At 37.0% G+C, this 1,062,112-nt stretch overlaps 16 protein-coding genes and 2 long non-coding RNA genes across 37 annotated transcripts; 6 read left to right on the top strand and 12 right to left on the bottom strand.

Moving 5' to 3' along the window:
* Positions 1–17,476: 17,476 nt before the first annotated feature.
* Positions 17,477–30,443, bottom strand: LOC126765771 (uncharacterized). Its single transcript, XM_050483517.1, has 2 exons — positions 30,279–30,443; positions 17,477–18,205 (listed from the first exon to the last, which is right to left on the bottom strand). The coding sequence occupies exons 1-2, from the start codon at positions 30,441–30,443 to the stop codon at positions 17,477–17,479; spliced, it is 894 nt and encodes a 297-aa protein (XP_050339474.1).
* Positions 30,444–43,186: 12,743 nt separating this feature from the next.
* LOC126751709 (neuroendocrine convertase 2) lies at positions 43,187–108,560 on the bottom strand. Its single transcript, XM_050462182.1, has 12 exons — positions 107,641–108,560; positions 55,369–55,476; positions 52,379–52,646; positions 52,276–52,313; positions 49,750–49,826; positions 49,347–49,435; positions 46,562–46,737; positions 45,884–46,197; positions 44,366–44,599; positions 44,117–44,281; positions 43,900–44,017; positions 43,187–43,837 (listed from the first exon to the last, which is right to left on the bottom strand). The coding sequence occupies exons 1-12, from the start codon at positions 107,881–107,883 to the stop codon at positions 43,676–43,678; spliced, it is 1,992 nt and encodes a 663-aa protein (XP_050318139.1). The 5' UTR covers positions 107,884–108,560; the 3' UTR covers positions 43,187–43,675.
* Positions 108,561–117,271: 8,711 nt separating this feature from the next.
* LOC126751716 (uncharacterized) lies at positions 117,272–119,530 on the bottom strand. The gene is made up of 3 exons (XM_050462202.1): positions 119,350–119,530; positions 117,994–119,259; positions 117,272–117,795 (listed from the first exon to the last, which is right to left on the bottom strand). Exons 1-3 carry the CDS (start codon positions 119,420–119,422, stop codon positions 117,764–117,766), a joined length of 1,371 nt encoding a protein of 456 aa, XP_050318159.1. The 5' UTR covers positions 119,423–119,530; the 3' UTR covers positions 117,272–117,763.
* Positions 119,531–119,872: 342 nt separating this feature from the next.
* On the top strand, positions 119,873–121,094 carry LOC126751721 (MICOS complex subunit MIC25). The gene is made up of 3 exons (XM_050462207.1): positions 119,873–119,954; positions 120,031–120,182; positions 120,379–121,094. Exons 2-3 carry the CDS (start codon positions 120,065–120,067, stop codon positions 120,894–120,896), a joined length of 636 nt encoding a protein of 211 aa, XP_050318164.1. The 5' UTR covers positions 119,873–119,954; positions 120,031–120,064; the 3' UTR covers positions 120,897–121,094.
* A 394-nt stretch (positions 121,095–121,488) lies between these two features.
* On the bottom strand, positions 121,489–134,595 carry LOC126751713 (alkaline phosphatase 4). Its single transcript, XM_050462196.1, has 4 exons — positions 133,971–134,595; positions 123,154–123,389; positions 122,417–123,097; positions 121,489–122,356 (listed from the first exon to the last, which is right to left on the bottom strand). Exons 1-4 carry the CDS (start codon positions 134,167–134,169, stop codon positions 121,697–121,699), a joined length of 1,776 nt encoding a protein of 591 aa, XP_050318153.1. The 5' UTR covers positions 134,170–134,595; the 3' UTR covers positions 121,489–121,696.
* Positions 134,596–138,218: 3,623 nt separating this feature from the next.
* On the top strand, positions 138,219–181,788 carry LOC126751723 (uncharacterized). The gene is made up of 3 exons (XR_007665916.1): positions 138,219–138,365; positions 171,681–171,763; positions 181,757–181,788. It is a non-coding gene; the product is annotated as an uncharacterized LOC126751723 (long non-coding RNA).
* On the bottom strand, positions 143,554–164,020 carry LOC126751714 (serine/threonine-protein phosphatase 2B catalytic subunit 1). Of its 3 annotated transcripts, none has more exons than XM_050462198.1 (14): positions 163,855–164,020; positions 161,956–162,255; positions 154,894–155,222; positions 154,450–154,561; positions 154,235–154,380; positions 151,660–151,799; positions 151,015–151,092; positions 150,783–150,876; positions 150,479–150,604; positions 150,293–150,374; positions 147,493–147,570; positions 144,539–144,626; positions 144,336–144,433; positions 143,554–144,257 (listed from the first exon to the last, which is right to left on the bottom strand). In XM_050462198.1, exons 2-14 carry the CDS (start codon positions 162,092–162,094, stop codon positions 143,992–143,994), a joined length of 1,776 nt encoding a protein of 591 aa, XP_050318155.1. In that variant the 5' UTR covers positions 162,095–162,255; positions 163,855–164,020; the 3' UTR covers positions 143,554–143,991. The 3 variants fall into 3 exon arrangements, with proteins under 3 accessions (XP_050318155.1, XP_050318156.1, XP_050318157.1); XM_050462199.1 differs by lacking the exon at positions 163,855–164,020 and adding an exon at positions 163,561–163,640; XM_050462200.1 differs by lacking the exon at positions 147,493–147,570.
* Positions 173,833–182,854, bottom strand: LOC126751712 (solute carrier family 23 member 2). Its single transcript, XM_050462195.1, has 8 exons — positions 182,655–182,854; positions 175,489–176,108; positions 175,305–175,425; positions 174,981–175,236; positions 174,774–174,913; positions 174,338–174,707; positions 174,141–174,261; positions 173,833–174,071 (listed from the first exon to the last, which is right to left on the bottom strand). The coding sequence occupies exons 1-8, from the start codon at positions 182,688–182,690 to the stop codon at positions 173,954–173,956; spliced, it is 1,782 nt and encodes a 593-aa protein (XP_050318152.1). The 5' UTR covers positions 182,691–182,854; the 3' UTR covers positions 173,833–173,953.
* Positions 182,855–190,496: 7,642 nt separating this feature from the next.
* LOC126751703 (baculoviral IAP repeat-containing protein 6) lies at positions 190,497–211,466 on the bottom strand. 4 transcript variants are annotated; one of them, XM_050462172.1, is made up of 42 exons: positions 211,126–211,466; positions 210,267–210,580; positions 209,141–210,197; positions 208,304–209,086; positions 207,242–208,244; positions 206,952–207,184; positions 206,657–206,878; positions 206,201–206,374; positions 205,644–206,058; positions 205,316–205,576; positions 205,083–205,249; positions 204,780–205,012; positions 204,611–204,716; positions 203,824–203,946; positions 202,865–203,763; positions 202,427–202,660; positions 202,146–202,357; positions 201,804–202,087; positions 201,561–201,739; positions 201,265–201,498; positions 201,041–201,190; positions 200,868–200,982; positions 200,740–200,808; positions 200,247–200,677; positions 199,820–200,179; positions 199,480–199,747; positions 199,184–199,404; positions 198,842–198,959; positions 198,568–198,780; positions 198,311–198,492; positions 197,732–198,246; positions 197,215–197,663; positions 195,663–197,141; positions 194,464–194,766; positions 194,227–194,405; positions 193,733–194,165; positions 193,451–193,665; positions 193,185–193,379; positions 192,763–193,127; positions 192,199–192,685; positions 191,644–192,072; positions 190,497–191,577 (listed from the first exon to the last, which is right to left on the bottom strand). In XM_050462172.1, exons 1-42 carry the CDS (start codon positions 211,310–211,312, stop codon positions 190,699–190,701), a joined length of 15,375 nt encoding a protein of 5,124 aa, XP_050318129.1. In that variant the 5' UTR covers positions 211,313–211,466; the 3' UTR covers positions 190,497–190,698. The 4 variants fall into 4 exon arrangements, with proteins under 4 accessions (XP_050318129.1, XP_050318127.1, XP_050318128.1 ...); XM_050462170.1 differs by having other exon boundaries at positions 202,865–203,946; XM_050462171.1 differs by having other exon boundaries at positions 194,464–194,733; positions 202,865–203,946; positions 211,126–211,465.
* A 560-nt stretch (positions 211,467–212,026) lies between these two features.
* Positions 212,027–213,164, top strand: LOC126751718 (leukocyte receptor cluster member 1 homolog). The gene is made up of 3 exons (XM_050462204.1): positions 212,027–212,134; positions 212,189–212,288; positions 212,346–213,164. Exons 1-3 carry the CDS (start codon positions 212,112–212,114, stop codon positions 213,159–213,161), a joined length of 939 nt encoding a protein of 312 aa, XP_050318161.1. The 5' UTR covers positions 212,027–212,111; the 3' UTR covers positions 213,162–213,164.
* Positions 213,157–214,530, bottom strand: LOC126751717 (formylglycine-generating enzyme). The gene is made up of 3 exons (XM_050462203.1): positions 213,908–214,530; positions 213,666–213,837; positions 213,157–213,594 (listed from the first exon to the last, which is right to left on the bottom strand). The coding sequence occupies exons 1-3, from the start codon at positions 214,437–214,439 to the stop codon at positions 213,285–213,287; spliced, it is 1,014 nt and encodes a 337-aa protein (XP_050318160.1). The 5' UTR covers positions 214,440–214,530; the 3' UTR covers positions 213,157–213,284.
* Positions 214,531–215,103: 573 nt separating this feature from the next.
* LOC126751705 (protein slender lobes) lies at positions 215,104–220,962 on the top strand. Its single transcript, XM_050462177.1, has 7 exons — positions 215,104–215,280; positions 215,426–215,527; positions 215,585–219,717; positions 219,780–219,891; positions 219,948–220,045; positions 220,112–220,202; positions 220,276–220,962. The coding sequence occupies exons 1-7, from the start codon at positions 215,244–215,246 to the stop codon at positions 220,833–220,835; spliced, it is 5,133 nt and encodes a 1,710-aa protein (XP_050318134.1). The 5' UTR covers positions 215,104–215,243; the 3' UTR covers positions 220,836–220,962.
* A 560-nt stretch (positions 220,963–221,522) lies between these two features.
* LOC126751706 (serine-rich adhesin for platelets) lies at positions 221,523–243,297 on the top strand. Of its 2 annotated transcripts, none has more exons than XM_050462178.1 (3): positions 221,523–222,342; positions 236,738–238,813; positions 239,534–243,297. In XM_050462178.1, the coding sequence occupies exons 1-3, from the start codon at positions 222,148–222,150 to the stop codon at positions 240,011–240,013; spliced, it is 2,751 nt and encodes a 916-aa protein (XP_050318135.1). In that variant the 5' UTR covers positions 221,523–222,147; the 3' UTR covers positions 240,014–243,297. The 2 variants fall into 2 exon arrangements, with proteins under 2 accessions (XP_050318135.1, XP_050318136.1); XM_050462179.1 differs by having other exon boundaries at positions 236,738–238,741.
* On the bottom strand, positions 227,216–227,796 carry LOC126751724 (uncharacterized). Its single transcript, XR_007665917.1, has 2 exons — positions 227,567–227,796; positions 227,216–227,407 (listed from the first exon to the last, which is right to left on the bottom strand). It is a non-coding gene; the product is annotated as an uncharacterized LOC126751724 (long non-coding RNA).
* Positions 243,298–248,941: 5,644 nt separating the features above from the next.
* On the bottom strand, positions 248,942–287,138 carry LOC126751708 (DNA-binding protein RFX2). 2 transcript variants are annotated; one of them, XM_050462180.1, is made up of 12 exons: positions 286,952–287,138; positions 286,664–286,870; positions 272,678–273,254; positions 272,326–272,560; positions 253,535–253,619; positions 253,255–253,465; positions 253,005–253,169; positions 252,283–252,723; positions 251,891–252,193; positions 251,504–251,818; positions 249,773–250,141; positions 248,942–249,688 (listed from the first exon to the last, which is right to left on the bottom strand). In XM_050462180.1, the coding sequence occupies exons 3-12, from the start codon at positions 272,963–272,965 to the stop codon at positions 249,527–249,529; spliced, it is 2,574 nt and encodes an 857-aa protein (XP_050318137.1). In that variant the 5' UTR covers positions 272,966–273,254; positions 286,664–286,870; positions 286,952–287,138; the 3' UTR covers positions 248,942–249,526. The 2 variants fall into 2 exon arrangements, with proteins under 2 accessions (XP_050318137.1, XP_050318138.1); XM_050462181.1 differs by lacking the exons at positions 272,326–272,560; positions 272,678–273,254; positions 286,664–286,870; positions 286,952–287,138 and adding an exon at positions 260,928–261,703.
* A 1,299-nt stretch (positions 287,139–288,437) lies between these two features.
* LOC126751704 (rho GTPase-activating protein 100F) lies at positions 288,438–386,732 on the top strand. Of its 3 annotated transcripts, XM_050462174.1 has the most exons (13): positions 288,438–290,935; positions 308,535–309,021; positions 371,243–371,533; positions 371,596–371,718; positions 371,780–371,917; positions 371,975–372,248; positions 372,314–373,356; positions 373,427–374,552; positions 374,613–374,692; positions 374,756–375,086; positions 375,704–375,954; positions 384,371–384,494; positions 384,566–386,732. In XM_050462174.1, the coding sequence occupies exons 2-13, from the start codon at positions 308,935–308,937 to the stop codon at positions 386,236–386,238; spliced, it is 5,541 nt and encodes a 1,846-aa protein (XP_050318131.1). In that variant the 5' UTR covers positions 288,438–290,935; positions 308,535–308,934; the 3' UTR covers positions 386,239–386,732. The 3 variants fall into 3 exon arrangements, with proteins under 3 accessions (XP_050318131.1, XP_050318132.1, XP_050318133.1); XM_050462175.1 differs by lacking the exons at positions 288,438–290,935; positions 308,535–309,021 and adding an exon at positions 347,345–347,482; XM_050462176.1 differs by lacking the exons at positions 288,438–290,935; positions 308,535–309,021 and adding an exon at positions 347,345–347,482 and having other exon boundaries at positions 371,975–372,242.
* Positions 386,733–417,421: 30,689 nt separating this feature from the next.
* On the bottom strand, positions 417,422–940,684 carry LOC126751710 (polypyrimidine tract-binding protein 1). Of its 11 annotated transcripts, XM_050462189.1 has the most exons (16): positions 940,296–940,684; positions 938,545–939,206; positions 901,631–901,697; positions 874,621–874,645; positions 824,736–825,488; positions 740,980–741,075; positions 516,760–516,880; positions 491,534–491,802; positions 468,765–469,052; positions 468,021–468,294; positions 466,281–466,534; positions 464,883–464,916; positions 443,534–443,626; positions 424,956–425,172; positions 421,415–421,492; positions 417,422–420,471 (listed from the first exon to the last, which is right to left on the bottom strand). In XM_050462189.1, exons 6-16 carry the CDS (start codon positions 741,064–741,066, stop codon positions 420,339–420,341), a joined length of 1,848 nt encoding a protein of 615 aa, XP_050318146.1. In that variant the 5' UTR covers positions 741,067–741,075; positions 824,736–825,488; positions 874,621–874,645; positions 901,631–901,697; positions 938,545–939,206; positions 940,296–940,684; the 3' UTR covers positions 417,422–420,338. The 11 variants fall into 11 exon arrangements, with proteins under 11 accessions (XP_050318146.1, XP_050318141.1, XP_050318142.1 ...); XM_050462184.1 differs by lacking the exons at positions 824,736–825,488; positions 874,621–874,645; positions 901,631–901,697; positions 938,545–939,206; positions 940,296–940,684 and adding exons at positions 788,710–788,739; positions 801,481–801,508; positions 841,665–842,050; positions 842,879–843,165; XM_050462185.1 differs by lacking the exons at positions 824,736–825,488; positions 874,621–874,645; positions 901,631–901,697; positions 938,545–939,206; positions 940,296–940,684 and adding exons at positions 788,710–788,739; positions 801,481–801,508; positions 841,665–842,050; positions 842,879–843,165 and having other exon boundaries at positions 466,281–466,501; positions 468,009–468,294.
* Positions 940,685–1,043,934: 103,250 nt separating this feature from the next.
* On the bottom strand, positions 1,043,935–1,044,459 carry LOC126765880 (uncharacterized). The gene is made up of 3 exons (XM_050483580.1): positions 1,044,322–1,044,459; positions 1,044,176–1,044,264; positions 1,043,935–1,044,114 (listed from the first exon to the last, which is right to left on the bottom strand). The coding sequence occupies exons 1-3, from the start codon at positions 1,044,446–1,044,448 to the stop codon at positions 1,043,935–1,043,937; spliced, it is 396 nt and encodes a 131-aa protein (XP_050339537.1). The 5' UTR covers positions 1,044,449–1,044,459.
* Positions 1,044,460–1,062,112: the final 17,653 nt, after the last annotated feature.

Consider the following 1,062,112-nt stretch of genomic DNA (forward strand, 5'->3'; position numbering starts at 1 on the left):
TGAATTTCATCACAATCGGCTTTTATATATGAGTTGTAAACATAATTCAACTATAGCGCGCCACCTAGTGGTTTTTTGACAAGGCTAGAAATGCAAGAAATAACCAACAAATTGTGAAATTATAGTTTGTAAATTTATGATATAGTATATTTAGATAGACAAATAAATACAGAGTAATACAGAGGTTCATATGTGTCTGCAAAGTAGACTCTAAATAACCTAATAAAATACTCGCCACCACGCCTTACAAAATAAGGAAGCAAAAAACCTGTAGCTTCCGGTCAACGATTGTGTCCTCTTACTTTTTATTGCTCCATCAATTAATTTCTTTTGTTTTACTTTGAAACGTAAGTACACAGCACACATACGAGTAGCATACTGTGTACACAGACGCGTCGATGTCCCTGTCTGGCGATTGCTTCTTGTCATATGCGTAAATAAATGGAAACGTGACTCTTATCAGCATTCTCTGCTATTATTTTCTGAAACTGTTGTGCATTTATTCTGTCAATAAACACTTTTTCTACCAACATATTTGTGTGTATTGTTGTAAGAGTATTTGTGTACATGTCTGTCAATTATACAGCGAGATCTCGTGATATCGAACTTTTTAAGTATAACTGAGAAAGTTTGCTCAAACGGAAAGTTTAACCAATAAGTTCTGATAATCACTTAATTACAGAAAATGTATGTCCTTCTGTTTCATTTACTGTCAAACTGGTTATATGTATTTATACGTTGCTTTTGTTGAAACTACAATGACCAACCAGGAAACACGAAGAGCGTTATTAAGTTCGAAAAGGAGTAAGCGACTGACGACTTGAGAAATATGTATACTCATAACAGATATATCAGATATTCTGATTGGCACTAATAGATCAAATGTTCCTAAATTCAAACTTATAATATTAAAAATATAAGTTAATAGAAAAATTTGATCTTTAGGCAAACCTACAAGAACTTCTGACAATCTCGGGACAGAGGCCTACATAGAACGTAACCTTAATAGGTGTTCTAAAGTTAATTTAACTCGCCAATTTCTCCTCCACTCTTCGATTGTAATCCTTTACTCAATTAATTCGAAAATTATAAATCAAATAATACCAAGAAAAAGTACTTTCAATGTGAAAATCTGAAAAGCCTTGTCGTTAGAGGAGCCTATAGCTGAGGAATTTTAGTTAAATAAAGTTAGAAATTGGTGAAGCGACTTCAGTTTGAAAGGGCTTTATATTTATTCGGTCATGGATCTATCGTAACTGTAATATTTAGCTGTGAGCTTTTCAAATCAAACTTCTGAGACAATACTTTCTAGTAAGATTCATTTCGAATGTGGCTGGAAAAGAATCTTTCTGTACTCGCTGCCATAAATCATTAGGTCGGAAAGAGAAGTCGCAAAATTCACAGTTAGTTCAGATCTTCTTCTTCTTCTTAATTGGCGTAGACACCGCTTACGCGATTATAGCCGGGTTAACAACAGCAGTTCAGATCATTCTTTTATAATTAGCGTGCGGATTTTCAGAATTTTACTTTTCAAACGGAAACACAATACGCTTGTTTAACTAAAAGTCATAAGTCAAGAGTATAAAAGTGTGAATTTGTTATTTTAATTTGCTTAAATTCATTCAGAATAGAAGGCAAATACGTTTTTCGGGCAATAAGAAATTAAAAATTGCCATTTTGCTATTTCAATAACAGACAAGCTAGACAAAATGCATTACTTTCATGAGATTAACTAATTTTTATAGCTTTTCGAGTTAAGATATTCTTCAAATACGAAAGAGAAATAAATTATTTGATTTCAGACCGATCTTTTTCTCTTTTCATCAATAATATACTCGAATTATTAGCTATATACAGCAAGCAAAGATTTCCATCGGCCTTGTGAACTTTTAAATGGATTTGCGGTCATAACCTGATTTGTAGGCGCTGCAATATACCTAGGGCCAACACCTTCGGAAAATATTAAACAAACTTAATATTCGTAATTTGATAGCCTCGAAGTAGATCAAATTTAACGAAGATGGATGCATATATTTACATACATACATGCATACATTGGAGCGCTGAGCAAGAGAGCTTGCCACATTTCGAATGTGGGCGGTTTTGAAAAATCGAATTTACCCCATTAAGGCGGCCAGTTGATGGTAAATTTAATTATTGCAAAGAAGCTAAACCAACAAAATCGAATCACACCCAAAAGTACACTTCCACCATACAACATACGAGTAGCAATTGCGCTCAACGACGCGCTGAAGGAAATTTAATTCTTTCTTCAGCCAAATCGTGCACAGTGGGCCCATCGCATAAACACTGAATGCCTCCCCGGCCACATGTTATGCGCGTTCGCGCACACAAAAACACGACGTGCGAGTGTATACGTGCACATATTAGTATGTGCGAGTATGTACATATGTATAAGGACATGCGTTTGACCTTTGCGATATCGATTAGATTCAAATCTTTTAATAAGTTTTATTTCCGTTACGGCGCTGCCGGCCAATCGAACCAGTCAAGCGGAGTATGAATAAACCCATACACATATTTATATGCATGTACATATGTACAAGGTGGTTCGTGAGTGCGTTGCGTGGCTGTTTGACCACGCCACAGGTCTTGCCACTCCCAAAAGCCTTATGTGCTTAGCTGCCGCGTGCAACACGGCGCCAACGTGGCCGGCGGTGGACGCTGAACAAACCTTGAGTTGGCTTAAGTTGGCTACGTCCACAAAAAATGGACATTTTCGTTTTGGTTGAAGGCATAGCTGGGTGTACATAAGCCAATGCATACATATATATGTTTGGAGCTGGTTATATGTTAGGCCCAAATAAGAATTACATGTGTAGGAACACATGTTTGCGGTAATAATGCAATTTTTATGGCATGAAACCTTCGATTTCGTTCTCAAAAATGTCCGTTATTTGTTCACCTGTTCATGTGTGCGAGTACAAGAGGTAAAATTTAAGGAATTACATGGTGATTAGAGTTAAACGTGGGTTCAAATTTTACGTGAGTTCTTAAAACAGTTTTTTAATAGGTTCTTCAAGTTCAGATATCTATGTTATATACAAGTATACCACATATATGTACATATGTTAGTTATAGCGATATAATAACGGACTGACCATAAATATTAGACCTAGCAGTAGATAGTGATAACGATCTTCATTTAAAAATAAAATATAAAATAAGTACTTCAACTACCACCTCATCGGATCCGATCCTATTCCCCAATATACCCCAAATATTCGTTCTAGAATGTATGTAAAGGATGATCCATTTCGAGATTCCCTACTTTCTAAAAGAAAAAACTCAAGAGCTTAAATTTAATGAGGAATCTTTATTATCATTCAAAAGCACATTATTTGGCATTTATTTTTTGAGGATTATCTCTTTCAAATGTCGATCTTGGCTACATCTCAGATGGTCAATCCGTTCAGTCCAATTTTCGTTGATTCGTTCGAGCCTTTCTATTGGTAACTGGCGAAAGGCACTTGTGATGTTTTGTTTTAAACATTGAATCGAAGCCGGATTGTCCACATAGACTCTTTCCCCAAAAAAAAAGTCTAACGTGATATCACACGATCTTGGTGGCTACAAAACGTAAAATTGTCTGCGCACCGAAATGTTCTCTCAATAAATCCATTGACTGATGAGAAATGTGGGAAGTGACACCGTCTTGTTGAAACTTAATGTCGCCAAGCTCATGAGTTTCAATTTCAGGCATCAAATAATCGGTTATCATGACGCGATGACGGTCGACATTGACGGTTACATTCTCAACGGCATCATGTTAGAAGTAATATGGACCGATGATTTCAAATGCTCTTAAATCTCTTCAGGTTTTCTTTGTCCCAAATGCGTGTTTTTACCTACCAATTGAGCCAGAAGCCAAGCCTCATCGCTAAACAAAATTTGACTTGGAAATGTTGGTTTTTCTAGGAATAGAGCGAAGCGGCTTCTATTTTTGCTAAAACTGTATTCCGTACGCTTTCAATTTAAGATTTCGACGTAAAATGCTCCAAGTAGCTCCATACGTCAGCCTGAGTTACTGCGAACGGCACCGAATAGACTCTCCACGGTCTTCGTGTACAACATCAGCTACGGCTGCTATATTTTCTGCACTGCTGGGCTGAACGTGGTATATTCGGTTGAATATTATGCAATAATGAATCCTTAGAGTTAATATGGGTGATGGTGCTGCGAATAGTACGCACAGGAGTCCGGTTATGTTGACCATAAGTTGAAAGAAGCGCGCAGAAAACCCACTTAGCAGAACGTGAGTTTTCGTAATAAAATTGAACGATTTGTAAACGTTGTTCAGACGTAAGTCTGATGCAAAACAATACTGAACAAAAAGGACATGGCAGCTTGACACGACTCACGCGTGATCTGTTAAAAAGAGCTTATTGAAAAAATTATCTCTACTTGGATCACACATTGTACAAAGAAAATCGGAAACCTTCACTCCAGCGTTATCAGCGTGACTAGTCAATTTATCCATGTCCAACTATTCGTCTGCTTGACTGTTTATGTGTATGAAAACTTGTGCAGTTTTTTGAGACATCGATCTGAGGTTTTGTCAATATCAATCCACTATAGGATAAAGCTACCATACAAACTGACTAAGAACTACCCTTTTGGGGAAATTTTTTATATTTTAGAAGATATCTTCACGAAATATAGCATATTGCTTTCATACAAACTGAGCGTCCATCAACGAGATAGAGATTTTTTATACTCTAAAAATGGATCTGTGAAGTGATTATAGCTGCAGTGCAGCCGAAGTTAAGCTCATTTCTTGTTTTGCTATATATTTGGACTTTTTTTTGAGTGGAATTAGGTAATAGAATTCTAAAAGTTTCAAAACTGTTATAATATTGTCAGAAAATATAAATTTTAAAACATGCCAACTGGTGAGTAATGACAGTCTTTGCACACCAAATTTCAACAAATCGATAAAAAAAAATGCAAAATTTCATTAAAAACACATTTACACTGCCTTTTCATTTACTTCTTGATATATTTCTTTTTTTTTTTTTGAAAATAATAAATTAATATAAAAGGCTACTAAATTAATGTGATCTCGAATGTGGTGAAACACATTACACCCAGTCACACACATCAACAAAAAGCCCAGCTATATATAACGACAGATAAGGCTGTGTCCCTGCTTATATGCCCACAAACACATGCACAAAACGAATGCGCTTAGATATCCAGCAAATAGTGCACTTCTTCCACTAATAAATCACATTCGAAGACAGAGGGATGCTAATGAAAAATGACAGCCTTGAGCCGTAAAACAAATACCTCGACGTACTGCAAATACGGGAATCTGCATCTACGACACACATGTAAGAGTATGTGTGCAATCGAATGTAGCACTATAGATCTGTGTATTTAGGTGTGTTTGTGTACATAGCTAAGCACGTAATAGACCCAACTATGTGAGCAGCGCACACTATTTGCAGTGACGACCAACAACAACATGCGCCTCACCAGCACTGCTTCCAAGCTCAATTCGCTCAAAAAACAATCAGAAGCCGAGCAAATGAAATGTAAGGAATGCCAACACCGGAATCCACGCACACTCTGCAACATTACCAGGATCGAGAGAATAAAACACACATATATATATATATATATATATGTATATATGCAGAGAAGTCACCGAGGCGACAGGTAATGGCAGCTGCCGAGCATATATAGCATAGCCAGTAAGACCAGCAACATGTTATTGCAGACCATTGAGATTAGAGGCCAACGCCAGAGGCCCTCGTGCACAGTCACACGCACACACACACGCACACATAGAGTCGCAACCAGTACGTGTTAGATACGAATGAGGAGCCATAAGAAAATCAAGTGATTTAGCTGAAATCACCTTTCCGAATCAATTGCTACAGACATCAGCATACAAATCGACAACAATGAAATTCCTCGCTGCACACAGCACTACGGACGCCCAGTCGGTGAAGAAAACGAACAAAAAACGGTCATAACTAAACTTAACCAGTGCAATAAACAATGGCAACATGTAATGTGTTAAAGTAAACAAAGGATAGAAAATGAAGATGGAATAAATAATCACGAGCTGGAGCGAAAATCACTCAGCAATGGTCAAGCGGAAATTCCTTGGAGATGCGAGTACCAAATTAGAACATTCGCAACTACTATTATTTGTTTGTTATATCTCGCAACAATGTTGCTAACGAGAGTATTATAGTTTTGTTCACATAACGGTTGTTTGTAAGTCCTAAAACTAAAAGAGTCAGATATAGGGTTATATATACCAAAGTGATCAGGGCGACGAGTAGAGTAAAAATCCGGATGTCTGTCTGTCCGTCCGTCTGTCCGTCCGTCCGTCCGTGCAAGCTGTAACCTGAGTAAAAATTGAGATATCATGATGAAACTTGGTGCACGTAGTCCTTGGCTCCATAAGAAGGTTAAGTTCGAAGATGGGCAAAATCGGCCAACTGCCACGCCCACAAAATGGCGGAAACCGAAAACCTATAAAGTGTCATAACTAAGCCATAAATAAAGATATTAAAGTGAAATTTGGCACAAAGGATCGCATTAGGGAGGGGCATATTTGGACGCAATTGTTTTGGAAAAGTGGGCGTGGCCCCGCCCCCTACTAAGTTTTTTGTACATATCTCGGAAACTACTATAGCTATGTCAACCAAAGTCTACAGAGTCGTTTTCTTCAGGCATTTCCATATACAGTTCAAAAATGGAAGAAATCGGATAATAACCACGCCCACCTCCCATACAAAAGTTATGTTGAAAATCACTAAAAGTGCGTTAACGGACTAACAAAAAACGTCAGAAACACAAAATTTTACGGAAGAAATGGCAGAAGGAAGCTGCACCCAGGCTTTTTTTTAAAATTGAAAATGGGCGTGGCGCCGCCCACTTATGGACCAAAACCCATATCTCGGGAACTACTACACCGATTTCAATGAAATTCGGTATATAATATTTTCTTAACACCCTGATGATATGTACAAAATATGGGTGAAATCGGTTCACAACCACGCCTTCTTCCAATATAAAGCTATTTTGAATTCCATCTGATGCCTTCTCTGTATAATACGAGTATAAACATTAGGAACCAATGATGATAGCGGAATAAAACTTTACAAAAATACGGTTTTTGAAAAATATGTAAATGACGTATTATGAAATCTCGATTATCACTTTACCATGCGAGAGTATAAAATGTTCGGTGACACCCGAACTTAGCCCTTCCTTACTTGTTTTTTTACTGTGGTTGATTGGATTTATTAAAAGAAATCGTAAAGATGAGTTGTATGACTGAGAGAACCAATACAATTTCCCAAGCTCTACCTGTTAAAATACATTGGGGTACTTGTCGTATTAAGCAAAGAAAGACCACAAGATTTGCTTTTAACTATTAATGAGTTGTCACAGGGTTACCTTATCGCCTGTGGGAGACTTTCAGTATACAATAAGTTTTATATAATATGTATGTGAGGACGTTGGTAAAAGATATTCCAAAGGTTTTAAACGAAATATGTTAGTAAAGAGGAGCTAAATCGGACAGTAGACCGAACCAATGCAATTTAGAGGCAAAATATAGCAATCAACATCTTGAGATCCAGCATTCAGTAGTAGATAACATTCGAGCGTGGTCTATTCGTGGTCCAACACGCAGTGAAGAAAAATAAGCAGACTTAGCTGAGAGAGTACACGAAGAAAGTCTATTTGGCGCAGTTGGCAGTAACTCGGACTGACGTGTAGAACGAGGCATTTTACGTCGAGATATTAAATTGAAAGCGTGCAAAATACAGATTGTGCAAGAACTGAAGCCGCTCGACTTTCCTAAGCGACATCGTCTCGCTCTTTGGACTCTTAAAAAGTTCCAAGAAGATCCGATGATCCCCAATTCTAGCTCAACCAAAATTGCCTCATTTGGGACGAAGCGCAAACTGAAGAGATTCAAGAGCTGCAATTTCATCCAGAAAAACCCCCGGCTTGGTACAGTTTGTGGCCGGTGGAATCATTGCTTCATATAACTTCTAACACGATGCCGGTGGGAACGTAACCATCAATGCCGACCGTCATCTCGCCATGATAACCGACTATTTAATGGCTGGAATTGAAGCCCATGATCTCGAAGATGGTACAACTTATCACACATCGCATCAATCAATAGATTTATTGAGAGAACATTTCGATGAGCAGGTAATTTCTCGTTTTGGCTTGTCGATTGGCCACCAAGATCGTCCGATATTATATCATTAGACTTTTTAGTGGGGACATGTGAAGTCTAAGCGGACAATCCCGCTTCGATTGAGTCCTTGGAGAGAAACATCACACATGTCATTCGCCTGTTACCAGTTAACGAGTTATCGAAAATTGGACTCAAAACCGTCTGAGTCCAACCAAAACCATATTTGGTTGAAATTGATAGGGTGGGTCTCGAGATATGGGATTTCACCTAAAATCGTCCAATTTTGACACCGGCTCCTATAAAGCCCTATCATATCATCTCACCCGGATTTCAAGTCGTCTCGTCATCCTGATCATTTATATAGTTATATTTAACTCTAAATATATCTCGATTAGTTTTAGACGATAAGTACAATCGTTAGGTGAACAAAATTCTGTAGCAACAAGTTGCAAAAGTAAACAATGGAATCCCTAAAGATGTTCCTAGAGATGATTATATAAAAAATGTAGAGACTTTTGCGAAAAATAAACTTTGAAGGCTTGACCTATCAAAGACCAATAAGGCTTATACAAATCCGACTTTTTTCTCATTATGAGCTGAAAACTTCGCAGAATCGAATTAAGGTTCAAACTTGCATGAATTTATCGGTTTTTAGTCATAACTACACTTTAGCCTTAGAACATATTTGTAGATAAAACCTCATCAAACCAACGACTAAAGTAGGAAAAGAAGTTTCAAAACTGTGTTTGAATATCCAATCGCAGTTCAATAGGTTATAACAGTCAAACAAAACTCTAACTCAGCCACAACCAGATCTCGACGTGGCTCAAAAGCGATTAGACAAACGTGTTTGGCATGTCCAGATATAAACGAATAAAATCATATTACCTCTGCGCTTGTGTGTTTGAGGTTATGGCAATGTGCAAATCGAAAATCGAACATTAATACCCTATGCATCGATTCATGGCACAAACGAATGGCAGAAATACAAACACAGTCCACATTTTTACGAGTCCTTCGACTACAATTCTCATGTGATTAGCGCCAACCATACAGAGACTCTTTCCTTACGCCGCTCCACCTCAAATGTCCTCACTATGAGCAAAGGTAGTTTTGACTTCGTTTATAATAAAAGCTGACATTGAGCAGAAATGACAAAAGCATGGCTCTGCTTACGGAATCTATTGTTTTTGGCAAATCACATTACGGTATGCGAACATATCGTACATATTTACACGCTCGTAGTGGCTCAAAGCTCTTTTTATTAGGTTTTAGCAGTTCAGCTCGCAGCTGGAACGCTTTCCTACAGCCTACACGCCTCTTGTGTTAATATGTATGTGTGTATGTATGTTTGCATGTCAATTGAATAAGAAATATTTTATTTGTGGGCAAACAGTAATCAATATCAGTGTTGCCAGATGTTAATTTGGATAAGTAAATATAAAGAGATTTTAATCACCAAAAAAATAAAATAAATTTTTAAGGTTGATTGATTGCTGTAGTCGTCTTATCTTTTTGTCCTTACTCCGCTCAAAATTAGAAACAATTTTAGTAAATTTAATATTTTTAGTTAAAACTGTAACCTTGAAATATTGCTGATGGTTCTTTCATTTTTCCCTTGAGTAAAATTTCGTACATAAATAAATATTTATTTCTTTTGGAAAAAGTGCGCCTTCACTCGATTTCTTCTCATTCTTTTGCCAGCAACTTTCACTGTTCATACATGGCAATCCTGTACTCCGTTTCTTTGTGGGGTAAGCAGATTACGTAAGGATTTGTGGTTATAACTTGTTAGGTGGGCATGTAGATGCCGTTGTACTCATTGGCTATTGGCAAAAGAAAATACTCTTTATCAAGTCAATTCCGCTCATTGTAGGCGGAAATGTGGGCAAACAAAATTACTTGTTGAATTCGCTGTTTATTCTTTAATATAACGATTGTTGATGAGAATTTGTGCAATGAACTTTGATGTTTGGTTTGTCTAAGGCGCTTTTTTTGGTTTTGTTAGGTGGCCTTTATTTCTTTGCTCCCGAAAGTATAGTATATATATTTTTGGAAGTTAATAATTAAGTTTTCGTATTTATTTTTGAAATATATTTACATGTTTTCAACGAAAACGTCATCGAAAATTGCTTTATTGTTTTCAAAATATTCTCCATTAAAGTCTATACACTATTGCATGCGTTTGAACCATTTTCCGAAGCACTTTTGCCATTCTATCGAGGTTTGTCCAAAACATGAGTTCTAACCACATCAACTGGCTCTTTCGCGCGAATATACAACTTATCAGTGACAGCAACGGTAGCAAACTTCATACAAAAGACGGTGGACCTACAGACTGATTCCGGACATACGTAGATAGACCTGCATTTCCACCTGACCCAAATACTCAGTGGCCATGGATGCTTCAGAAACTATCAATACAAATACGTTTATAGAAGACTCGGCACACGTACTGTATCATTACCCTCGAATTTCAAGTATAAGAGAAAAGCTGAAAACCACTCTAGCACTAGCAAAGTTATGGTGAAGAGTGATCGGTCTTCGGTGGTTACTTTATGTATCAATCAGTATTTATTGTTCCGCGTTGTTAAGGTGGTGAATATATGCTGGTTTCATTAATGTCTATAGTTGTCCCAATCTCACGATTGGCCACATAATTTTATTGAAATAACAGTTTGCGCACAGCGTCAATAGTTTGCGGAACATCAACTGATTTTGGACGACCTTCCCGAAATTTTTCTTGTAGTAATCTACAACCCCGCTTGTATTCACTATACTATCGAATAACAACGGTTCATCCATGCACTGTTGCCGAGTTAACTCACGTAGAAAGTTGCAAAAAATAATGGATTATTCATTATTTAATTCAATTTTTTTGGCCGCAATGAATACTTTAGGTCACTGTAAACAACACAAATAACAATCTTATGTCAAAATACTCTGAGAACATCAAAAATCTCAAACTTAAGGGTGAAGTTGTGAATTGCCAGATTGAAATAGCAGGGTTGCCAAATCCCGATATATAAAACGCAACCACGTACTTACTTTATAATTAAAAGGCAATTCTTACAATCCAATGCAAAATTAATTTTTATTTCACAGGACTTATACCAGTGTAGTATTGTATAGCATAGTATAGTATAGTATAGTAGTATATAGGAATCGCTATTTAATCGACGCTGCCTTACTTGGAGCAAAAACAAAAAAAAAAAACTTCGTAAAGTATCAATCGAGGAATCCGAAACTTCTGTTTCGTATTTCAACACGAAGCGAACTGTGACTGTCGACAATATTATTAACAATAAAAATAACTATACTGAATTTCTACTTCACTACGGAATACATACACCAGTTCCTCAATGTTTTTTAAATGCCGTTTTGAATGACATTTCGAGGAGCTCAATACCGTCATCATGAGAGAGAAAACAAATGCATGGCTTTTGATGTCCAAATCCATATTAAGAATACTTATTAATTCATTTGACTTCTTCTACTATATTTTATTTCTACTATACATTTTGACAAAAGAGTACCCAGAAATTGTTAATAAAACAAAAAAAAATATAATTATTCATCAATATTTATTTGGTCGCCTTCAAAGTAATGCCTACGAGATGATTTTTCAGTCCTAGAAACACTTTTCATAAGAACTTTTTGAGATGGCCTTCTCTTCGAACGACTGAAAACGGGCTCCACGGAGCGGCAATTTCCGTTTGTGGAACCAGAAAAAATCACAAGGAGCCAAATCTGGTGCATACGGTAGTTGATCGAAGGTATTCATTAGGTTTTTGGCTTTACATTCGGTCAGAATTGTCGCTAGATGTGATGCAGCATTATCATCGTGTAAAATCTATAAATTGTTTTTACACAATTCCGGCCGTTTTCGATGGATGCTCTCATGTAAACGCCTCAATACGACCAAAAAGAACTCCTTATTGATGTTTGTCCTTCCGGAATAAATTCATAATGCACCAAACCACCAATATCGAAAAGAACAATGAGCATAACCTTTCATTTTTCCCTCCATTTCGATGACATTCGACTTGTTTGCATGTCAAATTCAGAGTATTATTAAAATATTTCGAATTTTATATGGCATTACCCGAAAAGACCTGCGTGAGAGCGATACTACAAGTGCATTGCCGAATATTACTTATACGCCAAGGGGGTCACACGTGGCGTTAAAGTCGACTTTGCTATAAAATTGCGCCGGAGTTTATAAAAATTTCAGCAGCACAGCGAAAAAACTTACAACAAATATCGAATTTGTGTATTTATATGTGTGTTTGTATGTAAGTAAGCTATAATTTATATTTGCTTGCTACACGTAATTGGCTTATTGTCGCTCTTCCTTTTGTTGTACGCGTTATTGGCTGTTATGTGATTACTGCTTGCTTATACTTAATCTTTCATAAACCGTTTACCGCAACCATTTTTCATTTCTGTGCGGTTTTGGTTTTTGATGTACACTTCCTTTAATTTTAATTTTATCTTTATTTTTAAAAATCTCTTTAATTCTTTAAGAATTCCGTCGAACTTTCTCTATTATTGTTAAATTAAGTTATTGCAAAATAAATTTACTACTTTCTCTTGCCATTTTTTATAAAAATATATTCCGGCTTGAATAATTTTGAAAGGCCACGGGAAGAAAGCATATCAATCAGCGATAGCTAGCCTCAATGTTTTAATAATAAGTATTTGCCAATTAAACTTCTATTAGCAATTTAGCTGAATTATTCTAAATTCCCTAATTTTTTCTAAAAAAGAATATTTCTGAAATAACACATTCGTCCTTGACAACGGCCTCCACCGAAAGGATGGTAGTCGCGTGCACACCTACTCGTACGTATCACATGACCGCAAGCGTAAGTCATTAAACATACATATGAGCTTATCAACACATCCGTACAAACCAAAATCTCATTACTCGCGGCTAAAATTAGCAACCTAAATTTCTGTGATTTTCTTCGAATGATAATGACATGATATTTGATTAGCCTCAACACCATACTGCTTTCCACGCGCCTCACGTGCTATTATGTGGAAGTGACAATCAACAAAGTACAAATACAGCTATAATCGCCCACACAAACACCAGTAAACAATATTCCCTGCGCCTTAGCACCTCAAAGCTGGCAGGTGAAAGAGTGTGAACGCATAAAACCGTTGCCGTTCTAGATTTAATTTCCGCTTTCTCTTTGATATTAATACTCGCTGCTGTCGTCCTAACCGGCCTTCGCTACCTTGAATTGGCATTAAGTTGACGCGTGGGAGCGTAGAACTCATATAAAACTATTTTACAGCTCTGCGGTCGGCGCGGACATAGTGGGTTATTTCGCTTATGTCTGGTGAAAAAATATCAATGAAGCGAATTGCACCAAAGATATTCCGGATTGAGGTATCTCCGAATAGTGCGTTTGGAACGCATCAACCACCTCTTCAGGTGTTGAAAAACATTGAATAATAGGAATAAAAAGATGTTATGCGGTGCCAAGGCAGGACAACTTTTGTTTCGGCACATCTGGGAAAACCAATACATGTCATAGACGTATTTCGAGAAACCACAATTGTATTTTTGCAACATTTCTCTATTCAATATAAGCCTTTTTAAGCGAACGACAAATAGTGTGGACTCCTACCTGAACAGTCAAATAATCATGCATTATTGATTGTAGTAATCTCAAGCTCAGATATCGAGACGATCTTGCTAAATCATCTTAGAAGACTCTGCGCCCTCGATTGAATTCACTGTACCATCGATAAACACTGATTCTTGGCTGAAATTGAATTTAGTCCATTCCATTCCATTCCATTAAATTTTTTGACCGAGATGAGTACTTTAAGTTACTGTAAACAACGTTCTGAGTATATCTAACATCAAAAGTGTCAAACTTTGCGATAAAGTAATGAGTTGCCAGAATAAAACACTAGGGTTGCCAAATACCGTAATATAAAAGGCTGCATATGTACAATAGTATCTGATTACTATTGTCATCCGATTTAAAATATGGTCTAGACGCATGAATTTTAGGCATTTTTTAAACTAAGATAAAAAAAATGAAAAACATTACTATCCGATTTGTATATGTTTTTTATTGACATTTTAATAAAATAAAAAAAGAATTGCAAGAAAAAAAACCAAAATTCGTCGAGATACGGGCCGGTGGAGTGGGGACTTCAAAAAAACGGTGCGTCCTGGTTGATGTGATTTCAACCCTTGTAGAGATCTAAAGCAGAAAAAACAAGAAGATTCTTCATTAGTAAGGATGTCGTTATCGTGTTGACCATTTTTAAAATAAACAAGTAAGGAAGGGCTAAGTGCGGGTGTCACCGAACATTTTATACTCTCGCATGGTAAAGTGATAATCGAGATTTCATAATACGTCATTTACATATTTTTCAAATACCGTATTTTTGTAAAGTTTTATTCCGCTATCATCATTGGTTCCTAATGTTTATACTCGTATTATACAGAGAAGGCATCAGATGGAATTCAAAATAGCTTTTTATTGGAAGAAGGCGTGGTTGCGAACCGTACATGTCATCAGGGTGTTAAGAAAATATTATAAACCGAATTTCATTGAAATCGGTAGAGTAGTTCCTGAGATATGGTTTTTGGTCCATAAGTGGGCGACGCCACGCCCATTTTCAATTTAAAAAAAAAGCCTGGGTGCAGCTTCCTTCTGCCACTTCTTCCGTAAAATTTAGTGTTTCTGACGTTTTTTGTTAGTCGGTTAACGCACTTTTAGTGATTTTAAACATAACCTTTGTATGGGAGGTGGGCGTGGTTATTATCCGATTTCTTCCATTTTTAAACTGTACATGGAAATGCCTGAAGAAAACGACTGTGTAGAGTTTGGTTGACATAGCTATAGTAGTTTCCGAGATATGTACAAACAACTTAGTAGGGGGCGGGGCCACACCCACTTTTCCAAAAAAACTACTTCCAAATATGCCCCTCCCTAATGCGATCCTTTGTACCAAAGTTCACTTTAATATCTTTATTTATGGCTTAGTTATGACACTTTATTTTTCGGTTTCCGCCATTTTGTGGGCGTGGCAGTGGGCCGATTTTGCCCATCTTCGAACTTAACCTTCTTATGGAGCCAAGGAATACGTGTACCAAGTTTCATCATGATATCTCAATTTTTACTCAAGTTACAGCTTGCACGGACGGACAGACGGACGGACGGACAGACAGACATCCGGATTTCGAAAAAACGTCGCCCTGATCACTTTGGTATATATAACCCTATATCTGACTCTTTTAGTTTTAGGACTTACAAACAACCGTTATGTGAACAAAACTTAATACTCTCGTTAGCAACATTGTTGCGAGAGTATAAAAGAACAAAATGGCATCGACTTGGAAAAAAAGTTTTTTTTTGAACCGGTTTTTTCGACCTTTTCGAATTTTGTAAAAATATTTGAAATCAAAATTTTTAAAGATCCAAGGCAGACACGATAGAGCATTGTATAAAGAAGATATATAGTATACCAAATTTCAAAAGTCTAAACTTTCGAAATATGCAAAAAAAAATTGATTTTTTCAAAATACTAGACCAAATACTCCCTCAAAGTGTTAAGAGCCGAAGCTGACTGACTCTATCGTCCTACATTGGCTTATCTTCTAAAATATAATATATTTTGTAGAAAAACTATTTTTTTCTCACCAATTCACTAGTTCATCACACTTCCACTTCCTTCCTTACACTGTCATAAATGGATGTATAAATACCATGTTTGATATACTATATGGTATAGTGCACCCATACCTAAACACATTTATTGGCACGCTTATAAATATAATCGCCGACATTTATGTTCATGACTCATTGAGTCGCCAGCACAGAGGTAAGTGTACTGCTGAGAAATATAGCTCCATTTTACCCATTTTTATTCCCCACTCGCTTTGCTTGTTAATGTACTCGCATTGCACTAACATTCAATTGCCTTAACATATTCGAGATGCTGCTCGCTGCGTTCCCCACGAAAGGATATACGAATGCCCGTACATATTTTTGCCGCAGCGTAACCAATAAGCACTGCTCGGCGAATGCGGCGCACTGTCAAGTATTTATTGGATTAAAATGTATTCTCATTCAATTAATACAAGTGAGCGGTTCTGATACGCCAAGCCGCAGACGCAGCTGAAACGCCGCGAAGGGGCACACGAAGCGAAGTGTTCGCGTAGATTAAACGCCAGCAAAAGTGTTGATGACTGCTTACTGTTGCTTTGGCTTGTGCCTTCATTCGTTTATCACAAGGCACTACGAGGCCTTTAATGATGTAATGAGTGGAACACATTAAGGGGGCACCCGTGCTGTTTTCCGGTTGATAGCTGGTCGTTGGGAGAAGTGCCTTCTGACTGATTAAGTGATTTTGTGAACACTAAACAAGCTTTTAGGGTGAATTTAATTAGGAAGCCACTTTGAAAATGAAAATTACCTAATTTATGTTTCGTCCTCTGAATCTGAACTGGTAATTGTTCTACTTAATTATTGCGGCACTTCGGACTCTTTACTTTTACGCTTTGAGAAAATATGAATATTCAATATTAGAAGTAATAATAATAATCAAGTTGAGTTGTCAAATATTTTCCTGGTTTGGTAAAACTATTTTCTCTTTCATATTTTCCGTTGAACAAGATTTCGAACCAGTATGCATAGAAAATACCACCTGAAATATTGACCTTCGGTACCACACCTATTCTCTAATAGAGTGCAGTTACAGTTTTTGTCTAATTATTGACCTCCACGGGAAAAGAACTGACAAAGTCTATGCAAGCCAAGGGTAACAACTGTTTAATAATTTTCCATTCCAGAGACAACTTTAGAATTTGATTGCTCTTCCTTTGCGACTCAGAATCGGACCGAGTGTGGATGAATACCAATATTGCCTTAAAAAAATTGTGGTTTCTTTTGTCGATATCATAGGCCTACGAAGTTATAAAAAGTTGTAATACAAGTTGTCCAGTAAAAACAACTGGCTTCCATATTTTTGGTACAAAATTTACGAGGTCCGAAATGAGTACTTCTTCTGTTTTATAAGTAAAGTTTGGAGCTTAACTTTCAAATTTAAGAGTTAGAATAATTTTAATAAAATATATACAAAATATATATACTATATAGTATATATCAATTTATTTAATATTAGTTAACTAGGATGTGAGGAATTCTCAAAATATGAAGTGTGACATAAATGCTAGAACAGTGAGTTCCAATGCAATGAAATTTTCTAAACTCAATTAAATTATATTATATGATAACTCGAGAGCTAATTCGGTGGCAGATATCCTACGCCAGTCCCAGCATCGCCTTGACTCTGCGCTAAAGGCACTGCCGCAGGCGAAGCGAAGTCCAAAACCGGTGCCACACTTTCATTTGAGTGTTGCGATTGACCGCCCAGGGACTCGTATTGCGATTGAATGGCGTGCTGTGCATGCGCCGCATCTTCGGGCGTACGATACTTAACGAAATGCACTTCTGGTGCATTCGTGCTGCCACCCTTTAGCGCCTGCAACTTTTTGGCCAATTCAGAGACATCGGGCTGTTTGCTAAGCACATAAATGGCAGTTCGCTGCTCGGCAGCCTGTTGAGCTAACTGCAGTACGGCATTGCTGAGACCTTGATTTTCTGGCGCCTTAATGAAGACCACACGCAATTGCTTCTTTAGCGATCCACTGAATTGTTCAGCGCCGACATTATCGTCGAACTCGTGCTGGGGCGCAGCGTAAGTATAGAATTCTTTGTTGTATTCGATGTGTCCAGATTGTGGACCTAATCCTGTTCCACTACCGCTGTGAGCGAAGTTTCCGGCATCATTAACGCCAGTGAATCCGCTAAATCCACCGTCAGTTGTAGTGGCAACTCCACCGGAGTAGCTGTTGGCTCCGTTTGGGATAGCATCGCCGAGAAGGATTCCTCCAGTCGGAGCATCGTGTCCAAGTGGTTGGTAATTGTATCCCAAATTATCCGCCGCTGCGGCAGCAACGAGGCAAAGAAGCTGGAATTATACGCAAGATATTGAAATATCGCATAATATTTAACAGTTTTTCGTAAATAATAATGTTTAAAATTAAGAACTAACTACACCATAAAAAAATAAATATTGGATGATTGTGATTTATAGATATTAAATCAATCGTTTCAATTTGCTACTGACTCAATGTTAATCACTTAATCCTTCTTCCATTTTTTTCTGTACGAAGCTACAATCATATTTTCGAGCGACTTTCCTCCTATTTTTCTGACTGCCTGAGTCTAATTTCAAAGTTTACATATATCAGGTTTCGCTCGTAGATCACATTCGCATTCACTATTCTCTCACTTGAATCTCGACCTCATTCTCTTTTGATGAAAAATTTGTAAATGATTTGATCTCAGGATAATAGTTGTGTTGAATTTAATTTGAAGAGCAATTCGCTTTCGGACTTTTTTTTATAAAATTAAGTTCTATAATCTTTAACTATCTATTTTTAGTACTCTGTATGATAAAAATAAACGTCTTTCAGACAGAAGAGAAGTCATTTAGTTTCCATTTATTTTATTTTGCATAACCACCACTTAAGCCTTTCCGTTCTATAAACTTTTCAGCGACCTTTTTCACACCTTATGTTTTCCACACTTCCACTTCTAACCTCACTTTCTCACTTCGTATATTTTGTAAAAGTTTCCTCAAATCAAACTACCCGTATCACATAACTTTGACACTTGCACACTTACGAGAAATCCGTACATCTTTCGTTCGCAATATTGATGGATGATCTCGACCGAGTTGGGCTCCGGTCTGACGTTAATGAGAGCTAAAACGTGTTTATGGCTTGCGATATTGACGCGCGTGTTTTATAGATGAAATGCAGCGAAATTGCTTTAATTTGAAAAGGGTCAATAAAAACCCGATGAGCGTGGTGTAAGCAAAATCAATGGCAAGCCAAATGAAAGACAAAAGAAACGCAAAAATTACACACCAATCATTGTAAATATTGCAAACCAAACATAAAAGAGTCCGAAGCTCTTCGCAATTGATTTGGCAATTTGGCAACCAGCAGCGAAGTTGTAAGTTGAGCTGTTAAGCTGAAATTGATATTGATTGTATTATAATTAATGATAAATGCTGCAAAATGTCAGTCGCATGTAAATGATTTTTATGCTAAATATTTTCGCTTGAAAAGGGGAGTGTTACAAGATTTAAAATTATCACATTACTCTTTCCCAAGTCAAGTGCCAATTAGTTAGTTAGTTTTTAATAACACAAAACCGCCAATTTTTGCACACTCTTGAGATCATTCGTAATTGTTCGAAATTTCGTGTAAACCACATTAGCACAAACAATCAACCCTGTGAAATTATCAAAACAACTGCTTTAGACGATAATATCAAAAAATATAATACAATTTGGTAAAAGGTTGAAAAGTGAATTGACTGTAACACCTCACACTCTTGAGATATCAATGGAGTGTACTCGTATTGAGCATCACTTTCGTAAATAAATGAGAACTCTGTGCGAAGTTCAGGCCGCCTTCAGTTGGTGCGTTCCGGCTAAATAAACTGTAGACTTCACGGCCTTACCCACTCCTGAACTGCACTTTAGCCATGACCTGAATTTTTGATTAGGAATTAGCGGTTTGGATTTCGGTTGAGGTCTAGGCCGATGGTTGGGATATTCTGACACCTGAGTATGCTGGTAGGACACTCAGCAAAAATTACGGAAGTGCTAATGTCGCAACTGCCTACGTCCCATTGAATTCAGGGCAGACCTCAGAGTACGGAAAGCAGATTCTGGCTGATATCGGTCTACATGCTACACGAAGATAAGGTGGAACCAACTCCCATACAGGTAAGAAAGGCCTTGGAGGAAGCGCGGCAAAGAAATGCCAGCTTTATCATTGATTCCGACGGAACCTCGCGGCCTCGCGGCAAAGTTATAGTTGAAAATCTGTATGTATGCATCAAGTGAAGCTCACCCACTTTTATAACGACAATCAAGAAGGACGTCCTCGACCTCATCTCAACCTCAAAGGCGATGGGACCACTGATTTTAGATTGGAGGGTTCTAAAACACAATCCAATGTCTGAACAGATACAACGCGTTTAGTTTAAGTCTAAGAAAACCCATAAGGAATACATAAAAACGTACTAGGACCTATACTCTGCAGGAAGCTCCGACAAGCCATTCCAGGCGAGCCGGGAGAGAAATCGCTGGGGATAAGTGCTTAGAAGCTCAGCACGGCTTTTAAAGCTTCTCTAGTGCGTGACTGTCCAATTAAATTACCAAGCTGCAGAGGGAATAGCTTCTGATGAACATTGGAACTCTCGGAAATCAGGGCTTCTTTTAGAAGGTTATTCCATAAGACCGATAGGAGCAGGGCAACTAACGACTGGTTATTGTACAAGGTCGGAATCGCAATCTCCAAGTCCGAAATAAGGATGACCAAAAGATCTTCGTGGAAAGCCTTTTGGAAAAAAATGGAAAGTTGACATCAATATTGCAAAAAAATTATGAAGTTCTCAGCTCGAATCCAAATTTTGATCGAAAGTGATTTTTTTTTTAAATACCAACTTAAAAGTTTTAATGATTTCTTTTGCTATAGAGATTAGGGTCTCGAATATCATATCTTAAGTAACTGTTAGCTCACACCCTATGTGCTCCTTAGCATATGTGGTAAGTAGAGAACACGTGCTAAACTTCCTCTCAAAGAGAAGTGGAAGTAAAAAGGTTTCTTGGCGTAGGAAATCACGCAAAAAATATATATAGGCCTCAGTGTTTAAAGATAAAAGATGATTCACGCATGCCATTATTAGATTTTGCTGATTTGAAAAAAGTTAAAAATCTTCGGTCTTATTTTCTTGCCTATAGATTTGGGAGCCAATAACTCTAACTTCTAACCTTCATAAGGTAAGGTCAAATTATCAAGTATTATTGGCAATATGTATTTATGAAAAAAAATCGATTTTTTGTAATTCACAAACAGATATTACCCTTTTAAACCACTAAAGCTTGTGCCAACCCTAGCAAATACGCCCTACGATTGGCTCATTATGTAAGAAAGCGAAATGAATCGGTGCATATTTCATAACAAAAGTCGCTCAAACCGCCGTCAAACAAAGGTAGGGAAATCAATAGGAGAAGCATAAACGAAAACATCAAACAATTAACCGCACCGCAAAGCCATAAAACGGGTTTGCTTACAAAGACACAAAGAGCAGAAGAGATAAACTAATAACAGCTGCCCGCGCAACATTAGTAAGCATTTAAATGGACACTTTGTAAATCTCGCAAGCCAAGCATCGATCGCATTCAGCGCGCTGGAAGGTAATTAATTAAAAAATACTAATTTGCATTTGTTGGAGCGCCACGCGCTTTAGTCACCGATTTCGCATTTCAATGTCACATTTCGCTTTTAAGCGCCTCTTTTTACAGCTACGAAGCGAAAGAAAAGCAATTAGGGTTTTAGTGCCCAACACAAGGCGAAAGAAAGAAATCGAAACAAAGAAAAAACACTGACTCACATATAAACATACAAACACCCACACGTATGTGGGCAATGAAACTGTAAAGTATTTAAATTTTAAATTAACGGTAATCCGTGTAATGAGCGATAATTTCTATGGCATTCAGCTTAAATGAAGCGTATCTCGGCTCAATTGAGGCACTTTGTATTGGCTTAATTAAATAAACTGCTCATTTTGCAGACATTCGGACTGCTGTCAGCAGCAAATATTGTCTGGGCTCACACAATGGCTGTCTATTTCGTGCGAATCGCCCGTTTGTGGTTGTGGAAAATAGCCGAGAACCACTTACTTCCATAAATCTGACTTCAGAATCATATACACAGACACACAAGCACTTCACAATCAGTAGCCACATCAGCTTGTCCATCCATTGTTTATACACAGACGCACACACATACACATACATATTTCCGTTAAACCACAAACATTACTTAAATCTTGTGCTTCAGATCCGAAGTGTTTGGCTTTAAATTTCAACAATTACTTGAAGACATTTCGAGTGTGTAAGCCACTAAAATTTAGACACAGAAATAGATTTATGTACATATGTAACTATATGACGAACATGCTGCATGATAGTGCTTGTAGGCACTCAAATATATACATATATGTGTGTGGTGTGCGTGTGTTGTTGTCAAAGAAAATGTTTTCGGTGAAAAGACAATTTCGACAATGCCGTGAAGTGTGTCTCATCCAACCGTAGTGCCATTTATCTATTTATTTTAACTAAAGTGAGTGTACCATAAACACAAGGGTATGATATTACGCACTGCTCTTTTTGGGTTTTTGAGCAAATACGAGTATGCCGCAGCTTACGAGCTAATAAATTGTAGCCAACACCTACGAGCGCGTGTAGCTTAGCGCTTCCAAACAATGCACGCCTACATAGTTAGCTGCGAGCGTATTTACAGTTTATAGCGAAAAACAATTTTGCTTTTGAATCGCTCTGACAAGAAAAATAAATGCAAAAGTGAACTAAGATCCATACTTGGCATTGCCAAAACAGAAGAGTTGGCGGGAGGCGCCCAAACCTTAACGGCTGCAGTCCTGCAGCCTACTATCGAAGTTTAGCACAGAACCCTACATTTTAATTCTCTGAGAGTCGTCCGACAGCGTTCACATGACAGTACAGTATTTATGTACTGTACATGCCTGCTCATATTGTTAGTAGCTGTCTTCGGTTGAACAAGCGTCGAGGAGTAGTTAAACAACAACAAACAACAAACTAAACGAGATGTTCAAACAAAACGGCAGCATTTGCTGGACAATCCTGCGTTAGCATGTCTTCTGACATGTATAAAATTGTTTTGCGATTATTTCTTGGAAAATAAATTCATTTTTCGCGTTTTAAAATGTTTAAGTAACCCTTTAGTTTTATCCTCTAAAGGTTCCCCAATTTCTTAAAGAAAAAACGCAGAAACTTAAAATTTAATGGGGAATGTTTATTATCTTTCGAAAGAACATTATTTGGCATTTATGTTTTAAAGATTATCTCTTTCAAATTGTGGCCGCGGTTACGTCTCAGATGCTTCTTCCGATAATTTTAATTTTCGATGACTCGTTCGAGCATTTCGACTGGTAACTGGCGAATGACACGCTTGATGTTTTGTTCTAAGGGCTGAATCGAAGCTGAATTGTCCGCATAAACTTTAGACTTTACATATCCCCACAGGCCAATCGACCGGACCGAAACGTGGAAATATCTGCACACCGAAGTGTTCTCCCAATAAATCCATTGATTGATACGACATGTAGGAAGTGGCGCCGTCCTGCTGAAACCAAGCGTTGCCCAGATCACAAGCTTCAATTTTAGGCATCAAATAGTCGGCTATCAAGGCGCGTTAACGGTCGCCACTGACGGTTTCGTTCTCACCGGTATTATTTTTGAAGAACTATGGACCCCACGGCTTATAAATAACACCAAATCCTTGTTTTTTCTCGATGAAATGGCAGCTCTAAAATCTGTTTAGTTTACTATTCGTCCCAAATGCGGCAATTTCGCCTGATTACATACCCATTAAGCCAGAAATTGGTGCTCAGCAGGCCGATTATGCTGACCATAAGTTGATCGCATCGTGCGAAAGCGAATTTAAACGATTTATAAATGTCGTTCAAGCGTAAGTATTTTCCTGCTTAAATGTCAAACCATACCGATCTAAAATAACATGACAGCTTGACACGACTCACGTGTGATCTGTCAAAAAAAGGCTATTGAAAAAAGTACCTCTACTTGGATAAACCGTAATTTAAACTTAACTTATCTAAAGAATGTTTTGAGGCTACAAGAACAATGCTTAAAATTTTTACACGAGTAATTTTAGAAAAGACTTACTATACTTTACTAAATGGTATTTAATTTAAACAAGTTCTGGATTCCCTTCAACGCGTATCCGATCTCCAAGAGGACCAGCTAAAAAAGATACCTGGCGATGAGGAAGAATAATTAGATTTAAAAATATCAAATAAAAAAATCAAATAATAAATGAAAGAATATATATTTTTTCTCAATATATATAATAAAAAAAAATATAAACCTTCATCATTATATAATATAGCTAAGAAAGTCGGGTATAGTACTTCGGAAAAATTTTCCTTACCAACAAACACTGAAAACAATGTTTGGAGGACAAATTTTTTCAAGTTTTGCGAGCCTATTAGTTAAAAAATTAAACCTTTTTCGCAATAATTCGCTTGTTGCGTGTGCTGTTTGATACGTAGTCCCATCTTGTTGGAACCAAACGTTTTTAAGCTCAACTTCTTCCAATTGCGGCTATAAAAAGTTGGTTATCATCGATCTATACTGCTCTGCATTGACAGTAACGGTGTCACCACCTTCATTTCGAAAGAAGTACGGACCGATGATTCCACCAGATTAAAAATCACACCAAACTGTCAATTTCGGTGAATATGATGGTTGTTCATGAATACTTTGTGGGTTTTCTTTGCACCAAAATCGTTAATTTTGTTTATTTACCGCACCATTCGGTTGACAGTGAGTCTCATCGGTGAAGATGATTTTCTTAAAAAACTTGTTATCATTTTCAAGTTGTTCCAAAGCAAAATCAACAGATTCGCGACGTTTACGGTAGTTCAGTGGCCTCAGTTCTTGAGTGAGATCAATTTCATACGGATGCAAGCCAAAATCCAAGGTTGTGGTTTGAGACAGTCCCAATTCTTGGGAATGTCTTGAAATCGACGAATTTCGGTCTTCAGCAGCACTTCCCTGAACGGCAGCAATATTTTCATTATTTGTAGCTGGTCTTTGTCTTATTGGCACTGGAATATTAGAAAGAAAATGTGCGCTAGAAATGTTCAACAATATGACGAATAGCAAGCACAGGTGGACGAATATTACGACCACAAAATGGTAAAAGAAAGATTTTTTTGATAATGAAATTGAGTAATTTATAAACGTTGTTCTTGCGTATATCTTTCCATGATGAAATTGTAAACATTACTGAATACAATAAAGGAAAATACAATTCATGACATATTAAAAATGGCTGAAATGATACTTAGAAATAATAGCATCCAATTCGGAAAACCCGGTCCAAACCAATATACTTGATGTTTTTAAATTTCACTCTAATAAAAAGACTCAATTATATTAAAACTAAAAACTCGATTTCAAAGCAAGAACTCTTGTACCATAAGGGTACAGAATAACACCAAACAATTGAAAGGATGACACAAAACCATACTCAAACTTTAAAATCTGTGTAACAGTAGCAAAGCATTTGCTTCTAAATGAAATACAAATGTATTAAACAATAATTGTAGACTAAAAGGGGTCCGAAACGTCCAATTAAACTGCATCAGCAGCTATCCAACCACGATTGCCTATTACCCCAGACTAAGTGACCCAAATTCTTAATAAGGCTAAAGTTTCGGAATACCTACATATATGTAAAGAATAACATAGCAGTTGAAATTGTTGGTGGAATACTCTCAATTGGTAATTATAATTTATTACTGTTATAAAACAACAATTCGTTGTAAAACTTTGTCATTCTTGTTCTACCTGTAACAGTTGAGGCTTACAAACACACCACATACATACATATTTGGTAGACATACAAGGACATGAGTAATCGTATGAGTATCTATTCGCAACAACAACTTTGTATGTATGGCTATGTGTGATGTGTGTGATTACGGCGTGTATGGGCCACTGTTGTTCATATTTGCTGGCATTCATACTCGTGTCGTGTTTTGTTTGTCATTCATCAAGTTAAAAGCTGAATGTCCTTTTGTCTCAAAACATTGTCAGTCGCTTGTCTCGACACCATCAGTGCGTTCAGCAACAGTCCGTTGGTTAGTTGGTTTGGGCAGAGCCTTGCACAATCATAATTTTATCGCATTCACCGTTTATCTTTTCGTTTGCCTTTTTGCTATATGCGATTTCAGTTATGCCCACCCACGTGGCCTTCAGTGCTGGCCCCACTTATGTGCACATGTATGTAGTTGTGTAAGTCTAGTCTCGACGTTCTGAAGTGTTGCTTTGTTGCTGCTGGGCTCCGCTCAGCGGGGTACGGTGCAACGCCGCAAAACAAATAATGCTCGTGTGCTCGTATTATTTAATTTCACTTGTACTGAATGTGTTATGGCATAATAAAATGTGTCATGAGGACTTGTGAACAGTCGTCAAAAACACGAAAGCACCCGCATGCTCGTGCGCATGTAAGTATGAATGAGCTGGCAGTCTTGAACTAAATAAATTGAGACTTCAATTGAGACGGAAAGCAGGAATGTAGTCTGGCCGAACTTGTAGTTAATTTGTTTGAGGGAGAAGGTTTACCAGTAGAGTGGAAACGTATTATGGCCGTCATCGATTCACCATTCCTCTGCTCGCTGTATTTGTCGAAGTATTATATGTGAAAACAACAAAAAAATTAGTGAATTGATGAATGTGATACGAGAGAGTATGCGATTACCTAACTAAAGAGATATCAGCTCTCAAGCAGATCAATTCGAAAAAAGTTCACGGAGTTGGTACTCCGTTCATCCATTCGGACTACATAACTTAGGCAGCGTAGCCACTATCTCTTAATTCGCTGAACCATGTCAATGTCAAACTGACAAGTTAGTCGAAATTATCTACGACTGATGTGGGAGCCAAGTCGCGAGTGCTACGACTGTGTGTTTGAAGACAGGAGATATTTCGTTTTGCCTTCGTTCACTACCAGGCCCATTTGCTTAACTTCTTTGTCCAACCTGTAGAAAGCAGAACTAACGGCGCGGGAGTTGAGGCCGATGATATCAATATCATCGGCATACGCCAGCAGCTGTACACTCTTAAAGAAGATGGTACCTTCTCTCTTCAGATCTGCAGCTCGAATGATTTTTTCCAATAGTAGATTGGCCTTGTCTGAAACCTTGTATCTAGGCCTCGGAGAGGTCTTTCCCGATCCTGACAATGATTTGGTTTGGCTCAACGTCAGTTTACCCAACCGAATTCAAACACAGCGACAAAAGGCAGCTCCTTTTCGTACTGAAAAAAGCAGCTTGGTAATCAACAAACAGTTGGTGTGTCTCGATCTTCTTTTCACGGATCTTTTCCAAGGTTGAGCGCATGGTTAATATCTGGTCAGTTGTTTATTTTGCAGGCCTAAACCCACACTGATAAGGTCCTAATTTGAATCTTTCAGACAGTCCGCTCAATAGAAACTTATATGCGATGTTGAGGAGGTTTATTCCACGGTAGTTGAATTGTGGGGTCTCCCGTTTTGTGGATTGGATAGAGCAAACTTAAGCAATCGTCGGGCATGCTTTCATTCGACCATATTATACAAAGAAGCTGATGCCTACTCCTTAAAAATTCCGTATTTGAATACCAAAAACTCTCTGCTTCTACAAATTTATTGATAAGAGTTTTTCAAAGAACTTTAAGTATATAAGTTTTTTAAATTTTATAAATTTTATTATCTTTATTTTCAGAACTCTTCCAGTAGCACCCAATTTTCAACACTACGACCGGTCTGTGCATATTTGGCTGTATTAAACCAATTCTGGAGTAAACTAGTAATATCAGCGACCACTTTGCATTTCCCCACTTGGATAACACTTATCTAAACACTTATTTCTTCCGAAGAATATAGCAACATAAGTTTGTTAAAGATTGCTTTCTCTCATTACTTGCGATTATTAAATTGCTACTAACACACGCTCAGTTGGAGCTTCCTTTACTCCCCACTGTGGTGTGGAGAGCATATGAATCTAGTTAAAGCATATAATAAAACTATTTGTGTATGATTGTATGTGTGTATGTGTATATGAATGCAATTATGTTGTCAACAGCTTATTTAATGTATTTATGTTAAATATTCGTTGTTCTATTTCTTGTGTGTGCGTATTTCAGGCATATCAACAGGTAAACAATGCCAATTGTTATGTTCATTCACTCTGTGAGTGTATGTGTGTGTGTTCAAATTTAATGCCAGCATATAATTTATGGTTGAAATGTTTTAACTGTATAAAAGCGATTTGAATTAGTCATGTGCTAAGTGATTAGTAATTGAATGTAGGCGTTAAAGTGATTTGCAAATCAATTCATGAGACTATTTCACCGCATATTATACAAAATTATATGTTATATGACTCTCACAAATCATCTCATAAATGTTTTGATAGCGCATTTTATGTGTCAAAATCGCAAACATTAAAATTGTGGACATTTTTGATGCCAACGAACGCAGTCGAAATGACTTGTTGCAAATTTGAATTTTATGAACTGAGTGCGTGAGAAGAAAATACACATCAACTCAATTTATGTTGATAGTAAGGAGGATACAAGGTGCGTTTCAAAGTAAACAGGACTTTAAAAAAAAACACAACAAATAGTTTTTTGGCAAAATCAATTTATTTTATTGAAAATAGTCTCCTTCTGCTTCAATACAGCTTTTTGCACGGTCCAAAAGCATGTCGAACGAGTGTTTTAGCTGCCGCCAGTATGCCAGTGCAAGCCTTTTGAATGGCCTCTACGTCTGCATAATGCTTTCCTTTCATGGGCAAATGCATTTTTCAGAAAAGGAAGAAGTCGCACGGTGCCATATCAGGTGAATACGGGGAGTGGTTAATGGTTAAAATGTGATTTTTGGTCAAATAATCGTCCTTCTAATGTTGGATTCTGAACAATTTTTGGTCGTCAGTCAATTTGTGCGGAACAAACCGTGCACACACCTTTCGTAAGCCCAAATGTTTGGTCAAAATGCGATAAAACGATATGTTTTGGAGATATTCAATTCCATTTCCATGAATATCAATGATGTTTTCGGCTGATTTTTGATTAATTCACGCACCGTTTCGATGGAATTTCCGGTGATCACGGATTTTGATTGGACCACATGTTGTTCGTCATTTATGTCCTCACGACCACTTTGAAAACGTTGAAACCACTCTTGCACTCTTCTACGGGATAGGCACTCATCGCCATAAACTTGTTTCATCAATTAAAACGTTTCCGTAAAAGTTTTACCAATTTTAAAACAAAATTTAATGTTGGCTCTTTGTTCAAAGCTCATTTTCGCACCGATAATACAAACATACTGACACTTAAAACGCAATAACTTCACTTCCAATCAATGCAATGTCATGAATTTCTCACTAGACAATCGATAAAGATAGCAGATTCTAACGCACCAGTCGACATATAGATGGCGCCACCAAGGGCCGCTTCCTGTTTACTTTGGAACACACCTTGTACATAGTTACATACACATATACTTGTATAGCTCATGGACGTGTAGAAGAGCACCAGCCAAACCTTGCTATTAAGCAAGTTATTACAAATGCGTCAGACGCCAAACTACAATCACTAAACGGAGAGTTAACTGAATTATACTATACAAGTATATACTGTCATTTTCGTAATGACGTTACCTACTCGTGGAGCACCAAATTCTCTAATATTTCCGAGTTCCAAAAATATCCAGAGCCACTTGCATTTATTTACCCTCAGGACATGACATTTCACATAAGCAAATCAACAACTCTGCAGGAGTTACCCTCGTTGAATAACTTAAAATGGCCTGTCTGCATATTTCATAAGCACACCACAGAGTGGATAACATGCAATTACCCCCATAAAAGAATACATAATGCCGCCGACAATTGTGTACAAAAAGCATGTATGTCGCCACACAAGAAGTGGAAAGGGTGTTAAAACAAATACAGACTAACAAAATTATTGATATCAGCTGGTAGATGGGCTACAAGCGTGGAAAATGGTCACCGGAATATAAAAGAACCCTCTTTAATAACCACTAGCTAACCACTTTTTATTTTGCTCGCTACTTTAAGACATTTTTTACTTCATCACCTTTCAACGTGTTTGAGCAACATTTGATTTCACCTAGTTACCGTTAACAAAAACTTTTTAATTGAAACGAAATGAAACAAAAAGTAAAAGAAACAACATTAAAGATAATAAATATTCATGAGCGGAGGGCAAAGTTGCTCATACGCTACCGCCAACGCAGGGCATTTCGTCAAATCGGCTGCCAGCGTCACCGGCGTGGCGGCGCAGCGACGTAGCGACCATCAGCCCGCGGCCGGTTGCTGGTTACATGAAAACCTGTTGCCGCCACCTGCGATACACGCAGCTGCACTTTGTTGCTGTTGGCGTGTTGTGATTTCGATGAGACAAGCTCGCCGCGCCCCTCTCCCGCCCCTTTCATAACAACGACATATTTTCGCTCGTCAATGGCGGCGATATTTGCGCTTGGAGGCATTTAAACCGCAGCGGTGTCAACGGCGTTGCCAGCAAGCGTGCAAACGCCAACTAGATAACGCTTTGTGATAGCTCGACATGGCACATAAATCAAAAACTTTGCATTTTGCTCTTTCATTTGCTGTTTTAAATTAAGTTCGCGCAACACTGAAACTTTGCATAATCGAAAAGTGAGCAGAAATGTATTGAGGGTTGTAAGAAATGAATTATACGAGTAAACGAACACACCCAGTTACATAACGAAGGCGTTCGCTAAATTACTGCAATTTTAATTAAAATAAGACAAGAAAGCTAAGGACTTTATCAGTGCATATTAATTACATGCCTGCGGACAGAAAGAGCTATAAAGCAAAGTTTCGCTTATCACACTTTATTTCATTTAAATATTTATTATTTTAAGCGGAACCAATAATTGTATGAAATGCGTACTAAGATACAGATTAAGGAGGGCTTTGCTATAGCAAAAGCGAACCAAGTTTGATTAAGAAAGAATTTTGAACCGAATGCTTAAAAAATAATATGAATATATGATCATTCAGAACATAAACGCTTCGTCTTAACCATCGAGCGGTGATTGTCGTTATAAGCGAACTCGGAAGGAATACGAGTACTCGATGACACAAAAAATGCGGAAAAAATAATATCACAGACTCGTTCATTCACTGCGAGGTCCGTAATGTGTATTAAAAAACAAAAGACATAAAATATTCATAAAAATGTTTAAATAATTAATACAATTTTTTTTAATTCACAAAAATCGTTATTTTCAGGCTGTCACACTAGTTGTACCGCTTAAGGGGCTATACCAGTGTGTCACTTTCAAAAAAAAAAAAAAAAACAAGAAAAAACGTTAACTTCGACTGCACCGAAGCTAATATACCCATCACAGGTGAATTTCTTTTAGTAACTTTGTGTTCAGTTTGTATGGAAGCTATATGCTATAGTAATCCGATCTGAACAATTTTTTCGGAGATCATATCATTACCTTCAGCAGTAATCCATGTCAAATTTCGTGAATATACATTGTCAAATGTGAAAGTTTTCGATACAAGAACTTGATTCCGATTGTTCAGTTTGTATGGCAGCTATATGTTATAGTCGTCCGTTAACGGCAGTTCCGACAAATGAGCAGCTCCTTAAAGAGAAAATGACGTTTACAAAATTTCAAAACGATAATTTAAAAACTGAGGGACTAGTTCGTATATATACAGACAGACGGACGGACAGACAGACAGACGGACATGGCTAAATCGGCTCAGCTCAACATACTGATCATTTATATATATACTTTATAGGGTCTCCCGCTTCCTTCTGGGTGTTACAAACTTCGTGGCAAACTTAATTTGCCCTGTTCATGGTAAAAAAATGAAATCAGCAAGGTCGTATCTTGAATAACTTTTGGATGGCAGCGTTCTAAAGAGCGACCGCTCGCAGGTACAAACATATATAAGTGAAACTTCTAACGGGGTTTTCTCGAAACGACATATTTCACAATTGCTGACATCATAACTTAACGTGAAATCAACCGATCGACATCAAATTGTATTGGTATTGTTAAAACATTTACTATACAATGACCTACGATCTTTTTGATTGGGTAAAAATTGTCAATTTGACATTAAAAACGACCATTTTTTACCTAAAAAGAATTTTTTTTTCAAAATTACGCCATTTTTGTTAACCTTTGATATTTTTCAAAAATTTTAGGTTATTGTATAGGAAATATAATAAACTTTATGATTTTTTTTGTTTCAGCTACTCATTCGGCCGGAATCATGTAAGCAATTGGGGGTATTTTTTTTTTGCACCTTCAGCAAATAACTCTGTTATTTTTGAAAATTTTTGTAAAAAAAAATTTTTAAATAAATAAATAAATATTAAAAAAAAAATTATTAGGTCTACAACTTTGCTTCCGTTTTCCAGTAGATGTCTCTAGGGTCAAGCACTGATCGATTAAATCGTTTTATATCGATCTTAGACATTTGTGTCAACACTAACCCATCAAAATATTTGTAGAGATCTGTTTGCATCCCGAACTTATTGTCAACTGAAAATGTCAATTTTTGAGCCGAGTTCTCGACATTCGCGTGAAATTTTGCTTTTTCTTTTTTTCTTTTTTCTTTTTTAATTCCAAGAAAAGTGCGGCTGAGGCTTATCGAATGCTTTCGGATACGCACGGTGAGGCTGTTCTATGTGAAAGAACATGTCGCGAATGGTTTCAACGTTTTAAGAATGGTAATTATGAAGTCGAAGACCGGCATGGGGGTGGAAGGTAGAAGATTTTCGAAGATGCTGAATTGGAAGCATTACTCGACCAAGATACGTTTCAAACCTAAGAAGAATTGGCCGAATCGTTGCAAGTGACACAGCAAGCCATATCTCAAGCCATTCAGAAACAAGGAAACTGGGTTCCTTACGACTTGAAACCAAGAGATGTCGAACGGCGCTTCTTTGTATGTGAACAGCTGCTTCAAAGGCACAGCCGAAAGAGATTTTTACATCGCATTGTAACTGGCGATGAAAAATGGGTCCACTACGATAATCTTAAGCGAAGAAAGTAACGGGGAAAGCCTGGACATGCCTCCACGTCGACGAAAAAACTGAACATTCACGTCGTCATGGTCATGCTCTGCATTTGGTGTGACCAGCTGGGGGTGATATATTATGAGCTGCTAAAGCCAAGTGAATCCATCACAGGAGATCGATACCGAACGCATTTGATGCGTTTGAGCCGAGCACTAAAAAAAAACGGCCATAGTACGAGGAAAGACACGATAAAATCATTCTCCAGCATGACAATGCTCGGCCTCACGTCGCAAAGGTGGTAAAAACTATTAGGAGATGCTGAAATGGGAGATCTTATCCCACCCGCCGTATTCTCCAGACGTTGCTCCATCTGACTACCACTTATTCCGATCGATGGCACACGGTCTAGCTAACGAGCACCTCAGTTCTTATGAAGATGTCAAAAATTGGATTGATACTTGGATCGACTCGAAAGATGAGGAGTGCACTTTTGTAGAGTGAACAATTCTGAGAAATATGCGTCTAAAGTCAAAGCGATGCCATAAAATACCTCTGATCTGTAGAAATTTAAAGATAAAAATCACGATTGTAGTGTATTTTCTATGGAAAATTTTTACAGGCCTTGGTCCAGTTCTTAATGTTAATATTAAGGGCTAAAATTTTCATGGAATTTTTTTTAGGGTATTTCCAAGGAAATCTCGTGACGGGACTGAAAAAAATTAATTGTTCAAATAAAAAAACACCCCAATGTACATATGTTAGCATAGCACGGAATAAAAATTTTAGTTTTTACGAAATTTCAAAACTAGATTTGCCACTTTAATTAAGCAATGACTGTGCACTTTTTAGTCAAAAATGTGCTGAGAAACCACTTTCCTATTAACCGATGAATGTAGATCAGACATTTCAATTTCTTAAAAGTATCGATATTAAACATCTCCGCGTTCCACGACCATCTCATGAATCAAGAATTCTTATTTAAAATTGAAATATTTCTGTTAAAAAAGCTAACGGTGATTTAGTTTTATTAAAAAAAAAAGCCCACGAGTGGTACAAAGCCTTCAAATATGGGCGACAGATCGTTGAAGACATGCCTCATTCTGGACGACCTTCGACCTCTTCAACTGATGAAAATAATAAAAAGTGGATGGTGCTCGAAAATCTGCAAGCTGGTGTTAGAGAGATTGCAAGAGAGCTCGACATTCATTTAGAAGTATTGAAACGTTTGCGTCAAACAACCGGAATTGTGAAAGAACAATCGCATCTAGCCATGATTGTGACCGAATTTAAAGCCAAACCCGCAATGAATACCATCAATCAACCACCGTACTTATTACTATACTTTTTATACTGTAATTTCCTAAAATAACTGAAAATTTCTCTAGTTACTTTTTAAGTCTGAAAGTTTGTCAGCATATTTTTCACAATTTCTTCATAATTTGGTACATTATGAATCGCAAGCAAACTTTCAACTACCGACACAAAACCAGAAAGGTTTTAAACTTGATATAATCTGCATTTTTTTATTACGTCTACCTGTTCCAGCCGCCTATTCCCTTCCACTGTCCGAAGGCACCATCTTCTGTGAATTTGGGATATTATTTTTCTCAGCGCATGCTTATTATTATTATTGAAGCAAAGAGAGATTTTCATTGAGTAAAGCAGCTTGTTGAGTCGTAACCCGATATATATGTAAGCTTGATTTTTAATCAAACCGTCCGCATAATTTTTCGCTTATTTTCATTAAAGAGCGAAAGATTGGGAATCATGTGCTATTTATATGCGCGAAAAAATTGTGTAGACAAATTTTGTCATTAACAAACTAATAATTTATCAAAATATAAAATATTCATAAAAAGAAAGCACATTCAATACCTCCATGAATATAACAGTAATTTGGACACTTGAAAACATCAAAATTTATTATTATGTCCAGGACAAGAGACATTTTTTTGTAGAGCTGTGATATTTTTTGCCAATATTTATGTAGGCTAGATGACTTCTGCCAAATACCAATCTATTTATGGTTCTATTCATATTGATTAAAAGTTTCATCATCAAATATTAATTTATTGTTATAGCAATTAATCAAAGCGTTAATTTAATCGCTTACAAACCTGTTAGAAAAAAAAATTCCTAGAAAATGTTCTCATATCTACTTCTTAAGAAGTTTTTACATTCACTTAAAGTACATACATATATAAAACAAGTACGAGTATTTGTTGCTTTTGTGTTCTCGGTTAAGGTTACATATGTAAAGAGGCAGCGCCTACAAGCAATCTTAAAGAAAAGAAAAACCCCAGCGAAAGCAAAAACTTGCACACGACCAACAGATGCCACAAAAAAACTGCGTGCTGTTCAAAGGAAGAAGCTCGCTTGCTGCTCCTAGAATTACACGAATTTCTCGCAAACTCTGAACCGAAAAACAATTAGCATGAAAATTTATCATCCATGTGGGCAAAATGATTTATGAGAGTAGGTAAGCAGCGGCCAAAGCGCGTCCACCCCGTACCACGTGGCGCCCGCCAGCCCGACGAACGCATCGGATGCCGCGACAACGCCCCGAACGCAACTAAGCTATTTCTTCCGTTTCACGCAATTCTCTCGCGCTTCCGCCCGCACTCGCTTATGGCCATTATCGAGCCAGTAGCTGCGTTTAATATTTCCGTTGTCGCTTGTTGCTTCATTCATTTGGTGGCTGTTGCTGTTACTATTTATGTTGTTGTTGTTGTTGGTCGGTCAGTGGTGCGCTTGACCTGCATTCCAAATGCTTAAATGTTTGGTTTGTATTATTGTTTTGTTGTTGTTGTTAGCCTAGGCATGCTGAAAGTATTCCAACCGACGGCGAGTAATACAATTGAAGGTGTTTGCTCTCAACAACCACAGGCTCCTGCACACACATAGCTACAGATATGCTCTGTCAACGCCCTGCTAGAAGACATACGAACAGAAGAAGCTTGCGTTGTTGGTTCGGTCAATTTTTCGAAAATTAATTGCTGCACTAATTGTTTTCCAATAATCGGTTCTTTTGGCTCATCATTACTAAATTCATTTGTGAAATATGGTTTTTGCAAATAGTCTTCAAAATTAATTTTACTTAAAAAACATTGTTGGTTTTCGAAAGCGTTGCAGAAATGTTGAAAAATCTTTAACTCATAATGGTCGGAGGTCAGCTGCATAAGCATTTTTTAGGAAAATGTAGGATGGGAAATAACTAACTCCAAATTTGTGAAACAACAACAGCCTGTATTGTGCAACTTTCTCTTGTTCCACTCGCTACTCTGTTGTTTCATTCCATAATATACACGCATCGTGTTTTAGCTAGGCATACACCCATTGAACCATAAAAAGCTTCGGAAAAAGCTTTAAGCTTCATTATAGCGAGCAGTCAACTGCCATAGAGAATGTAGATTCATAACGGAGAATGCATATCAAAGATGGTTTCAACGGTGATAATGATTTTGATGTGAGAAATGAAGAACGCGGAAGACCACCAAAGATGTTTGAAGACGCTGAACTGCGAGAAATATTGGATTAAGATGACATTTTGAGTTAAAAGTAAATTGCAGCCATGTTAAGTGTTCCACAGCAAACAATTTCAGACCATACGAAGCTCGGGGAAGGGATCCAAAATTGCAAAAAATGGCTGTCATATGAATTGAATGAAAGACAAATGGAAACCCGAAAAAATACTTGTGAAATTTTGCTTCAAAGACACAAAAGAAAATCAGTTTTGCAACGAATTTTCACTGGCGATGAAAAATGAATTTATTTTAAGAATCCTAAACGGAGAAAATCACGGGTTAATCCGAACAAACATCGACTGCAAAAACAGATCGATGAGGTAAGAAGGCAATGCTCTGTGTTTGGTGGAATCAGATATATGAGATATATCATGAGCTTTTAAAACCTGTTGAAACTGTTAATACTAATCGCTATAGATAACAAATGATCAATTTAAACCATGCATTGATCGAAAAACGACCAGAATGAGTCAGAAGACACAGCAAAGTAATTTTGTTACACTACAATGCACCTGCACGAAGCAAAATCGGTTCAGGATATAATCAAAGTACTTGGCTGAGAGCTGCTACTCCACCCGTCGTATTCACCGGTTACCATTTGTTTTCATCGATTGGACACGCATTGGCTGAGCAGCACTTCAATCCTCATAGACGAACATTTCTATTGGCATGGTATCCACAAATTGCAATAAAAGTGGTCAAAATTTGTAAAAGCGATGGTCAAAACTTTGAATAATTTTTTTTTTACTTAACCTTTCAAAATTAGTATCTCATTTTCACAAAAAATGTTTGTCTTTACTATTCTTACCTTATCTTGGATGAATATTTATACCCTGAAGCGGTTATGCTACCAAGTTGTATTAGTAAGTTGGATCATTCATCAGAACCGTCGATATTGGACCACTTTAGCATAAAAAAATAAAAAATTATATGAAAACCATGCTTTGTTATGAAAAAATTTTTTTCAAGCTTGACGAATTTTGACATACATAGATTACATTTGAGTTGGCAACGCTCACATCTACGAACATATTATTTAAATTGAAACACTATATCGTATAGCTGCCTGAGTCATCAAAATAAGGTAAAAGATCTTCATAAAATATATTTTTTCTTTACTAAGTAACCATAGTTCGTGTTGACATCAAAAAGCGTGCTTAAAAGAACTTTGTTAGTTCTCCGTTCGATGCTAACCGTTGGCCGTTAACTACGGTATCAGATTTAGTTCCTATAAGAAATGCATCTGTGTGTTATAAAGGTCCGCCCTCATAAAACATTCAAACTTTTAAATAGCAATATTTGACACTTCTGAGACCTCTTTTTATATCTATTTTAATATATCAAAAATGTATTGAATTTTTAAATTGTTAAGTATCCTTTTATGGCATCTATTAGTTGTAAGTACTCTTCATTTAAGCTCGCGAGTGCCTAAAGGAGCTTAGAAAAAGTTTCTCATACCTGAAAATTGGAATGTGTTTCACTATGTATTGCATTGACCTTAGAATGATGTTGGATTAGAGATTGCCACTGTTTCGACTGCTTACTTGATTGGAACGGATTGAACCGAAAACATTTCAAGGCATAATACTTTCATTTATGGAAACTAAGGTCTGAAGTTTCACTCAAAACACCAGCTGGTCCCGGAAAGAATTTGGAATTATGAGCAAATAATAGTAAGACTTTGTTCATAATTTATTCTTCAAAATCTATGTCACCCTTGGTCCCAATACACTTGTGCAAACGTTTCTACCAATTCTGGAAACATTTGTTAAAGCCAATTTCGGAAATATGCTTTTTCCTTTAATTCAGTTTTTATGTCTTCAATTGACTCAAAACGATTTCCTCGGGACGGTCGTTTGAGTTTGCTTAACAGCCAGAAGTCACACGGAGCTAAACCAGCTGTATATGGTGGTTGCGGCACGATATTGGTGGAAAATTGGGCGAAAAGCTCATTAAGAATCAATGTAGTATGCGATGGTGCATTATCGCAGTGCAAAAACCAAGAGTTGTCTGCCCATTATTCCGGCCTCTTGTTCCGAATAATTTCACGCAAACGTAGTGTAACCTCAAATAGTATTCCTTGTTGACAGTTGGCCTGTCGGAAGGAATTCGGAGTGCACCACACCTCGATAATCGAAGAAAACTCTCAACATGTCTTTGATTATTGACCTGCTTTGACGTGGTTTTACGGCTTCGGTTCACCTCTGCTACGATATTCGGCCGATTGATCATCTGTTTCCGGGTCGTAAGCATAGATCCAAGACTCATCGCCAGTAATAATACGTTTCATGACATCCTGGTAGTCAGAAAGCATTGTGTCAAGGACGTTAACGCGACACTGTTTTTTTTTAATTTAGTGATTTTGGAATCAATCGTGTTTTCACTTTTCTAAGGACCAAATGATCTTTCAAAATGGTTTTCACTGATCCTTTCGACTTCAAGAAGACAGGCGTCTACTAAACGCTAGTGATTATTTTCATTGTTTATCAACCTAGAAAACAAAATATTTCGACGAATGTGTTTTCGCCCGAAATTTAAATTTAAAAGTCTAACTATTTTTTGCCCACAGTTTGTATAAAAGAGCTGCGGTAAACAGCAGATATTCTAAAGTAGTGGAAACCATTTGCAATGAGTATACCATAATTAATAGAACTTTTTATTTATTTACAAAACCTAGTAAATATGTATTTAGAATTCGAAAAAAAACAACTAAACATACTAAACTACGAGTACGCTTGCTACATATTATGTATAGGTGTGCATATGTATGTGTGTGTGTGTGTGGATGTTTGTGGCTCGGTGAAATCAATTGAAATAAATATTACGTATGTATTGGTATGCTTGCAAATAAATATATGTTTGTATTTTTTTTAACTAAAATAGTATCTACAACATCAAAGGTTATATTGATTATTATTATTGTTATTATATTATATTATATTTAGGTATGTGTTTGTATATTAATATATATATATGTATGTATGTATGTACTTATGCTGTAAATATTATTTTATGCCTGTTTTATCTTATTTAATTCTATACAATTAATTCTTGCACATTTCATCTCATATACATACAAGTAATACACCATTCTCTATTTATATATGTATATATATAAATTATATATATATGATACTTTCTTTATTTTTATTTTATTTCTTTTTTTTATTTACTTTTATAAACATTTATCTTCATTTTATATAGTTTGCATATACATTTGTTGCTATTTTTCTTGCTTTTAATATTATTTCTCAGTTTGCATATGTGTGTGCATGTGCAATTGGTTTATTGTTTGTATGTATGTATGTATGTATATGCTTCCGTCCACAAACTTTAACAATTAACATCGACTGCTATTCACCACACATTGCATAACATTTGACATACAGAATCTCAATGAGTGTGTTCACCTGCGACACACCTACAAGAATACGTTGCTTATTGTTTTTGTTTTTTGTTTTGTTTTTTATTTAGAACTGCATAAACGCGAAGAAATACGAATTTCTAAAAAAAAATTGTTTTTGGCCCCCGAAAGAAATCAAATGTTGCTGGAAAATATTCTAACGGAAAATCTAGCCCTGGCAGTTTCAGCAAAAAATAATCTAAACAAATATGCAAACGCCTAGGCAAACATTATTTATAAATTTTATTTAGCTTTTTCTAATATTTTTTTAAGTTTTTTGTTGTTGTTGGTTTTTTTGCACTTTGTACCGTGAGCATCACATTTTGCCTCACTGTGCTGAAGACATTCATTACACTTTGCATGTTGCAACAAGCTAAGAGCTAAACTCTACATAAAATTCAACTAAATATACATACGCTCCTCCACTCGTTTCACATTTTACATGTACATGTACATATGTATGTATATGTAGATTATATAATTTTTAAATACAGTGCTTGGTCACTAAATGAGTGTTTTCTCTTCTATACGCATTATTTATAGTTTTTTATACATATATGTATGTACGTATATTATATATATAAGTATATGTATAGATATAGAATGTTCATATGTTTACAGTTGGAGTTCATATACATATATATATAAATATAAAGAAACAGTTGGAAAAGAAGTTTCAGCCATAAAATTAAAACTTAATTTGTATATATGTAAATATGTATGTATATAGTTACAGCTAAGAGATCCTAAATGGCCTCAAGTTAAAGTATTAAAGTTTAATTAATTTGTTAATACAGTTGTATATATTTAGGCGTTTAGATAGTTGCGTTTATATGTATGTATAGTTATATTACATTTGTTTGTTTATTTATATTTTTTGTTATTAGAAATTTGTTTTTAAAAATATGTTTTAGGCATTTTATTAAAAATCAAATTTTTCGGAGTGGTTCTTAGTATACATACAAGTACATATATGTGTTGGTGAGTGAATTTTGTTTACACTTTTTATTTATATTTAAGTAACAATATAATTAGTTAACTTTCATGTATATGTATATATACTCTGCGTGGAAGAACACATATACATATATGCAGTTATGTGTATTATGTTTGCTGAATATACTGTTAGTAAGGTTAAGATGAAGAAGTGTGCTAAAACGACATTTACTGCGCTTTTTTGGTCATTTTTAAAAAGTTAAAAAATATTAAAAAGGGTGCCATTTTATAGACACCAGGGTCTATATGTGTAAGCAAGTGAAATGAGTTTCATTATGTTAAAAAAATAATAAGAAAAATAAATAAAAACCAATAATAAAAGGAACAAAAAGAAAATTTACAAAAATTAATATTTTAAAAATCAATTTTATTTTTTTTATTCATTTTAAATTAAATTTTAAAGTATTTTTTTAAATAAATATTACAGCATTTTTTTCAAAAACAAAAATCATATATTTTTATTTTTTTCATTTCAATTTCAAAGATTTCTTTTTAATGAAATTAAAAAAAAATAAATTTGAAGTAAACAAATTAAAAAATATGTTTACCATTTAAGTTATACATTATTTAAAAAACATATATTTTTAATTAATAAAAAAATTGTTTGTTAATTAAATTAAGAAACGATCAAATTTTTTTAATATAGTTAACAAATAATTTTTAAATTAACTAAAAATTTTTTTATCTTTTATTGAAATGGCAAAACATGTATTTTTAATTTTATTAGATTTTCAGTAACCCGCGTATTATATTATATTGTATGTGTCTTAAAAAATATATATGTATGTTTTATTCCTTTAGATTTTAACATTTATATTTTTTAATTAATCGGAAAACAGAAGAAATGAAAATTTTAATTATACAAAAAACAAAAACTATTATTTTTTATATTATATTTTATATTTTAAAGTTTTTTTTTATTTTTTTGCCATTTAATTACAAAAAAATATTATTAAAATTTAACAAAAATTAAAAATATCGATATTTTTATTATTATAAATATGAATATAATAGAAAAATAAAACCGTTGTAATTATTAAAAAAAAATTAATTTTTATTATTATAATTTTTATTTTTTTTTTTTAATAATTAAAATTTTTAATAATTATAATAATTATTTTTTATAATGAAATTTTTTTTATCTCCTTTTATTAGCATATATGTATATACATATGTATATGTATATACCATATAATAACCAAGAATATAGATATTTTTAATTTCTTTTAAATTTTAACAATACTGTTTTCGTAGTTAATTGATAAAAAAAAACAAAAATAAAAGCTGTAAAATATAAAATTTAATGTAAATAAAATTAAAATATAAAATGTAATAACTTTTTTTGTATTTAATTTTTTTTGTCATATTGTTTATTATATAAATCTTAAAAAATATATACATATATTTTTATTTCATACACTTTTTAATAATTAATTTTTTATTAAATGAAGCGACAAACAGTAAAAAAAAGTTTCATAATACAGAATGAATATATTTAATTCAAAAATTTTTTTATAAACGATTTTAGTTTTCTGTTTTCATAATTACAACTTTTTAATGCGGGTTATACATATATGAATATTAAAAAAATATGTATATTTCAATTTCATATATGTATCTTTTATTTATTTTTTTATTAAATTAAACCACAAAGAGAAAAACTAAATATTTCAAAGTAGAAAATAAAAAAAAATATTTTTTATAATTCAAATTTTTTTTTGTTATAATTGTCATATATGTATGTATATTAAAAAATTATGTATTATATACATATGTACATTTATATTTGTATGTATGCATATATTTTTCGAATTCTTTTTAAATTACGTTTTTATGTAAAATAAACGCCCAAAAATAAAGAAAAATGCTTAAAACAAGAAAAAATAAAAATAATTTTAAAAAATTAAAAATTATGAATATTGATATAATAAATATATAAATTTAATTATTTATTAATACTCATTAATAATCAATAATTATAAAATAAAATATATTTTTTTTAATATTTTTCTATAAAAATAAATATAAAAAATAATATAATAATTAAATAAATAAATGTTTTTTATAATTACAATAAATTTGTATGTATGTATTTTTCATTTAAATATAATGTCTCTAAGCTTCATGTGCGTTGTAAGTGTAAGACAATTATTCACAGAAGTCTTTTGCAATTGTAGACAAATTTATTTTATTGAAAGAAAATTTTAAACATATTATGTTAGCGCTAAAAGTATGTATGTAAGTATGTAGGTATGTATTTACAATCACATTTTCGAAGATAAAACAGCTTAGGCATTTACTATGAAACGGAGAAATTGTCTATATATATTTATACATTTTTTTTTAATTTAGCAAGAAATAAAAAATGGTTTGAACTTTTTAGTACAAATTTAAAAAAATACCGAAAATGTAAAAAAAAAATTTGAAGTGAGAAATTTCCCAAACAGATTGCTCGCGCTCAGTTTTCCTGCAGCATGTTGCATACTCGAATTCTTCACGCCAGTTGTTGTTGCTCAGATTTGTTGTTTGCAATGCTTTGTTAAAGCATTGTATGTTGTTTTTGTTTCTTTAAGTGTTTGACAACTGAAAAATTGTATTTGCTTTTCTATTGAAACTCTGGTTTGCGGCCTTGCCACCTGCATTAACTTTGGGTTCTTCTTGTAACCACACATTTCTCATTTTGTTTATTCTGCTGTATTTCGGCCCTGATCCTCCTCCTCTCGCATATGGAATTTTGCTTTAGTAAATTCTGGTGAATTTTTCGCTTTTCGGTGGTTGATCTGTCTACTTCATCTTGCGGTCCTCGTGCGCTTTTTTCACGATGGCCAGCTTGGAGTGCGGCGAAGCGGGTGAGAGTGTGCGATAGGGCGCCTCCTTGGTGCCGTGCAGCACAAGCGACCATTCGATGAGCCAGCCGGAGCGTGGTTGCGGTGAATTGAAACGTGCCTACACATACAAATGTTTAAATAAATTTAAAAAGAAAATGAATATAGAACGTCGTTGCGTACCTCCAATTTCCACGTGCCGTGTGGGTACTCGCCCCATGAATGTGTGGTCATGAACGGCCATTTTGTGAAGCCATCACGATGATCATCGTCATTGGCGCGACGCGACAATATCATTGATCTACAATGAAAGTATATAAATAATAAAATATTTAGCAATGAAAACTTGGTAAATATCGTATTCTTTAGACGAAGTCAGTCGCTAGTTTTAAACGCTCACCTAGTACCCATCGGCGAAGTAAGGAATAGCTCCAAGTCTCCTCGTCTCGTGGCATTGGCGGAGATAACCGCCTGCACATGCTCCAGATAATTCACTTCGGTGTCAGTGCCTTTGCAAGAATCCGTTTTTATTTCCAGAAACATTGAGCGTCCGGTATAAATTGGACTAAAATATAAATATATATTGAATAAAAGTATATATATAATATACATAGGTATTTCATCCCACTTTTACACCGTTTCTACTCACTTTGGTTCCACAATTTCCCCAGCTTCACAGTGATACCGCGCCGGCACTGACCGCCATTGCTTGGACAAGGTCACCATAGCGCCAGCGTCCAAAACTCCAAAGCCGAAAAGGTGATTGAACTCCAGACCCACTCCATTCATTGTCCAGTGGAAGCGATTCTTAGCGTCGAATAGTGAATTACGCTTGGAAGTCAGCACAGTCAAATGCTGTATGTCGCGCCATGTGAGCGATGGACTGCAAATAAAAATGAATTGCGGAGTATTAGTGATTAAATCTTTTCGATTAAATTTGGGATCTGCAATGGATTCTTTAAATAGGGGATCAGCTGTGGTTTTTTAACCGAACTAATCCGTCAGGACCGAGAAGGACGTCTCCGAACCGTTCGATAACAAACGACACTGTTGACAGATATAACTTCGAAGTCGTAGATAATTTCGTCTATCTTGGAACCAGCATTAACAGCAACAACAATGTCAGTCTCGAAATCTACCGCAGGATAATTTTTGCCAACAGGTGCTACTCCGAACTGAGTTGGCAATCGGGAAGTAAAGTTCTCTCTCGACGAACAAAGACCAAACTCTCTAAGTCACTCATTATTCCCGTCCTTCTATATGGCGCAAAGGCATGGACGATGACAACATCTGATGAGTCGAAGTTACAAGTTTTCGAGAAAAACATTCTGCGGAGAATTTATGGTCCTTTGCGCGTTGACCACGGCGAATATTGCATTCGATGGAACGATAACTGTACAACATATAACACGAGATTGACATAATTCAGCGAGTTAAGACACATCGGTTACACCGGATAAGGCATGTCGTCCGAACAGATGAAAACACTCCAGCTCTGACAATATACGGCGCAGTACCCACCCGGGGAAGCAGAGGAAGAGGAAGACCTTAACCCCCTTGGAAAGACCAGGTGGAGAAAGACGATATACGCTGTTGTGAACTCGGCTATATCCGCGTAAGCGGTATCTATGCAAATAAAGAAGAATCCGTCAAAAATAGCAGGTGGAAGTTAATGATTGTATATTCTTTCGATTCTCATCCTAATTTGGCATAAAAACAAGCTAAAATTCTGAGCGATATTAAAAGAATTGTATGATACCAACGTCTGGAGATTTGATTCTTTAACGGACTGAAAAAGAATTTTGAACAAGCATTTGCCGCGTTTTGTACCCTCAGGTCAAGAACAGAACTTAGCCGCAAAAGAAACGATTGACAAATTGAACATGAATAGATTCAAACAAGAGAAGAAGATACATTTCCCTCTAAGACAGTCGTATGAGCCGCTAAATCATCTACAACTTAACTCACTGCTTTAATGAAAGTCATAGGTACCCACTGGCGGAGTGTCGCCAAACATTATGCCTTAATATACTATTCCACTAATTCGATGCGAACGTCGGTTCGAGAGACGTTTTCCGAATTTAAAGTAATATTTACAGCAATTTAGCAGAGCTCTTTACTAAATGCATACTTAGTAAAATTACCACTTGATTCAGCCTCTACTTACTTTGCCTCGAGTGCCAGCGCAAACACGCCGGCTGCCTCCGGTGCCGCCGCACTCGTGCCGGAATGTGTGGTTGTGCATTTGCCGTACAAATCCGTGGTGGCCACGCCAGTGTTGGGATCCTTGGCACCGTTACTAAATGTGCTGGCCAACGTTGAACTACAACTCTCATCGTAATGTGCATTCTGTCCATCGTTAATGGCGCTGTTAATGGAAATTGTCCACATAGACGCCGCATAGCCATCGCAATTGCAGTCGTCCTCCTCGCCGCCGTCGCCCGATGCCCACACGTAAATGTTGCCCAAACCATTGCGACCCTGCGGGAGAACAACGAATATTACATGTTAACGAAGTTAGGCGGATGCCATATGCTCACAGCACAAGCCCATGTACTCACATACGAACATACAAACATATATGCGACGTTAAAAGCCACTTGTATAAACATAACAACACATATGTACATACATAAGCACTTACACCATCATATGTATGTGTGCATATATATGGCGAGTAATATTCGGGATGTTGGTGATTGTAACAAGTTTCACTTAATTCCCCGTATGTTTGTATGTATGTATGGGCATGTGCCAGTGCAGAAATTGATTTAGCGCGCTTGAGTATGGACATACATACATAGGTATGCCTTTATAGCCCGCCTCCACTCATTAATTCACTTACCTCGTTCACGCCTTGTACTATAGCACGCATGGTGGCGTTGCGCGGTCCGTCCACGGTTTTGCCATCGTCGGTGGGTCCCCAGGATGCGCTGTAAATATGTATTTTATGCGGTTCATGACCCATCGAATTGGCCTCGATTAAGTCGGTCATGTACGGCTGATCCAGCATGCGTATGCCTACGGAATGTAAAAGTGAAATTGAGTCAAGGATATGCGTGGCAACAGTGGCAACATATGGTTAACGGTTGCCAAAACCGCATACGCAAATGTTATGTACATATATAAGTATATATCTAGATATGTAAATCAATTAGTGCTTTTAGGAAGCTAAAAGCTGTGACAATATTTGCGCTGGATTTTACATTTTAGTTGCCGAACATTTTGCCATAATCAGATTTAAACTAAAATGCTTTCAGAATGAAAATAAGCTTCAAACCCCCTTGTGGTCGTCAAACCGCAACATTTCTACATTGCCAGGGAATGTTTTTCAAATCCAAAGTAATTAGATGTTTCTACTTTCCTCCCAAAAATTTTACTAATGGCAATAGTAAACGTTTTATTTTGAAATACCGAACTGAAACCCTTTTTCTTCCCAAGAAGCTGCTCATTCGTCAGAACCGCCGATATAGGACCAAAAGAGCTGCCATACAAACTGAACAATCGGAATAATTCTTTGTTTTCACCTTTTGGAGAGTCCTTGCAGACATTTTCAAGATCTTTTTTTCACTTTAAAAGACTTTTGGAGCGGTGTAATTATTGTTCCCAAAAGCATCTCTTTAATTTGGGAAATATAGCGCATTATCGACTTTAATCAAGCTAAATGCACCCACTTAGAAATTGGTGGGATACCGAAATATTCATTGATATTGACACACAAAAATAGAAAATATGGTTATTAACCATTTCCCGACATCAGTTAACCAGCATGAACGATTTGAAGCCGAGATGAAGGAGCAGATCCACAGCACCCCCAGAGGCTGTTGACAGACTTATGAGTCACAGCAGGCGACATCAGCTGCCCCTGATTCTGGGATGTAATGCGAACGCCGATCACACGGAATTGAGCAGTACGGACTGCAATACAACACGAGTTGAGTTCTTTTTGGAGTATATACATACATATATAGCAGTAGCTTAGCTATGGAAAATGTAGGTTGTGAACCCACTTTTGTCACCATAAGTAGGAGGGAGATGCTCGACATCACTTTGGGTAACGACCCTATGAATGGAATGATGTCACAAAGGAGAGTGTCAGCAGAGCCCTCCTTGTCAGATCATAGCATCTTAAAGTTCGCGCTAGAAATAGAAGTTTAGCAACTCCCTTCCAAACATAATCCCCGGAACTCAAACTGGAATACCTTCTGGGATACGCTAAGTATGAATGTGAGCGGAGAGGGGCAAATAGGCAGAATTGTTACGGGTCCAGGACTGGAACGCCGACTGTCTGCGCTAAACCAGTTCATCAAAGACGCTTAGCATTGCAGATGCCCCTAAAGGCGATCACCAACAGGCGCAACTGTAAAACGAACTCTCAAAACTTAGGAAAAAGATACGGAGGTGCTTCAATAAGGTGAAACATACTTGGATGTGGGAGGAATATAAATAAAGTCTAACGTCATATAACAAGGAGATTAGCTCTGCAAAACAGGCAAACTTTAGGAGATTCTGTTAAATAGCCACCTCTACACCAGAAGCGGCTATGATGCACAAGTCTCTGACCAGAGGCAAGTCTGACGCAGTATTAGCGATTCAAAGATGCGACGGGACGTGTACGACCAATGCGAGAGAAAGAGCGACGCCACTTCTACGGGCGCACTTTCCGGAATCAATTCATGAAGACCAGTATCTAGGCGAACACAAGCCATCTCGCTTAGATTTGGTAGTCGCAAGGCAATTGTTTACTGCGCACTCAATCAAGTGAGCTATGGCTTCATTCAAGAAAGTCTCCGCGGGTGGCTTTCGTGAACGACCTACTAGTTTTTCTAGTTCGAGGACACTCTCTGCAACTTAATACAAAGAGGTTTAAGCCTGGAAAAAGGATGGTGCAGTGAACACCAACCACTCTAAGACGACCATTGTCCCATTCACGTGACGTAGGTCAGGAACCTTACATTTAAAAGCAGAAAGGTAGATTTGACCAACAACGTCACAACAGCAGCATGCTGACCTGACCTTGGTTCAGGCGACTAAAGCCCTAATGGTGTGCTATTTATTTTCACATATTTTCTTTATGATTAATTAATATACAGAATACCTCAATTTATTTCAATTCCACACATTTTGATCGGATTGAAATTCAGAACAATTTTGTTACTTCGATTTTGAAAACACAAAATGTTAGTATACCCACACATGCATGCCTACTATGGCATACATATATTATGGTGGATCAAAAAAAACCAACATTTTTTCGCTTGGTACATTGAGAGACATGTTCTCTCAACTCTAAGAAAATTTGCCTTAAAATAGACAAACTTCAACCGATATTGTAATAGACCTTTTTTGAAGAGCATTCAATTTCTACAAAATCTATGAAGTTCAAGCTCACACTTGAAGAGATTTTCTCAAAGGTGCCTAGAAATTATCTTTCAGAGTATCAAGCAAAAAAAAAAATGTTTCTTTTACCTACCCTAATACATACATAATAAAATCCATGTAATAATCTTTATGACATACAATCTACGAAGGGAATAAGCGATTTCGCAACACATTACCCATTTTCCTTAAGGCTAAAACACACACACACAAGTACTTATATGTAAGCGTGACCCAAAGATGAAACTTACCTGCAATTTTACTGTCATAAGCCACGCCAACGCCGCATATACCGTTATCTCTGGCAGCAGCCACTTCGCCAGCGCAACGAGTGCCATGACTACAAGCGAAAAGGGGAGAAGACGAAATTAAACGAATGTGTTAATACCCGAATAGTGGTTGACGAAGGGGGAGGAAATAAACGCCAAGGGCGCATCTTAAAAGTATGAATATTTTACAGGTGGACACTCATTGGAGTGTCATAATAGTGAAATAAAATGTGTGTCAGCAGTATTTATGTCTGTTGAACGTCATTGCGCACTCTTTCATATTACAATATGCCATAGTAATAATATGTGTATATATGTACATGTTTATTTGTGTTTATTTGTGTACATAAAAGCTCGTAGAAGGCTTACGAAGAGATTAGCTCACCTATTGAACCAGTCATCGGTGTAACGCGGATAAGGGAAGGGATCATTGCTGCTGAAGTCGTAGCTAGCCTCGGCATTCTGAAAGGCAATAGCATAAAAAATGTTTGAAATAAAGCTTTAAATATTTTTATGCTTATAAATACAATGTAATTTTTAAACCAAAAATAATGTAACACAACAGAAGAATAGAAAGCCTTTTCTGATTATACTTTTATTATCGGTTCTCTTTTTTCGGCCTGAAAAAATTATAGGGAAGCCGAATTTAAATTCTAATTAAAAAAGTTTAAAGCTTATAAGATTCCCATTAATTGGAAAAAGCTCCCTTCTTCTTTGTAAACACGTAAACTGTAGGACTTCTATTTACGCGAAGGTACTCAAAAATGTATGTGCTTGACTGAATTTGCATTTTCCAAGCAACCTTTTTGTGGCTAAACCGCTTTAAATACCGCTAATTTGCTGATTATTTTAATCTCACAAAATGCTTAAGCTGATAGGCTACTGAAACTAAAGGGTTGACTTTCTCACTTTGCCAACTGTTAGAATATTTTAAAAAGTTACGAATACAATGGTTAAAATTTGAAGTACAATACAGATGTGTGTGTGTGCTCAAAAATACAATGAAATAATATTATAACCAGTTACGAAATTTCGTTTTTAAAAAGCTTATTATAATGGTATAATGTTTTGCAGTGAACTTTCTTAAGACTGGGTAATAGTGGCGATCGCGGAACAAACAAAATTCAATAGGATAACAAAGTATACATATATATTGTATAACGGGATGATCCAAGTAGAGGTACTTTTTTGAATAACCTTTTCTCGACAGATCACGCCTGAGTCCATGTTTTGTAATTTTTACTCAGTATTGTTTGGCATTTCATCATGGAAAGACTGATGTCTTAACAACGTTTACAAATCGTTCAATTTCATTACGAAAATTCACGTTCTGTAAATAATATGTTTCACGCGCTTCGCTACACTTATGGTCAACATAATCGACCTACTAAACGTATTATTCGCAACACCGTCACCAATCTTGAGACCTAGCATTCCTTATGGGACAATGTTCGACCGAATAGACCACGTCTAGCACGCTGTGAAGAAAATATAGCAACCGAAGCTGAGAATGTACACGAAGACCATGGAGAGTCGATTCGGCGCCGTTCGCAGCAACTCGAACCGAAGTATGGAGCGTACAAAATACAGCTTGTGCAAGAAATGAAGTCGGTCGACCTTTCCAAGCGACATCTCTTCAATCTTTGGGCTTTTGAAAAGTTTCAAGAAATATTGCTCTACGATAACCGACTATTTTATGTCTGAAATTGAAGCTCGTGACCTCGTTAACTTTTTTGAGAGAACACTTGGGTGAGCAAATAATTTCACATTTAGGGCCGGTCGATTGGCCACCAAGATCATGTGATTTCACACTGTCAGACTTTTTCCTGTAAGAAAATGAAAGTCTAAAGTCTATGCGGACAATTCCGCTTCGATACAGGTCTTGGAAAGTCGAATTGCTCTAACGAGTCAACAAAAATTGGACGTACCCGCGGACATTATTTGAAAAACATAATCTTTAAAAAATAAATGTCAAAGAATGTTCATTCGATGATAATAAAAATTCCCCTCTAAATTTGAAGTTTCTGTGTTTTTTTTTAAGTAGGGAGTGGAAGATCCAAATGGATCACCTTTTAGTTGTGCATTACTTCATTTTTCGACTCGCAGCACTTGCTCAAGCATCTGGTATCACATACATGCTTACTATAGACGACGCAGACTTGTTCTATGACCATAACCGAACCTCTCGCAATTGCGCTAGTGCGAATATTTCGCGAATAGTTGCGTGCAAATAATTAATGTGAAAAATGAACCATAAACATGAAGAAATGTGCACTTTGCCTCCGCAACACTTACGAAATGGCCTCACGTGTCACATAGCAGTAGACTGCCATTTGCCCGCATTTTAATGCCGACAACAACAAACACTATAAAGAGGCAGTCGTGAAGGTTGCCCTAAAAGGCGAAAGGTTAAACATTCAAAACTGTAACGAGCTCTTAAGTAAACACAGTCAAAAGTGCATTGTCACAACAATTATAAAGGCAGCTACTTGATGTGCGTGACTCGTATAAATTCGTACCCTGACAAGTATAGAGAGTAGGTAGGTATATAATATTTTTAGGTATGTAAAGTGGGTACGTGTGAGTGACTTTGAGCATGAAATGTGCAAAAAGAACCGAAATAAAAGTTAAAAATAATGAATGGCAAAGGGGTTCCGTCGGTCCAGCGAGCTAATGGCCGGCTTTTCGTTAAAAATAAACATTTCGCATAATATTGAGGGTTCGCTGTGTCTAAACAGGACAATGAACAAACTTTGTTTACGCTCTAAAAATGACGAATAGTGCTATTATGTAGGTATTGCTAAGTTTTCATGATTTATCTCCACTCTAGCTCACCAATTTAGTACAGCATAACTTTACAAAAACAAATCATTTATAACCTAGAAATAGTATATAGTACTATTATACTTACATAGTTGAACTTCAAGTCAGGATGCATGTAGTCCACACCTACAAGAAAACAAATAAACAAGAAGTTAAAGGACCGTTTAGTTCGTTTCGTTCTTTACACTCACCGTCGTCCATTATTGCGGTCGTAACATTTTTGCCAGTTATACCTTGATCCCAAGCGGCCTGCACATTGAGATCCAAACGCATTTTGCCACCATTTTGACCCGTGTTCTTCAGATACCATTGTAAGGGGAAATACGGATCACTTGGTTCAAGTCCAATCGGTTTTGCGCCAAAAGTGGACTCAAATGGGAGACCATGAATAGCGGGAATCGCCGGCCGCAGACCACGTTTGACGCGCTTGAATCCCGGCTGTTGAACTGCCGTGTGAACCTGTAAGTAAATTCGTATATTAGTATAGTATTCTAGAAGAAAAAGTCGAAACCATATATGCTGACTTTTAAGCTTACTGTTGATTAATACATATATACCATTTCTTTAATATTAGATTGAGAGACTCAGCAGAGGTAGGCAAGCTCTATAGGGTCGAAGCCGTCTACTGTCAATGGGATTTGATATAACGAGTTTTACAATAGGGACGCTATAAAAGTAGACAGATAGGGACAACAAACGACGCCATAGTTTTTCCTGCTCTTTTGGCATTTCTCTTCAGAAAAGTTTGCCATTTTGTCATGGAAAGATATACGATCCAACAACGAGTCGAAATTATTAAAATTCACTACCGAAATTCGTAGTCAAAGGCCTCAACTTTAAGAGCGCTGCGTTCAACTTAAGGCCGTCATAATCGTCCTGTTAGATCAACAATTGAGCGTCTGTTGGAAAAATTTAAATCCACAGGCACAGTACAAAATGTTCCCGTGCCAGTAAGACAAAGAAGTGCCCGTAGTGTCTAGAATGTTGCTGCCGCTAGCGCACCAATTGAGGAAGACCCAAATCAGTCTCTCACACGTCGTTCTCAAGCGTTGGGCATCTCTGTGACGTCATATTTGCGAAAAGATCTTCGCCTACATTTTTACAAGATCAAATTGACGCAAAAACTGAAGCCGCTGAACCACCAGAATCATCGTATGTTCGTGAATTTGGCTGAGCAAGAACTTGAAAATGATCCAGACTTTCATCGAAAATTCAAACTCGCTGAATGGCTTCGTCAATAAGCAAAATATGCGACATTGGTCAGGCAACAACCCACACGTACTCCATGAGTCATCATTGTATCCCGATTATGATTTACGGTTTGGTGCGGTTTATGGCCCAGTCAATTGGCCGCCTCGATCATGCGATTTGACGCCGTTAGACTATCTTCTATGGGACTACGTCAAGCCTATGATCTATGCCAGCGCCGATTGATGAACTTCGTACGAATATCTTGCCGGTGGTGGCCATTGCAAACGAAATCGAGTTCTAACTATACATAATGTCATCGAATGTACTTTCACAGGAATAAAGAATTTCATTGATATCCAAAGGCATTCTTATTGAAAAACCAGTTACTTTGTTCGAGGTACTATATGGAATCTAGCAACTTTGTTAGTACATCACATCATTTTTCTCTTTCTTCAATCTTCAACTTCTCTGAGCATCTCAATGTCCATATCAAATTTGTAGATAGTGCTCTATCTACCATTCCTAATGCCTTCCACATCCTTAGAATAAAATATTTTAAATTACATTAACTTCCAATAGCGTTTTCAAACACTCCCCCCATTCAAAAATCTCAATCTTTTTGTTGTCTACTTCTCCTATCTTTCATGTTTCTCCATGTTCAATAAGACTTTCTGTTTACAGAAATACTTCGTGTAGACACTGACTGAACACTTAGAGCTTTGTATGCTTGTTGTTTGTACTTGTACAATGTAAACAAGTACACAAACCAGCTAAGAATTCCCTCAAGACATTTAATCACACATATTTACATATGTAACAGCACTGATTTTAACGCATATCATATTCTATCACATGTCAAGGCTGTTCAATAAAAGTTTTACGTATTTAACGGACGTATTGTAGATGTACGAGCATGCAAATGTGGGTTTAAGCTTTGGAGTCTTATCTATGACATCTGCACTTATGTAACAGACACGTAATCATTAAACCAGCATTAATTAAGTACTGTTACATACGCACAGAAGTCACCAATATCGTCTTTAACTATATAAGCGTCTATATGTGAGTGAGAAACTAAACTGCTGACTTTACTTCTCTCCGTGACCACGAATCCAAAACCAAACATAACCAAAATACAAAACCTCAAGTTGTCTCTCGTTAAAATAGAAATAATAAGCCCGCTGTAAGCCTTTCGAGCATATCTACACCCACACGCCGAGCATGCCGGAAGCAAATGCAAATCCTACTCCTCCGATGATTCACCGATTGATGCGTGATTGCTGGTTGTGTTGGCGTATAACTACCGCAGAGTTAATCGACTGGCAATCTGGTATTTACATTTGTATTTGCGTTGCATTACTCGTCATGCGCCTGGCTATGTACATATATACATACGTCTGGCTGTCGCTACGTGTGGGTAAACCTTTACTTCAAAGGACTGCTACTGAATGCAATTTCCTAGCATTCGAATCGTATTATACAATTCAACAGTCATTTCATTGCCTGTGGTTCAATGAAATTTGATTAATATGCAGGTAGATTGAAATGAACTGAAATATGCAAATATGCCCACATTCAGAGTTTCTGGATTTCGCCCTAAGTGTAAAGTACACCTGAGGATCTTCTACACACGTTAACAAATAGAAACGATCAACAATGCCGACTAAATGAACGTTTTTGAACCGAAACGTGATGAAAAAATGTCTCAGATGATTTCTCATTAAGTTTTATGGTATACAAGAAGAGAACATTCAAGCCGGACCCGACAACGGCGTCATATCTAGCCACGAACTAACAACTCGAGAGACAAATTTTTTGTGGAACTTCACTTCAGAAACAACTATATTTCGAACCTAAAACTTTTGGTATAAACTTTATACGAATATACCTAACACCCTCCTGCTATTTATGAAGTTTATGTTGTCATATATCAAAAATTGTCATACAAATTTCAATTCAAATTTCAAATTGTGCTAAAACTTCTACTCACCAATGGATGGCTTTTCAAGAGTCGCGTGTGTGTGATGCTTCGCCTTGTGCGAGCGTGTGGCAATGTCCTGTGCTTGAAGTGGTACTCGTTTCCGTTTCCTCCAACTAACTGCAATTAACAATAGAAAAGAAGCAATCAATATTAAATTAATACAAATATATTTATATACAAATATTATCCTGACAATGGAGAGAATGAAGTAGTAGACCTCATTCCCACAAAATCTGCATATTCCCGCCAAGGCGACATGAAATCACTACTACAATATTCTCTAGTCAACTAATGTTATTTTGTGTTTATAGAAGAAGACTAATTGGACAGTAGACCAGTGCAAAAGCGGTTGGACAGATTCGGATTGAGACGATTCGGAGCAACTCGGACTGACTTAGCGCATTTAACGTCGAGATCTTAAATTGAAAGCGTATAAAATACAGTTTGTGCAAGAACTGAAACCTTCTCAAGCGACATCGCTTCGCTCTATGGGCTCTTGCCAAATTTTGTTCTGCGATGAAGCCCATTTCTGGCACAATCGGTATGTAAACAAGCAAAATTGCCACAGTTAGGGCGAAGAGCAATCTGAAAAGATTCAAAAGCCGCCTTTTCATCTAGAAAAAACAACAGATTAGTGTGGTTTGTGGGTCGGAGGAATCATCGGTCCATATTTCTTCAAAAATGATGCCGGTGGAGAACGTAACAGCCAATGGTGACCGTTATCGCAGCATGATAACCGACTATTTGATTCCTAAATTGAAGCTCGTGATCTCGGCGACATTTGGTTTCAACAAGACGGTGCCACTTCTCGAACGAGTCATCGAAAATTGGACTCAACAGACATTTGAAAGAGATAAATAAATACGCAAGATGTTCTTTCTAATGATAATAAACATTCCCTATTAAATTCTCCGTTTCTTTCCTCGAAATGGACCTCCCTTTGAAACCAATATATACGAAAACATTTCTCATCTGAATTAAACTTGCATTGGTCTGTCATTTCAAAGCTTCACCGAAGAATATATTATTTATGTAAATACTAGAAACTGAGCTCTCATGTTTAAGAAGGGTAAAAATGGGTATTTTAGATTTCGAAGCTCAATATTAAAAAGGTAGTAAGAAAGTTCTTTTATTTTTTCCATAGTGACATAAATAATTATTGAGGACATTTTTCCCGAGTTGACTTGCAACTGGTTTCCTCAACGCCTATCCATCTTATTACAGTGGAAAATTCTCCGTTTTCCGAGCACATGAAATAAATAAAACTCGATGCGGAGTTTCAGACAGAATTTCATAACGTTGAAAACATAAATATAAGCAAGTACGAACAAAACGAATTTCACGCTCCACAGCCCTGAATAAGTTCATGTGTATGAATGTGGATGTTGAATATGCGAACATGTCCTGAGAAGAGAAGTGTGCGCGTTGCTCGACGCTGGCCGGTAATATAATGTAATAAGACTTATTATGATTGTGTTCGCGTCAAGTGAGCAAAGAAAACGCAGAAACAAATAACGAACTTAACAAGTTGTACTCTTAATTTAATTGAGTAGCCAAGAAAATATTATTGCTCGCAGTGGCAACTATGACAATGTCAACGGCGACGACATCGATTACAGCAATAATGTGGTGTTGTGCATTTTGGAATTACACACGTGTGCGCCTTAATGCTGAGCAGCTACAGAGAGATGTGGGACTTAAATGTTTAATGCGCGAGATTATTATTACATTCACATATGCATAAAGGTGATCCTTAAATGTGAGAATAATGCTTATATATATGATGTTCCAAAGTTGTTACTAAAATGATTTAATTTATTTTAAGGAACACGCTAGTACACCTACATAGTTATTTATTTTGATTACTTGATGAGGCAGACTTTGATAGCCATGCTTTATCTCTTGAATCTCTTATCATTTATTACGACTTGACAATGAAGATGTTGTCAGAGGGCAACAATGTAGCATTCGGGCCACTCTACGCCATGTCTTCTGCAGCAAATTCAATTTCGAAGCAAGTTTAGTGATCCATTTCGTGGTTCAATTCTTTAGAAAAAAAAAACACAGAAATTTCAAACTCAATGGGGAACGTTTCTTTTCATTCGAAAGAACATTATTTCGTATTTAGTTTTTGAATATTATCTCTTTTCAATGTAGGATGATGGTTCATCACTTGAGTCCAACTTTCGATGACTGGTTCGCGCATTTCGACTGATTACTGGCGAATGACACGCGTGATGTTTTGCCAAGACCAGAATCGAAGCGGGATTGTTCGCATAGACTTTAGACTTTATATATCTCCACAGGAAAAAGTCTAACGGTGTGACATCACACGATCTTAGTGGCTATTTAACGACCAACATATATAATGTCATAAAAATGCTATGTACCAAATATCAGTGCTGTAGGCCCAAAACATGAAATTATCTTTGATTTTTTCATTTTTTCTTGATTGGAATCAACGAAGTCATTCTCTCAATAAATCCACTGATTGTTGCGTTGTGTGAGAAGTGGCGCCGTCTTGTTGAAACCAAATGTCGCCAAGATCATGAGTTCCAACTTCAGGCATCAAATAATCGATTATCAGGGCGTGATAACTGTCGCCATTGACGGTTTTGTTTTCACCGGCATCATTTTTAAAGAAATATGGATCTATGATTCCACCGCCCCACAAACCATACCAAACCGTTGTTTGTTCTAAATGAAATGGCAAGTCTTGAATCTCTTCTGGTTGCTCTTCGTCCCAAATACGACAATTTTGCTTGTCTGCATACCCATCGAGCCAAAAATGGGCCTCATCGCTGAACAAATTTGACTCGAAAACTTCGGATCTTCTTGGAACTTTTCAAGAGACTATAGAGCGAAACGATGTCTCTTGGGAAGGTCGAGCGGTTTCTGTTCTTGCACAAGCTTTCAATTTAAGATCTCGTCGTAAAATGCGCCATGTCGTTTCATATCCAATTCTAATCCAAATCCTAAATGTTACTTTGAAAATAAATAAATAAATCAGCAAATTTGTCTTTAAATGAATGCTGAGATATTGAATATGACAATCAAATAAAGAAATTATTTAAAGGTCGTGGGAAACGATCTGATTCGAAGGAAAACATTAGTATTTGCATTTTGTGACCGAATAGTACCAAGCACCTTTTTACATCCTTCGAGTCTCAAAATTTATCAAAGTGACTGAAATCTGAATTTTTTTTTTTTTTGCAGGGGAAGTAAGCCGAACTGAATTATATTCGAACTGAAAAGCAACATAATTTATATTTTCTAAATCATAACCTCACAATTTTATGCATTATTGTAGAGAAAACCGTGAGCTCCTATTTCATAAATTCGTTTGATCCATATGTCAGGCGTAGAATTACCATATAAAAGTTAATAAAGTCATTGAATATAAATATGTTCGACTGTTATCAAATTACTTAGCACACACATAACATAACCTAGCAGCTAAGATAACTGCCCATGCGAGCGTGCATATATAATTAATAACGCAATTTAACTACAATACGAAATAAATTGGCAAGAAATATCTATCACTTATATACCAAGACGCAGAGCTACATAAGTAATACATAAACTTACTTTGCCCAAAAACGAAAATTGTATGCTTCATATCCAAATCGCCAAACAACACAAGGGAGCGATGGTAATTCAACACCCCACACAAGCGATAGAAAGTTGGAAAACTGCAATTCAATAATCTAGCCATCTCGTGGGAAACACTATATCGCCGCATAACGGATAATTAACCATCACGAGCATGACGCAAACTTAAGGCCAGCGATTTAGCAGCATACATACACATAATTATATATATTATATACTATATGTATATTCATAAACAAAACTTTGTAAAATCATGGGGGTGCTTAAGTCCAGGAGTAAATAACAACAATGTTGATCTTAAGAATTTAGCTAAACAAAAACTTTGTTTTCTACTTATGTATATATATACTCGCATTGGTTCAATGACGGAAAGATATAAAAATATATATATATTTATATATATGTATATATAGTAGGGTGGGTAAGAAAATCAAATTTTTTCGCATGATACTCTGAACGAATATACATATATACTAGGGCGGGTAAAAAATAAAAAAAATCTAATAATATTTTTTTCGCTTGGTTGATAGACACCTCTAAGATATGCTTTTCAAGTAAGAGTCGTGACGGGAAGGTTCTTTGCTTAACGGTTTTACATTTTTTTACTTATTGTCAGATAGAAAATTTTTATCTTGCTTCCAACTACTTCAATAAATATTTCATTTCATAGATTTTGTAGAACCCTTTCTTAGAGGACTATATCAATCAATTCTTCAGAAGACGAAGCGAAAAAAAAATTTTTTTTTTTGACCACCCTAATATACATATATATATACTGATGGTCGCATATACATATACATATATATTTAGTATATACAAAACAATATACTAAGTTGAATACAATTCCATGAAGACAAATGCGCAAACATTCGACAAGCATGCCTGACCTCTGCGAATGCCTCATCTATTATCCCACCAATTGCGCTCTTTAATGAAAATCCCAAAAAATAAATTACAATTATTTAAATTTACGGATTATTTGCATTATTTATTCAACAAAAACTTGAAGCTGACGCTCTTCAACTTTTCACACAATGCTTCTGATGCTTCGTCATGAACGCGGACAGCAGCTGACGGACATCATGACGGAAGAGCACAATTGACATTTTATTGACTCCCTCCCTGAGTGCCGTCATCCAACGAGATGCGAGTTGGAAAATTCTTTTGACAAGTCATAAGAGCGTATTAGCGATGACAAATGACAGCAGTTACAGCCGAAACTTCCATAATCACGAGTCGGTCAGACGTGCAACGGCAAGAAATGGAAATTAATTATGCCAAGTGTGTGCAATGTGTCGCATTTGTGGGTTATTCGGGACCACAGGCGTTCGGCCGGGCGCATGAGAATTTCAGCAACGCAACCAAACTTAATTAAAACGAATGTGTGCGTTGCGTAAATGTTGGCTTTGTAGTGTCAGTCAATTGTGAAAGTTTCCGACGTAGCTGCAAAATGAGCTGACACACTCTAAGTAGTTGTTTAAAAAGCCAATTAAATTTGAAATTGTTTGTACACAAAAGATTTTCGCTTCAAATTTAGTTGCCACATTCACTATCGCAGATTATGAAGTGTGCAATTATGAGAACTTAGTTTTGAAGAGTCCATTAGACACGAGCAGTCCAGTTTTATTTTATTACTGATGTTTTGCTTAAGTTTGTAACGGCGTTATGTATTCAATATTGGTTCTAAATAATGTAGATCAATATTTTATCAAAGGACTAAGAAGATGCACAAAAACCTCTGGAACGTGAGACTTCTAAGACAGGAAACTCTGCACTAATATATTTTGAGCGTCGGCTTGTAAAATTTTGATACAATTTAATAAATTTAATATACTACAGATTAGTTTTTAGTACCTAATCTGTTGAATTCTCTGACAAGCTACTCCATTATACTCAAATATGGCTGAAATAGATTTCTTTTCAGAAAGCTAAGTTGAATTAATTACTGAATCGATGACTCAGGCCAATATAGATAAAGTCCTTCACACAGTGTGCCCACAAAAGCGACAATCATTCTAGTCAGTAAGATGTGTTTTGCAAAAAACATAATGAAAAGAATTATTCATTGAACATACTACAATGAATACTAACACTATACTGCTGCGGGCAAAAAATAGTACATCTTTATACCCTGAACAGGATATATTAAGTTTGCCACGATGTTTGTAACGATATCGATATCGGACCACTATAATAAGTTCGTTCATATAGAATACAAAATGCAATTGTCCTGAATGTGGAGTTACTAAAGAAACCCTGTACAGAGGTAGCAAACCGAACGATCGGAATCAAATGGATCTATGTGCTTGTATGGAAAACTTTCACATTTGGCAATGTATCTTCACAAAAGTTGGCACAGGCTATTTTGTAAGATAATAATGTAATATGCGAAGAAATTGTTCAGATCGGCCTTAGCATATACTTAGCTGCCATACAAACTGAACGATCGGAATTTTTCCTCACGAAATTTTGGTATGAGTTATTGTTCATAGAAATAAAGTGTTTCTTTTTAATTCTAACTCGTTTTAAAGGTGGAGCAGTTACAAGAAGGATCTGTTCGGAGCGCTGAGTGTGAACTAGATATTTTAAATGCGTTTTTCTCAAAACTGTGCCCGGAATGACTACTATCAATAAAAAAATTGCAAAATTTTAATTTTTTTAAAGCAAACAACAAAAAGCGCAAAATTTGAAACTTTCTTTTTTCAAATATCTACCAAACATCCAATTTTAGGTATATTCATTTGTCAATAGTCCATTCCGCGCAGTTAGGCTTGCAGATTTAAACACAGCTAATTTTTTTGTTTCAAATAAAAATATCTTAAAATTTATGTTTACACTGTCTAAATATAGTAAATGCTAATAAATATAAAGCTCTAACTGTTTACCTGAGGTAGAAAAAAGATCCTAAAATGTCTCTAAATAAACAGACCTTCACATAGGATGACCTTTCAGGGCGAGCATAAAAACTAGTATAAAAAGCTTTAAAATTTGTGAAATTTGTGCGCACACAAAGGTAAATAGTACGGCGTGCGAACTAAATTGCATTAATTTGTGTTCAAATAGGTAAACGAAGCCAAAAAATAATTAACCTTGCATACACACTACTCGTATATGAATAAATAATGAAAGCAATATGCTTTGCTCACGTTTATGTTTAACTTAGGCACAATGTAATATTTACAAATAATTTTTTCACAAAATAATATTTGCAAATAGATTTTTTCGTTTAATAACTACAATTATTTGTTGTTTCAGCGAGTTATACTCTGAAATACGACTTTTGTATTAGCAACAATGTGCTCATTAATGATTTACACGCTCACAATTTCGCTAATTTCCGCAGAACTCCAGCCTTATTTTGTCACATTAATAATATGCCTAATGCATTACGCGTCCATTTATTAGTGGCAAGTGCTCTTTTTGTACCCTTGTAGAAAAAAACAAACAATCTTTCACGCGTATCTTTAATTATGTTATAATTAATTGGGAGATAAAGTGCTCAACACGAAATCACAATTAACCGTTGATACCTTCTGTGTGCGATTGATCGATGTACGAAGCCTTAAGGGTGAGTACATACGAGTGTTTTTTAAGTGTAATCACGTGTAACCATGCAACTGAGAACACAAGCATGCCTCTCTACCCAACTTACCCAACTACTCAATTCAATCTTTTGCCTGCCGAAGTGAGTAATTTTGGACCCACGCAACATGTTACACAAGAGTAAAATAGTTTTATTTTTGCTTGAAAGCCGAACAAAGAATGCGGTTATATCAGACAAGCGACAGCTTACATAAATAGCCATTTTAAATTTCATCAGATCGTTTCACCGTATAATAAATAAATCTGGCATCAGTTAAGATATCAGAATAAAACTAAACGCAAATTGCGCTTCTCTTTTTCATCTTCTTTATTGACGTAGACACCGCTTACGCGGTTATAGCCGAGATTACAACAGTGTGCCAGTCGTTCTTCCTTTTCGCTGTTTGGCGCCAATTGGAGATTCCAAGTGTAGCCTGGTTCTTCTTCAACTGGTCTTTCCAACGGAGTGGAGGTCTTCCTCTTCCTGTGTTTCCCCCGGTGGGTACTGCTTCGAATACTCTCGGAGCTAGAGTGTTTTCATCCATTCGAGCGACATGACCAAGCCAGCGTAGCCGCTGTCTCTTAATTCGCTGAACTATGTCAATGCCGTCGTAAATCTCGTACAGCTCATCGTTCCGTCGACTGTGGTATTCGCCGTTACCAATGCGCAGAGGATCATTCTCTCGAAAACTCGTAACGCCAACTCATCAAATGTTGTCATCGTCCATGCTTCCACACCATATAGCAGGACGGGGATGATGAATGACTTGTGGAGTTTATTCTTTTTTCCTCGAGAGAGGACTTTACTTCTGAATTTTCTACTCAGTCCAAACTTGCACCTATTGGCAAGCGTTATACTGCGTTGAATTTCGAAGATGATTTTCGTGCTATGGTGAATATCTGGTCAGTTTTCGATTTTCCAGGCTTAAAGCCACACGGATAAGGGCCAACTAGCTTGTTGAGAGATTTAATATTTTATACACTAAACTCGATAGAACCTTATATGCAATGTTGAGGAGGCTTATCCCACTGTAGTCGGCGCAGATTATGGTTCACCCTTTTTTGTGGATTGGGCAGAGCACACTTACATTCCTATCGTCAGGCATGATTTCATCCGACCATATTCAACAAAGAAGCTGATCCATGCTTCATATCAGTTCTTCGCCGCCGTAATTGAATAGATAGGCCGTTTGTTGTTCTTCAGGAGGATAATTGCTATTCTGCTCTATCATCATCGATTGGGGAATCAGATTCGCCTTCTCCTACGTTATGTTTCCACTGCCATTCAGGCTGGAGAAGTGTTCCCTCTATAATTTCAGTATGCTCTGGGCATCAGTCACTAGATCACCTCTGCAGGTTCTACAAGAATATGCTCCGGTTTTGAAACCTTCTGTTAGTCACGCATCTTTTCGTAGAATTTTCGAGCTTTAACCCTATCGGCCAGCTTGTCAAGCTCTTCATACTCAAGCATTTCGGTCTCTCTTCCCTCTTCCCTCTTCGGCTCGCGGTATTTGTCACTTCCCACACGTGTTGTGGTCGATTGTAACGTTGCGAGCTGTTCTTTTACAAAAAATTCTTGAGCTTGAAATACCGTCGCACAGTTCCCTTATACCGAGTTGTTGATGAGTGCTCTCAGAGAGCAGGAGTGCAAGTCGAGTACCAAACTACGCCTTTAATTCTCACAAATTGCTTAAAGTTTCTAATGTTCGCTGCACTCGAGCACAGCTTTTCCTAGCTTGTTTACGATAAAGTTTTACGGCAGCAACGAGCAATTTCCCACGCTTTTAACTTTTCAGAAATCCAAATTTAGTCACATGTGCCAATATTTTGTTTTTCTGTTTCTATTAAAAATTCATTACCACACGTGCCACAGACGCAGCTGCCACCGCACCTGTTTACATTTTGTGCTTTGCCTTATAAATAACTTAGGGATTTGCTATTATAAACAATAAATAGCAATGTTTATAAATACTACTGGTATATGTACATATGTATAGATATGAATATGTGTACAGCTATGAATATGTATATACTTGTATATGTACATATACTAAAGCTTCTCACTCTAATTTGTCATCGTTAATTAGTATGGTACTACCAATATTGCAGTGGGACTTACTAGTTTTTACTTCAGCATTATGCTCGATTTGCTTTCGGTTCTAGGAACTTATACCCACAGCTTTAAAAAATACATCTTTCGCTGCAAAATTTACATAATTTATGGATAAAATTAGCAAACGATCGAAAGTGTTGAAGCAACGCCTACAAGCTGTCCAAACGAATTTTCCTTGGAATGATGCCGCCAGCACGCAAATGGCCTTCGTGTGGTGCGCTTTAATCAGCTTGACGATTACTTGACGCCTCGGGGTCCAACAGGTTGACGGTGACTCGTTCATGCAGCAGTAATGTGCCACAAACTCACACACAAACACACTGTTTTTACCTCTAAATATATACATAGCAACAAAGTGTTGAGCATATGTGTGTGCTTAACAATATTTGCACAGGTACAAGGTGGCGCCAACACAAATTTAATTTCACTTTCAATAACACACACACAAAATATGAGTAGTAGTAGTAGAATATTTCTTATCATTTTCAGTTTATGCCTGAAAACATACTCACTTAAGTATCACTCTTATGGAAAAAGTTTGCTTTGCTCGTGGGTGTTCTTCGTCTTGTACAAACTTCATTTTTATAATCATGAGCGAGCGAGCGTGTGTGTTCAAGTGTAATTTAAATCCATTCTCCTCGACTGAGCGTACAAAACTGAAGGCGAACGTTTTGCAATGCAAATTTCACTTTATTTCTATTTTATTTCTGTGTACAAGTATATACTGAAAGCGATTTAAAATACGCTCTGAAGATGGAGGAGTTGGAGAGGAAAATAAGGCAAAGAGTGAGTGGTTTGCCTACATACTGTACATTTGTATGTTTCATAATCATGTAAAGGCACCATTATGAGCATACAAATACGTTGTTACGTTATGGAGGGGCAACTTGATGCCACCATCGTCATCATTTTGTCATAGCGCTGAGCAGCAATTTGCAGATTACTTGGAATACCGTAAGAATAATTGACTCAGATAATTCAACATTTATCATACGAGCTTTAAACTAATACAAATGATTACTTAAAAGTACAAATTGTTATTAAGGAAACAAAAAATTCTTGGCACATAAAGTTACCAACAGTTTGAGTAAAACATTAAAGGATGTGACAGCTTCTATGTTGCCTTAAGGTTGTGAGAAAGCTGCAAGATCTATATTTAAATTAGATAATAGCCTTTTTTTAAATGGCAGGAACGCAAATCGCTTAGAACCAAATTGTAATTCGTTTAGCAAAGATTGGTAAGTTATTTCTTACACTGACCTTTTCGTCAAATTATGGTTATTCAATAGGTAAGGGGTTTTTCAATAAGAGCGTGACAAAAGGTTTGAGATATCAATAAAATTATTTATTCCTGTGAAAGTACATTCGATGGCATTGTGTATGGAACCCGATTTCTTTTACATGGCCACCACGAGCACGCTTGCAGAAGCCCAGACGCTGAACCCAATTTTCGACGTTTTTCAATCATAAATCGGCTAATAGTTTTGCAATTTCAGGTTCATTATCCATACGAAGTTCATCAATCGTCGCTGGCTTGTTCACTTGAACCATGGACTTGACTTAGTCCCACAGGAAATAGTCAAGCGGCGTCAAATCCCACGACCGAAGCTGCCTGACCAATAACGCATACTTTGCTTATTGACGAAGCCATTCAACCAGAAATGATTTGAACATACGACGATTCTGGTGGTCAAGCGGCTTCAGTTCAGGCTTCAGGCTTTGTTCTTGTAAGGATGTAGGTCAGGATCTTTTCACAAAGCCCGCCACAACGACGTCACAGAGATGGCCAACGCTTGAGAACGACGTGTGAGAGACTGATTTGGGCCTTCTTCAATTGATGCACTAGCGGCAGCAATATTATCGACACTACGGGCACTTCTTTGTCTCACTGGCACGGGAACATTTTGTACTGTGCCTGTGGATTCAAATTTTTCCCCCAGACGCTCATTTGATGATCCGACAGGATTTCAAAATCCAAATAGATTATGGCCATTGACTTTCGGTAGTTAATTTTAATAATTTCGACTCCCTATCGATTTACTTTTGTATCGTTTCTATTGGAAAACCCGTTACGAAATATCTTTTATGAAGATCTTGTTTTTAATCGATCATTTTGAATGTCAGCTATATGCCACATATATAGTGCTCCCATCTAAATAATTTGTTCGAAGATTATGGTGTTACCTTGAACAATACTATATGCCAAATATCGTCAAGATATCTGGTCAAATATAGACCAAATACTTAATTTCGATCCTTCAATATGCAAGGCAGCTATATACAAAAGTGAAAGGGAGCGAAACACGCAAGCTTTACCTACACTCAATATCTCTTTCCCTCCCCCACTCCCCCGCTCTCTCACTCTCTCTTCACAACAATTCCACTAATATTTCCTAATTATGCACTTTAGCAAAATTTAACAAACTTTTCAACGTTAAGCTGAAAGTAGAAGAAGATTATGCGACTTTTCTTGGGAGATTATTCCAATTACACAGAAGAGGTGTCTACTCTCAAAGGAAAAAAACTTTGTTTAGCTTCAAATATCATAAGACTTGGATTTTTTAGCGTTTGTGAACATTTTTATTTAAATATTTAAGTAATGTGATTGTTAATGTGGTGGAAATTGAAATGATGTTATTATATACATATACATATTTTCCAAGTTATTTTTCTTTGTAGCCTTCTGGATTTTCATTTTTTGCTTCAAAAAAATTATCCAAAGTTAAAAAGCTCTTGCAGCAGTTATAAACTGTTAAAGTCATAAGTACATCAAATATACTGAGCACTCGTACAATTCTCTTATAAATGCTCTATTACTCATACGCAATGGGGAACCGTATGACTTCAGTACTTCATGCATAACTTTAACTGCGCATCACTTTTAAAGGCATGTTTGTTTGTAAAACGCAAAATTTTTTAGTAGCAAATTCATTTTTCAAAATTGTAGGTTTATTTGCTTAACGACAAAGAGCAAAAACATTTAATTTTATGTGTGTACATGGGCAAAGTAACATGATTGAAGCAATGCAAATAAAGAATTTGTTTGCATTTGATCATTTTATCTAGAGCAAAAACTGGAATTTCAGGGGGTGTCAGCATAAAAAACATCAAGTTGGGAAATAATGGATACCTCAATACGCACATGTGGGCATATTGTAATAATAAAGTATGTATATAGTATAAAGTAATAAATCTTAAACAGAATTCCAATCATTAGTAAGACAACTAATGTATCGGCATACACATATATATAACTATATATAAAAGCAAATGGCACATATGTATCTCTCTCTCAGAGACGGTACCAAGTACCTTGGAGTAGTCGTAGACAACAAACTGCTGTAAGAGCACAACGTGGAAGAAAGAGTGAGGAAGGCTAGCAATGCTTTATATGCGTTCAGACAGATTATCGACATAACCTGGAAGCTCTCTCCCACTCTCATGCACTGGTGCGACACATCTATTGTTAAACCAATTGTGTTCTACGGTGCAGTAGTATGGTGGACAGGCGTACGGAAATCCACCTACCGGAAGCCAATGGAAAGGGTTTCAGAGGCTCGCTGCGCTATCCATAACGGGAGCTTTAAGGACAACTCCAACGGCGACTCTTGAACTCGTACTAAACCTGCCACATATAACCTCTTCGTTGAAAACTCCGCAGCAAAATCGGCGGGACGACTACTGGTTGCAGGAGAATTTACATATAGAACCTTCGGGCATAGCTCAATGGTTATTGGCGGTTGGGAAAACACCGACTACGTGACCCCACTTTTCATCTGGGAAAGAAATTTGAGTTAAACATAGATGGCTGGTATAAAGGTATGTTAGCTACGCGCAACACTCTAAACATCTATAACCAAGGCTCGAAAATGGACGATCGAGTTGGTGCGGGAACATACTGTCCAGAGTTAGGCATAATGCAACCTTTTAAGTTGCCGGACCACTGCAATATATTTATACTGAGGTCTTTGGCATTGCGAAAGATGCGGACCTGGTCTCGAATGCACCTGCAGGCAATTCCGAAGTCAACATCTACATACATAGACAGCCAAACAGCAATTAAGACAGTAACCACGTAGCGCATATCGGCCATAAATGTCTTTGGTATCAAGGCAGCAGTGGAAAATGTTGCCAGAAATAAGCAACTTCCATTCTACTGTGTGCCAGGTCACAAAGGCATCGAGGGCAACGAAATAGTGGACGATATTGCCAAGAATGGTGTACGACTAACATCCGAAAACGTGATAAACATTAGTAAGCCCTTGCATTGTCTATATGACGATCTCGAGGAACGAGCTACCTGAGTGAAAGACTGCGAAAGTCATGTGCAAAATTCCTTTTGGCACTCCATAGAAGCGACTGTAGGAACATGATCACTGTCTGGCGGCGACACACGCCCGAGATGACTACAGGAAATGTTTAGACCAGGCTACCAAGGAAACAATGGAGCATCTTTTGTGCCTTCTTCTCTTGGACCTAGGAACTGAACTCCTTTTGGTATCGCAAAGAACCAAAACTGGTCTATGCGTGGCTTATTAGCCAACCAGTTAAACCTAACCTCACCTTACATATGTGTGTATGTATATTATATCGTTAAAGTTATTTAAACTTTATTGCCTAAGAGAAAGCAATTTAAATAAATCGAAAATAATTTATACTCTAGGGTTTTGCGTACGACCTGTATATGTATATTCCTGTATATTCTGTCATTTGTAGTCGTAGCCATTGGTATATAAATATATATTTATACACTACACTTTGGCATAAAATTTAGCTTGAATCACTTCATTGCTCAAATTCCCATAATGCGCTTAAAAGGTTATATAAATTCACTTTATAGCGACGATTTCGATGTAATGTACAATAACGAATATGAAGAAAGATCAAATAAAAAATAAACAAATAAATTGCTTGATGTCTTAAAATTTGTAAAAATTATTTTCTTCCATCCAAAATCAGTTTTTTTAGAAATTATTTACATAATGAGTATACTGCGCATTCTTTGTGATTTTGAAAAAGTTAAGCTTTTGTGATTCAACACTAATATTATTCGTCGCAGTAATCCTTCGTCCTCGCCTTAATCTGCTTACATTCAAATTTAGAAAAGTTTTATCTTATTTGATATATACAGCTTTTGTTATACTATATAAAAATACGTGGAAGTCTGTATACACGTTTACATAATCGTACAAAACCATGTATGGTATATACTTTCAAGAAATAATGCCCACCATTAGCTCACACAATTGCATATGAGAATTTCCATTAAAAATACGACTTCAATAAACATACAAAAGTACACAGAAATACTCGCACACACACACACACACAAATGAACGAGTGAAAGTCAACAGCTGTTGTCGAATCAAGTGACAAAGCATTAAAAGATACCAAAAATCACATCTGCATTACTGCGTCAAGCTATAATTTGAGACGAACTCGTAACCTCTTGACATTTGGCTTGTGCATATTGCTTTCGTAAATTGCTCGTAAATATATATGTATGAATATACATACAACATGAAGTCGCTTTTGCAATAATATGGATATACAAAATATACTGGTTCGTCCTGAAATGTATTTATTTGAAAATATATCGTTCACATTTATGTGGAATTTGATGTCCGCTGGCAATCTCAGCAATAAATGCAGTTATGTGCAAACCAAATGCGAGTGCTTTGTTGTGTTACGCAATCAATTTTATGCATATCGGAAATTTCGTAGCTGCACTCTTTCAGATTTACTCGCATTTTAATCAGAAACTGTTTTTCAGCGTTTTAGGTGTGTGTATTTGCTTAATAATAGTGAAGTTCTGCACCAAGTGTAAGATTTGAACCAAACCGATCTTGCATGGTACGTTATTCGTTTTGGAGAACATTTATAAAATCTATAAAATTTTATACAATCTATGGAATGGAGTTCTGAACTTCATTACTTATGCTTTTTGTTGTTTTACAAAGCAAGGTTATATAACTTATATACAACACTGAGTTAACGCTTTGAAACTTTGGACAAGTGCTTTTCTCACCAGGAAACCGTTCCTTTATCGAAATTTACACGAAATTTAGCATTTTGGTGCAATATCCGAAGAAATTGTTTAGATCAAGTCACTATGACATATAGTTTTCGTAGAAACTGACCTCTCAGAACCAAGTTTTTTTCAAAAATTAATTTAAGCGCTACTAATATGTCTTGACTTGCTCAGAAAATATGTTGAGAATCCATGCTTTCTTTCTACTGCTATGTCGGCAATATTTCATCACAAGATCTTTTACTTTTTAACCTATACAAATGAATGTGTCATCAGGCAAGTTCACATCCTTCTTTAAATATATATTTAGATCTATACGTCCTATTTGTTTTTGGACATTTCCAAACCGATATAAAACTTTTGGGTATAAGAGTAAAGCAGTAAACCAATTTTGGTTAAAATATGATATTTATATTAAATAAGCCTCACAAATTTTGTGGACTTCCTCCAAATCGTTTTAACTTACATAAAAACGAATAATTTTGAAAATGTTTGTATAAATGAATGGAAATTTTTGTTCAATCAATTTTATGTTTTCATAAGCGTTAAAATGTTTTCAATCAGGAAAAAGGTCACAAAGCGATTCGGAAACCCAAAATGTGAATGGGCGGCTTACGGATTTTTTAATTAACGGACAAAAGGAAGCACTTTGGGTGGAACGAAAACAGACCAAAAGGTCACAAAGTTGGACAATAAGAAGGAAGTGACTAAAAACATATAGAAAAAATGTTTACTTACACATATTATTCGTGCATGTATGTATATAAATATAAATATTCATATGCGATTGATATAAAAACGAATAAAGAAAAGTAAACACAGCTTAATACAAAAAAACCGTAAAGAAATATTGAAATTTTAAAAGCTTTTAAATTATATACAAATATTTTCTGCTTTTCTGCAAAGATAATTTGGATTTCTATACACCGTTACCTTACAGGCGAAAAAGCATTGCGAAGGGGCGCTTTTAAATAACAAGAAAGTCAAAATAAACTTTTCCAGACTAATTAATCAAATTTACAGAGACCACAATTTCATTAAGATATTTTTAGAAAGGAATTAATTAAATTGCACTTAACGCTATTATTCATCATCTTTTGTGCAATCTCAACAAATAACCACTTTCACTCTCATTAAAAGTAGAAAGCGCAAATCCAATGCATCATAAAGTAAACCAGAAGATAGCGCACTGGCGGCTGAGAACCATTAGCAGTTGACAGTGAAGTCGGTTGAGGGAATAGACTGAATGACTGAATAACAACATTAGAGTTGACAGCTGATAAGCAGCTGCGGCTATTTTTGGTGAGACAGCAACAACACAACCACAACAACGCAGCAAGTAAGCAAGATTTTAAGCAGCCAAACACCTAAGCTTGACACAAATGGAAAGAGCAACGACTAAGCCGCACGATGAAATTATCGTAAGTGACTAAATGAATGACGGTATACTATAGATCTATTATATGCAATGTGACTAAGCGCAAAACCACATACTTTTGAGCCTGGCGGTGCCAACATTTATTTAAAATTTTTTCACAGTTCTCTAAAGAAGTGGAGTAGCTGATTTAAAGTGCACTGCTGCACTAACTGAAAGAGAGCAAAAAAGAGCATTTCTACGCTTTTTGCGACATACAGCGAGAGGGAAAAGTCTTTGAAGCTCTCATACAAATGAATAAATATTTGAGCTCCCAGCTCCTCCTCCTAATGGCAGTTTTTGGTATAAGAGACAAGAAGTTTAGCTAAAAATGTGGCTGGTTATTCAGCAATGACAGAATGATGAATGGTAATTGCCGTGGCAATACACCGCCTTCTGTCTGCTTTTAGTACGTTGACCATTAGTGTGCGTCAAAACAAGAATACCAACGAAAGGAAGAGAATTTTTAATGTCATAAATTATTTATTGAAATGTTCATTTCAAAGAGCAACAGGTGGCTTTCGTGCGCAGGCATGTCATCAAAAAGTAAGAGTTCATTATTTAATGTTTCCACGCTTCATGAATACGTTCAACTAATGGTTGTTGCCGACTTCGTAAAACTTCTTACTTTTTGATTATTTCAAGGATGAGACTAGTACACGTAAATATAAAAGCAAGTCAATAAGATGTAGACAATTTGAAAGAACCAACAAGGAGGATGGAGTCATATGTAGAAAATTAAGCAAGTGAGGAGAGTTCTATGATTGTCATTCAATTGGAAGTGGCCAGAAACGTTTCTTTTACATACAACTAAAGCAACTCACGACATCGTCGTACAGGAGGAAACATCCCAAGATGGGTAGAGGCTGATCGATTTTGCCGGGGCCCGAAATATGGTTATCTGTAGTACAAGATTCCAGCAAAAGAAAATGGCTGTCTCCAGATCGAAAAACTACCAACCAGATAGATTATGTTTTTATGGGCGGAAAACACGTCTCCAGTGTTTTAGAGGTGCGTACGCTCCGAGGTCCTAACATAGACACGCACCAGTATCTTGTTTTAGCGGCGCTGCGCACCCGCCTCTGCAGCAAAAAGCGGACGTCAACAAACACAAGAAAAGTTCGACGTCGAGAAGCTGCAATCACAACAGACAGCCGAACGATTTTCTACTCGACTTGCACTCCTGCTCTCTGAGAGCGCTCATCAGCAACTTAGTATATTATTAGGAATAGAAAATAGGATTAGGACGGATTTGAATATCCTTACGTACAGCTGCAACCGAAACTATTGGTTTTCGGAAAATGCAAAAGAACAGCTGGTACGATGAGGAGTGCCATGTCGCAGTGGAATGGAAGCAGACCTCGCAAGTTACAATTGCCCACAACACGTGCGGTTGGGATAGATACCGAAAGTTGAAAAGTGAAGCGAGACGCATTTGACGACAAAAAGAGAGAGGCTGAAATGCCTGAGTATAAAGAGCTTGACAAGCCTACATAGTATATACCATATATAAACGAACTAGTCCATCAATTTTTCAGATATCGATCTGAAATTTTGCAAACGTCCGTTTCTCCCCACAAAGCTGCTCATCTTAGCCGCCGATATCCGGCCACTATGACATACAGCTACCATACAAACTGAACGATCGGCCCAGATTACTCTTTTATGCGTGTTTTTTTAGCTTCGATGCACCTTAAGTTAATTTTAGCCTTTTTTCGGTACAACCTTATTTATATTCATTTAAAGTTTGATTTCCATATGTTGGTTAGTGTGTGTTTGGCAGCTATTTGCTTACGACGCCAAGGGTTTGTCTAGCAATTTTTACTCTAGAATAAAATTAAACAACGAGTTGGCTTGAAATTTTGAGTTTCCCATGGCACTGCGTAGCAGAAGTGTTTTGAGGTGTCTACTTTGTCGTAATACAAATATTTTTGGGACACGAGGTATTCAGTGATTATTGCTTGATGTGAGTTCTCTTAATGACGAAATAGTTAAAGAAACAGTAGATAGTAGAGGATATCAACATTTCTGAAGGATCAACCCAGCACATTTTGGTTATAATTTTGGTTAAAATTTTGGTTGTTACTAACCAAAATAATATTTTCGGTAAGAAATGTGTCAATGTTGAATATTGAGATTGAACCATTTGCAAGTAGAGAGCGCAACGTAGCTGAAGATACTGCATTCAATCATTACAGTAAAATTATTGGAAGTATGTTTTGAAAACAGAATTCGGAGCATTCTTCGGCAAGCCCAAAAATTAAATCTGGAGTCTCTAAAGATATGACAACAAGTGGAAGTACATGAAGTACCCTAACAACAACTCCAATTTAAACAATAATTGCAAGTTTGCATTCGGATATACAGTACGTAAAGGTGATAAACTTATCTCGTAGGAGTCACATTGCTGTTCGAATATTGCATGCTTTTGTAGGTTAGTTTCAAGTGACATATAAAAAAATGTCGAAATATGGTCCAAAAAACTTATAAAAATATTTTTTTTTTGTTTAATTTAACTTCTCCGCAACCGGCGGCTAATGACTGCGATCAACGTACGCACCTACAAAGCATACAACATTTACCATAATTGTTTTTTATTTGATATGCTGGTCAACAAAGGCAGTTCGAGCGCCCTGAGGAGATAATTAGTGGCCACTTTCACAGCGTGTCGCGCAAAACAACATTATTATTTTTAATAAACGTGCACTCAGACAACAGCATGTGTATTGTTGTTGTAGAGTAAATATTTTCACCACAAAACTAAAATATAAATTTGTTGAGATTTTTATTTTGCTAATGTAGATAACGTGTGCGCATTCCCTTGGCATACAGAATAAGCGTTCACCGATTGCGTATGTATACATATACAATATATATACATATGTGTGTGTGATTGCCGACAAGTTTCAGCACCTAAAAGCGTCAGTAGAACACAATGAAACAATATGTTTCATTAAAAGCGACATAAACTATGCACAGATATTTTTGTTCTTATATACTAGGGTGGGTCGAAAAAATACGATTTTTCTTTTCTCTTGATACTCTGAAAAATAGGTTCTTAGACACTTCTAAAAGTGAATATTCAAATATGAGCTCTAAATTGTATCTTAATATCATATAAAATAATTAAATTTTCCCTTCCAACTACTTGGAAAAATATCACGTTTCATAGTTTTCTCCCGTTAAAATTAAGAACTTATGCTTGCAGAGACTTTTTTGAGCTATCTAAGAAACAGTTTTCAGTGAACCAAGCGAAAAACAAATAAAAAAAAACAATATACAAACGTTTTTATTTCGACTCACCCTAATATATACATACTTATAAGCATATATGTATGTAATCGCTCCCACATGCGTGCATATGTGGCAATCTTTGTGGCCGCCAACCATCCGAAGCGTGGGCAAATTCAACCAACTTGCGTCGGTCCAAATGTTTGCGACACTTTGTGTGTACAAATGTGTGCGTTGGCTTTATTTTGTACTAAATGTCCTCCCGCATTCACTAACACACACACACATGCGTAAACGCATATTCATTTATGCCCGCATTTTCGCATTTTCATTCACTCCGTTGCACCTACCGACCGCCATTCAGACGAGCGCGCTGGTGCCTGCTGTACTGGTGCCGCTATGTGTGCTTTCACGCACGCACACGCTTTCACGCTTTGACGCTTTCGTCATATCATTCCATATGCTGCGTTTATAAAGAGTAATGTTAGAATTATTACAAGCGAAACCAAGCTGTGATGGAAAGTAATAACAATAGCAAAAGTCCGCACAAAGTTTTATCTCATTGCGTAAACAAATACACGCACATACACATACACAGTGGTATTTAAGTACTATGTGTACTCAAATAATACGTGTTGAAGTCGCTGTTGTTGCTAATAAAGTCCTTGCCATTAATATTTCGGTACCCAAAGGATAAACTAATGTTTTTATTAGTTCGTATACAGTTCATTTCGATGCGATAAAGTGGCTTTAAGGGTATCAGATAGCTTTTCTATTTACCCCACCGTGGGCGACTGCAAGTTTGCGACCCAAGTCAATGTTAAAGCTCAAACTTGCGTATGTGTGTGTATGTGTAGTAAGCATATCCTTGAATGTCTTAGGCTTAAAAGGGTACTGGAGTCCAGAAATTAGAAAAAAAATTAAAAATTTTTGTCATATGTCGGTGGTTTAGATATTCAAATATTCTTCCTTAAAAGGATTTCAAGAAATTTATTATTTTTTTTTAATTATAGTAATTTTTTAGTGTCATGACAACTCTGGCGATTTACCGGGTCCCACTTGAAATGGGTTGACCCAACTTCCATAAGAGCTTTAAACGAGTTTTTCTCGAAACTACATTTTTGATGCTGTTGTAATCAATAGATTATCTCAAAATTGGCATGAATATTGAAAATGTTTAATTTAGTTACTCATACGCACTGGTGATCGTTTTTATTTCTTCTAAATGTATTATTTCCGATGCAAGCGAGTTATAATATTTATATATCCTGCTAAATTAAAAAAAATATATATTAATTATTTGTTTATCTCAAAATTGGCATGAATATTGAAAAATAGTAATTACTGCCATTTGGTTACTCATACGCACTCGTGGTCCTTATTATTTTCGTTGCTAAATTTGTTATTTCTGACTGTATATTGCTCTTTCAAGAGTTAGGATATTAATATATTCTGCTAAAATAAAAAAAAATATTATTAATTATTTTTTCATGAATAAAAAATCATAAAAAAATGTTGGTAAAAAATTTTAGTAAACATTTTTTGTAAAAATATCTTTTTATTCTTCTCCTATCAATAACTAAAAACGCTCCAAATTCCCTCTGGGATATTTTAGAATATCCACTCAAAGCGTTTAGCTCTCTCTAAAGCTGTGAGTTATTAAAATTTAGCCTGTGTTAGCTAGCTTGGTAAGCATTTGCACAAAAGTATGCCTGCGAATTATTGAATATAAAGCTTTGAATTACTTCTATGATAAGGCAACAGAACCAATTTGGTTGACTCACCCGACATTTCCATGTCTTTAAGACGACCACTTAAACCACCCACTGTCCACACAAACACTTAACATTTTTCCTGTCACTTTCTTTGCTTTCAATTCACTTTTTCTATAGCGTATATAATCATCTCTTTAGATAAATGACAAAATTATGTGATAAGCAAAATAGCTAATCGAATGCCGCTAACCACGCACTATAGACTCGACAATGATTTGTAAAAAAGCGTCACGCGCCAAAGTCATTCCGTGGGCAGGCAGAAAAAGTAAAAGCAATCGCACATAGCACAACAGCGAATTGTTAAACCTTTATAAACGCGTATTTACGCCGTTCGTATCCCCCCCGTCATTAGCGAAGACGTCAACATAAACTCAAGCGTCGATTTTAGTGAACAGCCATAGCACTTAGGAGGCATTCGTCAACGTTCAGGTAATCACTCATTCATCATTACACCTTCGCACTGTCTCCTTGTCTTGCTTTCTCTTCATCCCTCCTGTTTCAGTGCAAGAGTGTACTGTGTAAATGGCAATTCTGCCAGAAAGCCAGCGCAATAAATCAGTTGTATCAGGCTGCCACTTTACACTTTATTATTGAATGAAAAAATTGCGTATACCTTCTCAGCGCTACAGGTAGACGTACTAAGAAATAGTTTGTATATATTTTTAAGAAAAACCTTGCTCAAACAAGTAAGGAAGGGCTAAGTTCGGGTGTCACCGAACATTTTATACTCTCGCATGATAAAGTGATAATCGAGATATCATTTTTTTTTTTTGTGTAAAGTTTTATTCCGCTATCATCATTGGTTCCTAATGTATACGTATATTATACAGAGAAGGCATCAGATGGAATTCAAAATAGCGTTATATTGGAAGAAGGCGTGGTTGTGAACCGATTTCACCCATATTTTGTACATATCATCAGGGTGTTAAGAAAAATATTATATACCGAATTTCATTGAAATCGGTAGAGTAGTTCCCGAGATATGGGTTTTGGTCCATAAGTGGGCGACGCCACGCCCATTTTCAATTTAAAAAAAAGTCTGGGTGCAGCTTCCTTCTGCCATTTCTTCCGTAAAATTTAGTGTTTCTGATGTTTTTTGTTAGTCGGTTAACGCACTTTTAGTGATTTTTAACATAACCTTTGTATGGGAGGTGGGCGTGGTGATTATCCGATTTCTTCCATTTTTGAACTGTATATGGAAATGCCTGAAAGAAACGACTCTATAGAGTTTGGTTGACATAGCTATAGTAGTTTCTGAGATATGTACAAAAAACTTAGTGGGGGCGGGGCCACGCCCACTTTTCCAAAAAATTACGTCCAAATATGCCAATCCCTAATGCGATCCTTTGTGCCAAATTTCACATTAATATCTTTATTTATGGCTTAGTTATGACACTTTATAGGTTTTCGGTTTCCGCCATTTTGTGGGCGTGGCAGTAGGCCGATTTTGCCCATCTTCGAACTTAACCTTCTTATGGAGCCAAGAAATACGTGTACCAAGTTTCATCGTGATATCTCAATTTTTACTCAAGTTACAGCTTGCACGAACGGACGGACGGACGGACAGACAGACATCCGGATTTCAACTCTACTCGTCACCCTGATCACTTTGGTATATATAACCCTATATCTGACTCTTTTAGTTTTAGGACTTACAAACAACCGTTATGTGAACAAAACTATAATACTCTCCTTAGCAACTTTGTTGCGAGAGTATAAAAACGGTTGGTCAACAAGTGTTTCTCGGAAACAAAATAAATCACAGTGTGCTAACAATAATGCATTATAATGTTTTAAAAATGGTTTTTGAAAACCGGCTTACATTTATGTATTTAAAATACCTCAAAATCGGTTAGTATTTTACATTATACAACATATATACGAGGGTAGGTTATTGAAAGCGAGATATTTTTTCAAGTAGTTGGAAGCGAGATTTTAATTTTTCTGTCTGATAATAAGAAAAGAAGTTAAGAGATGTCTAAAAATCTATTTTTATATAGAGGAGCAAGCGCAAAAATATATTCGTTTTTTTATCCCCGCTACTATATTCTAAAATTTCAAATTGAACATTTTCAGTTTGGTTACTCATACGCACCGATGGTCCTTATTATCTCTTTGGAAAATTTGTTTTTTCTAACTAGATATTTTTCATTTATGAGACAAAAATGTATATAAAAAAAGCATTGAGATACTACGGTCTTTTGTAAACAAAATAATAATAAAGAAAAATTGGTTTTTGTTACGAAGAGGTGGATATTTTAGTTTTAGCATAAGAACTATACCATTGCATGTACTCGTAGAAGATGAAAGAAGAAAAAGATTAAAAATACATTAATTTTACAATAACGGCGCTAACTTCTAATTTCCTAAATAAATAATGGTATTTCAATTACATACTATTAAATTTTGTTACTCATACGCACTGGTGGTTCTTATTAACTTCTGGCTAAATTAGTTTTTTCTAACTGTATATTTTTCGTTTATGAGACTAAAATATTGCACAAAAGTAAGCACTAAATTAATACAATATAATAATAAATAAATGTTTGATTTTATATAGAAAATGAGCAGATTTTGTTTTTCGTGCAAAAATAACTACATTGAGTGTAGGAGATTACAGAATTAATAGAGTTAAAATATATTAATTTTACAATAACTATGCTAGTTTTAATTTACTAAGTAAATAATGGTATTTCAATTAAATTCAATGGAAACAAACACTTTTGTTACTCATACGCACTGGTGGTCCTTCTTATACTAGTATATAACAATGTTTTATATGACAAAATATGCTTCGTTTTTGACGAGTTATGATGTTAAAACATTTTATAAAGTTAATCATAGGCATACAAGTGGTCTCCATGCAAAATATTAATTAAAGACAAATTCGATTTTACATTGAAATTTAGGAAATTTGAGTCAACAATTTTTACACTGACTTTAAAAGGTTTTAAATGAATTTAAGTATAGTGTAAATATATGCATATCTAAGTTTTTATATAAACTTTGTGGTATTTTGTATTTAAATAGAATTTTCTGCTTAGTGAAATAACTAACAATATTGTTACTCATAGGCATTGGTGGCCCTTGTTGTACTGATATAAAAGGTGTTTTCTTGACAAAATCTACTTCGCTCATGAGCGAGTTATGATATTTAACATTTTATAAAGTTAGGCAATAGACTACTAGCGGCCACCATGCATAATATTAAATAAAGAGAAATTATTTTATAGAAAAATTCTTAAAATTTTCGTCAAAAATTTTTGCACTGACTTTAAAAGGTTTTAAATGAAATGAAACAAAAATTTTTGACGCAAATTTTAAGAATTTTTCTATAAAATAATTTGTAGTGTAATATACAGGTAATATACGTATTGAAATTGAATTTCTTGGGTAGTGGAAAAACTTACAATTTTGTTACGCATGCGCACTTGCGGTCTTTATTATGAAGTACATAAGTCATTATCTTATAGGTATCTAAATACTATAAACTCATACGAGAGTTATGAAAATAAAAACTGTAAAATTTATATAATGGGTTGTCAAAAAAGTCTTGCGGTATTTTTATTGAATTTTATTTTTTTTTTATTGAAATTGAAATGAATTTTTGATGACTCATGCCCAGCCCTTGACCGATGCTACGGCTGCTACTATGCCGGTCTCTTTCGACCAATTAAGCGATTTTATCGCAATTTTTGACGACAGGCCTTCCGGAGCGTGGCGCATCTGCGACCACCTCTACACCAGAACGAAAACGTTGAAACCATCGTTGTGCGGTGGAAATGGAAACTGTATCGGGTCAATAAACTGCACAAATTTTATTGGCGGCTTGAGATGCATTTTTGCCTTTATCGTAAGTACTGTAAAATATGCCGTATTTTCTCTTTATTTTGCTCCATGTTTGCGACGCTATAACTCACGAACTTAACTTAAAAGAAACGACAATCAATCAAACACGTGTTAGCGCGTGAAATGAGCTTTCCAAAAAGGTATAGCATGACCCGATGCGACGAATAAAACTAGAACTACGCGCTTTCAGCGCCAACTAGCGAAAATACCGCAAGACTTTTTTGACAACCTATATATTTTCCTTAGTGGAGTCATCTGTAATTTGTACTGGTTACCGTGATTTTATTTCTTTCTTCTCGAAAATCGCTCTTTTTATGCTGCCACACTAAGTTTAATTGCTTAAATCAAATTCGATCACCTAATCTTCATTCTAACAGGCGGCAGTCATCAATATAAGCACGCCACTTTAATGACTTCTGCTGGCTACCAATTACAGCTGACAACACTTGTTGATATGGCAACACACTGAGTTCTTTGCTTGATTATTTAATTTGTGAGTTGCGCATATATAACTTGCGATAACTACAGGTAAATAGCAGATTAGCAATAATAACAGTTATTGCATTGATTAAGAGTTAGGTAATTTAGTAGCAAATTATGGCAGCAATTTTATTGTGCATCATACACACACACACCTACATATTCACCACATTTATTATGAAATAATTAACTAATAATTTGCTGACTGAACGCAGCTAGCAAATAAAACAATTAAATAATTATTACATATGATTTAGAGGGTAGCTTTAGGGAATCTTATTCTTTAAACCAGGAAGCAAAAGTCGATTTGAACTTTAGTAAACGGATTTATAAAACTTACTGAGGTATCAGATACACACTATGAGCTGAAATGGAGTTTCATTGTGCCACAAAATATTCGATGAAAATTTTCTGCGTTTTCGAAAACATTGTTCTAAATTCATAAAAGTTTTCATGCAATTACTAACTCTTTGAATAACACTCATCTAAAAATAGAAATTTTGAAGCGTCCACCTCCAACATTTTTCCTCTACACACTTTTGCCATTTTAATAAGTACGTTCAGGGCGAGTGTGTAAGTAATCTCTATGAAAAAATAGTGCACTCGTGCATATTTTCAAGAACTGTGCCAATTTGAAGTTTGGAATGCCAGCAAAATAAGCTAATTTATCTGCGCGTTTTCAAATGTTTACAGTCATAAAAAATAGACACACACTCACATTTAAGTGCATTGAAATGTATTTATAAAACGCCCATATGTTAGCAATGGTAAATTCGCTTTCAGCTTGTGCACCACGCGGCTTCATTGGTGTCAGTGGGCACACACATCACTTTCAGTTGAGTTCGCGCTCAAATGAGAGCGTGTCAATGCCACTTTGCACATTATACACCTACATTCAAACATACATATATATGTATATGTGTTCACATTGTATTCACCGTTAGTAATTATTCGGTATTGGTGAGAGGCGTTAAGCGTGAAGGCGCCAAACTGACACAAAATTTGTTTGTTCTAAATAACAAAGGATTGTAAAACACGAATGTCACTATTTAACAGTTATTTTTTGAGATTTTTCTTTTATTTTTTATTCAATTTTTTTATTTGTCGAATGTGTTCGTGAAGGTGTATTGGATGGTACTTGGCTTGCGTTGACCTAAAAACAATATTGAATATATGTAGTTATGTCGATTTGCATGTTTATGGAAAACTATGTGTTGATACAACAACGGCGACTTATACTAACGGAAAAGTGTGAAAAATAAATAAAAAATAAATGGAAAAATTAACAGAAAATATAAAGTTGCAATGATGGCTTGAAAATTTATGTTTGTATTTGGGTAAGAACCTGTCGGAAAAAAAGGATTTGCAATTTTCTACTGATTTGTTTGAAACCTTGGAAAATAATGGTTTTTTATTCATTACTTTTACCATAATCCTAAATGTGAGCAATTTTCATAGTGGCGAACATGACGATATGCTGAAAATAAGTGTTGTGTTTCTTTTTTCAAGAATTCATATCTTCCAAACTTTTTGATCAATTTTATAAATTTTTAACAAACTAAACAAATCTAGATAGATATAGGGTTATACATATGTATATAGATGATCAGGGTGACGAGATGAGTTGAATTCCGTATAACTATCTATTTCTCCGTCCATCCGTCTGTCTATCGGTACGTCCAACTGTCCGTCTGTTAGTCTATGCAAGCGATAACTTCAATAAAAATTGAGATAACCGGATGAAACATGTATACTATTGGCATTTTTATTGGTATTGAAATGTGAATTTTGTCCATTTCATCTCCAACAAAGTAGTCTCCTCCCGCTGCAAAACACTTATGCCAACGCATTTCCCAGTCATCATAACACTTGGAAAAATCCTCCGTCGCGATGGCCATCAGAGCCTTCTTCGATTCAGCTTTTATATCTTCAATTGAGTCTAAACAGTGTCCTTGGAGTGGTCATGTGAATTTGCTGAATAGCCAGAGGTTACACGAAGGTAAATCAGGCGAATGCGGTGGTTGTGGCACGTTGATCATGAATAACAAATGCAGTATGAGATAATGCATTATCGCACTTGTTTGTTCAATAAATTCAGACATAGTATTAAAAATCGAAGAATTCACTTTTAGAGCCTGACAAAACGACGCGTATATCAAATACGAATGAATAATTTGACGTGTAACTTAGCATAGATGTCAATAAGAGTACTACCAACTTACAGAAATAAAAATTTACCGATTCGAAAAAACACGCGAAGTAAAAATTCACTCTTCAATTTGATCACAGGGTTGATATTGGAGCGAAATCTGACCATTGTCCGACTCCCACAACGCGCCAAGAATCGAAAACAAACATTTTTCCACTACTAAGCTTCACAACACAAGACTGTTATTTAGTACAACGAGTCGCATTAGCGCGGCCATATGTATATGTTTCTGTAAAAGCTGGGAGTAGCTCCGCACTCTAATTAGTTTAATGTACATATCTCTTGACAAATAATGGGCAAATACTTTCCCATCGCTACCTACCTATTGAAAATGGGCGAATTCGGCGTATAACCCCACTACTCCCAAATTAACGGTTTTATTAAAAACTACTTAAAATGCGACAAACCTACAACTAAATGCGCCAGAGGCACAAAATTGTAAATCTGAGATAGTACGAAAGGACTTTATATATTATAAGCCGGAGTCAATTTTGGATGATAGGTGTGGCACCGCCCACATTTAGGTAAGGACCCATCGTTCCCACGACAGTCGGGTCTACGTTACCGGAACGAACCCGGATTTTTTATCCGAGACCCATATCTCGGGGCTTACTTTACCAATATCAATCATATTTGGTAGGTAATATTATGCTGACATTAAAATGCGGAAATAGACGAAATCAGTCCATGTCCAAGATACCGAATATGTGGAACCGAGTTCCAATTACGAACTTTTTACCTAAACTATCAATCAATCTATCAGATATATTTTTGAAAAAAATGAAAATGTAAAATAATTTTAACCCGAACATAAATTTTTGGCTACACCCGAACTTAATCATTCATTACTTGCTTTATATAAAGATAAAATTCTAAATTTTTGCATAAACCGTAAAAATTTTTTGTTAATTTTTAGACATTCGAAATAAGTTTTGAATATTCTAACAAGCAAATATAGATTCCCTATAATTTCAGCTGACATAAAAAAATTATGGACACTATTAGTTCTCTCGTTCTTTCAGTGGTAACGAGTGCCGCGTGACCCGCGTAGTATAATCAGAATGCTCTCTTCGCACTAAGAGACAATAGAAGGGCAAGCAGATATCCATATTATTATAGAATTTATAAAAAGTATGCTTACAGATTCACACGATTAAGTTTTTTCTTAAAAGATAATAATTTTGAGCACACTCTAACCTTTTGTATCCCTAATAATTGAGTATTTTTGTTATTTTTCTAACAAAGATGCAAAAAATTACAGCAAAAGTGCATTAAAAAATATTCCACATAATCTTCCACTACGCTATAGAGCAGACCAATGAATGCAACAAAGCTTGAACTCAACATGCAGTGATGCAGTTTTAGTTTCCTTGAGCTTTGTTACTCTACTCTCTCAGAATCTGTGGAAAAACCTTGTTATTTTTATTATTTGATCACTTGTACCTCTTTACTTTACATATGTATATTAAAAATTCAAATCATAAATAAGTAATACATATTTAAAAAAACTCTTATTTGAAAATGTTTAACTTTACTTACAACTAAAACAGACATTATTTAATACAGTATACAGTATTCTCAGCAACTTATTTTTATTCAGTTGACAGAACGACTACATACATACAAATGTATTTACATACATACATTTTTACTTATATATTCGACATTATATATGTATACTTTATACTAACATAGCAACCAGGGTTAAAAGGCAAATAACGGGATATGCAAATTGGCAGCCTTCGCCAGCATACTCATGTTGTGAATAATTTAACAGCTCAGGCTGTCAACACATCAAATCCGCACCGCACCAGCAGTTCGATGTAATTGCACCTCAAAGACGAGCATTCACACCAAACATATTGAAGATAATTTATTTATTTTTAACTTTATAAGCAGACGCATGTTTAAGTGTGTTCTAGAATTGACAGATTTTTTCTTGAACACACACATACATACTCAAACAGATATTTGTGGGATTAAGCGAACATCGGTAACATATTGAGTGGTAAATTTATTCAAATCTAAACAAAGACATACTTTTGCAAATTAGTTGCGCTTTTCATTTATCACTTTAGTCCGAGCGGCCTATTTGCTGTGTATAAATAAATATAAAATATTTGATGCGAATTATAAAAAATATAGGAAACGTTCTCTACAAACAAATCGTTCCAGGAACTATTCGATTTCGATCTCAGCATGAGCTCAATTATGAGCTGCATTTCCTACTACGAAACAATTTTTAGAATTGTCAGATAGATTACGGACTATAGTCTTACTTCTAACGGCTTAATATTTACATAGGAACAGAAAGTTTAAGCGGAAACAAAAACAACATTATTTTTCAAAAGTCTTCAAAATTTTAATTTTTTTTTTTTTTTATTTTTTTAGAATTACTTTTCAATTAGGTTCCATTGACTATAATGATCTCAAGTCATTATAAATCTCAGCGTAATTGCTACTCCCTAATCAATTAATCATAAATTTAGGTTTTACAATTTTCATACTAATTTACTCAATACACCATGCTCCTAACTTCAGGCATATTTATGGTTAATAAAGTTTCGACAAGCCTTCGCTGTGCACTCGTCAACGTCTTACAATACTTTAATCCTACTTTACCTGTGTACAAATAAATCAAAAAATGTAGCGTTATGATCGAAATTCTAACAAAAACAGCAACTAATATTGTCATTAAATATTAATTTTTCGACACGTGTCGACACCAATCAAAAGCTGACAGGTGAAAATATACACAACTGTCAATTAAATACAATACATTTACCTCTTCGAATATTGAACTGTTCAAATATACTTATAAACATACAAACACACATATATATACACATTCATTTATACATACATATATATACAATCATTTACTAAGCTAAACAAGGCATCGTTATTAACTCTGTTTCGGTTCAAAGCCCGTACAACTAAGTTACTCGTTTATCCGAAATATGTGGGAGTAAGAGTTACCATTAAATTGTTTACATGAATATTTCGCTAATGAATTGTAAACTTTGTGTGTACATAACGGTGTATTTTGAGGACATATTAAGCCGAAAAATTTATCATAAAAAATGAATTTTTAATTTTTTACTAATAATTTCGATTGTTTTTGTTTTGTTGAATAAATTTAGATAATTAATTTTATAAATAAATTAAAATGATTTAAATCCAAATGAGTTTGCTTTGTTATTAACCAATACTAGCGCATTAATAAAACGTGCCTTGCTAGGATTGCCATAATTAACCTTGTTATTGCAGTTAGCGATAAATGTTGACAGGCATTAATAAAGCAATAATTACTTTAAGGAACTTTTTTCATACTTGTGGCAAAATAATGTTTGATTTTTTATTGATTTTATGTTGATAGAAATCACTTATTATACGAAAATGAGCGTGCTTCGAAGACTTGTAGCTATTGTGACACTTCAGCAAGAGTATGGGACAAAATCTAAAGAACTGGTTATCAATTAATCGCGGATAATATTCTTTTAATTAAGTTATGGTTTCATTAGACATACAAAAATATCGAGGGCTTTAATATAAACTGATTTTTGGAGAAGTTTTAAAGATGAAAAGGAATTTCTCAAACGGATATTCTTTAGTAACAACTATACTTCTTGGTTTTACGAAAATGTCAGAAAGAGTACAATATTTTTTCCATAAATCACACACCATAATTTTTCCGAAAAGTTCAATTAATTTTTTTCCATAAATTTTTAGATTTCAGATTACTTTCGAAAATTTCTTAATGTGATGAAGACGAATACTTATCCAAAAACTCAAACGAGACTAACATTAATTACAAGTAACCACAAAATAACCGAAAATGGCGAAGAGTATAGTCAAAATATTGCCGACGGCTGTCAGCACCAGCTGCCTGCACGCACTGGCCGCTCGTTTACACAACTTAATAGCGTTGTTATTATTTACTTTCCTCAAAACTCTTTAATATGCGTGTGAATGGCCAGAAAGTAAGTGGCAAACAAGTGTATAAAGGATTCAGTCGGTGAAAGAAAGAAAAAGTGCGTTGAGTGATATTTAGATTAAAAGTATACGCTTCTAAGCAAAATGGCCAGCCACAGTCACGCATAACGGCAAGTGTCAAAATCAAGGTGTCAATTTATGTGATTTGGGACCTTTTAGAGCGCTTGCCATTTTAATAAATTATTCAATATTGATCTAAAGCTTGAAAGTTAAAAACAATTCTCTTACTACAAATGAACAGTAGAGAGTTAGGTCCTTAAAAACTTAAAAACTTTTGGAAAGTATAGTTTCTGTTTAGTATAGCTTTTAGATAGTTTTTTTTTTGTTTGGTCTGTGAGCGCACTCATGTGTCAAATTGCTAAAATAAAGATATCACCAACTAATTTTGGTATGAAAGAAATATTCCTCATTGAATTTATTGGTGAAAGGTAAATTGAATAAAAGTCAACGCTTAACGCCACTCAAATCCAATTAAAAAATTTTAAAACTCTATTGAAGAAGAAATATGAGGCTTGATATTGTTACTAACATTTTGATAATCTAGAGTTCTCTAGAGACTGAAAAAATACATATAGACGGCTGTTGCAACGGAAAACGGTAGTTATTATACCTAGAAATATTTATAGCTGCAGTGTTTGTGTTTTCAAGAAAGAAAATCATGAATATCTTTCCGTCTTCTGCATATAAACAAAAGGAGAGCGTAAATTCCCAGGAAGAATAGATGATTGGAAGTTTTAAACTGGCCAATCTAAAAAAGGCCAACAGTTGAAAATATTTTTGAGTAGGCTTTTTGACAGACCACGCGTCAATACTGCCAATCCGTCAAGTTATTTTTGTTCACTATTTTTTGGCATTTCATTATGACAAGACTGTATTTCGCGCACATTGCTCAACTTATGGTCAACATAAGCGGTCTACTGAGCGTAACATTCGCAACACCATCACCCATCTTGAGACCCAGCATTCATTATTGGATAATATTCAACCAAGTAGACCACGTCCAGCACGTGAGAAAATATAACATCCGTAGCTGAGAGTATACACGAAGACCGTGGAGACTGACGTATTAAACGAATTGGCACATTTTACGTCGAGATCTTCAATGAAAGCGTTCAAAATACAGCTTTTGCAAGAATCCCATCTACCTTCCCAATCAACATCGTTTCGCTCTATGGGCTTTTGAAATGTACCAAGAAGATCCGACGTTTTCGAGCCAAATTTTGTTCAGCGATGGGACCTATTACTGGTAATTATCGTGTAATATCGCACCGTTAGACTTTTTTCCTGTAGAGATATGTAAAGTCTAAAGATTATGCGGACATTCCCACTCCGATTCAGATCTTGGAGCAAAAACTTCTCAATATAAGAATATTGAATTCAATATTCAAGACTTAACGAGCGAAAGTGAATTTATTATGCTTTTATATGAGCACAACTTCTCCTTTATAGCTAATAACAAATGTTATTGCCTCTATTTTTTATTAGCACTTTTTTATGGCGCTTATTTTCTACACTTTAATTAATTTCTTTATTTTCTGCCGCAGCCTATGGTGAAAAATATTAATTGAATGCTGTTGTTGCATAATAAGCATACACAACCGCTTCTATTCTAATCTGTGAGATTGCTATTACATGAACGCAAATCGATTTTCGCCGCAAAATGTGCTTACATACACATATACATATGCGCATAGCAGCCACATAAACACAGCCTGCACAGGCTGCACTGCATTATTGGCAAAGGAGTCTTATTACAACTGCGCACATTAAATTCTCATAAGATTTTATTGTTCTGTTAGGTAAACAACTTTCTTAGAATATTAAATTGTAAATATTGTGTGTTGTTGCTGTTGCTTTCAGTGCATTGTAAGTGTTCAATTAAATGTGATTTTTTACTGCACAAGAGAGCTACAATCACACTTGCCTAATTTCACTTTCATATGGAAAACTGTAGACTTAAATTAATATGTTTTAGAAATATTTGAAAATTATTCTTCACATTCTCACACTCATGCTTTCTCAATAAACAAATGTATATACATATGTATGTGTTTGTCTATGTACATACCATATATACGCAAACAATCGTACAATCACAAAAGCCCAATGGCCGAGCATTAAAAGCAACTAATATTACAAATGTCATTTTAGTCACGTTTTACTCGGCAAACAATGGCCTAAAACCATGCTCCTTTTCCAATTAGATTTACATTCACATAACGCTCTGCAAATACGCACTGGAGCCATGTTACACTGGAATTGTGTAAACAAAACGCAAAATGAATTTAAAATGAACACACATGTACATATCGCACACTAACTCAATATTACTAACTGCAAAAGAGTGACAACTCAAAAATTTTTAAAATCATTTTTTTTATTTACCGGCAATTAATTTTTACGAAAACTGTTTTTTACTCATCTTGTTCTAACTATTGACATAATAGCTTTGTTCCTTAATGCTTAAAGGCAGGTGACAGTTTAGGTTAGAATGCTCATGCGGGGATCACAATTAATCTTTGTGAAGCTTAAAAAATGTACCTGTACTTGGACAACAGCAATCGACAAAGCGCCTTGAACCCGTTACAAATCTGCTCAGTTGCTTTCTTTCTATTTCCGCTCCTTGAACTGGATGCCTGCTGGTATGAGATCCGAAGATTTGTAGCATTGGCCACTCCTAAAGTAAGAGTAAGTTCAACTTCTTTTAAGCGGATTATGCAACTGACATCCGGTAAAACTATCAAACTTACCACATGAATCCCAATTGGAATATACAACTAACTAACTGGTGCAACTATTGAAAAGTGAATTTTGATGACACCTCTTACGATTCACCCTGAGCCAGAAAGGCCTTGCGACTGCACAATTGTTAGTAGCTGTAACAATTCTCAGCTTTTTGAGCTAACCTGAGAACCAGCCATCTACTAGTGAACCAAGAAGCCAACGGAGCTCCTATCAGTTGCCATTCCCAGCAAGCTCATCAACCTAACACTTTCCTGCAGTATTGCTGACATATCAGTCTAATCATGTAGTAACTCGGAGCCGGAGATAAGAAGTCCAATCAACTCTACACTAGTCTTGGCCATATAGTCAGTGAGCTTGCATCGACGTTATACTTTGGGGTGAATTGTCACCATTCTGAAAGAGCACTTCGGAAAAATAGATCCAGCACCAACTTTTTTAACAACAACACTAACGTAGTCAGGAAGTTTCAAAGTGAAGTTGATTCTGGTTGCAACTCTAAACAAAATATTTTTGAAAGACCTCTGCTTTTAACCTGTTCAGTCTTATATTTCATTTATTATAATAACGGGTGATCCAAGTAGATTAATATTTTTCCATAGGTTTTTTTTTATACTCTCGCAACAATGTTGCTAACGAGAGTATTATAGTTTTGTTCACATAACGGTTGTTTGTAAGTCCTAAAACTAAAAGAGTCAGATATAGGGTTATACATACCAAAGTGATCAGGGTGACGAGTAGAGTCGAAATCCGGATGTCTGTCTGTCCGTCTGTCCGTCCGTCCGTCCGTGCAAGCTGTAACTTGAGTAAAAATTGAGATATCATGATGAAACTTGGTACACGTATTCCTTGGCTCCATAAAAAGGTTAAGTTCGAAGATGGGCAAAATCGGCCCACTGCCACGCCCACAAAATGGCGGAAACCGAAAACCTATAAAGTGTCATTACTAAGCCATAAATAAAGATATTAAAGTGAAATTTGGCACAAAGGATCGCATTAGGGAGGGACATATTTGGACGAAATTGTCTTGGAAAAGTTGGCCCCGCCCCCTACTAAGTTTTTTGTACATATCTCGGAAACTACTATAGCTATGTCAACCAAAGTCTACAAAGTCGTTTTCTTCAGGCATTTCCATATACAGTTCAAAAATGGAAGAAATCGGATAATAACCACGCCCACCTCCCATACAAAGGTTATGTTCAAAATCACTAAAAGTGCGTTAACCGACTAACAAAAAACGTCAGAAACACTAAATTTTACGGAATAAGTGGCAGAAGGAAGCTGCACCCAGGCTTTTTTTAAAAATTGAAAATGGGCGTGGCGCCGCCCACTTATGGACCAAGAACCATATCTCAGGAGCTACTAGACCGATTTCAATGAAATTCGGTATATAATGTTTTCTTGACACCCTGATGACATGTACGAAATATGGCTGAAATCGGTTCACAACCACGCCTTCTTCCAATATAAAGCTATTTTGAATTCCATCTGATGCCTTCTCTGTATAATACGAGTATAAACATTAGGAACCAATGATGATAGCGGAATAAAACTTTACAAAAATACGGTATTTGAAAAATATGTAAATGACGTATTATGAAATCGCGATTATCACTTTACCATACGAGAGTATAAAATGTTCGGTGACACCCGAACTTAGCCCTTCCTTACTTGTTTTATGTTATTTTGGTTCAATATTGTTTGGTTTTTCATCGCGCAAAAAGTTATGCCAATTCGGCGTCGTTCAAGATCTTAAATTGAAATACAGCTTGTGCAAGAACTGAAGCCTCTCGATCATCCCAAGCGATATCGCTTCGCTCTATGGGCTCTTGAAAATTTCCAAGAAGATTCGACGTTTTCGACCCAAATTTTCTTTAGCGATAATGCTCATTTCGGGCTCAATGGGTAGGTAAACAAGCAAAATTGCCGCGTTTGGAACGAAGAGCAACCTGAAGAGATTCAATAGCTGTCATTTCATCCAGAAAAAACACGGTTTGGTGTGGATTGTGGACCCATATAATCATCGGTCCATATTTCTTCAAAAATGTTGCCGGTGAGAACGTAATTGTCAATGGCGACCATTACCGTGCCTCAATAACTTGAAATCGAAGCTCGTGATCTCGGCGAGATTTGGTTTCAACAAGACTTCGTCATTTCCCACTCATTGCACCAATCAATAGCTTTATTGATTGGCCACCAAGATCGTGTGATATCACATCGTTAGACTTTTTCACGTGGGCATGTGTAAAGTCTAAAGTCTATGCGGACAATCCCGTTTCGATTCAGGCCTTGGAGCAAAACATCACGAGTGTTATTCGCCAGTTACCAGACGAAGCTCGAACGAGTCATCTAAAATTGGACCCAACGATTGGACTATATCAGTTGTAGCCGAGGCCAATATTTGAGAGAGATATTCTTCAAAAAATAAATGCCAAAGAATGTTCTTTCGAATGATAATAAACATTCCCCACTAAATTTGAAATTTCTGTGGATCACCTTTGTTAGTAATGAAAAGTTTTTATTGGGAAAAAAAGTCATTACAAATGTATCCTAATTATAATGTTGAAGACGACTTTAAAAATTTTAAGATTTCTCTTAGACATCATTTTAATATAGATTTTATATATATATATATATACATATAATAATATATTCCACTACTTTAAATCTGTTAGATGTATTGAAATTAAATGAGGAGTCTTAAGACTACTGTAATAACAGAAACTTGCGCAACCAAAACTGATTGCAAACAAGAGCAACAGAAATATAAATATCTAGTTGTGCACGTAAATGTACGTAATAGTATTACCGTGTTATCGCAACAACCGCCAGCAGGTGCTTACAACAACTGCAACAAATCCAACAGGTAGGATTGTTTACATGAGTAACTTTCAGCGCTGCTCAAAGGATTTCCAGCATCGCATCCACATTGTGTCACAGAAGTATTTATAACAATGCTTAAGCAAGCAGCACAAACTCATAAGCACATCCACACACACACACACACACTTACACTCGAACACATAGACAATGGCGGTACAGTGCTAAGTTTCACACAAGCCGATTGAAACAATCTAAGCGCCTGCCGTTAAACAAGCGACGTCTGTGCAAAATATGCGACAAAGTGACTGCAGCGACTGCGAAAGTTGGACGTGGAGCGATGGCGCTGGAGCGAACTGCACGCAAATGCGCTTAGCGAGATTAGAAAGCATTCGGAGTATACAAGCTGATTTATAGAATATAATAAAAAGGAGTTTGCCTGACGCTTAAGTACTTACGGCATTATGCACGTAGCGAACGCAAACAAATACACAACTACATACATACATTCACGGAGCGGGTTGGAACCAGTTATCGCGCACGCACTTATAGTGATAAGGAAATCAATGTCGTGTACACGTCAGCGTGGGCTGACATTGATTGTAAATATTGCATATCTTCAACACTTATTTTGGTATGAAAAATTTGATTTACATAACTCTATGAGTGCGCACACACACCTACACGAATATCTGTAAACACACATACATATAAGCAAAGGTGCAGGTTTAATCAGCAATGCATTAGGCAAAATGGCAGCACTTAAGTACAAATTTATTATCTTTCATAAAATATCTACGAATCTGCATGTTTAGGTGTTATGTCTATGTAAAAACAATGATTCATTTAGGGTTATTTTGTGTCGATTCATCAAGCCGTCAATATGCTCGCTTAATATTTCTAGTCATGCTGCTATAAAAAATATATATACCGGTTGATATATATATGTATAAGGCTCTAATGACAGCAAAATATTGCTAAAAATCGGAGAAAAGGAAAACAAATTAACTTCGGTGGCACCAAAGTTATATTATAATACCGTTCCAGGTGCATCCCTTATAACAACTGTACCAGATGTACCGGTATGAAGGGGTTACATGGGTTTACGGGTTTCAAAGAATCTGTTTTTTTAGGCTTATTAAATTCCACAACACCTCTCGAATATTGTCCTAAGTTTTCAAGTTGATCCGAGTAATAGTTTTAGAGATACAGCCTTGAGAACTTGAAATTTTATACATACTACTGTGCCATATTCTTCCAAATCAATTTCATCACCTTCAAAGTAATCCCCTCCCGATGCAATGCACTTATGCCAACGGATTTTCCAATCTTCGAAACACTGGTTGTAGTCACTTTCCGGGATGGCCTTCAGTTCCGTCTTCGCTGCGGCTCGAATCTCTTCTATCGTATAAAAACGGTGTCCCCGGAGCGGTCTTTTGAGCTTGGTGAACAGCCGGAAGTCGCACGGCGCCAGATCAGATGAATACGGTGGTTGCGGAACGATATGGGTTGAGTTTTTGGCGAAATGTTCACGAATTACGAGGACAGTATGGGATGGTGCATTATCGTGGTGTAAAAACCAAGAATTGTCTTTCCACAATTCCGGCCTTTTTAGGCGGATAGCGTTACGCAAACGACGCATAACGTTCAAATAATATTCCTTGTTGACTGTTTGACCGGTTGGAAGGAATTCATAATGCACAACACCACGATAAAACAGAAAACAGTCAACATGACCTTGATTTTTGAGCGACTTTGTCGCGATTTTTTTGGTCTCGGCTCTCTTTTGGCACGATATTCGCTCGATTGATCGGTTGTTTCGGGGTCGTAAGCATAGATCCAACTCTCATCCCCAGTTATAATGCGTTTCATAACACCCTGGCAGTCGGAAAGCATAGTTCCAGACACTTTAACGCGACGCCTTTTTTCCAAAAAATTCAATGTTTTCGGTACCAGTCGAGATTTGCCGCGCTTGAGGCCCAAAACATCCTTCAAAATAGTATTGGCTGAGCCTTTCGATATGCCAATTTCATCAGCAAGGTCTCTAATTGTTAATCGATGGTTTTTCAACACCAAATCTTTGATTTGATGAACGTGAGCTTCATCGGTTGAGGTTGATGGTCGCCCTGGACGCTCTTCGTCTTCGACACGTTCACGGCCGGCTTGAAACTCACTATACCACTTGTAAACATTTTTTTAGACATCACCAAAGGCCCCTTCGATTCTTACGAAGAAGTCGAAAAATGCGGTATCCCATCCAAAATTAGTATTTCATTTTCACAAAAAAACGCTAATCTCTTACCGGTACACCGTGTATAGCTAAAACTGAAAACGAGACCGACTAACGGTTTATATCCAACGGGAAAGTTTTGCTAGATGTCCCTACCAATGATAATTGATATAAACGTTCTTTTGGTACTTTTGTATGGCAGCTATATGCTATAGTGGTCAGATATCAGCGATTTGCCACAAATGTGTAATAGTAGAGTCTTGGGGAGAAAAGGGAGTTAGCACAATTTCCAATCGATATCTCAAAAAGTCAGTATATAAGTGTAAGCGGATGAATGCGAAAAGACTGCATGGATCATATCTTGTGCCCTCGTCCCGCATTGGCAAGACTACGCTGTAAGCATCTGGGGATCCCACGGTTTGATACACTGGAGTAGGTATCAATAGTGAGGTCGCAGAGCGTAGACGTCATAACGGATCACTACTCCTCTAGCAACTAAACTCCATCTGATATCGCAAAGGACCAAACCTGATCTATGCATGGCTTATCGGCCTACCGATGAACCTAATCTAGCCTATAGTTTCTCTAAAGTTGGATAGAGATTAATATGTTTCCAAATAAACAAATATCTTAAAGTGTGTTAAATAAGATATTACTTAGAAGAGTTAGAAAGAGAAGAGTCAAGAAGAGTCGTAGAGGCAATCAAAATTATCTTACCAAATATAATATAATGTTCCATAACCCCTTTCGAACATGCCTTATAAATTAGTTCGAAATAAGTTCACAAAAAAGATCTTGTCATCGGACGAACACTAAATAAAATTCGAATGTATTAGGAAAAGGTTCAAATATGATTTTACAGAGTATATGTCAGCTTATAGTTCTTCATTGAAAAATTTTGAGGCGAATCGAAACCATGACACCCAAAAATAAAGGTATTACCTACAAAAGAGTCTGTCTCATAAAACACTCTTCTGAAAATCTACTCGATACATGGGTTGGCATTGTTTTTAAATATTTAAGAAGCTGTATGACTCGATAATCGTAAAAATCGCATATGAAGTACGTATACGTTCTTGCCAAAATTTCATCAGATCAAGTGGCCTGGAATTTCAACTTCAAGAATACAAAGTCAGAAATAAAAATTGCTGCAAATTTCCGACTTGTTGGAAACTTAAACAGGTTTCAGTTCATAAAAGCCCACACTACCGATGGGAATACACCTTTTATATGTAGATTCTCTAGCTCTACGAAGGTACACTAATAATATTTATTACTTCTTATTTGCATTTAGCCCTCATGTCTATGGAAATTACAACACGTTGCGATAAAATCTTCGATTTTATTGGTATTTCCCAAATGATGCCATCAAATTGCCAATAATTTTTTCACACAAACAAATAAAAGCAACAACAACAACAATAATAACGCAAAACCCATAACTCATAAACACATTTGCTAGGTAGACAAATGTTATTATAGACGATGATTGCTTTTAACGAGTACCGTTGATGATGGAGATTCTTAAATTAGTCTACATAAATACACCAACTACAGCACTAGCATGCCACGCCGCACTCTGATGAAAAATCAGGAATAATCATGTTGAGACTCTACGCTCCACTTGGGACTCTATACTAAATGTACATACGTAGATTCGATTTCTTAAACATAACGGTTTTTTCAATGGTTACGATTAATTTTGTTATTACTCATTCCTAGAAATATGTCGCTTTCGATTTAAGCACCATTTTTATTGACTGGTTGTCTAGCTGTAGAACCAAATGATTGTTCTCATCGTTTCAGCGCCCAAATTTTATGCGACTATATTTATGTACTTCCGCTGATCGTTTTCAAAAGCATTTATGGCCTCGATTTATTTACGCCCCATGCCAAAGTGAACACTTAATGACGTTACCAATCAGTCAATTTTGTGGCAGTGGGCTGATATATTCGATAATATTTGATGCTATCAACTTAACTCTCAGCTAATCAAGTAGATATGTATGTATATTTTTAGATTTCTATACGTTTATACCATACATACATATATTGGTATTCAGATAAGGATGCGAATATAAAAATCATCGAAATGTTTCTCTTGATTTTATTACTTATTGTAGATAGACACATATGTATATATGTATGTTTATATGTATATTTATTCATATATTTTAGTTTCATCAGTTTTTGTGCTCTTGAAATATTAATAAAATAAGTACATTGGCATAGGAATAAAGGACTAAGACAAATTTTCATTAAAACTTGGTATGACTATGGCTATTTTGCATGTTAAAAGCGCTAGCAAATTGTAAGTTAACTAGATAAAAGTTACTATAATCGGAGTTAGGTAGACTATAAATAAACTCGACGCAGATCGAGCAGGCATTATTAGTACTAATTTAATAACATCATCGTTCATGCCTCTGCACCGTATAGCAGGACGGGGATAATAAGTGAATTGTAAAATTTGGTTTTTGATCGTCGAGAGGGGACTTTACCCCTCAACTGCCTACTAAGTCCCAAGTAGCACCTGTTGGCAAAAGTTACTGATTCCAAGACAGCCGAAATGATCTACGACTTCAAAGTTATGACTGTCAACAGTGGCTTGGGAGCCAAGTCGCGAGTGCGAACACTGTTTGTTTGATGAAAGAAAATATTTCGTCTCGTTCACTACCATACCCATTTGCTTCGCTTCCTTCCCAGTCTAAATAAAGCAGAATTAACGACGATAATCAATATCATCTGCGTACGCCAGCGGCTGTACAATCTTATAGAAGATTTTACCTTCTCTATTGAGCTCTGCAGCTCCAGGAGTCGCACGATACGCCGCACGATACACCACTAAGAAGTTCAACAGAATGATTAGGGATAGTACAATTAAGTGGTACCTGGAAGGTTCGAAAACGTCAAAGGGAATTGGTTGGGAGTCGCAGAACCACGCACTAAACTCTCCATACTTATGGGAAGTTTTCCGAGCATATTTCAAACAGACGCCTTTACCATAAGTCGAACTGTAAAGATAAACCTTCAACGCAACTATCGCAACGAACGTATAGCTTATCGACAGTCAAGCGGCACTTAAATTAATCTCAGCCTACGAGCAAATCACTACTGATGGAGGAGTGTAAAGGACGGCTGAATATTCTAGTGGAATGTAACCAAATGCACCTTATCTGAATGTCCGGTCACAAAAGCATTCATTCACTCATCCCACAAAGGAGCTGCTCCGAAAGGAGGAAGGAGTAGGCAGAGAGGGTATTAGCAACAACTCCAAGGCGTGTCCCATGCCATGTTGCTAATGGAGGGTTACAACCTCAGAAGGTTTAAATATGTAATCAACCTTCCTAAGGACAAACTCAGGCTACTTGTCGCATTCTACACTGGCATAACATGGGCCTAACTTCTTGTGCCGGTTCTGCGACAGGGAGCCTGAAACTCCAGAACACCTGCTAATTGACTGCATAAAAGTCTGCAGACGCAGGATAAAGGCCTTTGAATCCATGTTTCTAAATAGGGATTTCATCTCCTCATTAGCTCCAAACAGTATATTGGAATTTATCAATATGCTGGGACTAAGTGGATCGTTGTAAGTGCAATCCTCATCTATTTATCTTATCTATCGTGTACCCAATATGGGGATCTTCGTAATAACTACCATCTGTAAACAAGTTCTTCTTTTGCATATCGTCTTTCTAAGAAAAAGAGTTCCAGCGGGCGACCAGCCTAAATCAAGGTTAGATTTTAAACTGGCACTGTTTTCAGTGTTGACGCTGGTTCCAAGGTTGAGCTCAAGTAAACAGTTACATAGACAAATTAAGAGGCTAGCTCTTTCTCTCGCGAAATGAATAAAAGCATCCGTTACACTTGCTAAGGAAGCAACACTAACAGAAGGCCTATACAACACGTGCCTCGAGCATAAAAATGAACTAAATGAGGTTAATAAAAAGGTTTAAAATATTATGGACAATATATGTATAGTACTTGTAGACATACTTGTAGATAAACAAATGTAGCACAATGAAATTTAATCAGTTGAAAGGACGACGAGAAAGCAAGTAAGTCTTTACAGCGAATAGGTGAAAGGAAATTCAGGACACTTTGCAAAAACAAAAAAAAAAGACACGCAACTTATTGTTAATATCACAGTTAATCACAGAAGCGACCACACAAATACTTTTATTGTTATTGCAAAGACTGGTTCCTTAGAGCTCACGTTCCTTTGCGAGGCTTGCCTTTGTTGGCGCTGCCATTCGCAGAACCCGCGTAGAACTCCTCGAGAGCTGACAGCACAACGCAAAGAAAGCAGAGACGGGCTCATGCTGTTCTGTGGGATGCGGATGATGCGGCTGCCAGCTCTTGCCGAGCGACGTCGACGCTGCGGTGCTGCTCATATTCCCATTGCCATTACTGACTTGACTTTTGTGGATGCTTTTTTATTTAAAACTATATAGTATAAATACATATAAATACGTGTGTGTATGTGAGCTGATATATTTTCTTCATGCATTCAATGGCGGACGAAGATTTTCACATTTAATTAAAAGTAAAACTGAAAAAAGCTCAAAGAAATGTCGCAGAGAAAGGAAACTGAACGCAAACAAACACGAACTCTTATATACACATGCATATATATGTGTGTGTGTGTTTTTTGTGCGAAAGCAGAAGAAGCAAATTAAACTTTGGTTGGTGGATGCCGACGCAGCGCAGCGCAGTTATAAAGCGACAGCGGGGATTATGGCAAAGGCTGGCCAGTACTTACGCGCATATTGCACTACCGCAGTGTTGTTATTGTACTTGCTGAAACAAAAACATTGCAATAAAGTTCTGTTAAAAGACAAATGTTGACACAAATGTTGCTTAACGCCAGCAAGGGGCGGCACGAGCAAGAGGTTAGTGATCAACACGAATGCACCATGAAAGCACTGCGGGGACTTCGCTGGGCCACAGAGCCAAGGTTGACCTATTTGTGTCATTGCTTCTGCTGCGTAGTTACCGAGCTGATTAGGGCGCAAATATGTTTGTTTGTATGTAGGTGCGAATGCGTCAAGTTCTGCATTGATGACGATAACTGACGAAGGGGCGACGTCAAAACCAACACACGCTGCACATACATGTTTTTACCTGAAATGTATGCATCTGTTGAACCTCCATCGATTGGCAGTGCAGTGCACCACACCGGCGTTGAAGGAACACGGTCGCTGACGGCACAAAAAACTGCAACGGAAACCAACGTCCGGCGATCCGGTCTTACAAGAGCAGCAACGAATCTAATTAACGGTAAATGTAATGCAAAAAACAACAAACAGCTCTGTCAGCTGAGTGAAATGTTGTGCCAGCTACGTTTTCCATTACAGAAAACACCGTTAAAAAGGCAAAACGTTACCTGGTTTGGTAAGCGGGGCGGGCGGTGTAAACTTTGAAGAGATATCGATGCAAAATAGGTAGGAAAAGTGTATGAAAATCGGTCAACCCACAGGAAATGCATAGTTCAAAGTTGAAAAAAATCTTATTGGCCTATTTACGAGTATAAACAAGAATTTTATGGCGCAGCACACGTTTCGCATGTATTAAAACTAACATGGCACTGCACATAAAGCAGAGCAATTTCAGCATCGTAAATATTCACAATCGGATGCTCAAATACTATGATTGTATTGATATTGACATTCCGCACACTCGCGTATAATTTACTTTTTATACTCAGCGCAGGATGTAACAAGCTTACTATGAAGTTTGTAACACCCAGAAGAAAACGTGGTAACCTATAAAAATATATATGTATACATACAACTGTGTTCGAAATAATAGCAGTGGCATAACCAAGAAGTCAAATGAAGCAAAGTTCCTCCATCACGAACTAGTGTTTATAGATGGTATGGTGAGTTCAATCGAGAACGTAGAACACTACAAGACAAATTTCGTGAAAGTCGTCCGAAATCAGTTGTTAGATAGATAGTTAATAATGAGGTATTGCATTGAGACCTAGGCTCTTTTGTGCCTTCAGTTGTTGTTCCGGAAACTATTGATGCTGTGCGCAAACTGATATTGCAAGAACGTCATGTGACTACACGATAGGTCACTTAAAACAACTATGGACATTATTGGGACTTGCATACAGCCACCCTGCATTTCAGTGTAAAAAAAAATTGTTCAAGTTGGATGACACAAAATTTGTCAATCGCTAAAAAAAAGAGCTCTTGTAGATTGGTCGAGAGAAGTGTTAATAAAATACGATAGCGATGCTTCGAAACACGTCTACGACATCGTGAAGGATGATGAATCGTGGATTTACGCGTATAAGTCCGAAAGTAAACAGCAATGAGTTGTATTAGTGATACAAGATAAGTCGAATCCAACAAAGTTGTTCGCGCACGAGCACTTCCAAGCTAATGGTTGCCTATTTTTTTTGGAAAAACTGGACATGTCGCAGCCATATCATTGGAGCAAACCAGCACAGTAAATTCTGAGTGGTATAGAACCGATTGTTTGCCAGTTGTCTTTCAAGAAATCAAGAAAACCAACCGCAGAAGACGGGTGAGTCGATCCACAACAGTGCTAGTTCTCATACATCGGCTGAAAAAACTCCATTTTTGAGCACTCAAAATGTTGATTTGAAGAGTAATTCTCCATATATGTAATTTACACTTGACACCGGATGACTTTTTTTTATTTCCGTCAAAAATAAACTAAGAGCTCATCACACCTGAAGAGGTGCTTGTTGCGTTCAAATGGCGTGTTTTGGAGATAACTCAATCGCAATGGTAAAAGTAATTCGACAATTGGTTCAAGTATGGATCTAAAATCTGACAAACGTCCTTTTGTGTTCAAGAAGTTATTCATTTGTTGGAACTGTTAACAGACAAGTATAGCAGATAGCTGCAATACAAGCTGAACGATCCGAATAAAATCCTTGTACAAGAAAAGTTTTTATTTTATAAGCAAGAAAAATTGCCGCATTTGGGACGAAGAGCAACCCGAAGATATTCAGAGCTGCCCTTTTTTCCAGAAAAAACAACAGTTTGGTATGGTTTGTGGCCGGTGGAATCATCGCTCCCTATTTCTTCAAAAATTATGCCAGTGAGAACGTAACCGTCAATGGCGACCGTTATCGCATCATGATAACGAACTATTTGATGCCTGAAATTGAAGCTCATGATCTCGACGACATTTGGTTTCAACAAGAAGGCGCTATTTCCCACACATCGCATCAATCAATGTATTTATTGAGATAACACTTCGGTAAACAGATAATTTCATGTTTTGGGCCACACCTTTAAACTTTTGCCTGTGGTGATATATAAAGTCTTAAGTCTATGCGGACAGTTACCAGTCGAAATGGATGAAAGAGATAATCTTCAAAAAATAAATGCCAAAGAATGTTCTTTCGAACGATAATAAACATTCGACATTAAATGCTGACGTTTCTGGGTTTCTGGATAATTTTTATAAGGAAAAAAAGCAAATTAAGACTCGCAATTGATTGAAGTCTCTAAACCTTAATTACGTCGCATCTTTATGCTTGACAATACAGTGTAAAACTGCATACTATAGTAGAATCATTTCACTGAAGATTTCACAAATCTCCCCAAAAATGTTCTAATCATTATATCTCAGCGAGGGTAAAATGGAACTATGTTTTTTGAACGAGGAGAAGCAGGAGTAGACAGCGTTTTCTTTCACAAAGGCTACATTTTTATATAGAGTTCCTTCGGTATAATTAGATCAAAAGCATAGGAAAGACTACTGAGTATGTGGTAGACTACATTTGATACGATTTTTAGAGTATTTCCAGAGAACAATAACAAAAATTTGTTGTTTGGTATACCCAAAAATCAACAACAGCGGCAGGAATTCTCGAAACCGCCGCCATATGTTGAAACTACATGTATATGTTTTGTTAAGGCGTATAACTACTATAACAACCACTTTATTATTTATATGAATATTACCTACATATACGCAAATAAATATTTCATTGTGTTCAAAGCAGCAAAATCGATGTCAATGAACGAAAAACACTCGCATAAACGAGTACATGAATACTATGAATATGTAGATATGTATCCATGTACATAGTGTAAACAAATGTCAATCTGGCATTGTCAAAGTTGTGATGGATAAGTTTCCACTTTGTCAGAAACATGCAAAAGCAATCATAACCATTTCATTGTGTCGTAATCCTGCTCAGCTTAGGATAACTCGATATCGATAATAATCGTCAAACATTCGGTAAGCGAAATTCACAGAAACGCAGAAAAAAGTGAGGTTAGAGCATTATGTGGGTATTTATATATGTGAATAGGTATGATATCCTTTCAACACCAACGCATAACGGCACCCACGGTTGATTATGGCCGTTTTACTACGTCGTAATAGGCTCCTGTTGTCAGTTAATTGGCATGCGCTCGTAATTTCTTTAGAGGTTACAGTTTTTAAGCGCCATTTACATAAAGCAAACATTCTAAAATCGTTAACGCATTTTCACATAGTGAAGCACAAGTCTAGAGAAGTCAAATTTTATATAAAACAAGTCATACAACTTTTGTTGCACATTACCATTGTAGTTTATTTTACAATCAATACCGTCGGCACCTACAAATGAACAGCTTCCTTGATGAGAAATGGAAAATTTCAGAGCATTATCCCAAAAACTGAAGGGACAATTCGCGTTTATACCGACGGACATGGCTAAATCAACAAAGGTCTTCACATTGATCATTTATACGGTCTCCGAGGTTTCCTTCTGACTGTTACAAAATTCGTGGCAAACTTAATCTACCCTTTTCAGGGAATAAAAGTTATATTTTAATATTAAAATTTCCGTGTTTCATTGAGCTCATTCTCTTAACTAATATCATATTTTATTAGATATTTCTTCATCGATTATTAAAGAACGTGTTGTCTGTGAACCAGTTATTTTTTTAAAGTCGAATTATTTAGTAACTATTAACATTTGTTTGTAAGCAATTGCGCTACTTTAAATTCTTTATAAAAATTAACATAATTTCGAATTGCCAGATCAAAATAATAATAAAAGGATACCAGTAATGATCTGTTACTATTAGGAGGTCTCCCTATGGAAATTTTAACAAAAACTATTAATAAAGTTTACAGCTTTGAAAAGGACTAAAAAAAAAGAAGAATAACATAAATGTTTTCTAAAATTCAAAAACTTATTCAATTACGAAATTTGGTTAAAAGTCGGTTTCTGGCAAGATTTAACTGAAAATATTTCCAGATTTGTGATATGCCAGGTTAAGTTAGGTTAATCTGGTAGGCCAATGAGCCACGTATAGGCTACTTTTGGTCCTTTGCGATACCAAATAGAGTTCAGTTACTATGTCCATGAGGAGTATTCTTTACATTCTTTTTTACAGTGTAGTCTTGTCAATGCGGGTCAAGTTAACAAGAGACGTTGCATTGCTTCCCTGGTGCCTTGCTTTAGACAGTTCCAACAGTCTTCTCGATCTGTCAGCTCCGGGACAGTGACCAGTTAGTATACCGAACATGTTCCTACAGTCTCTTCTATCGAATGCCAATAGACATTTTGGGTACCTACGATCTACCATTTTGCATAGATTTGTGATATAAAATTAAATGCAATATTTTTGACCAATCAATGAGAATGAATGGAAATTTTTGCCGTGCCTCACATAACATAACAGTAAAGATGACCCAGTCACAAATTCTAAAAATAAAGAGAACCTTAAAGATAGATGAATATCGCTGAAAGAACTAAAGGCATTCCCAAAAATCGAGTTGAGAAGAGTTTCGACGATTAGAAGAAAAACGGGTATAGGTGTATAATAACGAAAGGGGACTATGTTGAAGACGACAATATTAATGTAGACGAAGCAATAATTATTATTTTCAAAACAAGAAAATTTCTCTTATATATTGAACACTTGTCGTACATATATTACTTTGCACTTCTTAAGCAAGAAAACTACCAATCAGTTCAGCCTTTGTATGTAAATATCGGCTTATGTACATGGGAAACCCTGGCATATTTTATATGAAAAATAAATTATACGGTTCGAATCTCAGTTGTGGCAAAATCTAATAAAACCGAAAAAGTTTTGTCTAAAAGCGTTTGACCGTCGGCGACAGAAATTTGCATTTTTGCCGTGTCTCTTATGAGTTTTTATAGGAAATATTGGGAAGTCGAAAAAGTCTTTTCGTATTTTATAGTCCAGTCATTTAAGCTTAAATTAGGTAAGAATCTCGGAATTCGATATACGAAATGGGTATATCGAATTCCGAGGTGAACTTACTATAATGACTGGAATATTTAATAATAGATGTCGTTGCAGTCGTATATCTCCAGTGTTACCAATCACATTGTGTCATACCATACATACAGTGTTGGAAAGGTGAGATTTTAAGCTTCATTTAACAAAAAAAAATTAAATTCGGGGAAGTTGAAAAAAGTTACAGCTGTTCAAAAATGAGTGAAAATAATGAAGAAATTCGCTATATTTTGAAATTTTTGTATAAAAAGGGAAGAATGCCACGCAAGCCACAAATGAAATTTGTGAAGTTTACGGAGACGATGCTGTATCAGTTCGTGTAGCACAACAATGGTTTGCTCGCTTTCGTTCTGGAAATTTCGATATTTCGATTTATACTGATGAAAGTTTTACACTGTTGGAATAATGTCTCTAGCGAAAAAATGGCAAAAAGTGGTCGAGCAAATTGGTACATTTTTGTTTATTTATTTGTTAGTATAAATATAAAACAAAATACTTGGAGTTTGATTAGAAATACGAAAGGACTTTTTCGACTACCATATTTATGAAATGTATTTTTACAAAACATCTATTTATAAGAAACCTAGGGCAAAAAATAACCGTTGTTACGTGCTGTTTTCGAATGTTCCCCATTTCAGCAATTAGGATTTTAAAGCAAGTTCTCACTAATAGCACCTTCAACAAGCTTTTCGCAAAACAAACTGTTGCAACAAAATCTGAGTAGGCGTTTAGACCACTACGTACACTATGAACCATACGTTACTAACACAAACATATAACAAACATAAATACAAATTTCTAACTCACCCTCAATTCTGTTGAAAAAAAAAAAATTAAAATTCTTTGCACAAACATACAGATTTGCGTGGGGTTTTGATATTTTCAAATAATTCCATTTATATTCATAATATTCGAGAAATTCGCTTTTCATCTTGACTTCAATGAAACTGCATAAAAATTACGAATGTTTTAGCAATGTGGCTAGAGAGCTGACTTTGTGGCTTATTAAAAAGAATTTGGCTTATGCACAAAAACACAAACAACACACAAATACGGGGCTCGTACGTTGGAGGCTAAAAGTTTGCAAACATTTTTCTTTCAGCGCTGCGCTTGCTTTTGTTGTTGTATTATTAAAAGAATAACTGCCGAAAAGTGTGCTCCGCAATTCATTGCACACGCACAAGGCAATTTAAATGCAAAACCAATTCAGCAACGCTGTGAAAGCGATGAAAATCACAAAAATACGCCAGCCAACACCACACACGTGCCCCACCCCCGCCCCACCGAGCTGTGTGTGTAGACACATACACATACATATGAAGGCAAAGTGCAAAGTTTCGAGTAGACATATATGGAAGTACATATATATTTATACGTAGCGGTATACATCTACCGCAATGTTGTTCTGCACGTACACACAGACACAATACATCTATATATATACATAATTATATGTAGGTGTGTGTAAGTATGGTTTCATTTAGTCTCCGCTTCAAAGGCACTGAGGGGGAAGTGAAGTGCTTGACGCTTTTGAACTTTATTCATTTTTTTCTACGCTTTTCGTTGCTTATTTGTTTTCTGCTTGTTGTTTTCTTTAATTTGCTTTTTTGGCTTCCATTCGCTTGTGTCGTCGTTGTGTTGTCCGGCATTTCAAGGGTTAAATGTGACGTTGTCATGTTGCAAGTGTGTGGAACCGAATTGATTTTTCCCACAGGCAAGGGACAAGGCAAGTATACCAAACACAAACATAACACACACATATGAGACGAGTGATTTGAACGCATGAATGCACATTTTATCTTTAGAAGTTGCAACACAAAATCTTTGCACAGCAGAAAGTTCCTTCGCACTTGCGTTTCCTAATCGATTTGCCAAGCAAAACTGCTCATATGAAAATAATGCATTTGCTTTACTGCTTACTGCGCTCTATTGGGTACTTACTGGTCCAATGTTATCGAATCCGTAACGCGCTGCCACTTCGCCTGCTAGGTCATTGTCGACGCTGCGCCTAAAGCGCACCAGAAACGAGCTGGTGAATACGTCATTCCTGCCGTTGAGCGCGGCCGGAGCAGCGTTTCCGCCTTTGGCCACAGCGCTGGGCACATTAGTGACGAAGATCACGACCAGCGCGCATACCAGGAACATGAGCAGGCCCGAAGGATTGCCCCATGCAGCAAAGACCATTGCACACTTATCGAAACCGCGATTTATACGCTTGCGGCGCTTGTCACCGCTGCTGCTGCTGCTGCTGGGTGCGTAGAAAAACTCACTATTTCACTTATTATTGCCCAGTTTCCCTTGCTCTTTACCCGTTTTACCGTTATCGTCTGTGGTGACGTCGTTATAATCACTGAATTTAATTACTATTTTGTTTTTATTAACTTTCTTGCTGAATGCCTTGCGTCCGCTGCTCGTAAATTGTGCGCTCAGACTGATTTTTTTTCACCACGGGCAAATTCACACTTCACACTCGCGAGTAGGCAACACTGCGCCCGAATTTACGCCAAACGTTATTTTGACACTTGCCAAATTTAGCTGTGGCCCATATGTACACTGCGGCCAAACTCTTTCAACCACTCTGCGCAAACACAGCTGATGTTCGCTAATGCACAATATGCTTCCACGCCAAAAAGTATGCTACAAATGTTTGCTATTCTCCTCAATCACTTTTCGTGTTTAAGTTTACACCGAATTATTGTTACACGGCTGGTAATTCACTACAATTTGCACAATATTTTGGCAGTTAATTTGTGCTCACACTGTGTTCTACTCAATTCACAAGACGGTAAAGTGTGTAGTGCCGTTTTTAGCCGCTTATACGAACTTAACTGCTACACTAACCGAACGAAACTGTTCAGCATTTGCTGAAGCGACGCCATAATGAATACCAAACAGTCGGAGCAGCAGCTGTAAAGCAGACGAAGCTTCAGGTCTGCAAATGCAGCAGCGAAAGCTTACGAAAGCTCGCGTTACAACAGTGCGCCTGCTGCGTCCGCCCATCAAACCGGCTGGCCGTGCTGCTCGACATGCACACATACAAGCATGGAATTTTTTGTGTTTGTGTGTGTGTGTGTTGAATGCTCATTCAACCCCACTTGTTGTGCCGTGCAGCTTCGTGTTGTTTGGTTGGTGGACTTCATTCACAGCATTGACGGGCAATCATCTGCTCAGCAGCTTAACGCCCGCTGCCGCCCCACGCACCGCGCGCCACAGTCACATTGCTTTGTGGATGACTTCAGTGCGTGTTGTGTTGTTTGAATGGCGCGCGCGGTGCAGACGCGGCCACGCAATTTCCTCTTGCGGTAGGTGGTGCGCCTAAATGTATGCTTGACTGTGGCAGAACGCGCCAAAGCAGCTGAAAAGCAGCAAAGCAGCTATGATGTGTATACTAAATATAAACAGTCGCCTAAATAAGTGTGTATGTATGTCTGTAAATGAATAATATATGCATGCGCATGTATGTGTAGTTATGCAGCAGTTTTGCGTGCAAGCACACATATGTACATATATTAATGTATATAAACATGTACATGTTCGTATGTATGTCTTGCTTGACTGGCGTCGTTTTCATTATCAGCACGCTTGTGTGGCTGCCTTTTTTGTGGTGTACGCTTTTGGCACCGTCGCGAGAGTTTGCTGACGAAGACGTCACCAATTTTTGCGCACACACCCCTACAACCCGCCCCCCAAGCGCTTAGAGTATTTTGCTGCTGTTCCCCTTCGTGCTCTTGTCGCTGCGTGCAGTTATTTGGCAAAAAAGCGCTTTTCCACACACCAACACTCACACGCACAAACACATACACACACATAGACACATACGAAATTCACTCCAAGCAAAGGTTGCCGGTTAAAACTCGCCACTCTTGTTGCTTTGATGTACTTAGAAACCCCTCCGGCTAATTTATAACAATAAGTCAAAGCAATACTCTCAGCTTTATACAATGTTTTAGTAACTAACTTCCGGTTAATTAAAAGCGGATGATACAAAGAATTAAGTTTCCTGATTATTTACAGTTTTTAAACGATAGGGCGGTATGGAAGTTGAGGGTGCTTGAGCACTCACTTTAATTTAGATTTTAATTTACAAACTTTTCACAAATATTTGTTATTGTTAAGGAATTATACTCACTTGCAAATCAGAAAACCGTTTTTCTGGAAGTTTTAAAAGACATTTAATTTAAAAATAAAGATCAATTATGTACATTTACAGAATTCAATGTACTTTAATAATCAGTTGGGCCCCATTGATCCCATAGCCGATGCTCAGGAGGAGCTCCGACAACAAGTCTGTCGGTTAGGAATTTATTTCTACTTAAAAATATCTCAAATCCAAAAACCATGTTCCTCACCGACGCGTTTAAGGTTTTAAGCCCATTACAATAAATTTTCGAGCGACCCCCCTAGAGGTATCTTTTTCCATAGCCTTTTTTTGACGGATCACGCGTGAGTCGTGTCAAGCTGGCATGTTATTTTTGTTCACTATTGTTTGGCATTTCATCATGGAAAGACTTATGCGCGAAAAACGTTCACAAATCGTTCAATTTTATTACGAAAATTCACGTTCTGTGAAGCCGCGCTTCGCTCAACTTAGAGTCAACAGAATCGGCCTACTGAGCCTGCTATTCGCAACACCATCACTCATCTTGAGACCCAGCATTCATTATTGGATAATAATCGATCGAATAGGCCGGGACCAGCACGCAGTGAAGAAAATGTAGCAGCCATAGCTAAGAGTGTACACGAAGACCACGGAGAGTCGATTCAGCAGCGTTCGCAGCAACTCGGACTGACGTATGGAACGACTTGGCGCATTTTACGTCGAGATCTTAAATAGAAAGCATACAAAATACTGATTGTACAATAATTGAAGCCGCTCGATCTTCCCAAACGACATCGCTTCGCTTTATGGGCTTTTGAAAAGTTCCAAGAAGATCCGACACTTTCGAGCCAAATTTTGCTAGGCGATGAGGCCCATTTCTGGCTCAGTGGGTATGTAAACAAGCAAAATTGGCGCATTCGGGACGAAGAGCAACCTGAAGAGCTTCAAGAGCTGCCATTTTATCCAGAAAAAAGAATGGTTTGGTGTGATTTGTGGGCCGGTGGAATCATCACTCACTATAACTTCTAATATGATGCCGGTGGAAACGCAACCATCAACGCCGACCGTAATCGCGTCATGATAACCGACTATTTGTTGCCTGAAATTGAAGCTCGTGATCTTGGCGACGTTTAGTTTAAACAAGACGGCGCCACTTTCCACACAGCTCATCAATCAATGGATTTGTTGAGAGAATACTTCGGTGAGAGTTTTGATCCGGTCTATTGGCCACCAAGATCCTGTGATATCATCGTTTTGCTCAAACGAGTCATCGAAAATTGGACTAAACGGTTGGAACATCTGAGACGTAGCCGCGGCCACAATTTGAAAGAGATAATCTTCAAAAAATAAATGCCAAAGAATGTTCTTTCAAATGATAATAAACATTCTCCATTAAGTTTGAAGTTTCGGCGTTTTTTTCTTTAAAAAGTGGGGAGCCTCGAAATGAATCTAAACTAAATCGAAACTATTTGCCGAAAAATCGATTTTTTGATATTCAAACTCAAATTATTATTTATTTGGTTGGTTGGTATAGTGGTCTGTAAAATATTTGTATGTATTTATAATATATGTATGTAAACATTTCAATCCAATACTTTGCTCAGTTTTGTTGTGTTGTTTATAAAGTATTGTCCATTACTAACAACATCTTTAGCCTATCCTTCTGGCAAAGGCTAAAGGTGTTGTTAGTAAAGGACAATATTTTTTCAACAAAATGTTGTTGTAGATGTTGTAAGGGTTATTCAAATTCAAAAAGATTAGTTGTAGACAGTTACCACAGAGCCTTACCAGAATAAATGTGTTCTTCGATGACTGGGTTTATGCGTGCATTCAAATGTGTAATTAGATTCGATTAGTACAATGAGGTCAAGTCTGGTCTTTCCGAGGCATTCCGCCTACATTAGGTGGTAGTTTGACTCCCAAAACATCATTCATACAAAGTAAATTTAAAAAATCCGTTTTTCGAAATAATTATCGAAGCACACTGCGCTGTAGTGCTTAACTCAGTCTATACAGATCCAAGCGCGTGTCACTAATTTAATATATCTCCCTCTCTCTTTTTTTCTTTCTCGGGGCCATTGAAAGCTAGATTTAATGAATTTACGCATTTAACTTGATAATTTGAAGAATTAATAGTCAGAACGAGTTAACCTGACAAGCCTCAAAATTGCCTCATTTCCACACCAGATAATCGAACTTCACTTAAGATGACCTAAAACTACCTCAGAAATGTCTTGTACTGTTCAACGAAGGTTCTCGCACAAAGTTCTTCATCAAATTGAAATATTTTATACAGTATATAATATAAATTTTTGCTCCCAGAGCTTGTGGTGAGCCATTTCGGTGTTTGTGTCCTGAAACAGAATTTCTCTTCTTTTGACCAAAGCTGGCCGCTTCTACTTCCTTTAGATTGTTCAATTGATGACAGTACAGACCCGAATTAAGAATTTGATTGATTGGAAATGATTTTCTACCTATCTCACCAAACACATAGCACAGCCTTCTTAGCCATTTGCGCCTGCTCACCGCGCACTCAACTATTTCCATTATTTAATCGACAATTAGATCACCAAAGCGTGGAACATCTATGACATGAAAATTACTGGAACGAAATCGACGAAACCAGAGGTACGCATGATTAGCTCTTAACGGACTATAAACGCTATTTAAGTATATTTTCAGTCGTCTGAGTTGCTTTTTCGCCATTTTTGAAGAAAAACTGTAAAATATGGCGAATTTTTTTTGCTGTTATTCATCTTTGACGCGTGCTCTAACAGTACTCAGTCAAATAACTGTCTGAGAATTTTTTCTTAATAAGAAATCTTATCTTTCAAACGCCCTATACATACATACTTATGTAGCTCAGCCTGATCGGAGTTATACAACGCGAGATATACATAGATTAGTAAAAGCATCTACTAGAAAAATAATGGATTTATTTTTATTAAAATAAATTTTAGGGCGCAGCTTTAGCCCTTTTATCCTATTTTTTATAATTAGATATAACGGCGTCTAACAATGGACATTGTCGCGTCAAAGGTAACTTTTGTTCTCAAACGGTTAGAAAATGGTTATCATTGATTGTTGATTTTACTACTATTTTTAATAGTAATTTATTGAGTTTGCGAACAAAAGGGTCAAATGAAAGTATGTTCGATTTTTTTTTATCTCGGCTCATTCATTTTTATTGTGTATACTTCATTGAATGGATTATAGAATCCATTCAACAGCTTCTTTGACAATCAAATTGAAACATATGCTGGCATTCTTCTATCTAGAGCAAAGCGAGCAAAAGCAAACCCCCAACAAGCACACACACACAGCGCAGCTTTATGTGTACACAGTTAAATGGGGATACAATACACATACATACATACATACTACTCGCTGTGGAGCAGAGTGACGTCAAATGGACAGCAGACGAAAAAAGAACACGAAGCATCCACTTACCGACGACCGACAACCGCCACGCAACGCTCCAACTCAGCAGGTTAAGAGCATGCCAAATAACACACACACACACACATAGACGGACAAACAAATTAAATGACAAATGCGGGAAAGTAGCGGCACATGGAGTGAACTATCAACGCAGCGGGTTGTGCGAGTATAAATATTACTTTACACATACACACACACTAAATTGCATTTGTAAATGTGTACATATGTATGTACAGTAGCAAATGACTTTATGGCCGGATTTTCCCATAATTTGCGCAATCACAATTAAAATAAATGATTTGCAATAAAAGGAGGACCAACTTTATTGGCGGCGCTGATTTGTGCTTATCAGTGAAATAATGCCAAAGCGAACGTGTGTGTGCGTGTGTGGACTTTGATATCAACGTGTGCAGGAAGAAAATGCGAACATATGGCAGTGGCGAGCGACTTCAATGCATGGCCAATGATGGAGTGCACAACAACAAATAATAATAAAAACAAGAATGGGGCATGCGCAGTGCGCACCGTTATTCAGCGACAGTTACAAATAAACTTCAACGAAACAAACCAATTTATGCATAATTAACAGTTTATTTTAACGGTGATTAGAAAGCAACAACAATAAAAGCATTAACATAATGATGGAACAAGATGAATATGACGTGCTGTAAAAAAACAACAACAACAACAAAACAAAAGATGAATATGACATACTGTAAAAACAAAAACAACAAGGCGAATGTAAGCTAAAACTAGGAAAACCTGGAATAAAAGCAAGTAACAACATTAACAATAACAGGAAAAACAACAATAACAAGAGCAAAGTTAAAGCCATTGGTAAATTTATAGAGGATAAGGATTAGACATGTGAGTTGTAGCTTCCATACAATGGAACAATTATTGTAAAATCATCAACGAAAATATTGCACTCAACGAAAGCCAACCGACTTGCATCGACACGATCGTAGCTTGAGCTCTTGATTTCTTAGAATTCTACGCAAAAGTCTTTTGCAGTGGCCCAAATGGTATTCATATAGTTGCTGCACTGGAAAAGAAACAGTTATTTTATATTTATGCAATAATTTATATTCAATTGAGATTTTATATACTATAGGTTGTCAAAAAAGTCTTGCGGTATTTTCGCTAGTTGGCGCTGAAAGCGCGTAGTTCTAGTTTTATTCGTCGCATCGGGTCATGCTATACCTTTTTGGAAAGCTCATTTCACGCGCTAACACGTGTTTGATTGATTGTCGTTTCTTTTAAGTCGTTCGTGAGTTATAGCGTCGCAAACATGGAGCAAAATAAAGAGAAAATACGGCATATTTTACAGTACTACTACGATAAAGGCAAAAATGCATCTCAAGCCGTCAATAAAATTTGTGCAGTTTATTGACCCGATACAGTTTCCATTTCAACCGCACAACGATGCTTTCAACGTTTTCGTTCTGGTGTAGAGGTGGTCGAAGATGCGCCACGCTCCGGAAGGCCTGTCGTCGAAAATTGCGATAAAATCGCTGAATTGGTCGAAAGAGACCGGCATAGTAGCAGCCGTAGCATCGGTCAAGAGCTGGGCATGAGTCATCAAAAATTCATTTCAATTTCAATAAAAAAAAATTCAAAAAAAAAAAATCAATAAAAAACAATTCAATAAAAATACCGCAAGACTTTTTTGACAAACCATTATATTATTAAGGGCATATAGTACATACATATGTACATATGTACGTATAGACTTGCAATTAGAAAAAATATTTTTTTTTGTTTTTTTTTTTTTTGTTTTTTTGAAGAGCATTTTTATAATTATTATTATAATAACGGTTTTTTTTCAATAAGAGCGCTACAATTTTTTTTTTTAAATAAGACAAAAACGGTTTGCGATATTAATGAAATTTTTTATTCCTGTGAAATTACATTTGATGTCATTATGTATTGAACTCGACTTCTTTTGCATGGCCACCACGGGCACGCTTGCAGAAGTCCAGACGCTGAACCCAATTTTCGACGGTTCAAGCATAAATCGGCCGATACTGCTGCAATTTCACGTTCGATATTCATACGAAGTTCATCAATCGTCGCTGGCTTGTTGACTTAAACCATAGCCTTGACGTAGCCCCACAGAAAATAGTCTCACGGCGTGAAATCGCACGACCGAGACGCCCATTTTGTGAGATAACACGTTCACCAATTGTGACAATCGTTGTGTGGCTTGTGGAGCCGTCCTGTTGGAATTGTCCAAGTCCAAGTCAACCAATTCGGGCCAAAAATATTCGGTTATCATTGAACGGTAGCGATTTCCATCCATAGTAACGTGCGGGTCTTGATCATCACGGAAGAAGCACGGCCCAATGACCATTTTCAAGTTGTTGTTCAGCCCAATTCACGAACATAGGACGATTCTGGTGGTCAAGCGACTTCAGTTCTTGTATCAATTTGATCGTGTAAGGATTTAGGCCAAGATCTCTTCGCAAAAATCGTAACAACGACGTCACAGAGATGCCCAACGCTTGAGACCGACGTGTGAGAGACCGATTTGGGTCTTCCTCAATTGATGCGCTAGCGGCAGCAATATTCTCGACACTAGTGGCACTTCTTTGTCTCACTGACACGGGCACATTTTGTACTGTGCCTGTGGATTCACTTATAGGCCATTCCTTTTGAACAATTTAGGATTCCCGATTTAAAACGAAACCCTTCTTCAATCTACTTAAAGAAGTTTTAGCAGTCAACATTAAAAGTCGAAATCAAGGTTCAAAATTTCTTTGTAAAATTCATATATTTGGCCTTTATAAACGGAAATCTTTAATTTGTTCGAATAATGAAAAGTTTGGAATACATAGCACACAAATGAGTCTCTTCCATATGTTAGTATCGAAAATCTATCTATTAAGCTAACCAATTAGCAAACAATAGAGAAATTTTTGTTGTTGTAGCCTAACATAAATTTCTGCTGGGATCCCAGCAATCACCTGCTTGTAGCGGAATCGCCTCCCAGAAGCATCAAGAGGTCCTTCCTTAACTATGCCGACAACAACAGCAGTTAAGAAAAACAAGCTATATCCGTTCCCAAGGCGGTCGAGTCTACATAACCGGAACGGACCCGGACTGTAAACTCGGAAGAATTCTGCTGCTACAACTACAACAGACTATATCGAGAACACAGTGAAACACTAAAATTACCAAAAAAAAAAGTTAGAGAAATACAGACATACATACATATGTATATGCAATGGATGCATCTCCACCTATAAAAGGAACTTAATATGGCAAAAAAAAGGAAGACTCCTAGCTGTTGAAAACACCATGAGGAGAAGGATTGGAATTACTTGCTGCTTCGAAAGTGAAGAAACTACTAACCGTTATTGAAGACTAGTAGTCCCACGACACTCGGGTCTACGTAACCAGAACGGAGCCGGATTTTTTACTCGGTCAACGACGGTCAACCCGGCAGAATTCGCCGCCACAACAACAACAACACTGGTAGAAAATCTTGTATATTTGTACGTATATGGATCATTTATATTTACATATTTTCATAAAAACAAAAAATATTTTAATTATTTTAAGAAATAAAAAATAGTGATTTAAAGCCTGAAACTTCGCTTTCTTTAATTGGTATTTTGTTAGATAGTTTTATAATTACTTATAAAAAATATAAATTTTAATAAAAAAAATTGTTTGTTCACATGCTTAAATACAACTAGTTTTTAAAAATAAATTATTTTAACCATAAATGAAATATCAGCGATGAATGTATTTATTGTTATGAGGAAGCTCTTAAATATAAGGAAGATTATGAGGAACAAACCGAATATATATATGTAAGTTCTGTAGGTAACTTTATGCGTGCATGCGTATGACTTAACTCGACAATCAGTTCGGAAGTCGGCATTATCAAGGATTTCTAACATATTAACTAGAAACTAAACAACTAAATTTTTGCATGTGAGCAACGGATTTCAGTTGAAAACTCTAATTAATAGAGTAGATGTTATTATTATACATAAAACAAGACAAAATAAAATACTATAATACTTAGTTGATTATTACTATGGCTTAACAGATAGTTTATTTTTCTCACAAACTCTTTCAATTAATTAACACTATCAGAAAAATTTTCAACAGAACACCACTATCACTATCACGTTCAAACAGAACATAACTTTCATCTAGATGTTTATCATAACTTAATTATTTGCTTATGCAATCATGAATTATATTTATTCCGTATACATACTGATGAACCAATAAGCATCATTGTTTTGTATCACATTTACACAAAATCACCAAGGCATGTGTACATACGCTTGTGTTATATAATACTAGCGCTAGATGATATTGAAAGTGAAATGAAGGCATTGTAAATGAATGCTAAATAATTTGATTTCGGATTTTTCATAAACATTACGTACATATGTATATCCATATTTCAAAAATATATATATATTTCCTTCATTAATTGCTAGATTGTTATTTTTTACTCGATACATAAAAATCGACGGCGCTCCGGTTATATTTGTGGCCAATTTACTTCTTGTTATAGGGCTGGTGACCACGATCTATGATGAAAAAAAAATATAACAAAAAAAAATATAATTTACTGTGTTCACTATTGAAAGCATCAAGAAAGAGGGAGTTCCTAAAATAGCTCGCACTTCATTTAATGCAAATTGAGCCTTAAAGGATGTAATGCAAGACGACTATGTTTAATCTGAATACACAAATACAAGTGTTTTGAGAAAATATAATTTACTTACAACCGGAGGCAGCACTTGTAGAGGGCCGGAGGGCTGTTGAACTCGAATGACGTTTGATTTTTGGCGAAGAAACTGCTTTACAACTTGCCGTACTCGAAGAAGTTTGTAATGCAGACGAGGTAATAGTTGAGATTCTTTTAGATGCTCCGGCACCGCCAGTAGCTGAAGTCATCGAAGGATTAGTAGTATTAGTAGGCATAGAATTGTGTCTTTGGAGCGAATTACGTGGCTTTGGTTGCTGTGTGGCTTGTAAAATTTCATCATCGAGTGAAAAGAGCCAATCATCTGGGGTGTCATCCTCCAAAAACTTCATATAAAGAGACGAACGCTTTTCTTCACGATTTGGAGTTGTTGACGTATTCTCTTGATTTAGTGCCTTATTATGTGTTTGTACTGAATTATTTGCAACTAATGTTGTTGTTTGGGAAGTTACTGTTGTTTTAATTTCTGGCTTCTGTGTTTGCTCTATTATTTTTGATTCTACCTGTTGCGTGGCTTCAAGTAGCAAATCATCAGAATCTGAATCATTGAAGAAGTCATCTAAAGTATCGTTCGCATTTGCGAAAATATCATTTATTTCAGCTAATTCTGCTATGGTTTCCGATTCTGCGGTTGCTTCCAAAAATTTCTTGTTTTCTTCTTCTCTTTGAAGTTGCTCTTGTATTTCTAACTTTTTTTTCATTTCCTGCTTACGTCGTTTCTCTGCTTCTCTTAGTTGCTCCTGTAGCTTAGCACAACGCTGTTTTAATAATTCATCTGCTCGTAGCTTTTCGGCTCGTCGCATTTGTATTTCCAGTTTTCGGCGCTGTTCCTCCTTTCGCATTTCATAAGCAAGCCGTTGAGCATTGGAATCGCTACGAAATCGTCCTAATCTGCTAATTACATCTTTGCTACTAGACCCAGCTGAAGTAAAACTGCTATCTGCTGCATAAGCCGAATCTGGAGTGGCAGTTTCTGCTGGGTCATCGGTGGAACGACGGCCCCATTTCCAACCGACTTCAGGACTATTTGAAGAAAGTGTCTGTGATAGCAAACCGCCGGGCGAAAAACTATTATCGAAGCATTTGGGGGAATATTCCACACTGTCATCTAAATTGAATTTTTTGTGTGGCGGTGTACATTCGATGCCTCTATCAGAACTTAATGAAGTAATTGAAGGCGTTTTAGGTGTTCTTAAAAGTTGATATTCGTCGTTGTCATCATTGTTATTATCGATGCTATTAATTGAGGATGAACGCATTTTTCCTTGTAAAATAATTGGAGACGCTGGAAAAAAAAAAATAAAAATACGTATACGTGGTTTCAGATTCTTTTTTTTTTTTTTTGTAACCATTGTTCTATTTAATATCAACATACCATCTCTTTTGTAATGTCGTCCCAAAGTAAGCGACCCTCTCTTTTTCAATCTAGGAGTTCCTTCCATTTTCATTTAATTTTGCGCGAAATTCAATTGTATAAAGATCATAATACATATATTGGAAGATGAATTATTGGAGAAATTCGATTTAAAAAACAAATTGAACATAAATACGCGGTAACTACAAGACAATTAGTGCCATAAAAAAGAAGAATAGGGTGGAATGGAACAGAGCAGAGCGTGTAAGCATGCCAAATAATTTAGAACCAGTTGTTCCCTAGAGTTGCCGTAGTTCTCAGCCAGTTTGTTTTGAAATCCCGCATTCTTGTTGAACCAATCTACGCCGACCGAAACTCCAAGTGATTAAAATAATTTAATAAGCCAATGCATACTCTCTGTATTTCAAACAAATTTTTATTTTCAATTATAAAAAATTATATTTTTGAAAATGATAGAACAAATAATTTGATTGATGCAATTGAAAAAATATAGTAACATTATCTTAATATGGCATGGACAGTAAGCACAGCTGATTATGACGTTCCGCCGTGCGTGTGTTCGTTGAGGTTTTTTTTTTTTTTTTGTGGTAGCGAATTTTGGAACTGTATGTTGAAGTCATATATACTTATAGATATCCTACAGCAATAGAAGTAACTAATCTGTACAATATATTATTATAGAACTCTTTGTGTCACTGTCGAAGAAATTACTGAAATGGGAGCGGCACATTCAACTGAACCACGCTCTGTGTCGATGGACAACCCGAACCCTGGAGTTATCGACATATCCGACGAGGTTGTGCAACGTTTAAAGAAAGGCATAAACAAACAAGGTATATACGATACAAATTGATTTCCTAACGAAAAGTATGCAGGTTGGCCCTAAAAGCAGCAATAATTATTCATTAGTTATCTGCTCAAATCTTATTGGCATTTGTTATGCAACAGCGACAATGTCCATTCGATTTTTGTTGCTATATTTTGAAAATTAACACTGGAATTATTTTATAATATTAATTTTATTTTTAGCGAAAGAAAGTGCTGCGGCAGAAGCGGCACCAGCCCCTCCAGTCAAAGATGTTCGCCCAATTCCCGTTAAGCCGGCAACACCACCAGCTGTAGCACCACCAACCGTTGTTTACCAAGCACCTGCAACTCAGACAGTTTACGTTGCTCCAAGCGGCACAACGATCACAGCAGCTGATATGGTCCGTCAAAAAGAGGCCGAACTTACGCAAAATGATGCGATGTGGCGTCAGCGTTTGGTTGCGCTTGAAGAGACACTCAAGAAAACAAATACAATCATGGAAAAAGAATACTCCTCAGCACTTGAGGATGTTCGTCAGCGCTTTGCTACAGCTTCGCCTGTACACCAATTACCACCGTGTCAGGACCTCAAGGCACAAGTCATTGCTTGTTATCGCGCAAATCCTGGTCAAACCTTGAAGTGTTCCGAAGAAGTTGCAGCTTTCAGAGAATGCATTAACTTAAACCGTATCAAGAAACTTGATGCTGAGGATGCAAAACCAATAGCCAAAGCAGCTTAAATGTGCGCCGCCTTATACTTGATTTAGTGGTTAATCGAAAAATGTGCTGTAACGAAATCACTGTGCTAGCCGGTTTTTTGAAATTTAATTTTCAGTGAAATAAGTTTAAAGGTATAAAGTAAATGAGAGTTTAACTTCTGCTGAACATAATGTATCGCTTATGAAGTCCGAAAGTAAATTATAATTTGAAGACATAAACCGCTTTTGTAAATGTGTTAACTAATTATACCCTCAGCGGTGTATATTGAGGTTGCGACGAAATTTTAACAACCAGAGGAAAATATAAATGATCAGCATGACATCTGTGTCGATTTAGTAGAGCGAGTTGATTTACAGGGAGTTCAAAAAACTAAAAAATCGCGTATGCGGGAAATGTTCTACAGATCATTCAGAACAACTTCGAGTAAGAAAATAAGGGGTCTAAAACCAGTTTTGAGCTAGCTTTTTTGAAAATGAAGTGGTTTAGGGTTATAAAAATTCTTTCGTCCGTTTTTCAGATATCCGAACGAAATCAAGTTCTTATAAGGAATATTTTGTAATTGTGAAGGGTATCTTGTTTTTATTAGGAATCCAAAAGTAAAACAACACTTGGTACACTCTCATATGATCAACTTTTATTTATGTTTTTACATCTTAATACAATTGCCTTAGATTACACTTATGACTTCTAGAAAAAAATATAACAAGGTTAGTCCAATTTGTCGATGGGGTTAGGAGAAAGTGATATACACATCCGCATGTATATTTCATAATAACAGTAAATCATTAATAACATAACAACTTTATTTATTTAATTTGCTTTAGGAATAGAATGCCCTCAACAAAAATAATGTAATCAAAAAGAGAAAACTATTTTGGGCTACTTGACTCGAGCCACTTGTGCTATGTTTCAGTGCCGTCCTACAACTATCGTCCGCATCTTTAGCAGGGCCCATACAACCGGCATAGCTCATGACGTAAGCTAGATAATTCTGCTCGAAAACGCCACGAACCATATTCGCTCCCGGTCCATTTGCAAACACTATAACATCCTCACCACCATGGGTCTCGTCTTCCAACGGCAAAGTGGCACGGTGTCGATATGTGGGCGACATGCGTTGCAGAGCTGTGAATTTCTCAAGTGGCAGCCAAACTTCAGCGCCTACTGCACCCACGCTATCGTTCGCCAAATGATCATAATAGCCAGGACCATTGGCATAAGATATTGTCTCGTACACTACACGTTCGGTGGTCTTGTTGGCAAAACCAAGAATGTCGGCTCCACGCTTTGGGTAGCCATTCAGTGTGACCGAGTGTGAATGGTCAGCAGTTACTAGAATTAAAGTTTCCTCATCATCTGTGAGATCCAACGCTGCTTGCACCGCCATGTCGAACTCTAGCACTTCACGCATAGCTGCGCGTGCGTAATTCTGATGATGTGCTTGATCGATTCGCCCACCTTCCACCATCAGCATAAAGCCCTACCATAAGATTAACAATAAAATAGAAAATTTCTACTAAATGAAGATTATTTTCCATACCTTCGTATTATCTGGTCGCTGTAGCACGCGTATGGCCGCCTCTGTCATTTCCTTTAGCGAGGGTTCACCTTCTTGTCGTGCAATGGAGTAAGTGATGTGATTGTTCCGGAAGAGACCCAACAAATGATCCGTTTTCTCAAAGTTTACCTTACTTAATTCCGCTTGTGACTGCACAAATACGCGGGATTCATTTTTGCCAAGTTTCAGCCATTCCTGAACAAGGTTGCGACCATCACCTCGTGCACACACTTCTTCGGTGTCGCCTTGGAAGCGCACAGTGTTCGGCTCATTTGCGCGCAAGGCACCCATTGGCGAAAGACCACCACCCATTATCACATTAAACTTATTACCTGGCGCATTTTCTACCAATTGCCGCGCAATATCGACATGCTTTCCAATGGATTCGGCGGGCACCTTAGTGTCGCACTCCCAGTCACGATGGTAAATGCGTGCATACGTGGATGCCGGTGTGGCGTGTGTTATGCGTGTTGTGGTAACGATGCCAGTACGTTTGCCCTCCATTTGCGCCCAGTCCATTATGGACTTCAATCGACCCTGGTTGGCATCCACCTTAGAACGTCGCGTATCCATACCAATGGCGCCATAGTCAGTTTTGATACCACAAAACATCGCTGTTGCAGTGCCGGCCGAATCCGGTACTTGTTTGTCCACATTGTAGGTCTGAAAAGCATTATATTTGCAAACATTGAGGTTATGATTTATTCGGTTCAACTGACCTTGGCCAAACCGGTGTAAGGAAACTCATCGAACGCCAACATTTCCTCTTCACCAAAGCCGTGCTTCAAATATTGCCCTTTGAAAATGCGTCCAGCAGTTATGGTTGTCAGCCCCATGCCATCACCAACGAACACGATTATATTTTTGGCTTTCCGCGCCGGTTCACCGGATTTTTTGGCTATCTTCATCGCTTTTCGAAGTTGCTTCATGCCGATTTCATGCCAAAAAGCGGCATCTAAATTAGTTGAAGAAATGAAATTATAAACGGTAAATATTTTTTAATTGAAAACATTAGAATAAATGGATTAATATATAAATAAAGTCAATCTTAGCATCCCCAAATATTTAAATGTGATGTTACACGGACTTGAATTGTTCCGTAAAAGATTTAAAGCTTGATCTTATTCTTTCCAGAATACATACATACATATGTATATCACCTCTTGCTACTTCTAAAATTATCTAACTAATAGTCCCGACAGGGTGTTCCCCTTATTGTTCAATGTTAGTCAGAATTAGATCGAAATCACTCATTATTATTGAATTAATAAGCATACTAAATTGAAATCAGTTTGATATATATTTCTATGTATGTATGTATGTATGTATGTAATACCAAATAATTGCGCCAAATTGGTACCCTGAATTAATTTAAAACTTGCTAATACTTTAATTTACGTATAATTTTTACGAGGGTTAACCACTATGCATTTCAACTATCAATACACTATTCGTACTTGACAACCCTCCAAAAATATTTACAGCGTGTTTTATAAAAGCACATAAGTCAAAACTGCACATCTTTGAAATGCTGGAAGAGACTTTTGCAACGTACATCTAGTGTGACCGCCTGAAAAAATGTTATCTTTGGGATTTTTTAAAGAAAATGATTGCATAGGATTCTTTAAGATTTTGAGTATGTATTTCGAAATACCACAGCACAACAAATCTGAAGGAAAAATTGGCGACTGATGTGCTAAGAGGTCTGAAGTGTATTTGGAGTGTTCGGATTACGAATTTGAGTACTTCCTGAGCTGGAGCGTTTTCATCCAATCGAACGACATGACCTCGCTAGCGTAGTCGCTGTCTCTTAATTCGCTGAACTATGTCAATGTCGTCGTATAACTCATATAGCTCATCGTTCCAAAGAATGTGATATTCGCCGTGACCAATGCGCAAAGGACCATAAATCTTCCGACCTTTCTCTCCGAACCTTTCTCTCGAAAACTCGTAACGCCGACTCGTCAGATGTTATCATCTTCCATGCCTCTGCACCATATAGCAGGACGAGTTTGGTCTATGCTCTTCGAGAGAGGACTTTACTTCTCAATTGCCTACTCAGTCTGAACTAGCACCTGTTTGCAAGAGTTATTCTGTATTGGATTTCGTGGCTGACATTGTTGTTGGCGTTAATACTAGTTCCAAGACTCTCCTTCATTACCAGACCCATTTGCTTCGCTTCCTTATCCAGTCTGGAGAAAGCAAAACTAACGGCGCGGGTGTTGAGGCCAATGATATCAATATCATCGGCGTACGCCTGTAGCTATACACTCTTATAGAAGATTGCGTGCTGAATTAAGCTCTGCAGCTCGAATAATTTTCTCCAGCAGTAGATTGAAGAAGTCGCACGAATGGTAGTCGCCTTGTCTGAAATCTCATTGGATATCGAACGGCTCGAAGAGGTTCTTCCCGACCCTGACTGAGGTTTTGGTATTGCTCAACATCAGTTTACACAGCCATATTATTTTTGCGGGAATACCAAATACAGACATAGCGGCATAAAGACAGCTCCTTTTCATGCTGTCAAAAGCAGCTTTAAAATCTACGAAGAGGTGGTGTGTGTCGATCCTTTTCACGGGTCTTTCCCAAAACTTGGAGCATGGTGAATATCTGGTCGGTTGTTGACTTTCCAGGCCTAAAGTCACACTGATAAGCTCCAATCAGTTTGTTGACAGTGGGCTTTAATCTTTCACACAATACTCTTGATAGAACCTTATATGCGATGCTGAGGAGGTTTATTCACGGTAGTTGGTGCAGATTGTCTCCCTTTTTGTGGATTGGGCAGAGCACACTTAAATTCCAATCGTCCGGCATGCTTTCGTCCGTCCATATTCCACAAAAAAGCTGATGCATGCTCTTTCTTAGTACTTCGCCGCCGTATTTGAATAGCCCGGCCGGCAATCCATCGGCATCCGCCGCTTTTATGTTCTTTGGCGGCGTAATTGCTATTCGAACTTCTTCATGGTCAGGCAATTGAACGTCCGCTCCATCATCAGCGATTGGGGAATCGGGTTCGCCTTCTCCTGGCGTTATACTTTCACTGCCATTCAGCAGGCTGGAAAAGTGTTCGCTCCATAATTTTAGTATGCTCTGAGTATCAATCCCGTATGCTCCGGTCTTAAAACCTTCTGTTAGTCGCCGCATCTTTTCGTAGAATTTTCGAGCATTACAACTGTCAGCCAGCTTGTCCAGCTCTTCAACTCAAAATTAACAAGAAACAGTCTCTGATCTCATAGTCGCAAAATGACTGTAAACTAAAAAAAACATTAAGAGCTATTCTCAAATTCCCAGCTTATTAAAAAAAAGTTCTCCACTGTTGCAGTCATTAAGTCATTGCTGACAAAAATGTATTCCATGTTTGGAAAAAACGGAACATTTTGCTGAAAATAATATAATTATTGAAAAGCCAAAATTACTCTGTTTATTCGAACGAAAAATCGGAAGGCCATTGTACAGAGAAACATGAATAGTGTCATAACTCAAAAAAGTCGAAAATGATTACCAAAAATAATGGTGAATGGCTTGTGGTCTATAATATGAAACTAATGTATCAGTTTTATAAAAATATTTAATAATTTTTTCTAAAACAAAGTAATACGTCAATCCATTGCGCTCACTCTTGTGTTGGGCACGTTGCTGCTTTGAATTGAGTTATGTGGTTTAAAGAAATGATTGGTAATATGTTCGCACATTTACAGTTAAGTCGTTTCATTTTAGCGTTTCCGTAGCGGCACGTGAGCAGACGGCTAAATGTTGCCGGCAAAATGTAATGTATGTGTGTATGCGTGTTTAACCGTCAACACATAGCGCTACCATATTAAAATTTTTTGTCAATGGCACCTTCATTCAAGGTCAACTCATACTCATATCTGGCTTTTAAAAATAGCGCAGTTATGCATATTCAATATGAGTGGAAATCATTACGAGCGTATTTATTTACTTTTTAATTATCTTTGAATAAAATTAATATTTCATAGAAAGTAAATTTGTTTATGCAAAAAGGGAAAATTTGTAATGCAATTGCGTAAATAGAAAGATAAAGAAAGATAGAAAGATAAAGAGCTTGTAACTTGATACTGACAAGTACGTAAATTCAATATATTTAATAAACAATTTTGTTTTCAATTGTGTGCAAATTTCATTAGAAAGCACTCAGTGGAAATATGCCGATGAGATGTCGATCTGAAATTTGGCACACGCTCTTCTCTAACCAAAAAGTTGCTCAATTCCGATATCGGACTACTATAAAAAATTGCTGTCATACAAACTGAACGATCAAAATCAAGTTCTATGCACATTTTTTTATTTTTAAATCTTCACAAAATTTGATATGAATTATTGTCTAAAGAAACGCTACAATATCCGAGCAAAATATTCAGATCGGATCAGTATAGATTATAGCTGTCATGCAAACTGAACTTCACAAAAGATATTTTTCCCTTAAGTAAGGAGTTACACGGGTTTACGGACTTAAAAAAAAATTGTTTTTTATGAACTTATTGAATTCTACAACATGTCTAAAATATTGAACTAAATTTTCTAGTTGATCCGAGTATTAGTTTCGGAGATACAGCCTTGAGAACTTGTGCGCTCGAGGCTAGCTGGACTAAATGCGCCGTCTTTAAACGCGTTTTTCTCGAAACTGTCTTTTTGAAGTCGGTTGGCAAGATTTCATGAGAACTACTCAACCGATCTTCGTAAAATTTTACACAGATTTTTGAGATATAATTCTTGAAGATTTGGAAGAAGGATTTTTTTCGACTTGTTTCCACGAATTGTTCCAAGAATTGTAGTTTTTTTTTTTTTTTGAAAGCAATTTCATGGCTAATGATACACTCGTGCAAAAATTATCCGTTGTTACGTTCCTACCGCAGCATTCTGTTAAAGGATCCATTAGCTTTAGGACAACGAACTCCCCAAGGGGCATTGAACAATCTCTCCTTTCATCCTTCCCTTTGCAATAGGGAAACCCATTTATCATGTACTTACTATTGACGTCACACGCCAAACAGAACAAGGTTTATAACAGTTTTTTGAATTTTCAATAAATCGATGTCATATTTTGGATATCATGTCAAATTTATTGATTTGTAAACACTGAGCCCTGACAAATCCCTAAAAACAGTATACGCTGATAACCTGCCAGAGTTGGCACTTCTATTTATTTCTTCCCAGACTGTTCCATCAGCTGCTGTTTCGAAGTGTTGATCCTCTAAATCTGTCTCACTTTCGGTTGTCAAGAAAACTCTCTTTCTTTCCTGTCTTCTAATATTCTCTTCTTCACTATCGCTAACTGAATCCAATTCATTTGTTTCAAATAGCTCTGTTTCCATGTTTTTATTCAGTGTTTGATTGATACTTTCCCTTATCTTCAACAAATAAACACGTGTAAAAAATACTAGATCTAAAATTTTGTTTAACTTCAAAGTGCTTGAAAGTTTCAACATTTTTCAGATTTTAATCTGCACCAACCCCTCTACCGCTGTATACGTTCTGCATCTACATAAGTCTATGAGTAAGTCAAGAACGTGGTTTTGGTTTAATTGCGGACTGAATACGCGCCATAAAACTTAAAAAAGTCGGCCTGCATTGCTGAAATATGTTAAATATTCAACGGGAATCACACGAACAATGTCAGAAGGAATGCAACTGCGCAAATAATTGCAGATACCTGTTTAAGTGTAAAGTTAATTATTTTAGAACAGGCTGAACCCAATTTTTTTTTTTATAAAATAAACTGGCTCCGCGTGATCTTGTTGTGCGTTTAATTTCTTAATTACGAATCGAAGTATACAGAATAATCAAATAAAATACTAAACAAATTTGAACGAAAAATTTGCGACTGACGTGCTAAGCGGTCTGTGGGGTATTTGAGCTAATAACGAATTTGCGCTAAAATATTTCCCATCACGTACTGCTATTTTTGCCATTTTAGTGAATGTTGTTGGTCTGCAGATTTGCATCCCTTGACTACAACACAGAAATTCCGACGTGTTCGGAAGTAAAGATTTCCTATTTCAAATTTCGGTAATAGCATTCCAAAATTAGCAAGAAACGGCCTCTGACACCACAGTCGCAAAATGACTGTTAACTAGTGTTATCGATTGGATTAATGGGTCACGACTTACTTAAAAAAGTACTCATTTATTTAAATTGCTACCTTATATACATATGTATATATATTAATATATACTTGTCCTAAACGTATTTCGACTGTTGACCTCATTTTAATTTTCGATTTTTTTTTTTTTATTTAATTGTTTTTATCTCTGAAATCTTCGCGTTTATCTGAGCAACGAATAAATTAACGCCACCGTATACGATTCTTATCACTCTACAATTATTTCGGTGCCTAATTGTACAGATCTCAAAAATATCTACTCTTATGGAAAAATAACTATTGTCGAATATGAAAGTTTTGAGACATATACAAGTACATATACATAGCTAATTTGGTTTTTTTTTAAATTTAAATTAAAATTAAAGTTAAATTATTCGATCTCTTCGATTTTTCTGCTTGTTTTGTATATGTTTCACTGTCAATGACCTTCAAGTTTTTCGATTGTAAGAAAAGTGTACTTTTGGCATGCCAAAAATCATCTCATTTTTGAGAAAAGTTCGACATTTGTTGAATTTCGATTTTTTTTTTACAACCTTAGGTTATTGGCTATACCTTGCTGAGTTCAATATTTTTTGTTCTCAACCACGCTGAAGACTGCAACAAATAGTTTTCCCTAAGAAAACTGTAAAAAGTTTCCAGTTTTAAGGCGTTCATACTACTTAAGTCTATTTGATCTATGTAAAATTTAAAATCGAAGGTAAACTCTTAAGATACCCACTGATTGGGAGAAATCTTTTTCATTTTTAATTACGTTTCAGATGACGACTTCCAAGAATATTTCTCTATAAATGTTCGATCCCTATGACAGTAGCCGCCATTTATTAGCATATTATATATTATATATAACGGGTGATCCAAGTTGAGATACTTTTTTCAATAGCCTGTTTTTGACAGATCACGCGTGAGTCGTGTCAAGTTGTTATGTTTTTTTAGTTCAGTATTGTTTGGCATTTCATGATGGAAAGACTTAAGCCTGAACAGAATTTACAAATCGTTCAACGTTATTACGAAACCGTAAATGGCGACCGTTATCGCGCAAGATAAGCGACTATTTGATGTCTAAATTTAAAGCTCGTTATTTCGGCAACATTTGGTTTCAACAAGATGGCACCATTTTCCAAACAACTCATCAACCAATGGATTTATTGAGAGAACACTTCGGTGAGCAGATAATTTCACGTTTAGGGCCGGTCGATTGGTCACCAAGATTGTGTAATATCACACCGTTAGACTTTTTCCTGTGGGCCAATATAAAGTTTTAAGTCTGTGCCAACAAACCCGCTTCGATTCGGGCCTTTTAGCAAAACATCACGGATGCTTTCGCCAGTTTCCAGACGAAGCTCGAACGAGTCATCAAAAATTGGACCCAACGGTTGGACCATCTGTTTTTTTAGGTAAATACATTCATTTTAATATAGATTTTCTTCAGATCTTTCATCGAACTAACTATTACCGTAACAACTTTTCCAAAAAATGTCAAATGCCCATACTTTACTTATTAGTCGTATATCAAGCGAGAATCATGAGTTTTGACGGGAATGATTGCTTTGATCGATTTTATGAGCATGCATTTGATCTGAGCTTGTTTAGGCGGTTGTAACCATATGTGACTTTCAATAAATCTGTTTGCCTTTACATATGTACATGCGGCAAAGGGTTTCGGCCCAGTTTGTCTGGACCTAGACTGGCATAACCACTTAATATAATATGAAATATAATATTATAAGGATCAACTAGAAAAGTAGTAGTTGCTTGCTCTGGATTTTAAAGTACAGACTCTAAGCTTGTCATTTATCCGACTTGATTAAGCATGTTTACATACAACAAGCTGGGCATCGCTTGAACAGATCATCGTGTTATTTAGTAACTAATCAGCTCATTAGTTAGACTCATTACATGTTAAGAAGATCTTATAACACACTTAGTATGTACGTAGTACATAAGCTTTCATTTCAATTATGCATATCGTAAGTCATATATCACTTAATTGCGTATTTATGTGTGTGTGTACATATGTATGTATAAAAGTAAGAGTGTATTTTGATCGCTTTAAATATCTCTGCTTAGTTAAGCGGCGCGAATGCCTACTATTTCTATAAAATCCTGTGATAACTGCTTTGAGTGAGTTGTCTGTGGTATTCGCTTTCAATTTGTTCGATTGAGTGCGTAAATCGTTCGACCTAACGGCTCAACTACGCGGAAGGCTAAAAGCTAATTATACGAATTTTAATTAGTTACTAACTTTTTAAAATAGGGAAATATGCATTTGATCTTTTGCGGTAGGAAAACTCATAAAAACTGGATGAAACCAAATCAAATAGAAGACAGTTTGTACTTTGAATTTTCTACAATAAGAAATTGTATGCAATGTAGTGAGATATTGGGGAAAAAATTGTTTTAAAGAATTTTTAAAGTTGAAATGCTTAAGTAAAAATTTAAGAGGTTTTTAAAAATTATGTCATGCGAGAAAAATTTAAAGTGACGTAACAAAAATCGCTGGAATTTCAAAAAAGTTATGAATTCTAGAGAGACTGAAAAAATATTGACCAATAAAAGATACATATGTACTATATGTATGTAAAAGCTGAAAAAGTATTGAACATTTCTAAGATTAGAATTTAAATCTTACATCTGTAGTCAGCCTGTATGTTCTTTGAGAAGCTCTTAACAACTGTCAAAAGACAAATAACAATATTTTCAAAAAACCGATCTTCTTGTATAACTATTTGTATATCTTTTTACGTATTTGAAACGTTTTCGTTCTATAATACTTACAGTTAGCTTTTTGAGTAGGGGAATTTATAATCTAAAACCAAAGTTTGTGTTGTCAAAATTTCATTTAGCTACTTGTATAATCGATGTTTCTCTCCTAGTAAGTTCTTTTGGGAACATATTTTCGAACAAAAATGATTTCGGGCATGACTGAGGTTGCCAAACAGCCCAGAAAGTGTTCTTCACTAAAATTTCCACAAAAACCAAGCTCAAAGATACTTTCAGTCTATCGGATATTTGAGATGTAATCAATCTTTTATGTATAACGAATGCCTCTTGAAAATTATTAAATCAGCAGTATTAAGTGAGAAGACCTCAAGAAAAAAAGTTGGCTGCATATTGCATTGAAATTTTGTGGTTGACTGTCGTTTTCTCTTAAATACTATGTTATGCCAAAATCCACCAACAATCTAAATCCTTCCAGTGTTTTTATTGCCCTTACGGAATCGTGAAAGCTAATTTGAAGACAAAAAAAAATATAATATTATCCGAAAGGCGTTTCCCTTGAAATATGATGCCAAAGTTCGGACTTCAAAACTTTTACCTGACATAAGAAGACCCGACTTGCATTTTCGAAAAATATAAGTTTTGAGAAAATGGGTTTAAAAAAGTGATCTTCAGTGATGAGAAAAAGTTTAATTTGGATGGCCCAAATGGAAATCAGAAATATTGGCGTGATCCAAGACATACCCGGCAGACTTACTATAAGCGTAACCATGGTGGTGACACTCTCATGGTATGGACAGCTTTTAGCTCACTGGGAAAGTCTTTGATGTGCTTTGTAGCCGGCTGGATTGATTCACAAATATATACGAGTCTCCTTGAAAGCGAACTTATGCCATTTGCGGAAATGTTTCGTGGCGAAGACTGAATATTTCAATAAGATATGTTTCAAGGTATACGAAGTAATTTCTCGTGTCGAAAAGTATCCTGCTATTGGATTGGCCAGCTGCAAGTCCGGACCGGAATCTAATTGAGGAACTTTGGGGCATTCTCTCCTCAAAAGTTTACGAATGTGAACGACAATTTGATAACTTAAAAGACTTAAAAGAGACCGTTGTTGAGAAATGGGCAGCTATCGGCATAAGTTTTAAATTTTGGTAAATTCGATGCCATGACGATTAAAATTGGTTACAGAACGAAAGGGAGACTCAATATGTTACTAATCTAATCAACAACTTAAACGTTGTATGTAAATATTAATTAATTTCGTTCCTATTTTCTACCAATCCTTCTTTTGCACAAATATCAACTTTCGTTGAAGAAAATTTTCAAATTAATTTTTATTAATAAAATAATTCAAATTGATGTAAATATTTTTGTTATTAAATATCATTGTTAATTACCTGTTCAAAATAAATTATAAAAAAAATTGATGAAGTTAAAGTTCGCAAAAAAAAAAACAAACAAAGTTTGATGCTCAAATATCAATTTTATTGAGGTAGTTGTCAATATATACTAGAAGGTTCCACTGTATATAGATCTAATCGCCATATTATAGAGCAAGTATACAAATATTGAAAAAAACGTTGATCTCATTGCTTGCTCTGACCAACTGACCTAACTTATAACCTTTTACTTAATAACTTTTAATGGCGGACTAAGCTTACTTAAACCCAGCATGCTGCCAAAAACATTATGTTAGTAGTAGATTACAAAATATATTAAGGCATTTATAGTGCAAAAATTAAGAACTATTCAGAGATAGTGTTCTGGTAGTACTAAGTTAGTGTATACAGCTGTAAAAACTCTCGTTGTTTAATTACTAAAGTTCGTGACGGCACAAAAGACGTTGCTATCGCGCTATATTCTATTTGAACTAATACTATTTGAACATTTAAACTTCGAGAACTCAAAATACAAATATGAAAAAGATACTATAAAAGTTTCCAGAGCAAGTCGAATAAAGCAGAAAATACATAACGTCACTTAAAATGTAAAATAACGTAACATCAAAAAAACCGAAAATCGCTGTTAGATAAAATAACCAATATATAAACAATTTTTTGTTTCAATATGAGTGTATGTTAACCAATATATAACCATTTTATAACCAATATATAACCACTTTTTAACCCATATATATCACCAATATGTAACCATTTTTTAACCAATATATAACCATTTTATAACCAAAAGTCAAATTTTATTTCAATATGACTGGTTGCTATTATATCGTTTTACCTTCGCCTGTAAACTTATGTAAAGTGGTGTTACGTTATTTTACATTTTTGTTGACGATATATTAATTTTTATCTACGAAAAATTCCTCAAATTAATTTCACTTGAAGACCTACAACTATGAATTGCTATATTAATTTAGGAAAATAATTTTAATTAAAATTTTTATTTATTATCTAAAATATTTTCATATTTTTTTACACAAGTATCAATAACAATTTTTTTATAATTTTGAATTGTACTTCAATAACTTATGTAAGCAACAAAAAAAACTCAAAGGTCAACCCAAACAACGCGCATTTTTCATATAAACAATGCTTCAAAATAACAATGAATTTATAAATAAACAAAAGCAAGCAATTTTCACAACTAGTTAACTTGAAAATGGAACACGTTTCTCAATCCCGCATACTTTAAGTAGCCTACGCATTAATATTTCTTGCCTCCCAGAGATCAACTCACCTTCAATTCGCTTTTCAGGTTGTTGTGCGTCGCCGGCGCCTTTGTGCTCCTTCTCGGTGGTGGATGCCTCCAGTGGCACAAATTCCACGCCGAGATCCGTGGCGTTAGTTGTCTGCAACGGCGAGTGTGGCACCACCGAGGCCGCCATGACGTATTGACACAGTAAGGCACACGCGCATACTAATTTTAGACTATACATTTTCGTTTAAGGAACTCAATTGTATGCTCGTAATAGTAGTTTAATTGACTATCTTCTATTCTTGTTGTAAGAAGAAGGTACTGAAAAATATCACAGCCTCGTTTGTGAGCGAAAACGTATGCGTTAACGAGCGCGCAAACCGTTGCACAGGTGCAATTTCAAAAACAAAAACTGAATTGAAATCAAGCGCAAGAATATTTATTGAATTCCGGAGCGTCGACACGCGGAAAGCCTCTAACTAAGCGTTAACTGAAGCAAATCGAAACAAATGCCGTTCACCGTTATAACGTGTGTTATTTATATATGTATGTATGTATATATTTTTCAAAACCCAAGCTGCACACTACAGTGCCTTACTGACGGAGGCCTTTAGCCGCGTATGAGCGTAATATATTCGCTGGAGTCACAGCGACTACTGCGATCTGTTCGAAGCACCGGCGCCGTTATATCATTATGATTCCAAAACGTCGACTTGCGATGAACCGTAACCACACACACGCGTACACACAGTCAACAATCTACATACGCAAACGCTAGAGTGCTTCAACAACAATGACAATAACAACAAAGGCAGTAAGTTTAGCAAAATTCTGCTGCACTGCGCAAAGTTAACGCCCCACAGGCATTCGCCAAGCTTTGCGCCCAAACCCCCGCCGAGCGTGGCGCACATTTCGTAATATTGCTACCTTAAATAACAAAAAGCACAACAACAGCAAGAACACTCTATCAACGTTTACGACAATAAACGAGCGCAAGAACGCTGCAGCGACAGCGTGAAAGTGTCGCGACACGAACAGTTGAATATGCTCGTGCAAAGACGCATTCCCGCCGTCTTGGCGGAGCGCGGTTTGAGCGTTAGAACGTTAGAGCAATGGATTAACTGTGTTCTAATCAGCTTTCCTACAGTGGAGCGAATAGATCGGTGAAATTTAAAATTGTATTTTATTGTCGTGTTTACTTAGAAATTGACGTTTATAATCCTATGTTTGTACATTTAGGTATATTATTACTCTCCTTGAAAATGCAAATGGAAATTTTAAAACATAACGGAATATTTTCAAGGCCAAAGAGTTCGTCTCTAGAAAAGCAGCGAAGTGTAATGAAAGCATCATAGTTTCTTCCAAACAAATTTTTATAATGGTACTAAAAAGTACTCATTGTGGGCCAATAAAATATATACACTACCAAATAAAATTAAATTGAAATCTTCTTATTGTTTTTTAATTTCAATATGTGCTATAACCTCACATTTTGACCTATATATGCGATATAAAACGTGAAAGTGCGATGAAGAGTTAGGAAACTATAGAGCGAAACTCAACTTGCTTACTGGGAAAGACTTTCGGAGCCCAAAACATATTTCGACTAATTGAAGGGGTTATATCCTCTAATGGCTAATGTACATAGAACTTTTGCTTCGCTTTGCATCAGAGCTTTGCTCTGAAAATTCACTTTGAAAAACTATTCAATTCCCACGATCCTATAACCAAACTCCAGAAAGAAGTTGTCGTACAGTAAGAAAGATTTTTCTGCTCGAAATTTTCTCAGAATCAGATTCTCAGAACGAGAAGACTGCAGGAAAAGTCTAGAACAAGGCTTCTTCTTCTACTTCTTTACTAGCGTAGACACCGCATACGCGATTATAGCCGAGTTTACAACTCTTCCTTTCCGCAACGTGGCGCCATTTGGGAATTCCAAGGTCTTTCCAACGGAGTAGAGGTCTTCTCCTTCCTCTGCTTCCTCCGGCGGGTATTGCGTCAACTGCTTTCAGAGCTGGAATGTTTTCACCCATTCAGACAACATGACCTAGCCAGCGTAGCCGCTGTCTTTTAATTCGCTGAACTATGTCAATGTTGTCAAAGAAGATTTATGGTCCTCTTCGCGTTGACCACGGCGAATATAGCATAGGAACGATGAGCTGTATAACTCGTACAAAGTGGTGAATCAACTCTTTGAGAAGCGCCCTAAGAATTTTAGCATTGGTCAGAATGTGCAGCCTCTCGTTTCGTTAAATGGCCTGTATAACTCGTACAGCTCATCGTTCCATCGAATGCTATTTTCGCCGTGGCCAACGCGCAAAGGATCATAAGTCTTCTTCTAAAGCAAAGCACTAGGGAAGGAATTCAGCATCTCTTGTGCACTTGTCCCACATTGGCAAAATTACGCTGCAAGCATCAGGGGACCCCACGGTATGATACACTAGAAGAAGCATCTATAGTGAGGCCGCACTTTTTGTTAAAAGTCGCGTCAAGCGCGAGCGTTCTAAAGGATGACCACTACTTATGGACCTAAGAACTGAACTCCATCTGGTAGGGCAAAGAACCAAAACTGGTATATGCGTGGCTCATAAGCCTACTACCATAACTTAACCTATCTTATCTGAGATTCAAAAACCAAAGAAATTTATTATTACTCTAGATGAAATGATGGGGGAACAAGTCAAACTTTTAATGTTTTTTGAAAAAAAAGCGGTTTTCATAAAAAAGTAATTTTTCTGAAAAAAGTTTACTCTTCAAAGTGACCTAAATCGAAATTATTATCAAAAAATCGATTTCCTTCGAGCATTACCTTCCAAATATATCTGAGAGTCGGAGAAATCATCGTCATCACCTTTTCGAGAAAAACACATATAAAGTCTTGGGATTACACTAAATTAAAAAACTCTTTCAAATACGCTCATATCCGGATAAATTAATTGACGGAACAACTTGAAAATTTCGGTGAATATTTTCTAATACTTGAATATGTATATTGGATTTTTTGAAATTCACAAGTAGATATAATCCCTTCAGAAGTTTGAAAACCCTTAGGTTAACAAATCTATTGTTTTTTGTGTGAATATCGTACAAGGTGCGTTCCAAAGTAAAGAGGACTTAAAAAAACAGGGTTTTTTCGGCAAAATCAATTTATTTTATTCAAAATAGTCTCCTTTTGCTTCAATACAGCTTTCTGCACGGTCCAAAAGCATGTCGAACGAGTGTTTTAGCTCGTTGGCCGGTATGGCTGCCAGTATGCCGGTGCAAGACTTTTGAATGGCCTCTACGTCTGCATAACGCTTTCCTTTCATTGGCAAATGCATTTTTCCGAAAAGGAGGAAGTCGCACGGTGTCATATCCGGTGAATACGGGTGTTTAATGGTTAAAATGTGATTTCTGGTCAAATAAACCTCTTTGATAATGTCCTTCGAATGTTGGATTCTGAGAAATTTTTGGTCGTCAGTCAATTTGTGCGGAAATGTTCGGTCAAAATGCGATAAATCGATGTTTTGGAGATGTTTAATTTCATTTTCATGAATTTCAATGATGATTTCAGCTGATGAATTCACGCACAGTTTCGATGGACTTTCTGGTGATCACGGATTTTGATTGTCCCACATGTTGATCGCCATTTATGTCCTCACGACCACTTTGAAAACGTTAAAACCACTCGTGCGCTCTGCTACGGGATAGGCAATCATCGCCATAAATTTGTTTCATCAATTGAAACGTTTCGGTAAAAGTTTTACCAATTTTAAAACAAAATTTAATGTTGACTCTTTGTTCGAAGCTCATTTTCGCACCGATAACACAAATATACTGACACTTAAAACGCAATAACTTCACTTCCAATCTATGAAATGTCATGAAATTCTCACTGGACAATCGATAAAGATAGCAGATTCTAACGCACCAGTCGACATATAAATGACGCCACCATGGGGCACTAAATTCAAAAAGTCCTGTTTACTTTGGAACGCTCCTTGTGTATCTTACTACGTCAAAATGAACAAAATGTAAATATTAGTATGTATGTTGATATGCCTACACAGCCAAAAAGAGAATGAACAAATGAAAATAAGAGCATCGCCAATGCATTGTAACAACTTATTGTTGTTATATTTATTCAAGTTGACTTCTTTAATTTTTATATATTCTAATAAAAGATTAGAAATTGCACTCAATAGAAATTTACTACCACCCAACGACTGGAGGAAAATGGAAATCTACGTAAAACGTAAAGTTTACAGAAATACTTTTTTAGTATTTATCTGTGCGATTACAATAGTGGGACCGCGGCATTTATCACGGCGTGACGCGCACGTGAGTTCATTTATATCATGTCGTTGAAATAATTACAAAAGCTTTTTGAGTGTAACGATAGAGTATTTAATATCTGCATACATACAAACAAACGTTAATGTTTATAGTCACTGATGGGTAAGCGGAAGGTTACACAGAAACTAGTCTCGTGAATTAGACGGTACGGTGTCAAACGATAAGATTTGTGCAAAATCTGAAAAACAAAAACAAAACTGAAATGCGCAGAGCAACTAAATATCATATTTAAATGTTTACATAAATTTATAAACACAAAAAATTCCAGTGAATGAATAATCAACACTGTCTTCACTAAATCTTTATATAAATTCTTCTGATAACCAGAGTTAATTAAGAAGTAAATGAGGATGTACCACAGAAGAAGGAGTGTTAGAGGACTGAATTATTACAATATGAAATATTTCTAAAATAAGTTTTTTTGGATACCAAGATTATAATAATATCCAAACTGTATTTTTTCTTTAGCCTCTTCAATTCGATATTGAATTGTTTTCTTAGGAAGCTCATTTTTAAGTATAGAAAAAAAACTTTAAATCAAGCGTTGCCATTTTTACAATGGCTAAATATATAGAACAAAGTATTTGTCTCAAATATTTTGTATTTCTAAGCTAATTTCGTGTACGGAATCGTTTCGAATGTTGGAAACGGTGATCCAGTTTAATCAAAAACGTAAGTGTACGAGTGGTACAAAGCCTTCAAAGACGGTCGAGAGGTCGTTGAAGACAAGCCGCATTCTGGACGATCTTCGACCCCTTCAACTGATGAAAATATTAAAAATAGTGTAAGATATGGTACTTAAGAATTCCTTACAATGATTTTGCTGGATATTTGTGGTATGAAACCCGTTTTTGCTCGACTCGTCCCGAAAAAGCGAATTTGTGATCGTGCGAATTCCGAGCTATTTTCAGAAAGAGTATCGTAAACGGGTCACTTGCGAATTCCGATCCCACATGATGATATGGGTTTATGAGTCTGAAATGCAAACAAGTCTACAATCATCGGAATAGAGAGAAAAAACAACCCGAAACAAAAACAAAATACGAAAAAACCGCTCAAAATCAAGGTGATGCTCGATTTGGCCGTATTGAGGCATTTCCGTGAGAACATCCGTCGAAAACGGCCGGAATTGTGGAAGATCAATTCATGCATTTTACACGATGATAATGCACCATCACATCAAGCCACGATTGTGACCGAATTTAAAGCAAAAAACGCAATGAATACCATCGGTCAACCACCGTATTCACCAGATTTTTGCCCGGTATGATTTTTTCTTGTTCCCCAAACTGAAATTGGCGCTCCGTGGAACCCGTTTTCAGTCGATCGAAGAGAAAAAACAAAATTCGCTGAAGAAACTGAAGGCCAATCCCAAAAATTGCTTATACAAAGTGTTTCGAGGACTGGAAAAATCGTTGGCAAAAGCGTATTACATCTGATGGGGAATATTTTGAAGACGACAAAATAAATAGTGATGAATAATTAAATATTTTGCGTTTTATTTAAAATTTCCGGGTACTTTTTGTCACATTGTATATACATATATCACATTTAGTATACTAAGAAGGTTGTCAGCTACACATAAACTCCCATTTTTCTGATATCAAAAAACGTATTTGATCTTTATGATCCTCCCTTCTACCAAACACAGTAGTAGATAATGTAATAATACGCCAAAGCGGTGCTGTAAGAGTCTTACAGTAAGACATATGGAATTAGTATTATTACTACAAAGTGGGTATTGTTTAAAGATAATAAAACATATTATATGTATGTATATATGTTATTATATATATGTATACATATTAGTAACTCTTCTTCAAAAACAAGTTGTTTGAATACATGTTTGTAATGAGGACAAAATGAGCATTTTGTTGTAAGAACAAGTTCTATAAAAGTGCAATTATGCATTACTTGTTATGAAGGCTATTATCACAGGCCTCATGGATGATCGCCTCACGTACTTATCTATGTGATTATTTCTTTGACGTACATATGTATACATTTGCAATGCCATATCGACAGTTTTAGGTTGTCAAATGCGTCAAAACATTTCATTTATGTTTACTTAATGCTAAGAACGAGTAGATTTGCAATTAAAAGTTTCAATAATAAACCGTTTAATAGCTAAAGAGTTATAGTATTATACTATATATTAAGATATTCTAAAAGTTCTATGAGACTATACCATTTGCTGTCCAATCTCGAAACGTTTGGCCAGTTACACAGTAAGCCAAATATACTTAATACTATCTTCATAATATATCCATATCCAAAGTATGAACAAAGTGACTAAAACTGATTGCTGAAAACTTTAAATTGGATGTTATTGATTTTCTATGAAAAAATTATTTATAGAAGAACTCTGCTTCGGAAATCGCCGAGATTAGGAAATTAAGAACTTCCCTACTTTTTTAAAGAAAAAACACAGAAACTTCAAATTTAATGGGGAACATTCGTTGGCATTTATTTTTTGAAAGATTATCTCTTTCAAATGTTGGCTGCGGCTACGTCTCAGATGATCCATCCGTTGAGTCCAATTTTCGACTGGTAACTACCGAACGACCCGATTTTCTTCACTGCGTGCTGGACGTGGTCTATTAGGTCGAATATTATCCAGTAATGAATGCGGGGTCTCAAGATGGATGGTGTGACGAATAGTAGGCTCAACACATTCTTTACAGTAGGTGAATTTTCGTAATAAAGTTGAACGATTTGTAAACGTTGTTCAGGTGTAAGTCTGACCTTGATGAATTGACAAACAATTCTGAAAAATCCAACATGACTAACATGAAAAAAGACTATGTATTGAAAAAAGGTTGTAGTTCTTAAATATTTCATTTTCGTTGGAGTCCGGTTAGAAGAACCGTAGTTTAAATTACGTTTAAAACTGGAAATTAATCCATGTATATTTGTGGTTCTCAGGAAGCGTCATTTTTACTATATACATATCTAATTCAATGTCCCGTTCTTATTCAGAAATAGTTATCTTGCTGGAGTTATGAAGAAAATAGCTAAACATTACGCTAAATTTAATGGCTGTTGTAGTTACATAAAAGGTACAATGATTATTAAATTAACAGCCTATACAAATTGGGATAAAATTATACCACAACTGAAAAAATATTTAAATATTTGAATATTTTTTGTTGGTGTAGTGGAGGAAGGAATCAGCAAGCGAAGAAAATTCTCTGTTGACGAAACATCCCTCCCCAAGGTTGTGCGCTGGGTTTGAGACCAGCCAAAAAAAAACACCCTCCAATGAAAAGAAGAAAACAGCCTCGAATGAGAAATATCCGCAAAACTAATATGGTTGTGTAAACTGACGTTGAAAAATACCAAAAGCTTCGTCAGGATCGAGAAAAACCTCTCCAAACGAGGTTTCAGACAAGGTGACAACCTATCGTGCGACTTCTTCAATATACTCCAGGAAAAATTATTCGAGCTGCAGAGCTGAATAGAGAAGGTGCAATCTTTTACAAGAGTGTACAGCTGCTGACGTATGCCGATGATATCGACAACCGAAGCAAATGGGTCTGGTAGTGAGCGAGGGCAAGAGGAAATATCTCCTGTCATCAAATGAACAGTCGTCGCACTTGCGAGTTGACTCCCACGTCACTGTTGACAGTCATAGCTTTGAAGTCGTAGATAATTTCGTCTATCTTGGAACCAGCATTAACACCAATAACAATGTCAGCCTCGAGATCCAACGCAGAATAGCTCTTGCCAACAGGTGCTACTTCGGACTGAGTAGGCAATTGAGAAGTAAAGTCCTCTCTCGGCGAACAAAGACCAAACTCTACATCCTGTCATATGGTACAGAGGCATGGACGATGAAAAAATCTGATGAGTCGGCGTTACGAGTTTTCGAGAGAAGGAGTTTTGCGGAAGTTTTATGGTAATTTGTGCCTTAGCAGCAGCGAATATCACAGTCGATGGAACGATAAGTTATGTGAGATATATGACAACATTGACATAATTCAGCGAATTATGAGACAGCTTCTACGCTGGCTAGTTCATGTCGCCCGCATGGAGGGAAACACTCCAGCTCTGAAAGTATTTGACGTAGTACCCGCCGTTAGAAGTAGAGGAAGACCTCCACTCCGTTGGAAAGTCCAGGTGGTGAAGGACCTGGCTACACTTGGAATTTCTAATTGGCTCTAACCGTGTAAGCGGTGTCTACGCCAATAAAGATGAAGAAGTGAAAGTAGGTTTACATTGAGATTATTTAAAATTCAGTTTAGAAATAGTATTAAAAAGATCTATATCATGATTTTGATCGGTTAGTTTGTATGGCAAGGAGTACAGAAATTCAGACTGATATCTAAAAAATGTTATTATGTACATATATTAACGGACAGACTAGCGCGGCTAAATCGTCTCCGCTCGTAATAACTGCTAGCAACGATATTTTAATGTCGCTAACAGCCTGCGACCACACACGATTTTTGCACGTGAGAGATATATGTGCATATATCGTCTACTTATTATCATACATAAGGCGCATGTTACTGTTAACTGTACTGTACATTTTAATCTAAGGCAATATACGGTTAAAAACACCGCCTATAAAAGAATTAAGCAAGTTTGCCAACATTTATGCTATTTACATATGTTTTCGGGACTTAAGAGTAATTAAACCTTTAAGTATTATTTGCGCTTTTTAGGACTCTATTCATTTGATGTTGTAGTTCAAATTAAGCAATCCAATCCATTTTATTTGAGATTTTCAAATTAATTTTTATTGCTAACTGCAGACATGACAAATATTTAAACTTGTTTAATGTGCCTTTTATCTGGAAGACGAGTGAATTACGCACGCGGGAAATCTTGTATATCAACTCCTGAGTGGTTGTTGTTGCTTTCTTAGTTATGGTTAATGCTAGTTATGTTGTTGCTGTTAAAAGTTAAAAAATAAAGAATTATGCCAGACTTAAATATTGACGAACCTGGTTGAAGATAAACAAAAAACATTACGGCAAAAAATTCAGAGAATTCCAAAAAAAGAAAATATCCGCAAAAATTGAAAGCGTTGAGCGCACAACTAATACTTGTTGAATAGTTAGTTCGCTTCCCAAATGCATATACTGTTCACAACGCACGACAAATATCACAGTACAACAGCTAATCTGGGGGTGAGAAATTCCAAGTCAGGGTGGTGGTTCTAGGTCAGTATAGTAAAACTTCAAAGGGTTTTAAAGGTCATAAAACAAAACTGACACATACGAACGCCAAACCCTTTGAGGGTTTTACTATACTGACCTAGTACCATTACCCTGACTTGGAATTTATCACCCCCCAGACAATAATCCCAAAAATGTTCCACAGTGTGTTAAACTCTCAAGTGTGTTTTGGATTAATCCGTAACACTTTGTTTGTTGTTCTAAAAAAAAAACAGAAAATCTTTGATTTTTATTTTCTAAGTATATTTTAACCTCAAAATCAATAAGAATTATTTCTTTATAACAAATGAGTGTAACAACTAACAAAGTATACTCTGTCAAGCATCTCATGCAGCATAAATTATTTTAGCGCTAACTGTAAAAGATTTCTTATTTTAGCAAAATAACAAAAGTGTAAATTTTTTCTAAGCAAAATTAACTAAAATTGATGTTATTCAAATATTTTATGTAAAAGTCGAATGCAGAAATAAATAAGAATGAGCATTTAATATTTAAGGCGTATAGAAAACTAAATGATAGTTAGAAAACCTATAAACTACAGTCTATTAAAATTTGCTAGCCGTTGAGCTGGTGGAGCGCACCGTCGCCGGTTTCACAACCTTCTTGCCGAGGTTAATGTCGGCACTTTTATTGCTCGTGCCATTATTATTACTACTATTGTGAATAGTTGTATCGCTGTTGTTGTTGTTAGTATTGTTGCCACCGCCCACCATTAATGGACGCCGGGGAGGCATACGCTCATTAACCGCATCCAGTCCCTTGGCCTCGGCAAACGAAGTGATTTGCTGTGTGGCACCCAAGGTTTGTATCGCTGAAATTTAAAACAAAAACAAAAAAAAACATTAGTTAGTCTTAATACACCGACAAATATTACAAGTTAAACGCTCACCGTTACGCAGTGAATCCTTGCCGCCAGAAAGCGCACCCACCGGCAAAGCGCCAGTCGGCGTAAGACCCTTCAGCGCCAGTACCGACTCCGATTCCTCTCTATTTCAGTGAGATAAAGTAAAAACAAATATTAATTAGCGTGTAAATGTGAATGCATGTTTTCAATTGCTGTTCTTTGATAAACACTGCACGCAAGTCACTCACCTCAACACCGAGAAGACACGAGACATTTTGCCAATAGCTCTGATCTTGTTTCGTATGATCTCTTTGCGCAGCGCCGACACGCCAGAAACTGTGAAAGAACAAAGAAACAGTCGAAATAATCATTATTTAGCGTTAATTGATTGAATTTCAATTTAAGCCAAGCACTTTGAAAGAGATAACGTAGCTTTGCAAATATTTCGGAATGTTGGCGAATTTGTACAAGCAGACATGTGTAAAGACAGGTGCATATAAATAAATGTATGTATATTGTATGTATGTATATTCAGAGAGTATAAGCCAAGTTTGAAATGCTTTTTGTGTCTTGCTATTTGCACACGTGTGCTGAAACCAGCTGTACAAGCCCTATTTACTGGAATTGTTGAACTTTACTAACATTTTCCGGCGTCAATTAAATAAATGTATACTCGTATATACTAATTAAGCGAAATTTGAGAAAAAGTGTATTCTTGGTAAGCAATATTTTTTTAGAAAGAAGTATAGTTCTTGGAAACTTTTCATAATGATAATTACTATCAGCAAAATTTTTATCAATTTGTTGGAAATTATTTTAATAATAGTTAGTAATTCTCCGAAGAGGAAATAAAAATTGTGTTAACTGATCTATGCCAAATGTCACATCAAAATGATCATTCGTGTTTAGTATACGTCTGTCTTTCTGAAGCACATAAAAGGCATTCGGCGATTTTTACGATGAGTGAAATTATTCAACAAAGAAGTTCCTTTAAATTTTGTGTGCGGAATCAAATTTCTGGTGCTGACACGTTCAGAATGGAAAAGATCTTCAGTGATCATTGTTTGTCGCGAGCAAGTGTTTCTGATTGGTACAAATTATTCAAAGAGGGTCGAGAACGCGTTGGTGACGAACCACGACTAGAACGGCCAACAACATCAACTGATGATCAACACGTCAATAAAATAAAGGAATTGTTACTTGAGAATCGACGATTAACACACAAAGATCTTACTGGCATTGTTAAAATATCAAAAGGATCAGTAAAAACCATTTTAAAAGATCATTTGGGCCTGAGAAAAGTGAAAGCGACTGAAAGATTGGTTCAAAATTCACAAATTTTTTTCGAAAAACAGCGTCGCATTAACGTCTGTGAAACAATACTTTCCGATTATCAGGTTGTCATGAAATGTATTATTACTGACGATGAGTCTTGGATCAGACGATCAATCGGCCGAATATCGTTTCATAGATGAGTCGAAGCCGAAAAAACCACATCAACGTAGGTCAATGACCGGCCAATCTGTCAACAAGGAATACTATTTCAGTCTTATGCGGCATTTGGGCGAAGCTATTCGTAAATATAGCTTTGTTGATACATATACATATATTAAAACTAAAGAGCATATTTAAATTATGGCACGAGAATCGACGAATCGAAAATGTTTAGAAAAACTATTAGATTGAGCGACAACGTTTTGATATTTCTTTTAAATAAATTTCAAAATCGAGATTCGAGAGAATTCCAGAAGAAGATTTCAAAAAATTCCAACCTCATAAAGCATGAAAAAAGGTTTATTACTTTGTTTGAACAAAGCTTTAATACTATTCATAAATACAAATGATTACATGAAAGGACTTGATTCAGACTTAAATTTGCGAAGGAGCATATGAGTTAGACCGATTACTGATACGATGTGACTTTTTCTGATACAATTTTAGACGGACCTGATGGGTTCAGTTATTACTGGCATAATCTGCACGAAAATAATCCCCCTAGAATGAGCCATAATTTCGCGGGTGGATCTGTGATGGTATGGCATGGGTTTTCCTACCATGGAAAGCTCAAACTATGTTTTATTACGACGAAAATGGATTCGGAAAATATATTGAGAGGTTGGTTGTTGTACTCAATGAGTATTTGAAGGATAACGTCGAAATTACGTTTACCTTTCAGCAGGACAAATCCAGCATCCACGTTTTCAAGAAGGCAAAAGAATTGTTTGCTTCGCGCTCTATACCGTGGCTAGGATGGCCAGCTAGAAGTCCGGATTTAAGCCCCATTGAAAATGTTTTTGGCATAATTGCAAGTGCTGTAATGCAAATAGGCGGCAGCTCTAAGCCGCGCAGGAGCTAAAAACAGCAAATTTGCAGGTGTGGCTAGATCTGAGCAGAGGTATACAGCAAAAATTAATTGACTCGTTCCCAGCCTGAGTTTTCCAAGTAATTAATAAGAAGGGAGGTGCAACTTCATATTAAGAGAGTAAAATTTGCTAAACTTTTGTGGAAACCTCTTAATTATATAATTTTTTGTAATGCGGCTAAGTAAAGTTCGCGCATAGTAAGTTATATTTGCAACTTTTTAACTATTTTGTTTCTGTAATACATTTGAAATGTAAAAATATTTTCTATTTTTTCTTTGCCCAATAAATATGTATGTAAGTATTGGAAATATTCTAAATTCAGTTTATTTTGACAATAACTCTTATGTTAAACCACCAAAAAGCATGTGCGGCTAACCAAAATTCACGCACTATATATACATACATATATAGCTTAGTACATTATATATAAATGGGTCCAATTAAAAAAAGTTTACCGGGTTATGAGTATATACTCATTTGAGGCCATCTTGAGTATTGTTGCTGTTCTGTGATTATGTATGCAAATAATTTAAGGCAGAGCAATGTCCTATATATTGAATCCGTAACTAATAAAAAGCTCAGTTTGATGCTAACTAAAATAGCACTACGCACTAGACAAGATTAGCGAAACTACTTCTTACATTCATACATCTACGACACTAAAAACATATAACAGATATTTAAAGCAGCAACAATTTTGTATTTCTACAGCCCAAGCGCACTATAAACTACTTGAGGCATTTTTTCAAGCAATAAACTAGACAAATATCTACATTTTAGACGCTACGAGGCATATTTATTGCTTTTGCGAACAGAAAAGCGCGATTCGGGGGGCTTACCTGGTTTCGCCGCCGCTGGTGGCGTTGCATTGTTCGTGTTCGTGTTCATTGGTAAAAGAACGATTTTCTTGCGCAGCTCTTTGATTTCATAGATTTTTTTGTATATGTATATGTAGAAAAAACAAAATAGATACGCATGCACACCACAAATATACAAGTATATAGTATAATTATAAGATAATGAGAAATCATTAAAAATAAAGAGATTCATATTAGAAAATTAGCGTGTTTCGTTTTTTAACTTTTATTCTGACAGTACATTGTTGTTGTACAATTTGTAAATAAATGCATAATTTCTACAAAGTTTTACTTAGTTAGCTACAACTACAAATGCATTGTTTGCCCACAACATAGATTTCTACGCGCAGAGATATTCAACTCACTATATCTTGGATAGAACAAACTTGAGTTGCCAGAGGGTTTGCGTTTGATTTATCACCGTGGAAGTATGCGATTGTGTGTATAGGCACATAACATATTAAAATAAATAAATATTATAAAGTTATTACGAAGATTATTTAATATATACTGCTATAAGGCACTCGCATGAAGTGGGGATTTTAAGCACGCTTTTATATTTTATGGCATGTCAACCATTCTTCGCAACAGATCACATTGTCACATTAGGTTTAAAGTAATTTTATGAAGATATATTGTATTGTGTCTATGACTACCATATACAAGGTGCGTTCTAAAGTAAACAGTACTTTAAAATAAAAAAATAGAACAAATGGTTTTTCGGCAAAATCAATTTATTTTATTCAAAAGAGCCTCCTTCTGCTCCAATACAGCTTTTTACACGGTCCAAAAGCATGTCGAACGAGTGTTTTAGCTCGTTGGCCGCCAGTATGCCGGTACAAGCCTTTTGAATGGCCTCTACGTCTGCATTGGTAAATGCTTTTTTCCGAAAAGGAGGAAGTCGCACGGTGCCATATCAGGTGAATACGGGGAGTGGTTAATGGTTAAAATGTGATTTTTGGTCAAATAATCGTCCTTAGGTGTTGGATTCTGAGCAATTTTGGTCGTCAGTCAATTTGTGCGGCACAAACCGTGCACACACCTTTCGTAAGCCCAAATGTTCGGCCAAAATGCGATAAATCGATGTTTTCGAGATGTTCAGTTTCATTTCCATGAATTTCAATGATGATTTCCGGTAATCACGGATATTGATTGGCCCACAAGTTGATCGTCATTTATGTCCTCATGACCACTTTGAAAACGTTGAAACTACTCGTGCGCTCTGCTACGGGATAGGCAATCAAAATTTAATGTTGACTCTTTGTTCGAAGTTCATTTTCGCACCGATAACACAATCATGCTGACACTTAAAACGCAATAACTTTCCAATCAATGAAATGTCATGAAGTCCTCACTGGACAATCGTTAAAAATAGCAGATTCTAACGTACTAATCGACATATAGATGGCGCCACCAGGGGGCGCTAGATTCAAAAAGTCCTGTTTACTTTGGAACGCACCTTGTATTAGAGCGGTTCTTTTATTTCAAAATTAGAACGCTTATTTAAGAAAACCATGCACAATTGCATCATTGAAAGTATTGCCTCAAATGGAACTTTATTTCTCGAGGATGACCGGGATCTCTTGGAGAATGAAGCCATGTGTAGAAATTCAGTCAAGTGAGGAATATTCTCTGTGCCCCATTCACTTGGAAGTGGTCAAAAACGATACTTTTACGTATGGATCAAGCAGCTCACGACTTCTGATTGAGGCGAGCTAAAGAAAGAAGGCTAAACATCCCTCACTAGGGTTGTGCGCTGAGCTTGAGATCCGCCACGTAAAAACATCTCCTATGTAGAAACAGCTTCTGACGAGAGACCTCCTCTTCGGGGGTTTCGGAATATTGGAAAAATGAAATAATAATCGCACAACCAGACCCAATATAGAGTTATAGACCCAATAAAAATAGAAGTTATATAAGATTATCAATGCCCAATTTATAACGCATGAGATCATTATCTGAACATGAGAAATATCCTTACATCAGCAAAGTATATGAAAACTAAGAGATATTCCCGAAATCGAAATGTGTAGGTCTTTCTGGGAAAAAGTTGTCAAATATCGGACATTTAAATATGTTCAATATTTTAATTTTTATCCATTACAAACTCAAAAAGTTGAAAAACACTTCTAGTTTTAATATATCATATATTAATACTACATTGTATAAAAAGTCGGAATTGGGCCATTTTTATTTTTACTTCGAAAATGTAATGAGAATCTTTGGTTTCATAATTAAAAGTGGTCGACATCAAGCAATTGGCCAGCTAGTTAAATGGCGTGTTTGTAGGACTTGATGAATGAGTAGGAATGACCTAGATGTAAGTATGACTATACTCTGAAACTAGAAAAGAGTTTGAAGCTTTTAAGTAAGTTCGTCCTGGTCAGGAATGTTGGTCCTAATTCTAGCAATGAACTCATTTAGTAATCACCAAACACAGAATCGACATCTATGGAACCCTTTATACCTAAGTATTAACATATAATTCAAAAAGTTCAGGAATAGCTTTCTAAATGTGCCAGGAAATAAATCATAATTACATAATACTAATGTATAGCAAGCGTGCTTAAAATACCCATTCAATAATTACTTGTTAAACACTATACGAAGTTATATTTACCACAATATCTACGAAGTATTCATTACAACAAAGGAAAACATTTTCAAGAATTTCAAAACACTCATTTTCTATCCACCCTTTTCAATGGTTTCAACTTTTGTGTTCGGCCTCTCAAGTTTCTCAATCGATTTAAAAAATCTATGATTTTTAATGTTTTTTTACCTTCTTCCAATGCATCGTCCGGGCCGGACACCAGTTCATCATCCGAACAAATATTGAGAATATTCATCAGCATCTCGGTGACCTACGAAAAAACATATTTTTCTAAAATTGCCTCAAATGCTAGAATTGAATGCAATTTTCGCTCGCAAATGCATTAAATATTTCTAATTACGGGCACTTAATTACCTTCTCACCCACAAACGGCAATGACCACGTGAATACATCCATGAAATTTGGCAGCCAATATGGATGTGGCGAACAATTAAACTGTCGGATATTCATAACGTTGTTCTCATACTTGAGTACAGCTGCCTTTTGTCAAGTGACATTTATGTTTTGCGGTGGTTGAAGCAGCGCCAAAATAAACCAAGAGCATAACAAAATATTAAATGCAATAAATGCCATCAAATCGGGTAATGAGCACAGAGAGCACACAAATTTATGATCACAAAAATGGCATCAAAATGTGAGCATAATGTGAGGCAAATACCTTGTTGTTGTAGACGTCCAAATAATTGGGCGCTGAGAAGATGGTGATCAGCGAAGGAAACCCGGTCGCCTGATTTTTGCGGTACATGCGGTAGCTGGTGTGAGCAAAAGGGTGTAAAATTGAAAAATAAAAAAAACATATTACCAGTTTATTAATATTCATTTTAAATCTGCAGTTTTAATTTGATTTTTGATTTCATAAACATTTCAAAATTGTTTGTAAACTCACTCACCCTGCATCTTGCGCCTCATGGGCACGTACTATTGATAGCAAATTATTTTTTTGCAGAAATTCACAGCAAGCACCATAACTAAAAATATAATGAAAATGTAAAAAAAAAAATCAAAATCAAATTCAAATCCGTGTAGTATATCAAAATCTTTATATATCGGCTACATATTGTGTGATCTTCTCCATATATGTACCTTCATTGTCAGTATTGATGTTTTCGTACAAGTTTTGTTCCGACTCCGAAACTCTAAGGGGTTTTATTAGGAACTTTTTCTTGACAGAAATATTTTTCCATGTTTACGATTTCCTTGAGCAGCGAAAAATGTTGGAAATCACTTTTATGAATTGAGCTCCGATCCTACGTACTTCTAACCATTATTCTGTATGAGTACTAACATCGATAATATTTACTCTTTACATAGTCTTATCGCAAAAAAATTAGCAAGATAATTGCATTCACCCGACATTTTATTTATAAAATCTTGTCTTCCTAACGGCAATTATTATCACAATGCATCTGGGAGTAGTTTTGTCAAAATTATGAAAGTAAAGTGTAAGCTCCTTTATCAACCTTACTAACTGACTTTCTTCCGTTACTAAGAACGGTATCACATATATTTATTGTGTGTTATGTATTTAAACTCACCTGAAAAAGTAGGAACATCCTCGCACTGAATTATGAGAAAAGAAGTCACTGTTTTTTTCATTGCCAAAATCTTCCAGTGGATCAGACCAAAGCAGATCACACATTGGTCCAAAAGCAGGTGGTTCCCTAAATCTGTTCAACTGAAGAAAATATATGTATTAACCTTGATATTGATACGAATGTTTAATTATTAATATGAAGTAGTCTAATAAACATTTAAAAGATCGTATTACTTAGTTTCACGAAGACAGTTTTTCTTCATTACGTGCTAAAAATGAGTTTTTTAGGACAAAATATGGCAAAATATGGTTATTTCATATGACCTTTATTATCCGACATAATCTAAGTCAAATATGGTATTCAAGCCTAAGTAAGACCTTGCAAAGTTTTTATACAGTCCTTCATTTTCGTTTCTTTTCTGCTTGCAAATTATTCATTTTGCAACGAAAAGTCAAACCCAGTACATAAATAAGTATAGTGAAACCTCTATATTATTTTTGATACGATGACGATATTTTTGGAGAACAGCCTCATTTCCTCATTTACACGGGTGGCTCTGAAGAGACTAATTTCTTGGATTTCGTAACACTCGCTGAATACTTAATGTCGATTTATATGGTTGGTAATGAATACTCCTCAAAGCTATAACTCCATTGCATACAAGTGAACAAAAATCTGTCACATACATACTTACTGATCCGCCTCAGAAATTTAATGAGGTGACTTCTATATTTTTGGAGGAAAAATATTAGATTGCTTTAAATGCAATCACTTTACTTAAGAACTTGGAAGTTACTGTGGATCTCTTAATGCTGTTCTGCTCATCCAAACTGATTTTTTTGTGAAATGAACACGAGTGTGTCTTAGCAACCTATATGAGGATTTTTATACTCTTGCAACACGTTGCTAGAGAGTATAATAGTTTTGTTCATCTAACGGTTGTACGTATCACCTAAAACTAATCGAGATAGATACAGGTTTATCTACATATATATAAATGATCAGAATGATAAGAATTGTTGAAATTCGGGGACTGTCTGTCTGTCCGTGCAAGCTGTAACATGAGTAAAAATTTATATATCTTGATGAAACTAGGTATGAGCGTTCCTTGACAAAAAGTACGAGTTCGTAGATGAGCGTAATCGGATCACTGCCACGCCTGCAAAATGCCATTAACCAAAACCTGTAAAGTGCCATAACTAAAATAAATTAACCATACCACGTTAAATCAATAACTAAATACGACAGAGAGAGATTTACCTTCGAGATGGTATGAAAAGGCTTTTCGAGAGCCGAGGAAAAAATTGAACGAGCCGAGAAAAAATTGATTGAACGCCCATTTTGGGAGAAAAGACCCGCCCTACCGATTTCAACCGAGTTGGATATGTGACATTTTATTGACATTTCTATGTAACAGTGTGAATATCAGTGAAATCGGAGCGCAACCACGCTTACTTCCGATATAGAGCAATTTTAGGTTCCATCTAATTCTTTCACTTTCCTGTGTACAAATCAAGAAGCAATTAATATAATAATAATATAAGTAATGCCTTTGTAGTATATATTTTATAAAAGGAATAAAACCTGTTCAATCCCTTAGATACCGAATATGTAGACCCCTGAGCCTTTAGTTGCCTTTTTACCTAAAAACTCGGTCAATGTGTGAGATATATAAATGAAATTCTGAGAAAATCCTTTCCTTATAGTAGTATGTCTGTGAGCTTCAAATGGGTAGAATCGGATTAATACTTCCCTTATACCCATATACCTAATATAAAGATTTTCGAACTTCCAGGTAACGTTATACCACATTTATCGACCAATATACGATTTAACTCAATAAAATAGAGAGTGTGTTTTTCTTATAACGGCTTTGTGCAGAATGAATAAAATCGGGTGAAAACTCGCCATAGACCCCATATAATTAACACGGTATGTACCTGAAATTATACCCTCTTTGCAAGTTGCAAGAGTATAAAATGTTTGGTTATACTCGAACTTAGCCCTTCCTTACTATATTATCAACAATTGCCTTTAAATCAAAAATACGTTTTTAAGATTCTATAAAAGTTAAGTTTGTTCGAATTATTTATAAAAGTCGTGACGCTACCGAATGCCGGTAATTAAGTTTGATATAAAAGCAATAACTGGGTACTAAAAACAAATTTACATGTAAACATCACTATGTACATATATGTATGTAGTAGATATATTAAGTCAAATATTGTGAATTTACGAAGTAAATTATTGCTCGACGCGTGGTGCGATTTTATTGTTATTATAAACATTCATAAAACTACTTAAAATTTTCGTAATTAAAAAGACAGCTTATTTATTATATGAATATGCATATAATATGCATAACCGCAACATACATATGTATATACAAATGGTCTTAAGTTTTGTGGAGAAGGCAGATGATTTTTCATGACTGCTTGCCAAACAAATAAATATTAAAACGAATTATCTTGTATTTGCTTATTAAAAAAATACACATACTTCCACATGCACATACAGACAAACATATGGCAACATAATAAAATGAAATAGTGCAAAATTCTTTTAGGCGACATACCTTTTTTATATCATCTAGAGTGAAAATTTCTGGCGATAGTCCACCATGAATGCAAAGGAACTGTTGATTTAGCAGCGCCGCCAATGGCAGACAGTCGAACGCGTCCATGCAGGCCTCATAAACATCTTCCGAATATTTAATTTTGCCTTTAATATATAACAGCAGAGATTAGTAAATAACAACAAATTATATTGTGACATAAATATTGTCCGTACATTCTTGCTTAAATGTGAAATATTCTGTAAGGTGACGGCACTCATGATTGCCGCGCAGCAAAAACAGTGTCGTCGGATAGCATATCTTCAAGGCCCATAAGTAAAGCACACACTGTAGAGATAGATGGTGGGAAGAGTTTATAGAGGACATATGCGAAAACTCGTTAAAATTAGTTGCGAAAACAAACATTTTCGAACATAAAATGTATTTAATTGAATAATTAATTGAAGATGCATATAACAATGTTCAAGGTTTATTCAAATTATGACGTTTTTTATTAAAAAAAAAACATTTTTGGAATATATCTCGAAAATCAGAGCAGAGGTATCAGCTGAGAAGTCAGCTTTTTATGGTTCTCCTTTATTGAAAGTACAAAATAAATTTCTTTATTTCAAATAAACCTTGTGAGCACATACCATTATTCAGCGTACTATTGTACCAACCTCAATGCTGAAATAACCCCGATCGACATAATCGCCGAGAAAGAGATACCTCGTCGAAGCTGGTGGACCGCCGACTTCGAATAATTTGACGAGATCAAAGAACTGACCGTGTATGTCTCCGCACACCGTTACCGGCGCTTCTACATCAATCATATTTTTCTCAGCCCGCAATAGGGCCGCGCCCTCATTGATAATGCGCAGCGCAGGAGCCTCCTCCATACGTCCTTCTTGCAAGAAATACGCACGCATAGCATCGAAATTCGGCTTCCCCGTTTTGGCATCGTACACCTCGTCCATGGTGAGTTTGTGGGCGGGCGGAAGAGGCACATCTGGAAGGTAATCAAATAAACGAATAAAATGATGCGATTTTTTATATAAATCATTATGTAATATATAAGTATGTTTGATTATATACAAAAAAGTACAAACATATAAAATAATAAAAATTTAAATAAAAGTTATTAAATGAAGAAATTATAGATCTGTATGTACTAGGAAATTTTCCAAACATCTCAGTAATCGCATAAATACATACATACTTCAATTCTTACTGAGAAACAGAAATCCATGTAAACAATTTCATTTAATTACTACTAATAGTAACTATGCCTTAATGACATGATTAGATGCTTTAACAACGCTTTTTACAATGCTTTAATAGCAAGCACGTGCTTAAAGCTATCAATGCGATTATATCTCATATAGTTCGTAGACGCTACAAATAGTAATAGTATAGTAGTGAGAATTTCAAGTTTAATGAAACACTTATAATTTGCATAATAAATAATATTAATGGTAAAGGGAACAGTTTCACACGAAGCAATTTGTATCTCGGTAGAAGCTAAACACGATGAATGTGTTAAAAAGCAGTCGATGGTTCGTCTGATTGCAATTAATCATAGTAAAGAACTTTTAGAGAACAAACTTCGGCTACAAAAGTATCAACCGATATACCTACAGTGCCAACTGATTGAACACATGGATGATATGACGACTTTCTCAAACGAGATAATAGCATTTCATCAAGTTTAAAAAAATCAAGGCTTTTAATACAAATCGTTATTATTACCATAGCCTCCTGAGCCAATACCAACATGCCGATGTTTAAACAAATTTCCACACACTTATTGAAGCCTGGTCTGAAATGGCCTTTCGTTCTTTCAGCTCATTTTTGTAGCGCCATTCACATTAATGAAGCTTTTGATGAATGTAGAGTCCTTAGTGACGTTGCCTGGCATTCCTTTGTGGCCTCTAATCGTCAGGTCTTTTCATACGTCTCTAACATTAAGACGTTTTATACCCAAAACACTTATAAAAACATTTTGAGTCGATCCATAAAAGATGTTGAAAGATAGCTTTCACTACCTTCACTGAATTCTTCGTGTAACTCAAATACTTCTGTTTGTGTTAAAAGTAGACTAACCAAAACATGATTCCGTAGACATGATTCCGTTGGCAACGTAAAATTTCAAACAAACTCCTTGTTCAATTCCATAGTAAAACTCGCCTGATAAACTTTTAGTATCGTAAATAAACGCCTGCCAAACACATACGAATTGGCATATGGAAATAAAAAAATTAACACTATAGGCATTTTTTGAACGAGATGTACGAGTTTAAAAAAAAAATGTAACACTATAGGAGCTGCTCGAATCCAATTTGTACTATTGAAATCTCAGCTTATAATTAGTTTGTAGTCTAATACTTTTGAATACGCTTTTATTTATCATCAACTTTGAGTAAATCCTAATTTTATTTCGAAAGATTTATTTTGCATAAATTTGATTCAATTTAATATCTGTTTGGAAGTTACGTATACCACACGTATTACCTTATTGCGAAGCATTGAATTTACCATTCCTTGCAAAAGGTATATGTACTTGTATGTCAATAAATGAAAATGTGTTGTGAGGATATTCCAACAACGCAAGCCAGATATAAGAAAAATTTATTCAATATACATTGTGACAAAAAAGCACCCGAAAGATGTAATAAAAATCACCGGGTAAATGATATTTAAAAAAAATGTACTTTGCTAAGTGGGTAGGACTGTCCTTGATTCTATGCCAAATATGAGCGCGGTCTGTCAACCAGTTTGTTTACAGCAGCTGCTTAGTACACCTCAGTAGTACGCTGTGATTTTTACAATGGATAAAAATATCGAACAAAGAATTTATCTTAAATTTTGTGTTTTTAACCGAATTGCGAATGTTGGAAACGACTTCTTCTTCTATTTCACTGACGTAGAAACCGCCTACGCTTACATTATAGCCGAATTAACAACAGCGCGCCAGTCGTTTATTTTCTTAGCAATTTAGCGCTGATTCGAGATACTAAGTGCAGCCAGGTCCTTCTCCACTTGATCTCTCCAACGGAGTGGGGGTATTTCACTTCCTCTGCGTTGAATACTCTCAGATCTGGAATGTTTTCATCCTTACGGACAACATGACCAAATTAGCGTATCAACTGTCTTTTAATTCGCTGAACTATGTCAATGTCGTCGTATATCTCGTACAGCTCATCGTTCCAGCGAATGCGATATTCACCGTCGCCAATGACGATAAAAAAAAAATCGAGACGAGATAAACAAAAATCGCTGAAAGAGCTAAGGACTATCCCTAAAAGTGCTCTTCAAAACTGTTTCGAGAACTGGAAACATCGTTGACATCAGTGTATTAAATCTAGTAAAGATTATTTTGAAGGCAACAAAATAAATATTGATGAATAAAAAAATATCTTTCGTTTTATTTACAATTTCACAATGTAGGCTTTCAAAGTACTGCGAGTGTTTTTCCCGCGGAACTATTTATATTATTATTATTTATTTATTGACAAATTTAAGTATACAACAGTGAGGTCGACAAATGATTGGTTAATTTTCTTATCTGCTATTTATATTAAATAAATTTGAAAGTATAGAATTTTCTTGAGTAGTGTTTAATGTAATTTGCTTAATGAGCGGAATTAAGTTTAAAAGACTTTGCTACGTAAATGATTCACGGCACTTAAGTTTCCTACATAAATATCGCTGGTAATCTCTAAATTTGTTCCTGCGTAAAAAGATAAGTCAATATCATTAACTGTTTGTACGATGTTATGTTCGAATGACATAGTTCGAATAAAATTTTTTGAAAAAGTGCAATATTGTAGAATTTTTGCGTAATCAAAAAAATTTTAAATATAATAAATCTATACTTGATATTGACGCATAAGAATTAGTTAGTAGCCGACCTATTTCACAGGGGTTTCTTTCTTTCTATATGACTATATGTGACCTGGTCTACGGAAAGGGGGCTTATGTGTCAAAAAATCAATTTTCACTTTTTAGTTGATTCGGATTCGGTTTATTTTTAACAGCTGTTTCCCAGAAAGCAAGTTTTCGCACGTTAGCTCCCTTTTCGTAGAACAGGTCACATATACTGATATCCACCGATATGTATTAAGGCCTATATGTTCTTACAAGTGAGCAAAGACATTCCCAGCATATCAAGAATACGAGACATAATTTGCTTAAAAATCATCAACCACTTGTCATTCCGACGTGACAGTTTTGTCATTTCAAGAAAAATGGTGTGCATCCGGCTAACACTTTCTAGATACCCATCATACTAATGAACTGTCATATAAGAAACGCCAAATGCTCCCCCTGTGTTTGGGGGAAAAATAAACAAATTTGCAAATATCTAAGTGTACAGATGTGTGTAAGCTAATTCAAAGCGATGTTATTAGTTAGTTACATGCGGAAAATCATGTAAAAATTCGCATTCATTTGACCGTCAAGTATGTGTGCACACGTTCTGTGCGCCAAAAATATTTAATGCCTCCTTGCAAACGATTTAATTGCCAGAATTGATGCTAAATACCAAGAGTGAGAATGTTAAAAGTCGACAAAGCGGAAAACTATAGCTTGTACAACACGCTCGCATACGAAAATATTTTTCGCCTTTAATTTTTAATTTTTACAAACATATTGCGTTGAATATTTTTCTTTTTTTGCATTTTTTTGCATTTTTGCTTTTGTTTTTTAATTTAGCCGGCGGCATTAGCATTAATATTAACCGTAAACAATGAAATTGTGCCAAACAAAAGTTCAAATACAATACTTAATAATAGCAAAACAAGTAAACCAGCAGAATATGTTACACCTTTGTTGTTATTTTCATTCTGCTATTTTTGCACAATGGTTACTCGCATGAGCACACGCGTACATTCACACAAATATACGAATACGTACATATATATGTACCAGTATATTGACTATTTGGATATGCTGCTGTTATTGTTATTGTCTGCTGTCACTGATTGTTTGCAATTTGTTTTTGTTGTCTACTGGTACTCGTGTGCAAGTGCCAAGATTCATTCAAGAAAACGCCGGAGCTTATAGCCCCCCGCGATCTCATGTGGTGCGTTTACGTCGGCGACCTACCCCTGTGCATCCCTGCTCCCATTAATAATAAGTTTTGTGTACATACAAACTTGCACATATGTACATATACACAATGGAAACATAGATATTAATCAATCACAGCGGTTCGTTAATTTTATGTGTTTAATACTCAGTTCCATTGCACTTGCTTCATAGATACTAAACATAGCAAACACACACACACATATGTTAACAGCGTGGAATTCCATTTTTTAATACTTTATTCAATTTGATGTGAGATTACGCTTAATTTTATCCCCAGCTACAATCCTTGAATAGAATATCTGAACATATAATATTTTTGAAGCAAAAAATAGCAATAATGAAATTTATTGATAATCGACAAGAAATTGATTTCTAACATCTACGGCAATGAATATTTAATAGCACTTACATATGTAAAACAAATGATCAAACTTGACCCGCGCAAGCCGAATCGATAAAAATCTTGTCCTTTTTGATGAAATGTGATCTCCATTTTTCAATTAGTGTATCAGAACGCGAAAAGTTGGCATCAAAGAGATATGTAGAAAAGGATCTCAACATATCTTATGGATAGACTACACACATTTTGGTAAATTTTTTGGGTATAAAATCTTGTAATGTCAGACTCGTACCAAAAAACCTGAATATTGGCAAAAACGACGTTAAGTAGAGATCGCAAAAGAGATGCTTGACAAAGTACCTGTGAACCGTACATTCATCAAACGCATAATTTCTTCTGAACAGCCGTGGGTTTATGAACATGGTGTTTGAAACTGTTCAAGAATCTAATGAATGGAGGTCCAAAAATGAGCCGAAACCGAAAAAAAAAATTCGTTAAGGGCATCGAAGCTCATCCCAGCCGAGACTTATAACAAGTGTGTGGCACATTGTATTAATTATTGACATACTCTATGAGCTAATAATTCTTTCCTCGTTGCGTATACGCAGCGTCTTCTTTTCAAATATTTTTGTTTGCAGTGCACATTTTTACCAGTTTTGCGAACAAAAAATATTTGAATATAATCAAGAGAGATGCTTTAAGTTAGTCTTGAAAATTGTATGGGAATTAATTCACATTTTTCCGGCTCTTGTGAGGTCATGTTGGGTGTACGAAACTCTGGAGTATCGCTCCTAAATAGAATTGTTCAGGACGAATGTAACAGAAATAAACCATTTGTAGTTTTTTCTCGTATTTTTATGTACGTATTTTCATGTTGGTCAGGTAAAGAATTTTAGTTTCACAACTTTGAGCGTGCGATACAAAATTAATCTAACAAACATGTGTCAGTGTGTATTTCGTAGTGAGTTCAGATATAGAGGGGGCGAAAGCCTAAGCCCATACCCTTCGACCAAAAAAAATTATCGCGATACCTCACACACACTGCACATAGAATGTTTTGAAATGCAATGTTACGTATACGCAACGGCGGAAGAAACTGAGTTAATCAGTACTCAGAAACGAAGAAGAAAAACGAAATCAGAACAATGAAGCAGATTACTTAAAAAATTATAAAATAACAAAGAAAAGAGCTAGCTTAAACTGGGATGTCAAGCGTAAAAAAATTCTCAAATGTCGCCATGTCCATACAATTTATAAAGCGTAACTTCAAACTAGCTGAAGATAGAAATGAGTATAACAAGGCTTAAAGGCTGAGAAAATTGAAATAGTCTCATGTTTGTCGAAATATTTAATTCACTAAACCGATTAAAATAAAGAAAATCATGCAAATTAGTAAAAATTAAAACTGGGCTACTTCGAATGCTTGTCTTACTAGTACAAAAACTGCAAATAATAAAAAGTAACGATATTAATTACACTGGCCTACACTCATTTTGGTGCCTAAGATTTTATACCTGATTTTGGATGTATTTTGTGAGTTGATACGAGAAAACAAGTCACATTTTCCATATCAGCTCTTGTTCATAAGAAAGAAGAAAAAAACCATCTAGTAGCGGGAATGTGGTTCATCCTACCTACTATACCGACTACTGATGCGCACAGAGCTGCATCAAACCAAAAAATTTTTTTGTAGGCCAGTGTTATATATGTACAGGTGATTTTAACACTGTCACAAAAATGTTTACTTCTAAAAATATGATTGAAAGTGTTTGCATTCAATTTCCGATAAAAAAAGGAATAAAGTGATCCAAAACACCCATAATTTTTAGAACTAATAAATGTTTCAAGAAGGCCCTTTTCCATTCGATGCATTCCAACGACTGTCGATATCTGAAACAGACCCTAGTTTTTATCCAGCCAAAAGCTATCAACACGACAGCAGTATCTAAAAGTACATTACGGCAATAACCGAAGAAATAGGACCAGAAGTAGGGAAAATTGTGTTAATAGATGCTTGCATTGTCATTAAGAAAGTCGCTGAGGACATAAGCATCACTATTGTTCAAAATTTTTGCTCATTTTGAAACATAAAAGTCATAAATTTTAACAAAAACAAAATTTAAACAAACACACTGTGTCGTTTTCCTGTCGCTGAATACTGAAGAGTAGTTCTGCTTCGGAACAAACTTTGTATAACGTCGGTGCATATATTACTAAAAGTTCTAAGCTATACTTTTAACTTTTTTTATAACAATAGTAACAAAAAATAAAGAAATTTGCAATTTTTGCAAAAAAAATATTCTACACCCACCGTCAACGATGCGTTCCCTTGTCTTTGTGTATTTGCTTTCTGGAGCAGGTGGCTGTTGCTTTTGTTGTGATTTTTCTGTTGCCGCCTTAGTCGCTGTGACCGCGCTCTTTTTCTTTATAGAATTTCTTGGCGATGACATATTTTTATTTTCAAATTTTGTTTTTGTATACTATGCTCCACGACGGAGATTTATTTACTTTTTTGTGTTTTTTTTTTCTTTTTGGCAATTAAATTTTGTTAAATTTTTTTCGCTTGGTATTTTTCTTAAAATTTTCGATTCAGTTTTTGTGTTGGCGTTTTCTAAAATATGAATGTGATATTTTTTTTGTTATTATTATTGTTTTCAATATTTTTATTCATATGTTTTTTTGTATTATTTTTTTAATATTTTTTTAGCATTTACTTTTTAGTATTTTTTTGCATATTTTATTGATTTATTTAACACTTTTGACATAAGAACAGTAGCACATACAAATGCACAGTTATTTATTTATTTATTTCATATTTCTTAAATATTAGTGATTTTTTATTTTTTTCTTTTATTTTTTTAATCTTCTTTCTAATTTTTATTTCTCTTTCTTATTTTTAGTTTTTTATTCTTATTTTATTTATTTAGTTTTTTTTAGTTTTTGTTTTTCAAAATAAAATCTTTGCTTGTGTTAAATTTAGCATTTGCACACCGTATTTATAAAATTAGACATGGTATATATATATATTTGTACATATATATATACATATGTATGGTATGTATGTACAAGAGAAGGAATATGCGACACGTCCGAGTAAAAGGAGGACACCGTTAACGCAACACGCTAATTCTGTGTCCCATCATGTGCAACCTTTGTGTGGCACATACACCATACACTTCTCTATACTACATACATTCGTATGTATATATGTATAATATACATATGTATGTGAGTATGTATGCGAGTGCTTAAGCTAATTAATTCACTAACGACTTTAGCGCGCATATATTTCAGTTTAATTGAAATTTTTCAACACCACCAACACAAAGGACGCTACGCACACCGACGCATACCTACACACAAAGTATTATCACATCTAACGGTAATAAATGCAATTTAGTATGGCCTTAACCGAATTGCAATTGACGAATTTCAAATCACTTGTGTAAAATAAACGAAGAGATTTTGGCAAGTGCAAGTCGTATAAACACCCCTACCCTTATATATACATACAGACACTCGTAAATATATATTTTCATAGGCTTTCTTGCGCATAATTTAATTTATGCCCATACAAATGTAAGTGTATTGTAAATAAACGAGAAAAAAATGTCGACACATGCATACATTTGGACATAAATTCACTGCACAGTGTTGTTGTATTCTTGCTTTTTGATTTGAACTTGAACTGCTCGCCTTCAAAATTTACAACGCGTTGCCAAGTTTTCACTCACATTAAAAAAATAAGCAATTTTATAAATAACTGAGCAAATTTTCTGCTTGGAGTAAAATTAAACGGTGTTGATGTTGTTGTTATTTAACTGTGATTTTTTGGAAAATCGTTTGTCCACTAGTTATTTACATTCATTATTATTTTCTTCTTCAAACTTGATTTACCAGCACTTTATGCGCTTACCTTTTTTATAGATTTTTAGCAACTTTCAATAATATATTTTTTGAAATATGTTTTTCAATATTTTTGATTTTTTTTTTATTATTTTTTAAATTTTGATTTTTTAATATTTTTGATTAATTTTTTGAAATTTATTTTTTTTTATAAATTTTTGAAATATATTATTATTAATTTTTTTTTAATTTTTTTATTAATTTTTTAAATACTTTTTTTTAATAATTTTTTGAAGAATTTTTTTTAGTATTTTTTAGTATGAAAACTTGAGTTTTTCTACAAGAACTGAATTTATTAATTAACACAAAAGTAAACCGTTAGCAGACATCACTTTTTCACTTTTTGCTCAAAACTCTTCAATACGTTTTAGCGCGCCCGCCACTCGATCTCAGTGTTTAGTGGCTGCCTGTTTCGAAATACGAATTTACGAAATTTTATGCGTATTCCACTTTTCGCGATCGAGCATCGCACATCGACAGATGCTCGGATTTTCATGAAAGCAAAACGCTGAGCATCTAATATCGCCCTTGACTATGTGAAATAATGATTTTTGTAAATAAAATACATTGAAACATTCGATTTTTCTCACCATACAAAATCGCATATATAGCTCTCGCTGTGTTCGCTCTCACGCTCGTTCGGTTAGACCGAAATCTGTACGTCTACGTGGGTAGAAATGTTTGCATAAATAGTATACCTTGGGTGGGTGTGATCGTTTGTTTGATGAAATTCGTTTTAATTTAATGACGTCGCATAGTGGTCCAGTCTCCAGGTTAAATAAACATTTTACCATGTCTGCAATTGCTTTGGTTGATTAATGGACAGCGTATGTACTCACATCGTTTATTTTACTATTATGATTCATTGTAACAAAAAAAAGTGCAGTCAGCCTTAAAATCGATGTGATTTTCCAGTGAAGTCCAGTGAATACTGTGCCACAAGACTTCTTAAAAATATATTTAAAATACCCACGTTCATCTGCCTTTACGAATGTGTAAGTTGACAAAGGTCAAGACAACAGCTGGACACCGCTAGATTGACCGACCACACACATTTTTCTCCCATAACAGTAACCACTTCTATTGAAAGCTACAAAGGTAGGAATAAATTTTATATGCCGAACATGCAAACCTGCGAACATCTCCCTACATTTTTCCAGTAAAAACACCTACGAACGTACGGAATTTTAAGAAAGACATTTTTCAGCTCCAGCAAGATTTTTAAAGCAGGAATTGTCAAATATTACATCGAAAAGAGTGAATGCCCGAATCTTCAAATGATCACTCAGAGTCTACTTCTTCCATAATTTCAGATTTTGTGGTATCTGTAATCACGTCCATGAGCATTATATATCCAAGATATATAAAAACAGAAACGATCTTGGACTAAAACTTGCCCGGACTTGAAACGAAAGCGCCCACACCTAAGCCACATACTGATTGTGCTCCAAGAAAAAAAATAAAAAAGTACTAAGAAAAATTTAGCATATAAACATATAGGTATATATGTATATAATGTAGTCTGACATCCGATGGCTGTGGGTGATCGCATTGACGGCCAGAAGTTGGTTGGACGCTAAATTATTTTTTATTAGCCTCCTATATAATATCATGGACATTCCCAAAGTAAAATAAATAAAAATACAAACAAGACAAAAAAAAACCTAAAAAACTATAATTTTTCTTCCATATGTATTTATGTATACATATGTATATAGTATGTATCTTAGTATTTGTTATTAATGAAATTTAAAACATTAAAAGGAAATTTCATGGCTTTCAAAATATACAAGCTTTAATATAGACCATGGTATATAATTTTTGAAAACAAAAAAAATCATATTAGGAAGAAACCCATCGGAAACGAAAGATAAAATAACAAACATTTGAGGAAAACCATTTTACGAGCAAGCTGAGGTCGGGAAAAGGAAGGAGAGGGGCTATAGCCGAGTTAAGAACAGCGCGCCAGTCGTTTCTTCTTTTCGCAATGTGACGCCAATTGGAGATTCCAAGCGAAGCCAGGTCCTTCTCTACCTGTTCTTTCCAACGGAGTGGAGGTCTTCCTCTTCCTCTGCTTTCCTCGGCGGGTACGGCGACTTATGGAGTTTGGCTTTTGTTCGTCGCAAAAAATTGCTCTCTCAATTGTCTACTCAGATCGAAGTAGCACCTTTTGGCAAGAGTTATTCTGCGTTGGATTCGAGGCTGACGTTGTTGTTGATGTTAATGCTTGTTCCAAGATAACCGAAATTATCTACGACTTCGCAGTTATGACAGTCAACAGTGATTACGATTATGGGTTAGAATAGTTTATCTCGATGTTCGGCGAATCTACCAGTCCTATCGAAAAAATTAGATGGTAATATTGTAACAACAATTTTTATATACAGACTTTTTCACATTGCCTTAAAATCTATGGGAAAATTTAAAGAAACAAGTTTTTTGTTTTTAATTTTTTTTTCTTTCCATCTTACCAATGGGTTTTATTCAACCATAAATTTCTTTTCTTCTTATTATTTTCAAAGATTTCTGCACTAATCTTAATAAGTAATATGTATGCTAAACTAGAGAGGGTTCATTTACAGGGAGCAAAAAAAAAAAACGGAAAAATCGCGTATGCGGAAAATGTTCTATGGATCATTCTTTGCGATTTTTAAGGCGAAGTTTTTTAGTGATTCTAAATTTTTTCGTCAGTTTTTGAGCTATCTGAATGAAACTTAATACGTAAGTGCATTTTGACATTCTATTGATCATTTGTCGGAATTGGTCAGAGAGGGCAACTATAACACATATCTCCCATATAATAGATTTTTCAAATTTTTGAAACTTCGCCTTAACAATCACTTGCTCGAAACCGGTTTCAGACCCGTAGTTCCTTCGGCTTCTTCAGAATGTTTCGTAGAATATTTCCCGCAGATAGGATTTTATAGAAAAAAATCGACCCGCTCTAATGTATAAATTTAAACATATGTGTCTGTATGTAGATATTTGTAAACAAGACCATGGATCTACATAGTCTCATGCCAAAATTCAACATTGATTTGATATCAAAATCACACAAAATCGACACTCATTCACCTATTTTTTAGTCAAATCAATTATAATCGTTTTTTTATGGGTGAGTTAGGAAAGAAAGCTGAACTAAATTAAAATCACTAAAACTCTTACTTGTTTCTTACAGAATCGTTATTATTAAACAGAACACGGCGTGCTGCTACGTTCAGTTCATTTTCCACCACATTATTGCTATAATCTGCAATTTAGAACAGGTGCTGAATCATATCCGAATAAACACGAACAGAAAAGCAAAAGTCCCATGCTCCGGAGTAGTGGAAGTGCCCACAGCACAGTGAAATACACTATCCTACCACAAAAATTGTCTGCTGCAGCTCTGTCTAAAATTTAGACGCCTTCGTATATTATATGTAATATATACTCATATTCATAACTCAAAATATATGCGAAATGTGTGCGAGTACAGCTATATGTACATATGTGGCATATTCATGTATCGGACATTTGTGTTGAAAGGTGAAATGTTTTGTCTTTGACGATAAAATAATAATATGTGACAATGTCACTGCCTCGACTTATTTTTAATAACAACAAATAAATATACAAAAAAAATATATTTTTTCGAGTAGGTGAAATTGTCAGAAATACACTTTGGCAGCCAATAAGCCATAATAAACAATATTGAAGTTGATAGTTGAGCGATTTACTTCGCTTAGATCGTTTATCTTCATTTTATTATTATCTGTATTAAACTAGAAATCTTAAACCAAGCGAAACCGGCTGCAAAAATAAATTATTTTCAATATTGAAAGCTGCTCGTCATTAAACCGCGTTTTACTTCTAAGGTAACTAAAATTTTGAGATTATTCTGAATAAAAAAGCAGTTTTCCCATCAGCACTTTCAAAAAAAGAAAAAGCGTTAACTTCGGCTGCACCGAAGCTAATATACCCTTCACAGGTGCATTTCTTTTAGTAACTATGTGTTCAGTTTATATGAAAGCTATATGCTATAGTAATCCGATGTGAACAATTTTTTCGGAGATTACGTTATTATCTTAAGCAGTAATCCATGTCAAATTTCGTGAAGATACCACGTCAAATGCGTAAGTTTTCCATACAAGCCCTTGATTCCAATCGTTCGGTTTGTATGGCAGCTGTATGCTATGGTAAGCCGATCTGAACAATTTCTTCGGAGATTACATTGTTGCTTTAGAAAATAATTTATACCAAATTTCGTGAATATATCTTGTCAAATGCAAAAGTTTTCCATACAAGAACTTTTTTCCGAACGTTCAGTTTGTATGGCAGCTATAAGATATAGTAATCCGATCTGAACAATTTCTTCGGAGATTACATTGTTGCCCTAAAAAATAACCTGTGCCAACTTTTATGAAGATACATTGTCAAATGTGAAAGCTTTCCATACAAGAACTTGATTCCGATCGTTCAGTTTGTATGGCAGCTATATGTTATAGTGGTCCGATATCGGCAGTTCCGACAAATGAGCAGCTTCCTGAAGAGAAAAAGACATTTGCAAAATTTCAAAACGATATCTTAAAAACTGAGAGACTAGTTCGTATATATACAGACAGACAGACGGACATGGCTAAATCGACTCAGCTCAACATACTCATCAATTATATGTATATATACATACTTTATAGGGTCTCCGGCGCTTCCTTCTGGGTGTTACAAACTTCGTGACAAACTTAATATACCCTGTTCAGGGTATAAAAATAGTTTGCTCGAATAGTATGGAGAAATACATTAATAGATCCGAAGTGGAGAAGATCTGTGTTGCAATTTAATATTACTATAGCGGTACTACGTTACTGGCTTATAAAAAAGACTGTCATTTCAATTGGATTGTATTTTAAATAAGGACCAGTTAGTTCACTTAATGGACTAGTTCAGTGCAGACAGTTTAATGTTTACATACACCGGCACATATATTCGCAAAATCTAACGTCATATATAATATACATATGTATATATGTATATATTAATATATGTATGTGGCTCCTAAATAAAATGTGTTAAAAAAGTCCAAGAAGCGCACAAAAAATTTCATAGCAATCTGTTCAGCTTTCGCGTACCGCCAAAATCACAGTGGGACGTCGGCAAAAGAGAGGAAGTCACACGACCCATTGCTCACAAAGTGGGCGGCGCAGTGGTGCCAGTGACACTCGTTATACGGCAACGATGTGTTGAAGGAAGGCAACCGAATTTTAATGTCTGTGACTGTTTATATACATATGTATGTTTGTGAAGACGTAGTGATTTTGGCACTCTTGATTATAAAAGTCAAGACGACAATTTAAAAATCAGTCGCGAAAATGTTTAAATTAATAGATGAAGGATGTTTGAAATGTAATTTTATATTTTATATTAAAAAGGTGTTGTTTCTTGGTCGGATTTCTCCTTCCAATTAGGGGTGTCTGTTGTGAAGTTAATCGTGAAGCTGACTACAAAATTTTCTTCAGCTAAAATAAATTAGCACCTCCACCTAATATATCATGGTAATATGGACCTCAAAACATTGGAAAACATCAATTTTTTTACATTTTTGAAATGAATTGTAATGCTTTACGTATATGTGACAGAATCTGAAATTATATATTTTTTATAAGGTTAGCACCTTACCAAGAGTTGCAATACTGTTTATAAATATCAAAACTACTACCAAAATTTTCTAAATTTTTAATCAATCAATAGAACTGTGAATTAAGTGAGAAGCCTACTTAGATTGCATTTGACCTTGGCCACCCTGTATTATTGCGACTAATATACATTCTTGTAGACATGTACATATGTATATAAGTTGTGTTATTTTTGGTTCTGCCTTAGTGTTTCTGAATGATTATTTTCAAAAGAGTATTTTAATAGGAAAGAATTGCAGATTTAAGTTAAGATAGATATATTTATTGGCCTACTATTTAAACACTTTTATCTTTGTATTTATTTTATAGCGTAAAACCATAGACAACATATTTCTATATTTTATGTAAACGGGTGATTCTAGTAGAGGTATTTTGTTTAATAGCCATTTTTGACAGATCACGCGTGAGTCGTGTCAAGCTGTCATGGTATTTTTCTTCGGTTATGTTTGGCATTTCATCATGGAAAGAATGTGTTTCGCGTGCTTCGCTCAACTTATGGTCAATATTATCGCCTTACTGAGCGTATTATTCGCAACACTATCACTCATCTTGAGACCCAGCATTCATTATTGGATAATATTCGACCTAATAGACCACGTCCAGCAGCCGTTGAGAACGTACACGAAGACCATGTAGAGTCCGTTCGGTGCCATTCGCAGCAACTCGGACTGACGTATGGAAGGACTTGGCGTATTTTACGTCGAGATCTTAAATTGAAAGCATTCAAAATACAGCTTTGAATGAACTGAAGCCGCTCGACCTTCCCAAGCGACATCGCTTCGCTTCAAATTGTGTTCAGCGATGTTGCCCATTTCTAGCGCAATGTCAAGTGAAATTGACGCATTTGGGACGAAGAACAATCTAAAGAGATTCAAGAGCTGAAATTTCATACAAAGATCAATAGTTTGGTGTCGTTTGTGGGCCGGTGGAATCATCGGTTGAATTTGAAGCTCGTAATCGTGGCGACATTTGGTTTCAAAAAGACGGCGCCACTTCTCACATCAATGGATTATTCAATGGATTATTGAGAGAATACTTCAGTGAGCAATATTATTGTTCTTTCGAATGGTAACAAACGTTCCCCATTAAATTTGGAGCTTCTGTATTTTTTCTTTAAAAAAGTAGGGAACCTCGAAATGCATCAATTTATATATATTGTTCTATTACCACTTTATTATATACATATATAAATGAAATCAAACATTTCGAATATTTCCAATCCAAGAGGCTAGAGTCGTATTATCTGTCAAATTATATTTATCATATGATTTTAATAGATTTAGAGGAATAATCTGTTGCATTCTTCCCGTAAAATTTAATGACTTTAAATGTATTAAATTTTAAGAGATATAGCTTCCTTTACCTCGTGAAAAATAATTGAAATTTGTTGCCAACTGTCAATTTATATTGAGTATTATGCCCAAAATGTATTTTCATAAATCACTCTAGAAATCAAATGGCAGCCATTATCATTGGTCCGACCGCAATTGTCATTGATTTGACATAGTGAGAATCTTTATTAATGTTTCTTCCAGATTGACACACATACATACATATATAATTTAGAGATCTATACTCGCTAATGAACTGTAATCTCTAGTTTATTAACGGTAGGTTGTAAACTATAAAAATAAATAGCCAACCCAACGTGAAAACACTTAAAATGCGCCCATGTTTAATATTAATATCAACATTTCGTTTAAGCAGTACACATCTGCGTCGCTTGCCAGAAAAAAGTTGGAATCACCATAAGATAAACAGATATAGCCCATGTATATTAGATGGTTCCTTAGTATTTATAGAATATTTATTACATAGGTATTCCTCAACAGCCAAATGAGAACAATCACATTAGCAGCATTTCAATAAGATTAACTTGAGCAAATCGCCACTGACAGCCTGACAAAGTATATATCAGCGATGATGGCAGGTTTTTGTCTCGCTTAAATTTGTTATTCTAGCAGATAATTGCAGAATGCGAACAAAATACCGCAATAAGGCGGGTCGGAATTTATCTCTGTTTACACATTTATGCTCATGACTAGTGATTTGTATCTACTTTTTCGTGGGAAAGAATAATAATATTTTGTTATAAATATATTGCAAGAGGTTTAATATCAATGTAGACTACTAACTGCTCAGCATCGTAAAACCTCTTACTTTATATCCTCTAGTCGTATTTGTATGTAAGAAAATTTGCGCATATCTCACTTGTACTCATTGTAAATATAATATATGTTTGTGTCAAAACAAAGCGATCCAACCTAACTAGGAGATTTATTTCAAGTACTCACACACAATTGCACAAACAATATATTTATTTTTGAAAAATACATGAACAGTATGTACTTAAGTGAAGACAATTAGAAACACTTTGTGTTTATTTTCTTAAAATTTAAAATTTTACTAAATGTTCGTACATACATACATAAATACTCGTATTTATTTTCATCTGCAGGTGTCACATTGGCAGCGAGTATATTTGGGAACCACCATCCAAGAGTGACTCATCCCATGAGTAATGAGAACAAAAAAAAATAGGTAAACAAATATATTGGGACTTTAGCATTTCATGTAACTTTACAGCTAGCGGTTAGAATAGTGTTGAATGGTATAAAATGAAAGAATCGTCAAATTCTTAACTCAACCCACGGGGAATATAATATTTGGTATCAAGTTTTTTTATGTATATTTTGACTTTATATTACTCTATGCTCCAGAAACATAAAGTTGCGAAAGTTGCTATCAGGCTCAAGGAATCTGGGTTCCTAAAAGAACAGAGTGTCTGAACACTCGAAGATCCTCACTCACTTTGACTTCATACCGTATCCAAGTCATGACCATGGAGTCGCCAAACCGAACTCTGGCGGCTCCTTCTCTGCCCATATACTAGCGAAGGACTTGTGGGTGGGAAGAAGCCGGCGGCGATACTAACCTTGAACTTATTAACAGTGTATGTGAGAGAGAGTGTTAAGGAGAGCTTAACTTCACTATCAATAGCATCGATGCCTTTGTGATAAGACTAGTATGGGTGCCAGACCATAGCGAAATCGCAGGAAGTTGTAAAGCTAATAGCTAGTAAGAAAAGGCACCCTAGAACTGTCGGAATCTTGGCCAGCGTTGGGTACCTGCGCTATCACAAAAGCCTTCCGCTTAAGATCGATTGCAAGAGATCTAGTGATCTCATTACCCTTAGTAAGACTAGTCTCTCCCTAGTTGTGGCGCTTTTAACAGACTATTGTCCTATTGGCGTTCACACAGTTAGGTTGGGTATCCTACCAGATGACATTTGCAGAAGCTATATAGAAGAAGACGAGGAACACTTTCTTCTTGACTGTTCCGCTTTTGGGAGATCAATACTTAAACTCTTGGAGCGCATACCTTCAGACATCCCACCGAACTAGCGGAAAATTAAACGCCTGTGCAAATTTGTAATGGCTACTAAGCGTTATACTAATTTATAAGTACGAACACATGGGTTCTTCTTTTAAGGACTAAATGTATCAGTCTATCTGTGATCTTTGATCAGCCATCTAATCTAACCTAACCGAATCTATACTCCGGAAGCAATATAGTCTTGAGATTCATTCAAAATAAAATATATAATAATCCAACATTAAATATATTATTTTATAACAAGTAAGCAATAAGTTATCATAAAAAGGGTGCGTACTATTTAGTTACAATTACAACAATTTGTATAAAAATGAAATTTTTAATAAAGCATATAAAGCTCTACCTATTGCTTACAGTTATTAATGACATTCAGAAAGCTTAATTAGAAACTTTTACAATTTGAAAATGTTGAAGCTTCGTAAAAAAGCTTTTCAAAAGCTTATCTTTTATAGCAAGTATATCATAAAAGCACCATGCAATTAAAAATAACAGACAAAAGTGGTTGGTTTTTAATATTTAAATATTTTGCTATAAATTATCGTTTGTTTTCGCATATTTTACACAACTTAATTAAAAAAATATGAATTGTGATTACTTTAAATTTAAAAACATCACCTTTACATACACACACACAGTTAATTTAAGTAATCTTACGTGCCTTTGGGTATATGTACATATGTGCACATGGTAAACAGATGACGTATATTTTGTTCCCTTATTCGCAAGGTGGGCATTGAAAAATAGGCGTGGCCCCGCCCTCTAAAAAGTTTAATGTACATATCTCCTAAACCAGTTAAGCTACAAGAACCAAATTTTCTGAGTACAAATCTTCTACCGACAGTGTGAAAATGGATGAAATTGGAGGATAACCCCGCTCACTCCCCAAATAACGGTATTGTTAATAACAACTTAAAGCGCAATAAGTCAATAACTAAATACGCCAGATACATTAAATTTTGCCACCGGGATAGTATGAAAGAGCTTTATGTGAGCTGGTGTAAACATTTTACGATAGGCGTGGCACCGCCCTCTTTTTGGTGAAATCCCATATCTCGGGCGGATCCACGACAGCAATCGTAGACCTAAAGGAGATACGCGAGTAATTTCTTTAAAATCAATATTCATCGCAAACCACACGTTTTATAAAAGACGACCAATGACTTAACAGAGAAGCTTACCAAATATCAATCGCAAAATAATGGTACAAACGACTGTTATATGACTAATTTCGAAAGTAAAAGTAGATTTTATTGCAACTACTGGTATTCGGATACATTTCTAAAGGATTTTTCTACTTACGTAATAATTTAAAATACATATAGAACATCTCAAGTATTAAGTACATAATTTTAATACACTTACAATACAATTATAAACATAAAAACGTAAATTTAGCTTGTTTTCTTGTAGTTTGTATGTTGGCAAGAACGGCACGTAATAAGTCCACTTCCACCTAAAAAAGTAAAAATATAGCGTAATTGTTAAATGATTATACTCGCATGACATATACGACAGTACGTACTTTCTCAAAGTCTCCATGCCCCATGGGAAGTCATAATCCGTAGCGGTACCATCATTGATATTCGCATCGCCTAGTGGCATTTCATTGGCCCATTCAATGAGACCGCGCTCCTCAGCAGTACCTGCAAATTAATTGAAATAAGATATATGAGTGTTTTTGTATAGAAATGTACATCTGTAAGTCATTGGGAATATTACCAGGAATAACATTATCCAAGAAACAGCCCAGTAAGCCACCCACAAGAATGGTGGTACCCAACAGTACCGATAGGGTCGAGTCTACCGTTTCATTTCCAGTATTAATGGCGCCCGGATGTTCCTGCATCCACTTACATAAGACCATGGGGAAGAAAATGGATAAGCCAATAATATAGAGGTTGCGCGCCGAACGTAGGTCTACATATTGCAATGTGGAAAGTCCAAAAGCTATAATCATGCCAAACATGACACAAAATATACCGCCAACCACCGAATCCGGTATCATTATGAATACAGCGCCAAATTTGCCAATTACACCTTGCACGATCATTATCAAAGAGGCCCACTGTATGACACGACGGGAACCAACCTGCAATATGCGATATATACATAAGGATTAGTATTTAGTAAACATTCGATATAGTTTCAAACACACCTTTGTGACTCCAATAGCACCCACATTTTCGCCGAAAGTGTTTGTGCCATTTCCAGCACCCCAAATACCGGCTAGCACCGTACCCAGACCCTCAGTGCCAATACCACGATTGATGGCATGCAAAGGCGGAGAGTGTGCACCTACAAAGATAAAATTCAAAAGCAATATTGAGGAGTTATTTAATTGTAACAAAAAATTCTTACAAACCTGACATTTGAGAAACCGTTGGATAGTAACTAAGCGACTCTACGGTACACGCTAAAACGCCCGCCAACATACCCAATACGCCAGACAATGTGACCGACGGCAGTCCAAACTGAAATGGATATGGCACGTAGAACCATTTGGCATTGGTCAAAACCTTTAAACGCACATCTGTGCGTGAGGGGTGTCCCTCCTCAAAAACATTGGTTACGGTTAGAATTCCGCAGAGACCCCACATTATAGCAATAGTCATGAGCACCTAAAATTGTTATAATTTAATGGAAAACTGAAGAATAAACTGTTAATGCTCCTCGAAAACTCACTCACCGGAAACATACGGAAAAGTTGGAAGTTGCGCATTTCAATGCCATGACCTTTGCGGTAAGCTGGAAACGGTACGGATACATTCGCCATTATCTGTGAGAACAACGTTAGCATGGCTGTGGTGCTGCAGAAAACAATAAAAATCTATAAATATTAATGGAGTTCGAAAAACATCTACATTTCTTACCCAACAGCAATACCCCAATGCTTAGACGCAGTTTCGGCAGCGTGTTCGAACAGTGTTAGGCCGACCAACGAGACAGTCGGAACTATAGTGAGTGGCGTTACGAAGCGTAAAATTTTCCCCACAAGACCCGTATAACCCAACACAACCTGCACTAAAGCCGATACAGCGATCGCACCCGATAACTCACGCATACGTATCTGCCACAATTCCACACGATCCTCCTCATCTAAGGCGTCAATATCTTCGACCGATGGGCATTTCCATTGTGGCAATGCGAGAATCGCTAAGGTGGGTACCAAAAATGATATTGTACCGCCTTGTACGATTGGTAAACGAACACCCCAGGTGGCCTGTAGTAGAGTGACGATGCCTGTTACGAATATCATTGTTGATATTATAACACCACGGTCGGGATCCTCATCCGACATACACAGAGCGGGTGTCAAAATGAATGGAATGGACACGATAGCGCCAATCATGGTCAGATAATGCTGCAACGCCAAGAATATGCTCAAATACCATGGCGGATTTTCGTTAATCGCATATAAGAGTTTGGGCTGTGTTTTTTCATTATCAGCTGGGTTATTTGCTGAAGAACCATTGCTGATTGGGGGTTGTGGCTAAGGGTTTAAAAATAAGTAGATTTAATTAACAGCGGCTAAAAACAGAGTTATGCAAAAAATGTTTATAAGTTATTACTTTCGAAGTGTATACTTTAAATTTCAAGAATTCAGAAATGGCTAAATTGCTCTGATTCGAACTTATCATTAGCGCAGTAAAGAGTGCGACCGATTTATTTAATCTTTAATCAAAAGTCTATAATCTTCCAGCACAAATTCGTTCACGTGTTTAAACTGTTGCAATGGTTACGCCTTTTAAGTCCCTCCTCTTTCCAAGAATAATATTTATAAGATACAATGTAAAAAATTATAAATTCAGCGAGACATACGAAATTATTGCTTATTTGCCTTGTATTGTAATTTCCTATTTACTCAAATAATTGTGTTAAAAAATTATGGATAAATTCAATTGGCACGTAATTTATGTCCCGGGAATGAATACCATTTTAATATTATAATTGTGGGTATTGCATATTACTTACATTTAATTAAAATTGCTAATCATTTGTCGACAGATATTATTATTAGTCTGACTTAAATAATAAAATGCTAATTTATGCATTAAAATACAGGGTGGTTACATTATACGCGTACACGTGTTTTGAGTATTTGTTGGATGTATGCCAATTTTATTCGTAAAAAAAACTGAATTTGTAGTCCCCACATTATTTAAAAGATAAGGTTTAAATGAGAATTTAAGGGTTACATGGGCTTACGGGTTTAAAAAAATCGACTTTCACTTATTATCTTATTAAATTCTACAATCTCTAGAATATTATCCTAAATCTTCAAGTTGATCCGAGCAATAGTTTCATATATACAGCCTTGAAAACTTGTGCGCTCGAGGCTAACTAGGCTAAGTGCGCCGTCTTTAAGCGCATTTTTCTCGAAACTGTGTTTTTGAAGTCGGTTGAAAAGAGTTCTCGAGAAGCTCTCAACCGATCTTCATGAAATTTTACACAGGTCTTTGAGATACAATTCTTAAAGACTTGGCCAAAAGATTTTTTTTCGATTACAACTATTTGAAAAAAATTTTCATTTTTTTGTAAAAAAAATGTCTGTCGCAAATTACCGGAAATGGTGTCGCCGAGTTTAAAATATTTTTTTTTTTTAAATTTCAGAATTTCTTTTGCTAATGGTGTATGTTTGTAACAATAAAAAATTCGAAAAAAATATTCCTGTTTTTATATGAGAAAAAATTGTTGAAAAAAAAAAATTTTTTCGCAAGGAAATCAATTCAACCTCTTAACTAAAGAGAGAGTGGTGTGCTCTTCAGGCCTCTTACGATTCACCCAGCCCCTACGACTGCCAATACCTCCGCCAAGTCGAATAACAACGATAATAGAGTATATTTTGCAAGCGAAACAGAGCTGAATTTAAACTTGGTCTCATAGATTAACATCTTCTTGAACGAGAACTTCGGATTTGCTTTCTAAACCCAAACTACATAAATGTTAACAACCCTATCTATATTGAACCCTTGTGTGTGTATAAGTGCTCGTGCAAGCTCGTGTCTAACACTTACTAATTTATCAAATCAGTGAAAAATTGTCTGCATAAATTAGTACCCTTGTTGAATCCGACTTATTTAACGGAACATAACTACATAGATATTGTGGTTGTTTCTCTCAAGCTCAAGCTACTACTGTCAGTGCTTTAACACCACCCCGTGCTATTTCTGATTAATGGACTCACAACTCATTGACTTTAATTGGTGACTGAATGTCGCTTGCGGCACTCATGAATCAATGTGCATGTAGGTGTGTGTATGTTTGTGAAGTGCACGAGCTGCACATTGTGGACACTCGTATTTGGCCGTGTGTCACAACTCTAGAAGCGCCAACACATTCTTTACTGCATCACTGCAATCAGAAATCGATAAATTGGCAATTCATTGAGAACTTGTGAAAGTAAACCGATTTAGATTTAATTATACTAATTAATTTATTTATATTCGCAGATAATATAAATATTCTGTGAATTTACGTTTACTAGCATTACGAATGTTACATCATTTAGAGTAATTGCAGCTTATATTGAATTTCGTTGAAATGGCATTCAACTCAATTTGATAATATTTATTTAATAATAATATTTTCCCGTAGTAATTTGTTCGTAATATTCTAGTTCCACTATTGCGTTACTATAGTTGCAGCGTCATACAGTGTAACCGTTACAACTTGTTGATGTTATTCAGAAACCATTGGCGTAGAACTGAGTCATTAAAAAAGTTTTATCTCCAAAGAAAAGACAGAACCTTTCCTAAGAAATTATTTTTTTTGTGAATGAATGGACAATTTTACATTGATTACCGATGAAGAAGTCAAATTAAGAAGGATGTGTATATAAAAGAGATTCGTATGCGGGAAATGTACCACGAACCCTTATTCCCATTTTGAACAACTTTGCCTAATAGACTATAGGTTCAAAGCCGGATTCGAGCCATCGAATTTTAAAGCAAAGTTTAAAAATCAGAGTAACCGATTGTATGAGAGATATACGATATAGTGGTCCGATGACTCCGACAAATAATCAATGGAATATAAGAATTCATATACGTTTTGAATTTCATTCGGATATCACGAAAAAATTTTTATAATCCTTATCCCTGATCACTGATTTTATGATCCCTAAAAAGCTTCGTATTAAAGCTCGGTCTTAGATCCATACTCTTTTAGGCAAAGGTATTCAGAATCATCCATAGAACATTCCTCGTATAACTTTTTTTTCCGTTTGTTTTGGCTCCCTGTACATCGCCCCGCTCTAATGTATAATATTATATGCCGCAGATCGATGACAATGTTTCGGTTCAAACCTATGTCAGGAAAAGCAAAAAAAAACGAGAACTCCCACCACAATCGGAGAATCTACACCTACTAGAAATAAAAAAAAATGAACCGCCAAGATTTCAGACCAAATTCTAATCGAGTTGATGAAAAAAATAGAAAACTTTGTCAACACGATAATTCATGCCAGACCTACAAATTTTTATAAGAAATGTTATGTATTTTAGGGTACAATATTAAAAGGAACTGTTTCACGAGCTTTCACTGGGTGATACATATCAAGCCACTGATATGGCTATGGCTTTAGGGCTTACCACGCAGTAGAGGGTTAAATCATATGTACTTAAATATAGAAAAGTAATATTCAAACAGTAAAAGTACTTTTTTTGACTATTACATATCATCATGCATACGTTAAGAGTATTAAATTTACTCGGGGGTTTTCTGCTGTTCAAAAGATTTATTACCAAGTAATTCGCCTTAAAAAAGTAAACCACTTTTGAAGTGCTAGCTGATGCGTTTATATAATTAACATAATGTTTATAAATGATAAAATTGTGTAATTTCTTCAAAGAAAAACCAATAGACAACGAACTCAGCTTTGGAATTCGTGACACAATTAACACAGGTGAATAGGTTAGAGATGTAAATTAAATTGTGTTGTGGGATACACTGAATTATGGCTGATGCCGTAGACGTAGCACAAAGTACTTATGTTCAAGTAGCAAATCGAACAGGCAACTGTCTAAAACAAGAATTATATACCACCTTAATGAGGTATCATCAATATTTTGTGACAGTTTCTCGACAAACGACTTTTCACAGCCTCCCTAGCTGGGTGAGCGCACTGCACAGGGCGTCTCAATCGCGCCCTTTGTAGTAAGCACTGGTTATTTAAGGTTGAACAGAATTATTGTAGTGGGGATATTGTTACAATTTTACTGGAAGAATCAATTAATCAATTCACTCAATTGTCAATTGTACACATTTATTAAAATCAAGATAAATACAGACGTACTAAATACATATAAATATACGTATTTACATAGAGGTTGGGTTTCAAAGAATACATTAAAAATTAATTGAATTGACATTTGAATTAATGTTTTTTTTTATTTTGTTATCTGAAACACTGGTAAAAAAATAAAAAAAATTAATCCCACATAACGGATTGAAAAATAAAAAAATTTATACTATATAACGGATGAAAAAAAATGTAGTCCCAACTACTGAATTAAATAAAAAAAAATAAAAACTTTATTTCCAAGCTTACAATTGGGAACTTAAAAAGAAAGTGTTTTAAAATTACATTTTTTTGGGTTTGCGTGCATCATTCAATTATATTCGTTTAAATTACAGACTCAACATCAAATCAAATATCAAAATTAAATTTTAATATCTAGTTGAAAAATTTTTTAAAAAAATTGCAACCTATATAACAGATGTAAAAATTCAGTTAATAGTGTATTGAATTCAAAAAAAATAAAAACTTTATTTCCAAGTCTTGTTTTATAATTGGGACTAAAATAAATGATCAAGAGCTGTTATTTTCACTTGTGAATTTAAAATTAAATACAACAATATTTTTTACATATCGTCATCTAAAATGCAAAATAGCGTATGATAAAAAAATTCGAAATTCAGTGTTTCATAGTGAATTACGATTCACTACTTCAAATTACATACATATAAGTACATATGTATGTTTTTAAATTAAAATAACCCAGTTTTAACAATATTTAAGTTTTATTTCAAATTCCATTTTATAACGTATTTTTCCTCCATTAATTGCATATTAAGGGTTACTGGGTTTAGAAAAAATCGATTTTTTTTTTATTGTCTTACTAACATCTACAACGATATTCGTAAATTTTCAAGTTAATCCGAGTAATAGATTCGGAGATACAGCCTTAAGAATTGTGCGCTGGAGGCTAGCTAGGCTAAGTGCGCCGTCTTTAAACGCTTTTTTCTGTATATTTGAAGTCGATTAGCAAGATTTCTCAAGAGCTATTCAACCGATCTTCATGAAATTTTATACAGGTCTTTGAGTTACAATTCTTCAAGACTTGCACAAAGGATTTTTTTCGATTACAACTATTAAAAAAATAATACTAATTTTCACTGAAAATTTAATATTTTTTTTTTGTGAAAATGTAAAAACCCATTTTTCAATTTTTTTCCTTCGTCCAAGTTCTAAGTTAAGGTTTCAAGTGAAACACGTTTTTTCACATTGGATGATCCTGTGAAGAGCTAACCTGCCAACGCGGCCGTATTTTTTTTCCGAGCGGTCACCGGATATGGCGTCGCAATGGCCGAGTGTAAAATATTTTTTTCCAAAAGTTTCAAATTTCTTTGTTAAGGGGGTATTCTCATGTAATCACTTCAAAAAATCGATTTTTTTTTATATTTTGGCAGTAAAACCTATTGAAAACATGCTGTGAAAAATTCAGACCGAAATTCATAGTATTTGATAAGTTACAGCTCATAGTCGCCGACGTGTCGTAAGCGACTGTCTACCAGGCGCCATGACAAGTCTACGGCTGCTACGTTTCTATTGTCGATTTCTCGAATCATCATTTTCTGAAACTCTATTGGTCCTAAACAAAAAAGTATGCAACCGATTGCTTTAAAATTTACATATGTATGTTCTTCTACTCATTTATAGTTATCGTCCCTACCAGAATTTTTTATTTTCGAAAATATTTTCATATTTTTTAAACGATTTTTAACGAAAAAAAAACAAGATTTTCGTGACTTTTTTTTGAAGTTCAACATTTTTTTTTAATGAAATTGATTATATTCGGTAAGAACGATAGCCGCAGAACTACTGAATAATAATCCATTCGATTTTTTTTATTTCAGACAACATGAACAGCCGCTATCACCATGACCAGTGAACTACTTTTTTTTGTTGACTACTTTGATTTAAAAAAAAATATATTAAAAATGTGAAAAACGAAAAAAAAAATTGTTTGTACATTTCAAAATACAAATAAAAATATATTACAAAATTAAAAATATTGAATTTTGTTGTCGCATAAAAAAAAATTTCCTAAAAAGTGGTAAAATGTGTGCGTTCACATGAGAGTATATTTGTAACAATAAAAAATTTTAATAAAATATTTCATGCAAATTTTTTAAATTTATTTATTAAAAATTTTTTCTTAAAAAAAATCACAAAAAGAGCGTTTTTCTGAAGTGCAAAAGGTTACACATACAAATGTAAGTCATTAAGACGATATTATTTGTTAAAAACAAAATAAAATAATTTAATAAGAAAAAATCAATATTAAAAGGATTCATTTAGCATAGATCGAACTTCCAAACGGTAAACACAAATATAACCAATTTTAATTTTTTTGTTTATTTATGCCTTAACTTCAGACTGAAAATACGTATAACAATCGAAATCAAAAGTCTGTCATCCAAACAACAAAGCACATGGGGTAAATGCTAAATATCAACACGTTTTTGGGCAAAATAAAAGCGGAATTAAAGAAACACGGCAAAAAGATTTGAAACGTTTATCAGCAATTATGATTTATATCTTTATTACATTCTTAGGCACTAAACTGTTTCTCTTTTTTTGTTCGATAAGCACATATTCATTTAATCTTATATACATATACACATACATATACATATGTATGTATTTTTAAGGGCGACCACAAGTCACAGTGCAATCCTTCAACTTTCAGTCCACCTACGTACTCGTGTATGTATGTAAGTATATTTAAGTGAAAAAAATATTTTTTCTTACAAGATCACCATCCACTTTCACATTTGTCAACTCCATTTCGTGACTTTTGTTGGATTATTACGGCTGCGCGGTATTTTATTATTCAAGGATCACGCTCAAAAATAACGGATTTTACAATTACAACTTGAGCTGTTACGAAGCGCCACTCACAACCCAAACGAACCGCCAGCGTCTGCGTTACTTTGCAGAATGAGAATCGGGAGCGATCGAAAGGTTTTCATCTCCCCAATAGCAGCACGGCGCGAATTTATCGCGATTTGTTGCTGTGGGTACTGCGTTACGGGCGTATAAAAACCCGAAAACAATGTACATAGGTATATATGTATAAGGTATAGTAATAACAACAACTCCATTGCCTTAACAGCGAAGAAGCAGGGATTCCTATATACACCGATATTCTGAGAGTGTTTTCTTTTAAATAAAAAATTCAACTAAATAATAGATGCTATATAAAAATATATGCTATACTTGTACATATGTATTTATTTATATTTATTGTGAGATTTTCTATTTCTCTCGTGCTTAGCATATATTTATTGGTAAAGAGTATAGAGTGCTCTGAATATTTCCTAATTAATTTAATCGAAACTTTGATATTTTCTTACACACAAATGTAAATGTTACGAGTATTAGCTGGCGCACACACAGATGTACATACATATGTACATGTGCATTGGATATGCTGCTAGCAGACTTCGAACGTCTAGTAAGATTTAAAATTTATGTTACTAATTCACATTGTTTGTCAGGAAAAGAAAAGCGTTAAACTATAATACCCTTCACAGGTGCATTTGTATAACATAGAAAGATATTGAACGATCTTTTTATTGATTTTGACAAATCAGTTTGAATGGCTGTTATATGCTACAGTGGTCTGACCGGAACAATTTGTTCGAAAATTACAGCGCCGTCCAGGACAATAATCTCAGCTATAATCTTCAGAAGTTCGATTTGTAGAATTTGTTCGCTCACGAAATGTGGTTAGAGAGTTGCAATTTTTGCAGTGGATAAACGTTGATTTAAGTTTTGTATTTCTAACCACGTTTCGTGAGCGGAATCGTTGTGAATGTTGAAAAAGGCTAACGGTAATTCAAAAACACAAGCCTACGAATGGTACAAAGCCTTCAAAGACGGTTGAGAGATCGTTCAGGACATGCCTAGTACTGGACGACCTTCGATCTATTCAACTGATGAGAATATTATAAAAGTGAAGGATATTTTGCCTGAAAATCGTTAAGCAAGCACTATAGAGATGGCAAGAGAGCTCGACATCTCTCACGAGTCCGTTGGAATGAATTTGATGGATATTTTCGGTATGAAACGCGTTTTTTTCTAGATTCGTCCCGATAAATCTGAATTTTTATCAAAAAGAGTACGAATTTAAACCCTAAAACGCTATGAATACAATCATTCAACCACCATATTCACCAGATTTGGCTCCGTGTGATTTTTTCTAGTTCCCCATACTAAAATTGCTGCTCCGTGGAACCCGTTTTTAGTCGATCGAAGGGATAAAACAAAATTCGGTGAAGAAGTTGAAGGCCATCCCAAAAAATGCTTATGAAAAGGGTTTCGAGGACAGGAAAATCCATTGGCATAAGTGTATTACATCTGGTGGTGATTACTTTGAAGGCGAAAAAAATAAATATTGATGAATAATTAAATAGTTTGCTTTTAATATGCCCTTAGTCTCAATGTGTATAAATTTTACAGCTTCTCCCCTTTACTTCTAGCGCGTCTCTGTAACAATTTAATAAAGTTTGTTATAAAAATTCCACCCTGTCCGCCTTTGGAAAAATCTTCTGTAGCCGATAGCGCGTAATCTGTAAACAATTATAAAAAACTTGATTTAGTTATCGGATGAAGATTTCGGAAAATTTGTATCAAACATTTTTTTTATAAAAACGTCACTAGGCAAATAATCATACTTCATATGTTACGAATATATGTATGTCAAAAAACTTGATTTAGTTGGTAGCTGACAATAGAGAGATAAGGTGGGTGGAAGCAATATTTTATTACTTTATCATACATTTTTTTATAAAAACGTTGGCTACTTCAGTTGTCAATAAAAAAAAAACTGACGACTAAAATAATTCCAACCCAGATAAGTGTCATAACGATCTTAAGGGGTCAGTAGTAGTCAGTATAGTAGTAGTATCATTTTCTGTTTTCTTGTACCCTTAGAATTAATATATTCCTACTTTACCATTGGAAGGTTTTCGTACAAGGACTTAATAATACCGACGTTCGGAGCGCTTGTTATAATGGTCCGATATCGCGTTTTTCTCAAAACACACTTTTTTAAAATGGCGAACATGATTCCGGTGGAACTACTTAACCGATTATTTTATTGTTTTTTTTTTAATTATCACAAAACGCCTGGCTATCGTTCCTATATTTTTTATAATTTATGGACAATGTTATGACAAAATTTATGTAAAACAACATGGTGAAAAATTAAAAAAAAAAAAAACGTTAATTACTTTTTTATTTATCAACATTTTTTCATGATTCTGGTAGGGACGATAACCATTCACGTACTTTTTAAGAATAATTGGGTTTTGTGTTTCAGATGATCCAAACATGAGAAATCGTGTCCGCCAGTGAAAAAACGCATCTCATTCACCCAGCCATTTCTCCGACAGATGTCACGCAAAAAATCCGAAAAAAATTGTTTATACACTCCACGATAAACCTCATGATATGTGAAAAAAGTTCTATTGTAGAATAAAAATTTCTACGTATGAAAAAAAAATGTCAAAAAAACAGGACAGATTACCCTAATGACTCCTTAAAGATAACGTCTTACCCTGATAAATAGGTGAGTCCGCACGAAACGAAAACTCACGCATGTTATTATTTGAATAAACTCTAACATCTCTCAGAGATAGGTGGTTATTTACTAGCTTTCATTCTCATTTGTTTAAAAAAAATGTTTCTCTCGAACAAAGCACAACTCCTCTCTCTCCTCTCTAGTGTATTTGGATTAATTGTTACAATTAACAACTTATAGTAACATCTCATCAAATTTGACTCAGACTGTGAAAAAAATTTCCAATTTCACATATTTGTACAAGTATACAAATCTTTATTATCACCATGAAATAGGCTACTGAGCTAATACAAGCAAGAAAATTTTCCATAGACTTGTTATAAGACTCGGCTGCGCTGACCCAGTGCCTTCTGAATTTTGGTTTTTTCGGTTTCGGATCATTTTTGGAGCACCATTCCAGCTATTGTTGGACAATTTTGACGTAATCTTCATATATCAACGTCTCATCGCCAGCTATTATGCGTTTGATAAATGTAGGGCCATCAGCTTTTAGTTATAGTCAAGCGTTGACACGTCAAAAACATTAACCAACATGTGTTGAGTCGATTTATTGGAGATGTTGGGATCTGCCTGCTATCTTTCTGATGCCAACACGACGATTTTCAATCACTATTTCTTTAACTTTTTCGATGTTATCGTCATCAACGGAGGTGGATGGACGACTCACATGGCGCAAGTTATCAATGACTTCACGACTATCACGTTTGCCTTGTGATATTCAAATACTTGTAATCGTGACTCGCGTTTATGTAAAAACACATTAATTGACTTAGGAAGATCAAATTTCTCATATAATGATTATATCAGAAACTCATTTAACAAATAAAAAAATTTCAATATACCTGGACTTAAACTCTATGTCACAAATCAACCAGATGGAAAAGCGCATGGTGGCACGGCAGTATTGATTAGAAATCGTTTAAACCACTATGCTCTAGAATCTCATGCTACTCCACAGTTACAAGCTACAACAATATTACTAAAAATCGGGGTTGTGACTTAAACCTTACGGCTATATACTGTCCACCTCGTTTTAAAATTATAGAAAGCGAAAGACTTTTTCGGAACACTAGGTCAAAGATTTCTAGCAGGTGGAGATTACAACGCAAAACACACGTACTGGGGCTCTGAAAGGACGACAGCTGTACTAGACTAATATGAATAAGCATAATAAGCTGGATATAATATCTCCTGGTAAGCCGACATACTGGCTCAGTGATAGAAAAAAAATACCAGACTTAATAGATTTTGCTGTAGTCAAAAATATAGATAGATCGCTTATGACAGTCGATACATGTACAGACTTATCATCTGATCATTCTCCTGTACTAATAAAGTTATACGAACAGCCCATGATATTTGAGCCAAAAGTTCCTCTAACATCACATAAAACTAACTGGTTGAAGTATAGAAAGTATTTATATCAGCAGCCACATCAATATTGATTGCAAAATAAATACAGGAAGAGACATTGATGAAAATATAAGAGAATTTAATGACGTAATAACTAATGCAGCTGTATTGGCAACACCAAATAGAAACAATAAACCAGTTGGATTTAGAAAGGTCACCAATAATGAAATAGAGAAACTTGTAAATGAGAAAAGGCGAGCTAGGCGTAAATGGCAGTTAAATCGCACCCCTTCAACTCTGCTTCAACTGAAATCTGATGGACGAAAGTTAAAAAAGCGCTTAAACGTAAGGAAGAACGCAACACTGAAAATTATATAAAGAAACTGTGTCCAAATTCTAGCAAGCAAAATTCCCTTTGGAAAGCCCAAAAGTCTTTCAAGCCACCAGTAGATTCCAACATGCCTCTAAGACAGATGAATGGTAATTGGGCACGTAGTGATGAGGATAAGGCAAATTGCATTGCAAATCACCTAGAAACGGTATTTCAACCCAATTTCCCAAAGAAAAACTTTAAGTTGCCAACCTTGCCCAATACCGCAAACGAGTCGCTTGTGTCTATTAGGACTTCTACATCTGAAGTACTAGAATAATAAAAGAACTTAACCCAACAAAGTCACCAGGACATGATAATATTACCCCGAAAATGCTAATTGAATTACCAAATATTGCCGTAAAGTGCTCTCTTTGCTCTTCAATCTTGGATACTATCCTAATTCATGGAAAAAGTCGCAGGTTAACTTTGATAGATAAACCTGGGAAAGACTTAACACAGCCGTCTTCATACAGACCAATCAGCCTTCTACCCTATCTTTCTAAAATATTTGAAAAAGTGTTACTATTAAAGATGTCTCCTTTCCTCCACGAAAATAATATAATACCAACGCACCAATTCGGGTTTCGTGAAAAACATAGCACGATAGAGCAAGTAAATAGAATTACTAACGAAATAAGAAAAGGCTCAGGCGTTTGATAAGGTGTGGAATGAGGGCCTTTTATATAAGATTAAAAATATTCTACCTTTAGAATTGTATAAAACATTGGAGTCTTATTTAAGAAATAGAAAATTTATGGTAAAAGTAAGGGATTTCATATATGAACGACAGATAAGGGCTGGTGTACCCCAGGGCAGTGTTTTAGGCTTATCATATATATACAGCAGATCTTCCAACAGCTAACAATGTATTAACTTCAACTTTTGCGGACGACACAGCTATAGTGAGCCGTAACAAATGCCACATAATAGCATCAAGAATATTAGCCGAGCACTTAAGGGTGGTCGAAGTATGGCTAGCCAACTGACGTATAAATGTGAATGAACAAAAGTGTAAGCATGTTACGTTTTCGTTAAGACCAAAAATGTGTCCGGCAGTAAAAATAAACAATATTTTAGTACCCCAAGCGATTGAAGTAACTTATCTTGGTATTCACCTAGATAGAAGACTTACTTACGTAGAGAAAACATATCTCTAGTAAAATAACTTGCATGAAGATAAGAGCTGCAAATTTAAATTGGCTATTAAATAAAAACTCCAAACTTAGCCTAGACAACAAAGTGCTTTTATATAATGCGGTCATAAAGCCGATTTGGATGTATGGCATTCAACTGTGGGGTACGACCTGTGCAACTAACATTGATATAATACAAAGGTTCCAAGCAAAAATGCTTAGATCAATCACGTGTTCACCATGGTACATGCGTAATGAAAATATCCATAAAGACCTTGGTATTTCTATCATAAAGAAGGAAGTAGAAGACAGCATAATTAAATATATATCTAAACACCGAGATCACCCAAACCCTTTGGCTAATGCTTTGGTACATTCCAGCGATCAAACACGCCTTAAAAGAAAAGATAAGCCCGCGTACTAAGGAGCAATGAATCACCAAAACAGCACATCACTTGCTTGAGCGTGTCTAGTTTTTAAATAGATTTAAGATTTTATAACTTATTGTTAGGCTTTTAAAACAAAAAGCAGATTCAATAAATAAAAGGATATTGAAACAAAAAAAAAAATTCTCACAAACATAAAAAAGTTTGCACCAATCTATGAAAAAATTTGTAATCGAATTGGTTTATAATGACCGGTCCGGGTCATTTTGGATCAAAAGACACACTTTATCTCAACAAAAATATATTTTCATGGTTATTCAAACTACTTATAGTTTTACAAAACATATCTCAGACACTAAATAACATAATATATGTTAATTTCATTGTCAGCTATTTCAACGAAACCCAGTCTACCTGGTCAAATAGACGGCTCTGAAGAACTTTACAAAAAAAATCGCGGATAATAAGCCAGATGACTCAAAAAATAAACCTAATACGGTATTCCGCACAAATTCACAAAAATTATATATTTTGCACAGCAAATTAGGCGTGACTTTTGTAGAAAAGAATTGCTCTCTGCATTTCAACTATGGATAATTTTTGAGTGCTCTGTTAAAAATAAATTATATTTTCCAGTTAAATCAATAATTAACGTCAATCAGCATAGGCTTGTCTCTGGTCGCTCCACTGTGTCAAATTTAGCGGTTTTTAGCGATAATTGCATGTCTGCCTTCTCCGCTAGATATCAAGTAAATTATGTTTACACAGATTTCTCTACAGCATTTGATAAAGTTTCACACTCACTTTCATTCCTATTAAAAATTCACACAATATTCTCTTTAGGTTTTCACTCTCTCTTCTTGCAGTCGATTTGCACAATAGACAATTGTGTTCTTATTGTCGATTGGGTGTCATCCGATTCTTTCGGGAGTGCCACAAGGAAGCGTCTTATTTCATTTCCTGTTGTTTCTCTTTTGCTACATACATACATATATGCATATAATATTGATGGTATGTGAGGGGATCTAGCATCATATCCTCTAGTTACAATATTTGAAATTGCGTGATAAAATGTTTAACTGAAATGAAAGATTTTGGGCTAACAATTTAACAAAAGAGTTTCTTTCAATAACCACATCAATTATATCGCTTCCAAATCATTCTCTGTGCTTGGCTTTGCCTGTCGAAATGCTTCTAATTGTGATTGTACACATCTTTTGTTCGTTCTATCTTGGAGTATGCTCTGGAGACCATATTGACTATCGTCAATTAATAGGATTGATCTCGTTTGTTGCTATTACATCTTAAGTCACTTGAAAATCGACAGTCCGTTCTCTGCCTCTCATTTGTTTTTAATGTAATTAAGGGAGGTATTGGCTGTCCGTCCCTATTTGTTAGGAAAAATTAATTTCAATATTCCTCAGCGTTGTCCCAGATTTGTTTCCTCATTTTATTGTTAAAAGAAGAAAACTAAATTTGCGGATTATGCTCCTCTCAAGCGTGCTATGCGTGATTTTAACTCGATTATCTGTTTCCGTCAATTGCGAATGATTTTATTGATGTAAACTTCGCTTCAATGTCCAAATTTTGGACCGTGAAAACTTGGAAAGGAGAGCGAGTCGAAAAGTCAGTGATTTGTGCCTTTGACAATAAAATATATTTAAGCATTGGGTGGTTGCGTTTCAATAAGATTTGAATACAGTTTATTTAAAGTAAAAGACACAATTCATTTGTTTGCAACAAATTGATAAAATCGTACAATTGTATATAAACAAAAGATTTCTGTTTTATTTGATTTTATAAAAATGATTTAATAAAATTAATAAGAGTAGAATTAATTGGATAACACACACACATACTTAAAATTGATTTGAAATAAAGCACATACAAGAGGCGTCGCTGCCACAACTACAAGTACGAACCATCCATTAACTGACTACCGTCATATATATATTTATCAAGTCTATTCCATGAAATCACCCAGATTGGAATTCTCAAATTGTGAGTCGTCAGCGTAAAAAAGCGATTGCACCAGATCAGCATTGTAGTTGTACTCGCTGGCATCGATCTGAATGTCCTCATCAGTATCTTCAACAGCAATTGGTGCTGTTGCCGCCTCAACGGTGCTCACCTTGGCGGTTACAGGAGCTGGAACTGGCGGTTGTGGTGGCATCACCATAGTCGCATCGTTCATACTATCGAAATCATTGCTAACCTCAACCGGCATACTCTGACGCAAAAGCGTTGTCAGTCCCAGGGTTGTAGCCGATGCAGATGGCGATATGCCCTCCGCGGTTTGGCTTGGAATACTCTGCCATTCGGCGTTGACCAGTGAAGTGTTTGTTGGTGCCGGGATTTGTATAGCAACTGTATTGCTACTATTGCTACCACTACTGCTAGCCGGAGTCGGTGTGGTGGGGCTATCACTGCTACTATTCGCATTTACGTTCTTGTCTTCACTCTCTTGACGGCTGTTATCGGCCTTGCCGTTCCCACCTGATTTAATACCGATCGCAGGGGCAACTGTCGTGGACGCGGTTGTCGACGCTGTTGTGGTCGTTGCCTTGGTGTTGGTGACATTTGCAGCGCTGGTGGTTTCAGTCATTGCCGGCAGATTGACATTCGGATTGAACGGTGTGTCGAGATCTTCCAAGCCCTCTGGCACTTTAAGCTTGGCGAGCTCTTCGCGCAAATGACGATACTGGCGACGCAGGACCATCGAATTAAATGATATGGTGCGACTGTTGCGTTCACTGTATTGCGGTTTGCTTAGCTCCTCAATCCAATTCTCAATTTGCGCGCAGATCTCATTGCGTTTGAGCCAAAAGTGCGTATGGATCACCTGTAACAAGTCGAATATATTAAAACCAAGTAAAAAAAAAAAGAAATAAAAATAATTTGTAGTTACATCTTTGAAGCAAGGACTGGGATTACGTATTTGTTCCAGCATCGCCCATCGAACGCACGCTTGGTATATGTTGCTGTTGTATTCGCGTGAAGAATGTGTGCCACTGGGCGTACCGCGGCTACGCTCAAAGCCAGGCTCATTGAAATACGGCTCCGGGACTAAAATTAACGACTGAATGGATACCAGTACTTGCAGGAAACTAGACGTTTGCGCATTCCATTTCTCTTCAGGTCGGCCGTGCCAGGTGTTGAGTACGGATAAGCAAACCTTGCCGTCATTATATAAATTGGGATTGAAACGTACGGAATGACGGCCCGTTGTTTCCAAATTTATCATCATCGGGAGGTTGGGATAATCGGGCGGGAAGAAGACGTCAAATTCAAAGCAACCATTCGCATATGGCGTGTCTGCTGGCCCAGTAATCAATACCTGTGGCAAAATGGAAATTCAATATAATATATTTGCTATATTTGGAAATTTCGAAAATGGTTGTGACTCTACTCAAAAAAGTACATTTTGGCATTGAAGCACACTTATCTTCATTTTCGTACTCACTTTCATAATATCCAGTCTATCGGTATCACAGCGTACAAAGACGGAGCTACTGTAAGACAACGGTAAGCTGGTCGATAGCGTCACCGCCTCTTGCGCCAGACGCTTCACACGCGACGGGTGATAACGATCACCCGCCATGCGCACCATCTTCTCAAAATGATGCGAAATAACGAAACGAAAGCCGTTATTCTCCGCCTCCACAATCATCTCCGCAGTGTCGAATTGCAGCTTCTTCATCACCTCCAAATAGCGCTGCTCGATTGACTTACTCTGCGGTACGCGCTCAATGCTACCACAACCACTTCCGCCGGCCTCCCGATCCAGGCGCTGCTGATTGGCGAGCGCATCTGCATTGGTTGTCTTTTGCACCAAAACGGTCGTCTCTTGGATATCGGGTATAAGTAAAGCAAGCCCCTCGTCGTCACCATCATCAATGTTGACGGTCACCTGTTGCGTCTGGCCCTTTATGTTGGACTTCTTATTAACCCTACAAACAAACAAGTAAACATGTTAAAAATTAACAGTTTGCTGAGTGTTAGTGTTAAAATATAACGGAATATTTACTTTAAACGTTTTGCGTATGTGTCGACACAGGTCTTCATATTTAAGAGCAGCTCAACAATCGCAGGCGAGCTTTCGCTTTTATTCGGCGACGGCTGCAGCAGTGAAACTAATTCTGGCGAGAGCGACAGTGCTCTCAGCAATTGTAAGATGGCGCGATATAGAGGAATGTGTCTGGTTATATCCAGTACGGAATCATTACGCAAGTAGGAACTTAATGCCGGAATGAGACACGACTGTTGAAGTAACACCAAAAATAAGGATGGCAATTCACCGGTTACTTCAGTAATTTCATGATACGACATGATTTCGTCCGACTGTAAAGCAGCTGGGATTTTGTCGCCGGGATTTATATAACTCGAGAGTACCTGGGAAGATCAGATATGTCAGCAATATTCCTAAGATTGTTCAACATTAATACGTACTTGCAATAAAACTGTTACATGCTCCTCTTCGCTCTTCTGCCGCAACAACGCCTGTTCCACATTCCACGACTGCGTCGTTGAGCCCGTACCAAATCCAGTGCCCTTTGCCCAGTACATATGCCCCTTATCATCGGATGTGCCCAAAGAGTCGTCAACATTATTACTTGACGACGTGCGAATGCCGCTGGTAGAAGACTGTTTTTGGATGAGAGGCAATAATTTCAGAAACAACAAATACTTAACAGCACTCAGCATATTTTATTTACCTCATTTTGTGGGCTGACGATTTGATAATTCTGCGATTGGTGAGTGAATACACCCAGACAATTCAAAACTAAATGCATTGCACCCACCTCGATGACCATACGTCGTAGTAGCATGCCATCATCGGTAGTCAGAGGTGAGTTGTCCAGCAGTTGACGGAATACCTCAAACGGTAACGTTGGAAGCGAGGGTGCAACGGACAAGCTATAAATGTCATCTGAAACGAAAAAGTTAAAAACATAATTTTTTTACTTCCTTTACGACATACGACTAGTTTTACTTACTTCCTTCGCCGTCGCCAGTAACTCCGAGCACCAACCGCAACAGACATTGTGCACGCACCTTATCGCGCAGCAGCACATCTGAGTAAGGTGGCAAGCGCAGAAATAGACCAAAAGCTGCAAGGGAATGTTGCGGCACCGATGTGATTGTGGCATGTTTGGATGTAGGTTCGGTGATTGGATCCTCCAGATCTTCGTATATTTCATCATTTGGCTCGAGTTTGACCCAGTCAGTCATGGGTGGGCTCTTCTCCTTCTCCGGCAATGTGGTAGGCGTTTTGCGGCCGGCACTGTCCGGATATACTGTGGGCAAATACTGAGCGAGCAGCGACAAACCGCCGCGACTGGAGAAACGTTGCAATGGCGATGGCAGCGGCTCAATGTCAGAAGCCATAAGCACAGAGTCCTCTTTCGTTTCGACTGGCTTGGAAGGTATCTAAAATGATGGAAATGTGTAATAACTTTAAAAATAAAAATTTCGTCACAAAAGCGCTTACCAGATTCAGTGTGATGCAAGGGGTTGATAACGAATGGCCCTTGCTATGTAAGGCGGCAAGTATTTGCGATATAGTGGTATCACTGGTAATCACAATTTCCGGACAATCTGGATGCACGAGTTGCGAGCAATTCGCAATAATGGAGCCAGGCGTCAAAAAGTCTTCAATACTGAAGAATTCTGCAAATTTTTAAAGTGTTAAACTTTTTGGTAAAACAATTAAATTTTTTTTAATTACTTGGAAAATTGGGAAACAAGTCTTTGTTTTCTTTGCTTGCCGCCACCTGATTTTTCACATCCTTAATGCGTTTGTCCTTCGCTGTGACCCCAGCTGCCACGCTCAAGAACTCCATGCCATTCTCCAAACCATTGAATTTGAACGGAATGCTATCATACACATCGTTTTTGGACTTCTCATTGTCGTGCTTAGCTCCAAGCTCGCCACTGTTGGTTGTTGCCAAGTTTATGGTGCCACTCATTGGGGCATTGTTCTCCCCTGGACGCGTTTCTGCTTGCATTGAGGAAAATAGAATACTGTAGACTACAACACGCAAACATGTGAATGGTGCGAAGTGTGGGTAACAAAAAATGCAACAAATAAAAGCGAAACACGAAAACAAAAAAATGAAAAATAAATGTATGAGTGACAGCTACAATGAGAAATCAACAAAATGAGTCAACTAACTAAGGTTTTATTTTAATTGATATAGTTTGAAAAAAAAAAACAACAACTACCGCTTGTAAAGTTAGTCACTGAATACCAAAATTCCCAGAATTTTGTTCTGGCATGTACTTTTCGAGTTATTGTTGTTGTTGTAATGGATACCTAATCCAAGTTAGGATGGTGAGGATTAGCTAAGCCGGTGTTGACGTCATCCAACGGAAGGTTGAAGAAACATACTATGTCGACGGGGTCGGACTAAAGGGTGTCAGATGAGGGGGGTTGATGGGGCATGCAAAGAGGTGGCCAGTGTCATGCGGCGACTCATTGCACGCGGGACATACATTGAATATGTCGGGATCTATCTAGAATCACTCTCGTTTCTCGCGGCAGCTCGAGCTCTTCGTATGCAATGGAAAGGGAGTCGGTGAAGGTGTTGATGGCTCCACTCTGAATGACGGTCTACTTCGTTCTGCCGTTCCCAGGACAGTCGGGTCTACGTAACCGGAACGGACCTGGATTTCTTTTATCCGGTCAAGGACTGTCAACTCGGCAGAATTCTATTGCTAAAACAACAACAACATATTTCGGACACACAATGACGGAAGAAACAAAGTGCGGATGTTTTGGACTCAGCGGCCAAACTTACAAGGAAGTTCAATAGTATAATTAAAAACTAGCGTGTAATAGCTTATCTAAAGGGTTATGCAAATAAAAGCTTGTGAGTATGATATTAATGGAATTCGAGGAAGATTGAATTGAAGAGTCCGACTTACCAGAAACACAATTTTGTAGTATCTCCTGGCATTTTGTGTTCGCACTGACACCAAAGAGCAGATGGTGTGCATTAACACGCTTAGATGGATGATGATTAACCAAGGACATTGATACGCTGCTACTGGCAGCACTGTTCGCTGTCGCCGCCACAGACAAAGTCGAGGAATCACGCTTCTGTAACGGCTGTTTGCTGCGAACCGACACCAGAATGCGTTCATTCTCCAACAGCAACTGGAGCACGATTTGTCGCGTGAAACCGGAGATGGTGGTTTTGCCACCCAGCGAACCCTGCATCGGCCGACGAATTACAGCGATCAGCAAAGTGGTTAGCGTATCTTGATTTTTCGGATGGCAAGCACTAACACGCGAGAAGAAGTTGATGGTGGCACGTTCCATGCGTATAAATGCCTGTTGCATCGGTTCCTCACCGGCATATTCCATGGGACGATAATTACATAGCAGCTCTAGCAACGGTTTCCAAAAGATGGCACCTTGCTGCGTGCCAAGCCAATCACGCATATGACCCTCGGCACAGCATTCAGAGAAGAAGTCTAACACCTTCGGTACGTGTGCACAATTAAGTAACGGCACGACAACCTCATTCATGGCTGTATTGCTATCATCTACGCATTCTGCTTTATCAGCATCTGTTAGGCAGGCGCTTGAAGTGCTCGATAATTGTGCAGTCGCCGACGAACTTGATGTTGAAGCGCTATTATTTGTGGCGGCTGTCGCTGAGGTGCTCGCCGCCGATTGCGGCACGGACCGTTTCACCTCCGGCAACAAAGCGCTGCAATATTCATACAAGGCGTAGGCCAATAACTTCGGCAGACCCGAGTCCACCAACTGATAAACGGCAGATGGCGATTGACAGGCCATTGCTAATGTGCCCAAGTAGGCCGGCCGTTGTAATAATGTTGTTAAATTGGCTGCAGCAACGCTGGCGAACCATGCACTACCGCTTTGACCTTTGTTATCGTCGGTCAAACCGCCTCTTATGCCACTATCGCGCGCGTTTGCTTGTGCGCCCACCGTCGCCACACTTGTACTTGAACCGCTGCTGGTATCCATTTCATTCGTTTGCTGCACCTTCACATTCAGTTTGGTGATCAGTTGGTTGAACAGTTCCGGCTTTATACAACACAGCGAGCATAGCAAGGAGTCAAAGGCCACTTTTAGCGGTTCCTCATTCTCCAATGTGTCTATCCAGTGCATACAGGCGTCAAAGAGATCGGTGGTGATTAGTTCTTGTAAATTCGGCACATGGTTTTCCGCATGCACTGACCACAGTATCGAAGCCACGCACTTAACAAAGCCGCTTTGTGGATTATTACAACGCAATGTGCGATTGCTGAAGTTTTGGCGCAACTTTACGATCCACTCGAGGAGCACGTGTATCTTGTCCACCATGTAATCATCTCTGGTAGTGGCCAGCTCATAAAGTAGATTGCAGATGCTCTCATTTGAAAGCTTGTATGCTGAAAAGAAAAAAATTAGAGTGAAAAAGAAGTACAAGTATGAAAAGCGAAAATATATGTATGGGCAACTTACTTTGTGGCGCTGTGCCCCAGAGCAATATGCGTATTATGGATAGGCACAAGTTGCGATTGTAGGCACCCAGTTTCAATAAGACAGTGTGCAGATTTTCTAATGCGGCGTTTGGTATCATTGGCATAATGTTCATTAGTGAGCAGCAGGCCTCCAGAAAGCCTGGGAAGGCGGCCGAAGCGCCAATCACATCGGCAGCCAACTTTTCATCGTAAATAATTGCGGGCGCTTTAAAACAGCGCGCCAGTATGCGCATCCAGCCGACGCTCGTCTTAGCGAATGTGTCCTCATCGTTGTTTTGGTCGAAATTGAAGACACCACTACCGGCGACGCCGACACCAACACCGTTACTGCCACTAGCACCGCTGCCCAACGAGTTGGAATTGAATGCAAATATCGTATTGCCCAAAATGGCAATTTGTGAGAGACCGATGTTGGAGCTATCTTTCGGTCTGCAGCAGAGAAGAGAAAATTTGTATTAGAATTGGAAAAATTGTTACAAATAAACGCGCTGACACACCTATACAAGCGTAGTACGACACTGGTGGCGATTTCCGGCTTAGCCAACTTCAGACGTATGCAAGTCATACCGGTGGTAGTGAGCGGTGGGCCCACTGGAATCGGGCCCAAACCGTAATCACGTGATATCTCCAAAGCAACCGCAAACGGGCACGATGCCAATGTGGGGGCGTGTGGCTGCAGTTGTACCTCCTTCAACAGTATAGCTGTTGGCAGTGTAATGGTCAAATCGACGTGCGATTCGTTTGGATAAAACATATAGCTCCAAGCAGGTGTGCGTGGACGCCTGTGCGATGCCACCGGATTCATTATTAAGATGTCGGCTGAATGTGCGGTGTCATGCTCGGCGGATATGGTACAAAACGGCGCGAAATTTATAAGACCGTCCTGGAAATGGCGCTGACTCTGTGCAGCACTGGAGGATGAAGACGTCTTCTTTCCGTTGCCATTCACGCAAGCATGGGAATGCAGTTTGAGTTTAGTGTTTTTAGTCATATGTTGCATGATCAGCGAAATCTGAAAAAAGTTTAATTTATTAAAAATTGATAGTACAATGTAGTAGTAGTTGAGGCGCGCATACCAATCCCGGCTGCATGTTTATTAGAATCTTATTCAGTCGCACCAAATTTTGACAAATGATTTTGATGCCACCCAGCTGCGTGAATATTTGCACAGCCACAGATACCTCCAGCACTTTCGATATATACCACAAAAATGGCTCTGACAACTGCAAACGAGGCAAAGCGTTGCGCTGTATTGTACCTGTAAATGAAGAGCGCGGAAAACATTTAAAGATTTTACATTTGTAAACATTGTCACAAAGAGATAACTACTTACTGGTTTCTAAGTATTGGCAAATCGATGCCACAATGAGACGTGGATTCGATGCTTTGTCATACAGTGTAATGAGCAGATTGAAAACGGCATCGGCGGTGCTTTGTGGCTCGTCTAGTAAAAAGTTAGAGGACGAAGCCACTATGGTGAACGATGAGCTGGAGCAATGTGAGAGTGAACCCAACAAACGTTTCATTGTGGGGAAGTGGCGCAGTACTGTTGGGAATAGAGACAATATAAGCTACGAAATTATATGCTTTTACATATTGATTCGCACCAGTATCGGCTATACAAGGTGTCTTCGGTCGGTGGCCTTCTATATTCAACTGCTCCGCCTTGGTTTCGTCAGTTTGGCTTTCATTTGATAATTCTTCCTCTTCTGGTATAGGCACCTCCTAAATATAATACAAAAATTTGAAAAAGTACTTTTCGAAAAATTACATTTTGATCAAATATGACTCGGTCTGGTCCATTTAAACGACGCGCGAAAAAAGAATTAAGACAACCGTCAATAAGGAATACTACTTCGTGTTTTAAATCGCAGCAATTGTGAAAATGGTGTTTTTTTTTTGTCAGTCATGGTCAAATTTGATCAGTTGGTATATTGATTTTGACTTACACTAGGCTGTCTAGGCAGTTCGGTCTCCGCCAGCGACGACGACAATTTCAATAAACTAATTATGAGCGAGTTATCAGAGAGCGTGGTATTCTGCTTGGTGCTCTCTGAGCCCAATACATTCGCAAAGAGATTGCTAAAAGTACTCGTGGCATTATTGCAATCAGTTGAGCGTTGACATTGTAACTTATCGCCATTAGATATATTGTTAAACACCAAGAACGCTGTAGAATAAATATAGAAAAAAATAGTAAAATATCATACGTCTTCAAGCGACTTCTAGGGCCAAATAAACTTACAAACACTTTCGATAATGTTTAGCGCCACATTCAAGTCGGGTTTGTCAGTTGGTATTAAGAGTAAGTCCCGCACCAACTGGCTTTGAGCATCAATTGGGCCCTGCTGATTGGCGATGGCGCCACCTGGCTGCACCAACTGCAAAATGACATGCAATAGAGTGTCCTTCAGCTTGCGACGGTTCGAAACAACTGTCAGAGCACTGCTTTCGCTCTTCTTGTGCAGCCACATCAACAGCTCATGCAAGTTCTTGCAAATTGTTGGACCGGCCTATAAAACGTGACAACAAAACAACAAATTATTTAAAACACACACATTCAAGGCTGCAAAATATAGACTTACACAACGGTTTGTAATGATCGAAGAACTCATGCCATAACCGGAGAAGAAACGTAGAAGCATCTTCTCGAAATTCTCATCGTTAACGATCACTTCATTGATGCGTGTCGAATCGGTGTCGTCATCGCCCAGCGCCTGTGAATTACACGCCAAAAACAAGCACTGGAAACCGAGACACCAAGTGCGCAGTTTAATGTCGTTATGCCACGCCAACGCGAGCAGCAGCCCTTGCACGGCATGCGCACCGAACGGTATCTTTGGTATGTCGCTCTGTGTGATGCCGGAATTGTAGGGTTTGTCAGACAATTCACCATTCAAAGTCAGCCACATTTGTAACACTTGCTCCAGGTGTACCCATGTATCCTGCGCAAAACAAAAACAATGTTCGTTTAAACAAAACTTTAAAGCATATAATAACAGAGCTACTCACTTGCAAATGTAGGTGGGCAAAAATGCAATCAAACACATTTTTAAACATCTTATAAGTGTTTTCACCGCAACTGTACTCCGGACTAGACCAGATGTCCGTAATATACTCCGGCCAAACGGTCGCCTCCGGCGGAGTCGTAATGAACTCATTGGCCAATATTTGCGGCAAGGACGAATACATATCCAAAGAGGAGACCATTGTTAGGCGGCGCAGCTGAATTTCCACATTAATGTCGAGACCAACGTCCAGGCGTGCGTCCATGGCACTGGATATTGATTTGCAGAAATAGTTGAATGTGTTCTTATTGATGGCATTGCTGTCCTTCTTGGTCACCGTTTTCGAACGTTCGATAATATCAATGTCGTTCAATATGTCATCCAATTCGGTGTCTTCGCATTCGATTAACGAAGGCAAGTAGGAATATTTGACGCCTAAACGGAAACAATATCATGAAATATTATTTGAAAAGATGTTTCAAATGACAGCTACGTACCATCAGAATACTGTATATCATTGCCAACGGATTGTAGTTGCGAGTTTACAGCCTGTGACAAGTAATTTGCTGAAAAAAAACGCAATATGTATTTGTAAATCTCATATAATCTTAGTTGTGTTCCTTACAATAGTCAGAGAACAGATCTTTTGTTTCCTGAACACCCTCCATCGGTCGCACACCTTCCGTATTGGCGCACACATTGTCATTATCTTTGAATTGCTTATCAGCATCGAGTAGATCCTGCAACCAAACGTGAGAGTGTGTAAATAAATGACAAGCTCAAATTGTACTTTCTTACCTGTAGCAAACAGGTGATCGCATGCACAGCCCAGGGCTGTTGCTGATCATTCCACACCGCTTGCCGAATGAGTTGCTCCAATTGCGTGGTTGTAATTATTTTTGACAACTGCACTGCGGGACGGCATGCAGACACTAAGCGCGCAATGACCTGCAGACATAAAAGCACATAACAGTAATTAATGGTAGACGCATACACAATCAAATATCGCAGAGTCTACATACCTTGCATGTTAGGAGAAATTGATCCATATTGCAGGTAAAATCCATTTCCAGCAATAATGCGATCAAACCACGAATCACGATCAATATGTTATTCAAACGTATGGTCTTTAGTCCCTTGTCGAAGTTGTTTTCAGGTTCCTGGTTGGTTTCCTTGGTGGTCTTTGGCGTTATATTTGTCTTGTTGGTTTTGCTCGGTTTCGGTTTGCCTGTCATTTCCATGAAAATGCCTGGATGCTGCGAATAAATGCGGAAGCATGTTATATGTGCTTGCCCAACATAGACAAAATTTAGATTACCTCATTCTGAATCATGAAAATCTTTTTGCCCCAGTCCGTATAAGGCTGCACGCTGTATTTGTTTTGTTGCACAATGCGTTTCTTGAAGCAACGCAACTGTTTGCCAGACGTATTTGTGGTTTGTGAGCGAGTTTTGGTGAAATCGGTTTCACAGCTCATGAAGTCCCATCGACTCGAAGCTAATTGGCATACAGCGTAGCATATTATAGAGTTAAACGAATTTATAAAATTATTAATACATACATTTATCTTTGCGTTCATTACTGTCATCCAAGCACACCGATAAAAATAGCAATAGCCACGTGATCAGCTGCAGATCCGATTTCGACCACAGGCCACCAGAGCTAGCACCGCCGCTGTCATCTGTGTCATCAATACGCGTGGCCGTCGCTTGGCTCTCTTGATATCTGGGCGAAATCGGTGCCAAAAGCTTGGCCAATGTCTTCAATACTGCGTCGATGACTATCGAACGGCAAGTGCCCATTGCGATGCTACGTCTTCCCAAGTAGGTCAGCAAGAAGAAAATGCTGCAACAAAAAATCATTGTACAGCACTAATACACTATCTAACGCTAATATTGTTTACCGGTCTTGTGGAAAGATTTTACTGTTCTGCGAAGAAAACAAATTGCAGAAGATGTCCGCCAAGAAATCGCCCCACCAACTCTGGAAGCAGCACATGCGCACCAGCAGCGAACATGTGGCCAGCTGGATGTGTGCATCGCCATATACCACCAACGAATTGAACAGCATATTGGCCACATCCATTGTGAACAGCTGGTGGACTGGCAAAATATTCTGTGGGTAAAAAATATATGATTAGCAAAATTTCATACTATTTTGAAATCGAAAAACAATAAACTGTACCTTTATACCATATTCAATGGAAAAATGCAGCAAAATCTCCACTAGACTTTGGCCCAGAACACGAAGTTTGTCACGTGATGCCAACTGCAAGACATTTCGTAAATTCGCATTTTCCAACGAGCCGGCGGCAGCTTGAGCCGCAACAGCACCGAAGGGCACTGGGTGTAGCGAGTTCTCCAAACGTCCAATGACATTGCGTATAATATTGATTTGATGTTGCAATAGAATGCATTCCTAAAAAGTGCAACGAAAATTAATGTAACAGCGAAATAGAAGAAAATCATATAAAACCATGCATTGCATGAGTCAGGTCTTAGTAACCGGAACGGACCCAGATTACGTTAACTCGGCACTATTCCTCAAAATTACTTGTGGAATGTTTTCTGCCGCTACAACAACAACAACATGCATTGCATGATTAAAATGTTTGAGACTCACCTCATATATGGTGACTACTTTACTGTTGTCCACGGTGTTAGCGTCCTCTTCGCGTTGCTTGTGGATGAATGCTTGCATATGAGCCACATTTGACATCTCGCAGTTGAGAATGGGTGTCAGCAACTCGATTAACTTACAACTAGCCAAACTATAACGGCAATGCACATCCTCGTACAGCGACGTCAGCGCCTTTATCTGTGCTTGTATATTTTGTGCGGGTTGCTTCATGAAACGCAGCAGCGAATCGCCGTAGCCGTCGTGTTCCAAAACAACGGCGTGTCCATAAAACGAACCAATTGGAATTTTGCATTTCGTAGCCGACATACCGATGCGTCCAATTATGGTGATTTTCATGTAGCGACAAATCGGTGGTGGTTGCAGATCGCTGAGGACCAAGGTTTTCGTGCTGATGTCAGAGGCGACCACTAAGCGCACGCTGTCGGCTTCCTCATCAAAGCACCAAATGTCTATGTGCAGTGATGCCAGCTCGTCGCATGCGGGTATAACCAAATCGGTGAGTAAAATGGGTGAGCCGAAGTCCAAGACCACAAAACGACGTGCGCCGGAATGCATACGATCAATAACGACCATTTGTTTTGGCGGTGGCGCCAGCAGCTTATGCCAAGCAAAGACATTTGTTGCATTGGCATTCGAGTTATCATTGCCAATGGCCGGCGCTTCGGCATTAGCTGTTAAAGTTTTGTCTTTGTGCTGCGTTTGCTTTTTCGGCTGTTGCTGTTCGGCTACAGATGGCGTTTGCGGCGACGAATATTCTGTGTTGTTAAGATGCTGTAGCTGTTGTTGTAATTGTTCTTCTTGTTGCGTAGCTTCGTAGATGATTTGTGTAGCCATTGTTATAGCCTTAGCGCTGGCTTCGTTAATTTTCGGATCGGAATTGGCTAGAAGACTTGGATTTGAGAGCATTGTATCGTTATTGGCATAGTTGCTGTTGTTATTACCAGCTGAAGTGGCTTGCAAGTTCTCATCGCAATACTCAATGTACTTGCAAATGGCTTTGAATTTTGGCAAAAGCGGCATACACTTTTTGATTTTGTCATCGATGATGCTGGCTGGATTGAAATCTACGAAGGAGGAAAGAAATAAAATTAAAATTGTAGTCGCTTGATGCTTTAGACAGTAGCTCAAGGTACGTAAACAAAGACTTTTTCTTTATAATTGAAGGTGAGAAGTATAAATTCGATTTATGTAATTTTGTAAGGAAACTACGAAAATTACAAATTCGTAATACAAATATGTACTTTAAATCTTGGCTTATATCTGTTTCTTTTGATACTGCAGTACTTTTATACTGAACAGGGTATACAATGTTTGCAACAAAGTCCTCATATGATGAGCGTGACGAGCTGAGTCATGATTTAGCTATGGTAGGTCGCTCAATTTTTAAGATATAGATCTTAAATTTTGTGTATGTCCGTTTCTCCTTAAAAAAAATTTCATTTGTACTAAAAATCCGACTCATTTGTCGGAACCACCACTATATAGGGTGGTTCTTATATTGGAAATTTTTTATTGGAGAACAAATCTTCACAAAATTTGTTAAAGATTTTTGCTCAAGACAAGGCTATAAACCCCGAACATATTGTTCAGATCCGAGTAATTATAGCATATAGGTGCTATAAAAACGATCGACCAAAATTAAGTTCTTGTACGAAAAATACTTTTACATATAAAGCGCTTTATAGCTTCGGCGCAAACGTTTGTTCTCGTTTTCTTTAATGAACTTACTACATATTCCGTTTGGCTTCAGCACTTCTGCGACTACATCATTTTCGGATTTCTTAGCGTTGACTATCTTCATATGTTTATCCACATTATATACCAAATCATTGACCTAAAAAATACCAAACAAACATTAGCTTTACATTCCATATGTTATCAAGCGCATTTTGCCTACATTGTAGCTTTCTTGTTCTTTGGGCATGTCTACCATCGGTGCGACAATCAATTCCTCCATATTGATATTGGATGCGCTGCTTGCAGACACCGTGTCCATATTATCGATACGCGTTGCCTCCGACGTCGATGCACATGTGTAGTGTAATTGCTCAACCTCCAATAAGCCGCGCAGCTGATTACTAACACTCTTGCATTTGATCAAATGCGGAAACGTACGAAAATCCACACCATCTACGTATATACATTAAACACAATTTAAGGCACAAATTCAATATATACATATATCTTCCGACGCACTTACCAATAGAGCAAAGCTTTTTAATATCTAAACCGGCGGCTTGCATTAGACCTGCATTCGAACGAATCATATTCATTAGCGACGAGGGCAGTACAACGTTACTTTTATTTACATTTGGCAAGTCGTAATCGAATATTTCAGGCTCGAAGGGAAAGCCGTAGAGACCAAATCTGTTTTAAGAAAAATCAAAAAAAAAAATTAAAAAACGGCATAGCAGTTTTTAAGCATTTCTATACCTTGTACTGAGCAAAGAGCAGTAGGGATCCCAACGCACATCGATTTCCTTTGCAATTTCAGTCAGTAATTTAACACACAACTCCGATATACCGTTGTGTGATTCTAGTGTCGAAGTGGCACAAGCGAGCATGGCATACCAACGCACAACGCTCGCGAACTTGGCGCGCGGCAACTCGTTGAATGTATTCGCTACGGCGTCCTTTATGGCAACGTCGAGGGTGGAATGTGACTGCACCTCAACAGGCAGACTGCATATGCCGCTGAAAGGTACAAACGTTCATTACATAACTTTTTTGTTCAACTGAATTTGTGCGTCGGCTAACTTACTCGGTTAATATTAGTATCAATTTGACGCATTTGTGTGCCATTGTGCGATTGCTGTGTATGATGCAGTTGCGCAGCATATTTTCCAGATACTTTTCCGACAGGCAGATACATTCGAATTGTTGAGCCATTAAGTCTGTGTTTGTAGAAGCTGTATTTTTATTAATTTGCCCCTTGATCCGTTCGGATTTTGGTGAGCGGAAACGGTTTAAGCGTATAAAGCATATCCATGTAAGGATATCCAAAGCTAGATTCTTCTCCAGCGTTGCTGAATTGGAATTGCTCACAATTTTGAACAGATTCTCAAGCAGAATATTACTCTCGAGCATTGCTATTCTCTGCAAACGCTCATTGGGAATGCGATTTTGACTTTTCACACCGCGAACATTGATGGAAATCTCATGCAACCAATCACAACCTGCAAAAAATTTGAGACTTAAGTTAAATAATTTTTATATATACTTTATGCTAGTATTACAATAGAAGAGTTAGCATACTAATAGTTAGAAATAAAGCTTTGCATATCCCATTCTATCTATACAGAACTAATAATTGCATACCAATGTAAAAATCAAAACGTGACTTTGATGAGCTTGACGGAAACGAACTGGTATTGGTGTTGGTGGCGGATGCATTTGAGCTTGCGGTATTATTTGTCATAAAGTTATGTGCTGTGCTTCCGGCAAATGATGATGATAACGGTAAACGCATTATTGCACCTTTACGTACAGGCACTGTATTCGTTTCAACGAATTTGCAAGCGTGTATTACAGCGATGGGCGTGATGCAGGAAGATGGACAAGTGAAGCAATGTGCGATGACATCGGATGATAGTGAGAGCATGTCACGTTATTGATTTAATGAGAGTTAATGATATGATGGAGGCATGAATTAGTAAAGAAATATGAAAAAAAAAATAAAAATCGAAATTGTTAGACAGCAATTCTACAGGATACAACTGATTTATCTATAAAAAAAAAAATTTAAAAAAACTTTACATGTAGCTATCTACTTGCCTCGCGTCTTGCTTTGGCCTTCCTTTGCTGGATCTGACATGGTTTTAATGTGTAACAGAAAGTTGCGCGTGCGCGTCTTAAACAGTTTCGGTGATGTCAGTGTAACTGTGCCGCCTTGGTCGCATAGATCAATGCACGAGGACAACTCAATTGGGCCCGCAAGTATTTCAGCATTATGTGTTTGTAGATATTCTTCACTCAGAACAGGATTCTCATTGTTGCCTAATAATAAATTGGGCACAAATAAGTTGTCAGTGATAAAATATATTAAATGCTGGTATTTAATGCCGCTTACCATCATAACTGTTAAAAGTCAAATCTATGTTGTCATCCATAGCGGATTGCTTATAATTGAGGTGCGGACCTTTCATGCGATAGCCGAATCCGCTGGTATTCTGTTTTAGTAATGTGACTTGAATTGCGGCCGGATTATGGCACTGCTGATATAGTGAGAACTTCAAATCAATATGTCCTAAGTTAACCGGTTGCACGAGGTTAAGTTCAATAATGTGCTCATCCCAAGTGGTGCTGAAGGAGAAAAAAATTAAAATATTTACAATTTCTAAAATTTTGAGCTCAACTCACGCATCGTTATGTAAGCGCCACGTTTTCGTGAATTGCGTGTCGTCACCATGGCGCAAATGTTGTGGCTGCTTTCGCTGTTTCTGCGCCTGCACTAGATCATTCCAGCAACTCGGCACTTCGGCAGTATATAAGGCCAACACATCGTCGAACTGTGTGAGTTCGTAGAGAGTTCGTAAATCATCAAGCGAAAGTTCGCTAGTTTTGTATGCCAGCAAATTGGAAGAGGACGCCGCATTAATAGAAGACGTTGAGGGTGATGGCGACGATTGTGACAAACTATTATTATTTAGTCCACCATTTAAGCCAGAACTACTGCTCGAACCTTGGCCGCTGCAATCTATTTTAATATTACTGGCAGTCAATAACGATTCAATGCCAAAATATTGGCTGTCTTCTGTTAAGTGCTCAATTCCGGTTGATACTGAACTCGTTGATGTGTATACAGTTGGCGCCACGTTTCTGCTTAAGCCATCTGGAACAGTCACGGATGCTTTGGACAATGCAATATTGCTATTTCCCGCGTCAGTATTAGGGAAATCATTTTCGCTTTGTCTTTGGGGGTACGTTGATGCCAATGTTGCTTTGCAGTCGTCTTCCATTTCGAGCATTTCGTCACCAGACTCATTCTCTGCGTCATTTAAGGAGTAAAATATTAGCGACCCACTACGTGTGCAGCCACATAGACGATCCAGGCTACGACAATATGCAACCGAAACGAAATGTTCGCCTTCCTCCTCAACAACTGTTATAGGTTGAAAGTCCGTTAGGGAGTAAATTTCCATGCTACCGTCAGCACATACGACACAAAGCGCACCCGAATCTGTGTTGAAGCTATTTTGATCATCATCTGAAGATTGAAAACTTGGCAAAATACACAATTGTTGAGGACACTTTGTTCGACTGAAAGTGACGGCCAAAGTATATTCATTTGAAATGGTCGAATCTGCATAGTCGAAAAGTAGAAGTTGAGCAGCTACCGCTTCCGAATTGAAATCCGCATGATCTGAAAAAATTACATATAAAAACAACAAATCAATTTACTTCAATATAATTCCAGCAAACCTTCCATTCGTTCATCGTCTAAATCCATGTCCACTGTTGCCATAATTATCTTACTTGACGTTTCGTTAGGCGCTTTTGTTTTTACTAATTTCACCAGCAGCTGATTGCATTTGCCATTTACCGGCAAAATCTCACCGATTTCGATGATTTCGCGACGGCCATTAGTGGCGCCTCCTCCAGCACCACTGCACGCTTCGCCGTCCGACACCAGCGCATTCATTCTTCGCACACTTGTACAACTTTCAACTACACAATCAATATCTTCGCTCACAGTTAGCTTTTGAACAATTGTACTACCATTGCTATTATTGTTGTTACTACTTTTGTGTCCATTGTTATTATTGGTATTATTTTGCTGTGCTGCTAGTGTAGCAGCCAATAACTTCTCTTTGAAATAGCTTGGATCCATTTCAATTTCATTGGCATTCAAAGATACATCACTGCCGACTCCTACTCCGACACTGATTTCATTACCGCTTCCCGCATCATGACTTTTTTCCAAAAATTGTGAAATTATATAGCTTTGTGATAAGTCCATTTTCATAAGTTCATCCTCCAATAAATCGTTAAAATCTGCTTTGAGACTCTCAACCTTATCGCCAACAACACAATCACCTTTCTTCAAAGCAATTAACTCCGATACAAATCCGTTGCTGTCGAAGCCATCTGCATATTTTTCGAAATCCGAAGAAAGCGATTTGTTATCATCGTCTCGCTGATCGTATTTGTCACTCAGCTTCTCGCTGTTGGTGCCATCGCCACCACCTCCACCATTATCAGCGACTAGTGAAAGTAATTTTTGATTATTTTAGTAAATTTATACAATTTTTTTCTTACCTCCAATCAATTGCGACTTCTGGTTTGTGCCAGCATTGCCGTTGCTATTAATGCTAGTCTTACCGCTTCCAGATCCAGTACCAGTGTTACTATTTCCAGTATTTTCTTGAACACGATCACTCTCAACAATATTTAGCACCACCATGCGAAGTAAATATTCGCCGGTGTTTTGTCGGATGCTCATACCCAATACGATTTTGGAGCCAACCACACCTGCGCGTAGAGTAGACGTGGAGGAACATTGTACTATGCCACTGGCGGTCACATTACCACCTGCAACCCCACCGCAACCTGCACTCCCCCCTCCGCCTGTTTGATTTGCAGTCATTGCATTAATTTTGCACTGCGCACGGGCATTTGGCAGAACACATATTGCGGTCACACGTGCCCACTTATACCCTTCATCACAGATATCCTTCATTAAACTAGCAATATTGAAGGAATGCATCTTCTTCAGATGTCGCTCGATACTCCAAATAGTAATTTCCCCAGTCTGCGTGCAACTTGTGCATAATACGTTGGCATAATCGCTGTTTGAGATGACATCGAAACCAAGTCCCGGTGCAGACACAGCAGGATTGGTTGCGTATGTCACAGATAATGGAACATTTTGTGTGTACTCGCCCTTGACGAACGGACACATCGGAGAATGGCGTTCATGTTCACTCCACGGTTCGTCGGTTTTCTCCCAACAAACTAAGCAAACGCTGCAGGTGAAGCACATGGCACGATCCTCGCCAGATGATGATGGCTGGTGATAAAAGCCGGCTTGTGCCATTTGATCGGGTAAAGCCCACTTGTAGTCCATATGTGGCCATTTTTCAAATGTTTGTCTGCGTACAGCTTCAGAATGCATTAGCACACGCTGAAAGTTACTTCCATGCCAACTTAAATCCGGTATTCGAGATCCGGAAAGTAGATCAGTTAGTCGTTCATTTATAGCCGAAGCTATTGCCAAGGCGGGAATGTGACGCTCTAATCGCTTCAACATAATAACTACATTATTTGCAACCAATTTTAAGCTTGAATACGATACTTCCAAACAAATTGTGTTCCACTGAAAAAATATTTCAATCAGTTTATTTAAACTAAAATTAATCAAAACTATCTATGTTTCTCGCCTTACCCTCTGAGCTTTGATACCCTTCTTAGCATTTGCTTGTGCATTTTTTATCTTTTCCAATAGTTCATTACTGACGTCACTAGGGCATTCCAAGCCTTCTTGTTCGAGATCTTTGAGACACGTCTGAAAAATTATCGCTTCTGATAGAAGCAATTCTAATTTGATAAGATCATCATTTTGCAAAATAGGTGGTTGAAGAATTGTATCCAATAGCAAAACACCATTGTAGTCACCGCGAAAACCTAAATTCTGTCCGTCCCAAAGGAGTATCTTCTCCTGTAGGGGAAGGTATTTTCCTCGTACGTTTCCATCGATGGCTGCAAAAGATAAATGCAGTTACTTGTAAAATTACAATCAAAAATTTATTATAATAAATAAATAAATACAATCAAAAATTATAAAAAAAAACTTTAAAAATATCAAATAATGATGAACGATATACATATACTTATGTATATATATGTATTTATAAAAGAATTAATTATATTTCTATGTTTTTTTATTAATTTCTAAAGTGTGTTCAATATTTATAGGAACGTACATTCCGTTAATAGTAATCATAAACAATCATTTTATTGAACTTCTAACGGATAACGGATAATCAGAAACAAAACCTTAATTTGAGTCGTTATTGCAGCAGCTGTCGAAATGACTTCAAAACGGAAAAGTCCCTCCCCATTCTAACTGCGCACTAACACTGCGGCATGTTTTTATTCGTATGCAATATTTAGCCCCTGCCCTTCTCTACTTTTATTTTACTTCTATTCAGGTAACAACAGCACCTTCAGACATCTCCAGACACAAATTCAATATCACTTTCCTGCGCTACTAAGTGAACAAATTTACCCATTGTTATGCTTACCATTTCCGCCTAAATTATAAGTCTGTAAAATAACTCCTGAATGTACATCGAGAATTTTCACTTGATTACTGGAGTCGAAGACGAGAATTACATTCAAGTGTGGATGGTAGGCGATATTACGCGATTCCTCGACATTACCCACGTCCAAATAACCATCCTGTTTTAATACACGTTGCTCCGCGGCCATAATTTCATCGAATATATATTCCCGATTGCGGATACTCTCGATTTTGACAACAATTTCACAAGTTTTAGAAACTTTTCCTGTTGAAAATTACTTTTTTACAATATTTTCTCGTTTTCTGCACTTCGTCGTCTTTTCTCATTAATTTCCGCCATCGAGTGAAAAACGAGAACGAGGAACTGTCATCGTGTGAAAAATAAATTAATTCAAAGTTGCCAAGTTTATTTACTTTTCATAAGCACACAAATCATTTATAAAAAAGTAAATATTCCATCCAATTTTCTGATTACTCATTTCATATATGTAGTTCTGATTATTCCATTAATAATATAGCTAATAAGTGTGCTGTTTTTTTTTTCAATTGTTATTTAAGATATGGATTTCCAATAATTCGAAACTTTGTTCTATACACAAACAGATCAAGTCATGCCGGCAACTAGAAGTGCATCTGCCCTTGATAAAACAGTAAAAACAGCTGTTTTCGTTCTACGAACGAATATATTGCTGAGAATAATATTAAGTGGAGCAAATTATTATCTTTTAAACCAAAATTAAATACTACGTTGCCAACATTAAATCTGCTTTGGTTACGTTTTAGCTAAGTTTATTGAAAAACTCCTAGAAATAAGTTGTAAGCTGTGGTATTGTTGTAAGAAACGGGCTCTGTGATGGGATCAGCTGATGTTTAGTTATTGTGAACAGTTGATTATAAAGAAGAATTATTGTAAACAAATTATTTTGAAACGCATATTTATCACAGAAGAAAAATTTAGTAATTAAGTTTAAAAGAACCTAAAGAACAATGAATATCCTTCCCAAGAAAAGGTGAGTATTTTATTTAAATTTTATTTTTCAATATAACACATCGTTATCATTAAGATGGCACGTTCGAACAAAGGACAACATTGCCCGAGTGAGGCGTGATGAAGCTGCAGCAAAAGAAGAGGAACAGAAACGGCAAGAAAAATTAATATTAGCGGTACATAATTTCTTTTTAAGTTCTTTTGATGTGTGTAAAAATTATGTGTAATTTCAGGAAAGTGAAGCAAGAATAAACTTTTTGAGAAAAAAATCTGGTTCAACTACCACTGAAGGATTTACAACAGAGAATAAACCTTCCACACCTAGTGGAAGTAATATTGTTAATCAACATGTTGATTTATTTTCGGATTATAAATCTCACATTAAAAAGACAAACAAGGCATTAGAAGATGAAAAGAAGCAAGAACAAGAGAAATATGAAAAGCAAATAGGGTACTTGACATACTTGGGCCAGGATACTAATGAAGCCTTGAAATTACGAAGCTGGTATGAAATAGCACCAAAACGAACAGAGGTCGGTGATAGTGACATAATTGAAAAAGATGTGAAAAATAAACAGTCACAGGATCCTCTGACGCTGATTAATGCTTTACTCCCTAAAGTTGAGCAAAAGAAAGTAGTTACAGACTTCAAACAACGTTCTCGTGAAGATACTTCTCCTCCATCAAAGAATATAAAAAAGCTTGAAAGCATAACTGAGAAATATACATATACAAAGCACAAGAAGTCCAAGAAACACAAAAAACATAAACATAAGAAAGAAAAGCTTAAGGATAGAAAACGTTCTAAATATGAAGACAACGAAGGTGACATGGAAGAAATACAACGTATAAAACGTGAAAAATTGGAAAAAATGCGAAAGGAACGGCTAATACGAGAGGCTAATGAAAGAGCACGACAAGAGGCATTATTAGCACCGATAAAACCGGTACAGGAATTTGATAATACTAATAGTATGCCTCATCAACGAATAGTGCAAAAGTATAACAGCCAGTTCAACCCAGAAATAGCAAAACAAAATATGATTTAAAGATCTTGTTTTTTGCTTTTTATAAATGCATGTATGTTAATTTTCCGTAAATATACATAGTAATACTCCCACCACTTAAAAAAAAGTTATTTTAGCAGCTCTTCTTAATTGCCACATCTATACTTATCCATCTTTTGCACAACGGAAGCCCAAATTTCCAGATGAGCTATCTGCTGTATTTTGCGAACGGGCAGCACATCGATAACGATAGCAATAAGATTTGTGACATAAATAAGAGCCTCCTTTCTTTACATATTGTGGATTGGAACTGACTTCGTCTTTTTGCCAACGATCTTGAGTCCATTCCCACACATTTCCGACCATATTATACAGGTCGTAAACATTTTGTTGAAATGTATTTACAGGAGCGGTTATTTCATAACCATCTTCAGATGTATTTCCGTCTGGAAAATCGCCTTGCCAAATATTTACCCTAAAAATAGGCCAATATTATCTTAACAAGTTAATGATGTATTCTTCTCTATCATTTGTTGTTGGATTTACCAGTGCTTCCCATGAGGCGTTAATTTGTTTCCCCAAGGGAAAAGTTTGCGTTTCTTTCCACCGCGACATGCTACTTCCCATTCTGCTTCAGTTGGCAATCTTTTTCCGGCCCACTTGCAGTAGGCCACAGCGTCATTCCAAGAAACATGGACTACTGGATGTTCCCACAAATCTTTTGGTAACAAGAAAAAAAAGGAATTGTGCTAATAAATTGCATGGATATATATAAACAAAACACTAACCATTTATGTTATTTTTCAGTCCGTGGGGATTTCGCCACGAAATTCCCTTAACTTTAAACCACCAAGGAGCACTAACAACACGATAGTCAACGTATTTTTCCTGCATTTCTGGTGTCAAAAGGGTTTTAAACAGAAAGCTATCTCCAAATATCTCTGCTTCTGTAGTATAATTCGTTGCTTTAACAAAATTATTAAAATCTGCATTGGACACCTCGAATTTATCTATATAAAATTCGGATATTTTAACAAGCCGTTCTGGACCCTCGCCATCACTTTCAAAGTGAGGCTCATCAGTTCCTATTAAATAGTTTCCTGCTGGTATAAGAGACATTGATGGATCCTCTGGATAGTAATCTCTGTAGTGTGAACCATCCTTTTTATTTTGCTTGCAAACCGGAATTTCATTTTTATTTTCGGTTGGCGGCTTTAATTCACTCGATTGTCTATCCAAACCTTTGCTGCAACCACAGTCGGATAATACCCAAATTAAAAAACAGTGAAAACAAAGAAAAGCAAGAAGTCTTCGAAACATTTTGTTCACCACTTGAATATGTTAATGAAATGACCCTTAGTAAACAAAATACAAGCCCTTTATATAGAGTATCAGTATTACTCATCAATATTATTGACGTATGATCTGTAAAGGCCCATCCACATACAACTTTCTTTTGTTTGTGTGACAATTCACTTAACCAACGAAGCGAAGAAAACATAGGGTATGCGTAACGTTTGGATAATGAAAACAGTTACTGTATATTCTATAATCCAGTGAATTCGCAAAAGTGGGAGATAATACGAAATAGGTCATCTCCCATCATTAGCTGTTGCTTCGTTTGATACAACTTGTAAGAAATTAAATTATAGAAGAGTAAATTTTATTTTTCTGTCAAATTGATATTTTGGAAAAAATGTTTTAAACATATTCAAAAAAGAAATTTTATCTATTCGTTCTCGATAGTTTTGTTAATGCTGTGCAAATTGAGAATTTTTTTATATTTTCTGCACATCAGTTCAGATAATTTTTATACCTAAATTATATGAGATAAAAAAGCTCGCATAAAATATTTTCATAAATATCGGCCATAGGCAATTCATTAGAATACTATCTGGCAATAATAATTATCACTTTAATACTATTTTTGCAACTATGTACAGCGTAAAAACCGTTTAAAAGTCAAATTTCGGATAAGAAGAAGCACATAATTCATACGAAATACATCGCGAGTGATTCCGATAGTTGCACATGTAAACTAGATTTTCAGTTGATTTAAGAAAATTTGTTTTCTCCCAAGCTCACACATATTACACGTTTTGTAAGAAAAAGTTAGAAATCGTTATGGAGAATTTAGAGGACACTTCCACTGGTGGACGTGGTAAGTTGAAATTGGTGTTAAATATTGCATTGAATGCACTTAATTGCATACCGTTCTAAGGTAACGGGACAAATGCGATATCCCACATATTGTATGTATAAAAAATGTCTAAATTGAAGTTTGTTTTTCACATTTAATTACATAGTGACAAGATCTTTAAGAAAGCGTTTAACATCTGTGGACAGCGATGCAAGCAGTAGGCCGTCTACACCACAACTAACTAAGCTTACTTCCATACCGGAGACAAGTATGTACACATATTAAAGCACAACTGCAACATGAATATTAAGCAATAATATTTTAGATTCTCCTTCTCGTGCTTTACGTGGACGACGCAACTCCACTACTTTAACTGCTACGCCCTCAAAAACGCCAGCAAAGTCTAAAACTACGACAATCAATGAGTCGAATGAAGCTGAGTATGTTCCGGCTAAACGAACTACGCGCAAAAGCAGCGTTTCTGCAGCAGATTTACATACGCCAACCTTGGATAAACTTTCACCAAAAGAAAATGAAACAAATGAAATAAATACCAGAGGGACGCCTGCAAGACGTACAAGACGATTGACATCACAAATAGAAGTAGAGAAAACTCCACGCTCAGGAGCTGCAAGGAAAAAGCCAGGACCGAAATCACGACGCTCCAAGCAAGATAGTGATAGTGATTCTGATATTGAAGTGATTAATCTGGAAGATGAACCAACTGATAGCAAGGAAAAGGTTAATAGTAACACTCCAATAGTAAAGGATCAATCAACGAAAACTCCAGTAAGAATGTCCCCAAGATTAAAGGCAAAGAGTATTTCTCCAAAAGAAAACACAGATATTGAAACAATTGATTTATCAGAAGTCATAACGACCTCTAATGATACTGAGGAGTGTGATAGCAATTCAACTGTTACCAAGCGAAAAGAAACGAATGAGAATTTGGAAAACCCAGACACAAAAATGGAATCATTTGGCACAAATGAAGAGAAACAAGTAGAGCTGGAAAGTTTGGAGTCATCCTTAACTGAACATGCGCTTGTAAAAGAAACTGTCCCTGAAGATTTGTCTAATAAGTCGGATAGCTTTGATCATAATGATGCAAAAGTTGATGACACTGCCAAAAGTCCTCACGAAACTTTAGCTTCGCTAAATTCATCGGAAGCCTTCGTTGAAAGTGTTCATAACGACGTAAAAGTTAATACCACTGCCAAAAGTCCTCACACGTCTTTATCACCTTTAAATTCTTCAAATCCCGTTGTAGAAAGTGTTGTTATGTTGCAGAAGCTTTCGCCCAAAGTGATCGACAAAATTTGTAGTAAAACGTCTGCCATTAGTTCACCGCCAAATTCGAAATCTGTAACATTCACCGATATGGAAGTTGACGATGAGGTGAAGAGTTCTTACCCTAAAACTCCAGCTTCGATTAAACGTAAAAGCTATATAGACATGGATTCCACAAACGATCAGTCAAAAGATCAGTCTTTCCAAAGTGATAAAGAGTCTAATGGTAGTTTTAAAGATGCAAGCGCCAAAATGGAAACATCAAAAGATCACAGCGCAAATGCTTCAAAAGATTCTGTTGAGTTTCATGATGCCGCCAATGACGTTGAAGAAATAAATAATAGTAAACAGGCAAACGAAATAGTAAGGGAGTATACTCCTCAAAAAAGGAAGCTTTCTACAAAACTGCAAAGTTCCACTCCAATGTTAGATTCGGTATCAAATTCAAAAACTGATACTGAAAATTTAGTAACTAATTCACCAATAATAACAAATACTTCAGAAGAAAAAGACACCAATGCAGAAAAGGTTTCACCTGTAAAACAAGATGAAACCACTAAATCACAACATGACCAGAAAGATTTAACAACGAACGATAAAAATGTGTCGTTAACGGTAGAACCCGCAAACTTAAGTAATGGCAGTGAAAAGAAGGACGATTTGTTTTCAAAATCATGGACACATAATGTAAGTGGTTGCGCAACATCGGATGGGAAAATTGACACCCTTGTTGTAACTGCGAATGATAAAGAGACAATGCCTCAACTTTTAAAAGTTGAAGATGAGCCCAATACATCACCAAATGTTGATACCAGAAAGGAAATACCCAACGAAAATGATGAACAGAAAGAGGAGGAGGAGGAAGAAGATGCAGAAAGTTTTCAAAAATTGGAATTTGTTGATGATGAGGCAATGGAGGTAGACGACGATTACCAAAGTGGAGATTCAATGGATGAAGAAGAACGAAAAGAAATGTTGGAAAACGAGATTGTAGATGAAGGCGAGTCGATTGGCAGTGAAGACACCGATGAAAGTAATGAGGAAGATGATGAAGATAATGCTTCATTTATAACATCTGATTCAGAAGAATCCCTACTTGAATATTCAGATATTGATGAGGGTAATGATGAGCATTTAGAAGATAACGCCAAAAACTCTAATAAAAAGAAATCATGTAATCGTATTTTGATAACCAGTGAGAGCGAAGATGATAGCAATCCAAACATTTCAAGGACTAATTCTGAGAAGAGCAAGAAAATTAATAGATCAAACCAAAGAAATCGAATTTTATCCTCCAGTGAAAGTGAAACCGAGCAACAGGTAAAAATACAAACGGAACAGATGAATGGCAAGCGTAAAAGTTCCGACAATTCAGAAAAGCCACTAACTTTCGAAGTTAGCAGAATGATTGATGATACAACGGATGATGATGATGATTCTAAGGATGCTTCTAAACCACAACATGCAATGGAAGCAACCGTTAATACTGAATCAAAAGTTTCTAACGACCAAGAATCGAAACCCCAAAGGGAAGAAAATACTCAGGAAAATGAAAGCAATAATATTGTTAATGATTGTAATAATAAGGAAAGTAGCCCACTTGAACAGGAAACCAGGAATCCCAACAGCGAAACCCCAAATGCTAATGGTATTTCCGAAACGGTTGAGAGTACAATTTCCTCACCACCAAAACAATTGCTGACAAATGGTCAAAAAAGACGACGTAGTAAAAGTTTGTCAAAATCGATATGTGAAAAAATGTCAGATGACAACAATGATTATGAAGAGTCCCACAAAGAATCAACTCAATGTGACAAAGAGGATAATAATAAATCCATAGAATGCTCGATTCGAAAATCTATCAATTCCGGTCATGAATCTAATAAAATAACCGAAACAATGGAAGATGCTGCCATAATTAGCACCGAGATTAAAAATGTTTCAAGTAACGATTCTGATTCAAGTGAGAACAAAAATGAGCGATTGATAGTAGATGAAGGCAACAAATCAGATGATCTTGATGATCTGCAATCGCAAAATGAATCAAACAATAATGAGGATATTGATGGTGAAGATATTGAAATACCTGAGACGCAAGAGGTTGGTCAGGCTTTAGAAGAGGAATCTACAGATGAATCGCTCGCTGAAGAAACCGTTGAAGAGCTGACCATTGGAAAATCTGGAACAAAGTTAAAAAATTCAGGTCTAAGCTTATCTTTTTGCCAAGCAAAACAAAAGCGTATAACGGTCAAAGATCGTATACGCCATAGCTCCTTCTCAATTGGTGTTTGTGTTACAAAAACGGAAGATATTAATCAAATGGAGGAATCCGATTCTTCCGAGGCAGAGGAAAAAGAAAAAAGTCTTAATAGTGATGGTAGTGGTCAAAGTCGCATTGATAAACAAGATGAGGAGGAACTTGAAAAGTTGGCACATTCCTGTGTACAATTTCCCACTCAGCACGGAAAACGAAAATCAATGTTGTCGACTTTTGCACACGATAATCAAGAGTTCAAAAAGAAATCAAAACGTAACAGTTTACAATCAATATCGAATGAAGATTTTAATCCATCTAAATCTTTACTTGAAAATTTCGAAGAGCAAAAGCGTGAATTAGAGAGTCAAAAATGCGCCAAGAAATCACGCTTATCTAAATCTTTTTGCGATCCTATTCAGGATGAAATGGACACGCTTGCTGATAGTGGTGTTTCAGACGATGCCAGTAATAAGAGCGAAACATGCAACCGGAAAAGTACTGAGCTGGGAGCGCACTCAACTAAATCAAAATCACGCTTATCTAAATCTTTTTGTGATCATATTCAGGACGAAATGGATACGCTGGCTGACACTGGCGATTCAGACGTTGCAAATAATACACATAGTGAGAAAAGCAATCGTAAATGTTCACAGAACACATCAAAAACCCGATTATCTAAATCTTTTTGCGGACCCATTCAAGAACAGGCTAAAACCATAGTGGATAGCAGCTGCTCAGAAGATTCTTCTGATGAAATGACAAATAAGGAGGATAATAATGGGTCTACGCCACGAGAAGTTATAACAACCAAGAATAAAAAGAAAGATTTTAGACGTATTTTGGACCGATGTGATGAAATATTAGATGCCGCAAATCGTGCTAAGTTGGAAACCAAGCAAAACTATAAAAAGGTATTATTATCCAGCAAGTATATTTTCAATTAAATATTTCTTATTCATTAATTTCACTTCAGAGTCGACTAATAATTCCAAAATCTAAAAAAGAGTCAAAACATTCAGTGCGCTCGGATGAAGAATCAGCAAACGATGCACTCGTGCTTAAAAAAGATATGAAGCCGTCCAAAGGTTTGTACATCATCACAAATGTTAAATATTTAATAACGTTTAATAAACTATCACAGAAAAAACAGCTTTGGCATTGGAACAAGCTTTCAAGGCTTCGGCAAAAATTTTATTAAAAGAAGCCAGCAAGGCTAAGAAGGAGAAACTGTCATTACCGGTATAGTATTCATTTTACTTGATTGTTAAAGCTAAAGGTATTTAATTTGAAAATTTTGTATTTTAGATAAATGAAGAGAAGTATGACGATAAACGTCTTCCAATGCAAATATTGGAATCGATTTCGGATTCGCAGTCACACACTGAAACGAAAAAAAGTAAGTAAAAGTTAAATGAAGCATTTTTTGCGTTTAAATATTCATGTACCATTTTTTTTTTTATTAAATAAAGGTAAGAGAGAACGTGCACGTGAACCTCTTGTTCAACGCTTAAATTGTATAACAGGTGAAATCGTAGAGGAAGTGCTTAGTCCTCCGAAAAAGAAGAGGGCCATACTAAACAGAATTGAACTACCTACTGGCACAGTATTGGAAGAACCGGTCACACCGAAGAAAAAAATAAATAACAGCGGTTTCCGCGAAAGCCCCATTACTCCGCGCACACTTGGTTTTAAAGTGCGTCATATCCTAACTGCTGGTCAGGACAAAGTGCCGCAATTGCCAACCTCTCACAGTATCGGACGTAAACGTAAACAAAAAATTGTTGATCCCAAACTCGTATTGCCTAAACCACAGTGGTCGCAGTCGGGTGTATTTTTGGAAGAAGTTTTGCCCACCCCCAAAATACAGAGTATGGATACTATGCAAACCTGTGGACCAGGTGTCAATGCATCAACTTTAAATGCCCTAAATTTTAAAACTTCAACCCTGTTTCGAAATAATGTACCGAGAGAGGCCTCACATGAATTGCTTAAACGTAAAGAACGTCAGTATGTTCGTAGTCGTTTTTAATTTGCAAGCGATATTCAGACATTCATATATTTTCATTCGTTTCTTGTTGAATTTATACCTTATTCATAATTATTTTTATTGTCTTATGTCTCTTTTGCAATAAATATTGCTTCATATTAATAACAAAGTGTTTTTGTGGTTTTTAGCCATTTTAAGTTTGAAATCCCCAGGTTCAAATACGATCATTGATGAGATTTTAAAATATGTACATACATAAATGAATATAGTAGGCCATAGCAGTTAAATAATAGTTACGTAATAGTCAACATTAATTGGTATAGTATGAAGATTTGGTTTTGTTTAAGATACTGGCCTACAGATTTAAGATTTAGAAAGTAAATAAAAATTCAGTTTTCGTAAAATACGAGTAGAGTGTAAATTGAACCCCGATTCTCTATTTGTTCCTATCAGAAAATCTAATCAATTTTATTTACTTATTCGGAAAGTATTGAAAAGAAAAAAGAAATAAATATGGCAACCCGTAGAATATATGCACAAAGCGAATGAAGACCGCCGGCGAACGTTAATTTTTAAAAAGTATTCATTCGGTTGAATTTCGTGCTCTCTCCGTTCTCTTTCGAAGTTGTGTTGCGTTGTGCTGCGCGCAGAGCTGCTATCGACGCTACCTGCTCCGCGCGCAGCGCTGTCGGTTAATACGAAAGTTCTTCTCAGCGATACTCTCAGTTGATTTTGTGTGCTCAGTGAGGAAGTGCGCGCTTTTCTACAAGTTGTTCGTTACGTTTGGATATTTTCAGTGTGATTGGATTTTGTGCCCAACAACTGCTTGACCGGCCGGCTGCGAATTTGGAACGAAAAACAGTGAGACGAATGTGCGTGGAGAAGCATGAAAAGAAACGGAAGAAATACGAAGAGCCCGCTTAATTTTTGAAAAACACAAGAAACGGTTTAGGGCTTACCAAAAGCCCATGTGAAAAATGTTATTGTGTATATATTTTTCACTAATATCGCAAGGCGATGTAAGAACTGCTCATAACCGAATTGGCAATTAAGACACACATAAAATCATTTTGCTCTTTTAATCAAATAATATTCACATATCAACACAAAGGAAAATGTTAAATAATGGCAAGCTGTGATTAAGAACGACTTTGAGCGCAGTAAAGAAAATCAAATTGGACAAATATATGTGAAGGCAATGTACGAATGTGGCGAAAAAGACAATGCAAATAAGCTTAAGAAGTAAAACAATTGTACATGCCAATACGTTTTTGTGAGTGTGAAGTTGCGATTGTGTTCTTTTGTTTAGCACCAGCTCCACCGGGCCCCCTCGTCATGTAAACGGTTCCGTTAAATGTACATACGTTCTTACGGAACGTCACATATTTGTTCAGAACAACTAAATAGTGGAGTTGTTGATTTAAGTAAATTGCAACATAAAGCAAAGTACAAAAAAGCGGCAAATCGGTGTTTGATAGAAACTTTAAAAATGTTCGAGCTGGAGGATTATTCAAGTGGCTACCACGATGCAATTCTTAATAAGTACGCTGTAAGTATTAACTCAATTGGTTTCAACACATCCATATTTCTTTAATTTTTTAAGTGGTATTGCCGAAATAGCTTATTTTTTCTCAATGAAAAATTTTGCAATATTTCAGAGTTTCTTTTGTTTTTGTTTTTCCTCCAAATTGCTTGTGTCAAGTTTACTTTGTTAAATATTTAATTATTCAACATTTCTTCTCCCCTTTGCTCATTATTTGCGTTCGTCGCTCCGTTATTTTGTTCTGTTTATTTGGCTTTTACTATTGCTGCCGACTTTTTGTTTCTATTATTTACCATTCACATTTGTTCGCAATGGTTTACGTTCGGCGCTCATTTTTTTGCTGCAAAAGCCAGCAGCGACTGCCCGTATACAATTATCGATTGTTTACCATACTCTTTCTGCCGCCCCTGTCTTTTCGGGAGTAAACAAGCTGTTAGCAAGCATCAGCACATGTGGGGTCTCTGCCACACTAAAGTTATCGCCGTCGGCGCTGAATCGCTGCTTCAATGCATTTTCGTCAAGTTTATTTTGTTTTTGTTTAATTTTCGTGTTTTTTGTGTGCTTTTGCATTGCTGCCGGCCGGTTTTTTGTGTTAATGTCATTTGTGTTCTCTCTCTACTGAGAGAGAGAATCGCGAATTTTCTTCACGAGCAGATAAATGTAAATTTTGAGAGAAGTTTGAATTTTCTCACCATAATGAAAGTAAAATTAAGTTACTCTGTGTCTACAAATGAGTAAGTTTTGTACATGTTCTTATGTAGATTAAAATAAATTAATTTAAGCATATGAAAACCTTTTGATTTCATTAGTTATCGTTGCGAAACAAACATAACACTAAATTGAATGCATTTATTATGTAGAATGTATGCAACTTAGTGTGCGCAATCACGATGTTAACTAACATAACGATATTTTTACATGTATGCAAATAACATTTCTTGCGAAGCGTTTGGCACTAAAGATCTTTCGCAATTTTGTGAATGAGTTCTGTATTTAATTGTTAATTTTGCAACAACTTTATACATATATTCTTAGCCGTCTTCTCAATGTCTGCTTAGCATCAATTTATCAGTTAAGTTCCTGTTTAAAGAAAATATTCTTTACTGAAAGGAGTCTTTGTTAAGTTAAGCAGAACTTAACTGACTGTTGGCTGCTAACCAGACTTTTAACTGCAATGGATGGACTGGTAATTCATTTTCACGTACAATTCGCGATTAATGGTAAAATACTTGTTAATGTGCTGGTTTTTTCTGCGGTATATGCATGTATTAATGTAAACACCAAATAAGAAAATATGTCTGCGGATATCGCGCCAAATATTGACTTGTGATATGTTGGCACTTCATTAAAATAGGTAATATACATATGTATGTACATATGTATGTATGCCGAGCATATGGAATGGAACGGATCCTCTGTCAGATGGTTCTTTTTGTATGCATTACCACTCACCGTTGCTCCTCAATAAATTTCCCTATTTTGCTCATTTGGTTGCTGAATGGCGACGTTTTGCATGTGTAGCGGCTCAAACTCATTTGCGCATTTTATCCAACAATATTTTATAACAAATACAGTATGTGTGTGTTTGTTGTGATCGTACGAATCCCCCTCTTTAACTGTTGACTGAGTGCATTTGTAGGATCCACTCTCCCCTTTTTGAGCTTAAAAAGTGCTGAATTATCTGTGTCTCATTTATGAACTAACTCACACATGGAATAATCATGGCAGAGAGGGATCTGCCATACAAAGCGCTCAACGGAAACTTTTGTGAGTGCCAACAATAGCATACCTTTTGCCAACACGTAAAAGCAACTCGGTTTTATTGCATTGTGGGAATTATATACTGTTAGCTCATATCTGGGTATTGCTTTCTGTTTTATTTTTGCGGCGTTTCGGGTTCACACCGTTTCGCAATGTTTGGTTCTTTTTCGCTTAATTCTACTTTATTTCTTAAGTGAGTTGAGTGTCACTGTATGTACTGAAGTATATAATATGGTTTATACCTGGCAATATTCCCCGCTGTAATTAAAATTTTGGAGCTTCACTACAATGAAAAGTTTATTGCACTTACATATACATATGTATGTATAAGGAATTAAGCATTGCAATATCTTCGTATAATACATGATATAACATATGCATGCAAATAAATTATGTAATAGCTATTTAAATAATTATGAAAAAAGATTGTAAATTGATCGTTGTATGTACATACATATGTACATACAATATACACATGTGAGTAAATTTGTTATCGCTTCGATTTCCTGCGCATTACGACTGATACATATGTATGTACATATGTACGTAGTCTGACTATTTAGAAACTCATTTATGTATGTAGATATCTACATATGTTTGTATGTTTACGCGCTTGTGTATATGCACTGCACGTATGTATGTATGTATATAAGTTATTGTCGGTATTCTTACAGGGGTAATATAAGTATGTAAGTACGTATACTTTTAAAATAAACTTTTATTTGTTGTTTTATTTTTTTGCAATTTCTTAGTACATTTATTTATTTTATATTTTTAACATTATAATGAAAAGAAAAAACGTAGTCGAAACCAAAATTTTTGGCGTTTTGTAAATTGTGGACAATGCAAAATCGATGGCGTGGGAGCGCATGAAAATCGAAAAGTTTTGGGCTAAATAAAGAAGTTAAAAATAAAAGAAAATGAAGATAAGAGCCGGCAAGAACAGATTATAAATTATCTTTGATTGCCTTCAGAGCTGTTAAAAGTTACCGTTTTTATTACTTTAACATAGTATATAAAGTTTGTCACGAAGTTTGGAACAACCAGAAGGAAACATCGGATACCCTATAAAATAGAAATTTGTATACGCGAACTAAACGAAACGAAACTAAACCTTCAGTTTCTGAAATATCAATCTAAAAATTTTAAACACGTTCTTTTCTCTCCAAGAACCTGCTCATTTGGCGGAACCGATATCAGGAACACTCTAGCATGTAGTTTTGTCATATAAACTTAATGATCAAAACCTTGTATGGAAAACTTTTTGTCATTTGACAAGATATCTTTAAGAAATTCAGTAAAATTTCCCAAAAAAAAAAGTTCAGATCGGAGCACTATAACATGAAACTATCAAACAAACTAATAGATAAATATCCAGAACTTGTATGGGATCTTTTGTATTTGTGAAGGTATTTACTAGAGCTTTTATGCAAATTTAGTTAATGTTCTTTCTTATTTTCAAAACAATTTTTTTCATTCGGAAGTATTTTACTACGCACACAATTGTATATTTTAAATCAAAAACTAGTAGTTCTGCGGTAGAAATCCGAGCATTGAAAGAATTTCCCTCCAAAATTGCCACATCTACTATACATAGGTGTGACAATAGAAATACATCTGTACAAATATACATAAGTACATAATTCAAAATGGAATCGATTACTTCAAGTATTCCGGAAATAACATTTTTTCGCCCATTAAGAAAAGAAATTATTACCCAATGTGGGATATGCATAATAAGAGCAAGCATTAACCATTATGTTCTCTGCATATTTTATTGCTTGTGTCACAATTACGGATTTCAATTTTAATGTGGGCCACATTCTTTAAGATCCTGTGTTTGCCAAGTCATGTATCTTGGGGTTGTTTTACAGAATTGTGTAAAATTGCATTTTGCTTTCTTTTTGCTGTACGCATTCGGTAAATTGTAGTTTTTTTTTTTGCTTTTGCGACAGCTGAAAGGATGGTATAGGTTAGTAATCCCATATAGCTATGCGTATACATACATACATATAGATATGTTTGTCTATTCACAGATGCCAACAATTATGCCCATAACTACTGTGTTTTAAGGTCCTTATATGAGGTGATTGTTTCCTTAAAATTTTCTACCTGGGGAAGAAAGTCTACAGGGTCATGCTTACGAGTTGTTGGAAAATTTGCAGCGTGTGAAAGATTTCAACAAAGGTTTGGAAAATTGCTACTCATAAATCAAATCACAAATACTCAATTGATTTAGACTGCCTAGAACCCATGTGCTTGACCTTGTGTTTATTAGAACCTTATACAATTATAAAGATTTTGGAGAAAGTTTCCAAACAAAGTAAATAATTAAGTGCATAAGCAAAACTTAATTTCGCAATGTACAAAATATAAAATTATATAGAAATAAATAGGTACTTGAAACATTTTGAGTTTGCTTTGTGTTATAAAATGAACTGACCTTGAGGTAAAAGTGAAATTAAATTTCAACAAGGATAGTGTGAACATTCATAAAAATCGTTCTCCATTAACAACAAAATACTTTTGTTAATAAAAACGATATTTTAGTGTAATTATTTTCACCATATGAAATTTGAAAAATAAATATTTTTACAAATAATTTAATTTGTACTTTGAGTAAATTTTTATTAAATTCTGTAAATATATCCTACACACATGCATAAATACTTTTGTAAGTGTATCCTGAAAATTTCAAATGCACGCTCCTTCTGGCACTTATGGTATCCTGTTGAAATATGAAACTTATCATTTCTGTATCTCTTTCAAAATGAATGTTATCGATTTTTTTACATGCAAATATGCATATACTTACATACACATAAAGTTATGTGTATTCGAACTCTTTATATGCCTCCTCGTCCAACGACCCTGAAAGAAGTGGGAGTAATCGAGTTAACATTCAGACAAAGCATTTTGTGTGGCATTCTGGAAGGTCACAGTGTTATTTTTAGTTAACATGCGTACGACTATGTGCTTGTGCATACATACATACATATGTTCGTATGTATTTCGCTCTGTATTCATACTACTTGTTGGCATATGGCATTGATAAGAGACTGTAATTTTACTCCCATTTTAATTGTCCTGCGCGCCAAAAAAATTCACATTAGGGCGGTTGGTTGTACATACCACACAAATCCATGTCGATACGTATATAAGTACATACATATGTATGTATGTGTATGTGCATGTAACTCATAACTAAATGTACATATTTATAAGTGAGTTTAAAAGAGCAGCTGCAACACAGGAAACAGGCTACACATTTTCGATTAAAATCCAAAAAGGATTCCAAAGAGACCGACAACTGGATAGGGGAGAGAACGAAAATTGTGTGTATTTATTAATTATATGTATGTAAGCTTGTAAACTTATTTGGGTTGCAGTAACAGGCGCATCAAACGTTTTGTCTTATGTGTGTGTGTAAGTATGTCCATAAAACATTTATACGTACATACATACATACCTCTCGAACAAGTAACAAACACGGCGATTTGGCTAGACATTTTCATAACACGAACAAGGTAGCTGCTAATCGTTCAAAGGCAGCTGGAAGAGCAACGAACACGGCCGGCAAATGGTAGCATAAACCATGACAGTTGTTCTTTGGCTGGGGTTGAGAATTGTGCCTGTTGTGTATGTGACCGTAGTTGCCATTTAGATAGAAATTGCGCAAATATGATTGATTTATAAGGGAAGAGTAAAGTATGTGACTTAAGGACAAAATTACTAATATGTACATATATACCAAATAAGGAGTAGCGGAATACAATTCTCGAAAATTTTTTTTGGCAAAATTATTATTTTTTATTCAACATAGTTCCCTTCAAGGGTGATGCACTGATTATAGCGACCCTCCAACTTCTCTGTACCATTTCTTCGACGAAAATTGCTTCAATAGTCGTTGGAGGCCTGATCTGGAAAATATGGTGGATGCGACACCAATTTATAGATTTTTGTCATAGTTTTCACTGACTTGGAACTGGAACGCGGTGCATTGTTTTGCTGAAACAGCACTTTCTTTCTTCTTCCAGCGACCATTTCTCGGCGATTTCGTTCTTCAAACGGCCCAATAACGCTGATAATAGTCGGTGTTGATAGTGCTTCCTTTTTTAAAGTAGTGGATAAAAACTCCGATGACTGTCGATTCAACAATTTAGGAGTGAAATGATGGATTCATGTTTCATCCATTATCACATATCGACCTATGTAAATATTCGGTTAATTGCGCTTTAATTAATATGTGTCAGGCCGTGGACTTCACCTCTTTGAGTTTTTTTAAAATAATTCTACATTTAAAGCAAATAATAATTCTGTTTGAAGAGTGGTGATATGCATTCGGACTACAAATAATTGTAATGATTTTTGTCGAAGCATGCACGATGTCCCAAAAACAGACATGAAGAGAAAAGTCGGCAACATAAACGAAGCACAATTAATGATTTAATCGAAATATGTATGTAATATTAAAGCTGCAAGGTCATACAAAATTGGCTTCCGTTTACAAGCTTGCTGTCATTTCTTTTTGATACAGAATAATTCAAATCGGAACAATATTGAAAAGTTTTAATTTTTTCAATGTTTGTTGTTTTTTTTAAGTTTTTCTGCAATGTAAAATAATTTTTTTTTAAGAAATAGCTAACGATATATGTATGTACATATGTATATATTGTCCATATATTGATCCTATCAATTTTTCATAAATTAAAATAGTCAATTTCTATACATTTGTTGTAGAAAAAACACTAATATTCAAAATGTAAAAAGAAATTTTGCGAAATCCTACCAATAAACGACAACATAGGGGGTAGTGAATACTATTCTCCGATGGCAACACTCTATTTGAGCGAAACTCCATTTGTATTCGCTACGCTCTGCAGGCTCAGAATTAAAAGTTGACGACCGACCGGTCTGGAAAAATAGTAGTGGTTGAGTCTGCTGTGTGAATGTGTTTTGTCGGCAACTGTACCCAGTTTCATTGTGCTAACACACAGTCGCACATGCAAACTAACATAGACGGTTGCCGGTAGATGTGTACATGCGCTCTCGAACATATCAATGCGCCATGTGTACCTACGAAGCGTTGGAAATGACGACTCGGTAAACATTCTCATCCGCTGTTGTTGCAACATACATTGTTGTGTTCGGCCGGTCTTCTGTCCATTGCCGGCTTAGCCATTCTCTTCGCACTGTTATTCCATCTGTTATTGAAAAATACATATGCATGTGTATATAAAATGAGAGAGCATTTTGTGGATATAATATGTGAGTGAGATGTAGCAAATAAAGAAGAGCGTTGTGTTTGAATATTCGAACATCGAAATATTGCCAAGTAATGTTGCTGAAACATTTTATATATCGGGTGATTTTTTTGAGGTTAGGATTTTCATGCATTAGTATTTGACAGATCACGTGGGATTTCAGACATGGTGTCAAAGAGAAAGATGCTCAGTATGCTTTGACATTTCATCATGAATAGACTTACTAACGAGCAACGCTTGCAAATCATTGAATTTTATTACCAAAATCAGTGTTCGGTTCGAAATGTGTTTCGCGCTTTACGTCCGATTTATGGTCTACATAATCGACCAAGTGAGCAAACAATTAATGCGATTGTGACCAAGTTTCGCACTCAGTTTACTTTATTGGACATTAAACCAACCACACGAATGCGTACAGTGCGTACAGAAGATCTTGGTGTAAAACCGTATAAAATACAGCTCGTGCAAGAACTGAAGCCGAACGATCTGCCACAACGTCGAATTTTCAGTGAATGGGCCCTAGAAAAGTTGGCAGAAAATCCGCTTTTTTATCGACAAATTTTGTTCAGCGATGAGGCTCATTTCTGGTTGAATGGCTACGTAAAGAAGCAAAATTGCCGCATTTGGGGTGAAGAGCAACCAGAAGCCGTTCAAGAACTGCCCATGCATCCCGAAAAATGCACTGTTTGGTGTGGTTTGTACGCTGGTGGAATCATTGGACCGTATTTTTCAAAGATGCTGTTGGACGCAACGTTACGGTGAATGGCGATCGCTATCGTTCGATGCTAACAAACTTTTTGTTGCCAAAAATGGAAGAACTGAACTTGGTTGACATGTGGTTTCAACAAGATGGCGCTACATGCCACACAGCTCGCGATTCTATGGCCATTTTGAGGGAAAACTTCGGAGAACAATTCATCTCAAGAAATGGACCCGTAAGTTGGCCACCAAGATCATGCGATTTAACGCCTTTAGACTATTTTTTGTGGGGCTACGTCAAGTCTAAAGTCTACAGAAATAAGCCAGCAACTATTCCAGCTTTGGAAGACAACATTTCCGAAGAAATTCGGGCTATTCCGGCCGAAATGCTCGAAAAAGTTGCCCAAAATTGGACTTTCCGAATGGACCACCTAAGACGCAGCCGCGGTCAACATTTAAATGAAATTATCTTCAAAAAGTAAATGTCATGAACCAACGTTTCAAATAAAGAACCGATGAGATTTTGCAAATTTTATGCGTTTTTTTTTAAAAAAAAGTTATCAAGCTCTTAAAAAATCACCCGATAGGTTATCTCAAGATGGTGGGTTTGAATATTGACATAATTTGAGAAAATATTTAAAATTCTTTATAAAAAATAAGTAAGTTTTCCTTAATAAGGTTTGGGAGGATACATTGCATTTTTTTAGTTTTCGATTTCAAGATCACCAAAAAATCACGGATTATTGTCATAATTGTATTTTTAATCTCTGTAAAAATATAATGTTAACTTTATCTGCTTATTTGAACATTAAATTATGACAGCTACAAATTATACATACATACATAAGTATGTACATATATGCGCATACTATGTACATACATATATTCTTATGTATGCATGAATTTGCTATTATTTACTAATGCATTCACCCATGGCATGCACCATCGAAAGAATATAAGACATGTCTGAAAAAATTCTAGCAAAGTTGGTCATGTGCAAAAATTCACATAAACAATTAAGTTCGTTCACAAATGCATCCAACTTAAATCGAAAAAAATTAAATAAAAAGATGCGCGGGAAAAAGTATCAGCCTTATCGACAGGCGATATGTTACTTGTCAGCATACATATGTATGTATGTATGTACACACACAAATACTTATTCCTAAACAAGCAGCAATTGAAAAAATCGTTTAGTCTAACATTTTTAAGCAGAGTGTGGAGATAAGAGATGCTTTAATGCACCAATGTATGCATGTATGTACATACATATGTTTATGAATTTGTGCCATACTTCACTATGGAATGCTTTGATCAACCTTTTGCTTCTATTGCTTGACAAGAAAGGGTAAAAAGTCTTGAGAAGAAAATGCATGGGTAACGTTAAATTGCGACAGCGACTTTGCTGCTGACACGGCGAAAATGTACATACATATGTATGTTCAATCTTGTGTATCTTTAGCATAGTGGCCGTGCATTGTACTCTTTGGAGAGCAGTTGTTTGTTTTGGTGGGCGCCCATCTGTGGTACAAAGTCGACATGCAAAAGAACAGTGCTGTCATTATTCCTCTCACCCCCGTTCTCAAATAGTATTTTGTTGTTTTTCTTTTATTCTGCTCTTGCTGCTTACACTTGTATTTCTTATTTTGCTTTTTTTATTTTTTCAGCGTCATACTTTGAAGTCATTTTCATAATATTCACGTTTTTGTTTTTATCATGTTTTTGGAGACATATCTGCATACATATGCACATACATATGTAGATGTATGTATGTACATGTGTATATAGTTAGAGCCTTATCACACGAAGCAACTTTTGTTGCGGCAACTCTTGGTTTATAGGCGAGGGGGCGACGATCATATATTTTAGAATATAATAATTTTTATAATAATATAAATATTTTAGAAAATGGAGTTTTTAATTAAAGATATTTTTAATGTATGGAGGAAGCCATACTTATTGATTCAGACGATAGTAAAAAGGGTGATATATCTTTGTTTTAATAAATAAAATGTATTTCTTAATTGACATAGCTGATTAATATATGTGTAGATGGCCCAAATACCTATAAGGAAAAAGAAGAGACAATGGGTTAAAGTAAAGTGAAAGAGAATGAGAAAAAAACTCGAGCAGAGTTGCGCAACACAAGTTGCTCGTGTGAAGGTAATGGGCGACAGCAAAAGAGAATCGCCCGAGAATCAGCAACTAAAGTTGCCTCATGTAATCGCAAACTTACATAAGTATGTAGCTGCAACTGCGCTTTTTTAAGCAGTGTTTTTCTACATAGCCCATGTTCATGCTTATTTCGATGAGTACATGATAGCAAAGCAGACTAAACGACAAGTTAACCAATTAGAAACATACAAATGTTGATGTCAAATTTAATGTTTTAAGTTTTGTTCAAAAAATCTTGAAATGTAGACATTTGATCAAATAATTAGTAATGCATTTAAAGCAAATAAAGCATTTTAAAGATTTTGCGTTTATTTGTTTGGGATTATCTATTAAAAGCGATAATTTGGTCTTTTCACAAGATCAGTTAATACTTCTTATAAGAAAGCATCAATGAAAAACAGCTTTGGAAAACTCCAAACTGTCGGTGGTGTACTATATAATTATTCTGAAAATGTTTCCTAATATTTGCCAATAATTTCATTGATATGAACTACAAATGCGGTCATAAGCAAAAGGGACCATACTGACCTATCTATATATGTACTTATGTACATACATTTATAGCAAGCAATTTTGTGGTCGTGCAATTTTTATCTGTACCCATAGAATATCGGAGTGGCCATACATACATACATATAATCGTTGACACTGTAATAAGTTCAGAAGGGCCTCTTACGAACGAAGCGTCATCATAAAACCCCATAATTAATTTCACACTTGTCGATCTGTTGATAAGAATCTCAAATGAATGAGCAAAGATACCGAATTCTGAATGATGAATATAATAGATACATACATACATACATACATACATACACACCTGCTCAAAATAATAGTTACACTATAAAACTTAGTACTTTCAATAGTTTAAAAATAATTTTTTTGGGCTTTTTGATCACATATTCTATATTAAGTTTAATTAATGATAATATTTTTTGCCCTTTTGTGTAAAAGAAATTATAACGGAAGGTGAAAAAAGTAAAATAATTCGTATTTCATTTTCGTGAATACTCAGAAAAAAAACTTGCTCAATATAATAGTTACACATACTTAAGGGAACTTAGCTTTTTGTGAAAACAAAGTTAATTTTATCTAGGTTTTCAAGTTTTTTTTTATCTGGATTGGTAAGTTTTCTTTTATTAAAGCTCAAAATGCTGAAGATAAATTAAATTATTTTTTAATCAAATGGACAAAACACATTGCACTGTTGAAAAGCCCGGTTGGTTTCAAACCTCAGAAAGCAAGGAAAATCGCTTCGGGAAATTAATGGAAAGGTCTCTTAATTTTGTTAAAAATGCTTTTTGCGATTTGTTGAAGAGACTGAAGGAAGTTAAAAAAAACGAGTACAGTTCTTGATCGCCACATTGTAACTATTTGTAAAAAGGACCCATTCAAGTCGTCGAAGGTGATGGCAGCAGAAATTAGAAATGTAGTAAGTGCTCAAACAGTTCGCAGACGTTTGCAAAAGACAAAGCTACCAGGACAATTAGCCAGGAATGTTCCATTAATGCGATCAAAAAATTTAGATATGGGGTTAAACTTTGCAAGAAATCATTCAGAAATTGGTCTGAAGAGCAATGAGAGAGCAAAAATTGTTTTCAGATGAGAAACATCTTATGGAACGATGGAAAATGACAGGTTTATGGAAACGACTGTTAGAGAATTGTGCGTTTCAAAAGGAAAGGAGTTTCATTCGATTCATAAAAAAACTGTAAAGCACGGAGGTGGAAATGTCATGGTGTGGGGATGTTTTTCTTGGTATGGAGTGTAGGTCTTATATACCCGACAACTAACAAAATGACAGGGGAACGTTGGGTTCAATATATAAATACTTGAAAATGTCATGATACCCTATACTGAAGAAAACTCACCATTACGTTGGGTATATCAGCAAGATAATGGCCCAAAACATACCTCCAAACTGGTTAAAAAATATTTTGAGGACAATAAGTTTATGTTATAAGATGGTCCGACCAATTTCCCCGACTTAAATCGAATAAAAACTTATGGGGAGAACTAAAAAAATTAAAGAGTCAATCTTTCTAACAAAGACCAATTATGGAAGTGCATACAAAAAACTTGGTATGAGATACCTAAAGAAACCTGTCAGGCTTTAATCGGTAGTATGCCCAAACGAATAAATAAAGTAATCCAAAATAATGGTGGATACACTGGCTATTAACTAACTAATGTTAAATATACAAAGAAACTGTTTTATCATAATTCGTTTTTCCAAAATAATTGTCTTATTAAAAGTGTACCTTTTTATTTGAGCAAGTTTATTTTAGCTATGAAATGTTTTTGGATCTACATTTCTTTGTTTTGCTATTTTTTTAAATAAAGTTTATTTAATTTAGCTTGTAAATATTTGAAAAATATTAATACGTTTTCGTATTTCTTAAAAATTTAAATAAAACTTATTACTGATGAGCTTTACTTGAAAAAGTATTGTGTAACTATTATTTTGAGCAGGTGTGTACATATGTATGTTTGTTTGTACTTATATATGCAGAAATATATAATTTGTAGTGTAGGTATTGCACATTTTCTGCTGGTACGATAACAGACTATAAGAAACCAGTTCGGTGACACATGTTTACTGATTCTATAAATATTTATAACTGCTACAATCATTAAGGCCAATGAGAAAAATATGAATGAAATGTGGGTTAACATTTTAACAGTAAGTTTGTAAATAAGGTAAAAAGAAACGAAGGAAGAAGGGCATTTATATAAAATTATATAATTTTCTTTTGAACTTTTCTGCAAAGGAAAGTAGCCATATACATATATGTACCTATGAGCTAGAAGAATCCTCGCACCACGCATGCAACTGTTGTCCTCATGATCTAACTTATCCATTTGTATAGTTGTATCATCCTCAGACCCACACAACTATCTAATCCCATATATTTTGTCAAATTTATATTTTCAACGCAGTTATACACAATGCTAACACTTTCCACCTGGGTTCCTTAACATTGCGATAATTCTTTTTCTTTTAATTTTCGTTGCGCTTGTTTATTTTTCTTTTTATCAACTTTTTAACGTTGTGTGCTAAAATTGGAGTTTCCTTGCGTCTATTTGTATTCGTAAAACTGTTGTTTACTTATTACTTCTATCAATGCTTGTGTTAATGATTTCTCGTTGCGCGGGAAAAAATCCTACAATTGTGCACATGTGTGTCACGAATGGTAAGCCAATGGTTGTATGTAATTTTGTAATTTCGTGCCCAAGTGTGTGTTTATGTTTGATTATGCATGTATTGTTGGTTGGCAAGATATTATTTTAACTTCAGTTTCTGCTTAGGTACCTTGTTTTTTATACTACAAGTTCAAGCGGTGTTGTCTTTTTTTCGACATACATTCATACATGTAGACGTATCTTCTTGCTTGCTTTGTGCTCGTATGTCTTCCCAGGCGATAACTTTGAGTAAAAAACATACATACATACAACTTGGTAAATTCACAACGGCTCAGAGGCACCCTTGTAACCGCCTGGCAAAGCAGGCACAAAAAACGTGAACAAACTTCTGCGAAATTTTATACTTCTAGATACATACAAGCGGTTGCTTGCACATTGTGTGTGTATCTACTGGTAACTATGTATGCGAGTGTGTATTTGTGCAGGTAAGTATAAAAATGAAAAGTATTTAGAATTGTTAGAATGTTGATGTCTTTTTGTGTGATTTGCTCATTATCTGGGCAAGGCGCTGGTTGGAAGTTTTTCCGTATTGGCATAGGTTCATAGGTTTGGTGTTGTTGGTATTGTTTATCAGCTCAGAACACGGCATTTTATTTTATAAAGGTGTGAGTGTCAGAAATGGAAAATGCGCCTAGTAAATTTCTTCGTGTTTTACGGTTTCCTCTTTACTTCGTTGCGTTTTCTGATTGCCTGGTTTCCATGTAAATTTGTTGAAACATGTTTCCATGTGATTTCTTTTATTCATACCAAATGTGTATATAGTACATGCATACATACATATATAGATATATTTTACATTATAACTTCAAAAGTATGGATAAATATTTGTTTATGAAAGGTAGGGAGAAATTAGAAGCCCGGGTATGGTTGTAGTGAAATGTTGAAGAAAAAAATTTGCAAAAAATTGGATTATGACATTTATTTTATCGCACTCTAAATTATTAACACTATATTCATACATACATATGTATATGTACGGACGCTCTATTAAGGGGACATCTCCCTTAACCGTACACAATGGCCGGCCCCAGCATTTTTGAGCGGTTATTAAGCAGATAACTCTGTTAACCCGTTCCCACGACAGGGTCTACGTAACCGCAATGGCCCATTACTTTTTAACCGGCCAAGTATTCTTAACTCGACAGAGCAACAGCAACAACAAAAACATTAACCAGTCAAAAAGGCTGGTGGTCCTGTCAGTGTCCGCTTATGGGAGATTGTACTGTATTACTTTTACTACTTTAACATTTTTATTTCCAACTCTAACTTAGTCTAATTTATTTTCTCTTTTTTTAAAGGAAACATCGCGACCGACATTGGATCTATATATCTCAGACTCGTTGCAGGACATGCTGGATGTCGACATTCGCAGCGAGATTTCGAGTGTAGTGGGGGGAAGCAATGAACTCGCTTCCCTGGTCAACGATCTGCCGTCCTCTTTTGATCACGCTATCGACGCAATTTCTTCCATACACAACAGTAGTGGTAGTAATTTAAACGCTGCTGCGTTATCTTCCTCTACAAATAGCTTTTCCTCTTGGTTGGGAAACATCTCAGGGCCGTCATGGTCATCATCGAACGATTACTATGTCGATTTGGGTGCTTGTGTGGATCCGGTGTCCGTAATGCCATATGTATCCTCATCATTGCTACATAAATCGCCGAAAGTAAATTTAAACGCGAATAGTTTACAGAATTCCGTATGTTCTCCACCACCCGCGTCACCGAACGTAAACGAAACCAAATCACATTTAACATTTTCACCTGCCCAATTAAAAGTTAGCGCCGGTGCGATGCGCAACGAGCAGCTTTATTCACACATACCAAAGCAGATAGTGGCGATTTCATCAACAGTGACAGCCGCCACTACAGCGCCGGCCACACTGGCGACGAATTCAGCGCTCCAGCGCAAGAATTCAAGTGCGGTGGATACGATCAAAAAGGATTTAGGCGTCGAATTGCGCAAGCTGACCACCACAACGACTGATGAGAACAGAATGAGTGCCACAAGTAACAGTAGTGGAGGAAACGTGAACACTAAGCAGACTGCTAATGGCACCACAAAAAGCACTAGTAGTGGAAGCAGTAACATTAGTAGTAGTTTGCTAAACTCAAATGGCATGCTGAATAGCACGACGACGAATACCATTAAGCTGGCACCCGGTATTGGTGGTCTAACTTTTGCCAATAGCATCGCTTACAATAAATTGAAGCAGCAATCTAGTGCGAAAACTATGCAAAATGGACAATCGGGCGCAGCGAACAACACGATTATGCTCAAGCGAGAACGTGACTCCAGTCCGTTGCAAAATATAAGTGTTGTGAATGTCAACGGTAGCATTGGCGGTGGCCAACAACATGTCACAAAGTTGGTGGGCCGAAATGTACAAAACTCTAGTTTTACACCAAAAAGCATTGCATCTGTACACTCGCCGCTCATGCAGAATACGAGCAATTCGATCGGTTCACCGTCGTCGTCTTCATCCTCATCGCACTCGTCACCGTCGACTGGTTCCAGTGGTGGCAGTTTTACCGCAGGTCTCATACCAATCACAGCCAACAGTAGTTCAGCCAATACGTCATCATCCTCTGCCAGCACTACAACTATAACAACAATATCCGTAAAGCCGCTACAACAGCGCATTAAGGTGGCGCCAGTAGAGTCTGAGTTTCCCAAGCCTGCATATTCATACTCTTGTCTCATAGCCATGGCGTTAAAAAATTCTCGTAGTGGTTCCTTGCCCGTATCAGAGATATATAGCTTTATGTGTGAGCATTTTCCATATTTCCGCACAGCGCCGAGCGGCTGGAAGAATAGTGTGCGTCATAACCTCTCATTGAATAAATGCTTCGAGAAGATTGAAAAACCCGCGACAAATGGCAATCAACGCAAAGGCTGCCTATGGGCAATGAATCCGGATCGCATTGTGAAGATGGACGAAGAAGTGCAAAAATGGTCGCGTAAGGATCCCATGGGCATACGTAACGCAATGGTGCATCCGGATCATCTAGATGCATTAGAGAGGGGTGAAATGAAACATGGCAGCTCAGGTGATTCAGATATCGAATTAGATAGTCAATCGGAAATTGAGGAGACTTCCGATTTGGAAGAGCAAGAACTCGACGACACCATTGTGGATAACATGTTTGTCGAGGAGGACATTGAGGAGGACGAAATGATGAGTAGCGGTATAGTGATAAATAACTCGGATGAACTCAGTGAGCCGGGTGATGTGAGCATCTGTGGTGCTGGCGATGATGTCGTCGTTGGCATGCAACAAAATCGAGATTTTGATATAGAGGTGAGTTTGGAGACACACAAAATAAAAAGAGTGGAGAAGATGGTGCAAAGAGTGCTTGAGCGTGAGCAGAAGGTACATTTGCCATTTTTTATACATTTTTTTTGATATTTCTCGCTTGTTTCTTATTTCGGCTTTACTGTACAGTAGTAAGTTTTGCTTTTTCGGTAACCTTTTAAAGAAATCTCTCCCCTTTTGGGTGCTGTATGTTCTATGCAAATGAAATGCTTGTTTATGTTTGCTCTAACCTATTTTATTTTTCTTGTTTTGAGAGTTTAAGCCCATAACTTTCCGTTTTCTGTTGCCTACAAATTTTCTCACCGAACACACTCATCTACATATGTATGTACGTATGTCCATATTTACATAACATAATACTACTAACAGCTTATTTTCCTACCATTTCAACCTGTCAACAGACTTTTTTTTAACGAAAAGAAGTTAAAACAGTAATAGTTGTCTTTCAAAAAGGTTGGATATGTCAAAAGTACTCGCATTATCTAATTAAAATAGAATATAACAGTTTATACCACTTTATACCAAAATAATAGAGCTCAAATATAGTGAGGATATGCGAGGGAAATTAAATCGGCTAGCATCTAGTCTTGGATGTTCTTTATTGGCGTAGACACCGCTTAAGCGGTTATAGCCAATCTTGGATGGTCGTTCAAATTATTGTTTAGCTTCTAGCCGACTTGTACTTGTGTTGTATTGTTTTTGTATTCTATGTTTTCGCTTTTCGGAACAACCTTTTGTTTACATAATAACAACTTTATTTTCTATATATTTTTTCAGGTCGAAGATATTTACGATGCAATTGATATTGAAGACGATAAAGAAACGATGCATCGGCACTTAACCGTGAATACTTCCGACATAATTGAACTGAGTCCTGCCGATTTGAACGCTGCTGCGCAATCGCCGAAGCGTGCCCGCCTCAATATAAACTACTCCATCGGCCCAGCCGGTGAGCTGGAGAAACAAATTCAACAACACAAACTGCAGCAACAGCAACAACTGGTACTGCAAAAACAGCAGCAAAAACCAAATCAGATACAACAACAACACAGTATCAAACAGTATAAAGTGCAGCCACAGCATATTGTTGTGCAAACGATAAGGAATGGTAGCAAAACAACATCCATACAGGCGATCAATACAGCGACAGGCACCACAATTGGCAGCGTCAGTGGCGCACTCTCCACCCTGTCACAGATCAATGGCGCCATATCAAACAATCGTCGCAAAATACAATTAGTCAACCGAATTGTTTAGAAAACATGAATTTAAACAAATGACTCGACACAAAGAGCCACTCAGGCATTTGTTCCTAAAGAACAGGTCTCTGGATACTGAGAACCAAGAAATATTCATCTTAAATAATATAATATGAATATATTTAGTATAACAATATGTAACACAATGTATACGCCGATGAACGTAAGCGCTTAGTACTTGTGATGTTTCGAACAAAAATGAACAAATTATAATATCTCCCGGAAAGAACTTGGAAAGCCGTTAGGTTTTGGTTCAACATTAGTTCAATTCGTTTTTAAAGCGAATTTGTTATATTTCAAATATGTTATCGCACGAGCGGCGATGAAAGTAATTTCCTTCAACTAAGTTTTTAAAATCGTATGTGTCAAACACAGTTTTTATTTTGATTAACTACATTTCTTGCTTTGGAAACGAATTCACTAATAATATTAACAATACGAAAATTTGCTTGCAAATACGCTTAAAATTTACGTTGTGTTGACTCCGCATTGTGTTTATGTGTTCATAATGAATTAAAGGTTAAGTTGAAAACGCATGGTATCGAACATATTGCTCTAACGGCATTTATTGAAAGTTATTTTAGCAGTGAAATAATTGCATTTTCAAGGCTATGCATGCTCGCTTTACAGCTCACGCTCGGTGAATATTAAAAATACAAAATATTCATTAAATTCGCGTGAGCTTGAAATCGATATATGTGACCTGGTCTACGAAAAGGGAGCTAACGTGCTAAAACTAGTTTTCTGGGAAACAGCTGTTAAAAATAAACAACTCGTTTCGTCAGTTTCTCGTTAATCAAAAGTGAAAATTGATTTTTTGACACCTAAGCCCCCTTTCCGTAGACCAGGTCACATATGTAATTTTAAGTACGATTTAAATATTTCAATATTCATATTGCAATATGACTTTTGTTTAAGGAGTGTCCAATTTTTTATAACTACTATAATAATTTAAACTTAACAGAAATTTTCTTTTCTTTTATGTATTTTTTTGTTCGCTTTATATAAATTTATATAATTTCTGACAACGAAATTTAATTTAGATTTCAGTTCAAACACACATTAGTTTTATAACACAGTTTTTGGGCACATATCAAATTTTATGAACTTGACAACCTAATATGCTCCATTTTGTAGATTTTCATTTAATTTTCCCAACTTGATCTCTTTGTTAAGTAAGCTTTGTTTTTTTTTTTTAAACGATTTTCGACAATTTTCGAAAGACGAACGATTTCTAATTTTGAAATTTTAATGGTAGGAACACAATCAAAGCAAACGCCGCCAAGCTCTGGCAGTAAGGACTTAAAATGTTCATTTGCTTAAAGTGGAATTCTCATATGAAATGCGAAGAAACCACTTTTGGAAATGAGTATTTTAATTTATTTGAGACTTTATCTTTAAATAATAAACATAAGGTTTGTTTCTGAAGTGCTAATAGCTCCTTAGCTGCCAGCCAACAGAATAATGCAAAGTTGTTCTCATAAAGAGCGAAACAGCGAAAAAGAAAAGAAGTGGAAAACCAGCAGAAAAAAGCAAGGAAACATTTGAATTTATTTTTAATGATCACAACATACCAACACTTGAGAATTTTTAATAGATTTTTTCTTTCACAATACAAAACTATTAAAATAAACAAAAGCAAAAGCGTTAAATTTCGCTTGTTTGTTTACAGGTCCGTTTCTTCATATGGGACAAGTTATTGTTTGCTGCCAAAAGTTTAACTAGCAGCATTATCAGCTTCTTACGTCCTCACCTTGTGCACACTTCTGCTATTTTTTCGGGTTGAGTAACGTTTTTCCAACAAATTTGGCTAGCTAGTGCGTGACACTTAGCCATTCAGAAACAAACATGTAAATATTTGAAGTAAATCGTTATTGAAAAAAATCTTTGGTGGAAAGGTGACGGTTTGGAGGTTGGAATGAATTCGGGCGTTTGTTTTGATTGTAATACAACATAAATGTAAATAAGTTTTGACTGAGCGGAAAGTCTCTATAATAATGAAAATAATATTATTTTTGTACCTGCTGCACTTGTACATACATACATTTTAAAGAAGGGTTAGAAACAAATGTTTCGAGTTTGTGGGACTTTCGTATACTTAATGGACGATTAATATAATATAATTTAGTTGTTAAGCGGCTCAAGAGCCCAATTTTTGACCAAACAAAAACAATGTGAAATTGTGAAATGCAATTACCATAAGTTTTTTGGGCGTATGCACTTTTGGACAATAGAGATATGTTTTATTTCATTGGAGATAACTTATTGATCGGCTCTGGTATATAGTCTGTGTACAGTTGCATTTCAAGTCATTCCTCACATCATTACCTTTTATAGATTCTAAATAAAATGTAGCTTATTAAGTCATAAATACATACATATGTAAAGCCAATCTTGCCAGGTCAGTATTTAAGTACATATATTCAACTGAAAATATAAAAAAAACAAATCTGCAAACATTTTTTTAATGTGCGGAACTACGTTCATACAATAGTATATACATATATCCATAAACATATAATTAATAGTAATGTAGATATGACGCGGTGGGTGTTTTACTTACCTCATTCAAACAGTCAATTGAACAAAAAATTCATTAGAATATATACAAAAATAAATAGTAACATAACCTCAACTTACTAAAATATTTTGTAAATATTAGCGTTAAGGTTACAACTAAAGTAAATACATACTGTAACTGTATAACTTTATTTTTAGATATATCAACGACAACTACACCAAAACTCGATAATTCGAATTCGTTTACCCTTTGCATTTTTAATCGCATTTAATGAAAAACGTTTTTTTTCTCGAAGCAGTGATTCGGTTTGCCGAATGCCCAAAATGGCAAAAGTACAAGAACAAGAAGTTTATTATTATATATTTTTTTAAATTAAATTGCCGTCGTCAAACTTAAATGAAATAGTACAAATTTAATTTACATATATTAAAAATGGGAGCAAAAGAAACCTAACATTCAGTGACGGAATACGTAGTTCTGGTTAAATCTTTATTATAATTTTTTACGTTTCCACACGTAATCACATTTAAAGTCATTTACTATAGCACACATGTATATATATCTACATCAACATGTATGTATGTATGTAATGAAATCGGAGTATTTGGATATGTTCAGACTATTGTATGCAAATGCATTTTTAAGCGTGTGTTGAAAAATATTTATGCACATAGACATATATCTATATGGTATATGTACATATATACCATATATGTATGATATGAAATGTCATGAGTGATGTTGAAAGTCAGCGTGCGTTTAACTATAGACCGTAATATTAGTTCGTAAGTTTGTAATAGCATTCTTATTTTTATATCACACTTAGGTAAGTAGAGTGTAGTAAGGCAAATGCGAATTTGTATGTGCAAACGCAATTCGTTGTGGTTTGAATATGGGCGCGAATGTTTCCTTTTTTGTAAATGAATGAATTTTTTATATCTCAAATACACAACAAAAATAATAGATTAGAAAGGAAGCTAATTTTTATAAAATTGTTAAAACTTATTATTTAAAGTATATACAATGAAAACAAAAACAAAAAAAAAAGAAATTTAAAAATTATATAAAACAAATAAAAAAATATGAAAAGCCATTCATTGTTTTATTTATGATTGAATTTGCCGTTGTCTTTTATTATTAACTGTTTGCTTAACTCTTAAACCATTAACACCCTTATTCTAACGGTTACCTAATCCCCGTTAGGAAGGTAAGGATTAGATAAGTTGTCATCCAACGGCACCCAATTCCCACAACAGCCGGTTCTACGCACCGGAATTGACCCGGATTTTATCCGGTCAAGGGCTGTTATACATATTGGTGATCTAACCGCTTTTAGATCGGTAAGTTAACGTTAACCATTAACACTGCCTATCGGTGTGCAAAAAGGATTAAGGTTTCTAAAATTTATTGTTAATGCTAAAGCGGTGCAAAAATTATTTATTCAAAGCGAGTAAAAGTTGGAATAGCTGAAAAATTGAGGCTCCTTGCTAAGAGCGATTCTGAAATTGGAGCGTTGCTGAACCCAGTAGATGTTAATATTGGATTCGAGAAAACGCCCTAAATTGTCTATAAGCAAGCAAAATCGAACACAACAAATGTTTAGAATGGAAATAGTAGCAAGAGAAGAAGTTTGAGGACCACAAGTATTACCAAATGGTGGGATTTACTGGAGGTAGTAGGTACTTCAAAAATTATAATTGCAAAAAGGACAAAGAAAATATTCAACTGTCGTGAAGCGAGCTATCCTGAACTTTTTCCTGCGCCTACAGACTGCTGTGCAGTCATTTAGCAGGTGTTCTGGTGTTTCAGGTTCCATGCCGTAGAACCGACAATTCGATGTTAAATAAGTGCTTCTTTAGCTTACAATGAGCCTGTGTAGAAGGCGACAAGTTGCCTGAGTTTTCCCTTGGGAGATTGATTACATATGTATTTAAACCTCTTAAGATTGTAACCACCCATTAGCAACTTGCAATGGCGCATGTCTAGGAGTTGTTGCCAATGCTTTTCCCTACCCACTGCTTCATCATTGCGGAGGTGAGAGGACCAACCATCCAAATAAGGTGCACTTGATTACGATACGATATTCAGTCTACCATGCATTCCTGCACCAATAGTGATTTGATCTCGTACGCGGAAATCGCTTTGAGTGCCACTTGACTATCGCTGAGTATAGCTATACGTTCATTGCGATAGTTGCGTTGAAGGTTTAACTCTACACACCGAATTATGGCAAAGACATCTGCTTGGAATATGCTAGGAAAACTATCCATAAGTATGGAGAGTTTTGTGCGTGGTCCTGCGACCCCCGCGCCAATTCGCTTCCACGATTTCGAGCCGTTGGTGTACCACGTTGGACTAACTGCTGAGGGTAACTTTAAACATCTTAGGGAAGTTAACCTTTTTGGTAACGCTATCCCTAGGGAGAAGTGGTATTTCGCCACTTACTACTGTGATCAAATTGAAAGGTGAATTTTGTCCATTTCATCTCCTTCAAAGTAATCCCGCTGCAATGCACTTATGCTAACGAATTTTTCAGTCATCACTGCCAATCCTCAATTGAGTCAAACCGGTGGACTCGGAGTGGTCATGTGAATTTGCTAAATCAAGCGAATGCGGTGGTTGCGGCACGATATTAGTTGAAAATGTAGCGAAATGATCACGAATAACCAATGCAGTGTGAGATGGTGCATTATCGCACTTCTTTGTTCAATAAATTCAGACATATTAAAAATCGAAGAATTCACTTTTACAGTCTCACAAAACGTCGCGTATCTCAAATACTAATGAATATTTTGAAGTGAAATTTAACATCGATGTCACTTACAGTACTACCAACTTACAGAAAAAAAGTATCGTTTTGAAAAACACGTGGGTAGTAAGACCTTCTTGCATTGGGAAGCGACTACCTACAAAACCTTTCTACTGCGCGAGTCGTTTCAGCTTCGATAGTTGAAGTCCTACCGAAGTCTGCCATGCTTTTGGAGTCCAAGCCACCGGTGGGTGTTATTACTGTTGTTGGTAGCAGTGACCCTCATTGAATGCCCTAAAATATTTTCGTTCAACATCGTAAACCTTTATAATTTCTGGAACGTCTAACGAAATAGTACTCAAATAGTTAACCATAGTTGCAATGAGCCAGTCCGGCACAGGGTTGTTCAGTTCACTAATATTTGTATACAAATTGACTAATTCGATAACTGTTTCCTTGCGTATCGTATAATAGAAAATGAATGCTAAAAATATATTTGATAGTTCTTTATTTGCATTACATAAATTTAGAGTCATAGTAAATAATTTGATTTCCAAAATTGTTATTTTTTTAACAGTTTTATAGTTAGTATATTTTCACATTGCTTAAAAATATAGTTTGTAGCATATTTGCTTAATTTTACAACCAATTCTGAATTTTTTTTCGCTGTAGTCAAAACGAATTGCGCCACATTTTGTACCGATATTTATATGTATATGATATAGGTCAATATGTATGTTTATAAGTACACACACATATATATATTTAATACATTGAAGGTTTGAGCATTGGAATGTTTATTGCGTTTACTATAAAATATACATATAACAATTACATTCATAGAGTTCTTTGAGCAATTACGAACTTATTGACTATGCAGAACAATATAGTTTTATATTCCTTTGTGCTGTTTGGTATTAATCGTCTTATAAAAATACTTGATTCATATTTGTACATGAAACATTGTATGCGTTGTAAAGAAATTTTATTATTAAATATGTTACTGTTATAATATATATGTATGTATGTATATATTTTTATTTTTATAAAAACTTCTATTTTACATTTATTTAAATAACCCACAATAAGTGCTGCAGTCGAAAGTAATTTTATTTATAAACTACGCAATAATTAATTAGTATGTAAAGCGTTTTAATGCTAGGTGATGCTTTTGAAAATTTTGAAAAAAAAAAATTCTTAAAATAAAAGCAGTTAATTAAAACGATTATGACTAGCAAACTGGTAAATAAACAGCTAAAATAAATACTAATGAATTTTGAATTCGTGTTCAATATTATCTAATTTTAATATAGTTCTTCTGTACTGTTATGGCTTGTTATGGGGTTAGACCAATTTAGAGCCTTGGAAATGGTTAATTTTTGTCATTTATTATTTTTGGAGTAAAGAAAAAGGATTTAAATTTCTGAAAGGCTTTATGTGTTGTATTGACGGTGTACAAAATGGCGCCTGCGTTTCAAATTCTAGTTGCTGAAGCTGACCTAACCAAACACCTCGACACTACAGCGCGTGTTGTAACACAACAACTGTATGTATGTCCTGCATGCAACGAGTCTCCGCATGACACTGACCACCTCTTTGCCCTACCAACCCCACTCATCTAACACGTTTCCTGGGCCTCCCGTTAGATGACGTCGATGACAACACAGATAACCCTTACCATCCTAACGGTGACTGATAACCGTTAAAACAACAACAACACTACAGCGCGTTGGACACAACTTTTCTAATCATTTATTAATATTTTTAGAAATCTAAATTATTTTTTTTTAAATATGTATATTTGGAATTTTTCTGTAATTCCTAAACTGGTCTATCCTCTTAAGCAAATAGGCATCATATTATCAAAGGTTTTTGAATTTTTAAGTAAAAACCCTTTTTATGTTGGAATGGCGTTAGGAATTTCAAACGAAGAAAAAACTTTCGGTTGCACCGAAGCTAGAATATTCTTCACAAATAAAATAATTATGGTTGGTTTGTTTGTATAACAGCTATATGCTATAGTGTTCTGATCTAAAAAAATTATTTGGACATTGCAGCGTTGCCTTCTAATAGCAAAGTTTTTTATGTAAGATTTTGATCCGGAATTTCGTTTGCAGCTATATGCTCCAGTGGTGCGATATCGGCGTTACAGCTGAGCAACTTTTTGAAGAGAAAAGGACGTGTTTTTCAGTTCGAGAGACTAAATCGCGTATATGCAGGCAACATACAGACCGACATGACAAAATGGACGTAGCTCGTCACGCTGAATTTTTATATATATAGTACATATATGTATATATTTTATAAGCAAACTTATTATACCCAGAACAAAATGTATATTTTACAATGTTATGTCAGAGCAGGTTTTGAAGCTTGAGCTTCGAATAGACGGTCAATTGTTTGGATATACATTTTTATACCCACATCTACTATATATATATTTTTTAAATTTGGTTAGAAAATAAGAAAGATGTAGGTAAGTTGATTTAATAACATAACCTTAAAATTAAAAATTTCGTCTGATTTTTCTATAACTCCTACAATTTGCTAATTAACTAAATTTCATGGCTGTCTGAATCTTTTTAAAAATTTTAAGTTTTCTAAAATTTATTTTTGTAGAAAAAAATAGTCTCGCATGATCTTGGTGGCCAACTTACGGGTCCATTTCTTGATTTTCCCTCAAAATGGCCATAGAATCGCAAGCTGTGTGGCATATATAGTTCTTCCATTTTTGGCAACAAAAGTAAAACGATATATTCACCGTAACGTTGCGTCCAACAGCATCTTTGAAAAAATACGGTCCAATGATACTGGGATACACAAATATGCGATTTAACGCCTTTAGACTATTTTTTGTGGGGCTACGTCAATAAAAAAAAAAAAATACTCTAGCAACAAATAAAAAATAAAATTTAAATGCTAAAATATATAACATATAAATATATGTATACAAAATAACAAAAAATCACCCGATATACTGGGATACACAAATATGAATAAATGCCAAATAAAAAATAAAATTTAAATGCTAAAATATATAATATATAAATATATACAAAATAACAAGGTCATACTAATTTAAATTTTTTTACGCTATTTGAGCAAAAATCTTCGCAAGTGGCAGCGAAGTTGAAGATATTCCTTCTTATGGCGATTTTAGAATATATTTTCTATTACTTAGCTATCACTTCAAATTTTTTAAGTGCGGAATTGACTGAGGGAAAAGTTGGAAGAAGTTAAAAAACTAATAAGAAAGTGTTTCCAATTTTTGAAAACTTAGAGTTTTGTACAAAAACAAAAAATATGTTAGTTATCTCATTTCATTCGTTCCACGTTGTGTCCCTTATTCTACAACGTAAAAAGTGCTTACAAGCCAAAGCGTGTAGTTAATTTAAGATGCCGGTTCGCTTCTTCATTCTAGGAATATTATTTTTGCAGCGGAAGAGGTTCCAAGTAGTGGAATTTTCATTTTCCCCCGGGAAACATTGGCGTTCATACTTCGTGAAACCTTACAAAACTGACACTAGATGATATTTTATACATATACAAACATATATATATATATATTTATATATATGCAAAGGCATAAAAAGCAACAACTATACATACAAGCATACATACGTATATAATATGTATATGACACCTAAACATGATAATTATTTTCATAGTATATTTTTACGTATTGTATTGTACCAATTCTTCGAAAAACAACTTTACAATCAATAAACACCCACAAGCACATACGCTAGAGACGCACAATTGGGGTGTCGGCATTTTCTTTATGTATGGACGGCTTAACACTATTTGGTGGCAATTACAAATTACTTGCCTTCTATTCAAATAAACATGCGTAAAAAAAAACTTAAAAATTAAATCTTTATAATATTAGTTACTTAATTTGTATGTCTGTATTATTTAAATGCTTAAATGCTTGGAAATGTATTCCTTTGCTAAAACATATAATGCAAGTTCTCGCGCACGCGCCTGCATATATAATATTATTTATATTTTTGCATTCTTACATATATGTATGTATGTATATATTTGGTGCTTCAATGGCGTTTCTTGCAGCTATGGCTATGGCTATCTTTTATGGACTACAACTAGTACTACTACCACTATAAGGATGCCAACAAGCAAAGATACTCGGCAAACTTTGCCTGCAGCACGCCAACATCATTACATTGAATACTGCTGGGTGTCGTTCGGTGTACGCTCTGCAGTTCTATCGCGGCACTTACTCATTCGTGCTTTAGACGCTTTGCAGGATTGCCGACAGAGGAAGTAGTGTTGATGTTCACTGAGTTATGTTGTTGTTGTTGTTGTTGCTGCTGCTGCTGCTGTTCATGGGTCTCGCTGATAAACTCCAACTGGTAGTCAAACTCGAAGTCAATATCCTTGTGCTGCAATGCGGTGGGGAGATCGAAACGATTTTGTAAGTCAACCTAAATGGTAAGATGAGGTTATGCTAATTTTTTAAGACTTACCATGCGATCGCAGATAACCGCTATGGCGGTCTTCTGCTGTGCCTCAGCTATTTTGTGCTCGACCAGGTAAAACATGTACTCATCATAGAGTAAACGTATCAAATGAAAACTGCCGAAACTGGAAGCGGATCGTAATGTCAGGTCACGTATAACCATGGAGCTGTAAAAGCTCCACTTGAGTAGAAATTGACGCGCTGCCTTGGCGTAGCTGGGCTTGCCACGATACTCCTGTAAGGCAGAATCAACGACCAATTGCAGCCAAGACGCCCATTGTTCCAAGGAGCTTTGTTGTTGTAGTGCCGACTTGAAATCATTTTCCAAACGTTGCACTACCGCCGGCTCACATTGACATACCCAAGCTGCTTGTTCCTGCGAAAATATGTATTAAATATGTTTATTAACATCCATAAGCCAAAGCATGTACGGTGTTCATATGGATATTAGGGGTGTCGAAAGCATTTTATCAAATAAAGATCGTAACAAGAAAAAGCGTTAGCTTCGCATGTACCGAAGCTATATACCCCTCACAGGTGCATTTAACTATATTCAAAAACCTAACCTATCTTATTGTGGTCCTGGAGGATGGAGTCATATGTAGAAATTCACGCAAGTGAGGAAAGTTCGCCAACCAATTGGGAGTGGCCAGAAAAGATTCTTTTACATATGGCTCAAGCAACTCACGACTTTTTTTTTCCTAGACTATGTATCCTCTGGGTAGCCAAAGAACATCTGTTTGAAGGCGAGCTAAAGTGAGAAGGCGAACGATCTCTCCCTAGAGGTGTGCGCTGTGTTTCAGACCCACCACGTAAAAACGCCCCCAATGAGAATGAAACAACAGCCTCAGAAGAGACCCGCCGGGGGAAGTGTAGAAAGAGGAAGAGATCCACTTCTTTGGAAAAACCAGGTGAATACGGACCTGGCTTCGCTTGGAGGCTTCAATTGGCGCCCCTTTGCAAAAAGAAGAAACAACTGGCTCGCTATTGTTAACTTGGTTGGTCAGCAGCTTCTCAGGGAAATTTTAGTTTTAAATTGAGGTATTTGCGCATATACTCGTACATAAAGACATTTGTACATACCAACTGATCAAATTTGACTCGGACTAGTTCATTTAAACTGCGCGCGCAAATCGAGTCGATTAAGATTTTTTTCAACGATCAGTACAACCTATTTCTACCTACGTGTTAAATATGAGCGACATATGAAAATTAGTTACTGCTTGTTTACGACACGAAAAGTTGGTTTGGCGATGACGGCATTGTTCCGTTGAAAGTCCTTCGCTGAAGGCTGGAAAATTGAACGAAACGTTGTCAATCCTAAATTGACTGAAAAGAGCCTATTTGGAGGCGATTATAAAGATTAAAATGCGTGAAAATGTTTTTATTTTTCAATCCGGGTCAAATCTGACCAGACAAGCTGTTCAGGGCATAAATAAATGTTTTATTCACTATTGAGATTGATATGATTGGTTTCTGACAATTAACTTGCAGTGACTGAACTGCGCAACCAAATTTTAATATTATATTTTAAACAGACGGCAACCTTTCCTAAATATAAGCCCTTTCATACAACTATATTTTGATACCAATATTGCATTGCTCGATTTACCAATGATATGCCAATTTAACTTTACAGCGAGCAAAAAACTCAATCGACGTATTCATTTTTCAAACACCATGCGCTCATGTTCGTTCAATTTCGAAATAAATCGAAAAAATTTAAAAAACTACTAACTTGAACATTATGGAAGTCCACACGATTTAAGTCGTTCAGCATTTGTGTTATTTGCGAACTATTCTGAAGTACGGCACGCGCTGCTTGCGCCAAATGATTGAGCGAAGTGTAGCGTCGGAGAGTTTGGCAAAATGCCGACACCGCGGCCGATTTGATTTGTACCAAGCGATCAGGCACGCCGACCATGGATTCGCACAACCAAAGTTCCAGGTTTTTGGCGAAATTGCGAATGGCCTGTGTGAGAGCATTCGGTATGGAGCGTAGAACATCGGGAATGATTACATCGACCATGTTTTGGTAGAATTGATAGTCAACCTAACGAAGAAAAATATTAAGTATTAGTATTGCCACTTCCGCCGTGCAATCGAAACAAAAACACCACCTCACCTCTTTGATAAACTTTTGTACTTCTGCGCAATGGCATAGCAGATATAGTTTCGTCTTGCTCAGATACTTCTCCTCTTCACATTCCTCTAAATTGTTGTTGTCGTTGGCACGCCAAAAGTCACGCCACAAATATTCAATGGTGCTGAACTCGAGATTCAGCACAGCATCCAAAAAGGATTCGCAATGCTCGCGGTACATGGCGCGAAATGTCTCCACATCCTCATGCGAGAGCTCACTACTGTAGGTGTGATTCAAATCGATGGCGGGAAACGAGGGAATTGCGCCAGCGCCATCGCCCAAATACTGTCAGCAGAAAAATCAATGTTAGGAATCAGTATTCATAATTAAATCGATGATTTTCAGCGCATTTTTATTATTGCATAACAATTTACCTGTGCACAAGTTTCGTAGGATTCTGGCTTGAAGCTCAACTTCTTCAAACTGCGATTGCCATTGTTCTGCATATTGCTACTACCGCTGCCGCCGCCTCCACTGGTCGACACTACACCGCCGTTGGCCGTAGAATGACCGATGCCGGTCGATACACTATTCCCGGAATGTGTTGAATACGTCGGCTTTTCGTCCATCATGTGATTCAGTATCGAGTCCGGTTTGATGCGTATGCCATAGTAGTGATATTTCGAGTTGCCGCGTGTGCCCAAACGACGTGTACGCAAGCCAGAGAACACCGAACGAATTAGTTTGCCGAAACTGGCGGCATTCACCGGCTCCAATTTGTTCTCGTTGCAGTGCTGTATGTAGTGGTTGTACAGCGTGGAACGGGGTAGACTGACGCCATCGGCCGTCTCGTAGTTGCGTGACAACCACTTGATCTGCAGCAGCAGCCACCACCGAGCGCAGCATGCAAGATAACAATGTGGGCAAGAAAGAGAAGGAATATACATGTGAGCAATTGGAATTTATGCGCTGCTACAAGGAAACAAATTGCAAGTGTGTGTGTGAGGTGCACGGGTGTGGGCGTGCACACTGAGTGCAATGCGTGAAAAGTTGTTTTATTAATGAAAAATTCCGCACACAATTTGCGCAAATATTTTACAACTCAAATCAATTTGTGCCCAAAACCTTTGAGGCGGCATAATAGTACTGCACTTACCGTGGCTGAGGCTACTTTGTTGGAGGTGCCGAGTCCATTTTGTTCGCTGTCTGGCGATGCGCCCCCGCCGCCAGTGCCGATGCTACCGCCACTCACCGAATTCGTAGTTGTTGTAGATGTGGGCGTTTGCGGTGTACTCTGCGCCTCCTGAATGTAAGCCACTTCCTAAAAACAATAGCCATTATTACAGTTATAATGGGTACGCACTCCATGCGTGGTTTTGTGCCTATTATTAGGCTAAAACATTTACCGTTAAGCTCTGCGGCGAGTCGCGACTATGCGATTGCGACGAAGTGTTCAGCAGTAATCCCTCTTCCACGGGTACTAGGTACGGCAGGGACGAAGCGTGTGTGGTCGGTCCGTTTGCAACCGAAGCGGTTGCGTAATTGCTGCCTGCCGCCGTGGAGTAATAAGTTTGACCATTCGTTTGATAGTCGCCAACTGGGCAAAAGGGATACGTCCTGTGTAATGGAAGTACAAATTATCTCGTTAATTATTAGCACAATTTCATTGATATGCACTCTGCTTACATTTGGGTTTGGCTGGAATTGCCGTGATACAACTCTGTATCTACATATTGCACTTGATAGTTCTGGCCAGCATCCTGCGCAGAAACTGCGGAAGTAATACAAACAAATAACAGATGATTAATTTTAAAACGAAAAGGAAGAACAAATATTTACACTTTTAATTGCCTTAATATTGCCCTAAATCTAAACGTAAAACTAATAAATTACAATATATACTATATACATATATATCGGGGTTTCCAATAGGGATGGTATGATTTCCAAGCACCGTTTCGGTCATTTTAATATGTCTTGATCTGTGATTTTTTTAATTTATTCAGCAAAGTCTAAAATTTCATGGAAAGATATACGCAAGAACAACGTTTACAAAATGTTCAATTTTGTGATCGAAATAATCGTCCACCTATAACCGACCACGTCGAATTGGTTAAAATTTCGAGCGTACATTTTCTTTACATAATGTTCAAGTGTCAATAATGCAAAGAACCGTTCAAAGCAATGAAAATATTGCCTCCGCTCAAGCAAGTGTTGCTGAAGACCGCAATTTGCCGATTCCAAGACGTTCTCAAGAATTGGGACTGTTTTAAACAACATTCTGGCGGATTTTGGTTTTCATCCGTATAAAATTGTTTTCACTCAAGAACTGAAGCCATTGGACCACCGTAAACGTTTTGAATTTGCTGATTGTTTTGGAACAACTTAAAAACGATAACGATTTTCTTTAGAAAATCGTCTTCTCATGATGCTCACTTTCATCAGAGTGGTGTGGTAAATAAACAAAACAGTTGATTCTGATGCAAAGAAAATTCAAAAGTTAATTATGAACAACCATTACTTCACCTAAATTGACAGTTTGGTGTGGTTTTTGGTCTGGTGGAATCAGCGCTACTACTTCGGACTGAGTAGGCAATTGAGAAGTAAAGCCCTCTCTCGATTAACAAAAACCAAACTCCATAAGTCACTCATAATTCCCGTCCTGCTATATGGTGCAGAGGCTTGGACGGTGACAACAACTGATGAGTTAACGTTGCGAGTTTTCGAGAAAAAAGTTCTGCGAAAGATTTACAGTCCTTTGCGCGTTGGCAACGGCGAATATCGCATTCGATGGAACGATGGGCTGTATGAGATATATGACGACATTGACATAGTTCAGCGATTTGAAAGAGAGCGGCTACGCTGGTTAGGTCATGTTGTCCGAATGGGCGAAAACAAGCGGTGTCTACGCCAATTAAGAAGAAGAAGAAGTACTTTTTTCGAAATGTAGCGGCTACTCAATGTCAATGAAGAGCGGTATAGATCAATGATAACCGACTTTTTATGGGCACAATTGAAAAAAGTTGATCTTTACAACAACTGGTTCCAACAAGACGGGGCTACGTGGCACTCAGCACGTGTAAAAACGATTTATTGCGAGATTGGAGTTTGGAGATTAGATTATTTCAAGAAATTGTGACATTGAATGGCCCCCAAGAATTTGTGATTTAACACTATTAAACTACTTCTTGGCGGGTTATTTGAAGTCATTAGTCTTTACAAATAAGCTCGAGACTCTCCATCTTTAGAAGTCAATATTGAAATTAGGTTTATTCAATCTGTTCCTTCAAAAGAAGTCGTGGAAGCTATTTGAATGATGTTATATTCAGAACGCAATTGCATCGCTTGTACTTAACATTCCCTGAATTAGGGTGTGTGGTTTCTTAAAAAGAATTCATATTACTCTTATTGGCAATCCCTATATACATATGTATGTACAAGGTTCCAAAGTAAACAGGACTTAAAAAAACAGAACAAATGGTTTTTTGGCCAAAATCAATTTATTTTATTCAAAATAGCCTCCTTTTGCTTCAATACAGCTTTTTGCACGGTCCAAAAGCATGTCGAAGGAGTGTTTTATGCCGGTGCAAGCCTTTTAATGGCCTCTACGTCTGCATAACGCTTTCCTTTCTTGGGCAAATGCATTTTTCCGAAAAGGAACAAGTCGCAAGGTGCCATATTAGGTGAACACGGCGAGTGGTTAATGGTTAAAATGTGATTTTTGGCCAAATAATCGTCCTTAGAGAGTTGGATTCTGAGCAATGGTCGTCAGTCAATTTGTGCAGAGCAAACCGTGCACACATCTTTCGTAAGCCCAAATATTCGGTCAAAATGCGATAAAACGATGTTTTGGAGATGTTCAAACCCATTTCCATGAATTTCAAACGCACATTTTCGATGGAATTTCCGGTGATCACGGATTTTGATTGGCCCACATTTTGATCGTCATTTATGTCCTCACGACCACTTTGAAAAGTGGCCTCTGCAACGGGATAAGCAATCATCGCCATAAACTTGTTTCACCAATTGAAACGTTTCGGTAAAAATTTTACAATTTTAAAACAATATTTTATGTTGGATCTTTGTTCCGATATATTTACTTTGGAAATCAGCTTGTAGTTCAATATAGAGAGATTTTCGATTCGTTTTTCGTTACTCCAAGAATAAAATGTCAAAGTTAGGCATTTTTAAGGGCTTTAGACTGGTCTAACCGCATTTATGTGCGGTTTTGAATGAATAAAATATATGAACAATTTGTTTCGGAGATTGTAGCGTTGCATTTAATAATAACACTAATCAACAAATTTGAAGAAAATTTTTGCAACTGATGTGCTAAGCGGTATGTAAGGTATTTGTGGCGTCCTGATACGAATTTGAGTTCAAAAATTTTCCACCACGTATACATATTTATGTCATTTTAGAAAAAAATCTATGTGTTAGGATTTTTTTTTTATAATTTTCGGTTTTAGCAACCCAAAATTTGATATAAACAGCCTCTAAGATCATAGTTGAAAGATTGTAAACTAGTGTAATCTATGCTCGATTCCACAAAGATAGCATGTCTAATCAAAAAATTAGCTACACAAGGACTTTAGTTCTATATGCTATAGTGGTCTGCCGTCAGCGGTTTTGACAAATGAGAAGTTTTTTGGAGAGAAAGGGGCTAAACGGTAAAATTTCAGATCCGAGTCTCTAAATCTGAAGGATTAGTTCAAACTGGTTGGGGCGGAACTGAAACTTTAAACACGTTTTCTTAAAACTGTTTTTTGCAAAACGATATTCACAATTTGTCATGTTCTACCTCGACTTTTTATAAGAAAAAAGCCATATAAATATGACTGGTATTAGCCATATTTCCAAATTTTAATTTTTACTATTTTTAAAGAATTCGAAACAGTCAAAAAGTCGCAAAAAAATGTTTTTTTTACAAACTTTCCCGTAGTTCCAGAAATTGCTACATTATTTGAGATTAATATTATTTGTTTTTTGGTTTCAAATTGCTAGGAGATAGGTATGGTCACGTGACAATTTTTTGATACCCTAATTACCGATAATTTTTGAAATTAGAATTTTTTTCTATTTTTGTATTTTATTTAACGTCTAGACTAAATTACCTTAAGTGAATAGTTAGGTATATGCGAAAGATAATAATATAATTACTATTATTATGAGAAAACATTGATGTTGATCGAATTTTCGAGGTTCTATACACTTTTCTATCACTCAATTATTAGGTCTACAAATTTGCTTCCCCCGTTTTCCAATAGATGTCTCTAGGGTCAAGCACTGGTCGATTAAATCGTTTTATATCGATCTTGGACATTTGTGTCAACATTAACCCAACAAAATATTTGTAGAGATCTGTTTGCATCCCAAACTTATTGTCAACTGAAAATGTCACTTTTTGAGCCGAATTCTCGACATTTGCGGGAAATTTTGCTTTTCTTTTTTAATTCCAAGAAAAGTGCGGCTGAGGCTCATCGAATGCTTTCAGATACGTACGGTGAGGCTGTCCTAAGTGAAAGAACATGTCGCGAATGGTTTCAACGTTTTAAGAATGGTGATTATGAAGTTGAAGACCGGCATGGTGGTGGAAGGGAGAAGATTTTCGAAGATGCTGAATTGGAAGCATTACTCGACCAAGATACGTTTCAAACCCAAGAGGAATCGGCCGAATCGTTGCAAATGACCCAGCAAGCCGTATCAAAACGCCTCAAAACCATGGGGATGATTCAGAAACAAGGAAACTGGGTTCCTTACGACTTGAAACCAAGAGATGTCGAACGGCGCTTCTTTGCATGTCAACAGCTGCTTCAAAGCACAACCGAACGGGATTTTTACATCGCATTGTAACTGGCGGCGAAAAAAGGGTCCACTAAGATAATCCTAAGCGAAGCGAAGACAGTTATGGGTAAAGCCTGGACATGCCTCCACGTCGACGGCAAAACCGAACGTTCACGGCTCCAAGGTCATGCTCTGCATTTGGTGGGACTAGCTGGGGGTGATATATTATAAGCTGCTAAAGCCAAGTGAAACCATCACAGGAGATCGATACCGAACCCAATTGATGCGTTTGAGCCGAACACGAAAAGAAAAACGGCCACAGTACGAGGAAAGACACGATAAAGTTATTCACCAGCATGACAATGCTCGACCTCACGTCGCAAAGGTTGTCAAAAAATATTTGGAGACGCTGAAATGGGAGATCTTACCCCACCCGCCGTATTCTCCAGACGTTGCGCCATCTGACTACTACTTGTTCCGATCGATGGCACACGGTCTAGCTAACGAGCACTTCAGTTCTTATGAAGAAGTCAAAAATTGGATTGATACTTGGATCGACTCGAAAGATGAGGAGTTCTTTCGTCACGGAATACGCATGCTGTCAGAAAGATGGTCAAAAGTAGTAGCTAACGACGGCCAATATTTTGAATAACATTTTTATACAATAAAGCCTTAACAAAAAAAACGGCGGAAGCAAAGTTGTAGACCAATATTTCTTGATCAAAATCATTTGACATCGTGAAAATGACATGACATAGAAATAAGTAATGAGCGGAAACTCGGAAACAGTGGATAATTTGATGTGGGTGATTCTGTGCTGTTAAGTTTATTTTTTCATTGAAACTAGCCTTATTTAGGTAAACCGATCTGAGCGATATGGTTTGCAGGATATACCTCTTGTGCAATGGTTTGGTGATGTTTTGACTTAAAACGACTATATCGATCCATCGACAGCCGGGCTTACATGAAAAAAATATATGAAAATTTACAAAATAAAAAATGGTGTAGCGCTTTCCAGGCTCATTAAAATGTAAAGAGTTTCTTCTGGCGAAAATTTTTCTCTGCGCAATTCCTCCTCGATATAAAGAATCCGTATTCTAAGTATATATGCTGTGTCAGAAGAACGTGTGTATTTCGTTTCTATTTTTAATTTGGTTCACTTTTAATATCTCGTTATAGCATTCTGACAATAAAATATCGCAAACGGGCCAAAATAAAAAGTTTACGTTGCCTTTAAACTCAAACTTGCTAAGTTGAATACGTACAAGTAAATACATTAGGTGCGGAACTAAATTCTCGCTGTTTTTTTTAATAAAAATGCATTTTTATTGTAATGTAATTTCTGGCAAAGCTCGAATATTATAACGGTAAAACTGTTAATCTTGTGATGCTATCCAAGAATCAAGCCATTTTCCGATGACGTCTTGTGAGTGGACCCGCTTCTGAGCCAGACCATGAGTTATCGAATGGAACAAATAATAATTGAAAAATGCAATATCTGGGAAATATAGCGGGTGGGGTAGGACTTCCCATTTTAGCGTTTCCAGGTAGGGTTTAACGAGTTTGGCAACATGAGGCGGTCATTAGGAACCCAAGTTCCTTGTTTCTGAATAATTCGCAGTGCATATAGTCGATTTTAAAAAGCTTTGCGGATGACGCCTTTGCCTGAAGCTAGCCTTCTTGTGTTTGACTTGGGTCTTCCGTAAACTTTTTGGAGTTCTCGTCGTGCTTTAGTCGCCAATTTCTTCGACTGAAAGAAGAAAATCAACACTTCACGCAAACGACGATTATTTGGCGAAAAAAAACCGCACAACCAAAAGTATATGACATACACGCGCAAATATTATAAGAACTCTACCGATAGTGTCAGTGACAACACCACTCACTCGCCATATAACGGTACGGTTAAAAACTACTAAAACGCTGACCGATTTCAATTAAATTTGGTACGTGACATTTTTATGTTACAGTGCGAAAATGACCGAAATTAGACTACATACAGCCCCATATAACAAAATATTTAATTTTATTTGAAACTTTCACTTTCCGGTATACAAATCAACAATAAATTACTATATCAAGATAAAATTTTGCATGAATAGTGAACTTGAGCTGTGCCGCCTTATGACTAAAAATTGTAAATCAAACCAAAACTGTTGAAGCTCCTAGATACTGAAATGTGAAATTCAGAGAGATTCCTTTCCTGACAGTAGTATGTCTGTGTGCTTCAAATGGGTTGAATTGGGACAATACTTCCCTTAGCCCCATATATCTAATATAAGGATTTTCGAATTTCCGGGTGACTTTATACCGCATATATCGGCCAATATGTCAGGTATCTTAACCATACCAGGAGAGCGCGTTTTGTTCATAACAGTGCATATTTGTGGTTAGAATGAATAAAATCGGGCGAAAACTCGCCTTAGACCCCATATAACTAACAGGCCTTATGTACCTGAGGTACTTTTAATGCTTGCAAGTTTCAAGAGTATGAAATGTTCGGTTATACCCGAACTTAGCTCTTCCTTACTTGTTATTCAAGAAGATATTGCAAAAGAGTGGAATTCTGAAATCATAGATTCCTGCGTTCTTAAAATATTCCATACCGATGGTATATTGAATCACTTATTTAACAATAAATCTATCGGCGTGTGATGTTGCTTAAAAGCAAGATGAAAACTTTTTTCGGTTATAAAAAAGAAACTGAAATCTCCACTCAGATATATTCTTTAAATTTTGCCTCTGAAAGGTTTGCGTCGAAGAAAAGGGACAATGCTAAAAAAGGCTTTTTCGAGGATTTCGAGCAAATCTTTCCGTTCATATGGCTTTCCTCTAAAATCTAATTTTTTTCGATCTAATATTGGGTGTATCTATACTAGAGCGGGTCGATTTTTTTTTTGTATAAAATCACGTAGGCGAGAAATGTTTTACGAATAATTTTGAACAATTTAGCTTAAGATACAAAAGGTCTAAAACCGGTTTCTAGCCAGTGGCGAAATTTAAAAAATTTAAATAATGGGTTGTATGGTGGATATTGTTTTCCGATCTGGCCGACTCCGACAAAATATTAGTATTAAATTTCTTTCGGAGAACTCAAGAACTGATGAACAAATTTTTATTATCCCTAAAACTAGGTTTTAGACCCAAGTCTCTTAGGCAAAGTTGCGCTGGATGATCTGTAGAACCTTTCCCGCATACGCAATTTTTCCGTTTTTTTTGGCTACCTGTAAATCGACCCGCTCTAATGTATACATATTTTAAAAGGCACTTTTTAGCTTTGAATGCATATATTTACCACCGCAATAAGAGAGATTGTTATGGCGCCGGTACATGGTAGATGATGTCGAGGACAGTGCAGAGGCTGACGATGAAGAAAATGATGAAGAGTTGGCGGAAAAGCTGGATGCCGTAGCTACGAAAGTCTGATGGTGATGGTGGTGATGATGGTGATGATGATGCAGATGTTGTGGAATTTGCGATTGCTGTTGTTGCAGGTGATATTGTGGTGTAAACTGTTGCGGTTGCTGTGCTGGCGGTTGCAAGATTTGTTGGTGACAACTGTTGTGCAGGTGATGAACTTTGCAGCGACACTTGTCCAAAATCGGATAATTCGGCGAGGTATTCAAATATTGCAAGTGACGCTGTGAATGATCCAAGGAGAGTTTCGAATGCATTCGTCACGTTTTTTACTTCACTCGAGCACCAACGCACTCTTGTCGAACACAGAGTGGTTAAGTCACAAAACAGTCGAACGAAAATATGATTTTTGGGCGATTTCTATGAAATATGGTTAAAGGGACCGAAACAAAATGTTGGCAAAAGCAGGGCTTTCAGTCACTAATGACTGCACCAACGATGCCGCTTGAAGTGGAATAAGCCCCAAAAATACTTTCGCTTCACTCACTTTTGCAACAAGTTTGCACATACACAGGCATATATGTACAGTTCAGTTAAACACAACAAATCATTAGTTCAATGACACCAATAGAGGGTTTAGATGTAACGTAGACGAGAGCGACATCACTAATAGTTACGACCGAAATTGATATCAGCTCCTAAAGCGAAAAATACCAATTACGAAACTAGGAAACCGGAACATAACAACACATAGAACGTCCAATTGATACGGGTATTGAGCGCCGAGGGCGGAACGATGCAACGTCCCCACTTTCCGACCGACCGACAGAGTCGACAATTTCGAGTGATAGTGACAGTGACAGTGACACTGACAGCTGCAGTGTGCTTGCGATTAGAAACCGTCCGAGCGACTGACCGACGCAACCTCAATCAACTGATCCACTGTACGACCGACCGACCGAACGTACTACTAATACAACTAAAACGAACCGAACGCAGCCAAGAACACTCCCGACATTTACTACTACTAGGTGAGACGATATTGAACAGGTTGGCGTTGGTGATGACGCTGGCGATGGCAATGGTGTTGTTGTTGTCGATGTCAATGTCGACAAGGTGCTGTCGTTTCGAGTGTCTAATAGAGAGTGAAAGTTTTACACTGCCCGGAGCGTCCACTTTCGATGCTAACGGGCGCATCAATTTACAAAACATAAATGTGTCGGTCGAAGAGTGCAGTGAGTCGCTGCGAATGTGGAATGTGATGATGTTTATGGCGCAAATCCTCTGCCTCTTTCCATGCGACACTGTGCAGGAGCCGTTGTTGGTATCTACTATACATAAATATGGAGATGTATGTGCGGTGCTCACTTGCGCCTAGCAACCTGGGAGATGCGGCGCGCTAATAATGTACACAACAACGACGATGATGAACGGTAGAATTACAACTGAAACCAAACTCAAATGTTATCCTAGCAATAAGCCTCCGACATTAATGATGGCAAAGTCATGGCGGTAGTGGCGACGACGGCGACGGCGACTACGACTACCGAGACGCTAGCAACGGGTCTTCTCAGTGAGGGTGAAGCGCTTGTACGACGATTTAGCTGCGTGGTGGTGGCGCTTTTCGGTCAGCGGCGTCGAAAGTCGGTATGCGTTATGATTTGAGCCATACACACCACCGCACATTGGCAACTTCAGCACGCATTAATGCCACCACCGCAGCCACCACCATCCATGGATGTAAACTTTTTCAATATTTTGTTAAGAGCAGTAGCCGAGATATTGTTTGTGTCACCAATCTCTTGTAAGATGTCCATTATACAGCCTGCGCACTTATAATACGCCGTATAACGGTCTACTTTTATGGAAAACACTCTCGTTTGTAATACAAAGCGACAGCTGATGTCCCTGGCAAATTATGTTGCGTATACGCACTGCCACATAGCAAAGCCCACGGGCGTTTCGCCTTCATAGTTTCTTGCCTGCACCAACTCTGTGCATAACAACACAACAAAGCATAGCAACAGCATCCCTGCCATAAATAAAAACGGAAATTATTCATAATTTTTTCTTTTTGTGTTTTTGTTGTTTTTCAGCATTTTGCGTTGCGAGTTCTTTGCTCGGCGTTGACGCAGCTAATTCAGGGATAATCATTACAGCAGCGAATGCAGCGGATTTATTAGCAGCGCAGCAGTGGCGCCAACATTTACGGCAATCCGTCAATCCACAGAGGTCACTTGGCGCCGTGAATTGCCATCCTCCGGTATCACCACCATATTGCTGGCCCAACCACTGTTCGCCCGCCGTCAACCAAAACTACCAAATAATCGACCAATCCGACGCGACCGTTATGCGCGTCGTGGCAAGCACCTCCCTCTGCGTACATTGTGTGCCGTACACACAAGCACACACACACATACTGTTGCTGTTGCGCATGCAGCATCTGTGGCACGTTGCTGGGTGGTGAATCTGTTGCGTGTGTCGATCTCTTTTCTTTTTCACTCTGCCGCTTGTTGCGCGTTGTTGTCAGCGCAACGGCAGATGAGTGGCGTTTCAACCCCGATTTATGTTTCCGGGCTGAGTGGTGGAGCCTGACGGCTGGTGGCCGGGCCGCTTACAGCGCTCTCTGGCTTGACATTTCAGCCAACCGTAAAGCCTGAAAGCGCCACTAAATAATAAGTGGCATAATGCCAAATGTGCGGAATTATGAATTTTTGCAAGGCGAATGTGTGTGTGTGGGAGGTACTGCCACAAATACATACAAACATATATGCATGTGTATCTAACTGTAGATTTGCGCGTAAAATGTGTGTCTGCTATATCCATGAGCGCCTTTATTTATCTTCCGTGAGTTTTTTTTTGTAAATAAAATTCACTTTTAATTTCTCATTTTTCAAATTTGTTTTCCTTTTTGATGCCGTTCACTCGGAAGAGTATGCACATACTAACATACATATAAGCATTTACATACATATGTAAGGAAGTAAATATTCGCTTGTATGCACACAGCACCGCACATTCTCTGTTGGTTTGCGGTGTTTATGTGGTCACCTATGTTGTGGTTGAAAAATAACTTTAAAATGGCGCACACAACTGTTTTAAAGGCAATACGGCTTTCACCTTAATTTAATTGGAATAATCCGTGCGGAATTATTTTTAAATAAATTTAGAAAAAAATGGTTTCTAACAATTATAAATTTATGAGGAATAATAGATAATACTGTATTATCTTTGGTGCGTTATTCCGGGTATTAAGGAAACCTATATTATAAAAAGGCGTCCTTGGATTATAGGGCCAATGGAAAATTACCAAAATCAACTACAAACATTTCTGTCGCATTGTTTTGTAATAGCTGTGGGAAAGTGGCTTGAATGTCTTAAAGACCTACATATATACCAAACCAAACAAATTTTCTTTATAATTTCTCCGTTTTTTGGGTTTGGAACCCGCCAGGTAAAAAACCACACCCAATGAAAATATCGAAACAGCCTCGGATGAGAGACTCCCCTTTTGATGACGACTACTGCAAACGCAAAGAACATGCACCTGGAATGTTCGGTCCCTTAATTGGGAATATGTCACTATCCAGTTGGTTGATGGCATCGTAAGAGTAAAGGCTGACCTAAGAAGTCCGATGGACGGGACAAGAACTGAGACGAGTAGATCCTTGTGCCATTTATCACAGTGATCATATAAAGGAGCGCGCATTCGGTATGGAAGTCGTGGTGGAAGATAGAGATTGCGTCGCCGAGTCTTGGCCTTCACCCCGATGGATGAACGTTTAGCGTCAAGGCGAAGTTCTTCCCACGCCCCGGCGGAAGAGAAGGACGATGTGAACAAAGATGTCTTCTATGAGTGCTTGGAGCGCACCTATGAGAGCTATCCACGCCACAACGCCAGGGTGGGCAAAGAAGGTTTCTTTGGTACAACTGTCAACAATGTCGGTATGGAAGTCGTGGTTCAGCCTCTATGATGAAACATCTTCAAATGGGTTGAGGCTGATTGACATCGCCGGAGCCCGAAATATATGAAATAGAAAAATTCATCAAGCTACCTGGCTGTCTCCGGATCGAAAAAACTACCAACCAGATCGATCATACTGTGATAGATGGACGTGCGTACGCTCCGAGGTCCTAGCATAGACGTGAACCACTCTCTTGTTGCGGGGAAAAAACACACACCTCTATGCAGCAAAAACAAACAAACACAAAGAAGGTTCGACGTCGAGAAGCTGGAACAGGAAAAGGCAAAAGAACAGCTGGTACGATGAGGAGTGCCGTGTCGCAGTGGAGAGAAAACAGACTGTCTACCTCGTAACGTTACAATCGACCACAACATATGCAGGATGGGATAGATACCGAGAGTTGAAGAGGGAAGCGAGACGTATTTGGAGACAAAAAAGACAGAGGCCGAAAGAGGTTTATAATATGGTTTATGGCGGGAAAGTTGAAGTTTTCACAGATGTTACAAACATCTACTGTAGCATCATTACTTTTTGTCAAGATTCTCGACCTAAACTTTTGAAAAGCAATTTTAAGGTTTAGGCATGCGGATCAGGTCTTATTTGGTTCTAACTAACCTTAAAAATATAGTACACTCAAAATTAAATTTTATCCAGACTGGTTCTTTTAAACTGCCCTCGCAAACCGAATCGATAAACTTTTTTTCTAGATTCATACAACAATTTTTATATTTTTTCGTAAAGTTTGATCTTCATATGTCAATTAGAGTGTGTTTAGCAGCTGGCTTATTACGACATGAAAGGGTTGCCCGGCGATTTACTTATACCAGAAGTGCCTTGGAGAGTCTACAATGGCATGAACACATGTATTTAAGTGCCACGAAGCATTCAGTGAAGGTCGTGAAGCCATCGCAAACTTGCTCGGTCGTCCATACACCTCTGTTAATTACGATAACATCGAAAAAGTTAAGCAAAGAGTGCATGAAAATCGCCGAATTGGCATCAGAGAGATACTAGAAGATCTCAACATCTTTTATATCGATTCAACCTGGGCTAATGTTTTAGGCATGTCAATGTTAGAATATTTTTGTATGAATATTTTGACATGTGAAAGATATATGTATTCCGTCGGTGTGTGATAATGTACGAAACATGGCTTATGCATAAATTGACCCCCCAATTGCTTCTACACTTATCGTATTCTCCGGATCGGACTTTTCTCTACAAAAAAAAAAGCTTGAATGCTGGAAAGAAATACCAATACTTAGGGCCATTTTAAAGCAAATATATCTTTTACTTTCAAAATTACGTCGAAAAGTTGGAAGATCGCTATAATCCATGAATCGCACCAGATTTCAATGTTGAAACCTAACATAAAATTTTGACAGAATAAGAAAATTGACTTAGAAATTTCCAAATTTATCAAAACCTAAGCATATTCTTCGAGCGATTTTTTTAAATCGGTGTTTCTGTGATTCGGTAGGGTTATTAAGCGCAAAAAGCCCTTTGCTCAAGGCAAAAAGGACTAAAATCTTTACTGAAACTCTGCTGATACAAGGTAATTAACCTTAACCCCTTCTGAAAATTTTAAATTCTTCAGTCTGCGAGCAATCCAGGTTAGGCAGTTAATAAAAAATTATACAACAACAAAGTGGTGCTCATTGTTATATTTAAATCGAACAAGTGTACTTCGCTCCAATAGATACAACAAATTGATAAGCAACTGCAGCCATTGAAGTACTTTTATCGAACAATCGTTTATGAAAGCAATGACTTGACCAACGAAAGGTCGTGCTGTCATATTTCACTCGGGTGAGTTATTATCAAGATAACATGGACACACACCATATGTACAAAGATATTTCCTGCACAAATCTATTTTTAAAATGCAGCGATGCGCAGATAGGCGAGGGAAAAGAAGAGGTGAAAAGCGAGATAATTTTCTACGATTTCTTATTGTCCTGCGAATTCGAGTGAGACTTCTGATGTTGTTTGTGTAGTAGAGGGCAAGGGGTGGACCTTACAATATGAAAATATGTTTTCAAAGCAGGCGAATGAAAAAATTTTATATTTTATGCGTTGATAGTAATAAATATTTACAGAAGGGCGCACAATGTCACATCCGATGTTATCTAAATCAATTGATGTTTGGGCGAACAATTAAATGAAACCAAACATGTGTAATGCTTGATCGCTTTCACAGCAACTTAGCTACACACTTATGCTAGATATCTAGGTACTGTTAGACATATCCATTTGTTGGTATATGCTACATTGACGGCTTACGAAATAGGTGAAGAACGCACGTGCTCGTCTCATTTCGTGTAAGCTCGAAGAGATTTGGCGGTGTTTATGTGCATAAAACACTCATCCCATATTAAAACGAGCACAAAGGTGTAATCTGCTTTTAATAGCAGGTTTTTGCTACAATAAACTTTTTTGGTGTATTCTTGTTGAGTATTACACGCAGTTAGATTAAATTTTAAGCTTTTCTGCATTAATGATTTAATGACTCGTAGCCCAATTTAATCAGGCCGCGCAGATTCAGCTTGAATACTGTGGGTACACTATGCAGCGCAGTAATCGCTAATATACTCGTAAGAGTAACATACAGTATTGGCAACAATGGGTAGGGTAGTGGCAGGCACAGTGTCATCAAATAAGACAAATATGTGGTAAAAATGAGTAATTCAGCAAAAAGGAAATGGGATTTTGTGAAATAGAAATATAATCGTATAACAATTAATACTGTGTCATTACTTAAGACTCAACGGTTGTTGAATAATTTTTAGTATAAGAGTTTTGAGTGAAACAAAAGGCCATACTTGTGTTTATAAATAACGGGTTTTTCGTTAGAGACGCTACAAAAGTAGACCGATAGGGACAACAAACGACGCCATATTTTTCCTGCTTTTTTTTGACATTTCTCTTCAATAAGGTTTGCCATTTCTTCATGGAAAGATATACGATTCAACAACTAGTCGAAATTATTAAAATTTACTACCGAATTTCGGAATCAGTGGCCTCAACTTTAAGAGCGCTACGTCCAATTTATGGTCGTCTTGAACGTCCTGTCAGATCAATAACTGAGCGTTTAGTGGACAAATTTTAATCCACAGCAAAGTACAAAATGTTCTCGTGCCAGTTAGATAAAGAAGTGCCGATATGTCGAGAATATTGGTGCCGCTAGCGTATTAATTGAGGAAGACCCAAATCTGTGAGAGACTGCGTTGGGCATCACTGTGACGTCGTTGTGGCGAATTTTGCAAAAAGATCTTGGTCTACATCCTTATAAGATCAAATTGACGCAAGAACTGAAGCCTTGACAGAATGCAAGCTCACTATTGTTTATCATATTTAAAAAAAATTAAATATTAAATTTTTTATAAAAACACCCCACTGTGCTACTGCTGTTTGCTGTCAACAAATCGTCTTTTATTGGACAAAGGTGAAATATTTCCGCTGCGTTTGTAGGTAAGTTTTAAGCATGAACAACAAAAGCAACAACAACAAATTCAAAAAAGCGCACTGCGGGAGGTTATTAGCGAGTCGACGAAACGCTCACTCGCCGCCTCACTCCGTCAATGAGCGCGTCGAGGGCAGCGCTATCACTTACCAACTACAATACTTCAAAAAAAGTGCGCATAATTTGATGGGGTGGAGATTTGTAATCAAATCAAGTATCATCACTGACAACAATATTGATTGAGAAGTGCCAAACAACACAACAAACATATGTGTGTATACATACAAATACACACAGACAGACAGACAAACAACAAAACCTACAAAAGTGTGCCAACAACAATTATCGTGTTTAAATCGCAAAACCCTTATTAAACAAATCTCTAGCTTGTTCAGCAACATCAGCACAACATAGGGGGGGTGAGGCCGGCCAATTCACCTATTATATACCATAATGTACACACACACACACACACTTGTATGTGAATATTAGCCAGAGCGCGTACCTGAAGGCTTTGTGCCACTGATACGAATGAAACCGCTATGTTATGATACAGCCATCATGATATAACGCGCGTCGAGCGCTGCCAGGGACAAAGGCAATGTGGTATTTGGGAAATAAAAATATAATAATTACACGCTAGCGGAGACCTGTGAACCGCCGTTGTATATGTGTATGTGCGTAGCCCACTGCATCACTATCGGCTTGGTGTCATAACAAATAGAATGTAACCCTTCACGGCGCAGCATGGGCATGGCGCTGCGGTGCAAAATGAGATACATTTGTGTCATTCTACACCGCTCGACTGTGTTGTTGCCACACGTGCGCCGTGTACGTTTTTGCAGCCTGCAGCGCGATTGTTGCAGGTAAGATTCATTACAAATTAAGTCCTTTTAATTGTGATATCAACAATGAGCCGAAACCGAACTGACAGTCACACGAACACATATAAACATTTGTAAGTAGATGCAAACAACCAAATAACGGATGAAGCGAAGCGGGAGATACGGCGGCTGCTGGCAAACGCGTTTGGCAACTGCAAGTGTATTCCAGATCAAAGTTACTGTTCGGATTAATTAATGCTTCACTGGTAATTGTTTGTTTAACTTTTCGCTGGTTCTAAGACCGGTGCTATATAACAGTTAGTCGGCTACTGCAGCTGGGCTCATTAGCAGGATATAAAGAGTATATTTTAAAATGCTTGCATAATTGCTTGAAAATCATAGATTGCACACTAAGCTTCGGTAATGAAAAAGTAGAGGAAAAAATTAAAACCACTCAAAATCTTCAAATCGAATCTGTGTTTCTACTAATTGTTGGAGGCTATAAAAAATGAAAACCTTTGCAAATCGTTCAACTCTCTTACGAAAATTCACGCTCGGTAAAGAATGTGTTGCGCTCGTTTCTTTCAACTTAAGGTCAACGTAATCGGCCTACTGAACGTACTATTCGCAACATCATCACCCATTATCAGACCTTGCATTATTGGATATATTCGACCGAATAGACCACGTCCAGCAAGCAGTGAGGAAAATTTAGCAGCCGTAGCTGAGAGTGTACACGAGGACCGTGGAGAGTCGATTCGGCGACGTTCGTGGGAACTCGGACTGAAGTATGGAACGACTTGGTCGTCGAGATTATAAATTGAAAGCATAGAAAATACAACTTGTGCAAGAAATGAAGCCGTTCGACCATCCCAAGCGACATCGCTTCGCTCTATGAGCTCTTGAAAAGTTTCGGAAAGATCCGACGTTTTCGAGCCAAATTTTGTTCAGCGATGAGGTCTATTTCGGGCTTAATGTGTATGTAAACATTCAAAATTTCCGCATCTGGGACGAAGAGCAACCTGAAGATTCAAAAACGGTCATTTCATCAAGAAAAAACAATGTTTTAGTGTGGCTTGTGGGCCGGTGGAATCACCGATCTATATTTCTGAAATGATCTCGGCGACATTTGGTTTCAATAACACGGTGCCACTTCCCATATACGTATCGCATCAGTCGAATGGATTAATTGAGAGAACACTTCGGTGAGCAGAAAATTTCACGTTTTTGACCGGTCGATTGGTCACCAAGATCGTGTGATATCACACCGTTAGACTTTTTCCTGTGGGGATATGTAAAGTCTAAAGTCTATGCGGACAATCCCGCTTCGATTCAGGCTTTGGAGCAAAACATAACGCGTGGCCTTCACTAGTTACTAGTCGAAATGCTCGAATGAGTAATCGAAAATTGAATGGATGGACCATCTGAAACGTAGCCAACATATGAAAGTGATAATCTTTAAAAGAACTCAATATTTCGAATGATAACGAACATTCTGCATTAAATTAGAAGACTCTGTGTTTAAAAAAGAAGGGAACCTCGAAATGGATCACCGTTTATTTTAGCATCATCTCACGTAATTACTGATATACACCGTCTAATGTTAAACATAGAAACGGATCTTCTTATATGGCTTGGAAGCTAGAAGACAGACTTCATCTAATTATGACACCAAATCAAATCGCTTAAAATATGTGTCCAACCTATCAGAACTTTTCAGTCCTATTGAGCTTTTTTCGTTCTTTCATAGCTTTGACACGTCTTCAAGGGCAATACAGAAGGTTTAACGGTATTGAAATTTACCCGAATCTTATCAATTATGTTGTTATTGTTGTTGTAGCGGTAGAATTCTGCCGAATGGACAGTTCTTGACCGGATAAAAAATCCGGGTCCGTTCCGTTCCATAGACCCGACTGTCGTGGGAACCATATCCTATCAATTCACATGCTAGCCGGTTCTACGATATCGAAATTTCTTTCGGATTTATCCATCCAAGATCTGTTACCTTAGTCTTCTAACCCTTGATAGATTTCCGTAACTACACAACAACAGGAATATATTATTTTTTCGTATTTTCTAATTAACAGAACTAACCGGCTTACATTGGGCAAATAACTGTTATTCAAGGAGAATTTAAATAAATTTGCAACTAAAACAAAATAATCAATACATCATACATATACATATGTACATATGTATATATATTTTTAGGATATCGAACATGAATAAAATCTAAGTTAAAAAATAAGAAATATTTTTGTCGATTAAGAAAAAATTATCATTTGCTTTAATAAATTGACAAGTTCAAAATGTTTCAGGATTCTAGTGCAGCCTCGATATCCAACGCAGAATAACTCTTGACAAGAGGTGCTACTTCGGACTAAGCAGGCAATTGAGAAGTAAAGTCCTCTCTCGACGAACAAAGACCAAATTCTACAAGTCACTCATTATACCTGCTATATGGGGCAGAGGCATGGGCGATGACAACATATGATGAGTCGTGGAGAGAAGAAAGGTTTCGCCTAATATTTATGGTCCTTGCGCACGGCGAATATCGTATTTGATGGATCGACGACATTGACATAGTTCAGCGAATTAACAGACAGTGGCTACGCTGGCGAGGTCAAGTCGTCCAAATAGATGAAAACACTCCAGCTCTGAGAGTATTCAACGCAGTAGCCGCCGGGGAGGGAAGCAGAGGAAGAGAAAGACCTCCACTCTGTTGGAAAAACCAGGTGGAGAAGGTCCTGGCTACATTTGGAATTGCAAATTGGTGCCAAACTGCGAACTGGAAGAACGATTGGCGCGCTGTTGTAAACTTGGCTCTTACCGCGCAAGCAGGGTCTACGCCAATAAAGAAGAAGATTCTGGTGCAAAAGTTAGAAAAAAGTTCTTCTCCTCTAAACTAGAATACAACCAAAGTTTTCTGCCACATATGTATAAGCTAAAACAATATTCATATTTATTCTATAAAATTCAAATGCCTGAGTAACCCTTCTGTATAACTTTTTTTATATATCATGAGTTGATTTATAGCTACTGTAATAAAAGACCAGAGTTAACATTTGAGACTGATTGACTCACCTGTAACGGTAATGTATTGCGGTGTGCCCTCGTCACCGTCCGCTGACTGCGCCTGCACCAGGGTCACCTGCCCGTTGGCCACATGTTGCGACAAGTCCGCGTTATCTTTAATTGCACTTAAATCTGACATATTGACATGTGTCTCACTGCCAGTGGAATCGGAGCCATCCATCGGCACCACGACGCTGATAAGAGCCACGGCTTCATTCTGTTCATTGCCCACCAATTTGTTTTGCTGCAGCAAATCAAAATGATAACAATTGAAATGACATTTATAGCAACACAAATAGATATATGTACATATATGTGTGTAGAAGAAATGAAAGTAACGGTAAGGTTTAGGATTGCATACTTGTGTGATGACATCCTCCATATTGGCTGCGGCCACAACGTCCACCGTCGTATCAATATATTCAAAGTGCTCGGCATTCGACGAGGATGAGCAAGCATTTGCGATTTCGGTGGCGATCTCCTCATGCTTAATGTCACGTGTTGACAATACATTCACGGTTGCAACATTGACATCGTCCACGGTCGCGTTGACACCGGATGTGGCTGCAGTGGCATCGACCGCGTTTGGCGCCACATTCGCAGTCGTTGAGAGTATAAAGTTTCGCTGTGTTGCAAGTCGTGTGGTCATAATAGCTGGTAACAACACGCACTCGTGTTCGGTTTCGATGTTTGTTGCTCTTAGTTTTTTGGTTAATTATTTTCTACTCTTTATTACTATATTCGTATCGTACTATATATATGTATATATAGTGTGTATAAAGTTGTTGTATGTGTATATAAATTATTTTAGGTGCTGTGTTTGTTTGAGCGCTATTTTGTGGCTTTGTGCTAAAATACTCTTGACTAGATCTTAGTTTACATAAATGAAGGCAACTGTTTGTTCAAATTATTTGGTAGTTTCTCTTTGAAGATTACATCTGTAAAGAAAAAGTATATGCATTTGAGTGGGACATCATTATAATAAGACTCATATATGAAAATTATGTAAGAAATGAAATTTTGCGTATATAAAATATAACTTATAGCGACAAAAGCGTTATGCGCCTAAAAGCGCGCACACAATTCACAAAACCCAACATCGTGGATGTGTGTGTGTGTGGGTGAGTATTTATGCGCTCGTCTGTGTGTGTTGGCGGAAGTGCGGGTGTTGCTAATGATGACTTCCAATTGCCGATTCACCTGGGGTGTTGCTATGAAATTAAACTTTTGCAGGTATTTTTTGCTACCTTCGTCTATTCATCTTGGCATTCTGGCATTCTGCTGCGCCCACCCATTCGGTGCGTTCCGGCGTGAAGCCCCGCGTTCCCATGACGCCTGACACCGTCGCTAGGGACGCCGCAAGAACGTCGCCTTGGCTTTTCTGCCAGCGAATCTGTGTAACTCGCACATTTGTCGGTATACGAGAGCACATCAAATGCCGAATTCCACATTTTCAACTTTAATTGAAATACTTTCCGATCGGCGCAGTATGGTATAATGGTGGCATACACTTTTGTTGTATTATACAACTTGTGGCGTAATTGCATTTTTATTGTACAAATTTGTATACTTCACACACACACACACACTCACAAAGCAGTGGACGTAGTGTGGGCGCATGAAAGTAACAAAAATCACCAATTTATTTAGAAATTTATTTGCGTCGTAATAATATGAGATATAATATGTGAGTGATGAGACACTTCCCGAAGTTTGGTTCGCTTAGGAAATCAAAGTCACAACAGCAGAGTGTCTCAAATTGTTACTTTTACTAAATTTTGGGTGAGAAACGCAAACTATTTTGAGAATTTTTCTACGAAAATTATATTTGAATAAAATGTTCAAAAAATTTCTTGAAAAATTAAGAGTCTGTTGGGAAGCAAAAATCACTCAATAAAATTTGTATAAAAAAATTTCCTTTTTTCTTTTTTTCATGGTTAATTTGCGTCAAATTGTCATACATATATACTTGTACACTGCGTTTCATCAGGTTAGCACACTTCAAGAAAACTATCTCTACACCTTTTCTACGCTATTAATGTCATATGAGTAAGACGCCAACTGCAATAAATTGATGTTTTGCCCTTCAATCCAGACTTAAGGAGTTACATGGGTTTACGTGTTAAAAAAAAATATAATTTTTTTATTGTCTTATTAAATTCTACAACACCTCTAGAATATTGTCCTAAATTTCAAGTTGATCCGAGTAATAGTTTCGGAGCTACAGCCTTGAAAACTTGTGCGCTTGAGGCTAGCTATGCTAAGTGCGGCGTCTTTAAACGCGTTTTTCTCAAAACTGTTTTTTTTTAATTCGTTTGACAGGATTTCTCGAGAACTACTCAACCGATCTTCATGAAATTTTACACAGGTTTTTGAAATACAATTATTAAAGAGTTGGAAGAAGGATTTTTTTTCGATTACAGCTATTTGAAAAGAAAATATTGCGGAATTTTTACAGAAATTTTAATTTTTTTTTAAATCTAGTTTTCAGAGTTCTTTTCTTCGTCCAAGTTCGAAATTAGGGTTTTAACTAAAACACGTATTTTATTTTTTCACTTAAGATGATCCTGTAAGAAGTTATCCTGCCACCGCGGGCGCATCTTTTTTCAGAGAGGTCACCAGAAATGGCGTGGCAATGGCCGAATTTGAAATATTTTTTCCAAAAATTTCAGAATTTCTTTGTTAATAGTGTATGTTTGTAACAATAAAAAATCTAATAAAATATTTAATTTTTTTTTGATGATAAAAAAACCCAAGTTTTGAAAATATTCTGTTTTCACCTTCGATTGTTCATATAAATATGAGAAAATCAGAAACAATAAAGTAGCCAAAAAAATCAGAAGCAATTGTTTTAGTAACCCATCACAAAAACCAGAATTAAAATTTAAAATAATGAACTGTCGCCCTCCGCTCTGTGAGATATTGTTAGAATGTTCACTTCGATTAGTTTTGGAGACTTTATGAAATGGCAAGAAAATTTTATTTAGGTAACGATAGTAGTTATTAAAAAAATTCTCTCTAACTCTGAGTCTTTAAGGGGGTAGAAAAAAATATGCACCTTTCTTGAAAAAATTGAGTCCAGCATGTCCTGACTACAACGTCTGTTAAACTATGTTCAGCTCTGCCCAAATTAATAAAATAGTTATCGCTGCTAAAGCTCTAATTGAAACACTATACTATATATGTACTTTTAAAAAATGTATTTTTGGCTATCACGCAGTTTTATTAAGCTTTTTCAAAATATGATTCACTTCTGTATGTCTTTGGTAAAATTTTTCAATCAGAAGTTGGTTTAAATACCTTTTGAAGACCGATAAATCCAAATGTTGAGGTAAAGAATTTTTGGGTTTAATGTTTCAGAGGCCAATTCGGAGGAGAAACTTAGAACTGCAGCTGTTTGTAAGAGCTTTATTAGTATGTTGAAGCTTTAATGTATGTATATACTTGAGAAAAAAATTTAGATATATTATACCACACTCGTGACCACGCAAACCTTACCACTATACTTTCTTACATTTTTTTCGGACTTTTTCGTTCGTTCGGGATTTTCTTCAATTTTGTTTTTTTTTATGTTTTTATTAAGCATAAGTAAACTAAATTATATTATCTAATTATAATTATAGTTTTAATTTATTACGTTTAATGGGTAATTATCTTTTCTGTGTTTATACAAAAGCGGACGATTTTATTATTTTTAAAGTGATACACTTACTTAACTTCGTGTTTCAATTAAAAAAAAATTAATAAAATATTAATTTCAAATATAGTGTAAATGAAATTAAATAAAAAATATAATTTTTTCATCGCATGTCAGTCTCTTACATTTCAATTGATTTATCTATAGCTGAATGTGTTTTGTTTTTAATTTTTAATATTTTTGATTAATAACATGTCATTAACTTATTTCTAAATAAAAAATTTCTATAACGCAAAAAGTACCGCTATAAAATGTAGTCAAATATGCACAATACTTGAAAATTTTGAGTGGTAAGGTTTGCGTGGCTGCGATTGTATATATCATATCCATTCTTTATCGAAAAAAATTCTATCAAAAGATGAGACGCTTCTATAAAGAGGCTATTTGAGGTTTTAATCACAGAAAAGTTGGTTTTAAAGTTTACATTGCTTGAAAGGCGAAAAGCTCTATTGAGTTTAATTCATCCTTAATGCTTTCTACAAGTAAAAACTTGAATTTTGATTGCATCGAAGTTGTAATACCCTTCATACGCTCATTTTTATATATAAAAGGGTATAGTAGTGTCTTGATTGTTATTGACTACTATGAAGGGCATTTATATGCCTTAGTGATCCGATCTGAATGATTTCTTCGGAGCTGTTAACGTAGTCTTGGGCAGTAGTTTAAACCAAATTTCGCGTAAAAGAACTTGTCAAATAAAAAGCAAATAGTTCAGTTTGTACGGCAGTTATATCCTACAGTGCTCCGATATCGGCGATTTCGACAAAAACTGAAGACTAGTTGGCGTATATACAGCAAACAGACAGACATGGCTAAATCGACTCAACACATCACGCTTATCATTTATATATGTATGTATATCGTCGCCTAAAATGCAAAACAACGTATCATAAAAAAAATCGCAAATCGCTGTAAGATATAATAACTGTAATATATGTACATATAACCATTTTATAACCAAAACTCAAATTTTGTTTCAATATGAGTGTATGATAACCAATATTATATCCGTTTCATAACCAAAATTCAATTTTGTTTCAATATGAGTGTATGATAACCAATATTATATCCGTTTCATAACCAAAATTCAATTTTGTTTCAATATGAGTGTATGATAACCAATATTATAACCGTTTTATAACCAAAACTCAAATTTTGTTTTAATATGGGCGGTTTCAATTACATATATCGCTCTTCCTGCGCCTGTAAACTTATAAAAAGTGATGTTACGTTATTTTGCATTTTAGGTGACGATATATACTCTATAGGGTCCCTGACGTTTTTTTTTGCTTGTTACTAACTTTGTGGCTAATTTAATATAAAATAAAAGAACGATTGGAAAATGTGTACTATTATGCGTTAAGATACTCAAATTACACTGGTTTACAGCCAACATTCTTTAAAATTATAAAAATAACTGTACGTGATGGAACATATTTGAGCTCAAATTCGTAATCAGGACACCTCGAATACCCCACAGACCGCTTAGCACATCAGTAGCAAATTTTTCTTCATTTTTGTTGAGTAGTGTTATCAATAACTGCTGTGGTGAACCGTAAAATATTTCAAAAATATAAATTTAAACTTTTACTTTCATTTCATCCCTTCAACACAATTACACATACTTATAACTCATCTTAAATTAGACTTTAACTGACTTCACCAGAAACAAAATTTCACGATTTTTTCACATACAAATATTTTCTAATTTACTTTATTTAAGTAATTTATAATTTTTCAAGCATATTTGCAAGTAACGCGCGACCACGCATTCACTAAAACAAACGCGTCACAAATACAAGGCAACCGAAGTGAATGAATGTGGGTGGCAACCAGGGACAACGGAAGGATACTTGATTATGCGCTTCTGCCGCTGGCTTCCTCGTGATTTGTTTACTGAGGTTTGTTTATAAACAGTAAACGAGTCAGTATAAAATATAACAACAATAACAACGATAGCAATAACAATTTAACGGTACGAAATCACCCTTTTCTTTAGTCCACATATATTTGCTGAGGTGTCGGCGTGTTGGCGGAAGGAAATGCAGCGCAGTAAATAAATCAAATGCAACTATCAGCGGCAATTGACAAAGTGCCAGCGCGTCGGTGCATTGCTAGTGAAAATGGGGGGAACAAATTTTTTGCACTCACTCCTACACATGCAAACACAGTGGTATGTACGAACTTGAATAGATATGTTTGCACCCAATTAGCTTTTAGTTCGGGCATTAATACAGTTATGTGCGATTGTTGGATGATATGCTCGAAAGGACTACAAAAAGTACACTTTGCTTTCAAGCAACGATTTTTAAAACAATTTTTATTTTTTCCACAAAATTTCGTCACAAATTTTTCTTCAAAGTCTGTGTGCTGCTTTTATGTTTGTTGGGTGAGTATTTGAATATGATTTTTTTTGCGAATTTTATGCGAGTAGGCACGCGATTGACTGGCATTAGACTGGACTGTTGTTGTTGTTGCTGTTATTGTTGTGGGTGGGGTTTGGCAGGCGCGGAACGGCGTGAACGAAGCGCGTAATAAAATGCTGTGGTGAAAATTGGAATTATTGATCAAATAAAGCGCGCTGAAAACATCGTCGGCGAAATGAACGCGGGAACTCACTTGGCGAAGGCGAAAATAACACACACACCCACACTGGCACAAGCAGGTCGTAAATGACACAAGAAGTATGTAAAATTTGACAGCAAATAAATAGAAAATACCACAGTTACAATACTCGTGAAGAAAACACTGCGCGGATACTTGAGATTTCGATTTGGCAGTGAAATGTGCGACGCTTTCGGTGAGCGATTGGCTTTCGCTTCGTTAGAGAGAGTATGTGCAACTGATGCACTTTGAATGAAATTATCACACGGCATAATGCATGTGACCTGCATAAAATGCACTCACACACACACACATACACATGACATACATATAAATATGTATATATTAGCATGTGTAAATATGTATGTAGTTGCATGAGCGAGTGCAAGCCTTTGGTGGCAGGACTCTAAATACAAGTGCACCAAAGCGTCGTTGAGCGTTTGCCGTTAACACACACACACACTCACACTCCGTCTACATCCCCCCAAATGTTTTCTTATTGGTAAAGGCATTATTTCACACACATAAACACGATTTCGTGCCAGAGCACAATAGCAGCTGCACTTCTAATAGCTCCTGCAGATGTTGTAGTTGCATTCGGGCCAACCTGCTCACTCGATAAGCCGCAGCAAGTAGGTGGCAAGCTATTGCCGACCAATTTACCGATAGTTGCATGCATATTCATGTCTACATACATATGTTTATATGTGGACTTCTGAGTTCTAGGTAGCTATGTTATGTATTAGTTGAATATTTTAGTTGTTGTTTGTGCTGCCGTCAAATAGGGGTAAGAAGATATAGTAAAAAAACTAGTGGCAACGCATATGGCCAATGAAAAAATACTCGATAGTCCTATGCCCTCATCTGAATATTGAGGGAAAACCAAAAAAAAAATAATAATAAAAATAAAAACAAAAAAGAAAGCAATAAAAAACAACTAAAACAAAAAGTATTGGAAGGCTAATAAACCCCAAAAGTCGACTTTATTTATTTCATGTACAGTCGACTGCGAAATTCCCTTTCAGTTACACTAGTATTTCCGGTAACTCACCATACTGCGATTAAAAAAAATATTTTTTTTTTAGCTACTTATTTTTCCTCAATGGGTTTGCCGCAGAGGCGGACGGAAAATAATGAGTTCATCAAAAAGAGTGACGGTTATAGCATTGGTTCTGGTCAAGTCTTGGTATGCGAAATTCGAATTTTTAACACTCAGCCAACCCAGTTAAGCGAAAACTCGCGTTGACAGCACTAAAGGGTTATACGAGTGTGTAACGGTAAATCAATGTTGATACATTTTTGGTTGAAAGGAAGAAGTACATTGTTTTTGTACTTCACATACTTGGTGCCCACTACTTTCAAATTAAATATACACAGTCCGACACAACTTAAACTAGTCTAGCACAGTGAGAAATATCTAGCAGTGAAAAAAACTTGAGTAAAGAATTTTTAACGTCAATATAACTTGTTTTTTAATTTTTTTACGCGGTTACCTTCAAAAATTTTAATTTTTTTGTAAAAATGTTTGTCAAAAACCCAATTTTCAGTTTTTATACCCTGAACAGGGTATATTAAGTTTGGCAAGAAGTTTGTAACACCTAGAAGAAAGCGTCGGAGACTCTATAAAGTATATACATAAATGATCAGTATGTTAAGCTGACTCGATTTAGCCGTGTCCGTCTGTCTGTTTGTCCGTCCGTCCGTCCGTCTGTCTGTATATATACGAACTAGTCCCTCAGTTTTTCAGATATCGTTTTGAAATTTTGCAAACGTCATTTTCTCTTCAAGAAGCTGCTCATTTGTCAGAACTGCCGATATCGGACCACTATAACATATAGCTGCCATACAAACCGAACGATCGGAATCAAGGGCTTGTATGGAAAACTTTCTCATTTGACGTGATATTTTCACGAAATTTAGTACAGATTATTTTCTAAGGCAACTATGTAATTTCCGAAGAAATTGTTCAGATCGGTTAACTATAGCATATAGCTGCTATACAAAATGAATGATCGGAATCAAATGCTTGCATGGGAAACTTCCTCATTTGACTATATATCTTCACAAAATTTGGTATGAGTTATTGTTCATAGAAATAATGTAATCTCCGGAGAAAATATTCAGATCGGCTCACTATAGCATATAGCTGCCATACAAACCGAACGATCGGAATCAAGGGCTTGTATGGAAAACTTTCTCATTTGACGTGATATTTTCACGAAATTTAGTACAGATTATTTTCTAAGGCAACTATGTAATTTCCGAAGAAATTGTTCAGATCGGTTAACTATAGCATATAGCTGCTATACAAAATGAATGATCGGAATCAAATGCTTGCATGGGAAACTTCCTCATTTGACTATATATCTTCACAAAATTTGGTATGAGTTCTTGTTCATAGAAATAATGTAATCTCCGGAGAAAATATTCAGATCGGCTCACTATAGCATATAGCTGCCATACAAACCGAACGATCGGAATCAAGGGCTTGTATGGAAAACTTTCTCATTTGACGTGATATTTTCACGAAATTTAGTACAGATTATTTTCTAAGGCAACTATGTAATTTCCGAAGAAATTGTTCAGATCGGTTAACTATAGCATATAGCTGCTATACAAAATGAATGATCGGAATCAAATGCTTGCATGGGAAACTTCCTCATTTGACTATATATCTTCACAAAATTTGGTATGAGTTATTGTTCATAGAAATAATGTAATCTCCGGAGAAAATATTCAGATCGGCTCACTATAGTATATAGCTGCCATACAAACCGAACGATCGGAATCAAGGGCTTGTATGGAAAACTTTTGCATTTGACGTGGTATCTTTACGAAATTTTACATGGATTACTGCTTAAGGTAATAATATAATCTCCGAAAAAATTGTTCAGATCCGATTACTATAGCGCATTGCTTCCATACAAACTGAACACATACATAGTTACTAAAAGAAATGCACCTGTGAAGGGTATATTAGCTTCGGTGTAGCCGAAGTTAACATTTTTTCTTGTTTTTGTTTTTCTACGTCAGAGTTCTAAGTTAAGGTAAACACGTATTTTTTTCACTTTAGATTATCCTACCATCTTGTTTCCGAGGGGTCACTAGAAATGGAGTCGTAATGGCTGAATTTAAAATTTTTTTTTCAAAAAATTTTAGAATTTCTTTATTAATAGTGTATATTTGTAACAATAAAAAATCTAATAAAATATTTCATTTTTTATATGAAAAAAACATTTTTAAATGTCCTAGGAAACCCATGTAGCCATGTAAAATTTAATAACTATTTTCAGATGCGTTAATTTTACCAAGTTACTCAAACCCCAACGATGACCTACCATAAAGTTACACCAAAGTGTTTATAGTCAAAAGAGAAGGTTGTGAAAACAAAATTTTTATTTCGACTCTCCTAAGTTTCGGCATTTCATCATGAAAAGACTTACGTCTAAACAACGTTTGCAAATCGTTCAACTTTATTACGAAAATTCACATTCTGTAAATAATGTGTTTCGAGTGCTTCGCTTAACTTAAAGTCAATATAATCATCACCCATCTTGAGACCCAGGATTCACTACTGGATAATATTCAACCGAATAGACCACGTTCAGCACGTAGTGAAAAAAATATAACAGCCTAGCAGAAGGTATACACGAAGCGAAATCGCTTCCCTCTTTCGACTCTTGAAAAGTTCTAAGAAGATCCGACGTTTTCGAGCCAAATTTTGTTCAGCGATGAGGACCATTTCGAAGGAAGAGTAACCTGAAAAGATTCAAGGGCTGTCATTTCATCTATAAAACAAAGGTTTGTGCGCGGGTGGAATCATCTGTCCATATTTCTTCAAAAATGAAGCCGGTGAGAACGTAACCATCAATGACGACCGTTATCGGGCCATAACAACCGACTATTTGATCTCAAGCTCGTGATCTCGGCGACATTTGATTTCAACAAGACGGCGTCGGATATGTAAAGTCTAAAGTCTATGCGGACAATCCCGCTTCGATTCAGGCCTCAGAGCAAAACATCACGCGTGTCATTCGCCACTTAGCGTCGAAACGCTCGAACTAGTCATCGAAAATTGGACTCAACGGATGGACCAACTGAGACGTAGCCGCGGCTAACATTTGAAAGAGATAAATTTCAAAAAAGAATGTTCTTTCGAACGATAACAAACATTTCCCATTTAATTTGAAGTTTCTATGTTTTTCCTTGAAAAAGAACGTCGAAATGGATCACCCTTATCCCATGATCAAGATTTGCCTTTAAAATAAACCCATTATTTAATTTCTCAATAATGCCTAGTCAAATGCTCTCTACTGTGTTCACAATCAAACACCGGAAATGCCGTTTCATATATTGCCATCATTCCTCTAACATAACATATACTACATTGCAGTTAACGGATAAAATGTTTGCTGGGTTACAGTCAAGGGTTTCTTCAGTCATTTGTGAGCATACACGTAATACATTTAAGCCATTAAATATTTAGCAAAACACAAACAAATTTGGAATATGTGTATTCTTTTGCAGTTCTTGAGAATATACTCAACACTGTTTTTCCGGAAAGGGAAAATTTATATGAGACAAATTCTCAAAAATGTGTGTCTGTATACAAAGTGTCAAATTTAATTATTTTAGCACAGCGAAAACTTACTAACTTACCGAATTTCTGAAAAGGATTGCTTGCATTCCCACCAATTTTACAGGAAATTATTTGTAGTTAGTACGCCTATGCGTACATACTGTACATATGCATATCTTGAATATAACAAAAGCACAAAATGACGTTTATTGCTACGGACAGCTATCATTGTGGCGTGCGTTGAAATCTGGTATAAAAATGCGAATCAACCAAGCGCGAAACGCAAGGATCGCCGCAAAAGGCCAACGCTCGTTCACAACAAATACGTCAAACTTACAGCGAGGCCGTGTTTTTACACCTGGCCCGACACCAGTAAAGCACCCTCGCAGTGGCAATGGCGCGGTGTGCGTTGGTGCATGCTGCAAGGCACACGCACATTTAATGTGCCGCACCAGCCAAAGTCCTAATAAGCGATAGTGGTGGTAAAGGAAAACTCATGCTGTGCAATGTCAAGGTATGTTTCGTCCAACTTTTCTCAAAGCAGCGTTAAAACATTTTCGAATTAAGTTTTTTATACGAGTGCGCAGTTTCGAATTGTATGTGGCAGGTGGATATCTATATGGATGTATGTGATATATTATACTATATGTATATCAGTGTGAAAAATAGAAATATACATTTCATAATACATAAGTACTTATATTCATAATTAAGTGCCCACACAAAGTAGAACTTTACTAATTGCGAAAAGTTTGAAATTAAACTCAACCGCATTAAAAAAAACGTTTTATTTTAGATATTGCTTCAATAATTTTGTACAACTCACTAAAACCACTGAGTTCGTTTGTTCTTTTTGATTTGGTGAGATAACAGATAAGTTATAATTACTTTTAGCGACGCTAAAAAGAGCTTATCAAAAATGCTCTTTCCCCCGGAAAATACGCACAATATTGACTTCTAAAGCTTGAAGAGAGACTGGTTTATTGCTAAAGACCAATGACTTCAAAACACTCTACAAGAAGTAGTCCAATAGAGTTAAATCACAACTTCGTGGAGACCATTCAATGTCACAATTTCGTGAAAGAATCGAATCTTCAAACTTTTCTCGCCATAATGGCACGTAGCCCGTTTTTTTTGGAATCAGATGTTGTCAAGAGACACTTCTTCCAATTGGTGTCATACAAAGTTGGTTATCATCACTATATACCGCTCTCCATTGACAGTAATTCAATTTCGGTGAATGTAATGGTTGCTCATGAATAGCTTAAAGATTTTCTTCACATCAGAATTAACAGTTTTGTTTATTTGCCGCACCATTCAGATAAAAGTGAGCAGTGAGTTAAAAATTCGTTACGGTTTTCAAGTTGTTCCAAATTAGCAAATTCACGATCACGGTGGTCCAATGGCTTCAGTTCTTGAGTGAGAACAATTTTATACAGATGCAAGCCAAAATCCTTGCTAAAAATCCGTCAGAGAACGTCATGCAATCGACAAAATGCGGTTGTTGTTGTTGTTGCTCTAACGGTTATCTAATCCCCGTTAGGATGGTGAGGATTATCTAGGTAGTCGTCGACGTTATCTAACGGGAGGCCCAAGAAACGTACTGTTTCGACGGGGTCGGACCAAAGGGAAAAGGGTGTCAGATGAGTTGGTTTGGCGGGGCATGCAGATGTGGTCAGTGTCATGCGGTGACTCATTGCACGCAGGACATATGTTGGATATAGAGGGCTCTATTTTGGATAAGTAGGAGTTTAACCTGCTAACATAATATATATCCAGAACGAAGCTGCGCAAGGGTCACTCTCGTTTCTCGCGGTAACTCGAGCTCTTCGTCAGCAATGGGAGGAGATTTGACTCCAAGAACGCTATTCACTGGAAGGGAGTAGGTGAAGGTGTTGATAGCTCCGCTGTGAATGGCGGTCAGTGCTTGTCGGAAATTAGTCGCGTCCGAAGTCCGGTCGGCGTATTGTTCGATGTCGTCAACGTAATTGAAGAAAGACCTCTTGATGTTCCTAGCAGGCGGTTCCACTCCAAGCAGGTGGCTGCAGGGATGATTTCTGCGAAAACATCCTAGAAGGAACTGCCTGTAGAGAGTTCATTATGCTCCTTAACTAGGAGCATAAGCGTCTCACTATGTAAGTGTTCAATGGGAGACATCAGGAGCCATCCTCTCGTAGTCCGGAGTGCAGTGTTCTGACAAGTCAGGTGACCATATTGCCGATTGCCTTGTAAGTTGCCAACAACGTTTCTTTGTATTTTTCCCATGTGCTGCCGGCTAGCGACTTGAGGATTTTGTTGCGGCTCTGTATGAGGAGTGAGGGAGCATGGACTATCAAAAGTTACACCTAAAATCTTAGGGTTATTGACAGTTGGAATCTTGACGCCATCGATTGCAATATTAAGCTCCAGTCTGTACTCCTTCGTACAGTTTGTAAATATGGTCGCTGTGGATTTGGTGGGGGAGAGTGTTAAGTTCCGTGCAGAGAAGAAGCGAGAAAGGTCGGAGAGATAGCTGTTTACCTTTGAACATATGCCATCGATTCCATTGCCCGACGTCAATATCGTGCAATCATCAGCGTCCCAGGTTATGGAAACTCCCTCTGGTGGCTGTGGAAGTTTCGAAATGTAGAAGTTAAACAGTAGTAGGAAGAGGATACCACCCTGCGGAACCTTCTGTTTAATTACTTTCAGTTTAGATTTTTCTCCTCGAACACAACTTACGTTTTTAAAGTCGGTGCCCTTCATAATTTGAAAAAATACCGCAGCGACCGTTTTTCAACACCATTTCTATAGGTAGTTTATAAGCTAACGCTTCAAATTTGTTTATTTTTCATTTTATAATAACAAATCAAATATATAAGAATGGGTATTAACAATAAGGCAAACGTGAATGTCGAAGAATAAAAAAAATCCGTAGATAACAATATTTTAGCACTAATAACTAATATTTTGTAATAAATAATGGAAATTTGCGGCATGATTTAGGCTAGTCATTTAGCTCTTCAAAACATCAACTTTTCAACTCTCCAATTAGGAATTACTCCTTAATGCGTTGAAAAGTATTATTGCTTTCTATTGAAAAACTTAAGTTTTGCAAAATGTGATGTTATGGGCAAGATAATTCTGTGTTCGGCCATTTACCAACAGGGAAGTGGCACACGATGAAATGGAAGTAAGTAGTATACATATGAGTATAGAAGTATTGCAAAATCATTTAATGCGTTTATCTTCGAATTGGCTCACAAAAATTTTAATTTTTTTTTTCGATGATGATACTTTATATTCCATCCATAGCTTCGTATCGTACAAATAGTGAAAACGCTTGTGCAAAAAATAGTAAATATCATTCATGTCTGACTGAGATCACATCACATAATTCCATCTATAGTTACATCGTTTTATTGGCAAAAACTTCTCTGCGCTGCTACTTACAGTAAAACGAAATTAAAATTTAATAAAGCACTCACCCTGCTTGTTATTATTTGATACACTCAATTTGTCATGTGATAACAACATCCTCCGCTTCCACATGTTCAAAGCATCCACAAGATCATTGAAATATTTTTCTGTTTCGAAAATGCTATAAGGCGTAATTTAAGGCCGTGTTGTGCGAAAGTATATGTTCACTTGTAAGAATAAGATTTTAATCTGTTGGCCAAAGGCGTGGTGCCGCTCTGCAAGCAATAAATACAATTAGCATCAATTGGTCATCAAAAACAATTTAATTTGATTTGTAATTACAATATGGAACTTACTGCGGTGCGCGGCATCCGGAGAGAAGTCCACAGATTTGGCCAGAATAAAATGAATCCTTTTTGGCGATTACTGCACCGGAAGGAAAATTGAGGTTTCGACTATAATTTTTGTGTTGGTTCAATGTTGTTTTTCTTGTTTCCTTGACAACGCTGCAATAATTTGCGTTTAGCCGAATGCTATTTAAAGTTATTAAAGTTGTTTTTTATTGTCAGCTGACTATCGAAAATTAAATGGAACATAATACAGGGTGCAGCAGAAAAATATTTTCTTAAAGTAATGAATAAATGAACTGAGGACTGGAATTCAAAAGTGTCATTAATACAAAAATTTTTTAAAGGCGGCAAATATGTTTTTTCTACAAAATTATGTAATTTCTTTAATTTTGTCCTATCAATATTGTATATAAATTTAAGTTTAGAAATTTATATTGTTTAAAGATTGCTATTTTTGTCTAGATGGCGCTTTAAATAGTGTGTGTCTTCGCTAAGATTCCTGGTGTTGACCGCGGATGAGCCAGTGTTGCAAAAGGACACTCGTCTGTTTGAAATCCTTGTTTCTAGTCGTATTTTTGGCTTCTTCGTGAATTTATTGTATTAAAATCTACGAAAACCTATATTTCGATATTTAAGTTAGAGAACATACGTATGAAGAATATTCTCAAAATATTTGGTAAGCAAATCAATGTTTTGAGAGTAAAATCAGTGATTACACCATATTTTTTTTGTTTAAGTATGAGTCTGTTTCTATTATATCCAATACTGCAGAACTAATCGAAAGTTGGCATATACATAGATCATCATATGTTGTGTGTCGTGCGCTTTCGTTAGTATGAAACGGGGTACCTTTCTTTAAGAATTAGATTTTATCCAATTGGAAATCTCGTATAAATTTTGAATGTTATTGTTGTTGCAATATTTACCTGGTTCCGGAAATTCCACTTCATTTTTTATTTCCGTAAAAAGCAAAACGAGTTTCGCTGGTTTCAGTAATAGCTTAGGATCGAGTCAAAGAAAGGCTAAAACCAGAAAATATTTAAAAGTCCAACTCTACGACGAAGCCGGTATTTCTGTGGCAATATCAAATTGCAGTTGAGAAAAAGTGGAGCCGGTTCTTCAACATTTAATATTTCTCAAAAATTTTTGAAATATCAAAGTTCTCATCAAATCAGTGAAAGTCAAAATTGTTCGTGAGATCTTCCAATCTGATCTAAATTTTTACATGCAACCCTGACTGCGTGATACCCGTCAAAATCGCTCCTAAAGTCAATGAAGAGCTTAACTCTCGCATTTACACTTCAACACCATTACCACCCCCAACCACCAGCAGCACCAACTGTCAGCGCCGGCTCTCGCGCTGTCGCGGCCTCTGCACACGCTCGCCACCCACTGCAGGTCGCAGCAGTTTCACCAACGAGAAAATCGTATAGCTCACAGCGTTGCGCGATGATTGCATACTTTTCGGACTCACTTCGAGTTGAGCCGAGTGCGTGTGCGGAGCATTGGTGCAGTGCCGCGCGGACGTCCACTGAAAGCAAATAATTAAAGTGGATAAAAATTCAATAAACACAAAGTTACAACGCTGCACAAGCTTGCAAAAATCATAGTAAAGGTGGAAATAAGTACGTTGAACACAATTTTTTTTACGTAAACCCAAAGAGCTTACTGTTGCGGTGCCGATTTTTCACCATTTCCTCGAGCAAAGTTTGTCTACACTATTGTGCGAAAGTGGGGTAGAAGCAGTGCTGAAATAACTTTAAGTGAAAAGTGCGTGTCAAAAGCCACTGAAGGCAGTTAGAATTGTGTGGAATAATGCAATTTTTCGTTTGCTGATTTTAATGAACGAATGCAAATGAAAATTTGGGATCGCCGATAACCGCATGAGATGATAAGTATCCTGTGTTCTACATTTAAATTATCCTGAGTGTGTGCCATTTTTTGCTGCGCTCCCAATACGAATGTACAACTCTCGCCTCCCACAGCACTTGACGCTCTGAAACGGACTCTCTCACGCTGCTGCGGCTGCACTTGGCAAAAGAGATATATTTTATTATACTGAAATTAAATCCTGCAAACACGAACGGGAAGTAGGTTGTCCCGTTCGCACAGCGCTGCAATACAAGTGAAATAACTGTGTAGAAAGTGCTGCAGAATTGTAATTAAAGCGTTTTTTTTCTAAAAGTAATTAAATAAAATAGTAAATTACATACTTCAATGCACCGTTAGCAAAGAGCAAAAAGCATTTGCTTATCTAACAACTATCTTTAATAGTTGTACGCAAGTTTTCCAACGCAGAAATCGCCGAGTCGCTCGCTAAACGGGACATTGCACCGCGTCTCATCGCAACGCAACGCATCGCATCGCAGCACTTCGCGTGGCAGCGAACGCGCCGGATTCGTGTTTGTGTATGTGTGCGCACTTGTGTGCAGCAGGCACTTTCGCAGTTCGGAATCGGGGTAAAAGGACCAAATATGAATGCGAAATGCTCTCGCAAGCCATCTCGTGGTCACACAAAACCGTTGTACGAGGCATAAGAAAAAGTCTCGCACTGCCACTCGGACGCATTCCTTCGCTTCACACATAGCAAAATTCACATCAAAATTCAACATTCCCCTCTCCCTGCTTAGTACAGCTAAACTAGTACAACAACAACAAGAAAATCAATTTAGTCAAGCGTTGGGAAAATTTTTTCCAACGCCACAAATTAAAAAGCAAATTACGGAAATTCATCGAGGAATTTCGCCTGCGAAAAGTGTGTGCATAGTAAATGTAGAACGCGCGTGTATGTGTGTGTGCATATGTGTGATTGTGTACTAAGGCTCCCTGAAGGGCCATTATCCAAGTGAAAAAGCATTACGTACAGGTTCTTCTTTGCAAAATCCATTGCGAGCTCGTGTAGACGCGAGGAGAGCAAAGCGAAAGAAGCGAAAAGTGTGTACAATAAATTAAAGCACGAATAAAGAAAAGTGAAGTGATAGTAAGCATTGCAATTATATTGACCACCGAATTACAACGAGATTTTTTTCTACAACCGAAAATACTATTCCAACATCACCCACATCAGCGCTGTCACCAACAACAGCAACATCGCAGCATTGCAACATCGCTAAACGCCGACGTCCAGGTCATCGTCATAGCTAGCGCCATCGTCCAACGCTACTACTAGTCGTAGTAGTCAAAAGCACAGCAAAAACAACATCGCATCGGCTGAAAGTATACGCATCAGTCGGCCAGTGTGCGCCCACCCACAGTTGCTGTCGGCGACGACATCGCGTTACATACACGCGAAGTAATTTGCCACCGAACGGTTTCGTAGTGACAGCAGCGGCTTTCTGCGCTGCCTTTGAATGCCTTTCGGTGTCGCGCGTTGAATTGAATTATTATCCAACGCGCTGTTTTTTTCGATTAAGCATAGGCATATCATCACCTGCGGCATCGTGCCTAGGCAACGGCGCTCATACTCACATGTCAGACCGGTCACGGCTGCTCTAACGTAATAACGTCTCATAACGTCATCGCTTACACACACACGTACGTATATACGCCGTACGCTGGCGTAACCACATACATACACGTACATATGTATGTGTGCATGTGCGTTTGTAAATAATCGTCGTCGTCATTGTGTCATCGTGCCATCGCAAGTGTTGTTGTTGTCGTCGTACCCTTTACACTCGCAATCGTGGCCCATTCACTGCCGGATATGCGTTGCAGCATCAACGGAAATTAAACAAATCATAGCCGAAGTCGAGTTGGAAGTGGAAGTGGAAATCCAAGCTGAAATCATCGGTGGATCCAAGCAGCGGACGCACAATTACAGCGCTGCATATTTGTAGCGTTCGTCAGTCAGTCGGCGCATCGCACATGAGTTCATGAGTTTTTAATAACGCAGCGGAAGTTTTTTGCACCGTTCATTGTAGTCGTTTTTGTTTTATGCGATGAGCAAATCGCTCAGCAAGGAATGCCGCTGTTGCATCGAGAGAACAGGTAAAGTAAGCGCGAGAGCGTGGGGAGTGTTTAGGGCAACAGCTATTGCACGCACTCAAGAATTTGAGGTGTTATCAAATTACTTTTGAAATATTTCTTCGCACGTAGCGTGGGCGGAATGCCATTGAGCAGAAAGTATTTGGTTATTAAAAGAAAATATATGAGCGCACATTTGATAACCTTTACATCGACAATAGCGTTAAAGTGTGCCTAGAAAGCAGCTCTTTTGGCGTCTTATACCGCAAGTTTTAGATTTTTCCAAGCTAGTATACCACCTTCAGCTAAAACCAAAAAATCAAAATTATATCTTTATGTACATAGATAATCGCTTTGCCCTGGTAACGCCGGGTTGTTTTTTTCTAATTTAGATTTTTCACTTTTTGGCACACTTTGAAGGAAAAAACGCAAAGTTTTGCAAAAAAATCGATTAAATCGTTGTTGGTTAATAAAAAAAAAAACAAAAAAATTAAAAAAATCTCTCCAGCGTTACTTCGTACAGAAACAGTGTTCAATAGTTTTGAAATTATCAGAGACACCGACTTTGACAACATGAAGTGTGGGTAAAATGCTTTAAAGTTTTGAAATCTGATTTAAAATATTCAAAATTAAAAAAAAAAAAACAAAAAATCTCGGAACTCTGTCAATTTTGCTGTAATCGACTTTAAATTTTGACACAATCAAAAAAAAAAAAAACTAAAACCCTATTCCTCCGTTAAATAAAGTTTTTCTGAAAACTTTCTCGCCATTCTAAAGGAAAGAGACATTTTTAACTATCCACCAGCTGTTCGCAGAATCAAACATTGATAAACCAATCAATTCCCTACGCTCATCTAAAGTAGAAGAAACTTGCTCAACTTATTAAGCTATATTAAGGTAGTCTGGTAACTTATGCCTATTTTCATGACTTCTTTGTAGGGTGGTTTTTTATAGGAAAATAAAAATGAATTATCTTGAATATTTAGAGTGTTTTTATTTACATTTTGAAAATATAAAAAAAAAAAATTATTTGAAAAAATTTAATAATTTATTACTGTTATTATTGTCACTCGAAGTTGGAACCTCAAAAACAAATGCACGTGGTGGCCCGGGTGATTTCCTGGTGTTATCTGAAATCAAATATTCTTGATTATTCTTAATCTATAGACATGTCATTCTGGTCGGAACTACTGAAGTTAAATTTCAAGGGTTAAATAACAAAATGGGGAACTTTGAAACAAAAAGACCTTTTATTTTAGCAATGAAAGGGTTGTAAAATAAAAAGATAGGGGTGAAAAAATTATCGTTAGTACCGACGAGAACTATAACTGTGTAGAATAGCCTGTTAAAATTTGAAAGCAATCGGTTGAGTAGAAAAACAGTTAGGACTCGGCCCGACCAGAAAAACAATGTTTTGAAAAAAACGCGTTTAAAGTTCAACAACCTTTAAGTTGGACTCCGAGGCGCTCCAGGAAACTCGTTATAACTCCCGAAATATTTCGAATTTGCATCTGAAATTTTTACAGTATATTCTCAAGACATTGTACTTTCAAATTAAGTAAAAAAAAATGTTTGAACCTAAGTTACCAGACTACTACCTTAAGCTCTTATGTAATCTTCATAGCTCTTTATTAACTTCATAATCAAATAACAAGGTAGCCTACTTCAATTCAGCTACTGACTATTTATTTACTTGAATTTATGTTGAGTTCACACTATGTATTATAAGTACATTATTCGTCTGAAAAGCAGCCTTTAGGGATTTTTATACTTATGGCATGCTAAAAATTACGATAAATCCCAGTATTCTGGGATAATAACAATATAATATTTTAGTATGAGTTGACTTTTTGTTCTTAGTACTTCACTGCGGGGGCTACAGTGTCTATAGGGTATAGACAATGTTCTCAACTTTTAGATATGTTTTTATAGAGCAAAATATATTCTTACACACATTTAAGAGAAGACTTTATGACCGGAAGAAATCTTATTGTAACCGCAAGTTTTTACCAATTTGACGTTCTTTATTCGATATCGACAGCAATACAGCATAATAGTTGTAAAAAACATTGTAGAAGCTCTAATATTGAAAGGAAAATTCAGAATACGTTCATGTTGCAACACGAACTCCCGTTCATGGCGCCGTGTTTTTGCACAACTGCGAAGTGTTTTCTTTGAAGTGCTTAAGTGGATATACCTGTGTACAGTTAGATGACCGAAAAAAGCGAATTTTTCAGATTCCATATTTTTTCTGAGAAAAATTTTCATTTTATTGATCCAAAAATTTGTACACATATTTCGGTATCTTTTAACTATTTTTTAAGACTTATCATTAGTAGATATATTTATTTTGAAAGTAACTACACTACCACTGACCACTATATCTCTGAATTGAATCCTTTTAGGAGGAATTGTTCACCTTCAAACGGAGGTTCATCATCTTAAAGTAATGTTAAATCTAGTAAATAGTTGAGGGAATTTTTTGACAAAATGTCAGTTACTAAACAAAAAATTTGATTTTTGACCAAAATTTCGGCCTTAAATTGTTCATTAAAAACAAATATTTATCGGTGAGAAAAAATCTTCGTTTAATTACTAAATCATATATTTAAGAAGCTCGTCCTAAAATGTGAGTCTTATCGGCTTAGCCGTTTTCGAGTAATGTTGGTCAGCGACTTTGAAAACACCATTTTGAGAAAAACGCGTTTAAAGTTTGGCCTTGTACTTCCAAGCACTTTGCAACGCCTTTTCAAATTTGCGTGTAACTTTGCAAATATTCACCGGAACAATATGAAATTTTCTGAGTATATTCTTAAATATATACAATGGTTTGTCAAAAAAGTCTTGCGGTATTTTTATTGAATTTTTTTTTGTTTATTGAAATTGAAATGAATTTTAGATGACTCATGCCCAGCTCTTGACCGATGCTACGGCTGCTACTATGCCGGTCTCTTTCGACCAATTCAGCGATTTTATCGCAATCTACACCAGAACGAAAACGTCGAAACCATCGTTGTGCGGTGGAAATGGAAACTATATCGGGTCCATAAACTGCACAAATTTTATTGGCGGCTTGAGATGCATTTTTGCCTTTATCGTCATCGTATTGTCAAAGATCACGAAGCTGTGGATTAATGGAAAGTTATTAATTACAAATACAGACGGCCAGAAAACAAAGCATTAATGCTTTAAGTAAAATTTTAGAACTTTACGGTAATATTTTCTTCCAATTAGTGAGGAGTAAGACCTTCAGTAACTAACTAAATAGCGGACAGTACGAATTATTGCTAAGGATATTTTGAATTGCTGTCATTTTCATATGACTATATAATTGCGTACCTTTCTGCGCGTATGTACATTTTCAGAATTTTCTAATGCGAAATCCATGTAGTATGTTCATAAATATGCAAAAGTCCACATAATCGAAAACTTCGCAATCCCTGCACTTTTTACAAACCACTTTTTAATAGCAAGCAAAGCCAACTCATAGCTTAAACAAATCCTTCACACAATGTAAAGTAGAAATTAATATAATATTTGTATGCAAATGTGTGTGTTTGTATGTCTGAACAAATGTTTATAGATTCGCTTCATTTGTTCAGTTCCCAATTGTTTGACTAACAAATACAAAAACGAAAAAAAATCTCTCTTTTTACCCTATTCCTTTTCACAAACTGTACGCTTAGACGTTGGCGTATTTTATTTAATATTTATTTGTGAGCTTTTCTATTTCATTTCCATGTATTTATAGATTACATACACATGTGTGTGCGTGTGTGCGGGCGCATATGTGTGAAACTTGGAATTTTGTGTGCCAATGTTGTCGCCATTCTCGCTGTTGTTTTTTTACTTCCACTGTTGTTGTTTTTGGTCCTTTCTTGATACTTTTTTTGGCCCATGCTTTTTTGTTATTTTTTTCTTTCCAACATTTATGTCGTACGTTCGCAAGCCCAGGAAAGGAGGTGGCGGTGTCGACTTGTTTTATCACTGGAGTGAGCCGTGCTGTCAATGTGACAGTTAATATGAACGGTACTAGTGTATGTGTGTGTGTATGGGTGGGGGCCTGGGTGGCCGGTGAACGATGCGTGCTGCAAGTTAGGGGGTTGATAAGCTAGCTAACGGCATATTTGTGGAATATCTACTAGCAGTTAACACATATGCAAGCACACACACACACACACACACATGCGTATAGAAAGTTATCACCATACAAGCGAATGTGAATTGCAGGAGGGTGAACTCATCAGCGCAACAAAAATAACAGAAACATAGAAATTAGCAATAAAATTTTAATCAACATTTTAAACAAATATCACACAAAGCAAACGTTCGAAAGCGAGCTTGAGTGAGTTTTTAGTTGTTGCAAGCGCAGTAGAAAGGGGCATGTAGTGCAGTGTTTCGTCACAAATCGATCGATTACCTTTTCCGTGAATGTATGGATTTTTTACACATTTTTTTACATTTGTACTCACACACTATTCCATTGGATAGCTCCAGTTTGCCGCCTTGTATCCGGTATAATTTTGGCTGTTCAGCGTAGCGCAGCGAGAAAGAGAGTAGAAGAGAGAGAAATAAAAGAGCGCGATAAAGTTAATTCGCTCGTGGCACAATTTTTCAGTGACTCTGCAGAAGGGATGCCAAGTCAGGCAACGATAAATCGCTGACATTATGTGTTTTGAAGGCACTACTGACATATTTTTTTGGCATTTAGCTAACTCTTCATACAATATAAACGAGAGACTGCATGTTATTTCAATATAAAATATTGATAAATTTTAATCATTATTATTTTTTTTATTGCCATACTAAAAAATATTATATATATAAAATTCTATAAATTACAATATTTTTCAAAAAATTCTGCACACTTTGGCATCCCTACCGCTAAGTTTGGCAGCATGCTCTCACAGCAAGTGCCCGAGTTCACAAATGAGAGCATGTGCCGCTGCAAGAAATGTATGGAATTTCTAAGTTCTCCCATCAGGGGTTGTAATCGCGCTGGCTGCAAGAAAATGGTTCACCAACAGTAAACTGAAGTTGGTTTTATTTTTGTTGCTCTGGCCATTGATGAACTATGTACTTATGTATTTGTGCGAGTATGTTGTTGAAATTTTTGTGTAAGCACGTAGTAAAATATAGTATTGCCAACTTGCGTTAATCATACTCCATTGTTTAACGGTAAAATCGCATGCTTGTTCCGAGAGTCCTAAAATATGAGTTGTACGAATTGTAATTTCGGTGATTTGGTACATTTTCAAATCACTATACATTTTTTAAATCATTTTCTAAATCATTATTGAGAAGATTCCTTGTTTTTAGCGTGTTTCGTTTCTGGCCTTATGGGGGTCATCCCATGTGACGGCGTATTTTTTAGAATTCTACGACCAGTAGACAAATAGAGCTGTCAGTTTATTATAATTTATTAACATATATTTCGACAGTATAAATCGTAGTCATTTGAAAATTTTTGCTATAAAAATTATTATATTATTATAAAACATTTTGGAAGTTTTTGATTGATAATAGTTTACTATATTCCATGCATTTACATATGCTGAGTATACCCTACAATTTTCTTATCATACGATCAAGCTGTTCTTGAGATACGATGGAAGAAAGTTTGAAAAGCGTTTAAGGTTTCAAGTTCGTAACGCAGCGCTCCAAACAGCTCTTTCTTCTAATTGCTGTAGCTTGAAAACGACTTCGAATTTTTAAAAATCACTTGACTATCGTATTCTAGACATGTTAAAAAACAATTTATGAGAAAAAAACAAACTCGATTCTTTGAGCCCATCACGTAAGACAAACTTTCATTCACAGCTTTTACATTGTGGAGAAGAGTGTTCGTCATAAAATTAATAGCAGATAAGCACTATATGAATACTATTCTTGCTATTTCGTGATACATTTTGGTCGATCTCAGTTAGTACTTAACAAATTTCGAAGGTTTATAGAAAAACAATTGGTATTGTAACATTCCATTTTTTATTTTTTACTTACTCATATTTCAAGACTATACAGGTTTTAGAAACAAGAAATAATCATAAAGTTTGAACATTCTTGAAGAATCACCACAAGAGTGGATGGTCATCTAATCAATAAAATAATGACGAATTATTGATTATTGCAATACATAAACGTATCAACCAATTACTCTAAAAAAACTTTTCATAATAAAGTGTGATCCGAGGTTCTCTTCTTTTTCAAGTAAAAAAAGAAACTTCAAATTTAATGGGGAATGTTTATTATCATTCGAAAGAACATTCTTTGGCGTTATTTTTTTGAAGATTATGACTTTCAAATGTTGGCGGAGGCTACGTCTCAGATGGTCCATCCGCTGAATCCAATTCCAAGGCTTGAATCAAAGCGGGATTACCCACATAGACTTTAGACTTAACATATCTCCTCCCCCTGCGGGTACGGGGAGACCCCCTCAGGGTTCGGGCGGGAAACCGAATATACCCGCGGTAAGGCATGCCTGTCGTAAGAGGCGACTAAGATCCTGGCCACCAGTCCAGGGCTGTATGGAAGCTCAACTGGTCGTAGCTTCGGCTACAAGGTCATACCAAAGACTTTAACCTGATACCACGGGGAGCAGTAGGCCCTGGAGATAACTCCAGTCTGCTCATTGGGTTTGGCCCTTTGTGGAGATTCGTGGTGGCTGTGATTAAAACCCAAATCGCGGGAAGAACTGACTTTGTCAGTCGAATGTGGAGTTGCATTGCAACCGGTGCCGGACCCAAAGTACGGCAGAGGTTTTAGATGGGCCTCGAGCCCTACCAAGGTGGTTAGTGTGTCCATGCCACACTGCCAATTGGTACTGAAAATGATTACCCAGTTTTCAGGGCGCTGATCGACATCAGGATCCCACGTTAAACACAATCAGACGTTAACATATCCCCACAGGAAAAAGTCTAACGGTGTGATATTACACGATCATGGTGGTCAATCGACCGGTCCAAAACGTTAAATTATCTGCTCTCCGAAGTGTTCTCTCAATAAATCTAATGATTGATACGGGGTGTGGAAAGTGGCGCCGTCATGCTTCAACTTCAGGCATCAAATAGTCGGATATCATGATGCGATAAAGGCCCCATTGAAGAAATATGGTCCAATGATTCCAACCACACCAAACCGTTGATATTTCAGATGAAATGGCAGCTCTTGAATTCAGATGTGCTCCCCGACCCAAATGCGGCAATTTTGCTTGTTTGCATACCCATTGAGCCAGAATTTGGCTCGAAAACGTTGGATGTTCTTCTAACTTTGCAAGAGCCTATAGAGATAACGATGTCGCTTGGCAAGGTCGAACGCTTTCAATTTAAGATTTCGACGTAAAACGCGCCAAGTCGTTCCATACGACAGTCCGAGGTGCTGCGAACGGCGTCGAATCGATTTTCCACGGTCTTCGTGTACACTCTCAGCGACGGCTGCTATATTTTTTCAATGCATGTTGGACGTGGTATATTTGGTCGAAAATAAGTAGACTTTTTTCAAAACATTTTTAACTTTCTCGAATTTTTTAAACGTATTACAAATTAAAAAATTTCAGTTTCCGGTGGTTCACATGATTGTGAGGTATGAAACGTAGGCTAATTTTAAGAAAAACTCTTCAAAAGTTCCAAGTTAAGACTAACCGGTCGAGTTGTCACGACACGAAAACAGCTATAACTTTGAAAATCCTTTAGCGAGATGTTTTTGAGTATCTAGACTGCCGAAGAATTAAGGAAATGGTCGATTTTTTTTTCAAATCTCTAGATTAAACTATCCCTTTTAAAGGGGGTACAGGTATTCTAGTCAAAGGATTGCACTAGTTGCTTGGTTAAATTACAAACAAAAGAACACTAGGTAATACTTTGAATAACGTTTTAAGCAAAAACTAAATATAGATTACGAAAACGGTTATCATAAAATCGTATAAATATTCTGATCAATTGAATTTTGATTTCTACGAAGGGGAGTGTGAATTAGTGACAAAGTTTTTTACTACAATAGTTGATACACATAAAATACTTACGATGGTCACAGAGAGTATTTTATAGTTTTTTAAGATCTGATGCATTCTTTTGACTCAGAGGCTATTCCTTGCTTTTTGCATTTCCATTGTTTTTGGAGTGTAAGAAAAACTTCAGGAAACATTTGCTTTAAGTTTGGAGGTATACGTTTGTACTAAAGTCAGTCTTGGATCTTATACTTCTGCTAGGAAAGTAATTCTTTTTTAGTAAAGATGGGCAAGGAAACTATAATATATTCGAATGAAAATTAAGAGTTTTGGGGGTTTAACGAGAGTTTTTCAAATGAATATCTAACGTTAAGAAACCTTTGAGGAGCATTTAATAGTACATATTTCAATGAAGAAAACTTCAGTAAAATACTCAAAATTTTGTGATAGGCACAAGTTTAGCATCCCTTGTCACTTTTTCTCAAGATCCTTTTCAACCAGATCTCAGGCAATGGAAACTATAGTTCTGAAGATAGTCAATGTAAATTTGATATTAATTTCATTTTAGTGATTTAAAATAAGTCAAGAGAGTCCGCACTATATACATACATATATGCAGGAACTCATTAAAAATTCGATAGATTTGTTACTCACTTCCTCTAGGAAGTGTGGGGCTTCAATTTTTTTCATAGCAATTGTTGCAACAGTTTCCTTTAAAGTGGTGCTGGCGTTGCTGCTGGTGGGTGCTCATTACTGATTTGCCCAAACGTTGCGCCGACCAAAGCATTGGCCCTGCGCTGGCGCAATCAAAAGGCAGTGGCCGTAGAATAAATCTTGTTGGCAGCGCAGCATAATGCCGTTGGCCGAATACTCGTTGCTTGCATTGTATGCGAATGTGTCACAAGTTCATTGGAATGCATCAGGCGAGCGACATACGAATTTCATGCCACATATCACATGTCGCATGGCGCTTTCATAGTTCATAGCCGGCTTGTGGCTGTTGGCTGCTGTGATTGCACCGACTTGTTTGTCCGTGCCAATAAACGCGTTCAAACACACGTGCGTGTGTGTGTGTGAGTCCATGGGCTCGTGTGTTCATATTCGTATGCGTGTGTGTGTGTGTGCTTTCTGGCAAATGATTTGGCCGCATTACGCTGATGTTCTCATGCATGCACTGCGTTGTTGTTGTTGTTGTTATTGTCACGCAACTCCTCATCAGCTGCCGCGACTTGCGCGCAGTTGTAGTTTCAGTTGCACTCGCCGTATCCGCAAGATTGCAGCAACAAGATGTCATGTTTTCTATCAACGATCGGCCGAAATGTGTGTCCCTGCATGCGACTATCTGCTGGTTCTTCTGTTGCAAGCCTTTTTATACTTCTGTAAGTGCTTTGTTTTCTTCTGGTGTTTTGTAGAAGTGTTTAGCCAGATTTTTGCCGCTGCCGCAGTTGCTCGCAGTAACCGTTATATATAAATTTAGTGAAGCAGTCATATGTATGTGCGAGTATATCAGAGCCTGCCACAAAATTTGGCAAATTGCCAAACAAATCAAGCCCTTGCATACATATTGCACTGACGCTGGTCCTGCTTGCCATTAGTGCATCCATGTCTGCGCCCTTGTTGCTGCTCTGCCACACTGTGCTCCGGCAGATCTAGGTCTTTTGCCGTTGTTATCCTAGTAGGACTTAATTAAAAGTGTTTTTTGTACTTTTTTGTTTTTGTGATTTTTTGTAGAGGTATTAACGCCCGGCTCATACAGACATTGTCGGCATTTAACTAGAATGTGGGTAGTAAAAATATTAGTTTGGCCATGTGGAAAGTGGATGTTATGAATTTAAACACTCAAAGAAATGATTTTTGTGAAAGTAAATTGCCTTGAGTACTTAACAATATGTAATTATTTTAAGTAGTTTTCATTTAAGAATAAATTCAAGCTCAGCTAGGAAGCAAAACCTTCTAATAAATTAGTGATATGAATGACTATAAATTGTCTAACTTTAGTAAAGCGGTAAATGTATGGGGCTACCAAACTGTAACTGTCTCGAGATTAACATCTCAGATGTGAAATATGTATTGATCAATTTACTTTTCTGTGGTTTTGAGATAGTCTATATCCATTTAAAAATCATAGCTTGCTAGGCGGTAAAGCGGACGAAGCTTATATAAGGTTGTGAAATATCTCCCTTCCGCCTTTTTGCTCTTTATTCAATGCTTTATAAAAAGTGTTACAGTGATCGGATATAGTTCAAATATGCGCCGTTTCGTTCGTTAGTCTGTTTCCATCCAAACCGCGACTTCAGAATACCCCCCTTGTAGAAGCTCCCGTACTTATTTACGAAGAACTGGGACAGTCACTTTTCACAAGCCTCTTTTGAGTTCAACTTCACACCAACAAGGGCGTTCGCCATGGACAGGAATCACTTGGCGCTATATCCGGGCTATATGGTGGATGCGGTAAAACCTCCCATCAGAGCTCCCGTAGCTTCTGACGAGTCATCAACGAAGTATGTGGTCTGGCGTTGTCCTGGTGGAACACTACTCCCTTCCTGTTGGCCAATTCTGGATGCTTCTGGTCGATCGCCTGCCTCAAGCGCTCCAGTTGTTTGGTAGAATTAAGCCTCTGGCCATATGGGAGCAGCTCATAGTGCATGATTCCCTTCCAATCCCACCAAACACACAGCAAAACCTTCCTGGCTGTCAATCCCGGCTCGGCCACTGTTTGGCCACTGCTTAGAAAGATTCACCGAGCTCCGACCACGACCGTTTTCGCTTGATATTGTCGTATGTGATCCTTTTTTCATCGCCAGTCACTATACGCTTCATGGGTCGATTTCGTTCCGTTTCAGCAGCATATCGCAGGCGTTGATTCAGTCTAGAAGGTTTTTTTGCGTCAAATCATGCGGCGCCCAAACATCAATCTTTTTTGTGTATCCAGCCTTCTCCAGATGGTCCCATTTTTTGGGCGATGTCACGAGAAGCCACATGTCGGTCTAACTCGATGTTTTCCATGTTTTGATCGGTATTCGTTGTCACAGGTCTTCCGCCGGCTGGCTTATCCATGGTGTCGTTTTCACCCACTCTGAATCGTCGAAGCCATTCCTCCGCAGTTCAAAGTGATAGAGTGCACTCCCCTAAACCACCATTAATCTCACGGAACGTTTCTCTAGCGGATTTGCCTTTAACGAAGGAAAACTTTATTATAGCGCGAATTTCGGCGTTAGTGAACTCCATGTTTACACGTCTATGTATAACTGTTGGACGCAATATCCAAACTAATCATGCATAGCGTCGTTTTGTAGGTTATGTCAAGACTTTCAAAGATGTATAGTATTGCCAGATACGAGCTCTGTAACGCTTTATATATAGCCGCGAGATTCAAAAAACAAAAAGGCGGAAGGGAGATATTTGACAACCTTCTATTATAAAGGTCTTAATTAATATAAGGTCTAGTAGAAAGAAATCCATTATTTTTATGTTAATTGAGTTATCCAGTGTGACGGCCGTTTATAAAGATTTTTTCCGAGTATTTTTCAATAATTTTTGAAACTTTGAAATTTTTAAGTAAACATTTTTTTAATTATAATAATAATAAATTTATCGCTGCAATGGCATCCATGAAAAAAAGGTAGACAAACGGCGTCTATAATTTAATATTTTTCAAAAAACCGAGTTCGGCCGATAAATTTAAAATTTTAAAATAATCGAATCTCACTCCTGTAACTTTCCAACTATATTAAATTTCGAAAAATTACTTGCCAGCACATTCTATGAAGGCTCTAAAATGATTTTTTGAAATCGTTACACCGGAGGATTCCCTTAAATTGAAGGTTTTATTTTTTACCTAGCTAGAACTATCCGCTTTAAGTGAAATATGCAGTATTTTGTTCGAAAGCCATTCGAATTGCCATTTTGAATTCATAAAATTACTCTCTTGAAAGATTTCAACCCTATTGCGAACAAGCTCCTTTTGATGCAAATTTTTCATTAACAAAATCATTCGCCATAGACAGGTGCTAGTAATAAGCAATTGTTGCTAAGCCGGACTATGAGTTTAATTCATAATAATCTCTCAATCAACTTCGTGGAGTATCTCTGTGAGTCGTGGTCGATGAACAAGCGTTATTCTGATAGAACACAATTTCTCTCCTATTGGCAAAAGCTGCTGGGCGATTACTTCTTCCAGAAGGTCCAATTGCTTACAGTATCGTCATGTTCGAATTAAGAGTCTGACCTTACGGGAGCAACGGTATATGATTCCTGATCAATCCCACCAAATAAGTACATAGAAAAACCTTACTGACCGTCAATTTTGGCTTGGCCGCCTTTTGTGCCGGCTCAGTGGAATTCAGCCACGATCATTTAACTTGACGTTGCCTTAAGTGACTCACTTTGCATTCCCAGTAAACATCTGCATTACAAATTAATGAGTTTTATCGCATTGCAGTAGTGATTCATAGATGGAAATTTGGTCTTTGAGTTTTTTTGCGTTAATTCGTGTGATACCCATTTGTCATACTTTTTGTATTCAGTCTTAGGTATATCTGCTTACGGGGCTAAATTTCATTCAGAGGCATCTATCTGATAGGTCGGGGTCTTTGTGTGCGGGCGGGACGAGGTTTGGATGCATGTTAATGTAAAATACCTGATGTACTCGGACATAAGGGATCTGGCTGGTATGGTGATTAGCTGGACTGATGGACGTTAAGATATTAGCGGTATGGTTTCCACAAGTCGGAATGCCAATCAGATAGAGTCGTTTGCGCGTGAATTGTTGAGGCGGCGAAGGAGTTTAACTGGGTATTAGGGTTAGATTCTTGTGTTTATGGTGTGTTAGTGTAATGTGCGTATGGGGTCCAACCTATGGTCACCAGTCCAGAAGCTAAACTGATAGTAGTTTCGGCGACGAGGTCTGACCAGAGACTTAATTTTGGCACCATGAGGAGCAGGATCCTTTAAAGTTCGCTCCAACCTGCTCATGCGGACTGACCCCTTGGAGAGTATAGTGGTGGTTGTGGGTAAAACCCGAATGCGGAAGTACTGACTCTTTGTCAGTTGAATGTGGAGTTGCATCGCAACCGGATGCCGGACCCAAAGTATGGCAGAGGTTTTGATGGTCCTCGAACCCTACCAAGGTGGTTAATCTACGCTGCCAATTGGTACTGAAAAATACCTGGCATTGATTTGATCCGCTTTGCTTTTGAGCGCCGTGAGGTAAGGCTGTCGTTAGCGGGTACCCACGTTAAACACACCGAACGTTGTACGTAAATGGTTCCAAATGAGCTTTTCTGCCAAGTTTCGTGAGCTATCAAAGCAATGCTTACATGATGGCCGCCTTTGATGGTTTCCATTATTTTATGGGTATTTTTGATAATTTGCCTTCCAGAGAGAGGATGATATTTGTAATCAGAAGTCCAAATCTTGAACCCAATTTTCGACGGTTTGCAAGCATAAATCGGCCGATGCTGCTGAAATTTCATATTCGATATTCGTACAAAGTTCATCAATCGGCGCTGGCTTATTGACATAGACCATATACTAGATGTATCTCCAACTGACTGGGCAATTTCGTGAGATAACACGTTCAAACATGGTTTTAGCTTGTGACATAGTCCTGTTGAATTCACATATTGTCCAAGTCCATATCATCCAATTCGGGCCAAAAATATTCGGTTATCATTGAGCGGTAGCGATTCCCATTCACAGTAACGTGCCGGTCTTGATCGTCACGGAAGAAGTACGGCCCAATGACGCCCATAAACCGTACCAAACCGTAATTGCGGGATGCAATGGTAACTCATGGAGTACGTGTGAAATGCTGTCAGACCAACAACGCATATTTTGTTACTTGACGAAGCCTTCCAGCTAGAAAAGAGCCTCATCGCTGAAGATGATTTTTTGATGAAATTCTGGATAATTTTCAAGTTGTTGCTCAGGCCAATTCACGAACATACTGACGATTTCTGGTGGTTAAGCGGTTTCAGTTTTTTTGCAAAATTCGCCACAACGATGTCAGAGTGATGCCCAACGCTTGAGAACGACGTGTGAGAGATTGATTTGGGTCTTCCTCAATTAATACGCTAGCGGCACCAACATTCTCGACACTATGGGCACTTCTTTATCTCACTTGCACGGGAAAAGTTTGTATTATGCCTGCGGATTAAAATTTTTCCACTAGACGCTCAGTTATTGATCTGACAGGACGTTCAAGACGACCATAAATTGGACGTAGCGCTCTTAAAGTTGAGTCCACTGACTCCGAATTTCGTTAGTAAATTTTAATAATTTCGACTAGTTGTTGGTTATACGATCTTTCCATGATGAAATCGCAAGCTTTACTGAAGAGAAATGTCAAAAAACGGAAAAATTATGACATCGTTAGCTGTCCCTATCGGTCTACTTTTATAGCGTCCCTATTGAAAACCCTATATTTCTACTTCGCAAGCTGTAATTAGATTTTGAAATGAAGGCAAATTTAAATCTTGTCTTAATTTTGGGACAAGCTGTATATTTTTAATAATGAACTGGACTTACATAAAAACGTAAGGACAAACAAAAAGCATCAAATTGTGAAGAAGTGTTAAAGTTATTTGATAAAAACTGGGTCTTAATCGGAACTGATTTCTGTCCGAATCTATAAATATGGAAAAAATCAGGTGCTGTAAGAAAAATATATAAAAATTATTTAAAGATGGTCATATTAACTGGTTATTTTTCTGCCTAGAGTCTCCCAAAAGAAATTAGAAATTTATTAAGTACCTAAAGCTAACTATTGTGACTTCAAAATATTCACTTTAGCATACTTGATGAATCAGTCAGAAAACTAATAATGCACAGTACTTTAAAAATAACCAAACTGAATTGTAAACATTTTTCATAAACTCACCCACACATGCTTATCTCTACAGCCATAAACTAATAAAAGCGCCACTCATCGGCAGTAATGCCGTTGGCCTGTGGCAGTCGTGCTCAATGAATGGCGAAGGTGCCGCCAGCAAGGCGTTGTTTCAATTTTACTGCACACTTTTAGGCGTTTAAATTGAATTCAAGCGGCGTGTTTGCCACGAGCTCACATGCACACGCAGCCAAGCTGAGAATGAAGTGAATGCATTGAGGCGCACACACACACACACACACACACACATGCGCACACATGTTTATAGGTAATTTGTATATATACATTGGGTGAAGCTTTCAACGCACACACACATATACAGGCGTGCAAACAAGCACACACGACGGCATTGTTGCACTGACGGCAATATTTCTTCTTTCTCTTGGCTCAATAGGCGAGCGAGCGCACAGTTTTAGTAGCCATTAAAGCTGCGCTTGCATTATGTCGCTATGAAGTTAAGTTCGTTTCCTCCGCGTCACCCAAAGCTGCAGCGGCGCACTCCTCCTCTCCCCCTAGGCGGAGTTAGTCGCCCATAATGCACGCATACACGACGCATGCCAAGCGGAAATGCTGGCTGGCCTGCGCCAAGAATGCGACTATAGCGGCAGCGGCGCAAGAGGTGGCGCATGTGTGTATGTGGCAAGCGTGTGTGTGTGTCGGCTGGAAAGGGTTGATTGAGTTGCCGTTGGCTTGCGACCGCTTCGAGGCATTGTAAGCATTATGGGCGACTGAAATACCACTGGATATTAGGCCAAACAAAGAGTAGAGCACGTTGCATGTACATATATGCATATGCATAGACATTAGGGTGTGTATGTGTGTGTATGCGGCACATGCCTTGCCGGCGAGTGGTTTCATTGCATTGCCAAACATAAATTAATTTTCCTCTGCCCGACGCGTCGTCAGTCAGCCAATGAGCAAGTGCAGCAGCGTTGCAGCGAGCCAGCAAGTCGCCTGCCAAGAGTCAGTGTTGCCACCTTGCCTGCTGCTGCGCCTTTGCTGTCATGTTTTCGCTGTTTAACGACATGTTAGTTTTTGCACATTAAACCGTAAAAGTCGAAGGAGTCTAACCATTTGAAAGAACATTTTATTGACTCATTATTCATGTAGCAGTTCTTTCCAGCAGAGCGAATTCCTTTATTGTGGTCTCGTTTTATGAGTTCACCGTTATGCGGCGGTCATTATGGGCCGCCAAGAAAAGATTTTAATGAAATGTTAGGAGGAAATCTAAAAAGTGCTTTGCTTGCCACACATAACTAGCAAAGTTCGGGATTGGAAATAAAAAAGCCTTAATAAAAAGGTTATAAAGCTTCTCTTTAAGAAAAACTAAAACTGCAGTTTATTTTGATGTTGAACTTTAAAGAATAATTTCCTTAGTTGCATTTTTGCAGTATTTTTTCTTGTGTCACACACATGCTCACACATTTGCATTTTAGTTTTTTATGTAGACATGTGTATTCGTCGCCAAGATGCGCGTGCTGTGCTCTTGTGTGAGGATACTTCTTGGTCTAAACGCTGTCAGCGTGGTGTGACACATGTCGGATTAGTTGTTGGCGCAGGATAACATGCTCATCATGTCAGGCGGCTCAAATTTCCTTCTCGCTGTAACAAAATTAATGACAAGAATATGACAGTTGATGCTTTTAAAATGGCTGCTACTCAAGAAGTTGGACGACTCTTAGAGCTTGTGTTCGCGCTATGAAAGCGAGACGTTCGTTGATATGCGGAATTGATATTCACAAGAGAAGAAGAGAATTTAATGTGCCAGTCTTACTAATATTTCTTTTATTTGAGTGAGAAACTGATACTTATTTTGGGGAATTTCTCAATGCTGTCTTCCAATCGACTTCTCTGCTGGTTGTTCGAGTAGTTTCATTGAAAATGTGTTCTTGAAAATAAATCTGCCTTTGCAGGAAAATTTTAGGCGGAGGTCGGCGGGTCTGTGGTAGCAGGTTAGTTGCGAAATAAGTTAAAACGAATAAGCAATCCCCGACGATAAGCGGCAGGAGTGGAGGATGCAGTATAAAAGCTAACAGATCCTTCTTCTTCTTAATTGGCGTAGACACCGCTTACGCGATTACAGCCGGATCCAGATCCAGCCAGATCCGGCCAGATCCGCCTTGTAGAAATACAAGTCCCACTTCATTTTGAACTGGCATGATGAAAAAAATAAAAAAAGCCCAGACGACGATGGACCCATAATGAGCGGCTTCCTGGAAAGTGTCTGTTCACCATGTTAGATGCGGCTGATATAACAACTTGACCGGTACACAACGCGGCGCACTGGCAGACCCTGGAAGTCTTGGCGGCGATGTCTACGCTGGTTAGATGAAAAGGGTGATGTGAGCTTGCTTTGCAGAAGTGGTTCGCCGCGTGGTGTATCAGTAAACAACTACTTCGGTCTTTGGTGAGGGAGTGTGCTTTGGACGCTGAAGTAGTATCCTGCATTGCCCCGAGCGAGCGCCGGTCCATCCGTGTTTATCAGGATTGGTAAAACAAAGGACAGGCCTCAGAGAACTGGGGTAGGAGTCTCTTTCCAATTTTGTTGGTGCTTTTGTAGTAGCATAGTACCAACTATTCCTCAGATGGTTTTGGTTCTAGGCATTGTGCAAGATTATTTCGGTTATATTGACATGATTGTCTCGGGAATGGGCGTTGAAAGTCTATTTGCGTACAACACGAGCTATTACTTTCTTCCATTGATGTATTCATTGTTAATATTAAAATAAAAATTTGAAAACAAATGATGCATTTTTTAAAAATAATTCTTCTCATCTCATTTTTCTCCGCAGATTCTGCACAATTTTAGACATAATAAATGTGAAAACCCAGACCTCGTGAGCAATAATAAAACATCAACGAAGCATACGTATAGTTATTTAAACGTCGCACCAAAATACCGTTATACATTTACAAAGCATCAGACATGAAACTACATAAAAGCAGTTATTTCATGCGAATGAAATGAATCATTCAAGCGCGAGAATCCACAGCAGCACTTGGTCCCGTTCACATGGTGGTCGTTTATGCACCGCAATTTCCAGCCGCTGCGAAATTGTCACGTGTTTTATTGTGACCAATGGTGGATGCCACAATTGAGGCGTTATCTCGCACATCGTAATGCAACATTGGAGTGGAATTGCCAAAACGTGCAATAGATACGTTGTGTCGCCACGCCCCCACTACCACTAGATGCAGTGGAAGAAGAAGTTTACTCGATTGAAAGCAGCTACAGGAAATTCGCGTGCGCGAAGAATGCTTTGTTGTGGACGAAGAAAGGTGAGTGACAATGTGTTTTAACATAATATGTTTTTTTTTGTTTAACTTGGAAGCTGTTGACATAATTCTTTGTATTTGCATTTGGAAAGAGTGCGTATAATTGGCGTGAAAGTGTTTTTGAAAGCTTCTTACTCTGGTAGGCCAATGAGCCACGCATATATCAGTTTTTGTCTCGTGCGATACCCTCCACCTCAGTTACCAGGTCCATGAGGAGTTGTCATCCTTTAGGATGCCCGCGCTTGACGCGAGTTTTAACAGACTCTGTGACCTCACTATCGATACCTTCTCCAGTGTAACATACCGTGGGAACCCCAGCTGCTTACAGTCTTTCCAATCCGGGACAAGTGCACAAGAGATGATACATTGTTTCCTTGGCACCTTGCTTTAGACATTTCTATTTTTTCGATCTTTTAGCCCCATTCTGCGGGCCTGTGTCGCCACCAGACAGTGTCCAGTTAGTATTCCGATCATGTTCCCACAGTCTTTTATATAGAGTTCCAATATAAATTTTGTGTACTTCCGATCTACCGTTTTATACATGCGTTTTGCAGCTCATTCTATCGGGTTTCGATTTTCCTTCCCATGCTTTTGTCCTCATCTTCGTATAGACAGATCATGGGTTTCCCAATTCTGAACACGTTTCTGGATGTTAGCTGTATACCATTCTTGATAATCTCGTCCACTATTTCATTGCCTCAATCATTAAGTGAAGTACGCAGCCAACATTCCTTTTCGCCTACTATATTTTTCAATGTTTACTTTGAACCTTCTTTCGCAGTTGAAAAGTAGTCGGTGTTTGCCAAACCACCATTATCAACCGAGCTATGCCCGAAAGTTCTATATGTAAATTCTCCTGCAGCCGGTAGTCGTCCCGCTGATTTTGCTACGCAGTTTTTAGCGAAGAGGTTTATAGGTGGCAGGTTAAATACCAGTTCAAGAGCCGACGTCGGAGTTCTCCTTAAAGCTTCCGTTATGCACAGCGCAGCGAGCCTCTGAAACCTTTCCATTGGCCTCTGGTAGGTGGATTTCAGTCCGCCTGTTCACCATACTACTTCACCGTAGAGCAGAATTGGTCTTTCGATGGTTGTGTAGCATCAGTGCATGAGAGAGGCTTCCACAACAGTTTGCTGTCCAAGACTACCGCAAGATACTTCTAGAATCCTACTTGCACTGTGAAGTTTCTTAATAGGGTTTCGAAACCGGAAGGATCAACGCGAATACTTCCAAGAAAGTATGGTTTTCTAGTAAGTTCCTAATTTACAATACCATGATAATTCCTTCATCGAGTAGATTATCAATTGCTGTTATAGAGATGTCTTATATGATTGGAACTTTCTGCCGTAAATTGTTCGACTATTATGGAAAATAAGTTCAAGTATAATTCGTAGAGCTCCTTGAAAAGTATGAGTTCCTTGAGTGGATTTTAAACGGAAAAACATTAAAAAAAATACGAGAAACGAAAACGCTTTACCATCCATTGAAACTATTTCCATCTAATGGCCTTGCAAATGATCAAAAAATGCTGTAAATTGTCATAAAAATTTGTAAAATATTTTAAATTAGTTCAAATTGACCAATTGTATGGCATTTAACATACTAGTACATACCCTCATATTTATTACATACAAACTCACATTCCAGTAATTGGCATTTTACGATAGTCATGTGTTCTCATTTTTGAAATAACTCTTAATACGTACATACATATGTATGAGAATGCTTGCAAGCAAAAGCATTCCTGCAGGAATTGAAATAATAAAGGCAGAAAGGCCAGAAAATTTCTTTCTCAGTTAACGAAAGTTCTATAAGTTCGTTCCGAGACCCCAAAGCAAATTCGCCGGCTCTCAGGATACATTTATTACCCGATTTCCTATTTTTTATGACTTTCTAAAATTGTTTGGGGTTTGTTTTCTTATCAAACAGATTTTCGAAACGTAGAACAGTATTCAGAATTGATTCAATTCAAATCTAAATGAAATCTCTCTGTGGTCATAAAACTCTTCTTTGTCCTGTTAATCTAATTAGTAAAACCATCACCTTATTGACTGTTGGTAATTTAGATATTCATAAAATTCTAATGATTTATATAAAAATAATGTTGCGAGATTTGCAAACTGAATGTGGCCCTGCAGGGTAGCTCTGAAATGCAACTATGTATTTGGGATAGGATTATGAGGCAAAGGAGTAGATGCAAATGCTCGTAGGTACATATGGAAATATATTTTGTTGTGCGTGTGGCTCGGTATGTGTGTGAGCAAAATTAGCAGAAATATGAAGCTCCAAATTATTATGAGTATCCCAAACCCCTCCGTACGAGCACAAGCAAAGGTATTTAAGAATTTGGCACTTGGCCAGTTAGTCGGTTGCCAAATTATTTGGGTATTGTATTGCATTAATAAGTATTAATAACATAGTAAGCGTACTAGACAGATATTACCCAAGACTTGTGTGAAAAGCATGTGAGAAGAATGTGGCGTGAACTGAAATTTTGCAGATTTTACAGAAATTTAACTTATTTGTTATAATTACATATATACATAATTATTTATAATGTTTGCTATACGCTCAATGATGAGTATTCCAACTCAGTTGGACAAGCTAATTTTAGAAAACTATTTACTTTCTTACGAACCAAAGTATATTACTGTTAAACGCTTTCCAAGAAGTTTATAGGACGTAATCGTGATTTTTATCATTCTTTAAAGTCAGAAGCGGAAGAGAAAGGCAAATTATATAGTCTACCAAAAAGTGTGTTGTGGAGTAAAAATGCTAAGACACAAAAGAGTTGCTGTAAGGTGTCTCTTAACGATCGATTCAAACATTTTGGTTAATGTTTTGCGTATTAGCGTGTCAACACCGGACCCGCTCCAATAGACCTGAAACTTTTGGAAAAACGACGTCGAGTTGAAGTCGTGAAAGATATATTTCAATACACAGCTAAGGGCCCTACATACATTAAACACAATATTACTGGTGACAATACGTGGGCTTAGGAATATCACGTTGAAACTGTCTAACAATCTAGCGAAGACTGCTCCAAAAATTAGCCGAAAACGAAAAAACTACGACAAAGTCGCGCGACGCTAATCGGTTGATTACCATCGCGTGATTCATCAAGAATTCGTTCTACAAGATCAAACGGATAATAAGGAATCTCATTTGTCGTAAACAACCGGAGAGTCGTTTCTCAGCTATTGCAACCCCCAGATTTGACTTCCAGTCACCTTTTTTATGGTTTCGAAACAGGAAAACTCGTTTGGAGGTACAGGGTTTGTTCGGAAAGTAATAGAACTGAGTCGATTTAAAAAAATTCATTGAACCAATCGTTACAATTCTTAAAAACTTTCAAAATAGACTCTTTCTGCGTCGATGCAGCGCTGTCAGCGCGATTTCCAAGCATTAAAGGCGTCACGAAAGGCATTCTCAGGAATAGCCTTGAGAGCCGAGGTGCTTGCTGCTTGGATCTCCTCCATCGTCTCAAAATGCTTGCCTTTCATCGTCCGGGAAGGCCACATCTGAGCTGTATGACGGCTGCGGAAGCGTTGGGAAGCCGGCCTTGGTTTGGTAGCTGTCTACAAGAAATACGGTGTGGGCCGGGCGTTGCGTGGTGCAACTCCCAATAGCTGCGATGCTCCGATTGACCCTTCGTTTGAGTATCTTGAGGACTTCCATGTAAAACTTAGGCTTGCCGGTTTATCTAGGAGGTACAAATTCATAGCGGACGATGCCTTTGATGTCAAAAAAGGTAATGAGCATCGTTTTCACTTTGGATTTGCTCATTCATCAGCGACCTCTTTCTGGCCTTCCAAAAAGGCCAGATGCCTTCGAAACACACCACTTCATATCAAACGTCTCTGTCGTAGATTTACCGAGTTTCACACAGAATTTAATAGCGTACCTGTGCTCTAACGAACGCTGCAGTTTCGGCTTGCACTATTCACAGAAACATGTCTCGCGAAAATGTTTGTCCTGACTTTCCAGGTGCTCGGAGACAACTCGTTCGTTAGCTAGGAATGCCCTCTACCGAATGCAGACAGCGAGCGCACGCTCCGAAGTACAGTCGCGGCGGAAGAAAATCAGTCCTATTATTATACTTTCCGGACAAACGCATATAATTGCTTGGATTCCGATCCTCTGGTTGCACCGAACCTAGCGCTTCTTTACTTGTGCATAATTTTGTTCTGTCAGTCCGGATTAAATCTGATATCTTGTTTTAAAATAGATAGCAGATCGTCTAACTCAAATATATATATATATATAGAATTTTGGTGTTCATGGAAAATTTTCCAGTGACTGTGAATAACAAGAAGCGGCTTTAAAACACACACGAAAATTGCTGGTTAGTTTTATGTAAAATTGCCTACTAGAAACAACAGTATTTATTTATTGTTCAATATATTTGCACAGTATATAAAATTCGATTTGAAAATCTTTTGGATATCTTCCTTATCGGCCCGGCACTCTATTGCATGTATGAGTTAGTGTAAATATTGCACAATAAAGCAAAGCAAACCAACTCCGTTATTGGTTGTTTTGGTTTGGTAGCTCGGGAATTGTGGTGGCGGCCACCGGAGAGGCTTGGCACCACAAAAGCGTACAACCTACACTAACCCATAATCTATACTGCCAATACATATACATATACATACAATATACTACACTTGCATAGGCAGCGGATATGTTCTCTGCATGCTATGCGAGCCGCTGCCCTTTATACATTCGTAGTGGGCCCATCTGAGAAGGGTGCCACGTGCCATTGTGTTTGAACGGAACATATAAGTAGTACATGCATGGGTCGCATGTGAACACTTTGTGGTCATAAATTTAGATTTTCTCTTGAATATCAATAAGCCATAATTGCAGGATTTTGACTTATGTGCTGGTTGGGAATGCAGGAACGCCTATATGGCAGGCTTGCCTTACATTCTATAATAATTTTCCTGCGTAGAGTTTCCTAGGGTTAACGAGAGTTAGTGTATCTCAATTGCATGCTGAAGCCTAAAGCCTAAACTTGGAATCAAAACAAAAGAAAAAATCATTCATTCTTCAATGAAAATTATGATTTTTAGCTTCCAGAATGTTTTAGGTCTGCACTCAATTATGCAACTGTCAGAAATTATTACAAAAGAACACACCCTGCACAATCAAAATCGCTGCGAGTGTGTAAATAATAAAACTTTGTTTACAATTTTACTTTGCCGCATTTTTTATTGCATTCGCTTTTGCTTTTCAGTTAATAAAACTGCCTTTCCAAACTGAATTGTTCACAAATAACGACAACAATATAAATCCACGCGCGCAAACAAGTGCCTACAAAGTATGCAAGAAGCCGCCCTCCCGGCCCTGCCATACTGTTCGCGCTCTCTTTGTCATGGGGGGAGGAGGGAGTGCTATCGGCTGCGCATCGTGAGTAAACAAAATTGAATTTGCAATGTTATAAACTGAGTTCGAGGCAAAATTAATTTGTTTATAAAAGTTTTACACTCAAATTCAAGTTGCTGCGAAATTGCGATAGAGCAGCAGGCAGCTCGTCGCTTTTATTTCGTTTTCAGCTTTTTGGCGCGTAGTTCACGGTTGAAAAGCAAAAATCTGCGAAGCCAGCAAGTATTAAGTTTTAAAAAGAAATTCGATGCTCACACTTCTTTTGAAAATAAAGAATTCAAGTTAAAAGCTGGTGACGTTTTCTGTTTCTGTGAAATAAAATCTGTTGGTTGACTGCTTGGCGACTTGAAAATACAAAATAATATATTGTGACAAAAAAGTACCGGAAATTGTAAATAAATGCAAAATATTTAATTATTCATCAATATTTATTTTTGTCGCCTTCAAAGTAATCTCGCCCTAGTTGGTATACACTTACCCAACGATTTGTCCAGTTCTCGAAATACTTTCATAAGCCCTTTTTGGTGGCCTTAAACTCTTTCAACGAGTTTCGTTTTATCTCTTCTGAACTGAAAGCGAGTTCCACGAAGCGGCAATTTCAGTTTGGGGCACAAGAAAAACTCGCACGGAGTCAAATCCGATGAATACGGTGGTTGATCGATGGCATACATTACGTTTTTGGCTTTAAATTCGGCCATCGTGAAAAGTTCATGAACTGTTCTTTCATAATTCTGGTCGTTTTCGACGGATGTTCTCACGCAAATGTTTAAATATGGCCAAATTAAACTTCTTATTGACCGTCTATCTCTTCGTGAAAAATTCATGATGCACCAAACCACCAATATCGAAAAAAACAATGAGCATCACCTTCATTTTTGAGCGGATTTGGCGTGGTGTTTTTGGTTTCGGCTAATTTTTTTCCTTCCATTTCGATAATTGCTGACTTATTTGCATGTCTAGCTCATAAACCCATGTCTCATCGGCAGTTATAAAGCTCTCCATGAATGTGGGATCGAAATTCGCACGATCAATCATAGACATGAGAGATCATAGAGTGAGAGTTTACGAGAGTCTTTTTGAAAAAATTCTGCTTTATCGCGTCGGGCAAGAACGTGTTTCATATCCAAAATATCCAATAAAATCATTTGAACGAGCTCGCGAGAGATGTGGAGCTCCCATGCCTCCTATCTGACACTTGCTTCACGATTTTCAAGCACCATAACCTTCACTTTTTTAATATTTTGAAGAGGTCAAAAGTCTTCCAGAACGGCATGTCTTTAATGATCTCTCAACCGTCTTTAAAAACTTTTTACTACTTGTACGCTTGTGTTTTTGATAAAACTGTAACATCGTAACTCTTTCCCAATATTCGCAACGATTATGCACACGAAATTTGGTTAGAAATACAAAATTTGAGACAAATTCTTTGTTCGATATTTTTATATGGGCCTCTCAATTGAGTGAACTTATCATCTTCGAGATAAATATTTGAATACAAATATATAAATATAAAATACCATATAATCAAATTTGAACCGGACTGAAAAAAACTACATTGTCATTAACAAATCTTTATTATTACGAGTATCTTCAAAACAGGCACCTTTTGCGTTAATACAAGCATACCAAACCTTAATCCAATTTCCGATACACTTGTTATAAGCCACGGCTGGGATGTTTTTCAGTACCTTGCGCTACGGTTTCGCCTCATTTTTGAAGCGTTATTCACTGCAATGTTGGACCGTTTCGGCGTCATATTCATCAACGCAAGTCTCGTCACTAATGATGTCGATGTCGTTTTTGCAAAGTATTCGGGTCTTTCGGTACGAGTCTAACATTGATAAGCTTCAAACCCGAAACATTAATCAAACTGCTTTGTGTCGTTTCGAATGAGATCTCCTGCTATCTCTCTGAACATTAAAAAGGTTATACCAATTTCGGAAAATATTTTTTTATCAACACTTTACTACTATTCCTACGTATGTAGTGTACGGCAGGGTACCGAGGTAGAGTCGAACTGATTATATGGACGAAAAAAGTTATTGTGTGACTTTAGCTGATACAAATAAAACATATAATACTAAGCAGGTACTAGCGCGGCCTTCAACCAAATATAGTTATGTGCATTTGTACGCCCGTCATCAGGCCAATTCCGTCAGACGGAGCACTGGTTTGGTAGCCTCTTTGCGACTATCAAACTGAGCCATCATCTTCCTAATAAGTACTAAGTTACGTTCTCACCGCCTATGAACCACACAAAACCGTTGTTTTAGATAAAACGACAGCTCGTGAATCTCTGCAGGTTACTCTTCGTCTCAAATGTGACAATCTTGCTTGTTTATATACGCATTGAGTCAGAAATGGGCCTCATCGCTGTGCAAAATTTGGCTCGAAAACGTCGGATCTTCTTGAAACTTTTCAAGAGCTCATAGAGTGAGAAAATGTGTGTTGGGAAGGTCGAGCGACTTCAGTTTTTGCACAATGGTCTCGACGTAAAATGACCCAACGACTTTAATACAGTGATTGGTCCAAAGGCAATGTAGGATGTTGTGATGATCGCTGAGCTCGTCGGAAGCAAGTAAACCGCCATAATGATCCATAAACGTTGAAACGAAAGCAGCAGTGCTAAAATTATATTTGGTAACCACTAATTGGTACCATATATGTAGATTATAATCTCTCCTTTATGCGCTAACTCGACTTTCTTGTAGTTAAAATCAGAAATTAGTAAGAATAAATTTATACTATGTTTTTTTTATCTTTTTTACATTTCCTCTCATGGTGTAATATAACTCTTAACAAAAAACACCGGTTATCGTATATCGGGTTGCTGGTGGCGTTACATCAACTTGAAAGTCTCGCAATGCTTTTATGAACAGCATCGGCAACACGTTGAGTTGCAACACTTTGGTCGAGGTGAGAGAGCGTGTGAATTCGAGTACATCGCCATTATCGTGTGAACTTTAAATTATCAAAATTTCACAAATTTCGCAAACTTTGCCCATTTGGTGTGCGTCTCTCCTCTCGGAGTGCTTGTGCGTTTCGACACTTGGCCTCGTTTGTGTAATGAAATTCGAGGTGCCATCGTTGCTGCTAGTTGTTGGAGCTTTGTCGTAATTATCAGTAATAAACGGCACTAATTCTCACACACACCTGCTCCATTGTGCCATTTGCCATTTGTCGGCTGTCGTCTTTCACATTCGCTTACCGCACTCACCGCGCCGCCCGCTGTCCAATTCATATTGCCACGACTTATGAATAGTTTTTAAATAATATTTTACGTAACTGAAGTTTTGTTTCATTTTTTGGTATTTTTTTTTGGTTATTCTTGTTTTCGTAAACCCAAAACGGCTTGCATAACTTTTTCCTTTTTCTTGTTGCCCTTCAGTTCGTTCGGTTGTGCTCACTACGTTTACCACGAGGGCTGTTCGATAACACCTGCTGTGGGAATTTTGGTTTTCTTGCTGAAGCGCTCGGATCTTAAATGAACTTTTCTCAAATCGGTCGAATTTTTGTTGAATTCATATTTGGTATGTAGTTAAGTTAGCGAAAACTCATGCGAGTCGGGTGGCGTACTCTGTTAATGACGATAATGTTGAAAAAGTTCAAGAAACAGTGATACCGATTTTTGACTCAAAACTTTTTCGTTAATGAATAATAATGAATAAAACAAAATTTTCTAATGAAGAAGTCTTTTCTTTGATAACAGTTCCTTACAACTAGATCTGTGTTCAATTCCTCCATTACAACGTCTAAGTAGCAGTATTATATTCCGGGTTTACCGACTTCTCCAACCACCCTCGTAGGTCTCCTATTTCGTGGGTTCTTTTGAGTTTTATTTTGCGTATTTTGCGCACCCGAAAACCGCACGAGTTTTACATTTGGGACCCATTGTTGTGCCACTTTGATGTAACTTTAAGTTGCAAAATAATGGAGATGCGAAAGCCGGCTGGCTGCTCGAGTGCGCCGTTGCTGATAACTTCGTGTAGGTAAAAATTCTCATTTGAGTATCGGTGCCGGCCTTGTTGTTTGACTTGCAAAGTTTCGCCAACTTTTGCATCCAACGAAAGTTTTGAAAACGTTTAGTTTGCCCCTCCGCACCAACCGCGCTGCCCCACGCAACTACTTTACACACTCGTGTACTTCACTCGTGCCTTTCTCATATCAGAACAGCCGGCAATTCGATGCTCTTTGCATAGAATGAATGCTCTCGAAAATGATTTTGCTGATGTCAGTGCCGCCTCCTCTGCCAATAAGCACATAAGTTCGTGTTTTTTGTTATTGTTATAATGCTGTTGCTCTTTTTTTCGTTTTGTCGCACATAAATACGAACGTTTAGTGGTGAGTGATGCTAGAGACAGCAGTGCGGCATTTAAACGTGTCTTTGCATATAAATTTCCCACTTTGCATTCAATAGCAGCGCTGCATCGCAAGAACAATCACAGCAACATGTTAGCCTCTTGTCACACTCCCTTCTGCTCTTATTTGCATTTCCTGTTGCCGTGGTAGCTTACCGAGAGTTGACTTCGTTGTACTCGGAACTATGGGGTACGCAGGATGCTGGTTGCAAACATCCATATTTATATGGTATATGTTTTTATCTCATGTTGTTGTTTGAGTTTTTAAATACTCGTATTATTAGAAATAAATACAAAAAAAAAAAATATTTTTTAAATATTCTAAAGTATTTTTTTCGTACTTTATTAGAGTCAAGCAATTGTTTGTTGCGTAGAAAAGAACGGCAGTGCACGCCTGTAGCTGAGAGCTGAATTAAATTTATTATAAGTTCTTTAGTTATTATTTTTTTCAGAGAGGAAACTAAACTAATTTTTAAACCAAAATTTTTAAACGAATGTTTATTTTGATATATCATTTTTTTGGGTTAGGTGTTCAGTTTATATTTTGGGGGTGTTTATATCCTGAACAGGGTATATTAAGTTTGCTGCGATGCTTTTAACATGCATTCCAAAACTATAAAATATATGTATGTATATCTAAATGATCAGCTTGGTGAGCTGAGTCGATTTAGCCATAACCGTCTGTCTGTATAAATACGAAATAGTCCCTAAATTGTGAGATATCCATCTGAAATTTTGCACACTCCCCAATTAGCTGCTCATTTGTTGTAATCGTCGATATCGAACAACAATAGCTTATAGCTGCCATACAAACTGGACGATCGGAATCAAGTGCTTACATAGAAATTGTATTTCACAATGCGAGATTTGGCAATGATTATTTTTTTTAGAAATAATGTTATGTCAGGAGAAATTATTCAGAACGAATCACTATAGCATATAGAATAAAGTCTAGTATACAAAACTTTGTCATTTGACAAGGTATTTTTTTTATAAAATTTGGCTTATATTGCTTTTTAAGACAACGCTACTATGTCTGAAGAATTTTTTCAAATCGAACAACTATATCGTATGGCTGCTCTATAAACTAAACGATCAAAATTAACTTCTTGTATGGAAACTTCGTTAGTTGTGAAGGGTATTCTAGCTTTGGAAGTGTGAACTTAAAAACAAATTAAATGCATATATTTGTATACTATATATTTACAAAATACACAGTAAAATTTTTGACGAAAAGAAAAAAATATTTTTTGAGTTATATGCGCTTAAAAAAGGTGCTCCATTACTTCAGTGTTGTATGAAATTAAAAAAAATTCTTCACTAGAAAATATTGTCCGTACAATTCCCTAATGTCGAAAAACAATAATAAAAAGTTTAAAAACTAACGGCGTTTTAAAAAAGTTGATTTTGTTATGGTTTGCGAAAATTCTATTTGTGATGACATCAAAAAAATTGGTATGCAGCAAAATTATTGATAGTGAGCGGATCATTTGTCTCTCAGTAATCACTTAAGAAAATTTTCAAAATGCAATTTTAAGAAAAACGCGTTTAACAAGCAATAATATCATTTAAAATAACAATCACAATAGCAACAAAATAACCTTTACTCTGCTGGAAACCAAAGCATTGCAATGTTACTCATACGCAGTGTATTGCTGCGACTAAATTCTCTGCAATTACTTATTCTTATAAGTATTTTTTAGCATATTTCAATTTTATCTGTCATCTAATTCTTCAGTTCCATTTAGTAGATCTATAAATATATTTTTTGAATTTTCCCCCTGCGGGTAGGGGGGAAACCGAATATACCCGTGGTAAGACATGCCTGTGGTAAGAGGCGACTAAAATCCACATGCACTGTGTATGACATTTGCAGTTCTTGGTTTGAATGTCATCATGGTCTAAGTCAGAAAAGTGCTTTAATACTCAGCATGAAATGATATTATAGTTTTTTATATTAATTCCTAATATAAAAGCATTTTTTGTTCAAGCGACGAATATCACTAGTCCTGAGTTAGGATTAATACGAAGCTCAAACTGGTAATAGCCAAATGTTTCAAAAGTCACACCAAAGACTTTAACGTGGTATCACGCGGAGCAGTTAGCCCTTGGAGGTAACTCCAATCTGCTCCAATCTGGAGATTCGTGGTAGCTGTGGTTTAAACCTAAATGCAGGCAGGGCATTTGTCCAATGTGTAGTCGCATTGCGGCCGGATGCCGGACCCAGAGTACGGCAGAGGTTTTAGGTCGGCCTCGAACCCGACCAAGGCGGCTAGGGAGTCCCACCCTACCAATTGGAACCAAGGTGTAAGTGAGTATGGTGCAGGTGCATGCACTTATGCTTTGGGGCGCTGATCAACGCATTGTATTGATCTACGTGCTTCTAGCAATAGAAAGCACCGTGAATTTGGGCTTTCGTAGGCAGGTAATTCACATAAAACACAACGGACTCTGCACTTATGGAATCGAAATCAACCACTATCATTTATATTCAAAAATACGAAGGCATATTGCTTGGCTGTTTAGAGTATTCTGTGAATAATAATAAAATCAGCCGTTAACTTTGGCTGCACCATAGCTGTAATACCCTTCATGCTCCCATATCGTATAGGAAAAAATAGTATAAAATATCTATCTTGATTTTGATGGGCCACTTTGTAGCTTACGGTCCGACCTGGATTACATATTACTTGTAGAAACTTGTAGTGCTGTCTGCAAAAACAATATATGTAAAATTTCGTGAAAGTGACTTGTAAAACAAGGGGTTTTTCAGAAACGCATCAAAAGTGGACCGATAGGGACAGAAAATGACTCCAAATTTTTTCCCGCTCTTTTGACATTTTTCTTCCGTAAGATTTGCCATTTCATCATGGTAAGATATACGATCCAATAACGAGTCGAAATTATTAAAATTTGTTACCGAAATTCGTTGTCAGTGACTTCAAATTTAAGAGCGCTACGTCCATTTTATGGTCTTCATAATCGTCCTGTCAGATCAACAGTTGAGCGTCTAGTAGAAAAATTTGAATGCACAGGCATAGTACAAAATATTACCATGCAAGTGAGACAAAGAAGTGCTGCCGCTAGGGCGTCAATTGATTAAGATCCAAATCAGCCTCTCACACGTTGATCTCAAGCATTGGGCATCACTGTGACGTCGTTGTGGCGAAGTTAGCTAAAAGATCAGAGCCTACATCCTTACAAGAATAAATTGACGTAAGTACTGAAACCGATTGACCACCAAAATCGTCGTATGTCCATGAAATGGGCTGAGCAACTAACAACTTAAAAATGATCCAGATTTTCATCGAAAAACCATCTTCAGTGATGAGGCTCATTTCTGATTGAATGGCTTCGTCAATAAGCAAAGTACTATATGTGTTATTGGTCAGACAGCAATCTACTCATACCCTATGAGTCGCCATTACATCCCGAAAAAATTAAGTGCGGTTTATGAGCCGGAGGTGTCATTGGGCCGTACTTATTCTGTGTTGATCAAGACCGCCACGTTACTGTGAATGGGAATCGCTACCGCTCGATGATAACCAAATATTTTTGGCTCGAATTGGATGATATGGACTTGGACAATATGTGGTTCCAACAGGACGGCACCACAAACAACACAGCGAATGTTACAATCGATTTATTGAAAACCAAGTTTGGTGAAAGTGTTACCTCATGAAATGGTCCAGCCAATTGGCCGCCTCGGTCGTGCGATTTGACTCCGTTAGACTATTTCCTATGGGAAAGTCTATGGCTTATGGCAACAAGCCAGTGATGATTGATAAATATGAATAACGAACGTGAAATTGCAGTAGTATCGGCCGATTTAAGCCTGAAAACTGTCAAAAATTGGGTTCTGCGTCTAGACTTCTGCAAGCGTGCCCGTGGTGGACATGCTAAAGAAATTGAGTTCCATAGATAATGGCATCGAATTTATGTACTTTCACAGTAGAAAAAAATTCATCATTCAGCGCTCTTTTTGAAAACTCGGTTAAAAAGGTTTTCATGAAAGGACCTGTTTTTTGATTGGTCAGTTTGTATGCAGACTATATGCTATAGTGATCCGATATCGGAATTTCCGATTAAGCAGAAAAGAAGGTTTGCAAAATTTCCGATCGATATCTCCAAAAAATAGAGTTTTGTTTGGGCATATGTACATGGCCATATGCCATGAGAATAGGTTATGTAACCAGAATTGACGTTGAAGGAAGATAAAAGAAAATAGTATTGATACTTTGTTAATACCACAGCATGAGCAAGTCCCATATCAAATACGAAAGAGTCCATTAAATTTAGAATTTTATTTATGATTTCATGTACATAACGGTATTTTCGTCTATATATCTTACAATGAGACATTTGTCTTTGTACGCTGTCAAAGTAGCATGAAAATAGATGAATGTGATTTGAGCGAAATAATTCAAGTGGAAAACTGATTGTGAGAAAAATGCTCACTACGATGCATAGAAAAAGGATAGTTGTAGATACTAGTAGCCGAGTGCTACTGTCAAATAAATATAATATTTATTGCCAAAAATTGTGTTAGTGTTAATGTTTTTATGTGAAAAATCATTCATTTGTAAAAGAAAATTTGTTCAACAACAGATGTTTGCATACATATTTTGGAAGAAACACTGATAATGCAGACATATGTGTGTGTATAAATTATTTTTGTCAATTTAATTTCCGTTACCAGGCTGGTATTAAAAATGTATTACTTTATGTAGCAATAAAAAATAGTCGACACAAGATTGAGTAAGGAGATTGTCACACCAGTACTATTCTGGTAATGTAGAGAGCAGCAGAAGCTGAGGTAGACGCCAGTAGCAATGGGTTCAAGCTTACAATTTCCAAATTTTTGTGCTATCTTCCATAATTATATGCATGCATGTACATCTGTACCGATATATGTATATACATACATATATACTATATATATATTTTTATTCCTTAGCAGCTGAATTAAATATTTGCCATGTTTGTTGTCAAGCTGTGAATGACACAAACGACAAATATGTGTATGTTACATACAAACAAACAAAGTTGTTAGCTGCAGCAACAAAAATGTGTGACGCAATAGTGAAAAAATGGCAATCACGAATAAACACACACATACACATACATATGTATGTACACTTATGGTGGAACACTATCGACCATCAGCACCGAAAATAGCCGAGTTCACTAATATTTGATGACTCCGACAATGACTGTGACTCTGCTTTTGTTTTATTGTTGTTAAAAATAATTTATTTTCGTATAGTGACAAGGGTAGAGGACATCTTCGTCGAGATTGCGTCAGTATTGGTGTTGTCATACTGCACTAAATGGTAATCACGTATTTTGTCGGTATTTGCATACGTCTCAAGGCGAAATTGACAATCAAATATTTTACGTGATAACTGTGCATATGTATGTAAATATGTATGTAAATATGTATGTGTGTATTGAAACGTGTCATGCGGCTTACATACGTTTGTTCTTATGTATATGTAATGCATCGTAACATATGTATATAATAGCGAAGACTTTTCTAGTTTGACTTCACTACAAGGTTATATAGATATTTAGACATCAAAGGAGATTTAACTCAAAAAAGTTTCTATATTGGTAAGAAAGAATTAATATAATAATTATAATAAGGCAGATATTTAAGTTAAATCTTCAATAATATTGATCAATAGTGATTAATCTTCAATAATATTGACCAATAATAAAAAAACATTGATCTTTAAAGATCGATAAAATCAATAGTAAACGGTCAAAAATAACTAATGAAAGCACTCTGATAGAAATCAGCGCAATTAAAATCTAGAAGAGCAGACAGTAACCTTCACTGGTTTTGTGAAATACTGTTATGGAAATTACTCGAAAACGTTCTGGCGAACAGTTTTGTCTGAAATTGCTGGCTTATGGTCGAGGAGAACAGGTGTTTATTTCTTTTGAATAACCAAACTGCGAATGAATTTGATAATATGATGGACTTAAAACACGACAAAACTTCAAAATTTCTAAACACTATTCCGGATCATCAGTTCAGCAATGACCTCAAGCAAAACAGCGATATTTAATATCTCGATAGTTTCTGCCATTGAACCCGAAAGAACAATGATACGAAAAGTAGGCCCGCAACAGGTATATAAGCACTACTGAACCATTTCGAGGTTTCCCACTTTTTTTAAAGAAAAAACAGAGAAACTTGAAATTTAGAGGAAAAATATTTATTATCTTTTGAAAGAACATTCTTTGGCATTAATTTTTTGAGGATTTTCTCTTTTAAATGTTGGCCGCGGCTACGCTTTAGACGGTCCATCCGTTGAGTTGAATTTTCGATTACTCGTTCAAGCATTTCGACCGGTGACTGGCGAATGACACGCATGATGTTTTGCTCTGAGGCCTGCATTGAAGCGGGATTGTCCGCATAGACTTTAGACTTTATATATCTCCACAGGAAAAAGTCTAACCGTGTGATAGATCTTGGTGGACAACCGACTAACTCAAAACGTGAAATTATCTGCGCACCGAAGTGTTTTTAGAGGAACCAAACCACACCAAACCGTTATTTTTTCTGCATGAAATGTCAGCTCTTGAATCTCTTTAGGTTACTCTTCGTTCTAAATTCAGCAATTTTGCTTCTTTTCATACCCGTTGAACAAAATTTGGCTCGAAAAAGTCGGATCTTCTTGGGACTTTTCAAGAGCCCCCAGAGCGATGTCGCTTGGAAAGGTCGAGCGGTTTTAGTTCTTACACGAACTGTATTTTGTACCATTTCAATTTAAGATCTCGACATAAAATGCGCCAGGTCGTTCCATACGTCAGTGCGAGTTGCTAAGAACGGCGTCGAATCGACTCTCCACGGTCCTCGTGTACACTCTCAGCTACGGCTGCTATATTTTCTTCTCTGCGTGCTGGCCGTAGTCTATTCGGTCGAATACTATCCAATTAAAAATGCTGGGTCTCAAGATGAGTCATGTTGTTGCGAATAGTACGCTCAGTGGGCCGATTATGTTGACCATAAGTTGACCGAAGCGAATTTTGTTGACCGAAAATATATTCTCTACAGAACGTTAATTTTCGTAATAAAGTTGAACGATTTGTAAACATTGTTCAGGCGTTAAGTATTTCCATGATGAATTGCCAGGTAATGTTGAACAAAAATACCATGACGGCTTGATACGATTCACGGGTGATCTGTCAAAGAAAAGCTATTGAAAAAATACCTAAAAGTATATAAAAAACACCAGCAAATGGTGGTTCAATAGGTAGAGAAAACCTCGCTTTTATTTCTTGCGGAACTCTTGTAAAAAGCTAACTTACATTTTTTTGCCGGTTTACCCTTTAATATATTTTTCGCGTTTATTACTTTTTTATTGGCTTAGACACCATTTACGCTTTTGTAGCCGAGTCATCCGAGGCTTGAGCCATACGTAAAAGAATCGTTTCTTCACATTCCCAAGTGAATGGCGCTCAGAGAACTTTCTTCACTGGCGTGAACTTCTACACATGCCAACATTTTTCTTCATTTTCGACGATAAAGAAGTAGAGAACTATAAAAGGCAAAATATTAATTGTTAGTTAAAACAACAAAAAGTCCAATAGGTGCTCTGCTGAGCCACTGCTGGTTTGCAAAACCACAGTCATAACGGCAATTTGGCACGCATACACTTTGAAAAATAAATTTCGCTGGACTGTTTTTTTGCATAATTTGCTTTGCCTTTGCTGCTCTAAATCATTTATGAAGTAGACTTTAATCCCATATTTGACAAAGTAATTAACTGCAACATTATAAATAAATAATTTTTTGCCTATTAGCCATATTAGTTAACGGCCTTCAAAATACTAACCGCTATTTACCGTTGAGTGATGTCAAACAGGCTAAAAATACTGTTCACACAACACAACCTTCGTTAATTTATTAAGACCTCTTGTGCTCCAACTTAACGGCGACTTGCCAATTAAGGAAAGTCCCAAGAAGCATTTTGAAAGGTGATTTGCCATTAGTTGGCTATTAATGGGCCGTAGCACCACATGTCAACACCCACACGCCCGCTATTTTCACCTGCCGCCCAACACGAGTTGAGCGCTAAATTTTAAACAATAAAGATATTAAAAATAAATGCAAAAGAATGTTGTCAATGCTCACTACGCTGCTGACCATTCGCCATTGAACGCAGCATCGATTACGCCCAAACACATTTGCTCCAGATGCAACCGCCCATGGGCACTCGTCCGTGAATTCCGGTGCACGTACACACACGTAATTAAGCGGAGGCAGTTATTAGCGATAGCGTTGCCAATTTGAAAAAAAAAAATAAATTTAAATTTTAAAATTAAATAAAATTATAATATGACATCGTCGTTCTTCAAAAACCTCATTTAGTCATGAACGTCTATCGGGCCTTCTGTCTGCCCGTCTGCCTCTCTGTCTTTTTGAGATATCAATCTGATATTTCGTCTCTTTCTTCCCAAGTTACCAAAGCATATCCTCCGAAATTAAACAAAAAATCTTGCGAATTTGCAGAACTGGCAACCCTGTGCCAGTAGACAAACGCCTGTTAATATGCTAATTAAGTAGTTCAGCTCCAATGAAACGTCTCATTAATTGCACGTGACACAAAATTGTGGCGACAGCAGATAGGTGAGTGCGGCCTCGGCAACACATTGCCCTATTTTCTGTCGATATTATATATGCATCAACCCGTGCGAGTTTTGAAAAAAAAGAAGCGCTGTTTAGATAAATGCAGTGGCACTCAAGTGTCAGCACTCAGTAAGCGCATTCACCGCATGCCAATATTAATTAAAATAAAAAAATCCAATGCAAGCAATACACCTCCGCAAAGCCAAAACACCCACAGGTGCATCTCGGTGGCGAAGCGTGAAGTATTTAATGCAATATGGCTTACGTATGGTAGATATATATTATATGTATATATAAAATGTTTAACGAGAAAACATCGAAAAATGAACTCTATTTTTATTGCTCTCTGAAGAACTCATTGTGAGCAATTCAGTTCAAGCGTTATGCCTCCATATACATATGTACATGTGTGGCAAGTCCTCAGCATGCGTCGGGATATAATGCATACATATGTCATTTTCACGCGTATGTGCTCTTTATGTTTTGTTCCTTCATGCGAAATGGCAAAGACTGTGGAATGGGTGAAATAAATTATGCAGTTTGGTACATACATACATATTCATAATATCAGTGTTTGCTCACACCTTATAAATGCCAACCAATATATAAAATGCAGGCACTTTTTTCCTAAATATAACCCAGCAAGCCTAATATAACAAAAGGGAAATTAAGAATTAACTTAAGTTTGTTAATAACTTGCCCTAGACAGGTTTCCGAAGAAATAGGGCTTCTTTGAAGTAAGAAATATCAACATCATTTTGCTTCCGTTTCAATATTTTTGTAATTTTTTGAAAAACATTATTCAAAACTGGAACAAGATGAAGGTTTCAAGACCAAAGCATACTCTTGTAGAGCCCCCAGAGGTGATCTAGTGACTGATGCCCAGAGCATACTGAAATGATGGAGGGAACACTTATCCAGCCTGCTGAATGGCAGTGAAAGTATAGCGCCAGGAGAAGTCGAACCCGATTCCCCAATCGATGACGATGAAGCAGACGTTCCATTGCCTGACCATGAAGAAGTTCGAATAGCAATTACCTGTCCGAAGAATAACAAAGCGGCGGTGGCCGATGGATTGCTGGCCGAGCTCAAATACGGCGGCGAATAAATGATAAGAAGCATGCAGCAGCTTCTTTGTAGAATACGGTCGGACGAAAGCATGCCCGCAGTTGAGATTTAAGTGTGTTCTGCCCAATCCACAAAAAGGGAGACCCTACAATCTGCGCCAACTACCGTGGGATAAGCCTCCTCAACATCGCATATAAGGTTCTAGCGAGTGTATTGTGTGAAAGATTAAAACTCTCCGTCTACAAACTGATTGGACCTTATCAGTGTGGCTTTAGTCCTGGAAAATCAACAACTGACCAGATGTCCCCCATGCGTCAAGAGGATCGACACACATTACCTCTTTGTCGATTTTAACAGCACGAAAAGGAGCTGCCTTTATGACGCGGAGTCTGAACTTGGTAACCCCACATAGCTAATACGGCTGTGTAAACTTACGTTGAGTAATACCAAAAGCTCAGTCATGATCAGGAAGGACCTCTACATCGCACTCGCGACTTGGCTCTCACATCACTGTTGACAGTCATAACTTTGAAATCGTTGAGAGTTTCTATCTTGGAACCAGCATTACAGCAACAACAACGTCAGCATCGAAATCCAACGCAGAACAACTCTTGTCAACAGGTGCTACTTCGAACTAAGTAAGCAATTGAGAAGTAAAGTCCTCTCTCGACGCACAAAAACCAAACTCTATAAGTCGCTCATTATTCCCGTCCTGCTATATGGTGCAGAGGCATGGACGAAGACGACATCCGATGAGTCGACGTTGCGAGTTTTCGAGGGAAAAGTTCCGGAAAGATTTATGATCTTTTGCGTGTTTGACAACGGCGAATATCGCATTCGATGGAACGATGAGTTGTACGAGAAATATGGCGAGTGCTGCGAATAAAGAGATAGCGGCTACGCTGGTTTGGTCATGTCGTCCGAATGAAAGAAAACACTCCGGTTCTGATAGTTTTCGATACAGTATCCGCCGCGGGAAGCAGAGGAAGACTTCAACTCCGTTGGAAAGATCAGGTCGAGAAGAACCTGGCTATACTTGGAGTCTCCAAATACACCTTTTTTGTTTGCGTATTCTAGCTTCGTTTTAAAAGAAGTTAATGTTTTTCTTATTTTGTTATAATTCTGATCAAAAGTTATGGCAAAGTCAAGCGACTAAAAATCAGTTAGATTGAATTCTACTATATTGAGAATGAATTCCGCTCAACTTTAGTATAACATATAATATTAAACAGTTCAGTAATGCCTAGCTTACATGCATTAGACGCGACATACATACATACATCCAATATATGTATGTATGCATAAATATGTGCCCATTTATCTCGAAATTAACCGCACAACCTACTGTCGCACCGGGGAGTGCGCTAACTCCGGTACCCAAAAGTACTTAAAATTGTGGTTTTTGCATGGCGGCAAGCAACCAGCTGCAATTGTTGTTGCATACTTTTATGACTTGATGAATGAGACCAACTAGCTGGCACGCTGAGACTTTAGCGGGTGAGTAAGCTAGCATATTTGTTGTTGGCAGGCCTATTGGACGTGGGGTGCACATCAGCACATGCCAAGCGCCCGCCCGTCAGCCAGCCTATTCACCCACACGCCTTGCCTGTGTAGAAAGGTCGTGATAAACTTTTTCTTCACATTCTCTCACCTTCACTTCTCGTTACCTTTCTCAACACACAACATATTCTCTCATTAGGCAGCCTCGTTGACATTTAGTCGTTGCTCACGCTCGAAATTCTCGTTGTTGGCATATTCACTCGGTCTTTACAGAATTGCTTCTTCATCGGTTGGTATTCATCATAGTATTTCGGTATTTCATTCTGTAGTTGATACCATCGATATTACGTTATACAGTATTTGTTTTTGCACGAACGGTGGTGTGTGTGTGTGCTACGTGAGCATGCGTATCCGGTGCAGTTGATTTCCACCCCAATGCCTTTGAATGTACCGAGAGTGTGCAGCAATGACAGCAATGAGTGAGTGCGCTTTCGGAGAGCAGCTAATGTTGGCCAGAGTGGCGTTTAAAAGCTTTTCGAATAGAGACAAATACATTTTGATTACTGAATTGAGGTGACCAGGTGTACTACCAGTAGTTTAGGTGATTTTATGGTAGATTTTGTGGCATTTACACTAGTACTTTTGGTTGGTAAAGAAGTATTTGAACAAGTTGAGCGTAAAATCGGATGTTTAGATCACTTCAAAGAAAACTTTTATAAAATTTAGAGTAGGTCTTCTGCTGATAGAAGATTTAGTAATAATAGAAGCAAATTGGAGTATTTCCATGCAGTAACGGGTGATCCAGTCGAGATATTTTTTTTCGTAAGCGACATCGTTTCACTCTATGACGTTTTCGAGCCAAATTTTGTTTAGCGATGAACCCCATTTCTGGCTCAATGGGTATGTAAATGAGCAAAATTGCCACACTTGGGACGAAGAGCAACCTGAAGAGATTTAAAAGCAGTAATTTAATCCAGAAAAAACAACGGTTTGGTGTGGTTTGGGGCAAATATGATATCGGTGATGCGTAACCGTCAATGGCGACCGTTATCGTGCCATGATAACTGACTACTTGATGCCTGAAATTGAAGTTTGGGATCTCGGCGACACTTGGTTTCACGAAGACGGCGCTACTTCCACACATCGCATCAATCCATGGATTTATTGAGAGAAGACTTCGGTAAGCAGATAATTTCACGTTTTGGGAAGGTTGATTCGCCACCAAGATCGTGTGACTTTTTCCTGTGGAGATATCAAAAGTCTAAAGTCTATGCGTACAATTCCGCTTCGATTCTGGCCTAAATATCATGCGTCTCATTCGCCAATTACTAGTCGAAATACTGGATGCAAGGATGGACCGAAAAGAGTTAAAATCGTAAATCGGTGGTTGTCTCCGACAAAATGTGCTTAAAGATCCATGTTGGATGAGTATTATAGTCGCTAATAAGAACATAATGATATTTGGTCATAACCCTTCTACAAATCTGTAGAAGGGAGACGATGAGAGGAAATTTGAGTAGACAAATGAACCATAAAATCAAGTGATTCATTAATATTGTTATATAATACCTTCTTTTTGGACTACTAATATCTTCGGATGGTACCATGTGTAGAAGTTCAGGCAAGTGAGGAAAGTTTCCTGAGCGCCATTCACTTGGGAGTGGCCAGAAAGGATTATTTTACATATGGCTCGATCAGCTCACGATTTCCGGTTTTAGACCTTGTATCCTCTGAGTATCCAAAAAATATCCGTTTGATGGCGAGCTAAAATGCGAAAATCCATTCCAAGCGTTGTGGCCTGGGCTGGGGACCCGCCACTTAAAAAATACCCACAATGAAAAAAAAAAACTTGTGTCAGAAACCTTCCTTTTGATGACGACAAATGCAAACGTAAAGGATTACGATTTAAGTGCATGCAATTGGAATGTCCGGTTCTTAATTAGGAATGTGCCGCTGCCCAGCTGGTTGATGTCCTCGTAAGAGTAAAGGCTGTCTTCACCGCCGTCCAAGAATTGCGATGGACCTGGTAGTGAACTAGGGTAGGATGAAATATCTCCTGTTGTCTTTATGGTCTTTTACGCAACGCCGAATACCGCAGTCAATGGAACAGCTGTATGAGATATAAGTATGACGACATCGACATAGTTCAGCGAATGAAGAGACAGCGGCTACGTTGACCATGTCGTTCGAATGAATAAAAACACTCCAGTTCTGAGAGTATTCGACGGCTATTGAAAAAAGCTTTATATTAATGAAAAATTATCGCTTTTTAAATCAAAGCTAGTTCATATAACCGAAAATTTGAGTAATTCAGGTCTCGCAACCAGAAACGAAACTCAAATGTTGTTTCGACGAAATGACCGCATCCATGTAATAGTCACACTAAAAAAACAGCAGAAAATTTTAGATAAAATCAAGGAAATTAAAGCCTCAATTAAGTTGTTTTCCTTATAGGAATCTTATTAGTTACATTCCTCCACAACTCACTTCATTTCGAATTGCGGTAGCATCCATTGTTATTAGCCCTAGCATTTGCATTGGCGTGTTTTGCTTGATACATATTTGTAGACACTACCGCACCACCCCTACGCTCCAGCATTCGAGCGTGATATAAAAATGCCTAATATGACACCCCGCTCAAATAGGGATTCTGTCCATTTGACAAACTTACCGACAAAACTTTTCCTCTTCGGAAATACATTATTAGCCGCTCATCCGTCGCAGGCGATTGCAGCGGATGAAGCCTATGAGTTATGAGCTACGCCGCATTAGGCAATAAGCAAACGCAGCGGAGCTCGCTGTCGACGGAGGGTTGAATAGAGAGAGCCTTGGCGGCTCACGTAGCGCAATTTTTGTAGAATATTATATATTTGCGTGTGTGTATGGTGTATGTGCCGAATTATTTGCGTCCAGTTGAAAAAACTTATAAAGGATAAAGTCGTGAAAATATTCAATGACAAAATTGTCAATTTTATTCGCTCGACAGCCACAGCGCATTTCGTCGGGTGGGATATCAACTATTTGTCCACGCAGACTGAACAATATGGCATTGTTGTGGTGTTGTTGTTGAAGTAAAACTCATTTTAAATTAAATGAGTTTGCCATGAAATTGTTTATCGGAATGTCGGCAATGATGCGTTGCCATTTAAATGGTTGTTGTTTTTGCCATTTTTGTTGCTGAAGCGTGTAGTCGTTTGTTGGTTTTTCCTTTTGCCATTTTTATTGTTATTGCGGTCATCGAGGCTTTAGTGGTACTCGCTGAGTTTTCTTATTCGCATCACATAAAATACTTGCATGTGTACATACATTTGTATATGTCTGTGTGTCTATATATACTCTTTTCATATTGGGTTTATGCTTAAGCATTCGTAGATTTGTAAGCTCTTAGAGCATGCTCTGTAGTTGAAAGCGTAGAAGCTAGATTGGTGTTGTTTCTGGTTTATTAAGGACCAATAGGTTTTTCAAATTTGATATGATATGATATGATATACTACCGTTATTTTATATAAAGTATAGATTTAATAAGCACCCGCATAGACTGTAGACTTTACGTATCCCCACAGAAAAAAATATAACTGTGTTATATCACTAGATCTTGATGGTCAAGCGACCGGCTCAAAACATGTTATAATCTGTTCACCGAAGTGCTCTCTTAATAAATCTATTGATTAATGCGATGTGTGGGAAGTGGCGCCATCTTGTTGTTGTAGGCTAGATCTCAAGCTTCAGTTTCAGGCATCAAATACCCAGTACCTTTCAATAAACTCTGTGGCCTCACTATTGATGCTTCAGTACCAGGGAAACAAGTAAACAATAGAGCATGTTTCCCTCTTGCCTTGCTCTTGACATTTTCAGTAGTATTCTTGATTTGTCAGCCCCATTCTGCAAGCGCGTGTCGTCAACTGACAGTGACCAGTGAATAGTCCAATTATGTTCTTACGGTCACTACTGAGGAGAGTCAGTAGAAATTTTGTATATTTCCAAAATACTGTTTTACACACGACTTTTGTTGTTTTGCAACCAGGTAGATCATACCATCGCATCTCGACGCATGGGTTTTCCAATGTTGATCACCTTTTCGGGTTTCGGCCATACACACACTTGGCAATCTCGTCCACTTTCTCATTACCCTCGATGCCTTTGTGATGAGCCACCCAGTCTTGTCTCTGCAAGCAGCTGCTCCTTTGTCGGCACCTATGCAGGATCACGTACCAAACTCTCCATGCCTATGGAAAGTTTTCCAAGCATATTCCAAGCAGAGGTCTTGGCTATAAGTCGATGCAAAGGGATACAACTCCAACGGCACTAAAAGCGATCTCTGCATACGAGATCAAATCGCTATTGGTGCAGGAATGTATAGAACGGCTGAAAAGTCTATTGGATCGTAACCAAAATGCACCTTATATGGGTGCCCGTTCACAAAGAAATAGTCGCGAATGAACTGGCTGATAAGCTTGCCCGCTCGGCAGCAGCCATCAACATAGAAGGACTCGAACCTTTTCAATGCGGTTGGTCTCCACACCATAAAGGAGCAGTTCAGCAAAGATGAAGGAATGGGTAGGGAGGGTTATTGGCGGACAACAACTCCAAGGCATGCGCCATGCCAAGTTACTCATGAGTAGTTATAGCCTTAAACGGCTTAAAGATGTAATCAACCTCACAAGGGACACACTTAGGCCACTTGTCGTCTTCTATATTGGTCATTGTAAGCTCAAGAAGCACTTATGTAATATGTGCCTAGCATCTTGTGCAAATTGCCCGTTCTGCGACATACCTGGTGCCTGAAACTCCGGAATACCTGCTAATTGACTGCATAGCAGACTGTAGACGCAAAATAAAAGCCCTTGGATCCATGTTTCCAAATAGAGATCACATCGCCTCATTAGCACCTAGCTGTATATTAGACTTTATCAATACTTTATCCTTATGTCCCGGTGCAATCCTCATTTATTTATCCAATCTAGCTGCGATACAAACTAACCGAGCGGAATGAAGTGCTTGCATGGAAAATTTTTTAATTTGACGAGGTATCTTCACAAATTGAAGAAAAATTCAATCTTTTGAATTTTTGAAGACTATTATAGCTCGGTGGTACCGAAGTTAACGAGGCTTCTTGTTTAGTTTAAAATTATAGTTTTCGTTTTAGAAAAATAATAAAGTTTTAACTAAATAAGGTGGCAACAATGTTTCAAAATTTTAGTTATAATATTACTTTAGACTGAAAACTTTTTTCCGAGAGTATTTTTGCAATAAGGAGTACTAACTAAGATGATTTTCAAGAAATTTACGAAAAATAATTCTGGTAACACTATCAGTCGTTTCTTTTTTATTTTGACATATTTGCATGTCATAGCATTTTAATCTCAAATTGAAGTTCTCGCCACAAGTACCAGATCGCATTTCCTATTACTGAAGACACAAACCCATGTTCTATAATGATGTGTAATCTCATACAGATAAACTCTCTAATGTCAACTCGCCTTGCTATTCCAATTATTTTTGCATACATACAAACACATTCATCTCTGTATATCCATCGCGCATCCTTCATGCTAAAATACCACATATTGTTGTACTAAGATAAAAAAAAGATAAAAAGGAACTAAATCAAATACGCTGCTTTGAATTTTTTAACCTTTCCACTGCGTTATCGGGTTGTGTCTGTGCTATATTCGCTGGTGAATGCTATTTGTGGCGTTGCTCTTTGAATCTGTGTCGTGTGTGTTGCCGCCTTTTTGTGATGGAAATGACCCACATTTTGCGGGTAGACATTTTCCATTTTGATTTTTTGAAGTACGAGTTCACTACCCTTGTGCTTGTATTTGTTGTATAGTATACATATATACATATGTTGTATGCCGCATGCCACTTGCTGCACAAGTAGAAAAAGAACGCTTTTGGGTTGGTGTGTGTCGTGAGTGTTGGCTGGCAGGTGTGCTGCTGCACTCGCACCTATGCTTGTCCTTATTGTATGCATGTGTTTGTGCGTACGTATGTGTGTGTGCGTTGCGCTCGCGTGCGTGTGACAGCCATTTCAAATGCTTTGTGGCTAAAAAAAAAATAAAAATAAAGCATGAAAATAAGAAATAAATGAAAAATATTTTGCTTTTACGAGTATTATTGTCTCGCTGTATTGCTCGGCAAGTGCTTGAGTGCCTGTGTGCGTGTGTGTGAGTGTTTGCTTTCCATTTTATCATTTAAAATGCATTTTTTAATGATGTTTTTTCACCTTGTTTTCTTTGCAGGTAATAAAAAGCGATTTCAATAACTTCATAGCCATGTCCCAACACACCAACACATGCATACGTTTGTATAGCGCCGGCGCTGCATACAATGTAAGCTTATATGCAAAGGTGTGCGTGTATGTGTGAGTAAGTATTAAAGTGCGTAGAAAGGAAACACAATTCAAAGGCTAAGTGTCGAGTCTGTTAATAGCTTGTTTTTGCTTGTACTACAAAGTTTCACACACACACACACTCTTAAATATTTCCCACAAGATTTATAAGCGACGATCTCGATTTAATGACTGCTTATTTTCGTATTCATATTGTCTGCGGCTTGATTTAATGCGAAATAATAGGATTGTGGATTTGTAGGCCGGTGTTTGCTTCAAAGTTTTACTAGCATTTAAGTAATCGGCTTATGAGTTGTGGTCACTCGGGGTCAATGGGTCAACATAATTGGCTTGAGCTGAGTCTTGGGCAAAAAGTGGGATCAGTTCATTGAAAGTTGGTGCGGAAATATAATTAAGATATTATTTTTATTAGTAAAATTAAGATTTTAGCTACCTTTCTACTTTCGGCGTACAGGTCCGCTTGCTTTCAACGGAAAACGGTTGTTGATATATTTTCAAGCCACATTGTTTGATATAAACAACTTTCAAGTTGAATTAAGTTTATTTAATAAGAGAAAAATATCTTTTACGATGTTACTTTTTTTGGTTTTGATAGCTCAGTTCGCAGCTATATCCATAATGGTCCATCTGAACACTTTGTTCAAAGATTGTAACTTGTGAAAAATGTCCCAAAGATCTTTTTTTCTTCTTTTTCTTTGGTACTCTAACCGTGAGTGCGCCAGTTGTCTCTATTCTTTGTGAGGTCAGGCCGAATTGTACATTCCAAGTGCAGATAGATCGCTATGCACTTGGTTCTTCCATTGGTTGCGTTAGCGCCCTTGCTTTTGTTGTCAACTCATAGAACTCGAATTGAAGGAGCTTTTCGCTGGAGCATCATCGACCATGTGAACGAAATGACCCAACCTGCCCGTTTGTTGCATTTTTATGCACTTAACTATATCCATGTCGGCGTAGAGCTTATACAGTTCCTGGTTCCATTTTTTCGGTATTCATCGCTTACGTGAACGGCTCCAAAGACTTTGCAGGCAACAGTTCTCTGTAATGCTCTAAGTGCTTTCTTATCTGGGTTCGCTATAGTTAATGTTTTTGCGCCGCGTAATAGGACGAGGAAAATTAGAATCTTATAGAGCCAAATTTTGTTTTCGTCGTGAGAGGGATCCGAGGTATACAAAGTAATTTACTTTTTGAAATTTATAATCAACAGTGATGTAGTTCTTAAGTTGCGAGAAATCTTTGTGTTCGGTCTCCAGGTATTCTGTCGTACCGTCGCGTTCCCTAGTTCAAATTAGCGGCATGTATCACTCGTTCTACCATTATTCTTTTACATATGGCTCAAGCAGCTCAGGACTTCCGGTCTTAGACGATTAACCTCTGGGTAGCAAAAAATCATTCGTTTGAAGACGAGTTAAACTGAGAAGGCGAAACATCCCTCCAGAAAATTGTGCGCTGGGTTTGGGACCCGCCACGTAAAAGAACATCCTTAATGAAAAGGACTAAACAACGTCGGATGTAGAACGGAGTAGGCGGTGTCTACGCCAACAGACCTCGTCAGGTATCGAACGGCTAAAAGCGATCCTTCCCTGTTTGGTTTTACTTTTGGAAGGCTATCATAAAGATACAGATAAGATAGTTACCTATATAATGCCATGTTATTTCATCCTTGAACTATTTAAGGTATAATTTCAAGAAGAGCTAACACTGTTTATTCATATGAAAACATGAGCTCATTCTTATATTTTGTTAAAAGGTCTCCAATCTCTGACTTCTGTTGTTAAACATATATCGGGGCTCAGCAGTGGGAAAATGAGCCTTAGGAGTCAATATATGGTACATAAATTTATCCTTAAAGTAAGATCAAGTGCTGAATGAAATACCATCTGATCAAATTTGATCCAGACTGGTCCATAAACGAACCGATAAAAAATTTTTCAAGATTGTTATACAATTTTTATGTACGTCTGAAGTTAGTTCTGCTTTCTCCAGACTGGATAAGGAAGCGAAGCAAATGTAGTGAACCAGAGCAAGACGAAATTCTGATGTCATCAAACAAACAGTCGTTGCGATCGCCACTTCGCTCCTACAACACCATTGGCAGTCATAACTCGAAATCGTAGATGATTTCTTCTATCTTGGAACCAGTATTAACACTAGCAACAATGTCAGCCTAAATTGAACGCAGAACACTCTTACCAACGTAGCACCTGTTGTTCGGACTGAGTAGGCAATTGAGAAAGCCCAAACTCCATAAGTCACTCATTACTCCCGTCCAGCTATATGATGTAGAGACGTGGACGATGACAACATCTGATGAGTCGACATTACGAGTTTTTGAGAGAAAGGTTCTGTGGAAGATTTATGGTCCTTTGTGCATTGGCAAGGCGAATATGGCATACGATGGAACAATGAGCTTTACGAGTTATACGACGACATTGACATAGCTGGCTAGATCATGTCGTCCGAATAGATGAAAACGCTCCAGCTCTGAAATTATTCGATCCAGTATCCGCCGGGGGAAGCAGAGGAAGTGTGTCTAGAAAGATCAGGTGGAGAAGGAACTGGCTACGCTTGGAATCTCCAATTGGCGCCAAATAGCGAAGAGGAAGAACGAATGGCGCGCTGTTGTAAACTCGGCTCGTAAGCGGTGTCTACGACAATAAAGAGGAAGGAAAAGTGTGTTCTCCTGTTTTTGACATCTGTTTGTTTATAACGCGGCTTCCGAGTTTTCTGAAATTTTGTGTTGCAATAACAACGATTTGTATTAAAATACGTGAAAATGTTTTTTTTTTTCAGTCCGGGTGAAATTTGATCACGTGGCTTCCTAAAATCGAACAAATCAGAATAACAACAATTTATAATTGGTAAATGAATTAGACGAAAAATGTCATAAATATTGTGAACTAACGAATGTTTATTGCTTAAATATTAGGATGGGAAAAATTAGTCGGCTGGCTAGCTTTTACTTCTTGGCATCATATTCCTATTTTCATATTTTTGCGATTGACTCAATGCCTATTTAATAGTAGTCTACTAAATTATATTTACTTTCAGTAAAAAAAATTGTTTTGTTTATTTTAATAAAATTCAATTTAAAATATTTCTAAAATTCGGGATATAATCCTCTTTCGCGCCCTTTAGAACTTTTGAAAAGTCATCTTTCTTTAAAGCCAATTTCAAATCCACAATCAATCAATGCGCACAATTCGTTTCCACATCATTTCATATCGTTTTGTGTTGCGCTATTAGCAAAAAGTGGCAACATTCAACATTTTTCGGTATTTTTAAATGTAGTGCCACCTGTACATATATGTAGTATGTATGTTTTCACTCCATTATTTGTGCTTTCAGTTGTGTGTATTCTAAAATCTACAAATTCGTTCTTTCGGAATACATAAACACCAACAAAAACACACATCATACTATCACAACTACAAAAACACACATTTAGAAGGAGGATAACTGCATATACATACCTACACAGTTCTACCAATTTTCGTTTGCCCGAATTTCGAGCTTTTTTCTACCAATACAAACGGCTGTACGGCACACACACACGAACTCAGCGACTTACACGAAAGCCAACAAATGGATTTAGGAAACTTTTTGTGGGAGCATTGTGCTCTGGTTCCATTTCGTTTCATCGTGCACATTTTCCTTTTCGAATTTCGTATTTTCATTACCGCTTGTTTTCCGTTCGTGTCGCGGCCGACTAGCTTTGAGAGCTCTGGCTCGTGCGCTGGTGCTTTTCAATTCAATAAGTTCATTCGAGTGCGTCGGTCGGCGGTGCGTTCAGTGGCGTTCTCTCGTTACGCAGCGCCTAGTGTAGTATATAGTAGAGTAGTGAAAAATAACGGGATAGCTGTGTGAAAGGATACCATAAATGTAGTGTAGACGCGTAAAATTTTGTTGCTGCAAACTACGAGTGGAATTACTGACAAAAGCAACACAGTAATAGTGTATAAAAGATGTAAATTAAAAAAAAAAAAAATAAAAAAATTAAGATTTAAATAAAAAGTGTGCAATGGTGTTTGAAAAAATGCGAGAAGTCCAGTGAAATAACGCAATTGCTCTAAACTGGCATGGAGTGTAGCCGACAACGTGACAAATGAGTCATGAGTAGGCAGACATCACGCGCGCAATTATTTTGTTGCTGCAAAGTTGGAAAAAATACTGAAATATTTACGCGCCGAACACACTTTTTTCGTGTGTGTATACAACGGTTTATGTGTAATTGTGTGTGTGTGTGCCGTTAATAGTTTAAAACCGCGCAAAGTATCGAATCAATTGCATTTGAGTATCCGAAAAAAGTTAATGGCTTCATTGTGACCGCCAACAGACTACACGCGTCTCGATTGCTTTCACCTTGATGGCTGCCCTTTGTATCCCTACAACGTCACTTAACTGTAATGCTACCCCTCCGAAATTACACACTTACTGCTTTCAGCTTCGACTCGTTCTGTCTGCATTCATTTGTTTTACTTGTTTCAATTGTTATTTCCGACTAACGGTTTGGGGTTCAGACAACTGTTATTTGCACTGTCAAAACTCATCATCCTTTATGCGTTTAGGAATGTTAACAACAATGCTTACAGCTAAACATTTTCAGTGCGTTGTCCAGCCATTATGATCCCAAACACTATTATTTCTCCAATTGTCTCGGCGCTCCACAGTATTGTATCGACTTGGCTGGTGTGTCTAATAAGCAAGTTACCGTTTTATATTATACACACACACAGTTGCACACATTCACACATTATTTTTGTATCCAACAATATTTTCGTCAACTCAGCCTCACCAAATCACATTAAAGCAAGCCAAGTAAATGGTCCACCCACCGGCCGACAGAGCGCCCCTAAAGCAAACTCGTATCTGCTTTCGGTAGACTAAAGCCTCTGCAGCCACATGCTTGCTCCGCTCGGTCTCATCTTAAAGCACTAACTCCTCTTATATATTATATGTACCCTGGTACCTACATATATACATACATATGTACCTGCCCAGCGTAGATATATATGCGTTACTTACATATTATGCTAGGGCTAACATTGCGCTGGTGCATTACTAAATTTCATCTCATTCCCTGTACTCTGCCCTCCCTCAACAACAATAACAACATCTTTTGTTTTAATGCTACCTTGTTGTTGTTGCACATTCTGCGTCTGTATTCTCCAACAGCGTTAGAATGTAATATTTAGCATTTTCGGAGAAATCAGACGTCGACAAAATCCTACCCGCTTTGTTGGTGCCTTTAATTTGGAGTATAGTATAACATACACATACATACATACATACATATGTACTGCCGAATAAACAGTCGCTGCTGTTTTACGCACCATAAATTGAGTGGAGCCGAGTTGCTAAGGCGCGTACACAAAAAATTGTTGAGGCTGCCCCTAATGAGCGGGGTGTAAGGCGGAAGACAAAAGATAAAGGCTGCTGTATGCGAGTGGTCTGCCGTTTGTGTGGGGTTTGTGCGGCGGTGTAGCACGTTTCTGTTGCCTTAATGCCTAGTTAAGTTCATGTTTTTTTAAATAAGCCATTTTTTAAATTTTTAATAATTTTTAAATATTTATTTAGTTTTTTCTTTATTAATTGTTATATATTAGATTTTTTAATAACTTTATTTTGATTATTAATATTATTATTTTTTCCAATAGCTTGCTATTTTAGTTAAATTAGTTTTATAACAAAAAGTGTTTCATAAAAAAGCATTATTTTTCACAAGCTTAAAAAAGTCATAGAAATTAGTTTCAGTTCTTACGTATACGTAATAGGTGGCAACCCTTTTCTAAAAGTTTTCGCAAGTTGTTAATATTTTCCCTTAGACTCCACATTCCGAAAGCAGGAAGTATGCAGATAGATCTCAATTTTCAGACTCTTAGACTTCCTAATTGTGCCTTTTTCTTTAATAATTATTAAAAGGTGAACAATTTCGAGGTTCCCTACTTTGTTAAAGAAAAAACACAGACATTTCAAAATTAATGTGGAATGTTTATTCTCATTACAAAGAACATTACTTGACTTTTGTTTTTTGAAAACTATCTTATTCAAATGGTGGCCGCGGCCACTTTTAAGATAATCCAGACGATGAGTCCAATTTTCGATGACTTGTTCGAGCATTTCGAGTGATATCTGATTTTTTGCTCCAAGGCCTTAATCGAAGCGGAACTGTTCGCTTAGACTTCAGACTTTACATTTCCCACAGGAAAATCTCTAACAGTGTGATATCACATGATCTTCCTGGCCAATCGACCGGCCCAAAATGGGAAACTATTACCGAAGTGTTTTCTTAATAAATCCATTGCTTGATGCGATGTGTGGGAAGTGGCGCCTTTTTGTTGAAACCGAGATCACGAGCTTCAATTTCAGGCCGATGATTCCACCGGTCCACAAAACTAAACCAAGTTGGTGTTTTTCTGGATGAAATGACAGCTCTTGACTCTCTGCAGGTTGCTCTTCGTCCCTAATGCTGCAATTTTCCTTGTTTACATACCTATTGAGCCAGAAATGGGTTTCATCGCTGAACAAAATTTGGCTCGAAAACGTCGGATTTTCTTGGAACTTTCCAAGAGCCTATAGCGCGAAGTGATGTCGCTTGGGGAAGGTCGAGTGGCTTCAGTTCTTGCACAAACTGTACTTTGTATGTTTTCAATTTAAGATCTCGACATAAAATGCGCCAAGTCGTTCCATACGTCAGTCCGAGTTTCTGCGAACGGCGTTGAATCAACTCTTCACGGTCTTCGTGTACACTCTCAGCTAAGGTTGCTATATTTTTTTCAATCACCAGGTCTATTCGGTCGAATATTATCCAATAATGAATGCTGGGTTTCATGATGGGTGATTATGTTGTGAATAGTACGCTTAGTAGGCCGATTATGTTAACCATAAGTTGGGCGAAGCACGCGAAACACATCCTTTACAGAATTTTCGTAATAAAGTTGAACGTTTAGTAAACGTTTGGTTGCGTTGAACGCGTGATCTGTCAAATAAGGCTATTGAATATAGTACTTCTACTTGGACCACCCGTTATATCACAATTCATTTACTTTTTTACACCAGAACAAAGAGTTGAAGTCGAATCATATTAAATATTTATTCATAATGTTATAAAATATTATTTCTATACTCACATTACAAGATCTTACTAAACGTGCTTACCCACTAGAATAATAATAAGTAATAATAAATAATTTACATGCAAAGTAATATTGTATGTTTTCGTTCAATCACGCATGATGTGGGTTTGAAGTGCAATCGTCGGAACTTATGATAATTATAGAAAAAACGTTTTCCAAAAGTGTGTTTAGTGTCGTGTCATTTATTCATTAAGAAATGCCAAGTAGGACACCCCCAAAAAAGAAAGATATTACTTCCTGTTGATGACATTGATACCTATGCAGTTCTCTCAGCAAACACAGTTATGAAACTGAAAAAATCATTTTTGACACTTTGACTGTCTGTCGAAATTTTTTCACCCGAATTGTTATTACTTTATTCACCAGAAGTCATTGTTTATTTCCCTAAATATTTTCCAATTAAATCCTAAAAAGGTTTTGCCATACTTCGCACTTCCTTTGTAAAGATAATAAATTAAAGCTTAAATATAGGTAGAAGAAACTTAATGGTATATAAAACATATTTACAAAGCTTCAGACAAAATAATTCCCGGATTATAGAAATTGAAGGAAGTTTGAAAATTATTTTTCTTGACTAAAATTTAGAAAATTAAAGGATAATTGCTGTAAAATTTTGGAAGAGTACTGCATCAAATTACTTCACTTATTCTAAAACCAAAATAAATTTACAAGTAGAACGTGAACGTTTTTAGAAGGATGATTTTTCTGCCTGATAGTGGTTATGGAATTATTTTGCTTTGAAGCATATTGAAGCAAATATATACTTTTTAACTTCTGTTCTGTAAATATTTGTTCAACAGTTTGCTTCTGGGATAAAATCAGATATTCTCAACATATTTTGACATTTATTGATACATAGCTATATGTATACACACTATACATACATACATACATATGTATTTAATGTAGTTATTCATTTCAATATCCACCAATATAATAAATACTTGTGCCACTGTGCTATGACTTACTGGAGGGAAAAAGAAACAGCTCCGGCAAAAAGTAATTTAATTTTGTTGCGACTGCAAAATCTTCAAACGAAACTGAAAAATTCGCAATAAATCATATTGAACTATAAAAAATATAATTTTGTATTAGTATGTACAAATAAGCTGCTTGACCTATATTTTATCTAACTGTAGGGTAGAGTGAGTTGACTAAGCTTATTATGTGAATGTGTGTTTCTAAAGAAATTTTCATCAAATTTCCGGCTATATCGAATTTAGTGAAAGATTAATAAATAAAAATGATAAATGTTAATCTTATTACTCACTCTTCAAGATTTTTATTGCTACCGGTTAAGGCTGAATATGCAGAAAAAAAAAATTGTTTAATAAAGTATGTAAGTTCCTGAGATAAAAAAGTGATATCATATAGATATTTCAATGCAGTAACATTTTTCGGTCGCACTTATTTGACATATACCATATGTATATTGCTCCATGGGTTAAAAACTGGATTTTCAAACAAAAATTAATTTTTTCTACTTCAAGAATACTGGCTCGGTTTTGACTACTCATAGCATTTGCATTATAAGCTTGACCGAAAAAGTTTCTGTTTTTCTAATAGTTGAAATAAATCGCTTTGATTGATGCCTTCATGACTAGCCCACTGTAGTGCTTTATTGAAAATTTCAGCTACTTCATTTGGTTGGATTTTTTCCGGTCCTTCTGAGACGTAGTCTTCCTCTTCAATACGGTCGTTCGCATTACAAACCTCAATATCTTCGTTCCATTCACGAATGATTGGTAACGTACATTCACTCTAAAATTGTTAATAAGAGACAAAATCACAATAACTTATATATCTTTGAGAATTTCTACAGGCAAAAGCAAACTGCGAGGGAGATCGATTGTTTTGCTCATTCAGTAGTAAAGTTCGGCTTCCGATTTTTCTTTTAAAATGGCCAAGGACATACTATCTGCAGGATCTTCATAATTTACCGTAAAATTTTGAAATATTATTCCAGTAATTAGCATATTGGAGTCCAAGCACCTTCAAAAATATTTATTACAGTATTTAATGTTGACTTCTGCATTGACTGGAGCAAATCAGATCTCGTTGCTGCTATTGAAGCTAGAAGCATGTTCGTGATTTTATTGCATTCTGATCCATCGGTTGAAAGAGGGGCGTAACGTTTGCTGGCATAAATATTGCGAACATTTTTCTACTACCAGTTCAGCTCCACTGGATGAGAAGATGTGTTGTCGATTAGGAGAAGCGCTTTAATTGGCAGGTTTCTATCCTTTAAAATGATTTCACCTTAAAAACACTAAAATTAAAAAAAAATGAGAAAATTTCAAAGGAATTTGTGCCTGCGGAACGAATGATTCATGAAACCATTCTTTAAAAATCGCGGACATTATCCATTCTTTGCCTTTAAAATTGCCGAGGCTTATGTGAAAGAGTTCCAGTGGCGTTTGAGCAAAATAAAAACGCGATTTGCTGTTTCTCCGAGTTTATACTTTTTTTCTGAGCTGGAGACATACGTTTCTTAGTCAATACACAAAAAAACGTGTTCACGTTTCTGAGCGTGCACTGTACTTTAATACTAATATTTTCTTCAATAAATAAGATTTCGAAATTCGAAGTCAAATATCAATTTGGTTGCTAAGTTCCAAAATCGAGTAAATTAGCTTTTTTACTTTTGACTCAAGCTCTAGAAAAAATTGGGTTTGGTCCAATACCCAGTCGAGGCTTGTACATTCTTAATAGTACCTTATGCTAGCAATACAAAAACGTTGTTAACTTTGGTGAAAGCGAACGAGAGAAATATACATTTTTTATAGAATATACTTCTGGAGTCTGCACCCTTCGACCCTACGATGCAACTATAATAGATTCTTAACTCGTAACGCGTTTAGTGAAACTTATATAAAAAAACGAAAAGTACAAACAACGATCGCATAAAAAAAAATATATTAAATATAAATAATATAATGTTTATGGCATATCAGTTCATATCAAAGTGTTAATATACATACATACATATATATATATAAGCATGTGCATTTAAAATGTAACTGATATTTAAAAACCTTCGCACTCACACAATCCTAAGCCAGCAGCATAGCAAAGTGTTAGCAAAGATAATGATGCTGTGAAATGGGATATTTCGAAACGTGACTGTTCTATATGTTGCTTGCTTTGTCAAAAATCCAATCCGAAAATACATTTTTCCGGTTGTGTGTGGGTAAATGCGTGGGCAAGAGCGAACGACCTACCGTCAGTTAAATAATACTCACCTAGAAGTTCAAAGCACACGACAGAAATCTAATATATAATAAAAGTGTACGTGCATACATACATACATACATATGTACTTACAAACATATTTACTAAATGCCTCAAAACAACGAAATCCGTCCTACCTTACAAAAAAGTAACGGCAAACGAATAAAGTGTTCACGCTGAGAGAACGAAACAAAAGGGAAGCAGACTCACATACATACATATATATTTATAAGTATGTACCTGCCGAAAAATTGAGTATACGCCACGGTGTTCACGGAATTTCGAAGGCGAAAGCCGCAAGCGCACAAACAAAGTAAGCGGAGCGAGTGTGTGAGTGAGGTGGAGAGGGAGTGGGAGCTAGTAGGAGTTGGAAATGCGCCCAAAGCGCAGATGATGTAAAATAATTTAAGAAAAGTGCGTGCGAACACTTTGGGGATAAGGATAAAGCTCAAGCGGCCGATGGCAACGAAATCGCACGGCAGCAGTGCAACAGCGAAGAACAAACCAAAAGCAACACGGCGATACGAAAGTGCGGCGCAAACATCACATCGATAATCGCTATTGGGAAACGTACACACACAGACACACACCCGCACGTACGCCCCCATTTGCCATTTATTTCGACAGTTTCGCAAACAATTTACGCTGTGCAAACGCAGGATATTCCACATTATTTTAAATTGTCTTGTGACTTTTCGTTTGGCAAGCGTCGAATCTTCATTTGGTGAAAATACTTTTAATGTGCGATAGCGCCACAACTGGGTGCTTTCTGACCAGGAGCAGTCACCGCAAAGTAAGTTGGTGAAATAAAATTCAAAAAAATTATTGTACATATGTATAGAAGCATAAGTATATACCAATATAGGGTTAAAGAAAACCTGCAAACTGAAAAATAATTTTTTTTTAATTATAATGATGACTTTGCAATGAAATTTTTAATATTTTTGAAATACTGTATCAGAAATTTGAAGGAAACTTTGGAGACTCTATAAAGTATTGTACATTAGATATATCAAGGATCAGTGTGACGACCTGAGTCGATTAAGCCATTCCCCCTTGTTTTCCTTTCTGTTTACTATATATGCAAATTAGTTTTTAAAATTTTCGGATATCAAACTGAAACCGTCGATATCTGCCTCCTCTAGCACATAGCTGCCAGACAAACTGACCGATCCAAACCAAGACGAAGATTTGTTGATACCTTTTTATGCAATACGAAATGATCGATATTACTATTCAAAGTAGTCGCTTTGGATGGTGGAACACCGGTCATAACGAATTTTTTTATAACATTTTCGTTTTTTGTTTCGAAATAAGTCTCAGTTTCGGTTCCCTGCTTACTCTCACTTCTCTTCTTTTCATTGATTTTCCTCTCGAGGTTAGAGAAGAGCAGAAAGTCGTTGGGAACCAGATCCGGAAAGCACGGTAAATGCGGAAACAACTCAAAGCGCTACATATACATATATAGAGATTCGGAGCGTAATAAAACACGTGTTTGCTCTTCAAGATCCAAATGCAAAAAGGGACGATAGGCGTTTTTATTTTCTTAAACTGACCTAAAGCGAATACAAGATAAAAGCGAATAGAATGCGCATGGTTGTATTTGCGAAATGTAAATTTTATAAGCTTGTGGTGTTGCCACATATGTATATATTGCACTGAGCTTTGTCACATCCAAATACTAATGAACGATATGTCCATAATATTTGGACAAATTGAATTTAGATTTATCGCTTAACCAAAACCATCTTGTAGATGTATCGATGCTGGTCTGGTGCGAAGCGTATGGGTTTGGTTGGGAATGAGGAAAAGACGAAATATCTTCTGTTATCAAACAAACAGTCGTCGTACGCGCGACTTGGCTCCCATGTCACTATTGACAGTCATAACTTTGAAGTCGTAGATAATTTCGTCTATCTTGGTACCAGTATTATACAAAAAACAATATCAGCCTCAAAATCCAACGCAGAATAATAATAATAATAACTCTTGCCAAGTGCTACTTCGTACAGGGTAGGCAAGTCCTCTCTCGACGATGACAGACCAAACTCTACAAGTGACTCATTATTTCCGTGCTGTTATTTGGTGCAGAGGCATGGATGATGACATCATCTGATGAGTTGGTGTTACGAGTTTTCGAGAAGAAGATTCTGGGGACGATTTAGAATACTTTGCGCATTGGCCATGTTGTCGAGGTGGATGAGAATACTCCAGCTTCTAAGGTTTTACACTACGTACCCGCCGGGGGAAGCAAAAGAACCGGAAGAGCTCCAATTTCTCATAACACAAGTGGAGAAGAACCTAGTTGCCCTTGGTATCTTGAATTGGTACCAAATAGCTAAATGAAGAAACATTTCTCGCGCTGTTGCAAATACTGCTATTACCGCGTAAGCTGTGTCTATGCCAGTAAAGAAGAGGATGTTTAAATGGCTTTGCCTGTAACAGTTTCCAACAAATCGTTGCTTCGTGGACGACGATCCTGATCGACAGCAAGCCATTTTATTGCATTAGCTGTACTAGAAAATTTAGAAAATTCGACACAAATTCCCTGAATATGATGAAACCTTCCCATCCGATAAAATCTTCTGAAAAATCATGTCACTGAGTTATTCCAATTTATCAGGGTGAATAGTGGCAATGTATAGCGGACCGAGCAGAATTTGTTTATCTCTTGTACTCACAGTTAAGTCACAGAAAAGTTTTCTGAAATTGTCTCCGATTTTATGTTTAAACATTCTTTACACAGAATCAACTTTACCATCTACTCGTAACAGCCAACACTCGAAGTACTGTCGAAATGGGTCTGATCTATTTAATGTATATATAAGAACACTACTTGTTAGGAGATTTTGTGAGAAGTTATACTGAAAACCTGACCGCTATTATATTATCTTGATTATTCATCCAAAGTGCGGTGGAGATATAGGAAAGAAGTGATTCGAGTACGCAGCTTTTATTAGTGTTGAGTCATTTCTGAGCTTTGCATGCCCCAATCGCCCTCACTGGCGGATTGTGAAAGTGAGATTAGATTGAGTCATAAATACTATTTTTAACAAAAGCCAAGCATTTTTTATTTATTACTTATGAGTGTTTGTCGCCGCGTTGAGTGCTAATGACTTTTTACTTTGATATTTTAATGGCCACTATGCTTTTGTGTACTGGCATGCATTTATTTCTTTATCTGCCTTGAATTTCGTTCAGTGCTGATGTGTTTCAAATTGTACGTTTCAATTCAAAGCGAGTTCTGAATTTGTCATCAATGAATGTGGTGATTGAGTGTGCTTCGTGTGCAACGCCCACCGAGTGCTCGCAGAATTGCTGTACAAGCACCGCACCGGTCGACGTGAAGCGGTAGAGTTGGTGTGAAGGGGTAGAGCTCGAACAAAAGTTATTGATTTCATTCAATGTTAACTAAACATTGTTTGTATGCGTGCATGTCAATGTGTAATTATGGCTCTATGGATAGCGGCGAGTGCTTTTTTTGTAATGTGTGTACTCAACAAATCGTTTACTAATAATAAATCTTGCATTTGTTTGTGTATAATGTGTGAGAATTAAGAGCGGTGCTTTGCCGACCATTATTTCTCGTTGAATGCCGCCCAATTATAATAATATGAATGCCACTCTAGCCGCGGTAGATATTGCATTCAAAACTTATAGTAAGAGTGTCACCAATAGATTGTCGATACGGATAAGGTATTACTTGTAATTTTCTTCCAATACATTTCATATGTTCTATTCTTTTAAGACGAATTTCAACAGTTTTCTATATTGAAGAAGTGACTGAGACTTTCGAAATTTCAAAAATTTCGAAACACCTTGAATTGTCAGATTATTATTTTTTTAATTTTTTGAAATATGAAAAAATTTTGAAACTTCATAAATAATTTCCAATAACCGGTTTTTGATAGAAATTCTACAAATTAGTGGTTTTGGAAATTTGAAAAAAAAAATGTTGGTGTTTTTTTTTTTCAAAAATATTGCATAGCAAGGAATGCAACCTGACATCAAATCCATAGAAACACCTTAAGGTGCAAAACTTCAATCAGAGGATCGGGCACATATATAAATATACTCATACACTGATCGACATAAGATTTGTTATAAAAACTATAGATACTGGAGGTGTGGCTTATTTTGAAGGCATTATTAGAGCAAAGTTTAGTCTCATTATATGAATTACTTTTTGCTTTGTGTACTGAAAAATTAAAGAATCAAATGGAATTAAAATTTGTGCTATGTGGGAAGTAGGCGTGGTTGTGATCTGAATTTGCCCATTTCCGCACTGTGACATAGAAATATGAGAAAAATGCTACGTACCAAATTTGGTTGAAATTTGTCGAACGAGTCCCGAGATATGTAATTTCACCTAAAATCAGGCGGTACCACGTCCGTCGTCATTCATAAATTACTCTCATACCATCTCAGGTGTAAAATTATATGGCTGACAAATTTCGTTATTGCTTTATAGCACTTCTAATAGTTTTTAAAAGTTGTTATATGGGAAGTAGACGGTGTTATCTTGTGTTTTCCCCATTTTTACACTGTGACATAGAAATATGAGAAAAATAATATTTGAGCTGTGTAAATTTGGCTTTTGTAGATATAGTTGTTTAGGAGATATGTGCGTTAAAGAGGGCTGGGTCACGCCCACTTTTTCAAAGTCTTTAGCTCACAGATCCCCTTGCTACCGCAATCCCCGTGTCAAATGACGGTTCTTTGTCTTAATTTTGTGCTTGATTATAGCAATTTATGCGTATTCAATTAATAATGGCGTTTTGTGGGCGTGGCAGTGGTTCGATTACTCTCATCTACGAACTCGTAGTTATTTTTGCCAAGGAACACGTCTACCAAATTTCATCAAGTTATCTTAATTTTACTTAAATTACAGCTTACATGGACGGAGCACAGACAGACGGACTGTACTCTTTAGTATACATAAAAGTACTTACAAACACATACACAAAACAAAATAAATAAAAACAAAAATGACATTGCTTTTAGAAACTCAATTTATTAAAAAAAAGTATGGCAACTATAATTTTTCACTCGACATCGTACATACATATACACATACGTAGCGACATGAGATCCATTTACGTCAAAGCTTCGAAGACAGCGCCGCTAAATTATTATTGTTACACCTCATCAATCGCCGAGTTCCCTAACTGCGCTCCAAAGCAATTGCTTTCCAACGACGCCCTTGTGTTCGTCACTGCAAACGACAGTTGTGACACCAAGCGCTCAGCATCACGGCCACCCCCGGCCTGCCTAATTGGCGTAGTGATCTCCGGTTTGCGTCGCCGCTATTTGCGAGCAACGCCTTGGTGTATGCTTTGCATCTTCGGCTCGCTGACTCGTGCCAGCATACATTTCTGCTTACTTAGTCATATTCCCGCCAATGTAATTTGCCATGTTATTACATTCACCTCGAAGGCCCTCCTAGTCACCATTCCCACTTTCTTACACACAGCGCCTGCAACAGCGTTTCTTCTTGTCAGACGCACCCATCACTTGTGGGGTTGGTGATGTGCTCGTAGGCGCTTGATGCCCTCGAACAACTGCGTCTGCTGTGGCAGCCACTGAAATTGTCTACAAAATAGATTAATTACATAATATGACACTCACGCATGGCGGGATTGCGCCGAGCTGATACGAAGATACGAAGATTACTGCCACCGACACAAACAAACAGACAAATACGTGTTCGCATGTATGTATGTGCTAAACTGTCGGCAACTAATCATTTGCTGAAGTAATTTGTCGTAAACAATTCACTGTTGTGTGTGTGTTCGTGCGTGTCGCTATCGGAAATTTAAAATCAATCGATAAATTACGAAGACGTCTCATTAGTCCATGTTGTAGACACTACGTTCGTGCATACATACTTGTAATGTGGCCAGAAATATTCAGAAATCATCAAGACCCAGAGTTGGTGCTCACTTCAGAGTTCAAAATGTTCGTGTTACTTTACGGTCGTATATGTATGTAGTATATACATATACCGTTACATATGAGTGCTAAAGTGCATATCAAACTGGCTTGTGAGTGCCCCTTTCACATCACAGCCCAAGACGGCTAGGTTGAGTGCCTACAAATTGGCAGCTCGTGTTTGTTTTGTGGCAACGCGGTTTTCGGACTCACACCTTGTGGCACTCATAATCACATACACATACACACACATGTATTTATGACATACGAACATTATATGTCGTCATAAATAAATATAGTTATGCTCTTGAACGATTGGTCATTGGAGGCACTGTACTCGCCCGCTCGTGGTCCCTTTCGGTCGCTTCGCTCGTGCGCCATCCGTTGATTGCATATCATGTGACTAATGCAGACGCCAACTGCGTTTCCGCTAGCTAAGGTGTAAGGTGGTTCTAAGTGTGTGTGCTTACCACAACACTTGCCGCTATTTCTGTGAATGTGTGTGTGTGTGTGCGTGTGTGCGACGTGGCGCTGAGAAAACATTTAAATGGTTTTCAACAGACTTGAGACGTTGTCGTCATGGTTAGTAGTTCTGTTGTTGTTTGTATTGCTTTAGCTGTTATTGTTGTTCTAAATAGTTGTCAGCCACAGCTTGGCTGGCAGTGAATTATCACTTGGCCATTGCACAAAAGCCAAATGAAACTTGCTGACGTTGATTGCTGTGTGCAGAAGTTAAAATGGCGGTTAAGTGTTGGCTAAGTGGCAGGTCATTGCTAATAAATGAAATTAAACAATACCTAAACTAAATTGAAAATCTCAATTGCTAGAAATTACTATAGCAGGCACATGTCAGGCTTAGTGGCTGAAGTGTGGTTGGTTTGCAATTACAAATAATTAAATTAAAAGGAAACATAGAATACATATTTTAATATAAGTCAAGAAAATATAAATTAAAAGATATAAAAAAAAATTAAATAAAATAAAATTAATAAATATATAAAAGAAAAAAAAAATAAAATAAAATGAGTTAAAATAAAAAACTAAATATAATAAATTAAAGTAAATTGCATTAAAAAATTTATAAAAAATAAACAGAATACATCAAAATAAAATAAAATAATTTTTTTTTGCGGATGAGGGAGTGGATAATCCTTCCGCATCATCAGTGCTGTCATCACAACAACGGTATGTGCCACTTGCAGATTCCTAAAAACCCCTCTCTAACTAACCGTCGCCCAGTCTGACACCACATTTGCATTACTTCAAGGTGGGGTTCCGGGTCTGCGAATTTCTTGATAATCTTCAAGTTTGCACCACTTTCCAGCATGACGAGTCTTCTACGGCGATGCGTTCTCGTTGCCATCGCACACATTCAAAGAATGTGTGTTCAGCGTCGTCTTCTGTCGCGTCGTTGTATAGGCATGATGATTCTTTGACTTCACACATTTGGAGGCACTTTTTGAAGTGACCGTAACCGCATAAAAGCTGAGTTGTGTAAAAGTCGACTACTCCGAATTTACGGCTTTATAGCTCCCACAACATTTTCATTTCGTATGCAATGAAGGTCAACTAATATTGCATCACCTGACACTGTCCGGTAGGCTGATGCAACTCTGAGCGATGCGATGCAGTGCACTCTGGCCTTACCTTACGCAACCTTATACTACTTGCGCCGGTTTTTTTCTTTTTAAGCACATCTGCCCAGTTCTCAGCCCCATATAATAGAACGCTGATTGTCGTGTCTCCTATATTGGCCATTAGTCTGCTAAGTTGGGAAGAGATTTTTGGTGCTTTTCCTGCGGCGTGCTGAACTTGTACCCATAAGGTTAGCCTGGAGTTCAGTCTTACGCCTAGGTAGTTTACTGCCTCTTGTGTCCTAAGGATATCCGTAGTCGTTTGCATACTAATTTCTAGGGGTATGTGCTTATTTGTTAAGAGTAGTAGCTCTGTTTTTTTCGTAGCGAGCTGGAGGTTGTGTGAGTCGAGCGTCCGTATCAATAATTTTTTCGCTTCTTCTGTCAATTAAGTACGATTCGTCTGGCATTTCGAGTTTTAGTATAGCAGATTTCTGTTAATAAGGTAGCTCCGCACCGTAGCCCTCAGGTAGTCGGGGATTTTATAGTTCTTTTCGAGAGCGTCGATCTTATTTACCCATCTTGCGCGGACATCTAAAGTCGACAGCAACACTATTCTTTGTATTTATGCCATCTAGGCTGTGTGGCTTTTACATTTTAATGACGCATTTTATAGCTCTTAGAATGGATCTGCCGGGTCTAAAGCCTTTTTGTCTAAGGGAGAGTTCTCTAGCTTCGTTGATAGCCGCTTCGAGTCTGTTTAAGTAGCGTTTTATAGAGTTTTCCGCTATGTCAAGCACGCCTAGTGGTCGGTGTGCTGATGGCAGGTTGGGATCCCCTCTTGTCTTACTGATTAGCTCCAGCTGTTATTTTCTCTAGGGTTCAGGGAATATTTCTACTTCGATTCAGGCGTTGTACATCTTCAATAGTACCGCTAGTCACTCTGCAGCGACTAATTCCAGGGTTTTTGCTGGGATCCCGTCCGGGCCGGGTGATTAGTTGGTCTTGAGCTTCCCAGTGACTAGTTGCAGCTCTTCAAGGGTTAACTGGGAGATTTGCGGAAGACTTAGAGTATGTTCTGGTTCAATGGCCCGTTTTTCGTGAGCGGGGAAGAGTGCGTTTACGATGTGATCCATTTTGGCAGCGGTTAAGTCAAGTGGCTTTGCTTGAACACCGAGTTTCCCCTTAACTATTTTATACCCAAGTCCCCAAGAGCTTTTGTTAACATTCCTCACATTTTTTCACCGCAAAAAAACTGTAATAACTTTTCTAGCTTTTTATTCAGAAATTCGTTAAGGGGTATTGTCATATAAAAAAGTTTTTCTGACAAACATTTAATTTTTATCGGCTTGTTTGTACGTCAGCCACACATAAGCACCGATATCGGTGGTTTCGACAAATAAGTATCTTCTTTCTGATCGATATTACAAAAGCTGAGGGGCTAATTCGGGTATATACAGAAGAACAGCAGACGGGCTTAGCTAAATCGACTCAACTCATTACGTTGATCATTTATATACCTTAAAAGATATCCGAGGGTTTTTCTGGGCTTTGGTTAAGACATTTATGATGAATGTATGAGGATAATATATATATCTCCGAATTTATGAAATCCTTCAAAAAACAAATTTGTTGTATTTGCCTTCTTTAATTAATCTTCATGTAATATTCGGCTGGAACATATTGGGTAGTCGAAAAAGTCTTTTCGTATTTTGTCAATAGATGTCGTTGCAGTCGTATATCTCCAGTGCTCCCAATCACATTGTGTCCTACCATATAGTGTTCGAAATTCATCATCAAAATCATCATTTAATCAGAAAAAAAATTAAATTCGAGGAAGTTGAACAAAAGTTACAGCTGTTCAAAAATGATTGAAAATAATGAAGAAATTCACTATATTTTGAAATTTTTGTATGTAAAAGGGAAGAATGCCACGCAAGTCACCAAAAAATTTGTGAAGTTTACGGAGACGATGCTGTATCAGTGCGTGTAGCACAACAATGGTTCGCTCGCTTCCGTTGTGGAGATTTCGATATTTCGATTTATATTGATGAAAGTTTTACACTGTTGGAATAATGTCTCTAGCGGAAAAGTGACAAAAAGTGCTCGATCAAAATGGTACATATTTGTTTATTTATTTATTAGCATAAATATATATAAACAAAATTTAAGTTTGATATGAAATACGAAAAGACTTTTTCGACTACCTATTATTATTAATAAAATAAATTTTTCATAATACAATAATGGAAAAAAATATTTTACCTATTCATTAATGCATGTAATTCCATCGACAATCGCATCTACATTACTCGAATGTGACCCAACTTATATTAAGCCAAGAACTATTACTTAAAAAGCATTCCCAACAATTCCTATTAATTAATTATTGAGAAATATTATAAAAATAAAATGTACTTAAGCCAATAAAGCGCTAGTTGAAGAAAACTTACAGCCAACCGCGCATTGCTCCTACTATAATTACTATTTTTATTGTTGTTTTACCGCCAGCACTTAATTAATATAACGGTTGGCATTAAAACTTAGCTCGACTTTACGCGCCCCCAAGTGTAAGAGTACACAATAAAATTTGTTTGTTTCACTGCCGTTTCTTCAAACACAACTACATGAGTATAAATATATGTACATATGTACATATATACTATATATACTGTATACTATATATGTCTGTATACATGCAGCTCCACCGCAGGCCATACTTAAACTTTGCAATCTCCATTATTGCTCATAATTCGTTCTAGTTTCCATCAACGTCAACATCAACACCATTACCAACAACATAACCGCCACCAAACCCAGCGCCACACAACACCTGCTCCATCATAGCCCCACCATGCTTCAGCGCTTTCACCAAATACAACGGCAGTCCGTTAACGTTGAATTGCGTGACTTGACAAATCAATAAAATCATTTTTTCCCAAAACATTAGAACGGAAATTAAGTGAAATTGTAATTATGTATGCGTCGCCATTAGTAATTTTGCGCCAAACGCGCTGCTGCTACTCGAGCGAGCGACCCTTCCCACCGCTGTCAGCGCTTGCAGTCACCAAATAGGAAAACTAACCGAATTTCAGGTTTAGATACTTCAACTAGACAACGGTTAATGACAGTCAGCAGTGTTGCATTCGCTCACCATTTTCAGCACAAGCACTTCGAATGTTTGCTTTTGTTGTTGGGTAATTTTTGAGCACCATTTTGTTTTTTAATAGCCAGCGAAATGCTGAAACGCTACGCTCATTATGCGCATAACTGTTCGTTTTTATGCGCGTCTAAAATTTTTATTTCTACGCGGTTTTTGTGTGTAAAATTTTGCATGACTGCAACAAGGCGACAACAACAACTTCGAAAGTATGTAAATGTAATAATATGCACAATACATACATACATATATAATTCTTAGTAAGGGTATTAATGACTGTGGTATTGTTGCTAAGCACTTAAGCGGCCACATAATGGGCGGTACTTAAGCACAAACAGACACACTCTCACATGAATATTTGTATGCCAACAGTTGACCAATCAATCAGTTAAAAGGTCAGCTGGCGCTTTGCGTGCATTTATCGAAAACGAATTAGTGATCAGAAAAATGGGGATAATTTGCTTTCGCTTTACCGAATTCTCAATTCAATGGTTTCTAATGTGCCATGCCATTTTTTTCCATCACTAATTATAGTACTTGTTTCGAAAATGTTCGAAGCAAATATTATATATAAACATTAGGGCGTGCGTTATTTGCCAAGTTGATTTTTTTTTTGGAAGAGCTCCCTGAAATTGAAGTTTTTGCTCGAAAAAAAGGATCCAAAGTAAACAAGGCGTTTATTTTCAATATTTAAGGTGCGTTATTAAGTAAACAGAACTTTTTGAATCTAACGCCTCTTGGTAGCGCCATCTATATGCCGACTTGTGCATTAGAATCTGCTTCTTTATCGATTGTCCAGTGAGAATTTCATGACATTTTATTGATTGGAGGTTAAGTGCCAGTATGTTTGCGTGAAGATGAACTTCGAACAAAGAGACATCAATGACGATCAACATGTGGGCCAATCAAAATCCGTGATCACCGGAAATTCCATCGAAATGAATAGAATTGAACAACGCCAAAACATCGATTTATCGCATTTTGACCGGACATTTGTGCTTACGAAATGTGTGTGGACAGTTTGTTTCGCGCAACTTGACTGACGACCAAAAATTGTTCAGAATCCAACACTCGAAGGACGATCATTTGACCAAAAATCACATTTTAACCATTAATCACTCCCCGTATTCACCTGATATGGCACCGTGCGACTTCTTCCTTTTCGGAAAAATGCATTTGCCCATGAAAGGAAGCGTTATGCAGACGTAGAGGCCATTCAAATGGTTTGCGACGGCATACTGGCGGCCATACCGGCCAACGAGCTAAAACACTCGTTCGACATGCTTTTGGACTGTGCAGAAAGCTGTATTGAAGCAAAAGGAGACTATTTTGAATAAAATAAATTGATTTTGCCGAAAAAAACATTTGTTCTGTTTTTTTTTAAGTCCTGTTTACTTTGGAAAGCACCTTGTATACCATTTTTTCACCAAAACAAATAAACCAACATCTTTCAAAATGTAATATTCTAAAAAGATATTTCCAGATCTATAAGAAGGACTTTCCATTAAAAACACGTTTTTAAAAGTTATACTCAGTTGCTCATCAAATTATATTGCATGCATTGAGTACACCATGTCGTATGAGCAACCGCACTGTGTAAATCACTTGTATGTATGGTCAGTACGTTTGAATACTAAACAATTGTAACTGCGTATAACTTTTGAAGGAATGTTTTCATGAAAAAAATCCGTAAGATATTTTCAGTAGAGAAAAAACTTTGTAACAGGATAATAGTTTTTTAAAGTTGTTGATTTACTTGATTAACGTAAAATAACAAAAAATATCCATGTAAAATACAAAAGAAATATGATTTGGGCAAGGTTTGGGCAAAAAACTGTACTTCCGAGGAGTGTTTGCAAAAAAAAAACTCAATAGACACCATAATGCACATACACATGTATTTCTAGGCCAATTGATACTTCATTGGATCCTTAAAGTTTTCCAAAATTTCGCTTCCCTTAATAAAAAAATTTCGAAATGCGGCTGATTTTATACGCATATACTTGTATGTACTATATATTGGCGGAGTTATATTAGAAAAATTGGTTTTCTAATTAAGCGGTGTATGTAGAAGCCTAAAATGGATAAAATCGAGAGAAAACTTGCCATAACCCCCACATAACTAATATCTTGATTATTGTTTTAGATCAAATCATTATAAAAATAATCGGTTAATATTGGACTGCATGAATTAAACATTTACTTGAAACAAGAAGATTATCATATTAAATATAGTAGTATGACATCATGGTGAAAAAGTTTGAAATGGACCTACTAATGTCAAATTCTACTAAATTCGAAAAACACATTATAAATCGTAGACGTGTGGTTGACATTCTTTATTACAATGTATAATACTGTAGTCAGTTCGTGTATTGATTAGAAAAATTTCACAAAACAAAACGATGTGGCCAAGTTTTGAGAATCTTTCGAGAACTTCTTCCACAATTGCTTCAATGTCATGATGCGTGTGCAGCAACGCCAGGCCGATCAAGCTATCTTGAATTGTCGAAAAAGAGCGTTCAAAGCTCGCATTCGTAACAGTTTATGTGCAGAATAGGCGAAGAAAGCAATGAATTATGGAGTATAGGTATACATCGCAGTTCTTCCAATGCAGTAGTCCGTAACTTGTTGTCTTTTGGCTTTTGCTTCTGCCTCCAATGGAAGTGCACAAGTTCACCTTTGAGCTTAAACGTCACACGACGTTCTTATTATCCAATGGCATTTAAATCTATCTATCAAGCGGTCAATAAGACTTTGCATTTCTTTGGTTTCCAAAGAACATACTTTTTCTGGAAGCAGCAAACTCAGTTGAAATCCATCCAATACTTCTCTAGGAAAGCGTGTTTTCAAATCTTCGCCGATTGTATCCAACAGAGGTATGTACACTGAAGTCCTATATTATTCTTCGCAAGTTCTCAAACAGAAATTTTCGCGTTTTGTTTGTCAGCCGTAGATTCTTGGTTTTTCTTCATCAACTTTCAGTTCTGCCGCCCTTTTTTTAGTGTCTGAATAAATGGATAGAAAATGTTTCTTGGCTTTTTGTCTTCGATTTCGGAACGTTACAAGCAGCGTATTCATCATATTTGATGGCTTTCCCAGATTCATCAATGCTTTCTGAAGAATCACGCTGAGTGAATGAGTTTGAGATAGAATATCATATAGACAAAAAACCCAACTATAAATTGAAATTTGCACACGGCTGCGATGTGTATCGTTGCTTTTCTCGTGGTTTCCTTATTTTTCTAGTTTCTATGTTAGAAAGCTTGGAGGATAAACCGCGGAGAATGTATCAATCAAATATATCACAGATGGAGCTGAATGCAGCATCCATTTCAAGTTCTCTATTAAGCCGCGCCGCTTCAAACTTTAGGACTTTCTGTTCCGAATCTGATTGGATTTATTAACAATTTAATTTGCATACGTTGCTACACCTTGTAACTTCAGTGGTATCTTAGCATTACTTATTATATCAAAAATGGAGAGTGTCTTTAATTTTGTTTCTGAAATAAAATGGTGAATTTCTGGTTTATCTATCTGTTACCTTATATGTTTTCAGAATAGTAAAATTATTAATAAGCCCTTTAACCCCTATGAAATTTCCTCCATTTCCCCCTCTGAATCCGCCACTGCATAACACCCATATAGTATTCCTTGTTGACAGTTTGCCCGCTCGGAAGAAAGTTGGAGTGTATTGCACCTCGACAATAAAAGAAAACTGTCAGTATAACCTTGATTTTTGACCTTTTCCTTTTTCTTTGACGTGGTTTTTTGGATTCCGCTCAACTTTGCCAAGATATTCGGCCAATTAATAATCGTTTTCCGAGTCGTAAGCATATAGCCAAGACTCATCGCCGATAACAATAAGTTTCATGACATCCTGGTAGTCAGAAAGCATTGTTTCACAGATGTTAACGCAATCGTGTTTTCAGGCCCAAATAATCTTTTAAAAGAATTTTCACTGATCCTTCCAATATTCCAACGATGCCAGTAAGATCTCTGCATGTTAATCGTCGATTCTTAAGCAACAACTCTTTTATTTTATTGACGTGTTGATCATCAGTTGCTGTTTATCGGCGATGAGGTTGCTCGATTTAGCCATGTCCGTCTGTCTGTCTGTCCATCCGTCTGTCTGTATATATACAAACTAGTCCCTCTGTTCGGAAAAAAGTTCTTGTATGGAAAACTTTCGCATTTGACGTGGTATCTTCACGAAATTTGACATGGATTACTGCTTAAGGTAACAATATAATCTCCGAAAAAATTGTTCAGATCGGATTACTATAGCATATAGCTTCCTTATAAACTGAACACATAGTTACAAAAAGAAATGCACCTGTGAAGGGTATATCAGCTAACGTTAACGTTTTTTCTTGTTTTACTTAACATTCAGTCCGAACACACTTTCAAATTCAAAGGACATTTTGAATATAACTGTCATACATTTTTACGTATACATATGTACACCTCGAAGAGCTGGAGAGCTCACCTCTCAACATAATGCATTTGTAGTTTAGCATAATAAAAGCTAATTAACACACATTTTTTAGTTGTAATTGAAGAAAAGAAGGGGTTTTTCTTCATTTGTAAATATATTTAGAAATCCTTACAAAAAATGTATGCAAATGTATTGAGTAGTGAATGGAATATTTGTTGTTAGAGCATTTACTATGCATACAAGTAAAGTTCTTGGTAATTTGCAAGTGAAATGAAAACTTATGTAAAACGAGGATAAGAGAAAATGAATTATTATGAAGCCGTCTACAAATGCATGTAATAAGGCACATTTGTGGACACACACACACTCACATGTGTATTTGCGTATCTATGAGTACTCATGCACAGTTATCCTTACGCAAACGTTATCTTACAACCATTTATGGCAATCCATGGATTTGGTTTAGAAAGTGTAGCGTAAGTAGCGAATTTAATACATTAGGGTGGTCAGTTTTTTTTATAATAACGCAGCTTATATTTAAATATCGGAGGAAAGAGATCTTTCAAAAAGTGAACGCCAAATTTTAAAATTAAAAATACAATTTTTTAAAATATGAATTTAATTTAAAAAAAATTTAAACTAAAACAAGTAAGGAAGGGCTAAGTTCGGGTGTCACCGAACATTTTATACTCTCGCATGGTAAAGTGATTAAAGTGATAATCGAGATTTCATTATCCGTCATTTACATATTTTTCAAATACCGTATTTGTGTAAAGTTTTATTCCGCTATCATCATTGGTTCCTAATGTTTATACTCGTATTATACAAAGAAGGCATCAGATGGAATTCAAAATAGCTTTATATTGGAAGAAGGCGTGGTTGTGAACCGATTTCAGCCATATTTCGTACATGTCATCAGAGTGTTAAGAAAACATTATATACCGAATTTCATTGAAATCAGTCTAGTAGCTCCTGAGATATGCTTCTTGGTCCATAAGTGGGCGGCGCCACGCCCATTTTCAATTTTAAAAAAAGCCTGGGGGCAGCTTCCTTCTGCCACTTCTTCCGTAAAATTTAGTGTTTCTGACGTTTTTTGTTAGTCGGTTAACGCACTTTTAGTGATTTTGAACATAACCTTTGTATGGGAGGTGGGCGTGGTTATTATCCGATTTCTTCCATTTTTGAACTGTATATGGAAATACCTGAAGGAAACGACTCTATAGAGTTTGGTTGACATAGCTATAGTAGTTTCCGAGATATGTACGAAAAACTTAGTAGGGGCGGGGCCACGCCCACTTTTACAAAAAAATTGCGTCCAAATATGCCCTCCCTAATGCGATCTTTGTGCCAAATTTCACTTTAACATCTTTATTTATGGCTTAGTTATGACACTTTATAGCTTTTCGGTTTCCGCCATTTTGTGGGCGTGGCAGTGGGCCGATTTGCCCATTTCGAACTTAACCTCCTAAGGAGCGAATTTAATACATTAGGGTGGTCAGTTTTTTTTAATAATAACGCAGCTTATATTTAAATATCGGAGGAAAGAGATCTCTCAATAAGTGCATGCCAAATTTTAAAATTAAAAATACAATTTTTTTTAAATATGAATTTAATTTAAAAAATTTTAAAGTAAAAAAAAATATGAAAAATATGAATTTTACTTTAGAAGCCATAAAAAGTGAAAATCATGAAATATAAGCCAAAATTTCATGCATTCAAGATATCGGTTCGGCTGACGTTAATTTATGAAGAAAGAAGCTAAGCATTGATTGCGGTTAAAGCTTCATCGAAAAACTCGATAACGATGACAATCTTCGTAGGTCCATTTGTAAAAGATGTTGTGACTCTCTGTTGTTGTTGTTGTAGCATCAGAAAACTTCCATCCGTAATCTCGGTAATCGCAAAAAATAGTGCCACCCTAATGTCAACACTTACTCTCGCACGCATTAAGCAAAGTAGGTTGAGTCCTTTAGGCAGAGTTCGTTGCATTGAAACTCACATACACGCATATACGCACGGCAGCAGCACATATTACGATTGTACAACGCATACACGTGCATTTGCGAGTAATACGCCCATGCGTGGTGCGTCAGGGATGTGAACGTCTGGTGATGGCAATGACATTTTATTGGGTCAATAATATAATGCACTAACTTGTAGTACATTTGCAGACAATTGCACGATGCCATGCACATACATATACATACTTTCACGCACACACACACATTCACACATTTATATTTTGGCGTCGAGTTGTAAGACGTTGCCATTAGTACAACCGGTGAGGTGGTAAGTGCAATGGGGCGGAGTTGCGCTTGTGAATGGCGCGTGCTGCCGGTGTGGCATATTCAATATTTATCTGCAGAGTAAGATTCAATTATGCTTGTTTATGTTTGCATATTACATTCGCCAAATACATACGCATTTATTTAGGCATGCGCACATACAAACACACACATGTTTGCCAGTGTATGCATATTAAGTAGAGTCCGCTTTGGGGCTTTTCAACCTTTTTGCTTCGTTCTTGTCTCCCAGTGGATTGAAAATGTTAAAGAGTGACTCCGGAGAATATTTAAGTGCAAAATCACAATTCCACTTTTACTTTAAATATTTACATTTTTTAAATTTTTGCGAAAATAACCGCTTGTTCACTGAATGGTATAACCGAAACCTAACTGCTTGTAGGAAATTGCATGTCGCTTACTTTCTTCATCTAGATATTTTTGCGTACATGCACATACACATATACTACATTCTAGTATGTGTACTTATTTGTGTTACTATGTGTGTATACATATGTACTAGTGTTTGTGCAAGCCCCAAATCATTCACTTAAATCACGTAATGCACTTATTTGCTCGCAAATCACGGTAAGCCCTTACGTGATTCGTTCTAAGTCGAGCCTTTCAGTGGAAATGTTTACTTATTCTACGAACAGAAATGCACATACCGACTTCCACGCATATGCACATACATACATACAAACCTATGAGCTTGCAGTTGAGTTAATCGCGAAATAGACTCATGCATGCTAGAACTAAGATATTCTACAAGTTGGTTTAAAAAACCTGCGCCGCTATATTCTACTTAGAATTAATGAAAAATTAATTCATTTGATTCAGTTGAAAGAACTCAAGTGAGAGTAATGTTTAGTGGGCTACCTTATGACGAAATTAGAAAAATTGCTGACGTTTTTTCTTTTAACCAGTTATTCAACTCATTTTCGACACACAAATTGAATTTACATATCTCAAACAGGGACCGATTCTCAGCATGGATTTCGTTAAGGAAAATCTACTCTAAATTGCAAATTATGTATCATTGCGTTTTAGGGAACAAGTAAATCTTTCGACTCTCGTACATAAACTTGATCTTCTGGACTTTCAAACAAGAGTTCTTCAATGGGTATCTTCTTATCTTTATAATAAAATAAAATGCATGACATTTGATGTTATTCTTTCAGATTCAGTTAATGTCTTTTTAGGTGTTCCGCAAGGTAGTCGTCTTAGGCCGATTCCGCTCTTTTTATTTATTAACGATATCACTTCTGTCAGAGAATTCTCAAATATCTAATAGATCCATTAGATCCTAACGAAGCTTCTTAAATCCTATACTTCAATTGATGAAAGGTGTTTGTTGCAGACAGATTTAAACAATTTGGTTGCTTGGTGTGATAGAAATGATTAGCCATTAAATCTCAAAAAAAATGTAAGACGATGTGCTATTCTCGTATTTGGGTTTCCCTCTCTTTATGTAACAAAAAAAAAACTATTTAATAGAGCATGTTTTCATTTGTTGATTTGGGAGTTACTATGAATCCTAAGTTTAATTTTGGTCTTCATATTGATACCATAGTCTTGAAAGCAAAAAGTATTCTCTAAATTATTAAACGTTGGTCTTACGAATTTAAAGATCCGTATGTTATTAAAACCTTCTTACAGCTTTAGTTACAATTATATTGGAATATGACTCTGTTGTATGGAACCCTACATAGTTACCAAATCCATTTCAACAAGTTAGAGTCGGTTCCAAAACAATTTTTACTTCTCGCCTTAGGAAAATTTCTGTGGAATTCTAGGTTGAGTCTTTCTGCATACATAAGTCGTTTCAAACTTATAAATCAACCTACACTTACGGATGGAAGAGAAATGCTTATGTTTTTTTCTCCTGTCTGAAGTTAAATGTAATATCCCGATTCGCTTTTCGAGGTAGTTTAGACCCATACTGTTAAAATCTTGTAGATCTAATTTTGAACTATTCCGTTGCATATGTTATGGTTTTAATTCTCGTTCTCGTTCACATTTGATTTATATGATTCACTTTTCGAAATTAAAAAGACTATATCGCTTTTTCTCAAAAAATAAAATCGTAACAATTGAGTTTAACGTATTAGCTATTGAAAGGCCTTAGGAGATACGAAATATGTACATTATTTCGTATCACAGGTGCCGTTGCTACTGCAATCCTTTGTGTCAAATCACAGTTCTATGCCTTCTTTTTTAGTGCTTAGTTATGACACTTTATTGGTTTTCCTTTAATGGTGTTTTGTGAGCTGTCGGAGTACGTCTATCTGCAATATTGACCTTCCTTGAGCCACAAGAAATATATTTATTTTTATGGTATCTCAATTTTTTGCCAACTTATCGCTTGACCTGACGGACGAACAGATAGTTACACGAATTTCACTCGTCTCGTCAACATGATAATTTATATATATTGGGTAGACGAAAAAAGTCTTTTCGTATTTCCAATCAAATTTCCACTTAGTTTTTTATATTCATAATGAACTTTAATGAACCAAATATCTACCATTTTGGTCGACCACTTTTTGCAATTTTTCCGGTAGAGACATTATTGCATCAGTGTACAACTTTTCTGGTTTCTCGGCGAAAAACTGCGACAATTTCTCTTGAAGTCAACTTTACTCTTCTAAGGGAGTTCTGCATTGACCGAAATAATGGTAGTCCGATGGTGCAAGATCAGGGCTACATGGTGGATGCATCAAAACTTCCCAGCCACTCTACGCAGTTTTTGTCGAGTCAATAAAGATATGTGTGGTCTAACGTTGTTCTGATGGAATACAAAGCCCTTTCTGTTGATCAGTTTTGGCCTTTTTTTTCGATTGCTTGATACAATCTCATCATTTGTTGAGAGTAAAATATAGAATCAATGTTCGACCAGGCTGAACCAGCTCATAGTGGATGATTCCTTTTCAACTCCAAATCAAATGGTTCAAAATCGTCTGATGATGAATGCTAAGTTCCTTAGCCATGTCATGACTGCTTATGTGACTGTCCTGGTTAATCTTTTACATAATTTTATCGACTTTTTCAACGATAGGTCGACCAGTATCGTCTCCGTAAAATTCACAGATTTCATTGGTGGCTTGCGTGACATTTATCTCTTTTTTATACAAATACTAGAGGACCTGTCCACGCTTCACTGTGGCTGATACATAGATAATACAACTACTACCATCTATATGATTTCTATTAGTTGGATTATAACTATTAGTCAATGAGATATAGCATTTTTGTGAAGCAACTTGTGTTAGTTTACAAAAAAAAAATGGATCATAAAGCATTTCGAGTGTTAATAAAGCATTGCTTTCTGGGGAAAGTACTGTTGAATATGAGATCAGGGAAATCCACCGTTCGAAAACTATTTGCTAAGCTGGAAACAGGCGGAGTGAGCACCGAGGACAACGTTGTTCTAAAGAGGCGAAGGCTCTGTGAAAAGTGCGTCTAAAGTTCATAATCCAACAAAAACAACGAATAACTGATTCTGAGAAGTGTTTGAGTGCTCTTTATTCGTAATAAAACAGAAATTATCTACGACTTCAAAGTTATGACTGTCAACAGTGACGTGAGAGCCAAGTCGCGAATGCGACGACTGTTTGTTTGATGACAGGAGATATTTCGTCTTGCCCTCGTTCACTGCCAGACCCATTTTCTGTGCTTCCTTGTCCAGCCTGGAGAAACCAGAACTAACGGCGCGGGTGTTGAAGCCGATGATCTCAATATCATCGGCATACGCCAACAGCTGTACACTCTTATAGAAGATGGTACCTTCTCTATTTAGTTCTGCGGCTCGAACTATTTTCTCCAAAATCAGGTTGAAAAAGTCGCACGATAGGGAATCGCCTTGTCTGAAACCTCGTTTGATATCGAACGGCTCGGAGAGGTCCTTCCCGATCCGGACGGAGCTTTTGGTGTTACTCAACGTCAGTTTACACAGCCGTATTAGTTTTGCGGGGATACCAAATTCAGACATCGCGGTATAAAGGCAGCTCCTTTTCGTGCTGTCGAAAGCAGCTTTGAAATCGACGAAGAGGTGGTGTGTGTCGATTCTCCTTTTACGGGTCTTTTCCAAGATTTGGCGCATGATGAATATCTGGTCGGTTGTTGATTTGCCAGGTCTAAAGCCACACTGATAAGGTCCAATCAGTTTGTTGACGGTGGGCTTTAATCTTTCACACAATACGCTCGATAGAACCTTATATGCGATGTTGAGGAGGCTAATCCCACGGTAGTTGGCGCAGATTGTGGGGTCTCCTTTTTTATGGATTGGGCATAGCACACTTAAATTCCAATCGTTGGGCATGCTTTCGTCCGACCATATTTTACAAAGAAGCTGATGCATGCACCTTATCAGTTCTCCGCCGCCGTGTTTGAATAGCTCGGCCGGCAATCCGTCGGCCCCTGCCGCTTTGTTGTTCTTCAGGCGGGCAATTGCTATTCGAACTTCTTCATGGTCGGGTAATGGAACGTCTGCTCCATCGTCATCGATTGGGGAATCGGGTTCTCCTTCTCCTGGTATTGTGCGTTCACTGCCATTCAGCAGGCTGGAGAAGTGTTTCCTCCATAATTTAAGTATGCTATGGGCATCAGTGACTAGATCACCTTTGGGGGTTCTACAGGAATACGCTCCGGTCTTGAAACCTTTCGTAAGCCGCCGCATTTTTTCGTAGAATTTTCGAGCATTACCCCTGTCGGCCAGCTTATCAAGCTCTTCGTACTCACGCATTTCAGCCTCTTTCTTCTTCTGTCTACAAATGCCTCTCGCTTCCCTCTTCAACTCTCGGTATCTATCTCATCCCGCACGTGTAGTGGTCGATCGTAACGTTGCGAGGTAGGCAGCCTGTTTTCTCTCCGCTGCGACACGGCACTCCTCGTCGTACCAGCTGTTCTTTTGCACTTTCCGAAAACCAATAGTTTCGGTTGCAGCTGTACGTAAGGAGTTTGAAATGCCGTCCCACAGTTCCCTTATACCGAGTTGTTGACGAGTGCTCTCAGAGAGCAGGAGTGCAAGCCGAGTAGAAAATCGATCGGCTGTCTGTTGTGATTGCAGCTTCTCGACGTCGAACCTTCCTTGTTTTTGGTGGCGCGCGTTTTTTGCTGCACAGAGGCGGGTGCGAATCTTAGCTGCAACAAGATAGTGGTCCGAGTCGATGTTAGGACCTCGGAGCGCACGCACATCTAAAACACTGGAGACGTGTCTTCCGTCTAACACAACATGATCGATCTGGTTGGTAGTTTTTCGATCCGCAGACAGCCAGGTAGCTTGATGAATCTTCTTATGCTGGAATCTAGTACTACAGATAACCATATTTCGGGCCCCGGCGAAGTCAATCAGCCTCAACCCATTTGGGGATGTTTCGTCGTGGAGGCTGAATTTACCGACTGTAGTGCCAAATATACCTTCTTTGCCCACCCTGGCGTTAAAGTCGCCAAGCACGATTTTGACATCGTGGCGGGGGCAGCTCTCAGAAGCGCGCTCCAAGCGCTCATAGAAGGCATCTTTGGTCACATCGTAAAGTTATCCAGTTGTGTTAAATAAATACAAGAAAGTACCCACCCCCATTGAAGTGATTGCAATAACCTGTTTCTGTGCTCTCTGTATATATGGTAGATACGAAATGTTATGATGATTACTAATTGTGTGTTCGATTCGCCAATCTCCAAGTTTTTCGAAATTGAAGGCGAAAAGGATTTAGTGTTTGAGAGAAGATATTAGCTTCTTTAAAGGCATTTTGAGAGTTGTTTTATTTTAATAATTATTGTAAGGCTTTTTTAACAAGTACATATTATACATATTATATAAATTCTATTTGAGCCCTTACTGAGCACTTCCTTACGCCTTTGCTATTTATTAAGCTCATTTACTGCCTCAACTTGAGTTAAATGGTTGTAATCGAAAGGAAAAAAGCTGTTAATTTTTTTTTGCTTGAAGGATATCACATATAATCGTCGCTCAGGGGCTAACAAAGAATCGTTTTGCATATTTTTTCTTTAGTCCACACTTGACAAAGTAAGCTACTAAAATGAAGAACAAAAGCGTAAGAGGAGTACAACAAAAATTTCGATGCCACAACACTTTCATGTGCAACGCAGCAGTGAAGAAACGAGTGGCAAGAAGTATGAACCCGCCCGAAAAAATCACTTTTTTGTGTTGCACACTTGAACTTTTTGCTGTGCATCTCGTTGCAAAAGTTGGCGAGTGGCGTGTGAGTTGTGTGTCACCATCACGTGGCACACGCAGGTTCGCAACACTAAGCTCGCTCTCCTTTTTTCGTTGCGGTCGCTTGCTGCCACTAATGGCCAAATGAAAGTGTGGTGAGTGTGTGTGTGCAGGACAGACATGCACACTAACTGTACATTGGCACCTTCAGTTTTTGGTTACAAGGCTTTGTTGCTTTGCCTATAACCTGAATTGCGATTGCACTTGCGCTCATTGCTTTTGTTTTTTACCCATTTTAAACTTTTACGGAAGTTGACTCTGTTGCGGCCGAAAGTATGAGTAAACGTAAGAAAAAGCAAAATATAAATAGGCAAAGGCAAATGCAAATTGCAACAAAAAAACAAAAAATGACAAAAGCGAGCAAACGCTGAGGAAGCGCATTAAATGTGACGGTTGATGCATGAAATTTAGTGACACGAACCGAAATGCAGCAGTCGGCCTTTGCTTGCATGTGGCACGGGCAGCTGGGCGGCCGAATGGGGTCGACCTGTTGTTGGAGCTGTCAACGAAGCAAGATGTTGGTGAGGGCGCACGCCAGCTCAATGTGAATGTTGCATACTGAAATGAGAATGATGAAATAATTATCGGCCAACCGGGACTTGGCTGGTGGAAGGTTGTGCTTGTAGTGAAGCGGTATTGGGATGGTCCTGTTTAATTTTTAATTTGCAGATTGAATGGGCGGCTAACGAAAGTATTTTTTTTTTTTGCTTGACGACTAGTTTTTTTTGCTTTTATATAATGACGGCCCGTCTTAAAATCTTTCATTTCAACTGTGATTGTGTCAAAGTTTAGACAATTTAGTTAAAGGACATATTCCTTAAGGTAATGTCAGAATTGGTTTGAGAAAGGTTGCCAGATTTTTTAAATAAAAAAATAAATCCTACTAATTTGCAATTTAAGCTCACTTGTCATTTTTGTTCTCATTCGCAGGAAAATGGAAGATCAGTTCCTGATGTTACCGCCAGCCCTGGTCGTGCGCCTCCTGGTCCCTTGCCGGCGAACCAAATGCAATCGTTGGCCAATCAGCAGCAGCAACAACAATCGCAACATCATCAGCAACAACAACAACATCAGCAGCAGCAACAACAGCGACCTGGTGGTAAGGAACCAGTCTTGCTGCAAGGTGACTTTCGCAAGGTGTCGGGTATCAGTTCGGAGATCTTTCGGCAGATAGAAGCAGTCGAAAATGATCATGATCCGAATACGGCAGCCGCGCTGGAGGTGAGTATTTGCGGCATTTGGAGCTTTAGGATACTATTTGATGGTAATTTTTTGTATGGCAGGCGGTGGAGAGAAGAGGTGAAATGATCGTGCGCATTCTGGAGCCGCGTTGCATCGGTGGAAAACAAGCCGTGGAGGCAGCTCACAAATTGCTGTCCAAAGGAGACGCCCGACATACAGTACAGGTAGATGCTTGATAGTTTAGAGTTTAAAGGATTCTACTTAGCATATTCTAATTACTTCCAGCTTGTTGAGATAGTGAAGCGTCCGGGCCAGACATTGGGTTTATACATACGTGAGGGCAATGGAGCTGACCGCACCGATGGAGTTTTCATCTCTCGAATAGCATTGGAATCTGCAGTTTACAACAGCGGTTGTTTGAGGGTTTGTTAATTTCGCATATCAAACAATAAACTTTAATTATTAAACTCTCGTCTGTAGGTGGGTGATGAAATTTTGGCCGTTAATTTGGTTGATGTAACTCACATGTCCTTGGATGATGTCGTAATTATAATGTCAATTCCGCGGAGACTGGTCTTGGCAATACGCCAAAGACGTGACAGTCGCACTACCGGCTCGCCAGGACCACCAACGTTATCACGGCCCGAACAAAAGCCACCGCCAGTTGTCGTAATCAAACGTGATCTCAGAGATGAAGACTTAGATGAGACAGATCGCATGCCAAGATCCCGATCATCACGCGAAAGACGTACAGGTATTTTGATATCATCCCTAGTAATATTTTATTAACATATGTTTCTCTGTTTTCTTGTGTTGCAGGAGATGGACGTGAAATGACCGAGTCTCGCTCTCGTCTCGGCTTGGGTCTCAACAACTATAGCCCGCAATCCGAGCAATTGGACATGTATTACAATACACGCACCGGTGTGAGTGCGATGAATGAGCCACCCAGTTGGGGTTACAAACCACCGCCACCACCTTCGGTGATAACGGAACAGCCTAAAGGTCATGCTTTTGCTCCTTCGCATGCGTACTATCAAAATGCTGGCACCCTGGAGAGTTTAGCTGAGAAAGTGCACGCATTCTATCCCAGTGGCCCTTCCCGTCGTATGTCTACTGGTACTGGTGTTGGTTTAGCGCAACAGCATGCACGCTTTCCGCGATCTGGATCAGATCAACATTTACCACGTGTGGAATATGCAGATTATTCAAATTCTTTAGGTCGTCATTCTTTATTACGGTCCAGCTTGAAACCAGGTACGGGAGCTGCACCCATCGCGGTAGGTGGCACTCTGGGCCGTTATGGCCGTTACGAACCACCGCGTCAATCCTCCAAGTATGCACCGCCAAATATAGGAGCTCAGTCGCTAACACGGCGTTCGCGGCCAAATCTTGATTATTCCAGCGACACAGAGGCAACTATAGGACCACGGCCAAGCTATTATTACTACAACCGACCTGCTGTGGGTAGCATGCCACGCGGCGCCGGTGGAGCAGGTGTCGGTGGAGCCGGCATGCTTGGGGGTGGGCCAGATATGGCTAAATTTAATTCACTGCCACGCGAACGTCCGGGTGTGCGTCTACAAGGTATACGCTCACGCATCGGCGATCGTATAATGGATGAAAGTGACGGTAACATATCGGCACCGGAATTCAATGCACGTCGAGATCGCGATCTGAGATCGCGTATAACGGCGAGTCCTTCAATTTTCACTTCGGACGAGTACCGAGCGTGGTTGAGGCGCGCACCCAGCAGTTCAGCTATAGCGGAGCAAATGCGCATGACGAGGGATCTGCTTAGTCAGCCACGATCACATCGGTTTTCGTGCAGCGCTGAAAATATACACGATGCGTTGAAAAATGTAAGTTCTAATGGCTTAGTTTATAAAGCTTCTCATATTGAAAGCATTTTTTATTTCTAAATTTCAACAGACCGAAAGCATTTACTCCAGTCGAACGGGCATACTCGGAACTGGTACACTAGATCGTCACTTAGGCATGCCGCGTCCAATTTCAGCATTACCAGTCCGCTCGATGTCATCACAACACATTGGAGGACCATCATCGATACGTTCGCCAAGCATACGTCGTATGCGGCAACTACTCGAGCTGTCCGCTGGTCCGGCTAGTCCAAGTGGCAGTATTATGAGTACCGGCGGTCATCAAAGTCCGGCGCCGACGCCCAGCGCCACACTACCCAGAACGCACAGACAAATTGATATTAATCCAGCGGAGTTTGCCAAGTACAAACTCGACAAACCGATAGTCGATATTGGCGGTATATCGGGCATGTTGTGGATTCATTTGCTTGCGGGCCGTGGCTTACGTTCGGCACCCGAACTAAGCGCACAGCACGTTGGTGGGCCACATCATGCTGCCCAAACACAGACACGTGATCTATATTGTGTAATTGAATGTGATCGTGTGCATAAGGCACGCACAGTAGTGCGATCCGGTGATCTACAATTCGACTGGGACGAGTCTTTCGAGTTGGACTTGGTGGGCAATAAGCAACTGGATGTATTAGTTTACTCTTGGGATCCGCAACATCGGCACAAGTTGTGCTATCGTGGTGCCATTTCCTTGTCCATACTGCGACAATCACCGCTACACCAGTTAGCGTTAAAGGTGGAACCACGTGGCACTATTTACATACGTATGCGGCATACAGATCCCATAACGTTATATCGACGACGCGGCCTACCTAGCTTAAGAGCCGGCTATCCCATATTATTCGGCGCCGATTTGGAAACGGTGGTGAATCGTGAGTCTAAAGGCGCTCCCGGTAGTGCTCCTGTGCCAATTGTGTTACGACGTTGCGTCGAGGAAGTGGAGCGGCGTGGCTTGGATATTATTGGTCTGTACCGCTTGTGTGGCTCAGCAACGAAAAAGCGTCTGCTGCGAGAAGCCTTCGAGCGTAATAGTCGAGCCGTGGAATTGAGCCCTGAACATGTTCCTGATATTAATGTTATAACTGGGGTGCTGAAGGACTACCTAAGAGAGTTGCCGGAGCCACTGTTTACGCGTTGTCTTTTCCAGATGACTGTCGATGCTTTGGGTATGTTTATTCATATACAATATGGTATGGTTTGGTATTAATGAAATATTTGGCTTACAGCTGTTTGCCTGCCCGACGACCCCGAGGGCAATGCGAAACTAATGCTCAGCATACTTGATTGCTTGCCTCGTGCAAATAGGGTAAGCGAGACATTATCTTATCATACGCTACTGTACAGTAATACAAATTAATTTTATACGCAGGCAACTTTAGTATTCCTGCTCGATCACTTGTCGCTCGTCGTCTCCAATTCGGAACGCAATAAGATGTCAGCTCAAGCTTTGGCCACCGTTATGGGACCACCATTGATGCTACACGCCGCTAACGCTCAACCCGGTTCGGATATCGACCACGCCCAACCAATTGCCGTGCTGAAATATCTGCTGCAGATTTGGCCGCAGCCGCAGGCACAGCACCACCAAGCGCCCGGCGGCGGTCTCGTTAGCGCGACCGGCATGATGGGCAGCATGGTTGGTGCGGGCGGTGCTCTGGCGGGCGCGGGCAGCATGAGCAACATGGCTGGCGGTGTTTCAGGTAACGTAATTATATTATGTCAATGAGGTTACCACTCCTATCATGCTGTTTAGTTTTGACTCATCAGCGCTTTACTCTGTTAGCAAGTAAATAGCGGCACCAATTTCAATGCGAGCTCACTTTCGTAACTCCATTACAGTTGGCCTCCCAGCCAGCGGTACGTTTTCTCATAATTAAAATGCAGCAATTTCTCAATTTCAAACTCTAACCTCACTTAATTGCGCAAGCAACAGCAAATGCCATCTCATTTATTTATTTCGAAAACTTAATGTTCGTTGTTAGTTTGGGAGTCATTACCGTTAATTTACATACATATTTCTCTGCTTTGCTCATCATCAATATATTTTTCTGTAGCGTTCACTTGCTGATTTACACGCCTTAATAGCGAGCAATTTTCTTCATTCTGAATTCTTATTTCCTAAAAATGCTGTGAGTAAACCTCACACTGTGGTTCTTTTATGAAATAATTCAAAGAAAAAAATAAAATAAAAATAAATAGCAAAAATGTGAATAGTTTGTAACGGAATATTCGTACATGAGTAGTGACGAATGTCCATTAATAAGTTAACCGTTAAGTTCAAATTAATATTGATTAATACAGAGTCCTATGTAGACAGGTCGGCGCGGCGAGTCAACAGGGCAGCGTGGAAGCAAAGTCAGTGCGTTGCAAGCGGACAGACAACTTCTACTGCAGCAGCAGGCGCAGCTCATGGCGGCGGGCAATCTTCTACGCTCGTCCACTTCGGTAACCAACATACTCTCACAAGGCCATCATCCGCTCTCAGCCACAGTCAACAGTCATCTGTATCAATCAGTAGTGGGTCAGTTAGCTCAATCGCCTCGAGCCTTGCAACAAGCGGTGCAACAGGTAAAAATGCCACAACAACAACAACAACAGACAACAGCAAAGTACAGACAACAATTACAGCAAAACAACAACTATAGCAAAAACAACATCAACAAACAAACAAACAGACAATAACAAATAACAACCTATACTCGTACAATAACAACAAGCTTACTTGAAAACCCATTTAACAAGTAACCCAACTTTTTGGACCACGATTTTGTTTTCTAAAAAACAAATTTTCTCTCAGAGTGTTTTAAAGATGCCTCGTATTTTAGTTTTTGATCTACAAAATTTTTTTATGAGCTTTCTGATTTTCTCTTACGGAATATTAAGATCTAGGTTAGAACCTTTCAAACCACTTTTTTCAATTCGGTTTTTTATTTAACAGACATTTTTTATGTATAAAAATTCAACGAGAGGTAAATGATTGCTTCATCTCTCTGTATTCCAGTACCATTTTAAAGCATATTCTAGAAAGTTTCAAAAAAATTCAACTTTTTATATCAAAACAATCTTTGGTACTCTGTAATTACAACCTAAGCGAACTGTAACATTGCAACTTGGCAGCTGACCCCGACCAAAAAAGAATGATATTTATGTTTCCTGTGGTTGTTCTAACGTTGGTCATTATTCTTGCTTTTTCAATGATCTCGTTATTTGTCCCGAAAATTCTTTGGATAATTTTTAAAATAATTATAATTGGGGGGAACTCTGAGATTTTAGCAAGAAAATTCCAAAAGTTCCCATAAAGTACACATAAGACTCTGAAACTGCATCCGTTCTTAATAAAAGTTTTTCATTTGATTTTTCAATAAAAACCAAACCTTAGAACCTTTATAAAAGTTTGTGTTATTAAAGAATTGGTTTAAATGTTTTGTTAATGATTTCACGTGATAAATGTTTTGGCTGACCTCGAGTCACTCTATAGTGTACTTTCAGTGATTTGAGCTTAAACTGCTCCTGTGGAACCTCGATTTAGGGAAACTGAAAATTCGATGCTCAACGAAGCTTGCGATAAAGTAGCTTAACTCACAAAAGGTCGAATATAATTTGTATTGAAAATATTTTCTAAATCCTTTGTATTTCGATGTAATTTGGAGAGGATAAGTAGATATACTAATCTCTTATGCCTCAGTTGGAGAGCTTTTGATAATAAAAAAAAAATTTATAGGATGATTTTAAGTTTTACGGAAAAAATTAAATTGGGTTGTTACCTTATCGAAATGTTGTAACTATCGAAGTTGAGAAAGTGTGCATTCCACTTGTTTGTTTGAGTTTCAACTCACAAGTATTTTAAGACATCTCAAAGCAGTTGTATACCAAGAGTTGCCATATTTAAAAAAAACTTAAAATAACTGAATCTGAAGTTGGGGTAAAGAAGTTCATAGATAGATTTTTGAAAATAGTTAACTTGATTGGTTCATATTTTTTTATAACAGGTTTTTCAGTAGCGACTTTACAAAAGTAGACCGATCGGGACAGCAAACGACGTCATATTTTTTCCCTCTCCCTTGACTTTTCTCTTCAGTAAGGCTTGCCATTTCAACAAAGAAAGATATACAATCCAACAACGAGTCGAAATTATTAAAATTTACTACCGAAATTCGGTAGAGCGCTTCGCCCAATTTATGCTCGTCATAATCGTCCTGTTAGATCAATAACTGAGCGTCTAGTGGAAAAAGTTGAATCTACGGGTACTGTACAAAATATTTCCATGCCAGTGAGGCAAAGAAGTGCCCGCAGTGAAGACCCAATTCAGTATCTCCTCACCCAAGCGTTAGGCATCTCTGTGACGAATTTTGGGAAAAGTTCTTGGCCTACATCTTTACACCATGAAATTGACGCAAGAACTGAAGCCGCTTGACCACGAAAATCTTCATATGTTCATGAACTGGGCGGAACAACAACTTGAAAATGAGCCGGATTTTCATCACAAAATAATCTTCTGCGATGAGGCTCATTTCTGGCTGAATGGCTTCGTCAATAAGCAAAATATGCTTTATTGATCAGGCAGAAATCCATACTTACTCCATGAGTCACCATTGCATCCCGAAAAAATTACGTTTTGGGGCAGTTTAAGGGCCGCTAGCGTCATTGGGCCGTACTTCTTTCGTGATTATCAAGATCGGCACGTTACTGTGAATGGTAATCGCTGCTGCTAAATGATAACCGAATATTTTTGGCCTGATTTGGATGATATGGACTTGGACAATATGTGGTTCTAACAAGATGAGGCCACAAGCCACACAGCGAAAGTCACAATCGATTTATTGAAAAGCAAGTTTGATGAACGTGTTATCTCACGAAATGGCCTAGTCCATTGGCTGCCTTGCTCGTGCGATTTGACGCAGTTAGACTATGCTAACAAGCTAGCGACAGTTGATGAACTTCGTACGAATATCGAAACTGAAATTGCAGCAGTTTCGCCCGATTTATACTTGGAAGCCGTCGAAAATTGTGTTCAGCGTCTGGACTTTCATTCATTCATATCCCAAACCGTTTTCTTATTGAAAAACCTGTTATTTGGATACCTTTTTATTATACCCAGAATACGCGAACTAGTCCCCTAGTTTTTGAGTTATCATTCTAAAAAATTACACAGGTTATTTTTTTACCAAGAGGCTGCTATTTCGATGGAACCGCTGATATCGGACCACTATAGCACATAGCTGTCATATAAACTAGACGATCGGTATCAAGTACTTGTATGGAAAGCTTTGTCATTTGACAAGATATCTTTACGAAACTTGGCATGGTTTATTGTCTAAGACAGTAATGCAATTTTCGAAGAAATTGTTCCGATCGGACTACTATAGCATATAGCTGCCATACAAACTGACCGATCAAAGGGTTTATAGCTTCGTGTTTTCTTGATTATGTATTTGGCATTTTGTGTTTGATATATGTTTTGAAAAGAATTGTATTAATTGATAAAAATTGTTAGTAGTGTCTTTAAAGGTTGAATATAATTTTTTTAAAAAATCGTGAGCTAATTTCTAGCGCTAGGGAGATGAAAAATTTATCAATTTTCCGCCATTTTTTTAGATTATGCTCTAACGTCTTACACCAATATAAAAAAATACTTACATATGTACTAACATGCCTCGAAAAAACGTACCCAACACACATACACATACACAAAAACACACTCTACTATCTACTAATCCTGTTGACCGTTTGTGAATTTGAACGTTACTAATCTTTACTAATTGTTTAATTGCCCATTCTTATTGTCATTGAATTCAGTTCGATTGCATTGATTTCTTTTCTCAACTTCCGTCTGGGAATAAATGATTTTCGCTTTGATTTTATTGCGTAACTGTATACTACTACATATACATATATGTTTAAGACTACAAAATTTTCCTAATTCAAGTGCAATAATTATCAGTAATTATCGTAATTAGAACATATATGTATACATACATGCAAGCGTACTTAACTACATACTTAACAACAACAACAAAAGCGCATTTGCAATAGGCGTAGAGTAAAGTGTAATCGGTGTGACACAGACACACACATTGCAATCGATGTATGTATGTAGTAGACGTGTTTAACTTACTATCTGTAATTCAAATATACATACAAACGTACTAGTACATGCAATATATATATATACTGAATATGATACATACATACGTAACACGTGTAATACGTGCACATGGGTGTGCGTGTGTGCCCATGGAGCTGATGTGGTAAATAATGTGCATTTGAAGTCGGATATTTAGCATGATTGGCCCACTACTGGTAATATGTATACATACATACAAGCATTAATATATATGTACATAACTACTTAGTTCTTTCGCATTTCCTTCACATTCATACATACATACACACCTAAAATACTCGCCGTCAATGCAAACTCATTGTTCATGTGCTCGTCCACTAATACATATGTACATATATACCTATGTATGCACGCCAGTCCCTCGCATTACGCTCACAATAATGTTTTGTCATTCATACAAGCCCGCATATACATGCTTAGATGTATGTGCTTACATGTGCATAACATTTCCCTTAAATACGTGTATATATGTAACGCTATTAGAACTTAGCTGTACCTACATATACATACATACAAGCGCGTACACACATTCTAAATCTCACCAGCGGAAAGCATGTGTAGTATGTACAATTAGAGGCGCTATACGCTCTCCTACATATAATTAACCACATATATATTACTATACATACAGTTATAAAAACATGTACATACAACGTCCCAAAGTTACAACTTTTCACCAGCACACGCGTGTGTTCTTTCTTGACTTCAACTACCTTGGCAGGGCAACAAAAAATTCTACTTTATACAAATGCTTATTGTGTGTTCCTTTCTTGCTACTTGCGAACATATGTCCATGCTTGTCTAGCCTTCTCAAATATCTGTATCTGTTGAACTCATGCGTACTCGGTATGGGTATGTACTTATGTCAAATGAAACTCCACAGACCTACATAATATGATATAAGTACATATATGTATATACAACACACTTTTCTTTTACTTTTTGCTTTTAACTTTAATTATGACTATTATTTTTTGTTAAGTATGCAAAAATTAAGCCGACATAGTATTTGTATGTACGACGTTTCCTCGTTAAGTAATGGTGCAGGAAATCCTTCAAGGTGTACGTTGCGTATACGTAACCACGCATTTCATTTTTCCTATGCTATTCAAAACTTTTTAATTTACGAAAAATATTTCAAAAATGTTTCTAAAGATAATATATACCGTCAATTAAAATGCAAAATAACGAAGCATTACTTTTCATAAGTTTACAGGCGAAGGAAAAACGATATAAGGAAACCGCTCATATTCAAACGAAATTTGAGTTTTGGTTATAAAATGGTTATATATTGGTTACCATACACTCATATTGAAACAAAATTGAATTTTGATTATGAAACGGTTATAATATAGGTTATCATGCACTCATATTAAAACAAAATTTGAGTTGTGCTTATAAAATGGTTATAAACTGGTTATTATATCTGACAAAGAATTTCGATTTGGTTATAAAATGGTTATAGATTGGTTATCATACACTCATATTTAAACAAAATTTGGGTTTTGGTTATAAAATGGTTATATAGTGGTTATATCTGACAGCGGAAGCTGAAAACTTTATGTTACATACATGTAATATATATATAGTGAATCGTAAGTAATAAAAAAATCAATTTCGATTTTTTGGTGATACGTTGTTTTGCATTTTAGGTGACGATATGTTTGTTTTTTAACATTTGATATTTAATTTTTAATTTATTTTTAAAATTTGCATTCAGATAAGTGTTTATTTATGTATATACATAAATTTCGAATTTTTCAACTTTTCCGTGAACAAAAGATTTTTTTTTTACTTTTTGCTAAAAATTGTATATTATCTTGTTTGCAATAAGAAGCCGTGTTATCATGTATAGGGGTGGCACTTTTCGACTGGATAACTCTATTTCTGAAAAAATCATAAAACCCTTAAGTAAGAAAGTTTTGTGCATTTTAGGTGAACCTTAAGTTGCAAATTTTGATCCTTTTCTGAAAGACTAATTCGGCAACAACAACTTCATAATAGTATGTTCGTAGTTTGTTCCAATAACAGCTCAGTTGAAAAGTCCCCGGCCTGACACATAGATGGCGCTACTAAACTCCTTAAATCCATATGAATTTTAGTTAGCCCTAATACCATGTTCAGATCGAAAATTTGAAAGGATTAGATTGCATTTAAGCCCTTCACTAATCAGCCCGTTCTCACTGCCGTTGGGAAGATGAAAAACCAGCTGTTTTTGCCTTTCAAGAATTCACATCGCTCAATATTTATCAAAAGAAAACATTGTCATATATTATTTTGTAATAAAAGTTGTATTCTTTAAAATATTTTCCATAAATGGAAATAAGGGACGCATTTATTCATTTGAGAAATCGATTTTCAGGTGAAATTAGATTCATTGCTGTAAAAAAACAAAAATATTATTTTTGAAGAAAAAAAAAAACAGTTGAAGCAAAAAATTGCCTTGGTGACGAGTTTCCGGACACTACCTCCCGTTGAACTGAACGAGTACATCATATAACTCACTAATATTTGGCCATGAGAAAGCTTAGTACAAAAACGGGGCCGCGCGAGTTCACTTTTGGCCAAATACAAACACGAGTTGATGATTCGAAGCAGTGTTTAGAGTTCTTCAAGCGCAATAAATCTGAATTTTTGCATGGATATGTGATAATGGATGAAACATGGCTCCATCATTTCATTCCGAAGCACAATCAACAGTCGGATGACAAGGTTATGCCGTCCGTATTTTGGAATGCGATTGAAATAATTTTTATTGAGTGTCTTGAAATTAGAAGAACCATCAACAGCGACTATTACATGGCGTTATTGGACATTTTGAAACACGAAATCGCTGAGAAACGGTAGCATTTGAAGAAAAAGTGAACGCTGTTTCGACAAGACAATGCACCGTGTCATAAGCCAGTGAAAATGATAGCGAAAATCCATTAACTGGGATTCAAATTGCCTCCGCATTCACCGTATTCTGCAGATGTGTTCCCCAGCGACTGTTTTCTGTCCTCAGATCTCAAAATAATGCTCGTTTTGGAAGACATTTTTGTTCAATGAAGACGTGATCATCGAAATTGAGATCGATTTTGAAATAGAAGACAACTCATACTACAAAAATGGTATCGAAAATTTAGAGGGTCACTAGATTCAGTGTATTTCCATTGAAGGGAACTATGTTGGAAAAAAAACGAATTTTGCCAGAATATGTGGTTTACTATGGTTGGCCGGGGACTTCTCAATTGACCTTTTCTTCGACCTTTTAATACATTTTTTTTTCTCAATAAAACTAGAGAAGTTTGGTCCCATAACGACTGCAGGTTGTTCTAGAGTTCACAGTAAAGGCGAAAGTTGTGCCAATACTTTAATGTTTTGCTCAAAAACATTATGTATCTTACTTTTCTGCTACCAAAATAGCGAAACTACAACTATAGATTTTCATGCAGGATTCCTCTAACATTAAGATATATTAAGTTGCTCTCATGCCCTCCAAAAATAACTCCCGTGGCGGAAAAGCGCATGAGAGGTTTATGAGAGCACTCTCAGTAACAAAATGCGCTCTCTCATTCCAGATCCATATTATTTATATTAGTCTTAATAAGACGGAACTAAATTTTTCATAATAAAAAAAAATATTATTTTTGGTTAAGAGTGTATTTTTTTTAAAAAGGTATTCACTTAAAATTTTGTTTTTAGAAAATATTTTATTTACTTTTGGAATTATGTTCCTATAAAATGAATTTTTGTTGGAAAATATTTGTTTTAAATTTTTCGTAAAATGTTTACATAACATCATTTTTTTACAAAATATATTATTTTTATTTTTCCAAAGATTTTTAGCAAAAATAATTTTAGAATTAAATAATAAAAATAAATTATTTATGATAAAAATAAATTATTTATTATAAAATATTTTTTTTTTTTTTTGTTTTAAATTTTTGCTCGAACACGAAACCTCTCTTATTTTTCTACTGCTCAAATAGCGAAACTAAAACGGCTAAATATTTTAATGCTTTCAAGCCCTCCAAAAGTAACTCCCGTGACGGAAAAGCGCATGAGAGCTTTATGAAAGCACTCTCAGTAACAAAATGCGCTCTGTCATTCATTCATATGGCAAATTGTAAACATGCGAAACTAAATTTTTCATAATAAAAAAATATTATTTTTATTCTCTTATAGACTTACTTTATATACAAATAGAATTATAAAAAATTTATTTCAACATATTTTTGGTCTTGTAGCCTATGCTAATTTACTAACTAAAGACACTTACATTACAAATAAAATCACATAACTCATACATATTGGCTGAGAGTTAAGAACAAATAGAGACAAAATTCCCAAAAGACATCACATCTAATTACCGCCATACAAATTGGCAACATTCAAAAGCGCATTGTTCAAAGCACAACGCATTTGCATGGCATTAAGACACACGGAGCTTTGAAAAATTGACCAACCCCCACACACAAACACAACCGCACCTGTTTGCATACATTGTTGTTATTGCTAAAATTAGTGAACACCTAAATTCGCACCAAATGTTGTCTTCACTGCACTTGTTAACGGACAGTTTACCCCCGCACTGAGCACCATCCAACAACAACAACAACCATAACCTTGACATTACTACGTGTCTAGCACTTAGTTGTGGCACTTGATTGGCAACTTAGTGAAAAGCGAAATTTTATTGACATGAAAATGAAATTCTTGTTGTGCATTCACCTCCTAACTCATCCAGCACGCTTCATGAACCCAACGAAACTTGTTTAACCTTACATATTTTGCATTTCAATTGAACACACACTTTGCGTACATAATGTTTATCGAACGTATTTGTTTTTGTTTTCTTTCTTTTGCGTGTAATTGTAGCCCCATCAATTGGCGGGCTCAGCGGCCTCAGCAATTCTCGACCAATCGCCACTGCCACTTCCAGGCACACCCTCCCCCGGCAGTAGTTCGGCATCGACCGGTTCCGGCTCGGGATCCGGTAAAAGTATGTAGCACTGAAGATAAACAAAATCAAGTTACATTATTCAACCTTGTTCACTGAGCAATTTACCTTAGGTACTGATACAATAAAACGTGGTGCGTCGCCCTCCTCGGTCAAACATGTGAAAATACAAGAATCCGCCAGTACGTATTCCATGACGCAGAAAAAACTCACAAAAGACTCGCCAATCGATGACACTTCATTTCCGTTAACCAGTGCCGAAGCAGCAGCATCAACAGCGCCAACAAGAAAAGGTGTCGAATTTTACGAACCGCACAAACCTCATACGAAGAGTGACGAGATCAGCAGTTACTCGAAATATGGCGAGTTGGGCGCAAAAACACGCACATCCTACGGCGACACGAGCACTTATGGTACGGGTGCTGGCATTGGCGCAAGTAAAACGGCACTTTCGAGTCTCTCCACTGAAGATTACAAAGCGATGCGTAATAAATCGAGCGCCACATCATCATCCTCCTCATCACAAGCGACGGTTTTGAGTGCGGCAGGTTCCACTGCCACCTCAGCCCCGACCACATCGTCGGATGACTCGGATGACCTTATATCATATAAGTCCTCAGCATCAACGAACGCATTGTTGGCACAATCGCAAGCAATGACCACATCCCAGCTCATGTCTAAGTATCTTAAGCGGGAGCCGCGCGTACAGTTTACGCCAATTAAATCACCTGATTCACCATCGCCACCGGGTAGTGATGGTCTGCCTAAAGGCGTTTACCACCTAACGACATCGAACAGTAAAACGCCCGCTTCTACGGGCGCCATTAGTAAACATTCCGCGCCGAGTTCGAGCGATCCCAATGGCAGCAGCAATCATAAGGGCTCATCACCGTCTAGGCAAGTCAGCGGCAAGGAAGCATCATCATCATTATCAACGTCACTGGTGTCGACTGGTAGGCGACTATTCGACAGTTTGGCATCATCAGAAGCCGAGGCACGACCTCAAGGGGGGGCCAGCAGCACAACAACAACAGCAGCAACGTCTGCAACATATAACGATAGTAAAAGTGTAGCAAGTAGTCACATTAGCAATAAGCAACAAAGTTCAGAACACAGAAGTTATGGTAGTAGTCTGTTTGGTAGTAGCGCGCAGGCTGGCACAAGTCCATTCGCCACGGCCAACGGCAATGGTAATGGCGGCGGCAGCTCAGCGTCCAACGGCACTCACAATGCCATGCACTTGTACGGCACGTTGCCCAAAAATGGTCCGGCGGCCAATGCAACAGGTAACGGTTCCTCTGGCGGCGCTGGTGGCATGTACGGTTCCACCACATCCGCCTCATACTATTCGACATCGTCATCGTCGGGTGCGCACACAGCCAGTAGTAGCGGTGTGAGCTCAATGACCGGTTCCACCACCAGCTACGACTACTACACGCCCGGTTCGGCTTCGTATACGTCGGCGGCTAGCACGCGCTCTTACGGTAATGGCGGTGGCAATGGGGGCGGTGGTAATTACCACACTTTGGGTACATACAGGGTGCAGTATGCCGCCACTAATCCCTTTTTGGAAGCATTCGATGCGCCTGGCAATGGTGGCGGCGCTGGTAACGGGGGCAACGGCGCGGGCAATGGTAATCGCAGTAGTAGCAATAATGGTGGTAATGGACAGCAGCAGGGTAATGGTAATAGCGGTAGTAGTAGTCACAATCGAACATCGCTCTTGGCTGCCTTACATGGTAGCGACTCGAAGAACGGCAGTGATGAGTTTGACGATCTGAAGTGAAAGCTTAAACGAAATAACGAAGTGTGGGCGCACGATTTTCATACAGCATGGCTTGGTGTGCTTAAAAGCGGTTGAATTTATAGCTTTTTAGGACAATGAAGCATTATTTTGATATGAAATTTAAACCGTTTTTTGAGTTTTTTCACATTTTAGTTTCGAAATTTACTTTCAAAACCAAGGAAATTTTTTCTGTGGACATTTTGGTGTGAGCAAGTGCGAAATTGTTCTTGTTCACAGTGCTTGTTTTCTTCGAAGCGTAATTAAGAAGTAGAGTAAAGTAAAGAAAGTAGAAAAAGTGAAAGAGAAAGCTTACATATTCATTTCGATTAGATTTTGAAATAGATTTGTATCTGTTGTTTGACTGACGGTTTCTAACTGACTAGTTGACTGTTGGGTCCTTAAAAATGTCAAATAAGCTGACAGCTGACAGTTGGTGATCTTCCAAACGTAGAAAAGCTGACAATTGATAGTTTAAGGGGTTTTATTTCTACAGGAAATTTGCTCTAAGAGTATAAATCTAAAAAGTTAAGTATAATTATTTTTGTTTTGTATTTTTTGAAAATTGTTTTTTTTTTTATTTTTTAATTTTTACACAAAAAATAAATTTTTTCTTTTGGGAAAATTTTTTTTTTGTAATTTTTGGAAATATTTTGAAATAAATTAATTTTTTAGAATTTTTGGAAAGATGTTCACACAAAAAATCATTGTTTTTTTAATAATTATTTTTTTTTTTTGTAATTTTTGAAAAGATGTTCACATAAAATAACTGTTTTTAATTAAAAAAAAATGTTCATAATTAATTTTTAAAAAATATTTTTTTTCTACTTAAAAAAAGTTGGGTAATACTGAGCAACTTAGTCATGGAATTCGTGTGCCCTGCACGTTTTTTTATAAAAAAAAATTTAAAACAAAATACACCTAATAAACAAAAACAATAATTTTTAGTTGAAAGTAAACTGAACGAAAAACCGCACGCGATCACGTGTGCGCACACATACATACGTACATTTGTATATACCGTTGACTTTTTTAAATGTTTACACTTTTACAAATTTACAAAAACAAAAAAGAAAACATGGTAAACAACAAATATTAAAAGGTCTGGCAAGCAAACAGCATTTTGGTTAAAATTTAAATAAAATAATTAAACTAAATTAAATAAGAATTATGCAAATTAAAGCGAGCGAGTAACAAGCTATAAATGTTTTTGGTGTGACAACAGCAGCAAGTTATATATAAATACCAACATATGTATGTATACAAGCATATATTATTAAAATTAAAAAATTAAAAAAAAAAATGATAAAATAAAATTTAAAGACGTCTGCTGAACCTTGAACAACCAACCGTATACACCAAGCGATGCGAAAACGAATTTTCAATACATAAAATATGCTGCTTTATTTGTGTGTCTACAGATTTGTTTTTGGTTTTGTTTGGGTTCGACGATTAACTCGCAGAAATATTAAAAATAAAACAGAAAAAAATTATTCATAATTTATTAAATAAATAAATAAATAAAATGCAAACAATGAAAGCGTGGCAATCTAAGATAAATACACAGACTTATTCCGATGTAATAGGCATATAGGAACTCAGATATAGTATATAAATATATATACAATACATACAACATATGGTACATAGCAAGCGTAAAGGCAAAGTGCATAATTATATACATACATACATACATAGCTACAAATTAATCTCTATAAATATACATTTATGCATACATAGTATATACAAACATAAACTAGACTTTTTTGAATTTTCTAAAATTTAACTTATTCTTATATACACAACAGACTAACGGTGCAACGGCATACGAGCTGCAAACGCTGACCGAAATAGATACGAAGACAAATGAGACAGTTGCGGACGAATGCCTCAAATGACTCTACTAACCAACAACTAACTACAAGCAAACACACAGCAAAAAGGAAATAGTAAAAAAGAAAAACAAAAATTAAAAAAAAAATAGTTTTACAAATTTATTTTATATGAACTTGTGAATTTTTGACAACTTTATTGCTTCTTCTACATACATACTAACAAACTATATAAGTAATAGTATATAATATATTTAACAAATACAAAACCAACAAAGTAAATAATATACATAAAGCGTCTAACCAAAGCAACTTTTGTATTTACATACTCCACTCTCCCTTTTGACTACATTTCACTACATATATACAAACATAGTACATACGTGTACTTGCCACTTTTTACTGTACATACATACACACTTAAATATAAATATAATTTCTTAGCAGAAGTTAGAAATTATTTTCTATCCCTGAAAGCTAAGACCAACAGTTTACTAACAACTCGCTCTCTTAAGCATTGGTCCGAGCAAGACACGTGTGAAGTGAAGAGTAAATGCAAATCATAGTGAAAATAACAAATTTAAATCCGAAATTACCAACAGTATTCGCTAACGGGCGTCGCCGCCAGTCGCGCGCCCGAATGCACACAGACGACAATTACAGTTTAACGGTTGATAACAGTATTTAAAAGCTACAAAAAAGTTGTAAAAAACGTAAATTAAAAGAAATTTAAGCAATTTATAGGTTTTTATGCAACAAAAATCAAATAGCATTAGTCCCAACAAGTCCTTCATAGCAACTAACGAAAGCCCTAAATGACCGCAGTCTTTATAAAAAATTGTAAAAAATTAAAGAAATTAATAAAAAACGCAAACACCCAGACAACTTGCCGAAATTCGCATTATTTACGAAAATCTCTAGGCGTCACTTAACCACATACAAACATACTTACATACAAACAAACATACGAACTCATCACACTCCCACTCAGCGTTCTCCTCGGCATGCATACGAGTCCCATACATTATCATAGCATAGCATAGCGTACTTCAACTGACAAGCAACAACAAGAACCTTACCTTAACCGAACCGCATTCCGCAACTTATATTACAATCCAACTAAAATCTAAAATTAATATATAATTAAAAAAATTACAAATACTTATATATACATACCATATACTATACAATATACAAGCATACATATGTATATTCGACTAAATTAATTATATATAGTATACATACATATACAATACACGACTATACAATATACAAGCATTTGTCGGCTAAAGAAGGTGAGCAAAACAAAAAACCGCGAAAGCAAAGAAAACAAAAATCCGAAATCCAATAAAAAAAAGTTATGCTAATATTATATACAGACTAGGTACTACGTATAGCCTGCTACTGCGGAACTAAGCTAGTGGATGAGGAGTATTTTGAGTGGTTTATGCGAGCACTGGGAGAACAGAGCAAACGCTTGACTGAACGACAGCGCAGGTGGGCGTGTCGATGGTAACAGAATAGGCTCTCTAGCAACTGGCGTATATGCGAAACGAAAATTTCAAGAATTTATCTTTATAATTAGCAGATATACATATAAATGATATATAAAATAGCAAACAAAGAAAATGAAAATAAAATAGACACGTACATACATACTTACACACACGTGAGACACGAACGTCAGTTGAATATGAATAAAGTCTGATATACATACAAACATGTACTATGTAAATGTACTAAACTAAATACATATATATACATGAAAACATAGATATGCATATAACAATACATATAGTGTGTAAGCGTGTACACAAATGTTGCGAAACCAAAAGACGAAACGAAACGAAGAGTGTGTATTAGGAGAATACAATGAAATCCATAGATATAACTGTAGTTACATATGTTTCAAGTGCAACATATTTGCTTATTTCAATTTTGTGCGGGGAGAGTGTTATCAAGAGACATATTTTTCAAATTTGTAGTTTTTAGAAATTTTGTTAAAAAGACTGTTTTTTTACTTCATGACTTATTCACAAAGCTACGATCCAAAAGACAAGCGTTTTTTCAATTATTTTGTAGCTTTAGTTTAATGCCAGCAATATTGGAATGATGAGTTCAGTCAATTCGTCAAAAAATTTTTCGCTATTTTCAGTTCCAATTTACACATAAATCTTTTCTTTATTTGTCTAAGGTATAAATTTCCTTTATTTTCTTAGAGAAAGCAAAAGCTCTGAAAAGCTTCTCAAAAGCTCGAGAAAGCTGTGTAGCTCTGAAAGCTTTATGAAATTTTTTAACTCAAAGCTGATGTTATTCCATGAAAGCCTTCTGACGAAAGCTCTGAAAAGCTTTACGAAAATTTTTTAAATTTACAACTTAAGACTGATGTCATTTTATGAAAACCTTTTAAGAGCTCATTGAAAACTTGACGAAAGTTTTGTGAAAAATTTCTACTCTTATAATTCAAAGTTGATGTCTTTTTTTGAAACCCTTCTCAAAAGCTCTTGAAAATTAGAGGAAAGCTGTGAAAAGCTTTACGAAAATTTTTGAAACTTATAACTCAAGGTTGCTGAAATCCCGTGAAAGCGTGCCGTAAGTTATGTTAAACTTTATAAAAGCTCTTCAATACTTTTACCTCAGAGCCGCTGCTAGCCCTTGAAAGCTATTAAAAGCTTTATGAAAAATAACTCAAGTCTGATGTCATTTTACGAAAACTTTCACAAAAGCTCGTGAGAATGTGACAAAAGCTCTGAAAAGCTTTATAAAAATTTTTCAAGATTATAACTCAAAGCTGATGTCATTTTATAAAACCTTATTAAAAGCTCCTGTAAATTTGACGAAAGCCCTGAAAAGCCTTTTTTGAAAATTTTGCAAACTTTTAACTCAAAGCTGATGTCATTTTATGAAAACCTTCTCAAAAGCTCGTAAAAGTTTGACGAAGGCTCTGAAAAGCTTTATGAACATTTTTGAAACTTAAAATAAGCCTTTTCAAAACTAGTGAAAATTTGATGAAAGCCTTGAAAAGCTTATGAAAATTTTTCAAATGTATATCTCAAGGCTGCTGTCATTCCATGAAAGCCGCCCAAAAGCTTGTGAAAGCTTGCCGTAAGCACTGCAAAGCTTTGCAGCAGCTCTTCAACACTTTTAACTCAGAGCCAATGCTAGTTCTTGAAAGCTATAAAAAGCTTTTGCAAGCTGCTTACAAATTTTAGTCCATGAAAGCTCTTGAAAGCCTTTGAAAAATTCAATAATTTCATTATATTTTTCTCATTTTTCTGATAAAAAAATACTTTTATTACTTCTCTTTTCATGCTCAATACGAAAAAAAACAAATTGTTTAAACTTCAAGCGTTAGGGAAATTACAATCTAAGTCTAGAGAGACTTTCTTCAAAGCTTCGATTAACACTTATTAATTAATCTAGTCTAATTATAACATATATGTATATCCAGTGTAAAATCAGATAAATATTAGCTTACTATTATGAAACTTGTAAATATTAACCAAAGTGTTAAGCAACTTATTGGTGTTTTTCATTAATAATACATGCATATACATAGATATGCAGTAATAAATTATGGTAGCTTAGTGTAAAAATGAAATTCCTAGTGTGTATAGTTAAATCTGTATGTATGTCACCATGCTTTAGCCAGCACGCCGTTATGCGAAACAGAGGTCTTTTATGATAATTTTTAGTTAAATAATGTACTTATGTATTATAAATAACATTAACTAGTCTTATAATTACCAAATACATACACACATACATACATACATGCTTACTTAGCGGTAATGTTTTGGCCTTTCAGAAATTTACTTTGCATTGTTAGTGCATTTATAACTCCTAGATAAATATATATACATATATATACACATACAGACATGTAGATACTAACTTTATGTATGTAGTATGGAAGGCGTAAATATGTATGTAGTTAAAAATATTTAGCCGAAGAATATAATTGAAAACACAAAAAAATTTAAAAAAAATCCTTATAATTGAAACCAATTTCGAAGCAATATTGATTAAAGCCCAAAGAAGTTAAATTTTTTAATTAAAAAAAGGAAATCACAAATTAACACGCAATTGGTTTCAGAGGAACAACAACAAAATTTCATTTTTTAAACACAATTCAGTCACAACTCATCGCATTATTAGAGCTGCATTATGATGTAATGAGTGGACGATATCATCATTAGGACACATCAACTTTATTATTGCCGATAACAGTACAACTTCCTATAGAAAGATTTTGAAACAAAACACCAAACCGAAAAACGAAGTATGAATTTGCCATAAAGAAAAAAATTAAAAAAGAAAATAAACACAAATTGCATAAATTAATAAAAATAGAAAATAAATATAAAAAATAAACACAAAAAATAAACAAAAAAAAAATTTAAAAAAATATATCAAATTGAATTGAATCAAGTAATTACCTACCTAAACCAAAAGCAAAAACAAAACCAAAACCAAAAAGTTTGCTAGACGCCTAGCGCACGAACGTAGCATCAATTATATTTAATTCCTAGTCATACATACATACATATTTATTGATTTTAACCAGAGCATAAATTCATATACACCAATAATAAGTAACTTGCATAGACACATACATACATACATACATGCATATATATAGTTTATGTTGATTGTTAACTATTGTGAGCGAATTAAATGCGTTTTTAAATGTTATTCAGCCCATTACAAGTACATATACTATATATGTACATACGTACATGCATAGAATAGCAAAATTAATAAATTAATGCATACATGTGTAATTAGAAAAGTGTCGTAGATGTTCGCCGAAAGTGTGAAAATTATAAGTTAAACGAGTGTAAGTTGTTCAATAGTGTTAGACATTTTAATTAGGCATTTTGTACATACATACACCCACATATATACATATATACGCAATTGTTTAGGCGGTGGTGCGTTCACACTGGCAGTCGTAAAGGAAAAAAAATATGTATGCATATAAAAATTTATTTTAATTTCTTTATATATTTTTTTTATTTTTTATATATATCCTATTAATTTCTATATTTATATTCTGTATTTTATATATGTTTTATTTCATTATATTTGAAACTACACAAATTGTAAATGGAAGTACATTTAATTAGTTAAATTATATCGAATGTATTAAAAAAATCAAGTATATTTTTAAAGTAATACTTTTATACCCTGAACAGGGTATATCAAGTTTGTCACGAAGTTTGTAACACCCAGAAGGAAGCGGAAGTATATATGTAAATAAATGATCAGTATGTTGAGCTGAGTCGATTTAGCATGTCCGTCTGTCTGTCTGTCCGTCTGTCCATCTGTCTGTATATATACGAACTAGTCCCACAGTTTTTAAGATATCGTTTTGAAATTTCGCAAACGTCACGTTCTCTTAAAGAAGCTGCTCATTTGTCGGAACTCCCGGTATCGGACCACTATAACATATAGCTGGCATACAAACTGAACAATCGGAATCAAGTTCTTGTATGGAAAACTTTCACATTTGACAAGATTTATTAACGAAATTTGGAATATATTATTTTCTAAGGCAACAATGTAATCTCCGAAGAAATTGTTCAGATCGGTTAACTATAGCATATAGCTGCCATACAAACTGAATTATCGAAATCAAATGTTTACATTGGAAACTTCCTCATTTGACGATATACTAAAAGAAATGCACCTGTAAAGGGTATATTAGCTTCGGTGCAGCCGAAGTTAGCGTTTTTTCTTGTTTAGTGATCTTTTTTCTTAAATAAAATTTAATGATAAACTCTTTTTAAAGTTACTAAAAAATGATTAAGTAATTTTAATTACAATAGCAGCTGTCTTCTATTCGCCATTGTTCTCTTCACAGCAAACAGTCTTACATACAAAAACAACAACAAAGTAAACTATTTGAATTGATACAAGAGAATAAGCGGATACCTGATTAAAGTGGCGTAATTTAATATCGGCAAATTTTGTTTCACATATTTTAGTCCAGTTCTGTAAATGGCTGCTATAACAAATTTATATCAGAATTTAAAATGCAAACATTTTTTTATTGACTTTCAAAACTTAATATTTGAAGTAAAGTATAGTTGTTTATAGTGAACCTAAGCCTCGAAAATGAAAGTAACTAAAATGCTTTTTATGGCGAAAAGATGAAATTCTCCTTCATAGAAGAGCGCAAATTTCAATTTCCGAAATAGCCTTCAATGCGCTTAGCGATTCAGATTTAATATCAACAATTGACTCAAAACGGTTTCCCCGGTAGTTCCCTCGATAGTTGAAGAAACTGTCAACATAACTTTGATTTTTTACCTGCTTTGACGTCTTTTTTTTCGGCTTCGGCTCACCTTTGTCACTATATCCGGTCGATCTTTCGGAATAGTTTTCACTGATCTTTCCGATATTCCAACGGTAACAGATTTGCAAGCATCAATTCTTTTTATTTTATTGACGTGTTGATCATCAGTTGATATTAATGGTAGTCGTGGACGTGTTTCGTCGTCAGAGCGTTTTTGAAACTCTTTGAATAATTTGTACCAATCAAAAACACTTGCTTGCGACAAACAATCATCACCCAAGGGCTTTTCCAACATTCCAGAAATTTGAATCCGCACACAGAATGTAATGGAACCTTAACACAATGTTAGGAGTGACGCGATTTCTGTCAAATTTTGGCAGTGTGCTTATTAAAATTTGACATTTCATTATGTCACATTGCGTATTGCTACAATGCTTGAAAATTGTCCATGATTATTACAAAAATTCACGTTATTTGAAAAATCATATTCTTGGATGAGGCCCAGTTCTGAGCTGAGGGTTTCCTCAACAAACAAAATTGTCGCTATTGGAGTAATCAAATCCTCGCGTAGTTCAATAAAGGCAATTGCATCCGTAAAAATTGACCGTTTGGTGCAGATTGTGGTATAGCGGCATCATCCGTCCTTATTTCTCTTGAAATTAGGTCAGAAATGCCGTTACTAGCAAAAGCGAGCGTTATAACACGATGTTGTCTGGATGTTCCTAGGGATCCGAAAGTTTCCTTTTTACTAGATTCCTGACTAATAATATGAGACATTATTCCGAAAGTTTCCTTTTTGGCTGATCCCTGACTAATAATATGAGACATAATTGCAAATTCCAGTAAAATTAAGATGTAACCTTCTGGGTGTCCAAAGAATGAAAACAAATATTGGTATAGAATGGGGTCACTTCCTCCTGCTGGACACATTGCGTGCAAATTATGTCGAATCGTCAATTTCGTGAAATGATCCAGTCAAATGACCGCCAAGATCATCCAATTCAATGCCTCTAGATAATTTTCTTTTCTTGTAAAAACTTTATACGTCAAATTCCAATAGTACTCTCATCTAATGATACTTCGATGTATAAAAAGAATAAAAATTAAAGAGCTTCATCTAAGTGTTACCTTTATCAAAATTCCTTTCTCATCTGAATTTTTTAATGAAGGCTACTAAGCAAATTTTTTCGAAAAAAATCAAAAATAAATTAAATCAAGTTTCAATTAACAAAAATTTGGCAAATTATTTCCGAAAAGAAATATAATATTCTAAAAAAATTGGATAGACATGTATGTATGTACATACGCAGTGAAAAAAACTGTTTTAAAAAAAGTTTATTTTAAGGCAAGTCGATATTTCTCGTTGCCACTTTACAAACGTTGGTTTAAAAAAATGGTTAATAATCAATTTTTCATTTTATCATTACGTACTTTTATTAACCACACAATATTTTAAGACTCTGAATTTAAAAAATCATGTTTTAACTTTATATAAATAGTAAAAGTAATGGAAGTTTTATATAAAGATTATTTGATGTCTGTTTTAGTTCAAGTATTCATAAACAAATATTTCTTGTTTTCTAGCTCAAAGTTTTTGATCGGAATTTGTTTATTTATCTGGATTTGTTAATTTGTGTAACGAGTTATTTTTTTAATAAAGTTTGTTTATAATATTATTTAAAAATTAAACTCGCCTTTTTCGTTAAATATTATTACTTTAAGTGATTGCGAAGAAATTAAAAAAAATACCAACCAACATTTCAGTGTGAGCACAACTGTATATTTATTCACAAAAGTAATCTTACATATACATACACACACACATTTATTGTTAGGCTATGCTTAAACACGACAATTTACTGAAAGTGCTGTTAAACATACTTTAAATAACGATTATGTGCCGTTTTCTCGCCATTATTGCTACTACATACATACACACACATTCTACTCAAATTAAATTTGCTTTTCATTTTCAACATTGATAACAGTAAAGATGCAAAAGCGGATCGAATCCAAGAGTTAAGTAAATATAAGTATTCAATTAGCCGAATGTTGCATATGTAAATATTCTGAAAGAAGTACTGTGTAGCAAACGAATTACTTTTAGCTGAATATGATGTGCATTGAATTTCTAAAATAACTTAAATATTGATGAGCTGGAGAGATGATAAGTTCGCTAAATCAAATGCCAGCAGGGGAGATATTAAATTGAAAGCAACAAGAAAAGTAAATAAAAAAACACAAAAAAAATTAAAAATAAATACTTTTTGAAAGGCGAAACAGGCATATGTATGTAAATATGTATACATATGTGTAATATGTGTGCATTTAAGCGATATATGTTACCTTTAACGAACACATACATACCAAGGATTTCCCAAATATTATAGTTGAATTGTTTTAACTAGGACGCAATTGAATAGAATACGGCAAACAAATCCCGGGGCGCTAGAGGCGCACTTATGACGCTTGCATAGTTAAATGAATATTAATATTAATGATAGCTAAATGGCGTTGTGTTTGCGCGGCGGTGGATAATTTAGCATACACCAAGGCGCTGCACACCGCGATTGCGCGATTGGTGGCGGTGGTGGTGACGGCAGTGCGCCAAATACAGTAACAAAGGTGGCTACGAATGATGCTGTGGATCGTTTGCTGGCGAAGTGTTGCGTTTTGGGGGCAAGTGCGTAAATAGGCGTGGCATTGTGAGTGTGCTTTGGGTGCTTAAAATATATTTGTTACCTACGAAACCAGTAGAACTTAAGTGATGTCACTTTTTGTTACTTTTTCATTTTCATACAAGTTTTTTTTTGTGCTAACCAAACTAAAAGAATTCATATACACACGCTTACGATTGAGTGTTGTTCTGAGCTTTGCTTGATAATATATAATTACTACATATATATTATTGAATATCACTGTGTCATATCGTACATTTATGAATAGTAATGCATAATATGGTATATGAATAATGAAATTGATTATAGTTATTTAAAATCATCTTATCAATAATATTGACGTAATTAACTAGATGAATACAACAAAAAACAAAAACAAAAATAAAGCAAAAAATATGAACTCCAAACGAAATTGAAACAAAAGCAAAGCATATTGTATTACAACAACTATTTAGAACTAAAAAGTGGAAAAAATAAGCAAAAACAAAAGCAACACACAATTATCGTACATTTATATAAAATATGTAGCGAAACGAAAATAAGCAAAAAAACAGGAGTACGAAATTAACAATAATTGCAGCAGAATGCACAAATTCAGAATCGGGAAGGCAACTAAATGTTAGACGATGTGTTGAGCGAGAGTGAAAGAAAGGGAGAAAGAGGGAGAGAGTGAGAAATAGAGAAAAGGAAAATGAGAGAGAAAAAGAAAGAGATGGAAAGAGAGTGAAAAAGAGATTCGGCGAAGAGTTTGCTATAACGAAATTCTGTATTAAATAAAACACTAAACAAAATTTGGAACAAAACAAAAAATATTTGCTTACATCTATCTTAACACAATCCAGTTAAATAACAAACAAACGCAACAGAAATTTAAAAGCAAAAAAAAAAAATTCAATTTGTTTCTAAGCACATTACCGTACATGTATGCTCTGTGTGTAAACGCAATTTAACAATTATTTTATTGCTGATATTCTATCGTATGGTTCCGTTAAAATCCGCTTTTATTGCTGATATTCTTTCGTTTGGTTCCTTGAAAATTCCGCTTTTATTACTGATATTCTATCGTATGTTCCCTTAAAAATATTCGCTGGCACTTTCTATGTTCTTTAAAACTTTAAGATTACATTTACATTTTAAGAATACGCAGTAAAATTTTTGAAGAAAAAAATTTAGTACTTTTCAAATTTGACACGAACACCGACAGCACAAAACAGGATCCTCCACTGCTGCAGTGATTCTGGCCTTCTCGGTGGCTGAAACCTAAACAAAAAAAGATCTTCTACATTGTCCGTACAATGACCTACGATCCAGCAAACCAAAGCAAATCAAATATTGACAAAATGACGGTATTTAAAAAAAAAAAAGTTGCGTATTACCCAAAATCCTGGTCGAATATGGAGAACTATATACAATTTGCAGAAAATAAAGGGTTTTTCAAAAAGAGCGCTGCAAAAGTTTCTTAAATCAAATCAAAAGTGGTTTGGAATATCAATGAAATTATTTATTCTTGTATAAGTATATTCGATGGCATTATGTATTGAACTGAACTTCTTTTGCATGGCCACCATGGGCACGCTTGCATAAGTTTAGACGTTGAACCAAATTTTCGACGGTTTTCAAGCATAAATCGTCACTGGCTGGTTGGCATAGACCATAGACTCGACGTAGCCCCACAGGAAATAGTCTAACGGCGTCAAATCGCACCACCGAGGCGGCCAATTGACTATGCCATTTCGTGAGATAACACGTTCACCAAACTTAGCTTTTAAATAAATCGATTGTGACATTCGCTGTGTGGCTTTTAGTGTCGTCCTGTTGGAACCGCATATTGTCCAAGTCCATCTCATCCAATTTGGGCCAAAAATATTTGGTTATCAGTGAGCGGTAGCGATTACCATTCACAGTAACGTGTCGGTCTTGATCATCATGGATGAAGTACGGCCCAATGACGCCGACGGCTCATAAAGCACATCAAACCGTAATTTTTTCGGGATGAAATGGTGATTCAGGGAGTATGTGTGGATTGCTGCCTGAAAATGAGTCATATTTTGCTTATTGACGAAGCCATTCAGCCAAAAGTGAGCCTCATCGCTAAAAATGATTTTTCGATGAAAATTTGGTTAATTTTCAAGTTGCTGCTCAGTTCAAGGCCAAGATCCTTCCGCAAAATTCGCCACAACGACGTCACAGAGATGCCCGACGCTTGAGAACGATATGTGAGAGACTGATTTGAGTCTTCCTCAATTGATGCGGCAGCAATACGCACTACGGGCACTTCTTTGTCTCACTACCACGGGAACATTTAGACCTGTGCCTGTGGATTTTTTTGTTTGTTTTCAAGAGTATTTCCACTGTAAATATAACAAATATTTCTACTTTTCTATTCGAAACCAATTTTCGAAGTATTTGTGCAATCCTAGGTGGTTTGATCGAAAAAAAACCTCCTCAGTCAAAAAAACTCGGCATACGAGAAAGTGAGGGAGTCACTGATAAATCTGGTGGAATTGGACAGTGAGTTAATTTTTATTCTCCATCAGGGTTTGATCTTGAATATGGTAGTGGTCATCATCAAGAGGGTGGTCTTACATATGAGGTTGTTGTTTCCTTTTCATTGGGGGCGTTTTTTACGTGACATATTCCAAACCCAGCGCACACGCTTGGGGAGGGATGCCTACTAAACTCTAGGTCGCCTTCAAACGGATGTTTTTTGGCTACTCAGAGGATACTTTCTCTAAGACCGGAAGTCGTGAGGTGCTTGGGCCATAAGTAAAAGAGGCGTTTCTGGCCACTCCCAAGTGAATGGTGCTCAGAGGTCTTTCCTCACTTGCGTGAACTTCTACACATTACTTCATCCTCCTTCAATATGGTTTGCCATCTTAAAAACTGTCTTAATTCTTAGATTTTAAGTGACTGGATTATCTCCTAACCAACACATAAAGAGCTCTTTCGAAAGAAAATTATTGTCGCGAAAAATTAACTGTTAAGTTAAGGGCTTGCCATCTTGATTATAAATTTATGTATTCATATTTTGTGAGTATTCATTATACATATTATATATGTATATTATATAAACGAATTATTTTTCAAGTAGTTGGAAGTTAGATGCGAATACTTCTATCTGGCAATAAGAAAAAATTCAGAAAACTCTAAAGAGGATCCATCCATTAAGAGCTCATACTTGGAGAGACTTTCTTAGCGGTGTCTAAAAACGAATTTTGCAGAGTGACAAGTGAAAAATATTAAGTGTTTTGAACAACCCAAATATTTGATTATAATTATTACTAAGTTATATAACATTATTTCATTTCGATTTTACGCTAAAAATATACTCTTTTCGTAAAAGGATTGATTTTGAGTTTTATATTTTGACGATAGAATATTCTTATTTTTTTCGTTGAACTATATATTAAAAATATTTGTTTAGGAAAAGTGCGTAAGTTCTTTGAAAAGTCCTCATACAATAATCAACATAAATCAAGAGTTCTTTGTATTTTATGTAAGCAACTAAGTAAGTAGTAATGAGTTTCCTATTTCACCTAAGTTACTACTCGTAAATGAACGAATGGAGTGACGAGCATACGAAGTCACTCACGAAGTGTTACAGCATAATATTATAATTTGTGTGTATCATTATAAATACTGTTGTATGATATTGCGTAAATTGTCGAAAGCATATATATTAACAGCTATGCATTACTTACATATAACAAAATCGTAGATGAATAGGAATAGATTAACTTTAGCTGAATGGACATATAGTGAATTTCAAAGAAAAAGCGATTAGAATGCAATTATAGTATTTACATATGTATATTGCATGAGTTGTGTATGTATTGAATGTGCCTAGATTATAATTACAAATATTAGACGCTTCGAAGGAATTATCGTTTACGGTTCAAACTTGCTTTGTGCACACACACATACTAAAAGACATGCATATGTGTGTTGGTGTGCTTTCAGAAGAGTGAAATGCCTTATTTTCTCTATGTCAGTTTAGTCTTATGAATTGCATTTGGAAACAGTGGAGTATTTTAAAAATGTCGCAAGTCAAAGTGGAGAGTTTTTAAAAAGATGCACTCTAATGTTTAAGCTTTTACTTTAATACAACTCATTGGATTTCAAATGACTGTAAGCACGATATAACAAATAAATCAGTAAATTATAAGTTTCAACAAAAGCAAACTAAACCCCTAGTATAATGGTTAAAAGGCAGTAACAGCTTATAAATCGTATGAATCTAGTAGTGAGTTGCTGCGCATTTTAGTCACAGCCTAAAGGAGTATTACTACCCATGCAAATAAACACTTATATTTAAAAAAAAAAAAACATTTTAAAATCTTTTAAGTTTTTCTTTTCTCAGCCTAACCGCACAATGAAGCAACAATATTCAGGAGTAACGCTAGAAACAATCCCGTTCAAACTAAATAAAATTTAATTACAAAAGAACAAAAATACAGCAAGACTGAATATTTTATGAAGATCGGTTTTAAGGCATTTCGAATCTAGTTATTGTTACCGACTTCGGTTTGAAAACTCAACAATATCGTCCTGTTGCTGAATTAGTTATTTAGTTCTTGCGAGTTTTATTCGTTTACTAACTGATCTTGTATAAAACTACTTTTTAACTATGAATAATCTAAAACAAATATACATATAAAGATCATGTGTAACAATTTTAATTAAACCTTGACTCAAACGCTCAAATAAAAATGTCTTTAATGATCCATCAATATTCCTATCAATGCTGCATAATGCCGTTTCATAGTCTACACTTGTTTCATAGTCACTCGCATTATATAATCTTAAAATAAAACATGGCTGAGATAGCGATTTTTAATTAAATTATATTTTTTTCTAACTTTAGTAAGTTTATTTCATAATGATTACATAGTCAAAAATTGTCGAGTTCCGAGCAGAGCTGTAAATGTAAATAATTAATAGCCCTATTACGAGTTTCAACTCTAGAAAGTTGAATTGTTGTTGAAGTAATTCAACTTCAGGTCAAACCAACACTTCAACCGATATTTTTTTGACAGGTTGAATTGATAAGATGATGACAATATCATGTTACAAAACTTCAACCACAATGCAGTTGGGTTGAAGCATTTCAATTTCACATCAACCTAACATTTCAACCGATTTTGTTTTAACAGGTTGAGTTGATATCGATAATATCGTATTTCAAAACTTTCAACCACAATGCAGTTGGGTTGAAACCCGTAATAGAAGCAATTCAGCTTCAGTTCATGCCAACGTTTCAACCGATTTTTTTTTTTGACAGGTTGAGTTAATGTCGGTTATATCTTATTTCAAAAATTCAACAATTGCAGTTGGGTTGAAAACTATAAAAGCGACCTAATTGTAATGATTTCCCATTACTTTTAACTTCATTAAAAAAAATATTCAGAAGTAATCTAAATTAACTTTGAAGTGAAATTAACGATTACAAAAGCAATTATATGAATTATTCATTAACAAAGATTTAATTAATAGTAAATTAGAAAATGTTTAGAGAAAAGATTGTTGTGGCCTCAGATCAGAGCTCTAGACAACACTAGTTTACAGTCATTTTGCGACTGTGATGTTAGAGGCGGTGCTTTGCTAACACGTGGGATTTTTGTGTTCTTGTTAAGGGTTGTAGAGGTCAAGACACTACCAACTACTTACAAAAATAGCTGTACGTCTTGGAAAATTTTTGAACTCAAATTCGTAATCATCATACGATGAATACCCCACTGACCGCTTGGCTAATCAGTTGCAAATTTTTTATACACATTTGTTGAGTAATGTAAGTAATTGTTGTAATTAGCTACGATTTACTATTTTTTAACTCCATTCCTTGGACAAATGACCGATTACTATTTATTTTTAGTTATTAAAAGAAAAAATTGAATAATAATTAAAAATAATTAAAATTAATCAAAAATAATTTTCGATATATTATTAAAAATACCGATTACCACTTTTTTTAGTTACTGCAAGAAAAAATTAAATAATAATCAAAAGTAATTTTCAATATTTTATTAATTTGTATCGAAATTTGACCTATAAATAAATGGTACTCAATTAATCAAAAATAATTGGTAGATAAATATTTAGATTTTCGATTGTACTTAACTCATTTCGTTGATTAATTACAAATCGTGGACTCTTTTGTTAATAGCTAATAAATTTAGCTTTTGATTACTTGTAATTACATTGACTGGTGATTTTTAGATTATAAAATGTATAGATTTTAATATTGTAATCCAAATCTTATTTACCCAAAATCAAGTAATTGTTTAGATAAATTATAATTAAATAGAATATTTATTAATTCTTAAAATTGTAATGCAGTATAAGGCATAAGTATTCGAAATTTAGCGAAAATCTATATCGATTATTTAAAATATCTTAAATTATTTGCTCATTACTACAGATTTAGTTTGATTATTAGTTATCAATACTTAACACTGTTTATTTTCTGATTATTAATTCTGTCTTTATGAACAGGAAATTGAATTTTTTTAACAAAATTTATTATTATTACTAAAATTACTTAAATATTCCGATTACTAATAGTAATTTATTTTAATTATTGAGATTAGGTAATAATATTGATTACTAATTGTAATTTAATATAATTACTAAGGTAATCATTTCCATTACTAAACGTAATTTAATGTAATAACTGAAATAATTTAATCGTTTAGATTAATAATCAAAATTTATTGAATGGTATTAGGTAATCGTTTAGATTACTTATGGTAAATTTATTTCAACAGCTCCACTTTTGAGTGACGGCCGTCATCTCATTTGTTTCATAAATTCCTTGTAATCCAGATCTTAACGGATTTTCTACTTTTGCGATTAGTGGTATACAAAATTTCTTCAAATAATTAGTATTACAAAATAGGAGTTTTTTATTGCAAGTTAAAAAATCGTTTGAATATAGCAGCAATTACTTACGTTCCTCAGAGAAAACCATCACATTAACAACATTTGAAATTCATCTCTAAACTCTTTAAAATATATTCATGCTAAAATCGAACAAAAAATATTTCTGAGCATTTAAATTTTCATAGCAAAATAGCGAAGCATAGAGCAAAAAGAATTGACAACAAAAAAGGTGCAAGGCAACAACAGGTCATCAAAAGCGATCGTTTTAATTAGTGGACCGAATAGTCATGTCATTAATACCTTCATGTCTGTATAAGAGAAAATTATGTTTATATCAAATATTGCAATTAGTTGATTTGTGTCCCACCAACAACAAATGTGTGTTAGTTTTTAACTTAGAACAAATGTGAGTAGTTAAATAATCAGTAATCCAGTAATCAATTATACGGTTATGTTGCCACTTGAACAACTCAAGTTTATGTCACAGCTGAAACACGCGAAGAGCAACCGAAGACAACCCCCGCAACAACATACTCGTACAAAAGCGAAGCATTGTAGTTAAATGAATAATGAGCGAATAGAACGAGCCACTTGTGGCAATGCATTTCGACACCGAAACTAAATAGCAAAAATAAATAGCAATAAAATATTCTATCGAACTAATATGCGAAAACAGTAGATTTAAATAAAGAAAAACAACAAGAAGAACCAAAAAATCACAACAATAACAAATTAAAATAACGGTATGCATAATATTTGCGGGTAAACGGTCTAACAGCACAGCCAATCAATTAGCGAAAGGGAAGAAAGGGGAGCAAATGGTGAAAAGTATAGCGAAGCATGTGAATGTTAGAGCACAGTTAAGCACAGCTAGCGCAAAGCGGGGAATAAACATATAAAGAAATACTTACTCTGGTCTACCACTGCCACTAATTGAAGAATTGACGATTAAGCAGTTGTATTGTAGTGTAAAAATATAATGCAAAACCAAAAAAAAAATTAAATTATATTAAAATAATAAAATAAAATATAAATTTAACTAAAAATATACCCAAAACATATTATTGACTAACACAGTGTATGGGAATATTTGTATTGTTTTACTAAGCGAAACTGAGTAAATAAAAATAAAGTAAATTAAAGTAAATAGTGAAAAGCAAACAGCACATATGTATACAATCGCAAGAATCGTTTATGCATAATTACAACCAGGCATTCATTCATTAAAGTTTAATTATATAAATACATATATAGTACATACACATACTTAATATACATACATACATACATATACTACGTGCGTATAGTGAAATTAACAAATAATAATTAATAACAAATTGCAAGAAAGAGGAACTATATATATAAAATAAAAAAAAAAATATAGCAAAAAAATTAAAGAAAAATAAAAAATTTAAAAAAATATGTTGAATTCCACAGTGAAAAAGTATGAGTCATAATTAGTAACCACAAAACTAGCATAGCATTAAAATAATAATAAATTATTATTATTATTACTATTATTGAAACAATGAGTTGATTTAATTAATGATTTAAGTAATGTGAAGTTCGTTTTCATTCATAGTCAAAGCAAATGAAATGGCAAATAATCATTAAATGAAACTAACAACTTCAGCCCAATACTAATAATAAGCTAACGATATTATTTATAACAACAATCACAACACTAAGGCATAAAATTAATGAAATGAAATGAAATTAGTAAAGAAGATGTGAAGAAATGAGACACAACATGAGATGAATACAATTATGATAAAACTATAAATGAAAAATAGTTCTTTGCGTGAGAATAAAACGATGTTACATTATTTAAAGAAAATATATCATAAAAAATAACCCCAACTGTTTTATCATTTGTGTCGTAAGGAAAAGTGGTAAGTTAATGCATCTTAATGAAAGTGTTCGATTCGCCAAAAAAAGCGTTGCTAGATTTGAGCTGTGCTATTTTCTAAAAAAAAATGGCTTTGAAAGCGGCAAAATAGTCGATCAGTTGATTTAATTCAAGGGAGATATGTCAATATATTTACAATTATATTATTATATATTATATAATGTCTAGAAAGAATAAATCCATTATTTTTCAGATTTAGCTTTATCTCACGTTGTAAAGGCTGATATATTTTGAGGTTCCCTACTTTATTAAAGAAAAAACACAGCAACTTCAAATATAATGGGGAATGTTTATTATTATAAAAGAGAAAATTCTTTGGAATTTATTTCTTGAAGATTATCTCTTTGAAATGTTGGCCGCGGCTAGGTGTCAGATGGTCCATCCGTTGAACCCAATTTTCGATGACTCGTTCGATCATTTGGATTTTTAACTGGCGACTGACATGCGTGATGTTTTGCTCTAAAGCCTGAATCGAAGCGGGATTGTCCGCATAGACTTTAGTCTTTACATGTTTTCACAGGAAAAAGTTTAACGGTATAATATCACACGATTTTGGTAGTCAACCGTCAGGCCAAAAACGTGAGATTATCTGCTCACTGAAGTGTTCTCTCAATAAATCCATTTATTGATGCGATGTGTGGGAAGTGCCGCCGTCTTGTTGAAACCAAATGTCTCCGAGATCACGAGCTTCAATTTCAGGCGCACTTACGGTCGCCATTACTGGTTATGTTCTCACCGGCATTATTTATGAAGAAATATGAACCGATGATTCCACCGGCTCACCAACCATACCAAATTGGGTCGAATATAATCCAACAAATGCTGGGTCTCAAGATGGGTATTAGTGTTGCGAATAGTACGCTTAGTAGATCGATTGTGTTGACCAAAAATTGAGCGAAGCGCGCGAAACACATTCTTTAGAGAACGTGAATTTTCGTTATATAAAGTTAAACGAACATTGTTCAGGCGTCTTCTTTTCGTGATACAAGATTAATATTAAACAAAAATAACATGGCAGCTTGATACGACTCGCGCGTGTTCTATAAAAAGAGTCTATTGAAAAAAGTACCTCTACTTCGATCATCCGTTATAATTGCAATCGGGTTAGGCTTGGTGTTAAAAAGATAACATCTCAAACTGAAATCTTCTCAACTTGCAAAAAGAAAAATGCTATACTTCACAGTTTTTCTTTTTTTGAAATCGAAAATGCAGACCAAACCGAGAAAATTTTAATAAAATTTATGGTTTTGATACTGTGACAGCCATTCTTCACCACGCACTCGACGGCTAATCGTCAGAAATGTCGAAAAACAAGAAAAAACGTAACTTCGGTTGCACCCAGTCTAGAATATCCTCACCTAAATAAAAAGCTTTCTTAACGAGAATTTTAGTGTCCCGATCTGGACAACTGTTCCGACATTAAAACATTGTCCTGGATAATAATCTGTGCTGAATTTCAAGGTGGTACTTTGTCAAATGTAAAAGTTTTCCAAACAAAAACTTAATACCATAGTTCAGTTTGTATGATATACAAAATAGGCTTGATTTATGGATGCCATGCGAGAAAAAATTGATGATTAGGAAGGTTTTATTATGAGTTTGTATTGCAAGGGAAGCAATAATAATAATAAATAACAGAGGAATTGTGTTCCATCAGGACAACGCCAGGTTATTCGTAACGATAGTGTTTCGCAATAAATGTTCCAGGAGCTGGTTTGGAAGATTCTTATGTATCCGCTTCAGAGTTCGGTCCTTATGACAGGCTCAAAGCGGTTTGTCAATTTGTACGGGCCTTATGATCCATAATTTCATCCAGTCCTATGACGTTGAGCCGTTTGCGTTTCCATCTTTGGAACATTTCTCTAGTATGCTGGGGTAATACTTCGTTCGTTCTTGTGGGCTGTATCACTGAAAATTTTAAAGAGGACTATACTTACTTCTCCTTTAGGTTTTAATGTAATTACGAACGGCTGATAGGTTTTACTTGCTGATCACAGATAGGGAGTAGATTTAGCCATTTCCATCTATATAGTATAGACGAATTAGTCCCTCAGTGAACCTCTTTCCCTCCCCAAGAAGCTGCTTGTTGGAAACGCCGATATCGAAACACTATAATCTATAAATGCAATCAAGACCCTGTATGTGAAACTTTTTTATTTGACAACATATCTTCACAAAATCTTGAGTACGGTACTATTTTGGAATAAATTGCTCAGATCGCACCATTATAGCATTAACCTGTCACATAAACTTATCGAGAAAGTCAAGTTCTTGATTGGACAACTTTTTTCTTTGGCATGAACTTCAAACCGTTAAACAGTTAAGATTTTAGGTTTAATTAAATATACATATAGTTATTATAAGAAGGTTATTAAGTCTTCTATCCAGCCGCTATCAACGTTTTTTTTAAATGTACTTCGAAATACAATTTGAATGATCAAAATACCTTCTGTTTATAGACGAACTTGGTTTCAATATTACCTAAATTTGACAACGGCGTCCAATGTGGAAAAAAAGAACAAAACTTCATGTTGCCTTCTTCGATTGCAAGAGTATACCAAATAATGTATAACTATATCGAAAAAAACCAGGATTAGTTAGACAAGTTCACTTTCCACATGCCAGCTAACTGTTGGTGCTCAGATACTTGGTCTGGGATAAGCTTCCAGTACTTTAAAATCAGTGGATTATAATCCGGCTTGGCACTACTATGGGTTAGTACAGTCACGGTGAGTTGCCAGATATTACTAGTACTATTAACTTGAAATATTTCTTTGTTGTTGCCCGTTAAGAGTTTGTGGTAGAAACGAAGACTTTCATGTACATAATTTCATGTTTATATGACTCAAGTTTAACTCAAAAATTGCATTAGCCTCGAAGTCTTTATGAAAAATTTTAACACACATACTTACAAAATTCCAACAGATCCTGCATTATGAATTCCACAATTAAAGAAACGAACATCTTAATATTTTTTCAACACATTTTATGTTTATTTTTAAGAATGGTTCCATTTAAAAATACAAGAAGATTTTGCTTGAAATTGAAATAAAGTCTTAAAAAAACATAAACATTAACTTAAAATTGTATGTATGTATTAATGTAAAATACTTGTTACAATTATAAAGTGCAATGACAATGAATTCATTATTTATTATAAAATATTTGCTTCGTAAACGCTTGAAATGAAGATCGTTTGCTTTAAAATTTAAACATACAAATTGAAGACACTTTAAAAAAACGTTTACTATTATTTACGAAGCATTCACATGTATACTATATATGTATGAGTGAAAAAAAAATCGTATCGAAAAAACACACACATCGATCATTAGAGGAGAAGCAACTAACAAAATATTTCTCGTATTCTTCATACTTTTCATATTATTCACATTTTGCTCACAATTTTATTACATTTTCACATAACTTTTGGCGATTTCTTGCACATAACTACATATGTATATCCATTTGCTTATATCATGTTTTCTTCTGTTCAGCTTTTCATTGTATTGACCGTCGCGTCTTCAATACTGCTTCCTGCTTTCAATTATGTAACTGACATTTCAACAAAAGTTTTTTACGTTTCATCATTTCTATTTGCTTATAAGCATTTTGTATTTGTTTTTGTTTTTGTATTTTCTTTAATTTTAATTAAATGTACGCCTTACGTGGCTAGGCATTAAACTAGACAAAAAATACATTACATTTAAACTTAACAAATATTCTTGTTCTTGTTATGTATACATATATATATATATATATATAAGTATGTATTTACATATATATTTATATATGTATATATATTTATTTATATATATTTTAATTTTAGTGTTTTTAACTAAATTATTAATAACTGTAAACTTTTTTGCGCTAATTGCTTCTGTCAAGAGCGCGAGATCGTGTTAGAGAAAGAGCGAAGTAAACTTTAAAATCATCATTTTTTGTTGGCATTATTTCGAAAAGAATTCTTCAGCTGTCAAATTTAATTTTTTCAGGTTTTTTTTGCATTCCTCTTTCGCGTTTCTCCGCGCCTCTCTCAAGCTGCTCACACATTTTGCGCATTTCTTCTCACAGACCGCTCTTAAAACATATAACTTAAGTGTAGCTAACTAACATAACGGTATTGCGCGAAGGTAAAACATCATTGTTAACTAATTATTTATATATTTTAATAATAAAAATAGTAATAATAATTAGAATAATAATAATAATAATATTATTATTATTAATAATAATAATAAAAGCAATAATAGTATTAATAGTTTTCAAAAATAAATGTTTAAACATCAGCATGTGTGTGCGTGTGTTTTGTGCTATATAAAGTACCGTTTTATTTGCAAACATTGTTGTCCTCTTTCTGCATGCACACAAATTAGGCGCTTAAATCGTGGAAAGTGGCATGTGGCATGAACCAATAACGAGTAGTAACATGTAGAGAAGTGTGTTTGAAGTAGCATAGATTTTTTTCTAAAGTCCTAATTTTCAATATTTAACATTTCGCATTGCCTGCCCGCTGTCTCCTACTTCTACTCCTGCATTTTGCACATTTTTCGGTTTTTTTTGTTTATTTTTCATTTTGTCAATTTTATTTTAGTGCAATAATTAAATGTTATAAACAATTAATAATCAATTATTCAAAAATGTAACATAATAACAAATATATTTTTGTATCTTCATGATATCAACTCATGCATATTCGCTATCATATGTAAACTACACATACATATTTCCATTTTTCAACTATTTTTTCATTAAAAACATTTGCTCGCTGCCAACTCGGTGTGACGCGCTTATGCTTTTGCTATCGTTTTACTTTTTTACTTCTTGTTTTTTGTTTTACGTTTTTATATTTTATTTTTATTTTTTGCTTTCGAAACGAAATTATTTTTAATGCTTGTTTGGCTGCTTTACCCACTGTGCTCGCCTCTAAATAATGCGCTCGTGGCTGCTGCGCTGTTTCATTTCCTTCTTCTTCCTCCATTTTCTTATTTTATGCTTTGTTTTATTTTTTTTATTTCAATAACTGTATTGTAAGCAAAAAGGATTTAAATAAATACATTTATTTTTTCTTTTGTTTTTGTTTTGGTATAACCTCCAATACGACTTCTTCTCGCTTCTGTGTAAATCCAAAATTGGGCTTTAATTTAAATACGAAAATGTATATTTTTTAACTTTTATTTTATATTGGTTTGATTTATTTGTTTTTGGGTTCTAATGATATTATTTTTCTTGTTGTTGTTGTATATATGTATGTATATTTGACTTGCTTACTGATTGCTGCTTACTTCGTATGCCTCGTTTTTAGCCTTGATAAACATCGATTTTGTTATATATATTTTTACGTTTTTATTTTTTTTGTTACTTTTGTATTTTATGTACATACAATACACACATATATGGTTCAATTTGTTGGATTTTATTTACTGAAGTAATAAATCTGTAAGAAATATGATACATATGCATATTTACGTTAGTTTTAATATCATTTCTTCTTTATTTTTATTTTCAATTAATTAATTAAAATTGTTAAGTTCAAGTCTGCACCGTTATTTTAGCTATTTTGTTTGCTGACTATGTTAGTGTTGTTTCCGTTATTTAATTAAAAGGGTCTCACTAGTAATTTAATTTACAAAAATTAATTCTCCTAATTCAACTGAATTTATGTAAGTGAGTGTGTGTAAAATATATGTATGTATGGCGTATAATTAAACGTATATTATATTTTTAAATCAACAGAACAAGCAAAACAATTATATGTACTCTAGTGAATTGTGTCAATAAAAGTTTTTGAAACATATCGATTATTTTAAAAACCGATAAAATCAATATTTGCTCTATAATGAATCGATAACAATTTAGGAGACTCAAACAAATATTTCTATTCGAAAAAATCAAAACTTTTGTGAGAAAAATATCGATCGAAAAATCGAAATATCTTTGATAAAAATTTATGAACAACTAATTACTATTCGAAAACATATCGATAATTAATCAAAATTTGTTTTATAATGAATCGATAACAATTTAAGATATTAAAGCTAATACTATTATCGGAAAAATATCGATATAAATCGAAATATTTGTTAAAAAATTTAAAGTAATTAAAAACGATTCGAAAAAGTACCAACAAAATCGGTAACAAATCAATATTTGCTCTATAATAACTCGATAACAATTTAGGATACTAAAACTTATCCTTCTATCGGAAAAGAATCTATAAAAATCTGAATTTGTTCGATAAAAATTTAGGTATAATTAATTTAAATTTATCAATCGCCATTTCTTCGGCTGAAGGCCGCGTAGCCAGTGCTGCGTTTATGTATTTACATATATAATAAAACTCTTTTTGTTATATGAATTATTATAAATAAATAAATAAATAAATAAATAAATAAAAATTTAAGATAACATATATTAAAATATCGATAAAAATGGAAAATATTTCGATTTTTTTAATGTAAAATATCGATAAAAAGTATGGCTCAAGGTATTTGAATTAAAATGTGTATCGAAAAAATCGATAATCAACTTAATGAAAAGTCGATAAACACCAAATTTATTCGATAAAAAATATAGGTTTAACTAAATTAAAATATTGATAAAATGCGACATTTGTTCGACAAAAAGTCGTTACTTGTTCGATAATAATTTAAACTTATCTTGAATTTTTATCGAAAAAGTATCGATATATTATTGATTTTTTATCGATATTTAAAATTGTATTTTCAAATAAAGTCCAAAACTGCTACTGAGACAAATGAGCACGTTTTCGTATCAATTTTGCATGAATCGCCACCATAAATGGGCAGTCTTTCTCACAACAGTTATGACAACTTATTCGGCAGCTGTCTGATGCATCAGCGCTGATGTGAAAATTGTACATATTTATCATTATACTTGCTTTATTCAAAATATAATAAAAGTATATATAGCACTCAAATGGTTTTACCACATATATTATAAATGGAGTAATGAAAGGGTGCCAAGTGTAATGCAAAATATTTTTTTTTTTTAGAAAACGGTTGTTATTATTTCTTGTAGCGTGTATTATAATCAAATATTTTGTTGTTTTTATTGCAGATTTCTGTGAAATACATAAGCACTGAAAAACATTTAATAATTAAATTTTTTTATTTACCATAGAAAGTGCTCATTCCCGAACGATTAATGGAAAAAATAGCAACAACTAATACTGGCAAGTTTTGAATTAAACTGAGCTGCATGTATTAAATATTAATTGAATTTTTATATATTTTTATAATTATTTCCGCTATTGTTGTTATTGTGTATGAGTTTTACAAACATAGGAACTTTTCATATTTTGTTTTTGCTGTTGTTATTTTGTTTTTTTTTTGTTTGCTTTCATCATCCTTATTTTATATGATTGGAATGAGCATTTTGCAAAAGGTTTATTGTAAATATGATAAAAAAAATTAACTAACGGTACCTCGCTAATTTTTTTTTTAAAGAATTGCAAATGCTTTATGCAAATTATATTTAAACTATTATTTGCTAAAAAAAAATGTTATCAATAAAATTGTGTGCAACAATTTTTACTAACGAAAATCATGCATTTTTGCTAACCAACAGCGTAACAACAAAATTTTTTCCTAATACTGTCTAATTGCTTTTATGCTCATAATTTTTATATTTTGCATGTGTGTGTGTACATTTTTCGAGCAAAAATTTAATTTATGCGCATTTTATTGAAATAAAACACTGTCCTGCTTATTGTTTATATGTATGTATGAATGTTTGCCAGCATGTATGTGTGTATTTACCACTAGTTTCTACAAAATCAATTAATTTCTCAAAGTTTCCTGTATTTTAAATTGTTTTAATTTTCTCTAACATTTTCTTAATTTAATTTAATTTAACTTTTCATCTGCCGTCAGCTACGAGTTTACCGTTTTGTTGTAAATTTTTAGTTAGTTTTTCTTCTGTTTTTGTTTTTGTTTCCTCTATATTTTTATCAATCACTTTTCCCATAATTGCTAATTAATACATGTTCTAAATGCTATTTTTTACACTTCGAATATATATGTATGTATGTATGCATGTATATATATATATTATTTAAATATTTTATTCTCAATTTATAATTCCTGTTTATGTTTTAGCTAATTTTTAGTACACTTTATTTTTTATATTTGTTTTTGCTTTTTATACTTTTTTATTTTTAATAATTATATAATTACAATATATAATTGTTTTTTGTTTTTTGTTTTTTATTTTTTTTTGTTTTGTTTTTGTTAGTTAAAATGATTTGTGTTCAACGATTGTTCTTCAGTAGTTTTAGTTTAACAACCCTGTTCAGCTTTGTGTGAAAAAGATTGTTTGCAGTGGGTTCGGTTGGTTTTGTCGTCTGTGGTGATGGGCTTCGCTGTAGATGGCGATGTGTAACAAATAGCGGCACAGGTGAACGTTAAAAAAACGAAAATATGAAATGAGATGGGAAAATAAAAATACGAAAAATAAAAACGCGAATGCAAAAACACACCAAAATAATAAATAAATAAACAAATAAATTATAAATAAATAAAAAAAAGAAATAAAAAAAAAATAAAAAAAAATAAAAAAAAATATTAAAAAAAATCAGTACAAAAAAAAAATAAATAAAAAAAAATAAAAAAAATAAAAAAATAAAAAAAATTAAAATAAAAATATTAAAATATTGGGAAATAATACTAGGAAAAAAACATATTAAAATAAAAAAATACGATAACACAAAGTTATACATAAATAAATGAAGGGGAAAAAATACAAACCGAAACCAAACAAAAAAATTTAAATAAATGAAATAAAGATATACATGTATGCTATTATATTACAAAGTAAAAAAATGTAACAATCAAAATGGATGCACAAAAAAAAAATAAAAAAATTAAGAAGCAAAAATATCCCAAAAAATAAGAAAAAAAATACGAAACAAAAACCAAGTTAAAATAACGGGAAAAAATATGTATCACAAGCCAAAAAAGATTACCAAAACAATACGAAACTAAAAAACAAAACTTTAGGAAAAGTTAAAAAAAAATAAATAAATAAAATAAAATTTAAAGGAGAAAAAATATACCAAAAAATGCAAAATAAAAACCAAACTAAAAAGTAAAATAATAAGAAACTCAAAAAAACCAATTCAAAAATGTTAAAAGCCAAAAAACAAATAAATAAAATATCCAGAAAAAAATTCATTAAATAAATAAAATAAAAGCTATAAAAGCAAAAATATATCAAAAAATACAATTCAAAGAAAAAATATAAGAACCAAAAAATAATAATTAAAAATAGTAAAAAAAAAATAAGATATCAAAAAAAAAACAAAAAAAATAGCAGCTAAAAGAGGAAAAATATACCAAAAAAATACAATATAAAAAAGTTATAAAAAGTAAAAAAGAACAATAACTAAAATATTAAAAAAAAATAGCAGGAATAAAATATATGAAATAGAAGAAATATCTGTTGCAAAGCAAAAACAAACAAACAAATTTAAATAAGAATTCAAAATAAAAAAATAGAAATAAAAATAAAAAAATATAGAAATTAAATTAAAACAAAGAAAATAAATAAAAAAATTAATAATAAACAATGAATAAAAAAAATAAACTACATCAAAACCAATAAAATAAATATTTACAAAAAAAAAAAAACAAAAATAAAAATTTAATTAAAAAGTCATTTAGTAAGAACTAAATTTAGAAATAAATAAATAAAAAATAAAATATGCAAAAATCACTGAAACACATTTAAAAATATAAAAATTGAAAACATAATTAATTTATATAAAAAAAGTATCTATAACAAAAATTATGCACCGTAAAGGATATTTGCATGTATATTATACACTACTCACACACTATGTATTATGTAAGCATGTAGCGGTTCATATGGTTTGCATGCTTGTGTTGTTTTTGTATGTTTTACGCCTGCTTTTACACACTTCTTCGCTGGTATATGTTTGTTTTTCATATATTTTCTTCATATTTCACATATGTACATATGTACTTATGACCACGTGTTACAATAAATTCTATTTTGTTCGCAAATTTGCTTCAAAAACACGACACAGTTAAAATTGTTCACTTTTTGTTTTTGTTTTGCTTCGTTTATCCTAATGCGTCGTCTGCATGCCACTATTTGCTATGTACTCGTATGTATAGGTATATGTACGTTAATAAATTTAAATACATTCACTTCTTACTTAGTATATAATATATAATATTGTATATTATATATTAATGCATTTTTTCTTTATTTTTGCTTTTGTATTTGTTCTATTTAAATATTAATAAATTTATATTTTAACTAAAAAATACATTCAAAATTTAATTGCAATTTTTTTGTTGCTGTTTTTGCAATAAATATATATGTATATATATTCTTTTTTGTTTTTGTTTTTTGCTTTATTATAAGTATATCCACATTTGCTCGCTTTTTTTATTTTGTAATCTCTAACTGCTTTTTTATTTGTATGTATGTGTGTAAATTGTCTGCTACATACATATAGTTTATGTGCTGAACACCAGTTTTGACCGCTTAACGGTTTATTCGCCAGTTCGGTGCAGGCCGTTCCACGCTTCCACGCCGCTGCTTCGAGAATTGGTATAATTGCGGGTCCACACGCGGCTATCCACATCATCCATGTTTCTCAGCAGTTGTTGTTGTGCTTCTAAATACTTCATGCTTTTCTTAAAAGTGCCTGCTGCACCGTTGCCTCCGCTTCCTCTTGCTTAACGGTTTTTATTATGTTTCTTTTTAAGATATTCCCTAATTATCGCTCACTTTAAAGTGAGTTTGTTTGAGCTGATTGGCGATGCTATTCATGTATTTGTGATTTGTTTTTCATTTTGTTGTTTTTTTATTTTTAATGAGATTATTCTTGTTCTTGTCTTGCTGCTGATTTGCCGATATTGCTGCTGAACAGTTGTTGCGGTTCGCTTGAACTTCGTCGGTTATTTAAATTTCAACTTTTTGAGGTTAGAAACGAAATATTTTAAATCAGTTTTAAAGCACTTTCTCTTGATCTGTTTTTTTGTATTTTTTTCATTTCTCAGACATATTAAAATATCGAATTTTCCTTTCTTCAGATAAGAATATTTTTCATTTGTCAAAAAGCCCCTCTGGTATTCATTAGCGAAAATACTACAGTTGGAAATACTATATCAGTGCAATATGCTCCATTTATAGACATGTGTGCCCGAAGGGGCCACCAGTGGTGACTCGAAAAAGTGACGCAAAATTTTGAAAGCTTCATTTCAAACAAAAAAAAAAATGGTTTCAAAATCATTCTTGAACCACGCCACGTACATATATGTTGTAATCATAGCTGGCTTATATGTTATATGCTTTACAAAGATCTGCTTTGGTTTCGCTTGTCTCAGAACTTTGCGCAAAAATAAAAATTTTCCAACTTTTACTAGCTCCATAAAGCAGCCAGGAACAATTTTTGAAGTTAATTGTTTTAATGCAACAAATATTAAAAGCTAATAAAATTTTTTCGAACCTAACCTAAAAATTCCATTACGCCAATCTTCCGCCCACAACTCGCCCAAAGCGCTTACATCTCAAATCAGCTCTACCACCTTCATAAGAGTATGTATAAGTCAGTTTAAGTTTGATTTTATTGTATTTTTATGTTTCTTTTTTTTATCATACTTGGCTTAAGGTTTACTATAATAAAACGAACAAACAGTTTTGATTGGTTTACATAAAAATTACAATACAATTTCACACTTATAGTTTTCACTTCTCTTCTTATGCATATGTATTTGTATTTTTTTGTTTTTGTATTTTTTTTTTTTTGCTTTTGTATATAATAATATACTGATTTGTATTTGTTCTGTTTAAATTCTTTTCAGTTTTACAATATACTATGTGTACATATGTATATATGCATGCTTTGTTACATTTACAGTTATGATTTGCCACTTCAAGCGCTGCCGCCAAGCTCGCTGCGTTTTTAATTTCTCTAATAAATTTTGTTTTTTAATTTTTTTTAATAAAAATTTCACATTCACTTTTTTTTGTTAAGGAATAATACTAAAAATACCGCAGCTTCGGGTATATTTACGTGTTTAAAATAAAATTCAAATCAAATACGCTGCAACTTATATGCTTGAACATGCTTGAGCATGCTTGAATATGCTGAAACATGTTTGAACATGCGAGAACATGTTTGAGCGTGCTTGAACATGCTTGAGCATGCTTGAACATCTTCAAACATACTTGAACATGTTTGAATATGCTTGAACAAGTTTGAGAATGCTTGAACATGCTTGAGCAAGCTTGAACATGCTTGAATATGTTTGAATATGCTTGCGCATGCTTTAACATGTTTGCTTAAACAAGCTGGATCATGTTTGCACATGCTTGAACATACTTCAGTATGCTTGAATGTTTACTTTCTGCTGAAGTTATGCGCATTTTACTCCGTTTTTGCAACTCGCAGCGTTAATTCCAATTAATAATATATTTTTTTTTTAAATTTTTTTGTGGTACTTCTCTTATTGATTACGTTGTCGAACTCAGTGGTGCATGCATATGTATGTATATGTGTGTGTGCAACTGATTATCAATAATTCATAAATTTTACACTTAGTTGCACTTGCACATGCACTCAACATTCTTTTATGCTCTTACACTTGCAATTTTGCTTTTCCTTTTTGACATTTTTTTCTTTCATGACTTTTTTCTATTCTTAATTTGTTCTGTTGCCTTTACAAGCTGCTCTCTAATGCAAAATCTGCGCTTTTCTTGCGCGCTGACGCATTTTTGCACGCGTGCATGTGTATGTGTGTGTGTAAATCTTCTCGCCCTTACTTTACTTTGCTTAAAGTAGGGTGTTTTTTTCTTAAGCCTAATTCAATTAATTTAAAATAAAATTCCATTTCGTCTATAATTAAATATTCAATATTAATAATTTATGTGTAATTAAACTTTAATTAATAACATTTAGCAGCAAGGACATGAATTTGCCATAATGCAAGTTGTTTATTTGTTTGTATATATGTCGCCATACGCGCGCATTTGCATAGTTTTAGGCGCCTATATTCAATTGTCACTTCCTTCAGTTGCATTTTGTCCGTTATTTATTTTGTTTGTTTAGGTTTTGTTCTGCATGTTTTTTAAAACGAAACACAGCTCTCTAAAATATTTATCGCATTTAACGCATATTTCTCTCTTCTGCTTTAAGTTTTACTTTCACTTATGTATGTATGTATATATCTTCTGCTATGCCTAGTAAAAAATCATAAATTTTCTTTAATGTAATATTTAAATTTATTATTATTTTGTTTTTAATTTTAATTTTAGTTTTTTCGCAATTTGCTGTTTGATCAGCGTTTGCTCTTTAACATCTCTGCTCTTTAACAATACCGTGAATACTCACTCCTCTCAATTCAGCGCATACATGTAATACATATTATAATTAATATTATTTTAAATTTTGAAATTGTTTTTGTTTTTGTTTTTCTTTCTCTTATTGTGCTTACATAAAATATTACAGCATAACTATATTAATATAATTTGTTTTTGTTTCTGATGTGGTTGTTGTTTTCTGTAATAGATTTAACACCAAAATTTCGGTTAGTTGCTGCTATTGTTGTTGTTGTTGATTCTAGTTTTCTAGTGGTTGTCATGTACATTTGCATGTGAGCAGTTGCGAAATGTTGGTGGATGGGGGAGAATTTGGTTGGGGGGGTTTTTCCGAATTTTCTTGTCTGTGCCATTTTTTTCTATGGTTTTTTCTATTGATTTATAGCTAACGCGTACAATTTGCTCAAAAAAATATCTAATCTATATATGTATATGTAGTACACTTGTATATGTATGTGTGTTAAGTGTTAAAGTTGTATCATTAATAATAAAAGTAATAATTAATAAAGGGTGTAGCAATAATTTTCGCTGAATAAAACTACAAATGTAAAAAAAAGTGTAATAGTGACGCACATATATGTATAAGCATATATACATAGGTATATGAAATATAGATTCATCCGCCAGTGCTTGCGGTTGTAGAGAATTGGTTCTTTGTTGTTGTTGTTGTACAGAGTTCCCGTAGTTGGGGCTGATCATTAAATGAGTACACTACAAATTTTGTTGTTGTTGCTGTTGCTACTGCTGCCGTTGCTATTTAGAATAGTATAGTTGTTGTTGTAGATATGTAGTGATCCTTGTTGATTACTTGTTTGTTGTTGCTGTTCTTCTTGTGTTCCTTATTACTTGTTGTTGTTGCTATTGTTTGTTGATTTTTTTGTTTGCGATTTTTTCTATGTGGTCGTTTTGTGGTGAGCTTTCTGCGCCACGCCTATTGTAGTCGCCTATTTTACATTTCTGCACCTATTGCTTCCTCTTCCTCTGTCTATTGTTTGTTATGTTATTGTTGTTGTTGCTTCACTTCTATGCCTTTACTTATGCGCGCTGCAGCTAATTACACTTTGCACATGCATCTGCATGCATTTATGTGTATAAAGTAGTTGTGTTGTTGTTGTTGCTGTTGTTGTGGCTTAGATGTTCGACTTGGAGAAGCTGACGCGCAAGTGATTCGATTCGGAGAGCTGGTGATTGTGCATTTTGATGAGCGCCAAGACGGCTTCTTCCACCGACGAGAGCTGCAGGAGCGCCATTTTGCGGTCCTTACTGTAAAAGTGAGCAGAAGAAGAAGAAGGAAATTATTAATAAAAGTTTTTCAAGAAATTAGAGTAATTAAAAAAATAAAATAAAAATTGAAAAAAAAAATATAATTAAAAAAAAAATATATTATAATAAAAACAAAAAAAAAAAATAATAAATAAAAATTTAATTTATAAAAATAAGTTTGAAATTTTAATTTGAGTTAAGGGTTAAATTCAACCACAGAAATGATCTTTAGAAAGAGATTTGATTCTCCGATCTACAAATATACATTAGGGTGGGTAAAAAAAAAATTCTTTCTTTTCGTACTCCGAAAAATTGTTTGATAGACACCTCTAAAAAGGGCTCTCCAAGTATGAGCTCTTGGTTGTAAAGTTTTCTACAAAATTGTCTCTACGGTGTTTCCGTAAACATAACTGTTTTAAAGATATTAATGATTGAATAGTGACTATTTTAAGGTAATTTTTTTTTTAACTTCATAAATTAATGAAAAAATCATTTTTAATTGCAAATCGTTCTTAATCTCTGGATTAAGTCAAGCGTTTACGAGGTATTCGTAGTCAAAAAAGAAAAATTAAACTTAAAAAAATATATAAAAAAAAATAAATAATAAATAAAAAGTTAAAATAAAAAATACAATAAATGAAAAAAATTAATTTTGGAAACTAAAAAACATAATAAATATAAAAAATCATGTTTAAAATAAACAAAAATAATATGTAAGCTTAAAAAAATAATTTAAAAAAAAATATTTTAAAAAATAAAAAAAAAAACAATGTATAAAAATTTTTATAATATTATAAAAAAATTAATATGTAAACTTAAGAAAAAAAAAATAAGAAAAATAATTTAAAAAATAATAAAAAAAACAATATATAAAAAATTTTATAATTAAGAAAATAAAAAAATTAATATGTAATTATGTAATTTCAATAACATGTAAACTTACGGGAAAAACTTGAATGCTTTAACTTCAAAATTGTTGGAGGTGAATGCTTCCTTGATATCTTCCTCAGTGCACGATGATCTGTACGAAATAGAAGAGAGCACAAAAAAGCAATTAATAAAAAAATTAAAATTTTCTCAAAGTTCTTCATAAGTATATATAACATTTGCATATGCATGTATGTACATATGTGTCTGTATGTGTGCCTGCGTACATCTTCCTGCAATTTCGCAGCAATTTTCCTAGCTACTGCACAATCCTTGCCACGCACCAGCACCTCTCTCGGCGCTCTTGCCGAATTGCAAATTGCTTCTTTACTTAGCCATCTGCGCCATCGACAATCTTTTCAATTTCACGCTACCAGCTACTTGAGCTTTGAGCAGCGCGTTCCAGCTTTCGAGCCGGTAAGCGCACTTGAAAGTAACCATCTATATACATTCCCTTACCGCCATAGCGCGCGCTCCCCCGGCTGGTGGCCAACAATCAGCCACTTGTGTGCGCTTCCACCGTTTACCCTTTAAGCTGCACCCATTGTATTTGGTGTTGAGGCGCCGCTGCGTCGAGTGAGGCACGTTTAAATTTAGCCGTCGCTTGTTATTTTTGCGTCATGATAGTTTTTGTTGTTGTCCCTAGACACACAGCAGGTGAGTAGAAATTTAATAATTTTAACGGCAGGCGGCACCCGGCACCCGGCAGACGCAGCGCCCTCCCTACCGGGTGCTATGATACCGGCGTGATGACCAACCGAGCACAGCGACGGTGTTGCATGAGAAGGTGTCGAAGCTTAAATTTACGAAAACAGCCAATTTGCTTGAAGGAAGGTGCGAAGATAGCGGAAGAAGGGCTAGAAGAGCTAGAAGGTGAAGGGGATTTTGCTTGTTTAACCGTTGAACCTTTTCGACGTGTGCTTTCGACAACAGGAGCTAATGAAATAATACTAAAATTATGTTTATTGGCTGAAGATGCGCTGTGACGCATGAGCGCATGGCTGATGGCTTTGATGGGCGTGTCGTTGGGCCATTCGAGTGCAGTCAACGGGCGCACTATAACGGTAATTGTAATTGGGGGAAACTGTTTGCGCTGCTCCTCGGTGGTTCTACGGATATAATACAATAGCAACAGCAGCTTTTGTGTGCGGTATGAAAGCTACAGCTCTTGCTGTTGCTAGAAAATTTCTGTTTCAGGAATTTAAGCTGACATTTTTTTATCTTTAATATGTTGTTATTCGCATATATGTATATGTATAAGTTTAGCTAAGTATTAGACCGCGCTAGATGCTATCAGAATAATGAATTATGTCCTGAAAGCTTAAAAGCTCTGAGCAACTCCTTCAAAGCACTCTAGAAATGAACTTTATTTGTACATGGATGACCATCGTTAATAAAAAGCGTATCTTCATATTTTCATTTTTAACGTAAAACCAATCGGTTGGTAGTCAAACTCCCAATATACGGCTACAGTCAAAATTCTATATATTCTCCCTATAGAATCTATCCTTGACAAAGCTTATTTTCTAAACTTTGATATATGTGACCTGGTCTACGGAAAGGGGGCTTAGGTGTCATTTTCACTTTTTAGTTGATTTTATTATTTATTTTAGTTGTTTATCTTTAACAGCTGTTTCCCAAAAAACTAGTTTTCGCACGTTAGCTCCCTTTTCGTAGACCAGGTCACATATAGTAAACTTAGAAAACGTTTTCAGTTCTCCACATAAAAAGCTTCAATTTCCTAGATCGAAAAGGTATACACGTAGCTCTATTAATAATGGCTTGAGTGTGCCCTTCAGCCGGTAGAAATCCGCAAAAGCTCATGAATTGACCAAATCAGGGATGTGCGCCGGTGTACCGAGGGAAAGGGATGCCTACACTAGCGACTCTGATAGTCCGTTGATCTTTGACAACCGTCTATGTGGCATGTTTTTGTTGTAGCGGCCAAAAAACATTCCTGAAGTATTTTTGAGGAATGAGGCTGAGTTAACAGTCATTGACCAGATAAAAATCTCGGTCCGTTCCGGTTTCTTAGACCCGACTGTCGGGCGTAAGGTCTTTAAGGTATCGTGTCATTTGATATTGGTTGTGCTAGTGAAAAATATCCAAGAGCTTTCACAAGAATAATGGTGGTCAAACGTTTCATTATGGAATGTATCGGGTGATTTTTTAAGAGCTTGATAACTTTTTTTTAAAAAAAAACGCATAAAATTTGCAAAATCTCATCGGTTCTTTATTTGAAACGTTAGATTGGTTCATGACATTTACTTTTGAAGATAATTTCATTTAAATGTTGACCGCGGCTGCGTCTTGGGTGGTCCATTCGGAAAGTCCAATTTTGGGCAACTTTTTCGAGCATTTCGGCCGGAATAGCCCGAATTTCTTCGGAAATGTTGTCTTCCAAAGCTGGAATAGTTGCTGGCTTATTTCTGTAGACTTTAGACTTGACGTAGCCCCACAAAAAATAGTCTAAAGGCGTTAAATCGCATGATCTTGGTGGCCAACTGCCCATGCATCCCGAAAAATGCACTGTTTGGTGTGGTTTGTACGCTGGTGGAATCATTGGACCGTATTTTTTCAAAGATGCTGTTGGACGCAACGTTACGGTGAATGGCGATCGCTATCGTTCGATGCTAACAAACTTTTTGTTGCCAAAAATGGAAGAACTGAACTTGGTTGACATGTGGTTTCAACAAGATGGCGCTACATGCCACACAGCTCCAATTCTATGGCCATTTTGAGGGAAAACTTCGGAGAACAATTCATCTCAAGAAATGGACCCGTAAGTTGGCCACCAAGATCATGCGATTTAACGCATTTAGACTATTTTTTGTGGGGCTACGTCAAGTCTAAAGTCTACAGAAATAAGCCAGCAACTATTCCAGCTTTGGAAGACAACATTTCCGAAGAAATTCGGGCTATTCCGGCCGAAATGCTCGAAAAAGTTGCCCAAAATTGGACTTTCCGAATGGACCACCTAAGACGCAGCCGCGGTCAACATTTAAATGAAATTATCTTCAAAAAGTAAATGTCATGAACCAATCTAACGTTTCAAATAAAGAACCGATGAGATTTTGCAAATTTTATGCGTTTTTTTTTTAAAAAAAAGTTATCAAGCTCTTAAAAAATCACCCGATATTAGGAAAGCTAAGTACTGCCGGCGGTCATGGTGATGATCGGACGACAATTACTGGCGGTTTTTATGGTAAATTTGAGAAAGTTTCAAGAAATTCTAATGGAAGTTAAACGTAGTTTCTTTCTTGGAAAACTATTTTTTTTTGGTTCGGTAAAATTACTTTCTTCAATATAATATGTATAGCCTTTGGCTTCGCGGCTTTTTCAGTGCCTTTCTTCTGAGGTTTATAAAATAATAATTTTTTTAAGTTGTCAAACGTTCAATGACCTTAAAGTCCTCAAATTTCAGCACACAAATTATGAAGCGATTAGGTTTGATACCTTTTATCACACATACATACATCAATACTTTCTAATTTCGTTTTTTTGGACTAAAATGTCTTTTCTACAAATATAAAAAGCAATTTCGAGTTTGTACTTACGGAATGTTACTTAAATGCAATGTGGCCGATGGTGGATAAATGTTTTGATAATTTTTGCTGCCCGGTTTCTTGAATCGATGCAATGGATTTTGTGAGTAGTCGCGTGTGAGGCCGGCATCCGGTTGTCCTTCCTTCGGCAGCTGCACAGCCTGATGTTTACTAGCCATAACACGTATCGCCTTACCCCACAAGCGCAATTTGTCAAGGTGACTCATAGCTGCAAGATAGTTCAAAGAGAGGCAAATTCGTGAATACATGCATACATGTGCAAATATATATATATTATACATATTTATAAATATTCCATATAAAATAGCAAAGGTACACTTTCGTAGGGTTATGTGGTGCAAATTTGGCTAACAAATATTATGCGGGCTGAAGACGTAGGAGATAAATGACCTTACAAATGCCAGGCATGTGCCAATAAATATCAGTTCGATGGAACTGTTTATGTTTGTCGTAAAATATGTATGTTTGTGTAGACATAAACTTGCTGCTGGGGAAAATGTTTGCGCCGTTAAAGCAACTTTGCACGTTTCGAACTTATTTATTGGTCACCGGTTTCAGTTGCAAATTGTGCACCTTTTTTCTGGCGAAATATAAAGTCTTAGCGATAAATGTAACTGTCACCATATACAGGTGTTGGTTTAGAGAAGAAAGAGAAGAGGATATGGTGAAAAAAAAGGGCGCTTTAGCTCGACTATTGAATCGAAATGGAAAAAGTTGTCCACTTTTGGCTATAAATTTATTCATATTCATGTATTTACAATATGTGTGCTCTATCCACATGCTTTGATGGCTGAGGCCTTAATATAACAGTAAAATGGTTAGTAGAACAATGCATGAAATATGCAGTTAAAGTGCCGCTGAGTTTAGTGACCCGTGGCAAGCACAGTGTTACATATAATTTTATACACATATATATATATATATATATATATATATATACATATATACTGATGTCATTCTGCATTCTGTTTTCCTTCAACTGACTAAGAAACCCTTTCTTGTGAAATGTGGCAACAAGCTGAATGTATCAAGCCCAATATGCAACTTCATCTTATGCCATTGCGCCTGCGGTCATAATAGGCAACCAACCGCCTTTTTTTGAATGAACTGACAGATGTACTAGTAAAAAGGCAAATGTCAGAAACTATGGCAGCGGCATACAGTTGTATGCAATGATACATTGTATAATAAAATAGTATATCGATACCGTAATTTAGTAAAATAATAGCATGTGGCAAGCTGAGAAAAACATCGACTGAAAAATTCTCCGCAAGAGTATGTTTTTTCTTTGCAAGCAGATGCTTTTAGGCGAAATAACGGTGATGTTTATTTTAAATAAATTTTTTTTTGTACAAATTTAAATATTTTTCGTGCCACAAATATAATTGAAACTGATATTTTTCTAAGCAGCTAATAAATCTGATTCGGATGTCTGTAAATTGTGCAGTTAAAGCATCAAAAGGCGAAACTGTCAATGTCATATGCACAATGCGCCTAAAAGTGTGCAAAATTATTGCTAAAATCTTAATTGCTGAGTTATAGTCAATGTCAAATGCACAATGCGTCTAAAAGTATGCTAAAATTTTTCTAAAATCTTAACTACTTTGTTGTAGTTAGTTTTTTGTAGAAAGTTGCGGTGTTTTATGCCGTTATACTGTTATGACATTGATATTCATATATTTAAGAATATTTTATCTTATTTCTAAATAATATGCATACTTTGAGGCGAGTGATAAATATAAAATATTTAAATTTAATTTTTATACTATTTTCGGTAATAGCATTTGCAACTATCTATGCAACAAAAAAATATCTAAACGAGGAAAGATATTAGTTTATATTCGCTACAGTTAGTGAGTTATCAGTCTTGATTAGAAATTTATAAACTTTTCTTTTATATAATATTGAAATTCGAATGTTTTTCATTGCTCAAGCACTAAACGGTCATCAAGAAGAAGAATAAAGTGGCTTAAAAGGTTATATCAACTTGCAAATTAGAAAAATCGCGTGTTTTGTGAATTTATTTTTGACAAGGTTTTTAATTTAATAAAAATAATGCTTATATAAAAAAATTTAATGTACATTAGTAATTCATGAGTCATTTCGAAAAATTTTGGCTCCTTTCATTCCTTAGCATAGCCTCAGGAGCACCTCTGAAAAATAACGTCTAGCTGTGAGTAAGACTTCTCTACTTAAATTTATCTCAAAACTAAAAAGCGAACAAAAAAATATTATTAAACAAAATTTGTATTGTATAGATGAATACAGATATTTATCGAAGTACTAACAATAGTTTTGATCCTCGACAATATGGCGTCTTTCAAACCAAAACGTATTGTTTTTTAAATCAAAAATATACATTACAAAATTAAAATTCAGCGTGGTTCAAAAATCGAAATTATTTAAAAACACCATACCTCTTTCATCAGGGGTTCAACTTCACATTTTCGAAAAAATTTCGAAGGAAAGAAAAGTCCAGCCGCTTCGGAGAAATCCTCAATTACTCTGCTCTCAGCATTTCGAAAGAAAAACACGTTTTGGGACTCGACTAACATATTTGCTGGAGCAACTTGAAAATTTCGGAGAATGTCTTGCTACAAAAAACCATCCGGAAATTATAATAAAATTCTCCAGGTGTTAGAGTGATTCCAAGAGAGCTAGAAATCTCTTCCGAGTCTATTCGAATGATGTTGGTGAATATTTGGTGATTATTTTGTGTACGAAACTCGGTTTTGCTCAACTCGCCGATAAAGCGATTTTTTTCAAAAAGAGTGCCGTAAACAGGTCCCTTTGGACACGCTTGATCGTGCGAATTCCGATTCCACATTCATAAAGAGCATTAATACTGCCATTGAAACATTGGTTAATGAGACAGGCAAACAATTCAACAATTATCGGAATGGACCCGTTTGCAGTCGATCGGAGAAATAAAACAAAATTCGCTGAAAGAGCTGAAGGCCAACCGAGGACTGGAAAAATCGTTGGCATAAGCGTAGTACATCTGGTGGAACTACTTTGAAGGCGACAAAATAAATATTGATTATTAAGTGAATATTTTGCGTTTTATTTACAAATTTCGGGTACTTTTTTGCCACAATGTATTTTTTTATATATGAAAATTTTATACATAAACCAAAAAAATTTGAATTTTTAAATTCCGGAGTGGATATAACCTTTTAAATGCACTGAAACCAACTTCACTTTGAGTCCCTGAACTGAGGAAGCTGCACAACCCATCACACAATTATCATAAATATTTATGAGAGCCATTCGCAGCAGAAATAACAAGTTTTAATCTGCCTAATCCATACTTAGCTATGCAACGGTAATATTATATAACATATATAATGTTATATAAAATCGCATATGTAAGTATTTTGTATTTAGATGAGATTGCATATCGAAAATTAATATTAATAACACGCTTTCTTTGCATACGAAATGGCTGTTGCCGAAAATTGCTTGACCCCCACCTTCTTGCAACTCTCGCAAATACTTTTCGGCAATAATCAAAGATGCCATCGTAACAATGAAACTTTGCGACCAGTATTTCGCTGCAATTGTTGTTGTTGTTCGACAATGAACCTATGTATTGAAAGCACACTTCGCCAATAAGTTCAAATGGAAATGTTAAGGAAAATATCGTGAAAATAAACATATCGCAGACAAATGTGCGAGCGCAAATTAATTTGGACACACACACATGTACACACATGACAGTGCATAAAAAATTCACTTACACGCTCGCTTGCACTTATTTATCGCACCTTCCAGGTTGAATTGCTGGTGTGCAGTTCCCCAGAGACGCACCAAAGTAGAGAAAAGTAGAAGGAAAAAGGATAGCGGGCCGCCATCAAATGGAATGTGTGAGCTGGAGGCGTATTAACGTTGCATATGTGTGTCTGTGCCAAGGTAACAATTACAAAAACAACTAGCTGTGAGTTGTAGTGGAAGACACACCGTTGTCTTGACAGTGTCAGATGCCAAAGAACATCGACGTTGGAGACGCGACGCTGCCGATTGCTGTGCCTCTGACTGTCAAAATATTAATGGGACCCATATAGACTACTAATGTGCCACCAGGGCAGTAAAATCATTTCGCACACTACAAAAGTGCGAACACACACACACACATCCAGACTCGCGAAGTTATTTGAGTATGTATTGTAAGAGTTGCTGTCGGAATGGGCTTTCATTTGCTCACATATGCTCATAAAATATTTACAAATTCATTCGTTACTTTGCTCGACACTTCCGCAGCGCCGAGTGGACGTAGTTCGTACAGCGCTTCGCATTAAGATGGAGAAAAGGCGTACAATTGTATACAGTTGTATGGAAGAAAGCCTCAATGGCGCGCTCGCAAAATTCGACAGAACGAAGGTATTTTGTACAAGTGATTTTAGTAAGACTCGCAAAAATCGAAAAACTTGTGTGAAGGTCTCTAATCTAATAAAAATATTCAAAATATAAAATCTTCTACAAAACTATATACCTTATCAGCAGCGTTGACAATAATAACTACGGCGTCCAAATCGAACTTTAAACCCCGAAGTCTCACAGGCTTGCTAGTACATATGAACAGCTTCAAAGCCAGTGGCATTTTTCCTTTTGGGTTCTACTTAAAACTCGGGGACTGACCGGAATAATTTTTCTTGTGTCCGTGCTCGTAGTTGAAGCCGTAACAATGCCTGAAGCTGGACAATTGCAGGCTGAGCACAAAATTGTATTTTACATGCATAAAATAAACATTATTTCCCTTCTTTCACTGCCACCTTGCTCAAAGTGAGTTAACAACTTAAGTTTGCTGTCGTTGGACAGTCACTGCTGCTGCAAGAAAGCCTCGCCTCTGTAGTTAAGTATGCCTGTAAGCAGGACTTGGGTATGTAATGCGAGCTGCAAATGAAGCAAATGCCGCTGACAAAGTGGAAAATGTGCAGGAAATTATTTATTTAAACAATTGCAGACAAAGTTTCATTTACACACATACATTTTTATGCACATATGTTTACATAAATATGTTTATATACATCCTATGTTAACAAGAAGGACTTTAAGCGAGTAATGAAGGGTTAATCGATTTTATTCTTGCATTTATTGTAATTAAGCACATGTTTCGGGCGATTTCAGGAAGAGAAGAGTGCTACGAAGATGAAAGTGCTCAGCAGTCCTCTATGGAAGCTCTTGATATGGTAGAGTGTAAAAAGACGAATGAATGAAAAAATCGTCACCATATTCAAACACACTTGGCCAAGCAATTTGGAAAAAGCATTTTTCTGATACAACGCTTTTGATTAGTATTTTATTCAGTTATCAAATGACAACTATGTTATAAGCTAAGTTGTCATTTTACAACTTCGCAGTAAAAACGAGAATATGGCTAGCGAATTCAGCTCATTTACTGATATTTTTTTTAAAGAATAGAAGAAATTTTTGAACTCAATACCGGAAAGCATAAAGATAAGAGCTTCTTTCATAAACAATAAGAAAATTTTTTGAAAAATTTATTCAAGATGCAACATTATAAAATATTTGAGGCACTTAAGCCCTGCTGAAAATATGTTTAATAAAACATACTGATATAAGTCTCTTCTAAGGCACGGACAGACGGACGCCTAATCTGCTATATACATATGTCTCAGTTTTGTCATGATTGAGGCTGCCGCTTTGCTGATAGCTTTCCAGTTCTCAGTGATCAGTGAGTGTCGTCAAATTTTCCACCATAAAACTATCAACGAGTGTAGTTTTAAGTTTTTCTCTTGTACTTAAAAAGCGGGAGAAATAAAGGATGCCTACTCAGAGTCTACAAAGCACTCTGAACACTTCGGACAATTCCGACTAAAGTCGTGCTAGAATCTGTATAGCTAGCTTCTAAAGCACCCATGTCCACATAGTATTTGGGTTAAGTAGAAATCCTGGTCCTTATGTAGTCTGCCAATCCATGAATGGATGTCTGGTATCAGTCTGTGGGTCCACCGTTCTTTGAGTGAGGTTTGCCACCGCTGCTGCCATATTGTTAGTTAAGCTTTTGGCTCTCTCTTCTTTTTCGGCTGCTATAGATTATGATAACTTGTATACCAGCACCTTCTAGGTTGTAGGACTGCTCGTATTCATCACCCTGGATGTCAATGGGTATATGAAGCATAGTAAAGAAGTTGTTACTGCGGTACGAGAAATTACTTACATATTTCGGCAACTAACGGCTGGTAATTTGATATGAAATAAAGCCGAAATTCGTGCCCTTATTCATAAGTGTGGCCTTATTGTTTCTAATATTGGCTTTCCACATTATTTATATGTGCATTTTATAATAAGTTCACTTAAAAAATATTATTTGCACTTAAATGAAGTTTTGAAAAATAAATTATTAAAATATAGATAATTACATTATCCATTGAATTCAGTATTAAGTTTACCGCGAAATTTGTAACAACTAGTAGAACGCGTCGGAGACTCTATAAAGTCCATAAATGATCAGCGTGACGAGCTGAGTCGAGACTGACTATGAAAAACTTTTTTATGTGACACAATATCGTAATGAAATTCGATACCTATTATTTTTCAAGACAAACCTATAATTTCCGAACAAATGGGTCAGATTGGACCACTATAGGATATAGTTGCCATACAAACAGATCGTTCAAGATCTAGTCGTAGTACGAACAATTCTTTCATTTGACAAGATATTGTCACAAAATCTAGTATATGTTATTGTCTAACGTTACCCTACAATTTCCGAAAATATGGTTCGGATCGGACCACTATAGAATATAGCTGTCATACAAATTGGTCGCTAAAAATCAAGTGCTTATATGGAAAGCATTTTCACTTGACAAGATATCGTCTCGAAATTTGGTATATATTACTGTCCGAAGTAACGCTACAATCTCCGAAAAAATTGTACAGATCGGACCACTAAATGCTATAGCTGCCATACAAATTGACCGATCAAAATCAAGTTCAAGGCCAAAAAAAGCCTTTCGCGCAAACCTTTTGAGGGCTCAGATCTCATAAAATTAAGAAAACACCTAAAATTCACGCCTACAAATTTGTTTGAATCTTTCATACATTTTTGCTTTATTTTATATTGTGCCACTCACTACGCTGCTGGCCACTTTTATAGACCTCATGTAATACACACACATACATATATTTTTAAATAATATACCTAAGAGCATTGGAAGATTAATTTTACGCTTTTATATATTACGAGCGTGTATATAAACCCATAAGATCTATTGTGGCGCGTGTGTGCAAGTGTTGCCGTTATACCGTTAGCTTGCCATTGTGACGTTGTAATCATTTTGGGGAATTTGTGTGCAAGTTTTATTAATAAATTATTGCAAATATTTTATAACAATTACAATTACAGTGCAAATAGCCTTTGGCTAGCGGCAAAATGTGTGGAGCTTTTGCTGTAATTGACTTTACACTTATTTACAATTACACGCTAGTGCGCCTTAAAATATGTTAAAATTAATTATAAGCACTTTGCAATGAATGCGCAGTGTTTGCCAAGGACGTTGCTTGTATGTAAGCGCTATTTGTATAGACATACATACATATAGTATATGTGTATCTGTATATTTTTTGTGTGTTTGCACACATGAGGGACGCCACTTTTAAATAGTTGCCATTGTGTGTGTGCGGTCAGGGCTTAAACAAATCTCCAAAGTGCTTTACCGTTAAATTTGTTTGCCGTTAGTCGTTCAATGTGTCGGTGTATTGTTTAATTTGTAAATGCTCGCACATGCGTGTGTGTGTGTGTGGGTGGCGTGTATTTAAAACGAATGCACGCACATGTGCTCTTTGTTCGCCATGTAATATTTACATTTTAATCTCCCCGAAGCGTGCAATGCATATATATAAATATACTTTTATTGGAGTTTATATGCACACACACATATGTACATGTGTGCGTATTAATACGTAGAATATATTTAATACACTCACTCTTGCATGCGCAAAATACGAATTCGACATGCACTTAAAGTGTCAAAATATATGTAAATATGTATGTGTGTGATTGTGTTTTTCAACTCATTTGACATGTAAACTTTTTCACTTTGACATTTCCAATTGCCAGTCGGCATAAACGCTTCCTTTTGCATTACTAAAATATTCCATTTCCACAATGATTTTTCTTATTTTCCTGTGAAAATTTTTTAAATAGTTGTTTTTGTTGTAGCTGCAGCTAGGACGCAGCTGCTTTTGGCCGCCCAAAACTCATTGAATTCTTTATATTCTAATTACTGCACACACATAAAGTTAATAACTACAACAACACGCCTGCATTGCCATGCGCTTGTGTGGGTGCCTCGTTGAGTGTAAGTGTGGCAAGTATGTGTGGGTGCGCTCGCAAGCAAAAAAAAATGTCAAAAAGGTCGGAGTTAGCAAAAAGTGCAGGCTACGGTCCAACTTTTCCACTTCAATTTGTAAGTTTAATCTCAGCTGGGCGTCGTTGCAATATTTCACTTTGCTGAATTTTTGCCGAATTCCTTTGTGGCATGCAAGCACGAGGCAGGCAGCCCGCTAGCTTACCGTTATAGTATATAGAATTATGTATTAACTTGTGTAATTCATAAGTGATGATCATACTCACACTCACATATACATATGTGCATAGCTGTGCGCACTCATACATAATCATGCGCAGTTAAGTGCCACAAGTTGTGGCAAACTATGCAAAACTTTTCATACTGTTCATTTATGCAACATTAATCATGACGAAATTTGGCTTTTCATGTGGCTGGGATTTGTAAGGCACACACACACACACACGCAAGTGTCTATGTAGCGCCAGCTAACATGCAAAACAGCGTATCATCAAAAAAAGAATCAAAAATCGCTACCTGTCATAATAACCAATATATAACCATTTATAACAAAAACTTAAATTTTTGTTTCAATATGAGTGTATGATAACCAATATATAACGGTTTTATAACCAAACAGAAAATCGCTATCTGATAAATTAACCAATAGAATAACCAATATATAACCTTTTTATAACCAAACCTCAAAATTTGTTCAACATCAGTGCATGATAACCAATATATAACCGATTTATAAGTTATTATATCTGATATAATAACCAATACATAACCATTTTATAGCGAAAACTATTTTTTTTTTCAATATCAGAGCATGATAACCAATATATAACCGCTTTATAACCAAAATTCGAATTTTGTTTCAATGTGAGTGCTTTCTACTATTTTTTTCCTACCCTTGAAAACTTATGAAAAGTGATGTTACGTTATTTTGTATTTTAGGTGACTATATATACATACATATCTACAAGTATGGGAGAGTAGAGTATGCGCTTACTTCACCTTCAAGCATTATGCGCACTCAGGCTTTTACGGCAACTAAAGTAAGTGGCAAGCGCACTTAAAGCTCGCTCCTCTTCTTTAAAGAAAATATTTTCATGAAAATTAACTGTAATTTTCATAGCCGCCGCTTCTTTATACCTTCAATAGTTAGCACAGGTATTGTATTAAAATTGTAATTGTAATTGAAAGCTTAATAATCATTCGCAATTTCACTTTGCCAAACATTATAAACTTATTAACATTAATTACAGTTATATTTGCAATTCAATTCGCGTTGGCTTGCGTCAATACGCTTGCAACGGTGCGCAATACCCGCGCGTATTCGGCATGCCAAGCGAAAAGTATGCGCTCCGTCTGTCTGTCGCTCGCTCTGCTGGCTCTTGCCGCTATTCTTTCTGGCTGCCATTTGATTATCTATTTGTCTGTCTGTCTGTCGCGCGCCAGTCTGTTTGTGTGTGCGTGTGTTTGGCAGCCTACCGACCCGCCATTTGTATGCACCCCGCCGTGTGGAGCGCGTGGCACGCTCGCTCGTTTGTCTATGGATGCGCAGCGAACGTGTTGGCCTGACAGCCGTTAAATACACCGTTTGCCCCATTAAATATGCAACATTATTTGCACAATTTCACTGGCTGCCGCTGAGCTTTTGAGCTTCTGTTGGCGAAGTGTCGCTGCTGTTGCCGCCCCCGTGCCGGCGCTGCTGTTGACAATTGAGTTGGTGCGCGTTCACACGATCGCATGTCGTGGTAATATTTGTGCGCCGTCATGCATGTGTGTGTGTGTTTGTGTATCGACAGCCCAGTAGGGAATACACAGCGGCAGCAAGTTTAATTATCCTGATAACGAATTTAGTAATTCACAAGCGCATTTGAAAGTTCGTGTTGCGGTTGCAGGTGAAAATTGAATGCGAATACAAAATGTTAAAGACACTTGCAATATTTGTTGGAAGTTATACACATATCAACATATAAATACATGTACGTATAGAAAATAAATACAGCATCAATAAGTCATTACAAGCCTTTCTACGGAGACTCAGAAAAGTTTTTTTTGATGTTTTTTTGAACTCAAAAATAAGTAATAATAATCATAAAAAAAAATTAATAAAGTACAATAATAAGAATAATTATAAAAAAAAATGAAATAAATAAAAAAAAATGAAATAAATTATAAAAAAATAATATCGAAATAAAAATTATAAAAATAAATTACTTAAGTACCCAAATAAAGTACTGCAATTAGACACGCTTTACTGCGAAACACTTTACTTCATGGCGTTGCCACCTGACATAAATTAATTAAGAATGCTTGAGAAAAAATAACAAATTGAAACACTGCAATAATAATGCTAATAAAATTGATTTTTTAGCGAAAAGTTGAAAAGAGTTGCCACTTTGTTTTAAATTTTATAACAAAAAAAATTGATAATAAATTTTTTTTTTAAACAAACAAGCCCAAAAACAGGATTTTGAGCAAAAGAAAAGAAGTTGCCACCTTGTTTAAAATTTTATGATAAAAATAAATTTGAAAGTCACTGCATTGAAACCGCTCAAGTATTTATTTTAAGCTATAAATTGGAAAGAGTTGCCATCTTGTTTAAAATTGTGTAATAAAAATAAATTTGAAAGGAAGTCACTGCAACAAAACCGCTTAAAAATTGGATTTTAAGCGAAAAGTTAGAAAGTGTTGCCACCTTGTTTAGAATTTATAATAGATATAGAACGAGTCTAATTTATTTAAAAAATATATATTTTAGATCAGTCTACTCTAATATCGCTGTCAATTAATTTGTGGTAATTCACTTTTTTTTTTGTTCTTCAAGTAGGGGGAAGCATTAAAACCGGAAAAACAAACCGCTAAACCTATCCTACTCCCAACTCCAGACTCTCGCACGGAACCACCTGGTTAAGTATTACTACGGGGGATTCAAAAAGAAACGTCAGGACTCTATAAAGTATATATGTATGTATATACATATATGACGAACGTGGTGAACTGAGTTGATTTAGCCATGACCGGCTGCCTGTCTGTGTATACGCCAACCACTTCCTCAGTTTTTGAGTTCTCGATCGGAAACTTTGCAAACGTGCTTTCCTTCGCAAGGAGCTCCTCGCTTATTGGAATCGGCGATATCGATGTACATATAGCTGACATACAAACTGACCGATGAAAATAAACTTCTTGTTTGGAAAACTTTTTTATTTTACCGGATATCTTCACAAAATTTGGCACAGGATATTGTTCAAAGTTAAGCTAAAATCTCCAGCCATTTTGATCGGCCGACTATAGCATAGTATTGTCATATATATGACAAAGTCAAGCTAAAGATCTGTCTTTACCCTCTTATGCTGTAAGAAATGCACCTGAGAAGGGTATTCTAGTTCGTCACAGTCGAAGTTAATGTTGCTTTAGTTTTATTGTTTTTTACTCAGACCTTTTGAATAATGCTACTTATAAAATTAAAGGAAAGTTTTTTATATTATACTCTTCAAAGAAGAAAATTGAAAAATAATCTAGATAATTTAAATCTACCCATAGATTCTAATAAAGGGATATGCACCCAGTAGCTGCTTGCATGTGGCAAGAGTACTCAGCGCCACTAAACCTTTCAAGGATATTCCGGGTATAATTGGAAAAAAATCCTAATTAGTCTTGCGCTTAATCTAAATAAATACGCCCGCAATCGCCGCAAATTAGTAAGCATATAAGTAGCAGAGCGCACACAGAGCAAGTGTAATAGCCGGTGACCCCAACAGCAAGTGCTGCAAGCAACAGGAAGGCTAACCAAGCGAGCAATCAACTAACCGAGAGGCGGACAAGCCAATGCCAGCAGCGGCCACAGCGCACCACACCGACGGCACCAAAACGCCGGAAACGACAAGTGACAGCGCCGGCCCAACACTCGACCGACCGGCCAACAACAACAAGAACAGAGCGTCCGACTAACGGCAAGTGGCCAAAATGCAGCACAATAGTCGCAGGCGCTGACACGAAAAAGAGCAACCAGCACTTACAGCAAACAAGCATGAGTCAAGCCTGCGTTTGTGTGTGTGTGTGTGTGTGTGGGTGCGAGGGCGTTGCTTGTTTTGGTGACCAGCCAACGGAAAATTTCATGCATTTTAGATTAGGCGAAAATGTAATTTTAAAACGCGAGCGATTAATGTTCAACACAAATACACTTACGCTCTAACACACACACACATACACATGTTGAGTGCGTTGCAGTGTTGCATGAGTGCAGTGCCGGCAACAAAAACATGTGACGACAACAAAGTGTTAGCAATGAACAGAAACAATGGCCACTGAGTAATGCCACAAAATGCTGTTGGCTGCGGCGAGCATGCGTGTATGTGTGTGTCTGTGTGTGCGTGTGTGGAATAAACACAAAACCGCTGTGCAAACAACAAAATTGACTGTTATTAGTCGCAAAAGGAAAATAGAGCAATGTTGCACGAACGCGTGCCACATGTGTGCCGTGAACGGCGTTGCCAGACTCAAACTAAATGCAAAATAATCTATTTTTTGGCAAAAAAGTACAATTTATTAAAATGTGTTTAAAAAATTGTATTTAAGTTCATTATTTCAGGAAAATAGTCTTCACGAAATAATTTTTTGATACCGAAAATCTTTGCCTAGTTACTTTAGCCACCAGTAAAAAGTGTTTTCTTAATATCTGGCCACACTAGGCATGCCACCAGCGCCGTTAGTAAGTGCATTAGTATACAAAAGCATTAGGTGGCGGCTTGCATTCGCGCCTTGCGCTGCGGGCAAATGTTAAACCAACCATTGAGGCGAGTTGACTGAACGAGAAATTGAGATTGGCGGCGGTTAAGCGGTGGCACAGACCTTAAGTAGCACACCAACACATTTCATGTGCCTATGTACTCGCGTATTTGAACTTTAATGGACTTTATGCATCCTCACAATATTCGTATATATTCTTTACTGCTAAGAAAGCGTCAATAAAATTAAAATTAAATTAATTAAAATACTTTCCTCAGTATACTCAGTGGCTTAAAGGACGGTGAAAAGAAACTCAAAACCAGGTGGAAGGGTTTCCAAAGCACACTTAAAATTAAGGAATACCCCTAGTGTGAAATTAAAAAAAGCTAATTTTGATAAGTTATACCCTCAAAAGTAACATATCAAAATCTTATATCGATATCTCAAATAGTTTCTGACTTGCAGCTCTCCAAAGTGTAACTGCTCAGCATCAGTTCATTTTTAAACCTGAATTTCTCAAAACTACACTTTTCAAATTTAATTAATTTAAATTTTGGTCAAAATCACCAGACCTTTGTTATTTAATGCCAACGGAGAGATCATGTGCAGTTCGATAAATTTTTGATTTTTTCCTTCCATCTTAAAGATGTGTAAATATACCCTTAAAAATTTAAAAATTAGTAAAATTAGTACAGTAAGTATTGGGTTGATCAGTAAATAATTTCGGTTTATGACAACAGCTGATCTAATTGAATTTTTTCGCAGCCAATTTTACACTTAACCGCTTGGTCATTAGTTGATAGATAAAAAGATTGTCCTTTCCTTTTTTGGAATAGTTTTTGCTTGGTGCTCTATCGAAGATGGAAGAAGGAGCATTCTTGCAATATTTTATTGTTTTACAATTCCGATAGCAGAGCCGCTATAAAGGCTTTGAGCTCGCTGACAGTAAGTTCAAGGCTAGTCAAGGAATGCTCGACCTCGCTAGCGGTTGTATCAAGCTACTTTCACATATGACTTGTCTGCGTGCCTGGCCAAAGCGAAATACCCAAATTTCATCCGGATGGGAACGAGTAGAGATTCCCCTGCCTTCGTATACTCGGACGCTGGATTTATGGGTTTCGCGGGAGCTCAGAACGCGTTGGTCAGCAACCAGCACTTGTATGATTGCGAAAGCTTTCCATCCCAGAGTGGAACATAAAAGGTCCATTGAGCTGCTAGGTCTTAGCAAGGCTCACATCGCTGCAATGATAGGCGTCCTGACTGTCCGAAACTCATGCAGTGAGGCTGAAGATTTTGGAGGACGCTACATGTTAAAGTTGCAATAGAGAAGATGAGGTGTAAACATTCAGACAGCTTCTGCTCCATTGCTCAACTTTCGCCAGGCTAAAGTTGAAGCATTTTGGCGAATCGGCTGGAATTGATATTACTCGCCCCGATACACTTGTGGGAGGCCCTAGGTCTTTTTGATAATAGTTCCTTGAATTCTGGGCATCAAAGCGGACAAAAGTCTATAGCAGTCCAAGTGGGATTATTCGTGGATTCACGAGAAATTTGCCAATTTACCTAACCTAACCTACTATTTTACTAACAAGAGGTCGAAAAATAGGTGATGTGTACAGAGAAGATTTGTTGATTGGCTTGCAAATATTTTTATATCGAACTGAAACAGTCCAAAGTCGCAAATTTACTCTCATCTGTTTTTCAATGTGATTTTTTTGAGATTTACGAAATATGATTTATTGCTTCGTATAAGTGAATATTGGTGCGGACAATTTTTTTGTGAGTTAGTTGTTATATAACAAGTGAAAGTGTGAAAGCTCCAATGAAAGATGACTTTGTGAGACATCTTCATCTGGTTTTATTTTAAGGATTTTGAGTATTTAAAATACCGCCATTAATTATATACAATCTCTCTTCTCTCTATTTCTCCTTTTTTTTAATAATTTTTCTCCTTTCTCTGTGCACGAGCTCATCGACATATTTATTTTTATAATACTGCATTTAATCTGTTTTGGGAAAATTACAGAGCGAAATGTATGCGGAGGCAAAAAGCTGCCCGAGTTAATTAATTGGAAAACGAGCTGCTATTTTTTATGCAATAATTGGCAGCCAATAAAAAATATCATTCAGTCCATGTAGAGCAGGGTTTACTTTGGCGTATTTTGCTGAAAGTTTTGGTTATTTTCTAACCGTCGATAGTGGAGTTTGGCTTACAAATATACCCGCCAAAGCAATAATGCCACGAGTGTTATAACATTGTGACTAAAAATACCCAGAAATTCTAAGTAAACCGCAAAATTATTAATTATTCATCAATATCTATTATGTCGCCTTCAAAGTTGTCTGGTAAATACGTTGATTGTTTGATGGTATTCATTGCATTTTTGGCTTTAAATTTAATAGTGGTTCCATGCGATGGTGCATTTATCATCATGGCCATTCCGGCTGTTTTTAACGGAACGCAAACGTCTCAATACGGCCAAATAGAACTTCTTATTGAACGTTTGTTCCTGCGGAACAAATTCATGAAGCACCAAATTATGAATATCGAATCAAACGGGGAACATCACCTAGATTTTTGAGCAGTTTAGGCTTAGCTTTTTTGGTTTTGGCTCGTTTTTTTACTGCATTCCGATGATTGTTGACTTGTTTGCATGTCAAATGCATAAACCCTTGTCTCATAGGCAGTTATGTGCTGTCCATGAATGTGGGATCGGAATTCGCACGATCAACGATGATGATATAGACCAGTATACGGTAGTCTTTGTGAAAAAAAATTAAGCTTCATCGAGACGAATCGAACCAGAACGCATTTCATACCCAAAATATTCACGAAAATTATGCGAACGGATAAATTTCGTTAACATTTTTCATAAAAATATTGGTTTTCAATAAGTTCTGTATTTCAGTAAAATTAGAATTATTTTTCCCTAAAAAAATTTACCACAGCTATTTATATCCAATATCTGTGCCTCATAATGTACTGATAAAAATATTATTTACGATATTATCTGCTCGTTATCTATTTCGGTTATCTATATCAGACACGAACTAACTACAAATGTACCCTCACATAACTAAATTTGTATGCATTTATCGGCACAGCTGCCAATAGGTGTGCTCTTTTCGCATAAAATTTAGATATATGTAGATACTTTATTATACCAAATACATATACGTGGTTCAAATAGCGAAATTTACACATCAAATATAGAAATATGAATATATCATGATTTTATTTGAAAAGCGCTACTTAATTAAAAGTGCAGCAGCGAAGCCCTGTTAGTGCTTTCAGCAGCGAATGTAATTATTGTGAAATATTGAAAATGTTTTCACAAGAAATATTTCGGTTTATTGTGATTAAATTTATTTGCAAGTATGTAACTAGGCGCTGCCGTTCATTGAAGCTTATATATATATACATATATGTATATATGTATATGCACATAGGTAGTAAATATTCATATGTACAGTACAGTAAGCAGTTCTTAAATCATGTGAACGCATTTCAGCGCTGCTCTTCGCTTATACATTACAAAGAACACTCGCAAATGCCACAAAAAGAGCGGATTGCCAGCAGCTTACTTTGCAAGCGAACCGGCGCTGCTGCACATAAGCATGTATATGTATATATGGTGTACAAATAATGATACAGTTATGTGTGTGCTTAACTGCATGCATTGAAGAAATATTTAAAATTCCAAAATTTATTAATTAAATAACAATCGCCAGGTGGATAGGGAGAGTGCGGGTGCGAAACCCCACTTACATGGGTGGATATGTGGATAAGGGGCGCGGGAAAGGGCGATATATGTATGTATATAAAAACGACATAACTGTGTCCCTGCAGGTGAGAAAGAGAGTAACGTAGCGCAGCGTTGCAAAGGCAGTTCATTGTGTTACACAACAGCGCGCTCCCCTCCCACCTAACCAGCTGCCTTCAGCCACCTTCGCATTTGCTATCACTTCAGCCAACTGGCGAATGGTTCCGGCGACAATAAAATAGCAGGTAGAGATAAGCAGCAGGGGGAAATGTATTTTGCTGCTTCTATACATGTGTGTGTGTGTGTTTGTGTGCGCGAACGACGGTGGGTGCCGTGACTGCCATTCACCGGAAATCGAACAAAAATGCTTTTAATATCGAATGCAACCGCAGGCCGCAGCAGTTTCCATTTATTGCTTTTACCCCACCTCCGCACAACACCACACACACATATACACGCAACAAAAGCAACAATGTTTGTTTTTCTTATTGAGGCTGTGGTTGTTGTTAAGCTCCTGCGACCGTTTCGAAGCGGGCTCGGTGCGCGCTCTCTACATGCACCGCTATGTTTATTAATATTTTGCGGTATTGTAAATGCCATTGCGAGCAACTAACGGCGTGGAGGGAGGCAGGCAGGCGGCTGAGTCGGCGTAAGTGAACTGCTGAAAGGTAAAAAAAGACGGACGGCTGATGCACCTACGTACCGGAGGGTTGGTAGGGTGTTGGGTGTTGATATTGTAGGCGGGAATGTTGATGAAATGCCTAGTTATGCTTTCGCAATCAAATATTTAATTACACAACAATACAGAGAGCCGCTGAGAACAGGGCAATAAGATAATGAATAAATTCCATATTCGTTAAAAAAGGGTAAAGCGAAATATTTTAATACACTGTTGCAAGAAAAAATGCACTTTTAATCAATAAATTCGTAAAAATATAGTAAAATAGAGCAACAAGCCAATTTCGCTGTCTCTTTGGTTATAACTGCATATTTGGGGAACTGCAAAGAATTTCATAGGAAAAGGCGAACGCCAATAAACACTGTATAAAGCTTTGCATTCGGCGACCAATAACATTTAATGGCAATAAACGAGCAGCGGACTCAACCTGGCGCTAGAGAGCTGCGAGCAGCAGGTGTGACACGGCAGGGTGCCGTCGCTGCTGAAAATATTTATTTATTAAATGATTGCGATTTCTTGCTGGCCATGACGTTTATTGCGGCATTATGTGTGCGACCATTGTGCCACAGCCATTGTGTGGCACACAGCGTGTGCCAAACTCTGGCTACTCGCTTGGACAATGGACGCTGCTCTTGCTACCTTTGCTGCCCTTTGCTTGTTGGTTTGTTGGTGTTGCTTTGGCATTTTCGTGCACGATGGCATTTCGCTGGGTTGGGGCACTTGGCGATGCAGATAATTAAGCTTATGAAAATTTCAATTATTTTTGTGAATCCTCGCCAGCTTCGTCTCCAGCTCCATGGCAGTCAATCGCGTTGCTGTGCGGCAGACCGGCGCAAGAGCGGCTGCGGGTGCCGTTTGTATTTATTAAAAGGTAAATTTCATTTATGAATTGCAATTTGTTGGCGACAGCTAGTGGCTGCCGTTCTTCTGAGAGAGAGGTTTGGTTATGCAACCAATGTCAATGGCGATTTAATACGACAAAAGAAAACGACAAAAGACGAACGAATGCGTGCATAGCTGGTGCAAGAAAGCGCATTGGGTCACTTGTTGGACCCGAACGGCTGTGGTACTTACCCAAATAGGCTTGTTGTGGTTCGGCCATTTGTATGAGAGCTGAGTCTTTTTTGTTGTATAAGATTTTCACACGTTGCACATCTCCATAAACACCTGTTGGGAATGAAATGAAATAAAAAACGGAGATTATTGAGTGAAAACTTTAATTTAAATGTGGTGATGCATTTTTTTTATTGAGAAAGTATGGAAAATATGTATGTGTGTTGATAAGAAAATAAATAAAATATTTGAAATGAAAGCAAATGAAACATTTAGAATCTGTTAAGAGTATCTAGCACATACATATGTATATGAGGATAATTATATATAATTTTTTTTTATAAAATATTTTGCAAATTTTTTTTTATAATATTTTATAAAATTTTTTTTTTAATATTTTGTAAAATTATTTTTTTTTTAATTTTTTAATAATTTTTTTTTAATGTTTTGTAAAATTTGTTTTTCCAAAATATTTTGTATAGGTACTAAATTTATTAATATGCTGCGCAATTTAACCATACTTATAATTTATAAGTAATAGAAACTGTTATTATTTATTGATATTGTAACAAAAACCAAATTTTGTTTCAATATGAGTGGTTTCTTGTTTATCGTTTTCCTTCGCCTATAAACTTATAAAAAGTGATGTTACCTTATATTGCATTTTAGATGACGATATACTAAAGAATGTTCTCCGAAAAATTTGAGGTCGATCCGATAAATAGTTTCCGAGAAATAGGCGTCTAAACATTAAAGGCGTTTTTTCGAAACTATTTTTCCAGAATCAGAGTCGACATGAAAGTTCCACACGACCTTATTAAAAATATATTTGTCAGGTAATGATCGGAGGAATACGATTTTTCATAGTCATTTCGATTTTTTAAGACTTTGTAAGATGTAAATTTTTCAGAAAAAAACTTTGTTTTGAGAAATCGACATTTTAACAAAAAAAAAAACAAAATTTCTCCGGTCATTGCAAGTAATGAGTTATATCTCTTAAAAAAATTAAGAATTCACAAAAAAAAAAACACATTTTTTTATTTCAAAGTGGTTATAACATTACTTTTCCATCAATAACTTATAAAAAGGCAATACTATTTTATATAAAATCACCTAAAACGTTATAAATTTAATCATAACTATATTCCTCTTAATCCAACGTCATAAATAAGTCCACTTAGTATAATAAATAATAAAATTATGTAATAGCTAATGCCTTACAAAGAAGTATGTGAGGGTCACACACCACATACGCACACCCCCACATTTATATTGGCTTATTGAAATCCACCGGTGGTGTACTGTTATGCGGCATTACAATGCCAGCGCCGCCAACTTTCGTCAAACACAACGCTAATGCGCTCTCCCCGGAGAACGTCTGCCGCGACGGAGCCGACCACCTTCGCTGGCATATTTGTCAAACAATAAATTACGATAAAAAGCAACATTTCAAAAACTTTCGCCTCCAAATGCGGCGCGCTACCGCGAGACATTTTCTAGGCAACTCCTAAGGGATGCCACGGTGCTGGTGGCGGTGTGCAGGCAGCAACAACTCAAAATTGGAAATGTCAGGAAAGTTTCATATATTTGTGTCGGTGTTTGTGTTGTCGGGAAATGTAGCAATAAATTTATTATACACGTTATGTCAACAGAGTGAGGGGAAGACTCAATTCGAATTTGTCTAGCTTTAAGTAAGTGTCTCTTTCGGCCGTGAAGGTGAGAATATATTAGGTTATTATTTTGATTGAATTTGTCAGTATCTAAATTAAGTGGCAGCTCAGGCTTGATAAAGCTAATATATTAACTTTCCGAGCGAAAAAAATATTGCTAAACTTGCAAGTAAGTGCATTTCGTTTGATAAAAACATCATCTTATAATTCTTAACTGAATTATGAAACAAAAAATATGTAAGCAATTCTAAGAGTCACTGAGTTTTAAAATCTTAGATTCAAAGTTACTTATATTTTTACTCAATCGAGGCAGCACAGTAAGAGTTTTAAATATATATATGACTTTTTTATTAAAAAAGTTGCCAGACCACTGCAGTATATTTCAAGCTGAATCCTTGCAATTTCGAAAGCCACTGTCTACAATGCAACTGTGAGTGATTCTAGAGTCAACATCTACGTAGACAGCCAAGTAGCAAATAAGACAGTAACCTTGTATCGCAAATCGGCCAGAAGTGTCTTGGAAATCACGGTAGCAGTGGAAAGTGTTGCCAGAAGCAAGCAACTTTTCTTTTACTGAGTGTCAGGTCACAAAGGCATCGAGGGCAATGAAATATTGGACAAGATTGCCAAGAATAGTGTACGGCTAACACACAAAAACGTGAGCAACATTGGGAAACCCATATTGTCTATACGAACATCTAAACAGAAGAATGGTAAAGAAGATCAAAGCCCGAGGAACGAGCTACCTGGGTGCAGAAGAGCAGTGTAAAACAGTAGATCGGAAGTACACGAAATTTCTGTTGGCAATCAATAGAAGAGGCTGTATGAACATGATCGTGATACTAACTGGTCACTTTCTGGTGGCCACACATGCTCGCGGAATGGTACTGACAGATCAAGAAGACTGCAGGAAATGTGTAGAGCAAGGTACCAAGGAATCAATGGAAGATATGCGTGGTTTTCAGCCAAGTAAATACAGCAGATTAACACTTTTTTCAAGGAGAGAGCAGTGTAAGGTACCTTAAAGCTAATACCAAAATTCAAAGCACTAAAAACCCGAAAAAAACATAGAACTAATGCTTAAGTGAACACTGACTAAAGCGAATTATGTGCAAAAACGATTGCAACCACAGAGCAACACAAAATGCCACAAACTCAAATGGAGAAATTGACCCCAAAGACGATTTTCAAAAGTGCAAATTGTTGTTTAGTGGCCAACAAGAGTAAATAAAGATTGGCCACACAAAACTTGACACACACACATACACCACAGCACCAATAGACACACGCACACACATATATATATGAATTTATAGTTGAATGCACAAACTTGCAGCACGAAACACACTGTTGAGCATTGATAGCGGCGCGCCAAGGCTTAGGCAGAGCAAAACTAGAAAAAAGTTAAAAGTAAAGAGAAAAAAATGCACAACAAACAGTGAACAAAGTGAGTTTCCCAAATGCAAAGCAGAAACCGAATTTGGAAAATGGCAAAGAAATTGACAGGAGCCGAAAGTAAAAATGGTAGAAAAGTGAATTTATTTGGCAAAACCTCCGAACAGTGAGGAGCAGCGAGCAAATTGGTAGCGCCCGCCGCTTGCAGCTCAAGCCAAGCGATGCGCGAGGGAGGAAAGTGCGGTGGCTTGGGGGGAGTGTGCGATTGAGTGCAGCACTTGTGTTGAAGAAGAAAAATTGTGCATGCCAAGAAGTAAATCCATTTTACACAGCCGAATGCATAAACAAACCGCACACAGCCGAGGCACAGACAAGCCGTTGCACAAAGGGCGCAGAGTAACCTTCGTCGCCACACACCCCGCCGCATGGCACATATATAGAGGCATTTAAGAGGCAGTGAAATAAAAATTGCTGCTGAAATGCTGGCAGAATTTTCAATGTTGAATGCGCAACATTCAAAATCCACCGGGGACTATAGAGCCAACAAGGCAACTTACACTTGCCACTCAGCCGGGCAGTCAGTCAAACAGACAGTCGGGCAGCAACAGGCAACTGACAGCATGCAGCTTGCAGCAGGCAGCCAGCGTGAATGCTGCCACAAACTGGTAGGTAAAGGTGTGTTGCATGCAATTGCTGCACGTCTGTCGATGACGTCGCACGGGCAGAATGGCCGGCATCCGGTTGCTTGATGGCTTCGATGTGCACGTTGAACCGGAAATGAAGTCAACAGTGGCCACTGACGGCATATGCTGTTGCACTGTTGCAACAATGGTAGCGGAGCGCATGTGTGTGTCGCAATGTGGCAAGCAAGCATTTATTCACTTTGCCGTGCGCTTGACTTGTTGCCCCACAAGCAAATACGTGTAAGAAGTTAACAATTCGAGGCAAAATATTTGCTCTGCTGGCGAAAGAATGATGAAATAGTTGTGGAGCGCTGCACAATGCAGTAGGAGAGAGGAGCGTGTGTTTGTTGTGTTGTGATGCAAGAAAGTTTGTTCATTTTTTATGTTTCTTCGATGTGTGTGTGTTTTTGCTTGATAGTAAATTATTTTTGCGCAAACTGATTTACAAGCGCTATCAATGCTCGCTGACGTAGACTTAGCGCCAGCGCTGGTGTTGTTAGTGTGTGGCAAATCACTGAGTGCAACAAATCAACATTACTGCGGCAGATTCCCAAGCGTGCCATTAGCTGCTAGGCAAATAATAAATATTTGTGAAGGGTTCAAACAAACAAGATTGGCGACCAGGTGTGAGGTTTATAGCGCGCAATAACGGTTTATTTGTTAGAAGGGTATCATTAAAGGAGCGTATGGAGAGTGTGGGCGAGAACAATGTGTTTGAAATACTCAAATTACCATACGGCAATAACAAAATCTTATGATTTAAGGTGGATTTTGATTATTAAAACCTGATTTTCTTTGACAGAAACAGCAACAAAAATTCATTTAGAGAACGGGAAGAAATTTTAAGTTTTTAAAAAAATTTCTTTAAACAAATTTTATTGATTTTTTTCTGGTGAAAATCAGTCCCTCAGTTTACTCTTGTTTTATTTTAATTTTTACTGAATCAAAACACTGATTAAAAGGTTATATCCACTTGCAAGTAAAAAAGAAAGCATTTTTGCGAGAAAATTTTTTGAAGATGCATTTTTTTCTATATTAAAATTCAATATACATACATACTTTATTGCACTTTAAAAATAGATAATTCATTTTTTAAAAATTTGCATTATTTTGGTCCAGTAGCCGATCTTTGGAAGGTATTACGAAAAAAGGTGGCTGCCATTGAGGAAGATTTTTCTGTTTTAAATTAGCTGAAGCCCCAAAATCTAAAAAAATATTAGTACTATACAGGCAGTTATTGAAGGGCTAGTCAAACATTTTTTTTTGTCGGCTTCTCCAAATATATAAAAAAAAAATCGCCTGCGAATACATCCTCAAGCGCTCATATCTCCGAAACTGTCGGAAAAGTTTCAAATTGTCGAGGCATATTTTCAAATGTATGGAAATTTTTGAGGTATATTTTCAAATATATGCAAATTCAATACAACACAAAATCGATTTTTAAATTCAAAAGTGGATATAATCCCTTAAAGATTAATTTTTTTATTTATTTGTTGTATAAGCAAAGCTTATGGCTATTTATTTGACTATCAAAATTAAAAAAAAATAATAAAAAATATTTACGCATATGTCTCTTTACAAATCTATATTTTACAGTTAATGACCTAAGCTGAAAATTATTTTCATACTCATATAACTGTTGCACATATAAAAACCAGGACTTAGAAGAAATTTTCAAAGAGTTAATTTTTTTTATAATTTTCTACAACAGCAAAAGCTATTACATTAACACATAGAGCGCCCAGTGCTTTAATTTTAATACTTTATCATTCACAGTTAGAGCATAAAACAATCACAACTTAAGCTCATTCTGTAAAACAGCAGCGGCGATAATTAACGCAATCACAATATGCTTTTTCCAGCTAATGGCATACTAATAGCTTAGGATAAGCGGATTTCAATGCTTTTAAAATTGTAAAACCGTTATGTGGTGCTGCTGGCAGGAGCTTTTACCAAAAAGCACAACACTTAAATATTCAGAATTAATATGAAGCTGTTACTTGGCTGCAGTTGAGCGAATATTAAATTTTGGTGTCAACAAAAAAACAAAAATTATAAAAAAGCGCTAAAAAAATGAAAGAACTTAACCAAAAAAAAAAATTAAAAAAAAGCTGTTAAAAAATTAGAGAACTTAACCACAAAAAAAAAAACAAATAATAATAATAATAAAAAAACCGAACTTAACTAAAAAGAAAAAATAATAATAAAAAAACCTCTTACAAAGTGAGTACTTAACCGAAACCAGTTTTCTTGGAGCTATATTTCGCTGTTGTTGTTTTTACTTTTTAGATAAAGCTAATATGAATTATTAATATATAATCTGCAAACTACCGTTTTCAAGGTAACAACTTTTACTAAAACCAAAAAAAATTACCAAAAACAACAAAAACTTAGTTCTATGCACAAATCTTGGGAAAGTAAAGAAAACTTGAAAAATGCAACCACACACCTACACATGTTTGTGTAATAAGTTTTTGTGTTTTTTGGTAAAAAGTTTAATACGCAAAACCCAACTTAGAATAACATCAATGTCAAAAGCAAACAAATCTGTAATGAACAACTTGACGTATACGCAACCTCTAACATCAACACATTACTCATACGCAGTGGTGCTGCTAAACGACATTTGCGGCTGCTTGCTTACAGTATTTGTATTTCTGTGCGTTGTGGTACTTAGTTTGAAAACTAAAACCACAGTGAGCATAGTTAAGGCGAAGCAGAAGATGAGTGGCGAATATTTGAAAAAAAAATTTAAAGGAAGCTGGCAGGGGAAAAGACAAGGCTGGGGGACTGCTAAAGTTTGGCTCAAAATAGTGCCATAACTGTTCTAGAGTTTTATGCTGAATGTAGTGACAGATACATGTATGTGTGTGTGTGCGTGTGTGTGACGCGTGGGCACATAATTGAACGCAACATTTTTTGCTACACCCTTAATGCGCATAAATTTTTATTGCACAATTAAATGCCAACATCAATCATTCGGCAAATTAACTAATAATAAAATGCCATTTCATTCAGAAAATTTACGAAAAAAATCCGCTGCATAAAAATAGAATTCGGCGAAGCGTAATGAAATTTGCATGCAAATCGCAAGTGCCTGCAATAACAATAACACTAACAATTGGCAGAAAAAGTAGTTCATAATCAATAGGAATGCTGTCGAGTCAGCGATTGGCTGAGGGGCATAATCGACGCAATTGCGCTTGATTAAGTTTTTATCGCCTTGCAACATGGAAATGAATTTTAAGAGGCATATTTGATGAGAAATTGAAGTAAAATGGGTGCAAAAAGAGTTGCGAAAGAAAGGAATGCGGGAAAATGAAAGAATATTGTTGTAAAAGCACGACTTGGATATGAGAGCTGAGGATATGTGTGTAAGAATGAGTGTCTGAGTGGGAAGTGGTATGTATGGCAAAATATTCTACACGCTGATACATGTTATACATAACTGTAAGTAACTACGCTTTTCACTCTTAGCTATTGTATGTGGCTGCTTAGAAGCGACAATCAAGCGCAAAAATTTTGCATAACGCCGACATTGATGTATTGCCACAAATTGTTGGCTGGACAACACTACAGAAATTCATAATAGCTTGCGAAAATAAAATCCGCTACAAAGCAGTTTGTCAAAACGAATAAAACCGTTTAATATTTGCACATGAAAAGGGTGCCGTTAGCTCAAATGAGCGTTGCAAAAGGCCGTTCATGCCACACACAGCCCAAGCATGCAATTTTTGCACTAAATTTTACTATAATAATTGAAAATGTGACACACTTCAATAGGACGCACAACAATGTGCGACAACAACAACAACAACCAAAATGGCAAATGTAATAAGCCTGTCACACAAGCAGCTTACAATGATGGCGTGGCACTTCATTGAATATGTAAATATATTTGCTTTTGATTGTATTTGCCAATGTTGCAAGGTGGTGGTGGCAAGTTGGTACATACAAAAGTACATATGCCAGAACAGACAAGACGCCTAAATGGAGGGCAATAAAGTTCAAGAGTATATAATATTTGCATGCTTGGCAGGAGTGTGAAACGAGCACATGTATTTGTTGTAATGAGTTTGCACACACACACACACACTAACATGTAAATGTGTATGTAAACAAGTATATTTGCGTGCGGCTTGTTAACAAAAGTGAAATTGTTGCTACGTGCGTGCGTGCCACTATTAACATAAGAATAGGCGCAGCACCAATGCATGCCTGTGTGTGTGTGTGTATGCGTCTGTGTGGGTAAATTGCAGAAGTGCTTGGGTATATTAACTCGACCGTAGCAGGCATTATCTATGTGCTGCTACGTGCAACGCCGGAGCGTATGTAAATATTGATAATGCGAATACAAAGACAACATTTACAATGCAAGCGACAAAGTAGCAACAGCTAGCAGCGCACAACAGCACACACCATCACACACATACACACGTGCACGCGTAGGCTTTGTGTGTCAGCTGACGGCGAGAGTAGCTGTCGCACATAATTATTTACTTGGCACACTTAATGCCGCAAGAGATCCTTATAACGCACAAACATACTTCCATTTACTTATGTGTGTGCGTGTGTGCGAGCTACTTTGTGATGTTGCTGTTGTCACCAATTCATTTCCGACACCTCATCCGCCGGCTTAACTATTACCTGCCGCAAATTGCCGCAAAACTCGCATATTTGCACATAAAATTTTCGATTACGATCTGAAAGTGCTTGCCACGCTGCCTCAGCCGCCGCGGCGTCGCTGCGCCTGGAGCGCTGTTCTATTGTGATTTCGCACTCATCAGCGGCGGCATTGTCATCATTGCTGCCATTAGGCTTTATAGCGCGGTGTCGCTCTTTCAGTGACGTGCACATTTTTCATCGTCATATTTGCCACATCCTCTCCTTCTCTTCCCTGCTTTATTGCAATATTTCGTTGGAGTGGGCATTTTCGATCACGAAAGGGTCGGATTCGGGATGTCAGCCTTAATTAGGCGAGCTTTGCAGAAAACATTTCACTTCTGATATAAGCGATTTCGAGATGAAATGTCACCTTTTTAGACTTAGCAGTTTTATTATTATGCAGCCGTGGCTGTTCTTTGAAGTTTTCTGCCATTACTAGCATAAACAGATGATAATTTTAAAATCATTCAAAATGATATGGATATAAGCCCTCATCGACGCACCATTTGCGCGCTAGTTTTGAGTATTACTTACTCTCTCTCTCTCTTTCTCTCTGTCCCCCTTAAGTCAAAAAGGAAGTGTTGGGTTGCGTCGACATCAGCTTCTTCCATACAGCTTCCGCAGATGGCGTCTGGTAGAATTCCCAGCTTAACTGCGTGGACGCCATAAGGGAAATGGCCTGTTAAAAGCCCCAAAACTAAGGAGATGCTAGCTTTACTGAAGGCAAAAGGATCGCTAGATCTCTTGCGATCGATTTAGGGCCAAAAGGCGCATAGTAAGTGCTGCCAGTCTGTTTGAACAGCTGGTATAGACTGTTCGATTATTTACTGTTTAAAGTTTTCCAATTGGACGATAATCTACAAGATACTTCGCTTCAGGTCCTCTCTTTTTCTTTCTTATTTCCTCTTTTTTCGTCCTATCATCTCAATATTAGTCACAAAGTGGCGGGTTTGAATTGTTGGTGAAATCTGTGTTGTATTTTCAGAGACTTTTTCATGCCAAAAACATGTTCTTAGGTTGGGCATTTACTGCCAAAGGCCTTCCACCGATACTAACAGTGTTTTCATTCCATTAAATTAGGGTTTCTTCAGCTGAGGCGGCAGTAATCGGAAATGACCTGCAGGCGTTCGTTGAGTATCGTAGCAACAAAAGCAAAAGGAATTTTAAAAATAAATTGCAGAATATTACAAAATACATTCAAGGTATTTCATCCGTACTCTCCGTATGCCAAATGTGTGCGTCTTTACTATAGAACCGGAAGTCATATGCATAATTTTCTAAACTAAAGGAAACTAAAATAGTGGTTGTGGTATATTCTTACTCAAAACCTATAAAAAAATTACTCATAGAAACCATTGCAGCATGAGACTGAAGCTCACTTTACGATCAAATAAGTAACTTGCCCCAGAAAGACCTGGACGAGGCTGAAGAAAAGAAATTTCTACTTGACTAAAATAAATAGGTCGATAATCTTTACCGGAATTTAGATGATTGGTACACAGATAATTATTTTAAGCTGCAGTTCTTTTGTTGATTATCTGTAGCGAGATTATTTGTAATTACCTCACACTTATTAAAATCAGTCTCTCAACTCTCTTGAGTTTTAAATTTAAGTTTTTCCAAGCATTCCAACACTTTGCCTGAGAGTAAGTATTTTTTATATACTCCGCAACCGCTTCCCTTAATCACACCGCGAAGTAAGTCTTTTAATAGCGTTTGGCTCGCCAACTAAATTGTCGAATACAACGCTGCGATGTCAGCTTTCTGCTGGCGCAACAGATGCTCAGGCTTAAGTATAAATAGTATATAAGTATAAATAGCAACAAGCTGATCCGATTACAGTCAATAAAATGTGCTATTTTGCCACTTAAGAAGTCACTCAACTAAATCCGGCGCGTAGCGTGTAATGGACGACGGCGGCGCCAGCAACGCTTGTGTGACAGCATAGAAAAGCACATCTTTTTAGTTTTTTCCACGACGCGCGTCAGTTGCTTGCAGCGCGCTGGTGTAAAGAGCGATTTGCGTACGCTGATAGGATTGCCGTTATTTGCAGCGATTGACACGGCTGATGAGATCAATCGACTAAAAGAGCCACTGAATGAACCAGCGTTAGCTGAGACTGTGCGCAGGACACGGTGGCGGTGCACAGGAGTTGAGCGTGCTGTTTAGGGATATTAGTGAATGGCGCGACAGATGACAGATTATGGCAATTGGTGGTAATTCAAATCAGCTAACTGGAACAGTAGTATTAAGATATAATTTGCACTTAAGTGATTGGCTGAATGGCATTGAGCGTAATGTATGCGGCGTGTAAAATATTTGAAAATCGAACAAGGTGTATTCAAAACGAAGAAGAAAGTTCGAATATCAGGAGTCCACTATTTGGTGGTAATGGACACGATATTGGTGGCTATAACGTTTGTTACAAAGCCATGACTGGAAGAGGGCTAAAGATCCTAGATCAGTATAGCTAGTGCAAAATATACGGTATCACTTATGGTTTCGGTCAAAATCGTTCTAACGCTCATATCGTCTTGTTAGCTAAAAACAAACACATGTATATGAGGCTTTCGAAGCATTTAACCACTTTTCACTTTTCTATTTCAGAGGCATTTCAGCCATTTCGCAGTTTCTTAATGAGAGGCCTACCACCACAGAACCCAAAAGTTTCCAGGAGAGAGGACGAATATTTTAATAGGCGTTTTCTTGAATTTCAATTTCGAACATTTTGGAAAAAGCTTCAATTCGAAAAAACTAAATTTCGAAAAAACTTCAATTCGAAAAAAACTTAATTTCGAAAAAACTTAATTTCGAAAAAACATAGTCTCGATAAAACTTGATTTCGAAAAAACTTAATTTCGAAAAAACGTAATTTCGAAAAAACTTAATTTTGAAAAAAACTTAATTTCGAAAATACTTAATTTCGAAAAACTTATATTTTGCTGTTCATTGTGTCTGCAACTGAACGTGAACCTCTGTATCACAGTGAAATGTTAGTCCTTCGAGCGTAAGAAAAAAGGAAAAAGTCAAAGCCTTTCATGCGAAAGAGAAAATAGGAAGCTATTTGCTGTCCGTTTGATAAAAAACATAAATATTTTTCCAATAATATTCCATACACACACACACACATATACAAACAAAAAAGCAGTTTAAATAAAGTAATACCGTTACAGCGCACATGTTGCATGAACTGTGCTTGCAACGGATTTATATGCAAATGAAATAAACTTTACTTTATTACAAACTCATTTCCGCTGCATGCAAGCGTATACACGCACACACGTAGAGAGCCATGTCACAAGGCAAAATGCAACATTTATACACTTCAAGTCCAGATTGCCGTTAGGTCGTAGTAGCACAGGGTAACTGTTGTGCTGATCTCTTAATTTGACATTTAAGCTGTCATCAGTTTATTTAATGTCTGTCCGAGGCTTAACCGCTTGTCTCGGCTCTGAGACCAGAGAGAAGGCTGAGGGTTGCAGCATCATTGCGACAATCATAAAAAAATGGCAAGTTGCAAACAAATGTTGAATATCAACTAAGGCGGCACAGGAATATTGAATAGCCCGCAGAAGTGTTGGCTTAAGTTATGAGCACGCGCTGTGTCTTTGAAGGTAACTGTGTCGGTGTGTGTGTGTTTGTATTATTTATGCCTGCTGATTGGCAAGAAGCAGATTATGCAGTGAGCATGCTGTACTAGCGTTGGCATGTGCTGGAGACGTGCGGCAACAGGCTAGAGAAATTTAAATTCAAATTAAATTCAATTCAACAAACCGTTATAAGCAAACGCAAACAGACACAAGCGGCTTTAGAGAGAGGGAGAGAGAGAGAGGGGAGGAGAGTGAAGGATATGCCTGTAGGAAATAAGTGTGTTTGACAATAGCTCTTACGAGCGCAAACACACACATATACAAATCAAAGCAAAACTAGATTTTACAACAACAACAAGCAACTGCTACACAAAGCAGCGGCTGGCGGCGACAAAGTCAGCTAGTTGAAGGAGAAGAAGGCCTTTGCGGCATGAACTACGATTTGTGGCAGCACCCACACCAACACACACACACACCCAGCGCCCAGTGAAATATGCAAAGAATATTGGTGCAGACAACCGAAACATTTACCACAGCAACGTACAGCAGATAAACTGTAAAACAATTGTGGCAACAAATCCATTATGTGGCAATTATGTTTGTTTCTGTTGCTTTTGTCTTGTCTTTTGTTGCTTAATGCAAAATCCACAACAACAATAATGAAAACAAACAACCGTTACAAGCGAGAGAACTTAACAAATACAGTTATCCTAAAAGTATACCGAAAGTAAATAAAGCAAACGAAGCCCCGGGTCTCGGATCTCAGTTCTCCTTGGACTCAGTAGTGGCATGCAACACACACATATTCATACAATTGTATGGGTGTGTGTGTGCGCAATAACAGCTGGATTTATGTAGTAACTTTATAAAGTTTCACTTCCACAAGCATTTATTCATTTCTGGATGCTCCCCCTCCTCTCCCGTGCACCTTCTCCTCCCGTCGCAGATTTCTCTGAGCAGTTTTATGTGTGTTGCCAGCAGTGTCCTTTCTACTCCATTGCATTAAATGTTTGTGCAACAAATTGAAATGTACATTTTTATTGTATTTTTATTTATTTGTTGCTTTTGTTGTAGTTGTTGTTGTGTTCTCTAACTATTTCACTTATTTCATTACGTTTTCACACACGAATAAGCGTGTGTTGTTATTGTTGCTTGTTGTTTAGCGCATCTAGAGCGCTCAGAAAATAGAATTGAATTATAAGTCCACAATTGTGCACACACACACATACACATATATACATATATGAAAACTGAGGCATAATAATGGCACATGCAGTCGAGTTAGTGCGACTTAGGTACGAAATTGAAGACCTCGAAAGAGACAAATTGAATGTGTGCATGTATGTATGTGTGTATGCGTCCATGACTCAAGTAGAAATATAAATTCAGTTGGTAATGAAGCGCATGGCAAATATGTACATATGTATGCATTTATGTACTTTATTTGATAATAATGCAGTGAAAGCTACTTCAATACATACATATATGATGGAAAGGTTGTGCGCTTGCAACTGGCCAGCTTACGGTATCTAAAACCGTTGTGGAATGTAGTAATTTGTTTTTTTTATATTAAAACAATAAAAGGCATTAAGTTCGGCTGTAGTGAGGCTATACTACCCTTCACAAATACAAAAGTTTTGTATGGTAGCTATATGATATAGTGGTCCGATCTAAAAAATTATGTTTGGATATTATAGCGCTGCCTTTGAAAATAGCCCATGCGAAGTTTGTTGTATATATCTCGTCAAATGAAAAAGATTTTCATACAAGCACTTGAATACGGTATTTGAGTTTGTATGGCGGCTATATGCTATCGTGGTCCGTTCTGAACAATTTTTACGGAAATTGCATTACTGCCTTAGATAATCATTCATGCCAAATTTGGTGTAGATATCACCTCAAATGATAGTTTTCTATAGAGTTTTCTATACAAGCACTTTATTCTGATCGTTCAGTTTGTATAGCAGCCATATGCTATTGGTGGCCGATCGTCGTCTGAAAAGAATTTTAATTATATCTCTTTTTTTAAGATTTAAATTAAATATTTTCTCTTCAGATCATTATAAAATATCATATTTGCCCACATTACCAGAGAAGAAGATTTATTTGAAGACATTTAAGTTTTCTTTTACTTTCTTCTTAGTTAATGGGTGACAAAACAAGCAGCCTAAAAGTACACTTTAAGGCGTTATGCACTTGTGAATATCAAAAATCGATTTTTTTTATAGTATACCGTCACTTAAAATGCAAAATAACATAACATCACTTTTCATAAATTTACAGGCGAAGAAAAAACGATATAATAACACCTCGCTAGTTGAAACGAAATTTGAGTTTTGGTTATAAAATAGTTAAATATTGCTTATCACACACTTGAGTTTCGGTTATAAAATGGTAAGATATTGTTTATCATACACTTAAGTTTTGGTTATATATTGGTTATTATATCTGACAGCGATTTTAGATCTTTTTGCTGTTTTGCATAGGAGGTGACGATATTAAGAATATTTTCTGAAAATGTCAAGTCGATTTTGAAAATAGTTTCGGGATTTGAGCGTGTTTGTTATATGATTTTTGCACATTCTGATATAAAGTTTTTTCTTCGACTTGCAATGTACCCTCTTTAAGTGGAAAAAGCCTTTCTATGTAGTTACAACTCAGAACTATAATGGCTTCAGCACACCCATAGACTTAGAAAAAAGTAAGGATTCAGCAGAAGCACTTCCAACAAATGTAAAAATAAAGCGGAATTCTGTTTTGTCATTCAAAATTCATATTTTTGGTATTTTTGCAGCAGAGAAAACACCTTAATAACTACAACAAAATGATTCAAGATCTCTCTCTAAACTTTTTATTTTACCTGCTAAACAAAAAGCATAGGAACGCGATTATAAATTAGAGCACAAAAAATATTTGCATACTATTAAAGTCAAAAACAAGCAAATATAAAGGATATTTAATGTATGCTTTTAATACCGGCAGCCTTAAAGATGGCGTGAAGCAAGCTAAAGCTGAATGATGAGACCACAGAACTTGCAGAGTCTGAGAAGTGACACACACACACGACACGACAAAGCTGGATTTCAGTAAACACTTCCAGGTGAGGATACCATCTAGACGAGAATGGAGAAGAGGTTCAATAGTAGAGGAAGATACCACCTCAGTCTATACCGACGGGTCCAAAATGGACTGCGGAGTGGGCACGGGGGTATTCTCCGCTGATCTAGGCATATCTCTCTCTATACGTCTACCGAACTCGGCTAGCATCTTCCAAGCAGAAGTACTAGGCATAGAAAAAGCCTGCGAGGTTCTATTAGAAAACCACGGAAATATACATAAAGCAACTATATTTACGGACAGCCAGGCGGCCCTCCTGGCATTGTCTTCACCCATGACAAATTCCAGTATAGTTCACAGCTGCAAGAGAGCACTAAGCTCAATAAAAGACAAGCTCCAGCTAAACTTGATCTGGGTTCCCGGACACAGGAACTTTTTCGGTAACGAAAAAGCAGACGAGTTGGCAAAGGCAGGAGCTTTCCTCAATGAATCCGAGGCGGAGCTAATACCAAGCCCGCTAGGATCGATAAAAGGAGAGATCAATAGACAATTTCAGCAAATTGCAAACAACAGGTGGAAAAACATTACAAAATGCGTCATAACTAAACAATTATGGCCAACATATGACAGGAAAAGAACAAATGATTTATTAAATAGGTCAAGAAAAAGTATTTACAGAATAACAGCTACCACAACAGGGCACTGGCCATTTGGGGAACATGCGTCCAAAATGGGATTGCCCTACAACGATATCTGCCGTGGCTGCGGAGTAGCAGGGAACAAGGAAACAATCTTCCACTTTCTCTGCGAATGCCCAGCTCTAGCACAGATCCGACACAAAACACTCGGAATCCACCAAGCACCAAATCTTGAATGGATTTCCACCAAAAGCATATCGGACATAAGTAGTTTCATCGAAACCTCAAAATGGTTTGAGAGAGAACGTGAAACGTAATAGCAGATACAGGTGGTTCTACGAATAGTGTATCAAAATGGCACATCAAGTGCTAATTGAGCCCGATAGGGCTGCACTCCTACCTACCTACCTACCTACACACGACTATCCGAACTAAGCAAAATTGATTTTATTAAAAATTTCTGTATTTATACGCAGAGCTAAATATTTGCTTACTTTGGACAGACGTCTTTGCAGTACTCTTCTTGCCCCATTTGTGTTGCACTTAATACTCATAATTTGCACACACTCAACTTGTACAATGACAACCACAAATAATGTGAATCAAATAAGCTCAGAGTTACGTATTATTACCGTTACTCATGCAAAGCTAAAGCAAAACCGAAGTTTGAAGTTCACTTGAGAGACCAGCGGCGAGCCGAAAATGCGTAGCATGACTCGACTGACCGACGCGCTGGCTGGCTGAATAAGCAAATGAATTGGCCAACAAAGTATTTGCCGAGCCAACAGCTGCATGGAGACGCATGTGTGCATTTGCTTGCGGGCAGACTGCATGGCAATATAGTGTGGTGAGTTGAGGTGAAGTGGCTTTTACTGTTGAAATTTTGTATTGTGCCAATGAAACGCCCACTGTGTTATTGTTATTGTTCTGCCGTAGCTATTTTTGATTTATATTTTTTGAAGGTTTTTTTATTGTTGGAATGTTGGCATGTAAATTTAATTTTATTGTTTTACGTACGAATGCGCTGGTGTGGCACGTGGGGCAATATGTGGTGTGTGCGAAAGTGGGGTGTGTGGGATAGTAGGGTATGTGGTAAAGTCAGATATGCAACCGAATTTAATAAAGTCTGCATGAATTTCGTGTTGACTTCATTTCATTTCACTTGTTTGTTTTCTTTTTTGTTTTTTGTTTTTAGTTTTCACTGTCAGGTTTTCATCTTCTGTGTGCGCCCACACATTGCCGCCGGCCTCAAACGCACAACAAATACTCGGAAAGGCTGCTCCATCTTGCATTCTATTTACAGTTCACCTTTGCTAAGTCAAAGCTCGTGCCAAAAAAGCTTTTATTTGATTTTCACTTTCAACACTCACATTTTCCAACTCAAAATAATTGAAAAATAAGTGATTGGAAGAGTGGCGATTGTAGCAATTCAGGCATACGAATCAAGGCACTGGCTCACGAAGATCGCTGTTGTTGCTTGTTGCATGATGCAAGTTAATAATGTGATTGCCGCATAGCGAAAGAAGTAATTAAGTAGAATTACTCAATCAATTAATTCAATCACTTTAAAATCATTACATTAGCCACCAGCGGTGTGAGGCGCCGGCCGACTGCGGCACATTTTTTCCGTGTTGTTAGCTTTTATTGCATTACGTCGACCTTCCATTAGCAGCTCCTACTCCCACTTTCACTTCATTTTATGCTTAAAATAATAAAACTAATTTCAGCAATCCCCTTTCCTTAGTATTTCACGCTGTTTCTCGTCTTTTTTCTTTCTTGCTTCTTCATTCCGCACGAAATTCCTTTCTAAAGTGCTAAGCATCCACAAAGTATGTCTGTGTGTGCGTGGGTGTGTGCGGCCGGAACAGCACTCACATAATTAAGCGCATTAGTGCTTTTGTTATTCTTTCGCACTTTTCGTTGCGCTCACTTGTCGAAGCAAAAGGCAAAACTTTTCCTATAAACACGAAAATTCGTTACACATTTGCACCTGGTGGCACGTTGCCGCCGACTGCCGCCCGCCGACCGTTGGTCATTGTTGCACGCCAGCCCTCCTATACCTCCCATCTATGGTCGGCGCATCTGCGTAACGAAAATAGCGCCGTACGGGTGTGTAACGGGTGGCGGAGTAACGGAACTTTATAGAATTTGCTACGCTTCGTTACGGTTAGTTGCTGCCCCAATTTCCTGCCTCACTGCCACGCCGCCTCGCCACTATCGCATTCAATTGGATGCGCCAGGTCCGTCCGTCCGTCCTAACGAGTTCACAACTTCCCACACCCAGCCATCTGCACCTCGGGCGCAATGTCTTGCTTTTGTTGTCGCATTGTTGTTGTTGCAGCATTTTTAAAACTCACTTATTTGCTCGTTTGCCGCATGCAGTTGTGGAGTCGTGTAGCGCGCTGTGCTTTTGTGGTTGTTATTGTTGTCATTGCTGCTGTTATTCGTTCGCAAATAAAATTCGTTAGACGAATTTAAATTGTTTTCAAATAAACAACTCCAACTGGATGGTGGACTGCCCGCCACCGTCCGCTTTCGTTATGGCTCGCTTCATCGGTGGTGGCGGCGTTGGCGGCGGCAGGGCCGCGCATGTTAACTGCTTGTAGTGAATTGCACTGTGTTGCTTCACCTTGTCGGCCACATACATAGTTTATTAAGCTTTTTGTTGCTATTTTTTTTGGTTTTTTATTCGGCACCACTACTTTATGGTTCGTCTGGCCACGCTGGCGTATGCTTTCTTCGATCTACGCTAAGCGCTTCGACTGCCGTATTTGTAGTTATGTGTGTAAGTGCATTCTTGTTGCTGTCCATGCCAAGTGCTAGCCATTAAGCTGAGGTCCAGCTCGTTGCCTTTTCGTGCATTCACTTCATCTATTCACTTTATTCCGCCTGCTTCACCTTGATCGTGTTATGCTTAAGCTGCTGTGGTCTCTTTCGCCCCAGCGCGCGTCCGCCTTATCGTCTCGAGCGCCTGGCGCTTTGCGTGCGTTTGCCGCTTCTTTATTTATTTACAACATTTTCGAATTTCTATCTTCCGACAATCCATTCGATTTTGCATCTATCCCATTGTCCTTCGGTTCGAACTGTTGCACTGCTTAGCTGCTGGCCGTGCATGTCCGGTGGGAGTTCATCATTTGCCTTCGGTATGCCTTCTGTTTTTCGTTTTTCACATCTTTATTTGTAGATTTGTCGGTGGTATTTGCAAGCTCATCTGTGTGCTGCCACTGAATTTTTTAGTTTTCTGCAGTTTGTTTCCTGTTCGTGCAAACTTTGTTGGCTCGGCGCTGTAGTGGATACAATTTATGAAAGTATTTGTCTTTTATGTTCTCTAGTGGTATTACTTATTTCATTATTTCGCATTGTTCTATTTTCACTCAAACTTTCTACCTATGCAAAGTTGTCGTTGGCGTAATACACTCCTGGATCGTTCAGTAAATGAGTGTTTGCGCTTTTGAAGTTATTACAATATATGGAAAATGATTTAGTTAGAGACCCTTGTTGATTGAAGCAATATGAAATCGCTTAAAGGAAAACTCGGTTTTTGGGCATGAAATGATAAAAAAAAACACATTTAATGATGCTGGAGGTGTATAAAGCTCTCTCTCTCTCTCTCCAAAAAAAAAGTTCCAAACTAGTCCGGTGGAGACAACGCCTGCCTGATGAGGCTGACAGATCGAGAAAACTGCAGGAAATGTCAAGAGCAGGACACCAGGAAAACAACGGAGCATCTCTTGTCTCCTTGGTCTGTTAAAATTCACGTCAAGCGCAGGCATTCTAAAGGAGACTACTCCTAGCAGGGACCTAGCTACTGAACTAAATCTGGTATCACAAAGGACCAAAACTGGTTCATGCGTGGCTTATCGGCCTACCAGATTAACCTTACCTAAAGTGAACTAGTTAGATATCATTTTGAGCTTAGAACAATCCTTTGGATTTTCTAGACGAAAATTAGAATTCATTGCTGAAATCTTTAAGTAAGACTTGTGCTGCGTAAAATAAACACTTGTGAATTGGTTGAGGTTTCAAAAATCGATTTTTTGTTGTCTTATTTAACTCTATAAGAGCTTTAGAATATTGTTATAAATGTTCAAATTGAACCGAGTAACAGTTTTGGATATACAGCCTTGAAAAGTTGCGCGCTCCAGGTTCAGCTGTTTAGTCGCTTAGAACTTAGAACGTTTTTCTCTCGAAACAGAGTTGTCAAAGCTGGTTTTCAAGATTTCTCGCGAACTACCAACCGATCTTAAACCTTGAAAGAAGGATTTTTTTCAATAATACAACTATCACTTTTTTTATTTTTCCTTTGTCTAATAAGCTAGTTCATGGTCTTAGCTTTCGACGCGGAGGCACCTTTTTTCTAAGAGACTGCCAAAAATACAGCCTAATGATCGAATTTTGAATATTTTCCTCTCTTCTCTTCTTCTTCTTTCAACAAATTTTTTTAAAATGTATCTTTAGGATAATGAAAAGTTTGAATGAAAATAGACCGCTTTTTGCTCGCGGCGTCCCATGTAATCCCTTAAACAGTACATTAGCTTTAAAGAATTTGAAGCTGTGGCAACTGAGAGCATCCCCACATATTCATTATGTCGCCAAATTTCTTATAAAATATTAATTTATAAATGTCATGAAAAACATACTTTTTAAATTCTAAAATACTCATATTAGGTTAACATATCGTCAACTGAAATGCAAAACCACGTAATATCAAAAAATCAATATTGAGTTTTTTATTGCTTACGATTCACTACATCATATTATATATATGTATCATAAAATTTTAACCACCATTTACCAAAATTATAACCAATATATAACCTATAATATTACCAATCATAACCAGTATGTAACCAATATATAACTATTTTATAACCAAAACTCAAATTTTGTTTCATTGAAAGTGGTTCCTATTTTGTCGTTTTTACTTCGCCTGTAAACTTATGAAAAGTTTTCATTTATAATATTGAAACAAAATTAGCGTTTTCGTTATAAAATGGTTATATATTGGTTATTATATCCGACAACGATTTTAAATTATATTTTAATAATACGTTGTTTTTCATTTCAGATGACGACATATTCTGGATACATATATAAAACATAAATGAAACCTATGGAATACTACGGTAAATTTGGTATTATATTTAAATTTCTATTTCAAAACTAACGTTTGGGTTGATTATACGCGCATATTCAAGAGTTTCGGTTAGATTATTGCAAAGCTTGCCTAAAGGTATCCTGAAATGTTACTATATTAATAAAAATATTAAATTTTATAAATTTGCGTAAAACAAATTGTGTATCGTTATTTGATACACTAATATTTTTTTGATATTTTTTAATAAAAATAAATAATAACAAAAAAAATGTCCAAATAATACTGTCTTATGCTAAATATGTTATGCAATAAAAATGGTTTTGAATAAAGTAAAAAAAATATAAAAAAATATTCTGACATAAACAAACGAAAATAACGAAAGATTTTATGTAAACAGTTACAAGTTATCAGTAGAGAGTTTCAATTAAATAAGGCGGTAGCAAAAATAGTTTATAAAACACATAAGAAAAATATAAATGATGCATTATGTAATGTAAGTAGACGATTTTCATTCATTGTTTTCTTTTCAACTATGTAAATATAATAAAAATTAATAATATTTGTGCAGACGTACCAAAGAGGGTAAATAGAGCATCAGGCGTGACCATCTACAGAAAAAAGAGAAAATAGAGTTTCAGTTAGCGAGAGTTGTTTTTTTGTAAAACGTAAAACAAAAAATCAAAAATAGAGTTTGTAAATGTTTGTTGATATTTGCAGATTCACTAATTTTCAGAAAACAAATCGACTGATATGACGGCGAAAATGGAAGAGAGTATGAGCTGAACAAGTTTTGAGGTTAGAGGGGAATTGAAGAGGCAAGTGCTGATAAAACTTGCGTCTATATAAGGTATATATTATTTTTCAGGCATGTAATGAATGCCTTTGAAAATTCAGCAAGTTGATATTTAGACCATATGTACTTATTCACTGTATAGAAAGACGGCGATTTTCGCTGAAGTGAATTTTCGTAAATTCTTAATGCGAGTAATGTTTTTTTTTTTACAAATATAATATTTCTTGTATCTACATATGTGTGTAAGACCTGCCTTACGTTTCATTACCGGCTTGTTATTGCTGGCAGATTCACAGCTGGAAAAAATGTAGTTCACATTTAGGATTCAATTGATTCAATTCAAAAAATGAAGTATACATTTAGGATTGAATTGCCGTAAGAAAGAGTATTTGGAGTAGACGCGAAATGGAAATTGGGAATTGGAAATATGAAAAAGATAATACTCTTACTCTATTTAAATATCTGGAAATTTGGAAAGATACTATTCGTAATCTATTTAAATATCTATGCATGTATCGTTGATGAGATGAGAAACTAAGGAAGTGAAAGTAGAAAAATTATGATAATCAACTAAAATTTGAAGAAAAAGTCATCTTTTTCTCCTCATTCTACTTTCAGTATAAAGAAAAGAATTTGCGCTGCTTGCGAGAAACTTGAAATTTGAAAATAAGTAGTGAAAATTTTGGTTAGCAAACGGCGATTTTATCGGTTATATAACACATAAAATAATTGAGAGCGTAAAATTTAGAAAAGAGTTCGAAATGTTATGGAAATATAGCTTGGAAAATTTGCCAATTATTTTATTTCATATTTTGGGAACAAGTTACGAGCAGTTATGAGGTGGAACAAAACGAAAATAAACGAAAACGAAAACGAACGAACCTACGAATGGAGTAAATAAGACGAACAAAACAAAATATAAGAGATCATAAGCATATTGAATACAAAAACAACATTAAAAACTAGGAAAAAACTAAAAGAATGCAAAATCGCTAACAACAAATAAGTTTTTCATAACAAAAACTATAAAATATATAAAAACAATGTTTTGATGAATTATATAGTATATTCTTTGTTTGGGATCCAAACAAACTTACGTCTACATGATAGTAAATGAAATAGTTAGCCTAAAGTATGTAAATATATATAAGAGCTACGACTGCAGCGTCAGCGACTTACCTCTTCGTTTAGATTCGAGACCAGCAGTACGTTGGAGAAGCCGCGCAGAGCGGGCGTTGCTGTTTGTAGAGCACCACTGTTGGCCAGCGCGAAGGCGCTCAAATTCGGTATGCCGCTATTGTAGCCGCCGGCGAGTGGTGTGCCGATGCCGAGTGCGAATGGCGGCAATACGCCGGGAGCACCGAGTCCGTTCACTGCAAAGTAGTAATTTTGATTTTTAACTTTTTTAGGAAAACAAATTGAAATCGGCATTCCTGACGAAGGGTGGGAGGGGACGAAATATTAGGAACATGTGTCGGGGATTGGACCCGTTAATTTTGCGTATGTTCTATGTTTTTGCGTTTTTGCTTGCGCGTACTTCAATCAAACTGACGAGATTAATTGTGGGTGTGTGTTGAAAGCCTAACAGATCACTAAGGTGTCTATGGTCGTGTTTATGATTTCTTAAATAACTTAACCAGTCGTGCCGGTTAGCCTGGTACTGCGAAAAATTATATTTAATAGTAGTAATATACTACAGGGTTTGTCCGGAAAGTAATAGGACTGATTTTCTTCCGCCGCGACTGAACTTCGCAGCGTGCGCGGTGCGACTGAATTCGGTAGAGGGCGTTCCGAGGACCTGGAGAGTCAGGACAAACATTATCACTCGACGCCACAGGTGACGAGTCATGGATCTTTGAGTATGATCCCGAGATAAAGAGGCAATCTTCCGGGTGGCACACGCCGGCGTCTCCTCGTCCAAAAAAGGGAAGAATGAGCAAATCCAAAGTGGAAACGATGCTCATTGTCTTTTTTGACATTAAAGACATCGCCCACCATGAATTTGTTCCCCCTGCACAAACAGTCAACGCCAAGTCTTACGTGGAAGTCCTTAAGAGACTCAAAGGAAGGGTCAATCGGGTCCGACAAGGCATCGCAGCTGATTGGAAGTTGTACCACGATAACACCCGCCTTTCTTGTGAACAGCTACATAATCCAGGTCGGCATTCCGACGCTTCCGCGGCCGCCTACAGCCCAAATGTGGTCCCCTCGGACTTTTTTTGTTTCCACTGCATGAAAAGGCCTACGAAAGGCAAGCTTTTTGAGACGACAGATGGGATCCAAGCAGCAGACACCTCGCCTCTCAAGGCTATACTGGAGGACGCCTTCCGTGACGCTTTCAATGCTTGAAAATCGCGCTGGCGGCAGTGCATTGATGCAGAAGGAGCCTATTTTGAAAGAATTGTAACGATTTGTTCAATAAATTTTTTTAAATCGACTCAGTCCTATTACTTTCCGGACGAACCCTGTAAGTTGAAGTATGTTTTGCTGTTGTGAGTCGTGTAACGTCCCTGTTATTGTTCGTAGTTGCAGCCTAAGTGACTCTGGGAGTTTTGGTTTTAAGTTACATAATACTAAAGAGTAATTAATACTAGTTATTAGTAAAAATATTTTATAATTCTCAGCGATAGCGTTGGACAGCAGGAGAGCAACTGATTGAGACAAATAGAAAGTAGAGAAAACCAACGTATATATAAAAAAACAACAAATAAACTCGGCCGAATCTGAGCAAGTCTAATTTCAGTAAAAAAAAGTCGAGAGCAGATCAGCTCAAGCAAATGTATAATAAAATATCAAACTTAGAAAGAATAAAGGAAAGATTCATAATAAAAAAATTTTGTTTTGCTTTTGTTTTTAGCTGCTAAACGAAAGATAAAAAATGAAAAAAGGAAAAAGTAAAAGTGTTACCTATTTTATCACCTGTTAGGGATGGCCGCTGTCGGGCCGCGATCAGAAGTAAGTCATTGGCATTTACCAAGCCGCCGGCGGTGGGCATAATGTCGGCGCCCGGCTCGCCCGGTGGCAATGATGGATTTGTGAAGTCGCGCGATTTGTCATTATTGTATTTGACATTCAAAGCTGTCAATTTGCTGTTGTCGATGCGCAGTGTGCAGCAACCGTTATAGATGTTCTGGCCGTCCAAAATGTTCTTGGCGTGCTGGGCCGAATGGGCGTCCGGATACTGGATCAGTGCCTGCAATTGAGAACGTGTGGGCGGGTGTGAGACGGAAACCTAACTGTTTATTTATATTAATGTGTGTGTGTGCAGAGGGTGCCGTACATAAATTGCATGATGTATGAGCGCGCAACAACAAGTACAACAAACGAATTTCGTTGAAAGCATTCACACATTCACGCTTGATTTGGTGCGCAAGCGAGCATGTGAACTTTTGTACATACACACATACATTTCAATTCGCGTAAATGTGTGCGTGTGTGTATATGCCTGTGTGTTTGTGCGCGCGCTTATCAATTATGAACGCTGTCGCGCTGTGGTTGCTACTTGTCGTTTGACATAAAATTTAATGAAATGATGATGCTTCACAGGCCTTTCACTTGCAACCACTGCACACACTCACACTTACATATACATACATGCACACATATATAAGAACGTATTTTATAAATGACTGTGCGCTTATCAGCGCTTTTGTGCATATTTACCTGGAATGAATTATTCTTTGTAAATGTGACGATTTTCAGCACTTTGCCGAAACGCTGGAAAATTTGATGCAAGATATCCAGCGACACCGGATACAGCAGCGATTCGACAATGACGCGCAGCACCGTGTTCGGTCCGCCGGCTGTGGAGTTGGTGTTGACTGCGTTCGAGTTGTTCTGTAGTACGGCGATGGTGCCATCGGCATTGGTGGTGGTGGCGGTGTTGCACAGCGGTAGCGGTGAGCCAGATGCTGGCGACTGAATGCGATAATCGCTGGACACGACAGCGGTCTGCAAATGAAAAACAAAAACGTTAATTTCAATTTTCAATTTCTACCAGAAAAATTGTTTGTATGTGAAAATTGTTGAAATAAATCTCTTTTTTAGAATATTTTGGCACATTTTAAAGTAATCGTAATATTTTTTTCTTACTCTAAATTAGTTAAACTTATATAAATTCGTTGGAAAAATATCTATTGGATTACCAAAAATATGCTTTAAATTAATTTAACTGAATTTTTAAAACTAATTTTTTTATGTTAATTTTTTTAATTTAATTAATTGAGTTCACATTTTATATGTTGTTATTAATTTATTTTTATGTCAATAATTAATTCGTCAATTTTTTTTAATTAACAAATTTTTTTTAAATTAAATATAATATTTGTAACTGCTTGAATAAATTTATAGTTTTTTTTCAAATTTTATTATTTTTAAATTTTTTATATTTTAAAAATTAAATTTTTTATTTAACAAATATGTTTTAAATAAGTGTTTAAGTAGTATCACACACGTTTGCCATAAATGCATAAAAAAATATTTAATTTTTTTTTAAATTTTATTTAAATAAATAAAATTTAAAACAGTTTACTTAGTTAAATATTTTTTTAAATTTTATTTAGAATTTTATTTCTTTAAACTATTAAAAAAATTTTTATTTATTTTTAATTTTATTTAAAATTAAAAAAAAAATATTTAACCAAATAAACTGTTTTAAATTTTATTAATCATTTTTACTGTATTTTTTTTTTAATTAATTATTTTAAGAACTATTTTTACTTTAGTTTGATTAAATTAATTACTATTTTTAATTTATTATTTTTTTTAATTTAATTAATATTTGTTTTAATTAGGTGTTTTTTTATTAGTTTTTTTAATATATTTGTTTTATTGATTTTATAAAATTTGAAACTTAAACTTTATTAATTTTTTTATTTAATTATTTTGTTATTACGGAATATTTTAATTTCAAATACCTGATTGAAAAATAAATTAAAAATGTTTAACTAAATTAACGGTTTTAAATTTTATTAATTACTTTTATTACAATTTTTAAATTATTTTTATTTTATGTTAATTAAGTTAGTTATTACTTTTCTTTAATTTTTTTAATATAATTGCTTTTTCGTTTGTTAGATTATTTTACATTGCATATACTATTTCTAATAGATAATTAGTTTTTATTATTTAATTTTTTAATTTTTATCAGTTTAAGTTTTAATTTTATTAATTATTTTTAGTTTTTAATTTTTTTAATTTAATTACAGTTTTTAAAATTTTTATTTTTGTTTGACAAATTGGTTAATATTTTAATATTATCTTTTAGTATTTTATATGTAATTTTAATTTTAATTTTTATTATATTTAAAAATTCAATTATATTTTTTAAATTATATACAATTTTTGCTGCATTTTTATTATATAATTCATTTTTATGTTTCTTTAAAAATTTTTTTGAACTAATTTTTTAATTTGCTAGAATTCTCATTTTAACTGTTAGATAACTTATTAATTTCATTTTTTTTAATTTTTTAATTTTTTTAAAACTTTTTTTAGTTTTTTTTAATTTAATTTTTTTTTTTGCATTTTTATTATATGTTTTTATAAAAATTAATATTTTTAATATATTTTTTATTTTATAATCAATTACAAAACTTATTATTTATTTAATTTAATTTAATTTTTATATGACTACATTTGGGTGGGGCGGAAAACACGAATGCTTCTCTTCGCTTGGTGCTCTGAAAAACAGGTTCGTAGACATCTCTACGAAAATATGTCAAAGTATGAACTTTTAAATGTAACAAGTAGGTCTCTTAGATAGAAAAATTCATATCACGCTTCCAATTACTTGAAAATATATCTGCTTTAATAACATTTTTTTAGGAAACTAAATGCTCTACAAAATGGTCTCTTAAGATTATAACGGATGTAGTTTCCTTATTTTGAGGCAGCTGCCTAATTAATAAATTTGACTTAATGTGTTTCTCCCATAACGAAATCACATACACTATTAGGGTACTAACTGACTAGTTTAAGGGTTTATCGAAGCCTCCTATTTTTCATTCTATTATTATTATATACAAGCATTTTTATATGCTTATTAATAATACAATTTTATTTTATTTGTAAGTCCATTTTTACTAATATTTATATTTTTTTAACCAAGTAATTCCTCGCAGGTTTGCTGCATCCCATTAAAGTGCCATATAAAAAAAGCTCGCACATAAATCTCAATCAGAATCAATAAACTCATATTGTGCCATCGCAAAATAGCAAAGAAATCGATACCAAAAAGGGGAAAGAAAAGCAAAATGTGGATACAAATATAGAATAGCCGCAAATTATATATGACACACACACAAACGCATTAGCTAAGTGAACCTGCTCGAATAGTCTATTGTGAAAGCACACACAGCCAAGTAAGTATATAATTTAAACTCACAACTATTTATGTATGTATGTGCGAATATATGTATGCTGCCTGCAAATAGGAGAAAACATCACAGTATCGGAATACGATTTAATGACATTCGGAAGTGAATTTATTCCAGGTCGTGCTGAATTTTGATTTAAAAATCATAACGCAAACACGCTGACTTTTCTATATAAATAACGCACACACACACACATATGAGACCGAAGAGCGCTGTGCGTACTCTGCACACAAACAAAAAATAAAAATAAAGAAGACCAAACAAAATCTGAAGAGGATGCCCCAAGTGTGCGATTTCCGATTGACGACAGGTAGCGGACGACGGCGTCCGACGCGCGGAGGAACGCGCCGACGGTAAATAAAAGTGAATAACGGTATGCGATACAGTCCAACAAATGCGTATATGTAACGGCAAAGTAGAGGTATAAATTTATGAATATATTCAACTGAATAAATATGTTTGCATGTGTGTGTGTGTGTGTGTGTGCAAGTGATTCTCGCATTAATGCGCTGGGCGGCGACGTGAGGACCCGCGGTGAAGCGGCGGCGCTCGCAACTACAGACAAGACGTTGGCTCTTGGCTCAAGTGCACAACAATGCAAAAACAAAAACAACACAATAAAAGTAAATCGAAAGCAAATGGAAGAGAAGCAGGCCAGGGCCAAGTCAAATTATAGGGCGTGCACTGGCGGCAGGAAGTGTGACTTACTAGGCGTGTGTGTGTGTGTACATGTGCGTGTATTGGTATACGGTAAAGGACACTTCAGCGAAGACGATGACGCTGTTACTGCCAAGAAGATTGCAAATATAATAAAAATTGATTAGAATTGCGAGAGCACGATATGCGTCACACGCACACATGCACACATATTTGTATGTATTTGTATATTGAAATATAAACACAAATATAAACAACAACAAAGGTGAAATACTTTTGTGAATGTGTTGCATGTATGTATAGTTGTGTGTGAGCGTGCGTTCGTGAGGCTTGGCAGCACTTGACAGGCAATCGTAGTCGAGACTAAGCGGATGTCGGCGCGGACGACAGTTCTAGGCGACAGACATGCCACAAGAAATTCGCACGCACAACACACACCCGCTCTCACACACACTCACACTCATTCAGGCGCTTCACTGCGAATTGTATGTGTTAGCCAAGGCGGCAGTCAGCGCCAAGCTTGCAGATTTTTTCAGCTACTTCATTTCTTTTACTTATATTTATATACTTCCTCTTTCCGATTTTACTTAAAAATCGCTTCCTCTGCGGGCGTTTGCCACTCCTTGTTACACTTGCTGTTGTTGTTTTAGCATTGGCACGCAGATGAATGAGCTGCGTATGCCATGAATGGTTGAGTGTTGAATGGCGCTTTAAATGATTATGATTATTAGATGATATTAGATGATTGCGCGCGGTTTCGCTATTGAACATAATGGCAGAGAGCGCAACGTGAGGCGCGCTAGTGGGGAAAAAGTGGCATCATCGCGCATATAAATGTGTTGATTGAATTTTAGAAATGTGAAAAGGCACAAAACACGTTTTAAATTCACCGATTTAGGGGTGATAGACGGATAACAATGCTTTGAAGTTGTTATATTTGTTGTTGTTTAGTAAACTGTTTACAAAAACAAGTTAAAAATTTCCACCTATAATTAATAGCATTAAGAAAGCGCTACAGAAATAGCTTTGGATGTTCTTTATGTGCTCTTTTGGTGGTTTTGATAGTGATGCTGGTTATGATTGTGGCTTAAACCAGTTATAATGTTGCATGGAGGTTTTTTTCGATAGAAATAATAATATATTTTAACCATAATTCAAATTAAGCTAGCAAATCAAGCATGAGCAAGGTCCTTTCGCTAACCAACAGCTTTTTCCTGTTTCCTTACACAGGTACACAAGTAAGTAGTAACGTCACTAGTGCCGCAAAAGCCCCAAACACAACACCAAACATCATTTGAAAACTTGTTACTCACTCAAATTCTCATAAAATAGCAATTTATTCATGCATTGCTATTTACAAAAGAAAATATTGAAGCAAAATGTTTAACTGCATTTTAAACGCCGACAGCTATCACTCGTCTATATAAAATCGAATGTTTTGCAATTCAAATAGATTCGCTTGCTATCACTCCCAGCGAAGCGTATTTTATTTTATTTCGTGAAATTTCACTGTTTGTATTGGTTAGAGTGAAGCGCACTGTACTGTACGAGCGCCAACACGCACACAACACTCACACATATGCACAGTTGTTTTATTTGCATGCAAAGAGTTGTTATCGATTTATTTTATTACTCTATGGAAATGAAATGAAAAAAATACACACATGCAAGTATATACATACATATATAATATAGATATTGCACGCGCTCAAGCTGGCATATTGTGGCTGCGTGTAAAAGAAAGAACGCTGGTGGAATTATTTTCTTAGTAAACACTCTCTATTTATGTGGCTGTGCAAACATAATAAACATCGACGAGGATTTGATCGAAATGACGGTATGAAAATAGTATTACACTATTAATTGTGTTCACATAAGATTTAGTAGAAACATTAACAAATTGTAGCGAAATTAAATTGAACGTGTGTCCTAAATATTGGTATTATGCTCGAGAGAGCTTATAAATAAAAATTAAATAATTAAATTAATTAATAAGCAATTAGCGCAAGCTCTTATCTTAATTGAGTCAATTAGCAACTCATCTTTACATACAGACGGTTAGTAGATTTCATAAAGATAATTTCACCACTTGATTGAGTCAATCATCAACTAATTCTTAGTTGAATAAACAAACTTAAAGACATGTAGTAAGCTTGAGAGTGCCTATTATTGGTAACTAATAGTTAGTAAGCACTTCGAGTGCCTTCACACCTTAATTGAGTCAATTAATATTTTCGCCTTATGTCTATTTTTACCTAAAGGCAGTTAGTAGGTTTGAGCAGAATCATTTCATACCTGAATTGAGTCAATTAGCAATTCCGTCTCCTAGCATTTTCGCTAAAGGAGTTAATTGATCAATTAACCGGCCTGCGCTGGATCAAAGCGCTAATTTAGATCGATATATCATACAAAGAAAATATTTTTTTATAACATTAATTCTTAATCGAATTGAAATCAAGTTGAAACTGGAATGCAACTCTGCGGGATGTTGTCCACACTGTAGATTTGGCTGTGTTTACTCTACTGGTTCTTTTCCAGGCTGTATGTTTGGTGGTGTGCATTGATAAAATAAATATCAGAATTTTAATCTTCAGAAAAAATGCCAAATGAAGAGCACAAGCATGTATAACAGCTGATCGTTAATCGAGCCTATTGTTGATCTAGTAGCCGGCTGTGCGAAAGGCAAAAACTGGTTTCTTAATTATAATCTTAACTAACATGCTAAATTAATTAATATAAATTTTCTTATTTGAGTCAATTAACAGCCAATTTTTACTCAAGTAAACGTATTTATAAACCCTTTGAAAAATGGAGAAAATTAAGTGGCTGACTGAAAGGCCTATACGTAAATTGAGCTTTAATTGACAATTAGGAATTTACTTATACTTCATTAATTGGTTACCAATTGACAATTTAAAATGCAATTATATTTTACATGGCAATAATTTTAAATTTTTTTGAAAAATTTTCGGTAAGAAAAAGAGTTTGTTTCAAAAAAAAGTAAATTTACAGATATTTCGAAACATTCGGGAAATCATCACTACATTTGCAATCCATATAGTGTTAATCGGGAACTTCGAACCAATTAACGGATTGCTTAAACTAATTCGGCTATCATGATACAATACTCGAATAAGTATGTCAGAAGCTGTCAGAAAGCTTCTTAATGTAGTTAATTATCTACTTGTTTGCAATAAACGGTAGTGAGGAGCGCTTTTTGTCTAAATTACGACAATTGCATATCAGAAAAAAATATTTTCTTTTGAATTTTTTTCAAAGTGCCATTTTATTTAATAAATATATAAAAATATAAAACATTTACAGAAGTAATGTACGCTTTAAAAGCGGTGGTTAGTTTCGAAAAATTGTGGATTCCCTTGATCGCGTAAGCGATCTTCAGAAAGACCTCAGATAATAAGTGTTTGGCGGTGAGAAAAATGTGTATGCTCAAAATTAACTCAAATCTAAAAACCAACGAAATATTATTATCACAGATGAATACAGGTATTGATCGAAGACCTAATCTAAATATAGATTTTCGACAAAGTACCGGCTTCCCAAAAAAAAAAATGGGTTTTTGTGAAAGGACTTTGAGTTCACAGTGGCTTAAAAAATCTAAACAGAATCTTTCTATCATTTCTTTCGATCTTTTTATCATTACCTGACATAAAAGGTGAAAATTGTATGTCGATTGGTTCAGCCGTTACTGAGAAATTTACTTCAGGCTTTCGATACAGCGTATCGAGAAAGAGGTGGTTAACCTCAAGAAGTCGATTGCAGTAAGTTTAAGAATTCATATATGTTTGTACACGCTGACAAATCCGAAGATATTTGCCGGATCGACTTAAATTTTTCGGAGAATATTTTCAAATATATGAGGGAAAAAATCTATTTTTTGATTCACAAGTAGTTATAACACTATAAATACTCAAATTTGTTAATGTCTACAATTTGCGTGACTTTATAGACATTTTTTTAGTTGACTTTTATGAAAAAAGAGATAATCAAGTACTCAACGGCCTAACATATTATTAAACTATAAAAAAAGGCAAATAGTGTTTAGCTTTACAGCGAGCAGGGTACCACTCACGGCGACTCACGAATAACGCACTTAATTGCCTCACATACAGATTTATTCAATAATATAAAACAGCACACGCGACAAACTGGCAGAATATAAACAAGCTTTCGAACAGCAAATAGCAAGATATGAGCTTTCACATTGTGAAAGCACTCTGAAAGTTTTACTTCACATCCTTAAATTGAAATGAATAAACCACCGAATATTTGAGACTTTACCATAACGGTATAAAACACGTGTTTGCTTTGCAGTATTTCATATATTTCCATTAATTTAATAGTTTGGTGTTTGTTGACCAGTTGGCACTTCCCAGGGGAAAAATGAAGCAGACAAGCAATGAAAGCATCGAACAAGAAGCGAGTGAGAACACACCTCGCTCAAAATGGTTGACATTTTCAAAAATAAATGAAAGTTCTACACATAATAAAGTCATAACCGGTGTCAACGAAAAGCGGACAATACGCACGAAGCGCGGCAAGCGGTGGCAGATTACGGTAAATTTGAATGCTTACTCGCGGGACTTACTCAAAGCGGAAATAAAACTAAGACGTCAATTCGGCTATGAAACGAGGCAAAAAACTAAAGGTAAATGTGTTCGTAAAACAAAAAATGGCAACAAATACAACCACAACAACAACAGTGGTGGCAACAAAAAGCGTGAGCACAGATAAAAGCTTTTAACAAAAGTTTGCGCAAATTTACAAAGTTTTTCATTTTTATTACAAGCAGCGCAATTGAGCCGAGGCATGAAGGTGTGAGGGGGCAGGGGGTGGTAAGTGAGCGGGCAAGTGCGCGCAGTCTTCAGCACTGGGGCAGCCACAATGTCGCAACCACAATGCCAACCGCAAAGCAGCATAAAATCCGAAAATTTAAGCACACCAAAAATAAAAACAACAAAACCAACAAATAAACGGTGGAAAATAAAATTGAAGGATAATCCGTGGCACTTTGCCGACGGAGCGTAAAAAAGAAGCGTCGAAGAAAGCAAAGTGGAGCGTTTGTAAATTGTTGGCGCTGAAAAAAACTTTTTAGTTATTTATGCAAAAGCGTTAAATGAGCAGCAAAACTACAGTGGCGAGCAAAAAGTAAATGCTGGGCATAAGCACTCAACTGCAACAACAACACAGCGCACAAAAAGCGGACATTTTTGGTTTTCTTCATCAATTGTGGAAGCGCTGAGAAGCCAAAGCGTGTTTTTGCAACTTTAATCCGCAAGCAACGAAGTGTGGCAGCAAGCGAGGCAAGGCGGGGCAGCAGAAAGCGTGAAATATGAAAAAGCTGTGACAAACTAAAATAAAATTTGTGCTCCTCATGCTTCACTCTGTTCGGCAACTCAGTCACTGCACTTTTTGTTTGCGCGTAAGCGGTTTTTGTCATCAACAACAGCAGCAACAACAACTGCATAAAGGCATCAGCATATAAAATAAACTGACTGGGCGGAGTTAAGAACTATCGAAAGACTATATGAAGCGCATAAAAGGAGCGGTTGCGCGCATTTTAAGCTTCATAAATATTATTGTTTTCCACTCACGCCCCCGCAGTGTGTGTGTGCAACCCTTTTATGCGCTTGCAACTTAAATATTATTTGTACACACGCGCACACATACAAATAAAGTCGTGTGTATGCATTTTGCACTGAGTTAACTTGCCACCGCAACAAGTTAACTTGACGCATATTGTGTGGCGGAGTCACATCTGGGGTCATAAGTGGCAGTTACTTGAGGCAGTAAAGAAGTGAGTACCCGCAAGTTATAGCGCACATATGAGGATATGCAAAGCAGTAAAGAGTTTTATATTAAAAAGTAATTGAAAATGATATTCGCACCATAATTGAAATGAAATTAGGAACTGTTGCTAAGAGTTCGTAGGAATGTTGTTTCACTATAAAAATATATTTCTTCATAAACATTTTTGATTTCATAATTTGAGAAATAAACCCATAGCTTGAACCTAATCGTTATCTTTCTTGTAGCTTAGAACGCAGGTCCGTTATGGTACAGTCTCATATCCATGGTTGCAAATACCCACATAAATCGAAAACAGCCTTATACCCTTTTTCTGCCATGAAGTAATACTTTGTCCAGTGGTCACCCTTTTCGCACAGGAGTTAATTGATCAATTAACCGGCCTTTGCTCAATTGAAGCGCTAACTTAGATCGATTTACCATACAAAATAAAGTCATATGTTACTACATTTATTTTTAATCGAATTCAAATCGACTTGAAATTGGAACCCGCAGACTTGGGCTTGTTGTCCACACTCTAAATTACTGTGTTTAACTCTGCCGGTAGTTGTCCAGGCTGTAAAGCTGGTTGTGTGCATTGCTAAAATAACAATCAGCTGATGAGTTTCATTAGAAAAAATCCAAAATGAAAAGTACAAGCAAATATAACAGCTAATCATTAATCGAGCCTATCGTGAATCGAGTAGCTAAGCGAAAGTCAAAAACTGGTTTATCAATTATAATCTTAATGTACTAAATTAATTTGGCTGTGCAAAAAGGCTGTTAGCTGAATATACAAGGTGCCTTCCAAAGTAAACATGTCGAACGAGTTTTTAGCTCATTAGCCGGTATGGCCGCCAATATGCCGGTGCAAGCCTTTTGAATGGCCTCTTCGTCTGCATAACGCTTCCCTTTCATGGGCAAATGCATTTTTTCGAAAAGGAAGAAGTCGCACGGTGCCATCTCAGGTGAATACGGGGAGTGGTTAATGGTTAAAGTGTGATTTTTGGTCAAATAATCGTCCTTCGAGTGTTGGATTCTGAGCAATTTTTGGTCGTCAGTCAATTTGTGCGGAACAAACCGTGCACAGACCTTTCGTAAGCCCAAATTTTCGGTCAAAATGCGAAAAATCGATGTTTTGGAGATGTTTAATTCCATTTCCATGAATTTCAATAATGATTTCGGCTGAGTTTTGATGAATTCACGCACAGTTGATCGTCTTTTATGTCCTCACGACCACTTTGAAAACGTTGAAACCACTCGTGCTCTCTGCTACGGGATAGGCAATCATCGCCATAAACTTGTTTCATCAATTGAAACGTTTCGGTAAAAGTTTTACCACTTTTAAAACAAAATTTATTGTTGGCTCTTTGTTCGAAGCTCATTTTCGCACCGATAACAAAAACATACTGACACTTGAAACGCAATAACTTCACTTCCAATCAATAAAATGTCACGAAATGAAATGAATGTCACTGAACAATCGATAAAAATAGCAGATTCTAACACACCAGTCGACATATATGTAGATGGCGCCACCAGGGGCGCTAGATTCAAAAAGTCCTGTTTACTTTGGAGTCCACCTTATAAATCTTCTATCATTCAACTTCATGTTGTTCTTTTTTTTGTAACTTTTTTATGCTACTCAAAAGCATTCGTCAAACCGTGAGTTCGCCCGTCTTATAATAAAGAGAGGAAGATAATGTTCTACGCTTCCAAGTCTTTAGTATATTACACTATATGGCAAAAACGACTTTTTGCATGTTGAACCAAAGAAATGACAGATTGAGTCATAAGTAAAAAAAATACTGCGTTTTTCGAAGTCAGCCGCTAGAGTCGAAAAATGTGTCTTCGAAGTTCGAAGTTAGAGATATTGAAACAATTTCTTATTATTTATAACGTGTGATCCAAGTAGAGTTACTTCTGTCAAAATTCGAATCAGGCCTTGGAGCTAAACATCATGCGCGTCATTCGTCAGCTACCAGTCGAAATACTCGAACGTCATCGAAAATGAGACTCAACGGATGGACCATCTGAGACGTAGCTACGGCCAACATTTGAAAGAGATAATCTTCAAAAAAATAAATGGGAAAGAATGTTTTTTCGAATGATCATAAACATTCCTCATTAAATTTGAAAGAACCTCGAAAACCTATAGCATGCAAGTACGTGGAAAAGTAAAAATATCGATTTTATTCACTTTTCCTTCTTGTTTTAGTGGTGTATAAGATTTTATGGTCTAGCATGTATAACAGTTATTCTAAAGAGTTAAAGTCAGATCTTCGAAAAAATAAATGAAATTTCTTTTTCAAAATTGGAAGATCGTAGCATATCTATCGTATAAAGTTGACTGAAACTTGACGGTTGTATAAGATTGAAACAAGAGGTATTAGGTAAAACTTTTCGCTAAAAAGGATTAAAGAGCTCCTAAGTTTCCAAACATTTAAGCCAAGAATCAATCAATTGGCATGCAGTTACAATTTAGTATGTAGGCATTTTAATATATAGTCCATATATTATATATACCACTCATGTACATATGTACATATAGCCGATCAAATATCAAAATCTGCTAGGTAGCGCGTGTCTTGGTGTTAATTCGCCTGTAAGCTTAATTGAATTGTTAATCCTGCCAGACGAATATGTTGACATGCAACTAATGCTTGTCAGCAGCCTTTGCAACACTACTTGCAACAGCTACAATAAGACAAAATCGGCACACAACTGTATGCTGTGCAAGATATAGAACACGTCAACTGCTAAATTGGCGCAAAAGTTAAGCAAATAAGCGCGAAGAAACGACAAGCGATTAAACCGCAAAAAGGATTACTATTATTAGCAACGGATTAAAGGCGGCAAAGCACACGAACGTGGCTTGAAGACAGCAACAAACGTGCAAATAAAGGCGCTACAATAACAATTATAACACAGCTAAAGCGATACGTCAACACGAGCAGGAAGGAACAATGAAGAAAACAAAAATCAATGCATACTTGTAGGCGCATACGCAGCACTGGCACAACGTGTCTCCTATGAATCCTTGCTGGCTTTTCCTTACTTGCCTACATACATATATTGTTGTTGTTGTTACATGTGTTGCTGTTGTTGTTGTTGTTGCATGTGTTGTTTGATTTGCGCTAATAATATTATCTCTGGCGGAGCATACGTAAGCAGCGTGTTTATTTAATTTTCTACTTTATTTCAATCTAACAAGGCGAGAAAAGATTTGCAGCAACAGCGCACGCACGCACGCACGCACACACACATGCATACATATACCATATACATATGTATGTGCAAACAAATGGCATCATGTATCCTGTCCATTTGCAGGATTATAAGGCACTTTGCTGATTTATGTGTGTGAGCGCCAGCACGCGTGAGTCACCTTGTGAGCCAACGTGCGCGCCGCGTCACACACACACACACATACATGCATATGAACATAAGAGTAAGTGTGTGTATGTGCGCGCCAAAGTTTGCGCTTGTGTTTATTTGGCGTAAAAAGCTTTACCGTTATACCATCAACGCGTAACCGTATCAGCCAGCCAGGCAGCGAGGCAGCCAGGAGGTGGCGTAAGCAGCGCAAATTCAATATTATAAAAATAATAAAAAGAAAAGAAGACCAACCGAAGTGCCAAACAAATAAGCCAACGAAAATTTCAAACAAAAACAAAAGCACCGAAAGCACGAAAGAGGTTAAAGGATTTGCGCTGATGTATTAGTACTCGGCGCACACATACGCACACACATATGCATGCACATGCATGTGTATGTGAGTCACTGGCTTGCCAGACTGGCGTTGCTTGTTGCCTGCGCTCGCCGCTCGCCGTGCGCTTACAAGCCAGCTTAATCTTGTGTTATTTGGTTTTGTTGTTGTTTTCGCCTTTGCTTTTGTTTGTCTTTTGTTGTTGTTTAACTTATTTTCTTGATATTTTTCTTTCGCAGCCCGTGTATTGTTCGGCGCTAAGCGCAAATCAACAAGATGCTTTCACGTTGTTGTTGTTGTTGTTGCTGTGCTTGTCGATACACTTTGGCCGCTGATTGCTGCTGAAGTGCGCGCCAGGCGTATGTGCCACGGCGGCGGTGGTGACGGACCGGTGGTTTTCTGGCTTTTCCACATTCGCTTGTTCTTCTTCGCCGCAGCGGCGCCAGCTCCTTCGAGTGTTGCGTGAAGATTTGTGGCATCTAGCTCACATTTCTCAACATACAGGTATCGGCGCATTGTTTTTGTTGTGCGCTGACGTTGCGCAAGCATAAGTTAAGCTTACTTCTAACGGTATATATTTGTAAACACACACACACACAAAACAATCTCTGTATATTCTTATTGTTTTTGCTGGCTGCTCTTCGATTTTTTCACCTTTCCATCGTATTCCGAGTCATCGATTGGTGTGACGTGTGCAAATGGATTTCAATTACCGTTACTACGTGCAGCGAACAGCGAATTTCGAATAGAATGAGAGGTGCCTGAGCACAAAATAAGCCAGCTAACAAGGAATATTAGCCACAAAAGTGCAGAAGAAAAATAAAACAAAAAACAAAAACAAAAGTACTAAGAAATCAGAGAAAAATAGAAAGAAAAAAAACCAAAAAATAACAAAAACTAAATAGAAGTGTGAAGAAAAGCCGACAATACCATATGACCGAAATGGCAAATAGCACATTACCAGGCTAGTGCTGTGTGTTGCTCATAGGAATTAAGGATTTATTTATGTGTATTGGTCTGTTGATTTAGGTTTATGGCGCATTTGCTTTATTTAAATTTGGACTGTTAATGCTTGTTAAACTTTCTCCAATACAAAAGGTGACAAATAATTCAAAATGGCTCGTTAATGTCTGGATAAAAGTAATGCGCCTAGATATATGCTCTTTTTCCCCAATAAAACTCAGTGTGAGTACAACTCATTATTGGATTACGTTTATTTATTTGGCAATTTAAAATCGACGTCTACCACGTCTGAGTTGAAACAGATTTTCGTTATTTATAGATTTTGAGCTACATAAGTTCCGTGTCATAAAAAGTATGGTATATTCTAGTATTCTGAGTTCAAGAAAAGATAGTACTCTCAAACAAAAAACAGAAACACTTTTTTGGCAAGTTGTCATTCGGCTTTAAATATTAATTTGCGGAATAATTTTATTTTCCATAAAATTTGTATTTAGTTATGTTGCCACCTGATTTGAAATAGAAAAAAGTTTTTGAAATATTTTCAAATATCGTAAAAAGTTTATGGAATCATTCTATTTTCCTTAAATTTATATAATATTTAATGGTGGAAATTGTGTAATTGGTTTTTGGCACCTACAGAGCTTAAAGGTCTTCAGACGCTTGAGTTTAAATATGAGTTGGAAGAAGTTTGGCATATTTATCAAATTTTGGTAGAAAAAAAAATTAAAAGAATTAAAATATAAAAGAAAATTCATGAAAAACTTTTCAGGGTTGCCACACTTTTAAAATATTTAAATGCATATTTTTTGAACGAAACATATATAAAATATGTAGCGAGCACATGAAAGACGTGTTTTGTAAAGTATATAAAAAAATAATATACTACATATTACTTTATGATGATGCCACCTGATTTAAAACCTACAATAAATTTTTTAAATGTTTTAGTATATGGCGAAATGGTTTTTAGGCATCATAAAATAAAAAAAATTTAACGAAAAAATGTTGAGGGTTGCCACACTTTAATATTTAATAATTGAATGCATACCTTTAGAAGAAAGAAAAGAAACAAAAAAATTGTGAGCACATCAGAGGAGTGCTATGTAAAAATATAATATAAATAAAATATGATTTTATGCTGATGCCACCCTATTTGAAATATATAAAAATTGTTTTGTAACATTTTTAATATGGCAAAACGGATTTACGTTATCTTAAGTAAAAAAAGTTTCGTGAAAAATTGTTATAGGGTTGCCACTCTTTCAAAATATTTAAATGCATATTTTTCGAAGAAATAAAAGAAAACACATATGGTGAGATGTAAAAAAAGGGTTTTGCAAAATAAAATAAAAATACAATATGATTTAATGGTGATGCCACCTTATTTGAAATATTTACATACATTTATAATTTAAACAATCTTAAAGAACTATTAAAAAAGGACTAATAAAATCATCTGCTATTACATGCATGGCTTAAAAAATATTATATAATTCCAATTGCCTGCAGTTTCCCCAATGTTTGCAATATTTTCACTGCAAGCATTTTCTTGTTTAAATTTCGATAAATATTTGTTAGATTGCGTTTCCGCTTGCACAAATACCATATAAAAATACATATGTGACACACAAACACATCTTTAACAATTCCATGTGTGCATCGTTCCAATTTCCAACTACTTCTCGTTCAAGGTGTGTGCATTACGAATATTTCTCATATACCTTCGGGGATTTAACCCTCATAGAACAGGATTTTGCAATCATCTGTTCAAGCACACCGAGACACACACACACACAAACACGCACTGACAAAGACATGTCGGCACAGCACAACAATAGCAGTGAAAGCAAGCAAATCAGCTAAGCAATGTTGGCAACAACAACAACTACCACTATTGCTGACACATACGAACACAAAGCAAGCAAACCATCGGAGCTCCCCTGACTGCCAGCTATTCTTGTGGCGCAGCTTGTTTGGGCTGACATTTCTTTTGCTAGCTATTTCGGTAGCAGAAAGTAGTAGAAAAAAACAACTGCAAAAACAACAAAGAGATATAAAAATAAATATTCATACATGTACGCTGGGACCAAAAAGAATGTAAAAGAAGCGCACAACTGAAGCAAGCAATATGTCACGTGAAGACTTGAACAATCACACACACACACATGCTTAAAAGTGCTCAAGTGTATGTCTCTGTGTGTGTGTGGCGAAACACTCAGTGAATTGCGAAGACAGTTGGCGCACTGGCGGCTGCGAGCAGATGGATTTCCGAGGATTTCTGCTGCCAAAAGTGGATGCGCCGAAGACGCTGCCGAGTTCACAGATTCCGACTGGAGATTGCTGAAGAAATGAATGAAGATGAATGCAGCTGCGGTCGAGATTGAAGGATAAGTGAGGCGGTGATGACTGAACCATTTCGGCAGTGCGCGGCGGAGGGGTGGCGAGTGCTTCAGCCTGTGATGGGCACTAATGGCAAAAGGTGAAGCAGCCGGGAGACAGGTAGCGACAAACCAAAGTACAAGAACAATATAAATTTGTTTGTTGTTTTACTTATTGTCGAGCGTATGTGCGCTAACGTGGTATATGTGTGTGTGTATGTGTGCGTTAGTTGGGGATTTCGAGCTGTTGCGACTGTTTTTAGGGATCAAATGTGACGTGTGATTGTTTTTGTGGGTAATTTTGATAAATTAATTTTTGAGCTGCCACAACAGCAATCGGTAGACGAAGCACTAGCTGAAAGGGTTAAAAGGGTTCAACGCAAAAATATATGCTTGTACGAGTGTGGATAAGCGTGCGAGCATTGAGCAGCAGACAAATACAAATACAAATGGAATGGAAAGCAAGCAAAGCTTTTTACTACATTCGTGTACACATGTGTGTGTGTGCGCCATGGGAGGAGTGGCAAAAGCGGATTACAAGCTTAATTCAGCTTACAAATATATGGGCAACAGTCTATGTCCACATACACATATGCGGGTTTGACTAATTATCTCTTGAATAAATAATGCTTGTAATGTGAATTTTTTTAAAAGCTCTTCAAAGTAATGTACTGTAATCAGCATGAGTTAATTCGAAATGTATTTGATATCAAACATGTATTTTCGTGTTTGTATAGCGTAAATTTAATATGAAAAACAAAACCCAATGAAAATTTCATGAAATTAGTCCAGTCATAGGTGATCATAAAAATAACCAGGCGGCGAGAATGCTGGCGGCTTCTGGGTTCACAGGCAGCCCTTTTATTGAGCATACACTGTATTTTTTGCTTAAATAGGAATATGTGAAAGCTGTTTAAAAACAAGACCTGGGTCATCAGGTTTAAATTTTTGTGTCTTTGCGCCAAAAAACAGGCAATGTTTTTTTTTTTAATTTCCTGAAATATCACTTTAGAGTTAGCCGATCTACACAATATTATGTAAATAATATATAATAAATTGTAGCGTTGCCTTACACAAGAATCTGTTCCAAAGGTCATGAAGATATCTGTTTAATTAAAAAAGTGTTCCTTACAGTAACTTGATTTTGATCGGTCCGTTTGTATGGCAGCTATATGCTATAGAGATCCGATTCGAATAATATCTTAGGATATTGTAGCGCAGCGTTAGATAATAGTCTGTGCTGAATTTCGTGAAGATACATATATCGGCCAGTGAAGAAGTTTTGCATATAATAATTTGATTTTAATCGCTCGATTTGTATGACAGCTATATGCTACAGTTGTCCGATATCCACGATTCCGACATATGAACAGCTCTTTGAGGAAAAAAAGGTCGTGTGCAAAATTTCTGATCGATATCTCAAAGGTGAGTGACTTGTTCGGTTATATACATATAGGCAGAAGGACAATGCTCGGTGAAACAAATTTCGGAACAAACTCAATATACCCTGTTGAGGCTATAAAAACTAATTTTAGTTTGATATAATCATGACTATAATGAAATAGAACTTTTGTACATAGATATTTCAGGATTAAAAAAAAATTGTGCCTACTTTTTGGCGCAAAGACATACAAGTTTATACATTTATCAAAGCCGTGAAACAAATACTTGAAATTACAGTAAATAACGGTTTTATAGTCTACATATATGAAAATTCACAAGTCTATTTTTATATAATCGACACACATGAAGATAAAGTCACAAGCGAAAAACTTCAACGTTCAATACTAACGAGCACTTGCCTTTGCTCAATTCAGTGCTGATAACCTCAATAGCAGACGCCAACAGAACTTACTGTTCCATATGTAGTTCTTGTTGTTGTAACTAACTATACTACTTATATAAATACATTATTGGCATGCATATGCCCTAAGAATTAGCTGCATTAACAAGTACGCGAACAGCAACTGCCTCGTGATGACATGCAACAGACTAGAGTCGTGTGACAAGACAACAGCGCCCGAAGCCTTAATGTATGCAAACTTTATGTCGGTACCCACATTAAGTGCTCCACATAGGTATATATGCAATGTAACTACCATTTTCTATATACATATGTAGGCAGTTAATATGCAAATATATTTACCCATTGTCCCTCATTGTTATAATACAATTTGTGTAATCGGCGTAATTGGCAGCTGAACACAAGGCAAATAAACAATATACACATTATTAGAAATTCACCGATGCAAGGTGTTGCCTACATGCAGGCGCTGATATCTTATACGCTTTTGGTAGAAGTGTGGGTGATGGTGATGGCCTAACGCTTCGCATTGGTATCGTTTCAACGCTTTCGAAGGACAAACGAGCAGAGCAGCGTGATAATAGTGCAGGTAAATGGTATTTGGGAATGCCATTTGTAATTATCGTGTGATATTTTCACCGCTTACACTCAACAAGTGAAGCAACAGCAAGTGAATGCTCATGACGGCGCACACATAAATAAACGCTCTCGAAATGTTCGGTGCGAAAATACGAGAGTGATTGCGAGCAACAGCTGATAGTTTTCACAGCGTCATTAGTTAATGGTGAATTTTTGATATCGGTTGCAACAATATAACTTATGAAATACTGATGACTATTCTGAAAATTTCATTGTTAATAATTAACAGACTTTTAATAATTAATTGACGAGAAATACTTTTTAATGACTTTATTTCAGAGGATATGAGCGTTTCTTGCCCTATAGAATATAGACGAAATAGGGCTAACTGCAATGATAATTAAGCAATAGCTATAGCAGGAGAACCGAACAATATATATATTCTCAGTTGGGAGAATATTTATTGGTTTCAGATTTAGCCTCCATTTTCCTAACCAGTAATGAATTCAGCCTGTTCTTCTATCTCAATAATGGCAGGGTGTAAGAAAATGCAAAGTTCACTTAAAAGCTCAATAGGTTAAATGGCAGTATACATAGTGGAAATTGTAACAGTAATGCATTTTTGGATACTAATATTACTACTGTGAAGGTTCTTAGGAAAATCCAAAGCTTAGGTGAAAGCTCAAAAGCTTTGTAATAAAATGCAGAGTTTACTTAAAAGCTCAAAAGCTTAAATGGTACTATACATAGTGGAAATTGTAATAGTAATGCATTTTCAGTTACCAATATTCCTACTGCGAAAGCTTATAGTAAAATCCAAAGCTTAGGCGAAAGCTCCAGAGCTTTAACTGAACTGTATTTAGCACTTTGTAATAGTAACAAAGTTACCGGGTTCTGATATTCCTACTGTAAAAGCTTTTAGGAAAATTCAAAGCTTAGGTGAAAGCTCAAAAGCTTAAACTGAAGTGTACTTAGTAATTTGTAACAGTAACGCAGTTAGCGGGTTCTGATATTCCTACTGTGAAAGCTTATAGGAAAGTTCAGAGCTTAGTCGAAAGCTCAAAAAGCTTAAAATGAGGTTTAATTTTTAAATTTTCCATCAATTTCATTCAATTTTTAATTAATGCATTTTTTTCAGAAATATTTTATAATACTACCTAAAATACAATAACTACAAAACTTTGCCACATCCGTTTTAGTTATATAGAATTGGAAATATGTAATTCATATCTGACTTAGGTCATGTCGTGGTGAGACGAAAAATGGACAGCAAATAACAATGAGCAATCAGTGGCATGTAGCAGACTGTCATTTGCTCTTCTCCTTGAAACGACAACTCACACATACTAATTCATTCAAGCAAAGCCGCAGCGCACCAACAAATTAAGAGGAGGCTGCCATTCATGTGGGTTCACACATTAAAATATATCTGTACACATATTTACAAACAAAAACACTTTGAAGCCCACACTGGCTGACTGACGGACCGTCTGTCAGTGTCTGCCTGACAGCAGGTTGTTGCGTGACTGACTTACTGGCCTATTGCGGCGTCTTAGCAGACACCTCCGACACCCAACTTACAGCGCTTGGCTAGATATCCTTTGACCTCTAAGCTGCAAGCACAGGCAGGTGACAAGCAGGCAACAGCAACAAAATCATGCAGTAAAGCGCGCACCAACGTGTGCGGCTCTACGCAAATACAACAAACAGCGCAGCATTTGTTTTAATTCCAGGCGAGCATTTCAAAACGTGTTGGCTTAAATTCCAAATTACGGCGACATTTCGAGGGTTGAAACCCAAATAACGACCGAAAATTTTGAATTTCAACAATGTGTGGCACGTACAATAAAGCGTTAGATTCCAGGCATATGCAGGTGCGTGTGTGTTGTGTGTGTGTATGTGTGGAATCCGTGCGTGATTTAGCGAATGCTTCGGGTATAATTTGTTACAAATTGTGATTAATTAAAAAGTGTCGAGTTTGCCACCTTTTGCGGTGCTTTTGGCAAACAACCGAGGGACCAGGACACAAATGCCAGCTTTGTTGTTGTTTTGGTTAACAAATGACGTCATGCAGCGCAAACACTCTCAATTATGGTTTCAACGATATTTGGGCTGAATTGGGATATTTAAATTAAATGGCATTCATAGAATATGAATTTCGTGTTTGCATGAATTTTCATTTGCATTATTTACTATTTACCACAGTTGGGTGTGTGTGTGTGTGGAAGCATACATTTGTGTGCAAATAATTGTGAAAATATTTATTTAAAGAGCTAATTATGCTTGGATATCACAATGAAAACAGTAATAGAGAAAGGGGTATCATGTTCTGCCCGCTGTTAAGCGAGTGCCAAAAGAACACTCGTTAAATTAACAAACAAAATTAAATTAATTAACAAATTTAAAGTAGCAAAACATGCAAATGGATATTTTCCCGAGTTGAGCGATGTCGACAAAAGGGAAAGAGCATGCTTCCAGTTAATGAGCATAATGAACTCATCTCTAAGTATTTGCTGCTGGGGTGTTTTCGTAGAAAGCATCTCTTCAGCCGCCTGCTTGATGCGGAAGCGCTTTCTAGGAACATCAAGAGGTCTTTCCTTAACTACGGCGACGACATAAAACAATACGCCGATCAGACTTCGGACGCAATTAACTTCAGACATGCATCACAGTGGAGCCATAAACACCTTCACCGACTCCCTCTTTGTGTATGGCGCACTTGGGAGTCAAACCACTACCCATGGCAGACAACGAATACCTGTATACTGTAGCAGCTTAAGCTCTAATCCAGAATCGACCCCAATATACCAAATATATGTCCAGCATGCAGCTAGTTCTCGCATGACTCTAACCACCTCTTTGCATGCCCAGCTACCCCTACAAATTGACGACCCTCTCCCTAAGGTCAACCTCGTTTAAACAGCATATTTTCTGTGTCTATCGTTGGATGACAACTTATCTGAAACTTACCACACTAACGTGGACTAGATAACCGTTACAAAAACAACAACAAAGGTGTCTATTAAGAAGTTATATGTATGTCCACTTGCCAGTCAGAATAAAATGGGAATTTAGTGATGTTTGTTGACGAAAAAATTTTGAATTCCATTGATCCAAAATGCCAATATGCGGTCTTCAAAAAAAGGTGTCTGACAGCGAGGCAGTCGTTTCTGCTTAACTTATCTTCACTCCAAAGAAATTTAGTATTACGATAGATGGATTCTTAGGTAAAGATTGAAGGACTAGTCAAGTTATTCGTTTTTGACAAAATGTCGGTTTCTAAAAAAAGTATTTTTTATTAATTTATACTTTATTGTGGCCCAATCATCGAAGCATCGAAGCATTCATGTCTTTCATATTTATCTAACATATATATTCAAGGACGAAGTATATATATAAATTTCGATCGGCCTAGTCGTTTTGGAAGAAATTTTCTTCAACGACTCGGAATATAGCGTTTCGAGAGAAAGCGTTTGAAGTTTTGGGAGTCGTTTAAACTAAGTTATTAGATTCTTACAAATGCAATACGAATTGCTGGATCGACTTAAAACTTTAAACAAATAAGAAAGAAGAATAAGAAAGCGTACAAAATACAACTTGTGCAAGAACTGAAGACCCTCGACCAAGCGACAACGCTTCGCTCTGTGGGCTCTTGAAAAGTTCGAGGAAGATTCAACGTTTTCAAGCCTATTTTTGTTCAGCGATGAAGCCCATTTCTGGCTCAATGGGTTTGTAAATAAGTAAAGTTGCCGCATTTGGGACAAAGAGCAGCCATCTGAGACATAGTCGTGGTCAACATTTGAAAGAGATTATTTTCGAAAAATAAATGCTAAAGAAAGTTCTTTCGTATAATAATAAACATTCCACTTTAAATATGAAATTTCTGTGTTTTTGCCTTAAAAAAAAGTAGAGAATCTCGAAAAGTAGCATCCTCATATTCACTTTTTGGATGGGTTGGGATTTTTATTGAAAAAAATTTGGGTTCCCTTGATTCAATTTGTCAATATGGGATCTTAAAGAAGACCCCCAAAAAAGCTTCATTCAGCAGAACCTCAGTTTTTCTGGCGACTGACAACAAGAACGTTTTTTCTGCTTAAGATTATCTTAAATCCGAAAAAAACTTTTTATCAAATAAAATTAGATTTTCATTGGGTACTCACATTGTTGTGACTCTGGTCTGTCTTCAATTCGCGATGATTGGAGAACTGTACATAAACCATGCGTCCGTGCATATGTGGCGGTGTAACGGTATAGCATGAGACCATAGATGTCGCGGATACTTCGTCAGCCATTTCGAGGAAAGCTTGATTTTTGCCTTTCAAGACGAGCACATTTGTGACGCGACCGAACGGTACACCTAGTGAGATGACATCTGCTTCGCTGGACTCAATTGGAATGTTACGCAAGTGGATGACTTTTGATGGTTTGCCTAGAAATAGTCAAAATATTACAAAAATAAATTATTTTTTCGGAAATAATTATTAAATGTGTAATACATATACAATTAAGCATTCAGAGCGGTAAGAAGAATGGTGGGTGCAGGGATGGCTTGCCGCACTTTTAAACACTTTAAGTGCGATTCTCACCTGCAAGCGGCAGCTAATTAACGGTATATTTGAATGAGGGTAATCAAACTTTATAACGCGCTTGTACATATCCACATATGCATATATATATGTATATATGTGTGTGTGTGTGTATGTATGTAATATATGTATATATAAGCTTGTGTGTGTATGTGTGAGGCGTTACTGTTACCAAAAAGTACATTTTTATGTCGGCAATAAACTTTTTCGTACCTTGCCACACACACACACACGCACACACTAAAAAATGCGTCATCCATGCTAGTGCCACATCTCTGGTGGCACATAAAAACGCCGTGCATATGAGGCATGCGAGCCCATATGTATGCGTGTGTATGCAGATGTGGCAAATGAGAGCTGCAGCAAATGGCTGGGTGACGTGCCACAAATGCAGTGGTAAATGCCACACATTTTACGACTAAATTCCCCATGCAACACGCTGGTTGGCTTGGCAAGTAGCTCCTGTTCACAGCACTTGTGGCTGCCGCGCTGCACCCATGCAAAGCACTGTGGCACATTACGGCAGGCAGAAAGCTCGTGCCACAAGACATACTTTATGTTTATAAAAAATTTAAGCCACTTCAGACGTCAGCAAGGAAATCCCTGAAATGTTGCACATCAACGTTGTTGTGCGGCAAACAGCTGCAAAAATAGATGCCGACAAGTGGCATGTTGCATGTATGTGTGCGAGTGTGGCAAACGACGACATAAGTAAGGATATTGCACAAGCTATTTTGGGCAAATTTTATGAGCGCAAATGTGTGTTTGTATAGGTGTGTGTGTGTGGGTGTCTGTAAGAGGATGTTGCACTCACTGGGGTAAATACTTTAATCCGCCGCTATTTGTACAATGTTGCAACAATTTATTTATGCACAAAAACTAACAATGGTGACAACAGCACAACAACAATACAACAAATAAATACTAACACACAAACACAACAATAACAAGCGTACCACAAGCAGTGTGAAGCGGCAGTTGGTGAGAAATTATAACAATTGCCACATTTTCATGCAACGCGACCACTGTGCTGGCGTGAACTTTTGCAACAGACAATAGCGACACGGTGGCACAGCCTGAATGGCCGGCCTCGGCCACTCGACAGTTAGTCAACTAGTCAAGTGCGTTAGTCCGTTAGTCAGCCAGACACTTAGTCACTCAATGAGAGTTAACCAGTCGGCCGACGGCAAAGCGAGAACGAGCGAACAGACAGGTGCATTTGCATGGGATTACGCTGAAAGGTTACTCGGCATTTACGAGTGACAGCGAATGCGAGTGTGCGCATGTGTGTGTGTGTGTGTGAGGAGTTTGTGGGTAAATTGCTAATGCATAGGTGCTCATAAGCTCATACTATATATATACATATATCATGTACACTTGTGTGCAAATATTTGTAAGCAGTGCTGCCATACACATTTTATTTGATACAAATATGAAGAAAAGAAGCAAAAGCATTAACTTCGACTGCATCGAAGCTTCCCAGGTTCATTTCGTATAGAAAAAAGAGGTAAAAAAATATTCTTATACTGGAAAACTTACTACCGAGCGTATAGTATAGTATATATACCCGACGTTATAACTGTATAACCGGAAATTCACAAGCATAAAAATTATAACTGACTTAATGCCACTCAATTTAAATTCTTGTCAGCTTTTAATACATAAAATCCTTTCATTACGTAATTTTTCACAATAATGTGGCAACACTGTGAGAACATTAAACATTTTTTGATTTTGTTTTGATTTATATTTTTCAGTTTTTGCGTACCAAAATACACGCACACACATACATATGTATATGATGGAGGTGCATGTGAGCGCGACAAAAATCGACGAGCCTAAAAGCTGTGCTTCCGGCTTATTTTCCCAGCCACAGACGCAAATAGCGTTACAAACATTAATGTTTATACGTATTCATGTATGTGTGGTCGCTTGAATCTGCATGCGCTTAAATACACAACCGAATTTAATGTGCTGGGCGCCAAAGTGACAAAGAAAACAACACTGGTGTGAAAAATAACAATACAAAAAATAAATAAATAAAAAAATATACAAAATAAAAAAGGAGATTTAGCCGGCGCTGTGTGGCGTCGCCGGCAGCAATCTCGCAGCCCAAAAAATGTTGGCAGGACAAATGGGTTTATCTTTATTTCGTTGGAAATATTTGGACGCGTCGGCAGCTGTCGCCACAAGCTACACTTGCGTAGCACTCAATGTAGGTTTATGTGTGTATGTACATACGTTTGCTCATATGCACTATTTTAATATAATCGTTGCAGTCGTATATCTTCGGAGCTGCCACTCACATTGTGTCATAACATATAGTGTAGTATTTTAAGAAATACGAAAATACTTTTTCGACTACACAATATTAGTTAAAAAAACTGTGAAATAATTACGACCTGAAATTAGCTTTACTGCTAAGCCACTTAAAATTCCTAGAACAAAAAGCATAAAAAAATAACATTAAAGACACACATCAAATTTAAAAGCGACAGAAAAAAAAGAAATAAAAAATACAAAAAATTTAATCGCCAATTGCAATTATTACGTTGAAATAAGCCTCAGGTTACACAAGCGAACATTTAACTCGTAATTTTTTTCTTACAAATGTATGTCTGTATGCAGGCACCTATTTTTTATACATAAATAATTGAAGCTATTTTTATTGTATGTATTCGTGCATTTGCTGTGTATTTATCAGATAGTCGTTTGCATGAAATTGCTTGTTTACTCCCTCCACTCTAAGGCATTGTCTGCCTGCCATCGTTGCGACCCACTTTCTGCGAGCCTCTCTTGCTACGCTTAATCCTCTTTCCACTCGCCTGTTGCATTTCTGCGGCAAATTTTTAATTGAAAATACAGATTTTTCATGCGATTTGCGAGCGTCCCACAACCGCAAGGAAAATAATTCATTAAATGCGCTCAACTGGTGGAAGACAGATTTTACATTTACATTTTCGTAGTTCTTATTTGTGCTTCTTCAGTTTATTTCTCGCTAATGTAGCGATTAAAGAACTCTAGGTTGATAACTTAAGCTCTATTGTGGGCGCACTTAAGTTTGATAAGTTAAGTGACCCGTGTGTTGCTGTCTTCGCTTCGCCACTGCTATGCTAGTTAGATTCGAACTCTGCTCTTCTCAACAATGTCGTGTATTTGGAAAATAACTCATTGAGAAATATGTCATTGAAGTGGTATTTAATTTATATCAACATATTCTACTTTATTATACCAGTTTCTTTTATTTATACCAGTTGCTTGTTCGATTCGCCACACTGCCTTTTTTTGGCTGTTTTAAGGACAGTTATAAATGAGTTAGTGTACATTATACTTCTTCGAACAGTTTTTGAGATTCTTGTCAAAAATGCATCGCTTTATTTTCGGAATAGAAAGGGAATCATTGTTTTACCGATTTTTCCAATAGCGATGATATGATTTCTAAGTGCCGTTTCGGCGATTTTTAATATGTCATAATCTGTAATATTTTCCTTGTATTCAGTAATGTATACAATTACATCATGGAAAGATATACGCAAGAATTAAGATTTACAAATTATTAAATCTTTTTATCTAAATTATTGTTCCCCAATTGCATCTTTTCGTGCGCTTTTGCCATTTTTTTGCTATAATAATCGTCCACCTGTGCTCGCTATTCGTCGAGTTCTTGAAAATTTTGAAGATAAGTGCCAATAAGACAAACAACTGCTCGAAGTAATGAAAATATTGCTGCCGTTCAGGCAAATGTTACTGAAGACCGCAAATCGCCGATTTCAAGACATTTTTAAGAATTGGGATTATCTCAAACCTCAACCTAGTGGAGTTTGAGAAAGGATTTGGGCTTGCTTCGATATACAATTGTTCTTAATTAAGAACTAAAGCCATTGGACCACAGTAAATGTCATAAGTTTTGCCTTGGAACAACTTCAAAACGAAAACGATTTTTTTAAGAAAATCATCTTCTCCGATGATGCTCACTTTCACCTGAGTGCTGCGGCAAATAAACAAAGCTGTCTGTTCTGATGCGAAAAAAATCCACAAATCTTTCATGAACAGTCATTACGTTCACCTAAATTGACATTTTGCTGTGGTTTCTGATCTGGTGGAATCATTGGTCTGTTTCTTAGGAAATGAAGCTGGTCACTGTCAATGGAGAGCGGTTAAGATCGATGATAACCAACTTTTTATGTCCGTTCTTAAAAGAAGATGTTGATCTAGACATCATTTAGTTCCAACAAGACCGGGCTACATGCCATCCATCACGTGCAACAACCGAATTATTGCGAGAAGGTTTGGGAGATTCGATTATGTCAAGAAATTGTGATATTGAATGTCCTCCAAGAACTTGTGATTTAACACCATTAGACTCGAAAATTGAGTTCATTGAATTCGTTCCTGCAAAAGAAGTCGTCTAGGGCATTTGAATGATGTTATATTCAGATCCGAATTTTATAGAGTGCACATCACATTTAATAAAAAACATTGGAACTTACTTAACAAATAGTAATATCACTCTTATTGGAAAATACTTTAAAAATAAAACATAATTTTTTACTATCATGTAAACTTCGGAATTCTATGAACCTATGAATCTAGAACACATACTTGTATTTTTGATATTTTATTTTCAGTAACATTGAAGCAAAATAAGTTCTCCTGAAACTATGCAAAATTTTTATTTGTACTTTTTCAAACTTTCGCTAGTTACGCACTTGATTTCTAATTCCAATTCACTACTAAAAGTTACATTCTACAAAAATCGGAAGTGAAAGTTTGGTATAAAAATGCAATGTAATGAGAAGTTGGGGCAAAAATGTGAGCAAATTGGAACATTATTAATTTCAAAAAAAAAGTATGGAAAATGCGTCGAACTATCAAATAAATTTGCGGAAAAATGCTGATGAGGGGAAAATACGGATGTATAATCTATAAAGAAGAAACACGAAAAAGAAAAGTGTTGCATAATTTATGTAATTGCCACACATGTTACATAAGTATGTAGTTCAAGGCAACGCTAGGCATATTTTTTTCCAGGATAATTTATGATGCGAGCGCTGCATTTTGGCAGTCCAGCACGAACGCTAATATGTGGCAATTAAGAGCGTCTATTAGAGGTTGCAGCAACACTTTTTAAGGATTTCCTCTAAATTTCAACGGAATTTTGTGTAATACTGAAGGTTAAATACTTTGATTACTGTTAATATATATATTTCTTCACCGTAAGGTCAAGTGAAAATAACGAAAAAGTATTTGCTTTCATTGAAATTAAAATTGAGATGAAAACAAATACTTAATTTGTATTTAAATATATGTGTGAATAAAATTAAACAAAAAACTTAAAAAAAACCTAAAATTCGCAAGCGTACCCAGTTGTCGTGAAAATAAAGCGACGAGCGTGATGCGATAAACCATTTCGTACATTCATTCGTGTTGTGTCTTTTACCCTCATTCGCTCATTCGCTGTGTGTAATTTCGTTTCGGATTCATTTCCGCTTTGAACTAATGAAAAACTGTAATTTCCGATTTGACTAAAGGCAACTGCATCACTGACCGATTACGAGCGGCTGCATAAAAAACGAAAAACAACAAAAAAAAAAAACGAAAACAGAGATAGCATTTCAACAACGACGGCGTTTCATTTGCAAAACAGATTCATTTTACCGAGCGCTGATGACACTCGACTGACTCGCTCCTCAATAACTGCAGGTCATTAATTTTTTCCAGCAAATTTGGAACGTTGACCTGCAGCGAACTGTACGCAAACTGTATTTGGCGAAGTGTTGCAAGAACATGGCGTATGAACTTGCATTAAAAGCAGTGTGAGTATAACTGTGCAAAGTGTGGGACTAATTTTGCTGTAAAATTGTGGACCAGTTGAACTTAAGCGCATGGAATGCTATGGCATGATTTTTTTCAACTCGGTTGGTGGTAAGCTTGGTTTGATGCGTGGTTCTCAGCTATAACGTGGAAGATGACAAATGCTCTGTGGCTTTATAATACAACTGGGTAGTAAAATGTGTTGGAAGCAAGGAAATATAGTCTAACAAACTCATGCAGGACGAGTCTTGTGAGAGAGCCATTCCATGGAAAATTCGATTTCTGTTTTGTTTTGCTCTAAGAACAATATAGAGAATTTAAACAAATGATCAGTCACTGTTGTAATATGGAATTTAATGTTCATTAAGTGGAGAACTCGTATAATTGATTACTGGAATCCAATAGAGAAATATTCAGAAGATACCAAACCTTTAACTCCCTCCGTTGAAGGACAAATTAACTAAATTTTTTTCAAATAGCAAACCTGTGGCAAGGTATTCAACTATTAAGCATTCTTATTACTAGCAAAATCGGCCGCAATTTTTCGCACTCAAAACGCACCGAACGGCGGCAACAACGTGGGTTGACCTCGATCACCTATTAGACACGGCAGGCAGTTAATTAATACACGGTACTGAATAAATATTTTAATTGTAATCAATAATAATAAAGAGGAAATGCAGCAGGCACAGAGGCGGCCAGCTGTAACGGCCGAGCGTGCAACAACAAAGCAACGAGTGACCTCAGTTGGTAGGCGGCAGTTAATTCGATGTTGCAAATTGGCAGTGCAGCGAGAGAGAGAGAGAGTTGCTGTTGCTTTGTTTCAGTTAGCTCTGCATATATTTATATTAAATATTTGTTTATTTATTGATATACCAATGTACATGTATATGCATGTAACAACAACCAATAAATTTGCAACACGCCCGGGAGTACAAAGCGCATATGCGTTGCATTGCATGCGTGTGCCTGTGTGTGTGTGTGCTGAGGATATGAATTTAAATTGTCATCATTAATTAACTTTAGCACATGGAGAACAATGCGAAGCATATCCATATAAATGTGTGAATGTTTGTATGTGTGTTGTGTTGTTGTGCGGATGCCTTTACAACGGTTTGCATCATTTCATTGCATTTATCATTAATCATATATTTTCCATATCATCATGCTTAACGCTCTCCATATTTCCGCGCTTTTGTTTGTGTTGCTTCAAGTAGTGAGGTGTGGCATGTATCGATTAATTTATTACACCGCCGTTTGCATGTAGCACATCATAACGGAAGGTGGGAATTATTTTCGAAGCTGCTTTGAGCCGTTCTGCATGCTTTAACACAGAGAATTTTTGATTTGCGATATTTTAAGTGGTGAACATGTATCGATTAAGGGTTTATATGCAAACATAGATACATATCGTAACCTATAATGCAAAATAACGCCAAATCACTTTACTGAAGTTTATAGGCGAAGAAAAAACAATGTAATCGAAATCACTCATATTGAAAAAAAATTTGAGTTTTGGTTATAAAATGGTTATATATCGGTTATATACTGGTTACATTATTGGTTATATATTGGTTATCTGATAGCGGAAGCTGAAAATTTTGTGCTACATATATAAAATATGATTTAGTGAATCATAGGCAATAAAAAAACTGAACTTCGATTTTTTATGATATGTGTTTTGCATTTTAGGTGACGATATATTTGTGAGAATATCCTCAAAAAATTTTAAATTAATTCGGCAAATAGTGTCGTAGATATGACCGTTTTTTGTACGAACGTTGCCATGGAATTTAAACACATTTCCCCGAATTTCTCCGAAACGTCTGAAGCGATCGACTAGAAACTTTCACACAATCTTCTTGAATACATTTTTCAGGTAATGATGATGGAATAAGATCTTTAGTAATAATAATTAATATTTTTTAAGCCACTGAAAGTGAAAATTTTTATACCAAAAAAATGCCTTTTTTTTGGGAAGCCATCATTTTGGGAAAAAACATTACCCTATTACATATGTTCATGTATAGTCATACTATATTTTTTTAGTTTGCAGATTTGCGAAACGTTTAAACTAAAAATTTTCCTCATTTTCAGACATTATTTTCGTAAGTCCTCTTGTAGATCGACAACAAGGTCAACGGCACCCAGAATTTTCAAAATGAGTGACCGATTTTTAAAGTACATTAATATCTATAAATGTTCATATTGCTTATCGTTTTATAATAACATTTCTCTGAAAAAAAAATCCAAAAACAAATAACTTCTTTCTGACTGACAAATGAGTTTAACCTCTTAAGCCTTGACACTTCAGACACTAAATATCAAATAACGGCACCTCACTACAGTTGTCAAAGCTTCTTGGAGCCGCACTGATTTCTTTTATACAAAAATATTTAATTTCATTTAAATAATTAACCGTTACAACGTCACACCAACAAATCGATAAATCGATAGCACTAAAACTCCGCATCTTTACATGCAACTTTTTGCAGTTGTTGTTGTACTTACAGTATATTTATTGCAATCGCACGTTTGCTGCCGCTACGTTTTCACTTTGCTTTACGCGTACGTGCCACATATTGTTGCACATCAACCGTTAAAAGCTGCACTTTGTCATACGCAGGATGCAGGAAGGCGGTCGGCCGGCTTGGGCGCGTTGATACTCAATTACGTTTTGTAAACTTTTCAATTTGTAATGCAACACGGACGGACACAAGTGCAAAGCGCGGCAGCGAAGGCAAAAGAAAACAATTATGTGTCTGTTTATTTGTAGCCACCACACACACTACTTCATAATCGATTAATTGAAAAGCACACGCGCACGAACACACACACGTACATGCGCTCATGCACTTTCGCATGCAAATTCCAATAAGCAGCTGTATAACGGTCAACAATGCTAGCGCTGGCAAGCTGCCATGCCGCGCAGAACCCGCCTGTTGTTGTTGTTACTTATTGGCCATTGTCGCTGCATCGTGGCCAGCGCCATGCCGCACACCACACTCCAATGCGCGCGCATGTGGCATCCTTTGCCTTGCTGCTGCTGCTGCTTCGCTTCCTCTACTTATTAATAAATTACAATATTTTCCCATTTTTCCGTGCAACGGTGCGTATGATTGTTATTTAATAATAATAACTGCTTATACGCACACAATGACAGCGTGCCGCACTATTAAGGCGCGTATGTGTGTGCGTGAGCATGTGGGTGTGTGTGTGCGCGCTTCATTATCGCATGCAAATTATGTAAGAGCTCGCTCCGGAAGTCACTGTCGGAAATGAAACAGTAACTTGCGGCAAAAGTGGCTGAGCCTCATGCGCACACACATACAAATATATATATGTACATATACATGTAGTTAAAAGCGTCCTTATGCTTATTTGAATGCGTAAATGTAAGTAATAATTGTAAATGGGCTATTATTGTTTATTGTAAATTGCAGAATGAATAAAAATTATTGATCAACGCTGCCGCCGCTGCCACCGCTCGTCAGCACTTTCATTTGCCACTCTTTGCAAACATTTATGCGTAACGGTTGAGCAAATAAGTGGCGTGTTCAGCTTTAACCACAGTTACAGTAATTGCTGTAACGGAAACTCGAGGCCCGCTGAGGTAAGTGCGGCAAAATTATTACTAATTAAGTAGGCAGCCTAAAGGTATGCCATGATTTTAGTAAATATGTTGTACACGAACATAAAAATGCAAAATTTTCATAATTCTTAATCTTAAATAAACTACTAAAATGTATAAGAACTACTTAAGGTATTAATTAAGTAGTCAGCCTAAATGTATGCTACGATTTTAGTAAAAATGTTGTACTCGAACTTAAAAATTAAACATTTTCATTAGAAAACTTGAGATAAATTTAAAATAAACTACTAAAATGTATAAAACCTAATTTAAGGTGAATGAAGTATATAATAACAACAACAATTCGAAAATTTTCTGCGGTATTTTGCGAAAAAAGTTATATACCTTTGTTTATTTACCTAAATTTGATTGAAAAAACATACTATAAATTTAATTAACTACAATTATTTGCCTAGAAAATCGGTTGAAAAGAATTAGCGCCCACACTCATTTTGCCTGTTCTCACCCACAATCCACACCGAATGTGCACATTTGCGGTAACAAAACAATCAACAGCAATAATTTGCACTGAGTGACAATAAAATTGCATTCCAGCGTTAAAAATTTATTTCCACCACGACAGCTTTTGTGTCAGCTTATGTTTCAATATTCTTTTACGGCCAGCAATGGCATTTTAATTTGTCGTTTGGCGCCTGTAGGTATGCAAAGGTTAACAGAATGGCTGCTAATAGCAGCTGTGGGTCAACAATTTTGAACACAGCCAATAATTTAGTCGCCTACAAGTTGTTTCTCATGCAGCGCCCCTAAGGCAGATAAGCCAACATAATTGTGGGGTACACGTTTGTATCTAGCACATGTTGATTTAGCGGAATTAAATATAAGTATCTGATAGACCAATTGTTAGTGGTCGGCACTGGGAAGGCCGTTCAAGCGCTTTCTTTAATAGAAAATTACTGATTTTGTTGTGAAATGCATATGAGATATGACGAAGCTGCAATAAGCGGCGTTTGTAGAAAGGACACTAAAATAATTGTTTTTTTTTGTTTTTAATTTATAAAAATATACCTTTGCAGCTTAGTGGATTAATGATAGTTGTGAGTCTCAGTGAGCATCAACACTACTAATTATTGCTTTGATTACGGTCAAATTTATAAATATAAATCAAAATCGACAATATTCCTAAAGTATAGGAATAGACAAGGTCACGGCTGCCATAGTTTTGATGATGGCAAAATATGAGGCACAATTCAAGAAGCAGTCTTAGTTGTAGTTTAAATTTGTATACTCCGAATAGGGTATATTAAATTTGCAATGAAGTTTGTAATACTCCGAAAGTAACTTAGGAAATTCTATAAAATTATCCATGTCTTTCGGTTTACATATACGCGAAATGACCGTCAGTTTTTGAAATATCGTTCTGAAAATTTGCATACGTCCTTTTCTTCTCAACAAGCTGCTCACTTGCCGGAATCGCCTGTATCGGACAACTATAACATATAGCTGCCATACAAGCTCACCGATCCAAATAAAGTTCTTGTATGGTAAACTTTTTTATTTGAAGAGATATCTTGACAAAATTTGGCACAGGTTGTTGTCCTAGGCAAAAGTGCAATCTCCGAGAAAATTATTTATATCGGATTACTATAGCATATAGCTGCCATACAAACTCACCGATCCAAATCAAGTCCTTGTATCGACAAATTTTTGATTTGTTCAGATAACTTCACAGAAATTTAGCATTAATTATTGCCAAAGGCCATCTCTGAATAAATATTTTAGTTTGAGCTGCTAAAGCATATAGGTGTCATACCAACTGAACCATCAAAATCAAATTCTTTTACGCAAACTGCTTTATTTTAGCCACATTGCCACAGAACTACCGAAGTTAACAATTTTTCATAAATTTAGACATTATTTATATGCCTTGCAGTGCTCCTTGAACTTGTTACTAGTCATGTTTTTGTCACAAACTCAAATAACCCCATTGTCAGATTGCTTTTGCTTCCAGTTTTGCTTTCGTCATCACAGTCACATATATAAACTCTATAAACTGACGCTCTTAACTTAATTTTCTAGGTGTTTACTATTACAACAACCACTGTCATTGTCATTTTTCATGGAAATATGAATTAAGGTATATTTTTCTTTGAAACCTTGGGTCCAAATATATCGTTACATCATTTATTGTACTGCCATTTGGCATTAGTAAACCTCACACTTTTGTTTGCATTTTTTAACAGCGGCCAGCTGCACTCACAGCGCCTAATCTATGTTGCATAGTGTAGCCATTAAACCCGCAATCGACCGATAAACAAACAATCAACACCAACACTCACACCACACCACACCACACAAATGGCAACAAACAAGCCGAGAGCAATAAATGACAACAAAATACTCAATAAACGCAAAGGTGAATAAAAAACTTCAAATAAAACAACAACAAACAGCAACACTATGTCCAGACTAAAGCACGAGCTCAGACAACAAAGTAAGTGAGTCAAATTTCTAACAATGCCGTTGCAATGTGCCAGCAAAGCCACATCGGAAGGCAGCCGGGTGACGGCGCCTAGCAGTATGCAATGAAATTCTACGAAATACAAACACATGTAACTTGTGGTGGCGTTGGCTGTGGCGCTTGTGGTGTTGTCCGCTCGCCAACATTCTTTTATTACATTTACGTGTTAGTGCAACGTGTCTGCCTGCCATGTTGACGTGTGGCATGTAAGTTGGCAAATAAATGTATGTCGCACGTTCAATAGCTAGCATAGACGCTAGGACGGCAGGAGAACATTCCAACAGTATGGTGTACTCTGACAATGTTATCGAAGCGCAACCACACATCAAATGCCAAACAAACAAACACAAACGAAGCGACTGCAAGGGTGTGGGGCATGGTGTCACGTCGCTGTCGGTGTGTGCGCATATGTGGTGGCATATGCATTTGTTTTTGTGTTTGTCAAATGTCGGCGCCTAGCAGACTGCTTGTGAAATATACAACCGTTAGTTGACTGTTGCGCAGACGACGTCAGACGACACTTGCTTCAATCGCACCGAAACAATCTATTGTTACAGCCAACTTTTACGGGCCTCGACACGTCCGCTCAAATACATTGTTGTGGCTTAGACGACGCAAGATACACTAGACAGCGGAAAGGGCGAACAATACGTTGACCAAGCGACAGCTTTTGCTAATTTTCTTGGTGTGACCCACGACATGCGACACATTTTCTTCTTTTTTTTTTGGTTTATTTTTTCGTTTTTTCGCCACTTGTGCTCCACCAACCACGTGATGTTGCCGCAGTTACAGTGTTGGCTTCCAGCAAAAAATCTCCGTTGAGGGTATATGTGGAGGCCTATGCGCACATAATTCTATTTATTTATTAGCACGATGTCCTTGTGTGTGTGTGTGTGACTGTTTGTGTGCGTCTGCTTTCAGCTTTGCTGTTGCTTTAGCCAAGTAGGTAAGTAAATATGTGCGTTTCTGTTCATGCCACACAATAAAAATGTCCTTACACGTTTATTTAGCAATTTCGTTTTTGCTGTTGTTATTTCTCCATTCATCCAATGTTGCTCTTTCACTTTGCGACGTCGTCCTATGCATTGTTATTGTATTTTCTCACTTCTTTTCACAATTACTTTTTTATTTCTATTGTTATTGTAATCTATTTTTATTTGATTTTTCACCGTTGCTGTTGACCAACCCAATACAGACGCCTAAGTAGTCCTGACACCGGGCTTTCACACATACACACATACTTAAGTATAAATTTTCATGTAGACATACATGGGTGAATGCGTGGGTGGCTGTGTGACTGTGTTGTGCCTACAAATATTATATTTTGTTGCTTTGTAATTGTTGCTTTTGTTGCAGATTTTTTTCTAACTTTTTTTTTTGTTTTTGTTATTTTTCTCTATTTTGTTGGGTTTCCTTTTTTAATGTTTCTTCGTCGATTCCTTTTTTGATTTCTTTATTTTGTTTTTTTAATTTTTTTCTGTTGCTTTTCTAATTATTTTTGTTGTTGTTCCTTTTTGTTGATTTAAGCCGTGTCGCACACGTGTGAATTTGCTATTTTTGCGTTAATTTCGCTTTTATTTATTTATTGCGTAATGAAAGCGAGTGGCGGAAGAGCGACGAACACACTCGTGAGCCCATTTAATGGTAATGGTTTAATCGCTGCTGAGAATATCAAAAATCGGAAGTCGTAAATGTGTGTAATAAAGCAAATGGGTTTTAAGTGGAGAGAAAATTTTCAAGGTTTCGTTTTTTTTGTGTTTTTTTGCTTAATATTAGGAATAAACGACCTTGCCACGCTTTAGAAAGACAAAGCTACTTTTTTATAATATTTTAGGATTTGTTTCGAAATTTTTTGCTTAAGGTTTTATTTGCAATGGTGCAGGGTGTATTAAGTTTACCAAAAACCTTGTGGCACACAGCAGGAAGTGCCAGAGACGCTTTTAAGTTTATACATACATATATATGTACGTATTTATTGTATAAATGATAAGGTTGACAAGCTGAGTCGATTTATTTATACTTGTCTGTCTGTTTGTATATAATTAACTGTGCCTAAATTTCTGAGTCCACGTTCTGAAATACAGCACACGTTCTTTTCTTCTCTAAAGGCTGTTAATATGTCGGAATCGTCGATATCGGACCAATATAGCATATAGCTGCCATACAAACTGATCGATCAAAATTAAGTCCTTATATAGAAAACTTCTTTGTTTGACAAGATATCTTCACAAAATTTGGCATGGAATATCATATGGGGCATTACTAAAATATTTGAAGAAATTTTCCAGATCGGCCGACTATAGCATATAGCTGTCATACAAACTGATCGATCAAAATTAAGTCCTTGTATAGAAAACTTCTTTGTTTGACAAGATATCTTCACAAAATTTGGCATGGAATATCATATGGGGCATTACTAAAATATTTGAAGAAATTTTCCAGATCGGCCGACTATAGCATATAGCTGTCATACAAACGTATCGATCAAAATCAAGTTTTGGTATGGAAAACTTCTTTATTTGGGAAGATATCTTCATGAGATTTTTCAAGAATAATTGCCCAAAGAAACGCTACAATCTCCGAACAAAATATTCAGATCGGATTACTATAGCGTGTAGCTGCCATACAAACTGAACCATAAGAATCAAATACTCGTATGGAAAACCTTTTAATGTAACAAGATAACTTCATACAATTTGGTTGAATTATTGCCCAGGCAACACTACAATGCTCCTAATATATTGTAAAGTTCGGATTACTATAGTATGTAACTGCCACATAAATTAAATGATCAAAATCAAGATCAGGATTCTTCATAAGATATCTCTTTTCATTATTAAGTAACCTGAATAAGAGTTGTAAGCTGTTTATATCAAACAACGTTGATGTTTTTTGTTGATGTTTAGTTCTACATATAAATAAACTCGTTACCGTTAGTTCCTATACTAACTGCACCTATGTAGGGTATTATTGCTTCGGTGCGCCAAAAGTTAATCATTTGTTTTTATACTATTTTGCACTAACAGCCTAGATTCAGTCTCATTTACTAACATTATAAATGCATAAAAATATTTTGAAATAATTAAGCGAGATTTATTTCCTTGCCACAAGTAGGAAGATTACCAAATTCAACGCAGAAACTATTTGAGTTGAATAACGCATGAACACCAGGGGGTTAAAACTATATTCTCAACCATAAAATTTCACTAATTTTCATTACATTCTGAACTTTATTAAGCCAAATAAATTTTTAATGTAATTTCTTTAATTATAAAGTCTTCTGCGCTTTAAGTAATAACAAAAAATCGAAATCAAGCGCCTTCATTTTAGTTTAATTAAAACTTGAGTGGCTCCATCAACACACCGTCCGAAGAAGCGCAACATAACAGTTACATGTTCGAAACATTAGAAGCCGTTACATTTTCGAACTTGCGAAAAACTTGAATTTCTTTCGATACAAGCAAAAATGAAGCTGCGCCGCCGGCGATTTAGTACAAAGCAAACAAATCGGTTAGTTCGTTGCTTCATGCAAATTTAATGCTGCCACACGCCAAACGCGCACCAACACTCGTGTAATTCAACGGAAAAAAGCATGCGAGCAGAAATTTTCCAACGTGTTCCACAGCAATTTGCAAACAAACCAGCCACCGCACATTTACACCGCAAAGCGAAGCGTTCAAAACAAATCAAAGCTGCAGCAAGACGAACAAGAGGAAGCAGAAAAGCAGAAAAAATTAATACAACAACGCTGAGCAGCACAACATGCTTTCATTGCTGTGAAATGAAAATGCCCGCTGGCAGCTACGCTAGTAACAACAACAACAGCGGCTTGTATAAGAGCGTTGGAGCTTCAGCAACAGCAACGCGGCGGCGTCGGTCCGTGCAACCGCAATTTTTCCACTGTGTATGACACACACACACATACGCATGCATACTCGTGCATGTGGCGCTCAAGGGCAGGAGTGCGAAATGTTGGCGTTGTATGAGTATGTGTGTCTGTGTGTGAAAGCTTTTCAGGTGCAACTACAATTTTCGGCATTATCTTCGCCGCTTTAGCACACACAGACATACGCATGTGCACGTGTGTGTTTGAGAACAAAAATTTTGCTGCCAAAGCCGTGGCGCAGCTGCCGCTTGTTTGCATTTCCTTACTCTCCAGCAACCAAACCATGTTGACGCTGTCGCCGGCGGCCATACTAACTAAGCAACCAAGCATCCGAGCAACCGAGCGACCAACCAACGGAGCTACCGAGCGAGCGCGCAACCATTCAACCAGCTAACCACCACACATCATCGTTTTGCGGTTAAATCGAACAGCAACGAGTGACTAAACACAACAACAACACCAACACAGAAGCAGTATGCCAGCCGTGGCAAACAACAAGTGTATGTGCGCGTATAACGGTAGAGCGTGTTGTTTTGTTGCTTTTTAATTAATAGAAAAGTCTTTTGTAAAGTAATAAATAAATATTATGTTTTCAGCGGGCGGTCGCTGTGGCTGCCAAAGCAAATAAACAAAAGGCGCCAGAGCAAAAAGCGAAAAAGCAAAATAAAACAAAAGGAAAATGCGAAAAAAAGCATTGACCAAAAATAGAAATAGCTACCTTTAACGCACGCTTAACGAGCTTTCGAAACGCTGCGGTTGGATTTAGGGTCAGTGCAGGTGGTTGCGTTTAAATTAGTCTATACTGAGTATTGACTGGGAATTGCGTGTAAATTGTATTATAAAAATTAAAATTGTTCATAGAAAATATTAAAAAATTACTAGTTACTAGAAAAAAGAAGAATTTAATATTCAGCCAACTTGTGTCGCATATTTGAAATTCTATTTATATTTTTTCCTAAAAATAATACGTTTTATAAACCGTTTGATGGAAATTAACTTTTTTTCTCATCTAAAAGTGAAAACTTAGATAAAAACTAAATAAAAAATTTATAATAGCCAATAACAGGCCACAGTCGCATAATATTACGGGATTATAAATATTTGTAGCTTCTCTTTTCGGCATTAAAAGTCGATGGAATTATATTTTGTCTACTTTTAGGAAGTTTGCGATAAAAAATTTCAAAAAAATTTCTAAAAAATATAGCAGACATTTAGGTGCATTGTATAAAACCAAGAGTGCTAAAAAACGAATTAAAGATACTATAGTGAAATTGGACTGAAAAATTGTCAAGCGCAGTGTGAGCACGCAGCTTTTTGATTGCTATTAGTGCTGGATACATCAATAGGAAATCAAAAGTAACTGACTTTGACTGCCTTGAACAATAATCACTGGCAAATTTCGTAAAAATATATTAATAGGTTGTTTTCTGTGCCATTTGTATGGCGGCTATGGTATAATGAGCCGATATGTGACAAACGAACAGAAGAAAAGGAGAAATGCAAAATTTTAGATCGGTATCTCAAAAACTGAGGGACTAGTTGGCCAGATCGAGAGACATAGTTATGTCACCAGGTCACTATTTTTCACTTAATCGAGTATTTTAAAGATATAATAAATTAAACAGTTTCACATTTTATTGGTTCATACGATAAAACTATGCCGGCCAGGTTTCCTCGACGCAAAAACGATTATAATTCTGAAAAGAATTTCACTTTCTGGTTCGACCGGATCTGAACTTTAAACCCGTTTTTTCTAAACTGTGTTTATCAAAACGAAACCCACGATTTCAAAGGTTCTACTGGACCGATTTAAAACTTTTAGAGATTCCTTTTTATAGACTTGGTCTATGCCTTGAACGAGCCATATCTTAAAATTTCAATTTTTACTTTCGAAAAAATTTAAAAAATTTTATAAATTTAAAAATTTTTATAATTACATATACAAAAATTTTTAGAATTTTTAAATTTTTAGTTCAGAGACAAAACAAAAAAAGTTTTTTTTGAAGACCTTACTACTCAAGAATACGTCTACGAGATAAATTTTCAAAATTCAAATTATTCTCGGAGATATTTTGCTGACCCGGCATCCAAACTGATTGGACCGGAACTGAAACTTTAAACGCGTTTTTCTCGAAACAGTGCTTTTTAAAACAATACCCACGATTACTCGGGTTCTATTGGACTGACTTATCTAAAATCGAGAATACTGCAGGTGTGCGCAGGCATTCGAAACGATGAATACTCCTCTTGGACTTAGCAAGCGAACTCCATCTGGTATCGCAAAGGACCCGACTGGTCTATGCGTGGCTTATTGGCCTACCAGATTAACCTAACCTATCTATAATTTGCAGATATTGTTGTTTATAGACTTGTCTTTGTCTGAAACTATCAATAACTTCAGATTTAAATTTTTAATATTTTTAAAAAATTAAAAAAAGTCAAAAAAATGGTAAAAAAAAAAACTGTTTTCAGGTAGTTGTCATTTGATGGAAAAAAATTGTTCCAAATTTTCACTCAAAACAGACATTGTGTCTTTTTGAAAGATTAATATTTTTGCTTTTTGCTTTTAAATTGATAGTAGGGTTGAAATCGTGCATAGTCACGTATCGAAGCAGAGACCACTCTTTCCTACAGGTGATATTTTTTGAAATTTTTAACTATTTTTTTCATATTTTTCTTTATTCTAGTAATGGAATAAATAACTATCAAAAGTGGGTATGCACGCCTTTTTGCCGACACTTCAAAAATTACCTGAAATCCATGTCTCTAAACTAGAATACTCCCTTAAGAGAAACTTGGAAATGCACTTGAACTCATCGCAACTAGTTCCTACTGAGTCATATTTGCACAATTTTCAAGATCCTAACAAAAAACCAAACACTTGAAACAATAATATTTTCTTTAATGAAACAATATTTAATAAACAAAAATATATTGCTGAAATATAGACTCCTTAAATACTATTTTTTTTCGAAATTTCACGAGTGAGGAAATTAGATGGCGCGTATGACCGAAAGTCAATTATGCGAAATACAAATCAGAATCTAATTCGGAACCAAAATAAGCACGCATTTAGTTTATTCTGAGAATTACACTTTTCATTCAGCATTAAGCAAAGCGCAAACCAGTGAGGACCGCAACAATTGCCTTCGGACTAAAGCCGACGCTGAGCGCTAAACCCCACGCAGGCACAATTACCGCCGACGAATATTACGACTGCCATTTATTGCGCCAAACTATATATTTTATTAACGCACTTATAATTAATTATTATTCGCATAACTTTTTTCCAACGGATATTAAATTTTGCACAACAACAACAACACATACGTACGCCTGTGCAAATGTCGTAATGGCGGCCAGCTCCGCGGTGCGCTTTATTAATTGCCGTTAATTACACCCCTAAGAATTATATTTTCATTCATTAAACTCCGCTCAATAAGCTTATTGCACAACAACAATAAATGCAACAATAAGCAAACAAATAATAAAAACAGCACTAAATATTCAATATGCTGCACAGCGTGGCCACATAACGGTCAACTACCAGTAGCACGCACACATATGCGAAGCTGCTGCGTGCTACATGCCACACGACACACGCCTCGCACTGCCAGAGTTAATGCTAAAATGTATAAATAAAACGCTCGTTGTGGCAACACTGCAAAGGACATTGCCATTGCGTATCGGCGCACATACACACACTTAGGCATACATATATGCATGATGGAGCGCGTGGTGTTAACGTGTGGGTGGACACATAGGCTATCGCCAGCCCCCATCAGCAATAACAAGCGTTTGTAAACAAGGCCAATAAACACAGGCCAACACGCACACAAACAACAACAAGCGCCAGCAACAACCAGCAGGCGAATGGCCGACCGGAAAGCTGACCGGCCGCCTGACAGGCTGGCGGCTGTGGAAACACGTTAGCTGCCAATTCAGTTATCAGCGCGCGTAAAATAATTACAGTTAAAATGCTGTGGTGTGCTTTAAAGCAATTTCAGTTTTCAGCGCAAAACTCCAGCAGCCGGCCGCACAACATCCGCGGGCTCGATGCTGCGAGGTTCACACTCCCTCCCTTTTTATATATACTTGTACATGTATTATGTGTCTCGGCGGTGGTGTAGTGTTGACGGTCGCTTCGCTTGCTCCACTCCAGTTGTTTTTGTTGTTGTGCAGTGACATTGCAAGCAAGTGGCTATCAGCGATGCACTTTATTGGTGGCAAGCAGATCTATTAAGGCTGTTAACAGCTTCAGCGGATCAGTAGTGAGTATTTATTTGTTGTTGTTGTTGTGCTCATAGTTGAGAGCTTTTTACGGTGGTCTACGCAGTGTTTGTTGGTAAGTGTTTAAGTAGGAGAATAACGATTTATGGCTTACTGAGTCTTATCTTTAGGTTAATAAATAATAAATCTCAGTGTAAATTGAAAAAAAAAAAATAAATAAATTGGATAAAGTGTATTGATTAAAAAAATATATGTTTATGAAAGAATATATACATATTATATAAATGTTTGAGAATACTCTCGACCGATTTGAAGTTGATCTAGTAAATTGTTTCTGAGATATGCACGAATTTGTGAGGGCGTCTCTGAACACTCAAATCGGCTCATAAATCAAAAAACGCGTTTTTAACGGAAATCGGTTTCGAAAAACGGTGAGAAAATTCTTTTCGAAACAGCTAGACTGCACGACTTAAAATTTTCCTACGGTCTTCTTAGATATTATTATCTTTTTTTCTGAAGGAATAAAATTTTATATATTTTCTTATCACAAAAAAACGTCTTTTTATTTGGAAGTCATTTCGTTAAAAATCAAACTATAACCATTCCTTCGGTCACAATCTATATTCATCCATTTTAATAAAATTTTTTTTTTTTGTTTTTGGATATGTAATAATTTAAAGTAGAAAAATCTTGCCCATTGGCGGATACCTTTCTTCGGCGGTTTTCCTGGAAATCGGTCACGGAGATCGATCCAAAAGTTTTCGAAATGAACACTGATTACTGAAGTACTTTAAACACAGCAAATGTACACTGTTTTAGGTATCAAATAAATGAAATGCCGCTTCAAAAAACAAATATCAGAGAGGAGTTTTTTACTGACTTTCATGCGGGGATATATTTTTTTGATGGGAGTGGGATATAACACAGAAAATATATATTCTGATAATGCGGAAAATCGGACTATAAATACAAAATTTAGAAATCACCGGCTTCAGCTAGCGGATTATAAAATTTTGATTTCGGATTAGTTTACAAGGGAATTATTTTCTCGCATCGTACTAACTCAGGGGGTAAACTGTTGCCGAAACCTCTATACTTATATTCAACCTATATATCCAAATGCTTTCTTTAATATGCATTTAGTACTCACATTTAACATTTTATCTCTAATCGTCTAAGATACTACCAATCAGCGAAGGCTCAACCATTTTCGTCAACTTTTCAATATTCCACACTCATAATCAGATCGTACTCAAAACTGTTTTTAAATTCAATTAAAGCTTTAAATACATAACGACATTATAATTATCATGTGAACTTTATATATGTATATACCACATATCAGATTATACCTACTACAGACCATCTGTGTGGCATGGAGGCTTATTTGCTGATATGCAAATTGTTGTGCTCAACTTTTGTTTGTTGTGCCACTGTTTTTGTTGTTGCATGTAAGTAGTGGTGTGAATACAATTTTTGTTGTTGTTGCATGTAAGCTGTGGTGTGAATAAAATTTTGCGGCTATGTCCATGTTTATTATTATTATTTTAATTTTAGAGCAAGCAACTAAACGCCGCACAATGTGGCAACAGCGGTGAGCACAAACCAAGCCGCAATGAGCGATGAGCGATGAGCGAAATAATGACAGCAGCAACAACAATAGCGGGTTAGCCGAAAAACATTGCAAACAATGCAAAGAAGAGGGGCTCGCGCTGTGAATTCGGCTACATAATTAATAGCTGTGTACGTGTGCCGTGGCGTATGAGTAATTTTATGATTTGTTACACCCGGCAACTCCTACAGCCGCGCTCGCCGCATATCTGAGTGCCACATATGCGGCACATACGCGCGCACATAGGCTTGAGTCGGTGATTATCTGCTGTTTGTTTGTTGAGGTTAATTAATGCGTTGTAAGCGAATTGCGTTTGCGTTTGCGTGCTGGCAGCTTTTATAGGCCGTCACCACCGAGCATCAATGGATCAGCACAACAGCCAAAGCAAGCGAGAGCAAACAATGCGGCCGTAGAAAATGCGCCGGCTGAATTTCGGGTGTAATTAGCTCGTTTATTAGTGGCACAAATACATTCTTATTACACCGAGGGCCGAGGCGGCGGCTGGCGGGTGGTAGGCGCGCAGGCGTGCAGTTGTTTTAATTATCTCTTTTTAAGTGTGCGTATGTGGTGAGCCAGAAATTGTGGTTGCTGTGTGTTGCGGCGTTGATTTGTGTGTAGATCACCATTTTATAATGGCAAATGCTGAGCAGGCGAGTCTGAAGGTCGTGCTATAAAATTATATGGCGCTAGTTAATGACCGATGAGTCGATGAAGGGTGACGTGAGTACAATTCGGCATTTTATTACTATTAAATTAAATGACAAAGGAAATATTTGTTGTTTTCTCTTGTTTGGGAGGTGCAATTGCTCTCACGACGCTCAGTTTAATTTCTGATCCAGTGTGGTTGTCTCACTTTCATATCAATCGCTCTAAAACCCATTTAAAGTAGGTTTTACTATTTTTTCATATATTTTACTTATTAACACTTGGAATATGAATGTTCATGTATATAAATTACTTGAGATATCCTTGAAACCATTCCTGGAAAGTTTTAAATATTTTTTTTGTTTTGAATTCTTTTAAGTTTTTGTGAATTTTTTACTTAAAGCTCTGATGATGAAAGCTCTTTCTAGGGAATAATCATCTTCTTTATTAGCGTAGACACCGCTTACGCGATTATAGCTTGCATAATCAGGAGGGTTCCGATTATTTAAGAGGGTATTTTATTCTAGAAATTTGAAAAAAATCTAACTTTTTTTCATAAGTCGATAATTTGATATTCAAAAATATCTCACTAAAAATAGTTTTCGAAATTCAAACTATTTCTATGATAGACGTTTTAGTCTCGTGGCAAGTGAAAATACGGAATATTTTACAGTACTACTACGATAAAGGCAAAAATGCATCTCAAGCCGTCAACAAAATTTGTGCAGTTTATGGATCCGATACAGTTTCCATTTCTACCGCACAACGATGGTTTCAACGTTTTCGTTCTGGTGTAGAGGTGGTCGAAGATGCGCCACGCTCCGGAAGGCCTGTCGTCGAAAATTGCGATAAAATCGCTGAATTGGTCGAAAGAGACCGGCATAGTAGCAGCCGTAGCATCGGTCAAGAGCTGGGCATGAGTCGTCAAAAATTCATTTCAATTTCAATAAAAAAAAATAAAAAAATTCAATAAAAATATCGCAAGACTTTTTTGACAACCCATTATCTCATGAAACATGGCAAGAACATTCTTTAAGTTTCTTTTTTTTTTACATGAAGCAATAAAGAATAAAAAGTTGAAATTCGCTATATTTTTAAAAATTTTTACTTTTACTTTTGAGTAGGCACCATTTTATGAAAATTTTGGATTTTTGTGCACTCTTCAAATAAAAAAAATAAAAAGAACAAATGATAATACATTTATAGTAAAAATATCAAATGCTTTTTGTTATCAATTGCCATAAAACGCTCGAAATTCGGGCCTCTTAAAAATTGAAAACTTAATTTTTTTATTTTGACTAGAAAATTGGGATTATTTTTTAATAACAGGTCAAGGTAAGAATAAATATTATAAATAAAAAATACAGTATGCCTGTGACATCGGAAGGTAAGATTCCACCAAATTTCATAAAGGAAAACAAATTTTTATACAAGATAAAAACTAAAAAACCGCAAAAATTTGGTTATTTGAATTTTTCACATAAATTTTGAGGTTATGTGAAAAAAGTCTATATATAAAAGTTATATCTTTCGTTTCCGATCGACTTCAGTTCACTATGAATTTAGTTTTATTTTTTTCAAAAATTATTTATCCTGTTCTATATGTAAGTTTGTATATTTTCAAAGCCATGAAAAAATATATTTTTTATTATTTTTCTTTGGGAATGTCCATGATGCTCTAGGAAAGCCTTCTAAATAAAAAATAATTTAGCGTCCAACCAATTTTTGTCCGTCAATATGATCTGTTCTAAATCAAAAAAAATCTGTTCTGATCAAACAAAATCCGATTTTTAGCCCTTCACATGAGGCCTTAGGTATTCTTATCTGAACAATATGCTCGGAGATTGTAGCACATTCTTGGAGAAAAATCCATGAAAAATTTCATGAATATACCTATCTTGACAGATATAAAAGTTGTCAGTAAATAACATAGTAAGAAGAAGAAATTGCTGTACAATCGAGCATTGACCTCACCTTAAAAACTGATCGTAGCATTTTTTTTCTAAAGCAATTATTTTCTAAATTTCCAGTATTTTTTTAATTTAATACTAAAAAAACTATTTTTCCTCTCTCATTCCGGTAAATTTATTTCGCAATATCCCCCAAATTTGCCAAACGGTAAAAAGCGCGCAAGTGCACTTTGCACTTCCAATAAGAGGTGCTGCTGCAAGTGCGGCAGCAAGGCTAATTGTTCGCACGTGCAATAGTATAAAAAAACAACAAAAACGTTATAAAAAGTCTTAGCAGCTAGCAAGTTAATGCAAAGCAACAAGAAACGCGCGCCAAGTAGTTAAAGAAACTCTCGAACTATTACACAGTTAATGCGGCTGGTAAGAGGGGAGAAGGGCGTGAGAGCGGCGGCAATTTAAGCCACCCATTAACCGGCGTGTTATTATTGCAGGTGAATAATAGTTATTAAAAGCAGAAAGCAGTGCTTAAATAAAAATAGTAGCCAGCGAATTAGCGCATAGCATAAACGGTAAAAATGTAATGCAAAACTTACCAACTCCACCAAGGACGGTGCTTGGCTCCAATTTGGCTTTCTTTGTGGCTAAATCCTGATTATTATTGTCAGAAGCGGGCGCCATAACTGCTGCTTGACTTAAAAGTTCGTCGCTTCCTCGCTGTTGTAATTGTGGTGATTGTTGTTGTTGGTGGTGTTTTGTTGTTTTTTTTTTTACAAAGTGGCAGCGGCACGAGCACGGAAATGGAAAGAAACAGAGACAACAAGAGAGCGCAATAAGTATTTGTGTAATGAGTATAAAAACAGATTTGCTGAGCTTAAAAATATATATACAATATATGTATATGTGTGTATATATGCTTACAAAAGTATTATATAAACGTATACCGTTAGGTGTGTTTAAACGTAAATATTTGATATTTATATGTAAGTGAGTAAATAAATTACGCAGATGTTTTTGCTTTGAGCTAATATTAAGAGAGTAAGTGAATAGGAGATTAAAAGTGCCGGAGTAAGTTGGTTCGCAGTGAACGTGGCAAGCGGGCCGGTAGCGACGCGGCTAAAAGGCATAAGTAAATAGTGCGCTGGGCGCAGCGGAAAACGTACTTTGCTAAAACAAATAGAATGAAGGAAATTACAGTTTGGCTCTGAGTGGTGAAAAAGCGGTGTTGGCAAGTGCTGCGTGGGTAGGGGCTGCTTGAGCAGCAGATTTATACGAAATGGCAACGGAAACGAAAGTATTAGCCATTACAGTTGTATTGTCGTCCATAGCGGCATGGAGAGAGAGAGTGGAAAACATAACATATTTAAGGGGAACACAACAACATTAAGGCACTTTAAAGAAATGTGGCTGGAAAGGCGGGCTCCGGTGCATATGCTACAGTTTTTTTACTCAAACTGGCAGTAAAAATCGGTAATGATGGTGTTTAGTAGCAATTACAACTCCGTGAGTGACTTTGTAAATGAAAATAGTAAAAATGTGCCTTACTTGAGTAAGTTCGATTTTGCCATGCAACAAGTTTTGAAAAAACTAAACTTCAGTATTTTTGTTTTATTTAACAAATTTTAATTGCTATTTTTACTCAACTTCATTTCGGTGAAGATATATGATAAGTAGACGAATTTAATATGGCAAAATGATTATAAAAAGTAGCTAGCTTGTGGGTGCCAATTGGGTAGTCGAAAAAGTCTTTTCGTATTTTGTCAATTTCAACTAACGTTGAAAAAGTCGATGAAATTATGGAGAATATTGACCAGAAGCATCACATAAGCAGCCATGACAACGCTAAGGAACTTAGCATTCATCATCGAACGGTTTTGAACCATTGAAAACAGTTTGGCTACAGAAAGAAGCTCGATGTTTGCGTACCACATGAATTGTCTGTGAAAATTTTAATGGACCGAATAAAAATTTGCGATTCTCTGCTGAAACGTAATAAAATCGACCCATTCCTGAAGCGAGTGGAAACAGGAGACGAAAAATGGATCAAATACAACAATAATGCGCGAAAAAGATCATGTTCCAAGCGTGGTGAAGCTCAACAAATGGTCGCAAAGCCAGGATTGACGCCTCGAAATATTATGCTCTAATATTATTATGGTGTGATTGGAAAGGACTCATCCACTATGAGCTGGTCCAGCCTGGTCGAACGATTGATTCTACATTTTACTCTCAACAAATGATGAAATTGTATCCAGCAAACGAAAAAAATGGCCAGAACTGATCAATAGAAAGGGCTTCGTCTTCCATAAGGACAACGTTAGATCACACATCTTTGATGACTCGGCAAAAATCGAGAGCTCGATGCATCCACCATTTAGCTCTGATCTTACATCATCGGACTAATATTTGTTTCGGTCAATGCAGAATTATATTAATGGAGTAAAGTTGATTCAAGAGTACAAAAATTGTACCTATTTTGGTAAAAATCAAGCGAAGTCGGCGTAATTTAATACACTATAAGACCCCTTTATACAAATCCTAACAAAATTAGATGAAAATCTAGCACCCAAAATCACAACTTTGTTACATTTCGATTAAGCGAAACCAAAAACACGTTTAGACGCATACCTGTGCACTACCACGAGCATACACACACAAATACAAATACTACAGCTTGTTTGCCTCCACGCTTACGTCGCTTTATTAGCATTCAGACGCGCGCGCTTTCGCCACTAAATCAACACACAATGGAAATCAAGTCAATAAGCAAATACGGACATACGCGTGGCCAAATACACACGCACACACACATAGAAAGAACTCAACAGTCAGCACTCACCATGCACCACACACCCGCCAGTGTACTGAGTGGCAGTATCGTAGCGAAAGTCGACGAATAAACAAACAACAAAAGCCGCAAATTGAAAAGGGTAATTTTGTGTGAAGTACTTTTTCACGTCATTTTCTCCTCAATGTGCTTTTTCGACTTTCAGAACGTTCAGCTGTCTATCTGTCTATCTATATATGCGCATAAACAATTTATGTATGTATGTATGTGTGTGTGGTGTGGCAAGTAGAGCGCGCTCACTCTACGCGCCACAGCTGCCAATACCACAGTGCACCTTCGTTTGATTCACATTGCCTTTTCGGGCGCCCACGCCTTAAAGCATGCTACACTAGTGGCGAAATTCAGCATTGGATGGGGCAAATGGGCAGAAATTCGTGCAGCGCCTCACTGCCAGCGCTGTGGCATGTGAGTTAGGAGGTTTGCTGCTTGACTGGTTGGTTGACTTTATGCGACAAAAAGCAATGACTGGATAGACGCTCGTCCGATCAAAGGTGGCATGACGAAAAAAACAACAACTATGAGGATGCAAAAAAGCGTGTAATTTGAGTGTTAATAAAATGGCAGATAAAAACTACAAAAAGGAAAGGATGTGCGGCGTACGGCAAGCAAAAATGAGAATAAACGAAAGAGCAGAGGCGGAAAAAATTCAACTGGTTGGCGTCTAATGAGCCATGCTTGACCAGTTGGCGTTTAAGTTTCGTTGAGAAATTTGTTAAACCAATTGGAAATGCGGCAGATTAAACAGTTGAAGATGATTAAAAATTTCTGTGTGGAAAAATTAGAGAGAAAAGTACGAATATTTGCTGTGACAGCTGCCACGCCACATATACCACCACTGAGCAAATGGTACCAGCTCTACACTACTTTGCGCCATGGTATACCACCACCCGCGCTATTTAGTATGTACATGCAGCGGAAATAGCAGGCTAAGTGCTAGCTTAAGCCTACAAAGCACAAACATGCCGCTAATCAAATATTTAAGACACTTTCAGACATATTAAATGTACATTTTATGTTGGTCATGGCGGCGCAGCACATACTGTGCTTGAGTACGGCTGTAGCAGCAGAAAAAAGCTTAAGTCTTTGCGACTTAGCAGCTAAATATACTTTCATTGGACGTTTCCGCTTGCATATCGGCACATGTGTGTATGAGAAGAAGGCGCCGGCAGTGTCTACACTTTAATATTTGTTTAATTGCATGCAACCCAAATTGCCCGGCCCACTGCCTGCAGCTACTTGAAGTCGCAAACTGGGTTATGCTGCATGAAGACGCGCCTACCGTGCAGCCGAACGCTTTCACTTACGTCAGCCAGTTGGCACTCAGCGCACAGCACACACACGAATGCATATAAAAATCACATCAAAACATACACACATACACCTATAAGTGTGTGTGTGTGTGAAATATGCACGACTTGCGCAAATATGAAAGTAGTTGCCTACTTTTAGGCATACAGCGCTAAGTGCTCTTCGGCTATGACTAGCTAAAAACTGCAACTAATTTCGCGCACTCAACGAAGTATAACGGTAAATGGTAAAAACTTGGCCACTGCAGTGCAATAAACTTGGAAATAACTGTGAAAGTGAGCTATGTAGGCGTGCGACGAGCTACGCCTAAAACATGACACATATTTTGGCTGGTAAAATATTTTGGGAGCAGGAAAGGGTGCGACGCTGCCAAACTTTGCTTTTAGGGCAGGCAAATACCAACCCAGACTTTCTCATTAAATTTGCGCTTTAAATTGCAATTTCCATTATAACTTTAAACACTGTTTTATAAAAATAATTTTGCATTGTATTATCTCAACTTTCACTATTATCTGTTTTTATATACATATGCGCATCTTTTTCCCTTTCTGCCTCGCACTTGTTGCTTTTTGTGCCTGCTTGCGCTTCGCAAACTCGACAAGCTGGCTTCATGTTCGCAACTCGGACATATTTTTCGCCTAATGAGTACAACCGAGTACATCTGAGTTTTACCGTTACATTTACCTCTACACTCGCTTTTATGCTTGTTAATTTTCTTTTTTTACTCCCTGCCACAGCGCGTTGTTAAGTTCTGCTTGTACGCTGGCAGGCAATATGTCAGCGCGCCTGATAGTATGCAACGTACCGTAAGCTTGAGGGTGTAGCAAAAACACGCGCAGCGAGATAGAGTTTAGAAAAAGGTTTGTTTGGCATGTGGAAAAGTTGAGAAAGTGGTTTGCGCTTCCTTGAAAAAGTACACATTAAGTTTTTGTTGCTCTCCGCACACACACAAAAACCACGAAAGTACTTGATTAGAGTAGTCGCTACACGGCGCAGGTGAGTCAAGCAACAGCAGCAAAAACGAGCGCATACAAAAGTCAGCGGTAGATTAGAAAAATATGAGAAACTCATAAAACAACACGAAAAAATCAACACAAATAAGCTGAAAAGTTGAAAACACGGCAAGTGCGGAAAATTCCACTCAAAAACTGTAAAATAAAAACAATTTGCTTGCGCTGCGACTCACGGTCGAGCAGCCAAGGTTGAGTCACTGTACAAAACAAAAACAAGCAATAAAAGGATGTTGCGCGTGTGGGTGCGGCAAGTGGCGAGCGGAATGCGGGAAATAGTAGAAACTGCAGACACATGTTTAAAGTGGCCCGAAAGTATGCTTTAAATTTGTGAAGTGACCACAGCGCAACCGGCGCGCAACTAGCCAGCGGATGAACGGATGAAAACAAAGTTGCGCAATGCCCCAGAGTGTCGCAACATGTGCACGAAATGCAGCGCAATTGAGGAACTGGCCACCGCCTGCGCGCCACGTTGCAACATTGCACTGAGTGTATGTGTGGGTGAGTGCTTTCAGTCACACGAATGAGCAAACTCATTCGCAAGCAATTTATCGCAGCTGCTCGGCGCAAAGGCAACAACCACCACCAGCGAATACGAAAAAAGAGAATTAAAGTTAACTATGCAACAACAGCAACAGAAGCAGATAGTGCAGCAGTCATGTGACTGTGTGTGCGCCCGCAGATGTTGGCGCTGTGTGCGCGATTGTTAGTGCGGTTCGTTGGCTTCACAAGTGAGTTGTTGGTTTGTCACACACACACACACAGCTGCACACATACATCAGCATTTCTGTCGAGTTGAGTCGAGCCTGCATTTTTCTCCCACATTTGCGCTTTGAAGTGCACAGTCGAGCACCATCAGCGCCGCAGTGTTGTACGTGCATATAGCTATGTGTGTGGCTGCCTGCACGTTGACACACACACCAACCCAACACCATCACCACATAACGGCCGCATTCGCATGCATTTATGACAGCGTATGAATATTAAAATCGAATATGTTGCTGTCGATTAAAGGCTTTTCGTCAGCGCAACACAACAGCAACAGCAACAACTGCAAGCCAGTAGACGAACGACAAGTCGCCGCCGCTTGCGTCGGTGCCTACAAAGCGCTTGAGCACACATGATATGTGTAAAAATCTGTTTGCCTGTATCGCAGGCAGTTGTTTGGATAAAAATATATACTTTTTCCTTTGCGGATATGAGTCAACATTTCCGTTACTTTGCACATACATTATCTGTGGCGCGCTGCTGCATTTACCCCCCTTGTCAGCCGATTGCTTTTCGCTTTTTCGTTTAATTGTTTTTGCTTTGCTGTGTGCTTGTTGGCTGGCAGCGCATTGCCGAGCGATGAGTGACGTTGATAAGTCAACAGCACTTTTTGCCATTGTTGTTGTTGTTGCTGTTTTTTTAATACACTGCGATATATGGGCTGTGTTGTTGGCGTGATGTGGCTAAAAAGCGCTATTTGTATGAAAATTATTCTTAGCGGGCTTGTGAAATTGATTATGGATGGCGATAGCGTGCGCTTTGTGGCCATTTTTTGTATTGAAAACTTTGCAAAATATTGAAATTTTTCGAAACAAATATTTTTGCATACACCAAGTTGGTCGAAACATAAAATTTTAATACATTTTTTCGCCTTAGCGGAAAGAGAGATTTAAAACCTGGACAGTAGTAAAGACGGGTGGCAACATTGCCAAAATTATTTTTGCGAAGCTGAAAATAATAAATATTTCGATAAGAAAAGTTGTTTGACAAAAGAAAAAAATTATGGATTTTAAGCCTTGTGTGCTCTAATAGTTAGTCTTATAGTCTTAACATAGCGGAAGTTGATATGTTAGCATACGAGCCCCTGTAAAATTTAGTTATATTAAAACCTTTTTTTAAGTATTTCCGAAGTTCGTGTTTTAGCCGATTTTTTACTTTTTACTGAAGATTATAAAGGATAAACTCTGTTCTTTCCATATTGGAGCGCTTTTTAATTTAATTTTTCACAGAATTTTTTTTGTTTTTTTTTTTTTTTAATTTCTGTCAAAAATCCAATTTTCAGTTTTCTTATCTTTTGTCCAAGTTCTAAGTTAAAGTTTTAACTAAAACACGTATTTTTTCACCTTAGCTTATCCTGTAAGGAGTTATCCAGCGAACGCGAGCGCATCTTTTTTCACAGGGATAGGAAATGGCGTCGCAATGGCCGAGTTTAAAATATTCCAAAAATTTCAGAACTTCTTTGTTAATAACGCATGTTTGAAACTATAAAAAATTATATTAAAATATTTAATTTTTTAAATGAGAAAAAATTTTTGGAAAAAATGCTGTTTTTTTCCGAGGAAACCCATGTAGGGGTTACAATGAGGCCAAAAAGAGACAAATTCGTTTTTGTTTTCTTATGGAACGCATTTTTTCAATACATAAAATATAGATACAGCATTTAATGTACTTTAATAATTGACGAATCACTATAAAAAAGTTCGGGATTCGCTTGATACCGCGGCTCATCTCACGGAAGACCTCCGAAAATAGTTGCCTGGCGATGAAGATAGATATTTTTGCTTAAAATTACCAAAAACTGAAAATTATTAAAACAAATGTGTATGCTTGCTGCTGATTGAAGTAATATAAAAAAAAATTATCGTTTTAACAAAAACGTGGTTCCCCACCCCTCCCCAAAAAAAAGTCGTCTCTGTCAAAGCATCAGATTGGCTTAAAAATCGAAAATATTGGTCAAAGTTCATTTTTTCGGTTGTTACCTCACAAATATAGCAAAGAAGTTCTTGTGAAAATTCCAAGTCGATCGGCCCGGCTGGCTCTCATCGACTCTGAGAACAGAACAACGTTTCGTTAAAAACGCGTTTGGAGTTTTGGCAGCCGATTTGAACGCTCAGAGCCATTCGTACATGAAACTAGTCAAGTCAACTTAAAAAAAAAACAGGTTTGAAATTCTAGTGGTATCTGGCTCACCCATGGGTTATGTTAATAGGCAAAAATGTCAAAGCAAAAATAAATGCATATTTGTTTTTTAAGTCCGTAAAGGCTTATTGGCATTACACTAACAAAAAAAAAATCCTTAATTTTTTAATTCCTTTAAGTGCCACATATTAAAAATTTTAAATTCAATTAAAAATTCTTTAAGAAAATCTTTGCTTATTTTTCCAGGTTACCATCTAAGGTTACCTGCCGCTTCAAATATATCAAATTTCCAGCCTGACCAGAAGAAAATTAATACATTTTTAATTATCACCACAACTAGGAGCACATAGAACACACAATTAAAGCCATTTTAAGTGTACGTGTTGGCCGAATAAGTGCATTAAAATGTTGCAAGCGATTTAGAGCTAAATAAATGTCAACGATATGCACATTAAACTAAGTCAATTAAATCGATCAAAATGTGTGGGAAATTGATGTGAATGCTTAAATGCAACTAATAGCCAATTTAAAACGGCAAACAAGCACAATCACAAGCACACAGACTCGCACACATACACCCACAGCTTACGACGGCAATAATTCATGGCATTTCGTGCACAAAGAACTCAACTTATACGCAAAAACATGTTTGCTTGAAAGTATGTATGCGTGGGTGTGTGTATGCACTTCAAATGAACCGAGCTCGGGCACGCTGCCTATTGGTTTCCAATTTCAATTTTTGTCTAATAATCAAAAAATTCTATGAACCCTTGAAAATGAGGAACTTTTGTGAATTCCCTGCTGCAGATGTCGAGCGAAAGCCACCGGAAGGCATACGCAGCCAGCTGGGGATGAGCAGGCACACAGAGAAATATAAAATGCACACACACACGTACACAGAAATATAAATACACTCAGCCTCATGCACCCAAGAGGCACGTGTACGTGTGCGGCATGTGTTGTGGCAGCAAATAGAAACCGAAAATGTCGATGCCAAATCATTTGCAGTTGCAAAGTTATCTTATGTGCAACATTATTCTTGCTGTTGCTGTTGTTGTGCGCATGTTGCACATTTCACTGTTGCATTTGCCGTTGCTGCTGGTGTTGATGGCTCGTTAAAAACTTAATAAATTGCTGTCAACATGCTGCCAATTGAATTATCAACCAGCCAACCACACTGGCTAATAGAGCAAAACAACAAAAACAACACCACAGTTGAGTATGCTGTGTAAGGTAAAGAGAGAGAAAGAGAGGGAAAAACATTTCCAAAAATTGCGTGCGAATTACAAATTGAAATTGATAAAATGAATTGTCGGCCATTGAGTTCGGGCAACGCGGCGGCGGCGAGCACACACACAAGCATGCAAACAAGCAAATACACACCCATACAAACATGCATGCATGTGTATGTTTATGCATGCAGACAGGCTAGTTTACTAATTTGTCGGTTTTAGATTATGCTGATAATTCATTTAGGCAAGTTGGCAAGGCCGACGCTTCAATTCCGGGCGGCCGGCTGAAGGAGCCATAATGCTGGGCAAAAACAGTTGCTGGATATCCACAAATTCAAGCGTTGGCTTAAATATTAAATTCTAAACAACAACAGCAACTAATGTTTGAAGTGAACACAGTTAACTCAAGCGAAACGAAGGAGCGCAAAGCAAAGTGTAGCGAAGTGAAGTGAAGTCATTTCACATTCGCATTTTAATGTTGCAAATAAATCGCAAAAATTACATCAAATATTTAAAAGCATTCAAGCGCACATTCTAAAAAGCTTGCTTGCACACACACATACATATAATAAGGAAAGTGAAAATATTGCAGAGAATCATGCAATGACATTGTGGCGTCGGCGAAATGGTTACGAGGGCACGCGCTTAAGCGTTGGTATATAAAATGCTGACGGAGCAGCTTTAGGGTGGCACTCAAATGCAGATAAATTTTCTTCCAAAATATGCTTAGATTTAGCTATAATACTCTTCACAAATACAACATTTTTCAATACAAAAATTTGATGTCGATAGGTCAGTTTGTATGGCAGCTATATGTTATAGTAGTCCGATCTATAAAATATGTTCGGAGATTGTAGCGCTGTCTTAAACAATAATCCATACCAACTTTCTTGTAGATATATTGACAAATAAAAAAGTTGTCTATACAAAAACTTGATTTCTATCGTTCAGTTTGTATGGCAGCTTTATATTATAGTGGTCCGATATGAGCAATTTCTTCGCTGATTGTACTGATGCCTTGGATAATAATCCATGCCTAATTTCGTGAAGATAGCTTGTCAAATAAAAAAGTTTTCCATACAAGCACTTGATTTCGATTGTTCAGTTTGTATGGCAGCTATATGCTATAGTGCTCCCATATAGGCGGGCTCAACAAGTGAGCAGCGTCTTGAGTTGAAAGAACGTGTGCAAAATTTCAGAGCGATATCTCAACTAGACTAGGACTAATTCACGTATATAACAGACAGATGGATAGACGGATGGACATGGCTAAATCGACTCAGCTCGTCAGGCTGATCATTTATATAGTTATTTCCATTTTTTTGGTTGGTATAAGACTTCAAAATTTCGTTAACAAAAATACTTAACAATACCCTAATATATTTAATAGTTGAGAGCAAAATAAAACCAACCGTAGAATAGCGAAGGTCCTTTCGCTGCGCAGGCTGAGACAGGCGACTGAGTTTATTGTGGCCGCATATTTACTTTTAGACTACCAAATAAAAGCAAACGCTGCTGCTGTAGGTGTATGTATAAGTCTGTATGTGTCTATGAACAACTGCATGAATAAGTGAATATACAGAAAAGTGGAAGTCAAACAGATGAACACACGCTAAGTTGAAATATCACAGCCAAACAGACAATTACGACCAAGCAAGGAAGCACTGACAGCGCGAGCACACAAGCAACAGACAGTTGGTGCGACGGCCAAAGCCAACAGGCGTCAGCTGAAACCAAAAAGGTGAGCGCCCATGCGTATGCAACGAAATATACAAAGCAAATGTAGCGAATGTCAAACGAACACACACACGCACACAAACAAACCAACGAATTTTGAATATACTGACGAAGCGGATAGAGGATATTTGGCAAAGCGAAAGGGTTGCGCCAATCAGGCGGAGCGCGGCGCAGCGACAGAGCAGAGAGCTAGCTACACGAGCGCAAAAGCGACAGCACAAAGACACAGTAACAAAAAAAAAAAATAAATAAATGTAGATTTGCCCGCACGACTGGGCAAATAACAATATAGAGGCAGGGTCAGAGCGACTAGCGGCAGTGGAGGCGCGCTGTAAAAGCTGAACGGACAGACAGACAGGTAACAGACGTAGCAATTTGAACTTGATATTCTAATGCCAAAATATCAACGAAACAAACACGAAAAATACACACGACGAAAGAAACGAATGACTAACGGCAGACAACAAAGCAACAGCAGAGGTGGTGGCGCCGCACCACCACCCACCACGGTGCAAGTGCCGAGCAGATGCGGGTGATTTGCATAAAAAATTTCAATTGCTGAGGGCAAAGGTGGGGAGCTCGCTCATATGAACCTGCATAATAATAACGGTGCACAAAAAATGTAACCCACCCACACAGGCATACATGTGCATACAAGTATATGCGAAACAACACAGCTAATGGCAGAGTTGCTACACTGACTACAATTATAGCGGCTGAAATGTGCGTTTGTGTGTGTGAGACTTGCCTCCTCAGTCAGGTAGCAACAAAGGTCAGCAAATGTGTGGGCCGTTGCCGAGAGCATTAGTAGACATTTGAGATTTGGCAATGTGAATTTTGAATGACTGCAGCAAAAGGAGCTTAAAGCTTTCTAGCCGGAATTGTTACAAGCCAGGAGTGCATGCGAAAATATACAAGAAAACAATACACATGTATGAATAACATACACACCCATATACACGGCATACTGTTGTAAGTAATTCGAGGAAGGATGAAAATAAAGGAAACCATTGCATGTTCGGGGCATTAAACTTTCCGACAATGTGAAGATGTGAATAGGAAATTGGGATTAACACTTAAGTGCCATTCGGACTGCAATCGACTTGAGCTTCGACTCTAAACCGGAATTCAACAAAAAACAGTAAATTCGTGTAAGAAATTTAATAATGTTGGGAAACGGAGGAAACGAGCGAAAGCAACAGATCAAAAGAATTTGGATAGCAAAGAAAGTTAATTTTTTTTTTTTCAAATAAATTTTTTTTAGTTCTAATACAAATTTAAAGTAAATAATATTTTTTTTCTAAGAAAGAAACTTAAACAAAATATTTTTTTTTCAAATAAATTATATTTTATTCTAATACAAATTTAAAGCATATAACTTAAAAATATTTTTTTTTATATATTTTTGCTTTTCTATGAAAGAAAATTTAACAAAATATTTTTTTTCAAATAAATTATAATTTTTTGTTCTAATACAAAATTTAAAGTAAATAATTTAAAAAAAGTTAAAAAATAAAAAAAAAATGTATAAAGAAAAATTTTTTATTTGGCTTAAAAGTTGTTAAAATTAATTTGAAAATTTTAATATAATAAATTTATTTACAAAGCCAGAGTTGTAATAATTAAAATAACAAAAAGTATTTTCTAATAATTCTATTAAAATAATATGCACTAACGAAACAGAAAAATTAAGAAACAAAATAAAAAACAAAAAACTAAAAAAATACTTTGCAAATAAAATGAAAGCAAAAAGCGAATTAAAAAATATTTGCATGGAAAGAATATGAAAAATAAAATTACAAATATCCAAAATTAATTTTGATTAAAAAACTATTTAAAACAATGAAAAATAATATTACAAACATTTTAAAACATAAAAACCTATAAAAACGAATTAAAAAGTAAAAAAAAAATATTAAAAAAAAATTATTTTATTTTAAATTGAGAAAGCAAAAAAAAAATATCTGAAAACAGGCGAGAAAAAAAACTAAAACAAAAAAAAACATTATAATTATAAAAAATAAATTTCAAATAAAGGAAGTTTTGTAAAATTTGGACAACTTATTTCTTAAAAAAATATCTTGTAATAAACAAAATTAAAAATAAATTAGTTTGGGTTATGTAAAAGATAAAATGTGGGATAATTATATAAAATAAATCTAACATAAAATGAAACAAAAAACAATAATTAACTAACAGTAAATAAAATACAGGAAGAAGATAAGCCAACAGCACTCATTTCCCAGCTAAGCTATACTTACATAACAAAAGTAAAAAAGATCAAGCAGTATTAAGCTTAATAAAGCAACAAAAAGCAGCTCATAAAACCTAACGTTCAAAGTCTGGAAGAATCCAACACATCTACTTGAATAAGTGTGTATTTGCAACAAGTCAAGAAGCAATATCATTTACATTTCAATTTCAATATTGCCCAACTGTAATGGAGTAGAAGCCAACAACTTTTTTTTATTCCTTTCGCTCGCTCTCCCTCTCCTCAACGACCCAAAGTGCAGCTGAATAATAAATGTCGAACAACAACAAAATAAAGATGTGCAAAAGTTTGGCACTTTATCTGACAACTATTGCAGCGAGCTTACAAACACTCACCCACACATATATATACATATATATAACTGTATAGTTAGTTTCTCAAATTTCGCCAGCACATGGAAGCTAGTATAGCTCTGCTGTCGCCCCAGAGGCCAGTGAATTTGCGAAAAGTGCTCTTCAAACTACTTCACTTCCGTTCTGTCAAAATTTGGTGAATAGTTCAATAGCTCGAGCGCTTTTTTCTCGGCTTCTATGCGCTGGCAGATGGAAATAAGCGTTGACGGCGGAAAGCTGATACTTTGCCAAAACGTGCGTGAGTGTTAAATCCACAAAGTTAGGTAAGGCGTGCATACAAAGCGGCAGATAAGCGCGCGACACAATCAAATACAAATACAAATGCAAATACAAATGGATGTACATACATATATATATTTGTGGTAACAAATGTATGTAAGCGACGAGGAAGGCGTGCATTTTTGTATATGTGTTTGTAGTTGTTATGCAATAAAAATCATCGAGCGCAAAAAGTAACTGTAATAATAACACAGAGTGTTTGCTGGAGCATAATAACTGTTTGGAAGTTGCCGGCTTAGAGCAGTTAATACACAGCTAGTGCTGAGAGTGGAGATGCATAGTAGTGGAGAGGAGTGAGGTAATAGATGCTGGTAAGCTTTGTAGAGAATTTGTTGCAAGTTTTAAGATTTTTAAGCTTTTTTTCAAAGCTTAGCTTAAGAATATTATTCTTAAAATATGTTCGAAAGGTTATTTTGATAAGATTGTAGCTACTTTCCAGCAGAATATGTTCTTTAAGGAACTTGTGCTTCTGGAAATCTAACGGACAGTCATTATGACAACAAGTGCAGAGTTCACGCTTTGTAATAACTAATATATAACCAATAATAAACAATATATAACCAATGCCAATATATAACCAATAACAACCAATATATAACCAATGTATAACCAATATATAACCATTTTATAACCAAAACTCAAATTTTGTAAAATATGAAAGATTTCTATTATATATTTTTTCCTTCGCCTTTATACTTTTGAAAAGTGAAGTTACGTTACTTTGCATTTAGGTGACGATTTGTAGAATAAAATTTTGATCATGTACATAAATAGAATAAATGGTATTATGCCTATATATTCCTATGAACAAATAATATCGATATCATTTGCTGAGAGAATGATTCTCTTACATAGAAAACGCTCTGTCTCAGAAAATGATTCAAATCCTCCGAACTCATTACTCGTGGGTTCTAAGATAGTCTATTTTGGATATGAGGCAAAGTGATTCTCCTGATGAATGACGAATATACTGGGGATATATAAAAAACGTCTTCGCTAGATTTATGCATAAAATGCTATTAATCAAAACTGAATTATACAATATAAGTGATTGGCTGACAACCTTTATGACAATGACAGTAACAATTAAAACTTCTGATTCTGTAAGCTGAAAAGTCACACACAAGTAGATTTCTGAAAATTTTAAGAAATTATTTTTCGGAGACAAGTGATGAAAAGGATAGCTTTCTATAATATTTTTGTTAATATTAAGAGACTAAAGAACTGCAGCTTCAGCTTCTTTAACTGTGGAAGCCAAAAAATTAAGGTAAGCCTTATAAAACCCACTAAAAACTCGACTAAGAGATAGTATACATCACCAGGTCAAATCAAGGCAACACAAATAGAGTCAGATATTCAAATTTCGTCTGCTACAATATAGACCTTATATAAACAAGAAGCTCGACTGAAGAGAAGCGAACGCGTGCATGTTCAAGCAAACGCCTCAGGCTTAAAAGAAGAAACCTAAAATCAACAAACAAACTGCGGCTAAAGCAAGTTTCAACTCGAAAAGCATTTACCAACAACAATAACAACCCACTACAAGAAAGTTGTTAGAAATGTAACAAATAATAACAATAACAACGCAGCAGATATGAAGTAGACGTCTTCATAGAAGTTACAAGCAAGAACAGCCTAGCGAAAAGTATACATGCTACCCATTATATAAATATACATATGTAGGTGTGCGCTAGAGCAACCTGATACAAATAGCGCCCGTGGCATATTGCTAGAAATCATTGAAGTTCGCCCTTAGAAGGGCGCGCTGGTGTGGGGGTGATAAAAGTTCCGCGCCGAGTTGGGCTGTTGTTCAGCTACGATGAACATTGAGCGCGCACGAAGTTTATCTAGGAAAGCGGCAGACAGCAACGCTACACCACAACGAACCCACCAACACACACATACGCACACAAAAGCTACGGTGCAAAGGCGCTCGCAGATTTCGGCCGCACTTTTCAATCGCACTCATGGCAGTAAACACTGTCGAGCACATGTTTTGAATAATTTATGCGCAAATTGCTGGACGAACACGTCGGCAATGCATGACACCACGAGCGCGCACACACACATGTACATTAAGCGGTCGGTGGCGGAAAGTTTTTTCAGTGAATTGAGTAGAGTGCTTGTGAGGAGGGGCAGGTGAGGCAAGCGCGGCAGGAGAGATAGTGAAATCCAAGACGGTAGTCATGAAAAAAACGAACTGAAGTTGGGCATAGGCGATGAAGATATCGCAACTTGGTGGAGTGCATGAAAAAAGTGAGCAAATAAACCTGCGAAAAAATAAATAAAAGTAAAATAATATGCAATAAAGGAAAACAGAATGGGAAAGTGATAAATGTGTGCGAGAAACTTTGCTGAAATAAAATAGCGCAGAACACGGGCAGGCGCGCACATAAATGCATAGATTATTACAAGTGTCTAGGGGGCGGCGACAAGCGGCGAAGGAAGGCGCAGCGTTGCCACAGTGTACGCCAGGGCAAAGCAACTGGTTGCCGGCATGGTATGTGTGTGTGTTGGAAATGATTGCTGCGATTACTGACTATCATATAAAGCGACGGAAGAGAAATAAAAAAAGAGCACAGAAATATAAAAGCGAAATAAATTTGAAAACTTTTGCTGCCTACAAACGGTTTTTCCCAATTTTGTTGCCACTAAAATATTCATGCAAACAAATTGAAATAAAACGCATAGGCGCGCAATAGTTAATGTAGTGCCGCACTGCTGGTGATGGGTGAGTGGTAGTGAGGCAAGGTTGAAAAAATAGAAAAAAATATATATATCAAATAAATAATAATAAAATAAATTAAAGAAAATGCTTAGAAAGACCTGGCATCACGGAAAACCACAAACTGTTAGCTGATTAAACAGTTATGCCACACAGCAGCCTATGGTGGCACATCAGTCGGTTTAGCTGAGTGCCAAGTAATAGTGGTGCTATCGAAACACTTTCCCTAAGACAAATACTTCAAATGAAACACAAATAAACGGCACTTTATTTGCTGCCGACTTAAAGTTTACAACAACAAAACACAACAACAACGCCATGTCTGTTGCTTAGTTTGCCTGATTGCGGCTACTAAATTGCCATCAACCGCCACTAACTAACGCTTGCATGCACCCACAAAGACAGCGCTGCCATATTTAATTTATATTTGTGTATTTACTTTGCTACATGCCAACCAATACACACGCAATGGCAGCAATACGGCTATGTGTAGGCATACAGCAGCAGCCGAAGCTAAGATTCAAAGCTGCGCCCTTAAACATTTTCTAGCTTCACGTTAGCGATAAATCCCGCCTGCTGTTCTTTAGGCTAGAGAAAGAGTGGTGTGAGTTTTGCGGTTATGAAATTTCCACCAGCTGTTGCCGCAGTGGGTGGGCGGACTGGCGGGCAGACAGACACATTGAGGCAGTGGGCTTTTCAGGTAATTTATTACAGTTGTCTTAGAATCCACACTGAAAAGTAAAATATTGAAATAGAGCGCAGGGATAACATCCTTCTTGTAGTTTTGTTGGTTATCATGGCAGGAGCAGGGGGTGGCAATAACTTTGATATCTTTTACATAAGGTATTTACACATACAAATTAAAGTAATGCAAATAAAAAAGTAGTGCGCAAGTTTTAATGACTTTCCCCCTTTGCACGGTTGCCGAAGACTCAAAGCTAAATGAATCGTTGATCTCTTAAAATTTTGTATTAAAGTCATTAAGTAATGTCTAGTAGTTTACTATGAATATCTCAAATACATGGAAAATTTTTACGTAGATTGCCTTTTATATTTCGAGATTTGGCAACCCTAGTGTTGCCATCTGGCTACTCACAACTTTATCGCAAAGTTGGACAATGTTTATGTAATGCATTTTCAGAACGTTTTGACATACAAGCGCTATTAGTGTTGTTTACAATAACTTAAAATATTCATTTCGGCCAAAAAAAGGAATTAAATTGCGCACATTTTCAAGCGATTACAACTTTCGACGAGGATTAACTCATCAAGTGTGCTTCAATGAACTTAATTCAGTTTTTGTTGATGAATATACATCATATATCATTGGATGGTTTTTGTGAAGGTCGTTCAAAATCCGTTTTTGTAACAATAGCTTCTATATCACTATAGGTTACAGGTCAATCTGGCAATATTAGTTTTTGCACAGCATCAATAGTTTCCGGAACAAAAACAGATTTTGAACGACTTTCACAAAAACCATCTTGGAATAATATATGATGTACTCGTACATTAATTGGACCACCATACATTCAATATTGCATGGACATGATTTACACATATGCTCCGAAAGTAAAGATCAATCTACAGCATGCGTGTTTCACAAAGAGTCGAATCCAACAAAAGTTGTTCGCAGAAGAAGTACTTTTTCGGAACAATTGGATATGTCGCAACCACGCCACTAAAACAAGGTTGAACTGTAAATTCTGTTTGCCAGTTGTCTTTCAAGAAATGAGAAAAACCAAACTCCGAGGACGAATCACTCTGCAACACGACAATGCGAGCTCTCACATATCGACTGAAATAGTTGGTTTTTTGAATACTTGTACCTTCAATTTGATGAGTCATTCACTGTGTAGCGCTGACTTAGCACTGAAAGATCTCTTTTAATTTCCGTGCGAAAAAGATAAGCTAAAAGGTCAATGATTTCTCAGATACCAGTTTAGTTTGAGCATTTTATTGAAGTATGCTCCAACTGTGTTGCCAAATTTTTGTTTCAAAAATGAACCATATGAGAGAGTTGTTTTCAGTACAATCAATCAATTTACTTCTTGCAGTTGCATGTTCGTTTCGCCACTCGTTAAATTCAGTTGAATCTTAAGTGGTATGATAACATAATAGAAAAGTACCCTTGCATCGTATTTTCGACTTCATATTTTCGTGTTTATAAGCATATAATACCACTTGAAGTTTTAAGAAATTGCGGAGGAATTTAAAATTTAAGCAGAGATTTAATCAAATTCATTGGCAGGAGAGCGAGAGAAAATTATTTAAAATTTTCTGGACAGATTACTCAGTTATTTTTTATATTTGCTAACAAAACGTGTCTACTCAATACACAGTTTGACGTTTTTGGTTTCAAGTACCCAAAAAAATGACTGTCTCATTGTTAGCGAGTGCATTTACAGGTAAAATCAGACTTAAACTATTTACACTTTCGCCCTTTCTTCATTGTTTTTTTTTGTTTGCATTCCAACCTCCTCAGCAATGTTTCATCTAGCTGTGGTTTTTTTTTTTGTTTTGAAAGTTGCCGTGAAAAAAAATTGTTGGTTGCACCACTCTTAGCGGGTGAAAAATGAGCGCAAGAGGCGGCTAAGTGATGTTAGGGTTTTAAGCATGCCATTACAACGGTAAATATGCTCCCTTCTCATAATTCAGATGCGAACTGTTTCATTTGAATAACTTAAAAATGACCTAAAAAATGGACGAGAGTAAATAAAGGGATGATGCCTAGATGCGGCGACGGTGGTAAATGTTTCTATTCAGCACATTTTTTCAATCAACAAAAAATAGACGAGACATTACCAGATTAACAAAAAAAAACTGGCCTTGAATGGATTTTATGGCGAAAATATTTGCGTTTGCGGCAAGCGTGATTTGGATGCCAAACTGGGGAAAGTGGTAAAAAGTGGTCCAGAAATAGGATAATAATGCATAAAATAAAATAACGGTATAATTTTTAATGCACGCAACTCTACTTTAAGGGCCGCGCAAACATAAAAATGCCGTAAAACAATTTATTACTGGGATTTAAGTGTTTTGTGATTGAAGCGATGGCAAGGAACCAGCGGTGACCATGCAACCGTGAGTGATTAAAAAATATTATGCACAATAACAACAACATAATGGGCAGCAAAGATTGGCACGGAAGTGCCACTTAAGTAAAGGCGGAGAAGAAAAAATAATTCACTCATAAAACGACGAAGAGTATGATGATGAGAGAGGAGGAGTAGTGCGGTGTCGAAAAGGCGAACCATTTGTAATGCCCCAGTAATTGACATAAAAACGTAATAATACCGAATGCAATGGGCAATTTAAATTACCCAAAACCCAAAGAGAGCAACGGTAAACACATACATACATATGTACAAGAGTGACTAGGCATATGGGCGCTGGACGCTCGACATGGACGAAAACTGCCAACTAATGACCAAAACTCCACGTAAAATTAGCCACGAAAGCCGACGGAGCGACGGACCCAGCAAAGGGCTGACAATTCAAATGACAGAAAAAGGAAGGAGAAAAAACAGCAAAACAACAAGCAACAACTGAAAATGAAGAAATTAGCGTGGCAAGTGTTATGCGGTTAGAAGCTAGCAGCTAGAAGCAGCGCTGTGTGCCTGTGACGAGTTTGAGTGACGGATGGTTCGGCAGCGTGGCGTATTAAAATGACATCCATTAACACGTCTATTAATCAAAAAAAAAATTGACGACCCACCGTAGGGCGCCAGCACGTCACTGACACACTGCGACACACTGGCTCTCGGGCGGAACAGGCGAGTGACCTCGGCAACTGCTTGTCGCAAAAACAACAAGCAACGCTGACAACAAAAGCCCCAAGAAGCAATAATTGTACTGAGACTAAAGCAAAAACAACAGTAACAACAGAGGCGCAAAAACAAAAGAAACTCGAGCGCTACGAGTAGTGACACTGACACGACCGCAACGACAATGATGACAGCTGCAATAATGAAAGCGACAACAACAACAACAATAACAACAAGGAGGTCAGAAACAATAACCATCAACCTTCGTACGACTTGTAGACATTTGCCAGCATGCGGTCGGGGCAAAGTGGGGGGCGACGAGAGAGTCGCAGTCACATTATCGAACTCGGCTATGTGCGAACATAAAAGGTGGTAACGCCGCCGGCACTGGGCCAAGCAGGATATCCGATATCGCCATGTTTTTGGGCATTTTTATGTGCGTACAACAACAGCAACAACAATTACGGCGAGTAGGAAGGACGATACAAAAAGATGTGTTGCGCAGATAAACTGCTCGCCAACGGCGGACCGTGGAGACTCATCTTCATCTCGCTTTTCGCACGCATACCGGTCGATTGTCATTTTAAAGTGGCCTCCAGTCGCACGTTTGTCTAGCCGGACGCGTCAGAATTGTGTCATAAAAATGCATGCGAAAGAAGGTGCGAAATGGTAATGGACAAGAAGAGCGTAAAATGCGAAGCTAACGGTACATTTTGCTGTTTAAAAAGTGCGCCGAAAGCCGAAAGACATACCCATCAAAGGAGACACAGCAGAAGCCGTGCGTTGGATGATAAAAGAGATGTCGCAGCTGACAGCATTTTAGAAGCAGTCGGGCCGGGGTGTGAGACGCATTTGTATGTTGTAGCGATGTAGACACAATAACAAGCAAAGTATAGAAGAGATTCGCTGAGTAAAAATAGTAGAAGAAACGTTGAATTAGAAAGCGAAAAAAATGCGGAGACATGGGTGGACTTCGTGGTTGTATTTAATTTATTAAAGGTGTTTGATAGGCAGGGGAGGGTGAAGAATAGGTAATTGCAATTAAATTTATATTCACTTTACTGAAATTTAAGCCTCGAAAATAAAATTTTAATTTTTTTAGCCCTAAGAGAAATATATTACATTCTTAATATTATTCGTAAGGTGGAACATGGACTCAAACTTTGTCATTGAAAGTCTTTTTTAATAATCCTTCAATGTCGTTTTCATTTGGTTTGAAAACTAGAGCAATTAGATTTCATCTAACGAAAATAATGCCCTACAGCAAAATTAAAATGTTGCTACATGAACTCAAGTTTTGGTTTATTTAACATTAAAGAAAATCTAGGACATATAGAAGGAGGAAGGAGAACGGACGTTCTAACAAACATAGAGCTGAGGCTATAAGCAAAAAAACTATCGTCTCAGATATGTGAAATGAATATATGGGTAACATCAGTAAAGTTGTAATTTAAGTTGACTTGACATTAGTTAGGTTGTAATTTAAGTTGACTTTACATCAGTTAAGTTGTAATTTTAGTTGATTTCACTTCAGTTAAGGTGTAAGTTAAGTTCACGTTACATCAGTTAAGTTGTAATTTGAGTTGACTTAATATCAGTAAGTTGTAATTTAATTTGACTTGACTTGACATTAGTCAAGTTGTAATGTAAGTTGGCTTGACATCAGTTAAGTTGTAATGTAAGTTGACTTGACATCAGTTAAGTTGTATTTTCTGCAACCAAAATAAAAAGCTCTAATTTTATTTACAAAAATATTGGAAAAAAAAAATTTAGAAAAAATATAAAAGGCTGAAGAGGCAAAATAGCAAAAAAATAGAAAAAGGTTGAACTTTCAATATAATATTTAAATTTTTCAAGCATTAACCCGAAGTAATTAAGCGATGCTGGTTATAAGTGCTAGTCATAAAATAATTAATAAAAAGAATAAAAGCTAAATTTGGGATCGGCTGGCTGAAAAGTGCCGCATATGGTGTACCGAAATGCAGCAGCAACCAACAGCCCACCGATCTCGACATTGAAGTGAAATTACGGTACACGAAAAACGAATGCTTGATGAGGAATATTCATCACTTAAATTACCGTGCTGCTGTTGCACAGTTAAAGTCGCCTACAGAAAGGTGTCTAACGAATGAAACGAAGCAAGGATGTTGCAGAGAACACACCAAATGAAGGCAAACCGCCAACGAGCAGCATCAACTTAAATTAAGGTTGTCACATAGGGGGCATGTGTGGGTTCGGTTGTTCATAGAAACTTGGCCAAAGCGCAAGGTAAGAAATGCTAGAAAACATATCAAGTGAAAATGTCTCACAAGTTGCAAACTAATTTCTCCGAGGAGTTAGCGGCGTCAAAGTGGATGTATAAAAGGTAATGTTGGTAATGAAAGTAGGTTGGGGGTCATCAACTTAAAGGCCAGTCAGCTGACACGAGCACTAAAGACTAAACAAAGTTATCACAATGTACACACACACACACACAGACCGCTAAATAAAAAATATTTGTGCCTTTATGTGTTGTTGCCGGTGGCACAGGCATTAAAAGCCATGGGTGGGGGGCGGTGCCGGCGGGCAGACTGGGCTGATGGGCATGCCAGCAGGCAGGCAGGTGGCTTTAGCTGTCTAATGCCCTAAATGATGCCGAAATGTCACCGCCAGAATGGGTCGAGCGAAATGAACGAGCCCGCACACACACACACACAGATATTTATGCCCACAGGCAAAGCATGCGCTGAAACTAGAATAATAAACGAGCGCTACTAAGTAAGGCGGCGATATCATAGCATATTCCATTAGCAATTATGAATATGTCGCTTTGTGGCACATGTCCGTGTGTGTGTGTGTGTGCGTAGGAGTAGAGTGAGCTGTGCCTAGGCAGCTGTGGGTGGCCGTGGTGCCCCAAACGTGAGCAGTAGCTAAGCTTGTTGTGGAGCCTGTTTGTTTCTCAAGGCAGCCGAGCGTGCCTAGACGTAGTTGCCTGCCTACACGAGTACATAAAACGACCACTGAAAGCACTCCCCTAGCACTAGCCGCAACAAGCAAACAGTGCGGCAACAATTTGCAACCAAAATAGCGGTTGAATGTTGATTTTTTCAGAATTTTCCGTTAGTCTCTCGCATGTGTGTGCATGTTCGTGGCAAGCACAGCTACATTTCAGTTGTTGCATTTGTTATTGGCTGTGCTCGTTTTTATTTTGTGGCGACACTAGATTATTACCTAGATGAATTTTTATGAGCTCTAAATGTGGTGGAACATAAAATTTTTGGCAATTTGGCAGCTTGCAACCCACTCAATGTTGCAAATGCAAACTTTTAGTGGGCCGCAAGAATGTTGCCACACACTCACACCCCCACACGCACCACACTCAACTGCCAGCCGCTCATACACCTGTGCTTTACTACTCATTTACACACCCGACTCATTTCATGCACACTTAAGTTGTGGTTGTGTGCGGAGAGAAAGACATAAAGTGTCTGCTCGTAATGGCCGAGGGAATGTGGCAGCAACCGAAAGCGGCAAGCAACACTGCCAGGTGGGCAGGTAGGTACATAGGTGGTAGGTAGTGCGAGGCTTGTCATGGTAGCCACAAATTTATTTCCAAGTGCTTTACCAAGCTCTACAGCCTGAAAGTATGCTCCTCCGTTGGTCGGTACATTAATGAGTAAAGCCAAGGCGCAAGCGGAGTTTTCTCATAAAGTGTTTGCCAGCTTGCCAGCTTGTATTGTGCACATAACTCTTGGTGAGCCGCTCAATTGCACAACGCAATGGAAATGGGACAGTTAAGCTTCCATGCTTGCTTTGCTGGCACTAGCGAGTTGTGCTCGCCCATTATCGCTGGCTTAAAGCATACTTTTAGGCGAAACTTTTGCGATTTACAGGTGATGGTATTTTAATTGTCACTCCTACGCCACGAACACCAACACACAAGTGGAGTTGGAGAGTGCGTTGTCACATTTTTAATGCGGCGCAAGTTATCGGCGTTAAGTGTTACACAATTTCATGGCTGCATTAGACGCTCAATTTATAAGCTTTTAAGTGTCTTCTGAGTGGGTAGCATACAGCAATGATGAGCGGATTGATGCGAAGGTAGCTAGATTAGTTTTAAAGGGCAATAAAAGGGTAAGCATTTTATAGCAACATTTTGGTTTGCGCGGCGATGACTTAATGAGCTTGTAAAGAGAAGTTGTAAGGGCGGATTTTTTAAGCAGAAGGAAAAATGTAGAGCAATATTTATTATTAAAATATTTTATTGGAAAAAGTTTAGATTTTTTAAGACTTTCGGGTTGAATTCAGCTGGAAAACGACACAGAGCTGATTTTGTATTTCATCTGGCTATTATTTCGCAGTAATATAGAAATGTCATTTTTGTAAGCCCTACAGCAATATTTATTAGATTGGTGGAGCATGGACTCAAACTTTGGTCATGGGACAGTCTCAAACCATAGAAAACTGTTTGTCCTAATAAAGGCAATTTTTCATCTAGTAATACCAAGTAAAATCTCGATGTCTTTCGAAATGACGTGACACTAATTAAAATATACGACATACAGAATAAACGAACGTTCTAACGAAAATAGAGCTGGGGCTCTAAGCGAAAAATTGATCGTCTCAGATATGTGGAAGGAATATATGGGTAACTAACTTGACATCAGTGAAGTTGTCATTTAAGTTGACTTGACATCAGTTAAGTTGTAATTTAAGTTGACTTGACATCAGTTAAGTTGTCATTTAAGTTGACTTGACATCAGTTGAGTTGTAATTTAAATTGACTTGACATCAGTTGAGTTGTAATTTAAGTTGTAATTATCTATAACCAAAACAAATTAAACAAAACATAAAAGGCTAGAGAGGAAAAATAGTAAACATGAGAAGAAGGTTGAACTTTCAATGTATTATTTCGATGTCTGAAGCACTAACCCGAAGTAAGCAGTAATAGCAGTTTAAATCATTTTGGAGAATCTTCTTTTTCATTTCTGTGCGTATTTACCACGGAATTGTAAGTATTTTCTATACCGTCAGAGAGAATTCAGCAGTCATAAAGCCTACTCACAATTAAAAAAAAAATCTATAAATTTGGCCAGAGATTTTTTGATAGAAAATTTGCCGTTTTCTTAATTAGGTCAATATGGAAACGAGGCTATTATACTCTGTAGCAACATGTTGCAATGGTAAAAAAATAAATTTTTTAAATAAAACAAGTGTGTTTGGGACATAAGAAGCTAAGTTTACACACAAATTTTGTGAAAGAAAAATTTTATTTGTTCAAAATAAAAATAAAAAACTCAAATACTGGGTTGTTGAGTTTTGGACGAAAATTTTGAAGTTATGTGAAAAAAGTTTATATGCAAAAGTTATAGACCTTTTCATTACCTACAACATTGTCATACAATTTTTTTCTATAGGAAGTAAAGTTTTGTCGGAAATCGTGTTAAACCGTTTTAACGAATTAAAATTCAACCGCTCTCCTTCCTTTTCGCGTGATCGTCCGTAATTTATTTTTATCTTAATGTTTGTTATTTTGTTTTTCGTTTCCGATGAGTTTCAATCCATTACGACCTTCTAACGTTTTTTATAACTTGCAAAGTCTTTTGCACTAGTCTATACAGTTTTTGTAAACTTTGTTTCTTAACTTAGATTAAGAGGCTCTCAAAACATAAAATGCTTTTCTCTCGAAGCACTGTTTTCTGAGTCGGTGAGCAGTCTTCGAAACGGCTGGATGGATTGGCTTGAAATTTTCATATGACCGGCTTATATACATATATGTACATATTGGTCATGTGATGATCAAAGGACTTAAATTTTTCATAATGATTTTGATTCAAACCACTTTCGAAGTGTAAATTTTTAACAATAACCTGGCTTTTTTCGGAAGCATCCATTTTATGAAAAATCAAAATTTAGACTTCTACCGCGGGTAATACTTATATTCATCATTTCATTTATTTGTATTTGTGATAATCTCTAACAGAAAGCTCTCCCTCAACGCCAGATACCTTTTCGGAGGTCTTCCTGTAAATTGGCTATGGGATCAAGGCAATTCAAGATTTTTCAAATGAATCACATATTATTAAGTACATTATTTTATTTATTTATTATTAAAAATTACTTAAAAAATAAATTCCCAAAAACGTATGCTTTCTGACTTTCAAGTGAACGTAACTACTCTATATATCAATCTAAATTTCGCGAAGATCCTTATTAGTTCACTATTGCGTATGTGTGCGTGTGCTTAACCGCTTGAAGGCACTTGTACACCGATACTTTGCTATGCAGTTGCAATTTCAGCTACCTTACAGCCAACAAAACAACCAAATAGCCGTGCAACCAACCAACCAACCAGCAACCACAATGTACCTAACAACCGAAAAATAAACAAGCAATCATGTTGAACTACACCGCAATACAACGCAAACGCAGACAACACATACGCGGATATGCAACCGAGAAGCAACAACAACAACAACAACAAAAGCGACAGCAACCTCAATGCAATACGCGCTGAAATGCTGCAATGAAGAACACGCGTCCGCCAACTCGCTTCGCATTCAAATTGGAAACCATAATTTCGCGAAAAGCAAGAACAACAAACACGACAGGAAACATAAGTACACAATCAACGCGAGTAAGCTGTAATGTCGGCGCATGTGGCATGCAACATATCGTATGCGCGACATTCAATGTAATTTCGGACGTCGTTATAGAAGAGTAAGCATGGATGTCAAAGACAATAGCGCTAGAAGCTGGTTGGTGCACCAGGCGACCGCGTGAACTGTGTTGCAAAGGTGGCGGTCGAAGCATGTAAGCTTTGCAAGTGAATATGTGTGTTGCATGCGTGTGCTCAGTGTGATTATGGCGAAAATAATATGCTTACAAAACCGTTTTTCGGCAACGTTGTCGCAATTCCGACCGACAAGAGGAAGAACTTAAACACTAACCGACTTGCCATAGCCAACACAGCGGCAACGCGTAGCAATCTCGGCAACATAAACAAGCGTATCGCTTATACCTTGGCAGTCTCGCAGAATATGCACATGTCGGTGCAGTGAATGGCGTGTGTATCTATATAACGGTTGCTGGTGAAAAGCGAGCTCCCGTATATGCATCACCTTTCACACACACACACACGCTAGTATATATATACGGATTTCAGCAACTGCGTGGATAACCAATTTCCATGGCATTAGGCATAAATGCGTCAGATGAAGAACGCCACAAAGCGAGTGGCAAGAACGAAATGCGAACTTTTTGTGCGTCTGTTGCACCAACAATAGACAGGCATTGGCCCCCAGCAAGCACAATAAAGCAACAACAAACTGTGATGAATGTGTTGTTTCCATTTGCAGCTCTCTTCGAATGCGTTAAGGTGTGAGCCATGCTGTTAGTTGCGTATACGACCTGACGCACAGCGCATTTACATACATACATGCAAAAGTATGCGTTACTTGCACCGTACAAGCGACGGTGACATTGTTGAGTGCATGGAAATTGCAATAAGTAAATGCGGAGCATAAAGCTTCGGCGCCACAGCCAACAATAAATGCCACAGGCTGGAAAGACAAAACGGCGTGCCTCAATGGCAGGCCAAACGCCTGCAAGCATGTCGAGCGCACATGTGCACGCGCATTTCAGAGCAATAGACTCAGCTGGCAGCCTGGTATGAGGGTCAATACTTCTAAGCACACCACAAACAACATAAACAACAACAAAATGCAGCAGAAGTCTTGTGCGCAGACAAAGCGACGCCAAAACACCGAAAACCAAATGTGAAAAACGCAAAACAAGAAAACAAAAAAAAAAAAAAAACAAAAACAACACCGACTGAAGCCTGATGAACAAAGCGACTGTAAAGCATTAATAAACAAAAACGATGATGCGCTTCTGCCATTTAGCATACGTCCGAGCGGAAAATGTGGCAAATACGAGCATGAAAGGCGAAAGACAGCAGCTTGTGGCAGGCAAAATTTCATAATGAGTTATGCCGCAGTTAGACAGGCGAAATTGGGGTTTTACATATGCATGAGCAGATTGTGGGGTCAACGGTACATGCGCTTGCTTGCGTTGAGAGTGAAGCTAGAGGTGGCTTGCTGAAGTGGATTAATTCCTGCACTAGTTGCCGTGGCATGCAGGCTTGTCGAGCTCAACCAGTGGCAACAGAGAAATTAGACGGGCTGCTGTGTAGGCAGTTGAGAATGTCTATGAAAAGTTGTATTTATTGTTGTTTTGGGTAGGCAAAATGCTAAGCTTAGACCATAAAGTTACTTGCTGCCTTTAAAAATTAGTGCGAACGAAGCACATATGGCTCAGACGAAAGAAAGTAGCTAGCTTACTCCTAAAAGTATGCAATAGTAATTTATAAAAAAATAAATTAACTCATATGCCACGCTATATGCGAAATCGGAAGAGCGCACATGCTGCGAAAAGCTGCAGAAACATACTCAACCACTGTGGGATCACTTGTGTCCACTGGGTTTTGCGACGCTGACTTCAGTGAGCGGGCATAAATCCCATAATTAGCATTATGCGAATTTATAAATGTATTTCCGGTTGGCAAATGACCAACCGAGCAACCAAACGACCACAGTGGCAACAACATACACATGTACACAAAAGGATATAGCAACACACAACCGTCGCTCAGAGGACGACGACAGCGCTTCGGGGATGTGTGTCGTTTTTTGCACCGGAAATATGTCGGATATGGACACGGCAATGACCAGCGTCAGCGCCATAGAGCTCAGCGTCAATCTCCAATGCCAAAGACACTGAGCTGTGGATGGTGTTGCACCCCGTTGTGAATGACTCTTCTGCCACACCCACTGCACTGATGGAGATGATGATGATGTTGCACGGTTGGCTGGTATAACTATCTGCGCTTTCAATATGTGGCATAAAAGTGACCAACAGCAACAACAACAACAACCATAAACGCAATAATAATAATAATGACTGTAGTCAGCCGATTGAATGGGGTCTAATGTGCACAATAACGGCAGCAACAAAAGGCAATGCACGCTGGCTTCACACATAGCCATTAATATGTGTGTGTGTGAATATGCATAACGGTAATGGACGGATGATGCATGAAAAATGTGCATGTGATAACTGAGAGAATGCGTGGAAATAAAAGCGTTAACGGAATAATAGTGTATACATGTATGTATGCAAGTGTATGTGCATGCCTGCAACGCTTCGTTTTGCAACTTCTGCTGCTGAATTGCGAAAAAATCATTTTATCGCTGCTAATCGTTCGCATGTGCTGGTGAGGCGGACGCCATGCACGAACACCATGACGCCAGGGTCCAAAGTTAGTGGAAGGTGTGGCAAAGGAAATGCTTTCACCGAAGCAGTGCGAATGTTTTTGTTGTGCGCGCATGCATGCAAATGAGTTTGCACTTGCAACAGGCAGCAGTGCTTGACACCGGCAGACATACACGCACACCAACATGTTGCTTACACGAAAGTGGCACAATGCGCCGGCCGCTTTGCATAGGCGTATTTTCCCAGAGACAGTTGAATGCCACAGCAAATACTCGCACATAATAATGTGCCACACAAATGGTGCCGCCAACCTACAGTTGGTGCGTTGACCGCGTTTTCGCTACTGCAGCTGTCTGCAGTTGTTGCAACGTAGCAGCGCCGCTGTTATTGCTGGTGTTGACCACAGCTGTTGCGGTTTAGCGCATTCACAAGCATCAAAAGGACAACGCGCGCACGCAAAATATTAATAATAAAAGTGCAGAAGCACAGCATAAAGCGCTGGAAGTGGCACAACGCGTTGCCAACTGCGGGCGCCGTGTGCATGTGAGAGCAAAAAAAAAAAACAGAGAAAATAAATAATAATAAAATAAAAGTGAAATGAGTGATGTGCGTACATATTCAAATGACGTAGCGTGCGCAGCGTCCAGTTGCTTATAATGTGCGAGTGTAAGTGTGCTTGTCCAGCATGCTTTGCTATGCACTTTGACCTCTACAATTCAAGTAGTTCACTTCATTTGCACTTTTCACTCATAGCAAAAGTTTAAAGCGCATAATTAATTGCTGGTCGCTTTGAGTCGCCATGGCGTATGAGCAACTTACGTTTTCAATCATTTTTGCGGGTTTCGTAATGGATTATTTTCAATTTATATGATGTCTGATTATAAAAAATCGTTGTTATGCATTATTTTAAGCTTTTTACGATGCATTTAGATGATTAGCATTTGTTTAAAAAAAATTTATTCAAAAGAAGCAAACATTGAATTCTAATTTTCTAATTTGTATGCAAAATAAACTAATAGAACACAACTTAGTAGTAAAAAACAGGAGCAAACGTAAACGATGCTATAATACCCTTTACGCTTGCATTTGTTAATGTATAAACGCGAACAAAAAAATTTTTTTCTTCATTTTGTTTGCCAGTTTGTATGGCAGCTATATGCTATAGTGGTCCGATCTGAACAATTTCTTCACTGAATGTACAATTGCCTTGGATAATTATCTATACCAAATTGCGTGAAGATATCTCGTCAAATGTAGAAGTTTTCCATACAAGTGCTTGAATTTGATCGGCCAGTTTGTATGGCAGCTATATGCTATAGTTGTCCGATAACGGCGATTCCGACATATGAACAGCTTCTTGAGGAGAAAAAGCCGAATGCAAAATTTCAGAACGATTTCTCAAAAACTGAGGGACTAGTAGTTCGCGTATAGATGTAGATGGACTAAGCTCCTCATGCTGTTCAGTTAAAAATATATATTCACGCTTCCTTTTAGGTGCTAGAAACTTCGTTATAAACTTAATATACCCTATTCAGGCTATAAGTAGAGAAATATATATGATTACACTTCACATACATATACATATTCAATACATACAATTCCTACCTATCGCCACACCACCCCATTATATGCAAATTTAATGAGTTATTGGGAAATCATATACATTTCCGTTGCCTTTTTGTAATAGAAAAGTGATATATGAAATAACATAAAATTAAAAAAAAATATATTTACAATTAATCATTAATTTTAATTGAGCAGATATTGCACAAATGGCAACGACTATATGCAAAGCGCTTGTTAAATGCGCTGTAATTGAGTAATAATTGCGGCCAAGTACAATAAAAAAGAGACTAAAAACACACAAAAACAAAAACAAGTTAAGCCATTAATACTTTAAACACTTTAAGCTGGGACAAGGATTCAGCAAATAAGCAGAATTTTTCATACTCTTTCTGCACACGCCGAAAGCGCACCAACAAAGGAGTGCAAACTCGAAATCGTTAGCGCGTGGAAGTGGGTCCCTGCGGCATATGCCTGTGTGCGATTGGCGATTCGAAGCGGAAAATCCATTGAGAATCAATTGCTGAATCTATTTCAATCAATGACAGCAATGAACTTAATAGAAAATCACGAAACGAGCGAAACTATCGAGCGCACACTGGCAGCAAATAAAAATAAAAAAGAAGGAATAACAAAACACAAATCATAAGGAGACCGAATTGTGAAGTGAACAACTGCAAAAACAGCAGAAAAGAAAAGTAAAATTGAACAGCAACTTCAACTCGATGCCAAATATGCCGGAAATTGGAGCGAAACAACGAAAACTTAATGGAAAATAAACAACAGAATGAACAAGCAAACAACTGCGAGACAAAAACTAAGCAACGAACGCACAACAACAACAACGCCGGCGAGCAACAACAGGCCACATCAGCAGATTAGTGCACTGATGTGCAGAAAACAGACCGAAAATTCTTCCGACAAACGGAAAACGGAAGTGTCGCTGAGACACTAACGACCGAGCCAGCGACGGCCACGACTACAGTAGCGAGCATGACGTTGACACAATAATGCCGCTGATGGACGCACAAGGCAACAACGGCAGCAAGGACACAACGCAGGGGCAAATAGGAAAACAAATATTCGATGATTTCAATTGTGCAGGAAGTCATTGGGTGGCGATTTGCCGACTGCCGCTGCTGCTGCTGATGACTCAACAAACGAACAAACTAACGAGCGAAGGAGCAAAGGAGCCAAGTGGCGAACGGGCGAGCAAACAAGCTAACAGACAAATAAATAAATAAATAAATGCCTGATTTGTTAATGGTCGCAAAGGTAAATAAATGGAAGAGATTACAAAAATAAAGACATAACAGGACTTCAGCTGCGCTCGCACTCTACTTACACACTACAGTACAGCAGCGGTATATAAAGTGAGAGGCCATGGTGGGCGACAGCAGACACGCACAAATTTGCATATTTTCTCGAGCAAGCACTTAAATCAACTCGGTAACGAAGGCGTGAAGTCGGTGGGGCGCGAAGTTATGGCAAATAGAAAAACTGAAATCACAGCCGCACGTAGAGGCGAGCGGAAGTCGCACAAATTGCAAAGGTTTGATTTTTGAATTTTTACTTGAACTTCCAGATATGACATGGTGCGGCGGGTTTACCCTTTTTGGCGGCGATTAAATATATGCCGCATTGTGTTTCTGTTTTTATTTTATAAATCCGCCACAATTGCAGATTTTGTGGCGAGTCAATGGAAAATTGAAATTTGCTTATTTACACTTGTGGTGAGCCTCCCTGGTGAGAGTGAAAACAAAAAAATAAAATTTAAGGAAAAAAAAAGTTAAAAAAATATTTATATAAATAAAATTCGAACGGCAAACTACAATCGATGTAAATATCATATATGTATAAAGTCATGTGTGGTGAGTATTACCTTCTCTAAGTTTAGCAAGTGCCAATTGCCATGTAAATTATGTGTTGCTCATACGACATGGTGTACCAAATTAATATGCTCAGTTAATTAATGTATAAATTTAACTGCGTATAACTTTTAAATGAACGATTTTAGGGTAAAAAATCTTTAACACTTATTTTGTAGAGCCCAACATTTTTAATAAGAAAGTCCTTTTTCAAAGAATTAGGTAAATTTGTTTAAGGAGTAACATGGATTTACGTGTTTCCAAAAATCAATTTATTTATGGACTTATAAATTCTACAACACCTCTAGAATATTGTCCTAAATTTTCAAGTTGATCCAAGTAATGGTTTTGAAGATACAGCCTTGAGAACTTGTAACTAGTCCGCCGTCTTTAGACGCGTTTTTTCCAAAAATTTCAGAATTTCATTGCTAAAAGTGTATTTTTGTAACAATAAAAAATTGTAATAAAACTTTTAAAGGAGAAAATTTTTTTCAAAAAATGCTGCTTTTTGCTCGAGGAAACCCATGTAACCTCTTAACACTTCAGAGATGTCAGCAAAGGAAAAAAGGAAAAAAGCGATTGATTCCAAGTTTGTTGTTGCTAGTATACAGGCATAAAACATCTTTGAAGTAATTTCATAAGTGATGGCAAGTTGACAATCTGGGTTACGTAGACCCGACTATCATCAGAACGGATTGCTTCCATGACTGCATTGTCGCTTTAATGTGCAATTTTCTTGAAAAAAAAAACTCGAAAAGGTAGCAGCCCAGATAATGTACATAAAGTCCAAAGTATGCGTAGTGTCAATCTAGATTCTCAAAAAACTTAGTTGTATATTTTGAAATTGGTTTCAAAGAAACTTAAAAATTTATTTAGTAGTTTGATATAAAATCGTACGCTATGCATGATTTAGTGAGAAAGAAATCGTATTTCATTGCTTTCTCGTTTCTATGGGTCCTCAGCTTTTGAGGTGGAGTGCCATAAAAACAATTAATTTTAAGTGTATCTATTTTAAGACTTTTTTTCAAGAAAATATTAAGAATGAATGCTCTTTGTTTCTTCAATCTGTAAAGTTAGAGCTTAATTTTGACACTAAGTGGAACTTTGAAACAGATTTCGTCTGTTAAGGAACACTCATTGACTTTAATGTACTAAAATATTTTTGTTGTAAAACAAGTCTATAAACTTTATATCTACTTTCAGGTCAACAAACAACACTAGTAACATGAAAAAACTAGAGATTTCAAAGACAACGAAAAAGCAACAGATAATCCAAGCAGATATACATATCGTAACCTAAAATGCAAAACAGCCTATCATCAAAAAAATTTAAATTGAGTTTCTTATTGATTATGATGCACTACACTATATTACATACATATAGCTACAAAATTTTCAGTTTCTGCCATCGTATATTTATGTATATATCAACAAGTTGCCACGAAATTTCGTTTTTTTTTTAAATAGGAAGACTTTCGCTTTTATACCGCGTTTTTCTTTCCTTGAAAACTTATGAAAAATGGTGGCAAGTTATTTTGCATCTTAGCTGACGATATGTAAACAGTTGAGCTCTCGAACATTTGCCTGGAATTCAGTTTTAATTTTGAACACCACCAATTTAACAAATTCATTAAAGTAGTAGAATTTGGAAAGCTTATGTTCCAGTATATGTGTATTGTGGACACTATTATATAGTTTAAAAAATAGTTAAGATAATATATTTTTCAAGTTAAGTCATTTATCTCAGGCGAAACTAAAATTACCTTTAAAAACTGATGTTATTAAAAAAATATGTACAAAATTGTTAATTGAAAGCAAATAGAAGATGCCGAGCTTTTTATGCTTTCTCAGCGTGAAGCAAGTCATTTTGTTAAGTAATTGAAAAGCACACACTCACACGCACAAACACACATGTGCAGATCCACATTTCAGCGTATGAATTTCAAAAAGTTTTGTATCATGCTCCGTCTAAAAGGAGCCAAATGCAATAATAATAAATAAATAAACCGATAAAGAAAATCCATTAAAATGATAAAAAATATGAAAACACAAAAATACTTCTAAGCCAACCAAATATGACAGGCAGCGGGGAGCGGGGGAGAGTGGGTGCCAAACGTAACATGCACAAAAGGGCAGCACGCAGCAGAAGCGCCGGCAATGGACGTAGAATTTCATAAACTACGGTAAATATATTGAAAATGTTATTTGACGCATTTTTCCCATTTCGAATTGCAGCTTTCATTGCGCACAGATCATGCAGCGTTTTCTTTTCACCAGCAACCAGCACTCACGAGCTGTTGCCACTGCAGCCAGGCGCTCCACAACAAATACACGCACGCATATGAGCGCAGTACAGTTATGTGTGCATTTGTTTGTGTAAGTCATCAAATATTGATGCGGTGGCAAAAGCATATTGTGAAAATGCAACAACACAACAACACAGCAACACTGTCATAACGGCACACAGTTGGTACGGGAGTCGTGCACGAACAGCAAGGAGAAAATGTATTGGGGGGAAAAAGGCTAAAAAAAAAGCGGTGACTATTTTGCGGCAAATAACTATTGCAACGTACAACTTGTGGCAGCTTGCATATTTGCACCTGAACAAGCACAAAAGCTATACACACGCCAAAGTGTGTTGTTGTTGTGTTTTTTATTATTTTGTGTACAGCAAGTACACACACACATACCATATATGTATACGCATATGTATGTATCACATGTCGATATTAATGTGCATGTGTGATTCATGTTCTTGCGTCGATAAAAATCTACAATTGCATGTATGCGCAAGCAGCACGTGTTGCATGCAACTACAACGAAATGAAATGTATGTTGTACCTGTACAAGCACTTAGGCATTACATGCTGATTTGTATGTTTCTGTGTCTGTCTGTGTGTGTGCGTGTGTGTATTTAGTACTAAATCGATTTTACAGCAAAGCTGATATTAAAATGTTGCCTTTTATTTATTGAAGCTCGCTTTTCTTCTACAAAGTGCTTGCTTTGGTGAACAGTTGCGTTTATTTCAGAGTTAATGCTTGGCACTGTAGTGAAGGAAGGTTCGCTTAAAAGACTGCAAGTGATAGAAAGTTATGATAGAAAATATTTTCTTTACTAATTTCAAGGATATTAAAATAGTAAATATTTGTTGTTAACTTTGGTTACAATGAAGCTTTAATTATCTGCATATTTTTACTTTTTCAAGCATAAGAGGTTATTAAAGCACTTTTCTTTGATTTTGTTGAGTCAGTCTATTTGGCAGCTATATGCTACAGTGGTCCGATTTGAACAGTATATTCGGATTATACCATTGTTTTCTATAATAATCCATACATTCGCGAAAATGTCTTGTAAAATTAAAAACTTTTCCATACAAGCACTTTATTCTGATTGTTCAGTTTGTATGGCAGCTATATCTTATAATGGTCGGATCAGAAAAGTTTGTTCGGAGATTGTAGCTATGCATTGATCAATCATCTAAGTCGAATTTCATGAAGATATCTTTTGAAATAAAATAGTTTTTCATACAAAGACTTGATTTTGATCAATCCGTTTGTATAGCAGCTATAAGTTATAGGGGTCCGATCTGAACTATTTCTTGTCAGATTGTAGGGTTGGCTTGGACAATAATACATGTCCAATTTCATGATAATATCTTGTCACATAAAAAAGTTTTCCATACAAGTGCTTGTGTTTGAACGGTCAGTTTGTATGGCAGCTATATGATATAGTGATCCGATATCGTTGATTCGCACAAATAAGCGGCTTCTTGTGGAGAAAATAACAGATGCAAAATTTCGGAATGATATCGCAAAAACTGAGCAACTCATTTGCTCAGACAGAGATGACTAAATGGACGCTGGGCATTTATATAATATACTAGTGGATCCGGGCACGTGTTGCTGTGGTATACATTTTATACTATTATTCATTGTACTTGACGCTTAATTTTGAATATGTTCGTACAAATAAATGTCATTGGGAAAAAAACGAATTTAAGGCTGCTTTCTCAATATCTTGACCAGCCTTTCTGTCCAGTTAATAAGTTTTCCGCTTAATAGATTGTACTTAAGAAGCATCAACGATGTCCATGGTTAAAAGAGCTGACCGCTTAATAGAGCGTCCATTTGAAAGAGCTTTCACTGTATACTTTATTTCTGAATTGTTTTTACTATACTATCTTCTAAGTTGGTTCGAACTGGAGACAGTGTACTAAATTTTACTAATATCGGTTCAGTAGTTTAGGAGTCTATCGCGGACAAGCAACGTGACACGTAATTTTTATATATAAAGATTATGCATATTTTTATAGGCTCTTCTAGGTTTCTTCTGAGTGTTACAGACAAATTTAAATGAAAAAGCAGAAAAGTTGAAAACCTCATAGACCAGCTTCTACTGGCTTAGTTAAATTTTTTGCTGGCTGCTTAGAAATTGGGAATAGATTTTTACTAAAAATTGGAAGTTACTGTTTACAGGTTCAACTGGTTTTTATTTCTCTCTGCTCTTCAATTACTGAAGGAAATATTTTCTTCTCTTCGTTTACTGAGATTGTTCCTAAAATGTTATATATTTTATTATATTTTTTTTCGTTCTAATATTTTTTCGAAAAAAGTTTCTGATATTTTTTGTTGTACTGAGACTCTTGAATCCATAACATTTTGCATACAAAACAGTTTGTCAAAAAAATTCAATGGAAAAAATGGTGGCGGAACCGTTTTTTTAACATAGAAAGGCTTGGCAAACGGGTTCCAGAGAATCTGACTTCCTTGCCTTTAGACAATAATCTTTTAGGGAATCTGAAGCCAATGCTCAAAAACCTGAAATGGGATATTCAATATTCTAGGTGTTATCCGCTTTCTAGCACATTTGTTTTACATTTATATTCTAAAAATGGCACTGAACCCAAAACTTTATTTGCCTTTTGATTTTACTCTTAAATTTTACGTACCATTAAGTTTTTTCACGCATATACCGTTTAGGGTTGTAGCTATTTCCTCAACACGCTCTCCACTTTCCCTCTTTAGACCATTTAAATATCTTTATGCAAATAATGAAGCGTTTTAAGTCCTGCACTTTTCTTGCACTCGCCGCACTCAATTCGAACCACAAAGTACTAAATACACATTTCAATGCAAATGCAACAAGGTTTTAATTTGCAGCAACACACACACACACGATGCGAATGCAGAGCCGCGCACTCAACTGCGATTAGCTCGGGAGGAAAAAAGCGAATAATTTTTCATTACACACCGCTGAAGAATGCTAACTGCCAACCATTAATTCACGCAGTTACCTAGAGCAGCCAATGAATGATTTACTCAAACGGCGGGCGAACTTTTCCACCGTTAAAAACAGTTGCTGCAATTTAATTTCGAACTGAACTGAGCTGAATATGACAGCCATGAGCGGAGCGCGCACAAAAACCGGAGCGTCGTTGGCAGATTCAAATAAATCGCACAAAATTTCTGCGAAATGAACTAATTTTAATTACAACTTCAATTAAAAAATAACACAAAGTTGTAAATTTTTTAGCTGCTGCCGCGGTGCCACAGACAAATCGTCCACTGAGACGGAAGTAGCAGAAACTTTGCAGCGCGTAGTGAGCGCAAAAAGCGAGCAGTAATAATAAAAGGATTACTAGCGGCAACTTATGGCTGAGGGAGGGGCGGGCGCTTGGCTGTTAGTTGGCAGACAGCAAGGAAGCGCGTGGGTGCGCGTAAAGGCGCAAAAAATGCACAACAACAAAGTGTGAGCGCGTAAAAAGTGAAATTAATCTAAAAAGTTTTTAATGCGCTTTTAAATGATAACGCTGCCACTAACACCAGCGCCAACAACAATGCCAAGAGTAGCAACAGCACCAGCAGCCAGAGCACCAGCAAGTCAGGCGCACCGCAACTTGCAGCAACAAGAGCAACACAATGCCGCGCACTTTCAAGGAGTAACGGCAATGCCATGAAATCACATTGCGATGGTGCATGCAACAAAGGCCATATCCGCAGACGGCAGATTCACATTCACACCCATACACACACACACACACACACAGAGACCAAGCTCTGGAAATCATTGTGCAACAGCTGCTGCGTCTTGCTCCGTGGCATAGTCATAGTCTGCGAGCAGCTAGAGCAACTTAGCGTAATGGCTGCCGCCACCGCCTCCCCGCCACACCGCTTGCCCGCACATTTTGCATACATTGCTGGCATAATTCGGAGGCGTCGTTGCTGCGTGCATACATATGTACATACAAGCAAACTGCCGTTTCAGTTCAGCTTGTTGCATGTTGCCGGCGCATAGCTTTTGTTGCTGCCTGTTGCTTTCTCCTTTTTGTGCGCGCATCGCGTGAATCTGCCGCACAATGGCAGATGTGGCATCCAACAGTGCCACCACCAGCACAAAGCAAGCACAAATTTAAATGGTTTAAATGAGTTTGTTGTTGCGGCAAGCAGCACAACCGAACACTTGTTGCATGCAACATGCAGTGGCGAAATGTGCGCCGAAAGAGGAGACGAGTGGACGAGCAGACTTTAAATTGCTACGAATTGTAGAGGAGTTGCTGTGTTGTTGTTATTATTGTTGTTGTACACTTGTTGCAATTTAGTAAAGTGGCTCGGTTGCTTTTGGTGGCAAGCAAAATTAAACAGAAGAACAATAGAAAGTCGCTCGTGTCGCTTACGCTTGCCTTCGTCGTTGCTGTTATTGGTGTTGTTGTACTTGCATTATGCTATTGTTGCATAGAAGTGCGCATATTAATAGAATACGCCAACATTGGAGTATCACGCATACATACAAACATAATGTTATGTATAAATTTTGTGCTGATAAATATTGTAGCATACATTTGGGCGCATGTTTCTTTTTTCTTTTTTGCTCAAGCAAGTGATTTCGCATAATTTTAATGGCCTTCTTCAAGTCATTTGCATTAACATAATGCTTTTAATCAAAACATTTCGATTTGAGTTGAGTCCAAGTGCCTCGTTTGCTGGATTTATTGTTGTAGTTATGGGTTCAAAGGTGAATATGTGGAAAGGAACTTCAGATACAATATTTTAACGCACAGATTCTTCGGTATTTTCTAAATGAGTTAATAGCTTTCATAGACTTGATTAAGGTAGAAAAAGCTGGCCTTAGAAAGAGAATACGATATATTGGAAGGAGCTAGATCAGTGCTCCCAGAATTTCGATAGTAGTGGAGACATAAGGCGGTTTTAAAATATTTTTCCCGATTAAATTCAATTTAATTTAGCCTTCATAAAATTATAAAACTAATTTAGAGGCATAAAATGCCGCATAGCAGATCTGAAGCTCATATTGAAGAGATACTGATTCTCTTTAAATTTAATAAAAAATTTTAAAATAATAATCAAAAAATTTGTTTTATTATTATTTCCTTGAACCAGAGTAATTATTAGAAAAAAGATATTTCTAGCTGTATGCATATCATATGAGTATCATTCAGGAACTGCTTGTCTACAATATCTTCAAATCAATCTCTGAAATGCTCACTGAAATCAATTTTGAACTTTCTCTTCATTTAACATATTTCCAACAATATTATCTCTGACAATTCTGACCTTTCATGCGTCTACACCCACAATAAATACAATAAATGACAGCAGTTCACATTCCTCAACAATGGTTTAGTGCGAAAACTTTGTCCTCTTGATAGGCAACAAGTTGTTGCTTCGCCATAACTTTTGCTTTTGTTTTCAACATGTTTATTGCCAATAGTTTGTTTTTGTTGGGGCAAGTGTTGTTGTTCATAAATAAATAAAAACGATTGATTATGAAAGAAGTTATGAAATTGAGAAGCGCTTTTTATATCTTTTTGATATGACTTTAGGCTTTGGTGTTCATGGGGGACTTTAAATTGAAATATTGAACGAAATGATAAATGAATAATTTAATATACAATGAAGAAATAAGCTTTAAGGATATATTTTTTATTATTTTTCTTTCAAAAAATGTTTTGCATAAAATTCAATTGAAAAAAAATATTCTCTGTCTGCGGCTGAACTCAAGTTGAGTTAGTTAGGGATCCTATAACAAGAAACTTCTCTGGAAGCGACAGAAGAACTAAAAAGAAAAGCAGAGTTCCAGAACAAAAGATAAGATAATGGAGATCAATGAGTACTTAGAAATCAAATGAGAAGTACAATGTGAACCAGATTTTTTGGAAATAAAATAAAATTCAAACAGAATGTGAGACAAAGGAGCAAGGTTACAGGCACTCTAACGAACTTCAGGTCAATCTGACAAGACTCCTGAACTTTACAAAAATATAGAATATTATAAAAGCAATGCCAGAAATGCAAGTGCAGAGTTCAGGCTTCTCAATCTGATTAATATAATGCTTTAGTTGATGCTTCTGTAAAGTGCTGCCAAGTGCTAAAAATGCTATTTCACAACTAACTAACGCCGCCGGAGAGCTACAACACTAAAAATGTCGGAAATCACATATATACATACGACTATATTATATTCGCAGCATTGTATATGAATATAGGAAATTTAGTCAACTGAATTTATATCACTCGTAAATAGTACAGTTATCTTTTGAAGCTATCAGCGATAGCCATATGCTGGTTGAAAATTTTGATAAAAAAAACTGCGTCACTCATGCCAAGAGCACTTAGTAGCTATTGTTGATGAATGAGTTATTGATTTTAAGATAGACAGGCTGATAAGATAAGTCGAGAGTCGCAGCAAAATGCAATAAATAAATGAATTACAAACAGATTTCCGTGAATTTCAAGAAAAATCGGATAAATGCGCAGCAATTCACTTAAATGGAGTGTGCGCTATACACACGCTAGCACACACACTTATGCATACGAACTCCTTTTTTTTATAAATTAATAAACTTAATACGAGGAACAGATTTATAACGTGAATTTGCAACAAAATGGGCGCACTCGAAAAATGTTTGATTTGCTCGAAACACGCCGGTGAAGTGGAAGTGGAGAGCACAGCACAAGCAAATAGCAAACCGCTTGCATAAGCCAATTTCGCTAACTGTCTAAATGCTACAACGCGTGCTCCTCCAACTGCTATCAACGGACCACTTCAAAGTGCGCACACACACAAGCGTATGTCATACCAACGCCTAAATGTGAGCTACGCTGTGCTAAAAGCACTTGGAAGACAAAAGCGCGTACGAAAAAAATGAAACAATAAGAAACACACGTAAAACGAGATAAGTTTTAAATACAACAACGACAAAACGCGAAACTGGCTGAGGTAAGCGACGAAGGCAGTTTAAGAAAAGTGCATAAAACAAAGCACAAAAATGGCAAACTGTTAAATATTCAAAAGGTGGCACACACAGCTGGCGCACATACACACACAAACACCCTTCTGGAGAAAATACACACACGAACACACAGCGCGACAGTCTAAATTTATACAGGCGCTCGTTTGCATGACATGCCCACTTTTGTCAGTCATCTTAGCACTCGCGCAGCGCCTATGCTTTGTGGCAAGGTGTGAGGCTGGCGCCCAGGTTGGTATAAAAATATTAACATTATGCTTTCCTGTTGCGCTGCTAACATGTTGCTTAAGCTTTGCATACATTTAGGCGCAAAGGAAGTGTGCTAAGTGAAAATAGGCGCACAGCCAGATCTTTGGTTGTTGCTGGCAGCCAGCCTGCAAAAAGCAACAAGCTTTATATAATATATGTATACATACTACATGTAGGCAAAGTACGCAGTAGAGATGAGATATGTGTGTGCATGTAGAAAGCTGCGGAAGGCCTACAACTGTGGAAACACTTAGGCGCAGACAAAGCCGACGATACAAAAAACACAACAATGCAGCCGCGTTGAGTCAGCGCAATTTAACGCCAAACAATCAAAGCTAACCGGAAATTCCTCGGGGCAACCCTTGAAGTGTAGCGCACAGAGCGTGTATATATATAAATATATAAGTAATGTACACATATATAAGAAATGTTGAAGATGTAAGTGAATGTCTGTATACTCTCATATAAATATGTATGAGTGAAAATCTGCTTTTACAGCTGCATATAGTTACATGGCTGCTAGTGCCGTTACAAGTGCTGATAAACATAAAATACTTTCAGCAGCAAATATAAAGCAAATATATAAAAGAAAACCATTTTTGTTCTAAACAAATTCTTTTTAGTTTTTTTTTATATAGAAAGCTTGGCTTTGAAATGATTCAGCTTCTCATTAAAATTATATCAATTTTCACTTGGAAAAATATTTAAGCTCCGCTTAACATTCACAATTCCTACAGGGTGTTTTGCGCGCTCCTCCATACACAAATATGTGTCACATGCTTTAATGCTTGTGTCGAGTCAAGAAAATTCGAGACAAGCAATAAGTATTTATGAACAAGCGCGTGTGCTAGGCAAAATGGGCAGATAAAATGCTAGCGATAACAGTAACAAAGGGAGCGCGCGTAATGACAAAAATCAAGCGCACAGCCTCATACACTCGTGGACACACTCACTTGTCATATAGCTGCATGAGCGTATGCGCTGCTTTGGCTAAACATTTTCTGCGCGCCGGAAGAGCAGATTGTATTACATATATATTTTATGTATGCTCATGCAAATAGCACTGAATGCGCGCTATAAGATACTATTTGGTAGCTGTGTGCATTGGTAGGCTTGAGATAAATGTGCATATTTAGCGAAAAGCTTTTAAAATATGCCGACGCGACACCTTTGTAGCCAGCAGTAAATTGCGCAAAATGAAAAGAATGGCTAAGCATAAACTCGGAAGCATATTCTACGCTTTAAAAGACACGTTTGACACGCGCACTGTAGGCTATAGAACAAGTAAATAAATACATATGCTCATGGGCATACATGAATATGTATAAAAATACGTACATATGTGCATGGCTCACATTTCTTTGAGAAACAGTAAAATATATTTATGTGTGCGCTCCAAATACCATGCAACACCTTGCCAACCCTCATGCGCCTAGGTTCATGCAACATTTTTCACACACCCCAATCGTGCAACAGTAACACGACACCTCAAAGCCGGTTATTGCTGCATGATGGCAATATTTTTATTTGATTGCGAGTGTCGACCGTCGAGTCATTCACTTTCGTGCTGACTTTTGTGTCATAAAATTTAATTTTAATTAAAATTTCAGCTTGCACACAAAGAGCGAATGCGTGGCTAGTAGTCGCCGCTAAGGGTGCTTGCTGATGAAGCAAAACCAAAAACACACCAGAGCATATAATCACTTGACAAAAGAGTAGTACACGCACAGGCACACATGATTTTTTAATGCTCTCAAACACTCACACACGCACTCAGACAGATGTGTGAGCGTATAAAAAAGTTACAGCGTTAAGGTGCATGACAATAAACGCGCGCAGTGTGGTGGTGTGAAATAAAAATACGCACCAAACACAAATATTTGCTTTGTAATAATAACAAAATAAAATAAAACGCATTTAAGTGGCTTAGTCTACTTTTAGGGGTGTATAATCTAAAAAATTACATTTACTACATTATTAATGGTGAAAGCGTTTCGAAGCTAACGTTTTTTGTGCAGTGTTTAGTTCAGCCAACGAAGGTGTTTAGTCAGCGCGCCACACTACTCTTCTGAAACGTGCCACAGACTACATATGATAAGATAACAGCAACTATTTCAACTAGTTACAATTCATGCCTTCAATTTCGTGATATTTAGCGAGTATACTAAAGCAGATATCAACAAAAATCTATAAAGTATTTCAAGGGTGTCGAAAAAGTCTTTTCGTATTTCTAATCAAACTTGAACTTATTTTTTATATTTATATCAATAAATAAGTAAACAAATGTACCATTTTGGTCGACAACTTTTTGCCATTTTTCTGCTAGAGACATTATTCCATCAGTGTAAATCGAAATTCGAAATTTTCCGAACGGAAGCGAGCGAACCATTTACTACACGAACTGCTACAGCAACGTCTCCGTGAACTTCAGAAATTCATTGGTGGCTTGCGAGGCATTCTTCCCTTTTTTATACAAAAATTTCAAAATATAGCGAATTTCTTTATTTTTTCCACCCATTTTTGAACACCTGTAATTTTTTTTCCAACTTCCCCGAATTTTTTTTTTTGGTTAAATGAAGCTTAAAATCTCACCTTTCCAACGTTATACGGTATGACACAATGTGATTGGTAGCTTTGGAGATATACGACTGCGACGACATCTATTGACAAAATACGAAAAGACTTTTACGACCAATCAATATTTACCATGCTATATTTAGAATATGCTAATTATGAATCAATAGCTGGCTAGCTTGAGCAAACCAGTGATTTAGGCGCCCCGTTACACAGTCAATTTAAAGCACTTTTAATTAAAGCACTTCGATGTGACACACACACAAACGCACAAGAGGTCCTCTATGTCCTTTTTCATCTTTCTGATCAACGCGCTCAGCCTAAGCAAACAAAATTAATAAAAATGCTATGCAAATGCGTGGCTCTAAAAGGCATACAAAAAACGCATAAATAAATTTCGAGTTTTTCCGTTTTCCCCGCCACAGCGTCTAAAAATTAGCAACGCGCTTTGCGGCGCGGTGGCAGCTTTAGCGCTCACCGCATATCAAATCTTGTGCCTACACGCTTTATTTTATACAATATACGTCAACAACGCGTATTGTTGCTATTGTTGCAGTTGCCAGTGTCGTATGTGTACTTATGAGCTTATGCGGCTTAACGTGCCACATTTTTCGGTTGCGCCGCAGTATGGTTTTGTTGGCCACAACTTTTATTTTACAATTTTTCTTGTGGTGCGCGTTGGCGCGTTCGGTGAGTACCTTTTTCAGCGCCAACATTTATGACAGCTGGCAGTCGCGAACTCCGGCGCCAACACCAGGCGCAGCGCCGACATCAAAGTAACACACAAAAAAGGCGAATATAAATAGAATGCGAAACGAAGTGATTGTTTGTTTAACGTGTAAAAGCGCGATTTTTACTTTTTATTTACGCTTTTCCTTTTATTTCAAACTGACGCGCGCTGCGCCATGCTGGGCGGTACGATGGCGCTGAACCCTTTTCATGCAATAAATTTGCTTAGTCACATATGTGCGCGCACGCGCGTGTGTGTGTGTTCATGCTTATGCGCGCTTATCATTATTATGTGTAGCATTATTGTGTTTGCTTGCGCGCTGCGCACTCTTTATCGCTCACCACTGGCAACGCGTTGCCTGTCTGTGCGCTTTAACAAAGTGCCAGGACTAATTTAAAAAGTTACCACAACGCGAACGCGCAGCGCACAGTAGCAAAATAGGAGAAAAATTGCTAATTAAAAATTTATATCAAGTTTGCTGTAATAGCATTTTTAATTATGGCCCCGCAACAGCAAACACTCCCACACACACAGCCGGTGGCAAGAGCTGCTACACGAAGTCCTTTTCAGCGCGCAACCAAAGCGTGTGTGTTGTTGTTGAGTTGTTTGTTGTTTGTTTGCCACCGGCGTAACGAAACAAAAACAAAAAGTTTACGACAACAATGGTTAGAATATGATGATTTTTAATGTTTGTGTGCGGCGCAGTTACTTCGCGGAAGCTGGCTATAATTCCTTGAATCCACAGCTTAGCATGAAATATGCGGCGCGCCAGCAAGCGAGCGGAAGGCAAATAATGAAATCTAAGGTTAACAACAATTATCTAACAAAGCGATAAATAAATATTTAATTAACTGCCTTATAAGTAGCTAGCAAAACAGCAAAATGCAAAATAAAATGATGGGCTAGGGTACTAGAGGCGCGCAAGCTAAGCGCCAAAGCAGCGCGTAGCTCAGCTGTTTGGATAAAAGGAACGGCAAAAGCATATAATACATTTCAGTTGCTACGGATTATTTTTCGTTTGTAATCACGAAGTTTACTTAAATATTTGCGAAGCTTCTTCTTCTTTATTGGCGTAAAGTAGAAGCTTAAATATTCGCGAAGCTGAGAACTCAGCAAAATCTGGAGATGGCGCTGGACCTTTATGATAGAAAGCAAGACCCTACATATTGCTGAGTAACTCTAACTAGTCTGTATCATACATGTATGTTAGGCCGACTATCACACCATGTATAGACCTACTGGTCTTTGGTAATGCTAGATCATATATATATATAACTAATGAAGCAAAAACGAAATGAAGCGTCAATGTGCTAGAAACGGTGGTCAGCAGCATACTTATTTTTAAGTTAGAAGCATTTTAAGGGGTCAGTAGGGTAATCTGGCCTGTGTTTTTGACATTTTTTTTTCATAGAAATTTTTATTCATATTTTTTCACATATCATGAGGTATATCGTGGAGTGTATAAACAAATTTTTTCAGAATTTTTTGATGACACCTGTAGAAGAAATGGCGTTTTGTGAGCGCTCCGAACGTCGAGCGGTATTATTATTTTTGGGGCTTTTTTGAAACCTTCCAATGGTAAAGTGGGTTTCTATATTAATTCTTAGAAAATGCAAACAAAAAATTTAAAAATTTTGATAAAAGATTACCCTACTGATGGCTTAATTTCGAAAATCGTATGTAGCCCACTTGTCAAGCCCAAACATATTGAATGATGCATAGTTTTAGGCTTGCAGTACATTTCAATAAGCGCATTATTAACCACAAGGTGGTCCTGTTCTTAACTAAATATATTTCACCTCGATTGTGCGCTTTGGAATTTTCGTTGTAAGCAGCTAAGTGGCTGTTATATTTATTGACAAACTAGATGTCAATAAAAATATGGTTTAATAAAAATCTTGCCTACTTCTGAGCGTCGTGGTTCATTCATCAGATGTTTTTAGGAAACAACTTCTTGGAAAAAGGTTTGTCAAATAGTTCACTGTCATGTTTTAACCTTCTACACAAAGAAAAGTACTTTTTAGGATGGCCTTCAGCGTCCTCAGGGAACTCTTTCTTTATCTCTTCGATCGACTGAAAACGAGAACAAGGAAAATCACACGGAGCCATGTCTGGTTGATCTAGGCTATTCATTCCGTTTTTGGTTTTAAATTCGGACACAATCGTGGCTCAATGCGATGGTTCATTATCATCGTGTAAAATCCATGAATTGTTCTTCTGCAATTCCGGCCATTTCGACGGATGTTCTCATTTTTGAGCGGCTTTGTTGAGTTTTTTTGGTCTTTGTTCGTTTTTTTTCCTCATAAACCCATGTCTTATAGACAGTTATAAAGCCCTCCATGAATGAAGGATCGGAACGCACGATTCAAGCATGTTCGAAGAGATCTGTTTATGGTACTCTTTTTTATAAAAATTCAGCTTTATCTGGACGAGTCGAGCAAGAACGCGTTTTATACCCAAAATATCCACCAAAATCATTCAAACGGACTTGCGAAAGATGTCGTGCTCCCTAACACTCGCCTGACGATTTTCAGCACTATATCCTTCACTTTTTCAATATTTTCATCAGTTGAAGAAGTGAAAGGTCGCGCAAAACCAAGGTATGTCTTCAATGATCTCCCGACCGTCTTTGAAGGCTTTAAACCATACGTAGGCTTGTGTTTTAAATAAAACTGTATCATCGCAAGCCTTTTCCAACATTCACATACGAAATTTGGTTAGAAATAATTTTATCCATTTTAAAAATTGTAACGAACTACTGGAGTGTACCGACTTAAGCAGCTGCTGTAAGCAAACTGGTTGACAGATCGCGCTCATATTTGGCATAGTAATTACGGACAGGCCTATCAACTTAGCAAAAACTATTTTTTTGAAATATCATTTGCGCGAAGAATTTAATTGCAATTTCCCGCGGGTCCATTTTTGTAACCAAGAATATTGAAAGTTGTATCCATATTATAAAATTAGATTTGGAATTCGAAAAGCTACTGTCTCAAAAGAAAAACGTCGAGATTTCATGAAATTCTCAACTGAAACTGTTCTTCATATCTTTGGTTTTTTTTTTTTAATTTCAAAGATATCGTTTTCGTTTTTAATATGATGGACTTTAAAAAGTCCTGCTCATTTATGTCATTGGCAAAACTATTTCGATCGCAAAGCTAAAATTTGGCAATAAAAAATTCGAATGGACAACATTGTTGACTAACCTTACGGAACAAACAAGAAAGGTAGATAAAACGAACCCTCACCCATAATGCTAAAAATTCTTTCAAAGGGTTATGACACTGTTAATTTTTGAACGTTACAAAGAATACAGTTTGGAATTGTGTACGTTATACCGCACTGAACTATTTAATGAAATGAAATAATTTGAAAATGCTTTTAGTTTTCATTTACAAATTGCATTAAGTCTTTGTAAAAACTCACTGAAATGTGAAAAGGCCAATTCGTTGAAGAAAAAAATTCCCCGAGGTATTTTTAGTTTCAACTTCAGATTTGAAATTTAATTTGCTGCATGCAACAAAGCGGGAAGGGCACAAATCGAAATGCTACAAAAACTAACTTTTCCAATTACAGCAACGTAAAAATGACCGAAATTACAACGAATCCAAGTGGAGGACGAAGGCAAATCGGCAACATTTATGGCCGCGCTGGCAAAAGGATATGCGGCAACAACTCAATGCTGTAACAACAATAACTCAACAAGCACGAGGACGCAGTGTGACCCCTTTCAGCGCCTTCAAAGGTCAATGAGCACGCACTTACACTGCGTGCTAAATGTAAAGGTACCATACAAAAGGTAGAAAGAAATAAAGCAAAAATATAAAATGGAATAAAAGTAAACTTGAAAAGAACAACGCGCCATTGTTTTAAATCAGAACTCAATTCAACTTTTCAATTCAATTAAAACATTGCTTTTGCACACGCATACACACACACAAGCACCGGGAAAGGCGGCGTGAGCGGGGGTTGAAAGGTTGGCAAGTCTATTAAGCCAGCTAATAGCTAAGTCAGCTAGAAATGGATACAACAACAACAAGCGGCGCATAGAACACACTTCACTGCAGCAACGTCTATTTGTCTTGCTTGTCGGCGTGCGTGTGTGTGTGTGTGTGGCGCGTGCCTGCAACTGAGCGAGTTAATATTTTGTTTTAATTTCCAGTGCTCGAATTTCTGCCAACAAACTCGCAGCCGACGGCAGTTCACAATTTATCAAATTTCACCTTTGCAATTCAGCATTTTCTTCTGCTGCTGCTAACGGGACTTGCGTTACCTTTATTACATGCTGGCAACGTCTTCCTTCAGATATTCTTCTGCTTGTATACCTTCTTCTTCTCTGCTCCTTTCAGCCTGGCAAGTTATCTCGCTGCAGTCAAGCCAACTCAGTTGGAAGGAAAGCAACAAAAACAATGGCCTCACACACACACCCACACGCGCTTGTATATGCAAAACAACATGGCAACAAATACAACAACAACAATGGTGGAAGTGTAATGCTTTTACAGCAACAATTGTTAGAACAATACAAGGAAATATATTTCATCTTTATTCAACAGCAGCGTGAAAACTTACGAGCGAGCATTGTACTCTTAACTGTGTGTGTGTGCGTAAATGCAAAACGAGCGAGCACACACACACACACGCATGCCAACAACTGCTCGGGAATAACAATAGTATAAATAACAAAAGTGGAAAAACATCAAAACAATAATAAAATGAAACTACGACAACAACAACAAACAATGCCAACAACAACAAATAAACAGAAAAGTTAACAAAAACAATGAATTAATTGTTTTGTTGCAATGATCTCGTTTAGCTGAGCTTTTTGTTTGCCAACAGCGGGGGGACTCGGTGCGGTTGCTGCTGTTTCTACTGCTGCTGTTGCTGCTCTGCACAAAGGCGACCTCAGGCACATTTGACTTGCCTTTGCATTTCAAGCTGTTGCTCGCCATAGAAGTTGAAGAACTCGAATTGTAATAGTTGTGCCTTTGCAATTTATACTTGCTGCATGCTGGCAATCAAAAAAGCCAACTCACAACTACAACAACAACAAGAAGAAATGTGTTGCAGTACAATAAGCATTCTATAATATAGCCGAGCAGCAAATTGACGCAGGACCACTATTATATTTGTAGAATAAACAATTTCATCAACTGCATATGTGTTTGTGTGTGTGTATGTGCGTCCGAACATTTTAACTAAAATATGCACAAAAGCTCATATGCAGAGTTATAAATTTTCTAAAGCCTTAACCCGTTAATGGCTGGTTGTTTGATGTTTTAAAGATAGCAGCTTGAATTCGCTAATTAAGACTCTAATTTCAAATCGAATCTGGTCAAAGATTTTTGATGGTAGTCAACACTATAACTGTGGTTAGCTTATTTAAGGAAAGTATATGAGGAAAATGGAGACATGTCTAAAAGTACACTCAAGTGAGGAAAGTTCTCTGAGTGTCATTCACTTGGGAGCGGCCGATTCTTTTACATATGGCTCAAGCGGCTCACAACTTCCGGTCTTATTTTTTATATAGCACACTAGTGCATTCGGCCAGGCATTGCTGTGGTATACATTTTATATTATTATTCAAATAATAAACCATTCAATACAGTGAAGATTTTTTTTTACTGTCCTATCTTCTAAGTTGGTTCGAACTGGAAACAGTGTGCCAAGTTTTGCTAAAATCGGTTCAGTAGTTCAGGAGTCCATCGCGGACAAACATCTTTATATATAAAGACGTGTTATGAAACCCTTTTTTATGATTGGTGATATGTTTTAAACCTAATAATAATAAACGGCTACGCTGGCTAGGTCATGTTGTCCGGATGGACGAAAACACTCCAGCTCTGAAAGTATTCGACGCAGTACCCGCCGGGGGAAGCAGAGAAAGAGGAAGACCTCCACTCCGTTGGAAGGACCAAGTGGAGAAGGACCTGGCTTCGCATGGAATATCAAATTGGCGCCGCGTAGCGAAAAGAAGAAACGACTGGCGCGCTGTTGTTAACTCGGCTATAATCGCGTAAGCGATGTCTACTCCAATTAAGAAGAAGAATAATATGGAAACACCGTATTCCTACAGAACTGGATATTTTCGCAAGGCACAAAAAGCGAGAAGCTCACAACGTTCTCAAGAAATGAGTTTTGCTTTAGGGTCTATATCCCCTTGTGATAATAAAAAAAATCGTTTTCTTACGTGTATATCGGATGTATGTATATACATATATTTGAAAATATGAATAAGGAAACAGCTAAATCTATCGCATAGTTAACCCACGATTTTGTTAAATTTGTTAAGTAAATTTTCTCATAGAAAACCCAATATTTCGTGGGAAGCCGAAATTTTGTCGAAAATAAAAATTTTACTTATCCTTCGCTAACTTATTCTGAACTTATGTTTAGGTAAGGTTAGGTTATGTTAGATGGCTGATCAAAGATCTTACCTCACTACTATTCATATATAATCCTTTGTTAGGTCATAGAAAAGAAGAACTGCTGTGTTCGAATTTACAAATTAGCAGAACGCTTAGTAGCCAATACAAATTTCCACAGGCGTATAAATTTCGTTCCAGTGAGCTCGGTGGGATGTCTGAAAGTATGTGCTCCTAGTTGCTTATGTCTCTCAAACGCGGAACAGTCAAGAAGGAAGTGTTGAGTATTTTCCAAGTCATATTCTTTCATACAGCTTTTGCATATGGCGTCTGTCTTACTGCATGGACGTCAATAGGGCAATGTACAGTTTATAAAGGACAATGTCTGTAAACTCGGAAATCCTCACTCACTTTTATTTCATGCCGTATCACTTGGATCATGGAGACGCCAAAGCGAACTCTGGGGGCTCCTTCTCAACGCCTATAACGACGAGGGAATTCATCTTAAGTAATAATTTTTTCTTTGGTTTTCGAATTTGAGATAATCTTAAGCAGAAAAATCTTCTTCACCGATTTTTAAAGTCTATTAAATTCTTAAAAAAAATAATGAAATATAACGCCGCTTCAAAACAATTCACGAAAAAATGGGTTTGCTGACTTGTAAATGTCTTTAATCGCTTAACTGACAGACAGTGTCCTGCATAAAATATATTCCCAGCAAAAGCTCAAAATCTAAGTGAACTCAAAAGACCAAGCTACCTGCTAACGGGTTAAAATAATCAAAAGCTCACATATTACTTTCATTTGATTCTTTCACAAAATCTCGACTTATGTTTTTGATAAATTCGAAATTTCACAGCGCACTGAATAGGAAAATCATAGGAATCAAAGGGATTACGAAGGAAGTTGCAAGCAATTTGTGAAACTTCACTGAAATGTCAAGGCCTTACAAGTAAACACATTCGGCTGAGTGAAGCGGCTTTAAGAAGATGCAACAAATGCACAAATGCATGTGTAAGGCAATGCAAAAACAAAAACAACGACAACAAAAACTGCAATGAATTGGCTTGCTGCATGTGGCATAACTAATTAACTAAAAAGTTTCGAAAGAGAATTTAGAGCAAGCTGAGGAAAGAGCAGATCTCAGGGCTAATAAAGATAATGCTTGCGCAAAGAATTTCTGGAAATTTGTGTTTGAATTTAAAATTCGGAAATACCTATGTATATGCGCTTATGCAACTAACAGCAGTTGTTCGATTTATTAATTAAACTTTCGCAAATTTTACTAATAATAACACTAATAACAAAAAAAAATAATAGCAACAATTTCATCGAAGTAGCACATGCCCGCCATTCGTCGGCGAAACTTTTACAGCGTGGAACTGACACCCGAAAACTGACACACACACACACACACGTGCAACGAAGTAAGTAAACTAACGGCGGAGGTGGGCAACCACACAGCTATTGAACTTTACGCGCGCAACAACAACAAAAATATGTAGCAACTAACGCTGAAATAGGAGCGAAATGTAAAACAAGAATTGTAGCAACCTCAGCTGCCAAAACTTTTATATTATTTGCGCGGCAATACCTAGACATATATATTGCCACGGCGTGGGAGCCAACGCGACCGTAACAGCAACGGCAACAACAAGTGGTAAAATACAAACACATTTACGAGTCATATGATCGGCGTGGCCGTCGAACGATGGAAAGCGGTAAATGAACCAGCTAGCTGGAGATGAGATCTACATTCAGGCGCATAAACCAAACTAGGCAAATAAACTTGAATTGCGTGCGCGCGGTGGCGGAGGCAGCGCACGAAGTTTACTACAAACTTTTCATGCTAATAAGCCAAACTGATGCTGCTGCTGCGGCTGACGCACACACAGCCGCGCGCACATTCACAGCTACAACAAATATTGAGCGCGTTGGTGAGAAGTTAAACGACAATGCCTACTAACGTGACTTCTACACTTTCCTGCCATGGACGGCCCACACCAGAACGCGCACGAATTTGCTTTTCTAAGACGCAAACGAACGCTCATTTCAATTTGTTTGCACAGCGAAAATTCCTCCTGCTCCTTCCTCCTGCAGGAGTCAGTCAGTCTTGGACGAGGCCGCAGACGCAGGCGGCGGGGTAATTAGGTGCGGCATTCAGCAATTTTACTCGGTATTTGTTTAGCAAAAGAAGCAGAACAAAAAACAAGAAAGCAGGCAGCAAACGCTGAGGGGCGCGCGGAAGCGATGACGAAAATGCCAAAAATTTTATGCAAATTCGGGAGTAGCGCGACAATTGCCATTTAATTTATGATGGCGGGCGGGAGCGTGCTGGGGTGAGTGTGCAAACCATTGGTAAGCACAGTACTGAGACGATTGCGATACTGTGGGTCTAGCGCTGAGCCGAGGCGGTGGGGATATGGCCGCCAGCAAAAGAAATGCCAATTCAGCATTCGCATATTGATTTGTAGCGCTATTGGTTACAAGCGTGCCTACAAACCCTTTGCCAAGCGCGCACACACATACACACGCAAACTAAAGAGCACAAACAGCTCGTAAATTAAAGCTGAACGGCAGCAGGCAATAGAAGTCAAAATGGCTGGCATAGGGTGGGTGAGTGCGGGGGTTGTTGAGGTCGCATGATTTTCACATTTTGTTGATTCAATTGTGGTGGTGTACTCATTAACTTGTTTACCCTGCTCCAGGCAACAACATCAGCAGCAGACACAGCAGCAATTGGAACTGCGGCAGCCACTGCCGGTGGAGGCAAGCTAGAGCGCTGCGCCGCGTATACACGAGTATAGCGTAGCATGGTGGAGGTAGTGGTGGCGGTGTCGCCGTTGGGTTGGGTTGCGTGGTCTGTCAAGCAGTACAAAGCAAATGCCAGCATCAGAGTAACTTTCAACTTTTCGCTTTGATACGCGTTTCAATTTCGCTGCCTGCTTTCTATGAACTTTAATTAGCAACAGATTGATCAAAAACTCATTTAAGTGGGCGGCCTCCTCAGCAAAGTCGAGCGCAATTCGCATTCTTGTTGTTGCTGTTGTGGGCTATTGAAATTTTCCCTTTAAATAGCTATGAATATAGACGAGCCGATAAGCACTCGAACAATGTAAACATTTTGCGTTCTAGCAAACCACCGCCCGCGCCGTTCCGCACCGCCAGCCAGCGCCTTTCATACTTGTGATAAATAGAATTTATAGCGAAATACAGCGCGTAAAATAGGCAAATAAGAGGGCGGTGCGCTGATAATCAACCAAGGTTGTCGCTGTTCACCGAAGACGCGGCGGCCAACGGAGCGCAGGAACGCAACAGTCATGAATGCCAGTCATAATTATAGCGTTAATAAACGCGCGTGTGACGCGCTCCTTACAAACTGCCGCGCCAAATGTCCTTTGCCGCGCAGCACTCTGCCAAACACAGAGGGCGAAAAAAGCGGGAATTTTGTTGCTAATTAAGTTTCGCTAAATAGGCATAAAATATTTTTGGGGAAATTAGCGAAACAAATTTAGTTGGCGCGGCGCGTGGTGAGTAGCTAATAGAATGGCGTCCACTAACGCAACGTTAGCCATGACGATTTTTCGTCACTGCGACTATATTACGCAGGCGAGGCATTTGCAAAAGACTTTTGACAATTGTAATGTGATAAGGCGCAACGCGGTAAGGGGCGCGCTGAACTGTGGCGGAAGCAAAAAACAAAAAAGGATTAAGTGTTGTTGTCGAGTAATAATAGGCAAAAATCCATTAATTTAATATTATTTGAATAGACCAGAAATGAAGTGGAATTCTCCAAATGTTTGGGCGCAAAGTGTAGTAGCGCACGTCAAGTGGCATCTTGAAAATCCGCTGGCACAAAAACGCGCGCATTCTTCGCTTTAACAGCGCGCGCGGTATGAAGGTATGTAAGAAGTGGCTTTTCAATGCGGTTCGGTTGGACAGTAATTAAATTAGTTTTAATGAAATCGTGCACTTACTAATTCGGCTAGTATTTGTATAACGGGGTAGTAAAGTTGGGGACTCACCTGTAATGAGACAAAAGAGAAGATAATGATTATAAGTGATTGTGATGTTAGGGTAAAGAATTGTGTATTTTATTAGCATTTGTTGCATCAAAGTATGCATGGTGGAGCTAAATTTATTAATATATTTATGTTTTTTATGAATTTTTTAAAAAATAAAATTTTGAGAAAGAGAAAACCTAACAAGTGCAAAGGCATTTAAAAAAAGAAATTTTAAATATAAAAAAATTTATAAAATAATAATTAACGAATAAGGTTTTTTTGCACTAATTTAAATTTTTCCATTTTTTAGAATTATAGTTTTAATAAAATGTTTGACAACTTGTTAATTATTTTTTTTAAATTAATTAATTTTTTTAACATTTTTTAATTTTTTTTTGTTATAATAAATAATAAATAATTATTTTTTTGTTATTATTATTATCATAATTTAAATTAATTTAGTTTTTCTTAATTTTTTAAATTAATTTAATTTTTTTTAATTATTCTAATTAAATTAACTTCTTGTTATTATTCTCATCATAATTTAAAAAATTTAGTATTTTCTTAATTAATCGTTTAAACTTCTTAAACTAATTAATTTATTTATACTTTTCTTTGGTAATATTATTAGCAATTTTTTTTCTCCGATATTAATTTTCAGTAATGCTCAGTAAAGTCAACAAAGAAAATAATAAAAAATATTTGTTTTTACTTTTTTTTGTAATTTTCAATATAAAATACAAGTGGAATAGCGATGAAATTGGATTAAGGGCTAGGTGGGTTTCAGAGGTTCAAAAAAAGTATATTCTTACGATATTTCTTTTAGTAGTTACAATTATATATTTTGTTTATATTATATGATATATTAAAGATCCATACCTTAACGGTATTTTCTGAAATTTTCATAAAAAACAGTTGAAAATTCAGCCATTCGTTTCCTGGGTCCCTGGTCGTACAAACTGAACGATCGGAATCAAATGCTTGCATGGGAAACTTCCTCATTTGACGATATATCTTCACGAAATTTGGTATGAGTTTTTGTTCACAGAAATAATGTAATATCGGAAGAAATTGTTCAGATCGGGTCACTAGAGCATACAGCTGTCATATATACCACCTGTGAAGGGTATATTAGCTTCGGTGCAGGCGAAGTTAACGTTTTTTCTTGTTTTTTGTTTTTTTTCACAAATAACAGTATTTCTTCAAAAATTGACTTTGCATATTATTTAAATATTTTCAACTAAAAGCTATAAATTTCAAAATATTTTTGAACAAATAACCGCATAGGGGAAAATATTTTCAAAAAAAAGTGAGTTGTTGTTGCGCTTGAAGTGATTATGCAATAACAGCCAATTAGCGCGCGATACTTGAAGCGCACAAAGCATTTTACAACTCGTGAAATAGCGCGTGTTTGTTATATATGTGTGTGTGTGCAGTATATGTATGTATCAGATAATATTAATTCATCTAGCTTATAATTGCATATGTATGTGTACGCTCAAAACAACTCAAAGGCTGGCGCGCAACGCTTTTCTATGAAAGTGCTGAATATCTAATAAATTGTTACAACAAAAGAGTGATGTCAACAACAACAACAACAACATTAATAGCAAATTCCTTTAACACTTTGACAATTTGCACACAAGTACGCCAATTAATTGTGGAAAAATCCTAAACTGCATATGGCTGCGTGTATTATATAATGCGATTAAGCATGACAGTATGTATGTGTGTGTATTTGTATGTATGTAATTAATTTTTTTTTTTAATATAATCATTTTGTTACATTCTAGTTGTAGTTGCGGCCTTTGACAAATTGCATGAAATCATCTGTATTTGTATTTGTATTTGTACTATATATCCGATATTGACTACAATTGACACTGATCAATAAATAAATCCCACTTAATTAAGAGATAAACAGAAGCAATTATGTTATTAATTACACAATGGCATAAAGTGCTCAAATGGCAAATTTTATGCTGTCCACACAACAGCAACAACAACAGCTGGCAGAGGTAGGACCAATAAAATGCCTTGTATATGTGTATGTATAATTGAGTTAAAATTAATATTTGCGGGAAATGGCAGTAAATCAAGGTATTCTGCGCAACTTGCAACAAATTAATTTTTATCTGTAGATTTTTATCTTTTTGACGTTAAATATTTCGTATTATTAAGCTAGTTTTTAATATTCTACATATATTGTTGGAAAATATTTATAGAAACTATTTTTAAGTAATTTTTTGCCGCTAAAAATATGTTTTCTTTCTATATTAATTGATTTTTTAAAGAAATACATATACTTTATAGGTTATTTTGAAATTGTCAGGGTATATTCTATAGTTATACGATATTATCTCTGACGGCGCTTAAAATAGGACCCTACACAAAAGTTACACTCGAGTCACTGCAGCAAATTCGAAAAAAGCTGTTTCCGGAAAACCGCGTTCAAAAATAAATAGGCTTTCAAAAAACTCAGAAAACAATTTAATAATAATAATAAAAAAATTAAATTAATTTAAACAAAAAAAAATTAAATTAAATTAATTTAAAAAATAAAAAAGTAATTAAATTAAATTAATTTAAAAAATTAAGAAATTTTTTATTTTTTATAATTAAAAAAAATAAGAAAAAATTAAACTATGTAGTTTAAAAAATGTCTTAATATTTCTCAAGATGGTGTTAATTTGACGAAAAAAATATATAAAATTTTGCCTACATTTTGGCGCAATGTTCAGTAACTTCCCTATTTTAGAAAAAACTTTTGAAAATTAGTTTTTAACAGCCGAAACATTTCAACTAGCTTGTGTGGTGGTTCCAACTTGGTTCATAGTTTGCTTTTTTAAAACTTTTACTATAGTAAGTTTGCCAAATTTTATTAGAGAAGCCGTAGCTTAACAGAAATAACAAATTTCCAATAAGAAAAAAATTATTTAGTTGAAATTTTTTGTTTTAAATTAGTTATAGTTATTTCTTGAGAGTAAATGGAAGACAAAAAATGTAGATTAATTTTAATTTTGTCTAATTTTTTTAAAATAATTTAAAAAAAATTTATTAAAAAAAAAATTTAAATTATAAATTAATTAATTAAAAAAATTAAATTATAAAATCATTAATTAAATTAATTTAACTTTTTCCCAATTTGCTAAATTATATAATTTTTTTTTAATTATTTACATTTTAACATTTTTTAAATTTGTTTTTGTTATTACTATTAATATTAATTTTTCCAATCACATTTTTTTGTTATTATTATTACTAATTTTTATTTTATTTTATTAATTAATTAAATTTTTTTTTTACTTTTTAATATTTTTTAAATTTGTTTTTGTTATTATTATTATTAAAATTTTTTTCATTACATTAATTAAACAAATTAATTCTTTTTAAATTTTTAAATTATATTAATTTTTTAAATTATTTTTTCTTTTAACATTTTTTTGTATATTGTTTTTGTTATTAATATTAATAATTATTTTTTCCTGAGTCACATGTTTATGTTATTATTATTATTATTAAAATTTGTTCAGATTGATCACCCTGTTTGTAATTTGATTAATAAGCTAAATTTGTAAAAGCAAAAAGTGGTAATTGAAAATTATCTGCGCCGCCTCAGCCACTTGATTACGTGAACTGATATGCACAACTATGCAATACCTTCCACTTAAATATTTAATGAAGAGCTACAAAGAGCGAAAATATGCAAAATTCCTACGTCCTTTCATGAGAAATGCACTCCGACAAGCTCAATTTTACACAAAGTTACAAATTACATAAAAAATAAATTTCAGAAAGAAACCTAAAGCTGAAAATTATATTATTTTAATGTGTAAATTCTCTGCTGCTATGTTGCAATTGAATTATTCAGCATTTTGTAGATTGAGTCAATGGAATGTGACCGCAGAACTGAGCTGAAGCACTCATCAAATGCAGTTGAAGCCACATGGACATGGACCCACACACACAGCACGCTCGAGGAAATAAAAGCACTCAGTGCACAGCAAACCTCAGCACACATACAAATAAAAGTATGCGTATGTATGTGCAACACATGCTTATTAGGCCAAAATGATGCGCTTGCCACAAATCATGCCAAAATATCCACAGCAATTCATTCATTTCAAATGATTTGCTGACAAATAGGCTGAACCAGTGCATTATGCGCAAATAAACTGGCAGCCAGCAAACATGCACATGCAACACACACACACACACACACGCACATACAGCCACCAACATGCACCCACACAGTTGTGTCAACAAAATATGCAGACAGTTATGTGTGTGGCTGAGAGGAGAATAAACAAATGCACAATTAAAAGCACTGACAGCAACAATAGTAACAACAACAACAACAGCGAGTGGCAAATAACTGCATGGGGTCAAGCACAGTTATGTTGGTGTCAACACATTCGCCGCATATCATTGGTCATGTTTTATTTACCTACACGCCGCCGCCCTCTCTCTCTCTGTGTTGCATGCCACATTTACCTCATTGTTTAATAAATAAACCAGAAAATGCAAAAGGTTACATTTCAGTGCGTCTGGCAGCACATTTCACATTTTGCCACGCAATGATGGCCATGTAGTGACAACGGCCACACACCCAACCTTCCAACAAATTGGTGTGGTGTTAATATAGTGGCAGGCAGTTGCAATGCACCCAAACGCAGTTGCAACATATTTAGTGCGTGTGGCAAGCCAGCATGGAAAATCTCACTAAATGCCAAAATGATGCCGAGACACTGCAGTTGACATTGTTGTCAGCCGGATTTTGTGTGTGTATGCGTGTGTGTCTATGCTAAAATATTTATCAAGTGCAACAGCGTGTGTGTGTGTGCGTTTGCTACTGGGAATTGAATTGAAAATGCAATAATAACAGTAATAATTATGACATTTCATAGCATCGTCACAATCAAACTCATTGCTGTCATCATTGTTGCTAGTGTCAGCTATGACTGTCGATTTGCTGTTGTGGCAAGTTGTTGTCTTTGCCCTTGTATGCATTATTGATTTAGTCAAACTGAATTTCATGCCACTTCCTCGCATGTTCGGCTCCGCAATGCAAGCGGGGGAGTGAGACAGGAATTTGAGCGGATTTTGGTGAAAATAGAGACACAGGGTGACACAAATATAGCTCTGTTCAAATAAGAAAAGCACATCCAGTTCGAAATAATTATATATATCATTATTAATCGAGTCTACAATTATTTTTTATGAAATTTCATATAAAATAAAAAATAATAATTAAAAACAATTATACAAATTTGTAAAAAAAAAAATTGAGTGAAATTTTTTTTTATGTTTCGAAAAATATAAACACTAACTTTATTTGTATTACTGTTATTTTAAGAAAAAAAAGTTTTAAATATTAAAAAAATAGTTCAAATTTGTTCAAAATATTTCAATCATATCAAGTTAAACAACAAAAAATTAGATATTTTCAAAAAGTTTCATTCATATTAAGTAAATATAAAAATAATTGAAAAAAAATAAAAAAAAGCTAATATTTTTTAAAAAATTTTAAAATTAATTTTTTAAATTAAACAATTTCAAAAATTTTATGATAAATAAGAATTAAATATTTTAAAAAAGTTTCATTCATATTAAGTAAATATTAAACATTACAAAAAATGATTACATTAAAAAAAATTAATATTTAAAAAATAAAATTTTTTAATTAATTTTTATAAGTAAAAATATTAAATATTTGAAAATCTTAAAAACATATGTATGTATGTATGTATATAAAAAACAATATATTTTCCAAAATGTTTAAAAATAATTTTTAACAAATTTCGAAGAAAAAATTAAAACAATTTTTTTTTTTTTCGTTTTTAGCAAAAAATAATATAGTATAAATAATATTGAAAAAAATTAATTTTAAGTAAATATGTACATTTTATGTGAGTATATTAAATTTTATATGTGAAAAAAATAATTAGTATAAACAATATTGAAAAAAATAAAAAAGTAAAAATTTTTAAATTAAATTCGAAAAATGTATTTTAAATAAAAAAACTTAAATTTTATGTAAAAAAATTAAATATTATGAAAATATAAGTAATGCGTTTTTCAATAAATTTAGACTTAAGATTTAAAAATTAACTCAAATATTAAACAAATTTCATTAAATTTGCACTCGAATTCCTTGCAAAAGTTAACGAAAAAATTACAAAAATTTTATTTTAAGAAATGAGCTCTGAATTCCAATCAAATATGCACAAATGTTTGTTGGGCAACAACAGACACTACTAACTTCACTTAATTAAATTGCCATACAATTTGCCACATTCGGACAGTTAGTCATTGTGGCAGCTCAAATGTAAGGCTTGCAAGGTTGCAGCTCACACAAACACACACACTCAAAAACGGTTTTATGATGTCTCTTCCAATCTGATTGTGCTGCGTTGTGAAGGATAATTAGTTACGTTCATGTGAAAGCAATCAATACTGACAAATTGAATGCTGAATTAATAATTTGCTATGGTAAAAATATATTTGTGAATTTGTGCTGATGTGACTAAGCCAAAGTGTATTTGTCGAACCAAATTAAGTGCCCTCTGCACACAAGCGTGTGTGTGTATGAGTGTTTGTGTGTGTGCGAATAAGTTTGAACTTGTAAAAGCATATAACATTCATTATTGATGAAAATAATTTACTTGCAACGTGCAAAATACAATGTTGCAGTGAAAACAAATATTTAAATGCGGCAAATGCTTTGCGCTTTGTGCGACTGTAGTGGTAATTTGCGGCAGAAATTAAGCACTTATGTGATTCAAGTGCCTTTTATTGCAAATTAACTAATTAGAAAATGGAAACAAAGCGAACAAGTGCGCTAGTTAAATGAAGCAACAACTTATTTCGGTTATTTACTGCCGTTATACACTTAGTTATATAATTTACTAGCATAAATGAATAATAAAGTAAGCGAAGCATATGCAATAAATAACTTGTAGTGCCTGAGTTCGGAACGAAATAATACCGTCAAAAATACACCGAAAAGCATATAATCATTTTATCAATTGCTGGCGCTCGTTATCCCCTTCGGAAGTGGCAACATAATCTTTCAACAGCTGTTAAGTGAAAAATTGCTCTTCCCACTACCCAACGAAGAGAAGCAAAAGCAGGAAAATATACCAGCCACCGAAAAAGAATAAAAAAGAAAATAAAGAAAGAAGGCAGAATTGTATAAATTTCGCCACAGCGCCCGCAAGTATGCAACACATTCAGGCGTTTGGCGCTCCACTGCAGGAAACCGCACCAGCAGCAGCTGCTAATGTAAAATATATGCACAGGCAAACAACACGAACGCACAACAACAATCACTGCCACACAACAACAACAAACACATTTCCCACACGTGTGTGTGTTTGTGCATAAAAAGGGCGAAAATTTCCGGCCAAAGAAGGCAGCAGAAAAGTCAAACCGCAGCCACACAGATTCCTTCGCCAGCAAAATAAAACACACCAAATTGGCTTTTGACTAACTGCCTGCCGCTGCGTCACTAAACTCGCTCGGCGCGTGCTGCTGCTGCCACTGCCGCTGCTTGCCACATGCAAATGGACTGGATTTGTTGCATGCAGCAAGCACCAGGCAGTCAACTCTGCACCGCAGAGCAAAACTTTTGCATTAGTGACAAAAAATACAACAACAATAACAGCTATACAAACAATGTAGGAAGCAAAGAATGCAAAATAAAAGTGGCGAGGGGAAACCGCAAAGCGAGTCGGACGCAAGTGAGATGCCAAAGGTGAGGCGTGCTGCCACTGCGGGCAAAGTGCTGAGCGGCGGCTGCTGGTAAATGCAAATGAGGCGTCGAGACAAGTCGTCTTCCTTGCCGGCATATGCTGCGGCACGACGACACTAGCTGAGTGTATATATTGTGTGTGCCGGTGTGAATGAGAGTGTGTGCGTGTTTGAGTGAGTGTGTTGGTCTATTGGCCCCAGTGAGTTCATGAAAATTCCAAAACATCGCCTGCAAGTGCCGAAATTGGGTGGGTGTTAACTGCAAGCTGCAGCAACAAATGCATAAAAGCCAATGCCGGAGTAAATCTCAAATGTAAATTGGCGATAAAAGCAAAATTTTGCATGCAACATATTTATAGCATAACACACACAGACACCAAGTAAATTTTTATGTTGTGAGTTTCGAAGTACGTGAGTGGCTTTGCGGTTAACTGTATTGCAATAAGTGTTCGTGAACTGGCATTTGTTGCGCTTGAAGAATTCTTCTGCACTGAACTTGTTGGATTTTTCGTCAATAAAATTTATTTTCTAATAAAAATTTACAATATGACATAACTGTGGGCATAAGAACATAGTTTCTGTCAATACTAGATGAAATGAAATTCGAATGTTATTGTATTGCTGTTTGGCTTTTGGTTGGACAGCCACTATTTGGATTCTGCACAAAGAAAATTAATCGTTGGAAGTGTTTTGCTAAGTACAAACGTGGCGAAATTAGCACCGGGAAAGATACACGCAGTGGATGCCTCAAAGCGGCTGTTACGGAGAAAAACTTGGAAAAGTCCCCAAAATACAAAATCATTTTGGTTGACCCTAAAGTGAAGTTGTTCGAGATAGCTGAGACTCTAAAGATCTATCTATCTCTATCAAAGGAATGTATTCGATGTATTTTGAGTGAATATTTGGGTATGCGAAAGCTCTGTACAAAGTGGGTACCAAGCATACTGCTCACAATTCATCAAAAGCAAGAACCAAAATCAAATTTTATCAAAAAAAAAAAAAAAAATAATAATTGCCCACCTGTTACAAGAAGTATTAAATTTTCGTGTGTAGTTTCCATCTAAATCATCAGTTAACTAAATGTTTAAGATAATTAACACTCAATTAATTACTTTAATTAATACTCAATTAAGGACTTTTACTCTAATTAACACATAATCATTTTTTCTTTATTCCAATTAAGGTTTTAGGGTTTTACGTTAATTAACACTTAATTAATTAACTTAATAATACTCAATTAGGCATTTAATTTTAATTAAAATTTTATAAATAATTTGTATTTATTCCGATTAAGCATGTATCGGGTGATTTTTTAAGAGCTTGATAACTTTTTTTTAAAAAAAAACGCATAAAATTTGCAAAATCTCATCGGTTCTTTATTTGAAACGTTAGATTGGTTCATGACATTTACTTTTTGAAGATAATTTCATTTAAATGTTGACCGCGGCTGCGTCTTAGGTGGTCCATTCGGAAAGTCCAATTTTGGGCAACTTTTTCGAGCATTTCGGCCGGAATAGCCCGAATTTCTTCGGAAATGTTGTCTTCCAAAGCTGGAATAGTTGCTGGCTTATTTCTGTAGACTTTAGACTTGACGTAGCCCCACAAAAAATAGTCTAAAGGCGTTAAATCGCATGATCTTGGTGGCCAACTGCCCATGCATCCCGAAAAATGCACTGTTTGGTGTGGTTTGTACGCTGGTGGAATCATTGGACCGTATTTTTCAAAGATGCTGTTGGACGCAACGTTACGGTGAATGGCGATCGCTATCGTTCGATGCTAACAAACTTTTTGTTGCCAAAAATGGAAGAACTGAACTTGGTTGACATGTGGTTTCAACAAGATGGCGCTACATGCCACACAGCTCGCGATTCTATGGCCATTTTGAGGGAAAACTTCGGAGAACAATTCATCTCAAGAAATGGACCCGTAAGTTGGCCACCAAGATCATGCGATTTAACGCCTTTAGACTATTTTTGTGGGGCTACGTCAAGTCTAAAGTCTACAGAAATAAGCCAGCAACTATTCCAGCTTTGGAAGACAACATTTCCGAAGAAATTAAAAATGCTCGGAAAAAGTTGCCCAAAATTGGACTTTCCGAATGGACCACCTAAGACGCAGCCGCGGTCAACATTTAAATGAAATTATCTTCAAAAAGTAAATGTCATGAACCAATCTAACGTTTTAAATAAAGAACCGATGAGATTTTGCAAATTTTATGCGTTTTTTTTTTAAAAAAAGTTATCAAGCTCTTAAAAAATCACCCGATATATTAATTACTCTAATTGAAACTCAATTAAGTGTTTTTATTTTATATAGCATGCAAACAATATTTTATTTTTAATTTCATTCAGTTTGTAGGATAATAATTACTACTCAAATCTGATTTTTTGCTATTAATTAATATTCAATAAAATAGTTAGAAAGTTTAATTTCGAACCTTTTTCTTAATCTACTCGATTAGTCATGTTTTTCTACCTTTACACATACGTTTAGGGCATTTTCTATGATCAAAGTAAGTGACAGTCTGAAGTTAATGCAGGCTTCTCCACACATCATTAAAGAAGTAAAAGCTTTACACAAGACCTTTGCAGTAGTCTTGCTTTTCTACCGCAAATCTTTACTCGCGCTTTTATTGCCATTTTCTCCATTATCTGCTTGAAGTTCTTCCTGTTGCTTGAGTGTAACGCCATCTACTTCCGGCGCACAAAGAGTCTTTAGCCGCATTTGTTATCGCTAAAACCGAGCGCTTTGCTACTGAGGTTTCGGTTTTTCCTTCTTTCCTTTTAACGCCTACTTTCGCACTTTTTTGCACAAATCACACGCGGCAGCCTTGGCTATGCCCCCGACTTTTGTTTGTACCGCGACTTAAGCTCTCTTCTATCTCGTTTGGCGGCGCTTGTGCTCCCGACACAAAGCTCCGATCGTGGTCAACTTGTGTTTCTAGGCTTAAGGTTTCTAATGGTCGTGTTATACACTTGCCCCAACATTGTATGCAACAAATAACAACAAAATAGCGCACACAATGCCGATGCTGTTACTGAAACGCTTATAATACAAGCTTAGCTTAGCCTTCACACACACACACACACATATATATATATACGTTTGTGTTTTTGGCATGGCTAATGGCGGACAAGCGCGGGGCTTAACTGCTGCGGCTGCGAAATCGCTGCTAAACTACACTCTTTCTCATCCGTTTTGAGGTTGCATATCTACACGCCTCGCACTGCCCAGCCACGCTGCTGTCTTTGTTGTTGCATTTGCGGTGAACAAACTATCACAGCCTGCTGTTTTGTGCTGACTGGCGTTGGTGTTAATGCTCTGGCATTGTCAAGTCAAACATGAAACGGAGCATCATCTCGACGCCGCACCACCCGCCCGGACAGCTAACCAAACTGCCGGCCCAGCTGTCAAAGCGACGATGTTGATGATGACGAGGCCGACGCTGATAACGTTGCCGGCGTTGCATGTGTACATGTCATGTTGCATGCCACACACACCCACTTACACATACATGGCTACTTGCATTTGCACATGGGCAGGCAAACAATCAAAATCATTTACCGCCTGCAACAGAGGATTGGAATATACCGTTAGGTTTAGGCCGCACACCCACTACAACGGGAATTATCCTTGATGTGTGTATGTGTATGTGCGCGCGCTTCGTGGTTGTGTTTACTTGCAGCTTTTTGCACCAGTCTCTTGCTGCGCCACAGTTAATTTTCTGTAAAATTTTTAGGTTTTTCGGTCAGTTGCATGCCACCAGCAACAACAAATAGCAATGTTTTTAAGCTATGCGGTGCGACGCAGTGGCCGTCGTGTAGGCGTACATTAGCAGCTGACAATGCCACTTCACGCAGCTCAACGCCGCGCCGCTGCAATCTAGCCTCTCACTCGAAGGTTAGGCAGTTGGCCAGCTACATAGTTGGACGATATTTCGCCAGCCTCCATGGCACCTCATCCTCGGCTGGTCTGACGGGTTGCTGGTCCATTGTGTTTCGGACAGACCCGTGACACGAGGCAACACATTGGTGTATTTGCAAGCGCTCAGAGGAGCAGCACAAAAATAAGCTCAAGTGTGGCTTCCATGTGTGAGTGTGAGAGTATGTGCCAGCGGGTGTGCCGGTGTTTGCCTTGACATGAGCATTTGTCAAACCACAAAATGCTCGCCACAATGTTACTTTCAACAGCAGCACACACCAGCCAACAACGAAAAACGCATCACCTCACCAGACAAATATCCACAGCCGGGCAGTCATCCAACAAAAACCATACAGCCGAGCTACGTAAAGCCGGTGCATGCCGTGCTGAAGTAGCAAGTAAGTGCTCCAAATATCCAAAAAGACAGCGCTGACAGTAAAAGTAGCTGCTGCCTGCCGGTCTCCCTGCCTCCTGTTGTTGCATGAAGTGTCATTGAGACCATTATGTGTCCACTGAAAAGGCAAATCAATATGGACAATACAGGCGTAGTATACCAACAATGCAACAACAACCACAAAATGTATGTTTGTATGCATGTGTGGCATGTGTAGTGTGGTCAAAGCACTCGGTTGAGCTTAAATTTTATCATTGTCAATCTTACCGAAAGTCCTAGTCGAGACCTAGTCCTGGCGACTTGGAGCGAGTAATGCTTGCATTGTAATTAAAATTAGCCAGCATTTAGGGTTCGATAGCAATTTGATAAAAGCAAAAGAAAATGCCATTCGACGTGATATTCGATTATTAATTAAATTTGTTGTTTGCCATGTGGTGAAGGGGTTGCTTTAAATGGAAATGAAAGCAGGAGGACAGCAAGCACAGTGCTGCTTCGATTGATTAAAGCACACGCTTGATAGGAGTAGATTACAAGTACTTAAGTAATGCTTTGGTTTGGGTATATTAGCACTTTAAAGGCAATGCATGTGGTAATCAATTATTTAAGTGCTTGGAAAAGTTCATTATTTGCTAGGGACTACTTAAGGAATACAGCAAAATACCTTTGTTTGAGCTCTCAGGCGAATGTGGATACTAGCGCCATCTAGCGCCTTGAAAATATTGAAAAATGTGATATATTTGGTATAAATGCTGTATAAAAATCGAAATTATGTTTTTTATTGCTTACGATTCACTACACCAAATTACATATATTTAATAAATAATTTTCAGCTGCCGCTGTCAGATATAACCAATACATAACTAATATATAACCAGTACATAACTACTATATAACCATTTTATAACCAAAACTCAAATTTTGTTTTGGTGTGATTTCTATTGTTGGGTTAAAATTTCAACAAAAGTAAAAAAAAAAAGTTGTTCGAAAAATTTACAAAAAAATGTATTTTAATTCTTCTTTTATTTCTGATAAATACCCTATGATTAGTTTTTTAAATAAAGTATAAGGTGGTCCGAACAAGAATTATAAACGTCAAATTTTCATGATTTTTCGATATTTGTTGAAAAACTCTGAAATTTTATATAAAACCAAAATCTATTTAATTTCTTATTTGAAAGGTGGCAATAAAAGCTTTAATTTGATACCGCTTTGAAGTCAATAGCTACTAATAGATTTTTTTCCGAATCAAAATATCTGTCACCAAAATCAAATGAGATCATTTTGAATACAGCCCTGAAATCCCCTCTTTTCGTGAAAATTTTGTATATTTGACTTCAAAAATCAATTAAAAATCAACGGGCCAACATAAAAATAAGCTTTATGTGTTTTTTGTTTACTTGGAATGTCTGTGACAAAATTGCATAATTAAAATAATAAAAACACTGAAAAAAATAATCGGAGAAAAGTTACTTTTCCACTAGCCGCAACACAGTGCGACACTCGTTCCTATTATATTATATATATAGTTGTATATATCTCAACAAAGTATTAACTTTTTAATCATTCATATAAAGAAATATTCCTGCAGATCTTCAAAGACTTTTCTAATGGGCGCGAAACCTCTTGCTACCGAATTTCTTCTTTGGATTGGAATAAATATTGAGCACTAAATTTCTTACATATTTTGAAAACGAACGCGTTTTGTAAACATAATCACACCATTTTTCTCCTTTAGTTTAACGATTTGCCTAAAGCTCTATATCTCTCCACTGTTCTGGAAAACAGAAAAATCTTAAAACTTGTATGCCTTTAGAACAAATAAATGCTGAATTATATAATAGATAACTTCAGGAAATTAAAGCCAAAGGTTCTACTAAAAAGTTGGGTTGTTGGGGTCTGACCACACTCTAAGCATATTTTAGCACACTTAACAATGTGCATTTATTTCTAAAAAATCACCTCATTTCTTATGCTAAGCCACGAACCGAAGTGGTAGAACCCCCAACTGCTAGTAAGTGAAGAAGAAATATTGGCCAAAGCCGGTAAAATTAAAAGCAGCAAAGCGCTTAGATTAGATGGCATACCAAATAGAGCCTTAAAGGAAGCCATGACTTTGTATTCAAAATTATTCGCGAAAATGTACAATGCGTGCTTAAAAGAAGGGATATTTCCCGACACATGGAAAGTGCAGAACTGGGTTCTATTTCCTAAAAAGCCTCCGAAGAAACCTTCATCATATATGTACCTCTGTGCATTCTTGATACAATTAGCAACGTGTACGAAGGCATAGTAAGAAACCGCTTAGAGTTATCAATCCAGAAAGCCGGCGGATTATTTGAAAGACAATACGGCTTTAAGGAAAAGTGTTCCACTATTGACTACATAAAATAGTAGTACTACTATACAACGTTGTAAGTTGCAAGCGATGGAAAGGCGGAACAAAAAAAAACACTGATCACCCTATATGACGACTGCCTTCAACTCAGTAAAGTGGGCAATCATAGCCAAGACTATGTATGACATACGCGGTTGTCAATATCTTATGAGTATTATTATGGGTTATTTTGAAAACGGGCGACTATTCTTCGCTACTGACGAAGACACCAAGAACTACTATATTTCGACCAGAGTACCGCAAGAATCGGTTCTAGGCCACCTTCTATGGAACTTAATGTATGATGGGGTGCTAAGAAAGTCTTTAAATTAATTGCATACGCAGACGACCTTGTTGTGGCACCATTCGTTAAACACCTAGATGACCTCCGGAGCAAAAGCAATGAATGCATCAATGGATTTCCTCAATGAATTTAAAAATTGCCGAGCAATGAGCATGAGAAGTCTTGCTCATAAGTACTAGAAAAGTGGAGGAAAGTATATATCTTACCATAGGAGATTCACTTACAGCCACAACTAAAATATCTGGGAGCAATAATAGACTCAAAGCTCAAATTTAAGGATCACCTAGAATATACAAGAATGATGGCAAAGAAAGGTTGTGTGCGTTCCAACCGGCGATTTTACTCTTAAAGGTAATCAAATCGATTGAGACCACTTTTACTAAGAGATCATAGCGGATAGTCTTTTTTATTAAGGCCAGTTTCCTCCGCTCAAACTAAAAATTTTAATTAAGCGACCAAAGCTGCCAAATATAAATGGTAAAGCACGAGTCTTGTTGGAAAAGAGCATAGAATAAAAATTATTATAATTCCTGGTATAACTACAGGAACCTTGGTACATGACGGAACTGGAAATAAGACCTTATATTACAAGTAATGTTACCTGGTGAATCGGGAATTCAACGACAATGACTTCTAGAAAAGCTATCGGATTCATTGACAAAAGGCTGCTCATATATTTTCTTGTTTTTCAAAGATTTTTAATATCATTTAACTCTCTGAATTCCACACTCGATTCTGAGTTCAAATTCCAGCACAATTTCCTACGCAAACACATTGTAAATTGCAAGCACAATATTTCGCTCACAAAATTTCGTAAATTTCATACATGCCACAAAATGTTGAATTTACAATATTTTAGCTTTACAGACGTTAAAACATTTAAAGAATTTCAGGCGAAATTACTCTTCCGCGACGTTGATTTTCTGAAATCACTAAACAAATACTGCAACAATTTGCCACAGTACAGTTATAAACTCTCTTATGTGCGCATAATCTTTATTTCACAACGAAAAGCAACATTTTCGATACAATGCCAAGTTTTAGAGCAAATAATTGCTAATCGGCTTATGAAATTTACCACTTCACAAATAGAGCTTAAGTTGTTGGGCGGCCGAGTGGCATAAAGCTTTGTGCCACACAAAATGTAGCAACTAAATAAGGAAATGTAAACCGAATACAAGTGCAAAAGGACACTTGTTTCAACTACAAAGTGCTTATGCACAACAACAACAACAATGCGTGTGCATGGCACTTAACAATTGATTATGCAACAGGCAACAGAGCGCAGCAACACACACAGTTATGCAAAGAAAATGCGAGAACATAGCAACAACAGCAAATGACACGACAAATATGCGGCTGTTTGTGCAACACATGCATATGTATGTGCATATATAGTGGTTGCAAGCTTATGTTGCAACATGTGGCAGGCAGCATTTATGCAGTTATGCCGGCAATGTGATGCGCGCTCAGGCGTGCTAAATAAAACAATCAAATAACATTGCGATGATTTGCATAAAATTTTTGACTTGTGTAAGCTGCACAGACACACACACACACGCAGACGCCGCACGCATATTTTAAAAATAATTCGCAGAATTTTTACTTTTTTATTTTCGTTTATTTCGCTTTTTCGGCACTTTCGCTGGGCAAATATTTATGATCCGTTGCATGTGGCAAGTATACACAGAAAGCACTTACATTTGCAAGAGCGGTGTGGCGCGGCGCTGCGCTGACCACAAAATCTGAATGTGCAATTGGTTTGACGGCGCCCGTCGCTACATACGTACACCTGCAAATAAGTGTGCTTGTATGTATTGGTGAAAATGTGTGCATACATGCCACATGCCACATGCAAATGATTACTTTTATGGCAGCGCAAACGAATTGCAGTCACCAGTTCATGCATTTATGCAAGCAATACACTTTATGCGCGCATGCATGTATGCACTCACCCACACACACATATACACACAAACGTTCGTGTGGCTGTTAAACAACTATTAATATTTAATGCTGTTAACAATTTTATTTCAGCTCTCTTATTCATACATGACTCGTGAATGCATGCATGTGTCAAAAATGCAATATAGTTGCCACACACTCGCTTTGTGGCAGTTGCATGTGTACGGCTGCTGCTGTTCGTTTTTATGCTTTTCAATAATTTATTTTCCAAATTGCATATGCAAAGCAAAGTCACAATCGTCATCATCAACGCCGGGGCAGCAGCAAGGACCTAACGGTGCCTGTGTGGCACACAGGCCTGTGTTGCATGAATATTTCAAAATACTCGACACAAGCAACTTGTTACAAGCTACAACTACAGCAGTGCTCGTTTATAATTTTTGTAAGGTTACTAAATTATTTTGTTGCACACATTGTTTACATAACATTTATATACAATATATAATAGAAAAACAAATGCGGAGGCGCCACAAATTTTCGGCATAAATTAACTAAATCAAAAAGGCTAAAATATACAAAAGCGAAAAGTTAAATATTTGCAGTGACATTCGTCAGCTCGTCAACTCGGAAACAGTGTGTTGCATGAACACGCATACACACATAAATGCTTATATTTAACGAAAAACACTTGCAAATGTCTCTCTATGTGCTCATACACAGTCTGTTGCAAGCAATTTGCCATGCATTATGCCTCCTCATGTGCGCATGTGTGTGTGTGATATTTTTATTTAATATGCCGTTATGTGTGCTGCGCTTAGCTGCTAACAAATCTGACAACTGCTGACAGTTGCTGTTGCTTTACAGTTACTTTTACATGTACTCGTATGTACTTATGTCGCCGTGCTGTTGCTAGCGTCTGGCGCAGTTGATTTCCATGGCAGTCACTCGAAGTTAGTTCATAAAATATGCAAATCCTTTATTGCAGTTGTTGAAAAATATGCAACAAATTTCAGTTTCGTTTTGCAACTTTAATGCTTACATAATATGCAGGCGTTGAAAAGTGCAATAACAACAGCAAATACAATAACAACAACAGCAACAAATGACAATAAAAACAATAACAAACAAAAAATTATAGCAAAAAATTGCAACAACAACAAAAAGTGACAATAACGCCAAGTAATGGTACAAATTTGTACAACTATGTTTAAAAACTTTTGTTGTTGATGAGTTGGTAGTTTGAAAATTACAAATAAATAAATAGAAATTATAAAATAAATTTAAAAAACTTACAAATAAATAAAATAAAAATAATAATAAATTAAAGTAAAAGTTAATTTTCGACTTTTATTAATTTTCATATGTGTACATACATATATTACAAAAAAAATATGAATTTTTTTAAACTACAAAAATAACATAACCAAATAAGAGTAATGAAGATATTATAAATAAATTAAAAAATATAAAGAAATAAAAAAAAAACAAATTAAATTGAAAGTTAAATTAATTTTAAACATTTGTTAATTTTTATTAATATTTTTTCCAAACCTTTTTTTTAACTAACAAAGAAAAGTCAAATAAATACAAAAAAATTGATTAATTAAAGCAATAAAAAGTTAATTATTTTTTTTAATTTTTATAATTTTATACTAACAAGGAAAAGTCAAATAAATAAATAAAAATTTATTAATTAAAGCAAAAAAGTTAAATTAATTATTTTTTAATTTTGATTAATTTTTATAATGTTTTTAATAAAAGAAATTAAATTAAACAAAATAAAAAATTGATGTAAGTTAATTTTAATTTTTCTTAAATTTTTTCGTTTTTAATAAAAAAAATTAATTTTTATTTTCGGTAATTTTTAAGATAAGTTAACTTTAAACTTTTTGTTAATTTTTATAAATTACAGATATATTTTTTAACTAAAGTAACAAAACCAAATAAATAAGTAAAGAAATATAAGCAATTAAAAAAATAAAGTAAAAAATTTAAATAATTTATTTTTTAACTTTTGTTAATTTTTATAATTTTTTTTTAATTTATTTTTTTTATATTTGGTTTTAATAAAAAAGATAGTTATTGTTGTCGTTAATTTTTTAATTAATTTAAGCAAAAAAATAAAATAAATTATTTTTTAATTTTGGTTAATTTTTATAATTTTTTTAATTATTATTTTCAAATAAAAAAAAATTTAATTAAATAAAGTAAAATATTGATATAAAATATTTTTAATTTTTGTTAAATTTCATAAATTTTTGTAATAATTATTTTTAAATATTAGTTTTTAATAAAGAAATTAATTTTTATTTTCGGTAATTTTTTTTTAATAAGTTAACTTTAAAATCTTTTTCCTTTTATACTTTTTTCAAAAAAAAAAAAAACCTTAACAAGAAATAAAGCTAAATAAATAAAGGAGAGACCTTTTGCTTTTGTTAAGGTTTGTAAATTTTTTTTTTCGAAAAGAGTAAATTTAAAAAAAAAACAACACCACATAAATAAAGAAATTACAAAAAAATAAACAAAAAAACAGAAATTATAAAAAATAAATTAAATTAATTTTTAAATTTTTATAATTAAAAAAAAATTCAATTTAATGTTTTAAAGAAATTACAAAAAAATAAGCAGAAATACAGAAAAAAATTATAAAAAATAAATTAAGTTAACTTTTAAATTTTTATAATTAATTTTTCTAAAAAAAAAAATTTTTTTAGTATAAAACATAGAACCATAAATTAGGAAATTCTCTTTTCTTTTTGATAATATTTGTAGATTTGGTTTTTTTTTATTAAATTATTTTTTATACACAAAAGTATCGCCAAATAAATAAAAAAATGCAAATTAATGGAAAAGTCATAAATGAAAGTAAAGTTTTAATTTTATTAATTTGTAATTATGTATATTAAAAAAATTAAGTTTTTTTTTAATCTTCAAACAAATGAAAGTATATTTTACATTTTTTAAATTTAAATTTTTTTTTAATTTAATTTTTTTTTTTAAATTTTTTCAAACTGTTTTTTTATTCTTACAACCACTAACACCTCAAAAACGCAGTCAATCGAGCGAAAACAATAATTTTCATGCACAAGTCATCAGCAAGCGCTGGAGAAGTGTGTCTGACATAACAGCTACAATGCAACTCAAGCTTTCTACACGCCTAAAATGAACACATAACCTCAATTTTCCAGCGCAAATTCCATTGCAACCGTCAAATATTAGAAAAAAAGCAATGCAAATCGCAAATCCAGAACGAATTCAAGCATGAAATAATAAATCACCAACAATAACCGTTTGTCTTCAGTCGACTGGACACGCAGCCAGCCAATGGGCATGCAAAGAATTATTGCAACAAAAAGCGATTTTTTTCACTAAATTTATTCGCGTCTATCACATACGCCGACAAGCGACAAGCACCGCTAACAAGCACTTTAGACGCGAGCACACAAGTGCCTAAATTTAATTTATATGCACGCGCGCCGCACAGGTTGCATGCAACGCCAGGCGGCGGTGTGACGAACAGACCGACTGTAGGCGGCGCGGCACCGGATGCAAACTCACTAAAAGCCTACCCGCTATTACAGTTCTCATCGCGAATGCATGCAATGTAACTGTTGTATGCGCGCCTATGCCGGCTCGTAAAGAAACACACGCACGCCGACATACAAAGCGCCCAGCGCCACAGACCCCAATTACACCGACGCGCTTGCCGGAAGCATTGCATATGTATGCGTATGCATGCAACTGTGTGTTGGGTAAAAGTGAAAATTGTTTTTATTTACGTTTGCTCACGTGCGCGCATGTTTAATTAAATTGAAGTGAGCTTTTCGGCGCTTTAGATATTTCATGGTTTGTTCTCGATTTGGTTTTTCATGCAAAACTTGAGTTTGATTTGATTTAGTTGCGTGGCGCAATTGAGTTTGCGTGTACGCAAGCATAGCTGATAAACAAGTGAATGTGTGTGTGACAAGATGTACGCGCACATACACAAATTCATACATGGTAACTATGAAGGCAATAAGTAAGTATATTCTAGTCTCAACGTAGAACTTAAAGCGGCTTGATTAGCCAAACAAGTGTAACAATTATGCACAAATGAGCGTAGAAATAGAAAAATATACTCTAATTTAGTAGCAACTTCATTGAGCTAGTTTAAATGTGATGCCAACAATTTTTACTTTTCTCTCATTCACACCTTTCCTTTATATTTATCACTCCTTCATCTTCTACTAAGCTTTCAGCAGCTGTTGCGCACTCCTAAAGACAAATACATATATACTGCAAATGAACTCAGATTGTCGCATAGTTGTTTTGCTGAGCACAAAACGCCCGAAAGCATGCCACACTTTTATGCAGCTACGTACATTTTCATTTCATTTGCTTAATTAACAGCAAAACAAAGTACGCGCATCAAGCTATCAACACATCGTCTTGATAACAAACAATACGGAACATTACAACAACAACAGGAGCTACAAAAGCAGCAGCAAAATAATAAAAGCGTAATAGAAGAAAGTGAAATAGCCGCAATACTCGAGCAACATGAGTTTTACTTAAGCACTTCGCCTTAGTTATATGCTCGCATTCTTTTACTGCTCACTGCCGCATATAAAATGACAACTGACAATTAATCTGATAACTCTAGTGCTCTATTTTCGTTACTGCCGTCGCTCTGTAGCAACAAATTGTACGACGCTGCTTATGCACGCTGTTGCTAAGATGGTTTGTTTTGTATATGTGTGTGTACGGTTGTGTGCATATGTTCGTGTGTATTTCATGCCATTCATTGACCTCTACACTTAATCTGATCTAATTGCCCAATTATGCGCGCTGTTGCTATGCCGTCGTGTTCTTCATTGCTGAATGTTGTAGCTGTTGTATTTAGATATGTGGCTGTGTGTAGAAAAATCTTGTTATTCGTGTGTATCGGTAATAATAGGCTTCGCTAGAAACTGCGTTGCCAGGCTCAATTCATTATTTATTTTGAAAAATTTGTTTATTTGCATAGCAAGCGAAAATAACTTATGAAATATATAAGTATTTTTATATGTCAATAAAGAAGAGAAAATATAAGTATATCCCAAGTCACTACAAGGTACAAAAACAGTAAGTTAACAATTAAAATTTTCGCTAAAAAAAATTCTCATAGAAATTTATAGCGAAATTTGAGTTCTATTATTAGCAGCATAGTTTTAGGCGCACTTTGCAATACTTTTTTGTAGTTACTGTACGTTTATTGCTTTGATTTTTTGTAGAATATTAGTTTGCTTATTAAATCAGATATTTGGACAAAAAGTTTTGGGTAGTCGAAAAAGTCTTTTCGTATTTCCGACTACCCAATATATGAATCCCCAGTATGCTTGAGGTCAACAAGTTTCTGCGTTAAAATATTTTTGAATACTATTTTATTTGATTTAAATTTCATTATTTAAGCCAATCAAAGGCAAAAACGATGTTTTGAAATTCACAAGTGAATATAATCCCTTAAATAGCATTCGCATTTGGTTACGTATACGCCGCATACGACTAATTGGCCCCCAAAAATAGTCACAATCTTAAAAATTATTTGTGAATTGTCAACTACAAAGGAAAATATTTTAATTAAGAGAGAAATATTTCAACAGGAACGTTTAAGCACCATTTCCTGGGGCACAAATACATACATACATATATATATGTACATCAAGTAAGTAAGTTTGTAAGTACAGCCTGTCAATTACTCTTCATTTAAACGTATTAATATTATTTTTTATGCCTTTCACTGCCGCGAGAATACAAATTAATATTCTTTTCCTCAAAAAAAGGAAATTTCAACTTCAACACATCGTGGAAACGGAACGTTGATAAATGAAAGCCATATTTAAAGCATATTACAAGAAGTCTACACATACAAATATGCATAAATCTGAGTAATTATAACAAGCGCTACAAGCTCCAAATGCCACAAACTAAAGTTGAAAAACTCTTAAGGCAATAATGAGGAGGCAAACAAGTCACAAAACACACATACACGCAAACATGCAATAAATTATTTCACCACTAAGCTGTCTTTGCGCTAAGCGAGTAAAAGCTTGCCGTCGAGCGACGTCTTTTCACAGCTACTGTATGCGCTGCTGCCTGATTTTAGGCATTCTACAAATGCAAGCAGGTTAAATACAGCAGCTTCAGATTCCCACATGCCTATATGCAAATGTGTGAGAGAGCACTTGCGCGCGCGTGTGTGTGTGTGCTGCCTAAATGAATGAGTGTTTGAACGCTTGAGTGCGCCGAGGAGGTGGCAACACGCTGAAGGTGTGTTGCAAATTTATGCGCCTCATTAAGCAGAATTCAAGTACATCATCATTAGTCATACCGAACACACTTATGCATAGTAAATATACACTCAACAAAATAAACACACACATACACGCACTCATACATGCAAACAGCTACGAGACGACAGCAATGCAGGTGTGAGTAAAATGAACATATGTTCACATGCAGTTGAACACGCTACAGCGCCTTATTAGTTTGTAACACATACGCGTTCCAGCAGCGCGAGCGCGCGTCAAATGTGGGGCGCCGAAAAGTATGCTAAGATTGTGCTAAACAATGTTCTCCACGAGAAGGGTAGAAGTTATGCAGTAAAACTAATGTTTGATTTTTAGTTGAGAGCAATTTAAGTTATGTAAGATTTTAGATTTCACGCACACCTATGCGCATGGCAGGCGCTTTAGGAAATCAGCGTATTGTTATACAAATATGCATACATACACTACAATTCATTTGTTTTACAGCTGTTTTTGATGTGTACTCAACTTTGAAATGAACTTTGCGCGCACATTGACACAATTTTATGACAGCGCGCTACATGCGCGTTGTAGCTGCATATTTGAGCGCCTACTTTTGAACTAACATTTTTGCTAAACACACTTACAAATACAACGCTCATACTCATTCAAGCATAATATGCTTGCTTTATTTCAATTTCGCGCATACAGCTTCACGGCGCGCTGGCATCACCACTTGAAAGCATCGATTTTTGCATTTGCATACGTTTATTTTTATTTCTCCCACTTAGGCTATTTGTCTTTGTTTTTATTATTCGCCATATTTTACATTTTTCCTGCTCCGGCGCTGCAGACGCAATCGCCGACGCCGCTGCCAACATGCAAAATTTATGTATTTTCTCCGCCGCTTTCAAATTGTTAACCTGGTTTCAATATGTGCTCGTCCGTTCATTTACTCGCCGCCACCCTGCGCGCTCGCCCATTCGCTGGCGCTCATTTGTGCGCCGTTTGTTTTATGCTTTCTCACATTTTTTTTTCTACTTTCATTGCGTTTTTATACGTCACTTTTTCAATTTCTTTCGCAACATTTGCTTATTTCCTCTTTTCACACGACCCGCGAATTTCCGCTGCCACCGCGCTGCTTAGAAGATGGACAAAAGTTTTCGCAGCCGCTTTGCAGTATGGTGGCGCGCTCATACACAGGTTTTAACGGTATGTGCCAGACAGGTCCGCCCGCCTGTCGGTTGCTGAGCCAGCCAGCGGATTACTGCTAAGCACTAAAAGGCAGCCAGCTAAAGCACCAAGGCGTGGCAACCGCGGTCACAGTCGGCGCTACAAAAACATGCAACAAGAAAGCGACCGCGCGACTTCCTATGCCACGGGCAATACACTAAAAACATTCCAGCTACAACGCCGTAGCCTTAGGTGTAGTCACATGACCCCAACCAACAACCCGCTTCCCGTACTTCTCACAGCGCTCACCAAATTTGTTTACGTCCTGCGCGCCAATGCTGCCGTTGCTACCCGCCTTTCGTTTGTTTTTGTTTCATTTCCTGCCGCTGTCTGCTCTGCTTTGGTCTGCTAAAATGCCAGCGCTGCATGAGTGTGTGTGTGTGTGTGAGCGCGCGCAGGTATTGCTTGCGTGTGTTGCATGCCGGGATTATATTCAAAAATGCTTCTTCGCAAGGATAATAAATATTTGACGGTTCATAAATCTTTAAAGAGGTTTGACGCTACGGCTCGACCAAGTGTTGTTGGTGTACGCGCGGTTGGGGGCGCGCCTCGGCACGCAAGGCAGCAAAACAATAATAATAACAACGGCCGACAGCGCCGTCAGCAGCAGCAGCAGCGAAATGCAGTAAGCAGTTTGGCGCTGAGGCCATAAACGTAAGAGTTAACATTTTTCTCTTTAACTGTTCGGAACGTTCTATGCCGTGGAGCGGCTGTGTGTCTGTGTGCATTTGTTTGTTTGTATGTTTTGGTCTCGTCTCGTTAACGAGATTGCATGGAAAGTAGCACAAGTGCGCGCCGCTACACGCCTAATGGTTCAAAACACCCCTTCACCCTTCCTCCCTTACCTTTTACCGTCAGCCTCCACCACTCACCGCGCACAAATACCGTTGTAGGCAGCAAAGCACTTTACACACAAAATATACCGTTATGCAAAAGTGAAATAAAATCATTTAAAGGGGTTACACACTACTAACCGGCTGTCGGCTGGCGGCTGGCACAGCTGCGCCTGCATTCACGTCCTTTTTATGTTTATATGCTGATATTAAAAATGAAGTGCTTAGGCATAAGTCTAGTGCCAGCCGCTGGATTAAGAAATCTCATATGTATGATTAAAAAGGGTTGAATTATTTCGAAGTTGTCCAGAGCAAACAGCGGATTGGTGGGGGGAAAATGAGTTTTTGCATTACTTTAGACAACTTGTAGTAAGAATATATATTATGAGCTCATAAACTGTTTCGACTTTATGGAAACTTCATGTAAAACTTTAAAGTTCAAAGAGAAAAAGGAAAGTGTGCACTATATAGAAGCAGTATGGATATATGAATTTGGGCTATGATATTAGTTTGCGATTTTATTGCGCAAACATGCTGGAAGTTTATGTGCGTTCTACAGAAATATTTTGATAGATTTATTTCTGGCATTAAAAGCTCATAATATTACATTCAGAACTAATATATTTCGTAGGATATTACTTATATACATACATATGTATGTATATATTACTTATCAGAATCTCTTAGATGAGTTTGAATAATTTTCTAACTTGGACAAGCCAAAAGGTTAAGCTTTATATACTTTGATATTTTATCTCAAAATAAATGTCATAAACTTTCTTATATAGTATCCGTTTCTGTATGTACTCAGACCAAAAAAATTCTTAATTTTTTATTGCCTACTGTACGAATAGTCAGTAAGAAACTGAAATTTCGAGAATTCGAATTGTGAATCACGACTACATGAAGGTCAAGCTATATATGAAAGCAAGAAGCTAGTTATAGTACCGAAAGACGCTATAGTAGTGGAGATATAATGTAAGCCGCAAAGCTCTTGATATGTGGTAAATAAATAAAAATTGATCAAAAAAAATGTGAAAGTTCCATTTTTATTTTTTGTTATAGTATTTTCGAAAATCATAACACTGTGCGTGGATGCTTACTTGAAAAAAGTCTTTGTTTTTAGAATAAGATTTTTAAGAAGAAATAAAATTTTTATAATTTAATGATATGACTAAGAGTGCTTTAAAATGAGTTCGGACAGGTCTAATAAATTGCAGCTGAGAGGCCTAATTTTCGACCAACTTTTGAAGCGACTGGGGCCGTATATCATTAGCAACGCGCTGAATATTTTCTTCCCAGGCATAAACGAGTCGGGCTTATTTGCGTAGGAAAGTCCAAATAGTCCACTTGGTTTTCAATAGTACGATCATGGAGGCCACCGTAGAGGTACGAAGGGAGATAATGCGCTCACCAAAATTTTCTTTCCATAAATTGATTGTTTCATTGATTGTATGGCAAGCAGCACCATCTTGTTGAAACGAGAGGTTGTATATATAAACCATTTTTTAGTAATAAATTTTTTTCACGATCTCCCAACGCTGTTCCAGAGTAAGTATATCCATTAGGAAATGGAATTTGTAAATCAAGAATCAAGTAAGGCAAATCATTGAAAATGAATTACTGAAAACCTAAAATAAACCCGCGTTGTAAGTGCAAAAGTGAAACAATTTTTACTAAAAATATATAAGAATTACCAACTGATCAAATTTGACCCGGACTGCCCCACTAAAATTGAGCGTAGAAATCGATAAAAAAAAAAATCCTAGATTGGTCAACTTTTTGTTATTTTCGTGTGATTTTGTCAGTTGTTTATTAACAACGGAAAAATTTGGCGATTTTTTTATCACGAAAAAAGGAAGTCGCCAGAAAGTCTTCAGTGTTTGCCGTAAAATCACCGAAAACATGTCTCATAAGAGTTGTCCATCTACATACAAGTACTCTGTTAATGTCAATATCATTCAACAAGTTAAAGAAATATAGTCTTGTTGTCATCAGAGGATCTCAATATATTTTATGGCTCAACTCAGCAAATTTTGGTTAATGTTTTGGGTAAAGGGTTCATGTTTTGGGTAAAGGGTTTATGTTTTGGGTAAATGGTTCATATTTTGTGTATAAAAAGTTCTGAATCTTTTGCAAAAACGACGACGACTAAAGTCAATATCTCTTCTGGCTCGAATAATACTATGGTTAATGTTTTGGGTATATCGTTAATGGTTTGATATATGGTTAATTTTTTGGGTATAAAAAGTCCTGAATCTTTTGCAAAAACCACGACCAGTAGGGGTGGCAACAGAAAAGCTTATATTCACTCAAAATCAGCTTAGTTTGAAGGCGAGAATAAATATTTTCTTAAAAATACTAGAAAATGTTGTTTTAGGTCAAACTGAGCCGTATTTTATTGCAAGTGCATTATGTGAATACTTGCAGTACTTCTAAAGCATATTTGTTTACTCTTACTTGTATACAAGTTTCATTTTTATTATTGTTAAATTTAAAACAAAATATTTTTTAATTTCTTGAAAACATATTTTCAACAAGCACTGAGCGCCTTTTCAAAAAACTACTGAATACAATGTAGCATATTAGCATACAAATATTATTGTAACTGATTAACAAAAATATAGAGTTTAGTGCCGCCAACCGCAATCAACACAAAAGTTGGGTTCCCAAGACAAGCTTCTACCACCGTGTCTATTGTTTCCCAAGTGTTTCCGGAGCGCCAAAAGGACGACCGCATTTAAATAAGTTTGCACAAGAAAACAGGCCCACATCTCAATCGAGCGCAGCTACTAGAGTAGCAAACTAAGAATAAACTTCGGCAAACAATCGGCTAACCAACCACTTAGACCAGCGTTGGGACAACGCAACTAACTTCAAGGAAAAAGAACGTTTGTTTGCTTCTATTGGGCGCCGATGTGAAGAAATCGAATTTGTTTGCTTTGGCTTTGTGAAATATTTGAGAGAAACCCAACTTGCAAAGGGTTCGCTAAGTGCGCCTATCTTGCGCTGCCTTCAGGTTGCATGCATGTGCATGGGAGTATATGCGCGCATGTCAGTGTGTGGGTATTTTGTGCTGAAAACTTTTGACTAACTCCTTCTATCGCTTTTGTTGTTTGCGGAAGAAAAGACATAAACGCCGCGGGGCGCTCAAGTGGCATGCACTTAATCCTTTTAGACTTTTGTAAGCACATGTGCGACAGCAGTGCGGTTGTATGCGTGTGTGTGTGTGTGGCTTCGTTTGTTTGGGCGCCACTTTTTGATTTCCCATATGATTTCGAATTTTCCGCCAATTTAAAGTCAGCACATTAAGTCATGTATGCACAGCATTTATAGCTATTTGTATGAATGTGTGTGTATATGTTATTGTATATGTTTGTGTTTGTTATTGCATATGTTTGTATATGTGTGTGTGTGCGTAAGCAAATAGGCATCTCAGCCAACGCCGCGCATATCAACAAATCAAATTATGTGGCATTGCGCGCAGTTACATAATCATGTTGTGGCAAACACACACATATACATATACCCATGCACAGCTAATATGTCCTCACAGTTAATTTGCGGTCTTCGTGCCACACTATAACTCAAATTGTAGTTGTGCTTTTGTTAGCGCCGCTTCAGCCAATTTTCATTATTACACTTTATTTGCGCTTTGCGGGGTTGTTTCATTTGTGGTGTTGTTGTTGTTGCAGTGTTTTTTGTTTCCGTAACCACTTTTGCGTGAAGCAGAAGCAGAGGAACTACAATTTGTGTCAACAAACGCACGGTCACGCCCCAAACACTTTGCATGCGGCATGTAAGCGGAGCGCTTATGCGGCATATGTACAGCAACAACAACAAAGTTTACTTACAAAAACAGCGTAAGCAACAATAGCCCAACTAATCAACTAACAAACAACTTGTCGACCGAAATTACTTGGGTGTAAAAGCCATTCCAGATCGAAGCGCGAACAACACAGTTGGAAGTGCTTAGTTGAATGTGTGTGTGAGCCAAGCGCTATGCTTATAAATATGTGATGTATGCATATTTTTATGTTTTGACACTTAATTCAAGTGTTTTGTTAGGTAATACCACTTGGGATTCGATATCTTTGCTTTGGAGATTCGCTGTACAAAAATGGACTAGTTGCGAATTGGTCCGTTTCCAGTGCAAGTAGCCTTAGTGCTAGTTCTAGTTGAGGTTTTTTAAAAAACTGTTCAAACTATGTCGAACAAACTCAAAATACGAAAAAAATTTGATTAAAATCCGCATCTGTCACGAAGAGAACGACTCGCGCCCTCATTCTCTCTCCAAATCGTTTTCTCTGTTTTCAGGACAACTCAGTTGCCGTATATCAGAACTAAGCAGTCTTTTACAACTAAATATTTCATATACCATGTTGTTAGTTAATCAGGAAGAAGTATGAGGTCAAGCTAGGCTAGAAATTAATCTACAATTAGTAATATTGATAATCGGATTGAGTATATTATATATTCATAGCTAAATTTGACAAGAAGGGAACGTCTCGAATGTGCTATATTCGAAATACGAAGGTCTCCTTTTCTCACCGCTTTAACGCTTAGCCGCTATGTACGAAAACTGTTTCAAGCAGCATTTTAAAACTAAACTTTTATATAACATGCATTTAGGCTATCATGAAGTGGTACAAATCTAGCGAAATTAGACCGGACAAGAAGTATACAAGTAATTGTTATGATTGATACTGATATCTTTCATATATAAAGAAAGAAAGAATACAACGCCGTTGTTAAAAATTCGAATTCGAGTTCGAGATTTTGAAACAAAATACATAGAAATTTCTCATAACCGGACACAATAAGTGTTTTGTCCGGTTAAGGGAGCTGTACATACATATATGGGTAGCGGCAAAAGGAGTGTTTAAAATGTATTAGTAGAGTCAGAAGCTGCAACTCAGAACTATATTTCTATTAATAAATAGTTAACTAATAAATGCGACCTAATATCAGCATAGGGTGAATGAATGACAATTGTGCTAATAGTTTGCGTTGAGCCACCGCGTACCAGGTGGGACCAGCTCAAAACAATTGGTTTTCTGTGATTATTTCACGTATTCTTCTTAAAGAAAGCCTGTTGCAAAACAGCAAAAATTAATAAAAAAAAAACGCAGGAAATAAAATTTTTAAATAATTTTCATGTCCGGCTATAGGAATTGCTTGTGAAAACGTCGCTGAAATATGCCCAGTTATAGGAGATGTCCGATGTGAGGAATTTCCGCAAAGAGGAATTTCTTTGTATATGTTTTGAAAATGAAATATCACCTAAGAGGATTTCAGATATAACACACATATGTACATATATATTAAAGCTTTTTCTTGGAAGCATATTTAAACTAAAAATTGCGGAGTAAAACAAAGAATTTATGTTTGAATAGCTGCTTGTTATCAAGAATTTTCTTCCTCATAAATTCCGAGGTCAAACACAATTCAAATGAAACCAAAACATTTAAACTAATTAGAATATTAATTATTATTTGTCCAGATAACTAAAAATTCCTGAAAGTGCATACGCAACGCAACAAACGAATAAAAAGCAAAACCACAAACTCCTCACACTTTGCACACCAGGAGTTCGCGGAACGCTTAGACATGCCGCTCCACGGCATATAATCTGAAATCCTTTAATAAATATTGCGGTTGCGTGAGTAGTTGCGTGGTTTTAATCAAATGTTTTGCGGTTACACAAAACAAAACATAACAAAAAAAGTGGGAAAATAAATACAACAACAAAAAATTATATTTTTATCGCACACCGTACCGTGAATTTTTTAATTGCGGTCTAAGCAAGAGCAAATGTGGGTGTAGGCATTTCTTTGCAGGCATGTGTGTGTGCAAATTTTTGTATTTGCCCCGCCAGATGCCGTTAACAACGCGAAAAATGTCAACAAGTTGCGTGGAAAAGTCGAAGAGGCACCGCTGCGCTTTTGTGGCACGCAAGTGGCGGTCTTGTAGCGTGCGCAATAAGGCGTGCAGTGACGGTGGCGCTGCAAATGCTCGATGGCAATACATATTCAAGGCATATAGAAATTGTGGCGCCTAAAGATATGCAATGAATTTATGTTAATGTGGGCGTTTATGACTTTAAGGAGAATATTTAGTTAATATTATATATATGGTAGGACCATTTTTTAGTGCAAAAGAAGGCGTTTTAAGCAAATTTAAAGAGTTTGCTATTTTCGAAAATAGAAAAATTTGAAAAAATTAGGTGTTCATATTTTCAAAGAAATTTGTCCTTTGTACAATTTTTTTTTTGTATTCATGATTACAGATTTCTTCTACTTGTAGGCGTATACTTGATATCGTTTGTGTTCGCTTCACTACACGAAGATGAATGACACAACAATGATAGTCGGATTAACATGTATTCCTCATTCTTGATCGGGTAAAGACCTATTTCTGCCAGGATCGGATTTTAAGAGAGGTGATATATTTCTTGAGAGTTTCTAGTTTAGAGGTGAAATTTTCTGGGAGAGCTAAAATACCACTTTCATCGAGGCCCAACTCTGGCTTAAAATACATTATAACGGTTGATCATTTAAGATTAAAAAGTTGACCAGCGCTAGCATAGACAAAAAGGCTTCAATACTTATTCGCAGCACGAAAAGCGTTCGAGGACGGTAAAATTGGGTTACTCGGCAGTTTATTTGTTATTGTTGTTGTGCAAAGGAATAAAAACTTTAATTACCAGCGATATAAATTTAAAACCACACCCACCTGCCTGGCCAGCTACACACACAATAAAGCGTTGGCATAAAAATTTAAGTGAAAATAGCAACAACAACAAAAACTACACCAAAACAATGCATAAAAAGTGTAGAAGAAGCATTTGGTGGTGACGAAAGCCAGATAAAAAGCGCTGGAAGAGCTGTGGTCAGTGCGAGAAGTGATAAAACACGGCGCATAAAAGCTGACTGATGACTGCACTCACACATGCAGAGGTCGGCTTTTATTACGTCATGTGTGCACATAATAACTGCGTAAATAAACAAATAAATAACAATAAAGTGGCGCATAAAACGAGCGCTTAAAGTGGGTGACGGGTTAAGGGGCACCCTAGAAGTGCTGGAAGCGTGGAAATGGGGGTCACGTGACATAAAAAGTTGAATGCTAGTAAATGTGGCAAGCGAAAACACGTTGCAAGAATGTGCCTGCGTATGTGTGTGTGTGCTTAAGTGTGTAAAGCTAACACTTTTCTGATTAAAAGCGTGCTGTGTTTCGTATTTGCTATGCATATTTTAGGTAAAATATTTTGGATTACAACAGCAACAACAAGCAGCCAACAAAATACGCTGCACGAGGTAGGAATTAACATAACGAAGTGCACTTCGCACGCAGGTTATTGGCAGTTTACAGGCAATAAACTGCGCGCACAAACTTCGTGCAATAAAACATGGGCGCGCGGCGTGGCAGCGAAGGGTGCGCGCGCTGGTGTTGGCGGTAATGGAAAGCTAAAGCGCTGCACAATGCGTAATTGCGTGACGTGCTGGTAATAAGCAAACAGCGAAACAATAAAACAACAATAACTAACGGTGCGCATTGCCAAATACTTGCAACATTTTGGGTGGCAACAACACGTGTACGCGTTGCAATATAATGTGTAACACGCAGTGTGGCAACAATGTCGTACATGCATGCGAGACACGCATACGCTTGCCACACTACTAAAGCTGTTGAAAGAAGTTGCAACAATGAGTTTACGCGCTTCAAACGATAAAGACAACAAATGTCAAGCGTTGCAAAGCGAATAGCAAACTTTCAAATTAAGTTTTGCACGCGTGCGTGTGGGAGTGTCGGCATTTCGGCGTTTAACAGTCGCGCGAATGTGTGTGTGTGCTAAGTTGGCCCGGTTGTAAACGTAAAATTTAAGTCACTGTTGCAAGCTTTATGCATTTCCGCTTGCGAGTACTAATTTTTTTGTTAATACAATTGTAACGGTTACAGTAGAAAGCAACAATAACAGAAATGCACACAATAAATAAAAAGCTTAAGTTGCAACAATGCAAGCGCCACAATGGAAACGCGTCACAAATAAGACGGAAAAACTGATGAAAGCATAAAAAATTAAATTAAATGCGCGCTTGCTTGCAACAATGTCACGCTTTTGCGCTTGCCACATCACTCAGCGGTGGCAGCGGCGGCGGCGTACAATAGCTGTGCTGCTTGTTTATACTAGTTTTTGCGCTCGCGCCACAAGTGCGTTGCATATGCGCGCATGTGTGCGCTGCCGACCTTTGTCCTGCCCAACCGACAACAAGTGCGTCAACTGCGCCCCACACGCGCTCACTTTCGTTCACCCTCGTTTCCTCCGCATACTCCACACACACATCACAACAATGCATCAAAGTGTTGCAAAGTGTACAAACAAGTCGCATAAACTTTTTCTATAACGTTTCGCCAACTTTTATTTAGATGTGTTTGTTTGCGCGCTCTTTATTGTTGCTGCAGTTTTTCTGTTCGCTCTCCTTTCTTTAATTCATTTGTTAACGGGAGGCGCGCGTCGCCGTAAGGGTGAGGGTGCGCGCAGGAAATTAAATTGCTTACACACACAGGCGCTTTTGCCGAGAGTGCGCGCGCGCGTATGTGTGACACACATTGTGTGCTGGCGTTGTGGCATAGACAAAGTTGAAACAAAGCTCTGCGTAAATAAAAATAACAACAAAGTGCGCGCCAAACAAAGCGTTAAGTAAACAGATCCGCATTGTTTTTGTAGTGTTGATATTTTTATTTTTAATTTTCGCCAGCGCGACTTCTCCAATGTGCTTCTATGTGCTTACATATGTGTGTGGCAAAGCGTTGCAACATTTTACTGCAGTTCTCAAGTGGCTTTCGCGCGCTAGTAGGCCAGATAAGTTTGTTGCTAAGCATGTGCCCCGCAATATTGTTTAGGTTTGACTTTTTGGCCGGGCGGCGAAAGACATCAATTTTTAAATGTCCATTCACAGATGAAATTTTTTTACATTTTAGAACTTTAATGTCGCTGCTGAAATATTTTTTCTATTTTTTTCATCTACAGAAAGTGTAACTAACGTCTTGATAGGTGTCCTGGATTGTCTGGATTTGTGTAGAGAAATTAGGGAGTTTAAGAAACCTTGAGTTGAACTTGATTTTTCTTCCATATGTACAATGTGTCAAAACTTGCTATGGACCTGGCTGCTGTCTACATAAATTCAGAAAAATATTTTTAATAAGTTTGAGGAATATTGAAATGTCAAAAGAACTGGGATTTGTAGCGCAAATTTTACTTTTTGAGATTATTTCCACCAACTCAACAAGTTGGTGTTTAGAACGAGTTAAAATAATTAATTTTTTAAAACTCTATGCCTGTACTTGAAGCTAAAACCCAAATTTACTATAAACTCGAGTTTATGTCCAAAAACTCAAAGAAATGGTTTTTAGTGTGAGTTACAAAAACGTCTCTCGACTAGAAGTTAAACACCGAATTAAACTAGAGTTTGTGGCAAACCGGAAATTGTGTTTATTCATAAACTAATAAAGGCGGTGTGTAGGGTGTGTTTTAGGATACTTCTTATAACAAAATCTGTACTTCTTGAGACTAAAGTCTACTAAGCTCACTAAAATTTTCTTCCAACTTTTATAATAAACTCTGGTTTTCTATACAATATTTCTTTAAACAAAATCTGTCATTCTTCAGACTAAAGTCTACTAAGCTCACTAAACTCGAGTTTGTGATAAAAGTGTTCATAAAATTTTTTTCTGAATACCTCCATGAACTCAAAAAAAAGTGTTTAAGGTGTGTTTATTTATATTTTTTATAATAAACTATTTTTCTTTTTGAGACTAAACATCAATGTTGATTAAACTCAAGTTTGTGATAAAAAAGTGTGTATAATTTTCATTTAACCTCTGCGAAAAATGAACATTTTGAGGTGATTCAAAGAAACTAAAGAACCAAAACGGCCAATAACTCGAGTTTGTGGCACAAGATTGAAAAACTTTTTAGTTGAAAAATCATCGTGGCTGAAAATGTATGATACTTTTTAGGTATTCAGTAGTCATACACAAGGCATTTTATCTTTAATTAAAAAAAAAAAAACACTTCAAAACCTGCAATTGGGCGCCCAGATATCAAAGAGTAAATATTTTAACAACATAAATTAAATTTCAACAAATAAATCTTTAAGATTCTCTCCAGCAAAGAAATATTTTCTAACTCTTAAAAGCAGCACGAGCAAGCTTTTAACCGTTGTCCATCATACGGAACAATTATTTCGTATCCTTCAAATCAGTGTTAAGGCGAAATGTGTGTATCACGTTGTATGCGTCGTTAAGCATTGCCACACTTGACTGAGCTGGAACCCAAAAATTTGCTCAACTAAAAGTTACCCTGAATTTGCTAGCCGCCTTTATTCAAAGGAGTTGAAGCTGTCGCACGCCACTACGCTTCGTGCTTGTGAGCTGCTATTTTGCCGCGTTGTCACTGTCACAGACACATACATATACACGCAGACACAAACAGGCGTCCATACATGCCAAGTAATCAATCAATTCACCAGTCAATTGTTATCCCTTTAATTCCGATGGTATTGAAGGAAATATGGAAAATGGTCACCAGGGTGCGATAGCAAATACAACAAGCGTACAAGAAAAGCAACAAATGCGTGTATTAGCAGCCATATCGCGTGTTGCGGGGCGGTTGAGAAGGTTGTCACCCCATTTACGAGAGCTGGTTAGATGGTGCAAAATTATTAATACTCGACAAAAAATTTCGAAATTTCGCTTGTCATTTTATATTCAAATGAAGCGGCACGAAGTGAAGTGGAATGAAAGGAAATGTCAAGAAGGAAGCAGAAGAAGCAAAAGGACGAGTGAGAGCGAGGCAACTGAAATGCTGGCATAGCAAATTCCTTTCAAATTTCCATTGTTATGGTGAGGTTTCTAGCGGGTGCTACAATATATGACTGCAAGAACAGCAAGAAGGCAGTGGAAATGCTTGGCGCAATTCAAGTGAAGTGTGTGGTGTGCGCGTGTGTATATGTGATAATTAAGTGGCTTATTATATTTTCGAGCACATTTTCCTATGGTCAAGTAGCGCATTATCCAACAGAAAGAGGATTAATTGCTGGGCGGAGCAACAACAGATTTGATCGCTTGCAATACACTAAGTGGGTGGAAGGGAAAAAATGATATAAACTAAAAATTATATAAATTATAGTAGCAACTACTTGTAGCTAACTGTAAGCAGCAGCTAGCCACATTATCTTCGAAATTTGCCATTTTTATATTAAAATTCCTTTTACTTAAGTCAAGCTTAGTTTGCGAATTCTTGGCAACTTAATATATTTGCTAGATTTTAACTTTTTTAAGGAGCTTCTTTGAAGAATGTTAAGCATAAAATTATTGGAAATAAGTCACATTTTTAAATTTCAATCTCAATCATTCAGGACTAGGGTCGATAGTCTTTGAAGGCAAAACAAATTATGGTAGGAAGAAACTCGTTGGAAAAGGAAGAGAATATAACAAAAATGAAAGAATTATAATTTATTATTAAAAGTCGGATTTGGTGGAAGTATTTTTTTTTCTTTTTGAGAAAACTTACTTACTGTATTTTTTATACAGTAAGAAAGTAGAGATTTCAGCGCAGAAAAATCTTAGATATTTTTTCAATAAGATAGATAATTTACCATGAGCATCTTCGATTGAAAATCTGGGTCTATCGCCGCTATTAGGTGGGAATAAGGTAGAAAAATAAATATTTTGACTCAAAAACAAGAAAAAACGTGAACTTTGGTAGCATTGAACCTAAAATAACCTTCAATTTAAAAAATTAGCATACAACAACCTGATTTTGATTTATCGGTTTACGTGACAGCTATATGCTATAATGGTCCGATCCGAAAAAACTGCGTAAATACTCTATTAATGTCTTAGATAATAATCCGTGTAAAATTTCGTGAAGATATCTCATCAAATAGAAAAGTTTGCCATACAATAACTTAATTCTGATGGTTCACTTTATATGACAGCTGTAAGCTATAACGGGCCAATCTGGAATATTTTTCCAGATATTGTAGCAATGAGTTAGGTTATAATCCCTGTGAAATTTCGTGAAGCTACATATATCGTCAATTAAAAAAGTTTGTCATACAAGAACTTAGATATGAACGTTCACTTTATATGACAGCTATATGCTATAGTGGACCGATCTGGAAAATTTGTCCAGATATTGTAGATATGATTTAGAAAATTATACACGCTAAATTTCGTTAAGATATCTCATCAAATAAAAGAGTTTGCCATACAAGAACTTGTTTCCTTCGGCGTGCTACAAGCGTCGTGGCAAACTTAATATAATTTTGGTGTTTTGGAATATAAATTTCTAAATTTCGTGAAATTTCGCTTAATTTGTGTCTAAATAGTTAATATTATTTTCAATTTATATAAAAATTTGAATATATTCTAAGCGATATTTTAAGCGATGTTTTAAACTCTCCACCTTTCTTTCTACCTCATTTCACTCTCAATTAGCTGCAAAAACAACAAGTCAGAAAAGTAATCTGATATATCCATTACTGTCATTGCTGCTGCGACGACTAGAATAATATTGAAGACTTTTCATTTTTTTAACGCATGGCAAAAGTCATATTTTCGTAATGAAATGAAAATAATTACGTTATATAAATTACATGGCAAACAAGGCGCACACAGACAACTCACGAGAAACACACACACACATGCATTTAAGAGAAAATATCAAAAAGCATAGATGATGAATACCAAAAAAGCGTAAACTGCTTGCCTGGCTGCTATTATTTGCTAAAGCGCCTAGGAATATGCAACAACAAACTTCCAAACCGCTCAAGAGGCGCAAAGAAAAAACAGATTTATGTTTTTTTTTGTAATTTTATTTTAGAAAAATTACATTTTTGTTGCGCGTTGCCTATTTGTTTTAGACTTTATGTTTTTTTAATGCACTCACACACACATATGTACACGGGCGCAATCATAATTTCACGTTTGAGGTGAGCGCCACAAAGACAAGGCAAAGCGAGTCAGCCAACGAGGCGCAATGACACACAGCTCGAGTGGCAAGCAACAGGCAGCAGAGTGGAGGTGGGGCGGTGCGTGGTGCTGTTCGAATGGCATGGCAAATTGAAATAGAAAATTCACCCTGAAGACAAATTGCGTATTTTTCATGCTTTCTCATTCCGTTTCCCTAAACGCATAAACTGTCTAGCTGACAGAGCACTCCATTGTCTTGTTAGCTGAAGGACTTTTTTGTTATTTATTGTTATTTTCATTTACGCACACACGCAGCTACGTCTGTTGAGCCTAACAGTGTAATGAATACGTCGAGAGCACCTGTGTGTGAGTGTATGTGTGTGGCTGACTGTTGCATAGAAATTGTAAATTTAATTGAATGACAGAGATGGCAAGAAGCGTTAAGCGCTTAAAGAGGGCACACACAAACACAATATACATGCATTACGCATGTGTGTGTGTGTGTGTAGGAAAGTCGAGCAGAAAAGTTCAGCAAAGAAAAGTGTGCGCTCAACTCAGCTAAATCATCTTAGCGCAACACGTGATTGACAGGATATTTAGACAGCATGTAGCGCATTGCGGGCTTTAGAAGAAACAAAAAACAAAAAACAAAAAAAACATAGTAACAACAACAACAGCGCATAGCGACAGCGCATAGCGACAGCGCAAATCGCTAAGAGCGCCGAAGATGAATGCGTGCTTTCAGAGCAAGATCTCGCATAATAGGCGCCAGGATATGTGAAGGATATGCGAGCGAAGATTGAGTAAGAGGAAAAAAATACAACAAAAAATATAACAACAAACGGCTTAACTGATGTGAGCAGCAAAATTAGACATTACGCATGTCAGAGCAAACGCATAAAGGAAGTTATAAGGATATTGACAGGATGTGGCACGCTGAAACAAATGAACACATATTAAAGACAAAAAAAAAAGAAAAAAAAAGAAAAAATGAAGAAAAAAAAAAACAAAATTACAAATATTCAAGTCCCTCGTTTGTGTCAATACAAAAATAATGTCTTTGCATTTTTCAGCACTACTCCAGGCAAGTGTGAAATGGTGGCGCGTCGCGCACTAAACAGTTGCTGCTGGGCGTTTGCGGCACTAACAGCGCTAATGGAAAAATTAATTAACAAAATTGCGTTTAAAAAACGAGCACCGACTCAGCTTTGCACCCGCTGCGCGCTGCGTTTCGGCCTTAGTTTGTCGGCGGCGGCGCTAAGTGATAAAATGGAGAGATAATCAAAGGCTGCAATTACAGTTAATGAATTTTCCCAAAGAGTGAAAGGTAAAGGAAAAAAAAAGAGAAGACAAAAAAAAAAAAAAAAAAAAATAAAACAACAAAGCATTGAAAAAAGCAACACAAAAAAAGAAAAACAACACCAACAAAAACACGCCTATTTGCACCTTGTATGTGTGTTTTTCTGCGGTCTTTCAACCTGCCTGCGGCTATAAAGGATTTCCAGCGTTTATTTACTCCCTTTTTGACACTGACTCTGTTGTGTGCTTTTTATAGACTTTCTTCCTAGCTCTTTGTAGCGTCACCATGCCACACACCACACGCCCTGCCACAAATGGCATTAATTTAATTTATTTCATTAATTTTTACACGCTTGTTGCGCTCCAACAGAGCAACTTCTTTACCCGAAAAGCTAATAGAACAAAAATAGCAGAAAAAATCGAAAGGAACGCAAGCAAAGCAACTAGACAATCTGGTAACTGGCAGCAACAAGTGGCGTACTCCAAGTTTGTCTAAGCAAAAGTGCCGTAAGAAGGCGCAAACTTTTCTAAAATTCCTCAAGTAGTTGGGGGCTTCTCAAGCAACCTTTGCTTTGCATTAAAAAGGCAATAAAAAGAAAACAACGCATAAAAGTAAGTGAAATAGTGTGATGATTGACTGCGCATACGGCCGGTAGGTGAGGTAATCAGCCTCGAGATGGGTCTGGGTCAAAGTAATAAAGAGTCAGGTAGCGCGGTCAAAACAGGGTAAGCACACCTTTCCAACCTTTTCTTGCTTTTTTGGCGTTTTTGACTGTTTGACGACGCAAACATTTCGCTTCACCGCCCGAAAGACATCCTTTTGTGGCACAAACACACCTAAATCTACAAAGTTAATGTCTTATTTTAAAGGAAACACTCGGTGGTTGCTGCAACAAAGCGCCTATATCACCTCTACACCTTCATCAAGCGTTTTTGTTGTGCTTTTTTTTGGAACGAAAAGGCTCGTGGCAACCGTTTACAGTTTTCATTTCGGCAAAAGCTATTACTTAAACAAAATAGGCAACAACAACCAAAAGTACACACATATGTGCTTGGAATCTTTGTCATGCTCAGCACCGTTTTGTGCCATTTGGATCCTCACACCACATTGAGGCAGCCCAACTTTATTTATGTGTGTGCGCCTTTCGCAAAGTGTTGCGCAACAAATGTGAGTACCGTTTACTTCCAAATAACTAACTAAATATTTATGAAGCTTTTTGCACTTGCCACACGCGCAATTCCGAAGACGTATGCCAGCACCCAAAGGTAAGAAAAAATAAGTTGAAATTAAGGTTAAATGACAAATTACTTAGGAATCGAGAAGGGACAAGAAAAAATAAAGAAAAATATAAAAAAAGACAGCGCGACCCAAGACAGCGCCACCTTCTGGCTGCCCAGGCGTTACAAACCTTCACACATTGCCTGGTGTAATGGCTGGGCTATTTTTCTCTGCTTATCGCCAACTAACGGCACACTTTATTTATATGTGTGGGAAAACTTGTCCGCCGCCAGGTGTAAGTCCACTTGTAAGACATGAATGATAAGTTAATTAGTAAATTGGTTATTATTGCGGCAGTAATGGTGTCGGTGGTCCAAGCGCTGTTAAGTCGCCGTCGCTCATGACAAATGCAACTGCAGACACACCGTCGTTAAGGCATTGCCACAGCTGCAAGGCAACGTAAATGTTGATTGAACTGTGTGGCGCGTGAATAGTTGGAAATTGAAAAAAATAGGATTAATTTTAATGGCAAAGTGCGCAAATGTAATTGAAAGGTAACGAACAGAAAATTACACGCACAAAATGATATTGCCGTTAAAGTCCGTGCCACGCGCGACAGACGGCAAGCAAAGCGGAAACCGAGCGTAAGCCATGTGAAGCCATTCAATGGAAATTTTGCAATTATAAAAAATCGCAAAGAATAAAGTCTTCATAAAAATTAAAAACAAGGTTGCCACATGTTTGATATAAAAAAATATAAGAAAATGGAAAAAAACATTTAAACTTACATTTTGGGTACATAATTATAAAATATCGCAAAGAATAAAGTCTTCATAAAAATTAAAAAAAGGTTGCCACATGTTCGATATAAAAAAATAAAAAAAAAAAAACGGAAAAAACTTAAAACATCACATTTTAGGTACACGGAAATAACTATGCTTATATTTAACAAAATTAAATATTTAGAATTAGGTAAAAGAGTTGCCACTATGCTTGAAATGAAATTTCAAAGGAAGTAAAAAATTCGCTACGAGAAGTTATGCAATGTACATAAATGTTGAAATTGAAGTTATAAACAAAAAATTAGGAAACGCAGTAAAGAATTTTACAAAGGGTTGCCACATGTTTGGTATGAAAAAATAAATATGTAAGTGAAAGGAAAAATATTTAAAATTATACGTTTTGCGTACACGTGTTTAATATATTTCATTAACGAAGCTGTATTTTCGAAATATTAAATAATAGCGTTGCCACTAGACTTTAATTATTTTGTAATTATATGGAAGTAAAAATACACTGAAAGACTGCTTCCCATTTCAAATACAAATCAAACTCTGCGAGCAGCAAATACAATTTTTAGAATGCAATAGTTTTAATGAAGGCTTAAATAGGAATGCCACGTTTTTTTTTAATTCTTGAAAAAAAAAAAAATAATACTAAAACACAATAAGATTGTATAATAGCATAGAAGGATTGCTACAGTAACAGCAGTAACAGTTAACGTAACTTTAGTGTTGCCACCTGTTGAAAAATAGTTTAATATTTTGAAAATAAAACACATCATTATTTTTCATTATATACATAGAAGCATTGCTTTTCTAGCAATTATCGGGATACTTGTGTTGCCACCTGTTAAAAAATAATAATTTATTATTTTAAAAATGATACACCTCATTATTTTCAGTTCTTTTTTATCGAAAATTTTAAAAACTTGAGATATGCGCTTCCTTTGAGTGCCGCATCAATAATGAGCGACCTCTTTACCCTATAAGCAAACCATTAATGACCAAAATTCGCCAGTTTCCAGCCAACACATTTCAACTGGAAAACTCGTCACATTTCGAAAAACTATAAAACCGTTCAATTGCAAACACAAAGTTACCGTTTATGAAGTCACATTTCGTACATCAAATTTTTCATCGAATTTTTAGCACCGCCGTTATCCTCTATGAAACTCACACAGGCACACACACACATTGGTGAGCACGTTTTCTTTAATCCAGCTGCATTTCATTACCCATAATATGATGTAGTAATGAAAACCTTTTCACAGACCAAATTTGAGCACATGATGCCACAGTGGAAAAGTGAAATAAAAGAGGAGAAATGCAGAAAAATGAAATTTCAGTGCATTTACACAGGAAAATCGCACATAAGCTGGAGTGCAAATCCTGTTATTGAACCGTAAAAAATAGAAAGCTGCAGCAAATATACGCTTAACTGTCAATTTAAGCAGCCAACACACTCGGCGAGCAAAAGAAATGCCAATGCGGCAACAAAATCGAAGGTAGTATATGCTATAGTCGGAGGTACATACATATGTACATACACATGAGTGGGATCTTCACATAAGTGAATCACGCAAAAATGAAGTGCAGGTAGATGCTGCAAATGCCACAGCAGTCGGCAACAAAAAGTCGCACACGAAGCATACGGAATGCAGCCAACGAACGTACGAATTTAAGCAGTGAACACCGCCACCAATGAGATTACGTTACGTATACGACACGTTGGCTCATTCGCTAACTGCTGGCATCGACGGCATACATGCAGGTGTGTGTGTTATGAAGGCTTGCAAGCACACTACTTGCAACTAGCGCTGCTTGCAGGCGGCAAGTGTGTGCTGGTATGAGCTATGCGCGCTGGCAGTGAGTATATCAAGTGCCCAAGTACTCATAAGAAAATGACTGCCAGAGCTGCCACAGCATACTTTTGGGAGCAGCACGCACAGTGCCACATAAAATGCGGTAGTTTAAGTGCCGAACAGCACTCGCTTGTTGTTAAGTTGATGGCGAAGAACGAAGATGCAAAAAAAAAAACCGACGAAAATTATTTACAGTTAAAGTGCGGACAAGAAGCTGGTGGCAGGCAGTCGGTATATGGGCGCGCATGCAATGTACAGGTACGTAAGCAGTCTTCAGTGGAATAAAAGCGGCAATTGGATGGGTTTATTTAAAATTCAATTACGGCGTTGTACTGCTTGCTTGCAACAAGGGAAGTAAAATTTCGAGGCGCAGCAATGTGTGTCGGTCTATGTGTGTGAATGTGCGTGTGTGGGTAGCGACGGAATAGCTGAGGCAACTACTTTGTGGATATGCCGGTCAGCAGGGCAAGTAAAAGGTTAATAAGACAATTTGTCGCACACATACACACACATATGTACATACATATATACATATATGATGAGATATGGCAGATTTTTTTTTTGGTAATTTACGTCAGTGTAGAGAGCCACAAAACCTACTTTAGGGGTTAAAGCAAATTTTTTTTTAACAAAATAAAACCAATTGTGGGTGTTTTTTTTTTGGGTTATGTAATCATAAGTGCTAACCCTAGACTTTAAATGACCATATCTAATGAAAAAAAATTATTTTTAGAGCAAAAATTTATTCTTAAAAACTTTTTGGAGCACGAGAAAAAAATTATTAAATTTTCATTAAATATTTTTGTGTTTTTGTTTCTTTTGTTTTTCACTTAGAATAACAACTCTACTGAATATACTAATAAAAAATTTCCATTGTCAAATAATTCGCTTACCAAATTATATAATTTACATAAAAGCTGTTCATCGAGTCTTACCTGCAACGAGAAGATAGAGAAACACAAAAATATAAATTTAGTTTTCATATGAAAAATGAGTAAACAAAGTGATTACAAAAACATATCAATTTAATTAAGTTACAATACAGCACACAATTACACAAACACAAACTAACACAACAACAAATATACACAAACACAAATAAACAAGGCGACACAAAGAGCGGCAAGCAAAGAAATAAAACGAAATTAATAACCAAAGCGCAAAGCTGCCTAAAATGCCCAATAAAAGGGAGACACAAAGAATTTTCGAAAAAAAAACTCAAATATTTTAATTTAATATTTCTAATATAAAGCGTAAAAAATTATTGAATATTAGAAAATCTCATCGGCATCCGCAGCAGAGGACGGAAAAACGACAAACAGACCTCAAAAAATAAACATTTTTCAATTACGGCGAACTCATGTACGCCTACAGCAGGACAAGCAGGAATTCGACAAATATTTTTGTTATTGAAATATGAAACAAAAAAATATAATAATATAAAAATATGAAAATACCAAAAAATGAAAGGAATACCAAAAAAATGTGAAGAAACTTGCTATTAAACTACGTTTTAATTTCACACAGAATTTTGTACTAGCACTTGCTTTTTATATTAATAAACAAAATATTTTAAAGGAAAAAATAAATACTTCACAACTCTTGCAAAACAAATACACGCAAGTATGCCACAAAAACTAATTGACCGTTATTTGTGTGCACTAAAAATAGCACTGTTATTGGCTTTGAGCGCAGACACAAGTGCATTTTAACAAGCTAGCAACGTGTTTGGGCTCTTGAAAGTATGCAACACATTCGCAAGCGTGCTCCACTAATTTAACTTTGATCTGCAAATGCGCGCACACACACACACGCACACATAAAAACTCGCACTCTAAAATATATAGCCGCGCATATTTCAAATGCACGCCGTTTGGCGTTATTGCTCTGCGCTTGTTGTTGTTGATTTTGTAAATTTCAACTAATTGAACACTTTGGCGATTTATGCATTAATAGAATTTCATAATTTAATTAAACGATGATGTGAAATTTTTTGAAATTTAGAGAATGTCGAAAATTGCTGCGGGAAATTTAAAATTAAAATATTGTATAAAATACAAAAAAAATTTTAAAACATTTTTTTGCATTAAAAATGTATGTATATATTTACATAATACACAAAACATAAAGCAATTGTTTGGAAAGCGTTGAAAATTCGCTACAGCAATGAAATTTTTGTAAATAATTTTGAATTTTTTTTTATATTTTTTTAAATTTTTAAAAGTGTCAATTTTTTATCATTTAGAAGCTTACACGAATTTAATATAAAAAAATTTAATTACACGATTTATCAATCTCAACAAAATACTTGATTTTTTTTTTTATTTTAAAAAATAATTTTTATAAAATACGATAATTTTTTTTTTTTTAAGTTTAAAAAGTATTTTTATAAAATATTACAACAAATTAAAACAAAAATTTTTTAATATTTTTATAAAATATTACAAAAATTTTTTTAAAAATATTTTTTAAATTATTTTAAAATATATTCATTATTTTTGTAATTTAGAAGATTACACAAATTTACTTAAAACAAAATATTTTTTAATTGCATAAGTTATCAATTCTCAACAAATACTTGATTCTATATTTAAAATTTAGCAAAATTTTATAAATAATTTTTTTTACTAAGAAGATTATGAAAAAATATAATTATAATTTTAATAAATTCTCAAAAAGACAAATTAATTTTTTTTTCAGCAAAATGTTAAAATTTTATTTATTTTTAAAATCATTTTTAAATAAACAAAAACACTTGATATATATTTTTTTTATTTCTGGTAAAATTTTCCGTATTTTTAGTCTTAAAATAGTTTTTGAAATTATTTTAAAATATATAAATTGCTGTTTATTTAGAATATAATATTCAAAATCTAAAAATTTTATTTGTTATTAAATTTATTTTTTTAATACATTTTTATAATATTTTAAATAAAATTCTCAAAAACAAAAACACGTAATATTTTTTTTTTGAATTCTGGTAAAATTTTCCATATTTTCAGTTCTAAAATATTTTTGTAAAATATGTTTAAAATTATTTTTTAATATTTTTATATTAATTTTGATATTTTGAAAATTGTTTTTAGATGTTTTAGAATTATTTAATACCTTTTTTTATTTTTCACTAAAATCTTTAAATTTTATGTAATTTTAAATTACTTTTTTAATATATGTTTTTTAATAAACTTAGATATTTTTTTGTTTCTGGTAAGACTTTTTAAATTTTAAGTTTGAAAATGTGCTTTAAATTATTTTTAAATATTTTGTGTTTTTTTAATAAACAAAACTATTTTTATTATATTTTTAAAATTATTGTCAAGTATTTTCTTTTTAATTTTGAAACTTAAAAATTTTTTTAATGTTATAGAATTATTTAAAATCTTTCAGGTAAGTTTTCCTAACAACCATTTTTAAATATATATATGTATGTATATAAAAATTTATTTTGGTTCGAAGATTAAATTTGTTTTAAAGGTTTAAGGAGTAAAATTTTCAGTAAAAAAATTCTTACATTTTTTTTAAATGTTGCAATTTTTTTTATAGAATTTATACTTTTCTAGAATTCAGCTTAAAACCAAATTAACGCTTTGCATAATTGAGAGCATTAAGTGAGGTATATTCGATACACGTCTGGTTTTGTTATTTCGGTTAGAGCTGCATGCAGAGAATAATTCGAAACACATTTACATATATGCGGAAAATACCTCCCTCCCCACCACTGAGATTTTACTATTTTGCATACCAATTAGTAAACGGAAAGTGATATCTACGTTCCGTCATTAAAGCAATCAGAATATATATTTCTTTAGAAACGTACAGCAAAAAGAGAAAAGTGCGCAAACGCTCCAAAGTATGCAAAAGCAAACTTATTATAATATTTGTAAGCGCGGAATATTGAAACAGCCGTAGACGAGGAGATTACAGAAACCAATAAGGGAGAGGATTCTAAGCTTTTTTATTAAGGAGATATTTTCTAATGAAACGACAGCTGTGGCAAGCGCAAAGTTCAGAAGAATCCACGTATTCTAGGTATTACAAGCGACTTTTCAAACTGCGTGTATGTGCTTTTCAGCAGAATTCCATTATTTCTTGCGAAAATGGATGAAACAAATACGCTACGAACTGAACAAATGTGGCACAGCGCACGCAAAGCAAATGCTTTTAAGTAAATTTGTAAACCATTTTGAACGCAACAGTGCACGAAGAGCGAGAAGAAATCACTAGCAACAAGTCAAATAAGAAATCGCATAATTGTATTTCAATTGAATTGGCGGTATTTTCGGTTGCAAGTCAAGCAGTGAATGGTTTTCAATTTAATAAAGAGGATGAAGTGATGGTGTTGGGTTTCAGTTACTTTGAATTTTGAGGTTCTTTCACAGGCTATTTTCCTAATTAGATAAGGAGAATAGCACTGATTTGAAGGGAAGTGTAATAAGTTGATGCTTCGTTTAGCAGAAAATCAGAAAATCAACGCAAATATTTTTGTACACAAAAAAATTTAATTTTCAACGTATTTATTTTTTGTCTATTGTTAATATGTCGCTAAATTATTGACGCTGACAATTCTAAAAATTAAGTCACTAAAAAAAAAAAGCTGAAAAATTAATTTTTTCCCTCAAGCACCAGAAAATTTTCTAGAGGCTGCCGGTCAGTGTACACAGCAGATTTCGCCAACTACTCAAAAAGAAAACAAAAAAAAAAAACACCAAGGGATTACTGATCATTTCGTCATCCTCCGCAGAATAACAGCAGCAGTGAGCAGAAATGAGAAGAAACCCTTAAAGTTAAAAATCTGTGCTAACAGTAAGCACAGTTATAGAGCTATGCGTTATTATCGATAAGCAGCAAATGCCATTCAAACACACATACACTTGCATTCATACATAGCCATATACGGCTTACTGTATCGAGAGCAAAACAAAAAGAGAGCGCTGTCAGTATTAACTTTCTCTTTTTCCATAAGCATATGCAGCTGAAAAACAAGGAAAATGGCAAACAATTAGATGGCTAGATAATAAATAAGCCCATGCAAAAACGCGCACACTTGCAGCGCATATGTGTTGGCAAGGAAACGGATATCTGCTGATAAAAAGAAAAGCTGCGACATGAATGCCGAGCAACGCGCTGCCAGGCTCAATTAGCGCGCACGCCAAGGATGTGACAGCCGCTTTTGTGGTTTGGCTTCCGTTGACAAGATTGAGGCAAAAAATGCGCAGTAACAAAGGGTCTATTGTGTTTGCTTGCACCGTTAAGTTATTAAAATCGGCAGATAAGGATATTCAAGCAGCTGACAGCCGCCTACCCCACACACAATCGATACTTAGGGAGAACGTGTGGGTGCGTGTGTGAGTAAGCATATGAAATGAGGGTACCAGTTATGCAATTTTAAGCTATTTGCAATATTTTTTGCGATTTAAAGTCAGCTAAGTTGATTTGTTTAGGCGCAATGGCAAAAATTTGCATATGCTTATGATGCCGGTTGCTCGTCTAAATTTACTAATTGCACAGAAGTATTGAAGGAGCCGCAAATAACATAGCACAAAGCAGACTTCTTGTGAATGTCCATTACCAATGCGCTTAATTTTTGCTTACATGCTCATATGTTAACCGTAATTACTACTTTCTATTAGCAAAATACACAGTCAAAGCTTTACGCTCGCAAGCGCTTTTGTTCAAATAGACAGTCATGCAGACGGTTTCAATTGATTATGGAAACTCTATTTGGTACTTACAACTTTGCAGTTTGATAAATTCAATCAGCAATGCATGAAGGACAAGCACCTGGCATTATTTGCACTTGTGGCCGCACAAAGCTTTGAGCATCCTCTTCAGCTCAGCAAACACTCATCAATGCTGCGCAGCATTACAGCACAAATACGCACACACATACACATAAACGTATATGTATTAATACCTGAATAGCAGTTATATGCCAATTGAAGAATAGCGCATACATTGCCACACAAACACACACACAGCCAGCTACACGGCTGCAGCCAACTTCCTTCGCATAAATTTCAATTTATACACTTGTGCTTAGCTGCCATTAAGAGATATTGAATAATAATAAACACCCCGCCGCAATTACTCACACACAAACGAATGTCTATGTGCTTGCTTTGGCATTGCTGCACAAGTGTGTCGGCGCGCAGCGTACGCCAGGTCGTATGAGTGATCAATGAAATTATTCCAAAGTGCAATAGTGCAATTAGTGTGGAATATTAATAAATTGATTTATGTGCTTGTTTGCGCCAACAACTACAACAGCGACTCGGAGCGACAGAGCGAGCGCTCGAGCATTGAAGGCTGCTGCCACAAACCACAAGGTGCGCGCGTAATCATATGGGATTTGAATGGGTTTAGAGACGTTTCGGACTAAAGTTGCAGCAAATGCAAATTATTAAAATTTGAAGCACTTCAATAATATTGGACGAGCATAGGTAAATTTACTATGCTCTAGTCTTTTGTTGTGCAAATATAAAGGGAAACAATGAGCATAATCAAAGTGATTTACAATTAAGATAATTAAGATGAAATATAAGGAAGTAAAATTTAATAAAAAAATTAAATTAAATTTAATTAAGTTAAATTAAAGATTAAACAAAATAAACTTTGTAAAATTTTAAAATATAATGAAGACCAAATTTAGTTTTTCAGGAAAAAAAAAACTTTTTACTAAAATTTTTTTTAAATATTTTACGCTGGTTATAAAATAAAATAAATATAAATAATAAAAATTTATAAATATGTATAATAAAAAAATAAATATTAAAAAAATAAATTCAATAAATATACATATATAAAATAAATTAAATATATACACATATATGTATATATGTATATATATATATATTGATAATATAAAAAATTCATTTGCAACAATACATGGTAAAAATAATTAAGAATTCAAAAAAATATTTATTTCGAAGTTAATTTTAATATTTATTTTATTAAATATTTGGAAATTAAAAAATTTTCAAATAAATTTTTTAACAATAGATTCGACAAATATAAAAAGTTAATGAATTATTTTGAGTCAAAATTATAAATTTTTAGTTGTATAGTGAAAATAAAATTTTTTTAAAATAAAAATTATGAAATAAAATATATTTGAAATATAGAAATAGCATTTCAACAAAAATATATTGCTTTAAAAAATTATATTCAAGAAAAAGTATGCAACCATTCTCGTAAAAAATTTACATGGTAAACATAAATATAATTAAAAATTAATAAAAAATTTAATTTATATTTATAAATATAAAACAAATTACTAAAATTTAAATAATTACAAAAAAATGTTTTAAATTATATGCAACAAAAAAATATAAGAAAAGGAAAAATAAAATAAAAAAATTTTAAGAAAAAATATTGAAAAAAAAAATTAAAAATTAATAATAATAAACTAAAAAACATAAAAGAATATATTTAAATTTTATTTTTATTTTTGCTATTTGTGTTTTCATATGTTTTTAGATTATTATTATTTATTTTTTAATTTTTTTAATAATAATAAAAAAATATAATAAAAAATAATAAATAAAAATATTAAAAAAAAATAATAAAATTAAATAAGAATTAATATGATTATGAAAAACTATTATTTTTAAACCAAAGAAATTTAAACATTTTAAAAAGATAAAAAAACTCTATAAAAAAAATATATTATATTTTTTCATATAAATATTACTTTATTTACGCAAAATCTGTAAAAATTACACCCTCTAGCTGCACACATACATATGTACATATTAGAAAGTGCTCAGCTGTGCCACAAAATCACCACAGACTTATTCGATTCTATTAAAAATTGTCAGCCATTATCCCTAGTTGGGCGAGTGCTTATCAATCCACTTGAAGTTTACGATTTCAATAAAAATTTGCACAAGTAAACACACAAATCTCTGATTCAATTTGCATCCATATAAGCTATTATAGCTACTTCATGCGTTCAATAAAGCTGCTCACTTCTCCAGCGCTACAGCACAAATCCCGATTCATCCACAAAGCTATTCATCAACAAACCCACACTTACACACCAACACATACACATGCACACACACTAAGTATGAGCATAGTAATTTCCACTGCTGCCTTAGATTGCATCTGCTTAAGGCAATTTCGGCATGTCGGCTGCTTCCGGCCGTCCTCCGCATATGCTACATATGTATGTACATTAGAGCCACAATATCCTACGACCAAACAAACACTTGGCAGCACACAGACACACTCAAGGGCAGGCATATCCTGCGTGTTTGCATGCGGTTGCGTTTGCTAGTTGGTTGCTTAGTGTATGTTTCCTGCTCAAATTCATCATATTTAGCTCGGATTAATAATTCTGCCAATACAAATGATTACATGCGCCCACACACACACACACCCGTTCACGCAAATGCCCACTGAGATAGTGCAGGCATTCAATCTGCACATCCGAGACGGCGGTAAAATATAATTCCGAATCGTACATCAAACCGAATCGTAACCGAAATCGAAATGCAAATGATGAATGCCTGCCTCAAGCGGCGCTGTGAATTCGAACAAATTTCCACATTGAATGGCTTCGGTTCCACGTCACACCGACAGAGGAAGATTGATTCGTCCTTTCGCAAATCACTTTGTTGCTATTGTGCTGTGCTACTGGCGCCCGTGTGGTGACAGTGGCAGTAAGAAAACATTTGCCTTCACACATACGCACACACAAATACACTCTAAGTATGTATGTATGTATTAGAGAGTGAGTGTGCGTGGTAGCTAAGTGGAAAATCACATCAATATGCAACATTCCAGAGATGCTTATCTTATGAAGTGAATGACGCCAAGGCGAAGGCAGCCGAGCAGGACGTCGGCACCTCTCCTCCGGCCAAGTAATGTTGTCCAGCAAATTTCGACAGTCTTTCGCCTCTCTACAGGCAGCACATGCCGTTGCGGACCGTTACACCCGCCTATTTGTTCGTATGTGGTCGTGCCTTGGTGCTGTGGTGTATGTGTGTGTGTTGACGCCTCACACTCGCGCTGCAGCAATTTTCCCAGCAATTTTACACACTTGACCATTAGCAATGAAATGTTGCGTGAATGAAGTGAGTGCGCTGCGCCCGCTCACCGACCGCAATACTTCTGCCGCAGTTAATGGGCGAGGCAGTGAGGCGCGCTGGCGTAAATTCGGTATGTGATGCTGAAAGAAGACGTTCATACAACTATTTTTTGCATGTATGTAATTATGTGTGTGTGTGTGCTTCTAGGGGCACATACTTGGTTTTGTGTGTGTGCGGTAACGCTTGGGAAAAGGTGAAGTGAACTGTAAAATTCGTATGAATAATTTAACGATAAATAACGGGAGGCAAGTGGCTAACGGAGTTTAGTTGGCAGCACAAACAAACACTCACATTCACACATATACAAACTAGCTTTCATTCGCTGAGTAAAAGATCAACGGCAACGGCACGGATGTACAAATTTGCCGACAAATCAACTGACAGCGAAGAAGTAGAAAATATGGCATAGCACAAGTCTGAAAAACTGCATACACACACATATATATATATGTATATATGCAGGCGCTAGTACCTGCAGCAGCCATTGGCAAATATATGTGAATGTGTGGTTGAGTCGCGGGCGGACATGTGGCAATAAATTGATGGCAGTATATTAGCAATATGCATGGAGCAGCGGGACATTTGTTGGCATATATGTGTGTGTGTGTGAGGAAGGTCGCAAAAACTTTCAGCAAAAGGCAACAACTTATGTGCGCTTTGAAGGTAAAAAGTTCGGACAGGACACGCTTGAGATATATGAGTCGGTTATTGTGAGGTAACTTGGGCACTCATATCTTTGCTGTTTGTTTTTGTTGTCTTTCATTGTTGTTGTTGTAATTCCTTCACAATTTTACATGTAAATTGAAGTTGTCAGCGGACAGTGATAAAAATAGCAGAAGAAGATGAACGGCTGGTACCCTAAAGGACGGAGAGAAAGGAGAGTGGTGGTTGAATTCGAAGGAGTGGCAGCTGAAGGCGAGGGAGAGCAAGTAAAGGCAAATGAAGCCGACAAAACGGTGACAAATCGATGGACAACAATTAAATGTGAAATGGGATACTCAATTGGCTGGAAGTGAAATGGGTATAATGTGCGACGAAGTGGCAGGTCGTGGCAAATATCAGTGGAGGTGTAATGGTTGATTAGGTGATCAAAGAGCACAGTGTAGGTTATGTAAAAATGATGCTAGTTAAACACAAGCGCTTATTAGAGTATCAAAATTTGATGAAAACATTTGTTTGACAATTCGAATTCAATAAAAAATTTAAATTAAACAATAAAAATAAATTTCTAAATTTTTTTCAGAAAGGTATGCTGAGAAGCACTGATCTAGTTTGAATTATTTGTGTTACATGTTAATAAAATAAAGAATAACGCGACTTTAAACAACATTTATTATTGTTATGGGAGAAAACATTGAGTAAAATGCTGGTTTGAAGCATACTTTTAGGATATGCTATAAGAAAATATCTTTCAAGAGAACCACTTTCATTACTTTTATTAATTTTTCGTCGTTCTTTATTACCGTTATTTTACTTTACATAATATGAAGGCCGTTTCAAACGATCAAATGTAATTCTTAAGTACCCTACACCAAAGAAGGCAGCCGAGCTAGTCATTCTAAACAAAAATAACTAGATATTACCAGCACTCTCAGTGCTAAGTCAACTTCTCATCGAGCGATCTACGAAGTTTTCCCTCCTTCGTGCACGAAATTGCGCAAAAATTTAACTTCCAAAACAAAGCAAGAAACAAACACAAAACCAGGGCTATAAAATATTCTTGAACGCTCGCCAGCAAATCTGTCTTCGGACACCTTCAATTTGTCATGCCGTCGCACAATTAAATGTCAGACAGCAAATGTCAAACAGCAGAGCAAACAATGCCGCAACAAAAACTACAAGAAACACAGCAGCATACATTAAGCCTTGGCAAAGACAACGACAGACCACAAATCCATGATGACTTGGCAGTGCACCGACCAGGCAAGCAACTTTAATGCAATGGCCACAAAACACCAGCCAACCGAGCGGCGACTCGACTCAACACCCAGCCACGCTAAAGTTGGAAGTATTTGTTACTGCAGTGAAAATGAATGTCACACTTTCCAAAAAAGCAAAAAGCGACGTAGTAAATAAGCAGCAAGCAGCAGCAGTAACAAGAAGTTTAATGTGGCAAGCACCGACTCGGAGTCGGAATAAAGAAATCAAAACATTTGAATGCGAGCGGTGGCGCAGGCAGCAGCAGAAAGCGAGATAAACAACAATAACAAGATATATGTAGCCATAAAGCCACGAGCAGGAATTTGCAAGAATCAGCTGAGGATGCGCAACAACAACAAAAGCTATAACAAAAACATGGTTAGGAAAAATTGAGGCAAAAGCTAGAAGCAGTTGAGTGAGTGCTATGCACAAAATGATGAAGCCAACCACTCACAGTGTATATGCATGAGGGTGGTTCTTAAAGCAACACATGAGGAAGTTGCATACTTTTATTTTTCCTTTTAAAATATATTCCCGCCTTAGAGCTTTTGAACGCGATAATCTGTTGAAAATTCCTTTTGAAAATTTAAGTACCACCCTAGCATGTTTATTTTTTTCAATATATGCTAGTCTTCAAACTATTGAACGCGATAATCTGTTAAAAAATTTCATTTTTAAATTTTAAAATTTCATTTTTAAATTTTTTAGAACCACCCTAGCATGTTTGTACACCTCTGTGCGCTCAAATCTATCAGTCAGCAGGAACCGCGAAAAACGCTAACAATGAAGCGCATTGCTGACAAATATAACTCTCTTAAAGTAAGCATAAGAAATTGCGCCACCGACAATGGTAAGTAAAACTGAGTCTTCGAGGCAAAAAAGAACTGAAGACGGGAAGAAATAAAAATATTTGCCTGCAATATTGCACCATTTGAGTGAACAATCAAACGCACGCACACACAGACATCCGCAGAAGCAGGCGAGCAAATACAGACAGTGGCGCAGACGGTGCTGGCAGTCAGAAGACAGCAAACACTTTTTCTTCGGGAGACGCTTGCGAGAAAATGCAGGAAATGCCAGAATTGCACAACTCATCAGAAAATTGCGCGCGCTGCGTCATGCAAATACACAGAACGAAGTGTCATTGCTCAACATATACACACACAAAGAGTGACGTGACAATGGCAACAAAAACTACAACAACAATAGCGAACAAGCAGCGAACAGAAGAAGAGGCGACACGGGGTTATATGCAAAAATGATGAAACGGACAAATGATTGTCGAAGACAGACAATCGGCCAAGACACTGCCTTCAACACTTACACACACAGACAAACATTGAAAGACATACACAGACACGTGCGTGCAGTAGCTTCACATGAGCAAACAGCGGTAATGGCACAAAGCCGGTTGAATTGTCTATATCCGTGGCGGCAGTTGGGCGGAAATTTGTGTGCAACTTGAAGCAAGAATATGTGCGGCTACTGCTGAGGCAAGTAAAAACGAATTTGAACACTTTTAAAGCGCACAACTTGCATAACTTTAAACAACAATAGAAATATGTTGCTGACTTTGCTCTATGCAGTCCAGAGAAGACACTTTCTATAATACTTATAAAAAGCGCAGCATGTTGCGCGTGCGCATACCGTTAGCTGCGGCTGTTTTCCGCTTCAATACCGTACAATTGTGCTAATCGCGCGTCAACAACACAAAACGAAAAATGCTTTAGATTCGGCAAACCGTCAAACTGGCTTCTTATTCAGCGGCATTTGTAGCGGTAAAGGTGCACCTGCTGCAATGTGGTAGACACCAGGTGGCGCGAAACAATTTTTCACATCAGCACTTTTATGACGCAACGCGCGCTCGCATTTTACGCCAATTCGCAAGCTATTGGAACACACATTTAATAGCTTTAACGACTTTATGTCTTCCAAAAATGCAGTTGGAGGACGAAAAACTGCTGCTCGGATGAAATGTTGCCAGTATGTTTATAGGTAAGGTTGATAAGTGGCAATTTTTAAATTGCTTTATTTTAACAGAAGCAAATACATCACGACATTTTTTTTGACCAAAATTACTGAAATTGGCGTAAAATAATTTGAATTCAGTAAGATTTATGCCATTTTGTTAAAAAAAAAAGTAAGCCCTAAAGTACGCCGTTACCAAAGCCATAAGTTATAAAATTAAAAATTGCGCCACAAAGTATGCAACGAATTTCCCCTATTATACGATTTAGTTGCATTACTCGGAATCGCTAAGCATTTTTTGTAGAAGAAAGTTGATAGGGTGCGTTTAATAATAGAAAAACGTTATTCAAAAACTCTCAATTTTAGCTAGATCTACAAAGGCCTATGTGTATATAATCAGTGTATATTTTTTTTCAATCAAAACTACTGGAACTGACATAAAATACGCATAATTTGGCAATATTTTCTTATTTTAATAAAAAGCTATAACCTTCTGCATACACATTGTAAAAAAAAAACAAAAAAAAAAAAATGCGCCTCAAAGTATGCAACGAATTTTTTCGACTAAAATTACTAGAACTGACATAAAATAAGCTCAATTTATTTAATGCTAAGCTCAATTTGGCAATCCTCTCTCATTTTAAAACCTTCTACATGCACTTTGTAAAAAAAAAATTACGCCTCAAAGTATGCAACGAATTTTTGCTTATTATACCACTTACTTACATTTCGCGGTATTGCTAAACATTTTTGTGTTGATAGCGTTGCTTTAATAATAGAGGAGCGTAACTCAAAACTCTCCATTTTAACTAGATGTATAGTTAGCTCTAAACAGTAACATAAGGTATTTTTTAAAGCATATTTCTTGCTTGTATCATGCGTTTGGCATTCAGTAAAAGTTTAATAAAATTGCAATAAATTTTTAAAGTCGAAGGTGCTGTGCTCCAGCAGACAACAAAAATAAATATTATGCTACAAAAACAATTTCTTAGCAATACCTCAAAATTGATTTGCTTTCTACGCCATATTTCAATTACACTATTTCTTAATCAATTCCCAAAGTTTCAATCAGAAGTCAACGATGAGTGCAGGTAATCATAATTCATCATGCATCCACCAACTCAAGGACAGAGCTAGTACACTTTACCCCGCTTTAAGGCAGCTTGCCTGTTTTCTGTATGTACCGCCCACGTCTCGGCACAGCAGAGAGCTCATTACTATGCATTTGTGCAAACAAACGAGTTTCTTCAACTGAACAACTCGACGCAACAACTTGACGCAGATGCAATAACCTGCGCGATCTGAGCATACACACACACACACACGCGCGGCGCTCAACACGCCAAAAATACATAAAACGGAAGCGAGTGATTTATTGAAACATGCAAAACTCATATGGCCCACATTTGGCAGCTTAAGCTCGCAACTTCAATTTATGCATACGCTTGCCATGAAGGTAAGAAGCAGCAGCAGGAGCGCGTCACTCCTGGCAGCACAGCTGTTTAAAGTGCGATGTATATGTGTGTGTGCGCTTAAACTCAGCGTTTTCTCTCATTTATATTGGCGTGTGCGTATGTTTGTTGCTGAGTGCCGGCGCTCGCTGTCGCTACCGCTGCCTGCTGCGCTTGCCGTCAAAGTTTTCGACAAGTTCCTTTCTACAAATTAATTTTGCACTAAACTTGTGTTGTAGAAAAACACACTTACCACACACACACAGGCGCACAACATGGCGGCTCACAGACACGCGGCAAGCAATGATTATGCATATGTATTGCTCTATTTTTTCAAATTTCATGTTGTGCCGTATATCCTTTAACGCCGCAATACCGTTATACCGTTACAGCCGTGCGCTCATGTCGAACTTTTGTTAATGAAATCAACTGCGTGCTCAGATTTCACCGGCACACATTTGAGCGCTGCCACACAAACAGCTGCAAGGCGTGGATCACCTTGCTTGCTGAGTTTAAGGATGTGTGTGCGTGTGTGTGTGTAGCTGCCGCCTGGCATGTGCAAACTCTGCAGAGTGCAACGAAAAAAGGTGTAAGTGTGCGCAGTGATGTATGCAGATGGTAAATATCAGCAACTCAGTGTGACCGAGCGTGACGTCGAGGGAATGGGGTCGACCTTACTAATGTAGTATAGCAAAGCAGGTGCCGCCGTTGAACTGCGAAGACAAGCCAAATGCAGCCGTTAGTTTCAACTGCCGACGACACGTCTGATGCACTGTCGCATGTGCCGGTGCGTTGTCAGGTTACTTGCTTGCCTGCTGCTGATGCTTGAGTTGGTGCGGCATGACGTATACGTAACCTTCAATAACCGGGCTGCACTCAGCATGACTGCTTAACTTTGATGAGGTTTTAGGTATTTTCATTTATTTAACACACATGCACTCACAACACAAACACACACATAAGCGCATATATACACATACGCACTCATATACATACATATGTGTTGGGTGAGTTGGTGTTAGTGCAATATAAGTCTGCCTAACAGCACTGAAACTCAGTTTATTTGCACAAGTTTCATAATTAGTATCGTTTTCAGTGCCGACACCAACAGCAACAACTACAGCAACTCCGTAAATGAGTGTGCCAAGCAGAGCTGAGGCTAAGACGACAAGACGCCATTGCCTGTTATGCAACACAAGCGATATGAATGAGTGACAGTTGCAGCAGCAAGCGCCGGCCCGGCTTTTGGTGCAGGCGACGGATATATTTGGCGAGACGGACATGCAGTAATTACGGCTGCCAATGAGACAACGAACGCACAGACACATACATATTAGCATATATACATATGCACATACAGACCCGCATGCGCCGCAAGTCTCTGCCGGTCTACGAAAGACAATTCGATCCTAAGTTTGGCTGGCGTTTGGGGTCACAAATAATTATGACTGATAGGAAGCAGACGACAGCCGGTGTCATATTAACATGAAATTTTAAATTTATTGCCTATGTTGCATATAAAATTACCAGCTAACAATAGCGCTTTTGTTGTTGTAGTTGTTAGCCAAATAATAAGCATTGTTAATGGAAATTGAAACTAGCGTTTGCCAACTAGGCGCCATCGGCCTAATGTGTCTATAGTTTGTAATATGACACCGCTGACCACACACTGCCATAAAAGTAGTGGTATTTGATACTAATTAGCTGCGCAGCAATAAAAAACTGAACAACAACTATTTGTGATAACGCGAATCCAATGAAATGTGCAACAAAAAGATTTTTTGTGGCATGGTATTTTAATGTCGCAGCGACCGCGTACATGACCGCGGATTTGTTTAGAAATAATTTAACACAAAACTGAAAAAAACCTTTAGTTTTGCTTTGGTGAAACTTTTAGTTATTTTCACGTTAACTTTCGATTTCATGCGGCAGCAAACGGGTTACGCATACATATGTTAAATACCATTACAAGCGTATTTTTTCCAAATATTAGGCAAATGAGTTTATAGTTAGTATTAAATCTGATCTACACGCAATTAAATTGCAATTTAGAAGAGTGCTCATAACAGCAAGATCTAATGTTTGATTATTGATTTCAAATTATAACCACTTGCAGTCAGAAAAATGTTTTTTTATTTGAAAATTTTTGGGAAATATTTTATTTAATAAATAAATAAAAGTAATATACATTTATTGAATTTTATGTACTGTAACAATCGGCGATTCACTTTGAAAAATTTGGGATTCCCCTGAACATCGTAGACAATCTTCAGAAAGACCGTTTCCACGAGAGTCGGATCTAAGCAAGCGGAATGACCAGGATTTTTATACTGCCAAGTACTGTCAACTCGGCACCATTCCTCGAAATTACTTTAGAAATTGTTTTTTGACACTACAACAACAACAAGACTCACGAAACAAGCTGTGTGATGTCGAGGACGATTTTATAAATTATTTTGAAGCCAAAGTCAAAAAAATTATTATTACAATAGCAGAGTGTAGAGATAATGATTGATTGATAATTTAGTAAAAAGTTTAATTTTCTAAAAAATGTAGGCTTTCTAAGTGGTTTTTGTGAAAATAAGATTGCCTTAAAAAAACTAAATTGTTACCAAAAATTTTATACCTTCGATCAGTACCTGAGAGACAAAATTTATATCCCAGAAGCTCGTGTGACAATTTCTAGTCGTTCTAGGCCAGCGGTTTCGGAAAAATTTCCTCTCTGATTTTTACAACAGCTTCTCCGGAAAAAGCCTTTTAAAGTTTTTGGAGCCAATTTGAACGCTTGGAGAAGCTTTTGCAAATAACCTCATACTACTATGAGCAAGTAATAGTAAGACTTTGTTCATAATTTTAAAATTCTCAATTTATTCTTCAAAATATATGTCGTCACCCTCAAAGTTATTCTTCTTGGTCCAAATACACTTGTGGCAACGCATTTTCCAATCCTCGAATCAGTTAAAATTAGTTTCCGAAAAAATCGCCAAATACACACAAAGTCTTACAATTTTTTGCCCACACCTTTTTGCCGGATTAATTACTTATTTTCAGATAATTTTCTCAAATATATGTTTTTTCGATATATACACAGAGGAATAAATTATTTTTATTTAATATGACCACTTAAAAGCATGTTGAAGTGCTAACAAATCTGCTCTATAGTATGTCAGCAATACATGATTTGAGAACGCGGTTTCTTCCAGGAGGATCAGCAAGGAAATGTGGTTTCTTTATACAAGAACTTATGTTTATAATATTTTCTACAGACTGTTATGAAGCAATTTAGGTTTCATAATATTATTATCTGATACTAATGTTTTAGAAAACGTTTTCCAAAAATTTCGTTTCAATAAAATTTTCGTTTTAAAAAAATGTATCTTTATAGCAAAAGCAAAAAAAAAATCAATTAAAACGCTTAACTGTGCAAAAAAAACACCTTTTCGACAGCTCTACTACAGAGCATCAAAATGTAACTAACACTTCACCTGTTAATAACAGCGTAAGTTTTTTTGTTTTTTGATTTTTATTATATTGCTGATAAACATTATTAATTATAATTTTTTTGGCAACAAAACTAATTTTGGTTACAATAAATTTGCCAAAAATGCCTTAAATAGCTTGAAATCGAACTACAGAATGTTAAAATGCATTTTACAGAACCACTGTTAATAAAGTATTTTATACAATTTATTACAAATTATAAAAATTTATCGAATACACTTTCTGATAAGGAAATAAGAATACAAATAAAATAAGAATGGCTTAATTTTCAACGATTATCAACAACTGGTCTTCAGAAGCTTAATATAGCACCTACAGCATGTTAAAATTTGGTTTACAGATCGTCTGTAAATAACAGCATTGGCAATACCACGGCTGTACTGTGTTGCTTTTAAGCGAATATTGCACAAAATTGAGGGATAATTTTGATATATATTTACTTACAACCAAAATATAGATACACTAAATATAAAATATATATATATTGTTGTTGTTAATGATGACATATGCATACCTATCAAAAGAGCGTTCAAAAGCGCAACTGAGAAAATGAAAAATCTATGTAGTCAACCGAATTAACAGAAATCTTAGAAAATATCCAATAGGAGGTTCATATGAGCAACAATCGACAACTTTGAAACTAAGATATGTAGATTGCATGAAGCAACAATGTCTGTCACTAACACAACTGAGTGGCTTTAAGCAACTTGTGATGTCAATGGCAAATAATACTTTATAACTTGCTCTTCAGCTGCTCTTGACTGTGTGAGAATAAGGAGCAGAAAGCAAAAAAAAAAAAAAACAAAAAACAGAAGTTACATACCAATCCAATTATGCAACGTTCAAGAATCCATCATCAAATAACAAGTCGGATGAATAGCTTTAGCGCAAAGCCAATATTTACATACTTTTGATGCCGATAAATAAATAAATGAAAATATGTTATGGCAACTAGCAAAAGTACAAGCACTTGCCACACACACATACACAAACATTTTCGTATATATGTGTGTGTGTGTGTGTGCACGTGCTGTGGCAATTCGAAGAAGCAAATCATAAATATCTGTTGAAAGTGATGACAAAAACAGCAGCAAAAACAATACAGCTGGCAAATAGAAAACAAAATGCTTTCAGAATGAGCATCAAAGCCATAAAACAAATATCCCTAAGGTGATAATATCATATTTGTAACGTAGGAGGCGGCACAAAACCAAAAGCAAAATAACACAAAAATAATATGAAATAGCACAAACAACAACAGAATAGAACGGAAGCAAAGCAGATTGGAACAAAGTAGCAATGAATCGCAGCCAGCCAATTTCGGAGTTGGCAGGAGACGCAACACACACACACAAACACGCGCATATGTACGTATGTGGAATGTCTTCGCATGGCACAACAGAAAAGCCTAGAGGCAGCCACCTGCTTTCTCATGCGCCGCTCCTGCGACGAACGCTGACAGCCATGGCATCAACAATGCCACCAATAACGCTGGCACAAACTATGCATAAATGACGCAAATTGAAAAATATCTACATGCAACCGTAATGAAATATGTGCAAACAAATGTAGTGGTGTGCACCGCCTCGCTGTGGCAAAGACCGGTGCGAACACGCTCGTAGGAAGTGAATTCATTGCGAAGTGACAAGTTATGTGAAGCTTGAAATGCGCTAAGGGGCTTTACTAGCAGATATTTTGTCATAAAATTAAACCACAAAACACCAGCGAAGGCAAGCAACACAGTGTGCGTCGAAGTGCCAACTAGTTGTTGCCAGTGTGTAGGTGTGTGGCCGGCTAGGCCTTGCTGCTGCCAAATTTGCTTCTGACATGGTGTCAGGCATTGTTTCCCCCTTGGAGATGTGCAAATATAAATAAATAATAAAACCGCTGTTCTGACACAATTCACACACCAAGCTAATAATAACTCAGAAAGCAACCACGAATTGTGGCAGCAGCAAGGTGCGGCATGTGTGGAGAATAAGTTGAAGTTGGGAGCGCTTGGCGTGGCAATGGACATAGAAAAATTTTTTATGGCTTTAGTTCCTCATATCTAACTTAAAGGCTGAGTTTGCCGATGTAGAAAACAAAGGTATAGCTTTGAAATATATAAAAAGGTAACAAAAACTATTGGAGAACGACTTTTTTTACTATAAGTAAAGCCATGAGTTCTGTAAACTCTGCAAAACATTTTTATTAATTTTTCTATTTTGATAGAACGCTTCAAAATTGCCTAGACGATTAAGTTTCACCATTTCCATTACCTCTTAATAGTTACTTAATTGAAAAACTAAAAAGTTTAGCATACTTTTGGGCTTCCAACGAAAAATTTCCAGGAAGGTGTTTAGAGAACAGCAATGCTTTACAAAAGTATTAAAAATCGCTTAAAATGATAAGTTTTGCAATAAATTCAATATTTATAGTCAGTGAAAAAGTCAGTGTTGCATACTTATAGGCTGTTCTTCGAAATTTTAGCTGGAAATGCATTTCCAATACCGCAAGGTTTTCGAAAATACGCACTTGCGTTGATATACATATTTACGCCTAAGAGTGTAATTCAACAGGTGAGGGTTCTAATTAAGACCTTTTAGAAAAAATTCAAATCGATGGCATACTCTTAAATTCTTATCACTTTGCCTATAATAGAGCATATAAGCTTCTAAAAATTAAAAGAGAAATAGCAAGTTAGTACGATAATAATAAATGTAAAAATGAGTTGAGTACAAATTTTCATTAATTTGTAATCGAAAAACTTTTTTGCGTTAAAATATAATAGAAAAGAGAAAAATCCACTTATGCACGAACGGTTGTGTGTGTGTGAGTGCTTGAATTTCAATCACAGCGGAATAAATTACAAAGCACACTTTAAACGCCCAACAGTAGGCAACAGTTTTGCGCCAGCCATTCTGGTAGCGGCGCTCATACTTTCCATCGCCGTATGCTAATGCTGCTGCGGCGCGCAACTTTGGACCTAAGGAATCTAATAAATTGTGTCACAACAATTACAAAAACAAAATATGGCAGACCACCACACCGGAGCACTGACCATGCCTAGCGACAGCTAGCAAATTTTGCATTAAAACTTGGTAGATTGTCTTCGTTACGGCGACGCCAAAACAACATTAATTTATTTATGCACATTTTGTTGTTGTTGTGCAGTGTGCTCAAGTGCAAATGTTAAACTTTACGGCTAAGCGCCCTTAAAAAAATGGAGCAAAGAAACAATGAGAAAAAGTTTTCTACACACCACCACAGTCAAAACAAGCGCACACATACACACACACACATAGCGGCAATCGCCAAAAATCGGCAGTTTTATTTATTTCTTATTTGGCCTTCAATCTAATTTGCTTGCGCTGAAAAGTGATTTTATTTTTAATTTCAATTTTTCGCCTTTTTCTATGCGTCAGAAGCGCGCCGGCGGCGTTGAAATTAAAATTCAACTTCCATGTCAAACGCATAATATGCGGCGGTGCGGAGTGGTGGCGTTTCTGCAATACCCTAAAATATGCCCCAGAGCAACAACAAGAACAACATTACGAACTCACCAACAATAGCGCGCATTGTGCTAGGCATTTCTATTAGACGCGCATCCTTGGCGGCGTCCGAGCCACGGGCGCGTTGTGTACGTGTGTGTGTGCACGGTGGCAGGACAATATGTCAAACATGGCGCAGCTGTCAGAAAATCTATGGCATACAATTGAAATACACACAGACACATACACATAAGTGGTGCGATGAGCCAGCACGTACCGCGGTATAAAGGGGACTGTGATTGAGCAGCAGCGACGAAAGCAGCAATGCGACGCTTACGAGCTGCGAAACGCGCCACCGACAACAGCTGTGCGTATTCACTAGCTGCCAAAAAAAACTGAATCAAAAAGCAGAGATCTGTCGAAAAAACGTGAAACTCAAAGCCCAAAATAGCACGCTTGAAGGAGACATTTTTTGTCAAACATATTTGTCTCACCATGGCATGCCTTTGCGCAGCGCGCACCCCGCATACGCGAAATTGGCGCGCAGTGGGTTTCTAGCTTTCCTCTTTAAGTCTACGCGACTGGCATTCAAGCGCACAATATATTCGAGTGTGATTAGATAAATCAACCCAAGGGACATGTCTCGCATTTGTTGAACACAATTATTAGTGTTGCTGCTGCTGTTGTACGCTGAGCGTTCCGAGTGTCTGCTGCCAAAGCATTCAAAGCTATCAAACCAATCGAAGGCAACAAAAAACACAACAACAGTAGAAGTATTTTTAAGGAAGCAAAAACGAGCGCGCGTGCTGCCTGTCAGCCAAAGGCAGAGCGCGGAGGATGAGCGGCAGGATGAGCCAAGCGCGGGGAAGCCAAAGCAGTTATATAGAAATCAAACATTTACTCCAACGTGCCGCATAAAAACTTCATACATATATATTTACGCGTATATACAGTTGCGATGCAATGAAAAGCCATGAAAATGTCTGGAACGGTCCGAGCAAGCATGATTGATAGCGTGCGGGCGCACGGTGCGACGCTAGTGTAAGCAAACATTCAAATGTCCATAATCGGTATGTCATGAGGCGACGGAGGACAAGCATGTAATAGTCAGTTTATTCACATTATTGACACACACGCACACTCACACAGCCACACACAAAAACAGTAATCGCCTTCGCGCAACAAGTCAAGACAGTGCGCCAGCAAGCGAGTAGCAGCTGCAGTGGCATTGAAAAGGGTTGTCTTGCCTGTCAAAGGTTGATTGTCTACGCCGCCGGGGAAGGAGGAATAACTAGTAGACTGTGCGCGCTTGTCGTATCGTGTGTGGGGGTGCTGTCGATGCTTTAGCGCTTTAGGCGCCATCAAAGTCAATTGACAGGCAGCAGCAGCTCGCCGTTTTCTCAGATATTCATGCAGACGTCAGCATCAATGCAGCTGCCAAACTGACAGCAAACATTCGCTTTGAAATTATTGTTATGCGACTTTTTTTCTTTGCTTTTTGATCGGTTTAAGGCAAGTCATTTACATGTAAGCAAATTAAACATTTAAAGCGCGTCGAAGTGTTTGCCTCGAGTGGAGCGTAGTATAGACATCTTCGATTCGCCGCTTTGCTATCTTGTCCAAAAAGGTAATCGAGAAAGGATCGAAAAGGACATAGTTAACTCGTTCAATGCGACACAAGAAATTATTAGATTACTTAAGTGTTCTAATCCCTTTCCAAGCCAACTTAATTTGATTTTTGCTAGTACATTTTATTTAACCGAGTGGCTTGTTCGATTCGCAATTTTTCAACTGCAGTTCTGATCAGCATGAAAGAGCCAAATTTCTTTATAGAATATTATTATTCAATCAAACACTTCACCATTATTTCAACACTTCAATTCCCACACAATTTTTTCCAATAATAATTGGAATTGAAATTTAAATATAATTAAAGCCAAAATGCTTTTTTGTTTGTTTTTTCCCCTATTTCAAGTTCTTAACGCTTCTTAAATAAATCCAAGATCATCAGCATCAACTCGAATCCGCTTAAAGTGCGTGTAGGATTAAACTAAATAACATTTCACTACTCTCTTGAAAATGTTGCCCAACACTCTGCGCTTCTTAGGAAAAACTTTACAACGTCTTATTTTGCCAACTTTACTTTGCCGACAACTTGTAACTAAGTAGCAATTTTATTAAAAACTTTATTAAAACATTCTTCGCGCGCTAATAGAGAAAACTGTAATATGCGAGCAGCAAAAAAGGGCAAAAAAAGCAAGACCTGCATCATAACTGTGAGAATGTAGTGGCAATGCCGCCAGCCAGCGCACCAACTACGAGGCGCGTAGAGGGCGCAGTGCCGGGCGCATGCAATCGCAATGGCGACTACAACAAAACTCAGTTGGCAACAAACAAATTAAAAAGTTATGCGCGCAAAAATCGTTAGGCAACATAAAATCTTGGCGATTACGCGCCACAAATCCAACAGCCGAGTGCAGGTCGTCTAAGCCGGCAATTCGAAGCAAGCCTTCAACACATACCTGTATTTGTGCGCAAGAATGTGGCAATATGCCGTTTCAAGGAAGTGTATGTGTATTATGTATGGCCGCATTCCCACACAACCGCAGCGCTGTTTGTTGCGCGATTTTTCGCGGTCTGCCGGCAGGCGTTTGACAGTTGCGCTCGAATGCCAGACATTGCCATGGTTGCAATGGGAAATTTAAATTGCTTTTGTGCGGATTGCGTGCGAACGCGCGACGTGCGACGCTCGGCGCTGCATGTGCTGCAACAATCAGAAATTTTCGTGTGGCGTCCGCCAATGTCAAACTGCGCTTATTGAGACTGCAATTTACCTGGTGCCGAGATGTGCAAGTGTATGTGTATTTTTTGCTGGAAGCCGGAATAGTTTTGCCCGTAACAAATGGGCGACGAAGTGGTTCGATAGAGGAGTTTTGCTTTAAGTTAGCGGTGATGTCTGGCAAGCACATGAAAATTATGAAATCCTAGCTGTATATGTAAAATCATTACAAGCGGAAGGCTTTAGTAAACTTTATAACAAATAAGTAATTTTATGAAATTATCACATGATTTCCATTATTTTACATTTTTTTAGAGATAATAGTTAGAAAATTGCCAGAAATTATTGGTAAAAATAAGGTTTTCTTTTCAAAAGCATCAATGAGCATAATTTGTACAGCATTGCCACCTTTATCTAATTTTTCAAAAAATTCTTAAAGAGTAAAAATTGCAAAATCCAGAAAAATGCAAAATATATTTGAATATTACATTTGCAAAAAAAAAAATTTTGGAGTTGCCACCTGATGCAAAATTTAAAATAATAACTATCATGTTTACTTTATGACTTTTTCTTTAAGATGTAAAACAGTGAACAGGACAACCTATTAAAAGCAACTTTTTTCCAGCATTGCCACCTTTATGCAATTGGTCAAAAATTCTTTAGGAGTTATAGTTCTAAAATCGTGAAAAATGCAAAAAGATATTTCAAACATTACATTTATAAAAAAAAATTGCCTTCATCAGGTGGGATGAAAATTTTAAAATGTTTTTAATAACTATTGCAATCAATTACAAAAATTTTTATATTCATGATTTTTTTAATAAAATTTATTAATAGAGAGCAATCTAATTTATTAAAGGAAACTTTTTTTCGCATTGCCACCTTTATGTAATTTTTCAAAAAATTCTTAAAGGGTTAAAGTTCCAAAATCCTGGAAAAATTTGCAAAAAATATGTTTGGCGTTGCCACCTGATGCAAAATTTAAAACGTTTTTAATAACTACTGCCAGGCAATAACAATATTTTTCATAACTTTTTTTTATTAAAATGTATTAAGAGAATAGATTTATTTATTAAAGGCAACTTTTGGCTAAGTTATTTCTTTTTGAAAACTGCATGTCTAAAAATACTCCATTTATGTATGTATGTATGTATGTATGTATATCATTTTATGAAGTTACCACAAAATTTTAATTATTTTTTATATTTTTTAGCAAGAATTCAGCGAAAACAATTCAAAAAATTATTATCAAATTATTGCATCTTTTAAAATCATCAATTTGAGTATAATATATAGAGCGTTGCCACCTTTGTCTAAATTTTGAAAACAATTCTAAGTGGTTAAATTTCAAAATTCCGGAAATATGCTAATGCTATTTTAGAAAGTACATTTTCTGCAAAAAAAAATTGGCGTTGCCACCTGTTAAAATATTAAAAAATTCAAAATGGTTAAAATTCGAGGCTAGGGAAAAATGCATAACCTATTTTAAAAATTAAATTAAAAAAAAAAATTGGCGTTGCCACCTGATACATAAATTTAAATTTTTCTAAAAACCACAGCGCAGCACTATAAAAAATATTGATTTTTTACTTCATGAATATTTAATTTTAATACACAAAAAATAGCAAAATTAGCTTAAAATTTTGATAAACGAAAAACAATTAAGCGCAACTAAGCCGGCAACAGCATAAAATAAATAAAATATTAACAATTTGTAAACTTCGGCTTTCACTGCACTACACATTTTTCACTCTGACTTGGTAAACATTTTCCATTCTCGCTTTGTTGCATGAAACGTTTAATTGCCTGCGGCGCGATCATGGCTAATTTTTCGATTTTCAATGTTGCAACAAATATAGCATGCAGGCGCGCACAAGCACACGTCACAAATGTGTGCGGTACGTAAATCAAACAAAACATAAACATACGTACATAGATGCTAAAGTATTCACGTACAAAAGTGTGTACCTTTGTGTGTGTCTGTGTTGCGCAAGCTTTTATGCTAATTGAAAAATCTTATGTAAATTTCTGTCACAAATGAATTTTAATTAATACAATAATGCAGAAATGCCGCCAGGCGGTCAAGCTCGCATACCAAAAAGGCGAAAAATGTGTGTGCGCCTAAATGTATGCAATGGCGTGAGTGTTTTTACCGCTTCATAGCTTTTGTGCGCTGAAAAATGTTCAATAATTCAATATGTGAATATTTAAACAATAGCCTTAGGCTGTCAAACAACGCTGTGGCGCTAACACACACACACGGGAAAATAGCACATGCATGGCTATTGCGAAAAGTAGCAAAGCGTGTAAGTGTATGCGTGTGGCATATGCAAACGAATGGAATTTACACTTGATTGACTTCATTGCTCATATACGACAATGCATCACCGTTATAATGCGTTTTATTTTTTATTTCATTTTTCATAAAATTTTGTTGGCCACAAAGCGCACAAGTACAGGGTGGTCGAATCATGAAGTTTTTTGAAATTGGAGATTTCAAAAAGAGTCTTAGTTCGCTTCGGTATACATTAAAGAGAACAGGCAGCCTTGGATATCCACAGAAACGTTTCAATTATTGTATTTCGGGAAGGGAGAGGGGAATACTTTAAAAATATCAAGCTTTCTTTGAGGCAAGCATATCAAGCACAAGCAAAGAAAATGCATTTATATTTAATTTTTAGGCATTCAAGGTATTTATTGACTAGCGCAAATGTGAAATATGAACATTTTAGTGAATTTAATGCCAGTCGCAAACAACAAAAAAGCATGCAGCCGTCGAAGCGCACTTGCCACACACATCAAATTACAACATGCGTGAGTTGCAAATAACTTGCTGCAAAGAATTTTACTATTCAACAACAAGTGAATACTTTTAACAACAACAACAATAAGCGTTGTCGAATTCATTTCACTGCGGCCAAAATATTTGCCACAGCAACGGCTGCATACTGTGGTGTAATAAGAGGATTGCAGTTATAATGCGAGCCTACAAGCAACTGCATATGTATATGTGTAAGCAAATGTATATATGCGTGTGTGTGTGCGGCTGGTAATATTTAATGCAGTCAATTCCCATCAGAAACCGCAAAAGCCAACACAAACCGCCTTTGCGAATGCGCACCACTACCAACGCACTTCACACACACACACACACACCGTGGCAAGTGCATGCAAAGGAGCTGATTGTCTGTCTGCCAGTTGGCGAATTGAGTAAATTGAATTGTCTACACACACAATGACTGTAAATGCAGGCGTGTGCGGGCGCAAGCGGCGTACCACACAGGCACACACACACGCACATATTTACATGGCCACAATGATAATGACGTTCAATAGTTGCGGCGATGGCATTGTGGCTGCTTAAGGCTATGGAGCGTGGCTTCCACATACATATGTATGTTTGTGTATGAGTATGCGTGTGTGTGTGGCAGTCGCTGTGGCCTCAATACAGCCCGCCGGCCACACTTTAAGCCACGACACCGCACTATTTGCGCGCCGCGCGTTTACTTTGGGTATAAAATTACAGTTTTCATAGCTGTTTATTTTGAAAGTGCGACGCGGAAGCGGTGCTGCCGAGGCGATTCACGGTGACTATACAAGCACAAATGTATTTTTAATGCAACGACACAGCGCGTTTACGTAAGGAGCGCAACAAACACATACACACAAACACTTAAATGGAAGTGTGCAACGTAAACATAAACAGGCGCCGCACTGCTGGCACTCGCGCGTTGGTTGACATTAATTTCTTCATTATCGGGTAATAAGTGAAATGTGTGCCAATGGCGCGCGACCGATGTAATAGACCGAGTCGCAAATTAAGGCGTTGATTCAGTAAACAAATTAAAAAGACAACACATACACACACATGCGCGCACGCGTCCCTCCATAAACTTATGGGTTGTCATTTGCGCGCCAAATGCAGGTGGCAGTATGCGCGTCTGTGTGTGTGTGTGCAAATGAGTATAAATAAAAATACATTTGCATGATATGCTGATATTTGCCACATATGCCACCGATAATGTTATTTCTCTGGTGGGTGTGATGTATGAAAAGTCATCAGTGTTCATATTTTTTTGCAATTAATTTCGAAATTGGCGCGATTTAATTTACGCCAAAGCAAATAGAAATTGTGCAAATCAAATCTTCATTATACACAGTCAACATATGTGTATATATGCATGTGTATGTGTGTGTGTTTGTATTTGTATGGGTGTAGTGTTATAATGTGGTGAGAATGTTAAGCAAATAATTCGAAAAGTTCAATCAATATTTGCTTTGGCAATGTCACAACAAATAGCGCGGCACCGCACTCACACACACACACACGCAAATATATTTTTAGTACGCGCATTAGTGTGAGTATTTTTGTTGACCGTTATTGTGCTTTCACAGGCGATCGCGTTGCCATTAAATTACAATGGATTTATGGTGAAATTAACTCCAACATTTATACGTATACATATGTATATATAATATATGTACAATTGTATGTACATATGTGTTTACTACAAATGTTATTTATGTGAATATATAATACATATATGCGACCGATTATGCCAGGTTTTGTCCTGCTTCGCGCGAGACAGTTGGAAATTCCGCAAACGCGTATCACTTGCAACAATCGGGCCTTAGAGTGCATATTATTGGCGATACCATCACAAAGCCGCGCAAATACCACTTAATGTACCCTGCGCCCTGAGTAAATGCTACCCAAAGCGCCAAGCGTTTATGAAAATATATAACCTTATAAGCATTGTTCGTAAATTAGTTGGAGTGTTCGACAGTAAATTAATATAATTTCAGTCAACAATCATTATTTAGTGGCACAAAATGGAGGGAATTATGAAATATGGAAAAGCACACGCACGCAGACATGCAGGTATATTACTTTTTTTATGGGAGAGCTTTCTGATACTTTTTATCTGAAATAAAGAATGATTAGTTCTTGCAATAAATTAACTAACTGCGCTCATTTTTTGAAAATGAAACTTAGTTATGAGAAGAAACAATGATCCGCACAGTATAAATTTTTACTGCATGTTCTCGTCACAGTTCCCGATTCAGTTTATCTTTCGCCGCCATTTTGTCCATTTTTTTCGACAACAGATCATTTTACAGATAGCATCTTCTCGGAAAAATTATTTATGCATACGTTTGCATCCAGGGAGAAAGAGGGAACCAATGCAACAGTGCTGAACCTTTTGACGTCTGTCAAACTAGGCGTGTCTCTTAAACCATTATTTAGAGTGTAAATTAAGGATTGATGGAGTCAAATGAGGAAAGTTCTCTCACCGACATTCTCCTGGCTCAAGCAGCTCACGATTTCCAGTCTTAGAGCAAGTATCCTCTGGGTAGGCAAAAAACACCAGTTTAAACGTGAGCAATAGTGAGAAGGCGAATCATCTCTCACCAGGTTTGTGCGCTGAGCTTGGGACCGGCTACGTAAAAAAAGCACCCGCGATGAAAAGATAACTCGGCTATAACCGCTTAAGCGGTGGCTACGCCAATAGAAGAAGAAGAGTATCAATATCTCTATAAGTTAGAAATAATATTAATCGAATAAGACGCTTTAAGCCTCCAGAGTAATATTTTGAAAAAAAAAAAGAAAACGGTTTTTTTAGATCTCGATAGTTTATACCTTCAAAAATAACGTATTAGAACTTTTTGAGTTACAGCCCTACGAAGGGCAGCCGCTCAGTTCAATGCGGACAAACAAACACATTTTTCTCAAAACCAAATTTTCAAATTTGCTTGAGTGATTACTCCTAAATAAATGACCCGATCCTCATTAAATTGTTTTCTGTCGGTTTCATTGTTTTCTATATAGTTTTCAACGCAATGACTTAATATTTTTTTCAATCTAGCAAAAGTTAAGGCAAAATTGCACTTGCTTCTTACTAACACCAGCATTTTCTAAATTTTTGACCTTTTTCTTTTGGATCGTATGTCATTGTATGAAGAACATCTTGTGGTTAACCGAGATTTTTTTTTAATTTTCAGGTTTCATACACGGAGAAGGCCGGAAACACTACAACAATGAATTTAATTTAATATTTTTTCCAAAATTTCCACTCTGTATTTTCAAAATATCTATAGATATATTTCAAAACAATCGATAGAGTAGTTTTTTTTTTCCAAAAATTGACGAATTTTAGGCTGACACATTAGGTGTGCCCCTAAAGGCGATATAAATTCAAATATAAATCAAATCAGACAGTCTGCGCTCTTCTGACCAATTGTTCGAATTTCGAACTTATTCATCATAAATCATTCCAGTGAATCATAATCTTGAAATTACGATACAAATTACAATAAAATATAAACGAAAAATATCGACAGATTTTTCTTCATTAGTAAATTTAAATTGATTAAGTTGATGGGCGAATATAAGAAAGTTTATAGTTTTTGAATGATGACATTCTTGCAGTTAACAGCCAATCTCAGATATACTAAGAGTGAATTTGTATTATTTGAATAGACTTATGTACGATTTACATAAGTATATTTTAGCACAGTATATTGGGACGAATGTTCTTATGTTGTACCATTTTATATAGTACTGTCATTAAATCAAAAACAAAAAAATATTTTTGCAAAGTTCATGGAAGAACTATTCACACATTTTTCACAATTAAATAGTTTTTGGTTCATTGGTAAAGTTTTAAATGTAAAAATACTGACATCACATAGCTAAATATAAAATATATCAAAACTTATCTCTAAACACTTTTATGTCTGCATACTACCACGCATACAACCCTGCAACAATAGCAATGTCAGCTACAATATAGTGTTGCCATATCGCATAAAAACTCAAACACTACCACAAACACTTATGAAATCAAAACGATATGTATCGAAAAGTGTCGTAAATAGATTAATAAAGTAAGACATATTTTCTACGAAAAGTGCATGATAGAAGGCAAGCTGTTAGTAGAAGGTAATATATATACACAATGTACAGATTAAACACAACAAAAAGGTACCACAATCAAGCAACTCATTACTTAGCAACTGGTTAGTATTTGGCTACTGGACAGTTAGCTGCGAAAAGCATAAATAATATGACTACTTGAAGCATTTGAAAGCGCACAGGATCACAACAAAGGATATGCAGGCAGTTAGGCAGTTAGTACGGATGCAGTGAAAGAGAGAAGCTGAGAGGGATAGAACGAGAGCGAGCCATCTAAAGTGAGTGTCAGACACAAACCTTTTTAGGAGAAGTTAAGTGGAGTGTAGTAGTAGTAGTAGTAGTAGTAGTACGAGGAGTACGAGGACTAGTAGTAGTAGTAGTGGTAGCAGAGGATGGCGATGGCATAGAAGAACAATCAGAGGACGCCGAACTGCAGCTGCTGCCAGTCGACATGTTACCTTCGACGCAGCACGCAAGCCCATTCTCATGCACGTCCGCATCATCATCAATCAACTCCGACTCCTCCAAATCCATCGCCGCTGGCTCGTCGGCGCTAGCGCTAGCACACAGCACCGCGTTCGACGCCGTGGCACAACGCAACTCATTGTCATCATTGCCGTAATTCAGAGCGCCTGCCGCTGCAGTCGCCGCGCCGCGACGGCCAGTACCGCCACAGTGTTGGAGGAGTGCGGCGTTGTAGGCGCTATGGCCGGCATTACTACCGCTGTCGTTGGTGTTGCGCTTATGATATGACGCGTAATGCGGCACAGCCAATAGCCCGATGCTGCAGCCGACTTTGCGTTTGATGGCGCCGCCGATGGCAGCAGTTGCAGTTTTGGCTGCATTACGAGCACTAGTTCTTGCATTTAGATTAAGCATGTTATTATTTACATTGTTGTTGGTTGGTGGTGTGGCGGCTGCTGTTGTGGCTGCAACGGATGCATGTACATTGCTGTTGTGATTGTGGTTCTGGTTGTTGGCACTGGCCGCAGCCGCGGCGGTGGCCGTTGCGAACATGGCGGCGGCGACCGCAGCAGCGCCATTACAGGCCGCCGCTGGTATGAGTGTCAGCTGATGTGGCGCTGCGCTGGCGGCGTAGTATTGTTGTGGTTGTGCGGTCGGTGGCGGCGGCAGCGGCAACGGCGGCGATGTTATCTGCTGTTGCTGCTGTTGTTGTATGGCGGCGGCGGTGGCCGCTGCTGCAGCTGCGGCGGCAGCCTGGTACTTGGTCGTTGTGCCACTGTTGGCGGCGGCAGCGGCGGCCAGATTGTTCGCCTGCAGTTGCATGTACGTCTGCAGCATTTGCAATTGCTGATGTTGTTGTTGTTGTTGCTGCTGCTGTTGTTGTTGCTGATGTTGCTGCTGCTGTTGCTGGTAGTGGTATTGCTGTTGCAGCTGGAATTGCTGCTGTTGGTGCTGCGCGTGTTGCAGCGCCTGATGCTGCTGCAGCATGGTGGCCGGGTACGCTGGGTAGGCGGTCGCCTGTGTTGGCGGCGGCGTCGTCTGGTGCAACTGGTGCAGGTGTGTGGCCGCCGGTAGTGCTTGCAACAATTGCATTTGCTGTTGTGAAGTTGGGTTGATTGGTTATTGTTTTTGTTTTTGTTATGCGAATTACTGCGTACTATGTACATATGTATGTATGGATGTGTGCGTGAATGTACTGTTATGTGATCGCGTCTAAATGCTATGCAGCTTTTGGTGCTTTTTGTTGTGATTGCTATTTTTATTCATGGGGCATGTACTGGTGGCGGTGGAGATGTGATCAATATGCAATTCTTATGTGAAAGTGTAGGCATATAATATAATATATAAATTTAATACATAACCGTTATAATCAAAAACGTATCGCAAGTTATTTAGTTAGCAGAAAGTGGGAGAGATAGAGCGTGGTTAAGAGTATACAAAGATAGTTGAGTAAGCTGGAGAGAGTGACAGCGATATGTATAACCAGAAAGCAAAGGAAGAAGACTGAAAAACAAAACCGTAAGAACAGCTGCTAGTAATAAGTGCCGAGAAAGTGGTAGAAAAAAGAGAATATTGCTTGGATATTGATTTTTTTTATTTTTTTTTTATTATAAAATGAATATATATATTGGTTTTTTTCGCTTTGCATAGTTGTTAATAAGGAAAAAAATATGGAAGCGTAACGACTACCGACTTTAACTAAGTGTGTGTGATAGATAGCGAGAGGAGATTATGAGTTTCGAAAAAAAAGTGTGGAGATTGACAGAAAACTTAACGTATAAAGATGCAGGGATAACTTAGTGAAGTAGTGAAAGGACAGACGAAAAGTTTTAGTTGGCGGAAAATAGTCGACGAAAAGCTGAAAATGCAGTGAAGCGTTCGCTACAAGTAGTAAAAAACTTGGAACTCGCTACATTCTTTGTTTAAGTTCAATAAATTATTATTTGCATTGTTTTGTGTTTTTTTTTAGTTTTGTAAAACTTGCAGATAAAGCAATATAAAGTCTTAAGAACGGGTGCTAAACTGACGTTGACAGTTTTAGTTTATATATTATGTATATATATATATATATATAGTATATGTAACAGTAAATAGATATATGAATTATAAGTTAGAAAGGCGTCGGAAGGCGACGATATTTGTTCGTTTCAGTGAATACTTAGCAAATATTAATAAGTTTAGTGAGTGCTCTAGTAGCATACTTTCCTAGTCTGACGAAGTGCTGCGATAAATTTTACTTGCTTTAATTTAAATAATATTTAAGCATCATTTTTAGGTTTTTCTGGTCATTTCTCAGCAATTACAAAACAGTTATAATGCTTTTACTCGAAGTATTGCTTATAATACCAGCAACTTTTAGTCGCTAGCTATTATTGTTATTGTTGAAGAATTAGTTGAAAATTATGATCTTCACAAAAATTGAGTTCAGCAATAGATGCAAAACTCAAATTGCTATAATTCTCTAAAATGAGACAAGATTTTGCGTTTGACGAAAAGATGTACTAAGCTCAGTTGAGAAAAGTATTGAGTATCAGGTTGAGTAATGAATTTTCCTAAAATATTGCACTTAAATGGTATATAAAAAATTCTCTTACGAAATCAACATCATTTAATAGTAAGTCTGAAGCACTAGAGACTGGATATATAAATTTTTTTCTATTATAATCGAGTCAATTATATATGTTTCACTATATCGTCACCAAAAATGTAAAACAACGTTTCATCCAAGAAATCGAAATTGAGTTTTTATTGCTTACAATCCACCACATCATATTACATATACATAGCATAAAATTTTAGCTTTCACTGTCAGATACAACTAATATATAACCGATAATATATAACCGATATATTGGTATATATAACCAATTCTGTAACCAAAACTCAAATTTTTTTCAGTATGAGTGACTTCTACTTTAACGTTTTACAAGTTATGTCATGTTATTTTGCATTTTAGGTGACGATATGTAATACTCTTGCTAATTTATTAGGGATGCCAAATACTCGTATAAATAATTATTTGTTAATGGACTAAATTATGGCGCATTGGGTAAATATTTTTTTTTTTTTTTTGGGTCTTGGAATAGTAAATTGTTCTGAATATTTTCATAAAAGAAAACTAAACTGTTTGAGGTTGGCTAATTAATATTCATTTAACAATAATAATTGACTTCATTAACATTTTTTTACTTTACTATACTAGACAAATAGCAAATAGACTAAATTAAGCCTTGAAATGAATAAAATAAAATTTAGTTAGAAAACTATTTGCTAATTGACAAAATTATTAGGATTCCGAAAAATGCCTCTTGATTTTAATTTCTTGCGTAAATGGAATGGTGAACATCGCTGACAATTTTGTAAATACAAAATTAAACAGAGACAATTAATATGCATTCAAAGCAATAATTAAATCCGTTAACATGTTTTTCCTAAACTAAACTGGACTACCTATAAATTGACTAAATTAAGTCTTGAAGAAATGAATCAAATAAAATTTAGTTAGTTAAAATTTTTTTTATACGTATGACAAAATTATAGGGGTTCTGTAAAGTTCTTCTTGAGTATAATTTCTTGGATATATGGAATGGTGAAAATCACAAAATATTTGGTAAAGAGTAAATTAAACTGAGCAAATAAATAAGCATTTTAAACAATAATTTAGTCAATTAACAAATTTTCTCTATATATTGATACCTATCCTATGTTTTATTATTTTTCTTCAAAAACTGGTATGAATTGAAAGATAACTTTAGATAATCTTTTCAGCACTGTGCCAGATATCTACAATTTTGAAGTTTAAGAAAGGTGGATATACTAAATTATGTTACATAATTAGGGGTTTCATATGGTCTCATAAAGTTCTAAGAACCGAAAACATAGCGTTGAGGATCGTACTTCAGTAAACTAATTTATGTTTGTAATCCAACATTAACTTTTTCTGAAAACATTTGAAAAAATTAGTTTAAAAATAGATTAAAAATAACCTCAGTGATTTAAGAAATCTCGGCAGCTTTTGCAAAGGAAGGCAGTAAAAATTTTTATTGCAAAAGTTGGTGGACCTTATTTTAAACACCATGCCTTAGTTTCGGCTGTAAAACAAGTTCAAAATTATCGCAACACTCCAGCACTCAGTTATGTAATACGCTATGCCTGCGTTAAAAAAAACTATACCGCCCATTTAACTATCGGCCTGACCACCTAGTCGCCTAGATCTTTATAATTAGGTCTTACGCTTATTTCCTAGACTTTCATACTTAGTTCTTTATGCTTACTTCTTATATTTTTCATACTTGTTTCTTTTGTTCTTTGTCTTAAATATATGTAGGCATGTGTGGCTCTTACCATTATTAAATCTTTCTTAACCGGTTCTTCTTTGATTGTTGCTGTTGCCAAAGCCGCTGTTACTGAAGCTGTTGTTGCAACCGTTTCTTTTAACGCGTCAATGGTGAATGCTTTTTTTTAAGACAGTTGTTGTAATTGTTGTATTGGATGTTTTTTTGTTTTGGAAATTTGTTGCTTTTTCCGCTACGCTTCGAAGATGCTCTATCGTTTTTAATGCGGTGTTTTCACTGGCACACTGTTTTTTGTTGGTTTAAGGAACTTTTAGTTTTGAATATTTTTGAAATTGTATTTAGCTTTGTTTTTGTTTCTTCTTTTATTATATTTCTTTAGTTAAACTATAGATTTAGTTTGATTTATTAGCTTGATCGCTTTGTTTGCACTTTTAGTTTTTTTTTTTGTGATTTGATTCTTTTGCTTTTGCTGTTTTTGTTTTTGCTGATTACGCTGTTTGTTGCCTTTGTGGATCGCTCGCCGTTTTACTTTTGATTTTGTTGCACTTTTTTTGAGTTTGCTTTCGCAAAATTGGCGCGTTGCGTGGTATATGCAAGGGATCTTTTGTGGGGAGCGGTTGGCAAGGAGACACAAGGTTTCTAGTTTTCTCAATGAGTGTGAAAACGAAGTGATGATTGTGTAATTATGAATATTTTTTTGTTTTTGTATTTCGTTTTTGGCAAGCAAATTGTTGCTTTACAATAACAATGTTGCGCTTGTAATTGATATGCTTGAACGCTAAAGTAATTTCACTTTTGTTTCAATTCTGGTATAATACTTTATTTGTTTTTGTTGTTGTTGACTTAAACTTAATTTGTTCGACAAAGTTTGTGCTAAGATTTAGTTTTCTTTTTACTTGAAATTAGCAAAAAATTGATTTTTGAGTTAAAATTTTTTGTTTTCTTCTTTTTGCTTTTTGTAACTGTCGGCTAAGAAATAACTCTGCCGTTATTACAATAAATTATTTTATACTGCTTTTATATATGTATGTATAATTGTGTTTGATTGATTGCTAAAATCGTGTAAGAGTTATACTTTGTAGGTAAAGTTTGAAACGCTTCAGATTGAATAGATTTCTTCAAAGTTCAGAGTTTTCTTCAAGAAAATGTAGATTGTCACAAGTATGTGTATATGTATATTAAATATATGAGTGATTGAATATTTTTCAATTTGATTGCACAGTTTTTAATATGATTGAACAGCTTTTTTAATATGATTAAAGAGTTTTTAATATGATTGAAGAGCTCTTCAGTACAATTGAATAGCTTTTCGGTATGTTTGAGTAGCTTCTCAATATGATTAAATAGTTCTTAATATGATTGTATAGCTTTTCAATATGATTGCATAGTTCCTAACAAGATTGAATAGTTTCTTTAATTTGATTGAACAGTTTTTGATATGATTGAATAGTTTTTAATATGATTGAATAGCTTCTCAATATGATTAAATGGTTTTTTATGTGTTTGAATAGCTTTTCAATATGATTGAATAGTTTTTAGAGTGATTGAATAGCTTTTCAAATATGATTGAATAGTTATTAATGTGATAAAATCGTCTTTCAATATGATTGAAAAGTTTTTTATGTGATTGAATAGCTTTTCAATATGATTGAATAGACACAGCGTGCGTTTAATTAACGCGTAGTTATCAGTTAATGCTTGATTACAGCTAGAAATATATATTTATATATACGATTTGATAAAATAGCAGCTAGTAAGTATATATTTGAAGAGAAAGATTGTCAATAAGTTGTGCAGAATGTACTAATTTCAATTTCACTGCTATATTTTTAATGTAATTCAATTAATTTCCTTTTCAACTATGCTTAGCTCTATAAATCACGTCAAAGTTGCGCTACAAATAGTAAATATATGTAATAAAGAAACACAGTTAGTTGTTGTATATATATCTATATGTTAGTAAGTTGAATAAGTTAGTAAGAAATATGTTTTAGTATAGTAATATCGATATATAATTTGCTGATTAATTAGTTTTATAAAATGTGTTAAAATTCTTATAGTTCTTGTTGTATAGCAAGTAGAGGTCTAAGAAATATCGCTTTTCACAAAAGTGGGGATTGGATTGTCAAGTTTAGTTAAAGATTTAGATTTAGCTCAATTTGGTAAACGTGGCTCCGCTTCTTCCAAATATAGTTCGCACAGCGCTGGTTAGCTTGAGATTTGAGATTGTGATACGCAGTATTTGAGATTTGCTTGCGTCGGTCTAAGCGACTGAGTTACTGACTGAGTAGTTTATGTTTATAAAAAGGTTGTATAGCTTGTATAGCTTCGTAAAAAGTTCAGAGTGGCAAGTTGTAGATGCAGTTAAGTTGTTGGGGTAAATCGTTTGCTAATATGTCTAAATTCTTGCTACTTGCATAAATACTGCGCTTCCAGCCAAATGCTTTCACGAGTGTGTATTTATCTTTGTATATATATATATATATATATGTATGTATATGCTAACGTTCGCTGATTGTCAAAACGCTTACTCTCTTGTCAGTTTGGTGCCACGGATTGCTGCACCAAAGCTGAGTTGTGTCTTAAGAATACTGTTGTAGCCTACTTAGTGTGACGCAGAAAATACGCTCTGCGCCGCTGCTAGCCACTTAATTTACCTAATACGAAATATTTGTAAGTAAATTGCTTTAATTATTTATTCTCTATTCAAATTTTGTGTTTGCGCGGAAATATTTCACAAAAAGGTTCTGAGTTTAGAAGGTGTTTCCACAATTGCTTCGCGCTGCTCAATTTATGCGCATTGCTGATTGACTAAGTGTGTTTGCTGCTGCTGTGCCGCCTATAAATATGCCTCGAAATTGACTTTGATTACAATGCGTTTGTGTACTTGTTTGCTGCTTTGTTTTTGTTTTCTTTTTGATAAATGTTTCTCTCACTACTTTCGTCCGTTATGTAAACAACCTTTTTACAATACTTTGATTTTGTCGCAATTTTCTGCTGATTGCTTTCGACTATTTGCTCTGAACTCTCGCTCACAACTAACGCTACTGGTACAATTGTTCTAACACTGATATGTAATATTAAAAATTATTTGTATGCATTTTATTACTATATAATATGATGTGTTAATTTCTGCACATAAAATCAAATATTCAACAACCTTTTGTTTACTTAAAATATTTTTTCTGTTTTTTTTTGGTTTTTGAAATTTTGCTCAAAATTAGTTTACAAAATTGCCAAAAAGCGCAAGGACTTGCTTGTCTGCTGCTAATATGGGCTTTCAATACAAATACAATGACAACAGTTATATTTATTTCATGCGCTCACTGAGTGTTCTCAGTTTTTGGCGCAGAACTCGCTCGTTTTGCTAAATGATCTAAACGTTTACAGCTGCACTAACAATAAATTCTTGTAAATTTGTAGTGATTCGCTCACCGTTATAATTTTCCAATTAATTTATGATTTTTACTATATATTTTTATGTCGTAATAAAGTCGCTGTTGAGATCTTCGCTTACTGTGAAAGTTTAGATTTGCGCCTATTTGTGGTTTAGTACCATAGATTTCAGATTTCAGATTTCAAGTACGTACAACTTCTGTTACTAATTTTTGCAATTACATAACACCAAAGTATTTTCATAAATATTTACTAAAAAAGTAGCAACAATTTGCTGTAGTACAAATTCAAATTGAAATTTGCTTTTTTGAAAGCGTTTTCGTTTAGTTTTTTTGAGTTTGTTTATGAGAAGTGAAGTTCATATGAGTGCAATAGTTTATGATTTGGGGGAATAGCTTTGGTTTGACAGAGGATAAAATACCACCGAAGTTTCTTTTTATTAATACGTTAAATGCTGTCGCTGCAATAAAATATATTCATTATAAACGCTTTGCAGTAATTTTTTTGTGTTTTTTAGAACTAGTTTGTGGAAACTATTTGCTCAACATAAGCTGCTTTTAGTTGGTGGTTAGGTACTTAAAAGTAAAAACTATATATAAGAGAAAAACAAAGCCTTTGTGAGGAAATTAACACTTAATAATAATAATTCAAAAATTTAACTGAAAAATTTATTGTATATTTATAAAAAAAATAACGATTCTTTGAAAAAAATCTTAAAACTGCATTATCTATTTTTTTACTTTTTACGGACTTAGCTTTTCGTTCCAACTTTGGACTTTTGGAAAATATGGTAAGCTAATTAAAATTCAAAACCTCACTACGCCAGCATCTTCATAAAGATTTAAGGCGACTTAGCAAAAATCACAGTTTTAAAAAGCAGTTTACTAAAATTCAAAATATTTTCAAAAACAATTTTCTAAAATTCAAAATATTTTTATTTATTTGACGATTTTAGTCATAGTAAAAAATTATGAATTATACGGCAAATTTTATTATAGTTTTTACTAAATTTTACTTATATTTTTTACTAAATATAAGTGTAATATATTTTAGTTCGAACATTTTTTTGGGCTTCCAAGTCTATTCTCCTTTGACTAAACTTTTTTGGCTTGGAAAACGATAGAGACTGATTTTTAAACATAACGGAGGACAAACTAAGTTCTAACTAGAAATCAGTGGAGAAAACTGTAAATACTTTCCGATAAAGAGATTGGATATAAACTATAAATAATAATTTAAAAAATTTTTTAAATAAAAAAGAACTCAGAACTCGAAGCCAAATTTTAGCAATTTAAGGCAACTTCTTCAATAATCAGTAATTTAATGACATTTTTCTTAGAAAAAAAATATACAAATACTCTGAACTTGCAAATATTTCAAAATGTTAACAGTTTTGGGTATTTAACGCCGAAGTTTCGGGTAGTAGTAACCTATATTATTTTTGTTTTTTTTTTAAATTGGAAAAGAAGCCCTTACAAACGGACTTGCAAATATTTCAAAAACTGACCGTTTTGGGACTTTTATGCGAAGTTTCGGTTTATTCTAACTTATACTAATTTTTCGTTAGAAATAATTGGTAAGCAAACAAAGAATGGGACAGACAGCGTCAGCGATTCTTTATGAACACATACTGCAAAGGTAATATAAAAATGTGCCAATAATGTTAGAACTTTTTGGCAACTCAAAAATTTACAGTTCATGGCGTGAACTTTTGAAAAAGAGAAAATAGTTGCCATTCTAAGACAATTTTCATTAATAGAAGGCATCTCCCTTAAGAGCTAAGAATTTAATGAGTTATCTTAATAAAATATAAAAATACTATAAACTTGCAAATATTTCAAGAACTGAAAGGTTTTGGTTACTTTATGCTAAAGTTCCGGGTAATACTAACTTATACAAATTTATCGTTGAGAAAAATTGGAAAAGAAGTTGTAGCAAAAGGATGTCTTAAGAGAGTTTTTATGGACAAAGCAATAATAATATGGAGCCAGGAATGTTGAAACTTTATGGCAACTCGAGGAACCCTTGATATATTAAATTAGAGAAAGTTGCAGTTCTAAGACAAATTTTATTAATATAAGCCAACTTCGTTAAGAACTAAGGAATTAACGAAATATCTTAATAAAATATAAGAATACTCTAAACTTGTAAGTATTTAAAAAATTTCATAATTTTGGATATTTTTGCCGAAATTTCGGGTAATACTAACTTATACGAATTTTTTGTTGAGGAAAATTGGAAAGAAAAGCTAGGAAAGAGAGCTCCTAAGACAGTTTTTATAAACACTTATGGCAAAAGTAATAAAAAAAAATCTGGCAGGAATGTTGTTGGCAACTTGAGGCCTCAAACTTCATACCGAGGATTCTTGAAATATTTTTAAACCCAAAATGGGTATTCTGTCGAAGAAATTTGAAAAATATCTATTAAAGTAGTGACACCTTACAATATTTCAACTCAATAAAGCGATTTTGGAGTTGAAACACTGAGCAATTATATGCTCAAGAAGTATTTAAATGAAATAATTTAAGGAATGCATTGCTCTATATTTTTATTAGTGAACAAAACTTATTAAGAATAAAGTCTTGCTCATTATCAGTTGAATATTTTTGAATATTCAAATATAACAAAGTATGATTTAAATATCTTTGAATTTAATAAATTTCTAAGTGATTGCTAAATAATACTGAAGAAAAAACTATTTAAGAAGAGAAATTGAGTGTAAATGCATTCGAAATATAACTACGAAAAAAATATTTATTCACGAGAATATTTGAAAATATTTCGAAAATTTTGTGGTTTCTTTTTGTCAATTGTAATACAATATTTTATTAAAAAATTCTATCTAATTCAAAGCTTTTTCACAAAAACATTTTCACAGCAAAGCAATTAGAGATTTTTCGTAAAAAATTTAATATTCTCTGCAGAAAAAATAAATAAAATTTAAAGTTGCTACAAACAAATATTCAACAAAGTAATATAATAGAATAATACTTTTTTTTAAAGAGTTTAAAGAAATTAAATAACGGGAAATTAAGGCATACAATATCCTCTTTACTCTTGTAGAACACCCGGAGGTGAGGTGATCTAAAGGCATACAATCTACTACACTTGGCAATGTTATTGGAACTAATAAATATTGGGTTACGCCTTCGCTAGACCGGCATAATTTTTAGTATTTCTTTTTTTATTTCAAATGTTCCAGCAGCAGCTTAAAGAGTTGCTTTGCTTTTGAGCATTTTTCGCTACTCAAATACCTCACGCACTTACACTAAAAAAACCGAAATTATGAAGCGTGTTTTAGCCGCGATTCAGAGCATTTAAATAGATCAGCTGCTATAAATCTTCAATGCCTCAATAATTAGGCGCGTGAACACCGTGATTTAACCAAGGCAAAAAAAAATAGAAAATAATCATAACTATAATACTAAGGTAGACACAAAAGCGGCTGAATGGCCCTCAAAAGCAAACCTTTTAGTACATAAAAAATACTTGTCTTGAAATAATAATCATTGCTGACAGCTTTATTTTTCCAGCTGAGAGCGGCCGAAAGTAACAATAAATATTTTTTTCTATTTTTCCTTTGCTTGCGCTCTTGACTTTCAGTTTTGCTCAGTTAACTATTAAATTGTTTGTTGTTAGCCGCTTGTAGCTTGCCGTTGTGACTTTGCTGCTGCTTTTAGTCGCATTTTAAACGCTTTGTGTCTTTGATTTCTCGCTGGCGGCTACGCTTGGCGCGATTTTCGGTTCGCACGCACAAAATTTGTTAAAATATTTTACCGGTTTTTGCTTACTGCTCGCACACACTCGCACACACCAAAACACACTAACACTGGCAGCTTTTAGTGACTTCTGTTGCCGCGCGCGGCTTTTTTCGCAAAGCGCGAATTTATTTTCGTTTTTACTTAAACAATTTTTTACGCTTCTCTCAAGTGTAGCAGCCGCGACTTTTTTATGCTGATTTTACTTGTCACGCTCTTCTTTTTTATTGCTTTTTTTTTTTTAATTTTTTAGCTTTGAAAAAGTTATTGTTTTCTGTAAGCTGGCTACAATATAGCGCTGCCTGTAGTTGCTCTGCAGCGTTTGTGTGGCGAGAAAGATGTGTCAGAAAACATACAGTAAAGGTGGCAGTAAAGTAATTAAAGGGTATTTGTGTGGCAAGAAAAGTACGAGAAGCAAAGTGAGATTGCTTGATAACCGAAAGCAAGCAGAAATTTGTTGGCAAGCGTGGCTCAAGTTAGCGCGTCAATCTCAGCGCTTACGGAAGCGTTCTGCTATCAGTTAGCTGCTTACACGTGTAGCGCTCATAGATCATTTGTATTCATTTCTCTACTGTAATTATTACATATAGTTTTTTTCTTTTATGGCAAGCCACCGCCTTCAGTCATAGTTCCACCAAGCGCACACATATTTCTAAAGTCATGTGTTATGTGTTCTGTGTGCGCGCTGTAAATGCGTAAGTAATTACGTCGAAATGTTTTGTAGGGGCATTGTGGCAAGCAAGTGCGCTCCAGACGCCCTTGAGTCCACAGCGTTCCCTATTAAGCCAAATCATGCTCGCAGAGCTAATAACGCTGCGCGTTTTCCCTTGGCTTTTTTACTTTGTATTGATAATGACACCACAGTTTTCCCCACTTTTTGTGGTGTTTTCCCAACATTTATTTTGTATGCTGCTCACTAGATTTTCATAATAATTTTTCTTTTATTTTTCATATTTTTTTTAATAATTTTTTTACATATTTTTTTTGTTAACTTTCCGTCCCCTTCGTCTGCAGCGCTTTGTTGCGCGCCTCGTATCATTTATTATTTTTGTGCTCCTTTTGTAATTTACACCCGTCTCGCCGCTAACTGCCTTGCTTGACTTGGCTTGGCTGGCCTGGCCTCTCCTGACTTTGTTAATAACAATATTCGACCACTTTGTGCGTTTTCCCCGCACATCCGCTCTTGAGTGGCCGCGCAATGAAACGTTCATTACTTTTTGCTTTGCCTCTTTCTTTCCACTTTGGCTTAAATACCTGTGCTGTGCCGTGCGGCTGTTGTTGTTTTCACTTGTTGGTTCGCACCGCAATACGTGTAATTCCAAGAATAGCCGCTTGCTTGTGCGCTTCTTTTCCAATTTACTTCTCGTTGCCAACAACTGTTTTTCATTATTCCCTTTTGTAAAGTAACCTTTTTTGCTTTGAGCCGTTGTTGTTTCGCCTTATTTCGCTCCCAAATTGTTGCTCGGCACAATTATTTAATTTTTTTCCTCACACATTTCTGCACTCTTTCGTCGATTTTGTGCTCGAGTTTTTTTTCGTGTTTTCGATTTTTTTTTGTTTTTCATTCAAGCGTTTCTACTTTATTTACGCTCTCGCTGTGCTGTGTGATATTTTTTTTTTTTTTTGATTTTGTAAGGTCTTTCTTTCGACTTCTTAATTTATAATTTCGTCTGTGCGCCGCTCGGCACTCAGCCGCACAGGTTCTTTTCGGGCCGCCTTGCAAGAAAACGTGTTTTCGCCGGCTGCTTGGTCGCTCGCAGGCCTTGCCAAGCGCTGCCAGTGTGCGCGCATGTGTGTGTGTGTGTGTGACCAGTTAGCTGTCTGGCTGACTCGTCATTTCATGCCAAGTCTGTAGGCTACATTTTGCTGGCCACAATGAATATTTTCAGATTTACTTCAACCGCTTTCATACTTCTTTCACATACTAAGCCGCGCTGCGTGTGTGTTGGTGCGTGCGTTTATTATACAACTTCATTCTGTGTCTTAGCCAGTTTGTGTGTGCGGTTAGTGCCGGCTAACCTGTGCCGCCGTTTCTGCTGCTTTTCGCGCTGCTTCATGTTATTGCTCATATTTTTTTGCTTCAACAAACACACACCTTCTTTCAAGTATTTTTTTTAATATTTTACTTCATTTCTTTTTCATTTTGCTTTTTTTTTCGTGCGCTTTTGTGCTTGCCACTACTCTGCTCATGTGTTGTTGCTTAAGCGCGGCTTATAAGCTACACAAGCGCTTGCTTAAAGAATCAATGAACCTTTGTCGCTGCCACTGCTCAACTCACGCGGCTGCCCACATTGCTTCAAGTAGACTTGTGCAATTGTTGTTGGCTTGAAGCCGCCTTTTCTGCGCTTAGCAATTCTTTTCGCACGCTTCCTTGGCAAAAATTAAATTTTACAATATTTTAAATGTTCAAGAAGAGCCAGTTTTTTGAAGTTTTTTTTTTTGCTGAATGTTTACTCGCTCTGCTAGCGGCTGGCATAAAGCGCGTATGCTCCAGCGCTGATCTCGCCTCGAAACATGCTACAAGTGCGAGCATTTAAGTGGCTGCGCTTCGTACTTGAACTTGACTTTAATGTCTTGCTTTTGCGTTAGCGAATAGTTTAAAGTTAGAATAGTGGAAAAATCAGCAATAAAAGGTTAGTAAGTTGGTTAGTGGTTAGTAGGAAAATTAAAGTTAAAGTCGGTACTAAAATATAATTATAGCTCAGCTAAGACGTGAAAATACTCACAGCTTCGTGTCGAACATAGGCTGCGTGGTTTCAAAAAAAAAAAATAATATTTCTAAAAGCAATTAGCACAAATTTCACTTGCAAAAATTGGTAATTTTCACTGCTTCGCACTAAACTCAGAAACACTCGACTATTTTCAAGGAAATCACAAATATTTAAAAAACAAATATTGAAAACTCAAAATGGAAACGAAAACTGCACACCAACTTTTATTGACGATATTTCGGTTTTCTTGACGCTTTCTCACCTAAAGAACTTTTTAAAGCTGTTTATGATTTTTCGATTTTTGGAAATTTTGGATTTTTTATTCAACAACACGTTGCACGCGAAAACCAATTCAAAGTGGACACGTTAAAATTATTTGCAACTCTCGGCTGATAACTGCTATCGTATGATGGTGCACGTCGACGACGTGGTTAGAACTGCACTAGTGAGTGGTAGTAAGTGGTAAGGTTTGCTATCTCGAGTGTCGAGTGTCGAGAGTCCGCGTGTTACGATGCTACGGTGTTGCTACTATTGCGGCCGTGTTCGATTTGAACGCAACTTTGATTTGGATATTGAAATTTTGTGTGCGTTGTGCAGAGTCTTCTGCCTTCTCCGCTGCCCTTTGGTGCTGTCGTCGTCGTCGTAGTTATCGTTGTCGCTGTTGTCGTTGTTGTCGTATTTTGACGTTCGACTGCTGACGCCTGACTGTGACTGTGACTTCGACTTTGGCGCTGACTTCAGCGGCGACTGCGGCGTCGGTATGGAGCGCGGCGCAGTGCTGGAGCGAGACGTTGTTGCGCGCGGCGACGAAGGCGGCAATGTTGTTGATAACACTGAGACACACTGTTGCTGTTGCTGCTGCTCCACTCCACAACCACTCCTGTTGCGTGCTGCTCTTTAGCGCTTGTTGATAGTTTCGCCACTGCTGTTGCTGCTGTTTGGATATTTTAGAATATCGTGTGTTTTTTGTTCGAAGATTTTCCTGCTGCTGTTGTTGGTTTTGTTTTTGTGTTTATTTTATTTTGATTTTTTTTTAGATGCGATACTCGTTATGGTTGTCGTTTGTGATATTATTTTGTTTATTTTTGTTGTTGTTATTTTTGTTATTATTTAATAGAGCGACGGCGGACAGAATTGGAACGGGTTAAAGCAAAGACTGTACGAAGACTGAAGTAAGAACGACTGGCATTCTAAGGTAATATACCAATTTTTGCATTCGGAGTTCGGCTTTTGAATCTGTTGAATTCGTCGCTACGCTCGTGCGCCACACTTTCGTATGTATTCGTTTCATGTGCGCCATCACCACCACCACCACCAGCACCATCAACACCAACAACGACACCACGCAAGTGAGCGCATACAGTCGGGTATTGTGTCATCTGCCTGCCTTGCTTGCTTGCCTATTTGGCGTACTTATTCGACTTTAGCGACTCTCTTCAAGCCAACTTTGCACGTGAGTGTGTGTCTGTGTGTATGTGAGGGTGTGTGTGTGTATGTGTGTGAGTTCTTCATCATCGGCATCCACATGCACGACTTTAAAGTCGAAGGCATCACATCCATGCCTCTGCGTACCCCGTGTATGCTTCTCTAGTCATCGTACGCTTAACATTTGTTCTTGCTTAGTTTCGTTGCTACGCTCGTACACCTTCCTGTGTGTGCGACGACGACGTTGTTGATGACGACGTTTAGTTTCAGCTCGGTTCTGCTCTTCCGTCGTTGCTTTCAAAACATTCTCCTCTACTTCTCCACTTTCGTCGTTGCGCTCATTCGCCTTTTCGGAGCACACCAATTATACTCCTAAAATGTGTGAAGAGCATTTATTGCGGCACTTTTCTCTTATCTTTCTAATTTGTGCTCAGCACTTCAGGTGTGCGAACTGCGATTCCTTTGTTGTTCTCTGCGATTCGCACAGGTTGTTGACTGCGGTCTTACCTGATGATGTGCTCATTATTGTCTTATGCGCTAAACAATAACTTCACACAACGACAGCGGCTTGTTTAGAACTCTGGCGCGTTCTTCCCTACGCCGCTGTGCCTCCGCGTGCCGTTCCGTGACAACAAAGACACAAAAGATGGCACAACTCTTGTCTTTTGTCGGTGAACTGTTTTTGGTTCTAAATCATATTCGCCGTTTTCACGCTCGCAGTAGTCTTCCAATCTGTGTACTCATCCTCAACGATTCATTCCTTGGTTTCACGGCAATTAGTCTGTGTTGTAGACCAGTAGTGCTCTAGGCAGAAGTATCAATTTGTAAATGCATATTTCGCAGACACTTGCTGTGTAAATGATTGCTGCATTTAATTATTTTAAAGAACAAAACATTGAGTTTGAACTTCGAAACAGAAGTTTACTTGCCAGTGCTCTTATACCGTCTACAAAGCCATGTCGTTGTATAAGAGTAGTACAAAAGCGGTAAATTGAGAGTACATTGGACAACTTTCAGTTATTTTATATTTCTATTAGAGAGTTTGTCTTGTCATATTATGTCAATGGGTCTGGTAGGCCGAAAGTGTAAGTTCGAAAGTATTTTACAAACCTTTACTACCACGATATCTAAATTCTGTTTGATTTCCCTTCACTATTCTCAATTAATTCGCAATTTATATCAGCCTAAGTAAAACTCTTTCGCATATCAGACCTGAATCACTCGATAAGGGTTGATTAAATTAGTGCTGAAAATTTTTTCGAATAATATTTGAGTTGGTAAATCTCTAAAAATTAGAACGCAAGTTCTTTTCTTAAGATATGCCAATCCTTGAGTTTTATTTTTGAATTTCATACAAAATAAACACATCATAATGAGTTTCGGGTCGATGTGACCCAAAAGCACTCACTTTGGGTTAACAAAATTTTTTAATTCATAGATTTTTAGATTTTATTTCAAATTATGATGATTTATGACATCGGGTTCATTAAAAATAATAATTTTTTATATACAAAATATCAACGAGTTATGGGATGAAGAAATCTTTAGAAATATTTGGGATTAGAATTAAGCAAGATATATTGGTGTATGCTTCAAGGCGGCGAAAAAATTCTTAGATAGAACGAAGGAGAACTTATTCTTTTTAAATTATTTCTAGAAATTTATTTTACTTTTTTGAAGATTAACGAAAAATTTTCGAATTTTAAAGATAATTATTTCTAACAACTCTTAGTTGGAAAAAGTGGGATTCCAACTTTAACTAGATTTTTAAGCAAAGCTTCGAAATTCATAAACGAAGTTAAGTTTGATTATATTTCCTATAAACAAAAAGGTTGAAGGAGAAAACTTAAGGCCGTTTTCCCCAATGTCTGGTTAGCAGCCATCCATCAGTAAGTTGTGGGTAAAGAAAAGCGTAAGTTGTGGGTAAGGAAAATATTATTTACCGAAAGAGGTAGTAGTCTTGGAAGAAGAAGAAGAAAAGGTTAAGTTAGGGGTAAAGAGATAGTTAAGTTGTGGGTACAGAAAAGGTTATTTACCGAAAGAAGTAGTCTTGGATAGGTTAACCAGATCTTAGCCTACCCGCTGCTAACCAGACACTCAGAAAACAGTGTTTACTATATATAAATATTTTTCTTAAAAATCTAGAGCACAAGACATTCCGAAAATCAAAGAATTCCGAGGCATTTCGGAAGAAATGTTAAATTTTCCATTAGCTGTTGGGCATACAAATTATAAATAATGTTGAAACATCATTTCGAACATCCGGTCTGAAAATTTTTTATACATAATTAATAATTACGATTCACTACTTGAAATTACATTCATAATATGACATTTGTCCAAAATTTTCAGGTTTTGCGCTCAAATATAAACCAGCTTTAACCAATACTAAATTTTTTTTTCATTCTTGTTCCATTTTATTTCGTGTTTCATTCACACCACTGCAAATTTTCGAAAATGTTGTTACGTTATTTTGTATTTTAGTTGACGATATATATTTTGTTCATTTGAAATTGGCTTCAAAATATCAAGCTCCTCATAAACATTCATACCTAGTAACATAATTCAAACTTCACAACACTACAGCGCGCCTGCCAATTCAACAGATAAGATAACAGCGTTGAAATGTAAAGTTAAATAAACAACAATTCGAAAGCAACCTAACTGCCGCTGCTCAAGTCCACCCGCATAACACACAGCTGTTGGTCTTACAGCTGCTCCATTGCCAACGAGAGGGAAAGCATTTGCATTCAACACACAGTAACAGTGGCAACAACACGAACGCTGAATATGGCATAATACTGTTGAATTCATGACAGCGACTATCATTTTACCTACCCCCGGCGCGCCCAACCCCCAATGCACGCGGCCATCCACTTTTCAGTTCGCACGGCCGGTTGGTCCTGAAGTCATCGCATGCGTCATAGCTTCAACAGTGGCACACCGCGTCGCGCCACACCGTTACTCCGCTGTCGCGTTGTTGCTGTGTGGCTGTCGGAAAACCGAGCATTTCCCATTAGACGGCATGTTCGCTTGGCCGTCCGTGCATGGGGGTTGCACCCATTGTAGCGCTGCTAACGATACCAGTACCAGCAGCATAGTTAGCCGGCGCTCGGCTTTCACCTTCGTGCCGCATCGCATTGCATCGCATCGCCTAACAAAAAGGACAAAACGCGCGCATTGTGTGCCAGCCAGCACGCTTGTGCCGCTGCCCACCCGCTTGCCAGCTATTGATGCTTGTCGTTGTCGTTATCGTTGCCGTGCCGTTGCGTTCATTGTTATTGTTGGCGTAATAATATTACTGCCAAATAACCGAGACAGATAGCGCAGATAGCAGGTGCGAGTGAGAGGCATACATACGCAGCTAACTGTTCCACAGCACACACACACGCTCATACAAATGTCAATAGAAGCACATGCGTCAAAGAAAAATCAACGAGAAAATAATTGTTACACCTGCTTGCACATTTCCGACGACAAAACACAAGTACACACACACACCCGAATTCACTCGGTGAGGTCGGCTAACGCAGGGGAAAGCAGCGCAAGCACAGGTGAGTATGCGACCCGCACTCATGCCACCCCGCTGCCAGCTAAGCAAAGCAACATGCTGAACAATCAACACGTAAAGTCTTCGCAGCGCGCCACTCCTCACGAACCCACTGCATATCTGCCGAACGTGTGGCGCTATCAACGACTTACTCCGAATGGTTAGTGCGCAGGCGTAGTAAAAATACGCGCCCCACCAAGAACAGCTGGAGAAATACAAAGCAGTTGGGGTAGATTAACGTTATTTACATTGCCTGCAATGATAGCTATCAGTGGTTGTTTTGCATAAAGCAGCGCAATCAACCGAAGCTTTCACATTTCAGCTATGTTGCGCCGAAGCTTTTAAAGCTGTTTGGTGTGAGTCGGTAGCTTTCTAAGCTCTGCCATACATTATTTTATAAATAACGTTAACATTTTTATTTGAATTTGAATAACAAAGTATGAGGAAAGAATAGTCATGCATATTTTCGATATAATCTTAGCTTCGAATAGTAAAATAATAGTTCAACAATGTTTCTTCAGTATGCGCGTTAAGTAAACAGCACTTTACAGTATACCGTCTGATCAAACTTGACCCGGACTGTTGAAATCGAACAGTTTATAATTCTCTTCTTAGAGTGTTACAACCTGTTTCTATATTCGTAAGAAGTTTGACCTCTATAGTTTACGACAATTTTTGTCATGGAAAAATATTGAACAACGAACTTGCTTGAAATTTTATGTTTCCAGTGGAATTCCGACTACGGAATAATTGAAAATGTTGTAGAAGTATTTTAAGGAATATATTTTATCACGAACACAAGTATTTAACTGGCTTAAAGTATTCAGAAAAGGACCTGAAATCATCGAAAAGTTGTTAAGAAAACTGTTAATTGCTGTAACATCGAAAAATTAAAAGAAAAAGCCCTTGACAATATTTGTACTGGCATCAAGAAGATAGCAGAGAACTTCAACATCTCCTATGAATCTACTTAACACATTATGGTTAATGTTTTGGGTATGAAACATGTCAATGCTAGACCTGACTCGTTTGCAAAAACGACGTCGAGAAGAGGTCGCAAAAAGAGATGTTTGACAACGTAGTTCAGGGCTTTACTTTTATCAAATAAGTTTATGAATAATACCACGAAACTATCCGACAATATAGCGGATGGCGTTGCAAAAAATGAGCCGAAACCGAAAACCCAAAATTCGTTGAAGGCACTCACAGCCGAGATTTCTAACAAGTGTTTGGCAAATTGGGTTACGTAGGTTGCCTTTTAATATTTCGGGATTTGTCAACCCTAATGATGGAATCTCTAAACTCACAACTTTATTGTAAATTTTTCAGTACGAGCGCTTTTTATGTCGTTTACAGTAACTTAAAATATTCATCTCTCCCAAAAAATGGATGCGCGATTTAGATTTTGGACGATGAAACTCCATCAAGGTCAGTGTTTATCGATGGTATATTCAAAGGCGGTTGTAGATCACTCCAAGATGATTTTCGAGAATGTTGTCCAAAATCAGTTGTTGTTCTTGAAACTATTAATACTGATTGTTCTTAAAAGGTTGTGAGATTGAAACAACTATAGGCATTAGTGGGACCAGAATTTAGCATTGGATCCCACACTATTTGTTCCTAGCTCAAAAAAAGATCTATTGGACGAGAGAAATAATAATATAATAAATGAACAGCAGTCGACTGCATGGGTGTTTCCAAACACGCCGAATCCGACAAAAGCGGTTCGCAAACGAAGCCCTTAAAGCAAATGGTAGTCTGTTTTTTTGAACAAACTGGACATGTTGAAACTGTACCACTAGAACAACGCAAAAGAGTAAGCTCTGAGTGGTACGCAACCATCTGTTTGCCAGTGGTGTTTCAAAACAGAAGGAAAACCAACCGTCGGAGAGGAATTATTCTCCAACACTATAACGCGAGCTCTCACATATCAACTGAGATAATTGCATTTTTGGGCACCTAAAAGATTGATTTGACGAGTCATCCACTATATAGTCCTGACTTCCGACCTCCTTTTCTCTACGAGGTCAACGTTTTTCGACACTTGAAGGACACGGTTGATGCGTTCTAAACGCATGTTTTGGAGACACCACAATCAGAGTAGCCAAAGTACTTTGAGAATTGCTTCAAATGAATGCAAAAGTGTATAGATCTTAATGGAGAATATTTTGAAGAACAGTAAAGCAATTTATGTTGATTAATGTTTGCTTTTGTTCTCTAATCCCGACATATTTCAGACAACCTTCTATCATATATGACATTATGCCCTTATCATACTTAACTATCTTTCCTTAATGCTTGCCAAGCCGAAGTTAGTTGCGATTCAATGGATTCGCGTCATGCACTAAGTCAATAAAAATGAGAATACTTTTTCTACTGACGAACCAAATAGAATTGGTCATACACAAATAGTGATAACATATCATAACCGAATTAGAGGTTAGAGAAGATCCTTGTTCTGATGAAAAGACATGCTTTACTACCACGAGAACATTTTTATATCTCATTAATAAATAATTAATATTGGAGAATGCACCTTAGGCCTATTGTGCCAAATTTCTCATTTAATTCATTAACTCAAACTGAGATCTAGAGCCTCCTAGCAAGTACGATCGGCGTTGGAAGCGTCAAAATTGGTCAGATTCTGAAAAAATAGCAACATCTGCAACAATTTTCGATATATTTCTATATATAAATATCAGGTACAATAATATGAACTTTATTTATAGACAGCAACTTGATTTTGACGAAAAAATTTATTTTTAATGAGAGAGAGTTGCCACGTCCATGTATTGCATATCAAACACCTCCACTGCAAGGAGATACTCAAGTATATCATGTTACTAACAGCATCTTTTGGATGTTCTTTTATAGCAATATTTATAATAAAATCACTACACAATTGCTCAAAAGTTTATAGTATGACCCCTTTGTAATACCCGGTTTCAGCATTACGAGTACATAATTTAAATAATGGTCTCGCAGTGTCATAACCAAAGTCCATTAAAAAATAAGCGCGAGCCATACTACACTCAAATCCTCATGTTCAATTTTATTCTAATACCAATTAAAGTTTACAACGCGCATTTCCAATCATTCTTCCTCAGCATGTTTCTGCCATTTTACCTGCGTTTCCAAACATTTGCAACAACTAAGCCAGCCAAACGAAGCAGCGATTTAACTATTAAAAAGGCACCAGCACAAAATACAAATCTCACAAAATAAAAGCTCGGACTTGTGCCCGTGGCTGCGCGTCGCGAATGAAAATGGACGCGAAATAAAGTAAAAAATAAAAAATTAAATAAAATAAAAACTCGTAGAAAAATAACAAATGGTTATATAAATACATGATGCGACTACATGACTAAAGGACTAAGGGGGACGACGACGACAACAGGACACCATACATGATGACTACACGAATAACAAAGCGCCAATGTGTTCGCATTGTAATCAGTGCGACGACAGCACAACAGACTCATCGTGCGCTAAAATGACAACGCATGAAGTCAGCAAAGCGGCATCACTACGCGGGAATTGTGGACGCACCGCGCGCCCTGCCACCTTATAACGATCACAGTGTTCAGCTTGACAAGGCACAGGGCGCGCACTGCATTTACTATGTATGCTGGTTTGTATTGTTGTGCAAGTGGGCGTATGTTGGTGTGCGCGCGGTATCCTTTTTCAATAGGATTACCACAGATTTACATGAGAACGCATCGAAAGTGAATTGCACGAAATGGCATGGATGAAGTGGTATTGCGAAAACGACTGACCCCCAGCAACACATTGCCACAGATAGCCAGCCGGCTCGCGTTGCTCAGCCGTTCGATGCGCTCAATCAGCAAATCGCGTCGCCACCTTCGCCAATGCCCCACCAATATGCGCTGCCTTTTTGCTGTTGTTGCAGCGCAAAGTTTTTATCTCCATTTGAAACATTTTGCGCGCCGTTTTCCCGCTTTCCGGCTCGGAATTTTTTTGCGCAATTCTTTGTACATTTTTTGTGATTTCATTTCACTTTTTTGTGTTTTCGGTGCAATTTTTATTGTAAATTTTTCATTTCCTGGCGCAGGCGGCAAAACGAGCGCGCTTTTGCGTATTTACATTTGTGCGGATTATGGTGATTTCCTGCAGGTGGAAATGCCAACAGCGCGTAATACTATCCGTAGGGTGGGGCATGTATGTGGGCGCGCATGTTATAGCGGGCGCGCGCTGGACTGGAACAAGCGAAGTTGTTATAAAGTTTAATAACTTAATGACATCTAAATTGGAAGCGATGACACTCTCTGGCTTAGCTCTTGTTTTGCGCGCGGATTTTCTTAAATATATTTATTTATTTGTATGCGTGCGTTTTTAAGCCAATTTCCAATGCTGCCACACATTTTTATTTATGAAACAAGTAAAATGCGCCGTCAGCATAAAATGCAATTTAAAATGGCGTCAAATGAATTTAACAGATGATATCGTCAGTAAACTTGCAACGCGTCGCGCTTCACCCAAACCATGTCAGGTGACCTAAAAACCACGTTCAAGCCGTTCCAATAAAAAGACACCCCGCTTACTTATTACCAGCGCCTATGCCCCAACCACCACCACCAATGCGAGCTCGAGCGCCAGCGTCACCCACTTCATTACCATCAACCGTAATAGCAACACCGGCAGCTCCACGCCATCGACGACATCAATGGCATCGTTTCGTACGTACATAAAATTGTTATTGATTCAGCAGCAGTTGTAGTTGCGAGCGATTTATGCGATTTCCGCTTAATTTGTTTGCATAAATGCGAGCAGCAGTTACAACAACGCAGCAGTCACCCCACCGCCACCAACGCACCATCAATGCAACAAACACAAACAACCAGCTCATACACACAACACTCAGTCACCACGCTACTGCTGTTGTTGTTGTTGTACTTTCCTGTTGCTCATAAAATTATTTGCGTACTCATTTCAAGGATATTTATACGTATTTTTATGCAACTAAATAAATAAATAAGTGAAACATAAATACAGTTACATGCAACAACAGCTCACTGACATTTGCCCAGCTCGAGATTCGGGCGGCTTACAGCGACCGGGCTGGCTACAAGGCTTACCTGCAACGAGAGGAGAGAGAAAAGCATATAAAAAGTGGTATTAAAAAGCCGTTCGTCTCGAAGATTTCAAGCGTAAAGCAACAAAAACAATATAAAAAATAAAAATACGAGCGTAAAAGTGAGTGAAATTATTTCGCGGCCAAAAACAGGACCCTCCGATTTTCGGTATGGTGCAATAGTAAAATTTAAATACTTAAGGTTATGGAGGCAGTAATAGACTTTCATGTCACGACCACTTATTGGTAGTCGTTTCGGTTTATAGTGCAATCATTGCTTTCCAATTTTCTTCGAGCTAAACAGTTTTTCTGCCATAAGAAGTGCTATAGAACTTCTGATGCGCTCCATTAGCTGGATAATTTCAGGCTTTGTGCACTTAGAGGGAGGAAAGCTTGGACTAGCATCTAGGAAAGGTGCATAATAATGCTAACTTTTCCATGATTCTCTAAAAATTTGAGAGTGCTTTCAGATAAAATAAGAAAAAACGTTAAGTTTCGCTGCATCGTAACTCGAATACCCTTCACAAGTGCAACTCTTAAAAATAATTATCTTGACTTTGATCAATCAGTTTATAAAGGGTGATGATCCAGGTTCCCTACTTTTTGAATGAAAAAACACAGAAACGTTAATTTCAATGGGCAATGTTTATTATCATTCGAAAGAACATTCTTTAATATATAATCTCTTTCAAATGTTGACCGCCAGTACGTCTCAAATGGTCTATCAGTTGAGTGTAATGTTCGATAACTCGTTCGAAACTTTAGGCTTTACATAACCCCTAAGAAAAAAACTCTAACGGTGTCATATCACACGATTTTGGTTGCCATTCGGTCGGCCTAAAACGTGTAATTATCTGTCCGCCGAAGTGATCTATCAATAAATACATTGATTGATGCGATGCGTCGGATATTCTTGGAACTTTTCAAGAGCCTATAAAGCTAAGTGATGATTTTGTACGCTTTTATAAAATGCGCGTAATCGTTCCATACGTCAGTTCGAGTTGCTGCGAACGGCGCCGAATCGACTTTCCACGGTCTTCGTTTGTCATTCATTATTTGATAATATTCGACCGGATAAACCACGTTCAGCACACAGTGAAGAAAATAAAGCAGCCGTAACTGAGGTCGTGTACAACCGTGGACCGTGGAAAGCCGATTCGGAGATTCGGGTCTCAAGATGGGTGAGGGTGTAGCCAATAGTATGCTCAGTAAGCCGATTATGTTGACCATAAGACCATAAGTTGTGCGAAGCCCGCGAGCTCTTTGCAGAATATGCATTTTCGTATTAAAGTGGAAAGATGTGTAAACGGTGTTCAGGCGTAAGTCTATCTAAGATGAAATGTCAAACAATACTGACACGAATCACGCGTAATCTGTTAAAAAGCGACTTTTGAAAAAAGTTTCTCTACCAACAAATTTTTTCATTTCCTTCAGTAATCATCCCGCTGCATAGCAACTTTTCCAGTCATCATAGTGATCGCCATCAGAGCCTTCTTCGGCTCGGCTTCTATATCCTCAACTGAGTCAAAATGGTGTCCTCGGAGTGGTCATGTGAATATGCTGAATAGCCAGAAGTTACACGAAGGTATATCAGACGAATGCGATGATTGCGGCACGATATTAGTTGAAGATGTGGCAAAATGATCACGAACAACCAATGCAGTGTGAGATGGTGCTTTATCGCGCTTCTTTGTTCAATAAACTCAGATATAGTAAAAATCGAAGAATTCACTTTTAGAGCCTCACAAAACGACGCGTATCTCAAATACGAATCAATATTTTGACGTGAAATTAAGCAGTCCGATCTTTGTTTGAAGATTTTAGAGTTGCCGTGGGCAATCATCTTTGCAAAATGAAATAAAAAAGTTTTCAATATAAGGACTTGATATCGATAGATCAGTTCGTATGACAGATAGATCCTTAGTATTTCCCTATCAGTGGTTCCGACAAATGACCAGCCCCTTGCGAAGAAAAAACAAAACTTTTGCAAAATTTCCTATCGATCAGTTATGTGTATATATACTTTACATGATCTCCAACGTTTTCTTTTGTGTAACAATTTTGGTAGCAAATTTACTAAGTTCAGGGAATAAATATCAAGAGATCGGAAAGCTGAAGGCGCTAAAAGTACCAAAATGTCTTACTTATGCCCAAAAAATTACTCAACTAAACTAACATAGGAATATCAGTCTACGGAAACAGACTTGTTATTGATTGTAGGTTCAGAGATCGGATGAGTGAACCCCACGAGTATATTAGGACTAATTCGGATACCACGGGCACAGTTCAAGCCAACAATAAACAACTACATTCTAAAATTTCGAAGAGTGACCCAGACATGAGTAATCCATGAGATGAAAAATTCTCCCGAAATGTAAACATAAAGAGTTTCTAAAAATAATACTATGGCGGACATGCGTAAATACTACGTATTGCTTATGACTAGTAAACCAACATACCAAACGCCTTGTCTCCTGAGGGCGTTCTAAGTATGCAAAGAAACAGAAAATTTCCATTACTGTTTAAGAATAAATAAGTATTTGTGGCCACATTGAAAATTATTGGAATTGGAGTTTAAAAGCCAAAAATCTTAACTGTGTTTTGTCTAAGCAAGTTTCAAAGAAGAAATTGAACTGGAGAAACACAACCGAGTCTGTTTATTTTTATCATCATTTATGTGATCCTTCCTACGTTAGCAACACATAAAGCAACATCAGAACAGAGAGACTGTTAAGTCATCAGCAGAGATCCGGTGGCTTAAGAAAGACAACTATGTTGGCAAGAAGCACAATAACAACAACACACAATGCACGACAGCAATGTTCGTAGTGACATCAGCAAGTGAGCGAGTTAGAAACCGCACTATTGCCACACAGTCAATGATGCCACCGCGTTGCCATATTTTGATTTCAACTTCAGCAATTGCTGCTTCCAACTGTAATTCTCCACTTCTAACTGCGTTATACGAGTCAACTGCTCGTGCGCTGCATGTTGCACGTAACTTATTGCAGCTTACTTGTCGTTGCAAGTGAGTGCCGAACGAGGCGCATGAAGCAAAGACACAACCATAAAGCAAACCAACCGCATTTTTATTGATGCAACCAGCCGCTGTGACTGCTGGTTAAGCGCGCTTGTGTTTGTGTGAGTGAGTGAGTGAGTGTTTGTGTGTGTGTGTGTGTTGTACGGTGCAACATTTCGCTATAAACACGATATATAATGGGTTAAAACGACTAGTTACTTACAAATATTTGCACTGTGTGGATGTGTAGCGCAATTAAGACCTTGCCACATGCAGTTGCCACTTTCTGATTTCTTTCAAATTCTCCACACTTCTTGCTCTGCTGCGCACGACAAGCCGAAGTTGTCGATTTGTGGAATTGGGTTTATGCTTTGTTGACTGCAGCAGCAATGAACCGACATGCTCGACTACTCGTATTTGCCACAAATACCTAGCTATGGATAGAACCACGAATGCAGTGCATCATGAAGTAAAGGTTTTTAAATAACTCAAGACTTTTCGTAGCAAACGTAGTGATAGAATCCAACTAATGTACTGCACATTAGGGTGGTTCTGAAGAAAACAAAAAAATCTTCAAATTGATAATAACAGAAATATTGTTTAGGAAGTTAATTAGGGTAGTCACTGAAGACAGGTAATGCTCGTTGCCCAACTGTAGAACTTCGGCTCTCTTCGACATGAAGAAACGATCTTGTGTAACATATAGTACTAGTTAAAAATTCAAGGAAATTTCAGCTTTTGAATCACTCTGTCTTAAGGAGACGAAGCGGGTTCAAAAGCTTTATATGAGCAGGGCTCGCTAAGCCCAGCCTTAAGAACGACCCTAATGTTCATAAAAATACCGGCAAGTACATGATTGTGTGCTGTTGCATGTCGCTCCTGCAGTGGTATCTGGTTGTGGCCGACAGCGCGTTGGCGGCAGCGGCGCAGGCGCGTTTGCCACCACCAACCCGTTGAGGCGGCGCAGCGACGGCCATGGCCAAGGTAAGTAAAGTAAGAAAAACGCTAAATTCCAATAATGTGTGGTAATGATTATTATGCACTACCTTTCATGCAACATTCTTGGCATGTTACAAGTTGCATGGCAACCGACCGCTTTTGCCAGCCAACTTTTTGTGGTTGCCACCATTTAAGTGCACTAAAACACACACACACGTATATAAAATAAGTGTGATATAAAATAATTCTCTTTGAAATTAGCAGAGCGTGGAAATACGTGTAAAACAAAAGCATTACACAAGTAAAATAATCAGCACTTATTTGCGGAGGAAGAAAAGAAAATCAAATAAAAGCAAAGAAAGAAAAAGGGAAAGAAAATACTAAGCTCCGGTACGAAATTGCGTGTAAACGCTAATTGTTGCATGCTCAAGTGTTTGTGGTTGCATGCACACTCTCACACTCTCAGCGGACACACTCCACTTCGAGTGGCAAAGCGGAAGAAAATCGTGCTGCCACTTTTGCTGTTCTTGCCAGTGAAACTTCGCGAAAGCCAGCAGCCAGCCAGCGCTAGGGAGGCAAAGGGACGGCGGCGTCTATTTTGACCATGAACCCGTAACAACTGAGTGCATTCGCTTCGCGTCGGGGCAGCAGCAGTGCCGCGTTCGCTAAGTTCATTGTCAGCAATGCAATTTGAGCATAACAATAAAGTTGCAGCATCAAGCGGCTTTGGGGCAAAGTGTAGGTCTGCGGCTGCGGGAGCGATGCGAATTCTTAGTCACCGCTGTGCAATGTGTTGCGTCGTCATTACGATTCGCTTATGCTCGTCTTTTGGGGGTATTTTTGGTAAGTGCTTAAGGAATGCTTTCTTTTCATATTTTTTTCTTACGCAGATTTATTTTCGGTGCTTTTCAAGTTAGTTAGAATTAGTGTTTATAAATTTAAACAACATACAGTAAGTCTTCGAAATGTTGAACTTCGATAGAACCCAAAAAATAACTGAATACGTAAAAAATGAGAACTATTCTCTAGATAACGCAATGGCACCTCAAAAGATTTTATTAAAAAAAAATCAAAAATGTTGACGATTACAACAGCGCTATTGAGAGAAGGCTACAACGACGGTATAATACCCATTTCCTACAAGAACTTGATTTCGATCGATCAATTTCTATGGCAGGTATAATCTATAGTGATCCGATCTGGAAGATGTTTTCGGAGATTACATTATGGGTTTAGGTAATAACTCAAGGCAAATTTCATGAAGATATCTCGTCAATTGGATGAGCTTTCCAGAAATCTCTACAATACTACTCTACTAACCTAATGAATATTTCATTGGAGACTTTAAACATTAAATATGTGTGCGATTGCTGCCCATCGGTGACTGCTTCAGTAGGGTAAGGCAAGTCACACTTAACTTGTTTTTCCTTGAAGAACGCAAATTTCGTATAAAACCAAATTCGAACCAATTAAGATAAAAATTCGATCAAAACCCAAATTCAAGCACGTTCAATAAGAAGAGTTTTGGAAGAAGAACAAAACCAATACAAAGAGGGCTGGGGAGGGGAGCGCAACACAACCTCAGCTCAAAATGCTGGCTGCACAACCATATATATGGACGCTGAAACGCATTGCGATACAAAGAACAGCGACTAAGTTGGGCAAAACGAGTTTGGCAACTTGCAACGCGATTCTTCTAGACAACGGAGCGGTTACGGATGCAAGGAACCGGCAGCATTCTGCAGCGAACGCCGCGTCTTCCAGAGACTTGCCATGCTAAACGCAAAACATCCTCATTATGCTTGTGTAGCACGCAAAAAAAAAGAACAAGGCCGCGACCACGCTAAGTGGCAGTACAACAAAAATAATACAAGTGCATTTTAGTGCGTGCGAGCCGACGGAAAGCTGTGGAATGGTGGCATTTAGGAGTTATAGTGGATGCCACAATACGGTGAGGCGGCATTTTTCGCATTCCACACTGCAGAAATGTCTGTGAAGACAAGGCGGATCGCCTGTTACTGACTAGTCTGACGGCTTTCAAACACGATGATGCGCCTTCACCAGTTGATGCTTCTGCGTCAACAATGAGGTAAACGCATTCGAACGCGTTCTCAGACAGCTACCGATTGGGCCACGTTTTGCGGCATGCTGAAAACCGTACACGTACCGTTATCTCGTCTGTGCAGCGAAGCGGTAACGTCGTTGTCTCTAGCCCCCTCTACAGGGAGTCATTGAATTCACCAACAAGCATTGAAATTTGCAAATTAATTGCAACCAATACTTGACGTCGAATAAGCGGAGATTTCAAATGTTGCCAGTCAATCAACCGAGCTCCAACCGACATGGATTAAAATACACACTCGTTGTTGGAGATGTCATCACCGCGCCCCCAAAGTGGCACTGATGAAGCTAGTACCTGATGAAATGAAAATATTTCAATAATAATTTCAATGCAAATGCCATTGAATGGGTCGATCTGTTTGCCGTTGTTGACTGCCGGAGGGGCGGCAAGCACCTAAGCGACAGCAGACTATGGGAGGACAAACGGCTACTTTACGGCAACACTCACATGCGAAATTCAATGCGCCGCAATGCAGTTGCCTAGCTGCGCTGAGCTCGGGTAATTATCCTTTCACTTAATTCTCCCAATAAATACAAAGGCTTAACCCCACATATGTACGACGCAAGCACATACCCACGGCCTGCTCATTATGCTTCCTACGCTATTCTCGCATTCCTTTTTGCTGCCGGCTTGCAGTGTTTTCATTTGAAAAGTGTCTGTGGTTGCGGGTTAAACTTGTTATGATTACGAATGTAATGAAGCATAATCTGATTGGGCGCCACTAGTTGCCACATTACCACCACGCAAGGGCTGCAGTTGCATCCCCTCGCAATTTTCCACAACTGCTGCAACCGAATGTTGGCAAGGAACAGCTACTTGTTGTTAGCTTTTCAGCTTCCCAGCGGCATCCGCCGATGACTGCTCACTGAACTTGTTCTGCATTCGAAACAGGCACTTAATATTTCAGTTGAATTGAAGTCGCAGATCGGCGAACCTCCGTCAACCATTACGATTTTTTCTTTTTTTTCCTCTTTAATAATCAATCTTGGTTATCAATTCAAATATTCCGAGAACTCTTGTCAGGGCATTGAATTGATTTTTTAATAATTATATTCACCTTTTGATTTACTATTACCAAAAATTGTTCCGAAGCTTGCTTTCGATTCTGACTGAAGTTTCAGGAAGATCAGGCTTACACTAGAGTCACTTTAGGGAAAGATTCGTGTTAACTTTAAATCCTTCATTTAGAGTAACTAGTAGACGCTGGAGTCGTAAATAAAGATATTTGTTATCAACATTATGTGACGTCCTCTTTGAAGCCGTCAAGTTGGAGTCTGCTGAACTTTTCAGGCGCATGTAAGCGTCCGTGCTTAACCTCTTCTACATTACTGGCTCTGATGAAGTATTGTTTTTAGACTAAAACAAGAAAAACCGTTAACTTCTGTTAGAGCGAAGTTATAGCACCCTTGAATCGGATCATTTGGATCATGGAGTCGCTAAACCGAACTCTGACGTCTCCTTCTCTGCCCATATACTAGCGAGGGAGTTGTGGCTGGGAAGAAGCCGTTCGAGGAAAGGATGGTTCAAATCTTGGGAGAAAGCTTTATGGAGGGGTCTACTGCCAGGAACTCTCTACCAACTGCAGCTTCAGACTTCCCGACTAGGCAGTGTTTTCCATGAGAAGGTGGCCGCCATTAAGCAATAGATTTACTGTTCCAGAGAGCAGCCTACTTCAGAGAGGTAACCATCTATTAACAGTGCGTTTAGGGTTGGTCAAGGAGTGTCTAACCTCGCTGTCAATAACATCGTGTGTATTTGTGATAGGCTGGTATGGATGGCAGGCCGGAAACACAGGAAATTGTAAAGCTGATGAGCTAGCAAGGAAAAGCACGCTAGAACCGCTTTCTGTAGAATGGTAACGGGTTGGTGCTCCCGTATTTTCTTGAGTTCTACTACCATGCGCCAAGTTGTGGGGCTTTTAAGTTGACATTGCCCTATTGGTGTTCATGCTGGATGGCTGGGAATCTTACCAGACGCCATCTTCAGAAGCTGTATGGAAGAATATGAGGTGGAAACAACTCAACACTTCCTTCTTGACTGTCCCGCGTTTCGGAGGTCAAGACTTAAACACTTGTGAGCGCATACCTTCAGACGTCCCACCGAATTGGCGGGAATGAAAACTAACTGTGAAAATTTGTAATGGTTACTAAGCGTTTTGCTAATTTATAAGTTCGAAAAGACTACCTAAGGCAGTTTACGTGCGATCTCTCGAGATCAGCCATCTAACCTAACTTAACTTAGGCAATAATCGTAGGATCACCATCACGAATCGAATAACTTAAATTTATCAAGGCTTAGTAAGATTTTTATATTCAAAATCTTAAAAAGAGGATACCCTTCTATGAAAAGAATGTCGTACAAAGCAGATTTTCAAGCCGAAGATGTCTTAAAAATTCTAATGCATTTAGCTCGATAAATCAAGAGAAAGTCATAATTCATAGCGCTTCTTTTAGTTTTTGAAATAGGATGTCTCGTGCATCATATATATAAGTGTGTTTGTATGTATGGAAGGCAGTGTCACTCACTCGCTAGCGCGCCTGACAAACAAAGGCACGATTCGAATGGCATAGCATATATTAACCTCACAATGCCGCACGAACACAAGCCGCCATCTTTCAGCAGCGACGTTAATCGAAAACGAAAGACAACAAACACAATAATATAGCGAATAAAATCTGCAATGCAAAAAGTGTTAATAAAACGAAGATGAGGACTCGTTATGGGTACCTTCTTCTTTGGTTAGTTGCCCCATTGGTTTTGCTGTTGCCACTGTGGCACGAATGCGACGCGCTGCGTGTTGGCCGGTTTGTTGAACGCGGCGGCGCTTTAGTTAAGGGCCTCAAGGCCAAGGTTTGCCAAGAACTGTAGGTAGATCAGACCAGTTTCAGCAGACAATACTTAAATATATGCATACCGCTGTAAGTGTGTGTGTGTGTAGGAAGGTAGTTGGGATAAAAGTGCAGCCAATTTTAGTGCGATGACAGAGACAAGAGTTGGGCCTGAGCTATTAATCTTCACAAGTCGATCGGCTACAGAAAACTGGAAATTGCGAGACGCGATAATATCTGGCGCAGCAAACAATGGATCTGGAGAAGAAAGAAAGAATGTCAGGCACAAAAGAGGCCAACGAAAATCTTAAAGCACTTTGTGGCTAGAATTCTAGAAATACCGCGGAGCACACGCACGAATTTAAATGCATTTTTTTGTAGAAATTTAGAAGCTCGAAAAAATATAGCAACCGCCATTTTAGACTAATAAGCGCGCTGACAATGTAACGGTAATGGCATTTTAAGCAAGCGATGATGTAACAGGTTGCTTTCGGGAGTCTTTGGTGCACTATTTTTGGCTGACTGCCAAGACTCTTGCCAATATTTTCGTTTGCTGACACCAAAAAGGTGCGGTGTAAATTAAGTTAAAAAGAGAACAAGCGCTTCACTCCAAACACACACACACACACACCCATCCACAACCGGAGCCATCTGTATCCCTATGTGAGAGCGCTAATTGTGTGCGCGATTTCGTATATTCGCCTGTTTGTCTATTAAAGGCATAAATTAAATCGGTGGCGAAGCAGATTGGCGTAGAGAACGTCGACGAGAAAAGCACATTTAAGCTGTTGAATAATAAATGCGCAACTGGTGTTAAATGCAGCAACTAACAAACGCCAACAACACCAAGACAAACAGCGCGCCGAGCGCAACGAAGACAATAATGATGACGAGCAAAAGCAGGCTAAGAGAGACAATAAACGGCAGCAAGGAGCAACAGCTGCCAGCGCAACAGACGCGAAACAGCAGCGCGGCAGGAGGCAAGCGTTGACCTGATTGCGGCACGAGTAACAGGTAAACTGTTATACGGGCCGTATATGTAAGAGTTCTCACACTGCATCGCGTGTGCTCTAAAGAGCTTTGGCAAAGAGAGCGCCTAACGTAGTGGGGCAACGCAATTGGTGTGCGCCAACAACCCCAACTGTTGCTTTGGAGTGCTGCCACTCTTATACAAAGCTGTGCTGTGATGTGAACCCCTCATGCGCCGACTGTAGCCTAGCTGGAAGGGGACTTATGTTAGCGCCGCTCATGTTAAAAGCACACGCGCGCTGTTACGATAAAAGCCACTTCCGGCGCTGTTGGCTAACAGAGCCGGAATCAGTGGTTAACAGTTCGTGCGCTGCTCGCTAAGAACGCGCCGCTGCTTTGAGCCGAAATTCAAACGCAAGTGGCAACGACTTTTTATTGCAGTTGCAAATGACAAAATTTTTGCGAATTAAACGACGGCAATTTCTGATTGGCCGAACGCCGACGCTAATTGAATTCGAAAGAAAGTATAGTGTTTGGTGCGTTTGATTTTAGCGGCAGGCCTTTGAGCTACATGACATCATATATGGGGATTATTTTCGTGCGTATGTAGTTTGAAAAAAAGTTCGATATTAAAAATAATCTCCGAAAAACTAAATATGAAACGTTTTACATAGTTTGACACGCGAATAATGTGACGGAGAAGTAATTTTTGTAGCGAAATGTAACTCAACTGCCGCCAGTTCATGTCAGATGCTGCGCCGCCGTCGCTAAATTACAACCACAGTGTATCCACTCATCTTTTTCTCAAACAGCTTATAATGTGTTCATATCTGATATCAACGAAAAGTGCATAAATTGAAGAGACTCATACTTAATTATGAAACTATTTCTTATTAAGGACTTTGTGCTTAAGTGAAGTGCCAACAATTTCACCCAAATATTACCACATGAGATCTAGTGAAAAGAAATCCTTTATTTTTTCAATAGCTGGCGTTGGCTTTGGTCTTCTTTGACGCCCGTTGTATAAGCGGATTACACAATACGCCGTTATAAGGATAAGATTTTGTACTAAAGAAATCTGAGACATTTTTGTGATTGCTTAACTCTTGCTCGGCAACTGACGAATATATAAGTAAAATAAGGGAAAACGTTGACTTCGACCGTCGTGTAAGCACTCTTTCGATTGCCCAGGACCTTAACAGTGCACACAAAACAGTTAGGTACCATTTACCAAAGTTCGCTGTATGTGTGTCCAACAAGTTAAAGCAAACAACTTCAGAAATCGAATTCCGATCTGGTAATAACTGCTGAATCACAAAAAAAAAAAAACAAAAAAAAAAAAAAACTATTTATTCCTCAAGCGGACCTGATGATCAAAAACACCAACTACAATGGCAGTAAAAACGGTCGTGGTCGTATCCGGTTGAGCTGGCGCAAACGATGATCAAGCAAGGACTGACTGTTATCAAGAGTTAGAATAGTGTGCTGTGTGTTTGGTAGGATTGGCAGGGCATCACCTTAAAAGCGGCTGCCATGCGATCAAATGCTTAATTTGGATCTGCACTGTCAACAAATGGACCATTGGAAGTGAGAAAACGACCCAAAAAAGCAGCAAGCTTTAGCTGAAAGTATGGAATTGTGTTTCATAGCGAAAAAACAAAGCCATACATATCGATAGTCGATCCCAGAAGTTCCGACAGATTGATTGGAATTATGCTTATGCATCCGTTTTATAACTTGGATCTGGCTTCAAGTGATTACTACCTGTTTCTATTTGTGGCGAATAGTTTTCCTGATGAAAAATTCGACTTAAGGAAAGCTTATGAAAATCGCACTTTTACGGTTTGTTTGAAATTACTTTCAAAATGGCAGCAACAAAACATCGCGCACTTGATCTTATTCGGATCATTCTAATTATGCTTCATAAAACGTACAATTTGAAGTGGAGAAGCGATTCGGCGCCGTTCGCAGAAACTCTTACTGACATATGGAACGACTTGGCGCATTTTGCGTCCAGAGCTTAAATTGAAAGTGTAGAAAATATAGCTTGTGTAAGAACTGAAGCCGCTCGACCTTCCCAAGAGATCTGGCTTCGCTATATGGGCTCTTGAAAAGTTCCAAGAATGTGCGCCGTTTTCGAGGCAAATTTTGTTCAGCGATGAGGCTTATTTCTGGCTCAATGGGTTTGTAAACAAGAAAAATTGCCGCATTTGCGACGGAGAGCAACCTGAAGAGATTCAAGAGGTCCCACTTCATACCTAAAAAAAACAATTTGGGGTGGTTTGTGGGTCAGTGGAATCATCCGTTCATATTTCTTGAAAAATGATGCCGGTGAGAACATAACCGTCAATAACGACCGTAATCGCGCCATGATAACCGACTATTTGATGCCTGAATTTGAAGATCGTAATCTCGGCGGCATTTGGTTTCAACGAGGCGGCGCCATTTCCCACACATCGCATCAATCAATCAATGGATTTATTGAGAGAACTTTTCGGCGAGTTGGCAATTTCAAATTTTGGATCGTGTGATATCACACCGTTAGACCCTTTCCAGTGTGGAAATGTAAAGTTTAAAGATTCTGCAGACAATCTCGCTTCGATTCAGGCCTTGGAACAAAACATCACACGGGTCATTCGCCAGTTACCAGTCCAAAGGCTTGAAAGAGTCACCGAAAATTGGACTAAACGGATGCAATATCTATGATGTAGCAGCGGTCAACATTTGAAAAAGATAATCTTCAAAAAATTATTCTTTTATGAGAAGAGTTCATAAATTCCATTTCAAACAACGTTTAAGCTTTATGAAGCAGAAAAACATAACTAAGACACCTAAACAAACAATATAATTTAACATAATGTAAAAAACTAGATGTTTATCACACATATTTAGTACGCTTGGCTGGCATTGCAGTTTGCAATGCGCCGAGCAGACAATTTGCGAACCAAACAAGCATAACTCGTAGGTTCAACTAGTTTTTAATGGCGATTCGCATGAATTTCTCAGCAGAAGAATAACAGAAACTAGACACGAAAGCTAAGTACCATTGCATAGACTGAAGCCACGGCGGAATGCCAGCAGCGTCTGACGCCTTCACTGACGACACACAATTGCTTGTAACGCAGATCTTCGGCGTTGGTCTGGCCGATGCAGTGGCCAAAGACTAAACCGGATTGTAGTCTAGAAAAGCAAACACCACACAGAACACCAGCGAATGCGTCACAATCGATGCGAAAAGTAGGAGCACCGCAACAGCAACAAAGCAAATAGCAAAGTGATCGGGCCGGTTGCGCTCAGCCGATTCGCAAGGTGTATTGACCCGCAATGCAAGAATGCGGCTGACGCTAATAGTATGCGCTATTCGTTCCTTACTCGGCGCAGTCTACTTGCATCCAATGCTTAACGATTGCCAACATTGCCAATGGTTGGTGGTTTCGTGGCTATACTTAAAAGTTGCACGACTGCATTGCTGCGAGTAGCAAATCAAATATGCTGTAACAACGCCAAAGTCAAGTTCGACCACTTCGAGTGAGCGCGCACAAGGCGGGAACGATGCAGATCTAATGCATTTCGTCTGCAAAAAAGCATTCCAGCACAGCTTGTCTGCAGTGCCACAAAGCCGGTCTCTTGGTCGCCGAGTTCTTGAAGCGCAGCCGCAATTTCTACTGTTGCTGCCACCACTTTGGCCAGAGTAGCTCACGGTCATGGCTGACTGCGATGGTGGCGTTGCCAGCCGCGGCTGTGGTCGTCGCCAAGCCACAGCCGCAACGGTCCAACAAGTCACCAACAGGTTTTTCACTGCTTGCTGCAGTGTTACGTGGCCGCTGCGCTACTTGTTGCAGACAAGTTCAAGAATTTCGCAATGTTGTTCGTTCCGTGTGACAGCACAGTGCTCGGGTGCGCGTTGTTTCGTGGAAAATCTCATCGAAGACTGTCGCCTTTGTCGCTAAAACCGGTTAGCTGCGCGGCGAGTGGCGTAACTGACTGAAAGTGTAGAAAATGTTGCAACATTGGTTGCAAGGTTGTGATGGTATATGTATGTATATGGTACACTCTTGTCGTATCACGAAGTATATTTCTTGTGCAGAGATTATTGCTTGGATAAATGCTGTTTTGCGTAATTCTATACGCCAAATTGATAACTTTCTTTGCAGACGAGAATTGTTTAGATGCAAATCGTTCAGAGTGAAGCGCATTTTTACCAAAAACACAGGTGAATGCTCAGATCGTAATAATTACATATTTTTTTTTTTAATTTTATTGAATAGTTCACCAAGTAAGTTCGCTTGCTGACAACAGCTAATCTCATTGATTTTTTTCGCAGCCAACTTAACCGCTTTTCCTTTATATATTTGAAGACCTGACATATAAGGCTTGTATCTAAATATTTTCTTAAAATTATAGAAATAGCTTTTGTTTGATGCTCTTTCATTCCGACAAATTCGATCTTTGGAAAGGCCTTTTGAAGCCAATGTGAATAAAATATGCATAATAAGCCGATGCATATCGTCGAATAACAACTCTAGAAAGATTAAATTTTAATGAAATGTCTAGGGATAATTTCGAAGCTTGACAGATGGGTTCCTAGTGTTCATACACAACGAAATTTGCTTCATCGCATTGACGACTGGGATTTCCTCATCAAACGTTAAAATCGTTATCCAGTTTTGAAAAGTATCGTCACTGGCGATGGAAAGTGTGAAAGGCATGTAAACCGCAAGAAAACCACTTTGAAAGCCGATAGTTACCAAACATGGTAGTCTATTCGGTGAGATTTCAAAGAGATAGTTTATTCCGAACTTTTGTTCGACTATACCGTGATTAATTCTGAAGTCAGCTGCACAAATTGAGAGAAACACTCAAACTGAAGGGGCCAGAATTGATCAACAGAAAAGGTGTAGTGTCCCATCAGGTTAATGCGAGATCTCATATGTAGAAGTTTGATGACTCGCCGAAAGCATTTGCAGCTTAAATGAGATGTGTCACCACACCCACCATATTCTTTAGACTTGCCACCTTCAGAATATTACTTGTTTCGATGTCTCCAAAAATGTTTGAGTGAAAGAAAGTTTAACTCAAATCAGAACGTCAAAAAACACGTGGATCAATTGTTTGTCTGCAATGACCAAATGTTTTCTGAACGTGGAATCAATCTTTAGTCCAAAAGATGACAAAAGGTTAAAATAGAGAATATATAAGTTAAGTGGTTTTTAAGAAAAGGGAATGTTGCCGTAGACTGCAGAGCCTATGGTAAAAAAATATAAGCTCAGCGGAGTCGAGTGGCTTGATGAGTGCTGCCCGCGCTCAGCGGCCGTGGCTCAAATTAATGAAAACGTCTTTTAAATTCAATAATTTGGATTCAAGTTGCTTTCTTGTCCACGGTATCCTCTACATTTTCTCCACATAACATACGGATTTCTTTTATGCTCAACACTTTAGGAGCATGGATGGTGAAAAGAAGTCACCGAGACTGATTTTGTATAAAAAAAAAAACAAAAATTGTGATTTATTGTTAAAAGATCTTTAAAATCGGCATATCGTCGGGGATAGTAACTAAGTTGAATAATAAAATTGAGTTTTTCAAACAAAAATTGTGTTTTCCTTTACCATAATATTGCCTTTTCAAACCAGTCAGTCAGTGTGAAAGGCAAAACTTAAGTACAGAGACAAAATCCAAAACAACGTAACACCACCTTTTTAAGTTTACAGTCGAAGGAAAAACTATAAAATAGAAAACCACTCATATTGAAACAAAATTTGAGTTTTGGTTATAAAGTGCTTATATATTGGTTACATATTTATTATATATTGGTTACATATTGGTTATATATTGGTTATAACTGACAGCGAGAGGTTAAGATTGTGTGATACATACTATATAATAGTTTGTAAAAAAAGTCTTGCGGTATTTTCGCTAGTTGGCGCTGAAAGCGCGTAGTTCTAGTTTTATTCGTCGCATCGGGCATGCTATACCTTTTTGGAAAGCTCATTTCACGCGCTAACACGTGTTTGATTGATTGTCGTTTTTTTTAAGTCGTTCGTGAGTTATAGCGTCGCAAACATGGAGCAAAATAAAGAGAAAATACGGCATATTTTACAGTACTACTACGATAAAGGCAGAAATGCATCTCCAGCCGCCAATAAAATTTGTGCAGTTTATGGACCCGATACAGTTTCCATTTCCACCGCACAACGATGGTTTCAACGTTTTCGTTCTGGTGTAGAGGTGGTCGAAGATGCGCCACGCTCCGGAAGGCCTGTCGTCGAAAATTGCGATAAAATCGCTGAATTGGTCGAAAGAGACCGGCATAGTAGCAGCCGTAGCATCGGTCAAGAGCTGGGCATGAGTCATCAAAAATTCATTTCAATTTCAATAAAAAAAAAAAAAATCAATAAAAATACCGCAAGACTTTTTTGACAACCCATTATGTAATATGATGTAGTGAATCATAAGCAATAAAAAATGATACGAGGATTTGGATTTTAGGTGACCTGTTCCAAATAAAAGTGTACGTCTTGTTGAGTGTGTATAGTACTTGTATTTAGTATTTAGACCCTTGCCGTAAACACCGAGACAAATATTTAAAAGAAAATCCGCCCAAAATCGCCATCGATATCTATGTCTTATTGCAATCGCTAACCTTTGATATTTAAATCTGATTTGATAATTGAAAATGCTTGTGGTTACATTTGCACATATCGCATCTGACCCGTGGAGAAGAAATAGAGCCGTTGCGCTATCAAAAACAAATATGCGCTGCTGTCAATGACGGCGACCTCATTAACCGAAGTTTCGCCATCGAATCGAAGTTATTTCCAATTGTTGCGGCGAAACAATGGAAACCACCGCCTTCTTGGCTAATAAAATCTGTGCCTCGCCTGGAGCGCAGATCAGCAAGCCACCACGCACAAAGCCACACACATACATATGTATATGGTGCAAGAATTTGTTGCAACGCCACGAGAATGTGGCATGCCAAGGCAGCAGTCATGTGTGTGTGTGTGTGAACAGCCACGTATGTTGTCTGCTGACAATGGAGAGGGGGGTGGGGGAGTGCTGCTGCTGTGGCAGACATGCATGTGTTTAGCTGCAGGGCAACAACAGCGAAGGAGCGCTCATACTACGGCGTGATGCACGGTACACAGGTCATTAGCATAAAACATACAGCGACAACAACAACAACAAGCTTGCATGTGTAAGCCACTCCAGTAAAGTTATTAAGATTTCATTTTGACTTTCCCGAGATTTCAATAAAATCAAAAATTTTCAGTTTTCGCAAAGCGCATTTTTCGCGGGCCAACCCTCCCGGCCTGAGCGCTAGCACCCCTTACATTTAGCCGCCACGCACGCACTGCTCGCATCTGCTTAGTAGCGGTGAGGGGTGAGGGGTGCATTCCTTCTTGTCTTTGGCGTTTGCGTTGTTTTTATGGGCGTGTGTGTGGCAACTCGGGCGAAATAAGTGTGGCACAAAGCTAATAATGAAGTTTTCAAGTTATGCAAAACTTTTCGCAACCAATTTTCAACTAAAACAATAAATAAACAAACAACAAAAATTTATTATTTTATCATCTCGTCATCCACTTTGTTTTGTTTCTTTTATTATTTTATTTTTATGTGTTTGCTGCTTTTTCGAAGCTTTTAGCGCGACGGAAAAGGCGAAAATTGAGTTATTGATTTGCAAAGAAAGAAATGGGCATGCAAAAAGCAACAACAACAACACCAAGCAACTTTAGTTTAGAAAAGAAGAAACACATAAATTTTAATGTATTTTGAAGTGTTGCCAGAATTTAAGTGAAATATTTACGACCTATTAATGTGTTACTAACGCATGTCCTTGAGAGAGAGAAAAAAGGAGCTCCTCATTGCGATAAGTCAAAGTTGGTACGACATAAATCATGACTTGATATAAAGTATGCAAATTTTCTAATTCTATAATCTCACTCACTTTTAAACTTGAAGGCGTCGCTCGAAATTGTAATAATATGGCATCATTAAGCTTACCTGCAATTGAAAGAGAAAAAAGACAAAGAATTGGTATTACTTTAAATTGACAATGCAAATATTATTATATAACTATACACATACAAGTTTCTTAACGTATTTAGACACTTCGCTGAAATTTCCATAACTTATATTAGGCTGCGCACATAGCGAAGCGACGACAATTCGATCCGAAAAGAGTTCTCATGAAATATAGGTTTGTCAAGCTTATAAATAAGAATATATGTATCTCCTATTTGTTGAATCATTCTAATTTTTTTTAGTACTGCAACCGAAACCTGCTCTACAGCACTTGGGTGCCACTGTCAATCAAGAGTCGAACCAAAAAACACAGATAAAGAGGAACTGCTTCGCTATCCTGAGCAGGTGACAGAGGGTTCCAACTCTGGCAACACGAGAGGGCCACGGAAGAATCCAAGTATGAAGGAGTAGAAGGCACGGTATAAGGTGGCGGTCGGCATATGTAACCGAATCGAGGGCAAGTCCTACCTGAAGGACGAGGAGGTGAAATGGTTGGTGAGAAACGGGTGGGCACACTTCGCTACTCATAACTGAAGCAATGTGTTGGATCCATCATTTGTGAATCGCATTGAGCAGCATATTTGATAAAGAGAAAGTAGAGGGATGTAGCCGAGAAGTTAGTCATCAAGCACGTGGACGACAAACCGTCAACGACCAGCGGCGGCACTGTGATAGATGTCACAGAAGCTCAGTCTGTGGCAAATAGTCGGGATGAAGCTATTAGAAGCCCTTTTCTCGAGAATGACGCCAAACCGAACGTTGACATGCCGCTCAAAACCTCTAAAGTGTAATGATGACAACACGCTGGTATGGGTGAGAGAAGTTATCAGAACGCTTTCGAACTTATGAAAAGATGGGAAACTGGAGTTGGTAGGCCGCAGCACTGTCTACATCGTTGCCCAAGGCAAAGATAATCATGCCCCACCTGAGGGTCCTGAGCGCTTCGGCTACAACAACGACAGAATTCGGACGTGTCAACTAGCGACTGGAAGGTGTTAGGCGTGGCGAAATCAGTAAATTAAGAGAGAGCACAAAGTTACAACCTCCAAATCAATAGGGCGGCAGATCTGGCCGGAGTGAAGGCGTGCGGAGTTGGAAGCGTATTTTTTTCGCCTCCAAAAGCGGCCCTGCGCCGACGATAAAAAAAATAAGTTAGAAAAAGGTGAAGTTGAGAAAGACCTCGGCGTATAGAAGATTATGGCGCTCACAATTCAGCGGCCTGAGGACCAAAACCCGGCAACTTAGGGTACTACAAATAAATCTCCACAAATCTAAAATCGCTTACGCCGAACTTTATTAGAACAGGGCGGCTACAAAATGGCTTTAGTCTAGGAACTCCCGATCCACGGTTTGCTGTTTATTAAAATCTGAATATCAAGGATATAAACTCAAGTTGCTGGCCTAACGTAAACGCATTTTTTAAGAGGTTTGATATTCTGAACCATCGATTACCCAAAGTTGATGCAAATTTGCTATTGCCTAATGCCTTGTTCAATTCAAAAACAAGAAATATTGTATTGAACAAGAAAATATACTCTTTAGATATCCAAAAATATTATCTCGAACTTTTACGGAAGTGATATGGCCACTGAGGCCCATTGCAAGGCATGATTTGGAATTCTTCCGACCTGAGGCTCGTCAGTTATCTCGAACATACGATGCCGAAACGAGCTGTCAATTAAAAGTAACGTTAAATAAGCACTTAACGACTGATTTGAAAACCAGATGGGAATATTCTCGATATTTCACTTCGTATAACCGTTACATTGGCAATGATTAGAATGCATATAATTGAAACAATTCCTTTTAATTTCTACAAAATAAGAAATTCAATAATTCAATCAGGCAAATGACAGTCTTGACAATATTCTTTAAGCACAAATGCTTGTTTTAGAAAAACAAAAGGCAATTGTCTTATCTCCACGCCGGTGAGTGCATGTGCCAATAGGTGTAACTGTGGCAAGCCAGTCAAGCATTCGATTGACACTTACGGCTTCCCAGCAAACGGCAATTACGCCCACACGCCCCTCCGTCCCCAGCACACACCCATAAATAATCACATTTGCATGCAGGCATTTGTCAATCACTTTAATTTTTAACACCCACCATTTCGGTATCACAAATCAATTTGGGCCAAATGAGCACCTTCCACACCACCCGCAACTTAATGCGTCGCGCGCGGGGTGAGTAAGCCTTGTCTGTATTGTAACATATACATACATATGTAGAGTGTAAACTGATTTGCACAGTTCATTGTTGAATTTCAATCAATCTCAGCCCTGTCACTTTTCGGTGGCGGTTGCTTGGCTGGTGTGGCATGTAAGGCGCTAAGACGCCATCTAAGCCACCGCGTGAATGTCTAATTAACCAACACCACCGCCGCCACTGATGACGAGCGCAAACAGTGGTAAGCAAATTTATTAGCGCTGATGTGCCGGTGAATTACATCATCAGCAAGTAAGCCACCAGCTTTGCCACGGCGCACACATCAAGGCAAAGGATGTGGCAGCAATAAATCCTACGCAGCGCAAATTATACGATGTTTTAATAAACAATGAAGTGATTCCTAGAAATACATGAAACACTAAAAAATGCTTAGTACGCCTAAATCTAGGCAAATCCCCGTGTTTCTCCTTTGATTATGCCTTTTTTATTTACTTTTATTATTACAACTTTTGCGCACCGGCTTAACCCTTGTTAAAGCGGCAGGAGTTTACTTTTAATGCAACGAAAAGCAACACCTAAAAGTAACAAGCGAACAAATTAGCAAGAAAAGCAATTCAGCAAAAAAAAAAAAAGGCAATTAAAAAAAAGAAATTTCCATTAGACACACACAAAAGATAAGGCGAAGGCGCCCAGGCGCGCACCTTTGGCACCATGGAGAATAATATCATAGCTAATTTTAATTATGCGCGGTGTGTAAGAGGAAAAATCCCGCTGTGGCGGGGGTTTAAGGGGCGCGACGTCGCGTGCCAACGCCGTGAGCCGCTCCGGTCAGCGCGAAAAAGGAAGAGTTCACTTAAGACTCTGTTAGCTTTAATCAACTCAGAAGGAGGAAAAATTTGACAAAACAAAGGGTGGCAATATATTTTTTACGACAGCGGATCTACAACAGCTACCGGGCTGGCAGTAGCTTTGAATATTAATATTTGCCGGACAGTGCTGAATTACTTTGGAATGCAGAAATTATGGGAGCCTCAACGCTGTCTTTTTGTTTGGTTGTAAGGAAAAGATTACAGTTATATTGTCGTTTGAGTAACTGTTAATGGAGTACAGTATTGAGTGATATTATGAAATACATATACACAATTTATGCGGGAAAATGCACTTTGTTTCATTGCTATAAGGACATTACATTTTTGTGAAATACTGAAAAAATGTGCTTTGAAAACGGTGCTTCATTTCTATAAAGACAGCCCTTCCACCACGAAAAAAGGAAAGAAATACACTTCTCTGTTTTCCTAATAATTTATTGTGATTCTATTATTTACATTATAACTATTAGTTGAGGAGATATAGCACAGTAAAATCAAGCGAGTCCAATCGACAGTCAGCCTAGAGGCCTAAAGAACTGAAAATATCCGACCGTAGCATCCGACGCATATTGAAAAATGAGCTCAAGGTCTCACACCGAAGCAGCAACAAGTAAGACTTGAGAGTGCGAGAATGGCTGAAAAACAACGTTCCGAACTTCATTACGACCACACAATGGCTCTCGAATTCATCAGATGCGAATCTAATGGATTATTCTCTCAGGGCCATTTTGGATAGCAAGGTCCGAAGTAAAAAATACACCAGTCTCGAGTCGAAGAAAGTCATTGTCGTCACATTCGGGCAGCTTGCGATTCGTTTTTTGACCGTCTCAAGGCCATAGTTAAGACAAAAGGTGGTCATGTCGAGCAAAAGTGAATTGGTCCTGAATTTATGATTATTTTCACACATTTTGTACTTTAAAATAAATAAAAATAATTTTCCAAACCGAATTTATTAATTTTTACTCAAAGATATAAAAAGTATCCTATATCCTTACCCCGGTTCTAAGCTACCTCCCCACCAATTTTCTGCAAAATCGGTTTAGCCGTTCTTGAGTTATAAATGGTGTAACTAACACGACTTTCTTTCATATATATAGATAAGTGCGAATATTATATTTGACATTGAAATGATATAATGAGAAAGTATTTCTGGAGTTAATAAAGCCCATGTATCCGAAATTGACGATAATCCTCGTAAACCTTGCTTACCAGCCATCGTCCGCTGTTCTCAATAGGATTTACATCAGGAGAACAAGCTGGTCATTCCAAAATCTCGATAATTTTACGTTGAAGCCACTTTTTCGTTGACTTCCTTGTATGGATTGTGACTGTGTATATAGTGTAGCACATTTGCTTCGAGTACTTCCTGGTACTTGGAACTATTCATTCGGCAAAAAAGAAATGCTAACGGTATTGTCCCAGAATTTGAAAATGCGCTCCATGTCATAAGTGAGCCTCCGCCGAAAAAAATTTATTCCTTCTTAATCTTTCCTGAAACCAGTCTTTATTCATGTGATTTCGGGCATAACTGAGACGAGCGACTTTATGATGTGGTTTCAAGAGAGTCGCTTTCTGCATTAGCTCACGTACAATGTTAGGATTTCGTTTCACCACACGCCAAATTGTTGAAACAGATGCAGAAATTTGGTTCTGTCTTTTAACTTTCCGTATTGACGTCGCTTTTTTTTTTTGATAACTGTCGACAAATTTTTCTTTTCTGTCGCGTATTAAATATTTATTTTTTAGAAAAGTATAAAGCCAGAATAAATTCGCTGGCCACAATTTTCATTGTTATTCTGGTTACACATCACTGTTACCGACTTTCCCGAATTCCGAGCTATGGCGCGATGGGTCAAACCCTCACCATTGCGTCGAATCCAGCAAAAGTTGTACGAGTACTGGACATGTTGCAAGTATACCTTTAGAACAACACAAAATAGCAAATTCAGAGTGGTACACAATCAGGAAACACAATTGTCGAAGACAGATCACTCTTTACAACGACAGTGCGAGCTTTCACACTGAAATAACTGTATTTTTGAGCAAACAAACCATCGATATGATTCACTGTACCATATAGTCCTATGTTTTGCTAAGCAAACTTTGGTGGGCTCGGAACATTGCCTTATTCGGGAAGACTTTTGTGAAAGCTGTTCGAGTTTGAAGTTCAAAATGGTGAGTTTGCTAGCATTAAAACGATTATTCGTACAGTTCTTACAGTTAGTACAGTTGTACAAAAAATTAAAAATTATAACATAAGAAAAAAGTGATCGAAATAAAATATTCAAAATTTTCAAAAAATTTTCCTGTTTTTCCTGTTTTCACACTGTTTGTTGCTAAACTTAACATCATAAGATGTTTTCAAAATTGCATTTGTACTTCTAAGCTTTGCTATATCACAAAGAACAGTCATTTAATTCATCAAATACACATGCCCGTTTCAACATTCGACAGTATTAAAGACATTACTGCAAGTCAGTGGCAACATATGACATTCCACACGCTGCAGGAGAATCACAAAAAATGTTAACTCATTACGGTCATTATTCGAAAACATATAAGCATTATACTCATGTGCATATACATATATATTTAGATGTACTATATAATATGCATTTATACATATATGCACTATAATTATGAGTAAAATGGAAATTCAATAGCTTAAAATTTTTTCACCGTTGTTACCGTCGGAAAGTAAATATAGGAGTAGCATGAAGACAAGCAGCACAAAAAACAACTATTCATATACATACGACATTCAATGCCAAAAGCGCAGGAATGCCGGAAAGAACATTTAGAAAAAAAACCATTAAAAAATAAAGCAAATTAAATATTTCACAATATTCCGACTAAAGTGCGTGAAATTCAATATCTGATTTTTATTTTATATGAACTAACAAGTAAGGAAGGGCTAAGTTCGGGTGTCACCGAACATTTTATACATGATAAAGTGATAATCGAGATTTCATTATACGTCACTTACATATTTTTCAAATACCGTATTTTTGTAAAGTTTTATTCCGCTATCATCATTGGTTCCTAATGTACTATATATTATACAGAGAAGGCATCAGATTTAATTCAAAATAGCGTTATATTGGAAGAAGGCGTGGTTGTGAACCGATTTCACCTATATTTCGTATATGTCATCAGGGTGTTAAGAAAATATTATATACCAAATTTCATTGAAATCGGTGGAGTAGTTCCTGAGATATGGTTTTTGGTCCATAAGTGGCCGACGCCACGCCCATTTTCAATTTTTAAAAAAAGCCTGCCATTTCTTCCGTAAAATTTAGTGTTTCTGACGCTTTTTGTTAGTCGGTTAACGCACTTTTAGCGATTTTCAACATAACCTTTGTAGGAGGTGGGCGTGGTTATTATCCGATTTCTTCCATTTTTGAACTGTATATGCAAATGCCTGAAGGAAACGACTCTAAACATAGCTATAGTCAAAAAAAACTTATACACGCCCACTTTTCCAAAAAAATTACGTCAAATATGCAATGCGATCCTTTCTGCCAAATTTCACTTTAATATCTTTATTTATGGCTTAGTTATGACACTTTATAGGTTTTCGGTTTCCGCCATTTTGTGGGCGTGGCAGTTGGCCGATTTTGCCCATCTTCGAACTTAACCTTCTTATAGAGCCAAAGGAATACGTGTACCAAGTTTCATCATGATATCTCAAAAAGTTACAGCGTGCAGGACGGAAACAGAAGACATCCGGATTTCGACTCTACTCGTCACCCTGATCACTTTGGTATATATAACCCTATATCTGACTCTTTTAGTTTTAGGACTTACAAACAACCGTTATGTGAACAAAACTATAATATTCCTTATTGTTGCGAGAGTAAAAAAATTCTTAAAAAGAAAAACAAACCGTCAGGCCTTAAAAATGAAAAGTAAACAGGTGAGAGTTGTCGTGAAGTGGCATTGCTTTACTCGTAACATCTTCTGGACGAAAGATAGTTCGTGGTAATTTATTGTCAACATTTTTTATAATTTGATAATTGAACATAATCACAGCTCTAATGGAAGAAAACGTTAAAACAGCTTAAAACAATATTTTTTCCCTTTTAGAATCTGTTTTATTATTATGGTGGCAATAACCAGATTCCTGGCAAAACCAATAGTGATAAATGAAGGTAAGATCAAGTGAATCGAAAGTGGCGATCTCATTGATGGATATCGTTTTTAGTCCCTTACATTGTAGGCTATTATCCAACAGCTGATATCGAAAAATATACCGACAAACGTAAGTAATAATTTCTATACTGAAAATTTATGTTCTGGCGCATTTGAGACGAAGAGGAAGCAACCTGAAGAAATTTAAGAGCTGCCATTTCTCCCAGAAAAGGGATCCTCGGTCCATATTTCTTCAAAAATGATGCCGGTGAAAACGTAACTGTCAAAGACGACCGTTCTCGGGCCGTGATAACCGACTATTTGAAAGCTTAAATTGATGCCATTTCAGTTCACCAAGACGGCGCCAATTTCCACACATGGCATCAATCAATGGATTTATTGAGAGAACACTTCGGTGAGCAGATAACTTCAGGTTTTGAGCCGGTCGATTGGCCAACAAGATCGTGTGATATCACACAGTTAGATTTTTCCTATGCGGATATGTAAAGTCTAAAGTCCGCTTCGATTCAGGTCTTGGATCAAAAACATCACTCGGCTGCCTTTCACCAGTCATTAGTCGAACTACTCGAACGAGTCATCGAAAATTAGACTCAACGGATGGATTATCTGAGATACAGGTGCGGCCAATATTTGAAAGATATAATCTTCAAAAAATAAATGCCAAAGAATGTTCAATAGAAAAATAAAAAACTTTCCCATTAAATTTGAAGTTTCTGTGTTTTTTCTTTAAAAAGTACGGAACATCGAAATGGATCACCCTTCAGAAAAGCGGAATACTATACTCATTGCACTGAGAAGCTATAATTTACCAAATTGACACTCGCTTGTAGGCCACACACATTCGAGTACTCTATTTGACATATTACGCATTTGATTCAAAGTATTTGAATGGATGACATTCGAAAATTTTCCGCTTTTATGCTGCCATTCTATACATTTCCCACAAATTTTCATAAGCCTAGGAATTCAAAAACGTCTCAAAATGTTTTGACATTTTTGGCTGACACATAACGCTCTAAAGGTTTCGGTGATTCCGTCATATGTCACCGTCTGCTTATGACATTATGCGAAACTGCAAAACACCGAACTCAAATTACACGAAATGCCTCAAATGTCTCGTCGAGGCGTTGCCTCGTCGTTCGTAAACTTTTCACGCCTCTTTTCTACTTAAATTCACTTTCTTCTATGGAAAAAAAAAATAAAATAAAATAAAAAAATCAGCTCTAATTATCGCTGACATTCACCCTCAACTTGTCGCGCTTGTCGACACGAGCCATATGTTGAAGTGTTTGTAAACATGTTGCAAAGTATACGCCGTGCTTTGTGTTGCAAACTCCCATGACAGTTTTTAGTTTCCGCTTTCACGCGCGGTGACAGTGTCTCTAAATAGTCTGTATCATATGTATATTTCGTAGTTGTGGTTGTATTGTTGTTGCAACATTTAGTTTTGTTGTTGTTGCTGTGCACTCGTTTACCAAATTAACACTTTCGGTCTTAATGATATGCGTGACGGTCTGGTCCACAGGGATAGCGCAGATGCTGACTGAGACAGTGATGACACGCGTGCATTTGTAAGAGACAGCAACTGAACTTTAAGCTTTTTAATGTAAAAAAAAAAAAAATAGATAAATTGAGTGCTTTTAAAAACTATGTTCTTAGTTTTTTTGACTCAATAAGGCACCGCGGCGTTACAGCTAGCTGATCGTTGCAGTGAATAGCAAAAGAACGCTTTGGTAGAAGAAATGCAACGAACTCGGTTAAATAACTAGTTACAAAGAAATTCAAAAACACTGAGTAGCCATGGATTCATGAGTTTATTTAACACTTTTGAACTGTTTTTAATTTCATTTAGTATATTTCTTTATACAAGAACAGCGTACAGTTCTAAAGTAAGCATTTTGTTAAAACTTTCCTCAACTGAATTGTCTGTATGAAGCGGAGTGGCCTCAGCGACATATTTTCTTGACGATTTCTCGCTTCTTAGGTGATTTCGTGATGAGACAAACTGACTTGATTTTGTGTGAGCATTTACTGCTATTTTATTTTTTCAACATTCGCTATCAGACTACAACCACGCCTACTTCTCATATGCCTCAATATTTAACTCCACATGATTTTTTAACCTTTCCAGCATACAAATCAAGCACCAATAAATATATTCGGATAAAACTCTGCACGAATAGTAGATTTGAGATAAGTCATCTCAAATCTAAACCGTCCACCGCAGAAGTCCAGATGCTGAACCCAATTTTCGACGGTTTTCAAGCATAAATTGGCCGATACTGCTGCAATTTCACGTTCCATATTCGTACCAAGTCCATCAATCGTCGCTGGCTGACTATAGAAAACAGTCTAAAGACGTCAAATCGCATGACCGAGATAGCCAATTGACCAGTCCATTTCGTGAGATAACACATTCACTAAACTTGGTTTTAAATAAATCGATTGTAACATTCGCTGTGTGGCTTGTGGCGACGTCCTGTTGAAAACATATGTTGTCCAAGTCTATATCATCCAATTCGGGACAAAAATATTCGGTTATCATTGAGCGGTGGCGATTCTCATTCACAGTAACGTGCGGGTCTTGATCATCACGGAAGAAGTACGCCTGACCAATAACGCATATTTTGCTTATTGACGAAGCCATTCAGCCGGAAATAAGCCTCATCGCTGAAGATGATTCACGAACATTCGACAATTCTGGTGGTCAAGCGGCTTCAGGACGTTACAGAGATGCCCAAGTGTGAGAACGACGTGTGATAGACTGATTTGGGTCTACCTCAATTGATGGGCTAGCGGGAGCAATATTCTCAATACTACGGGCACTTCTTTATCTCACTGGCAAGGGAACATTTTGTACTGAGCTTGTGGATTCAAATTTTTCCAATAGACGATTTGTTGATCTGACAGGACGAATATGACGACCATAAATTGCACGTAGCGCTCTTAAAGTTGAGACCACTGACTCCGAATTTCGGTAGTAAATTTTAATAATTTCGACTCGTTGGATCGTATATCTTTCCACGATGAAGTGGCAGACCTCAATGAAGAGAAATGTCAAAAGAGCGGAAAAAATATGGCTTCGTTTAATGGCCTTGTTGGTCCAATTTTTTAGCATCCCTATTGAAAACCACGTTATATCACGACAGCCTACAGCTGGAGTTTCCCAAATGATCTAGGTGTACTTTTGATATTTTTATTTTGGTATCCATCTAAACTCTATCGCAACTTTCTTAAGACTTACTGACTTTCTCTAAATTACACAAGGGTTTCGAAATTAAAATTACCGCATACCCAGAAAACTTTTAGTAAAATCAACTGCGTTCTTTGGACAAACTCAAACAGCGCCCGCAAACCACTTTGCCACATTTTTGATTTTCACAGAAGATAGTGCTAAATAAGCGCTCACATTAGTTTTTCGCAGAAGCTAGAGCTACTTCAAAATCTTGTCTTTGATATTCTAAGAAGCACTTTGCAAAGCCTTTTAAGGCGAAATTACTTATTAAGACCCTTATTACCAGCGACTAACGACGCGTTCACAAAGCCTCTACTTGAAACCTGCTTTGCGCATATTTTACTCGACAAATTGTCAAAATACCCACGGCACCGCTGGCGTCTGCTTGAATGTGGCAGAAAGGCTTGAGTGCGGCACACGCTGTTTGCTCTTTCATATGCACGGCAGTGTGTGTGTGGCGCGCGTTACCTGAAAGTGCGAAAATCAACTTATCTTTCTGGTCCATCAGAGCAGCCGCGCGGTTGCTGTTAAATAATTCAACGCATTTTCCTGCTACTTACATTCAATTTGCACCCAACAAATCATGCCGGAGTCGCTACGCTATATTATAAATTTATTTGTTTTTGTTGTTTTTTTCGCCCACTCATTGCGAAGATCTTCTACTCGTGCAAACGTTAGCTGTCTTTCCCCCGCTGCGCTTTTCGTGCGCTTCCAGCGTGTGCCAAAACACAGTAAAATATGGAATTTAGAATAGTGAATGCAAAATGAGAAATGTGGCAATGCATTTGTTGTTGTTGTTTTTTTCAGCGCGCGTTGCTTTTTCGCTGTTTGCCGGTGTTGTCTTTTCACTTTCGCATTTTGTTTGGTAAATTGGTTTGCGCGGTGCGTACATACATATGTTTATGTGTGTCTATTGGTTGCTGTGTAACTGTTTATATGGGCGCGTAATAAGTAAGGCGCCGCAAAGTATGCAACGCTGCATTCTAACGAGGGTTGAAAGCAACACACATTCACTTCACATATAGTCCATAGTTATTGTTGGTTTTGCTGGCTTTGCTGGTGGTGACTGTGTGGCACTTAGCGCAGCGCTATGCTTAACGCTCACATCAGCGTATGAAAAATTCAGAAAATTGAAAATTTCTTTTTCAGCTTGATATGTTATGCCGTTTGAGAAATTGGATCTACATTTTAAGATTTTCATATTTTACACGTCAACTCAACCCGCTCGCATATAAAGAACTTTGTTGTTGCCGCGCATCTGTTGTAAGCTTGTATATCCCACCTGTTTTGCTGTCATAGCTACTCACACACACATACGCATTTTGCGCAAACAGTCGCTGTGTGTGTGTGTGTGAAGTCCCTGTGAGGCATAATCTTTCTTCAGTGCGACGCACCGCCTGATGTCACTCGCTGCAGCAGCACTGGCTTGACATTGTCAGTCACACAATCAGTCAGCGCGCTAAAGTGGCTGGCTGCATAGCAAGCGCGCGCTCTTGTGCCAACACAAGCGCATTGCCCATGCATCCCACTATCCTACATTCTTAACGCTGTCGCGCTTTTCATATCCCGTTAAGCGTTTTCCACCTTCGCACTGCGCCATTCACTTAGCATTTCATTTTCGCAGTTTTCTTCACTTTATTTTTCAATTTCACTCTCTCTCATGCGCTCCTCTGTGTACTGTTGCTGTTCGCTGGCTTATCGCTTGAGTTGAAGATATGAGTTATTATTGTTGCTATTATTATATTCTGTCAGCGCTCGGGCGCCAGTGTTGCATGTACAACATACATAGCTTCTAAGCTCCCTGATTGACTGCGATTTATTGGGGCTTCCAGCACTGCGACACACACCAACACATGTACTTCCAGCACATAAACAACAACAACGCGCTTACATATGTATGTACAAATGTCAAAGGCGCTGTCAAAGTTGAGTAGCGATTTTATCTTCGCTTCTTCTGCTTTTAATAGACTTTTTCCTCGGCAGTCATGACGGCTCTGCTTTGTGTGCTTCGTTGGTATTAAATTTTTCAGTTTCAATATCAGGCAATTCCGCGGGGATTACTTTGAAAACGGCTACCTACCTGTGGACCTAGTTGGCTAGATAAAAGGTAAGCGGCAGCTCAGCGCTCGTGTGGACGCTTTGTATGCTTTTCAAAAGAGAATTACTTTCTATTAGGATTACCGGCTTGAATTTCACATTTCTAAAGGCGCTTCATGCACAATGCGTCTAAGAATAAAATTAGATTATAAAGCTGGGTTTAAAAGGTCGTGAAGGTAGCGCTTGTTCATGGTCAAGTCAATCTAATACATCTTAAATCAAGATATTTATTGAACCAGCAAAAATTTAAGAACAAAAGAGGAATAGAACAGAAGAGCTAACATGCAGGCAGTCTGCTATTTGGCAGACATTTGAGCTTGACGAATCGAACATGCAACTCGTTTAAATGAAATAAATTTTTCTCAATATCTGCTTAACTTTCAGTGAGGTCGTAAAGTCATCGAAAACTCGCCTCATGTGGGTTGTTAATGACAAACACTGTAACATTGCTTTGGAGAATAATACAGTTCAAATTTCTTGTAGATATCTCGCCAAATGAAAAAGTTTTCGATACAAGGTCTTGATTTCCATCATTTAGTTTAGCTATGTTATTATTAGCTATATGCCAGAGCGCTCCGATATCGACGATTCCGACCGCTTCTTAGGAAGAAAGGGACGTATTCAAAATTTTAGATCAAAAACTGAGAGACTGGGTCGTCAAGATGTCTCGTGACTTGTACCAAAATAGCTGAATCAAAAATAAGACCAACGACGAATAGAATTCGCAGAAGAGATATTTGGAAATGCGCTCACTAAATGAGACGAAATCGAAAAGCCAAGTTTAAGTCGGTCCAAAATATTATGATGATGATTACCGTGGTGTGGTTAACAATGGTTTTAGAGAATTCTAAGCTCCATTTACTTGGGAGTGACCAGAAACGATTATTTTACATATGGTTCAACTTCCGGTCTTAGACCAAATATCCTCTGGACACGAAACAAGAAACAAGACTCTTTGCTCAGGCACCATATTCGTCAGTAATAGCTCTATATGACATTTTTCTGTTTTCAAAATTGAAAAATCCGCTTCGAGGCACGCGCCACAAGGTCATTGAAGACTTCAAAAGTAAAAAGTCAATCGCTGAATACCATCCTGGCCGAGACTTGAAAACATTTCATAAAAAAAATCAAAAGTTATACCCGAGAACAAATTGACGCCATCCAAAAATACACCCATGGCGAATCAAATCCATAACTTTGTCAACAAAGATCAAGCAAAGTACTGATATATGTGAGTCCACAAAACAATTACCTCCTCTTTGCGTCCTCAATACAACTTCAAGTCAAAAGTTTTCTATCAAGTAAGAATAAAAATATATATTTTTTTCTAATTCGGAGTATGAACTCCGCAGTGAGATATGTTTTTGTATTATTTTCCTCTAAAAACTCTACTTTGTCCAGCAAAGTCGTGGTTACTTCAAATAACTTATTCGCATTAAAACTTTCAGTCAGAGTTCTTGGCAAATCCTCAAAGCAGAAAATCTTTGCTTAAACTACAATTCCAAATAAATTGAGGGTGCCAGCTCAAAGTGCAGCATTTTCTGCTTTGCTGCCACAAAAGTAAGAATAATAAAAACAACAACAACAATAAAACACGTAAATTTTAAATAAATCACTTTTCTGTTTTCGGTAAGAACTTTGATGACTTTCACTTTGAAATGAAATTATGATTGACATATGCACAACTGAGACCGTACACCACACACACACACACACACTCATACAAACAACTTTGGCACGCACTTGGCCTGTTTGTGGATAAAATGCATTTCTTCACTTTGAGTCTTTAGAGGCAAACTTCAAGCAAACGCTGGTTAGTTGTTGATATATGTGTGTGTGGTAGTTGGTGTATGTGTGTGTGCATATGCCATTGGCCAATTAAAAGTTCGCTTGACTTTGTCCGTAATACGCTTCATTTGATAAAGTTTCGAGCAACAAGTACATACAGTGTTGCTATTGTTGTTTTTATTGCTGCATTGCAATGGCCTTTGCCAACGGTCGGAATTAAAAAGTTTTATGCAAAGCATTTAAGTTGAATATGCAAACGATGTTGCATTATAGCCCAGTAGAAGAAGCGCTTGCCGAATGAAAATTTTCGAAGAAAGCAAAAGAAAATGCAGCTGCTTGGGAAGAAAAGTATTTGGATCACCCTATCTACTTTTCAGTAAGATCTAATAGAGCAAATCTTTCCAAGAAATTTGTCAAAGCAGAGAAAAATGTCATTGTTGTTGTTGTAGTGGATATATGTAAACCTATTTGGGAAAAGTTTAAAGCCAAACTCGACTGCTAGTTCTAAGATACCGGAATTGACCGGGATTTTAGCTGGCCAAGTGATCATATCGGCGATCTATCCCTGAATGAAGTTGGGCAAATTCGACTATGTACCTTCTCGAAAATCTAGACTATAATTTTTATTTTTTTTTTATGCTTAGTTTGAAGAAACCTATCTTGAGATACCAATATTGTAATATTAAATCTATTTAAACGATATAATGGACAATTTTTCTCAAACAGGTGGCAACACTTCTGATACATATTTCTGACAAAAATATTTTTTAAGCCAAGCACCTATAATGAGATACCAATATTGTAATATTTAATCTATTTAAACAATTTATTAGAATTATTTTTCCCAAACAGGTGGCAACACTTCTGATACATATTTCTGACAAAAATATTTTTAAGCCTATTTCCTTTATTATAATATTAATTTTGTTTCAATTCAATTTTATAAAAAAACAGGTGGCAACCTTTTTCTACAATGTTTGGAACAGAAAAGTTAATTAAAATCTCTTTGTGCAAAACCCATATTGCGGTATAACTTTATTCTATTAATTAAATTAAATTAATTTTTTAAACATGTGGCAACGCTACTTTTTTTTAATCTTCTAAATGTAATATTATGTGGAACCAAACAAAAAGTTTATCGAAACCAGTTCACTTTACACTTGAGGAAAACTAGAATACCCACACTAGCCAATTATCCGAGGTTCCCTTTTCTTCCGTATCGAAAATAGTCAAGCATACCAATCAACGCTGCCATTGCCTGAAGAGCAGTTACCACCAAACCTTAAAACCGACCATTTCGAATCATCAAAGTTGTCAAAAATGAATATAAGCACATTCCCTGAAGACTTGCCACACACACACATAGATTTGCAGTTACTTTCTTTACCATCCAGCTTTGAGTTTTATGAGTTCTCTTTTAATCACTTTCATGTGGCAACAGCTTGCGGGAATGTTACACCCTCCAATGACCAATAAAATTCGAATTTAAAAGTTGACAATGAAGCCAAGTCCGAATAGAGGCGCCAGAAAGCGCAATTGGCGCTTCGGCGGAAAGTCAAAGTGGAAGCGGAAGAGGAAAACAGCTGTCCAGGAAATGAGCAGCAATTATGCTGCATACAATGTATTTATCGCTACCTTTTTCAATCACGGCATCAATCATTCATTCATTCAAGCACTCATTCGTGCGGCCGGCCGGACGGTTCTCCGTACGTTCCCCAACTCACTGATTAAAATACACACAAACGCTCGCTTACCAAATGGCTCGAAGCTATTCCGTTGCAGATGGGCGAAAAGTCGAAATGTCTATTCTCAATTGCAATTGCTTGACGAAATCGTATGTCGAAATTAAATCACAATCTGTTAGCAATGTAAGCTGCGTATAGATTCGTCCGAATTGGTCGCATGCTTACAGCTGACGCCCAGACGCACCCGTGTTTGGCACACTCGCTTTCACTTTCTTTTTCCGTTCTTCGATTTCGTTCACAAATTGTCTGCTTGGTCAAGCAGACATATCTTTCGGCATCCCTGACTTATTATGCCAAAACAGCGTGCGATTGCAGGGTGGTGATTTGAGCGGCCAGCGGAGACCGCCACAGCAACTGCTTTGGCCCCACTTGAGTTCCATTTCCGCACCCTAAGTAAATCTTTTCTTAAAGTGCAACTCCCATGTCGCTGTTGTAAAGGGATTTACCGCTGCGACGGACGAACATTCGTGCGATTGCCTCAGCGCCTCAGTCACTCATCCATCTTTCGGCTCACGCTATTCTGCGTCCTCCATCATCGCGCATTTCTGCAGTTTTTTGATTTTCCCTTTTAATAAATTCGGTTTGGTTAGTTTCTCTTCAGCATCCAGCGTCCGCTCATGTTTTATTTAGGACCTGCATACGAAAGTAGCCAGCGCGCACAGGTGGTCTTGAGCAGGAGCCACACGTTTACATCTGTCACACATGCAGACATGATAGATGCATATGTATGTAGAAGTCGCTGTCCAAATAACGGTTTACCACATGCCAGCATATGGACAATTAGAGCTTTGCCTTGTTGTCTATTGCGGTCTTGATTGTGGCCAAAAATGATTGACAGCCCATTCGGACAGGGCCAGAGAGTTCAATTGCCGCGCTGCACGCCCACTTATGTAGGTAACTGTGATAAGTCGTTGTTGAGTTGCTTCTTGGCTTCGCCGCTGCCTTATATGAATCAATCTTCGGCCAATTGGTCAATATTTAGGCAGGGCTCATCAACAACGGCTTTGCACCTCAGGTGTCGAGAATTCCATAAGCTTCATGTCCACCTTAAAAAGCTCACTTTGATTTGGGCAGCGGAGATTTCCCATTTGGCAGACAATTCCTATTTTCACATACGTAACGAGGTGTGTGGTAGCCATTTCGATGGTGTGGGTGGAAGTTATTGTATTGTGGGGGAAGCGTGCAGGCCGCCTCCACATCAATCATCGCATGGAAATAAGTTTATTCGATTTCATAGCAATTCTGAAGTTCTATTTATTATGTAAATCAAAACAAGCGAGTGAATTTATTAATTCATGTGATGTGGTAATTGCGAGAGAATATAGTTATGTAGAAATGTAAAAATTTAAGACTTGGAGGCTAGGATGTTGAGAGACGAAGGAGTGAAGTAATAGATGTTAGATAATGAGTATTCGACTAAACTATACAGGTATAGACTGGTAAAAGTAGCGTCTGTGAGTACGGCCTCTCAAATTTTAGTAGTTTGGCAACTCTTCTCTGTAAGATCTATGTCTATCTAGAGGGTGGGTTCGCAATTTGAAAGTACACTGTCCTATAATAGACAAAAAGCTATCTGATTCTCAGCTCGAAGAAGTCTATTTGATATAACCTTGTTTTTAGATGTAAATAAAGCAACTCCCTTTTTTGAATCTACTGAAAGGATTCCAGAAATGAAGGAATCTCCTAGTTTTGAGCACTTTCCGACTTGTGATAGTATGACTTTTCAAGTCAGAAATCCCTTGAAAGGCTTGAGAACTTCTGATAAAAGACCAATGTGGATGGAAAATTCATCCTTTAGACGTTACGTATATCTTGATTGGACTTTGAGCCAGTATCTTTCAGTTTGTAGTAACGCACTCAATCCAATTTGTCCTGAAAGTAATATGACTGATTTTCTTCGAATCGTGTGCGCACCGACCGGATTCGGTAGATGGCGTTCCTAGCTAACGAACGCGCGATTGGTCAGTTGTCAAGCCGAAAATGCAGCGTTCGTTAGAGCAGAGTTACGCGATTAAATTCTGTGTGAAACTTGGTAAATCTGCGACAGAGACGTTTGATATGATCAAGCAGGCTTACCCAGATGTTGCTTTAGCAGGAAGTCGTGTGTTTTTGGTGACACCAGGCCTTTTTGGAGAGCCGGGAAGAGATCGCTGGGAGACCTGCGACTTCGCCAAACACCGAAAAAGTGACTCGTGTGCGCAAAGTTTTGAACTCAGACCGTCGACTAAGTATTTTTACGTGGAAGTCCTTAAGAGACTCAAACGAAGGGTCAATCGGGTCCGACAAGACATCGCAACCGATTGGAAGTTGCACCACGACAACGCCCCGGCTCACACCGCTTTTCTTGTGAACCGCTACCTAACCAAGGCCGGCATCCCAACCCTTCCAAAGCCGCCCTACAACCCAGATGTGGCCCCTCCGAACTTTTTTTGTTACCTCGCCTGAAAAGGCCGATAAAAGGCAAGCATTTTGAGACGACAAAGGGGAACCAAGCAGCATGCACCTCATCTCTCAAGGCTATTCCGGAGAATACCATCCGTGACGCCTTCAATGCTTGGAAATTGCGCTGGCAGCGCTGCATCGAAACAGAAGGAGCCAATTTTGAAAGTTTTTAAAGAAATGTAAAAATTGGTTTAATAAATTCTTTTAAATGGCTGCAACAAGGGAATTTTTACTGGCTTTATTTTCTCCCAAACTTATAGGTGGGCAGGGAAATGGGAGATTAAGAACATTCACTAAATATTCAATTTGTCAAACGAAGAAACGGAGATATTGTGGCAAACAAGGAGATGAAAGTTATTGGAGTGTCGAATCGGTTGACAGATAGAAATTTTATGAAGAGGGGTTTAACTGTGCAGAGAAAGCAATAGATAAGGATTTGCTATGGAGAACCTGGTCAGTAAAGAAGAGGCTGATTCGTGCTGAAGCAGACCTTTGCATCTGGCTGGAACACATTAAAGGAAGCCAAAAATTACTTTAAGGAAGACACTGTTTTTGATACATCTCAGATGAACAGTAGAGAAGCAAATCTTGTTGTCTTTGGTATAGAAGTCAAACCGAAAGCCTGAACTAAATTCCTGATCGTATATAACAGAGCTTCTTTGTTCTTTAGCTAAGTCGACAAACGTTTAGTTCTCAAGCAGGAGATTGCCCCACTGAAGACGCAACCCAAATGGCTGCTTCAAACTGAAAATGGAAAGTTCCAACCAAAATCATTACATATTGAGTTTACTAAAACGGAAATGAAAGAGAAAATGATAAAAAAAAATTGGCAGCGAAAGTGGCTGAGCAAATATTGAGCGAGAGGCACACATTAGCTAACACACACACACACAGCTACACGCACAAATTCATTAAATGAGGCGCGCGCAAATTCGAGCTTTTAAAATGCACTTACCACACACACACTTGCACATACACATGCACAATGAGGAAGAACAAACAAGAGCACAAAAACAACAATAACAACAAAGCAACGTAAATGTTGGGCAATTTAGTGTTTGTTAGCGAGCGTGTGGTGACGCTCCTCTGCTCTTCGCTTCCACATTTCATGCATATTTGCATATAAGCGCATGTAGATGTGTATGTACGTGCACTGCTGTGTGACGCAGTATGTTTAGGCACTTCAAGTTGACTTATTTAAATAAACTCAAGTGCGCCAATGTTGCCTTTGTTGGCACTCGACCCGCTCTTTTGAATGAGCGTGAATATGCAAGCGTTTGCTGCTGTTGTGCTCAGCGACCACACACATACAAACATATGAACAATGTCTGTGCTTACAGCCATGCAAATATGGGCGGTATGGCTGCACGGGTGAATGGGTGCTGCACTTGAAATTCTCAAAGTGCCGGGCACTTGACGAAAAATCTGCCATGCAGCGGAGGCATGCATGTGTGTACGAGGGAATTTGCATGTGTATGAGTGTGTGTGTAGGGCATGCTATAACAGGCATACTATTTGGGCTTACTTTGTTGATTTTCAATGCTGCTTTTGGGTGGCTCAAGTGTGAAATCGCGAAATTGTTCTACGCGAAAAGTGTTTGTAAGTAAATAGCAAAACTTTTTATTAAAAGATCGGCTGGGGATTAAATATGACGCTAGAAAAACACAATAATTTAGACAGGTGGCTTCAATAAACGATATCCACACAAAAGCTTGCGATTGCAAGGAAATTGATCAAAAGCAAGTAAAGCGTGAACTTCGGTTGCATCGAAACTATTATACCCTTCACAGCTGCATTTTTTATAGCATAAAATGGCAGCTACATGCTATAGTGGTCCGATCTGAATGATTTCTCCGGAGATTGTAGAGCTGCCTCCTAAAATATTATGTGTCAAATTTCGTACAGATAACTTGTCGAATAAAAAAGTTTTCCATACAAGGACTTGAATTTGATCGATCAGTTCGTATGGCAGCTATATGCTATAGCGGTTCGTTCTACATTATATGCTCGGAAAATGTAGCTTTGCTTTTGGCAATAATCTATGCCAAAATTCGTGATTATATCAGCGCAAATAAAGAAGTTTTCCATACAAAGACTTACCTTTGTACGTTCAGTTTGCATGACAGCTTTATCTTATAGTGATCCAAAATCGGCGATTTCGACAAATGAGCGGCTTCTTGGAGACAAAACAACATATGCAAAATGTCAGAGCGATATCTCGAAAACCAAGAGACTAGTTTGCATATATACATATAAACTCAGACGGCTAAATAGACAGGAAGATGAGGTGGAAACATCTAGACACTTTCTCCTTCACTTTCCAGCTTTCGCCGGACTAAGTTTGAAGCATCTTGGTTGCCATACTTTCTACGTACCCGAGAAATTGGCTTGATTAGATATTAGGCAGTTCAATAAGTTTGTGACTGCTTTTAGGCATTTTGTAGATTTACGACGATCTTTTTGAGCCGTGCTTTGGAGTTCTGGACAACAAGCATCCCTAGCAATCCAAGTAAGTTCGTGGTCTCACCAATATCAATTTTTTTACCTAACCTAACTTATTTTGCGCCTATATGTAGACATCCTGCTGAAGGTATCTGTGAGGCAACAATTAATGCGGAAAATTTATTGCTATTGATTTTACTGATTGACTGTATAAATTATTTAATAGTAAACCCTTTTGGGTAGACAAGCAACCAATGCTTAGAACAACAAACAAACAAAAAATAAAATAAAAAACATGAAAATGAAAATAAAAAAAATGAAAAAATACAAATAAAAATAAAACAAAAACCGAATCTAAACAAAAAAAAATCGAAAAAAATAACAAAAGTAGAAAATTTCATTGCAAGCGCTGAAGCAACAAAAAAGTGTAATAATAAAAGTAAATAATAGCCCAGAAAAGCTGCATTTAAAAGTTTGCCTGTGTTTGTCAGCAGAAAAGTATGCTACGTTTTCTTCGCGTGCAAATGCGCGTGCCAAACTTGTCAGCAACAAGCATACACTCAACTCCGACAACAAAGTACAATGAAGGAATTATGGTATTCACCAAAAAAAAAAATAAAAAAAAAAAAAAAAACTTTCTCCTATGCGTAGAGCGGCCCTTTCTAACCCCGTTCTCCGGCGCGTCAATTACTTTCCAACTCATTTCGCGGCTTTGCATTTGCCCCACATTGTCGCGCACGTTTCGCACTTCATTTGTGTGTGTCTTGTGCGGTAAATGCAAAATACTTTGCATACTTTTCGGAGTTTACAATAGGTTTTTAAACCCCCTCACACACCCCCACACTGCGCACAAATTCGTATTTATTTTGCCTGCGCCTTTTTCTTAGTTAAATAGGCAAACAGCGCTAAAGGATGGCAGCAGCGCGGGTGGAGAGGTAGCATTTAGCCCTTCTTCCGGCTCCTTGGCTGCTGCGAGCCGCTGCCAACCACTTAAGACAAATCGCGGGTAACAAGCACCCATTTACCGCACTTTCGGTAACAATCAGATAATAAAACATCACAGCAACAATTTTGCATAAAAAATTAGAAAAGCTAAATAAATACAATAAAATCAAAATAAATACGATAAAATGCGTATAAATATGAGGCAACACAAGAGCTTAGGAAATTTGACGACAAACACAGTTTTTTTCGCTTTTTATGCCCAACCTGCAACCCTGCGCCGCCGCGCTTGCAACCCTTTCACAACATAAGCGCTCCTGTATATTGTCGGTATTATGTGCGTGTGTTTGTGTGTGTCTATTGAAAGAGGAATTTGCATAAATTTTCTATTTCAGCTAAAGAATATTTCGAAGTCAACTCTTTTTTCCCTTCTTTTTCTTGCCTTGCTTCACTAAAGAGCGGCAATTGAGGTGGTGATGACAAGTAAGCCCTCGGAAGCTTTGCCAACAACAACAAGCCACAACTGCAACGCTGTACGTAAGCCGGCGCTGTTGCCACAACCACAGTGGTTGCAAGTAAAAAAGTCGCATTGGCGCTGCGAAAGAAAAAAACTTGCGTCGAAGGAAAAGTTTTCAATTTCTTTTGCGGTACTTTTTCGCCACTTAAGCCTCAAGTATTCACACCAAATTCGCTGCCATGCTTTGCAACGTCTCCCCAAGCCAAACGGCTTTTAAACAAAATGCAAAACTTGCTGCTGAGTTTTCGCTCTTATATTTTGTTTTAATATTACGGTATTTTTGTTCGAGTACATATTTGTACAAATTGACAATAGCTGCGGCTAAAGCAGAAGAAAAGCACTAAAAATGCTGCTGCTGCTTCGACTTAAACCCGCTTCCACTATTAATGTCACCCATTCATGTTTCCATTTCCACCCTTTGCTTCTCCGTCTTCTTTTTCCACTTCTGCTGTGCTCGCTTATGCAAATATTGGCTTTAACTACCCACTTGGCTTTTGGCTTGGCTCCGCCTCAACTTTACTTGGCACGACTCTCAACTGTTGCTGCTGCTTGAATTTCATTGATAATTGACATTTATGCCACAATAATGATAAATAGCATCGCGTGATTATAACGGCGTATTCAGTAAGCACTAACGAGCTTGAACTCTTGTAGAAAAAACATTTAATAGCTGACACCGTTATGCTGCACGCTAATTCATTTTGAGTAATTCAATGGGAAAATAGACCAACAGATATATGCTCAAGTGCCTAGTATTGGCTTGAGGTTGTCTTTACGTTATGTAGAAAGATGGACCTGCTATCAAAAAAGTTTATTACAATCTTCTATTACTGTCACCAGTATTACCCTTTCCGTTTACTTTCTCTAACTTATCTCTTTAGAGAGTGAGTGGACCTGTTTTTTATTACAAAACTTTCAGAGCTACTGTTTATGCTTATGATATTTATCACCGAATAGTAGTACAAAATACTCGAAGGTAGAACGCATTTGAACCAGATTCAAAAAACATTTTAAAACTCCTCGCACCAAATGTCATACAAAATATGATCGTGTTTTAACTTTGTAGAAAAGATTAATTTTAAAATTAAATCATCCAAAAAATGATGATAAATTTTGTATTCGAAGAAAAATGTAATTTCAGGGAATAATTGCACCAAACCGTCTCTTACTGGTACTTCTAGCAGGGATTATATTACATTATTATCATAGTATAATACACATTACCATATAATTTAGGTCCCTCTTAGCAATGTTAAAAACGCCAGATATTTTTTTTAATTTCCGCAACTCGCTCATCAACGAATAGATTTCCACAAAAATTCTCGATTTTGTGGTTTCAATGAAGATCCAAACAATTTAGTGTTGGTAATTGAGTTAAACTTCAACGAATTGTTTCCGATAAAATTTCAGTGATTTTAACGTAATTTGACAGAATCGGCAAGTTCTTCGATCGAAACGTATTCAATGAATGATTAGAACCATTTTAATCAAGTCTTAAGTTTTTAAAATCAATAAAAAACAAGTAAGGAAGGGCTAAGTTCGGGTGTCACCGAACATTTTATACTCTCGCACGATAAAGTGATAATCGAGATTTCATTATACGTCATTTACATATTTTTCAAATACCTTATTTGTGTAAAGTTTTATTCCGCTATCATCATTGGTTCCTAATGTACTATATATTATACAGAGAAGGCATCAGATGGAATTCAAATAGCGTTTTATTGGAAGTAGGCGTGGTTGTGAACCGATTTCACCCATATTTCGTACATGTCATCAGGGTGTTAAAAAAATATTATATACCGAATTTCATTGAAATCGGTTTAGTAGTTCCTGAGATATGGTTTTTGGTCCATAAGTGGGCGACGCCATGTCCATTTTCAATTTAAAATAAAAGCCTGGATGCAGCTTACTTCTGCCATTTCTTCCGTAAAATTTAGTGTTTCTGACGTTTTTTGCTAGTCCGTTAACGCACTTTTAGTGATTTTTAACATAACCTTTGTATGGGAGGTGGGCGTGGTTATTATCCGATTTCTTCCATTTTTGAACTGTATATGGAAATGCCTGAAGGAAACGACTCTATAAAGTTTGGTTGACATAGCTATAGTAGTTTCCGAGATATGTACAAAAAACTTAGTAGGGGGCGGGGCCACGCCCACTTTTCCTAAACAATTACGTCCAAATATGCCCCTCCCTAATGCGATCCTTTGTGCCAAATTTCACTTTAATATCTTTATTTATGGCTTAGTTATGACACTTTATAGGTTTTCGGTTTTCGCCATTTTGTGGGCGTGGCAGTGGGCCGATTTTGCCCATCTTCGAACTTAACCTTGTTATGGAGCCAAGAAATACGTGTACCAAGTTTCATCATGATATCTCAATTTTTACTCAAGTTACAGCTTGCACGGACGGACGGACGGACGGACAGACAGACATCCGGATTTCAACTCTACACGTCACCCTGATCACTTTGGTATATATAACCCTATATCTGACTCTTTTAGTTTTAGGACTTACAAACAACCGTTATGTGAACAAAACTATAATTCTCTCCTTAGCAACTTTGTTGCGAGAGTATAAAAATTATTTCTTACATCAACTATTCACAGTGGTAGAACTGATCTTTAATTTATCACAAAAAATCGGTGGCACTAAAATATCAAATATGCTACTTTAAGGAGGTATTACAAGGTGCGTTCTAAAGTAAACAGGACTTTTTGAATCTAACGCTCCCTGGTGGCGCCATCTATATGCCGACTGGTGCGTTAGAATATGCTATCCTTATCGATTGTTCAGTGACATTCATTTCATTTCATGTCATTTCATCAATTGGAAGTGAAGTTATTCCGTTTTAAGTGTCAGTATGTTTGTGTTATCGGTGCGAAAATGAGCTTCGCACAAAGAGTTAACATTAAATTTTGTTTTTAAATTGGTAAAACTTTTTCCGAAATGTTTCAATTGATGAAACAAGTTTATGACGATGATTCCCTATCCCGTAGCAGAGTGCACGAGTGGTTTCAACGTTTTCAAAGTGGCCGTGAGGACATAAATGACGATCAACTTGGCCCACACGTTCCAAAAAAAAACATAATCCGTGATCACCGGAAATTACATCGAAAATGTGTGTGAATTCATCAAAAATCAGCCAAAATCATCATTAAAATTCATGGAAATGGAATTGAACATCTCCAAAACATCGATTTATCGCATTTTCACCGAACATTTGGGCTTACGAAAGGTGTGTGCATGGTTTGTTCCGCACAAATTGACTGACGACTAAAAATTGCTCAGAAACCAACATTCGAAGGACGATTATTTGACCAAAAATCACATTTTAACCATTAATCACTATTTACCTAATATGGCAACGCCAAACGAAAAAATATTCGTTATGAAAGGAACGCGTTACGATTGGCCGTGCAAAAAGCATTCTGGCGGCCATTGAACGAGCTAAAAGAAACTATGCAAAAAATATTGAAGCAGAAAGAGACTATAAAAAATAAATTGATTTTGCAGAAAAAACCATTTGTTCCGTTGTTTTTAAAGTCTTGTTTACTTTGGAATGCACCTTGTAGTACGATTGAAGGCAGCTACTATAATACACAAATTGCGTAAGCTTATTATCATACTCACTCTTTTAATATTAGCCATAGATAAAACATCATCTTTACAGAATTTTAGCTTACCTGAAAAGAAAAAAAATACCAAAAAACTTAGTTCACAAGTCAAAACGATATGTAAAAACTAGAAACAATTTTGAAAACTAGAAGACTTTTAAGGCTTCCTCTTTTTTCTATAAAGTACCTGTACATACTTGTATGCTATAGTGTACCTAAGTGGGAAGGAATAAGGATTTGAGGAGCAAGGTACTAGAGCTCCTCCTTCTAATAAGTTCTTCTGCTGCATGACAACACAATTTCCAGCTCCGCAAGATGAACAGTTTTACAGATACTCGAGCTTAGCCAGAAAGATGGCAAGAAGTTGTGACTTGCGTTGCGCAGTACTTGCAATAATTAATTTTTAACCTTTTTTTACAATAAAACTGTGAGAACTTAATTGTGAATCTAATAGTTGATATAAAAAATACAACTGTGAAGGCAGCTACAATACTTCGGTGCAACCGAAGTTAACATTTTTTATTTTAGATAAATTTTTATAATTTATATAAATAAGGGGCAACAACGGAAGTGTGTCACATATGTCTGAAACAAAGAAATCATTTAATTGGAAGCGCAGCTGATAACTGGAAATAGTGCACGTACTGCAGACAAACTGCTGAAGAGATTGTCCTCAATGAGCATTGCGAAGCGCATAAGCTACAACAATAACAATGAAAAACCGAAACTATAAATAAGCATTCATTGCGCGCTCGTGGTAATGCGGCCACGTAGGCGATAAGGTCGACAGGACTCTGCCGCCGCGCCGCCTCACTAATCGCCTGTTGCATAGTTTTCAGCGCAGCCGAGCGTTATTAGAAATTGCCAACACAAACACTTAATCGCTATTTTTTTATTTAACTACATTTGTGTGTATAAATGTGTTTTTGTGTGAAGGCAGGACAGACACACCTTAGGTGTGCCCATTTCGTCTGCTCAACAACTTATTACCGGCAATAATCGCAGCGGTGGCAAGTAGTGCTGTTGGGTGGCAACGTTGGCAAAGCGTAATCGCCGATAAGTGCATGCACGTACAGGCGGGCACATATGCACACTACACTCTGTAGTTGTATGTGTGTGTATGTGTGGGGTGTAATCATGTGTGCGCGCGATATTTATCTGCGCTTATTGTTGGCACTTGCTTCGTAGTTGCCTTTGTTGTTGGTGTGAAGCTTATTGCACGTGATTGTGCAATTTTCCGTTTTATTTGTGCGACAGCAGAGCGACTTGCGCTCGCACCTCGTAGCTTTACTTCTATGTACTGGGTGTGTGCCTTTACACACACACACACACATGTGTGTACTTTTTCTTCTTTTATACACTGATTTTCTGCCGTTTTTGCTCGCGCCGCTGGCATAAATCACAAACGCTCTGCCTTGCACTCATTTCTAGCAATTGTTTTGTTGTTGTTATCATCTTTGCTGCCGCAGCTATTCTACTTGCCTATCACATGCAGGCTGTGAGTGTGTGTGTGTGGATTAACTATTTTATTTTGATTTGGTTTTTTCAGTCATTGTAATTTAAATATAAATCTATATTGATAACGTAACGGTAAAATTGTGTGACTCATCTGCATTCAGAGCCAGGCAACTCCTGCAGTTGCTTTTCTAGCACATGAAGAGTTTATTTGTATTGCTGTGTGTGTATTAGTGTGAAGTCTCGTTCCCAATTTACTTTACTAGAAATTGTGATGCTGTCATTTGCTTTTTTAGATACTAACATATCAATTTGTGTGTGTGTGTATTTATGCATGTGTTTCACTCTCTTCAAAGTTTCTTTTTTATAGTTTAACAAAATTGTTGTTGGCCACCGCTTATCGTTTGTCATAAAGCGCTTAATTTAATGCGTTGAATCTATAAATACACATATGCATAATAATACACTTAGCAAACACACACATACATACGCAATGCATTTAAAAACTCAGTCGTAAAAAGCGTTTCATTGACTCTCGTGTGCTCAGCTGCGTTCTACGGAAACACCGTTGTTTGTAAGAGCTTGCGTGCAAGCGAGTCGAATATAATCGAGCTATAAAGACATAAAACCGATTTCTACATGAAACAAGACAAATTTCTTATTGAAACCGATGGCAAAAATTATCATTCGAAGCATGTTTTAATAAAATAGATTCTCACCATTTTAATACCACCAACACTGGGATTTCCTTATTGAGAAAGTTGGATTAGAGCTATAAACGGAAACAACATCTATTTTTTTTCTAGGTTAGATTAGAGCTATAAACGGAAATAACAGTCGGACTTTTTCGAATGTTTATTTTTACTCATTCTGTGCTACTAGAGCGACCCAAGAGTGTTTCTCTTTGAGAGACATTGAGGCTTTGAAAGCATAATAGCTTCGTAGAAGGTACTAGAAATCAAGGCCATTTTTAACTTTACCGAATATAATTTTTCAAACCGATACTTTCTTTCACTATATTTTTGCTAATGAATTCGACTATATGCATTGATGTAATGCCTACTCAAAACTAGACTGAGTTAAGATTTCCGAAAGAACTCTAAACAACCTAATTGGTTTGTAAATGTCGAAGTTCAATGTTTACATACTAACATTAAATAAGGCGCACACTGAAATTAGCTTCCGCTTGGCTACTGAACCAGTAGTTCACGAAATACGCAAGTCCTTAATAACGATACACAAGGAAATTTCTGGAAGTGCTGATAGACGGATAAGGGTATATGGAATGCCTTAGAGGCATGCAGTATCGTCAAGATCATGTGGAACAAAGCAAAAGGAAAACACACAAGCTTTATACTCACATTGTTGCGAAAATACCGCAAGACATTTGCTGACGTAGTCACAGGTCACAACATACTGGCATCACATACCAGCCATATGGGCATTACTAACGCTGACACATGTAGAAAGAGCAGTCAAGTAGGCATGTGAGAGACGCTGCAACGCTTTCTCTGCTTATAGCTGGCCTTATTTGGAACTCAGCTTAGATATTTAGATCGCAGCTTAATGGACTGGATGAAGTATCAGAACTAAATACGGACCTCTATTGAACTTCTCACAAAGCGTTGACATCCTGTACGATATGAACTTTAGCTCATATTAATAATTGGCCTAACAGACTAACCTAACCTAACCTATTAATAAAGCGCCATCTGGGATTTCAAAGAACCTGTAGCTCTATGCGTAAGAAAGAGAAGGACCAGTATTTCCTAAAAAAGTAAGAAGTAAGTGTCCTGCAAATATATTAGCTACTAATCGAACAGCTAAAGTTCCTAGTCGTATAACAGTACTAATAGTTTCAATGCATACCATAAATGGAGTGACAGCCAATCAATGTAAGCTAACCTAACCTACCTTAGTGACTGCTCAGCAAACTAAACGTTTTCAGATAAAATCTTCTGGTGATTGAAGGACCTTTAAGAAATTACTCTTTGAGGTGCTCTCGTCTGAACTCAGAAGGAATCATTGTAGTCGGAACTTCGCACCTCAAAGCCTCTGAAGCTTTGTTTGTATCCTTAATCAAATCTGCGATAAAATCTGTAAACACCAACCTATTGAAAAAATTTCCAAGAAGATTTTCTTTTGGAAACCTCTAAAGCAAGATAATCCACAATATGGAAATTTGCTGAATTATAGGAACCGTAAATTGGTAAGATGATTGTTTAAACTTGGAGAAGGTATAGAGAGTACTTCTACATACTAGGTTGTGACTTCAACTTTACTCCATAGGAATAGGTTATGTTAGGTTATACATAATAGCTTATTTTCGCTAGTTGGCGCTGAAAGCGCGTTGTTCTAGTTTTATTCGTCGCATCGGGTCATGCTATACCTTTTTGGAAAGCTTATTTCACGCGCTAACACGTGGTTGATTGATTGTCGTTTCTTTTAAGTCGTTCGTGAGTTATAGCGTCGCAAACATGGAGCAAAATAAAGAGAAAATACGGCATATTTTACAGTACTACTACGATAAAGGCAAAAAATGCATCTCAAACCGCCAATAAAATTTGTGCAGTTTATGGACCCGATACAGTTTCCATTTCCACCGCACAACGATGGTTTCAACGTTTTCGTTCTGGTGTAGAGGTGGTCGAAGATGCGCCACGCTCCGGAAGGCCTGTCGTCGAAAATTGCGATAAAATCGCTGAATTGGTCGAAAGAGACCGGCATAGTAGCAGCCGTAGCATCGGTCAAGAGCTGGGCATGAGTCATCAAAAATTCATTTCAATTTCATTAAAAAAAAAATTCAATAAAAATACCGCAAGACTTTTTCGACAACCCTTTATAAGCAGTTGAACCCAAGAGAAGTTTCGCACTTGGACTAAATAAATCAGTCTTTTTTAGTATCAGTAAGGCCACTTGCATCCATTACACCTGCTTGGGAGGACGCCTAAGTCTCAAGAAGTCTAAAGATGTAAAATGTATCTCCATCATAAAGACACCAAAAGAACCCAAACCCTACAATTAGAGAAACTTCAACCTTACTAAGGGTAAAAAGATTACCGAGGCTACCACAAGAGCCTAATCTAAACTAGTCTTATTCTGACGTAACCTGACATTGATAGCGAGGTTAGACAACTATATTGGGACAAATGGGCCAAATTTTTCTGGACGGGCCTGAATTCTATAGTTTGCAACCGAGGAAAAACTATGCTTCAGTGAGAGCAAAGAAATAACAGCGACTGCAGTTTTGCTTTAATATTTTGCAGAATTTCTTACGCAGTTGTACTTTAATAAGAAACCTTCATATTTCACGCACAAAATTATTGATTCCCTTGACGCAAAACATGCGCTCCGTAATAGCTGCCTTGCATTTATATAATTTGCTTACCAACCCACCTGCACGGTATGAAATACCATAAGGAGCCTCACGATTTCTACTCGTCCATGAAATCCCACAGATTACCACACCACATTAGAAGACACACTCGAATTTCAGCACTTTCGGCGACATTAAAAACACAAATGGCCCGGCGTGTGCAATCACGTAGGAGATCCGGCAGAAATTATGACCATATCGTCACAGCGGCGACAGTTGTGATTCAACAGGCATATTTGCGGTTCCACCCCAACGCATGCACCAAGCGCCAGCCAACACTGAAAGTCGCACATACATACACACACTAACAAACTCATATGTGGAAGTCGAACATGCGGCCATCAAGTTGGCACAGCGCCCAAAAGCGTGTAACTGTAAAGCCTACAGATTTATTTGCGTTCAAGCCTATAAATTTGCAATAAAAACCAACGCACACACGGACACGCACCCACACACATACATATATGCAGAAGTGTGCGGAGTCACCAAAAAGTTCAGAAAATTACGCGCTGCTTGTTGTTGCTGTTGTCTTTTCGGCAACTTTATTTACACAGCACATTACTCGTAAATGCTATGTAAATTGGAGGGTGAGCGGCGAGCGTTAGTGATTGGCAACGGGTCACATGCTCGTACACGTCGCGGTAATAAATGGGACAAAGGCATACCAGCGATATTGCTCCAACTGCTGAGGACTTATTCTTCTACCCACGAGTAATACAGTCATCAGCGTTTGAGTATAATTTTGCACCCGCCGTTACACACACCCCACCCCTCGGTAACATCTGCGCTGATATGTGAACGTCTCATTCGCAAAGGAGTTTCTTTGACTTCGGTTCACATGTTTGTTGTTATTTCTTTCACAGCAAAAAGTTATAGTATGCTGTTCCCTTGACATTATTACCCCTTTTTATGGGTTTTTAGGCCTGGAAGTGTACGCGTGTACACCAAAGCCACAGCAGTGAGGGAAGACACTTGTACCGCCGTCTCTATTAGGGAGCTTAATATGTGACGCAAAAAGACGCAGGGACCGCAGGTATGCAAACAACAACAACCGTATCAATAAATTTCTAGCTCCTTGCCACGCATAAGACTTCACTTATGAGGATAATTATTTCGAGATGCGCCTAAGCGTATGTTATAGTTTATCACCTGCATTAAGATGTAGACTTGCCTTGCTGCCTATAAATGTTGTAATTCCAAAAACGTGATCTTCAATAGTTAGTGGAGAATATTTACTTAGCGAAGTGCAGCAAGTTTAAAGACACCTTTAAGATTGCTTTGAAGCTAGACGGTGTGTAGAACAGTAAATAAGTAGTCGGTAAGGCACTAATCTCCTTTCAAGTTCGCTGGTGGTCTAATGCTTATAGCAGGAAGAGCGTGCTGCGGTACAACAATCTCAAGTTTTGAACAATGTGAGAGTACAAATTTGACAAGTTTACAGTCTTGTACTGAATATGTTGTATTGGGTTGCTAGAACCGAAATTGATAGCACAAATTTCCTACAACGAAAGATGGTGAATGTTGTAGTCAAGGGGTTTAGGGGTCAAAAAAGCAGATTTTACTAAAATGACAGAAATAGCTATACGTCATGGAACATTTTTGAACTCAAATTCGTAATCAGTCCACCTCAAATAACTCACATACCTTTTAGCACTTCAGTCGCATTTTTTTTTCAGTTTTGTTGAGTAGTGTATTCCAAAAAATGCGGCAACTTTCTTGAAGAAAACGCAGTACCGGACTGAGCTGTTTCAACGGTCAAACCAGAGGAAAAGGAAACAAATGAGTTTAGCTGATTTCCAATTAGAGTTTTTGGTTTTGACAGCACAAAAATAAGTTGAGATATGCCGTTAAGGTTAGAACTTTGGTTTACCAGCAAAATTTATCAGTTCCTTCAGTCTAAGCAAAATAAATACGTAATGCGTTTTTTGGTGTAAATCTAGCTTCGGCCTCATTCATAAGACCTAAACAGGGCTTGTTCCAGCTATGTCTTTCAAATATACGAAAATGCTAAAAACATTTAATAGAACTGTTCCAAAATATAATTATTAAATTATGAGCGTTGACAATGTCAGTAAAACCGAAAATTTCGGCCAGTTGATTGATGAAAAACGCACGGGACAACGATGTTAGAAGTTAACACAGAGGTAATGTCGAAGTTTCAAGGCTTGAACTTAAAGGTACAAACCCGGAACAAATTAAGTATTTTAAAATTATGCACATAGTCTTAGTATTTATTGCTCAATGTTGTATGGAAGAAGATGAGTTGAAAATATACAGGCACCGTTCCTTCACTCTTTAGCCTTTGCAAGACTAAGTTTGTGGCAACTCGGCAGTCGCACCTTCAGCGAACCAGAAGACAAAGCAGAAAACTGGTATTAGCCGTCTCAACAAATCTGTGATGGACTCAGAGCGCTTTGTCGATTTGTAAGGGTCTTACGATCTATTATATATGAGTTTTAGGTAACACAACGAACTAGCGTTTGAAGCTGTTGGGATCGACACTATAACCCAACCTAACTTAAAGGTAAAATTGACTTTAACATCTTTCGAAGGTTTTCAGAGTTATTTTCAGGTATATTCTGCTACCTAGAACTACCATAAATGCACCAATAAAGCGCAGACGAATACACACACGCACAAATATTCAGCAACTTTATGCCCATAAAATATGAGGCAGAAAAAGTGTAACCATGTCATTACCATAACAGAATAACGGAATAACAGACACGCAGTACAAATTGTAATTACAGCAATAACAAGCCGCCGATTACAACATGCAATGGGCCGACACGGAACACTTGTAGTGGTGTCATGCGTGATAGAAATTAACAACCCTGCAGATATGCGCAACAAATACAACAACAACTAAGTATAACAACAAAGCCAAGAATTTTCTTTTAGCGCCAAGCAAGCAAATGCTGCGGCAAGAATTGCAAATGTGAACGGTACTCACACACTCGCTTATGCCGGGGCAATATCTTTCGCTTTATGGGCAACACAAAATATAACGGAATATTTAAACAGCATTTCTTAATTAATTCTTATTGCTTTGTGCATAAATGCCAGGAGGATGCGATAGCCGAGCAGCACAAAAGGAATAAATCCACCAGCCGAAGAAGACAACCTTTTCTCTCTTCTTGCCACAAATGTACATTTCGTGTGCGGAAGGAATTAAAATTAAGAGCAACAATAAAGACGGACAAAAAGAGCTAAATTATGAAAACAACATGCGCCAGTCTTGTACGAGTGATAATGAAGTGGTTTGTTGTTATTGTTTTGCAATAGTTTCGCTTGTAAAAAACTTCGAGTTTCTTAATCTCAAGACGCACACAGCAGCCACACGCACACACACACACTTTTCAATGTCCAGAAAGTTTACTGTGTGGCCGCAATATTTTACACTAAAATTCAATACAACAAAAGGATAAAGGATAACGGCACACTTGTTTAAGTGGCAGCGCCATTAATATCAATTACCGGTGGCAAGTTTGGCCAAAGGGCACACACCGCGCTCTGTGGCAAGTAGTAGGCATACTTAGCCGCCGTGGTTGTTAGTTATCCCTGGCGCTGTTTAACACACTCATATGTCACGTGGTTTTATTTATGAGCTTATGAGCGCGTATGGGTAGCAGCCAGCAAGTATGCTGTTTAGCGATTATAAGCTGCTGGTCCGCAACAGCAAATTAAGTGAAATATCGCAATACACTGGTGATGCGCTAAGTTTTAAGTAAAGTCTTGTAGTCTTCTAGTAGGGTCTAAGCAAAGAAGAAAAGCAAAGAAGTTAAACAAAAGGTCAAAATGTAATCAGCAAAGCAACAAGCGGGATTACGCTTTCTTGGAAGGAATTGTTTGCCATACAGGGTGCACCATCAGGTGTGTTGATAAATGTACGTGATCTAGAATGCGGAGAATATACATATATAAGAACTGTGAGATTTACACTGTTGTTTATACAATATTTTTGATTATTTGAAGTTATAACACGTTAAGATATATCAAAGTCGCATTTAGCGAAGACAAGCACCTAAATCGGTTGGATTAGTGGACCAACATTATTTACAAAAATTATTTCTGTGAGCTATTTTAATGTGTTTTCAACGATTTAAAGGGTTATATCCGCTTATGAATTTCAAAAAATTCTCCGAAAATTCGAACTTGATAAAGTTGTTTCTGTTGTTTTTCTTTGTGGGCTGTTTAAAAGTGATTTTAACGACTAAAAAGGTTATTTATATCCACTTATGAGTTTCAAAAAATATATTCGAAATTATTCTCCAAAAATTCGAACTTGATACAGTTTTTGGTGTTGTTTTTCTTTGTGGGCTGATTGAAAGTGATTTTTATGATTTAAAAAGATATGTATATGCGCTTATGAATTTCAAAATATACTTCTCCGAAAATTCGAACTTGAAAAGTTTTTGGTGTTGTTTTTCTTTGTGCTGATTGAAAGTGATTTTAATGATTTAAAAAGATATGTATATGCGCTTATGAATTTCAAAATATACCCAAAACTAATCTCCGAAAATTCGAACTTGATAAAGTTGTTTGTGTTGTTTTTCTTTGTAGGCCGATTTAAAGTGATTTTAGTGATTTGACAGGTTATATCCGCTTATGAATTTCAAAAAATTCTCCGAAAATTCGAACTTGATAAAGTTGTTTGTGTTGTTTTTTCTTTATGGGCTGCATTTTAAGTGATTTTTTCAAAAAATGATTTAAAAAATATATGCGCTTCATGAAAATTCGAACTTCTCTTGATTGAAAAGTTGTTTGTGTTGTTTTTCTTTGTGGGCTGTTTAAAAGTGATTTTAACGACTAAAAAGGATATTTATATTCACTTACGAATTTCAAAAAATATATTCGAAATTATTCTCCAAAAATTCGAACTTGATACAGTTTTTGGTGTTGTTTTTCTTTGTGGGCTGATTGAAAGTGATTTTAATGATTTAAAGGGTTATATTCACTTATGGATTTCAAAAAATATTTGAAATTATTCTCCGAAAAGTCGAACTTGATAAAGTTGTTTGTGTTGTATTTGTTTGTGGGCTGTTTTAAATTGATTTGAGTGATTTGAAGGGTTATATCCGCTTACGCATTTTAAAAAATATCCGAAATTATTCTCTGAAAATTCGAACTTGATAAAATTTTTTGTGCTGTTTTTCTTTGTGAGCTGTTTTAAAGTGATTTTAACGACTAAAAGGGTTATTTATATCCACTTATGAATTTCAAAAAATTTCGAAATTATTCTCCGAAAATTCGAACTTGATAAATAGTTTCGGAAATATGAGCGCATTGGTAAGAATTTTTATGTTGACTTACAACTTCAAACGTGTTTGTATATAAACGCTGCTTTCAGAGTCGATTAGGAAAATTTCTCCGAAATAGCTGACCTATCGACTTGAAATTTTTATTTATATTTTTCTTGTAATGAGTGAAGGAATAAGTTTTTAAATAATTTTGATTTTTTAATTTCGATTTTTTTAAGTCACTTTGTTTTTTTTTCACAAAATTTTTTTAATTTGTTTGAGAATCTCACATTTTGTGTAAAATCAAAGTTTTGGCTAGTCCATCGATCGGTACCTATGTATATTCGCCTATAGCAATAATAGACTTCTTGGCTTTTGGATTTTAGATAATTTTAAGCCAAAAAATTTTGTTCACCACAAAACTCGTTTTTGAGAAAGTCCTGTTGTGATTGACTACAGAATCAAAAGTTTTTTAGAATGATTCGTCTATTACTAAAGTAAATTAAATTATGTAAATTTACTGATTTGTGGATTAATATGTATCTGCAAAACAAAAAAAAAATACAATAAAACCTCTTAAACAAAAATTCTTGCGCAACTTTTTGGAGCACCCTTTATGATGGTGAGCACAATACCTTCGAGCATTAACTCAACTTAAGTGCATTTCATACAAAAGACTCACAAAACCGTCCATATAAGCACATAGTACATGAGCCCTAGCAGGAGTCCGCTTCACTGCCGCGATTACGTATACGCAGCGATGTACGCTGCTGCATTTCATGCTTACGTATTTCTTGCCAAATATATATGGCGCTGCCACTTGAACGGTGCACTGCTTCAATTTTTCAACAAAAGTTATTATAGTTTTTGCTGCAGTTCGCCTGTTGCATTGTTGCGCGTTGACAATGCCGACGTCATTCAAGGCAACAACCTCTCCGCCGCCACGCTCTTTCACCAATGCATGTCACAACTTTTTATTTTACTAGTTCTTTTCATTTACTTTTGTCTTGTCGATGGCACATGCACGTAAGCTTGTCTGTGTGTATGTGTGTATACTTAGTTCAGTCACTGTTGTGGCAACAACAAAGCGCACCGACACTTTGCTGTTGACTTTGGCATTACAGTTCAATGTTTATTTTCGCGATTTTCTACTTCAGCAAAGATTTCGCACACTTGTGTAATTCTTCACACACACGTTCACACAGTTGCATCTGGTGAATGCTCCTCCTAGCGTTCACTCATGTGTGGCAACTGTTGCATGCCGCACTCCTTCGCGCGCACACACGCACAAGCACGTACGTGTGAATGTCCTATTGCTACTTGGTGTCTGTGCAAACACTGGCAACATGTGCATTACAGCAGTTTCTTGCAGCGTGCAACATGGGGTCGGTCGTGCGCCAGTAGCTGGCTCACATGGTGTCTTTGTTTAGCACCGCGGCGAAAGGGGCATGCCACGAGAACACGAGGAGAGTATGATATACAACAAGGTTAAGTCTTGTTGACCAAACGGCTAAGATAAATATACACGAGGGTGTGTGTGTGCGCATTCACTTGTAAGGCACAGCCACGAGCTAGACGCGTGCTTCTTGGGATTTCGGATATAGGAAGTGTGACAAGGCTGGCTGCGGGGAGTGAGAAAGTGCCTGTAGAAACGGTAGCAAGAGTTTTCAAAGTGTCAGTGGTTTTGGTAGGTGTTGAAATCTGATTTCTGCTAATAAAATTTCACAATTTTAAAGTAATTCTTCTCAGTTTCAAGTTTATGGTTTTAGTTAGCTTTTAAAACCAAAGCAGCAGAGCAGAATAAGATATATTTGATGAATATGCTTCAATTTGCTTAAAGATCTGAGTTACCCTGTCCGCATAATGCAGACAGACTATTCTTTTTTTAGTTATTTTTATTCATAATTTTCAAAGGTGCCGAAACCAATGACATGTTTCGAAATATAATGATTAAGACACTTCTTATTTAGCTTAAGGAATAACACAGCAAAAGAGAATTTGTTATGCATAAGTGGGTAAACTAATTGAGAATAGGCCGTCGCAGTAGAGTATGCAACTACCCTTGAGTGGAATCACATTTAAAATATGAGAAATTGTTTAAGAAACGAAGAACAAGAACATCGTCAAAACCAGATACAGATTTCAAGTAAGCAGAAAATTCAAAGGAGGAGGAACTGTTGTAAATCTCCGTAATAATTATCATCTAATCAAAACTGACTCGGACTGGTCCATTTGAATCGAAAAAAAATTAACATTATCTTGATCCGTAAAATATTTGGTAAGGCTCTTGTGAAGCTTGATCTCTAATTTTCAAATTGCGTGTGTTTGCAGCTGAATCTTTACGACACGAGACAGTCTGTGTATTTTTTACGTTGGAAAAAAAATTAACAAGTTTGCTTGAAATTTTGTGTTTCAAATGGAATCACGGTTACGGGGTCGCTGAAAATGTTGCTGAAGTGGTTTGTTAGTATACTTTACCACGAACACCACAAATATTTGAGTGGCACAAATGAAAAACGTGAAATCATCGAAACATTGCCTAATGCGAGTGGTGAATATATGTACCTCTGTTAATGACGATAACATCGACAAAGTTCAAGGAACAAGAGCGACATAGCACATTTTGAGTAATATTTTGAATATGAAGCGTCTCAATGCCAGAATCATACCAAAAGAGCTGAATCTATTGCAAAAACGACGTGGAGTAGAGGTCGCAAAACAGACGCTTGACAACGTAGCTGAGTCTTGGCGTGCTTTCATTGGCTCAGGAACCTATTTTGAAGGCGTTAATAAAGAAATGGTATTAATAACCGGTCAATTGAAAATTCATACATTTTTTTTGGCAAAAATCGGGTTTTTTATTTAACATAGTTCTTTTAAAGAGTGATACATATACATACACTAGGGGATCCGGTCACGCGTTGCTGTGGTATACATTTTATACTATTTTATTCATATAATAAACTATTCAATACAGTGATATTTTATTTACGAATAAAGCCCAAAATGTTTTTGTCGGTATAAGAATCCAAAGGGTTGTACTTGAGGTTTAATCTTTAATATTCTCATACAAATAAATTTCATTGGAAAAAATAACGAATTTAAGGCTGCTTTCTGAATGTCTGGTTACCAGCGTTTCTGTCCAGTTAATAAAGTTGTCCGCTTAATAGATTGTACTTAATAAACATCAACAATGTGTATGGTTAATGGAGACGTCCGCTTAATCGAATGTCCATTTAGGAGAGCATTTACTGTATTCTTTATTCATGAATCGTTTTAACTATTCTATCTTCTAAGTTGGTTCGAACTGAACTCAGTGTGCTAAATTTTACTAAAATCGGTTCAGTAGTTTAGGAGTTCATCGCGGACAAACAACGTGACACATACTTTTTATATATAAAAATTATAGCGACCTTCCAATTTTTCAATACCATTTTTGTAGAATGATTTGCCCTTTGTTTCAAAATAGGCCTCAGTTTCGGTGATTAGCTCTTCATTCGACTAAACTTTCTTACCAGCGAGTGTTCTTTTGATACATCCGAGTCATCAACTCCTCGTTATTTTTGGTCAAAAGTGAGTTCGCGCGGCACCCACTTTGCACAGAGCTTTTTATACTCAAATATTCGCGAATGATATGATGTACAGATTCAGTTGATATCTTTAGATTTGCTATTATCTTGAAGAACTTGACTTTAAGATTCTTCAAAACTATTTTGTGGACTTTTTTGAAGTTTTTGTCCATAAGAACCTCTTTTGGGTGACCACTGCTTTCACCGTCTGCGGTCTTTTATGGTTGATTATTCCGGAAACTTGAGCCAAGTTTTTGCTTCGTTTAGAAAGCAATATTTAATCAACACGTGAAATTCCGTTTTATCAAGTTTTTCACAATAACTAAAGTTGCTTCACTCAAAATGATATAATTCACAAACTAAGTATCCGTTTGATTATTCCGGAAAGCCAAGTTTTACTTCGTTTAGAAAGCAACATTTTATCAGTACGTGATATTACGTTTTATTAGTATCTTAGTATCCGACAGTTGTCAAATTTATACACGCGGCTTTTGAAAGTTAGGGCTAACTAAAAATTATATGGATTTAATTCTAGTAGCGCCATCTATGAGTCTGGCCGGGGACTTTGCAATTGACCTATTATTTGTAAAATGATGTTTTTTCAGTCGAGTACAAATTTTCAGAAAAAGCGGAGCTGAACCAAGCCGAAAAGTAGGGTTCGTAAAATTTAAGACCACGCGTTATTAAGATGCAGAATGTCTGCTTGACACAAACGAAACAGTGAATTCGAATTAGCAGTTGTTCATAGTTGGGCTAACTGAGAGAAATGCTTTGCTTTGATACAATAGACATATCCTAATTGTACAACATATATTTTCATCAATATCATTTAGCATTTACATCAGAATATTTCAAACGGATGTGGATTTTAATATCTTTCTTCTACTGTTTACCCCTTATCTTTGAAACTGAAGCCATGAAAATCCAGTAGAAGACAAACCTTTAAGCAATTACAAAATACATCTTCTAAAATCAAAAAAGTAATATTTGGGGATCCCAAGTGATCCCGTTGAACTCTCTCTTCAAATCATAACTGAAAAAAATAGTATATATTAAATTCCGAAAACCACACAAATTTAGTAAATTTAATTTTCTTAATGCCACAGCCAATAAAAACTCAAACAAAAGCAGGCGCGAGTACAAATGACAATAACAACAAGCGCCGTAAGATGCATAAGTAATGTTTAAATAAGTACGCCGGCTGAGAGTGCTCACCGCTATCGACCGCAGATGATGGACAAAAGAAGATGAGAGCAGAACACACACATACATATGTACATACCGATGAACGAACGGAGGAGGCGTTTTACTATACACGAAAGGTAATACCCGCAATCGAGCAATGCCAACACTTATGGCGGACTTAAGCACACTACAACAACAACAACAACAACTATATATAATATATGGGGTGAAGACGCAACAATGTTGCAAGAAAAGTTATGGAACTTTGATAAACGAAAGCAAATATTGCGTAAAAGAGATGACAAAATGGCAAAGCGGTGAGGATGCAGCGGTTAAGGTGAAAGCTTTGCTGAAGGCGGTGGAGGAAGACAGAAAAACTTAAGAAAATTACGACAGGTAAAAGTATTTCATGCAAACAAAAAACAGAAACTAAATGAAATAAAAAAGTAAGCGCTGAAGTGGCGCACGCGGAGGCGGGGTGGAGTTCCGAGAAAAATCGCTGTAATAAACTGCGAATAAAATGTAAGGGAAAGCTACAAAAATAAAGTAAAAAAACACACGAACAAAAAACGCAATAATAACAGGCAACATAAGCAAATATAAAAAGAGAAATATGAAACAATTTGAGGTAAGCTGCCACTCACGAGGCAGCGCCACGACCCACCAACAAGGCAGTTACCGAGGGCTGCCAGCAATTGCTGCCAAGCGCCGGCGATTGCGGGGCACATAAAAGCGGCCACCTCATACAGATGTAACTTGTGCTGAGAGCCACGCATGAACGTGTATGTGTGCGAGGGTGCCACTGCAACGAGCGCGGCGCACAATAGTAAACCGAACCACAATGCGCTGAAGGGGTGCCGCGAAGCCGCGCGCAATGCGAATGAGTGGTTCTTACGTAACATAGCATTGCGCGCAAACATAACTTAAATTATTAATAATAACAAAAGTCAACGAGCGGCAAACGGAAAGGAGGAAATCAAAGAAAACAGGAAGGATGGTGAAAGAACAACCGTTGTTCTACAGCAGTTAGCAGGAAAGGCGATCTAAGCGAAACGAACGGCAAAAAGTTCAGCGCGCATGAAAGTTGTAGAGCGCGGCGCGCGGCGCGTTGTTGCCGCAACAGAGCTTTGGTCTAAGCCTTTACAGGTCGCTGGAAAAGCGGATGTGGATCGACAACTGTTTGCTCTGCCGAGTGATATGACAACAGAGCGGCGATTGCATGCGCGTCACAGGGGCGGCGGTGGGTACACAACGGAAGCAAGTGCTTTACAATAACTTTAGCGCGCAACAAAAACACACACACACACACATAAAAGTAGCCATAAATAATACTTCTATACAAGTGCGCGCGCTCTTATTGAAGCATACTTTTGAGCGTTTGCATGCACTCAGCTGACTACGCGCGCGTATACACACATATACACAGTGGCATGGCATATGCGTCCATTGTTTTCTTTTATAACGGACACAAAAAGAACTTAAAATAATAATAAAACAATAATATGCGCCGCGTTGTGCTCCGTGCGCGCATACATCCGCCTTCAACGCGTTGTCTTGGGCTTACGTTCGCCGCGACTTATTAAAAATTCGTTGCGTTATTGTTTTAGTTTCACTTTTTGTACACCTTCTGCTTTCGCGGCGGCGTTCCCGCAGCCATCTTGGCGCCGCACCCACCATATTTACTTTAATGATTTATGCACACGCGGTCGAGTGAATTTCCGCTACCGCGAGAAGACAAGCGCGTCAGGTTACGCGGGCAAGCGGTGGCTGAGATGAAGAAGCTGAGCGGTGTCCTGAAATCGCGCGTTGGTAAAAACGGTCAGCGCGTTTAAGCAAACACATTTCTTGCGGCGTGGCAAGTATTTAAGAAGGCGCATGATATTATTAATAATTAAAGAAAGTAAAAAAAAGTTAAAAAGCATTTAATAAGGGTTATAAAACTGAAATACGCATACCTTCGTCAAAACAGCTCACAAATAGCAGTGTTGTTGTCATAAATTCGGTACTATGGATTTTTCAGCCAACGAGTAAATCAAAGAAGCTCATACCTTTATCGCATCGGCACACCATAGAAATAACTGTAGGAGCGCAGCACCGAGCCATTCGGCCAACACCACACAACCCCACCCAAACCCGGTTTTATTTACCCTCTTAATCTTCTTCAAATAATGCGATTATTTATTATGTTCTCTTTAAGACGTCTAAGCGAAAATCAAACATGTCTTATCAATAAAAAGTTAACGGCATTAAAGCACTGCTAAATTTATTGTTTTTGTTTCTTTCATTAGCCTCATGGTTGTCTGCATTAAATTCTCCTTCTTTTTTATAATCAAAGGTAACGAAGGACGACCGGCTTAATTGGCGCCGGTTCGCTGCAAGAGCTTACAATAATTGCTATTAATTCGATTTATTAATGTGTACTTAATTTTTAATTACGCCTTGAAATACAATTTTTTTCTTCATACTTTACATTACTCGCTTCTGCTTATCGCCGGCAGCTCCAATGAAGTATGCAACGTGGAAAAATATATATACAGTTATGCAAATTTATTTTTCGCTTCAATGCACACATAATGAATGAAGATGTTGGGGGGAAAATGTATCGAAGGCTTAATGTCAACTTTAAATCGATATTTTTTAAATACATAATCACTGATTTATTTCAAATTTTAAGCGGATTCATGAGAGCTTATGCATTAAAGCTCTATTTATCATTCTCAAAGCAGTTTTCGGGTGAGTAACCGATTAATGGGTTATATCCTCTTGTCAATTTCAAAAAACCGTTTTTTAGATATTGAATTTAGACATATTTGAAAACATTCTTCGAAAATTTTAATTTGAGCTGAAAATTGTTGCGGAGATAAGAGCATATGTATAAAAACAATTTTAATTAAATGTAGTCGACTCCTAAAACTTTAAACTGTTTACTCGAAACACTGAATGTCACTAAAGAAAATTTCTCCAAAACTACAACACTCGTCGAGTTGAAATTTCCACACGGTCTGATATTTGTCAGGTAACGGTCAAAGGAATAAGATTTTTGGTGATAATTTCAAGTTTGAAGCAATTCGAAAGTTTAAGTATTTTCAAAAGAAAAACCCTTTTTTTTCAGAAGACGATATTTTGCCAAAAACCAAATTTTTAGAAAAAAATTCCTCACCGCAGGCACCTATTTTCAAAGTTTCTTGAGAAGGAGAGGTTACGGGATCGAGGGAATCCCAACATTAGAGTTTATTCAAATCTGTAAATGCACTTTTTTATTAAAAAATGAAATAAACTGCCTCTTCAAACAAGATTTAGTGCATCATAATTTAAATTGTCTGCAGAGAGGCGCTTCTTACTCAGCAGAGACACGAACCTATTAAACCAGCAAAGTCTCAAAAACCACTAAATTAATTAGGCAACATTTTAAGAATTATTAACCTATTTTATAACACATATTTTAAACAACATTTTTTTATTTCAGATATTTCATTTCATTAAGCAATAAGTGTACCAAGCACAATAAGTCGATAGATGATTTCAAACCTTTCGGTAGAGAGCAAAAAGCCTCAGTCAATATGACAACAGAGAGATGTGTTTAAGTTCCAAATCAACATCTAATAAGTCCTCTGGGGCCTCAAGGCAAGCTTATTTTTAGCTCAGAAGCTTAAAATATCATTTCTTGGTTAATAAAGAGATTTAAAGTTTCAAATAGAAGGAGAAGCTTGGACTGCATACTTATTGTAAGCAGAGAAGAAGCCGCCAATAAAAGATTTCGCGATGAAATCGAAGTAGAAGCCGTCATAATAATAACAACAATCCAGCCTACTGTTGCGTTTTTATACGTTTTGGTGCGGGTTCATTGTGTGCAGTCTATTCGGATGACTGCCGATTGGAGTTGGGAGTGAAATGACATACCCATATTTCATCCATTGTCACATATCGACGGAAAAAATCGGGTTTATTATGCTTGAACACCTCTAAATACAGCACCGAATCAGCGACTCGTCGTTGTTTTTGGCCAAAAGTGAGCCTGCGCGACACCCACTTTACACAGAACTTTTTCATACCCAAATATTCGTGAATGATATGATGTACACGTTCAGTTGATATCTTTAGATTTTCTGCTATCTCGAATAACTGCACTTTCCGGTCATCCAAAATTATTTTGTGGACTTTTTTGATACTCTCTTCGGTAACTATATCTTTTGGGAGTCCACTGCAATCACCAATCCTTGATGGTTGATTTTCCTAGGACAGTGTCCGAAAACTCGTCAATATAGCCAAGATTTTGCTGCACCTGAATATTTCCCTTCAAAAAGGTATATTTTGTCAACACGTAAAGTTGTTGTTTATCCATTTTTTTACAATAAGAAATGTTACTTCCACAAAATGATATAATTCACAAACTAAGGATCCGACAGCTGTCAAATTTATATTCGCGACTTCTGAAGGTTAGGTCTAAATAAAAATCATATGTATTTAATTCTAGATGGCGCTCTATGTGTCAGGCAAGAGATTTTTCAATTGACCTGTTACTAATCAATTGGACTATTAGAGAGTTGAAACAAGAAAGTCATCTGCTGGTCGATGTTTTTCAACTAAATCTGTTATATATAGAATACAAGCGTTAAGGTACATATCTCACAATAAAAAATGTATACTTCGATGGACTGTCAAATCACTTTATTTCAAAGCGTTCAGTCAATCGAACAAAAACAAAAATAAGTATATGAATATTCTTAGATGCCTGGAACGACGAATCTGCACTCAAGTTTGTGAACGATCATAGTTAACCATATTATATTCACATTATATGTTCTAAAAACTGCCTAAACCATCATCAATGTCGCAATAAAAAATTGCACTTTTTTCAATATATGTATGTTTCACTTGCGGATATTCTAGAATTTTCGACATGATTTATTGCTGTAAGCAACTCAGTTGCGCCTACCTAATACTTTTATAAGAAATCTTCTAAATTACCACTGACAAGAAAGGTGAATAAATTAGCCAAACATAGAAAAAGGCAAAAACTGCAAAAACATAAAACTCAAAATATCTACTAGAAAAACGACAAGGGTTACGAAAAACGAAAAAATGCCGGAGAAGAAATGACAGACGAGCAAAAGAAAAAAGAAAGCAGAGGCAAACGAGCATTTGAGCACTTTAACCGCAATTGATTAATTCAATTTCAATTTTGGCTACACTTAATGTGCCATCATTAGTCTTTTGGAGTGGACGGCATGTGCACCCCCTCCCGCTTTCCTCCCTACCACAAGCCCGTTTGTACCAATTTGCTGGAAAAATTGGTGTTGCAAAGTTTGTCAAACTTGTTGCACGCACAAATTACAAGCGGACACACAAAAAACAGCAACAATAAAAAGCAGAAAAACACGCTTGACAAGCATGAAACGATAAAAGTGCGAATACAAACTCCGACGGAGGGTAAAAAACAACCGAGCAAATTGCAATAGTGTTGCAGATGCGGGTTATTAGGCGGGTGGAGTGGGGGACTGTCGTAAGTAGTTGGAAAAATCAGTGGGAAAAAAGGGATATTTATCATGTTGGCATTGCTTTTACTTTACCGTTACTCGGCATTGTGGTCGTGTGAAACTTATGCCCGCTGCCGGACAGCGCCGACTGCCGCCGTTGCTCCTGTGGCTGTTGTTGTTGTGGTGGTGCGTGTCACAAGTAGTGTAGTCGTGGGTTGTGTCAGCAAATTGTGGCCACTGCCAACTGACTGGCCGTTTTTCCTTTAAGCCACAGCCAACACAGGCAGCCGCACTTTAAGCACGGCACAAAGGAAGTGTCAACAGCAGCTGAGCCCGACTTGGCCCGCACTGGCAGCCGGGCAGCCACGCAGGCACAGGCTGAATGACTTGCCTGACTGGTCGGTTATTAATTTCTACGTCTCAACAGCAGCAGCAACAACAACAACAGCAACAAACGAAGGAACAAACACTCTTTTAATGTTAACAAAAGCATGAATGCTCGGTTGCCGCTTAATGTGGCACGTATGCATGTGTGTGCAGTGTCCCAGGGCGCTGCCACACGCACGCTCATACACACACTCACAAAATGAGAAAACGCAAACTAATTTCTCAACAACAACTAGAAATCGCAAAAAAAAGAAAAGGTGAGCAGCACTCTGGCAGAGCGCTTGGCAGCTAGGGCATGTGTTGCATCCACCAGGCTTGCGTTGTGGCACACAGAAAGCATCATTTGTAAATCTTGCTTTGCAACAAATTAAAAACACATTTATATTGGTTAGGAAATTGTATTCTCAGTGGCAATATTAAGCGCAAAAAGAGCAAATATGGCGAAAGAAAAGAAAGCAAAAGAAAGAACAGTGAAAAGACACACACTCGCAACGGAAAAGGAAGCTGGAAGTGACGAGTGTAAACAATTGCTTATCTATAATGGCTTAGATGATGCATCACATACTTAAATACAGTTGAAGAAAAAGTGTTTGTGAGAATAAATGTATGTATGTGTTTATATGTATAATTATGTCAATACAGTATATTAGTGTGCGTGTGTGATGTACACGTTTGCGACTTACAGCCGGGTAGATTGAACACTACGTTAGTCCCAATGCAACAAACTAGGATTGAAGTAACGCCTGAATGTAGGCAACAGCTTTAAAGTCTTACTCATAAATTAACCAGTGAATCTTTAGACTTAGAATTTTCAGTCAAGCAATTCGGAAATAATTTTAGTGGATTTCATAACGCTACAATATCAGGCTGGAGGTGCAAATTAATAGAATTGCATTTTATAGTCCGTTGGAAAGAAACTTTCTGCAAGTATTTTAAGTCCAGTAACAAAATACGGTTACAGAATGCTGTAAAATAATCTAGTAATTTCTACTGGGAGCAAACAAAAAAAATATAAAAAAATAAAAAAAAAAAAAAAATTTAAAAAAAAAAAAAAAAAAAAATAAAAAAAATAATAAAAATTTAAAAAATAAAAAAAAAAAAAAAAAAAAAAATAAAAAAAAAAATTTAAAAAAACCAAAAAAAGCTCATGAGAAGTTCTCCTTCAGAAAGAAAAGGTAAAACTATCTATAAGAAACCAAGGAAAAAGTTAACTTCGGACGAAGCTTAATACCCTCTACATGTGTATTTCTTATGGCATAAAAAGGGCATACATATTTTTTAATTTCATTTTGAACGGTTAGTTTGTATGGCAACTTTTACTATGGTTGTTGGATGGAACAATATGTTCGGAAATTATAGCGTTGCCTTAAACAATAATTTATGCCAAACTTCGTGACGGCATCTTGTCCAATAAAATAGTTTTCTATACAAGAACTTTACTAAAAAAAATTGTATTAAATCACGAACATTTTCGTGTGATTATTTTTACAACTTTGGACGTGGATTAACTCAGCAAAAGTACATCGATAAACTCAATACAATACGATGAAGCTACATTAAGGACCATTGCTTATGGAGGCTGTGGTGAATTCAATCGAGGTCGTAAATCACTCCCAAAATGAATTACGAGAAAGTCTTGCAAAATCAGTTGTGTTTCTGGAAACTATTGAAGATATGCGCAAACTGATATCGCAAAATCATCATGGGCCCTTTCGTTAGATCGAACCAACTATAAGCATTAATGGGATCAGCATACATTCAATAGTGCATAAAAAATAAAATAACGGTGCTTTGTAACACGTCTATGACTTGTATATTACTCGTGGTGATGAACCTTGGATTCACACGTATGAGGCCGAAAGTAAACAGAGATCGACTGTATGGATGTTTCCAGTTCAGCCTAATCCAACAAAAGGTTGAATGTTTTTTTTGGAAGAACCAGACATGTCGAAACTATACAACAGAACAGTAAATTATGAATGGTACGCAATCGTTTTTGTGTCTGTTTTCTTTCAAAATTTTTCAAAAAATATAAATTAACGTTTTTCGACACATATGAAGGTGGTTGATGCACTCAAAACTCATGTTTTGAAGATACTTAGATATAGATCTTAATAGAGAATATTTTGAAAAACAGTAATTAACAGTCGTAGAACTTACTGGCATCGTTGAAAGATCAGCGAAAACTATTTTGAAATATAATTTTCGCCAAAATCACAAAATTTTTTCGAAAAACAGAATCGCGTTAATGTCCGTGAAACAATGTTTTCCGACTACCAGGATGTCATGAAACGTATTATTAGTGACGACGAGTTTTGGATCTATGCTTGCGGCCCGGAAACAGACGATCAATCGGTCGAATATCGTGGGAAAGGTGAGCCGAAGTCGTAAACAAGTCAAAGCAGCTCAAAAATCAAAGTTATGTTCACAGTTTTCTTCTATTATCAAGGTGTGGTGCACTCAGAATTTCTTCCCACCGAACAATCTGCCAACAAGGAATACTATTTGAGTCGTTCGCGGGAAGATATTTGTAAAAAGAGGCCGGAATTATAAGCCGACAACTTTTGGTTTTTACATACCGATAATGCACCGTCGCATACTGCATTTATTGTTCGTGAGTTTTTCGCCAAATTTTCAATCAATATCGTGCCGCACCCACCATATTCGCCCGATTTAGCTCCGTGTGATTTATGGTTATTCAGAAAAGTCAGAACTCAGATTCAGAAACCGTTTTGACTCATTTGAAGACATTAAACGTGAATCGCTAAGCGGATTGAAGGCTATTCCGGAAATTGCCTTAAAGAACTGTTTCAAGTGTCGGAAAAAACGTTGGCACAAGCGTATTGGTACCAAGGAAATTACTTTCAGGGGAACGACATAGATTTTGAAGAATAAATTAAGAGTTTTTAAATTATAAACAAAGTTTTATTATTTTTTGCCCTAGAAGTAGATACTTCATCAAAAGTTCAAGGAAACTCTACCTGACAAAGTAACGAGAAGCTTACACGTTTTATTTTCTGAAAACAAGCTTACATTGAAAGTGGTTTCACAGTTTCCGTGACTCGAATAAATGCCAACAAACTCCTTCCACAGCAGGTGGCATACAAACAAAAATCAGAAATGTCTGCACAGAGTACTTAAATAATGCAATGTCATTTTCATAAATCACAAACCATTTCTCAAGCTATGAATCGAGGTGAAACTACGCGACGCGAAGATGAAGCAACAACAACAACGACCAACCAATGGCAGAGCAACATTTGCAATGTGAATGCATTTCACTAAGTGGCCAACGATATATCATTGACAGCGGCAACATTTACACAATCAATGCGTTTGCATATTTCTCGAGCGTCTTCAACCCTTTCTCAGCGGGATCACGCCAAAGGCGGCTGCTTAGAGATATCATCAACTATGCTGCTACACTTCACTCCTTCAGCAATGCTGAAAAAGCAACTTGAGCGCCAACTTAGCGCATTCCCAACTGCAAAGTGCTCGGCCATCAGTCGCCGGAGCAGACGTTAATGAGCGACCATTAAGCGGACAATGCGGTTTCCTGCGCGACGCGGCGCTATCTTTTCAACGCTCAAATGTGTTATTTAAAATAGATTTCCACTTGTATACGCGCGTGTGTGTGTGTATGCGCGCTCTGGTCGCACTGCGTAACGGATCTCCGGATCTTCAAGTGAAATAAATATTCTTGCAAGCTGTCCGTGGCACACAAACACACACACACAGCACACATTAAATAAAGAATTGCGCGCATTTATCAAAAACACTCACACAATGCTTACGAAATGACGCATGTGCCACACTCCCCGCCACAGTTGCATGCATAAGTTCCACTTGTCTTACCTCGGCGCTTGCGGGGAAGTTGTGCAGAGCATAACGGTACAACCAAAAAATTGTTTTACACCCCATTCAAGTGCGGCGCTTCACTTAATGTCGGGTAGTTACATGTTGTTGTTGTTTTTGTTACTATTGCACACACACACACCTGCAGCGGCACTTATTCGGTCGCTGACTTCTTATCATTCAATGTGACATCATTATTTTGCGCTTTGGGTCAGGAAGGGCGAAAGCTCCACACACCACTGAGGACTTTTTATCGTCCAAGGAAATTGTTGGCCCAGTGTGCAGTTAAATACCATTAAAAAATGATCACCCTGTATTATATGGTTTTCTTATTGTCATATCAAACTGAGTGTCCTTTGAAGTGGGGCACACACACACACACACACATACACAAATATATGCCAACACATAGTTGCTGTCACTTGATTTGGGGTCATGAAATATACTTGGCCATTTCTTGCCACAACTCACACACATACACTTCGAGAGGGCATATGCTATGCGACAACAAAGCAGCCAGAAGACATATTACTTACAACAAACATAGTAAAAGTGAACGCTTAGTTACAACAACAGCATCAGTGTGTGTTTGCAGTGTAATACAAACAAATTACCGGCGGAACGACATGTAAATGGGCGCAAAATGGGCTCAGCGGCCGCCCTCATTCCCGTGGCACTTCTAATTCGTTGCGGTTGGCTTTTAATGGGCCAAAGTACAAAATCAGCCATCGAGGCAACACTTGCACATTATGCTCGAGGAACATATTTTGAGCTCATAAATATGGTTTTATTGGAAAAATATTCATGCACTCACTCTATTGAGTGTGTTCTGGTGGCTTGAAGTAAGCTGCTAGCTGTTGCCATGGTAAATGTTGTAATAAGCGAGGTTAGGTTATTCAATCAAAATATTCTAGCGTTGGAGTTAATTTTTTAATAATGTTGCATTATTTACCTCTCTGGCACATGAAAAAATTAGTCATAAAAGTCCTGGCTTAAATCTGAAGTTCATATCTTTAAAAAAAATTTTTTTTTTTGGATTAATTTAAATTTTTTTCTTAATTTGTATACTCTTTTATTTAATTTTTATTTTTTTTTTTTTTAGTTATTTTAATGGAAATCCATACATACCTTAACACCAATGTGAACCGGTGAAAAATCGCTGTGTAGTGCTGAAGTCAATATAGGTAATGGCATGGGAAGGGGGCAGGACATCATGGTCGCTACCTGAAAGTGAGAAAAAATAAATAAATTTTAGTAAGAATTTAAATAATTTGATTATATCAAGTTTTCTGTAGTCAAAAAATCTTAACTAAGACATAGTGAAAATATTAAAGGAGTTTTTCTTCTGTGAGTTATAGAATATGCATTTATTTAGACCTGAGGAACCAAAAAGTCGCGCATTATTTGCCTCTAGCGCTTACCGTTGATAGTGAAGTTAGTCGCATCTTTAGTTTTATAAAGTATGGACAAGAAACCGCAGCTAGTAACTTTTTCTGAATGCAAGGAAGCCTCGACAGCCTCTGACAGCTAAGTCTCTAGGATATAATATATCTCTAAGTAGATAGGTATGGTAAAGTGGTTGTCTAATGAAGCAACTAGGCTTTTAAGGGGCTCATTGCGAAACCAACGGGATTAAAGCCTCCTCATTCTGTTGTCTGCTCTCTGAACCACACCGTGCTTCTGATGAAGTTCATCAGTATGAAAAAAGCAGCCTCCAAGACGTCGTCAAAAAACCCTCTTCCGATATAGTTGCCATTATTTTCCTATATAGAGCATTACATTCTCATAGAAGATGCTTTATAGTTTCCTTCTCATTTACCAACTGACAGCATCTTTATATACCTCTAAAAGAGCACCCTATATTTGCAAAGCGAGTTCACATAATACGAGTATCTTTCTTATCTGACATGGCAATGTAGGCTTAAACTGACTTATAAAAAAAGTTGAAAAGAAGAGAGATAATGAGTGTAAAATCTGGTAAAAAATTTGAATGTTCTTCCAAATGAATGGTTACCAAAGATCGACCTCAAAAACGAGAGCTCACTCTGTAGAGGAAAATACAAAGGTTCTTATTACTACTTGTATACTAGTCTCATTAATTAGACAAGCAGTAGTATATAAAGTTGAAATGTCGCAAGACATATGGTAATCGGTGATCCAAGCATAGATTCTTTTTTCAATAGCCGTTTTTTGAAATAAGCTGTTAGCTGTTGCCATAGTAAATATCACAAGTGAGTCGTGTCAAGCTGTCATGTTATTTTTGTTCAATATTATTTGGCATTTCATCATGGAAATACTTACGCTTGAACAACGTTTACAATTCGTTCAACTTTATTACGAAAATTCAGGTTTTGTAAAGAATGTGTTCCGCGCGCTTCGATCAACTTATGGTCAACATCTTCGGCCTACTGAGCGTACAATTCGCAACACCATCACTCACCTTGAGACCCAGAATTCATTGTTGGATAGTATGCGACCGAACATACCACGTCCAGCACACTGTGAATATAGCAACCGCAGCTGAGCGTGTTCACGAAGACCGTGAAGAGTCGATTCGTCGCCGTTTGCAGCAACTTGGACTAACGTATGGAACAACTTGAAGCATTTTACGTCGAGATCTTAAACTGAAAGCGTACAAAATACAGCTGTCCAAGAACTGAAGCTACTCGATCTTCCCAAACGACATCGTTTCGCTCCATGAGCTCTTGAAAAGTTCCAAGAAGATCCGACGTTTTCGAACCAGATTTGATTCAGCAATCAGGCCTATTACTGGCACAATGGGTATGTAAACCAGCAAAACTGCCGCATTTGGGACGAAAAGCAAACAGAAGAGATTCAAAAGCTGTCATTTTATCCCAAAAAACGGTTTGATGCGGTTTGTGGTCAGCGGATAATCGGTCCATATTTCTTCAAAAATGATGCCGGTGTTAACGTACCAATGGCGACCGTTATCGCGCCATGAAAACCGACTATTTGATGTCTGAAATTGAAGCTCGTGATCTCAGCTACATTTGGTTTCAACAAGACAGCACCACTTCTTACACATCGCATCAACCAATGGATTTATTGACAGAACACTTTGGTGAGCAGAAAATTTCACGTTTTAGGCTGGTCGATTGGCCACCAAGATCGTGTGTTATGACACCGTTAGACTTTTTTCTGTGGGGATATGTAAAGTCTAAAGTCTATGCGGACAATCCCGCTTCGATTCAGGCCTTGGAGCAAAACATCACGCTCGTCATACGCCAGTTACCAGTCGAAAATTTTATTCAATGGATAGACCTTCGGAAATGTAGCCGAGCTAGCATTTGAAAGAGATAGTTCTTCAAAAAATCAATGCGACAGAATGTTCTTTGGAATGATAATAAACATTTCCCATTAAATTTGAGATTTCTGTGTTTTTTTCTTTAAAAAGGTAGGGAAGCTCGAAATGGATAACCCTTAAGAACTGAGAACAAAGCTTTGTACAGAATATGGTTGCAAATATCTATATAAGTCTATAAAGAAGACTAACTTAAAGTAACTTTTCAGGTAAATCTGTCCAGTCGAACCGAAGACATCGCGCGTATGACTTTTAAAAACGACAGTTTTCCTCAAAATAAATTGAAGTTTGAAAAATCCACTTGTAGACATATTCTTGAATAGTTCAACTTTAAAAATTAAAAAAAATAATAATAATAATTTGTTTCTAGACTATATATCGATAAAATTAGTGCAGAAAAATGTGTTTTCAATAAAAACTGTGCGACTTGACAACTCAGTTTCGGATAGTAGTCCGGAATATAAGAAATGCTTTACCAAAGACATATCAGAACTATGTATTATGGAAAAATATTTATAAATTTCTGTTTGTTTATTATAACAAATAATACACATGTTCCAAAAAAACAAAAAAAACTTAAACCAATAAAGCATAAAAGCGAATGAAGTGAATAATAAACATGTGATCTTAGAGAATACGGATAGAGAATGTCGGTCATTACAAGGGACATAATAGAAATTTTGAGTTTTTAACCCCCACATTACAGTGGAATCCGGACACATTATCACTGTAATAGGTTTAACACATCAAACTCATCGCCCCCGCCTCCATTATTGTCAACGATGAATTGCTCACCCAACGTGCGTTGGGATGCGGCTGTTGCAAGCGCGCATTCCACTCGTTGCACTGTCAAATTGCCGGGACAAATGATGTTGCTGTGCAACATTGGCGCACGCGCATTTTATTGCAACGTTGATGAATGGTGCTGCGGTTGCTGCCGCTGTTGCAACGATGTTGCCGCACTAATTTCCGCAGATCACTGCCACCACATTGTTGTCATGTGTTTGCTGCAGCAGCATGTAGTAGCACACGCCTTGCCACTTTACTAAAATGACAAATCGTGCAGATGTTGCAACAACAGTGGGGCGCGCGCTTTCAATGGCAAAGGCGATGAATGTGCGCTTTGTTGCTGCCACATTCACGTATTTTATGGAATCTAATGCTGAGTTATGCCACCCCGATGCAGACATACATACATACACATACCGTTAGCAATTTTCTGCAATCATTGTTGCACTCATTGTTTGGCGAGGTGCTGACAGACAGCGGCGGACGCTGTGCGGGGGCGTGACGACATGGATGTCTCGCTTTTGATAGCGTACCCCACAATTCCCATTTGCCGGCAATCAGCGACAAAGGACACTTGTGATTCGTGAAAATCCTTTTGCATTATTCATAATATGTTGCCACACAAATTTATTTATAAATGCATGTTCCATGCCAGTTAGAGATACTTGCCTCAAACGCTGCTAAATGCAAGCGTTTTACACACGCAATTTCGCCCGAAATCCGCATGCCATGCACTTGCCACATGCTACTTTGCCACTTGCACAGCATGCGCATATGAAATTTAGTTTGCCATTCGGGTGGCAATAAAGTTCGAGATGAGAATCCAGTGCTTGCAACAAGGCATTAATGCGGCGAAATGCGCATCCTTCATCAAGTGGCTGACATTAAAAGTTGTCATAAAGTCAGCTGGATTGACATAGTGGCAAATTTTGCCGACGCGCTTCATAAACTTGCAGCAGTGTGTGCTTGTGTGGTTACATATGTGTGCAACATGTGTCAAAAGTCCCGCAAAAAAACATCAACCAACAAATACTAACTGCTTGCAATGTTGCAGCAGCCAGGCAGCAAGCTGTCGCTACCTCAAATGCAGCACAGCAGCAACCACACACACGCATACAACGCACACTAATAAACCTGCGCCGACTGATTGACTGCCTGCCAGCGAGTCTTCGACTGACAGTCATTAATCCGCGTGCGCGCATTTTTTAAACCAGACGACGCACACACACATACACCTATGCATGTGCGTTCATATGCTTGCGCCTGCTGCACTTGTGTAGTTTACTGCCGCTGCGGCAATAAAATTAAATGAGCCCACCAACAACAACAAGGGGCCGACCGCCCATTCTTCATTCAACAGTTTTCTTAATAATTTTCGCTCATAAATTTTGAATGTGGCACAAACATACGCTGCTGCCACGCCGGCACTCAGCCATGCAGCACAAGTGTGTAAATTTCATGGCATGCACATATTTGTGGCATGCTGCAATTGTGCTAAATATAACGGAGTAAATATTCGTGCTCTTTTTTGTTGTTGTTGCGATCTTCTGTATGGCGCGTAGCCTTGGCCCTTGCGCTGCGAAAGTGGAGCTCTGGCAGCTTCCAAAAGTGGAAAATAAATAAAAAAAAAAGTTATGGATTTTTTGAAGGGAAGAAGCAGCATAATTTTCGTAGAATTTCAGCGCTTTAGTTAGTGCAGGCTGATATGATAAGAAGAGGAGGGATATGCACTTCCGGTGGCATGCTTTTTATACCCTGAATAGTCTGGGTATATTAAGTTGACCACAAAGTTTGTAACACCTAGAAGCAAACGTGGGAGACCCCATAAAATATATATAGACGATTTGGCCACGACCTTTTGTCTGTCAGTCTGTCTGTCAGTATATCTATGATCTAATCCCTCAATTTTTGAGATATCGCTCTGAAATATTGCAGCTGTACTTTTCTCCCCAAAAAGCTACTCATTTGTTGAGACGTCCCATACCGCACCACAATTGGAATCATATGCTTGTATGGAACACTTTTCCATTTGAAACGATAAATTTGGCATGGCTTATTGCCTAAAGAAACAATACAATATCCAAAGAAATTGTTCATATCGGAGCACTGTAGCATATAGCTGCCATACAAACTGAACAATCGGAGGCAAGTTCTTCGAAAGAACCTGTTATATTTGTTATAATATTTTCGGTACAATTATTATTATAGCTTCGGTACAACAGAAATTAACTTTTTTTTAATGTTCTTTTTTTTTTCAAAGAAAAAAGATATGTCACAGATTCTCTCTTCTGGCATCCCTAAAATAATATAAATTTCTTATCTAAGGAATATATAACAAAAGTTCCTGCAGCAAAACGTTTTGACACCAACAAAGTTGTCTACTCTACTGTCTACCTCTCTTCCACACGATTCCCACTAAATAACATTGCTGGTCTCGTCACTTTCTTAATCTCTCAAAAACCATCAACCATATGGCTTCTGTCAGCTCTGCTTGTATTCCCTTTGTGCATAGCAAATTGAGGAAAGTGTTGAGTGTCTTATTTGCACCTCTAGAAAATTTCACTTCATAACATACAGAAACAAAAAACACACTTGGGTACAAATTATTTTTTGAAAACTAATTAACAGACGAAGCGGCTGCATATGACTTCGTGTCCACTTGTCACAACACCGTAAAGCTACACCTGAAAATTCTTTTTGTATGTCAACGTTGACATATTCTAAAATTGTTGAGGGCTGTCAATGTTCTTTTTTTTAATTTTGTTTTTGTTTGCGTTTAGTGCGGTCGGAAATTTAATTACATACAGACATAAGTGTGCTCGTGCTTAGTTCGTGGGCATTACTTGGGTGGTCGTATGCGGTAGGTTGTGAGGAAAAGTTGTTTATTTCTAATTCTTTGAAGAAAAAACTTAGTATAAGTGATCTAACAATTAAACTAAATTGATTAGAAAATGGCTGCAGCAAGTTGCGATGACAGATTGAACAATAATCAACCACAAAACAATTCTTTCGTCAAGAAAGTCATTAATCTTAATTGGAGCAATAACGCACTGGCCTCATCTCTCGAAATTTTCACAGCATGATATCGTCTAAATTGGCAACCTCGTAACCAAGATTATATCCAGCTTTCATTTTTATTTGCTTAATATAAAAATTTAGCTTAAAAATTATTTTTCTATACAGAGCTGTCATGCAAATTTTCTTCCAGGTTATGAAACTTTTACTTCAATTTTCCAGAAAAATCAAAACAGGGTTACCATATGTATAAAAAAATATTTTGAAAAAATTATTATAGCAATTTAATTGTTAATAATGTTTAAATAATATGTATGTATTGAAAAGAAAAATATAAAAAGAAAAATTTATTAATAAAAATATGGAGTTGCCAAACATTTTTATTACTATTTTTAACATACTTCATAACACTACATGTATGACAAAAATTACAGAAATTTTTAATAAAAATTTATTAAATAATATTAAAAAGAAAAATATATAAAAATACAAATTTAGAGTTGCCACACATTTTTAATTACTATTTTTAACTACACAACTTCATAATAAATTTTGCTTTAGTGCAAGACAGTTTAAACCATTTGCAAATACTTGCAAATTAAATAAATTAAAATATGGAGTTGCCACATATTTTAAATTACTATTTTTAAGCAACCTCATAATAAATTTGGCTTTAGTGTGAGCAACCAAGCTTAAACTATTTACAAATACTTGCATTTACGTATAAATTGGACAAGGTTGCCACCAAGATAAAATTTCCAAAAAGGTACTAAACACTTGGCATCATTTGGTTGACATAAAAAGTTGAATAATTTGCAATTAATGAACATTACTATGCAACTTGTACAAGGTTGCCACCCTGATTAAATTTCAAAAGAGATATCAACTTAAAAATTTACAATAATTTCAGTGACACTAAATATTTAAGATTATAAAATTTTCAATTTATAGCGTTGCTACTTGATTTCATATATTTAAAAAAATTATAATTTTTTTTTCGAAAAAAAAAAATCTATACCAAATTTGGTTTTTCAAGCACAAGAACTTGATTCCGACGTTCAATATGGTAGCTATATGCTATAGTTAACCGATCAACATTGGTGAAGATACATTGTCAAATGTGAAAGTTTTCCATACAAGAACTTGATGATGATATACATACATATATATACTTTATAGGATCTCCGACGCTTCTTTCTGGGTGTTACAAACATCGTGACAAACTTAATACACCCTGTTTTATTAAATTCTTTGAAAACAAAAATACCTGTAATTATATTTTTCGTATTAGAATATTGTCCTAAATTTTCAAGGTTATCTGAGTAATAGTTTCGGAGATACAGCCTTGAGAACTTGAGTGTTTTTGATGTCGGTTGGCAAGATTTCTCGAAAGATACAATTCTCAAAGACTTGGATGAAACAGATTTTTTCCATGCCAGAAATTCAATTTTCAGTTTTTTTGTCCTTCGTCCAAGTTCTAAGTTAAGGTTTCAACTAACACACGATTTTTTCACTTTAGGTGATCCGATAAGGAGTTATCTTGCCAACTTGCGGGCGCATATTTTTTCCGAGGGATTACCGAAAATGGCGTTTCAATGGCCGAGTTTAAAATTTTTTTTAACAATAAATTTCAGAATTTCTCTGTTAGAAGTGGATGTTTGTAACAAAAAAAAATCTAATAAAGTATTTAATTTTTTATATGAGAAAAACAATTTGAAGGAAGCTGTTTTTTACCCGAGGAAACCCATGTATAGTCGATATATGTATATATTCTAGTAAAATAACGCAACAGACAATCATTTTGTAAGTATTCATGCTTGCGTACAAATTTACAACTCCGCAATACCTCTAACGGTTTACTATTTTACGGTGCCTTGCTTTCAAGCCGCCAACGCAAACTAAAACGAGGCACATAATTCCACTATATCAAACAGAATATATGTATATATGTATATGTATGTAATAGTCTACTGCTAGCTTAAAAACTATAATAAGAAACTAACTGTTCATGTACGCTTGTCGTTTTGCAATGCAAATTTCCATCAGTGCGTCAAGGAAAAACCTATAATAAAATGACATGCCGCATGTGTGGGTGTTGCGTATGACCGATTCGCAGCGTAGGTGTGGGTGAGTGTGTGCGAGTAAAACCGCGACGCCCACCTAAACGGTAGTTAAAGTGCAACGCGCTGCATTTTGTTGTTGCAAACGGCACACAATGCGAATGACGGATTGACTTGTCGACTGGCTGGCTGAAAGCCACTCGTAAATGGCGATTAGTCACACTTGCTATGCCAATGGAGAACAAGTGGGCAATTGGCAAAGCGATTAGCGATCGCGCACGTTTCTGCCACCAAGAAAAAAACAAAAACAATAAAAAATGAGGAGAAGAAATAGCGAAATTCTGAGTAGTATTATTTTAATTGTTTGTGCAAAAGAATGCACTTGTCTGCTCAACAGCGAAACGAAACGAGTGGCAAGTTGCTTGTCCACAGGGTGTGTCAGAAACCAATAGATCATTGAACTGCAATTAAAACCACACATGGCAAGCGCGCTTTACATATTATAAAATATTTATGCACTCACGCCACTCATTATGCCACGTATTGTGCCAATGTGGCATGCAGCTTTACGTCTGCCTGCCGGCTGGCAAGCGAAGAAGACATCTAATGACCACAAAAGTAAATATCAGTCGTCAAGCAGCGCGGCGTTCGCTGCTGCCATTAGATCACTAGCAAACCAACCATTGTGGTGGCATTGTCTGCTTTGCTAAGTAAGTAGCATGAATGCTTGCATACTTCGGTGCTTACAAACTTACATGAGTATTTGTCGATAATTGCTTGGTTCTTGATGCAGGTGCAGCAGACCGGCAATAAACACCGCTAAAGAGCGATAAAAAATAAATACTGGAAATGTTGTTGTTTGATTTAGCTGCGGCGCTGTGGCTGGCAACAGTTTGTGCAGTCGATTGAGACGAGCTGAATACGAACACGATTGCTGCCCTTCAAGTTGGTTGGTTGTGCTCATTAGTCTTCTCTTGCCTGAAGCATGTTATTAACTTGTAATTAAATAAATATTTTCTTATATTAATTTAACTTATTTGTATGAGTTTCTAAACAGGCTTAAAAGATTTCAAGACTTTGCAAGGTATTAACATAGTTAGTAACGCTAAAATTAACACATAAATACGGTGTGTGTCTTTGCTTAATCGGAGTTCCAAACCGATACATTAGCATGTTAATGTAGAAGAACATTTGTGAGTGGTTTTAATTATGGTTTTTGGGTTGATGAAGCTTTGAGAACGTAAAAAACTTGTCTTGCCACATTTTCAACACAACACTATATGGCATTTTTCAAACTAACTAGTGATCTAAGCAGAGGTACTCTTTCCAATAGGCTTTTTTTGACAGATTTCTCTTGATTGTTGTCGAGCTGTCATGCTACTTTTCTTCAGTATTGTTTGGCATTTCATCATTTAAATACTTACACCTGAAACAACGTCTACAAATCGTTCAACTTTTATTAACATAATTGGCCTACTAATCGCAACACCATCACCCATCTTGAAACTCAGCATTCATTATTGGGTATATTTCACGTCCAGCTAGTGTATACGAAGACCGTAAAGTAACTCGGGCTGACCAATGGAAGGACTTGGCGCATTTTACGTTGAGATCTTAAATTGCAACATACAAAATACAGCTTGTGCAAGAACTGAAACTTCTCGATCTCCCCAATCGACAACGCTTCGCTCCATGGGCTTTTGAAAAGCTCCAAGAAGATCCGACATTTTCGAGCCAAAATTTGTTTGCCGATGAGGTCCATTTCTGGCTCAATGGACATGTAGTAAGCAAGCAAAATTCCCTTATTTGGAACGAAGAGCAGCCCGAAGGAATTCAAGACTGCCATTTCATCCAGATAAACCAAAAAGTTTTGTGTGGTTTGCGAGCCGGTGGAATCATCGATTCATATTTCTTCAAAAATGATGCCGATGAGAACGTAACCCTCAATAGTGACAGTTATCCAGCCATTATGACCGACTATTTGATGCCTGAAATTGAAGCTCGTGATTTCGGTGATATTTGGTTTCAACAAGACGCCGCCACTTCCCACACATCGTATCAACCAATGGATTTATTGAGAAAACACTTTGGTGAGCAGATAATTTCACGTTTTAGGCTGGTCGAATGGCCACCAAGATCGTGTGATATCGCACTGTTAGATTTTTCCCTGTGGGGATATGAAAAATCTTAAGGCTACGCGGAAAATCCCGCTTCGATTCAGGCCTTGGAGCAAAACCTCACGCGTGCCATTCGCAGTTACCAGTCGAAATGCTCGAAAGAGTCATCTAAACTTGGACTCAACGGATGGATTATTTGAGACGTAGCTGCGACCAGGCCAACATTTGAAAGAAATAATCTTCAAAAAATAAATGCCAAAGAATTTTCTTTTGAATGATAATAAACATTCCGTATTAAATTTGGAATTTCTGTGGTTTCTCTGTGGGTGTTTTTTTCTTTCTCTTCCTTTTTAAAGGTTCCTTAAACAATCTTTTTTTAATCCTTTTGAGGAGATATTTTTGAATATCTAAACTATCGAATTATGAAAAATCGATTATTTCAAATTTCTAGATCCCTTAATGTAATATTCTCCACCCTATATCAATAAAAACCAATGACCAAAAATCTTACGAGTTTCCCTTCCACATTTACAGTAACTTCTTCCTTCTTCGGCTGAAGCTCAGAGTAGAACAATAGCGAGTTCAACTATCAATTTACAAACTATAACTCTCTTAGACCAATTTTGTCTGTGTTTTTTTTTTTTGTGCCCCAGTATTTATACGAAATTTTATTGTCAACAAATTAATGCCAATTTAAAGTAAAATTTCAATTGCAATCCGAAAACAAAACAATAAAATCCGAAACAAAAGCCAAACAAAAACTCATATTGCAGAAGAGTCAATACGAAGGATGGCCGCATGGACGAATGGACGACGGATAGGTGGGTGGCGGGAAGCGGCAGAAACAGGTAAGCAAACTACTTAGGAATATAAATCAAATGGTAGTATTAAAATTTAAAAGCTGTTGATTTGCAACACTACCGGCAATGGCCATTAAGCAGCAGCCGGCAACACAGGACAGGCAAAAATCTGTTGCAACACCCAACACAACACTGCAACAACACAGCTAAGTAGAGATACACAACAATAAGGAATACTGGAGGAGCAAATAAATAGAGTAAACAAAGTGAAGCTGCAACTGAAACAAAAGCCGTTCGGAAAATATCTGATAAAGGTAAATAAAATGGAAGAGTGGGCGGCCGGCGGCGGCAGGGTGAGGGCGCAAGCCAAGCCAGGACAGGCCAGCACGGAGATTGGCACACAGCCATCTAAGCAGCTCAGCTGGCTAACAATAACAACAACAATAGCAATAGTAATACAAGTAACTAATGCCATAATATCGAGGCGAAAGCAGGGCATTGATGGCAGGACATGCAACTTGCTGCTGAAGGACGACCACTTGCTGGTTGTTCTTGCTGTATATATGTATTTCACAACGGTAAGCGGGTATGTAGATGTGGGCGTAAGCCTTCAAGTTAAGGACGGCATCATAAGCTATCAGAGCTTATCGTCCAAACTCCAATGCCTGTTGCACGCTGCGAGGCACTTGCGGCAACGTTGCTGAGGTGACCAGGCGGGTTAAATAAATATACAGAGGCATCACTTTTGCGCAGAAATATTGCAAATGCCAGCGTAAGAATTGTATTGTATTTAATATACAAACACACATACACTCACATATACATATTTTGTATTGTGTGTGCTTTGTAAGACCGGGACTTAGTTGCACATGCATAAAATAATGTTTTATTTTGCTTTGTGCTTACAATTGCATCAGTTGCAACAATAAATATGCATATGTATATGTGTGCGTGTGCAGCTTTAAAATATGTAGCAAATACTTGCTGGGGATAAGTGTATACTTCTGACGGCGGATATCCACTGATTCCCTTAAGCTGTATTTGTAGCGACGAGCGTTGCACTGCAAAAAGCTTAGCGCGGTAAGAACAAGGATTGAGCGATTCGATGAAACGCATAGCAGTACTTTTTACGGGTAAAAATATGAAACTGCATTAGCATATGTAAATGTGTTCTCCTATAAAATTGTGAAACTTTATGCTCACAGGTGTGTGTGTTTCGGTTTCCGTGTACAATGAAAAAGGATGAAGTATGCCAAACTACTAAATCGCTTGCATGTACATGGGACATAATATGAATACTTAAATATACACACAACATACATGTACTTCACATATGTATGTATATGTATATGCATGTGTAGTATGTACATCGATATGCCAAGTGAGAGCACCAAGTACTTTAGGCTGTGGCCATAGTAAATCGACGAAGAGCAGTTTCAACGAAAATAAGTTACAGAATCAGGTGAAACAAGAAAAAACTAAACTTCGCTTGCACCGAAGCTATAATACTCTTCACAAAGACAAAAGATTTCTTACATTAAATTGATTCCGATTATTCAGTTTGTATGGCAGCTGTATGTTATAGTGATCCGATCTGAACACTTTCTTCAGAGATTGTACTATTATCGTAGATAATACTTCACGTCAAATTACATAAAGATATCTCGTCAAATGAGCATCCTTTCCATACAAGTAATGAAGTCTGAATGTTCAGTTTGTATGGCAACTATATGCTATAGTGGTATGATATCGGCGGTTCCGACGAATGAGCAGCTTCTTGAAGAGAAAATGACGTTTGCATTCAAAACGATATCTTAAAAACTGAGGGACTAGTTTGTTTATATACAAAATTACAGACTTCGTGGCAAACTTAAGGTGTTACATGGGTTGACGGGTTTCAAAAAAATTTATATTTTTATTGTCTTATTAAATTCTACAACACCTCTACAATATTGTCCTAAATTTACAGTTTATTCAGAGTAACAGTTTCAGAGATATAGCCTTGAGAACTTGTGCGCTCGAGGATAGCTAGGCTTAGTGTGCCGTCTTTAAACGTGTTTTTCTCGGAACTGTGTTTTTGAAGTCGGTTGGCAAGATTTCTCGAGAACTACTTAACTAATATTCATGAAATTTTACACAGGTCTTTGAGATGCATTTCTTTTTTTTCGAACACAATTATTTGAAAAAAATGTTCACTGAAATTTCAAAATGCCTGCCAAAAATCCAATTTTCAGTTTTCTTTCTTTCTTTTTTTCCAAGTTCTACGTTAAAGTTTTAACTAAAACACACATTTCTCACTTTAGATGATCCTGTAAGCAGTTATCTTGCCAGCGCGGCCGCATTTTTTTACCGAGGAGTCTCCGGAAATGTCATCCCAATGGCCTAGTTTACAATATTTTTTCCAGAAATTTCAGAATTTCTTTGCTAATAACAATAAAAAATTTTAATAAAATATTTCATTTTTTATATTAGAAAGAACATTGTGATAAAAGACTGTTTTTTACCCGAGGAAAACAATGTAACCCTTAATATACCAGGATCAGTATTGTGGGTCTCTCAGAAATAGGTTCATAGACACCTCTACGAAAATCTCTCCAAGCCTGATTTTTAATTATAACGAATGGATCCTCCAAATTACAGCAATTTTTTTTTTTATTATCAGATAGAAAAACTCAAAACTTCTTCCAACAACTTGAAAAAATTTTACGCTTTATGGATTCTATAGAAAGTTTAATGCTCTACAAAAAGTTCTCTTAGTTATTTTATATTCGTAAACCTAAGCGTTTGGAAGATATAAATGAATTTTAATTGAAGTTGGATTATTTTAAGGAAAATTTCTATTTTTTTTTTAATTATATAACTCAATAAAAAAATTCTTCAAATTGCAAAACTCACAGTTTTGTAGGAAATTTACTGCTTTTACTTCACTTTACTGAATTTTTATATTTTTTAGAGATTTTCAGAACAGTTAAAATTATTTTTAGTAATACCAATAGTATTTTTGATAAAAACAATAATGTTCATAGTTATTTTATATTATCAAAGGCCGTTTTCTGAACTGAGCTGACAGATGGCTGCTAATCAGACATCAAGACTTTTACCACCAACACCGCAATGGGTACATAGCCTTAGCCTACAATATCTATAAATTGCTAAAGAGTTAAAAATTATTAAATTGGATGGTTTTAATTTACAGTAATGTATATTTGTAAATACCGAAGCAGGAATATTTTTCATTAGTTTCAAACATTCTTGAAGGTAGAATTATTTGCTTTCAGATGATTTAACCCATTCGGGCTTTAATTGTAGATAGCTTTAATTTTTTTGTGCATTTTTTTCAGAAAATTTGAATATTTCTTCAAAAAAATATAATTTGTGGTTTTGAGTGCTTAAATACCTTTTCTAAAGTCATACATTGTAATTTTTGCGCAAATTAGTACAACAATTTTCTCTTGGAGATACCTCTACGCCTGATTTAAAGATACAGAGCATTTTCTTGCATTCCGTCCTACGTGAATCATGCAATGCAGTCAAAACTGTAAAGACAAAGTCTATGCTTTCTTCCACGAAATACGGACTTTGTTTCAAAAGCCGCGATTGTTTCGAAGCGTTTTTGTTAAGTGTGGGCCTTTGCACTGCCTTTGAGATTGCTTGCTCTTCGAAAACAGTCTGCAGCAGGGCATAAAAGTTGAAGAGCAGGAATGTTAAAAACCTTCAACTTATTTTGACTTAGAGACGCTAGACTTTTTCCGAAAAGTTAGTAGAACACTGTGTTCGAATTTTATAGAGTCTTAATAAGAGATAGCAGTTCAATGGACCTTTTATGTTCCACTCAAGGCCAGAAGACTTTCGCAGCACCACAAGTGCTGGTTGCTGACTAACGCTTGCTGAGCTCGCGCGAAGCCCATAGATCCAGCACCCGAAAACAGAAAGACAGGAGGGCCCATGATCTCGTTCCCAACATTATGAAACTTGGGTGACTTTTCTTGCAAGCTCATTGGCTTTACAATCTTTGACAATTCCGCTGTGACCAAGCATCCAGACAAGTTTAATATGGAAGTAGCTTAATGCTACTGCTAGTGAGGTCATACGTTCCTTAAATAGCTTTCCGGTTACTGTCAACAAACTGAAGGTCTTTATAGCAGTGAATGCATAATTTCATAAAAGAAGCTGCACTTCGGAGAAATACATCGGCTTTATGACTGCCTTTATGATTGCCGATTCAGCTTGAAAAACACTACTGTGGTCTGGTAGTTTGAGACAAGAGTTGATTGAAAGCTCCCGACAGAAAACTCTCCCCTCAACCTTCCTTTTGATCTTCGATGCATCCTTGAAAACGCTCTCTGCGTCTTTTCTCTTCGAAAAATGTGTGGTTGGAGAAAAAGACACTACGTGTAGGTTCCGCGGCGAAGTGGACCAACTTCTGGTAAGCATTTAGTCGCAGTGAGAGAGCAGTTCGGAATGTTTCTATGTGGGACGCTCAATGATCCAGTTTACCGGAGTCTGATAGCAACATACGCAAATCGAAGCAAGCTCAAGAACTTTTCTCCTATACTCTTTAGAAGTTCCAGAACTTCGGCAGGATGAAATTAATCAACGGTAAATTATAGAAAAATTGTATTTATTGCATCAATAACCAGCGCCACTCAAAAGACGTCTTTAATAACGAAGTTTACCGTTTCATTAAGGCCAATTTCTGCAGAACACTCTCGATGATGAAATGAAATAGTTTTCTCATTTGCTAAAAACTAAAAACGGCTGCCAACGGCGAAGTAAATTGAAATTGAAAAATAACAAAGAAGTTTAGAGAATAACTGCAAATAACAAGGAGACGAAAAGAAAACAACAACAAAAGCAACAAAGCCAAAAAAAAACCGAACGAAAACTAGTGCAAAATAAACAGAGCTTGACTATTGAATGCGGGGGCGGGGAAAAGGGGAAACCACCGACCGGGGCGCACGACGACGTGTGGCTGCGAGTGTGTTTGCTTTATTGTTGGTATGCCTTATGGGCTTCCTGCTTTTAGACTAAATAAGCTACACATGCGGCGAAGTGCATGAATATGTGAGCAAACAAATGCAACACTGTGCTGCGATGAATACCACTGAACTTGCCACAGTGTGAGAAGTTGCGAAAAAGTTGCAAAGTCCATATGTGTGTGTGTGTGAGTGTGTGTGTGATAAAAAAGTATTAGGCAGGCAAATGAGTGCTGTGGCGGGGCGGTTAAGTAAACTTAACGGTACCTTACTGCTTTCTTTGCCACACCGCACAAAACACAATTATAGGTAACGCTGCTGCCTGTTGCATTGTTGGCGAACATATTACGAAAATTAAATGAAAACACCTGATGTGTTTGCACACCAACACACACACATACACATACATACATACGCACACATGCACAAAATGAAATGCCCAACTCTCTTTTATGAAATCGTACACGAAGCGCCGTAGCGACGACAACGGCTGCCAGTGCCACTGTGGCTTGCGGCTTGTTGCATGCAGCGATCAGCGCTAACCGGCGCTGTGGCAGCAACGCGGCAAACAAATAGCGACACGTACAATGTTGATTTGTTGTACTTGCCGCATTGGTAAATTCTCCTGCCATGTGCGCTTGCTGTTGCACTATTTGTTGCTGTTGCTAGTTATTCTATGTTAGCCACAGCTGCCATCTGCTAAAAAGCTTAGACCAACATTGCCAGCGCTATATGAAGAATGGACGACTTTCAGCCAAATTGAATGAATGTATCATGGAGATGGTGATAAAAAACGTAGGCAAAAAGAAAAAGGAAAAAATAATCGCTTCAACGCAAGATAAATCGACTTGGCTGCACAGCAGGTGGCACCACGAGCGCAATCGGCGGAACTAAATAAATTCAATTTAGTTGAAAGATTTCGGATTTCAGCCAAACACACAAACACAGGAGGTGGAGTCTGCGTGCGTCGGGCCTAAGCGGCGAAACGTGTCATCAGCTGCTGACGCCACGAAAGAAGCTTCCAACAATGCTAAGTGTGTAATTCGCTCGGAGCGAAGTGCGCGAAGAGAAATAAAACCAGCGCAAAAACAACAAGATCCGCGAAACAAATTAAAGCGCGCCACAAAAATAACACACAATTAAGAAATAAGCCTAAGATTAATTGTTCAAGGCTAACTCTTTTTTATGCTTTTCGTTGCTTTTTCGCCACCGAAAAGTGTTTCATTAACGGCGCAGCGCGCGATCGCTGATCTGGAAAGGACAGCGCGACGGCAAGGCAAGGCCCACAAACGCGCGTTATTAATGATATTTATTATGATTATAGTCAATGGTGAAGTTGGTGTCGAGAATTAAAATCATTAACGCACCATACTCTCGCTTGTCGGTCGACCGCGACTTTGTCTCATAACCTTGAACATGGTCACTGGCGCAGTTAGAGCGGAACGCGAAGTGTAATTAGAGGAACGAAAGAAGATTGTTGAACACACAAATGAATTAATCTACAAATCAGCAAAGAAAAAATCTTGTGTGAAGAAAATGTGGTAGAACAAACTTAAAAAGTAAAGACATAACCTCAAACATTATGGAAATTTTCGCAATGATCGTAATAAGTTGTTAGCGGAGGTAATATAATGTTCAGATCTCCAAATAGGAACTGAGTGCCAAAAGATCGAAAACCGCTTCAGGGATTTTTTCACGACCATCGTTCCGATAACTGCCGCTCCATTCCAAATTCATGTATTCTAATGCAAATCTGACAATACAAAATAAGTTTCTTTCGAGCCAATAGCCTGCCATCACGTTATACAATCTTCCATACACTGGTTATAAGCCTCGGATGGGAATGCCGTCACTTAGGTTAGGTTAGATGGTTGATTCCCAGATCACTCTTTAACTGACATATGCAGTCCCTTGAGAAGACATATTCTATTTCCATACAACATCTGCTGTAGATGGCTTCCAGTAAGATTCCAAACCTTACAACACGGACGCCTATAGGGCACTGCCCCCTTAGAACGCCCACAAATTTGCTTTACTGAGGGCAAAGAGCTCAATAGATCTCTTGTGATCGATCTTAGTCCCTCTCCACAACTCCCTCGTCGGTATGTGGGTAGAGAAAAGACCATCAAAGTTCGGTTTGGCGGCTCCATAATCCAAGAGATCGGGTATAAACCCAAATCGTGTGAGGATTTCGGAGTGTTTAGACATGTGCTCAGTTAGAAACTCAGATCCTCTGAGTCTGAGAGCAACTTTCGGGGTTATACATATTCCGGCAACATCAATATGTGCAAATGTCATGCCATGGTTGGAGCGGACCTTAATACACCACACATGCTGATGAGCGCCTTTAGCAAATTTAAGTCCTTTCGATTAAAGCTAACTTTTGGAGCAGTATTCGTTAGAATGTAAGACAGGTTCAAAGTCATATTCGCAAACCGATGTCACGCCGTGGATGGACAGCTCCACGGCGTGGGGCACGTTTTCGATGACTTTACAACCTTCATTGAAGGATTTGTGTCAGTGAAATAATTTTGTTCGTGGTAAAGTAGACTCTCCAAAAAAACACTTTGAAACATTTCCAATGACTCTGTAGCCGTAATTCTATTAGAAACCCAAAATCACAAGTAAACTCTTAGTTAAATGGAACAAAGTCGGCTTAGTACGCAATTTATAACTCAAGAACGACTGCACCGATTTTGATTATATTAGATTTTTTGAAAGCGCCTAAGCCCTGAATAGCAAAAATATTCGAAAACGAAAGCAATATCAGAATACCAAAATCAGGTGACTACAATAAAGTGGCTTTTTTTAAAAAATCAAAATGTTGGACATTAATCACTTCAAAATGTGCTCGTTTACAACAATTAAAGCCTTTCAAGAACTTGTGAAAATATGCATAAATCACCGGAATTCTATTCTTATTTTGGAGTACAAAAATAAAGCTGCATGCCTCTTTCTATCAGCCTTCAATACTTCAATAATTTTTAACAACTGAATATGCAGGTAAACACGCAGCGAAGCAACAAAATATTGTTCAACAGAAAAAATATAAACCAGCGACCTTTTAAGGTTAAAACATTTTTCGAATTCAAAATTGAGTGCAAAAAATTTAGCGAAAAAGAAAAGGCGCATTTGTGACAGGCTCCCAAACAAAGGCAATTCGCTGCGAAACCGGTTTCACAGATTAAAATGCGCGTTTAGTGTGTGAGTATCGAAATTGGATTGCACGCGGCGTTGACGGACGGACGGACGGATAGACAGACCGACAGCTCGGCATTGTTGTGAGATACACAAAGTTGCAATTAACAATCCTTCAACGCAGCGTCATTTTTGGCCTGATGAGGAGAGCGGCGCATGCGAAGCGACGAGTAGATATCACCACATATGCACAAATAATTATATATTGAGCTTACATCAAGGTGAGCCGTCAATGTGTGACGCACTCAAGGCACACACATACACTCCAGCTTTTGTGAGCAATATACTATACATATGTACATGCGTGCTTGTACAATGTATTTTTTTCAAATAATTAATTTTTGAGCGCATGTATCAATCCATATGAGGATTTATTAATTTTTTTCAATGAAGCAAACGACTTAAATACACATGCTCACACTCAGTAAAAGCTGGAGATTCTGTAAGGTGGGTCCGGTCCTTTGATTAAATGGTACTATTATAAATTATAAAGCGCATGGAAGCATCCTTGAGAGTGAATCGTAGATACTGTCAATACTTGCTTTGACAGCCGGCTTTTCACCCACCGTAGAAGTTTCCAAGAGCTGTTTGTTAGGGCCTTAGTGTTTGGTGGGATTGGAAAGGAATCATTCACTATGAGCTGCTCCAGCCTGGTCGAACGATTGATTCTACATTTTACTGTCAACAACTGATGAGATTGAAGCAAGCAATCGAAAAAAACGGCCAGAACTGATAACAGAACAGAAAGAGATTCGTCTTCCATCAGCACAACGCTTGACCACACACATCTTTGATGACTCGGCAAAAACTGGAAGTGCTTGGCTGGGATGCATCCACAATACAGCCCTGACCTTGCACCATCGGACTATCATTTGTTCCGATCAATGCAGAACTCCCTTAATGGAGTAATATTGGCTTCAAGAGAGCCAAGAGAGCCTATGAAAATTACTTGTCGCAGGAAACCAGAAAAGTTTTACACTAATAGATTAATGTCTCTAGCGGAATAATGGCAAAAAGTCATATTTGGTTCATTACAGTTCATTATAAATATAAAAAAAATAAATTGTAGTTTGTTTAGAAATGCGAAAAGACTTTTTCGACTACCAAATAGAAGATCCAAAATAACTCAATATGCAATGATTGAAATTTTTGAAGGCTTTCTAGTAAAAAATTTACATATTGCCAACGAAAGAATCTTCCGTTACTCATAAACTCGTGGTAACACTGGACAACAATGATATCGTAAGTTTTACGAGATAAAACTGCAGTTAAAGCAACAAATGCAACGCAGAAGAGTGAGTGAGTACAGAAATTACTCAAGAGCGCCAGAGCGCAAGCAACAGCGACTCAAGTAAGCGCTACCCAATCGGAAATACAGCATTATGAAGTGCGAGCGCAGAGAGGAATATCGTAATTACGAGCTCAGCAAACAAGATCAGAGATTATTAAACGAACACCAATAACTTTTGCTCGTGCACACTCAATTTCATATGTATGGCATACACTCAGCTGGTTGTTTATTTATCCGTCTGGTATGTGGGAAATTAATGGGGTGCGAGAGTATTATCGTAGTCATAATGCAATTTTGTTTAATAAAACACTGCATAAGCTGTTCGAGTCTATTTGCCAACAAATGCGGCGACATACGAAACAGAAACAAGAGGTAATAAAATATATAGAAAAAAGCACGGTGGAACAGTGATGAGATCATGCTGGCTGCCTGCCTGGTGCAAGCTGGAAGACGCCGCATAGCCTGGAAGCGCAGACGGCACATTTAAGCACGCCGAAAATGGAATAAATCATGCGAGCAAACTGTAGCCCAGCAAATGTATGTAAACGAGCATTAAGCAAACAGCAAAAAAGAGGGAGCTTGCGAAGGCAAAAGAAGACGCAATAAAATTTATGAATGACAACAAAAAGCAATGAGACCCATTGGCACACAAAAAGACACACACATATACACTTGGGTATGAAGAAACAAAGGCCGCGCGAAAACCGGTATCCAGCAGCAGCAGCAAGTCAACGAGGCAGCGGCCGAACAACGAGGGGGATTGCAGCTGACGATCGCCACCAGCTTGCGAGTTAATACTTTCGTCGATCGCAGAGCCAATAAAAAACACATGAATGCATATGCTCATGGGGCGAATGAGCTTCACATCGCTGATTTTTTCGCTGAAGCTTGTGTGCGCGCGTGTGTGTGTGTGGCTGTGAGCATGCTTAGTCAGCGCGCAACGCGCTTTCTTGGCCAAGCACATGTTTTCAGCTGGTGTGTCACGTCATTCCTGACTCGCTCCAAAGCAAAACTATAATGCAGGCGGCAAATGCAATTGTTTGTTATTGTTATTACTGCTAAAGCACACTAAAAACAAAACGTGCAGCCGTGCCAGTTTGATGTCGCTTTGCCGGCCGGCCGGCGAGCGCTCAGCGCAGCTTAGACGAATGGAGCGCGCATGCTAATCCGTTTGCAGTGCGTTTGAAGCGCGTTTTATGCGACAACAACAACAACGAGACATCAGCAATGTTACTGTTGCTGTAGCTGTGGTTTTAGCCTTATGTAAACCAGTTCTTTTAGCTGTTGTTGCGAGATCTACATACATCGGCAGCGCGACTGCGTCAGCTGCCTCCAGCAGCTGTTTATCTAATTTACATGCACACGAGTTAGGTTTACGGTTTATATAATATGCGCACAAACAACCACTTTCCCAACCGCGTGGCCTTCAAAAGCTGCACAGCGATGACTTTGACACACAAGCATTGGCGGCGGCTGCGTCACCAAAGTCGGCTGCTTCGCGCTTAGCAATTAGTCGGCTGTGACGAAGACTGGCGTCTGCAGCGAAGTGATTTTTGAAGTTCATAAAGTTGTTTAGAATTTCGCGGTTTTGTGGGCTGTGTATGTGTGTGTTAACATATTGTATAATTTATATGTAAATATGTTATTTTAAGCCATGAAGTTTGTAACTCAGCATTAAACAGCAGAAACCATATAAAGTTTGTATAGTTATATGTACCATATGTGAGAACTTATCGCATAGTTTTTGAGATATCGATCTGAAATCTTGCACAAGTCTCTTTCTACCCAAAAACTGTGCATATGTCCGTGCCGCCGATATCGGGACATCTATGCGATATAGCCGCTATGCAAACTTAACGAATGGAATAAAGGGATTATATGGAAAGCTTTTCGATATCTATAAGAAATTCGGCAAGGGTTATTGCCCAAGAAAGTCGTGCAATCTCCGAAGAAATGGTTCAGATCGGATCACTATTAAATAGCAAGCAATACAAGCTGATCGATCTAAATGTACTCCTTGTATGGAATAGTTCGCTTGGATTATTGTGAAAGGCAGCACAACGACATTCGAAAATATTTCTCAGATCGGAAAATATAGCAGCCATAGCTGAGTGTCTACACGAAGACCGTGGAGAGTTGGTACGGCGCCGTTCGCAGCAACTCGACCTTCCCAAGCGACTTCGCTTCGCCCTATGGGCTCTTGAAAAGAAGATCCGACGTTTTTTTTTCAGTGATGACGCACATTTTTGGCTCAATGGGTGTGTAAACAAACTAAATTACCGTATTTGGGACGAAGAGCAAACTGAAGAGATTCAAGGGCTGTCATTTCATCTAGCAAAAAACATCGGTTCCGATACCGGTGAGAACGTAACCGTCAATGGCGACCGTAATCGTACCATGATAACCAACTATTTGATGCCTAAAATTGAAGCTCGGGATCTCGGCGACTTGCGGTTTCAACAAGTCGGCCTCACCTCACACACATCGCATCAATCAATGAATTGATTGAGAGAACAGTTTGGTGAGCAGATAATTTCACTTTTTGGACTGGTCGATTGGCCACCAGGATGGTGTGATATCGCACTGTTAGACTTTTCCTGTGGGAATATGTAAAGTCTGTAGTCTATGCGACCCATCCCGCTTCGATTCAGGCCTTGGAGCAAAACATCACGCGTGTCATTCCCGGTTACCATCGAAATGCTCGAACCAGTCATCGAAAATTGGACTCAAAGGATGGATCATCTGAGGCGTAGCCGCGGCTAACATTTGAAAGAGATAATCTTCAAAAAATAAATGTCAAGTAATGTTCTTTCGAATGATAATAAACATTCACCATTAAATTTCAAGTGTTTGTGGTTTTTCTTTAAAAAAGTAGGTAATCTCGAAATGAATCACCCTTCAGCTTCAGTACAGCCTGCTTTTCTTGCTTTTGCTATAAAAATACTATAAGAAATCTAAAGCCGGATTACAAAGATATTTCCTCGAAAAAACAATGCTACAACAAAAATTATTGAAGAAGCACAAACGTTGCCATTTTAGCAGATGTTAATGTAACCTTTGAGCCATAACCGGAATTACAAAAATAAACATACATACATGCATGTACCTATGTATGTGCATACAATATAAAGATATTTATATACAACTATACTGTGTATATCGCTGTGGATTACAACTGAACTCTTGGCATTGACTAAAAATATTATTTGTTTTCTTTAAATATGTTTTTGTTGTTGCAAACCAGCTGAGCACCTACCTTGCAAGTTGCATTTATGACGACTTGCTCATTTTACTTTTAGTTTTAGATAATTTTGTTCGATTCGTTTAAGAAAACGTGCATTTATTCATCAATATGCATGTATGTATGTAATATGTATGTCTGTCGATTGTGTAACTTGTATAAAATTTACATTTGTGTACACATGCACACATACACATGCAAGCGAATGCAGGCAGTAATCATATATTTCTAAATTTATCCATGAATTTATTTATTGTTGAGCTTCTATTGTTTATGCCGAAGTGCGAATGACGCTGCAATGCTGTCCAACGAGCTGCCAAGAGAACATCTTTGCACAAATACACATGCATTCAATTACATGCAAATGTAAAAAGGAAACATTGAAATTTTGAAATTATAAATTTTCGAAATATTTATTACAAGTTCGCATTGAAGAATTTGAACAGGCAGTGCTAAAAGTAGAAATATATTCAGCGTTTAAAAATATTTGCAAGCTTTAACTCGAACCAAAAAATTTCACAAATAATATAGAGTGATCCATTTCGAAGTTCTCTATTTTTTAAAGCAAAAGCACAGGCACTTCAAATTCAATGGGAAATATTTATTATCATTCGAAAGAACATTCTTTGGCATTTATTTTTTGAAGATTATCTCTTTCAAATGTCGGCCGCGACAACGTCTAAGCTGGTCTATCCGTTGAGTCCAATTTTCGATGACTCCTTGCTCCTTTGAGCACTTCTACTGGTAACTGGCGAATGACAATCGTGATGTTTTGCTCCCAGGCTTGAATCGAACATATGTATCTCCACAGGAAAAAGTCTAACGATGTGATATCAAACGATCTATCGTGGCCAATCGACCGGCTCAAAACGTGAAATTATCAGCTCACCGAAGTGTTCTATCAATAAATCTATTGATTGAAGCGATGTGAAATATGGACAGATGATTCCATTGACCCACAAACCACACCAAACCGTTGTTCTTTCCGGATGAAATGGCAGCACTTGAATCTCTTCAGGTTGCTGTTCGTCCCAAATCCGGAAATCGTCGGATCAGCTTGGGACTTTCCAAGAGTCCATAGAACGAAGCGATGTCACTTGGGAAAGTCGAGCGGCTTCAGTTCTTGCACAAGCTGTATTTTAAACGCAATCAATTTAAGATCGCGACGTAAAAGGTGCCAAGTCGTTCCATATGTCAGTCCAAGTTGCTGCGAACTCTTAGCTACGGCTGCTATATTTTCTTCACTGCATTCTGGACATTGTCTATTCGGTCGAAATGGCAACCGAGAGCGGTGCAACGGAGCTATTGGTGGATGATGTTGCCGCTCATCTCGGCGCTGGCACGTCGAAGCAGGCTGCGACTGCTCTGAAGCTGGAAGTAAATAACCCGATGGATGGCAGCGCCGACGATGGCGGGGATGGGCATAAAATGAAGTTCGATACCGCAAGAGTTAACGAACTTCAAAGCTAAATTGCCATCTGGTGGGTCACTGGTGATAGAAAGTGAGTGGTGACTTTCGACACAGTCGGAGTTCGTCATTAGCCGATGCAAACGCTGTCCTAGCCAGGATTCATCGTGATGCAGGTTATTCTATGAGTTTGGTGAGATTGATCAACAATGAGCTGCTGCCCTACGGTCAAACTCGTCATTCAGACCAGAAGCTGGGGTAGCCGAATTGGGAGGATCTTATGCATTTATGTACCTTATAGTCCGGATGAGTGTGATTACTACCTGCTCCAGCCTATAAGCAATTAATTTTGCATGTGAAAACCGACTGACCCAACTTTTTTGCTAATAGAGTAGTTGTGATCAAGTGAAAAAAGGAGGTAAAGGAAAGAGGCATTAGCTCAAAAGCTACAAAGGGTCTGCGAGTATACTTGTATATTTGGTGCCAAGCATTTGAAAAATTATATGAAAGAAATCACTTCATTCTTAACAGTATTAGGCATTGATAGCTCCGTCGCCCAATTTTGAAGTTTTGATGAAGTCTTTCGGCTATAACCGTAAGTGGTGTCTACGCCAATAAAGAAGATAAAGTCGTATATTTATTGCTAAGATAATTGTGCTTTTCAAGGGACTGTGTAGCTAAGGATTTAAAAAACTTTATCTTTAAATGGCGATCACACGGAACATTAAAATTAAGGTTGAAACTCATTCATAAAACCGCAATTAGGAAGTAGTATCTATTGCTCTTCTCAAGCTTGGTTTATCTTCTACAAAAAATGTCTAATATATTTGAAAAGGAATTCGATTCCTCTGACCTCCGGTAAGGGCCTCACGTATTATCGCCACTCTTTCCTCCAGATATCTTTTCTTCCGCTTTCTTTAAGGGCTTCTAAGAATTAGCTTAGAAGCAGCTCACATATACAGATAAAATATGACTTGTGCTATAGTATATATATACATATATACACATAAACATTCGTACTCATGTATGTAGATACAGAGCTTTAAAGTAAATCCCAAATACACAAACACGTAAGCATGTCAAAGTGTCTTCTGCCATAATTTCAATGGATGTCAATTCCACATTAAGTCAAAAAGGCTAGCAAATGAGAACCGTACACACACACACACACTCATATTTCTATTTGTATGCACAAGCACACACGGCCATCCCGTTAAATGCAACGAAGCTGCAAGTAAATCCTAGGAGATTTCCAGAATTGCTAATTAGAAATTAAATGATGAGGAGACTGGAGACTTTAATGGTTTCTAAACGCACACGCACTCACACACACCTATACATGCACAAAAGCGCTTCAAATGAGATGTTGCATAACACGAAACGTGTTGACAAGGAATTAATGCATTTATAATTGAACTGCAGAATGTCACCCGGAGACCAAGAGCGACAAGAGAACTGGAATAAAATAAAATAAGCGAAAGCAGAAAAACGCGAATGCAGGTAAATGTCTCCGGAGACTTTAAGAATTGAACGCATGCACGCACACAAATGCAGCTGAGGGATTTGAGCGCTTAAACTGGGCAAAATGCAGCGCTGAACGCGTGGTGGCAGTTGGCGACTGTAATGGAGCGGCTAAGGAGGTTTTGAGGTAAGCTAAAATAAAATGAAATATTAATGTGAGTTTAACACAGGACATAGAGGATGCACAGGACGAGGTGAGTGCAGCGTGCAACCACTGGTCCCGCAGGCAACGTCGACGTGCAACGACGCACGTGCGGCTGCTAAGCGATTGAGCATTAGCAACAGTTGTTGTGCCGGAGCGCACGGCAGACGCAGCCGAAGTCGGTGCGAGGGTTGACGACAACAACCAAGAGTCAAGGTGCTTAACTTACAGAGCTGCCAGTTGCAGCGCCGAGCGCAGCCAGCAAATGGCCAACACTATTATAATGTTGAAATATTAAAGGCACTGCAGTGGCACAGTGAAGCTTCCTAAGACAGCCACTTGCCGCCCACTTAGACGTTGCTCGGTATTTGTGTGCTGCTTCAGCGCCTCATCCACCAACCTGTGCCTGCTGCGCTGACACTTGTGCATTCGTGCGCGCTAATGTGCCACATTGAGTGAGCTTAAGCATGTTTGATAGCAGCTACTGTTACTACTACCGCCGTTGTTGTTGCTGTTGTGATTACCGTTGCCATCGCCGTCGCGACATTGGCGAACGTTTAGCCGGGTCACCACATGCCGTCGGTCGGGTTGGTAATGGCGCGCAGCAGCAGCAGCAGCGGTGGCAGCAACTGTCACCTCTTTGTGCGCTTATGTGACAGTACAAGTGACATGTTTGAGCTGCGGTCGGGTCACCCGGCTCCACACAAACACGCACACGCGCACTCAAGACGTCAGTTTGGGTTTAGTGAATTGTAAATGCGTGTGTTGCATCCAGCAATCTGGGTTGCCAGCAGCCGGTATTGTGTGGCTTGCTGCATAAGCCAAGTCAAAGAGCTTTGCGTCAAGACGAATCGGGTCGTTGGCTGCAGGATATGCTGCCGTTATGCCAAGGAAATTGTGGCATTACAACGGATGACCGAGTGCCGCTGAAACCGATTGAAAGCAGCATAATCCTGGCTTTTAATATATGCACCAAAGCATAGGGAGTAAGTGAGCTAATTAATATTTCAATGGCTTCAATGTATTGGACGCATATTAAGTGCTACTTAGAAGACAGCGATGTGAGAACATTTAATGTCAGCGTAGCCAAATAATAATGTAATAAATTATATTCAATTAGGTAGTCGTGGTAAGCCACAGCTGGAGAGCTCTTCGACTTTTGTTGCAAGTTCTTTCAGTTCTTAGGTTTCGGCACTTCACCGAAGAAAGATCTTTTTCTTTTGCAGATCACAAAGGATCGTTTTACAGCAAATTGAAATAGTCTTCTTCACGACAACTTCAAGAGACACAGAATAGGATGACCTAACTGAGATTATCCTGTGGATCCGCGTCCCGTTCCAACGACAGTCGGGTCTAAATAACCGGAAGGACCGGGATTTTTATCCGGCCAAGGACTGTCCACTTGGTACCATGCCTAGAAATTACTTCAGGAATATTTTTTACCGCTACAGCAACAACAACAATCTGTGGATATAAATTCCTAAACCGGTTGCCACTTCGTAAAGGAAGTAAAAGGAACCTGGATTCCTAATCGGCCCAGTTCGCCAACACCGCTGCAATCTACATTACATTATTGTAGAATAAGAAAGACGCGGCAGGTTCGGAGCGGATCAGGATTCATATTTGACGCAGGTGTGTCGATACCGCAGAAAGACGACGAATGCAGTTTGGACCGATAAAACTGACGAGATTTCTAAACTGTGTTGGCATAGGCGTCCGGTTTTACATGAGCTATCGCTGAAAATCAGCAAAGCTATTCTTAAACCAAACTGAACTATCCTGTGGATCTTAATTCCCACAACGGTTGCTACTTCGTAAAGGAAGTGAAGTAATCTAAATTCCTAACCGGCACAGTTCGGTTGACAACTTAGCAATCCACATAACATTAATGTATAATAAAAAGGACGCTGAAGGCTCGGATCGGACCAGGATTAATATTCGGCCCAGGTCTGTCGATACCGCAGTAATTCGCATAATTTTCTTGCAGAACAAAGACGACGAAATTTGGCACCAACGAACCGGTTCAGACCGAGAAAACTGACGAGGTTTCGGAACGAATTGCGAAATTGCACCCAAGACTAGAAATGCATTGGCGTAGGAGTCCGTGATTTCGCTAGTAAGACGGACGTCACGGTTTCTCAAATAAGACCTTGTTCCAAGTTTTATTCTTTCCAAATTTCAAATCCAGTGTTCCAACTCTTTGCAGTTTTAAGTCAAGCAAACAACAAAAAGCTCATGAGCTATCGCTAAAAAACAACAAAGCTCTTCTTAAAATCATCCTACCTCAGATTAGTAAAAATTCCTGGTAGTTCTAGTGACTTTTTGCCTTCAATAAACAGTATTGGTTGACCTTATTTACTGCCACGTTGTATTTCTAGTTCAGTCGTGCTGACTTCCACCAAGAAACCAGTCAACCAATTTGACGACTTAAACACACTCGTTGGATCGAACTACGACGCACGCATTTGACACATTTACTCTTCTTTTTACCTCAACGTTTTAAACGCTTCAAAGCGAGCTGCGCGCGGATGGAGTAAATTCCTGGAAGCTATGCTGCAGTGGAGATGTGGTGACAGGTAACATTGCTTAAAACCAACAGCGTTGCAAAGGAGTGACCTCCAAAACCAGCTACTCAAGCCAGTCACACACGCACACACACAAACGTACACACAAGTGCTGCTACTGAGTGTAACGGCAGGGCTGGTATTTGGAACCCATACGCTTTCCTTTCTCGAATGACGTCAAAGAGCTGGGAAACCGGCAGGTAGACAACCAGTAACTCGACAACACTTCACACATGCACGAGGGGAAACCTAATCTAGTTCATTAAAAGCTACAGCTCGGTGAGTTAGGATCAAAGGGAAGCCCTGCCAACACAAAGCCAACGCACACACAAATACGCACACATGCACGCAGCTGTGAATCTAAACTTGTATTGAAGGATGTGAGTTGCGTGTGGATTGCATTTAGAAGGGATTAATGCGAAGGTGCGGAGCTGCGCAGATTTCATATACAAAAGTAACAAAATGTGTGGCTGGGAATAGAAAACGTTACCATTGCTTGTTGTTGCCAGTTTAGAGTGCGTGTGTGTACAAGTAGTCCTCGTGTGCTCGTTTGGTTGGAGGAGTTAGTGGCGCGTCCCATTCAAAGTCAGTTGCAAGGACTCTCTCTGGTTGCTGGTGTAAGCGAACATATGTTTATTAATATGTATAATACCGTATATAGTATAGGGTGTGTATGTACGTCTTTAGCGACTAATAACTGTGTAGCTATCAGTTGTGCCAGTCACGCCTTTGAAACACTGAGCGATGTGTTTCCTCTATGTGGGGCAAGGAGTTGAATGTGTGTGTAAATGACAGTGAAATGCAAACCAAATTTTTATTGTTTTTGTTATTGTATTGTAGTAATTTCGTATGGTGTATTGTCATGCATTATGGTGAAAGCACAGTTGGGACATGTGTGTCAGCTTCTCGAAAATAGAAGAGTTAGTGAAAAAGTTAGCGCAGTGAAATAAATACTAATATATTCATACATACATACAAGTGAACCGTTGTATATTTATAGTTGGGGTTTAAAGCCAAAATTCACGCGAAATTTCCACACAAAAGTCAGATTCTTTATTTTAAACTTATATAAAGCTGGTATCATATGCAGCAATGATTTTAGAAAAAAAAAACAAAGTGGGATAAGACGAAGAACACTGATTTTTGGCATAAGATTTCAAATTAGTGAGTTCTTACATATTAAATTTTATGTTTAAATATTTTTTTCTTCATCTATTGAATTAAAATATGCAAATATATTTCACTTAATCCTAAATGTAGGCAACCTTTTTATTTAGTTAACGAAAATTTTCTAAGGATATGAATGAGAGTGTTTAAGAAACGTTGCCTACATTTAGGCATATTGTTAAATTACATTTTAAAATAGAAGTTAGGTTAATGTCTTGGCTAAAAAGCATAACTATAGCCCACTTGCCGAATATCAACAAACTAGACACGTTATTTATTTTAAGAGAAGAAATGTTGCCGTAATTTATTTTTCAGCCTCAAAAGCGCTTCGAAATGTAGGTCAAAATACGAACCTTGAAAAGCTAAAACTAATATTTTTGAATAGTGAGGCGTCTGCTTTCTACTGGTTGCACACAGAAGCGAAGGAAATGGGTCTGATAGTGGACGAGGGTAAGACGAAATATGTACTGTTAACAAACAGTCGTCGCACTCGCGACCAGGCTCCCTCGTCGCTGTTGAGCGTCATAACTACGAAGTCGTAAATAATTTCGTCCATCTTGGAAACAGCATTAACACCAATAACAACGTCAGACACGAAATCCTATACAGAATAGCTCTTGTCAACGGTGTTACTTTCGACTGAGTAGGCAATTGAGAAGTAAAGTGCTCTCTTCACAAACAAAGACCAAACTGCAAATCACTCATGCTATATGGTACAAATTTATGGACTTTTACAAGTAAAGAGCCAATAGAGAAGAAGAGGCGTAAAAAGTGCAACGAACCGAGGGGATTTCGTATATACAATATATGTATAATTTAGACACTTTGTGAGAGCGAGAAAATTAATCTTGTTCAAGAAGTGCTTTTCATCAGCGTTTGAGGCACGATAAAGTCCATATCAACTACATTACTCAATTTCACACTGTACAATGTACCACATCACTTAGCCGATAGATGTATGGCGATCCAGTTCAGAGCAGCTGACTATCTAGATAACATTCCGAGGTACTCATGCGAACTTCATTACAAGTTACATGCACCACAAAAACGTCGCTCCAAAGGCAATATTTCTATGCTTTCTATTCTTAAGTTGGCAAGAAAATGTAGTAGTAATTATGTCAACACTTCTTACTGATGGTCGTTGTTACGAAATCAGGCTTGAATCACACATCTGAAGCCATACAGGTAAATCGCCTAATCATTTTTAAGAGGGATGGGCTCGAGGCGGTTTGAAAAAGTCCAACTTCTATCAACTATTCAACGACATAAGCCTTAGCACCTATTCTATCTTTACTTTTTCACCAGCTCGGCATATCTGGTTTGACAAAAGTCTAGTATTCTTTAGTCAAAATAGATTATTTGTCGAAATAGTATTTATTTTCTATAGTGTCTTAATTTATTAACCAGTCAACAGCCTTAGTACTCACGAGCAGTTGGATGGAGGGGATGGAGATGGAGGTGGGCAGTTTCTCAGCACGATACTGACCTAATTTTTAGGCTCACTCTATTGAAGCCGGTAAATATCGGAAGTGAAATGTCTGGTAAAGACCAACCAAAGGAACAAATTCAGAGAAGCACAAGCCCAATAATGTTTCATCTTTCGGATTTTTCACAAATCTTACTTTAATTTTCGACAACGCAAAGACATTCTACGCTTCACGTTGCATTTTAATTTCTAAGTTTCGTGTGCCGAAATGTGCGCCTGTGTGCTGCAAGTGAAAGTTTCAACGCTGCGCTGGTTCGGAAAATTAATCAAAAGAAATTTAAGTGAAACTATTTAAGATTGCAAGAAGCGTGACAGAAGGCAATCTGCTTTTGAGGAACGCAACGCCGACAATGCGCCAACCCGCTTTAGCCGATTGCTTAAGCACAATTTCTGCAGGCAGCCAAAGACGACACAAAAACCAAAGCAGAAAACAAAAAAATAAATAAAATTAAAAGAAAAACTACATGAACTAGTTAATTTGTGTATTATATATAAAGTGATGTTTATCAAAAGCGTAATTAAGGCTGTCGATACACGCAACTTTTGGCGGAAGGAAAAATAAAGTCTACGCAAGCGGCGGCGACACGCGGTGGGCGGTGCGCGGCGAGCGCGACGGGTGGTCAAGGTCTACTTATGCGCGCCGTTACAGCGCTAATGTAAATTTTCCAAAGCGCGCCAAAAAAGCATAATTCGAAACTTTAATTACTAAACGAAAACTATTCTAAAGCACGCGCTTGTGTTAGTGCGCTGTGCGCGCGTCTGTGTGTCTGACGCGCTTGTGCTGTTGGCTGCCTGTTGTAATGCTGAAAGCGTCACATGCAATTGTTTATCCCGCTCTGTGTTATATATTCCGACTTTTATTGCCTACCTGCCTCAAGGTCCACTATCGGATGGCCGCGAGTAACAGGTCGAACAGTTGTCGGCGGAAGAGTAAATATAAATATTGTAGACGCGGCTGGCACGTAAATGGCTGTTCCAGCGCGTTGCGAACACTGTGGAGACTGAATTGCTCCTTTTTATGGCGGCGCGCAAGTTGCGGGCATATCTAAACAAAGCGCCGTTATATATACAAAACTAGGCACGCACACGCAAGCACACTTGTTTGCGCTCATGTTTGTTTGTGTGCATGTGTGTGTGTGTGTATACGTTTGTATGGGCGCTTGAAAAGTCAACAAAAATTAATTGGAGAATTGGAATATAACGCTGACGCATGCTCTTCTGAATCCGTTGTTATTGCTACTTGGTTTACATATCCATTTGTATGTATGTATGTGTGTATGAAAGTGGTATATTTGGCATGTATGTATGCATGTGCACTATGGGTGCTCTGGTGGCACTATAGACTAATTTCCAACTTTTAGCAACATTTGGTAAATTTTCGGCGATTTTGTTGTTGTTTAGCGATTGCCAAACTAATGACACGACCACTCGAAGTACTCACACATATGTATTTACATATATTTAACACTTTTTGGAACTGTATCGCGTGTATATAGATTTCCAGTATTTCTTGTTGTATGCACCATTTGAAAATTTATAGTTGGAACTGTTTAATTTACTTTCACACGAATTTGCCAGCTATTAAAATGTGCGTGTGAGTGGGATTTACCGCTTTGATCTGGGCATTAAAAGTGAAATTTCGGGAACTGTTTCGGTTAATTCGCACGATTTGCGCTGTAAACATTTGAAACATTGTATTTATATTAGAAAAGCAGATTACTTGTACTGTGAAAGATCACAGGACTCAATTTCAACTCAAGTGCGTGGCACGTGTGAACTGGGAAAACTGTTTGCGAGGTTAGGGAACTCAGAATTTTCAAAAAACGTTTTTTTTTAATACCCTTGATATCTTTGAAATATTCTCTGAAATTTTGAAGTAAATCCGACAAATACTTTTCGAGTTATCTGATAATTAGCAAAAGGTTCTCGGGCGCTCTGGAATGTGCGTGTAAAACTTCAAATGCGTTTTCCTCAAAACTAGGTTTTTTGAACTGGAAACTCGAACCGGAAACTGAACTCGAAAACCGCTCGTTGGATTAAAATGAAATTTAAATTAAAATTGGAGATACGAACGAAGTGCCCGAAAATCTGGAAAAAATTTTCCTGAGACCAAAATTTAGTTTATTAAAAACAAGGGAAAAAACGTTAACTATGGTTCAGCGGAGCTATACCCCTCACAAATACAAAAGATTCCTTACAAGAATTTTGTTGGGTTGTTGTTATTGCTATCACGGTTATCTAGTCCCCGCTAAGGTGGTAAGATTCAAGTTGTCGTCGAGGTCATCCAACGGTAGACCCAGGAAACGTGCTGTTTCGACGGGGTCAGACCATCAGAAGAGTATTGTCAGATGCGTAGGATTAGCTGGGCATGCACAGATGTAGTTAGTGTCCAGCGCGGACTCTTTGCATGCTAGGACATATATTTGCTATGTCGTGGTCGATTCTGTACAAGTACAGTACAGTACTCCTGCTACAGTATCCAGAACGGAGCTGCATAAGGGTCACTCTCGATTCACGTGGCAACTCGAGCTCATCGTCTACTATGGGTCGTGGTTTAACTCCAAGTATCCTATTCACAGAGAGGGAATCGGTGAAGGTGTTTATGGTGGTCAATACATGTCTAAAGTTAGTTACGTCCGAAATCTGTTCGGCGTATTGTCTTATGTCGTCGACGTAGTTAAAGAAGGGTCTCTTGATGCTCCTTGGTTGCAGTTTCACTTCAAGCAGGTAACTGTGGGGATGATTTCTACAAAAACACCCCAGTAGAAACTGCTTGGAAAGGAGTTCATTATGCTCATTAACATAAAACTGGGAGTACAGGCCTCACAGTGCAGATGAAGACATCAGGAGGCATCCCGTTTTAGTTCGAAGTGCAGTGTTCTGACACGTCTGAAGCTTCCTCGTCTGCTTTTGACTGCATCCAGGTGACTACGTTAGTGCGGCGGACTTCCCGACCGATTGCCTTGTATGTTGCCAGCAACATTTCTTTGTCTTTTCGCCATATGCTGCCGACTAACGACTTGAGGATTTTGTTGCGGCTCCATCATTTGACAATGTCGAGTGTCACACCTAAAATCTTAGGGCTATTGACTGTCGGAAGTCTGTACTCCTTCAACCAGTTTATGAATATGGTCATTGTGGCCCTATGGAGTAGTCACTTCAACTGAACAATTTCATCGGAGATGAACTAGACAATGCCAAATTTCATGAAGCTATATCTTCAAATAAAAGAGCTTTCCATACAAGAACTTTATTCAGATCGTTATCCGATATCGGCCGTTCCGACGTATGAGCAGCTTATTTCAATGGATACGTTAAATCAAATACACCGACAAAACGATCTTTATTATAATATCTACCAAAAACCACAATGGGTTATATGAACTTGTAGCTCTTTCGAATACCTCTCAACCTATGTACTTATTTTCGAGCTATCTCTACTGGTGAAACTCACTGCTTTGTTAATACATCAGTGTCAGAAAAAAAGACCATGCCACAATGGCAGATAAAAATACCCAATTGCACAGAAGATCTAAAACTTCACGAGCTGAAAAGTATGACATGAAATATTGGCGTGAAACATGCAGAGATCAAAGCTGAACAGATTCGCATGCGAAGAACATAAATCAAAGAGATTCTAAAATCGAAGAGAAATCCAAAAAACGATGGCATACTTAAAAAGCAAAACTGTCTTTTGATAATGATGATTTTGAGTTTTCACATAAACACACGATTGCCAGCTTGTCTGTGCCTTGTTGTTGCATCTAATTGACCGCCGACAACACGGTTTATGGAAAATTATTTCATTTCACGAACACGCTTACACAGATCACGCATTGGAGGCAGCTCTATTGCATAGTAACCAACTGACATAGTGAGCACGCACATGAGAAATCTCTCCACTCCGCTGGAAGCGCGAGGTTTGGTGTGGCATGCCACTAGCCATCGCTTGCAACCAGCCGCATGATTTCATAGAAAAACACATGTGGCTAGTTGAGCACATTTTCTGAAAGCGCGCATTTCTGGATTTTATGACAATCACACTTGCTGCATGCGCACACACACAGCCACGTGGCCCCAGCTCGTCTTGCGAAACTGTGTGCCGCAGCTGTTTGCCTTTAATAATGCGGATCCATTTCACTATTTATTAAACTCAATTGCCACACAAGTGTTCAATGGAAGTATGTGCTTATGTATGCACATCAAATTGCGGTTTGGTGATCTTCAGCGAATGCGCTCGACGATCACCACATCAAAACGGTTCCACATTATCGCCTCACTGCGCTCTTAAGCGCGTTGAGAGCAGCGTCGGCGGCGACAGCGGTTGTGTTTCTGTTGGTTTTGCTTTTGTTGCACCAACACGTCGCACATTTTCTAGCAATAAAGTCATCTTTATTTAATTATCGCAATTAGTAAAGCTCAAATGAGTGTGTTGACATTGCTTGAATATCTCTTTTTGATTCTTGTTTTCGCCTTAACTCGCTGGCGCATGGAGAAAATGACGCGTCGGCGACGTGCTTGCGGTGGCGTCGTATATTTTATGAACAGTTTATGGCCGGCAATGTTTTTAGAACAAATAAAATGAACGAAATCACGTTAATGGCATAATATTTACAAGCAATTTATCTATTTTGGTTTTGGTGTAAGTGCCAGAAACGATATAGAATATTTAATGCACTTTAAAGTTTTCAAAGATTCTTAATATGGGATAAAATTAAATTCAGGGAATAGATTTTGACTCAATATGAACAAAGTTTTTACTCTACGAGAACAACTTACTTAGACGACTAACCGGTGAATGGGTTAGTTTTAACGAAACCTAATTGATTGTACATTTTCAGTCGAAAATATAACTTTTTCAGCAAAGCAAACCTATAATCCTATAGAAGCTTAATTTACGACCGGACTTTTTGTTCAGATAGGAACTGAGGCAATGCCAGTTGATATCTATTTCCATATTACCCTCTTCAGGGACCAATTATAGAACTGATTTTCAATTCTCTGTACTTTCCACATTTAAAAAAAAAAAATTTACTAGAGCCTATCGATAAAATTATATATTTGCATACATATATCAATAGCGCTGAGGCACTCAAAACATTTCCAAGGTAGCTAATGTCAGTTTCGATCATGTCTCCTGGTTCGGCGAAGATAAAAATGACGAATTGTTCCAACCTCAATCTTACAAAGACTGGACAATGGTGGAGAAAGTTCCACATCACCTTCTTTCATAAAACTTTTACAATTTGTGCCTTACAATATATTTGGCCTTACCGCATGAATGCTTTTTGGACCGTGTCCAGTAAGAACCCCTAGGCTTCCATAACGGTATAATTCCTTTATTATTGCTTTAATTAATCTTTCATTATCGGATTTCTCTTAGGCCAACTTAATTGTTATTAGTCATAATCTAATAATGGTGCATGTATAGTTATGCTTCTGGGTAAGCAGTTACAGTTGAAGGACTATACCCAATTCTTACTGTAGCGTCCTCGCCGCGCACCCTGGAAACGTGTGTAACCCTTGTGTAAGATGCGCCAGCCAATCCGTGTGTCGCCTGGGGTCACGGCTCAATGAGAGGAAGCTTCAGAGAAGCCACTCTAACATGTTCGGTTTAAGAGTTCACTGAAGCCTAATTGCAACGTGTGTTCATCAGGGGTGCGGCTGCGAACGGGCGACGGTCTTGAAACAAGCGGCTTGCTATAAAGCTTTACACTACTCGCCTAGCGAGGTTGTGCGCTGGGTTTGAGACCCGCCACGTAGGAACCACTCCCAATGAAAAAGAAACAACAGCTTCGGAAGAAATACCTCACTTTTGATGACGGCCACAGCAAACTCAATAAGGACTACGATGTAAGGGCATGCACCTGTAATGCCCGCCCCTTAAATTGGAAAGGTGCTGATACCCAGCTGTTTGATGTCCGCGTAAAGGTAAAGGCTGACGTCACCGCCGTCCCAGAAATGCGTTGGACGGGTTAAGGACGACGACGAATTGGTCCTTGTGACATTTACTCTAAGAGTCATATAAAGGCGCACAAATTCGGTGTGCGTTTCGTGACACGACTCTGAAGAGACTCCGTCGCCGAGACCTGGCATTCACCCGCTGGATGAGCGTCTAGCTAAAATCCGCATCAAAGTAAAATTTCAACATAACACTGATTCGCCTACACGCCACGACGGATGAGGACGATATGACCAAAGACGCATTTTTTTGTGAGCGGCTAGATCAAGCTTATGACAACTGCCCCGCCACGATGTCAAAATTGTGCTTGGCGATATTAACGACAGGTTGGGCAAAGAAGACATCTTTGTTACAACAGTCGGAAAATTCAGCCTCCATGGCGAAACCGCTCCAAATGGGTTAAGGCTGATCGACTTCGCCGGGGCACGAAATATGGTTGTCTATATTTGTAGTATTAGATTTCAGCACGAGAAAATTCATCAAAGCTAATTGACTGTCGCCGGTTCTAAAAGCCACCCACCAGATCGATCATGTTGTGTTAGACGGAAGACACGTTTTAGACGTGCGTAGACTCCGAGATTCTAACATCGAATCGGACCACTATCTTGTTGTTGCGAAGATACGCACTTGTCTCTGTACAGCAAAGCACGTGCGTTAACAAACACAGGGAAGCTACGATATCTGAGAGCACTCATCAGCAATTCGACTGTGGGACGGCATATCAAAGCTCCTTACGTCCAGCTGCAAGTGAACCCATTGGTTTTTTTAAAGGTCGAAAGAACAGCTGGTACGATGAGGACTGTCGTGTCGCTGTGGAGAGTCGTGAACGCAGACAACCTACCTCGCAATGACTCCATGGTATATGTTAGTAGATATAATGATATACTAATAATGGCGCAGTTCACTAGGGTCAAAAAGGAATTAGTTTAAATGAAGACCAGAGAAGTGAGATATTTTGAATGGAAAATACGATGAAGAAAGTTTAAAAAGTAGAAAAAGGATTTTTCTCGAGAGACCTCACACCTCTCATAAGGGTCAATAGTTAGTACGAAGAAACATTAGGCTCCAAATATACACCTTATTAAGTCCTTATATTCATTCCACCTTTACTACACCAAATTGGATTAAAATGCTGATTTAATACGCAGCTAAATTACACCTAAAAATACTTTTAACACAAATAAGGAATGAAATATTCCCCAGCTATCGCCCAGGTGCAGGATAGAGAAAATAGTTTTCAAAATACTACATTTTGTCTTGAATTCAACTGAATTGAACGGCGGTCATAAATCACGTGCGCTATTAAAGTGTATGAGGAGAAATTCAGATGGCCATAAATTCTGTTAACATACCGTTAGAACATTTAATCGAGTGCGCATTTGAAATGAAAATAATTGAAATCGCAATTCGCGACACAAGCAAAACAGCTCGGCGACACTTCAACTGCCACAGCGCGCCGGCATCTCGCCACAGTCGCGCGGCAACCGTTGCATTTAAAAATAATAAACAACATTAAGCTAACAAAAGTGTATTTAACATAAATTAATAAACACACTTAACGAACACGAGCACAACAAAAGCAAATGAGTGGCGCACACAAGACGACGCGAGGCGAAACGACGACGGCCGACGAGGTTGGGGGCGTTGCGCATAGCAGCAACAATGAAATTAACTACTTTAGAAATTTTTCTCAAAATAATATAAATTTATTGCAACACTTTTCGCACATTCAACAAGACACTCACGACCAACAACAACCAGCTGCGACTGAGAAAAGCATATTTAAATATAAATAAATTGCAAATAAAGCGTGTACAAATGAAATTGTACATTCTAAACAACAACAACAGCAGCAACAATGTCGGTGGCGCGCAAATTACAGAGGCGTTGTAAATTGACTCCAATGGCCGTCGGCCGCGCCGCTATTGCAATGGGTGCGCTGCAGCTGGGGCAGCTGGACCGGGTCCAGTGCGCTGGGGAGCGCGTGTTTCGGGCTCACACCCACACATGCACAAGATGCGGATATATTTGTATATTACATTACATATTCGACAAAATTGGACGCCACAGTGCCAGCATTTCGTCTTGCCCGGCGGCCGTCACAGCCGCATTTGAATGAAAGCTGCAACAAGCCGAAAAATAATTACGCCCGCCACAGTGGCCAAATATTTAGGCGGAATGATGTATGTTGCATACGGGTGTAGAATTTACGATGGCGTAGCATAACGCTACATTCAAGTTGAGGTGATGCGCTCACTGCGCTGCAGCTAATTTTATACAGAAGGCGGTGCACAGTGTGGCAAAAGTGACGAAATCGTTGATCAAAATATTTTCATAATTTCTAGTATATTATTTTTTTAAATCTATTATAAATATGTAGCACTTACACAAAAATTTAGTATACAGACCAGGTCTGCAGACCTTGCTAATGATAAAAAGTGAAAAAGTAACAGTGGGATGAAACCGGTTGGAAAAGAAAACTAATATAACAAAAGTTTGAGGAAAATATATGAAGGAAACACTTCACAAGCCTAGCAGTAAAAGCACCTGGAGCTGGCGAACCGGATTCCTCAATCGATGGCGACAGAGCAGACGTTGCATCGCTCGACCATGAAGAAATTCGAATACCAATTATTCGTCTGAAAAACAACAAATCGTCTGGAACCGATGGATTTCCGGCCGAGCTATTCAAATATGGCGGCGAAGAACTGATATGAAGCATGGATCTGCTTTTTTGTAGAATATGGTCGGACGAAAGCATGCTCGACGATTGGAATTTAAGTGTGCTCAGCCCAATCCACAAAAAGGGAGACCCCACAGTCTGCGGTAACTACCGTGAGATAAGTCTCCTAAACATCGAATATAAGGTTCTATCGAGAGTATTGTGTGAAAGACTGAAGCCAACCGTCAGCAAAGTGATTGGAACTTACCAGTGTGCATTTAGGCCTGGAAAATCAACAGCCAACCAGATTTTCACCATGCGTCAAATCTTAGAAAAGACTCTTGAAAATAAGATGGAAACATGCATACATAGGTACCCCCGTAAAACTAATACGACTGTGTAAACTGACATTGAGCAACACTAAAAGCTCCGTCAGGATCGGGAAGGATCTCTCCGAGCCGTTTGAAACCAAACGAGGTTTCAGACAAGGCCTTAGTTAGAAAGCGAAGCAAAGGGGTCTTGTAGTGAACGAGTGCAAGACGAAATGTCTCCTGTTATCAAACAAACAGTCGTCGCAATCGCGACTAGGCTCATATCACAAGTTACTGTTGACAGTCATAACTTCGAAGTCGTAGATAATTTCGTCTATTTTGGAACCAGCATCAACACCTACAACCATTTCAGCCACGAAATCTAACGCTAAATAACTCTTGTCAAAAGATTCTACTTCGAACTGAGTTGGCAATTGAGAAGTAAAGTCCTCTCTCGACGAACAAAGACCAAACTCACTCATTATTCCTGTCCCGCTATATGGTGCAGAGGCATGAACGATGACAACACCTCATGAGTCGGTCTTAGGAGTTTTCGAGAGAAAGGTTCTGCCAAAGATTTATGGTCCTTTGCGCAATGGCAACGCCGAAAACCGCAGTCGATGGAACGATGAGCTGTACTACATATATGACGACATTGACATAGTTCAGCGAATTAAGAAACAACAGCTACATACGTTGACTAAGTCATGTCGTCCGAATTGATGAAAACACTCCACCTCTGAAAGTATTCGACGCAGTAACCGTCAGGGAAGCAGAGGAATACGAAGAACTCCACTCCGTTGGAGAGATCAGGTGGAGAAGGACCTGGCTGCACTTGGTATCTCAAAATGGCGCCAAATTGCGAAAAGAAGAAACGACTGGCGCGCTGTTGTAAACTCGGCTATAACCAAGTATGTGGTGTCTACACCAATAAAGAAGAAGAAGGAAAAATCCTTGTATTTAATCAAGAGTTTTGAGGAACCTACATACATTTTATTATTGCAGAAATCATTTCTAATTTCACATAGTACAAAAGCCCAAAAAATATATAATGCCTAAGTCTCCAATAATATTAAACCACCTCACACACTTGCGAAACAGCACACTGTGCGTCGATGTTAGATAAAATAGCAAATCATTAGAGACGTGGCATGGCACATCATTAAAACAATCACTTCATAATAAAAATTATGTTTTAACGCTGCTTTGCAACGTCAACGTTTTGGCAACAAGCACGCTGCCACATGCAACTAACCAACAAGCCACTCACTCGTGCCACACAGCGGCTAAAGTAGCGCAAAACAGCAGCCACGCCGCGCCACCACGCAGCGGCTGCCTCCCCTGCGACCTTAATTTATAGTTTTCTTGCGGTAAATTAAATAATTTAGCAATGCTTCATGGTTGGCTGTTGGTTGTTGCCTGTCGGTTGTCGGTCATGCGGCAGTTGCAGCGTGCAAGCGTGGCAGCGGTGCATCAGCGCCACAACGTCATGCTGTGCGCCCGCAGAACGCTACGCGCTGCTTAGGTTTTTGATCGAAATGATTGAAGAGCTGCGTTTGGCAGCTTTTGCTTGCGTTTTCCACATTTCTTCGGCACTCGCGGCGCACATAACTTTTCACGCGCCCTCCATCTTCATAAACCATTTAGCGAAATGCCTGCTTGCCGCTTGGCAGCCATACTTGACGCGCCGCAGAATTGAGTTACTATGTCGGAAATATTTTTTTCGAAATTTCTTTTTTAGTTTATTTTTTGCAGGCGAAACTCAATTTATGATGTGTGTTTGTGTATGCCTTGGTATGAAAAATGAGCTGCCCATTAACGTATTGGCGGTTGACTGAGCGGCTGCGGCCATAAATTGACGAAATGAATGACAAACACCATTTATTTATTATTTTTGATTTGGAAGCAGTGCACAGTCTGCAGAAAGCGTAGCAAAAACGAATAGTGAAAAATAATTTTGTGCCGATTTTTGCGATTTTAATTAATTTAAGGTTTTACATGTTTATTAGCGCATGGCGAGCTACATACAAGCTGGTCCCATTCACGCCATCTCAGTGTCAGGCTATTCTATTTGAATGATTTTTGGTTTTAATAGACTTAAAAGGTAATTTTTGCTATTTTTTTTTTAAGTATAAGGCAAAATCACTTGGAACCCCATTAATGATTTTTAAAAATAATTTATAACCACACAAATAAAGAGTGTCTTCTCTACAAACGACAACACTTTTACGCCTTTCTCCACACTCAAATCTCTAAACGACAGCGCTCAAGCGTGTGACACCGTGCCAAATCACCGCTATTCCCTTCGGCAGCGCCATCAGTTTGCATGCAGGCGCGGATTTTAGGGCGTGGTGCACGTAATATACCGTTCTCAACAGGCAATTGCGCGCTAATTTAGCGAGAACATCACTTTATAATTTCTAATAAGTGCAGACGATAGCATCGGTGAGCGTTCAGCGCTTGCAACACAGTTTGCCCGAGTATGGAGGGATGCACTGCGCACAATTGGCTAGCGGTCGGACTTGATGTTGGCACATACATAGTTATTAGCAATAGCAGAGGCGCAGCAAAAATGACATGCATATCATTAAGAGACAATCAAGCCGAGCGGGTGCTCACTCGTTTCAGAGCGAAAAATGAACATCAAATAATCAATATTGCGTTCAGTGCTGCGAGCGTTTGGGATTTCATCTTCGTAATGTTCTATTCTTCGAGCCTTTGAGATTTCTTCTCTGAAATATTCTCTTTTATGAGCAATTTAGATTTCTTCTTCGAAGTACTCTATCCTTCATATTGTAGAAGATCTGACGAACCCTACTTTATTCATAGGTAACGGTAAAATGATTTGGAGCTATCTGGCAGTCGTAAATGACTTTTTGCCAATATTTGAACTCAAGAGAACAATTCTGATACTCAACAAGCTTTAAAAATCGACGATAGTGAATAATATTTCTTACCTGCCAATCTAAGAGGTTAGGCTTGAACTTCTTTCATACATATGGGATATTATATCAGATAAGATAAATATGGTAAATAAGAATTGCCCCACGACCAAAGGTTTCTTGTGCCTTTCCTAAGTCACAACGACTCACTTTTCGGCATTGATAAGTTTCAATATACTTCTAGATGCGATGTGATCCCTATTTGGAAACATGGATCCAAGAGTCTTTATCCTGCTCCTACTGACTGCTGTGCAGTCGCTTAGCAAGTGTTCTGGAGTTTCAGGCTCCGTGTCGCTGAACCAGAAATTCGCAACAGAAGCTAGGCCCTTGTTATATAAGTGCTTCTTGAGCTTACAATGGTCAGTGTAGTAGGTGAAAAATAGTCGGAATTTGTCCTTGTGAGATTGATTACCTCTTAAGGTTGTAACCACCCATTAGCCACTTGGCATGTCGCATGTTTTGGAGTTGTTGTCAATAAGCCTCCCTGCCTACTCCCTCATCCTTGCGGAGCAGCTCTATAATGGTATGAAAGGTTCGGGTTCTACTAGTATGTTGGTGGATATAACTTTTGTGACCGGGCACCTAGATAAGATGTACTTGGATACGATCTGAAAGACTGTTCAGCCATTCCATACACTCCTGCACCAATAGCGATTTGATCATATGGGATATATGTATGTCAAATATTATTTTACAAATACAGATAAATAATATATTATTTTTCGAACTCCTTTCTGCACTGCCGACCTTCGGACGGGCCTCAAAAAATAAACCTGGTCCCGGTGTGTTCACAGTCGAACTACTTTCTGTAGTTTGGGGATTTTGTGTATCAAAGATTTTGTGTCCAGAGTAAGTTGTTGTTTTAAAGACAGAGAACACATGGCGTAGACAAAATAAAATCGTTGCTAAAGACCTTCTATGTAAGGTAAAAAGACAGACGTGAGGTATTAAGATATAGTTTAATCTGGACCATACGAATTCGGTGTCCAATCATTTGCAAGTACATTGCTCAGACAAAGCAAATACGACAATATATTTGGCAAAAAAAGGTTCCAAACCCACGTCTTACAAGGAGAGAATATGTTCTTAGTGAAACTGACTCCCAACAGGAGCACTCATTATTGTTTAAAGAATATTGACTTTGTACTGTAAACGGAACTATTATCAGAATAGTAATTTTCGTCTTGAACACCTGCTTTATCCGTCATCTATCTACAAGTATGAGTCTTAAATGATTTTTCTAAATTTAATTTAATCTTATTTTTTTAACTTCAGCAATTCCTTTCCACATTAAAGTGTCTTTAGTACCCACTGCTCACACTCATGAACTTAAAAAAGAAATATGTATATAAAAATATAGAGAAAATACCCTTTGAACATGACTTTTTGTCGTTGCACACTTGCACGCCTTGTTGGACACTCAATTGTAAGTTGAAAGAGCGTAAGTCTGCTAAGAAACGAATGAATCGATCTGTGATTGTGAGGCCAAATGAAGAAGCATAAGTATATGTCTATTTGTCTGTATGTATGAATGTTCGTGTGAATGGCAGCATTCGTTCTTGGGCTGTGTGACTGACATTGAAAGGCTATTCGATATTGATGACATTGAGAAAGAGCTTAATTGCTCAACGATAGAGAAGCGATTAATCAATCGCCCACAGCTAACACACAAACGCAAGGCTCTGCACATATACATTTGTTTGTACGTATGTGTGTGGATATATGGTCGGATGTGTGTGTGTGTGTGCTCAGTGACGCATTAAGCCAATGAATTGTAGTAGTGACACCCAAAACGGCAGCCAAAGGCCGCCAAAAGCGCCACTGGTAGCAGGCATAAAGCCACCACCTCCACCACTCGCACAGCAACAACTATAACGGCAGCAATATCGTCAGTGGTAGTTTTACTCAGTAAACTATTAGCAGTCGATTAATCCAATAAAATATCTCAAGCACTCACACTCATACACACCTACATATGTATATGTACATACGCGTGTCCATGGAATATAGAGCATCAAGCTTGTTAGCAGTCTTCGGCGAATCTGTTGTGGCTTTGCCACTACAAGTGTAATACGTTGTTGCACATGTGTGGGTGAGAGTATTCTGCAAAGTCATTGTTGATTGTCATGAAATGTTGCAAGTGTTACAACCGAAAAGGTCATTGTGTCATTCAATCTTAAAGGGTCTTTAAGGCTATGCGTATACCCAGCAGGAAAGCCCTGACCGAGAACTTCTTTACAATTTATGGTCTGTTAGGTAACGGTGTTTGATATATGGTATACTACGTCTGATATTCCAACCGAAATAGCCGAGGTGTTTAGAGTAGAGTATGCCATAAAAATTTGATGTGGTAAAAGGTTAACTTATAATTAAGAGGTGAATGGTGTAATGATCTGAGAGACTCAGATATTTTCGAACGGTGGTATATGTGGTAAAGTAACGAAAAATTGGAATGAAGAGGAAAATTTTTAATCAAACAATTGTTTCAAAGGCTGCTCAAAGTCAACGCCAAGACAGTCTCAAACATACGGTCTAGGATGATAGAGACAACTGCGACCCAATTATGACTAAGAGACAAGACTACAGGTAAGGAAGCATTTAAAAAAGACTAGCTACAAAAAGAAGCTCGATGTTTGGGTACCACATGAATTGTCTGTGAAAAATTTAATGGACCGAATTAATGGCTGCGATTCTTTCCTGAACTGAAATGAAATCAAACCATTTCTGAAGCGAATCGTAAGAGGAGGTAAATAGTGGATCAAATGCGACAATAATGTGCGATAAAGAGCATGGACCAAGCGTGGTGAAGCTCAACAACTGGTCGCAAAGCCAGGATTGACGCCTCGAAAGGTTATGCTAAGTGTTTGGTGGGATTGGAAAAGAATCAACCACTCCTTCTACATTTTACTGTCAACAGCTGATGAGATTGAAGCAAGCAATCGAAAAAAACGGCTAGAACTGATCAACAGAAAGGGCTTCGTCTTCCATCAGGACAACGCTAGACCACACACATCTTTGATGATTCGGCAAACACTGGGAGAGCTTGGCTGGGAGGTTTGATGCTTGTCGCAGTTTTTCGCCGAGAAACCAGAAAAGTTTTACACTAATGGAATCATTATTCCATTTGCAGAAAAATGGCTAAACTTGGTCGACCAAAATGGTACATATTTGGTTCACTAAAGTTCATTATAAATATTAAAAACAATAAGTTGAAGTTTGATTAGAAATACGAAAAGATTTTTTCGCCAATACATAATTGCAAACAAAGCAGATCCCTTCTTTCGTTCGTGACGTCACAAGCTAATGAATTCATCTGTCCAACGGTTACAACAAAAGTAAGAAGACGAAACTGTCAAAAACTTTAATACTATAGTTATTTTACGAAATGAAGTATCTTCGGATAAATATTCGTTTGGGTTTTATGGAAAATCATCCGAAGAATCTGCTCTTAAAAGAACCACAGTACCACATTCTGTAATATATAATACGAGACCGTTCGATTTAAAAAAGTAATATTATATTTTCGCTTAGACAAAAATCGTTCCTACTAGACATCAACCCATGTTTCTTCTGCGAATGTACTAGTTGTGTCAGCAAGGTCATTCATGTAGAGGCTCTAAGGGTCACTAATTGTGCACATAAGCTACTTAAATAGCCGTAGTAGTCATAATCGTTCTCCTAGAATAGGATATTTGAAAAGTGCGTGATTATGGTTCTAGACTTGGCATCTGTACCTGAGGAACCAACAGGATGGTTAAGGTGATGGTTGACTTGACTAATATGTATCATACGCTAAATTTACAAAGTAAAAAATTCTGGCATATGTGAACTAAATATGGAACGATTTTATTGCTTTTATAATATATAGAACTTGTGACACTTACGTTTTCTTTCTCCTCGATAAAAACACTTACCTGAAAAGAGAAACGGCATTGATTAGAATAAAGGATAAAGTAAAATATTTTCGAAATAAATTTCATATAATAATAAGACAAGAAAATAAAACGCGAGATGTTAGAGAAAATTTACAGCAGAATTTAATTTTATTAAAGTTTTGAGAAACTCGTTAGGTGGACGCTGGACTCGAAAGCCAAGTTTAGATGACAAGTTGTTATATTGAGGGTGGTTTTCTCCATGGCTGGTCAGCAGCCAACTACCACTTAAATTCTGGTTAACCTAACCAAGGCTCCTTCTTTCTGTAAATAACCTTTTTTTAACCAGAACTTAACTGGTTGCTAACCAGATATTGAGTAAGTAAGGCTCTTATTTTGTATTTTTTTATATCTAATATTTATTGCCATACAATATCCCTTCCACATATAAGCATTTATCATTAGAACACATTCATAATTTGTTAACCCTTATAACATCCATAAGGGTATGATTTATCCAAGCAAAGCACTCACATTGTTGCCTCATAGAAATAAATCAACTTTTCATAACTTTGCATTATTAATTTCGCATTATTTGACTGCATAATTTATGTTACAAGTCAATATATGCAAAATATATTTCTCTAAAAATGTCTGCTTTAGACAAATTCCCTTTGCCACTTCCGCCTTTGGAATAGCGGAAAAAAATCTAAAAATTAAATAAAAGCCATTTATGAAAATTGGAAAACCACAGCACGAATATGAAAAACAATTTATCATTTTTCTATGCTCGACAAAGCCAACTCAAACGCAAAGTACACAAAGGCTCTGCGACCAAGTACGTAAATATGTCTGAATGTACGTGTATGCCCCAGAATATTGGCCAGTGACATCACGGTGACTTGCGCTGACTTTTGGCAAACAGAAAGCTGAAAAAATTGCCGCAGCTTCATAACGTGCGCAACGCAGAGTATGACGAGGATGTCTTGCGTTTAAATATTTTCGCAACGGCGAGTATATCATCAGCGGAGGGTCTCATAAGTCATTGTTGTAAATCAAATAATTCATAATCGATTCGTGAACACAAGGGAACCGCAGCGATTGAGCAGGGAAAGCAGAGCGAAGTGTAAATATATATGCGTGTATGTGTTTATGTGTGACGTATGGTAATAAGCTTATACGGAGAGAAGAATGGTTAACGCATAACGCTCCGTCGAGAGTTAGCCACAGAGCAACGCTGGCGATGATATGAAAATTGAAATTGATGAGCCACAAAAAATGATGACAGTGAAAGCGGAACTGGCATAAGGGAGCCGAGGGCTATGAAGAAAAATAAATAGGCAGCAAAATATAAAAAAAAAGACTGAACATCACGTAGAATGTTTCGCTTTTAATCAGGGAAAAATTTTTGTCTGAATGGACTATATCCCGAGAGTGGGAAAATTTTAAATTTTCAATTTTAGATGAGATATCTGAATAAATCAACAAACGCACTTAAGCAAACACAAGGAATGTTCGACATCGAGAACCTGCAATCACACGGCTGTGTAAGCTGATGTTGAGCAATACCAAAAGCTCCGTCAGTCCCGGGATGGACCTCTCCGAGGCGTTCGGTAACAAATGAGCTTTCAAACAAAACGACCCCATAAGGTGCTATCTTTCAATCACTGCTGGAGCAAATAATTCGAGCTTCTACAAGAGTTTACAACTGCTCTCTCGACGAATAAAGACCAAATTCTACAAGTCACTCATCATCCCGTCCTGCCATATGGTGCAGAGACATGGACGATGATAACATCTGATGAGTCGGCGTTATGAGTTTTCGGGAAAAGGTTCTACGGAAGATTTATGATGCTTTGCGCATTGGCAACGACGAATATCGCAGTCGATGGAACGATGAGCTACGTTGGCGCGATCATGTCATCCAAAAACACTCCAGCTCTGAGAGTATTCGCCACAGCACCCGCTTGGGGAAGCAGAGGAGTAGGAAGACCTCCACTTTATTATAAAGACCAGGTGGAGAAAGATTTGGCTACACTAGAGATCTCCAATTGGCGCCAAACAGCGAAAAGAAAGAACGACTGGCGGGATACTACAAATTCGGCTATAACCGAGTAGGCGGTATCTACGCCAATAAAGAAGACGAAGAAATGTGTTATAATAGAAAACGAATTTAGGAAGCATCTGAAATGTATATGAATATTTCAATATTCAGTGACAGGCATATTTACTGCACACATTCGCAATAGGCTGCACCTGCAGCTTTTCAGGCATACAAGAGCTTTTTCAAAGCTCTCAAGAACACTTTAATACTTCCCACTTTATATTGCATATAGACGCCGACCTTGAGAATACTTGCAAATTTACGATTAAGGCTGATTGATTTTCATTTTGCAAAATTTAACAGTAAATAGTGTAAATTGTTGCACACATTTCCTGATTGTGCCGGCGAAAAAGTTCAGCTGGCCATACGTGAATAATTTATTGGCGATAAATTGTAATTTTCCGATATTTTTCATGCCGCAAGCAACAAAGCAAATTTCGGGTAGCCTCGAAGGAATACGAACGCTAATGGTTTAAATTATTCGTACGTGCTCAAGTATTCCGGTTTTAGTATGTGTGCTGTGACGGCAGGTGTAATTGAATACAGAAGTGAAAGAAAGAGTACCCTGTAGGGAAAAAGTTTTTGATGAAACTTGAAAGAAAGAAAACTAGTGGGTCAATTTTTTTTTTATTTTTGCCGAGTCAAGGAACCGGAAAGATTTTTGATTTTTGATTTTTTTTCATATAAATGGAGAGTTTATTGTGGACTTAATAGAGACAGCTATCAAAATATTTTGTTTCTTCATATGGTAGAGTCTGTAAGTACATCGCTCCAGATAAATCTGCTTAAATGATCGTGAAAAAACCAAAAGGATAAATGCAAACGAAACGTAAAGAGATGATTCCTCGAACCTACAATTCCTTATGTGTCTACAAATCCAAGTGCGCAGCATCACACATTTCCGGTAAGAAAACCAAAACGCTCAGGAAATAGTTTACGTTAAACCGAATAGGTAACCGTAAAAGCACTTTTTATTGTTGCACGTTGTATGTGCTCTTATGTAACTGAATAATCACATACTTATGTACATGTGCATTATCAACGTTACGCGTCAGAATGTGAGTAAGTGACGTTTGTGGCGCAAGTAGCAGTACTGCCCACCAGTCCGGGGTATTGATAGCCATTGACTTAGCGCATACATTCCCTTAATCGCAGAGATCATTAATTTTTAATTTTTACATTTTCTCACGGCACAGTAAAACACGCTCTCTTTGCTGTTTTTGTTTCGCATGTAATCGTGCTTGGAAAGTGAAACAGCCAACTTACGAGAAGCCGAGAAAGGTGTGCGAAACCACTGTGGGGAATTATTTTTCCCAGTTCAATAACGAAGATAATACGATTTAGTAAGTTTGCTTTATTAATAATGGGATATCAAATCTCTTGAAAGAGACTTTGGGTGCAATAAGAAATATAACGATTTACCACGGTAGTAAGTAATATCCTGAAAATATAGTGAGTGAGAAGGCATATAATGGTTTTGATTTCACAAGCAGCTAGAGAGACAACTGATATACTGTAGTATTTATGCTTAAGGGGTTACTAGGGTTTACGGGTTTCAAAAACATTTTTTTGTCTTATTAAATTCATTCTACAACACCTCTAGAATATTGTCTTAAATTTTCAAGTTGGTTCGAATAAAAGTTTCGGAGATAGAACCTTGAGAACTTGTGCGCTCAAGGCAAGCTAGGCTAAGTGAGCCGTCATTAAACTGTTTTTCTCGAAACTGTGTTTTTGAAGTGTGTTGGGAAGATTTCTCGAGAACTACTCAATAGATCTTCATGAAATTTTACAAAGGCCTTTGAGATACAATTTTTAAAGACTTGAACGAAGGGTCTTTATGAAATTTTACACCGGTCTTTGAGATACAACTCTTAAAGACTTGGACGAAGGATTCGATTACAACTATTTCACAGAAAAAATGTCGAGAAATTTTAATTTTTTTGTAAAAATGTCGGTTCAGTTTTCAGTTTTTTTTTCTTTTTCCAAGTTCTAAGTTAAGATTTTAACCAAAACACGTATTTTTTCACTTTAGATGATCTTGTAAGGAGTTATCCTGCCAACGCGGGCTCATCTTTTTTCCGATGGGTCACCCAAATGGTGTCGGTTTTAAATATTTTTTTCCACAAATTTCAGAATTTCATTTTTATATGAGAAAAAAATTGTTGAAAACAGTTTTTTACCCGAGGGAACCCATGTAACCCCTTAAATTTTTCTCATGTTTTGAGTGCAGAAAAAGCTCGCTGAATACCAATTTCACTGCTAAGAAAAATCTAACAGAAGAGTAAATGCAGAGAGGAAATGCAGTTTACAGACAGAGTAAATAAACATGGTTCACCGTTGATCTGTTTAATTCTCACTAACTCTTAAAACTAGATCCATATTGTTGTAAGAGTGTGAAACTTGAGAGCAAAGCTGGTGAAACTATATTACGATGGGTAAGTGCGAGAGTGAGGAATAGAGACACTATTCGGTGAGTCAAAACCAGAAGTGACTAAAATGCGAGTCAGAGAAAATCGCAAAATTCTGAATTACAGGAATATGAGCGAATACCTTTTTCTCCATATGTTCTAGAACCAAGTCAGCTTATGCAAGACTTCACATAACAATCTAATCCCTAATGTTAGGGAAAAAGCAGAAATTGTGGAGGCATTTTTTTATGGTGTAGAGCATATAAGAAACACTGTGAGTATAATGAATCCTGGATTTGGAAGATAGAATCTGAAACGAGGACAGTAAGCGAAGAGAGAAAGCAGCGTTAGCTCAGCTCTGACACAACATTTCATTTTTAGATATTTAGATGAAAAAAAAATTGTTGAAAGCAGGCTCTTTTTTATCCAAGGAAACCCATGTAACGCCTTAAACGTATTGATTGAAGCTGAAAAGTATAGATTATATTTACTAGAAAATAAATTTTGCTGAAAGAAATATGTGGTGTGGTGTCTCCAAACACACTAGTATCTCTAGCTTCAGAAAATATATTTTATTATTAGCCGAAAGGGATCAAATATCTATTATCTACTAGATATACTACAAAAACACCCCACTTTAATTCAGTATATGTATATAAAAATAGTACCTAAAGTAAAAACAAATTGCAGATGTGGCACATAGCCACTGTGGCAAGCACTCAATCAGCAAGACCAGATGCAAAATGCCAAGCATGTGAGCAATTTATCGCAGATGAAAAAAATCAAAATATATCTACGCTTGCAGTGAAAACGCGAGGGCATGCAGCGTGAGCTCATTTGTCACCCAACGATCCCTTCGGAAGTCGATTACCGAAATTCAATTCATTTCATTACAAATTTATAGAGCACTTTCGAAAACTGCTGCAAATTTATTTGAGAATTTTAAGCGTGCCGCTGACCAACGCTCGCTACGGTTGCGAATTAGTCTAACCAGAGAATTTAAAGCGAAAAAAGCTAAAAACATTCGACAAAAGAAAAGAGTAAAATCAAAAGTGAAGAATTAACGAAAATTTTGCTAAAACGTGACATTGCCGAAAAGTGAAAGGTGGTCAACTTAATAACAAACTTCAGATTCAAAATTGCCCCGTCGCGTTGACTGTGTCACCAACTTGTTGCCCGCGAATGAGCGCTGAAAAACTGCTGACACAAAACAAATGCAAGTGTCAAAAGCGATTACTCAATAACTCTGCGAAGCTACTTAATTAAAGAGTCAACGAACGTTTGCTTGAAGCCGGCAACCATCGCCATTAAATGTGACCAAATTAAGTTATGCAAATTCATGTTTGGTGAATTCTTTCGGGCCGCCACCAACTGCCTACAAACCGCGGTTGGGGGCTCGCATGCCAATGACTTGTTCATGGCTGTCGCTTGGTAGCTCAAGCGCGTACTCGCATTGCCAAATATAGCTCAGTCGAATAGCTGAATTTACGCCTCACTGAAAGCGTTCAAGACATCCAAAGGCTAAGTGACGGTAAGTGGGTATTGGCAGGCAGATCGGTATGTATTATATGGCTGATCAAGAAGAAAATACACCTCTACAGCAAGTGGACTACAATCGAAAGCATGACAGGTGTGCGTTCGTCAGTGAGCGCATGCGCGAAACCGGATTTCAATATCGCCAAATTCGGTTCGAGCTTATGTTACATACATATTTACTAAGAAGTACACTACTTAGGCAAGTCACGTGGTTACGCTTGAGTTGGGCAAGTGTTCAAGTGCTTTTAAGAAAGCAAACACCAAGATAATTTATAATAAAGACAACTTTAAAGAAAATAATGTAGAGAAGTAGAAGATTCGAAACAGCGTGACCGAGAGTAATGGACTAGACATAAATCCAAATAAATCAGAGCTAGTTTTTTTTTACAAAGAGATACAAAATCCCTGATGTTACTCTCCCTTCGTTGGGAGGATTTATTCTTCAGCCGGTGGACAGGGTAAAGAACTTGGGGTTTATCATTGACAGAAAGGTCTCAGGGAAGCCAAACATCTTAGGGAAGCCAAACAGTGAGGAGACAGTAAGGAGATAATCTTTCGTCTTATGCTGTTGTAGAGAAACAAAAACAAACAACAAAAGTGAGAAATCTCTATGAAACCATAGTTAAACCAATAATTATTTATGTGGTCATTGTTTGATGGGCGGTGCTTGATAGAATTACACTATCTAAGCAGCTGGAACGTATTCAAAGAATGACTCTCATCGGCATCTGTGGTGCACTAGGGTCTAACAATGGCACTTAATGCCATTCAACACGTTGCACCTGTAGAGATAGCTGGTTGGTACTTGGCGGCGAAGTCTACTATTAGACTGAGAGGCGCCGGGCGGGGACACACTGAAAATCTCCACCGCTTCGATTGCATGCCTTCCATCCTAAATCACAAAACCACAGAATCTTCTCCTGACGGTTCTTTCTCGGCTCCTGCAACTGCGATGGGTTTTTTGAGCGAAGCAAAGCCGTTGGAGAAGGTGTGCAGTGAGCTTTTTCACGGATGGGTCGAAATTAAGGATGAGAGTAGGTGGTGATGTCAGAATACCAAACCACTGTATCGTCTTTTAAGAGGAGGTGGCTCCCTTGAGTTCCCAATCACAGTGGAATCTCTGGATGCCGATAAGCTGGATAGGGAGGACACCCTTTCCCAATTTGGACCGATTAGAGTTGACTCAGGTCTCCGAAGTCTGCTTGCGATCTCGGGTTGGACAGTTGGAACTTTAGTTAGCTTAGCAACCGCTTGTCAATAATCAGAACTTGTGAGACTGCGACATCCTTCTGACTCAGAGTGAACTGCAAGAGGTCATTCGAGCTACTGGCTCTTAGCCAAGTCAATCTCACCACAATTGTATAAATATTCTGTTGGATTCTCTTTGTCCAAACTTTATGGAGGAAGACGAAGTGGAATCATTCATATTTATTGCTCAGATTTTGCTGGCGAAGTTGCCGACATTGATATTCAAGTGAGATTCATTGATTTTGGATCAACTTTACAACCTCAACCAACCTAACTTTATCTAACCTAACATTGTATGACTACTATATGGCACAGTTGTCAGACATCTGTGGTTTCGACAAATGAGCAGTTTTTTCGTCAGAAAAGGATATGTGCGAAATTGCGGGTTCATATCTCAGAAACTAAGAGACTATTTAGCGTATATACAGCCCGACGGATAGGCTTAACTAGACAGGCTGATGATTTATATAATGTATATATGTATGTACCTTATAGGGTCTCCGTCGTGGGTGTTACAAACATCGTGGCAAACTTCTATGCCCTGTTCATGGTTCAAAATTATTTCGATATTTCTCTTTGATTTTCTTCTACGTCCAACGAAAGCAAAAGTTTTTGCAAAATTTTGTAATATTTATAATATCTTATTTATGAGTCCACTGTATCAAAATTAATTATCAATAAAACTGTTAAAAGTGTATATTTATCAATACATCGACATTTTCGCTTATTTCTTCTGCCCAAATAAAAAATCGCCAAGTAAAAATTTTTATTCCCACGCGCTTTTAGTTTCCACTTAATATTTTTTCCAAGTTTTTGTTTTGTTTGTGTTCGCTTGCACTCATTGAAAAACTTGATTTCAAAACATCATAAAACGCTAATAAAACAAAACACGAAACAACACAGCCGAACACAAACAAAAAAATCAAAAACAAAAAAATCAAAAACAAAAAAACCGAAAAAATTTGGCGAAATAACAAATCAAATATGAACCGAATTATTGTGGTGTTTTTTACGAGCGTCAAATGCATTTATTTTGACTCGGATCTGTTACACAAACAATGAGCGCGGAGGAAACAATAAATAACTGCAAAGGCGCGATCGCTGCCAGACCATGCAAGTTGTTGGCGCATGGAACGCCGCACACGGCTCCACTACGCGGCCAAAGAAGGCACGGACATCATTAGCCGCGGAGAATGCTTGTGTCGGATAGTAACTAATCTATATTATATATTTAATTTAATATATATAGAGAGGTTTATATTTTTAAACACTTAATTGCTGCTTAGAATGCTTTGGCTTAAATGCTTTCGCTTTGCTGCGGAGGGTTGCGAACAATTTGCGGCGCCATTAGCGTCGTGTGGCAGTAAATTAGTGATTCGTTCGCGCCACATTTCGCTGATTTGACAATTTTCGTGCGAAAAATAGTGATATGAATAGGAAAAGCACAAAATTCTCATTTCAAAATATGAGATTTCACGAAAAAAACAAATTTATATATGTATAATAACATACTAAACAAAATAGTTTTTGAAATTTTTGAATAAAAAAAGATTAACGGTAAAGACAAAAACAACATTTCTAATATATTTTAAATAATTTCTAATCAATTTTTCTAAACAATTGAGATAATAGCCCTTTTCAATAACATTTATTTGACTCCCACTACAAATATCTCATCCCAAAATTGGCTGAAATTCAAAACAATTAAAAATATATTTATCACGCGCCAAATTTTTCGACATTTTGATAATGTGCACAGAAATTTATGACACATTAAACTGAATTAATAAAATCAGTATTATTAAAACTATAAACAGAAATATTCGTCGGAATATCTCGCAGACAAATGCACTGCTCATTAACGGCCACTAAACACTGCAACAGACAAAAATGCCCACACGCCCGCTCAGTACCTTTTGTCTAGAAATATTGTCTTGGCTAAAAATAAGCACACAACAGGCGTCTTCGATTCGCCCCTTCTCTGCTCGCTATATTTGAGCGCTGCCCTCCTCTAGTCACAAGCATTTGTAAGTAAATTCATCAACAGAGGGTTCCACTGGTGGTATTATCTCCACTTGGCTACATAGTGGCTAATTCTTTATTACTTTTATAGGAATTGCTTATTCGATTGGCCACTCTCTTAGTACGTTAATATATATTTGTCATTCAATTAGGTCTATATGTGTTCAAAATATTTATATTTTTGATTTGAAAAATATTTTGAAACCTGTTGGCCATTTCTTTCAGTTTGTTTACGGTACTTTTCCACTCAATCTTTTAGCGTTTTATCAAATTTGTATTTGTTCTGCCGGCCCCCACTCGACAACACCTCAGTCGGTGCTATTAAATCGACATTTACGGGCGGTGTGCCTACTATGGGGCCAAATTTGTATTTTTAAGATTGTTTTCATTGCTGTATTATGTTGATTTTGAAATTGAAGAAAGCATAATCAGTTTCTTTTAGAACACGTTTTCTCAGAACAGCATTTTTCGAGTTTGTAAAAAACGGAATGATCAAATTATCATGAAATTTTCACCTGTTCAGAATATATTTCTACCTGCATTGAGCTAGCGATTTTTGGATCTGATCAAAGATCGAATTCTGACAGGCCAAACCGACCGAAATTTGGTGTAAAATTCAACTTCACTTAAACTCCGCCATTTTATACATTTTCCCTAAGTCATTGTAAGGAGAATGTCTTGTAGTTTAAAGAGACTTTTTAATTTTTAGACTTAATTCACGAAAAACTAATACGGCTGTCCTGACGTTGAGCAATACCAAAAGCTGTGTCAGGATCGGAAAGGACCTCTCCGAACAGTTCGATACCAACCGAGGCTTCAGACAAGCCGACTTCCTATCATGCTTCTTCACTCTACTGTTGGAGAAAATAGCTCGAGCTGCAGAGCTGAGTAGAAAAGGTATAATCTTCTATAAGAGCGTACGCCGATGATATTGATATCATTGGCCTTAACAGCCGTGCGGTTAGTTCTAATCTCTCTAGACTGGACTAAGAAGCGAAGCAAATGGGTCAGATAATGAACGGGGGCAATACGAAATATTCCCTGTCATCAAACGAACAGTCTTTGCATTCGCGACTTGGCTCCCACGTGACTATTGACCGTCATAACTTTGAAGTCGTAGATAATTTGGTCTATCTTGGAACCAGCATTAATTCCAATAACTACGTTAACCTCGAAATGCAACGCGGAATACATTTTGCCAACAGGTGCTACTTGCGACTGAGAAGTAAAGTCCTCTCTCGACGAACAAAGACCAAACTTTATAAGTCACTCATTATTCCCGTCCTGCTATGTGGTGCAGAGGCATGGACGATGAAAACATCTGATGAGTCGACGTTACGAGTTTTCGAGAGAAAGGTTCTGCAGAAGATTTATGGAACGATGAGCTGTACGAAATATATGTATAACGACATTGCGATATGTAGTTCAGCGAATTAAGAGACATCGGCTACGCTGGCTAGGTCATGTCGTTCAAATGGATGAAAACACTACAGGTCTGAGAGTATTCGGCGCAGTACCCGCCAGCGGAAGCAGAAGAAGAAGACCTCCAGTCCTTTGGAGAGATCAGATGAAGAAGGATCTGGCTTCACTTGGAATCTCGTATTGGCGCAAAACAGCGAAAAGGAGGAACGACTGTAGCGCAGTTGTAAACTAGACTCTACGGCAATAAAGAAGAAAAAGATTTTTTACGAAGCTCATGTCCTGTTCTGATAATTTTCAAAAAAGAAGCTCATGTCCGTGTTCTGTATACCTTTTTGGGTTATATATGAAGATCGGTCATGAGTTATAGCGTCGCAAACATGGAGCAAAATAAAGAGAAAATACGGCATATTTTACAGTACTACTACGATAAAGGCAAAAATGCGTCTCAGGTGTAACATATTGCATTCGTCACTGCGCCACGCTAGCTTTTTCCGCTGAATTGGTAAAGAGACCGGCATACAGTTCCAGCGACGATTAATTTTATATACATTGTTTTTGACAACCAATTATATGAAGATCGCTTTTAAGTTCTGTCCCCTGAGCGTGGAGGTAACATAGTGTATTCTCATTGCTAGCTTTTTACTTTTATTATAGTTCCAGCGACGATATACATTTTATATACATTTTCTTTATTTTTTTTTCGATGGAAAAGTCCTATAAAAGTTATATTTATTTTTAGTTTGCTTCTAGCAGCAAGTAATCATTCAACTCTTCAGAGATTCTTAGTAAATACTCATTACTGATAATGAAATCATCACACACTTAATCAGATTCATCACAAATATGCCAAGCATTGTTTTTGCTGCTTTTCTAGAGGCAATTGTTGTGCGATGCTAAGACTGTATTACTCATTCTAGGATCACATTTGTTTTGTTAAACACTTTGTGGCTTAAGGCATGCTATGTCTGCCTATATGTACCTATGTTTGTGTTTATGAGCATTAATTTTTCATGCCACTTAATTCTTAGCCACTTGTTCATTAGCGAATGCGTACCGAGCACTCGCACTTCTCGGCTCTACTCTGAGTACTTTTTGTTTTTATGCGCCCTCATCAATAATTTTTACCGCATGTTCGCACTCCTTTCTACAATTTTCTTTATATGAATAATGTGACTCTTTTCATGTCACTGAACTCTGCTTGTTCTTGTGTGCTAAAGTGGATGTACTTGTTTCGATTTATTTGCTTATTTGGTCAGCTCAAATTCTCATGTGGAGTTTGCCATATTTGGTGACTTTTAGACTACTTATACAGAGGTGTGGGTGTTAGCGGTACTTAGGAAAACTATTAAATATGGGATAATTGTCGGTGGTTGGCAAAGTACTATCGTTGCTTCGAACCTGCGAGAGCTTGTGTTGTTTACAGTAACTTCAAATATTCATCTCTTCAACATTTTCGAACGATTATTTTTAAAAACGCGGTTTTTTCGACGTGGGTTAACTCAGCAACAGTGCGTCGATAACCTCGATTAAATTTTTGGCGATGAAGCTGCATACTTTGTCTGAGATGGGCAAAGAAAAAAGTCCGTTCTAAGTTCCCCGAATAAGAGTTCACGGGTGGCAAATTCGTAGCTTCTAAAACCAAAATTATAAAAGTGAAGTTCTAGAACTAAGTGAAGGAATATTAGTGAGGAAACACTTCTCAAGTCCACAAACACAATAGATTGGTGCAAATTCAGAACCTAATGAAATACTACGAAACAATCGCAGGAAGAAATATACAGGCAATTATTTGTATTTTCTCATGAACTATTTTATGGCATATTCCACAGCATTCGATTCCAAGTAAAACAGTTAGATAGTCACCAGCGACTTGAGCGCATGACGTAATTCCTACTCGGTGTTTAAATTGCTTTTAAAATAAAGTTAAGATAACAATTAACTGTGGACTTCTGTTTTCTGTTTGTGAGCACATGAAGCGTAAAAAAGTTAAAAAAGAGAAAATAAAATGTTTATAAAAATTCCATAATAATTGCAAACACTTACACGGCTGTGCATATCTGAACAAACTTACCTAAAAATAGAAGAAAAAATAAGGAAAATTGTAGCAATTATAAGCAAATACTTTCGGCTTAATATTTTCGCATTTTTATTTCGTAAATAAAAGATTTTCCGGAAACAAGCAGATAGTAGAAAGAGAATTGCAGCAGCTGAGCGGTTAGCTAAAGGTAGGAAATTAGTTGTAGAATGAAAGACTTTAAATTAAAAACATAAAATATGTATATACTTATGTGTGTATGTAGGTGATTATATTAGAAGGGAATGACTGCAAATAGAATGTGAATTTCAATTCGTTATGCTAAATTATTTTATCAACATCCGCTCGCTGTTTGGAAACTAACTAAACATAGTAGGTTAGCGACTGTTTACACTGAAAACAAAAAATGCTTGCGACTCTAAATAAACACGAGGAAACATGAAACGCAATTAAAACACACATCGAATAGATAACAAAAGAAAAACAAACATATAGGAAAAGAAACAACAAAAACATAAAAATTGCAAGTAAATAAAATAATATTTGAGCTGAAAAAGCAGAAACTATTGGCGTAACTGTTTAATGGTTGAAAACAGATGTTTCGCGTGTTAAGCAAGTGGCAAATATACAGAAAACGTAAATATTTGCAGATTAAATTAAACAAAAGTAAGAAACTAGAAAAAATCAAAACTGAAGAACTAAAAATAAAACAAATTAAATAAATTTAAAAATATGAGCAAGAACTTAAACAAATAATGAGGAAAAAATATAAAATAATTTAATTCAAAATAAAAAACAAAAAATAAATAAAAAAAAAAATATGAAAAAATTAAACAAAGAAATTAAAAATGAATTAAAAATTGAAAAAATAAGTTAAATAATAAATAAAAAATTTAAAAATATGAAGAAGTAAAACAAAACAAAAATAATGAGAAAGAAAAAAATTATGAAATAATTAATTTACAAAAAAACTCAGAAAACTAAAACAACAAGAATTTAAAAAATAATTGAAATAATTTAAAATTTAAAAATGTGAGGAAAAAAAACTAAAAACAAAATGAGAAAGAAAAAAGTTATAAAAAAATATCAATTCAAAAAAACTTAAAGCAAACATAAAAATTATAAACAAAAATTTTAAATATGAAGATAACAAATACAAAAAACTAATGAGAAGGAAAGAATTATAAAATAATTAAATTAGCAATAAAAAAAAATTAAAAATAAAAACAAATTAAAAGAATTAAATGAAAAAAGTCAAAAATGTGAGAAGTAAAAAACAAAATAATAAAAAAAAAAAATAATCAAATAATTAAATTAAAAATAAAAATTAAAACATTTTAAAAGAGAAAATAAAAATAAAAACCAAAACAAAAAATTAAAAATTAAAATAAAATTTATAATTTTATAAACAATAAAATAAATAATAAATTTATACAATAAATTTATGAAAAAGTGAAATTATTGCGAGAAATCGAAAAGTAAATTTTTCGAAAGTAAATAATTCTAATTCAGGCAAGTAGTTCTAACTATGTACATCAATTCGCAATTATCTCGAGTAGGTCTTATCAGCATGTACACATGTACATACATATGTATGGACATACATACATACATACATTAGGATGGTTCGAATTTTTTAAATTTAGCGAATGTTGATTTTCAGCCAACTAAAACAATTCTTATGAAATATATATCTATTTAAATATAAATATAGTAAATTTTATAAAAAAAAAAATTAAAATTTAAACCAGTTACAAACATAATTTTGCTATAAAAAAAATTTATAAAAAAAAATTGAATCTTTAAAGTAATTACAAAAACAAACTTTACAAAAAAATTAATATTTAAAGTAGTTAGAAAAAAATTATAAAACAATTAATATTTAAAGTCATTACAAAAAAAAATTAATCTTTGAAGTAATTACAAAAGTAATTTTTTTTTATATAAAAATTGTATTAAAAAAATTAATATATTTTAATTAAAAAATTTTTTTATAAAAAATTATCTTAGAAGTGATTACAAAAATATTTTTTTTATGACTTATTATTATTTTTTGTCTTTTTGTGAATAGTTCAAATTTTTTAAACTTTTTTAATTCTTTTTTTTTTTGTCATAAAAAATAAAATTTTATTAATTCTTGAGAATTTTTAAAACTTTTCCAAATTTTCGAACCACCACAATGTACCTATTTCCATAAGAAATAAAATTTTATTAATTATTAATATTTAAAAAAAAAATTCCAAAATTTTCAACCACCCTAAAGTACTTATTCCCATACTATACACTGCTTTGTAACTAAATGTGATAAAACTTGAAATGAGTATTAGCACCTTACGTGACGTAGATAATGAGGTTGCTTGTTAAGGCACACATTTCAAAGCCGTAAATCGGACGAAGGTGGCAGTAAAGCACTGAAAGTAACTGCTAATTTATTACCGAGCGATCTTATCAGGCGCTACTTTAAATCAGAGCACCAAGAAGTGATAAGGCTACACACTACAGTTAATTAGTGTTCTAACACTCACTTGCAATTAGAATTGATGTGATTATATAGAATATTTTAAGTGGAAACCACTTAGGGACAATGAGTGTACTTTTAGGGATAGAGAGATACTTGAATGGTTTAGTCGTGGAATATATTTATTCTGAAATTCTATACTTTCCAAACAAAATGGACAAAACGGTGAGATTAAATTAACATGTTTGCCATAGCTAACAAGTGTATATCAACTTAGCCAACAATATTAAAAATAAAACATTTTTTTTTTGCATTTTTGACATCACCAATTAGAAATTTCGCTCAGAGCAGTATTTTCATCCGCATCAAACGCGCGAAAAGCACACACACCAAAAGTACTGCCAAGTGCCTGCGAGCATTTTCCGCTTTTTGCACACATCAAATAGCGAAAGGAGCAACGCTTGTCTAGCGTTGCGCTTTGTTGTTGCTAAATTTCTATATTCATGCATGATTTGCCGCTCAAATGCACCACTGAAGCGTTGACATTATTCTGACAGCTCGCGGCGATAGCGACACCGACACCGTCAGCAACACCGCTGGCAGGCGGCGCAACAATAAGCTCTGCAATAACACTGCTTGGCAGCCAGTGAAGTAGGCTGGTTGGCTGGCAGGCAGACAGACACGCCGCGGCGATCGGGCAATAGGCAGCCAAAACAAGTGAAAATAGCAAAAGACAACAACAGCACGACAACAATTGCTGCTGCTTAGGCTGACTGATGAGCATCAACAATATTTACAAAACACTAGAGCAACAACAACCGCAACTAGAAAGAAAAACAACAATGAGAAATTGCTAAAGTCAAAAAGTGACAGCATTCAACGCTCATCAACCGCAATAATGTGTACGCAAACACACACACACGCGCATACACACAAACTCATGTGTATGCAAACATAAAGTGGCTGATCATTGCGTGTTGTTGTTGCTATTGTTGCCGCCTCTTCTTTTGGCAATATGCCCAATTTGGCAAGCGAACCGACTTTGCAGCATAGCATGCACCCCCTTACCTTCTATTCACACATACACACACTCATACATTCGCACTCGCACCCATTGGCGACCGATCACAGTTTATGAAGAGTGAATAATTCAACTCTTTAATTTCAAATGAATTCATTTTTCAAATGCTAATTGCTTTTGTTGTGCTTTTTTGGCTTGAATTGACCGCTTTTTATTTGTTTACAAAACACTCGAACGCACCGAACAAATGTACACCATATGTACAAATGTGTTTGTATGTGTGTGTGCGTGAATGCATGGCAAAAAGCCTTAAAAGCACAAAACAACTCGAAAAGTACAAATTTCGTTTTGCTCTTATGCGGGCATCGCATCCAATTATATACATATGTGTGTGTGCGTGTGAGTGTGTATGTATGTGTGTGTTTAGTGGCCTAATGCTGTGCGTTGAGTACTTTGAATTGTATAAAAACAAATGAATTTTGTCAACAGCCACGACACCGAACACTGGGTCGAACAAATATCTGTGTCTGAACAATTGTTGATTGTTTGCCTTGAGGGTTGCCAGCCATGCCGGGAGGATGTGGAGTGGACAGCAAGAATGACAAATTTAATGGAATTTGAGGTTTATATGAAAATTGATAGCTCATTTCAATAATTTGTGGTATAACGGTTATTGCAGACGAATTTATTCATTAAGCGAATAGAACCCTTTTATTACATCTTGAGATTTCATCTTCAAATCTTAAGAAATTGAAGAGTTTGTGCCATCAACTCATTATTAAATCCAAAATTAGTAAACTGGTTGCAGCAATTTTTTATTTAGAAAGTTTAGTTCAGAAGTGCTCTCACCGCAGCTCACTTGGCTTCATTTGGCTTGCCACGAACCACGACCAGGTCGGCTATCAACATGAACTGATGATCAACACATCAATAAAAGAAAAGAATTGGTGCTTGAGAATCGACGTTTAACAGTCAGAGATCTTGTTGGCGTCGTTGGAATATCAAAACGATCGCTGAAAACCATTTTGAAAGAGCATTTGGGCCAATGAAAAGTGAAAGCACGATTGGTTCCAAAATCACTCAATTTTTTCGAAAAAGACCCTCGCGTTAACGTCTGTGAAACAATGCTTTCCAACTACCAGGATGTCGCAAACCGCATTATTACTGGCGATGAATCTTGGATCAATGCTTGCGGCACGGAAACAAACGATCAATCGGCCGAAAATTGTGGTAAAGGTACGCCAAAGTCGAAAACACATCAAAACAGGTCAAAAATCAAGGTTGTGTACAGTTTTCTTCGATTATCGAGGTGTGGTGCACTCCGAATTTTTTACGAGCGGCCAAACTGTCAACAAGGAATACTATTTAATGTTATGCGTCGTTTGCGCGAAGCTATTCGTAAAAATAGGTCGGAATTATGGGCCGACAACTCTTGGTTTTTGCACCCCAATAATACACCGTCGCATACTGCAATGATTATTCGTGAGTTTTCGCCAAATTTTCAGCCAATATCGCCGGATTAAGCTCCGTGTGACTTCTGGCTATTGACCAAACTCAAACGACCGCTCTGGGGAAACCGTTTTGAGTCAATTGGAGCCATTCGATGTAAATCAATTAAGGCGAATTAAGGCTTTTCCGAAAATTGTCATTGTAAGGACAATAATCAAACTCTCAACCAAGTCGTTACGAGTACGTCCTTGAGTACTCCCGGAGTACTCCTCGAGTATAAAAGCACACAAATAATCTAAAAAACAGAAATGCTAGAACAAAAGGAAGAAAATCCTTTCATATTACGATACCAAAAAAAAGAGGATCGTTCAATGATCTACAATTCCAAAAACCAACTTTAAATAATTTGATACAGAGAGTGTGTGAGCAAATAAAAGGCGCTGATAGCTTCATTAACTTAATAAACATTTCAGTCGGCAACTCTATTTGTATCAGAAGACGCAGCAGGCACAGTGCAGATGAACACAAAAACAACGCCAACAAAAATATTTACTGAAATAATAGAACAAAACAGCAGTAGCAGCATTGCTACAACAACACCAAACTAAAAAGTCACATGAGCTGCAGACGAAAGTCAAGAAACGTGGCACACCACGCTACGAGGAAAAGGCGAAGATGTGTGGCAGCAGCATTGCAAGAAACTCTCGGTAGGCTTTTGATGCAGCCGAGACTGTCATCTAATGACACTTGCGCCACATATTCAGGGAAATCGACCATGTGGCGAAAGCTAGGCAACCTGATGACAGTTTGCTAACTAGTTCTTCTTCAAGCGTTTTAATAGCTTTCGGGTATCCTCTCTGGTGACTAAAAAAAGGCGAATCGGGAGATTGGCTTGTCAACTTAGGGAAGAATTTCTTCGCGGTTCATAATTTTTAATGACTATTTTTAATACTTCTGGTTAATATACCCATTTCAAGCGAGCAATCTTCTTAATTACGGTTTTTGGCACAGAATTTTCGCTGAAAATCTTATATTGCTTTGTGGACAGTTGTGACGAAATCTCGTTTGCTCAGGCACTGTTTTGTGTTTACTTGATATAGCAGGACCACCGATTCTGGCTATCAACTCTCCTTTTTCTAGTTTTCGATAGAACGGGTTCGATATATAGTAGATATACTTCTTTAATACCATTATAAGAGATTTCTTCATAGAACACTTAAGACGAGATTGGTAGTCGAAATGGACAAAAGCGACAATTAGCTGATCAGAGATATTCTCTTCATTAGTCTTAGAGACATGGAATTATAAAATATCTTCTATAACTGCATGGAGAAGGCCCAAAATATGGAGTAGTGATGATTGCCAAACAGTTATTTTTAAGGAAGTCCATGTGTCACACAATCTGTCCTATAATATTGTTTTATTGAATTCTATGACATCTCTAGAATATTGTCCTTGAGGTCCGCTAAGGTCAGCTGGATAACTACTCAAAGGCCGTTTCTCAATGTCTCTCCAAAAAGTTAACCAGAACTTACCTCACATTTGGTTGTTAACCAGACATTGAAAAAATCACACTAAAACTATTTTCCAAGTCGGTCGGTTGATTTCTCGCGAACTACTGATACGATCGAAAAATATTATATAAAAAACGTCGAAAATCATTCACCAAAATTTGGATAGTTTTCACAAAAATACAACTTTGACTTTTTTTGCTTTTCCTTCCTGCATTACCTGCTTCATGGTTTTAGCTAAATCACGCATTATTTTCATTTTACTTTTGATGAACCTGTAAGAAGTTCTGCTGTGGCACCTTTTTTCGAGGAGCTGCCGGAAATGACGTCGAGTTTAATTGTTTGCCTTTGAAAATTTCCACAAATCTTTGAAAAATATCTACCTTTGGAATAATAAAAAGTTGGAAAAAAATATTTCATATTTTAGATGAAAAAAATTTTACTGAAAATTGACCGTATTCTGCTCGTCGAAGCCCATGTAACCTTTCCAGATATATCTCCGACTTATTCGCCGTCTTTGTCAAGACCATTTAATTAGATAAATCATGGTAATCATGATAAGCCCCCAAGGATTAGCGACAAATGTTCCGTTAAATGTTGCCAATTTGTTTAATCGCAAAGATTAATTTCTAAATTTAAAACGAATTGAAAAATGACACACCCTTGAGGTCTTAAGGGCCTCCGTTGTGGCAGCAGTTTTCAAAAATGCAAATGTGTATTCGAAGAAAACAAGAGTGAATGCCGGGAAAGTGGGTGCATAGCTGTCGAATTCCTTTGTATGAATAGCGCACGAGCATATACATATGCGCCTGAGGCATGCAGCATGACGCATGCAACGAGGGAAATGCCTTCGAGCGCCTTTAAAAATGCAACAGAAACGAGCCACACTCGCATACACACACACAAAAGAAAAGGGGGCAACAAAAGATGAAACACACGAAATTCCGCAAGCAACAACAAGGCAGATGCGGCACACATGAATAGAAAAAGAGAAAGCAAACAAGCAAAAAAGATATATGCAACAAAAGTGCCGTGTGTTTACGCACGTCAAGTCGTGGCATGCCCCACAGAATGGCTACTACTTACTCCCTGCACACAACCTACCGCCGGCACGGTCTAAAATGCAACAAAAGCGAGTGCAACAAGAGCCGGAATGTGCACCCAAAAATGTACACCAAATAAACTTGTACACGTGTATGCGTCGTGTGGCAAGCGGAAAGGCCAAAGCGACACATTCATACAATGCCGGCAACATTGCGACATGCAACAACAAAACATAAAAGGAAAAATGCTAAATGCAGCAGGGACAGCTATGAGCATGTGAATTTCAATATGCAAGCATTACATATGTTGCATGCCACATGCATTAAATGGTGGAACAAAATATTGCCACAAAATACGTGTGCGCAACAACAATGTGTGCATCGCTTTTGTGGAAGCTGTAGGCAATGCTATCCATGCAACTGGTGACACATGTTGCATGCGTGCATTAAAATGTGTTGCAGGTTGGGGTTGTGGCAAATTGTGACAACCCTCAATTATGGTTGCTAATTTCAGTCGTTGTTGTTGTTTTAAGCTGAAAAAATGTCAATGATTTGAACTGTCAGTTAGTCAGGTTCCCAGATGAGTTTCTTTGATGAGGAGATTTTCGAGACAAGTGCACTGGATTTTACTTAAATCCAAGTCCTTCCTTTCTTCAGACAACTCTATATATGTATATGTATTTATCCTATGCTATCTAGATCGGAAGAAGTTCTCTTGTTCTAACTTCTTCTTCTTCTTTACTGGCGTAGACACCGCTTACGCGATTATAATTCTAACTATGGTGAGCGCTTTAGTGACTTTTGAAAATTTTAATTAAATTTGATCTTAGGAGTAAGGTTGAACCCAGTCATGGGAAGTCACAAGGCTGTAATTGAGGTAGCCCGGATTGTCGTTTACTACAAAAAACATCACATCAACCAAATGTGCGACAACTCATAATGTTGCAACAACTAACAACTCGCTTCGTTAATCGAGGTTTCACAGTCGGCATACTTCAGATCCGAAGACTAACGTTAGAATGCAACATTTTGCTTCTTTAGATTACAATCGATGACGATGTAACGGGCGTTCCATTGCTCAACCATAAAGACGTTCGACTAGCAATTACCCATCCAATCCACAAAATTGGAGACCGCACAATATGCGCCAATTAACGGAAGATAAGCCTCCTCAACATATCATATAAGGTTCTATCGAGCATATTGTGTGAAAGATTAAAGCCCACCGTCAACAAACTGATTGGATCTTATCAGTGTGGCTTTACACTTGGAAAATCAACAACTGACCAGATATTCACCACGCTCAAATCTTGGAAAAGACCCGTGAAAAGAAGATCGACACACACCACCTCTTCGGCGATTTTAAAGCTGCTTTTGACAGCACGAAAAGGAGCTGCCTTTATGTCGCGATGTCTGAATTTGGTATCCCCGCAAAACTAATACAGCTGTGTAAACTGACGTTGAGCAATACCAAAAGCTCCGTCAGGATCGGGAGGACCTCTCCGAGCCGTTCGATACTAAACGCGGTTTCAGACAAGGTGAACCCTATAGTGCGCTTTCTTCAACCTACTGCTGGAAAAAATAATTCGAGCTGCAGAGCTTAATCAATCAGGTACAATCTTCTATAAGAGTATTCAGCTGCTGGCGTACGCCGACGATATTGATGTCATTGACCTCAACATCCGCACCGGACTGGATAAGGAAGCGAAGCAAATGAATCTGGTAGTGAACGAGGGTAATCTCCTGTCATCAAATAAACAGTCGTCGCATTCGAGACTTGGCTCCCCCGTCATTGTTCACAGTCATAACTTCGAAGTTGTAGATAATTTCGTATATCTTGGAACCACATTAACACCAACTACAACGTCTGGCATCTAACGCAGAATCACACTTGCCAACTGCTGCTACTTCGGACTAAGTAGGTAACTCAGAAGTAAAGTCCTCTCTAGACGAACAAAACCAAACTCTACCAGTCACTTAACATTCCCGTCCTGCTTTATGGACGACGATGACAACATCTGATGAGTCGACGTTACGAGTTCTCGAGAGAAAGGTTCTGCGCAAGATTTATGGTCCTTTCCGCATTGGCAACGGCAAATGCCGCATTCGATAATACGACGACATTGACATAGTTCAGCGAATTAAGAGACAACGGCTACGCTGGCTAGGTTATGTCGTATGAAGCTCTGAAAGTATTCCACGCAGTACCCGCCGGAGAAAGCAGAGGAAGACCTCCACTCCGTTGGAAATACTAGCTGGAGAAGGACCTGGCTGCAGTTGGAATCTCGAATTGGCGCCAAACAGCGAAAAGGAAGAACTGGGCGCTGTTGTAAACTCGGCTATAACCGCGTAAGCGATGTCTACGCAAATAAAGAAGACTAGAACCTCCATCTAGAAAAGCTCGAACCGCAAATTCACAGCACCATTTTGCCCTCGTTGGGTTAGAGCTATTTTTCAATGAAACAACAAAAATACTTAACTATGTCATACGCATAGCTAAACATACTAACGTGGGTGGAAAGCAAGCAAGGCGCATGTAAATCACTTTTCACGCACTCTGCTTACGGGATGTCGCAGCAGTTAGAGGCGTTTTAGACATGCAACGTCTAATTGACAATTGGAAATATGCTTATCAAAAAAGCAGCGCGCGCTTCTCCACCGACGACTCAGCAATGCAACGCACAAAAGATGCTTTCAAGCATATGCGGTGGATGTGTGCGTGCGTTTGTGTCTGTGTGTGTGCGCTGCAAATAAAAAGTGCCAAAAACAAACAGAGACAGAGACATTTTCGTAACAAAAACTGAATGACAGGCGCTTATCTCTGATAATGACTGCAGCGGCATAGACGTTGCCCCCCTCGATGCCGGCAAATGTAGCGAAGACTCGCCTGTTTTAATACACTAAACCGCAAACGCATACACACACACTCCATTACACACATAGAAGCATGTGCGCGCCACAGAAAACATAGTCGGGCCTGTCAGTCTGACGTGACTTGACGGAGTATCTGCGCTGTCCCAGAACTGTTCACTGTTCACTGTTCTTGTTGTTGGTGTTTTCTGTTTTTGTTGCCTTTGCTTTCGCGAATTTAATTTTGATGATTCCCGGGATGACGTTCAGCTTGGCTGCTTGCAATGAAAGAAAATTATTCTTCAACGCCGCGACTAAAAATTTCCATTTTTTGTTGTTGCCGTGGAGGTACATTATAATTTGATATTTCCTCTGCCTGACACAGTGTCAGTGTGCTTATTTGTTTATTTGTCTCTTCAGCCATGCCTTGCTTTGATTTCTTAAATCACGCTTCATTATTTACACTGACACTCACTCGCTACTCGCTGCTCGGTGGCAAAGTGACTTTCTCGATTTGAAGGCCACTCATTGTATTGCTGCGCTGAACCAGCCAAGTCAGCAAATTTAAGAAATTAATGCCGCGAAGGAAGTGCAAAATATTGTGGAGAATTCGAAAATGAGACTGCTTTATGAAGATCAATTGAGATTGCAGAAAAAATACACAACAAAATACAATACTAATATTACTGACTCGAACCAGTAAGCGGTTGGATAGAACTAGTGGCTTCAGTGTGGTGATCGCTCATGGGAAATCGAACAGTTAATGATTGTGTATTGGAAGATGTTTTATAAAATGGAGACTCTTCTTGATTGTCGTAGACACCGCTTAGGCGGTTATTTTAATTCGCTGAACTTTACAACAGCGCGCCAGTCGTTCTTCGCTTTTTGCGCTGCTTGGCGCCAATCTCTCGAGATTCTAACATCATGTTGTCAAATTCTTTGCTCCATATGGTCTTTCCAACATAGTGGTAGGGTTTTGTTTTCTTCGTCTGAGAAGACTTTACTTACCCCGGGAGTAAATGGAATACTAATCAGAGCTGAGCTGACAAAACATATCCATTCGGACGCAGTCATTTTGGTGAAACGCGGTCTTGCCAAAGCTGTTTTTAATTCACTGAACTTGCTATTAAAAACAATTTCGTCGTATATCTCCATACAGCTCATTGTTCCATAGACTATAGTATTCGCCGTTACCATTGCGCAAAGGACCATACGTCTTCCGGCAGCAGAACTTTTATCTCGAAAACATCCATAATTGTCGACTCATCAGATGTTGTCAAATCGTCCATGCCTAAACTCCTGCACCATATATTGCAGGACGGGGATATTTAGGCTGATCTTATAGAGTTTTGTATTTGTTCGTCAACAAGACTTTACTTCAATTGCCTACTTTGTCCGAAGTAGGACATCTGTTGGCAAGAGATATTAAATTATATTTTTATTAGTTTTCGAGGATACTTAAATTGTTATTGGTGTTAATTACTGGTTCCAAGACAGACGAAAGTTATCTACTTTGATAAGTTATGACTGTCAATAGTGACTATGGGAACCAAATCCTGGATGTTATTCGACGACCGTTTGTTTGATGACAGGAGATTGCCCTCATTCACTACCAGTCTGGAGCAAGCAGAAATAACTGGGCGGATATTGAGATCAGTAATATCAATACCATCAGTATACGCCAGCAGCTGTATAATCTTATAGAAGATGGTACCTTCTCTGATTAGTTCTGCAGTTCGAATTATTTTCTTTAGCAGCAGGTTGATGAATACACACGAAAGGGAGTCGCCTTCTTCCCGATCCTGACGGAGCTTTTGGTGTTGCTCAACGTCGGTTTACACAGCCGAATTACTTTTTCGGAGACATCGATTTCAGACATCGCGGTATAAAGGCAGCTCCTTAAAACCAACTACTGAATATTCAAGTTTTATATAGACCTGACTATCATGGAGAAAGTCGACGATTCGCGTCTCACATTATTTTCACATTCGTTACTCTCTAAAGTTTGGCGAATCGAAGACAGCCCTCTACAATTCCATTAATTTATAAGCAGTTGCAAGTCAAGCACACTTCGGTGCACCAGTGTAATTTCGCACTTGGATATAATAAGCATGGAAACATATGTTTTTATAATGTGAATGTATGTGTCGATTATGATGTCGATACTTGCAAAAACGCGCGCCTCCATTGCGATTGCTAGCTAATGACACAGATTACGGGACGCCTGAGCGACCGCCCTCCGCTCCATGGCTATCATCAACGCGTGGGTGTAGTAGATATTTTGTTGAAAAAGTCCAGCATTAAATACACTAATAATATATGTGTATGTGTATGTATGTGTGTAACAGCAAAGGCAGACAGACCATATAGAGCGCGCTGCCATATGCAAATTGCCGGCAATTATTTTTCTGTCGCATGCGAAATAATCGACTTTGCATTTTATTGCACTCAAATGTTATTGCATTTTGGTCGCTTTTTATACTCACTCGCATGTGTTGTTGTTGCATTTCAATTAATTGGTTACATTTGTCGGGCTGGCTGCTCGGCCTGCTGCCATTTGTTGCGCTCAATGAGTTGGCAATACCGTTAAGCGTGAACATATTGTTGGCGTTGAACAGACACGCTTATCATCAGCGCAAATCGGCGATACATTTTCGTGTTTGCCCGACGCTACTGGAGGCAAGCGAGCGCCACTGTGGTGTGAATTCGGCGAAATAACGAAGCGCTGCAGTGAGTGGTGGGTGTGCGTGTATGGCAAATATCGGCTGAATATGGCGGTAACGCTTCACGTCGATCACAATCGGGAAATATATAATTTTACTGTTTTTTTAGTGAAGGAACATTCACTAAAATCAAAAAGTTTCAAAATAAATATTTTTATGTTTTATTTTATTACCCAAAATCCAACCGTCCCCCACCACATCCCGCCGCGCAAGCAGTTGCTGCTTCGGTGCGCATGTTTGTTTATTTTTCTGGCCGCCAGCTGCATGTCCGACTGCGCAGCTACGTCACCGACACCCGCAAGCGTTTAAGTTTACATTGCGCCCATGCACACACACACACACACCTAAGAAATGCAAATATAATTTTTGAATTTTTGTCCAAATTTTATTACATTTTTATTTGCTCGTTTCCCACATCTTCAGACGCTAATATGCTCACACATACACATGCTGATATGTATGTATGTCTGTCTGTTGAAAATAGTGTGGCCGAGTTGGACAGATATGTGAAATTAATTGATAGCGACACAATGCCCGACAAACTAAACAAATAACTATGAACGCTTGGATACAAAATAAACGAAACAAAACGGAATTTAAAAATAGATTCGTTTTAGCTTTTTATGGCTCATTGTGTCACTGTGGGATTCGCTTGAGCGGCCAATAATTGGTTGACACTAAAGAGGTGCTAATAGCTGAAATGAAAACGCGACTTAAATAATACAAATGAGTGGATTCAGAACAATTGCGATGATGAGTCGGGTAAGAAAAAACGTTAACTTCGGTTGCACCGAAGCTAAATACCCTTCACAGGTGCATTTCTGTTAGTAACTATGTCTTCAGTTTGTATGGAAGCTATATGCTATAGTAATCCGTTCTGAACAAGTTTTTTAGAGATTACATTGTTGCCTTAAGACATAATCTATACCAAATTTCGTGAATATATCTTCTCAAATGTGAAAGTTGTCCATACAAGAACTTGATTCCGATCGTTCAGTTTGTATGGCAGCTATATGTTATAGTGGTCCGATATCGGCCGTTCCGACAAATGAGCAGCTTCTTGAAGAGAAAATGACGTTTGCAAAATTTCAAAACGATATCTTAAAAACTGAGGGACTAGTTCGTATATATACAGACAGACAGACAGACAGACAGACATGGCTAAATCGACTAAGCTCGACATACTGATCATTTATATATACATATACTTTATAGGGACTCCGACGATTCCTTCTGGGTGTTACAAACTTCGTGACAAACTTAATATACCCCGTTCAGGGTATAAAAATTCATGAAATTCACAGCAAGAAACGAAAGCTTTTATAGCAAAAAGGAGTATAAAAAGATCTTTATTTTGATCGGTCAGTTTGTATAGCAACTATATATTATAGTGGTCCGATATCGACTTCTTTGGAAGAAATGGACGGGGCAATTTTTACGATGAGTGAAATTATTTAGAATGTTGAAAAAAGAGGGTCGAGAACGCGTTGACGACGAACCACGTCCAGTACTGCAACCAACATCAGCTGATGATCAACGCGTCAATAAAATTAAGGAATTTGTGCTAGTGCTTTGACGATTGACAATCAGAGATCTTACTGGCATCGTTGGAATATCAAAACGATCGCTGAAAACCATTTTGAAAGACCACTTGGGCCTATGAAAAGTGAAAGAACGATTGGTTCCAAAATCACTAAATTTTTTCGAAAAACATCGTCGCGTTAACGTCTATGAAACAATGCTTTCCGACTACCAGGATGTCATGAAAACGTATTATTACTGGCGATGAGTCTTGGATCTATGCTTACGACCCAGAAACAGACGATAAATCGACCGAATATCGTGGCAAAGGTGAATCGAACCCACGAAAAATACTTCAAAGCAAGTCAAAAATCAATGTTATTTTTACAGTTATTTCGATTGTCAAGGTGTGGTAAACTCCAAGCTCCTTCCGACCGACCACAGTGTCAGCAAGGAACACTTGAGTGTTAATCGTAAAAAAGGCCGGAATTATGGGCCATTAACTCTTGGTTTTCGCAACACGATAATGCACCGTCGCATACTGCATTTATTGTTCGTGAGTTTTTCGCCAAATTTTCAACAGAGTCTTACTATTTTTTGCCCACAGTATTATACAAACGGAAATAGAGACGGACCTGGTTTAGTGAGACGGACTTAGCTCGTCACGTCGATCATTTATGCATACAGTTATTTTATAGGATCTCCGACGGAAATCTTTTTGCTAGTTCTTGCTAGCCACGTTCTTTGTTAAAAACATCCTTCATGTGGAATTAAGGTTAATAAGGAAAAAAATATCTTTTATGAAGAATTTGGTTATGTTCTGGGCCCAGACGATAAAAAAACTTTTCAAACCAGAACTTTACTGACAAATAGCAGCTAAACAGACATTGACCTAAGTTAATTATGAATAATCCTAAAAGTTTGGAGTTCTGTATATAGGGCCAGTCAATGTCAACATCCATTTTCTACCAACACATTCGAGTGATTTTCAAGCGGCGTGAACAATTTACAATATTTACACGAATGCAACTGATTTGGTGGTTGAGTTGTTCATGGTCAATTTTAAAATCTTCGAAAACCCTCCATGAATATGTTTTTCAGCATAGACATAAACGGAAAATATAGTCTGTATTCCATATTTCCTTCGGGTCCTGTCGCTATGACTAGGATTTATACTTGGCTATTTACCAAAGGATTTGATTAAAGAAGGGATTGAAAAATAATTTACTGGGCTTCTTCAGAAGGTGAGATGAGGTGAGTAAGCTAACCATGAACATAAAATATTTCATATTTCTTTTGCTCTTCGAAATATTTATATTAAGACGTCTGCCATGGGAGGAAAGGAACAACACATACGGAGCTTGCAAAAAAATCGTTTCGGGCAGTGCCCACAAGTCACGGTCGGTCAACCGGCGAGCGCTGATTGACCGTCACATCGTTCGGGAGTTCAACTGGTGTAAGTAACTAAGTGAAATTGGCGCATTGGCATACTACGTCAGCGGCAACAACAACAACATCATGCTGGTAGCAATTTTCAAAATTATTTTGATTTTAATGCCAACAACAACGCCGGCAATTGTCACAAATTGCGACAACTAAAACAACAACACCAGCAACAGCGCCAGCAACGAGAGCACAAGCACGAAAGCCAATCAAAATGCAAAGTACGAAAAGCGAAAGCAACAAACAAAACGGACTGCATGAACTTTACGAAAAAAAAGCAAAATCAAAACAGAAAACAAACCGTTTGAAAGGCCTAGCAGCTGCCGGGAAGGAGGTGACAACGGCAGCAGTAACAACGGGGGCAGTGGGCACTCACACACACACACTCACACGTTCGCGCATTATTGACATGCACAGGAGAGCCTACGGAGTAGACGTGGAATGCGAACGCAGACAGTTTATTTCGATTAAAGTCAATTGAAATAAATTTTCATCAAAAAGCCACGAAGAGGCAGCGCGACCAGCTGCAACAAGCGAGCAGCAGATACGGGCGAGAACGTGCGAAAATTAACCAGCCGGCGAAGCAGGCACACAAAAAGAAAGAAGAAGCAGCGGTGGAACTGTGCGCCGGCGGCAGACGAGCAAAGGTGTCAACTGACAACGGCGAACGCTTTTGCCACGAAATTTGTATATTTACTCGCACTTACTGATAACGCGCCGTCGGGGTCGCGCCAGTTTCATTGCGGGGGAAAGGTGTCCTCTGAAGTGTACGCCAACGGAGTGGGGGAAAACAAATTGACAAACACTGCAACCGCCACTTAACACTTTAATCCCCTTAAAAATATGTTTTCCACGGTGCACAATTGCCAGCTACCGTAAAACATGAAAAACTAAAGTGGCTTGCGGAGGGGGAGCACCTATTCAATCACCGCTTGAGTGCTGTCGAAAACACTTGAAAACTGTTTTAAAATATTGTTTGCAATTATAGGTTTATATTCAATCGAATGGCATTCGATATTACACTAAGCTGATATACAATGGAGAGTGGAAACAGCATTTTATAAGTATGTAATCAACACCTTTAAAGCGATCCAATAACTATGAGGACTGCGCATTACACAGCTGCCATTATAACGGTATTTTTTAATGATTTTTTTGTAGCGTATTATAATTTGTAATTCTTTATATATCTGCTGCATTAAGCAAGTGCTCGAGAATTTTTTTTAATTACATCAAAATTTGCTTTTGTGAAAAACTTGTTGATTTTCATAATTTGTTTCATAACAACATGAAAAATAATATATTTTTTATACATTACAAATGTCATTTATACCTCCGATAAACACTGGACTGAGCTTCCCTATTCTGTTTATGGAGTGAATTTTGTTGGTAATTTCATAATTTCACTCAAAGCATTCCCGCGGTAGTAAGAAACAGCTAGATCACTCGTTATAGGCAGGAACAGATAGTAACCACTTGGTGTATGTTTCGGACTATTATATGGATGCATAACAACCTCTCAACTTAGCACCCGAAGCTTCTGGCAAGTTACTATCGACGCATGTGGTCTGGCGTTGCTCTGATGGAACACAATTCTTCTCCTATTGGCCAATGCTGTCCGCTTCTGGGCAATTGATTTTTTTACACGGTCTAATTTTTGACAGCACAAGTCCGAATTAGCCGAGAAGCAGCTCAAAGTAGATGATTCCCTGCCAATCTCAGCAAACACCGAGCTTAGCCACCTTTTGGGCCGGGTCACCGCGATTTGACCAAGACCGTTTTCATAAGGAACTCACTTGTCATTAACAGTAAACATGCGTTTCAAAAATGGATAACTTGTGTTACGATTCAATAACGACTTGCAAATGGAAATGTGACCACGAGTTTTTTTGCGTTAACTCATGTGGCAGCCTGATGAATATATGAATATTAACAGACTTATTTGAACGTCATTTCATCATGGAAAGATATACGATCCAACAACAAGTTGAAAATTATTAAAGTTTACTATCGAAATTCGGAGTCAGTGGCCTGAACTTTAAGAGCGTTACGTCGTTGTGGCGAATTATGGGAAAATATCTTGACAATTTGACGCACAACTTGTAGCCGCTTGACCACCAGAATCGTCGTATGTTCGTGAATTGAGCTGAGCAACAACTTGAAAATAATACGGATTTTCATCGAAAAATCATCTTCGGCGATCAGGCTCATTTCTAGCTGCATGGCTTCGTCAATAAGCAAAATATTCGTTATTGATCAGGCAGCAATCTACACGTACTCCATGAGTCACCATTGCGAAATTGAAAAATTACGGTTTGTTGCGGTTTATAAGCCGTCGACGTCATTTGGCCGTACTTCTTACGTGATGATCAAGACCGGCACGTTACTGTGAACGGAAATCGCCACTGGTCAATGATAACCGAATATTCTTGGCCCGAATTGGATAATATGGACTTGGACAATATGTGGTTCCAACAGAACGGCGCCAAAAGCGACACAGCGAATGTCACAATCGATTTATTGAAAACCAAGTTTGATGAACGTGTTACGCCTCGGTCATGCGATTTGACGCCGTTAGACTATTTCCTGTGGAGCTACGTCAAGTCCACGGGCTATGCTAACAAGCCAGCGTCGTTTGATGAACTTCCTACGAATATCGAACGTGAAATTGCAGCAGTATCGGCCGATTTGTGCTTGAAAGCCGTCGAAAATTGGGCTCAAAGTGTAGACTTCTGAAAGCGAGCCCGTGGTGGCCACGCAAAAGAAATCAAGCTCCATACATAATGGCATCGAATGTACTTTCACAGGAATAAAGAATGTCATTGATATCCCAAACCGTTTTTGTTTTATTTAAAAACTCAGCGCTCTTGTTGAAAAACCGTTATATAGTGAACAATGTTTTATTATCAAATATTATAGAAAATTTATTTTAAATTAAAACTCACTTCACTTATTTTCAGATATACTACATGTTGTTTGTGACGGTCTTGAAACAATTTGTCGAACTGCAACAGAACACTATCAAATTATAGTCTTAAAACTTTAATTGATAGGTAGATATGTAGCTTTTATAAAATCGCGATCGCTGATTGTCTAAAACTTGGTTGCAGCAAGTATTAAGAGTGATTTTTTTTAAATCCCTAGCTCTTGCAAATTGTAACAAACACTAGGAAATGCGCTTGTAAGTGATGTAAGTTTAATATTAAAAAATTGCCTCATCAATATGGTCTTCGCAGCGAATCTGCCGTAAACCGAAACCTGTTGCACCGCCAATTTCGCAACATCTGCAGGAAAAAAGTGAAATTTAATGAGAATGCAAGCTTCGGATAAAAACCGACACACTACACTGTCGAGCATATCTACACACAAACATCGATTTAATTCAGTATACAAAGAGTTGAGAAATCCAAAAAATCTACAGCTGTTGCCTTGGTAATAAAACCACAACAGCTGTCGCTTGAAACTACACTCTAAAGATAGCAAATATTTTCATGTGGCAAAAAAGACAACATAACTGTATAGTTGGCTTACACAAGGCAAGTGGCGAATGACGCGCAAAAAATCAAGCAAAAATGGACTGCCTCTGCGTCAAATTATGCTGGATAAACAGAGTTAACAACTTGCATATAATATATATACTATTAAGGTGGTTCGTTTTTGTATGGGAACGTCAGTTTTATTTGACACACAACGCGCAAAGGACCATAAATCTTGCGCAGAACTTTTCACTCGAAAACTCGCAACGTCGCACCATATAGCAGGACGGGAATAATGAGTGACTTGCAGAGTTTTGATTTTGTGCGTCGAGAGAGGACTTTTATCAAATTTTCAATAAAGAGTAATTATATAATATCACACTGCATAAGCGAAAAAATAATTAAAAGACTATTTTAATACTAATAAGGACACCCCTAATAAGCGCGTTGGTGTTAGCCGAAGCTAAAACGACTAAATCGCTCGGCAAAAACAGCCAATTGTGGCTGCCACTTATTTGTTTCGCTAGCGAATTATGATTTGTCTGTCTTGCCAACCACCCGCCGCACTCCAAAGCCCCCAAAAAAGGAACAAAACGAATGTGTCAGTAAAATCAAACTGTTGCTGCAGGAATTCCCCAACAAGTAAAAGTGAACAATAGAAAGAGCTCAAAGAATAAACGCAAACTGCCTTACGCATGAACAAATTTAATTTAGAAGGCATTTCGATGCCGCCGATGACAATGTCGCCGGTAGAGCTGAACACGCACGAATGTCCTTCAGACACACTCACTCACACACATATATATCTATATACATGGAGGCATGTTGCTCGACAGCTGGCTGTTGGACAACGTTCAGGAGTCGGGTGTGAGAATTCTTATTGTTTGCTTGAAATTGCCAAAATGCGCGGAATGTGGCGTGGTGCGGGTGGAAGGGGTAGTTGCCCCCCTAACTCACGCGGAAAAAGTGGTGCAGTCAAAATTACTGTTATTAAATAATGCCTTTGCGTAAATACTTAACAAAGGCCAACTTTTTTGTTATTATCAAGATGAAATTAAAAAAGTGGATATTAAGAATAATGTTCACAAGGCATCAGGCAGCTATTAAAGGTATTGAAGCGTATGTCGAAATTGCTATAAATTCGCTTTTGTGAACATGTCATAATGAAAATAAATCAAATTGCACACTTTTTGTTTGTGTATTAAAAAATACTTGGATAAAGTTCAGAAGCTTGTGAAGTAACTGGAAGATGCTTAAAATGTTATTAAGATTAACATTGACGGGTAATGACATTAGCTCCTTTTCATATTAAGCTGGTGCTTAATCTTTAACCGATACGAGTATGTGGTCAATATTCTCATTCATATAGTATAGAAATGAAACGATATATAAAAGTATTAAAAAACCTATTTTTCGAAGAGTTTTTGGCATTCATTAAAATTGTACTAATACATTCTGAGATCAAGACATCCACAATTTAATTATAATGTCTCCTTAAGACAAGATTGGAACTAAAGAACTGATACCGTTTAAGAGTGGTATAAACTTTAGACTCTAAAGCAAAAAAGAGGTTTTATTGCAGCTATACGAACAATATTTATTGAAATATTATTAGAACGTTAGAAAAAACATTCGGTGATAATTTTTTGTCCCGAGCAAGTGTTTTTGATGGGTACAAAGTATTCAAAGAGAATGGAGAACGCGTTGATGATGACTCACGTCCAGAGCGCCCATCAATATGAACTGATGATGAACACGTCGATAAAATAAAGAAATTGGTGCTTGAAATCGACGATTAACATTCAAAGATCTTATTGGCATCGTTAGAATATAGGAAGGGAGAGTAGAAACCATTTTAAAAAATCATCAGAAATGTGAAAGCACGATTGGTTCGAAAATCCCTCAACAGTGCCACGTTAACATCAGTGAAACAATGGTTTCCGAGATGTCATGAAACGTACTTATAATTTTACTAACGAGTCTTGGATCAGCCGAATATCGTGGCCAAAGTGAGTTGACAGTTTTCTTCGATTCTCGAAGAGTAAAGAGTATTCTTCGTCGTTTCCGCGAGACTATTCGTAAAAAGAGGCCGAAATTATGGACCGAAAACTCTTGTTTTTTTTTTAAACCACGATAATGCACCGTCGCATTCGGTTGAAATTTGGCGAAAAACTTACGAAGAATCAATACTATACTATATAATGGGTAGCCAAAAAAGTCTTGCGGTATTTTTATTTAATTTTTTTTTTATTGAATTTTTTTTTTTAATTGAATTTTTTTTTTATTGAAATTTAAATGAATTTATGATGACTCATGCCCAACTCTTGACCGATGCTACGGCTGCTACTATGCCGGTCTCTTTCGACCAATTCAACGATTTTATCGCAATTTTCGACGACAGGCCTTCTGGAGCGTGGCGCATCTTCGACCACCTCTACACCAAAACGAAAACGTTGAAACCATCGTTGTGCGGTGGAAATGGAAAATGTATCGGGTCCATAAACTGCACAAATTTTATTGGCGGCTTGAGATGCATTTTTGCCTTTATCGTAGTAGTACTGTAAAATATGCCGTATTTTCTCTTTATTTTTTTTATTTTTGTTCGCCTGATTCAGTTCTGTTTATCGCCAGGCTATTAAGTAAACTCAATCAACCGCTTCAGGGAAACCGTTTTGAGTCAATTGAAGACATTGAACATGAATCGGTACGCGCATTGAAAGCTATTCCGAAAATTGACTTTAAAAACTGCTTCGACATGATCGAAGGACTAGTCCAAATTTTGATTTTAGACAAAGTGGGGGTCTTCTTAGAAAAAAACTTTTGCTTGGAAAAAAATATACTTTTGAAAAATATAAATTATTATCAGAAATCGTATTCCTTCGATCATTACCTGACAAGTATTTTTAAAAAGGTCGTGTAAAAGTTTCGAATCGATCGATTCAGCCGTTTCGGAGCTATTTGTTCTGAGTACACCGTTTCGAAAAAACGGGTTTAAGGTTTCGGAAACCAATTAAAAAAGCTGTCGTTTTGATGTTTTTAATATGATTTTACAAAGTAGACGCTAAGTGTTTATGTAAAGGAGCGAACTCAAACCAAATAATGAAAGGTAGAGATCCTAGAACGTTTTCAGAGACTAAAATATGTACAAACAGAACACAAAACCAAAGCGAAAACTTTAATTGATAGGTAGATAACTTCATCCGAATTCGCGATCACTTGCTCGTGTCAAATTTGATTCCAGCAGCCATTTAGGGAAACTTTTTGAAATCTCGGAATATTTTAATATGAGAAAACATATCCTTTTTTACTTTAAAGTAACCAACGAAATCTGTTCCAAACCAGAGTAATATGACTCATTACTCTCATTTACGTCTAGGAAGAAAAATGTATAAGTCGTTTTGACAAGTTTTGAACGAATGTTTCAGCAGTCTTTATAAGATGCTAAAATGTCTTCTTCAGCCATTAAAATTGGATTCTCTCCCTTTTAGTTGGGTTTGTCAAGAAACCTTTTTTGTTTAACCAAAAAGAAGACAAATGTTCAATAGAGCATGATTTCTCTTGAATTTGACGACATATAAAGTTTTTTCCACTTTTAGGTATGAGATATGATTTTGAAAACAATTGAGATCTCAGAAATTGGACACATAAAACATATTCGATTCAAATTGTATATATTTATATAATCAAACAATTTTTAATTTTTCTGTTGAATGGTTGTCTGAGTATTTTATAGATCACCTGTTGTTTTATTTAAGAAGTATTACTTACCCGAAATTAAAAAGAACAGCACATGTGTTGTCCTCCGATCACAGCTGTTTGAGTTGCCTAATTTTTCTACTTCTCTGTATCTATATTTAGGTCTAAATATGTGGTGCTACCACAATTACGTAACAACACTTTTTATTCACTTTTTAGCTGCGTCTGCTGACGTCTATAAAACGTTGCACAAAACAACAAAAACAAAGGCGCATATGAAAATAAAATTCTTTGAATTCTTGCGAATTTTATTATTTTCGAATTCTAATTTTGAAAAGTAAAAAATTTTTGCACCTCAACACTTCGAATTTGGGACATAAATTACTTTTTTAATTGCATCTTTTCAAATACGCTATGGCTTGTAGAAAAATACGGTTGCCACTTTATAAATAAAACATAGAACTGAAGCACAACAAAAACAACAATACGCGTATGGCGTTTGTGCACAATTGAAGATGAAATTAGGCGTCAACGAAATCAAATAAAATGACTTGCTGCGGCATCAGCTTTAAACGTTTGTGATCTGATATTATTTTCCAAGGATATTATTTTTTGTATTCTTTAAGGTTTTTTTTATTTTTAATTTAATTTTTTTTTTATTTTATTTTAATTTTTTGTGTTGTTTTCTGTGCTGATTAGCTGCAAAAATATGCAAATAATTGCGATTTTCAATATTTATGCCTTTCAAAACCTCAAAAATAACTAACTTTACATGGTTTTTACAAAAACTTGTATGCGCTGTTGTTGCGAATGCGAATGTCAGGCCTGGAAAAATCGAAAAAGAAAAAATATTTCCCATGTCAATGCAATTGGCAGAATCAGTGGAGATTTTTATACTTGTTTATTTGGTTAATTAGCCGCCAAGTGGCAGGCTACGAAACGAATTAGTGAGGGGTTAAGCTTTTCGTGTTGTTGTTGTTGTTGGTTTAATGTGTAGAAGCGCACAGTCTTGCGAGTGCAGGAAAAAGGGCGATCCAAAGTGCAATGAAGATAAGTAAGTAAGTAAGAGATAGCAAATATTAGAGGCAGCAGACTAAGGAGACTTAGATAGTGAGAGAGCGGGAGAGAAAAAAATGAGTAAAAGTTATATTTGAATGCAGCAAAGACATCTTCGCTTTTTATGAGCTTTTTGAAAAAGGAGATTTAAAAAAAGTAGAAACAAACACAAAATAATGCGTGACACACAAGTAGCCAGAACGTATAACGGAAAATGAGTATAAAGCGCATGAACTATGTGTGTGTGGAGGGCGAATGGTGATGGGTGGGTGGTTTACGGCGGTGCCGTGGAGCCGCAAGATGCACATTTTTAAGCACACCATATCATTTCGGGCTTTCGTAGGTGTCAGTGGGAGAGGAAACAGGCAGTAAAACATTTAGATGCATTTAAAGAGATTTCGAAATGTTTAAATTCAATGATTTTGGTTTTAGTTTTGCATATTTTTTTTTGTGGTGGATGAGTGCAGTCTAAAAATGATGTGTTTACTGGGTATTTACGAGTGTTTTTAGTATTTTATTTTTGGTCAACACAAACTTTCAGATTTTATAAGGAAAAATCGAAAATGTTATAGATGAGCGCTATGAAATGATGAGCAGCCATGAATTGATAGGAAACATTTTTATTTTATTAGTTTTTTTGTCATATAGAGTATACAATAACGAGAGTACAAAACGGTAAATAAATATGAGAACAAGAGTATTCACACAACAACAGACGCATAAAAAGTAAGAAAATTTAAGAAAATTATTTCGTTACATATTTTATATACATACAGTAAAGTTAATTCAGAAGAACATACATACAAACATATGTGTATGTAATAACAAACGGCAAACGCTAAACTAAACTACAAAAATGTTGAAGTAAAATTATAGCAACGTGTGTGGCATATAAACATTAGAAATATTAAAGTTATAAAGAAATATTAAAGGTAATCGTATGAATCGCGAAAATTCCGGCTGAAAGAGAAAGATATCGGCAGTTGAGTGTAGAGAATGAAGAGAAAGGAAGTGGTGTTTACAGAACATACTTTTATTTATAGCTGCTTATGACGCTTTTAATTCACGGTTATTAATCAATGTGCCGCGAAATAGCAAAAAAATAAAATCTTCTAAACTACATATATGATGAAGAGTATACGAATATGTACATACATACATACATACATATGTACGTTAAAAAAAATTAAATTATTTTTTTTTAGAAAATAGAGTTCAGCGATCATAACCAAACTTACGGCATACATTTTTCAAAAATCATAAAACTTATTACGTTGTAAACAAATAGTGTTGAAATCTTAATATGGCAAATCCACTGACCATATGCCAGTAATTTACCCCAAACCATAAAAAACATATTGCAGGCACTAACCAATCTGCCCTTGCATCACTCATGACAACATTTTTAAATATATACAACTAAATATTTGAAAATGGTGAACTAAAGGGTGATCCAAGTTGAGCTATTTTTTCCGTAAGTTTTTTTTTTTTTTTTGAGAGTCGTGTCAAGCTCTTATGTTATTTTTGTTCAGTATTGTTTGGCATTTCATCAAGGAAACACTTACGCCTGAATAACCTTTACAAATCGTTAACCTTTAAGCCTTTCAGCATTAATTACTGGATAATATGCGACCAATTAGACCACGTCGAGCATGCAGTGAAGAAAATGTAACAGCAGTAGCTGAGAGTGTACACAAAGACCGGGAGAGTCGATTCGGCGCCGTTTGCAGCTACTCGGACTAACATATGATCCTACATTGAAAGCGTACATAATACCGCTTGTGAAAGAACTGAAGCCGCCCGACCTTCCCAAGCGACATCGCTTTGCTCTATGTGCTCTTAGCTTCAAAAAGATACAAGTTTTCGAGGCGAATTTTATTCAGCAATGAGGCTCATTTCTGGCTCCATGGATACGTAAGCAAGTAAAATTACCACATTTGGAACGAAGCGCAACCTGAAGAGATTCAAGAGCTGTCCCTGTGTGGATATATAAAGTCTAAAGTCTAAGCGGAAAATCTCGCTTCGATTCACGTCTTGTAGCAAAGCATCACGTGTGTCATTCGCTAGTTATCAGTCGAAATATTCGATCGAATCATCGAAAATTGAACTCAATGGATTGCCCATTCAAAAAGCAGATTTGAAAGTTATAATCTTCAAAAACAAAAAAGAAATGCCAGAGAATGTTCTTTCGAATGATAATAAACATTCCCCGTTTAATTTGAAGTTACTGTATTTTTTTCTTTAAAAAAGTAGGAAACCTCGAAATGGATCCCCTTTTAAAACTAAATATTAGTACAAGGTGAACTCCATGGAGTATTCATTTTACATATTCTTTAACCAGTATCGCATTACCTATGCACGATTTTATGGAAGCGATTCTGATGAAGATCTTTGGGTCAGTTTTGAAAACCTTTGCGATAACATCAATGTAGCACGACGCCGAAAACAACTTTTCGTTAGTAGAAATCCACTCTCATCCATATATTTTGTGGCACGAAGCACGTTCTCATCAAATCTATTATCGAATCAGAACCCTTAGACAACATTAAACGCGTCGATCTTTGAATTTTTATTCTTAATTTCGTTGGCGTAATCTTCATGTAGCTATTACTTCGCAGTAGCAGCCGTAAAAAACAGCTTTAAATCGGCCTTACTGATTTTTTAAAGAAATTGAAATTTCGAAGTTGAAATTTTTTATTGAAAATACTTTTTTTTTAATTAAGAATAAACAAGGGATCATCCTTATAAATTTTAATCAGAAGGTAAGTTTTCAACAAATTTCGTGAAAGAAAAAAATGTTTGTAAAATATAAAACCACAAAATAATATAAAAAAAATGTATATAAAAAGTATATATACAAAAGTTATAGATCTTTTCATTACCCTCAACATTTACATATAACTGTTTTCTATAGCACTCAAAGCTTTCAGGGAAATCGCGTTAAACTGTTTTTAACCCTTAAAAATTCAAACACATCCCTCCCCGTCCTTTTCCAAACCACAGTTTACCTGTAAATTATTTTTATTTAATTATCTACTCTGGTCTATTAATATTTTAGAATTTCGAATTTAACCAATTTGTACGAAAAGTGAAATGTTCATTAATTGAGCGGCATTAGTAAAGTATTTACGATTTAAATAGGAGAATTAAGTCGTGCAATTGGTCACAGAGGAGCTGAAAAATTAATGACTTATGTTTCAATTAATGAACAAAATTATTATTCGGAGCTTTTTCTTTGTAACTTCAGCAGCGACTGTGAGTTGAATAACTGCTGCAAGTGTGGCAAATCGTTAAATGAATGAATAATTTAGCAGGTTAATGGAACAATAAAATGTTGACGCATTAATCACATTGCAATTGAGCTACCGCACAACGCGCAGGCAAACAAAAAAAACTGTTATTTAGTTATATGAACATATTATTTTTTAATTGAAAAGATTTTTTTAAATTGAAATCATTTTTTTAAGCTTTTTTAGTTGTCAACTTTTTCTCTTTATTTTTGCGCTTTATGTGTTTCAATCGCTCCACTCATATTTTATTGAAGGCCGGCTTGTCGCTGAAAATTATAATTCCACCATAATTACTGGTGAGCCCTTTTTTGTTTGAGCCATTCAGCGCTTCAATGCAAAAATTGAAAGCTCAAAGCCCGCATTTGAACAAAAATACTTAACGGTAAATGAAATACAGCGCACGACTGAATTAATAATGAAACACTTTGTTGTATGGCCACAACTACACACGCGGCACAAATTAACATGCATTACGTCTGTACGTGGCGCGCACTATTTTCTGACACTTCGGTGACACCTTGTTGACAAAACAGCTGTGGCCGCTAACGGAGCAATCAACACCAATCAACGGTTATAATCAACGCTAACAGCGATATGTGCCCGTCTATATTGAAACTGACGCCACACCGCAACGCCCCCCGCTCTACCTAAAACGCCTGACATCCCACTAGCGGCAGCGACCGAGGCAGAGCAGCAAATCACGCCAATTAAGCCGCACAAAACGCTCAGCACCCAATGAAATCGCTCTTTATGTGTCACAAACTGAATGGGAATACGCTGAAATTACCGAATAATGGCAGTGCAGCGCGTCACACACACAGAGGCACGCACGCTGACACACAATTCTAAATTATGCAGATTAATGAGTGACACACACACGCACACATGCGGATAATGCGGAGCGGTGGAGTACATTTTAAATGAATTAATGTACAAATTGTTTATTTTAAAAATCATTTATTCGCTGACTTGGCAGGAATAAGCGCGCACACGCATGTTGGTTGGTGTTGGTGTGCGTACACTGCGGCGCGCTGACAAGCCATGCAAGGCAGCGCAGCCGCCGCAAATGCAGTGGAAACATAATTTTTCATCACCTCGGCTAATTACATGCCAAAACCGAAACCGAATAGTCAACAGGCAGCTAGCAGGAAGCAGCCTACACTGTTACGAGGGGTACCCAAAAAGTTTTTTGGATATGGGCTTTACGAAATAGGAATCGAAAAGCCAATTTTAGAAATAAAAATATTTTTGTTTTCAGATATGATTACTTTCTAAAAGAAATTTCAAAAAAATGCGCAAACATATAAAACAGTTACTTTTAAAAATTTATTATTTTAATGGACAAAAAGGGGAGTGCCGTCCCTTATATTATTCCAATAATATTTATATAATTTTAATTTTCCAATATTTTTCAAAAATATATAATTTCTCAAAAATTTGTTCGTATATCCATTGGTTACATAATCTACACTGACACTACCCACGTATAACACCCATTCAAACCAAACAAACTTTACGTGAAAATCAGCAAGTGTGTGTGCATATACATACATACATATGTATGTATGTATGTAAATGTGTTTTCGTTCTTCACATCGTCAGCGCTGAGTTATGGAGTGCCACAACTTTTCACCGCATAATTTCGGTGAAAATTACTGCCAATGATCGATTATGTCAAATTCATATAAATATTTATGCACACTTTCTACAGCCACAACAACAACAACAGCAACAATAACGCACTGAGCAGACACCGGCTCTACACACGACTTGCCTAATGTAAAAAGGATGTTGCAAATGTTTTTGTTTAGATAAACCGGAAATGGTACATTTGGCCCAGTGAGCTATAATAATATTATGGCATTGCACTATAATTAATGTTTGCCAAAACGGACGCATGCTGAGTGTGTTATAATAGTATAATTGCAGTGTAAAATGGAAAAAGCTTTCTTCAGCAGAAATTTCGTGTGGAAATACTTAATTATACGGAGCAAGAGAGTCAAAAGAAAAATAGCTCCAAGAAAGTAATATTGTAATGCATAATAAAAGTACAAAAAAATAATAAAAGAAATCTAAGAAAATGAAAAATGCGTAAAAAGTACAAATTAAACTAAAAACAAAAACAAATTATTTCAATTAATGATATTATTGAGCATGGAAATTAAAATAAATATTAAAAGTATAAAATAAATTGTACATCAGAGCAATTTTTCCGATATAAATTCAACAAGATTTTATTTAAAAATTAAAAAAAAAAATTAATTACAATTAAAAAAATTTATAGAATTTATAACTTGAAAAAATTATAAAATTAGTTGATGAACAAAAAAATAATAATTACAATTATAATTAATTATTTAGCATAAATTGTATTAATTTTTTTAATTATATTAAATAAAATAATTTTTAATAATTTTTTTTAATTATAATTAATCTCATATATAATATTAATTATAATTAATTTTTTTTAATTTTTTTTAATTATAATTAATAATTTTTTTAATTATAATTAATAATTTTTTAATAATTTTAATTATTTTTTTTTGTTAATGAAAATATTTATTATTTTAACTAAAATTTCAAATAGCCCCTTAATATAAGCGAAAAATTTGTCTGGCGATTTTTGACAAGGAAAATTATAACGGATTGTTTTATTCGAATTACGAGATTGTAGAAAATAGAAAATGTTTTCAGAAGTCTACTTTATGTAGTTACCTAGGTTTTGAAATTTGAAATATTATACTATTATACTAAGTATGATAGGTCAACAATATTTTCTCAAAATTCTAAGGCAATCGCGATAAAAGTGTAGGAGATAGAACCTTTGAGAAAGCGGCCAGTCAGGCTAGACCGCCCGGTATTTCAATCTTTGATGAGTTTTTCTGGAAACATCATTTTCAAAGTCGGTGGTCAAGATTTCTCAGAAACTAATGAAACGATCATATTGAAAATTTTCACAGTTCTAAATAGAATGACCTCGTTATTCTCGCCATATTTTCAAAAACATTTTCTTTGAAGGATTGTTTTTCGATTACAACAATTTTTTTCAAGGCAATTTGTGCTAAAAATTAGATCTCTGTGTACTTGTACTTTGCCAAAAACTCATTTTTTTTCAAATACTTCGATTAATCACGATCTTAACTCATCAACTAAGTGATGAAATTTTATTTTTTGATTTTAGATGATTATTTCGTCTGTTATGCTGACCACCGCGAGGAGACATTTTTGAGCGGTGCCTCCGGAAATCAGTTGCCAATGGCTGAATTTTCAAAAAAAAAATTATGAAAAATTTACAAAATTCACAGTTCTAATAAATTTATTTATTTATTAAATGTACAAAATTGTTGAAAAAAGAATTTTCCCGGCCGTCCAAGTCCACGTCCTTAACAGAAGAGATAACGAAGGATTTTAACATCTCATATGGATCGACTCAACACATTTTTGTTAATGCTTGACTTGTACCAAAATACCTAAATCTTTTGCAAAACGGTATCGAGTAGAGGTCGCAAGAAATGCTTGTCAACGTAGATGAGGACCCTGCATTTATCAAAGTGTTCATTATTGGTGCCGAAACAACACCCATATAACATATTGCAAGGAACACGGTAAATTATAGGAACTGCAAAATTCTCTCCACAAAAGCACACGATTGTGAGAAGGCCTTTTCTTCTTTCCAACCTCCTCATAACCGATATAAGTACTTATGTTAAGCGCAACTCACAATTGTTGAGGCCAAAAGGCGCCACGTTCAATTTTCAACAGCATTCGAGTATATCAATAAAAAGACCTAACATTAACAGGTTAATGTTAATTATATTTACGAAGCAAATTAAAAATAAAAATATATGCGGAAATTAGTGGTTGCGAAGTACAAAAAGAAAAAGGCAGGGAAACTTCGGCAGAAATGCTTACGCATGCGGCCTATTAAACACAAATTTGTGAGCGCGTGTGTGTGCGAATGACTTATAAGCACTAGGCATACTTTTAGTTAAATGCGCATACACACATCCATACATGCACGGGTATTAAACACCATACACTGAGGCGCACTACCTGAAAGTCATTAATCATATAAGCTATAAATACCCGCAAGAGGGGTGGTGGTGCTGGTGTTGTTGTTGTTGGCTTGGAGGCAGCAAACACACAACTCATTGCTCAGCCTAGCGACAGATTTTGCACGCAGCTGCTAATTAACGCATAATTTAGCGCTTTTGCGGCGGTTAGCGAGCTCAATTGCATACATACATACATAAAGTAAGTAATTATTATTTAAAAGCAAAAGTATATAAGTATATATGCATGTGTGTATGTATGTATGTAGGTATGTACATAAGTGAAAAGTTAAACAGAGTAGAAACCATTTTTGTGCAGCTACAAAATAATACGCACGCTGACATTCATAGGTTGGAATTGAAAAATTACTCGCTGCCCAACTTTTTGTAATAATTCCAACAAGCCGAAGCCGAAGTGGTAGCGTGGCTCGTAGTAGAGCACAATGCATGAAAATACAATTTAATTCGAAGTGAAGCCTTGAAGGTTGCAACTGCCAAGTCATTACCAATGCCATTACCAACGCACTGGAGAGTACCACACCCAAATTCAGGCGCAAACGAAGCATGTATGCGCCTTCATTTTTTTCTGATTAATTTTATTGTATTTTTTATGCATACTTTTATGATTTTTTTGATTTTTTAAAATATTTTTTTGTAATTTTAATTTTTTTTACTAATTTTTTTTTAAGTTTTTTTTTTTTAATTTTTTCTTTTAATTTGGTTTCTTTTTTAATTTTTTTTATTGTTGTCTTCCAGCTCTTGACTTCATTAAACGCTCATATCTTTATTTTCGCAAAGTTTGCCTTGCAGACAGGCATAAAAGTCATTTCCGTTTTGATATATGCACACATTGGGTGAGCATGGTGGCGGCGGTTTGCGCATGCGCGCATTATTTATTTTGTTTTTAATAGCAAAATGTGGTGTATGTCAGTTTAAATTAACATTTTATATATGCTGACTTAGTTATTTATTTTTAGCCTTGTGCTTTGGGCGCGTTAAGCGTCCATATATGTGTGTGTAGGTTGGTGTGTACAGGAAGACAAGCGCTCTTGGCTACGGTGGTAAGGCAAATTTTAATTTTATAAGCGACGCAAATTCAAAAAAAAAAATAAATAAAGCAATTGTTTACGGTTATCCGCGTACGCGATCAGCATTTTTTGAAATGCCGCAAGAAGATTCGATCGTGAAATTCAAATTGGAGCGAATTGCTGCATAGATTTGCATGGAAGATGTGGGAGCTGGAAGTGGTCTTATACTGCAAGCAGAATTACTAGAGCTTCACTGAAATGCGCAGCAGAAAATGCATATAGATTAAAAAAAATATAACTGGAATTGTTGTGAAAACTAAGTGAAAGCACTAAATAATACAAAAATAAAAAAAAAATTTAATATTTAAAAAAAATCATTAAAAAAAATTACAAATTACGGCATTTAAAACCAGGTATACATATACTTATGTACGTAGATAAAAAAATTAGACAACAGCTTCAACTTCGTAAAACCGCACCGTGCTTTGCCGCTCACCCACAAACCCATTTACAAGCTGATGCGTTGTCGATAACGAGTCGAAACAAAAGCCTCCAGGCAACGCATCAAGCAAGTCGAACGTAACACGACAAGTAAAAAAGACGCTCGTAACACACTCAAGTAAAATCAAGTCGACAAAAACGAACACAAAATCAAAAACAAAACAACAATACGCTTAACGCTGTCACACAAACAACATTCAAGCGATGAATTCAAGGTCAGTTTTTGTACAAATTCGAAGTCGGCCGTTCAACTACGATTGAAGACAATTTATGGAACACGTTAAGGGTTCCAATGAAAATCGTAAGTACGAACAACAAAAAACCCAAAATCTCAAAAAAAATATATGTAACACACACACACGGGTGTACAAAGGTTATGACGAAGTAAAGCAAGTAAGAAACACGCAGTAAGTAATAAAACTGCGTAACACGAAAAAGCACATTCAAACAGGCAAACTCGTGACGAGCTGACTTGATGAAACAAACGCGTACTTATTTCTCGTCATTTTTCGACTATTTCGAAAGGGGTTAACCATATGAAGACACGCTTCGGCAAAGCTGACATGAAGCGTACGAATTAAGAACTCGACAGACCCAACGAAAGTCTTGTTTGCTTTATGGCCGACTGTTTGGAGCCCATACACAGTTGGGACTGCCATGACTAACGCTAAAATGTAGTTGTTTTCTTTTCTTCCATAATTTTTTATTTTTAATGGTAATTTTGTTTATACAGCATGAAATCAGTAAAGAGTCGATGTTTGCGTAAAGGAAAATGTGCTGACATCTGACGAAGGAACTATACGCGTAGTTGGCAAAGCGGTCCACTTATAGGGAAAAAGCAATGAAATACAGTGAGGCACATTACTTGACTTACAAGTTGTTAGTTTTTTTTCTTTTTTTATTGTAATTCGTTCGAAGAAAAGACACTTACTGCACTGAGGAAAAGTCACGCACTTTATATGACGAAGAAAATTTAATACTTCAGTGGATATAATACATACAAGTTTCATTAAACTCGAATTTAAGATGTAGTGTTTATAAAAAAAATGTTTTAAATAAAAAATGTTTACTTGAATTGGAGCGCTTGAAGAACACTAAGTTTTCTTCTTTTGTACGTTCTATACATTGGTGAGCTACAAATCAGCCGGAGACTAAAGATTTTTGTTTCAAGACAGAGACGTGAGTACCGCAAAATGTTGTTTAAGGAGACTTAGTGAAACAAATTTGTTTGATCAACTCTGTGCTTGTGAGTTTTGTTCTTTTCCTTGCACTTTGGGCAATCTTTTGTGAATTTATGCAAATAAATTGTGACTTTTGTAAACGATAGAAAACCCACGCTTTCAAAGAAACAAAATGAGAGCGAAAGTTATAAGTCTCTTAGTGGTGTTTCAGGCAGCCGCTAAACCTAGAATATTGTCAAATTTTGTCAAATTGTCTACACTAATAACCCTACTCAACAAATCTGAAGAGTTTTATTTTTTTATAATAGATCCAAAATACATTTATATTAAATCTTTTGTAGACATTTTTTTCGCAAATGCAAAGGAATCTTTTTCTCATAAGGAACCTACACTAATTTTATAAAATTGTCGTGGAAACTTGCTTCTTGTTCAACATTTTAAGCCTAATAGAGATATTAAAGGAATTGTCTGCAGTTCATATGGATGATGTATTATGGAGTTAATATTAAGATAGGGTCATATCAAGAGATAAAAAACTAAAAAAATATCATAAAAATGGAAAAACACCCAAATTGTTGGATAGAAATATCAGAATTTGAATTGGATATCAATTTTTGAAATTTCTTCGCTTGGAAGTGGAAAAACTAAATAAGCAACAAATCGGGTGACACACCTTTGTTGGAATTCATCTATGTTTAGACTTGGAAACATTTTGTTCTTCACAAAAAATAGGTTTTATTCGAGAACATGACTTAATGACTGATTGTATTGGCTTTATAATGAGAGAGTATATCATACATGGGCTTCTTACGTTTTTCAACTGTCCGTAAAAAACAGAAAGCAATATTCAACTACATTCATGCTAATTAAACCCGTTTAGATCGCTATATTGATTCAATTTACACATTTACAAAAATAAAAAAAGTCGAAGAGGAATGAAACCAAACTGAACATTCGCCGAAAAAATACTTCCAATAATAAAAATATTTTTTTTTATATTTTAATATTCAACTCAAGAGTTTGAATTGTAGAATTAAAAAGCAGGTCTACTACTTTTTGATATAATTTATATTTTATATTTTGTCTCAATATAGTAAGTTAAGCTAAGCTTTGATCATTGTTTTTTTCTAAATTTTAAGAGAGAGATGAGGGAGAGAGCATTATTTGTAGAAACTTTGAATCATTCTCTACAAAATCCTTGTGTTTCGAGGGAAATTACTAACGTAAATATATATTTCATTCAGTTTGGTTATTACGTCTAAAGTTTAAACACTCTTCAAAATTACTTCACACTGACTTATTGTACATTAAAAACAACGTAAGAAATGGAAACTATGCTCAAATAAACTGAAGCAGAGCTGCGTTAGAAATAAAGATTTGAATGGAAATGTACCACGATAACAAATTCTGATATAGTTCAAGGTGAACAATGCAGAAATTTTATCGGAGAGGCAAAGAGGGAGTAAAAGATCTTTACACGACAGGCAACTACAACTCGCTTAACTTTGAGTAATCTTTCAAACACAAATATACTGCACTTCTATTTGATATTTTCATAATTTTTTTTTTTTTTTGAGATTTTGTAATAACTTTTCTTTAACTCTATTACAACTCTTTGAAGAAACTCATATGATTTATTGTTGCAGCGTTTGTGGTCTCACCAAATGAGTTTGCATGCGTGCAATACCAATTAAGGGAAAAGCCGAATAAAAATCTGTCGCAATGAGTTTATTGATCGCATAAATTTAGAAACAAAGAAGAATGCAAACAAAGGCAACAGCAAAGAAGTGTGAATAAAATTACAAGTAATGGTCGTATTATTTCATTGGTGAGCACAAAAGACGTAGAAACGTATATAATTTCTTGATTGCCGACAAGTTGATAACTTTTTTTTGTTGTTTTCACACAAATTGATTACTTTTTTTTGTTTTCACACAAATGTTGTTGAAAAAATAACAAAATTTCAGTAATTGCTGCGCTTAAACTGGATTTTCTAGAAGCTATTAGGCACAGAGTTTCTTCAACTCTCAAAATCGCTGATGCATTTGGAAGTCAGCGACCGAATTATTGATGACAGCTTTAAAAATAGGAATATACATATGTATACATACTGTATTTATTTTGATACTTATTTGGGATTGTAGAAAAATATTTGTAAAAGTGTATAATAAGATAAGAAAAAAATTATATAAAAAATAAAATAAAATAACAAATAAGAATAAATAAAATAGAAAAACAAAAATAATAAAACAACAGATTAATAAAACTTAAATTAATAAAAAAATGAATAAAAAGAAATAAAATGAAAAATAAAAAATTAATGAAAGAATTAAAAAAAATAAATAAAACAAATTAAGAAGGAATATAAATTAATTAAAAATTAGAATAAAGTAAAAAGTACAAAAAATAATAAATAAAAATAAAATTAAAAAAAAAATTAAAAAATGAAATAAAATAAGATAAAAAAATAAAATAATAAATAAAAAAATAAAACAATAAATTAAAAAACAACTAATAAATAAAAAAAAATAAAACAACAAATTTAAAAACAACAAAATATATAAATAAAATAGTTAAACAATAAAATAAAAAAAAATAAAACAAAATTAATTAAATGGAAAGTAAAAAAATAATTAGAATATAAACTAAAATAAAAAAAATAAAAATTATAATAAAATAAAAACATGTATATTTTTTGTTTCTAATATTTTGTGCGCTACAACTCAAACAATATTATCTTGTTTGGCCTTCTGAATGTGCACAGAGCCTGGCTGTTACAAAAAAGCACAAAATGCAGTCACACATACGTACACAACTCACTAAGTTACATTTTTAATTAACGAAATTATTTAATTTTATTTTTTTTTGTAGACAATTTGCTTCCACTTTTGTTGTTTCGAACGAAGTAATGCGATTTCTTAGCGGTTTGCGCGCTCATGGGTTTGCCGTGCCGCCGATAAAAGCGAATTTGCAACACAAAAGTAACAAAATTAACAAGAATAAATTAGAATTATATATGTATGTGTGTGCCAGTGGCAAATAAAAAAACTCCTTATCAACACAGCACATCCACACCCTCACTGCGCCACCTCTGTCGTCGGAGGCGTCCACAGCGCTTAGACGGCAGTCGGTATTTTCATTTATATTTACTCTACATATTACGTGTTTTGTGTGTTTCCGCCCCCTTCTGCTGACACATAATTTTTTCTATCGGCAAATAACATTTCGCAAGCATTGGCAGCCGCACACTCACCTAAAAAGTGTAACACTGCGATAAGTTGCAGAAGTTGCATGAGTGTATGTGTGTGTGTGTGTGTGAGGTGGTATAAATTATATAAAATCAAGCCATGAGACGCTGAAAATATATTTAATTAACGGGAAAATAATTTCAAGCAGAAGGAATGCAAAATTAATGCAGCCAAAGCAAAAATGTACTGCTGAAAACTTCACTGTTGCTTTATTGGCAGAAATGCAATGTAAACAAGCCGGCGCCGCAACCGAGAGCCACTGCAGCACAAATTCCCTGTGTTGACGCTTTGACGAAAGCGTCTGAAATTTTATCCAGCTCGTTGTCGCGGCCGATGCCGTAACAACTTCAGTATTTTGATTAATTTCTGCGAACTTTGCGGTTATAGCTGGAAGCCTGGGAGCGTGAATTTTTTATTATTTATATTCTCTTTTCGTTGGCATTCGTTTGTCTAATGTCGGTGTGGAGTTTTTCTCAAAAGTTCACACACATATATTTTATTTGTTTACAGATTTCCTTGTAAGATGGCGTGGATTACGTTGACTCATATTTCATGGCTTCAAACACATACCTAGATATGTGTTTTCTTAGCCGTTTCTCATGGTCAGCGCTTATTGGCAGGCTTGTGCGAATAGTGGACTTTGTGACTTCAGCGACCAATACTGAAGGTCAGCCATTAAAGCTAGTTTAAAGAAAGAAAAGTCTTCTTTTTGAAAGCACAGGACGTAGTTGGGTTCGCATGAACTCTCTTGATCATCACAAAAATATCACAGTTGCACTATATTATACTCATTATAAACTATGATGTCTCTTATTATATCAAAGCAGATTACGAACCAAGTGAAATAAAAGCTAAAATATGTTTTTTTCTGTCAAGAATCGTCACCTGAAACAAGCTCATGTTCTAATCTAGCATTTTTACAGTGCAAAGATATATGACAACCAGACAAGAGATAGATCTGTAAGCAATGAACTCAAATTGTAATCTATACGAGAAAGAACGTTCATCTGGATCGATCCGATTAGCCAGTATAAATTTTCGATTTAAGTTAGAAACACCCTCTTTTGAATACTTTTTGAATTATAAACAAAAAATATACCAGAGTTAGTCTAATTAAAAAAAATTACATGGCTCCTTAAGAAAACGTTTTTCAACAGGTCTGAAAGTCAATATCCTAACCATTCCCACGACAGTCGGCCAAATAATGTCAACTCGACAGTATTCTGCCATTAGAACAGCAACATCAATCTACTAATGTATGTATTTCTGAGTGAGAACTTCTTTTCAAATCGATCAGAGGTTGTTAGGTTACTTTAAACCTGTAGAGCGTTAATCCATTATACGACATCGAGTTATATAGTACATAAGTAAATGGTTGAAGAATCTTCCCTTTATATGATAACAGCTGTTACAAACATATGTACATAATTCTACAAAGAATAACCGAAATTTTCAGAAGATAATACTTTCTAAATAAAATTTTTGGAAAAAGGGTTTTTTAACATTAAACATACTAATGAGATTGAAGCGAGCTAAGCTGCTCTTGTCTCACTTGCAACTAAATTTTAATTGAAAGTTAGGGAAGATACCGAAAAGTCCAAACTTTCCACTTGACATAACCAACTTTGAAAAATACAAGTAAAACCTGCTAAAATTTTCTTGAAAATCAAATTTATTTTTGCTGTACTTCCCCGTAAAAATGAGGTCCTGCCTGGTGGCAGCATACGCCTGCCAAATGGGTCTGACAGATCGAGAAGACTTTAGGAAATGTCTGTTGTCCAACATTGGCAAGACTACGCTGTAAGCATCTGGGCTCCCCACGGTATGATACACTGAAGGAGGTATCCATAGTGAGGTCACATAGTCTGTTAAAATTCTGGTCAAAGGCAAGCATCCTAAAGGATGACTACTTCTCCTGTGGCGGCTTATTGGCCTATCACAGACTAACCTAACCTAACGTTTGTTTGCATATTATCTGGGAACAAATCGATATTTCTTTTCCTAACAATTTTCCTAAAAGAAATCCTGAAAGTTTCTTATTCAGAATTTATTCTTATGCCGTCACTGTTATAAAAAAATATTATTCTGCATATTATTTCATTTCCGAATTCAATTCATCAACAAGTGGCAAATAAACGAAGGATAGAAACTGAAATACGTCGAACGCCAGGTACCAACGAAGGCATGCGCAGGAAGGAAGAGCTATCTAACTATCTACATTCGCATGTATTTAGCGACCGATGCTGGTTGAGTACGAGAGGTAGCAAGAGGAAACAGGTATAAGACAACACGTGCGCAGGTAACCAACCGGCGAAAGAGTGTAGAAAATAATAGCGAACGATTGAAAACGAAAGTGGTATCATATGACGCAAAGAAGTGGTTAATTTTATGGTAGAAGAGGAGCGTGAAGAGTGCAGAATAAGAAGAAACTAGGTGAAGCAAAAAACATATGTACGGACTATTTACAAGTGGCTTAAGACATTTATTATTGATTACAACGAGTAGATATGCTTGGATAAACAAAAGAAATCGGTGGCGAAGAGAGGAGGTATTACAGAGATAGAGTAAGTAGATATGTTTGTATATACAATGGGAATTTGAAGAAATTTTTAATTAAATATTATTGTTTTTTAGTTTGCACTTACAGTTTGCACAATCGGCTAACCAAGAGGAAGAACGCTGGTTGGATTATGTGGCGGCTGGGACGCTGGTTTTTGCCTTGCAATAGGGATGAGCCACTTGCAAATAACGCGCAGAATTCGACTTCAAAACGACACTGGGGTTTTTCAATGTTTTACACAACTTTTTTTTAAGGTTTTGGTCTAATTTTTCTCTCAAACACACACTTCACTTTCAATTTTGTCAATCATTAAGAGTAACACTTAAATTAATTTAGACTTTTATTTGAGCGGAAAAAATCAAATTCATAAACACACACAATTATCGATAAAGAAATTGCGACACACTTCGAGGCGTATGGTTGGACTTGAACAAGTAATGCTCGGTGAAAATTTTCTTAAAACTGAACAAACTGAAAAAAAAAAAGATTTTTATTATAAAGCGGTCGCAACTTTCTGCTTATCAGCATTGTTTGTCATTTAACTACCGACCAATTGCGTATTTGACCAAAGTCAAAGCTAAAGGACAGTGGACAAATGACGGAATTTTTTCACACGAAGCTACACACACGCACACACAGTTGCCTTGAAATGCTTTGTGCGCCGACGGTGGCACGCACTGCTTCCAACTGGATTGTGAATTCCGCGCGACGGGATCTGCTATACTTCCTTTACAGGTACACGATCGAACACGTCGGTAACAAAGGTAGCGCGCCTGCAAACGAATGTGAGAATGACGACTGGAAAGGACGACAATGTTGAGAGCACCGTTTGCGATTTACTTTTCCGAACCGAACGTGAGCTACGGGAGTAAAAAAAGATTATACGCGAATATTGCGGACACAAAGGATACAAATGCTTGTACTCGGAGCGACACACCACAACGGTAGACACAAGGACACACTGGTACGCCCGTATTTATGAATATATATTTTTCCGTTAAAAAAACTAATTACAACGAAATACGAGTTACAATAAAAAAAAAACGCGAAAGAAAATACTAATATACAAATATAAACAATTTTTCAACAAGGAAAAAATTGAAATGAGACAAATTTTTCGTTTCACTTTCAGTTTTCCAAAACAACAAACGCAGTGCACACTGTTATTGTAACCGTACACTACACTGAGGAGTGCGCTGCCCGGAATGGGGGCGGGCGCGAGTGCACGCCTTGCGATTTTTGGCACACGACGACCGCGAAAATGGTCACTGTGGCAACCTGTCGGCGCAAAACACTTACGAATATCTTCCGCACAAAATGCTGCAGCTTTTATTTCGCTAACTAGTTACTGTGGTAACTTCTAGAATTTTGACATTGGTACTCCCAAATATGGTTGTTCCAACACTTTTCACTTTCAATTCAACAATTGACACTGTTTTTATTATGATTGCTTGTTAAATTCGCTAGTTTCACATGCGCTTTGTATATTTTGCGGCTTGTTTTCTGAATTTCATACAGACACACCGATGAATTCTGTGTAAAAACTGAGACTGAGATTCTGTATTGTTAAAAGCGAATGCGGAGCTGTCGACAACGAAACGACGGCGAAACGGCTGCGAACAAGAAGAAGCAACATTAACGGCAGGCATACGATCAAAAATCTTTTCTTGCATTGTCTTCCACTCTTCTTAATGTTTTTGTTTTCGTTTACTTTGCTTCTTCGCCGTGTTCGTGTTTAACCATCAGCTCTTTTATCGTGTTTCTCTGACTTCGCTCACTCAATTGTTCTTGTATGTTACTTGCCGTACTTTTGTTGCTGCTGTTGTTGCGCGACGGCGTGCACACAACTCACACACACACGCACGAAACAAGCAGTCGTCGCGTGCAAACAATACAAAGCGCAACAATTTACGAAGAAGAAGCAACAACAAGGCAAAGGGAAGTTTTTGGATAAATTTACGAGACGGCAAAAGGCCAAGCCACATGTGTGTGAGCAAGAATAAAGCAAAAGCAATGCAACGTGATCTCAACATAAACAACGGTAGAAGACTCAATTTTACGTTCTGTCTCGACAGTTGCTCGTAAGCAAAGGTGAGAGAGCAGATATTGAGAGGATCGCTTACGATATTAGCACGAGCGCAACAGTGTTGCCGGCTTTGGATAAATTTATCTAATAGGTAGATTTATATCATAAATAAGTAGTTCGCAGTCAGGCCGTTACTTTTGGGCAATACATTTCTAAAACTACTGAAATCTCACGTTTATGAAATATGAAGTAGTCAAATAGGGTTATTATATTTTAATTTTGCTATCTGTTGATATTCATATCAGTATTAACGTGAGAGATGTAAGTAGAACTCTATAACTCGAAAAATTGCTTAAACTTAAAAAAAATAATATTGCAACAACTAGATTTGTATTATTAAACACTAGTAATTTTGCGAATCTAATGAGCTCAAATACCCCACACACCTTTTAGACCATCAGTCGAAAATTTTGAGTAATATTTTTATATTAGAAGAAGTTTAGATACGCATAACCGGCATCTGATGATTTTGCTTTGGTCAAAATCCAAATAACTGTATATTTTTTTTCTTGAAATTAGCAAAATTAAAATTATTCATACAGTTACTAACAGATTTTTGAATATTTTTGTACCAAGAGAAAACATTTTGTAGTCAATAACGATTGAGCACACTCAGTATGTAGGCAAAGCTTTCTCTCTCAATTATTGTTATCGTATGTGATAAATTGAGTTAGTCTCGCAATGAGTGGATCGTTGATTGCCGCGTACTTGCCACACTGTATGGAAATCGAATTTGCGTTTTTATTTTTTGGCTCTTTTTAAAGTAAAAGGTTTTCATATCAATATGCAATATGACAAAAAATGTGGATCTTGATGTGGTAACTTCACATATGGAAAATGGAATTCATTGCAAACCACTAACGAGATCTTAGATTTACAATGAGAGGTTTAAATTTTTGCCTTGCTCTGGGCAACATATGGCTAAAATTTCTCGTTAAAAGTAGCTTACATACAAGGGTGTCCCAAATTTAGTGCAAGATCTAAATTTTCCGCCACTTATGTAGTGAAGTGTTAACAACTCTAAAAAAAAAGCAAGTCGACAGGCCAGGCTTGGCAAAAATTGATCAATATTTCAAAAATAATGAAAGCTTGGCGGCTGCAGTTCGAAAGTGTCATACAAATTGTGATCGGAATAGTATTTTAACTCTTCGTCAACTGTGAAGGGATATTGAAATGGCGCCAAATCGAAATTTTGCGGTAGTTTTTGGACATCCTGTATAAATTTGAAAAAAAAAAAATACCTCACACACAAATTTCAAAAAATCTTTGAACTTTATAGATCATAGAAGTCTATGGCCAACTTTGTTGATCGGGAGGATTTTTTCTATTAAATTTTGATCAGATACCATGATTATTTCTTTCACATAAAATCAGCCTTCCGAAAACAGTACTAAACCTTTACTAATAAACCATTTAGACGCAATCTCATGTTTTTTCTGGGAAAGTGAGCATTGTTTCAGTCATAACTACGAGGTTTAGCTATCTTCTCAACTAAGTATGTGTATCGTAAGGGTGCCCGCAGAGTCGACAAAATTTACGCTCCGCTCGGCTTTAAGCGTCCATTCTGCGGGCGCCATAACTTCAGACACCAAGAATTTTCAGCTCGCTTTCTAAAAAAATTATAACTCAACTAGAAGAATAAGGCCAAGGTTTACTACGATTTAGGAGTTTTTTAAAGGTGTTCACAATGTATTATTTTACATTATTTAGTTGTTGGGTCTGTGTCTCTAACGAATCCGTTCAACAATTCGCTATAAACATGCCTCTAATGTAGTATGTACATACATACATACTTATGTATCAGGAAGGAATAAAAACAAAGCGGAAGCATAACATGAACAACTAAAATTTAAAATCTATTGCATAGAAAAACAAGATAGAAAAACAAGACATTGTTGAAATTTCTGCGCCGAAATGTAAGCGAAAATTATAATAAATACAATACTTTGTAGTTCAGTAGTCATACATTGTATATTTGTATGTGAATTACATATATTATGCGCTTGTTAGTATTAACTCATAGTGGGATCTCTGAAACGAAATTAATCCCTTCAAGATTTATGCCAGTATAAAGAGCTCTTGAGAAAGATCTAACTTTGACAATTCATCACGGGACGGAACTTTTCTCTTTGAGGCTTTATTACAAATGGTTGGACTAAGCTGATTTTCGAAGAGAGCTTCTAGTAGCAATGATGATTCTTGGAACTCTCTTATCTGAATCAAATCAAATTATAAACTAAAAAATAAAATCAATAAGAAATGAAATAAAATAAAATAAGTAAAAAAAGTTTTTTTTTTTAATATTGGCAAAATTATTGCGATACAAAATATGCATATATGACAGATACAAATTTGTTCAATAAAATGAAAATATAAGACACAAGTTCCATTGTCAAGGCAAGGAGTTTCGTATAGAAAAGGTGGTCTTTCAACCTTTATAAAATATCCGAATAGTCTCCGACTTCGCTCGTTCAATTGTTGTTGTTCTTGTAACGCTTATCTACTCTCCGTTAGCGTGATAAAATTCAGATAAGTTTTCATCGAGATTATCCAATGGTAGACCCAGGAAACGTATTGTTTGAACTCGCTGCATACTGAACATACATATCTTTGATATGTCGGGTTCAATTCTGGAGAAGTAGGAGTTTAACATGCTACAGTATCAAGATTCTCGTGGCAACTCTCTGAGAGGGAGGTTAAGGTGTTTACGGCTCCACTGTGTAAGGCGGTGAATGCAGGTTTGAAGTTAGTTGCATCCGATGTGTGGGCGGCGTATTGTCTTATGCCGTTGACGTATTTGAGGAAGGACCTCTTGAAGTTTCTAGGAGGCGGTTCTGCTTCAAGTAGGTGTCTGCAGGAATGGTTTCTACGAAAACATCCCAGTAGAAACCGCTTGGAGAAGAGTTCATTATGCCCCTTACTGGGAGCATACAAGCCTTTCTGTGTAGATGTTCGATAGGAGTCACCAAAGCCATCCCGATATAGTCCGGAATTCAGTATTCTGGCATGTCTGAAGCTTCCTCGTCTGTGTTTCACTGCATCCAAGCGACCATATTGGTGCGGCGTAGTTAAGAACCGGCCTTGTATGTTGCCAACAATTTCTTTGTCCTTTCCTCATGTGCTGCCGACTAGCAACTTGAGGATTTTGTTGCTGCTCTATCTTTGGCAATAACAATAATTGGCATAAGCACAGACTGTTGAGTGTCACACTTAAAATCTTAGAGTTATTGAAGTTCAAGATTGCACTCCTTCGTCCAGTTTGTGAATATTTTAGGCAATTAAGGACCAGCGTTTATCGACTGTAACGGTGCTTCCAAATGGGCTGAATCCTACAAGAGTTTTTCGAGCAACTTTTTTTTAATTTTTTGGAAAAACTGGACAATTCGCAACCACACCACTAGAGCACTGCAGTAAATTCTAAGCACTACCATTTGTTTGCCAGTTGTCTTTCAAGAAATCAGGGAATCCAACCGCTGAAGACGATCACTCTTCACCACGACAACGCAAGATCTCGCACATCGACTGAAAAAACTTCATTTTTGAGCATTCAAAACATCGATTTGATGAATTATCCTCCATATGGTCCTGGCTTGGCCTCAAATGATCTCTTTTGATGCCTGTTTGTAAAAAATAAACTAACATCCCAATGTTCCTCGACTTCTGAAGTAGTGGTTGATGGGTTCAAAACCGTTGTTTTGGAAAAGCCTCAATCAGAGTGGAGTGCTTCGACAATTGTTTCAAACGCATGCAAAAGTGTATAGATCTTAATGGAAAGTATTTTGAAAAACAATAAAGCGATTTTCGATAATTAATATTGTTTTTGTTCTGTAAACCGGAAATACAAAATGCAACCCTCGCGTGACGTATTTTATTTTATATATTTATTTATTTGTTTATTTTTTTTATACCCTGAACAGAGTACATTAAGTTTGTCACGAAGTTTTTAACACCCAAAAGGAAGCGTCGGAGACCCAAGTATATATATAAATGATCAGTATGTTGGGCTGAGTCGATTTAGCCATGTCCGTCTGTCTGTATATATACGAACTAGTCTCTCAGTTTTTCAGATATCGTTTTGAAATTTTGCAAACGTCATTTTCTCTTCAAGAAGCTGCTCATTTGTCGGAACTGCCGATATCGGACCACTATAACATATAGCAGCCATACAAACTGAACGATCGGAATAAAGTTCTTGTATGGAAAACTTTCACATTTGACGAGATATATTCACGAAATTTGGTATAGATAATTTTTTAAGGCAAAAATGTAATCTCCGAAGAAATTGTTTAGATCGGATTACTATAGCATATAGCTGCCATACAAACCGAACGATCGGAATCAAGTTCTTGTATGGAAAACTTTCACATTTGACAATGTATCTTCACGAAATTTGGTATGGATTACTGCTTAAGGTAATAATATGATCTCCGGAAAAATTGTTTAGATCGGATTACTATACTATTTGTTTCTTGTTTTTAACAAAATTGAGTCTTTTTTTTCGATCCTCAGTAGAACATACATACATGTATGTAAGTATGTAGGCTTCAAATAAAGTTCAGTGTACAAATGCCGACCTTGCTTACTACACACAAATATTATTTGTTTATTATGTACATAAGTATTCATATGTATGTATGCACATATGTACATATTTATAAAGGCGAATGCATATGCGAGCTAACATTTACATTTGCCATTGAAAAATGTGAATGTGGCAAGTGGCGATTTCATTTACAATATTGCGCTGTTGGCCAAGTCCACATGCGTAAATACGAAATCGGTGAGGCGGAGGAATGTAGCAACAAAAAATCGAGCGAGCTAAGGGCTGTGCATGCAGTCCACCTGCTGCACATAAACACACACAAACACGTGCATACATCAAAGTCATACATTTACGTGCACTTCTTCGCATATTTTGGCATTGCCAGCGAAATTTCGGTGAAAAACGAGTCAGCAACGCCGCAAACAAGTGGATGGATTGTGTATCTGATGGATTTCGGTTCCGAATCCAAACAGCCAGGCATTTTTCCGTAAGTGTATGTATGTAAATACATTTATCCAGTTATGTAAATATGCAACGAGCAACAATTGCGTGTTTGTTCGAATATTCCGATTGCAATACACAACAGCAACAACACAAGCGAACATTCACTGGCGATTTACGAGCTGCATTTGCTGTCTGCCATGTTTACAAACTGGCAACAGGATTTTTTGCTCCGTTTGCCACAATTTGATTGTTTCTCACATTCATGAGTTGTTGTTATTGTTTTTGCTTCTTTACTTTTCTTGTAAAGCAATGGCAGATTTCAGTGTTTTTTGTTGTTGTAACCGCTGGCATTTCTTCGACATAATTATAAAAACTGCATTCGCCAGCGATTTATTTCGACTCGTGCATTCATAAATCTTCATTTTATGTGGAATTCCTCTAAAAATATTCTGCCATACATATGTACACAGGTACACTATTTTAGTTAGTTTATTTCAATTTAATTCATCGCGAAATGAAATTATCCAGCGGTTTTTCTAGATAAAAAATCTGCGGCGATACCGGTGGCGTTTATGAGCTGCTAATAAAGGTAATCTTTAAATCAGCAGTATGTGTCTACGAATATATTAACGATTTTTGATTCGTTTGGTGGATCACCCAAAAGTCCGAACTTTTGAAAATGTTGTTGACATTCTCATATAATTGAACCACCATTCGAAAGCGGCTTATACAATCATTACAACTATTTAGAAAAGACGAAAATGATTATGTATGTATGTGTCAAATACAGGGCGATCCATTTCAAGGTTTCCTGCTTTTTTAAAGAAAAAAACACATAAATTTAGTAGGGAATGTTTGGTATTATTCGAAAGAACATTCTTTGGCATTTATTTTTTGGACGATTATCTCTCTCAAATGTTGGCCGCGGCTACATCTCAGATCTCTCTAACGAGTGATGTTTTGCTCCAAGGTCTTAATCGAAGCGGAATTGTCCGCATAGAGTTTAGACTATACATATTCCCACAATAAAAAGTTTAACGGTGAGATATCGCACGATCATAGTGGCCAATCGACCGGCTTAAAATGTGACTAAAGTGTTCTCTCAATAAATCCACTTATTTATGCTATGTGTGGGAAGTGGCGCCGATTTGTTAAAACCAAAGGTCACCGATATCACGAGCTTCAATGTCAGCTATCAAATAGTCGGTTATCTTGGCGCGATAACGGTCGCCACTGACGATTCCACCGGCTCACAAACCACACCAAACCAATATTTTTTTCTTATTGAAATGGGAGCTCTTGAATCTTTTCAGGTTGCTCTTCGTCTCAAATGCGGCAATTTCGCTTGTTTACATACACATTGAGCCATAAATGGGTCTCTTCGCAAAACAAAATTTGGCTCGAAAACGTTGGATCTTCTTGTAACTTTTAATGAGCCCATAGAACGAAGCCATGTCGGTTGGTAAGGTTGAGCGGCTTCAGTTCTTGCACAAGCTGTATTTTATAGGTTTTGGATTTAGATCTCGACGTTAGTACGAACGGCGAAGAATCGACTCTCCGCGGTCTTCGTGTACTCTACCAGCCGTGGCTGCTATATCTTCTTCATTGGGTGCTGGAAGTGGTCTATTCAGTCGAATATTATCCAAAACGGAATACTGAGTCTCAAGATGTGTTCTGATAATGTTGAAATGAAAAGCCAAACAATATTGAACAAAAGTTACATGACAGCTTGACACGACTCACGCATAAACAGTCAAAAAGAGCATATTGAATAAAATACCTCTACTTGGATCACCCGTTATTTAGAAAAGACGAATTATGTATAACCATCCTTTAAGCCAAAAAGTTGCAGCAGATCATGGAGAGGAGATTAGAGCCCGAGAGGTCCCGTCAGCTGTTTACTATAAACTTTTGTAGAGTTTTCCTTGCATTATAACTACAAAATTTAAAACGTAGAGTCAACGTATTAAACTGTTAAATTATCATACCAATTGTAAACAAAACCTTTCCTTTTTCAAACTGGAGTGGAAAGAACAATAAAAATTTGGATTACAACAGTTCCCCCGTAAGTTTTTAGAGGTCATTTGACAGTTTGAGGAAACACCGCAGTGACGTCAGAAACGCTTATTTTTTATAATTACAGCGAAATCTACCATAAGCGGACACTGGCGGGATCAGACTTTCTGTCCAGTAAAAATATTAATATATCGTCCTTAATAAATAACACTGCGTCCTGTGTTGCCAATGTGCACTGTTATAATGACTTAATTCTGGTACCACTTGGAACAGGAGTCCTTGGAGTTCGTTCCAACTTGGTTATGCGGACTCGCCCCTCGGGGAGCATCGTGGTGATTGTGGTTAAGCCCAGAATGCGAAAAGAACTGACACTTTGTCAGTTGTATCAAGGTAGTTAGGGTGTCCATTCCAGACTGCCAATTGGTACTGAAAAATGCCTGGCATTTTTAGGGCACTGATCAATGCACTGATTCGATCCGCTGTGCTTTTGGGCGTCGTGGGGTAAAGCTGTCGTCAGAACATTTTCGCTATAAAAATTATATTTGAGAAGTTTCTACTGACAAATGTGGAGAATTGCACAAACATATGAGAGATTTTAGTATCAGGGATAGAAAAAAAATTTTCTAAGAGTCAATCGAGACGAATTTCAACTTAATTTTTTAAGTTTATTAAATCCTCAAAAAAGCATGGAAATAGCTCTTTTCACGGATTTTCAAGGATAATCTTCTCTCAGTTTCAGGCTATCAGACTACTACCTTACAATGGAAGGTGCCTGGCAGTAAGGTAATAGTAGATGTACTAGTCCAAAATGCAGATTCCTTCAAAGAGGTGTTTGTTCACTCCGATATCAGAGCAGCAATACTGGCTCGCTGATTGTAATGGCATCAAGCTTCGTGCTTTCTTCATATTGGGAACAAGTTGGTACTAGGCTGTTTTCTTGTGCTTGAGGGTTGCATCTATAGATCTCCCGTAAACTTTCGAAGCGATGATCAACAATTAGGACTTGGGCGGCTGCGTGATCGTTCTGGCCTAAAGTGAAAATGAACAGGTTTTCTGAACTACGTGCTTTTAGTAAGGTGCATCTCACCTCTTTAGTAATAGGTACTCTGACTGTACATTATCCAAAAGGCAAGATATCTTGTGTTGAGGCTACAAACCTCGTCGGATAAAATCGCCAAAGCTGTATGAAGGAAGGCGAGAAGAAATCTTTGGACATTTCCTTCTCAGCTGACCAGATTTTGCCAGGTCGAGATATAAACAACTCTGTTCACACTCTTTCGACGAACCTGGCCAAGTGACTGGGATTGATATTAGCCGTCTTAACAAATGTGTGGTAAGCTCAAAAAGCTTCGTCGATCTAAAAGGATCTGCTGTTAAATATGTAAGACTTTTGGGAATCACAGAGGAGTAGCATTCACAGCTGATCTAGTGGGATCCTGCATTGACTTTGATGCAAAAGTTGGCCCTACGACCTAACCTCACGTTACCTGCAGGAACAAATGCAAAATTGTGTTATTTATGCCATCAAAAGTGAACCGATACATTTACAGGTACTCCTACAAAATTATATTTAAAATTCGACCTACAAACACGCAATATTGTCACCGCCCAAGGTGATGTGCCAGGAATAACCGAAGTCGCTTGAAGCACGAATTAACCCTCAGAGTTTTAAGTGAAACATTGTAGTATGAAAAAAGCTCTTGAGTATTCAAAAATGGAAAAAGATTAAAAAATCGAGTTTTTGTAAATGAATTTGCTTTACCTAATTGTGTCCGCAACATGTGGCACCGGAAGGCGCTTAGGGCAACATTTCAATTATTGGATTCTGCGAATTCGGCCACATGTCATTGAAAGTTCCCGCATGTGAGATGCACATACACATACATATTTACATATGTGTGGGTACATGCGTTGATGACAACATTGACGTGGTTGTTGTTGGCACTCACGTTAACTCCAGTGAACGCAGCAGCGAGCCAGTGAACTGACGAAAATTGATATGTAAATTAATTCGGACATTTTACAAGCAACAAATCAGCGCACAGCGAACCGGCAAGGGCAACAACAGCAACAAAAACAAACGCAAATGTGCAAATGTGTGCAGTGAAAAGGGCGAAACAGCAAAAGCGTGCGTCCACATGCAACATTAGCGCATCATCACATCAAATGCCACAACAGACGACATCACATCAACAACAGCAGCGCACACACACACACTGACGCAGCGCCCACCAGCCCCGGCAAAGCATAGCTCAGAGCGCTGCGAGGGTTGCCACCCGACGACGCTGCTTTATGCTGGTTCAACGCATCACTTTGTGTTCGTGTATGTGTGTGTGCAAATGGAAATTTGCATGCATGGCTGCGATTTAGCTGCAAGCTGCGAGCGTGTAAGCTGCAAATGGGCCAGTGAGCCAAAGCAGCGACACAAAGAAGGGGCAGGGGGTGAAGCTGATCCGGGCAAACGAAGTGCATTCGTGTGAATTAATATGATGCTGATGTGTGGCAGTGCTTAGGTCTTGTTGTTTTTGTTGTTATTGTGTTCCTTGTGTGCACTGAATTTTGATCAAATGTATTCAAATAAATATTTGGTCGGTGGAAAATGACGAAAATAAACTTGCTAGGCAAAGCGACCAACTCAATATTTGCAACAACAAATTATGAAAGCTTGGGTTCGGTTGTGTGAATGTACACATGGATGCTTAAGTCCGCTATGGCTTTAGCTTTGCTGAATCCCAGTCTTACAACCATCTGCAAATGTTTAGTCGAGTTTAAGGAGCAGCTTTGCTATGCAGAGAGATCATTTAAAAATAGTTACTCCTTTTTTAACTACAATTTTTACATTGACATATACTGAGGTTTTCTTCAGTAATTGATCATAAATAATATACGTGCTGGACTGTTTTTACCCTTTGCAATGTTATAACCCATATGACGTTTGGTGAATATTTTAATACCCTTCACTTATTTGAGCAGAAGTAACCAATTTATGATCTATGTTTTCTTCGGAATACGCCCATGACATCTATATCATTGGCCAAAACAACCGCACCGTTAGTTTTGCTTTCTCCAAGTTGGGCAAAGAAGCGAAGCAAAGGCGTCGTCGCATTCGCGATTAGGCTCCCACGTCACTGTTGACAGTCATAACTTCGAAGTCGTAGATAATTTCGTTTGTCTTGGAACAAGTATTAACACTAACAACAACGTCAGCCTCGAAATCCAACGCAAAATAACTTTTGCCAACAGGTGCTACTTCGATCTAAGTAAGAAATTGAGAAGTAAAGTTCTCTCTCGGCGAAGAAAGACTAAATTTTACAAGACACTCATCATCCAAGTTCTGCTATATGGTGCAGATACATGGATGATAACAACATCTGACGTTACGAGTTTTCGAGAGAAAGTTTCTGCGGAAGATTTATGGTCCTTCGCGCATTGGCAACAGCGAATACCGCAGTCGATCTAACAATGAACTGTACGAGAAATACGACGGCATTGACAAAGATCAGCGAATTAAGAGACAGCGGCTACGCTAGCTAGATCTTGTCGTTCAAATGGATAAAAATACTTCAACTCTGAGAGTATCCGACGCTGAAACGTCGGGGGAAGCAGAGGAAGACCTCCACGCCGTTGGTAAGATCGGGTGGAGAAGGACCTGACTACACTTAGGATCTCTAAACGGAACCTATCAGTGAAAAGGAAGAACAACTGGTGTCCTGTTGTAAACTCGGCTATAACCGCATAAGCGGTTTATACGTCAATGAAGAAGAAGAAAATTGAAGGCAGTTTTTAAAATCAGCCAAACTCACATTTCAGGTTGAATCCATTCCTGGAGCCGTTCTGCAAAAAATAAGCATCTATAAACTAGTTTCTTGAAGAAGACTTATTCCCGTTAAGTGGCAGATATATATGAGGACCGCTGACCATGGCTGGTTGACTCCTCGCTTGATGTCGAATATATAAAAGAATATGAACAATAAACTGGGAATGAATTTTCGAAAAAGCGCAGATTTTCGAAAAAACCCAGATTTTTGCACCAAGTAGGCGCGAATAAGATATGGCAATGGATTTTGCATGTAATCAAAAACCTTTACGACTTGTCATACAATTTGGACATTTTCTGAAGACTAACCTACATATGTACATATATATCGTCTACCAATAGGGATGACGTGATTTTATGAGCTCAAGAGCTCATGGCGGCTATATTTGTTTGCGGATTTGGCTAAAACTTTGTCAGTCTGTTCAGAAAGAAATTTACAAAAATTCACGTTCTTCGAAGGCCACTGAAAGAGTTCTTCGCGCAAAAGACGGTCTTCTCATTTGATTCCCATTTTGGATGCTCAGGTGCGAATTGCGGTATGGCGGCATCATCGGGCAAATGCCGTTACCAACATCAGCTAGCGTTATAACACGATGCTGACCGACCTTTTTTCCCGGTATTTGATGAAATCGGCGCGGACGATTTCCATTTCCGGTAAGCTCGCACTATAGCCGAATTTCAAGCCGAAGGGCTGCCCGGGTCATCGAAAATTGGCGTAAATGGAAGGAGATTTGCAAACGCCTCTGAGAATTGGTGGTCATTTGGCCGACGCTTTGTTCAAATCTTAAATGGCAAAAAATTTTATCTGCATAAAAAAATAATCCATTTCGACCAAATTTAACCAAATTTTGAGCTTTAACATCACCTCGTTCTTATTGGTAGACCCTGTATATCGACAAGTCCGCGCTTATTAATCAATATAACCAGTAAGTGATTACAATGACTAAATGAAACTTTTTTGCAACAAAGTGAACAAATATTTTACGAATTCTGCAAAAAGCAACAATTGAACAATTTTTTCCAGCGCCATTTGACGTTTACGACAGCTGATCTGACATTTATTGCGACACTGCTGTAACGAGTTTAACAAAGTCAAAGCGGCGCTTCTTAACTTCTGCTGCTTCACACACTTTTTGCCACTCCCTTCACTCCCTGCGCTGGCGTCTGCTTTCAGCCAGAATTTCGCTGAAATTTTTAATTCGCCAGTTTTATGGCCGCGACAGCGCAAACCGACGACAAGGTAACGAACGCTTAAGCAGAAGTTAAGTGAAAACGATTGGAAAATTAAGACATAAAGAGTCACAATGAATTTGAAAATGAATTATTTACGTAATTTAAGTACAAGTACTCAGCACATGTGCGCGTGTGTGTGTGTATGTTTAGTTGCTTCTGGGAAGAATTTACGATTGTTTGTGCGAATGCATTCGTCGCGCATTTATTGGCTGGTTATGTGTTTATTGTGGCACTGAGTGGCGTTTGTTACTCATGTCGGAATTGTCGGCAGTTATGAGGTTTTACGTTTTCTGCAAGTATGTTGTAAAAACAATTGAAATTATAGCGCCTATTAATATGCTGGTAATTGTGCAAATCAAATACACGTGCATATGAGTGTCTGCAAGTACAGTGTTGCCACAGATGAAATTCAGTACTTATGTTTTGGAGATATAGAAAAAGTTTCGGTAAATTTAAGCACAGAGAGCTATCCCACGATATATTAAGGGGTTCAGTTGGAAGACTTTGTATTATAATTTATCCCTTTGTACTCTTTAGAACCATGCCTCAAGTTGCATGCATTGGCTGCTCAACTGTTTGACTTTCTGATATCTAGGTGTGACGCATATCCTCTAAAATTCTAATAATGAAAAAATGTATAGCACATCATTGGGTTTCGTTGTAAAATGTGGCCATTTTTAATAACAATTCGGAATATGGCTCCCATCAAAGTGGACATTGCGTAACTTGGTTTTTTTGCAATATACAAATTGTTAATTCTTTGTAAAATTATTATTTTCTGAGGTTTTGGTTCAAAATTATATCGGGACTATCTTCTTAAGGAGTTACATGGGTTTCCTCGGTTAAAAAACAGCCTTTTTTCAACAATTTTTTTCTCATATAAATAAATTAAATATTTTATTATAATAAATATTAAATATTATTATTATATTATAATAAAATATTTAATTTTTTATTGTTACAAGCATATCCTATTAAAAAAGAAATTCTGAATTTTTTGGAAAAAAATTTGAAAAAAAAATATTTAAAATTTCGAGAAATTTTTTTTTGAAATAGTTGCAATCGAAAAACAATCCTTCGTCCAAGTCTTTAAGAATTGTATCTCAAACTTATGTAAAATTTCATGAAGATCGGTTTTGTAGTTCTCGAGAAATCTTGCCAACCGACTTAAAAAAACAGTATCGAGAAAAAAGTTGCTTTTGGACTAGCTAGTCTCGAGCGCACAATATCTCGAGACTGTATCTCCGAAACTATTACTCTGATCAACTTGAAAATTTAGGATAGTATTCTAGAGGTGTTGTAGAAATTAATAAGACAATAAAAAAAATCGGCTTTTTGAAACCCGTATACCCATGTAACCCCTTAAAAGTACTATACCTAAATTTTACGATTATCACAACTAGTTTTTGATTCACACTGTTAAATTTTGACTTTTTTCGATCGTAGTTCATTGCATAGTCAATATCTTCCAGTATAAAAGTATTTTTATGTTCCATCGACGGGGCTTTCACACAAGGTATGCGCCTTAAGGTGTTATTCTAGTCTAGAAATTTTAAAAAATGTAAAAATCTGTTTTTTCATAATTCGATAATTTAGATATTCAAAAATATCTCTTTGAAAGGAGTTCTTCAAAATTCAAATTATTTCCGAAGTTATAGCCGTTTTGTGCCATAAAAAATCTTTAAATATCTCTCTAACAAATAAAGCAACAAAAAATTTTAATTTTAAAATTAAAAAAAAATCTGACAAAATTAAAAAAGAGTAAAAAGTCGACCTTTAATTTTGAGTAGCCGCTCTTTAAAAAAAAATCCAAAAAGTCGACCTTCAAGCCGTCATATAAAAAAAAAATTAAAATTACTTACTGATTTGCGGCTTCTTTAGATAACGACTTTGGTACTAATCCATCATTGTTTTGTTTTTCAGATGGGGACACAGCCTTTTTCCCATTTACTTCAAGGATGCATAATTCAATGAAAAAAATATTTTTTTCGTACTTTCTTTTTGGGTATTTTCAAATATAAATAAACAAATGATAAATTGATTATGAAAGTAACAGAGTTTTTATTTATCAATTGTCAAAAAACGCTCGAAAATCTGGCTTTTAAATCCCCCTAAGTTTACTTGAAAACTGTTTTTTCTTTCTTTTTACAAATTTCATTTGCAACTTTTTACAAATTTTCATGTGGCAACACTGAAAACGATGATTTGTACAGCAACTGCATGTGGTTTTTTTTCAGCGATGAAATGAAGAGAGTCTTACGCTTAAACTACCGCTTTGATTGCATACTTATGGGCGCACATTTGTGGCATTTTTCGCCAACAATAAAATATGAACACATTTACTTAATGTGCGCTTTTAAGATTTTCTAATTGAATTAATGCCTTGCCTTCCAGTTCGAGCGATTATTGCGCACATTTGCAATTGTTTATTAGTATTTCATTGCATATGCGCTTGTGCTTGTTGCTGTTGTTGCGTAGTTAGCACACAATTTTCGTTTGATGGGTAATGGCTCGCAACCATTTGTGGCAATCTATCTTGCCCCCTCACCTCACCGGCCACACGACGCTGTACGAGGGTAGAATCTTCAATTGCCACAAATTTGAAGGAAAGTACTTTGTTTGTGTGTGTGTGTATGTGTGCACGCCACCTGCGTTGTTGTTGTCCAACGTGCGTATCTAAATGCCACCGGATATGCGCATCCATTTCCGTTTGACCATTACTCATCAGCCATCAAAGGCGCACGACGGAGGTGGGATGGGGTGTCCATAACTAGTGTCTATTGTTGCTGTTATTGTACACAGCCGCTAAGCAAACAGTCACATGCTTTCTTGCGCTTGTCTCCCATTCGTTTCAACATTCAAATTTGAATAAAAAAATCGCAGATAAAATACACCGTTATTGCTTATATTTTATTTCATTACTTTTTTACTTTATTACACTTGCTGCGCCTGTTTATTTGTTTTTGTATTCCGCTCCACTCTTGTTTGTTTACATCGACCGCATGTGTCCTTTGCTGTGCGTGCCTCGAGCGTCTGCGATTGCAACAAATGCGGAAAGTAAAAGAAGCATAAATACATGCATTAAAGTCTACTTATGTACGTCTCTGAGTGAGTGTGTGTGTGTTTGTAGGCAGGGCTTGTAAAATGTGGCAAGTAATTGCGCGCCTCAGGTCCAGCACGCCTGGCTGGTCGGTAGGTCAACCATGCGACAGGATGTCAGCGACTGTTTGTATTGTGCTCGCCTTCGGTCCCTTCCACCGACCGCCCTCCCAACATCCCTCATTTCGTCATTTCATTTCATTCTTCTTTGATTAAGCATCGTTGCTGCCGCTTTTCATTCGGCGTGGGTCCGGCAATAAGAAGTGCTTTTTTATTAAAATTAAATGCAATAATTTGGCCATTACCACCGGCGATTCGCCGCGTTTTCTCTTTGCGGTAATGAAGCGCAGCCATTGTTATGGTCCTCTGGGGTTACCTGTGCTACGTGGCGTTGGGAATGTATTAATGGTCGCTGGATTGATGAGTACTTAAGGCCTGTAGATTCGTCTAATTTGCGGACATGCGTTCTGTTTTCATTGTGTCTATCTGGGTATATGCAAATGAAAGCTTACAGTATAGTAGAAAAGCTTCTATCGGTTCTATGAGAAGACACTGGAATTAAATATAGAGATCGTACATATATTTCTCTCATAAATATCTCCCGTCAATCATAAAATAATTATTCATTTGGGCTTCAAATTGGTTCAATATTCATCGTATTTTCCGGAACCACTCAAGTTGAACAATGAAGCAGTAGAAACTGATCCTTTTTCTATATTCGCTATAGATGTGAGAAGTGAACTCTTGGAGCCACACGTTTTTCAAACAAATTTCAAAATCGATATTATCGATAGCCCGAAAGCCCGATAGGAGGAGGAGCTTGCTGGGCGTGATGGAGATGTTGTGATCCCTGTCCACGCAGATGGATCCAAAAGCCTTGAGCCTGCTTCTACAAATTGCTGGGCAATCTAGGATCAGGTGTTCTATAGTTTCTGGTTCCATGTCTCAAAACCGGCAGTTTGCACAAGAGGCTATGCCCATGTTGGAAAAATTTTTGTGCATTCTGCAGTGCCCAGTATAGAGCAAGACAAGGAGACGGAATTTGTCTCTGGGGAGGTTGATCATATCTCTAAATTTTTCTAGGTTATAACCTCCCAATAGCAACTTGGCGTGGCGCATTCCTGTTGTCTACTACCGTTTTCTCTCCACTTACCCCCTCATGAAGAACAACTCTTTTATGTTCTGGGACCCCACCAAATTGCATGGTTCTGGCCCCTATCATCATGGAAGCCGTCGTACAGCGTCAGCCAGCTCGTTTCCGGCTTTTTATGCCATGACACCCAGATCAGGTGGACACGGTTGCAAACTGATAAACGGTCCAGCCTTCCTATACACTTCTCCACTAATAGCAATTTGAACTCATAAGCTAAAATCGCTGTTAGTGCCGCTTGACTACATATCGGTGAGTATAACGATGTGGTGGTTGCGATAGTTGCGTTGGAAATTAATTTCTACACACTGACTTATAGCAAAAACTTCTGCTTGAAAGATATTCGGAAAACATCCAATTGGTATGGATAGCTTGGTATACGGTCCCGCAATGCCAGCTTTCAGTGTTTTCGAGTCGTCAGTGGAAAAAGTGAAACACTGAATGGTGCTGCCCCTCAGTAGTAGGTAGAGTATGGAATCACTCTCTTTACTGCGTCTCTTGCAAGAAGGCCCAGTGGAGTGTCTTCTCATCAGGTCTTCATTTGTTGAGACGAAATTGTCCTCCCTTTGTCATATTCCTCTGCTTCGCTGCCTGTTTGATCACTAGATGGAACGTTGTGAGCTCCAGCATGACTTTAATAAGTGCTGCGGTTGGGCAAGTGCGCATTGTCCCTGAAGCGCACTTGAAGACCTACCGAAGACTGCGTTGCCCAAGCATCCGCTCCATTAGTGACAATAGGCCTTACGATCTTGGTATATATCCACCTGATGATACCTTGCAGCCTAGGATCTAACGGCTCGGCGCCTGCATATCATCTGTGCTTTGGTGGCTCTGGACAGTGTTATTTCCACATGCCTTTTCCACCGTAAGGTTGAGTCTAATATACATTTGACCTCTATAGACACCTCCAACTCCCTGCAATCAAATGTTTTAGGGGTTTCCATCCCGGAAGATCTTCTTCGTTTTTTTGACGAGGGATGATGTTTGATGTTTAACCCTACCGTCTTTTACACCATTCCTTTGGTTGCTTTCTCAAATTTAACTCGTGCTTATGATACCCCCATGTTTGTGAACAACTAAAGGTGTTCATCTATGTCGTAGTACCAGAGACCCACTTTGGGTACATCTATCCTATGTGCATTAAACTTTTTTTCTCCAGTGCTTTGATGCGGAACCACCCATTTTTCAAAATTTTTAGCCAACAGGTTGCCGGTTAATGCTGTTCTGTGGGTGTGGCAGTTATTCGATTATGTCTATCTACGAACTGGTAATTTCTTTTGAACTAAGGAACCCGCATACGAAGTTTCATCAAGAAATCGAAATTTTTACTCAAGTTACAGCATGCACGGACGAACAGGAAGATAGTCATCTGGATTTCAATTCTCGTAATCCTGTTCATATATATATATAACATATAGAGCTCGAGATCTCGCTTAGTTTTAGGTGAACAATGCAACCGTTAGATGAACGAAACTATTGGTAATTTAGATTTTTTTTAACAAAAATATGGAATGTCATTTATCATTTTTCATAATATTCAATAAATGTAATTTGTTAGATCTACTGGTTAAATATACAAAAATTTCGCTGATATTCATTTTAAATATTTCTTCAGTAGCTTTTGCAAAGCTTTAACCTGAAAAAAAAAAATTATCAGCATTGCGCCCATTAAATATCGTATGCTATATTTAAAATATTTCGTTCAGTAGCTTGCAAATCTTTAACCTGAATTATTAGCATTGCGCCGTAACGGTGCTTTTATATTCGTTTACTCAATACTTGTAACTCCTTGTATATGTGTGCATTAAGCAGAATGGTCGGCTGACAAACTGCAAAGCAAACCAGACGCCGTCGTTGCATTAACATACTATGTACATACATATATTTACATAAATGCACGCATATCACATGCACGCGCATTTCACACGCATTAATTAACACTTTTTAGTTTGCGAAACGCTCCTGCAGTAGCCGCCATTTTTGTTGTTTGACGCTTGAAAGCCAAGTGAAGTTTTCCAAAATAGCGAAATTTCAACTTCAGCGATCAAGTTCTCATCAGACACCGCCTGCGCTGACATTGCTGTTGTTGTTGCAGCGGCACTATAGCAAACAATGTTGTTATTGTAATGTTATTATTGCACCTCTTGCATTTGTAGTGTTGATAATTGCGCGTGTTGTTGTTGTAAACTCGTAACTTTGTTTGGCAGCCTTTTAATTAATTTCACGCATTTCACTGCTTTAACATTGTATTTACATTGTTGTTGCCTCTGCACAGTTGCGCGCATGAGTGTGCGTGTGAATTCATTAGTTTCACCGCCATTTGGAAAGTGTTCACTTCGCTGGCAATGCGTCAAGTAGTCAAGCACAGCCCGTTGGGTAATTAACATAAACCGTTAGCTAGCTTTTTGCGCTCGTTGACTTTTGCTATTCACAATGGGGCGGACAAAAACTTCACGAGTAAGCCGAAAAGGCTTAAAAAAATGTTCGACATCCTGATCATTCTGATGATATTGAAGCTAGAAGGCTTAGTGGCATGAAGACCACTTAAATTTTTATCAGCTAATTGTACGTGACTTCTAAAATTAAATACCTTATGCTTTGTATTAGGTTGGTTAGGTTATAACTAGGCCTTTAGGGGGCCAATTGTGAAACCAGCAGTACTAAAATCTCTTTCCTCTCTGAACCATCCTATGCTTTTAATAAAATTCGTCAATATATAAGGTTTATCTGTGTGTTTCTGAAACATCGACAAAAAACTCTCGAAGGATAGTTGCAATTATTTTCCAATACAAAGTTTTGATTTTATAGTCTACTCTACTTCTACCTCCTGCCAACAGTCATTGTAAGGTGTTCCCAGTCTGCTGACATGTCTGCCCATTAGACAGTGACCTGTTACCACTCCTACTACTTTATATCATACCTTTTGTATTTGGTTTTCTGTAATACTAGATTCCAGCATAAGAAAAAATACATAAAGTTACCTGGCTGACTCTGGAAGGAAAAGCCACCAACCTTATCGATCATGTTGTGATAGACGGAAGACACGTCTCCATTGTTCTAGACGTGTGTACGCTCCGGGCTACAAACATCTGCTCGCACTACTATCTTGTTGCAGCCATGATTCGCACCCCAAAAAACGCACGTCAACAAACACAAGGAAGGTTCAACGTCGAGAAGCTGCAATCACAACAGACAGCCGAGCGATTTTGTACTCTCTGAGAGCCCTCGTCAACAACTCGGTATAAAGGAACTGTAAAACGGCATTTCAAGCTCCTTACGTACAGCTGCAACCGAAACCATTGGTTTTCGGAAAAAGCAAAAGAGCAGCTGGTAAGAGGAGCAGTGCCGTGTCGCAGCGGAGAGAAAACAGACTGCTTACCTCGCACCGTCGACCACAACACGTGCGGGATTGGAAAGATACAGACAGTTGAAGAGGGAAGCGAGACGCATTTGCGGATAGAAAAAGAGAGAAGCCGAAATGAGTGAGTATGAAGAGCTTGACAAGCTGGCCAACAAGGGTAATGCTCGAAAATTCTACCAAAAATGCCAGAAGAAGGCGAACCCGATTTCCCAATCGATGACGATGAAACAGACGTTCTATTGCTCGACAAAGAAGAAGTTCGAATAGTTCACCCGTCTGAAGAACAACAAAGCGGCGGAGACCGATTGATTGTCGGCTGAGCTATTCTACCACGGCGGCGAAGAACTGATAAGGAGCATGCATCAGCTTCTTTGTAGAATATGGTCCGATTGTTGCCGAATCCACAAAAAGGGAGATCCAACAATCTGCGCCAACTACAGTCGCATATAAGGTTCTATCGAACGTGAAAGGTTAAAGCATACCGTCAACAAACTGATTGGAGCTTATCGTTGTGGCTTCAGGCCTGGAAAATCAACAACTGGCTAGATATTCACCATGCGTCAAATCTTAGAAAAGATCCGTGAAAAGAGGATCGACACACACCGCCTCTTCTTCGGTTTTAAAGCTTCCTTTGCCAGCAAGAAAAGGAGCTGTCTTTATGTGTGCATTTGGTATCCCCGAAAAACTAATGCGGCTGTATAAACTGACGTTGAGCAACACCAAAAGCTCCGTCAGGATCGCGAAAGACCTCTCCGAGCCGTTCGATACCAAACGAGATTTCAGACAAGGCGGCTCCCTATCGTGCGACTTCCTCAATTTACTGCTGCAGAAAATAATTCGAGCTGCAGAGCTTAATTGAGCAAGTACAATCTTCAATAAGAGTGTACAGCTGTTGACGAACGCCAATTCATTGGTCTCAACACCCGCACCGTTAGCTCTGCTTTCTTCAGAATGGATAAGGAAGCAAAGTAAATGGGTCGGGTAATGAACGAGGGCAAGGCGAAATATCTTCTGTCATCAACCGAACAGTTCTCGCATTCGCGACTTGGTTCCCAATTCGTAGATGATTTCATCTATCTTGGGACCAGAATTAACACCAACAAGAACGCCAGCCTCGAAATCCAACGCAGAATAACACTTGCCAACAGGTGCTACTTCGGATTGAGTAGGCAATTGAGAAGTACAGTACTCTCTCGACGAACAAAAACCAAACTCTATAAGGCACTCATCATTCCCGTTCTGCTATATGGTGCAGAGGCATGGACAATGACAACTCCTGATGAGTCGACGTTACGAGTTTTCAAGAGAAAGGTTCTGCGGAAGATTTATGGTCCTTTGCGCATTGGCAAATATCGCATTCGATAGAACGATGAGCTTTATAAGTTATATGATGACATTGATATAGTTCAGGGAATTGAGAAACAGTGGCAACTCTGACTAGGTCATTTTTATTCGACGCAGTACCCGCCGGGGGAATCAGACGGAGAAGACGACCTGCACTCCGTTGGTAAGACCAGGTAGAAAATGACCTGTCTTCGCTTGGAATTTCCAATTGCCATACGAAGAAGGAGAACGATAGAAGTACAACTATGAAATCATTTAAAGAATTTAGTGCGCAAGCAACCTCGTTAAATTACCTTAGAATACTGTTTGGACAGACCACTGAACTGATGATATAAAAAAGTTTGAATTCAAAATCTCTCCATAGTTTTGCCAGCATTTACACATACTTTTTTATTAATTTTTTTAGCACTCATTCCAAATTGTGTAAATTAAAAGAAATAATATGAAATCAAAGTAATCAAATGGTAATTGTTATGAAAAATATTGAATTACAGCAGCAAAATGCATTCATACATACACATACATACACATATATGTGCATATTATTAGAAAAAATCATGATCCATCACAATCCATTTACTATAAAGAATTATAGAAATGTATCTACGTCTGTGCTTGCTTAATTGAATGGGTGTCAGAGTGAATAGAGCCGTTAGCCATCACTCATAGTCGGTGCACTCACACACATACACACGCATACAAATGTCTGTAATGCAACCTTTACGTGCGAATAAACTGCAGCACGAAATCATTGCTGTGTATGAATCAGGGATTGTGTGTGTGTGCGTGTGAGCGTGCGTTCGCCTCATAACATCAAAACGCTGCTAGACAAATCAAGTCGTACAGGATTTCATTTCATGTTCAATTAGTGCTGGTAGTGCATTTCAGTTTTCGAAATGCCTTCGAGTCTAATTAATTACAGCCGCAACGGCAACGGCAACAGCAACGGTGGATGCAAAGCGCAGTTACTAGGATACTTGCTGCTCGTGCCACTCAAGTCGTGCTAACGCATATGCGCTGCATATAAAAGCAGATGTGTGCTGCTTATAACAACAACAAAAACAACAATAAGTATGCGGCAGGCTTACTTATACCAACACAGCGATATTGTTGCACAGCTTTTAGTTGAGCGCGTTGCATTTGGCGGACATTTTTAGGATGCCGGATACGGTTAGGTTTTCAAAATCGAAAAAATACCGGTTATCAGCTACCGTTATAGGTGGTAATTGGTAAATCGCTGTTGCTCTTTATGCCATTAGCGCCTCACTGCTTCATAAATTTCGAATGTAAACATTTATTTTTTGATTATTTTGCGGCTATGTGATCCCAATTAACGAAATTCTTGTCGAGAAAAAGTTATGTAACGCATTTATTACACTTTTCCAATTGCTGCGCTTTAAACCTAATGCATCAAATTTCGTTTATACGTTTTTGTTTGTGTATTAATCAATTAACTACACAATTCAAAGTCAACATTGCCATAAATATTTCATTCGGCAAACACAAACACATTTTAATTATGGCAGGAAAGTACTTTATTACACACATATACAATAGCGAATACATCACACACACACACACACACATGCATATCTATTTACACATATTTTATTATAAAAATTTTGCAAATTCATTTTAAGCCTAAAATTTTTACATTTGCCTTCCGTTCTTGCATTACATTGAGCTATTTTATTTTGCGAAAAATGTTTTTATTAAAAATTCTTTTAATATTTGTTAAATGGTAGTTGAATATTTTATGTGTTTTTGCCAGTCTTTTTTACGTATAAACCCAAAGCGTGGTATTCTTCTAAAATATAATATTAAAATATTTGTCGATTTGTTTGCTTGTACATATGTGAGATTAAAAAATATACCTACACATATGTAATAGAAAATTAATATAATGTTAACTGTAAAGATAGGATTTTTCAATTAAAGTGATACGATTTCTTTAAAACAAACACACAAATTGCGAAGCAAATGGGTCTGGTAGTGAATATCTCCTGTCATCAAACAAACAATCGTCGCATTCCCGATTTGGTTCCCACGTCACTGTTGACAGTCGTTCAAAGTCGCTAATATTATTATGGTACCAGCATTGACAGCCTCGGAATACGATGTATAACTCTTGGCAACAGTTGTCTAATATGTTGGCATTTGAGATGTAAGTCCTCTCTCGACGAACTAAGCCCTAACTCCACAAGTCACTCATCATTCCCGTCCTATTATATGGTACAGAGGCATGGACGATGTAGATTTGTTTGGAGTTTTCGATCTATTTCCGCAATGGCTAAAAACACTAAGCTCTGAATTTGATCCGACGACAAAACCATAATACCCGCTGGACTTAATTTTTGAAAGTCTTCCATTGGAAAGACCAGGTGAATAAGGACCTAGCTACACTTGTTATCTCCAACTGGCGCCCACCAGCGAAAAGGAACAATTGTTTAGGAAATTCAAATGTTTTTTATTAAGTGTGAAGCACAATCGATAGAATTAAGTTATAACAGCATTCAAATGGCCTCCACGACTTCTTTTGCAGAAACGAATTCGCTAAACCAAATTTTCGAGTACTTTTTCCACTAAATCAAGTCGTATGTCATGAATAGCATTTTCAATATTGACTTCTAAAGCTTGGAATGAATCTGATTTATTGCTAAAGACCAATAACTTCAAGTAACCCGACACGAAACAGTCGAATAGTGTTGAATCACAACTTCTTGGAGGTCATTCAATGTCAGAGTTTCTTGAAATAAACGAATCTCCCAACTCTTCTCGCAATAATTCGGTTATTGCACGTGATGTGTGGCACGTCGGTTCGTTTAGATATTGTCAAGAACAACTTCTTCCAATTGCGACCATAAAAAATGGTTATCATCCATCTATACATTCTCCATTGATAGTAACGGCGTCACCAGCTTCACTTCGAAAGAAGTACGGACCGATGATCCCAGCAGACCAAAAACCACACCAATCTGTCAAGTTAGGTGAATGTAACGGTTGTTCATGAATAATTTGTGGATTTTCGTCGCATCAGAATCGACAGTTTTGTTTATTTACCGCACCATACAGATAAAAGTGAACCTCGACGAAAAAAATTATTTTCTTAAAAAAATATCATTTTCAAGTTGTCACTAAATTCCCGACGTTTATGGTATGGAATGTATTTTTTCGAAATAGCGGGCACAAGTGGACGAGTTACAATTTGAGAACGATTATTTTGATGAAAAATTTAATAATTTGCAAATGTTGTCCCTGCGTATACCTTTCCTTCATGAAATTTTAAATATTACTGAATAAAATGAAAAAAAAAAATACAGACATGACATATTAAAAATGGCCGAAACGATACTACATAAAAATCATATCATCTCTATTGGAAACCCCGATATTTTACGAATATGCATATTTGGCAAATGGAGGCAAAACATAATTATATTCTTTTCAAAAACAAGTTGCTTTAAATGCATGCAGAAACAAAGAGCATAAAAAAAAAATTTCTGAAAATAGTTGTGGTTTGCCAAAATTATGGCATTGTCGTTTTCCAAATTGTAACTAGGTTTATTGGTAAAAATGTTGCAGTTATAGAAAATACTGTATTTTCTATAGTCGACGTCTATTTAATACTCCAATCTTCCGCGTTGTCTATTATAGCTATATAGAAGCGATCTCCAGATATGTTGAGATAGCGTAATGAAATATTTTGTAGGCGTTAAAAGTTTTCTTAATATTTTGTCTTTCATTAAAGACCAAACCTTCTGCATTGATTGACGTCTGGTGACTGTGATTGTCATCCCAAGTAATAATATTTTCTTGTTTTCATTGAGTATGCTCCTATGCTTCGGATCTTTCTCTTCTTATTGAATCCAAATCTTTATATTTTGCCCTAAAATATTTGAGCTTACTTCAGTAAACAGTTTTTATTAAATTTTGTCATTTTAGCGGCGTTCAGCTTTTCCGTGAAGCATCTCAAAAGCCTAAATACTTGCGTAGAGAAGCATTCATAAAAATGCACCTTTTGGGGATGCTTAACATTTCATTGAAGTAAATGTAGCCAAACATATCTCAAGAGATTGAATAATACTGAAGTTGACTCATTTGTAATATTACATTGCTCCAATCGCGGTTGATGTTTTCCTGCTCCAAATGCAACCCTTTTTCATTATGTGCTTTTGAATGAAGGAGTTTGAATATAATACTGCTTCGTTTGAAGCCAGATCTCTGAAGTTTGTGCCATTTTGTATTTAGAGATATATCTAATCCCTTTTTAAACACATTTTCTTAAGCTTCTCTTAGACTGAGAACTGTTTTCTTCTTCGAAAGATGAACAATGATATTGTCCTCTCTTTTAGATGTCACATGATTTTTCAATCTTCCAAACTACTCATCTATGTTTCCAGTTTTTCCATAAACGTTATTTGTCGAACTCACTGTACATAGTATTCTCGGATGATAACGTTTTTATTAGGGTGTTTTTTTTTAACTATTAATTTTTTTAAGGACTGAAAAAAATATTAACATTAAAAACTGGGCCAAGGCCTGTAAAAATTTTCCATAGAAAATACACTAAATCAATCAAAAAAAAAAACGTATATTTCTCAGAGTATTTCAACCTAGTGTTTATATTATATATCCAATCTTCTTCACTTATTGCTTTATCAAGTTTTATTCCGCATGACTACAGACTTTGACACTGCTCTCTTTCTTGTGAAAGTGCGCCGAAAGAATATTCACTAAAGTAACAACACAAACTCGAAAATGTTCTAAGTTTCTCGAAGTTGGTTAAGTAACACTCAGAAATTACGAAAATGCATATTACGAAAATTTCTTACCTTCACTTTTTGAAGTATTTTAACGGAAAAGTATATTGGCTTTTCTCCAGATTGTAATGGAGGAACGGCGATATGTACAGCTACTGCTGAAACTCATTTTAGCACACTTTACAACTTTTCAAAAAATTTGAAGCATTCACAATTCAAAATTCAGGAAATCCAGCCCAAAAACGTAATGGAACTTATGTTGCCACGGTTGGAAAATACTTTATTTCAATTTTTTTTCTAAGTTGAGAGTTTTTTTCGCTCATTTTATAACGGGTGATAATATCACAGAGGAGGATGGAGTCATGTGTAGAAGTTCACGCAAGTGAGGAAAGTTCTCTGATCGCCATTCACTTGGGAGTGGCCAGAAACGATTCTTTTACGCATGGCTCAAGCAGCTCACTACTTCCGGTCTTTGACCAAGTATCCCCTGGGTAGCCTAAGAGCCTATAATCGCGTAAGCGGTGTCTACGCCAATTAAGAAGAAGAAGAATAATATCACATAAGTTTCTGACTGCTAAGTTTTCTCAACAATTTAGAATGCAGTCAACAAAGGTGGACAGGTTCATAGAGATCTTCTTTCAATCAATGTACATTTTTATTATAGGAAGACATCTAATCTTTTGTATCTAGAGTAATAAATATATCGCCTTATGTTCTCCGACAACTCATCTCAGGATGATACACCCTCATAAAGCTACATATTTTACATAAAGAGAATCTTGTTTTCCGCAGAATTTTCGGTAAAAGCTTGCAATGTTCAGAAAAGTTTATTTTAGCCGTGTATCGCTTATATTTCGGTTATTATAATTCGGTACTTTATTCATTACAAAAAACATATTTCGAACTTTGACTTGGAAGCTTACCTGACATTTCCTTCACAGAACTAGTTTTAGCTAAGATTACATTCTTTTAAAGATTTCAAACTGTTTATATTCTAAAATTAAAATAAGAAAGGAGAAATAAGGAATAAAAGCAAAAGGTGTTACTAAAACGTATTCGATGGCGATAGAAGACTTCTTCACGCTAGAAGATATGTTAGCGCAGGGTTTCACTACAAGGGTTGCCCGTTTATGTCAGCTTAGCAGAGAGAGCTCACCGCAATATCAAATAGGTACAGTTTGTGCGATTTGCTACCCTCCAATACTTGGCGAATCGATTAACAACTGAAATGAACAGATATCGCCTGATTAGTGAATCAACTCGCTGCAAGTGAGTCAACCGAGTACCTGCAAATGAGGGCATAGAACCTAAAAAAAGAAGTTATAAATAACCATTGGTTCTTCAAAAATAGTGACATAATTTCCACATTTACTAATGATATGAAAAGAAACCTGCGGTATACCCAAGCTGAGCGGTTGACTTGCCAAACACTTGCTAAATTTACTTATAGGCTCTATATTCTTAGGCTAACTAGTTAACAAGAAAAGGATTGAATATAAACCTTTTGTTAAAAAATATCTTTTGTTGTAATGAAAGCCGGCTGGTTTGGTTTTTGTGCGAAGAAGAATAACAAATGTAAGAATTATGCAAGTAAGTAATTGGCTAACAAGGCAGAATCAAGCTTATTCACAACCAAATACTATAGTAATGTATGTGTGTGTATGTAGACAATATGCTCACATTTCCATGCATATGCCGAGCATATTTAGTTCACACACATGGCTAAATATTTACATATGGTTCGCACTGAGAGCCGAGGGTGTCTTAAATTGGCTGGCAGTCGAAGGCAGCTACTATTTAGTTGGGCTTTTGGCGCGTAAAATACGCATATTATTTATTTATCATATTTGCTCCCCTTTTTATTTCCTGTCTCTCGGAAGGCGTATTAGGAAATTTCCATGCCGAATTCGATTGCATTGTGAGCGCATAACAATTGAATGAAAAAGTTCGGTGGATTTTTATGAAAATTGAATAAGTAGCACAAATGGAAAATATAATAATAAGAAATAATGAAATTGGAGATAACAAAAGCGGCGAATTGTGAAGAAGCGAATATGACGAGCGTTTGCCGGAGATGAAAGCGAAAGTGCCAGGCGTTGGGGCACAATGGCGCTGAGGCAACCACCGTTGCATGTCGAACGTGGCAAGGTGCGCAGCGCCGCTAAGCAGGACCAAAGAAGAGACGTAATTTTCGGTAATTGGACGCAGCGTAAACATAAAGGCAAGCATGAATATAAATATGCAAAGCCAAAAGGGTTATTACAGGCACAAAAGCAGGCGCGCGCACACACACACAAGCACAAAAAGATTCATACAAATTATAGGAAATCAATGCCTGCACGGAAAGCATAAGACGCACCCACCTATACACACACACATACACACCGCTGAAGGGTAACAGCAGCGCGCACTTGGCGCACAATAATAATAAAACCCAATTTGCCGAGAAAATTTGGAGCATTTCGGTAAGTCTGTATAACAGATTCTATAAAATAGAAATAAAAATAAAAATAAATAAAGAAATTTGCCTGGGTTTAACGGGCAGCGCCGTTCAAGCGCGAGCGCACAATGGGCATAATAATGAAGTTGCACAAACGCGCCGTGCGGCAGGCGAAAAGATTTACGAAATTCGCGCGCGTCCGCCGTGGGGCGCGTTGGCAGTAAATTTTCGACACTATCAAATGCGCATAAAAAATTTGTAGCCGAATAAAAATGGCAAAAATGTGCATGCCACAGCAGCGTTGGATGTGTGCCACATTTTAAGGCCAATTTGCATAAATGCCGAACAAACGCTCTTGGCTGTTGCGCTTCAGCCGCCGCGCTTAGTCTGTGTAATTGCGAGCGTTTGCGCTCACCAACACAGCTACGCAACGCTGGCATGCGGAATTTGAGCGCCACATTCGCATAAGCAATATGCAACATGTTGTGATTTATAACGGCATAATAAAGCGGACTTCAGCTGCAGCGCTTACCACTTAGTAGTAGCAACTAGCGCGGTCCATATTGAAAGCAATCACAGCGCACAACAATCTTGAGGACGGTGATTATTAGTGGCAGCGCCGCATCGAGTGGCGTGTGGCGTGCTGTTGCTGTTGCTGTGCGCGGCAACACAATGCGGCAATAGCCTCATAATGGCAATGAAAATTCAATTAAGCCCGCCATACACTAGTAAACTGGGCCAAGTGATTGCCGTCGTAATTGTTGCGTTGCCCGAGTGCCATAAAACGTGCCCTCAAGATTAATTGAGCCAAAGGCGGGAATGGGTCGTCTGTGGTCTATGGCCGCCTGAAAGATTGCTCTGTCGTTTTGGCGGTCTCTTTTCGGTCGCTCATTCCCCAGTGGAATGGGTCAATGCAATTAATTTGGGCGTAAATCGTCCACAAGAACATGAAACAACGGTAAGGACTGTGTGTTGAAGGAATTAATGCGTTACGGGCAATTTGTTTGTTGTGGTTATTTTACAACAACAGAAGAACATTTGTGGTGTGATCTGCGAAGAAAGTGAGTCTGCACGGAAACACAAAATTACACACATTCTGTCAAACATTTAAATAATTTTGAAATGAAGTAAATTTTGTGGTTAAGAGGTAAACGAATGACAAATAAGCATCCGGAGACTGGAGAATATAACATCTTATAGAATTTATGTATTGCGGCTTGAAAAGGGTGTTAGTGTATTTACGAATGCCCTTAATGCAGCTCTTCACTACACATGCTTGGTGAAACAAGGAGCTTGGGTCTCGCAGACACAGAGTACGGGAATGTTTCAACTGGGCCACGAATATAAAGATCTTCTAATGGACTAAAAAAAAGTTGATGCGCAGGACAAAGCTTTGAAAAGACCAATGAGGTGGCGAGACTCAGGACACTATTATCCAAAAGCCACGCCACGTCCGGTCTAATTCGTAAGAGCGGACAAACAACTCGGACGGAGGATGGACTCATTAGAAGACATAATCAGTGTGCACTTTCCAGAGTGTGAAGATTCAAAGTAAGCATAGAAAAAGATGGTTGGCGTAAAAGCATGTTAGCTTCGCCCAACACTCTAAACAACTATACGGATAGCTTGAAAATGGTGGATGCTGTTGATGCGGAGATACAGTGTCCAGAATTAGGCATTAAGTTACCGGACCACTGCAGTATATTTCAAGCTGAGGTCTTTGCTATTGCGGAATTCGCGGAGCTGGCCTCTAATACATCTGCAGGCTGTTCTAGAATCAAAATTTACATAGACAGCCAAACATCAATCAAGGCAGTAACCTTGTATGGCATATCGGCCAAAAGTGTCTTGGGAAACAGGAAATCAGGGGAAAGTGTTGCCAGATCAAGCAATTTCATTTTTACTGGCACTCAATATAAACGATATGATCGAAATAATAACTGGCAACAATGGAGCATCTCTTCTGCACTTGTCCCACATTGGCAAGACTATGCTGTAAGCATATGGGCCCCACGGTATGAGACACTGCAAGAGTTATCTATAGTGAGGCCGTAGAGTCTGTTAAAAGATTGCTGTACTTTGAAAACATGTTGCATGTGCGTGCTGTGTATAAAAGTTTTTGTAGATTTCAAACTAGAATTTAAAACTGAGAACCACAATGACCTTTTTCTAAAAAAAATGGTTTTGTGTGTGTCTTAGACTAATGTTGTATACAGTATGCCATCATTCCAATTATTGATGCCTTTGTCACTTTGATCTCTACCAAGAAAATCATACTTTATATAGAAGTCTTACTTTCCAGCACCTTAGCAACAACTTTCAAAATCCATCAACGAAACTTTTGGAAACACATCGTTTTTTATAGTGATTACATATGTATATATCAGGCTCAGTATGTTAACATAGACATTGGAAAATTTAGTTGGATGTTGGTAAAGCCAAAAGCAACTTAAAACAAATTTGATGCAAATTTTATGTGTTAGTTCCTATTTCTGTTGTGTAAACAAATATGATGCAAACAGTTATTTAGGCATAACATAAGTATATAAATTTAATCATTCAGTTGTCGAAACTCATATGTTCAGATATATTTATATTAAGACAATTTGTATGCAGTTCCATCTTTCCAAACATATAATTGAAACATTCACTTTGCTTGGAAAAAAATATTGTTTGAATAAAACTATTTAAAGTAACTGTGAAAACATCGAAAGAAAGTGAAAATAGTTAATTTGAATTTTAACTTACCCGCGAGTAATAAAGTTGTTTTAGGCTGCAAGTAAATTCAATAAAATTAGTATTTTTCCTGAAATAGCTAGACTGCAATTACAAATAATAAATATAATTACAAGTTGTTTAAAAAATATAATGAATAATATTATAGAATTATATGGGTTACATAGATTTATTAAATACTAGACCTTTTTTCCAATTTGATCGTTTATTAAAAGTAACAAAATTTGAAATTTTATAACTGACAATTTTGAGCTAAAATTCCAGAAAAAACTATAACATATTCTTCAATTTTTCAAGAAATTTCATGTTTTCAAGACATCCGAATCGTTTCTAATTTTATTTCTTAAATTCATATCCAACATATTACCATATTACAAAGCGTAATCTATTTTGAAGCTCCCTACTTTTTTAAAGAAAAAAACACGGAATCTTCAACTATATTATCATTAGAAGGAATATTTTTGGCACTTATTGTTTGAAGATTATCTCTTTCAAATCTTGGCCGCGGCTACGTCTCAAATGTTCCATGGTTGAGTTCAATTTTCGATGACTCATTCGAGCATTTCGACTGGTAACTGGCGAATCACACGCGTGATATTTTCTCCAAGGCCTGAAACGAAGCGGGAAGATCCACATACACTTTACACCATATACATATCCCCACAGGAAAAAGTCTAACGGTGTGAAATCACACGATCTTGATGGGCAATCGACCGCCCCAAATCGTGAAATTATCTGCTCGCCGAGGGGTTCTCTTAATAAATCTATTGATTAATGCGATATGTGGGAAATGGCGACCTCTGGTTGAAACCAAATAAACCGAGATCACGAGCTTCAATTTCAGGCATCAAATAGTCAGTTATAATGGCGCGATAACGGTCACCATTGACGGTAATGTTCTCATCGGTATCATTTTTGAAGAAATATAAGCCGATGATTCCACTGGCTCACAAACCACACCAAACCGCTGTTTTCACTGCATGAAATGGCAGCTCTTCAACCACATCAGGTTGCTTTTCGTCTCAAATGCGGAAATTTCGCTTGTTTACATACTCATTGAGCCAGAAATGGGTTTCAGCGCTGAATAAAATTTGGCTCGAACACGTCGGATCTACTTTTAACTTTTCTAGATCGCGTAGAGCAAAGCGATGTCGAAGATGCTTGGGAAGGTCGAGCGGCTTCAGTTCTTGCACAAGGTATATTTTGTACACTTTCGATTTAAGATCTCGACGTAAAATACGCCAAGTCGTTCCATATGTCTTGCCGAGTTGCTGCGAACGGTGCGGGATCCACTCTCCACGGTCTTCGCGTGCACTCTCAGCTACATCAGCTATATTTTCTTCACTGCGAGCTGGATGTGGTCTATTCGGTCGAATCTTCTCGAATAACGAATGCTGGGTTTCCAAGTGGGTGATGGTGTAGCGAATAGTACGCTCAGTAAGCCGATTATGTTGACCATAAGTTTAGAAATTCAGAACGTGAACTTTCGTAATAAACTTGAATGATTAGTAACCTTGTTTAGGCCTAAGTCTTTCCATAGTGGAATGCAAAACAATACTGAACCAGAACAACAAGAGGGCTTGACATAGGTCACGAGTGTCTTTCCAAAAAAGGCTTTTGGAGAAAGTACCTCTACTTGAATCACCTGTGATTTATTGCCATTCAAATGTAAATGTTTTTTAAAAGTTTAAAATGAGAGGGTTAAAGCTGATAGGAAGGAAAAAGCTTGGAAGACCTGAAGTTATTCCCAAGCTCAGAGTAAACCTTTTGCATTGTAGCAAACATTTCTACCACAAATAATATAATATTCTTTCACGTTTAATTATTTCAATAATACCATGTTAATGTTGCATTATTTCAGTAATATCGTTAATGTTGCATTTCCAACTTCAGCATGTTTATAGCACAAATTTATAAATAAATATTTCTTATATTTCTAAGACAGTTTTCATCTAATTCATATTTCTAGGAACGAATTTATTTTGGCAATTAGTTAAAACTCGTACATGTAATATTATACAATCATATACTTCTCCTAAATTATATGCAATTAAGCACTTGCTTTCCCCCTCGCCCTAACAAATAAGCAATCCCCTCGAGCACTGCTGTCTCATCCATTTCAATAAAGTTCTCGAATATCGAAATTGACAAAACGGACTTAATATTGAGCGAATGCGAGGATTTGTTGATTAATTGATGTAATCCACAACGCCGGTTGACTCAAACAGTCGCAACAGACGAACTTCATTACTTCAACGCATTTACCAATCCAATTACATTGACAGCAAAGACTTTTGGTGGCAGGCAGGCAGGTGAGGAGGTAGGTGGTGGCGGCGACCAGACCACAAGTCGGTATTCATTTGTCATACAAAATACAGCCAATACGCATACACATACATATGAATTTGTTTCTGAATGTGTGTGTAAATATATAGGCCTGCTACTTGCCAATACAATTACATTATTAATGTGTGTACATATGTAAGTAAGTTTGTGCGTTTATGGTGCAATTGTGCGTCTGTACATACAGTGATTTGCATTGAACAATAATGCAACTGTCTTGCCCAATTCATCTTCATTCGATTTAGTTGGGGCATTGTCATTGATTTGTTGGAGGCGTAAGTGAGGTGTGTTCGGCGGTATTGACTGGGCTTGTGGTAAGTGATTAACTTGCTTCGTCGCCTCTGACCATCTGTCCGGGCCAGGTTAATTAAATGCGCCATTTGGCCATAGAACCAACGTGCATACATACATACATATATATACACATACATAGATTTTACCTTTCGTGAGTTGTGGTGAGGTGAGTGATTGCTGATTGACAGCGATCAGGTGGCGAATTGCAGTTGCTGCTGTCAAATTGAGTTTTCAATATAAGGCTAAATAATATCTTTGATTTCAGTTTGTCAAACAAAGCCTATATAATTAAATTACAAAGAGCTATAAATGTTATAAGTTATAACATTATATTAGAATTTGCTAGGGGCCAATAATAAAATATATTTTTTAATACAATCTTGTATAATATGAGGAAATAAATAAATAAGTTTCGCAATCTTTTTTCGTTGGCTTCAATATGTTGGTGACAATAGTGATGGAATGGTTAGTTGATACCAAAATAACGGGTGATCCAAGTAGAGGTAGTTTTTTCAATAGCCTTTTTTGACAGATCTCGTTTGAGTTGTGTCAAGCTGTCATGTTATTTTTGTTCAGTATTGTTTGGCATTTCATCTTGGAAAGACTCACGCCAAAACAACGATTACAAATTATGCAACTTTATTACGAAAATTCACGATCTGTAAGAATGTTTTCGCGTACTTGGCTCAACTTATGGTCAACCTAATCGGCTTACTGAGCGTATTATTCGCAACACCGTCACCCATTTTGAGGCCCAGCATTCATTATTGAATAATATTCGTTCGAATAGATCACGTCCAGCACGCAGTCAAGAAAATATAGCAGCTGTAGCTGAAAGTCTACACGAAGACCGTGGATAGTCGATTCGGCGCCATTCGTAGCAACTCGGTCTGACGTATGGAACTACTTGGCGCATTTTACATGGAGATCTTAAACTGAAAGCGTATAAAATACAGCTTATGCAAGAACAGAAGCCGCTCGTCATTCCCAAGCGACATCGCTTCGCTCTGTGGGCTCTTGAAAAGTTCCAAGAAGATCCGACGTTTCCAAATTATGTTCAGCGATGAGACCCATTTCTGTCTCAATGGATATGTAAGCAAGCAAAATTGCCGCATTTGGGACGAAGAGCAACCTTAACAGATTCAAGAGCTGCCATTTCATCCAGAAAAAACAACGGTTTGGTGTTGTTTGCTGGCCGGTGGAAACACCGGTTCATATTTCTTCAAAAGTGATGAGCGGTGAGAACATAACAGTCAATAGAGATCATTATCGCGCCATAATAACCGACTATTTGATGCCAGAAATAAAGGCTTGTTATCCCGGTGTCACTTGGTTTCAACAAGGCGGCGCTACTTCCCACACATCTCATCAATCAATAGATTTATTGAGAGAATACTTCGGTGAGCAGATAACTTCACGTTTTGGTTCGGTTTGGTTGGTCACCAAGATCGTGTGATATTACACGATCAACTTTTTCCTGTGAGGATATGTAAGGTCTAAGGTCAATGCGGACAATCCGGGTTTAATTCAGGCCTTGGAGCAAAATATCAGGCGTGTCATTCGCCAGTCACCAATCGAAATCCTCGAACGAGTCATCGCAAATTGGACTCAACGGAGCATCTGAGACGTAGTCGCGGCCAATATTTAAATGAGATAATCTTCAAAAAATAAACGCCGTAGAATGTTCTTGGGAATGAAATTTCTGTGTTTTTTCTTAAAAAAGTAGGAAACCTCGAAATGGATCACGAACGTATAAAATACATATTTAAATATACGACGAATACAAGACGATTTTTCAATAGTATTTTCGGCGTGAAAAAGGTTTTCATAAAAGCAGAAAGTAGCCTTTAGACCATTTAAGGCTTTAATGCCCCCCTTTTGCCACAAAATATCAAATCACACGCCACAATTTCGGGAAAAAACTCAAGACCCAAGCATCTGGGAAATGATTGATCATACTTTTTTTATATTCTAAAAAAATAAAAATTGCTGCCACCATTTAACGAATTTCGTTGATGGACTTATCAAAATGTGTCTACTCATTACTAACTTCGTGTCGAATATTGTTTTTGGAGTTTAGACTACTAACACACTAGATCAAATAAGTAGTCTACAAATGAAGTTCGCAGGGATCAAGCTTCAAAAACATTTAGAGTTAAAGTCAATGATAGTCAAGAATACTAAAAGATGGCGATATCTTTACGCAAACTTCAGTTGTTGCACCCTGTCACCATCTGCCAATTAGTAATACAATTCTTCACTTACTCTATGGGTGAACATGATCCCTTTCGGGTTGAAGGTATATGTATATACATTGAAACACATGACCCTTTCTACTGGCTGACACCTTCGCCCGTCACCAGTGGGCGATTTGCTCATATGTCGTAATAGCAATAAGCTATGCTGTTTGTTGTAGACTTGTGTACACGCAGATATCCGTAATTCTAGTTGCCACGTGCTACCGCCTTTCGTGCACACCTTTCACACATTGTGCAACCAATTTGAACGGTGCGGCTTTCAACATCGAATATCCGAATATCAGCTGCCATTATATGTCAATTTCGGTATTTACCAACGCCACCTTCTGCAGCCTTTCACACCTCTACGCCTTTTCCAAGTGAATGAAGACAACACCTCATTGTACCGAGCCGCTCCTCTACCGGTCCAGCCATCGAGGCCGGCTTTTGTACCCATTTGCTGCCAATACTCGCATTATTGACATTCCACAGTCGCCCAATCTCCCCCACCTCCCCCCTACCTTCAGCAATTCCATCGCAGTTGGGAACAAAGTGAATTTTCGATTTTTCATTGAATCGTCACTCCGCAGCTGTCTTTTGTTTCGTAATTCGCTTGTCCGTTGGCTCGCTCGTTCGGTCGTTCGTTCGTTGGTCTGTGCATTTTTGGTCACCAGTATTTGCAGGACATTCGCACTTTGGGCAGTGAAAACATGCATGTGTGTTTCCTTCTGTGTTGTCCGTTCTGTATGTATGTTTCTTTCTTTGTGAAAGACTGTCGCAGCATTTGCTTGTTTCAAGAACTGCGATGCCTCAGTTCAATTTGAGTTGGTACTGGTCCCCAATTGGTCTTAATTGTAAAAATCGCATATGCGGGGAATATTCTACGTATTATTCTGAAAAACTTTGCCTAAGAGATTATGGGTCTAAAATCGGTTTCGAGCAATCGATTTTTAGTCTGATCTTTAAAAATCTGAATAATTGGTTGTATGGAAGATTTCTGTTATAGCTAACCGATCTGATTAATTCCGATAAATAATCAATAGAATTTCAAAATGCCACTTCGTATCGATTTTCTCAAATCTTATCTCAAAAACCGACGAACAAATTTTTATGATCCCTAAAAACCTTCGCCTTAGAAATCGCTGCTTCAAAAGCGGTTTTGACCCTTAGTCCCTTAGGCGAAATTGTTTAGAACGATTCATAGAACATTTTACGCATAAGCGATTTTTCCATTTTTTAGCTTCCTGAAAACGAACCCGCTATAGACCAAATATTTGAGGTTATAATGTGGTTATTTCAGAAATCTAATGAAATCATGCGAAGATCACGCAATTTTACGCTGTCCAGCTGGTAACATCTAAATTGTAATAGTTTTCAGTGAGAAGAAAATATATTTTTCACAAAAAGAGAACAAAATATTCAACTTTATTTCAAAAATTTTTTATAAAAAAAGTTTTCGATAAAAAAAAAATTATGAATCGCAGCGTGTCGACTTGAAAAAAGTTATCAAAAAACTAGCCTCTTAAAAACCATATCATAATTTTTTCGCTCCATGAACAGCTACATATTTCACCACCAGGTGACAGCCGATGGCTTCTGGCTTCTGCCTGCGAAGGTGTGAAAGTGTGAACGTTTATTCAACTTTTGTCTTTAATCAATATTTGCTTAACATTTCGAATTCATTTGCGCTGTGGAAATATTTGAACGATTGCTAGTGTCCACTATTACCGTTATCTGCTAAGTATGTGTGTGTACATAGATGTATGTAGTTAAAAAGTTGATTTGTCGCTTTTTGGTTAAGTCGGTGACTTATCAAATAAATCAATTTATCCATTTATTCAATGCCAGTTTCCGACGTGTGTGACTATATGAACTTTTAAATAGAAAAAAATATATAAAAATCTTTATTGAACTCAAAAAATGTGCAAAATTGTAATTTCTCCTCTTTTTTATTATTATTTCGCACCGTGCTTCTTTCCCTTCTTCTCCTTTTCGCTGCCTAAAAATTATTTCTCTGTTTCCTGTATATTTAGGTATATAGTATACCTACCCGCAAACACTCTTCTTTGTTTCAATGCAACACTTTGTGCATTTTTTGCATACTTCTGTCAGTCACTTACTTGCAAAATAGTTTTCATAGCTAGCAATTTGATGAATTTCGCGCGCATACCTCGCTGCCCTGCTAAATAATGCAAAATAAACTATTTGAGCAGTTCGCGGAATTTCTTTGTCAACACGAAAAATCGCTTTATTTTTATTTTCGCTGCTGTCTTTCAGTTCTGTTTGTTGATGAATGTAGATTATTACAAAAAAAAAAAAAATAAATATATATATTTTATAATCTACAGTTGTATTTAGCTGAATATGTGTATTTCTGTAAAAATTATCGTTGAAAAGGGGGAAAATATAAATAATTAAAAAGGATGGTAATTTTTACCATATACACCTGATGCTGCAGTTATTTCAATATCATTGTCTCATGAGCATGTAAAAATAATATTTCATGTGATTTCAAATTTAATTAAATTATGTAAACAGCAAGTGACCTAGATGGGAGAATATTTTCAAATGAACTGAAGAATTTTAATTCAATAATGGGAATAGAAATGATTTGTTTCGATTTGTATAATTTTTAAACTTTAGTTGCCACACATTAACAGATCGTCTAACTTCGCGGTTGGAAAGGTAAAATTATACTAATATAGACATAACTATAAGCATAAGATAAATAAATGAGGATTGAAACACTTACAATAAAAGTGCTTTATAAAGGATTTTATAGAAATCATGTGGATTTACGAGTTGGGAGCCCCCAAAGTTAGAACTATTTAAGCTTGACAAAACTGTAAACTATATTCAAAATACATAAAATGTTACTGATTGTCAAACTATCACGCCATATTTATACATGAGCTCTTTTATAAAATTATTATATATTTAAATTTTTTTTTTTTGAGTATCTTAAATATTTAAAAACACTTGTGTCTAATCATTTCCAAGTATCGTTTCAGTCGTTTTGAATAAGTCTGTGATCAAATTGAAAGGCGAATTTTGTCCATTTCATCTCCTTCAAAGTAATCCTCTCCCGCTGCATCATAGCACAAAAATCCACCATCGTAATGGCCATCAGAGCCTTCTTCGATTCAGCTTTTATATCCTCAATGGAGACAAAACGGTGCCCTCGGAGTGGTCATGTGAATTTGCTGAATAACCAGAAGTTACACGAAGGTAAATCAGGCGAATGCGGTGGTTGCGGCACGATATTAGTTGAAAATGTGGCGAAATGATCACGAATAACCAATGCAGTATGAGATGATGGAGTATCGCACCTCTTTGTTCAATAAATTCAGACATTGTAAAAATCGAAGAACTCACTTTTGGAGCCTCACAAAGCGACGCGTATCTCAAATACTAATGCATATTTTGACGTGAATTTAGCGTAGATGTCACTAATACGTATAGTACTACCAACTTACAAAAAAAAATTACCGATTCGAAAAACACGCGAAGTATAAACTAAACCTTTCAATTTGATCACAGCACGCAACTTTTAGTGCGCTTTTGCCATGTATGCACACATTTTCTTCACACAATGTTCAAGTGTCAATAAGACGAAGAGCCGCTCAAAGCAAAGAAAATATTGCTGCCGTTCAGGCAAATGTTGCTAAAGGCCATAATTTTTCGCTTCCAAGCTGTTTTCAAGAATTGGGACTGCCTCAAACAGCATTTATGATTAACCATTACATTCACCTAAATTGACAGTTTGGCGTGGTTTTTGGTCTGCTGGAATCATCGGTCCGTACTTCTTTCGAAGTGAAGCTGGTGACACCGTTACTCTCAATGGGGAGGGGTATAGAGCGATGATAACCAACTTTTTATGGCCACAATTGGAAGAAGTTGATCTTGACAATAACTGGTTCCAACAAATGAACCTACGTGCCACACATCACGTACAATAACCGAATTACTGCGAGAACAGTTTAGAGATTCGATTACTTCAAGAAATTGTGACATTGAATGGCCACCAAGAAGTTGTAATTGGACACTATTCGACTGCTTCGTGTCGGGTTATTTGAAGTCATTAGTCTTTAGCAATAAACTGGACTCGCTTCAAGCTTTAGAAATGTCAATAGTTTTAAAGATGAAAAGTGACAACTTTTACATTGATTTGTATTCATTATATTATGCATACTTACTAACACTTCGATATAACGTTTCTGTATATTAATTTTTTTAATATTTGGAAAAAGGTTTCAATTCTCTGAAAATTGGGTTTATCGAATACGTGTCCGCAAAAGAAGTCGTGGAGGCCATTTAAATGGTATTATATTCAGAACTTAATTATATCGATTGTACTTCACACTAATATTTGCGCGCCCTTAACAATTAGTGTGCGTTTTTTTTTAAGAAATTATATCACTAAAACTCCTGTAAATATTAAGTAAATATTAATTTTTGGTTTCAAAGTTCTGAAGCTGAAATTTATTGCCAAGAAGTCGATTGCGATTACTAGCTTTAAGTGGTGATGTACTGGAAGTGTATGTGGCTGTTGGGAGCCAACAGCACGCGGTGTTCCCAAGCAGTCCCTCATCTAAATATAAACCCGCTACTTAATCCGGACGAGATTCGAAGTATGCCGTTTTAGTCGGCTATATCCACGTAAGCGGTGTTTACGTCAAAAAAGAGAGTTAGAATATGTGTGGTTGTACTGTAAATGAGCTCATTTGTGATTTGTTACATAACGAAATATATATTTTATACGTTAAATAACTATATGCGCTCAAGATCAAATCAGATTCGAGTACATATTTCAATTAGTGTGTGTTTGGCAGCTGTTTCTTTGTATTCGTTCTTCCGTATACCCTTTCCTTTATTGTTGGTAGGCCACATTCCGCCAAGGTACACTTAATGGGTGGCGGCTCGTTGCATGATAAGGAGGTTCCAATAGCTTCTGAGTTTGCACACCATCCAAAAATAGGTAAACCGTAGTCGATTTTAGCAAGTATTAAAGGTTTTGTAGCGTTCATTAGAGATTTTGGAAGAACAAAACATCGTTTTCTAATTAAATATTGTATTTAATTATAAGTAGTATTTTTCTTAAGTTAATTCTTAGGTTAAGGCATTGATACGGGATATTAAACCTTTTATCAAAATATACTCCTAAAGTGTTTAAATTGCTTACGGATTATATTACAGTATTTTCAAAAATTAATGTGGATATATACATTTTGTCTTTTTGCAAATTTGTAGTAATTTACACTTTGGAATGGAAATTGTTGCATCAGATTTCATGCCCTATTTCTTCAACTCTTAGTTAGTATTTTCTTAAAAATATTGCTAGCAGTTTGGGGATCTTTTATATTACTATAAATAATAACATCGTCCGCATACATTCTGAGTTTAATGCCTTTAGTATTAAGGCATATTTCAGTTATATCAAATGCGATAAAAAAAGCAACACCGATAGTGGAGAGCCCAGCGGTATACCATTTTTGAGTGGCTGCAAACTAGATAAAACACGGTTTATGCGAACCTGAAATTTTCTTACGGTCATGAAAGCTTTTACTATTCCAAAATTTTTGACTTGTCTTCCAAGCTGCTAATTGGCTTAGCACTGCATGTATTCCTATGCGATCAAAAGCTCTATCATAATCAGTGACTAGGATAGTGGCATGTTTTTTGATGGAGAGAGTGTCAGATACATAGTGTTGGAGTTGAATAAGTGAATCCATTGTACTGTGCTGATGTTTGATAGCCGTTTGGTTGTGATTTAAAAAATTATTTTCTATTATTTATTATTAAGATAATAGTGCTTGAAAATCGTTCAGAGAGATGTTGGCATCAGAGAGATAGGGAGATCATCACTTATGGATCGAGATATTAAAAAAAAATTTTCAAGCGGAGAGGCATTCCCAACATCACTTATGGATCCTGAGATATGGTTTTTGGTCCATAAGTGGGCGACGCCACGCCCATTTCAATTTTTAAAACAAGACTCAACACTTTTTGTTTAATATTAAAAAAAAAAAAATCTAAAGGCATTGTCGCCATATAGCATAATTATGATTGACTAGAGTCATTACTCAGCCTCGGTATTCGTTGCATGTGACTTTTTTCTGTTTTCGAAACTGAAAAATTACCTAAAATACTTGCTCAAACAAAACTGAGTGCAGCAACCACACAAACAACTCGTGATACATATAACTGAAAACTTTTATTGGAAAAATAATGGACTTCTTTTTACTAAACCTAATTAAAAATATTTTGTTTTCAAAACTCAGACATTTTATTTTTACACTACACTATATCTTTTAAAGTAATTTTGCTAGCCTCACAGTAATTAAGTAAAGAGCTTTGGATGAAAGTCGCTACATTTTCTACGCGCTTATCATTATATCAAGATCTCATTAGACTACAGTCTTTACTTTTTTCCACTAAAAGTCTATTTGAAATAAATACAAGTAGATTTAATTTAAATAATAATAATGAAAAGAAATTGTATTATCAGTCAAAAGAATTCCTTAAAAATCATATTCTAATGTGCTACTTGAAAGAGAAGAAAACATAAAACAAACCTAGCGACAAAGTTAACTGAAAAGAAATGTATGTATAATGAAGTGAATGTAGTCAAGATGCTTTCTTAATTTTGTTAATGTGCCGTTAAAAATTAGACAAGGTCATAAATGATAAGCGAAACAAACAAATAAGCAAATAGATAGATGACCTGAGACGCGCACGTATACAAAGTGGTGGCAGGGGCAAGAGGCAAGTGGCACAAACCGAATGACTCAATTTCAAAGGGAGTGTCAGTGGAGTAGACAGCGTGGAAGTGAGGTGAGAAATATACGCGTTTGACTGTTGGTGTGCTGTGGCAATGCGCTGCCTGTACATATAATACAAAGACAAATCGTAACGCAGTTGTTGGACTTGTTTGTATTGAGGGTCAGGCAATTCTTAAAAGCACACGTGTATATATATATGTGTATATGTGTGCATAAAAAATATTTATATACTAGACTTTTTATTACTTAATATTCTGTGCTTGTCGCCCAAAAAGCTGTTCTGTCGGGCGCACACCTGAACTGGCAATCATCCACGCACTTTTTACTTTTAATTTTTCACAGTGCCGCAAAACGCCAACGCTGTATATCCGATGAAAATTAAAAGCAAACATTTCCTTTTAACATTATTAAATTTTGCTTTGGCGCCTACTTTTTAAGTAGAATTTAATGAAATGACGAATAATCTTGCAGGTTGCGTATACGCAGTGGCGACTGTATGTGTGCACAACTAAATATAAAATCAACATAATAACAAAAACAACAGGAAGAAACTGTAGTAAATTATTTTCAACACGCGCTCAAAATCAACAACAACAACACACAAGGCTTGAAAGAATAGATACCCATTCTTGCAAGCCGGCGATGAGCTTACTGCTGCTCCCTCAGACCCAGCACATTTAGTATGTAAGGCAGCAGTTGCTTTGGGCAAAGAACTCGCAGAGTAAAGGCAACAATTTGACATTTGCTGGTTGTTGCTTTCAACCAAATAAATACGAAATGAAGCCGTTATTCATTCAACACCTTTCCCTCTTTGTATTGAGGCCCTTGCCGCTCTATCGATTGTAATCATTTGTTGCTTTCAGTGGATTATGTTGCAGGCGGAAATCAGTCAGTTGCCAAACCCAGCACACACACATTTCAACGCACATACAGATGGCCATAGCCCCCTCCAACTGAGTGCGGCTTAACTCAGTCGCTGGCTGACGCTTGTCAATTTGCCTGACTGCAAGCCAATTTACGATGTTGCTGTTGCTGTTGGTGCTGGTGTTGGCGTCGACCGGAAGCCGATGTTATGCGCTATCTAATCGCAAAATCGCTTATTTTAGTTGTTGCTTTCTTTTGTTTCGCAGTTCTTGTTGTTCGTTGGTGCTGTTTTAAAATCCTTTGAATTCGCATAGAATCGCCTTGATTTATTACACGCCATTGACGCGCATTTACAAGCGGCTTTGATTCAAATTACAATAAGGTATGCCGTTGCGAGCGCGCGGGTGAAATCGGAACAAATTTCGGGCATTGAAATTGTAGCAATTGATTTATGGGAGGACTTTAAGTCTTCACGAAATGGAATGCGTAATGTTTTGTTAAATAAAATATTTGAAATTTCTTGTAAATTTTAGAAAATTGCCACACCTTCTGAACTTGTTATGATAAATGTAATGATTGCGAAACAAAGGCAAGAAAATATGTTGACTTTAGCTGCACGAAAGCGATAATATTCTTCGCAAGTGCATTCGGAAACTAATCTGTGCCAAATTTCGTAAAGATATTTTGCCAGAAAGAATAGTTTTCCATACAAGGACTTAACAGTTTAGTATATGATTTAGCGGTCCGATATCGAACGTTCCGACAAATGTACATTTTTTTGGGAAGAAAATTGAGAAAAAGTGGAGTGAAAGCTCTCATGTCACTATCGCAAAACCTGTGGCACTGGCTTACCGTCAGCCGAACAAGGCTAAATAGACTCAGCCCACCACGCTTATATTCTACATATATACATATGCAAACTTTATAAAGTGTTAGAGGACTCCTTCTAAGGATAACAAGCATCATTCAGTTCTGAGTATAAAAATTTGTGTACGACTGATCGAGTGGTATACCTAAGTCGTCATTGCATCAATAATGTTAACTTTTCCTATATAAAAAATAAATTAATATACCGTTCTTTACGGAAGTTTGTATTCCATCAGCCTATAGATAAACCATTATTTTCACTGTGGTTGCGATGACTGGAGCATACTTTATTGTGTTATCATTTTCATATTTCTATAGCAAGTGAACTTTCTTAAAATTTCAGACTAGTCCTTGCTGCTCTAGTAAAAATATTATAGGCTATTTGCTTATTAACAGTTAATGTAACTCTCATTCTCTGCAATTAGGATAATTGGCTGTTATTAAAGTATTTTGTTTAGATGCTTAATTTTGTTTAGTCTAAAGTTATCATTATTTCTATAGTATTTCAAAAAAATGTATTTCGCTTAGTTGGGAGGACTGTCCGTAATTACTACGCAAAACATGAGCGCGATTTGTCAACCAGTTGGTTTACAGCAGCTACTAAAGTCGGTACACCACAGTAGTGCGTTGCGATGTTGCATGGATAAAAATATCGAATAAAGAATTTGTCTCAAATTTTGTACTTCTAACCAAATTTCGTGTGCGGAATCGTTGCGAATGTTGGAAAAGGCTTATGGTGATTCAGTTCTATCAAAAACACAAGCCTACGAGTGGTAAAAAGCCTTCAAATACAGTCGAGAGATCGTTGAAGACATGTCTCGTTCTAGACGACCTTCAACTCTGAAAATAATGAAAATATTAAAAAATTTAAGGATATGGTGATTAGAAAAATGTTGGAGAGATTGCAAGAAAGCTAGACATCTCTCGCGAGTCCGTTCGAATGACTTTAGTGTATATTTCGGTTATTAATACGTTCTTGCTCCATTCGCAGCGATAAAGCTGCATTTTTTTTTTCTAAAAGACTACCGTAAAGAGGTCCCTTTGGACATGCTTGATCTTGCGAATTCCTATCCCATATTCATAGAGAGTATTATAACTGCCGATGAGACATGGGTTTATGAGTTTAACATGCAAAGAAGTCAACAATCATCGGAATGGAACCCGTTTTCAGTTGATCGGAACAGATAAAACAAAATTCGTTGAAGGAACTGAAGGCCATATCCAAAAGTGTTTATGAAAAGTGTTTCGAGGACTGGAGAAATAGTTGCCAAAGTGCATTACATCTGGTGGGGTGTAGGTGACAAAATAATATTGATGTATAATTAAATATTTAGCGTTTTATTTACAATTTCCGGGTTTTGTCACAATGTATGTAAAAATTCCAACAGAAATAGCTAGCTAAATTCGATACAAGAAAGTTAACGAAAACTGAACACTGAAGAGTTAAAACCGATTTCTTCAGTGCTATCAAATTTTGGAGTTTTCTCTTGAACTTTGAGAGCAAATTGCTTTCAAAAACCAAAGAAAAATGGCTAAGTTCGAGACATCTTTATACTTTTGCAATATATTGCTACAGAGTATAATGGTTTTATTCATCTAACAATCGAGAAGATATAGTTATAAATATAAAATGACGTTGTAAGCTAAAAAACTGAGATATCATAAATTGGTTCCGTTCATAAGGTAAACAAAAATGACAGGGAATGGAGTCAAATAGTTTATATTGGAAAACACATGTTTGTGAGACTAACCGATTTCAACAACATTTGGTATGATGCATTCCTCTAGTACGTTGAAAATGGGTAAGAAAATATATAGCCGAATTTCAACACAATGAAATCGGTTCTTTTCAGTTCGACTGAGAATAATGCTTCTGCGCCACCTGGTCTAAATCCAAAAAAAAAAGTTCAACCCCCATTTTCATTTTTAAAAAAAGCCTGTACCTAAATTTGACTTTTTACCGAAAATATTGGTCAATTTGTCAGATTTATAATTGAAATGCAGCTTCCTTCTGCCATTTCTTCCGTAAAATTTAGTGTTTCTGACGTTTTTTGTTAGTCGGTTAACGCAGTTTTAGTGATTTTTCAACATAACCTTTGTATGGGAGGTTGGCGTGGTTATTATCCGATTTCTTCCATTTTTGAACTGTATATGGAAATACCTGAAAAAAACGACTCTGTAGAGTTTGGTTGACATAGCTATAATAGTTTCCGAGATATGTACAAAAAACTTAGTAGGGGGCGGGGCCACGCCCACTTTTCCAAAAAAAATACTTCCAAATATGTCCCTCCCTAATGCGATTTTGTACCAAATCACTTTAATAATTTATGGCTTAGTTATGACACTTTATAGGTTTTCGGTTTCCGCCATTTTGTGGGCGTGGCAGTGGGCCGATTTTGCCCATCTTCGAACTTAACCTTCTTATGGAGCCAAGGAATACTTGTACCAAGTTTCATTATGATATCTCAATTTTTACTCAAGTTACAGCTTGCACGGACGGACGGACAGGACAGACGGACGGACGGACGGACAGACGGACAGACGGACAGACGGACGGACGGACGGACAGACATCCGGATTTCGACTCTACTCGTCACCCTGATTACTTTGGTATATATAACCCTATATCTGACTCTTTTAGTTTTAGGACTTACAAACAACCGTTATGTGAACAAAACTATAATACTCTCGTTAGCAACATTGTTGCGAGAGTATAAAAATACACCAGTCTCGATATGCTGAAGAATGCCATTGTCCGTGAGTGGGCCAAAATACCGGCAAGTCACATTCGGGTAGCTTGCGGTTCGTTTTTTGACCGTCTCAAGGCCATAGTTAAGGCAAAAGGTGGTCATATCGAGCGAAAGCGAATGATTATTTTCACACATTTTGTACTTTAAAATAAATAAAAATAATTTTCCAAACCAAATTTATAGCTTTTTTAATTGGTTACACTTCGAGTGCCCTGTACAAAATATTGATAGATTCTTTGCCTGATAAAAATTATTTTTCTCGTTGGACAATTTTCATGATCAATTATTTGAATTCACAGCCGTCATAATGATTGTAGTTAGGAAAATTTTCTCAACGCAACACCAAAACAAACAAAGGCAAAGGCTGTAAAAATTATATAATTTATGGATACCTCAAGGGAAATGGATGGAAAATTAAAGACACAAATTGAATTTTAATTTTTAAATTAATGTAAGTCATAATTTGACTTGAATTTTTAATCCAAAATGTTAGTTATTACAAATTGAAAATTTAATCTTCGTAAAAAATTTTTAATTAAAATATTTTTACCCTTGGTCCCAAGCAAAAACGAACTTTTATTATAAGTCTAAGCGCGATATTGCTGCTGCCTCTATACAAAACTTTGTTGTTGTAACATTAGATATGAAACTTTGAAATAAAATCCTCATAGTTATGCAAACAACAACTCGCTTTCAAATGCTGACTCAATGCAACAATAATAATAATAAACCACTTTGCAAACAAATGTGCGGGCGAAAGTTTCGGACAACTATTTATGAGATCATACTTGCTGTCTTTCGTATACATAAAATGTATGTATGTGTGTGTGGGTTAATTACAACTTCTACACATAACATATATACACAGTTAAATGGAAGCAAATATTCTAAATAATAAAAAGAACCACAGCAACCCAACTAAACTCCATTAAAACATGTAAATAGCCACACACACACATGGACGATTTGCTGGCGACCAGCAGACAAGGCAAACAACTAACCAGCATAACTGTTTTTTAATCTCACCACCGATCATTACCGTTTGTGGGCACAATAAAATCAAAAGGCAGCAAAATAAAAACTTCCAATGCAACATTTGTTGACATAACACCACGAACCACACACACACACACACACATGCAACGGCAGGTGTACAATCACACCTCGAAGTTTTCAGGCGTTTGTGTTTGATGTCGGTAAAATGCTAAATCCACAGAAAAACTATTATGCACATCTGCTCACACACACACACATGCATGCATGCATGGTATTTGTGTTAGTGTGTAAGTGGGCGTGTTTGTGAAGCGAGTTGTTAAGTAAACTCATTACTTATGTAAACAGGGAATAGTTGGCAGTGATAAAACTTTTTGAAACTATTTGAAAAGTAACGAAATAATTGAAAATTCGCTTAAGCATGCAGCTGATGCTCCTTGCCCCCATACCCTTCTAAACGCCCACAGCCGTCTGTAAGCGTGTGTGTGTGCGATGGTGTGTGTGTCGGCGTGTAAACAATTACAATTTCTGCTCATTTCATGCGCTTCACCCGCCACCCCGGCAGCCCTTTACTTTCACTTTCGCTTTCTTCGCTACAGTGTGGCAACAATGTGGCAATAAGGCGTTGCGCTGCAGTGTGTGTGTCGATGTGTGCGGGTGTGTGAGTGTGTTTGGATAGCTGGTTTGTGGGAGGCGGACTTCTGTTTACAATACTAATACATGCAAACAAGCAAGTTACAAGCTCAGCAAAGCAAATAGAAAAGTGATTAGTGGGTATTAGCGAGGAATTATATATAAAAGGATTTCGCCTCAACGCATCACAAACAAATACACATATTATATGCATTCAGCATAATATTTGCAATGAAGATGGAAATTTTCGTTTTAGGCGGATTTATGATTGACTGGTTACAAACTGGACTGCGTTCGCGTGAATTTTGAACTCAAACGCGTTTTAGAATTTCGGAAAATATTTTTGAATTAAGGAATATTAAAAAAAATTACAGTTATTTAATGAAAAAAGTATAGATAAAAGACAAAAAATTATTGGTTTTGCTTGATTCATAAGCAGTTCACCAGATTTTTGTTTTGCTTCAATCTATAACATATGTTATAGGCGTATAAAGGTACCGCTAGGTAGCCTTAGAGTTGAATTATGCACAAAATTCATATATTTTGTCACTCAAAATTGCCAAAATATATATACATACATAAATACTTATTAAAGTTATAAATCAAGTTTCTTAAAAACAATGAAGAAACTCACTTGTGTCTATAAAACCTATATTTTTCCTCTACAGGTGACTGCTATATACTCCCACGTAGTTTATATGTCAGTATATAATATTGTTTGCCTTATGGAAAAACACATATGCATAATCAATTATTAATTTGCATTTTTATATGTTTTTGATGCAGTGAAAAAGGAGTTACATATCTACTTATACACTCTGTTTCAATAGATTAGCTATAGTTGATAGACATATGCCTTCAAAAAGTGGGTGGAAAATATTGAAATTATCACCTGCAAACGAATTTATTTTTATGCATTTTTTTCTAAAATTAATGCAATAATTTTTCTTTTATAAAAGTGATTAATATAATAGGGGTATACATTAGGGTGGGTAAAAAAAACTAATATTTCTTCTCGCTCGATATTATAAAAATAGGTTCTTGGACACCTCATCGCCTAACATTTTTCTATTTTTTTTTTTATAATCGAATAGAAAAACGCATATCTCATATCCAACTAACTACTTGAAAAGATAACTCGTTACTTAGATCTTGTAGGAAGTTGAATGCTCTACAAACTGGTCTCTTATAATTTCGTAAAACTATGGGCAAAAAATAGTAAGACTTTTTAGGAACAGTGAAAACATTTTAAAAGATCATTTGCGCCTAAGAAAAGTAAAAGCACGATTGGTTCCAAAATCACCCAATTTTTTCGAAAAACAGCGTCACGTTAACGTCTGTGAAACATTGCTTTTCGACTACCAGAATGTCATGAAACGTATTATTACTGGTGATGAGCCTTGGATCTATGCTTACTATCCAGAAACAGACAGTCAATAGGCCGAATATAGTGGCAAAGATGAGCTGAAGCCGAAAAAAACACTTCAACGCAAGTCAAAAATCAAGGTTATATTGACAATTTTCTTCGATTATCGAAGTGTGGTGCACTCCAAATACTTTCCGACCATCCAAAGTGTCATTGTGTCGTTTGCAGGAAGCTATTCGTAAAAGGAGGTTGAAATTATGGACCGACAGCTCTTGGTTTTTACGCTACGATAATGCACCGTATTCCGTATCAAATAACCGCTCCGTGGGAACCGTCAATTTAAGGCATTAAATTGAAGGTTATTCCAGAAATTGATTTTAACAACTGTTTGGAGAATTGAAAAATACGTTGGCACAATTGTATTGGGGCCAAGGGGAATTTTGAGGGAGACGCATAAATTTTTAAGAATTTTAAAATTATGGATAAGTCTTATTATTTTTTGCACATGGTCATAACTCAACAGAAAAATCATTTAAATTGCAAAACCCTCAGTTTCGTTGAAAATTTTTTGCTCACGTTAACTTCGATTTCACTGAAGCTAAAATACGCTTTTCATACAAAAACTTGATTTTTAATGATCAGTTCGTATGGCTTTAGCTCTGCTTCAAAATCGATGGTTCCGTCACATGAGCCGTTTCTCTGGAGAAAAAGCCTATAGAATATTTTTTATCTCCAATGTTTCCAATTGTGAGTTACAAACTTCACTGCAAAATAATTTGTTATTGCGCCAGTGACTTTAAAAATCAAAAATCATTATATATACTACATCTCTTACTCTTTTGAACTGCAGTGTATCTACAACAACTAAATGAATTGATTATTGTGCGTATAGTAGAGTAAAATATACATATATACTTATATTTGCGAATTGTGCTTAATGTCGATATTAAATAATAAATGAGTAGCGGGCTAATTAAAATTTTCAATTAGCAGAATTTTAAATGAATTCTTTACTTTATTTGTTTATTTATTTTTTATGTACGCTACGTGGGCTTTCAAAGTAATTATCGAAGTTTTTTGGTTGCGCTATATTCATAAAGGACTATAATAGATGTCGAAAGTCATGCAAAATCAACCGAAAAGGTTGAAAGTTTGACGAAAATTTAACAAAATAAATTATAAAATTATGATTTGTGCTCTCATGAGAATAGACAAATGGATAATATAGTATCAATCGATTTTTGGAAGAGGACATCTTAAACTACAGATTTTCTTAGTTTGTGGATAATTGCACAATAATAGCTTCATTGTGGACCCAGAGGGGCTGTCTTTGCCGAAGCCGAAGGTTTTTAATAAAATAATATATTTCCGCAATAAGATGAAGTCAAGCAGAAGTTCTACTCTCAATCTTAGTATAGCCCATATCTACATTACCTGAATCCTCGAATATCAAAAAACTTTCATTAACGAAAAAGCTTTTAGGCAGACCTTATTTGTACAGCTGTTTACTGCGAATTGGGTTCAGTCAATTTTTAGCGAATCTCTGAAGAAACTAACGCTTATGACACATTGTAAGAAGGAGAGAATAAACATTTGTGTTTTTTCTTTGAACTATCAACATGGAGATGAATATAAAGGTGAAAAGAGAGGATATGAGAGATAGAAATAAAGAGGAACATACAATACTCAATACTTTGGACAACTTCGAGCTAATAATCTAGTACTTAAATCCTTCTTTGGCTCCGTTGAATACTTACTTGCATTCATGGATGGAAGTGAACTTAATATAAGTCACTATATGGTACGTACTATTGCAATTCATAACTAGGTTAGGTGAGTTTAGGTAGAGTGAATGTCTTACGTCGCAACTAGGCCTTTAGGAGGCCCATTGTTATACCATCAGGACTAGCATTATATTATTCCTTATTTATTTTAATGGTCGGCATGTGCGGCGCATGTACCATTCTTGCCACGTTTGCCTGCTTATTAAGCAAGCCAGGGATTGTTTCCACCGTGACACAGCTATATCTATAACATGTTTGTCGATTAAATATCTACAAGTCTAAATGTAGAGTGGTGCCTATTCTGGCTAGTTCATCTGCTTCACAGTTTCCAGGGATATCACTATCTCCTGGAACCCATTGTAAGTTGATCGTACAGTAGGATACTAGATCCACTAAGAGATCAAGATCCTCGACTATCTTAGAAGAGACTCTTTGAGCCTAAGTGATCTGAAAGCCGCTTGACTATCTATATATATGAAAGTATTCTTTGTTGTGAGCACACTCCTTGACAGAACAAGAAGCACTTATTGCTGTGATCTCCGCGTGGAAGACAAGGCGATTTTGGTATTTAGCTTTGTTGAGAACACTCCACATTCCACTTTGTTTATTTTGGAACCATCTGTGTAGATGCATACTCCTGTCCACCTTGTCTCTTCCCCACTCTTCTCTTGAAGGGAAAGCAATATTGGGGAACGCATTTAAAATTTTCATGGTAAAAAAATGACTTTCTTGTGAAAGGTAATTTTTTCATGCAGAAATATTAAAGCATAACAGGGAAGATTCCCTCAGTTTTAGAACTGATTTCGCTTCCATTTGCAGTTAGTGTAGAATTGCGATTAGTGCCTGACTTGGCGTTGTTCTGAGGGCTCCACTGATAGAGGTAATGGCTGTTCTTTGCATACTTTCCATACGTTTTACCGCGAATTTTGTCGCCGTTATTGCCCATGATGCCAATAAGTCGTAAGTTATAGTTGACCGTACAACTGCTAAGGCTAACTTGCCTTATCTCCTATTACTAGCCTGGCACCATTTAGAATTGGCTTCAAAATTTCTGCAATATTGTGTTTCCTGGTGAACATACCAGCTCCTTTCCCATCAATTAATATCATTTAGAATTGTCCGCATAAGGTTTGCGGAGGTATTCAGGAACTTAGCTCTAACCGAAACTGCCACATAGTCAGCATATGCTTTTCCAGTTCCACTAACATTTTCTTCATTATTGCGATGCAGAAAAGTGGAGATATCACGCCTTCTCGAGGCCTATGAGAGGCTCAGAAATGCCCAAATCTTTAATATCCAGACATTTTTCAATCTCTGCCACGACTGTGGATTTATTTATAATTAAAAATGACTAATTTTAAATTGGCAACATGAGTTTTATAACGGTTTTTTTAGACATCTGATTTTCAGTACTTTTTTCGGAGTTTGTCAAACAGACGCTTTGCATTTATTATACGCTGTCCCACCTATCTAGAAAAAATGTGCCTGCCTTCCTAAAAATATATTTAAAATTCGCAATACTTTTGTTCAAAATCATGCCTTTGTATGAAAAACCTTTTTATCTGGCAAGTTATCTCTGCGAAATTTGAGCCATTATCCAAGCCAACGCTTAAATATCCGATTAATGTTTTAGATCGAGCCAATATAGCAAATATCCACCATGAAAACCGAAGTTAACGTTTTTCCTATTATTTTCTCTTTTTATGTCCTCTTAATATGTATTTTTTGTAACTTCCAATAACCTTCTAATAGTAGGAATATTAACTACAATCTCACTACCCATACACTTCAAAGCAACTAGACCAAACTATCGCAATAATTTTGAGCCACTTATTTGAGTTTCCAAACAAAATAATTTATTGCCCATAATTTGGTAATTTTTGCTGCTCATTAATTTAGAATGGTAACAACCATCGTTGGTCAGCATATTACAATTATATTCATAATTGGCTAACAATATGCTTTCAATTAGCATCGTGTACTTTAAGCCAAATCACCTTAAAAAGAAATCCGTTACAACGCTGAATGCTATTATAGCATACAAGTAATTGTATTTTTAATGTGAAGAGGAGAATTGTAATGTAAGGGAATAGAGTAAACTCTAGACTGGCGTTGGATGTAGACGAAAATCCCGAAATAAAATTAAAACATGTCACTGTTGTCCATAATTTTCTTTATTCTACAGTTACAGCTAATATTAAGGCCATTCTAGCATCACTTTTGTGAAGAAAAATTAGGATTTTGCCAGTCTCTAATAATTTATGTAGCTGGAGATAGGACGACGAGGCGGATTTTGAACGACTCTTGAATAGGCTCAAGGTTTACCATTTCTATTAATGAAATAATGTTAAATATGTACAACGCTAATGTACATAAAGCCACATTGTGGATTGTTCAAATCCAGTACTATTCCTTCCACCTTTTTAAAATCACTCAAATTCGCAATTTTTAGGTTATAATTTTTGTTTATCATTTCTTATGTCACATGCTTTATTATGACAAGTAAATTCAGTCAATCCCGTCACAAATAAATTTTACTTTGTACATCTCTATAAAAACATTCAACAGTTTGTCCATACAAACAAGGCGCATCTGCAGCGCTCACTGTGACGTTACGTATACGCCATGTCGGCAGCGTTGTTTTGGTACAAATGTGCGAAAATTACCGACAACCAGCAAAATCCTTTGCTCGGCGTTGCGCCTCAGCACACAAATTGCAATTTAACACAATAACAATTTTCGGGCCAACAGACACACAACGGACGTACAGACGGACGGACGGACAGTGAATATTTGGACCGCTGCATTTGTGCGATGGTGTAGTCACCCAGCCACCAATACCATGCACCAGTACAATAGATTGTGTTGGTAAGCCGCCTGCTAGCTCGGTTGGCTTTCGCATTGTTGTCGCTGTTGTTTTTGTAGCAAAGTTTGGTAACAACTTTTCGAGTTAAGATTTATTACCATCGCTCCTTTTGCCATCTGTTAGCTGCTGGCTGCACGAAATTCGTAAATTGCGCACTTGTGTGCTTGTATATATATGTGTGTGTGTGTGTATGCGGACTGGCAACTGTTGCGCTTTTATGGCTGCGACGAGCGAGTGCAACATTGAGGATGGCGCACAATGAAATGAACTCGCCATGCAACTCTTTGTGTCCGTGTGTCTGTGTGCACGAACAAGTGTCTATTAAGCACTTGTTAGCGTTGCTGGTGTTGTTGCAGTGCTTTGTTTCGGGATTTTAGCCAGCATTTTGTTACAATTTGAATAGACTGCATTGTTGGGTACTTAGGCATTGAATTTATTTAACTAACAGCGGAAGACGGAAGACAAGTGCCGCAAGCGTAGCTTTTAAAATGGTTAGTTTTTCCTGTGTTAAATGTGTGTATGTGTATGTATATGAGTGCGAATATATCCTAATATTCAAGGCATGTAAGTAATGTAAGGAAAGGGAAGAGATATATTTATTGTGTTTTAATTGCGTTAACTAAATATTCTACCGGAAAGATACAAATGACTCGAAATGCATGCTTTCCACTATTTTGTGTATGTGTATGTAAAATATTATTTTAACAAGCACATTGTTTGTTTTACTTTCATAGTCATGCGATTTGATATGTGGCAATATATTTAGGTGTATTTTGGTGTTTTTAAGAAATTCAAACTGTTGTTAAAATAACATAGATGGTGTTTATGGGTAGAGAAAGCAAAAAATTCATTCCGTGAAATCAAGTCATGAGATAATACAAAAAAACTACGATTAATAACCATATTAATTTGACCCTCTACCCGCCTAAATACAGTCTAAATATAATATTATGACATACCGTGGACTGACATTTCATATTCAACCTGTTATATACATATATACATATAGTAGGTAGAAAAAGTAAGTTAGCAAAGTAAAATATAATCAGCGAAGTGATTAAAATTTTAAAGTTTACATTTTTCAAACTAAAATTTTTTATTGAGACCATTTTTTAAAGTATCTAATGAAAGTAATTTTAAATCAATAAATAAGTTAGTTGCTTTTATAAAAGGTAAACATAAACACATACAGTAAGTTGCATGTAAAAAAATTGGTTATCAAATTATTTAATATCCAATTTCGTGTAGCTAGTTGACCCAATCGTTGTTGCATGGAGTGGAAAAACTTCAAACACTCATTTTGAGGAAAATTATTCCCAATGTTATAGAAGCAGTCCTTCAAATCAGCCAGGTTTCGGGGTTTCTCTTCCGCTATACGCATCTTAAGGATTGCCCAAGCATTTTCAATTGGTGACAAGTCAGGGTTTTGAGGAGGCCATTTCAATACACTAACATTTCAATACACTATCATTTCAATTTTTTAGATATTCTGTGATGACTTTTGCAGTGTGAATGGGCGCGTTGTCCTATTGAAGAAGCAAATCCGGTCCCACTAGTCGCTGACCCTCGGGGATGGCGTGCTCCTTTAAAATATTTAAATAAATTAAAGAAGTAAGTTTTGCTTCCAGGACGACAATATTGTCAGGGCCATTGGCAGATAAGCATTTCCAAACCATTTAGCCCTTTTCCACCAACTTAACTGTGGGTAGCGTGCACTTGTATGATAGTTCTTGTTCGGGTGAGCGCGAGGGAGTAACGAAGAGAGTTTTTTGCAACGCTGCCGTGAATATTGGCTTGGCGCAATCTATTACACACAGTGTGCACAGAGGGCGCTTTCTTGCCTTCTTTTATAACCTGTGCACGAACTTTTGGAAGTGATTTGAAGGTATCAGAATTGGAAACATCCAACATGCTTATCAACTCTTTTCGTTATAATTTTTGGGCGCCATTGTCTCTTCTTCCTGATGACTCGATGCTCATTGTTGCAACCGGCAATAACTTCCCTGGCTTTTATTACATTTTTCAGCAATATAACGCACCCCATTCGTTAATTGTTTAAAATTCACCATTTTTAGAATTTTTTTAATTCACTGTAAAAAATCGCCTCAATATTTCGAAAAATTAAATTAGCTTTACTTACCAATTCAATTTCAAAATGCTTTGTAATTTATTTTCGTGTTTTAATCTGAAAACCACTAATTACTGCACTTGATAACTTACTTTCTCCACGCTTTGTCACTGAGTATTTTTATAGAATGCCACGATAATTTCTTACCAGACGCGGTACTTTGATAACGGACATATGGCTAATCTAAGAAATTATTCAAGTTTTTATTTTTAGTAAAACTCAAGATCATACTTCAGCAAGACTTGTGGTTTTCAAGAAGAAGTAATCACTTACAATTTAATGTTCTGGGCAAGAATTTAGCTTTACGAAAAAGATAAAGGTATACATTCTGTTTTAAACATGATTTCGTGCATGTGACCACCGCGTCTCGAATAAATTCCAGCCGAGAGGGATGATTTTCAACCACTTTTTACAGTAACTGGGGAATATGGCAGCAATAATACACCGAATACTTTCTTCCAAGGCAACAATCGCCTAGAGCTTCAGGTGTTAAATCGTACGATCTTGTAGGCCACGCCATAGCCGCACAAAGTCAAATAATGCGCGCACCAAAAGTTTTGTTCTATACATACGAATATAAGTGGTAAAACAAGGTTAAAATGGTCCAAGAAGTCATTAAAGACGAACTGCGCTCTGGACGTTTTGTGTCTCAAATGCATCAAGTCTCGAGTGATGTCGCAATCGCTTAAATGCACCATGTCATACTGTATTGGTTCTTCACGGCATTTTTTCCAAAAACTTAACTTTATCTAGTCGCAACTACCTTATTCGCCTGATTTGGCTCCGTACGATTTTTGGCTACTATACCAGAAAAATGCTACTAGCGATTATTACGAGGATTGAAAAAACATTGACAAAAATGCAATTTATCAGATCAGATTTACTTTGAAGGGTTCAAAAGATATATGATGAATAGCTATACACTTTCTTAAGAAATGCAAAATTCACGACACGTTTTTAAATATCCTAAACAACATTTTTGCAACTTGTAGTTACCTTCCACAATAATCCACGAAAAATTTCATAAAGATGTCTCGTCAAATAATCAAGGAAAATTTTTTTTACAAAATAAAGGTTTAAAAAATCCAAAATGCTCCCAAAAAAGGGGTACTTACATTTTTTCCATCCGCTATTATGTATTATTTTTGTATGCCACTATAATGTCCAGAAGATAGTCAATTTCTGCAAAAGAGAATTAAGAAAACATAAAAATACATAATCAAGTAGGATTTACTATTTTACTAAATTGGCTAAGTAAATATATTGAAAAATTCCGATGATATTACGATATTACAATTTAAATATGTGAATATGAGAAATATTTTAAACAGTTAAATTTTTTATAATTTCAACACTGTTATTTACACCAGTACGACTACATAGCTGGGATCTCTCTTATTATGTCAGATCCTCCTATTATATCAGATATGTAATCGTAGACACTAGTTTACTGAAAATAAATACCTACATATATATCCAGAGCTTGGATTAGGTTTCAGCAAAATGAGTGCTTTTTTTGGATCTGTTTGATTATTATCAGCTTAATGCCAAACAAATGAGTAAATTAGGATTGGAAGCGATAACAATTGAAAAAAATGTCAAATACATTGCTTACAAAGAGATCAAAAACTGTAGTAAATACTGCGAAATAACAATGTGTTTCTTTACGTAGACACTTATGTAAGCCCTAAACGGCAGACCACACACGAGTTTGGCTTTTGTTACAGAAATACCATTAGTTCATTTAAATGCCTTTCAATGAAAAATTGTCCGCAAATTGGTAAATCAATTGATTTAAATTTTTTTGGACACAACTAGGCATTGAAAACAAAGGCAAATAAGTGAACTAAATGGCAAACAGCGTGACCGTTAATTCAAATATGCTCTTTGTCACTTCTGAATGGCGACCGCAGCAAATAAAACAATTTATTTTTTACAATTTTTGTATTGACTAGAAAAATAACAAGTAAGGAAGGGCTAAGTTCGGGTGTCACCGAACATTTTATACTCTCGCATGATAAAGTGATAATCGAGATTTCATTATACGTCATTTATATATTTTTCAAATACCGTATTTGTGGAAAGTTACAGAGAAGGCTTCAGATGGAATTCAAAATAGCTTTGTATTGGAAGAAGGCGTGGTTGTGAACCGATTTCACCCACATTTCGTACATGTCATCAGGGGGTTAAGAAAATATTATATACCGAATTTCATTGAAATCGGTGAAGTAGTTCCTGAGATATGGTTTTTGGTCCATAAGTGGGCGACGCCACGCCCATTTTCAATTTAAAAAAAAAGCCTGGGTGCAGCTTCCTTCTGCCATTTCTTCCGTAAAATTTAGTGTTTCTGACGTTTTCTGTTAGTCGGTTAACGCACTTTTAGTGATTTTCAACATAACCTTTTTATGGAAGGTGGGCGTGGTTATTATCCGATCCACCAAGATCATGCGATTTAACGCCTTTAGACTATTTTTTGTGGGGCTACGTCAAGTCTAAAGTCTACAGAAATAAGCCAGCAACTATTCCAGCTTTGGAAGACAACATTTCCGAAGAAATTCGGGCTATTCCGGCCGAAATGCTCGAAAAAGTTGCCCAAAATTGGACTTTCCGAATGGACCACCTAAGACGCAGCCGCGGTCAACATTTAAATGAAATTATCTTCAAAAAGTAAATGTCATGAACCAATCTAACGTTTCAAATAAAGAACCGATGAGATTTTGCAAATTTTATGCGTTTTTTTTTTAAAAAAGTTATCAAGCTCTTAAAAAATCACCCGATATAATGCTCTCCTTAGCAACTTTGTTGCGAGAGTATAAAAAGATTATTGTTTGATTATTTACCACATATATCAAAATAAATAATATATAGGGGTATGTGTAGAGTGTATATGTATATGTATTGATATTGGCACATATTTAAGGGAAAATAGTTTTTTCATATCATCATACCACAAAGTATATAATATGTATATCGCCATTATTTTAATTGAATATTGATTGGAAATTATTTATATTTAAATGATAAATGTGAAGAATATTTTTGCTAACGTTTCTTTGCCATTCGATATACATTTTATAATACATACATCGAAATCTTCTCTGGCCGCTTCAGGTCTTACTGAAAGGAACTAGGATTTAAGGAGAACCATTCATCTACTAAAATCTATAAAAATTGGTTAATATTCAGAATATCTAACAGCTACACTTTTAAAGATGACGTAAAAAAAAAAAAAAATGGTAAATATTTTCTTCTTCTTATTCTTCATTGGCATAAACACCGCTTGCGAGGTTATAGCCGAGTTTACAACAACGCGCCACTCGCTCTTCCTTTTCGATATTTGGCGACAATTGGAGATTCCAAGTGTAGCCAGATCCCTTTTTCCTGTGCTTTTAAACGAAGTAGAGTTGCTTCTCTTCCTATGCATCCCCCGAATCTCAGAGCTGGAGTACTTCCTCCATTCGGACGACATGACCTAGCCAGAGTAGCCGCCGTCTCTTAATTCGCCGAACTATGTCAATGACGTCGTATATCTTGTACATATCATCGCTCCACCGAATGCGATATTCGCAGTTGCCATAAATCTTCCCCAAAACCTTTCTTTCGAACACTTCTTAGGACGATTTATCAGATGATGTCATTGTCCATGCCTCCGCACCATATAACAGGACGGGAATGTTTGCTTGTTTTGAATTTACATATATTCTATCTTTGGAAATTTACCGACTTTTGAAAGTTTTCTTTAAACAATCTCGACAAAATTTCATATACATATTTGCAATTCAAACTTTCAGCTAAACTTTTCCTTTGAGTTAATGCTTTATATGTATATGTGAATTACAAAAAGTAAATATTGAAAGTACATATGTATATTTGAAAATATCATTTGAAAATTTGAAGCTTATCCAGCAAATAGTTCTGGTTATGAGAGTATTTGTAGAGCTGTCTTCGAGCGTTTAAATCGCCCTCCAAAGCTCTAACCGCATTTTTCTCAAACCGCTGAGTCAGTGAGGAAAACTGTTTTAAACGTCTGAACCGATCAACTTGAAATTTTCAACAGAACTCTAATATATATTTAACAGGTTATTTTCGAAAAAAAACAACAGTTTGCTCAATAACCAGTTTTATGCTACTCTGATGTATAAAAATTCTGGATAAAACTTGACTTTTTCTATTGTAATAATGAATTTTTTTTGGTTTTTGGATTTAAGAAAATCTTAAACAGACAAATCTTCCATCCGCCAGACACCTAATTTCGCCATATGTAGAAACTACTACAATGGTCATTTACCAGAATGTTTTATTAAAACTGTATTCATATTAGCAGTTTCGATTCATTAAACTTAAGAGAGCAGCGAATCGAACAAACTATAGCAGCTGTTCAAATAAACTGGCAGCTTCTGTTCAAGTTTTATAACACTCAGAAAGAAGCGTAATGCTTTATAGGGTCACTAATAAATTATATGATGTCAAGCTGTTTGTCGCATATTTGCGAACTAGTCTCTCAGTTTTTTAAGGTATCGATCTGAAACTTTTACAGTTCCTTATCGGACATGGATACCGGATCACTAATGGTTAAAAAAATGGTTGCTGACTAGTCACATCAAAGTATTGAGTGCTCCAAAACGCAGTTGTTTCAGTAGATGTGTGAGAGCTCACAAGGTCATGGTGAATAGTATCCCGTCAGACAACTAACAAGCAAATGGTCAGAATTCACCGTTGTTGTTCTAGTGGTATGGTAGCGTCACGTCTTGTTTTTCAAAGACGTGTATACAACCACTACCATTTTATATTTTCTCTCGACCAATAGATAGATTTATAAATAATATATATTATGTGTTTATAAATATTAGAATATTTTAAGTTACTGTAAACAACTACAAAATTTCAAACTTTGCCATACTGTTGTGAGTTGTCAGTTGCCAGTTTGCAATACCAGGATTACCAAATTCCGAAATATTAAAGGCAACCTACGTAGCTTCGGAATTTTACCTACCTCTCATTGGCCGTTGTCAGCTTCCGGCTTTTTTATATCAAAGACTCGCCTCCTTTGCTCTCAGAATCTTCCGACTCTCTTAGATAAAACTGGGTTTAAAGTTCTTTTCTACGAACTTTGGAAGTTTACTTGTTAAAAATTGCTCAAGGTCACTTAAATTAAATTTCTTATTCTTAATCCTACGTAATCGCATGTACAATTCCATATATGTAGTTGTTAAATAGAGTTTAATTAGCACGTATGCCAAGTAATCAGTAGAAATAAATGGGTCATTTGACCATATTTATTTTGTTCTACACCTTCATCCAGATATTTACGGCCAAAAATACATGAGTTGTAGTTGTGTTTCCATTCGTAAGTCGCATATTAAAATTTGCTACGTTCAATGAATAATTATAAGCGATATATCCGCTTACTGAGTACGCAATTAACATGCGCCGATTAGCGGCGATTAAACGGCACGCTTGCCACCAGCTCCACCGGTTCACGTAATTTTCCGCTTAAGCAGCTCTGGCGAGAGCCAATCAAGCGTGTTTGCTTCCCAACGATTTGTTGTGCAAAGCCGCTTAAGTTGAAACTATCGACTGCATTAGCAAAATGCTTCCTGCCCGGTGCCTCTGTACCAAATATGTTGCATGCAACGCTCAACCGCACCCACGCTTCAGGGATATTTGTGTATGCTTGTTATGGCTTTAGCCGGTGCTCGGACAGCAACAAGCAGCAATCATGGAGACATCCGCCCACCAACGCAAATTACACGGACACGAGCGCTCTAAGCTCCATCAACCTAATCGGTGGCGGCGACCACTCGCCACCACACTGCAACTCGTACATGGTGAGTGTCTTTGAGCTCGCCGCTGCAAAGGCTGCTGCCGGCGTCGCTAATGTATTGTCATAGCCGCCGCATAACCACAGCGCGACCACAGCGCCCACTGATTGACAATCATCGAAGTTATCATTGCTATTTAGTTATGGGAGCCCAATGCGGCAGCTAAAATTGCCACACACACACAAATACATATATAAACACTTGTGCTCGTGTTGCTGTTTGATATTGCGGTCGTTGTGGTTGTTTTTGTAGTTGTTGTCGAACGCTCAAATCTATTGGCAAATGTTTGGCGCAATCTTTGCTTTGGCGCTAATTAATTAAATTCATTCAAATTAGCGTCTCAATGCGATTCATGCTACAGCCAACCTTGCCTCCGCCATGCTAGCAGCAGGCACAGTGATCAAAAATAGCTTTTCGGTAAGATACTTGGAAAAACATTTACCCAGAATACGCCGAAGCTATAATACCCTTCACAAATAAAAAAGTTTCTTTACCAGTATTAAATTCCGATCGTTCACTTTGTATGGCAGCTATAAGCTATAATGGTCCGATATCGGCGATCCTTACAAATGAGAAGCTGCTAGAGTATAGAAGGACGTGAGCAAAATTTCAGATCGATACCTCAAAATTTAAAGACTCGTTCGCGTTTTTGCAGAGAGACGAACACAACTAAATCGACTCAGCTCGTCATTCTGAACATTTAACGGGTGATCCAAGTAGAGGTCTTTTTTCAATAGCCTTTTTTGACAAATCACGATTGAGCCGTAGCCGAGAGTGTATACGAAGACCTTGGAGAGTCGATTCAGTGCCGTTCGCAGTAACGCGGACTGACGTATGGAAAGACTTTTACGTCGCGATCTAAAATTTAAAGCGTACAAAATACAGCTTGTGCAAGCACTGAAGCCTCTCGACCTTTCCAGGCAACATCCTTCGTTCAATGGGCTCTTGAAAAGTTATAAGATCCGACGTTTTCGAGTCAAATTTTGTACAGCGACGAGGTCCATTTCTGATTCAATGGATACGTAAACAAGCAAAATTGCCGCACTTGACGCGAAGAGCTACCTGGGAGATTCAATAGCTGCCATTTCATCCAGAAAAAAAACTGTTTGGTGTGGCTTGTGGGCTGATGGTATCATCGGTCCATATTTCTTCAAAAAGTATGCCGGTGAGAACAAAACCGTCAATTGCGACCATTATCGGGCTATGATAACCGATTATTTGATGCCTGAAATTGAATCTCGTGATCTCGGCAACATTGGTTTCAAAACTTCCCATATATCGCATCAATCAATGGATCTATTGAGAGAATACTTCGGTGAGAAGATAATTTAAAATTTTAACGCAGTCGATAGGCCACCAAGATCGTGTGATATCATGCCGTTAGACATTCTTTTGTGTGGATATACAAAGTCTAAAGTCTATGCGGACAACACTGCTTCGATTCAGGCCTTGGAGCAAAACATCACGCGTGACATTCGCCAGTTACCAGTCGAAATGCTCGAACGAGTAATCGAAAATTGGACTCAATGAATGGCCCTCCTGAGACGTAGCCACGGCCAACATTTGAAAGTGATATTCTACAAAAAAAAATCAATGCCAGAGAATATACTTTCGAATGATAATAAACATTCTCCATTAAACTTGAAGTTTCTGTGATTTTTCTTCAAAAGAGTAGAGTACCTCGGAATGGATGACCCTTTATAATTCACATGAGTTATCTACATCGTTTGGCGAATCGAACATTTATATTATATTAAGATATATTAAGACAATTTTTTAACATTTTAGATCACTTATAGACTTACATTTACACACTGTAAGCCCGCCGTATTTTCAGCGTCTTACTTTTAGTGGACTGCGAGCAAAAGAAAACACTCACCACCAGAAATGACATTACAAACAAATCACGGCGAATGGTGGCAAGAATTAATTGGCAGCAGCCAAATTGAAGGCACAAGTACAAATATTCCAAGCAAAGCAGGGACGAATTAAGCGATTTTGTATTCAGCGTTAATTTCAAGGCTAAGCATTCTGAACCGCAGCAATTGGAATGGCATTTCGCAAGAATATACACTTCGAAATTGCTCTTTAAGTATTAAATATTTTATTTGTATGTGCAACTCTTCGTAACCTTATTATTTATTTCATTTTCAAATTCATAATAATTATCAAAATAAATTATTAACATGAAGTTCTTAATTTATGCCTCTGACAAGCTATGCTGCAACTTTGAATTTGTATAATTTCGGTGATGTGCAGGCATAGCAACCGAATGTACGTTTAAGGCTTACAACCGATAAGCGTCTTAAAATCAAACAGCTCAAAAGTTAATAATTAGAAAATACAGTGAAAAAAATTCTTGTAGTAGCATGATTAGTGTGAAAATTGTTCAATACATGTTCGGTCATCTGAAGAGAACTGTGAGTTAATTATTATTCGTATAATCAAAGATTAAACGGCAAATGGTTGTTGTACAAATCCATTCAGGTAAAATTAGCCAAACACAAAACAATGAAAACAGTGAAGCTAAATAGTATACAGTTAGTTACTAAAATAAATTCAAATTAAATTTTGAGAATTAGAGAAATCAGTACGATCGATCTAAGATCACCACTTTAGTTGAAGGTTTGACTGAATACTTACTTTGAGAGTTAAATTATTATACCGCAGAAATAATAACATAGACTTGGTAATAGTATAATACTGTCCCTTAATTTGCGAATAAGCTTGTCTAGTCGAATGTCTCATAATGGCTCTAGGTGAGTTTTCAACCAAAATTATTGGCTGGTCTATGAGCTTTCTGCAATAAAAATAGTTTTAAGTTTAGTATTGCGTTAAAAGATGATAACAAATTTACTATTTGAAATTATTCTCCAGTATTTATCTTTCGCTTTCAAAGTAATCCCCACCAGATGTAATACACTTACAGCTAACGATTTTTCCAGTCCTCGAAACACTTTTCATAAGCACTTTTGTGGATGGCCTTCAGCTTCTTCAGTGAACTTTGTTTTATTTCTTAAATGGACTGAAAATGGGTCCACGGAGGGGCAATTTCAGTTTGGAGAACAAGAAAAAGTTACAGATTACAATTAATCTGGTGAATATGTTGGTTGATCGATGGTATTCATGCGCTTTTGCCTTTAAATTCTACACGTTGCGATGGTGCATTATCATCTTGTAAAATCCACGAATTGTTCTCCCACAATTTCGGCTGTTTCGACGGAGGTTCTCACGCAAACGCCTCAATACGGCCAAGTATAACTCCTTATTGACTGTCTGTTCCTTTCGGAACAAATTCATGATGCACCAAACGGCGAATATCGAAAAAAACTATGTGGTAGGTAGGTAGGTAGGAGTGAAGCCCTGTTGTATTTCGGGCTCAATTAGCACTAGCTGTGCCATTTTCATACACTAATCGTAGACCTTTTTATTATTGCTATCACGTTTCACCTTCTCTTTCAAACCATCGTGAGGTTTCAATGAAGCTACTTATGTCTGATATGCTTTTAGTCGAAATCCATTCAAGGTTTTGTGCTTGATGGATTCCAAGTGTTCTGTGCCGGATCTGTAATAGGGCTAGGCATTCACAGAGAAAGTGGAAAATTGTTTTCTTATCATGCCATATTAGTTCGCAGCCTCGACAGATGTTGTTGTAGGGCATACCCATTTTGGACGTATATTCTCCAAATGGCCAATGACCCGTTATGGTAGCAGTTAGTCTGGGGATACTTTTCCTGGACCTATTTAGTAAGTGTTAGTTCTTTTCTTGTCATATATTGACCATATCTGTATAGTTTTCTTGCATTTTGTTATATTTTTCCGTCTGTTATTTGCTAATTGTTGACATTGTATATTGAGTTCTCTCCTTATTGATCCTAGCGGGCTTGGTATTAACTCTGCCTCGGATTTGTTTAGGAAAGCTCTTGCCTTTGGCTACTCGCCTGCTTTTTCGTTGTCGAAAATGTTGCAGTGATGAAGTCTAGGTGGAGCTTGTCTTCTAGTGAGCTCAGTGCCTTCTTGCAGTTACGGCTTATGCTGAAATTAGTCATGGGCAACGACAAAGCCAGGAGAGTCGCCTGCCTATCCGTGTACATATATTGCTTGCTTTATGTATCTTCTCGTAGTTATTAAATAGAGCTTCGCAGGCCTTCTCTATGCCCAGTACTTTCGCTTGGAAGATGCTAGCCGAATTTGGTAGACGGATAGAGAGAGAAATGTCCAGATCATCGGAATATATTCTCTCTCTATCCGTCTACCGAAAACAATGAGCATCACTTAGATTGTTCAGCGACTTTGGCGTGTTTTTTTATTGGTTTCGGCTCGTTTTTTTTCCTACATTCCGATTATTTTTTGACTTGTTTGCATGCAAAACTCATAAACTCACGTCTCATCGGCAGTTATAATGTTCTCTATGAATGTAGGATAGGAATTCGCACGATCAAGCATGTCCTTTTCGAAAAAAATTCAGCTTTATGGGGGCGAGTCGAGCGTGGACCCATTTCGTACTCAAAATACCCACCAAAATCATTCGAACGGACTCACCAGAGCTATCGAGCTTTCTTGTCGTCTCTCTAAGACTTGCTTGACGATTTCCAAGCACTTTTTTTGATACTTTCATCAGTTGAAGAGGTCGTCCACAACGAGGTTTGTCTTCAACGATATATCGACGGTTTTTGAAGGCTTTGTACCACTCGTAGGCTTGTGTTGTTTTATAAAACTGAATTACCATAAACCTTTTCCGATACAAAATTTGAGGCAAATTGCCACACAATGGCATCAAGAATATTAGCGGAGCACTTAAGTTCTGTCGAAGAATAACTAGCCAACTGGAGTATAAATCTGAATGAAGAAAAGTGTAAGCATGTTACTTTTTGCTAAGACCAAAAATGTGCCCGGCAGTATAAATTTATCTTGTTATTTACCTAGGTAGAAGACTTACGTAAAGAAAACATATATTAGGTTGTCAAAAACGTCTTGCGGTATTTTCGCTAGTTGGCGCTGAAAGCGCGTAGTTCTAGGTTTATTCGTCGCATCGGGTCATGTTATACCTTTTTGGAAAGCTCATTTCACGCGCTAACACGTGTTTGATTGATTGTCGTTTCTTTTAAGTCGTTCGTGAGTTATAGCGTCGCAAACATGGAGCAAAATAAAGAGAAAATACGGGATATTTTACAGTACAACTACGATAAAGGCAGAAATGCACCTCAAGCCGCCAATAAAATTTGTGCAGTTTATGGACCCGATACAGTTTCCATTTCCACCGCACAACGATGGTTTCAACGTTTTCGTTCTGGTGTAGAGGTGGTCGAAGATGCGCCACGCTCCGGAAGGCCTGTCGTCGAAAATTGCGATAAAATCGCTGAATTGGTCGAAAGAGACCCGCATAGTAGCAGCCGTAGCATCAGTCAAGAGCTGGGCATGAGTCATCAAAAATTCATTTCAATTTCAATAAAAAAAAAATTCTATAAAAATACCGCAAGCCTTTTTTGACAAACCATTATATAGTAAAATAATTTGAATGAAGATAAGAGCTGCAAATTTAAGTTGGCATTTAAATGAAAACTCTAAACGTAGCCTAGACAACAAAGGTTCCAATCGAAAATGCTTAGAACAATCACTTGTTCGCCATGGTACATTCGTAATGAAAATATCCTTAAAGGTCTTGGTATTCCTATGGTAAAAAAAGAAGTAGAGTAGATATATATCTAAGCTCCGAGATCACCCAAACACATTGAACACATTGGCTAATGCTTTGGTACATATCTGCGATCAAACACGCCTAAAAAGAAGAAATATGCCTGCATACTAAAGAGCAACTTATCACCAAAACAGCTCAATCACTTGCTTGTCTAGTTTTAAAATAGATTTAAGATTTTATAACTTATTGTTAGGCTTTTAAAACAAAAGACAGATCCATTTAATAAAGAAATATTTAAAAGAAATTCTTTGTTTAATATTTTTATCCATTGTAAAAATCGCAACGCCCTACTGAGGTGTACCAACTTAAGCAGCTGCTGTAAGCAAACAGATCGCGCTCATATTTGCACTAAGAATAGTCCTGCAATTTCCGGGTGATTTTTTGTCACAATGTATAATGGGAATGCACAAAGAAATGTATGGAATATTTTAATTAATTTTAACAAGCAATATGTGAAAATAAGACAAGGCAGAGATTGTAGTTCAATTTCGATCATTTTCAGAAACGCTGAGGATATTCTGGGTTACTTGGGCCACTTTATTAAATTTTATATTTAAATTCAACTGGATTTAATTATTTTTTAACACTATAGGGAAGAAGAAAAGACAAAGTTGCCAGAGAGTTTGGTGGATATGCCATTTTCACGCTATAATCCGGTCAAAAATTTTGGACTTGCTGATTATGATATAGAGCTGAAAATATCGATTTGTACTATGTTTTACAAACAACCCTTAACTGAGTACTGCATTACATGTTGTAGTTTTTATAAATTTTGTTAAAGTTTTTTTTGTTTTCTCAACATAAAGTTATAAATAACCCAATCTTTACCCGCTACATTTCAAGCTACTTAATTTTATATTTATTATTCCTACAACAAACATTTCTCTCACTGCTTGGCAGTAAAATCTTTCGCTAGAATGCCAACTATGTGCACGCTACTGTGCAACACCGAAAAGCAGACGTTTATTGATGACATTATGTTTTGTGTGGAAATGAATTTTAATTATTTATGTGTGTGTGTGAGCTGAACAAAATTGTCATTGTAGCAACAACTCTGCCCACTTTGGCCCTTTCACTGACGCTGCGCACCCGCACATTTGCAAGCTGAAACACTTGTTGTTGCTGGTGCTGTTTTCTTTGTCTTTTGCTGTTGTAGTTGTTGTTGTTGTATGCATACTAGCATTAAATGTGTAATTGGTTGCTGTTTTCATGAATTTATTGCAACGGTTTACATAACTCGGTGACAAGGCAAATTGCAATAAAATACAATTAGCTTAATTGTTGTTGTTGCTGTTAGTGTTGTGTTTTTTCATATTATTTATTTAACAATTTGTTGTCGTGTTGCAATTAACTGCCGCCGCTGTTGCTGCAGCCACTGAGCCGGGCTCAAATGACGAAGTTGCAATAAATGTTGTAAAATTCAATTATTGTTCAATGACAATAACAATAACAATAACAAAAGCCAAACAAAAACTCGCAACATTGCACGAGTGCATATTCAACGCGTGTAATCCCTGGACGCTGCAGCGTTGCAACGCTTTAATGCCACATGCGACTATAGTCATATGCGTTTACAAAAGTGTGTGTGTGTGGGAGCAGAAACTCGTGTGAATTTCTAAAGGTGTATGTACTGCGTGTGTGTGCGAGTACAATGAGCGTCCTAAAGAAGGGGTCGCTAATTTTGAAAAATTTCAACATGGAAAAGTGCTTTAATAGATACATAAAACGTAAGCCATTGAGTGAGTAATGTCACTTGTGATAACTGCCTTAATCCGACAAAAAAGTTCAGTTTCACATAACAAAAAACACTAGAAGATTTTTTTAAATACCTTAAACTGTTCAAATACGGTGATTAATGAAAAAACAACTTTCTGCCATGCGTTCTGATGATAGTGTAATGTCTGGTGTGGTTTCCTCGCATCCCGGTCTTCTAACGTGGTTACCTTTCCCGTATTGAGCACTATTAGACCAAGCCGCGCAGCCATTTCGAGAACGCGCTTTACTCTGGAGTATGCCAAACACGGACCAGAAAAGGGTCACGACTGAGCTAATACTTGTGGAACATCACCTACGGCGCTATACAAAAATTTGGATTGTCAGACGAATCGTGCTTAATTGGCACATGGACATTGCACCAGTAATTACGGCACGAGACACAAAAGATGCGCGAAGAAAACTTAATCACATGATGATACGGACGCAACTATGACTCGACTCACACAACCTCCATCTCGCTTCGGAAAAAACAGAGCTTCTACTACTAAAAACTAAGCACATACCCTCGAAATAAGTATATAAACAACTGTGGATATTCCTAATATACAAAAAGCTACATAGGTGTAAGAATGGACCCCGGATTAACCTTCTGGATAAAAATCCCGCATGCCGCAAGAAGGGCAGTGAAAATCACCTCTCAACTTAGCAGACTAATAGCCGACATAAGGGGAACCAGCCAAGGAAATATAAAGCTCCTCATATCGACGGCAATCAGCGTCTTATTATACGTGGCTGAGATCTGGGCAGATGTACTTAAAAAGGAAAACTGACGTTAGGAAGTGGCAGTCTTCAGAGTTGGATCAGCCTGCCGAACAGTGTAAGGTGTTGCAATATTAGTTGTAAGCGGTAATGCCACAAATTGTGGGAGCTAAAGAAAATATCCGAAAGTAACAAGTGCGCAATAGATCACATAAAGAAGGACACAATGATAACAAGGCAACAAAGATGGGAGAATGAGAGTCGCGGCATATGGACAAGCCGTAAATTCGAGGAAGTCACTTGTGCGCAGATGTAAATCTCTCAATGAGAAAAATTTAACGCCACCCTGAAGTAATGCAAATGTGGTTCCATAAGGTTTGGGGAGGCGTAGTTTGGTGACCTACACGTGAGACATAACATTGCTGTGACGACCGCACTAATGATGCGGAAGGCATTTTCCACCCCCTCACCCGCAAAAAACAAAAAAAAAAAAATACCTGAAACAAAACTGTCGGCGTTGAGTGATACTACCAGGTGTACCGGTATGAAGTGAGATTTAAGCTACAAATATGTTGGAATGGAACATTTGTTGTGAGAGACTACATTTTTGTCTGTTTGGTTGACATAATTGACATCTGCGAAACATATGCAATAACCTTACAGTAATTGAAGAAAGAACATCAAATTTTTTATTGTATTGAAAATGTCAAATATTGAAGACCGTTTTGAAAGCTTTGGGAAATATCTAAAAATGTAGAAAATGAGTGTGTCACATGAATTGACTGAAAGACAAATGGAAAGCCGATAAAACACTGATACTTTGCTTTAAATGCACGCAAGAAAATTAGGTTTGCATCGAATTGTCACTGGCGACGAAAAACGAATTTATTTTAAGAATCGTAATCGGAGAAAATCATGGGTTACACCTTGGCAACCAACAATATCGACTCCCTAAAACAGATCGATTCGGAAAAAAAGCAATGGCTATGTATTTGATGGGATCAGAAAGCTGAAGAGCTTTTAAAACCCGTTGAAACTGTTAGTACTAATCGCCACAGGCAACAAATGGTCAACTTGAACCATACTTTAATCGAAAAACGACCAGAATGGACCAGAAGACACGACGAAGTAATTTTTTTAAACCACAATGCACCTGCACACAAAGAAAAATGGGTTCAGGATAAAATCAAAGTAAATAGCTGTGAGCTGCAGTCCCCACCGTATTCCCCAGACTTGGCCTCCCCTTCCGATTACCATTTGTTTTCATCGAAGGACACGCATTGGCTGAGCACCAATTCAATTAATAACAAATTGCCGGAAAGGTGGTCAAAATGTGTAAAAAGCAATGGTCAATACTTTGAATAATTTCTTTTTTACTTTCCCACTCATTTCATATCGGTACACATGGTAGAGAGAGCAAACACCCAGATGAGGTAGTATGTTAAAATAAATATTCTCTAGACATCATAATGCATTTGATATGCATTTGAGCTAAGGTTTAGTAGAAGGTCCCTATTTCAACAAAAGCTAGACAACTTTCCGATGAAGGTGAATTTTTTTCTACAAAAGATAGTATATTTCCCATCAGTATAACCGACAAAGGTCTTAGATAAAATTTTCTCGTAGATATACTCGTGCGTCTCTGTACGTCTAACCGAAGCCCACTTTCTATCAAGCCAAATTATCGTATTATACAATTCATTTGTGTTGGGTGTATACATAGTTTTGACGCCTAGCGTATATGCCTACGCACACATATGCACACGCTCTTAAACTTAATTGCTCGCCATTTTTTGAAGCCGTGTTTATTTTGAGGCTTTTTATTAATGCATTTTGCAACGATTACAAACCAAAAATAAGAAATGCAAAAAACTCAAATAATGAAAATAATGAATCTACAATTAACAGAGAGCAGAATGGTCGAGGCAACAAAGCATTGGCTGGCCACAGAACACACAACAATAAAAATGGCCGCTAACAGTAGCATTCATTAACCAACTTGTTGGTTTTAGCTGCCTTCCATGAAATTACCAACACCACCGTGACTAATTGAGCAAACCAAATGCTTGCATGTATAGGTGTGTATATATAAATATATGTGCGTATGTGTGCCGGAGCAAATTTTGATATTTTATTGCGCCGATTCCACTTTTTAATCCAATGACCAATTTTCGGCGCTGCGGCATGACCAACGTAATGGGTTGGCTGACTCGCTGACTCTTTGCCTGCGGTTGATGTATGTGTGGTTGTGTGTATTTGTGTATGTATGAATGTATGTATTTGCATGCTTTCATAATTAGATGGTCTCGGCGCTGTTGCTGATTCGGCAGTTGCCGCTGCTGCAGTCCAGCTGTTGTTAGAAAATTATTAATTATTGAATTACGACTACAATGTGCGCCTGTTCATTCATTAGCGAAATTGATTTATACGAAAAGCACTGGAGTTGGAGCGCGTCGCCTCAGTGTACCACCGACTCATTGCTGACACACACACACACACATACCACATTGCACCATCGCACATATGCACATACACACTCATACAAAATATTTGCGTTTCTTTTCCATTGTTGTTGTTGCTGTGCTGCTGACCGGCCCACCCCACCCCTCAAGTGGCATCAGCGCTTTGCGAGGCGGCTCACAGCCGCTAATCTATATTCCATTGCTTCGGCAGCAATATTTTGTTGCATAAAATTAGCTTTGTTTTTGTGTGTATATTTTCGGGAGCAACACGGCAGTTGTTTTGTTTGCCATCCATCGGGTCGCTGCTGGTCGTTCGGGCTATTTTTAATTGAATTGTTCGTTTAGTCCTGTGCAATTGTGCGTGTCGGCAGTGAAAGTGCCTCATTATCACACATTTGGGGATTAATTAATGCGGCGCTACAGCTTTCTCCATTAATACCGTTATGCGTCCCGGGTACCCTGATAATGTGTATTATAATAATATTTTAGCACAGTAGTTGAAATTGGAATTTTTTGTGGTCAAAATTTCCATTTTATCCATTGTGGTGATGAGAGTTTTGACTAAACGCTACTTGTATAACGAAAAAACAATGGCGCAATAATTTTCTTAAAAAATAGAAAACATTTTCGATATCTGAACTTAATTTTGTATATTATATTGCCTTATACTGCCGTAGACGAGCTATTAGCAAAAATGATGTTACCGAAAGTGGACCTCCGGCTCTATGACATCATAGTCAATTAACCATTTATGTTCCATAGAGTCTTTATGTGGTGGAGGGAGAAGGCTCTAGAAAAGACCACATTTGCAAAGAATCTCGAGAGCCTGCAACGTTTGGCGCTCATCAGCATGTGTGGTGCATATAGTGCCCGTAAACATCGTCGGGAAGTGTATGGCTGCGAAAGTTGCAATCAGACTCAGACAATTTGGGTCCTTAAAGGAATACGCATCTGAACACTCTGATATCCCCACACACTTCGACTTCATACCGGATCACTTGCATCATGGAGTCGCCAAAACCGAACTCTAGCGGCTCCTTCTCTGCCCATGTACCGACGAGAGAGTTGTGGGTGAAAGAATAGTTTGGAGGAGGAGGGCAGTAAGTTTGCAAGTATTTACGGATGGGTCAAAGCTTGGCGGGAAGGTTTGTGGAGAGGTCTACGGTCAAGAGCTTTCTATCAACTCTAGCTTGAGACTTTCTGACTATTGAAGTGACTCCCAAGCCAAGGTTGCAGCCATTAAGGTAGCAGTTGATTTTTTGTTCCGAAGTTCAACACAGAAGCGATGCTAGCCTTGAACTCATTAACAGTGCGTTCAGGGTTGGTCGAGGAGTGCCTAACCTCACTAACAATAGCATCGAGTGTTTTGTGATAAGACTAGTATGGGGGCCAGGCCACAGCGGAATCGCAAGAAACTTTAAAGCTAATGATCTAGCGAGAAAAGGCACCCTAGAAACGCTATCGGTAGAATGGGAGCGGGTCGGTGCTCCCATATCCTCTTGTGTTCAACTACTAGATAGCTGGGCTACGCGGAAGCTTAGCCAGTGTTGAACCACTGGTACATCTGCTATTACAAAAGGGTTTTTGGCCCAAGATCGATCGCAACTGATCCCTAGTTGTGGAGCTTTTAGCAGGCCATTGTGGAAACAACTCTATACTACTTTCTTGTCTGTCCCACTCTTGGGAGGTCAAGACTTAAACACTTGGGAGCACTTACCTTCTTCCTGATTTGTTTTTATTACTAAACGTTTTGCTAATTTATAAGTTCGAACACAAGAGTTCTTCTTTTCTATAGCTTCACAAAGCAGTACATACTCGTATAGCAGTTCACACGCGATCTTTGAACCTAACCTATATGCTACAGTGGTACGATCTGAATAATTTGCTCGAAGATTGTCTAGGACAATAATATGGTAGGCCGATATCAGCGGTTTCTACAAAAATAGTAGCTTGTTGGGGAGAATATGATGTGTGACGAGCTTACCTAAATCGATTCCGTTGGTCATACACTTCTCTGTTCATTCTTTCTTTATTTGACTTACTTATCTTCTCATATAGGCTTTTCTCATTTCATGGCTTCCACGCATGCTAATTGATCTTGCGTTCAAACTTCGATCGTCTTTTGTTTAAAGTACACCTTAGGGTACTAAAATATTTTTGAAATGGTGAAATACTTGTAGTGAAAAACATTCGGAGAAATGCTGAAGCGTTCGATTCAGTCAGCTCACGCGTTAAATTTTAGCATTTTTCTCTAAAATGCACTTTTTAAACCGGGCTAAGAAGGTACTCAGAGACTATAACACTATCCCTTTTTCCTTACTCCAAAATTAAATCTGGACTGACCGAACCCCTTAAGGAATATTTATTATTTCGCTATAAATATCCCCTTTCAAAAAATCACAGCGAACTTGTCGATAAATTTTAATAAGGTTCGCTGATCCATAAACGCAACCACTTCCTTGCTTCAAATGACTACGCAACAACCGATTTTTTCCATATTGAACTACATGTGTACACTCTAACCTCCTGTGAAAGTAAGTAATTTCCGTTGCTCATATTACCCTGCATCCGGTTCGAATTTCGCGCCACCCTACGTGCTGATATGCAATATTTAAAATATCCAGCGGTATTGACTTGCCATTTGTACACACGAATTTCCGCCAATTGTAATTGGCCTTTCACTGGTCAAACAATCAAATGAAAGCGCTGAAAAGCCAAAAAACAATAAATGTACCACTTTTTATTTATGAATACATACATATTTCGGGCATCTTTTGTTCGCTGTTTGTACGCGTGCTTCGACGTAGCATTGTGGCGCAGCACGGCACCATATGAGCAACATATGAAGAACAAATACGAAATTAATTCGCAAATATTTTTAAAAATTCTGCAATAACGAACAATTCAGCAGAATAAAACAACAACAAACGCTGAATTACCGTGTAAATTAATTCACAATAAAACAATCAATTGAATTGCATTGCATCCGTTTGGACGCTGCCGGAAATTGCTGTTTATATGGTATGCACAGCTACTTATATACTCTATATGTCTAAAAGCACATATGGAAAATTATGCTTACGAACTGAGTTGGATCCTTGAGTGGAACCACTACGGAACTGGTAGCATTATACATAAGTCTGTTAGCACTTGAATATATAAAATATAATGACGGCATAATTCATTCCTGAGAAAAATGTGGAAAATCCTTTCCTTCTGGTTTAAATAGTTACTGTATTTATCGAGGTTAGAAAACAACCGTTTCCTTCGGGATTACATCATCTTTTATCATGTAATATGTTTATTCAAGTAGGTAGCAATATGGTATCTAAAGAAATCAATTATGCAATTTTTTTTTTTAATTTTCTCTTGAATATATTCCAGCGTGTGGATTTGTTTAAATTATTACATGTTTTGTTTCACTATAACATAATGTTTACAAACATTTAAGGGCAACCAGTGCGGAACTGGTCGTTACTTAGAAAACACTTCTACCCCTTTTTACGTACATATATCAGTATATTTGGTCTGTTTACAATGACCGAAGCGAGTAAATGTATATTTAAATAAATGTTTTCTTAATTTAATTGACTTGAATTATTAAAATCTTCCTCCTAACTCAACTCGACACCCAGTACCCTACTCTTCACACAAATAGCAACAATAATTAACTTCATCGTTGAAATCGTACGTAGCCAACGGCCATCAACACAACTCTCTGCTTTTTAATAGTAAGCTTTTGTTTCGAAATAAATATACAGTATTCAAAAGTACTCAAACAGAAAGTAAAAATATTTATACAATTTCCCGATAGTGTACCAAAAATACCGCGGATGAGAAGAATGCCTTAAACTCAGCAAAGTGGGCAAACATAATCAAGCCTCTGTACAATTTCTTATGAGTTACTTTGAAAACAGGTGACTATTATTCGATACTGTTGAAGTCACCAAAAGCTACTCTATTTCGAGTGGTTCCGTGGAGAGTCTGGAGTTGGCTGTAGGTTAGCTTTATTATCAACTAATTAAGAAAAGCAACTTCAGAGAATCCATGATCATGATGACACTTAGTTCTTTGACGTTTTCTAGTCAGAAATCAATTTTTAGCTACAAAGCTTATCTATGATTTTCGGCAAATGAAAAGGTCAAAGGGATGCAAATTTGATGACTAATCAACAACAAAGCTGCGTTGAAGGACGTTTCGACGAATTCGGATTTTTTAACTTCCCAACAACAGTCAATTCGGCAGCCTTTCTCAATTGTATTTCAAAAAGGGTTTCTGTCATTACAACTACTAAATATGTAATGTGTTTTATAAGCTTCGCCAATATTTATACAAAATTGAAGATTAGAGTTAATTTTCGGTATTACTGACACTAACAGAAATATCTTGGATATTCATACCCCTTTACTAGGTTTACAATCTTATGAAACTCACTGAATGAACGCTTTCGAAACACTTTTATATCTCCCATAACGTCTATTAACAGTTATATATCGCCCAATTATCACAAAAATTTCTAAAAGGTCGAACCAAAATTTCAAGAATATGGTTTAGTGGGTTGAAATTCGATTAGTTATTAATGGCTTACATTCTTGCATTGTTCGATAAACATTCGTTTAATGCTACCGACTTAATATTATGCATCGGTGTAAATATTAATATCCTGTATCCATGCCTATCTGTCTTCCGCCTGTATATACGTGAACAGTCGTTCCTTTCTCCTCAAGAAGCTGCTCATTTGTCATAACCACCGGTATCGAATCACTATAGGATTATCTGTCATATAAACTGATCGGACAAAGTCAAGACCTTGTAGGGAAAACTTTTTTATTTGCGATGATATATTCACGAAGTTTGGCATAGATTGTTGCATAAAGTATAGCTTTATTTTCCGAGCATACTCTGCAGATCAGACCGCTATAGCTTAAAGCTGTCATACAAACTGATCGTTAAAAATCAAGTCCTTATATGAAAAACTTTTTTATTTAACGAAGATATATTTACGAAATTTGGCATGAGTTATTTTCCAATGAAAAGCTGTAACCTGCGGACATTTTCATCAAATCGGGCTATTAGAAGTTATAGATGCCATACAAACTGATTGAACAAAAACAAGATAAGGCACTTTTTATGCACTTTTATGTTATAAGAATAGTTCTTACCAAGTGCTGTTCGGTGCATCCGAAGTTGATGATTTTTCTTGTTTTTAAGAAATAAACGTCAGAGTGAATGCCAGACTTGGAACACAAGTGGTCGCTAAAAAGTTGTACCTTCTTCAATTATCGAATATGATAGCAAGAGAAGTCTGATCAAAGTTGAAAAATTGGTCCAAACTTCAAAGAGAGTTGTAAGTGCTAATAATTTATATATTTAAATTTACTTTATATAAAATAGCAATCGCTTTTTACTTTTATTGGCGACAGTGGCGCAAGTGTTAGCCAGTACTTTCGCTAAAAATACTCAGCGTATGCAGTCATCGCGCTGTCAACTCTACTGGCATATTATATAAAGTTCAGCACAATCGTTTATTGTTGTAATTGGCTTACATTTTCACTTAACTTTGAAATTACTTTGATTCATTGGACACAATTGAGTCATGAAATTAAAGCTGTTGACAAGTCTATCGCTTTCAGAGATACAAGGAAGATTTAAAGTAGCTGTATGTGAGCCCAAAAGTGTACATACATATACACCTTCTTCCAAACTAACATTAAATATCATTTGAAAAAATCACGCTTGCGTAAACGCAATTTATGTATATATAGTTAATATATGTGAATATTCTCACAACAAGAAATCTTGCTTTCCCTCAACTCGCTTTATAAAACCGTTAATTGTCTGTGCAACTGTAAAAATTATATATGATTAAATTACCGTTACTCACCTTAGCGTAATAAGTGCGCGACCACGTCAGCAAATCCGCTATGTGATTATTTCTAATGAAACGTTACGTATACGCACCGTGCGACCAACACTTTCGAGAGAGTTCGCCACCAGCAAATGGGTTATTAGTTCTATCTAGAGCCGCCGCCAATTACATACACTTTCACACAAATACAATGATAGGTAGCGGCAAGCGCTCGCGAACTGTCCGCTGCCGCGTGTCGGTTGTGTTGTGCGCGAATCAACGGTTTAACGGTGTTTAAAAATGTACAGCATTATGAATTCTGAGCGTTAATTGCAGCGCGATGAACTAAAACACTCGCACCAAAGCAAAAAATCCCAATAAGTTGAGCAAGTGGCGTGCGTGCACGAGGATGTCAACTTTTCCAACTGTTGTTGCGACTGTTGAGCGGTTGAAGGCAACTAATCGCTCACTGTTGTGCGACGTGTGTCGGCTTGGGACTGCAGGAGAAGTGACAAATCCTGCGCTGTCAACGTTGCCAGCAAAGTGCAAATAAAGCTTTTTGAACTCGTTGATGGGCACTTTGATGCTTTGGTGCCAAAATTACACACACGGTTGCTTTGTCTCGGTGCGCTGTGTAATCCAAGCTGCTTAGTTGGCGTTGGCGTTGTTGTTGCTATTTTTGTTATTGCTGTCGACGCTGGCATTAAGTTGCAATTACACACTGTGCTTATGCGATTTTGTTGTTGTTGTTTTTGTTTTATGACCAAAAAGCTACTTCTCCTGTTGTTTTTGTTGTTTATGTGTGCAAGGGAAGAAGCAAAAAACAAGCTGGTGGATCCGTACGCTATTATCACCACGCACCCAACGCGTCGCACTCAGCACGGTTATTGGCGCTCACACGCTTGCAATTAATCCGTTAAATTGTAGCCCCGTACAGCGCCGTTTTCCCATCAATATTGGCAAGAGGGACCTTCAGTCGCAGCCGTGTGATTCACTTTGCCATTTGTCAGACCCAGCCGAGCGCCACTGCGCCGCCTTACGTGGTGTATGCTCGAGCAGTTGAAGGCGCTGCGCTGGTGGAGCGGCGCGAGGTCAGTCAGGAAGTGGCGCAGACTGCCAGCTGGCGATTTTCCTTTTTTATTGTGCCATTTCGGGGCAACGGGTGGGCAATTATAGTGTCAGCTGCCGCACGCTGCTGCCGCGGCGTCACCGTACCGCCTGTATGTGTCAATTATTGGTGCCGGCCACCATCAGGAGGCGTGTACCGTTGCCATTTTTATCGATTCTGTAAAACTGTCGTTGCCGCACGAAATCAATTAACGCGCTTTTTTTTCGTCCTTCCTCCACTAAGTGTGAGCGTGTTCGGGTGTGTGTGCGCTGTTGGGTTTACTATTTCAACGCGTTTTTTATATAAACAGCTTTTCAGGCAGCCGCTTTCATCGTTGTTTATCAGAAATTTCCCGCTGTCCGCAAATGGTTTGCTATTTTCGGCATCAAATTGGCTTTGTTGGCTGCTGTCCTCGCATTTCATTCTCCCTCTTGTTCTCCTTGTTGTTGCTTCTTAGTTTTTTTTTTTATTAGGTGTTATTGTTTTTGTAAGTGAAATAAAACGAGCGTTTTGTTGTTACTAATATTGTTGTTGTTGTTGTTCTTGTTGCCTACCTACTGGCGATTTACTTAACGCTTTCTCTCCTATCCTGCAGAAAGTGAAAACAGAGACTGAAGGACAAACATTACGCTCGCAAGGAAAAACAAATTTAACGTAATTCTCAGGAAGAAGAAGGAGGCGCAGTAAACAGTGGACAGATATGCGGAAAAGTAGATTTAAGTAGAATAAGTAGAGCCAGAGGCGGAAAAATCTTGCTAAAAGGTAGTAGACTAGTAGTAGTTGGCATTGCTGTTGTTTTTGTAGTGGTTATAGAAATAAATGTGTATTTATAGAATGATTCTATATTCAGATTCCTTATTTTTAACAGGAAATTTTTGAGCATAAGCCGTCGAGAATAATAAATGCAATGGAGTAGTGGCCACAGAATTTTTTTTTACAAATTTCAGAGCAAAAGTGTTGTGTTATATTTAGACCGTATGCTTAGTAGTGATGCTAAGCACTGACACTTCAGAAATGGTATAATCAAAATTTCAAGGTATTAAATCCAATAAATAAATTATAAGAAGTGAAACCATTTTTGTGGCAAAAATAGTGTTTTATAGAGTTGCCACCAGTAAGGAATTGTTTGGAAAGGAAGTAGTCGTTGAAATTTGAAATATCTTGTGTTAGCAAAAGTAGTAATGCTTGCAATTGCTATGCTGTCTTTAATAGCTATAAACGGCGTTGCCACCTTTATTAAATTAAAAATGTGTTTTATGCTAAAAATTAAAAATATATAGAATAATGTTGAAATACTGCTTTGCCAAACTGTATGATTACCAAATTACACTTTTTGGAGTTGCCACCTGATGCAAAATAAAAATATCAAATATTTCGTTTATAATTATTATTTATTTCGAATTCGGAATGAATCTATTTTCATTTTAGAAGAATCGAGATTCAAGTTCAGTTCAAAAATCAAAAACATATGGCTCCTAATCGTTTCAAAATCAAAATAACGGGTGATACAAGGTATCTCTACCTTTTCAATAGCCAGCTTTTGTTTGACAAATCAAATAAGCCGTAGCTAAAAGTGTACATAAAGACCATGGAGAGTCGATTTGGCGGCGTTCGCAGGAACTCGGACGGACACATGGAACGACTTGGGGCATTTTACGCCGAGATCTTAAATTGAAAGCGTACAAAATACAGCTTGTGCAAGAAGCCTACGGCCTTCCCAAGCATCGTTGCTTTGCTTTATGGGCTCTTGAAAAGTTCCAAGAAGATCCGATGTTCTCGAGCCATATTTTATGCGATGAGGCTCATTTCTGGTTCAATGGGTATGTAAACAAACAAAATTGCCGCATTTGGGACAAAGAGCAATCTGAAGAGATTCAAGAGCTGCCATTTCATCCAGGAGTAAACAACGCTTTGATGTGGTTTGTAGGCCGAAATCATCGGTCCATATTTTTTCAAAAATGATGCCGGTAAGAACGTAAACGTCAACGGCGACTATTTGATGCCTGAAATTGATGCTTGCCACTTCCCACACATCGCATTAATCAATTGTTTTATTGATATAACACTTCTCTGAGTAGATAATTTCACGTTTTGGGACGGTCGATTAAGCTCCAAGATCGTATGATATCACACCGTTAGACTTTTCCTTTGGCGAAGTCTAAAGTGTATGCGGGTAATCCCGCTTCGATTCAGGCCTTGGAGCAAAACATCACGCGTGTCATTCGCCAGTTACCAGTCGAAATGCTCAAACGAGTCATCGAAAAATGAACTTAACGGATGGACCATCTGAGACGAAGCCGCGGATTTCATCTAAAAATAGATGTCATGGAATGTTCCTCCGAATGAGAATAAACACTTTTCACTGAAGTTTCTGAGTTTTTTCTTTAAAAAAGTAGGGAACCCCAAAAGGAATCACCTTTTATATGGTATTTATTATCCGAATAAGCTAGAATTTGAGCTTCTACAAGGTGCGTTCCAAAGTAAAGAGGACTTTTGAATCTAGCGCCCCCTGGTGGCGCTAGTGCGTTAGAATCTCCTATCTTTATCGATTGTCCAGTGAGAATTTCATGACATTTCATTGATTGGAAGTGAAGTTATTGCGTTTTAAGTGTCAGTATGTTTGTGTTATCGGTGCGAAATGGTTTTAAAATTGGAAAACTTTTACCGAAACATTTCAATAGATGAAACAAATTTATGGTGATGATAACCTATCCCGTAGCAGAGAGCGCGAGTAGTTTCAACGTTTTCAAAGTGATCGTGAGGACATAAATGACGATCAACATGTAGGGCCAATCAAAATCCGTGATTACCGGAAATTCCATCGAAACTGTGTGTGAATTCATCAAAACTCAGCCGAAATCATCATTGAAATTCATGGAAATGGCATTGAACATCTCCAAAACATCGATTTATCGCATTTTGACCGAACATTTGGGCTTACGAAAGGTGTGTGCACGGTTTGTTCCGCACAAATTGACTGACGACCAAAAATTGCTCAGAATCCAACATTCGAAGAACGATTATTTGACCAAAAATTACATTTTAACCATTAACCATACCCCGTATTCACCTGATATGGCACCGTGCGACTTCTTCCTTTTTGGAAAAATGCATTTGCTCATGAAAATAAAGCGTTATGCAGACGTAGAGGCCATTCAAAAGGCTTGCACCGGCATACTGGCGGCCATACCGGCCAACGAGCTAAAACACTCTTCCGACCGTGCAAAAAGCTGTATTGAAGCAGAAGGAGACTATTTTGAATATATTGATTTTGCCGAAAAAACCATTTGTTCTGTCTTTTTTAAGTCCTGTTCCTACCTGACAAGCTTAATATACTCTGTCCAGTATATAATAAGGATTATCAAATGTGACTTCAGTATTTTTAACAGGGAACAAATTAGAATTAATAATCCCTCTTATTCACTTAAATTTATTTGTTTATCACAATATAACTGTGAACACCATTCCGTTGCAATTTAAATTATCTGGATAACAAGAACAATTTGCAAAATAAAATTATTTCGCAATTAAAATGTTTACTTTTGACTTATACTAGCGGCAACCTGCAAATCCAAATGTCAATGTCAACTTTAATTCAAATCCACAACGAATGCCGAACAAGAGCACACACATATACTGTGCTTTTTTATATAATTCTATATACATATGTATATACCGTCCATATATGTAGTTTGTATTGCTGTTGCATTGCTCGGAATTAGTATTCCTTTCCCTTTTCGGAATGGCATTCCGAATGTGCGCCAAAAATAACTGAATTGCTATCTCCGACACTTTGCCAACATTTATTCAGACATTTCCTGACACAGTTTCCACCCTTTGCCGCCGCTACCGCACGACGCCATGCTCGACGGCAGACCTTGTGCTCCTGTCACCGCATTGTAAACAGGACAATTCATTTTATTAACGAAATCGAATTACAACAACGACAGCCTCAAACAGCAGCCATCAACAAATGTAGCCACAAATGACAGCAGCACGAAAAGCGCCAGCGTTGCCACATATGACAACACTCACATAACTGGACTAACGCCAAACGAGCGACCACTCGTTGGCTCTGGGTAAGGATGCAACCGAAAGCAATCATTCGCAGCAAACCGCGAATTTATATGCGCGCCACGGCATCCACACTATGACACTATGTGGCAGTCAAACGTGCACCACTGTCCGCTAGTTTCCATTTGCTCTCTCTAGTCGCGGAATTCGGCGTTACCACATTTGGGTAAGCTGTGTATTTGGCATGAAAAGTGTAAAACATAAATATTTTCTTGTAATTGCTCACTGATGCAAAGGTATATCTATATAATATTCTTCAGGAACCCATAAATTTTAGTTACGATGCCTTTTTTGCAACTTTGAGTTGGTCATAAGTGGATTCTGTATATTAATTTTGAAAATATTCTAAAGAGTAATTAACCGCATGTTACCCGGCTCCAGATGTACACAAAAACTTCTCCTTTAGCTGACTCCTGTTAACTGCTCCAAAGGATGGAATCATTCTACACATCTAAAGCATACATATTTATCTAAGATAATAGCTGTCTTCACCATTTCTCTATTCGCATTTCTCTCTCTTATCAAAACAATTACATGTAAAAGCAGCTACAAATTTATCGAGTTGAATTCATTCAAAAGACTATACGAATACCTCTACATAGTGATACAGCCGCTATCTTCAATAATACTAAAAACAAAAAAAAATACTACAACAATGTCTTCTAATACGAAAAAAGGAATTTCTCCACTATGAAAGAATCATAACACTATTTCGCATGCGTCAGAAGACATCTTAGCCCAGCGTTGCACTACAAGTACTGCTCGTGTGCTTTAACAACTGGTATACTTGGTTCGAGATAGGAGATAGAGTTTGGCCAAAAAAAAAAACTATTTCACTTCTTTTCGTTAACTATGTGTGCTCTCTACTCGAAGGTCAAATATCGTCTTATCTTGAAGATCTTCCATCACAAATTTTTACATACAAGAAATCACATTAAATTTGAAATACCTTTTCACTGCACCTGGTATACTAAAAGATTCTAGCTCGGTTTATTAGATTCATATATTTTCTTCTCTGATGATGAAGTCCTATGTCATAGCGAGACGGAAAAGAATAATGAACAGAGCTATATGATCTCATCCTTCGGAACTTTTTACTTCAACGTGACACTCTTTACATTTTTAAACGAAAAATTATATCCAAAAGCAACTAGGGTTAACTGGCCACTTTTTAGCATGGAATTACTCACCAACCGATTTTTATTAAAGATATTCTATATGGTATGTCCATATACATATATATCTAAATATAAATGATCAGGATGATCAGAAGAGTTGAAACACGAGTGAATCTCTGTCTGTCCATCCTTGAAAGCTGTAAGTTGAGTATGTATTGATTAGTTGATGTGATCAATACTTCCTTTAGGCCCCATATACCTAACGCACAGATGTTCGAACTCCCGGTTGACGGAAGTTATCACTATTAATTAAAATTCAAAGAGTGTGTTTGACTGATATCAGTGTATCTTATGCATAAAATGGATAAAATTAGGCGAGCACTTTACTTAGCCCCCGCATAACTAACATCAGGATTTTAGAACATCCAGCTGACTTTTCTCTGTATGATTGCTGAGGGTATACGAGGTGTGTTCAAAAAGTATCGCGAATTTTGTGTTTTTTCAAAAATTATTTATTTATTCATGAATATCTATTTTGTCCGCTTCAAAGTAATCCCCATGAGATATTATACAATTGTGCCAACGGTTTTTCCAATCTTCGAAGCACTTCAAAAATTCATTTTTTTTATCTTCTTCAGCTCCTCCTTCGACGCCATCTTTATCTCGTCAAGAGAAGCGTAACGTCGTCCTTTCATGGGCCTCTTCAGTTTAGGGAACAAGAAAAAGTCACAGGGGGCCAGATCTGGGGAATACGTTGGCTGCGGCATCATTAGTGTGTTCTTTTTGGCCAAAAAGTCGCGCACAAGCAACGATGTGTGAGCAGGGGCGTTATCGTGGTGCAAAATCGAATTTCGCGGCGATCCGTCTCATGCCCAAATCATTGATAAAAATCGAATGGCACGAGCCAATTGATATGTTTAGGTCCTCAGCAACTTCTCTAACGGTGGTTCGACGATTGGCTAATACCATTTTCTACACTTCATTAATTTTTTCGTCTGTTGTTGAAGTGCTCAGGCGTCCGGCACGCTCTTTGTCGTTCACATCTTCTCGGCCCTCTGAGAACATTTTGTACCACCGATAAACGTTGCTTCGGTCCAAGGTAGCTTCTCCGTATGCCACAGTCAACATTCGGAATGCATCCGCGCACTTAATTTCGTTTTTCACACAAAATTTGATACAGGTTCTTTGATCCATTTTTTTGAATAGGTAAAAATCGAAGACGATCCAAAACACGTGCAAGCAAAGCAGCTGTCAACAATTAAATGAGCATTCAAAATGGCCGAGCTTGTCGGCATAAGTGAGAGACATGAGTACCAACATAACGCCACAAAAAATTCGAAATTCGAATATACCGAACCCGCGAAAATTCAAAATTCCGAATACTTTTTGAACACACCTAGTTACACATGTTGCATTGGCAAAAATAGATAAAATCGGGTCGACACTACCCCAACTCTCACATACTACATATGTATTTATAATGATTTTCGTTTTTCTAAGGCTTATGCCGAATACGTTGGTCAGTGTATGAGTTATATATTATATATATATATATATAAAATGGATTCCGATTCTATAGTAAACGTTTCCCACCTAAGGTATTGCCCTGGCTTTGTTTGTTGCAAGTTGGAAGAGTATAAAATATTCGGTTGCACCCGAACTTAGGCCTTTCTTACTTGTTTTATTTAGATTTATGTTTTATAAAAATCGTTGTATAAACAAAATTATCTTACGGAAAAATACTTTCACACAAAACAAAGTTTGATGTAGTGTGGTGTTGTTTCTTAAAAGTTACCATACCATAGTAAAACACTCTATTTTTAATCAACACTCTTAAAGTGGGATTCTCCAACTTTTCGATATTCCGATTCGTGGATTTTTTGCATTATTTTCACTGACTTGTGGCACGATGCACTGTTTTGGTGAAAAGCCCTTCCTTTCTCTTCAAATGCGGCCGTTTTTCGGCCATTTCGTCCTTTAAACGGTCCAATAACGCTATATAATAGTCGCTGTTGATAGTCCTTCCTTTTGCAAAGTAGTCAATAAAAATATTCCATACGTATCCTAAAATATAGACCACATAACCTTACCAGTCGATTCTTGCGTTTTTCCAGGCACCCACTTTGCACAGAGCTTTCTCATACCCAAATATTCCTGAATGATATTGTGTACACGTTCAGTTGATATCTTTAGAGTGCCTACTATCTCGAACAACTTCACTTTACGGTCATCCAAAATTAGTTTTTGGACTTTTTTGTTGATTTCGTTAGTAACAACCTCTTTTGGGCGTTCACTGCGTTCACCCTCTCCGGTGCTCATTTCACCAAATGAGCGGTTTTATTTTCCTGAGCAGTGTCCGGAAGCTCGTCATAAAGCCAATTTTTGCTTCAAATGTATTTTTTCACTTCCAAAAACAATATTTTATCAACACGCATCTTTTTGAACCATTTTTTCACAATAACAAAAGGAGCTTCACTCAAAAGGATCAGAGATAATATTGGTTATTACTTAGTTCTCAGGAACTGAGAGGCAATGTGATTATTGTTATTATTAGTTTAGAATTGTCACACCTTGGGCTGCAATATATAAAAAAAACAATAAAAAAAACACCTCTCAAAGAATGTAATTGTTATGATAGCGATAATTTCTCTACTTTACTAAGCCCTCACATAGATATACCTATAGCCCTCCTTTTATCTCTCCACTCAAAGATTAATCGCACGATTATCCCATTTACTGCTGGGTAGCTACAGCTTGTACATACATGTATATGCAGGTATGTAACGGTCAGCGGAAGTGAACTGTGACAATGACAATGTGTCGTAAGTTGCGCCGTAAACGCTATAAAATAACAGTGCACACCGTGGCCAACCTGTCGCATCTCCTGAATGGCATGCAACAACACACACACACATATATTCAATAAAAACTTCAATGAATACACACATATGTGCCATACAATAGGAGTGAAGACCCACTGCTCAGACGAACTCACAGCTGAAATAAATAAAAAGGCGCGCAGACAAAAGTAAAAAGCGCAACAGGAGTCACACTCTGGCACAAAATCAATGCGCATGAAGTGAGAGATGGTGTCATCGATGTGGAACTTTCCACAATCTTTGCACAATCGCATGTAGTCGTTGTTGCTTTTGCTTTATGCTGCCAACATACGTAAGCATGTTTGTTGTCAGCGAAGCCGTTGTCGCCTTTTATTTCGACAGCGACAATGCTTTTAATAGTTTTCGTTTTTTCACTACACATCGGACACACTAACGCACATACACATACAAATGCATATTTGTGTTGGTTTCATTGTTGTCTGTTGCCCTATTTTGCGCATATTGTCCTCGCCCACATCCTGCTTCACGCACCCCAGCCACACACGACAGCCTTAAAATGTCACTGTGACAGCCTGACCGTCCGAACGGCAGAAAGGCAGCACGTGGCGCCCAAAAGCTATGAAATTGAACGCTTCTCACGGTGGCCGGGGCCCTTTCACTGGCGCGCAGACCATGTTATGCCCGTCTGCAGCTGTGTGTGGTGCGTTGTCGGTCTCGGACTGTTGGTGGTTGGCTCGGTTATGTTCTATTCCATTTAGTGACACTACTCACACTGCTCCTCCGCCACCAGCTTCTCCTCCCCTCGTGCAGTAAGCGCCTAAGTGTGCTTTGTCTCCATTTGCATGCATTGTTTTCTCAATGCCCACGTGACGAGCGAACACATTTGCCCACCCACCCGTGGTTCTATGTAAATAAATAGCATGTATCTGTAACATTTACTCAATCTTGGCTGCCCATAACACAGCTTAGATTATTCAAAGTCGCTCCTCTCCTTACTCCGTGGCCATGCCATTCGTTTTCCGTCCGTTTCGCTCATCAGCAGTAGTCGAATAATTTATACAGCAACAAAATATTATTCCAGCTTAGACCAATGTTTTGCATAAATATTATTTAACAACATGAGAACTACACACAAAAACCTACAATCAAATAGTTTTCCAGGTTTATTCTTTATTTTCTTATTATTATGCAATCAGTTTGGAAATGTTGCAAGGTGTGCGATTTCATTGAATTAAATTTAATTGGATTGTTATTTGCATTGAAAGTCTTCATTTGTTATGTATCATATACTTGGATAATATATAAATACATAGTGTATTCGAAATCTCCTAGTTTTGTCGACAGTTTGTGCTCTTCACACAAGTATCAAGGCTTATCCCTTGTATAACCCTCAGCACCCTCAGCCGATTATTAACATGAAACATACTTGGAAGCGGCTTCTCTTAGAAACCTATACCTTTAACTCTCATTCATGATAGCCTGTGTATTAGTCCACGTCTTAAAAGTTTTTTATATTATGTGTTCTGTGTTTCTGAGTATGATCGACTGCTTGGTTAATGTTCTAACAACAGATCTCTCGATTGATCTGTCTTCAATATAAATAAAAAGAATCAAACGAAGCAAAGTCAAAAACTTTGAAACTTGATCTCTCCAAATAAAACGTAAGGGGTTTTCAGTAGATTGAGGATTCAGTAAAATTATTGGAAAAGCGGAATAGAAATGTCGATGTAGACAACTATCTATAGGAGATTAATATTAAAATCGTTCTGCTACAAAATAGTTTAAGATTATGGTGACTTATACACTATGGTTCTTCCAGTAAAGAAATGATTGATTAGTAATGTAACGCTGTTTTCCCTGCAAAGTAATCAAAAACCTCGTTATATTTGTTTCCAAGGTATAAACCAGATCAACTAAAAAATTTGCTTAATCGCCCTACATCGATGAGATATACTATATTACTCTTCAATCACATTCTTTTAAAAATTTCTCAGCGCTCAGAATCACTTAAATTTTCCCATTTTGTGGGTTTAAAAGAACTCTTGCTAGACTTTTAAATTAACCAGTCTTGAATAGGATATAAGAAACCTTACACAAATAGCTAAGGAGCCGGAAAATTTAGTGCGTTTACGATCAATGAAATCAAATTTCTGGTGCCGAAACGTTCAGAATGTTGGAAAAGACTTTTGGGGATAATTGTTTTTCTTGAGCAAGTGTTTTTGATTGGTTCAAATTATTCAAAGAGGTTCGAGAATGCATTGACGACGATCCATGTCTAGGCTATCAACATCAACTAAAGATCAACACGTCACTAAGATAAAGGAAAGGAATTTAAGCTTGAGAATCGACGATTTACAGTAAGAGATCTTACTGACATCATTGGAATATCGGAAGGATCAGTAAAAACCATTTGGAAGATCGTTTGGGTCTAAGAAAAGTGAAAGCACGATTGGTTCCAAAATCTCTAAGTTTTTTCGAAAAATAGCCTCACGTTAACGTCTGGGAAACAATTCTTTCCGACTACCAGGATGTCATGAAACGTATTATTACTGACGATGAGCCTTGGATCTATGCTTACGACCCGAAAACACATGATCAATCGGCCGAATATTGTGGCAAATCTGAGTTGTAGCCGAAAAAATCACGTCGAAGCTGGTTAAACATCATGGTTATGTTGACAGTTTTATACGATTATCGAGGTGTAGAGCACTTCGAATACCTTCCTACCGGTTAAACTGTCAACTAGGATACTATTTGAGTGTTATGCGTCGTTTGCACGAAGGTATTCGTAAAAAGAGACCAAAACTATGAACCGACAAATCTTAGTGTTTGCACCAGGATAATTCGCCATTGAGTTCTTCGCCAAATTTTTAACCAATCTTGGTCCGCAAACACCATATTCGCCTGATTTACCCACGCGTAACTTCTGACTATCTAGCAAACTCAAACGACTGCTCTGGAGAAACCGTTCTGAGTCGATTGAATCGCTTGGCGCATTGAAGTATATTGTGGCCAAATGGGATTACTTTGGGGGGACGACATAGATTTTGAAGTATAAATTCAAAATTTTAAAATTACGAACAAATTCTTACTATTTTTGGCCCATAGTAAGAAATTCTAAAAAAGCGTACTGGATGTATTTTCGATTTAGAAATATTTGTCCTCTTTCTAGAATTGAAAGCAAACAAGAAAGTCATGTAACTAGTTCAAAATCCAATTTAAATTTCACTATTCAAAACTAATTCACTTTCCTATCGGGTATGAATGAAAGTGAACTTAATTAATGGACTTCTAATGGGGATTTCTTTTAGGAAGCACCACACGCAAGCACACTGGCCAACACATAAAGAGCCAATTCACATCACGACACAAGTCAGAATGAGCAAACAATCGAGAAAATGAGTGCTCAAATTGGCTTCACATGTCGACAACCCAATCGTTTATGAAGGAAAATTTCACCAAAAGTCTACAAAAATAACAAAAGAAGCATTTGAGTGTATGTACATATGAAAGCCCTTACAACAATAACAGTAAATGTGTTGAACATAAAAAGAAACTTAAGAAGGGAAAGAAGCAAAAAGTGTGAAAAACCCCGAAAGAAATAATAAAAATTTGGCCGGATTTTGTGGTGGGAAAATCCCTTTTTTGGGTATGGTGGTGAATAAATAACTGTGAATATCCAAAAGTATTACATAGATCCGCTCGGCTGGATATGTGTAACAGTTTTTGTGTCGATTTGTGTGTGTTCGACAGTGCAAATGTTGTTAAACTCGGCGAACACTTGTACAATGGGTTGGAAAACATATGTTTGAAAGTGAAAAATGGCGCGCGAGGGCAGATTTCAACAAATGTGATAAGCCATTGTTTTGTGGGCTAGGAATGTCATACCAGAAATATTGTGGCACTTGCGCTTAAAATATAAGTCATCATTTTTATTCTTCTTGGACGAATAACTCGAATAGAGATTTTTCTCAAATCTGCCGCCAAAATTGAAGGATCAAGTAATGTCATGTGAGGCTTCTGTGCCAAAATTTGTTGTCTACAAGTTGGTACTATGCGAAATTTTAGCTTTTGTATTGTTAGGTCACTTTTCTTATACATACGAACGGCATACTTGAAAGATCATAAGACGCTCTCGTAAATATCTATAAATATTTCATGGGGCTCTCCAACTTTTCCAGCAATTTATGCTACATTTTAGTTAATCAATGTATTCAAATTTGGGTTGTTTTTAGTAGAAAGAGATTTAATCATTTCCCTTTCTTTAGAATAGAAAAGTGTTGGGAGATTTACTTTTTATATACGGAAACCCTGGTGCCTCATTTTTATACCTTTCATAACATTGAAATTACGTTTTTACTTTTTTCGTAGTTTCGAATCAAGTCAGTTTACTTTTGATACATATGGCTTCTTATTTTTTTGATTCCCTTTAAGGAATCCTTCAACTTTCTATGCCATTTTTGAGTACGATTTGTTCTCTGCTTAAAAATAGACTCAGTTTCAGCGATCACCTCTTTATTCCACGAAACTGTCTTCCCAGCGTGCATTCTTTTGTTATCGGAGAACAAAAAATAGTCACTCGGGCCAGATCTCGAGAATTCGGTCCAATAATGCTATTTAGTAGTCGCTATTGATGGTACTTCCTTTTCCAAGACAATTTCAATTATTCCATGCGCATCAAAAACTACAGACCTCATAACCTTGTCAGCCGACTCTTGCGTTTTTCCAAGCTTTGGAACGGATTCAACGTGTAACTGTCGATTGGACTTAGGAATGAAATAATAGAGTCATGTTTCATCCATTGTCACATATCGACTTAAAAACTAGGGTTTATAATGCTTGAACAACTCCAAACACTGCTTCGAATCGTCAACTCGTCGTTGAGTTTAGTCAAAAGTGAGCCCTTTCAGTCCTCACTTTGCACAGAGCTTTATCATACGCAAATATTTGTGAATGATATGATGCAGACCTGCCTGTGTCTGCAGTGCACTTCACTTTACAGTCATCCAAAATTATTTTGTGGACTTTTGTGTGATTTTGGTCGGGAACCACATCTTTTGTACGTCCATCGCGTTCACTGTCTTCATGGCTCATTTAACCACGTCTAAGCTAAGCACACCAATCATTGATGGATGATTTTCCTGGGGCAATGTCTGGAAACTCGTCATCAAGCCAAGTTTTTTCTTCAACTGTATTTTCCCTTCAAAAGGCAATATTTCATCAATACACGAAATTCCTTTTTATCCACTTTTTTCATAATAACAAAATTTTCTTGACTCAAAATGATATGATTTACAAACTAATGATCCGACAGCTTATTTACATATACACATGCCTTTTGAAGGTTAGTGCTAGCTAAAATTGATATGGATCTAATTCTAGTAGCGCCATCTATGCGAAGGACTTTTCAATTAAAATTTTCTATATCTCCTGAAAATAAAAACAACTAAGAACTAGAAAGTTTAGCGTATATTTATTTTAGAAAAATATACAATAAAAATTACAATCAATTATTTTGAAAGCAGGTTTAACAAATATATGTATTAAAGCACCGATTCTTCGAAATTATATTGGCTATATCCACTTTACGCTCATCCTTTAATGTTACTGTTCCTCACTGTGCTCGCACTGTTTTATTTTGCTGCCGATTTCCATACTAAATCTAGACGCCTGCAGGACTGCGATTAACAAGTTTGATTTCCTTCACCACACGCATTGCATACTTCAAGGCTGCGCCGAAATTTCTGCAACAGTTTGACAAGTTAAAACGACTGTCATTCTCACGAAGAGCGTACAGCAGACCACTTTATTGTGACTTTCGTAAGTTTTCTGTTGAAATTCATCATTTATGCTTTGGCTTTGAGTGCGTCTCATGCCGCCGACTGAGCGAAAAGTCAACGAATGAGTTAAGTTGAGACCACTTGCCAGTCAATAGGCAAGGACATGATATCCGGTAGCTTTGGCTTTTCGGCTGAGCCGCTTAAATGTGTCGTCCGTCTGGGCTTTTCGCTGCGCGCTGCTACCTTTGTGGGCGAGCTGCTCACTTGGCCGCTTGGCTGCTTGGCTATTTATTGCCCGCTGTGCTGTTCGATTGTTGATAAGGGTCGACACTCGCAACGGAAACGAAACACTCGGAAACGGAAATGAATCGAAAGTGTAAATAGAATTGGTAATACACGAGACTACAGAGAACGGATATGTCAATGTGTGTTCGTGCATACGAGTCAAATGTAGGTGCATAAATAAGTGCGTAAAGAAGAGTTGTTGAAGAGTTTTTCCAATAAAAAGACAGCGACCAAAAACTCTAGAGTTCAGTTAGAGTTTTTGGTAGTGGGATGTTTAGAGACTAAGTAAGGTACACAGTAGTTACAAATAGTTAAGACGACATGGTACAAAAATTAGTTTCAGTATAGAGATTAACATAGTTCATTAGAGTTTTAAGAGACTAAGAAGTACTACGCAAAATAGAACATTTGAAGAGAGAAAATGCTACGCCAAATAGTAAGTGGATTGTAGAGTGACAGAGCAGATTAGTTGAGAATTTTTAGACTTACTAATTTCACAAGCAAATTAAGCGCACTTACCTGCCTGTGCTGCCAACGTGTACGCGTTGAGTATGTGTGGCCACGGCGAGAGTCCTTTCAATGGAAAGGCGAAGGCGAGAAATACAAAGCACACAACACGTGTGTGAGTTGCCTTTCTAGGGCTTCCTATGAATGCTAAGCGTCAGCGTTAAATCCACTGCTGCTGCTACAGCTTGCTCGGCTGCCGCTCAGCTGGCGTGTTTGTGGTGGGTTTCGCACTGCTTTATGTCACCGTTGTTGCTGACTTTTATACTTGCAAGTATTAGCGGCGACAGACGGTGTCGCACGGCGGCCGACGACTGACGAGTCGTGCCCTAAACCAGCTGGTGAGGCGGTCAGTGGGGCGGTCGGTAGGTTTGACGGGCCGACAGGCGGCACTGCTACTCTACAGGGCGACAGCAATTATGACGAAATGCTTTGGGTCGGTGTTTGACTGCTTGACTGCTTGGCTGCTTGACTGGGCGCGACAGTTTCACAAGTCTCTTCGCACTTTGCTAGGTGGGCTGGATGATTGAGTGGTCGCTTGAGTTGTTCGGCGTCGTCGTTACATATGCTTAGTTAAAAATGTTCGTATGCACATACATACAATTGTACTTGTCTAGGTAACTGTGTGTGGGTAAGTGGAACTATTGTGCGCGCAGGTAACGTGTTGAAACTGTCAGCTTGTGCGACAGCAAAAAAAACATGAAAAGTAGAGAAATAGAAAAATAGCTGCCGTCATATGCTACGTAATTATTTGACGAATACAATTTTTCGCTTTCACCTACTTATTGCACATACACATGCACACACACAGACACGAAAAAAAAGACACGAGCGGGTGCGGGTGCGGGCGCGGAGGAGGACGCAAGTAGAACTTATCCTTGAAGCAATATGCCATGCATACTTTTACATTTATTGCAGGCTACAATTAAATTAATTCAGTACACGCACCTCATTTGCTGCGGCAGGGGCGTAACGGTGCAAATGAACTTTTGTGGCCGCGTAGTCATTAAGCGGCGCTTACGCTGGGGCATGCCAATGAGTCGCCCTCGAATGCCTATTGAGGCATTTTCACTGCCAATGCACGTTGACAATCAAGCAACAGGATCTTTGCACACATACGCGCACACACGCACACACATCCAAACGTGCAGCAGTATATGCAACACGTACACAGCAAGCGCTGGCCGCGCTCTTGTTGCGCCACTGCTGTGGCAAAGTTCAATTTTCACCTCACCTGACACGTTTGTCGCTTGTCCCGGTGGGTTAGATGGGTTTGGGTGTGTGTGTGTGTGTGTTTGAGGTGGTTGCTTGCTCGGTTTGCTTGCTTTTTTGCTTTCGTGGCGAATTGCCTGCCTGGTGCACAGGTGCTTTTGTTTTGTTGTTGCGCGCTGGCAGCTAATCAACCTAATATTTTGCTTGCCGCATCATAGGCAAGTCAGAAATCACTCGGCAGTAGCGTGTGTTAATTACTTCGCAACACGCTAACACCGCACAAATACACGCACGTTTTTTTACACCTATGCATTGGTTTGTGAATTTTCGTTTATTTTTCTACACTTTTTAGATTTAGCCTGTGCTTTGCATGCACGTTTGTAACGCGAAAGTCAACGCTTCGTCGCCTGATGCTGCTTGTGGCGGTGCACAAGCTCACTCACACGCACACCCGGCCGCCAGTGGACTTACACCTCGCTAAACCTGCTGATGTACGCGTGCACTTGTGTGTGTGTGTATGTGCATGTGTGTTTGTGCACTGAAAATACACTCACTGAAACTCTCCCGTTCGTACTCGGCGTCTACTCACTTCACGCTCTGCGTGTTTTTGTACTGAGCTCACTTGTTCACGACGCTTTCTGTGACCATACGTTTGCCATTATTTCTTGTTGTTGTTGTTGCACTTTTTGGTTTCCTGCGCGTAGTTGTTGCTATCACTTGATAGCTTTTTGTTAGATTTTCACTTTGCTCACAAAACACTTCACCTTTAATTTCCATCAAATTGTTTTCGCTACTTTCAACGTGTCCGTCTGTCAAGCAATTTAATTATTAAGAATATTTATTCACAAAATAAATGCGATATTCGGTTGACAATATGAAACCCGCATGAATCCTGCAGCGCCTTCAGTATTCGAACTAAATGCTGCAGCTGTTACTTTTTCCACTGTGTGCTCGCTCACCAATCCAGCGACAACACATTCGTATTTACCTTTGTATTCGCTGGCATATTATTGTTATATTTTACTCTGACATTCGGCTCTCTCGTGGTGTATATAAACTCACCTCATTTAAGTTGGCGAGCGTAAACTTTTGCTGAAATGTGTCTCCCGGAGGGCGGTGTGCTGTTGGGTTTTACCAAATATTTTGTATGTTTCTTCGCTATGGAAAATTCTCAGCGGTTGCGCACTTTTCTCCGAAGTTGGAATCTTATGGCAAAAGCACTGAAAGAAATAATTTTCTCAAGAAAAACCTGAGAAAGGTGGCAAAGTTGGAAAGACTACGCTGTAAGCATCTGGGGACCCTACGGTATGATACACTGGAGAAGGTATCGATAGTGAGGCCTCAGAGTCTGTTAAAATTCACGTCAAGCGCAGGCATCCTAAGTATGACGACAACTCTTGGACCCAGCAAATAAACTCCATCTGGTATCTCAAAGGACCCCACTGGTCTACATGTGGCCTACCAGATTAACCTAGGTAAAGTTGTAATCTATTAAAAGATGTTGTTGACCGAAAATTCTAGATTTGTTTCACCGAGCATGCAATGTATTTAAAACTGTTATATTTTTTTAAAAATGTGTCTACTTAATAAAAACTTTCAAAATGAATGGTAGAGACCTAACACTTGTTTGACGTGTTCTCCCGACCCAAAGCATGTTTGTAGCGCCGAGGGAGAAGAAGCACACTTGCTTGACTTCAAAGTACCTTGGACGGAATTTCGTAGATTTGCAAAACAATTTTCTGAGCTCCAAAGCTTATAGGTTATGTAGAAAAATTAAAAAAAATAAAAAAACTGACTGAGACAGTGACACTGCAAATGGATTTATGAAGGGAGTTTTCAACTAAATGTATGATGATTAACAATGACTTATCTAACAAAAGTTGTCATCGAAACCATTTTAGAAGTATATTTTAATTATAAGCTTAAGACAACAAGCGTCGTCGGGTCGAAAAAATTTCGTAATTCCTCTTTAATTTGGTACATTGCATTTTCTGAATCGAAAAACAAAATGATTCAAATTTGTTAAAATTAGTAATACAGATTAGTGACAACGGTTCCTTAGCAAAATATATGCAACTCATATTTATTAGGCCATACGAACACACATCAGCTTCCTTGCAGCGAACTCACCACAGTGTACGAAGCGACTAACTGAGAGTCGCTAGCAAATCGGAGCACAGCTGGGCCATGTGAGAGCGCGTGGTGTTTTTGCTCTTTGCCATTTGTGGAAATCACATGGTCTGTGCGGGTGACGCGCTATGGAAAACTGTTGCACGAACAGCAGTAACATAATTTAGCTTGGCAGTCAGCCTTATCGCTTTCACTTGTAGAGCGTTTCGATGAACTCATATGTAAGTGCCCAGTAGGAATGGTTGGAGCTAATGAAACGATGATTTATTGTCATATAAAAATGTTGGCCTTTACAAATATAAAATTGAACATTGTTTTGAGAATAGTGTAGATTGATAGTTGGAATCTATTAGTTAACAGAAGCTTAATTACATAACATGTACATATAGAGATTTTATATTCTTATAATTGTTATTTATAAGCCATTCTGAAGGTTCCAGAAAAAGTTAATTTTTAATATAAAACTATATTTGCAGGATTTTGAAGCCCATCAACATTTCAATGATATAATTTTAACTTAACTTTTTCTTCAAAATTCCTTTTATCGGTAGAGAAACAAAGTGTTGAAATTTTAGACAAATCCCTGCAAGAATCCTCTCATAAGTTTTAATTAGAACTTCTGCAACCTACTTCTTCGTGATTGGAAAAATAACAAACAGGTTATACCATCTGTTCCCATTTGAGTCGAACTGGATCATTTATTATTCCTTTTTTTTTACAACGGAGAAGGTAAGCCTTTTGGTGTTTCTTATCATCAAAGTGTAGTTTGCCTTATTATACTCTCGCAACAGTGTTGCTAACGAGAGTATTATAGTTTTGTTCACATAACGGTTGTTTGTAAGTCCTAAAACTAAAAGAGTCAGATATAGGGTTATATATACCAAAGTGATCAGGGCGACGAGTAGAGTTGAAATCCGGATGTCTGTCTGTCCGTCTGTCCATCCGTCCGTGCAAGCTGTAACTTGAGTAAAAATTGAGATATCATGATGAAACTTGGTACACGTATTCCTTGGCTCCATAAGAAGGTTAAGTTCGAAGATGGGCAAAATCGGCCCACTGACACGCCCACAAAATGGCGGAAACCGAAAACCTATAAAGTGTCATAACTAAGCCATAAATAAAGATATTAAAGTGAAATTTGGCACAAAGGATCGCATTAGGGAGGGGCATATTTGGACGCAATTGTTTTGGAAAAGTGGGCGTGGCCCCGCCCCCTACTAAGTTTTTTGTACATATCTCGGAAACTACTATAGCTATGTCAACCAAAGTCTACAGAGTCGTTTCCTTCAGGCATTTCCATGTACAGTTCAAAAATGGAAGAAATCGGATAATAACCACGCCCACCTCCCATACAAAGGTTATGTTCAAAATCACTAAAAGTGCGATAACCGACTAACAAAAAACGTCAGAAACACTAAATTTTACGGAAGAAGTGGCAGAAGGAAGCTGCACCCAGGCTTTTTTTAAAAATTGAAAATGGGCGTGGCGCCGCCCACTTATGGACCAAGAACCATATCTCAGGAGCTACTAGACCGATTTCAATGAAATTCGGTATATAATATTTTCTTAACACCCTGATGACATGTACGAAATATGGGTGAAATCGGTTCGCAACCACGCCTTCTTCTAATATAAAGCTATTTTGAATTCCATCTGATGCCTTCTCTGTATAATACGAGTATAAACATTAGGAACCAATGATGATAGCGGAATAAAACTTTACAAAAATACGGTATTTGAAAAATATGTAAATGACGTATTATGAAATCTCGATTATCACTTTACCATGCGAGAGTATAAAATGTTCGGTGACACCCGAACTTAGCCCTTCCTTACTTGTGTTTTCAATGAAATTGTACCACTGAATCGCTAGAAAAGTATCAGCTGCAGCTCTACTTTACCACGAATACATACATTTGAGTGATACGAAGCTTTCAGCGAAAGTCGAAAAAAATCGAAAACTTCTCTCAAACGTGTGATCCATTTACCTCTTTTAATGACGATAACATAGAAAAAGTTAAAGAAACAGCGTTTTCATGATCTCTTATGGATCGGCTCAACACTTTTTGGTTTGGTGGAGGTCTTCCTTCCTTCTCCAGGGGAGCACTGCGTCGAATTCTCAGATCTGGAGTATTTTCATCTAATCGGACGATATGACCTAGCCAGAGTAGACGCTGTCTCTTAATTCGCTGAATTATGTCAATGCCTTCGTATATCTCAAATAGCTCATCGTTCTATCGACTGCGGTATTCATCGTTGCCAATAAACAAATGATTATAAATCTTACGCAGAACATTCATACATACCATCAGACATCTAAAAGTTCACTGTTTTGTTACCACCGATTAACTACTCCTCCTTTAATAATTTTATGTTACTTAGGTGGATATATGTCTGTGGTTTTCTCACTTCCCTTATATACATTTCTTATAAAGATTCCTCCATTTTCCTCTTCCCTACTTCATTCGTGCAGCCATAAGTTGATGTCAAAAACCGCTGAAATCCGATTATCATCAGCTCTGGCTAATAGCTCTTACTTAATATTATATTATTTTATTTTATAGATTTAGATGGAATTGCGTTGAAAAAACCTAGATCTCTCCTCATACGTATCACTTCGGTTATTTTTTTCAGTTCTTCTAACAATTTTAGACACATATTTTTCATACATTTAAGTTTTCGCACCCAACCGCTTCTCTCAACGTATATCTAAGTTAAACCATTTAATTGAAATATTCTGTAATTTCTAAAAAATTACTTTCACACTAGAGCATACTTGTATAACACACACACGAAAGCGGCCTAAAAGCGTTACCAACCTACCTAGATACACCGCTGCGGACTTGCACAGAAAGAATAAATGTCTTTTGAAATAGAAAAATTAAATGAAGAATCGCTGAGTATAAATTATGGTGAGTAGCGAGACATTTGCTTTAAAGTTTTTAATTAAAAGCTCACAAGAAGAATAACAAATCTTAGTGGCGCTACGAACATGGACCACCGGAAGATGGCCAACCCTCTGCGTTAATGCGAAAGGCCACTGAGTGCACCAGTGGAGTTGGAAATTGCAACGTCCAGTGCAATACATTTACAATGCATGAGTAGTTCTACAAATCTTGCTTAGTAGGTTCACCACACTAGTATGTCTTTTTTTTTTTTTATGTAGTTCCAACAACTTTGGACGCGATTAAATGACAAATACTTGCCGTTATCTTTTGTGCGGCCGCCGCTCGAGTGGCCACTCACTCATTTGCCGCCTAGAAGAGCGCTTGTAAGTAATTACCTCGGTTAATTAATTTAATGCTGTCATAATAAATAGTGAGTCGCTAGCAAAGGGGATGTGCAGCCACACAGTTTTTCCAGCAGCAGCAAAAGAAATTAATTAAGTTTGCTTTAAAGTTAATTTTAGCGCACGATTAGCGGGAGGGTGTGAGAGAGCACAGATTTAATTTACGTTTTTAGCGCTGTAAAATGTATTTACACAAATCAAAGAAGACGAGAACCCTTGCATTTGAGCTGAACGCGCTGGCGCCAGCGCTCACTCTGGACAAAACCAATGTGAAAAGAATTAATGAAAGCATAAAATCGTTTTAGCGCTGCTGAAAAGCGAAAATATTTGCTTAATTTGCTCAGCAATTGACTTTGGCGCGCTGCACGCCCGCTTCGTCGAGTGAGCGTGGGTCCATCCCGAGTGGCTTCTTAGTGTCATTAGAAGGAAAAAACTTTCGCTCCGCTTGCTTAATCACCGACAGGTGGTGAATGCGGCGCAGCAATTGCATGCTCTGCAATGGCTCGTCACGTCACGTCAAACTTCCCCTTTCACACCGCACCAACACTAGACCGCTAATTTAGCATTCAAATAGCTGCAACAAATGCTAATGAAAATTACATTTGCAACTGCTGCGATTCGAATAAACTTTTCCATTAAAAACAAGGGAAACACACTTTGGAAATCGAGATAAATTGAATCTACTTCACAACTCTCCCGGCAGCGCTTTGCTTTAAGTTTTCTTTATGACTTCTTATGCAAATGTGTACTTCTGGAATTGTCTGCCACTGTTTGAGTGCCTCGGTGAGTCCTGATTACCTTCGCTCATCAATTTTGTTGCGTGAATTGTGTTGTCTCTTTAAATGTGCTTTGCTTTGTCTTTCAAATTTGATTTTCATTATTTTTGAAATTAACTTGTACATGTTTTTTATTTCGTGGTCATTAATCGTATTTCAATTAAAATAAGCAAGGAGCAAGCTGGCTAAAAAGCTCAAGAAATTTTAAGATTTTTAGACAAAATAGAATTTAATTTTTATCATAGTTATAATAGTTAAGACGATCCGCGAATTATGGCAGCCTACGTCTTCCAACTTTTTGGCTAAAATTTTTGAAATTCGATTTGTATTTTGATTCAAATTAGGCTTCAGTCTCGCCGTTTACACCTTCGTTGGCGCTAATTTTTTCACGAGATTTTTCTCAAAATCTGAAAATAAGGAAAATTCGTAATCAATTCGAAATCCAATTCCTAAAATTTTAAGTTCGTTCAATCGATTTGTGTCACGGTATACACTTTTGTCGTGAGCTCGCGCGAGATCCACATTTCTGAAACCTTCCTGTGGGACTTTTCAAGTTGCTTACGAACAGCTGCAAACGAAAACATTGACTTTGGATTTTTCTTTTGAAAAAGAAGAGCTGGTACGACAAGGAGTGCAGTGTCGCAGTGGAAAGAAAACAGACTGCCTACCTCGCAACGTTACGATCGACCACAAAACGTGCGGGATGGGATAGATACCGAGAGTTGAAGCGGGAAGCGAGACGCATTTGCAGACAAAAAAGGAGAGGGGCCGATATGCGTGAGTACGAAGAGCTTGATAAGGGGTAATGCTGGAAAATTTTATGAAAAGATGCGGAGACTCGTAAAAGGTAACATACTCTTGTAGAACCCCAGGGATGGTCTAGTGACTTTTGACCAGAGAATACTGAAATTATGAAGGAAGCATTTCCCTAGCCTGCTGAATGGCAGGGAAAGCATAACAGCTGGAGATGGTGAACCCGATTCCACAATTGATGACGATGTAGCAAACGTTCCGTTGTCCGACCACGGAGGAATATGAATAAAAATTACCAGTCTACAGAACAACAATGCGGCGAAAGAATTGTCATGAAACAAGCAGTCGTCGCATAAGCGACTTCTCCCACATGTTACTCTTAAAGTCATAACTTCGAAGTCGTAAATAATTTCATCTATCTTGGAACCAGCATTAGCACCAACAACAACGTCAGCATCGAAATCTAACGCAGACTAATTCTTGCCAACAGGTGCTTCTTCGGACTGAGTAGGCAATTGAGAGGTAAAGTCCTCTCCCGACGAACAAAGACCAAGCTCTACGAATCACTCATTATCCCCGTCCTGCTATATGGTGCAGAGGCATGGACGATGACAACATCTGATGAGTCGGAGTTACGAGTTTTCAAGAGAAAGTTTCTGCGGAAGATGTTTGGTCCTTTGCGCATTGAAAATGTTGATTACCGCAGACGATGGAACGATGAGCTGTACGAGATATACGTCGACATTGACATAGTTCCGCGAATTGAGATACAGCGGCTATGCTAGTTGGATCATGTCGTGCGAATGGATAAAAACACTTCAGCTCTAAGAGTACCTGCCGGGGGAAGCAGAGGAAGAGGAAGACCACCACTCCGTTGGAAAGACCAGGTGGAGAAGGACCGGAAGTCTCCAAGTGGAGCCAAATCAAATTAATCACCGGTTACTTAAGTACTATATATAAAATGCCTTTAAAATTTTTCACACAAAAAAGATATTTTTCTGACTTGACTTCTCGCAATTACTTCAAATGCCAATATAATTGCGAATTTTATATAAATACTGAACTTTTGTAATTAAAAGCATGTTTTGCTGCCTTGAATATACATATATACATGCAGTGATATATGTATGCACATATATCCAATACCTGCCTTCTGCCCACAGACCACACACCGGGACCACAAATGCAGATGTTTGCCATTCTTAATTTCTTTGTGAACTTTGAGCTCTCGTGTTTTTCAATTAGCTCATTGCAAAGTCCAAATGCAATAAGGAAAAATTTGCTGCAATACTTGCACAATTATTGCTTTGCTTGCCGTTACATTGCAACAAAAACAACAGCAAAGCAGGCAAATACTATCGAAGGTAAAACCTCAAATAGCATTATATAAAATCTGGAAAAAACACAAAACAGCAGAGGAGAAACTTACGCAGATAATGCACTTTACTACTTTCTTCCCATTGACTATTTCACTGGCAAATTTGCTTTCCATGGCACCGGCTGAGGCTGCGCTTGGCTGCATTGCACCAATGGGAGAATTTCAATTTCAGAATTATTTTTCTTCTGCGTAGAAATTGTGCTGCCAGCCATACTTGCAATACCTGCGGTGCTGTTGCAACCCAACCTGCACTCTGACCAACGCATTTGGCCCGCAGCGTAGTCCTGTGTCAGTTTACAGTTAGCTCATGGGTGGCACTGGTATAAAATTCGCAACAATGGACATACAAGACCCGGGTTAGCATAAGTCAGCATAATGAAATTTAGTGTTGAACAGATCTATGTATGTGTTTGCTAACACCCCCACACACACCCACACACATAAACACTTGTACACACGGTACGCTCAGTGCAACAAGCCTTACAATTTAGTTCATTTTAGGCTTTTGTGTTTTGCCCCAAAGGTGACTTCATCAACGGAGTTAGTGCGAATGCAGCTGTTGGTGGCGCCTCTAAGCCGATTTGCACTGCATTGCACACATTGCACCATTGTTTTCACCAAAACAAGGGCAAAGCTCTTTTTTGACGTCTGCAAATGAGAATTTTTGATTTCCAATGCCACTGCTGCACCGGTGGCCTCAGTCGGTATTGGTGCTCTGGTGCCACTGTGTGGTTGTGCGCTGCCGTTATGCTTGCACAGTGCATTTATATTATTGGAATTCGATAAGAAAATGTTTGTATATAGAATAAATAATAAAGTAAGACATTTTTGGATTAAATATTTTGGCTTTCTGCTAGCTGTAGTTCTTCTTTTGTGATGATGATGAATTCTTTGAAACCATTTTAATAATGATTTATGTCAATATTTTTCAACTAAATAAAAGAAATTTCGACCTTACCTGGTACAGTTGACGACAAATCAAACATTGCTCATTAAATACTTTTTTACTAAATTTTGCTTTTTTTCGCTCCAAATTTTGCCCAGCGCCCCACTGTGCTGCGCATCGAAAATTCAGTGTCCGCTGATACTTTGAGTGCAAAAGTATTGTTTTACAGCCACAGGATAGGCCAGATGCCTCGCCTCGCTGTCAAAGCTTCTCGCTCGAACCAGGAAATTTTAAGTGCACAAAAACCACTAATTACTCATACGCCTCGGCATATGCCTCTAAGCAGATTAAGCAATATGCAACGCTGGCGCAATGGAGCTTTGCAAAACACAAATGTGAATTGTAATGCATTGCTGAATAAGTTGAAAACAAAGAAAAATACAGTAGTTTACCGGATTATGGTAAAATGCATTAATAAGAAGAAAAATAGTAAAATACCGATTATTTAATGAAATTTTTTTGTTTATTGAAAATTAATATTTCGGGTCAATATATCAAATCAGCATCAGATTTGTGAGTACATATACATATATAAACCAAAAGTACAGTTAATTGAAAGATTCACTGAGCTAAACATTTTAAAATTTTACTTTAAAATCCTAAACTTCAAGTATGCGACTTAAGAGGAATATTTAGCGTTCATATACATACTTACAAAATCCACTCACTTTAAGTCTAGAATATTAATTTACAATACATTTAATATTATGACATACCAGGAACTGATATTTCATATTCAACTTGTTCTATATATACATTTTTATTAAATATCCCCTGACTATGTATAACTAATGTAGTGGGTAGTCGAAAAAGTTTTTTCGTATTTCTAGTCAAACTTCAACTTATTTTTTTATATTTATAATGAACTTTAACGAACCAAATATGTACTTTTTGTCATTTTTTCGATAGAGTCATTATTCTATCAGTGTAAAACTTTTTTGCTTTCTCGGCGAAAAACTGCGACAAGTAATTTTCACAAGGCTTCTCTTGAAGCCAACTTTACTCCATTAAAGGAGTTCTGCATTGACCGAAACAAATGGCAGGCCGATGGAGCAAGGTCAAGGCTATATAGTGGATGCATCAAAACTTCCCAGCCAAGCTCTTCCAGTTTTTGCTGAGTCATCAAAAATGTGTGTGGTCTAGCGTTGTCCTGATAGAAGACAAAGCTCTTTCTGTTAATCAATTCTGGCCGTTTTTTTCGATTGCTTGCTTCAATCTTATCAGTTGTTGACAGTAAAATGTAGAATCAATCGTTCGACCAGACTTGAGCAGCTCATAATGGATGATTTCTTTCGAATCCCACCAAACACTCAGCATAACCTTTCGAGGCATCAATCCTGGCTTTGCGACCATTTGTTAAGCTTCACCACGCATGGACCATGATCTTTTTCACACATTATTGTCGTACTTGATCCACTTTTCGTCTCTTGTTACCATTCGTTTCAGAAATGGTTCGATTTTATTTCGTTTCAGCAAAGAATCGCAGATGTTAATTCGGTCTATTGAATTTTTCACAGGCAGTTCTGTGGTACCCAAACATCGAGCTTCTTTTTGTAGTCAGCCTTTTTTAAATGATTAAAAACCGTTTGATGATGAATGTTATGTTCCTTAATGATGTCATGGCTGCTTACGTCACGGTCCTGGTCAATCTTTTTCTTAATTTCATCGACTTTTTCAACGATAGGTTGACCAGAGTTAGGTGCATCGAACCATTGTTGTGCTACACGAACTGATACAGTATCGTCTCCGTAAACTTCACAAATTTCGTTGGTGACTTGCGTGGCATTCTTCCTTTTTTTTATACAAAAATTGCAAAATATAGCGAATTCCTTCATTATTTTCACTCATTTTCGAAAAGCTGTAACTTTTTTCAACTTCCCTGATTTTACTATTATTATTTTTTGATTAAATGAAGCTTAAAATCTCTTTATAGTCCAAACTTTTTTGCAAATTTAAAGAATGCTGTCCAGGTTATAAAAGAAGAATATGTAACAACACGCACATATAAGTACATGTAAGCCAATCGAAGCGTCATTTTACGAATTTGTTGATAGCCATGGCAATCTATCTAAGGCAAAATGCCAGCAGAAATATTGTGCTTTCTTTACCAGTTTAAAAGCATATAATAATATTTTGTCTTTTTTATCTTGCTTCAAAGACAATATTTGCTTAACATCGGAATTTTATATTATCCTTGTCATGGCTGCCCATTTGGCCGTTGCTGCTGGTCGCTCTAAAATTGCTCGTTAACCCAGAAGCAGAGACAAGTGATGTAGAGGAGCATAATCAGGTGTCGAATTACGTGCTTGACTTGCCTTGTTTTCTTATGTGTTGACATTGCAGCCGGAATAAAGCAACAACAAAGCTATAAATAAAATAAAGAAGATACAAATATTTATATTTTTAGTGATTCATATAGGATGAGATAAATTCTGAAAATAAGCACAGCAACATTGGGTAATCATTATAATGTCTATTTCTATAAAGGAAGTAGGAATATCGTTGTTGTTTTTTCTTCAGATTTTAAATGGAAACTTTAATGAAAAAGTGCATGGATCAATTTTAATTTAATTAAACTATGTTGTAATTCCTCAATTTTTTATTATTGAAATGAAAGGAAACCCTATGAAAATACATATACAGTGGTGTCTGTATATAGTGAACTAATTTCTGCAAGGCCGTTCGCAGTATCGAGGTTGTTCACTATGTTAAGGTTAACATTTTTTTTAACTTGGTTCATTAGCTTTAAATTCATGTTTGTTTATGTAAACAAAACAGGTTATATTTATAAAGTAATTTTTTGAAAAATACATACATATTATTGAAAGAATTTACGAATAGATGTTTGCTTTTTGATTTTGGAAATTGACTTTTGGACCGCTTTTTCGCGTAGACTTTTCAGTACTAGTATGCCAGCATAGTCAGTAGTGTTAGCTTCAACCCATGCGATAGCTATATCGAAGCTTTTAATGGCTTTAGTAGCTTTTATTAAATTTCCGATCTGTCCTTCGCCTTGGCTGTCATCACCAGATTCTTCAGTATCCATGGCATAATTATCTAAATCAATTTCTTCGTCAACTTGGATTCAATTCCACTTCTCAATATCTTGTTCAGTGTAGATTTCCTAAAACAAATAATGTTCACATAAAAACTTTATTAACAGGTGCTTGTCAAGTGGGTGAATAAAATTACCTCCGGTAATACAACATGCAGCCCTGCAGACCCTGCAGACCCTGTATATCATGAACTTCTTTCCATTTTTCCTGCAATATTTTTTGACGAAGTAAGCTCAAAGGAATATCATCGTATTCATCCTCGCTTTAATTTGCTTCTGTAGTATTTAAGCATTCTAATAAAGGCTTCCAACATTTTACTATTGCATTTGCCTGCAGTTGATTCCAAGCAAGCATTAAAACTGATATAGCATCCTTTAAAGTTAAATGTTTTAGAAATTGTGTGATGTCATCCTTTACTACAGCTAAAAGCAGGAGATGCTTTTTGTAATACAGCTTAGTTAAGCGAATCACATTTTGATCCATAGGCTGAATTAAAGGCGTTACATTTGGAGGAATATAAATCACGAATATGGATCCATCAGCAGTTTTAAGTTCATCTTCTGGAGGATGGCAAGGGGCGTTATCAAGCAAAAGGATAGCTTTGGCTGGTAATCCTTTCTGTAGTAAATACTTATGAACCTAATATCAATTAAAATCGAAAAATGCTCTGCAAAAATGTCAGAAGTTGCATTATAAATGTACCTGAGGGACGAAGCAATGGTGAAACCATTCTCTGAAAATGTTGGCAGTCATCCATGCATTCTTAGAGTTCCGATAGTCCTTCGGGATGTCATAAGCCTTAAAAGAGCGCGGCTTCTTGGCATGCCCAATTATTAACGGTTTGACTTTATGCTGACCAGTTGCATTTGTACATGCAAGAAAAGTAATTCTGGCCTTTTCCGCTTTTCTTCCCGGAGCTGTTTTTTCTGTTTGACTGACATACGTTCTATCAGGAAGCATTTTCCAAAACAAGCCGGTCTCGTCTGCGTTATATACTTGGTCCTCGCAAAGCTTCAATTCGTAAATAATGTTTCTGAGTTTATGCTTAAAGGGATCAGTTGCCTGGATATCCGATGAAAGTTTCTCGCCACACACTTTTAAAAGTCGGATTCCAAAGCGAGTTTTAAATCCAGATAACCAACCGGGGCTGGCATGAAAGCTATCTTCTTTTTCCTTAAAGTCAGCGTGCAGCTTCATTGCTTTTTTCTTAAGCATTTCCCCAGTAACTGGACAATTTTTGTTTCGTTGAGCTATAAACCACTTGTATAACATCTTCTCCATGCGGGGATACTCGCCTTTTCTAAGAGTCTTCCGCTTAGATGCTCCGACTGCCAGGTGGGATATAATACCACGAGCATTTTTTTTTATTCCCGAAACTGTTGATTTGGCCACACCATAAATCTTTGCTAAGGATGAAACACTAGCACCTTTCTCGAGTTTTTGAGCAATTTCAAGTTTTTGCTTTAATGGAAGGAATTTCCTCACAGGCATGATAACACTTAATTTATTATCACATAAACACTTTTAAAAATACATACAACAGTACACATTCACTCAGAAGCGCTTTGCACCCGATAAGAGACAAATAAAGACTGGCACCAAATACATAGCAGCAGCTTTTCCAGTAAAAAAACATAAAATGAGCAATTTCAGGGAATACCCGACTTTATTTCTGTTTAAGTTTTTTTTAACAGTTTATGCTTGCCGTTGCGTTTAAAACACACACATAGTTCACTATTTAGAGTACTCAATGTAAATTTTTAGGCGTTCACTATATCGAGGTGTTCATTATACCGGGGGTTCACTATACACAGACTTCACTGTACAAATGATCAGAATGAAGAGCTCAGTCGAAACCGGACCACTATTGCTTCAAACAACGACGCGACCTCCGAAAAATTGTTCAGATCAAGTAACTATAGCAGTAGCTGTTAAAGACTGCGAGATCACAGTTCGTGTAAAAAATCGTTTGTATATGTGAAGGGTATTACAACTTCGGTGCAACGGAAAAATGATAAAAAAAAAAAAATTATGAAAAAATATTAATAATAATGGATTTATTTAAAAACTTAAAGAAAAATCATGTAATCCGCAATTTAAATAATTATCAAAGCCAATACCGAGCATTAACCAGGAAAAAGTACATCCTCTGTGAAAATACTTCATATTTGGACCTTAAAAAATTCCATACAAAGAAGCAAGAGTCTACGGCCACTTATTTTTACCAATGCTTTCTAATTTCTTGTGATATAGCATGCGCTATATACACTATGAGCAAAAAAGAGTAAGACTTTGTACATAATTTCAAAATTATTAATTTATTTTTCAAAATCTATGTCGGTCCCTTCATCCCAATACACTTGTGCCAAACCTCGAAACAGTTGTTAAAGTCAATTTCTGAAATAGCCTTCAACGAGCGTAGCAATTCACGCTTAATATCTTCAACTAACTCAAACCGGTTTTTCCTGGAGGCGCCATTTGAGTTTGCTAAATAGCCAGAAGACACACGGAGCTAAATCAGGCGAATAAAGTGGTTGCGGCACGATATTGGCTGAAAATTTGGCGAAAAACTCACGAAAAATAAACGCAATAAGCGACGGTGCATTATCGTGGTGCAAAACAAGAGTTCTCGGGCCTTTAATTCCCGCCTCCTTTTACGAATAGTTACGGATAAACGACGCATAACACTCAAATAGTATTTCTTGTTGGCAGTTTGGCCGTTCGAAAGGAATTCGGAGAGCAATACACCTCGATAATTGAAGACCTGCTTTGACGTGGTTTTTTTCGGCTTCGGCTCACCTTTTCCGCGATATTCGTCCGCTTGATCGTCTGTTTCCGGGCCCTTAGCATAGATCTAAAACGCATCGCCAGCATGAGTTTCATGAGATCCTGGCAGTTGGGAAGCATTTTTTCACAGACGTTAACGCAACGCTATTTCTCTAAAAAAAATTAGGGAGTTTGGAACCAATACTGTCACTTTTCTTAAACTCAAATGATCTCTAAAAATCGTTTTCACTGATCCTTCCGATATTCCAACGATGCCAGCAAAATCGCTGACTGTTAATCGTCCATTCTCATCCGATAAACACCGCCAATTGCACCTATTCACTTCAGAATGGTAAGCGTATACTAAACACTAATAGTAATTTGGTGGGACATTTGGCACCGATGTTACTGATAGTCATACCAACCTAGAAAAAAATGTTTGGACGAATGGGTTTTTGGGGGAAATTACTGTTTTTTGTTCACAGTAGTATAGGCGGAGAAGCGAGTTCCAACTGTCCGGAAGAGCCATGCTATAAGAGGCAAATAGTTTCAGAAGCAGAGATTTACATATACTACAAAAAATGCCTATACCACAAATAAAAATATTCACTTTATTTCCCCAATTTTTTTCTGGGATTAGATACGTGGACTAAACTGGTCTATATGAAAATCATTTTTTTTTTTTTAATAATTTAGGTTTATCTCGATAAATAAAAGTTACTAACTTAATATTTCTAATTCAATGCTGCAGTTCCCAGCAGTGGCACAGGATAGCTATGTTTTTTATTGATTGAAAAACCTCCCAACATTTTCTCTTTTTTATTAAAATTATTCTAAACTAATATTCCACAACTTCCACCAAAATGAATGAAATTATTGAATTATAAAATATGTTAAAGAAATATTGGAAATATGACTAACCTGGGTCTACGCAAAGCCTAAAAAGAACTCTTATATGTACATGCGTACGTATAAAAGGAATTTGAAGGCTAAATAAATAAATATTTCCGTTTTGGGAAAAATATTTGAAAATGTTGACAATTACCCAAACACCACCCACGTGACGAATTCCGCAAAAGGATCACCATTAACCCAAATGACATCCATAGAAGAACACAACAGAAAAGATAACGAAAAATGGGGCAAGAAAAATGCGATTCATTTGATGTTATTAAAGAATTTTCACGACAAAAGCGGAAGCGGCAGAGCGTAAATCCAAATGATAATGATTACAAAGTATGAGGATTTGCTCGGCTCGGCGCTTATGCGAGTGTGAGTGCGAGAAGTGGCGAAACGAATGGAGGCACTCGATGCCAGATTGGCGATTGAATGGAGCGCTTATTAATATGCTTACGCACACAGGCGCACATACGGATAATTATATCCTTTAGCCGTGTGCAGATGAATTGAAAATTGAAAAATTCTCACGCAATTTTATTACATCCACACCGGCTCATTCTCACTTCGATTTCCTTTTGTGTTGTGCTTTGCACTTTTTGCATTCACATTTTAATGCCCCGCAGCTTCGTTAGCCCTTCTTTTGTGTGCTCCTTCAGCGCGTCTGACAGACAGCACGGCCACACGCACACACGCACACACACCTATCAAAGTGTACTTATGCCTGAATGGTTTCATAAACTGCAACGGTAGTGTGTATGTATGTAGTATGTGTGTGTGTGCACAGCGACGCCTCAATAGTTTTCCTTTCATTTCATTCATACGCTGCGCGTAACGGTACAATCCATATTCATTGGTGAAACTACAGCATAAAGCAAAAAATTCTATGGCGTTGCATACTTTTCAGCGCACCGCCTGCTACCAGCCAACACGCGCGCGCATATGTGTGGATGTGTGTGTGTTCAATCATTTGTGGTAGCTTGTAATGGCTTCATGGGTACAAATTCAATCGACGCGGCACACACTTCGGGCCACACATAAAAGTGTATTTCAATTTAATTTAATGGCTAATAATGTGGCTGCACTACACAGTTGTTGGTGTTGGTGTGGGTGCGAGTGTGTGTAGATTTGCCAGCGATTTCAGTTAAATTCAGTTTTAAGTGCTCAGGTTAACCGAAGCGCACTAAATTGAAAAGCGCAGAAACGCAGCGAAAAGGGCCAAAGGGCTGCCATAAAAATTGTCGACAAATTGAATTTAATGTCACCTGCCGTGCATATGCATACTCGTATATGGCTGGTATGGGAACACGGTGGCGCACCTGCCCTCGTAAGCGATGCAGCACCACCATCGCGCTTCATTTTCAAAGTGCTCTTAAGGGTCTTTCCACTTCGAAAATAAATTCAAAGTATAATTGTTGAATTTTTGGCAAACATTGAATGTAATTGTTATCGCCTACGAGCGTATAATTCGTGTATATGTACATATATACTATATGGGGTGAGTCTGTTTCATAAATGTGAAAAAAAAAATTTAATTTCCGAAATAATTTAGAGTCACATTTTTATCGAACTAAAACAACTCGGAGCTTTCAATTTCAGCATTTTAGAAGTATAGAATTTTATTGCGTAAAACAACAATAAAAAGTTCGTGGCTAATTGGCTTTATTAACAATCTATTCTACATATAACATTTACTATTTTTATAGACGCATAAATATCATTATTGCGGCTTCTTATGGGGCACACCTAGTGTGACAGCCTAAAAACGTGTTTTTTTTTTTGGATTTAGAAAAATATGTATAGATTGTAGAAGATATATGTATGTTAAAGATATGTACTACTGTTATCAAATTGAAAGGTGAATTTTGTCCATTTCATCTCCTTCAAAGTAATCATCTCCCGCTGCAATACACTTATGCCAACGAATTTTCCTGTCATCATAGCACTTGGTCATCCTCCGTCGTGATGACCATCATAGCCTTCTGCGATTCAGCTTTTATACCCTCAACTGAGTCAAAATGGTGTGCTCGGAGTGGTCATGTGAATTTGCTGAATAGCCAGAAGTTACAGAAGGTAATTCAGGCGAATTTGGTGGTTGCGGCACGATATTAGTTAAAAATGTGGCGAAATGTTCACGAACAGCCAATGCAGTATGGGAAGGTACATTATCGCTCTTCTTTGTTTAATAAATTCAGACATAGCAAAAATCGAGGAATTCACTTTTAGAGCCTCACAAAATGACGCGTATCTTAAATACTAATGAATATTTTGACGTGATGTCATTAACAGTACTACCAACATACAGGAAAACAAGAAAAAACGTTAACCTCGGCTGCACCGAAGCTAATGTACCCTTCACAGGTGCATTTCTTTTAGTAACTAAGTGTTCAGTTTGTATGGCAGCTACATATATGCTATAGTAATCCGATCTGAACAATTTCTTTCGATATTACATTATTTCTATGAACAATAACTCAAACCAAATTTCGTGAAGATATATCGTTAAATGAGGAAGTTTCCCATGCAAGCATTTGATTCCGATCATTCAGTTTGTATGGCAGCTATATGCTATAGTTAACCGATCTGAACAATTTCTTCGAAGATTACATTGTTGCTTTAGAAAACAATCTATACCAAATTTCATGAATATATCTTGTCAAATGCAAAAGTTTTCCATACCAGCACTAGATTCCGATCGTTCAGTTTGTATAGCAGCTATATGCTATAGTCGTCCGATATTGGCAGTTCCGACAAATGAGTAGCTTCTTGAAGAGAAAATGACGTTTGCAAAATTTCAAAACGATATCTTAACAAGTAAGGAAGGGCTAAGTTCGGGTGCCACCGAACATTTTATACTCTCGCATGGTAAAGTGATAATCGAGTTTTCATTATACGTCATATACATATTTTTCAAATACCGTATTTTTGTAAAGTTTTATTCCGCTATCATCATTGGTTCCTAATGTATATACATATTATACAGAGAAGGCATCAGATGGAATTCAAAATAGCGCTATATTGGAAGAAGGCGTGGTTGTGAACCGATTTCACCCATATTTCGTACATGTCATCAGGGTGTTAAGAAAATATTATATGCCGATTTCATTGAAATCGATTTCGGCTGATTTTTTTGGTCCATAAGTGGGCGAGGCAGTTTTCAACCTTTAAAAAAAAAACCTGGGTGTAGCTTCCTTCTGCCATTTCTTCCGTAAAATTTAGTGTTTCTGACGTTTTTTGTTAGTCGGTTAACGCACTTTTAGTGATTTTCAACATAACCTTTGTATGGGAGGTGAGCCTGGTTATTATCCGATTTCTTCCATTTTTGAACTGTATATGGAAATGCCTGAAGAAAACGACTCTGTAGAGTTTGGTAGACATAGCTATAGTAGTTTCCGAGATATGTACAAAAAACTTTGTAGGGGGCGGGGCCACGCCCACTTTTCCAAAAAAATTGCTTCCAAATATGCCCCTCCCTAATGCGATCCTCTGTGCAAAATTTCACTTTAATATCTTTATTTATGGCTTAGTTATGACACTTTATAGGTTTTCGGCATTTTGTGGGCGTGACAGTAGGCCGATTTTGCCCATCTTCGAACCTAACCTTCTTATGGAGCCAAGGAACACGTGTACCAAGTTTCATCATGATATCTCAATTTTTACTCAAGTTACAGCTTGCACGAACGGACGGACGGACAGACGGACGGAAAGACGGACGGACAGACGGACGGACGGACGGACAGACATCCGGATTTCAACTCTTCTCGTCACCCTGATCACTTTGGTATATATAACCCTATATCTGACTCTTTTAGTTTTAGGACTTACAAACAACCGTTATGTGAACAAAACTATAATACTCTCTATTTGTTGCGAAGTATAAAAACGAGGGACTAGTTCTATATAGACAGACGGACAGACAGACAGACAGACACCATATCAGGTGAATACGGGGAGTGGTTAACGGTTAACATGTAATTTTTGGTCAAATAATCGTCCTTCGAATGTTGGATTCTGAGCAATTTTTGGTCGTCAGTCAATTTGTGCGGAACAAACCGTGTACACACCTTTCGTTAGCCCAAATGTTCGGTGACAAAGCGATAAATCGATGTTTTGGAGATGTTCAATTTCATTTCAAAGATGATTTCGGCTGATTTTTGATGAATTTAAGCACAGTTTCGATGGAACCTTTTGAAAACGTTGAAGCCACTCGTGCACTGATATTAAGATTGATATAGGGTTATATATACAACTGTTGACAGCTAATTAGAAACTCTCTCTTTTTTGGAAGTGGCTGATGAGTATAATGACAAACATATTTGATATACCGTTATTTATATTCCTAAAGGTCTTGCATTGTTCGTATTACTCTATTACTCTTACAAAATTCACTCAGTTTCGTAGTTAAGTTAAAGTTAAGTAAGTAAAGTTAAAGTTCTTTTAATTTTTTCCCAAATAGTAAATGCATTACGATATAGAAGGTGAATTAAGTGCGACAGCTAATTAGAAACAGTTGTTTAAAAAACTAAAATTTCTCAGGGTGTTAATTTTTATACTCTCGCAACAAAGTTGCTAAAGAGAGTATTATAGTTTTGTTCACATAACGGTTGTTTGTAAGTCCTAAAACTAAAAGAGTCAGATATAGGGTTATATATACCAAAGTGATCAGGATGACGAGTAGAGTTGAAATCCGGATGTCTGTCTGTCCGTCCATGCAAGCTGTAACTTAAGTAAAAATTGAGATATCATGATGAAACTTGGTACACGTATTTCTTGGCTCCATAAGAAGGTTAAGTTCGAAGATGGGCAAAATCGGTCCACTGCCACGCCCACAACATGGCGAAAACCGAAAACCTATAAAGTGTCATAACTAAGCCATAAATAAAGATATTAAAGTTAAATTTAGCACAAAGGATCGCATTAGGGAGGGGCTTATTTGGACGTAATTTTTTTGGAAAAGTGGGCGTGGCCCCGCCCCCTACTAAGTTTTGTACATATCTCGGAAACTACTATCGCTATGTCAACCAAACTCTATATAGTCGTTTTCTTCAGGCATTTCCATATACAGTTCAAAAATAGAAGAAATCGGATAATAACCACGCCCACCTCCCATACAAAGGTTATGTTGAAAATCACTAAAAGTGCGTTAACCGACTAACAAAAAACGTCAGAAACACTAAATTTTACGGAAGAAATTGCAGAAGGAAGCTGCACCCAGGCTTTTTTTAAAAATTGAAAATGGGTGTGGCGTCGCCCACTTATGGACCAAAAACCAAATCTCAGGAACTACTATACCGATTTCAATGAAATTCGGTGTATAATATTTTCTTAACACCCTGATGACACGTACGAAATATGGATGAAATCGGTTCACAACCACACCTTATTCCAATATAGCGCTATTTTGAATTCCATCTGATGCCTTCTCTGTATAATATGTATATACATTAGGAACCAATGATGATAGCGGAATAAAACTTTACAAAAATACGGTATTTGAAAAATATGTAAATGACGGATAATGAAATCTCGATTATCACTTTATCATGCGAGAGTATAAAATGTTCGGTGCCACCCGAACTTAGCCCTTCCTTACTTGTTATTAATAATATTATTGATTTCTGATATGGATGTGTTTCAAAGTTATGGTTTAAACTATATCAAAATGTATTTTTCAAGTTTTTTAATGAGTAAAAGCTGCAGCTGTACACCATTAATGCACCCTTTCAAACATACATATTTACAACAACCACGAGATTTGAGATATATTTATGAAAGTTGGTATGCGCTTTTCTTGGAAAAAAAGGTACGAGTTCGTAAATGGGCGTTATGGGACCACTGTCCCCAAAAAAAGTCATTAAGCGATATAAAACTCTGATTTGGCGCAGAGGATCGCAGTAGCAAAAAGCAACTGTGGTCAAAAACTTTTTAAAAAGTCGTCCCGGCCTCTAATAAGTTTAATCCACTCCTCGCATAAGCTATTAAATACGCAATAAATCAAGAATTAAATACGCCAGAGGCGTTAAATTTTACCCCCGAGGTGGTATGAGAGGACTTTATACGGGCCGGTGTCAAATCGGACGATGGTTATGGCACCGCCCACTTTTAGGTAAAATCACTTTCCTTAAAACCCGCTCGATCGACTTCAGCCAAATTTGGTACGTGGTATTCTTTTAACATTTTTATATTAAAATATGAAAATGGGTGAAATCGGACTCTTTTCCATACAACACAGTTTTAAATACCATACTTTCGAGAGTTCAAATCAAGAAAAAAATTAATATAACGGGATGAAACTTTGCACGAATAAACCCATTCGAGTATGCCAGCATATGACCAAAAGCTGTTCAAGTCCAATCCACACTGCTCAAGCTCCAAATATCGAAAATGTGGAGTCCAGTATGTATAGATGACTTATGATCGAAAATATTGGTTAATGTGTCAGATTTATAATTAAAATTCAGAGACAATCGTTTGCTGACAGTAGTATGACTGCGTGCTACAAATGGATTGGATGAGGTCAATACTTCCTTTAACCCTCTTATACCTAATACAAAGATTTTCTCACTTCCGGGCGACTTTACATATACCGCATATATCGGGCGATATGTGTTCTAGCCATGGCGGATCAGTTTCATTTTTCAAAATTTTTACATAAATTTCTCACTTTGTACGTTTTCTTAAGTGACGTGCCTTAAGAGTGACCCAATATCCTTTGTCTCTTGTGTTTAAATTATGCTTTCTTATTTCCCTACGCAGATTAAATAAATAGTAAAGTACTCAAAATTAATGCGCCCTTTCAAACATACATACATATTTATATAATTACAAAAACAACAACCACGAGCAAGAAAAATAACTGTGCTGCAATTACAAAGCTTTAAGTGTGTGTGTGTGTGTGTGCGAAGATGTGGAAACAATGAATCCACTCAAAGACAATAACTCACCGAAACTTTTGTGTAGAATGAAAGAAAACAGCCGACGGCTAAATGTGGCTGCTCCACAGCATACAAAAGCAGCAAAGCAACAGACAACCGGCAACAATTTGCGCTGCAGCTGCCACACACAAGCACACAATGCAATTTGTGGGGTGGGAAGGAACGAAGAAAAACAGCAAAAACAATTTATGGAAAAGATGAAAGTTTTATGTTTTTGTTGTACTTGTAGTAAATTTGAAGAAGTGCCATAATTGCCAGCGACTAGAACTGCATTTTGTAGCTCATTTAAGTGAATAGACGCAGCATGCGCAAATTATAAAACAATATTAATAACTGTTTTGCTTTGCTGTTTTCTATTTTCTATTTTCGCTTTTTGTTATTTCTTGGCGTTTTTAGAAAAGTAAATTACGTATACGCAGCGGTGGCCGTCAGCTTGCCGAAGAAATATGCGCGCACAGTGCACGGCTATGGCCGAATGAGAGCGCTGGCATAATAGCATTGCTGAAGTGGGCTATAAGAGGGCGTATGCGAAAGTAGTTAGCGGTCAGTTGAGGGAGAAGTTAGGCCGCTCGAGAACTCATAAGCGGAAATAAGCGGGCATGCTAACAAAAGATAATGAGTTGTACTCAACTTCAAGTGATTTACTTAAATAAACTTTTTGCTTTTGGCATTCTAATAGTTGTTTTTAATAAATACACGCCATCAGTGTAATTATGTGTGCAATTGCAAAACTTTAAATAGACGCTTTCATCATAATTTGACTTCGCTGCGAACCGCGATTTGCGATTTCATATGCAATGTTTTGTGTTTGTGTGTGTGAAAGCAACAGCTGCTGGCAGCGAGATAACTGCAGCTAAAAGCTGAGCTGTCAGCGCATCGAAAATGCGCTGTTGCAAGTGCTAAACGGCCAGCTGGGCAAATGGTGGCAAATAGTGCAAATGGCGGAAAGGGTTGGTGGAAGAGGGAGCAGAAGAGCTAGAGCTTAGGAAGTGTCAGTTCAAATCTGCCGCACGTACGCCGCTGTGCTAAATAATTGTAATGCAACAGCAGTAGAGTCAGCATGCAACAGTTAGCATATGATTACAGCTACGTGCGAGGCCAAGCGGTCGCTGCGGGTCGTCAGCGGCGCAGCGGAAGCCCGCTAAATGTCGCTTAATTACAGCGAAACGCACACAAACACACATTTCCATTAATGCATTTATTATCATGCAAATAAATTTATTTTTTGTTATTGCGCCACAAGCAGCACACACACACACACACATACATGGAGTGCTGTGTGCGGCACTACGGTACTTTTGTGGTTTCAGCGCCCGCTTATCGAGCGTTTCGCATGAATTATTTGCTCAAATGAAAATTAATTACACATTTGTTGATTCTAAATAATGCAAGCTCCATTCAATGGACAAATGCGACAAAGTTTTGCCACAACAACAACTATAACAATGCACAACAAATACAATTTAATGCCTATTATGAAATTAATTAATTCAAGTATCACAAAGATCGGCAGATAAGATACTTAGGAAATTACCTTTGCTGTTATTCATATTTGTCTTGTAATTATTTTATGTACATATATGTATATGTGTGTGTGTAAGCCTAACCAGCAAGTATTTTATTGTTTATTAGCATTTTCATTTTGTAATAACTGTAATTAATTTATGAAAATTCCACTCGGTTGTTAGCCATTACAATTTAATCTCGTTGAATTAGCCAATTGAATATTGGTTCGGAGACAATTGCTCTTTCCGCATCGCAGATAAGTATCTAACTGGTTAATATTACATAATTCTCAAGTGCCGAATTGTGCAAAATTCGAATGGCATTCTATAAAATAATGAAATCGCTTAGTGAGTCGAATATTGTCAAACACAATTATTAGTTTCGATTTGTGCCCGTATTACTACTGATACAGTGATCATAATGTAGTTGACCACATTTCAAAAACTAATTGAGAATAATTACTAACAGCAAATTAAAGAGTCTAAAAATTTTTTGGCAGATGAGACGACGTGATCTACAAGTTTTGAACCGCCTAAAAACGATTTCTGATAGTTTTGAATTAATTTTTTATGACATTATTATACTACGATTTTTCCAACAACTTGCTTATACTAAAAAATAGTAGCTGCAACCAAAAAAAAAAAATATTTAATGAGTAAGAAGTTAGGATAGATGAGGTGCGTGTCTCTAACCACTTCACCACAGCGGCGCACATTTATAAATGTAATTAAAGTATTGTTCTTTCAATTGAACACCCTTCAGCTACTTCAGCGAATTTCGTTTGATCTCTTCGATCGACTGAAAACGCGTTCCACGAAAAAGCAATTCCAGTTTGGGGAACAAGAAAAATCACTCGGAGCCAAATCTGGTTAAGCGGGGGGTTGATCGATGGCGCTCATTACGTTTTTGGCTTTAAATTCGGACACAATCGTACCCTTTTTGAAAAAAATTAAGCTTTAGCGGGACGAGTCGAGCAAGAACGCGTTTTACAACCAAAATACTTTGCAATTTAAATTTCACACGAAAATTCATTTTTCGCAATATTTTTGTTCTAGGTTGGTATGACTGCCAGCGACATATGGCGATTTTTTACGATGACTGACATTATCCAACAAAGAAGTTCTATTCAATTTTGTGTGCGAAATCAAATTTCTGGTGACGAAACGTTCAAAATGTTGGAAATGGCCTGCTGTGATAATTTTCTGCCGCGTGCGAGTGTTTTGTAATATCGGAAGGTTACGTTAAAGCCATTTTGAAATATTATTTGGGCCTAAAAAAGTGAAAGCACTATTGATTCCGAAATTGCTCAATTTTTTTTACAAAGACAGAGCCGTGTTAAGATTTGTGAAACTCATGTTACGTATTATTACTAGCGATGAGTCTTCGAACTATGCTTACGACCTGAAAACATACGATCAATCGGCTGAATATCGACACAAAGTTGAGCCGAAACCGAAAAAATATGTCAAAGCATGTCAAAACTCTAGGTTATGTCGACAGTTGTCTTCGATTATCGAAACTATCAACAAGGAATACTATTTGAGTGTTACTCTTGGTTTTTACGCCACGATATTGAACCGTCGCATGCACTTGATTCTTCGAGAGTCTTCGAAACTATATCTTTCCACAACCACCGAAAACGTATGACTTCAGGCTATTCAACAAACTCAAACAGCTGCTCCGGAGAAACCATTTTAAGTCAATTGAAGGCATGAAACGTGAATCGCTAAGCGCTTTGAAGACTATTCCGGAAATTGACTTTAACAACTGTTTCGAGAATTGGAAAAAACGTTGATACAAGGGTATTGGGGCCAAGAGGGTTTACTTTGAGTGGGACGACATAAATTTTGAAGAATAAAATCAAAACATGCAACTAATGTTTAAATAAATCTGAAAGCATGGCTGGCCAACAATTAGTACGGCATCCTTCAAAAAACTTGGTCCAATATTGTCGATTCCGATAAATAAGCAGCTTCTTAGAAAACAAAACGTCGAAATTTCAGAACGATATCTAAAAAATTGAGGGACAAGTGCGCGTATGTATAGTCATACGAACACATCTAAATTGGCTCAACTTATCACGCTGATCATTTATAAATATATACGCTTATTCTTTATCGAATCTGAGAAAAATCTGCGTGATACAAACTTTACGGCGGTAGTAAGTTCGCCTGTTCTGGGCATATAAATTAAAATTTTCAAAGATTCCATTAAAAATATCATAGAAAGAAGTTTGCACTAATTGTTTAACGAAATCCAAAAAATTATCTATACAGATAATATCCAAAATATTTCAAATTTGAATTGAATTCCATAACCAGTCTTTAAGTCAACAAGAGTACACATCTGGACTAAAAAAAATGAAACTAAAATTAAATTTATAAGTAAAATTTTCCAATATATTTTTTTTATTTTTTAGTAGGCAGGGAAAAGTTAATTAAAAGCTTGCTATAAAATATTATTGCATCGATTTTTCATTGATTTAATTTAAAAACCTCACGCTGAATAGCTAGATACGGCGAAAGTTATGAAAAGTCAGAGAAACTCAACCTGCCTCTCATTAATTTCATTACGAACACTGCAGTAAATAAGTATAAAAAATTAACATTTGTAGAAATGAATATGATCCCTAAGCAATTTAACCTGTCACAAAATAATCAACAAACTCGGCAGTCCATCAAAGCAGCTAACATTCAGCATTTTTGCCGCCGGTAAAACTCGCACATGCCTGCACATTCGTAAATGCCGAATATCCTGACATATGCAAAATATGGTAATAACCTCCAAAGCAAGGTGAACTTTAGAAACACATTCACCCCTCATTTATGTTACTGAGAGTCCTAGCAAGTCACCACCAAATGGTCTGTTCCCCTTTTGCGGCGCTGCGCTGATGTTAAGTGATTCTGTACACACATATATGAATACATATTTGCATATTTTTATAAAAATAAAATAACGGCAATGAATTAAAATGTCAAAATGTGTGCATTTGTTATGCTAATTCGCTAAATAAAAAGTTTCTCCGAACAAGTTGCTCGAGTGCACGCCAAACCATCAGCAACCACCAATGACATCTAAAAGCATCAAAATCATTATTTGTAAAGAATAAATTAAAACTAAATTGCGTTTCAGATTTTTCACAATAAAAATTGCAATTGTAAATAATATAATATTACACAGTAAGGATTGTCGACATGTTTTATGCCCATATGCCATATACTTCAGGAACTGAAAGGAACTAGATATGAGCGAGAACATTTTGAGCACGAAACTAATGCAATTTCACCAAATTGGTTCTTGTTTTTGTGCTGTTGAAGCATGATGCTACACCTAACGGTTGTTTGTATAGAGTAGATATAGGGTTATGTATATATAAATGATCAGTATGATAAAATGAGCTGTAATCTGAAACTTGAATACAAGTTAGCAAAAAAGTGGAGACAGGTTCGTGGATGGGCGTAATCGAACGACGAGATTACAGTAGCAAGTCACTTGTGAGCTATAAATGTTAAAAAAATGGCTGTGGCACCGCCCACATTTCGATGAAAACCCATATCTCGATATCTACTCGACCATATATACCAAATTTTAACACAATTTTAAATTCCATCTGATTCTTTCAGTTTCTAGTATGGAAATCAACCACCAAAGAATGTGTGGGGCTAAAACTTTGCCCGAATAGTGCGTTTACGGTTGGCCACCTTATGTCCAAATCAGAACAAAACTATTTAATAATATATGGATCCAAATTACAATTGCGAACTTTTTATCGAAAATATCGAACAGTCTGTGAGATATATTACAAAAATTCGGAGAGAGTACTTTTCTATTATATTTCAGTCTTATGATAGATCCAGTGGCGGATTTAGAGGGGGAAATTTCCAAATCAACCAAATTTAATCAGATCCGTAACTGGAAAGTGATAAATTGATAGAGAACTTGAAATAGGTGCAGCATTCAGCACCATTTGTGATATGTTCGTTTGATACATTCTGAGCGGTTTTTCCTCCAAGTTTTTCATCATAATAGGCATCAAATATGATAGATACGCTGCGTGTGACTTTCAAAAATCGAAGACAAAAATCCAACATTTTCGATCCCTTTATTTAGACAAGAAAGAAAGCATTCCTCTGTTGGATACAATCGGCGAAGATTTGAAGACGCGCTTTTCTAGAGAAGTATTGGATGGATTTCAACTGAGTTTGCTGCTTCCAGAAAAAGTATGTGCTTTGAAAACCAAAGAAATGGAAAATCTTATTGATTGCTTGATAGATAGATCAAATGCCTTTTTGATAATGACAACGTTGTGCGATGTTTGAAGCACAAAGGTGAACTTGATCACTGACAGCGTCATTGGGAACTGCGATGGGAGGTATAGGCCTACCCCATAATTCATAGTTTACTTCGCATATTCTGCACACTTCCTGTGACGAATGCGAGCTCTGAACGCTCTTTTACGATACTTCGCAGCGTGAAAATGTGGCTGAGGATGAGGATGAACATGCTTCAAGATAGATTGATCGAACTGGCGTTATTGCAAACGCATCATAACATTGAAATCATTGCAGAAGAAGTTCTCGAAAGATACTTAAAACTTGGCTCACACGAAATTCATTTGGAAGTGAACTGCGACCTCGCCTGGTTTAACCATACCATCTATGAACATTGATCCTTGATAAAGCTTCATCGCCAAAATTTAATAATTAATTTTATCGATGCACCGCTGACATAATCCTCCTCGAAACTTGCGAACGTCATGCACTCGACAACTTTCATTATTTTATCGCTATTTTCGACAATTGTTTACTAGTGTGTGGTACATATTTGACATCACAATTATCAGTTTCGGGTGATTGCCTGTAACAATATCAGGACGATAACCACAATCACATCGTTAGTCGTCTGGCTTGGGTTTTCGCCTTTATTGAGGAAAAATTATAAAACATGGCGTATTGTCTTTTTAATGGTGTCCAATTCTGTTCGGCCCGTGGACCGACAAGTCTGTAGGTTTTGTAACAAGAGACGAAAACTCCGTAATGTTTAGTAGTAGTTTTCTATTCTTGAATAAATGAAACATCTTCTGATATTCCAAAATTCATATTTTTAATCAAAATATTTCAGATTTCTGAAAGTAAAATGCTACTATCTTCTTATACCTCGCATACTGATGGTTTTCCTTAGTCTTCTCTTACACCAAGTCGCACATCAAAAGCCCAACCGCACATTTCAGAGTAAGACTAATATGTATAAAATGTCATCTGCCGTTGAAGCTTGTGACTTTAGTAAATAAGCACTGTTTTCCCTTACTTCAAGCTTGGATCATACTCATGGACGTAAACCACACTATTATTCCCTAATATCTGTTTCTATAATAACTAGAAATAATTAAAAAAACATTATTGTTTCAATTTTTTTTTATAATATACATTATGTGCTGCCACTTAAACGTCAATAAATAATGATACAGAAAATAAAAATTGGCGTGATGCCAGCATTATAAAATCTCGAAAGGGTGAAAACTGAAAAGTCATCATTGCTGTTTGCTACAAGTCGTTGGAAGAACAAAGCCGTGAACGCCACCATACTTAATGTGAAACAAAACAACAATAACAACATGCAATAATATTCAATATAATATGTATATGAACATGTGTGCTTGTGGGTAAGTCCAAATGGCAACCCTTATCAAAATATTTATGTGATTTTGCATATGCTTCGGCGAGGCAAAAAAGGAGTGAGCGCGATTGCAGCGACTGGTTGACCGAGCACGGTGAGCTTGGGGGAAACGCTTAATGGCCTGTAATCAGCTTAAAAAAATTACCGGGAAATTTGTAAGCCAAAAGGGTCAATTTACATACACATACATGCAAGGGGTAGGCAGCTTATAGAAAACACACAAACACAGACACACTTTGACGCAAATACACGCATATGTGATATTTCATGAACAGGCACACACACATACAAACCATATGTGAGTTATGCATATTCATAAGTTGCCGTACGCACAAACACGCTTATAAGTCTGTATGTGTGTGTTTGCGTGCATGCTGGATGAGCTGACCGCTGAGGTGAATGCGTATGTGGCAGTCAACAATTGTAACATCTCCAAAGGCAAATCAACAATCATTGTTGTTGCTGTTTATGCTTCTGCTTAATTTGCCAGCACAAGGCAATTTAAGCGCACGCACACACACATGCATGTCGCACGCACCGACGTCCGCCTAATCCTTTTCTGTAATAATTTAAAATTCAAACGCAACGCAACGCATCCTTTTTATTTAATTTCCTTTCATTTTTTCCGCCACAATTTTCTCCATTTGTGCGCATTTACATGTGGCCGAGTACACGCATATGTGTGCGTGTGTGTCATAATGCTGCTGACCACAATATACGAGCACATCCTCTTCCCTTTTGTAGTTGCCACATGTATATGCCTGTATGTGTTTGTGTGTGTATGGACATTAAAAATTCAATTGTGGCATGACGGCAGCGCTTTCACAAATGAAACCTGTTTGTGGATGCTTCTTGACATCTCGTGCGCATATCCTTTTTAGTTGCCTTATCCTTGGCTGCACATGACTGCACGTTGATAACATGACCGCCGTTGGCATACTGCCTAAAAGCACACACGCATACGCATACAAGTTTCATGAAGTCACAGTGCATGTGTGTGTGTGTTTATGCATTTGAAATTAATTCTAAGTTGAAAGGATTAAATCCTGTGAGTCAGGACTTTTTTGTTCACGTTTCTGCTTTGTTAACCTAACAACGCAGAAATTTCAATCTATTTTGTGTTCTTTTTTTTCATTTTCTTTCGTGTGCAAAAGCAGGCCAGTGATAGCACTACGCTTTGCTGACCTATTTTTATTTTTTATTTTAATTTTTTTCTCAAATTTGTTTTGTGATTTGTTAACATCTTCGTCAGCAAGCTGGCGTAATTATGCGCAAAATATTATTTGCGTATTTTTGCTTTTGCATATTTCCTTTCAAGCTGTCATGGCTGAAAAATTCTATAACATTGAAATCATTTGACTCTCAAAGGCATCACCTTCAGTTTGGTAAATATTCATAAAAATATAAACTTCTGCATTAGAGGTATGCATATTCAATTCAGACAATCAGACGACGAAGTTGACGTTTATCTCTGGTTTAGACATTTGAAATCGGTGTGGATTTTAAAACTTATTTCACATATTCATATGTGATCTTTGATGATTTTTTTGTCAGTATTATTTTATATTTAGAACTTAAATAAAGTTGTCAGTGTGATACAGAGCTCCCAGAAGCTAGAATAGTTATTGCAATCCTCGGAGCGGTGTTTACACCCTTCAGCGAGTCTTTTTTCATGTTCTGTCTTTTAGTCAAATCAAATATGAGACTCTATGTTCAAAATATATTATAAACAAGAAAAAAAGTTAACTACGGAAGCACCGAAGCCCTTAACAAATAGAAGAAAATTCTTACAAGAACTTGATTTTGATCGGTCAAACTTAATATTAGGTCAATAAGCCATGCTAAGCCAGTTTTGGTCCTTTGCGATACCAGATGGAGTTCAGTTGGAGTTCCATGAGGAGTAGTCATCCTTTAGGGTCCCTGCGCTTTTAACAGACTATGTGGGCTTTCTATCGATACCTCCTCCAGTGTACCATACCTTGGGGACCCTAGATGCTTACAGCGTAGTCTTGCAAGTGCAAGTACACAAGAGATGCTCCGTTATTACGCAGTTGCCCTGCTCTAGACATTTGCTGCAGATTTCTCGATCTATCAGCCCTATTCTGCGGGCATGTGTCGCCACCAGAAAGTGACCAGTTAGTATTACCATCATGTTCCTACAGTCTCTTTTATGGAGTGCCAATAGGAATTTTGTGTACTTCCGATCTACCATTTTGCACATGACTTTTGCAGTTTTGCACCCAGGTGACTCGTTCCATCGTTTTTTGATTTTCATTACCATGTTCCTATCGAGATTGTCGTATAGACAATGCATGGGTTTCCCAATGTTTATCACGTTTTCTTGACAATCTTGTCCACTATTTCATTGGCCTCGATGCATTTTTGGCCTGGCACCAAGTGGAACTGATGTTGCTTGCTTCTGGGAAAACTTTCCACGGCTGCCCTGCTTCACAAGACTCTTCTCGCGGATATCCGATACGAGGTTACTGCCTTGATTGCTGCTTGACTGTCTACGTAGAAGTTGACTCTAGAGCTTGTGCCGAGCATTTGGCCACACGCATAGAAAGCATTACTAGCTTTTCTCACTCTTTCTTCCACGTTGTGCTTATACGAGTACAGCATTTTGCTGTCCACGACTACCCCAAAGCTCTTGGTGCGGTCAAGGAGAGAAATTTATTGAAGGGAACCCCCATAGATGAATTTTGTGCTTTCTCTTGACGCTAATATATCCGTTTTCTTCGGGTTCAACCCAAGACTCGTTATTAAAATGCCAATGTCGTCCGCATATGTCACTATCTTAGGTGCTTAGAAGCGGAGATGGCACTCCATCTTGCGGCGTACCTCTAAAAGTCTCCTTGGTCATTTCCAGCATCGATCCATTCTGCTCTTATCCTTCCAAAGGTCAAGAGGCATCTGATTCACCGTTGTATAGTAGGATCAATACCTATTGACTGGATACTATTCAGAATAGATTCCGTACAGACGTTTTTGAACGCTCCAAAAATGTCCAGGAATGCTCCAAAAGCCTATTTCCTATATTCAAGAGCCCTTTCGATATAAAATACCAGTATAAGGAGAGCAGTCTTTCTGCCCTTCGTATATGCATGCTCCACCTTGGAAAAGCTTCTAGGAGGCACTTCGGCCCTAATGTGCGCCCAAGATTTTCTCTAGCGTTTTCAGCAGGCTTATAGGCCTAAACTCTTTTGAGTAGGGTGAGTTGTTTCTATCTACATTCGGTACGAAAACTACCTCAGCCTTTCTCCATGAGTCTGACACATAGCTGAACTTCATACATCCCCTAAAAATCGCCTTTAGCCATGGCACCGATAGACAGAGTGAATTCTGTAGCATTGCTGTAATGATTTTGTCCGTCCTAGGAGGTTTGTTTGGATCGAATGAGTGGACTGCATATTCTATTTTATTCTCTGTAAAGATGTATTCAGGAACGATTACCGCACTACTCCCTTCCACTACAAACGTTTTTCCAGGATTCTCTCTTTCTTCAGGGTATATGTAATATCGTACAATTTTGTTATTGCTGTATACTGACACTGTTTTATTATCTATGCGATAATTTAAAATGACAAAGGGAATTATTTTTAACGAAATATGGAGAGCTGCAGGTGAGTAATTGTTAAGGTCAATCCAAGGCAATATTCTTAATGTAAAACACTAGTAAATATATGACTCATAAATCAAGTTTATTAGTTATGGTATGTAACAAAACACCAGGTCATACCTCCGCCATCGCCACGGCTAAATTTGACAAATGGACGAACTTTTAACCCATCCAACGGGATCTCCAGATTTGGTCATTGCGACTACCTTGTGTTTCTAAACTTGATGGACTCTCAACATATTTTCTATTTTGCTCAGTATACTTTATTATTCTTTCTGAAAAAAAAACAAAAATTTTACAGGTCTTCAAAACAGGCATCCGCGGACCGTGTCGTATTTCATATCACAGCCTGCTTCCTAACTATACTAACTATAAACCCGTTTACACGAAAATTTTGTCTTCGAAAACGGAATGGACCCAGATTTTTTTTCCAGTCAAGGACTGTCAACTCGGTAGAACTCTGCCGCTTTAAACAATGTTCGTGAGAACAAATGATTTCCAAGTTTTTGAGCGAATCTGATTTCCTACCAAAGATACAAATGACACTTCCCAACCCATTCACTTCATTTCCATTAATATAGTAGAGCTAATAAAAATACCGAGAATTCAACTCACTGATTTTATTTAGCCTAACGAAATCTTTTAAATCTCACGGCTAATTTAATTTATTTTATTTTTTATGTTAATTCAAAGTTTAAATAAACTTCTTCATATCCAACACAATTATTTCATTTATTTCAGTAAACTGCATTCATTCACAGTTGCTCCAAGGAAACTTTCCAGAAATTCCCCATCTCAGCCATTTTGTTATTATAACAGAGTTGCAAAAATAAGGGAATATTTAAATAAATGCTGCTGCACGAAATGGAAATATTATTTTGCCTGAAAACTTACACTCGCAACCGAAACTTTTGCTTGGAAATTCAAATGGAAAACTCAAAAAAAATTGGATATGAGCAATTTTCCGGCTGCAATTTGAGAAATGACAATGGCAGGCAAGGAAAATTGGTAGTGAGTATTTTCTTATTTTGGTGAAGTGAGTAAAGTGAGTGCGTTGTAATTTTACGCATTTTTCTCCTTACTCTTTCGTGAAAAGACAGCAAACACAAAAACAACATATTATTCTGTTTATGAATTGTTCTTTTAATTCTCGTGAAAAAAATAGTGAATATAGTGAAATTTGCAATTTTACAATTAGGATCTTGCGGAAAATATAAAATTGTATTTTTTGGGAATTTGCAATTTTCAATTAAAAATTTAATTTTTAACTTTTACCAACAAATCGTTTATGGCGGTTATTTTTGAGGCGATTACGATAAGAAATAATTGAAATTATTTAATAGTAATTAACTGGTTGCTAATTTTATGAAATGAGTATTCAAAAATATTTTCTGGATGTTGTCTTCGTGTTCGCTAACTCATTCCAAGTACAGCCAGGTTCTTCTCCAGCTGGTCTTTCCAACGGAGTGGAGGTATTTCTCTTTCTCTGCTTCCACCAGCGGTTACTGAATCGAAAACCTTTAAAGTTGGAGTATTTACCTTCATAAGGGTTAAGATGACCTTGCCAGCTCTGCCGCTGATTGACGTTTATCTTGTACGGCTCGTCATTCCATCGATTGCGGTTGTTCCGCAAAACCTTTCTCTCGAACACTCCCAATGTTGACTCATCAGAAGATGTCATTGTCCATGCTCCCGCACCATATACATAGCAGGACGAGAATAATGAGCGACTTATGGAGTTTGGTTTTTATTCGTCGAGAGAGGGCTTTACTTTTCAATTGTGTTGATGCTGGTTGCAAGGTAAACGAAACTTTCTACAACTTCAAAATTATGACTGTCAACAGTGACGTGTGAGCCAAGTCATGTCATGTCCTCGTCCACAACCTGACACATAAGCTTTGCTTTCTTATCCAGTCTGGATAAAGCAGAATGGCGCGGTATCAACATTATCGGCGTACGCCAGCAGCTGTAAACTCTTATAGAACATTGTACCTCCTCTATTTAGCTCTGCAGCTCTTATTATTTTCTCCAGCAATAGATTAAAAAAGTCGATTAAAAAGCCTATGATAGGAAGAAAATTATCCCTGTTAGTTTCTTAAGAAACTCTCAAACGACTCGGATAGTCCTTCTCTTGAAGCTTTCGTGGTGTACTTCGAGGATACCAAGTTCAAAAATAGCAGTTTCTTTTCGAGAGGCTTTAAAATCGACGAAGAGGTGGTGTGTGTCGATCTTCCTTTCACTGGTCTTTTCCAAGATTTGATGCATGGTGGAAATCAGTTTGATAGTTGATTTTCCAGGTCTAAAGCCACACTAAACCTCTTCCGTAAGTCGCCCCATTTTTTCGTAGAATTTTCGAGCATTACTCTTGTTGGGCTTCTTCCTTTTTTGTCTGCATATGCGTCTCGCTTGCCACGTTTCGTTGGGTACAACCATAAGACTGTGACTGCTTACCTAGAAGCAGGACTATACCCCATTACACCACGAGTATAGCACTTTAATAAAATTTTGAAAATTTCCTTGTCAAAATTCGAAATTTGCAACTGAAGAGCTAATTAATCATGAGAAAAATGAATGTGCAACCAACCAAGCCAGAGTCTCTCTAAAACTTAATCGTAGACTCCTACTCCTGCTTATACCAACGTTGCTCAATAACCAAAATGCATCCATATACAAGCATTTATACATAATAAAGCAAAGTGACCCTTTCGGAATGAATATGTATGTGCTCCGGCTACAACGAAGTGGTCTCTTCCATGCATAATTATTTACCAATGTAATCGATTGAATATCGCTGCCACATTTGCTACTTTGCTGCATGTTTCTAGAGCTCCCATTGCCCACAAACAATAATTCATATTGCTATAGAAGTGTCTGCTTGGCAAATACACAATCAAGAAATAACTAAGCCACTTGTTGCATAACACATACATATTTATATAATCAAGCAATTAGTATTGCAGTATAATAAAATTAATATATAGAACATTATTGGCCACTCAATTATTATTTGTACTAGTAGTTTAATGAATTACTTAGTTCATATATTCCATTTTAAGCCCGTCAAGCAATGAAAACGAAAATCTATTAAAAAATCCAAAGGGACGCCTTTTTGATACAAAATGGTCTGAATTTAACACAGTGCCCTAAGCTTCGAATTTCCATAAAATGACGCTAAACGCTTATTTAGGCATAGTGCTATCGTGTTAACATATAAAATAAAATTATAATAACGTTCAGTTCCATAGTACGTTATCCACACTTAACCTGATCAAGAAGAGTAATATGTATACCGGACAAAGTGCTAGTTTGTGATGGAATTGACCCTAAATTGTCTCAAATATGTGTACGCACGAATGAAATTGAAGAATATGGGTAAATTACCCATACTCAAAGATGTAACATCACCAATACTGGCATTATTTTTACACCCTAAGCAGGATGCCATTAAATATGTAACGCCCAGAAGGAAACATACCTGTATGTTTGTATATGCGTCAATCAATATTTATTTTGTCGCCTTCAAAGTAATACCCACCATATGCCAACGATTTTTCCAGTCCTCGAAGCACTTTTCATAAGCACTTTTTAGGATGGTCTTCAGTTTCTTCAGCGAATTTTGTTTTACAGCTTCGATCGACTGAAAACGGGTTCTACGGAGCGGCGATTTCAGTTTGGGGAACAAGAAAAAATCACACAAAGTCAAATCTGGTGAATACGGTGGTTATCATCGTGTAAAATCCATGAATTGTTCTTCCACAATTTCGAATGTTCTCACCCAATCGCCTCAATACGGCCAAATAGAACTCCCTATTGGCCGTCTGTCCCTCCGGAATAAATTAATGATGCACCAAAACACGAATATCGAAAAAAACCATGAGCATTACTTTGACTTTTGAACGGCTTTGGCGTGTTTTTTTTTTTTTTTTTTGGTTACGGTTCGTTTTTTTCCTCCACTCCGATGATTATTTACTTGTTTGTATGTAATAGCATTGACAGACGGCAGCGTTAAACCATATTAATTGCATTTTTCGGGATTAATTCAGGAGTTACCACAGCTAACTCCGTTGCTGAATCCAAAAATAACTCTCAAAATTTTAGGGAGTTTGTGAGATTTTCGTTGGCAACATTGTTAAAAATGGCCAATTTTCATCTATTGTGAATGAAATACAAGCAACCCTGACAGCTGTTTATCAAATTCTCAATATAATATCAATAAAACTTTTATGTTATGATGCAGTTTTAAAAATAATGTGTATATATGTTTTTGTAATAAAAATGGTTTGGTAAAAATTGGTCGGCTAACAACCGTAATGTTTATCTTCTATCAATTTTCATTGAAAATATTATAAAAAGGACAATGAGCTGTTTATGAGAGTTTCAAACTCGCATAGCTGCCGTCTGTCACCTACAAATTTGGATCTGATTAAGTGCGCAGTTAATCCGGATTAACGCTGCCGTCTGTCAAGGCTATAAGACTCATTAAACTATGTTATAATTCGCAACGATTCCCTACATGAAATTTGCTTAGAAATACAAAGTTTGAAACAAATTCTTTCTTTGCTATTTGTATCCACTGTGAAAATCGCATCGCACTTCTGAGGTGTACCGACTTAAACATCTGCTGTAGACATACTGGTTAACAGATGGCTCTCATATTTGGGGCAGTAATTAAGGACAGTCTCTTAGTGAAATACATTTTTTTGAAATACAATTTAGCCGGGAAATTTAATTACATTTTTGAGTGTTTTTTATATAAAAAAATATTTTCACGAAATTTGGCACAGATCATTATCAAAGGGAAATTGTTAAGATCGGATCGTTTTAACATATAGTTGTCATACAAACTGAAATTGCCTTATGTCTTCGGTGCAGCCTGAGTTAACGTATTTTCTTGTTCAGGATATCTGTTACAAATTTGTAATACACCACTTTACAACTAATAAAAACCACAAGCCATGATAGTCAGTCTATATTTTTACGTTTAAACAACTGGTATTTTTAAAAAGTCTGCATATTCGGAAAAAATATACGTGAAAATCTTCTGGTACGCTTTCAATCTTAACTTTTAAGTTGTATAGTCCTATGATACAATAAAGTAACCTTATAGAAAGTCACTATATAATTGGACCAATTCTTTTCTACCTAGCTCTCTTTCACATAGGGTTACTAGCTGTCAAGTGGTAAATTCCCTAACTAGCTTGATGATTCACTTGAGGGTATTATGCAGGAACAAAAGCATAAACATACATATCCACACACATTCATATGTATAATTGCATGCATATGTATGTAATATGTCATTGGCCGTAACTGTTTGGTCTCACCACTTTACTGTTCATTAAATAGGAAGTAGCAAATAATTTGAAAATTTCGATGAACCGAGATATGCGTGTGGATACTGGATTGCTGCCGCCACCGCTTAGATTAATGTGTGTAATTTGATCGGCACTCAGTGTTGTTGTGGTTGTTATAATGAATTGGTGGCATCAATCGCAATCATTGTTTGGAGCTCAATCGATGCATACATACCGGTACATATGTATATTCATACACATATTGAAATCAACATTTCATAGGTTCAAACGATTATGTAAATATGTACTGTTGTATAACTGTACGATACATATATATATACGATATAATATAAGCGGCAGACAAATCGTGGGCAAGTTCGCCTTCACAATCCTCGCTGTTGATATACATACATACATACGTACCCATGTTTAGTGTTATTGTTCTCGTTGAATGCGATATCTGCGTATGTATCACATATTTAGCACGCACTCGGAGATTAGGATTACCTCATTGATATGCATGCGGCATTGTAATGATGGTTAAAATCGAATTAACCTTTGTAATGTAACGTAATGTATATGAGCTCGGTAATTGCTGTTTGCGGCTCATTTTTCAAATTTAGGATGTGGCATTATCCTCGTTTAGATGAATGTGAGTAATTATACTCTCACTTTAGTAATGCCTATGTATTGTTCGAACTTTTATCTTTACTAAAATGGTGTTTTTGGCACTGGACTTAAGCTTAGATAGGTAGTAAAGCCCTCGAAGTGCAGAAACTTAAAGGTCTACAACGAATAAGCATTGTAATATAGCATTGTAACATAGCGAAGCCTATTTGTAATTATAAACTAATTTAAATTTTTTGATCCGGTATATTCTTCAAAAAGTCGTTGATGATAAAATTATTTCAATATTTGCTGAGACCTGATATAAATATAATAATTTCATCGTACCTCAAAAAATTGGAAAAAAACTACCTATCAATATTCAATTCACGGTCTCAACAGCACCAAGTTGCATAAATTTTACAGAAAACTTTCAAACCAAAAAATATTTACTAAAGTTTTGTTGCTCTTAAAAAAATTTTAAATTAAATTTAATTATTAATTTTAATTAATTTTTTTTTTACATTATCATTAATAATTAATATTAATATTTTAAATTCAAAAATAAGCAAGTAGGAAAGGACTAAAATCGAGAGCTTCGGAAAAGTATATACCTAATTGGGATCGTAAGAATAAAAACCATGAAAAAACCTCATCTTCTGAAAGTACATAGAGTCGACTGCAAATTTCAAGCCAGAAGCTGTTCATTTGTCGGAACGGACGATATCGGACCACTAAACTATGACAGCTATATTCAAACTTACCGATCAAAGTTCTTGTAAGAAATCTTTTGTATTTGTGAAGGGTATTATAGTGTATGTGAAACCGAAGTGAACATTTTTATATTCTTGCAAAATGTGGCTACAGAATATAAAAGTTTTGTTAACCTAACGGTTGTTTGTATCACCTACAAATGATCAAGGTAGATATAAGGGGTTAGATATAGGGTTATACTAATACTAATACTAATGATCAAAATGATGAGATGAGTTCAAATCCGAGTGACTGTTCGTTGAGCAAACTTGAGCAAAATTTCAATATCTTAAGAAACTTGGTACACTTACAAGTATTTCTTGGCAAAAAAGTGATCGTAAACGCCAACAAACGAAAACCTATAAAGTGACATAATTAATCACTAAATTAAGATATAAAACTGTAATTTAGCACAGGTGATCTCAATAGCAAAGGCCATATGTGAGCCAAAATTTTTAAATCTTCCAAACCATTCAAGCTAAAATAACCAAATTCTCTCAAAAAATCGTAAAAGAACCCCTACCGAAAACGTGAAATTGGATGAAATCGGATCATAACCACATGCACTCCCCCTATATCGGTACTATTAAAAACTACTAAAAGTGCGATAAATTAATAACTAAATACGACAGAGACATAAAATTTTACACCCGAGAGGGTATGAGAGGGCTTAATAGAAACCGGGGTGGATAAAGTGCGCCCACTTTTAATTAAAACCACATATCTACCTGCTTACCGATTTCAACCAAATTCGGCACATAAGATTTTTCAGAGAAAATAAGTGAAGTCGGGCCACACCCATCCCTACTTCCCGTATAACACAATTTTCAATTTCATTTGATTCTTTCACCTTCTAGTATACAAATCAAGAAGCAAGGAGTGAAGTATGTTACCTTATGGCCAAAAATTGTTCAAATCGAGCTCTTGAAGCCAAATATGTGAGCCCCTCACTTGTGTGCCTATAGATGACTTTTTACCGAAAATATTGTTCAATGTATGAGATACACAACCTAAATTCCGGGATAATCATTTCCTGACATTGGTATCTTTGTGTGTCAAAAATAAGTTGAATCGGGTCAATACCTACTTTATACCTAATATAAAGATTTTAGAACTTCTGGGTGACTTTATACCACATATGTATATGGGACAATATGTGATTTATCCCAATTTTCATCACTTAGCTTCCATATAACATCCGGCTGACTTTGCTCCATATGATTGGCGATTGTATTTGAGGTACCTTGATGATACCCTGGAAGCATTTTATTAGCCTGCGTCATATTAATTGTGCCTCCAATTTCCCCCAGCGGGCAGTGGGTAGAATTTACCCGTGGTAAGATAGGCCTGTCGTAAGAGGCGATTAATGTTTGTTATTTGGCTTGGCTTGAAGTTTTAGCATAGTCTTATTAGAAGTAGTGCTATAATTCTCAGCTTGAACTGGCAGACTATAGATAGAATTGACACTTTGAATGAAATTTCTTCTAACGAAAAGGCTTTTGAAGTTCAAGCGACAAATGTCACCAGTCATTGAATTTGATGGACGCTCAACTGGTATAAGCAAAACCTACAACGTCTGAACGCAGACTTAAATCTGGTACCAAGGGGAGCAGTTAGCCTTAGGTAGCCTCTTTGCTTATTGGGTTTGGCGAGATTCATGGTGACTGTAGTTTAAACCTAAAGGCAGGTAGAGTTGAAAATTCTGTCCTGTGTAGAGTCGCAGCACGGCAGTTGTTTTAGTTCGGCCGCGAACCCGACCAATGAGGAAAAGGTATCCTTTACACGTGATCAATTGGAACCAAATAATATTTGCAAAAAGGATGTATTATTTGGGGTGCTAACCAACGCATTGTTTTGATCTATGTTCTTTCAAGCACCGTGGGGTAAGACCGTTGTCGGCAGGTAAATACAACGACTATTGTTGTACATCCAATATAAGTCAAAAAGATACCAGATTTGAATATATTTTATTCACGATTTCGTCGAATAATGGATGTTTATTACTTTCGCAACATTCTTTGATACAAGGATTTTCCGGCACCCAAAGAATCAGTCGTTTCTTTGATCGTTGCAAGTTGTAAGAGTATAAAATATTGGAATACACTCGAAATGAAATAAAAAATTGTATACGCCCACTTTTAAAAATATTTACACAACAGATTTCCCTTCTTGCTGTGATCCTTCATACCAAATTCCATTTTAAAACTATATTTCATTTGTTTAGTGAAGCTTAACCAATTAACTATCAAAGTTATGCCATTATTGTTGTTTTTGTTCTAATAGAAATTATGTCAAGCAGTTAAGAATAACTAGTTTTCCAAAGCAACAGCTCGAAGTGTGCGCACTGATCTGCTTTTGAGATTATAATTCTCCGAAGAGCGCCACAAAAAAAATAGCCAAAGCAACCAGTGTCAGGTGTCCTTGCCATATTTCCACATTTCCAGTTATTGTGTTTTATTATTTCCATTCTTGCCGACAGCTTTTCATTTTAATTTGTTATGATTGCACTTTATTTGCAGCTTCGCAGTTTATTTCAATAATTTTTCACAACTCAAACAGAAATAAAAGCAACACCCACACAACAGCAAACAAACGGTATTTGTTCGTTTCGTCGCTCCAGCTGTGCTCCTCGTACTGGTTTTCAATTATGACTGTTGGCATGCACAATTATTATTAAAAAGCAAATATTGCATATCTTGCATGGCCATTTTGCTTACACAAATTCTCGATTGAGCGAACACGGCGAATAATGGCAAGGACAGCGGGCGCAGCAGCGGGAAATGACGGCATTTTTTATTGCTTTCTTTCGTTTGCAGGGAAAACAGTTGCGTGGCATGTTGGCTATGTGAAAAATGTAGGCTCAGCACAGTAGTAACACCGTGCAACAACAGCAACAAACGCGAAGAAGACGGAGTATGCACCGGTAGCAATGCAAGGACACTTTGGCGGTGCGGATGAAGAAGCGAAAAAAGCTGTTGGAGTGGTGGAAAACTCAGTCAAAACGGAAGGAACAGCGAAACTGCTGCGAAGAGCAATTGCGATGTTGCTGTTGTTGTTGTTATAGCAGTAAACAAGCGAATTAATGAACGTATAGCTGGCAGCGATGTTTTCTAATCTAATTCCACACAAAAGCACAGAGCAAAACATGCAACGACAATAATTCCACCTGTAGCAGCTGCAACAACAACAACAACAGCATCAGCAACGGTAACGTGCTATAAAAACATTAGCAAGCGCCAGTGGTTGTAGTGGCTGTGGCAGTTGGCAGCGCCAATGTTTGTCATTTCTCATTTATTTATTACTGCTGCGATTTTAATATGATTTTGCTCCTTTGAGTTACACACACCCACACACACACTCACGCACATTTACATATGCACACTCTTAGATACATATATTGTGAAACTCAGAACCTGTGTTTTTTTTACTATACACAGGAGGTAACTTTGATTGCGAGCAGGGTTGTCATCTCGAAATGAACAAGCTCCATATAAAAATCTTGGCGAAATTCACCCTATTGAATGGTATTCATTACTCAGGTCTTCAAATCCTCTTTACAACGCAATTCATTGCAATAGCGTCTCGCCATCAATTCAAGTAAAACCGAGATGGCCTTATTTACTGGAGGATATAAGATCCCAGTGGCACCACTGCCGCAACTGGGAGACATCCGTCTGCCGGCAGATACAGTGAAACACCTAGGTCTCAGGAAGCTTTCATGGAGGCCGAGTATCAAAGAGAGAGCAGAAAAGTATTCAATTTCCTTATACCGCTGTAGAGGAGCCTTTGACAAAAGGGAGGTCTCTCACCGAAGTGGTCCTGTGGCTCTGTGACACCATAGTCAAGCCCTTTATGTTCTATGGAGTCTTTATGTGGTGGAGGGCCCTAGAAAAGACCACACTTACAAAGAAGCTCAAGACCGTTCAACGGGCGTTCAGCATGTGTGGTGCACTAAGATCCACTCCAACCATAGCACTTAAGGTCATTTTGAACATAGTGCCCGTAGACATCGCCAGAAGAAGTATGGCTGCGAAAATGGCTATCAGACTCAGAGAATCTGGGTTTTTACATAAAAGAACACGTATCTGAACGCTTTGCTAAATTATAAGTCCAAACACAGGAGTTCTGCTCTTCTTCTTCGATCAGCCATCTAAGTTAACCTAACCTAACCATCTCTCGTAGTGAGCAGTCATTATCCGTTATACCATCTGATTAATTTTGGCTAAGACTGCCCGATCCATTTAAACTGACAGCGTAAAACGAGTCAATCAACTTTTTTTCCTAGATTGGTACAACCTCATTTTATGTTCGTATGAAGTTTAACCTCCATAAGTTTACGGCGTGAACAGTTTGCCTGGCAATTTTTACCATAGAAAATTACAATTTATAATGGAATCACGGAATCGTCTAAAATGATGCTGAAGTTGTAACTTCTAGCTTAACCTTCTTGGGACATTTTTCTGTTCTCGAAACTGAAAAATTCCTTTCGGGTACGCCTCGTGAGTCCATTGAAGCCACGAAAAGTCATTCGCTGATGACCAGCCGAGACATACGAATATATTGTATAATAAGTGTAGAGATTATTGGTTTCAAGATTGGCAAGCATGTATTGGCTTAAAAGTAGCGAATTTAGACTTCTATAATGAAGACTTGCATTAAGATATGCGTAAATTGTGTTTTTTTTTTTGTCACTTCGAGTAAAAATTGAAATATAGCGGAGATAGATTAGTTTTGAGAAAAACCGTCTCATAGATGACATGAAGGCAATGAAAACTCCTGAAAATAAAAGGGTTCGTGGTTTAAAAGAAAAAGAAACGATTTCCTTCGTCTACTCAAACATCCTCTCTCATCGGTTTCCCACTTAAAATGTAAGAAATAAGCATATGTTTTTCTGCGAATTTGGCAACCCTGTTTGGCGCTTAATGCAATTACAAACGTATATCCATATTAGAAGATTTCGAAAATTAAATTTTTTATTAATATAACAGCCGATTCGTCCATTTGCGAACTGCCACCCCTCTTGCCGCATGATAACCCGCAAAATGTGCGTCTGTATTTGCATATTTATGTGGCCTTAGCAGGCGCGAATATTGTTTTTTGTGATTTTTTTCTACCTCGCACACATGCCCGGCGGCTTTTGATTCCGAAAATTTATTTATAAGGTTATTTTTCTCAAATTAACTGCGAATTGTGTTGCCGAACGAGTGAAGGAAAAAGTTTGTTATGCCGTTGTATTGTTGTTCGTTTGTTGTGAATCGGCTGTGCTTGCATAATAGAGGAGAACGTAATGAAAAGTGTGGTTCATATAGGGTCTCAAGTCATGGCAACATTAAAATATTTTAATATTTTTGGTACATAAGGTCAATAGTAGTAATTTCAGGCTTGATTAAAAATTTTATTACATAAGCTGTGTCGATTATTCGGTTTATATATTGATGATAATATAATGAAACAGAAAATATAAAGCATTAAACTTGTTAATTGTAATTTATGGTGAACTCGTTATAAACACAAATATTTCGAGCTTTCCATGTCCAAAAATTAAAGAAATTAAATACAGAGAAATTGGTTAACTAAGAAATCACTAATCTTTCTGCAAGAGATTCAACTCGTTACTTCTGGTTGAGAGTATAATTACATAATAAACTGGCCATCAACTTCATAATAATTCTCTTTTACATTTATACGAATTTCGAGACACCCTGTTTTTTCGTTTAAAAAATTCCCATATGTAAATGTAAGGAACTCCACGCCGAATGCTGGTAAATGTACAATTTAAATTAAAAGTTATGTCAATGAATGCTAGCTTGTTTCTTTTTTTAACACAACAAAAACGTAAAAACATGCCAGTTGTTACGAAATTACAGCAAACATTTCGTTGTTTGAAATTAATTTTTTTTTTTGTTACTTCACCTTTCATCTTTGTTGTCCTCTCTCAATAGCAGAAGCAGAAAACAATGGAATATATTCATAAATTATGTTATAGTTAATAATATACTTACTTATAACATCTTTTTAATTAACCTTTTTTTTGACTTTGTTGAATATTTCAAACAATCAGATTTATTATTGTTCGCAATTTTTCAGATGAGATTAAAAAACATCGATGAAATCAAAATCGCAAAAAGGTGCTCTTGATTTAGTTTCAAATCCTCATAAATGTTCGCTTTGTCATTCTCAGTGCGTTGCAAACGAAATTGACTAAGAGGCCCAAGAGTAAAATTAAAACAAACCGTTTTTCTTAAGTTTCAATAGGTTACACTCATACTCGTAGAAAAAATATAATAAACTTTTAAATCGATATTTGAGACAATTTTTGAGTTACAGATTAATCAGTTTATCTTTAAACTCATCTTTCTCACAACTACATATTTCAAATATTTGACTATAACGACGTTACGTTCAATATCTTCTAGTAGAAATTTAAAGTTTAAATAAAGTTTACAACGAAGTTTGTTACACATAGAAGAAAACGTCAGAGGCCACATCAAATCATGCTAATTCCGATCCCACATTCATGGAGAGCATTATAACTGCGGATGAGACATGGGTTTCTGAGTTTGACAGGCAAACAATTCAACAATCATCGGATTGGAGGGGAAAAAACGAGTCAATGCCGCTCAAAAATCAAGGTGATGATCATTGTTTTTTTGTATATTCGTGGTTTGGTGCATCGTGAATTTGTTGCGGATGGACAGACGGTCAATAAGGAGCTCTATTTGGCTGTATTAAGGCGTTTGCGTGAGAACATCCATCGAAAATAACCGGAATTGTGGATAATGCACCATCACACGATTGTGTCCGAATTTAAAGCCAAAAACGCAATGAATATCATCGATCAACCACTATAATCACCAGAAATTGTCGCTCGGTGGAACCCGTTTTCAATCAATCCAAGAGATGAAACAAAATTCTCAGAAGGAGCTGAAGGCCATTACAAAAAGTGCTTATGAAAAGTATTTCGAGGACTGGCAAATCCTTGGCATAAGTGTATTAAATCTGGTGGTGATTACTTTGAAGGCGATAAAATAAATATTGATGACTATTTTGTGTTTTATTTATAATTTCCCGTGTACTTTTTCTTACATTGTAAATAGACGTACAAATGATAAGCGTGAAGAGATTACTCAATAAAGATATGTCCATTTCAATGTCAGTCTGCAAATTTGCGCATTTGTCCCTTACTCTTTGAGATACTCGTATTTATCTGTTATCCAATGACAATTTAAGTTAAAAAATTTTTTCCACGTTGTTTTCCCCAAGAAACTGATCATTCGACAGAACCGCCGACATCGGATCACTATAGCATATAGCCTACCAAAGCAATACACATTTTTTTTGGCGAAATTCGTTTTTATTTTCCATATAACATAGGTCCCTTCAAGTGTGATATATTGTTTTTAACAGCCCTTCAACTTTTCTATGCTTCAAAATAGGTTTCAGTTTCGGCAATAACCTCTTCATTTGACGAAAATTTCTTCCCAATGCCGTTGTTCGGAGATTTCGTCCTTTAAACGGTTCAATAATGCTATTTAAAGTTCGCTGTTGATGATCCTTCTTTTCTCAAGTAAGTCAATAGGAATTATTCTATGCGCATCCCAAAATACAGACGCTATAACCTTGCTAGCCGACTCTTGAGTTTGTCCAAGCTTTGGAGCGGGTTCATCGTGTGCAGTCCACTCGGATGACTGTCAATTGGGCTTCGGAATGAAGTGATGGAGCCATATTTCATCCATTGTCAATTATCGACGCAGCAAACTTTATTATCCTGGAACATCTCCAAACATTTCTTCGAATCATCAACTCGTAGTTATTTTTGGTCAAAAGAGAGCTCAGATTGCATCCACCTTACACAGAGCTTTCTCATACCAAAATATTCGTGAATGATATGATGTACACGTTCAGCTGATATCTTTAGAATGCCATCTATCTCGTAGAACTTCACTTTGGGAGCGCCAAAATTATTTGATCAACTTTTTTAAGATTTGCGTCGATAACTACCATTTTTGGAAGTCCACTACGTTCATCGCCTTCGGTGCTCATTTCACCACGACTGTGGACTTTTCATTTGACCTAATATACATATATACATAGTATAAATGATAAACTTGAAGAACTGAGTAGGTTTAGCCATTAGCCGGCCGCTGTCTATCCATCTGAAGTTTTTCGCACGACCTTTTCTTTCCAAGAAGCTGCTCATTCATCGGAACCGCCGTTTGGTGTTTCTCCTAAAAATCACTTATTTTAGCTTGTCACACTGGGTTTGCTCCTTAATGGTTTAATGAGCCAAAAAGCTTCTATTTAACTTTTTTGAACTTCTGTTCCCTGAATTTCCATTAAGAATTGTTATATTAAACGAATTTTAATCCTTGTTCTTCTCGATATGAGTTTTTTAGAAACTCGGTTAGCGGTATATTGTAAGTCTCTCTCGGTATACGCTAGCATTTTCGAATAAATATAAGAAGGAACCACCAGGCAAGAAATCACGTTCTGACTTGTGCAGAACTTGATATAATTTGATGAATTCATTGAAAATACTCAACTGAGATCATATCAAGAAGAACCGTTTTCCAGAAAACTGATGTTCTATAGCATTAAACGATCTGCGAGTGGATGAAGATGAATTGTTGTAGACAGGTTTTTCATTCCAGAAAGTTTACTCGCAGTTGCTGACAATAGTGGTGAAAGGAAAGTTACTTTGGAATAAGGTGGTATATAGACAAATATATAATATATAGTACATACATATACATATATACATATTGTATATGTACGTTACAAACTCAACAACTTCAGTTGATTATAACTACTCATAAGATACTTACATCCAAGTTTCTGGTTAAAGCCAGCAAAGCCTTACTGCGATTCATTGGGCACTTTACGTCTGCTTACGGCTAAATGTAACCGCAGAAAGTTGAATGGCAACTACTTTTGTGGGCTTACCGAGATTTTTATTTGCTTCGCTCGAGTGGACGTTGCAAGTAAATCTACCAAATGATGGCAGAGCATCAAGTGGCAGCCGGGCCATTCCGGACAAGCTAATGCGCATCATTCGCACAATTTCCGGTTAACTCGTTGTCACAAATAGCAACAAATCCATTGACAACTACAACAACAATGCCAATACTGTAATTTAACTTTCCACTTTGGATGTGAACAGGATGTGAAGCACTCTTGCCTCGGCCGCCTGTATCGTCTCTGTGGCCTCTGTGCGCAACTACAACTGCTTTTGTGGTTTCCATTTGACGTAACTGTAAAACCGACCGCAATAGCCACGAAGCCAACACAACTCACCTGAAAGCACTTCACCCAACCACTTGCGCTGGCGCTAGTCCCCCACCACCACCCCCACCTTACATTACAACAACAGACTACTAAAGTCTCACCACCGTTTCCGCCCACATTTGTCATTAATATGCTGATTCCGCCACTCCGGCGGAGTGAAGTGAGCAACACAATGCAGCAACAACAACTACATTAATGGCCTCCGTGTCTCAGTGTGTTGAAGGGCCTATGAAAAGTCAATTGAAATGAGTGATTTTGGTGTTTTCGAATTGCTGTTGTTGTTTGCTGTGGCCACATTAATATTAATCCCTCATTTCATTGGCTGATGGCTGGCTTAAATTATAATAGCAAAATGTTGTTGCTGTCTACACTCTGGCCATTGCGTCGCCCTTCAACTTTCTGAAGAGTTTGAAATTGTATTTTAAATGACAAAGGATTAACGCTAGTCTAACATAGATAAGGTAGCTTTCTTAAATTGAGTTTAATTGTAATTTTCAGTTCGGGGGATTTTAGAAATAACAAACCAGCTTTTATTCTCGACAAGTTTCATAATTGAATGCTGTGAAAATATGGGGTGAATCTAACTACAAAAGCGAGGAAGGCAGTTTCGAATTATTTATTACTATATTAAATCAAATAACTTGACAAGTGGAAGTAGGTTGCGACAACTGTGGACTACTGTAGAAATGGGCAGCCAATACCACTTAATTTTAGCACCAGAACTTTTCTTTATTTTTGTATAATACTTAGTATGAATCGAGAACTTTTTTTTACCAATTGCGTGCAGATCTAAACCCTACTTAAGATGAGAACAAATTCGCTGTCATGAATGTCATGCTACGGAAAGTCCACGAACGAGCTATTTCAACGAGATTGGACCTGTTATTGTAGGGACCGAAAACATCTCTGAATTAATTTGAAACAAGGCTGCTGAGTTGGCATTCCTTTGTCTGATAAAAATCCGCTTGAGTCCTATTTACATAAACATAACTATCGCGGAAACGGTCAGACTATAGAGATGGTAAATGGTATCAAATAGATAGTTGGTATTTTGCGGGGTTCTTTGTATGTCTATGGCACCAGAGACTATTCTAATTAGGTGGAACTGTGTTTACTAAATACAATATACAAAAGAATTTGCACGAGGGTGACTGTGGTTTCACGAGGCAGCTCGAGCTCTTGTTCCAATATGAGTACCGATTTGAATCCAAGAACGCATTTCACTGAAAGGAAGGCGTTGAAGACGGAGGGTGTTCAAAGTTTGGTCGGTTAAATGTTTGTGTCGGCAACGATTTAACACATTGAGTGACAAGCGGATTTGACAAAAATCTTCTCTGGGCCCTGGTTTTTTGTTATAAAGGGGTTAAAAATAGTATATATTTATATCTGAGCCATTCCTGATCTGCTTGTACGACATGGGCCTGCATGACGACAAGGGAATCGTAAAAATCGCTGTCGTATGACGTTCCGTTGTTTCGCAGAGGTTGTTTCATTTTAAGCAGGTAACTCATTAAAGGTTTCTGTGAAGGCATTCCACTACGAACCGCTTGGAAGTGAATTCAGAGTGGTCCTTAACCTGAAGCATACAGGCCGTTGTGGCATATGTGTTGTCTATATTCATGCATGATCATACACCATATAGCAGGACGCGGATGAAGAGTGACTTGTAGAAGTTGGTCTTTGTTCGTAGAGAGAGAACTTCACTTCCCAATAGCCCGTTGGCAAAATTATTTTGCGTCGGATTTCGAGGCTGATGTTGTTGTTGTCTGGTTCCAAAATAGGCGAAATTATCTACGACTTCGTAGTTATGGCTGTCAAAAGTGACATGGGAGCCAAGGCACAAGTCCGACGACTGTTTTCTAATGACAGGATATATTTCGTCTCGTCTTCGATCAGAACCACACCATAGCTTTTGCTCCCTTATGAAGTCTGAAGAAAGCAGAACTAACGCCCCTTGTAAGTAGCCAATTAAATACTACCGGCTAGCGATTTGAAAAATTTTTTGCGACTCAATTATAATCGTGACTCTATGAAGAAGATACTCGTATTAATGTTCAGTCTGTCCAACTTCCAACGACTAGAAAAAGCATCACCGGAGTCTTAGCATTATCGTGCTTGCTACGAAGAGACGAGGCAGGTTAATTACATAAGATAAAATTGTAGATGTATGATCATACCATAATAAAAGAAAGGCGTATGATCAAACATCCATAATTTTATCCTTACAATTAAAACCAGATATAACAGCATAACAAATCATATGCAATATTAAATAATAATTATTATTAAATTATATAATTTTAAACACTAAAATGGAGTAAAATAAAACCCTGACACTTTACTAGAGTTCGCTTTGCGCAAGCCTTTCCCAAAGCACTATAAAAAGCGAAGACACACATCCTGCAAAGATTGCTGCTTAAATGCAGCGAATGAAATTGTGGATAAAAAATGACTACGAATTCAACAAGTTGTTGGTGCTGTGCGGCAATTTCCCTTTCCCTAACGCCTGTTGCACTAAACGTTTTACGAGCGAGTGCCCACAACTCCGCTGTGGCAGCAGCAACAAATGAGAATGCCATTCAAGAGGCTACACAATGTCGCAAATGGATGCGCCTTCATCTCCACCACGGCACACAATCGCAAATCCACAAACGATAATAACACCAACGTTCAACGATAAATGCAACTGTGCAATTGCAAAGCGACCACACACACATAAACATATGTTGTACAAGTATATGTACTCCTCCAATAATGGCCGCACCAGTGTTGCATTGTCAAGTGACCTTCCATTCGTATTACCACGCCTGTTCGTCCGCACTGATCGCAAAGCCTGTGTACAAATAAATTCCATATTCGTGAGTATGTATGTGTGTATGCGCGAAAACACAATGCCCAGACAGGGCGCCATAGGCAATCTGTCCTTTAGGCGATGCCCTACACAGCGCTGGTGTGCAGGAGGGGCCTATATGACATGCCATTCCACATGCCAACCACTGAAGCCATTCCAAACACGGAATCAGCCAGTGGAGCGTGTGAGCTCCTGGCTTACCTGTCGCTTTTGTCAAATGAATGCATAGGAGAACTTGTGGGGGGCAGCGGAGCCGAAATGCATTGGCGAAAAGTGAGTCATAAAATGTACCGGAAAATTGTTGACATCTCATCAATTTTTGGCACTAAAGCGCCAGAAGTAGGTCTCCGATAGCTTTAGTTATCGAATAATCTCTTCAAATGATAATCACTAAAGTTTTCTTTTATATTAAAATACTTTCCCTATACTTGAGTGCGATGTTATTTAGACCTCGTTCTTTAACTGAATTTCAACTTATTCAGCTCCGGATATTTTAGTTTAATTTACGTTTCCAAAATGCGTAGTTGTATTTCTATTCAGAGTACCTTAAGATACATAAATGATTTATCATACTTTGGAAACGACCTAAACCAGTGCCTGATGAACGTCTCTATGGACTGTTGAATTCTAAACTAATCCGGTGCGAAGAAAAAGCTTTTTTAATGAATTTTCCATTATTTATATCCTATGTAAAGAACGTTTCTTCTTCGCGGCATTATAGGTTCTTAAAATCTGACAAAAGTGTGGCGGACAGACCACTCTTTTTAAAGATAAAGCTCATTATTATTGCTTAAAATTATAATTTCTGCAAAACTGCGGAAGAGCATCACATCGAGTTCAAGTCCCAGTCAAAATAAAGACTAGATTTTGTAACAACACTCGATCTGAGCATATTTCAAATTAACAAGAGAAAACGTTAGCATCAGTGCAAAACAAACAGATCCCCTCAAAGGACTTGATTCTAATCGTTCAACGCAATACCTGCCGTGGGAAGCAGAGGAAAAGGAAGACCTCCACTTCGTTAGAAAGACCAGGTTGAGAAGGACCGAGCTACACTTAAAATCTCCAATTGGTACGTTGTTGTAAACTCGGCTATAACCGCGTAAGCGGTCTCTACGCCAATAAAGAAGAAGAAGATATGCTATAGAGATCCTATCTGTACAATTACTTCGGAGATTATAAAATATTTCGCAAAACGAAAAAGTTGTCTAACAAAGACTTAATTCCGATCGTTAAGTTTGTATGGCAGCTATATGGTATAGTTGTCATATATTGGCGGTTCCGATAAATGAGCAGTTTCTTTGGATGAAAAGGGCATATGCAAAATTTCAGATCAGGGACTAGTTCTGGTACATACAGACAGACAGACCAAAACAACTCAGCTCCACATGCTGATCTTTTCCTTTCTTCTGGGTGTTACAAACTTAATATACCCAGTTAAAAGTATAAAAACGGTCAAAAATCAAGACCAAATTAACTTAACTTATGGGATCATTTATTTATCGGATGACGTTAGGACAACTTTATAGCCGAGTTTACAACAGCGAGCCAGTCATTCTTCCTTTTTGTTGTTGGCCAATTTGAGATTCTAAGTGTAGCCAGGTCCTTCTCTATCAGATCTTTCCAACGAATAATCGGATATTGTCAAAGTCTACACCTCTGCGCCATACAGCAGGACGGGGGTGATGAGTGGCTTGTAGAATTTGGTCTTTGTTCGTAGAACAATTGTCTACTCAGTCCGAAGTAGCACCTCTTGGCAAGAATTATTCCGCCTTGGATTTCGAGGCTAATATTGTCGTTGATGTTAATGCTGGTTCCAAGATAGACGAAAGTATCTTGTAGTTAACTACAAGACCAATTTGCTTCACTTCTTTGTCCAACCTGGAGAAAGCAAAACTAACAGTGCGGTTATTATGGCCAATAATGTCAAAGATAGTACCTTATCTGTTTAGCTCTGCAGATCGAACTATTTTTTCCATCAGTAGATTGAAGAAGTCGCACCGTAGAGAGTCGCCTTGTCTGAAACCTCGTTTGGAAAAGGTCCTTAAGACAACCACGAAACATAAATAAATGGGAATTTTTTAAAATGGATGATTAATTTAAGCGGACAGTGTATACCCACCTACAGGTATACTCCAAAACAGAGACACACATTTAGATACAACTTACAAATCTATTGTTTAAACATACGAACTGGCATGAATATGTAGAGACTGCTTGTGTTCTACCTTTTATTGTCATTGTTTTTGTTGTACAGGTGACCTAACGATTGCGCTGCAACTGCTTCAGTGCGAACAATAGCAATAACAACATATGCACACGTCGGACAAAGCTGCAACAACAGCGAGTTGTAGGGAATAATCGTAAACTGCGTTTCTTTATTGCAGTGCTGGGTGCAATTATCAGCGAGAGTAACAGGTGATCAATTGTAATAAAACTCCCAGGGTGCTTTACCTATTCATTTTGTGCCTTTCAGCGTACACTGTGGGCGCTGGACGCTACAGAGCTGTTAATCGGCACTTAAGTTCAATGGGAATCCGAAAGGCAACTTGATGATCAAATGATGAAAAATTAGGATTGAAAAATTTTTTTGTATTGAAGTTTAAGAGACGTCGTCTCTTAGTGTGTCATATAATTAAGATATTGAATATATTTTTAACAAAAAAGTAAATGATCTCATAAATAGTTTTTTTTTTAAGATAGAATATATTTCTGGTATGAACTTTTTCGTTTTAACCAAGTTTCAGCGTACTTAGCTTCTCAAAACAACTAGATTTACCGCGAATGCATATTTCATAACCATAAATTTTAAACTGGATCCATGTGTAGCATGCAACCCGATTCTTCGCAGCTTAATCTTATATTCGAGTAGCTATGTATATATACAATTTACCTCACGGTGTATTGAAGGGTGACATTCGAGTCCATTTATCGTCCGCTTCGTTACCTTCAAATGTTCTCTTGCTTTAACAATAAATTGTTGTTGCTGATCTCCCTTTTTGTAATCACTTCTTATTTACAACGATTGATGAAGCTGCCTCAATAGCAGGAATCAAGCGGAATGAATGCATAGAATTATGCGTTCGACGGTGATTCCGATTTACAGAGAGAAACAAATCGTCTTTGCAACGTAAAATATGTACAAACTCAAAACCAAATAAAACGGTAGATACGAATACACGCGTATGAAGCAATTAGGTAGAGAAATTAAAGGTGTGATTCAAGTTTAAGTCGGAAATTTAAATTCGCTCATACATCGGAACACATATAATGGATTCCATACTAGCACCTTATTGCGGGCACACACACTCACTATTTTTTTTTTCTAATTTGTCATTTTTGACTAGTCAAAGCAAATTGATTTTGCGCTGTCAATACGAGTAGCTAACTTAACATTTGACATGTCTCCGGTCGCACAAAGGACAAGCAGCAATTCTTTGAAGTCAATCGAAGGCACAAAGTAACCACTTTGATGCGGTTCGAAAAAAATGAGATATTCATGGTGCTTGCAGCTAATTACTAAAGTAGATAAGTATAAACACATAGGTATATCCATCAATCGTTGTTTATATATGAGGTTTATATCATACAGTTTCCATAGTGTAATAGATCTCTGTGAGTGTACAAGTTACCCTCTCAGAAATGTTAAAGATCCAACAAAAATCTGTCGAAACATGACAAAAGAGTACGAAGCATGAAATATGAGAAACTTGTTTAAAGTTGAAAATTAAACTAAAGGGCAAAATAAATATTTAAAAGTATGGGGTTCCAATTTTTACACGATTAATATCGTTTATAAGATTGTAGGACAGAGGTAAATATGGGCCGTAAATATTGTTTGGCATTTCATGGTGAAAAGACTTACGCCTGAACAACGTTCACAATCGTTCAACTTTATAACAGTAACGTTCTGTAAAGACTGTTTCGTCCTATTCGCAACACCACCAAGCATTCATTATTGGATAATATTCAACCGAAAAGACCGCGAGCAGCACGCAGTGAAGAAAACATAGCAGCCGTAGCTGAGAATGTACACGACGACCGCGGATAGGTGATTCAGCGCCGTTCTCAGCAACTCGGACTGACGTATGGAACTACTCGGTGCGTTTTCCAGCTTGTGCAAGAACTGAAGCCGCTTCACCTTCCCATGCGACATCGCTTCACTCTTGAAAAATTCCAAGAAGATGCGACGTCTTCGAGAGAAATTTTCTTCAGCGATGGGGCCCATTTCTGGCTCCTTGGATACGTAAACACGCAAAATGTCAGCATTTGGGACGAGAGCAAGCTGAAGAGATTCAAGTGCTGTCATTTCATTCAGAAAAAAACACGATTTGGTGTGGTTCGTGGGTCAGTGGAATCATCGGTTCATATTTCTTCAAAAATGATGCCGGTGAGAACGTAACCCGCAATGGCGGTCTTTATCGTGCCAGGATAACAGACTATTTGATGCCTGAAATTGAAGCTCGTGATCCCGGGAACACTTGACTTCAACAAGATACCGTCATTCGCCAGTTACCTGTCGAAATGCTCGAACGAGGCATCGAAAATTGGAATCAACTTATGGACAATCTAAGACTTAGTCGCGGCCAACATTTGAAAGAGATAATCTTCAATAAATGAATGCCAAAGAAAGCTATTTCGAATGATAATAAACACTCCCCATTAAATTTGTAGTTTCAGGATCTTGTCTTTAAAAAAATTGGGAAACTCGAAATTAATCAACGATTTCTCAGGTTCTACTTAACCGATTTACCTTGATGATTTGAACTAGTCAGTTTAGTATGGCAGTTGTATACATGCTTCTACAGAATACGTCCGATTTGGTCTAAACTGTTCCAAACTGTTTGCTTTGAGATTTTAGCGGTGCCTTAGGTAACAGTACATGCAAATTTTGTCACGCTATCTTGTCAAATAAAAAAGTTGTCCATACAAGCTCTTGATTTTGATTGGTCAGTTCGTATGACAGCCATATGATTATGATGATATAGGCAGTTCCGAGAATTAAACAGCTTCTTAGAGAAAACAGCGTGTTAAAATTTTCAGAACGGTATCTCGATTCAGCTCGTCACGCTGATAATTTATTTATGTACGAATATACATATATGTATGTGGTATATAGCATCGCCGTCAACAATTCAATAGAATTTCGTGATTTTCGAAAGATTATTATCTTTGTAAAAATGCTAATATTCATATTCTAGTACGTCATGAAAAATAACCACGATGCAGTTCCAAAGAATTAGCATTACCACAGTAACCTTTTAGAAATACAATATTATCAAACAGTCATGTTAGACTCGAAACATTTTAACTGAAAAGAGCGCAAGCAAATGAAGCCTTTCAAAACTAATCTTTCGGGTTCTTTGCAATCTGATAACTATTAAAATTGCTGTTCAAATATCTGGCAATATTATTGCAGCAAAATTTTGCACAACGAATAAAAACGTCTGTCTAATCGAAAAATTACGAAAAGGTGAAATATTGCCGGAGTACTTATGTATATTATCAGTCCCATTTAAGCTGCGCTGCTTATTGATTTGACGCACAAATTTATATACTCGTACTCATAAGCATACACACTCGCTCACTCGCTCATCTGTCTGCAGCAGCTGCCATAGCCGCGTGAGGTGGTGTTGCTGGGCGTTCAATTACATACACTAATGTGTCATGTTAAATTAACACTTTAATTTATTTCGAGTTACAACACAAAGAGCATATTTAATCGCGTTGCTTTGGCTTTTGGCCTGCTGCAAACTTCCTCTGCCGCCAGCAGCGCACGAGTGTGCAATATTCCGCACGATTCGTTGCGATGCTCTGTAGGAAAAACCTTTGATATTGCTTTTCTGTTTATGAAATTGTTTTGATGCTGGAGGCAATGATTTTAGGCTAACTTCTGTCTATTTAGTAGCAATTGAGAACAATTTAAAAAATATAATGAATTGCCAGTTGATGACTAAATGTATTTTGGTGTAAAAAAAGCATGAAATCGCAGACTTAAAAAAAGACTATTAAAATCATTAGAAAAATTATTTTATAATATTGTGTTGAAGAACTAAGTTTAAATAACTATTTGTAAAAGCTTTTCGTACGAGGTTTGTATTTATGTACGAATGTGCTAGTGTGCTATGCTGCGCTAAGCTATCACCGTAACATGGTTCACATAACCGTTTTTTGTGCTGCCACATACTAATTTTTTATTTATATTAGTACGCATATGCATATAGTATGTATATATTTATGTAAATGCATATATTTGTGAACAAAATTAAAAATTCAAACGGAATTTTCAAGCATGGTTTAACATTTTATACAAATGTATATACATATGTGTATGTAATGCTATGAATTCTACTTTTGTTGCATTACCACTTTACCTCTTATGTAATTTTATGTAATTTACTTCATATTAGGTATCAACACTGAATGAAAATTTTCTGTAGGTACATATATATGCATATGGGGAAAAATTCTTTATACCATAAATAGAGTTTTGCTTGAACAAACGGTTGTACCGTTATATTTTGTACTTATTTAATATTTCTTATGAAAAATGCGAAAAACATCAATACTAATTTATATACATATTCACTTATATAAAATATAAATATAATATTATCTAATTTGACCTATCTGAGAGTCATACTTTCCACACTCTACTTATGTATACTTGTATGTATACTACGGTGTCCGTTATTTACCAAATTGATTATTTTTGACGAGACGCCCCCTAAACTTTTAGTTTTCCATCTAAAAAAAAATATCAGATCATAAAAAGCCCTTAATTTTCATAATAAACCTTGCCCCAAACACGATACATTTCCCATTGAAATTACATGGGATTTTGCCACTTTTTACGAATTTTTTTTTTTTTTCTCTGGAACTTTCTCGTTTGTAGGAATAAAACAGTCATATTCTTGTACAGAATTGAATGCTCTACAAAAAAAGTCTGGACAATTTTTCGATATACTCACTCCTTTAAAAGTTATTCAAGGTTAAAGTTAACTTCTGATTAATTTCGGGAATTTTCGAACTTTTACGGCAAATTTAATTTTTTTTGTAAAATTCAATCAAATTCAATGAATACGTATATTTCTTTCAGCATATGTATGTATATGGTGTATAGTAAAACTCTCTTAAAAATGCCTACCACTGCAAAGAATCTGGTCGAAATCATATCCGAGTTTTCAAGCAAAATAAATTTATTTTCTTAGCACACATCATTGTGTTCTTGTTCTTCAAAGGCGATTTAAAGTAGAGTTAGAAAGAGAAAGTCATCCCAATATCTAAGAAATTCTCTTATAATATATTAATATACTTGTATAAGGTTTTCTTAGATTAGAAACACTATTAATTTAAGAGGACACATGTGTTTTGCGGTTTCAAAAAATCGTTTTTTTTTTGTCTAATTTAACTCAAAAACATCTTTTGAATATTGTCCTAAATGCGCAAGATGAACCAAGTAAGATGGAGATACTTACATATTTGAAAAGCTTCGCGCTCGGAGCCAGCTTTTTATTGATATATTTTTCGTGATTTGCTAAAACTTTGAAAGCGTTCGTCTATGTTTTTGAAGTTGATTGTCAAGATTTATTTTATAGTCTAATTTAATTCTACAACATCTACAGAATATTATCCAAAATTTTCAAGTTGATCCGAGTAATAGTTTCAGCGATACAGCCTTGAGTACTTGTGCGCTTGAGGCTAGCTAGGCCAAGTGCGCCGTCTTTAAAAGCGCTTTTCTCGAAACTGTGTTTTTGAAGTCGGTTGGCAAGATTTTTCGAGAGCTACACAACTGATGTTCATGAAATCTTTTTTGAAAATTTGAAATACAATTCTTAAAGACTTGGATCAAGAGTTTTTTTTTCGACTATAACTATTTGAAAAAAATGCCGCGAAATTTTCACTGAAATTTTAATTTTTTTTTTAAATGTCTTCCAAAAATCCAATTTTCATTTTTTTCTTTCGTCCAAGTTCTAAGTTAGGGTTTTAACTACATTTTTTTTCTTTTTAGATGATCCTGCAAAGAGTTATCCTCCCAATGCGGGCGCATATTTTTCCGAGGGGTCACCAGAAATGACGCAATGGCTGAGTTTAAAATATGTTTTTCAAAAAATTTCATGGTTTCTTTGTTAATAGTGTATGTTTGTAACAACAAAAAATTAAAATAAAATATTTCACATTTTATATGTGAAAAACTTGTTGAAAAAAGACTGTTTTTTACCCGAGGACCCATGTAACCCCTTATTGAAATTGTCCACAGTTCTTATAAATTTAATTTACAACGTCAAAAACGATGGACTTGTTTTTCATTTACAACTATAAAACAATTACGTCGAAAAGTGTTCACCAAATTTAAATTATTGTGTGAAAATGTCTGTCCATAATTAGGTTTTCCTTTTTTCTCTTTTTTTCCTTCAACGCGGATAACTGGCTTATTTTTCCGAGAGACCGTCAGATTAACGTCAAGTAGTTTTGAATAATTTTCTTAGAAAATTTATTTCACAAAACTGACGTAGGTTGCTATATAAATTTCTGGCCTAATAATGGAAATAGGCATATTTATCAACGAAAATGGTTTTTTTATTTTTTTTGTTTTTGTCGATTGCTGTTTTGTTTCAGGCTCATACGCATAGATCCATGATTCGTCACCTCTGACGATCTTATAAACGTCTTTTGAAGCACCGCGATCGTATTTTTTCAGCATTTCTTTACACCAATCCACACGAGCCTTTTTTTGAGCGATTGTCAAATTGTGTGGCATCCAACAAGAACAAACCTTTTTTACGGCCAGGTGTTCATGCAATATAGAATGTATGCTGGTGGAAAAAATTCATAGGCATGCCTCTATCTGAAGGTATGTTACATGACGGTCTTGCATGGCACGGCATCGATGTTTTCTGGCACAACGGCTGTTTTTGGACGACCTTCACGGAATTCGTCTTTGAGCGTGCGTCGGCCACGATTGAATTCGTTGTACCAGTTTTTCACAGTGCTATAGGAGGGTGATTCATATGCATACAAAGATTTTAATTCATCGATGCACTCTTGTCGTGATAATCCACGTCGAAAGTTGTGAAAAATGATCGCACGAAAATGTTCACGAGTTAATTCCATTTTTTGGCCGAGATGAATTTTTTAATTCTGAGTGATGTTATGCTAAAAAATGTCAAACTTTCAAATGTATTTTCCCTCGTAAAATGAATGTATGTATATATTTGGAAAATTTATTAGAAATAGGTCATTTTGCTCAAGTAAACCAAAGTAACCCCTTGATACTTATATCTCTCCAAAACAAATTCATACAACAACTACTGAGCTCCGTGCTCTTTTTGAGTCGAACTAAACAGTGGCTATGTGGTCTGCTCGACACACACAAACCACTACTCTGGACACTAGAAGCAGAACAATTACGATTTATGAATGACAATTATTTGAAACACGAAGTCATCTAAAGGTTCTAAGAATATATCTCGTCTCAGCTATTTAAAGAAATATCTCAACTTATCGATACCACTGCTGCCAAATTAACGTCAAATCACTAATAATAAAGAAAAAACTCTATTTTTTAAATATAATGCATTTTTCAAAAGATACGCAGGGTATACACTATATGTAAATAAATATCATATGTACATATCGCATCCCGCATCACACTCTTCAACGGTCGAATGCCATACATCTTACTGTTTTTCAGCCCAACATTATTATACGTGCGGGAGAAATCAGTTGAAAGAACAAATTCCCTTAGCAAATTGTCACCTTTATCACTTCAGACTCAATTTGTACTGGCAAAAAAATTTAATTTCAGCCGAAAGCGGACCGCCCATAATATGCGGACAATAGAAGTGCAGGGACCATGGAACAGCATGTGCTAATGAAATTGGGATTCGTACGAAACGAAAAGCTCCAAGCCAGGTGGTTGGCGTCGGAATTTTTTCCTCGTCTGCTCTTTCATTTGGCGCTGCAGTATGCAACAGCGGCACCATAAATACCCAGCCACCTGCGCTGCTGCACGCCACACCCACAGCGCTGCTGTAGAGGGACTGGATATGCATTTATTGCCTCCAATCCTATTGTGTCGTCTTACCGTTAAACAATGGGCATTGTCAGCAGACATCAATCGCATGAAAAACATTCCATCAACCTTTGTCCTCTGACCGCGGCAGTGGCTCCACGTGTGGCTGCCGAAAATTGTACACAGCCGTGCATGTGTACTGTGCATGTATGTGTGTGCAAATATTTACTCGGGGACATGAATATGCACAAGCGTTCAGGGTGCGCATAAAATATGGAATTTTGTGTAAAAATTCGCTTTCATACATTTGTATGTCGTTGCATATTTCATTTTCACCAACTGCATTTATTATTATTTGCGTTCTTATGCTTCATACATATTTCATTTATGGATTTTTTGGAATAATCGCTGCATGGTTTATAGCCCACAGCTGGTGAGTTCATGTGTTATAAAGCTTTTCAGGGGAAATAAAAAAATAAAAGAATGTTTATCCAGCAAATACGAAGTTAATTCTAAGAAATATTCAATTTCGGTATTATTAAGTGTAACAATGTCATAATGATAAAATTATAGAGGTGATTATAATTGAAAAATCAGATAATTTACTCCAAAGGAAATGTAAAATTTGTCAAACATAATTTACAATTTGGTATGATACTTTTTACAAGGAGGTACTAAATCTTGACATGAAAATCCCCGAAGCTCAGCGGGGTTGAGTTTACAATTAAGGCATATACTAAGAATCTGGGAGTAGTTTTGCATAGCTCGACGAGGCGGAGAAAATGAAAAAGGCCAGTGGTGCTCTACATGCATGTAAGAAGACGCTATGGTCTACATGTACCCTATGCATTGGTGTTACATGGCTGTAGTCAAGCCAATCTTGTTTCACAGTTCTTTGGTGTAGTGGACCACTATTTCATACACGAAACCGTTGGAGCGGCGCGCTATTCTCTGCATAACAGCAGCGCTAAGAACCACTCCTACAGCTATTTAAGAATAGTTACTTAACCTACCACCGCTCGACATTGCAGTGAAAGTTATACAGCAAAATATGCTGCAAGATTGCCACCGTTAGCTGAATTCTGTAAAAGGACCATCGGACATAATTCAATAAGCATGGGACTGGTGGATAAATTAGACTACATTCCCTCACGTTTTATTTGTGGAAAAAGTTTCTAGGTTACACAAAAAGAAGGAGGAATGGCGCAGGAGCATGCGACTCCTTAGCGGAACTTGCAACCTCTATATAAACGGTTCAAAAATGGATAATGGATCGGGAGCCGGTAGCTATTGCTCGGGGGGTGGGATCTCAGGCGACCCTTAAAGCTTCCGGTATACTGCCCAGGTGAAAGTCTTTTCAGTCAGATATGGCGGAGATAATAACGCTAATGCTATATAAAAAAGATAAATTTAAATATACAAGTATGTTAGTAATTGTTCTATCAACGAAATGTGAACTCAATCTCAGGCAACCCTTCAAGCTATTGAAATACTGCAGTATCTTCCACGTAGAAGTCTTTGCGGAAAGCAATTGAATGAATAATCTCACATCACATTACGTCAGAGAATGTCCTTAGAAGCAGGGAGGTAGTAAATGAATCGGTTGCCAGAAAGAGGCTGCATATATACTACGCTCCAGACTACAAATTCCGAGGAACGAAATAATTGATGAGGTTTCCAAAGGTGCCATCAGTGTAGCTAACGAAAAAGTACAGGAAATACGGAAGTCACTAAAAACTATATACTATGAAATTTCCGAAAGTGCTAACAGACATGAAAGAATGCTTTAAGTACATCCAAGATCGTCAATATCGTGTGCAAGAGCTCCGTAGGAAACCTCGCAAGGTTTATACTCGCACGGTCTCAAAAGGACTGCCGGACGGTTGTCGGCCCCTTGACGAGACAAAAATTATGTATATAACGCTCCAAATTGGCATAATTAGCAACGAAACATACAGAAAGTGCAGAGAAGTAGGCATGAGAGAGACGTTGGAATACAAACATGCAATATCTCTGCTCAGCACTATCTAGAGCCCGTTTTAAATATGTACCTATGAGCTTCTGAGCTTCGCAGTTAAGCGTTAATGTCCTTATAACGTATAGCTCACCTCAAATGAAACAGAGCCTCCATCTGGCATTACTTAAGACCTGTAAGTCTATGTATGGCGTGACAGCCGGCCACTTTAACCATACATACATAGCTTCAAGTGAGATACCTTTCTTTGTGTTGACCATTGCAAATAAGCTAAGAATTTAGACTTTTAAGATAACTTGACTATCCAACACCTTATAAAGGCTGACTTCACCGCCGCTCAGTATGGTAGATGCAATGCATGGGAAGCAATTGAACTGTGCGATTTCTATATTAGACGTGACGGTCAAGAAAAGAAGCATGCCTTTGGGATAGAATATATATTGAATGACTCTAATTCAGAGAGAGATTTACAAAGTTCTGATTAATTTTTGTTCACAATCTAAAGGATCGATTAGCGAATTAACTGAACACTCTTTCACCAACAAAATCAAAATTGCGCTAGAAAATATAAGGCCAAAACGAATTCCTGACGAAATGAGAAAGAAGACCTTTTAACTATTGCTTAGGGTAAGCCTTCGACCTCATTTTGCTCTATACTATTTTATTTGTTCCTTCTGAAATATTGCCCAGCATTCGTGTGGCTTGCTGAAGATCTAACACGATCTCAACGACTGCAACGACAACTGCCTATAGCGAAGCACATAAGCCAGATAAGAAGAAATTGCCGGCTTAATCACGAGCTCAGTCGTCCATTTGCAAAACAATTTATTTAGATCATTTAAAATACTTAACACAATAAACAAGAAATATTTTTGCTTAGTGAATTTGAAAAGAGGCAAGCCACCTTTATGCACATCTGCTACAAATTCATTTCCTGTTAAAAATTTTGCGCAAATCAACTCGGCCAAAAGCTTCAGCTCCACACGTAATTTTTCCTAAGTTAACGGCCAAATTTATCCTTGCAAATGAAAGTGCATCAGCTGGTCCCGAGAAACTGTTATTATATATGTGTGTGTGGGACTTAACCCTTTTTCGGCAATTGGAAAATTTGTTTAAGTGTTTAAATTATCTCTAGTAACTACAGCCTACGTGCGCATGATAAACACACACATCACACACACACACGCAGTGGAGTTACCACTCAGGTGGGTATTACATTTTGAGCCTCAGGTGATTTTTCACTTTAACTTGCTTAATTAAAATTTAAATCTTGCCTTGAAGTTAATCAAAGTAAAATATCTTCACTTCTCTAAGCGTTTTTATCCCTTCACCGTGTGTATGAGTGCCTGTTTGTGAGCGCTGTAGGCATTTCTGTGCACTGCCTGTGAACTTGCTAGTTGGCTTCTGCCAACACGTGCTTGTATTAGCACTTGTTTCGGTTTATTTTCCTTGCATACGAGTTGAGCTTTGCATTCGGCGCACATGTGGCCTACTTAATCAGATTGGAAAAGGATTTTGAGGAATTGCTTTACTCATCCAGGTGCGTTTGCACGGCATATTGCTGGCATCAATCGGTTTTCCTTGCTGTTGTTGCGATTTACGTGCATTCGAAGGCATTTTATTGGATAAACTTAATTTGCTAATGAAATTCACAAGCGTCTGTGTTCTATTCACACGTTATGCGAGTGAGTTGGATTAGATTTTGCACTCAAAAGCTATTTATTAATTAAGGATTTATGAAATTATCTACATGATGTGAAGTGAAATCATGTGTTACTTCAATGCTTAGTTTATTACAAAGAAGTATGTTACAACTACCTCTCACAATAAAAATAAAAAACCCTTGCTTGCCCTGGCCTCGCAACTGAGATAACCTTGAGAACATATACGACGACTACAGGATTAGAGAGCCGAGGTGCATGCTGCTTGGAACCCCTCTATCCTCTCAAAATGCTTGCCTTTCATCGGCCTTTTTAGGCAGGGAAACAAAAAAAGTCCAAGGGGGGCACATCTGGGCTGTAGGGCGGCTGTGGAAGGTTGGGATGCCAGCTTTGGTTAAGTAGGTGTTCACAAGTAAGGCGGTGTGAGCCGGGGGGAACCCATCATTTGAGTCTCTTGAGGGCTTCCACGTAAAACTTGGCGTTGGCGGTTTGTCCAGGAGGAACAAATTCATGGTGGACGATGCTCACATTGTCGGTGTTTGTCGAAATCTCAAGCTCCTCAGCACGGTCTTCTCAAAAAGAGCTGGTGCCACCAAAACACACCATTTCTTGCTAAAGCAACATCTGAGTAAGCCTGCTTGACCATATCTATCGTCTCTGTCGCAGATTTACCGAGCTTCACTCGGAATTTAATCGCGTAAGCGATTGCACCACTCACAGAAACACATCGCACGAAAATGTCTGTCCTGACTCTCTAGGTGCTCGGAGACAACTGACCAGCGGCTCGTTCGTTAGCTAGGAATGTCCTCTACCGAACCCGCATCAACACTTTGAAGTACAGTCGCGGCGAAAGAAAGTCAGTCCTGTTACTTTCCTTAAAAACCATGTACCTTTCCGGTAGGTGGACATGAGAAAGACTAAACTTGATGAGTGGGTAGAGAAGATAGACATATAGGCTAATTAAGAATGTACCAGTCTGAATTGACAGACATCACGGTGAGACAGACTTCTAATAAATACCGCAAAACACGGAGAAGACATCTTTCTCTCATGCTGGACATAGAAGAACTAACAAACGAAAGGATGACGACCGACAACATAGTGAGTCACAAGCAGCTATCAAAACTGGTATGGGCGAAAATGAAATAGTCCGCCACAATAGCACTCCATGAACTAAGAATAAAAGAACGGCAGCGGAGAAGCACAAGACCACATGAAAGTTCCGCAAGTCCAGAATAGTTGCTTAATATTGTCTGAGCGTGGTCTCGAAAGAGGTGTGCTTCAGCGGAAAATATGAATCATGCATGTTGCCAGTTCACCTTGCATGTTTGAATTGTAGATATATGCCAAGTTGTCGGATATCGGCAGTGTCTTGGCTAGAAAAGGAAGTTGAAAATTTTCAGATCGATATCTCAAAAACTGAGGGACGTCGCTGACATGCAAAGTCGACTGTTTATAAGGTTTATAAGGTATATGAAAAAGCAAGTCTATTAATGAAACATAACTCCTATCGTATGCTGAAATTTCCATTGAAAACTGAACTTGAACTGCCGCGCTGTTTGCTAACTCGGCTATAACCGCGTAAGCCAATAAAGAAGAAGAAGAAACTTCATATCAACCGACCGGGATTTTCCTGATAAAAAATCTTATCACGCCAACTCTGTAGCAAACGTATGCTCTGTTACGAAAGGCTCTTCAGAGTTTTGGCCGAACCATAAACACAATGTCTGCAGCAATAAAGAAGAGAACCACAGTTTTCAAACTTTTAATTGTTTTCTAAGCGTGCAAATTAATTAATCTAAATTTATATATACATATATAAACATCTTCTTTTTTTTCTGGTACCCAACTGAACAACTCGAATTGTTTCTTTTGCTCCAACCAATTAAACGTCTGACGAAAGGTCCACGGTTTAATTATAAACACATCGGTGGAAACTCAAAATACAGCTGTGGCATTCTCACATAATGTAATGCAATTTATTTAAAAAGAAATCAACACTTAACTTTCGTACCCCTTCCAACACTTTAGCACCGGCGCAACACCTTTCCTAACAACTAACCGACGATTACGCGTCAGCCAACGCCAACACTTCATCAACAACTCAACAGGAACTCCACTTACTCGTAATTCATTGGCTCAATGCAGCCAGTGACGTTCGCATTCACAAAAGGAAATTACACGCAAAAGACTACCATTTAACCAACAACTGGCGCCTGGTGGTGCCCAAAGCGCCGACCGACTGCTTGGTGGCGAATCCAACTCATTCATCAAATGAATAAAAATAACCCAAAAAGCGGTATAAAACCAACTCTTTTGCACCAACGTCCATTGTGCACACTTTACTCCTTTACTCTTTTGCGTCTCGGTCCTTTTTTGTTTTTAATAGTGGGTGCAATAAAAGAAAACGCCCGCTGGTCATACCTCCGCCCACTCGCAAGTGCGGCAAAAACAATGTGTATTCAAAGGGAAGCTCATCCCCGTGCTGAGCAGCAGCAGTTTTGCATGCCGTCTGTCAACGCAACGATGGCTCCAGTGAAAGTGGTCAGACGCAAAGAAAACACGGAGTTCAAACCGCAGCATCGAGCCGCCCTTCACCGTGCTATGCCAATTTTTCAAAGGCGCCAGCGGTCTGTACCATGCATATGGGTATGTGTGGCACCTGGATCTGGACGCATATTCATCATCTTGTTTCGCTTCATCTCGCTTATTGCCACAGGATAGAAATTTCAATTAAATTTACTCAAAAGTGGCAAATTTGTTTTCTTTATTTCCGCTTCCTCCTCCCAAACGAAATCGATTGTTTCACTCATTGTGCGTTATTTTTTTCGTTTACTTTGAATTATTTCAAGCCATCTTGGGTGCAACAGTTCAATGAATCTTCACTGGGTGTGGTTGAAGGAGGGCAAAGAGGATTCAGCTAAGGAATAGTAATTAATTGTGTCTTTCGCAATACAAATAAACGTACCGTTAACGAAAATATGTTTTCACACTTTCAGGATAAAATCACCTACCGATTTGGGTAGTCCCGAGATAGCTCCCGAGATATGGATTTTACTAAATGGTTCCTGGTAATCCTTTACATAAATAGCCGAGTTTTTGTAGTTGCTTCTTATACATATGGTTATAGGTATTATCAAGTGTTGTATTTTGGAAAAAAATCCACAAAAAACCGGCACTGCTACGTAGTGAACCCTCTTTCAGGGAGGTGACAGCAGAATGATAATACATAATAGGACTGAGCTCTCTAACTGTGTGCTCAAAGCTAGTCAAGGAGTGTCTGTCCTCACTAGAAATAGTATCAAGCTACTTCATCGTCACACTCGCTGACATCAACGGAATCGCTCGTCCACGACCAGCTCCTGTGCGACTGCGAGATACTTGTTGTCTTCTTCAGGAGATCTGATGAACTACATGCCTGGAGTTAAGTTCATCTTTCCTCCATAGTAGGAGTTCTTACTGTACACTTTTTAATAAACGATAAGGTTAAAAGTCTTATCGGCCTCTAGTGGTCAAAGTGATATGGAGGAAGGTGAGCTGAAAACATCCAGACACTTTGTGGCTGAAACATCTCGGAAATCTTACTTTCGGCGAACCAGAAAACATAGTCGAAAGTGCATTAGCCGTCTGAACGTATTTTCTATCTAAATTTTGTTCAACGATGAGGCCCATTTCTGGCTGCGAAAAGCAACCTGAAGAGATTCAAGAGGTGCCATTTTATTTAGAAAACAACGGTTTGGTAATTTGTGATGGAATCATCGATCCATATTCTTCAAAAATAAAAAACCGGCTATTAGATGCCCGAAAGTGAAATTCGTGATCTCCGCGACATTTGGTTTCAACAAGGCGGCGCCACTTCCCACACATCGCATCAATCAATGGATTTCTTGATAGAACACTTCGGTGAGCAGCTGATTTCACGTTTAATGCCGATCGATTCGCCATCAAGATCGTGTGATATTACACCGTCAGACTATTCTGTGGGGATATGTAATATCTAAAGCTTATGCGGACAATACCGCCTCGATTCAAGCTTTGGAGCAAAACATCACGCTTCTCATTCGCCAGTTACCAGTCGAAATGCTCGAACGAGTCATCGAAAATTGGACTCAACGAATAGACCATCTGAGACGTCGCCGTGGCAAATATTTGAAAGAGATAATCTTCAGAAAATAAATACCAAAGCATGTTCTTTCGAATGATAATACACATTTTCCAATAAATTTAAAGTTTCCGTGTTTTTCTTTAAAAAATAGAAAATTCAAAATGGGTCACCCTTTAAAATCCAAATTCTAAATTAATTTCACAACATTTTTATTACACATTTATAAAAAATAAATAACATACAAGTTTCGTAAAAAAAACTTACGCAAATTTTTGAAACAATTGGATGTCTTTTTCTATGGAATTCACTTCGTTAAAGTGAAATTGCAATAAATTTATTATTATTAAATAAATTGTTATTTGTGTGAAATTAAATTTTAATTATCCAATCAACTTAGATGATCGATAAGTTAATTTGTATTTGAATTATTTATGTGCGGAGAATATATTTGGTTTTACGCATGTTTGATGTTACAATTTATTGGAAGATAATCCAATATTTCTATTACAAAAACAATGAGTGCTGGTATTTACTTATATTTATGTGTGAAGCAGTGTATTCTAAACAAGTGAATATTTACATAAAAAAACTTATAAAAAAATACATTTTGCATTGTGAATGTTGTTTGTGTGCCTAACTTGTTGAATTGTTGCATTGAAAATCAAATGAAACTAAAATTTGTTGTTTAGACAGGAATTTCGTTTATTTGAGTGAAAAAAGATTGAGAAATTTGAGAATGCCTTTGGGCATTGCGTAAAAATTTAACTTTAATTCAACAAAAACTGCTGTGATGAGAAATTCCAATTTAAATATCAATTTATAATTGCGGCTTTATTGTTTGTAAAAAGTCATTATTAAAAATAATCATTCAAAGTGCCTTTCAAATCAAAATCAGATATTTTAATTCTTATTTTTATTTCTTAAACAACCTTTGTCTAAGATACAGCAGCAAGCTTTTAAACAACAACAGATATTGTCTGCGTCGAACTATGGGGCATAAATAATGCAGGTATTTCCGTACCGCACAAATCTACCAGCAACAAAATAATTTAAGCACACCACAACGGAAATGCGTGCCAGTGTGCGGAAGTGCCAACCAATCGAAATGCTCATACGCATGAAAATGGACGAGTGATTGCAAAAAAGCAAACACTCAAAACTCATATGCGTAATGTGTGTGTCTGTTTGTAATTTCAGGTTAGGTAAAGTTGTTTTCGCAAGAGCAAGCAAATCCCGGAAATTAGAAATCTATTCGAAATCAAATGCGATTATAATGATGACCAGAACAACAGGTGGGTGATATATTGTATAGGCGTGCTTAAGAATGGGAACAAATGTGCTTCTAACGGGATATGAGGGAGGTATTTAGAAAACATTGTTCGTTGGAAATGAGTATTCTATATTAATAAATATATTTGTTGAATATAGGAAATTTTTTTTAATTTTTTATAAGGAATGACATTTCAAAACTTATTCAATTATTTTTAAGAATTAAGGTATTTCTTTTATGTTTTCTTACAACACAAATATTTGCTGTTAATGGAATTTGATAAGAAACATATTAATGCATAGGATATCTTCACATTTCTTCAAAATATCTTAAAGGAAAATTCTGGGAATAATTATATAGAGTTGCTATCTCTTAAATAAAACTATAAATGCTGCAAGCGCTCATCAGCAATCAAGGTATAAGGGAACTGTGGGGCATCATTTCAAGCTCCTTACGTGCAGCTGCAAACGAAACCATTCGTTTTCGGAAAAGGCAAAAGAACAGCTGGTACGATGAAGAGTGCCCTGTCGCAGAGGTGATCTAGTGACTGATGCCCAGAGTATACTAAAATTATGGAGGGAACACTTTTCCAGCCTGCTGAATGGCAGTGAAAGCATAACGCTAGGAGAAAACAAACCCGATTCCCCAATCGATGACGATGGAGCAGACGTTCCATTTGCCCGACCATGAAGAAGTTTGAATAGTAATCATCCGTCTGAAGAACAACAAAGCGGCGGGGTCGGTGGATATCCGTCCGAGCTATTCAAATACGGCAGCGAGTAACTGATAAGTAGGAGCACGCATCAGTTTCTTTATAGAATATGGTCGGACGAAAGCATGCTCAACGATTGGAATTTAAGTGTGCTCTGTCCAATCCACAAAAAAGTAGACCCTAGAATCTTCGCTGTGAAAGATTGAAGCCCATCGTCAACAAACTAATTGGGCCTTATCAGTGTGGCTTTAGACCTGGAAAATCAACAACTAACTAGATATTCAACATGCACCAAATTTCTGAAACGAGAATCAATACACACCTCCTTTTCGTCTATTTTTAAGCTGCTTTTGATAGCGCTATGTCTGAATTTGGTATAACCGCAAAACTAACACGGCTGTGTAAGCTGACGTTGAGCAATACCAAAAGCACCGTCAACATCGAGAAGGACATCTCTGAGCCATTTGATACCAAATGAGGTTTCAGACAAGGTGACTCCCTCGTGCGACTTTTTCTACTACTGGAGAAACTTATTCGAGCTGCAGAGCTTAATCGATTATGTACAATCTTTTATAAGAGTGTTCAGTTGCTGGCGAACGCATAACTTTGGCCTCAATAACCGCGCTGTTAGTTCTGCTTTCTCCGAAACGGATAAGGAAGCGAAGTAAATGGGCCTGGTAAGAGGGCAAGACGAAATATCTCTTGTCATCAAACAAACGGTCGACGCACTCGCCACTAGGATCCCAAGTCACTGTTATCAGTCAAAACTTGGACGAAAATGCTACAGCTCTGAAAGTATTCGACGCAGTACCCAGCGAGGGAAGCCTAGGAAAAAGAAGACCTCTATTCTGTTCGGAAGACCAGGTGCAGAAGGACCTGGCTTCACTTGAAGATTCCAATTTGCGCCAAATTGCGAAAAGAAGACACGACTGGCGTGATGTTATAAACCCGGCTATAACCGCGTAAGCGATGTCTACGACAACAAAGAAGAAGCGGATAAAAGCTGCAATATAATAATAGAAATAAGAGGTTCAAAAATAGATTAGTGAAGGTTTTAATTAAAGTTAATTTTGAAATGACCGATAACAAGGATGAGAGGATAACAAAATTTCTTTCCAAAAATAAGCTGTTCCGGTGAAGCTTTCCAAAAAGTATTCACGACGACTTTTTCGCCACATTTTGGATTAAGGTTATCACTTACGAAAAAAATAAAAAAAAATAAACCGATTCATAACACTTTTTCACGGATGAGTCGAAGCTAAGAGGAAAGTTTGAAGGGTGAGTTTTCTGTAAGGAGCTCTCCGTCCATCTTAGCTTTAATCTACGGGGTCACCATAGTATTTTTCAAGTCGAAGTGGCTGCTATCAAGCAATTTTTTTCAAGGAGGTGAGCATTTAAAGTGATCAAAGCTAGGCAAGGAACTAGAAATAACATCAAGCTACTTAATCATAAGGCTCGTTTGGGGCACTTTCTCCTCCACTGTCCAGCTTTTGAACGACGAAGGCTGAAAAATTTTGGTAGTCTTACCTTCGTTAAACTAAAAGACATAGCCGAAACTGATATTAGTCGTCTCATCAATTTTGTGACAGTCGCATAGCGCTTTACCGATCTGTAAGGGTCCTCTGTTGCAATATATAGGAGTCTTTTAGGGACCACAACGGATCGGCGATCTTAATAGTCGAAGTGAGATTCCTGTTAAGGTCGACCTCTTAATTTAACCTAACTAAATCTAATCCTAAATGGAACAGGTAAAATATTAAACTTACATGTTATTCCATAAAATAAGTAGGGTACAACAATTTCAAAACTCAAATTTCTCAATTCTCCAACAGATAATAATTTTTTATGCTCCCTAAGAACTCTACCAGCGGAAAGTGACTTTAATTTGCCATCATTGTGGCAGCTGGAAATCTTTATTTTGCTAATTGCATATGTCTCTTCCTGTTAATACACATTAGCATATCTTCATACAGCCATCGTGGATGAGCCAACCTAAATACGCCACCCGACATTCATTGTATGTTGCAAATTAGCACAATCATCTGCCATTACCCAGCGATTTAAGGGAGCAAAAAATCATAATTATGAAGAATAGCGAATTCTGCTGCAGAGAAATTATGGTCAGCTGACATTTGCCCACGCCACATAATGCAGGTTTTCGGTGCTGTTGTGCTCGCTGCTGTCTGTGGAGACTAGCATCCTTTAGCCATGCACATTTCCTGGTATTTACACAATGGTCGACCACAATAAATGTTCACATGAACGCTTTTTAGTCGCCATAAATAACAGTCTTCCTATGGAGGCTTTCGGTGACCGCTACAACGTCAACGTCACATATTATGCACTCATCGCTGCTTTCACAACTCGTAGCGGTCCATTTTTCTACGTTGGTTCCTTTTTATTTCGCCGCAAATCCCTTCATTGCAGTTTAAATGTTGCAATATGCGCGAAAATGTATCCTGCGACCTCACAAGCTTTCACACACATGAATACTTGATTTTTTTTTTGTATGCAGACCCAGCAGGAAATGTTTGATGAAATGTCTCACCAAAATTATATGAGAACTTAAATAATTTATTGTGTGATCATGAAAAGATATACGATCCAACAACGAGTCGAAATTCTTAAAATTTACTACCGAAATTCGGAGTCAGTGGCCTCAACTTTAAGAGCGCTACGTCCAATTTATGGTCGTAATAATCGTCCTGTCAGATCAACAATTTAGCCTGTAGTAGAAAAATTTGAATCCACGTTCTCAGTACAAAATGTTCCGATGCCAGTGGGACAAAGAAGTGTCCGTAGTGCCTCACACGTCGTTCTCATCTCTGATAACTGAAAATTTTTGGACCGAATTGGATGATATGGACTTGTACAAAATGTGGTTCCAACAGGATGGCGGCACAAGCCACACAGCGAATGTCACAAACGATTTATTGAAAACCAAGTTTGGTGAACGTGTTATCTCACGAAATGGTTCTGTCAATTGGCCGCCTCGGTCGTGCAATTTGACGCCGTTAGACTATCTCCTGTGGAGCTACGTCAAGTCTATGGTCTATGCCAACAACCCAGCGACTATTGATGAACTTCGTACCGGGCGACTCAATAAAATCCTTCCAACGACAATAAAAATAAATATTTTTCCATTATCTGAATATATTACTTCTGAATTACCTCCACATCTATATTATGCCACAAAACTCTATAGTTTTTCCTACAGATCAAATATGTAGATGAAAATTCAAATAAAAAAGTCAAAAAACAAAAACAGTTAAGTCAAGTTTGCATAAATAATAAAAAATGTAAATATCCACAGGAAAGGAGAAAGCAACTGCTACCTGCCGCCTCAACAAAAAATTACAGCTGTCTACCATCAACCGCCTCATCATATTTCCAAATGAAGCTACTCGAGTGTTACTGTATTCTTTAATCCTTTATGCTCTGTGTACCTTATTTGATGCACACGAGTGAGCACGATCCTCTCCGGCAGGTTACTGATTTGACTTTTGACAACGCGGAGGAAATATATTTGAGCACTTAATATGCACCAGTTGCACACCAATAGACACACATGAATGCACCGGTGCCAACGCCGTTGCCGTTCGGACAGATCGGCCATATGCAAATTCGTGACCACCATAAATACCGGGCTGATATTTTCACGTTTTTAATAGCCTTTTATCGCACAGTCACATTTTCAAACGAGAGTTTTCCTCTTCGCGAGGTTATGAAAATTATTAAGCGCTGACATGATGTTCGGTTGATTGGCGGAAAATTGCTTCTACACGCTTCGATTGCGGTGTCAAATCGATTTAGATGAGGCAGTTTTTCAAATACTGTTCGTCGATTTATTGAGCGAGGCATAAAATTAAACGTAATAATAATTACATATGTTGTATGAAAGCTGAAAAATATATTGGTCTTAAAGGTGCATAATATAAAGGTATAGAGGACTTCAAAATGGACGTAAATTTTTTCGAAAAGAATAATGTTTGAAAAATTTGTTTAATATAACTGTGCCCAAAAAATAAGGTGACATTTGAATTTAAACTGCGCGCGTCGAAGGATTTGGAGAATTATTTTTTTTTTTGGGTTGGTAGTACTGTCAGACACATTTATGCCAAATTTCATGTCAAAATATTCATTAGAGAACTTGCTGATGAAGTTGGCATATCGAAAGGCTCAGCCAATACCATTTTGAAGGATGTCATTGAATTGAATTTTTTGGAAAAAAGGCGTCGCGTTGAAGTGTGTGAAACGATGCTTTCCGACTACCACGGTGTCATGAAACACATTATAACTGGCGATGAGACTTGGATCTATGCTTACGACCCCGAAACAACCGATCAATCGAGCGAATATCGTGCCAAAAGAGAGCCTAAACCAAAAAAATCGCGCCAAAGTCGCTCAAAAATCAAGGTCATGTTGACTGTTTTCTTCGATTATCGTGGTGTTGTGCATTATGAATTCCTTCCAACCGGTCAAACAGTCAACAAGAAATATTATTTGAACGTTATGCGTCGTTTGCGTAACGCTATCCGCCTAAAAAGGCCGGAATTGTGGAAAGACAATTCTTGGTTTTTACACCACGATAATGCACCATCCCATACTGTCCTCGTAATTCGTGATCATTTCACCAAGAACTCAACCCATATCGTTCCGCAACCACCGTATTCACCTGATCCGGCGCCGTGCGACTTCTGGCTGTTCACCAAGCTCAAAAGACCGCTCCGGGGACACGGTCTTTATACTATAGAGGAGATTCAAGCCGCAGCGAAGACGGAACTGAAGGCCATCCCGGAAAGTGACTACAACCAGTGTTTCGAAGGTTGGAAAATCCGTTGGCATAGGTGCATTGCATCGGGAGGGGATTACTTTGAAGGGGATGAAATTGATTTGGAAGAATAAATAAAGAATTTTCAAAATAAATACAATGTCACCTTATTTTTTGGGCACAGTACATATATAATTAAGATATATGATTTCTCCTCACCTTCCTCCATACGGCTTAGGCAAAGATCGTCCGACAGAATACTTAGCCGCACCGCGAGTACACCTAATGGACAGTGTTCAGTCAGAACATCTAAAATTGTCAGGCGATTATCCTTGCTAAGAGCCAATAGTTCAGATGACCTTTTACGGTTCACTCCCGGCCAGAAGAATCTTGCAGTTGCAAAATTTCGGGTTGTGGACCAGCGAGATCAAGTGATCCAACGCCAGAGAACCAATTCGACTCCAATCGGATGAATTTGTGGAAAGGGTGCCCTCCCTAGCCAGCTCATTGCCTTCAATTTCCATTGATTACGCTGTGGCCGGTCAACACAGTGGTCTGATAGTCTGTAAGTAGAGTTGATGGAGAGTTCCCGGCAGAAGGCTCCACCACCCTTTAACTTCGATTCGTCCGTGAAAAAGCTCCTCCAACTGCGTCGCCCCGCCCAAAAATTCCTCAGAGGTGCAGGAGCCGAGAAGGAACCGTCAGGAGAAGCAATGCAGTGATCTAGTTTGGAAGCAATGCAATCGAAGCAGTGGAAAATTTTAGTATGTACCTGCCCGCGTCCCCTCATATACCCAACTTCCCTAAGTCAGCCGCCAAGCACCTAACTACGGGTGCATCGTATAGAATTGCATTGAGTCCCATTATTGGGATAGTCTTTGGTGCACCACAGATGCCGATATGGGCCGCTCTTTGTATACTCTTCAACTGCTTAACTAATGCGATTGTCCAAGAACTCTCAAAGTAACATACAAGCTGAAAAAGTCAGTAAAAGTGGAATATAAGACTAAAACGACTTGGCGCATTTTACGTCGAGATCTCAAATTCAATGCGTGTAAAATACAGGTTGTACAAGTACTGAAGCCGGGCGACCTTACGAAGCGACATCGCTTCCCTTCTTAGATTCTTGAAAAGTTGCCAGTAAATACGAAGTTTTCGAGCCAAATTTTGTTCAGCGATGAGGCCCATTTCTGCTTCAATGGGTATGGAAACAAGCAAAATTATCGCAATTGGGACGAAGAGCAACCTGAAGAGCCTCAATAGCTGCCATTTCGTCAAGAAAAAACAACGGTTTGCTGTGGTTTACAGTCCATAATCATTGGCGACCGCTATCGCGCTATGATAACCGACTAATTGATGCCTGAAATTAAAGCTAATGATCTCGGCGCCATTTGAAGACGACGCCACTTCCCACACACCGCATCAATCAATGGATTTATTGAGAGAACTCTTCGGTGAGCACATAATTTCACGTCGGTCGATTGGCCACCAAGATCGTGTGATATTACGTCATTTGACTTTTTCCTGTAGGGATATGTAAAGTCTAAAGTCTATGCGGACAATATGGCTTTCATGCAGGCCCTGGAGCAAAACATCATGCGTGTCATTCGCCAGCTACCAGCCTCTGTGTTTTAAAACAGTAGGATACCTCGAAAGGGATCATCCTTTAGTACAATATTTAGAACACTATCTCGATCTCTTCTAAAAATATTTTACCGTGTTACAAGGACTCTATGACAAAAAATAATAAATAAAGGAAATATCCATAATTTTCCCACATTCAATTTATACTTTTCAAATTTTTAAAATAACAATTCGTAATTACATTGATTAAGCCAAACATCCACTAACAATCAGTCCATGATATTCACTGAAACTTGTATGTTTGTATGAACGAGTATTTGTTCGTGTCCAAATCATTAGTTTCGTATTGCAGTTTTCAGCATAGGTTGCGACTCGTGCTTACTCAATTAGCCAGCAAATAAGTATGTTTCTGCTTCTCGCATACCATTAATACCCTCCTCAACAACAACAATAACAGTGGCGTACCTCCAAACATTATGAATTTCCCGCATCATTAGGCAAATGCAAAATGCAATGCAAAGTCAATTTGATCCATTTGCCAGCAGTTAATATTGCAAGAGCTTCTAATGGTGTGACTGGTGAAATTCAAAACTCGCTTAATCCGCTAAATATCAAATATTCAAATGCATTTTCACTACAAATAAATTATTCGTGCTGCACAATTAGTGCATAACAAGTTCGATATGAGGTAAACAGATATTTTTGTTGGCATAATTTGTGCTTGTCCATTCAGAGCACGCCAAACTTTTTAATTTGACATCCGGCTAGTCCGATAAGTCTGTAAATACCATATATAGTGGAGAGAGTCTCTTGCAGAGGCAACACTAAAATACACAAATCCCTCAATTTTGAACATACATAAGTACAATTTCTGAAGGGTAGTGTATATTGGATTGAAACCATTCAAATTTGCGGCATGAAGCATATGTTTAAGTGAATCAAAGTGTTAATTTTTGATACTCTCAATGGCATATTTTCTCAGTGAATCATTTGTTACCGGTTAATTATCGCTAAACACACCTGATCTCATTCCCACTGCTGTGGAGCCAGCAATATGGGCACTCCCTTGTAGTAAGTACATTTATGTATTTAAAATCGAAATCAAAATTCGAAAGTAACTAAGATTTGAGAGCATATTGAAATTACCTCGTATAAATGTCTCTCACCAATGTGATTACTCATGGATATTATTGTAAGCTCAAATTTGTATACGAGTCAATCGGCAAACATAAGTCATAATTTTATTCATAAAGAGTAGCAGATTTGAGCTAATGATTTAGTAAACAAAATGTATCGGAAATTAATTTATGTCAGTAGAAATATGTTTTTATTTTATTGCAAAAACAAATACAAGTACTTGCTGCTGATTAGTTCAGCATCCCTCATTTTATGGAAAGCACATTTTCCAACATTTATCCGCGCAATAGTTAAATAAAATATAATCAGCCATAACAGTGATTTAGTTTGTTAATTTTTTATGTGATAAATAAAAATCGAATTTGGTTACATATATTAAATTATTCTAGAGAACTGCAGCCATAGAAACAGTAGCCTAATAGAAGTTATACTAAAACTATTAAGGAGGGCTAAGTTCAGGTGCAACCACTCATTTTATACCGTTCCAACTTAAAAGAACCAAATTCAGCGAAATATTTAAACCTTATAACGGGTTTTTCAATAGGGACTCTACAAAGGTAGAGATAGATACAGCAAACGACGCCATATTTTTTTCCGCTCCTTTGACATTTCTCTTCAGTAAGGTTTGTCATTTCATCATGAAAAGATACATATCGATCCAACAACGAGTCGAAATTATTAAAATTTACTACCGAAATTCGGTATTCAACATTAAGAGCGCTACGTCCAATTTATGGTCGTCATAATCATCCTGTCAGATCAATAATTCACCTTCTGGTAGAAATATTTTAATCCACAGGCACAGTACAAAATGTTCTCGTGGCAGTGAGACAAAGAAGTGTATGTAGTGTCGAGAATATTGCTGCCGCTAGCGCATCAATTGAGGAAGACCCAAATCACTCTCTCACACGTCGTCCTTAAGCATTGCACATCTCTGTGACGTTGTTGTGGCGAATTGAGAAAAGATTTTGGTCTACATTCTTACAAGATCAAGTTGACGCACGAACTGAAACTTAACTACTACAATAGTCATATGTTCGTAAACTGGGCTGAGTAAGAACTTGAAAAAGATCCGGATTTTCATCGGAAAATCATCTTCAGCCATAAGGCTCACGTACTCCATAAGTCACCATTGCATCCCGAAAAAATTACGGTTTAGTGCAATTTATGGGCCGGCGGCGTCATTGGGGCGTATTAGTATATTAAGTATTGACACGATTCAACCCATTTTTAATATTTAATTAATCATCAATATTTATTTTGTCGCCTTCAAAGTCTTCGAAACACTTTTAATAAGCACTAACGAGTTCCATTTCGATAATTGTTGACTTGTTTGCATGTCAAACAAAATATAAATCCATATCTCATCGGCAATTCTAATCGATTAAGCATGTCTAAAGAGACGTCTTTATGGCACTTTTTTTGAAAAAAGTCTCCCCAAAATAGAGAGAATAGAACGCTCTCTTGCCATCTCTCTAACAGTTGCCTGACGATTTTGAAGCACCATATCCTTCACTTAATTAATATTTTCATCAATTGAAGTGGTTGAGGGTCGTCCAAGTCTCTCAAAAAGAAATAGTCAATCAATCAAAAGATTTGAATATTTCATTATTTCTGAATCCACTGTTAACGAAAGAGTTAAACAAATTTTTTCTCAGGACTTTGCTTGCTACTTACAGTTCCTTTTCTTTAATACTTTCGGTTATCAAACTCAAAAAAATCTTTCCAACGGCAGTAAAATATATATTTATTTAGCGATTAAATTTCAATGATCAATGCAGGGAAATTATGTTGTTTTTTTAGCTATCCACTCTTCTCAATTACGATCCTTTTTACCAGTTTTTTGAATTTCTTCAAAAGTAGAAGATCATGTAAGACACAAATTACGGCATCTCGTAGGAACCAAACAGAATTTCCGTGGAAATAACCCAATTATTGTTCAAAAGATCTAAAAGAGATATCTTAGTCCAGAAATTTGAGAAAAATCAAAAACTTTTTTCATATTTCCATAGTTTGTATATTTCATATATCATTTTCAAAGTTATTATTTATTATCAACACTAGACTAGGATTATGAAAGAATACATAAAATGTTAAAATTTGCAATTACCATAGCTGAGAATGAAATATATACCCTGTGCAACATTTTCTGCTCCCATATACACAAAAAAACGAAGGGAAAACCTATTGTGTGGTTAATCATGATAATCATGAGTCATGCAACGTCTGCTGAAATGTTGCATATGCTAAGCGTGCGAGTTTTTGAGTTAATTAATACGTGTTTTTTATGGAAAGCCACGATTTTAATTAGAACTGCATTAATTTCACAAAAATGAGCCGAAGTGAAATTAGATTCGATGACATTGCCTCAATGCACTTGAATTCTTGCATTTGCACATACATTTGTACTCTCATCAGTATCGTATGTACAGTTATGTGCCATTGGGGACGTAAATGAAATCCCATTTCATGTCAAATGAAGTTGAATTATTATCTAGTTTGTCAGCAAAGCCAAAAACTTCATAACAACCAGCCACATTTTTGGAGAATTTTTTAGTGATACTCAATCAGCTCTTCGCAGTTGAAAGGAAGCTTTGCAAAATTAGATTATTACCCGCATATTAGGGAAAGGGAAAGAGCCATAAAGAATCACAAAAAATATTTCATGCTGAAAGCCACTGAGCAGATCCGTCCATAAAGAAACTTTTAAATGCTGAACAAACAAGTGATTGGGCTGGAGACAATCTAGATACTGCTTCGAAACAACATCCATGGATTTGTACAAAACGTAGAAGAAGGTGAAGTGTGAATCCATAGGAATTTTTCAACCAAGTCACGATCATAAAAAATTTCCGGTGGTACCGCTAATGCAGCCGGCGGTGAAATATCTAGAGCGCATCCTGCATAAAAAGCTTTCATGGATGCCGAATATCGAAGAGAGTGCAAAATAGGCATCGTAGAGGAGCCATTGGCAAAAGGAGGGGTTTCTCACTGACGAAACCTATGGCTCTATGACACCATAGTCAAGCCCATTATGTTCTGTGAAATCTTTATGTGGTGGACGGCTCTAGAAAACACCAAATTTGCAATGAACATCAAGATTGTTCAACGAGCGGCGCTCATCAGCATGTGTGGTGCACTAAAGTCCACCGAAACCATGGCACTTAACGCCAACTTGCACATATTGCCCATAGATATCGTTGGAAGGTGTATGTCTGCGAAAGACTCAGAGAATCTGGGTTCCTAAAATAACACGTGTCTGAACACTCAGAAATCGTCACTCACTTTGAATTCATACCGGTTCACTTGGATCATGGAGTCGCCAAACCGAAATCTATGGGCTCTTTCTTTGCCCATATACCGTCGAGATATTTACGGGTGTAAAGAAGCTCTTGGAGGAGAGGCGCAGTGAGCTTCTTCACGGATGGGTCAAAGCTTATGGGAAAGGTTGGTGGGGTGGTTTACTGTCAGGAGCTCTCTACCAACTCCAGCTTCAGACTACCTGATTATTGCAGTATTTACTAGGTCGACGTTGCAGCCATTAAGATAGCAGTAGATTTACTGCTTCGGAGTGCAGCCTACTTCAGAGAAGTGACCATCCTCATATAGCAGAGCGGTAATACTTGCCTTGAACTCATTAACAGTGCGATCAGGGCTGGTCAAGGAGTGCCTAACCTCGCTATCAATGGCGTCGAGTGTCTTTGCGATAAGATTTATATAGGTACCAGACCACAGCGGAGTCACAGGAAATTGTAAAGCTGATTAGTTAGCAAGAAAAGGCGCCTTAGAACCGCTGATGAGCCATAACATCTGAGCCCGTTTCGGTTTCGTGGAATTGACTTTCGTGGAAGGGAATATTCTCTTGCCCCATATGTTCATGTATCTTTCAAATGGAGGCGTTGAAATGCGATTTATTTGGAGATTTATTTCCGCTTCGAAAATTATATTCAATATTCACTAGCTAACATTTTACTATTATTTGTTTATGTAACACAATTATTATGAAACTTTGAGGTTTAAAAGTAAAATATTTCGCCAAAATTTGCAGCGGCAGGCACAAACAAATGTAAACGCTCATTTGAACGCATATTTTAGATAAAAAAAGTGTTTTCTATGAACAGGCAGCAATTAACTGTGAATATTTAGTGATGCTATCAATTTCACACAATTAACTACCAAAAATGCTCGAATAACTTCGCCTTGTGCAACTATTAATTCACGCAAAGCGATTCAGCAAATTTTACTCGTGACCACATTTTATTGCGCATACACAATAGCATACCCACACACACACATAAATGTGTGCATGTGTGCGTGCGGGTGTATAATTGCCGGCGCGTGTGTGAAATGCTATATCAATTAAAATGAAATCAAATGAAATTAATCTTAAACAATATTTTTCAACCGAAAATTAACTAAACTGCCAGCGCCAGACCACAAAATGGCAGCTCATAACGGTTAGTGTCGCTATTAACTGCCATTACAGTCGCAGGCAACTAAAACATTAGTGGTGGATGCCCCTACATTAAGCCACGACGCCTAAAACCATGCACGGACGCACACACACACGTACTTGCATGTAAGCGTGTATTTCACCGCGACTTCATTTGCAACGGCGAATTTCCGAAAATGGCCTACAATTAAGCCGTCATTGTGGTCGGCAACGGATCGAAAGTATCGCCACGTATGGGAATGTAAATATTTGTTCCTTTTTCTGTCGCTCGTATCCGTTAGTTTTTACTGCTGCATGACCGCCTGTTGCATACCATTCGGCATTTGTTGCATATCCCCAGGCGCACTCCATTCTACGCCTAGCAAAACCAACAATAGCGCTCATTTGCCCTCATGCAGTCGCTGCTGCCACCAATTTAGGCTCCAGCCAACTTCTCTAGCCGCGTTTTTGCCTCCAGCTGCAGTCGGGAGTTTGCCATTACGCCTACGGCTATGCTTTTATTTTATGCGCTACTGCCTACTGGTCCTTCTAACGACTTTCAACTGTTGCTGGTCTGCATGTGTGTGTGTGTGGGCGGTTAAATTTGCCAGAGTTCAGTTGTTATTGTTATGGCAGAAAACCGTTACATTTGTGCATTCGCAACATTTCACCGCGACGCGTGTGTTTGTGCAACAAGCAGTTCCAATGAATACGGTTGCAGGTTGTGCAACATCACTGCGCAATTAGCACACATTCGCGCTGCTTGCTAATTGCACACCTTTCTAACAGCCCTCCACCTCCAGTCCCACTACCATAACGGACCGTCCTTCCTGCATTTTTGTCTCTCTGCTTTTTTGTTGAGGATTTTCTAAATTTTAATGCTGGTCATTTAATATGCTGTAAGCCAAAGCCAACAACTGAAACCACACGAGCAAAGGTTATAAGTGACACCACCACAATCTACGCACACCATTACACTGGCATAATCGCGGGTTATGTAGTGGAAATGTGAAGCTGTAAAAAAGCCAGGGAGCTTTTACTGCGGTACCTGGATAAATGAAACCAACTTTACTAATAGTTAAATAACGGGTACTTTTAAAACTGTAAAGATCTTTATTCAAGTAGAGAGGGAGAAAGAGACAGGGATATATATATATATATAGAAGTACCATATATCGTCACCTAAAATGCAATGATGATATGTTGCATCAAACAATCGAAATTGAGTTTTTTATTATTTACGATTGAGTACATCATATAACATATAAGTATGAAGCATAACATTTTCAGCTTCTGCTCTAGTATATAACCCATGTATAACCGATATATAACCATTACATAACCAAAACTCAAATTTTGTTGTGGTTTCTATTATATCGTTTTTCTTCGCCTTCAGCTGCCGCTCTAGTACATAACCAATATATAACCGATAGATAACCATTTTATAACCAAAACTCAAATTTTGTTGAGGTTTCTATTATATCGTTTTTCCTTCGCCAGCAAACCTATGAAAAGTGAGGTTGCGTTATTTTGCGTTTTAGATGTGATATATAGAGAGAGTTAGCTGCAGAGTTCGATATTAATAGAACCACTAAAACCAATAACTTATAGTTTTCAGCTGTCCGACGTTCTCAGGAAAGACCGAGCCCCATCGAGAAAGCAGAGCAATGAACTTAAATAACTGTAGAAGAGTTAATACAATTATTTATATATGATGACCAGTTCCTCGTCAGTTTTTCAAATTGTGCTGATTTCGTTTACTATGTTGACAGAGAAAACTATTTGGAAACTCTGTTACCTTCCAACATCTCAACTTTTCTAGAAGTTTAACGCGCTACAAGAGTGTTATCATGGTTAATTTGAGGTTTAGTATTTCTTCTTCAATTTAAAGAAGAACTAAAATGTGCTGATTCATTAATAGTTTTTTTTCGAAAATACGAGATATGTTCTGATCCGGACTGCTCCGTTCAAACTGTACGACAGATGAATTGATAAAAAAAAATGTTTCTAAGATTGGTATGATCCTTTTTCAAGTTCATGTGAAGTCTGACCTCCATCCATGAATATTTGTCAGCTCTTTGCTTACTACACGTAATGCGTATATCTCAGGCGAGTCAACCATCCATCTCTGTTAATGATGATAACATCGAACAAGTTCTATAAACAGTGCTTGAAAATCGTCAGCAGCAATGAGATAGCAAGGAATCTCAAGAGCACTTATGGATCGACTCAACACATTTTGGGTATGATACGTGTCAATGCTAGACTCGTACCAAAAGACGTGATTCTTCATGGCATGCTTGTATTGGCTCCGAAACCTATTTTGAAGCAGTTATAAGGATTTGTATAAAAATACTAAAAAAAATAGTTGTATTTAGGTCAGTCGGCATGAAATTTGATCAGATGATAGCCAAAACTTTAGGGGATTCACATGAAACTGCGCGCTGTTGGATTGATTGGACGTGGAGATCACAGTTAGAACTGAGCTCTTCAATCCATTTAACAAAATAGAAAATTTATGCCCAAAAAAATTGGGAAAATACATGTTTTTGATTTCATGCCAACTAGTCACAGTTCTGTTTCCATTGAAAGATCACCATTTCGAAGTCGAACTGTTACAGACCGTCCCTTTTGTAACCTTTTCATATGGTCCGCCACGTTTGATTGCGTCGCTCAATTTTTCAGCTGCCTTATTTTAATTACACCAATTTTTTATTTCATTTTATGTTATGCTTCATTTTAATCAAGTCCACCAACTCCTCCCACATAGCTCCTCGTATCGTTACTCGTTATTCGTGCTTTGCCGGCACATTGTCCATTTAAAAAGGATTTTAATTACGGCATTTATGTAATTTGTCGAATCATTATAATTTGCCGGGTCACTACATGTGTAGGTTGGCATATTAGATGTGCGGTAACTAAAGGCAAAGCCACATTAATATTCTAACTGTGTTTAAATGGATTTTGCAGAAGTTTTTGATATAGTTTTTATGTTGTTATTGTTGCACAGACGAGAGGTTTATAAATGGATAATGGCCAAAGCTTACCATTTTAGCTATTTTAGTATTATTTAGTTCGTTTATTTAGTTGTCCGCAAAAATTGTATTAAAATATTGCTCGGGATTAAATATTTATTACTAGGCACAGTTGTATGCTACGAGCTACAAGCTCAACTAAATTTATTAATGTCACGAATTTATTATTCGAGAAAACAGTAATTTTGGAACATGAAGATTAAGAGTATCAAAAGTCATTACCTCTGGCATAAAAAATATAGATTTCAGAGAGATATAATAGCAAGATATTCCGTTATATGAGTAGTGGATATGTGATTTTTCCATTCCTTAATATTAATCTCAATCAATGTTTTCATCGAGTTTGTCAAGATAATTGAAGTACTTTGTAAGATCGATTAACTAATGCTCTCGGAGATGTAACCTCTATGGCTCTATTCGTCCAAACTTAAGAACTCTTGCTGAATTAACTAAATAATCATAGAATCTTTTATAATTTTTAGTTGAACAATAAAATATACAATCTGGTGAAAAAAACCACACAACGATCCGAAAAATTCGCGGAATTTCCGAAAAAGTCTTAAAGGGTTCGTAAGAGCAGCCGACGATAAAATATATAAATATATAAAACTTGTTGGAGTTTCCAAAGCCACTAAAATCGCTAGAGAGGTCACCTTTTCCGGCATTTCATCAACTTGGAACCAGTCGGCACTTCACTGCCCCCTTGCGCTGTTGCATTGGTTCTATGGACGTCTCCTGAGCTTGGAAAGTGCTGATTAATAAGAAGAATTTGTGCAACGGTGATATTGCAATGGCCTACATTGGAACCAAGGACGTCCTGCACTATATATTTGCTCCTAGAAAACATATTTTGACGGATGAAAATTACCTAAATTGCATGAAGTCTAGGTGGAAAATTGTAAGCACTTTCTGCTCAAATATTCTGCTTTTTTAAAAAATCTCGGAACACACATCTTTAGCGAACTCAGCTTAGACTGGGATTAATATTTGTGGTAAACTCGAAACGTCTCGTCGATCTATGAGGGCCTGGTGATGCTTGTCTAGTAGTTTTGGGAATCTCAAAGGAGCGATGGCAGCGTTTACAGCTCTGCAAATGGAATCCTGGCTTACCTATAAGGCTTGACTTAACCTAACTTAACCAGATATTTATAATTGATGAGCTGAAGACATGGATTTCGTTAAAGTTAAAATTAGTATTTACTAAAAATCCGACACGAATACCAACGGGTGGTCAAATTGAACTAAGAATTTGATCGAAAGTCTTTTGAAAATTTCCTATATACAGATACAACAGAAAACTCCACAAAAAGCTACTGAGCTTTGAAAAATATCTTGGCTTAAATAAATTTAAATCCAGGTTAATAAATTTACGGTTATTAGCTACTTTTTACTACACATTAACTTACAAACACTTATGAAAAGTCTGCAAATTCTACGACTTTCAGATTATTTATGAGATTACCTACAAAAAACATAAACCAAATAGTCACAACTGTTGAAGCGTATGCCTCTGGCAATTCTTAAATGTTGCAACAGTTACTGCACCTGCTACATTTGCAACTTTTGCCGCAGCATAACAGCCGGAAGTGAGTAGAAATGCGAGCAGAAATACGAAGATTTCAACTAGGAGAGTGTAACTGTTGTTGCTCTATTTACTATTTACTGTTTGCTTAGTTGCTATTTGTTTGATTTTTCAGCCAAGGAACTTCTTCATTTTATTTACCGTTAAGCTAAATATTGGTCACAGCAACAAGCAACAGGCTTACATACACTTTCTCGTACAAACAAAGGGACTTGGGCCAAGCACAGAGTTGACCATGTCAACAAGAAAATTCACTTCACTCCTTCTTTGGCTCCTGCTTTGGCTTGGATAAGCGATTTATTTGGTATTATTACAGTTATTGTTTGTAAGTTTTCACCATAATGGCCTTTTATGACTGCACTAAATATACTCTCTGGCCAGAGAAGTTCTTACTTATTCCAAGAATATTTATTAATTTATTTTCTTTCGGAAAGGAGGAGCTAAAATTATTTGTAGTTAGAGTTATTATTTCTTTTGATGCCATTTTTTTAATATTTTCATATGGAAACTAGTTCAAATGCTGAAACCCTTTCCAACTATCTACCTCACACACCTTTTGTGCTGCATTGTCTCTGTAACATTTGGTATTAATATACCTACGAGTATGTACGCGTAAGTAACCATGAACATATGTTCGTTGGATGCCCACAAATCTGTGCTGACATTAATGCCGCTAAACTTTCATTAAACTTTACATTTAATCAATAATAACATAAATTGTGCTGAAACTTTTGAACAAAGAAAATTCAACGTTCCGTAACGCTAACGTCTTACAACGGTAATTATACGCCAAAAGGGATATCAGCCAGCAACTGACGTAACCACACAAAAGGCTTCGACTAAAGCCCTCATGTTTTCAGCTAAGTGTAGACAACTTACATTGGTCTACTATGTGTAGGCATATGTACATTTGTATGTAGAAGCCATGCAGAGCTTAAGTTTCTTTCACCGTCCCTTTATTCATCACAACGCGACTTTGTTACGTTAAGCCAAGCAAAATGTAATGAAACCACGACGCGGGTATGAACAAACACGCGAGCGACCAGATCTAAAATTTTAAGATTTGCACACGTGTAAATACAATGGTGAATATGTACACATACACATGCACTCATTACATATCTGCTAAGGTGTGCGTGAGTTATTATAATTCTACCCGCATTTTTGCATACATATTGAGGTTAGACACATACATATGTATGTATGTGTACCCATATTTATATATTTTCTATATCTTACATTCATATGGTTTCTAGCTAATACAGGATTATTATTATTAGAAAAAGTTTATGGAAAGATGTACTACATATATATAACTATATTTCATTCATGTGACAAAAAAGCCATAGTTCCCAAAGTGCGCTCAGTTAACTCAAAAGCTTAGTAAATAATTCCTTTTGACTTAATTTCTGATACCATCGTCCCTTCGCGGTGTCCCGTGGAAGCTAAATATCCACAAACCCTTTGTCTTGGCACTAACTTGCTTTTCGTAAACTACATTGCTTTCTGGATCACAATTTTTCGGTTTGCAGACAGAAAACAGAAAGTTATGCTAAGCAAAAGTAAGCAGAAACTTTCATAGGCGCCAAAAATGTTATTCCAAGGATTGTGAGTGGTCAAAATCTTGCCGCTCTAATGGTTTGGTGGAGAGTCTCCTGAAGGCATTATGCCTCTTCACTTCAATAGAGGTTAAAACTGAGGCACAAGTGAAAAGCAGAATGTTTTAGAAGGCGTGGTGAAGCAGTTAAACAATACTCTCTTCCTTGGAGAGCATTGACCCTTCCAGTAAAATTCAGCACACAGGACAAAAACCGTACGCAGTGGCTAAAATGCAATATACCTGGTGCTACTTTCGATGAATGACTGAATCGTTTAAGGGCATATTTGAAATCAAAAGATGGCCATTTCGAATAAAATTTTGTATATCACTCATTTTCAAGGGTTCATTATTATTAGGAAAATACTCTATCCGAATTTCAATAATATATGTCACAGAATTGCCGATTTTTTTAGAATAAAAAGTCCGCAATTGGAACTTTGATCCACATATTCGGTATTTGGGAACTTATATGTGTAGATTTGGACAATTTTTCGTTTATCGAGTGGCCGGCAATCTTTTATCCCGAAACATTCATTGGTACTTGATTTGGAAAGTGAAAGAATCAAATGGCGTAGTTGTAGTCCGATTTCGCTCATTTTCAAACAGGAGGAATGTCAAGGTAATACAAGATTATGTACCAAATTTGGTCGGAATTGGTCGGGTAGATTTCGAGATATGGGTTTTCCTCGAAATGTGAGCAGTGACAGGCCCATCGTCCAGTTTTCAACACGGCTGTATAAAGTCCACTTTTGACTCTGACGTATTTATTCATTAATTTATCACGTTATTACCAGTTTTTAATGGAACAGTTATATGGGGAATGAATGGCCTCTACGTCTGCATAACGCTTTCCTTTCATGGGCAAATGCACTTTTTCGAAAAGGAAGAAGTCGCACTGTGCCATATCAGGTGAATACGCGGAGTGGTTAATGGTTAAAATGTGATTTTTAGTCAAATAATCGTCCTACGAATGTTGGATTCTGAGCAATTTTTGGTCGTCAATCAATTTGTGCGGAACAACCGTGCACACACCTTTCCTAAGCCCAATGTTCGGTCAAAATGCGATAAATCGATGTGTTGGAGATGTTCAATTCCATTTCCATAAATTTCAATGGTGATTTCGGCTGATTTTTGATGTTCTCACTGGACAATCGATAAAGATAGCAGATTCTAAATCACCAGTCGACATATAGATAGCGCCACCATGGGGCGCTAGATTCAAAAAGTCTTGTACACTTTGGAAGGCACCTTGTACGTTAAACCTCTTAGAAGGCGAGGCCACAACCATTTTTTTTTTTAAGTTTTAACCCACGGCTGCCCCTTGCTAATGTGATCCCCAGAGCCAAATCACAGTCTTATATCGTATTTAGTGCTTAGTTATGAGACTTTATAAATTTTCATCGACCTGCGAACTCGTTCTCACTGTTTTACCAAGGAACACGTGTACCAAGATATCTTAATTTTGACGTAAGTTATCGCTTGCACCGACGGACGGGTCGACAGACGAACGGACAGGCAGTCTGTACTATATAACTCTATATCTATATCGATTAGTAGAAAAATGCCATATTTTTTAAACCTCACATAAAAAGCTTAAAGTAGAAATAGATTTAATTATTACAAAAAGATTTCACAAGAAATTCACAACAATAGTATTGTACGATATCAATTACCGTATAATGAAAGCTATTATCCACATTCCCCCTAATCCTCTTACCGCACTGACCAGCTAGGCGTTGAGGTAATGATTTGTAATAAAACTTCAATTAAATTAAATTTGTGAATTCAAGCAAACTGTTCATTAGTGCTCAACTCTAACTGTACTTCAGCAGCATCACGCATATACGAATTAAGTGTGTATGCGTGTGTTTGCATGATATTCGAGTCTGTAACTGCATTTGCATTCACACACCTATTGACTATTGAACCGGGTTCGAATGAGAGATGGGAACCTCATTGCCTCTGGATTGTGTTTATCAAGATGTACAAGAGCGTTGAAACATAAAATTAATTTGTTGCAATTACACGTGTTATTAAAATATCAATGCTTGTTGTTGTCTGGTTCGAATGTACTATTGCAAGCAGTAAGGAAACTCGAGAATTTTAATGCCTCTCGATGCTATGCAAATTATAAATTTTACTATTTTAATTACTGCGTAGAACTTATACTAACGTCATCACACTATTATATTCAATTATGGTACCACATAGATTAAGATATAAATATATATTATATAGTATATATTTACGTACATAGTGAGAGAATTACTGATGTGTGTCTAGTCTAAAGTTTTGTCGGGACTTTTTGTAGGTAGGTGGGCTCAAATCATCTTGAAAGTATTTTTCTTTTTTTATAAAAGGTTTTCTCTCTCTCAAGCTCCGAGAGTACATTTGAAATAGCCGAAATAGCACCTGTTGACAAGAGTTATTCTGTTGTACATACATACATAGGTGTTAATGCTGGTTCCAAGATAGACGAAATTAATTACGACTTCGAAGTTATGACTGTCAACAGTGACGTGAGAGCTTAGTCGCGAGTGCGACGATTGCCCTCGTTCACTACCAAACCCATTTGCTTCGCTTCCTTATCCAGTCCAGAAAGCAGAACTAACGACGCGGTTGTTGAAGCCAATGATATTAATATCATGGGCGTACGCCAGTAACTGTACGCTCTTATAGAAGATTGTACCTTCTCTATTTGGTTTTAGACCTCGAATTATTTTCTCCAGCATTAGATTGAAAAAGTCGCACAAAAGGAAGTCACCTTGTCTGAAACCTCGCTTGGTATCGAACGGTTCGGAGATGTCCTTTCCGATCCTAACGGAACTTTTGGTATTGCTCAACGTCAGTTTGAAAAGCCGTATTGGCTCTGCAGCAGCTTTGAAATCGACGAGGAGGTGGTGTGTGTCGATCCTCTTTTTACGGGTCTTTTTCAAGATTTGGCGCATGGTGAATATCTGGTCAGTTGTTGATTTTCCAGGTCGAAAGCCACACTGATGAGGCTCAATCAGTTTGTTGACTGTGGGCTTTAATCTTTCACACAGTACCCTCGATAGAACCTTACTTGCGATGTTGAGGAGGTCTCTCTTTTTGTGGATTGGGTAGGGCACACTTAAATTTCAATCGTGGCCACGTTCAACAAAAAAGCCGATTATGCTCCTTATCTATTATATATTGTTTGTTTGTTGTTCCTAAGACGGGTAATTGCTGTTCGAACTTCTTCTTGGTCGGGCAATGGAACGTCCGCTCCATCGTCATCGATTGGGCGAAATCCAATAATTAAGCCTTTTTCCTCAATATAAAAGTTTTATTACAGCAAAAGCAAAGTTTTTTGGCTGTAAAAGTGTGTAAACGTTTCGTTTGCTGCAGCAAAAATAGTTTTCAATATTTTTCAAAATATTAACCGCAAAGGCACTTAACATAATTAACCTATAATGAAAGTACTGGTGGTGTCACACCCAGTCATGCACGTGCAGCACATGAAATGACAAAGGTGCATACTTGGAAGGGGCAAACACTAAAGCATTGTAGCCGCAACGCAGGAATAATGTTATTGGAGCAACAAAAAATGGTAAAATTTCGATAGCAACCAATCTGCTTCAAATTCGTGGCATCACAAAGCATTAAATATATGTATATGCACCTGCAACCACCACATGCTGACACAAAATAGTAGGTGCCGACAGGCTGTCGGGAGGCTAAAGTACGGCGCACACAGTATTGAGCGTTTCGAGTGCACTCCTAAAAGTATGCAACAGCAAAATATGCATGTACCTGCGTACTCATTGCTTTTAATTAATTAACTGTAAAACCATTTTGCAAATTTTCTTTTGCCGTCACGCATCGGATTGTGTACTGAAGCCGAGTGCTCATGTATTGTCAACGCTTGAAAGCAGGGATGTTGATTAAAAATGCTAATTTCAACATTAAGTTACTTAACTTCAATTTAACTGTCGGGCGTTCAGTTTTCTCAATCGCTCTTTCTTTTGTTTTGAATACTTCCACTGCTGCTTTCAGCTTTTTGTTTGACGTTTACGAAAATGACTTTAAAATGTCATTAGCAGCGCGAATGCTTAATTTTATTCTTCGCTGTCATCAGGGACATCAGGGACTATTTAGCGCTCTTCGTTTAACACGATTTTGCCATCAAATCAAATCAAATGAAATAATTTGCCAAAATGACAGCTGGTTCGCGAACAAGAAACTTTTCAAAAAAAAATTATGTGGGTAGCTGGATAAGAGAGAGGGAGAAAGAGTGAAAGGGCGGTATGAGAGAAGCGAAGTGACTAAACAGCATTTAATTTACCTTTCCTACTTATTAACAACAAACTAATTGTATAAAGCTCGCACTGTTGCAGGTAAAAATTAAGATGGAAACAAAAAATAATAATAAAAGAGATTTGGGGCTTGCAAATGAAAAAGAAGAGCAAATATGAAATGACGTACAATTAAATCTTACATTTCAGCTGTCACATGCAATTTGTTTCCCATTATATTTGCCAAAGTAAGGTAGCTTCAGGGCGAAAAAATAAACAAAAACAACTACAATGACAATAAAGACAAGGCAATGACAGAAGACAAAACAAAATCTAGACTTAATAATATAGTTTTTTTTTTGTTTTTAACGCAGTGGCTCGAGGCTCGAAAGACGTAACGATGAATGTGAGCTCGATGTGTGCGGCTGGCAGTTGATTTGGGATATCTAGGTTATTTCGTGAACATTAAAAATAAATTAATTCACAAAACTTTTAAATATAAATTTTAAATGACTTGCTCAATGGTGCTTAACTCGAACAAAGCCCGTAGAAAGGCAAAATGTAAATTTTAAACTAAATTTGGTCATAGAAATAATCATTAGAATGAGTTATACTACTCCAAAAAAAGTAAAACCCTTTAATTGAAATTTCGCGCAAAAACCCATTCGTCGAGGTATTATTTTATACTCTGAACAGGGTATATTAAGGTTGTCACGAAATTTGTAACACCCAGAAGGAAGGGTCGGAGACCCTTTAAAGTATATATACAAATGATCAGTATGTCGGGCTGAGTCGATTTAGCCATGTCCGTCTGTCTGTCTGTCTGTCAGTCTGTCTGTATATATACGAACTAGTCCCTCAGTTTTTAAGATATCCTTTTGAAATTTTGCAAACGTCATTTTCTCTTCAAGAAGCTGCTCATTTGTCGGAACGGCCGATATCGGACCACTATAACACATAGCTGCCATACAAACTGAACAATCGGAATCAAGTTCTTGTATGGAAAACTTTCACATTTCACAATTTATTTTCACAAAAGTTGGCACAGGTTATTTTCTAAAGCAACAATGTAATCTCCGAAGAAATTGTTTAGATCGGTTAACTACAGCATATAGCTGCCATACAAACTGAACAATCGGAAGCAAGTTCTTGTATGGAAAACTTTGGCATTTGACAAAATATATTCACGAAATTTGGTATAGATTATTTTTTACGGCAACAATGTAATCTCCGAAGAAATTGTTCAGATCTGATTACTATAGCATATAGCTGCCATACAAACCGAACGATCGGAATCAAGGGCTTGTATGGAAAACTTTCGCATTTGACGTGGTATCTTCACGAAATTCGGCATGGATTACTGCTTAGGGTAACAATATTATCTCCAAAAAAATTGCTCAGAACGGATTACTATAGCATATAGCTTCCATACAAACTGACCACATAGTTACTAAAAGAAATGCACCTGTGAAGGGTATATTAGCTTCGGTGCAACCGAAGTTAACGTTTTTTCTTGTTTCTAGATTGGTTTGACTGTCAATGACATCTGTGCCAAATGCCAAGTCAAAATAATAATTAGTGTTTAGCATACGCTTGTCTTTCTAAAGTGCATTCGGCGATTTTTACGATGATTTATTCAACAAAGAAGTTCCATTCACTTGAACTGTTGATCAACGCGTCAATAAGATGACGAATTTTGCGCTAGAGAATCGACGGTTAACAGTCAGAAACCTTAGCGACATCGTTGGAATATCGGAAAGATCAGCGAAGACCATTTTGAAAGATAATTTAAGCGTAAGAAAAGTGAAAGCACGATTGGTTCCAAAATCCCGCAATTTGTTGGGACAGCGTCGCGTTAACGTTTGTGAAATAATGCTTTCCCACCACCAGGATATCAAGTAACGTATTATTACTATCGATGAGTCTTGATTCTATACTTACGATGCAGAAACACATTATGAGTCGGCCAAATACGTTAAAGCAGGTCAAAAATTAAGGTTATGTCGACAGTTTTCTCCGATTATCCAGGTGTGGTGCACTCCGAATTCCTACCGACCGGCCAAACTGTCAACAAGGAATACTATTTGAGTGTTATGCGTCGTTTGAGCGTATATATTCGTAAAAAGAGGCCGGTATTATGAACCGACAACTCTTGGTTTTTTCACCACGATAATGCACCGTCGCACACTGCATTGATCGTGAATCTTCGTGAATTTTTCGTCAAATTTTCAACCAATATCGTTCCGCAACCACCAGATTTATCTGATTTAGCTCCGTATGACTTCTGGCTATTCAACAAACTTAAACGATCGCTTCGGAGAAACCTTTTTGAGTCAATTGAAGCCATTGAAGGCTATTCCGAAAGTTGACTTTAACAACTATTTCGAGGATCGGAAAAAACGTTGGCGCAAGTTCATTGGGGCCAAGGGGGACTACTTTGACGGGGACGACGTGGATTTTGAAGAATAAATTAAGAATTTTAAAATTATGAACAATATAATATTTAATAATACAATTTTATAAAATTGAATACTAGAAAGATTTGAGTGACAAAAAGTCAGTCATAATATTATATATGTACAAAATATTAACGGCATTGACCAAATCCATCTTTTTGAAAACATTCTCGGATAAAAACAAAAATAATTTTGTGAGCTTTATTGTAGTTGTACTTCAAGTTGAGACAGAGAAAAGTAACAAAACGAAATGTCTCACTCATTCGATCGAGAGTACGCACATTCCTACAAATTTAAGTCCTAATTTTTAATTTTTTATTTTTGAATTTATAAAACTGCTCGCACAAATACCAAAATCTTTGGTGTGCCTCCCTTAGTTCGTTATTAATACAATCCGAGCACTAGTTGAATTCTGCTAGGATTCTTACTAACAACCCGTATAGAGTTAAAATTGTTTTTTTTTTAACTTTCACTGACCTTATTCGAGTTAACAACCCTTATATACGTTAGATATTAATATCTGTACCAGTGAAAAACTACCAAATAGGCAATATATTCCTTTTATCAAATTTTTCACTGAGAAAACCAGCTCTATAAGTTATACTCACATATCCAAACATTTATGCACGCCCTTTGCCTAATATTGGAAACTTTCTTCGCACCGAAAGCCAGCAAATGCACACATGCATGCACACATACATAGATGATATTTATTTGTATGCATGCATGTTCACGGGACCCTTGGCAATCGATGGCCTTTTACTTATTATATCCACTCGATTGCGTTCTGACTGCCCGGTGCTCCTAAACACTCGTCCATTGAGAAAAATTAATAATTCAGAAGGTTATCAATCGCTGTTGAGTGAGAAATTTATTTATTTACGGAAAATATTGATTTCCTCCTTTTTGGAGATTGTATGTATATTTTGTATTCCACTGACTTAGATTGAGTATCAAAGAAAAAGATTTTTTTTGTGGAAAAATCACGTCTGACTCAGAAAAAGTTCTTAAGTAAAGTGAAAAATCACTTTAAGTAAAATGCTGTTATTTTGTAGTGATTATCAATGATTAAGGGAAAAAATCCCAGAAGAATAATTTAGAACCAAGTCTGAATTGGCTGAATTTGGTATCCCGCAAAACTAATACGGCTGTGTAAGCTGACTTTGAGCAATACCAAAAGCTCCGTCAGGATCGGAAAGAATCGATCCGAGCCATTCGATATCAAATGAGGTTTCAGATAAGACTCCCTATCATGATACTTCTAATCAATAATAATTCAAGCTGCAGAGCTGAGTAGAGAAGGCACAACCTTTTCTAAGAGTGTACAGCTACTGGCGTACGCCGATGACATCGATATCACTGGCCATAAGAACCGCGTCGTTAGTTCTGCTAAACGAGAGCAAGAAGAAATGTCTCCTGTCATCAAAAAACAGTCGTCGCACTCGCAACATTGCTCAAACGTCACTGTTGACAGTCATTACAGTCTTGGAACCAGCATTAACACCGACAACAAAGTCAACCTCGAAATCCAACCGCAGAATAACTCTTGCCAACAGGTGCTACTTCGGACTGAGTAGGCAATTGAGAAGTAAAGTCCTCTCTCAGCGAACAAAGATCAAACTCTAGAAGTCCCTCAGCATCCCCGTCCTTTTATATGGTGCAGAGGCATGGACGATGACAACATCTGAGGAGTCGGTATTACGAGAAAGTTTCTGCAAAAAACTTATAGTCATTTCGCTTTGACAATGGCGAATATCGTATTCGATGGAACAATGAGTTGTACGAGATATATGACGTCAATGACATAGTTCAGCGAATTAAGAGACTACTCCAATAGCCAAATCATGTCGTCCGAATAGATGAAAACAATCCAGGTCTGAGACTATTCGACGCAGCACCCGCCGGGAGAAGCAGAGGAAGAGGAAGGCTTCCAGTCCGTTGGAAGGACCAGGTAGAGAAGGACCTAGCTACACTTGGAATCTCCAATTGGCGCCAAACAGCGAAAAGGAAAAACGACTGGCGTGCTGCTGTCAACTCGGCTATAACCGCGAAAATGTTGTCTATGACAATAAAGAAGAAAAAGTCTGAATTGTCGGGATTCCTCTTCAAATTCTATGTGGAAAATTACACAAAACGACGAATGAATTAATCAATGTGTTCCACAAAGTTTCAAAGCAACACTATTTAGCACTGGCTCGATTCGGCTATTAAAATCTCTGCATTTGTAGGGTTTCATTTCACCATATAAGGAACTGTTTGTACAGATCTTGCTTCGTGACTCGATAATGGTAGTTCAAAAATAGATTATAATTTTTTTATGGAATTTCAGAAGTTAAATAGCTTCAGTGTAATATAATGTATTCTTAAGAACAGACTAGCATTCAAGCTCCTCAAAACTTTCAGACCCATTTAAAAATTTAAATCGATTCTATTCCTCGTTATACTAGTGTTCTAATCCATATAACCTAAATACAGTATTCGTTTTCTCTCTTTTCTATCTTGCCTTCCTAACTTTATTGAAAGAAACCTAACAAATGTTAAATCTCAACTATGCTTCACTTTATTTCTTACTCTCTGCTGGAGATATTTAATACAGATGACCACAGATCCCACTAACTCATATTTTTGTGGTTATATTGTGTCCATTTGAATTGCAGAGAATATGCACCACTCTACAAATACAACAACAACTTGATCACCACATTTACCTGCAACTCTTTACAACTATGTCATACTACTGGAGTCCAATACATACGCAATAAATGTATAGCACACGTAAAACATAATAACGCAAAATAGTGCTTTCTTGCTTGTGGCATAGTTAGAGTATTCAATTTGCCTCGTAATAACCGTAATGATGATGATAGCAATCTTCTCAATGGCAGGTGGCACAAATGTAGCACAGCATGTAGCCTAGTATTAATTTAAATTGGTCAGAAAATTTGTAAAAATCACAAATCGAATTGGAGCAGGCACTGGAACAGGCATTTATGCTGCCGCACAATAGGAGGCCTTTGCGCAGCGCATTAGTATGGTTGCGTACGAGACTTGTCAGCCTTTCATTGTTGGCTACTCTGCAGGAGTTATGTACCTTATGGCGCACAACCACAATTGAACAATGCAAAATATATACATGTAGGTATGCTTATTTCTATTCGAATCCGGATGCGACGCATGCCATTCAAATGTATTTTAAACGAAGCCCACGTACACTTGGATTTTTTTTTTTTTTTTCAAGTTTAAGCTTCATTGGTTTGGATTGGAATTTGTGACAAGCTCAAAGCGCTTTGTCGATCTATAAGTTCTTATGATCCAGTATTTTGGAGTTTATAGGTACCACACCAGACCGGCGTTCTAAGCTCTGCAAGTAAGATCATCTTTAGGATCCACCTAAGCTAACATAACCTAACTTAACTTGATTGGAACAGCCTCTGCTGACAAAAATGTTAAATAGTAACAAAATAAAAAATATTAAATTAAAATTATATGTTATTCCGCAGTTTTATCAAAAATGTTTAAAAAATATCATATAAAATGCAACTCTGAACAGTCTGACATTCAGTTACCTAGGGCAAGTGCTCCTCTCCCTACTCTATCTACACTATTAGCAGACCATTTGAAGCAAAGAAGCACTGTAGTAATGTTGCTTAAAGGTTAACAAAGCAGGAATATGCTTTAAAAGCATAAAAGTTATGCTCTGATAATATCTTAGTTGACAGTTATACAATTACACAAATAATTCTCTCAGCGTATTTGCATGTGAGGAGTTTGAATTTCGGATTTTGAAATATTGTTGGTTGGACTCAACCATTTGTGGTCAACTATTTCACAATAATCAAACGAATTCATTGGCAATGATGCTAAAATATTAAAATAACTATTAGATCTGATTTCAACATTTCATGATGAGAAATTCATATGAAACTTAGCAGATGTGTAGCCAATTCGTTATTTATGATATTCATAAGCATCGCCCTTGATAAAATAACTATATTTTTTACACTCGCAACATATTGCTACAGATTATAATAACATAGTTTTGTTCACCTAACGGCTGTTTTTATCGCGTAAAAATAATCGAGCTAGATATATAATTGGTCATATATTTATAACTGGTTCAATGGGACGCTACAAAAGTAGACCGATAGGGACAGCAAACGATATCATATTTTTCCCGATCTTTTGACGTTTCTCTTCAGTAAGGTTTACCATTTTATCATCGAAATTATTAATCGGTAGTAACCGATATTCGGAGTCAGTGGCGATAACTTTAAGAGCGCTACGTCCAATTTATGGTCGTCATAATCGTCCTGTCTAGTGAAAAAATTTGAAGCCACAAGCACAGTACAAAATGTTCCCGTGCCAGTGAGACAAAGAAGTGCCCGTAGTGTTGAGAATATTCATGCCTCTAGCGCTCCAATTGAAGAAGACCCAAATGAGTCTCTCACACGTCGTTCTCAAGCGTTGGGCATCTCTGTAATGTCGTTGTGGCAAAATTTGCGAAAAGATCTTGCCCACATCCTTACAAGATCAAATTCACACAAGAACTGACGCCGCTTGACCACCACCGCTTCAGCGATGAGGCTCATTTCCGGCTGAATGGTTTCGTCAATAAGCAAAATATGCGTTATTGGTCAGGCAGCAATCCACACGTACTCTATGAGTCTCCATTGCATCAAGAAAAAATTACGGTTTGGTACGGTTGAATTGGAGGCTATGGACTTGGACTATATGAGGTTCCAACAGAACGCCGCTACAATCCACACAGCGAATCTCACAATCGATTTATTGAAAACCAAGTTTGGTGAACGTGTTATCTCACGAAATGACCCAGTCAATTGGGCGCCTTGGTAGTGCGATTTGACGCCGTTAGACTATTTTATGTGGGGCTGCATCAAATCTATGGTCTATGCCAAAAAGCCAGCGAAAATTGATGAACTCGGCACGAATAACGAACGTGAAATTGCAGCAGTATCGGTGATTTATGCTTGAAAACCGTCGAAAATGTGGTTCAGTGTCTGGATTTCTGCGTGCCCGTAGTGACCAAGCAAAAGAAATCGACTTCCATACTTAATGGCATCGAATGTACTTTCACAAGAATAAAGAGTTTCATTAATATCCCAAACCGTTTTTGTTTTATTTAAACTTTTTTAGCTCTTTTATTGAAAACCCCATTATAAACGATGATAAGACGCGTTTGAAGTCAAAGTGACAGTCTGTGTGTCCGTCTGTTCGCCCGTCAGCTTAATGAAACGTGGTACACTTGATTCTTGGCAAAAAAGTGAGAACCGCCCACGTTCTGATGAAATCACATATCTTGAGACCCGATCATTCTTCTTATATTCCTATGTCATAGTGCGAAAATGGGCGAAATCGGACTACAACCCCGCCTATACAAATCAGAAAGTAATTAATATAACGGGATAAAAAATTGCAATAATATACCATATATTATGACCAAAACTTTCCCAAATCCAATCAAAACTGGTCCAGCCCATAGACACCGATCCCAGTATCCATAGTTGACTTTTGACCGAAAATATCAGTCAATTTATGGGATATACAATTAAAATTCCGAGAGAATCCTTTCCTGGCCATAGTATTTCTTTGTATCAAAAATGGTTTGAATCGGGTCAATACTTCCCTAAGCCCCCATATACCAATATAAAGATTTTCGAACTTCCAGGTGATTTCATACCGAGTTATCGTTCAACATGTGAGTTTTCTCTATGAAAATTGCAGAGCGTGTTTACTCATAACAGTGTATCTTTGTGAAATAACGAAGGAATATTTTTTTATTATGTAGCATGTTAATAGTTAGAGATATAATCACCTCGATACTACCCCAAGTTCCATATACCACACAAAATGAATTTCGTTTTTCTAACAAACCTTTTGCCGAATATGTCGGTAGTATATGAGTTATATATAGTATTTGCATGTATAAATCATGTTACTTGCATTCCGATCGTATTGTCATCCTAATGTTTTATATACATACAAACATACATGAACATATGCATACATCAGGGTTGCTGATGCTTTAATTTTCCCTGTTTTGTTTAGAATCAAATGCCACTTTTCCGGCGCACTTTTTGCAGTTTCGAACATAATATTTTTTGAATGAAAAAGGTTTGAATGCGTTTGTGTATTTATACAGAGTATATCTCAATTTTTACCCAACTTAGCCTATGCATACATACGGACCTTAGGCAAATATAAGAACCGATATGTGCAGAACAGAAATACACTATTTTTGCGAGAGTTTAAAAATATCAAGGTTGTAAAAAAATATATTGGCCAAATTCTGAAATGGTTCCATATTTAATGAGCTATCATAAACGCAGGAACTGGTCACAATTAAAATTATCATTTACCTCCAACGCCTTTCAAGAACCGCTAGTGCGCACATTTGGCCACAAACATTTTGCGAAAATAAAAAATTAAAATTGGCGCACGCATTTGCTGCGGTTCAATATAGTAAAATAAATTATGTGCATAATATGCTTAATTTGGGGCATGATTGTTTAGCTCTTTTCCGCCTAATTTGTTTCGGCGCAATTGAACGCATTGTCAGCCATATATAACGGCATATTTGCATTGCAAATCCACATCCGCTGGAAATTGCCTCATCGTCACTTTGTGAACCGCACAAAAGTATTCGCACACAGATACACACGCACATACATACAAATATTGATACTTTTATATGTATTACAAGTATATTAATATAAACAAATTTGTTTCGCCATATACTACATATAAACACGAACACTCGTGTTCCTGCATTCGCCGGCGGCTGTCATTCTTGCATCGTTAACTTTCATTTTCGTTGTCGGTATTCGCCATTATTCCAATCTATTAAATCGGAAATATCAGATATTAATTCGATTCCGTTACGCATAACTGTCGGTTTTCACAACAGCGTGTATTTAATCACAATTACTTAATTTGGTATTTGCCGCAAATTAATTTAATTTCACTGCCAAAAATGGAGCCGAAATTCCACCTCCTTAACCACGGGAAAGGTGTTTTTCGTTTAGATAATTATAGACTTTATTTTTAATTTATATTATGAACATCATTTTAATCGGCAGGATACTTCCAGCCAGGACAAAGATTAGTTGGCCTTTTGGTTGTGAATTCATCGGGAATGATGCCATCCGCGATCAAAATAGGATTTCTGATTTCTTGCGGACATCCAAATATGGTGAACCAGCGAGAATAATTCGTTGTGCCAGCCAAACAGGATCTAGTGTAATACTTCTGCCAATAAACATGCAAGCCTCTGCGTTATATAACATCATAAGTATTGAAAATCATTTACCGTATTCGTCATCAGGGCGTAGCAAATCCGAAAGCATTCTCCGTTTATGCTTCGTGCAGGACGTTTCTTTTCAAAATCTTCTATATCCACTAAAAATTAAGAAAATATTTGAATATATCGAGATTTTTTCAGAATCGTTTTCTCACTTTTTCCTATTTTCGCGCGCACTTTGCATGTGTGATAAGAAACTTCGGCAAAGCAAAGCAGATTGCCGTACAATGCTACTAATAGAGAGAACGAAATTAGCAGCAATATTTTCGGTCCGATCGTCATGCCAATACGGTAGCAATACATAACTAACTGTCGATAAGAGGGTCATAACGGTTGCATATGAAATAAATATTGTAAGAGCTCGTACATACGAATAAAAATCCAAACTAAGGTGATACCTTTTTTGGAGCTTGTAGTGGAAACAAAGTGACGACACTAGTTTTGCAATCTAGAAGCTCACAATTCCATCGTAAGTTTGAAATTTACGATAGATACATAAGAAAGTTGTAAAAGCAAAAGTTTATTATTTTGACCGAAGTAGTTCTTCTTTTCATTGGGTGAGTTTTATACGTGGCGGGTCCCGAACCAAGCGCACAACCCTGGGGTGGAATGTTTCGCTTCTCACTTTAGCTCGCCTTTCTTTTTTTTTGGCTACCCAGAGAATACTTGGTCTAAGACCGGAAGTTGTGAACTGCTTGAGCCATATGTAAAAGAAACGTTTCTGGCCACACCCAAGTGAATGGCGCTCAGAGAACTTTCCTCACTTGCCTCCTTCCTTCTATACATGGTTACATCCTTCCTTCGAACTAAGTACGTAATTGAGAAGTAAAGACCTCTGTCGACGAACAACGACCAAATTCTACAAGTCACTGATTATTTCCGACCTGCTATTTGACAGAAAGGCATGGTCGATGACAACGTCTAATTAGTCAACGCTACGAGTTTTCGAGAAAAAGGTTCTGAAGAAGATTCATGGTCCAATGCGCGTTGGAAACGGCGAATACCGCAGTCGATGGAACGATGAGCTGTACGAGATATACGACGACATTACGATAGTTCAACGAATGAAGAGACGGGAACTACGCTGGCGAGATCATGTCGTCCAAATGAATGGAAACACTCCAGCTCTAAGAGTATTCGACGCACTACGCGCCGGGGGAAACAGAAGAAAAGGAAGACCTTCACTCCGTTGGAAAGACCCGGTGGAGAAGGACCTAGCCTCGCTTGTAATCTTTATTTGGCGCCAAACAGTGAAAAGGAAGGTTGTTGTAAACTCAGCTATAACAGAGTAAGCGGTGCCTACGACATATGAGAAGAAGAAGAAAATGTTTTGACAGTAAGAATACTAGATGAGGTTGTTGTAACAAATTAATTTACAATCGTGTCCCTTTTTATATCATTAAAAATTGTAATTTAAATTAAAAAACTGGCTTCAAAGGTATCATAAACACTTAATTTTTCTCCCCAAGTGTTTTCACCCTAAAGATTCTTCTTTATTAATTTCTGTGAAATTGTAATTAAAATAGGTCGATTTATTTCGCTACAGATATATTACCGTTAACTTATTAATTATTCACCTAACATAAATTGACACCAACAACATCAATGACTTATACATATGTACATATTACATGTTTTGATTCGAGGCGCCAAAAACGTAATAAAAGATATTTTAAATAACTCTCTTTGGAACGAACTTCTAGTCGACTCTAATTTTATTCTAAGTCAGTAAATTATGAATAAAATTAAGAAGATAATATATCTTGTATTTATTTCTCAATAAAGTATTTTTTATACCTCAAAAATTAAAGATCTTCTTGAAGAACATTTACTCCAAATAAAACCAAACCAACAATTTTTTTCTTCCTCCTCCTTCGTGAAAATCCACGGATACCAATGTTATGTGGTAACGCTGGAAACTCTATTCAAAGCTATCAAACACTTGAAATAATACTCGAAGTAAAAGAAAGATCATATTAAGACAAGACAACGTAATCCATTTTGTCTTGTGTGGCAAATCGGGTCCCATATTAAAAACGACCTAACGAATCTAACATAAAACCAAACCAACCTCAATCTTTGAAGATATCTGTAAGTGCCTGATTTTATCTTATCTTATTAATAAAATCAATAAAACCGCGTAACATATCATATAGAAACATAAAAAATTGTATTATTCAAGTAATTATTTGAATACATACCCTTTATACGATTTTTCGACTTTATCCACATACATACATACATATTGGAATATATTTCTTTGCACATATAAGTTCACTTTCCATCTTAAACTAATAAAAAAGGTAAATATTTTCCTTTGTAACACGGCAATTATCCTTACGTAATACACAATAAACACTTCGTAAACATTTCGGCATCAATTTAGCAAAGGGTGCGTAATTGAATCCCATATAAACCCAGAAAAACAAAAACATAACGCACAGTAAAACGATTCCATACTATGGCGGCGCAAATACATTTTTCCAGGGTTTACAAATATATTTAAATGGTGAAAATCGGCCACAAATTACAGAAGTAAAACCAAAAAGTAAGATAAGTCTTAGTACGGGTTCAACAGAACATTTTATACTGTTGCAACTTGCCAGATTCAAAGCCAGGGAAACACCTCAAGGTGCAAGTTAACCAGAAAAAAAATATATAGAAAAACGAAAATCATTATAATATACATATGTACATACATATGTAGTACATGGGGTTGACGGTAGTATTGACTCGATTTTATCCATATTTGCCATTAAGGTACCTTACATCACCAAACATATGGAGTAAAGTCAGACGGAAGTTCAAAAATCCTGATATTAGTTATATGGGGCCTCCCCATTTTTGATAGCGTAAAAAACGTCAAATTAGGCACATACAAGGAAATGGATCACTGTAGTCTTAAGGCTTACACGTTCATCTCTGTTTCAGGCATATTCTAAAAACACAAATAGTGTGCAAAATCGCATTTACTTCGCATAACAAAGGGTTAACATGAACCCTACTCAACTGCCAATCAATGGCAGTGATAAGTAATAAAATTGGGGTGCACCTAACAGCACATAATACCAATACAGTAAGTAATAATAAAAAAACGAGCTTTTTGAGTATAAAAACGGAAAACAATTGAATTTACCGTGTTTATCAGTTTCCGGCGCCTGAGGGTTGCTACGACAGGTAAAAGGTGAACGCATAACACACAATCGAAAGATCTTAATCTATGCAAAAATAATGTATGTAAACTTACCTCAAAGAAAGCAAAAAAAATTAAATATTTGTGTGCTATTCTAATAGGGGTGACACCTTGAAGAGCAGCGTTAATATTTTTCGAAACATGGCGCAAGAAATCAGAACAATTTGGTCGTATGGCGAATCTACCAAGCATCGTGGCGCGTTTTCCAGCTGTTCTCCAAAATATTTTCTTCTTACATAACCTGCAAAGATGGTGTCAGTGGAGGTCTTCCTCTGCTTCCCCCCGCGGATATTGCATCGCATACTTTCAGAACTGAAGTGTTTTCATCTATGCGGACGACATGACCCAGCCAGCGTAGTCCCTGTCTCTTTATTCGCTGAACTATGTCAGTGTCGTCGTATTACTCGTACAGCTCATCATTCCATCGACCGTGGCCAATGCGAAATCTTCCGTAGAACCTTTCTCTCGAAAACTCGTAATGTCGACTCATCAGATGTTGTCATCATCCATGCTTCTGCACTATATAGCAGGACGGGATTGATGAGTTATTTATAGAGTTTGGTTTTTGTTCTTCGAGAAAAGACTTTACTTCTCACCCTACTCAGTCCCAAGTAGCACTTGTTGGTAAAAGTTTTTCGTGATGGAAATTATCGTAGACGAAATTATCTACGACTTCGAAGTTATGACTGTTTGTTTGATGACAGGAGATATTTCGTCTTGCCATTGTCCACTACCTGGCCCATTTGCTTCGCTTCCTTCTCCAGTCTAAAGAAAGCAGAACTAATGGCGCGGACTTTGAGGCCAATGATATCATCGGCGTACTCCAGCAGCTGTACACTCCTATAAAAGATTGTGCCTTTTCGATTCAGCAGCAGATTGAAGAAGTCGCACGATAGGGAAACTTGTCTGAAACCTCATTTGGTATCGTGGTAACGGCTCGGAGAGGTTCCTCCCGATCCTGACAAAGCTTTTGGTATTGCTCAACGTCAGTTTACACAGTCGTATTAGTTTTGAGGGGATACAAAATTCAAACATTGCGGCATAAAGACAGCTGCTTTTCGTGCTGTCAAAAGCAGCTTTGAAATCGACGAACAGGTGGTTTGTGTCGACCCTCTTTTCACGGGTCTTTTCCAAGATTTGGCGCAGGAAGAATATCTGGTCAGTTGTTGATTTTCCAGGCCTAAAGCCACACTGATTAGGTCCAATCTGTTTTTTCACAGTGGGCTTTCGTTGAGTATACACAAGACTTTCCCAAACTCTCCGAATTTCGTTCAGATCTTCTAATCCTCCAAGCGCGACGACTAACGCTAAAGTTGAGGTATCGATTTCCAACCAGGTATCGACCATATTCTATAATCGCCAATTTTTAAAACGTCAATGTTAATACATTTATCATCGATCAGAATCGTTTCGAAATGGCATTTTCAGTTATGTAAGTACATATATATAAATGTACATAACAGTATGTAAAATTGTATATATGTATCTCCTCACTGTATGTATGCAAATGCGCTGATAGTTGTGACAGGTGTAAACCTCATTTTGTGAATCCAAATATTTTGTTTTATCAAACGCAACAACAATAATGTAATGCAGTGAATTGAAAATCAATTTAAAATTCATTTTAAGCAAAAAATAAAATAATAACATCACGCCACCAGCAGCAACAACGTAACCGGATATAAGGGTGGCACAAGGCTGCATTGAAAGCGACCGCAATTTTCACCCAAATTGCCTCAGCAAAATAGGGAAAATCGCAGTAATAAAGATAGCGAAAGGGAACGTTACAAAAAGTGGCTAAGCGATGAAGGTGGGTAGGTGGGTGCGCTCTTAGCGATACTCATGTCATTGATTTCAAGAAATTTGTTTGCAATGCGCACATAAGCATTAGGGTGTCATTGGCGTGAGTGAAAGAACACTAACCTGTGTTCAGATATCTAATTTTACACTAAAATTTGATCAAATTGAATCAATAGTTGTATCCTAGAATTGATACTCAACACTTTGAAATCGGTTGCTACTTAGTCTTAGCCTTGCAACAATGTATATGTCCTCTAGCCCTTAATAAAATACGGTTAGCCCTAATATATTTGAATATCTACATACACAGTTTACATATATGTATATGAAACTCATGTGTGTGTATGGAGGTCATATATCACATTTCCATTTGAACACGCCTGTAAGTGGCACACTTAAGCTTCGCACACATACACATACAATTATAAATGGAATGGCTATGTATTTTCGCTGTTATTATTATGCCCTCGAGTGTTGTTGTGAATGTGAAAATTTGTAATCGAATTTATGTTTTAGACACTAACCAACCTTTAAATATTTTATTATTTAAATTATGCCTTTCTATCTTTAATCTTCCCTTTCTCAACAAAGCATTCCTCAGATAAATCTTAACATATTACAGGGCTGTGGTGCGGAGCTACCTGAGTAACAAAAAAATGGTGTACCAAACTAGAGAAGGATCACGACAGATTGCGGTCACGTCAGGAGCAGCACAAGGATCCATTCTAGGCCCAGACTTGTGGAACATGAGCTACGACGCTATATAAAAACTTGAAATGCCAGACGAATCGTACTTAATTGGCTACGCAAACGAAATTGCATCAGTAATTACAGCACGAGACACAGAAGAAGCGCGAAGAAAGTTAAATTAGGTGATGTTACGGACGCAACAATGGCTCGACTAACACAATTTCCAGCTCGCTACGAAAAAAACCGAGCTACTGCTGCTAACAAATAAGCACATATCCCTCAAAAAAGTATGCAAACGACTACGGATATTCTTAAGACACAAAAAGCAGTAAGCTACCTAGGCGCAAGAGTGGACCCCAGACTCACCTCTCAACTTAGCAGACTAATGTGCCAGCATGGGGTGCCGAAGAAAAGAGAAAGCTCCTAATGTCGTTGACAATAAAAAGGAAAACCGGCGTAAGATAGTGGACAGAGTGCACCACACCGCAGCTCTCAGAGTTCCATCACTCTACCGAACAGTGTCACGCCACCTTCTGGCACACTAAAGGAAAACATCCAAAAATAAAAATAACGCAATAGAACAAATAAAGAACGATACAATAACCACATGACAATGAAGATGGGAGAACGAAAGTCGCGGCAGATGGACGGCCAGACTAATAAAAGTCCATCATGCTGGAGAGTGAAACAATTCGCAGCAATTTTGGTAGACAGTAAACAGCGGAACCTAGACGGAGGTTCGCAGATGTACAGGGTTTGACTGAGTCGATTTAAAAAAAATTATTGAACCAAACGTGACAACTCTTTAAAAACTTTCAAAATAGGCTCCTTCTACAGCGCTGCCAAGGCGATTTCCAAGCATTGAAGGCGTCACGGAAGGCATTCTACGGAATAGCCTTAAGAGCCGGAGCATGCTGCTGGGATCCCCTCTGCCGTCTCAAAATGCTTGCCCTTCATCGGCCTTTTCAGGCAAGGAAACAAAACAAAAACCACAACTGGGCTGTAGGGCGGCTGCGGAACAGTTGGGATGCCGGTCTTGATTAGGTAGCTGTTCTCAAGAAAGCCGATGTGAGCCGGGGCGTTGTCGTGGTGCAACTTCCAATCGGCTGCGATGTCTTGCCGGACCCGATTCCCCTTCGGTTGAGTCTCTTGAGAACTTCCACGTAAAGTTTGGCGTTGACGGTTTGTACAGGAGGAGCAAATTCATGGTGGACGATGCCTTTGATGTCAAAAAACACAATGAGCATCGTTTTCACTTCGGATTTGCCCATTCATCAGTGACCTCTTCCCCACCGTCTAAAAAGGCCTGGTGCCAACGAAACACACTACTTCTTGCTTTTTCTCCTATTACTTTTCGGACAAACCCTGTAAATTTGTCATAAGTGAAATATAGTGGAACGCCACCCTACAAACATACCCCACATGCATGAGTTTTTTTTTTTTTTGAAGTATAGCTATAGCACAATTACAACAATAAGCCAATGTAATAGTAAAATCGAATACAATAAAAATTTTTATATGTTTTAAAAGGTTTCAGGCAGTTAAAATTATTTCGAGGTGCAATGATGTTATTGATAAAGAAATGTATGCGCATATATAGTTAGCCAAATCCACGTAAACCAAATTATTGCATACAAAACGATCCCCATTGGCGCATAAATCCGAAAATAAAAATGCAAATGCAGGAGTGCTGGCAAGTTATTGTTAAATTATACCAAACGCTTGGAAAGAAATAATTTATTACCACAAGTATTTGCACAATAGAATATAGGAATGTAATTTTGTGAATTTAAAAAGAATATTATACATTTATATTACTATTGTTGTAGTATGTTTGCCTCAAAAACAACATCTTCATGATGGACTTCAATATTTATTTGAGAATAATTAAAAGCTTTTATTTGTTTACATTAAATTTTTAAGATAAAAAATTTATAAAATCCAATTTTCCCTACTTCCTTGCAAGAGTCGTACAATAGCGGTTGATCCAAGTAGAGATACTTTTTTTGAATAGATCACGCTTTGCTAAACTCATGGTCAACAGAATCGGCTTCTGAGCGTACTATTCGTAACGCCATTACCCATCTTGAGACCCAGTATTCATTATTGGATAATATTCGACCGAATAGACTAGCGAAGAAAATATAGCAGCCATATATGAGAGTGTACAAGATGACTGTGGCGAGTCGATTTCGCGGTTCGCAGCAGCTCGGACTGACGTATGGAACGACTTGGCGCACTTTACGTCCAGATCTCAAATTGAAAGCATACAAAATACAGCTTGTGTAAGAGCTGAAGCCGTGCGACCTTTCCAAGCGACATCGCTTCGCTTTATGGGCTCTTGAAGCGTTTCAATAAAATCCGACGCTTTCATGCCAACTTTTGTTGAGCGATGAGGCCAATTTAAGGCTCAATGGGTATGTAAACAAGTATTTGCCGCATTTGGAACCAAGGACAACATGAACAGATTCAATAGCTGTCATTTCATGAAGAAAAAACAACTGTCTGGGGTGATTTGTGAGCCGCTAGAATCATGAGTCCATAGTTCTTCAAAAATGATGACGGTGAGAACGTAACCGTCAATAGCGAACGTTATCGCGCCATGATAATGGACTATTTCATACCTGAAATTGAAGCTCGTGATCTCGGCAATATTTGTTTTCAACAAGACGGCGCCACTTCCCACAAATCCCACATCAATCAATGGATTTATTGAGAAAACTCTTCGGTAAGCAGATAATTTCACGTTTTGAGCCGGTCGATTGGCCACCATGCTCATGTGATATCACACCGTTAGACTTTGTCCTGTGCGGATATGTAAAGTCTGAAGTCTATGCGGACAATACCGTTTCAATTCAGGCCTTGGAGCAAAACATTACGCGTGTCATTAATGAGTTACTGGCTGAAAAGCATCGCATCGCAGTAGAGGTATTCACTAAAATCTTATTAGCGACTAAGCCAAGTCAATTGCAGCCCGCAGGAAATACCAATCAATCGCTCTGCAATTGACGCCGATTTGTTACTCAAGCTTCATTACATTATTAGCAGACGCCTCATATGCGTCTACACTTCACACTTCACAACAATGCCTTGGCTGTCAGAGGCAGCATTTCAAAAGCAACAGGCTTCATTCGCAGATCGTTTTCATTTATTTCCACCGACAGCAGTGTCTGAAGTCAATTCCCGTTGTGAGAAGCGCAATTAACACTCGCTCTAACTCACCTGCCCACACCCCTGCGCTGCCACTCCGTCTGCCTCTAAGCGGCTTTTCAGCTGTCGATTTGCACGCAGCTGCTCTGTCTTCGTTACTCTGCTTCTTTTTAGTTTTCTCCACCCAATCCGGAAGCTGCCTCATCTAATTGGACTTCGGCATCCGCATAAGCATTGCTAAGATTACGCAGGGATTTCTTTTAAATGCGAACATTACCTACACCAAATTGCAGCGCCGGACGGGACCCCACGTTGTCTCTACAGTTAGTATATTTTATTTATATTTATTTCCTTACATTGATAGTCGCCCGTGTTACACGTTTGTGCGTGCGTCCATGTATTATTCCTGTACTTCCACTTACCGACTTACATTTGTATATGTATGGAGCCTTTACAGCTTCTGGAGCACGACCAATCTGACTCATTATCGTTCCAACTTTAAGTGCTTCAACGCTGCTCTGGCATACAGCAACAACGATGCAACAACCAGAAGCCAGTCGCCAAGCCGCCTGCGAAGAAGTGAAAGCAACTAGAAAGCAAAGCAAATTCTGTGCATGAAGTTCGGTATCGGGGTGTGCAGATTCTTTGCCGTCGTGATACGGCTCAGTGAGAAGCATGCTGAGGTGTTGAGTCACTTTTAATTGAAGTCAATTGCGCCATTGGTGGCGGTCATCAGTGTTCATCTCCGCTCGGGGATTGAGACGCTTTTAAAGATAATCGTTTTGTCTACCTTCTTTCCAGTTGTGGTTTATTAGAGTTGAATATCTTTCTGTTCTCAGACATTTCTGTAAATTAAGATTTTTTTTAATTATGAGAAATGTAACCATAAATAACACTGATCAACAAAATTTTGTAACAAAAAAAGTAAGCAGTGCTTTCGAAATATCTACCTAACCTCTCTACAAAATCATACGTATATTGATTTGATTAGGACTAGTTTCCGTGTTCCGGTACTTATCAGTATATTTTATTATTATTTTCTAATTCAGTGCTTTATTTTTCAGAAAAGTGGATGTAATTTGTGTTTGCTGAGTGGAGTGATTCTTAAAGAATGTCAAGAAAGTGTAAAAATGATCCTGACAAGTTCTGTTACATTTGTGGTGAAATAACTTTTGTATCTCAACGAAGAAATTTAACACCTTTAATAAAAAATTGTATGAAAGTTATTTCGGTTTTGCTGTTGGACAGCAAGATAAAGTGTGGGTTCCACACATCTGTTGTGTTACGTGTGTACTTCTTAGGGGTTGGGGAAAAAGATCTCGATCTATGCCTTTCGGAATTCCGATGATTTGGATGGAGCCGACAGATCATTCAACTAATTGTTATTTTTGTCTGACTAATACAAAAGGCATTACAATTAAAACTAAAAAACAAATTAAGTATCCTGATGTGTCATCTGCTAAAAAACCAATTCCTCACAGTGAAGAACTACCTACACCAAAACCACCTCAGCGCCTTGATCTTTCAACTGAATCAGAGGATTTTTTTTTACTAAAAGAAAAACTCCCTAAAATCAGTGACGCCAAGATTAAATAGGGCATGTTTGTAGGTCTTCAAATCAGGCAAGTGATAAAAGATGATATATTTAAAAATCAGCTCAATGATCTGGAAAAACCAGCTTGGAAGTCACTTATAAAAATCACTGAAAATTTTCTTGGAAATCACCGATCAAATGTCTATAAAACTATTGTTGAGGAACTTCTAGAGAATTATAAAGCATTAGGCTGCAATATGTCCTTAAAAATACATTTTTTACATTCACATTTAGACTTTTTTCCACCAAACTTGGGTGCCGTTAGTGATGAACACGGGGAACGATTCCACCAAGACCAACGCTACCAGGGAAAATGAAGTCCAACTTTGCTGGCTGATTATTGCTAAGGATTATAGGGGACGTTCCTGACGCGAAATACAGGAGAAAATCGTAGTAAAGTATTTATTTTAATATTATAACATTATTAATAATTTAATTTTTGTTCAAATAATTTGCAATTTAATAAAAGTAAAAAAATCATATTACCATAAATATTAGACTACTAATTCTACTCTACTTGACCTTATTCCTAACAGAATCAGCCAAAATTTTTCTTGTTACACAAAAAAAAATTATTTTGTTGATCAGTGTAATTTAAGCAGTAACTACATATTTATGTACTTTTTTACTAAGTTTAAGCTCTGAAAAGTATTTACAATAGTGAAGAAAGTTCATAAAATAAACTTTTTAAAAAAATATTTATAACTAAATAATGAACACAGAACTAGGATCGATAGAAGTAAAATTTATCTGATTTTGTACTTCGACCAGAAGTGTCTTAGAAAAAAGCACAGCAGACGACGCGACTTAACTTCGAGCGCAATGAGACAATGAGATAGATCGGAAATATACAAAGTTCTCACTGGCACTCGATAGAAGCGACTGTAGGAACATGATTGTAATACTCACTGGTCACAGCCTGGTGCCTCTCCACGCCTACACAATCGGGCTGGTAGATAGATAATACTTTTTAATAGCAAAAGCAATGAGCTCCGTGATATTGTATGCATCACCAATATGGATACAGGCAATGGATTTAAAAACGTATATCAACCGACGCTGATGAAGTATTAGCCAGTATGCCGCCCATTGACATCCGGAGAGGTGAACTCGAGCGATTATATCAGCTATCAGAGCCTAAAATAGTACTGGATAAAGGAGAGGAATAAGAGCACCAAAATATGGCAGCAGCGGCGGAGTTCCTCTTCTAAAGGGCGCTGGACCCATAGACTTACACCGGACATCCACTCGTGCATCGACGGACGGCATAGGGACCTGGAACCCTAACCCAAACTACTTAGTGGATATGGGTGCTTTAGAAGCTACTTTTACAGATTCCACACTGACATTAGTCCGAACTGTCCGACATGTACAGAGTATATAGAAGACTATGAACATGTATTATTTTATTGCCCTCGCTTTTCAAATGCAACGGAAAACTTCAAACCACACTCGGTAATAGTTTTACAGTTGCTTTCATAATGACAAATCTGAGACGTTTTCAACAGATTAGGCTTCCGTCAGTCAGGCTCATGAGACAGTCAACTGAGCTGTTAGCGAAGCGTCTGCTGAGACTTTTTCAACAGATTAGGAGTCCGTTAGTGTGCACAACAGAAGAGACTTAAATGTCCTGTCCCTCCCACGAAGTAATACATAATCAGTAGTTCCGTGGGAGAGTCTTGAGTTGGGTGCCGCATTGACAAGACAAGATTTTAAGCACTAGAAGGCCCCACGGTATGGAACGATAGAAGAAGTATCGTCAGTGAGATCACAGATTCTGTTGAAACTCACGTCAAGTGCAGGCATCTTAAAGGTCTGATGATCAAATTTAGTCAACGAAACCCCCTCCCTAACCTTGAAGCTTTTGTCGCCAAAAAGTAACACTTTTGATTTCCTTTGAGTTCAAGATGAGCACATTGATATTGAAACTAATCAATGAAAGCTACTCATCAACAAATACCATGTATGTGTATTACACATTGTGTAAGATGGAAATGTTCATTGAAGAAGGAAGCTTCTCAGCTTTATTTAAAATTTACTAAACTGCACCAAAGCTTATAACGACACACTGTCATTTGAGGACACTTATAATGATGAGACAATAATAGGCATACAGTATCATCAATGGTGACGAACTTTTCTTAGCTGGCACTATGTGAAATATCAAGTTGCTTACTTTTAAAAGCAATTTAATTTATAGGCCACGAGAAAACCAGACCTTTAAGCAAAATATAATCGGTGATTAACGACAATAGAAACCGCAAACTTGCTCAATTCCGAACAGAGAATAAAGCTACTTAAGTTTTTCAGAAGTTTGAGCTTATCTTTGATCTTAGGTACTTTGGTTTTCATACTCATGTTTTTACTGCTTGAAACCATCAACTACACATAAGCACTTACGAGAAATATGAATATCGAAAAGATATCACAAAAGAACACTCATTCGCACAAGTTTGCGCCGCTAAGAACACTTTTGGTAAGAAGATATGAAGACCAATTCAACTTTGCATCGCCCATTGTGCTAGGAATAAAATCAACTTGTTTGGCTTACGTCAAACCACCATAAGACGCTTCTATATCAGATTGTCACCTGCCAGGCGAATTGCTCGCTCGCCTCATGCCACGCCCACTTCAACGACAGCCAAAGCCCGCATGAGCAGCACAGCCGCGCTCACACACAGCTTACCGTTATAGAAATTTTACTTTTGTTTGTGCACCGCCTGAACAACTTGAACCAAATTAAGTTTTGATAATTCCTAATAATCTGCTGCGCAAAGTTTTCCCACAAAAATGCGCACAGTGCCCTCACTTTGTACACTTCCTGGGCATTATACGCATACATCCGGCACAGGGATTAGGTGATTTGTATATGCGTTGACGGCAGAGGCCAGTGCGTATGTGAGCCACCCAGCCCAGTGTCCATGGTGCCGTTGCTCAACTTCGTTTCAAGTGAACAATCGCCTTGTCAGTCTGTGGCTAAAGTTTGGCGCTAATGAATTGTTAAGCAGTGTAAAGTAAATTGTAATATCTAGAGTCTCATCTAAGCGCTTATTGTTGCCCTTATTGTTATAAACTTTCATCTTTAATACAAAAGCGGTGGTTTACTCGAAACCGCAAGTAGCTGTGGACGCAAATAAGCAGTTACATCAAAGTTTAGTATGTTTATATATAGCTTTATGCACATACATAAAAACACTTTAATGATTTAATTTGTTAGTAGCACTATCAAAGAATATTGTAGACGATTTTCAACGGAAAGCGCTTCCCGCGTTCATTCCAGCCACCTTGTTTAATATACTTGTAAATAAGTTTCATGTCGAATAAAAGTTACTCATTTAGCAAAAAAATATTTTATGAATCTATATCTTGATTTTGAACAGTCAGGTTGTATGCCAGCTATGTATGTATATACCATTGTGGCCCAATCTGAACAAAACACTCGGAGATTGTAGCAAATATGTATCAAGTTTTTATAGAGCAGTAAATTTCCTACAAAGCTGAGTTATAAAATTAATAAGAAATAAAGAATTTTTCCAAAAATAGTCAAGAAAAAATCATAAGAGACCATTATTCAATTTCCTACAAAACCTACTTAACAAGATATTTTTTCAAGTAGTTGGAAGCGAGATATAAATTTTTCTATCTGATAATAAGAAAAAATAGAAAACCGTTAGGCGGAGGACCTTCCCGTTACAATTAAAAACTCATATTTGGAGAGGCTTTCTTAGAGGTGTCTTGTACTGTTGTAGAGGAGCCATTGGCAAAAGGTGGAGTCTCCCAACGAAAGTGGTCCTCTGGCTCTACGACTGGCAATGGAGTCTGTATGAGAGCGTTCAACAGACGGCGCTCATCAGCATATGTTCACTCCAACTGTGGCACTTAACACCATCTTGCACATATTGCACCCTTAGAAATGGTCGGAAGGTTTATGGCTGCGAAAGTTTTCATCGGAGTCAGAGAGCACGTGTCTGAACACTCGGAAATCCTCACTCACTTTGACTTCATATCGGATCACTTGGATCATAAAGTCGCCAAACCGAACTATGGCGGCACCTTCTCTACCCATATACGAAGAGGGAGTTGTCAGGCGCTCGCTATCAACTCCAAACTTACACTTCCTGACTATTGCAGTGTCTTAAAGGCCAAGGTTACAGCCATTAAGGTAGCAGTAGATTTACTGCTTCAGAGTGCAGCCTTGAACTCATTAACAGAGCGTTGAAGGATAATCAAAGAGTGCCTAACCTCGTTATTAATAGCATCGAATGCCTTTGTGATAAGACTGGTATGGGTGCCAGGTCACTGCGGAATCACTGTAAAGCTGATGAGTTAGCAAGAAAAAACACCCTAGAACCACTATCAATAGAATAGGAGCGGGTCGGTGCTCCCTTTCCTCTTGTGTTCTACTATTAGATACCTGAGCTTCACGGAAGCTTGACCACCATCGGTACATTTATTATCGCAAAAGATTTTTGGCCCAAAATCGATCGCAAGAGATCTAGTGATCTGGAAATATTTCCACACGCCATCTGCAGAAGCTGTGTGGAAGAAGATGAAATGGAAACAACTCAACACTTCCTTCTTGACTGTCTTGCGGTCGGTAAGTCAAGACTAAAACACTTGGGAGTACATACATACACTCGTCCCACCGATCTGGCAGGAATGGAAATTAAACGCTTTTGCAAATTTGTGTTGTCAACCTCAAAGTAATCCCCCCTGTAGCCCCAAACCACTTGTGCCAACGATTCTTACAATCCTCGAACAGTTGTTAAAGTTAATTTCCAGAATAGACTTCAATGCGCGTAGCGATTCAGGCTTAATATCTCAAATTGACTCAAAACGGTTTCTGTCGTTTGAGTTTGCTGAATAGCCAGAAGACACACGGAGCTAAATCAGACGATTACGGTGATTGCGGCAACGACGCATAACTCTCAAATAGTATTCATTCATGATTGAGTGATTTTAGAACCAATCTTGCTTTCACCTTTCTTAGGCCCAAATAATATTTCAAAATGGTTTTGACTTATTCTTCCGATATTCCAACGATGCCAGTAAGATCTCTAACTGTTAATCGTTAAGCACCAATTCCTTTATTTTATTGACGTGTTGATCATCAGTTGATGTTCATGGCCGTCCCGAACGTGATTCGGCGTCAACGCATCCCTTTTCCAAATTCAGAACGTTTCGGCACCAGAAATTTGTTTCCACTCGCAAAATTTAATAGAACTTCTTTGTTGTATAATTTTACTCATCGTAAAGGTCGCCAAATGCACTATATGTACTTCAGAAAGGCAAGCGTATGATTAGTTTGATGTAACATTTAGCACAGATGTCACTGACAGTCATACCAACTTAGAAAAAAATATTTCTATGAATGGGTTTTCGACATTCCGGTACTTGGGATTTCCAAATTCCATAATAATTTGCAATTCCTCCTCTGATTTCTAGTACAAGCCCCAATGAACCACAATTTGCATTTGATTCGTCAACGCACCGTAATTGCATACGCTTCTCCGCTAGTTGTGACATCGATTTGCTCTTTTAAAAATTGAAGAACCTTACATGTCATGCAAATTATTGCATATTGCTTTATGCTGTACAATTCCTCTTCCAAACCCAAAAATAGTAGCAAAATGTCTGCATATTTGGCATACGATTTTACAGATAAGGTTACTCATACGCAGTGGCAGTGGGCCATAAGTCATCGATTATCAGTTGCAAATTGATATGCATACATAGCAACGATAGCATAAGTTAGTTAGGGTTATTGTTACATTTGAAAAATTTGGATTTTAACTCTGAACTTTTTGTACTTGAAACTTTAGTTAAATGACGATTTCCTTGCCGAAATATGCCACTAAAAGGCATAACGTTTGTCCTTGAAGCCTTTGAACCATCCTATACATAACAGTAAACCACTTTTCCAAAAAGAAAAGAAAAATTTCCATGAACAAGGATTAAACGTTAGAGTTACTGCAAATTTGTATGAATATGTATCTTCCAGCTTTTGAATTCTAACGCCCACGCAGTCAGCATTTGCTTGCACCCAAGTGCATTTTTTAACATATACACACATACATTTGTACATATGTGTACATCAAGCGGTACATTCCCAAAATTCAAGGCTATAAAATCTAAGTGAGCAGCAATTCTAAAAGCTTAATCGATTTCGGTATTCGGTATTCATTTTTGCTCATTCACGCATTTTTCAATTGTTCCAACTGTTCTTCTGTTGCTAGCAACCGGCCGCCGGTCATTTGGGAGTACAATGGAATTGCAAACGAACTGGCAACATTTACTCTTTCCTTCCTTTTTTTACATTTGCATTTTTTTTTTTACTTCACGGCACGAGTATTTCCTTAGGCCCTTTCAATTGTGCTTTTCTCTGCGTTGCTCACTTCCTTTCGGGCTGCTGCATTCTGCATATCCACCCTCTGTGGCCTTGCTTCCAAATTTTTGGCATTTAAATGCCTGTTGTGTAAACTTGTATTTATTTAGTTTGTACTTTTGTTTGCTTGGAATTTTAATTTTACTGTTAAGTAGTAAAGTCATGTTATAAAAAATTAATTATGAAGTTTAATTCAAAAATGACATTGATTACTATGGATCCGATCTTCAGTCAAGAGCCAACATTAAATTTTGTTTTAAAATTGGTAAAACTTTTACCGAAACGTTTCAATTGATGAAACAAGTTCATGGTGATGATTGCCCATCCGGTAGCAGAGTGCACTAATTGTTTCTACGTTTTCATAGTGGTCGTGAGGACATAAATGACGATCAACATGTGGGCCAATCAAATCCGTGATCACCGGAAAATCCATCGAAACTGTGCGTGAATTCATCAAAAATCAGCCGAAATCATCATTGAAATTCATGGAAATGGCATTGAACATCTCCAAAACATCGATTTATCGCATTTTGACCGAACATTTGGGCTTACGAAAGGTGTGTGCACGGTTTGTTCCGCACAAATTGACTGACGACCAAAAATTGCTCAGAATCCAACATTCGAAGAACGATTATTTGACCAAAATTTCATTTTAACCATTAACCATTCCCCGTATTCACCTGATATGGCACCGTGCGACTTCTTCCTTTTCGGAAAAATGCATTTGCTCATGAAAATAAAGCGTTGTGCAGAGGCCATTCAAAAGGCTTGCACCGGCATACAGGCGCCCATACCGGCCAACGAGCTAAAACACTTGTTCGACATGCTTTTGGACCGTGCAAAAAGCTGTATTGAAGCAGAAGGGGACTATTTTGAATAAAATAAATTGATTTTGCCGAAAAAACTATTTGTTCTGTTTTTTTAAAGTCCTGTTTGCTTTGGAACACACCCTGTATATATCATCAGCTTTTAAATTAAGCTTTAAACCCTATACGTCATAGATGTACGAAAGATCTTTCTATTTTGATTTGGCCTTTTACATTTCGGGATTTGGCAACACTAGATTTGCAATCTAGAAACTCACAATTTTATCGTAAAGTTTGGCATTTTTTATGGTGTGCACTACGTACCTTT

Source organism: Bactrocera neohumeralis, chromosome 2 (genome assembly GCF_024586455.1).
Source record: "Bactrocera neohumeralis isolate Rockhampton chromosome 2, APGP_CSIRO_Bneo_wtdbg2-racon-allhic-juicebox.fasta_v2, whole genome shotgun sequence".
Lineage (NCBI taxonomy): Eukaryota > Metazoa > Arthropoda > Insecta > Diptera > Tephritidae > Bactrocera > Bactrocera neohumeralis.

Excerpts from the sequence above, each read along its gene's own strand:
- LOC126751710 (XM_050462184.1), bottom strand. Across the intron at positions 464,917-466,280 it reads TCTCGAATCTAAACGAAGAG|ATGGTCACGCCTGATGCTCT; the intron begins GTAAGTCGCTGA and ends TTTTTTCTGTAG. Across the intron at positions 425,173-443,533 it reads ACCACAACAAGCCTATTTGG|CTATGAGTCACCTTGACAAA; the intron begins GTAAGTACCACA and ends ACTATCTTGCAG.
- LOC126751706 (XM_050462178.1), top strand. The coding sequence starts at position 222,148 with ATGTACATACGTTCTTACGGAACGTCACATATTTGTTCAGAACAACTA. Across the intron at positions 222,343-236,737 it reads CAATTCTTAATAAGTACGCT|GAAACATCGCGACCGACATT; the intron begins GTAAGTATTAAC and ends CTTTTTTTAAAG. Across the intron at positions 238,814-239,533 it reads TGCTTGAGCGTGAGCAGAAG|GTCGAAGATATTTACGATGC; the intron begins GTACATTTGCCA and ends ATATTTTTTCAG.
- LOC126765771 (XM_050483517.1), bottom strand. The coding sequence starts at position 30,443 with ATGCCTCCAAGCGCAAATATCGCCGCCATTGACGAGCGAAAATATGTC. Across the intron at positions 18,206-30,278 it reads TGGCGGCAACAGGTTTTCAT|CTTCTTTGCCTCGTTGCTGC; the intron begins GTAACCAGCAAC and ends GTATAATTCCAG.
- LOC126751721 (XM_050462207.1), top strand. The coding sequence starts at position 120,065 with ATGGGAGCGGCACATTCAACTGAACCACGCTCTGTGTCGATGGACAAC. Across the intron at positions 120,183-120,378 it reads GAAAGGCATAAACAAACAAG|CGAAAGAAAGTGCTGCGGCA; the intron begins GTATATACGATA and ends TTTTATTTTTAG.
- LOC126751718 (XM_050462204.1), top strand. The coding sequence starts at position 212,112 with ATGAATATCCTTCCCAAGAAAAG. Across the intron at positions 212,135-212,188 it reads AATATCCTTCCCAAGAAAAG|ATGGCACGTTCGAACAAAGG; the intron begins GTGAGTATTTTA and ends GTTATCATTAAG. Across the intron at positions 212,289-212,345 it reads AAGAAAAATTAATATTAGCG|GAAAGTGAAGCAAGAATAAA; the intron begins GTACATAATTTC and ends GTGTAATTTCAG.
- LOC126751717 (XM_050462203.1), bottom strand. The coding sequence starts at position 214,439 with ATGTTTCGAAGACTTCTTGCTTTTCTTTGTTTTCACTGTTTTTTAATT. Across the intron at positions 213,838-213,907 it reads ACTGAAAAATAACATAAATG|ATTTGTGGGAACATCCAGTA; the intron begins GTTAGTGTTTTG and ends TGTTACCAAAAG. Across the intron at positions 213,595-213,665 it reads ACGCCTCATGGGAAGCACTG|GGTAAATATTTGGCAAGGCG; the intron begins GTAAATCCAACA and ends GCCTATTTTTAG.
- LOC126751712 (XM_050462195.1), bottom strand. The coding sequence starts at position 182,690 with ATGGAGTTGACAAATGTGAAAGTGGATGGTGATCTT. Across the intron at positions 174,914-174,980 it reads AACGGTTTCTCAAATGTCAG|GTGCACACTCTCCGCCTTTG; the intron begins GTTTGTAAGAAT and ends TTATCTTTGTAG. Across the intron at positions 174,708-174,773 it reads GTGCTATTGGAGTCACAAAG|GTTGGTTCCCGTCGTGTCAT; the intron begins GTGTGTTTGAAA and ends CGCATATTGCAG.
- LOC126751714 (XM_050462198.1), bottom strand. The coding sequence starts at position 162,094 with ATGTCATCGCCAAGAAATTCTATAAAGAAAAAGAGCGCGGTCACAGCG. Across the intron at positions 154,562-154,893 it reads GGGGTTATTTCAGCATTGAG|TGTGTGCTTTACTTATGGGC; the intron begins GTTGGTACAATA and ends CTATCTCTACAG. Across the intron at positions 150,605-150,782 it reads TGGACGTCTACAACAACAAG|GCAGCTGTACTCAAGTATGA; the intron begins GTATTTGCCTCA and ends ACTTGACAAAAG.
- LOC126765880 (XM_050483580.1), bottom strand. The coding sequence starts at position 1,044,448 with ATGACGATCGGACCGAAAATATTGCTGCTAATTTCGTTCTCTCTATTA. Across the intron at positions 1,044,265-1,044,321 it reads GCGCGCGAAAATAGGAAAAA|TGGATATAGAAGATTTTGAA; the intron begins GTGAGAAAACGA and ends CTTAATTTTTAG. Across the intron at positions 1,044,115-1,044,175 it reads ACGCCCTGATGACGAATACG|AAGTATTACACTAGATCCTG; the intron begins GTAAATGATTTT and ends GTTTATTGGCAG.
- LOC126751704 (XM_050462174.1), top strand. The coding sequence starts at position 308,935 with ATGCAGTGGAAGAAGAAGTTTACTCGATTGAAAGCAGCTACAGGAAAT. Across the intron at positions 371,719-371,779 it reads ACGCCCGACATACAGTACAG|CTTGTTGAGATAGTGAAGCG; the intron begins GTAGATGCTTGA and ends AATTACTTCCAG. Across the intron at positions 374,553-374,612 it reads GATGACTGTCGATGCTTTGG|CTGTTTGCCTGCCCGACGAC; the intron begins GTATGTTTATTC and ends TTTGGCTTACAG.
- LOC126751708 (XM_050462180.1), bottom strand. The coding sequence starts at position 272,965 with ATGACCACACGACTTGCAACACAGCGAAACTTTATACTCTCAACGACT. Across the intron at positions 252,194-252,282 it reads CCTACGAAACTTGTGCACAG|TATTTGGGCGATGGCGCTGG; the intron begins GTAAATTGTTAT and ends TTCTGCTGACAG. Across the intron at positions 250,142-251,503 it reads TGGACTTCCATAATGTTCAA|GAACAAGCAGCTTGGGTATG; the intron begins GTTAGTAGTTTT and ends ATATTTTCGCAG.
- LOC126751716 (XM_050462202.1), bottom strand. The coding sequence starts at position 119,422 with ATGAAAATGGAAGGAACTCCTAGATTGAAAAAGAGAGGGTCGCTTACT. Across the intron at positions 119,260-119,349 it reads ACGACATTACAAAAGAGATG|CGTCTCCAATTATTTTACAA; the intron begins GTATGTTGATAT and ends TTTTTTTTCCAG. Across the intron at positions 117,796-117,993 it reads TACAAGTGCTGCCTCCGGTT|ATCGTGGTCACCAGCCCTAT; the intron begins GTAAGTAAATTA and ends TTTTCATCATAG.
- LOC126751703 (XM_050462170.1), bottom strand. The coding sequence starts at position 211,312 with ATGGCCGCGGAGCAACGTGTATTAAAACAGGATGGTTATTTGGACGTG. Across the intron at positions 203,947-204,610 it reads GAAGCCAAACGGAATATGTA|ATTTCAATCCAGCCAGCATC; the intron begins GTAAGTTCATTA and ends CCTCCTTCGTAG. Across the intron at positions 202,358-202,426 it reads CCATTGAATATGGTATAAAG|AATATTTTGCCAGTCCACCA; the intron begins GTACAGTTTATT and ends TTTTACCCACAG.
- LOC126751705 (XM_050462177.1), top strand. The coding sequence starts at position 215,244 with ATGGAGAATTTAGAGGACACTTCCACTGGTGGACGTG. Across the intron at positions 215,281-215,425 it reads CACTTCCACTGGTGGACGTG|TGACAAGATCTTTAAGAAAG; the intron begins GTAAGTTGAAAT and ends TTAATTACATAG. Across the intron at positions 219,892-219,947 it reads AGATATGAAGCCGTCCAAAG|AAAAAACAGCTTTGGCATTG; the intron begins GTTTGTACATCA and ends AAACTATCACAG.
- LOC126751709 (XM_050462182.1), bottom strand. The coding sequence starts at position 107,883 with ATGGTCTTTGCTGCATGGGGCAATCCTTCGGGCCTGCTCATGTTCCTG. Across the intron at positions 49,827-52,275 it reads CTGACTTGAAGTTCAACTAT|AATGCCGAGGCTAGCTACGA; the intron begins GTAAGTATAATA and ends ATTGCCTTTCAG. Across the intron at positions 46,198-46,561 it reads TAGTACAAGGCGTGAACGAG|GGTCGCAATGGTTTGGGCAA; the intron begins GTAAGTGAATTA and ends GTTCTCCCGCAG.
- LOC126751713 (XM_050462196.1), bottom strand. The coding sequence starts at position 134,169 with ATGTATAGTCTAAAATTAGTATGCGCGTGTGCCTTACTGTGTCAATAC. Across the intron at positions 123,390-133,970 it reads ACCTGAAAAGCGAATTGAAG|ATGCCGCTTTTTGGCATGAA; the intron begins GTGAGTTGATCT and ends CAACTAATTTAG. Across the intron at positions 123,098-123,153 it reads CTTACACCGGTTTGGCCAAG|ACCTACAATGTGGACAAACA; the intron begins GTCAGTTGAACC and ends AATGCTTTTCAG.